The 1,142,939-nt window shown below is 45.7% G+C and overlaps 8 protein-coding genes and 1 non-coding gene across 10 annotated transcripts; 5 read left to right on the forward strand and 4 right to left on the reverse strand.

The window, feature by feature from the left end:
* Nucleotides 1-226,616: 226,616 nt before the first annotated feature.
* On the reverse strand, nucleotides 226,617-234,937 carry LOC119659343 (zinc transporter 7). The gene is made up of 3 exons (XM_038067387.1): nucleotides 234,533-234,937; nucleotides 234,253-234,443; nucleotides 226,617-228,173 (listed from the first exon to the last, which is right to left on the reverse strand). The coding sequence occupies exons 2-3, from the start codon at nucleotides 234,431-234,433 to the stop codon at nucleotides 227,263-227,265; spliced, it is 1,092 nt and encodes a 363-aa protein (XP_037923315.1). The 5' UTR covers nucleotides 234,434-234,443; nucleotides 234,533-234,937; the 3' UTR covers nucleotides 226,617-227,262.
* Nucleotides 234,938-244,732: 9,795 nt separating this feature from the next.
* On the forward strand, nucleotides 244,733-251,478 carry LOC119660377 (mediator of RNA polymerase II transcription subunit 7). The gene is made up of 3 exons (XM_038068895.1): nucleotides 244,733-245,059; nucleotides 245,124-245,254; nucleotides 251,063-251,478. The coding sequence occupies exons 1-3, from the start codon at nucleotides 244,733-244,735 to the stop codon at nucleotides 251,262-251,264; spliced, it is 660 nt and encodes a 219-aa protein (XP_037924823.1). The 3' UTR covers nucleotides 251,265-251,478.
* On the forward strand, nucleotides 245,758-245,942 carry LOC119660628. Its single transcript, XR_005250461.1, has one exon. It is a non-coding gene; the product is annotated as a U12 minor spliceosomal RNA (small nuclear RNA).
* A 67,420-nt stretch (nucleotides 251,479-318,898) lies between the features above and the next one.
* On the forward strand, nucleotides 318,899-810,199 carry LOC119659813 (tachykinin-like peptides receptor 86C). Of its 2 annotated transcripts, none has more exons than XM_038068094.1 (9): nucleotides 318,899-319,387; nucleotides 649,474-649,619; nucleotides 696,252-696,465; nucleotides 696,529-696,663; nucleotides 774,373-774,453; nucleotides 774,564-774,714; nucleotides 774,792-774,988; nucleotides 809,692-809,825; nucleotides 809,880-810,199. In XM_038068094.1, the coding sequence occupies exons 1-9, from the start codon at nucleotides 319,206-319,208 to the stop codon at nucleotides 810,113-810,115; spliced, it is 1,476 nt and encodes a 491-aa protein (XP_037924022.1). In that variant the 5' UTR covers nucleotides 318,899-319,205; the 3' UTR covers nucleotides 810,116-810,199. The 2 variants fall into 2 exon arrangements, with proteins under 2 accessions (XP_037924022.1, XP_037924023.1); XM_038068095.1 differs by having other exon boundaries at nucleotides 809,692-809,774.
* Nucleotides 592,055-592,984, reverse strand: LOC119659815 (hepatocyte growth factor-regulated tyrosine kinase substrate-like). The gene has a single exon (XM_038068097.1). It carries the CDS (start codon nucleotides 592,902-592,904, stop codon nucleotides 592,563-592,565), a length of 342 nt encoding a protein of 113 aa, XP_037924025.1. The 5' UTR covers nucleotides 592,905-592,984; the 3' UTR covers nucleotides 592,055-592,562.
* Nucleotides 592,989-594,213, reverse strand: LOC119659814 (26S proteasome non-ATPase regulatory subunit 14-like). Its single transcript, XM_038068096.1, has one exon. It carries the CDS (start codon nucleotides 594,079-594,081, stop codon nucleotides 593,209-593,211), a length of 873 nt encoding a protein of 290 aa, XP_037924024.1. The 5' UTR covers nucleotides 594,082-594,213; the 3' UTR covers nucleotides 592,989-593,208.
* A 33,063-nt stretch (nucleotides 810,200-843,262) lies between the features above and the next one.
* Nucleotides 843,263-848,720, reverse strand: LOC119659838. The gene is made up of 3 exons (XM_038068135.1): nucleotides 848,382-848,720; nucleotides 848,147-848,328; nucleotides 843,263-843,576 (listed from the first exon to the last, which is right to left on the reverse strand). Exons 1-3 carry the CDS (start codon nucleotides 848,584-848,586, stop codon nucleotides 843,343-843,345), a joined length of 621 nt encoding a protein of 206 aa, XP_037924063.1. The 5' UTR covers nucleotides 848,587-848,720; the 3' UTR covers nucleotides 843,263-843,342.
* A 23,644-nt stretch (nucleotides 848,721-872,364) lies between these two features.
* On the forward strand, nucleotides 872,365-928,186 carry LOC119660452 (synaptic vesicle glycoprotein 2C-like). The gene is made up of 11 exons (XM_038069011.1): nucleotides 872,365-872,633; nucleotides 900,617-900,814; nucleotides 900,902-901,064; nucleotides 901,125-901,303; nucleotides 901,356-901,540; nucleotides 926,954-927,159; nucleotides 927,215-927,386; nucleotides 927,449-927,560; nucleotides 927,619-927,778; nucleotides 927,844-927,971; nucleotides 928,049-928,186. Exons 1-11 carry the CDS (start codon nucleotides 872,564-872,566, stop codon nucleotides 928,105-928,107), a joined length of 1,632 nt encoding a protein of 543 aa, XP_037924939.1. The 5' UTR covers nucleotides 872,365-872,563; the 3' UTR covers nucleotides 928,108-928,186.
* A 12,457-nt stretch (nucleotides 928,187-940,643) lies between these two features.
* On the forward strand, nucleotides 940,644-1,130,185 carry LOC119660144 (cadherin-23-like). Its single transcript, XM_038068544.1, has 34 exons — nucleotides 940,644-940,811; nucleotides 966,844-966,904; nucleotides 966,970-967,107; nucleotides 989,427-989,514; nucleotides 989,582-989,744; nucleotides 989,964-990,133; nucleotides 990,292-990,472; nucleotides 998,966-999,047; nucleotides 999,110-999,204; nucleotides 999,264-999,443; nucleotides 1,005,197-1,005,370; nucleotides 1,019,942-1,020,135; nucleotides 1,067,110-1,067,335; nucleotides 1,084,044-1,084,213; nucleotides 1,084,581-1,084,747; nucleotides 1,084,830-1,084,943; nucleotides 1,085,037-1,085,097; nucleotides 1,090,394-1,090,565; nucleotides 1,105,161-1,105,296; nucleotides 1,105,360-1,105,551; nucleotides 1,105,613-1,105,728; nucleotides 1,105,795-1,105,891; nucleotides 1,106,179-1,106,455; nucleotides 1,106,519-1,106,652; nucleotides 1,120,475-1,120,566; nucleotides 1,120,900-1,121,026; nucleotides 1,121,097-1,121,201; nucleotides 1,121,608-1,121,792; nucleotides 1,121,850-1,121,951; nucleotides 1,128,744-1,129,052; nucleotides 1,129,110-1,129,279; nucleotides 1,129,376-1,129,741; nucleotides 1,129,813-1,129,885; nucleotides 1,129,946-1,130,185. Exons 2-34 carry the CDS (start codon nucleotides 966,844-966,846, stop codon nucleotides 1,130,087-1,130,089), a joined length of 5,061 nt encoding a protein of 1,686 aa, XP_037924472.1. The 5' UTR covers nucleotides 940,644-940,811; the 3' UTR covers nucleotides 1,130,090-1,130,185.
* Nucleotides 1,130,186-1,142,939: the final 12,754 nt, after the last annotated feature.

The raw sequence follows: 1,142,939 nt of genomic DNA on the forward strand, positions 1-1,142,939 counted from the left end.
CAAACGCCCTTGCCCATACAGTGTGGCGAATAAAACAAAATGGATCCTACCACTCCGGCTAGAAACAACCTCCGACAATGTTTTGGCACGCAAATATTCGGCAAAATTTTTGCAAATGCCGCAGGGGCTTCTTGGCATGTACACTCTGGGTGTCGCCTAAAGTTCAGTTGTTGTTAATTATCATCCATCTGTATTTGACAGCAGACTTTGACACAACTGTATATCTATCGACTTACACTTTCATAGTGTTCTTTTTCTTACGGTTCGTTATTAACAACGCTTCCGTTTTAGCGTTCACCAAGTTTAGTCTAGTCCTTTCTAACCTGGACTTCACCGCTCCCACTGTTTCCGTAGCGTGGACCTCCACATTCTGTGAGTGCTTTGCTGTAACCACCACAGCTAGATCATCTGCAAAGCTGACAATCGCATTCCCCTCTACGATCGGACACCAAACACCCCATTATGCATGATGCTGCAACAGAGGACCAAGTACCGATCTACGTGGTACCTCCGATGTGAAAATATATTATACTCTTTGGGACCCCCATCCCTCCCGTGCCAGAGAGCTCTCTCTGAAAAGTTGTTGGCCATCAGATTCACTAAATAGTTAAAGCCCTTTTTGGCATCCAATGCCAACACAGTATAGAACCCGCTAGTGCGCCTTTTGCTAGATTCACAACCATGGTTATTGTATCCAGCATAAAATGTGCACGTCGGAAACCAAACTGACGTCCCGATAAGCCATTGCTTCAGATGGTTTGGTTGCGGAAGCCACACCACTCTTTGCTTCTTCTACTGGACAGGGGTATTCCTTCTTTTAGGCACGCCCCGATGGTGTTAGCAAAAAGTCGGGCCTAATATTCACTGCCGTTGTTGTGGATGAAATCCAAAAATGGGACCTCATTCTCACCGATCCTACCATATATTTCCTCGTTTGGTTAGACAACCGTTTTCCTTCGGTTATTTTCGAGAAATGGATACACAATAGCAACTTTTTCGTTCAGGAGACGCAGACACGTCACCTGGCGTGATCTCCGCAGCCTTTTCATTACCAACCTGAAGGTTTATATCGGGAAAGTTGCACAGCTATCTGAAGCAAATCCTCTTACTCCTCCGAATAACTTCTTTTAAGCATGTAGTTGCTGTATACTTCCTCCCGAACGCCAATACCGGGCTGTTTTTTGACCCTCAGGTATAGTCTCCTCGCCTGGAATCATGCAGTTCGCAAACTTACGATTTCGTTTTTCCACTAATAGTTGGGTTGCCTAATATACTGGGAAGCCATTACCTTCTAGGCATATTAGCATTGCATGCTTCCGTTACCCATCTGATGGGCTTTTCCTCTGGCTACATCATTCAGGAATATGTTGAACTTGAGCGGCCCCAGAGAACATGTCCCCTCAAAAGCTTTCATCGTCCAACCGAGCAAACCACCCGGCATTCCACAAGAGCTCTTTTTCGAGCTCGATTCGCCCTTGATTTGTATGCGGATTGCCTGGTGGTCGTTGTGAAGAAAGTCCTCACTGACTTGCCAAGCAACTCCACTGGATGAAGGAGCACTCAGTTATGGCAGGTGTACTGCAGACTCCAGGACCTTTTCCCTGAAAGAGTATGAGCCCTAACATTTGCAATTACCGCGTCTAGCTACTCGAATGCTAAGAACAGAACACGTCCTCTCACATTCGTTATCTGGCTGTTCCATTCAAGAGCTCACACATTAAAATCACCTGCAGTGGTAATCGACCAACGCCCTCTTCCATCCAAACTAAAGCACTAAACATCTGCTCATACTCCAAAAGCATTGCGCTGGGTGGATATAGCAGCTGTAGATGTGAACTCCTCTCACCTTCGCTCTTATGCCGCTTACCTCCGGGTGTTCCATTATTTCCTGGAAGACTTGTTCCCGACATGCGCTACAACCGTAATTTCAATATGGCTCACTAACTGTGGCCACATTGATGTTGTTCCCGCAGACGGTTTGCAAGAGTAAGTCCTGGCAGTAGTGGAGGTTGATTTGTATTAACCTCATCTGCGGTTTGTGTTGAGGGCTCTTTTGTATTCTAGACACTTGCTGCTACTTCACTCTGCAATGTGCCGATGGTCTACTCCCTCCTTCCCTTTGCACAGTGAGCAATTTGCAAATATGCCTTTCCACTCCGCACCTGCTGCATTCCTTCGACCTGTCATTTGGACTGACGCATGCTTTCATAATGTGACCAAAGTTAAGGCATCAAAAGTATCGCTTCAGTGCCACCTGGTACCTAAGCCGACACATAACCCAGCATATTTTTAATCTCTCTGCTCCTAACAGTTTGAATGCTGCCTCTACAGGTAGGCTGATGATGGCGGTTTGCGTTCCCCCGTAGTCTTTCTTCAACGTTTTGTCCACCGATCCTTGTGAGCCTCCACCTTCGCGGTACTCTAATCTATATCTCTACAGGTTATAGTTATCGCTTTGCTGCTAGCCCTTACGTCGGCTTCGTATCTTAACGACATTCCTATCTGGCTCAAGAATTTGTCCGCCGTTATATACTTGGGTTTCTTGAGCTTCAACATAAGGTCTCCTTCCGGGTCTAATGCGGCTGCCATTGTCTCCCAAATTGGTAAGTTCGGAGTCTGCCTTAACTCTCCTGAGAATATCAGCTTATGACTCTTCGCCTCATTTGAATATGATAACCACCTCCGCCCTATCTTCCTCCCATCCGTTCTTTTTCTAAGTGACACCTTTTTTTAAGGCTTTCACGTACGTCTTAAGGGATTCACTCCTTTTCCAATGGCCGCAGTTACGTCAGTTTCGTCGGTAGCTTCAGACGTGTCCTTACATGCTCCACTTTTTTGGGAGTTGATCCCTCTTTTCTTTTCGAGCTTTGATGGCCAATTGAATCATTCGTGTCGCTCCTGCTTGGTCGTTACTTCCAACATCGCTCGGAAGGTTCGACGCCAAGGATCCTTCTTTATCGAAGACTCCCGCTATACTTCCCAATGGGGATCGCGGGGGCTTTTGCCCATTTGGGTGGGGATCTGCCAAAAATCAAACTTCTTCAGTCTGGTCCGTCGATGGTGCCGGGTCCAGTCCCTCCCAAACTCTTGTAACACTAGATGCCGCAGTAGCCAAGGTTCCTACAACTGAGAGAAATCGACGGTACCGGGTTTCCGAAGCTCGGCACTATAACTCCATTCCCCTTCTGCTTTGTCTGAGTTCTGGACCCTAGCTGTTTCCAGGAAGACAATAATCGAATGAGGTCATAATTCTAGTTTGCGTTGTTGTGTAGGAACAAAGCCAGTTACAGTTAAAAAGGAAAGAAGACATTCCTGTTTTATTGGAAAATATTTCTTTATGAACATGTATATTCTTTTCCCTTGAAAAAAGGATAATCTTGAATCTGTCTCTAGGAGCTAAGAATCAATGAAAAGATTTTAACATCATACCAAGTTAAAATTTGGAGTAATCCATTAGCAAAAAAAAAGAAAATTCTCTATAAATTTCGTTCAACAATAGATTCTACGACTTTTATCTGAACACCAAGGACCCGAAAAAGTAGTAGACTGGAAAGGCTTACATCCATAGATATGAACATTCCATTCAAATTCCATCCAACAACATGAAGTGAAATCGAATTTTCCGTTGATCCTTCTCCAGTCACCTGTATCATATCAACCCTTGTATTAACAGCCCGAAATAAAGTTTATCCTTACGCCAAGCGAATGATAAACCAAAACGAAGCTCCCACCATGCAACTACCCCTTCGAGTTCCTATCGTCGAGTTTACAGCAGCGAAAGGAAGTGAACCAAAAGTCAAGCAACCGATCAGACACCTCCCTCTCTTGTAGCCAGAAAAAAACAACATAATTTTGCCTTTGTATATGATGGAAACTCACGTACGTGTGTATATAAGATACATAAAATAGATGCGATAGCATCACCGAATAAATCTTTATTAGCTTTACACGATATAAAAAATTTGACTCATGTAAAATTTCATGTCTTCATGCCAGCGTTGAGACAACGTTGCAATATGGATTCCGAGCTGTAGAAAATGAAGGCTGCAGGACGAGAGGGAGTCAATTTATGGAATACATATAGAAGCAGAAAAAGATGGCACAGAAGCGGATAGATGGAAAGATATGTCGCTACTGTTTAGATTTGATAAAAAGGGGTATTTAAGGATGTGGTTGGCATTTTTCTCTTAATTTTATGAAGTGTTTGTTGGGGTTTGGTATCACCACAATAATAGAAGTAGCAACGATAAATAATTATAATTGAAAGCGTCAAATTGGGACAACGGCACAACTGCCAGACACTGTCTCAGAACGTATATGGAGGTTTCGACATACTCCGCACAAGGCCTGCAGTCAGTGTCCGCAGATATCCCTAGCTTCCTCAGGTGATAGTTTAGCCGACAGTGACCAGTGAGTATTCCCACTGTTACCCAGAGGTTCTTCTTAGTGAAGTTTAAACAGTACTTTGTGCGCTTAGATTCGTGCCCCCCCTTAATTGCTTCGTTTCTGGTTGGTTCGCCCGGTATAGTTCCCTCAACTGTTCCTCTTCATTTTCGAATGTCATAGCCACGAACCCATTTCTATTCCACAGATTGCCTTCCAAACCAACATGGCCTAAAACCCGGAGTATCTGGCCTTAGTGTGGACCGAGCATATGCAGCGTATGCGTATGCTCAAGGCATTCCCATGCCAGTTTAGAGTTCATCTTGTTGGAATTAAGTGCCTTAATCACTACCTGACTGTCAGTCAGAATAGCAGCCTCGTATAATAGTTTTCGAGGTTGAAGGAGACATATCTGTCTATGTCGTATATTTCAGCCTTTTTTTTTTTTTTGAGGAGGTGGGATTCTTACCCAATAAAACCACCCCCGACTCCCCCCAAGCCCCGTGGAACCACCGTACAGTATTACATCACAGGACGGAATCAGCTCATTTTAGCTTGGTCCCCTTTCGTCTCTATGCAGCGTATGTAACCGCGCTTTTCTGATCTCCTCTGCCTTTCGCAGTTTGCTCTGGATAGATACGACCATGGAGTTGATCGCATCCCAGTCTTCCTGACATGTTAGCATTCTTCGTACCAGATTTTCTGGTACAAGCACCTCTCCTAGAGTCTCCTCTAGGTTCTTCCTTTCCTCCACAAACCTTGCACAGTGGAAGAATACATGATCTGGGTCCTCTGGGACTCCATCGCAGTTTGGACTGTCGGGTGAGGTATCCAGTTTAAACCTGAACAGGTATTGGCGATATCCTCCATGCTCCGTGAGAAACTGAGTAAGATTATAATTAATCTCACCGTGCCGTCTCTCCAACCACTCCTTGATGGCAGGGATGAGCCTGCGTGTCCACCGACCCTTTCCCGAGCGTTCCCAACGCTCTTGCCATCTATTTAGCGATCTGTCCCTTTTGGCGTTCTTCGTCTGCGATAAAGGAGAGATAGACTTCGCATTATATATATTCGTCATCTCATCTGCCAAGATGTCAATGGGCATCATTCCAGAAATGACGAATGCTGCATCATCTGAGACAGTCCTGAATGCCGAGCACACTTTTAGGGCTGTTCTTCGGTAGACTGAACTCAGTTTGTTAGCGTTAAATGTAACCTGCCTCCCAAACTAGAGCTGCATAGAGCAGGATCGAACTCACTACCCTAGCTATAAGCAACCTGGAAGCATGCCGTGGCCCTCCCACGTTCGGCATCATTCTTGCCTGGGCCACACTCGCAGTAGATGCTTTGTCAGAGACATACTGCACATGTGCCTTATAGCTAAGCTTCCCATCTATCATCACTCCCAAGTATTTGATCGCAGGCTTAGAAGTGATAATATGATTCCCAATTTGAATACGGGCAAAATTTCTTTTACGGCGCTTGGTGATAAGGACCGCTTCCGTTTTTTCCTCCGCAAGTGTCAGACCAGAACTCTCAAGCCAACCCTTAACAGCACTGATCACTTCGCATGAGTATAACTCAGCATCTTCGAGATGCTTTGCGACAACAACCAGCACTATATCATCGGCGTAGCCCACCACCGTGGCTTCCTCCGGAAGGGGAAGATTAAGAACATCGTTGTACATGATGCTCCACAGCAGTGGGCCCAGTACGGAGCCCTGTGGGACACCCGCGGAGACAACGTACTCTTGGGGTCCGTCATCGGTGTCATACCAAAGCCTCCGTTCTTGTAAATAGCTGCAAAATAAGCGGGAACACCAATCTTCGCCAGAGATTCTCGTATTAGGTTCCAATTGGCTGAATTGAATGCATTTCTCACATCCAGGGTCACCACTATGCAATATTTGCTAGTACTGCTCCTTCTGTGGATTGCATCTTCGGCCAAGCCAGTAACCATTTTGATGGCATCAATGGTTGATTTGGCTTTACGGAACCCATACTGCTGATCTGAAAGACCGCCTTGGCTCTCAACAACCGGGAGTAACCTATTATAGATTACCCGCTCTAACATTTTCCCCACCGTATCCAAAAGACATATGGGTCGGTATGAAGATGGTTCACCTGGAGGTTTACCAGGCTTAGGCAGAAGTACCAACTTCTGTCGCTTCCATGCCGCTGGAAACATCCCCTCGGACATGCGCGCAGCGAACATGTCCGATCTGGATTTCAGGGCAAGCCTAAGGGCCTTATTCGGCAAGCCATCCAGATCTGGAGCTTTATTATCTCCTATCCTAGTGCAGATCTCCAGCAGCTCGTCACTGGTGACTGGCGGTATTGCCGTGTCGTTCAGAGGTCGCTGGAAGCTGTCTATGCCCTCCTCTTGCTGAAGGAATAACCCCTGGATAATTTTTAACAAGAGTGTAGGACACGTGATCTGCAGAGATGATCGGCCTCTGAATCGCCCCATCACGATTCTATAGGCGCTCCCCCACGAGTTTACGTCCGCTTCTAAACAGAGCTCCTTAAAGCATTCCCTCTTGCTCCGTTGGATGGCGAGCTTGAGGGTTTTGCGGGCTTCCTTATAGGCGCGCTGTTTTTGCCCTTGGTCGATTCTGCCTACCGCTCTTTGAGCCGCTCTTCTGGCTCGGTGACAGGCTGATCGAAGGCTGGCCAGTTCAGCATTCCACCAGTAGTTTGGCCTTCTACTGGGAAATGAGCACCTCCTCGGCATGGACGCGTCACACGCTTCGGCGATGCATTGGACCACAGGGGCAGCTCTTTCCGTAGAGGCGCCTGCTTTATTAGGTTGGTCTAACGACACCTCCATGAAGGTCTGCTCATCCAGAGCTTTAGCGGACCAGCCTGACATCTTTCCCGGTTTCGAGCATGATGATCTTATGCCCGGTGACTCCACCCATAGCCCAAAGAAGATTGCCTGGTGATCACTGTGGGTGTAGTGGTTGCTGATACACCAAGACTTACTACGTGCCAGTGGAGGGCTGACAAAAGTTAGGTCTACGATTGAGGTAGACCCCCCTTTCTGAATGTTTTTGGGTCCGTACTGTGACATTCTCCCCAAGTGAGCTCTTAACCTGAGCTCGGAAGCCATCAGTTTTCCCCCAAGCTCAAACATGAGGTCACTCTTTTGGGTCCTTCGAATCTCGCTGACATTTCCATCTACATCTTTTAGGTCGGCGTCAGCTTTGACCTTTTTTAGTATCTCCGCGTAAGACAAACTTCCATTGCGGGAGATTACAATCGCTTCTGGGCAAATTCGCACTTTTGCCTTTTTCTTCGCCTTTTTCCTAACTACCTTGGTCCAATCACCTTTTTCACTCCCCTTGGATTTTGTCGAGTCGATTGCTGGAGCTCGCACTTGGGGGACCTGCTTTCTCTCTTCGGTACCTTTAGTTCCGTTTTTCGGAACTATTTATATGGCTTGGTGGACGTTGTGCTTATCCTTGATGAACTCAGACAGCTCCACTATTTTTGCACCAAGCTGTGTGAAGGGTAATTCCTCTGCTTCAGGGCTTTGCTCTCCATGATGATTCCTAACCAGATTACTACTTTTAAATAGTCCTTCACATTTGGCATTCATTGACCTTCCCTCCGTTTTATCTTTTTTGATGTTTGGCATTGGCGGAAATCTCAAAGTTGACGAACTTCTTCTGAATGGGTTCTTTTCCTGGTCCAGGAGTACCTCCTGTTGCTGCTCCTCTGGAATATGTGCGGTTGATGTTGTTGCTGTTTTTGTTGTCCAACGATCTGCTTTCAATTCACCCTTCTTTGGTTTTGTTACTGGTGTCCTTGGTAGAGTGGTACTTCGCCTGAACACTTCCTTTTCCAAATCTAAAACACTTGTAGCATTAGATGCCACGGTGGCCAAGTTGTCCATCACCGAGGCACTGCGGTCGAGGGATATCGACGACCGGGAGCCCGCTTGCTCACTCCCAAAAGCCGCCGGTACTGGGGTTCCGAGCCCCTGCAGCGTAACTTTACTCCTTCTCAATTCGTCCATGTTGGTTTTATTTTCTGGGTGTCCTTCCCATAGCCATTTTGGTCCGCGCACCAGAGATGAGCAAACACTAGCCCATGCACAGTCAGAAAAGAAAAGTGCATAAGCACATATTTACACATCAATAAGTATGCCCCTATCCGCCAGCTGGGGTCGCGCCTGATGGGAGATCTGGCCACTCCTCACAGACGTATATTTCAGCCTGTAATACACTAGTGTGTTTACTCATTGGCTCTAAGAACATTTTCCTTCGACCAATGACCCCGGCACACGCTCCATCTGCTGCGAGAGATTCCTCAGTGTACCAAATAATCGGTTGTTGATTTAAGTCGTATGCCAAAGCCAGGCTGTCTCAGTTTGTCCTGTTATCTTATCGAACTGGAACCTCATGTTATCACTTGGTATCAGTAATTTGGGATGCACCACCTAGAAAAAAATATAAATTTTCCTTTGATTTTGGCAGTCCCACTGGTGAATCACTGGTACACCCAGTTATTCTACAGATCGCCCTTTTTGCCTGCATCTGTATGCATCGATGAAGAGGAGTCAATCCCAAAAGACTCTCCAGGGACGCCGTTAGGCATATTCTCATTGCCCCACTGATATGCACGCAGACCAGCCTTTGAAGTTTCTGTAATTCCCTGACTATCGTAGGTGATGATTGGTCGTACTGTGGCAGTGTATACCCAAAGTATTATCATCGGGGTGCAGCAACATTTTTTCCTGCTATGAACCTACAAGTCATCGAAGCCCTCGTAGCTTTCGACAAGTGTTTTCGACATGCATCTTCGAAATTAATTTTTGGTCTAGTGTAATTCCCAAATATTTGACCTCTGTTTCTCCTTTGACCTACATGTAACCTAATAGCTCTCAGATCATCAAACTTTCGTTTAGTTTCCCAGTGAATGGTTCTATGGTGATTTTGGCTGGATTGATGCACAGCCCCGCCTTCCTGCACCAGACACTAGTAACCCTTAGTCCACCTTGGATTCACAAATCGTGTCCTCATATTTACCCCTACAGATAAAAACAATATCAACAGATAGTACCCCACCTGGTGGACAACCTCGAGTACGAAACTACTATTTGTCTACTCTCTAACATCCTGCCCATCCCGAAAGTCACGGTATTTCCCAATCCTTTGCCAATCAGGGCTTGTACCTTGTATCTCTGTTTGCGATGTTTTATTTAACGCTTCTTCAATATCCAAGAACGTACACAGTGCTTTTTCTTTTATTTCTACCATCATTAACGGCGCAACAACCGGTACCCGATCTAGGCCTGCATTAATAAGGAACGCCAAACATCCCGGTTTTGCGCCGAGGTTCAACAATTCGATATCTCCGAAATGCCTAGCGTCCTAGCCTTCGCCATCATTCCATCTCAGGAAGGGTCTCCCTCGTCTTCTTTTTCTACCATAAAGGTTGCCCTTATAGACTTTCCGGGTAGGATCATCCTCACCCATATGGATTAAGTGACCCGCCCACCTTAACCTATTGAGCCGGATTTTATACAAGTCTCGGGTCGTTCTTCTCATGACGACGATATCGTCAGCAGTTGAGTGGACTAAAAGAGGATCGTACTCAACGCATTAACCTGAAAATCGCGGATCACTTTGACGTTCCAGGGCCAGGTTAAAGAGGACGATAGGGCATCCCCTTGTCTTGGACCGTTGTTGATGTCGAATGGCCTCGAGAGTGATCCACTTACTTTTATCTGGCCTCGCACGTTGGTCAGGATCAGCCTAGTCAGTCGTATTAATTTCGTCGGGATACCGAATTCTCTATGCTATGCTATCATGTCCGGATAACTGAGTGATTAGAGCACAAGGCTGTCGTACGGAAGGTGACAGCTCAAATCTCACTGGTGGCAGTGGAATTTGTATCGTGATTTGACGTCGGATACCAGTCGACTCAGCTGTGAATGTGGACCTGGGTCAAATCAAGGTAACAATGTCGGGCGAACGCAATGCTGACCACATTGCCTCCCACAGGGTTCTGTAATTCTGTTGTGTACCGTTACGATGATGCAACTGGTGCTCATATTCCAACAGTTTTTCCATTCTTGCCGCACAGAGAAAATATGATCTGTTACCGATTTACCTGGAGTGAAGGCTCTTTGATATGGGCCAATGATATTTTGGGCATATGGGGTTATCCAACCCAACAAGATAGCGAAGAATATCTGCCCTGCTAAGAAACCGTAAAGCCGTCATCGCCTAATATTTTTAAAGTTTGGGTGCTAAGCCCTAAACGAGGGATCACTGGACCAAAAAAATAGGAAGTAAGTTCCTCCTTATTTGGTTCGGTCTGGCATCAAGTGGATGCGGACTTAGGGCCCCGCAATTTTAAAAAAAAAATATTCAGCTCTGGCCAAGCTTTTGTCGAAAGTATGTTGTGTCATGTTGTGTTCAGCGTCTCTGCACTTGAGCAACGCGCTTACAATGCACTTCCTTGTCGAGGAAATCAGCCCATACCTCCGCGCCATAGAGCAAAACCAACTGTGATGCTCCCATAAGAAAACATCTCCTAGTAAACATAGTGCTCCCAACATTCACCATTAGCCAACTCAAGACCAAGACTCCAGCCGAAGCCCTGTCTGCTGCCCCCTTGACTTGCTCGAAAAAGCTGATCTTCAAGATATTTAATGGCGATCGATGTGGGAGCCAGGGTCGGGATTCTCCTTCTAGTCAAGATGGCTACTTCGGGTTTTTTTCAGCGCAAGTCTGAAAACATAAGCAGTCGTCCATCCGCTTACCCTTCGAATCAATATGCCGAGTCTGCTTTGCGCGGAAACAAGTACCGCAAAGTCGTCTGTATATCCGACCGGACGCGACTATTCAGGCATATCGAGTCTCAGCAGACTATCGTAGGAAGCGTTCCAGAGGTTTGGCCCTACGATGGATCCCTGTGCTATTCCCGACGTGATTTCCATCCTCCTTTGGCCCTATAGCGTCTCATAGAACAAGGTCCGGTCTTTGAGATAATCCCTCAATATCCACAAGAGATAGCTGGGGATATGGAATGAGTTTTTTAATGTGCCTAGCATATCTGTCCACCTTACGGAATTGAAAGCCTTTCTGACATCAAGCGTTATGAGGAGCACTATTCCTCGTGATCGGCGGCTGTTTGCTTCGGATCGATGAACCGTAACCACGACCTCCAACACAGCATCCACTATGGATCTCCCTGTTCTGACAGCGCAGAACGCTTCAGCGGGTTTAGTCTTGATGAGCTTTTCGGATATATTTCAAACATACACAGCGATCGGTATGCAGACGGCAGCTCGAGGTTTCCTTTTCCCTTGCTGATCAGCACGAGTTTCGCTACTTTCCAACGACATCATCTACCTCATTGACTAGGTTCTGCCAGCCGCGAAGTTTGCTTCTATCTATCGCGCAGTGGACTCCCCTTTTTACTGATCTATACTCTCCCTTTATAGCGCATGCTTCCCCATTTGCATGTAAACGTTGTGCCAAACGGCAAAACATATATCACTCCCTCCCTCCCTCCAGACATATGTGGCACTTGATGGGGATTATCTTCATTAGTACCCTGCATATTGGTCGGGGACTTCCACCACAGCGAGTTTTTGGCCTTGAGAATTTACAGAGGTGATACCTATCCGGGCATTGGTTACCTTTGGACATTCACACATTATGGCCTCTCTGTGAGGCAGTCACGATCTCGCCGCTTCGACCGCTTCGTAGAACGTACTCTTGCTAGTCGTTTTCAGGGCCAGTTCGACGAGGATTCCGTCACCCTTCGTTTTCCGTATGGAAGACACCCCTCCTCAGTTGTCTTCGGGTTTGATTCCGCAAATGGCTTGCTTTCCGTCGACTTAAAGAGCAAAGCCTCCGCTGTAGTCCTGGTTTGTTTCGTCGTCTTTTCTGCTAGCGGCTTTTGGTTTGCAGCTTCCTTGACAGGCGTATCTCTGGCGGCGTAGTCAACTGTTTCCTTTTATCCTTCTTCCCCTTCTTTTTTTGGGCCCTGGAAACTACTTTGATAAAATATCCTTCAGGTGTGTCGTCTCCTCTTTCCACTTTTTCACCAATTCGCTTAGTAGTGGGCTATCTGCGATCCGTTTGGCGCTAACTCTGTTCTCACCAGGAAGTGGGGCTGTTTCTGCTTTCCAAGCCTCTTCCGCTGCTCTCCACGTTCATTTGTAGAAAGAAGTGCGGTCCAGTAGTTCCTCCAGTTCCATGAGCCCGCAATTGTTTCGGAGTTGCACATATGGTGGAAGAATTGCAAGGGAGGCATCTTCGATAGCGTCGAAATCGATGGGACTTACTCAAAAGCCCAAACAAAACAACATGCTAGATGCTAGATGATGATTCGAGAGCCTATTGACTGCACCCAATGATGGTCAATAATGGAGGAAAATAGCGCAATGAGCCCTTATCTCATTATCATCAATTTTTTTGAAAGAGGATCTATATTTGGACCGAAAGCTTCCTCCCTTCGACGGCCGAAGCTTTCTGTCTTTTCAAAGGAACGGATTCATCTCATAATCTTCCAGATTAAATTAACTGATGAGTAATTATTAGCTGCTAAAAGTAATTGAAATCTACTAATTCCAATTGAAGAAAAACCATAAAAAAATTAATTTGGAAAGCACAGCATTTACTTTCCAAGTCTTCAACAGCTCTAGACCACAAAAATTCATTAACGCCATTATGATTTCGCCAAGGACTATAGAAGCATGAAATAATATCACGCCCCGTTAAATAATTTTATGAATCATTAAAACTATTAAGATAATGAGTTACGATTTGTAGACGAGTCCTAAAATGCTTCCAATCCACTCTTCCTCATTAAATTTGAGACGGTGTTCATCATATTTGCAGCGTTGGCAGGCAAGATACATAATTCCACTACAATGGAGCTCTTAGAATGATCCTGAACTCAACGTCACAAACTTTGGAGTTAGGGAAAATTTCGTGGTGCTCATTTTTACCCTAAATATACGTAGCTTGATATTTTATAATATTTCATTCCTGAGTTATCCTGGTCATGGTATTTCCAGGAAAATTGTATTTGTTGCGATTTGAAGGTTAAAAACTATTCCAGTATCTGCCACCCTTATTCCTGGATGATTCGAGTTTGAATTCAAATGATTGTTTGGTATTTTTTTTTTGTCTTTATATATATCTTTATAAATTGGACGGTTAAAAGGATCACCAAAAATTATCTTCACTGCACTGTATACAAAGGCTAAATCAGAGGCGCCTGTTTCATGAACTACACTTCATTTCCAACCTACCTCTCCGCAACGAAGTGAACCAGATTCAGGCAAGACAAATTGAATCCTTAAAACCAAGAAGAGAACATATTCTCCCGTAGAAGACCCAATTACTGGTGTAAAAGCGGAGTGACCAGCCTCCGATCAGGGTGAACAGCCATCGTGTCAGACGCACAATCCAGAGGTCGATTGATAGGATCCAACAGGTACAAAAAAAGCATACCGATAAGAAAGCCTTCAAACATCTCAAACTGGTCATCCAGTGGACCAATAAGAAATGGTGCAAGGATCTCAGCTCGGAGACGGACCATAAACCACGGAGGAGCCCCTGTAGAATCGTGATGCCTTACTCTCTTGTTGAAAATCAACTGAGGGCTATTCCCCCATCAAAAGAGAGGCAACGGCAGTTCAACGACTTCTGGATGTAACTTCTGCAGTAACAAGAGACGAGCTGCCGTAGAATAGGAGGAACTAAAGCAACGAGACTGGTCGGCGTTCTGGCCCTTGAGTAAGTATGTCGGACATGTTCCCTGAGCTGTTCGAAGAGTGGGAAGCGGGGTTTGAAAGGATATTTCCTGCCCCATAGACGTGGCAGAAAATGACACTGTCAACTAAGGCTGTTTGACCTTCACATGAGCCTTCCTCCAACAGACTCATATGTCTTCTGGACGCTATGGGGAAAATGCAAGAGCAGGTAACTTACAATGGTTTGCTCCCGGCTGTTGAGAGCCAAAAAGTTTTTCCAAATCAAAAGTAGGGGTTCCGGATGCCATTGTATAATATGTATAATTCTGGATGATGCCGATTGTTGGCCACCGTTTAATTGCAGGTTGCTAACTACCAGGGTGGTGACTTCGACCTTGTTCAATGCAGCCCCTGCTTGAGAGGTGAGTGAAAATATAACACGCTGGAGTGTTAAAGCCAGTGTCGAGATTTCCTCATCCTTAAAAGAAAGACAGACTGGTTTTAATCATGTTTCTTTTACAAAAAAATTTGAAAAGATGCACAATTCAGAAAACCCCTACCTCCATAAATCTATTACTTCGGGGCAAATATTCATTTGTGCAGAGGGAAGATCTCATAGGCCTGCTAATCGCTCAGAATGGGGATCTCCACACATTATGGAGAATCTTCAGAAGCAAAGTAGAGGACAAGAGTAGACTCTATACGATCTAGGTTGATGACCGGCCCCTGAAGACAATCAAACGTCTAGCTCGGCCAGCTTCTGCTCTTCACTGGGCAGAGCAGAAGCTGGCCGAGCTAGACCTAGATTTTGTAGGGCTAAGGGTGGACAGCGACGTTGAGGAAAGCGTCATATCGGAGGAGGAGAGTTTTACTCCCAGTGGACAAGAGCTCAAACAATAACGAGGCCAATGACCAGCACTAAGATAGCCCAGATAAACCTCCACCATGCGAAAGCAGTATCTGCGGCAATTGCAAGAGCAAGTTCTAAGGACAACACTGGAATAAAGCTGGCGCAGGAGCCCTGGATATGCTGGAGGCAGATTGGCGGTCTACAAGAAGGAAGCATCGAGGTAATTTGGTATTCCTATTGTGAAAAACCAAGAGCTTGTATAATTATTAAAAGTACTTTAAAATATTTATGTCTTTCAGAGTTCCTGACCGGGGACCTTTTGTCTACCAAAGTCTCATTGGAAGCCGAGGGGAGTGTCAGTGAGGCAGTCGTTGCATCGGGATACTTCCGAGGGAACGACATCCGGATCCTATCGCAACTTGTTACTGGACTGGTGAAGTATTGTGAGAGGAGGGCATTACCACTTCTCCTCGGCTGCGATGCCAACGCCCACCATGAAATCTGGGATAGCTACGACACCGGTCAAAGGAGTGAGAATCTTCTTGAATTTATTCTTATGAGAACAGAGATACGAAAACTCTTCAACCGGGCAAAACAAACCGGGGTCTGACAGAGGTACAAAAATGCGCTGACCGCATGTAGCAATTCGATCGGATGGATCGAGCAAATCAAAGAAGCAACCAGGCTATACAGAGCCAAAGACTGGGCAATGTCTTTTGTCTGTTTGAAGCAGGATGATGGGATATTTACTGAGAATGAGGAGAACAGAATGTACCTGCTTCTCAGAACTCATTTAAGGTAAGGTAGACAGTGGGAATTTTTAAGTCACTGAAATCACCCGGAGTAGATGGCATTTTCCCAGCACTAATCCAGAAAGACCTAGAAATCATCTTAGAGTCTCTTCTAAGGGTGGTAAGGGGCAGCAAAGCCCTGGGATATATACCAAGGGCATGGAGACGGGCAAAAGTGGTCTTTATTCTGAAAGCGGGTAAAAAGGATCCTTTTCACTCTGAATCTTTCAAACCAATTTGCCTAACATTGTCGTACCCAAAACGGTTGAGAAAGTCATAGCCAACTATATCAGAACTAACGTTCTAAAGCGGAATCCCTTACATCAGTGTCAACACGCTTACCCCCTTACCCCCGGTCGACTGAAACTGCCCTGTAGCAGCTGACGGATGTATTACGGGATGCGATAGAAACAAAAAAAATAGCACTGTGTGGATTTTTGGATATCGAAGGAGCATTCGATAACACATGGTACACAGAGGTACAAGATGCCCTGATCGCCAAGTGGGAGTGGAAATACCCGGGCTTTCAGCATGGGCAAAATGTTAGAGAATAGACAAATAGAAGTACCGACAGGTACAAATTCTACTGTCATGAATACTACTCAAGGTTGTCCACAGGGCGGGGAACTATCGTCGCTTATGTGGAGAATGGTAGTGGACGAACTCTTGGACGTACTAACAAATACTGGAATACAGGTCCAGGGTTACGCGGAGGAAATTGTTTCAATCTGTTAGGGCAAGTATAAGGATACCCTACGTGACAGAATCTAAACTAGACTAAGTGTTACTAGCGCCTGGTGCAGGAAGGTGGGACTGCGAATCCAGTACCATTCACTAAGCACACGTAAGCTTGATCACCTCAGAGCCATAAGGTTACTTGACATGGAGGTGAAACGAGAAACAGAAATATTTTTGAATTATGCTAAAGCAAAAATTACTGTGGAAGACCCATGTCGGATACACTTGCTAAACGTAAGATCCGGTGTTTAGGGATAACGTTTTTTAGCGTTTACCTGACGCCGAATGAGACGATGACGGACTTTCGGTGCCGGCTTGATGCTCTAGAGGATGCAGTTTCGAGCACGGAGGGACGAATCCTGGTTGGCGGTGATTTTAATGCCAGAGCTCTTGAATGGGGCATGCCGCAGTCAGACTCCAGAGCGAAACGGATTCTGGAAATGATGGCGAGAACCACGCCAACGTTTCGGCCCCCAGGTTGTGAAGGAAGCATTCCTGACATCACTTTTGCGTCGGAATCTCTGCCATCATCGGTGGACGGGTGGCGGGTCCTAGAAGACTTCTCGGCAAGTGATCATCAGTACATTGCGTTCGAAGTATTTGACGCTACTTGCCGGCGAGCACCAACACGACGTTCCCCCTGCGTGTGGAATGTCGCGAGGGTGAACATCGGAAAGTTCGTCGAAGCTCTTGGACCAGGTAGGGCCGCGCTGGGGGCACTTCGGGGGGTGGTGGTGTCGCAGCTGACACCGTCGTTAATTTAGTGATGAATCTGATAACGACGGCGTGTGAGGCTTCCATGCCCCGGAGAGGCCTCAGGCGCGACAAGCCGTCTATGTACTGGTGGACGGCGGAAATTGCCGACCTACGGAAAGAGTGTCATAAGCTCCGCCGTTTGGCACAACGTTTGTACGCCAACGAGGAGGCATGTGCCATAAAGTCACAATATAGATCAGCAACAAGGAAACTCCGCAGCGCTATAAATAAAAGCAAAGCTCGCGGCTGGCAAAATGTTGTTAATGAGGTGAATGATGACCCGTGGGGACTTGGCTATAAGCTTGTCACTCGGAAAATCGGGGCTCTGTGGAAGCCCTGCATATTGAGCACCGACCAGATGGACCGCATTGTGCAGGCATTGTTCCCCAGACACCCTGTACGGGTTGATATAAATAGCGCGGAAAGCGTCGTGGATTGCCCCCTTTTCACAATGAGAGAACTCGAAGAAGCGGTTCTCACTATGATAAACAGGAAAGCGCCAGGTCCTGATGGCATCCCGGCGGAAGTTTACAAACTGGTGTTCCGCTAACGGCCAGAATTACTGCTTGAAGTGTTCAACGCGTGCTTGAAGGAGAGCATTTTTCCTTGTCGCTGGAAAGTGGCCAGACTCGCGTTGATCAGTAAGGGTAAAGGAGACCCGGAGCTCCCGTCTGCATACCGACCGCTGTGTACGTTTGACACGGCCGGAAAAGTGCTCGAAAAAACTCATCAGGGGTAGACTCGCTGAAGCGATCCGTGCTGCCGGGGACATATCTGCAAGGCAGTTCGGGTTTAGAACAGGGAAATCTACAGTGGATGCTGTTATGGAAGTCGTAAATGCGTTTAATCGAGCCGGGGCACACAGCCGCCGATCTCGACGGATAGTGCTCCTCATAACGCTTGATGTCAGAAATGCCTTCAATTTCGTAAGATGGACAGATATGCTAGGCACACTAGAGGACTCCTTTCACGTGCCAATCTATGTCTTGTGGATATTGAGGGATTGTCTGAAAGACCGCTCCCTGCTCTATGAGACGCTAGGGGGCCAGAGGAGGATGGAAATCACGTCGGGAGTAGCACAGAAATCCATCCTAGGGGGGACCTCTGGAACGCTTCCTACGATAGTCTGCTGAGACTCGATATGCCCGAAGAGTCACGCCTGGTCGGTTATGCAAACGACGTTGCGGCACTTGTTGCGGACGCATTGTTGAACAGGCGCAAAGCGGACTTGGCATATTGATGCGACGGGTAAGCGGATGGATGACTGCTCATGATTTCAACCTTGCGCTGGAAAAAACCGAAGTAGTCATCCTGACCAGAAGGAGAATCCCGACCTTGCGTCCCATATCGATCGGCGAGTTGACTATAGAGTCAAAACTAGCGATTAAATACCTTGGTTTAATGCTCGACTCGAAGATGAGCTTCTTCGAGCAAATCAAAGCAGCAGCGGACAGCTGGAGTCGCGGCCTTGAGTCGGCTAATGGCGAATGTCGAGGGCCCTATATCAACTTGGAGGCGTCTCCTCATGGGAGCAACGCAGTCCGTCCTTCTCTATGGTGCGAAGGTATAGGCTGACACGGAGGTGCATCATAATCGCCTCGCTCAAGTGCAGAGGCGGGGAGCTTTGCGAGTGGCGTCTGCCTATCGCACCGTCTCCGAACCGGCTGTGATGGTGATTGCGGGAGTGATCCCCGTTGCCCTCCTTGCCAAGGAGCGCAAAGCTATCTATCGCCGTAAGGGCGAAAACTTAAGAGAAGTGGTTGCCCGTGAAGAACGTCAACGCACCCTTAGCGAGTGGCAACTTTCTTGGCAAAATGAGCCAAGGGGCAGGTGGAGTGCGAGGCTCATCGACAAATTAGACCCATGGTTGAACAGAAAGCACGGTGAGATTGATTACTTCCTTATCCAACTTCTAAGTGGGCATGGAGGTTTTCAGTCTTACCTGCACAGGATTGGGAAGGCGCAATCTCCTGATTGTGTGTTCTACAATAGAGTGGCTGATGACGCTGAACACACCTTTTTCTCTTGCGAGAGGTAGGACGGCCTCCGCCAGCAGCTTTATGCAGACACAGGGGAGCTCTCTCCAGATAACATTGTGCGAGAGATGCTGAAGAGCGCTGGCAGCTGGAATCATATTGCGCATTATGTTCGGGCTCTTCTTACTACGAAGAAGATTGAACTCGACCGGCAGAGGGATCGGACGGTAAGGGGTTCCCTGAACCATATCATACTAAAATTCCACTCAAGGCCTCGGAATCACTTTTGACAATAAGCTCCGCTTTGACACCCATTGCCTCGAAGTCACCAATCGAACAGCAAAATTGTCAGGCTTTATACTTCGCTCCTTTCCTGATTTTGTTTCCATCCAACCCTCCTTAGCTCTCTTCAATTTCCTGGTGAGGAATACCCCTTCCCGTAACTGTGATTTTCTTGCCCTTGCAAGGTAAATACACCCGTTCCCTCTTCTTTAAGAAAAGCTTGCCTCTCCTCCCAAGGTGGCCGACGCGTGGGTTCCCCCAAGGGCACTTGGCGCAGAATAGTAAAGAAGAGGAGCAGGTGTCTCAAGAAAGGGTGGGGGGAGCTGAAGCCCATTTCAGATAACTGCGAACGATGGCGTCTATGTTTGGTTGATGCGCTGTACCTCACCAAGGGGGAGTGGCAACCATATATATCGTGTAGACATATTCCATAAACGATCGACAAAACTTTTTATACTTGAAGCGCGGAGCTTTCAGTTTTCGATTTGTTTTGGTCTGAAATCTTTTTTTTTTAAGAAAGTAGTTTCGAAGGACCAATGACTATCCAAGGGAACTATATCTGTCATTTTCAAGGTCACAGGTGAAATATCAGGCACGTATGTATTACTCCAAACGAACAATACACTTTATTGCTTCCGTTTGACAGTGCCCCATTGTGCTAATTTTCACATGCCGCCATCTAAACATTCCATCTTCATCAAGGCAGACGCTTCGTCATCATCATCAGCATCAAAAGCGAAACTGGCAAGCATAGGCAAGCTGGAATTCCCAACACAAAATTCCCCAAATATCTACATGCACATATTATAAATGTTCATAGAAACACTCAACATTGTTGTATGTAATATAAGACATAAAGTTTGCCTGAAGACTCCTTCTGGAGGTTGGTGGAGCGTCGACAGGATAAACACGAGGCACAGAAATAAAGGAAAGGATAATATAAGCACAATAAGGCGTGGAGTCGGTTGTTGTGTTTATTTGTGCAAATATTAAACTTTTGACTTAAGTTTTGTCCGGAACCGCAACCAAGAGGGGCGCAAAACTTTAAAGGAGCCAAGCATGCGGAAAAGTACTTTCCGCAAAAGAAAATTAAACGAAAGGATTCTAATTTCTTTCAAGTTTGCCCCGAAGAGCACAATTTTATATTCTACGCCATGGAGTTCTTCATTCTGGGCAATTTCGGGTCAGTCAGTTTCCAAATTTATATTAAATTTCACCAATTGCTTGTAAAATATTTTCCCAGGGGATTCAAGATTGACTAGTGAAAATGTTGGGTGCACTGTTTGCAGAAATTCAAGAGTTTTTGAAGCGTTGTTCAATCTTGAAACTGGGTTAAAACTTTGAGGATTCCCCGTGAAATAATGTTCAAAGATGAAACTCCAGCTTCCCCGGCAAAATTTGTTTGCAAAAGGCAAGGATCGATTGCTTTAATTTGAGGCAATAATTCCTTACACCCAAGTCCTTGCAAACGCAAATGTTCTTATGAATCCCTCCTCCGATTTAACCATGCAATCGATACTGAAACTCATAGCTCTGTCTCCTAGAGTAACACCTCCGAAAAGTCTACTTAGCAGGATTAGAAATCGAGAAATGGAGACTGCACACTTATATCAACTTAGAAATTTGAATCAAGGGAGCTCTACGAAACAGGATACGCTCGGAGAAGATTAGACGAGAATTAAATGGTTATTTTGTTGCACTAACAAGCTGTAAGGATAATCACGTCTCCTCCCGCATCCTCTGTAGCTGTTAAGCAAAAGCATCACTTTGACTTCTGTTTAGAATCCAATTACAGCAACATATCAAAGCTAAGGAGGAAATATGATAAGTTCATTAGCCTCAATTTCCTTATTCTGAGGTGTAAAATGTGTGTGGACTGATGCAGTGTTCGCAATAATCGTGCATAGTATACGGCACTGAAGCCAAGAAAAATTTTAAGACAACCTTCTCAGTTGCGAATAAAATTATTAATAGTCCCCATCGAGCTCTGGCGGAGTGATACCGGGCGCACTGAAGGATAACGCAGCCTGCCACGAGGCCGATTGGAAGGAGTGGAACTACTTCACACTGAGTAATCTTTGTCGTGTGAAGTGAGCCTCGTTTTTTCAGCAACAACAGCAGCTCAACAACACAGCGGTGCAGCAAGTGACCCAGCAGCAGCTACAACAACAATAACCTGTTATATGAGTGCTGTAACCCCACCCCAGCGTTAGATTGTCACACCCTCCACATTGCCTGCAAATTCTCCGAAATCTATCTTCACTCCGGCAAGACCACCGCGGAGAATCCCGACATTTGCTCCGTTTTCGGGGCAGCGAATACTTGTATAGTGTTTGGTAAACAATCGGAATTACCTCGTGCTGGGCATCTTTTGGTGGTCAGTCCGCTTGGGAAGTTCTATGTTGGCCAATTCGACTCGCCTCCTGCTGGCAAATGACCCGCTTTCTTCTCCTTTTCAACTGCCATTTTCCACAGATCAACTGGCTTTCAACCGAAACTCGGAAACTTTCAGCATTGCTGAGCACGAAGAATCGAGAACGACTGTCTTCAGGGATTCTACTGTGTTGGGTCGAAAAAAACAACCCATCAACAGGCCCTTCTGCCACCCTAACTGGTTTTTCTGTTAGTGTTCCTCCGTTTTGGCTGGCGCATCACTAAATTCAATCTCACGTTAGCCGGCATGGATTAGAAATTCGTCGCACTCGTCACCGACTTACTGAGCGGTTGATCCTACGCCCGTCTAAAGGACCAGCTCCTCACGGTCCTATCGGTAAGTGAGACAGCCAAGCTGAATCACTTGCTGAGAGATTTACTTACCTCTTGACGATCGCACAACCAGTCAGCTGCTTCGGAAATTGAAGCAGCTGAGTGGAGACAAGGTCGGTGTGGAGCTCCTAAAGTTCTTATGGCTTCAGCGTCTGCTGGAAAGTACGCAGGCCATCCTAGCGTATGCAGATGGCGATTGTCTTGACGTAATGTCCGCGATAAGATGCACGCTCCATAGCCGCGAGGGTTTCTCGCGAGTCACCTGACATGACAGAAATTCGGAGACAATTGGCCGCGCTTACAAACAATATGGTCACATTGGCGGTGGCGTACTCCTCCGAAAATATCGCAACATTACTACCGAATGTAGTCTCTCTCAGCCAGTTAAGCATGATGTCCAGCACCACGCTTCCACTGGTTCCCCAATCTTTTCGAAGGTGCGTCGATTACCACCCCAGAAAGTCGCTGTTGGTTGTTTTCAAAGCCTCTTCGAAACGCAAGTCTCTCCAATCTCAGGTGAAATTTCTAGGCCAATCCATCACCTCTGACGACATTCGTCCCGATCCAATCAAAGTGCAAAGGATTGCGAGCTTTCTTCTGGGAAAGACGGTTAAAGACCTTAGAATGTTCTTGGGCATGGTAAACTTCTACCGTCGTTTCCTCCTCAAAGCCGCTCACCACCAGCATTATTTAACGCCTTTCTGCCTGGTTTCGAAACCAAGGATTCGCGAGTGATTATGTGATCTCCAGAAAGTATACAAGGATATGAAATCACCAAGTAACAGCTGGCAGACCCTACTCTTTTGGCATTCCCTCAGCAGGCTACAGTAGGCGCTGCTCTTCACCAAAGGTTGAAACAAAGTTGGCAACCGTTGGGTTTCTTCTCAAAACAGTTGAATTTCGCTCAACGAAAATATAGCGACAATGATCGTGAATTACTAGCCGCGTATCTGAGTACTAAGCACGTGAATTCTTGGGCCAGAATGTATGCGGCATCCCAAAAGTGTAAAGTCACTAGAGATGCTTAGGAAGTAAGTAGGTGTATTCCTTAAGTCAACAATGCGCTTCCACACCATACCGTGTGCAGTGGCCTGAGGCAATACCTCTGAAGGACATGATAGCAGACCAATGAATTAAATTTGAATCTACTCTCTTCTCGGAGCTCGGAAAGCTCCTGAGAGTCCAGTGGGATGTTAGAACGTTGGCGTCGGACACTGAACGCAGTCATTGTAGCGTGGAATGAGTCGTCCTAGTGGCAGGTCCTGCCTTTCGTTCTTCTTGACCTCCGTACAACCGCGAAGAATTTGCTGCCAGCCCTGCTGAGGTGGGGTATGAGGAGAACCTTCGATTCCCTTGCGACCTGGTCCTTAACAAGAGAGGCGGACTCCAGAGACCGGATTTTTGCGACTACTAGGAGAGGCCATTTTCAAATTAAATCCGACTCCACCATCTCGTCACACGCTGCCGGCGGTCCACACTCCTGAGGAATTTGAAGTTTATACCCGTGTTTTTTTTTTAATTTTAAGTTAGCTCTAGTCTGGAAAGAGTGGAAGAAGAGAATGATCGATAGGATTCTGAAAAAGGACATCCACCTCCCGTGCGACCTTTGCATCCCTTCTGCCGTTCTGAATTACATGAAGGAATACCTGGAAAGCTTCATCGGCTAAGATTGGCTTAGTTTCACCTTCTCCGTGGAATATTAAGTCCAAGGCGGATATTATACCTTCTCAGCATCGTCGGTATTCTTCATTCAGTCTTTAATGGAGGATATAATTTTTCCGCTAACACCTGGACTACGCTGATAACATCTGCTTATACTCTCACCCTTCTCGAGCCTTCCTAATATTCTTGCGAACAATTTACAGACCCCTCCCATTCAGAAACTTTCGCCTGGATTAAGGGGAGATGGAATTCACATTGTATACGCTCATCTTCGAAAGCTCTCCTCAGAGAGGGTCAGCGATTTTTAACAGGTCGCTCACAATACGAAGAGTGACGTCCTCGAGGTACACGCATGCAACGGTGGCTAAAACACGTCGACTCAAAGTGGGTTGTGCCTCACTCAGAGTCCGGAACGAAACGGATCCTGAAAATGGCGGTAAGAACCGGGTTCCATGCCAACGTTCCGGCTCTCAGGCTAAGAAAGAAGCATCCCTGACATAACTTTTGCATTGGAATCTCTCGCAGCCTAGTGTATGTGGAATGTCGCTAGGGTGAACGGCAAATTAATCGGAGCTCTTAAAATAGGCAAAGTCGCGCTGGAGGGTGCTTCGGTAGCGTTGCAGCTGACACTTGATAACGACACCCTGTAAAGCTTCCATGCCCCGAAAGAGCTCCAGCCCTGAAAGTCTTGTATATACCAGTGGACGCCAAAAAATTCCGACCTACAGAACGAACGTCATAGGCTTCGAGGAATACATCATACTATGGAGAGAGCTGATGACGAATGCTCAGTAAATTGATAATGGAAGTAGTGGAAATAAAGGATGATCGTTAAGATTCCGGAGAAGAGCACCCATCCTCCCATCGCAAATACATTAGCTGAAATCCTTTTTGAGTTTTTCAAGAATACCTGGAAAGGTTGATCGACAAAAAGCGGTTGGGTATCGAACGGGAATTGGAAATTCGTCGAAGCTCTTGGAATAGGCAGAGTCCCGCCAAGGGGCGCTTTGAATGGTAGCAGCATTGCAGCTGACATAAATTTAGTAATAAACCTGGCAACAACAGCCTCTAAAGTTTCCATACCCCTGAGGGAGCCCTGACAAGCCTTCTGTTGGATGGCAAAAATTGCCGAACAAAGGAAGGAGTGTCATAAGCTCTGCCGTTGGCGCAACACTTACACCCCCGCGAGGAGGCACGCGCTATAAAAACCAAGACCAAGTATAGATCGACAAAAAGAAGACTCCACAGTGCGATTAAAAAAAGCAAAGCTTGAGGCTGGCAGAACCTAGTCAACGAGGTGAATGAGGGCTCGGGGACTAGACGATAAATTGTTCACTCGGAAATCTCTCGTACGGATTGACATCAGCGGCGCCGAAGCCGTTGAGGATTGTCCGTTTTCCACAATGAATGGGGATGTGCAAAGGAGAAAAAAAGAGGTGACGCTCGGGGTGATTGGGAAGGAAGAGCGCGAGAGTGCGGCCCAAGGAGAGAGCCAGTGTTCATAATGGAAGAAAGTAGAAGGGAAGAATGGTAGAGGTTGTTGGAGGGAATTGGAAGGCTGGGATGATTAGACCAGTGGCGCATGGGGAGGTTACAATCTCCGTAAAGGAAGAGAGGGAGGGAAGGAAATCTGACAGTAAGCAGTTTAGAGAAATTATCAAGCAATTCTTCATACAGGTGAGAAGAGCAAGCACAGGGGACGTATACACAATATACAATATAGTTGGACGGGGGGGGGGGACACCAGGAGCAGCACAATCAAAAGGAAAGCCAGAGGAGGAGAAGACGAGTTCGGCGGGGAGTGTCCTTTTATTGCAATTAGGACCCCACTGTGAGATGCACCCCGGCTCCTGCCACACCGGAAAGTGGAGTACCTTTTGGGAACCTCGGAGTTTAATATGGCATCGTACATCCAAGCTTCGGAGGTACAGATGGCATGGTGTTGCTGAGCTAGCGCGGATAAATTGAAGGCCCCCAGTTTGTTTCTTAAACCCCTAACATACACCTAACACACGTCAGCAGCTTGCAAGGGTTCGGACAGGAGGACAGCATGCCGGAGATGCGGCCAAGCGGGTCATCAAGCGAAGACTTGCAAGGAAAGCGAGAGTTGTGTTCTCTGTAGGGATCGTGGCGCATCTGGCGAAAGCGTCGCACACACTGCGGGCTCGGGACGCTGTCCAATCTTCAGGGCGGAATTGGAGAGGGCTAGGGTGCGAACGCCATGATCCGCATTTTGCAAATTAACATGCACCGGAGTGCAACCGCTCACCAGTTGCTAGCACAGTTCGCTGCGGAAGTAAATGCTGATCTAGTGCTGATTAGCGGGCAATACCGAAACAAGGACCCGTCCTCATGGTATCTCGACTTATCGGGCACCGCTGCCATCTGGGTTCGGGACGATGTTCGACTTCGTGTTCTTGCCGAGGGCCGGGGGGACGGATTTGTCTGGATCCGGTGTTTAGGGATAACGTTTTTTAGCGTTTACCTGACGCCGAATGAGGCGATTCCGGACTTTCGGCGCCGGCTTAATGCTCTGGAGGACGCCGTTTCGAGCGCGGAGGGACGAATCCTGGTTGGCGATGATTTTAATGCCAGGGCTCTTGAATGGGGCATGCCTCAATCAGACTCCAGAGGGAAACGGATTCTGGAAATGGCGGCGAGAACCGGGCTCGTAATTTTAAACATCGGATCCACGCCAACGTTTCGGCGCCCAGGTTGTGAAGGAAGCATTCCCGACATCACTTTTGCGTCGGAATCTCTGACATCATCGGTGGACGGGTGGCGAGTCCTAGAAGACTTCTCGGCAAGTGATCATCAGTACATTGCGTTCGAAGTGTTTTTACGCTACTTGCAGGCGAGCACCAACACGACGTTCCCCCTGCGTGTGGAATGTCGCGAAGGTGAACATCGGAAGGTTCGTCGAAGCTCTTGGAGCAGGTAGGGCCGCGCTGGGGGCACTCCGGGGGGTGGTGGCGTCGCAGCTAACACCGCCGTAAATTCAATGATGAACCTGATAACGACGGCGTGTGAGGCTTCCATCCCCAGAGAGGCCCCAGGCGCGACAAGCCTTCTATGTACTGCTGGACAGCAGAAATTGCCGACCTACGGAAGGAGTGTCATAAGCTCCGGCGTTTGGCACAACGTTTGTACGCCAACGAGGAGGCATGTGCCATAAAGGCACAATATAGATCAGCAAAAAGGAGACTCCGCAGCGCTATAAATAAAAGCAAAGCTCGCGGCTGGCGAAATCTTGTTAATGAGGTGAATGATGACCCGTGGGGGCTTGGCTATAAGCTTGTCACTCGGAAAATCGGGGCTCTGCGGAAGCCCTGCATATTGAGCACCGACCAGATGGACCGCATTGTGCGGGCATTGTTCCCCAGACACCCTGTACGGGTTGATGTAAATAGCGCGGAAAGCGTCGTGGATTGCCCCCTTTTCACAATGGGAGAACTCGAAGAAGCGGTTCTCACTATGAAAAACAGAAAGGCGCCAGGTCCTGATGGCATCCCGGCAGTAATTTACAAACTGGTGTTCCGCCAACGACCAGAATTGCTGCTCGAAGCGTTCAATGCGTGCTTGAAGAAGGGCATTTTTCCTTGTCGCTGGAAAGTGGCCAGACTCGCGTTGATCAGTAAGGGTAAAGGAGACCCGGAGCTCCCGTCTGCATACCGACCGCTGTGTATGCTTGACACGGGCGGAAAAGTGCTCGAGAAGCTCATCAGGGGTAGACTCGTTGAAGCGATCCGTGCTGCCAGGGACTTATCCGCAAGGCAGTTCGGGTTTAGAACAGGGAAATCTACAGTGGATGCTGTTATGGAGGTCGTAGATGCGTTTAATCGAGCCGGGGCACACAGCCGCCGATCTCGACGGATAGTGCTCCTCATAACGCTTGATGTCAGAAATGCCTTCAATTCCGTAAGATGGACAGATATGCTAGGCACACTAGAGAACTCCTTTCACGTGCTAAGCTATCTCTTGCGGATATTGAGGGATTATCTGAAAGACCGCTCCCTGTTCTATGAGACGCTAGAGGGCCAGAGGAGGATGCAAATCACGTCGGAAGTAGCGCAGGGATCCATCCTAGGGCCGGACCTCTGGAACGCTTCCTACGATAGTCTGCTGAGACTCGATATGCCTGAAGAGTCGCGCCTGGTCGGTTATGCAGACGACGTTGCGGCACTTGTTGCCGGACGCACTGTTCAACAGGCGCAAAGCACACTTGGCATATTGATGCGACGGGTAAGCGGATGGATGACTGCTCGCGGTTTCAACCTTGCGCTGGAAAAAACCGAAGTAGTCATCCTGACCAGAAGGAGAATCCCGACCTTGCGTCCCATATCGATCGGCGAGTTGACTATAGAGTCAAAACCAGTGATTAAATACCTTGGTTTAATGCTAGACTCGAGCAAATCAAAGCAGCCGCGGACAGGGCTGCAGCAGGAGTCGCGGCCTTGAGTCGGCTAATGGCGAATGTCGGCGGCCCTATATCAACTAGGAGACGTCTCCTCATGGGAGCAACGCAGTCCGTCCTTCTCTATGGTGCGGAGATATGGGCTGATGCCCTTGACAAGGACGTGCATCGTAAACGCCTCGCTCAAGTGCAGAGGCGGGGAGCTTTCCGAGTGGCGTCTGCTTATCGCACGGTCTCCGAACCGGCTGTGATGGTGATTGCGGGAGTGATCCCCGTTGCCCTCCTTGCCAAGGAGCGCAAAGCTATCTACCGCCGTAAGAGCGAAAACTTAAGAGAAGTGTTTGCCCGTGAAGAACGTCAACGCACCCTTAACGAGTGGCAACTTTCTTGGCAAAATGAGCCAAGGGGCAGGTGGACTGCCCGGCTCATCGACAAATTAGATACATGGTTGAACAGAAAGCACGGTGAGATTGATTACTTCCTTACCCAACTTCTAAGTGGGCATGGAGGTTTTCAGTCTTACCTCCACAGGGTTGGGAAGGCGCGATCTCCTGATTGTGTGTTCTGCAATAGAGTGGCGGTTGACGCTGAACACACCTTTTTCTCTTGCGAGAGGTGGGACGGCCTCCGCCAGCAGCTTTATGCAGACACAGGGGAGCTCTCTCCAGATAACATTGTGCGAGAGATGCTGAAGAGCGCTGGCAGCTGGAATCGTATTGCGCATTATGTTCGGGCTCTTCTTACTACGAAGAAGATTGAACTCGACCGGCAGAGGGATCGGACGGTAAGGGGTTCCCTGAACTAACAACTCCCTTCCTCCCCTCCCCTCCCGTTGGTGAAGGGAATTCCCTGACTTGAAGGCTCCCAAAGCCGGGAGAGCGGGAGGGCTAGCCCGAAGTAATGTGTCAAACGGTTCCAGGCTAGTTCTCTGATGACAGGGAGATGTTCAGTTGGTAGTCCGCCAGCGTGCTGTGGCGGGAGTCCAACACTCTGTGCGTAAACGCATTCACCTACCCTACTCCCAAAAAAAAAAAACCCCTAACATTCGGACGGATAGTAAACATGGGTCCAGTCACATTGCTCAGCGACGCAGGCGAGTTGTCGTGAAATTTACCCGTGAATTGGAGAGCTTGAATGGTTAGATGAATATACCTTCAGGCCAGAAAGAAGTGTTGCGTGTTGAATTCATGTAATTCGGGTCGCATATGATACAACTGAGCAGCAGGATTCGACCTTTGCTTAGGAGTTCTTGCCTCCCTTGGCAAACTATCAAAAAAAAGCCGAACCTAACGGGATGGTGAACATGTTTTTCTCCTATTTGTAGGTGTTTACAAGGCGAAAGTGACAGTGAATAGGTCACATTCTAGAAAACCGCGACAAGCGTATTGCCATCCAATAGAATCCAGTATGCCAAAATGTGGAAGGGACAAATCACCCTAATACCACATGACAGAGAACAGTAGAGTTGGAGGTAAAACTCCTGGAAAACCGTGGGGAATTGAAATGTGTTTCGGTGAGTCCATGTTGGAGTTGCAGAGTACTATACATTATTCGGGTTAGTGACAATCAGGCCGTGTCTAATCAGTGATGAACTCCTTTGGAGACTGTACCATCCCTAATTTAGATCCAAGAAGCACGGAGTAGTAATTCTGGTTTATTAGTATTATTCTGTTAAGGGAAAGTCGCACCGCGTCCTTGAAGAACTATTGTGCCCCTGATTTATTAGTAATAATGGTGGCGAACCTCCCGACTGTCGACAGCAGACCCGGAGAGCATAATGTTCCCTTGCCCGAAATTTGTAGAGGAAAGGACAACCGTCATAAATTTGGACATGTGACCTCGATGTATGGAATTGTTGAGGAAAGGACCAGATACCATATATAGTATTCCAAAAGTAATGTTAAGGTTCAGAAACACGGAGCCAAACCAAAGGTAACTCTTGGTTTTTAGGAACAGTCAAGCATATATGTAGCTGCCCTCAGTAAAGTACTCTTGCCTCCGCGTTTGTATCTCCTCCCAACAACTACCTCCTCACTACGATATCTTAGAAGCAAATGTTATCAAAATTTAATTGGTTTATTCATCCAAATGAACGGGAAGACTATAACCAGCTCCTCATTAATTTCCTAAAGTGTCAGTGTTTCAACTTCACAAATGTACATTTCCACCCGTCGAATTTCCAATAATGCACACAAAGGAAACATGTTAATTTACTCGAACAAACAGAAAAATGCACCCACCAGAAACTAGTATGTTGTTCAGGCCATCAAAAGTCCTTATTGTAACGCGACGCCAGGGAAATAGAAGTTACTGGGTCTGGTTCAATATTTGGCTCCATGCCAACGAATTCAGTTGCGGTAAATTTGCATATCTGCTGGTACTTATCTGGAGACTGTCATTTAATTCGTTTCCCTGCTCTCTAGTGCTTTTCGACCCCGCACGGTAGCTGGAATAACGTTTTCCCTAAAATTGATCGCACATGTCGTCCATATCATTGCTGTGATATATGTACGTACATATGGATGTACTCCTGCTCGGGTATCCTTGAATAAGTTAGCTCCAATTGCCTGGCTCCGCTGGGTAGAAAATTTTGTATAATATTTTATACATAGCATGTGCTGGTACAAGCCACCATCAAACAGGGCTCACCTGGATGTCCTGCAACTGGCCGTTTGCTGTGCTTTGTTTCGATGTTGTTTGTGAATTCACTTACTCACGGTCACTGAGTCGAATGTCCTTACAATACGTATAACAAGAAACCCCTTAGAAGGATGATCACGGAGAGTATCGGTTCAGTTTTCCTAGAATTGGCCAATGTTACAAGGGATCCAATTTGATGAAGGATACCCCACAAAACGAATTTTTTCACGTTATTTATTTACAAGATTTGAAGGAAGCTAGCAAACTGACAGTCGAGACGATTTCATCTTTGCTCAGATCGTCGGATAAATGTCGCAATCCCAACTCAAAACATTCAAGCCATCAGGGTCACTTTTTGTTGTGTACTGTATCCTTACGATATCAGCAAGGTTTACATATATCTGATACGTTTAGAACTGGCAAAACACAAAACCCACCAATAAATAAGGATTCCGAGCTGAGTCCAATGCGCTACCTTTTGCCTGCTAAACTACTCAATCGATACCTCGCTCCAAGTCCATGTTATACCGGGTAAGAAGGAGAATGGAAAAAGCCGGAAAAACGAACGAAAAGGACACTCAGATGCGGATATTCATGATTGTTGTTTTTTTAAATTACAAAAGCTAAGTGAAATCAAACAATGAAGGAAAATTAGTCACAGCAACCTTGCACTAGCCGATATTTACGTCAACATAAAGCATCGTCCTCAAACTTTCATGCAGACAGAATCTATGACAAATGGATCCTGTTCTCCAGGGTATGAGCAAGCAGCGTTTGCAGTAGATACAATTCTAATTGGGATGAGAACTGGGGGTGCAGAAATGTGGATTTACAATGGTTCCAAACGTCGAGATAAAGCTCGTTTCTTTGTGTTCAATTACTTTCGTAAACAGGATCCTTTCGGGATTTATTCGATAAAGGTAGAGATGCAACTATAGTTCACTTTGAGGATATAAATTGCATTCAATGTGGCACAGTTCCTAACTAAGTAAGGAAGTCGCCTTAATGGTAACTAGATTGATGCAGAATAGTCAAATCCAAGCTTCCTAGTTTGTGTCCAGTAAAACTTGCAGATTTCGTTTAGCGAATAAGTATTTATTTCGGAAGTCACTTGCTCCCTCTTCAGTCGGACTACCAACTAAACACCTCCTTGTTATCAGAGAACTAGCCTATAAACGTTTGACACATTACTTCGCGCTAGCCCTCCCGCTCTCCCGGCTTTGGGAGCCTTCAAGTCAGGGAATCTCTTCCACCAACGGGAAGGAAGGGAAAGGATGGAAGTTGTTAGTTTAGGGAACCCCTTGCCATCCGGTCCCTCTGCCGGTCGAGCTCAATCTTCTCCGCAATAGGAAAAGCCCGAACATAATGCACAACACGACGCCAGCTGCCAGCACCCTTCAGCATCTCTCTGAAAATGTTGTCTGGAGAGAGCTCCCCTGCGTCTGCATAAAGCTATTGATGAAAGCCGCCCCTCCCTTTCACAAGAGGAAAAGTGTGTTCAGCGTCGTTCGCCAAACCATTGCAGAACACACAATCAGGACTATGGCGAATTCCCAATCCTGTGCAGGTAAGATTGAAAACATCCATGCCCCCTTAGAAGATAGGTAAGGAAGTAATCAATCTCACTATATGTTCGGTTCAGCCACTAAATTGTCGATGAGCCGCGCAGTCCATCTGCCCGTTAGCTTATTTTGCCACCAGAGCTGCCACTCGATAGTGTGCGTTAACGTTCTTTACAGACAACCACCGGCCAGTAGCGACTCTTCGGGCATATCGAGTCTCAGCAAACTATCGAAGGAAGCGTGATTTCCATCCTCCTTTTCCCGTCTCATAGAGCAGGGAGCGGTTTTTCAGATAACTCCTCAACCTCCGCAAGAGGTAGCTTGGTACGTGGAATGAATTTTTTCATATCTGTACATCTTACCGAATTGAAGGCAGTTCTGACATCATGCGTTATGAGTAGAACTATCTGTGCTGGGTGCCTCAGCTCGATGAACCGCATCCACGACCTCCAAAATAGCATCCACTGTGGACCTCCCTGTTCTGAACCCGAACTGCCTCGAGGATGAGTCCCCGGCAATGCCAATCGCTTCAGCGAGTCTACTCCTAATGAGCTTTGCGAACACATTCCTGGGTGTTTCAAGCATACACAGCGGTCGTTATGCAGACGGGAGCTCCGGGTCTCCTTTTTCCTTGTTAATTATCGTGAATCTGGACACCTTGCAACGACAAGGAAAAATGCCGTCCTTCAGGCAACTGTTGAACGCCCCAAACTGAAAATCTGCCGTTGGCGGAACACCAGTTTGTAGACTTCCGCCGAGATACCATCAGGACCTGGCGCATTCTTGTTTTCCATAAAGAGAACCACTTCTTCGAGCTCTTTTTGCTGATCCATACGGTGTCCTTATGGCCCATGCCCCCCATGGCAGAACGTCCACCAGTTCATAGAAGGCTTGTCGCGGCAGAGGTCCCTCCGTGGATCCGATGTTTGAAACTAGGAGCCCGGTTCTCGCCGCTATTTTCAAAATCCATTTCTTTCTGGAGTCTGGCTCAGACATGCCCCATTCAAGGGCCCTGCCATTAAAATCAGTGCCAACCAGGATTCGTCCCTCTATGACGTCCTGCAGACCATCAATCCGGCGTTAAAAGTCCGGCATCATCTCATTCTGCTTGCGCTAGCAACTGGTAAGCGGTTGCACGCCGGTGCATGTTCATTTGTAAAATACTGATCATGCAATTGGCACCCTATTCCCTTACATTTCTGGCCTAAAAACTCAACACCATCCCGAGCCCGCAGTGTGTGCGACGCTCTCACCAGACATGCCACGATCCCTGCATAGAACGCAACTTTTGCTTTCATTGCAGGTCTTCGCTTGGTGACCTATCTGGCCGCATCTCCGGGATACTGTTCTCCTGTCCGGTCCCTTGCAAGTTGCTGACGTGCGCCCATAGTTCAGACACCTGTAGAACTTGGTGGCAATTATCCGTATTAGTACCCTGCATACTATCCATCCAATTTTGATTTTACTGCTGGTAAGTAGTTTCCTCGCATATTGTTCGGCGAGTTTTGGCCTGGAGCATTTACAGAGGTGATTAATATCCGGGCATTGGTTACCTATGGACATTCAGGACGACTCCGCCACCCCTCGTTTTTCCTATGGAAGGCGCCTTTGCTCCGTTGTCTTTGAGTCTCATCCTGCAGTGGATTTCACTAAGGGCTTCCGCAAATGGCTTGCCTTCCGTCGTCTTAACGAGCAGAGCCGATGGTCTAGTTCTTCTTCGTTTCCTCGTCTTTCCTGTCCCCGGCTTTTGGTTTGCAGCCTCCTTGTCATTGGACAGACGGGCCTCTGGCGGCGTAGTCAGTTGTTTCCGTTTATCTTTCTTCGTTTTTCTTTTTTGGGCCCTGAAAGCTACTTTGATAAAGTCTCCTTCAAGCATATCGTTCGCTGTGAAGTGGGCTATCTGCGGTGCGTTTGACGTAAGCAGCATTCTCAGCGGCGAATGCGCTGTTTCTGATTTCCAATCATTTTCCGCTGCTTTCCACGTTCCCCAGTAGAAGGAGATCCGATCCAACAGTTCCTTCAGTTCCATCATTCCGTTTTTGACTCTTTTGTTGACGTTCCTCTGGAGGAACACTGCCAACTGCATATGCTCCACCACTGCTGCGCATTTCTTGATTAGCCTTGCCTCTTCCGCTCTAGCTAGGACATTCGACTGAACTTCCACTCGGTTCGTGTCCGAATCCATCTGCTTAGGACTAGCGATTCTGACTGGCCTTTTTCCAGAACAGGGAGAGTACAGGGTATTTGAGGTGCCTTCCCTCAACGTTAGCCGCGCCACTTGGTAAGACTTCCTCTTTATTTGGGCGTCCCGGTATCACATCGGGCGTGACAGCCTTGCTACCTCTTTCGCTGATCGCTGCGGTGAACGATGTATTTTCGTGCTGCGCCCAAACGCACTCAGCTCCCAATTCCAGGACTAATTGTGAACTTCCTAAACCAACAACCATAACACAAACAGTTATGGCAAACGAATTAATAATTACTTGAGGACCACCTAAACTTCCATTCCATCACCTCAATATAAGCGTGGTAGCAAGAAGGATGGTTTTCTGTGCCGACTTCCGCTAAATGATGCGAAATACTCAACCTTAGGCACCAACATTGGCCGGAGATCCATGTCATATAAAGACGTCATTATGATCTTAAGTTCTAAGTTTTGTGTAAAACACAACCTTATTAAAATGGGTTTGCTGGAGAGGGTGTGGCTAAGAGAAAATCCATAATGGAAACAAATCTGTAACCGAAGACGCGCAACCTCTTACATTTTCTCCACACTCTCTTCCCTCCACCGCCGCTCTGGCTTTGCTTCACGGGGCTTTTCAGTTATTCACCGTAGAAGAATTAATGCATTTAGGCTGTAATAATTTTAGTAGCTTCCCTTCTACGCCTTCGTTTAGCTTCAGCTGCAGTGAACCTCTAGTTTATTCGTTTCATCGTTGCAACTACCACATTCCACACTATATCCGATTCGACCATGCAGCTTACCAGACTTTCCAGCATTAAATGGCGGTTAATACACACCGAGCATATAGAGGTACTTCCTGCAAACACCACGTCCGCTGGAAAACTGAATCAAATCATAAGTCAACTTACCTACTACTGACACGTAGGCAGGTTGCTCAGGCTGCGATTATTTTGATGTGAAGCTCCGGTGAATCTCCAGCGCCTCAACACTACCTGAAACGCGAAAAACCTTCGACTTCTCGCCCGCCAGTTCATGGGCCGCAGATGGAATCACACTCGCCATTCTTGGGCCTGCCATCCACGTCAAGCCTAAAGAAGTGATCCCTTCTGTTTAAAACTTCATATGGTACCTCATATGGTGGTTGCAGGGGCTTCAAGAAAGTATCTCCGCACACCAAGATGTGTGTGCAGATATTCTGGTCTTTGGGAGAATTAGCGTTCGCCCAACAATGACGAGATGGCGGGGTTGATTTTAATTTGGCCATGGCGTTCCAGAGCAAGGGGTGGTGGAAAAAGTGGCCTAGTATCGAACACTGGGTGGTTTGGGAATATCAAATTTTTCCCAGTATACCAGCTCAGTGGAGCGCGCGGCAAACTTTTCACAATAGGCTAATTGGTACAGAGATGGAACTCCCAAGCCGCTAGCCGATACCCTGTTCCAATATAGGGCTGATGTAACAGCGTTACAGGAGATTTGTTGGACAGAGACCGGTTTCCTGGAGAAGAGTCGCTACACCATACATTACAGTGGCCATCCAGTAAACCATGTGCAGGGAGTGCGCTGACGAGGCTGCCTTAAAGTGGCTCCAGCAGCAACTTTGAGTTCCGGCGGTCGGCCCAAGTTCACTATTGTGAACACTGAGCTACGCAGGACAGAACATGTCGGATGTTGGCTACCGGGCCCTCGAAGGAAGGCAGAGGACATCATTCGCTTGCTGGGTGAACAGAACCCGGGCATGGACTTTGGGCACTGGAGGGTAAAGTTCATGAATGCCAGGAAGGACCAATCTACAAACGTGGAGGGCTTCAACTTGGTATTCGAACTGGACCAACAGAGTCTGAATGTGCTCAGGGGAAGTCACCATATGGTGCTCCACTTTTTCATATATGGACTGAAATTCAGTCATATCAGGAAACTGTAGGGCATCATCTCCATTTTGAGAGCGAAGAACAATGATGGTCTTCGACTCACACAACATAAAGCAAATTGCAGCATCTTCGGTGCGCTACCCCACAAGGGAGACGCGCGCGGAGGATAGTGCATACAGGGGCGGAACCCCCGTATGGGGGCTCGCACTGGGGAAGGGACTACAGAGTGAATCCTACCTGCTAGTAACTTCTCCTACACTTTCCAAGGAACAGGCGGAAGGAAGAGAAGCCAGAGACGTGAACGAAACTGACTTGATGCCAGTTCGAGTGATCGAATCTATGCAACCCGGAAACCGCAAACCAAGTAAGGTGCTAAGTAGAAAACAGACGAATGCTCTGCGGGATGAGGTGAGATCTTTCATGGATGAGAACATGGGAATTGCGGTACTCCCAAGTACGGCTTTTCTCAGAGAAATCAGAGAAATCGAGGGGATCGAGTCTCTGGCGGTACGGTGTGGGGGAAACCCCGTCATACGCGGACTGCCACATACGCTTCTAACTGTTTTCCATAAGACAATAGACTAAGTTTATGTCGAAAAACATAAAGATTGGTCAAATCAACCTGCAGCATGCCAAAGCTCCCTCCTACCTGTTGGCAGCGAGAATGACAAAGCTACAGGATTTCCCCTATATCTTTCTAGTGCAAGAACCGTGGGTTCGATTTAGCAGAATCTGGGGTATTGGATCAGTAAAGGGGGCTAGGATCTTCTACGACGAAAGATCCATAAGACCGAGAGCTTGCGTCCTGATGTCAAGACGGTTAGAGGCAACTATGCTCAGACAATATTATTCCCAGGACTTAGCTACGGTCATCATACAATACCAGATAAATGGCGAGAGGAAAAACATCATAGTTGCCTCCGCTTATTTACCCTATGATTCTTTGTATCCTCCACCGACGCAAGAACTTAGGGATCTGGTGGCGTATGCAGAATCAAGTGGTCTCGAACTCTTAATAGGTTGCGATGCGAATGCTCAACATATTTGTTGGGGCAGTAGCAAATGCAATCCAAGAGGAGAGAAGCTATTTGATTTCATCACTACACCTACGTTCGTGGGACCGAAAAGAAGCGAAGTAATTGACCTAACAATCTGTACTCCAAAATTGTTAGAGTTGATTACACACTGGCGAGTGCTATACGAGGTCTCACTGTCAGATCACCGATATCTAGAATTCAATCTGACTATTGCGGGCGAACAGTCTGCAGTACAAAGAAGGAACCCTAGGAAAACGGATTGGGCAAAGTTCAATGAACTTCTTGGCAATAAAGTACAGTTCCCTAGGCGACTAAGGACTCCTTTGGTGCTGGAAGATGAATTGAAAACTCTGAACTGCACACTTTTAGAGTGCTATGAAGAGACTTGTCCTATTTCCCGAGGCCAAAGCGGTAAAACAGTTCCTTGGTGGAATCGAGAACTTCAAAAACTCAGGAAATCAACCAGGCGACTTCTAAATCGTGCTTGCAAAAGTAACAAGAACGAAGACTCGTTAAATTTCAAGAACTCACAACGTGAATATAAGAGGCTCGTGAGGTGCTCGAAACGAGACTCCTTTAGAGCGTACTGTGAGGAACTGGAAGGCGAAAGGGAGACTTCAAGGCTGTCCAGAGTCCTCAAAAAGGATGAGTCGGCCAAGTTGGATTCTCTTAGAAAACCCGACGGTACTTTCACGAGCTCCAGACTGGACTCAGTACAGACCCTCCTGGAAGTACACCACCCGGGGGAACGGGTGAGAGAAGTGGTAGGGGGAGAGTTGACGGTTCTTGCAACCCCTTCAACACGCAAGTGTTGCAAGAGGAACTGGAACACGGCGAAAGCGGTCGTCACCCTTGAAAAGGTGAGAGCTGCGATACTGTCCTTTGAACATTTCAAAACACCTGGCATAGATGGCATCTATCCGGCAATGCTAAAGGAGGGTATGAAGCATTTAGAGCGACCTCTAAGAAATATTTTTCGAGGATGTCTTGTTCTGGGCTACGTGCCTTCTTCTTGGCAACAGGTTAAAGTAGTTTTCATACCGAAACCTGGTAATCCAAAGAACTTCAGACAGATCAGCTTGACTTCATTCTTGCTGAAAGGTTTGGAGAGACTGGTGGAGCGTCACATTCGTGGAAACGCACTTAGGTCACACCCACTTAGTGAAAACCAACATGCTTACCAACGTGGAAAGTCCTGTGAGTCTGCTCTTCATTCTTTGGTCACAAAGATAGAGGACGCAACTTTGAATGGTGAGTACGCGATGGGGGTGTTCGTGGACATTGAAGGGCCTTTTGACTGTGCGCCTTTTCAAAAACTTTGTGATGCCGCCAGAGCGCATGGTGTTGATGATGCTTTAATTAAGTGGATCCATGCTATGCTAACGCAAAGATTGCTGTGAGCTGAGGTAGGGGTCGATCGCTACCTGACTACGGAGGCAACGAAGGGCTGCCCTCAAGGAGGTGTGCTTTCGCCGCTTCTGTGGAGTATGCTGATCGACTCACTGCTATGCGAACTGCAAAATTTGCCAATACACGCTCAAACTTATGCTGATGACGTGGCTGTACTTGCTGTTGATCGGGATCTTGGAACGGTGTGTAGGAATATACAGCGTGCCGTTGATTTGATAGACAGCTGGTGCATTAGACATGGTTTGTCAGTTAATCCAAATAAAACCACAATGGTTTTATTCACAAAAAGGAGAAAACTGGATGGACTTTGCCTCCCTGAGATGAGGGGTACTACCCATCAACTCTCCGAAGAAGTGAAATACCTGGGGGTTACTCTAGATAAAAACTTCTTTGGAACAAACATGTAGAGGTAAAGATGAAACGAGCTCTCACAGCTTATGGGCTGTGCAGACGGACCTTTGCCTCGACATGGGGACTCAGGCCTCATGTGGAAATGTGGATATACGTTGCCATCATTAGGCCGATGTTCGTATATGCATCCGTAGTGTGGTGGGTTAAGGTGAGACAAAAAGGTTTTCACCGTAAAGTAGCCGCACTGCAAAGAACTGTTTGTCTGGGTATCACTGGTGCCATGAGCACGACATCCGGTGCAGCTCTGAATGCACTACTCAATTTGCAGCCCCTGGATATATTTATTCAAAGCACTACAATGAGTGCAGCTGATAGGCTAATTCGATTAGATCTATGGGAAAACAACGGATGTGGGGGGCACAGAGCATTGGAAGAGTTACTGGGAGGACTGAATCCAGTTCTTACAATGCCTTCCGATTCTCGTGTCCCCACACATCTGTTTGGTAGAAGATATGTAGTTACCCTGAAGCGTAGAGAGGACTGGGAAGACCCAGAGGAATGCGTGGAGGGATATACGGAAGTCTTCTACACCGATGGCTCAAAAACAGAAGAGGGTTCTGGAGCCGGAGTCTACCTCTCGAATAAAAACGAGAAGAGGGCTTTTCCTTTGGGACAATATGCAACGGTTTTTCAAGCCGAAATTTATGCGATCCTAAGGGTGGCAAACTGGGTGATTGATGAGCGGTTGAAGGGCAGGCGCATCGCAATCTGCAGTGACAGTCAAGCTGCACTGAGGGCATTGAGCAATCCTTTGATCACCTCGAAAATCGTTCAGGAATGCAGAAACCGTTTGAACTCTATGTCTAGATTCAATACGGTGGAACTACTCTGGGTACCTGGTCACTGTGGCATAGAGGGAAATGAACTCTCGGACGCTTTAGCGAAAGAGGGGTCAATCTCCCCTATGCAGGGACCAGAGCCAGCAATTGGGGTATCAGTAGCATTGGCTAAATCTGTTTTCAAAAACAAGTTTCCCATAATGACAGGTGGCAGAGCCTAAATGCTACTCGACACACCTAACTTTTCCTGCCAGAACCCAACATACGTACCGCAAAGTTTTTCCTGTCGAAAAACAGGAGGACTTGCAGGTGTATTGTGCGCATTCTGACAGGCGATAATTCACTAGCTGGGCATATGTTCAGAATAGGAATTACCGAAGATGATACGTGTCCCTCCTGAGGAAGCGGAATCCACGGAGCATTTCCTATGTGAATGCCCCGCCTATGGACGCATCAGGCATCAGATCTTTGGTGCCGATGTTCTCCAATTACGACGGAAATGGAAATCCTACGATACGTTAACGACTCCGGAATATTCCGTTAGACGGGGGACGCGAGTACAATGGGCCAACACGGCCTGAGTGCTCAGAAGCTGTAGCTTCTCCATCACGATATACATACATACATACATATCCCCTCTTGAACGAGACCACTAGCGCTCCGCTATGACATCAACTAACTGAGTGGCGCGCATTTTAAAAAGGGAAGTTATGCTGCCGCACCCTCTTCTTCTTTTTCTTCACCCTGTATGAGCAATACCGTGACTGTCAGGTTGCGGATAACATCCGGTTCAATAGGTGGGATGGGTCACTTAATCTGTATGGATGAGAATGATCCCACCCAAAAAGTCTATAATAGCAATATCTATGGTAGAAAAAGAAAAATAAAACGAGGCAGACACTGCTTAAGATGGAGAGATGACGTAGGTCAGGACGCCAGACAGCTTTTAAGGATGTGGAATTGATGGACCTCGGCGCAAAACCGGAATGTCTGGAGTTCGTTATAAAAGCAGGACTAGACCGGATACCGGTTGTTGCGCCGTTGATGATGATGACTTCATATGGAGAGTTAATACATACCCGTAACTTCCACATTCATATTTTGTCAACTCTTAGAGTAGTACTGAACTACTGCAGGCAATCCTACCGCAACATATCCGTACTTCATTTTGATTCTTACAATACATTAAAGTCGTAACAGAAGAGGTGGCAATAGTACTTCATTTGTCATCCTATAACCAGAGGACTTTGATGGGAACAAAGGAAAGTCACCCTTACCGAAATTCTCTGATTTCCCATTCAAAAGTCATTTGCGGCTAATATTCAGAATTTTGTATCTAAAACTCTTTACCAAGTTACCATGCATGCATATCATACGAACGTACACTTCTCCTCATTCGACATATCCTTCTAAAGTTCACCCTTTCAATATTTTGTAACAAACTTTTCCTGAAGAAAAACATTTTCATTTCGCCTTTGAAAAGTCTCTTTACAAATTTTTAACGTTTCACTGAATATTTATGTCAATAAAACAAATTCAAACTCAAATCACTATTGTCACGAAAAAAATTAGACAAGCCATACATGGATCTGCGTAAAAGGAACGGTTGCAAGTGAATGGAGTGAAACTTTCTGAATTCAGCCAAGTTCGTCAAAGAACGAATCCACTTCCGGGAATAGGATCCCATTTTTCATCCTTCCCTGTTGGAATCCCACTTTGAAATATACGTCATCAGTGAATTGTTTCAGAGAAGGTTGAGTGGCACTTTTGGGAAGAATGCTTCCATCTGGCAGGATACGCTGGGAAAATAAGCATTCGTTAAGGAGAGATCGGGGAGTGATTTCATGTGAAATGTGTTACTTATAGACAAGCGGTAATAAATTCAGATTTCAGATGGATATTTATGGGGGTGAATTGTATATCGGAGGGAGCGAATGTGCCTTATATGTATTTTGTGATTGAATTTGTCAAACGGTTGATTATCTCACATAATGTGGACATTAATGAAGTTGGATCAGATCGGGGTTCATAAAAGATATCATATTGGCTCCACTACCACGCACCAGTACTATCAAAGACCAATCTTTTTTCGAAGAATGTAAGGTTATCGTCTTCAAGTCCCCCCGAATTATTGAATCCGCAGCCACTCACCCAAACAATACCTTAATCATACAAAATTCTCGCAGGCTTTCCTCCTAGAGTCCTTTTTCTACCTAACATAACTTACACGCACAAATGCCAAAAGTCACAGATTGAATCCTGGTCTCCGCTAAGCGGAAAAGAGCCCCTGAAAATCCACCGGATGTTAAGTTTCTGCATTAAAGACAAATTGAAGGAATTCCTCGTCGAAGGAGAAGCAAAGTTATTCGATAGTGCTGAGGGCATGTACAGAAATCATTTCTCTAACTCAACTCGACTATGTATGATAAATCAGCACAAAATAAAAATGTTTTCGATATATGGATGTGGATCTCCGGTAGCCGAGGAATTCGAAATCGAACGATAGAAAGATGCCTCAACGGCACATCGCACACCCAGGCATGGGCGGATATCCTTCCGGAAAAGATAAGGGTGATGGGTGTCGGATAAGCTTCACACATTTGTAACTCCTTAAGTTCAAGGTTATCGATAACAGTTGAAAGAAAAAATGGAGAAAGGACGTACGAGGGGATGGGAACAGCAAAGAAGGTAAGGCTCGAGATATGATATGTTATCCCTTCGGGGATAAATTGTAATCTACAGAAAAGTGCGAGAAGAAAACTTTACTGGAAGATGGATATTTATGCAGGTAATGAAAAAGTTTGTTCGTTCCCCTGAATAAATAGCTTGCATGAATATTTTTTCATGTATGAGATTTGAATAAATTTAGGCCGGGATTTGTTTTTCTTGTTGCTTGAGTAAGAACTTGTAGTGGACCCAAGTTGGATTAAGGACGAAAGTGTGCACGATGTGAACTCTGAAATGGATTTGTTATGTTCCGTAAGTGTTGGTATGCCGAAAAGCATATGCCTCAAGCTAGATATAATTGGAACCCCTTACGACGAAGAGAGGTTAGTATACGACCTCACCCGTATTTTGAATAACATCTTTTACTTTGGAGGAATAAACATTTCTTTCTAAAATTTGGTGTAAAACAATAAAAAAATCTGCAAAAGACACTGGTCTACACACGCCAGCATGTGGGATGCTTACCCGCTAAAATAACCCCCGACTGCCCCTATGCCTTGTGGAACCATCACGGGACGGAATCAACTCACTTTAGCTTGATCACCTTTCATGACCCGGTGAGAGAGCAAACAGATGTCATACGCATAGTCGAGGTACATGAAGAAAGATGTCATTCTTCCACGTCCTCGGGCCAGAGCAGCATGAAGAACGTCATCAATAACAAGAAGAAATAATATCAGCGACAGCATGAAACCCTGACGCTTTGGACCTCCGAGATTTCACCTCGGTGCAGCACGTGACATTCTGTGCCATCATATATCGCTCTGATAATAGCTATTAGTTTCTCCGAAATGCCCCTCCTACGTAAAGCACTCCGGATACACTCCCTGTTCACGTAATCTAAAGCTTTCTCGAAATCGATGAAGAGCAGGAGCAGCGAAGATCTAAATTCCGCGCACTGTTCTAAAATGATCCGTAGAGTGTTGATGTGGTCTATACAGGAGGATCCCGAGCGGAAAACAGCCTACTCTATGTCGATCAAGCTTTCGAGATGTTTTTTGTTGCGTTCCCGGATTATTTTAGTTATTATCTTCGCGAGGGCAGGGAGCACGCAGATACCCCTCCAAATTGTCACACTCAAAGCAGGTGCCTATTTGGAATCTTAACAATCATCCCCTTATTCCACTCTCTGGGAAAGGTCTCCGATTACCAATATTTCCGTACAAGTGGAAGCATCAGATCAGCCGTAACTGCAGGAACAGCGATAAATAACTCTGCGGGGAGACCGTTAAGCCCAGCGGCTTTACTCCGTTTGAGTGCATTGATGGCCGGAATGATTTCTCTTCTGCTTGGATTTACAGTTCGTATCCGCATGTTATGGTCACTTTCATTTCATCCACAAGAGAAGAAACCACACTTGATGCAATACGGTTAAGAATCCTCTCCAGTTGTTCATCATCATGAATGAGAACTAGACCGTTAACGTCCCTCACAGAACTGAACTACATGCAAGCTCTTCCATTATACGGTATACAGTTCTGAAATCATTACGATCTGCGGCATCTTTAGCTTTCTCGACCAGCGCAATAACAAATTCTCTTTTGTCACTGCGTACGCTAAGCTCTCGGTATTTCGTTTGGTATCTGAGTTCGAGCGCATCACGCCCACCATCTTTCGCAAAGGTCAGTAGAGCCTTCAACCTCTTGCGTTCATCGATCCGCTTTCACGACTCCGCAGTCAGCCACATCTTATGACGCCTTTTCGGGACACACACATCCAGCAGACAACTCCTAAATCTACTGCTGATCACGAAGTTTTTGATCTCATTGCTCGTATGGTGTTATGTTGTGTGACTTGGCGCTGACGATAAGGGGCAGGAAGCTGCTCTACGCTTGTCAGCGAGTGGCTTTGTCAGCGTGTCTTCCAGTGTGTCGTACGGTCTCGACCGACGCCATGCAGGTCTTGTTGGGTGTTCCTCCTCTTGATCTGGAGGTAGTCCGGCGTGCCACGGCCTACAGGATCAGGAGGGGCGTACCTTTGCTGCAAACAGATTTAGTTAGTTGCAACCAGGTGGATGGGTTAGGACCGCTTGCGGTCAAAATGTTGTTAGACGAGAGTGTAACATATAAGTGGCAGCTTAGATGGGATGAATGTGGGAAAGGTCGGGTCACATATAAGTACGTCAGACATGTGTCTGCCAAAGGAAGTTCCGTCGTGGACTTTGGGCTTGAGATGGGCTTCCTCCTGACTGGGCATGGTAGCTTGAATGAGTTCCTCTTCAAGCGCAACCTTGCCTCCAGTCAGGGTTGTGTTTTATGTGGGGCTGACTCGGAGGACTGGCTACATGTTCTCTGTGTCTGTCCAGCGTACAGTGACATCCGCAATCTAGACGACATGGGCGTTCACGTATCGAACGGTATCTATGATGTTAGCCAGTGCCTTGCTAGCAGTGGGACACTTAACTGAATGCGCTAATGCGTTCGCGCGTGCTGCCTTCCGACTAAGGAGGGAGCTTCTCGGCGCTGCTTCGCTTACAGTTGATGGGTGAATGGCCTAGTGGCCGTGGTGGTTAGCCACCAGTCCTGTGTGTTTGGTGTTAGTGTTGTCTTATGATGTCCTTTTGTGTTGTATTGTACGCAGAGCGGTAGTTAGCTGGTGAAAGGTTCCGTTGCGGTTCTCCGCCTCGGGCTGATTCCAGCTAACCCGTTGGGGAGTTCCGTCCCCACGTACTCGAGGAGGGCGATCAGACCCGAGTCTGCAAGGGACTCATCTGAAGTGGCTCTGCCACGAAGCCTCACCGGAGGTTATCTGGTACCATGGGAACCGGGATGGCCCTCTGAGAGCATATGCTCCAGGAGAAATCCTGGAGGATGTGCTCTCGGCCCGGTTATTTGCGGTTGGCCCCCTTGTGGGAGTTTCATGGTGGTTGTGGTTATGCCTACATCGCGGGCAGAGCTCCTCGGAGCTCGAGCGTGGAGTTGCGCTGTACAACTCGGGTGCCGTACTCCTTAGTTGCGGCAGAGGTGTTAGATAGGCCTCGCATCCACTGGTATGAATGCTGAGCCTGCACTCAGTATAAACCATGCTTGCATGGCGGGGCTCTGATTGTGGTCCCAAAATCAATCCGTGTCCGAAGAGGACCGTGGGATTATGCCTTCACGGCAGGTACTCACGTTAAACCCCCAGGACTTTCATGCTCGTAAGGTGTCAGTCAGTAAAAAACCCAACTGACTGGCGCTCGAACCATGTGCCACCAATGACGAGATAGGTGACGTTTTGCATAAATTCACAAACCTTCCACCATTACCGTTACGGTCGCCAAGACTTTGCTTCCCCATCACATGTCCCAGTAAGGTGTTGTCAGATCCCACCTTAGAATTCTGATCACCCATCACGATCACAATGTCACCTTCAGCAAGCTCATAGAAAGGATCCTTTTCCATTACTTCGGAAGTCTCCGTTGGTACGTAACACTATACAAATGTGATGCTCATTTAACCTAGATCGAACTCTAATAGGAAGAATCTTGTCAGGTCAAGAGAGTGCGGCTTGCGGTTTCCGTCAAAAGCAACCCGACACCGGATTCGCTTCTACTACCACTTGGCTTTCCAAAGTACAAAAGCACATTGCCACAAGAGAGAGAGAGAGAGGACTACTCTCCAGAGTCCCACCATGTTATTTCGCTTCGGCACAAAAAGCCCAGTTTATATGTGCTTGTCTTCCGAGACATTGACGTCGCATTAATACAGGAGCCTTGGATCACAAGGGACCAAACCATCAATGGCCTCCAAAGTAAATATTATAATATAGTCCACAGCACAAGGGACACTGATGGGAACAGAACTAGAGTATATATCACCATCAGAACGAGCCTGACCGCCTTTTTTGTCCGGACCTGAGTTCTAGTGAACTTACCGTTGTCAAACTGGAACAAGCGGGAGCGAAGAATGTGTATATCTCCTCGGCTTGCATGACTACGCAGCTCGGAAATCAACGAAGAGATGAATCTCTTTTTGACTGTTCATATTATTGACGCAAACTTATCGTTGTGTAACGATGGCAGTAGACCAAACGCCTATTTCCTCAGTTCGTGACGGCTGGGAATAGGTCCTTGATATTACCCAACAAACTGACAATGAGACAGGATGGAGAACTGTAAAATGTCTGTCCAAAAATCCTTCATAGGTGACAGTTAAATACCTTCCAGTCTAAACCTTGCTGTAGAGATCTCTTACCCTTTGAAAGACACCAGAAACATCGACTAGAAATGTGGGGGGGGGGGAATGTGGCACCTCATTTACGTTTCAGATGTAGATGCCGGGGGCTGCATGTCCCCTTCAATGGTTTTAGGAGCCGACACTTGTAACGTGACGGTCCCCTGCCCATAGTAGAGCCGGCAACCCGATTTTTCCCGAACCTTCTTAACATCAGGTTCGGGAACGCCGATAATGAGAAAAGTTCCCGGCTTATCGGTTCTCTCTCTTGTTTTGCTGCCTAGCAGCAACCAGGTGAAAGTGTTAAGGTTGTTCTGTACACCAAGTTGTTCCAGAACCCCAACGCCATTTCGCTCTTCTTCTGGAAGCCAGAGAAAGCACTTTTTGATCGATGGAAGCTCAGAGACCCTTTTCAAGGTTAGTCGGGCACCCTCCCACACATCATTAAGGGAGGAGCAGTACTGCCTGAGCCACTCGTTCGTGTCTTCGTCGGCAAAGTTAAGCCGTAACATTTTACGGTATACACCTACCGACTCAAAGCAAAGCTTAATGCCTTGCGCGGACGCAGTCCTTACAGCTAGGAGGAGTTTCCTCCTAAGCTGTTCGCACTGCTCAGTATCGTAGCCGGATGGATTAGAGTCATCATACAGGACCCATCCATCGGCTTCGATAGCCTTGACTGCAAATGAAGGCCTAGCCGTTGCCGGCCGAGCCCTCTTTGCTGCCTTTTGTGTCGAAGAGTTAGAATCGTCCGAGGACTGCTGCCGCTTCGGTTTCCCCTTAGCCGCAGGTGCCCCGAACGCTCCTTTCTCCTCAACCTTAGTACAGCTCTTTGATTGTGCGTTGCCCGGAGGCTGTTTTCCCGAAGGCGGTTTGCCCGAAGGCAGTTTGCTGTCCGTGGACAGGTGCTTACCCATGGGCAAGACTTTAGCCTCAGCAGGTGACGCCGATTGGAGTCTGGGGTCAGGAGTACTGACAGAAGGGGCCTGCTTCGGCTCGTCCGTTAAGGACTGGGTCCCAATTGAATTGGTTCCCACTTGAATAAGTGGGGAATCTGAGTCTAGACTCAGGTTCTCCATGAGCTTAGGGTTGCCCCTTCACTCGGGGTTGGATCGTCACGATCGAAGTTTAACTGTGTTTGCTTAATAGGTTTATGTTTTTGTTTTTTTCTATTTCATAGTTGGCTGTCATGGCCTCAATTTTTCCGGGGAAAGTAAGTCGACCTCGACAGAGCCCCTTTTTGCCGAGACAAGGCTAGTTGAAACTGGGGGGTCGCCTGGTACCCAGAGTTCATCGTTTACGGCCACATCTTAACCCCCATTCAGCCCTCGGCACGGTAGTCATATCTTGGATTGCGGTTTTGATTACCGCTTGGCTTCAGGTGTCACCTCCCGTTTCCTGGAGGATCTTCCTTACTGAGCTCCCTCATCACGACAAGGTAGGTAATCGCCGAAATGAAAGTATTCATATGGTTTATTTCCGCAAACTATCTATAAAGAATTCATAATTTGCAGTAATAAAACTATTTTTCTGCGAACAAAAAGGTAAAAAAGACGCTCCTCCCAAGCACGCATGTATTTACCTATATTCAACACTTTTTAAGCAACCAACCGAATCCCATAATATCCACTATTCTATCTAGGAATTCCATTAAGTCATGAATGAGATTCAAAACGAAGATAATTATTATTTAAGTAAAATTCATTATAATGTGAGTAGCGACAAAATGGCGATATGGTGTTTTGAAATCATCTCGTCTTTTTCCCATGCCGCCCCAGTCATTTCTACATAAAGGGACAACAGGACGACGACACCTCATGTTCGCCATGGGGGTTAATGGGCTGAAAATTACACCTTATCTTTATTAGGAAACGTAAAATTTTAATTACGCTGTGTTAGGGTGTTAGCTCTATTCAACATTGTCATATGAATGTGTGCATGTCCTTAAACCCATAAGTATACATACGCATAGATATCTTTACTTGCATCGTTCCCGTATTTAAGTTTGTTGTTCATGGGAGTGAAAAGGAATGAAATGAAAATACAATATAATTTCGCATGGAAAGGAACCTCAAGTTCCAGAGTTTGAATGAAAATTCATTTATTTATTTTGTCGCGTTTTACGACTCCCATGTTTAGTTACGAGTATACATTCACAATATATAGGCTTGGGGGTACATTTTGCTGATCTAGGATCACAGGGAAGATGAAGACAATGAAAGAGTTCAGATACGTCGCACACATTAAACATAAAACCAATTACCATGAGAAAACCGAACACCCCCTTTTGGACCGCTTTTTGTTTAAAAATGTTTTTCTTCTTTTCTTTCCATTTTAGAAAAAAATCTGGTGACCAAATAGTTTACGGTTTCAATCAAACTTTCCAAATATATATCTATCTCTAATATTTTCAATAGATTTTGTAGATTACACTCTGCAAACAACTTCCGCTAAGCAATATCATCAGAAAAGACCATCAAAATTAGAATCACTTTAACTTCAAACAAATTACGAAAGTGTATTATCAAAAGTGCAATTATCCTGGACATCCACATGTCATCGCTTCCAGGAGTGTAAAAAAAGGAGCATATACTCATAAGACAACTGTTACCAACGAGTTCATGATAGAAACGTGTTACAATGTGCACAACCCATTATTACAAAAGGATTATATGCCATTATTTTGATATGCATCCGGACAAAGAAAGTGAACTGCTACTAGTGAGGAGTGGTATTTATGACACCCCCATGAGTGAATGTAATTGCGGTAAAAATAGTTAAATAAAAGATATTGAGAATATCATGGAGATATATATGTACCCTGGTCTCTCCAGCCATAATTAGGTATTATTTTGCAGACTGGTTTTGCCTTTAGGCACAAGCGATTCTGATCATTTAAGTTTTTCTCCTTACTTCCTTAGGCTGTTCAATCCCCGGGCTCTTCAAAGCTCATTTTGGCGTCATTCAACACCCAAAGGCATTTGATTTCCGGCTTAAAGACTGACAACCCCTCCACATCGACAGGGTCCCTCTTTCTCCAGTTCGTTATTAAAACCGTCCCCGTTTTCTCATCCTCTTGGGTCCTCATGGCCGTTTCCAGCATAAACCTTCACATCCTCTGGGTGCGCATCAGAATCATTCCTGGTGGCTTATTGGATTTGGGAACCAAAGGCACCGTTTCCTCAGCAGACACTATTCCCTCTTTTGGGCACGCATTGAAAGTGTTGAATAAAAGTTGGGTTAGCTTCGCTACCAGATGCTTACTTTTTCCAACCTTGCGAGAAGCATGCCCGCTTCAAAAGTTTTAATCCTCCATTTGGGCATTTGGGGTATTCTGTGAGAGCTCCCTTCGGACCTCAATTCATCCTTGATATCCATGCGGATGGTAGTCGCTGTGAATATAGTCTTCACTAATTTGGCAAAATGGAATGATCGCCTCATGCAACACGGTCTCAGATTGAATCCAAACAAAACTGAATTTTTGACGACTTATCCCCATGAAATAGGCGCAATCATTGTCAACAACAGTGACCTGCCCAGAACTGAGTAATTTAAATACCTCGGGTCAACGCTATCAGCCAATGGAGAAGTACGTTATGAAATTGCTTCACGCATTAACCCAACCTGGATGAAGTAGCGTTCCACAACTGGTGTTCTTTGTGATCGACGTATCAATGGACGTCTCAAATCTAAAATTTACCGCAATATCGTCTGTCCTGTCGTCCTCTATGGTTCTGAGTGTTGGTCGACAATAAACGACAAAGAAACGAGAAAACGAGATGAAGGTGTTGCGTTGAACTAGTGGCGTGACACCTTTTGATTACATCCGGATATCCGCGATCGATGGAGTTGCACCTATCATCGAAAAACTGCGAGAGAGGCGTCTTCGATGGTATGGTTACGTAATTCGAGCTTCCGAGAATTCACTTGTCAAGATTGGTCTGAACATCGAAGTCGATGGTAAACGACCAAAAGGCAGGCCGAAACAACGGTGACTTGATACGCTGGATGGGGATTTAAAAGCCCCGAGATTGCATCCAGATCAGGCATTTGATAGGGCCCAATGGCGAGGCCGCTCACAACGAGCCGACCCCGCTTGTGAATGGGATAAATGCTGAAGAAAAAGAAGAATTCGGCAAGTAAATCTTCTGGCTAAAGCGAGACATTGAAGAAGTCATGTATTAAAATCACTTGCTTGGATTAAGGTTAATGGCCAGCATGAGAGCCCTCACACCCGGCAAATGTAGTGTTGGGTGCAGCATAGCATGTGGATTTCTTTCACTCTTACTTTGACGAATTCCTTCTACAAGTACTCCATTATTACCTGAGATAGCTAGTTTTTACAACCTGATAGCACTGCTTGGCCGTTCCCCCTCTAACCCAACTGCTAAAACCATGATATCGACATGATTCTCTAATTATGGCCATATCTTTTCCTTGAGTGGTTTGCCAGAGTAGGTCCTGTGCCGCCTCGCAGTCATTTGAGTTGAGGTTCCTCCTGGACTCAAGCTCCTACTCTTGTCTCCAAATTGCCTATGGTCCACACCCTCTTTCCCTTTACACAATCTTCAATTTTGGCCAGATCGCATCTCTTGCATTACTTCGAGCTGTCATCACCCTGCTAGATGTCTTTGTAATAAACCAGCCTATTTTTGCTCAAGCTGCTGCCAACAACTCTGCTTCTCTCTTCCCATGTTTTGAATATGTATCACTTCTGTTATCTGGTTCACTTTTCAACCGTTGCTTTCGCTCCTGGGTCTTCTCTGCCTGGTATATGCCAGATATTCTTGATGAACGACTACAGAGGGTCTATAGTAGCAGGCAATGTGGTAAAGGGAGCTCGGGTGGATAAACGTCAATGTTTCTTCTAATTTGTATCCTTCGACGGCATTCTCTTCACTGGGAGTAACGCTTTCAATAGCGGGCGCTCACCCCCCGTATGGAAGACGATCTGAGCATAATATACTAAGTATCTTTTCCTAATGATTAACAAAAAAAAAAAAAAATCGTGAAACATGAATAACTGCAAAAAGTCAAACCAGACAAGCTGGAAAAGTTTACTTATAATTTCCTGAAAAATATTAATTCAGATTTCTCTCCTGTTGGTGCCTGTAAGTCAGGAAAAATCTGATGATTTTATAAATCTGTAGTCTATCATCTTTCCCCGTGTTTTCGGTAAAGGCGGATTCGTTGGTTATGTCTGCTGCTCACCGAACAAAAAAAGTGACAGATTATCTATCCATACTATCGAAGAAGGGAGAATTTCGGCCAGAGAAAAATCAGTCGAGTCCTTTTCAAACGTCCAACAACTAAAATCATATTTCTTGTAAACCAACCGGAGTCGGAATAGGGATTTACTATCTAAAATCAAACCTAAACCGACCCTGCCATCGAGGAAGGAACATTTACATCTCTTTGAAAGCAAGGAAGAAGCAGAGTCCAGCTGACTCAGATCTTTAGAGCCAGCTCTTAGCATTCTCGAAGGAAAGCAGCCATCCCACCCTGCAGCTAAAAATCTGTCTGATGTATCCAAAGAATGGTCCGTAGCCCAACTCTAGCTTGAACTGGACAGTTGCTAAGGAAGTGCCTGAGGATTTCACTCTCTTCTCCGCAGCATCGGCAGTGCGAATTGTAGGTATGCCCAGCTTGACGGCATGGTTCCCCATGGGCCAGCCCCCCTGCAGACCGTCGTAATCTTGTATGCATTTGCACGCGTATTCACAGGAGCGACCAGGTATTGTTATAAGTGCACTAAGTCTTCCTTATCTTGGCACAAATTGTGACCCTGACAGTTGTCAATGAAACACAGGCTGTACCCACCGAAGGACTGCCAACAGCAGAACCCCGCCTGACGAATCTGCCAGCCCGCTCATTCCCCTCTACGTTCCTGTGATCCCGAACCCTGAGGAGGGTGGCCTTGAGCGTTCCCCCTAGAGCATTCAGAGCATTCCTGCACTGCCCCATTAACCTAGACGATGACGTCGCTAAGTCCAAGGTCTAAGTAGCAGTCAGAATGACTATGTTACGCTTGAGGCTCAGATCACCTAGCAACACGCTGCCGGTCTTCCACTCTGCCCTTGTTGGAAAATCCACAGCAAAGTTTCACGTGAAGTTCAGTTTGTGTGTAGCATAGTCCGAAGGGAATGGCCAGATTCCCCAATTTTTTGGTTCTTAGGTTGGATATTATCTAATGCAAAAGATACCCCTGCAGTCCAAATCTTGCCCAAGCCTCCTTGATTGCATTGCGGCCAACGTTGTTGAATGCTCCCTCTATATCCGAGAAGGCAACTATATTATACTGCTTGAACTGCAGTGACCGCTCAACCGTGCCAATTACCTAGTGAGGAGTGGTTTCTGTGGATTCGCCTTTTAGGTAGGCACACTGAGACTTAGAGGCGTTCTCTCCATAATTGTCCTTACGTGGATGTTCAAGACACGTTCGTGGTACTTCAGTTTGAAAGAGGTGAGGCTGATTGTTCGAAAGTTCTTCGTGGACTCATGGCCGCGCCTGCTCGCAGTCGGCATGAAAACCACTCTTGCGTGTCTCCAAGCCTGTGGTATGTGCCACAAAGACATACAACTCCGGTAAATCTCGACAGGCCACGGCACAACACTTTTCTGCTGCTTCTATAGCATGGCTAGAATTATACTGTCTGGACCCGGAGATTTATATGCGAAGAAGCTGTTTATAGCCCAGCCGTCTCAACGATTTGAGAGTCTCGCGCAACTGGGGCGTCTGCATATCCTCCAAGCAAGGCTCTAACTCGCAGTCCTCCTCGCTAGCGGAAAAATTCGTCTGAACCAACAGCTCCAAAGTTTCTCCAGAAGATTCCGTCCAGGAGTCTTCCGACTTTTTTAAAAAGGATGAACTCCTATGTTTCTTGGACAAAATCCAATCGAGCCTTGTGAATTCTTATAATGCTTTCAGTGTTCTGACAACAGTTCAATTAGGGCCAATTCTTGGCAATCTTTTTGACCAACGTGTACAGTCAGACAATCCTTGCATAGCTGCCAATATTTGTGCCTGTACCATATGTTGACAATCTCCCTCCCCTCTTCATACTACCACAGTGGCAGTGTCTATTGGCTGTATTTAGTAGATTACGAGATTTTAAAAGGGTTACGGAATGCATTTATTGGAGGCCCGACCTTTAATTCCAGTTCGTCAGTCGTTCCAATCTTCCCAATTTGCGCACCGGAATGTTTGTTCTTGATAACTTGACTAAACTTCCTCCAGTCGATCCTCCAGGAATCTGATCGATCGTGAGCCATGCAAGTCAACGAAATATGCGTTCTCTGCCTCCCGAATAAGTCACCAGGTTCAGATATAGAAAATCGTACAGACTCTTCCTCAGGAGGAAACACACTCTAAATCTGTTCGGATCAGCGCCTCCTCTGCTGTGGAATAAATTATAATATTTGCTTTTGAGTCCTTTGATGGATCGGTTATCTCCGATCTAGGACTGCTGACTGAGGAAGACAAGCAGATTGGTTGAGGCGCACTTCAAGTGCTAAAAATTCGGTTCGTCAGTCCATATCGGACTCCATCTTCATCTCCCCAAAGAGCTGATTGGCAGGACCGATTGAATCCAAATCGTCGTCCATTTTTGCAGAGCGGGACACTTTCACCTTTCCATTCCAGACTTTAACCCGCACTTTAAAGTCTTCCAGCTTTCCAGTGCCTCCAGGCACTCTCCATTTATACAGAGCAGAAAAATTCGGCTGTTTCCTGGGGTTTCTCCTCCTTGATAACTACCCAGTCGTCCATGGGAATCCTAGTGTTTTGAAGGCGCAGGGATTGGAGACTCTGTCCTTGTCCATTGGTGTTCAGAGGTGGCGGCGAGGAAGATGGGGCGGCAACCCTATCGGCCAAACCAAAACCAAGTGGCCGAGGAGAACCTCCATAGTGGTGGCACCGAGAGACGCTGTAATCACTTTGGTTTGCCGGCCGTGATTCAATAGGCGAATGCTCCAAAGGCCTAATCAGGGCGATCAGACCCGAGTCTGCACGGGGACTCATCTGAAGTGGCAAATTGGTCACGAAAACTTACCAGGGGTATACTAGTACCATGGGAACCGGGAAAGCCCCTGGACTCACATACTTCGGGTGAACTCCTGTTGTATGCGAGGACAGCTCGGTTATTTGCGGTTGGCCCCCCTAGTGGGAGTTTTATGGTGGTTGTGGTTATGCTCAAGCGAGAAGAGACCTTCGGGCCTCGACGTGGTGTTGCGTATCGACACGGGTACCGTACTCCATAATTCGGTAGAGATTTAGGTAATTCTTGCATCCATCAGTATGAATGCTAAGCCATGCACTTGGTATAAACTGGTACCGTTGTTGCTTGTCTCAGCGGGACTCTGATTATGATCACAAAATCAATCCGTGTCTGAAGAGGACCGTCGGATTAAGTCTCACGACAGGTGCCCACGTAAAACACCATGGGCTTCACTGTCCTTGTCCATGTATATCTTTGAGCTTTACGTCCTCCCAGGTGTCGCTGATCTTAGCGACACACCAACCGAGAAAGTGCCTAGAGAATTGTACCTATCACGTGGAACCCACGGACCACTTGAGAGCAATCAAAGCAAGGGATGGATCCCATGTATTCCGTCCAGGAGATACTCGATGATCATCTCCGATTGCTCGGTCTCAAAGTTGGTCCACACCTTTGTTGCTAGTTTACCGCTAGCAAAATTACCATCTGCCAGCGCCACACGTAAGTGGCCTCGTCACTGAAGGGTTTCGCAGTTCGTCAGCTGGCTGTTGCTGCTTACCTGCTCTTGGATACTCAGCTCCGCTTGGGTTTTTATTCGACCTTGTCTTGACATCGATTGCGTTTGATGGCGGTGGGCTTCGCCTCCTTCTCGTCTGCCAGCTGTTTCCTGTTATGTTCGTCAACAATCGCCTGGTATTTAATGAAATCCTTTTGTTCTAAATCGTCGATGTTTTCCACAATCTTGCATGCCTTCTGGTACCGGCTCTTGAGGACTCCAGTGGACCTTCGCTTCCTAGCTAGTTCTCTATGACTCTTTGTTTTGAGGAGTCTTTGTTTTTGAGGAGTGCTATGGGTGGTACTCGCTACACCCAGCTGGACGGCAGATGATTCCTGGCTGAAAACCAGTAGTCCGTCGGTCCGGGAGGATGCTACGGCTGGCACCGGTTATACTGTTCTCGACAGCTACTGTCTCCTGGTTGGATGTAAGCAACTCGTCCTCCGACGATGCTAGCGTGGGTTTTTTGTTTTTATTTACAGTGTCCATGTCTTGATCCCACGAATAGTCCGGGAAGAATGTTCCGTCTAGCTAGACCTCCCACCAGGGTGAGGATATTTGAAACTGACTGTTCCCATACTAAAGGCCAAACTTCCCATTGGCCACGTAGCCCTCGGCGTATGCTATTCCACCTTGGCTTTAGATCCAATTAGCACCTTCTCCAGTGCAGGAAGTACGATCCTCGGGCTGATGCTTCGACTTATCCCCTCCCCCCCCCCCAGATCCACTTATCCCTAACGCATGACCAACGGCAAACAGACCCTCATCAGTTGAGTGAGGCTACTCCCAGCCCGTCCGAAGAAGGTTTCCAGTGGCTACCGCGAGGAGGTCGTATGAGGACTTGCTGAATTGAGCATAATCAGACCATAGTTTTGTCGGTTAAGTAGTTTATGGGTTTTTGGCCGCTTGGGTGTAGGCATAGGGACATACACGCAAACGTCTTGGAAACCATTCCACCTATGAACATGAAATTTAACGAGAATATTGGTACTAAAAGCCCCTAAGGTGGCCCTATTTAACGTTAAAGTTAAAAGCGATGAAGAAGGGGAAGGGAAAACAGGATCTCCTAAGAGGGAGCAGTTCGCCCAATAGAAAATACGCAACCCTAAATTTTATCCATAAGCAAATAAATGCTCATTTAATGTATTAGATTATATCTGCTCACATCTGTTGCCTGGACCTAAGCGTCTATGGACGGGGTACCCACAATGCAATACTAAAATTAAAAGCAAGAAAAGACAGAAAATGGCTTGGAACTTCAGTACACTGCATCTCACAACCGCGGGTTGCACGGTTATGGACAACTTGTAGAAAGAAAATAGAAACAATCATGCAAACTCGTCCAGGAAAAATCAGCTATCCCCAGCAAAGGCAATACTATGTCTGATCCAGGCCCTAAATGTCAAATCGGAAATATCAGCAGAATCCGGGATCCAAGAAAGGGACCCTCATATTCAAGTTGAAAAAATCCAGCTTGGGTAATGCGGACCAACCAAGTTGAACTTTTACCTTCCAGCATCTGAAGAATTCTATAGTGTGTGCCCAAAAATAAGAGACCTATCTACAGTTCAAGAGTCTCGATGAAGTTAGACCTAAAATAGAAGTCTGTCTTGCATTCAAGATGTACGAATTTGGAAAAGAATCTAATCTAAACTTTGAAAAACTCATGGCGGCCCTCAAACCTCTATAGTTCGGCTAATGGTGAAGGTCGAGTAGAATTTGTTTATCTCGAAGACCACTGGAAAAGCAAAGCATCATGAAGGCAAAGATAGGCCCCATGGAGAAAGGATGCATCACTAAAGCAAGCAATGCGCTTTTATCAAGGAAATGCCCACTCGTCAAGTGAAGACCCAATAACTGTGTGGAATAATGGATATGACAGACTTTGAACAACTTTCGACCGAACCAGACAAACGACTCAGAAGGCGATTAGGTAGTCTAATCAACTTAGGAACTCATCCTAACTGAAAGTGTTTACTCGGATTGTGAATATATCCCCGTAGGAAAAAACCTCTAGAATAGATCTTAGACGCACCACATTCTCTTTGTGAGAAATTTTCAGAGTATCCTCTCCGCAAGAGAGGAGCGCAGACTTCTTCCAGAGACCTCCCTCATTTCCTGCAGTATCCTAACAAAAACTGCTGGAAGTTTACAGCAGAATACAAATCGCGAAAATTGCAAATAATGCAAAGCCCTCAAGTTCACAGTGAAGATTAGACCAGAGAAACACTGCCTACGGTTGTCACACCAGTTCGTCTAATGGAGATAGGGAGGAGGATGGAGGTCTCTATGAAGGTCTCTGGAGACGTTTGGTATTAACAACTATCCCGTTGCTATTGTCAATAGTTACTTACTTCCAAAAAAGTTCAATCAATGAATGATCCTGGAAATAACATATTGGTGGACGTTCCACAGGGCTCCGAGCTGCGCCCACTATTGTGGAAGGTTATATACAATGAGGTACTTAACGTTCCGACTCCGAAAAGTATCCACAGTGTGATGCAATCGGGTTCGTTAAGCATTGCTTAAAGGTAAATTCTCATCATCATGTGTTACGCATTTGATTGATAAGAGCCTGTTAAAATACATAAGCAACCCCATTTTCCAGTGATTTTCTAATTATTCACAATAACGCCATAATCACGTCACCACATTTAAATTAAAATCGTAATCATGCAGCCAAAAATCAACGTAATCTAAAATAATGGACTGAAATTAACTCGCTCGCAAGTTCGTGAATGGTATACTGATGCGTATTAGCGCTCTTAATTAAATTTCCACTGATCCAATGTTAGTACGAGCCACTAGGCCCCGAAAACCTCCATCAAGTGACCTGTATTTTTACTCCTACCACACCAGATAGTGCTATGTTATGGCTGCTGCTGCAACATTAGATATCCTGGCATTCACGCTAATCACACACGATACCAAAGGCACTATTCCCTTGTCATTTTCAATTGAAAAGTGGGTGCTGACCTGCATTGAAAGTCGATTATTCAATTGTGGGTAATGTGGAAGCGTTGTACGTTAGAATGGATACCTCTTCCAATGGAAGATGGCCAGGAAAAATGTATAACGCTACTAACGCAGAACGCGGATCCGAATTTGGTCACCGTAATGATGCGAAGCGACCCATTTTCACGGCAAAAGAGACTCTAATCACTCATTCATTGTTGGTCCTAAAAACAAATGCTTCGTAGTCGATGTGTGGGAATTTGATCGAAGTAGTGTTACCACTTTAAAAGCCTGCATTTAACATTATTTAAGTAGGTCATCAGCTAGCATTGACCGGTCCAAGGGTGAGCCAGAATAAAGAGCACTTTTGGGAACCGTGCTCAGCAGATGAAAGGGGGGGGGGGCGGGGTTGATGCCACCCTCGTAATCTTAGAGAACCCAATCCCGCTACCAACACTGCGAAAAATGCTGAATAATCCCAAGGGTGGCCTGGAAGGATATTCTATCCAGAGGTTATCTTACTCAATCATTTTGATTAGATAATAAAAATCCTGAAAAGTTGGAAACTTTCTCCATTGTCCATGTGAATATTCTTTAGACAAGACCAAGAAAACTACAGGAGTTTCAACTCCCAGCACATTCTTTGAAATTTTATGGTAACAAAAAATCATTGCACATCTTCGATCGCCATGGAAGTTGTGCGGCAAAAGTTCCGCGCATAAGGGTTGATATTAGCGCTGTGTATGTGAAGCAGTGAAATGGTATTCGCCCACTTGGTTGGGAGCAGATGACTATGTGTTGCTACCAGCACATGGCAGCGTCTGCCTTAACAATAGACATTGCCCAACTGTTTATGGGTTCCTATATCCCAGTGGGAACCAAAGACAGAGCTTCTTTAAAGATTCCTTTCACATTAATGGTAATGGACATTTATGGAATCACTAAGTCAATGATACTTCGAAATTCCTCTATAAGAAGTCTGGTTGAAGCAAATACGCCCAATATTCTCTTCAATTGATCCATGTTTGCTCTTCTAGGAAGTGAGGAGCAAATAAGTAGATGCATTCAAAATTAATCTTCAATCACTTACCTACTTGGCCCTTACTCGGAATGTACACAATGGGATTCTGTGCCCCTATGCCGCTGGATTTGGTTCTCTTGTCTTCTTGGATCAAACTTTACGATGAGCGACTTAACGCCAAAAATCGATTTTGATCCTACATCTCTCGCATTCGATCACTGGAGTGCCCGGAACATGGTAATCCACCGAGGCAATCGTTGTAATTTTGTAAAGCCTAGTCTTTGTATTCGCTCTAGGAGCTTTCCTCTGTTAGCAAAGAACATCCAGTGAACCCGTGGCTGTAATATATGGCACAAGAGAAATCTTCAGGACTGTTTATATGGAATCTGGATGTATTGCTTCCAGGTTAAACTCCTAAATATTTAACTGTTTGTTCTATGACCTGGCTTTAGCTTTGGGAAACATACAACAGGTTTAGCCTTGGGCCGTCACATCACCCCACTTTGGCACTTTTCTTGAAGGCGACTTCCTCCAGAGTTCATTCTGAATTGCTTCAATTGAAAAATTTCATACCAACCGGTTTCCTTCCTACTCAAACATCTCCTGAAGTAAATTCCTTGAATGAACCACTGATTTCAGCATAGTCGCAATCTCTCCATTTCCTTTTTAAGGTTTTGTGTAAACACAAAACCTTATTAAAATCGGTTTACTGTCTGTCTGTCTTTTTTTTTTTTTTCGGCGTTGGAAGGTGGAAAGGTTCAAAACCTACTGCTGGCTCCTGCCACGCAGTTATGTGAGACTTCTACTTACTAAAACCACCTCCTTCTCATTCCACTCTCCCCACGGAACTCTCAAGTATTGCATCGCGGGGCTGGATCAGCTTTTAACTGCGGCTCATTATGGTTCTCTCCCTTCCTTGTTTTCATCGTAGTTCTTCCTGCCTAAGCTGTTGGTGAATAGCTTGCAGTTCCCTTACAACCTGGTTCCAGGCATCCGTTGACTCCAGCATAAACTCCACAATGTTTTCGGGTGTTAAATGCCTGTCTGCGACCGCTTCCATTCTTGTTCGGTGCGCGGTGAACCTGGGGCAATCAAATATAACATGCTCCGCATCCTCAGCCACGTTACCACATCTTGGGCAGCATGGTGATTCGTCTTGACCAAATCGATGTAAATAAGCACGATAAGCTCCATGTCCACTCAAGAATTGTGTTAACTCGTAGCTTAATTCCCCATGGTTTCGTTCAAACCATCTCCGAATATCCGGAATGATGCGGTATGTCCAACGACCAGTTTGGGACTCGTCCCATCGCTGTTGCCACCGTTCGATAGATTCCCACCGTGCCAGCTGCCGTCGAAATGCGCTAGACTCTCCAGCTGCATACGTTTTGTCGTAGAGTCGCTGACTTTCCTTCGCCAAGATGTCTATGGGGAGCATCCCTGCTATCATAGTACATATGCCGCTTCTCCTGATGTTGTCCGATATGCACTGCATACCCGGAGTGCACTTAACCGATACGCCATTCCCAATTTTCGGCAGTTCACTTTGTTATTCAGAGCAGTTGCCCAAACTGGAGCTGCGTAGAGTAGCACGGAGCTGACTACCCTGGAGAGCAGAAGACGTCGACTTTGTCTTGGCCCACCAATGTTCGGTAGTATCCTCGAGATCGTTGTAGCGATGGAAGACGCTTTAGTTGCGGCGTACTCAATGTGTCTTTTGAAGTTGAGTCTTCTGTCAATAATTACTCCCAAGTATTTGAGCGATGGTTGGGAGTAAATTGTTTTTCCGCCAACTTTGATTTTCACAGTTGTGTTCTTTCTTCTCTTGCTAATGAGAACTACTTCTGTTTTATGCTCGGCAAGTGAAAGGCCAGAATTTCTCAACCAGGAATTGATCTCCCATATCGCTTCATTTGCATAGATCTCAATCTCGTCTTGGTGCTTTGCAACCACCGTAATTCCGATATCATCGGCGAAACCAATAGTTGTCACGTTGTCCGGTAGGCGTAGCGTCAACACTCCATCGTACATAACTAGCCACAGCAAGGGACCCAGGACAGAACCCTGTGGCACTCCGCAAGTTGTCGGGAATATTTTTAGCCCATCGTCCGAGTCGCAGTAAAGTCTGTCTGTCTTTTTTTTTTTTTTTTTTTTGTTGAGGAGGTGGAAATCTTCAAAACGACACTGGTCTGGACACACCAGCGTGTGGGATTTTTACCCACTAAAACCACCCCCGACTCCCTTCCTGCCCCGCGGAACCACCATAAGGTATTACATCACGGGGCGGAGTCAGCTCACTCTAGCTTTGTCACCTTTCTTCTATACGCGGCGCACGTGACCGCGTTTTTCTCCTCTCCTCTGCTTTTCGCAGTTTATTTTGGATAGATGCGATCATGGAGTTTACCGCATCCCAATTCTCTTGATGTGCTAGCATTTTCGGCACCAGATTTTCTGGTACCAGCACCTCCCCTAGAGTCTCCTCTAGATTCCTCCTTTCTTCCACAAATCTCGGACAGTGGAAGAATACATGCTCTGGGTCCTCTGGGACTCCATTGCAATTTGGACAATCGGGTGAGGTCTCCAATTTAAACCTGTGAAGGTATTGGAGATATCCTCCGTGCCCCGTGAGAAACTGGGTGAGATTATAATTAATCTCACCGTGTCGTCTCTCCAACCACTCCTTGATGGCAGGAATGAGCCTGTGCGTCCACCGGCCCTTTCCCGAGCGTTCCCACCGCTCTTGCCATCTATTTATGGATCTCTCCCTTTCAGTCCTCCTCGTCCGCGATGAGGAAGAGGTTGGCTTTGCATTGTATATGTTCGCCATCTCATCTGCCAAGATGTCAATCGGCATCATTCCAGAGATGACGAATGCTGCATCATCTGAGACAGTCCTGAAGGCAGAGCATACCCTCAGGGTTGTCCTCCTGTAGACTGAACTCAGTTTGGTAGTGTTCCCTGACATCCACAACGCCTCCCTCCAAACTGGGGTTGCATAGAGCATGATCGAGGTCACCACCCTGGCTATAAGCAACCTAGAGGTATGCCGTGGCCCTCCAATGTTCGGCATCATCCTTGCCAGGGCCATACTTGCAGTGGATGATTTGTCGCAAACATACCGCACATGTTGCTTATAGCTGAGCTTCCTGTCTATCACCACTCCCAAGTATTTGATGGTCGGCTTGGAAGTGACGATATGATTCCCGATTCTAATACAGGCGTAATCTCTCTTCCGGCGCTTAGTGATGAGGACCGCTTCCGTTTTTTCCTCCGCAAGTGTCAGACCAGAGCTCTTTAGCCAACTTTTAACAGCACCGATTGCCTCACTTGAGTATAACTCAGCATCTTCGAGATGCTTTGCGACAACAACCAGCGCTATGTCGTCAGCGTAACCCACCACTGTGGCTTCCCCCGGAAGGGGAAGATTAAATACATCGTTGTACATGATGTTCCACAGTAGTGGGCCCAATACGGAGCCCTGCGGGACACCCGCGGAAACAACGTACTCCTGGGGTCCGTCGTCAGTGTCATACCAGAGCCTCCTTTCAGTTAAATAACTATCGACGATAGCAGCCAGATAGGCGGGAATACCAACCTTCGCTAAAGATTTCCGCATTAGATTCCAATTGGCCGAATGGAATGCATTTTTCACATCCAGGGTTACTACCACGCAATATTTGCTGGTACTACCCTTTCCGTGAATTGCATCTTCGGCCAAGCCAGTAACCAATTTGATGGCATCAATGGTTGATCTGGCTTTACGGAACCCATACTGCCGATCCGAAAGGCCGCCTTGGCTCTCAACAACCGGGAGTAATCTATTGTAGATTACCCGCTCTAGCATTTTCCCCACCGTGTCCAGGAGACATATGGGTCGATATGACGATGGTTCACCTGGAGGTTTACCTGGTTTAGGCAGAAGTACCAACTTCTGCCGCTTCCATGCCACTGGAAATATCCCCTCGGACATGCACGCTTCGAACAACTCAGCGAACATGTCCGGTCTGGATTTCACGGCAAGCTTAAGGGCCTTATTTGGTACTCCGTCCAGGCCTGGCGCTTTGTTGTCTCCTATTCTACCGCAGATATCCAACAGCTCGTCTCTGGTGACTGGCGGAATTGCCGCCACATTCAGAGGTGGTTGGAATGTGTCGGTGCTCTCCTCTTGCTGGGGGAATAACCCCTGGATGATTTTTAGCAAGAGGGTGGGGCACGTGATCTGCGGAGATGAACGGCCTCTGAATCGTCCCATCACGATTCTGTAGGCATTCCCCCACGGGTTTATGTTCGCTTCTGAGCAGAGCTCCCTAAAGCACTCCCTCTTGCTTCGCTGGATGGCGAGCTTGAGGTTTTTGCGGGCTGCCTTATAGGCGCGCTCCTTTTGTCCCTGTTCGACTCTACTTACCGCCCTCTGAGCCACTCTTCTGGCTCGGTGGCAGGCTGATCGAAGGCCGGTCAGTTCATCATTCCACCAGTAGTTTGGTCTTCTACTGGGGAATGAACACCTTCTAGGTATGGACGCGTCACACGCTTTGGCAATGCATTGAGCCAGATGGACGGCTCTTTCCGTAGAGGTGCCTGCTTTATCAGGCTGATCTAACCACACCTCTATGAAGGTCTCCTCATCCAAAGATTTTGCAGACCAGCCTGAAATCTTTCTCGGTTTCGGGCATGATAGCTCTTTGGCCTGTGGCTCGACACATGTCTCAAAGAAGATTGCCTGGTGATCGCTGTGGGTGTAGCGTTCACTGACGCACCAGAACATACCACGCGGCAGCGAAGGGCTGACAAAGGTCAGGTCTACAACCGAGCCTGACCCCCCTTTCTGGAAGGTGTTTACAGCACCTTCGTTGGCCAAAACTATGTCCATCTGCGCAAAAGCTTCTAATAAACTGCGCCCCCTAGCATTTGATTCCCTACTACCCCACTCTAGGGCCCAAGCATTGAAATCACCAGCAATCACCTTTGGACTACGTCCCCTCGCGTCGAGAACAAGATTATCAAGCATTTGCTCGAATTCAGACAGTGTCAAACTTGGCGGGGCGTAGCAGCTGTATACATATACACCACTTATTTTCGCCCACACGAAGCCACTGCCTGCTTGACTTGCAGTACATTGTATGGCCTGTCGACCGCAAGCCCATATCGCCGCTCCCCCAGTCGAATCTTTGACCCATATGCCACCGTGACGGTGTCTATACGGTTCGCTTATGATGGCGATTTCCATCTCAAATTCGAACGTGGCCTGCTCAAGTAAATCCTGAGCGACCCTGCAATGATTGAGGTTTATTTGGATAAACCTCATTTTCTCATTGCAGTGAGCGCCTTCCTAAATTCCGGACGTCTGTCTGTCTGTCTGTCTGTCTGTCTGTCCGTCTGTCTGTCCGTCTGTCTGTCTGTCTGTCTGTCCGTCACACGCATTTTTCTCGGAGACGGTTATAGCGATTGACACCAAATTTGGTAGAAAGGTGGAAACTGTGAACGCTCACGCATACAGTGAATTACATCCTTTTACGTCGAATTTAAGGGGGGTCCCCATACATGCAAAAGGGGGGTGTAAAATTTTTTTTCATCAAATATAGTCATGTGGGGTATCAAATTAAAGGTCTCGATTAGTACTTTTCAAAGCCGATCTTAGTTTTGCTATTCGTTGGAAGGGTGGGGAGCGCGGGGGGTTGAAAGTGATCACTTCTTTAAGGGGGCTATTCTCAGAAACTACTAAACCGAAAAATCTGAAAAAAATCAGGAGGCTGCCATTATATGGTGCCTGGGCTCCGAAATACCTTCCATACCGATATCTGTTTAAATAAAGTTAACAATAGTATATTACTACAATTTTTTGTAATTGGTTAGAAACCCCCCTTAAGTTCATCCTAGTACCGTGAAATTTTGCAGTAATATAGGCTATAATGCAGAACATGATCTTACCAAGTTTGGTGGAAATCGCACTATTACTAACAAAGTTATAATACCTCAAATTTGTTGCTTCTTTGAAAATTGAAGACTATGAATGTCAATATCACCCGACAGTGGATACTCTCACATAATATATGGATATATTACGTGCTACGTACTAAGAAATACACAAAACCTTTCGTACCTGAAGCGTCCAGCTTCCGGTTTCCCGACTTGTTTTTCTTTTGGGGTAGGGTAGGTGAATGCATTAACGCGCAGAGTGTTGGATTCCTGCAAGGTACGTCGTCGGACTATCAACTAAACACCTCCCCATTTGTCAGAGGGTCAGCTAGACCCTTACCTCCCCCCTCCCGCCTCGTCGCTGATCCTCCAGATCAGGGAATTCCGTTCACCAGCGGGAGGGGAGAGGAGGAAGGGAACTGTCAGTTCGATGAACACCCTGCCATCCGACTCCCCCACCGGTGGAATCTTCTTTACAACGAAAAGGACCCGGACGTAATAGAAAACACGGCTCCACCTGTAAGCATTCCTCAGCATCTCCTCGACAATCCGCTTGCGTTCGCTTGCCGTTCTTCACGCGCAACCACCTCCCTTGGCTATTCTCCCTTGCACTCGTATACAGCTTGACGCTGCTTAGCAAGAAGGTAACGGGAATCTCTCCCGCGATCACCGTCACGACCAGTTCAGAGTCAATGCGGTACGCAGATGCTGCCCGCAAAGCTGCCGTCTCGGTACTTGCGCGAGACGCTCCCTCCCGTACCTCTGCGTTGAACTCTTCAGGAGACATCGCATGCTTGACGTAGGATCGCCAATTTTTGCCATTAGCCTACTTAACGCCGAAACTCCAGCTGTAGCCTTGTTCCCTGCTGCTTTGATTTACTCGAAAAAGCTCATCTTTAAGTCAAGAGTCAGTCCAAGGTACTTTACCGCTGGGGGGAGGGGGAGGAGTCGAAATTCTCTTTTCAGTCAGGATGGCTACTTCGGTTTTTTCCAGCGCAAGGCTGAAACCATAAACAGTCATCCATCCGCTTACTCGTAACCAAAATGCCAGGTCTGCTTTGCGTCTGTTCGAGTGTGCGACAGCAATAAGCGCTGTGACATCATTTGCGTAACCGACCAGGCACGACACATCTGGCATGTCGAGTTTAAGTAGACTATCATAGGTAGCGTTCCAGAAGTCCGGCCCCAGGATGGATCCAGGCGCTACCCCTGACATGACCTCCATCCTCCTCTGACCCTCCTTTTTCACGGGTTCCCATTCACCTCGCCGAACAGATCCTGCCAGCAACGAGCTTTCATCCTGTTTATTCCGCTGCGGCCTCTCCTTTCTCTCCTTTTGGCTGATCTGCACTCTGTCATTATGGTACATATCTTCTCCCCATCGTTTACACGTTGTGTTAAGCGTCGCAGTTTGTGACAATCCTTCCGGAGTTCTGAAATTTCCACCGTCCCCCAATACATAGAAGGTTTGACACGTCTCGATGCTTTCTTAGGCTTGGAGGCTCCGCAGGCCTTCGTTATCAGGTTCCTAACTGAATTTACGACAGTGTCAGCTGCAGCGCCACCACACCCAAGTGCACCCTCCAACACAGTCCCACCTGTTCCAAGAGTTTTGATAAACCGGTATATATGAGGGTGCCATGAAACTGGGCCCTTGTTTCGGTATTGCTCACTGATAATGAAATTAAACAGCTTTGGTCACCGCCGCGAACTGCGCTACCAGCTCGTGAGTGGTTGCACTATTGTGCATATTGATTTGTAGGATGCGAATTATGTTGTCCGCGTCTTAGCTCTTTCCAGTTCTGCTCTATAGACCGGACATGGCCCCGAGCCCGCAATGCAGGCAACGTTCTCATCAGACGCGTCACAGTCCCTGCATAGGAAGCAGCTTTCCCTTTCGTTTGCTATGTTCGCTTTATGGCCCGCCTGACCGCATTTGCGACATGTTCTCCTTCTGTCAGGTCCCCGAAAGGCTGCAGATATGTGCCCATAATCCAAATATCTGTAACATTTGGTTGGGGCGGCCCGGATTCGTATCCTACACACTACCCAACCAATTCTGATTTTCCCGCTGTCAGCTTCGTTGGGTATTACTCCGTAACTTCCACCACACCGAGTTTTTGGCCTCGGGACATTCGCGTTTGATGGCCCATTCCGCTCGTTCTTTTATGTGTGGCAGTCAAGGTCTCAGATTTCCGGAGAACACATGGGTTTCACGCTGGAAACCAAAGTTTTCTTTCACCTCTTGATTGCTTCACTTTATTTGCTGTCCTCGGGTCTAATTCCACTAGGACTTCACCACCATTTGCCTTTCGAATGCAAGACACTTCTACTTCACTATCTTCGGGCTTGATTTTGTAAATCCGTTACTGACGACTTCCGGAAAGGTCTTGCCTTCCGTCGGCTAATAAGCAGAGCTGGCCCTCTAGTCCTCCTTCTTCTCCCCATCTTTTCTTTTGGTGCTCCATCCTTAGTGTCCGCTTTAATTTCAAGCAGAGGGTTTTTTGGTGACACGACGTGTTCTTGTCTCTTGTCCCTCTTCGCCTTCTCCTTTTGAGCTCTGGAGAGTACCTGAGTGAAGTCTCTTTCAGATGCCCCTTCCGCCTTTCATTTTTTCCACAGTTTGCTCTACAATGGGCTGTCTTCTCAACGGGAGGCGCGGTTGTTTCTGCTTTCCAAGGATTTTCTCTTGCTCTCCATGTCCGCCTATAATTTGAAATTCTGTCCATCAGTCCGTTTTTAACCCCGTTGCTGACGTTTTTTTGGAGTCGTAGGTGCCGCATCACTTTGTGAGTCCTCTTCTCTATTTACGCAGCCCGTTGCCTCGTTGGGTATTTCAGCCCTTGTTGTGTCTTTCTCTGGACGACGGAGGGAGCGACGAATTTTCGTGCTGCGTATAAACTTTCCCCTCATAGTTGTTGTTTGTATTGGCCATTTAGGGTTTTTCAAGCGCATCGTGTACAAGGAAACAGGCCACGAGGAGCGTGTTTTACCCTCGGGGACAAAGCGCCTACTCCAGTTCCCCGAGGTCTGACCTACGATTAGCTGATCCCGGAACTTACGGACTGATCAGCGCTCGCTCCAGGTAATGGCGTCTACTAATATCAGTTCACTACACACTACCCGACTTGACACACGTCACAACTACCACCTTGGCAGAGCTACGCTCACATCACCCCATCGACGTCGACAAGCAATTCACTCTTCACCGAGAAACTTTCTCGAGGCTACTATCTAGGAAGCAAGTATTATGCCAGCTAGGGGGTCAGACCTACATGGTTGAGCTGCTCAGAGACGCCACTACCCGTAAACGATCCGTTAAGGAAGGCCAATAAATTACCATCCACCTGAGAGCAATAAGATTACACGACATGAAGGAGAAACGACTAATAGAGGTCAAATATTTGGGAATCACACTAGACCTCTAGACCTGTATCAAGGACTGAAGACGCTCCGCATGCACAAAAAAATCTGAATACTCTGGGTTCCAGGCCACATTGGGTTGGAAAGCAATGAAGCAGCACCATTCTAGGGGGTCGGAAATGTGTTCATGGCCACGACACTGCAAAATGAAGACTGAGCGAACTTTACTGGGTGAACTTACCAGGAATGGAACAGTGTATGCTCATAGATGGATGCGAACCCAAGCCCTCGAAAAATTATTTAAAACTAATCAAGAAGAAAAAGTCAACCGATGACGGCTTTACGGTTTCTTACCAGGGCAGAGGCAAAACGTCAGTCTGACGATTTGCCTCTGCCAGACTTGTCAGACTGACGATTTGTCTCTACCCTGGTAAGAAACCGTAAAGCCGTCATCGCTTCACTTTTTTTGAAAAGTTTGGGTGCAAGCCCTAAGCGAGGGGTCCGTGGACCAGGAAAGAGGGAGTAAGTTGCTCCCCATTTGGTCCGGTCCAGCATTAAGTTGATCCGGACTTAGGACCCCATCATTCTCAAAACAAATAATCAAGAAGACCCTCCGGATCGTAGTGGGGATACTCACTGGTTACTGCAGACTAAATTATCACCTGGGGAAACTAGGCATATCTACGGACACTATCTGTCGATTCTTTGAAGAGAGTGATGAGGTCTCCACACATTCTCTGGGAGAGAGTCCGGAACTTATGCAAAGTAGGTACAGGCACCTGGAAGAATACTCAATACTAGATGCCAGTCTAAAACACACAGCAATTGAGTTACTTAATTTTGAATTCAAGCTATCTTATCTTGGAGGCAAGATTATAGCTGTTAACGGAAAAATATTCAGGATATCCAGATGATTTAAAATATCAGTGACACTCTCATTTTTCACTTGATGTTAACTATTATTTTAAGTAATTTGTCTTGTATTCAAGTTAAGTCGTTTCAAAGCTTCAAATTGTATCTCTGAGATAAATCTATCTATCAACGTCAAATGAATCTCCAGTTGCTGACATATTTTCAAAGCACGTTTATATCTTATCATTTGAGAGATTTCGAGATGAAACATGGAGTACGAAAATTAGCATTTGTTCTAAACAGTTAAGTGAGGTTTTTAACTATCTGAAAAGCACTGGGTTGCGCAAACCGGCATTGGATTTGGAGAATTGACTTAGTGAAAGAAGTCAACAACGGTCAACAATGATTTCTTCTTTCGATTTATGTAAGACGGTGCTCTGCTTTCTGCCCCCGATTAATGAATCTGGAATTCTAGAAAAAGATGGAATTTGACCGGTAAAAGATTTTTAGATCTAAACTAAACAATTTCCACATAACCTCAGCATTGTAACTATATCTTGACAGCTACAACCACAAAGGTTTTTTATTTCAGTCATGTTTAATAAAGATTCAACTGATTACACGGTAATCACAAGTATCTGATTGCAATTTAATACCTCCATGGCTACCCTGATAATAGGACACTCGCATCCAACGTTGCCTGCCACAATGTCTTCACACATAAACGATTTTAATTAATATCAGTCGCTTTGAGGTTTCCTACGTTAAACGCTCTTTGCCCAATAGCCTGTTAAAGTTAATGGAATTGAAATTATGAGTCCGAAATTTCAATCGCGGGATAAGCCGAATGAATGGTTATTACATCCTGAAAATTGTCTGTCGGTCTGTCTGCCGCTCTGCGTACATTTAATCTGATTTCGTTAACAATCCCACGACGGTTCTCCTTTAGGGAGTTTAATATTCACAACAATTATACAGAAGAGGACCAAATCAACGGCTGTACATCGTACATAAACTATGCGGGACGGTGCATAATAAACCCTCTTTTTGACGGACCATTTCACTGAATTAGTGGCGGAAATGTAAACAGCCGGGAAAATGAAGCGTCCTATCACGAAACAGACCAGGACCTTTCAACCACTCTTATAATCGTCAACTACTCTTCTAGACAACTGATTTTTATGTGGTACCAATCTTTTTTCCCCACCTAGCCCAGAAAGATGTGAATTTCTTAGGGGTGTTTTTCGGTAGCAGAAGAATCGATATTCATGGGTGGTGCAATCGTATTAGATGAAAGTCAAAAGGATGGTAGGTACGTAGGTATCAATGGCCGCTCCGAGGAGTCCAATTAGCCCTTTGGTGCGCCGTTTTGATGCCACAAACTCCTAAAACCGTGACTGTTGTTATAGGAACAGGGAAGCAGAGTCTAGCCGGCTCGGATCTTCAGAGCCAGCCCGAAGCATTACGAAGGAAAGCACCTCTCCAACCCTGCAACTAGAAATCTCTCTGAGCTCCCCAAAGAATGGTTTACCCAATGTCCGCAGCCTGACTCGAGCCAGAGCTGGGCAATCGCAGAGAAAGTTCATGAGGGTTTCCCTTCCTTCTTCGCAGCTTCGGCAATGCGAGTTGTAGGGTAAGCCGAGCCTAGCGGCATGGTTCCCTATGGGCCAGTGCCCCGTGCAGACCGCCGTAATCTTGAATGCATTTGCACGCGTCTGGCACAGGAGCTCTCGTGATCGGGCTATGTTATAAGCGGGCCAAATTCTCCTTGATTTGGCACAGTTTGTAAGCCTTTGCCACCTCAGGCCCGCAGCTGCTAGGTAGTGTGAGGAGACTCGGCCCCCGACAGTCGCCAGCGGAACACCGACTGTATTCTCCGAAGGACTGCCAAGAGCAGAGCCTTGCCTGGCCAATCCGTCAGTCCGCTCATTCCCCTCTATGTTCCCATGCCCGGGAACCCAGAGGAGAGTGATCTTGAGCATGCCGCCCAGATGGTTGAGCGCGTCTCTGCACTGCCTTACCAACCGGGAAGATGTCGTCGTTGAGTACAAGGCCTTGATGGCCGCTTGGCTGTCGGTCAGAATGGCCATGTTAGCCTTGGGGCTCGAATCACGCTCCAGCCATCGACAGACTTCCAATGTCGCCAGTACTTCCGCCTGGAATACACTGGTGAAACCTGGGAGACCATACGACTTGGATACACCGTGTGTATTCGAGAAAACCCCCGCGCCGACTCCATAGGCCGTCTTTGATCCATCCGTAAAGATTACCGTGTCATAGTCTTGCAATACGCCGCCGGTCTTCCACTTTGCCCTGGTTGGAAGGTCCACAGCAAAGTTTCTCGTGAAGTTCAGCTTGCGTGTGACATAGTCCGTGGGGGATGCCCTGATTTCCCGAGGTATTTCATCTAGGATGTTGCTGTGGCTATAGGACTTCGCTGCCCAGCATCCGGACTCACGTAGTCTGACGGCACTGCAAGCTGCAACATATTTGATGTGGAGGTCTAGGGGGAGGAGATGCAGGAGTACATTGAGAGCATCTGAAGGGCAGGACTGCAGAGCCCCGTAGCACCTGCACACGCGGTTCTTCGAATCCTATTAAGCTTCGTTCTATTGTATTTCTTCTTCAAAGCCTGCCACCATACAATAGATCCGTACGTCAGGATCGGACGCACTACAGCGGTGTACATCCAGAGAACCAACCTCGGCCGGAGACCCCATTTCTCGGCAAAGGTTCTCTTACAGGCATAGAAGGCTATACAGGCCTACTTAACCCTCAGTTCTATGTTCAACCTCCAATTTAGCTTAGGATCCAGGATTACACCCAGATACTTTACATTAGAGGAAAGAACCAATCTTTGTTCATTCAGCCGTGGTAGATGGAATTCAGGTATCCTTGTCTTGGTGGTGAACAGCATCAGTTGCGTTTTGGTTGGGTTTATGCTGAGTCCGCATCTTGCGGCCCACAGGCACACCTTTCGCCACGCTCCTTCCATGATGTCGCTCATAATGGACAGAAACATCCCTGATATTAATATCACCAAGTCGTTGGCATACGCCACCACCTTCACCCCGCTGCTGTCCAATGTACGTGAAATTTTGTTCATTACTATTAACCAGAGCACCGGTGATATGGCACCACCCTGGGGCGTGCCTCTGTTCACAGCTCTGGTCAAGTGGTTGCCTCCCAGATCGAACTGGATTATTCTGGTACTCAGCATAGATATAATCTAATGCGTGAAATACCCCTCCAATCCAATACCGGTCAAGGCTTCCTTGATGGCGTTGGTACTGACGTTGTTGAAAGCTCCTTCTATATCCAAGAAGGCAGCAAAGGTATACTGCTTGTACTGCAGCGACCGCTCAACCGTGCCAATTACCTCGTGGAGGGCGGTTTCTGTGGATTTTCCTTTGAGGTAGGCATGCCGGGACTTAGAGAAAGGCGTTCTCTCCATGATCGTCCTTAAGTGAATGTCCAGGACGCGTTCTAGGGTCTTCAGCACGAAAGAGGCTGATTGGCCGAAAGTCCTTCGCGGACTCATGACCGCGCCTGCCCGCTTTCGGTATGAAAACCACCCGTGCGCGCCTCCAGGACTGCGGTACGTATCCTCCTGTAAATCTCAACAAGCCACGGCACAACCCTTTCCTGCTGCTTCTGTAGCATGACTGGCATTATGCCATCTGGGCCTGGAGATTTGCATGCGAAGAAGCTGTTTATAGCCCAGCCGATCCTATCCCCGGTAATTACCGATTTGATAGTCTCGCACAGCTGGGGTTGCCGCAAACCCTCCAAACCCTCAAAAGGATACTAAATCAGACTGTTCACGAGATAAAGGAGAATATGCAGGATCACAATTTCTGCAATTCACTCAATCACTCCTTTTCAGATTATAACTTGAAACGTTATCTTAATTAGCAGTCGAAAGGGTTATGGGTCCCAGAGTTGGTACCCATCTGAAAAACTTCTGTCAAACTAATATTGACAGGTCTGCAACCAAATCCTACCTCTTCCTTAACAAAAACTTAGAGGCGCACCTAAAATTCAGAAAAACTCTGCCAATTGGTTATTCAGGTTGTAGGTTGGTCCAGGACTGATGACCTAAAAGCTTCGTCGTGAAGTCAAGAACGAAGCCTCGGGCTGGACTGGCAATACAACGACGGACTCGGCAATGAAATTGGACTAACGTAAATACATTTCCTCATAAAAGCTGTGCTTCCTGTTCATCAGCTAACCGACACCCTGTGCCAATATGTCCTGGGCAGGGACAGCTTTTCATGTGCTTGGAGTAGATTTTCTACTCAGTCAGAAAACGCAGTCTGATGTTGACGACTTTCAAAATATATACGAACGGCTATGCACACTGCGTTTACGAGACAAATTTCAAAACGTTAGACTCATAATCGTTCATGTAAATCGAGGTCTACCCAACATTCTCTTCCTTCCCTTTAGCCTTTATTATATTCTGCAGTGATGTCGCATCTTCCAGATCAAGTGGAACACTTTTCTTAGTCGCAGACTTCTTCCGAGGGGTAAGTTAATTTAGAAGAAGTAGCTTCAGCTCCAAGAACTCAGGCCTTTTGTTAGCCCCATTGTACTATCCCCTAAAATCGCCTGAGAACATCTTCCAGAGGCATAGACTGGGCAGATTCTACGTTCAAGGACACCTTACCGAGGTATCTTTATCTGGGATCTGTAGGGGCTGCAGCTGTGCGGAGCCGGATATGAAGTGCAGAGTCGTCTCAGTATCTTTCCACATTGGCCACATCTTGATGTGACCACCATAGGACTTTTTCCATATAGTACTTCAAGAAGCAGTATCCCATTAAAAGGCCTACTAAGGTTTTCATATCCCACTTCTTAAGGGACAATAAAATAACGGTATAAAGACTCCGGGTTCATTCACAAAAATTTTCGCCGTCAGACAGAAATTCAAGTTTACCCATTCAGTTGCATGAAACATTGCAACTTCACCCTTCAAGTAGACTTGGCTGGGTGCTAAATGCTGGCTCTCGTCCCACTATTATAAATCCAGAGCCTTGGGGAGACAGTCTGTCAGCCTCGCCGTTACCAAAAATTTTTAGGTGCGAGACACCGGGACATCGGCAATGGTTCGTTCAGTCAGCCAAGTGTCAGCATCACCTGATGGCAACTCCACCCCAACTAGTGTGATATGCTGTTGCTACTTAGTGCAGACAATGCTGCTCATGTGCCCAATTCAGGCCAGCCACTTTCCTCGCAAATATTCTTATGTTGTCTGGAACATGGTTGGATGATGAAATCCGCGCACGGTTGTTGACAGCCAACGGAGCCTATTTCAGCTTACAAAAACTGTTCCGCTCGAAATGTCTCACCATAGGGTCAAAGCTCTTACTGTACGAGCCTATGATCTTGCCAGTCCTTTCGTATTCCTCGGAGTCTTGGGTTCTTGGCAAGAAAAATTCCGAACCCTTCGAAGAATTTTTGGCCCCCTACATGAGGATGGACGATCCCGTAGCCTACATAACGACGAAATCGATAAGGGATACCATGCCCGTCTGGTTGTGGATAAAATCCGGCTCAATAGGTGACGGTGAGCGGGTCACTTAATCCGTATGGATGAGGATGATACAGCCCGGAAAGTCTATAAGGGCAACATTTATGGTAGAAAAGAAGACGATGCAGACTCTGCCTGAGATGGAACGATGGCATAGGTCAGGACGCAAAACCGGGATGCCTGGAGTTCCTTATTAAGGCAGGCCTAGACTGGATACCGGTTGTTGTGCCGTTGATGATGATGATTAAGGATACCATAAATACCTGGATAAGTTTATATTGAACACTTCACCTGATTGTCGAAACTGGAATGAAATCTCGCAAGACCCAGCGCACATACTCGTCCAATGTCGAGGTTGGTGTAAGAATGGAGAAACTTAGGTAAAATTCTACCACCGAGAAATTTTGTCGGGAAATTGGTAGCTTTTCACGAGGGTTAGGATGCAATTAACTCCATGACCGCAAAGATCTGGTGTAAATTTCCCGGCATAGAAAAAAAGACACATAGTTAAAATAAGATAACTCCACCCCGTAATTTAACACGCACTGAAGTGTTCAAGCCAGTATTTTTTGAAAATTTCCACCTTCTTTAAAAATGTCACTTCTGGCACTCATTGTGAAAAATCTCAGATTTCCAATATTTACAAATGAGTGAAAGTAACAACTCTGCAGTGGCTACAAGGGCTCAAGCACGCCGGTATTACTATTTTGGAGTGCGTTGATGGCAAAAATAATTTCCAATGACTAGTTATTTGGTGCACAGGAAGTGGTGGTGGTGGTGGAATGCCCCTTGCATCTCTTCAGCTACTCTCATTATGGATAGGAAGCCTTAACCTACCTTAACGCCCCTCACAGTGCCAATGAAAGACTTGCGACTACCTGCAAGCTCTTTCGTGGTACGGTAGACAGTAGAGAAATCCGTGGGCAGCTTCCGCTTCAACGCATTGGTGGAGTTCGGGTCAAAAACGAGCAATCTTGTGGCAGGTCTTATACTCGGACAGATTACCCATTTTGATCAAAGTGCCATCTTTATAAAGTCGCTCCTCCTACACAATCCTCATGCTCCTGAACCTGGGTCGAAGTTTGGTAGTCAAAATAAGGGTTTGATACCGGATTGGCATCTACAGCCTAGTGGCTGCCAGAATACAAAAGGGCAATGTGCTAGTGGGAGGGGAGTATCCTTCAGAGTATCATCGTCTCACTTTGCTTAGACCCAGTGCGTCCGGCTTATACTTCCGGAATACTTGCTCAGGTTGGACTAAGCGAATATTCCGTGGCCCTGCACTAAGGTTGTCTAGGAGCATTTGGTCTACTACGTTAGACCAACTATAGGCTACAGAAGAGAAAAATAGACTACAGTGCGTCGGGTTTCAGAGATTATCGCTTCCATTTAACTGTCAGAATTGTCACATAACATGGAACTCGTCTCTTGAAAGAAAAATGGCCACAACGATGTTTGACTTTCTTCCGTGTATTTTCACTTTAAATGGAATGTATACTTAGCTAAAGATACATGAATTACCAGCGTCCTCCAGTCTAATTTGTTCTAAAAATATACACGGATCTCTGCACTTATTGTCAGTTCTCATTTTGCGGCAAGTGTGTAGACTCGGTGTACCCCAATTCACCAATCTTATGGCCTAACGAAGCGTATAATTGCTACGGTTATAAAGAACTTCTGCAACGAAATTTGCAGATATGATACTAAATACAGTCAGTGCGATATTATATTCAGATAGTTTCCCCTGTTATCGTCAGACGGTTTTGGTTAACATGTACTCGTATTTAAGCCTTCTCCTGTCCATTGTTTGCGTTCTTAGTGCTCAAACGGTAGGCTGTCAAGGAATACTAGAAGCTCCAACTTGAACTAAGTTTTCCCTTTCAGAAGCTGCAGTTTGTATTCACCAATCACTCTGAAATCCCAAATGTAGAATACATAGAACTGAATTGCAGTCAGAAATCAAACTATCTCCTGGACTACGACGTAAACTTGAAAAAGACCCTTCGATCGGTATATTTTCAGATATCCATTAGGGAATACTACGGGAAACGCACTGGATTCAAGTTTGATAAGAAGATCTCCATTTCCGAGCTAAAGCAAGCGCGAAGAGTAAATCCATTAATTCAGGCATTCTTAGATTCCTTCTTAAAAAATTCAAACTTCAAATTTCAATGCGTAGTACCTGCTGGTTATTACATTTTCAGGGATCTTGGATTCAAGAGTGACCAAGCAGCATTTCTTCGATCATTTATCCGGCTCAATGCTACTTGGAAAATGCTAATCAACTATTTTGAAAAATTAAGACCTGTCTCAGTTGGATTTCTTAATGTAAGCTTTGATGGCTATTTTTCCAACTAAAAGTCGTCCAAATTAGCACCATGTTCCCGTGTATCTTTATGAAAAGATTGAAATTGTTACTTAGTCATGAATCAATAAAAAAGGTTTTTGAAAATTTCACATTATATTATTATACTCCCTATTTTGCTCTAAATTTTATGGTGCGAAAAGTCATTGCGCACCTATAACTGTCCACGGTAATCGCGGGTGAAAATTCCGCTCATAAAGTCTGGTGTTAGTGCCAAGTATGTGATGCAGTGCGTTGGTATGCGCCCACGTAGTGTTTACGGCTTGTCACATAGGATCCAAGACCATCTAAGCCCCGTCGACAATTCGACACATGGGCTACGGGCTAGGTAGTTACCCCGTCTTTACTCCAAAGATACACAATGATATTCCGTCCCCCTTTCCCACCGTATTTGTTTCCGCTTGCAAATTCTATGATCATGCAGTACATAGTTCTGATATGGCTGTCTATCACCCTATTTTGGGGTATAGCTCTTCAATCACACATACGCACCATCATTAGCGGTTACCTGACAAGCGTTTCAGCTCCCCCATCCTTCCCGAGATCCCTGAATTCCTTCTCTACGATCATGCGCCAAGTGCTCTTGGGACTCATCAGTCATCTCAGGAGAGTGGATTTCACCGCATGGAATAACCAACAATGCAATCGCTACGGCGCCTTAATGTTTGAACCTATCCACTGCCACTTAGGCTTTCCGATCACAGTGCGGACGAATGCCATGCTTGCGCGCTGACCAAGTTCCTCGTTTCATACAGTATCAGCCCAACCCAGCCTACTTCGATGATACGACGCAGATAGGCATTGATGAAAACTTGGAGCATTTGGGGAACAGGAGAGTTCACTTTCCACGTGCTACCCCCATATAACAACACAGAAAGAACACTAGCACAGAACAGTCTCAACTTCATCTTCATGTAGAGATAACTGCATTTCCAGATTTTAGATAAAGCAACGCTTTTAATGAGTAGCAGAAACCACGCTCCATAGATATACAAATTGATCGACGCTTTCGATGTTCTGGTCATTATTGTAGATAGACCCGCTTTAGACCTGAAAATCCTCCAAGATTTTAGCTCGCTGCAACACGTGGCATTTTAGTCCATCATATCTCGCTCTATTAATTTTTCCGCAATCCCCCTCTTGCGTAGAGCACTCTAAATCATGCCACCTGTTCATGCTATCAAAAGCTTTCTCAAAATCAATGAAGAGCAGGTGGAGCGAGGGTAGGGTAGGAACATCCGGAGTGGAAAGCAACCTTCTCTCTATCCACCAAGCTTTTGAGATCTTCTTTAATGTGTTCCAGCTATTATCCTCGCAATGACGCACGCAGATGCCCCCCATTGTCGCACTCAAAGCGGGTGCCTTTCTTTGGAACTATAGCAATCGTCCCCTTCTGCCACTCTCTGGGAAAGGTCTCGGAGTCCCAAAATTTCCACACCAGCGGGGGCAGCAGATGTGCAGTAGCTGCAGGTGCACCAGTAAACAACTCTGCGGGGAGACCGCCAAATTCAGCGGCTTTACTCCCTTTGAGTGCATTGATGGCCTTAATAATTTCTCTTCATCTTAAAGGACGCACTGTTCCTCCACATGTTACGCTGACTAGCCACTTCAGCCACCAGAAAAAGAATGTCGCCAGTTGCGATGCCTGTAAGAACCATGGTGAAGTGCTCTTTCTTTGCAGTTTTTGGTCTTCATGCATGAGAAATCGACCGTTAACGTCATTCACAGGACCTTTGAAACATTTGAGACCACATACAAGCTCTTCCGTGATGCGGTATACATGTCTGAAATCATTGCGTTCTGCAGCATATTGTGCTTCCCTTACCAGCGCATACACTATCCTGAACTTCTCGAGATTTCTCTCGGTATAGGAGTTCAAGCGCGTCACGCCTGGCATCACTTGATGCGGTCAATAGAGTTTCCAATCTATTAAATTTATCGATCCGCTTCCACTTTCATCATTTCGTTCTACGCTTCCGCGACCAGGACAATAGCTAATTCTCTCTTGTCAGGACATACACTACGATAAACTTCTCGGAATTTCGTCTGGTATCTGAGTTCGCGTGCATCACGCCCGGCATCACTCGCAGCGATCAATAAAGCTTTCAATCCCCTCCATTCATCGATCCGCTTCCAGGATTCGGCATTTAGCCTATATTCACTATATGGGAAGGCTCCGTTAATCCTTGGCATTGTACAATTGTGATGCTCCATAACGGGGTCCAGATTCTTGCAGGTAAAAGTCTGTCAGAAACCGGCTCCCAGGTCAAGAGAGTGCGTCTTGTGGTAGCCGCCAGAAGCAACCCGACACCGGATTCGAGCCCACTTGGCTTTCCAGACTATAGAGCCCAAGAAATCAGAAAGGGTTCTTGACGGAATATCTATAACAAGCCCTGAGCAGACCTCTCTTCCTAACTCTACCAGGTGACGGGAAGGCTTCGCAGAAGGAGGTCGCAAAGGAGAGGAGAGTACGAACTAAATCTTGCTTGTGCGATCCTTAACTTCTGCCTCAATCAGGAAAATAGGAAGAAAGGAATGATGGTGATGTGAGTACAACTGGTCACAGTGAAATCGGAAACACAGAATCGAAACTTTCGGCGAAAAGTAGGGACAAACTATTTATTCCGGTGAAAAACATACTGAACGCATCAGACTCTTCTGTTATTAGAAGTTTTCATATTAGACTACACTTCTATCCACAGACATAAAGGTAAGTAAAATTAACTTCAACCTTGCTTAAAGCCTCCACTGAGAGAATAGGAAAAGGATGTTGAGGAGGGTTTAAGGGAATAGCACATCCAATGGCATTTGCCGACATTCAGTGTTAGCTTGATGACCGAACATCAATGGACTAAATTATCAAGGTTGAACTGTAAGAGAGCACAGTCCAGCGGAGACGAAATAGAAGCATGATAAAAAACAGGAAGTGTAGCGGGTCAAGTATAGAGCCTTGGGGAACACCAGAGGAAGGAGAAAAGGAACGAGATGAGCAACCATGAAAAGAAGCTTTACAGGAACAGTATGAGAGATCGGAGGAAAGCAGGGAGATGGCTGAGGGTGCGAAGTCGAGTGATGAGAGTTTAAAGAGGAGCATATTATGGTCAACGGTATCAAAGGCTTTTGAGAAATCAGTGTAAATAGCACGTACCTCATGTCGGGAATTAAAACATTTAGTAACGAAGTTGGTAAAGACCAGAAAGTTTGAAGCCGTAGGTCTGTGTTTCACGAAACCATGCCACTCTTTGACAATGAGGTGACCGAAGTGCGCGGTCAACCAGCCGTTGACGTATCTTTCGAGGATTTTGGAGGAAAAAGAGAGAAGAAAGATGTGGCGGTAGTTCACAGCAAGAGAAGGGTCTTCACTCTTGAGGATAGGGATGATAAAGCCCTTTCTCTAGAGATGGGGAAAGTAGCATTATTGTAGACTTTCTTTATAGATTATACACAAGGTAAGGAAAATGTTTTTCTACAATTTTCTAGTTAAGAAGGCAGGGCTTAGGAGGCCCATCGGGGCCAGGTTCGATATTGGGGTCAAGATTAACAATGAGGAACTCAACCAAGGAAGGCGTACGAAAAGGAATGGCCACAGATTCGGAGCAGTTAAAAGAGGCGCAAAGAGTGGAGGGATCGAGAGAGAAAACACGGAAGAGATGTAAGTGCAGTGAAAGTCACAGGATTGTTATGGGGAGTTGGCAGCGAAGTCAGCAAAACTGATAGAAGAAGAGGGAGATCACGAAAATTGCGAGCGTGGGACCAAAATGGTTTTAAGTTACCGCGGGCAAGGGCGGCTTCGACGCTCAATAAGTACCTTTCATGTGCTTTTTTAACCATTGACTTCACAGTAGAGCGCATAGCCTTAAAGCGAGCAAAGTAGGCTTCATTATTAGAAGTCCGAAATCTCTCTCCAAGTTGGATACAAACGTAGGCAGGGAGAGGAAGAAGGGACATAACAGGAAAGGAGATCTGACAGGATATTGTAAAAAGTGGTTAGAGCTTGATCAAATGTTGAGTTGCTTAATATATGTACCCAGTTGAAAGACGTTAAAGCTGAGTTCAGACCGTCAAAATTGGCTTTTCGGAAGTTGAACTTAGTAGATTTACACTCGGTTTTGGGGTTTAAATAGGGAGCTCTGCTTCAAATTCAAGCGCCGGGTGATGAGCGTCAATTTTGACATAAGAGGATGTGCAAGTAAATAAAGAGAGGTGGCGCTCGGGAAGGTTGGAAAGGAAAATATCGAGAGTGCGGCCTAAGGAGTTTTTGGTGGTATTGAAATTCAGGGCAGAGCAAGTGTTCATAAAGGAAGAAAGGAAAAGGGAAGAATGGCTGAGGTTGTTGGATGGAATTGGAAGGCTAGGATGATTAGGCAGGCAGTGGAGCATGGGGAGGTTAAAATCTCCGCAAAAGAAAAACAAGGAGGAAAGGGAATCTGACAGTAAGGAATTCAGACAAACTGTCAAATAAATCTTCATACAGGTGAGAAGGGCAAGCACAGGGGATATATACACAAGATACAATAAATGAGAAGAAGTTGGGCGGGGAGACACGAACAGTAACACAGTCAAAAGAAAAGCCAGAGTATGGGAAGACGGGTTCGGCGGGGAGTGTGGGTTATATTGCAATTAGGACCTCACCGCTCATGGACTTACGAGATGCATCGCGGTCCCCTTCGTAGAGCACGGAGTTTAATATGACATCGTTCAGCCAGGTTTCAGAGAGACAGATGACACGGTGTTGCGAAGCCACTGCTGATAAAGTGAAGGCCCCCAGCTTGGTTCTTAAACTCCTAAACTCCTAAACTTTGAAAACAAAGCCTTAAAAAGAATTTAGGTTTAGTTGACTAGAAAGGACGTAATCCACCATGCCAAAGAAACAGCAGCCTTTGCGATACATCCTAAATTTCGGCAGCCCCTAGTTATGAAATCTAATTAGCCGTCCTGGAATAAATATCCGAGACGGGAATTATCGCTAAGCAATTTAAGATTTGAATGCTAACTACCAAAATGTTGAGCTGTTATAGGAGCTGGGGTAGAAAAAGTCACCGTTGGACTTAATGGCTGCTATTAGCCTTCCACTAGCAACGTCGAGATGAGGTGTAAGAAAAATTATTTAGTCCGGCTCGACGCCATTAAGCTCGTGATTAAAATCGTCAAAACAAAAACGGATTTGGAATGAAAAAGGATATATGCTGGAGGAATTCCATGAACTTCAGTATATAATTTGGATCAAAACGGGAATGTGGGTAAATTGGATTGATGAAGTTGTGGTAATTCGTTTTTCGGGGCTAGAATTTTTCTTTCAATATATTGCGAAGTTGATAAGGTCAGAACCCCTGATATCACCCCAGTTTGAAGAAAAGCACTTGGGTCCTTCATATCAATGAAAGCCGAAAGTTAGTCATAGAACTTCCAATTTTCGTAAAAGCATGGTTGCCCCCATTGCATGTGGCACAAGTTCAAAGGAATCTTTTGTATTAACTTCACTGCGATCCTTAGGCACTTAAACATATTCGAACGCATAAGGCTAATTCCATATTCCCCAAGAGTCAGCCAAAATTCCGCAATCTTAAGCGTAAAAAATTCCATTTCATCAGTGAATTTGTCAAACCATTTTACGTTCGAATAAAATCGCTCATTTTAAAAAGAAAAAGGTAATCATCAAATTGCCTTCCCTCTCCCGAAACTTTCAAAACTTTCCCTTTTTATCCAGCGGACAAAAGCCCGGCATTACACATTGGAAAACTTTGTAAATAAATTCTTTATTGCTTCCCATCCCTCACACTAAAATATCGTATCAACGACAGAATGTCCTCTCATCATTTCGGCCCTCCATTCGACCGTTTAATCATTTTCCATTTTCCTGAGCCCGGAGCTGGACTCAAAATCCATAATATTGTGCTGCAAGAAGTGGACTTTGTGGAAATGAAAGAAACGAACAAATAAATTTGCTTTATAGGCACTTCTTTTTATTACAGCACAACATTAAAGAATATTATTGATGGATAAATCGGGATAAGAGCACGCAAACGGCAATCGTGGCCAATAAAAATGAAACTCGGATAATGCAGGATTCATACAAATTATAAGGTTCAAAGTTTTTCTCTTCAATTGAAGAAGTTCCCCGAAGTTGGGCGGATTGGATCCAAAATAGCTGGAGGGAAGTAATTTGTTAATGAAAGAAGATTGAAATAATTTCCCCGACCCTTTTAGAGGTCGCCCTCCCTAAGATAAAGGGAATATGTTCATAAATACCCAAGTGTTTTTAGATACATGTATCATGTCACCTAGAAGCCTAGAAAAAACTGAAAATCCACTCCACAGTAGAGTACCCTCATCACCTTGCTCCTTACTTACTTCTTACGAATCGTTTCCTTTTTGTTACGAGTCTGCACAACCCCGTCAAACTTTCGTCCTGACGAAACATACACAAACAAATCGTCAGTCCCGAAAAAGGCGATAATATTTGTATTATCTTTCTCTCTGAAGAAAAAAAGCGAAACTTAACCGACAAAAAGGTTTCGGACAATAGAATTCTTCTAAAAAGATAAAAGCCCGATTTGACCAAGTACCTTCGCAAGGATAGCACTCTTCTGAATGCCATGAAAACCACTCACCTTTTATTATTTTTTAGTCGACAAACTCGCTATTCATTGTTGCCGGATTCTTCGGGTAAACAACGAAAATGGTTCATAAAACTTTATCAAATCGAAATTACTATGACATTAAAAAGGCAACGACATTCATGGAACTATGTTCAGTTGGTCTTCCCACGCCTGGCAGGAGCCATTCAAATTAAAATACCTTCAGAACTGCTTCAGTGAAAATGGTAATTTGGAATTGCCGTCCCAACAAAACGAAGGGAAAACACTACGGAAAAAAAGTGCGGGATGACTTTAATCCTACTCCATATGAAAGGTTTTCCAGTTTCGTGATATCGTTGACGAATAAAAGTTCGCTTCCAACATATAGATGCAGGGGAGGCCGGGAATTCAAGTGGTGCAGACCGAGGTCCAGAGCAATGTTTCCACACAATTCACTATTCACTTTGATTTAACGATTTTATCGGAATATGTACATCTCAGCATTCTCATCGAAGAATAAATTGAACTGTCGTCAATAACACCAATAATCTCACTCACACAAGACAGGATGTCAACCAATAATCCCCACAATAATACCCTTTAGAGAGATACAGAGCTTTCTGTCCACATCTGCCAACTGAATACTGAAAAAATTGACAGGACTCCCATCTCAGACAGATTGCCTGTAAAAACATCCCACTGAAGCGTCTAAAACACTAACCTGGAACGGTTTGACACTTCAAGCCAAACCTATTCAGTGTAGGATCACATACCCCTCCCTCGACGGGGTTCATTTAGTATGGAGGATTCTCTAACGAACCAAAGGTGACACCTCCGTTGTGATTACCGGGCCGTGGACTGAATTGTCATAAGAGTTAAGATGTGGCCATGAGTGATGAACTCTGGATACCAGGCAGCTTGAACTAGCCTTGTTTCGGCAAAAGGAGCCCTGCCGAGATCGAATTACTTTCCCCGGTAAAAATGAGGCCATGGCAGCCAAATCTCAAAAATCTCGATCGTGATGATCCAACCCGGAGTAAAGGAGCAACCCGAAGCTCATCGAAGGACAACCTGAGTCTAGACTTAGATTCTTCACTTACCCAAGTCGAAATAAATCCGATTGGGAACAACTAAAATAGGCCCATCTATATCCTGGACTCCAACCGACACCACCTCCTGAGGCTAAAGTCTTGCTCACGGATAAGCATCCGTCCTCTTACAACAAACAGCTTTCGAATAAACCGCCCCCGGCAAATCGTAACTCACGGGGTATGCCAAGTTTGAAGGGAAGGGAGCATCTGAAGCACTTACGCCAAGGACAAACCGAAGCAACAGCGGTCTTCGGACGATCCCAACTCTTCAACACAAAAGGCAGCAAAGAGTGCTCAACCAACAACGGCTAAGCCTTCATTTCTACCCAAGCCTATCGAAGCCGCTGAATGGGATCTGTATGACGACACGAATTCATTCGATTACAATACCGAACGGTGGGATGAACTTAGGACGCAACTCCTCCTTGCTGTAAGGACACCATCCTCAGAAAGCATTAAGCTTCCTTTTAATCCATAGGTGTCTTCAGTAAAATGTTACGACTTATCTTTGCCGACGAAAATATGAACGAATGACATAGGCAGTACTGGTCCTCCTTCAACCATGTGTGGGCGATTAACGCTGAAAAGAGTCTCTGGCATGTCAGCGTTCACAAAATGCCTCTTCGAGCTTCTAGAGAAGAAATGTTATGGTGCCAAGGTTTTGGAACAACCTGGTGTCCAGAACCATCTCAATACCTCCTACTGGATGCTGCTAGGCAGCAAAGCAGGAAAGACAGCCAATAGGCCGGGAACTTTCCTTATTATCGGCGTCCCCCAACCGGCTATTAAGAAACTTCAGAACAAACGGGCTGCTGGCTCTACTACGGGCTTGGGAACCTCACATTGCAAATTTCAGCTCCTAAAACCATTGAAGAAGACGTGCAGACCACTGCATTTTCATCTGAATTGTAGATGAGGTGCCATATTTCTCAAATAAACTGCCAGCATTGGATCAATGGTCGCAGAACATGTATGTTATATACCTCATACTAAGATCATGTGTTGTTGATAGGATAGTCAGGAGCTTAAACTCCCGATATACTGACCTATTGTATGCCAATGAAAGTAGTAGACCCGGCTCCTGCCTAGTGGTTTGAAAAGACCTCCTAATTTGGTTAACGACCTATGTGATGACGACACTATAAGGACCAAACTAGCCATAAAAAGTCAACAGAGAGGTAAGGAAATTCTACAGTGGTCTCCAGATTTTCCCTATGACGCAAAAGAAGTTCCCAGTGGAACATTAATCAAGCTATCCAATATGCCAAAAGTAAGTAACAATAGGATGTGGTGTCAACGCTCACCACATGCTCCACGTCAAAAGTTCCAACATCAACACAAGAGGATCGAGACTATTAGAGTATCTGGTAGGAACCGATCTGCAGATCCTTGAGAAGCAACTTTCCTAAACATGATCAGGCGAGAGATCATCAACATCATGATGGAGCCCCCGATATTGAGGCTCTTCCCGAAGAAAGGAGAATATCAAACGATATCACACACTTGGATCATAAACGCATTGGTTTCGAAATGGTGGATCCACCTCCAACCATCCCACTTCGGGATCCACAGAAGACACGCATTTCTCAGACAGCATGTTATCTCCGGGCCGGCAAGTGCATACAGCCCTCAACGAAGAGACTGGAATTTGAGGTGAGCCTCTGAACACTCAAACCCTAGTGGTCCATTGTACTCCATTCCCCTGTCTAACGGAATATTCCGGATTTCTCTATGTAGCGCAGTATCTCCGTTAATGGTTGTGATGCTACCCGCTGCAATTGTAGCACATCAGCACCAAAAATCTGATGTCTGATGCGTCCATAGGCGGGACACCCACATAAAAAATGTTCGTGGATTCCGCTTCCTCATTACAGAATGGACACGTATCATCTTGGAGAATTCCTATTCGGAACATATGCCCAGCTAGTGAATTATGACCTGTCAGAATGCCTACAATACACCTGCAAGTCCTCCTGCTTTTCGACAGGATAAACTTTGCGGTACGTATGTTGGGTTCTGCAGGAAAAGTTTGGTGTGTCGAGCAGCATTAAGGCTCTGCCACCTGTCATTATGGGAAACTTGTTCCCAGTTTTTGAAAACAGATTTAGTCAATGCTACTGATACCCCAATTGCTGGCTCCGGTCCCGGCATATGGGAGATTGACCCCTCTTTCGTTAAAGCGTCCGAGATTCCATTTCCCTCTATGCCACAGTGACCAGATACCCAGAGTAGTTCCACCGTATTGAATCTAGACATAGAGTTCAAACGGTTTCTGCACTCCTGAACGATTTTCGAGGTGATCAAAGGACTGCCCAATGCCCTCAGTGCAGCTTGTCTGCCACTGCAGATTGCGATGCGCCTGTCCTTCAACCGTTCGTCAATAACCCAGTTTGCCACCCTTAGGATCGCATAAACTTCGGCTTGGAAAACCGTTGCATATTGTCCCAAAGTAAAAGCTCACTTCTCGTTTTTATTCCAGAGGTAGACTCCGGCTCCAGAACCCTCTTCTGTTTTTGAGCCATTGGTGTAGAAGACTTGCGTATATCCCGCCACGCATTCCTCTGGGTCTTCCCAGTCCTCTCTACCCTTAAACCTGATAGACCGTTGTATATTGTCCCAAGGAAAAAACCCACTTCAGAACTCTCGCTGTTTTTGAGTCATCGGTGTAAAAGACGTCAGTATATCCCGATACGCATTCTTCTGGTTCGTCCCAGTTTTCTCTTCGTTTAGAGATAACTTCGTATCTTCTACTAAACAGATATATGGGGATCTGAGAATCAGAAGACAATGTGAAAACTAGATTCAATTCTCCCAATAACTCTTCCAATATTCTGTGCCTCCCACGTCCATTGTTTCGCAATAGATGTAATCGAATTAGTCTACTAGCTGCTCTCATTGCAGTGGTCTGAATAAACAAATCCAAGGACTGCAAATGGAGTGATGCATTCAGAGCTGCGGCGGATGTCGTGCTCATGGCGCCGTTGATACCCAGATACACAGGTCTGCACGGCGTGGCTAGTCTACAATCGAAAACTCTTTTGTTTCACCTTAACTCACCACACAACGGATGTATAAGCGAACATCACCCTAATGACAGCAACATATATCTACATTACTACCTGAGGCCTAAGACTCCATGTCGAGCCAAAGGTCGGCTCCATGTCCACAAACACTCTCATCGCGTACTCACCTCTATCTTTGTTACCAAAGAGTGAAGAGCAGACTCACAAGACTGCACATTGTAAGCTTTTGGTTTTCATTTATTGGGTATGACCTTAGCGCCTTCTCGCAAATGTCACGCTCTAGACATTTGAGCGAGAAGGAAGTTAATCTGATTTGCTTGAAGTTCTTTGGATTTGAATGGTGGTCTTTCCCAGGTTTAGGTTTGAAGACCACCCTAACGTACCCACTCACGTAGCCCAGAGCAAGACATCGTCGAAGAGTATTTCTTAGAAGTGGCTCTAAGTGCTCTATACCTTCCTTCAGCATGACTGGATAGATACTACCCATGTCAGGTCTTCTCAAGTGTTCAAATGATAGTATAGCAGCTCTCACCTTTCATTGGTAACAATGGCTCTCGCAATGTCCCAGTTCCCCCGGCAACACCTTCGTGTTGAAAGGTTTGCGAAAACCCCCAATTCTATATCTCCCACTTCTGAGGCCTCTTCTCCCGGGTGGTCTATTTTCAAGAGGCTGGTTCATTTCCTGAGTCATTGCCATTTTCGGTTTGAAATAGGACAAACTTATCCAAAGCCTTCGAAAAGTGTATGCTTCAAAGTTTCTAATCTTCTATCGCCAAAGGAGTCCTTAGTCGCCTAGGAAGCTCCACTTTGTCGGCAAGAAACTCATTGAACTTTGTACAATACGGTTTCTTAGTATTCCGCCTTTACAGACTAAATTCTAAGCAATGGAGATCTGGGAGTGAGACTTCATCTAGCACTCGCCAGTCTCTAATAAACTCTAACAACTTTGAAGCGCAGATTGTTTGGTCAGTTACTTCACTTCTTCTTGGCCCCATGAACATAGAGGTGCATCCTACGATGGCGGTCATCAGACCAGCTGAAGTGATAAAATCAAATAGCTTCTCTTCTCTACTGCTACTGCCCCACCAAATATGCTAAGCATTCGCATCACAACCTATTAAGAGTTCAAGGCCATTTGATTCTGCATACACTAGCAGGTCTCTTAGTTCTTGCGCCCGCGGAGGACACAAAAAATCTTGCGGAAAGTAATCAGAGGCAACTATGGCATTTCTCCTCTTACCATTAGCCTGATATTATAAGTTGATCGCAACAAGGTCCTGAGAACAGAATTGTCTCAGCATGGTTGCCCCTAACACTTTTGTCATCAAGACACAGGCCCTCGGTCTCGAGGATCTCTCATCGAAGAAGATCCTAGTAACTGATCCAATATCACCGATTTTGTTAAAACAAACCCAACGTTCTTGAAGCAGAGCGGGAGAAAGTTCTGATAGGCAAGCCTGTATTCCTTTCTCCTTTACGCTGAAATTTCCCTTTCCCCCTTCCTCTCCCGTTTTTTGGAAGTGTTAGGAAACAGTGTCGCTGAACAACAGGGAGTTGCTGTACTATTCCTTTTGGCTGTTCGCACCGTAAACACTGGGTGCAAGTTTTCCGCTGAAGTAGAGAGCGTGTATTCCACAGATTTCTCCGTGAGGGAATATGAATCTGGTGACCCACCTACCCACGGATGCAAGAAGCCTCCGCTAGGAAGATCGAACGTCAGGTGGGGAAGCTACACGCTACCCATCTTAATAGGGGCGGAAATACAGCTGGTACAAACAGTCAACTTCGGCACTGAGCTTTAATAGCCAGTTCACCTCCAACATTGAATACTTGTCTGGAAAAGATGACGTGGTAGCTGACATTTTGTCGCGTGTTCCAGAGGACAAGAACTCTACTACTGTCGATTTTTTGGCAATCATCGAGGCGCAGAAGGACGATGCAGTTCTTCAAAGTTTGAGGACCAACTCCAAATACACTTTTTGGGAGTTCCCTATCTTCGGGTTAACAGCCAGTGTATACTGCGAGATCTCAGACAAGGGACCAAAGCCATTTATTCTGGCTGATTTCCGAAAGGCACTCAGACATTTTGACAGCGTATCAGTTAATCACCGCAAAGTCTTTCTTGCCGTCGATGAACAAAGACATTAATTCTTGGACTAGACAGTACGTCGCATGTGAGAAATGCAAAACTACAAAGCTTGTGAGAAAAGAGGTAGGAGTGTTCCCTCGATCCACCAAGCATTTGAACATAATCCACCTTGACACCATTTGCGGCTCACACAGTTTCAGGTACCGCCTCATAAATCATCGATAGGTTCTCATAGGGGCCTGAGGCGATACCTCTGAAGGACATTAATGTACAATCCTGTGCTGGGACCCTCTGTCGAGAATGGATTCCACGCTTTAGTGTGCCAGTAATTATAATCACCAACCATGGAATACAGTTTGAGTCCTCCGTTTTCTTAGAGTTGGGCAAACCCTTCGACCCTGTTCTAGACATCAAGTCAGGACTCAACGCTACCGGTCTCTTGCGACTGCTCAAGGACGCAATGCCAATGCTGAAGCCGCCACCACCCGCCAACCAGATGACGTGTCTAGGGATTGCGAATCTCATCCGTCTAGTTGAGGGAGCCTTTCATCTGGTTCCCTGCTGAAATCCCCCTTTGGTTTCTGCTGTGGGTGCAGTGTTGTTGCGTTGCGTTTCGGATACATGCAAGTGTAAATCGCGACAGCCATGACATCGAAAAAATAATTTTTGGTAGCGAAAATGTATTTTCGACGAATACATGAGGGCTGTCAAAGTCAGGCTTGAACTGTCTGTTCCAGTTGCTGAAAATGACGTCCAACCCATGTTTGCTTTTAGTATTCTCCTTTTGGGGTGTTGATCAGGAGTAAACTTGGTGAGCACTTCTCGTCGAAGATTCTCTTCTATTTAGGGTTTGAGAGTGTCGATGACCTGGTCCGTGTATACGTCAGAAATGTGCTTGATCCTTGCATCGTACCTGCTGAGGATAGAGGAAGAGCTAGTTTAGTTTAGTTTAGTTAACTGGGGGGAGCCGCAGCTCCGAGCACTCAGGCCATTATTAGGCCCATTGTACTATCCCCATAGTTGCTTATTCAATGGCTTCCCGCCTACGGTATTCGCAGGCTTTAGCGAATCTGAGAACATTCTCCAGAGGCAGAGAGTGTGCAGATTCTTCATTGAAGAAAACCTTGCCAAGGTGTCTTCGTCTCACATCTGAGGATGCCGGGCAGCTGCATAAAAAGTGCAGGGCTGTCTTCTCCTCCTCCTCACATTGGCTGCACACAGCCGAAACCACTACCCCAATCTTTTCCATATGGTAGTTTAAGGGGCAGTGTCCCGTCAAAAGCCCTACTAGGGTTTTCATGTCCGACTTCTTAAGAGACAACAAAAATGCCGCTCTAGTGGCTCTAGGCTCCTTCACAAGGATTTTCGCTTGCCGGCAAGAGTCCAAATTTTTCCACTCGGTTGCGTGAATCCTTGCAATTTCACCCTTCAGAGTAGAGTTGACAGTAGATGGTCGGATTCCAAGAGCTGGTTCTGGCCCCACCATTGTGGATCCAGACCCTCGACGAGCTAGTCTGTCAGCCTCCTCATTGCCGGCGATGCTAGAGTGCCCCGGCACCCACATCAGGAATGTTTCGTTCAGTCGGCCAAGTTTCAGCAGCACCTGATGACAACTCCATACCAATTTGCTTGATATGTTGTTGCCATTTAGTGCCGATAATGCCGCCCGACTGTCGGAACAGATTCGAATGGTGCGACCCCCCCATTTTTGTCGCAGACATTCTTCTGCTGCCAATGAAATGGCATCTCCGCCTGGAATATGGTCGTCATTTTTCCGAGAGGTCGGGCCTGTTCTATAATCGGATTCTCCGAGAACACCCCTGCACCCGATCCATCCTCCATTACTGACCCGTCGGTGAAGATTATTAGGTCTGTAATCTGAAAAGACTCATGGCCACTTGTCGACCATTCTTCTCTTTCGGTGATTACGACAGTGTATGTCTTTTCAAAGACGAATCTGGAAACCATATGATCGGTCGGCATCAGGGCTACCGGATGTTTTTCAAGGAATTTCCAGATAGACGCATGCCCGTTGGATTGGCCGCCTTTCCACGCCCCAATGATATCGAGCCTATATGCGTCGTTGGCCGCTTTCCATTTCACATCCAAGTGAATGGGGGGTAGCTAAAAGCTACCCCACCTGACGTTCCTAGTGAACATAACTAGTCCAGTCTTCCTAGCGTTCACCGTGAGTCCATTGCGGAGGCACCAGCTGTGGATTACATGCAGAGTTGCATTCAAGCGGTCACATACGGTGTCCGCAAACTTGCCGGTAATTATTACGGCTAGGTCGTCCGCAAATGCTTGCGCGAAGACTTTTTTGTCCTCCAGGAGCCACAGCATGGTATCCATCGCCAAGAGCCATAACAGTGGAGAGAGAACCTCTCCCTGTGGGCAGCCCCTGCGACATCCTGCTTCAATAGACTTCTGGCCGACCGATATGTGGATTTTTCTCCACTCTAGCATGTGAAGGATCCAACTGATTAGCAGCGATTCCATGCTGTCTTGCCGCATCACAAATTGCCGCGAATGAGGCATAATTGAAGGCACCTTCGATGTCCATGAATGCGCCTAAGGCGTATTCTTTTTCGGACATCGCCTTTTCAATTTTTGCCGTAAGTTCATGGAGTGCTGTCTCCGTGGATTTGCCTTTCTGGTGGACGTGTCGCCTATGGTGAAGTGGCCATTTTGGAATGTGTGTATCCCTTATGAACCGATCTACTAATCTTTCTAGTCCTTTTAGCAGAAAGGACGTTAGGCTGATCGGTCGAAAGCTTTTTGCGTCTGTGTAGGTGGGTTTTCCTGGTTTGGGAATGAACAACACCTTCACATCCCGCCATTTAATTGGAATATAACCGTGTGCTAGGCATGCACGATGTATATTCCGAATGTGCAGACCCATGGCATCCATTCCTTCTATTACTAGCGCAGGGATGATGCCATCCGGACCTGCAGACTTGTATCTATGGAACGAGTTAAATGCCCATTTCACTCGCTCCAGTGATACTACTTTGCATGCCTCTCGGTTGAGGGCTGTATGCACCTGTTGGCCCCGAGATTAGATTTTGGATGCTGCCTGGGAAGTGTACTTCAAGCAAATGATTTGCCGTTTCTTCATCGCTTTCTGTGTACTTCCCATTCTGTAAACGTAAATAACTCAGTTTCTGACTACGTTCTTTGACCATAATCCGCTTCAGCTTTGAGGTTGCCTCAAGAGAGTTAGTCTCTTCGCAAAAGCGTCTCCAAGATGATCTTTTAGCCGATCTTATGCTCTTCTTTAGAGCCTTCTGTGCCTCTTTATAGCGATTTCAGCTAGTGCTTGATTCACCCTTCAGAGCACGATTGAGGAGCATCCTTGTCGTTCTCCTCTGTTTTGCCAAATCCGAGTTCCACCATGGTGTTTTACCCTTCTTTGGCATCTGGAGTGGACAGCTTTCTTCGAAAGCTTCTCTCATGCTAGTTGTGATCATCTGGGTTGTCTTCTCAATTCCAGTAATGGATTTGATGCGCTTCCCAGGGATCATGATTTGGGCGCTCAATTCTGTTCGATACATTACCCAATCTGTCTTCCTCGGATACCGAAATGGAGTGAGTGGAGGTAGATCCATGCCCATAACGAAATCAATGCGTCTGTGATCCGAGAGTGTGATATCGTTTGATACTCTCCACTCTCCGATCAGAGCCGCGATGTCAGGAGATGCCACCGTGATGTCGATGACCTCTCGCCTGATCACGTTGAAGAAAGTGGGTTCATTACCCACATTTAGGATCTGCAAATCAGTTCCTACTAGATACTCCAGTAGTCTCGATCCTCTTGCATTGATGTTCGAACTTCCCCAGCATATGTGGTGAGCGTTGACATCACATCCTCCTATTACCCCCATGCCTCTACTTTTGGCATATTGGATAGCTCTGATGAATGTTCCACTGGGAATGTCTTCTGCGTCGTAGGGGAAATATGCAGAGCACCATAGTATCTCTTTATCTCCCTGTTGACTTTTTATGGTTAGCTTAGCCGATGTGGTGTCGCCATCACATAGGTCGTTAACCAGGTTAGCCTGGAAGTCTTTGGAGACTACCATGCAGGTGCGGGGTCGATCACTTCCATTGGCATACAATAGGTCAGCATGTTGGAAGTTTAGGCCCCTGACTGCCCCACCAACAACCCACGGTTCTTGTATGAGGTATATAAATGTCTTGCAGCTATTGATCCGACGACTGATAAGTGCAGTCGCCGCTTTACAATGCTGCAAATTTACTTGGGAAATGTGGCACCTCATCTACGTTTCAGGTGTAGATGCCGGGGGTTGCATGCCCCCTTCAATGGTTTTAGGAGCCGACACTTGTAACGTGACGGTCCCCAGCCCATAGTAGAGCCGGCAACCCGATTTTTCCTGAACTTTCTTAACATCAGGTTCGGGAACGCTGATAGTGAGAAAAGTTCCCGGCCTATCGGTTCTCTCTCCTGTTTTGCTGCCTAGCAGCAACCAGGTGGAAGTGTTAAGGTTGTTCTGTACACCAAGTTGTTCCAGAACCCCAACGCCATTTCGCTCTTCTTGTGGAAGCCAGAAAAAGCACTTTTTGATCGACGGATGCTCAGAAACCCTTTTCGAGGTTAGTCGCGCACCCTCCCACACATCGTTAAGGGAGGAGCAGTACTGCCTGAGCCACTCGTTCGTGTCTTCGTCGGCAAAGTTCTGCCGTAACATTTAACGGTATACACCTACCGACTCAAAGCAAAGCTTAATGCCTTGCGCGGACGCAATCCTTACAGCTAGGAGGAGTTTCCTCCTAAGCTGTTCGCACTGCTCAGTATCGTAGCCGGATGGATTAGAGTCGTCATACAGGACCCATCCATCGGCTTCGATAGCCTTGACTGCAAATGAAGGCCTAGCCATTGCCGGCCGAGTCCTCTTTGCTGCCTTTTGTGTCGAAGAGTTAGGATCGTCCGAGGACCGCTGCCGCTTCGGTTTCCCCTTAGCCGCAGGTGCCCCGAACGCTGATTTCCCCTCAACCTTGGCACAGCTCTTTGGTTGTGCGTTGCCCGAAGGCGGTTTGCCCGAAGGCGGTTTGCCCGAAGGCGGTTTCCCCGCAGGCTATTTGCCCGGAGGCGGTTTGCACGAAGGCGGTTTGCCCGAAGCCGGTTTGCCAGGAGGCTGTTTGCCCGAAGGCTGTTTGCCCAAAGGCAGTTTGCTGTCCGTGGACAAGTGCTTACCCATGGGCAAGACTTTAGCCTCAGCAGGTGGCGCCGATTGGAGCCTGGGGTCAGGAGTACTGACAGAAGGGGCCTACTTCAGCTCCTCCGTTAAGGACTAGGTCCCAATTGAATTGGTTCCCACTTGAATAAGTGGGGAATCTGAGTCTAGACTCAGGTTCTCCATCGATGAGCTCAGGGTTGCCCCTTCACTCGGGGTTGGATCGTCGCGGTCGAAGTTTAATAGTGTTTGCTTTATAGGTTTATGTTTTTTTGTTTTTTCATAGTTGGCTGCCATGGCCTCAATTTTTCCGGGGAAAGTAAGTCAATCTCGGCAGAGCCCCTTTTTGCCGAGACAAGGCTAGTTGAAACTGGAGGTCGCCTGGTACCCAGAGTTCACCGTTTACGGCCACATCTTAAACCCTGTGACCAGTTCTCGGCACGGTAGTCACACCTTGGCTTGGGGTTTTGATTACCGCTTGGCTTCAGGTGTCACCTCCCGTTTCCTGGAGGATCTTCCTTACTGAGCTCCCTCACCACGACAAGGTAGGTAATCGTCAAGGGAGTAGAGGGAGAGTTAGAATTTAATGCATCATGTGGTTGAAGATTTTGAAGGCACAATTTTGATGAGCAATCTTGTACTTCGGCTTTTCTCAATAAATTCCGCCAACTGTTTGATCAAAGGAATAAATAGATACAAACTATCGTATGTCGAGAAAAAACTGCATAATTCATCACACTACTGGAGATTTACACCTGAATTGGTCAGCACGTGAAATAAATCAATATCAAACACATCCTACCGCCAGCCTAACAACCAAACAAACATGACCGCTAATAGAATTTCCGTGTTTATAGTTGTATTTTACATCTTGGGCTTTAATCACTTCATTAAAATTTAATCTTTTGGCCTAACATTTGCTTCAGGCCGCAGGCGTTTATTAATTTCATTACCTTAGCACACAACTGTGCTGTTCTGGGTAATAAAGTAGGACACGGGACATACATTCATAACTACATGTTGTACACCTTTGGTATGCACGTATGTTCGGCGTCAATTATTACTCAATAATAAGGCTCATCCCATTTCTATTGAAAATCGTAATTAAGTGCAACAGGTTACCATGCAGAAAAGCTAATTTGCATATATTATCCTTCTTGAAGTGGTTCACTTGCATGAACATATAATCAGCTAATACTAACATTATGGATAGGGACTGGTTATGAATAGGCTCAAGGACCCAAGGCTACATAGGATATCAATTAATTTTATAGGATTCTGGTTCAGTGGATATTGGAAAATGTATCTTAAAGACCACATACTTTGTTTTCGATCAAGGTACAATCTGAAATCAATTAAGGAAAATTTTGACATCCTTCATTGGTATAAAAAGTTCCCAAAGTTACCTTGGGAAAGGACGACTTTCTGGGAAACACCTTTACATATAGAAAATTGTGTTAAATAACCTCAAAATGCTGGCGTGCACTGGTAGTCTTTCAAAAGCCATATTTTTGTACCCTGTCAGTAATCTCTCACCACTTCCATCCTCTCTTCCCTAAAGTTCCTTTGCAGCTATCGCTCCGCCGTTTTTACTGTGACCATTGCGTCCCTCTTCGTAGCCTGATATTTTCCGGTGACAACCCAAACCAAGTCAACTACGATACCATAAACTCGGTCGTTTCTGAGATTTTTGTCCTGACACACCCCATCGGAAAGACGAGGACAGAGAAAAAGAAACAGAATTCTGTGGTCTAAGGTCTAAGAACATTAGTTGGATATCGACGCAGTGACTCCGCCGCAGCAAAGTCGAGATCAAGTATGACAACGAAGGGATAAACCATGCCCAAAGTTTCTTCTCATCAAGCGGAATGAAGGGGATTTTTTTGTGAAAATTCTTTGAAAAATCCACAGAAACGCCAAAGCAGAAAACGCTGGTGTAATGTCAAATCTATCTGGCGGATTCGAACCGGCGATATACTTGTCGAACTAGGTCAAGAACATTTTAAGCACGAGAGAAGTGGAAACCACTGCGGTCTAGAACCCATGGGTACCCTCCAAATAGGAAATGTGTCTCGGTCAGGAATAACCCAGATGTGAGAATCATCAAGATCATCAGGAAGACATGCTGCATATTGCCCGTTGCAGGCGATGGTCTCCAAAGTAGGGTTGCAGAAAGTGAAAAGTCAAGGACCGCTATCGACATCCTCAAAGTAAACGTGGATAGGAGTGCAATTGCTCATGATCTAATGAGGCAAACGGGGTAGGGAAAAAAGGTTGACTTGTTGCTCCTCAGTGAGCAGAGTTTCCCATCGTGGTATGCCAATATATCTAGCATTGCTGCTCTCTTAGTGAAAGATGCGGTCAATTTGTGAGGGCGAGGCTACGCCCGAAAAGGTGTTTCGTTTGGGTTCTTTGTGGGGGAGTGGCTTTTTAAGTGCCGGCGAGTGGGACATAGGTCCAATAGATTCTCAGGGCAAACATGCTTCTTAGATCCACCACGAAGTCAACAGTTAAAAAATACGCTGCTAGCAGGAGCTAGTCACTGCAATTAATAAGGACTCATGGGGCCTAGAGTATAAGTAGATTCCCAAAAACTCGGTCTGGATCAGTCACCCTGTTCCAGGAAAACAGTGAAATTAGAAGAAGTCATTCTGAAGCGTTTTTCTCTTCACCCAATTTAAACCGATGTTTTCGATAAGAATAGGAGTACCAAAGGATGGCCTGTCTTCACTGTTATTGAACTGGAAGAGGCGATTTTGCCTAGAAAGGACAAGAAAGCTGCAAAACTGGATGGCTTTCCAAGCGAAATGCAGAAAATTTTATTCGAGTATTAGTCGTATGCGTTCAACGAATGTTTCGCAGCGTTCCTAAAGTCTTGCCTATTCAGGCTGGTGGAATCATGATCATTCGGAATTCGGAATACCGCAGACAATCCTGTAACTATAATGTTTACGTTTTGCCAGCTGTTGACAAATTCTGAAGGTCCCTTATCAAGCGTATTCAGTACATCCTCCTTTTACGGCTCCGAAGTTGATAGAACTATACCGCAAACGTCTAACACCAGTACAATGTCGAGCAGCTTTTTGACTTGCGTCAGCCTAAACTAACGCCTCGGGACCAACAGTAATGCCAGCAGGGGAGGAGTGAAGCGAAGGTCTACATACCTTGAAAAAGAAAAGAGAAATAAGCGATCTACTGCTTATAAAAGAGAGAGCCCGCACTCTCAGCACATGCAGAAATAATGGGGAAAAGAATCGAGGAGTTGATGGACCCCGCATCCTCTCAAAGACATGCGGCCTAATTCAATCGAAAGGCGATGAGGTTGACTTCTGTTTAACCAATCTGCTCAGCAGTTTAATCTTACCTGCCCGCAATCGATCGCCCAACTGCATTTATTGCATGGATGGGGTCGATGATGGCTGCCACACTTCTTTCTTCTGTGCAAGATCTTAATGCCATTGGCTGTGAGCGTGAGGTACCAAGTGTCATTAAAAATCGTAATCAAGCCATGCTGCAGAGTGAGGAAAGTGAGGATACGTGGACTAGAATGGTATGTTACACTCAAGGCTCAATTAAGGCGAAAAAATGGATAGATAGGAGGGACGGCAAAATAGCTGACCCTGCCTAAATTGCAAGGTGTTGTAACCATCGAAGATGACCAAGAGGGAAGAGCTATCCCAAAAACCTAAAAAGATGGCCGGCAAATACTGAAGCTCAATCGAAGTGTTTCATCGACACCTGTGCTAGCCAGGCTCGCCAATTTGGAGGTTATTATACCAAAAATTTACTTGTCCTTTCCGATGCGTGGGCTCACACCGGATCTTAAAAAATAAATAAACAAGGGGATTCGAGCCTACCGAAGCAACATCACGCGAGGTAAACTGGAAATTAAAAAAAAAAATAATGGCTCGACCGCAAGCGTGGAGTTGTAAAACTCCAGGCGCGAGTGCTGCTGTCGAAAGGGAGGATCCACGACCGATCGCATTCTCAATCGATGTTTCTCCTGCCTCAGAATAGGAGGATAAATGAGCAAAACACAAAAAAAGGAACGCGAGAATCTACTCTTCTTTGACTAGAATCTGTGAATGAGATGACCATTGGGAACGGCCGGACCCAGCACCCAGCTGCGATCCCCGTTATCCACCCAAATGCTGCGCCCTCATCTGTTCTTTCTTCCCTACAAAGAGAAAAGATGGAAACTAAATCACGACGAAATCCGCGCCAATCTTATTTGCGCGATTTGAAGTCAAAAAATTGCCGGAACCGAGGTATTGGAGACAGCCAGATACAGCCCCAATTTATACACCGCTGTTTCCAATCGGATACCTGTCACCAACATCCTTCATCCCGACAACGAAGAAAAGATGTCTCTTCAAAATATTGGGGACGGCCTGCCATAGCACCTCGCTGCAGTCCCCAGTTCATAACCAAATACCCGCAGACGATCAGCTTCGGCACGTCGAAATCTAGAAAGAATTGTCAATAACCACCCTTAAAAGAACTGGCTTGAGGTAATGTGTCAAATAGTAACGATACGACCTGTAGAAGCTTGCACTCGCTTACTCTTTCTACAATACTTACCGCTGCGTCCATTACCCGGATGGGGATGAAGTCTCTAAACGACAGGAATTTTAAAATGTCCCCTACTTATCGGTGTACTTTAACCTACTTTGCACAATAACAGTATATTTTCCAAACACAGGTATGAAGGAAACATTTTGTTTAAGAATCGAGGGATTCCTAAGTCCGCCATTCAATTAATGGCGGACTGGACCAGTTGGAAAGGAACGTGGTTTCACGGTTGTGGTCTTCGGAACCTACTACTACTAACGAAAACATAAGCCTCTAACTCTCCGGGATATTTCATTGCATTTGTTTCTTTCTAGAGCTGTTTTATAGCAAACCGGATAGCTCGGATGAGCCTGGTACTCCCATTATCCGACATCGATATCTTACTCTGATGAGATCGTGATTACTCTCGAAATTGGTCCAGGGATATGAGCGCACGTTAAGGCTACATAGCTCGTTTCTCAATAATCAGTATAGTTGAACGTCATCCTATTTGGACAGACTCATGTTCTTTAATGGAACCTGCGGTGAGGGAAACAAGTCATTGGGATTGCCATATTTTAGTAGTATCCTGGGGTGGATGGTTCCCGGTAGTTCCACGGTGGACCAGTGTCTTTCCAATATTTGCGATGAAAACGCCGAGTATTATCTTCATATCGTTGGAGGGTCATGAATCAAATACTGAGTCAAGGTGAGGACAGAATTCGTCTTTTACTGAGTTGCCTTTATTTAAGCTTTCACTCGAAACTCACAATTTTTTTTTTACTTTGCTGATTAGCTCGAAGTCCGTGATGTGTGGCGACGGCAATAGCTGTGTGGCATTCTCACGTTGCGTGCGCGTAGAAAAATGCGATACCTTAATGTCAAATAATTTCTTTTCGTGGAGAATCAAAGCTCTCTTATACATTTCGACCTGCCCAATGGGAGCTGTAAGAAAGCCAGTTCTCAACAGGGAACCGATAACTCGTAGCACTGTTCACCTTGCCGTAGTCCTCATTGTATTTCCAATCCTACCCATGACAATAGCATATTCTGAATAGTGTCAACCTATGGTCATCTCCAACTTACCGAGCAGAGAACTCGTCGGGCACCCTCTCTCGTCTGTCTACCTAGGTGTCAACGCAGAAGTCAGAGTGAGAGCATGCATCACCCAAATATTTATTAAGAATTGCAGTGTAGGATCAAAAAGAGGGAAAAACTCTAGTTAGGACTCCCGATATTCTGCCAAGTGGGCTTGATATACGCTAGAAATGTCATCTCCTATGTACCTAAGCATGACTAAGAAGCCCCCACTTCCTATCGCTAACCTATTGGTATTCTTAGGGGTACTAAAAAGGCTCTAACTTGCCGAAATGAATTCCTGAATCCCGTTGCATTCCCTCCTCTCCTCCTTGCCGACCCCTTTTTCATTTTCTCTCTGTTTATCCCTATCTCCCTCAGTCCCTCTCTCTGTTTTTCATAATAATTTCTCTATTTTCTGAGCATTCTTCCCAGGAGCTATCCTGTAACTGAGATAGGCAATATATTTTCCGCAGTACTTCCTCCATTAGTTTGCGTTTTACCAGCGATGCGATATTTGTCACCTCCGTGGAAATCCCTCTTTTTTTCCGAATTTCTGGGTTTGTATAAACTATTCAAACGGGGAAATGGGTAGATATATTTTAATTTCAACCACTGTTGGATCCGAAGGGTTCAAGTTAAACTCTAACCAAACAAGGGAAGTGTCAATGTGTCTCTTTATTTACCCAATCACATTCCTTATTTCCAAAGAAATGACAAAAATCAAAAGGATTTAAATTTAAATTCATATTCACACATGGAATTTTTTTAAAAGTCAATCCCTCTTTACTGAGATTACGAATCTGAAGGTAACACAAAAGGATCTATATGTACATCTATTTTTAAAGTAGACCTGAATCGATAAGGCACATGCCATTATGTAATGCCAAAATCCGAATCCATACATTTTCTAAAGAGACACTCTTGCGAGGTGGAAATCCGGCACGTGCTACTGTTTGAACTTTCATGAATTGATTCAATTGATTGCTTGATAATCACATTCAGTTATGATTTCATAATTTCTATATCAAGTCACCTGTGATTAATGGGCTTTAAGAATATAAAGGAGTATTACCAAATTTGATTAACTGAAATTTTGGGAGAACTACAGAAGGGTCTGAAAAAGGAAGGTAATTTTCTGGTTATAACACCACCACACTCAGCTTAATTTTATAAAGAGATGAAAAATCAGTTTTCTGCTCCTGAAAGTGATTACCTATGCCCTGCAGGAAAGACCAGTTGTAAGTTAATTCAAACCGCCGCTTCCGAGATACGGGGCCCATTGCATGGTAAAGCAACTTGCAAAAGTAAAGGGGAAGACCTACCCTGAACTACCCGCTTAAGCCTGCTGAAACAAGTGGGGCAACTAGAAGAGTGCTAAAATCTTACACAGCAGAGATACCTAAGATTCGTAGATTGCCACCAGCTCATAAACCCGATTGTCAAACAAAGCCAATTGTATCAATCCCAGGTAGTCCTGTCTGTAGAATTTCAGAACACTCTCAACAACCAGGTCGTAGAGACCAACTTCAATGCCAAGAAATCCAAGGATTTCAGGGAGAATATAAGGAATTTATCGACTATGGCACCATTCGACGTAAAAACATACTCACCACACACCGGCAAAAAATAGTCCTCAAAAAGTGAAATTTGACATTTCAAAAATCATATCCACAAGCAGCTGTTTGGATTCCCTATAGGACTTCCATCAGTCCTAGGAAGAAGTGTACTAGGAGCTGTATTCTCTTGGGTTGCAGTCCCGTCCTAACAGCCATCTCCAAAAATCTGTGTGGCTCGAGAATCTGGTTGAGGCATAACCGATTCAGGGCTCTGGTATTAAAATCTCCTCCGAATAAGACTCAGACTTCTCCTCCATAGAGGTCCCTCACTTGCAAGTTATCTCTCGTATCTCTCACCCAAATGCAGCAGTGACTACGATGGTGAGCAGCTATCTCGGTGCTTTTCGCTGAGAAGCAACAAGTCAGCTCTCCTTTTTGGACCATCTACCCCATCAGATCGTGAGCAGTTGTACTCCTATTATCGGTCTTTCACCCAAGCTCGACAGGTATATCACCGACTCGAGTCAGCCGGATAGATTTAGCACCTACCCCAGCGTCTTCTAGTCTGACATTGCTGTGGCCTTCTCGAACAATTTCCCCGAAAAATGTTTCGTCGTTCGGCTTAATGAGAATGACTTCTGACCTTGGTTTGCACCTGTCTTTTTCTTTGGCACTGAGTCGACTTCAACTTTGCTGCTGTGGAACCACTGCTGTCGCTATTGAACCTACTAACTTCGAAATTTTTTGCTGCCTCCTCGTTGGCAGATCTACGCTGTTTTCCATTCGCCTCCTTTTGTCGATTGTTAGTTCCCCTTCTTGCAGGCTAAAAAACTCGTGACAGTCACTCTCCTTAAAAAGTTATTAAACCTCAAAGTGGAGTTTTCTTTACATCGTTTTGGTAAAGTTTGAATTTGCAACCTTATCCCGGGGAGGATGTGTAGAAGTAAGGGAAAGACCCACTTTTCTAACATTGTTTTTGGGGTGACCATCCGTCTCAAAAAAATAACTGCCCCCAATTAGGAACTATTTTAATATCATTCCTGTAAAACTTCACTTTGAACCCCATCCCTGTGGATGAGTATGAAGGAAGAAGCGGGAGGTTCTCTTTCTCAAACCCGTCGTTCTTATTGGAAATTGCACCCAACGAAATTAAAACATTAATCGAGGGATGAAGAAGACATACCTAACTAAACTACTGAGCACGACATTCAATTCAGAGGAAACGCTTGTTTATATAATCGCAGAACCACTACAAGGGTGCGAATTATATCCAAGTTTTTTGTATAATATAAAGGAGCGTTTTCCACCTATTGCCAATTTCGGTCGCGCTGCTCCCAAGGCGGAGGTAAGGCAGCGTCTGATGAGTTGCCTCTGACCTGGACAAAACCATTTGAAGTTATTTTTGTGTACACTTGCGTACTATGCTCTAAACGAGAGGTCCGTAGACCATAAAACGTGCGAGTAAGTTGCTCTGCATTTGATCCAGTCCAACATCAAGTAGACGTAGGTAGACTGAGGATATCTCATACCCCACACAAGCGTTTAGCCTGGAACCGATAGACACATTACTACGGGGTATCTATCCAGCTCTCCCGAATTAGGAAGCCTTCAAGTTAGATAATTCCTTTCACCAACGAGAGGGCAGAAGAGGAAGGAAGTTGTTAGTTCAGGGAACATAATCGGTCGAGCTCAATCTTCTTCTCAACAAGAAGAACCCGAAAGTAATGCATGCCACCACTGCAGAATCTCTCTGACAATCTTGTCTGGGGAGAACTCTGCTGTGTCTGCATAAAGCTACTGAGGAAAATCATACCACGCAAAAAGTTGTTCAGTACCACATGCTACTCCATTGCTAAGCACACAATCATAAGATTGCGGCTGATCTTATGAAAGTAATACTGAAAACCTCCATGCCCACTTAGAAGTTCGGTAAGGAGATAATCAATCTTACCATGCGTTCGGTCCAGCCACGGATCTAAATTGATGAGCCGTGGAGTTCATCTGCGTTTTGGCTTATTTTTCCAAGAGATTTGACACACGATGAGTTTACATTGACGTCCTTCTCCGGCAACCACGTCTCTTAAATCCTAGCCCTACCGGCTATAGATGGCTTTACGCTCCTTAGCAAGGAGGGCAATGGGAATCACTCCCCCGATCACCATTAGGGCCGGTTCTATGACAGTCCGATAAGTAGACGACACTGAAAAAGCTCCTCGTTTCTGCACTTGGGCAAGTCTCTTATGATACACGTCCTTTTCAAAGGCATCAGCCCATAAATCGGAGCTGTAGAGCAGAACGCACTGCGCTGCTCCCTTGAAAAAACGGCTCTTGGAAAATGTCTCTTGTCCCTAACATTAGCCGACTCAAGGCCTATTCGCTATTGCATTGATTTGCTCGAAGAAGTTCATCTACGACCCGAAACAAAGTATTTAACCGCCGGTTTTGACTCTATACCCGACTGTCCAGTCGATATAGGACACAGGGGCGAGATTCGCATTCTAGTTAAGATGACTACTTCGATTCTTTCCAGAGCTAGGCATCTATCTGTCCGGCCCTAGGATGGATCCCTGTGCTACTCCCAACATGATATCCTTCTTCCTCTGCATCCTAACGCCTCACAGAGCAGCGAGTGGCCTCTCAGATAATTTCTCAATATCCGCAACAAATAGCTCGACATGTGCCAAGCATATCTGTCCATCATAGGCAAGGGAAGGCATTTCTGACATCAAGCGTTATGAGGAGCACTATCCATTGAAATCGATAGCTGTGTACCTTAGCTCGATGACTACATCCAAAAACTTCATAACAGCATCCACCGTGTATCTCCCTATTCTGAACGCGAAGTACCTTGGGGATTAATCTCCGGCAGCAAAAATTGCCTTAGCAAGTCTGATAAGCTACGCATGAACTTTCCCGGCGGAGCCAAGTGTACAAAGCGGTTGATTGCTGATTGGCGTAAGTGTTGCCACCTTCCAGCGGCTATGAAAAATCCCCTCCCCCAGGCAAACGTTTGACACCCCCCCCCCCAAACAGCAAATATGGCCGTCAACGGAACACCACTTTGTGAATTTCTACCAAGATACCATCAGAATCTAGCACCTTCTTATTTTTCATGATGAAAACTGCTTTTTTGAGTACTTCCATTGTGAAAAGGGGCCAGTCCCTGACGTCTTCCGCACTGCTGACATCAACCCATACGGGATACCTGGGGACCCGTACAATGCTGTCCATCTAACCGGTACATGGTTTCCGCAGAACCCCGATTTTTTAGGTGACAAGTTTATATTCAAGACCCCACTGGTCCTCGTTTACCTCGTTTATTAGGTTCTACTAGCCGCGAGCTTTGCTTTCATTAATCGCGCTGCAAAGTATCCTTTTTGCTGATGTTTACTCGGCCTTTATAGCCCACGCCTCTTCGCAGTGGAGCAAACTTTATGCAAAACGGCGGAGCTCCTTGCGTAGGTCGAAAATTTCTGTCGTCCAGCAGTAGATAGAAGGCTTGCGACGGCTGACGCCCCTCCGTGGCGTGAAACTTCAAAAGTTGTCGTTATGAGGTTCATCACTAAACTCACGACTGTGTCAACTGCAACACTACCAGCCCCGAAGCGACCCCCCCCCCCCGCTTATTCCAAGAGCTACTATGAATTTCCCGATTGCGACGTTATACAGGCAGGGGGGAGTGCTGGGTTGGTGCACGCTGGCAAGTAGCGTCAACTACTTCCTACGTAATGTACTCATGGTCACTTGCCGAGAAGTCTTCTACTCTTCTGGTCGCCCGTCCACCGACGGTGCCAGAGATTCCGACGAGATTAAATACCTAGAGGTTATGATCGATGTCAATTTCAACTTCAAAGGATACCTGCACTACGCGCGAGATAAGTAAAAAAATGCAAGGATGATGCCTTACATCGAGGGGCCGTTTATCGGAGGAACAGTGAAATCCATCCAACTATATGGGGCTCCTATCTGGGCGTAAGTCACACTGCGGGCCCGATGTGTGATTTATTCCAGTAAATCTAAGGATGCAGAAGAAATCTGGTGAAACATCAAAAAAATAAAAGTCAATTTTGGTGGAAGCTCAGCTTTTTAATATTCCACAAAGTCCCATTAATTTGGTCAACCAACAAAAAGGGAAATAGAATCCAAAGCCGTAAAGGAAAACTCAAATGAAAGCACTCGCATCTCATTTGTGAAAGCAATCAACTCGCAATTGATTAAAGTCCTTAAACGATTTCTAGGAACCATTCAACGAGGTATTCCATAATATTAACACAGCTGCCATAAACAAACGAAAGTTTACTCATGATGAAAACCATAAACGTCATGTAAGCGTGATAATAAATAGAAACTCGATTAATTAGAATTCCACATAAATCATGGCGTACATACATACCTGCCTGAACAGCCACCATCCCACCCACTTACATTGGCGCCCGTTTCCAACCGCTAACCCCCAATGTTCACTATTCATACTCTGAACGTCAATTAATATAGTGCAAAATTGAAGAAGCTCCATCATAAGAAGTAACCAATGGTGATTCCTCCGATTTTAACTGCAGATAAAAATTCACGTCTTTATTACCGTCACCTGTAAGGGAACTTCATCAAGGGTCGTAACATACCCAAGTAACAAAGTAATTTCAGGTAACCTTATGTTTTCCCCCAAAACTTACGTGGGTGGTTGCCAACTCCGACGTGGTGCATAGCAAATACTTTCCATAAAGTCAGCTCCCAAGACAACACACAGGCACCAGGCCCATTGTAAATATCCTGCGACCAGATAAATTTTAAACATGGCAATTTAAGAAGAGAACTGGAGTCAGCCTCACTAGCCCCCACTGAACGCACCCTGATCCACCTCCAGGCATTCTGACTCGACTATTCCGCTTGCCTATGACCCTGCTAATATGCCAAGCAACAATAAACCGTCAATTATGTAAGTTGAAAAGTAATACAAGCAGCCTAATTCTAGCTATCTTCGTCGTCCTCGCCGTCCCTGTCTGAAGGATGCCGAACGGAAAGGCAACGAACAATAAGGCCGATCGCTTGCTTCACCTGAAATCACGAACAAGCGTGTAAATTGGCAGGGTGCGACCTGAGAAGCTTAGCTGACTTTCGCACGTCTCCTTGCGCAAAATCTACCTCTCAACACCGCGCAAATCTTTTTCTTCGTAGAAGCTTCGGTAAATTGGGGATGTTTTCTCCTTTCGCCAGATTTGCTCTTATTCGCCCTTATTTTCTCCTTAAGTGTGCGGCGAAAGGATAAGCTTTTTGACGAAAGGAACTCCTCCAGATCCAAGAGAGCCTAGTTTCGTCCAAATTGCGCGAAGGAACTTTTAGTACAGTTCCCCTGCTCCTCCCCTTTATTTGCAAATTTTCGACACTCTTTCGCCCTATCCCACTCCGGCTGTTTACGATGCTTTTGACCTTTTAAAGCCTTCGAAGCAGAATCATAGGTGCAGGCAAGGTTACACAACATTTTGTGGGCAGATTAATTCGCCATGTAACGAGTTGAATCAAGGATAGATTCTATCTCACGCGCAATCAACTGGGTTTTTTTTCCAGATCTTTTTCTACTGACTGACATTAAAAGATACTGAAAATGACTAAGAAGATATTTTAGATGTTTACTGCAGTGAAAGCTTGAAGGATATATTGTAGGTCCTTACACAATATATAACCAGGAACTATTTGCATTGATAAAGAAGTGTTTCGAATTTAGACTTCCTAATAATCTTTACCATGGCTCTTTGAGTTGCACTTGGGCAAGTCTCTTATGATACACGTCCTTTTCAAAGGCATCAGCCCATAAATCGGAGCTGTAGAGCAGAACGCACTGCGCTGCTCCCTTGAAAAAACGGCTCTTGGAAAATGTCTCTTGTCCCTAACATTAGCCGACTCAAGGCCTATTCGCTATTGCATTGATTTGCTCGAAGAAGTTCATCTACGACCCGAAACAAAGTATTTAACCGCCGGTTTTGACTCTATACCCGACTGTCCAGTCGATATAGGACACAGGGGCGAGATTCGCATTCTAGTTAAGATGACTACTTCGATTCTTTCCAGAGCTAGGCATCTATCTGTCCGGCCCTAGGATGGATCCCTGTGCTACTCCCAACATGATATCCTTCTTCCTCTGCATCCTAACGCCTCACAGAGCAGCGAGTGGCCTCTCAGATAATTTCTCAATATCCGCAACAAATAGCTCGACATGTGCCAAGCATATCTGTCCATCATAGGCAAGGGAAGGCATTTCTGACATCAAGCGTTATGAGGAGCACTATCCATTGAAATCGATAGCTGTGTACCTTAGCTCGATGACTACATCCAAAAACTTCATAACAGCATCCACCGTGTATCTCCCTATTCTGAACGCGAAGTACCTTGGGGATTAATCTCCGGCAGCAAAAATTGCCTTAGCAAGTCTGATAAGCTACGCATGAACTTTCCCGGCGGAGCCAAGTGTACAAAGCGGTTGATTGCTGATTGGCGTAAGTGTTGCCACCTTCCAGCGGCTATGAAAAATCCCCTCCCCCAGGCAAACGTTTGACACCCCCCCCCCCCAAACAGCAAATATGGCCGTCAACGGAACACCACTTTGTGAATTTCTACCAAGATACCATCAGAATCTAGCACCTTCTTATTTTTCATGATGAAAACTGCTTTTTTGAGTACTTCCATTGTGAAAAGGGGCCAGTCCCTGACGTCTTCCGCACTGCTGACATCAACCCATACGGGATACCTGGGGACCCGTACAATGCTGTCCATCTAACCGGTACATGGTTTCCGCAGAACCCCGATTTTTTAGGTGACAAGTTTATATTCAAGACCCCACTGGTCCTCGTTTACCTCGTTTATTAGGTTCTACTAGCCGCGAGCTTTGCTTTCATTAATCGCGCTGCAAAGTATCCTTTTTGCTGATGTTTACTCGGCCTTTATAGCCCACGCCTCTTCGCAGTGGAGCAAACTTTATGCAAAACGGCGGAGCTCCTTGCGTAGGTCGAAAATTTCTGTCGTCCAGCAGTAGATAGAAGGCTTGCGACGGCTGACGCCCCTCCGTGGCGTGAAACTTCAAAAGTTGTCGTTATGAGGTTCATCACTAAACTCACGACTGTGTCAACTGCAACACTACCAGCCCCGAAGCGACCCCCCCCCCCCCGCTTATTCCAAGAGCTACTATGAATTTCCCGATTGCGACGTTATACAGGCAGGGGGGAGTGCTGGGTTGGTGCACGCTGGCAAGTAGCGTCAACTACTTCCTACGTAATGTACTCATGGTCACTTGCCGAGAAGTCTTCTACTCTTCTGGTCGCCCGTCCACCGACGGTGCCAGAGATTCCGACGAGATTAAATACCTAGAGGTTATGATCGATGTCAATTTCAACTTCAAAGGATACCTGCACTACGCGCGAGATAAGTAAAAAAATGCAAGGATGATGCCTTACATCGAGGGGCCGTTTATCGGAGGAACAGTGAAATCCATCCAACTATATGGGGCTCCTATCTGGGCGTAAGTCACACTGCGGGCCCGATGTGTGATTTATTCCAGTAAATCTAAGGATGCAGAAGAAATCTGGTGAAACATCAAAAAAATAAAAGTCAATTTTGGTGGAAGCTCAGCTTTTTAATATTCCACAAAGTCCCATTAATTTGGTCAACCAACAAAAAGGGAAATAGAATCCAAAGCCGTAAAGGAAAACTCAAATGAAAGCACTCGCATCTCATTTGTGAAAGCAATCAACTCGCAATTGATTAAAGTCCTTAAACGATTTCTAGGAACCATTCAACGAGGTATTCCATAATATTAACACAGCTGCCATAAACAAACGAAAGTTTACTCATGATGAAAACCATAAACGTCATGTAAGCGTGATAATAAATAGAAACTCGATTAATTAGAATTCCACATAAATCATGGCGTACATACATACCTGCCTGAACAGCCACCATCCCACCCACTTACATTGGCGCCCGTTTCCAACCGCTAACCCCCAATGTTCACTATTCATACTCTGAACGTCAATTAATATAGTGCAAAATTGAAGAAGCTCCATCATAAGAAGTAACCAATGGTGATTCCTCCGATTTTAACTGCAGATAAAAATTCACGTCTTTATTACCGTCACCTGTAAGGGAACTTCATCAAGGGTCGTAACATACCCAAGTAACAAAGTAATTTCAGGTAACCTTATGTTTTCCCCCAAAACTTACGTGGGTGGTTGCCAACTCCGACGTGGTGCATAGCAAATACTTTCCATAAAGTCAGCTCCCAAGACAACACACAGGCACCAGGCCCATTGTAAATATCCTGCGACCAGATAAATTTTAAACATGGCAATTTAAGAAGAGAACTGGAGTCAGCCTCACTAGCCCCCACTGAACGCACCCTGATCCACCTCCAGGCATTCTGACTCGACTATTCCGCTTGCCTATGACCCTGCTAATATGCCAAGCAACAATAAACCGTCAATTATGTAAGTTGAAAAGTAATACAAGCAGCCTAATTCTAGCTATCTTCGTCGTCCTCGCCGTCCCTGTCTGAAGGATGCCGAACGGAAAGGCAACGAACAATAAGGCCGATCGCTTGCTTCACCTGAAATCACGAACAAGCGTGTAAATTGGCAGGGTGCGACCTGAGAAGCTTAGCTGACTTTCGCACGTCTCCTTGCGCAAAATCTACCTCTCAACACCGCGCAAATCTTTTTCTTCGTAGAAGCTTCGGTAAATTGGGGATGTTTTCTCCTTTCGCCAGATTTGCTCTTATTCGCCCTTATTTTCTCCTTAAGTGTGCGGCGAAAGGATAAGCTTTTTGACGAAAGGAACTCCTCCAGATCCAAGAGAGCCTAGTTTCGTCCAAATTGCGCGAAGGAACTTTTAGTACAGTTCCCCTGCTCCTCCCCTTTATTTGCAAATTTTCGACACTCTTTCGCCCTATCCCACTCCGGCTGTTTACGATGCTTTTGACCTTTTAAAGCCTTCGAAGCAGAATCATAGGTGCAGGCAAGGTTACACAACATTTTGTGGGCAGATTAATTCGCCATGTAACGAGTTGAATCAAGGATAGATTCTATCTCACGCGCAATCAACTGGGTTTTTTTTCCAGATCTTTTTCTACTGACTGACATTAAAAGATACTGAAAATGACTAAGAAGATATTTTAGATGTTTACTGCAGTGAAAGCTTGAAGGATATATTGTAGGTCCTTACACAATATATAACCAGGAACTATTTGCATTGATAAAGAAGTGTTTCGAATTTAGACTTCCTAATAATCTTTACCATGGCTCTTTGAGTTGGGGTTTAAGAATACACTCAAAGATAGAAATTGATGGCCAGTAATCTGTCAATTTTGAAACTCTCTTGCTACCGAAACGTCAATGCCTCCTCGGACAGGTACTGACCTTTTATAATTGGTTCCTAGAATGTATGCACGCTCCTCGACGACGATAGCAAGGGTCCTCAGAATGCCCAACTTTTCCAACTTAAGCGGAAATTCCATATATAAACTGGACATTCTGAGCCTAAACGAAGTAAGATGGTGTGAATCTGGAGAGTACTCCTCCCCATCTTGCCATACTTAGAGCAAGGTCGGTTTGTACTCTGAAACGCGAATCCGTTGTCGGGTTGCTTCTGTCAGCTACCGCAAGGCTCACTCTCTCACCTAAGGGGCGGTTTCTGGCAGACTTTTGACTTCAAGATTCCGGTTCAGGTTAAGGAGTATCGCATTTGTACAATGCTACGCACCAACAGACTTCAAGGGAGGCTTCCTAAAGGTTTTAGGTTCCTGTTTACCCAATAAACCGTCGTCATCTCGTCAACGGGACTTTGACATTGTACCCCATTAAATAAAAGAGTATGCTTTGTTAATTTAATCCACTTTATCCGAAAAATAACGTTAGAAATTAGAAACTATTTGTAATGTAAGTGAACCCGGTTCACCCAATAGCCTGTCTTGCTCACGAAAAATGTGTCGCCAATTAATAGTGAGAAATTTTCAAACCTTCCACCACCATTAGGTCCTCTCACATGCTCAAACAAAGAGCTACCAAAGCCCACCTTGACGTTCAAATTATTCATCAGGATGCCAGCAATTTCTTTCCCAAGTCTCTTCTCCATTGGGGCATAATACACTGTCCTTAATCAGGATTTTTTTTTTTTTTTTGGGGTAGGGTAGGTGAATGCATTTACGCACACAGTGTTGGACTCCCGATTCGGTACGTCGTCGGACTACCTCCCCATCGTCAGAGAGCTAGCCTGGAACTGTTTGTCACATTACTTCGGGCCAGCCCCCGAACTCTCCCGCCTTACGGAGCCTTCAAATCAGGGAATTCCTTTCACCAACGGGAGGGGAGAGGAGGAAGGGAACTGTCAGTTCAAGGAGCCCCCTGCCATCCGGCTCCTCCACCGGTCAAGTTCTATCTTCTTAGCAACGAGAAGGGCCCGAACGTAATGGGCTACACGGTTCCACCTGTCAGCAGTCCTCAGCATCTCTTCCACAATGTTGTCTGGAGAGAGATCCCCTGTGCTGAAATAGAGCTGCTGACGAACCCCATCCCACCTTCCACAAGAAAAAAAAGTGTGGTGAGCGTCGTCCACAACTCCATTGCAAAACACAATCCGGAGAACGCGCCTTTCCAATCTTGTGCAGGTAAGACTGAAAACTTCCATGCCCACTTAAAAATTGGGTAAGGAAATAGTCAATCTCACCATGCTTCCGATTCAGCCACGCACCTAAGTTGCCGATGAGCCGCGCAGTCCATCTGCCTCTAGTTTCATTTTGCCAAGAGAGCTGCCACTCGTCTAGAGTGTGTTGCCGTTCCTCGCGGGCAACCACCTCCCTTGGTTCATCTCCCTTGCGCTTGTATATGGCCTGACGCTCCCTAGCAAGAAGGGCAACGGGGATAACTCCCGCGATCACCATCACGGCCGGTTCAGAGACTGTGCGGTACGCAGACGCCCCCCGTAAAGCTCCCCGTCTCTGTACTTGCGCGAGGCGTCTACGATATACCTCCTTGTTAAGAGCGCCAGCCCATACCCCTGCGCCGTAGAGCAGGACAGACTGCGTGGAACTCATCAGGAAACGTCGCCTACTAGACGTAGGACCCCCAATGTTTGCCATTAGCCTACTTAACGCCGAAACTCCAGCCGCAGCCTTGTTTGCTGCTGCTTGGATTTGCTCAGAAAAGCTCATCTTTGAGTCAAGAGTCAACCCGAGGTACTTTATCGCTGATTTTGACTCGATGATCGACTCGCCGAACGATATGGGACGCAAGGTCGGAATTCTCTTTTTAGTCAGGATGACTACTTCGGTTTTTTCCAGTGCAAGGTTGAAACCATGAGTAGTCATCCATCCGCTTACTCGTCGCATCAATATGCGGAATCTGCTTTGCGCCTGTTCGACAGTGCGTCCAGCAACAAGCGCTGCGACATCATCTGCGCAGCCGACTAGGCGCGACTCTTCTGGCATGTCGAGTTTAAGTAGACTGTCATAGGTAGCATTCCAGAGGTCCGGCCCTAGGATGGATCCCTGTGCTACCCCCGACGTGATCTCCATCCACCTTTACCCTCTAGTGTTTCATAGAGCAGGGAGCGGTTCCTCAGATAGTCCCTCAAAATCCGTAAGAGATAGGTCGGCACGTTGAAGGTATTGTCTAGTGTGCCTAGAATGTTTTTCCATCTTACGGAATTGAAGGCGTTTCTGACGTCAAGCGTTACGAGGAGCACCACCCGTCGAGTTCGGCGGCTATGTGCCTCTGCTCGTCGAACGGCGTCCACGACCTGCATGACAGCATCAATTGTCGATCTCGCTGCCCTAAAACCAAACTGCCGGGGATATAAACCTCCGGCAGCGCGTATCGCTTCAGCGAGTCTACTTCTGATGAGCTTTTCGAGCACTTTCCCAGCAGTATCAAGCATACATAGTGGGCGGTTTGAAGACGGCAATTCGGGATCGCCTTTCCCTTTAGGGATCAGCGCAAGCCTCACAACTTTCCAACGAGCAGGGAAAATGCCCTCCTTCAGGCAAGCGTTGAATGCGCCGAGCAGTAGGTCTGGCCGGTGTTGGAATACCAGTTTGTATACCTTTGCTGGAATACCATCGGGTCCTGGCGCCTTCTCGTTTTTCATAGAGAGGACTGCCTTTTCCAACTCTTTTATAGAGAAAAGTGGACAGTCCTCTGCGCTCTCCGCGCCGACGTCACCATCCCATACGGGCTGTGCAGGGGGGAGTGCCCTCACAATGTGGTCCATCTGCTCGGCCTTAAGTGAACAGGGTTTCCGCAGAGCCCCGATTTTGCGGGTTACAAGTTTGTAACCGAGTCCCGACGGATCCCCATTCACTTCGTCGATCAGATCTTGCCAGCAGCGAGCTTTGCTCTTGTTTATTGCGCTGCGGAGTCTCCTTTTGACTGATTTGTACTCCATCATTATGGTACATGCCTGCCCCCGGTCGCCTAGACGTTGTGTTATGCGGCGGAGCCTGTGACATTCCTTCCGGAGCTCTGCGATTTCCACTGTCCACCAATACATGGAAGGTTTGCCGCGCCTCGATGTCTTCCTGGGCATGGAGGCTCCGCAGACCGTCGTTATCAGGTTCATAACTGAATTTATGACAGTGTCAGCCGCGGCGCCACCACCCCCAGGAGTACCCTTCAGCGTGGCCCCACCTGTTCCCAGAGTTTCCACAAACTTCCCGGTGTTCACTTTCGCGACGTTCCATGGTCACTTGCCAAAAAGTCTTCCAGAACTCGCCACCCGTCCATCAGCGACACCAGTGATTCCGACGCGAAGATTACATCTGGAATGCTTACTTCGCAGCCCGGGCGCCGGAACGTTGGGGTGGATCCGGTGTTTAGAACTACCAGTCCTGTTCTCGCCGCCATTTCCAGAATTCGTTTCCCTCTGGAATCTGTGTGAGGCATGCCCCATTCAAGTGCCCTAGCATTGAAGTCACCCCCGACCAGGATCCGCCCATCCGTGCTTAAGATAGCGTCCTCCAAAGCATCAAGCCTCCGACGAAAGTCCGGCATCGTCTCATTCGGCGTAAGATAGACACTAAAAAACGTTATCCCTAGACACCGAATCCAGACAAAGCCGTCCCCGCGGCCTTGAGCAAGAACCCCCAGGAGGGTGCCGTCCCGAACCCAGATGACAGCGGTACCTGATATGTCTGGGTGCCATGAAACTGGGCCCTTGTTTCGGTACTGCTCACTGATGAGTACTAAATTAGCTTTGGTCTCCGCAGCGAACTGCGCCAGCAACTCGTGAGCGGTTGCACTCCGGTGCATATTGATTTGTAGGATGCGAATCATGTTGACCGTATCCTAGCTCTTTCCAGTTCTGCTCTGAAAACTGGACACCGCCCCGATCCCGCAGTGTGCACAATGCTCTCATCAGTCGCGCCACGATCCCTGCATAGGACGCAGCTTTCCTTTTCATTGCAGCTGTTCGCTTTATGGCCTGCCTGACCGCATCTACGGCATGTTGCCCTTCTGTCAGGTCCCCGACAGTTTGCAGATGTGTGCCCATAGTCCAAACATCTGTAACATTTGGTTGGGGCGGCCCGAATTCGTATCCTACACACTACCCAACCAATTCTTATTTTCTCGCTGTTTAGAAGCTTCCTCGCGTATTGCTCGGCAACTTCCACCACATCGAGTTTTTGGCCTCGGGGGTTTGCGGAGGTGATACCAATCCGGACATTGGTTACCTCCGGGCATTCGCGTTTGATGGCCTCTTCTACCTCGTTCTTTTCCGTGGGACAGTCAAGGTCTCGTATTTCTAAAGCACACGTGGGTTCCAGGCTAGAAACCAAAGCTTTTTCTCCTAGAAGCCCCTTGACTGCTTCACAGAACGTGACTTTATTTATAGTCTTCGGGCCTAGTTCGACTAAGACTCCACCACCCTTCGTTTTACGTATGGAAGACACCTCCACTCCGTTGTCTTCAGGTTGGATTTTGTAACGGATTTCGCTGAGGACTTCCGCAAAAGTCTTGCCTTCCGTCGGCTTAATAAGCAAAGCTGGCGGTCTAGTCCTCCTTCGTCTCCCCACCTTTTCTTTTGGCACTCCGTCCTTCGTGTCCGCCTTAGTTTTAGGCAGATGTTTTTCTGATAGCGCGACGTGTTGTTGTCTTTTGATCCTCTTCGCCTTCTTCTTTTCAGCCCTGGAGAGTACCTGAGTGAAGTCTCCTTCAGATGTCCCTTCCTCCTTTCGTTTTTTACCAAGTTCGCTCTGCAATGGGCTGTCAGCGATCCGTTTGGTACTCGTGGTGTTCTCCTCGGGAAGCGCGGTTGTTTCTGCTTCCTGCGGATTTTGTCTTACTTTCCATGTTCGCCTATAGTATGAAATCCTGTCCAGGAGCTCTTCCAGTTCCATTAGCCCGTTTTTCACGCCCTTACCGACGTTTTTCTGAAGGAACGTCGAAGATCGCATGTGCTTCACAACTGCCGTGCATTTTTTAATAAGTCTTTCCTCTTCCGCTTGCGCCAGAGTAATCGACAGTCCTCCCACTGGGCTTATATTCGAAACCATTTTATTAGTTTCGGCAGTTTCCACTGTGCCTCTTTCCCCAATTACAGCACATACAGCGGTATGGTCTGGGTTCCTATCTGTGTTGCAGGTGCCGCATCACTTTTCGAGTCTTTCTCTTCGTCTACGCGTCCCGATGTCTCGTCGGGTATTTCAGCCCTTGTTGCGTCCTTCGCTGGGCGATGGGGCGAACGGCACATTTTCGTGCTGCGAATAAACGCAACCAGCTCACTCTCCATTTCCACTATCTCCTCGTTTCGTTCGTTTTTATTCTCCATTTGAGTTGTTTACCAGCGCATCGTGTGCAAGGGAGCGGGCCGCAATAGTCAGGAACGGGTATACCCTCGGGGACACAGCCCCTACCCCAGTTCCCTGAGGTCTGACCTACGCTTAGCTGATCCCGGAATTCACGGACGGATCAGCGCTCGCTCGGGGCAACGCGGTCTACTAACACCGGTTCAATGCACACTACCCGACCATGGTCCCGAAGGGGCTGGCTCCTGATACACGCCACAACTACCACCTTGGCGGAGCTAGGCTCACATCACCCCATCGACATCGGGGAGTTATCAGTCTAAATCACTCTAAAACCTTGACAAACGGCAGGTCCCCTTCCTTCCTGTACTCTCCTGGGTTTCGAGCTCCCTTTCATCAGGAGCATCCCCCCTTTACCGCTGCAGAACTAAATCAAAGATCGATTGCAAGGCCTTTGATGATGATTTCTCCCTTTTAACAGGCTATAATCCGGCGCTCCCTTATTCTTTTGTTCTGTAAGAAAAGCTTTAAGTCGATCCGGCGTCGAGACATCTTTAAAGTAGCGCTGGTACTATTTGACGCCAACGATATGAAGACTGTCTTCTTCTAATGCTGATATTCCGGAACTCAGAGTTTCCAACTTTCATTCACTGTTTGTCGTTAGTGGTGAGCTTACCAATGGGCAAAATTGGACTTTAAACTTCGTCCAGCTTCACTGCTCCTCAGAACCATGCGGCAGCTACCAGTCGTCCATGGGAAGTGTACATCCGTAGTGTCCTGCACAAGTGGAGTCAATGGTCATAGTGAATGAAGGGCTAACAGTAATGATGAGAGCTATGTGACGGAGGATGGGTGGAGTTCTCGAAAAGTCAACTAATAATGCTGTCAATATCATTAAAGCTTTCGTAGCTATTAAGGTTCATTTTAGGCAAACTGTGTACTTGAGAAGGTAACAAGGACTATTTTGTATATTGAAATCAAGGATGCCTCCTTCTCCTCCTTATGAACGAAGTCTGTTTTTAAGCATCGTAGCCAGGATACTGTTCTCTCAATCATTCAATTATCTCAGGCCATAACCCCATACCCTGTGTATTTATCAAATTTCCATCGCTGTATAATTCCTCCCACGAATCTGTATTAAAGCTCATTGACATGTTACATTTTTAATAAGCTTCTCGTTAATAATATTTTTCATAAATTATGTGAGGCGGAAAATATTTTCGTTTTAATTCAGCGATTCTCCGCCCCAGCAAAATATTTCACCGTGACGTGAAATACCATTATCCTGGAACATATCTACGTAAAACAGGAAGGCAAAACTGTATTGGATTATCCTGTGGAGCCCATCAATTTTCCTACATGTTCGAAGCAGAAGCGCCTCAACATTCGCACAGCTTTTTTTCTCGGATACTTGCTGAACCCCTTCCAAAATCGAATACCGAACGTAATTAATTACTTATTAAAAACGGTTTCCTGTAAAATACACATTCGAGTAGATAACGAATGTCGATGGGATATCAAGAGCATTAACGTAATGAAAGCACTCTTTCGACTACTTACATCTGGGATAACATTCCACGAGGCAAAAGCTACTGATCTTCCTCTATAAATGGCATGTCGGGGGCAGTGTTTCCGAATGTGCATATTCTAGTGAAAAGTCCAGCATTTTATTCAAGTTGATTCTTTATCGAATGTTGAAAATTCAGTAATTGAAAGTTATCGGATCGCCATAAACTTGGATCTATGCAAAAGAGCCCCGAAAAGGATTAGAAGAAGTTCAGTGCGGAGAGTATCCGACTACCCAATGACTTGACATCAGCGTTAATCTATACTAAAATGGAGAAACCGCTTTATACAAACGACACGGATACATATACGAGAGCTGCCTTAAAAAGTATTTGACCATCCCCCAAACAAATCGGTTTACTGTCATCGTCTGCCTCTGGAAAACCTCAAAAGGCTACAGCTGGTCCATGTCAGGCAATTATATGACACTCTTATACCCTAAAACCAATTCCTTCGTCATCCCTTTCCCTGCGGAACTCCCATATGGTATTGCATGGCGGGGCTATATCGTCCTGCACTCTTATTCAACTTCATCGATGGCTGCTCTCAATCCATGTCGTTTTCAGCATATAATCTCCCTGATTTAAGCTTCCAATGCAGCCCTTTGGGGACCTTAGGCACTGGCATTCGTCGTCGATCCATTTGATTCTGTGCACTTACCGGTTTATTTCTGACGCGTGTCACCTCTACGATGCAATGAGGTCCACCAGCTACATCGGCCCACCAGATTTAATGCTATTTTGCTTCATCTCGCGAAATTAAAGGGATTCCTCAAACCAAGTGTTATCATTTCACAGTTCTCTTCACTCGAATAATTTGCCATCATTATTTAGAAGGCATATCAGCTTGTAGGCCGAAGGTTCACACAAAGGTATCTTAATCTCAGAGGTCGTCCCCTCAGGGGTCATCAGTAACCTTTAACGGGTCGCTTATGATACGGGGTGTGACATCCCCGAGGTGCCCAAGTAAATAATTATGAACCCCTAGCTGGCAGCATACCTGTGTCCTAGGTAGCAGTGTTGAGAAAGCCTCTCGGTGAAGAACGAACTGCGAATGACCGGTACACATCGGGACACACTTTGTGATGTGACGTCTATCAGCCAGCTCCTATGGGACCCTGGTCAGGTAGTGTTAGTAGACCGCGTTGCCCTGAGCGAGCACTGATTCGTCCGAGAATTCTGGGATCAGCTAAGCATAGGTTAGGTCTCAAGGATCTGGGGTAGGGACTGTGTCTGCGAGGGTACACCCGTTCCTGACTATTGCGGCCCACTCCCCTGCATGCAATGCGCTGGTAAATTTTCCATAGAGAATAAACCTACACCAATAAAATAAATCGACGAAATAGCAGGGAAGGACGATGAGCTGAATGTGTTTGGGTGCCGCACAAAAATGCGTCATTCACCTCAACAATCAGCAGAACGCTGTTTGCGGCAAACGTACCTCGTGCCTGAAGAAAATTTTGTCAAAGTACTTTCCAGGGCCCAAAAAAACAAGACGAAGAAGGATAAAATGAAACAACTGACTACGTCGCCAGAGACCTGCCTGTCCAAAGATAAGGAGGCTGCAAACGAAAAGTTAGTAGCAGAAAAAACGAGGAAACGAACGACTGTGCTCATTAAGCCGATGGAAGGCAAGACATTTGCGGAAGTCCTTAACGAAATCAGCTACATGATGAAACCCAAAGACTCTCATACGGAAACTGAGGGGTGGCGGAGTCCTCATCGAACTGATCCCAAAGATGACCGAGAGAACCTGGCTCGTAGTTTTTAATATCGGATACACGCCCAGGCTGTGAAGGAAGCATTCCTGACATCACTTTTGCATCGGAATCTCTGGCGGTGATGGCAAGATGAATGAGGACCCGTCGGGACTTGGTTATAAACTTATCACCCGGAAAATCGGAGCTCTGTGGAAGCCCTGCATACTAAATACCATCCAGATGGAATACGGTACGGGCATTATTCGCCAGACATACCGGCTGATGTCAATAGAACGGAAAGCGTGGAAAACTGCCCCCTTTTCACAATAAGAGAGCTCAAACAAGCGATTCTAACTAAGAAAAACGAGAAGGTCGTGATGACATCCCGGCGGAAGTTTACAAACTGGTCTTCTGCCGACGGCCAGACTTGCTGCTCGGGGCGTACAACGCTTGCTTGAAGAAGGGCATTTTTCCTTGTCACAGAAAGGTGGCCAGACTTGCGCTGATCAGTAAGGGTAAAGGAGACCTGTAGCACCCGTCTGCATACCGATCGCTGTGTATGTTTGACACACCCGGGAGATATCGATCGGCGAGTTGACTATAGAGTCAAAACCAGCGGTTAAATTCCTTGCTTTAATGCTCGACTCGAAGATGACTAGAAGAAGTCTACTCATGGGAGCAAAGCAGTCGGTTCTGCTGTATGGCGAGGAGGTATGAGTTGATGCATTTAGCAAGGAAGTGCATCATAAGCGCCTTGCTTAAGTGCAGAGATGGGGAGCTTTGCGAGTGGCGCCTGCTTATCGCCCTGTCTCCAAAACCGGCAGTGATGGTGATCGCGGGAGAGATCCCGTTGCCCTCCTTGCTAAGGAGCGTAAAGCTATCTACCACGATAAGGGCCTAAACTTAAGAGAGGTGGTTGCTGTGAGCTCGTCTTTTTGCGAAGAAAATTGGACTCGACCGGCGGAGGGACCGGATGACAAGAGCTTCCCTGAACTAACAATTCCTTTCCCCCCTCCCCTACCATTGGTGAAAGGAATTCCATGACTTGAAGGCGTTCAAAGCCGGGAAAACGGAAGGCCTAGCCCAAAGTAATGTGTCAAACGGTTCTAGTTCTCTGATGACAGGGAGGTGTTTAGTTGGTAGTCCGACAGCGTACTGTTGCGGGAGTCGAACACTCTGTGCGTAACCGCTTTCACCTAGCCTACTCCAAAAAAAAACAAAAATCTTGGGAATAAATATTAGCTTTTGCTTTTGCCCACTCTGTCGAAAATGCTCCTTCCTTCCTTAAGACACGCGGTAAATTCCTCAATTAACATATTTGGTACTACCCTCATTTTGAAGTTAAAAACTTTGTTGAGGATTGGAGGATTGAAACTACCCAGGGAGAATTAGTGGAGGTGGAGGTGGCGGTGAAAACATTCCTGAGATGGGACGAGGGGTAAGGGGGGTAAGGTTCGCGGTACTTGTTATACATTAGTTGATTTAAAAAAAATATGGCCTGATAGTCGCAGTGTGTGTAGAATTTCCTAAGATGCCACTGAAAATCCTTAAATATAGCCTCACTAAGAAAGGTGATATCTATCGATGACCGCATTTCCCTACTTCGGAAAGTATTGACATATCAAAAGTTGTTAAGAACTAGATTCAGAAGAGAAAGGACTTCATATAGAATTCGTTCCCATGCATTGATGTCATGACTTCCTGTAGGGGCCTCCTCAAGAGCAGTTCAAGCCTCTTATTAACAAATCTCGGGTGTGAGAAGAGCACAACATCGGGGGTCCTCAAATTCACTGAAACATTAAGGTCAAAAGAGGGAATCGGTATGTTCGAAACGATGTAATCTGAGGCAAGTAACTGTAGAGAGTGGCTAGGCATAATCCAAAACTGGACACCAAGAACCAACGTTCCTGCCACACCCTGATTGTGTTTGATCTCTCCTCCTTGAGGCACTGCGGCCGTTACCAAATATTCAACCGAGTTTATGTTGGTATCATGTAGCAACTTTTTATCCACGAATTAATCCCTGATGATTGGCTGAACATACGTGGGGACATTCAGCTGACTTAGAGATCTTAAAACACAGAGGGGGGGCAGAGCGGGGTGATGATTGCATAGTATTTTTTGGTACTGTTTTGTTTTTAATTGTTTGGCCCACCTTGTTCAGCTCCTGGGAGAATTTAAACATCGTGCTCAGCTTTCCCTTTATTTCCTTTATTTAGCAACATTTTTTTATGAATGATATCAGTCCAACTGTGGGGGAGGAGTAGGTCTCACTTTTCGGTAATTTTTTTATCACCGATGCTCCAATTCCTTGACTACCTATTGCTGCTTCAGTGGCTTCAGGTCGATTTCCGCCTGCCTACTCGTTACTGGCGTACTTCTGGATCTCTTCTCGCCTTTGAAGTCGCCTTATATCCTTCCATCCTCCTCTAAGCCGTTGAGAGACCTTAGTATATACCTCCGTTGTTGCGCGTTATACTTCAAGCCGGCCCCCGTACTACTCAAGAATAATTCCCCCGTCTGGTGTCTGCCGAAACTGATCTTTTGCTTCCGAGGATGTCTTTCGACTCATATCGTGGCAACTGGAAGCAAGATCATTGCACACCGTCCGTGAACTCGGACGCAGGAAAGACTTTTCATGGCTCCTTGTGGGAAAACGAAAAGAGGGTAATGTATAACTGCAATTAGCCACCACTACCGTAACCCAATATGTACGTGGAAGTAATTCCCTGCAAGGGGCAAACAAGCAATTTTATCACTAAAAGAAGACTCATAGAATCTCGAAATAGCCAGAAGCCAGGCTAGATCAACCGAGTCAGCTATGTGGAAGCTACATCTTAATCGCTGTGACCATTCAGCCCACGGTAATCACACTTTGGCTTGGGGTTTTGATTCCCGGTCAGCTTCAGATGTCACCTGTAGTCTTCTAAAGAAGACAGCGAGGGTTCTATATTTGTACTTTTTCACTAAGATTGAACTAGTTTTCATAGAATAGCCTTCAGACTTTATTTTATTGATTTTTATTGAAAGAGCTTTTTTAGACTAAGAGTTTCAATTTTGGGAAAACCTTCTGATGTCAACCGAAGAACTTAGTCAGCGAACAGGCCTGGTATTCATACGCACTGTTATCGGAAGGCAGTAGTGGCAGTGGGTAGGTCACACATTAAAAGGAGCAACAATTGCATTGCGGGTTACACCATGCAGTGAAATCCACTCTCCCAAGATGGCCAACGGGTGAATGACCCCAAGGACACTTGGTGCAGAACAGTGGGGGAGAAAAGCGAGCACTTCGGGAAGTCATGGGAGGAGCTGAAGAGCCGGCGAATGATAGCGCGTTGGTATGAAATTTAAAAAGAAAAAGATTTAAGAGGAAGATCCGAAGACCAGACCATTTTCCTCATTTCTCTTTGCTCTCTTAGGCCGATCCATGCCCCCATTTTTGAGAGGGTCCCAAAATCAATTGCGACAGTACCATAAATCGAATCATTTCAAATTGGCAACACCCATCAACATATACTACAAAAATGTGGGGAACTTAAATGAAAACCAATCAATATATTGAAATAACGACGGTTTGATTTACATTCAGGGAGAGCCAATTAATTATACAAGACTCGGAGCGATTGTGGGAAATCATAGTTTCGATTGGGGTATTCCAATGAGCGGTGTATTACTCATTGCACCTGAAACTCACCTTCACACGTTTTAATTGCAGAACATCCCAGGAAATTTGCAAAATAAACTAACGAGGATATTGATTGCTTTACGGTATATTCTATTTTCAAAAATAATCCATATCCTTTTTGCACTAATAGAAGATGGGTCCAACTGTATAAATTGAGTTGGAAGGGATTTCTGCCTACTTTGGATAATTCGGCAATAGATGGTAATGGCAATTGCTTTTTAATTGCAGAATTTTCACAAATGCCACCTTTTTACAATTTATCTGTAAATATTTCTCTATTGAAATAGCGAAATTAAAAGCCTTTTTAATCGCCAAAAATTCAGAATTTCAGTCGAACGTTTGCAAAAGGTGATAACATGAATTCCAGCCAACTTGGAGGTGCCGCTTGGATGTTTGATTGGATGTAATGTTGGACTGTGACATATCCATTTGCACAAGTATTAATTAAAAAAATGATTAATGAGATATTTATTCAACTCTTATTAATTGATGAATAATTGCCTGTTGGTAATATTTACACGCAGTTTTATCACTCAATTTATGAATTTCCCTTTACCTGCAATTGAAAAGCGCATAAAATGGGATTCAAATTATCTAAATAGTATTGGAGTGCTTTGATTATCATTGAATCCTTCACCTCCTTTGTTCACCTTCCCTCGATGAGCGACGCTTCAAAACTACGAAAGGCGCTTTTCTTTTCCTTCTTCAGCTTTTGTCCGGTTAAGAAGTGGCCTCGTCTTAATCGTTTAGACCTAATCTAGATGGAGTCGACGATCTCTCAAATCGCTATCAAGTCATCGTTGTTTCGGTCGGTCTTTGGTTCAGTGCGAATTGCATTTCCTAACCACAGAAGATGCCCCTTTCACAATTTTTCTATGATCTGGGCAACCCCATACAGACCCCGAATGACCTCGATTCAGTGTGATCGCGACGTGTTACGCCGCGGATCCAACACAACATCTTCACCTCCATTACCGGGAGCCGTCGATCATTGTCTTTTATAGTCGGCCAACACTCAGAATCGTAGAGGGCTACAGGGCGAACGACACTGTGGTAAATTTCAAATTTGAGACGTTTCTTGATACGTCGATCGGAAAGAATACCACCTCATCAAAGTTGCGCTAATGCGTGAAGCAATTTCATTACCCAGCCCACCATTGGCTGATAGCATTGGTGATAGATATCTTTTTTTTTTGTTTTTGTGCGTACACGGAGGTGGAAAATCTTAGAAAGACACGTTCGCCGCAGCTCTGCCGCCCGAACGGCGCAACTCCAGCGGTCGCGTGTGGGATTCACACCCACTAAAAACCACCCCCGGTCTCTCCAGCCTCAGCCCCGCGGGACCACCATTGAGGTATTACTTCGCAGGGTAGGTTTGCTCTTAGGCACTCATCCTTCTCCTATTTCCGGCTTTCCTCCTTCTTTGTTCCTTCAGAAACTCCTCCTGCATTTGGATGATTGCAGAGCCAACCGCAAGCCTCTTCTCCTCGGACTCCAGCATCTCAGTAACCAAGCTCTCCGGGGTCCCGCTCCTGCCCAGCACCTGGTTTAAGCTCCTTCTCTCCATCGCAAATCGTGGGCAGTGAAACATCACATGCTCTGGATCATCCGGTATGCCATCGCATCTGGGACAGTTCGGAGAATCATCCAACCCAAAGCGGTGCAGATACTGCCTGTAGCAACCACTGTGCTCCGTGAGCAACTGGGTAATGTGGTAGTTGGTCTCCCCATGTTTTCGCTCAAGCCACACCCTAATGTTGGGAATGAGCCTGTGCGTCCACCGACCTTTCGTAGACTCGTCCCATCTGCGTTGCCAGAGATCAAGCGACTCTGACCTTGCCGCATTTCTACGTTGGGCATGCCCCTCCATATGTCTTGCATTGTACAGGACACTCATTTCTTTGGCCAGAATGTCAACCGGGATCATGCCTACCACCATCAATACTGCCTCATCTGATGTGGTTCTAAAAGCACTGCAAACCCTCAAAGCCATCCGCCGGTAAACCGAGTTCACCTGCTTCCGTCTCTGAGAGTTTGCAAGCGCCTCTGCCCACACAGGCGACGAGTAGAGCAGGATGGAGCGCACCACTCCGGCTAGCACCAACCTCCGGTAGTGTTTCGGTCCACCAATATTTGGCAACATTTTTGCAAGCGTCGTGGTGGCACTGGCTGCCTTTTGGCATGCATACTCTAGGTGTTCCTTAAAACTCAATTTGGTAACAATTATTACCCCCAGGTATTTGATAGCCGGCTTTGATACGACAGTATGTCCACCGACCTCCACTTTTACAGTATTATTTTTCCTGCGTTTCGTTATTAAAACCGCTTCCGTTTTCGCGTCCGCGAAGGTCAGCCCGGCCTTTTCTAGCCAGGACTTTACCGCTCTCACTGTTTCCGTTGCGTAAACCTCTACATCTTCTCTGAGTTTTGCTGCAACAACCACAGCTAGGTCATCAGCAAAGCCGACACTCGAAGTCCCCTCTGGGACGGGAAGAGCAAGCACCCCATTATACATGATATTCCACAACAGGGGACCAAGTACCGATCCCTGTGGTACCCCGGCTGTGACAATGTACTCTTTGGGGCCCTCATCCATCCCGTACCAGAGAGTCCTCTCTGAGAGGTAGTTTTCCACCAAATTCGCTAAGTATCCGGGGACACCTATGTCAGCCTACGCCCGTTTAATTCTATTTCAGTTGGCCGAGTTGAATGCGTTTTTGACATCCAACGCCACCACGGCACAGCAGCCGCCAGAAATCAGTGCACCTTTTACCAGGTTTACCACCATGCCAATTGCGTCCACCGTAGAGTGGGCCCGTCGGAAACCAAACTGGCGTTCCGACAAACCATTGTTAGCTTCGACGATGGGTAGGAGTCTGTTGTAGATGACTCTCTCCATCATCTTTCCCATTGTATCCAACAGGCAAATAGGACGATACGACGCTGGGTTTCCAGGTGGCTTGCCAGGCTTCGGAAGCAACACCAACTTTTGCTTTTTCCACTGGGCAGGGAATATTCCTTCTTTTAGGCACGCCTCGAAAGTGTTGGCGAAAAGATCGGGCCTAGTCTTCACTGCCAATTTCAAAGCTCAGTTGGGGATGCCATCCAAACCTGGAGCCTTGTTGTCACTGAACCTACCATATATTTCCCGCAGCTCCTCCAAAGTTACAGGCGGTATTATTCCGTCAATTAGCTGGACAAAAATTTGCCTTCACCTATTTTCGTGGTGAGGAAACAGAGTGGTAACAATCTGTTTCAGGAGGCGCGGACAGGTCACCTGGGGTGATTTCCGCAGCCTTTTCATCACCACTCTGTAAGCCTCGCCCCAAGGGTTTATGTCGGCCTGGTCGCACAGCTGTTTGAAGCAGTTCCTTTTGCTCCTCCGAATGGCTTCCTTTAGGCGGCCACGCAATTGCTTGTGTGCCTCCTCTCGACCGTCGCCACCGGGTTTTCCCCTGAGCCTCTGGCAAAGCCTCCTTGCCCGAAAAAATGCGGCTCGCTGCCTACTGGGGAGCAATCGCCTTCTGGGCATAGTAGCATCGCATGCTTCCGTCACCCATCGAGTGATCTGGGTGGCTTTCTCTCCAGCCGTACCATTTAGGGATATGTCGGATTTGAGCACCGCGGAAAACGTGTCCCCCTCGAAAGCTTTCACTGTCCAGCCAAGCATACCACCCGGCATTCTGTGAAAACTCTTTTTCGAGCTCGATCCGTCCTTGATCTCTATGCAGATTGCCTGGTGGTCGCTGTGAGTGTAGTCCTCACTGACATGCCAAGCGATTCTACTGGCTAAAGTAGCACTCACGTATGTCAGGTCCACTATAGACCCCAGGCCCCTTCCCCGGAAAGTGTGCGAAGACCCAACATTCGCCAGTACCACGTCCAGCTCCGCGAATGCTTCGAGGAGAACACGCCCCTCACATTATTTATCCGGCTGCCCCATTCAAGAGCCCACGCATTGAAATCGCCTCCTATTATGATCGGCCAACGTCCTCTTGCATCCAAAACAAGAGCAGCAAGCATCCGCTCATACTCGACGAGTGTAGCGCTGGGTGGAGCATAGCAGCTGTAGTTGTGGATGCCCTTCACCTTCGCTCTGATGAAGCCCTCCTCCGGGTGCTCCATTATTTCCTGGAAGGCTTGTTCTCCACAAGTCCACAGCCCTGCTTGGCCCATTTGGTCTTTGACCCAAACGCTACCACCGCGGTTTCGGTATGGTTCACTTAGTATGGCCACATCGATGTTTTTCTCGCGGATGGTTTGCGCGAGTAGATCCTACGCCGCCTCGCAGTGGTTGAGGTTGATTTGTACCAACCTCATCTGCGATTTGTGCTAAGCGCTCTCCTGTATTCCGGGCACCTACTGCTGCCCGCAATGTGCCGATGGTCCACACCCTCCTTTCCTTTACACAGTAGACAATTTGGGTCAGCTCCGCAGTCCTTGCTGATATGGCCTTCCACTCCGCATGTCCTGTATTGCTTTGACCTGTCATTTGGGTTAGTGCATGCCTTCGCAATGTGACCAAGGCATCTAAGGCATCGTTTTAACGCCACCTGGTCCCTAAGGCGACACATAACCCAGCCTATTCTCACTCTCCCTGGTGCTAACAGTTTGAGTGCGTTCTCCACTGGTAGGCTGATGATGGCGGTTTGTGTTCCGCCATAGGCTTTCCTTAGCGTTTTCACCACTGACTCTTGTAGTCCGGCAAGATCGAACTGTTTCTCCAACGCTTCGCGAACCTTCTCCTTCGTCGTGATTTCATCTATATCTTTGCAGATTATAGTGATCTCCGGCCTGCTAGCTCTTATGTCGGCTTCCTGTCCTAAAGTCTTCCCGATTTGGCTCAAGAATTTGTCCGCGGTTACATCCTTGAATTTCTTAAGTTCCAACATAAGATCTCCCTTCTGGGACCGTCTAATGCGGCTGACTTTGTCTCCCAAATTGGTGAGTTCGGGGCCTGCCTTCACTTTTCTGAGAATATCGGCGTATGACCCTTCGCCCCGTTTGGAAATGAAAATCACCTCCGGTCTAATCTTCCTCCGATAACTTTTTTTCCGTGGTTCTACCTTCCTCCAAGCTTCCGCATCTGCCTTTGAAGGTTTGATCCCTTTTCTCGAAGTAGCCACTGCAGTATTTTCACTGGCAGCTTCAGACGTACTTTTCATGAACTCCGCCTTTTTCGGAGTTGAGTCCTTTTTTCTTTTCGGGGTTTGCTGGCCTGTTGAGTCATTCAGCTTCTCGCGCAGCCTCTTCCCCGGTTTCTCCCCTTGTGTGTTTTGAACCGGCGTTACTTGAGTTGCCTGGTTCACTTTTCCAATCGGCAACTTCCCCACTCGTTCATCCTGGGCCTTGCCGTACGTCAAACGGATGCCTCTTATCATGGCCCTTATATTTTGGTGAATGTTCCTGCGCTCCTTTATAAACTCACACAGCTCCATGATCTTTTTACCGACGGCAGTAAAGGCAGCTCCAGACTGATCATTGCCCAAAACATCGCTCGGGTTAATCGGCGTCAGTGATTCTTCCTCATCGAAGACTCCCGCTATACGCTTCCCACGGGGGGTAGCGATCGTGGGGGCTTGTGCCCGTGTGGGAGGGGATCTGCGAAAAATCGAGCTCCTTCTGAACGGATCCATCACTGGAGCCAGTTCAAGTTCCTCCCGTACGCTTGTAACATTAGATGCCACAGTAGCCAAGGTTCCCACTACTGAGGCACTGCGGTCGTTGGATATCGACTGCCGGGAGCCCGCTTGCTCACTCCCAAAAACCGGCGGTACTGGGTTTCCGAAGCCCTGCACCGTAACTTCATTCTTCTTCTGCTCCTCCATGTTTGGTTTTATTTCTGGGTAGCCTTCCCATAGCCAATTTTTATCCACGGGTGGGCGTTTACTTCCCACCTACCCGGCGTGCGCATAAACATGCCCATACACGCACATCTCTGGATGCGTGCATGTGCATGGCCATGACACATTCGCCGAGCATTCCCTTATCCGCACGAAGGGACGCGCCTGATGGGAGATTTGGCAAGTCCACACAGGTGGTGATAGATATCTAGATTACTCATTTGTGGGCAAGCCGATGCCATTGATACTGTTAGTATCTATTTCATTGGGATAAGTCGTCAAAAATTCTGTTTTCTTTAGAGTCCGTTCTACTTCGCTAAGGTTAAATTAGTACCACAAAGATATCGGTCAGGTGATATAACCTCGTCGAGGACCTTGGACTCGGTTACTATCTTCTGCTTTCGGGTATTCACTTCAGTCAGAGTATATTTTGTGGGTAGACATCAGTGGCCGCTTCAAGGAGCCCAATTAGCGCTGTGGTATGCCATTTTGAAGTCAAAAACTTCCGTCCGTGACTGCTGTTATGAGAGCAGGGAAAAAAAGTCCACCAGACTGGAATCTTTAAAGCCAGCCCGTAGCATTTAGGAAAGGGAGAAGCTCTATCACCCTGCAACTAGCAATCTCTCTGAGGTCTCCAAAGAATGGTTTACGCAGTGTCCGTAGCCTAACTGCAGCTAGAGCTAGGCAATTGCGCAAGATGTGCTGTCTGGCGTCCTGGCTTACGCCATCGCTCCATCTTAGGCAGTGTCTGCCTCGGCTTCTTTTTCTACCATACATATTGCCCTTATAGACCTTCCGTGCTGCCACATCCTCATCCATACGGATTAAGTAACCCGCCCGCCGTAACCTATTGAGCCGGATTTTATCCACAACGTCATTATGTAGGCTACGGAATCGTCCATCCTCATGTAGGGGTGCCAAAAATTCTTCAGAGGATTCTTCTCTCGAACGCGGCCAAGAGTTCGCAATTTTTCTTGCTAAGAACCCAAGTTTCCGAGGAACACATGAGGACTGGTAAGATCATTGTCTTGTACAGTAAGAGCTTTGAACCTATGGTGAGACGTTTCGAACGAAACAGTTTTTGTAAGCGGAAATAGGCTCTGTTGGCTGACAACAACCGTACGCGGATTTCATCATCGTAGCTGTTATCGGTTGTGATTTTCGACCATAGATAGGAAAAATTATCAACGGTCTCAAAATTGTATTCTCCTATCTTTATTCTTCCCGATTGTCCAGTGCTGTTTGATGTTGTTGGTTGGTTGGTTTTCGGTGCTGACGTTGCCACCATATATTTGGTGAAGAATACTGTGTCATAACCTTACAACACGCCGCCTGCCTTCCACTCTGCCCTAGTTGGAAAGTCCAAAGCAACTTGCTCGTGAATTTCAGCTTGTGTGTGGCTTAATCCGTGGGGATTGCCCAAATTTCCCTAAGAATTTTGTCTAGGATGTTACTGTGGCGTAAAGGTTCGCTATCCAGCATTCAGTCTCACGGAGCCCAACGTGTGGAGATCTAGGGCGAGGAGTCACAGGAGTACATTGATAACATCTGCAGGGCAGGATTGCAGAGCCCCAGTATTACCCGCACACGCAGTTCTTTGAATACTGTTAAGCTCCGTTCTATTGTATTTTTACTCAAAGCCTGCCACCATACAATAGAGCCATACGTTAGAATTTGACGTGCCACAGTACATCCAGAGAACCATCCCCGACCGGAGACCCCATTTCTTTGCAAAATTTCTCTTGCAGACATAGATGGTCTTGGGTCTTGGGTGGGGAATGTTTATTCATTCAGCCATGGTAGGTCGAATTCAGGTATCCTTCTCTTGGTGGCGAATAGCACCAGTTCCGTTTTGGTTGGATTTATGCCAAGTCCACATCTTGTGGCCCACAGGCACACCTTTCGCAACGCTCCATCCATGAAGTCGCTGATAATGGACGGAAACATCCCTGACACAAATATTACCAAGTCGTCGGCATACGCCACTATCTTCACCCATTACTGTCCAATATTCGTAAAATTTCGTCTAAGACTATTAACCATAGCACCGGAGAGATGGCACCACCCTGGGGCGTGTCTCTGTTCACAGCTTTGGTCAAGTGGTTGCCTCCCAGATCAGACTGGGTTATCCTGTTTCTTAGCATGGATATTTTCCAATGCCCCTCCAATCCAATACCGGTCAAGGCTTCCTCGATGGCGTTGGCAGTAACATTGTTGAATGCTCCCTCTATATCCAAGAAGGCAGCTAGTGTATGCAGCTTGTACCGCAGTGACCATTCAACCATGCCAATTACCTCGTGGAGAGCGCTTTCTGTAGATTTTCCTTTGAAATAGGCATGCTGGGACTTAGAGAAAGGCGTTCTCTACATAATCGCCCTTAAGCGAGTGTCCAGGGCGTGCTCTAGGGTCTTCGGCACGAAAGAGAGGAGGCCGATTGGTCGAAAGTCCTTCGCGGACTCATGGACCCGTCTGCCCACTTTCAGTACGAAAGCCACTCATGCGCGTTTCCAAGACTGTGGTACGTATCCTAAAGAGAACAAACTCCGCTAAATCCCGACAAGCCACGGCACAGCCCTTTCCCGTTGCTTCTGTAATATGACTGCCATTATGCCATCTGAACCCGGAGATTTATAAGCGAAGAAACTGTTTATATCTCAGCCGATCTTATCCTCCGTAATTACGGATTTGAAGATCTCGCACGGCTGGGGTGGCTCTAAATCCTCCAAGCAAGGATCTGACTCATACTCCTCCTTGGATGTTCTGGCAATATTCTAATCAAGACCGCCTCTTCGCAGTCTTGATGGCCGACTTATACTTCTTCAGACAGTCCTTGTATGGCTGCTAATATTTATCCCTGTATTAGATGTTGAAAATCTTCATTCCATCACAGTGGCAGTGTCTTCTTGCTGTACTTAGCAGGACACGAGACTTTTAAGACGCCTTTTGCAGAACCAGGACCTTTGACTTCAGTTCGTCTGTTGTGCTAATCTTACCAATTTTCGCAATGGAGAGTTTGTTCTTAATAACTTGATCAAACTTTCTCCAGTCGATCCTCCTGGGGACTCTGAAGGGTTTAGAGACCTCCGTGTTGAGATCTAGACTGAAAAGCATCCAGCTGTGATCTGAGAAGCATCTCTGGTTAGACACTCTCCAGTTGTCCATCGTAAGAATCCCATTGTCGGTTATTAGGGTGATATCAAGGACCTCCTCCCAGCCGCCACAGTTCTCCGGGCTGGGGAAATGGAAGGTTAGTTCACTCCCCTGCTACACTCCGATAGGTTTGAAGTAATAATAAAATCAAATAACGACCCACCTTTCTCGTTGATTTCCGAGCTGCCCCAAAGCATATGCCTGGCATTGGTGTCGCAGTCTATCAACAAGTTGGCCTCCTTTGTTGGAGCTAGTCGGTGGTGAGTCATGTAAGCTGAGAAAATATGCAAGTTCTCTGCCACCGCCTGTTCTAGTTTGACTACCACTAGGTCGCTGAACATCAGGTCCGGACACACCCTTTTCTCACTTTATTCCCTGTGCTGTCCCCGTACAGGATGAAGGCCGCACTCTTCTCTATAAAAGAGCTGGAAAAGGTAGTTCTCTCTTGGAAAAATAAGATGGCACCTTCTTAACTTCTGACCCGATAGTATCCCGACAGAGGTATATAAGCTGGTGCTGCAACATTGACCAGACCTACAGCTCGACGGATTCAATGTTTGTCTGAACAAGGCCATTTTCCCTTCTCGCTGGAAGGTAATGAGGCTTGTGCTGATCAGCAAAGGGAAAGGTGAGCCTCAATTGCCGTCTCTATACTGACCGCTTAAAAAGCTCATCAGAAATAGATTCGCTGAAGCGATACGTACTACCAGAGATTTACCCCCTCAGGTAGATGGAACGATGGGGTAGGCCAGGACGCCAGACAGTTTTTAGGGACATCGAAATCCTGGACCTCGGCGCAAAACCGGGATCCCTGGTGTTCCTTACTAGGCCATTCCAAGACCTATACTGGTTATTGTGCCGTTGCTAATGATGTTGGTAATACTCCAATTTATAGAATAGATACTCCATAATATAATGGTTGGTTGAATTGAATATGGAGAACTGTAACTGTGGTAGAAAATCTCAACAAAGTCGTCATTGATGCATATGAGGCCAGTTGTCCGTTTAAGATAGTTAAGTCATCAACGGGTGTACCCCGATGGAAGAGGAACATAGCCAGAACGAGAACAGAGGTACGTAAACTCTCCAACCGAACAGAACAAACCGAAGACTAGTCGAGGTACAAAAATGCACTGACTGCGTTTAGTAACGCGATCAGGGAAGCAAACCGGAAGAGGTTCATGGAATTCTATGAAAGGATCGAGCAAACCACAGACGCAACCAGGCTTTACAAAGCTGCAGTGAAGCCCATGGTGTTTTACGTAGGCACCTGTCGTGAGACTTATCCTACGGTCCTCTTCAGACACGGATTGATTTTGTGACCACAATCAGAGCCCCGCTGAGACAAGTAACAACGGTATCAGTCTATACCAAGTGCATGGCTTAGCATTCATACTGGTGGATGCAAGAATTACCTAAATCTCTACCGAACTATGGAGTACGGCACCCGTGTTGATACGCAACACCACGTCGAGGCCCGAAGGTCACTTCTCGCTTGAGCATAACCACAACCACCATGAAACTCCCACTAGGGGGCCAACCGCAAATAACCGAGCTGTCCTCACATACAACAGGAGTTCACCCGAAGTATGTGAGTCCAGGGGCTTTCTCGGTTTCCATGGTAACAGTATACTCCTGGTAAGGTTTCGTGACCAATTTGCCACTTCAGATGAGTCCCGGTGCAGACTCGGGTTTGATTGCCCTGATTAGGCCTTTGGAGCATTCGCCTACTAAATCACGGCCGGCAAATCAAAGTGATTACAGCGTCTCCCGGTGCCACCACTATGGAGGTTCTCCTCGGCTACTTGGTTTTGGTTTAGCCGATAGGGTTGCCGTCCCATCTTCCTCGCCGCCACCTCTGAGCACAAAGCTGCAGCCAGACACAGGGCAATATCTTATATGAGGCAAAATTCAAACTGGATTAAGGGTCACTAGTGCCTGGTGCGGGAAGCTGGGACTGCGAATGAATCCAGCCAGAACCACCATAGTACAATTCACTAGGAAACGAAAGCTAGATCACCTGAGAGCCATAAGGTTACATTACATGAAGGTGAAACGAGAAGCCGAGGTCAAATATTCAGAAATTACGCTAGACCAAAAATTACTCTGGAAGACACATGTCCGAATCGGTTGTCGGAATAGCAGGACTGACAGTCAAGCCGCGATCAAGCCGCTTAGGTCCAATCAGATGAACTCTAAACTGGTGTAGGGATGCCTTTAGGGCCTCAATACGCTCGGCTCGCTCAATAAGGTCTGGATACTCTGGGTTTCAGGCTGTGTTGGATTGGAAAGCAATGGAGCAGGAGACGAACTGGCCAAGAAAGGGCTAGAGACTCCTTTATACGGGCCAGAACCCTTCTGTGAAATCGGGAACGGGTTCATGGCTATGACATTAAATGAAGAGGAACGGGGGAGGGAACTATACTGGGCGAGTCTACCAGGAATCGAGCTGTCCTGGGTGCTTATTGGGGGATACGAAGCCAAGCGCACAAAGGACTCTTTAAACTTCCCCAAGAAGGACTTCCGTATGATAGTGAGAATCCCCACTGGTCACGGCCGACTAAACTATTACCTACGGAAGCTAGGGATATATACGTACACTGTCAATGTCCGGTACTTGTTCAAAGTAGGTTGAGGATCTTGGAAGAATACCTAATACCAGATGCAAAGTTGAAAGATTTGGAAGTAGAGAATCTACTAGAAAGACGACTGTAAACTTAATCTATTAATCTAATTCCAATTTCAGTGGTCTAAAAAGTCCAAAAGTGTTAAATTCCGCCTCGTACAACACAGCCCTATGTACATTATCGCTTCAAATTAATTTACAAGAATATTTTATTCAAATAAGCACTTCCCCTTTTCCCCATCAAATAACGATCAAAATTAGAACCTATCCTGAGACAGAACATTGTTCTTTATTTAACTTCGCTCAAATCCCTTTTTAATTTCCATAACGGAGAGAGTACATGAATAAGTAAAAAGGATCTTTGCCCTAGCCTCCAGGTATTCTGTTCCGAGCATAGAAGGTTTCCTCCGATATAATCCATAATTATTTGAAAAAAATCAGATGTTTCTATATTTAATTAAAAAAGGAAGTCAAGACAGAACATGAACTGGACGCGGGGCATGCCAACATGACCCGACCCCCATTCGCCCCGAGCTTCAAACATGACCATTAACATAATTAGCTTTTTCTCAGCATAGCAACAAGACTGGACATTAGAAATCCTGGACAAGAAGAATGATAGAGCTGCGATTGAAGATAATTACGAGTACCTTATATTCAATTTGAAGCAGACGCACATCAAACTTTCAACATCATCCGGAGCTTGGCGGGTACCTCTGCCAATAGTTGAAGGAAACCTGGAGTGTTAGTTGCTGGAACTGTTCGTGGAAAAGACGGAGTTGAGGAAGAGATTGTGTTGTGTAATGAACTGGTAAATTGCTCTTTATGATTATTAATGGGTACTAAAAGCCCATAAAAGTTTTGATTAGAGACAAAGTAGTAAAGTTTTACATAGCCAGAGCTATCATTGATAATAAGGCGACGAAGATGCTGATTCTCGCTGCAGGATATAGGGCGGAGATTGTTATGCTTATGGCTGGACGTTTTCTTGGATAACGTGTTGCAAGTCGTGATTGTCGCTTCAAAGAGCAGATAAGGGGAGAATGTCTTCCAGTTGCTTTACTTGGGAGACATGCATGGAGCGCAGCTCTTTTTCAACCCCCTTCTGTACTGATTTTCTATATTTGCTTAAGACCAATTTGTTAAAATTTATTTATTCCAATCCGGTTTTCGGTTTGAATATCTTGAAACCTATAAAACACTTCCTGACACCGTTTAATAGCCGACAAAACAACTGCCGTAGATACCCCTACCCGTTGAAGATGATCCGAATAAATCCCTGCAATAAAAGCTGAACTGAGTTTGTCTGCATCAAAATGAATACTTGGAAGTGCCCATTTTCGCGTGTATGCATTATTCACATAGTTTCTTTGCTTTCACTTCAACCCGTTTTCCGTGTCAATAAACAGATTCCATTAATAGCTTTCAGCCTAAATATGCCGATCACTTTCAGAGTTAGGTTCGAACCCCCCAGACTCACATTCGTCGTCATACCATAGTGTGCCAATTTCTGTTTGAATGATTGCAGGCGATATGCCCTGCAACACGTTTTGTGCACTGGAACTGCAATCGACCAGGGAAAGTTTAGCTGGGAAAATATTTGAAGAGAATGCATTTCTAAGACCACACGTCTCTCATGGGGATATGGAGTATGGATAGTACGAATTTACGCTGCACGGCAGGATTAGTTTCTTTTTTTTATGGGTGGAGGTGGAAATCTTAAAAAGACGCTGCTGCTTCAGGTTGCAACAGTGTGTGGGATTCTCACCCACTAAAACCACCCCCACTTCTACGCCCATATCCTCGCGGGACCACCATGAAATATTACTTCGCGAGGAGGGCTCTGGTTTACACCAGTCCGGACTCGTTACAGTTCCTGCAGCTTTTTCTGTATCGCAGTCACTGTTGCTTTTTTCGCACTCCAATTTGTTGCGGACCTCAGCATCCCCTCTACAAAATTATGGGGTCCGATAACTGCGACGCCCTCACGTTAAACCTCCCTCTTTCATTCGCGAATCAGGGACAATGGAACATAACATACTTTGGGTCTTCAAGAGTAGCGATGCATTCGGAATAGTCTGGGGAATCATCCAATTCGAAGCGATGCAAGTACTTCCTATATCCACTGTGTCACGAAAGGAATTGCGTTAGATGGTAATTCAACTCTCCATGCTTGCGCTCGATCCATCCCTCAATACGTGGGATCAGTGTATGGGTCCAGCAGCGTTTTTCGGAATTATCCCACGGTTGCTGCTGCCTCCTGAACAGCTCCGTCCTAGTGACTTTTCGGAAGCTCGCAGTCACTTTGGCCGGATTCGCCCTTCTTCGCCGATAGAGACAGTGTGCCCCATTCGCTAGAGGATCCAAGGGAACCATCCCCGCGATGGCACACTCCGCCACACCAGATATCGTCCAATATGCACTGCACTGCACCCTCAGAGAGTTTGGCCGGTATGCCGAACTTACCCTTCCCTCGTTCAGTGTGTTATCCAGTGCGCACCCCCATACATGAAACGCGTATAGCAGGATGGATTTCACCACCTCTGCGATAAGCAGTGGACGATTAGAATTTGTTTTTGGGAGTAAGGTAGGTGCATGGGTTTACACACAGAGTGTTGGACTCCCGGAACAGTACGCTGTCGGACAAGCAACTAAACAACTTCCTATCATCAGAGAACTAGTCTGGAACCGTTTGACACATTACTTCTGGGTAGCCCTCCTGCTCTCACGACTTTGAGGGTCTTCAACTCCGGGAATCCATTTCACCAACGGAACGGGAGGGGAGGAAAGGAGGGGTTAGTTCAGGGAACCTCTTACCATGCGGTCCCTCTGCCGGTCGAGATCAATCTTCTTTGCAATAAAAGGAACTCGAAAACGCAGAACGATTCCAGCTACCAGCGCTGTTCAGCATCTCTCCGACAATACTATTCGGAGAGAGCCCTCCTGTGTCTGCATAAAGCTGCTAACAAAAGCCGTCCCACCTCTCGTAAGATAAAAAGGTGTGTTTAGTGTCGTCTGCCACTCCATTGCAGAACACATAATTAGGAGATCGAACACAGGTAACACTGAAAACCTCCATGTCCGCTTAGAAGTTGGGTAAGGAACAAGGCGTTGGGTAAGGAACAAGGCGCGAGCAAGGCGCTTACGATGTATCTCCTTGTGAAAAGCATCAGCTCATACCTCCGCGCCATAGAGCAGAACCGACTGCGTTGCTCTCATAAGTAGATGTTTCCTAGTAAATGTAGGGTGCTCAACTTTCGCCATTAGCCGACTCAAGGCCGCGACTCCGGCTGCAGCCCTGTCCGGTGATACTTTGATTTGCTCAAAGTAGTTCATCTTCGAGTCGAGTATTAAACCAAGGTATTTAATCGCTGGTTTTGACTCTATAATCAATTCGCCGATCGATATGGGATGCAGGGTCGAGATTCTCTTTCTGGTCAAGATGACCACTTCGGTTTTTTCCAGCGCCAGGCTGGACGCTTATCCGTCGCATCAATATGACAAGTTTGTTTTGCACCTGTTCAACAATGCAACGTCGTCCGCATAACCGACCAGGTGCGACTACAAACTATCTTAGGAAGCGTTCCAAAGGTCCAGCCCTAGGATGGATCCCCGTGCTACTCCCGACGTGATTTCCATCTTCCTCTTACCCTCTAGCCTCCCATAGAACAGGGAGCGGTCTTTCAGATAATCCGTCAATATCCGCAAACGATAGTTTGGCACGTGGAATGAGTTTTCTCATATGCCCAGCATATCTGTCCATTTTACGGAATTGAAGGCACTTCTGACATCAAACGTGATGAGCAGCACTATCCGTCGAGATCGGTGGCTTGTGCCTCGACTCGATGAAGCGCATCTACGACCTCCATAATAGCATCATCTGTGGATCTCCCTGTTTTGAACCTGAACTGCCTTGGAGATAAGTCCCTGGCACCGCAGATCGCTTCAGCGAGTCTACCCCTAATGGACTTCTTGGCCATCCAGCGCACTCTCCGAGAGCTTCGACGAATTTCTCGATGTTTACCCTCACGACATTCAACAGGCAAGGGGAGCGTCGCCTTGGTGCTCGCCAGCAAATAGCATCAACCACTTCGAACACGATGTACTTGTGATCGCTTGCCAAGAAGTCTTCCAGGACTCGCCACCCAACCACCGGTCCATCGGTGATGCCAGAGATTCAGACACAAAAGTGATGTCAGGAATGTTTCCTTTACAGCCTGGGAGCCGAAACGTTGGCATGGATCCGGTGTTTGAGTCAGTTGTTTTCTTTTTTCCTTCTTCGCCTTCTTTTTTTCGACCCTGGTAACTACTTCGATAAAGTCTCCTTCTTGGACATCGCCCTTTTTTCCGCTTTTTCCCCAGGTCGTTTTGCAGTGGGCTATCTGCGGTCTGTTTGACGCAAGCACCGTTCTCAGCGGGGAGTGCAAATGTTTCTGCTCTCCAATCATCTTTCGCTGCTCTCCAAGTTCGCCTATAGAAGGAGATGCGGTCCAATAGTTCCTCCAGACGTTTTTGACGCCTTTGCTGACGTTCATCTGGTTGCCGACCGCATACGCTGCACCACCGCTGCGCATTTTCTGATGAGCCTTTCCTCTTCGGCTCTAGCTAGGACCCCTGACTGCACTTGCACTCGGTTTATGTCCGAATCCATCTGCTCAGGACTAGCGATTCTGACTGGGCTTTTTTTTTGGAACAGGGACACTACAAGGTATTGGAGTTGCCATCTCCGCACGGTTAGTCGCGCCGCTTGATAAGGCTTCCACTTTATTTGGACGTCCATCACAACGTATATGTCAGCCCTCATTGCGTCTTCCGTTATCGCTGCGATGACGACGCATTTTTGTGCTACGCCCTCAGCTCTTCCTCCTTTCCTGTTGCTTCGTCGATTTTTTTTATCAATTTTTGTGTATTCTCCATAGAAAATCCACCAGCGCATCGTGTACAAGGGAGCCTGCCGCAATAGTCAGGAACAGGTGTATCCTCGGGGACACAGCCCCTACCCCAGTTCCCTGAGATCTGACTTATAATTAGCTGATCCCGGAATTCACGGACGATTCAGTCGGGGCAACGTGGTCTACTAACACCGGTTCAATGCACACTACCCGACCAGGGTCCTGAAGGAGCTGGCTCCTGATACATGTCACAATTACCACCTTGGCAGATCTAAGCTCACATCACCCCATCGACGTCAACAGAGAGCTGTCGACGGCTCCGAAGACTCCCAATGTGTCCCGACTTGTACCGGTCATTCGCGGTTCGCTCTTCACCGAGAAGCTTTCTCGAGGCTACTGCTTAGGAAATAGGTATACTGCCAGCTAGAGGGTCAGAACTACTTAGTCGTGCACCTCGGAGACTTCACACCCACATCGTAGGCGACCCGTTAAAGGTCGCTGACGTCCCCTGAGGGCATCTGCCGAGATTCTAACAATTCAGAAAATAATAATAATCATTTGCGCGACAATCCAAAAAAAACTGGAAGGTCATCATCTTTCAAATTTGGTGGAACACGGTTTCCTTTCCCCTATACGCAGAGATGGAGATCATACCTATCCTTGTCAAGAATTACCGTCCTTTTCTTTTCCTCTCCTCCTGTTCCAAAATCTTTGAGAGGCGTGTAACTAAAACACTGCTACTAACATTCTGGATATCAACTTTGTGAACAAATATCTAAAATTTCAGTTGGATGTGTATGTTACGCCATCTACATGGATTGTTCTAAGGCCTCTAACCCACTTAACCACACGATTCTTTTGTCCAGACTTGTCTTTCTTAACATTCCCGTGTCAGTCATTACGTGGCTCGCTTCCTACCTCGTTCTCTGCCTTCCCTGATGAACCGTAAGGGTCCGTTCTAGACCTGCTACTATTTCAATTCTTCACCAACATCCTCCCCCTCTCTTCGCGGTTCCTTCCTTACTTGATGCAGATGACTGCAACTTCAGCTAAAAGACTTGAGGGTAACTGTCGATGATAAACTCCTCTTCGACAAACTCTACCTGGATGTCTACAATTACGCTTCCAGAATATCTCCCTTCATATTGCATAGCTCCTCTGACTTTAACACTTTTTAACTCCATCGTACATAACATTCTTGAGTATTGATCCTCCTTACATAAAACTATGTGGAACCTTCCTCGATATTTGTACCATACACTCTTGGGGCTATCTTTGATCTGATGGACTGCCCCGTTTCTTCGGCTTCGCATAACACCCGCAAAGCCCAAATTTTCAAAGCGCCTTTCGCGGAACTCGAACTTTATTCCCGCTCCCCTATTCCGATGCTATGTCAGTGCTACCACGCATTACAGCTTAGTCCGATGAGCTCTTGGTAACACTCCAGTTTCAAGTGGATGATGGTGGTTCTTTCTGGGAACAATTTCTCCGTTAATCGTCCTACATAAATTCTTCAATTCTGTTACAGATTTAGATTCGACCTTTTCCTGCGACCGGAGCCAAAAATGTTTGTAGCTGATGATATTGTTCTTTAACTATTTTAGAGGTCATTAATCGATGCTTCATTTTCAAGATATCTATAAGTTATGGAGGAATGAATCACTCTTTCCGCGCAAACCAGGTTCTTCCGACAATAGTCGTCTGAATACCGGCTCTCTTCCTGGTAAAACCTCCAGATTTGATTCTGATATCATACCTGAAAGAGGATTCGAGGAATCGTTCCACTGCCAGGTAGAATGTATTTTTCTCCGACTCTCATTAGAGGCTGATGTTGGGGAATTTGTTTCGAAGAGATACGGGGCATGCCTCATAGAAACCCTACTCCAAGTACATGGTTTACTGGATGGTCGCTATAATATATTGTGCGATCACTGTTCTACAGAGAATCAGTCCCTGCCCAGAGCATTTTTTGTACCGCCGCGTCATCAACCTTATATTGGGACAGGGTATCTGCCAATTGCTTTGTAGCTCATATTCTGTACAGTGAGCGTATGTTTTTTTGTCGGCTCCGTCATTGTGCAGTCAATCCAATCCGAGGCTCCTTCCATGGCATCGGATCAGGTAGCTTTTCTAGGTAGCTTTTTCAACCTTGTACCAAACTGTCAACATAGATGACCAGTTGGCACAATTTATCCCACTTTTAAGGAAAAACTCCGCCATGCTATTAACATAGTATGCGGATCCTAAGCACAGGTAAAGGAAGAGGGTTTGAGGTAACGTACTCTGTACTATCCTCAGTAAAACAAAAATAAAATGCTGAGATCAGGGAAAGAGATAAATAGAGTACAGTTGGAGTTATTCTACTATGCTAAATCCTACCTGATCTCTCTTGGTGACAGGCCCCGCGACAGGTCGACCAAGAAAATTCATACAATGTCGCTACAAACATGATAATCGGATTGAGTCATAAGCCTCGGAGAAACGCTAGGGTGTCAACCTCAGTGGACACGGCAGGACGGGCCCCGGTACTGTCGAGGAATGGGCAAGGGTTCTTGACGCATGGACGGCGTCAGTACCTAAGCAAGTTAAGCCGACCCCGCTTGTGAACGGGACAAAGGCTGAAGAAAAAGAAAGATCCCACTTTTAAGGAAAGGATGTCTCGTTGGTTTTTACAGGTAAAAGTGGGGCACCCCAGAACATATACATATCTTCATGCTTTTGCAAGCTTCCAACTATGAAAAAAATTTATTTCAAGGAAAATACATTGGTGCTGGTGTTCGTATATAACATCTAGACGTATCCCGATATCTGCTCAAAGTTCAAGTTAGGTTGGTGTATCCTAATCAGTTTGTAAACTCTTTTAGACTAAAGCCACCTAAAATCCACATTGCTAACAATTGCAAACGTTGCGGATGAGCTCATGATATACGCGATAATTGTAAATACTTATATAAAAGATACTCGCAAACACATATTTTTGTGCATTTAGGGGACAAAATCACAAATAACAAGTCCGTATCTATACAGTTTTTCGATCAAAGACAACTTCAGTTTAAAAGTTCTGAAAAGCGAGAATTTCGAGCAGCTGGAAGAGATATGTGTATACCAAGATCCATTTGCTGCACTAGCTTGCATCGATGCACTTCCGATTCTTCAGCTTCAAGTAGAAACGGCAAAATATCTATGCAAGGATAGTGCGCTATCCGAAGCGCACTCTTCAACCAGTCAATCGTATACACTTTTCAGTCCATAGCAATATAAAATCGGATTGAGCTTCTTCCCTGATGTATGCAACAGACATGAACTTATCAATAGGATATTTACTTTATGAAAAGTGCACTTTGAAATGTGGAATTGAATTTGATTTCGAGAGTTTGTAATATCTAAAGTTGACTCTGGAAACAGGCTCTATCTGGTATTTCGAACAATTTTGAAAACTAAGTACACAATATATATTTACTTTTCATGGAAGCCATGAAGTTTTACGAACCTAGTTAGACCAACAGTAGATGTCAGGCAAGATGGATTCAATACAACGCAAGATGCCATTGAGAGCGCTATACAACTTATCAAAGGGATCTATCTGTATTTTACTTTGATAAACAATATACCCGATTGGTACTACTAACCAATAAGGTTAAGTTGTATGAGAAAGAAGCCTGTATGCTCTCTACACAGCATAAGATCTTTTGATACAATGACAATAGGTGTCAGATACAATTGAAATATTCAAACTGAATTGTTCGTATCTGATAAAAAAAACAATCTACCTCCTTGTTGGATATGTTTCACTAGCAAAGAAAATCGGTCTCTGAGATTAATCCTCCCTATCCCTCTGTATCCTCATTACTTACTCAACGTAAGTAATATTTTTACCCTGTTGAACCACCAGCACTGTCAAAACTATTCTCACTGAAATTACACCTTAGTTTAGAGAATGCCAATAGCCATTGTTGAACCCAAACCGGGAAAGTCAGAAACCCAGTGGACGTAGTAGCCTAAGAGTTGATTGATATCCAATGTCTGCCAGCCCCAAGTCGCCAAGGAGAAACTCCAAGCGGTGCTACCGGGAAACGCTGAACTTACATTGACTTACTAGTGGTGGATAACGTGATTCAGTACGCGAATGCTCCAACGCCTAGCTAGGGCGATCAGACCCGAGTGTGCACGGGTCTCGTCTGGACAGAACGCCGAGTCCATATGAATCAGGGAAATTCCCTGGGTAATGTGTTTTCGACCCGATTATCAGCGGTTGGCCCCCTTGTAAAAATTTCATGGGTGCTTTGGTTGTACCCATATCGTGGGAAGAGCTCATTGTGGGCGTGGAGTTACGGTGTACAACTCAGATACCATAATCCTAAGTTAAGGTAGTCGGAGGTAACTGACTGTATTCGAACGGATCCTAACTAACACCTGTTCGCGTAATACATTAAAATAAACGGACAAATCAAACAACCACACACAAACTGGTCCACCAGGCGGAGGCACATCTCCGAAACACTGAGAACCCCGCCTAACAGGGGAAAAGTTAAGAAGTCAAGCAGTGAAGCCAAGGCCAACATTGGTCTACTGCGAGGACTACAACCAGCAAAAGTCAGAGACGAGCAAGAGTACACCTGAGGCAACTAAACATCGTAATTGCCTCATCAATTACAGATTTGGTAGAAAAAAGGATACTTCGGATGGTAAGCTTACCGAGGTCCCCGAAGGAACCGGTTGAAAAGCAGGACCGACATTGGAAGAGAGCTCCATGCACTAACGCAGCCTATGAGCAGCATTAAAATAGGCCAGGTAACCTCCACCATGCAAAAAGTTGCAACTGCAGTAATTACAAAAGCAAATTCCAAGGATAGCATTGGAATGGTGTTGGCTCAAAAGCCCCGGATGTACGACGGGCAGATTTCCTCCTTGCGAGGAAGTATAAAAGAAATTTGGAATTCCTCTTGTGAAAAGAGCTTACATCATTCTCAAAAAAAAAATTAAGATAAATACACCTTTCAGCGTTTCTAACTGTAGACCACGTGGCTGTCCAAGTCTCATTGGAAGCCAGGGGAAGAACTAGAGAGACAGTCATGGAATTAGGACACTTCGCAGAAGATGACACCCGGATCTTACCGGAATCAGTCGTTAGACTGGCGAAGTTCTGCGAGAGGAAGGCACTACCATTTCAATGTCGCGTGTTGTTTTATTTTGATAATTTATTTATTACTTCAACTTTAAAAATGTATCACAAATTTATTACTTAACTGTTGAACGCTATGGATCATTAGGGCGAAACTAATTTAACCGAATGTTCGGCTTAAAATGAATTTAGAGCTCCCTACTGGCCGGTGAACAAAACAAGAATGTCCGGTAAACAAAATGTGGCATTCAAGGCCTTCAGCTTTTTCCTCAGCCACTGAATGCAGCGACAGAGGCGAATTCACAATGGCACTCAGGTTCCCGCCTCCGATGTGCGGCCATACTAGCGCCACATATAGTATCTCGTAAAGACAAAGCCGCGGAAGTCGCGATCTCCCCTATGGCAGCGATCACAGTCAGGGTCACAGAGGCGTGGTTCCACCAATTTGACGAAGAGACCATCGGACTAGTCGCGGACGTGTTGGAGGACGGCCCCTACGACCGACTAAAGGATCAGCTCATCCGCCGGTTGTTAGTAAGTGACGAAGCGAACCCTAATCACCTGCTGAACGAGCTGACGCTGAGCGACCATATCCCCAGTCAGCTGCTTCGAGAAATGACGCAGCTGGGTAGGACAAAGTAGGCTCAGACCTTTTGAAATCGCTCTGGCCGCTGCGTCTCCCGGAGAACACCCACGCTATCTTGGTCTGCGCGGACTAGGGAAACCTGGAGGTGTTATGTGCTAGGACCAACAAAGTCCACAAGGTATACGCGTGCCTCGTGGTCACCGAACTGTCTACAGACACACGTCGGGAGGTCGAAAATCACAAGTCACTGGCGACGACATTTGCGGATGCGGTCTCCAAGCTTACGGCGAATGTAGATACTTTGCATTCGGGAAGTAGATCCTGGTCGAGGTTTGCTTCCCGAAAAGGGCGTTCGGGTAATCGCATTCACTTACATTCACTTACTTAGGACCTAAGGAATGTAAGGCATCTCATTGGACGCCATTTGAAAAGACAAACTGGTTTTTCGGGTTTGTGGGGGAAAATACTCGGGAGTAGGTCTTACAAATAAAATTTTGAAAATGCAAATTAAATTTGATCATAATAGCAATTAAATGCATGATATAAGGGTATATCGGGTATATCGAAATTATGGAAGGTGTATTCGAGCAAAACGTACGAAAACGAGAAGAAATGCTGCATATTAGTAAATGCACTCTCTACTCATATTGTCACTGGACACGGCGAAATAAATTTGCTGAAAGGACATAGCTCACACCAACAAAAATTGGAATTGAATAAAGAGCGCTAAAACTTAACCATGGACAGATAGACCCTTCTTCAAATCCCTTTCACATGCATAGGGACTCCTCTCCCTTAAACTCGAAATAAACGAATGCGATTAGCTACACATACAGGGTTTATATCCCGCTTTGCCGTTTCGCATTAAATCGATTAAACGGATTTAAATAAAGCGTTGCTTTACACAAAGCTTTGAAAAGGAGGTACCGCTCAGTGCAGCAATTGTAGTTTTACCATTCTACATCAACTTTGAGGTTGCCTATGATACCATAGGCAGAGTTTAGAAATCTTTGGAGGAATGAAAAAATAGCTCCGACTAATGGATTATGAACAAGTATCTTTCAAGGTGAAATATACTCCACTGACTGGTGTGTTTACTTTGTGGAAGCTCAGGCTAATTAACACGAATTCGTCCGGGTTCCGCCCAGGAGCATTACAAGTCACCACAAAGTGAAATTCACTCGCCTGAGTGGCTTGCCTAACTGTGGGTAGCGGGTTGAGGTCACGAGGCAGCCGGAGCAATCAGGAAGTAAAAAGTCAGTGAGAAGTGATGTAGAAAATAAAGGAAAGCTCAGTCAAGTTTTTCTCTTCTATACTTATTAATTCATAGATATTCCAGACCACTGTCCTATACCATTCATCTTTGCGCATAACCTCGCTTACTGACTGAATCAAGGCGTACCATCAAATCCCTGTAACTCCAGAAGATATTCCGAAAACGACGATATGATCAGTGCAATGCGGCGCCAACTTTTCAGAGGTTCATCCACTCTATCCTGAGAAACCTTCACTTTTGTTTTGTATACTTGGATGATGTTTTGGTCGCCTTTTCTTTCGAGTCTGAGCATTTGGATTATCTCGAATACATTTTTCAACGTCTCCTAGAGGCCGGTCTTGTACTTAACGTTAAAAAGTGCAAATTGCTTCAACAGTAAGTGAAGTTTTTAGGCCACATGATTTCCCTTGAGAGAATCCAACCGGATCCAGACAAGATTCAAGCCATCATAGACTTCTCACAACCTAAGACGGTTAAGGATTTGCGAAGATTTTTGGGCATGTTAAACTTATATCGTCGTTTCTTGCCTTCCATCATCTTCTAGACCCAAAACTGAAGACTCACGCATGATTGGGTGGTCTACAAAAGCCGTCCAGGCTTTTGAGCTAGCCAAAAAAAACAGCTGACTGACGCTACACTCGTGTCATTTCCTCAATCAGATGCACCCCTAGCCGTATTCGTCGATGCCTCAGACATTGCGGCAGGTGCTGCCATTCACCAGAAGGTGAAGCATTCCATGCAACACACAACCTTGTGCATCCAGGCATTCGGACAACGAATCGGCTTGTCACTAGTAGATATTTCTAGCCATCAATGAATAAGAACATTAACTCCTGAGCCAGAGAGTGCATCACGTTCCAGGAGAGTAAAATCATCAAGCACGTAGAGAAAGAGGTAGACTCATTTCCTCGGTCTACAGAACGTTTTCATACGATCCACATCGACGTTATTGGCCCCTAGCGAGATTCGCATGGCTTCTAGTATTGCCTCACAATCATCGATAAGTTCATGCGGTGGCCTGAAGCAATATCTCTGGCGACATTTCCGCACATTTGTGCACCGGGGTCCTTTGTAATGAATGGATCCCACCCTTTGGAGTTCCGGCGGAAGTCATTACTGACCAGAGAATATAGTTCGAGTCTACTCTGTTCTCGGAGTTGGACAAAATCCTAGGCTCCAAACGCCATCGGACGTCTGCGTACCACCCATAATCCAATGGGATGCTGAATGCTATAATAGCAGAGATGTCTCCTTGTGTTCGCAAGTCCTGCCTTTCGTTTTACCTGGCCTATGTACAGTCCATCTCGAGCACTTTGCCGCCAGTTCCGCCAAGTTAGTACACGGGGAGAATTTGAGACTCCCCAGCGATCCTGTCTTCGATACCAAGTCGGCCCATTCCACCACTGGATTTTTGCTTTTGATCCGAGACACCGCTTGAAGATTTAAATCACCCCCGCCTTCCCATCATTCTTGGACGAGGGCTGACACCCAAGGAGACCCGGATGTCTACACACACGTCCTGGTTCGCGTGAATGCTTCCCGGAAGCTCTTGTAGCCACCATATGAGGGCCCGTATAAAGTGCTGAACAGAGGAAAGCACTTCTTTAGGCTTGATGTCGGCGGCAGGCCCAAGACCACCTCCATGTCCAGGTTAAAGCCTTTCGTCTCCGGTGCTGAGGTTTCTGGGAGAAGGGGTGTACGGCGCACGAGATTTGATCTGCACCCTTAAAGTTGGCGGGACAGGCGTCGGATTTGTCACTGAAGCATGGTATCAGCTGGGGATGGGGTAGTGTGAAGGCACATGCTAATTAACACAGATTCGTCCAGGCTCCGCCCGGGAACGATGCAATTCTCCACCAAATGAAACTCACTCGCATGAGTGGGTCGCCTAACTGTGGGGAGCGGGGTGACAGTCACGAGGCTGCCGGAGCAATCGGAAAGAGGACAGATGGATGCTATCTGTAATCATTTAACTTGTATGGAATCTAAAGTTTAAAAAAAATCTCATCACTTTCAAGTATTCCCCTTGTTTGTACTGAAAATTTAACATATTTTAGGGTATTGTTCTAAGGGTCGAATAAGGTCCTTTTCTCAGCTATTCACTTAAGCGAATATATGGTACGTAAATGTAAAACATATATATCCATGAATCACCGAATCTTCCAATATTTCAGGCGTGAAAGTTTTCGCTCCCTATCATATCTCGCACTACCAGGATCATGGAAAACCTCCTGGAAAAATCCTCAAAATGCGGAATGAGAAAAACCCATTGAAAGACCTACATCCTAATTTTAAACACTTAAAACCACTCATAAAGCACTCTCAATGGTTACGAGGTTCTGGGTTTAAACGCGCACAAAATAAATTAGTTCCTTTTCGGTTGCCCCTACGAAAAAACGCTACTTTATCTACTCGCCAGTATCTTGCAAACGAAGAAAGGAGCCGTGTAAAACAAATGCATAGTACGTATGTACGTCCTTGTAGAGCAAAACATTTATCAGCAACTGAAAGCTGGCTGTAATTTATAAAACTTATTCTCTAATTCTACTCGGCTAGAAAATTTACATCCTTTTTAATGGACATAAATAAACCTCGAAGTGAATAAAATAGACCACGATATCTATGCCTCTCGGGCATCTTGGCAGGATGTATGCTGGTAATAAAGGAGTTTTTGCGTTTATTATTTAACTTTTCACTCTGCTATGAGGAATAATTCTCGAGGGGATATGTAGAGAATTTTGTAATTGATTCAAGGAAATAGTTAAGCTTGAAGTCGATATTTCAAGGGAGTAGTATTCCATGAACGACGTTATTGGAAATATTGGGAAAACTTTAATAAAGCTATTGAAATACCCGAGGAAACTGTAATATGAATCAATTGAAGATCCTGTCTTGGCTAAACAATTGAATTGAATTACTGCAGATATCCATGCATACAATAGTATTTCGGGACCCATTTTCAGTTCTATATAAACAATAGGCTAGCGGATCTAATACTGAAAAGGGACAAATGGTTTCCCAATTAGTGTTCATGTGGTAATCAAATACAAAATTCCTTTTTCTCGTAAAGTCAACGCAAATCCTGGGGTGAACAACGATGCAAACTGAAAGGATATATCTTTGCAGCAACAGTTGATGCAAGGTCAGGCTCAAATGAAACCTGGGTCGCGCGATTTTTACCTAAAACAACCCCCCCGCTCCCCCTACTCCTCATAACCACCGGAGTTAGCTCGTCTTCTTCGATGCGGCTGCAGGCCAAATCGATCCTTGCCTTCCCGAATGCATCGCCTCCAATTATCTCGATCCGAAGATCGCGTCCTCCAGTTAGAAAATCTTAGAATTGATCTGCAATCTGCGTCCACTGAGTCCTCTCTACGTTTCCTTGCCTTCCTTTTGGTCGGCTACCATCGGCTCTGCTTTTCAGTACCGTACCGCCGTAATCTTAAATGCATTTGCACGCGTCTGGCATAGGAGCTCTCGTGATCGGGCTATGTTATAAGCAGGCCAAATTCTCCTTGACTTGGCACAGCTTGTAAGCCTTCGCCATCTCAGGCTCGCGACTGCTAGGTAGTGCGAGTAGACTCGGCCCCCGAGAGCCGCCAGCGGAACACCGACTGTATTCCCTGAGGGACTGCCAAGAGCAAAGCCTTGCCTGGCCAATCCGTCAGCCCGCTCATTCCCCTCTATGTTCCTATGCCCGGGAACCCAGAGTAGAGTGACCTTGAGCGTGCCGCCCAGATGGTTGAGCGCGTCTCTGCACTGCCCCACCAGCCGGGAAGATGTCGTCGTTGAGTACAAGGCCATGATGGCCACTTGGCTGTCGGTCAGAATGGCTATGTTACGCTTGGGGCTCGAATCATGCTCCAGCTATCGACAGACTTCCAATATCGCCAGACTCACGTAGTCTGACGGCACTGCACGCTGCAACATATTTGATGTGGAGGTCTAGGGGGAGGAGATGCAGGAGTACATTGAGAGCATCTGCCGGGCAGGACTGCAGAGCCCCCGTAGTACCTGCAAACGCGGCTTTTTTAATCCTATTAAGCTTCGTTCTATTGTATTTCTTCTTCAAAGCCTGCAACCATACAATAGAGCCGTACCTCAGGATCGGAGGCACTACAGCGGTGTACATCCAGAGAACCATCCTCGGCCGGAGACCCCATTTCTTGGCAAAGGTTCTCTTACAGGCATAGAAGGCTATACAGGCCTTCTTAACTCTCAGTTCTATGTTCAACCTCCAATTTAGCTTAGGATCCAGGATTACACCCAGATACTTTACATTAGAGGAAAGAACCAATCTTTGTTCATTCAACCGTGGTAGATGGAATTCAGGTATCCTTGTCTTGGTGGTGAATAGCATCAGTTGCGTTTTGGTTGGGGTTATGCTGAGTCCGTATCTTGCGGCCCACAGGCACACCTTTCGCAACGGTCCTTCCATGATGTCGCTCATAATGGACAGAAACTTCCCTGATACTAATATCAGCAAGTCGTCAGCATACGCCACCACCTTCACCCCGCTGCTGTCCAATGTATAGGGCCTACAAATAAGTTCTGTCTGTTTTTTCTTTAAATTTGAAGCTTTATTGTGAAAAATTGGTTATACATTCATTGTTCAAAGTAGTGCCCATCGCTAGCCACAACTTTCTTCCGTCTTTCAGACAATTCATAGATACCATCGCGCCAAAAATTGGCCTGCTTGGCCGCTATCCACTCATCCAGCGATTTTTTGAGTTCGTCGTAATTGGAGAAGTGCTGGTCAGCCAAGCCATGCTGCATCGACCGGAGCAAATGGTAATCAGAAGGAGCAACGTCTGGAGAATACAGCGGGTGGGGTAGGACTTCCCATTTCAACGTTTCTAGATATGTTTTAACGGGCTGTGCAACATGTGGACGAGCATTGTCATGTTGCAAAATAACTTTATCATGCCTTTGCTGGTATTGCGGCCGTTGTTTCTTCAGTTCGCGACTCAAATGCATCATTTGACGTTGTTAGAGTTTGCCCGTGACCGTTTCGTTCGGTTTTAGCAGCTCATAGTATACCACACCCAGCTGATCCCACCATATACACAGCATGATCTTCTCACCATGAATATTCGCTTTGGCCGTCGATAATGAGGCATGGCCGGGGTATCCCCACGTTGCCCGCGATTATCGTAATGGATCCACTTTTAATCGCCAGTAACTATTCGATGCAGAAAACCCTTCCTTTCTTGTCGTTGGAGCAGTTGTTCGCACGTGAAAAAACGGCGTTCGACGTCTCTTGGCCTCAGTTCATACGGAACACAATTTCCAACCTTTCGGACCATTCCCATTGCTTTTAAACGGTGCGAAATGGCTTGCTGGGTGACTCCAAGTGTTTTTCCAAGTTCTTCTTGCGTTTGCGATGGATCTTGGTCGGACAATGCCTCTAATTCTTCATCTTCAAAAATTGTTGGCCGTCCGGCGCGCTCTTCGTCTTCCAAGTCAAAATTGCCACTTTTAGACCGTCCAAACCATCTCTGACACGTTCGCTCAGATAGAGCATAGTCACCACAAACTTCCACCAAAATGCGATGACTTTCGGTTGCTTTTTTCTTCATATTGAAATAATGAAGTAGAACTCCCCGCAAAAACACATTATTTGGTACAAAATTGGCCATTTTCGTTGATGAAAAAAGTATTGTTGTTTACACTTCAATTAAATAATTTATACTGACGTTTGTGCCTATTGACAGTAGCTTTCCGATGAATGTTTGGAAACGTGGATCAATGGAATAAAAAACAAGCTACGCCATCTATTGTGAAAACCGACAGAACTTATTTGTAGACCTTATATGTAAAATTTTGCCCATTACTATTAACCAGAGCACCGGTGAGATAGCACCACCCTGCGGCGTGCCTCTGTTCACAGCTCTGGTCAAGTGGTTGCCTCCCAGATCGGACTGGATTATCCTGGTACTCAGCATGGATATAATCCAATGCGTGAGATACTCCTCCAATCCAATACCGGTCAAGGCTTCCTTGAAGGCGTTGGTACTGACGTTGTTGAAAACTCCTTCTATATCCAAGAAGGCAGCAATGGTGTACTGCTTGTACTGCAGCGACCGCTCAACCGTGCCAATTACCTCGTGGAGGGCGGTTTCTGTGGATTTTCCTTTGAGGTGGGCATGCTGGGACTGGGGAGAGAAAGGCGTTCTCTCCATAATCGTCCTTAAGTGAATGTCCAGGACGCGTTCTAGGGTCTTCAGCACGAAAGAGGTCAGGCTGATTGGCCGAAAGTCTTTCGCGGACTCATGACCGCGCCTGCCCCTTTTCGGTATGAAAACCACCCGTGCGCGCCTCCAGGACTGCGGTACGTATCCTAAAGTGATGCAGCTCCGGTAAATCTCATCAAGCCACGGCACAACCCTTTCCTGCTGCTTCTGTAGCATGACTGGCATTATGCCATCTGGGCCTGGAGGTTTGTATGCGGAGAAGCTGTTTATAGCCCAGCCGATCCTATCCCCGGTAATTACCGATTTGATAGTCTCGCACAGCTGGGGTTGCCGCAAACCCTCCAAGCGAGGTTCTGACTCACAGTCCTCCTCGCTGGAGGGAAAGTGCGTTTGCACCAGCAGCTCCAAGGTTTCGCTAGAAGATTCCGTCTAGGAGCCTTCCGACTTTTTAACGAAGGATGGACTCTTATGTTCCTTGGACAGAATCTTACTGAGCCTCGCGGATTCACTAGTGCTTTCAATGTTTTGACAATAGTCTAGCCAAGACCGCCTCTTGGCGGTCCTGATGGCCGACTTGTACTTCTTTAGGCAGTCCTTGTATGGCTGCCAGTATTTTTGCCTGTAGCAGATGTTCAAGATTTCTCTGGTCAGCTTCCTGAGACTAGAGAGATCTTCGTTCCACCACGATGGCAGGGTCTTTTTTCTGTACTTAGCAGGGCACGAGACTTTGAAGGCGGTATCAAATGCCTTCTCCAGAGCCCCGACCTTTGACTCCAGTTCGTCTGTCGTGCCAATCCTACCAATTTGCGCACCAGAGAGTTTGTTCTTAATTACGTGACCAAACTTTCTCCAGTCGATCCTCCTGGAGTCTCTAAAGGGCTTGGAGACCTCTGCGGCGAGATCTAGACTGAAGAGTATCCAACTGTGGTCAGAGAAGGATCTTTGGTCAGACACTCTCCAGTCCTCCACCCTAAGAATCTCGTTGTCGGTTATTAGGGTGATATCAAGAACCTCCTCCCAACCGTCACAGTTCTCCGAGCAGGGGAAATGAAAGGTTGGTGTACTGCCCCTGTTACACACCGATAGATTTGAAGTAATAATAAAATCAAAGAATGACTCACCTCTTTCGTTGATTTCGGAACTGCCCCAAAGCGTCTGCCTTGCATTCGCGTCGCAGCCTATCAGCAGGTTGGCTTTCTTTGCTGTTATGGTGTTCGTCAGATGTTGTAGTTCTTCTGGCGGAGCTGATCGGTCGTGAACCATGTAAGCCGAGGAAACATACACGTTCTCTGCCCCCATCTGCTCCAGTTTGACCACAACTAGGTCACTGGCACTCAGATCCGGGCACAGGAAAGCGTGCAGACTCTTCCTCGCAAGAATACATGCTCTAGGTTTAGCCTGATCAGCGTCTCCTGTGCTGTGGAATAAATTAAAATATTTGCTTTGGAGCCCTTTGATGGTTCGGTTGCTTCCGACCCAGGGCTCCTGTATTAATGCGATGTCGATGTTTTCCTCTAAGAGGAAGACGAGCAGATTAGCCGAGGCGCATTTCGAGTGCTGCAGATTTATCTGCGTTACCCTCAGCATGATCTGCTTGCGTGGGGGGTTTGTCAGCCCCCGTCGGACCGTCGATCGTCATCTCCTCCAACAGCTCGTTGGCGGCGTCGATTGGGTCAAGGTCGTCGTCCGGTTTTGCAGAGCGGAACACTGTTACTTTGGCATTCCTGACTCCGAACCACACTTTATAATCGGCCTTTTTCAGTGCCTCCAGGCACTCCTCCTTTATGCGGAGTGGTACGGGCTGGCTGTTTATCTGAGGTTCCTCCTCCTTTATAACAACCCAGTCGTCCATGGGAACCCGGGGTTGTGAAGGCGCAGGAAATGAACGAGCTTGTCCTTCTCCATGCGGATCTTCGGCAACCAGATGCGAGCGACCGGTCTCCTGGGAATCTCGTCGTAAGGGATAATCTTGAGCTTAACGCCCTCCCAGTCGTCGCTGATCTTAGCGACACACAAACCGAGAAAGTCCTTCGACAACTGGTCCATGCAAGCTATTACGTGGAACCCACGGACCACCTGAGATGAATCAAAGTGGGGAGTGAGTCCCGGGTGTTTGCCTTCCGCCAGCGCCACACGTAAGAGACTCTTGGCCACGTCGCTGAAGGGGTTCGCAGTACGTGGCCCGCCGGCTGACGGTTGCTGTACAATTTCCTTCGGATGTTGCTTGGCGTCTGTGCTCTTGCCCACTCTGCTCCGCTTCTTATCTTGTTCGACCTCGTCTTGAGATCGGTTGCGTTTTAGAGCGATGGGCTTCGCCTTCTGCTCGTCAGCCCGGCGTTTGCTGTTGTATTCATTAACAATCGCCTGGTATTTAGCGAGGTCTTTTTCATCCCGCTCGTCGACAGTACCGGCCTCCTTATTCTTGGCAATCTTGCCGAGAATATGCATGGTCTTCTGGTACTGGCTCTTGAGCAAAACACCCGTGGACCTTCGCATCTTAGCCGGTTTCCGGCGACCGACATTCTGGTCGGTTTTCGCTTTCAAGGGATCCCCCGACGCTGAAGGCTTCGAGTCAGGAGTACTATGTCTGGTACTCGCTACACCCAGCTTGACGGCAGTGGGTTCCAGGCTGGAAGCCACTAGTCCGTCTGACGCCTCGCTCCGGGAGGTCCCTGCGGTTGGTTTCAGCACAACGGTGCAGCTCGTCCTCCGATGATGCGCCTGGCATCATCGCCTCCTCTTCTATCGTTGTTTTAGTTTTTTTGTTAATTGAGTCCATGACTTGGTCCCACGAGTAGTCCGGGAAGAATGTCCACCCTGGCTGGCCCGGCCACCAGGGTAAGGGTCTTATTTGAAACTGAAGGTGCCCAAGGTATTCAGAGTTCGCATACTAAAGACCAAACTCCCCATTGGCCGCGCGTATGCTGTTCCACCTTGGCTTGGGGTCCTAATTGCACCTTCTCCGGTGCAGGGAGGATCCCCGGGCTGTTGCTTCAGCCCATCCCCCCGCCAGATCTACTTGCCCCTAACACAAGACCAGCAGACAAGCAGATCCTCGTCATTTGGATGAGCCTACTCCCAGCCGGTCCCTACACACTCTTGGCCCGCCCGAAGACGGTTTCCAGCGGCCACCCCGCGGAGATCGTGTGAGGACTTGCCGAATTATGCAACTTTAACCTGAAGCATAATCAGACCGGGCCGCCAGAAAAAAAAATTGTATCTGACTCGCAAGGAATCTCCTTCCTACGGAGGACTTTTCTCTCGAAGATATCGATCTGCTTTTCCGATATTTGTGTCAAAGTGCACGTCTGCATAACATACAGCAACGCAGACGAATTAATATCTTCCCTCTTCTCCATCTTATTATGCTTTATGAGTAGTAGTAATCTGTCTTCGCATTGCGTGTTGTTTTTTTCCGTCCTTCGAGAGTAGGGCTCCCAGGTAGACGAGTTTGTTCACCTGTGCGAAAGCATACTCGCCTATTTCAATGTTCTTCATAATCTTTTTTAAGGGTGGAAATGAAAATCTTAAAATGACGCTGATGCCGCAGGTTGCAACAGTGTGGGATCTCACCCACTAAAACCACTTCCACTTCTCCGCCCATATACCCGCGCGACCATCGTGAAATATTACTTCGCGAGGAACTGGTTTATACTTGCACAACTAAGTCACGCGTCCGTCGGGATTTCCGAACTGGTTGGGGTTCCTGCAACTTTTCCCGCACGATGCAAGTACTTCCTGCATTCACCGTGTCCCGTAAGGAATTGCGTTATGTCGAAATTCAATTCTTCATGTTTTCACTCGACCCATCGGGATCAGTGTATCGGCCCAGAGGATCTCTTGCACAGCTCCTTCCTAGTGGCTTCTCGGACGCGCGTAGACACTTCGGTCTGATTCACCCTCCCTCTGGTAGAGACACAGTGTCGCATTCGCTAGAAGATCCAAGGGAATTATCGCCGCGATAACACGCACTGCATCCCTAGATACCGTCCTATTAGCACTGCACACTCTCAGCGAAATTGGCTGGTATGCCGAACTTGCTCTTCCCTGGTACATTGTATTATCCGGCGACTAGATTTTGGCCCTCCAATATTAGGTACCATCCTTCCTGGAAATGACCTTGCCTTTGCTGCCTTTTTGCGTGCATGGTCCAGATGCCCCTTGAACCTCAACTAGGCATCGATCAAAGACGGCACCCTAAGAAAACGGTTTGGACAAATTTCAATGAACTTCTTCGCAATAAAGTACAGTTCCCTAGGCGACTAAGGACTCCTTTGGCGCTAGAAGATGAATTGAAAACTCTGAACTGCACACTTTTAGAGTGCTGTGAAGAGGCTTGTCCTATTTCCCGAGACCAAAGCAGTAAAACGGTTCCTTGGTGGAGCCGGGAACTGCAAAAACTCAGGAAATCAACCAGGCGACTTCTGAACCATGCTTGCAAAAGTAATAAGAACGGAGACTGGTTAAACTTCAGGAACTCACAGCGTGAATATAAGAGGCTCGTTGGGTGTTCGAATCGAGACTCCTTTAGAGCGTACTATGAGAACTGGAAGGTGAAAGAGAGACTTTAAGGTGGTGCAGAGTCCTTAAAATGGATGAGTCGACCAAGTTGGACTCTCTGAGAAAACCCGACGATACTTTCAAGACCCCCAGACTGGACAGGGGGAGAGTTGACAGTTCTTGCAACCCCTTTAACACGGAAGTGCTGCAAGGGGAATTGGGACACCGCGAGAGCGGTTGTTACCAATGAAAAGGTGAGAGCTGCTATACTATCATTTGAACACTTCAAAACACCTGGCATGGATCTTGGAAAGATGACTATTCTAATCTAAAGAACTTCAGACAGATCAGCCTGACTTCATTCTCACTAAAAGGTTTGGAGAGGTTGGTTGAGCATCACATTCGTGGGAAAGCACTTAGGTCGCACCCACTTAATGAAAACCAACACGCTTACCAGCGTGGAAAGTCCTCAGCCCTCTGAGACTCAGACCTCATGTCGTAATGTAGATATACGTTACTATCTTTAGGCGGATGTTCGCATCCCTAGTGTGGTGGGTTAAGGTGAGACAAAAGGGTTTTCACCGTAAACTTTCCACACGGCAAAGAACTGTCTGTCTGGATATCACCGGTGCCATGAGCACGACATCCAGCGCAGCTCTGAATGCATTACTCAATTTGCAGCCCCTGGATATATTTATTCAAAGCACTGCAATAAGAGCAGTTCATAGACTAATTCGATTAAATCTATTGGCAAACAACAGCTGTGGGGGACACAGAGCATTAGAAGAGTTACTGGGAGAGCTGAATCCAGTTCTTACAATTCCTTCCGATTCTCGTGTCTGCTTGGTAAAAGATATGAAGTTACCCTGAAGTGTAGAGAGAACTGAGAAGTCCCAGAGGAATGCGTGAGGGGATCTACGGAAGTCTGCTACACCGTCGGCTTGAAAACAGAACAGGGTTGTGCAGCCGGAGACTACCTCTCGAATAAAAACGAGAAGTGTGCTTTTCCTTTAGGGTAATGTGCAATGGTTTTTCAAGCTGAAATTTATGCGATCCTAAGGCAGCAAACTGGGTGATTGACGAGCGATTGAAGGGCAGGCGCTTTGCAATCTGCAGTGATATCCAGGCTGCATTGAGGGCGTTGTTAGTTTCTGGTCACCACGAAAATCGTTCAGGAAAGAGGAAACCATTTAAACTATATCTGTAGATTCAATACGGTGGAACTACTCTGGGTACCTGGTTATTGCAGCGTAGAGGGAAATGAAATCTCCAATGCTTTAGCGAAAGAGGCGTCAATCTCCTTCATTCCGGGACCGGAACCAGCAATTGGAGTACCAATAACATTGGCTAAGGCTGTCTCTCGAAAACTGGGAACAACCCCCCGACAAAACAGGTGGCAGAGCCTAAATGCGGGTAGACATACCAAACTTTTCCTGCCTGAACCGAACATGCGTACCGCAAAGTTTATCCTGTCGAGCAGGAAGACTTCCAGGAGCATTGTGGGCATTCTGACAGACCAAAATTCACTAGCTGGACATATGTTCAGAATAGGAATTATTCAAGATGTATCCGGAATATTCCGTTAGATGGGGCAACACGGCTTGAGTGCTCAGAAGCTATAACTTCTCCCCCACTACACACACACACACACATATGTTGTGCTGCTACATCCATAATAGTGTAGGGACTGCTTCTAGAATGGAGCATTCTTGACGTTGACTACACTGCAGTTTCTGCCACTCTTTACCTTCATTGCTTGTTTTTAATCCCTCTCGTAGCACGCACCTGATTTTGATGATTGTCCCAAGCGTTGATATCCTCTCGGGCATCGGTACTCCCATCCTTTACCAAGACACCTTGGCTAATTTTGTCACCATCATCATGTCTTTCTGACTGTTTATCACACCCGAAGATACGAACCAATTGTCACGAAATTTGGTGGGAATGTGTGGTCTGTGCATGCCTTTACATACAATGGGTTTAGGGTGAGGGAGGAGAGTTCCCCATGCATACAAAAGAAGTTTAAAAAAAATTTTTTCACAGAATATGGTCATGTGGGGCATCAAAAAAAAGGAACTAAATTAGTGCTTTTCGGAACTGATCATACTTTTGATACTGGGGGAAACATAGAGAGTAATGGGTCAAAATGTGTACCCTGAAAAGTGAAACAGGTCCTGTTCTCAGAACTTTTGGCACGTTGCCAACTTATGATGTTTCTATCCTTCAAGTAATGAAGATTTTCAAATCTATTCCGAATATTTAAATTTTAATTTACTAATGAAGGCGATACAAAACAGAACAAAGATCGGTATTGCAAATTACTGTGTTCGCCGCCGCGGTTGGAAACAGAAGAGACTGGCTTATTTCCATGCGGTCCTTACTGTCCCAACCAACGGCATTTTTCCACCGCTAATTCTCCACTCCCTTGGTGCGTTCTAAAATGCGTGAGTGGAGAGTTCCGCGCCATCTACCCGTCCGCATCCGCAACATTCGAAATAAATTTCGAATGCTGCAGATCCTGCCGCGCCACATCACTCCGCCCCCAGACGAAACCTAGGGGGTTTCGGCGACGGATCCCGGAACTTCATTCCTCGTTAATCCACAAAGCGGACACGACGCTGCTTCGGGGCGCACACGGGTTTCAGCCTGGACAAAGAGACCGCCTTTTTGTGTCCACCGATCTCGAGCTGGAAGAAATGTTCTCCCCTCTCGAGAACGCGGTACGGGCCCTCATATGGAGGCTGCAGCGGCTTCCGGACGGCATCCGTCCTGACCAGAACGTGCGTGCATGTGTCCAGTTCCTTGGGCGAACAGGCAGGTGTAGGCGAGTGTCGAGTGGGTGGTGGCGCTTTGATGCGTCGGAGATTGTCCCTCAGCAGACGCACCAACCCCGACTCTGTGAGACCCGATCTCTTGTCGAAGACCGGATCGCTTGGGAGTCTTGGATTCTCCCCGTAAACCAGCTCCGCGGGGCTGGCAGCAAATTCCTCTCGGCGGGTTGTACGTAGGCCGAGTAGGACGAGAGGCAAGAGTTGAGTCCAGGAAGGGTCGTCGCGTGCCATAATGGCGGCTTTCAGCGTCCGGTGCCAACGTTCTAGCATCCCATTGGATTGCGGGTGGTATGCAGTAGTCCGCTGGCGTTTAAAACCAAGGAGTTTGCCTAACTCCGAGAAAAGGGTGGATTCAAATTGCATTCCCTGGTCAGTGATGACCACTGCAGCGACGCCAAAGCGTGGTATCCACTCTCGGCAGAGGGCTTCGGCACAAGATTGCGCTGTAATGTCTTTCAGAGGTATTGCCTCAGGCCACCGCGTGAACCTGTCGATGATTGTGAGACAATACTTGTAGCCGTGCGAGTCTCGCAAAGGCCCTATTATGTCGAGGTGTATCGTATGGAAACGCTTGGTAGTGCGGGGGAATGAGCCCACTTCTTTCCTTACATGCCTGGAGACTTTACACTTTTGGCATGCGATGCACTCTCTGGCCCAGGAATTGATATCCCTGTTCATGGAGGGCCAGAAGTATTTGCCGGTGACTAACCGGTTTGTTGTCCTGATGCCGGGGTGCGCCAAGTCGTGAACTGCGTGGAACACTTCCTTGAGAAATGTGGCCGGAATGTATGGCCGAGGTCCCTTTTCCGAGTCTTCGCAGCAGAACGAGAGGTTTGAGCCGAAGATGGGCAACTCCCGAAATTTGTCTTCTCTGTCATCCTCCTGCGCCATGGTAATAGCCGAGAAATCGAGTGAGGCGGGGATGTTAACCTCGGAGACACGAGACAAAGCGTCAGCAACTATGTTGTCCTTGCCGGACACGTGCTGGATGTCTGACGTAAACTGGCTTATGAAGCTCAGGTGTCGAAGCTGACGAGGGGACGCTTTATCGGGCTTTTGTTTCAAAGCATACGTGAGAGGCTTATGGTCCGTGAACACTGTGAACGGCCTGCCTGGAGAAACGGAAGTATTTGATGGACAAGTACGCGGCGAGCAGTTCGCGATCATAGGTACTGTAGTTCCGTTGAGCGGGATTCAACTGTTTCGAGAAGAAGCTCAACGGCTGCCAAACTTGATCCACCTTTTGGGGAAGGGCAGCACCTACTGCGATGTCAGAGGCATCAACAAAAACGGCTAGGGGTGCATCTTGCAGAGGAAATGCCAAAAGTGTAGCATCAGCCAGTTGCTGTCGGGATTTATTGAACGCGCGGACAGCCTCTTCAGACCACACAATCTCTCGTGTGTCTTTTGTTTTGGGGCCAGACAAGTACGCGTTCAAAACGGACTGGTGATGGGCGGCCTTGGGCAGGAAACGACGGTAAAAGTTTAGCATGCCCAAGAACCTCCTCAACTCCCTCACTGTTTTTCGACGCGGGAAGCTTGTGATTGCTTGCAGCTTGTCTGGGTCGGGCTGTATTCCTTCTGAGGAAATGGAGTGGCCGAGGAATCTCACCTGTTGTTGAAGGAATTTGCATTTCTCAACGTTTAGGACTAAACCGGCCTCAAGGAGACGTTGAAAAATGCACTCGAGATGGGCTAAGTGCTCAGACTCAGTGGAAGAAGCGACCAAAACATCATCCAAATAGACGAAACAGAAATCGAGGTTTCGCAGGACTGAGTGAATGAACCTTTGAAAGGTTTGCGCCGCATTGCACAAAGTCATTCGGGTGAACTCGAAGAGTCCAAAGGGTGTGCATATTGCCGTCTTTGGAATGTCTTCAGGAGCTACTGGGATTTGGTGGTATGCCTTGGCTAAGTCCAAGGTCGAAAAGATGCGGCAATTCGCGATCGAATATCGGTCAGGAACAGTCTGTGCGTTTAGCCTTCTGTAATCCCCACAGGGACGCCATTCGCCATTTGGCTTAGGGACCAAACTTATCCAACCGGGCCCCCACATTAGTTTAAGGACACATGAAGTTTTAAAGAATGACACATGAGGAAGGAACACAGGAACATCCACAAAACTATAACTTCCACATGCATCTTAAATTTTAGCCCGGTAAGAACAGGCACAAGATTCCATCAAACATAATATTCCAGAGGAGACTCAGCACCGATTTTAGGGGAACGTCTGCTGGCGCACGGTAGTAATGTTTCTTTGGTAGCGCGAAGTGTTCATCCTCATAAACAACACATCCTTCGCATCAAATGTATCCACCACACAGTGCCTTTTTATTCACCGCCATGCTTCTCGTAGAGAGGTCAATAATGGACTGTGCAGTTGAATTGGGAATACCCCCCTCGGGTACCACCATGTCGTAGTGGGAATCTTGCAGTAGTTAACTACTACCATAAGAGTGTCTGAAACATGAAGGTGGACTTATCCAAGTGGTCAGAAGGCTCGAATCAAGGCATAATTATGAAGCCACGCCAAATTCATGTCCTCAAACTTCAATGAAAACATAACATTTAGCCCCTACTGCGTAGCCATTCAGAAAAAAAGTACGGCTACTTCCACTTTGCGGGAAACGAAATCTGACTACCAGCGGCCCGGCAGATGAGGCAGCAAACTTCAGCCATTAGGGGAACTACAGACTGAATCCCGTCAGCCAGAACCCTTTCCTTCGTCCTAACTAAGACGACATGGACGCTATTGGTCTAACAGGGTATGTAAAAATGGAGCCAATCCGCCCGAATACCGCGAGCGTGGAAAACCTTCCAACTGAAGAATAAAGGAAGAAGGTAAGGTTCCTTGGAAATAAGGAAATGCAAGCGGCTAGACCACCAGATGCAGAAGTAATTCGGACGCAACGAAGCTGAATCTTTGACGGAAGTTTGGGAAAAACTAGTAACTCCGATGAGACCCACACTGGACGAAGCAGTCCCTTCGGTTAACGGCAATGCGCAAGAAGTGTAAAACTAATACATATGCGTTCGGAAACGCTTTGTGGTGTTCCGAAGTTGAACCTACTTCCTACTAACTCCGGTATGCCGGACATTGATAAAATCAGCTAGAGGGATCCCAAGGATGTTAGTCCGTCCCATAGGAATACGAACACGAAGACGGAAAAGAAGGTGAAGTATGTACAGGTTGCCGCCTCATTTCTGGTTGGTACCGAGGGAACTTCCTCTAAGGATGTCAAAATATGAAAGGGATTTACCATCCTCCGGGAATGACTGTGACTTCATTTGTATTGGCTGATGACGCTGCTTTAAAGTGGCTCCAGCGGGTAATCCCACCTTTGAGTTCTGGGACGTTGAATGTTGGATACCTGGAATTCAAAGCAAGGCAGGAAACATCATTAACATGCTGGGTGAACTGGAGAGTAAAGCTCATTAAAGGTCAAATCCAGAAAAGTAGAAGATTTCAGCTTGGTGTTAAAACTATGCCAAAACAGCTTGAAGGTGCTCAGACCTAATTAGATTTGCAAAATGCTTCTTCTAAATTTCAAGATGAAATCCAGCTAAAGAAGTGAAAATTCAAAGCATCGCCCCCCACTCGCCCAGCTACTTCAGTAGCTACGCATTGACAGGATTCTATTTATTCCTTAGGGTATTTTTGCTTCAAGTTGCGATAGCCATTATAGTAAGCGTAGTATTAATAGTCGACAAGTTATCAGTACAGTTGGAGTGGGAATTCCTTTTGGAAGACCCAAATTAACACAAAGGAGCCGGGCGAAGTAGGAATTCACTTAGTTCCACTCAAAAAAAAATTTAATCTTTAAAGGGAGCATTGCGTTTCAATGACACCATTGTCACAGGAAAAACTTGTTAACATCAGTTCCGTCAGAAACTGTCGCTTTTTCCCAGTCAATTTATGTCAAGCACTTTAACAGACAGAATACATCAGCTTGGTCCCTTGGTAATATCATCGGCAAGGAAGGACAAGAAGAAAACAAAGTGAAACAGCAGCTGTTCTCCACGTTCACTCTGTTCTCTACCGATTTTTCGTTTTTTAGGTCAATTCAAAAGAAAAACATGATATCATTCCCAGGAATTTCATTTTCAATTACCATTACCAAACATTTCATTGGTACAGAGGTAAAGTGGTCCTCGCCTCCATACTTTGTTTGTTCGACACTTCTAAGCTCTCTAATCTAATTTTTAGACGAAGAGAATGTTTTCGAAACATAAACAATGTGCCTGTGGGAGGCATGCGGTGTCATGGAAACTGGTCCATGTTGTGACGACCTTTTGCATGGAAATGGCGTAATCTGCAACATAAAGTCCTCACAATTTACTGCTGTATTTGAACGATTCCATCATAATTTGCAATGCGTGGTTATGTACTATATATGTATGTCTGCAGCAGCAAAAAAGTCCTGTTTGTTCAACCAATAAAGGTTCCCTCAATTAGGAACTTTATGAAGGACAGTACAATTACCGCAGGCTCCCTTATTTAGTGAAGTTTAACCCAATTATACTCGCAAATTTGATCACATAGCCTTGTTCAAAGGAAAAGTTCATTGATTGTCGCCTGTTCTCCCCTACCTTTGTAAAAACAGATTCCGCTTCTCTACGCCCAGCAACTTATTCTAGCTTTTCCTCCGAGAAATAAAGTCGCTGTGGGTGAAATTTTAAACGTTGTCATTAGAAGACTTTGAAAAGTTTCCTTTTTTTTCGGAAAATATTGTTAAGTGAAAACAACAACTTTCCTAATTCCTGCTCATTGATGTGAGCTGTAAGGATCTGTTCAATATAGTGGCATTGGGAAGAAACCACTAGTAAGGCTTCTCGCTTGAATGCGTGGTAACTTTTTCTATTTTTTCGAATTCAGGGACCTATGTCACGACATTGGCGCCTTCTGGAATTGGCAAGGATATTTGAAGGAGAGCAGAATTAAACGCGATTTGTGCAATATTAATTTGTCAAATTCTTTAACTATAACAGCACTCCAATGTTTCTGTTATAGTTAAAGAAGTCATACAGGCAAAAGTCCTTTGCAAACCACCGTCTTTCTGAATTTAGTCTGGTAGAAGCTTCAATTGATGTAAAGGGTTCAATTATTCTGTTAAGGGAAGATTGCACCGCGTCCTTAACGAGCTATTGCACCCCTTTTGCTGGTTATAGGATACCTATTAATCAGAGCATCTCAAGCCCATAACCATCAGGAACTTTAGTATGTTCCCTACTTCCAGATCTTTCAACTTGACATCTGGTAATAGGTGTTCTCCCAGATGCCTCGACCTCCTGTGAGGAGTGGCCAGATCTCCCATCAGGCGCGACCCCAGCTGGCGGATTGGGGCATACCTATTGATGTGTAAATATGTGTTCATGCACTTTTCTTTTCTGACTGTGCATGGGCTAGTGTTTGCTCATCTCTGGTGCGCGGACCAGAATGACTATGGGAAGGATACCCAGAACATAAAACCACCATGGAAGACGAGAGAAGGAGGAAACTTACGGTGCAGGGGCTCGGATCCCCAGTACCCTCGACCGCAGTGCCTCGGTGGTGGACAACTTGGCCACCTTGGCATATAATGCTACAAGTGATTTGGACCTGGAGAAGGAGGTATTCAAACGAAGTACGACCTTACTGAGAACACCAATAACAAGACCAAACCAAGATGAACTAAAAGCAGCTTTTTGGACAACAAAAACCGTGACAACACCCACCGCTCATGTTCAAGATGCTCGACAACAGGAGGTGCTCCAGGAACAAGGAAGAGATCCATTCAAAAGAAGCTCATCAACTTTGAGATCTTCACCAATGCCAAAGACGATGAAGGAAAAAGTACAGGCCAAAAGTGAAGGACCATGTAAAAGGAGTAACCCTGTCGGGACTTATAGGGAGCAGAGTCCCGATCTGGAGGAATTACCCTTCACCCAGCTGGGGGCAAAGATAGTTGAGCTGTCCGAGTTTATCAAAAGTGAGGGCTATTAGAGTCCTCTATAATAGATCACAGATGGAGGAGAAGAATAATAAGAACACGCCGAACTCCGCTGTGCCAACAGTATCACAAGCGACCCAAGTGACGCCTCACCGTACTACCATCGAATCCCAGCGAAATAAGCGAGTACGTGAAAAAGAGGGGGATCCTTTAAATAATCAGCAGGCGCCCAAGAGAAAAAAAGGCGGACAGGACATCCTGAAAGCCAACACCAACAGCTCAGAAGGAGGAAAGCATACAGCGAATCTAGGAAACTCGACCAGCATTGCGAAGCCCAAGACGAACGAAAACGATAGATGGACTAAAATGACCAAGAAAAAAGCGAAAAGAAAAGCAAAAGTGCGAACTCGTCCAGATGCGATTGTTATCTCCAGTAAGGGCAATCTGTCCTACGCGGAGATACTCAAAAAGGTCAAAGCTGATCCCGACCTAAAAGATCTGAGCGGAAATGTGAACAGAATCCGAAGAACCCAGAAAGGGGATCTCATGTTCGAGCTGAAAAGATCCAGCGGTGGCAAAACTGATGACTTTCGCACTCAAGTGAAAAGCTCACTTGGGGAGAATGATCTCGATGAACTTACAACGAAAGGAGAAATTTGTACTGCTCTGAAGAAGCAATTCAAGTTGAAAGAACTTACAGAGGAGTCTGTTGTCGGTCTACGGAAAGCCTATGGTGGCACTCAAACGGCCACCATACGAGTGCCAGCGGAGGCAGCGCAGATGTTGTTAGCTGCCGGAAGGGTTCGGATTGGATGGGTTGTCTGCCTTCAAACTTCCCTAAATTGGTGCTTTAAATGCCTCATGTTTGGGCACTTCGCGAAGGCATGCACCAGCAGCATTGATCGGTCCGATCGATGCAGAAGGTGTGGGGAGAAAGGCCATATTGCCAGAGAGTGCAATAGGGACCCCAAATGCCTATTGTGCGAAGCAAAAGAGGGACAGGATAACCCGGCATATTGCCGAAAGTGGCAAATGTCCGGAATTTAGGAAGGCGCTCACTGCAATGAGAAAATGAGGTTTATTCAAATAAACCTCAATCATTGCAGAGTCGCTCAGGATTTACTTGAGCAGACCACGTTCGAATCTAAGATGGAAGTTGCCATCATAAGTGAACCGTACAGAAACCGTCACGGTGGCGTATGGGTCACAGATTCGACTGGTGGAGCGACGATATGGGCTTGCGGTCGACAGGCCATACAATGTATTGCAAGTCAGGCAGCCAGTGGCTTTGTGTGGGCGAAAATAAGTGGTGTATATGTATACAGCTGCTATGCCCCACCAAGTTTGACACTGCCTGAATTCGAGTAAATGCTTGATAATCTTGTTCTCGACGCAAGGGGACGAAGTCCAAAGGTGATTGCTGGTGATTTCAATGCTTGGGCCCTAGAGTGGGGTAGCAGAGAATCAAATGCTAAGGGGTGCAGTCTATTAGAAGCTTTTGCGCACATGGACATGGTTTTGGCTAACGAAGGTGCTGTAAACACCTTTCAGAAAGGGGGGTCAAGTTCGGTTGTAGACCTGACCTTTATCAGCCCTGCGCTGGCGCGTGGTATGTCCTGGTGCATCAGCGAACGCTACATCCACAGCGATCATCAGGCAATCTTCTTTGAGACATGTATCGAGCCACAGGGCAAAGAGCTATCATGCCCGAAACCGAAAAAGGTTTCAGGCTGGTCTGCAAAATCTTTGGATGAGCAGACCTTCATAGAGGTGTGGTTATATCAACCTGATAAGGCAGGCGGAAAGAGCCGTCCATCTGGCTCAATGCCTCGCCAAAGCATGTGACGCGTCTATGCTTAGGAGACGCTCATTCCCCAGTAGAAGGCCAAACTACTGATGGAATGATGAACTGACCGGTCTTCGATCAGCCTGCCACCGAGCCAGAAGAGCGGCTCAGAGGTCGGTAGGTAGAGTCGATCAGGGGCAGAAAGAGTGCGCCTATAAGGCAGCCCGCAAAACCCTCAAGCTCGTCATCCAGCGAAGCAAGACAAAATGCTTTAAGGAGCTATGCTCAGAAGCGGACATCAACCCGAGGGGGAGTGCTTATTGAATAGTGATGGGACGATTCAGAGGCCGCTCCTCTCCGCAGATCGCGTGTCCCACCCTCTTGCTGAAAATCATCCAGGGGTTATTCCCCCAGCAAGAGGAGAGAACCGACATATTCCAACCACCTCTGAATATGACGGCAATTCCTCCAGTCACCAAAGACGAACTGCTGGAGATCTGCGGCAGAATAGGAGACAATAAAGCACCGGGCCTGGACGGAGTACCGAATAAGGTCCTTAAGATTGCCGTGAAATCCAGGCCGGACATGTTCGCTGAGCTGTTCGAAGCGTGCATGTCCGAGGGAATATTTCCGGCGGCTTGGAAGCGACAGAAGTTGGTACTTCTGCCTAAGCCTGGTAAACCTCCAGGTGAACCATCGTCATACCGGCCCATATGTCTTTTGGACACGGTGGGGAAAATGTTAGAGCCGGTAATCTATAATAAATTACTCCCGGTTATTGAGAGCCAAGGCGGCCTTTCAGATCGGCAATATGGGTTCCGAAAAGCCAGATCAACCATTGATGCCATCAAATTAGTTACTGGCTTGGCCGAAGATGCAATTCACGGAAAGGGTAGTACCAGCAAATATTGCGTGGTAGTAACCCTGGACGCGAAAAATGCATTCAATTCGCCCAATTGGAATCTAATACGCAAATCCCTAGCGAAGGTTGGTATTCCCGCCTATCTCGCTGCTATCGTCGATAGTTACTTAACTGAAAGGAGGCTATGGTATGACACTGATGACGGACCGCAGGAGTACGTTGTTTCCCCCTGTGTCCCACAGGGCTCCGTCTTGGGCCCACTACTGTGGAACATAATGTACAACGATGTACTTAATCTTCCCCTTCCGGAGGAAGCCACAGTGGTGGGTTACGCTGACGACATAGCACTGGTTGTTGTCGCAAAGCATCTTGAAGACGCTGAGTTATACTCAAGCAAAACAAACTGCAAAAACTCAGGAAATCAACCAGGCGAATTCTAAATCGTGCTTGCAAAAGTAACAAGAACGAAGACTGGTTAAATTTCAGGAACTCACAACGTGAATATAAGAGGCTGGTGAGGTGCTCGAAACGAGACTCCTTTAGAGCGTACTGTGAGGAACTGGAAGGCGAAAGGGAGACTTCAAGGCTGTGCAGAGTCCTCAAAAAGGATGAGTCGGCCAAGTTGGATTCTCTTACAAAACCCAACGGTACTTTCACGAGCTCCAGACTGGACTCAGTACAGACCCTCCTGGAAGTACACCACCCGCGAGAACAGGTGAGAGAAGTGGTAGGGGGAGAGTTGACGGTTCTTGCAACCCCTTCAACACGCAAGCGTTGCAAGGGGAACTGGAACACTGCGAAAGCGGTTGTTACCCATGAAAAGGTGAGAGCTGCCATACTGTCCTTTGAACATTTCAAAGCACCTGGCATGGATGGCATCTATCCGGCAATGCTAAAGGAGGGTATGGAGCATTTAGAGCGGCCTCTAAAAAATATTTTTCGAGGATGTCTTGCTCTGGGCTACGTGCCTTCTTCTTGGCAACAGGTTAAGGTAGTTTTCATACCGAAACCTGGGAAAGATGACTATTCTAATCCAAAGAACTGCAGACAGATCAGCTTGACTTCATTCTTGCTGAAAGGTTTGGAGAGACTGGTGGAGCGTCATATTCGTGGAAACGCACTTAGGTCACACCCACTTAGTGAAAACCAACATGCTTACCAACGTGGAAAGTCCTGTGAGTCTGCTCTTCATTCTTTGGTCACAAAGATAGAGGATGCAACTTTGAATGGTGAGTACGCGAAGGGGGTGTTCGTGGACATTGAAGGGGCTTTTGACTGTGCGCCTTTTCAAAAACTTTGTGATGCCGCCAGAGCGCATGGTGTTGATGATGCTTTAATTAAGTGGATCCATGCTATGCTGACGCAAAGATTCTTGTGCGCTGAGGTAGGGGTCGATCGCTACCTGACTACGGAAGCAACGAAGGACTGCCACCAAGGAGGTGTGCTTTCGCCGCTTCTGTGGAGTATGCTGATCGACTCACTGCTATGCGAACTGCAAAATTTGCCAATACACGCTCAAGCTTATGCTGATGACGTAGCTGTACTTGCTGTTGATCGGGATCTTGGAACGGTGTGTAGGAATATACAGCGTGCCGTTGATTTGATAGACAGCTGGTGCCTTAGACATGGTTTGTCAGTTAATCCAAATAAAACCACAATGGTTTTATTCACAAAAAGGAGAAAACTGGATGGACTTTGTCGCCCTAAGATGAGCGTTACTACCCTTCAACTCTCCGAAGAAGTGAAACATCTGGGGGTCACTCTAGATAAAAAACTTCTTTGGAACAAACATGTAGAGGTAAAGATGAAACGAGCTCTCACAGCTTATGGGCTGTGCAGACGGACCTTTGCCTCGACATGGGAACTCAGGCCTCATGTGGTAATGTGGATATACGTTGCCATCATTAGGCCGATGTTCGTATATGCATCCGTAGTGTGGTGGGCTAAGGTGAGACAAAAAGGTTTTCACCGTAAACTAGACGCACTGTAAAGAACTGTTTGTCTGGGTATCACTGGTGCCATGAGCACGACATCCGGCGCAGCTCTGAATGCACTACTCAATTTGCAGCCCCTGGATATATTTATTCAAAGCACTGCAAAGAGAGCAGCTCATAGGCTAATTCGATTAGATCTATGGGAAAACAACGGATGTGGGGGGCACAGAGCATTGGAAGAGTTACTGGGAGGACTAAATCCAGTTCTTACAATGCCTTCCGATTCTCGTGTCCCCATACATCTGTTTGGTAGAAGATATGTAGTTACCCTGAAGCATAGAGAGGACTGGGAAGACCCAGAGGAATGCGTGGCGGGATATACGGATATATATAAGTCTTCTACACCGAAGGCTTAAAAACAGAAGAGGGTTCTGGAGCCGGAGTCTACCTTTCGAATAAAAACGAGAAATGGGCTTTTCCTTTGGGACAATATGCAACGGTTTTTCAAGCCAAAGTTTATGCGATCCTAAGGGTGGCAAACTGGGTGATTGACGAGCGGTTGAAGGGCAGGCGCATCGCAATCTGCAGTGACAGTCAAACTGCACTGAGGGCATTGAGCAGTCCTTTGATCACCTCGAAAATCGTTCAGGAATGCAGAAACCGTTTGAACTCTATGTCTAGATTCAATACGGTGGAACTACTCTGGGTACCTGGTCACTGGGGCATAGAGGGAAATGAAATCTCGGACGCTTTAGCGAAAGAGGGGTCAATCTCCCCTATGCAGGGACCGGAGCCAGCAATTAGAGTATCAGTAGCATTGGTTAAATCTGTTTTCAAAAACTGGGAACAAGTTTCCCATAATGACAGGTGGCAAAGCTTAAATGCTGCTCGACACACCAAACTTTTCCTGCCAGAACCCAACATACGTACCGCAAAGTTTATCCTGTCGAAAAGCAGGAGGACCTGCAGGTGTATTGTGGGCATTCTGACAGGCCATAATTCACTAGCTGGGCATATGTTCAGAATAGGAATTACCGAAGATGATACGCGTCCCTCCTGTAATGAGGAAGCGAAATCCACGGAGCATTTCCTATGTGAATGCCCGGCCTGTGGACGCATCAGGCATCAGATCTTTGGTGCCGATGTCCTCCAATTGCGATGGATACCATCACATCCACTAACGGAAATCCTGCGATACGTTAACGAATCCGGAATATTCGGTTAGACGGGGGTGGCGAGTACAATGGGCCAACACGGCCTGAGTGCTCAGAAGCTGTAGCTTCTCCCCCACCATACACACACACACACACACCTACCTTCATGATAATATCTTAGTGTTCAAGGGCCTTTCTGTACACCCGACAATTATGCTACTAAGGACTTTTGTCTCTTTTGGTTAATCCTTTCTGTAAAAAATTCTTGAGGGTTTTTTTAACACAGTCCTTCGCTGCATAGCCCTCAAATCTGCATCTTCTGTATAGATTGCAGTTTGGCTTTCAGGTGGTCATCGCACTGTACTTCTCTAGGATTTTTTCATCGTTTTTGAATGTGAGTCGTATCACTAGAGAGTTTTGGTCCGTTGTAATATCCACTTGTTCTTCATTATCGCCCCTCTCGTTCTCTATGTGAATAGTTTCTTCTTAGTTTCCCATATCCTTATCTTCGCCCTTTTCAACAGGAAAATTTCTATCCCTTTTCAACATTAATACTATCCTCAAGCGCGGAACCAACTGCTTGCAGGTCCTTTAAACTGCGAATTGTTTTGATCTTAATTCCACACTGATCGATGAACTCTAGATCTCTTAAACCTACTGCTGGTCTGGGATTCTTAGTTTCTTCCGTATTGAGCCAATACTTGCCACTTGTCACTCGGTTCCTAGCGAGTCGCATTCTCAGCTAAGAATCGTGGAAGAGTGCGATCAGAATATTAGGTCTTGGGAATGACTTTATTAGAAAAGAACTCGGAACATGTCAGCCTATTCTTCATTTTGCCATAGGATCTAAGGTTAACATAGCCACAAACAGCTTCAAAATAAAGCTTATGATTTATGGTTTTTGAGCAGAATTCATAAGCATTGGTGTTCCTTTGAGAAGTTAGCAAACCAAATGGCCGATGGAACAAGTAAAGAAGCTTCGGGTGTAACAATTTCCTTTTGTTTTTCCGTCGGACCAGACCGGTTCCCTCCCAGTTTCTAAAAAGGTCGTCCAGTGAACGGATTCTGCCATTCGTCCTTAAACTCAGAGACCAGCTTATGTCATCACTTTGTAAATCATACTTAATCTGACAGATGAGAGTCACTCTCCCAAATAGCTCCTGTTTATCAACTGTTGGAAATTCAATTCCTCGAAACGCTACTTTTCCTTTTTCAGTGAAAAGTATTTTCACAAAAATACAGAGAAATCGTCCAAAATGATTTCTCCCGATTACGCCATCAATAATATCTTAGATCTGAATACGAGAATGTACATTAAAAATTCTCCTAAGCTACCAGCTTCCGTCTTTTTAAGTAATACCCTTCAAATTGAAATTCTTCCACTGAACTTTATACCTTCAATTTCAAAATCAATTGAATAGAGAAAGTCAGATCCCAATCAAAAAAGCAACCATGAATCCTGCAGTCTTCCAGTCAATGGCATTAATCATTTATCAAAGTTTACGGAAACAAACGTAATTTCCGCTCTATAATTGATGATCCTTGTTCTCTCTCTATCCATTTGTGACTCTCTTGGCCAGAATTGAAATTCATCATTTCATTCGTGGAAACTAGGAGCTGAAAGGACATGATGCTTCGTGGATTTCATCCCAATTATACATTCAAAGAAAAAGTTGTTTGTAATCATCATCAATTTTTAAGGGTTATGTGTATCTGGTAGAACGGATCTGCGCACTTCTGACGAGTTCGTGTTTTTTGAATTTATTATTCAAATCAAATTTCAAAGACTTATTGTCTCTATGTTGCCAATTTGTTAGATTGCCTTTGCTTAATTCTCTGATTTGATTACAGGCATCTGATAAAAGAAGTCGGTATGATTCTGACAACACCTATCTAATCACGAACAGACTATCGTTAACAGTGACCCCTATATAGGATCTAACGACCCCACTACGTCTTCCATCTACTAATGCCGATTCATTGAAATTTCTTGAAAACTTGTGGAAAGACAATTCTTCTGCTTTACTCCCTTCAACTCCATTTTCGTAAGGATCAACGCTTCCCAGATATACAAATTGTCTACATTCAACCAAACGCTCTCGCATCCTTCCAAACATCAAGAGTCATATGAGTTCCGTGCCTCGTTGAGAGAGTAAGCAGATGTCACTTGCATCGTCGAGGTATTTAAAGGAAGATATCACGGTCTATTAAAGCCCACCCCGTCCCCCTTCTAAGGAGGTTGTCAAGGTAAAGCAACATTAAGTTCTCCATCTCATCGGTAATGAATAGAAATAGTACTAGCGGAAAATATGCGTTCTATAAAACGTTCACCAGAAGATTGGAACAAAAAAATATCATTACCTCCCGATAAGAAGGCTTGCGTATGGTATACCAAGCCATACATTGTGCATTCGTTCAATATAGTCACCCAATTACAGTCCTTTCCGTCGAGTCCCAGAGTCAATGATGGTGGACTATTAAATATTATAATTGGTATCTTCTTCCTCTATGGGTGCAAAAGTCCTTTGGTCCTTAGAAACTTAGACTCCGAAGTAAACGAATTGATCTACTTGTTCCAAATTGTACTTATATATATGGTTGCCGTTTAAACCTTCAGTCAAACTCTACTTACCTCTCTTTCCAAATTCAGAGCCATTTGCCTAAGATCCATGACCCAGATCCTACAAATGTCATCTGCGTAGTCGAGGTGTTTGAGGAAAGATCCCACAGTCCATTGAATTCCTCCACGTCCTTCGGACAAGGCAGCGTAAATAACGTCACCGATAACCAGAAGAAATAATATCGGTGACAGGATGGAACCCTGGCGGAATCCGCTTTAGAACTCAAAATCTCCCGAGATTTTACCTCGATGTAGCACGTGATATCTTACGTCGCTCAGAAGATAACCATTAGCTTCTCCAAAATACCCTTCATGCGTAGAGTACTCCAGATACACTCCGTGTTCACTCTATCACAGTTTTCTCGATACCAACGAAGAGCAGATCAAGCGAAGATCTAAACTCCGCGCAGTATTCTAAAAGGATCCGTAGGGTGTTGATCTGGTCAATTCAGGAGGATCCAGACTAGCTAATATCATTGCAATGGCAGAGAGCATGGAAATACCCCTACAATTGTCACACAGAAAACGGGTGCCTTTTTTGGAATCTTAACCATTATCCCCTTCTTCCACTCTCTGGGAAAAGTCTCAGGTTCCTACAATCGGATTGTAGATTGTACAGTGTTCATTTCCGAAGCTGCAGTTGGAAAACGCATCGAACCTCTAGCTGAGCAGGCGACAACTAGTGGTGGCTTGAGGTATCACCTGGAGATCTATGACCCAAAGTTCCTAGTGAATACGTCGTTCCAGCCTCCATCGCACGTAATGCCCAGAAGGCATCCTCGTGTTTGCAGCCAACGAACCCCCATCAGCACGTATGGTACTAAAATCCTCATCCTTTCACTAGGCCCTACGCATCCGTTCCGCTGGTAGTTTTCCATCGCCAAGGTGTCGCGCCCTATCCTAGGCGCCAATTTTCTCAAGCATTTTGGACTACTCGTCGAAATAAAAAACCGGAAACTCCCTCTATCGACTGTCACCAGAAACTCCCTGTACTCGGCGTTATTGAAGGGCTTACGAACCATGCTTTAAGCTCAACTGCCCCTATTCATGGCAGACGACACTGCATCACGACTATCGGCTCACCCGTATCAGATTGCCTTCGCAAGCTTAACCCTGAGAAGCTAAGAGTTACGAAACAGGAGTTCCAGTTTATGATAAGCAAAGGTTACTGCCAATCTTCAAAAAGTGCCTTGGCAAGCACCCTACACCTCGTGTCAAAGAAAGACGGTTCCTGGCACCGGAGGATACAACCGAATCAACGCTGTGATCACCCCGGACAAATACCTGATGCAACACATCGAGGATGTCACCATAAATCTTGCTGGCAAACTTGTGTTTTCCAAAATCGACCTGTTGAAGGTCTTCCATCAAATACCGGTCGCCAAAAGCGATGTTCCCAAAACGGCGGTCACTACACCGTTCGGTCTCCGTAACGACGCGCAAACCTTTCAACCTTTTATGGATGAGGTCTTGCAAGGACTGGACTGTTGCTTGTGCTATATGGACGACATATTGGTTGTATCAGATCCAAACCAAGAGCACATGGATCACTTCCGCCTGATCTTCGAACGTGTCACGAAGTTTGGCATCGTAATCAACGTTTGCAAATGCTTTTTCGGAGTAAACGAGCTGGAGTATTTCGGGCATGTTATTGGCGAAAAAAGTTGTTCGCCACCTACGTCTCTCGTAGATGCAATCCGCAAATTTAAGAAACCGGGGACCGTAAGGGACCTCCGACGATTACTCGTGACCATTAACTTTCCTCGACGATTCGTCCGTAACGCCGCCACGCTGCAAGCCCCACTCAACAAATACTGCGCAAGGATCAAGAAGGGAGATAAGACGTCATCGCGCCGACGCGTACTACTCGTACAATTCCAAGACAACGCCCCCTTGAGGCTTACAATCGACGCCTCCGATACCGCAGTCGGCGCAGTCCAAGAGCAGCAACGAAATAAACAGTGGTTCCCTTTGGCTTTTATCAAAAGATACTCTCCGCCCCGGAAGCGAAATACAGTGCGCACGACCGCAAGCTGTTGGCAATTTACAGCAGCGTCCGTCACTTCCGTCACTATCTAGAGGATTCCAAGCTCTTTGTGTTAACAGACCATAAGCGGCTGACATACACGTTTGCTCAGTCATCAGTGACAGCCTAATACCACATCTCATTTTACAACGGACTTTCGTTTCATTCCTAGCTCAAGCAACGAAGTAGCAGATGCACTCTCCCGTATCGAAACCATCGAAATGCATGCCTTCATCAGCGAAGATGAGCAGCCCCATGACCAATCCCTGGACACCCAGCTACGGACCCTGCTTCGTGACATCACATCCTTGAAGCTGAAACGCGGACGCTGCGGTTCAGGCAAGGATATCGTCTGCGGTATGCCTCTTCGATGTTTGCGCCCCTTTGTCCCCGTATCGTTACGGAGGAAAATATTCAACGTCTTCCATCTACCGGCGCATCTGAATGGCCGTGCCACTGCAAAACCATTGCAAAGAAGTTCGCGTGGGCTGGAATCAAAAGGGACGTCCGTATTTGGGCCCGCGTTCGTATACCATGACAGCATTCGAAGATCTCTCGCCACCAAACGAACCCACTCCAGACGTTTCCAGTGCCCGATGAGCGTGTTCAACACGTCCATCTAGACATCGTAGGTTGCTTCACTTTTTCTCGAGGTTTCAGGCATTGCTTGACTATAGTCGACCGGTTATCCAGGTGGCCTGAGGCGATTCCAATGGTCGACCAGACTGCAGACTCCGTGGCAAAGGCCTTCTATAACAACTAGGATGCACGCTAGGAAACGCCTCGCACCATTGCAACGGAGCAGGGTACTCAATTCGAGTCGGCCTTGTTCAAGTAAACTTCATCGGATGCTCTAGGACCAGGATGTCGCCTTATCACCCCGCGTCAAACAGAATTGTCGAACGTTTGCATGGCACACTTAAGGCCGCAGTTGTGTACCACGGGCAAAACCCAGTCTGGCCAGACATACTGGGTACCGTCCTATTGGGACTTCGTACTGACCGCAAGGATGGTCTGAACTACGGAACTACCCTGTCGGTCTCAGGAAAATTGTTCGTTCCCGACAATCAATCGGCGGGCCCATACAAGTTCCTTATCAATCTCCGCAACGTTATACGTGAAGTCCGCCAAGTAGCGACAACCCACCGAAATCGACAAAGACCCTTCGTGAATAAACAGCTTAGTATATGCACTCAGTGCAAAGGGTAGTATAGGTCCAGGGGCGAAAAGTCAATTGGTACCCACAATGGAGCAAAAACCCAACACCAACAGCTCTACTACCAAACCCTATCTCCACCTTCACGTGGTGACCGCTGGGAGCTCTTTCTTAACGAAAAGCTGCATACGGAGAAGGATGAAGGTGTGTCTCCCGCGCCTAAAAACGGGACAAATTATACCAACTGGTCCTCCAGGTTGGGGGTTGGGTAGGGCTGACAACCCTACACGGAAAACAACTTGTTACGAAGCCACAACAGGACCCTCGAACTGCACGAATTTTAAAACGACGGACCCAACGACAACGGAATAACGATTTGCCCATTTTCTCATGGAACGTGCGCTCCCTGTACAGAGATGAAGCTGATGAGCAGCTAGCCGATACCCTGTTCCAATATAGGGCTGATATAACAGCGTTGCAAGAGATGCGATGGACGGGGACCGGTTTCCTGGAGAAGAGCCACTACACCATATATTATAGCGGTCATCCAGTAAACCATGTGCTCGGAGTAGGTTTCTAAGTCAGCCAAAAAATGAAACCTGCTGTTATCGGCTTTGAAAACATAAGCGAACGGCTATGCACTCTGCGCTTGCGAGGCAAGTTTAGAAATAGAAGCCTCATAAACGTTCACGCCCCTATAGAGGAGACTGCAGAGTCGGAGAAGGATACCTTCTACGAGGCAGTAGAACGAACCTTCGAAGCCTGTCCCAGATATGATATCAAAATCATACTTGGGGATTTTAACAGCCAAGTAGGGAAGGAGCCAGTATTCAGGCGATACGTTGGCTCCCATAGCTTACACGAAAAAACAAATGATAACGGACTGCGGACTATTCAATTAGCAGCGTCACACGAAATGGTTGTTGGAAGTACCTGGTTTGCGCGGAAAGCGGTTCACAAACATACGTGGGCCTCTCCAGACGGGACCACTTTCAACCAAATTGACCACATGTTAATCGAACGCCGCCACCTCTCAACCTTGATGAATGTCAGAACATATAGGGGGGCCAACGTAGACTCGGATCACTATCTCGTTGGCATGGTGCTCCGAGCTCGAATAACAATACCACCTAGAATCTCCTCTGACAATCAGTTGAGAGTGAACACTGAAGCCATCCACAACACAACCCTCCGCGACACCTATAAGAGGGAAATGGATGCCGCAATAACCGTAGTCAACAGAGGACCTGGAGATGAAGCATCAACAAATGATCTTCACAATCACCTGAAGAACGTTATCATGGATACGGCCACAAACATACTTTGCCCCAGCCGCAAAAGGAGTCGGAACGGCTGGTTTGACGATGAATGTAAGCTAGCAACGGAACGGAAGAATGCCGCATACCGAGTAATGTTGCATTCTCAAAGAACGCGGGCACGCACTCCGTCGAGCGGAGAAGCGACTTCACAGACGGAAAAAGGAAGCCTGGGAGAACCAACAAGTCTGTGAACTAGAAAAATACAGGGAGCAACCGCACCAGGCGCGCAAGTTTTACCAACAAGTCAGCAGGATGAAACCTTATAAACCTCAATGCTCATCCTGCCGAGACGAAGAGGGAAATCTGATTTCCGACAGAATGGGCATATTAAAGCGATGGGTTAAGTACTTTGATGAGCTACTGAACAACCAGAACATCGGCGAGTTGGAGGTCCCGCCAACTGAAGGCGACATACAAATAATGCCACCACCAAGTTTAGAAGAAACAGTCCGTGCAATTCATCGGCTAAAAAAATCATAAGTCGCCAGGAGCCGATGGAATGACAGCAGAATTGGTTAAATATGCGGAAGGTATGGGATAGCGAATCAATGCCTGACGATTGGCAACGAGGCATTATCTGTCTCATACATAAAAAGGGAGATATCACACAGTGCAGCAATTATAGAGGTATCACGTTGCTGAGTACCATCTATAAGATATTCTCCACTATCTTGCTAGGCCGGCTAACCCCATACCCTCAGAACATCATTGACCCATACCAAAGAGGCTTCACTCCAGGCAAATCAGCAACAGATCAGATTTTCTCTCTGCGGCAAGCGATCGAAAAACTGTTGGAATATGGACAACAATTGCACCATCTGTTCATCGACTTTAAAGCCGCCTATGATAGCATAGCCAGGGTAAAACTGTACACGGCCATGAGAGAATTCGGTATCCCAACGAAATTAATAAGACTGACTAGGCTGACCCTGACCCTCGCACATTGGTCCTGCCAGATAAAAGCAGCAGGATCACTCTCAAAAACATTCGATATCAATAACGGTCTACGACAAGGGGATGCCCTATCATCCGCCCTCTTTAACCTGGCCCTCGAGAAAGTGATCCGTGATGCTGAGGTAAATGCAAGAGGTACGATCCTCTTTAAGTCCACCCAACTACTGGCCTATCCTGACGATATCGACATCATGGGAAGAACCACCCGAGACGTACAAACTGCCTTCATCCAGATCGAGCAGGCGGCAATAGGCGCCAGATCTTTGGCTGCACATCAATGAGGGCAAGACAAAATATATGGTAGCAACGTCAGCACCGAAGACGAATCAACCAACAACATCAAACCGCACTGGTCAAACACAAACACGAAGAAGAATAAGGATAGGAGAATACAACTTTGAGACCGTTGACAATTTCTCCTATCTAGGGTCGAAAATCACAACCGATAACAACTACGATGATGAAATCCGCGCACGGTTGTTGTCAGTTAACAGAGCCTATTTCAGCTTACAAAGACTGTTCTGCTCGAAACGTCTCACCATAGGGTCAAAGCTCTTACTGTACAAGACTATGATCTTGCCAGTCCTCATGTATTCCTCGGAAACTTGGGTTCTTAGCAAGAAAAATTGCGAACTCTTGGCCGCGTTCGAGAGAAGAATCCTCCGAAGAATTTTTGGCCCCCTACATGAGAATGGACGATTCCGTAGCCTACACAATGACGAAATCTATGAGCGATACCATGACCGTCCGGTTGTGGATAAAATCCGGCTCAATAGGTTACGGTGGGCGGGTCACTTAATCCGTATGGATGAGGATGATCCCACCCGGAAAGTCTATAAGGGCAATATCTATGGTAGGAAAAGAAGACGAGGCAGACCCTGCCTAAGATGGAGCGATGGCGTAGGTCAGGACGCCAGACAGCTTTTAGGGATATCGAATTGGTGGACCTCGGCGCAAAACCGGGATGTCTGGAGTTCCTTATTAAGGCAGACCTAGACCGGATAACGCCTAACGTACAATTCGTTAAACTTATTAAATTCCTTTTCGCTTAAATGAAACCGTTGTTGTTACTTTTGCAAGTGCTGAGTTTTTCATCATTGGCGTACGCCGCATCTAAGGGCTCGAAAGCTCAATACTTCCATTATTCTCTAATTCGAATATCCATAAAAACATGCGATAATTTCAGGTGTCAGAATCGGAACTTCATCTCATTTCAATGACACTGGGACAGAGGTAAGCAAAGGATAATTTATAGTTTTCCCTCTGCGAAATCCACTCCGGCAGGTGAGAATCTATTAGAGGTGATGACGTTGAATGCCAGGGAATAATTAAACATAAAAAATTAATGCATAATTATAATTAACCAGTTTCATCGTCTAAATCATAGATAAGGTCTGCTCAGAGAAAAACAAATCAGAGAATTGCCTTGACCTTCAACCCTAAATTCCGTGTTTCGCGTTCCCTTCGAAAATCAGCAGAATCACCATTATTTCTCCACTCATTCCACCAGAGGAGGAATAATATTAAACTCACCCAAATACATTTGACAGAACCTGTCCAACTCTGAATTCCCATAAAGTAATTTCACCCCGACTGCTGTATTTTCTTAAACGTGATAAACTTCCCAAACTAATTCATAATAAAACTCACAAGTCTGAGCAGCAGCTCCAGCGCTAGACGTTAACTGGCGTTATTATTATTGTTTCGTGCGAAAAGGTGTCATAGAGTTGTATGATTAATGACTGGTCAAAATCCTGAAAATAGTATTAATATCTAACTAGGCCCGACAGCCAGCCCCGGGGAAGGTGAATGAATTGCCTGAAAAGCGACGCTACGCAGCCTTAATTATATTTTATTACTCCCAGCCTTCATCGATTCATCTAATCCCTTCGTTTGTAGACTAAACAAACTATGATATTTGCAAGGAATACATCAAGGTAGAGGTTACCTAATAACCAGGCAACGCAGTTTCTGTGCGAAAATGTAATTCGGCAAACGACTTCATTCATGCCAAAATTGAATTTAGTTCTTGGCGTATTTTTGTTCTGTCTACTATATTTAAGGCGCTTAACGAATTGCTCCTTAATACGACAGCAAAACATTATTAATCATAATTGCGTCAGGACTGCTCATAAAGTAGCAAAGAAGAAGATCTTTTCAGACACTTGACGATGGAAAGCTTTCTTATCGATTCGAAGGATTCACCGTTCTGTAGTCGTGACCTGAATTCCAACTGAATTTGCTGAATGTGTCAGTTTGCAGTTATACTCATATAGAAGCAACTATGTATTTAATTATTAAAGGACGAGAGCTTCAGAGATGTTGTCATAATTTCCTATAAATAAATTAGCAAGAAAGCCTCATTTAAAAAACTATTTCAGCTTTGACTCCTCTAACCCCTCCTTGGCAACGTCTGGTATTTCCAGGTCCTGCAACTCCAATGATAAGATTACGTCCCAGACGTATCCAAATATATCGCTACTACCATGCAACAGGACTCAATAAGGTCCCTTAGCGAATCCAAGTGAGAATCCACATTGACTAGGACTAATTTGAAGGACAGAGTTACTCCAAAACCCTGAAAAGTGGCGAAAATTGAGCATACCGGTCTACCAGCATCGAAATGCAGTTCCACTAAGGTGTCCTGTCTACCTGTGCATGAATGCTTCAGGTTAAAGTTATATAATTCGACAAGTCCTCACAGTGGCCACTGGAAACCGTCTTCAGACGGGCTAAGAGTTTGTAGTAGCGGGTTGGAAATAGGTTCATTCAACTGACGAGGATCTATTTGTTGTGTTAAGGTCTAAGGTCTAAGTGGATCTGGTGCAGGACGCCCTCCCTGCACTGAAAAGAGTGTTAATAGGACCCCAAGCCAAGGTAGAACGCCGATTGCTGCACAGAAATAGGGAACATGGTTTTTAGAATGCAAATTATGAATACTTTAGGAACCTTCAGTTTCAAATAAGGCCCTGATGGCAGAGCTAACCAGATTGGACATTCTCCTCGGACTGTTCGTACGACCAAGACAGTAATAAAAACAAAAATTGAAAACCAACGATAGAAGAAAAGTTGGTAATTCCAGGCGCGTCATCGGTGGACAAACTGCTGGCATTCAGGCGGGAGACAGTAGCCGTCAATAGCCGTAGTTCCGCTGTGTTCCATCCTCGGAGACCTCCCGAAGTGAGACGGCAGACTGACTACTGGTCTACAGCTTGGAATCCACGGCCATCAAGCTAGGTGTAAGTCAGTATCGGCCATAGTACTCCTAACCCGAAACGTTGACATCGGTGGACCCCTCAAAAGCAAACACCGACAAAAACGTCGGTCACCCGCAATCAACCAAAATGCGAAAGTCCACTGGAGTCCTGATCAAAAGCCAGTACCGGAAGGCAATCCATATTCTCAGGAAGATTGCGAGGAATAAGTAGCCCGTACTGTCATCGAGCGGGATAAACGTTCGCTTGTGTGTTGCGTCCGCCACTTCTCGCAGAGTTTAGTAGCTGTCGGGCCCCAAGTTCAACGTCGACCACTTGTATGATCCAACTGTCGTTCGACAATGGGAAAGCTATCTTGTTGATCAGGCTATTGCGCTGGTCAGGGAAGCGGGCGAGTATGCATATAGTCACAAATCTTTGATAGTCCTGTGAAGGGCCTTAACGTCGACTTCTCATCCACGTTGACGAGCAACTGAGGAGGTGTAAAGAAAACTTCACCATTGTTCTTAACCGTATCCCAGTATTACATCTGGTGAGGTTTCTGCTCTTTTTCTTTCTTTGTAAGTAGTGCGTTTACGCACAGAATGTTGGACTCCCGCAATAGTACGCTATCGGACTACCAAATAAACACCTCCCTGTCATCAAAGAACTAGCCCCGAACCGTTTACGTTATCTTTCCCAATCCCTCCATGCTCCGTCTTACTTTGCCCCTGACGCCCATCATCCTGCTCTCGAGTTCGATGTTCAGATATCCCGACTCCACTCTCCTGTCGCTCGCAAGCCTACCAAGTTCAACTTTCGTAAGGCGAACTTCGAAGGTCTGAACTCAGCCCTGGCGTCAATCAACTGGGTCCCCATGCTCTCTCCATTTACATGTGATCAAACACTCAACACTTTCTATACCATATTATCTGATCTTCTTCCTTGTTACGTTCCCTCCTCTCCTAAGTGCTTACGCTCTTACCCCGTCTGGTTCACCACTGAAATTCACAAAAAACTACGTCAAAAACAGACTGCGAGAAAGAAGTTCCTGTCTTCTAGAAACGTTGCTGCCTTAGTTTTTTTCAAATCCCTTCGTTCCTCGGTCAAATCTTTAATACGTAAGTCCAGACACGAATATTTGTCCAGTGTGGAAGACTCACTAAAGCGCGGAAATCTGAAACCTTTCTGGTCCCACATTCGCAACTCCCGCTGCCCCGCCCAGCTATCCCCTCCGTCCATTAAATTCTCTGGCTTCTCTGCTAACTCCCCCCAACGATCTTGTGATTTACTCTGCCGCTACTTTTCGTCAGTCTATGTTCCTCCTCCTTCCTCCGAATCCCTCCCGATAGTAGATGTAGCCTGCCCCGCATCGCCTACCATTCCCCTTCTTACTCCTATCCTTGTCGAATACCTCATTGGCGAACTTGATGCCAAGGTCGGACCTGACTACGATGGTCTTCCAAACCTCTTTTTGATCAAAACTGGTAAGGCCATCTCCCTTCCCCTATCTCTTATTTTCAACAAAAGCCTTGAAGAGAATCATTTTCCCAGCTTGTGGAAAGAGGCTCTCATTATTCCCATTCACAAAAGTGGCGATCGTTCGCTTGCCGAGAATTACCGTCCCATTTCCCTCCTCTCCTCCTGTTCCAAAATCCTGAAAAGATATGTCAGCGACTGGTTGTCCGCCCACTTTGGCCAACACATAGTGAAAGAACAACACGGCTTCGTTAAACGTAGGTCCACTGCCTCCACCCTGCTTGACTTTACAAACTTTGTCGCCAAATATCTAAATTCACGGCAAGAAGTGCATACCATTTACACTGACTTCGCGAAAGCCTTCGATACTGTAAATCACAAGATACTTCTATCCAAACTCTCGTCCCTAAACGTTCCCATACCACTTGTTTTATGGCTTGCCTCTTACCTTTCCAACCGATCCTGCCGCGTCTATTTTGACGACTGTACTTCCCGCTCCTTCTCCCCCTCTTCTGGCGTCCCACAGGGGTCTATTCTGGGTCCTTTGCTATTTTTATTTTTTATTAACGACCTTCCTCCCCTCCTTACTTGTCCCTGTTTGCTCTATGCAGACGACCTTAAGCTGTTTTCCGCTATACCGTCGCCTATGGACTGTGTTTCCCTTCAGAATAACCTGGACACTCTGGTTCGTTGGTGCTCGACTAATGGTTTAGCGCTAAACGTCAGAAACTGTCACTCTATGTGCTACTCCCTAAAATCCTCACCCACTTCTTTCTCCTACTCGCTTAACTGACATTCCTTATCCTGCCTAAATTCCACTCAAGACCTCGGAGTCACTTTCGACAATAAGCTCCGCTTTGACACCCATTGCCTCGATGTCATCAATCGAGCAGCAAAATTGTCAGGCTTTATTCTTCGCTCCTCCTCTGATTTTGACTCCATCCAACCCTCCTTAGCTCTTTTCAATTCCCTTGTGAGGAATACCCTCGAGTATTGCTCCGTGATCTGGTCACCCACTCGTAACTGTGATTGTCTTGCCCTTGAAAATGTACAACGTAAATTCACCCGTTCTCTCTTCTTTAAGAAAAGCTTCCCTCGTGTGGATTACCCCTCCCGCATCCGCTTTCTAAACCTTCCATTCCTACAACAGCGTAGATCCTGTCTGGATGTATGCACATTCTTTAAACTTTCCTCGGGCTTGATGGACTGCTCCGCCGCTGACGAGATCACCTGCCGTCCTGCCTCTTATAACACACGTAACGCAGATATTTTCAACGTGCCTTTCGCGGAGCTCGAAGTCTATTTTCATTCCCCGATTCCCAGGCTTTGCCGAAATTATAATGCAAAACAGCTTGGTCCTAAGTTAATAAGGATAAGTTTTTTGCTTTCTCCTCCTTCTGAGGACAATAAGTAATTGGAATTCTTTCTGTTTGTTGTCCGTTAATTAAATAAATAAATAAATAAATAAATTACATCGGGCTAGCCCTCCCGCTCTGCCGGCTTTGTGAGCCTTCAAGTCAGGGAATTCCTTTCGGAGAGCGAGAAGGGAGGGGAGGAAGGGAGTTGTTAGTTCAGGAAACTCTTGCCTTCCGGTCCCTTTGCTAGTCGAGTTCAATCTTCTTCGCACTAAGGAGAGCCCGAACATAATGCGCAACACACATATCTCTGACAAGGTTGTCTGGATAGAGCTCCCTTATGTCTGCATAATGCTGCTGACGAAAACCGTCCCTCCTTTCACAAGAGAAAATCGTGTGTTCAGCGTCGTCCGCCGCTCCATTGCAGAACACACAATCAGGAAATCGCGCCTTCCCAATCCTATGCAAGTAAAACTGAAAACCCCCATGCCCGCTTAGCATTTGGGTATGGAAGTAATCACCGTGCTTTCGGTTTAGCCACGGGTCAAAATTGTCGATGAGCCGCGCAGTACATTTGCCCCTTGGCTCATGTACCTAGCATATCTGTCCACCTTACGGAATTGAAGGCATTTCTGTAATCAAACGTTATCGAGATCGGCGGCTGTGTGCCTTGGCGTGATGAACCGCATCCACAACGCTTATAATAACATCCACGGTGGATCTCCTTGTTCTAAACCTGAACTGCCTTGGGGATAAGTCCCCAGCAGGGCGGATCGGTTCAATGGCCGATCCCCGACGCGCTTCGCGCTATTGACATCAACCTGTACAGGTTGTATGGGGAATAGTGCCCGTACAAAGCGGCCCGTCTGGTCGGTATTTAGCATGCAAGGCCTCCGCTGAGCCCCGATTTTCCGGGTGACAAACTTATAGCCAAGTCCCCATGGGTCCCCATTCACCCCCTTGAGAAGGTTCTGCCAGCCGCGAGCTTTGCTTTTATTTATCAGGCCGGGGAGTCTCCTTTTTGTTGATCTGTACTTTGTCTTTATGGCGCATGCCTCCTCGTTGGCAGGTCAACGTCGTGTCAAACGGCGGAGCTTATGACACTCCCTCCGTAAGTCGGCAATTTCTGCCGTCCACCAGTATATAGAAGGCTTGTCGCAGCTGGAGCGCCTCCATGGTATGAAAACCTCACACATTGTCGTTATCAGGTTCATCAGAGAATTTACGACAGTCTCAGCTACGTCCATTCAAAGGCCCTAGCATTAAAATCACCGCCTACTTGGATTCGCCCCTCCGTGCCCGAAACGGAGCCGTCCAGAACATCAAACCGGCACCGAAAGTCCGGCATCGTTTCATTCGACGTCACGTAAACGCTAAGAAACGTTATCCCTAAACACCGAATCCAGACAAAACCCATTCCCTCGGCCATGGTCCCGAACCCAGATAGCGGCGATGCCCGATAAGTCGAGATGCCATGAAGCTGCGTCCCTGTTTCAGTATTGCTTGCTTATAGCACTAGATCATCATTTACCTCCGCAGCGAACTACGCTAGCAACTGGTTAGGCCACAAAGATTGGACATCGTCCTGAGCCTGCAGTATGTACGATGCTCTCACCAGACGCGCCACGATCCCCATAGAACGCAACTTTCGCTTTCAAGCAGGTCTTCGCTTGGTAACCTACCTGGCCGCATCTAGGGCATGCTGTTCTCCTGTCCGGTCCCGTGCAAGTTGCTGGCGAATGTCCATAGTCAAGACATCTGTAGCACTTGTTTGGAACTATACGCATTCATACCCTGTATACTACCCATCCAATTTTGATTCTACCGTTGCTAAGTATTTTCCTCGCACATTGTTCGGGGACTTCCAACACGGGGAGTTTTTGGCCTCGAGCATTTACAGCGCCACCCCTCGTTTTTCGTATGGAAGATACCTCTGCTTCATTGGCTTCGGGTTTCATCCTGTAGCGGGTTTCATTAAGGACTTCCACAAATGTCTTGCCTTCCGCCGGCTTAATGAGCAGAGCCGGTCTAGTCCTTCTTCGTTTCCTTGTCTTTTCTGACTTTTGGTTTGCAGCCTCCTTGTCTTTGGACAGACGGATCTCTGGCGGCGTAATCAGTTGTTTTCGTTTATCCTTATTCGCCTTCTTTTTTTCTGGCCCTGAAAACTACTTTGATAAAATCTCCTTTAGGCACATCGTCCTCAGGTTCCTCCTCTGTGGATGAAATGGTTAGTCACCGTAACATGCAGGTACGGACTATTCCTCTAAGGAGATGAGAAATCATTTCGCCTATCAATGCACTCAAACGGAGTAAAGCCGCTGGGATTGACGGTCTCTTAGCAGATTTATTTATCGCCGCATATCCAGTTGCTGCAGATCTGCTGCTTTCACTCGTACGGAAATCTTTGGAATCCGGGACCTTTCCTAGAGAGTAGAAGAAAGGCATACGTTTTGAGTGTAACAATTGGGAGGTTATCTGCGTGCTCTCTGCCGCCGCAAAGATAATAGCTAAGATAATCCTAGAACACAGCAAAGAACATCTCGATAGCTTGATCGACAGAGAGCAGGATCATTTTGGAACACTGAAACTTTCGATAGCGTAAACAGGGAGTGTATCTGGAGTACACTATGCAGAAAAGGCGTGCCGGAGGAACTAATAGCTATTATCAGAGCGGCATATGGTGGCGCGAAATGGCACGTGCTTCAACGGAGTACAATCTCGGAGGATTTTAAAGTTGAAACTGCATTGCATCCTATCACCGATACTATTTCTTTTTGTAATCGGTAACGTTCTTCATGCTGCCTTATGCAAAGAACGTGGGGGAAATCAATGGGCTACGACATTTTTCCTCAAACATCTAAACTACGATGATGTCATCTGTAGGCTCTCTCACTTGGTCATGGACCTTGGCCATCGAAGTGCGCCGGCCTGATTGGAAGTGACAGTGAAAGGGTCACACATTAAGGAGGCGACAATTGCATTGCGGACAACGCCATACAGTGGAATCCATTCTCCCAAGATGGCTGGTGCTCAGAGGTGGCGGCGAGGTGGGGCGGCAATCCTATCGGCCAAACCAAAACCAAGTGGCCGGGGAGAAACTCCATAGTGGTGGCACCGGGAGACGCTGTAATCACTTTGGTTTGCCAGCCGTGATTCAGTAGACGAATGCTCCAAAGGCCTAATCAGGGCGATCAGACCCGAGTCTGCACGGGGACTCATCTGAAGTGGCAAATTGGTCACGAAACCTTACCAGGGGTCTACTGGTACCATGGGAACCGGGAAAGCCCCTGAACTCACATACTTCGAGTGAACTCCTGTTGTATGTGAGGACAGCTCAGTTATTTGCGGTTGGCCCCCCTAGTGGGAGTTTCATGGTGGTTGTGGTTATGCTCAAGCGAGAAGAGACCCTCGGGCCTCGACGTGATGTTGCGTATCAACACGGGTGCCGTACTCCATAGTTCGGTAGAGATTTAGGTAATTCTTGCATCCACCAGTATGAATGCTAAGCCATGCACTTGGTATAGACTGGTACCGTTGTTGCTTGTCTCAGCGGGGCTCTGATTGTGGTCACAAAATCAATCCGTGTCTTAAGAGGGCCGTAGGATTAAGTCTCACAACAGGTGCCTACGTAAAACACCATGGGCTTCACTCCCAAGATGGCTGACGAATGGGTCGCCCCAAGGGTATTTGGCGCAGAACAGTAGAGGAGGAGTGCGGGCATGCTGATGAGTATTTCAAGTAATCGCGAACGATGCCGTGTAGGTATGGTTGACGCGCTATACCCCACTAAGGGGTGAATGGCAACTGTATAAACTTTACCATGCTAACGTCAAAATACGTTTAAAGCTTTTAAAGTTTTTAAAGAGGTGGACACCATGATTTTTCAAAGAGTTAGGAGAGAATAGACAGTGTTTATCTACCTCGGTCCTTCTTACCCCTGGGGGTCCTCTAGTCCTCCGAGGGTATAAATTCTAACTTTACCAAAACTTTTTACCTTTGAAAATTCAACATTTATTCTTTTTCTTTTTTTTTCTAATTCGCTATTGAGTATTTTTATGAAAATTGTTTGTCGCCTTGAATTGGAGGCATAAACAAACTTGAAATCAGACAGTAAATCTACAACTTCTTGCTCCTTCCGCCCTTGTAAGTTCTTCCAGCTTTCTTGTGAACAAGTCACACAAGTACGCATCCACATAGCAAATTGTAGATTTTACTCCTTTCCCAAAATATCTATTGTGGTGGAGCTTTAAGGTCAACAACTTAACATAGTGAAGTATATTTTCCCATCTAAGGGTTGTATATAACAGAGGCTTTCCTTTAAGATATAGTAATCACTTATGTTGGCAACAATATATGGTAAGAGTCGTAAGGGTAGTCACGTAATTGGTAGTTACTTTACCACAAAAGCCGCCTACCCGACATAAAAGTCAGATTGAGGGGAGAAATTATTAAGAGTTGCGTATGACCCGAAATTTTGGGTGCTATGTGGACATACATACCTTATGCGAGGTTATTCCATAACGAGTGTCGTTAAGATCCTGGTGGATTATGTATTTTCTTAGCAATTATCTGCAAATGCTGCTGGTAATAAAAAATCATCTTGACGGAGGTAACTGTAAGTGTGTATTTAGCTTTCATCATGAGTGTCCATTGTAGTTGGCTTTTATTGGTATGACCTTATTGTTGGCCGCATATTTCTTTCACATAGACCCAAATATTTGGTAACTTCGTCTGAGAACTTTCAGAGCAATTACTGACAATAGACTTTTTGAAAACTCCCCTTTTCCCACCCGGTTGGGACTGGTAATTTTTTTTGTTGTAATTTATTTTAACATGTTAAAGGATTATCAGGATTCGTATTGGATGGACTCTGAGATTGTAAAGGGAGGCTACAAATTAGGTGAAGGACTTAATCCTGCTGGCGATCAAGATTACTTTTCTTTTAAATCCAAGGAGAGAGTCGATCTCAATTAATAGATTGAGCCTTCAAATGTACACCTCCAGCACATTTCCATTCAGCAGTTAACTATCATTTAATTTCGCTGAACTATGTTAAATGATTCGCACTCATCACATTCAGTATCCGTGATCATGACTAATTTCCATTCATGATGGGGGTTCCTGGACTGATATGCTCATTGTTCATCGGCAAAACGCGATATGAGTGAGGATTCCATTTAACTATAAATGCCTTGTGGCATGCATATATTGCCAGCATTATGGCCAGCAACATCAGAGTCATGCCATTTTGGTCGTGTCACTTCTAGCACCCGATAATTCTTGCTTGCAGGCCCCATAAATTTCACAGAGACGAGTGCAACGCATTTGGGACTTGCAAAGCAATCAGACTCTATGAATGATTTATGGTGTGTACTTACCATAATAACGCCTGGACAACTGCCTCCCGTATCCTATCCTTCCAGAATAATCAGCTTCTCTGTTAAGGGATAATCGAACTTTTGTATGTAGATACGCATGAATTTTAAACAGAAAATGTAAAATGACGAACGATTGATACAATTTCAATGAATTTAAATGGGGAAATGGCGTGGACAAACTTCAATATTTTTAAAGTTTCAATATTCGTCAGCATCTCTTTCAGAATGTTTAATTTTGCTCCTTAATTTTCGTCCCTACATTGGACGCCCACGTCAATTATGGTCTTCATGGTAAAACTGATTTCAATGGTTCATCGAAAATATGATGGTATTTCGTCTTCAAGGGGTTCGTATATAAAAAGGAAGGCTTCAATTTTCGACTAGAATTTCCTCGGCCCTATTGCACCCTTAATTGTATCCTTCATTCATTACCTCCAAAACGATGATGCTCCATTTTAAATGATTTAACAATTAAAATTAATCTTAATGACTTCAACAGTTTCATGAGGAACCTCTTCATCATCCGCTCTTACTACGAAATATCAGCAGGGACAGATACAATGTCTTACCACCCCTTGTTGCACCAGGGATTTGTCGAGCGCTTCCCGCAAACACGCATGTGACTGCCCAGCAAGTCACATACCAAATCAAGAACGTGTTCAATTTGAGGTCATCGCGGAAACTGGTAACCAAGAGCCGATAGGAGCAGGGGGCATCAACAACACCACGCCTCACTGTAAACAACAGTTTCAGTACTGCTCGAAGCACTTTTCTTCCCCTTCTAGGTGAAGTTTCCACTGAGGTTCAGGACGAATTCCAAAGAGCGTGTGTAGAAATGAATCATTTGCATAGATCAGGTATTCCAGGCTCTATGCAGCTTCAACAACTGCGAGAATTTTATGTTAAATCATGAATGAATGAAATTGTGTCCCGACTGTATGTTGATATATTGTTACTGCAGCTACAATCACTTGTATATTGTGGTGCATTGAAAGCTGTCAAATTGCACGGCCAGAAGATACGCTTCTGCGTTATTGGCCTGAGTGTTCAATGAAATCCACCATGATCCGCGGAACTCATTGCGGCAGAACATTGCTAGACTGACTCAAATCACCACTAGTAATGCCAACAGACAGGGAAAAAACAAAATACAGGAGGTTTACCAGAACTATGCCATCCCCAGTGAGTAATCCGTAGACCAAAGCAGAAACTTTCTATGGCGGAAGTCACTCCAGACGTGTCCAGACTGTAACGTATGCGAGAAACCAGCGGAGTTTTTTTAGATCACTCAACGAATTGGACCAGAACCTCCAAACAGCACAGTTTTCGGTAACGGAAGCGAAGTCTAGAAAACTCAGCATCCTGAATGATTACCGCTGTAGGCATCCACCATACCACTATCCTGAGCAGGAATTTTGTGGTTGTTACCGAAGAGGAGAATCTACGAACCATAAACAACTCGAAGGGGGGGGGGGGGCAGTCCTAGTCTGGATGGGACGCAGAATATCTGGTATAAAAAGTTTACCAGTATATACAGTCTTTTGGCACATAGCATAAATCAGGTTACTAGTCAATCGGCAGAATTTCCTCCTTTCCTCACTGCGGGAATTGTCTACCTCGTCCCTAAAAAGGACGCAGTGCAGGACCCCGCAGTCACAAGAACGATTACTTGCTTACCAACCCTCTATAAATTCATAAAGCACATTTTTAGTGGAAGGATCAATGGACACTTCGAGACCCACGACATCCTATCCGAGAAGCAGAAAGACTGCCGAGTTTGGTCAAGGAGTTGGAAAGAGCACCAAACAAATTTCTTTAGTTGCTAACATATCGATTATACCAAGGCTTTTAACAGGATTTCGCACACCGCGCTAACGATGTCCTACGTCTATACCGCATTGATTCGAAGCGACGAAGGTGACAGTCATGGAAAAGTGACATACCACTTATCAGTGCATTCATCTGAGGGTACCAACATAGGGTCATCTTTCAGGGAAGTTGGTGGAATTCCCTTTGCTTCTTCATGGCCACTGAAAGATGCCAGAGGACATGGTTTTGCAATAAAGCATGGCTTGCGTGCTAAGTGCGAGCTGGCACACTTGATGTACTTACATGACCTCAAGTTGTACGCCGGTACTAACGACCATCTTAGAAGTCTATTGCGAATAGTAGATATGTTTAGCCGTGATAATTGATGGAAGTTGGATTAGACAAGTATCGAATCGAAGCCAACCGCAAACGTAATCACATGCCGCATTAGGGACCTCCACATCTAAACTATGATCGAGACTTCTACAAGTACCTGGGAATTCTGCAAGAAACTCATCCTCGAGTTGGTGATCTGTGGGACGCTCTGCTGTCCAAATTCCAATAACGTGTGAAGCTGGTACTGAAATCGCATCTTTCGGGAAAGAATAAAATAAGGGCATTGAATGTATTCGCTATCCCTTCACTGACTTATGCATTCGGAATATTGCCGGGGTTGAAGACCGACCTGGAAAACGGCCAGCGGTGGATACGGAATTCTATGTCCAACTTGCGAATGCATCATCGAAGACGAATGAACCTGCCTCTTGACATCGGAGGCTGAGGTGGCGTGGTTGACGTTGCGGCACAACATCTGCAAGTCGACTAGATACAGCAAAGATCAGGCGAGCCCTTTGAATTCGGCTGTTTATAACGCAGACTGTGTATTGACTCTACTTAACCTATAAGATCGATCTTACAATCCTCTGAGTGGGATAAAGTCAGACCAAGAGCGTATCTACAACGTCTCTAACGCCGAACCACACATTCTGCACTGGTCGTTCTCCACCCGTTCTTTCATGATGAGCGACCATGCCATCCTGAATGGCACACATGAACCCCTCCGTCTCAGCAAAGAGCTCCCCAGCACACAACCATCTGTTCGGCAGATGCAAATCGACAAATGGCTGTCAAAGATAATTCACGTGTTTATCGTGCATTGCCTTCGACTTCCATTCATCGATCCGCTCTTGGTCCGACTTCACCCCACTCAGAGGATTGAAAGATCGATCGTATAGGTTAAGTGGAGTCAATCCACAGTCTGCCTTACAGACAGCCGCATGCAAGGGACTCGCCTGCTCTTTGTTGTAAAAATAAGCGCGCAGCGAGTCGACTTGGCGATGATGTTATGCCGCCACGTCAACCACGCCCCTACCTTCGATGCCACGACACAGGTTCATCCGCTCCACGCCAGACGGCATTCGGAATTTGGGCATAGTTGTCCGTATCCGCCGCTGGACGTTTTCCAGACCGTTCTTCGTCCACGGCAATATTCCGAATGCATAAGCCAGTGAAGGGATAGCGAATACATTCAACGTGCTTATTTTATTCTTCCCCGAGAGATGCGATTTCAGCACCAGCTTTACACGTCGCAAGAATTATTATTATTATTAGGTAAAGGGTAGTGGTAGTATAGGTCCCAGGGCGAAACGTGGATTGGTACCCACGATGGAACATAATACCTGGGAAACGTCTGCTGAACCAACACCAACAGCTCGACTACCAAACCCTACCTCCCCCTCCACGTGGTTACCGCTAAGAGCTCTTTCTTAACGAAAAACTGAAGACGGAAAAGGATCAAGCCCAGTCTCCCGCGTGACGCAAAAACTGCCTTCATCCAGATCGAGCAGGCGGCGCAAGATCTTGGCCTACCCATCAATGACGGCAACACAAAATATATGGTGGCAATGTTAGCACCAAAACCCAACCGACATCAACCCGCAATGGTCACATGTGAAGAATAAAGAAAGGAAACTATGGCTTTGGGACAGTTGATAATTTCTTCTATGATGATGAAATCCGCGCACGGTTGTTGTTAGCCAACAAAGCCTATTTCAGCTTACAAAGACTGTTCCGCTGGACAACTCTCACCATAGGGTCAAAGCTCTTACTGCACAAGGCAATGATTTTACCAGTCCTCCGAGGCTTGGGGTCTTAGCAAGAAAAAATACGAACTTTTGGCCGCGTTCGAGAGAAGAATCCCCGAAGAATTTTTGGCCCCTTAAATGAGGATGGACGATTCCGTAGCCTACATAACCACGAAATCTATGAGTGATACCACGACCGTCTAATTGTGGATAAAATCAGGCTTAATAGGTTCCGGTAGGCGGGCCATCTAATCCGTATGGATGGGGATGATCCAGCTCGAAAAGTCTATAAGGGCAATATCTATGGTAGAAAAAGAAGACGAGGCAGAAATGGAACGATAGCGTACAGTGACCGTGGCTTCGTGGGGGAGCGGAATCTCATTCGGTCTGAATTAATTTGCTCAAATAATGCATTCCATAATGTGCAATTACCCTAATGTTCGCCGCAGATTGCCCCTTTTTGAATGCATTCGGGCGAATTGATCTTAACAGAGGGGAATGATTTGCCGCATCCGTAGGCGCACACGCATGTTGCTGCAACACGAACTCTGGGAGTCAATCGAGTTTAAGGCGAGCGTAGCGCGATGGGGACCGGTTCGCGGATGGACAGCTGATCAACGGCCGGTGGGATTTCAAAATTTCATTGTTTGTGCTGGAGCTGAATAGAGTGGAGTTAGAGGTAATTTAATGGTCTCCTAAATTTTAAGTTTGGGCATTCAGGAAGGTTGAAGAATTGAATAACGCTGAGAATCGGAAAGGAAGTTACCAGATAGTCGTGGAGGCTTAGTCGAAAGGTCAGGGAATTGGTTTGCTGAGATGACGGTGCAAAGTTTTCGATGTTATAACAAAGTTAAGTTTTCGTAAATTTATGCATGGGCGTGAGGCGGCAGGATAAAAAGCCACAGAAACCATAGTCTGCCAAGAGGACGTAGTTAACGAACGGCAAAAGGGTTGTCAAAGAGGAGCTTGCTTTACTACCGGTAATGTGAATCTCCTCAGTTTCTTGCGGGAACAATCGTGTAGTGATTTGGTGCTCAAGTTTCAGTTTCTCACTACGGGGGACCTTCCCCGTTGAGTGTGCCACATCCATAGAAGGTCGCATTTGTGGCCTCCAAGAATTTCTGGTTTGAGTGTATGCAATACATTTTCCTCTTCGTGTGCGCATCGATGAGAGGACCCCTGGATAGAAAGTTAGAAAAAGAGAAACCAGAAGACTTTCGGTATATTTTTCTTGCATTAAATTTAGTGGTATTTCCGTATACATATTTTTTGTTCTTCCTTCTTTTGAGTCAAGCAATTTCCGTATTAAACAGAAAGAAACAAAACAACAAACAGATACACGCCACGCCGAGCTTGAAATGTAATCAACGTGTAACTTTTTTTGCTTTGTTTTCATTTTTCTTTTATATATTTTTATTTGATTGCATTTCCCATGAATATACCATGAATTTGAGCTATTCTTTTTTATTTGAGGAGTTCCTTCCTCTCTCTTCCGCCTTGACCCCCAAAACCTTCTTAGGGACATCTTCTAAATAATGAGCTGTGGATGTCAAGGATGGCAGGGAACCTCAGGAGTCGCGCCTCAATAACTATCTGAGGTAGAATAAACAATGATCGGGACTGTGATTCCTAGTAGATCTTCCCTCTCGATCGGGGCACTCGGGCCCGGAGATGTTGGCTCCACGCGCGCGGTCCAGCGGTTTTCTTTATTTTCCAGGTTTAGCTCGCGTTCTGGTTTTTTTCGTTAGGCCGTCGCGAATTCCGTTGTCGATTGTCTAGTTTTAGATCCGGTGCGGACTCCCGCATCGGTATGGACACGTTAATTTAACACTAATGACACGTGAGGGATCAAAGCGCTCAAAGGACCCTCCCCACATTCCCGAGCCTGGTTAGCACAGAGGCGTGCAAGAAAGTGTCAACCGACCACTTTGATGGAGCTTCAATCTTTGTGGGCTGACCTTCAGGGTCAATTTCGGTAACTTTTTAGGTTTCTGGGATAGCTCTTCCCTCTAGGTTGTCTTCGGCCGCGTCACCCATTCTACTCCCCCTCCTTTATTCTACCCCGCCCTACCTTTCTCAATTAAGGTCAACGAGTGGAGATTTCTCCGACTTTTCGTCCAAAATTACATGTAGATGTTTTCTCTGTTATATATTCCTTTAGTGGTAAATTAGACTAAACTATATATTATACTTTAGATTCAGTTTATCTGTTAAGGTAGTCCCTAAGTTATTTTTCGGGAAAAAATGTTTGATCACAGTACTCCCAGGGCAGAGGTGAGGCAACGTCTGATGAGTCGTCAGTCACTTTTTTGATATTTCTTTTTCATCCTGCCTTGTCTGAAGAATGTACAGGAATTCAATGGAAGATAAGATCTTTCCTCAAACACCTCAACTGCACTGGTAACATCTGTTTGCGCTCTCTCAGGGTCATGAACCTTAACCAAATGATTGGACACCAACCAGCGCACAGACCTGGCATTCGTATGCATTGGGATCAGGAAGCGGAAGTATTACGTTGTTGCATATGAAATGGCCGATTTGACAATCAAGTGAAGTTAGTTGCGATTTTGCTGTATCAAACCACCACCAGTTGGGGCTGTTGGTGTTGGATAATGAAGTATAAATACTCCTACATTTAATCAAAGAGTCATTTCAGTTTTGACCATCGTTGTGATGACAGTAAATAAAAAGGAAAAAAAGATGGAAAGGAGCCAAGAACGTATACTTTTTCTGTATGAGTTCAAACTCGGTCATAAAGCAGCGGAGGCGACCAGGAACATTAACAGCGCATTTGGAGCTGATACGGTAAGAGAACGAATCACACCGCGGTAGTTCGAAAAATTCCGGTCAGGCGACGTAAACCTTCGAAGTGAGCTACATGGACATCCAGGACCATCGATTGATAACGACGAGCTGCGTGTGCTAGGCCAATCCGACACACGTTAGTCTGTGAGGAACATTGCAGAAAAACTGGGCGTACACAGTTTCCCGACCCTTGCAACAACTTGGAAAGGTGAAAAAGCTCGACAAATGGGTATCGCAAGCCCTTACGGAGCAAAACATGGCGCTTCGAATGGACATTTGCAGTTCTTTACTCTCCCGCATCAGAAGCAATCCTTTTTTGCACAGAATAGTGACATGTAATGAAAGTGGATATTATACGACAATCGTCGCCGATCAGCACAGTGTATGCCGAAACCGAGCCTCCATCCGAAGAAGGTAATGGTGACTGTTTGGTGGGTCTGCAGCTGGAGTTATCCACTATTCTTTCTTAGCACCTGGAGAAACGATAAATGCACAGAAATACGAGGAAATGCACCAAAAATTTAGTATTCAACGGCTGAGATTGGTCAACAGAGATGGTGTGATACTCCTTCACGGCAATGCACGACCTCATATATCCAGAATAACGGTTCAAAAGTTGAACGAATTGCAGTATGAGACTCTGTCTCATCCACCATATTCACCGGACCTTTCGCCAACCGACTACCAGTTTTTTAAGCATTTGGATCATTTTTTGGCGGAAAAACAATTTAGGAACGAAGAGGCTGTCAAAATTGCCTTTGACAAATTTATCAACAACCGACAGTTGGACTGGCATAAATGCTCTTGAATCTCGCTGCGAGAAGTATTTTGAATCGACTGGCACCTAGTTTGATTAAATAAATAAATTTTTGTAAGCTTTACAGTCGTTTCAAATTTTAGTACCAAAACGGCCATTTCATTTGCAACAACCTAATAGTAGTGAATAGGTCACACTTTAAGGAAGGGCGGCAATTGCATTGCGAGCTACGCCATGCAGTGGAATCCACTCTCCCAAGATGGCCGGCGGGTAGGTCGTCCGTTCCAAGGGCTCTTGGCGCAGAGCAGTAGAGAAAGAGTGCAGGCGCCTCAGGAAACCATGGGACTAGGGAAGTAATGGCTAAAAGCAGACTTGGGAGTAGAATACACAAAGGAAAACGGAAGAAAATTAATTTTCTGTCAAGAAGTGTGTGAGGCGCGTCTTAATTGTTTATCTTTTCCAATTAAGTAAAACTGGACGTACGCAAATATGAAGAGTAGTGGGAAACGCTTTTGGTAAAGGTAAAGACAAAATAAAGGAAAAGGTTATAAATCCATTATTTGCCGTCACGTTCTCAGGCTGAGCCAATTTGAGTCAATTTCCATTCCAGACGTATTTTCTTGCATCGAGAAGTCCTTGATGGAAACTTTAGTAGCTGATCAAATAAGCACCTGCCCTGAATAAGCAATCGCAATTAAGAGTTCCATGTGAAATGCTTCACTGAAGATTTCCACATTTTCAGATCCATTTGTACATCCATGAAGTGCACTCCCGTGAGTTGTTATCCTACTTTCGAGCAGCGCACATATATATATAGTATGTCTGCATATCTATGAATAATTCTCGAATCATATCACAAAGCACAACGCACTGTGAACGCCAGCAAATACAAGTGGTCAACATAATTGTTTCTAGTTAACAAGCACTTGAAAGCGAAAGGATAAATGTATAATGAAGCACATCCTATTCAGGCTTTCAAGATGCTCAAATGATTCATGTGGGAAACCATATGCATTGTGCAGACAAACAATTTAACAGTGTGTCATAAATGAGATAATTTATCATAATATCATGGCAACATATTCTCTCGGCTTCCATACTATTGTTGGGGACATTGAGTTGCATATGGGAGCACATATGAGTGCTAGAATGGGTGTAAACGCTTTTCGAACATCTACAAACATTATGCATTCGAGTTGAAGGTGTTAGTGACTTTGAACACTGAATGCCAGTGAACATGTCCTCGGAAGCCTGTGAGTTGTCTTACTGTTTTGAAATTGTTATGTTTCATGAAGTCACTTAAGAATAGTGAATTTGAATGGGGCTAGGGAATCACATGTTGGAAGATCTCTGCTTTAACGTTAGATTCTGTAATCTGCGTACCATGGTCCTCTTCACTTATAATGAACTAGGTTAAACCGATTATGAATATGTCACATAAAGTAACTTATCGACTATGGGGAACATCAGGTAAATAACTTCACGAACACCGAGGTTAATTTTTAGTAGTTGATAATGGACCCCTCCTTCAACTGTCGCTAATTAGACTCTGACCTGCGAGCATCATAGTGCAGCTTCTTCTCCCCCTCAGACACCACCTTGTCGTGGTGGGAGAGCCTGTAGTAGTTTACTACTATACTAAGGGTGTCCAAAAATATGAATATGGAAACGATGGATTTAAACTCTCCAAGTGGTAAGAAGTCACAGACTTCGAATCCACCCGCGACCATGAGCAATCATGTTGCGGCCGAGGCGCGGATTTTGGAGGCCTCACCACATTCATATTTGCCTATAGAGCAACCTGTAGAAGTCATGCTTTCCGACTCGGTGGAAAGTTTGCACTTGGTGCCTACGGCGAAGTTAGCCAGAAAGGAAAGTACGGAAACTTTCAAATTGGGAGAAACTGGAAATCCGACTACGGCTGAATTCTGCCTGTCAGAACCTTCTCCTTCATCCTTACCAGGAAGAGCGGAAGAACGGGAAGCTGGTGACGTGGACGCTGCTGGTTTAACGCCGGTATGTAGAAATGGATCCAAGCGGTCCGGACACCGTGAACCTGGAAAGGCCCAAAGCCGACGGCAGAAGAGAGCACTGCGAAGGAAGATGAAGCACCTTGGGAATGAGGACATGGACGTGGCTGTACCACTAGGCGCGCTAACGCCCAGAGAAATCGGACACAAGGAAGCAGAATCTCCGGCGGAAGGTGGGAATAAACTGGAAACCCCGGTAAGATCCACACTAGACGCACCAGACTCTTCTGTCAGCGACAATAGACTAAGTTTATGTCGAAAAACATAAAGATTGGTCAAATCAACCTGCAGCATGCCAAAGCTCCCTCCTACCTGTTGGCAGCGAGAATGACAAAGCTGCAGGATTTCCCCTATATTTTTCTGGTGCAAGAACCGTGGGTTCGATTTAACAGAATCTGTGGCATTGGATCAGTAAAGGGGGCTAGGATCTTCTACGACGAAAGACCCATAAGACCGAGAGCTTGCGTCATGATGTCAAGACGGTTAGAGGCAACTATGCTGAGACAATATTGTTCCCAGGACTTAGCTACGGTCATCATACAATACCAGATAAATGGCGAGAGGAAAAACATTATAGTTGCCTCCGCTTATTTACCCTATGATTCTTTGTATCCTCCACCGAAGCAAGAACTAAGGGATCTGGTGGCGTATGCAGAATCAAGTAGTCTCGAACTTTTAATAGGTTGCGATGCGAATGCTCAACATATTTGCTGGGGCAGTAGCAAATGCAATCCAAGAGGAGAGAAGCTATTTGATTTCATCACTTCAGCTGGTCTTATGACTGCAAACGTGGGGTGCGCCCCTACGTTCGTGGGACCGAGAAGAAGCGAAGTAATTGACCTAACAATCTGTACCCCAAAATTGTTAGAGTTGATTACAGACTGGCGAGTGCTAGACGAGGTCTCACTGTCAGATCACCGATATCTAGAATTCAATGTGACTATTGCGGGCGAACAGTCTGCAATACAAAGACGGAACCCTAGGAAAACGGATTGGGCAAAGTTCAATGAACTTCTTGGCAATAAAGTACAGTTCCCTAGGCGACTAAGGACTCCTTTGGTGCTGGAAGATGAATTGAAAACTCTGAACGGCACACTTTTAGAGTGCTATGAAGAGGCTTGTCCTATTTCCCGAGGCCAAAGCGGTAAAACGGTTCCTTGGTGGAACCGGGAACTGGAAAAACTCAGGAAATCAACCAGGCGACTTCTAAATCGTGCTTGCAAAAGTAACAAGGACGAAGACTGGTTAAATTTCAGGAACGCACAATGTGAATATAAGAGGCTCGTGAGGTGCTCGAAACGAGACTCCTTTAGACTCAGTACAGACCCTCCTGGAAGTACACCACCCGGGAGAACGGGTGAGAGAAGTGGTAGGGGGAGAGTTGACGGTTCTTGCAACCCCTTCAACACGCAAGCGTTGCAAGGGGAACTGGAACACTGCGAAAGGGGTTGTTACCCATGAAAAGGTGAGAGCTGCCATACTGTCCTTTGAACATTTCAAAGCACCTGGCATGGATGGCATCTATCCGGCAATGCTAAAGGAGGGTATAGAGCATTTAGAGCGACCTCTAAGAAATATTTTTCGAGGATGTCTTGCTCTGGGCTATGTGCCTTCTTCTTGGCAACAGGCTAAGGTAGTTTTCATACTGAAACCTGGGAAAGATGACTATTCTAATCCAAAGAACTTCAGACAGATCAGCTTGACTTCATTCTTGCTGAAAGGTTTGGAGAGACTGGTGGAGCGTCACATTCGTGGAAACGCACTTAGGTCACACCCACTTAGTGAAAACCAACATGCTTACCAACGTGGAAAGTCCTGTGAGTCTGCTCTTCATTCTTTGGTCACAAAGATAGAGGATGCAACTTTGAATGGTGAGTACGTGATGGGGGTGTTCGTGGACATTGAAGGGGCTTTTGACTGTGCGCCTTTTCAAAAACTTTGTGATGCCGCCAGATCGCATGGTGTTGATGATGCTTTAATTAAGTGGATCCATGCTATGCTAACGCAAAGATTGTTGTGCGCTGAGGTAGGGGTCGATCGCTACCTGATTACAGAAGCGGCGAAGGGCTGCCCCCAAGGAGGTGTGCTTTCGCCGCTTCTGTGAAGTATGCTGATCGACTCACTGCTACGCGAACTGCAAAATTTGCCAATACACGCTCAAGCTTATGCTGATGACGTGGCTGTACTTGCTGTTGATCGGGATCTTGGAACGGTGTGTAGGAATATACAGCATGCCGTTGATTTGATAGACAGCTGGTGCCTTAGACATGGTTTGTCAGTTAATCCGAATAAAACCACAATGGTTTTATTCACAAAAAGGAGAAAACTGGATGGACTTTGTCTCCCTAAGATGAGGGGTACTACCCTTTAACTCTCCGAAGAAGTGAAATATCTGAGGGTCACTCTAGATAAAAAACTTCTTTGGAACAAACATGTAGAGGTAAAAATGAAACGAGCTCTCACAGCTAATGGGCTGTGCAGACGGACCTTTGCCTCGACATGGGGTCTCCGGCCTCATGTGGTAATGTGGATATACGTTGCCATCATTAGGCCGATGTTCGTATATGCATCCGTAGTGTGGTGGGTTAAGGTGAGACAAAAAGGTTTTCACCGTAAACTAGCCGCACTGCAAAGAACTGTTTGTCTGGGTATCACTGGTGCCATGAGCACGACATCCGGCGCAGCTCTGAATTCACTACTCAATTTGCAGCCACTGGATATATTTATTTAAAGTACTGCAATGAGAGCAGCTCATAGGCTAATTCGATTAGATCTATGGGAAAACAACGGATGTGTGGGGCACAGAGCATTGGAAGAGTTACTGGGAGGACTAAATCCAGTACTTACAATGCCTTCCGATTCTCGTGTCCCCATACATCTGTTTGGTAGAAGATATGTAGTTACCCTGAAGCGTAGAGAGGACTGGTAAGACCCAGAGGAATGCGCGGCGGGATATTCGGAAGTCTTCTACACCGATGGCTCAAAAACAGAAGAGGGTTCTGGAACCGGAGTCTACCTCTGGAATAAAAACGAGAAGTGGGCTTTTCCTTTGGAACAATATGCAACGGTTTTTCAAGCCGAAGTTTATGCCATCCTAAGGGTGGCAAACTGGGTGATTGACGACCGGTTGAAGGGCAGGCGCATCGCAATCTGCAGTGACAGTCAAGCTGCACTGAGGGCATTGAGCAGTCCTTTGATCACCTCGAAAATCGTTCAGGAATGCAGAAACCGTTTGAACTCTATGTCTAGATTCAATACGGTGGTACGGTGGTACTTCTCTGGGTACCTGGTCACTGTGGCATAGAGGGAAATGAAATCTCGGACGCTTTAGCCAAAGAGGGGTCAATCTCCCCTATGCCGGGACCGGAGCCAGCAATTGGGGTATCAGTAGCATTGGCTAAATTTGTTTTCAAAAACTGGGAACAAGTTTCCCATAACGACAGGTGGCAGAGCTTAAATGCTGCTCGACACACCAAACTTTTCCTGCTGCTGTCGAAAAGCAGGAGGACTTGCAGGTGTATTGTGTGCATTCTGACAGGCCATAATTCACTAGCTATGTTCAGAATAGGAATTACCGAAGATGATACGTGTCCCTCCTGTAATGAGGAAGCGGAATCCACGGAGCATTTCCTATGTGAATGCCCCGCCTATGGACGCACCAGGCATCAGATCTTTGGTGCCGATGTCCTCCAATTGCGACGGGTAGCATCACATCCACTAACGGAAATCCTGCGATACGTAAACGAATCCGGAATATTCCGTTAGACGGGGGAGGCGAGTACAATGGGCCAACACGGCCTGAGTGCTCAGAAGCTGTAGCTTCTCCCCCACCATACACACACACACACACACACCCACCTTAGCAGGGGCGGAAATCCATAGGCATAGACAGTCAAGTACTTAGGAGTACATTTCGACTCCAAGTTAACGTGGAAGCATCATATCCAGGAACAATATCAGAAATCCTGCAGATTGCTCTGGTGCTGTAGGAATACGATAGGTAAGACCTGAGGACTTTCACCCAAACGGATATACTGGATGAATACATCCATAATAAAACCCATTTTGATGTACGCATGCATTGTCTGGTGGCCAAGACTGAACTCTGCTAACAGCAGGAAGCTGCTAACGCAGATTCAGAGACTTAGTTGGGGTTCGCACCATTCGAATCTGTTCCGAGAGTCGGGCGGCATTATCAGCACTAAATGGCAATGACATATCAAACCAGTTGGTGTGGAGTTGTCATCAGGTGCTGCTGAAGCTTGGCCGACTGAACGAAACATTCCTGATGTGGGTGCCGGGGCACTCCAACACAGCTGGTAATGAGGAGGCTGATAGACTGGCTCGCCGAGGGTCTGGATCCACAATGGTGAGGCCAGAACCAGCTCTTGAGATCCGACCATCTACTGTCAAGTCTACTCTGAAGGGTGAAATTGCAAGAATTCACGCAACCGAGTGGAGAAATTTGAACTCTTGCCGGCAAGCGAAAATCCTTGTGAAAGAGCCTACGGCCACTAGAGCAACATTTTTGTTTTCCCTTAAGAAGTGGGACATGAAAACCCTAGTTGGGCTTTTGACGGGACATTGCTCCTTAAACTACCATATGGAAAAGATTGGGGTAGTGGTTTCGGCTATGTGCAGCCAATGTGAGAAGGAGGAGGAGACGGTCCTGCACTTTTTATGCAGCTGCCCGGCATCTTCAGATCTCAGACGAAGACACCTTGGCAAGGTTTTTTTCAATGAAGAATCTGCACACTCTCTGCCTCTGGAGAATGTTCTCAGATTCGCTAAAGCCTGCGAACACCGTAGGCGGGAAGCCATTGAATAGGCAACTTACGGGGACTAACAATGGCCTGAGTGCTCGGAGCTGCGGCTCCCCCCAGTTAGCTAAACTAACTAAACCGCTGTGAGGGGTTTTAGGAGTTTATGGAATCAGCAGTACTTATAGCTGCTCTATTATTAACAAAGTTACAGTCAAAGGGTATAAAATCGGATTTCTAGCTCCGTAGTAGTAGTAGTAAAAAAAGTTTCTCACATAAAAGTGACACAAAACCTTTCATCCTCGAAGCATACAGCAGTCGAGAACGCGGGACTTCTTGTTATAACTCTTTCTTTAAAATCGCAAAGCCATTCAAATAAGCTCCAATAATATGTATCGGACGGGATCAATTTTCACTACATTTCTCGCTAACAAAACAATTCCCTATCCTGTCCCCGAAAATCATGGCATTACTCAAGAAGGCAAGAATATTGACTTAACAAGTAAATTGAAATGGCTGGGAAAAATCTGGGTTTTACGAGCCACTTTCTAATTCAGTCGTAAAGACGATAAGTCTACATAATTCGATTAACTTGCCCAATTTATTTCCATTTACTTAAAAAATTATAAAAAAGGGACTTCAAAAGTAAAACCTCTCGGCAAATACACCTGCACTTAGTTGACATTGATGCTCTATAAAACCTTCTATAAATTAACTACTGGACCCTCCTCTAGTTCAATAAACGAGAAAGGACGACAGAAAAAACTCTGGGGGGACCAGCATTAAGACAAGAAGCGAAATAGAAAGCGAACTGAGTCGAAATGAACCCCTTGGAGATAGAGTGAAACATGAGACGACAAAAAGGACTTGGAAAAACTGGCCCGTTAACAAATGATAATTCTTAGAAAAGTTTCGCCATGAATATTTCATCAAGGGCTTAATTGGTGTTTAAAGAAGCACGAGGTGAATTAATTATAGCTGTTCGTATTTCATAAAGTTAAACCCGAAAAAAGGGAAAGTATCACCAGTACTTCTCCTAGGACCATTGCGAATGAAGTGAGCTTAACCAAGTCATTCTGTTCTCGCTCCTTCCCAGCCAGCTTCTGGCCGGTTTCAGATGGATGCGATGATGGACATAAGTTTGAGCAAGTTCAACCAAAAATAGAGAGTCCCATTTTTCCGTTCACTAATCCCATCTGCAGTTGTTTGTCCTTCTCGCATTTTATGGATAAGGAAAATTATAAACGACCGCTGATCCCCTGGGAGATTAAGAGGACGTATTTCATCGTCGCGAAAGGACTTTTCTTGCTCTGCTTCTACCGCCTTTTTGGCTTGTTATGAAGTTTTGAGAACTTTACTTTATCTTTTCATTCCTGCAGGTTAAACCTACTTTATCGAGTTGAAGTATTTCTTGTGTACGAAAATATCTAATCCTTGTGTTCGTACAGCTATTATCCGCTGGGACGATATAAATTCTCGTTCAGTATTTCGGTTACCATTTCATGTTGGTGCTGATCAGGACATAATGGAATAATAGTTTTTGAGACCATAACTTGCAGGCTTTTGTCGAACTGAAGTTGGACTTGTCGCAGATAGACAGGAGTGCACAACAGGTGAAGGCATCAGGGAATGTGGGCATCGTCACTAATGTTCGCTATCCTTTTTATTTTTTATTTGAGCGCATCTGATACCCAAATAAATCCATTTCCAAGCTGGAAATAGAAGCATTCTCGTGAAACTTCCAACTTATCGAAAGGAATCCATTATTGAATTACCGCCAGAAATTTCAAACCGCATCCATACTGTTCCCTTCTGTAAATTAAAACCAACTCTAAATGGAAGGCGTGCCATCAATCAATCCGCAACACGATATTTACACGTTGACTGAAGCTTCCTAGCCACATTTCCAGGACTTTGTGCGGACCTTACAAGCCCTCTTTGTAGGGAGTACAATAGGCTGTCATCAATAATTTTTAATGGCTGACCATGAGGTTGCAAGCTTACTATACGTGAAAATGATGCACATACCTGAACCCTAGTCACTAAGGACAACATAGGTGAAATGCCATCGAAAACATTCGTGAATTGGGTAATGGCGGGAGACTGATTGAATCAAGTCTTCAGTGGAGGAAATGCAGTATGTTTACAGGACATCAAGCACGAATAAGCTGACACTCTTTTGAATGCTTCCACAAAGTTGACTCCATTTCAAAGCTAAAGCTAATGTCATGAAATCTGATAGTCTACAAAGTCCTTTCTATGCAACACGCCTTTATTTCAAATTTAATGGAGGTTCTCTTATTTGCAATTATCTTTGACAGTGTTGGTATCTTTACACTATTTTTAAGGTTTTATTTGCAAAACAAAATCTTATTAAAATCGGTTCAATGTCTGCCTGTCTGTCTTTTTTTTTTGAGGAGGTGGAAATCTTCCAAAGATACTGGCCTGGACACGGAAGCTTGTAGGATTCTTACCCACTAAAACCACCTCCGACTCCCCCCAAGCCCCGTGGAACCACCGTACGGTATTACATCACGGGGCGGAGTCAGCTCATTTTAGCTTGGTCCCCCTTCGTCTCTACGCGGCGTGCGTAACCGTGCTTTTCTAGTCTCCTCTACCTTTCGCAGTTTGCTCTGGATAGATACGACCATGCATCCCAGTCTTCCTGACATATTATCATTCTTCGCACCAGATTCTCTGGTACGAGCACCTCCCCTAGAGTCTCCTCTAGGTTCTTCCTTTCTTCCACAAATCTTGGGCAGTGGAAGAATACATGCTTTGGGTGCTCTGGGACTCCATCGCAGTTTGGACAATCAGGTGAGGTATCTAGCTTAAACCTGAACAGCTACTGACGATATCCTCGATGCCCCGTGAGAAACTGAGTAAGGTTATAATTAATCTCACCGTGTCGTCTCTCCAACCACTCCTTGATGGCAGGGATGAGCCTGTGAGTCCGCCGACCCTTTCCCGAGCGTTCCCAACGCTCTTGCCATCTATTTAGCGATCTCTCCCTTTTGGCGTTTTTCGTCTGCGATAAGCGAGAGATAGACTTCGCATTATATATATTCGTCATCTCATCTGCCAAGATGTCAATGGGCATTATTCCAGAAATGATGAATGCTGCTCACCTGAGACAGTCCTGAATGCCGAGCACACCCTTAGGGCTGTTGTTCTGTAGACTGAACTCAGTTTGTTAGCGTTAAATGTAACCTGCAATGCCTTTCCCCAAACTGGAGCTGCATAAAGCAGGATCGAACTCTCTACCCTAGCTACAAGCAACCTGGAAGCATGCCGTGGCCCTCCCACGTTCGGCATCATTCTTGCCAGGGCCACACTCGCAGTGGATGCTTTGTCATAAACATACTGTACGTGTTGCTTATAGCTAAGCTTCCCGTCGATCATCACCCCCAAGTATTTGATGGCAGGCTTGGAAGTGATGATATGATTTCCAATTTGTACACGAGCAAAATTTCTTTTACAGCGCTTGGTGATGAGGACCGCTTCCATTTTTTTCTCCGCAAGTGTCAGACCAGAACTCCCTAGCCAACCCTTAACCGCACTGATCGCTTCGCATGAGTATAACTCAGCATCTGCGAGATGCTTTGCGACCACAACCAGTGCTATACCATCGGCGTAGCCCACCACCGTGGTCTCCTCCGGAAGGGGAAGATTAAGAACATCGTTGTACATGATGTTCCACAGCAGTGGGCCCAGTACGGAGCCCTGTGGGACACCCGCGGAGACAACGTACTCCTGGGGTTCGTCGTCGGTGTCATACCAAAGCCTCCGTTCTTGTAAATAGCTGTTGACAATAGCTGCAAGATAAGCGGGGATACCAATCTTCGCCAGAGATTCCCGTATTAGGTTCCAATTGGCCGAGTTGAATGCATTCCGCACATCCGCACACCCCACACAATATTTGCTGGTACAACCCCTTCCGTGAATTGCATTTTCGGCCAAGCCAGTAACCATTTTGGTGGCATCAATGGTTGATCTAGCTTTACGAAACCCATACTGCCTATCTGAAAGGCCCCCTTGGCTTTCGACGACTGGGGGTAGTCTATTATAAATAACCCGCTCCAACATTTTCCCCATAGTGTCTAGAAGACATATGGGTCTGTCTGTCTCTCTGTCACAGGCACTTTTCTCAGAAACGGCTATACCGATTGACACGAAATTTTGTGAGAAGGTGGGACCTGTGGACCCCCAGACATGTATTGATTGATATCCTTCCTACTTGAGATTTAGGGGGGGCCATACATGTAAAAGGGGGGTATACAATTTTTTTTCACCAAACATAGTCACGCGGGGCATCAAATGAAAGATCTTAATTAGTACTTTTCAAATCCGGTCTTAATTTTGAGATTTGTTAAAAAGGCGCGGAGTGGGAGGGGTGGAAAGTGATGATTTTTTAACGGACCCATTCTCAGAAACTACTCAACCGAAAAAAACCATTAAGGTGCCTCTATACGGTGCCCAGGCCACAAAATACTCTCCATGTCGATATCTGTTCAAATTAAGTTAATAATAGTACATTACCATATTTTTGGGAAAATTGAGTAAAACCCCCCTTAAGTTTATCTCAGAGTTATAAAAGTTGGTAGTAGTATAAAATATAATATGAAGCCTATTATCTCCTAGTTTGATCAAAATCATACTATTACTAATAAAGTTACAGTAGCTCAAAAATGTCTTTATCGTGCAAATTTACAACCCGAAGTACTAAATCTGACAAGCTAAATGCATATTCTTAACGGTCTACATACAAAGGGGATAGTTCTACACTCAAATATACTCACACAAGAACCAAACAAAACCTTTCATACCTGAAACGCCCAGCTTCCGGTTTCCTGAATTGTTTTTTTTTTTTTTTGATGGACTAGATGAATGCCTTTACCTGCAGAGTGTTGGACTCCCGCAACGGTATGTCGTCGGACTAAACTAAACACCTCCCCATCGTCAGAGAACTAGCCTCGATCCGTTTGTCACATTATTTCGGACTAGTCCCTGAACTTTCCCGCCTAGCGGAGCCTTCAAATCAGGGAATTCCTTTCAACAACGGGAGGGGAGAGAAAGAAGGGAGCTGTTAATTCAAGAACCCTCTGCCATCCGACTCCTCCACCGGTCGAGCTCTATCTTCTTTTGAATGAGAAAGACCCGAGCCTAAACGACAATATGGCCCCACCAATCAGCCTTCCTCAACATCTTCTCGACAAGGTTGTCTGGAGAGAGATCCCCTGTGTTTAAATTGAGCCGCTGACGAATCCCACCCCACCTTCCACAAAAAGAAATAATTCGGAAAACCGAAAGCTTGACGCTTCAGATATAAAAGGTTTTGTGTTTCTCTATTTGAGGGGCATAACGCAGTTCTCCATTGGCTGATAGCCTTGACTCGAGATATTTAAATCTCTCAGTTCTCTTAGCGGTAGTGACCGGCCCAAAAATTTAGTACTCGTAAGACGAACTTAAGAGGAGTTTTTCAGTAAATTTCTAAAAGTTGGTAATATACTATTAGTAAGTAAGCAGTAAGCAAATATCGGAATAGGACATAGTTTGAAGCCTAGATTTTATCTAAGCGCACCACCTTAATTTTTTTCGGATTTTTGGGTTGGATAGTTTCCGAAAATGAGTCCTCTCACTTTAAATGTGTACATTTTGGCTCCTTACTCGCGCACTTTGCATTTCACGCCAAAACTAACATCAGATTCGGAAAGTACTAATTGAGACCTTCATTCGATGCCCCACATTATTATGTTTGATGAAACAAAATTTACATCCCCCCTTTACATGTATGAAGAGCCCCTCTTTAAATTGCACGTACATTTCTGCCACTTACTGTATACGTGGGATTTCATACTCATATGTCCACCAAATTTGGTTCGGGTCGGTTTAGGCTTTTTGGAGAAAAGCGCGTGTAACAGACAGACAGACAGTGAATCGATTTTAAAAAGTTTTTGTTTTACACAAAACCTAAAAAAGTATGATGGGCGTCGTCCACAGCTCCATTGCAAAACACGCAATTCGGAAATCGTACCTTTCCAATTTTGTGCAGGCAAGACTGAAAACCTCCATGCCTACTTAAGAACTGGATAAGAAAATAGCCAGTCTCATCATGCTTCCGATTCAGCCACGCACCTAAATTGGCAATGAGCCGCGCAGTCCATCTACTTCTATTTTCACTTTGCCAAGAGAGTTGCCATTCATCTAGGGTGCGTTGCCGTTCTTCAGGAGCAACCACCTCTCTTGCCTCTTCTCCCTTGCGCCTGTACATGACTTGACGTTCCTTACGCTACTCGCAAAGCTCCCCGTCTCTGAATTTGCGTGAGACGCTTACGATATACCTCCTTGCCAAGAGCGTCAGCCTATACTTCTGAGCTATAGAGCAGAATAGACTGCATTGAACTCATCAGGAGACGTCGCCTGCTAGATGTAGGACCCCTCCAAAGCTTGACATTCGCCTACTTAACACCGAAACTCTAACTGCAGCCTTGTTTATTGCTGCTTTGATTCGCTCAAAAAATCTCATCTTTGAGTCAAAAGTCAGCCCAAGGTACTCTACCGCTGGTTTTGACTCGATTATCAACTCGGCGAACGATATGGGACACAAGGTCGAAATTCTCTTTTTAATCAGGATGACTGCTTCGGTTTTTTCCAGAGCAAAGTTGAAACCATCCCCTTACCCGTCGCATTACTATGCAGTCTGCTTTGTGCCTGTTCGATAGTGCGTTCAGCAACAAGCGCCGCGGCATCATCTGCATAGCCGACCAGGCGTGACTCTTCTGGCATGTCGAGTTTAAGTAGACTATCATAGGTAAGGTTCCCTGGATGGATCCCTGAGCTACCCCGACGTGGCCTCCATCCTCCTCTGACCCTTTAGCGTTTCACAGAGCAGGGAGCAAATCCTCAGATAGTCCCTCAATATCCGTAAGAGATAGTTCAGCACGTGGAAAGTATTGTCTAGGGTGCCTACAATTAAAGGCGTTTCTGAAGTCAAGCGTTACGAGTCCAGTTCGGCGGCTATGTGCCTCCGCTCGTCGAATAGCATCCACGACTTGCATGATGGCATCAACTGTGGATCTCCCTGCTCTAAAACCAAACTGATCAGCTGTTCGGGCACTTTTGCAGCAGTGTCAAACATACATAGTGGGCGGTATGAAGACGCCACCTTCCAACGAGCAGGAAAAATGCCCTCTTTCGGACATGCGTTGAATACGCCGAGCAGTAGGTCTGGTCGATGTTGGAATGCCAGTTTACCAGTTGGAATACCATCGGATCCTGGCGCCTTCTTAGTTTTCATAGAGAGGACTGCCTGCTCCAACTTTTTTATAAAGAAAAGTGGACAGTCCTCCGCGCTCTCCGCGCCGACGTCATCATCCCATACGGGGTGTGCAGGGAAGAGTGCCCTCACAATGCGGTCCATCTGCTCGACCTTAAGTGAACAGGGTTTCTACAGAGCCCCCATTCTTCGAGTTACCAGTTTATAACCGAGATCCCATGGGTCCCCATTCACCTCGTCAACCAAATCCTGCCAGTAGCGGTCTTTGCTCCTGGTTATTGCTCTGCGGAGTCTCCTTTTGGCTGATCTGTACTCTGTCATTGTGGTACATACCTGCTACCGGTCGTTTAGATGTTATTTTAAGCGACGAAGTCCTTCCGGAGCTCCGCAATTTTCACCGTCCGCCAATGCATAGAAGGTTTGCCACGTCTCGATGCCTTCCTGGACATGGTGGCTTCGTATGCCGTCGTTATCAGATTCATACCTGAATTTACGACAGTGTCAAGGTCTCGGATTTCCAGAGAAGACGTGGATTCCAGACTGGAAACCAAAGCTTTCTCTCCCAGAAGCCCCTTGACTGCTTGTTATCTTCCGGACTAGTTCGACTGGGACTCTACCATACTTCGTTTTACGAATGGAAGACACTTCTGCTCTGCTATGTTCGGGTTTGATCTTGTAACGGATTTCACTGGGGACTTCGGTAAAAGTCTTGCCTTCCGTCGGCTGAATAATCCTTCTGGTTCATGGCTATGACCTTCAAAAATGAAGAGGACTGGCTGAGGGAACTATACTCGACGGGCCTACCAGGAATGGAGAAGCCCAGGGTACTGATTGGGAGATACAAACCTAAGCACACAAAGGACTGTTTAAACCTCACCAAGAACAACCTCCGAATCATAGTGGGAATTCTCACTGATCACTGCCTACAGATTCTATGTGGAGTGTGTCGAAACCCCTATACACTTTCTAGGACAGTAGCCGACACTTGTACCAAGTAGGTCGAGGCACCTGGTAGAATACTTAATACCGCTTATTTTGGCTTAATTAACGATTTCGAATATGGATATTCGTCGATTTTGCTCTATGAGGTAATGGGCTGCCTCTATATTTTTCGCGGTAACACTCGACCTTGGTCGACGATCGTGGCTCAAATTCTCTATTTTCTCACGCCCTCTAGAGATTTCCACGAAAGTATTAGGGTGCTTGGAAAGGTATTTTCCCCGAACTATGCGAACAATTGCTCCAAAATTTCCGTCAGATCCACTCCTTCTCTAGCCAAAGCTTAATAATAATGGAGTAACCATGGAGAAGTGCATCTTTTCCTCACTCATGGTTTCTTTCGATACTAAGGGGTTCGAGAGAATTACGATCAATTCCCTCTTTTCAAGGTATCGGGTGCTACTAATACCTAGCAGTATCCCTGTTCCGGAAAAGAGCCCAGTCAAAATCCTAAGCACGTGGATTGGTTTATGAACCGAGTGGAAATGCGGTCGGCAGTCCTAGCTAGAGCCGAAGGAAAAACGCTCATTAGGAAATGCACGACAGTGGTGAAGCATATGCGGTCGGGAACGTTCCTCCAGAAGAACGTTAGCAAAGGTGTCAAAAATGAGCTGATCGCACTGGAGAAACTACTGGACCTCATCTACTTGTGCCGACGAACGTGAACATTAGCGGAAGATGTGCGGAAAACAGAAGCAGCCGTACTTCACGCCGAAAACAGTGTAAGTACCAAACAGATAGCATACTGCAAGTGCCAAACAGATAGCATCCAAGTAGTTTCCAGGACACAAAAAAGAAGGCAAAGTAGTACAAAACGAAATTTGCCACGCCGCCTGAGACCCGTCTGTCCAAAGTCAAGGAGGCCACAAACCGAAAACCAGTAACATAAAAGACAAGGAAACTAACAGGAACTAGACGGTCGGCTCTGCTCATTAAGCTGACGGAAGGCAAGACTTTGTGGAAGTCCTTAGTGAAATCCGATACAAGATAAAACCTGAGGACAATGGAGCAGAAGTGCCTGCCATATGAAACACGAAGGGAAGCGAAATTTCCGTCGAACTACGCCCGAAAACCATTAGCAAGAGTACATTCTGCGAGGCTGTCAAGGAGCTATTGGAGGAGAAGGCTCCCGTTTTTAATCTTTACGAATTCGAGGTATTGACTAGTTCACAGAAAAGGTCGAAGTGATGGAACGAATTCGAAGGAAATGGCATGTGGCTCAAAGAAAACATGCATTTAAAAACAATTTACGCGTATGTGTGTTGCATTTAAGGAGGTCATCCCGTGTGTCGGATCTGCGGAATCGAATTTCTTTTTAGGGCATCAATTGTATCTAGATATAGTGTAGAAGAACGCGGGCACGCGCAGAGACTTATCACGAACTCCGTCGAGCGGAGAAGCGACTTCACAGACGGAAAAAGGAAGCCTGGGAGAACCAACAAGCCTGTGAACAAGAAAAGTACAGGGAGCAACCGCACCAGGCGCGGAAATTTTACCAAGTCAGCAGGATGAAGCCTTATACATCTCGATGCTCATCCTACCGAGACGAAGAGGGAAATCTGATTTCCGACAGAATGGGCCTATTGGAGCGATGGGTTGAGCACTTTGATGAGCTACTGAACAACCAGAACATCGGCCAGTTGGAGGTCCTGCCAACTGAAGACGAAGGGACAAATACTGCCACCACCAAGTTTAGGAGAAACAGTCCGTGCAATTCATCGGCTAAAAAATCATAAGTCGCCAGGAGCCGATGGAATTACAGCCGAATTGGTTAAATATGGAGGCGACCAGTTACACTAAGTGGTTCATCAACTTGTGCTCAAGGTATGGGACAACGAATCAATGCCTGACGATTGGCAACGAGGCATTATCTGTCTCATACATAAAAAGGGAGATATCACACAGTGCAGCAATTATAGAGGTATCACGTTGCTCAGTACCATCCATAAGATATTCTCCACTATCTTGCTAGGCGGATAGTCCCCATACGCCCAGAACATCATTGGCCCATACCAAAGAGGCTTCACTCCAGGCAAATCAATAACAGATCAGATTTTCTCTCTGCGGCAAGCGATGGAAAAACTGTTGGAATATGGACAACAGTTGCACCATCTGTTCATCGACTTTAAAGCCGCCTATGATAGCATAGCTAGGGTAAAACTGTACACGGCCTTGAGAGAATTCGGTATCCCGACGAAATTAATAAGACTGACTAGGCTGAGCCTGACCAATGTGCGAGGCCAGATAAAAGCAGCAGGATCACTCTCAAGACCATTCGACACAACAACGGTCTACGACAAGGGGATGCCCAATCATGCGTCCTCTTTAACCTGGCCCTCGAGAAAATGATCCGTGATACTGAGGTAAATGCAAGAGATACGACCCTCTTTAAGTCCACCCAACTACTGGCCTATGCTGACGATATCGACATCATGGGAAGAACCACCCAAGACGTACAAACTGTCTTCATCCAGATCGAGCAGGCGACGCGAGATCTTGGGCTCCACATCAATGAAGGCAAGACAAAATATATGGTGGTAACGTCAGCACCGAAGACGAATCAACCAACAACATCAAACCGCACTGGTCAAACAGGAAGAATAAGGATAGGAGAATACAACTTTGGGACCGTTGACAATTTCTCCTATCCAGGGTCGAAAATCACCAGCGATAACAGCTACGATGATGAAATCGGCGCACGGTTGTTGTCAGCCAACAGAGCCTATTTCAGCTTACAAAGACTGTTCCGCTCGAAACGTCTCACCATAGGGTTAAAGCTCGTACTTTACAAGACAATGATCTTGCCAGTCCTCATGTATTCCTCGGAAACTTGGGTTCTTAGCAAGAAAAATTGCGAACTCTTGGTCGCGTTCGAGAGAAGAATCCTCCGAAGAATTTTTGGCCCCCTACATGAAGATGGACGATTCCGTAGCCTACACAATGACGAAATCTATGAGCGATACCATGACCGTCTGGTTGTGGATAAAATCCGGCTCAATAGGTTACGGTGGGCGGGTCACTTAATCCGTATGGATGAGGATGATCCCACCCGAAAAGTCTATAAGGGCAATATCTATGGTAAAAAAAGACGAGGCAGACCCTGCCTAAGATGGAGCGATGGCGTAGGTCAGGACACCAGACAGCTTTTAGGGATATCGAATTGGTGGACCTCGGCGTAAAACCGGAACGTCTGGAGTTCCTTATTAAGGCAGGCCTAGACCGGATACCGGTTGTTGCGCCGTTGATGATGATGATGATAGTGTAGAATATATAGGCAAAATGATTTTTTGATATTCGGAGTCGTTCGGAAATTATTGTGTTAGACACGTAATAAGTCAATCACCGTAATAAAGCGCGTATTTATCGGTCCAAATGACGTTCGAATGACTTCGCTAAAAAGACAAGAATTGAAGCCAAGGCTGTACTTGTGTTTGTTTTGAAGAAACCTAAAGTTTATGGATTAGGTGTAGCAGATTAATGATCAGTTAAGATTTTATGGCTAAAAATCACATTCCACTTTTTAATTGCGTTTTTCTCGAAACTGCATATTAGAAATCGACTGCCACCATAGCCCAAAATCTATCCAACGGAATTCTTTGAAATTTTCACGACTTATTCAGAACATATTTTTACGGTCCGCAAACTAGGATAGTTGCGATTTATTCAGTAGTTTTCAGAAGCCTTAAAAAAACACTGAAATTCTCAAAAAAAGGTTTAACACTGTACCAAAAATTTTACTTTTAATATCTTTTAATAATCCTAGTTTGCGGACTATAGTTAAGTCTGCACGCTAAAATGTCGTTTACTTTTTTAAGGTTGTGTGAAACAAAACCTTATTAGAATCTATTCGATGTGTGTCTGTCCGTCTGGCTGTCTGTTTGTCTGTCTGTCTTTTTTTTTTTTCATCGTTGGAAGGTGGAAAGGTTCAAAACCTACTGCTGGCTCCTGCCATACAGTTATGTGAGACTTCTACTCACTAAAACCACCTCCTTCTTCTTCCACTCTCCCCACGGGACTGCTATAAGCATTGCATCGTGGGGCTGGATCAGTTCTTAACTTCGGCGCATTATTGTTCGCTCCCTTTCTTGCTTTCTTCGCAGTACTTGATGCCTTAGCTGTTGATGAATCATTTTCAGCTCAATTACCACTTGATTCCAAGCCTCCGTTGATTCCAACATAAACTCCACTATATTTCCAGGTGTTAAGCGCCTGTCTGCGATCGCCTCCAGCCTAGTTTGGTGTGCTGTAAACCTTGGGCACTCAAATACAACATGCCCCGCATTCTCAGCCACGTTACCACATCTTGGGCACCATGGTGATTCGTCGTGTCCAAATCGATAAAGATAAGCCCGATGACCTCCATGTCCACTTAAAAACTGTGTTAGCTCGTAGCTCAGTTCCCCGTGATTCCTTTCCATCCATCTTCGAATGTGTGGAATGATACGGTAGGTCCAACGGCCAGTTTGTGCCTCGTTCCATCTCTTTTGCCAGTTTGCGATAGATTCCTGCCGTGCTAGTTGCCGCGGAAGTACAATAGACTCCCCGATTGCGTACATTTTGTCGTAGAGACGCCGACCTTCATCCGCCAAGATGTCTATGGGGATTGTCCCTGCCAGTACATATGCTGCTTCTCCTGATGTCGTTCGATAAGCACTGCATACCCGGAGTGCACTTAGTCGATACGCCATTCCTAGTTTTCCGCAGTTTGATTTGTTTTCCAGAACGGTTGCCCAAACTGGAGCTGCGTAGAGTAGCACGGAACTAACTACCCTTGAAATAAGACGACGTCGACTTTGTCTTGGTCCACCAATGTTCGGTAGTATCCTCGAGATCGTTACAGCGATGGAAGATGCTTTAGTTGCAGCGCACTCAATGTGTTTTTTAAAGTTGAGTCTTTTGTCAATCATTACTCCCAAATATTTAAGCGACTCTTGGGAGTGAATTGTTTTTTCACCAACTTTAATTTTCACGGTCGTGTCTTTCCTTCTTTTGCTGATAGACCGGACTTTTTCAACCAGGAATTGATCTCCCATATCGCTTCATTTGCATAGATTTCGATCTCGTCTAAGCGTTTTGCCACTATTGTTACCCCGATATCGTCCGCAAAGCCAATAGTTGTCACGCCGTTAGGAAGGCGTAGCATCAGCACTCCATTGTACATAATTAACCACAGTAAGGGACCTAAGACAGACCCCTGTGGTACGCCGCACGTCATTGGGAATAATTTCTCTCCATCGTCCGAGTCGCAATATAATCTTCTTCCAAGTGTCACCACTGCGCAGCATTTGTCATCTTGTATTGCAGCGCGTGCCAGGCCAGTCACCATGTTGATTGCATCGATGGTTGATCTCCCCTTACGAAACCCGAATTGCTTATCGGATAGGCCTCCTTCCTTTTCCGCAGCAGCGAGCAACCTGTTGTATAATACTCGTTCAAATAGTTTACCAATGGTATTGACCAAGCATATCGGTCGATATGAGGAGGGGTCTCCCAATGGTTTACCTGGCTTCGGAATAATTATCAACTTTTGCAGCTTCCATATCTCGGGGAATTCTCCTTCTCTAAGGCATGCCGTAAAAACTTTGGCAAACATACCTGGTGCTGACCTGCCTGCCACTTTCAGGGCGATATTCAGGATTCCATCTGGCCCTGGGGTTTTATTTTCAACGAACTTCCTTGCTGCATCAAAAATTTCCTCTTCTACCACTTCAGGAATTTCGTCCGGGTTTACATGAACTTTAGGCAGATTTGTGTAGTTCACATCCTCTGGGAAGAGAGTGTCCACTATGTTTTGTAGTAATTTTGGACAGGTAATCGGTGGGGAGCGCTTGCCTTTCAGTGATGGCATTACAGACCTGCGCCACCCCATGGATCAGAATCAGCTTCGGTACACAACCGCTTGAAATGTTCGGATTTGCTCTTCGTGATAGCTACTTGCAATTTTTTCCTCGCATTCTTGTATTGCATGTGTAGCTCAACGAATTCAGGTTGATTTCTCCTGTGCTGGGAGCATCTCCTAGCTCTCAAGCAGTTTTTCCGAAAATTCCTCAATTTCTAAATTCCACCAGAAATTGGGATTTCGTTTTCGGAAAGCGCTACGCCGTGGCGTAGAGGCATCGCATGCCCGCTGTCATTTTTCCGCAACCTGTAAAGCTTTTTCTTGTGCGCTTCCCGATAATAATGTGTCATCTAGAAGTACCTCCTTGAACATTTCTTCATCGAATTTGTTAGTTACCCAGTTCGTCGTTATTCTTTTTGGTGGCTTCATATAATTCCTACGCGAGGTTTGGCAGACAATAGCCTGATGATCGCTGTGTATGTACTCTTCGCTAACATGCCACTGCAAGTCTTTGATAAGGGTGTCACTGACGAAAGTGAGGTCTACTACCGACATTTAGACGCGAGAATGTCTCTAGCAGTATTTGCCCCCCTGCATTTGTTTTTCTGCTTCCCCATTCTTCTGCCCATGAGTTGAAATCACCGGCAATTATTTTGGGATTATAGCGCCTGGCATCAAAGGATAGTTTCTCAAGCAACAAGGTGAATTCCTCCAGCGTGAGGCTCGGGGCTGCGTAACAACTATAGATGTATATACCTCCTATTTTGGCACGTGTAAATCCGTTCTCTGGATGTTTTTTTACATCTTCAATAGCACGACTTCCGCAGCTCCATATCGCGGCTTTGCTGTTTTTGTCAGCTACCCATACTCCGCTATGAAGATTTTCATATTGTTCGCATACAATAGCTACGTCGACATTATTTTCAAACCCACTCTGGGAGAGCAGGTCTTGGGCCGCTCGACAGTGGTTCAGATTTAGTTGCATAAACTTCATTTGGACTTATTTATGAACGCCTTTCTGAATACTGGGCATTTACTGCTTCCGAAGCGCGAACTTCCTGTATTCCGACTTGTTTTCTTTAAGATGATCGTAGCGCCCTCTAGCATGGCAGCAGAAAAACACCTTTTTTTGGAGATGGGTGTATAAATTGCTCTGTATTTCAATAATAAGCCCTGCTATCGGGCCAAAAAAATTAATACGCCTGCTCAAGGTATTAAGAAATCCATGGTGAAAAATTCGTATTTGTATCTTTATCCAGTTCTTCACAAAAAATTTCTAAAAAAAGCGAAAAAATCGGCCTTTACACGGGATGACCCCCTTAAGTGGGCTCCACTGTAAAATGCTGATCTCCCTATAATCTCCTATAGTAATGAATGCTTATTGGTTTCTTTTTAAAATATTTAGAACAGACAGTGCTCAATTCCGCCATGCTATAGTATGCTGGTCCCAAGCCCAGGTAAAGGAGGAGGGTTTGAGGCAACGTACTCTGTACTATCTTCAGTAAAACAAAAATAAAATGCTGAGATCAGGGAAAGAGATAAATAGAGTATAGTTGAAGTTATTCTACTATGCTAAATCCTACCTGGTCTCTCTTGGTGACAGGCCCCGCGACAGGTCGACCAAGAAAATGCTTACAATGTCGTTACAAACATGATGATCGGATTAAGTCACAGGCCTCGGAGAAATGCTAGGGCGTCCACCTCAGTCGACGCGGCAGGACGGGCCCCGGTCCTGTCGAGAAATGGGCAAGGGTTCTTGACGCATGGACGGCGTCAGGACGTAAGCAAGTTAGTCCGCACACAACGAACAAAACAAATACGTGTCTGCACGCTAAATGTTGGTACCCTAACTGGAAAGACCGAGCAACTCGCAAGAGCCCTTCGGAGAAGGTGCATTGACATCTGCGCTCTGCAAGAAACCCGATGGTCTGGTTCCAAAAGCTGCGACATTGAACGCGAACGCGGTAAAAATGGCTACAAACTTCTCTATTTTGGTAACCCACACACTCAATATGGTGTTGGCATTGCCATCTCAGAGGGTTTCCGTGATGCCATTAAAAAAGTCGAACGATTTGATGATCGGCTGATGAAGCTCACCATTATATCAGCTGATCGCACTATTCACTTCTTCACCGCGTATGCACCACAGACAGGTCGACCTGATGCCGAGAAAGATGCCTTCTGGCAACTTCTCGATGAAAAGACTTGTCACGTGCCTGCTGACGATTACATAATCATTGCCGGCGACCTTAATGGTCATGTGGGTGAAAAGGCAGACGGTAACAGGTGCCATGGGGGAAAGGGGTTCGGAGCGCGCAATGAAGGTGGCGAGCGTATAATCGATTTTGCGGACACCCATGACCTTGTACTTATGAATACATGGTTCATCAAACGATTGTCTCACCTTCCCACATTTTATAGTGGGAACAATAAAACGCAAATCGACTATATTCTCATAAGACGCCAACATTTTACCACTGTCACTGATTGCAAAGTCGTTCCCTATGAGACCATCGCACCTCAACATCGGCCGTTGATTGCCGTCCTGCGAATTAAGCCACCGATAAAACAGCGTGAGGAACGCACTGGCCCGCCACGCATTAAATAGTGGCGGTTTGGTGAGGAGAAAGAAGAAACGGTCTCACTCATACGATTGCCAACCATTACGAATGTGGAAGAATCATGGAACCAAATGAAAGACACGATCCACAAAGCGGCCTCTGCAACCCTCGGGGTCACCAAGGCGGGTAAGCGGTACATCAACCGAGATACTTGGCTTTGGAATGATGATGTTGAAATGAAGGTCCGTGAAAAGAAACGCCTCTACCACAAATTTCTCGACGATAAAACGCCTGCTAATTGGCAAATTTATAAGAATATCAACCGGGAAGCAAAGAAAGCGGTCGCTGTCACCCGAGCGAACCATTTCAAAAATCTTTACGATAAACTGGACACTCGGGATGGCGAGAGAGATCTGTATCGACTTGCTAAAAGCCGTGATGAACGCACACAGGATATCGAACTCTTCTGTTGCGTTAATGACAAGAACGGTACTTTGCCTACCAACCGTCGAGCCGCAACGGATAGATGGCGAGAATACTTCGAGCAGATTTCAACTGAAGAATTTGCTCATCCTCCACTTCCACAATCATTGCCGACATTTGGACCAGTTCCACCAGTCAGCGCAACTGAAGTCGAGGAGGCAATAAAGCAAATGAAATCGGGGAAAGCAACAGGACCTGACGACATCGCATCTGAGCTCTGGAAAGCGAAGAGCTGGGACCCAACATTGTGGCTCAGTGAATTCTTTAACCGGGTTATTCAGGAAGGAAGAACACCATCTGACTGGCAAGAAAGTACCACTGTTCCAATATGTAAAAAGAAAGGTAGCCCAGCAGAATGTTCAAATTACCGTCCGATCCGGTTACTTTCCCATACCATGAAGATTTTTGAACGCATTCTTGACAACCGTATTCGCGAAATCGTTGAAATAACCGTGAATCAAGCCGGATTTGTCAAGAACTGCGGAACTACTGACGCAATACACGCTGCGCGGTTACTCATGGAGAAATACCGTGAGAAGCATCGCCCTCTTTACATTGCCTTTCTGGATCTAGAGAAAGCGTTTGACCGTGTACCACACGAACTCATCTGGTATGCTTTACGACAACACTTCGTGCCAGAAGAACTCGTGCGCTGGGTTCAATTGCTCTACCACGATCCGAAAAGTAAAGTTCGAAGTATGGCGGGTGTATCAAAACCGCTTCGTGTCTCTGTTGGAGTTCATCAAGGAAGTGCCCTCTCACCACTCCTCTTTGTCCTTGTTATGGACACCGTCACACGGGATATCCAACGTCCAGCGCCCTACACACTGTTTTATGCAGATGATGTTTTCCTAGCATCTGATAGCAAAAATGATCTCGAGCAACTTGTTCAAAAATGGAATGATCGCCTCATGCAACACGGTCTCAGATTGAATTTAAACAAAACTGAATTTTTGACGGCCGATCCCCATGAAACAGGCACAATCACTGTCAGCGGCAGTGATCTGCCCAGAACTGAGCGATTTAAATACCTCGGGTCAACGCTATCAGCCAATGGAGAGCTGCGTTATCAAATTGCTTCACGCATTAACGCAACCTGGATGAAGTGGCGTTCCACAACTGGTGTCCTTTGTGATCGACGTATCAACGAACGTCTCAAATCTAAAATTTACCGCAATATCGTCCGTCCAGTCGCTCTCTATGGTTCTGAGTGTTGGCCGACCATGAAAGACAATGAACGGCGTCTTGCGGTAATGGAGGCGAAGATGCTACGTCGGACTAGTGACGTCACACGTTTAGATCACATCCGAAATGAGGATATCCGCGATCGTTATGGGGTTGCACCGATCGTGGAAAAGTTGCGAGAGAGGCGTCTTCGATGGTATGGTCACGCAATTCGTGCAAACGAGAAGTCACTTGCAAAGATTGGTCTGAACATCGAAGTCGATGGTAAACGACCAAAAGGCAGACCTAAGCAACGGTGGCTTGATACGCTGGATGGGGATTTGAAAGCCTCGAGATTGCACCCAGATCAGGCATTCGATAGAGCCAAATGGCGAAACCGATCACGACGAGCCGACCCCGCTTGTGAACGGGGCAAAGGCTGAAGAAAAAGAAGAACAGACAGTGCTCAAAATGTAGTCCATAATGTTGTAAAATCCTTGATGCAGCTGCTCCATGACTAAACAAAGGGACAAAAACGCATCGGGTATTCACTCCACATCAATTCTTGAAGGAGAAAAACTCTGTGAGGGAATGATCCATTGTTTTAGTAAAAAATCCTCCACGCATGGAGCAGCAAATATTCTTTTGTTGTACCAAACTTCGCCAAAGCCAATTCTACAGGTAAAAGGCACTGAAACAAAATTTTCTCAACGAAGTAAAGACATTTTTTATGAAATTTTATTTACAATACTCTTTATGCTAAGTCAATTTCATTAATAAAATATCTAGAAGTATATTGTATATCTAGTTGACGTGTAGCTTAATTCTTTCGAAATTCACCTTGGTATGCTCGGAGGGCGGATGGAATAACCGGGTACGAGCAGCCCTTCCGTCAAGTAGCTTTCATTATCTTTATCCTCTCTAAATACTTGCAAATTTTTCATTATCATACTTTTGAATTTATTCTCTCATAGACGACTTGTATTCTTCAAGAAGAATTAATTTTAGACACAATAACTTTGCCGTTATTAATGTTCTGTTCTGGAACAAAACACAGGAAGAGACTTTTTGTTGTAATAAATATCACTAAGCAACTATTTGGAATGAAATTTAATTATTCTTTTCTTCTTCGTTCGTTTGCATTTTATACAAAGTAACTTAGTTCAGGATTTTGCGTTTGCAATAGCACACACATTACAAAAATATACAAAACAACTTTATCCTTTGTCGTGCTCACTGAGCGCGAAGAAAACAAATATGATTTGATAATGAATCGTTGGATATATTGGCATTGGCATACTTAAATGCGTTGATGAGAATATGGGTACAATTACTAATCTCTGAAAGGGTTTTATTCAATGTCAAAACCTAAAGGTATTCTCGGAGCAACCAAACTTTCATAAGACTGTGATGTGTGGCACATTATAGACGAGCTTTATGTTTCAACTGCAATGAAGAATCGAAAAAACCCTCAATGAAGAAGAAAAATCCAATTAATATTGAACAATTCCTTCCGATCATATACACGAAGCGCGTCGGAGGAATCATATCCATTATCTACCAGCCTACCAAATACGCTCACAACGCTCTGCAAGCAGATATTCGAACTCCGATATAATCCAACGATCCATTGCCACTTCACGAAGCCACTAAAAAATCAATAAATTACAATCTAAGTTCTCTTTTAATGTATACGCAATTTTCTTACTTTTTTAAAAATATAACAAAATATTAGTTACTATCACACATAATCTAATTGTATATAAATTTGCTTAACACCCACTGACTCAAATATCATTCGAGCGTGCGTCAGAACGTATTTCGGATCGACATTTTTCGAAACTTCTAACTTTATAGCACCAACATACACGTCCGAGCATAAGGTCCAAAAGTGTGGCTCTTGAACAGCATACACCCCGGCCAGGCCGGTTACTTTCATATAACATTGGGGCAAAGCCCGATCCAAATCGACTGGTTGCCGTTGCATTAAAATCATGACTGACTCCTTAATTAAACTCAGTACGCTAAGTGCAATCAGGATAGCAATGAATATGGAACAGATCGGATCGGCTATGAACCAGCCGAACATTTGCATTAGAACGGCTGAAATTATCACGCCCACTGATCCTAGAGTGTCAGCCAAAATATGCAGGAAAACGCCTCGCATAATTTGTGAATTGCTACCGCCTGCAGCCACATCGTTATGGCTATGTCCATGATCAACATGATTCGAATGTGAGTGATGGAGATCAATATGACTACTGTGATTGTCATGCGAATGTCCATGGCTGTTTCCTCCCCCGTGACTATGACCGTGCCCATGTCCGCCGCCGCCTCCGTGACTGTGGCCATGTCCATGCTGGAATGCATATATTCCAACCAAATTCACTAATAATCCTAAAACGGATACGACAAATAAACGTTCATGCTTGACTTCCGGGGGCTCGATTAGTCGCTCCACTCCTTCAGACAAAATGAAGAAGGCGATAAATAGCAGAAACAAACTATTAACGAAACCCGCTAATACTTCAGCTCGCACGTAGCCATACGAATACTTCTCATTTGATTTCCATTTGGTAATTACAGAAGCTGCCAGACCTGCCATGAGACCTGTACAATCGAAGAACATGTGAAATGAATCCGATATGAGACCTGAAAGTATTAAATGGAGAATTTAGTGAATAATATTAAACATGGATCAAGTATAAATATGAAATTTATTGCAAATATTTTTCACCCCTTAGAGCTTCATGGTGAGAGGCATCGTTTGGCCGTGATTTCGTTTAGACACCCCACTCTGATTTTTTTTCAGATTTTTCAGTTGGATAGGTTCTGAGAACGAGACCTGTTACATTTTTTGAGGGTCATATTTTGAACCCTCACTCCCCTACATTTCACCCGATATCAAATATGGGGCCAGTTCCGAAAAGTACTAATTGAGCCCTTTCATTTAACACCCTACATGGCCACGTTCTGTGAAAAAATAATTGCACCCTCCATTCACATGTATGGGGAGCCCCCCGTCAAACTTAATACAAAATGGCGCCACTTGCTGTAGGGAACAGACCACATTTTTTCACCAAGTGTATGAAGAGGAAATCGATGTTGATATTGTTTGCGAACAATACAAAAGCCTCCATCTCAGTGTTTGGATAACAGACATAAGTGGAAAGGCTGTGGTGTAGGCTTACGGCAATCGAGCCTTACAGCAAACAACGAAGAACCGCAAACACGATTTTTTAAAGATTAAGATCGATGAACTCTACATTTACAGCTGTTATGCGACCCAAATATGACAATACCCAAAGATCGCAACCTCAAAATTATTGCTGGTGACTTCAACGCTTCGGCAATGGAGTGGGGAAGCCAGAAAACAAATGAAGAGGGAAGAATCCTACTCGAGGTTTTCTCCTGCCTAAACGCCACCTTGGCTAATATCGGAAGCGTAAACACTTTTAGGCGTGGAGAGCTAGGCTCCGTTGTCCCTCACCGGTCGTCAGCGACATTTAACGGGTCGCTTACGTGACGTCCCCGAGGTGCCCCAATAAATAGTTCTGACCCCCTAGCTGGCAGTATACCTACGTCCTAGGTAGAAGCCTCGAGAAAGTTTCTCGGTGAAGAGCGAATCGCGAATGACCGGTACACGTCGGGACACACTCCAGAGCCGTCGAAAACTCTCCAATGTGGTAGTTGTGACGTGTATCAGGAGCCAGCCTCTTCGGGGCCCTCGTCGGGTAGTGTGCATTGAACCGGTGTTAGCAGACTGCGTTGCTCCGTGAATTTAGGGATCAGCTAAGCGTAGGTCAGGATTCAGGGAACTGGGATAAGGGCTGTGTCCCCGAAGGTACACCCATTCCTGACTATTGCAGCCCGCTCCCTTACACACGATATAAATTAATAAAAAGCATCGACGAAACAACAGGGAAGGAGGAAGAGCTAAGTACGTTTGGGCGAAGCACAAAAATGTGTCGTTCACCGCAGCGATCAGCGAAAAAGGCAGCGAATGTTGACATACCCGATATGACACCGGGGCGCCCAAATAAAGAGCAAGCCTTATCAACTGGTGTGACTGACCGTACGGAGATGGCACCTCCAACACCTTGTAGTGCCCCTGTTCCAAAAGAAAGCTCAGTCAGAATCGCTAGTCCTGAACAGATGGATTCGGACACAAACCGAGTGCAGTGCAAGTGCAGTCGACCGTTCTAGCAAGAGCCGAAGAGGAGGGGTTCATCAAGAAATGCGCAGCAGTGGTGAAGCGTATGCGATCGGCAACGTTTCTCCAGAAGAACGTCAGCAAAGGCATCAAAAACGGGCTGATGGAACTGGCGGAACTATTGGACCGCATCTCCTTCTATAGACGAACGTGGAGAGCAGCAGAAGACAATTGGAGAGCAGAAACAGCCACACTCCTCACTGAGAACACTGCTTACGTTAAACGGACCGCAGATAGCCCACTGCAAAGCGAATTGGGAAAACGCGGAAAGAAGACGAGATGCCTGAAGGAGAATTTATCGAGGTAGTTTCCAGGACCCAAAAAAAGAAGGCGAAGAAGGAAAAAAGGAAACAACTGACTACGCCGCCAGAGACACGTCTCTCCAAATACAAGGAGGCTGCCAACCAAAGGCCAGGAGCAGAAAAGACGAGGAAACGAAGGACTGGACCGTCGGCTCTGGTCATTAAGCCGACGGAAGGCAGGACATTTGCGGAAGTTCTTAGTAAAGTCCGCTACAGGATGAAACCCGAAGACAACGAAGCAGAGGTGACTTCCATACGGAAAACGAGGAGTTTGAAACTAGGCCCAAAGACGACTAACGAGAGTACGTGGTGCTCTGGAGGACATCGTTTCGAGCACAGAGGGACGAATCCTGGTTGACAGTGACTTTAACGCCAGGGCCCTTGAATGGAACATGCCTCAGTCAGACTCCAGAGGGAAACCGATTCTGGAAATGGCGGCGAGAACCGGCCACGTAGTTTTAAATACCGGAACCACGCCAACGTTCCGGCGCCCAGGCTGTGAAGGAAGCATTCCGAAGCATCACGTTTGCGTCGGAATCTCTGGCATCATCAGTGGACCGGTGGCGAGTCCAAGAAGACTTCTCGGCAAATGATCACATGTACATCGCGAAATGGTTGACGCTATTTCCGACGAGCACCAACGCGACTCTCCTCCTGCATGTGGAATGTCGCGAGGGTGAACATCGGGAAGTTCGTCGAAGCTCTTGGAACAGGCAGGGCGACACTGAAGGGCGCTGATCCTGATAACGACGGCGTGTGACGCTTCCATGCCGGAGGGGCCCCAGCCGCGACAAGCCTTCTATGTGCTGGTGGACGGCAGAAATTGCCGACCTAGGGAGGAAGTGTCATAAGCTCCGCCATTTGGCACAACATTTGCACGCCACCGAGGAAGCATGCGCCATAAAGGCACAAATAGATCAGCAAAAAGGAGACTACGCAGCGCTATAAATAAAAGTAAAGCTCGCGGCTGGCAGAACCTTGGCAACGAGATGAATGAGGACCCGTGGGGACTTGCCTATAATCATGTCACCCGGAAAATTGAGACTCTACGGAGGCCCTGCATACTAAGTACCGACCAGATGGACCGCATTGTACGGGCATTGTTCCCAAGACACCCTGTACGGGTTGATGTCAACCAGGAGTAGACTCGCTGAAGCGATTCGCGCTGTCGGGGACTTATCCCCAAGGCAGTTCGGGTCCAGAACAGGAAAATCCACAGTAGATGCTATTATGGAGGTCGTAGATACGGTTCACTGAATCGAAGCACGCAGCCACCGATCTCGACAGATAGTGCTCCTCATAACGCTTGATGTCAGAAATGCCTTCAATTCCGTAAGATGAATATGCTAGGCACATAAGAAAACTCATATCATGTCGCAAGTTACCTCTTGCGGATATTGAGGGATTATCCGAAAGATCGTTCCTTACTCTATGAGATGCCAGAGGGCCAGAGGATGATGGAAATCACGTCAGGAGTAGTGCAGGAATTTATCCTAGGGCCGGACGTCTGGAACGCTTCCTATGATAGACTGCTGAGAATCGTTATGCCCGAAGAGTCGTGCCTGGCCCATTATCCAAACAACGTTGCGGCACTTGTTGCCAGACGCACTGTTGAATAGGCGCAAAGCGGACTTGACATATTGATGCGACGGGAAAGCGGATGGATGACAGCTCATGGTTTCAGCCTTGCGCTGGCAAAACCGAAGTAGTCGTTTTGACCAGAACGAGAATCCCGACCCTGCGTCCCATATCGATCGGTAAGTTCACCATAAAGTCAAAACCAGCGGCTCGATTCGAAGATGAGCTTCTTCGAGCAAATCAAAGCAGCAGTGGACAGGGCTGGAGGTGCGTGAGTCGACTAATGGCGAATGTTGCGGGCGCTATATCTACTAGGAGACGTTTTATGGGAGCAACGCAGCCGGCCTTTATACTTCATCCTACATATATATGTGGCACCTCACAATGGCACAGATTTCGGCTCCGCGCTAAGTTTTTGAAAGCTAACGCCCCTTTATTAACGTCGAGACGCTTCTTTGCACTACTGGCTCCCCCTTCGTCTATATATGCAGCTAGATAATAAATACTCTTATTTTATTCGCTATAAGAAAATAACCTATTTTGAAGTCGCTTAATAAAGAAGATTCCTTACTGCCAATCCGGGTCCATGCTACTTGGGTAGACATACCCTTTCAAGCCTTTAGTTAGGCCCATGGCTTTCGCTAATCTGGTAACTTCCTAGATCCGAGGAGGCCGGGTAGCTTCATATGAAGTTCTTAGGCAAAGACTGCCTCAGCTCTGCCGTGGAAGCAGGGTGACCAAAGCGGTTCACAGATGTTAAATGCTCCTTTATATAATTCGCATAACACGACTTCTTCTGTTTCTTCAGCCTTTGTCCCGTTCACAAACGAGGTCGGCTCGTCGTGATCGGTTTCGCCATTTGGTTGTGTCAAATGCCTGATATGGAATCTGCAATTTCGAGGCTTTTAAATCCCCATCAAGCGTATCAAGCCACCGTTGTTTCGTCGTTTACCATCGTCTTCGATGTTCAGATCAGTCTTGGCAAGTGCGCGTATTGCGTGACCATACCATCGAAGACGCCTCTCTCGCAATTTTTCCACGATTGGTGAACCCCGTAACGATCGCGGATATCCTCATTTCGGATGTGATCAAAACATGTCACGCCACTAGTCCAACGTAACATCTTCGCCTCCACTACCGCAAGATGCCGTTCATTGTCTTTTATAGTCGGTCAACACTCAGAACCATAGAGGGCGACAGGACGGACGACATTGCGGTAAATTTTCGACTTGAGACGTTCTTTGATGCGTCGATCACAAAGAACACCAGTTGTGGAACGCGACTTCATCCAGGTTGCGTTAATGCGTGAAGCAATTTCATGTTGTTTTCCATTGGCTGATAGCATTGACCCGAGATATTTTAATCGCTCAGTTCTGGACAGATCACGGCCGCTGACAGTGATTGTGCTTGTTTCATGGAGATCGGTCGTCAAAAATTCAGTTTTGTTTAGATTCAATCTGAGACTGTGTTGCATGACGCGATCATTCCATTTTTGGACAAGTTGCTCGAGACCATTTTTGCTATTAGATGCTAGGAAGACATCATCTGCATAAAGCGGTGTATAAGGCGCTGGGCGTTGGATATCACATGTGAAGGTGTCCATAATAATACGACTGTGCTCGACTCTGTTCCAAGCGGAAATCAAGGGAAAGTACATCAACATCTCAACAGAGAAATTGAAAGCTACATTCGTCGCCTCAGAAAACGATGAACCGCCTCAACACGTATCATTGTTGCCTCCTCCGCCAACTGCTAAGCAATCGTCTCCAGTATCCACGAGCACTACCGCTACACACCTCGCGAATAAACCAACACCCGGCGCACCGAAATCCCAGAAGAATCAACGCCATGTCACCTTCCAGCCGGTACTTAAAGTCATCTTGATTCCCGGCAACCCACGTCCACCGAGGGCCCCAAGAACATGTCCTCCTGCACAACGACAGCCCAAAGCTTGGCCAGATCTGAAAATTTTTTGTTTACGGATTGAGTGGTCCTAAGTCCGCATCCACTTGATGTGGGGCCGGACCAAATGGGAAGCTGGAAAACGTAAAGCCGTCTTTGTGTACTGTTTTTTTGAAGTTTGGGTGCCAAGCCCTAAACGAGGAGTCCGTGGACCAAAAACAGAGAGAGTAAGTTGCCCCCCATTTGGTCCGGTCCGATATCAAGTGGATGCGGACTTAGGACCCCTCAATCCTTAAACCAAATACCTAAGAAATGTTATGCCAGCCCCCCTCATTCTCGGCTGCGGGTTCTTTAAAAAATGTTCATCCAAAGGCCAGGAGTTCAAATTTCTCCATTCCGTTGCGAGAATCCTTGCAATTTCAGCCTTCAGAGTAGAATCTGTCCCCAATTCACGCAAATCCGGTAAATATCAAGATCAATCCCACAAGCGACAAAATTTAAGGACGCGCCTATTTCCAAATTGTCTGCCTCATTTGTCCATTTCAAGGGAAGCGAAGTTACCGCTATTATGTGGCGGTGGTATGGCCTTGCGTTCCCCGGAAAAGACATGTTGCAAGCTGTTGCGCTCATCTCACCGCCGTGGATTCACCACTTTCACTGCGAATGCAAATCAGCCGCAGCCCCGTCGCCAGCCACAGAATAAAAGAAATTCCCACTTGACCCTAATAAGACTCACCTAAACTATTTGTCCATACTCCGTACAGCAGCTCGACGAACGCAAAACTTAAATTCAAAATCAGAAACAGGAACAAATTCCGGGAATTCCGATCGGCAAAGACGAGCCGCTTCCAGCCGTTCAGCTTCTCCTTGATCCGGGACGAGAGGTTCCGTTTGTCGCGATGGCTCAGCGGTATCATGTTCGCTCACCTGCAATCACAAACCAGAGAAACACATCACTTGCACGCTGCCACGATTATCGGCAGAGGACTAGGATTATCCCAGGAAAGAATGCATACGTGGGATGTATTGACTTGGGCGACAAGCTCTTGAGCATAACCTCACTGACAGGCGGGCGACAACAACACACAACGAAGCAGTCGGCGGGACAGACGGGAATTTCGGCGACAAAAAGAATTACAAATAACGAATTGATTTTGTCAACGATATCTTTCGGGTCGGACGAATTTTATGACATGTTTTCGTCGGAAAATTCTAAGTGGAATTTGTCGGATTGCGACTGGAAAAACCGTGATAAGGAGGACCCAGAAAATCCCCTGTCTTGTCTGACGTCTGCCGCTGACGTGTAGTTGACAGCTCAGTATGCTCGATGATGTTCGAATTTCGAAATAAACATTTTCTTTTTTGTGTGGACCAATGATGTGATCCTATCCGGATTTTGGGCGACTTAATTTGAATATCTTAACATTAAAGATACTCTAAAATAGATTGAAATTATATCTAATGTAAACTTGAAGAAGTAAAAGTGATTTAGAGCACATTTGATGGAAACATGAAATTTTTCCATTATGGATTTCAGGATTTCAATAAAGGTTTAATTCGCTACGAAATCTCTAATTGATTAAAATTTTCTAATAATTTCCGAACCAAATAACAAGTTTTTAGTAACGTGGGTAGGGTGGTAAAGTAGGTATTACATTCACATATATATATCACGCCATATTTCACGATTCATTGAAATGCGCTTCAGCTCCCCCAGGACTTCCCGGAACACTTGCACTCTACCTCTACATTTCTGCACCAAGTAGCCTATTCGTCATTCATCTTGGAATAGTGAATTCCATGGCGAAGCCAGCAAAAAATTGTCGCTCTTAATACGTAACTTTTCCACTACCATTTTCGGATCAACTCATTCATTGATAGCTGGCTTGTTCTCAGTGGGAATTCTTTTATCGTCTTCAGTATAGAATACCCCAATGGCGGGTTAGCTCGTACGATATTGGTTGGTTGAAACCCAACTGACCTTATGGCAAGCTCTGCACTCGAAGGTGCCCCTAATGACGAGGAGGTGGAAGTTACAGAAATCAGCAAAACCGATATCATTATCGTTAAGGTCGCCAAGACCCTGTTTCTCCACCACATTTCAGAACAGGGTCAGAGCCCACTTTTTTTCAAATCATCTGCTTCGATCACAATATTTTAGAGGCCTTCCTAAACTATGTGTAATTGCCATAGAAAGCATCCTTGCCGTCTTCGAGCCTCTGTAATCCCCGCCCAGAATGTCTCCTTTGCAATCATTGTCATCCACCGATCACCTCCTCCAATTTCAAATCCGAACAATGATGCGTCGTCTGCAATAACAGGATCCTCCCAGTGTTTTCAAAGTTTTCACAGTTTTTGTCCTTCTGTTCTCCTTTCGAATATCTTTTTAGGTATCGAAATGTGTACTTTTTAAGCGGAACCTGCTCATTGCAGATTCCGAAGTTTAATTATTTTGGACAAAACTAGGACCCTCCATTCGAAGGTATTGACCAGTTTTCCAGATGTTTGTGTTAGGGTTCATGTTTGATATGTTTGCTCTCCTGTATACCGAGCTGGCTTTTAAAATCGGTATGATTGGATTGAAGGAGGAGAGTTACTGTCCGAGAGGAGAGTCAGCCCTGACACGTAGTACCTGTGCTCGCGTAATAGTGCATTGCGTTTAGCAAGATTTTTTATCAGCGGGTTAGGGTGGGACAGCCACTTTTTCAGTCTGACGCGCGACAGCTTGATCATGTACGGAATTATGGGGCGAACCCCGGAAAGGTCGTACAGAAGAGAGTTTTGGTGGAATTTTAGGTTTGGCCTTCTGTATTTGGCCGTGCATTTCCTGAGTATCGTCCTTTCAAAGCGTTGGAGGGCTTCTGCTACGTTCGGAGACATGGTAGCCCATGTTGGGAAACCGTAGGTCAGGGTTGGACGAATGAGAGTCTTGTATAAAAGGGTTTTGGTCGCAGGGTACAGGGCCCGGGATGAGAAGAGGTTTTTTAGGGCAGCTGAGGCCTTAGAGTCCTTGGCGATAGCAGATCTGACGTGGGGGTTGGATTTGAGTTTGTTGTTGAGGGAGATTCCCAGGTATTTGATATTTGATTTCGGCTTGAGAGTGTGGTTAGCAATGCGTAACTGCAGGTTTTTGCTTTCTGAAACTGTGCGCCAGTGGCACTTCCCACTGGGGTTTCTGAAGCAAATAACCTCAGACTTAAGGGAATTAACGGTGAGGGCCCACCGGTTGAAATAAGCGATGACCCTATTGGTTAGGATATTGAGAGAGAGGGAGGCTATTGAGGGCCTGAGACCACTCGCATATAGGATGGTGTCATCGGCGAAGAGGATCCCTCCTGACGCGGGAGGATCATTGTCGTTGGGGGAAGAGGGCGGGAGAAGGGCTGCCTGAGTTGCCGTTGTCGTGAGGGATAAGTTTACGGGAGGAAGGGGAATATCGTGGAGGAAGATGTTAAAAAGTTTGGGGCCTAGAATAGATCCCTGAAAAACTCCTGAATTTACCGGGAAGTCGCTGGAGCGAAGTCCATCGAAACGCACGTGGCAAGTTCTGTTGGAGATGAAATCTGCGAGGATTCTGAATAAGGGGAGGGGGCCATTGGACTGGATTAGTTTGTAGAGCAATCCCTCTTTCCAAACAGAATCAAACGCCTTTTCGAGGTCTAAGGCGCAGGCTACGGTGCAATGCCTGTTTTCCAGTTGACTGAGGATATGGTCTAGCAGGTACATGATTGCCTGCCGGTGGATCTGTGGTTTTCGAAGTCGAATTGGTTAAGTGGAATGATGGCGGAGTAGTGTCTATTGATGTGACTTAGTAGGATACGTTCGAAGATTTTTCCGATATTGGAAAGAAGAGAGATGGGCGTCATATTTTTGAGATCACCCGAGCACCCCTTTTTAGGGATAGGTATGAGGAGGGCGGATTTCCAAGCTACCGGGAAGTGGCTGTTGTTCAGGCAGTTGTTGAAGAGGATGGCGAGCCGGTCACTGATGATAGGCGCACACTTCGGCAGAACAAAGTTCGAGATGCCATCGGGGCCGGAAGATTTTTTATTGTTGCACCGGGAGATTGCAAGTTCGACTTCTTCTAGGGAGGTAAAGAAGGGGGCGAACGGGCCTGTTCTGACTACATCAGCCGGGCATCTGGGAGAAAAGGGGCAAAGGTAAGAACCTTCCAAGCTCAGCCTTTTATCGCTGACAGCATTGGCGACCACCGAGTTCCAGATGGGGTCCGCTGGCCATTTTGCTCTGAATAAGTGGCTGAAATAGTCTACACAGGCGGATATTTTTTCCTCGGGGGAGTGACACTGGAGGTTACCTATTTTTATCGGGGTTTGGTGGAAGTTAGTATATTTTTTCTTTCTTTCGGTCAATCGATTAATTACTGAGAAAACTTTTGGGCCGGGTTTGAGGAGTTTCTTGTAGGCCGCATTCAGTTCGGACCGAATAGCTCCGTTGATTTTGTTGTATAGGTCTTTGATGATCTCGGAGAGGAGACGGTAGTCAGCGTTGCATCTGTTCCGTGACCGGTGAAATAAACTTTCCTGCGCTGCAGTAAACTGTTTCTATCGCGGACTAGGAAGAGGGTTGAAGGGGAAAGGCACCCGTATTTGTAGTACCCAGGTTCTTTAACTGGGGCGTGTTTGTCGATTGTTGATTCGAAGACAGAGTTCACTTTCCGGATGTATGTATCTAACTCAGCATTAGAGTGTATGCGCGATTTGTCCAGGGTAGGGCCCAGCACGCTGTCTAAGTCGCGTTGGAATAAGTCCCAGTTTGTCAGATTGAAAGATCTGGGTTTGTGCGAATGGTAGAGTGAAGGGAGACTTTGCTGTAGATGTAGTGAGAGGCTGAGGGCATGATGGTCCGAGTGCGCTGCTAGAGAGGAGCAGCTAGTGACACATGCTGAGAGATTGGACGAGATTATGAAGCAGTCTAGGAAAGAGGATCCACGAGGAAAGGATGGCACTCCCGCGTTAATGATGTCCGCGCTAAGGAATGGACCTGATTGGAACCAATCAAAGAGCACTTTGCCGTTTTCGTTGTTGACTGAGTCGCCCCAGGATACGTGCCTCGCGTTGAGGTCGCCGCCGAGTATGAAGGCGTCGAAACTGCTCGCGAATTCCCAGAGTTCGTCCAGAATGGGAGTGAGGTGACGACCTGTACCGCCTGGGAAGTAGAGAGAGCCGATTAGGACTCGAAGGGTGCCACCACCCCTGACAGAAAGTTTGACTACTGCTAACAGGCAGTTTGACGCCAGTGCAGCCGATGGGATACTATTTGCCCTTAGTCCCGCTTTGACTAGTATGGCTGTGCCTCTGCCCGCGTCGTTGCGGAAGGTACTATAGCCGGGGGCATGTAATTTTACGTTGGGGGCTTCCCTCAGTCTGGTTTCGTTTAGGAGAGCGAGATTAGGATTGGAATCCTCTAAGAGCTTGTGGAGAGCGAAACGTTTGTCGTTAGAAATGAGCGAATTAGTGTTGAGTGTGAGCATTTTGGTTGTCTAGCAATTTGAAGAGAAATTGTAGGTATGCTTCGGGTTTGTCTTCAGGGGTAGACGGAGATAGTTGTGATAGAATTCTGAAATTGTGCTCCATAGCGAGGAGAAAGACATATTGAATAGAGACCTCGCTTCCATGAAGAAGCCCCTTGGAATGGAAGAATGTGTAGGTGATAAAGGGCTAAGGGTTTCGGGTCTTGCTTGCCCCCTGGTCACTGCGGCAAAAGACGGGGTCAGTGAAGGAGGGGCGGTCCAGTTGGCGTGAGGCAGAGTGTTAGGCTGCGAGACACGAGCAGGGGAGGGTCTGTCAAGGTGGGGGAAGAACGAAGCAGATCGAGAGTGCGGGATGCTTTTTGCTCTTTCTTTGCGCTGGATAGATTCCAGTCTGCGGGGGCCCTTAGAGAAGTTGGCAGGGTGACCCAATTGTCCACAATTTGCACATTTTAGTGGTGCCGTCGACTCCTTTTCGGCGTTGTCTTCTATATTGGAGTGGGGGCAATCCCTGGAGGCGTGTGGGCCCGCGCACTTCACGCATCTGGGGTCGTATCCGCAGTTTGCGGATACGTGGCCAAATTGTTGGCAATTGAAGCATTGGGTGACTTCCCCTTCTCCCCTTCTCCCAGCTAATCCGTTGATGCAGGAGGGTGTTTTTTTTTTGTGACTATATTGGCCTCTGCGTCAGAGTTGAAAGTCACACGGAAGAGGCTCAGATAAGTGTTGTTGGCTCGTGACCACGGGGTGGAAAGCCTGGTTACTCGTACAGGTGTCACTCGTACAGGTGAAATCTTTGATTTCCGAAGCCACGTCTTCGGGGGTGAACTCATGGGGGCAGATTCCTCTGAGGATGAGGGTTGGCTTCCTCTTCTCTTTCAGAGTGAAGGAATGTCCTTCCAATTTGGTGATCTTAATTAAATGTATTAGTTTTCTGTGTATAATAGGACAAGTAAGCCGGACTTTGAGCCTGTCTGCCGGTAGGTTGGTGATTTCAAAAGTAGCATTTTTGTTTATGTTTTTGATTACGAGGCCCAGTGCCCTGACAGTCAAACCGTGCAGGAAAATCGGGGGGAGAAAGCTTATTTTATTCTTAACTAACGGTGGAATGGCCGAGTCAGCGGATTTCGATGTTCCGGGTCGTGCGTGCGTCGCTTCGGGGCGATGCTCGTTGTCCGAGAGTAGAAGGAATTCGGTATGATTGTTTGTTGTGTGCGGACTAACTTGCTTACGTCCTGACGCCGTCCATGCGTCAAGAACCCTTGCCCATTTTTCGAAGGGACCAGGGACCGTCCTGCCGCGTCGACTGAGGTCTATACTCTATTTATCTCTTTCCCTGATCTCAGCATTTTATTTTTGTTTTACTGAGGATAGTACAGAGTACGTTGCCTCAAACCCTCCTCCTTTGCCTGGGCTTGGGACCAGCATACTATGTTAATAGCATGGCGGAGTTGGTAGAAAAGTTCATATTATATATATATATATGGTTGTCATCCACCCATTTCTGGGGCATATCGCATTAATCACGGGCAAGCGTCATCCTCCACGGTTCATTGAAACACATTTCAACTCTCCCAGGACTTGCCGAGGCATTTCACCTCTACAGTTCTGCACCAAGTGTTCCTGGGGTGCCTAATCATCAGTCTTCTTGGGACGGTGAATTCCATACCGTAGACAGCAATTGTCGTTCTTCCTTAATACGTGACCTATCCACTGCCACTTCCGGATCCAACGATAATTGGCTTGTTCGCCGACGGAGTTCTTTGTTCGTTAACAGTGTTGCATACCCCAATGACGTAGATGCTCATGCGGTGTTGGTCAGCTAAAGTCCAACTCTGTTCTCGAACAATGTTCCACTAATGATGAAGCGGTGTAAGTTGCAAAAATCCACAAACCTTACACCATTATCGTTACGGTCGTCAGGCCTCAGCCCATCACATGCCCGAGTAAGCATTTTGGCATTCACATCATCCGACACGATTACAATGTTGCCTTTAGGGAGCCTCTCCTAAACTCTACGTGTAATTGTTCAAAGAAAGCATCCTTCTCGTCGTCTTTAAGGGTCTAGACCCCATTGACTTTCTGCATTCATTCAGATCCTTCCATCATGTTCTACGCCTTCGAAATCCGATTAGTGATGAATACTTTTCGTGAATAGAATCTGCCCAGCGCTTTCGGGGTTTTCTCACCGGTCTTCATCCTTCGGTTTTCCCGGTAAATACTTCAAGTGTCGTCCATTGCAAGTTCCGAAGTTTTATTATTTTGGAGACTTCAGGGTCTTCAAATATTTTATGGAACTCATGGTTGTATTTGATTCACCGCTAGTTGTCCTCACGTTTAGTTCCTATTATTCTTCTTAGGACCCCTGTCGAAGGTTTTGATCAGTTTTTCGGAAGTTTTTGTTGGGGTACCTGTTTGGCTTTCATCACATAACACAGGTCTTATTATCGTTTTATATACTCAGAGATTATTTGTGTCCACAGCTGGCTTTTAGAATAGCAGGGGCGAGTAGAGGATTCTATTTCTGAGCTTGTTCTGTCCATAGCTGCATTCCGTATGACGTTCGCGAGCCTCGCGGAGTACCCGATGGCGAGCACGGATAATGTAGTTCCCTTTGGTTTGTGAGTGCCAAAACAGGATTTTGAGGAGGTAATTATTTATTTATTTAGGCGGTCAAAACATAGTATAGGTCCCAGGGCGTGGATTGGTACCCACGATAGAGCATAAAACGTGGGACTACAGTTATTGCGTACGAAACAAGCTCAATTCGGCGTTTCATTTCATTCACTTCATATCCATCTTCCTTTTGTAGTTAACCTAAACACAAAAAGTTATCTACATTTCCTGAGTTCTCTGAGGGCGATACCATGATTATAGCAGTCATACAATTAGTCGATACCATTTTTATTGTATGATTTGTTTTTAGCCTCAAAATAGGCCTCAATTTCGGCGATTATCTCTTCATCTGAGCTAAATTTCCTACCAGCGGGCATTCTCCCGAGGTCTGAGAACATGAAAAAGTCCCTGGGAGGAGAATACGGTGGACACAGAAGCAATTCGAAGGCCAATTCATGCAATCTTGCCATCGTTTTCATTGATTTGTGAGACATTGCATTGTCTTGATGAAACAGCGCCGTTTTTCCGTGATTTCATTCTTCAAACGCTCCAATGACGCTATGCGATAGTCCCTGTTGATGGTTTTTGCCTTGTCAAGATAGTGGCCCAATATTATACCACGCGCATTCCAAAATACTGATACTTCGCACGCTATAGAGTCAGTTCACCATGTGCAGTCCACTCAGGTGACGATCGTTTTGATTCTGGTATGAAATAATGGAGTCATGTTTCATCCGTTGTCCCATTTTGACGCATAAATTCGAGTTTTTTATGGATGGAAGAACTTCAAACATTGCTCAGAATTGCCAACTCGTTGTTGTTTTTGGTCGATTGGGAGGTAGCGCGGCATCCACTCTGAATATAACTTTCGCATATCGAAAGATTCATGCACGATATGTCCAACACGTTGTTTTGATATCTGTAGAGCCTCAGCTATATCGATCAAGTTCATTGACTTATCTGTCATCCAAAATTATTTTATGGACTTTTCGGATAAAAAAGTTGACTGACGGGTTTGTCCAGGGCAGAGGCAACTCATTAGATGCTGCCTCACCTCTGCCCTGGGAGCAGTGTGACCGAAAGTAGCGACAGGTGGTAATCGCTCCATTTATATATAATCGCAAATACGACCTAAATGCAAATTATATTAAAGTGAAATCCGTCGTAAGTTCAGACCTATTTCGCATTCATGTCGTGTTTGCGATTACCACCTTTCGCTACTTTCGGAGTTGCCTCTGCCCTAGACGAAACCGTCAGTCAACTTTTTTGAAAAACTTGGGAGTTTAACCCAGATAAGAGGAGCCTGTGGACCACAAGAGAGGAAATAATTTGCTTGTGGACCGTCTTCAAGCGGGTGCGGACTCAGGACTCATTTGAAAAGAAGCGCCAACTTTGACCTATTATAAATTTGTGAATAATAGTGCGATTTCCGCCAAGCTTGGTAGGATCATAGCTTACATTGATGCAAAAATTTTGTAGTGCTAGAATGAAATGAATGGGGGTTTTGCAGCCAATTACTTAAAATTAAAGTAATATACTATTATTAACTTTACTTGAACAGATATCGGTTTAGAGGCTATTTTGGAGCCTAGGCACCATAAATTGGCAACCTTTTGGTTTTTTTAGATTTCTCGGTTGAGTAGTTTCTGAGAATGGGTCCGTTAAAGATATAATTGTTTTACACAAAAACTTAAAAAGAGATTTGTTTGATGTTTTAGCCCATTATTGCCTTTTTGAGACGTCCACTGCACGATGCACGTCCTAGATGTTCATTTCTCCTCGTTTAAACTTAGCGAAACATTTCTGAACGGTTGATTTTCTTGGTGCAAAGTACGAATAATGTTTATGAAGCCAAGCCTTCGCTTCAGTAGTGTTTTTCCCCCCAAAAGAAAATGCTTTATTAACACACGAAATTCCTTTTTATCCATTTTCTAAGAACGAAGGAAAGTTGTTTCACTCAAAATGCTCTTTCCCACAAACTAATAGTCCGACAGCTATCAAATTTATATACGTACCTTTTTAGGTTAGTGTTAACTATTAATCATATGGATTTGATACTAATAGCGCTCTCTGTGTATTAGTCTACGAACTTCTCAGTCCACCTGGTAACTTTCGTTTCGTTTTAATTCGTAGATCAAGTTTATTTTCTATTTTGTCAAAAATCTCCTTTACGGAAAAATTATGTCTACAGGCAACTTTCGCAGAACCTGTTCCGGTAACCGATTGTACAATCTGCTCCGAATTCAGCTGCACGCGAACTTAGGACTCCCTCAATCTTCAAACAAAAATAAGTTCAGCTAATATTGTTAAAAATCTCTCCCTTGTTACCGGGAGGAATGTGCGCACTTTTCAGAGACTCCGGCAAGCTTTGGTCTGAAGTGTGGGCGGATTTATGTTCGATGTAATTCACACCTATGTTGTGTTTTGCGAATTATAAAAAGAAGCGTATAACACCTGCGAACCGCTTCGGCCACGCTGCCCTTAAGACGGAGGTGAGACAGCGTCTGATGAGTCGCCACTGCCCTGGTACGAAACTGTAAAACGTCTTCGTCCACTTTTAATAATCATAATCTGTTTTCGAAAGCCAAAAGCCTTCGGCGTTAGGTCAGTCCGTATTCGAGGGCTATTAACGTTTCGGTAGCAGTAGATTTGTTATTTGCAGGTTGCTAGCCCCCGAATTTCTTCCTTAGCAGCCTTTTATGACAAGCAGGGAATTCTTTGATTATATTCTTGAAACCCCCATTCTCAGGGTTCAATACCAGATGCTGCCAATTATCTACGATTTGCAATGATGAAATATTTTCGTGGACGGCGAAATTGTCATCAAGTGATCCCTTCCTTGAAACGTATTTTAAATAATGCTAAATTTGCAGTCCACCACAATTTAACAATTATTTGCATTATATGAAGTTCCTACACTGTAAAAATCCTTATAGTTTTCCTCGTGCTGTCAACGGGACGTCATCTTCTATTTTGCAGCTGGTAACTTTGGGTTTTTACTGTCATTAGTGTCATTCGGACATTTCAAGCCAGAATTTCGCAGATATTGCTTGGAGTAGCATCGGTTTTCTGTTCTTCTGTTCTGTTCTTGTATTGAATAAAATTCTCGAAAATGGCTAACCCAGAAACAACGCAAGTGATGTCCTTGCCATTACCCCCAGCACAATACATAAATCTCTACACAGACGAGAATATTCGTAAAAATCGCGCCCCGCGGCCGCCTCCACCGAATTTGGACACTTACTCGATGTTTGGAAATATTTACAGCAACGATGAAATGATCCGGTCCCTGGAGAGTCAGGGAATCAAGCGTCTGATCCCGCAGCACTTCGATCGTCGCAAAGAATTGAAGAAATTGAACCATTCGCTGTTCGTTAACTTCCTGGATCTCATCGATTTGTTGGTGCATTTCCCGGACAGTCCCAGGAGGACGGAGAAGGTAAATTCGGAGATTTAGAATGCAAACGGGGAAAATGTTCAGTTAGATTGTTCTCTGCTTTCAGATTGAAGACCTGAGTATCCTTTTCGTTCATATCCACCATCTTCTGAACGAGTTCCGGCCGCACCAGGCTCGGGAGACTCTGCGCGTGATGATGGAGATGCAGAAGCGCCAGCGTGTCGAAACAGCTTTGAGGTACGTGGGGACATTTTCGTTCAGTATTTGATTATTTTAGCAGCAAAATAGGCCTAGCAAACCTTCAATAAGCACAGCGTCCCCAATATGATTAAATACCGGAACCAATGACAATGAGCGTTTGCTCGGTTAAGGACTACAAAAGGAGCTTCTCCGACTGACAAGATTTAAATTTTCTGCTTCTTCACCAATAGTGAATTATACCCAACTCATTTCATTAAAGTACCACGAATTAACGGCAATTATCCTGTTCCCCCTCAACGATATCCGGCCGAAACCCCATTTCCTGCCTTTTCATCCTTTTCTGAGCCCCGACAAAGTTGCAATCCTTTGTGCCTGTTTCGCCTTGAGCCATGTTCAATTTTCTTGCATTGCTTGAATATCTCAGTAGAACCCATTCATTTCTCTACCCTTTCAACGGATAAACCGTTATGTTTGATATAATTCATAGTCATGTCGTGTTTTCGCTCGTATATATGGTCGGAAGCCAGTGGCGTCTCTTCGTGCCTTAAACTAATGAGTAAGGAAAATTACGAGCCTTGGTAACGCTTGGCTTAGCTTAACTTCGCCGGTTGTACCATCAGCGATGGGAAGACCGTGTTGAGCACAAATTTTTGGAGGGGCACAGGTCGTCCCATCGAGCCTGGCTCACTACTTTCGAGCTGGTTCTGGTGAAGCGATCTGCCCATTAATAATACCGAAATAGGACCTGGCTTTGGACTCAGCTTCTGGGGTGATTGGGTCTGCGGCGGCTGAGATGCGGGAACCTGTAAGAATGGGGTTTCTGCCTACTTAAGATTAAAGCCCGAACAGAATCACAATGCGTGCGAAATGAGGACGAGAGAAGCAACACAAATAGTGCCTTTCGCAGTTCTCAAAACGAATTCAATCAGAGTAATTACGTTCAACAATAACTGTCGAGAAGGAAGAGCGCATATTGCAAATGACGCAACAAACTTATATGTCACGCATCGCAAAAGTTCAATTTACCAAACTTTTTTGCGTGCCGCATTGCGCATCGGACTTTTTGTATATTACCATACAAGTCGGTGCAATGAACATCATTTAACAGCTCTCTCATTACGCACGCATGCAGTCAATCCGCTGTTGTGTTTGGGCCTATAAGTAGGTTTCCGGTGGTCCATAGAGAGGGTCTTTGCGACCCCGTTAACGTCTATGAGAGACGTTCGGACGTTAAACTGTTTTATCACTCGATGCGGTCCGGTATACGGCAGCTCTAGCAGCTTCTTGATATCATCGATGTGACGGAAGACATATTCGTAGCGAAATCCTTGAAGACGAAGGGAAATTGTCTTGGTGCCAAGACCCTGGCATTGGACAAATAAGCTCTAAAGATACTGCGCAAGTCGGTGATGAAGCTCTTGGGGCTGGTGACTGATTTATTCTGAACGTTGCGATGAGCCGAAAAAGCCATTTCAGTCGAATAGGCTTGCAAATTCTGTTTGAAAGTGGTGCGTGGCTACGCAAGGAGGGCTGCTGGAAGTGCTCAGAGCCATGGAGTCTCGGGCGTGCATTTTAAGGTGGCATTGAGAGTGTGATGCAACCGTCCTACCAGTGCGTTGGCCTGGGGGTGGTAAGGTGTCGCGTGGACATATTTCGCTTCCACGAGGCGGTTGAGCTAGGCAAGCAGGTCAGGCTTCAAATTGGTGACCTTGATCAGCGCTGATGTATACAGAGTGGTACAATGATCGAATATGGCACGTGCGATAGTGGGAGCCGTCGTATCCATGACTGGAACTGCTTGTATATTGATCAATCATAGTAAGGCAACTCCTGTAGCCTTTTTTGAAGAGAAAAAGCTTGATGAGATCCACGTGGATGTGATCAAAGTGAATGTCTCTGTGCTCTGTTTTGACGGTGCATTTTCGAGAGCTGGTATTGGCCTGGCGCTACACGCTTGGCTATGGCCCGGCCGCTTGGGTGTGCCAGTTGCCGAGCCTGACGTGGTGAGACCTTGTCGGAGCGCTGCGTCAGCGCGAAGGTAAGCGGGCGATAATCGGTATATATTACGAACTACCTTGCCGTCCCTCCAGGATCCTCTTGAAGTACTTGAAGATAGCGAAAACGGCGAGAAGCTCGCAGTTGTAAGTGGAATATCGAGCCCATGTGCCATCTGCTCGCTCTTGGTCGAACGCCGCACCGATAGCCATGTTGGAAGCGGCCGTTGGTGCGCAAATCTATCTTTTGGGTCGATGATAGATAAATTGAAGTGGCAGCAGAAGCGATAATCTGCTTGCAACCTTTAACGCGGACTCGGCCTCGATTGTCCAACTGATTTTGAATTTCTTGCTCATGTAGCCTTGAGTAGCTCGGTTAGCGAGGCCTGAAGCTCAGCGCCGTGCGGGACGCAGTGGCTCTAAAAATTAATGACGCCGAGAAAACGTCTCAACTGCGGGAAGTCTGTGGACTTCGAGAAATCCGTGATTGCCTGAATTTTGGGCTCTGGTGGGCGAAAGCCGTTCTTGCTAATGTGGTAGCCCCGAATACGACCTGGAGCTTGGCCGTCTTTAGAAACGAAATAGGTTTCTCGAGGTGACGTTGATGTTTTTCTTGATCGTGGGAGGAATCAGGAAGTCGTCTTGATAGGTGTTGACGAAATCCAGCTTCCTGAAGAGGTGATTCAAAGTCCCTGTAGTGTTTGAGTTGGATTCCTTAGCCCAATTGGCATGAATACGAACTCAAACAGTTGCAGATCGATGAACGAGAATACCGAGCCGCTAGTCTCCTGGAGCAGATCCTCTATTATTGGCAGTGGAGGAGGGCCGAAAGACACCACGCTCCAAGAGGATGGTGGACTCCTGCTTCGCTGAGGCGTTGAGGCCGTGCGAAGACCGGTGATCCCTTGGTGACGTCCTGGTGCTGAATTAGCAGCAATGTTTCAGAACTTGGCGATAATTTGCCTATATTTGTCCTTCGAAAGGTCGCGAAATGTCGATTGTGGTGGGACGGGGCTGTGATTTTGTGGAGCCGTTTCGAGCGTGAAGATCGTGGAAGAACAGTGTCGTAAGAAAATTATTAATTCATGGTGTGTCGGCTGCGAGGATGGTTGTTTGATCGGTCGGTCGGCGTAGGCCGAGATCCAAGGTAAGACACTGACTGCCGAATGTGGTGATGGCCGTCATATTGACTGCCTGCAGCACTAAACTTTGTTTAGTATGTTGCTTGGCCATGAGTCGTTTTGGAATAATGGAAAGCATGGAGCCGGAGTCCGCCAGGAAACGACACGTAGAGACAGCTTACCAAGGAAGTGCCGTCGTTGGCCGCCGAGTACAACGCTAGCGGCATTAGTTTCTCGACTTGCCGGTGGCAACGATTTCAGCCGGAAAAGAGCAAGGCTGCATGCATCGTCGAGACAGGGCACCGAATTGAGTATGATACTAACCAGTAACAGTCCTTGAATCCAGGCCAGGCGTTTAGAACGGACGCGCTCATGGCTGCTATTGCGCCAGAGCGAGCGGCGTTACTGTGTTGTAATAATTCACGTGTCAGGCTGGTAAGCTGCGCGATGACCACACGCAAAGCTGCGAGCTCCACAACGGTCTGGTCGGACGGTGCGCTTGGCGAGGCGTAGCTTGTTGATTGTTGTATGTGCGCTTACTGAAGTGAGGTGGCCATAATGAAAGGGCCTATGTGGTGTGTCTCATCAGCAGCTGTGGCGTGTTCCTCCAGCGCCGGCCGGCTAAAGTGTGCATGTGACACAAAAATTGAGGGGGGCGTTTGTCCTTAAGTTCGACGTCCATAAGCAGATTGTGCAGCTGCGCATCCGGTGGTTCTGTGAGGCGGCGGAAGATAGTCGTCTTCAAAGTTAAGTGCTTATGCGTTTTTGGGGACGAGCATATAATATCGGGCACTCAGAGATAGTGTCGAAGCCCAAGGTAGAAATCACCAAGTGGTAGCATGTGGCATCGTTACCTATACGATACATTGAAAAATCACAGCTCCAGGTAGACCCGCCAGAATGGAGGCAGTTTGCAGTAGCCAACTGCATTGACTTCGCTTGTATGCGTCTTTGTTGCATACCTACAATGCGCTGCGGCGCTTCGAGCTATGCAGCAAGGTGAAGCTGCTCGGCCTCGTCGTCTTTGCGGCCCATGCGAACCATAGCAATCAAAATGTCTCCTTTAGGAAGCTTCCCCTGAACGGGCGTAACAAGCGTGTACACGTGGCGATGTAGCGAAAGCTCTTTGTGGGTCGAACGGTAAGAAAAAAACCGAACAATTCTGCACCAACGCAGGAACCTCGCAAATCGTAACTACGCACTACACTACACCGACAGAAGAACGTATATCTGATGTTCTCCATTTGCAAACTGTTCTCGGGGTCACCACTTTTATTCTGATGGGGTTACTCAGTAGATCTGCCGCTCGATCAGCAAAATAGCTGGGTCATTCAAACGGTCGTTGTTGAATTTAGGAGGTCGCAGCTCTCCAACCCTGCGCGAAGTAGCGGAAGCAACACGCAAGCGAATGTAAGCGATCATCAGATGGTGATCCCTCCCGAAGCCGCTGTCAGCACCTTTCTTGTTACGCACTGCCAGTAGATAACCCCTAAATCTACTTCTAACCGCGAAGTGATCAATCTGATTGTTCGTATCTGCCGGCCAGCTGAAACCCAACTCAGCTTATGGCAGGCTCTGTGCTCGAACAATGTGCCACCAATGACGAAGCGGTGGAAGTTGCAGAAATCCACGGACCTTCCACCATTATCGTTACAGTGGTCGAGACCGTATTTTCTCATTACATGCCCGATCAAGGTGGCATTTAGATCACCCATAACGATCACAATGCCATTTTTAGGAAGCTTCTCCTGAACTGCGTTTAATTGTTCGTAGAAAGCATCCTTCTCCACTACATAGAAAGTCTCCGTTGTTGCGTAGCATTGTACAATAGTGATGCTCCTTAACCTCGACCGTGATTTTGCAGTTAGAAGTGTGTCAGAAACTGGCTCCCGGTAGCCTTCAGAAGCAGCTCGACATCGGATTTTTGTCTGTTGCCACTTGGCTTTCCCGAGCACAAAAGCAGCAGCACTTGGGCCCAGAATCTCCAGTTTATATCCCTGGAATTCCCGCTCAAGTTGGGAAAAGGGAGCATTCTGAGGAACCTCGCTACCGTTGTCGAGGAGCGTGCGAATATTTGAGAAACCAATCATAATTCTTTTTCGATAGCCCCTCCAGTTCGAGAAAAGGCACGACAAAGTGAATTTGCTGCATTTAAATGCTCGCCCCATGTTGCACGACCGGTCAAAACATATTTGGAAGCGCTGAAATGGGAAGTTCTACCCCACCCGCTGTACTCTCTTGACATAGCTCCATCTGTTTACCACCTCTATCAATGACGCACGACCTGGCGGATCAGAATTTCGGTTCTTATGATGAAGTGAAAAATTAGATTGATTCGTGGATCACCTCAAAGGATGACGAGTTAGAGCACTTCATTCAAAATCGTAGCGGTACACTGTAGGAGGCAATGTGGTCAGCGTTGCCCTCGCCCGAGATTATTATCCCGATTTGACTCAGGTACTCATTCGCAGCTGAGTCAATTTTTCCGACTTTGAAGTATATATGTCGAGTATAAGTCATTGGTTGGCGGACTATATTTGAATCGAAATATGTGCTCAACTTAACGGGGACGAAAATTCGAAGAAGTATCTAAGATTCTTGAATTCTCTATGATCATTTGCACTAGAAAAAGACATTTTTTACAGTAATTAGTACGAACGTTACTTTTAATGCAATATTTTATTTATGCTTTCTAAAAGAATTTTCCTTTCATCTTGTATTAATTCCAGATTCCAGAAGCATCTTGATCGTGTCAAGGAAATCGTTAAAAATGCCTTTGCAGCTCTCCCAGATCCTGTCGACAATGAAAGCAACCTCAGTGATTCAATTAAAATGGAGTTGGATGGCGATAGTAACAGCAGCGATAATAACATTGACGGTTGCCATCCATTAGATCGACTTATGTGTAAAATAGCAGATAAAATTCAATAAGAGAGTCATTAGGATCTTTCGATTGATGACGTGATATTGCAGACTAGTTCTAAGATTTGTATGAGATTGTTATCTGATCTATCAATTAGTGATTAAGGGCTCGAAATAGTATTTTCGTGAATATACATATGATAGATGATATGAAAGTTATTACATGAATGGAATGCCATTTATTATCATTTGCCAAAATAAAGTAAAGAACATTATAGTTATTGCTGAGTAGTTTCTGTCTAGAAAAGGGAAAATCGAAAGGGGTCTGAAGTCTTTTTTGGCTTATTTAAAATTTCAGCTAAATTTTTTAAATTAAAAATTTCAGGGACAGGACCGCTACTGGCTGGTTTCTCGAAAAAACAACTGGAATGGTCGACCAATACGAGAAAAGTTTTTAGTTTCCTAGTTTAGATTCATCAGTGCTTTCCACGATGTCTCAACGTCTTCACTGAAAATGTCCCAAAATAAGACGCGGACCCAAAGAAACGGATCAGTGCCCTCGTCCTCAATTTGTGCGTCCAAGATGCCGAAGACCACAGCGTTAGCCCCTGATATATAGGTTTGCCAAATAGAGAGAGGCGACAACAAACTCTGTCAAGAATGCCAATGATTTCGTGACGGCCGTTCATTCCACAAAATTATGTGTTTCGCTTTGGAATCGTCAAGAGGAAGTAGAACTCCCTTTTGGGAGAGACTTATGATTGAAAATAAGCAATGGCAAACCCGCTTCTCACCATCTCATTAGCAACATGTGGATTCACATCACGGATCTAACAATAATAAACAACCACAGCCTATGATGTGCGTAGGAGGATCTCTCAATCTCTTCTACCCCCCGAAAATCAATTTACAAAGCATCACACTTCACACAGAAATCAACCTAATCACCTCATGTCTACAATCCAAAGTACGGAAAACCACTTTCGTGCTAATAACAAGCCAAAAGGTTGGTGGAACCCCTCTCTAAAATATCTTTCCGACGGAAAATTATGTTACTACAGAACTTTTCGTGGCACACCTAACTTAGCAAGCTTTGGGTTATTTAAGGAATGTTCAGAGGAGTACGCGAGGCCAAACGTCGGCATTGGAATACCAAAATTGAGGAAATCATTTCCACCATAATCGCATTAGTCGACCCTTCCCGGTGTACCCCCAAACTTTCCAAAGGTTTCTTCATCTGCGTTAGAAGTGGATGGTATCACCTTTACATGTTATGTAGCCTGCAAGAAACTGCTTACACGAAGTTGTTAAAGTACTTAAACCCCCGTACGCTGGCCTGACGATAGGGGGTGTAAAGGGAAGATTCCTCTCAGGCTCGCAGTTTTCTTGGGGGCATGAAATAGAAATTTAAATAAAACAAGTCGGGAAACCGGAAGTGTGACGCTTCAGGTATAAAAGGTTTTCTGTTTCCCTATGTGAGGAGCATAACGCAATTCTCCATTGGCTGATAGCATTGACTCGAGATATTTAAGTTGCTCAGTTCAGCTAATAGCAGTAACCTGCCCAAAATTGAGTGATTTGAATATCTCGGGTCAATGTTATCAGCCAATGGAGAATTGCGTAATGAAATTGCTTCACGCATTAACGCAACCTGGATGAAGTGGCATTCCACAGGTGGTGTTCTTTGAGATCGACGTATCAACACAATGTCGCCCGTCTACCGGTTTCTATAGTTCTGAATGTTGACCGACTATAAAAGACATTGAACGGCGTCTTGCGGTAATGGAGACGAAGATGTTATATTGCATTGGTGGCGTGACACGTTTTCATCACGCCAGATCAGGGGTTTGATAAAATAACATGGCGAAACCGATCACGACGAACCGACCTCCCTTGTGAACGGGACAAAGGCTGATTAAGAAGATGTGAGGAGCGACGAGTGCACGACAGCTCCGTGTCACATAGCTAAAAAATCCTATTGCCCTCTAATCATTTGTTGGAAAGCCCTGTATTGATAATAGTCAACCTCATACGCTTCACACTCTGAGTTTAATATTATTAGCAAATACCAAGAATTTAACCTACATCAGATATAACAAAGGGCTGGGGAGAATTAGATTTTTTTTTAATGGAATTTTAATATTTCACTTGAATGTCAATTATTCTCGTTAATTATGACGTCAGCAACTTATTTGTATGGCTTAGGACGCTGTTAATTCGCACGAAATTGATAAGTTTGAAGTGCTATAATTTTGTCACTAATAGTTGGATTTTCATGAAACTTGGCATGTGTATGCAAGAGGCTGTCCCCTATGTCGCCACACCTAAGATGAACGAATGATGAACGGGAAAAAATTTTTTGAATTCCCCGTTGCATGTATGAAGGGGCCCCGTTAAACTTCACCTAAATTTATGCCACTCGCTGTATGCGTGGGATTTCATAGTTCGTATCTGTCCACCAGATTTCGTTCGGATCGGTTTAGTCGTTTAGGAGAAAAGTGTGTGTGACAGACAGAGAGAGAATCGATTTTAATAAGGTTTTGTTTTACACAAAACCTTAAAAAGGGATAACATGAATACCCGCACAGTTACCGCCTCCGACCCATATAATTTTCATTCCGAAGCCGATTTTTTTCTCACAATTTTTACCCGAACATAGGATTTCTGTTCACAGTCCGGCACTCATTGGTTCCAGAAATGTTGGTTTGAATCTCATCCCTACGGACGTTTCATCTTATAAGACCAGAGATTTGACAGCTAGCTACCTCTAATTAAAAGCCAACCAATTTGTTAATCTATCCAAATCAAACAACATAAGATTTCTCAAACATCAAAGAGGAAGCCTCAACGTACCAGTCATATCAAATTCCTTGGAAGAATCATAGCCAGCTCACAGTGTCTGGAATTAGAAGTGGGGTGTACCGCAATAAAACTAAACAGGAACCTAACCACTGTCCACTGTCCACAGCCCGAATTACATTGTGTCGTTTCAATTTTGTGCAGGTAAGACTGAAAACCTCGTTACCGCTTAGAAGTTGGATAAGGAATTAATAATTAAGCCGCGAAGTCTATTTGTCGCTTAACTCATTTTGCCAATAGAGTTGCCACTCATTTAGTTTACGTCACCGTTCTTCACGAGCAACCAGCTCTCTTGTGCTTGGAGATGGTTTTACGTCATTTAGTACGAAGGGACGCTGGGTCGGGATTCTCTTTTCGATCGAGAAGACTACTTCGGTCAGTCAGTCAACCATCCACTTAGCACTCCTATCAATATACCAAGACTGTTTTGCGCCCGTTATGCGGCACGTCCGAGAAAAAGTATCGCATCATTATCTGCATAACCGGCTAGGCGCGACTTGTCTGGCATGTCGACTCTTAACAGACTATCATCAGAAGCATAGAAAATGGCCGGTCCTGTGGCCTTCCAACGTCCTAAAAAGTAGGGAGCACTCTTTCAGATAATCGCTGAATACCTGCAAGAGATAGGCACGTAAAATGAATTTTCTAGTGTGTCTAGCATCTCCGTCCCTTTTACGAAATTGAAGGCATTCCTGACATTAACAGCTACGAAGAGCTGGGTGCCTCAGCTCGATAAATCACATCACACCATCGTGGATCTCGCGTACTCTATATACTACCGCATCAATTCTGGCTTTTAAGGAGTTTCCACGCGAATTGCTTAGCAAATTTCACCACAGCGAGTTTGTGGCTTTGACAATTCGACAGTGTAGTCTTCCTTCCTTTGATGATCTACCACTCGTATCCACCTTAACTTTGGGTAGATGGTTTCCTAATGGCGTAGCATATTGTTTTTTTCTATCCCTTCTGTGCCTCCTTTTTTAGTCCTGGAGACTACTTGGATGTAGTTTCCTTCAAATTTGTCTTGGTCCTTCTCCCTTTTCCCTAGTTCGCTATGCAACGAACTAACTGCGATCCATTTACTGCTTACTGCATTCTTAGCGGGAAGCGTGGTTGTTTCCGCTTTTCATGCGCCTGTCTCTGTTCTATGCTACGCCTTTATATGGAAATGCCATCCAGGAGGTCCTCTAGCTTCATCAACCAATTTTTCACGCTTTTGCTGACGTTTTTTTGGAGGCAAATTGCTGACTGCATGCTGGGCATTTCCTGATAAGTCTTTCAGCTCTAGCAAGGACAGACGACTGCGCTTCCACTCGGCTTATGCCCAAATCCTCTTCATCAGTTTTAGCTTTTTTCCTTGGTTTTTTTTTTCAGAGCAGGACCACACCGGAAGTTGCATCACTTAATTTCATCGTTATTTGTACGTTCCTCATCCCGTTGTCTTGTCGAGTGTTTCAGCCCTTGATGCCGCCTTCATTGGGCGCTGTTGTTAGCATGTTTGTACTGCGTCCAAACGCAGGGAATTTTTTCACCACGTGGCGTCGGCAGATAGCTGTTGGTAGATATGCAGCATAGGTCCCTGATAAACACCATAATTTGCCTTAGGTCGTCAGGGAAAATTTCTTTCTGCTGGAACAATATTCGTTCTATCATTTTTGAGGGCGTTGCCGACCCACGATCTCCCAAAAATCGCAACATTACTATCGAAAGAAGTTTCTCTTAGCCAGTTAAGGATGATGTCCACCACCACATCAACACTACTGGTTTCCCAATCTACTCGAAGGTGCGGCCTCTACTACCCAAGAATCGCGCTGTTGAGTGGACAGAATTCAACGAATTAATCAAGCAGGATATATTCAGACCCTCCAACAGCAGTTGGTCATCTCCACTCCGGTTGGTCCCTAATCCCAACAGCGACCTTGTGGAGATTATAGACGCCTGAATGCTCACACGATTCCCGACCAGTACCCCATTCTACTCATCCAAGATTTCGGGCATTCAATAACGATCTGTCGTGTTTTTACAACCTTGGATCTGCCCCGTATCATCAAATTCCTATAGCTCTTGAAGACACTCCAAAGTCAACAATTTGTACACCTTTTGGACTTTTCAAGTTCACATGGATGACTTCATCCACTCTAGGACATTTGTTTCATTTACTTGGATGACGTTCCGGTCGCATCTTCCACGCGGTCCGACCATTTGTCGCATCTCGAGTACATTTTTCAACGCCTCCTTAAAAATGGCCTAATTCTCAACGTTGACAAATGCAAATTTCTCTAGCAGAAGATGTCATTTCATCACCCCTGACGGCATTCAATATGACCCAGGCAAGGTGTAAACGATCGCGAGCTTTTCATTGACAAAAACGGTCAAAGACCTTAGATGGGCATGGCATGGTAAACTTCTACCGTCGTTTCTTGAAACCACCAAGCAACAGCTGTTAGTTGCTACTCTTTTGGCATTCCCTCAACAAGATGCACCTCTAGACGTGTTCGTCGATGCTTCAGGCAACGCAGTAGACGCTGCTCTTCATCAAAGAGTGAATCAAAGCTGACAAACCGTTGGGTTTCTTCTCGAAGCGGTTGAATCCCGCTCAACTGAACTACAGCGCCTATGGTCGTGAGTTATTAGCCGCGCATCTGAGTATTAAGCACTTCCGTATGTTGTCTTGTAGGCAGACCTTTCATCTTGTTCACAGATTATAAGCCTTTGACTTTTGCCTTACGTCAACTTCGGCACTTAGCCTACATTAGCCAGTTCACACCGGACATGCAACATATGTTCGGTAAAAACAGCCTAGTCGTTGACGCTTTGTCTTGGATCTCCGAAATCAACGTCCCAGCTGTAGTCGATTTTCAGACAATCGCTGTGGCCCAGACGGATGACGCAGTTCCTCAGATGCTTCAATCGTTCTATAAATACACATTCAAGGAGTTCCCCATCTTCGGCTCACATTTCTCTATCTACTGCGAAGTCCCTGAAAAGGGGGTCCATGAGCAAGGACGTGAACTTTTGGTTCGGAGAGTGCATCGTATGTCAAAAGTGTAGGGTCACAAGGCATGCTAGGAAAGAAAAAAGTGTATTCCTAAGTCGACAAAGCGCTTCCATACCATACACCTTGACATTATAGGTTCTTTGCGAGATTCACATGGTTACAGGTATTGTCTTTTGATCATTGATCGGTTTACGCGGTGGCCTGAGGCAATAGCTCTGAAGGAGATAACAGCGCACTCATGTATTGAGGTCCTCTGTCTAGAGTGGATTTAGCGCTTTGGTTTGGAGAGGCCGGATTTTTGCGCCTACTATGAGAGGCCGTTCCCAAATTAAAGCCACCTTCGCCATTTCGTCACATGCAGCTAGCGGACCATACCCCGAGGAGTTTGTGCCCACGTTCTGGTGAGGACTGATGCCATCCGCCAGCCGCTACAGCCACCAAACGAGGGTATCTATAAGGTCAGTGGCAAACCCAAGATGATCTCAGGCAAAACCAAGATGATCTTAGGCTGAAGCTTTTTTTCAAGGAGCAGACGACACTGGAAGGAAGCAAGAGCACTGCGTTCGCTTTGACGTCCGCCAGTGGACCGCGGCCGAGTTGCCCCACCACGGGTTCTCTTGCCGAATCCCCTCCTGGCCTATGGAGTCGGCGCGGGGGTTTTCTCGAATATACACGGTGTATCCAAGTCGTATGGTCTCCCAGGTTTCACCAGTGTATTCCAGGCGGAAGTACTGGCGATATTGGAAGTCTGTCGATGGCTGGAGCGTGATTCGAGCCCCAAGCGTAACATAGCCATTCTTTTTTTTTTTTTTTTTATGGATGGAGGTGGAAATCTTAGAAAGACGCTGCTGCGCCAGGTTGCAGCAGTGTGTGGGATTCACACCCACTAAAACCACCCCCACTCTTCCGCCCCTCCCCGGGGGGCCACCGTGAAGTATTACTTCGCGGGGGAGGCTCTGGTTCGCTATACCAGCTCGTCCATGTCACGTCTCCGTCGCGCCGCCTTCCGAGCTCGATCCAACTCCAGGAGTTTTGTCTGCACCACGGCTACTGCCTCATTTACCGCCATCCAGTTTTCCTCCGACTTCAACATCTCTTCCACCAGGTTGGAGGGCTCGATGTCCGCCCCTAAGATGCTGTTCAACCTCCTTTTCTGCTGCAGAAATCTGGGACAATGGAACATAACGTGCTCCGGGTCCTCGAGTGTAGCACCGCATTCAGGACAGTTGGGAGACTCGTCCAACTCGAAGCGATGCAAGTACTTCCTATAGCCACCGTGTCCCGTAAGGAACTGTGTCAGGTGGTAATTCAATTCTCCGTGCTTTCGGTTGACCCATTTCTCGATGCACGGGATCAATGTATGGGTCCACCTGCCCTTGTCGGAGTTATCCCATCGTTGTTGCCACTTGCCACACAACTCTCTCCTGATGACTTTTCGGAAATCCGCATTCACCTCGGCTGGATTTGCCTTCCGTTTTTCGTAGAGCCAGTGTGCCTCGCTCGCTAGAAGATCAATAGGGATCATTCCTGCGATAACACACACTGCCTCCGTTGACGCCGTCCTAAATGCGCTGCACACCCTTAGCGCAATTGGCCGGTATGCCGAACATATCTTCCTCCGGTTGACAGCGTGGTTCAACGCTTCCGCCCAGACAGGGGCCGCGTATAGCAGGATCGACCTCACCACTCCCGCGATGAGTAGCCTGCAACTATACTTCGGCCCTCCCACGTTAGGCATCATCCTTGCAAGGGATGAGCTGGCATTTGCTGCCTTCTCTCGCGCATAATCCAAGTGTCCCTTGAAACTCAGCTTGGCATCGATCATCACCCCCAGGTATTTGACAACCGATTTTGAGACGACCTCACGATTACCAACCTGGATGGTAACCGTGTTGTTCTTCCTACGGTTGGTAATGAGGACCGCCTCCGTCTTTTCGTCCGCCAGGTCCAGCTTGGCCATTCGTAACCATGACTTGATGGTATGAATGGCTTCATTTGCATAAAGCTCCACGTTCTCGGGATGCTTTGCAATTGCAACAACCGCCAAGTCGTCCGCAAAACCAATCAGCGTTGTCTCCTCCGGCACGCGAAGGCCAAGCACTCCGTCGTACATTATGTTCCACAGCAGCGGTCCCAATACAGAACCTTGAGGCACACCTGCTGTCACAATGAACTCCTTCGGCCCGTCGTCCGTCTCGTACCAGAGAAGTCTGTCCGAAAAGTAACTCTCGATGAGCCGAGCCAAGTAGCTAGGAACACGCAGTTTGGCCAAAGCGCCCTTAATCCAGCCCCAGTTGGCTGAGTTGAAAGCATTTTTGACGTCCAGCGTCACCAGAGCACAGCATTTGCCCATGGCCACTGCATTTCGAGCCAATTCCACGACCTTTGCTACTGCATCGAGCGTAGAACGGGCTCGCCGAAACCCATATTGCCGCTCTGAAAGGCCACCCGGAAGCTCGATGAACGGGAGCAGCCTGTTGTATATCTCCCTCTCCAACATCTTCCCCATGGTGTCTAAGAGACAAATAGGGCGAGGTGATTTTCGCCCGCGGATCTTCTTCATTACAACTTGGTAGGCTGTACCCCACGGATTCGTATTAGCCTCCATGCAGAGCTTCTGGTAGCATTCCCGCTTGCTTCTCCCAATGGCCTTCTTAAGGTTGCTTCGCAGGTCCCTGTATTCCTCCTCACGCTCCTGGTGCTCCGGCCTTCCCCTTGTCCTGTGGGAAAGTCTCCTCGCTCGGAGACAAGAGGATCTCAAGGCAGCGATCTCCGTGTTCCACCAGTAGTTTGGCCTCTTGCCGTGGTGCAAACGTCGTCGTGGCATCGTAGCGTCGCATGCTTCGGTTACACACTGAGGCAGCTGTGTGGCCCTTTCCACCGCTGTTCCATCCGGATCATGGGCTCCCTTCAATGCAGCCAGGAATGTCTCCTCGTCGAAAGCTCCGATAGACCAGCCAACCGCCTTAGCCTTTCCACCTCCAGAGCGTCGTTGGCTGGTTCCCCGGTTCCCAATGCAGAGGAAGATGGCCTGGTGGTCACTGTGGGTGTAGTGCTCACTCACTTGCCAAGCCATCCCCCTCACCAGTGAAGTGCTAACAAATGTCAGGTCAACGATCGAACCCGACCCTCTTCCTCGAAAGGTGGGCACGCATCCAACGTTGGCCAGCACGATGTCCAGCTCCGCAAATGACTCCAAAAGAATTTGACCTCTGGTGTTCGTCGATCGGCTTCCCCACTCCAGAGCCCACGCGCAATGATTTCAGGTCTAACATCTCCTCATATTTTGCTAAGGTTGCACTAGGAGGAGCGTAGCAGCTGTAAATATGGACACCGTTGACCTTCGTCCTTATAAAACCGGCTGCCGGGGGGGCCATGACTTCCTGAATGGCCTGTCTTCCGCACGTCCAGATTGCGGCGTTGCCAGACGCATCCACCGCCCAAGTCGCACCGCCGTAGTTTCTGTACGGCTCGCAAATAACCGCGATATCGACATTCGACTCTCGAATGGTTTGCGAGAGCAGGTCCTGCGCTGCCTCACAGTGATTGAGATTGATTTGTATCAATCTCATTTGCCTGTGCGGTTCAGCTCCCTCCTATATACCGGACATCTGCTGCTTCCCGCAATATGCCGGCCGTCCACGCCCTCTTTCCCACTACATAACATACACCGTGGATCTCCGGTGCAATCTTTGATGAGGTGGCCTTCGTCCCCACACTTCCTGCAACTCCTCGACCTATCATGCTGGCTAGTGCATGCCGCCGCAAAATGGCCGAAATCGAGGCATCTGAAGCATCTCTTTAGAGAGATTTGCTTCCTGAGCCTGCACACGACCCAACCTACTCTTACCTTGCCCACGGTAATTAACTTAATAGCTGATTCCGCCGGCAAACTAATAATAGCGGTCTGTGTGCCACCATATGCCTTCTTCATCCTTCTTATGGCACTCTGGTCTATATCACCAAGGTTGAACTGTTGCTTCAGCGCAGCACAGATGTCCTCCCGTGAGGTGACTTCATCTAGGTCCTTACATTCGACCACTATCTCCTGTTTCCGAGCTCCTTCCTCAGCTTCCTCTCCAAGTACACTTTCCACCTTCCCGCGGAAGTTATCGGCCGACTTGTCGGCGGATTTACTTAACTCCAGCATCAGATCCCCTCTCTGTGTTCGCCTGATACGGCTCACACTATCCCCCAAATCCTTCAATTCCGGGTCTGACTTCACCTTTCGGAGGATGTCGGCATAGGACATATTTCCCTTCTTGGAAATAATTATTATTTCCGGGCGGAGCTTCTTTTTGTCCTTTTTCCTTTTGTTGCTCACCTTAGTCCATTGTTCGGGCCTCCGGGCGTTGGTTTCTTCCACTTTTGTAGGTGTTGTGGCTGCAATCGTGAGATTACCGACTTTCGCGGGTACTCTCGCCGGCTCCGCCTTCTTTGGTGAAGAGGCTTTTTTCTTCTTCGGGACTTGCTGTGGTCCAAGAGGCTCGTTGGTACCGTCTCTAGCCCGTTTTCCTGTCTTCCCGCCTGCTTTATCACGGGGAGGTGTCACCTGCGTTTCCCTTGTGACCTTGCCAACTGACGCTTGGGAATTATTTTCTTCGAGTGCCTTGATATAAGACAATTTAATGCCTCTTATCAAGGCTCGAATATTTTGGTGGATATTCCGCCTCTCCTTGATGAACTCGCACAGTTCATTTATTCGTTCCCCGAGTGTAACGAACGCCATTCCGGTATGTTCTCGTTTGCTTTCGCGCCTTGCGCCACAAGGAATGATCTCGATTAAGGGACTATTCGTATTTCTTTCAGAATCCCGCGACGAATCTCGACTACCAAAAAGAACCATTGTTCTCGGTGGTGATCTCCCAAGCTTCGAACTCCTCCTAAAGGGATCCGGTGTGGACCTAATTTCCACTCCACCATTATCTCTTGTAGCATTAGATGCCACAGTAGCCAAGTTTCCCACTACTGAGGCACTGCGGTCGTTGGATATCGGCGGCCGGGAGCCCGCTTCCTCACTCCCAAAAACCGCCGGCACTGGGTTTCCGAAGCCCTGCACCGTAAAAAAACTACTTTTCTCCTCTTCCATATTTGGTTTAATTTCTGGGTGTCGTTCCCATAGCCAATTTTTATCCACGGGTGGGCGTTTACTTCCCACCTACCCGGCCTGCGCATAAGCATGCCCATACACGCACATCTCCGGATGCGTGCATGTGCACGCCCATGACACATTCGCCGAGCATTCCCTTATCCGCACGAAGGGACGCGCCTGATGGGAGATTTGGCAACTCCGCATAGGAACATAGCCATTCTGACCGACAGCCAAGCGGCCATCAAGGCCTTGTACTCAACGACGACATTTTCCCGGTTGGTGGGGCAGTACAGAGATACGCTCAACCATCTGGGCGGCACGCTCAAGATCACTCTCCTCTGGGTTCCCGGGCATAGGAACATAGAGGGGAATGAGCGGGCTGACGGATTGGCCAGGCAAGCCTCTGCTCTTGGCAGTCCCTCGGGAATACAGTCGGTGTTCCGCTGGCGGCTGTCGGGGGCCGAGTCTACTCGCACTACCTAGCAGCCGCGGGCCTGAGATGGCGAAGGCTTACAAGCTGTGCCAAATCAAGGAGGATTTGGCCCGCTTATAACATAGCCCGATCACGAGAGCTCCTGTGCCAGACGCGTGGAAATGCATTCAAGATTACGGCGGTCTGCACGGGACACTGGCCCATAGGGGACCATGCCGCTAGGCTCGGCTTACCCTACAACTCGCATTGCCGAAGCTGCGGAGAAGGAAGGGAAACCCTCATGCACTTTCTCTGCGATTGCCAACTCTGGCTCGAGTCAGGCTGCGGACACTGGGTAAACCATTCTTTGGGGACCTCAGTGAGATTTCTAGCTGCAGGGTCGGAGAGCTGCTTTCCTTCGTGAATGCCACGGGCTGGCTCTGAGGATCCGAGCCAGCTGGACTCTGCTTCCCTGTTCCTATAACAACAGTCACGGTCTTAGGAGTTTGTGGCATCAAAACGGCGCACCAAAGCGCTAATTGGGCTACTCGGAGCGGCCACTGATACCTACCTACCTACCTACCCCTTGTTTTCAGCTGGGGACGGAGTGGGATTACGTTAGAACGAAAGTCGATCTGAAGTTTCCATTCCTCTACTTTTCGATCTGTATGTCGTCGTCAGTTTCTTCTAGTTTGAGCAAAGAAAATATAGTGGTTTCCGCACTTCCCTCCACCCCTCTCAAATGGTGCGCCTATTCAAAGTTATTCCAAATCTCCCAGTAATCAATAAATTTATATTAGAACTTATTATAAATATGCGACCAAAAGTAAAGAAAGTCTTTTAAGAAAATATCTGTCGCTGGCTAGCATAAAGGTATACAAGCTCCTGTTGGCAGGACTCTTCAGTTGGCTTTTGCACAGTAAATTTTCCCCAGTTTTTAGGTTTTGAGATAACTCTACTCCAGGAATTATAGTCAATTCAGACCGTCATTCTAATGATATCTTATTTAAGGCAGTTGATAACAAAACAAGGTCAAAGTAGGTATTCATCCCGAAGTAGTATGAGGACATTTTCAGCAAGTTCATGGATGTCAGCACCCACGACCCTTATCTCGCGCAATAATACCTTCAATCAAAAGTTTCAAACATTTCATCATAATGGAATGGCTGCAAATGAATCTTTTATGAAGCGATAAGTATTTTCAAGATAATGAATGAACAACTAAACCCAAAGGAGTAGGATACAATTGTCTATAGCTCTGAATCCAATATCCAACCTACACCAAAATAAAATCTGCCCTTTGGTCACGCGATCGCACTCACGCTCCGTGCCAATGCTGGGGCTATTTTTGCCATCGAAATTTGACTAATTAGCCAGTTCGTGACATGAAAAGCTCCCGGGGAAAACAAAATGATTGACTTAGATGGATATTTCTTGAATTCGATATTGTTGGTTTTCAATGAACGTATATTGTCATGTCTTTCATTGAATCGAATGAGTTTCGAAGATAGCCATTTTGACCTTGATATGATGCATGAATTTGGTTAGACACTTTATTATCAATCCCTTCCCTAGTCGGAGAATAATGGAGAATATGATGAGAGGTAGGGTTCCTTACGATGTTGAAAATTGGGAAGCGAAGCAGCTGCTCCCGCTTCTTCCTTGAAACCCTACATTCTCCCTCTCGAGGTGGAGTTCAAAATTAAATTCTAATTTTGACATAAATTTTGAAGTCGACGCCAGGGGGTGACCGCCGCAATACTTCGACCTGGTTATAGACGGTAACCTTCCTCTTCTTCCTGCATATACTCCCCATTTAGCTCCCATCAGGAAATGGGATTGAATTGCTTGAGGAGAAGTTTAGAGCTCTACAGGAGGGACGGGTGCCGAGGAGGTTGCCGGGACCCTATGCCCACCTATGCCCACCAGATCGTAGTAAACCAACTCTTGCAGGCCTTCATAGAGCACTAGTTGACACTGTTAAACAGTGGACTAAATTTTGCCGCTCAAGGTCGCTTCTCATTACGGACATCGTGGCGGGAATACTTTCGGGCGTCACCAATCACTCTAGAAGAGAAAGACTGCATCACGGCAGCAACAACGGACGTCACTATAGAAAATAAATTTAGAAAGGCCGGGGACACCAACAAAGAGAGGAAGATAATTAAAGAGTTCAGAGAGAGGCCCGTTTACTAAATCAAAGCAGATGAGGAAAGCGCACTAGTCATTTTGGACAAAGAGGATAACCAGATCAAGGAAAAGTTGGAAAATGGACCGTACAGAAGACTCAACACAGATCCTCTACTACAACTCGTAGAGTAGAGAGTTGTTAAGAAATGCCAACCACTTTTGGAAACCAATTGACTGAAAGTCTCAACAGTACCTGTTAGGATCAAAAGACTCCCCAAGATCCATAAACCACTCAAGGAGATGCGGGAAATCGTTTCAGCAGAAATGTCTCCCGCGCATAAGACTTTCGGTTAGTAAAGGAATTCCCGAATATTGAAAAACAGTTTGAGACTAGATCGGTCAAGAATTCGGGTTAGTTCTCCAAGGCTCCTCAACTGATTCGGGAAATCAAAGAAGACGCAGCCTTAGTGTCTTTCGATATCAATGCTCTTTTTCCAAGTATCCCGGTCAAAGAAGCGACCACCTTAGTAGAGGACTGGCTTCTTCAGCAACAAAGGTGCGCTAAAGCAATAATACAGGAAGCTAGTCAAAATCTGTGTTGAGGAAAACTGATTTACTTTTAGGGGTGCGTATTAAAAACAGGACCCTTGTGGTTACTGCACATGCCTTGATAATGACTAAGGCTTACAGCCGAACTTCCCTTTTGAAGAGACGGCGTTTTTTCTGGCAATCCAAACGAAAGATTTCACGAAGGGTGTGGATTTACGAGACTCTCACGGGGGGGGGGGGGGGGGGGTTGCTTAATACCGAAGTAAGCGTTACCTATAGACTTGTCTTAAGCCGGTGCATTCATCCGTTCAATTCCTCTAGCAATTTGCTGGAGCGCACTCTAAGGTTTAACAGCTTATGCCGTCCATCGGTAAACCGGTGAACTGTCCTCCTCCTGAACAGTTAAAAGAATGGAGGTCGTTGTGGTATGCTTGAATACCGCGCTTATATTGGTGGTTACAGAGTTGCAATATCCGAGACTTGTCAAAACTCTTCTTAAGTTCAATGGAAAGAATTAGTCCTGCAAAGAACAATATGCGCACCCTGTCTGAACACAAGAGCAACTCCTACTCGAACTCCCTCAGGACATCCGCCATATGGTGTTTCCTAAAGCCACCCCCTTGAGGTTTCCTTATGGCATTTTCTTGTTGTCTTAGGAGATAAGGTTGCTGCTCCTCTGCCTCCACGCCACCTTTAAGCAACAATAATATAAACAGTTCAAACGAGCCTAAGTGGGGAACCCCCTTTCCCTCTTCATTAGCGAAATCTTCACGGCGAACCTGGAAACGAAGTTAATTTCGGCCGATCGGATGCCAAGGTTTTGGAAGAGACGGTATCTGCACTGTCATCGAGAAAAATAATATGGAAAAACGCTTGTATTTCTCAATATTCTGGACCCCAGTATCGAGTTCACCCTGGAGATGGAAAAGGAAGGTCAATTACCTTTCTTGAAGCTGTTATTGAAGAGGAAGCAAAACAAATTAGACCCAGAAATTGACGGCACCTAAAGAGTTATTCCTAACAGTTCGAACCATGCTCATCAGTACAAAGTCGCCTCTTTCAACCACATGATTAACCGGATGCTAGCTACTTCCATTTCCTCGGACGAAGTGATAAAGGAGACGAAGCATATTTTTGAGATCGTCAGGCTGATTGGGTACGTCGACCACACTACAAGCAGTTTGATTAGCAAACAAAAGAGGAAAATCCAGATCAACAGCCCAGGCAGAGAATATCTTTGGAATTAAATGAAATTTCCCTTTGGTTGAAACGAAAACTGGGGAGACATGGTCTGGACATCGTCTGCCACAGCTGGAAAAACCAGCTCAAAACCCTTTAGGGTCGACCAAAGATCCAATCCACCAAGTGACCAAGTTCGAGATATACGAATTTTTCTGCGCAGATTGCAGGAAAGTATACATCGGATAAACCAGAAGGAACGTGGAAACACATTTTGGGGAATACCTAAAAGAAGAAGAATTGGCAGGAGTGGGGCGGTTTTCAATTTAAAGGTAGCGGAATATATCGTCCTAAATCCAGGGAAAACGTAAGGTCGGTGGACCACATAAACGATACAAGAAAATCAGGGGTGCTCGAAAGTTTAGAAATGTATAAACCACACCGAACTTCTCAACAGGGATCAAGGCAACGGTTACTCCAGAGTGTCCTCGTGGGGGTCCAACAAAATCCGCTGTGATTGCCTCACAGAAAAGGTCGATGTGGAGGAGGCGATAAAACGCGAATGTCCAGAGGTAATCGATGTTCGGGTAGGTATCAACTCCGTAAATGTTCGAGGCCAAAAACTCACCGTGGTGGAACTCCCCGGGCAATATGCTAGGAAACTCCTTAGCAGGGAGGAATCAAAATTGGATGGGTAGTAGGCAGGGTACGAATGCGGAGAGTCCCCACCGAGTGCTACAGGTGTCTGGCCTCTAGACACACATCAACAACTTGCAAGGGACCGGATAGGAGAACAGCATGCCGGAGCTGCGGGCAGGTAGGTCACCAAGCGAAGACTTGCAATGAAAGCAAAAGTTGCGTTCTCTGAAGAATCGTGACGCGTCTGGTGAGAGCGTCATACAGACTGCGGACTCGGGATGGTGTTCAATCTTTAGGGCGGGACTGAAAAGAGCTAGGGCGCGAATGGTATGATCCGCATTTTACAAATTAACATTCACCGGCGTGTAACCGCTCACCAGTTACCAGTGTAGTTTGCTGCGGAGGTTAAACACCAGACTTACTTGGGGCGGTCAACGCTTGTTTGAATTAGATAATTTTTCCTTGTCGCTGGAAGGTGGCCAGACTCGCGCTGATCAGTAAGGGTAAAGGAGACCCGGAGCTGCCATCTGCATACCGACCACTGTGTATGCTTGACACGGCCGGGAAATTGCTATATTGCTATATGTCCTATATTTACTAGGAGACATCTTCTTATATGAGCAACGCAATCGGTTCTGCTTTATGGCGTGGAGGTATGGGCTGATGCCTTGGCAAGGAGATGCATCGTAAGTGCAGAGACGTAGAGCTTTGCGAGTTTCGCCTGCTTATCGAAGTGTCTCAGAACCAGCGGTGATGGTAATCGCTGGAATGATTCCTGTTGCCTTCCTTGCCAAGGAGCGTAAAGCTGTCTACCGCCGTAAGGACGAAAACTTTAGAGAGGTGGTTACCCGTGAAGAATGTCAATGCACCTTTATTGAGTTTCAACTCTCTTGGCAAAATGAGCAAATGGACAGATGGTTTGCGTGGGTCATCGACAGTTTAGACCCGTGGCTGAACTGAACGCACAGTGAGATTGATTACTTCCTTACCCAACTTCTAAGCGGGCATGGAGATTTTCAGTCTTACCTGCACAGGATTGCGAAGGGGCGATCTCCTGATTGTGTGTTCTGCAATGGAGTGGTGGACGACGCTGAACACATCTTTTTCTCTTGCGAGGAGTGGGACGGCCTCCAACAGCAGCTTTATGCAGACGCAGGGGAGCTTTCTCCAGATAACATTGTCAGAGGGATGCTGAAGAGTGCTGGCAGCTGGTGTTGTGCATTATGTTCGAGCTCTTGCTACTGCGAAGAATATTGAACTCGAGCGGCGGAGGGACTGCGATTTGATTGCTTGTAATGTTGGCTTGATTCGAGGCTTCTGACAGCTTGGATAAGTCCATCTTCATGTTTTAGACACTCTTAGGGTAGTAGTTAACTACTACACTTTTATTCGTTTTGAGAATGATGGGGTCTTAAGTCCACATCAACTTAATGCTGGACCGGACTAAATGGGGAGCAACTTACTCCCTCTTTCCTGGTCCACGGACCGCTCGCTTAGGGTTTGCATCTAAATTTTTAAAAAAAGTCAAGCGACGACGGCTTTACAGTTTCTTACCAGGGCACGCTACGGTCACGCTGCTCCCAGGGCAGAGGTGAGGCAGCGTCTGACGATTTGCCTCTGCCTTGGTAAGAAACCGTAAAGCCGTCGTCGCTTGACTTTTTTTACTACACTTTTCCCCACTACGACATGGTGGTACCCGAGGGGGGTATTGAAAGATATTCCCAATTCAACTGCACAGTCAATTATTGATTTGTCTGTGAGAAAAATGGCGGTGAATAAAAGAGCATGATGTGAAGGATGTGTCGTTTATAAAGATGAACAACACCCGATACCAGAGAACAGAGTGACTACTTTTTCATCGGCGAGAAATTTTGAAATACGACACAGACGAAGGCGTAAATTACTACCTTGCGTCAGCAGACGTCTTCCAAGAATCGGTGCTGAGTCCACTCTGGAATACCATGTTTAATAGAGTTTTGTGCCGTTCTTGAGGGACTAAAATTTAAGGCGCATGTGGAACATATACAGAAAAGACATCATTGTTACACTTCCGTGAATGCTACCAGATATCGATGGACCTAGTTACGTCAGCTTGGGCTATAGAATTAACGACCAAGGAAATCTGAAAATACCTGTTACGGTCATACGGGATGTGCGCCCGAAGTGTAATTAGTGTTTGGAGCGATTTTCAACGACGCGGCAGTAGTCGTAGTGGGTTTGTTGCCGGTAGACACCTTGAAGGCAATATCAATGCCCACCTAGCAGACCCAATGAAACAGCTCAACGAAAGGTCGATGGACCCACATGCTGGTTCTAATCGTCAGCGGTCGAGTCAGCGGTCTCCACTGATATCTTCCGAAGACCCCCAACCATAGCTGAGTCAACAAAAAAGATCCACAAACACACAAACTGAAGACGGTGATTATTCTTTATTGATTAATACATATATTGACCTTCGAAAATTTACCGCAGTGTTGTCCGCTCTGTCGCCATCTATGGTTCTGAGTGTTAGCTGACTACGAAAGACAATGAATGGCGCCTCGCCGTAACGGAGACGAAGATGCTACGTTGAACCAGTGACGTAACACGATGTGATCATGTTCGAAATGAGGACATTCGTGATTGGTATGGGGTTGCACTGATCATGGAAGAATTGCGAGAGAGACGTTTTCGATGACATGCTTGCGTAATTGGCGCTAATGAGAATTCACTTGCCAAGATTGGTCTGAACATCGAACTCAATGATGGTTTGATACGCTGGATGGCGATCTGAAAGCCTCGCGATTGCATCTAGACCAGGCTTTTGACAGAACAAAATGGCGCAACCGATCAAGATGGCCGACCTCATTTCTGAACGGTCTCCCACCGGTTCGAAGTAGAATAGCAGAAGGGTGGGTATTTTTGAATATTTCAGTTCAGTTCAGTTTTAGGAACTTCAAATATATTTATATGAACTAAATATTAACATAACCCGCATTGGCTACGGCTTTCCCAATATATCGTTTTGTGCGTGGAAACAGAGCATATGACCTTTCCAAGTTTGGCAGAACCTACTCAATATTGAACTTTATTCCTCCTACACCATACTTGCGGTTGCACCAGTCAATCTTATCAAAACATGCTTCAATATTTTCATTGTATACGTTTCCATACTTCATTCCATCTGCTTTATATGTTTTCCTTCGCCTGCATTCACAACATCAAAAATATACAGAAGGACGGAAAAGTTTTTCGAAAACAGGAGAAAAGTTCTTTCATCAAACATGAACTTCTTCAATGTACACAGACATTGGAAGAAAGCAATTGATTTAAGACGAGAAACTGCTTCTATTTTCTGCAATGGGGAAGTGGATGCCGTGACGTTACATTTATCATCATGTGAAGAGGAATTGGTTGATATCCTGATACATATATGGTGAAGATATCGGTCCCTTAAGGAAGCTTCCCAATGAAATGCGCTGGAAATGAAAGTTCCTTTGAAGCGGAATGTGAGAAAGTAAATGAAGTTTTCTTGTGTTTATGAAATATAATTTCGATATTTTCCTTCTTATTGAAAAATTCATATTATTTCAGATACTAATCGTGTATTGAATTAGATGAATTAAATAACGATTTCGCATAATCTTCGTTATTTTAGGGGGGTACAGACCTTTGGAGGAGATTTTAAAATACAATACTTAGTAATGTGATGGTTAATATCTTTTGGGAATCCTTTTCCCCAATAAATAAAAGAATCTGCCTTAATTTAGTTAGTTATAGAAAGCAAAAATTAAACGTGTTTTAATTGTAAGCCGTAAAAATTCAGTTTCTGTTTTTCGTTAAAGCTGCCGATGGATCGGCCGACAAGAGTAGAGAATCTCTATCTGAATGTCATTCTTGACATTTATCTCCTCAATCTCCTGTCAGGCCGTCAGTTGACTCCACGGCCGTTGAATTTTGGTGGCGTTCAGGGTTCGCACCTCCGATGTACCGTCAGAGTCTCCTTCTTCTTGTTGAGTCTTTGTCCCGCTCAGAAGCGGAGTCCGCTGGTCTTGATCGATTGCGCCATTCCCCTCATAGGTCTGTTTCGAATGGAATCATATTAGTTAAACCATCTTTGATTCGGTAGGCCTTTTGTGATCCTGGTGTGTTATGTAACTAGTTCTACGCAGCATTTTTGTCTCCGCGAGGCATCGTTTATTGCCTTTGACAGTCGGCTAGCCTTCAAAACCTCTATGGTCGACAGGGCGACGAACGCTGTGATAAATTTGACGCGTGGGGAAATTTTATAAAAGATATGAAAGATCACTCTTTGCTATCAGATGTCAGGAAAACATTATCCGCGTGAAGCAATGTAGAGGGCGAACGTGGATGTCCCGTGTGACAGTGTTCATAACAAGAACAACGGGGAGTGGGGAGAGGGCGTTCTTTGATTAACATCGGTTGCCACTAGATCTTGTCGTAGAGCATACCAGATGAGTTCGTGTGGCATATCGTCTTTACTATGATAATTAGACGAATTGTGTACTTTAAATGTAAATATAAGTATCTGGGCTAATCATTATGGCAGGTGATAAATTATCCGATATTTGGTTATCATCTTCATCACTTTTCTATATACTACAGACCTTCATTTTGAAAATAAGTTTATGGCTGTAACTACCCAAAATCGGATTTGTCTTTCCCTCATTTTTCATGTGGCCGCTAGATGGACTAGGTTTGGCATTATGGCACCGCATGGCTTGCGGTCTGTGAACACTGTAAATGGCCTGTCCTCAAGGGAGAAGCGGAAGTATTTCATGGAGAGGTACGCGGCGAGTAGCTTACGATCGTAGGTGTTGTAGTTCCGTTGAGGTGGGTTGAGTTGTTTTGAAGGGAAGCTCAAGGGTTGAAAGGTTTGATTCATCAGTTGGTGAAGAGCAGTGCTTACCTGTGTCTAAGGCATCGACGAACACAGTTAGGGGTGCATCTGACCGACGAAATGCCAGTAGTGTAGTATCAATAAACTGTTCTTTGACCGTTCTAAATGCAACCTCACGGGAGTCTTCGGTTGACAGAAGTAACCATGGCAGAGAAGGATCACGTCTCGCTTTCAGATAGCTGTCGAAAAATACAGGTAAGTAAATGCAATCCATTGGCGAAAAGCACGTCAATATTAGACTCCAATTGGTTAAATTGAATGTGGGCTCATTCATTGCAATCGCCCCAACGGTTGTTTGTTATATATGACTCGTTTCAGCATTTTTCCCGTTGCGTTAAAAGGCATATGGGTATACAACCTTATCGGCTTATACTAAACAGTCAGCTCAAGGGCTTCATTGGGTATACTGTGTTCGTGCAAAGCAAAATCTCCTGTGTCATCCATGCATTCTAGCGGAATAAATCCGCTGCTTTGACGGTCTCCTCACAGAGTTGTTCTTTGTAACTACGTTGGAGAGATTTGAAACTTGAAGCAAGGTCCGCCAGAATTGAAATCCATCAACGAAACTTCTTGTTCTCGTTATCAGTGGGTTGAGGACATGAGGGTTGTAATGGACAATACCATCTCTCCTTAAATATTTCAATAATCCTGATGATATTTGCTTGCTCCCTCATCGCGTTCGGCACATGGTTCTGCACTTCGGGAAGGAGGCAAACAAGATCGAATTGAAATCTGATATCGCTTAACGCATTAATAGTTCTAAACTCGCTTTGACGATTTTGTCCACCACGTTTGGAGATACAACTATCCCAACATTAACCTCAAGCTGGAGCTCTTGAGCGCCAATAATCTCTTTGATTGTGTCATGGAAAGTGGCTGCCATAGTTACTTGAAAACCCCAAGTTTTGATCAATTGATGCATACGACGCATGGATCGAGATATTCTGGTCTGAGACCAGGTGGTCAGGCTAGGTAGGGTGGACATTCCTCCCGGACTATTCGTGGGACAAAGACATGGGCTAAACTATCACTATGCTGAAACCAACCGCAGGGACTTCCCGGAGCGAGCCGGCAAATGGACTAATGGTTTCCTGGCCGGAATCCACTGCCGTGAAGCTGGGTGTAGGGAGTATCAGACATAGCAATTCTAAATGGGAACTGTCGACGGCGAGGGACCGCTCAAAAGTAAAGATCGACAAGAACGTCGGTCATCGGAACCAGCTATGAAGAGAAGGTCCACTGGTGTCCTGCTGAAGAGCCAGTTCTAGAAGGCCATGCATATTCTCAGCAAGATTGCCAAGAATCAGGAGGCCGGTACTGCCGACGAGCGGGATAAAAAGCACCCCGCTAAATAGACCACCGCTTTCAAATACAATCTGTCTCAAGACGAGGTCGAACAGAAACACAAACGGAGCAGAGTGGGCAAGAGCGTGAACGCTAAGCATTCTCTAGAGAAAAGTATGCAGCAATAGTCAGCTGACGAACCAAAAACTGTGAAACCCTTCAGCGATGTGGTCAGGAGCCACTAACATGTGACGCTGGCGGATGGTAATTCCGCCAGTAGCAAATTAGCGTCGGAGCACTTACCTGTGGCCTTGCCGGCTGATAATTCCGCCAGCAGCAAACAAGCGCCGGAGGTGTGGATCAGCGTTGAGGCCAGGCTGTCGGAGAGGGACATTCAGCATCTCCTGAACACCAAAGACGGTTCGCGGGTTGCTAAGATTGACCGCGACTGGGAAAGCGTAAAACTCAAAGTCATCCCTTACGACAAGATTCATAGGGGGTTGGTCGTTCGCATCTGGTCGCTAAGATCCGTATGGATAAGGTCAAGCTCATTCAATCTCTGCGCCTTTAAAACCCCAGGATTCCCATGGACGGTGGGTAGTTTTCAAGGAGGAGAAGCCCCAGACAAACAGCGATCATTTTCTGCTCCGTATAAAGGGAGAGTGCCTGCAGGCACTGGAAAAAGTAGACTATAAAGTGCAGTTCGGAATCGGGAACGCAAAGCTGAAAGTGTTCCGTTCTGCAAAATCGGATGACGACCTGGATCTAATCGGTCGCCAATGAGCAGTCAGAGGAGATGAGGATCGACGTTCCTACAGGAACTGACGAACCCCCCAACGCAAGCAGATCATGTTTAGGGTAACATAGATAAATCTACATCACTCGAAGTGCGCTTCGGCAAATCTGCTTGTCTTCCTCATAGAGAAAGGCTTCGACATCAATACAGCAGTCTTGGACCGGAGGCGACCGAACGATCAAAGGGCTCGAAAGCAAATGTTATTACTTATTCCACAGCATAGGAGACGTTGGTCAGGACAGCCCTGGAGTATGTATCCTCGTGAGGAAGAATCTGAGTTCCAACGACCTAGTCGCGGTCAAATTGAGCAGACGAGGGAGAGAACATGTATAATATATTACTTCGGCTTACATAGCTCACGGCGCATCAGCTCCGCGAGAAAAGCTACAACATTTGACGAGCACCATAGCAACAAAGAAGGCCAATTTGGGGCAGCTCGGAAATCAACGAGAGAGAGGGAGCTTTGTACTGATGAAGGGGGTAAGTTGCTCCCGAGATATATATCTACACTGAAAAATAAAAAGTGTAGTTTGGAGTAAGCTACTGGTCTATCCATTTTAGGCTAGACTACAAATAGAAGACAATATTTAACCTCAACGAGAGAGGTTAGTCATTCTTTGATTTCATAATTAATACAAATCTTTCGTTGTGTAACAGGGGCAGTGTCTTCCATATCCCCAGCTCGGAGAATTGGGACGGTTGGAAAGAGGTCCTTGATATCACCCTACTAACCCATAATGGGATTCTTAGGGTGGAGAACTGGAGAGTGTATGACTGGTGATCCTTTTCAGATCATAGTTGGATACTTGTCAGTCTAGATCAGAGCCCAGGAGAATCGAATGGAGGAAATTTGGTCAAGTAATCAAGAACAAACTCTTCGGTGCGCAAACTGGCAAAATTGGCACCACAGACGAACTGGAGTCAAAGGTCGGTGCTCTGGAAAAGGCATTCAATATTGCCTTTAAAGTCTAATGTCCTGCTAAATACAGTAAGAAGACACTGCGACCGTGGTGCAATGAAGATTATGAACCCGACCAGGAAAATCTTCAACATCTGCTACAGGCATAAATACTGACAGCCATACAAGGACTGGCTGAAGAAGTACAAGAAGGTCATCCAGTTTGCCAAGAGGCGGTCTTGGTTCAACTACTATTAGAATATTGAAAACACCAGCGAATCCGCAAGACTCAGTATCCATTCTTAGAAATTCGGAGGGCTCCTGGAAGGAATCTTCTGGTGAAACCTTGCAGTTGCTGGGTCAGACGTACTGTTCCGCCAGCGAGGAGGACTACGAGTCGGAACCTTGCTTGGAGGGTTCGCAGCCACCCCAACCGTGCGAGACTATAAAATCAGTAATTACCGAGGATAGGATCGGCATTCTTGAGAGTTCAGCCGAACGCAGCAGACGTCCTTGGACAGCAGCAGAGGTAGAAGTTTTTGAGAATTTATAAATTACAAGATTTTTTTTCTTTTTTCAGGAGTGGTTATCTTTTAGGTACCCTTTAGTGATAAGCGTGGATAGTGTTAAGTTTTTGTGGGTAGAAAATAGTTTTTGTTTTTTTGAAAAATTGTCAGCAGAAATCGTTATGGAGACGAGGGCCCAGAAAGCCCCAGAGGTCCGATTACTATCGGACCAATCCCAAGAGAAACTAATCGCCAGTCTGCAACGCAGTCTGGATGAAATTAATAAACAGCTAGCCGCTGCGAAAATTGAGATAGAGGAGCAGCGGAAGCAGAACGAGGGTCTGACAGCCCTCATTAAAAGCTTGCAGGAGTCAATAGACCTGCAAAACAGGGAGAAAAAAGAAAACGGCAAGCGTTTGCGCATCGAGAGTCCACAAGTGTCGGACTCGGAAAGCAACTCGTCATCGGAAGAGGAAATGTCCACCGACAACACGGACAACACCGCCACCGAGGAGGAGGAAGATGTAAACTTTCCACCTCTGCCGCCACCGAAACCAGTGCCAACTCTTCCGCCCACTTTTTTTAAAAAAACCGTAGTGAAGTCGCCGGAAAAGCCAAAGCCCTCAGGACAAGAAAGTCCTAAGGCTAAAGAAGCCGAAAAGGGCACGGTACCCGTGATCTTAAGGCAGCCATCAAAATGGCCAGCCATTGAGAAAGAGTTGCGGAAAAGGAAAATTAATATCCTTCACGCGAGGAGGATTCACCTGGGAGTGAGAATAACTCCAGAGCAGCCGAGCGACCATCGGAAGATCACTAAATTCTTTAGAGAAAGTGGAATTCAATTCCACACATATCTTCTCCCAGAAGAGAAGAACATAAATATTATAATCCGGGGGCTCGAGGGAATAGCGCCCGAAGATGTAAAGGAAGACCTTGAGGATCAGGGCTTCCATCCTATATAGTGCTTCTTCATAAAAATGAAGAACGGGCCCTCCAGACTACTGAAGGTGTTAATGCCGAAAAACGAAACCGGCATATACAATGTAAAATCGATCTGCCACCTGATCGTGAAAATCGAGTCCCAAAAACCGAGGACTTCCCAATCGCAGTGCCATAACTGTCAGCAGTTTGGACACTCTGCGAATAACTGTTTCGCTGACGCACGTTGCGTTAAATGCGAGGGATCGCACCACTTTTCCAAATGCGAGAGGAAGCAGGAGCAGAAGGCAACCTGCACCAACTGCAAAGGAGATCATCCAGCCAGCTACGGCGGATGTCCCAAAAACCCTAAAAACATTAAAAAAACCTTCGCCCAGATGGCGAAATCGAATTCTTCTCCACAGGTATCACAACCAATCAATAAACCGACAGGAAAAACTCCAACAGCACCGAAAACTCCCTCTTCCTCAGCAAACCCGAAGCCTGTGCAAATGGATCAAGTGCTGAGCAGCATGCAAGCACAGATACAAAACATGATGGAGTCAATGATGACTAAAATGATCCAAAACCTGTTTAGCTCTCAGATCCCTCTAGGCAACCCAACTAAGATCCACCATGGTAAGCATTAAGCTTAACATTATCACATGGAACGCAAATTCCGTAAAAGGAAAAATGGGAGAATTGAAAGAATTCCTTTACGAGGCAGAAGTAGATATACTACTCATCCAGGAAACGCTCCTCAAACCAACAGACCCACTTAAAGTACCCAACTACGACATATATAGAAACGACCGACTTACTGGCCGTGGAGGAGGAACCGCAGTCCTCATTAAGAGAAGCATCGAGCATCACCGCCTGGAAACACCACTCATCACTGAAATGGAAGCTACAGTCATCGAGGCAAGGACAGGACCAGCTGATACAAAAATCATATCAGCCTACCGTCCTCCATCAGCAGATAATTTTTCAGAGGACCTTCAACTGCTACTCAACGGGGACAGACCGACTTTTCTCGCCGGGGATCTGAATGCGCGTCATCGAGACTGGGGAGCAACCCGAAACACCAAAGCGGGGAGAGAACTGCTCACTTTCCTAAACGGAAACGAAGCAACTATTCACGCCCCAGAGGAACCAACACATTATGGACGCAGCACAACCGGCACCATCATCGATGTTTCTATTACAAAGAATTACAGCAACCACATCACAATCAACGTGTTGGATGACCTCTCGTCGGACCACAAACCGGTGTTATTTTCAATATACAACATATATATTGAAAATCCGCCGAAAATGATAAAAACCACCAACTGGGACACCTACCGCCATATTCTAAGACAATACACCACAACCTCAAAACTAGAAACTTCGGAGCAGGTAGAGATAGAAATTCAAAACCTAACCGCCCAACTAACTTCAGCCAAGCAGGAGAGCTCAACGGAGACAGAAGTAAACGACCAACAATATTTCCGGCTCCCAAGAAATATTAAAGAAAGAATAAGGGAGAGAAATCGCATCAGAAAAAGAGGAAGAATGACAGGAGATCCCAATCTGAAAAGAGAAGCGAATCGGCTCACTAACGTTATCAGAGATGACATTGACCGATTCAGAAACGAACAGTGGGAATACTTTCTCCAAAATCTAGAGCCGGGAAGCAACAACTTCTGGCGGCTCAGCAAATATTTTAAAAGAGGGTCGAGAAGGCAAATATCTACAATTCATGGTCCCAATGGCCTTGAATTTTATAAAGAGGGAAAGGCCGAAGCGTTCGCGGACTCACTCGAACTCCAGTTCAGGGAGAACACCGCATCGGACGACGAATCTGAAGAAGAGTACGAGTCAGAAACAGAGACAGAAGATGACTCAACACAAAGAGAAGACTGGGAACTGCAAGCAGATCAGGCGGAAGTCCAAACCATCATCCATGGACTAAGCAGCAAAAAAGCCCCAGGATGGGATATGCTTACAAACGAATGCATCAAGAATGCACCGAATAACATCGCCGAATCAATCACAGCAGTAATAAACGCAGTACTCCGTCTCAGAACATATCCAAAAGCATGGAAAAAATCCATCATCATCCTTCTGCCGAAGCCGGGAAAGAACCCAACCTTCCCACAGAACTGGAGACCCATCAGCCTACTTCCAACAATTGGAAAAATTGCTGAAAGGGTGATACGGAGCAGACTGCAGGATCAACTCAACGAGCTCAACATCATCCCAGAGGAACAATACGGATTCCAACAAGATCATTCATGCGAGCTTCAACTGGCCAGAGTAGTCCAGCACATTCGCAGTGGTTTGAACAAGCGGAAATCGACCGGACTAATAATGTTCGATATATCGAAAGCTTTCGATAAAGTCTGGCACGCAGGGCTCGTAGCCAAACTAAAGAAATTTAAAATATCTGATTCTATGATAAGACTGATCCAATCCTTTATTGCAGATCGAAGTTTTAGGGTGGCACTGGAGGGGCACCAATCAACGGAAAAAAGAATAGAGGCAGGAGTACCCCAAGGATCGCCGCTTTCCCCGCTGTTATACACAGTATTCACGGCGGACATTCCAAGAAAATTTAACCGCTTCACAGGGATCTCCTTATTCGCGGACGACACATGCCTCTTCCACACATCGAAACAGGCACGCCTCATCACAAGTAATCTTCAGAAGGCAACCAACACAATGTTAGAATACTTCAAAAAGTGGAAGATAAAAATAAACCCGGAGAAGACCCAGGCAATCTTCATCACAAGAAAGAGAGAACAGAAACCGGGGAAAATCCAAATCGAAAATCAGCCCATCGATTGGAAACCAACCGCGAAATATTTAGGACTGACTTTCGACAGCAGACTAAATTGGAGAAAACACATAAAGTTGAAAAGAGATGCATGCACAGGTACGCTGAAATCCCTTTACCCTTTAATTAGATCTAAGAAATTAAACATTAAGAATCGTCTTTTAATTTATAAACAATTAATTCGCCCATCTCTGCTATACGGGAGCAGCATTTTTTACCAAACATGTAAGACATATAAAAAACAACTGCAAATATGTCAGAATATAGCTGTAAGAAAAATTTTCAATGTCCCGCATTATATAAGAAACCTAGATATACATAGCGATCTAAGATTAGAAACCATAGATAAGTATATTAAAGATAAAGCCCTGAAATTATTCCAAAAAATTGATTCCCACAAGAATAAAACTCTAAAAATTTTAAAAACAGAAAAACATAAAAAAGAAACTTATCCTAGCTTAAGAGCATTAGTATTGTAAGAATGTATAGTATTTTAAGGTAATTAGTATTATAAAGTAATATTGTTAATATTGTTAGTTAAGATAAAATTAGTTAAGTTAAAGTTAGTTAAGATAAAATTAGTTAAGTTAAAGATAAAATTATTATTACTATTAGTATTGTAAGTAATTTATAACTAGTATAAGATATAAGTTTTATAACGTTGTTGAAAAAAAAAAAAAAAAAGAGGAACGATAACCAACCAGAGTAAAGATGGACAACAATGTCCACAGCGAAAAGGGGAGCAAAGGTGTCGAACACCAGCTCCAGACTCATCACAGTTCCAAGGATAGGATCGGCTGGGCAATAAACAGCTTCCTCGCATATAAATCTCCAGGTCTAGATGGCATAATGGCAGTCATGTTACAGAAACAGCAGGAAAGGGTTGTGGCGTGGCTTGTTGAGATTTACCGGAGCTATATCTCTTTAGGATACGTACCACAGTCTTGGAGATGCGCACGAATAGTTTTTATGTCGAAAACGGGTAGGCGCGAAGGATTTTCAATCAATCAACCTCACCTCTTTCATGTTAAAGACCCTAGATCGCGTCTTGGATATTCATTTAAGGGTGATTATGGGGAGAACACCATTCTTGAAGTTCCAGCATGCCTACCTCAAATGAAAATCTACAGAAACCGCTCTCCATGCGGTAATTGGCACGGTTGAGCGGTCACTGCAGTGGAAGCAGGGTATACTGCTTGCTATCATCTTGAATATAGAGGGAGCGTTCAACAACGGATTGGAGGGGTATCATACAGATGTGGTGGGCAACCACTAGATTAGAGTTGTTAATAGAGGCACGCCAAAGATTCAAAGAACCGCGTCTACAGATGCTTCTAGGGCTCTGCAATCCTGTCCGGCAGATGCTCTTAATGTATTCCAGCATTTCCTTCCCCGAGACGTGCACATTAAATACGTTGTAGCGTGCAGCGCCGTCAAACTACGTGGGTCCGGATGCTGGACAGCGAACCCCGCGAAACTCATCCATGGGCAGGATGGTCTGTACCCATTTGCCCACCTCGTCTCTTTCTACTTGGCTTGGGAGGAAAGTGAACAATCAACCAAGGGCTGCATAAAACGACAACTAAACGGCTGATTGTAGTCCTTCTTTTGGTGAAACGAAGGGGGTATGATCAGCCACTCATGGTATAAGGGCCAGCGCCAGTTTCAACGATTTTTAAATTTCAGTGAGAGATATTTACTTATCTACTGAAGGCAGGTAATTAAAACTGAATTGTTCAACTTATCAGGAACTTCCGAAATTGCCAGCAATTTCCCTGAAGTTGGCCTTAGCAGCCACTTTTGGGAAATGTCAAGTTAAGGACATGTAGGATGAGATTTTCAACGAAAGCTTTCAACTTCGAAGAAGTTGTTTATATTGGATTTAACAATTCACAAAATTTTCCATTTAAAATACGCTAATTTCGGATCAACACTGGAGGTTATTCTGAATTTTCAGGACTACGCTAATATGATAAGCTTATATAAGTAAATTACTGTTATGTTCTCCTTTGGAGCACGTCTTAAACTCGTTCATATTTCGAGTTAGGATTCTGATAGAAACGAGAGCAAACAATCTTCTTTATCTTTAAACAAAAGACTGGTCCTTAGAGCCGTCATCTTATCTTGTTGTCAAAAGGATGGCGAAAATGTATCTATGAAGCGTCACGCAATATGAATGCTCTTAGGATATGGCAAATAAGCATAGTCCATTAAAGCTATTTTTATCCCATTCTACTACAAATAAAGCTGAACAGTGACTTTCAAGTGTAAATAAGATAAATACATACATTTTGTGCCCATGAAAGATAAATTGGAAATGTTACGAATTTATCTTATCACTCCACGACCTAGAGCGTTTTGATAAGTTTGCTTTTAAATACATTTCGGAAGGATCACCAAGTATTTATATGGAAAAGCATAAATAAATAGGATTAATGATACTTAATTAGCAAAAACCGGAAATTTTATGGATAAATAAAATGAATTTTGATGTAGCTTAAGAGTGCACTTGAGGCAGTAACAGCTAATAATTGCAGATACAGAATTGCTGAAAAAGAACATCGGTTTAATGGTGGGAGGTGTAAATTACCCGTGAGATTTTCAAATGTCCTTTTACCATTTTGGCTTTCAAAGCTGTGGTGTGGGTGTTACAGAGGATGTCTAGCTATGCCGCATCTTTCCGGATTATTCTGCGAATTGTTTAGAATGAGGGTGGTCCTGGAAATTTCGCTGAAAGTCAAGTTAACTATTTCTTTTGTCAATACCATGCTCTTGGATAGCATTAGGTTCGTAGATACAACACACACATAATTACGGAAAAGTTCTAGTAATATATAACTTTATTTGAACAGTTATCGGTATGGAGGGTACTTCGGAGCCTAGACACCATTTAGTGGCAGCCTCTTTTTTCAGATTTTTCGGTTGGGTAGTTTCTGAGAATGGGTCCGAGAAAGAAATGATCACTTTCGACACCCCGCACTCCCCACTTTTCCAACGAATGTCAAAACTAAGACTTCGGAAAGTACTAACTGAAACCTTTCATTTGATACCCCACATGACTATATTGGATAAAAAAATGTGTACCCCCCTTTAGCACGTCCCTTAATTTGGATGTAGAATTATGTATGATAGTTCGCGTGAGCGTTCACAGTTCCATTTCCAAGAAAAATTTGTGTGACAGACTGACAGATAGCTAGACAGACAGACGGACAGGAGTTGTCAGATCTCCCATCATGCACGAGTGAAAAAGAGAGGGATGCCCCTAAATTATCAGCAGGCGCCAGATAGGAAACTCCGAAAATTAGCACTAATAGTTCAGAAGGGGGAAAGCATACAGCGAATGTACGGACGTCGAACAGGAAAGCAAAAGTGCTAATTCGTCCAGAGGTGATTGTTATCTTTAGTAAGGATAATCTATCCTATGCGGAGAGGAAGGTCAAAGTTGATACCGACCTAAAAGATTTGAGCGGAATGCAAATAGAATCCGATCTTTGAGCAGGAAAGATCCAGGGTAGACAAAACTGATGACTTTCGCACTCAAGTTAAAAACTTACTTGGGGAGAATGCCGCAGTGCATGCCCAAAAACATGAGATCTACATACATTGTAAGGATCTCGATGAAGTCACATTGGAAGGAGAAATTTGTACTGCTTTGAAGGAGGAATTCACGTTGGAAGAAGGGGTTTGCGAAAAGGTAATGGTGGCACTCAATCCTCCTCAATACGAGTACCAGCGGAAAAGTCCGGAAACTTTATTAAGGGGTGCTTTAAATGTCTCATGTTTGGACACTTCGCGAAGGCATGTACCAGCGGCATTGATCGATCTGATCGATGCAGAAAGTATGGGGCGAAAGGTCATTTGTCAAGGAGCGCAATAGGGGCCCACTGTGTGAAGTAATTGCCGGAAGTGGTAAATATCTGGAATTTAGGAAGGAGCTGACTGCAATGAGAAAATGAGGTTTATTCAAATAAATATCAACCTTTTCAGGGTCTCTTAGGATTTACTTGAACAGGCCACCTACGAATCTGAGAGGAATATTGCCATCATAAGTGAACCGTATAGAAACCGTCACTGTGGCATATGGGTCACAGATTCGGTTGATGGAGCGGCGATGTGCGCTTGCGTGGGGAAGTGCTTATAGAATCGTGATGGGACAATTCAGAGGCCGTTCATCTTCGCAGATCAGGTGTCCTATACTCTTGTTGAAGATCATCCAGGGATTATTTCCCCAGCAAGAGGAGGACATCGTCACATTGCAGCGACCTCTGAGAGTAAAGGCAATTCCGCTAGTTACCAGAGATGAGCTGCTCGAGATCTGCGCTAGAATAGGAGACAAGAAAGCCTCTGGCCCGGATGGAGTACCGAATAAGGCCCTTAAGTTTGAAGTGAAATCCAGACCTGATATGTTGGCTGAGTTGTTTGAAGCGTGCATGTCTGAGGGGATATTTCCAGCGGCATGGAAGCGGCAGAAATTGATACTTCTGCCTAAGCCTGGTGAACCTTTGGGTAAACTATCTTCCGACAAACCTATATGTCTTCTGGACACTGTGGGGAAACTGTTAGAGCCTTATATAAGATTACTCCCGGTTATTGAGAGCTAAGGAGGCCTTTCGTGTCGGCAGTATGGGTTCCCTAAAGCCAGATCAACCATTGATTCCCGCCTATCTTGCTGCTATCGTCGATAGTTATTTATATATATATATAAATCATCCACTGCAAGTGTGGTCTTGGCAAGGATGAAGCTGTTTGTGGGAGGGCCACGGTGTACCTCTAGGTTGCTTCTTGCCAGGGTGGTGGCCTCTATCATGCTCTCTGAGAATAATTATAACATCACCCAGTTTCTCACGGGGCACGGAGGATATCGCCAGTACGTGCACAGGTTTAAACTGACCCCCTCTCCCGACTGTCCAAATTGTGATGGAGTCCCTGCGGACCCTGACCATGTATTTTTCTACTGTACGAGATTTGTGGAAGAAAGGACGAATCTAGAGGAGACTCTCGGAGAGGTGGTGGTATCAGAAAATTTCCTGGAATTGAGAAAACAACCCAGATGATTACAACTAGCATAAGAGCATTTTTCGAGGAAAGCAGTCGATTCAAGTCACTAAAGAAGAGTGGAACTCGGATTTGGCGAAACAAAGGAAAACGACGGGTGTACTCCAAGCAACAAAATTTGATTCAGTCGCTGGCTGGAATCGGTAGAAAGAGGCACAGAAAGCTTCAAACAAGAGAATAAGATCGGCTAAACGATCATCATGGAGATCGGGAAGGGAATAACTCTCTCAATGCGACCAGAAAGCTAAAGCGAATCCTTGTAAAAGAACGTAGAGAGAAGTTGGGTTATCTACGCTTACAGAGCGGGAGGTACACAGAAAGGGAAACGGCAAACCATTTGCTCAAAGTGCACTTTCTAAGCAGCATCCAACATCTCATTTCGAGACCGACAGGTGCATACATCCATCAATCGAGAGACTGGAATCTGGCATGCAAAGAAGTATCACTGGAGCAAGTAAAGTGGGTATTTAACTCGTTTCATAGATACTGGGCTGTGGGTCCAGATGGCAACATTCCAGCGTTAGTAATAGAGGGAATGGAGACCCTGGGTCTTCATATTCGGAATATATACGGCCCATCCCTAGCACACGCTTATATTCCAATGAACTGGAATTCAGAAACCAGGGAAACCCACAATGTGCGCAAATCGTTATTCCGTTGTCGTTGCCATGTTCGTCGTTGCAAAGTACATCTTGTCCGAGGCTCCTTCTGTGGCTTTCCGTGTAGGGTTGTCAGCCCTACCCAACCCCCAACCTGAAGTACCAGTTGGTCCAATTTGTTTCATTTTTAGGCGCGGGAGATTCGTCTTCATCCTTCTTCGTCTGCAGCTTTTCGTTAAGAAAGAGTTTCCACGTCATCACGTTGAGGTGGAAGTAGGGTTTGGTAGTCGAGCTGTTGGTGTTGGTTCAGCAGTGATTTCCCAGGTTTTATGCTCCATTATTGGTATCAATTCACATTTCGTCCTGGGACCTATACTACCCATGACCACCATCTCTCACTTATTGCTATGAATAAATTCAAGAAGCCACTCACCTTTTCGATTTTTGTTGCTTCTTCCCCAGACTTCGTGCAGCCCTCCTTTCACAATACTTCACCAGTCTAGCGATTAGCTCTGGAGGGATCCAGATGTCGTTTCTTGGGAAGTAATCCGCTACCACGAGTGTTTCTCGGTTGCTCCCCCAGCTTCCAGTGAAACTTGGATACCCGCGAGGTCTCCGGTCGGGAACTCTTAAACTTTTAAATTACGTTTAAAAATGATGCAAGTTCTTAGTTTTTCACAAGAGGAGTTATAAAGTATAATACCTGCATGCTTCCTCCTTGCAGACCGTGAATGTCCCCCGGTATACCTAGGGGTCCTGAGCCCACACTATTCCAATGTTTCGTTGATACTCGTCCTTGCAATTACCGCAGATGCAGCTTTCGCATGGTGGAGGTTTATGTGGGCTATCTTAGTGTTGGCCATTGGCTCAGTTATTGTTTGGAGCTCTTCTCCACTTGGAGTATCTCCATTCTCCTCTGACATGGAGCTTTCCTCCAAGTCGCTGTCTATCCTAACCTCTAGAAGATCTAGGTCTAGGTTGTCTAGATGCTGCTCTTCACTCTGTAGCAGATCTATTTGCCTGATTGATACAGTCCTTTCCCCGTCTATGGTTTCTCAGATCGGTAAGTTTTCTACCCGATGTTTCCTCCAAAGTGTGTTCCTCGGCTTCTTCCTATGCACCTGCACAAGTATGTTGCCAAATCTATAGTTGCGGAATTGGTGTGCCCCTTTTATATCACCCCCAGCACATGTCGAGAGTTATGTTCGTTCCTAGTCTGGAAATTTATGACCTATGGTCCTAAGCCACTCTGGATTGTCTTCCGTCGCGGAGTCCATCAGTTTGCGACCTGGTCGAAAGCGTATTCCGGTGAAAACAAGCTCTGCACATCTGTCTGACGACAAGGTCTTCGCTAGTTTCCTGCTACTGACGAGTGAGTGTTTGCTCGGGGAAAGATTTTGGGCAGTATACCAGTCGAATGGCCTTGACGCATAACCAGGCTTCTTGATTCCTGCCTTCACCCCTGACCTACTCGGCTTTTCTCCCCTCTTGGGTTCAGGTTTGGGTTTTCTGGGACCATTCTCCTCATGTGGGCTGATCTCCGCTGCTCCCCGCTTTTTTGCTTCCGAAAAAGATGGCTTATGTTTGCCCTGAGCCTTCTTAAGGCCACTGTCTTTCCTAACGTCTGATATGCTGAGAGAGAAGTTGCGACGTCAAGCAGTAGATCTAAGGTCAATATTGGCATACTGCGAGAACAACTACCAACAAAGACTACTACTTAAAAAGCAAGGACAACTAATACTTGCTTTTTAAGTAGTGGTCTTTGTTGGTAGTTGTTCTCGCAGTATGCCAATGTTGACCTTGGATCTGCTGCTTGACGTCGCAACTTCTCTTTTTTTGGGTGTAATCACCTGGCTCTTATTATTTCGCAGATGTGCCCCCATCTGGTTGGCCAATTTGTTTGTATTTATTTTTGTTTTTATACATGTGATTCCCAATAACATGGGAATGAGGATGTCTGCCGTGCCATAGGCCCCCTCAGCCCGGTAAGGTCAAACTTACTCACTGAGGCGACCAGGTATCAGTGACTGCAAACTACCCAAATGGGCACGGTTCGCGTGACACGCTGGATTGACTGAGGAATTTTTCGAATCCCCAGTCTAGATCCATAGCATTTTGTTAATAGAAGGGTCACCTCATACAGGGTGTAGCTATCGCAACTCACCAACGGTTTTGGTTAACAGGAGGCTTGGCCCACGGAAGGCCACACATCACCGTAGAGGAGAGACTGCTAATTCTCAGAGAGAGAGATAGGTTGCCTCAGGGAGCTATATTCTGCGTCAGTCTATCCTGAAGGGCACTGCTTGGTTCCAGAACGCCTCTAATTGCGGTTTCAGTTCACAGCGTATTGTAGCATTTAAGTGAGGAAAAGCGTGAATATGTAGCATGCAAACTGATTGGTCAACGCATAGTTTTGTCATCCGTGGTGGATGTGATCGAGAGGCGGCAGTGGCAATAGATAGATCACACGTTAAGGAGGATGGCAATTCTATTGGTGGCTATCTGGCGCAGCGGAACCCACTCTTCCAAGATGGTCGAGGAGTGGGTTGCCCCAAGAGCATTTGGTGCAGAACAGTGGAGGAGGAGTGCGGGTATCTCGCGAAATCCCGGAGGTGTTGAAGCGCACTCTAGCGAACCGCAAACGATGGCGTGTAGATGTGGTTGACTCGCTATACCCCCCAAGGTGCGAATAGTAACCGTATATAAGTTGATGATGATGATACTGGTGGAGACAAACTTTTGCCCACTGAACTGTTTCACGAAAGGGATCTGTCCAACGGTCGCCTAGGTTATGTAGTTTGAGCGAAAGGAGTTAGATTTTGTAGACGGATCCCTCACAGCAAAGGGAGCGGGTACCGGTGTCATTGGTCCAAGGAAAACGTGCTTTGAGCCAATGGGCAGGTACACTAGTATATTCCAGGCGGAAATATACGCCATAGACAAATGTGCCTCCTTTAATCTGCAAAGGAACTACAGGGGGTAGAACATAGCTATTCTCACCAATAGTCAAGGAGCGATCAAGGCACTTAAGTCCAACCAGGTGAACTCTAAACTGGTGTGGGAATGCCTTGAGAGACTGAATACAGTCGGCTCGTCCAACAAGGTCTGGATACTTTGAGTTCCAGGCCATGCTGGGTTGAAAGGCAACGAGATAGCGGTTGAACTAACGAAGAAGGGAGCAGGGACGCGTTTACACGGGTCAGAACCCTTCTGAAGAATCGAAAACAGTTTCATGGCTATGAATCTAAGAAATGAAGAGGAACGGTTGAGGGAGCTATACTGGGCGGGCCTACCAGGGATGGAGTAGTCCAGGGTGCTTATTGGGGGATACGAACCCATGCGCACAAAGGATTGCTTAATCCTCACCAAAAAGAACCTCCGAATCATAGCGGGAATTCTCCCTGGTCATTATCGGCTGAGCTATCACCTTTTTTTTTTTTGTTTGTTGAGGAGGTGGAAATCTTCAAAAAGACACTGGTCTGGACACACCAGCGTGTGGGATTTTTACCCACTAAAACCACCCCCGACTCCCTCCCTGCCCCGCGGAACTACCATAAGGTATTACATCACGGGGCGGAGTCAGCTCACTCTAGCTTTGTCACCTTTCTTCACGTGACCGCGCTTTTCTCCTTTCCTCTGCCTTTCGCAATTTATCTTGAATAGATGCGATCATGGAGTTGACCGCATCCCAATTCTCTTCATGTGCTAGCATTTTCGGTACCAGATTTTCTGGGACCAGCACCTCTCCCAGAGTCTCCTCCAGATTCCTCCTTTCTTCCACAAATCTCGGACAGTGGAAGAATACATGCTCTGGGTGCTCTGGGACTCCATTGCAATTTGGACAATCGGGTGAGGTCTCCAATTTAAACCTGTGAAGGTATTGGAGATATCCTCCGTGTCCCGTGAGAAACTGGGTGAGATTATAATTAATCTCACCGTGACGTCTCTCCAACCACTCCTTGATGGCAGGACTGAGCCTGTGCGTCCACCGACCCTTTCCCGAGCGTTCCCACCGCTCTTGCCATCTATTTACGGATCTCTCCCTCTCAGCGTTCTTCGTCCGCGATGAGGAAGAGGTTGGCTTTGCATTGTATATATTCGCCATCTCATCTGCCAAGATGTCAATCGGCATCATTCCAGAGATGACGAATGCTGCCTCATCTGAGACAGTCCTGAAGGCAGAGCATACCCTCAGGGCTGTCCTCCTGTAGACTGAACTCAGTTTGGTAGCATTCCCTGACATCCACAACGCCTCCCTCCAAACTGGGGTCGCATAGAGCATGATCGAGGTCACCACCCTGGCTATAAGCAACCTAGAGGTATGCCGTGGCCCTCCCACGTTCGGCATCATCCTCGCCAGGGCCATACTAGCACTGGATGATTTATCACAAACATACTGTGAGTGTTGCTTATAGCTGAGCTTCCTGTCTATCACCACCCCCAAGTATTTGATGGTCGGCTTGGAAGTGATGATATGATTCCCGATTCTAACACAGGCGTAATTTCTCTTCCGGCGCTTCATGATGAGGACCGCTTCTGTTTTTTCCTCCGCAAGCGTCAAACCAGAGCTCTCCAACTAGCATTTGACAGCACTGATTGCCTCGCTTGAGTATAACTCAGCATCTTCAAGATGGTTTGCGACAACAACCAGTGCTATGTCGTCAGCGTAACCCACCACTGTGGCTTCCTCCGGAAGGGGAAGATTAAGTACATCGTTGTACATGATGTTCCACAGTAGTGGGCCCAATACGGAGCCCTGTGGGACACCGGCGGAAACAACGTACTCCTGCGGTCCGTCATCACTGTCATACCATAGCCTCCTTTCAGTTAAGTAACTATCGACGGTAGCAGCGAGATAGGCGGGAATACCAATCTTCGCTAGGGATTTGCGTATTGGATTCCAATTAGCCGAATTGAATGCATTTTTCACGTCCAGGGTTACTACCACGCAATATTTGCTGGTACTACCCTTTCCGTGAATTGCATCTTCGGCCAAACCAGTAACCAATTTGATGGCATCAATGGTTGATCTGGCTTTTCGGAACCCATACTGCCGATCTGAAAGGCCGCCTTGGCCCTCAACAACCGGGAGTAATCTATTATAGATTACCCGCTCTAGCATTTTCCCCACCGTGTCCAAAAGACATATGGGTCGGTATGACGATGGTTCACCTGGAGGTTTACCAGGCTTAGGCAGAAGTACCAACTTCTGTCGCTTCCAAGCCGCCGGAAATATTCCTTCGGACATGCACGCTTCGAACAGCTCAGCAAACATGTCCGGCCTGGATTTCACGGCAAGCTTAAGGGCCTTATTCGGCACTCCATCCAGGCCCGGCGCTTTATTGTCTCCTATTCTGCCACAGATCTCCAGCAGCTCGTCTCTGGTGACTGGAGGAATTGCCATCACATTCAGAGGTGGCCGGAATATGTCTGTGCTCTCCTCTTGCTGGGGGAATAACCCCGGGATGATTTTCAGCAAGAGGGTGGGACACGTGATCTGCGGAGAGGAGCGGCCTTTGAATCGTCTCATCACTATTCTATAAGCACTCCCCAACGGGTTGATGTCCGCTTCTGAGCAGAGCTCCTTAATGCATTTTGTCTTGCTTCGGTGGATGGCGAGCTTGAGGGTTTTACGGGCTGCCTTATAGGCGCACTCTTTCTGCCCTTGTTAGACTCTACCTACCGCCCTCTGAGCCGCTCTTCTGGCTCGGTGGCAGGCTGATGGAAGACCGGTCAGTTCATCATTCCACTAGTAGTTTGGTCTTCTACTGGGGAATGAGCACCTCCTAGGCATAGACGCGTCACATGCTTTGGCGATGCATTGAGCCAGATGGACGGCTCTTTCCGTAGAGGCGCCTGCTATATCAGGTTGATCTAACCACACCTCTAAGAAGCTCTGCTCATCCAAAGATTTTGCAGACCAGCCTGAAACCTTTTTCGGTTTTGGGCATGATAGCTCTTTGCCCTGTGGCTCGACACATGTCTCAAAGAAGATTGCCTGGTGATCGCTGTGGGTGTAGCGTTCGCCGACGCACCAGGACATACCACGGGCCAGCGCAGAGCTGATAAAGGTCAGGTCTACAACTGAGCCTGACCCCCCTTTCTGAAAAGTGTTTACGGCACCTTCGTTAGCCAAAACCATGTCCAGCTGCGCAAAAGCCTCTAATAGACTGCGCCCCTTAGCATTTGATTCTCTGCTACCCCACTCTAGGGCCCAAGCATTGAAATCACCAGCAATCACCTTTGGATTTCGTCCCCTTGCGTCGAGAACAAGATTATCAAGGATTTGCTCGAATTCAGGCAGTGTCAAACTTGGTGGGGCGTAGCAGCTGTATACATATACACCACTTATTTTCGCCCACACAAAGCCACTGGCTGCCTGACTTGCAGTACATTGTATGGCTTGTCGACCACAAGCCCATATCGCCGCTCCACCAGTCGAATCTGTGACCCATACGCCACCGTGGCGGTTTCTGTACGGTTCACTTATGATGGCAACCTCCATCTTAGATTCGAACGTGGTCTGCTCAAGTAAATCCTGAGCGACCCTGCAATGATTGAGGTTTATTTGAATAAACCTCATTTTCTCATTGCAGTGAGCGCCTTCCTAAATTCCGGATATTTGCCACTTCCGGCAATGTGCCGGTTATTCTGTCCCTCTTTGGCTACGCACAATAGGCATTTGGGGTCCCTATTGCACTCTCTGGCAATATGGCCTTTCTCCTCACACCTTCTGCATCGATCGGACCGATCAATGTTGCTGGTGCATGCCTTCGCGAAGTGCCCAAACATGAAGCATTTAAAGCACCTCTTTAGTGAAGTTTGCTCCCTTAAACGGCAAACAACCCATCCAATCCGAACCCTTCCGGCAGCTAACAACATCTGCGCTGCCTCCGCTAGCACTCGTATTGTGGCCGGTTGAGTGCCACCATAGGCTTTCCGTAGACCGACAACAGACTCCTCTGTAAGTTCTTTCAACTTGAATTGCTCCTTCAGAGCAGTACAAATTTCTCCTTTCGATGTAACTTCATCGAGATCCTTACATTGTATATAGATCTCATGTTTTTGGGCACGCACTGCGGCATTCTCCCCAAGTGAGTTTTTCACTTGAGTGCGAAAGTCATCGGTTTGCCACCGCTGGATCTTTTCAGCTCGAACATGAGATCCCCTTTCTGGATTCTTCGGATTCTGTTCACATTTCCACTCAGATCTTTTAGGTCGGGATCAGCTTTGACCTTTTTGAGTATCTCCGCGAAAGACAGATTGCCCTTGCTGGAGATAACAATCGCATCTGGACGAGTTCGCACTTTTGCTTTTCGTTTCGCTTTTTTGTTGGTTACTTTAGTCCATCCATCGTTTTCGTTCGTCTTGGGCTTCGCAACGCTGGTCGAGTTTCCTAGATTCGCTGTATGCTTTCCTCCTTCTGAACTGTTGGTGTTGGTTTTCAGGATGTCCTGTCCGCCTTTTTTTCTCTTAGGCGCCTGCTGATTATTTAAAGGATCCCCCCTTTTTCACGTACTCGCTTATTTCGCTGGGATTCGATGGTAGTACGGTTAGGCGTCACTTGGGTCGCTTGTGATGCTGTTGGCACAGCGGGGTTCGGCGTGTTGTTATTATTCTTCTCCTCCATCTGTGATCTATTATAAAGGACTCTAATAGCCCTCACCATATTCTTTATGGCTTGGTGCACGTTGTGCTTGTCCTTGATAAACTCGGACAGCTCAACTATCTTTGCCCCAAGCTGGGTGAAGGGTAATTCCTCCGGATCGGGACTCCGCTCCTTATAAGCCCCGACAGGGTTACTCCTTTTATACGCTGTTTCACTTTTGCCAGTTATTGATCTTGCCTGTACTTTTTCCTTCATCGCCTTTAGCATTGGTGGAGATCTCAAAGTTGATGAGCTTCTTTTGAATGGATCCTTATCTTGTTCTTGGAGCACCTCTTGCTGTCGCGCATCTTGAACATATGCTGTGGGTGTTGTTACAGTTTTTGTCGTCCAACGATCCATCTTCAGTTCATCCTTGGTTGTTCTTGCTACTGGTATCCTCGGTAAGGTCGTACTTCGCTTGAACACTTCCTTCTCCAGATCCAAATCACTTGTAACATTATATGCCAAGGTGGCCAAGTTGTCCACCACCGAGGCACTGCGGTCGAGGGATATCGACGACCGGGAGCCCGCTTGCTCACTCCCAAAAGCCGCCGGTACTGGGGTTCCGAGCCCCTGCACCGTAAGTTTACTCCTTCTCTCGTCTTCCATGGTGGTTTTATGTTCTGGGTATCCTTCCCATAGCCATTTTGGTCCACGCACCAGAGATGAGCGCCCATACACAGTCAGAAAAGAAAAGTGCATGAACACATATTTACACATCAATAGGTATGCCCCTATCCGCCACCTGGGGTCGCGCCTGATGGGAGATCTGGCAACTCCTCACAGGCTGAGGGAAGCTACGGATATCTACAGACACTGCCTGCAGGTTTTGTGAGGAGTATGACGAAACCTCTATACACGTCTTGGAACAGTGTTCGGCACTTGTGCAAAGTAGGTCGAGGCATCTGGGAGAGCACTTAATACCAGATCCAAAGCTGAAAGATTTGGGAGTGGGGAACATACTAAAGTTCCTAACGGTTACAGGCCTGCCTGAGATACTATGATCAATAGGTACACTATAACCAGTAAAAGGGGCACAATAATTCTTTAAGGACGCGGTGCGATTTTCTTTTAACAGAATAATAATAGGTTTTGTACGGATATCTTAAATCACTGATCTAACTAACCTCAGTTGGAAGTCAAAATTTGGTCTATTGTATCCTGAATTAGGTCGATGTTGCTGGGAAAAGTGGCTCAAAATTGCACTTCTGGTGCTCCTAAGAAGCAGCCTTTTTTCGGTGTGAAATTTTCAAGAAAACTCTATACCTTTAGAATGTATCTTATAATGTTCATCGAGACCAACCATAATATTTGGCCTAATTTAGCTTTTACTGAAGGACCAATTTGTTCAGGACATGAGGGCGTACAAGTGATTCCTTAGATGTATAATTTAAATTCTTAAGCTCATAAGTAGTATGTAGTGCACTTTAATAAATTAGGTAGATAGTAATTAGTTTGCCCCGCTATTAAACACTCCATTAAATAACCACTTTGGATGAGCTCCAAATAGCTGTAAAGAATCTGTGCTTGGTTGTAAGAGCACACATGCCTGTATACATGTCTATAGTTTATGGGTTGCCCATCTCTTGCAAGTGGTATTCGAAACAGGGAAGATAAGTTCTTCGGAGTTTGCAGTATCACAAAGTTCTGAATTGTTTGCAAGGATACAGCAGAATTCAGATAATGAAATTTAGAGCAATGCAATTTACGTTTACAGAATTCTCCTAATGGGAATATGGAACAAACCCAATCTCGAATAATCAGGATCCTCTGGCAGAAGCTCTAGTGGACAGAAGGCAACGTTTGAAAGCAATAAAACAGCTCCAATGCACTCTGGCTTATTCCGAGTGAAAAGGCAAAGTGTCCTCGCCTAATGAAACTCTACCACCGAACTTTGCATATATTCAAATAAATAAATTTTACAATTTCACGTCTGACCTACTAATTCAATTTGCGACATGCTCGGAAAAGTTAAAGCTTCTTCAGATTTTCCAGAACTTTTGGCTGATGAAGTTTCGGTTGGATTCTCACCAATAGCAATGGTTCGCCTTTCAATGTTTTTAAATGCAAAGTAAATGTTTTGAACAGATAACTTCCATCAACGATCCGATGTTCAAACAGATTCTGTTATCGAAAAGACGGAGGAGGAAATTACCGCAAGAGGGAAATGTGCCAAATTCTAATCCTGAAGCAAAATCCATCCACGAGTCTCACCCAGACCAAACTGAATTAAGTTATCTGACACATTTTCCAGAAACACTTCAGAGTCAGCCAAGTCTAAGGTCCATTTGGTAGCAGAGAGTTTCCGGGACAATTTAAATTTGCGTATGATAGCTGGTGATAATGCTGAAAAGGATTGATGTGGTAGCAAATGGGACTTTGTTGGTTTTTGGTTTATAGATAAAGATAGAGATGGCGACCAGATTTCCAAGGACGGGGTTGAGTTTAAATTGTCTTGGATTTTTCATCATTGCTATGCCAGTCTCGAATTTTACGGGAAGGTTAAACATTTAGTCCTGCGTCTGGAGTTGAATTGAAATTCAACGATGTTCAACGTACTTTCGTGCGTACATGCATTATTGTAGGCTTTGAATTGATGTCGCGTTATGAGTGACTTTCTATATGTCAGCCTGCTCCCTACATCAAGATGTAGCAGCCACGCTTTTTCAGGTATTACGACGATGGAGTTATGGTAATAGCACGTTTGTAAATTGCTGATGGAGAACCAAATGCTTTTCTCCTTTGCCTTAAGTGGCCATGAACAGCGCTCTAAGCTATCTGTCCAAGGTTACGTTTGGATGGATGATGTGTTATCAGATATACGAGTAAGCTCGCTCTGTTTTTAGATGATTAGCTGCGTGTGGATGATGGTTTTTTTGTGTTTTTTTTTTTGGGAGTAGGGTAGGTGAATGCGTTTACGCATAGAGTGTTGGACTCCCGCAACAGCACGCTGGCGGACTACCAACTAAACACCTCCCTGTCATCAGAGAACTAGCCTGGAACCGTTTGACACATTACTTCGGGCTAGCACTCCCGCTCTCCCGGCTTTCGGAGCCTTCAAGTCAGGGAATTCCCTTCACCAATGGGAGGGGAGGGGAGGAAGGGAGTTGTTAGTTCAGGGAACCTCTTACCGTCCGATCCCTCTGCCGGTCGAGTTCAATCTTCTTCGTAGTAAGAAGAGCCCGAACATAATGCGCAATACGATTCCAGCTGCCAGCGCTCTTCAGCATCTCTCTGACAATGTTGTCTGGAGAGAGCTCCCCTGTGTCTGCATAAAGCTGCTGGCGGAGGCCGTCCCACCTCTCGCAAGAGAAAAAGGTGTGTTCAGCGTCATCCGCCACTCTATTGCAGAACACACAATCAGGAGGTCGCACCTTCCCAACCCTGTGCAGGTAAGACTGAAAACCTCCATGCTCACTTAGAAGTTGGGTAAGGAAGTAATCAATCTCACCGTGCTTTTTGTTCAACCACGGGTCTACTTTGTCGATGAGCCGCGCAGTCCACTTGCCCCTTGGCTCATTTTGCCAAGAAAGTTGCCACTCGTTAAGGGTGCGTTGGCGTTCGTCACGGGCAACCACTTCTCTTAAGTTTTCGCTCTTACGGCGGTAGATAGCTTTGCGCTCCTTGGCAAGGAGGGCAACGGGGAGCACTCCCGCAATCACCATCACAGCCGGTTCGGAGACGGTGAGATAAGCAGACGCCATTCGTAAAGCTCCCCGCCTCTGCACTTGAGCGAGGCGTTTACGATGCACCTCCTTGTCAAGGGCATCAGCCCATACCTCCGCACCATAGAAAAGGACGGACTGCGTTGCTCCCATGAGAAGACGTCTCCTAGTTGATATAGGGCCGCCGACATTCGCCATTAGCCGACTCAAGGCCGCGACTCCTGCTGCAGCCCTGTCCGCTGCTGCTTTGATTTGCTCGAAGAAGCTCATCTTCGAGTCGAGCATTAAACCAAGGTATTTAATCACTGGTTTTGACTCTATAGTCAACTCGCCGATCGATATGGGAGCAAGGTCGGGATTCTCCTTCTGGTCAGGATGACTGCTTCGGTTTTTTCCAGCGCAAGGTTGAAACCGTGAGCAGTCATCCATCCGCTTACCCGTCGCATCAATATGCCACGTCTGCTTTGCGCCTGTTCAACAGTGCGTCCCGCAACAAGTGCCGCAACGTCGTCTGCATAACCGACCAGGCGCGACTCTTCGGGCATATCGAGTCTCAGCAGACTATCGTAGGAAGCGTTCCAGAGGTCCGGCCCTAGGATGGATCCCTGCGCTACTCCCGACGTGATTTCCATTCTCCTCTGGCCCTCTAGCGTCTCATAGAACAGGGAGCGGTCTTTCAGATAATCCCTCAATATCCGCAAGAGATAGCTTGGCACGTGAAAGGAGTTCTCTAGTGTGCCTAGCATATCTGTCTATCTTACGGAATTGAAGGCATTTCTGATATCAAGCGTTATGAGGAGCACTATCCGTCGAGATCGGCGGCTGTGTGCCCCGGCTCGATTAAACGCATCTACGACCTCCATAACAGCATCCACTGTAGATTTCCCTGTTCTGAAGCCGAACTGCCTTGCGGATAAGTCCCCGGCAGCACGGATCGCTTCAGCGAGTCTACCCCTGATGAGCTTCTCGAGCACTTTTCCGGCCGTGTCAAGCATACACAGCGGTCGGTATGGAGACGGGAGCTCCGGGTCTCCTTTACCCTTACTGATCAACGCGAGTCTGGCCACTTTCCAGCGACAAGGAAAAATGCCCTCCTTCAAGCACGCGTTGAACGCTTCTAGCAGCAATTCTGGCCGTTGGCGGAACACCAGTTTGTAAACTTCCCCCGGGATGCCATCAGGACCTGGCGCCTTCCTGTTTTTCATAGTGAGAACCGCTTCTTCGAGTTCTCCCGTTGTGAAAAGGGGGCAATCCACGACGCTTTCCGCGCTGTTTACATCAACCCGGACAGGGTGTCTGGGGAACAATGCCCGCACAATGCGGTCCATCTGGTCGGTGCTCAATAAGCAGGGCTTCCGCAGAGCCCCGATTTTCCGAGTGACAAGCTTATACCCAAGTCCCCACGAGTCATCATTCACCTCATTAACAAGCTTTTGCCAGCCGCGAGCTTTGCTTTTATTTATAGGGCTGCGGAGTCTCCTTTTTGCTGGTATATATTGCGCCTTTATGGCACATGCCTCCTCGTTGGCGTACAAACGTTGTGCCAAACGGTGGAGCTTATGACACTCCTTCCGTAGGTCGGCAATTTCCGCCGTCCACCAGTACATAGAAGGTTTGTCGCGCCTGGGGCCTCTCCGGGGCATGGAAGCCTCACACGCCGTCGTTATCAGATTCATCATTGATTTTACGACGGTGTCAGCTGCGACACCACCACCCCCCGGAGTGCCCCCCAGCGCGGCCCTACCTGCTCCAAGAGCTTCGACGAACCTTCCGATGTTCACCTTCGCGACATTCCACACGCAGGGGGAACGTCGGGTTGATGTTCGCCGGCAAGTGGCGTCAAACACTTCGAACGCAATGTACTGATGATCACTTGCCGAGAAGTCTTCTAGGACTCGCCACCCGTCCACCGATGATGCCAGAGATTCCGACGCAAAAGTGATGTCGGGAATGCTTCCTTCACAACCTGGGCGCCGAAACGTTGGCGTGGATCCGGTGTTTAAAATTACGAGCCCGGTTCTCGCCGCCATTTCCAGAATCCGTTTCCCTCTGGAGTCTGATTGAGGCATGCCCCATTCAAGAGCCCTGGCATTAAAATCACCGCCAACCAGGATTCGTTCCTCCGTGCTCGAAACGGCGTCCTCCAGAGCAACAAGCCGGCGCCGAAAGTCCGGAATCGACTCATTCGGCGTCAGGTAAATGCTAAACACCGGATCCAGACAAATCCGTCCCCCCGGCCTTCGGCAAGAACACGAAGTCGAACGTCGTCCTGAACCCAGATGGCAGCGGTGCCCGATAAGTCGAGATACCATGAGGACGGGTCCTTGTTTCGGTATTGCTCGCTAATCAGCACTAGATCAACATTTACTTCCGCAGCGAACTGTGCTAGCAACTGGTGAGCGGTTGCACTCCGGTGCATGTTAATTTGCAAAATGCGGATCATCGCGTTCGCACCCTAGCCCTCTCCAATTCTGCCCTGAAGATTGGACACCGTCCCGAGCCCGCAGTGTGTGCGACGCTTTCGCCAGACGCCCCACGATCCCTGCAGAGAACACTCTCGCTTTCCTTGCAAGTCTTCGCTTGATGACCCGCTTGGCCGCATCTCCGGCATGCTGTCCTCCTGTCCGGACCCTTGCAAGCTGCTGACGTGTGTCCATAGTCCATACACCTGTAGCACCTGGTGGGGACTATCCGCATTCGTACCCTGCATACTACCCATCCGATTTTGATTCTCCCGCTGTTAAGGAGTTTCCTCGCATATTGTTCGGGGACATCCACCACGGCAAGTTTTTGGCCTCGAGCATTTACAGAGGTAATACCTACCCGGGCATTGGTTACCTCTGGACATTCACGCTTTAGCGCCTCCTCTACTTCAAACTTTTCTGTGAGGCAGTCAAGATCCCGTATTTCTAGAGAGCACATGGGTTCTAGGCTAGAAACAAGAGCCTTCTCCCCCAATAGCCCCTTGACCGCTTCGCAGAACGTGCTCTTGCTGGTCATCTTTGGGCCCAGTTCGACGAGAACTCCACCACTCCTCGTTTTCCGTATTGAAGACACCTCTGCTCCGTTCTCCTCGGGTTTCATCCTGTAGCGGATTTCACTAAGGACTTCCGCAAATGTCTTGCCTTCCGTCGGCTTAATGAGCAGAGCGGACGGTCTAGTCCTTCTTCGTTTCCTCGTTTTTTCCGCTACTGGCTTTGGGTTGGCAGCCTCCTTGTTTTTGGACAGACGTGTCTCTGGCGACGGAGTCCGTTGTTTCTTTTTATCAGGCGATTTTATAAATGCCGCTCATCTCTTCTACCGCTTTTCGATCTTTTTACCCCGCCAGCTGGGATTTTAGCTGGTAGATACGGCTTGATCCTACCAGCTGTATGTCAAACCTTTTCATTGTCCTTTGTATGTGTTTGGACAGATTTGAGAAGGTGACACTTGATCTTTGTTGAGCAGTTAAGGGTAATTGTTGGCTATAGAGTGTAGTAAGATTACTACGTTCTAACCTTCGGGTGTGTTTCTTAATCATTGTTTCTATGGTGGCGCTGGGGTACCCGTTCTCCATAGCCGTGTCCAAGATGTAGAGTTTTTCGCTCCGGTAGTCTTCCTCTGTGAGAGGAATTGTTAGGAGGCGGTGGATCATAGTGCCATAAGCGGCCATTTTGTGCTGGTAGCTGTGGAACGAAGTGGCCGGGATTGTACGTTGAGTGCTGGTCGGTTTCCTAAAAATAGAAAAGGTAAATTGTCCGTTTTGACGTTTGATTGTCAAATCTAGGAAAGCCAATTGATTATTAACTTCAATCTCGTGAGTGAAGGTTATTTTAGGGGGCAGCGTGTTGATTTTATCTAGCATATTTTGGATATTTGTGTCCGGGATCACTGCCAAAATGTCGTCCACGTACCTGAACCATTTATTTGGCAATAATCTATCCTGCTCCATTTTTTTCTCTAGTGATGCCATGAAGATTTTACTTAGGAGTGGGGAGAGGGGATTGCCCATCGCTACACCTGAGGTCGTTTTGAAATATTTTCTCGTGAATGTGAAATAGTTCTCACTTATGCAGAGGGAAGCCAACCTCGCATATTGTTTAGCCTTTTTCCTCCATTCTGGTGTCGAACCAAAACATAGTAGCCACTCTTCAAATTTTGTTATGGCTCTGTTATGCTAATTGGCAAATTTATAAGAATGCCAACCGGGAAGCAAAGAAAGCGGTCGCTGTCACCCGAGCGAACCATTTCAAAAATCTTTACGATAAACTGGACACTCGGGATGGCGAGAGAGATCTGTATCGACTTGCTAAAAGCGGTGATGAACGCACACAGGATATCGAACACTTCTGTTGTGTTAATGACAAGAACGGTACTTTGCGTACCAACCGTCGAGCCGCAACGGATAGATGGCGAGAATACTTCGAGCAGATTTCAACTGAAGAATTTGCTCATCCTCCACTTCCACAATCATTCCCGATATTTGGGGCAGTTCCACCAGTCAGCGCAACTGAAGTCGAGGTCGCAATAAAACAAATGAAATTGGGGAAAGCAACAGGACCTGACGACATCGCATCTGAGCTCTGGAAAGCGAAGAGCTGGGACCCAACACTGTGGCTCAGTGAATTCTTTAACCGGGTTATTCAGGAAGGAAGAACGCCATCTGACTGGCAAGAAAGTACCACTGTTCCAATATGGAAAAAGAAAGGTAGTCCAGCAGAATGTTCAAATTACCGTCCGATCCAGTTACTTTCCCATACCATGAAGATTTTTGAACGCATTCTTGACAACCGTATTCGCGAAATCGTTGAAATAACCGTGAATCAAGCCGGATTTGTCAAGAACTCCGGAACTACTGACGCAATACACGCTGCGCGGTTACTCATGGAGAAACACCCTGAGAAGCATCGCCCTCTTTACATTGCCTTTCTGGATCTAGAGAAAGCGTTTGACCGTGTACCACACGAACTCATCTGGTATGCTTTACGACAACACTTCGTACCAGAAGAACTCGTGCGCTGGGTTCAATTGCTCTACTACGATCCGAAAAGTAAAGTTCGAAGTATGGCGGGTGTATCAAAACCGCTTCGTGTCTCTGTTGGTGTTCATCAAGGAAGTGCCCTCTCACCACTCCTCTTTGTGCTTGTTATGAACACCGTCACACGGGATATCCAACGTCCAGCGCCCTACACACTGCTTTATGCAGATGATGTTTTCCTAGCATCTGATAGCAAAAATGATCTCGAGCAACTTGTTCAAAAATGGAATGACCGCCTCATGCAACACGGTCTCAGATTGAATTTAAACAAAACTGAATTTTTGACGACCGATCCCCATGAAACAGGCACAATCACTGTCAGCGGCAGTGTTCTGCCCAGAACTGAGCGATTTAAATACCTCGGGTCAACGCTATCAGCCAATGGAGAACTGCGTTATGAAATTGCTTCACGCATTAACGCAACCTGGATGAAGTGGCGTTCCACAACTGGTGTCCTTTGTGATCGACGTATCAACGAACGTCTCAAATCTAAAATTTACCGCAATGTTGTCCGTCCAGTCGCTCTCTATGGTTCTGAGTGTTGGCCGACCATAAAAGACAATGAACGGCGTCTCGCGGTAATGGAGACGAAGATGCTACGTTGGACTAGTGGCGTCACACGTTTAGATCACATCCGAAATGAGGATATCCGCGATCGTTATGGGGTTGCACCGATCGTGGAAAAGTTGCGAGAGAGGCGTCTTCGATGGTATGGTCACGCAATTCGTGCAAACGAGAATTCACTGGCCAAGATTGGTCTGAACATCGCGGTCGATGGTAAACGACCAAAAGGCAGACGTGAGCAACGGGGGCTTGATACGCTGGATGGGGATTTGAAAGCCTCGATATTGCACCCAGACCAGGCATTCGATAGAGCCAAATGGCGAAGCCGATCACGACGAGCCGACCCCGCTTGTGAACGGGACAAAGGCTGAAGAAAAAGAAAGAAGAAGAAGATTTCTTCTTAGCTTTAAGCAGTCGCGTCTCGGATGTGCGGTCTGATCACAATTCCAATAGCGGGTTACTCCACTCCCTCTTGTTTGGTCGCCTATCCGGAGGCGGTCATTCATCGGTATTTACATTCGTCCGTTAGTTCTTGCGGCCTCGAATTGGAGACTGTATGCCAAAGCTTTCTTCAATGCCTGGTGCAATCCAACATCAGGGAGGGCTGGGATTATCCACATCAGCTTCGTTTCTATTATCCTGGTCCATTACCGGAAAAGAGAGCCAGACCAATTTTTCGATGTCCGGGACGAGTTCTTGTGCAGACTTCAGGACTCTATTTCAATATTTCGTCCGTATCGCAGGTCCTCTTGCATTAGTAAAGAGAAGTCACTTTGCTGTTCCTTCATGGGAGTCTGCAATATCTCAGTCGCTGGTTTCCTTAGGTATTCTTTTTTTTTGTGATAAAAAAGTGTACATCCCTCTTTCGCTCGTGTGGGGAGCTTCTCTTAAACTCAGTACGGAATGATGCTACAGACTACTCATACCATGCGCTACGCATCAAATTCCCGCGATAAGCTACCCTTATTGACTATGCTAACGACGTCGCAATTATGATAGTAGACAGAGATCATGAGGTTCTTTTGTGGAGATGTGAGACATCGATCAAGCTGATCAAGGAATGGCTGGTATCACATGGGTTAGAGTTGACGGAACACAAGACTGGGACTCTACTAGAGACCAGTTGCAAGTTTTGAGAAGTCGTGAGGTTTCGTACGGGGCAGCATGTGATAGAGAGTTTGGACCCCGACTCTTAATGTTATGGTGTGTAGGAGGAAATTATTGGTAGTATATCTTCGCGCGTACCAAAAAACCACCATGGAAGATGTGAGAAGGAGTAAATTTACGGTACGAACGTTCGGAATCCCAGTATCGGTGGCTTGTAGAAGTAAGCCAGTGGTGGTCTACAACTTGGACGTCGTGTTTTAGATATGAAGAAAGAGGTGTTAATGTGAAGGCTCATACCAACAACAAAAGCAATGAAAGATGAGCTGTAGACCCATCACTGCACGAAAAATGGTAAAGCACGCGCCGCATTTATCAAGAGGGTTTCCATCAGGAAGTACTCCAAGACTAAAATAAAGTCTCATTTAGAAGAAGCTAGTTAACTCTGGCAGCAGGATCACTCACGAGACCATTCGACATCAACAACGGTCTAAGACTAGGGGATGCCCTATCATCCGTCCTCTTTAACCTGGCCCTGGAAAAAGTCATCCGTGATGCGGAGGTAAATGCGGAGGGTACGATCCCCTTTAAGTCCACCCAACTACTGGCCTATGCTGACGATATCGACATCATAGAAGAACGGCTCGAGACGGACAAAGTGTCTTCATCCAGATCGAGCAGGCGGCGCGAGATCTTAGACAAAATATATGGTGGCAAAGTGAGCACCAAAAATCAACCAGCTAACAACATCAAACCGCACTGGTCAAACGGGAAAAATAAAGAGAGGAGGCTACAACTTTGAGATCGTTGATAAATTCTCCTATCTAGGGTCGCAAATCTCAACCGATAACAGTTATGACGACGAAATTAGCGCATGGTTGTTGGTCGACAACAGAGCCTATTCCAGCTTACAAAAATTGTTCCGCCCGAAACGTCTCATCATAGGGTCAAAGCTCTTAATGTACAAGACTATGATCTTGCCGGTCCTCATGTATTCCTCGGAGACCTGGGTTCTTAGCAAGGCGATTGCGAATCCTTGGCCGCGATCGAGGGAAGAATCCTCCGAAGAATTTTTGACCCCCAACATGGATGGACGATTCCGTAGCCTGCGATTCCGTAGCCTACATAACGATGAAATCTATGAGCGATAAAATGACCGTCAGATTGTGGATATAATCCGACTAAATAAGTTGCGGTGGGTGGGTCACTTAATCCATATGGATGAGGATGATTCAGCCCGAAAAGTCTGTAAGGGCAATATCTATGATAGAGAAAGAAGACGTGACAGACCCTGTCTGAGGTGGAGTGATGGCGTAGGTCAGGACGCCAGACAGCTTTTAGGGATATTGAATTGGTGGACCTCGGCGCAAGACCGGGCTGTCTAGGGTTCCTTATTAAGGCAGGCCTAGACCGGATATCGGTTGTCGCACCGTTGATGATGATGAATCTATAATTAATCGAAAACTCCGGGTATTTAAATTGGTATCCAGACCATTTATAAAATAAAAGCGGTGCGGTGCGATCAGCCAGAAAGGGTAGTACAGCAACTCCCTTAATGAGAGGAACTGGAAACCTGACTATGGTTGGCTTTTCGGTGACGCTGTGGCCTAACTCTTCTAAAAAAACGGGGAGGAACGCTCGGCAGAAGGCAACTTCAGTCGCAAAGAAAAAGGGACTACAGGCTTGCCTGTCAAACCCTTCTCCTTCGCCTCTACCAAGAAAAGAGGAAGAAAGGGAAGCTGGTGATGTGGACGCAACTGGTCTAATTCCGGTATGTAGAAATAGATCCATGCAGCCTGGACACCGTGAACCTTGCAGGTTTCCCAACCGACGGCAACGGAAAGTACTGTGAAAGGAGATAAAGTTTTTTGGGAATCATGGGTGCTGCTACACCACCAAGTGTGGCGATATCCAGAGGAATCGGACGAAAGAAAGAGCAACTTTCGGCGGAAGGTAAGGAAAAGTTGGTACCCTCGGTTGGATCCACACTGAACTTCGCAGACTTTTCAGTTAGTGGCGGTTTTCATACTAGACTATGTTTATATCTATAAACGTGAAGACTATCCATGTATACCTATTTCTGATGCAGGAGCCATGGGTTCGCTTTAATAAAATCTGTGGTATTGAATCAGTAAAGGGGACTAGTATCTTCTTCGATGAAAGATCCTTGAGAGCGAGTGACTGCGTAACCATACTAAGATGACTCTGCTCCCAGGACTTAGTCGCGGTCAACTTCCAATACTAGAATTTTGTTTAAGAATCGAGGCATTCATAAGTTCGCCATACATTTAATGGCGGACCGGACCATTTGGAAAGCAACATGCTTTCACGATTGTGGTCTCTCTAGATTCATCACGGTGAAACTAATCTTGGTACCCGGTCATTGTGATGAGGAAGGGAATGAAATCTCGGATGCTTTAGCAAAAGAGGAGTTAATTTGTTCCATACCCAGATCGGAATTAGCCATTGGGGTGCCAGTAGAACAAACTTCCCATAATAATAGGTGGCTGACCCTTAATGCTGCCAAACACACCTGCCGGGACCAAACTGCAAAAGTTTATCCTGTCGAAAAGCAGGAAGACTTGTAGAAGTATTGTAGGTATTTCTGCAGGCCATAATTCACTAGCGCAGAATAGGAATTCTCCAAGGGGGTGAGGAGGCAGAGGGGGCACAAAACCCTGGATATTGCTACTGTGTCATCGCAAACACACGTGCTTGGAGTTTTCGAATCCAAGAAATTTTCTATAGGAATTGAAGGGATGATTGCACCGACTTAATAGGAATATAAAGCAAACGTATACGTTGGCGTTAAGAAATGGTCACGTCGGGGGTAGCACAGGGATCCATCCTATGGCCGGACCTCTGGAACGCTACTTACTTATGATAGTCTACTTAAACTGGATATGCCAGAAGAGTCGCGTCTGGTCGGGTATGAAGATGATGTCGCGGCGCTTGTTGCTGGATGCACTGTCGAACAGGCGCAAAACAAACTCGGCATATTGATGAGACGGGTGAGAGGATGGATGACTACTCATGGTTTCAACCTTGCACTGGAAAAAACCGAAGTAGTCATCCTGACTAAAAAGAAGATTCCGACTCTGCATCCCATATCGTTCGGCCAGTCAATAATCGAATCAAAACCAGCGGTAAAGTACCTCGGGTTGACTCTTGACTCAAAGATGAGCTTTTTTGAGCAAATCAAAGCAGCAGTGAATAAGGCTGCAGCTAGAGTTTCGGTGTTTAGTAGACTAATGGCAAACATTGGGTGTCTTACGTCTAGCGGGTGACGTCTCCTGATGAGTTCAACGCATTCTGTCCTGCTCTATGGCGCAGAGGTATGGGCGATCGTAAACGTCTCGTGCATGTACAGAGACGGGGAGCTTTCGGGGTGTCATCTGCGTACCACACGTGATGGTGATCGCGGGAGTGATCCCCGTTGCCCTTCTTGCTAAGGAGCGTCAAACCATATACAAGCGCAAGGGAGATGAGCCAAGGAAGGCGGTTGCTCGTGAAGAACAGCAACGCACTCTAGATGAGTGGCAGCTCTCTTGGAAAAATGAAACTAGAGGCAAATGGACTGCGCGGCTCATTGGCAACTTAGGTACGTGGCTGAATCGGAAGCGTGGTGAAATTGATTATTTCCTTATCTAATTTTTAAGTGGGCATGGAAGTTTTCAGTCTTACCTGCACAAGATTGGAAAGGCGCCATCTCCGGATTGTGTGTTTTGCAATAGAGTTGTGGACGACGCCCACCACACTTTTTTTTTCTTGTGGAAGGTGGGTGGGGGGTTCGTCAGCAACTCTATTTAAACACGGGTGATTTCTCTTCAGGCAACATTGTCGAAGAGATGCTGAGGAGTGCTGATATGTGGAGATTTGTTGCCCATTACGTTTGGGTCCTTCTCGTTGCTAAGACGATAGAGTTCGACCGGTGGAGGAGTCGGACGGCAGAAGGTTCCTTGAACTGACAGTTCCCTTCCTTCTCCCCCCGTTGGTCAAAGGAATTTCCTGATTTGAAGGCTCCGCAAGGCGAGAGAGTCCAAGGACTGGCCGGAAGTAATGTGACAAACGATTCCAGACTAGCTATCTGATGATGGGGAGGTGTTTAGTTAGTAGTCCAACGACGTACCGAACCGGGAGTCCAACATTGTGTGCGTAAATACTTTCACCTAATCTACCCCACCAAAAAAAAACAATGGGTATCGGGTGAAAAGGTGGGGGGGGGGGGGTTTAATGGCTTTCCATCCCGCACACTCTATCAATCTGGCGCAGCTGCGTCTTTATAAGAGTTTAATCTCTAGTTCTCAAGTTCAGGTTCAGATGTTTTGCGGAGGCACCTTTGCCAATTTCCTACCTTCGTTTATTGATTGCCATTCATTGATGAAATACTTCTTTTACGTTGAGAACAAGGTTTCTGAACAATCCCTACAATACGCATAGATATACAAGGTTCAACTTTTTGAACACACAACTACCATAGACTTGGCTTATGTCTGGTAATTGCTCTGATTTCGCAATGTAAATTTAACCAAAATAAAGAAGATCTAAATGTGCAAATGCCTATCCTAATAATCCAACCTAAGATAAAATTCAACCCGAAAGATTCCTGCCTTTTCATATCCTGGCAAAATGCAGCTTTACGATTTGATTTCATTTCGTTCGTTTTCCAACCATAAATTCACTAAAACCCAGACAGCTTCGGTTGGAATAAATTCAACTTTATATCATCTACGCCTGTAAAAATCCAAGCAATCCCAAGGACATCCAATTCTTGTTGTTATAATCTGTCCCCATATTCAGGTACTTATTTCTACTCCAAAGAAGGATCAGGAAAAATTGCATGCTCCTAGCAACAACAAATTCTGCATCGTGGTACCATTAAAGTTTCACCAGATACAAATAGGACATTCCTCAAGGGTGTAATTTCTTTTAACACCTGTGGGAGTACATTAGCATAGAAATGTTCATTTGGCAAGGATTTGGTTGAACACAGTTCAGGGCTAGAAACATCATCGTAAAAACGGAGATATTCTCCACGAGAAAAATTCCTTGTTGACGTAAAATAGAGTTGAGGATTTTTAAAAATTGCGGGGTAAGGAGCAAGCTAAGTTAGAGTGTTAGGAACGAGTACTCCATTACTTAGTCAATGAGTAAATCACACAAGTTTCTGGCAGTCCTAATTTACATATTTATTTCAGGACAGGACATCTTATTTTAAGTAAACGGTCTTTTCCTGGCCTGAATTTAAGCTCATGATTGTAGAAAGATGCAAAACATCCCCATTGGGAGATACAAATTTAGAAGGCGTCTAATAATTTGCTTGTTCTATTGGAGGTAAAAAGGATAAAGAAAAGAATGATTCAGTTGCTGGCCATATGACCTTATTCGGATTTGTCTTGTGTTAAGTTCTTCATAGATTTGCACCAGCGGAGGAGGAACTCCAGGCACCCCTGTTTTGCGCAGAGGTTCACCAATTCGATATCCCTAAAAGTTGTCTGGCGTTCTGACCTACACCGTCACTCCATCTCAAGCAAGGTCTGCCTCGTCTTCTTTTTGTACCTTACATACATATTGCTCTTATAGACTTTCCGGGCTGGATCATCCTCATCCATACGGATTAAGTGACCCGTCCACTGCAACCTGTTGAGCAGGATTTTATCCACAACCAGACGGTCATGGTATCACTCATAGATTTCGTCGTTATGTAGGCTACGGAATCGTCGTTATGTAGGCTACGGAATCGTCGGTCCTCATGTAGGGGATGGGTGGTGACCCAGAATCATTGGTAACCCGTGACGCAGTGACGATCCGCAGCCACCGTTTTGGCGGTATAACCCGGAGCATTGATTCCGCCGGATGGAGGCGCAGTTTGCATTCACGGGCATCACTACAGATGACATCCAATTTAATCATGCGCTCGTCGACCTGGATGAGGAGCCGATTGGGCTCGTCGCTGACGTGCTTAAAGGGTGTCCTTGCATCAAGCAACTGTCAGTAAGTGAGTCAGCAAAACTGAATCACTTGCTGACGGAGCTCATTTTAGGCGACCGCTCCCCAAGTTGCTTGAGATGAAGCAGCTGAGCGGGGATAAGGTCGGAGTGGAACTTTTGAAGTCGCACCCAAGTCATCTTGACCTGTGCGGACTCCGAGTCTTTGGAGGCTGGTAAGATCCGCCCTGTGGTCCATGAATTACCGAGCTTCAACAGACGGTAGCCAACCTTGGGACTACTATCTCCAAGCTTCGTGTTGGGGACGTAGGTCCCAATCCGTCCGCGGTCTGCCAATCGAAATGAGTGATCGAGTAGCCTCGCGTTGAAGGCCTCAATGAGTCCTGCAGTTTGCTGGAAGTACCGCATGGCACGCTTCTACCAGCGTGTGATCAACAGCTCAAAATAGGGGCGGTAAACTCCTAAACCATACATACTTACGGCTACAGGCAAGTAGACGTAAGTTTGAGTCTTCTATGAACATTTTCAGCAGTCCCAAAGTAAGCGCAGACTTCCTAGGTCACTATGGATTGCCAGTGGATTTGCAGAACAGGTTTTTTATAGATCCCACAATCTCGCACAGGTCTTCAAGAAAACTTGTCATCTGCTCAACCGTCAGTCTTTTTACCATCATCGTGCGCTCCTTCAAACATACAGCAACATTACTACCGAGACAATGTGGCGACCTAAATGCTCAGACCATTCCAACCTCGGTAAATGCCGTGTTGGACGTAGCCAAGGCGTACCATCAAATCCCTGTAGCTCCAGAAGGTATTCCAAAAACGGCAATATACACAACCATCGACGTCTTTTGCTCTGTGCATTGCGGCGCAAACTTTTCAGAGGTTCAACCAATGTGGCCGGCGAAATCTTAACTTTTGTTTTTTGTACTTGGATGTTGTTTTCATCGCCTCTTCCTCTGAGTATTAACATTTGGAACATCTCGAAGGCATTCGCCAGCGTCTCCTTGAGGACAGTCTTGTACTTAACGTCGAAAATGCAAATTCCTTCAACAACAGGTGAAGTTTTTAGGCTACACGACGTCCCCTGAGGGAATCCACCCGGATCCAGACAAGGTTCAGGCCATCATTACCTTCCCACAACCAAAAACAGTCAAGCATCTTGGAAGGTTTTTGGGCATGTTAAACTTCTTTTGAAGTCTCTTGCCTAAAGCCGCCCAAAATCAGGCGATCAACCCCCACTTGTCTGAGTCCAGGATCATAGACTCGTGTGTTATTGCGTGGCCTACAGAGCGGTGGAAGCATTTGAGCTAACCAAATGGCAGTCGGATAACGAACCGGCTTATCACTAACAAACATTTCTGGCCCTTAATGGATAAGGATGTTAACTTCTGAGCCAAACAGTGCATTGCGTGCCACAAGTGTACAGTCATCAAGCATGTACAAAAAGAAATAGGCTCATTCGCTCGGTCTACCAGGCGATTTCACTGGATCCATATCGGGATCATTGTCCCCTTCCGAGACTCTCATGACTTCAAGTATTGCCTCACAATCATCGATAGGTTCATGCGGTGGCCTGAGGTAATATCTCTGGGTGACATTACCGCACATTCGTGCGCCGAGGCCCTTTGTCGGCTATGGATCTTACGCTTTGGGGTTCCAGCTGAAGTCATTGCAGACCAGGGAAGAAATTTTGAGTCTACTCTGTTCTAGGAGTAAGGAAAACTTTTAGGCTTCAAACGCTATCGGGCGACTGCGCAACACCCACAACCTAATGGAATGCTGGAACGCTGGCATAGGACACTGAAGGCCACTATAATGGCACACGATGACTCTTCGTGATGGCAAGTCTTGCCTGGCTCATAATACTTGGCCTCCGTAAAGCCCATAGTGAAGAATTTGCCGCTAGCGCCGTCGAGCTGGTAAACGGGGAGAAATTGAGATTCCCTAGTGACTTTGTGCTCGATACTAGATAAGGTCATTCCACCACTGGACTTTTGAGTTTTCTCCGGGACGCCGTGGCCGAGCTAAAATCTCCCCCACCATTTCGTTATTCTTCGTCTAAGTTCCCCCCCCCCCCTCATAGGCAATGGGATTATGCATTAGAACTCCCCTACATCAGTGTCAACACGCTTACCACGTTGGATGGTCAACTGATGCCAAAGAAACAAACGAAATAGCACGGTGTTAGCTTTTGGACATCGGAAGAGATTCGATAACACATTGCACACTGAGATGCAAGAGGTCCTGATCCGTAAGGAGTGGGAAACACCCTGGCTTTCTGGAAGGATAGAATGTTAGAGAGTAAGTAAATAGAAGTGCCGATAGGCACAAGTTCCATTCTCATGAGTATTACTCAAGGTTCACAGGGCGGGGTATTATCACCGTTTATGAAGAGTATGGTAATCGAGCAACTCCTGGGAGAGCTAGTAAATGCTGGAATACAAGTCCAGGATTACGTTGATGACATTGTTTTAGTCTCTAAGAGCAAATATGAGGATACTCTATGTGATAGAATTCAAACTGATCTAAGAGTTAGTAGCGCTTGGTGCAGGAAGTCGGGGTTGCGCATGAATCTAGCTAAATTATGGCAGTACCATTCACTAGGAAACGTAAGCTTGATCACCTGAGAGCCATAAGGTTACATGGTATGAAGGTGAAGTGAGAAACTGGGGTCAAATATTTGGGAATTACACTAGACAAAAAATTACTCTGGAAGACGCATGTCGGAAGCACTTATCGGAAAGCTGCAAGGGCTCTGATGACTTGCAGGTTCATAGCAGAGAAAAAAAGGGGGTTGCATCCCGAAGGTACTATTTCGGATATACATTGCGATAGCAAAGCCAATGCGTACTTTTGGGGCGGTAAACTGGGCAGAGAGAACTGAACTCAATGCAACAGCCAGGAAGTTACACAAACTCCAAAGATTTGCTTGGGTGTGTATCAGTGCCAATGGTATTCCTGGAGGTCTTTCGGGGATTAACTATTCTCTGTCTGCATATAGAGATGTAGGCAAGGTGGGTCTTCTTCAGGTTGGCAGGGAGTATCGGTGAAGCGGGGAGGTCCCTAAATGGAAGGAATATTGATATTCTTTCTAAGCCATAGACAGATGTGTCTCGTTCGAGCTCGAAAGGACCTACAGGGGACAGAACATTGTTAATCTGACCGAGAGCCAAGCGGCGATCAAGACACTTAGGTATGCCTTGAGAGATTGAATACCCTAGGCATGCACGATTAAGTTCGGATATTCTGGGTTCGCAGCCATGTTGGGTTGGAAGACAAAGAAGCACGGACGAACTGGAAGGGAGGGAGAAGAGACGCCTCTCCACTGACCAGAAACTTTCTGTAGAATCGGAAATGGGTTTGTAGCTATGACATTAAAAACGAAGACGAACGGCTGAAGGCACTCTACTGGGCTTATGCTTATAGGGGAACATGGGAACTATTTAAACTTTCCCAACAAGAACCTCTAGATTATAGTGGGAATACTCATTGGTTATGGTAGGCTAAACTGTCACCTGGAGAAGTTAGGGATATCTACGGATATTGTCTGCAGATTCTGTGTCCACATTCGTTCCGGGCACTCATGCAAAGTAGGTCGAGGCTACTGGGAAAATACTTAATAGTAGGGAATATACTAAAATTCGTGAAGGTTATTATTATTATTCTGTTAAGGGAAAGTTGCACCGCGTCCTTGAAGAACTATTGTGCCCCTTTTACTGGTTGTAGTGTACCTGTTGATCATAGTATCTCAAGCAGGCCTATAACCGTTAGGAACTTTAGTATGTTCCCCACTTCCAGAAGTTTTAGCTTTGCATCTGGTATTAAGTGTTCTCCCAGATGTATCGACCTACTTTGCACAAGTGCCGGACACTGCCCCAGGACGTGCATAGAGGTTTTGTCCTCCTCCTCACAGAACCTGCAGGCAGTGTCCGTAGATATTCCTAGCTTCCCTAGGTGATAGTTCAGCCGACAATGACCAGTGAGAATTCCCACTATGATTCGGAGGTTCTTTTTCGTGAGGTTTAAGCAATCTTTTGTATGCATGGGTTCGTATCCCCCAATAAGCACCCTGGACTGCTCCATCCCTGGCAGGCCCGCCCAATATAGTTCCCTCAACCGTTTCTCTTCGTTTCTTAGATTCATAGCCATGAAACCGTTTCCGATTCCACAGAAGGGTTCTGGCCCGTGTAAAGGCATCCCTGCTCCCTTCTTGGATAGTTCATCCGCTGCCTCATTGCCTTCCAACCCAGCATGGCCTGGACCCCAAAGTATCCAGACCTTGTTGGACGAGCCGAGTGTATTCAGTCTCTCAAGGCATTCCCATACCAGTTTAGAGTTCACCTGGTTGGACCTAAGTGCCTTGATCGTTGCTTGGCTATCGGTGAGAATAGCTATGTTCTGCCCCCTGTAGTTATTTTGCAGATTAAAGGAGGCACACTTGTCTATGGCATATATTTCCGCCTGGAATATGCTAGTGTACCTGCCCATTGGCTCAAAGTACATTTTCCTTGGACCAATGACACCGGCACCCGCTCCCTCTGCTGTGAGGGATCCGTCAGTGTACCAAGTAATCAGTTGCTGGTTTAAGCCGTATGTCGCAGCCACGCTCTCCAAGTTTGCCTTGTTACTCCAACGTGTTTCAAACTTCTTATCGAAGTGAAACCTCGTTGTCATGTTGTCCCTCGGTATCAGTAATTTGCGATACCGCCTAGAAAGGATATCAATCTTCCTTCGATTTAGGCAGCTCCCCGCCTCACTCATACTACCGCCCATCCTGAATATTGATCTCCTTGCCTGCATCTGTATGTGCAGATGGAGAGGGGTTAATCCCAGAAGGACCTCCAGGGATGCCGTTGGGCATGTCCTCGTTGCCCCACTGATACACACGCAAGCCAGCCTTTGGAGCTTATGTAATTCCCTGGCTTGTGTGCTGAGTTGGGTTCTTTCTGCCCAGATTACCGCTCCATAGGTAATCATTGGCCTTACTATTGCAGTATATATCCAAAGTAGTATCTTAGGGCTGCAACCCGATTTTTTGCAATCTGCAAGTGTTTCCGACATGTGTCTTCCAGAGTAATCTTTGGTCTAGCTTGATTCCCAAATATTTGACCTCTGTTTCTCGTTTCACCTCCATATCATGTAATGTTATGGCTTTCAGGTGATCCAGCTTACGCCTCCTAGTGAATGGTACTATGGTGGTTTTGGTTGGGTTGATCCGCAGTTCCACCTTCCTGCACCAGGCACTAGTAACCCTTAATCCAGTTTGGATTCTATCACATAGGGTATCTTCATATTTGCCCCTACAGATTAGAACAATGTCGTCTGCGTAGCCCTGGACTTGCATTCCAGTATTAGTTAACACGTCCAGGAGTTCATCCACTACTATACTCCACATCAGCGGCGATAGTACTCCACCTTGTGGTGTTCATGATAATAGAATTTGTACCTGTTTATACCTCTATTTGTCTGCTTTCTAACATTTTGCCCATCCAAAGTGCCAGGGTGTTTCCCACTCCTTTGCGGCTCAGGGCGTCCTGTATCCCTGTGTGTGATGTCTTGTCGAATGCTCCTTCGATATCCGAAAACGCCCACAGTGCTATTGCTTTTGTTTCTATGGCGTCCCGTAGTACCTCTGTCAGCTGATACAGAGCAGTTTCAGTTGACCGTCCTGCCCGGTAAGCGTGTTGGCAGTGATGTAGGGGATTACGCTTTAGAACGTTAGTTCTAATATAGTTGTCTATGACCTTCTCCACCGTTTTGAGTACGAACGATGTTAGGCAGATTGGTCTGAAAGATTTAGGGTGAAAAGGATCCCTTTTACCCGCTTTCGGAATAAAGACCACTTTTGCTCGTCTCCATGCCCTTGGTATGTAACCCAGTGCTATGCTCCCCATTACCACCCTCAGAAGAGACTCTAAGATAATTCCTAGGCCTCTCTGGATAAGTGCTGGAAAAATGCCATCTACTCCGGGAGATTTCATTGGTTGAAAGGTTCCCACTGCCCATCTTAGCCTAGCTTCTGAGCATACCTCTTTTGCTAGTTTCCAGCTCTCTTTCCTTCCCCTTTTATTCGTTGTTGGGGTGTCAGGCAGATTGTTGTCGCCTGCCGCCGAGGAGTAGGACCCCGGGAAATGAGTTCTGAGAAGCAGGTGTACCTTGTCCTCCTCATTCTCGGTGAATGTCCCATCTTCCTTTTTCAAGCAGACAGAGGATATTCCCCCGTCTTTGGCTACAGCCTTGTACAGCCTGGTTGCTTCTGTGATCTGTTCAATCCCTTCACAGAATTCCCTAAATCTGTTCCGTTTCGCTTCCCTGATGGCGTTGCTATACGCAGTCAGTGCATTTTTATACCTCCGCCAGTCCCCGGTTTGTTTTGCCCGGTTAAAGAGTTTTCGTACCTCTGTTCTCATTCTGGCTAGGTTCTTGTTCCACCATGGTACATCCCTTGATGACTTGACTGTCTTGGCCGGACAGCTGGCCTCATATGCGTCAATGACGATTGTGTTGAGGTTTTCCACCACCGTTTCTAATTCCAGATCGCTCCTGATGTCCCCGCCCCCTTGAAGGTGGGCAATGTTGTTGCTCAGGTGCGTTGTGTAGGATTCCCAATCCGTTCTCTTAGGATTCCTTATTATTCTTTTTATTTCGGAGTTACCTTCAATGTCGAATCTGATTATCCTGTGATCAGACATTGAGGGTTCATCCGACACCCTCCAATTCCTGACCATCCCGTTCATTAGGGTATTTCTTAGAGTTATATCTAGTACCTCTTGTCTGGTGCTGGTCACAAATGTTGGAGTGTTCCCTACGTTGTATATTTCTAACTTATTGCAAAGAATAAATTCGAGAAGGTACTCACCTCTACGATTAGTGTCGCTGCTTCCCCACACTTCGTGGTGGGCGTTGGCATGGCAGCCGAGAAGAAGTGGAAACGCCCTCTCCTCGCAATACTCCGTCAGCTTTGCGACTTGTTCTGGTGGAGCGCGGCTCTCGTCTCCTGGGAAGTATCCCGATGCTACAACTGCCTCTCGAGTGCTCCTCCCGGCTTCCAATGACCCGGTTAAGAACTCTGAAAGACATATGTATTTTAAATTACGTTTGAGAATTATGCAAGCTCTTGGTTTTTCACAAGAAGAGTCCCAAATTACCTGCATGGCTCTTCCTTGCAGACCGCGAATCTGCTCCCGGTACACCCAGGGCTCCTGAGCCAGCACTATTCCAATGTTCTCCTTGGAATTTGCCCTTGCAATCACTGCAGATGCAGCTCTCGCATGGTGGAGGTTCATCTGGGCTATCTTATTGCTGGCCATTGGCTCCGTTATTGTTTGGAGCCACTGTCGGAGTGTCACCCTCCTCCTCCGACATGGCGCTTTCCTGCGCGTCGCTGTCCACTCCGAGCCCTAGGAGTCCTAGGTCTAGGTCGTCCAGCTTCTGCTCTTCACTGGGCACCAGGTCTATTTCCCTGGTTGTTCCAGTTCTTTCCGCCTCTATGGCTTCCGCGGCTTCTTCAGGGACCTCGGTAAGTTTTTCACCCGATGCCTCCTCCGAGGTCTCTTTCCTTGGCTTTTCTTTGTGCACATGCACGGGTATGTTGCCAAATCGGTAGTTGATATGACAACTCCGACGTTTAATTGCCTCCAGGGATCGGTCATCTACCCCGATCGTGAAGAGTTTACCCTTTCCCTCCACCTTGCTTCTGAAGACTCTCCATAGTCGAGTATGGAGATCTTCATTCTGAGCAATTAGGAGTCTCATAAGGTCTTCCGTTACTATTGTCGCGGCCTTTGGCAGAAAAACTGTCACCATGTGGGCTCCTGGTATATTATCCCCAGCACATGTTGACAGTTCCACCCCTTCCTAGCCTGGCAATCTAGGAATTATGGTTCTAACCCATTCTGCGGTGCCTTCCGTCGCGCAGTTCACCAGTATAAGGCCTGGTCGAAAGCTTATCCCGGTGAACACCAATTTCGGCGTCCAACCCTTGATCATCCTCAATGATTTCCTGTTCCCCCCGAGTGAGTATTTGCTCGGGAAACCTTTTTGGCAGTATGGCCAGTCGAATGCCCTTGACCGCACTAGCATAGCTAATGCCGGGCTTCCTGGGTCCTGCCTTCATTCCTGACCTGCCCGGTTTTCTCCTCCCGTGGGTTCAGGTCTGGATTTTTTGGGAGCATTCCCTTCATGCGGGCTGATCTCTGCTGCTCCCCGCTTTCTCGGCTCCGGTAGAGATGGCTTAGGTCTGTCCTGAGCCTTCTTAAGGGCCTCTTCTGGTTTCAGGCCTTCCTTCAGATAGCGCAGGTACCATTAAACCCCGGCGCCACTGAGACCTGTCTCCTTCCTGACGTCTGTTATATTTATCTCAGACGCGCTTTTGCTGGTCCCTGCTCTTTGAGCAGTGGTGTTCGTTGGCTGTAGTCCACGCAGTATACCAATGCTCACCTTGGATCCACTGCTTGACGTCCCAACTTCTCCCTTCTTGGGTGTTGTCACCTGGCTCTCAGTAATTCGGAGACGTGCTTCCGCCTGATTAACCAGTTTTGGTGCGGTACGGGGCCCCGCTTTTTTGGTTTTTGTTTTCTTTTCTAGTTTTGTACTCATTTGATTCCCACGAGTATGGGGGCTAAGAGGTCCGCCGTGCCATAGCCCCCCGTAGCACGGTAAGGTCTAACTTACTCACTGAGGCGACCAGGTATCAGTGAGGTTCCGTTCGAATACAGTCAGTTACCCCCGACTGCAAACTACCCAATGGGCACGGTTCGCATGACACCCTGGATTGGGGGAGGTGTTTGATCCGTAGCGTTTTGTTAATAGTAGGGTCACCTCGTACAGGGTGTGGCTATCACCACTTACTAACGGTCTTGGTAGACGAGAGGCTAGGCCCCTGAAAAGGCACACACCGTCCCAGAGGAGAGACAACTCATCCTTAGAGAGAGATAGGTTGGCCTCAGGGAGCTATGTTCCGCATCAGCCTATCCTGCAGTGCACTGCTTGACCCCTTCCTGAAGGTTATAGGATTCCTTGGGATACTATAGTTGACAGGTACTCTATAACCAGTAACAGGATCACAAAAGCTCTTTAAGGACGCATTGCAGCTTTCCTTTCCTTAAGCTTATTACAGGATCAATTGTAATCATTTCAGTAGGAGGATAAGGATATTTTATGAACCATAATTTCATCTAAAATTTCAGCTCCCATCTTATTACTATCAACCAGCCTTAAAAAAGATGAAAATCGAACCAAGAAACAAAACAACTTTCATACTCATTAATACAAAGATACCTAATTCCTTCCACGACTACCGTGTATGCGAATTAGTTGGGCAGGTGAATAATTCCAAATTCCAACAGAAAGGTGAATCCTTAAGGACGAGGTAAGTCATTAAAGGATGTCCCAGTTACTCGCAAAGAAAAGTATAAAGAAATCCACAAGAAGAAAAAGTAAAATAATTCCAAAGTGTACATAGTGGTTGACTTGCCTCCCAGTGAAGTCCTTGCAAGCTTCTAAAATGAATTGAAATAAAACATTATCCCTTCTGGTGCACTATAGTCGTATACGACAAGTTATTAGAATAGAGGACGAGCTCTGCTACACCTGCTTAGCGTCCTCCTGGCGTGTCACAATTTACCGGTGAATAGGGTAGGTTGTCTGAGTAGGAAGCCACATGGTAGCCTTTTAGGAAAGATACGGAAGAGCAAGGACATTTTCAAAAAAAAAAGTATTTCTGCGCAGTATCCCCCACCTGTTGGACTGTTTCCAGTGGTTCTACACATGGGGATTGAATTACAATTGCGATGCAACTGGCGAAGGATTTTACTGACAACTTATGAAGTTATGCGGATGTGAAACGATAAAATATTGCCTAGGATAAAGGATAGCCATTCCTGCTTTATGTTCCGAGCCAGACAGTACTTTCAAAACGCTTTATTTTGCTTCGGAAAGTAGCAACATTCTTTGGTCAGTACTGAGCTTGTTCATCCCTATCATGGGGTAGAATAGAATGAGCAACTACCCCAATGTGATAACTGATAAGAACATCCCCTCGTTTGAAAATTGGGCAACTTGGCGGCTAACAGTGCGAAGGCAAGCAGCTTCCACCGCTAGTTTACATTCACTTATCGTGGCGTTAGCATGGCATTCACGCTGCCATTTTGGGAAATCCAAAGCCGGCATCCTTTCCGTTGAGTCTGCTGAATTTAAACTGAAACTTTTCCTTGTTCAATTTTTGTAGTGATTGTTTACGTTAGTCAGATACAAATCCTGTAGTGGTAGATAGTGGGTGTTTGGTGTAATTATATAGTTTGCTAGAACACTAGCCTGATCCGTGTATTATCCTGATAGTTGTAAATTAAGAGTGATATTCAATAAAGTAGAGTGGTTGATTGGTTGGTGAAAAGTTTTAGTGTTGTAAGTGAAAGTTGCTGGTGGTTAAAATGGGTGACGACATTGACATTGATTTACTGATGAATTGCACGATGTTGGCGGTAAATCGGTTTGCATTGGAAAGTATCGTCAATTCGACTGATTTAACTTCGTTGAATCGTACGGAGCTGGTGAATTTTTTAACGGAGATCATATCAAGTCAGGACTATGAGGGTACTATCAATACCATAAGGTAAGTCATTTTGGTAATATCAGGCGATTTTTCAAAGGAAATTTGTTGCTATTGTGATTCAAAGAAACTTTTCTCCACAAAGGCTTGTTTAGGATTAGGTTTCACCTCCATTAGTAGTTAACGATGTCCTTCCAATGATTCGCTATTTCTTTGACATTATTCATGCTCAACTCCTATTTGCGTCCTTGGTTAATGAGTGCTTCTACTGATCCTTATCTAAAAATTTCGTCGTGGCTTATCGATACATTAGATATTAAGTTCGTTGATATTTATCGATTCGATTCGTGATGCTAATGAAGTCAAGTAAAAGGAACGTCAGCTTTTCGAAATTTCTAAGCGTACAAACCATGGAATTCGGCGCATTATGGTTAAATATAGAATACCCATAGTTTGTGTACTATAATCTGACTAATGAAATCTTAGTGGGTGGAATATTAGCTGTTGGGGGATGTAAGAAAAATTGAAGAATATTTCAAGGTACAATTCGTTACACATACTTTTGTTGATATTCTGAATTTATTGACTACACGAAATATTTTTCTGCTTTTATTGTCCATAATTTGGGCATAATGAAAAATAATCTTATAGTTTTCCCCTTACCTGTTTTTAATTTAAGCTCAATCTCTTAAGAACTCCGGAGGTGTATCTCATTTCAAGGACATTCAAATTGGCAAGCTGTCGAGTATTTTTTTTATCACTTCGTGGTGGTGGCTTCAGTGGTTTCACTTTTCATATTTCAGCTTAGAATTTATAGTGAATGACCTTCTGGTCAATCTCAATACATTGGTTAGCTTTGTGGTCGAACCGGCTGTTTCTCAAAAGTTTAAGTTTTATGCCAGCTTGTTCCTTACGACAGGCTTTATTCTTTTCAGTCATCTGGTCAGTCTGTCAGTCTGTTTGTCCGGCCTTTCCTCAGAGATGACTGCACCTATTGACATGAAATTTGGTAGGAAGATGGGAACTGTCAACCTCCACGCAACCAGTGAATAACGTGCCTCTGTTCAGTTTAATAGGAAGTGTGATTGCATATGCATAAAGGGGGTGCATATTTTTTTTACCGAATATAGTCATGTGGGATACCAAATAAAAGATCTCGTATGGTACTTTTCAAAGGTCGCATCAGTTCTGCAATTTGTTGCAACACGGGAGAGTAGAGGGGCTAGAAAGTGTCCATTTCTTTTACAGATCCTGCTACCCAGTCCAAACATTCGAAAAAAAATCACGAGGTTGTATGACTAGGTTCCGAAACACACGCCCTACATACCGATATTTGCTCAAGTAAGGTTAAAAATATTATATTACAATACTTTTTTCAAGAAATTGACTGGAAATCCCCCTTAAGTGCATCCTAGAATTGTCATTGCAGCAATATAAACTATACCATTGAGTATAATATTACCCAGTTTGGTGGAAATGGCCATTGCTTTTTCGTTAGCCTTTATCCCGTTCACAAGGGGGGTCGGCTCGTGGTGAACCATTGTGCCAATTTGTTCTATCAAAGGCCAATTTTGGATACAGTCGCGAGGCTTTCAAATCCTTCCTCAAATTATGAGACCATACCATTAAAGACGCTTCCTTTGCAATTTTTTCACCATCGGTGCAAACCCGTATCGATCGCAGATGTCCTAGTCTTAGACCTAGTCCAACTTTACACCTTCATCTAGATAACTGCGAAACGCCGTTCATTACATTTTATAGTCGACCAACAGTCAGAACCAGTTTTATTCAGATTCACTCTATGACCGTGTTACATGAGACAATTCAATTTTTGGACAAGTTGCTCTCGGTCAGCTTGGCTTTTAGACGCTACGAAGTTATCATCTACAGAAAGTAATGTATAGGACGTTGAATGCTTAATTCCTGTGTGCCAGTGTTCATAACAAGAACAAAGAAGAGTGGTGAGAGGGCGCTTCCTTGATGAACACCGATAGAGTCACGAACCGGTTTTTATATGCCCGGAACATTTCGAACTTTATTCTTCGGATCGCGATGGAGCAATTCAATCCAGCACATGATATCTTCTGATACTAGGTGTTGTCGCTGAGCATAACAGATTAGTTTGTGTGGCACACGGTCAAATGCTTTCTCCATGAGAAATTACATACTGTGTATTGCATCAGTAGTTTCCCAGAGCTTAACACAGCCCCGCTTGGTTCAAGGTCATTTGAAGGATTTTGCGAATACGATTGTCAAGAACGCGATAAATCTTATCTCATGGTATGGGATAGCAACCGGATTGGACGGTAATTTGAACGTTCTGCTGGATTACCTTTCTTCTACCTTATTGGAATTGTAGTACTTTCTTGCCAGTCAGATGGTGTTCGACTTTAGTCAATAACCCGATTTATGAATTTAGCGAGCCACAGTGTTGTGACCTGCTTTTCAGAGCGCAGATGAGATGTGGTCAGGTCCCGCTGATAGTTACGTCGCGATGGATTTTACGTCAGTATCTGTTCAGTGGACTTAATCCCACGGTCTTTTTAAGATACAAATTGATTTTGTGACCACCATGAGAGCCCTGCTGAGACAAGTACAACGGTACAAGTCTATACTGAGTGCGCGGCTTGGTTTGTTCATACTGGTGAATGTAAGTTCCGTGTACCCGTGTTAAACCACAACACCGCGTTTGAGACCCGAAGCCCTCTTGTTTGCTTGAACGAAAATACACCCCCATGAAGCTCCCACAAGAGGGCTAACCGCAAACAACCGAACTGAGTTAACATATTCCAAGATTTCGGTTGGACCATGTGAAATCAGGGGCTGTCCCGGTTTCAGATGAGTCCCCGTGCAGATTCGGGTCTGACCGCCCTAATTAGGCAATGGAGCATTCGCCTACTGCATGACGACTAGCAAATCAAAGTGAATACAGCGTTTCCCGGTTTCATCACAAGGAGGTTCTCTACCGTCCTTTGGTCAAGTATTTCGGTTGATGAATCGTTTACTGTGCTTGATGATCCCAAGGGGTTGCAGAGGCCACTTTGGCAATCGTGTCTTTAACTTGGTTCCAGGATTCTTCCACATTCGTAATGGTTGGTAATCGCGAAAGTGGGATCATTTCTTCATTCTTCTCACGAAATCGTCATCATTAATTACGCAACGACTGGTATCCGGGCCAGGCCTACTTTAGCAAGGAGCTCCAAACACCCCGGTTTTGCGCCAAGGTCCAGCAATTTAATATCCTTAAAAGCTGTTTGGCGTCCTGACCTATGCCATTGCGGGGCAGACAATGCCCGAAAAGGAGCATTGCCCGAAAAGGAGCATTGTCTGCCCCGTCTTCTTTTTCTACCATAGATATTGCCCTAATAGATTTTCCGGGTTGGATCATCCTCATCCACACGGATTAAGTGACCCGCCTACCGCAACTTGTTGAGCCGGATTTCATCCACAATCGCCCATAGATTTCATCCTTTATTCGAACCGATGCACGGTTAGAGAAGGAGAAATGAAAGATAAAGTCAGATCTTCTGGAAGTTCAATTGAGGATGTCGATATAATGAAGGTTTAAACGAAGCTTACTATCAAACATCACCCGGAAATCCCTGTGAGGCTCAAACGCTATTAAAGCTTGATCCTCAGTTTAATATTGTAAGTTTTCAACGTGTAACATAAAATGCAGCATTTGCTCAGATTCAGTGTTAACAACACTGAATCTGATCTAAGGCACCACAGAGGTAGGGTGTCGAGGTTTAATTGAAGGCAGCTTTGTCAAGTAGGAGAAAACACGGCAGAAAATAGTTGAAGAGCGTCAGCATATAGTAGGCAGGCATAAGTTAATGAAAATAGGAAAAGGCCAAGAATGGTGGCTTGGAGGATCCCGGATAAAGGAACGAAAGGAGTCGAGAGAAAACCATTGAGACTGTACATAATATACTACTTAGGTACAATCGCAACGAGGAGAGAACAATTGAAGTTTATTGAGTGGAATAGAATCGTCATCGTCTCTCATTTAGAGACTTCGTGCCAAAGTTAATAAAATCAAGCAAATTAGTGACAATTTATATCTTCGATTGAAATCCATGCTTTACAATAAAGTGTCCCAAATGATACAAGTGACAGTCTTTTCATAATTCTCAAGAATCGTGGATATCGAGGAAAGGATAAATATCGGACGATAGTTCTCGGCTAGTTTAACATCACAATTTATTTGTCTATCAGTCTGTCTATCTCTTCCTTTTTTCATGGAGGAAGTTGGAAATCTTATAAAGGCACCGCCCGGACAGGTTGCGGCAGTGTCTGGGATTCTCACCCACGAAAACCACCGCAAGAATCGTTCTTTCTTCCCCGCAGGATCCCCGTAAAGCATTACTTCGCTGGGAGATTTGTGCTTTAAGTGACCAAACCTTCCGCTCTTCGCGCCCTCCTCGCGTACTTCTCTTCTTCATCTTCGCCTGTACCCTTGTGATTGCGGAATTTGCCTCCAAAGATGTTTTGACGGCTAATACTGATTTTAAGAAAGTTTTCTTTTCAGCAAATTCGTGGTCCTCAGGTGTGCAACCATATTCAGGGCAAAACGGTGAATCATTCAACCTAAATTGGTACATATACTTCCTGTAATTACCATGCCCCGGCAGGAATTGAGCCACGTAGTAGTTAATTTCATCGTGTCGCCGTTCAATACAGGAAATCACAGTGTGGGTCCAGCGATCCTTCTGAGAGTCATCTTACTGATGTTGCCACTTTAGCAGTGATTCCCGCCTTGCTGCCTTTCGGTATTATTCTCTTTTTCTCATACAGATAGCGTGCCTCACTTGCAGAATATCCATCGGAATCATTCCTGCAATGAGTAACGCTGCTTCGCCTGAGATTGTTCTGAATGATGATGTGACCACCAGCTCGAATACTGATAGTATTCCTTTTCTATGGTTGATAATCAAGACTGCTTCTATGTTTTGTTCCTCTGATGTGCTGATGGCTTTGCTAGCATACACTTCAACACCTTCAGGTTATTTAGCTACGAAAATCACGGTTAAATCTTCTACAAAACCGATTATCGTGGCATGGGGAGAATAAGGTGCCCATTGTACATCACGTTCCACAGGAGAGTACCCAACACTGAGCCGTGTGGTACTCCTTAGATGCCTCAGCCGTATAGTACCAAAGTGCCTTGTCCGATTCACAGGCAAATCTCTGCAAATTCCTCCTCGGTCACGGCAGGTATGGGTAAAGACATCGCTTGGTTATATCTTTTGCATTCCTTTTTATCCGCCATCACTATATTAAGAAAAAGATGTGGGTAGGTCAATAATTTGACTGCCCATTGGTGAGAATTCGTTGCGCATAATGCTCACTAGTGAACCAGACCATTTTCCCTGCCAATGTGGTACTTGAGCCTGTCCCTTGATAAGTGGTTACATTTCTGGTGTTTGCGAGGACCAAATCCTCGCAGACGTCTCGAGCAAAATACGGTCCCTAGTGTTTCTTAGGACCAAATACGGTCCCTGGTGTTTGCCAGGACCAAATCTTCCCAAAAGACTCGAGTAAAATACGGCCCCTAGTGTTTGTAGTTTGACTGTCCAAATCTACAGCGTTGAAATTGCCCGCTATAATTTTGGGGTTTCGATTTCTTGCATCCGAGACTAGTATACCTAGCATTTCCTCGAACTCTGCTGTCGTCGTGTTTGGCGGAGCATAGCAACTATGTATGTAGACGCCAATTATCACTTTTTGGATGGTTTCATCTCCACATACCCATATTGCCGCTTTGTTGGTTACATCTGCAACCCTGGCACCTCTCTTAGTGTTGCGATAAAGTTCGCTGATTATGGCCACCTCGACTCCCTTCTCATACATTGTCTTTGAGAGTAGGCCTTGGATTGCAATGGTTGAGGTTAATTGGGGAGTCCTAAGCCCGTATCCATTTAATGCTGAATCGGACCAAGTGGAGAACAACTTGTTCTCACTCTTTATGATCCACGGACCCCTCTTTTTGATTTTAACACCCAAGGCACAGTATATCTAATAGGCAGTACCCGCACTTAATGGATCGGACTTGCCAATATATTGGGCTTATACATACATATCATTGCCATTGGTTGAGTGCCTATGATGTGTACGGATAAACTTTTCCAATACATTCGCTAGTCTGGTCCATTTAGTGTGGATACTACTTATTTGGTGTACTGTGCCAAAGGTTCAAAAAATAAAAGAGAGACGAAGACGGCTACAGTTTCGTACCAGGGCAGAGGCAACTCATCAGACGCTGTCTCACCTGTCTGCTGTGAGCAGCGTGACCGAAAGCTGTTATACGCTTCCTTTTATAATTCGCAAAGCACTAAACTGTGAACTGTGGGCGGATTTACGTTGAATATAATTCGTGTTTTTCGAATTATAAAAGATAACGTATAACATCTGCGAGCCGCTTTGCTCACGCCGCTCACAGGACAGAGGTGAGACAGCGTCTGATGAGTTGCCTCTCCCCTGGTACGAAACCGTAGCCATCTTCGTTCCTCTTTTACACAATAAATCCATTTCTAGGGCCTCGCGGATGCCCCATTTGGTAGTAAATTTATCAATTACTTTACATTGTATCACAATCTCCTGCTTTTTAGTCCATATTTGTGCCTCTTCCCCTAAAAGCTTCTCCACCTTGCCCAGGAATTTTCAGCCGTCTTGCCAGGAGGCTCCTTCAGCTCCAGTATCAAATCTACTTTTGCGAACATATCTGGCTGACACTTTCTCCAAGGTCCATCAATTCTGGATCGGGTTTGACCTTCCTTGTGTCTGCCTGTCTGCCTGTATACCTGTCACATCCAATTTATTCGAAAACGCTGGAGGCTATTGTCGCTAAATTTGGTGAGAACATGTGGTTTGTGAATCCCTTTACATACAGCAAGTGACGTTATTTTGTGTTGAGTTTAAGGGGGGCTTCCTTAAACATGCAAAAGAGGGGTGTAAAAATATTTTTCACAGAATGTAGTCATGTGGGGTGTCAAATAAAACGGCTTAGTTAGTTAGTTAGTTTAGTTAAATGGGGGGAGCCGCAGCTCCGAGCACTCAGGCCATTATTAGGCCCATTGTACTATCCCCGTAAGTTGCCTATTCAATGGCTTCTCGCCTACGGTGTTCGCAGGCTTTAGCGAATCTGAGAACATTCTCAAGAGGCAGAGAGTGTGCAGATTCTTCATTGAAGAAAACCTTGCCAAGGTGTCTTCGTCTGAGATCTGAGGATGTCGGGCAGCTGCATAAAAAGTGCAGGGCAGTTTCCTCCTCCTCCTCACATTGGCTGCACACAGCCGAAACCACTACCCCAATCTTTTCCATATGGTAGTTTAAGGGGCAGTGTCCCGTCAAAAGCCCTACTAGGGTTTTCATGTCCCACTTCTTAAGGGACAACAAAAATGCCGCTCTAGTGGCCCTAGGCTCCTTCACAAGGATTTTCGCTTGCCGGCAAGAGTCCAAATTTCTCCACTCGGTTGCGTGAATCCTTGCAATTTCACCTTTCAGAGTAGACTTGACAGTAGATGGTCGGATTCCAAGAGCTGGTTCTGGGCCCACCATTGTGGATCCAGACCCTCGGCTAGCCAGTCTATCAGCCCCTTCATTACCGGCGATGTTAGAGTGCCCCGGCACCCACATCAGGAATGTTTCGTTCAGTCGGCCAAGTTTCAGCAGCACCTGATGACAACTCCACATCGACTGGCTTAATATGTTGTTGCCATCTAGTGCTGATAATGCCGCCCGACTGTCGGAACAGATTCGAATGGTGCGACCCCTCCATTTTTGTCGCAGACATTCTTCTGCTGCCAATGAAATGGCATATATCTCCGCCTGGAATATGGTCGTCATTTTTCCGAGGGGTCGGGCCAGTTCTATAATCGGATTCTCCGAGAACACCCCTGCACCCGATCCATCCTCCGTGACTGACCCGTCGGTGAAGATTATTAGGTCTGTAATCTGAAAAGACTCATGGCCACTTGTCGACCATTCTTGTCTTTCGGTGAATACGACAGTGTATGTCTTTTCAAAGACGAATCTGGAAACCATATGATCGGTCGGCATCAGGGCTACCGGATGTTTTCCAAGGAATTTTCAGATAGACGCATGCCCGTTGGATTGGCCGCCTTTCCACGCCCCAATGGTATCGAGCCTATATGCGCCGTTGGCTGCTTTCCGTTTCACCTCCAAGTGGATGGGGGGTAAATTTAGGATGGCTTCAAGTGCCGCAGTCGGCGTAGTACTCATTGCTCCAGTAATACTTAGGCAACTAAGTCTCTGAATCTGCGTTAGCAGCTTCCTGCTGTTAGCAAAGTTCAGTCTTGGCCACCAGACGATGCATGCATACATCAAAATGGGTTTTATTATGGATGTATACATCCAATATATCCGTTTAGGTGAAAGTCACCAGGTCTTACCTATCGGATTCCTACAGCACCAGAGCAATCTGCAGGATTTCTGGTATTGTTCCTGGATATGATGCTTCCACGTTAACTTGGAGTCGAAATGTACTCCTAAGTACTTGACTGTTTGTGCCAGTTGGATTTCCGCCCCTGCTAAGGTGGGTAGCGTATAGCTGCCCCACCTGACGGTCTTAGTGAACATAACTAGTCCAGTCTTTCTAGCGTTCACCGTGAGTCCATTGCGGAGGCACCAGCTGTGGATTACATGCAGAGTTGCATTCAAGCGGTCACATACTGTGTCCGCAAACTTGCCGGTAATTATTGCGGCTAGGTCGTCCGCAAATGCTTGCGCGAAGACTTTTTTGTCCTCCAGGAGTCACAGCAGGGTATCCATCACCAAGAGCCATAACAGTGGAGAGAGAACCCCTCCCTGTGGGCAGCCCCTGAGACATCCTGCTTCAATAGACTTCTGGCCGACCGATATGTGGATTTTTCTCCACTCTAGCATGTGAAGGATCCAACTGATTAGCAGCGGTTCGATTCCATGCTGTCTTGCCGCATCACAAATTGCCGCAAATGAGGCATAATTGAAGGCACCTTCGATGTCGATGAATGCGCCTAAAGCGTATTCTTGATCGGACATCGCCTTTTCAATTTTTGCCGTAAGTTCATGGAGTGCTGTCTCCGTGGATTTGCCTTTCTGGTAGGCGTGTTGCCTATGGTGAAGTGGCCATTTAGGAATGTGTGTATCCCTTATGAACCGATCTACTAATCTTTCTAGTCCTTTTAGCAGAAAGGACGTTAGGCTGATCGGTCGAAAGCTTTTTGCGTCTGTGTAGGTGGGTTTTCCTGGTTTGGGAATGAACAACACCTTCACATCCCGCCATATAATTGGAATATAAGCGTGTGCTAGGCAAGCCCGATATATATTCCGAATGTGTCGACCCAGGGCATCCATTCCTTCTATTACTAGCGCAGGAATGATGCCATCCGGACCTGCAGACTTATATCTGTGGAACGAGTTAAATGCCCATTTCACTCGCTCCAGTGATACTACTTTGCATGCCAGATTCCAATCTCTCGGTTGAGGGCTGTATGCACCTGTTGGCCCCGAGATTAGATTTTGAATGCTGCCTGGGAAGTGTACTTCAAGCAAATGATTTGCCGTTTCTTCATCGTTTTCTGTGTACTTCCCATTCTGTAAACGTAAGTAACCCAGTTTCTGGCTACGTTCGTTGACCAGAATCCGCTTCAGCTTTGAGGTTGCCTCAAGAGAGTTAGACTCTTCGCAAAAGCGTCTCCAAGATGATCGTTTGGCCGATCTTATGCTCTTCTTTAGAGCCTTCTGTGCCTCTTTATAGCGATTCCAGCTAGTGCTTGATTCACCCTTCAGAGCACGATTAAGGAGCATCCTTGTCGTTCTCCTCTGTTTTGCCAAATCCGAGTTCCACCATGGTGTTTTACCCTTCTTTGGCATCTTGAGTGGACAGCTTTCATCGAAAGCTTCTCTAATGCTAGTTGTGATCATCTGGGTTGTCTTCTCAATTCCAGCAATGGATTTGATGCGCCTCCCAGGGATCGAGACTCGGGCGTTCAATTCTGTTTGATACATTACCCAATCTGTCTTCCTCGGATTCCGAAATGGAGTGGGTGGAGGTAGATCCATGCCCATAACGAAATCAATGCGTCTGTGATCCGAGAGTGTGATATCGTTTGATACTCTCCACTCTCCGATCAGAGCCGCGATGTCAGGAGATGCCACCGTGATGTCGATGACCTCTCGCCTGACCACGTTGAAGAAAGTGGGTTCATTACCCACATTTAGGATCTGCAAATCGGTTCCTACTAGATACTCCAGTAGTCTCGATCCTCTTGCATTGATGTTCGAACTTCCCCAGCATATGTGGTGAGCGTTGACATCACATCCTGCTATTACCCCCATGCCTCTACTTTTGGCATATTGGATAGCTCTGATGAATGTTCCACTGGGAACGTCTTTTGCGTCGTAGGGGAAGTATGCAGAGCACCATAGTATCTCTTTATCTCCCTGTTGACTTTTTATGGTTAGCTTAGCCGATGTGGTGTCGCCATCACATAGATCGTTAACCAGGTTAGCCTGGAAGTCTTTGGAGACTACCATGCAGGTGCAGGGTCGATCGCTTCCATTGGCATACAATAGGTCAGCATGTTGGAAGTTTAGGCCCCTGACTGCCCCACCAACAACCCACGGTTCTTGTATGGGGTATATAAATGTCTTGCAGCTATTGATCCGACGACTGATAAGTGCAGTCGTCGCTTTACAATGCTGCAAATTTACTTGGGAGATGTGGCACCTCATTTATGTTTTAGATGTAGATGCCGGGGGCTGCATGTCCCCTTCAATGGTTTTAGGAGCCGACACTTGTAACGTGACGGTCCCCAGCCCATTGTAGAGCCGGCAACCCGATTTTTCCCGAACTTTCTTAACATCAGGTTCGGGAACGCCGATAGTGAGAAAAGTTCCCGGCCTACCGGTACTCTCTCCTGTTTTGCTGCCTAGCAGCAACCAGGTGGAAATGTTAAGGTTGTTCTGTACACCAAGTTGTTCCAGAACCCCAACGCCATTTCGCTCTTCTTCTGGAAGCCAGAGAAAGCACTTTTTGATCGATGGCAGCTCAGAGACCCTTTTCAAGGTTAGTCGCGCACCCTCCCACACATCGTTAAGGGAGGAGCAGTACTGCCTGAGCCACTCGTTCGTGTCTTCGTCGGCAAAGTTCAGCCGTAACATTTTACGGTATACACCTACCGACTCAAAGCAAAGCTTAATGCCTTGCGCGGACGCAGTCCTTACAGCTAGGAGGAGTTTCCTTCTAAGCTGTTCGCACTGCTCAGTATCGTAGCCGGATGGATTAGAGTCGTCATACAGGACCCATCCATCGGCTTCGATAGCCTTGGCTGTAAATGAAGGCATAGCCGTTGCCGGCCGAGCCCTCTTTGCCGCCTTTTGTGTCGATGAGTTAGGATCGTCCGAGGACCGCTGCCGCTTCGGTTTCCCCTTAGCCGCAGGTGCCCCGAACGCTCCTTTCCCCTCAACCTTGGTACAGCTCTTTGGTTGTGCGTTGCCCGGAGGCGGTTTGCCCGAAGGCGGTTTGCCCGAAGGCGGTTTGCCCGGAGGTGGTTTGCCCGAAGGCGGTTTGCCCGGAGGCGGTTTGCCCGAAGGCGGTTTGCCCGGAGGCTGTTTGCCCGAAGGCGGTTTGCCCGAAGGCGGTTTGCCCGAAGGCAGTTTGCTGTCCGTGGACAGGTGCTTCTTCATGGGCAAGACTTTAGCCTCAGCAGGTGGCGCCGATTGGAGCCTGGGGTCAGGAGTACGACAGAAGGGGCCTGCTTCGGCTCATCCGTTAAGGACTGGGTCCCAATTGAATTGGTTCCCACTTGAATAAGTGGGGAATCTGAGTCTAGACTCAGGTTCTCCATCGATGAGCTCAGGGTTGCCCCTTCACTCGGGGTTGGATCGTCACGATCGAAGTTTAATTGTGTTTGCTTAGTAGGTTTGTGTTTTTGCTTTTTTGTTTTTTCATAATTGGCTGCCATGGCCTCAATTTTTCCGGGGAAAGTAAGTCGATCTCGACAGAGCCCCTTTTTGCCGAGACAAGGCTAGTTGAAACTGGGGGTCGCCTGGTACCCAGAGTTCACCGTTTACGGCCACATCTTAACCCCTTTGACCATTCAGCCCTTGGCACGGTAGTCACACCTTGGCTTGGGGTTTTGATTACGGCTTGGCTTCAGGTGTCACCTCCCGTTTCCTGGAGGATCTTCCTTACTGAGCTCCCTCACCACGTCAAGGTAGGTAATCGTCGAGGGAGAATATAAATAAATAAATAAAACGGCTTAATTAATACTTTTCGAAGCTGGTCTTATTTCTGATATTGGGTGAAACGTAAGGGGACCGCGAGCTCAAAATGGATGACGTTAGGTCCACTACCACCCTTAACATTACACTGCCCGAAGTAATGTGACAAACGGTTCCAGGCTAGCTCTCTGACGATGGGGAGGTGTTTAGTTGGTAGTCCGATGACGTACCGAATCGGGAGTCCAACACTGTGTGCGTAAATGCATTCACCTACCCTACCCCAAAAAAAAAAAAAACAAAAAAAAACCCTTAACATTAGAACTGTTAATAAGAAATTCAGTGAAAGGATTTAGTAGAAGAATGGAAGATGTGATGGCTGTGGAATGGTCACTTCCATCGGAAAAGGAGAAGAAGAATGTTTTGAATTCCCAAGGATCAAGTGACAAGATGACATGGACATCCTTAAGGCTACAAAGTTGTCCCGGTCTTCAGCACCACCTGAACGGCGGAACCCCAACCGAGACACGCTGGGTATGAAAGGGGAACTCGAGAAGCGAACGAAACAAGGGAGAAGTCTTTTAGGTTTATCATAAAAGGCGAAGGCCGCCTGGTCGCATGATAAATTTTCTAACATACATCTCCAGTCGAATGAAGAAAGAAAGGTATGTAACATAAGGTCGTTTCTGCAATTAAAACTCAAAACTGGTACATCCTTTTGAAAAGCAGGAACCATTGGCTGCATTCTGACTGACCATAATTCAGGAGGAGTATCAGAAGATGATGAGTGTCTATTTCTCTTTACTGAGGCACCAGAATCCACGGAACTTTTTTATGTGACTACTCCGCTTGTGAATGCGTCAGACATCAGGATTGTGGTGCTGGTGGACTCCAGGTCTGTTGAGTGTAATAGAACCCTAGGGTTTGAGAGTTCGGAGGCAATGCTGCACAGACACACATAGTACATAGTAAAACCAAGGTCCTCTTCGTTGATTGAATACTGGTGAATCTATTCCCTCCTTTACCATTTTCTCCAATACATTCCAGTTGCTAATATTAATTGATGAAATTCGGAAACGTAAGGAGATTTCAAATCGCTAATGAGAAGATCCTTGCTAATATCCACATCCCATAATATCGCTCGCCATATAGATCCTAACAGGAAATTATAATTTATAATTTCGTCGATGTATTACTGCATTCGTTATGCAGGCATCGGAAATTTAATTTCAACATCCATATCATAACCACAAAATCCGGTAGATTACCTATTGTGTCATGAAACGGGGAAAGCAATGACCAAGTCCTGTTTAATTATTGCCCTGACTACAGGATAACAAGCCAATCTGAAATCGATAACGTCATTCCAACAAATACCGATTACATCTGAAGTTGAGGGCAAACCACACAAACCAAAGTTATTTAAGAAGTATTTAAGGACACCGGAACCAAAGGAGGGTAGTCCTAATTTTTCATGAATGAATGATGGAAGTTTGAAAGCTATCGGCTTAGGGTTAGGGGGGAAGTTTAGAAGTCAGTCAGTCGTGCAAAGGTTTACTTGCCATTGAATGAAATTTCGGTATCTGAAAATAGCCCAGCCAATTATTTGAACTCTTTTTTTTCTGTAGCTCCCCACCAAAAAAAAAAAAGATATTGTTCCCAATTTTTAATTAGAAAAATGTTTATTACAAGCCACTTCGCGTTGGCCAGGGACCATATCCTAGGAACACTACCTTCAACCCTTATCTCTTAGCCCGGCACAGCAACATTGAAGTGTACATTATCCTGTTATACGCTCGGAAGTCAACTGACAAAAAATCCTTGGAAACTCGCGAAATGAATAGCAAACAAGTAAATGGTGGTTATATTTTCAATCCTCGATTTTATCTGGCAAATTATGGGTTTCGAGGTCACGGAACGCTTAAATAAAAGAGACGCTCTGCCTGTGAGCGAATGGGGTGAGTTGGGCGACTAAGGAGTTTTACATAGTTTCAATGTAGGATGGAGTTCCATGATCCCTACCAAGCGTTGAGTGTCCCATAGTTCAAATTTATTGTCTCAACCCATCAAGTGTCCTTTTGAGGTATTTTTCCATTATACGTTTATCCCCACATAAAAATATGTTTATGTGCGTCCATGTAGTAGAAAATCCGTAAATGGTCGCGACTATATTCGTCGAAATTTCAAAAAGATGCGGTTTAAATATTTTCAAATCAGAAAAAGGAAAAGGCAGATGGATCACAGACGGAATACGACGAAATTCACCTCGGGTCCTTCAGAATTATTTATTATCATTCTTTGTCCTTGCTTAAGTCGTCCGACTGTATTGCTTCGTTTATTTCTAGAATTTTGTCTAGGGATAATGTTTGATTGAATTTTCCATGAAATGAATCTATTTAGCTGATGAAAATGTATTTGGAGTAAATTTAGCTACGACAAAGTTTCACCTCGGCCGGCAAAGGACATTCATATGTGGTTTCTCTAATACGAAATATTTTCCCAGAACATGTCTGGAGGTCTCACCACTCTCCTCACAGAAACTACAGACAGTGTTTGTAGATATCCCTAGCTTCCCCAGGTGGTAGTTTAGCCTGTAGTGACCAGTGAGTATTCCAACTAAGATCCGGAGGCTCTTCTTGGTGAGGTTTAAGCTATGTTTCCCGCGCTTGGGTTCGTATCCCTCCATGAGTACCCTGGACTGTTCCATTCCTGGTAAGTTCACCCAGCAAGGTTCCATCAGTCATTCCTGTTGTAGCCATGAACCCATTTCGTATCCTACAAAATGATTTTGGGCCGCATAAAGGCGTCGCTGCTCCTTTCTTGGCCAGCTCATCTGCTCCCTTATTGTCTTCTAACCCAATGTGGCCTGTAATTCAGAGTACCCAGAAATTTTTGAAGGTGCCGAGCGTGTTTAGTTTGTTAAGACGTTCCCATACGAATTTGGAATTTACCTGGTAGGTCCTAAGTGCCTTAATAACCGGTTGGGTGACAGTTAGAATACGAATGTTATGTCCCTCAAAGTCCTTATCGAGGTTGACGCAGGCGCATGTTTATGGCGTATATCTCCAATTGGTTCAAAGTACGTTTTTCTTAGATTAATAATCCCAGTACTTGCTCCCTCTGTCGTCTATGCTCACTCCTAAACCTCTCTACCATGGGCCACTAAAGGGTGGAATGCCGGGAGGAAGGAAATGACACGTGATTTTCTCCTTGATTAATAGAGCTGCTTGCGTTTTTTTAATTGTATCCTTGTATTCAAGTTGCAATGTATTGTTAGCTCCGATGAAGTTTGTTCTTAGATCAGAGTCAATCTCACTACCCAACCCATGCCTGGGTACAAAATTCTCATGGGAGACAGTGAAATTGTAACTCCGGAAGCGGGAATTGATTGATGCTGTACTCTTGACTCAGCTCGAAAGCATAGTAAACATTTACGAAGCGTCCTTTTATAAAGGAAGGATATTTTAGTCAAACCGCGGCTAGAATTGTTCGTGTGCTTGCATGCAGTAGCCTTTTGTGGTAGTCCTCGGTAAAAAATTGAGCGAAGTATGATTTCCCATAGATTAGTCTTGCTTTCGTATCATCATATGGTACCTGAATGTTCCTTTCAGGCCACTTTCAGGCCACTTTCAGGCGTTGAGGTAACCACATTGAGCAGACAGCAGACGATATCTGCTGGGTTTTGTTTCGTATTAACATATAGACATTGTGTCCTTACTGAGATTATCAAAATGTAATTGACTTTGTTTGTTAAATAAGTTTTCCACTTGTTTGGGTGGTGACTCAAGTAGTCAATAGCAGCTAACGGCGGGTCTACTAGCTCCTGTTTTTATTCCTAAACGCCCCTAGATTTCCCCTTTCTTTGACTCGGGCTTAGGTTTCTCGGGAGCATTTCTCTGATGCTGCAGAGTTAGGTCTGTCCTGAGCCTTCTTAAGAGCCTTCTTTGGTTTTAGGCCTTCCTTCAATAGCTTAAATGCTATTTAGAATCTGTGCCACTCAGGCCTGCCTCTTTGCTTATGTCTGAGTTCGTGTTACGTCTCCCCGCATGCCCGCTTCCTTTGAGAATGTAACATTAGTCGGTATGCCACATTCTTCCGTTCCGTTGGAAGTTTATGTTCATCGTCAAACCAGTCGTTCCGACTTTTTTTTTGCGGCAGGGGCCAAGTATCTTTACGACCGTATCGAAGATAACGTTCTTCAGGTGGTTGTGAAGATCATTTATCTCCAGGATCTCTGTTGACTGTGGTTATTGCGGCATCCATTTCCCTCTTATAGGTGTTGCGGAGGGCTGCGTTGTGAATGGCTTCAGTACTCACTCTCACCTGATTCTCAGAGGGGATTGTAGGTGGTGTCGCAATTCGAGCTTGGAGCACTATGCCAACGAGATACTGGTCCGGGTCTATATTGTTCCTCTAAATGTTCTGACATTCATCAAGGCTGAGAGGTGGCGGCGTTCAATCAGCACGTGGTCAATTTGAATGAAAGTGGTCCCATCTTTCCGCGCAAACTAGGTTCATCCAACAACCATTTCGTGCGATACTGGTACCTGAATAATCCGCAGTCCGTTATCATTGGTATCCCTATGTAAGCTATGGGAGGCGATGTATCGCCCGAATACGGGCTCCGTTCGTACTTGACTGTTGAAATCTCTAAGTATGATTTTGATATCATACTTGGGACAGGCTTCGAGGGTTCGCTCAACTGCCTCGTAGAAGGTATCTTTCTCTGACTCTACAATCTCCTCTGTAGGGGAGTGAACGTTTATGAGGTTTATATTTCTAAACTTTCTTAGCAAATGCAGAGTGCATAGCCTTTCGCTTATGTTTTCAAATGCGATAACAGCAGGTTTCATTTTTTGGCTGACTAAGAAACCTACTGTGAGCACATGGTTTACGGGTTTATGACGGCTCTTCTCCAGGAAACCGGTCCCTGTCCATCGCATCTCTTACAACGTTGTTATATCAGCCTTATATTGGGACAGTGTATCCGCTAGCTTTTCAGCAGCATTCGGTCTGTACAAGGAGCGCATGTTCCACGAGAAAATGCACAAATCGTTTATCCGTTGTCGTTGCTGGGTTCGTAGTTTTGAAATCCATCCTGGTCAAGGCTCCTTTTGTGGCTCCGTAACATCGGTTTTTCGTGTGGGGTTGTCAGCCCTACCTAACCCACAACCTGGAGGACCAGTTGGTACATTTTGTCCCGTTTTAGGTGCGGGAGACTCGCCGTCATCGTTCTCCTTCTGCAGTTTTTTATAAAGAAAGAATTCCCAGCGATCACCACATGGAGGTGGAGATAGGGTTTGGTAGTAGAGCTGTTGGTGTTGATTCAGAAGGCGTTTCCAAGGTTTCATGCTCCAATTCACGTTTCGCCCTGGGACCTATACTACCCTTTGACCGCCAGTAATGATTTTGGTCCGACAATATTCAATTACTTATTAACGATTTTTTATTACTATCTTTTCCATGGCCGATTTTCCTCTTTCTTTAGTATTTGTCCCGTTCACAAGCCGGGTCGACTCATCGTGATGGGTTATGCCTGTTCTTTGTTTTATCGAAGGCATGATCTGACTGTAGTCATGGAGCCTTCAAATCACCATTCAGCAGATCATGCCACCGAGGTTTCGGCCAGTCTTTTGGTCGCTTAACATCGACTTCCAAATTTTAACCATTCTTGGAAAATGAATTCTCGTTAGTGCGAATTACGTGACCATACCATCGAAGACGAATTTTTTGCAATTTTTCGGCGACTGGTGCAACCCCATATTGATCGTGGATATACTCATTTCGATCAAGGCGTGTTACGTCACTAGTTCGACTCCACTTTTTGGTCTCTATTACTGCGAGGCGTCATTCATTGCCTTTTATGGTCGGCCAACACTCAGGATTATAGAGGGTGATAGGGTGGACGATATTTCGGTAAATGTTAACTTTGAACCTTCTTGATACGCCGATTACAAAGAGCACCGGAGCAGCGTGAAGTAATTCCATAGCACTTTTGATTGGCAAATAGCATTGATCCGATATATTTCAATTACTCACTCCTGGGCAGTTCGCCGCCATTGACACTGATAGTGAATGTTAAGGATGCTCTTATTTGATTAGAAAACTGAACTTTTATGCTATGTTTGGAGCCGTTGTATTCTGGTATTGTTGAGTCTATTCTTTGAATGTGCAAATACCGATATTGCGAGGACTTTTTGAGAGAAATACTAGCTGACAAGCGGAACTAGCAAATTCATGCTTCACGCAAAATGTTTGGAGCCAAACTGGAACGCTAGTAACTGGCTGCCATATGTGCACGCTCGGAACTCTAAAATAAGAACATCCAACTCGGAAGCCATTTCCATGGGACGTAATTCTGATGGCGAACTTGCATTCTTTGCCTTTCTGTGATTAGAACATCAGAAGGTAAACGTTTTCATCAAGAAGTGGACGGGAGATTCAACCCCCAGTGCGTTGTTTAAAATGTTGGATGGAGAAAAATCATTGCGTATGTTCGATAGTCAATGGCATATGCGCGTGAAAAATTTCGTGTATAGGCCTGCCGTGTATGTGATGCAGGGCATTGCGAGCATATGGCTGCGGGCATGTGGCATTGTGCAGCTGTTTAGGACCATGGAAAATCAATGTAGTAACCACATGAGTCACGGGTCAATTAGATACCTCGTCCTTACCCCAAAGGGATACAATGACATTTCATGCCGCTTTCCCACTGGATCTGCCCCCCTGTAGACTTGTACCATTTTTTTGCTATCCATTAACCCCTACGCCTTTTAGGGCGTTTTAAGAAAAAGATCACTGGAAACAAATAAGTCGCTCTTTTGAATGATGAATTCGTTAGAAAGCGTTTAAAAGTAATAATATGGAGGAAATAGGAAAGTGGTTGAACAATTAGATTGGGGAGGAGAATAGGATTTTTTGAAATTTTCCTAATATTTGGAATTCCTTGTCAACAAGCGCCCGAAATAGTGGCTTTAATTTGTATCCCGAACCAAACTATAACACCAGCAAAGCTTCATCTTAGCCTCAGATAATTTCATCTGATCACTATCTATTTGACTAAGCACAATATTACTTTTAAAGACCCTCACAAAATTGAGTTGTTTGCTCATAGCAAACATGCTCTTTTTTTCCATAAAAATCCATAAAGGACATTACAATGCTCTTTTCTTACTCGTAAATTCCTTGGTCTGGATTGCCATTTAGCAAACAAAATTTTTCTTAGAACAGAACACAAGGATATCTCTGTGGCCAACCTGAAACCAACCAAAGTGAAATAGTGCAGATCCACATAAAGGTGTCCTCGTTAATCTTGTCAGGAGCAGATAAACAAATAGACCGACACAAAGCAAACCAAATAAAATATATGCTTTATGTCCAATACAACACTTTGAAAAGATTGTCAGCAAAAGGAGACGCTTCAATGGTTAAGGAAGAGATAGGAATGCTATGAGATATTATAAATACAAAAAAACTAATATAGCAAAATTCCTTTTCAAATATCTGGGTTGCACTTCCTGTTTCCTCCGTGGTACTTTTCTACTCGCATTCATCTCTTCTTACAAGCAGGACTTTGGTTCTTTCGAATCCAATTTGGTATCCTTGTACTGAACGTTGGCCGATACGCATATCTGCAGTCTGCTTTCAACACTATCAACGCCGGTAAAGTAAAATTTTGTTTGGTTTGGTAAGCTGCTATCCAGAGAGTGCAGTCTTATAGCCAAAAACGGTTGTGGTGCACTTCAAGGCAAGTGTGCACTTACGTAAGTACGAGTACGTACGAGGGATTCATATATCGTCCTTATGGACTGTACTAAGTCGAAATGTCAGCATTGCATTCTTTCTCACCACTGGGTGCAATGGCGGAGCTTCGTTCCTCTAGTTTAGAGTGTAGTATGAAGGATTTGCTCCTCGGCTAGTATACCAACAAAATTATATTGATCCAATTTTCTAAGACAGTAAGATAAAACAGTAATGGCGAACGAGTTGGAAATGGGAAGCTAAGGCTTGAGGTGTGAGAAGTTGTGTGTATTTTTGTATAAGAACTCACAGGTTCCGCTGGTTATGTACGTAACTCCCAGTACACATGGATTAAGTCTTCTTTTTCTTCAGCCTTTGTCCCGTTCACAAGCGGGGTCGGCTCGTCGTGATCGGCTTCGCCATTTGGCTCTATCGAATGCCTGATCTGGGTGCAATCTCGAGGCTTTCAAATCCCCATCTAGCGTATCAAACCACCGTTGCTTAGGTCTGCCTTTTGGTCCTTTACCATCGACTTCGATGTTCAGACCAATCTTGGCAAGTGAATTCTCGTTTGCACGAATTGCGTGACCATACCATCGAAGACGCCTCTCTCGCAACTTTTCCACGATCGGTGCAACCTCATAACGATCGCGGATATCCTCATTTCGGATGTGATCTAAACGTGTGACGCCACTAGTCTAACGTAGCATCTTCGGCTCCATTACCGCAAGACGCCGTTCATTGTCTTTTATGGTCGGCTAACACTCAGAACCATAGAGAACGACTGGACGGACGACATTGAGGTAAATTTTTGATTTGAGACGATCGTTGATACGTCGATCACAAAGGATACCAGTTGTGGAACGCCACTTCATCCAGGTTGCGTTAATGCGTGAAGCAATTTCATAACGCAGTTCTCCATTGGCTGATAGCGTTGACCCGAGGTATTTAAATCGCTCAGTTCTGGGCAGATCACTGCCGCTGACAGTGATTGTGCCTGTTTCATGGGGATCGGTCGTCAAAAATTCAGTTTTGTTTAAATTCAATCTGAGACCGTGTTGCATGAGGCGATCATTCCATTTTTGAACAAGTTGCTCGAGATCATTTTTGCTATCAGATGCTAGGAAAACATCATCTGCATAAAGCAGTGTGTAGGGCGCTGGACGTTGGATATCCCGTGTGACGGTGTCCATAACAAGGACAAAGAGGAGTGGTAAGAGGGTACTTCCTTGATGAACACCAACAGAGACACGAAGCGGTTTTGATACACCCGCCATACTTCGAACTTTACTTTTCGGATCGTGGTAGAGCAATTGAACCCAGCGCACGTGTTGTCGTAAAGCATACCTGATGAGTTCGTGTGGTACAAGGTCAAACGCTTTCTTTAGATCCAGAAAGGCAATGTAAAGAGGGCGATGCTTCTCACGGTGTTTCTCCATGAGTAACCGCGCAGCGTGTATTGCGTCAGTAGTTCCGCATGGTTCATGGTTCATGGTATGGGAAAGTAACCGGATCGGACGGTAATTTGAACATTCTGCTGGACTACCTTTCTTTTTCCATATTGGAACAGTGGTACTTTCTTGCCAGTCAGATGGTGTTCTTCCTTCCTGAATAACCCGGTTAAAGAATTCACTGAGCCACAGTGTTGGGTCCCAGCTCTTCGCTTTCCAGAGCTCAGATGCGATGTCGTCAGGTCCTGTTGCTTTCCCCGATTTCATTCGTTTTATTGCTTCCTCGACTTCAGTTGCGCTGACTGGTGTGTGTGTGTATGGTGGGGGAGAAGCTACAGCTTCTGAGCACTCAGGCCGCGTTGGCCCATTGTACTCGCCTCCCCCGTCTAACGGAATATTCCGGATTCGTTAACGTATCGCAGGATTTCCGTTAGTGGATGTGATGCTACCCGTCGCAATTGGAGGACATCGGCACCAAAGATCTGATGCCTGATGCGTCCATAGGCGGGGCATTCACATAGGAAATGCTCCGTGGATTCCGCTTCCTCATTACAGGAGGAACACGTATCATCTTCAGTAATTCCTATTCTGAACATATGCCCAGCTAGTGAATTATGGCCTGTGAGAATGCCCACAATACACCTGCAAGTCCTCCTGCTTTTCGACAGGATAAACTTTGCGGTACGTATGTTGGGTTCTGGCAGGAAAAGTTTGGTGTGTCGAGCAGCATTTAAGCTCTGCCACCTGTCGTTATGGGAAACTTGTTCCCAGTTTTTGAAAACAGATTTAGCCAATGCCACTGATACCCCAATTGCTGGCTCCGGTCCCGGCATAGGGGAGATTGACCCCTCTTTCGCTAAAGCGTCCGAGATTTCATTTCCCTCAATGCCACAGTGACCAGGTACCCAGAGTAGTTCCACCGTATTGAATCTAGACATAGAGTTCAAACGGTTTCTGCATTCCTGAACGATTTTCGAGGTGATCAAAGGACTGCTCAATGCCCTCAGTGCAGCTTGACTGTCACTGCAGATTGCGATGCGCCTGCCCTTCAACCGCTCGTCAATCACCCAGTTTGCCACCCTTAGGATCGCATAAGCTTCGGCTTGAAAAACCGTTGCATATTGTCCCAAAGGAAAAGCTCACTTCTCGTTTTTATTCGAGAGGCAGACTCCGGCTCCAGAACCCTCTTCTGTTTTTGAGCCATCGGTGTAGAAGACTTCCGTATATCCCGCCACGCATTCCTCTGGGTCTTCCCAGTCCTCTCTATGCTTCAGGCTAACTACATATCTTCTACCAAACAGATGTATGGGGACACGAGAATCGGAAGGCATTGTAAGAACTGGATTCAGTCCTCTCAGTAACTCTTCCGATGCTCGGTGCCCCCCATATCCGTTGTTTTCTTATAGATCTAATCGAATTAGCCTATGAGCTGCTCTCATTGCAGCGTTTTGAATAAATATATCCAGGGGCTGCAAATTGAGTAGTGCATTCAGAGCTGCGCCGGATGTCGTGCTCATGGCACCAGTGATACCCAGACAAACAGTTCTTTGCAGTGCGGCTAGTTTACGGTGAAAACCTTTTTGTCTCACCTTAACCCACCACACTACGGATGCATATACGAACATCGGCCTAATGATGGCAACGTATATCCACATTACCACATGAGGTCTGAGTCCCCATGTCGAGGCAAAGGTCCGTCTGCACAGTCCATGAGCTGTGAGAGCTCCTTTCATCTTTACCTCTACATATTTGTTCCAAAGAAGTTTTTTATCTAGAATGACCCCCAGATATTTCACTTCTTCGGAGAGTTGAAGGGTAGTACCCCTCATCTCAGGGAGACAAAGTCCATCCAGTTTTCTCCTTTTTGTGAATAAAACCATTGTGGTTTTATTGGGATTAACTGACAAACCATGTCTAAGGCACCAGCTGTCTATCAAATCAACGGCACGCTGTATGTTCCTACATACCGTTCCAAGATTCCGATCAGCAGCAAGTACAGCCACGTCATCAGCATAAGCTTGAGCGTGTATTGGCAAATTTTGCAGTTCGCAAAGCAGTGAGTCGATCAGCATACTCCACAGAAGCGGCGAAAGCACACATCCTTGGAGGCAGCCCTTCGTCGCTTCTGTAGTCAGGTAGCGATCGACCCCTACCTCAGCGCACAACAACCTTTGCGCTAGCATAGCATGGATCTACTTAATTAAAGCATCATCAACACCATGCGCTCTGGCGGCATCACAAAGTTTTTAAAAAGGCGCACAGTCAAAAGCCCCTTCAATGTCCACGAATACCCCCATCGCGTACTCACCATTCAAAATTGCATCCTCTATCTTTGTGACCAAAGAATGAAGAGCAGACTCACAGGACTTTCCACGTTGGTAAGCATGTTGGTTTTCACTAAGTGGGTGTGACCTAAGTGCGTTTCCACGAATATGACGCTCCACCAGTCTCTCCCCACCTTTCAGCAAGAATGAAGTCAAGCTGATCTGTCTGAAGTTCTTTGGATTAGAATAGTCATCTTTCCCAGGTTTCGGTATGAAAACTACCTTAACCTGTTGCCAAGAAGAAGGCTCGTAGCCCAGAGCAAGACATCCTCGAAAAATATTTCTTAGAGGTCGTTCTAAATGCCCCATACCCTCCTTTAGCATTGCCGGATAGATGCCATCCATGCCAGGTGCTTTGAAATGTTCAAAGGACAGTATAGCAGCTCTCACCTTTTCATGGGTAATAACCGCTTTCGCAGTGTTCCAGTTCCCCTTGCAACGCTTGCGTGTTGAAAGGGTTGCAAGAACCGTCAACTCTCCCCCTACCAGTTCTCTCACCCGTTCTCCCGGGTGGTGTACTTCCAGGAGGGTCTGTACTGGGTCCAGTCTGGAGCTCGTGAAAGTACCGTCGGGTTTTCTAAGAGAATCCAACTTGGCCGACTCATCCCTTTTGAGGACTCTGCACAGCCTTGAAGTTTCCCTTTCGCCTTCCAGTTCCTCACAGTACGCTCTAAAGGAGTCTCGTTTCGAGCACCTCACGAGCCTCTTATATTCAGCTGACTGGTGGAACTGCTCCAAATCTCGGCAATGATTGTGGAAGTGGGGGATGAGCAAATTTTTCAGTTGAAATCTGCTCGAAGTATTCTCACCATTTATCCGTTGCGGCTCGACGGTTGGTAAGCAAAGTACCGTTCTTGTCATTAACACAACAGAAGTGTTCGATATCCTGTGTGCGTTCATCACGGCTTTTAGCAAGTCGATACAGATCTCTCTCGCCATCCCGAGTATCTAGTTTATTGTAAAGATTTTTGAAATGGTTCGCTCGGGTGACAGCGATCGCTTTCTTTGCTTCCCGGTTGGCATTCTTATAAATTTGCCAATTAGCAGGCGTTTTATCGTCGAGAAATTTGTGGTAGAGGCGTTTCTTTTCACGGACCTTCATTTCAACATCATCATTCCAAAGCCAAGTATATCGGTTGATGTACCGTTTACCCGGCTTGGTGACCCCGAGGGTTGCAGAGGCCGCTTTGTGGATTGTGTTTTTCATTTGGTTCCATGATTTTTCCACATTCGTAATGGTTGGCAATCGTATGAGTGAGACCGTTTCTTCTTTCTTCTCACCAAATCGCCACCATTTAATGCGCGGCGGGCCAGTGCGTTCCTCACGCTGTTTTATCGGTGGCTTAATTCGCAGGACGACAATCAACGGCCGATGTTGAGGTGCGATGGTCTCATAGGGAACGACTTTGCAATCAGTGACAGTGGTAAAATGTTCGTGCCTTATGAGAATATAGTCGATTTGCGTTTTATTGTTCCCACTATAAAATGTGGAAAGATGAGACAATCGTTTGATGAACCATGTATTCATGAGTACAAGGTCATGGGTGTCCGCAAAATCGATTATACGCTCGCCACCTTCATTGCGCGCTCCGAACCCCTTTCCCCCATGGCACCTGTTACCGTCTGCCTTTTCACCCACATGACCATTAAGGTCGCCGGCAATGATTATGTAATCGTCAGCAGGGACGTGACATGTCTTTTCATCGAGAAGTTGCCAGAAGGCATCTTTCTCGGCATCAGGTCGACCTGTCTGTGGTGCATACGCGGTGAAGAAGTGATTATTGCGATCAACTGATATAATGGTGAGCTTCATCAGCCGATCATCAAATCCTTCGACTTCTTTAATGGCATCACGGAAACCCTCTGAGATGGCAATGCCAACACCATATTGAGTGTGTGGGTTACCAAAATAGAGAAGTTTGTAGCCATTTTTACCGCGTTCGCGTTCAATGTCGCAGCTTTTGGCACCAGACCATCGGGTTTCTTGCAGAGCGCAGATATCAATACGCCTTTTCCGAAGGGCTCTTGCGAGTTCCTCCGTCTTTCCAATTAGGGTACCAACATTTAGCGTGCAGACACGTGTTTGTTTTGTTCGTTGTGTGCGGACTAACTTGCTTACGTCCTGACGCCGTCCATGCGTCAAGAACCCTTGCCCATTTCTCGACAGGACCGGGGCCCGTCCTGCCGCGTCGACTGAGGTGGACGCCCTAGCATTTCTCCGAGGCTTGTGACTCAATCGGATCATCATGTTTGTAACGACATTGTATGCATTTTCTTGGTCGACCTGTCGCGGGGCCTGTCACCAAGAGAGATCAGGTAGGATTTAGCATAGTAGAATAACTCCAACTATACTCTATTTATCTCTTTCCCTGATCTCAGCTTTTTATTTTTGTTTTACTGAGGATAGTACAGAGTACGTTGCCTCAAACCCACCTCCTTTACCTGGGGTTGGGACCAGCATACTATGTTAATAGCATGGCGGAGTTACACATGGATTAAATAAGTCATCGTATTAACTTTAATGTGGTATTGGCACTCTACATATAATGTTATAAGCTGTGTTGCAAATTTACGCCCAAGGGTCAGCTTTGACCTAGTATGAGTTGTTAAGAATAATAGAATTTCCATTAACTTGCCAGCCTAGTAGATTGGGGTATTTTGAGAGCCTCTTAGCAAAAATTTAAATTTCTCCATTCGGCTGTGAGAATCTATAGGATCCGCGGCTTTGTGACATGGGCGGTGTTTCATTCGCCTTTTCCAAGGTCAATCTGAAAGGAGAAAACATTTAATAATAAGTAGTATTCCCCCCTTTTCACCCATTTCATAATTTTCATCCTACATTTATATCCAACATATAACATTTAAAATCATGAATTTTAGTTATTTTTGTTTTTTAAAAAAAGCCTAACAATTGGTCGCTTTCCCCTAAATCCAAAAATCCATTTTCATTTAAACAATTCCAAATTTTATTTGTTAAAAAGTTTCGAATGGTACAAGCAAAAATTGACCGGGCAAAACGTTCATAAACTTGCCCATGTTACCTTATTATTGGATACTGGCAAAGCGATTGGCCTATGTTGGGACGAATGCGCATGACGTTTCTAATCAAATCCAAATTTTTGCTGTTTTTGCTTTTGCTAGGCCTACTTTGAATTTTAAAAACTCCTGGTCGGGGTCGGCAAAAGTTAGAATTAGCGGGATCCGGACCGGCTGATGAAGTCGGCAACTGATTGGCTGGAGGCAGCACAGGATATCCTGTTTGCCTTTCAAGGAAAATAGATCAATTTTGGTTTTTAGAAATTAAGGTGATCTTGCATTTTGTGAATAAGAAGTCTCTGAAGGGCAGTTTGGTAAGCGAAAGTATTGGTGAAACATAAGAGAAAAAAGAGATCAGGTTAGTGATGTTGTTCGCACTTTTCTCCTGGAATGCTATGGAAATTGTCCGTGTGTGTGGCTTGGAAAAAGTAATTCCGCGAGAAGCCGGAGGAAGCCAATGGATCCAATTTCGTTCAGCGGGAGCAGAAAGGATCGCCTTAGCAAGGGAGATTTCAAATTGGTCAGAATGATATAGGATCGGCGCATGTGAATAGTAATAAATCATACAGCGAGCTCGAATACAATGGGTCATTTTGTAGGATTTTTCGCGAAGATGGGGTGCTAGTCGTCCAGTTTGTGATCTGATTGCCTGATTCATGACCTGTCTTCGCTGTCACGAGGTAGGTTCATCTGCTCCACGCCAGAATTTGGATAATGTATTTGGAATTTGTGTACAGTAATCCGTATCCACCGTTGGACTCTTTCTAGACTGGTTTTCGTCCAGGGCAATATTCCGAATTCCGAAATTTCTGGAAGAACTGGCGATAACTCCACACCAATAAGTTTGATATATTTTTCCTGCTTAGTTCTAGAAATGCCGCCCATCTTCGAATGGTGCAACCCCGTCATTTTTGTCTCAACCATTTTTTTGCATATTCCAGATGGCATGCATCTCCGTCAGGAATATGCTAGTTATTTTTTCGACAAGTCGGACCAGTTACACAACCGGATTTTCTGAGAACACGTCGAGCTCCGTTAGGCTTCCATGGCTGAATCGTCGGCGAAGATTACTAAGTCTGTAATCTCGTAAGGCTCGTGGCCATTTGTCCAGTATTTTTCTTTTTTCTTGGTGAGCGGCAGTAGCTTTGTTGTCAGTTTCGCCCACCAGGCGATTGATCATCATCATCAACGGCGCAACAACCGATATCCGGTCTAGGCCTGCCTTAATATTGAACACCAAAAACCCCGGTTTTGCGCCGAGGTCCACCAATTCGATATCCCTAAAAGCTGTCTGGCTTCCTAACCTAAGCCGCCATTCCACCTTAGGTATGCCCTTATAGACTTTCCGGGCTGGATCATCCTCATCCATACGGATTAAGTGACCCGCCCACTGTAACCTATTGAGATGGAATTTTGGCATTACCAGACGGTCGTGGTATCGCTCATAGATTTCGTTGTTGTCTAGGCTACGGAATCTTCTATCCTCATGTAGGGGGCCAAAAATTCTTCGGAGGATTTTTCTCTTCAACGCGGCCAATTGCAATTTTTTTTGCTAAGAACCCGGACCTGTAGTCGGGTTGACTTGCAGAGGATGGTACCTTTCGCATTTACATCTCCATCGGGAATCACTTTCTCCAGGGCCAGTTTAAAGAGGACACATGATAGGGCATCCTCTTGTCCCCCTTGTCTTAGACATTTGTTGATGTTGAATGATCTCTCGAGAGACCCTGCTGTTCTTATCTGTCCTAGGACATTCGTCAGGGGCAGCCTAGCCAGTCTTATCAATTTCGTCCGGATACCGAATTCTCTCATGGCCGTGTACAGTTTTGCTCTGCTATGCTGTCATAGGCGGCTTTAAAGTCTATGAAAAGGTGGTGCACTGAAGTCCATATCTCAGCAGTTTTTCCATCGCTTGCTGCAGAGAGAAAATCTGCTGATTTGCCTGGAGTGAGGCATATGGGGCTAACCGGCCTAGCAAGATAGCGGCGAATATCTTACAGATAGTACTCATCAACGTGATAGCTCTATGATTGCTGTACTATGTGATATCCTCCTTTTTATGTATGGGACAGATAATGCCTCGTTGCCAGTCGTCAGGTATTGATTCGCAGTCTCACACTTTGAGCATCAGTTGGTGAACCGCTTCGTATTGTTGATCGCTTCCATGTTTAACCATCTCGTCTTTAATTCCATCGGGTGCTGGCGACTTATGGTTTTTAAGCCGGTGGATTGCACGGACTGTTTCTTCCATGCTTGGTGGTGGCAGTATTTATCCGTCGTCTTTAGTTGGCGAGACCTTTAACTCGCGGATATTTTTTGGTTGTTGAGCAGTTCATCAAAACACTCAACTCATCGCTCCAATATGCCTGTTGTCTCGGCAGGATGGGCATCGAGTTGTATAAGACTTCATCCTGCTGAATTATTGGTAAAATTTGTGCGCCTGGGGTGGTTGCTCCCTGCTCTTTTCGAGTTCATATACTTGTTGGTTTTCTTAGGCTTTCTTTTTCCATCTGGGAAGTCGCTTCTCCGCTCGCCGGAGTTCGTGACAAGTCCCCGCATGTGCCTGCGTTCTTTAAGAATGTAACATTACTCGGTATGCAGCATCCTTCCCTTCCATTGCCAGCATCCAGTCATTGTCGAACCAGCCGTTCCGACTCTTTTTGAGGCTGGGGTGAAGCATGTTTGTGACCGTAGTTATGATAACGTTCTTCAGGTGATTGTGAAGATCATTTGTTGATGCTTCTTTTCCAGGATCTTTGTGGACTCCGGTTATTGCGGCATCTATTCCTCCCTTATAGGTGTTGCGGATGGCCGTACTGTGGATGGCTTCAGTGTTAACTCGCACCTGATTGTCAGAGGGGATTGTAGGTGGTGTTGTTATTCGAGCTCGGAGCGCCATGCCAACGAAATAGTGATACGAGTCTATATTGGCCCCCCTATATGTTCTGAACTTCATCAAGGCTGAGAGGTGGCGGCGTTCAATCAACACGTGGCCAATTTGGTTGGAAGCGGTCCCTTTTGGAGGGAACCACGTACCTTTGTGGACCGCACAAACCAGATACTTTCAGCAACCATTTCGTGCGATACTGCTAATTAAATAATCCGCAGTCCCTTATCATTGGTATCTCTATGTAAGCTATGGGAGCCGACGTATCGCCTGAATACGGCCTATGTCCCTACTTGACTATTGAAATCTCGTAGTATGATTTTGATATTATACTTGGGACAGGCTTCGAGGGTCCTCTTAACTGCCTCGTAGAAGGTATCCTTCTCCGTCTCTGCAGTCTCCTCTGTGGGGGCGTGAACGTTAATGAGGTTTATATTTCTAAATTTGCCTCGTAACGGCAGAGTGCGCTTATGTTTTCAAAGTCGATAACAGCAGGTTTCATTTTTTAGCTGACTAAGAACCCTTCTCCGAGCACATGGTTTACTGGATGGCCACTATAATATATGGTGTAGTGGCTTTTCTCCAGGAGATCGGTCCCAGTCTAACGCCTCTCCTGCTGCATTGTTACATCAGCCCTATACTGAAACGGGGTATCGGCTAGCTGCTTGGCAGCTCTATCTCTGTGCAGGGAGTGCACGTTCCATAAGAAAATGCGCAAATCGTTATTCCGTTGTCGTTGCCAGGTTCGCCGTTGTGTTGTCCACTCCAGTCTAGTCCGAGGCTCCTTTTGACACTTCGTAACAAGTTGTTTCCCGTGTAGAGTTATCAGCCCTACCCAACGCCGAATCTGGAGGACCAGTTGGTACTATTTGTTCCATTTTTGGCGCGGGAAGAGAAATATCCTTCCTGTGAGTTGCCTTAAGACATCCTCCGTCAATACACTTCCTTTCTACCAATATTTTTCTCCAGTCCATCCAAATTGATTGTATGATATCCTTCCGCCTCACAAATCGTCACCGAAGAGGCATAATTGAAGGCATTTTCGATGTCCAAGAATCCAAGGTTTGGTTGGGGAGTGCCTTGTCCATCATTTCTTTGTAGCGAAATCCGAGTTTTGCAACGGTTTTTAGCCTTCTTTGGCATATTGGGCGGACAATTCTCCTGGAAAGCTTGTCCGATACTAGTTGGGATCATATGATTTCTCAATTCCAGCAATGAATTGGATCCTTTTCCCAGGAATTGTAACACGGACGTTATGTTCTATTTTGTACGTCGCCCAATCTGCCAATCTGCCCAAGCTGAGGATCTGCAGCTCAGTTCCTAGCTAATGTACTCGATCCTCTCGTATTGATGTTAAAATTTCCTCAACAGATATGGTGGGTGTTAATATTATATGCCGTTATTACCCCCTTACCTTTTCTCTTGGCATATTGGATAGCTTCCTCTTGGATTGCATTGCGGGCAAACAGTCTGTAATACAAAGACCGAACCCTAGGAAAATGGATTGGAGAAAGTTCAGCGAACTTCCTAGCAATAAAGTACAGCTCCCTAGGCGACTAAGAACTCCTTTAATGCTTGACTACATCTAAGTAGTGCTTGTTAAGGCAATTAGACCGAAGACTGGTTAAACTTCCGAAACTCACACCGTGAATATAAGAGGCTTTTTGAAACGAGACTTCTTTAGTGTGTACTGGGAGGAACTGGAAGGCGAAAGAGGGACTTTAAGGTTGTGCAGAGTCCTTAAAAGGGATGAACAGGCCAAGTTGGACTTTCTTAGAAAACCCGATGGTACTTCCACGAGTTCCAGACTAGAATTAGTACAGGCCCTTTTGAAGGTATATAATCCGGGAGAACTGGTGAGAGAAGTAGAAAAGGGAGAGTTGATGGTTCTTGCAAACCCTTCAGCACGCAATTGTTGCAAGGGGAACTGGAACACTGTGAAAGCGGTTGTTACCTAAGAAAAGGTGAGAGCTGCCATACAGTCCTTTGAAGACTTCAAAGCACCTGGTATGAATGGCATCTATCTAGCAATGCTAAAGGAAGGTATTGAACACTTAGAGCGATTGCTAAGAAATAATTTTATAGCGTGTTTCGCCTAGGGTTATGGGCATACCTCTTGGAAGAAGGTTAAGGTAGTCTTCATACCGAAGCCTGGAAAAGATAACTATTCTAATCCAAAGAACTGCAGACAGATCAGCTAGACTTCATTGTTGCTGAAGGGTTTGGAGAGGCTGGTTGAGCGTTACAAGAAGACGCTTAGGTCGCATAAACTGGGAACAACTTTCCCATGACGAGAGAGTTGGCAGTGCCTAAATGCTGCTAAACACACCAAACTTTTCCTCCTTTTACCAGACGCAAACATGCATACCGCAAAGTTCATCTTGTCGATAAGCAGGAGAACTTGCAGGAGTATTGTGAGCATTCCGGCAACCTATGGTCGCATCAGAAATCGGATCTTTGGTGCCGAGGTTCTTCAGTTGGAATGGGTACCATCACATCCACTAACCAAAATTCTGCGATATATTAACGAATCCGAGATATTCCGTTAGCGGGGGAGTCGAGTACAATGGGTCCTCATAGTCTGAGTGCTCAGAGGCTATAGCTGCTCCTCCATCACAAAGACACACAGACGCCCCTCCCAAATTCCTGATTTAATATTATATTACAATTCATGATGTCTGAGATTCCATCGAATGATCCCTTCTAAGTGGGTTACATCCTTGAACAAATTTCAAGTTTCCTAATTTCCTACCCTGGAAAATTGCAACACTTAATCCAAAACGGCAGACGCAAACAGTCCTGCAATGATAAAATTTAGCTTAAGACAACAATTTGAGAATGAAAATATTTTCAACCCTTTTGCGACACCAATTACGCCTAATTACCATCTCTTTGCGTTTATTTCAATTCAGAATAGATCCTTGAGAAATTTCATTCATCCATGTCCTGTGTGGGTATCTGTTACCTCCTGCGATGCAAACATGACAAGGGGGTGGGAAAATGTTTCGTTGCTCGTTTTATTTTATTTTGTTGTTTCAAGGTTTTTATCGAGTTAAACTTCTGCAGGCTTTCTTTGCGGTTGGAGCAGCTTGTGGTCTTTATGTCCCGTCAACTGAATTTTTCCATATTTGAGAATCCTTTACAGAAAATTTTTTTGCATGGCATAAAATTTACGTCAGAAGTTTACAAACAGAATAGGGAAAATATATGGATGTAATCCGCCTTCAAGTAGAAAATATGATAATATCGCTTATGGATGCATGTGTCTCTCTGAAAATACAAATCCAGATTTATTTCCTTTTTTCACTATTCTTCCATGGAAAAGTTGTATCGACAATAAATTCACTTTCTTTAGCTCTGATGGAAATCTTTATAAAATCTCTCGAAAAGTAGAGGACAAATGGTGTGCAGACTTCTTCCAAAATAACACGCAATTTTGTAAATGACAGTCTTTTGGAGGTTGGGAAAAAATCGACAGAAGCAAAGGATAATATTTACATCTTTGCGGTAGGTTGTAACCCTGTCTACAACTGAATGCCCTTCAATGATTTCGAAAGATTTCCAAATCGGCTCCTTCGTTGTGGAAATTTAAAAGTAAAATCCTTGAAAGGAACTCATCAACCCTTCCAATGTGAAGAAGTTTGGCAAGGAATTACGTATCTTAGATTGACATTGATACAATAATTCATTCGTGTTTGTCCAATCATGTACAGAGAGAGATTTTTTCTTTCGAATATTTCCAAGAGAAAACTTATCTATGCATATAGATATGATATTAGTTCGTAAATCCAGTCCTAAATCTATTCCTGCATCTCACCTCCCCATCGCCAGAGAGCTAGTCTGGACCCGGGCTACTCCCCAAATTCTTCTGTCTTTCGGAGCCTTCAAATCAGGGAATTCCCCAACAGGATGGGAGAGAAGGAAGGGAACTGCCAGTTCATGGAACCCCATGTCATCCTGCTAATCCACCGGTCGAGCTCCATCTTCTTTGCAACAAGAAGGGCCCGAAGGCAACACGGCTCCACTGACAGCGCTCCTCAGCATCTCCTCGACAATTTTGTTAGGAGAGTGATCTCCTTTGCTTAAATAGAGCTGCTGACGAATCTCATCCCACCTTCGACATGAAGGATAGTTATACTGGTCGTTGCCCACAACTCTAATGCAAGCTGCACAATCCGGAGATCGTGTTTTTCCAATCTTTTGCAGGTAAGGCTGAAAACCTCCATGCCCACCTAAGAACTGGGTAAGGAAATAGTTAGTTTCACCATGTTTCCGATTCACGCACCTAAGTTGCCAATGAGCCGCGTAGTCCATCTGCCTCCAGTTTCATTTTGCCAAGAGAGTAACCACTCGTCTAGGGTGCGTTGCTGTTCTTCACGAGCAACCAGCCCCCTTGTCTTTTCTTCCTTGCGTTGGTATCTGGACTTGACTGACTTGATGCTCCTTAGCAAGAAGGGCAATGGAAATCACTCCCGCGATCACCACCATGGCCGGTTCAGAGATAGTGGGGTACGCAGACGCCGCCCACAAAGCTCCTCGTCTCTGTACTTGCGCGAGCAGCTTAGGACATATCTCTGCACCGTAGAGCAGGACAGATTGCGTTGAACTCATCAGAAGACGTCACCTGCTAGACCTAGGACCCCAATATTTACCATTAACCTACTTAACGCCGAAACTCCAGCTACAGTCCATTCGCTGCTGCTTTGATTTGTTCAAAAAAGCTCACCCCTGAGTCAAAAGTCAGCTCGAGGTACTTTGTCGCTGATTTTAACTCGATTATCGACTCGGTGAACGGAACGGTAGGGTCGGAATTCTCTTTTTAGTCAGGATAACTACTTCGGTTTTTTCCAGTGCAAGGTTTAAACCATGAGCAGTCATTCACCCGCTTACCCGTCGCATGAATATGCCAAGTCTGCTTTTCACTGTGCGTCCAGCAACAAGCGCTGTGACATCATCTGGATAACCGAGCAGGCACCAATCTTCTGGCATGTCGAGTTTATATAGTCGATCCTTGTACTACTCTCGAGGTGACTTCCATCCTCTTCTGAGCCTCTAGCGTTTCTTAGAGTAGGGAGCGGTAACTCAGATGGTCCCTCAATATCCATAAGAGATAGTTCGGCACGTGGAAAGTATTGTCTAGTGTGCCTAGCATGTCCACCCAAGACACCAAAGATGGGTAAAACACCATGGTGGAACTCGGATTTGGCAAAACAGAGGAGATCGACAAGGATATTCCTCAATTGTGCTCCAAAGTGTGATTCAGACGCTAGCGGGAACCGCTATAAAGAGACACAGAAGGCTCTAAATAAGAGCATAAGATCGGCTAAACGATCATCATGGAGACGCTTTTGTGATAAGATCAACTTTCTTGAGGCAATCTCAAAGCTGAAGCGGATTCTTGCTAAAGAACGTAGCCAGAAACTGGGTTATTTACGTTTACAGCACGGAAGGTACACAGAAAGTGGTGAGGAAACGGCAAACCATTTGCTTGAAGTGCACTTCCTAGGCAATATCCAAAATTTCATATCGGAGCCAACAGGGGCATACAGCCCTCAACCGAGAAACTGGAATCTGGCATGCAGAGTAGTATCACTGGAGCGAGTAAAATTGGCATTTAACTCGTTCCATAGATGCAAGTCTGCAGGTCCGGATGGCATCATTCCTGCGCTAGTAATAGAGTAAATGGATGTCCTGGGTCTACATATTCGGAATATGTATCGTGCATGCCTAGCACATACTGATATTTCAATTAACTAACGCAGCTTCAGAGGCTTGATTGCCTGAGTATTTCTGGAGCACTTGAAGCTATTCTAAATTTACCCACCATTCACTTGAAGGTGAGACGGAAAGCAGCCAATGATGCATATAGACTCTGTACCTTCGAGGCGTGTCATGTGTCTATCAGGAAATTCCTTGACAAACAGCCGGTAGCTCTGATGTCGACGGATCATATGATTTTGCAGATTTGTCTTTGAAAAGGCATACACTGCCGTAATCACCAAAAGAGAAGAATGGTCGATAAATGGCCATGAGTCTTCTCAGATTACTTAATAGTCTTCATCGACTGGTCAATAATGGAGGGCGGATCGGGGAATCCGATTATGGAACTGGCTTGATGCCTCGGAAAAATGATCACAATATTCCAGGCGGAGATATATGTCATTTCATTGGCAGCAGAAGAATGTCTACAATCAAAATGGAGGGGTCGCACCATTCGAATTTGTTCCGACAGTCAGGCGGCATTATCAGTACTAAATGGCAATGGCATATCAACCCAGTTGGTGTGCGGTTGTCATCAGATGTTGCTGAAACTTCGCCGGTTGAACGAAACATTCCTGATGTGCGTGCCGGGGCACTCAAACACTACTAGTAATGAGGAGGCTGACAGACGGGCTCGCCGAGGGTCTGGAACCACAATGGTGGGGCCAGAACTCAACTACCATATGGACAAGATTGGGGTGGTGGTTTTCCCTATGTGCAGGCAATATGAGGAGGAGGAGGAGATGGCCCTGCACTTTTTATGCAGCTGCCCGGCCTCGTCAGATCTCAGACGAAGATACCTTGGCAAGATTTTCTTCAATGAAGAATCTGCACACTCCCTGCCTGTTGAGAATATTCATAGATTCGCTAAGGCCTGCAAACGCCGTAGGCGGGAAGTCGTTGAATAGATGATTTACGGGGATAGTACAATGGTCCTAACAATGGCCTGAGTGCTCGGAGCTGCGGCTTCCATCAGTAAACTAAACTCCCTTTGCTGATCACCGCAAGCCTCGCCACCTTCCAACGAGCAGGGAAAATGCCCTCTTTCAGGCAAGCGTTGAATACGCCGAGCAGTAGGTCTGGCCGGTGTTGGTATATTATTTTGTATACTTCTGCTGGAATATCATCGGGTCCTGGCGCCATCTTGCTTCTCCTAGATAGGAATACCTGTTCCAATTCTTTTATAGAGAAAAGTGGATGTCATCATGCCATATGGGGTTCGCAGGGAATAGTGACCATGCAATGCAGTGAATCTGCCCGGTTTTAGGTGTACAGGGTTTTCCCAGAACCCTGTTTTTTAGGGCTACCAGTTTGTAACCAAGTTCCCGCGGAAACTGGGTCCTTGTTTCGGTGCTGGTCACTGAAGAGTACTAAATCAACTTTGGTCTCCGCAGTGAACTACGCTAGGAACTCGTGAGCGGTTGCAATCCGGTGCATATTGATTTGCAGGATGCGAATCATGTTGACCGCGTCCTAGCTCTTTTCAGTTCTGCTCTGAAGACTGGCACTGCCCTGTGCCCACAGTGAGCGCAGTGTTCTCATAAGACGCGCTACGGCCCCTACATAGAACGCAACTTTACTTTTCATTGCAGGTGTTCGCTTTCAGGCCTGACTGGTCGCACTTGCGGGATGTTGCCCTTCTGTCAGGTCCCCGCCAGGTAGCAGACGTGCGCCTAATTCAAACATTTGTAACATTTGGGCTTTGGTTTCCAACCTGCAAAAATCAGAATTGGTTGGATAGCGTGTAAGATACGAATCCAGGCCGCCACTTGATTGCTTCACAGAACGTAACTTTACTTGTTGTGCTTCGGCTTAGTTCGACTAGGACTCCACCATCCTTTGTTTTACGAATGACGTACAGTTCTGCTCTGCTTTCTTCAGGTTTGATCTTGTAATGGATTTCACTGAGGACTTCCGCAAAAATCTTGCCTTCTGTCGGCTTAATAGGCAGAGCTGGCGGCCTAGTCCTCCTTCCTCTCCACAACTTTTCTTTTGTTGTTCCGTCCTTCGTGTCCTCCTTAATTTTAATTTGTTGTTTATTGTCCCTCTTCGCCTTCTTCTTTTGAGCCCTAGATAAGTACTCTCCAGGGCTCCAGGCGTGAAGTCTCCTTCAGACGCCCTCTCCTTCTTTCATTTTTTCCCCAGTTCGCACTGCAATGGGCTGTCTGCGATTCGTTTGACACTGGTGGTGTTTTCATCCGGAAGCGTGGTTGTTTTTGCTTCAAGTGAATTTTCTCATCGATGACGGCTTTACGGTTTCTTACCAGGGCAGAGGCAAATCGTCAGACGCTGCCTCACCTCTGCCCTGGGAGCAGCGTGACCGTAGCGGCTCGCAGATGTTAAGTGCTCATTTATATAATTCGTAGGTCCAGCATTAAGTTAATGCGACTTAGGACCCCACTATTCTCAAAATATTTGCAGCTCTGGCCAGCTCTGGTCAATAGGGCGGATTTGCGCTCAATATAATTCGTAGTCATGTCGTATTCTACGAATTATATAAATGAGCACTTAACATCTACGAGCCGCTACGGTCACGCTGCTCCCAGGGCAGAGGTGAGGCAGCGTCTGACGATTTGCCTCTGCCCTGGTAAGGAACCGTAAAGCCGTCATCGCTTGACATTTCTGTGAAGTTTGGGTGCAAGCCCTAAGCGAGGGGTCCGTGGACCAGGAAAGAGGGAGTAAGTTGCTCCCCATTTGGTCCGGTCCAGCATTAAGTTGAGGCGGACTTAGGACCCCATTATTCTCAAAAAATTTTCTCTTATCTTCCATGTCCGTCTAAAATTTGAAATTCTGTTCAGGAGCTCCATCAGGCCGTTTTTCACCTCCTTTGCTAACGTTTTTCTGGAGAAACGTCGCAGATCGCATGCGTTTCACAATTGCCGCACATTTCTTAATAAGCCTCCCCTTTTCAGCTTGGGCCTGAGTAGTCGGCTGTGCTCCCACTCGGCTTAAATTCGAAACCATTTGGTTAGTTTCGCTGGTTTCCACTGTGCCTCTTTCCGCAACTATAGTATTGCGTGGTACTATCTGCGTTCCCGTCTCCGCTGCAGTTGCCACATCAATTTGCGAGTCCTCCTCTCGGGCTGCGTATCTCGATGTCTCGTCGGGTATTTCAGCTCTTGATGCAACCTTCGGTGGCCGCTGAGGCGAGCGACGCATTTTCGGGCTGCGTATAAACCCAGCCAGCTCACTCTCCATTCCCATTATCTCCTCGTTCGTTTTGTTCGTGTTCACCATTTAAGTTTTTTTACCAGCGCGTCGTGTGCAATAAATCGAACCGCAATAGTCAGGAACGGGTATACCTCCGGGGACAAAGCCACTACTCCAGTTCCCTGAGGCCTGACCTACGATTAGCTGATCCCGGAACTCATGGACGGATCAGCGCTCGCTTGGGTCAACGCTGTCTACTGATACCGGTTCAATGCACACTACCTGACCAGGGTCCCGAAGGGGCTGGTTCCTGATACATGCCACAACTAGGCTGACATCACCACATCGGCTCCGGGGACTCCCAGTGTATACCTGCGTGTATCGGTCATTAGCAGTTCGTTCTTCACCGATAAACTTTCTCAAGGCAGGAGGTATTATGCTAGCAAAGGAGTCAGAACTACTTGCTCGAGCACCTCGGGGACGCCACTTCCCGTATCGTAAGCGACCCGTTGACGACCCCTGAGGTTTTTCTTTCGAAAACTTATCTTTGTATGTAGATATGATATTAGTTCCTAAATCTAGTCCTAAATCTATTGAATCCATGCATCTCCCTATGTCCAAATATAATATCTTTAAGAATTCTTATCCTTTGTAAGCAGTCACATTACACGGATTATTCTCCAATTTGGGATCCTTCTTTTCAAATGATGAAGTCCGTTTCATGATCAACATCTGATCCTATCTAATTCATGTAAGCTCAAAAGATTCCTTCCAAAGTAAGATTTCAACAAAGTTCTGTACTAAAAGACTAATTAATTTACCAACCAAAATACAATTACAATTAATTAACCCCAAAGAATCTTTTCTTGGATGTTCGTAGAGAGCGAAGAGTCCTTTTTGAAATAATTTCATATATGGTATATATGGTATGCGTCTTGCATATGGGTATACGGTCACGAAGGCTACTTGTTGTACATGTCTGGATGGGAACTGCCATAAAGTACACCAGGCGCTTACAACAGGTGGATTTGAGATGATGTTTATTCAGATCATGCGACAAGTTTAGGGAGAACAGATGACTAAAGAATGGCATCTAGACAAATAAGTTAGTTATGGATAAGATAAAATGCTTGAAAAGATTTTTACCAAATCGTAAATTAAATGGAATATAATTTTTGCTAAGCCAAATTTTATCTAGGTGGGTCGTAGTATGAGCGACTGATATTGAAACGAGGCAGGAAACGGAAGTTTATCGCTTCGGGTATGAAAGGATTTGTGTAATTCTTGTGTTGGTAGGTATCAGTAGCCGCTTCGAGCAACGCAACTAGCGCTGGGGTGCGCCGTTTTGATGCCACACGCTCCTAAGATCGTGACTGCTGTATTGAGAGCAGGAAGGCTGAGTCCAGCTTTCTCAGATCTTCAGAGCCAGCCTGTAGCATTCACGAAGGAAAGCAACTCTCCTGCCCTTCAGTTAGAAATCTCTCTGAGCTCCCCAAAGAATGGTTTACCCAGTGTCCGTCGCCTGACTCTAGCTAGAGCTGGGGAACCGCAAAGGAAGTGCCTGTGGCTTTCTCCTCATCTCTACAGCTTCGGCAATGTGAATTGTAGGACATGGTCCCATATGGGCCAGTGCCCCAGGCAGCCCGCCATAATACTGTACGCATTTGCAGGCATCTGGCACAGGAGCTCTCGTGATCAGGTTTTGCTATAAGCGGGCCAAATCCGCCTTGATTTGGCATGGGCGGTGAGTCTTCGCCATCTGAGGTCCGCGGTTGCTAAGTAGTGCGAGTAGATTCCACCCTTGATATTCGCCAGCGAGATACCGCATGCACCCGGTGAAGGACTGCCAAGAGCAGAGCCCCGCCTGACCAATCCGTCAGCCTACTCATTTCCCTCTATGTTCCAATGCCCGGTAACCCAGAAAGGTGACTTTGAACGTGCCGCCCATACTGTTGCGTGTCTCTGCACTGCCTCACTAGCCTGGAGGATGTCATCACTGAGTATAAGGCCTCAACGGCCGTGTGGCCGTCGGTCTGAATGGCTTTGCTACGCTTGGAGCTCGGATCATGCCCCAGCCATCGACAAGCTTCCAGTATCACCAGTACTTCCGCTTGGAATACACTGGCGAAACCTGGAAGACCATACGACTCGGATACACTGTGTATATTCGAGAAAGTCCCCCGCATCGATTCCACAGACCATTTTTGGTCCGTTGGGAAAGAATACTGTGTCATAGCCTAGCAAAACGCCGCCTGTCTTTCACTTTTTCCCTGGTTGGAAAATCTACAGCAAAGTTCCTTGTGAAATTCAGCTTGCGTGTGGCATAGTCCGTGAGGAATGCCCAGATTTCCTGTAAGGCATCACTGTCCAGCATCTAGACTCATGTATCTGACGACACTGCATACTATAACGTATTTAATGGGGAGATCTAGGGGGAGGATTATATTGAGAGCATATTCCGGGGAGGACTGCAGAACCCCGGTAGCACCTGCATACGCGGTTCTTTGAACCATATTCAACTTCTTTCTATTGTACTCTTTGCTCAAAGCCTGCATCATACGATAGAGTCTTACGTTATGATTGGACGCACCACTGCTGTGTACATCCAGAGAACCATCTTCGGCCGGAGACCCTATTTCTTTGCTCGTCATCGGCATACGCCTTCATCCCGCTGCTGTTCAATATTCACAAAATTTCGTCCATCACTATTAAGCAGAACACCGGGAAGATGGCGACAACCTGAGGCGTGACTATGTCCACAGCTCAGGTCATTATTCTGGTTATTTGCATGGATATTATCCAATGTGTAAGAGGCTTCCTTGGTACATATATGAGAATATTTTGGTACACGACTATTCTATTTGTCTTTTTGTAGTTTTGTGTGAAAGAAAGTCATATTAAAATCAATTCAATGTCTATCTGCCTGTCTACTTATCTGTCTTTTTTTACGAATTGTGGTGGAAGTCTTAAAAAAATACTGCCGCTCTAAGCTGCAGCAGTATGGGACTCTCACCTACTAAAACCATCTCCCCTTTCTCCTCCTTCCTTCCTCGCGGACTGCGCTTTAAGTGACCTTCGCTTTTCGCATCTTCCTTGTGCGGTCGGTATTTCCGTAGTTCCGCCCCAAGTCTTTTGATTGCGGAGTTCACCGTACACTAGTTTGCTTTCGACTTCAGTATGCCCGAAAGATGTTCTGCGTGCTGATCTTCAGAGAGTCTTTCAGGGTCCTCCTCTCTGACAAAATCGTGGACAGTAGAACATGACATGTTCCGGGACCTCAGGCGTACAACCAAGTTCACGGCACGTCATTAAGGGGTAAGTTATCCTTACTCTCCTCCGATTGTTTTTATATGCTTCCTCCTAAAGTGGTGCCGCGTATAATAGTGTAGAGCGAAATAGTTTCACGGACCCGCCCCGGTTTTCGGCTCCGCGGGAACGCACATCGCTACATGGCCCATATTCAATCTGGAGGAAAATTGCCTGGTGTTCGCTGTGAGTATAATGCTCACTGACAAACCACGCCATTCTCCTTGCGGATGTGGTTCTCACATATGTCAGATCGACTATTGAGCCCGACCCTGTTCCACGAAAAGTGGAAACATTTCCCGTGTTGGCAAGGACCAAGTCTAGCTCCGCGAAAGCCTCGAGCAGGATACGGCCCCTGGTGTTTGTAGTGCGACTACCCCAATCCACTGCCCAAGCGTTGAAATCACTCGCTATGAATTTGGGGTTTCCACTTCTTGCATCCGAGACTAGCATACCTAGCATTTCGCCGAATTCCGCTTGGTGGAGCAAAGCATATATATATGGATACCAGCTATTTTTGCCCTGAAGAATTCAACTTCAGAAACTCCATCACTTCTTGAATGGCTTCATTTCCGCACGCTCATATTGTCGCATTGCCAGTTACATTTGCAGTCCAGACACCCACAGTCATTATGGCAGCTTCGATTCCCTTCTCATAGATGGTTGCGAGAGAAGGTCTTGTGCTGCCTCACAGTGGTTGAGGTTGATTTGGATCAACCTCATTTCTTTGCTGCATTCAAGGCTCTCCTAAACACTGGGCATCTGCTGCTGCCTGCAACGTGCCGACTGTCGACGCCCTTTTTCTCCTTGCAAAACATACATTCAGGCTCAGTCTTGCAGTCCCTGAACATATGACCTTCTCCCCCAAATTTTCTGCAACTTTTTGACCTGTCACGGTCCCGGTTCATTTCGTCGCTATGTGGCCAAATGTCAGGCATTCAGAGCAGCGCTTGAGGGACATCCGCTCTCTGAGTCGGCAAAGGACCCAACTTATTTTTACTTTACCAGCTGCCAGCAGTTTGAACGCTGCTTCAGCTGGTAAGCTTATAGTTGCTGTTTGCATGCCTTCGTATGACTTCCTCACTCCCTTGATTGCAAGCCAAAAGTGGTTCGAACTCGTGATTTCATCAATGTCCTAATGTTGTATAACAATCTCCTGCTTTCTGGTCCGTACTTGTGCTTCTTCTCCTAAGGACTTCTTCACCTTGCCGAGGAAATTGTCTACCGTTTTGCCCCGGAGACCTCTTCAGCTCTAGCATCAAACTTCTTTTTTGGGAACGTCTGAATCGGCTGACTTTTTCTCCAAGTTCCATCAGCTCAGGGTCGGAATTGACCTTCCTGAGGAAATCAGAATAAGTCATACCACCTTTTTTGGGGATGATAATTAATTCGGGCCGTAATCTTCTTTTATGTGCCACATCTTTCTTTCCGCCAATCTTCATCCATGCTTCCTTGGTTCCCTTTTGAGGCTTTACCTGCCTTGGGTCGATTGCAGCCGGCGCTCCAGTTTCCACGGTTTTGGTAACTTTGTTTGTCTTCCCCTTTGCCGGTGAGAAGCCTTTTTGGATTTTGCATCCTGTGAGGATTCGAAAGAATCATTCGCGCCCTCTCCTCTTTTCAAGCTTACCGCCCTTGGATTTTGAGGGGGTGTCACTTGTGTTGCCTGGGTGACGCTTGATTTCTTCGAGGCATTTTTTCGTCCTTGGCACTATTGTACAGTACACGAATTGTACGGACCATGTTTTTGATGGCCTGGTGAATGATTCGTCCGTATTCTGACACTGCTCTTCTGCTTGGTTTTCCCACTGGACACCGCCGATGTATTTGCCTTCCGGGAGCTTCCCTAATTTCCTTCCTTCATCAACGTTGATTTCGGAGGAGATTGCAGCATCGTCGAGCTTCTCCTAAATGGATCAAACACTAAGTCCTGCGGTATGTTTCGACCAGGTGTACTCACCCCACTATGGGCTAATGAATGACCAGTTTGTGCGGTAACTTTCTGTGCATTTTGAACAGGCGTTCTCGAGAGTGATGTACTTCTTTTAAATGCCTCTTTCTTCAGGCTACTTGTATTCCACCACCGAGACACTGCAGTCGAGGGATATCGACGGCTCGGAGCCTGCTTGCCCACTCCCAAAAGTTGCCGGTACTGGAGTTCCGAGCAGATGCACCGTAGGGTTTACTGTCTGTCTATTTGCTCGTCCGTCGTTCTGTCTGTCTGTTTACGCCTCACATGCATTTTTCTCGGAGATGGTTTTAGCAATTCACACCAAATTTGGTGGAAAGATGGGAACTGTGAACACCTACGCATACAGTGAGTTACATAATTCTATGTCGAATTTAAGGGGGGGGGGTCCCAATACATGCTACAAGATGGTGTAATTTTTATTCCATCAAATATAGTCATATGGGGTATTAAATGAAAGGTCTCGATTAGTCGAAGCCAATGTTAGGTTTGAAATTTGTTGGAGAGATGGGGAGTGTGTCCCTTTTAAGTTCATTCTAGCACCACGGCATACACCATTTTGCAACTATGTAGGGTATAATATATCCTACCAAGTTCGGTGGAAATCGGACTATTACTAACAAAGTTGTCCTAGGTCACATTTGTCGCTTCGTTGCAAATTCAAGGTTTTAAATGTCAATATCACCTGAATGTGGTTATTCTTACATAATATATGTATACATTACGTGCTAGGTACTAATGGGACAAGAAATACACAAAACCTTTCATACCTGAAGCGTCAAAACTACTATCTCAAATATGCATATATACACGGCCGTTTATTATATTATTTTAAAACAAGTTCCCTTATTGCCGATCCCTGCACATTTCCTCGACAACCAACCTTAGGGCACACGTTCTCGCCCTACTTGGACAGATAAGTGGCTTGTGAACGTGGAGGACCCTTCGGTTTTCCATGTCTTCCGCTTGGCCAGCTAACCCAGTGTCCCAACCAGAAGACCACCTAGCAATAACTCTCCTCCGGTGCACCCGTGAGGAATATATAGCTTCAACGTACTTGTTCGTCCAATCTCTAGCTCAAGCTCCCACTTTAGGGCTTGGATAACTGACCCGTTAAAATTGAGCAAACTGATGTTCATTGATGAATAATTAAAACGCGGCGTTATTGTTTCATAAATTTCAGTCAAATTCCCTGTGATATTACGAGGAATTTCTTTAATGTCAAAGGAAGCGACATCAAGGGTGCAAACATCCCTCTCAAACAATGCTACAGGTTCCAAGATGTTTAGTTAGGTGCGGTTGTAATAGGTAGATTTTCCATCTGCTTCTTGAATGGCACCTTTAACTTAGATGTGACTTGAACGATATAGACTCCTGTGATGCTTTCCTTTTGGGAACACCAATCCTGCAGCCTTGGGCTTCTGCGTATCATCTCCATGATTCAAGATGGCCTGGTGCGCATCAGCATGGGCTCATAGATTCGAGGCAGGATTTCCACTGCTTCTTCTTCGACGACCCACGAATAATATTTGGAATGGAATTGGTGCCCAAAGATCCCAAGTCTTATTTTCTTGGTCGGGAGTTGTAATGACCGCTGCAAGTTTAAATTTTCCCCGATAAGTAAGTGGAAGTTTATAGTCGATGCTAACCATCCCATCCTAAATCCATGCGGTCATTGGATAAGCATCGAAGATTTTCTCTGGTTCCCTTAATCCTGGCATTATTACGTCGGAAACCTCGTTATTGATCTTACTCACATACTCTGCTAACTCCTTTGTAGGCCGAAGTTTTCGCAGTTGGCGGTGCTTAGCAGCAATCTCTCACAAAACTCCTTTGACACCTGTTGAAAATTCCACAATCTCTTTTTTGAGCATTGATTCACCTTACTGCTCCATTTTCTTATGGATTTCTCCTTCAACCTGGTGATACTCGAGGTTTATCAAGTTAAGCGTTAAAGCAAGAATCTTTGCTGATGACGCTTCATTGCCTCTAAGTCGTAGCGAATTGCAATGTCCTCCTAAATCTTTGTAAACGTTTCCAACTGCTCTATAATAAGTCCTAGATCTGAAGTGCAATTTACCAAAGTGGAGATGGTGTACTGAAGATCAAAGTCCTCTACTTGAACGTAATCAGTCTCGATTATTTTTGGTTCGTGTATTGGTTCCATGGACCCAGCACTGACCTTGGGGGTAAGTAGAGATATAGAAAATAGGCGGCCGCAAGTGTCAGCGAGCATCGCTGTGTTTTGACTCTACCCCTCGTCTGAGGCGGGGAGGAGCCACTAGGCGCATCTGGAACTCGGTCTTTTATGTTGGACTGCTTCACTACGGATAGCTCCCGTCCCTGTTCCGGGAGAAGAGAAACTATCCCTAGAGAAGCAGTCCAACATAAAAGGCCGAATTCCAGATGCGACTAGTGGTTCTTCCCCGCCTCAGACTCGGGGTAGAGTCGAAAACCCAGCGTTGAAAAGCGTTGAAACATGCGGCTGTGCCAGCGGGGATGGCTTAAATTACAAACCGTAGTAAAAGGACGACATGCATTAGCATCTTTCTGGGAGCGAGTTTATCTTTTTTTTTATTAAGGCTTTATTTCTACACTAAACCTTAAAATTCTGTGCTTTTCTAATTATTATCTCTCATGAATTGGTGGTGGGTGGAAATCCTATCTTGATTCAAATGTTACTAACACCAGGTGTACTCCTAACTAATTTCCGGGTTTTTTTTATGAATAAAACACATAATTCCAAGGGAACCGTAATAGTTATTTTATGCGAAATATTTTCCATCGCTTTCTACATATTTTATCCACCTTTCTGATAATTTTTAAATACCACACCAGTAGAATTGACTGTCTTTGGAGGTGAACCACTCAGTGGGCCATTTTCGCAAATTTTCGTAGGAGTCGGAGCACTTCCCAGGAAATGCGTGGCCCAAAGAGGCAAAGAGGTGGTGATCCTATGGGGCCAGGTCTGGTGAGTAAGCTGCATGGTTAAGCACCTCTCACTTGAGTTTTCCCAGCGTGTCGCGAATGACTTTCGACTTATACGATGGTGCATGGTTGTGGAGCAAAATCACCTTCTTCTGTCTTCCTTGATATTCTGGTCGGTTCTCCGCAATCGCTCGGCTCAAATCTTTCATTTGATGTTTGTACCAGGTTTCAGCAGTTCAAAGTTGATCACATTGGTCTGGTCGCATCACACACACAGCATGACCTTCCAACCATAACGATTTGGTCATGCCGTCGATGTAGATGCTTCACCAGGACGCACTCACGATTTATTGCGTTTAGGGTCCTCCAAGGAAATCCACTATTCATCGCCCGTAACAATACGATGGAGAAAAGGCTTTCTTTTGTACCGTTGAAACAGAATTTCACACGTCACTTTTCGGTTCTCCATTTGTCTCTCGGTCAGTTCATGCGCCACTCACTTTCCACACTTTTGAATTTTTCCCTTGGCTCGCAGATGTTTCGAAATTGCGTGCTGTTGAACTCCCAACGTATCTGCAAACTGTCGTTGCGTTTGCGTGCTGTTTTCATCCAATAATGCTTGCAATTCGGCAACTAAACAAAATGACAGGTATGTGCGACCAACAGCGGCACAAAACATAGAACGCCATCTATCGAAAAAAAAACGGAAATTAATTAGTACACCTGGTAAAGGCGTAATGGACTACGAAAGCTTCACAAGAATATGAAGTGCAACCCTACCTGCAATGCTTAAATAACATTTATTCTCTTGTTCCTAGAAAAGTTCTATTCTTATCTGCCGATTTGTGGATAAATTCTGCCTCAAGGTATTAAAATAAATTTCTCGGAAAGCCCAAGGGTGGAAAGCGTCCATTATTAGATCAAATTCTCCTTCAATGAAGAAATATCTTCCAACTACATAGATACATATGTACACGGTTGAAGTGTGCTGAATCTCTTAAATAATCATATTCGTCCTTGAGCTGCTGATGTACGTACATATGTGCAGTTGTGCGTCTTCTGTAGGTTGAAATTCTTTGAAAAGGCCATCAGATGTTAACAATTCAAATATTGCTTGCCCTTTTCTCCAGATTTTTTTAAAACGCCTTTGTCATGTTGCCGATAACAGGAATTAGGTTAAATTAAGGCTAAAAAATCATCTCTACAATTCCTGGCTTGTAATAAGAGGGTTAGGAATTCTGAAAGGGTTGAAAATTCGAAGGGCCACAATCTACATATTCCAAAATTTTTTTTATAGAGCGATGCCATTGAGATTTATTAGATGAATAGACTCTCCTATTTCGACCGTTGGAAGTAGAAAAGGATTATAAGGTTGTGGAATGTTCCCAGGAAAGTTGCTTCCGATAATTAAAGCAGAAGTCGCAGCAGGGCTTCTTGGTTATTTTGTATTTAAGGAGTCTACTAAGGAATAGTATTTGCTTTCATCCTATAAAGTACATTTGAACTCTTGAAACCACTTGCCCGTCCAAGTTTATCTTGATATTTTCCGATAATTTTTTTAGTACAATTCAGTCTGAAGCTTGTTGCAGGCTCGACTAGCTGCCTTTTTTAATAAGGACCCTAATAGACAAGTTACACGCTGGGCACTTCATCGAGGGTTGGAATCCAAAACAATCAAATATTATATTTTATGTGCTTCAAGCGTATTTAAGAACAATATCAGAGGACCTGCAAGTTGCTTTAGCGCTCCAGGACATCAAGGTTCAAGCTATCCGAAATTTACCTCCACTTTATCTGAAGATGAATCAAAAGCAGTTAAGAATGTACTGCTTTGATGAAGGGAAAGGTAGCCAGTCCTAGTACTATGCCTCTATTTGGCAATCCTTTCGTAAAAGGTAGGTAGTTTTGATCCCCGCGGACTTTGTTTTCTAAATACGTTTTTGAAAAGGCATACCGTGCCGTAATCACCGAAACAAAAGAATGACTATTAGAAAACCACAATAAAATATAATATAGCGCTATATAGAATATAGCGCGTCAACCACATCTATAGACGCCTCATTGCTCGTAGTTACTTCAAACGCACTTCAGATAACCCTACGATTTTCCGAGACGTCCACACTCCTCCTTTACTGTTCTGCACCAAGTGCCCTTGGGGCGAAAAACATTTTTATTATCCTATTTCACTGTAAAGCTAGATTAAACTAGCTTATGGACTACCATAACAGTGTAAGGACGAAACTAACTTATCACTAGAGAAGTATACTAAGAAAAAGTCGAAAAAAAAACCTCCGCTCGTTTAATTTTAGATAAAAACGGGCGGGCAGTGGTAGGAACTAGGATGTGGGTTGGAATGGGAACCATGTGTGATTTGGGTTGGGGAAACTGTCAGACCAGAAGATGAAGCCGAAAATGAGGAGGGGACGGATAAGCTGTTTGTAGCAAAACAATTTGACTTTCGGAGGTGTTAGGCTGCTGTATTTCAGAATTTGAAAGTACCAATTGCATGGCTTAGTATCTTCATGGTACGTGAGAGGTGGGATAAATGGGAATGCAAAGTCACCTTAAGGTAGGTGGCTTCATTCACGGGTGGGATTGTCCCTTTGTGGATTTTCAGAGATAGGGTTGATATATTATTCCTTATTTTGGACGTCATCCTTGCGTTACCGTAGAATACGATAGTCTCAAATTTCCGTTGGTTTAGGGAGAGTTTCCAGCGGATGAAGTACCGGTAAAGCTCGTCCAAATAGGAATTCAGGCGGGCTTCATCGGCCGAGATGATTCTGGAGGAGATGTAAAGGACGAGGTCATCCCCGTATTGAAGGATTCGGATTGGGTTTGGGTGTCGGGTTGGTTTGGGTAGGTCCGCGGTGAACAGGGAGAAGACGGTGGTGGAGAAGATTGATCCTTGAGGGATGTCAGCCGGACTTGAATAGGGGGAGGAGAGGTGCTCTTGGAGTTGGAATTGAGATTTCCCCCCCTCAAGAAAGCTAAGAATTAGATTGCTTATAAACGAATCCGTATTGCTATATGGAGTCGAAAGCTTTCTTTATATCGAGAAGACAGGTTATGATCGGCGCGTTCCGGTTGAGATCCAGGAGGACGGCCAATTTGAGCACGAGGACTGCATGCGCAACCAAGTGTTTGGGTCGGTTAGCGAATTGAAAATTAGGGAGTGAACGATTGGAGTCACAGTGCTTGTCGATAATGGCTTTTATAGTCCGCTCGAAGATCTTGGCGGAGGATAGAAAGATCGATATAGGCCTGTAGCTATTGGGATTTAGAGGGTTCTCGTTCTTTTTTGGGAGAGGAACTATCTGAGTACTCTTCCAATTTATTAGGAAGTGGGATCAGCAATGGTTGATGATGGAGGACATGATGGAAGCAATGCTAGGAGCGCGTTTCTTTAGTTCGATGAAGGGGATTCTGTCAAGTCGAGGACGTTGACCTTTTCTGTGGGGGGGGATGTTTTGGGGTAGGATCGCGTTTTGTTGGACCGATTTGCCTGATCCTGGGCAGGGTGTGGATGGACCTGTCGAGTGTATGAATTTCGGAAAGAAGGTGACAGAATTGCGGAGAGTATCTATTTCGAAACAGTCTCCACTTGAGGGTCTTTTTATATTGGATGTCGTTTAGGATGTCATCGGGGAGGGTAATAGGGTTGCGGACGCGATGGGATCAGTTAGTCATATACTTGCGAATTGCTTCGGTGTATTGACGGACTGTTTGGTGTATGGTGCCGTTGGGAACTGTACCTCTGGATGGCAGTAGGCGGGGCTGAAACTTACTTTTGAGGCCCAGCCTGATGGGTTTCCAGTTTGCGCGTTGGAAGTGGAGAACTGAGGATGGGGTGGAACGAGGGACTCTGTCTGGGAGTTTGATGTGTAGGATTATGGCATTATGGTCGCTGATGTCAGAGACTGTTTCGAGGAAGAAAATGGTGTTTGGGCTGGGAATAACAGTTAGGTTGCTGCTAATTAGGAAGTGGTCTAGGTAGGAATGGTAGTCGGTTTTGTTGCAGCTTGGAAGGATCGGGCTGAAATGGACTAGGTTAATGGTGGGATGGGAGGTCATGAGCAACGGTGGAGCAGATCTCCGTTCTGGTTAGACCGTGCATCGCGCCAGGACGGGTGTCTGGCGTTGAGGTCTCCACTGATAATCAAGGACCATTGTTCTTCAGGAGGACGTGGTTGAGAAGCGCAGAGGGGCTTGATGCCGAGGAAATCGTGTGTGTGGGGGGATTGATTAGGGCAGTAAGCGGAGGCCACAAAGACCGGGGTTGATTGGGATTCGAAGGAGATGGGGTGGCTTCAATTGATTTGAAGGTGCTGGGAGGTGGGTAAATTTGGGTGGCTAGCAATTTTTCGGAGTTGAGGACGGCCGTTCCACCGATGGTGCTGCGGCCTGTGCCTTGGGGGTGTTGTAATTGCAAACAGTTGGGAAGTAATCCTTAATATAATATTGTGGAAATTAATAACTACTTATTAATTGATTAACTATTTAATATTTTATTTTATTTTGTTGAATCAACAATTTATTATACTTTACTGCTTTTTATTTTTTCTGTTGATAACTCTCTACTTTTCAGTTGACGGCAGACAATTTCTTCTGCCTGGCTGCTTCGCTAGCATCGTGGCTTTCAATTTGCTACCAACAAATAGGCGAGCCACCTTCGTTCAGACGCAGAGGCGACCCAGATTCACGAAATGCAAGAATTTCCACGCTATGATGATGAAAACACGAGATATCGCGGAAAATGTACGGCTCCAGGTTCTTGGAGGCGCTAGCTTTCGTCGAAGCATGACGGGATGGAGGGAGCGATTTTAGCTTGGCTACGGTGTCCCGGAGCAAGCGCAGAAACCCTGTGGTGGAAAGGACTGACCTAGAATTGAGTACAGGGTTTCTACGATGTCTCAAATTCTCCCCGTATACTATAGCTCGGCAGAGCTGGCGGAAAACTCCTCACGATGGGCTGTACTCAGACCAAGTATTATAGGGGCCTTCAGCGAACTATGCCAGCGTTTCAGCATTCCATTGGATTGTGTGTGGTATGCAGTCGTCCAATGGCGTTTGAAGTCTGGGAGTGTGCCTAACTCTGAGAACAGGGTAGACTCGAATTGCCTTCCCTGGTCAGTAATAATTTTGGCTGGAATTCCAAAGCATGGGGTCTATTCACGACAAATGGCCTCGGCGCACGATTGTTGTGGAAATGTGGGCCAGAGGTATTGTCTCAGGCGAAAGCTCACGGTCGTAGGTGCTGTAGTTCTGTTGAGCTGCATTCAATTGTTTGGAAAAGAAGTTCAACGGCTGCCAGCATAGGCTCACCCTTTGGCGAAGGGCAGTACCTATTGCAATGTTGCAAGAGTTGCATCTGATCGAGGATATGCCAGGGGTGTAGCGTCCGCCAGCAGTCATTTGGCTAGCTCAAATGTTTGGTTGGGCTCTGTAGACTACGCAATCACGTTTTGGATCCAGGCAAGTACGCGTTGAGGACCGCTTCACACTTCACCTGCTGTTGAAGGAATTTGCATTTTTCAATTTTTAAATTCAAGACTGGCCTCAAGCAGACGTTGAGAAATGCATTCGAGATGTTCAAAATGCTCAAATTCATAGAAAGAGGCGACTAAAACATCATCCAAGTATACGAAACAAAAGTTAAGGTTTCCTAAGACAGGGTGGATGGACCTCTGAAAACACGGCAGTTACCATCTTGCACGAAGTCGTAGATGAGTTGTATAGGATAACGGTTTGGAATGGTCTGAGCATTTAGACGTCTGCAATCAACACATGTTCTCCAATCGCCGTTGGACGTTCTCCAATCGCCGTTGAAATCATGTGTGGTGGAGAAGACCAGCAGCTATTTGATGGTCTGCAAATACCCTGCTTTAAAAGTGTGTTCTTTCTTAGCAGCAGTGAGTTTCTGGGGTGGTAATGAACGCACCTTCGAGAAAATATGAGAGCCAGTAGTGTGGATCATGCTTAGCTGGCTGCGAGAGACTACTTTCGGTAGTTATGTTGCTGTATTTTTGAAGAAGCGCACGAATGCGAGGGTCGGCTACCTCTACAAAAATGATCGAAAGACTGACAGTAGAGCAGGTGACAAGTTTTCCTGAAGACCTGAGCGGAATTATGGGATCTATAAGAGACCTATTGTGCAGATCCACTAGGAACCCATAGTGGCTTAGAAAGTCTGCGCCTAACATGGGACTACTGATGTCTTCTACTATAAAACACCATGAAAGCGTTAGTCGAAGTTCCAGATTTACATCCACTTGTCTGTAGCCGTAAGTATATATGGTTGAAGAATTTGTCGCCGCTAGTTTGAGTTGATGCGGAATCATCCATCCCCATGTAGGGGACCAAAAATTTTTTGGAAAATTTTTCTCTCGAATGCGGCCAAGAGTTCGCAGTTTGTTTTGCTAACAAGCCAGGTATCCGAGGAAAACATAAGGACTGGTAAGATCATAGTCTTGTACAGTAAGAGCTGAGACATTTCAAGCGAAATAGTTTTCGTAGGTTGAAACTGGCTCTGTTGGCAGCCAATAATTGTGCGCGGATTTCATCATCATAGCTGTTATCGGTTGTGATTTTCGATGGAGTAGCCCGCAATACAATTATCATCATAATCATCATCAACGGCGCAACAACCGGTATCCGGTCTAGCCCTGCCTTAATAAGGAACTCCAGACTCCGGTTTTACGCCGAGTTCCAACAATTCGATATCCCTAAAAGTTGTTTGGCGTCCTGACCTACGCCATCGCTTCATCTCAGGCAGGGTCTGCCTCGTCTTTTTTTTCTATCATAGATATTCCCTTATAGACTTTCTGGGCTGGATCATCCTCATCCATACGGATTAAGTGACCGGCCCAATGTAACCTATTGAGCCGGATTTTATCCACAACCTGACGGTCTTGTTATTGCTCGTAGATTTCGTCGATATGTAGGCTAATGCAATTATCGCCCCTCCTTAATGTGTGACCTATCCACTACGATTTCCGCTTTCCGATCAAAGGGGATACGAGCGCCAAGCCAATGTGCGCCGGCTAAGCTGTTTGTTTGAGATAGTGTCAGACCAGCGTACTCCCATGATACGATGCAGAGAGGTGTTCACGAAGAATTGGGCCTGGGGGGTTGGCTCACCTTCCATGGGTCACTGACATATAGCAAACCAGAAGCTGGCGGGGTAATACCGATCATCCTGTTGTACTGTGACGTGCTCTAATTGAAGCAATCTAACGCAGTTTAAAGCCTAGGTTCAAAGTTGACCTGTTTTCTTATCGAGATCTGGAGAAAGGTTCCACGTCTCGGTATTACCATGTTTTCTTGAAAACTATGGCAATGAGCAGTTTTAAGTACTCACTCCAATTTTCAAGCCTCAATCGAAATTGTAGACGTTCATCCAAATGATGAAGTGAAAGTGAATGAAATCAAAAGTTGTGATATTCTCTTTTGCACTCAATCGATGTCATACTGAATAGAGTTGTTATCTTGTACTCCATCTTTCGAAGGTCTCAAATATCTACTGAGAAATCTCGACCGAAGCCTAATAGTCAAAAAACATATCAAGGCGAAGAAATTGGAACTGAACTTCTTCGTAGACATCCCAATCTGTAGTCACGGTGACATAGAGGATTTATGAGACCCAAAGTGAATGGTAAGGTTAGACTTCTTGGTTATTATGGGGCTGACTTCTTATATCTACGCGAAACTTCGGTGAAAGTATTTTAAAATATGAAGTAGTCCTTGAATCTGTTAACGATTGACGTAAGAACTTCTACAAATTTACCCTAATGATTTTCATTTTTCCATTTTTATTCTTCAATCTTTCTCTTTGAGAATCTAAAAATAGAACATTTGACGAAATAATCACTATTCCAATACAGAGCTTTCTGATGTGAATTTGCCAATCTACCCTGAAGAAGAGAATCTCGCGAAAGATGCCTTTTTATTATCAACGGAAAAAATATAAAAGGAAAGATACCCGTCGATTTTCTCCCCGTCGAGTATCTTCGTCCCCGTAAATCTAATTTTCAGACATTACTCTTGTCAGATTTCACATAGACAAGGATACCAACGAGTATATCCGAAATCTGCAATATTCCAATCTCAAGAATATCTACTCCCTTGTTGAAAAGATACACAAGGTACACACTCGAATATCATTGCGCGTACAAATAAATATTCATGGAGGATGCTTTTCGGACAATCAGATTGATACTGGGGATTCGGGAAGAAATGTAAATTTGCAATGGTATCCCTTGGGATATTGTAGAGACGCAACATAATTACATCTTTGAAATTCGAGGAATACACATCAACATTTGGAATAGGAATTGGATATCTTTTATTTAAATTCTAAGCTTACAAATCGCTAAACTTAGATTTTAGTGCCGAGTGACGCAGTTAAGGGAACACTCAAATGAAATGTCCTGTGAACATTGAATGTTCAGATTAAGTGGAATGTTATGTTGATTTGGTTGAAATTCAGATTTTTCAAGGTAAATTTCATGAAATATCAGGGTCAACGCAATCTTATATTTAATTTATCGACTGTGAACGTGTGGACATTATAGGTCAATTTGTGATTATCATCGAAGGCTCCAGACAGTGAGGATGGAGCCGAAAATTCAAGGACTCAGGCCTCATATATTATGCCCATTGTATTATCCTCAGAAACGTCTACTCCAGTGACGTTTGCTAACTCCTGCGAATTCAAGGTCGTCTCCTGAAGAGAAGGTGCGTGCTGATTTCTTATTCAAGTAAATTATCTGCAGTCCTTTCAGCTGAGATCATTATGTAGAAGTGTCCTGTTAAAAAAATGCCAGAAGAGCTTTCATGTCAGGTCTCTTCAGAAGCAATACTAGTGTTGCTTTAGCGGTTTTGGTTTCGATCACAAAGATTTTCGTGGTCGCCGACTGGCAGAAAAAATTCGAATGGTACTACCTAACTAGATCTTTCGTAGCTGCAGCTCTCTCATATTTTAACTTTGGTGAGATCCCGAGATAGGCCTGGCTCCAGTTTATCACCTTAAAACTCTTGGATTCACTGGAAACTGAGGACTACAAACTGTCCTGTTCAGAAAAGAGGTCAGCGCATCCTGAACGATTGCATCACTTTTATTGGTCACATAAGCCTGATTGGGATGGATAGCATATCAAGCCACCGTTGTTTCAGTCGGCCTTTGGGTTGATTCCCATCGAATTCGATATTCAGACCAATCTTAACAAGTGAGTTATTGTCACCACGAATTACATGCCCGTACTATCGAAAACGTCTCTCTCGCATTTTTTTCACGATCGGTGCAACCCCATATCGATCGCGGATGTCTTCATTTCGGATATGATCATGACATATTATCCCGGAAATTCACGCAACACTTTTGTATCCACTACCGCGAGGCCCTGTTCATTGTCTTTTATAGTCGGTTAATACTGAGAACTGTAAAAGACGATAGGGTGGACAGCTTTTGTAACGTGTAGCGATTTTTGGGAGCTTTTCTCCTCCTTCTCTATCATCAATAACGGATTCCAGGTAAGCTCGCACATCCTTGCGGGGAAGCACATACATGCCTTACTGCCTATTAACTTTGCTATTATTGCTATTGTTGTGCTCTCACCACTCAGCTATCTGGACATCTTATCATTATTATTTCCGAGTTATCACAATCTCGGTGCCACCGGTGCCATAACAGTACAGCCAGAAATGAGATGGTCCAACGTCTCTAACGCCGAACCACAGATTCTGCACTGGTCGTTCTCCATCCGTTCTTTCATGATGAGCTTTTTATAAGCTCGGGTGACGACCACGCCATCCTGAATGGCACACATGAACCCCTCCGTCTCAGCAAAGAGCTCCCCAGCACACAGCCATCTGTTCGACAGATGCAAATCGACAAATGGCTGCCAAAGACAATTCACGTGTTTACCGTGAATTGCCTTCGACTTCCATTCCTCGATCCGCTCTTGGTTCGACTTCACCCCACTCAGAGGATTGAAAGATCGATCCTTCAAGTTAAGTGGAGTCAGTCCACAGTCTGCCTTACAGACAGCCGCATGCAAGGGACTCGCCTGCTCTTTGCTGTAAAAATAAGCGCGCAGCGAGTCGACTTGGCGATGATGTTGTGCCGCCACGTCAACCACGCCCCTACCTCCGATGTCACGAGTCAGGTTCATCCGCTCCACGGCAGACTTTGGGTGATACATTCGGAATTTGGACATAGTTGTCCGTATCCGCCGCTGGACGTTTTCCAGATCGGTCTTCGTCCACGGCAATATTCCGAATGCATAAGCCAGTGAAGGGATAGCGAATACATTCAACGCGCTTATTTTATTCTTCCCCGAGAGATGCGATTTCAGCACCAGCTTTACACGTCGCAGGAATTCGGACAGCAGAGCTTCCTTCAGATCACCAACTCGAGCATGGGTTCCTTGCAGAATTCCTAGGTACTTGTAGAAGTCTGTCTCGGTCATAGCTTCGATGTGGAGGTCACCAATGCTATGTCCGGCATGCGGCTCGTGATGACCTTTGCGGATGGTTTGGATTCGACATTTGTCTAATCCAAACTCCATCCGAATATCACGGCTGAACATGTCTATTATTCGTAACAGACTTCTGAGAGGTTTGGTAAGCAAGTGATCGGTCTTGTGTCTGCGGGGTCCTGCACCGTGTCCTTCTTAGGGATAAGGTAGGTAATCCCCGCAGTGAGGAAAGGTGGAAATTCCTCCGGTCGACTCATGACCTCATTTATACTGCGTGCCAACCGACTGTGTACGCTGGTAAATTTCTTATAAAAGAAATTCTGCACCCGATCCAGACCTGGGCCCCTCCAGTTCTTCGAGATGTTTATGGCTCGTCGAACTTCCTCTTCGGTAACATCCGCAAAATTCATGCCAGGTGTATTGGCATGGCGGGTGCCTTCGGCGGTGATCCACTCAGCATGCTGGACAGGTAACCCCCAAAGTCCACCCCAATACTCTTTCGCTTCCGTCACCGAAAACTGTATTGTCTGGGCGCTCTGTTGGGATTCGTTGAGAGATCTGAAAAAGCTCCGCTGGTTCCTCGCGTATGTTGCATTCTGGACACGTCTGGAATAACTTTCGCCATACCGTCTTAACCGACTGCATATGACAGAAAGTTTCTGTTTTAGTGTGTCCAGAATTTCAACAACGGGTGTCTCACAGGGGATGACATAGTTCCGGTAAACCCTCTGCACTTTATTTCTTAACCGTCGGCTGGCACTGCCAGTGCTGATCTGAATCAGTCTAGCAATGTCCTGCCTTAGTGAGTCCCGCCGACGTTCCAGACGAATTTTCCATGATGGATCTCTTTTGTCACTCAAACCAATAACGCGAAAGCGAATCTTCTGACCGTGCAATCTAATAGTCGCAACTGCACCACAATACACAAGTGATTGTAGTTGCAGCAGCGACATATGAGCACACAGTCGAGATACAATCTCATCATTGATTTGAGATAGAATTCCCGGAGTTGCTGGAGATGCATAGAGCCTGGGAATACCTGGTCTATGCAAAGGATCCATATCCGAGGATTCCATACACGCTCTTTGGAATTCGTCCCGAACCTCAGCGGAAACCTCAGCTGGACGGTGGAGAAGAGTGCTTCGGCGAGTACTGAACCTGTTGCCTGCAGTGCGGCGTGGTGTTGTTAATGCCGCCGCCTCTGCCCCCATCGACTCTCGGTCACCAGTTTCCCCGATGACTTCAAGTCGAACACGTTCCCTGATGGTGGCCGGGATTGTGTCGCTGCGAGTGATGAAGCGGTACTGGCCTGCGACTCGCTGCACAGTCACGTGCGCGAATTGCGGGAAACGCTCGACGAATCTCTGGTGCAACAAGGGGCGGTAAGATGTTGTACCCGCTCCCGCCGTTATTTCGTAGTAGGAGCGGATGATGAAGAGGTTCATTTCTTCAGTCCATTTCATCCGCTTCCTACGCGAACCTGCTGAAGTGGTCGCCACAGGTTGTGGCGAAACAGCTGCAGCAGGCGGAGCTGTGCTCCTGGTCGTCGTGGCGCCTAGACGTCGAACCGCCCCACGACTAGCGGTTTCGACGCCGTGCTGTCCATTACGAGAGCCCGACCCAGTCACCAAGTCAGACGACTCCCGCCGGTTATCCGTACCGGACCTTAAATTTCTCCTTCTTCTCATTTTTTGGTGGTGCATTTTATCCCTAGCTGCCAGGTGTGTAGATAGCTTCCTTAGTGAGTAATCTGCAAGTCTGCAAAGTTCCTGCACTTTCCTCACCTACCCCCTGAGACGCTGCGGTGGCGTACAGCCATTCAGACTGAAGCTATCTATCCCTCCTCCTTTCACAACCGGGCTTGGGACCGGCTTCGGCGGAGTTATTATTATTATTATTGTTTCGACTAGTAGTAGCTAGCTAGCCCGTTTAGCTTGAATCTGAAAGAGTAGAAGAGTGGCTTTCCAGTCTACAGTCGAGTTGGATTCCAAATTGTCACCTTTCCAAATTCAGATAGATGCAATGGTTGAGGCGAAATTCTACATTAAAACGGCTCCTTTTCCCTATATTTCGGGAATTATTTGATCACTTGATCAGTAAAAGATCTTCCAGGAACACTCTTCTAGAAGATCTTGCTTTCAATGGGATCGGATGGGTCTCGCAGCACAGCAGGCACATCAAATGTGGGAACCCCTTCCGATTCGCGAACTGCATATTGGAGGCACCTATCAACACTGAACCGGATTGTATACATTTAGCTGCTGAACCATGGAATTTCTTTTTGCCGTAGACGCGTGTACTCTTCCTCCTGGAGTCGTATTTACTTCTCCAAGTACTAAGTGCATTTCGCCCAGAATTAAGTGAAATTCTTTCTAGAATTTCGGTAACTAAAGTTTTGATTCAAAAGAACAACCAAATCTAATACGGTTGTTCCCGGAAAGCAAATAAACAAATCTTAAATAAAGCTACTGAGGTTGGTTACCAAGTCCACTGCTGCAAGAAATGGGCGCCTGTTGGATTCCACCAAAAATTGGACCGTTTCCCTAATAAATTTAAGAACTCATGACTAACTGGTTTGTCGTCCTGATGCCTGGGTGCGCAAGGTCGTGTATTGCGTGGAATATTTCCCTGCAAAAATCGACTGGAATTAGTAGCCTGGGTCCCTTATCTGAGGTCTCGAAGAGTAAATAAGAGTTTGAGCAGAAAATAGGAAACTCCTTGAATTTTTATTTGGAGCTCTGCGTTGCCATTTTGTTCCTCGGCGATTGCCGTACAATCGACCGCGACGGGAACTCTGACCTCCGAGATTCGTGACAAAGCATCTGCAACAACATTGTCTTCACCAGACACGTGTTTGATATTAGAAGTAAACTGGCTGATATAACTCAAGTGTCGAAGTTGGCGAGAGGACGCTTTGTTGGGCTTTTGTCGAAAGAAGGCGAAAGTAAGGAGCTTGTGGTCCGCGAACATGGTGAACGGCCTGCTATCAAGGAAGACACGTTCGTAGGCGCTGTAGTTACGTGGAGCAGGGTTGAGTTGTTTGGAAAAGTAGCTTAACGTTTCGGATTTTTTTTTATTCACCCGTTGGTGAAGAGGGGTGCTTGCTGCTGAATCTGAGGCATCGACGAACACAGCTAGGTGTGGATCTGGCTGAGGAAATGTCATCAGTGTTGCATCAACAAGCTGCTGTTTGACTGTCTCAAACGCATGAACGGCTTCAGCAGACCACGGAACCTTGCGGGAGCCTTTAGTTTTGGGCCCAGATAAGTAGGCGTTGAGGATCGCTTAATGATGAGCGGACTAGCAGAGGAAACAACGATAGAAGTTTAATATGCCCAAGAATCTTCGCAGATCCTTCACCGTGGTTGGCAGGGGAAAGCTCTTAATTGCCTCACAGCTATTGGAAGGGCTGCAGATACCCTGCTTCATTAAGTCATCAAAGTGTTTTTTTCGCAACAGTAAGTTTCTGGGGTAAAAGTGGACGCACTTTCGAAAAGATTAGAGAGCCGATATTGTTGATGTAGTACTGCACATCGTGCTTAACCGGCTGAGAGAAACTACTTTCCATAGTAATATTCCGAAACTTTTTGAGGAGCGAATGCGGTGGTCGTCCTCGAAAATTATCGAAAGAGTGTCTCTTGGAAGGTAGAAATATTCCTTGACGTCTGTAATGAGGTTGCGGGCTCTATCAAAGCCTTGTTCTGCAGGCCCAATAGCGGCCCATAGTGACACAGGAAGTCTGCGCCTAATATGCGGATGCTAATGTCCGCAAGAACGAAACGCCACGAAAACGTTCGGTGCAGTCTGAGACTTTCATCCATCTGCCATAGCCGCGGATGGGAGATGGGACCGCCAGTCTAAATTTTGCGGAATTGGGGTATTTGGACGGGGTATAGAGAGAACTGACATCGCAGTGCCCGTGTCGACCAGGAAGCGACGTCTACTTAGGGGGTCGAAGATTGTAAGGCGACGTGGTACTGCGTTTCGGGTAACCGTCGCTAAGGCACCCAGCGAGTCTAGTTTTTGTTGCGCTAAACGTGCATTCGGTGGTATATTTAGTCGCCTGAGGTCCGTATTTTCGATGGCAACCATCCGCGCGTTGGAAAAGTCAATGACTCGAAAATATAATCAGTTAGTGCCTCTGTTTTCACATTTCCGTAAGAATTGTCAACTGTATAACCGTACGTGGTTACCACTTTGGGAACCGTCTCCCCAGCAAATGAAAAAATCAATTTATCGCCCAAACTATTAAGTCCTTCATTCTATGTAATTTGGTTTTAAGTTTAGATCTATGTCGCTTCACAGTACTTACACGTGTCATTCTTGCCATTTGTCACCCCAGTCTCGTGTGATGCCGTCAGCTGTTTCTGTGGCCATTGAATGACAATGGCGTTTAGATTCGCGCCTCCGATGTGCCGCCACAAATCCAAGGTCTTTCCAGCCTCAGTCCGGCAGGGCCACCATTTAGGTATTATTTCGCGTGCTGAGTTTGCCTCTTGGCACTTGTGTTCATTTCTGCGTTTCTTCTTCTTTATTCCTGTAGCAGCTTTATTTTAATGATTCGGGACGAACTCGTAAGGAAGCTCTCCTTCATCCTAAATATCTCCGAGCCCTTGTTTCAGGTTAATTTTCTTCATCGTGAACCTTGAGCAGTGAAATATCACATGCTTTGGGTCCCTGGCGGTGAAACCGCATTCAGGGCAATTCGGTGAATCATCCAAGACGAAGCGATGAAGACACTGCTTATAGCAACCACCATGTCTCGCGAGGAACCGTGGTTGTTGGTCTCCTCATGTTTCTGTTCAACCCACAGCCTACTGTTGGGAAATAGCTTGTGCGTTCGTTTGTCAACTCGCCCCATCTGCGCTGCCAAAGTTCATATCACCTGAACCATGTTGCATTCTTGTATTCTATATGCCCTTTGCTGCGAGGGAGGCCTCAGGTATTTCATAATCGGCTTCGATACGACCGTATGTCTACCGATTGGCAATATCCACTACAAAAGCAACGGAATTAACATTATCATCTTCTTGGGGATCGTGATTGATCACTGTTGTATCGTTTTGACAACGAGTAATGATAGTTCCTTTCTTCAGCACTTTTCGCGTGTTGCTCAAATTCAGAACCCTTACTGGTACCAACACAGTTTTCTTCCTTTCAACCAGGTTTTGCCAATAGCTATTCCGTCCGGTATACTTTCCAGATTACCCTCGACTAACCGCAACGCTTCAGCGTTAGCGGGAACGATTTCTCGCTGTATTACAGAGGCATCCTGAATAGACGGCGCCTTTTTGCAGTTTAGATTTAAAGGTATTTCGAAATTTCTATATCCCAAAATTTTTTTCTTTAAATCTCAGGTAAATCCATTTCTTATCATGAAACCTATTCCTAGAATGATATCTCAACAATATCCGCCTCTTAAAGTTATGTTGCACGGCTCTTGTGTCAATTGTCATATCTTCAGCGATTTTTCCAATACATCAGTGCTGGTCCTCAGACGAATTCCTATGACTGGCTCTACTTCAACAACTAGGTCACTTCGGACGATGGAATGTGATGTTTCTGGGTCCAATGTCCTTTAAACATTCCATCTACCATTAGGCCGTTAACGTTTCGTGCGAGTTTGGAAATGGAGATGCTGGGGCAGTCCGTTGTGGTAGACAGCTCATGCCTCTTTAAACTGTTTATCGACGACTTAGCTTGGCTTTTGTTTATCCATTCCTTTTTATTTCCTCCCTTAGGCGATTCGGAGAAAAATGGATCTTTTTAGGGTCTTCCGGCAATCTCGAGCCTCTAAAGCTTTGAGGCGCTGGTAATCCCAAAGTTCTTACTATACGGCTAACTTTCATTTCGAATTCGTCATCTTCACATTCCAGATTCCGCTCCTTGTAGGTGGGTCGACATACTGCAAAAGCAGTTTCCGATGATAATGTATTCGAAACAGTCTCCATGAAAGTTTGTTTTGGAGAGATGATAGCCATTCACTTCGTTTCAGGATCACAAATGCCGTCTACAAATGTTTCAATTTTGCATCGGTCGATGTAGTTTGCCGTGCAATCTAAGTATACCATATGCACCAGTCTTTCTACTTCTGCCGCAAAGCTGCTTCACCAAATCTTTGGGATTTATTCTTCAATTCCGCAGTCTCAAACTGCAGTTTAAAAATAAAAAACATCATACGTTGGAGTCTTGCACTTTAGTCCTAAATTCTCCTTTGTCACTGAAACGGGGTGTGCAGATTGCTCCACCTTTTGCAGTCTTCGCTCCAGTTTCTCTATTTGCCCATATCCGCGTTCCATACTTACTAAAAGTATTTTGAAATTTAGTGCTGAATTCCGTGGAAAAACTGCGAAAGAGCCGTCTTCGATGATATGGTTACGTAATTCGCGCTAACGAAAATTAAGGATAGGATACAGGGATCTGAAGGCACCAGTTGCACGGCCTAGAGCCTTCGTTATATGAGGGATGCGGGAGAGGCGGGAATTCATTGTCATTTCGAGGTAATGTCACTCCACATCTTCGGTGTCATTCTCATGTTTCCATGGAAGCCAATGGTCTCGCATTTGTCGGGATTTAAGGGGACTTTCCAATGGGTGAAATAGTGGTAAAGTTTGTCTAAATAAGCATTCAGACGCGCTTCACCAAAGGAGATGTCTTTGGTGGCAGTATATAGGATTAGGTCATCCGCGTATTGGAGGATTCGGATGGGACACGGGTGTGGAGGTGGTTTGGGGATGTCTGCGGTGAACAGAGAGAAAAGGGTTGCAGACAGGACTGAACCCTGAGGAATGGTGCGGATGGAAATTGAGGATTTCGGAAAGCTTGTATGTGAGTCCGTATTGCCATACGGAGCCGAAAGCTTTCTTTAGGTCGAGGAGACAGGCTATGGTGGGTATCCTCCGATTGATACCTAGGAGGATATCAGTCTTGAGGACAAGCAGAGCGTGCTCAACCGAGTGTTTAGTTCGGTTGGCGAATTGGAACTCGGGGAGAGTGTTGTTGGAAGTACAGCGCTCGTCTATGAGGGATCTGATGACCCGCTCGAAAATTTTGGTGGAGGAAGATAAGATGGTGATAGGCCTGTAGCTATCAGAATTAAGTGGATTAAGGTTCTTTTTTGGGATGGGAACTATGCGAGCACTTTTCCAATCGGTAGGGAAGTGAGCGTTGAGGGGGCAGTGGTTAATGCTAGAGGACAGTATGGTGGAAATATTGGGAGCGCACTTTTTCAGAACTATGGAAGGGATTTTGTTGAGACCCACTGATTTTTTGTTCTTGGAGGCTGCGATTACAGCTTCCACTGAACTTGGGCTGACAAAGTGGATAGGAGAAACATCATCATGTTGATCGGGATGTATAAGGGGTTGAGCGAAAAGGTTTAGGTTGGGGCTGGGCTGGTAAAAAGTTGGTGCGGATTGGAGTTGTTCTATGGTTTCGCTCACAACACTTTCGACGTGTTGATCACGAATGTGGAGGGTGCAGTGGTGCGCTTGAAGGTAGTGGTTGGCTAGAATGTTCACCTTTTCGGGAGTTGAGATCTTTTGCGGGAGAATGGTGGTTTGTTGGGAGGACTTGCCTAGACGAGGAAGTTTTTCTAAGTTCCCTGAAGGTATCAGGGTTCAGTTCTATATTGGAGAGGCGTTTGTGGAGGTGGTTGGTGTAGAGGGTGAAAATTCTAGCGCGGATTGACCTGTCAAGGGAAAGGATTTCGTCACGGAGCGGAGAGGATTGCGGACAGTATCTATTTCTAAACAGCCTCCGCCTTAGGGTCCGTTTGTATTTAATATCCTCGAGGATATCGTTTGGGAGCGAGATCAGGTTGCGGTAGTTAAGAGAAGGTATCAGCTCGTCACATACTTGCTGAATTACTTCAGTGTATTGACGCACTGTCCAATCTATAGTGTCGTTGGAAATTGGTTCATTGGTAGGGAGGAGTAGAGGTTGAAGTTTGGATTTAAGAGTGCGGTTAATGAGTTTCCAGTTCGTCTTCTGGGAGTCAGGAAATAAGGTCGGAGAGGGCCGGGTGGCTCTGTCGGGGAGTGAGATCTCTAAGACTGTTTCTAGGAAGGGGTAAGTGTTGGGGTTGGATTTAGGGGTAAGACTGCTGCTGATTAGGAATTGGTCAAGGTAGGATTGGTAATACCCTTTATTAAATGACGAGAGGGCAGGGCTGAAGTGGGAGAGGTTGATATTGGGATTAGAGGTGGTTAGGAAACGGTGGAGAGTTTCACCATTCTGGTTCCACCGTACATCGAACCATTACGGGTGCCTGGCGTTGAGGTCTCCCCCAATAATTATGAACCAAGACTTGTTTGCTTTCGGTTGCGCGGCACAGTAGGATAGGATAAAACCATCGCGTTGAACATCTGCAGGAATCCCTGCGATTTCTTGGCGAGCTCGAGGAAATCGAGGTTGGATATGTTCGGGGGATTTGTTCGTTGGGATGCTGGGGCAGACGGGTTTCTGCTCCGCACGGCTTCTGCGAAGGACACAGATGGCCGCGTGAAGGCGGGGTTTTCAATTGTTCTGGGAGTAGAAATTGGACGGGAGGGTGGTGCTCATTTTTGAGCGTTCCTCCTCGCCACAAATCGGACGAACATCGGGCAGTTACGATAGTTGGCCGGGTGGTCATTGCTCCCGCAGTTCACACACTTTGGAGCACCAAGGTATGCTGGATAGCCTTGTTGGTCGAGATCTGTTGCTCCGAGAACGAGGAGTCGAAGGTGACCAGCCGCAGATCTAGCTGAACGTTCATAGTTTTCGCCCAAGTTGTGACGAAGGGCCTGACGCTCATCACGCTGGAGGCTCCTTGCACCTTCAGTTCTTCCACAATCTCAGCAGGTGAGAAAGAAGCGTCGAGGCCTCTGAGGATGAGGCTTGTGGTCTTTTTCGAGGGAAGGGTGTAGGTGAAGAACTTGTTCTTGTTCTCCACCAGGATTTTCTTGGCTGCAGAGTAGTACTCAGGCGTTTTCGTGAGGATTTGATGAGAATTACCTGATTTTTTAATCAGGTAATTGTTGGGCAGGGTACGCGAAATGGTTTCTTTAATTGCTTTAAAGGTATTTAGTGGCTCAACAGCCACGAGTCGAGGGACCTTCCGACTTACCTCATTTTTCGCTGGGGCTGCAGCAGCTGGTTTTCTTTGTTGGGGCTGTGGTTGCCTTCTTGGTGGCCGCTTCGCTGCGTTGGCAGGCTGCCGCTTCTTTGTCTCTCCAAGAGTCGGAATGACTTCAGCGTTGGACCCGGATAGTTGGGCGAGTGGTGCCGGTAGTGCCTGCGCGGTGTGGACGGTGGTGTCGATCACCTCGGTGGGTGCCCCGAAAGTCCGGGCGATCGTCGCTTCGAGCGACTTAATGACGGCCGTGAGCTGTCGGTTGTTATCCAGTGCTTCCCCGAGCTGCCTCATCAGTCGCTTATTCTGCTTGCGAGCTGATTCGGAGGGCGGACCTCAGGCCCTTTTATACCCCGTGGAACATTCCAGCTAGCCATCCGAACACTTTGCAGAAAACTACTTTGCGCCTTTGACAAGAACTCCTTACAAGTGGGGCGGCACATCGGAGGCGCGAACCTGAGCACCATTGCGAATTCGCCTCTGCCGTTCCATTCAAAGGCCGTAGAAACAGCTGACGCGATTTTTCCTATTTTCTATTCTTTTACCTATTACTCTCGCATTCTTGCTATTATTGGTTTTCGGGAAACCGCGGTGCACACTTTTGACCTGGGGAAAATTGGAAAAAATGGAAGAGGAATGCTTCCTATCGCATTTCCATTCATGCATTCTATATTAGTGTGCCCAGGATTTAGAATTCTTATAGGTGCTATGAATAAATGCCATATCCATTATTCAATCTTATGTTGTCACCTTGAAATACCCTAATCCACAACATGAAATTCTAATGTGATTCTTAATGTGCTTGAAATTCCACAAACAAATTGAATACCCACCCCACACATCACTCTCTGCCAGCGCCTGGAAGGAGGATAAATTCCTAAAAAAAACAATCTATTCCCATCGTCACAGCACGCTACACATTCAATCATGTTCCGTAATCCCTGCCGATTCAACAATCTTACAGATGTCACGTTTCACAAAACACTTTCCCACCTGATCAGATACTTTTCCTTTCTTTTGTATTATTCAAATAAATTCTCACCTTCTTTTCAGGAGAGAAATATTGTCGTGCGTATTTCCTGAACTTGAGTCGCTCCCGCTGTTTCTAATGTTTTTCCCAAAGCATTCGTTTTGATGAATTTTTAGTTTTCCACCGTCTTGATAATATCATTATCTGCTGAAAAGCTCCCTAAGTATATCTTCGTTTGAGACGAGTACGTGAGAAGAGAAATACGGAGTCGATTTCACACCACATAATATGCCTATTTTCAAGTAACAGAAAGTTGGTTTTTCACACCAAGTAATAAAGAAGAAAAATTCTGGTTGGACAAAGTCGTAAAGGTGCGCGTTATATAATAAGGAAAGTTTGGAATAGAACGAAAAACTCAGTACAGTACCTCCGGGAGTATACGGACATGCAAATGTATCTTTAGTAACGAATTTAAACTCCAATTTATTGAACGGATCTCAGCTAGGATATTAGGAAACGGAGACAGAGGCTGTGAAGTTATAAATCGGAACTTGCTCGGAAGACCAGCTTAGAAAGGATCACGAGAAAGAACTCGAGCTGCAGAGTGCGGTAAAACTGACTTACATATATAGTCTCGGAAAGGATAATGGGACGGTGGAAGTCATGCTCTGCGAGGAAACTTTGAAAATGTCTGCGCTACGTACAGCGATATCGCTAAGATGAGGAATAATAAAAAACAAAAATAACGTAGCACTTCAGAGGACGGAAAAACGGACTGGAGTGTATGCCCATCAAAAGATACCTTGTAGAATCGTTCAGAAATATAGAAGACGAGTTATATGATTTTTTTTTTTTTTTTGGGAGTAGGGAAGGTGAATGCGTTTACGCACAGAGTGTTGGACTCCCGCAACAGCACGCTGGCGGACTACCAACTAAACACCTCCCTGTCATCAGAGAACTAGCCCGGAACCGTTTGACACATTACTTCGGGCTAGCCCTCCCGCTCTCCCGGCTTTGGGAGCCTTCAAGTTAGGGAATTCCCTTCACCAACGGGAGGGGAGGGGAGGAAGGGAGTTGTTAGTTCAGGGAACCCCTTACCGTCCGATCCCTCTGCCGATCGAGTTCAATCTTCTTCGTAGTAAGAAGAGCCCGAACATAATGCGCAATACGATTCCAGCTGCCAGCGCTCTTCAGCATCTCTCGCACAATGTTATCTGGAGAGAGCTCCCCTGTGTCTGCATAAAGCTGCTGGCGGAGGCCGTCCCACCTCTCGCAAGAGAAAAAGGTGTGTTCAGCGTCATCCGCCACTCTATTGCAGAACACACAATCAGGAGATCGCGCCTTCCCAACCCTGTGCAGGTAAGACTGAAAACCTCCATGCCCACTTAGAAATTGGGTAAGGAAGTAATCAATCTCACCGTGATTTCTGTTCAACCACGGATCTAATTTGTCGATGAGCCGCGCAGTCCACCTGCCCCTTGGCTCATTTTGCCAAGAAAGTTGCCACTCATTAAGGGTGCGTTGACGTTCTTCACGGGCAACCACTTCTCTTAAGTTTTCGCTCTTACGGCGGTAGATAGCTTTGCGCTCTTTGGCAAGGAGGGCAACGGGGATCACTCCCGCAATCACCATCACAGCCGGTTCGGAGACCGTGCGATAAGCAGACGCCACTCGCAAAGCTCCCCGCCTCTGCACTTGAGCGAGGCGTTTACGATGCACCTCCTTGTCAAGGGCATCAGCCCATACCTCCGCACCATAGAGAAGGACGGACTGCGTTGCTCCCATGAGGAGACGTCTCCTAGTTGATATAGGGCCGCCGACAGTCGCCATTAGCCGACTCAAGGCTGCGACTCCAGCTGCAGCCCTGTCCGCTGCTGCTTTGATTTGCTCGAAGAAGCTCATCTTCGAGTCGAGCATTAAACCAAGGTAGTTAATCACTGGTTTTGACTCTATAGTCAACTCGCCGATCGATATGGGACGCAAGGTCGGGATTCTCCTTCTGGTCAGGATGACTATTTCGGTTTTTTCCAGCGCAAGGTTGAAACCGCGAGCAGTCATCCATCCGCTTACCCGTCGCATCAATATGCCAAGTCTGCTTTGCGCCTGTTCAACAGTGCGTCCGGCAACAAGTGCCGCAACGTCGTCTGCATAACCGACCAGGCGCGACTCTTCAGGCATATCGAGTCTCAGCAGACTATCGTAGGAAGCGTTCCAGAGGTCCGGCCCTAGGATGGATCCCTGCGCTACTCCCGACGTGATTTCCATCCTCCTCTGGCCCTCTAGCGTCTCATAGAACAGGGAGCGGTCTTTCAGATAATCCCTCAATATCCGCAAGAGGTAGCTTGGCACGTGAAAGGAGTTCTCTAGTGTGCCTAGCATATCTGTCCATCTTACGGAATTGAAGGCATTTCTGACATCAAGCGTTATGAGGAGCACTATCCGTCGAGATCGGCGGCTGTGTGCCCCGGCTCGATTAAACGCATCTACGACCTCCATAATAGCATCCACTGTAGATTTCCCTGTTCTAAACCCGAACTGCCTTGCGGATAAGTCCCCGGCAGCACGGATCGCTTCAGCGAGTCTACTCCTGATGAGCTTCTCGAGCACTTTTCCGGCCGTGTCAAGCATACACAGCGGTCGGTATGCAGATGGGAGCTCTGGGTCTCCTTTACCCTTACTGATCAACGCGAGTCTGGCCACTTTCCAGCGACAAGGAAAAATGCCCTCCTTCAAGCACGCGTTGAACGCTTCGAGCAGCAATTCTGGCCGTTGGCGGAACACCAGTTTATAAACTTCCGCCGGGATGCCATCAGGACCTGGCGCCTTCCTGTTTTTCATAGTGAGAACCGCTTCTTCGAGTTCTCCCATTGTGAAAAGGGGGCAATCCACGACGCTTTCCGCGCTGTTTACATCAACCCGTACAGGGTGTCTGGGGAACAATGCCCGCACAATGCGGTCCATCTGGTCGGTGCTCAATATGCAGGGCTTCCGCAGAGCCCCGATTTTCCGAGTGACAAGCTTATAGCCAAGTCCCCACGGGTCATCATTCACCTCATTTACAAGATTTTGCCAGCCGCGAGCTTTGCTTTTATTTATAGCGCTGCGGAGTCTCCTTTTTGTTGATCTATATTGTGCCTTTATGGCACATGCCTCCTCGTTGGCGTACAAACGTTGTGCCAAACGGCGGAGCTTATGACACTCCTTCCGTAGGTCGGCAATTTCCGCCGTCCACCAGTACATAGAAGGCTTGTCGCGCCTGGGGCCTCTCCGGGGCATGGAAGCCTCACACGCCGTCATTATCAGGTTCATCATTGAATTTACGACGGTGTCAGCTGCGACACCACCACCCCCCGGAGTGCCCTCCAGCGCGGCCCTACCTGCTCCAAGAGCTTCGACGAACCTTCCGATGTTCACCTTCGCGACATTCCACACGCAGGGTGAACGTCGTGTTGGTGCTCGCCGGCAAGTAGCATCAAACACTTCGAACGAAATGTACTGATTATCACTTGCCGAGAAGTCTTCTAGGACTCGCCACCCGTCCACCGATGATGCCAGAGATTCCGACGCAAAAATGATGTCGGGAATGTTTCCTTCACAACCTGGGCGCCGAAACGTTGGCGTGGATCCGGTGTTTAAAATTACGAGCCCGGTTCTCGCCGCCATTTCCAGAATCCGTTTCCCTCTGGAGTCTGATTGAGGCATGCCCCATTCAAGAGCCCTGGCATTAAAATCACCGCCAACCAGGATTCGTCCCTCCGTGCTCGAAACGGCGTCCTCCAGAGCATCAAGCCGGCGCCGAAAGTCCGGAATCGCCCCATTCGGCGTCAGGTAAACGCTAAAAAACGTTATCCCTAAACACCGGATCCAGACAAATCCGTCCCCCCGGCCTTCGGCAAGAACAAGAAGTCGAACGTCGTCCCGAACCCAGATGGCAGCGGTGCCCGATAAGTCGAGATACCATGAGGACGGGTCCTTGTTTCGGTATTGCTCGCTAATCAGCACTAGATCAGCATTTACTTCCGCAGCGAACTGTGCTAGCAACTGGTGAGCGGTTGCACTCCGGTGCATGTTAATTTGCAAAATGCGGATCATGGCGTTCGCACCCTAGCCCTCTCCAATTCCGCCTTGAAGATTGGACACCGTCCCGAGCCCGCAGTGTGTGCGACGCTTTCGCCAGACGCGCCACGATCCCTGCAGAGAACACAACCCTCGCTTTCCTTGCAAGTATTCGCTTGATGACCCGCTTGGCCGCATCTCCGGCATGCTGTCCTTCTGTCCGGACCCTTGCAAGCTGCTGACGTGTGTCCATAGTCCAGACACCTGTACCACTTGGTGGGGACTATCCGCATTCGTACCCTGCATACTACCCATCCGATTTTGATTCTCCCGGTGTTAAGGAGTTTCCTCGCATATTGCTCGGGGACATCCACCACGGCAAGTTTTTGGCCTCGAGCATTTACAGAGGTAATACCTACCCGGGCATTGGTTACCTCTGGACATTCACGCTTTAGCGCCTCCTCTACTTCGACCTTTTCTGTGAGGCAGTCAAGATCCCGTATTTCTAGAGAGCACATGGGTTCTAGGCTGGAAACAAGAGCCTTCTCCCCCAATAGCCCCTTGACCGCTTCGCAGAACGTGCTCTTGTTGGTCGTCTTTGGGCCCAGTTCGACGAGAACTCCACCACTCCTCGTTTTCCGTATCAAAGACACCTCTGCTCTGTTCTCCTCGGGTTTCATCCTGTAGCGGATTTCACTAAGGACTTCCGCAAATTTCTTGCCTTCCGTCGACTTAATGAGCAGAGCCGACGGTCTAGTCCTTCTTCGTTTCCTCGTTTTTTCCGCTACTGGCTTTGGGTTGGCAGCCTCCTTGTTTTTGGACAGACGTGTCTCTGGCGACGGAGTCCGTTGTTTCTTTTTATCCTTTTTCGCCTTCTTTTTTTGTGCCTTGGAGACTATTTCGACAAAGTCTCCTTCAGGCACGTCGTCCTCTTTCCGCTTTTTCCCCTGTTCACTTTGCAGAGGGCTATCTGCAGTCCGTTTGACGCAAGCAGCATTCTCAGCGGGGAGTGCGACTATTTCTGCTCTACAATTGTCTTCCGCTGCTCTCCACGTGCGTCTATAAAAGGAAATGCGATCCAGTAGTTCCTCCAGTTCCATCAACACGTTTTTGACGCCTTTGCTGACGTTTCTCTGAAGGAACGTTGCTGACCGCATACCTTTCACAACTGCTGCGCACTTTCTGATGAGCCTTTCCTCTTCGGCTCTAGCGAGGACAATCGAATGCACTTCCATTCGATTTGTGTCCAAATCCATCTGCTCAGGACTAGCGTTTCTCACTGAGCTTACTTCCAAAACAGGGGCACTGCAAGGTAATGGAGTTGCCATCTCCGCACGGTCAGTCGCGCCACTTGATGAGGCTTCCTCTTTATTTGGGCGCCCCGGTGTCTCATCGGGTATATCAGCCCTCATTGCCTCTTTCACTGATCGCTGCGGTGAACGACGCATTTTTGTGCTCCGCCCAAACGCACCCAGCTCTTCCTCCTTGTCTGTTGTTTCGTCGTTTTTTTTTATAATTTTCAGAATATTCTCCATGAAAAAGGTACCAGCGCATCGTGTGCAAGGGAGCGGGCCGCAATAGTCAAGAACGGGTATACCCTCGGGGACACAGCCCCTGCCCCAGTTCCCTGAGGCCTGACCTACGCTTAGTCGATCCCGGAATTCACGGACGGATCAGCGCTCGCTCGGGGCAACGCGGTCTACTAACACCGGTTCAATGCATACTTCCCGACCAGGGTCCCGAAGGGGCTGGCTCCTGATACACGTCGCAACTATCACCTTGGCAGAGCTACGCTCACATCACCCCGTCGACGCCGACAGAGAGTTGTCGACGGCTCCGGAGACTCCCAGTGTGTCCCGACGTGTACCAGTCATTCGCGGTTCGCTCTTCACCGAGAAGCTTTCTCGAGGCTACTACCTAGGACGCAGGTATGCTGCCAGCTAGGGGCAGAACTACTTACTCGGGCACCTCGGGGACGTCACACCCCGTATCGTAAGCGACCTGTTTAAAAATCGCTAACGACCCCTGAGGGGATATGATAACTGATTGGGTAATGTTGAGTGAAGCGATTTTCAATAGAACTGTCTTGTGAGTAACTGGCCGTCAATCCTCATATCTGAAAAATTGGATTCAGTGGCCATAACTGGGGGTTCGGGGAATAAGAAAAGTGAGAGACAGACAACACTTGGTCTATTAGGATTAATATCCACATCGATCCTGCTAACGAACCCACTTGGGTGGCATCGAGTTTAGGTGCTTACAGCCTTGTATGGCCAATTTTCGACACTTGTCAGGCTTTCTAAATAGCGCAATCTGGATGTTCAATCTGTACCACTATAATTTCGTTCTAGCTTCCTGACAAGCAACGCAAATCTTTTTATTTTACTTTATTCACAAAAAGGGGAAATCCAAAAACTAAAGTATTATACTTCGGCCACTAGGAACATCATCACTGCCTGCATAATCAATATCTTTCAAAGAAAAACCGCGGTATGCGCAGGAGAACTTTACTGTTCTGAATGTTTTGACTGAAAAGTTCAGAGAGTGGACTGACTCTCTGAATGTTGAATATAACTTCACTAGAAGATTGACATGCATGAGACAGAAGCATTCCTTATTTCTATTCAGGATGCTTCGCTTTTAGCGAGAATCTATAAACTGTTTTCATGGTAAAGGAGGAGGGTTTGAGGCAATGTACTTTGTACTGTTTTCAGTAATACAAAAACGAAGTGCTGAGACCAGGGACTACTGTGCAAAATTCTACCTGAACTGTCTTGATGACAGGTCCCGCGAGAGGCCGGCCAAGAAAATGTATTCAATATCGTTAAAAACAAAATGATCCGGTCGAGTCACAAGCCTCGGAAAATGTTAGGGCGTTCACCTCAGTCGATGTGGCAGGGCAGGTCCCCGTTCTAACGAAAAATGGGCAAGGATCCTTCGTGCATGGATGGCGTCAGGACCTAAGTAAATTAGTCCGAGCAAATCAAATATGTGTTTGCACGCTAAATCTTGACACCCTCATTGGAAAGACCGAGCAATTCCCAAGAGCCCTTCGGAAAAGGTGCATTGATATCTGCGCTCTACAAGAGAAACGATGGTCTGGTGCCAAAAGCTGGGAAGGTTTGGTAAAAATGACTATAAACTTCTCTATTTTGGTAGCCCATACACTCAATACAATGTTGACATTGCCATCTCAGAGGGTTCCGCAACGCCATTAAAAAAGTGGCAACTGAAGCTCGCCATTATATCAGCTGATCGCACTATTCACTTCTTCACCGCATACATCGCCGACAGGTCGACCTGATGACGAGAAAGCTGCCTTCTGGCAATTCCTCGATGTAAAAACCGATGACGAACCTGCTGTTGACTATGTCATTATTGCGGGCAACCTTTAGGGGTATGTGGGTGAAAATGCAGACGACAACAGGTACCATGAGAGAAAAGTGTTTGGAGCGCGCAATGAGGGTGACGATCCGTTTACATTCCCATACAAGGAAGATTTATGAACGCGTTCTTGACAACCGTATTCGCGATATCGTTGAAATAATCATGAATCAAGCCGGATTTGTCAAAAACTGTGGAACTACTGACGAAATACACGGTGCGTGGTTTCTCATGGAGAAACTCCGTCATAAAAATCGCCCTCTTTACATTGAATTTCTGCGGGTGTATCAAAACCGCTTCGTGTCTCTGTTGGTGTTCATCTAGGAAGCGCCGTCTCACCACTCCTCTTTTTTATTGCTATGGACAGTGTCACACAGGAGGTCCTATACACTGCTTTACTCAGAAGATATTTTCCTGGCGTCTTATAGCAAAAATAGCCTCGAACTACTTGTCTAAAAATGGAATGATCGCTTCATGCAACACGATCTCAGATTGAATCTGAATAAACTGAATTTTTGACGACCGATCCTCATGGAACATTCACTATCACTCTTAATTGCAGTGACGTGCCTAGAATTGAGCGATTTAAATATCTTGGGGCAATGTTATCAGCCAATGGAGATATCGTTGATATCGTTCCGCGCATTAGCGTAGCCTGGATGAAGTGATGTTCCACAACTGTTTTTTTTCTGATCGAATTATCAACGATAGTCTCAAATCTAAAATTTACCTCCTGTCCTGTCGCTCTTTATGGTTCTGAGTGTTAGCCGAATATAGAAGACAATGAACGACGTCTTGCGGTAATGGCAACGAAGATGTTGCGTTGCACTGTTGACGTGACACACCCTCATTACATCCGAGGATATTCGCGATCGATATGGGATTGCACCGATTGTGGAAAAATTGCAAGCGTGGCGTCTTCGATGGTATGGTCATGTAATTCGCGCTGACGAGACTTCACTTGTGAAGATTGGTCTGAACATCAAAGTCGATGTTAAGAGACCAAAAGCCTGGCCAAAACAATGCTCGTTTGATACGCGGGATGGCGAATTGAAAGCTTGATGACCTCATCCAGATCAGGCCGTAGATGAAATAAAATAGCGCAGCCGACACCGCCTGTGAATGAGACAAAGGCTGAAGAAAAAGAAAGATGACTTCATAATCGGTCGCTTCAGTTGTAGATTATCCAAATGTGAACAGGAAGTCCTCCAGGACAGAATATTCGCGTGCGGGACGTTAACCAGTACCGAGTACACACCCCATAGTTGCCCCGCCCGCATGGTTCCTCCTCAAAACCATGTGTTTAAATATGACTAAGTGGAAACTACCATCCTCATTATAAGTATGCTCTACAGAGAATATAGGACAATGGACAGGTCAAACTACTGCGGGATCACAATACTGCTACCAACACAGTGTTGATCACAGTGGACTCGATCAAGCTCTAATTCACAAGGGAGAACCAGCGTGCTTCATAATCAATGAAGGTCGGATTGCAATACTATTGAAAAAGGCCTGGCGGATAATATGAAGTAAACATGGAGAATACAGGCGGTCTAAGTAGTCCCAATTATGGACCCAACGGCTTGATTGGTCACGAATTTACATAAAACGCAGAAGACACCCCAACTAAGGGTCAGACTGTGCATGGAAATGCAAAAGTTGCCATCCTTAATAATATTGTTAAGGGAAGTCGATCTGCGTCCAAGAAGAACTTTTACCGTAGATATCCCTAGCTTCCCCAGGTGATAATTTAGTCTGCAGCGGTCAGTGAGGGTTCTTGGTAAGGTTTAAACAATCTTTCGAGAGTTTGGGTTCCTACGCCCCAATGAGTATCCTGGACTGTTTCATTCTAGGTAAGTTCGACTAGTATAGTTCCCTCAGCCGTTCCTCATCGATGTTCAACGTAGTGGTTATGAAACCATTTTTATCTCGGCAAATTTGCTCTGGTCCTGAAACCCAGAACGACCAGACCTTATTGTACGAGCCGAGCATGTTCCTGTCTGTGGATGTATTCTCATATCTATTTGAAATTCAACTGGTAGGACCTGAAGGCCTACGCCCTACAATTCCTTTCGAGGTTGAAGGAGGCACATGTATCAATGGCGTATATATATATGAAAGCACATCTTCCTTTGCGCAAGGATTCCAGAGCCTGGTCCCGCTGTTGTAAGGGATTACTGCCTCATAGATAATAGGCCCATGTTGAGAAGTATTCGCGCGCTTTCACCTCAGCATCCTTAGGAGAGATCCTAAGATAATTTCTAGGCCTCTATGCCATATATTTCGGATCATTTCAGTAGTTTAAAGGTTCCTACTGCCTATCTAACTCTAGCTTCCGAGTATACCTATTTTCCTGATTTCTAGTACTTTTTGTTTTAACACACATATTCCGATATTTCTGAACCCCTTGCTCCCTTTTTCAGTGGTACACTTGTCAACGTCGGATCATTTCAGCCAATGTGATCGCTAGAAACACTTTTGGATAGATGGAAAATATTGGCCTGCCTTTGGTCATCCCTTTGTATAGCCTGGATGCTTCTGTGGTTCGTTCCAAACTTCAAAGAACTCCCTGAAGCTGTCGTGTTTTGCTTTCCTGATCTCGCTGCTATACGTCAGTGGACTGTTGTATCTCTGCCAGTCCGGGGTTTGTTTTGCGCGGTTTAAGAGTTTTAGGACCCCGGTTCTCTGGTAAGCCGGACAGCTGGCCTTCTATGCAACGATGACGACCCTGTAGAAGTCTTCTACCACTATTTCTAACAATATCACCGCCGACATGTATATGAGCTATCTTGTCATTCAGGTCTCTAATGTTGGAGCCTCAATCTGATGTCGCCACCTTCCCAGATTCCATAGTGTACGCTGACATCGCAGCTCAAGAGATGTGGTAGCGCCTTCCTCTCGCAGAGCTTCGACAGTCTAACGATGAATTCCGGTGGGATCCTTTAGCTCTCACTATAGTCCAAAGACACTGCTCACTCGAGACGCTTAGGTGTAATACAGCCATACAGGCTATAGCTATCCCTCCCTCCTCCTTTCTCAACCGTGGCTTGGGACAGGCTACGGCGGGGTTTATGAGCTTCCATGAATTAAAATTGGTGACAGGAATCCTGGTTTATTCGCGGTGGCATGCTCCTGCATTTGAGACTGGATTTCTAAGTGGTGTAGCGAAGTCAAATTCGTCATTGTTGTGTCCTGTATAGGCTTAAGCTATTTCACATCTAGCGTTAATAGCAAAAAACCCTAAGCTTAATGAAAGAAGAATAAAATTTCTTCACTAAGTACCAAATGATTGACACCTGACACTATTAAAATTTCATAATTCTACAAATAGTTCACCAACGAGTTGTGTTATTTCGTCTGAGGTGAGTCAGTAATTTACCTATCTTCTCTTTGCCGTAAAAACGACCTATATTTTCGTCTTCCCAAGTCATGAACCTACAAATAAAGCCAATCAATATCATACGTCCTAGAAAAACACGAAAATAGAATACATATTCTGCATGCTACAACCTACTATGTGAAAAAAAAATATCCTTAAGCATTTCAAACTACATACGAGTACATATGTCATTGTTATGCGGCGATCAGGAAAATGTCCGTCAGTATGTAGATAGCAGTACTGCCTCTGATTTGTTTTGTAGCCTCTACGACTGTGCATCTACGTAATCGTGAATGGAGATAAAGGGATATGGCAAAAAGGATATACCTTTTCCAGGGTAGTATGTAATGGAGATTTAATACGCCAAGGGTGGATTTTATCTAGCATTTTTTCTGGAAGCGTGACAAACTTCCATGTGTGGTTAATTGGATTTCTCATGTGTTATTGACTAACAATAAAATCTGAACTTTAGGTAGATTTAGTACGTGACAATGTGCACCGGTAGCGGATGAACCAAATGCAGTGCATGCACTCCCTATCAATGCTTTGGTTTCTTATATATATATATGTGAGATTCGCACCTACCAAAAACGACCCCCGGTCTCTCAAGTCCCAGCCGGGGAGAGAGGGTTTACTTTAGGCACTCGCGATTCTCGTCCTTTGAGCTTTTCTCCTCCTTCTTTCCTTCATTTTGTATTTTTATAATTTCGGATGAAACCGCAAGCCAGTTCTCCTTTGACTTCTCCGCATCTATACTCTCCGGGCTCACGTTCCTTCCTAGCACTTGATTAAGGCTCCTTTTTCCATCGCGAACTTTCGGCAGTGAAACATAAGATTCTCCCCCCTCCGGTGGGCCACTACATGAAGGACAATTTGGCGAACCATCCAGCCTAAAGTGCATAAATATTGTCTATAGCAACCACCGTGTCCCTTGAGAAGCTGGGTAACCTGGTAGTTCATCCTCCGTGTTGTCGCCCAAGCTACACCTAATGTTCGGAATAAGCCTGTGCTTTCACCAGCCCTTCGAAGACTCGTCCCATCTGTGTTGACTGTGACCTAGCAGTATTTTTGCGTTCCGCATGTTACTCCATACGTCTTACATGGTATAGCACACTCATCTCATTCGCGAAAAAGTCGACTGGAATGATGCCCACCAGCACAAATGCTGCCTCATCTGGTGTGGTTCTAAAGGCACTGCAAACCTTTAAGGCCATCAGCCGGTAAACCGGATTCACACGCCCACACAGGTGACGCGTAGAATGTCATGGATGCACCACTCCGGATAAAAGCAATCTTCTGTGTGTTTCGACCCACCAACATTCGGCAATATTCTTGCGAGTGCCGTGGTATCGCTAGCTGCCTTTGACATGAATACTCTAGGTGTTCCCAAAAGCTCAGTTTAGCGTCAATTATCATCCCCAGGTACTTGATAGTCGGCTTAGAGACGTCCATATAGCCACCAACTTCCACTTTCATGGTCTTTTCTTTCCTACGGTTCGTTGTTAAGGTCGGTTCCTATTTCTCATCCGCCAGGGTCAATCCAGCTCTTTACCGCTCTCGCCGTCTGTGTACCGTAGATCTCCATATCCTCTGGGTGCCTTTCTGCAACAACCACAGCCAGGTCATCGGCAAAGCCTCTGGGACTGAAGGCACAAGCACTCCATTACACATGAGATTTCATAGCAAAGGATTCAATGCCGAGCCCTGTGGTACCCCCGCTGTGACGATGGGACCCTCACCCGTCGCGTATCAGAAAGTTCTTGCTGAGACGTAATTCTCCACCAAACATGCCAAATATGCAGGAACACCTGAACACAACGCAAACATGAACTGAGGACAACTTAGTCCTTACCTTCAACAGTGGTAGTCACGCTTAATGTACTACCTCTATATATAGCGGAGAAAAGATACTGGAGTGCAATAGTTTGGACTTGACGTTAGTGATGAGAAAGTTGTATTTTAGACAACACAGAAAAACATGGAGAGTGGAGTAATTCGTCGGGTGACATAAACTTCGATGTCGCCGTGGATAGAAACAACGCTTCCTACGAACGATTAACGTTTAAATAATAATGCAAATAAGAAGAGTGCGATGATTAATCAGACTGAAAACCTCGATTTTGGTAATGCTTACCTTGACTCCGACTCCACTTACATCCCTCTCCAAGTCCAGAGCCATTTGGCTCGTCAAGGCTCGATGAGAGCGTGAGGTAATCCAAGGAGCATATTGATTTTTGATCAACTAGAACGACACCCACTCTGAAGTCTGGGGTAAGCATCAATCACCACCAGTATCATCAAAATGAAGCTACCTCGAATCGAGATTCCAAAATTCGATGACAAGTACCTAACCTAGGGTCAGCTCCATGATATATTTTCTGAAATCATCCACAAGCAAGATCTACCTGTCTGTGAAAAATTGTGATATCTACGCGCAAATCTGGCGAGTGAAGCTGAGCCTCTTATAAGACACCTATCGCCATCTGAGGAAAATTACGTCTCAGCCTTCTGACTTCTAACAGATCCACGTCATCCACGAACTTTTGGTCTTTCACAATGCCAATTCGTCGGTACTAAAACGAATCCATCTGCTATTCTGACTAGGCCAATATCACTAACTAGACTGATGGCCTGCACTCTATGGTGCTTCGGACCCCTTTCGGCTCTTAGAGCGAGTCCTGCGGTACACTTTACCTTTGGAATCTAGCACGTAAACTCCTATGGCCAATTACTACGGATCACCGAATATATAGGGATAGGTTGATAAGCAGGGAACCCCCGTTATCTTTGCTGCTCGAGCTCCGAACATAATGTGCTACACGAATCCATCTGCTAGCGCCCCTCAGCATCTTTCTGACAATGTTGTCTGGAGAGAGCTCCAATGTTTCGGCATAAAGCTACTGAAGGAAAACGTTCCATCTTTCACAAGAGGAAAAGATGTGTTCACCGTCGCCCGCCATTTCATTGCAGAACACGCAATCAGGAGATCGTGCCTTCTCAATCTTTGGTAGGTAAGACTGAAAACCTCCATACCCACTTATAAGTTGGGTAAGAAAGTAATCAATCTCAATCTATCTAAATTGTCGATGAGCCGCACAGTTCATCAGCCTCTTGTCTCATTTGTCTAGAAAGTTCCCACTCTTCGTTCTTAAATGTTCGCCCTTGGGGCTGTAGAGAGCTTTACGATCCTTATTAAGGAGGGCAACGGGGATCACTCTTGCAATCATCATCATGGCCGGTTCTGAAACAGTGCGATAACCAGACGCACTCGCAAAGCTTCTCGTCTTTGCTCTGTCCAAGGGCAGCAGCATATACCTGCGTGCCCTAGGGCAGAAAGGACTGCGTTGAACTCATCAGGAGACGTCGCCTGCTAGACGTAGGACCCCCAATGCTTACCATTAGCCTACTTAACGCCGCAACTCCAACTGCAGTCAAAAAAGCTCATCTTTGAGTTAAGAGTCAACCCGAGGTACTTTACCGCTGGTTTTGACTCGATTATCGACTTGCTGAACGATATGGGACGCAGGGTCGGAATTCTTTTTTTAATCAGGATGATTACTTCTCCTTTTTCCAGTGCAAGGTTGAAGCCATGAGTAGTCATCCATCCGCTTACCTGTCGCATCAATGTCAATCAATTGCTCCCATAAGAAGACGTCTCTTGGTAGATATAGGATCCCCAATATTCCCCATTAGACAACTCCAGTTGCATCTGCTGGTGCTGCTTTGATTTCCTCGTAAAAGCTCATCTTCGAGTTGAGCATTAAACCAGGGTATTTAACCGCTGGTTTTGACTTTAGAATCATTTCGCCGACCGATATTGGGTGCAGGGCCGCGATTTTCTTTCTGGTCAAGTTGACTAGTTCGGTTTTGCCAGCGCAAGGCTGAAACCCTGAGATGTCATCCGTCCGCTTACTCGTCGCGTCTGCTCTACGCCGCAGTTGACCGTCTTTCGGATAATGCCTCCAATAATGCTTAGCACGAGAGGTGAGTTTTCTAATATGCTTTTCCTATCTGTTCATCTGACGGAATTGAAAGCATTTCTTATAAGCGTATGATGAGCACTATCCGGCGGTTCAATGAACTCCATAACAGCATCCACTGTGCATCTCCCTGTTCTGATGCCTTGGGGATAAGTTTCCGCAGCGCGGTTCACTTCAGCGAGCCTACTCCTGCTGAGCTTTTCGAGCATTTTCCCGGCCGTACCAAGCATACACAGCGGTCTACTATAGCACAGTGTCTCCTTTTCCTTTGCTGATTAGCACGAGTCCACCTTTTAGCGACAAGGAAAAATGCCGTTCTTCAGGCAAGCGTTGAACACCTCGGGCAGCAAATCTAGCCGTTGCTGGAACACCAACTTGAAACCTCCACTGGGTTGTTATCAAGACCTGAAACTTTCTGAACTGTTTCTTCGAGCTCTCTCATGGTGAAAATGGGGCCATCCCAGACACTTGCCGCGCTGTTGATATGAACCCGTATGGGATGAGCAGGGCATAATGTCCGTAAAAATGCGGTCGATCTGTTTGGTACTTGGTGTGCAAGGTTTCCGCAGCACCCCGTTTTTCCGGGAAACAAGTTTATAAGTCCCGAAGAGACTTCATTTACCTCGTTGACTAGGTTCTGCCAGCTGCCAACTTTGCTTTTATTTATCGCACTGCTTTTTGCTGATCTATACTCTGCTTTTATGACACATGCCTCCTGGCGGGCGTGTAGACTTATGCCAAACGGCGGAGCTTACAACACTACTTCTATAGGTCCGCAATTTATGCCGTCCACCAGTATATACAAGGCTTGTCACTGGTGCGGCCCGTCCAGGGCATGGAAGCCTCACACGGTGTCGTTATTAGGTTCATCACTGAGTTTACGACAGTGTCAGCTGCAACGCTACCACCCGCGGAAGCGCCCTCCTGCGTGAGCCTGCCTGTTCCAAGAGTTTCGACGAACTTCCCGATGTTCCCCATCGCGACATTCCATATTGCCCACCTACAAGTGGCGTCAACCACTTCGAACGCGAGATATTGGTGATCACTAGCCGAGAAGTCTTCTAAGACCCCCCACTCGTCCACCGATAGTTCCAGAAATTCCGACTCAAAAGTAACGTCAGCGATATTTCCTTCGCAGCCAAGGCGCCGAAACGTTGGCGTGGAACCGGTGTTTAAAACTACCAACCAGGTTCTCTTCGCCACTTCCAGAATCCGTTTCCCTCTGGAGTCTGGCTGAGACCGCTACCAGGATTCGCCCCTCCGTGCTCGAAACACATCTTCCAGAACATCAAGCCAACGCCAAAAGTGCGACATCGTCTCATTCAGGTAAATGCTCAAAAACGTTATTTCTAAACCTCGAATCCAGATAAAGGCATTCCTTCGTCTTGGGCAAAAACACGAAATGGAAAGTCGTCCCGAACCCAGATGGCTCCTTTTCCAATATTGCCCGTTGATTAGCACTAGATCAGTCTTGACTTCCGCAACGAACTGCACTAGCAACTGGTGAGCGGACCACTTCGGTGTATGTTAATTTGTCGGATGAGGATCATGCTAGTCGCGTCGTAGCTCTTTCTAGTTTCGCCGTATATATTAGACACGGCCCTGATCCCGCTATGTCTGCAACGCGTTGACCAGACGCGCCACGATCTTTGTAGAGAACGCAATATTCGCTTTCATTGCAGATCTTTTCTTGGTGACCAAATTTGCGACATGCCGTCCTCTTTTCGGGTCCTCTTATGTCCATAGTCCAGACACCTGTTGCACTTGGTGGGGGTTATCCACATTCGTAACCTGCATACTACCCATCCAATTTTGATTTTCTCGTTGCTGAGGAGTTTCCTCGCATATTGCTTGGGAACTTCCACCACGCCTCTGATAGATAGCCAGGGTAAAAATGTTCAAGGTCACGAGAGAGGCTGATCCTGACCAATGCGCAAGGGCAGATAAAAACAGCAGGATCACTCTCGCGACCAGTCAACATCAACAAGGGTCTAAGAAAAGGGGATGGTCTGCAATTCATCCTATTTAACTTGGCTCTGAAAACAAGCGGTTCCCTTTCAAATGTCTTCCCAAAGGTTCAAAGCTGTTAACGTGCAAGGAGGGATCTAACCAGTCCTCATGCATTCCTCGGAGACTTATTTGTAAGCTCTTGTAAGCAACTTGTAAGCTCTTGGCCGTGTTGGAGAGAAGAAGCCTCTTAAGAATTTTTGCTCCTGCCTACATGAGGATGGACGATTCCGTAGCTTCTATAACGATGAAATTTTTGAGCGATACCATGGCCGTTTGGTTGTGGATAAAATCCGGCTCTATAGGCTGCTGTGGGCAGGTCACTTAATCCGTATGGGTGAGGAAAGTCTATAAGGGTAATCTATGGGAGAAAAGGAAGACGTGATAGACTCTGCGGAGATTTGATTAGTAGGTGGGTTCGCTCCAGACCCTTTTACTTGATTCAAATAATAAGATAAACCCAGATAACCTCAATAGTAGTAGGGATTATTATCTGTGGGAAAGGTTTGAGGAAAAAATAAATTACAATTGGTCGTATCGATCTTTATTTTCTTTCTGAAATTTATTACTACTTTACAAGGTATTTATGAATTCAATTTTAAATTTAAAATTAGTGCATGGGAATCAAAATGTGCATATTTCCAATATTGCAAAATAGATCAATAACCTTTTTACTCGAGTCGATACATATTTTTTCATAACAGTTGGTGTGTTTCATGAATGAACTTTCTCATAGAAACCCTATGCATATCGGGTTTCACTAATTGTTAATGGGTTACGGCAGGTGACCTGAATGGATTCGACAGCAGGTGAGGATACGATTTCGACAAGCCAGCAGGTCCAGTAGGAAGAACGTTGTACTGAGCGCCAGATTTGTTGCCATGCCAGCCCAATGGTGATGATGATGATGCTCTTCTGTAGGTGTCGGAGATCTAACCTCAAGGGTAAGTGCATTAAATAACTGGTCGTCCATCTTGGAGATCGCAGTAGAACGTACCTGAGCAACATTCGTTTGGCTTATTGTCAAGTTCAGAGGGTGAATTATTCTGGTGAAGGCTTCCACTACACTCCTTGTTTCCGACACTGTTGATCGGAGAACCATGCCGTTCCCGTGGAGAGTACAGCCGTCGTTAGTATGCACTATCCCCACGTCGTTCAGAGCCATCTCGTGCCTCTGCCCGTTGCAACTTATGGAACATATTGTAGAGTCCCTGGTGACATATAATACAACAAGCTGTTCGCCGCCATTAACTCCTTCTAGATCGTGCCGTTGTTCATGACCTCCTGCAAGTAACAATTTGGTTTATTTGGGCATTCGTAGATTTCATCCAGCGCACTGTTTGGCATGTCGTCCATATTTTGTGTTACTTTTGGTGTGCATAAGAAGATTTCGTCCTGCCGAAGTCGTGATGAAAAAGAGGACTGGTCAATTTCGAAGTAGTTGCCTTGATTGAAATCGACTGCGAGCGTGTTGACGTCGACTTGAGGCACCAGATACTGGCCTCCTCCTATGGACCGAGGGACGCGGCTGTTACGTGTAGCAGATCGTGTTCGTGTTTGCTGATTGTGCAAAAATACCCGAACACTCGAATTTGTTCTTCGCCTCCTTGTAACGCCATTCGTTCTTATGGAATTCTGTGGATCCCATACAACGGGCCAATCTTGGTCAGGACATCCGTGACTGCGGTTGTCAGTGCATTTCTGGCTACGAGACCCAATAAATCACCGTGGCGTGGAATGCGGACACGATTCGACCATATTTCGTCTCTAACTCTTCGAAGTATTCCACGAATGTCAAGTACGTGGATACAATCTACACATTCAGATTGCCCGCATCCGTTTTGGCAAACCAGGTGTTCATTTTGTTCACCGATTCTATGACCATGCTCAATTTATGCGTGAACTCTCTCAATCGATGGGAGACTGCGGTGTTGTAAGCCTCTATCCAAAACGTTCTGCTGGGTCATCGACTGGAACATGGTAAGTTGTCCTTGGCGGAGGTCTTCGCTGTCATTGTAAACCTCCTCGTTAACTCCAAAAACTGCGGTTAGTACCTTGCCTAGTATACCTCTCCTTCTTCTTCTGGGAGCTGGGAGCTCGAGCAACTCATCGATCTTGCAGGTAGTATCCTTGCATTTAAAATTTAGATGCCTTATCAGAATGTCAAAATGGGTCGTGGTTTCTACCTCCTTGGCTTTCCTGCACATTGCGTTCGACTGGCTGAGGACGTCATTCATATTCTGACGATCCCTTATCATTTCTCGAATCGGAAAGTGCACCTCGATTCTTAATTCTCCTCGAATGAGCCGAGGGCGGCCTAGCTTCTCGAAGTGGTATCCAGCGTCCGGCTATCGTATCTCATAGTTCTCGGTCGAAATGTTCTTTGTGAACAGCATCCCGAATGACAGGAATAATATCGTTATGTTGAGTAATGACCGTACCTAGGTAAATGGTGCCACTCGTCGTTTCTTGGTACGCTTCCGGTCATTGCTCTTACATGGAGGGGCAGGATTCTCTACGGGTTTGCGGGGTTGACCGAGTGGCAGTGGGCATAGATTTACGTTGCCAATCTGCTTCTCCAGTGATGCATGTTATCGGGCTGTGACGGCTCTTATTTTTCCATCGCTCCCAGGGTGAATGGTGCTGATATGAGCCAAAGGCCATTTCCCTGGCGGCATTTCTCTTTCCTTAATGAGAACTACCTGACCGAGCTTCAAGTTGGGAGTCTCTTGGTCCCATTTGGCTCGGGTTTGCAAGTGGTGCAGGTACTCCCGAGTTCATCTCTTCCAGAACAGCTGATGTAACCCCTTGATCTGTTACCATCGTTCATACAGGTCGCGTTGGGTCCTGTAGACCTCTGGTATGGTTTTCAATCGACGCTGAACTAAAAAATGACCAGGTGCCAAAGCTTTCAAATCGTCGGGATTATTTGAGAGGGGCACTAGCGGCCTTGGATTTGAACATGCTTCTACTTGGCACAACACCGTTGTAAATTCTTCGAAGGTTGGTACCATCGTGCTTCATCGAAAAGACATTTTAGCTGTTATTTTGCCGATTTCACAGGTGCCTCCCACAATCCACCAAAATGTGGGGTAGCGGCTGGGATAAATCGCCAGGTAACCGCGTCCTTTGCTGATATTGTCGCGACTTTCTCTGACGCGGATATTATCGCCTGCTGTATCTCCTTGTCCATTTGATTATCGGCTCCAGCAAAATTGGAACCGTGATCGCTGTAGATCACAGCACATGATCCACGCCTCGCCATAAATCTTTTAAAACCAGCTACGAAGGCTTCTGTCATTAAATCACTCACCAGTTCTAAGTATACCGCCTTCGTCACTATGCAGACGAAAAGGCCCTTTGGCATTCGTGTCCTGAAAGGGCCGGCGTAGTCCACGCGACTGACTGATGGTAGATCGCCCATTAGCTGCTGCTTCCTTTGATTTGTGTACCTTATGCAGGTAATACACCGATATATTTGGTCTCGTATTACTTTTTGATCATTCATAATACAGTAACGCTACCATGAAGAGTGTGCATGTGTGCTTCACGAATAACATAATGCTCCCGAGGGTGCCACTTGATTCCTGACGTCTGATTCTTTGGCGTCTTCTGGGATCCCGTCCAACAGGCTCGGATCGTTGGAAAATTAAGCGATGGCGTATGGCAGATGTCAGACATATTTCAGGGGTATCGAATCTTGGCACAAAACCAGGATGTTTGCAGTTTGGCACAAAGACAGGTCTAGACTGGATACCGGAAATGCGTGCACTGTTTCATTACTATTCGAAACCAGCGGGCCCTTATCTTGGCAGGGGTATCACCAATTTATAAATAATTTTCGAACAGTATGTGGGTGGTTCAAAAGTACGCCTGACGTAAGGTATCTTTTTGAAGGAATCTGTATCTAAACGAGATATTCATATTATATTCACCTTGAACTGCACTCTGAGTTCGGTCCTACGTGAGAATAACAAGGAGTCAAGTTTTCAAATTGAAAAATGTTTCGTAGATTTTTCTTTCTGCGTCTTCTCTCAAGTGAAAGTCTTCTGTATTTATTCGCCAATAACAATTCCAAAACTTTGAGTGTATTAAAATGCCGAAAAAGTAATAAACCCATACAAACTTCTCAATTCACAAATATAAAATCGTCACATGACTACCAACGTCTGTTGCGCTTCCATTAAATTAAAGACGTTGCCCAAATAAAAGTCGTAGAATTTCCCCAGACTAGATAAGGAGTTGATGTCTGCTTTTTCCCTGACAATATGTAATTTATTGCGAAACTTGTAGTATCAAGAAGAGCTGTGGCAGTTGTATACCCCTGGAATGGTATTCAGTGTGACGATTGGAAATTACATGGAGTGAGAAGGGAGCTTCCATCTGTTCAATGCTAGAAACTTTTCTCAAGGACCAACTCGCAATTATTGCCACAATCTTGAAGGAGCTTTCAACAAATATTTGAAAGATTAGATTTCCACTTTTTGAAATCAATAGAGTCGGAAAATATTTACTGGAGAGATTTTTTTGGAAAATATAAAGGATTTTCGGTTTGCTGAAAGTTTTCAGTGCTATTTTTAGTTCAAAATTAATTTTCTTTTCAAGCCTTACTGTGTGTATGAGGTGGGGGGGAGAGAAAGAGAGGAGTTCAATTATTTTTTAAAAGTCAATTGAGCCGAGGCCTGCTTTACACGACAACGATTACTCCTTGTAAAGTAGCGTCGCTCTTTCAAATCGGTCTAGTGGTTTCCACTGCGTCCGATATCGCCCCGCACAGCACTTCCTCCCCAGCTGAATCCTGGGCTTCGGCGAAGCTACTCGTCTACGGTCGACTGGCCAACGTAAAAGCGAACGCGGCACTTCCAAGGCCTTCTAGTTCCGTCTACTTCCTGGAAGAAAGGCCTGTCTAAGGAGTTCCTCTTGGGCTTTCCACTGACGTGTAGACTGGACGAGTGTTCCCCACGTTCGAGTACCTTATAGGGCCTTCGCATGGTGGTTGTACTGGGTCCCGGAGGGCATCAGTCCTCACCAGAACGTGGGTACAAACTTCAAGTTCCCTGTGGTGTAGAGCGCCAGTTGCGTGTGACGAAATGGTGGAGGTGACTTTAATTTGGGTACGGCCTCTCGTAATAGGCGCGACAATCCGGTCTCCCAAAGGCGTCTCTTTTGCGGAGGACTAGGTCGTCAGGCAGTCTAAGGATCTCCCCATACACCAGCTCAGCAGGGTTGGCAGCAAACTCTTCGGGGACAACTGTACGGAGGTCGAACAGGACGGAAGACAAGACCTTCGACCTGGTCCACTCGTCGCGGGCTATAATGACTGCCCGCGGGGTCCGATGCTAACATTCTAGCATCCCATTGGACTGCGGATAATATTCAGTTTTTCGCAGACGTTTAAATCCCAGGAGCTTCCCGAGCTCTAAGAAGAGAGGCAGGAACACCAAAGCGCGGATTCCACTCTCGACAGAGTGAGTCAGCACATGATCATGCTGTTATGCCCTTCAGAGATATTGCCTCAGGTTACCGCATAAATCGATCAATGATACAATGACTTGTATCCGTTCGAGTCCCGCCAAGGGCCCATAATGTCAAGGTGTATAGTTTGGAAACACCTTGCCAAGTTAGGGAATACACCTACTTCATTCCTAACATGTCTAGTGACTTTACAACTTTGGCATGCGAAGCACTTTCAGGGCTAAGAATTCACGTCCTTGTTCATGGACGGCCAAACATACTAGCTGGAGACCGAATGCCAGGATGCGCAAGATCGTGCATCGAGCAAAACACTTCCTTACGTAAACGGCTGGAATATATGGCTTAGGTCCTTTTTCAAAGATCTCACAGTAGATCTTGTATTTCGAGTCCGATTGCAGACTCTGAAGAATTGCGTCGTCCTTCTACAGCGATTGCTGAAAAATCGACTGCGGTTAGGATGTTGATCTCGAAAATCTGAGACAAAGCATCAGTGACTAAGTTGTCTTTACCGGATACATGTTGAATGTCTGATATGAGCTGCCTGATGTAAGTTAAGTAGCGAAGTTGGCGAGGGGACGATTTGTTGGGGATTTTCCATAACGCAAAAGTCTGAGGCGAACAAGGTAAACGGCCTACCTTCAAGGGAATATCAAAAGTACTTACTACTGAGATACGCGGCTAGTAATTCACGATCATAGGTGCTGTCATCTCGTTGAGAGGGATTCAACTGTTTTGAGAAGAAGAAAGAGTAGCATTCACCAGCTGCTTAGTGGTTTCAAACGCTTGGACGGTTTTTGTAGGCCATAAAACCACTCGCGAATCCTTGATCTTAAGACTAGACAGGAAGGCGTTAAGTAATTCGTCGTGGTGAGTGGCTTTGGGCAGGAAACGACGGTAGAAGTTTATCGTACCCAAGAACCTTCTAAGGTCTTTGATCCCTCTGGCAGCGGAAAGCTTGCAATTGCTTGCACTTTGACTGGGTGGGGTTGAATGACGTTATGGGTGATGCTGCTGGAGAAATTTGCATTGTCAGTGGAGGTGACTAACTGCTGTTGAAAGGTTTGCATATACCCTGCTTAAGCAATTGTTCATACACTTTCCGTCCAATGGTGAGTTTTGGGGTGGGAGAAGATGTGCTTTCGAGAAAATTGCGGAACCAGTAGTGTTGATGTGATGCTGGACATCATGCTTAACAGGGTGAGAGAGACTATATTCGGTAGTAATTTTGCGATATTTTTGGGGAAGTGCGTGAAAGCAAGCCAAGACTCACGCCTAATTGCCTGTAACCGTAAGTTGCGATGGGCGTAGATTTGGCTTCCGCTAATTGTAGCTGCTGAGGAAATAGTTTGTTGGAGAGAGAGACTTCCGCGCATATGCCTACCAGATAATTGTACCTACTAAGGAGGCCGTATACTGTAAGGGGACATGTTCCTGCGCTTCCGATAGACCTCGCCGGTAGCTCCCCCAGCGAACTCAGTTTTTTGAAGTCATGGTAAAATTGTGATGGGTGGTATATTTCTTGGGTTGATTCGCAAACCTACGGTGGTACCAGTGCATGCCGGACTTCGGTCTCGAGGCGGCCGTCGAATGATTTCGGGACCGTTCTCTCGAACGCAAAGCACCCACCGCTGTCGTCTGTGTGGCCACATTATTTGTAAGGGCGGCGATTTCTCTCCGAAGTTTCGTTACGTCGGCGGATTCGTGAGACACCTCCGCGATCACGCACCTCGTGTATCTTAGCCTCAGTTGCGGCGAACATCTCAAGAGAACCCCTGCACATACTAGAATTGCCTGCGTGCCCTCCGGCAGTCGCTGAAGCCACAAAGTCTTTTTTTGGGAGTAAGGTAGGTGAATGCGTTTACGCAGAGAGTGTTAGATTCCCGAAACAGTACGCTGTCGGAATAACAACTAAACACCTCCCTAGATAACTAGCCTGGAACCGTTTGACACTCCGAGCTTTGGGAGCCTTCAAGTCAGGGAATCCTTTCATCAACGGGAGGAGAGGGAAGGAAGGGAGTTGTTAGTTCACCACCTCGCCCCCCCCCCCTCCCCCACCATAACGCGAACAAGAGAGAGAGATAGAGTTTTGGAAAGAAAACTAAGTCAGTATAAATTCTACAGGTCAGGAGGATGCCACAGTGAATAAAGGTAGGGAAGGGTGGGTGGAGTTATTTGGAAGGGAGGAAGGGCGGTGTATGGATAGGACATACATTGTGCGGAAGTGGCTAGTATACACAAGTTCGACAAATCTATTTCTGATTTGTCATACAATGGAACTCACTACCTTAGGATGGCTGGCGAGAGTGGAGTGAGTTGTCTGGACAATATCTCCGTAGCTCGTTGCTTTGATCGATACCATAAGGGTGAAAAGTAATTCCCCTAATTATCTTGCTGGACACATTTTACTAGTGTGAATTAAGGAGAAACCAATCCAGCTTCTAAAGGCAGGATACAATTGCCTTTAGAAGCTGGGTTGGTTTTCCTTACAATAAAACTGAAAGAGTTGAACTTCATAAATATTGAGAGACAACACCCCTTTGGCATAAATTGAATGAGAGGGAAATATTAATTCATACATGAATGTAAATAAAGCCATTGCAGTCAATTGCCTGCATTTTTTTTTTTTGTTTTCCACCATTATAGCACTCATAAATTGGAATGGGGCTGAAAAAAAAACTTGAATGTTTCGACCCTTATCTAGAGAACGTCGCATGTTGTGCGCTAGTGGAATTTCATGCGAAAAATTGTGTTTTACTTTTTTCGAGTATGAACAAGGAAAAAAAACAAATTTGCGGGCAGAAAAAACTGCTGAAGTTGCATACACGCGGATGTAAAAATGCTTCACGAGTGACAAGGATATGTGCCCGAGTACAAATGTTTTATGGGAGTGCAGAATAAACAATTAGCTAGACATTTCTGTGCCATGTTCAGTTGGAGTTCTGTGGTGAGCACGTCATTACAAATGCTTTAATGCATATCTGCTTGGTATTATAGCTTGTTTTATGTATCTTTTGAGCTACTGAATGTAGTCCTTATCAGGTTCAGCTTCATAATCTTGCTATATAGTAATATTGGGTTGTTTCGTCCTCTTTTAAGGATTTAATTTGGAACGTTTGGTCTTCCGTCTCGCCATCAACTTTAACAATCTAACTCAGACCGCTGTAAGACCTAAACGCAAAATTTCAATAATAGTAGCCTTTTTGGGGGATGTTTATGTCGGGGGATGAAGTTTTGACGGGTCCGGATGTAATAGTTCACCAATGACCTCTGATGCCATGATTCATAATTTGGTTCACAGAGGACGATTCGTGCCGAACCTTTAGTTGATAATATTCATAATTTTGTCGTCTCACTTCCGTACAACGACCCCGTGAAACAAAGTGAGGACAACATATGGGCTGTCAGAGCATGTGGTACCAATAGATTCAACAAAGGAGAGTATGAAGGAGTCTTTTTTTTTTTTTTGTGCGTACACGGAGGTGGAAAATCTTAGAAAGACACGTCCGCCGCCCGAACGGCGGAACTACAGCGGGCGCGTGTGGGATTCACACCCACTAAAAACCACCCCCGGTCTCTCCAGCCCCAGCCCCGCGGGACCACCATTGAGGTATTACTTCGCGGGGTAGGTTTGCTCTTAGGCACTCATCCTTCCTCCTTCTTTGTTCTTTCAGCAACTCCTCCTGCATTTGGATGATTGCGGAGCCAACCGCAAGCCACTTCTCCTCGGACTCCAGCATCTCAGTAACCAAGCTCTCCGGGGTCCCGCTCCTGCCCAACACCTGGTTTAAGCTCCTTCTCACCATCGGAAATCGTGGGCAGTGAAACATCACATGCTCTGGATCCTCCGGTATGCCATCGCATCTGGGACAGTTCGGAAAATCATCCAACCCAAACCGGTGCAGATACTGCCTGTAGCAACCACCGTGTCCCGTGAGGAACTGGGTAATGTAGTAGTTTGTCTCCCCATGTTTTCGCTCAAGCCACACCCTAATGTTGGGAATGAGCCTGTGCGTCCACCCACCTTTCGTAGACTCGTGCCATCTGCGTTGCCAGAGATCAAGCGACTCTGACCTTGCCGCACTTCTACGCTGTGCATGCCCCTCCATATGTCTTGCATTGTACAGGACACTCATTTCTTTGGCCAGAATATCAACCGGGATCATGCCTACCACCACCAATATTGCCTCATCTGATGTGGTTCTAAAAGCACTGCAAACCCTCAAAGCCATCCGCCGGTAAACCGAGTTCACCTGCTTCCGTCTCTGAGAGTTTGCAAGCGCCTCTGCCCACACAGGCGACGAGTAGAGCAGGATGGCAGGATGGAGCGTACCGCTCCGGCTGGCACCAACCTCCGGCAATGTTTCGGTCCACCAATATTTGGCAACATTTTTGCAAGTGCCGTGGTGGCACTGGCTGCCTTTTGGAATGCATACACGGAAATTGCAAACATGCGGCTCGCAAACTTGCAATTTCGTTGTTCCACCAGTAGTTGGGTTGCCTACTGGGGAGTAATCGCCTTCTGGGCGTAGTAGCATCGCATGCTTTCGTCACCCATCGAGTGATCTGGGTGGCTTTCTCTCCAGCCGTACCATTCAGGGATTTGTCGGATTTGAGCAGCGCGGAAAACGTGTCCCCCTCGAAAGCTTTCACTGTCCAGCCAAGCATACCACCCGGCATTCTGCGAAAACTCTTTTTCGAGCTCGATCCGCCCTTGATCTCTATGTAGATTGCCTGGTGGTCGCTGTGAGTATAGTCCTCACTGACATGCCAAGCGATTCTACTGGCTAAAGTGGCACTCACGTATGTCAGGTCCACTATAGACCCCAGGCCCCTTCCCCGGAAAGTGTACGAAGACCCAACATTCGCCAGTACCACGTCCAGCTCCGCGAATGCTTCGAGGAGAACACGTCCCCTCACATTAGTTATCCGGCTGCCCCATTCAAGAGACCACGCATTGAGATCGCCTCCTATTATGATCAGCCAACGTCCTCTTGCATCCAAAACAAGAGCGGCAAGCATCCGCTCATACTCGACGAGTGTAGCGCTGGGTGCAGCATAGCAGCTGTAGATGTGGTTGCCCTTCACCTTCGCTCTGATGAAGCCCTCCTTCGGGTGCTCCATTATTTCCTGGAAGACTGGTTCTTCACAAGCCCACAGCGCTGGTTTGGTCTTTGACCCAAACGCTACCACCGCGGTTTCAGTATGGTTCACTTAGTATGGCCACATCGATGTTTTTCTCGCGAATGGTTTGCGCGAGTAGATCCTGCGCCGCCTCGCAATGGTTGAGGTTGATTTGTATCAACCTCATCTGCGATTCGTGCTAAAGGCTCTACTGTATTCCGGGCACCTGCTACTGCCCGCAATATGCCGATGGTCCACACCCTCCTTTCCTTTGCACAGTAGACAATTATGGTCAGCTCCGCATTCCTTGCTGATATGGCCTTCCACTCCGCATCTCCTGCATTGCTTTGACCTGTCATTTGGGCTAGTGCATGCCTTCGCAAAGTTAAGGCATCTAAAGCACCGTTTTAACGCCACCTGTTCCCTAAGGCGACACATAACTCAGCCTATTCTCACTCTCCCTGCTGCTAACAGTTTGAGTGCGTTCTCTACTGGTAGGCTGATGATGGCGGTTTGTGTTCCCCCATAGGCTTTCCTTAGCGTTTAAACCACTGACTCTTGTAGTCCGGCAAGATCGAACTGTTTCTCCAACGCTTCGCGAACCTCCTCCTTCGTCATCTATATCTTTGCAGATTATAGTGATCTCCGGGCTGCTAGCTCTTATGTCGGCTTCCTGCCCTAAAGTCTCCCCGATTTGGCTTAAGAATTTGTCCGCGGTTACATCCTTGGATTTCTTAAGTTCCAACATAAGATCTCCCTTCTGCGACCGTCTAATACGGCTGACATTGTCTCCCAAATTGGTGAGTTCGGGGTCTGCCTTCACTTTCCTGAGAATGTCGGCGTATGACCCTTCGCCTCGTTTGGAAATGAAAATCGCCTCCGGTCTAATCTTCCTCCGATAATTTCTTTTCCGCGGTTCTACCTTTCTCCAAGCTTCCGCATCCGCCTTTGAAGGTTCGATCCCTTTTCTCGAGGTAGCCACTGCAGTATTTTCACTGGCAGCTTCAGACGTACTTTTCATGAACTCCTCCTTTCCTTCCTGCGCTCCTTTATAAACTCACACAGCTCCATGATCTTTTTACCGGGGGCAGTAAAGGCAGCTCCAGACTGATCATTGCCCAAAACATCGCTCGGGTGAATCGGCGTCAGTGATTGTTGCTCATCGAAGACTCCCGCTATACGCTTGCCACTGGGGGTAGCGATCGTGGGGGCTTGTGCCCGTGTGGGAGGGGATCTGCGAAAAATCGAGCTCCTTCTGAACGGATCCAACACTGGAGCCAGTTCAAGCTCCTCCCGTACGCTTGTAACATTAGATGCCACAGTAGCCAAGGTTCCCACTACTGAGGCACTGCGGTCGTTGGATATCGGCGGTATGAAGGAGTCTAGAAATAGATAATCTAGCAGGTCACCTATGAGATCCAAGTTCCAGCCAGGGGATTAGTTAATGTGAATGCTGTAGACCAGTAGTCCATCGATTTATGTTCTGTAGGGTAAAGGACAAAATTGTCAGTTTCCCTGTTTCTTGACGATCAAATCTTGGCACGTCGTTAATAATAAGCAAGAAGGCCCTGCGATACATGTTAACATCGGGCGGAGTGATATTAAAGAAATTTATTGACCGTGGATTGTTATCCTGTTTGTCATTTGAAGTGAAAAATATGGTTCATTGTGAGCCATAATTAATGTGGGCAGAACTAACCTAACTGATGCAATCAAGGAGTTATAAGAACTCTTAACACTTGCTGGAGTTAGAATTACGGGGACCATATGAAGAAACTCAGGGGTTTTCCTAGAAGTCCTTTTAGCATTGAATCTTTTTTATATCACAGACAAATGGAACCAAAACGCGCTAGTTTTGGAATGAATTATTATATATTTGTGATATTTGGATCTCTATTCTACTGACGTTTCGCTGAGTGATGCTGCTGTCACCAGGGATATTAAGAGAAGAAATATTATAAAAAGTGGTTGATCCTGGGCCTTTGTGAGTGAATTAGTACCTGACCATTTATGAATAATCCTATCCTATCTAGTACCTTTCCCGCAACTAACGGGTACCGTGCCCCGTCACAAGGAGCTCTGCTCACGGTATAAGCGCGCCCGTAATCACCATGAAATTCTCATAAGGGAGTCAACTGCAAATAACCGGGCAATGAAATACCGTGGAGCATATGCTCTCGGAGGGCCTTCCTGGTTCCCAGGGTACCAGTTAACCTCCCGTCAGCGTTTGTGGCAATAGTCATTTCAGAAGTGTTCCATTGCAGGCTCAGGTCTGACCGTCCTACTCGAGTACGAGGGAACGGCACCCCAATGGTTTAACCTCTTGTTCACGAAGTTTCTGTTAAGGGAGATGTGTGTTGATTACCCGGTCTTTTATTTTAAAGTTGCATATTTTGGTTAATATTTTAATCTGATCAAAAAGTGAGTATACTCTTCAAAAATTGTTTGTTGGTTTCCACATATGCACCCTCCCAGTTCTCATTGCTTTCTCTTCCGGAGTTTGTAGGTCATTATATTATCTGACAATTGACTCTATGTCCATTAGACCCAAAAAGTATCTTTTCATATTACCTACAGTCCGCTAGAAAACTTACGTACTGTGGAGCTTTATGGGACCCTGCCACTCTTATTGAGATCTTGGATGTCGGATCCTCTTCCTCCTCTTCTTTAGTCTTTATCCTATTCAGAAGCCCATCCCGCGGTTCGTCTTGATCGTTGCGTCATTTTACTCGGTGAATGGCCTAATCTGGATGAAGTTGCGTGGCTCAGAACTTACCATCCATCGTTACAAGCCATCCTTGCTGCGTCCGACCTTTTGGTCGCTTCCAATCAACTTCGATGTTCAAATCAATCTCAGTAACGCGAAATACACGTGCATATTATCGAAGACGCCTTTCCCGCAATTTTTCCACGATCGGTGCAACCCTATATCGATTACGGATATCCTCATTTCGGATATGATCAATGGCCTGTGACGCTACTGGTCCACCGCAACATATTCCTCTCCAATACCGCGAGGCGTCGTCCATTGTCTTTTGTGTCGACGAATACTCGGAACCATACAGGGCGACAAGGTGGGCGACGTTGCGGTAAATTTTAGATTTGGGAACGCCTATTGTGGAAAGCCACTTCATCCAAGTTGCGCTCAAGCATGAATCAATTTTACAACGCAGTTCACCATTGACAGATAGCACTGATCCGGGATATTGTAACTGCTCAGTTCTGGGCAGATCACCGCCACGAACTAGAACCCTAGGAGAACTCTCTAGAACCCTAAGATCATCATCATCTGCATAAAGCTATGTACAGGGCGCTGGACGCAGGATGTCCAGTGTGACAGTATCCATAGCAAGAACAGAAAGTAGTGCTGAGAGCCTGCTTATTTGATGAAAACGGACAGAGATACTAAGCTGTTTCGATATACTCGTTACACTTCGGCCTTTTTTATTTCCGATCGTAGCGGAGGAATGTAACTCAGTGCGATTCTTCTGGCATTAGCTTTTGCTGTAAACCATTTCAGACAAGTTTATGTGGCATACAAAAACCTTCTCTGAATTCAGCAAGGTAATGTAGAAAGGGCGATGCTTTTCACGATTGGAGATCTTGGGTGATATCATTATTATGATTATGTGCTGTGTTATTTGGGGTCTCTTTGGACTTCGATACTAGAAGTGATTCGTTCGGTGAATAATTTCTGTTTTGTACTCTAGACAACTTGCATTTCTTGCAATTAGCCTGTTGGGGCCCCCTCTGTTTTCTAGAAAGGTCTATGTTATGGACGTGTATTCGATTTGAAGGATTTTTTGTAAAACAAAATCTTATTAAAATCGGTTCAAAGTCTGTCTGCCAGTGGAAATGGAAATCTTCAAAAGACACTGAGCAGGTCGAGTGTGGGATTTTTACCCACTAAAACCACCTACGACCCCTCCTTCTCTGGGAAGCCGCCATCACGGCTCACTTTAGTTAGGTCTCTCTTTTTCTATGCGCCGCGTTCGTAACCGCACCTTCTTGGCTTCTTCCGCTTTCTGAAGTTTACTCTAGATGGAAGCGATCATGGAGTTGATCGCATCCCAATCCTCATGACATGCTCACATTCTCCGGACAAATTCTTTTGATAATAGCATTTGACCTAGGGTTTCTTCTAGGTTTCCATTTTCTTTTATGAATCCTGTGCATTGGAACGTGGACCCCATCGCACATTTGACAGCACTGGGCCGGTGTCCAATACAAATCTGTTCAGCTACTGATGCAATCTTCAGTGCCTGGTGGTAAACTGAGTAAGATTTACAATCAAAATCCCCACACTTTCTTTCTATCTGCTTAAAAATCATAAATCGCCAGGAGCCGATGGAATTTTAACTTTAATAGTCCAATTCTTTGCAAACCACACTTTTTAGGCACACTGGAACATAGACTGGGTTTTTACTATCAATACTCGATAGATTTAACAATTAGACTTTATTAAATAATTTATTTAAAGAATGAAGAAAAAGTGAAGTGACTATTTGCTCGTTAGAGGCAGAAGAGAATAATCATCTCCTTCATGTGTTTCGTTTCTGCCCCTAACTCATGGCACACTTTTCTCGCCAGTCTTCCACTCCCGCGGCGAGCTCTGCAAAGTGGATAGTTCCGCGCCATTTATCTGTTCGCATTCGCAACATTCGAAACAAATTTCGAATGCTGCGAATCCTGCCGCGCTACATCACTCCGCCCCCAGATGAAACCTAGGGGTTTCGGCGACTGATTCCGGAACTTCGTTCACCGTCAATCCACAAAACGGACACGACACTGCTTCGGGGCGGACACGGGTTTCAGCCTGGACAGAGAGACCGCCCTCCTGCGTCCACCGATCTCGAGCTGGAAGAAATGTTCTCCCCGCTCGAGAACGCGGCACGGGCCCTCATATGGAGGCTGCAGCGGCTTCCGGACGGCATCCGTCCTGATCAGCACGTGTGTGCACGTGTCCAGTTCCTTGGGCGAACAGGCAGGTGTGGACGAGTGTCGGGTGCGTGGTGTGGCTTTTATGCGCTGGAGATTGTCTCTCAGCAGACGCACAAACCCCGACTCTGTGAGACCCGATCTCTTGTTGAAGACCGGATCGCTTGGGAGTCTCGGGTTCTCCCCGTATACCAGCTCTGCGGGGCTGGCAGCAAATTCCTCTCGGCGGGTTGTACGTAGGCCGAGTAGGACGAGAGGCAAGACTTGGGACCAGGACTGATCGTTACGCGCCATAATGGCGGCTTTCAGCGTCCGGTGCCAACGTTCTAACATCCCATTGGATTGCGGGTGGTATGCAGTAGTCCGCTGGCGTTTAAAACCAAGGAGTTTGCCTAACTCGGAGAAAAGGGTGGACTCAAATTGCATTCCCTGGTCAGTGATGATCACTGCAGGGACGCCAAAGCGAGGTATCCACTCTCGACAGAGGGCTTCGGCACATGATTGCGCCGTAACGTCTTTCAAAGGTATTGCCTCAGGCCACCGCGTAAACCTCGATGATTGTAAGACAATACCTATAACCGTGCGAGTCTCGCAAAGGCCCTACTATGTCGAGGTGTATTGTGTGGAACCGCTTGGTAGTGCGGGGGAATGAGCCCACTTCTTTCCTTACATGCCTGGAGACTTTACACTTCTGGCATGCGATGCACTCTCTGGCCCAGGAATTGATATCCTTATTCATAGAGGGCCAGAAGTATTTCTCGGTGACTGCCGATTTGTTGTCCTGATGCCTGGGTGCGCTAAGTCGTGAACTGCGTGGAACACTTCTTTGCGAAAGGTGGCCGGAATGTATGGCCGAGGTCCCTTTTCCGAGTCTTCGCAGCAGAGAGAGAGGTTTGAGCCGAAGATGGGCAATTCCCGAAATTTGTATTTGGGATTGGATTTGAGGCTGTGAAGTGCTGCGTCATCTTCCTGCGCCTTGGCAATAGCCGAGAAATCGAGTGAGGCGGGGATGTTAACTTCGGAGACACGAGACAAAGCGTCAGCAACTATGTTGTCCTTGCCGGACACGTGCTGGATGTCTGACGTAAACTGGCTTATAAAGCTCAGATGTCGAAGCTGACGAGGGGACGCTTTGTCGGGCTTCTGTTTCAAAGCATACGTGAGAGGCTTATGGTCCGTGAACACTGTGAACGGCCTGCCTTCTAGGGAGAAACGGAAATATTTGATGCTCAAATACGCGGCGAGCAGTTCGCGATCGTAGGTACTGTAGTTCCGTTGAGCGGAATTCAACTGCTTCGAGAAGAAGCTCAACGGCTACCAAACTTGATCCACCTTTTGATGAAGGGCAGCACCTACTGCGATGTCAGAGGCATCAACAAAAACGGCTAGGGGTGCATCTTGCAGAGGGAATGCCAAGAGTGTAGCGTCGGCCAGTTGTTGACGGGATTTGTCAAACGCGCAGATAGCCTCTTCAGACCACACGATCTCTCGTGTGTCCTTAGTTTTGGGGCCAGACAAGAACGCGTTCAAAATGGACTGGTGATGGGCGGCCTTGGGCAGGAAACGACGGTAGAAGTTTAGCATGCCCAAGAACCTCCTCAACTCCCTCACTGTCTTTGGAAGCGGGAAGCTTGTTATCGCTTGCACCTTGTCTGGGTCGGGCTGTATTCCTTCAGGGGAAATGAAATGGCCGAGGAATCTCACCTGTTTTTGGAGAAATTTGCATTTCTCAACGTTTAGGACTAAACCGGCCTCAAGGAGACGTTGAAAAATGCACTCGAGATGGGCTAAGTGCTCATACTCAGTGGAAGAAGCGACCAAAACATCATCCAAATAGACGAAACAGAACTCGAGGTTTCGCAGGACTGAGTGAATGAACCTTTGAAAGGTTTGCGCCGCATTGCACAATCCGAAAGTCATCCGGGTGAACTCGAAGAGTCCAAAGGGTGTGCATATTGCCGTCTTTGGAATGTCTTCAGGAGCTACTGGGATTTGGTGATAAGCCTTGGTTAAGTCCAAGGTCGAAAAGATGCGGCAATTCGCGAGATGATGCGCAAAGTCGTGGATGAGTGGAATTGGATATCGGTCAGGAACAGTCTGTGCATTTAGCCTTCTGTAATCCCCACATGGGCACCATTCGCCGTTTGGCTTAGGGACCATATGCAATGGGGAAGACCAACAGCTGTTTGAGGGCCTGCAGATACCCTGTTGAACGAGTTGTTCAAACTCTTTCCGTGCAATAGCCAGTTTCTGGGATGGTAGAGGACGCACCTTCGAGAAGATCGGGGAACCAGTAGTGATAATGTGGTGCTGCACATTGTGCTTCACTGGTTTGGAGAGACTACACTCGGTAGTAATCTGGCTGAACTTTTGGAGAAGTGCTCGAACACGAGAGTCGGTAATGTCTTCTAAAAGAACGGAAAGATTATTGCCTGGGTGAGATACCATTTGTCCCGACGAATTAAGGTTGGTCGTGGAATCTATAAGAGACTTGTTTTGCAAGTCCACCAGCAATCCATAGTGACACAGGAAGTCTGCGCCTAGTATGGGGAAGCTGACATTCGCCAGGATGAAACGCCACGAAAACGTCCTACGCAAGCCAAGACTCACGTCCACTTGCCTATACCCGTATGTGTTTATGCGGGAGGAATTTGCTGCCGCAAGTTTGAGCGGTTGTGGGAAAAGTTGATGTTGCCGAGGTACGGGAAGAACCGAAACCTCCGCACCAGTATCGATGAGGTAGCTGCGCCTGCTGAGGGGGTCGAAAATAGTTAGGCGACGTGCCGCTGCGTTCTGGGTGGCCGTCGCCAAGACCCCCCGCGGACCTAGTTTTTTGCGGTAGGCGCGAATCTACACGGTAGCGTACATCTTATCCCACAAAGCCCTAGTACTATCAGTATCCAAAGTGAAGAAAGAGAGGCTGGACCCTCACCTGTAAACATAACTATTGAACAACCTGTGCAGCCGATACCTCAGTTGACTCCTTCTGTTCCTCTGATCTCGAGCGCGTTTTATCAAGTTAACCAAACATCAGCACCGCAGCCCCAGACGCCAGCACCGCAGCGCCAGACGTCAGCATCACTGCCGCAGCCACCATCGTTGTCGCCGCAGCCGCAGCCATCACCATCTCAAACGTAGCTGACACCAGCATTATTGCCGCGTCAGAAATTCAACGAGCGCGACCACCTTTCAACATTGGCAGCAGCAACTTAGAAAACGAACGATTATTTGGCAACCAATTGACTTCATCACGTCGGGGTCACCAATTTAACTTTAATAGTCCAATTCTTTGCAAACCACACTTTTTAGGCACACCGGAACATAGACTGGGTTTTTATAATACTATCAATACTCGATAGATTTAACAATTAGACTTTATTAAATAATTTATTTAAAGAATGAAGAAAAAGTGAAGTGACTATTTGCTCGTTAGAGGCAGAAGAGAATAATCATCTCCTTCATGTGTTTCGTTTCTGCCCCTAACTCATGGCACACTTTTCTCGCCAGTCCTCCATTCCCGTGGCGAGCTCTGCAAAGTGGATAGTTCCGCGCCATCTATCTATTTGCATTCGCAACATTCGAAATAAATTTCGAAAGCTGCGAATCCTGCCGCGCCACATCATCACAGCCGAATTGGTTAAATATGGAGGCTGTCAATTACGCCAAGTGGTTCATCAACTTATACTCAAGTCGTGGGACAGCGAATCAATGCCTGGCGACTGGCAATGAGGCATCTCTTACATACATAAAATAAATACATCTGTTACATACATAAAAAAGGAGATATCACGTAGTGCAGCAATTATAGAGGTATCACGTTGTTGAGTAGCATCTATAATATATTCTCCGCTATCTTGCTAGGTCGGATGTCCCCATGTGACCAGAATCCTCTGAAGAATTGTTGGCCTCAACATGAGGATGGACGATTCCATAGCCTACATAACGACGAAATCTATGAATCATAGCATGACCGTCAGGTTGTAGATAAAATTCGACTAAATAGGTGGCGGTGGGCGAGTCAGTTAATCCGTACGGATGAGGATAATCCAGTCCAAAAAGTCTGTAAGGGCAATATCTATAGTAGAAAAAAAAGACGAGGCATACCCTGCATGGGATGGAACGATGGCATAGGCCAGGACGCCAAACAACTTTTAAGAATATAGAATTGGTGGACCTCGGCGCAAAACCGGGATGTTTGGAGTTCCTTATTAAGGCAAGCCTAGACCGGATACCGGTTGTTTCGCCGTTGATGATGATCGCATGGCAGGTGTTGCAGCGATAGGATATCCTGACGAGGCAGATCCTGCACGAGATAGAACGATGGCGTAGGCCAGGACGCCAGACAGATTTTAGGGAATTGGTGGACCTCGACCTAAAACGGGGATGTGTGGAGTTCCTTATTAAGGCAGGCCTAGATCGGATACCGGTTGTTGCGCCGTTGATGATGATCCCATCCGACAGTGTGGATCATTGGCAGGTGTTGCAGCGATAGGATATGGTGCAATATTAACCCCGTGCCGAAAAATTGGTCTTCTTTTGAGGTGGTATATAAAATAATTTAATTCTTTGCCTTATTCTTAGGAAACAAGATCGAAACAAGAGATAAAACAAGTACATCTGGATAATAAGCTGCATGTAGTAAGATTCCGGCTTTGTCTTAGCCACCTTCGCGACATGGAGTCGAATGAGGAACTAAAGTGTTAATTCGATGCGGAAATGCCTTCCACTTTTCAATCAACACACTCCTCTTCAACAAACAAATGTCATTCAACATCGCACGGTGTATTTAGTCGTAACGGTCTTGATAATTTTTCTTGCTTTTAACGCGAGTCTTGAACAAGTAATGTCTCCATTTCTGCATCTTCGAAAATTTACTCTATTCGCCATTCTCGAATCGTGAGAACCCCCTAAATTTACGATTATGAAGCGTCCTTCACATTTAGTTTCACTTAGGTTATCAACACTGTTGTGTCACCAGTGAAGCAAAAAGACATAGGAGATTCAACTCCCACCACATTGATCAAAATTTTATGGTGGAGAAAAATCATTGCGCATTTTCACCATCGACGGTGATTATAGGAGAAAAAATAAGTGCATAAGATGATGCAGGGCACTAGTGTGCGCCCACATGGTGGCGAGCATTTAGTTGTGAGCATGTAGCACAGTTGCTTATGGCTTGTCACAGAGGATGGGGAAACGCACACAAGAAACGAGTCTTCGGGTATTGAAGTAATGGACTAATTGATATTACAATTTTCTCATGTTTGTGGTTGATTATGTCGTTTAGCGTCTCGAGTTGTTTTGTCTGCATGCTTAAGCCTATTCTAGTTATTCCCATTTCCTTAACTCAAGGGTATCGGGATAGTATCTGAGATGATCCCTAAATAAAATGTTATTAGATAAGGATGCTGTCGCCCATATTGGATTAGTGAGTTTTAATGTTTTCTATTGGATAATCCATTCTTTCGTATGAGCAAGAACCACCTGAAGGACTTCATTTTACGTAGCAATCTCTGGGCGATTCTTATGGGTGGACCTTTTCCATTTGAGTCAGAAATGGTGTCTGCGGTTGAGCCGTTACGATTCCCTTAACATTAGGATGTTGAAACTCCTTTCCACTTTTCTGATCGATTTCACTTGGAATAATAGTAAAATATCCTACGACAATCGAGTATGCATATTTTTTTGTGACTTTCATCAAAAGGCAAATAAGATTGCCTCGGCAGCAATATACTGTGTGGTTGTTATATCTTTTGGGTTTGGTTATATGTAAAGAACCGTTTTTTCTTCGATGGAAGCAAGAAATTTTACATAAAATGAATTTTTAAAGCTTCCTTTGATATTCAGTAAAAATTCGGCCTTCAGATTTCTTAGATTCGAAACTTACCAGAGACATTGTCTAGCTACCAAAGTCTGGATTCAACATTCAACAAAAGATTGAATGGGGGATATTCCATGTGACGAAAAAATTCTGACACATCCTTTTCTAGTTTTTCAAATTCATCAATTCTTTAAGGGGTTGTGGATAAAATAATAAAAAAATCCTTCAATGGGCTCAATGGTCGGTTCCACATACAATCACCGAGTTGTTGCTTGTGTATTATTTGATAATTTATGCACATATGAGTATATTGTGCAATGGATATGGACGGAGAAAATCAAATTTCACGACCCTTAATCAATGGATAATATAAAAAATGTTTCTGTAAGCAAGAAATATATTTCGGTTAGTAATCAATATTCACTTTTCTCTCTGGTCACTGCCGAAATTGTATTTCATTAAGTAGTCAGCCAGGCTGGAAAGGAATGAGAAAATGATATTCGAGTCATCGAAGCATAAATGCCATAAGGAGATAAATCTGACATAGAGTCGTTCTGATTTTGGCCATAAAATATCTACTTAGGGTGTGGTTAAGTTTTGGCAAGGATGTTGTGAGTTGATACATGGTGCTTTAATGATGGGAAAAGATATTAATCATGTACCATACATCGAACTTATTGGGAACTGAATTTATGAATTTAGTATAAGATTTAAGGTTACGTATTGAAGGACATGGACAGGCGATTAAACTACCATTCGCAAATGGCTATTGCCACCCGCGAAAGCAGAACTGCACCCAAACTTTGTCAAACTGACTGTAAAAAATTAAAAAATAATAAGCAGTTCGACCGGGTACTTGGAACTAAATGCATTCCAAATTGTAATATGTAATTGAAACGAGGGATAACCATGACGGCTCCTATTGTCCGTTGAGGAACCCTTTTAGACTCAATCGAAATTGGGGCCGCTTGAGATCTCATCTAAGTGGTAAAGTATTTCAAGTCTCTTTCCGTGGATGCATCTTCTTTCCCTTTTTTCCCTCATGAGGGATATCTCATGGTTCCAGGTTAAGGCCTGGGTTTTTGATGCCACAACCTTCATGAGTCTATGGCAGCTCTGGCAAGGATAATGAGAGATGAATTTAGCCGTCAAAACTCTTTAGAGCCTTCCTGTAACATTTACAAAGGACAGAAATCCGTCCACCTTCCAACTACAAACCTCTTTGAGGTCCCCAAGAAATTATTTACGAAGTATCTACAGCGTGGCTCTAGTTAGAGGTGCCTGAGGGTTTTACTCTCCTCTTTCTTTTGCCAATGCCAATTGTGTGATATGCCACAGCATCTTCCCCTATAAGTTAGTGTAAGTCGCATTGTAATATTTTTTCCCCCGAATGCGTCTTGCCCTAAACCTATTGCGATCGCATCTTGCTGTAGGCGAGCTAAACCCCTTTCGACTGGCTATATGAAGTGAGCGACTGGAGAGTAGATTCCAGCTTTCCACCAGAGTACGGCCGCTTGCTGATGTTTTGAGTAACATTGCTATACTTGGGCTCAAATAACGCCAAATCGCGCGCACCTCTGCTTGTAATCCCGGAAAACCGTACGGCGAAACCCCCCGTCTTTGATCCATCGGTGAAGAATACAATGTTAACCTTGGAACACTTCGCCGGTCTTTCCCCCTGTTCTGGTTGGAAAAGTTATAGAACAATTCGCTGAGAATATCTACAATTCCCGGGGGTACTTCGTTTAGGAAGTTACTACGGCTTTAGACCTTCGCCGTTTGACACGTGGATTCATACAATCTGACATCACCGCTGCCTAAAGCATATTTAATATGTGGGTCCAAGGGGAGGGGTGCTGGAGTACATTGAGGGTATTTGTTGGGCAGGACTATAGAGCCACAGCAGCACCTGAACACACGGTTATTTGAATTTAGATGAAAGGAACCTCGGCCGGAACCCTCTTTTCTTTACAAAAGTCCTCTTGCAGGCAAAGAATACTATGCAGGCCTTCTTAATCTGAGATCAATGTTCAGTCTCCGATTTCATTGGAGAAAAGTGTCAATCTCTGTCCATTTAGTTGCCCAAGGTGAAATTCGGGTACTCTTGCCTTGGTTATAAATAGCATCATCTCTGCTTTGGTTGGCTTCATGTCATCATGTAGTTCACACACTTTTCATTCAAACATAAATATTACCAAACCGGTGCCATACGCCATCAACTTCACCCCGATTCTCTCTAATATCTATACAATATCATCAAACACTATCAACCAGTGCACACTATCAACCGGAACGATACCCTGTGACGTCCTTCAGTTCACAACTCTGGTCAAGCGGCTGTCTTCGAGATCATCTTATCCTGGTTCTTAGTGTGGATACTATTCAATGCGTAAGATACTCCCCAATCCCATTCTGGTTAGAACCTCCTCAATCGCCGTAGTATAGGTTCTTCCTGACAAGAAAATATGTTCAGGGTTTGCCTCGATCTGTGGTATTTGTTGAAATATTTAGATTGGATCCCTTTGATGATTTGGAATCCTCTCGTGTCAATGAGACGTCGATGTCTTTTCCTCAGAGAAAGATCAGCAGATTAGCTGGAACGCAGCTCGAATAATGCGGATTCATCTCCTTGCGTAAGGGGATCATCATTATCCGTTGGATCATTGATCTTCATTTATTATAACAGCTCTTTAGCGTCGTCGACTGAATCTAGGTCGTCGTCTGGTTTTACAGAGCGGAAGACGTTCACCTTTAAGTTCCTAAGTTGGAACTGCACTTTGTAGTCCACTTTTCAGTGCCTTTAGGCTCTCTCTCTCTCTTTTTATGCGGTGTATAAAATGTTGGCTGTTCATCTAGGGTTCCTCCTCTTCCTCCTCCTTCATCAGCACACAGTCCTCCCGGGGTTTCAAATATGCAGGGATTGGGTGAGTATGTTTTTACTCATGTGGATCTTCGTGTGTGCGATATGTGTGTTATGTAGAAAGCCGATAGATCCTACCGACGCCTAAATGAATTTGATTACCAAATCTGCTTTTAATGTGGCAACTCTTTTATTACGCCCATTCTTGCTTCTTAATCACTTTATAAACCTAATTACTGGGGAGGAGGAGTGGGTCTCGTTGTTTCTTCCTTTTCTCGTTGCCGGTACTCCAATGCCTCGACTCTCTACCGTTTCTTAAGTTTCCGAAAATTGTTGTCTGCCTGCCTCGTGACCTTCCATCCTCCCCTTGGCCGTCTCGGAGCCGTTGTACATACCTCCATTACTGGGGCCGTACTTGAAGACGAGACCAGTACTTTGCAAGAGTAATTGCCCTCTGTCCGGTGTCGGTCGGGGCTAATCTACTGTTCCTGAGGAACTCCTTCGGCTCATCTCGTGGCAATTGCAAGGGAGATGACTGTGCACCGTCCGTGCACCCGGACGCCGGAAAGGAAGAAGTATTATGGTTCCTACAACCTGGAATTGACTCTATCCTTCCAATCCCTATTGAAGGTAAATGATTATCTTTGTATGAAATGCCATTGCAGAAAATGAGTCATCGTTTTGTGCCAGGTCAACCATATGTGATTCTTGAGCACCTCGCTAAAGGTTTGTTAGTGCCTGGTTCGTTAGTCGGTTGAGCTGGTCCGAGGGCTTGGACACCCGGCACCTTTTCTTTGTTGTTCATCTCGTCTCGACATTCGTGGACACTTCCCGCCTCTTTATTCTTCACTACCGCGCTCAGAATATGTACGACCTTCTGGTACTTGCTCGTGATCAGGACTTCAGCGGCCTCCTGTTCTCGTTGCCTCCGATGGCCGGCACTTTTATCGGCGTTCATCCCTTTGGAAGACCCCCGACGTCGACGGTTTCGGAGTAGGAATACAGTGGCTGCCACTCGCTACGCGTAATTTGACGACAGCGCTTTTTAAGTTAGAAACTGCTAGCCCATCCCCCGCCTTGCTACCGGAGTTCACTATTGTTGCGTTCAGCATAGTCCCACTACCGGTGGCCTAAATGTCAACTGTTTTTTTGCTGGATGCGAGCAGTGCGTCCTCCGATGATGCGCCTGGCATCACTGTCTCATCTTTCTCTATAGTCATCCATTTTTTGTTTGTGTTTGTTGAGTCGACATCTTAATAAGGGTCTTACTTGAAACTAAATGTTCCCATGGTAGAGTTCGCATATTCGAGACCAAGCTCCTACGTAGCCTCGCCGTATGCTGTTTCATTTTGGCGATGCAATTAACACCTTTTCCATTGTAGGAAGGATGATCCCCGGCGGTTGCTTTGGTTTATCCACTGTCATGTCCGCTTGCCCCTAAAACATGACCCGTAGGATACCAGATCATTGCCGTGAATCTACTCCCAGTTCGCCCTATATACTTTTTGCACATCCTGAGGACGGCCAACTGCCACCGCGGGGGGCTGGGTGAGGACTTACTGAAGATTGCATAAATCTTAACCTGAAGCAAAATCCGTGCAGAGCGCTCCTTTACCCTGAGAAGGGAATATTTTGAGCGAATGCTTAAATTGCAACTCAAAGAAGAGTTACAATCTCTGCGGGGTATTTGCTACCTCGAATAATAGTGATTATTACCGGAAGCTAGCAAGACCTCCTTCTTTAGATACTCAGATCTTATATAGTCATTCAGATTATTGTGATTCCTCCCTGATCTTTTCTCAAACCAGCCTGGGACCGTATTTAGCGGAGTTTTAGAAGAACACTCTATCTGGGAATTTCCAGGTACTTCATTACCTCGTAGGAAATTTCAGTTCTTCATTGAGGGACCACAAGTTTATTTAGGGTACGCAATGTTCCTGGCTGGTTCAACTCATTCTGCATTAAGCATAGCTTCTACTTGCTCATATATCTAGCGGTCATTTTAAAGTGGACTTTATCCGAAAGCGTATCCTTCCACTGAGAAGGATGATGCTTCCTTTCTCATATATTATATCTCTATTACGTTTGCATTGAAAATTTAGAGAATTTCAGTAGAGACAAGACGAGATTGAGTTCTCATTACCTGGACCATTATTGAGCTTTACTTTTCTGTTGATTTCACTTTATTCCATCTGCAAAAAGGATGTTCTAATCTTTTATTTATCATGGTCCTGATCAATAGGAAAGCCATTTCATTGTTATTCTCTTGGACTTGATTGAATGGTTCAATGAACGAGTGATGGTAAAAATCCTGTCCTTCACAAGTCACTGCCCAAAAGAATGTCTGCATTTGTTTCATCTCCTTCAATTTGGACAAGTAATCGAGTTGCTACATATCCTTTGAAGATAATTCTTTATGAATATTTCCGTAGAGATGTCAACTGGAAGGAAATTTAAGGTGTTTCATGTTCCGTAGTTTTCCACTTCTTCCACCAAGAAGAAGAAAACACCTACAACATGGTGTGTCCATGTCATCTTACGAAATATGTATTACTATTATAAAAATCAATTACACGAAAGTTTCCATTTAAATGAGTGCAACCAGGAGTGAATAATTCCAACGATAAGTTCCTTAGTTAAGGATAAAGTTGTAAGGCGCTGCTAAGACTGCCTAATTCACCAAAATTCCAATACAACAACTTTCAAAGGATAATAGTTTCCTGTTGTGCAATTACGTCGTAACTCTGCCTTAATATTGATCTGACTTTGCCAGTTCGTACTATTTAGAGAGGAATTTATTGCTCCATTTGGTGAACGGAAGTCAAATGCCATTAATTAGAGATCCATCTAGATTATACCCTGGATTTGAGTAATAACAAAGGGAACTCTTTAGCCCTTTCATATTTAGAGTTACTTGTTGTGGTTTTACACGGGACTTTCGGAAGATTAACCAAAAAACAGCCTACATCCTAGAATTTTGATGGAGAAAGTCCCACGTTTTAGTATTGTAAGATTGTACGGTATTGGCTAAGCTCTCGTTCTGATTAAATCCCTGACAATCACATACTAGGATTCAATAGATTTACAATTTTACTGCTAAGTGTACAGCCTTATACAAACAGGAAAAGAAGGAGAAGGACCCATGGAGCCATTTAAAATGTTTCTTACGTAGGGCGTACTTTCAACCCTATTTGCAAGTCTCTGAGCGACAAAATTTCGGAACGGAAGAGGCCGAAAATCCTTGATCTTTTGACAGAAAGGGCAAGTATTGTATTACGTTCTCTTCAACGTTAAAGGTTGCATCCTCATTTAATTGGTGTATTAATTTTTAGATATGTATCCGTATCCTGGAGAAAATGTGAGAACTGTGGTTTCAAGGGTGTTGCACTAGAGTCGAAGAGAGTCTTTTAACGACGTTTTATTGGAATAACAGAAACTTGAATTGACATTTATTTTATCGATAAGGTCAATTTGGAGCTCTTCCTGAATACTGCGTATAATGTGTGGGTGAGTGAGTTTGAGGTGGGAAAGAGGCAAAGCCTCAGACTCCACATATCCTAGTGGTCCATTGTCCTCGATTCTCCTGTTTAACGGAATATCCCGGATTCGTTTATGTATAGCAGGATTTCCGTTAGAGGATGTTATGATACCCGCTGCTTGCAGCACATCAGCTCCAAAAACCCGATGTATGATGCGTCCATAGGCGGAGCACCGACATAGAAAATGTCCGGTGGATTCCGCTTCCTCATTACAGGGCGGACACATATCATCTTGGATAATTCCTATTCTGAACATATGTCCAGCTGCCCACAATACTTCTGCAAGTCTTCCTGCTTTTCGACAGAATAAACTTCGCCGTATGTTGGTTTGATTCTGACTGGAAAAGTTTGTAATGTTTAGCAGCATTAAGGCTCAACCGCCTGTCATTATGAGAAGCCTGTTCCCTCTTTTGGATAGCAGCATTAGCAAATGCTGTTGACACCCCACTAGCTGGTTCCGGTTCGGGTATGGGGAAATTTTGATAAGCAGCCTAGATTTCATTAGCCACTACACCACAATGACGGGGTACCTGAAGTAGCTCCACCGAGTTCAATTTAGAAACCAAGTTCAATAGATTTCTACATTCCTGAACGAGTTTTGAAGTGATTAAAGGACTGCTCACAGCCCTCAATGCAGCTTTACTATCACTACGGATTGCGATACGGGTGCCCTTGTCAATCACCCAAGTTTCTGTCCTTAGGATCGCATACACTTCAGCCTGAAAGACCGTTATATATTTTCGCAAGGGAAAAATTCACTTCACTTTTTTATTCAAGAGGTAGACTCCAGCTCCAAAACACTGTTCTATCTTTGAGCCATCGGTGTAGAAGACGTCAGTATATCCTGACATGCATTCTTCTGGTTCGTCCCAGTTTTCTCGTCGTTTCAAGATAAAGGCACGCATGCTTCGATGTTATATTTCCCAGACGTATGGGTGCCGTGTTTAACGAAAGACTTTCTGCCAGTGATATATGATAGTAGGTCTGTGTCTTATCAGTTTTATAGGTGAGGGCCTTAATGCCACGCCTCATCAGAGCAGTAACTTTTGTCTTCGTAAGATTCATTGATCTGTGTGACTCTGTGGAGTGCTTGTTCAATTGTTCCATGCCTTATCTGAAGCCGAACTGTTGGGATGAGAAACTTTCCAAATAATTTTGAGGTCAATTAGGAGGCGGAGTGATCATTTTTGTCGGCGATACCTTCCAATCAGCAGGAAAGTATTCGAGGCGCATAATTCTGTTGTAGATATGACCAGTAGAGGTAATATAGGTCCCCAGTGCGAAATGTCGATTGTTACCCACGATGGAGTATATAACAAATCCCTGCTGAACCAACACCAACAACTCTACTACCAAACCCTATCTCCACTTCCACTTGGTGTTCACTGGGAGTTCTTTCTTCATGAAAACTGCAGACAGTGAAGGATGAAGACGAGTTTACTGCGCTTAAAAACGGGATCAATTGTTTCAACTGGTCCTCCAGGTTGGACGTTGGGTTGGCCTGACAACTCGACACGGAAAACCGAAGTCACGAAGCCAGGCAAGGAGCCTCTGATTTTTCAACGACGAACCAGGCAACGAAACAATTTGCGCATTTTTTCCTAGAACGTGCGTTCTTAGTACAGACCGAATGCTGCTTAGCAGCTAGCCGATATCCTGTCCTGATATAAGGCTGATGTAACACCGTTGCAAGAGATGCGTTTGACAGGGACCGGTTTCCGGTAGAAGAGCCACTACATTCAGTAAATAATATGCTCGGAGTAGGTTTCCCAGTCACCCAAAAAATATATTTTGCTGGTATCGGCTTTGAAAACATAGAAGTCTTATTCATGTTCACGCCCCTACAGAGGAGACTGCAGAGTAGGAGAAGGGTGCCTCCTAGGCAGTTGAGCGGACTCCGGAAGCCTGTCCCAAATATGATATCAAAATCATACTTGGAGATTTTAACAGTCAAGTAGGTACGGGGCGATCCATCGGCTCCCATAGCTTACATAAGGATACCAATGACAACGGACTTAACGAGTTTAAAGAGGTTGCGGGGTCTATTAAGGCTTTACTCTGCAGGTCCACCAACAGCCCATAGTGACACAGGAGTAAAACCACCTCTCGCCAACCTTAGACTGAAATTTCCATGTCCAGCAGGTTTCTATGCATATTTAGGTTTTGTTTTTATTGGGAGAAGACCCTGTGGTCAACCCCAGCACTTTGGTTGGTTTCACTGAGGAATTGGCTGTTCTTCAGTACCTTATATCTTTAGGCATCCTTTATGTTAGCAAGTCGTTTGGCTTTACTCTTTTCAGTCGCTTCATTATATCAGCGCTATTGGTAAATCTTCGAACCTTTGTTATTCTCTTGTGATCGTAGTCGGTGGCTACATTTAATTACTCGGTCTAAAAAATTGACTAAAAAATTGTACTTTCAGGTCCTCATGTAGATCCTCCGTGTGCGGATTTCATCATCGTAGCTGTTCAGCCTATTTCAGCTTACAAAAACTGTTCCGCTCGAAACATCTCACCATAGGGTCAAAGCTCTTATTGTACAAGACTATGATCTTGCCAGTCCTTATGTATTCCTCGGAAACTTGGGTTCTTAGCAAGAAAAATTGCGAACTTTTGGCCACGTTCGAGAAAAGAATCCTCCGAAGAATGTTTGGCCCCCTACATGAGGATGGACGATTCCGTAGCCTACACAATGACGAAACCTATGAGCGATACCATGATCGTCCGGTTGTGGATAAAATCCGGCTCAACATGTTGCGGTGGGCGGGTCACTTAATCCGTATGGATGAGGATGATCCCACCCGGAAAGTCAATAAGGCCAATATCTATGGTAGAAAAAGAAGACGAGGCAGACCCTGCCTAAGATGGAGCGATGGCGTAGGTCAGGACACCAGACAGCTTTTAGGGATATCGAATTTGTGGACCTCGGCGCAAAACCGGGATGTCTGGAGTTCCTTATTAAGGCAGGCCTAGACCGGATAGCGGTTGTTGTGCCGTTAATGATGATGATGATGCAGATCCTCCTTACAAATGAACAATGGCGCGTCTACTATGCTTCGAAGTACTTTATTTTGGAACGTAATACAAGTTCAGGTTTGATTCTTTGGCACAGCTCCAGAGCTGAATGCTGTACGTTCATATGGGCCTTAGGGTCTGCTCATAAATTAGCAGCTTGTTGTCAGTCGTCATCTGGGAATTCCTCCCCAATTGCGGGTATATCTGTCTGCATCTAAAATCTTGCCCGTCCTTCTGTCTTAGGATTTGCTTTTCCAGCTGGGCTTAGCTTTGAGTGTCATACCTAAATATTTGACCTCACTGTAGCTCATCTTGTCCATTGATGATGACTTTAGTTTGTAAGATGAATGTATATTGATTTGCTTTCGTTCAATTTTATTGTCCACTTCCTGGTCCATTCTTCAATTTTGTCAATAGCTAGTTGCAACTTTATTTTCGCCGTAGTTTTACCCGTGATAAGGATAGCAGTGTCATCCGCAAATTATTCTTCACAGCAAGGGTATTTCATTGATATATAAAAGAAACAGTGTTGGGCCCAAGGGACTGCCCTGCGGTACATAAGCAGCAATTCTTTTCAGTTTATAGTAGGTACCTTTGTATTTCAACCTGAATAGGCGCTCGGATACATATGATTTTAAGATATGAAAAGACTCTTCTAGGAGATCCACCGCACCTTATCAAAAGCCTAGGCAATATCGATAAAAATGGCTGAGCACACCTGCTTTTTCCCAATGCATTTTCTATCGGATGTGTACCTGTTGGATTGCGGAAATCGAATTAGCGAGGAGGAATTCGATTGCGACCCACAATGATTTGTTCCAGTCTCTTATGGAGCCTTCAAATAGCTTGGTTGTAGTGTGGAAAAGCGATATTGGTCGATACGATTCGACTCCACTTCGCTCCTTCCCTGGTTTGGGGACATTGTATTGTGTAATGGTCCACTTTTCTGACTGGCGTTAAGCATGTAGACCCTTGTGTATCTAGAGGCTGGAAGGTATTTTCTAGATGCTTCGCGAACAGATCTGCCTTACCTTGTGCAGAACAAACCCATTGCCCGTTTTCCTGTTTAATAGGTGGAATTTGTTGTTTGGGCCTTTTAAGGGGAAGCCTGTATCTTTTTGTGCTGTAGGATTTGAGACACATCTGCTGAAGGACTCGTTTCTGTTAATTATGACCTATAGCTTGTTTGGCAGAAAATTTAGGGTTTTTTCCTTTCTGCTGTGCGGTTTCTTCGCCATAGCTTGCGGACTCTAGGTTTCTCTACAATTAGTTTGCTAACCTTTGCGGGACATTCTGTATATTTTTCATTCAGTCCTTGATGAGTAGGAGTGCTTTTCCAAGCCGCCTGTTGTATTTTCATCGATCTCCTTTTCGAATTGAAAAGCAGTATTGATTCGATCGTTTATGCAAACGTTTTCTTGGATGTACTTTTTTAATACTGCCCACTTCTTCATTATCATCAACAACGGCGCAACAACCGGTATCCGGTCTAGACCTGCCTCAATAAGGAACTCCAGACATCCCGGTTTTGAGCCGTGGACCAACAATTCGATATTCTTGAAAGCTGTCTGACGTCCTGGCCTACGCCATCATTCCATCTCAGATTTTGCAGCTGATGTCCATATTCCAACAGTTTTTCCATCGCTTGTCGCAGAGAGAAAATCTGATCTATTGCTGGTTTGCCTGAAATGAAGCTTCTTTTGTATGGATCAATGATGTTCTGGGCATATGGGGTTATTCGCCTTGAGTGCCTGGTGCGGTTGCTCCCTGTAATTTTGGAGTTCACAGACCTATTGGTTCTCCCAGGCTTCCTTTTCCGCCGGTGAAATCGCTTCTTTGCTCGACGCAGTTCGTGATAAGTCACTGCGCGTGTCCGCGTCCTTTGAGAATGAAAAATTACTCGGTATGCGGCATTCTTCCGATCCATTGCTAGCTTACATTCATCGTCGGACCGACTCTTTTTACAGCTGCATCAATGATAACCCTCTTCAGGTGGTTGTGAAGATCATTTGTTGATGCTTCATCTCTAGGGCATCTTTTAGCTGCGATCATTGCGGCATCCATTTCCTCCTTATAGGTGTTACGAGGGGTTGTGCTGTGGATGGCTTCAGTGTTAACTCTTACCTGATTGTCAGAGGGGATTATAGGTGGTGTTGTTATTCGAGCTCGGAGCACCATGCCAACGAGATAGTGATCCAAGTCTATATTGGTCCCCCTATATTTTTTGACATTCATCAAGGCCTCAGTCGCCAGGTGGCGGCGTTCAATCAACACAATCCTTCTCCAACTCTGCAGTCACCTCTGTAGGGGCGTGAACTGCCCACTTGGTTTGCCTATTAGTCAGCCTGGGGGGGGTCTTAGCTTCTGAAATTTTTTCGCTACTTCACTGCCTCTTTTGGTTGGGTGTTGGCTCTTGCAATTTACTCATATTGCTGGGGGGAAGCTCCGTTGTTTGGACATGTTCAAGATTCATGGTGACTTGCTATTTCACACAACTTGGATTTCGATTACAATACCTTTGAGTGCCATTGAAACCTTGCGACCTTTTGCACTGGGGTGTTAGGTCGTTGGCTTTTCTCAGTGCTTCTATTTTGACCTTTATATTAAGGATCGCTCTTAAGTTGTCTATTTTGTTAGGTCGTCTTTTTGGCACGTTGGGTAGAATCGCCTAGACCTAACCTTGAGGGACCTATTGTTTTTGCCTTCATACGCGTATCATTGAATTTTTTCCATGTTCAGCTTTTTCGAGAAAGCTGCTATCTGTTATCTATCATTTATCTGCGTTTATAGTATATACTTTCCAAACATTGCTGTTTAGTTCAACTATTGAGTACTCCTTTATCATGGCTACCGTTTTAACTTTCAAATTCTTATCGATTGCGCTAATATTAATCAGCGGAGGAAGTTTAATTTTCATTTTCGCTAGATTTTCCGTCCTCCCCAGAATCCATAGGACCTACCTCCTTAGAGGGTGGATTTCCCAGTACAACTGGTCTTGCCAGATTCAGCAGTCTCTGTATTAGAGTGCGCGCTGGGATGCCACTCACGTTTGTTCACCGGTTGTCTAATGGTTATCCAGGGTTACCACTGGGAGGTGTGAGTCGACTTGACCTAGATATGAACAAGGATCATCATTGGCCTTTTTTTAGTTAAAGGCGACTAGGAACTTTACCTTGTGTAACTAAACCCGTTCCATCCCATGAACCCATTCAACCCCACCCCGATAGACCTTGAATCAGTACGGTGCCTTCCTGGAGCTAATGTATCCACATGGCTTGTTCCTGATGGTTTAATCAATAGTCAGAAATTGGAAATAAAAATATTCCATATAAATTTCCACTCAATAGGCGTATTATAATTAGCTTTTATGCGAAATCAAAGGACGTCTAATGTATTTTGATATTATTCCTTTATTTCAACTGCGTTTATTGTTCTACATAACTTTTCTGTTAATAAAATTTCCGCATTTATTCTCGGAAAAGCAATGATACCCTAATGGAAAATATACATATATTTATGAATTATTTTGCGTCATATGGACCGAGTCTGTATAATTCAAAAATTACTTGGGAAAATCTACATCCGCTAATAATATTTGGGATAAGGTTCCCATGTTCCAATTGCTCCAGATAGAATTTCTCTTCATTAAAACTTGCCCAAACCTTTACGTAGGAGAACGGACGGAGACCATATGAACCATTCAATTAGGAGTACTTTTCGTGAAAAAGTAAAAAGTAAGCAATTTAAAGTATAATAATTGTGGCAAAGTATATCAAGAAAGAACCAGGCGAAATGCATTTGCATGCCAAACGCAGACGAGGTCAAACATGCCCCGAGGAAAGCATTAATAACAGGAGGGAAAACAATTAAACTGCAAACTTTACCATTTTACTAACTCCCAATTTCCAGCTCAACAGTAAATTATCTTCGATCTCATAGAAGAACCAAGGTAACTGGATGCCAGTCTGCAATTATAATTAATTTTATTCCCTTGGGGGAAGATGAAAGAGTATTCCTATTAAGGTATGAATACCCATAGATTTGTAGGAGATCCAGAAATTTTTCAATCAGACTTTATTCTGTTCTTTCGACCTCTGAACAGGAGGCAAGAGGAAAAGTTGGCAGAAAGGACGTGTATTGAAAGCTTTCTTATATGTATATCGTGAACGCATGGAGATAATCAGGGATGATCCACGTTCTTTCCAGTAAGACGAAGATATTTGAATCTATTTAGTTGTATCTAATGTTGGAACAGTTATTCATAGGTTGAAGATAAAGATTGCAAGATGGTAAAGATATGCTAGCTGTGTAGCAATCAAACGAGTCTATTCTAGCAGACTCCTTTGTTTTCAAATATAATAAGCTTCTCCTTGCTTGTAATAGAGAAAACAATAAAGAAACATTTTTCCACCACAAGTAGCCTTCATTTCTTTCGCGAAACAGGGGTTGCTTTCTCCGAAACCTAATTAATTTGCACTCAATTTGGAACCAATATAGAACGTGGCTTTTCCCATTTTGGTCAGGTTTCTATATCAGGTTTGAATTTTGATTTAAACAAACAATATTTCAAATTCAATAAACTCCAGGAAAAGTCAAAAAGGCAGAATATTATTCTCAGACTTGACGAGCGGGTTTCCCCCTAGCCCCGTGGTTTTCTCGAGGGCTTGGAATAAAAATTTTAATGTAAAAAGAGGTAATAAGAAGAATAATTTGCGCCCCCCCCCCCCCCCCTCATCTTGTTGGCAGGGTTATCTCCTAATCATCCGGGACATCTTTTCAATATCATACGAGCTCACAAGGATATGTTTCCTCCACAGATAGTGATGAAGGACATTGGAACCTAGAAGAACCAGAACATGCGAAGCGTGATCTGTAACCGGATCTGCCAGCCTCTTGCCTGGGAACAATGAATTTATTCCCCTAGGTGGACGAGGAAGACCCCCTTTGGTAACTCGCTTGACTGCCAGCGCCTTCGTTTCCACGTTTGAATCATCCTCTAAACTAAGAGTCAACCCGACAATTGAAAACACTCTTCCTGCGGATACTCCTCCCACTCCGGATACTTCCACATTGGTTCTCTTCTTAGTTAGTCGCAGCCTTTGAACTAATTCCTCAGTGATATAACTGCTCTGGCTACCCTGGTCGACCAAGCATCGAACTGAAATTACACTTCCATCCTTTGCCTTTATCTTTATTACAGCTGTGGGCAATATAGTTTCGGAATGGGCAAGTTTTGTAGAGTTTTCTGCGTGATGAGAAATACTCCCTTGCATGTATGACCCGCTCGATGGATCTTTGCCGGGATGCAATACTATTTCATGCTGCCCATGACAAAGCTCGCATTTCAAAAACTTACGCCTTTGACATTCCGTACCTCTTTTGTACTTATGGGAGGCACAGAAAATACATATACCATAATGCCGGAGCAGATCCCCTTTGTCCTTGCTGTTTACTAACCGTGGACATTTTAATACCAGATGATCTTCCATACAAATGTAGCATGGAAAACGCTTTATTTTTCCCCCTTGTGCTTTTGCGGCAAGGGAAATTTCCCTATGCGGTTTTTTCGACCACCTAAGGTCTCTGCCTTCTTAGCAACGGAATGTTCTTCTGCTTGAACCTTCGCGAGTCCGCCCAAAAAGGTCATAAAAGGTATGAAAGGTACACCTTGATCACAATTGAACCCAGCCTTCCTCAGGTTTTGAACCACTGAGCGCATTGTATCAAGTGCCCTTCCAATGGTACTGGGGTCTTGTAATACTATCTGGGGAAGATCTATGAGGGCTTGGATCTCCTTTTCAACCAGCGCCCGAGGATTACTGTAGCGTCGTTCCAGAAGTTCCCAGGCCTTATCATAGTTTTCCCCATGCACTCCTAAGTGTTCTACGACTCTCCTCGCATCACCTTTTAATTTGCTCTGCAGCATCATTAGCCTTTCAGCTCGCCCAATATCAGATCCTTCATAGACTGATTGAAAAATACTACGGAAAGACTCAAAGTGACGAAGGTCCCCATCAAACGAAGGAATATCAGGGACTGGTGGACAAGAACGAGGTCTATGGCCGCAATTCCAATAAGGAATGCCTTCAGTCTCGGAGCTTCTTAGCCCGAAGCCTCTTGACGGCAACGGTATGTCACTAAAAGGTATGTTCAATTCATCGCGAACCCTGGGAAACCATTCTCTAGAGAACAAGTTTTCCGGCTGTTTTGTCCCGTCCTCCGACTCCGACGCTTTATTAAGCTCGACTGAAGGTCCGGGGCGCGGACTTGATGTTACCCTTCCACCTGTGATTTCTACATCGACGGGAGAGCTTTCGGGAATGAGATCGCGATGAACACGCCCAATCAGCTCCTTAGTAGCATTGTAAATACCGATCATAACGGATAGTTTATTTTCTCGGAAATAAACAATGTCCTTAGAAGCGTTTTGGCGAAGAAGTTGGCTGTGGCCGGCGAGGAAATCCCAATAAAGCTGTTGCACTTCTTCCCATGCGGCAACAAAACGCTCTCGCGTCCTTTTTTCTTGACGGAGTTTGACTAGGGACTCCCGCACACTTTCAAGTTTTGCGACCCTTTCCTGCTGGGCATCAATAATTGCCTGAATCTCCATTCTGGCTAAATTTAAAGATCGCGATAATACCGAGCTCCGCGGCGATAGTATAACTTTGCGCCTTTAATTTGGGCGCCGCAACGACAATAATTTTGCGCTCTTGATTTGAGCGCCGTTACAACAATAATTTTGCGCCCTAAATTTGAGCGCCTCAACGATAATAATTTTGCGCCATAAGTTTGAGCGCTTCAACAATAACTATTTTGCGCCCTTAATTTAGGCGCCGCAACAACAATAACTTTGCGCCCTTAATTTAGGCGCCGCAACAACAATAATTTCGCGCTCTTAATTTGACCGCCGCAACAACAATAATTCTGCGCCCTAAATTTGAGCGCCGCAACAACAATAATTTTGCGCTCTTAATTTGAGCGCCGCAGCAATAATAATTTTGCGCCCTTAATTTAGGCGCCGAAACAACAATAATTTTGCTTATTTACCACTAACTTTCTAACTATCCTAGCTACTCGATCGCTCGTTTACTCTCGATTACTCCAAACTTAATATCCAAAAAGAACTCCGTATCCGATAAAAAAGACTCCGAACACGACTCCAAAAGAACTCCGAACACGACTCAAAAGAACTCCAACACGACTCGACTCCAACGCGACTCGACTCCAACACGACTCGACTCCAACCCGTTTTCGCCTCGCTGCAGTTTAAATACGTAAAGTCCATTAGCAGCAACCCGGAACTTAAGTTTGTCTGAAAGGTCCAATCAAAACAAAAACTGTATACACAACAGTCAACCGTTGGGCGATGTCGTCAGAATATTCCCATATGCTATGGTGCTGGTGACGACATCGCTCAGTAGCAAGCCGGAACACGGAATCGCTTGCATTTTGCACATTAGCACATGTGCATGTTGTGCATTAGCACATGGGCAAGGTTCATGTTTTTTATTGTGATACTTGATCAGTCAGTAACGTACGCTGACCTTGCAGCAATCACTGCCGATGATTGCTGACGCTGTTGATGCGGACTTACGCGATCGATTGCTTGTGGGAAATCGCTTGAACAGATAGGATGTGCGCAAAGTCATCCCAGCTATACTTACCATTGAGACTGATCCTGGTCCTTGTCACTGTTGAATATTGGCGGAACCTTTGTGGTGGAGCTGTTCATTTTGGTAACTGGATGGTAGGGAAGATAATGCTTATCTCGATCACCTCCACAAAGCGGAATATAGCATGTAGCCCAGATTAATGCAATGCAATGTCGGAAATGTGGATCCCGATCTGCTTCAACTAAACTGTTTAAGGCAATTGAACACCTTTTTTTTGGGGATTTCCCAGATTGCAGGGTCGTCCTTGAAAGCTAGCGTTGTAGCATATCTACCATGTTCCTTAGGGACTCTCTCTCTGGTAACTCACTTCGAATTCGTCTTTTGAGGGCACGTCCTCTATTTTATGGTAAGAATCTAAGAACCGCTGAAGCGCCTGTTAGAAATCTCCATTAGAGATGTTAATTATGACTGTGTTGATTCTTGTCTTGGGAAACGTCATCTTGCCGAACAGGATTCATTCCCTGCCCTTCTTTAAACCTCTTCTTATTATTTTTCCGAAGATCTCGGCTCCTAGGGTCAGATCGATTGTTCGTTTGACATTGAAGTTGTGATGCTGGCGGAAGTCCACTTCGGTTTACAGATGAATTAGCACTTTTCCTTCCTTTGAAAGCAATGTCGTCAATGACTCCATCCCGTAGGCCTTCACGACTAAGTTGCAATTGGATTGAAAGATCAGGGGACCGCTTACGAATACAACCTTCTGAATCTTTTGAACTAGATGTTTGAAGTTCAATTAGAACGGGTAGAACCATGGATCTTACATTAACGCCAGATCCCTTTATAGCATCTGCAGCCAGCAGAACCTCACAAGTTACATGATTCTTAGCCATGTTCGAACTCACGTCCTTCTTAAAATGTCAGAGTTTTCTGGTGTCGGCATATGCCAGACATTTCCGCAATTTCTCCTGTTTAGCGAACTGACACCTTTTCTCAATTGCTAACTTTTTAAAAGCATTTTTTTTTGGTAGGGTAGGTGAATGCATTTACGCACACAGTGTTGGACTCAAGATTCGATTCGGTACTTCATCGGACTACCAACTAAACATCTCCCCATCGTCGGAGAGCTAGCCTGGAACCGTTTGTCACATTACTTCCGGCCAGCCCCCGAACTCTCCCGCTTTGCGGAGCCTTCAAATCAGGGAATTCCTTTCACTAACGGGAGGGGAGAGGAGGAAGGGGAACCGTCAGTTCAAGGAACCCCCTGCCATCCGGCTCCTCCACCGGTCGAGTTCTATCTTCTTAGCAACGAGAAGGGCCCGAACGTAATGGGCAACACGGTTCCAGCTATCAGCAGTCTTCAGCATCTCTTCCACAATGTTGTCTGGAGAGAGATCCCCTGTGTTTAAATAGAGCTGCTGACGAACCCCATCCCACCTTCCACAAGAAAAAAAAGTGTGATGGGCATCGTCCACAACTCCATTGCAAAACACACAATCCGGAGAACGCGCCTTTTCAATCTTGTGCAGGTAAGACTGAAAATTTCCATGCCCACTTAAAAATTGGGTAAGGAAATAGTCAGTCTCACCATGCTTCCGATTCAGCCACGCACCTAAGTTGCCGATGAGCCGCGCAGTCCATCTGCCTCTAGTTTCATTTTGCCAAGAGAGCTGCCACTCGTCTAGTGTGTGTTGCCGTTCTTCGCGAGCAACCACCTCCCTTGGCTCATCTCCCTTGCGCTTGTATATAGCCTGACGCTCCCCAGCAAGAAGGACAACGGGGATAACTCCCGCAATCACCATCACGGCCGGTTCAGAGACTGTGCGGTACGCAGACGCCACCCGTAAAGCTCCCCGTCTCTGTACTTGCGCGAGGCGTCTACGATATACCTCCTTGTTAAGAGCGCCAGCCCATACCTCTGCGCCGTAGAGCAGGGCAGACTGCGTTGAGCTCATCAGGAGACGTCGCCTACTAGACGTAGGACCCCCAATGTTTGCCATTAGCCTACTTAACGCCGAAACTCCAGCCGCAGCCTTGTTCGCTGCTGCTTGGATTTGCTCAGAAAAACTCATCTTTGAGTCAAGAGTCAACCCGAGGTACTTTACCGCCGATTTTGACTCGATTATCGACTCGCCGAACAATATGGGACGCAGGGTCAGAATTCTCTTCTTAGTCAGGATGACTACTTCGGTTTTTTCCAGTGCAAGGTTGAAACCATGAGTAGTCGTCCATCCGCTTACCCGTCGCATCAATATGCCGAGTCTGCTTTGCGCCTGTTCGACAGTGCGTCCAGCAACAAGCGCTGCGACATCATCTGCGTAGCCGACCAAGCGCGACTCTTCTGGCATGTCGAGTTTAAGCAGACTGTCATAGGTAGCGTTCCAGAGGTCCGGCCCTAGGATGGATCCCTGTGCTACCCCCGATGTGACCTCCATCCACCTTTGACCCTCTAGTGTTTCATAGAGCAGGGAGCGGTTCCTCAGATAGTCCCTCAATATCCGTAAGAGATAATTCGGCACGTTGAAGGTATTGTCTAGTGTGCCTAGAATGTCTTTCCATCTTACGGAATTGAAGGCGTTTCTGACGTCAAGCGTTACGAGGAGCACCACCCGTCGAGTTCGGCGGCTATGTGCCTCTGCTCGTCGAACGACGTCCACGACCTGCAAGACAGCATCAATTGTCGATCTCCCTGCCCTAAAACCAAACTGCCGGGGAGATAAATCTCCGACAGCGCGTATCGCTTCAGCGAGTCTACTTCTGATGAGCTTTTCGAGCACTTTCCCAGCAGTATCAAGCATACATAGTGGGCGGTATGAAGACGGCAGTTCGGGATCGCCTTTCCCTTTAGGGATCAGCGCAAGCCTCGCAACTTTCCAACGAGCAGGGAAAATGCCCTCTTTCAGACAAGCGCTGAATGCGCCGAGCAGTAGGTCTGGCCGGTGTTGGAATACCAGCTTGTACACCTCTGCTGGAATACCATCGGGTCCTGGCGCCTTCTTGTTTTTCATAGAGAGCACTGCCTGTTCCAACTCTTTTACAGAGAAAAGTGGACAGTCCTCTGCGCTCTCCGCGCCGACGTCACCATCCCATACGGGGTGTGCAGGGAAGAGTGCCCTAACAATGCGGTCCATCTGCTCGGCCTTAAGTGAACAGGGTTTCCGCAGAGCCCCGATTTTTCGGGTTACTAGTTTGTAACCGAGTCCCCACGGATCCCCATTCACCTTGTCGATCAGATCTTGCCAGCAGCGAGCTTTGCTCTTGTTTATTGGGCTGCGGAGTCTCCTTTTGGCTGATTTGTACTCCATCATTGTGGTACATGCCTCCTCCCGGTCGCCTAGACGTTGTGTTAAGCGGCGGAGCCTGTGACATTCCTTCCGGAGCTCTGCGATTTCCACTGTCCACCAATACATGGAAGGTTTGCCGCGCCTCGATGTCTTCCTGGGCATGGAGGCTCCGCAGACCGTCGTTATGAGGTTCATAACTGAATTTACGACAGTGTCAGCAGCGGCGCCACCGCCCCCAGGAGTACTCTTCAGCGTGGCCCCACCTGTTCCCAGAGTTTCGACACATTTCCCGGTGTTCACTTTCGCGACGTTCCATACACAGAAAGATCGCTGGGGTGGCGCACACCGAGAGTTTGTGTCCACCACCAATGTATTGGTGGTCACTTCCCGAAAAATCTTCCGGAACTCGCCACCCGTCCACCAGCGACACCAGTGATTCCCATGCGAAGGTTACGTCTGGAATGCTTCCTTTGCAGCCCGGGCGCCGGAACGTTGGGGTGGATCCGGTGTTTAGAACTACCAGTCCTGTTCTCGCCGCCATTTCCAGAATTCGTTTCCCTTTGGAATCTGTGTGAGGCATGCCCCATTCAAGTGCCCTAGCATTGAAGTCACCTCCGACCAGCATCCGCCCATCCGTGCTTAAGATAGCGTCCTCCAAATCCTCAAGCCTCCGACGAAAGTCCGGCATCGTCTCATTCGGCGTAAGATAGACACTAAAAAACGTTATCCCTGAACACCGAATCCAGACAAAGCCGTCCCCTCGGCCTTGGGCAAGAACCCCCAGGAGGGTGCCGTCCCGAACCCAGATGGCAGCGGTACCGGATATGTCTGGGTGCCATGAAACTGGGCCCTTTTTTCGGTACTGCTCACTGATGAGTACTAAATCAGCTTTGGTCTCCGCAGCGAACTGCGCTAGCAACTCGTGAGCGGTTGCACTCCAGTGCAAATTGATTTGTAGGATGCGAATCATGTTGACCGTATCCTAGCTCTTTCCAGTTCTGCTCTGAAAACTGGACACCGCCCCGATCCCGCAGTGTGCGCAATGCTCTCATCAGTCGCGCCACGGTCCCTGCATAGGACGCAGCTTTCCTTTTCATTGCAGCTGTTCGCTTTATGGCCATCCTGACCGCATTTACGGCATGTTGCTCTTCTGTCAGGTCCCCGACAGTTTGCAGATGTGTGCCCATAGTCCAAACATCTGTAGCATTTGGTTGGGGCGGTCCGAATTCGTATCCTACACACTACCCAACCAATTCTTATTTTCCCGCTGTTTAGAAGCTTCCTCGCGTATTGCTCGGCAACTTCCACCACAGCGAGTTTTTGGCCTCGGGAGTTTGCGGCGGTGATACCAATCCGGACATTGGTTACCTCCGGACATTCGCGTTTGATGGCCTCTTCTACCTCGTTCTTTTCCGTGAGACAGTCAAGGTCTCGGATTTCTAAAGCACACATGGGTTCCAGGCTAGAAACCAAAGCTTTTTCTCCTAGAAGCCCCTTGACTGCTTCACAGAACGTGACTTTATTTATAGTCTTCGCGCCTAGTTCGACTAAGACTCCACCACCCTTCGTTTTACGTATGGAAGACACCTCCGCTCCATTGTCTTCGGGTTTGATTTTGTAACGGATTTCACTGAGGACTTCCGCAAAAGTCTTGCCTCCCGTCGGCTTAATAAGCAAAGCTGGCGGTCTAGTCCTCCTTCGTCTCCCCACCTTTTCTTTTGGCACTCCGTCCTTCGTGTCCGCCTTAGTTTTAGGCAGAGGTTTTTCTGATGGCGCGACGTGTTGTTGTCTTTGGATCATCTTCGCCTTCTTCTTTTCAGCCCTGGAGAGTACCTGAGGGAAGTCTCCTTCAGATGTCCCTTCCTCCTTTCGTTTTTTACCAAGTTCGCTCTGCAATGGGCTGTCAGCGATCCGTTTGGTACTCGTGGTGTTCTCCTCGGGAAGCGCGGTTGTTTCTGCTTCCTGCGGATTTTGTCTTACTTTCCTTGTTCGCCTATAGTATGAAATCCGGTCCAGGAGCGCTTCCAGCTCCATTAGCCCGTTTTTCACCCCCTTACCGACGTTTTTCTGAAGGAATGTCGAAGATCGCATGTGCTTCACAACTGCCGTGCATTTTTTAATAAGTCTTTCCTCTTCCGCTTGCGCCAGAGTAATCGACAGTCCTCCCACTCGGCTTATATTCGAAACCATTTTATTAGTTTCGGCAGTTTCCACTGTGCCTCTTTCCCCAATAACAGCACTGTGCTGTATGGTCTGGGTTCTTATCTGTGTTGCAGGTGCTGCATCACTTTCCGAGTCTTTCTCTCCGTCTGCGCGTCCCGATGTCTCGTCGGGTATTTCAGCCCTTGTTGCGTCCTTCGCTGGGCGCTGGGGCGAACGGTGCATTTTCGTGCTGCGAATAAACGCAGTCAGCTCACTCTCCATTTCCACTATCTCCTCGTTTTGTTCGTTTTTTTTCTCCATTTGAGTTGTTTACCAGCGCATCGTGTGCAAGGGAGCGGGCCGCAATAGTCAGGAACGGGTATACCCTCGGGGACACAGCCCCTACCCCAGTTCCCTGAGGCCTGACTTACGCTTAGCTGATCCCGGAATTCACGGACGGATCAGCACTCGCTCGGGGCAACGCGGTCTACTAACACCGGTTCAATGCACACTACCCGACCAGGGTCCCGAAGGGGCTGGCTCCTGATACACGCCACAACTACCACCTTGGCAGAGCTAGGCTCACATCACCCCATCGACGTCGACAGGGAGTTGTCGACGGCTCCGGGGACTCCCAGTGTGTCCCGGCGTGTATCGGTCATTAGCAGTTCGCTCTTCACCGAGAAACTTTCTCGAGGCTACTACCTAGGACGCAAGTATTATGCCAGCTAGGGGGTCAGAACTACTTGCTCGGGCACCTCGGGGACGCCACTCCCCGTATCGTAAACGACCCATGAAGGATCGTTGACGATCCCTGAGGAAGGGAAAGCTGGATGCTTGGAGGCTGTAATTTGACCTGTAGTTGGTGCTTTTTTAGAAGGAATGCACACAGCCTGTCTAAAGTCGAATAGGCTTTTGTATCCCCTATCGAATTTTCACACCACGCTGCGGGTCACTATTACGAATTATCTAATCTCCAGTGAGGTAGGGTAGGTAAGGGATAAGGGTGAGGTAAGTAGTCCACGCTGATTGAAAGACGGTTGCAGACCGCTCCTTTAAAATAATTTGAATTACTCAAATGAAGCAACAACTATTGAAGTTTTTGGACGTTGCCCAAAGACCGATCATTGTTAATCGCAACCTTGGATAATTCGATGAACTGGTTCCACTCCCTACTTTGGTCAATAACGGTGGGAGTCTAAATCGGCGGTACTCTCGGTAACTCCTGGTAGGGCAAAGCCGCCATGAAATTGTCATTTTGATTCCGGGATGACGCTTCTTCATCTGAAGTACCTGCGACAAGCCGTTGCGCCTGATGTCTGTTTCTTGAAATATCAGTGAATTTCGACTCCATGTTCTCATAAATATCGAATTATGCAGAGTGCGCAACAGTTTGTCGTGGTTTTTAGCAACAGCTCGTAATAAATTATACCAGGCCTTCTAAGCTTCCTCCCAAGATAATCTGGAGTCTTATGGGCTGCTCCGTCCTTTTTTTCTAGAAGATATCGATCTCCTTGACGAAGTACTACGAATTCAGATTTTTCGGCTGAGTAGTTTCTAAGAATGGGTTCGTGAAATAATTGCGCTTTTTCGGATCCCCTCACTCCTTCGCGTTGCAACCAATGACAAAACAAATACTACTTCGAAAAGCACCAATCGAGACCTATTCATTTGAAACCCACATAGCTTTATTCGGTGAAAAAAAAGTTACACCTCTTTTCTTGAAAGGAGGTGGAAATTTTCAAAAGATTTTGGCTTGGACATCCCAGAGTGTGATATTTTTACCCACTAAAACCACTCCCGACTCCCGTCCCTGCCCCATCGAATCATGATAAGGTATTGCATCATCGGGCTTAGTTTTCTGACTTTAACTATTTCTCCACTGTTCTATGCACGACCTTAGTAATCGCAGCTTCCTTAGCCTTTCCGCTTTTCGCAGTTTTACCTGGATTGTTGCGATAATTGAGTTGATCCTCCTGGCGATGTTAACATTCTCCTTGCCGCTTTTTCCGGTATCAGTGCTGCACCTAAAGTTTCCTCTAGGTTTATCCTCTCGTCCCTGAATCTCGGACAGTAGAAAAATATGTGCTATGGGTCCTCTGGGACGTCCTCGTAGTTTGGACCATTAGGCGAATTGTCGGATTTGAACCTGTGCTGGCGATACTCCCCATGCCCCTTCAGAAACTGGGTGAAATTATAATTAATCTAATGGTTGGGATCAGTTCCCGTCATTTATTTCATTCCGGAGATGACGAATGCAACCGGTGCATCCGGTTCTGAAAGCAGAACACACCTTAGGGCTGTCCTCCTGTAAACCGTACAGTTTATGAGAATTGCATGATATGCGAAATGCCTTTCTCCAAAGAAGGATGGCATAAAGAAAGATCAAGCTCACCACCCTAGGAATAAGTAGCCTACAAGTATACCATGGCCCTCCTACGTTCGGTATTATTCTGACCAACGTTGTGGATCCCTTGTCACAAGCATATTGTTCTTTAAAAGTTAAATTCGTATCTATCATCACTCGCAAGTAAGTAAGTAAGCACTGTACTTCATGGACGGCTAGTAAATTATTGCCGACTCTAACTCGGGCGTAATTCCGCTTCTGGCGTTTTGCGATAAGAAGAGTTTCCGTTTTTCCCCCGCAAGTGCTAGTCCAATGTATTCTAACCAAGCCTTAACAGCACCGACTACTTCCCAAGAGTATAACTCAGCATCCTCTAGATGCTTTGCAACTACAACTCATCGGCATAACCCACCATCGTTTCTTCCTCCGGAATCGGAAGGTTAAACACACCATTATACATGTTGTTTTACGGTAGTGGAGCCAATACGGAGCCCCGTGGGACACCCGCGGAGTCAATGCAGCCCTTTGGTCCATCATCGGTATTATGCAAGAGCGTCCGCTCTTGCAAATAGTTATCAACAATAGCAGCGGGGTAGGTGGAAACAATTGTCGCCAGAGACTAGGTAGGTTTCGAATGGAATGGATTCCTCACATCCAGAGTCATCACCACGCAATATTTGTTGGTACTGCCCCTTCCGCGAATTGCGTTTTCGGCCAAACTAGTAACCATTTTGATGGAATCAATGGTTGATCTGGCTTCACGGAATCCATACTGCCGATCTGAAAAGCCTCCTTGGCTCTCGATGACCGTGAGTATAAATTATTCACTTGAATCTCTTCCCCATATTGTCTAGAAGACATATGGGTCTATAGGAGGACGGTTCCCTTGGAGGTTTGTCAGCCTTAGGCAACCGCTTCCATGGTGCAGGAAAGTTACCCGTTTCGAACAGCTCCGCGAACATATATGATCTACATTTGACGGCAACTTTGAGGGGCGTATTCGGTACGCCGTCCTGACCGGGGGCTTTGCTGTCGTCTATTCGAGCACGTGATCTGCGGAGATGAACGGCCCCACAAAGATGTCGACCCTGTGCAAATTGAAGACTTTGAATGACAATATCACGCGAAAGTGGATATTCTCACATAATGTATGCATATATTATATGCTAGGTTTTAATGGGTCCTGAAGCGTTCAGCGTTCGCTTCTCATTCAAGCGGGGTCGGCTCGTCGTGATCGGTTACGCCGTTTTCTTTTAACGAAAGCCTGATCTAGATGCAATCACGAGGCGAATTCCTATTTAGCGTATCAAGCCACCATTGTTTCGGCCGACGTTTTGGTCGTTTATCATTGACTTCGATGTTCAGACTAATCTTGGCAAGTGAATTCTCATTAGGCCGAATTACGTGACCATACCATCGAAGACACCTGTTTCGTATTTTTCCACAATCGATGCAACCCCATATCGATCCCGATTTCGGATGTGATCAAAGCGTGTCGCACAACTACGCAGCATCTTCGTTTTCATTACCGCGTTCATTCTCTTTTATATTCGGCCAATACCCAGAACCATAGAGGGCCGCATGCAGAGCGGACGACAGTTCATGGGATACCAACTTCGAATAATATAGGACGTAATATTGAGAACAGTTGTGGAAAGTTTGGTGAATATCCCACTATTATTAAGAAATTTAAGTAGTCCCTTACGTGAAAATTGGCTGCACCCTAAGGCACCATAGAATATGGATATCACACTAAGTCACATCTGACATACCAAATATGCTTATGTATAGTACATCGTGAAATTATGGAAGCGGATTGATGAACGGAAGGGGATGAAAGCTTTATTGATTGCTGCGAGTGATGGCGGGCGTGACGATTAGACCTCCGATATCGAGAGGTTCCTATTTCCCTGGTCAGGGAAGCACAAGACGCTGCAGATGAATGAATACCGCATCACGAGAGAGCTTGGATGTGGTCGCAAATCTTTCGATGGCCCTGTGAAGAACGTGAACTGTCGACTTCTCATCCACGATGATGAACAACTGACGAGATGGGAAGACGACTTCACCATGGTTCTTAAACTTATCACATCTGATGAGGTTCCTCCGCTTGTGGATGAAATGGATAGTCGCCGTACAATTTGGATACGCACTGTACTTCCAAGGAGAACGAAATCAGGGTTATTTATGGCTGCACCTGCAGTTACGGCAAATTTGCTGCTTCCACCTGTACGGAAATATTGGGAATTCGAGACTTTTCTCAGAGATTGGAAGAAGGGGGTGATCGTCAAGATCTCAAAGAAGGGGACCTGGTTTAAGTGTGACAATCGAAGGAGTACTCGTGTGCGTGCTCCATGCCGTCGCAAAGAAAATGAAAAATCCTGCAATGCTTCAAGAAATATCGAGAAAGCTTGATTGATAGAAAGAAGACTTCTTTTCGCTCCCCATCCCCCGGCGTTGATTACATCAATACCCTATGGATCATTTTGAAACAGGGGTGGCGTGAGCAGGGAATGTATCTGGATTGCTCTACGCAGGAGGGGTATTCCGGAATAAATAATAACAATTACCAGCAAATGAGGTCCAAAGCAAAGTTCGCCAGGGTTGCATCCTACCAAGGGCATTATTTCTTTTAGTTATCGGTGAGGTTCTTTATGCTGGCTTGTCCAAAGGACACGTAGGAATTCAATGGACGATGACATCTTTCCTCAAACACCTCGACAATCTGTTTGCTCTCTCACCGGGTCATGACCTTTGATCTTAGCCAAATGGCTCTGGATTTGGAAAGAAAAACTAAGTAGAATCGGACCGAAGATAAACACCTACGAAACCAAGGGTTTCAGTGTGACGGGACATCGCACTCTCTCTATCTGTATTGATGGGCAGAGCATCGAAGGCGTCCATTATATTGTATGCCAAGGAAGTGTGGTTTCTGCCGACGGTGGCATCGATCTAGATGATGCCCGACGTATTAACTGCTTCCGCTACTCTGTCTACAATCTGGAAATAAATTTATTTCAACATCAATACCAATTCGAGATTGTTCCGTACTAGAGTACTTTTTGTGTTGCTAAATGGGAGTCACACATGGAAAGTGAACTTCACTGTTCACCAGAAGCTCCAAGCCTTCGCGAATACCTGTACGCTTCGTATCATTGAAGTACGCTGGCTTGACACTATCTCAAAAGAAGAACTTGGTTGGCGCACAGGCCTGGCATTCGTGCGCGATGTGATTGGAAAATGGAAGTGGCAGTGGATATTAAGGAGGGGTGACAATTGCATTGCACTCTACCAAGATAGCCGACGAATGGGTCGTCCCAAGGGCACTTGGCACAGAACAGTAGAGGAGGATTGCGAGTGTCTCGGAAAGTCATGGAGGGAACTGAAGGGCGTTTCAGGTAGCCACAAATGATGTCGCGTAGGTGACGTTGACGCGCTATCCCTAACCAAAGGGTGAAGGGCAACCATATGTATAGTACATATTCATACTGCGAGCTTTTATACATAGATCTTTTTTTTTTTTTTGTGCGTACACGGAGGTGGAAAATCTCAGAAAGACACGTCCGCCACAGCTCCACCGCCTGAACGCCGGAATACAGCGGGCGCGTGTGGGATTCACACCCACTAAAAACCACCCCCGGTCTCTCCAACCCCAGCCCCGCGGGACCACCATTGAGGTATTACTTCGCGGGGTAGGTTTGCTCTTAGCCACTCATCCTTCTCCTATTTGCAGCTTTCCTCCTTCTTTGTTCCTTCAGCAACTCCTCCTGCATTTGCCCTCCGGGGTCTCGCTCCTGCCCAGTACCTGGTTTAAGCTCCTTCTCTCCATCGCAAATCGTGGGCAGTGAAACATCACATGCTCTGGATCTTCCGGTATGCCATCGCATCTGGGACAGTTCAGAGAATCATCCAACCCAAAGCGGTGCAGATACTGCCTGTAGCAACCACCATGCCCCGTGAGGAACTGGGTAATGTGGTAGTTTGTCTCCCCATGTTTTCGCTCAAGCCACACCCTAATGTTGGGAATGAGCCTGTGCGTCCACCGACCCTTCGTAGACTCGTCCCATCTGCGTTGCCAGAGATCAAGCGATTCTGATCTTACCGCATTTCTACGCTGTGCATGCCCCTCCATACGTCTTGCATTGTACAGGACACTCATTTCTTTGGCCAGAATGTCAACCGGGATCATGCCTGCCACCACCAATACTGCCTCATCCGATGTCGTTTTAAAAGCACTGCAAACCCTCAAAGCCATCCGCCGGTAAACCGAGTTCACCTGCTTCCGTCTCTGAGAGTTTGCAAGCGCCTCTGCCCACACAGGCGACGAGTAGAGCAAGATGGAGCGCACCACTCCGGCTAGCACCAACCTTCGGCAATGTTTCGGTCCACCAATATTTGGCAACATTTTTGCAAGTGCCGTGGGGGCACTGGCTGCCTTTTGGCATGCATACTCTAGGTGCTCCCTAAAACTCAATTTGGTGTCAATTATTACCCCCAGGTATTTAATAGCCGGCTTTGATACGACCGTATGTCCACCGACCTTCATTTTCACAGTGTTATTTTTTCTGCTGTTCGTTATTAAGACCGCTTCCGTTTTCGCGTCTGCCAAGGTCAGCCCTGCCTTTTCTAACCAGGACTTTACCGCTTTCACTGTTTTCGTCGCGCAAACCTGCACATCTTCTGGGTGTTTTGCTGCAACAACCACAGCTAGGTCATCAGCAAAGCCGACAATCGTAGTCCCTTCTGGGAAGGGAAGAGCAAGCACTCCATTATACATCATAACCTACAACAGGGGACCAAGTACCGATCCCTGTGGTACCCCGGCTGTGACAATGTACTCTTTGGGGCCCTCATCCGTCCCGTACCAGAGAGTCCTCTCCGAGAGGTAGTTTTCCACCAAATTCGCTAAGTATCCGGGGACACCTATGTCAGCCAACGCCCCTTTAATTCTATTCCAGTTGCCCAAGTTGAATGCGTTTTTGACATCCAACGCCACCACGGCACAGTAGCCGCCAGAAATCAGTGCAACTTTTGCCAGGTTTACCACCATGTTAATTGCGTCCACCGTATAGTGGGCGCGTCGGAAACCAAACTGGCGTTCCGACAAACCATTGCTGGCTTCGATGACGGGCAGGAGTCTGTTGTAGATGACTCTATCCATCATCTTCCCTATTCTATCCAACAGGCAGATAGGACGATACGACGCTGGGTTTTCGGGTGGCTTGCCAGGCTTCGGAAGCAACACCAACTTTTGCTTTTTCCACTGCGCAGGGAATATTTCTTCTTTTAGGCACGCTTCGAAGGTGTTGGCGAAAAGGTCGGGCCTAGCCTTCACTGCCAGTTTCAAAGCTCGGTTGGGGATGCCATCCAAACCTGGGGCCTTGTTATCACCGAACCTACCACATATTTCCCGCAGCTCCTCCACAGTTACAGGCGGTATTACGACGTCATTTAGCTGGACAAAAATTTGCCTTCCCCAATTTTCGTGGTGAGGGAATAGAGTGGTAACAATCTGTTTCAGGAGGCGCGGACAGGTCACCTGGGGTAAGCCTCGCCCCAAGGGTTTATGTCGCATGTTGGCACAGCTGTTTGAAGCAGTTCTTTTTGCTCCTCCGAATGGCTTCCTTTAAGCGGCCACGCAATTGCTTGTGTGCCTCCTCTTGACCGTCGCCACCGGGTTTTCCCCTGAGCCTCTGACAAAGCCGCCTTGCCCGAAAACATGCGGCTCGCAAACTTGCGATTTCGTTGTTCCACCAGTAGTTGGGTTGCCTACTGGGGAGCAATCGCCTTCTAGGCATAGTAGCATCGCATGCTTCCGTCACCCATCGAGTGATCTGGGTGGCTTTCTCTCCAGCCGTACCATTCAGGGATATGTCGGATTTGAGCACTGCGGAAAACGTGTCCCCCTAGAAAGCTTTCACTGTCCAGCCAAGCATACCACGGATCCCGATCCGCCCATGATCTCTATGCAGATTGCCTGATGGTCGCTGTGAGTATAGTCCTCACTGACATGCCAAGCGGTTCTACTGGCTAAAGTGGCACTCACGTATGTCAGGTCCACTATAGACCCCAGGCCCCTTCACCGGAAAGTGTACGAAGACCCAACATTCGCCAGTACCACGTCTAGCTCCGCGAATGCTTCGAGGAGAACACGTCCCCTGACATTAGTTATCCGGCTGCCCCATTCAAGAGCCCACGCATTGAAATCGCCTCCCATTCGGCCAACGTCCTCTTGCATCCAAAACAAGAGCGGCAAGCATCCGCTCATACTCGACGAGTGTAGCGCTGGGTGGAGCATAGCAGCTGTAGATGTGGATGCCCTTCACCTTCGCTCTGATGAAGCCCTCCTCCGGATGCTCCATTATTTCCTGGAAGGCTTGTTCTTCACAAGTCCATAGCGCTGCTTGGCCCGTTTGGTCTTTGACCCAAACGCTACCACGGTGGTTTCGGTATGGTTCACTAAGTATGGCCACATCGATGTTTGTCTCGCGGATGGTTTGCGCGAGTAGATCCTGCGCCGCCTCGCAGTGGTTGAGGTTGATTTGTATCAACCTCATCTGCGATTTGTGCTAAGGGCTCTACTGTATTCCGGGCACCTACTGCTGCCTGCAATGTGCCGATGATCCACCCACTCCTTCCCTTTGCACAGTAGACAATTTGGGTCACCTCCGCAGTCCTTGCTGATATGGCCTTCCACTCCGCATTTCCTGCATTGCTTTGACCTGTTATTTGGACTAGTGCATGCCTTCTCAATGTGACCAAAGCCAAGGCATCTAAAGCACCGTTTTAACGCCACCTGTTCCCTAAGACGACACATAACCCAGCCTATTCTCACTCTCCCTGCTGCTAACAGTTTGAGTGCGTTCTCCACTGGTAGGCTGATGATGGCGGTTTGTGTTCCCCCATAGGCTTTCCTTAGCGTTTTCACCACTGACTCTTGTAGTCCGGCAATATCGAACCTCTTCCTTCGTCGTGATTTCATCTATATCTTTGCAGATTATAGTGATCTCCGGCCTGCTAGCTCTTATGTCAGCTTCCTGCCCTAAAGTCTTACCGAATTGGCTTAAGAATTTGTCCGCGGTTACATCCTTGGATTTCTTAAGTTCCAACATAAGATCTTCCTTCTGGGACCGTCTAATGCGACTGACGTTGTCTCCCAAATTGGTGAGTTCGGGGTCTGCCTTCACTTTCCTGAGAATGTCGGCGTATGACCCTTCGCCTCATTTGGAAATGAAAATCACCTCCGGTCTTATCTTCCTCCGATTATTTCTTTTCCGCGGTTCTACCTTCCTCCAAGCTTCCGCATCCGCCTTGAAGGTTCGATCCCTTTTCTCGAGGTAGCCATTGCAATATTTTCACTGGCAGCTTCAGACGTACTTTTCATGAAGTCCGCCTTTTTGGGAGTTGAGTCCTGTTTTCTTTTCGGGGTTTGCTGGCCTGTTGAGTCATTCAGCTTCTCGCGCAGCCTCTTCCCCAGTTTCTCCCCTTTTGTGTTTTGAACCGGCGTTACTTGAGTTGCCTGGTTCACTTTGCCAATCGGCGACTTCCCTACTCGTTCCTCCTGGACCTTGCCGTACGTCAAACGGATGCCTCTTATCATGGCCCTTATATTTTGGTGAATGTTCCTGCGCTCCTTTATAAACTCACACAGCTCCATAATCTTTTTACCGAGGGCAGTAAACGCAGCTCCAGACTGATCATTGCCCAAAACATCGCTCGGGTGAATCGGCGTCAGTGATTCCTCCTCATCGAAGACTCACGCTATACGCTTCCCACTGGGGGTAGCGATCGTGGGGGCTTGTGCCCGTGTGGGAGAGGATCTACGAAAAATTGAGCTCCTTCTGAACGGGCCCGTCACTGGAGCCAGTTCAAGTTCCTCCCGTACGCTTGTAACATTAGATGCCACAGTAGCCAAGTTTCCCATTACTGAGGCACTGGGGTTGGATATCGACGGCCGGGAGCCCGCTTGTTTTTATACATAGATCTAAACAAATGGAACCGGACGATGTGTATTCACACATTCTAGTTTTAAATATTAATTTAATTCTATTGGATATTTCATCGGAGCGCTTTTATAGTGTTTATCCGATAAAATCCTTTCTATCCCACTTATTGAAATAAAATGAATTTTTCCTGTTCATTGCTAACGTTCAACGCGGAGCTAATAATTTATTTCTCGCCAATTCAGAATCGGATTAAGATTATAGGCACGTGGATAATTAATCCTTAATCATGTTTATCTGCCCAGTTTATTGCGTCCTAAACTCTCTTTTGAGCATCAAAAACAATTGATATCAATAGATGAGCTTCGGGTACAGTAGGTGAAAAGGAAGTAGGAATTCATGGAAGTTATTGAAGTGGTTATAGAAAATGAATGGTATCCTCTAGTGGTCCTCCTATCTATGAATACACAAGAATACATAGTTTCTCGACCCCTTTGAAAGATCTGAGATTTGTATTCATTAAGCGGTGATTGAGGGTAACTAGTGCCAAGGACAACGATTTGTGGATCTGGTAGTCTTGTTTGATTAGGGTAATTCTGTTCTTTCACTTTAAAGTCAATATTCCCCTCCCTCAGATAGAAGTAAAGAACCTACAAAATTTGTCAAAAAAAAAAATTTCTGAAAAGCGAACTCCATTTTTCCCATCCTTGTCAGCGAACGGATATTTCCTGGTCTCTTTTTTGTATGAGAAAAGTTCTGCCAATCGAAATCGCTGATGGATAAATTCATTCCGGAATAAAAATGCGAAATACGAGCATTATCTTGACGCCAATTCTATTTTTGTACTTAAATTGAAAACCTGTCGATTTTCCGAAAGATGTTAAACCAAATAGAAAAATAGGAAACCATTTCCGTCAATATTTGCCTTAGGATGTTTGGGAAAGCTCCCTGGATAGAGTGTCTTACATTGATTCGAATTAAACGAACAAAAATTCAATAGGCTGTGAGGATTCACTGAATGCTTTCTGGGAACTTTATAACAGGTGAAAGATAGAATTCTACGAACATCTTTTCCTTTTTATAAGAAAGTGCAATTGAAGTGTTCGTTGTTTGGATCCTTAAGAGTTCATTGACTGGCATTGTGAAAATTTTTCTCGGAATCCATTGATTAGAAACGGGGTCCGGGATTGAATATCGTGCTGTAACCTTCAAATTGCATAATTAACCTAGTTTTGTTAAAATTTCTCTAGTCGGGACCTAACTTCGAGCTGAATATTCTGAGGACTGATTCCCAGCAGATGTCAAAAGAAAACTCCCTACACTTCCCATTGAGATCTAGTAGTTGCATAACAAAATAACACTCTCACATACCCTCGACACTTTCCATGCCGCTTTCACTAACCCATATATGATTTTTTTTGTTGAGGACGCTGGTCGTCCTGAGTTCATACCCACCTGGTGGGATCGGACCACTTGGGAAGCAACTTACTTCCTCTTTTGTGGTCCACGGACTTCGGAAAGTTTTCAAAAACGAACGAAAAAGTTGACTTACGGTTTCGTCCAGGGCAGAGGCAACTCATCAGATGCTGCCTCACCTCTGCCCTCGGAGCAGCGTGATCAAAAGTAACAACAGATGGTAATTGCTCCATTTAAATATAATCACAAACACGTAATGGGTACGAATTGACTTCACTTGAATATAATTCGTAACCATTACGTGTTTGAGATTAGGCAACGTCTGATGTGTTGCCTCTGCCCTGAACGAAACCGCCAGACAACTTTTTCGTTCCATACATGATGTTTAGGGAATAGTGCCCACACAGGATAGCCCATCTGTTCGGCTAATGCCATTTACTTAATAGTCAGCAGGATTTCCATAAAGCCACGATTTCCCGGGTTGCAACTTTACAACTAAGTCTCCGCGGATCTCTATTTACCACATTGACATGAGTCCCGCGTTTAAACGTTATGGCAAACGGCGGAACTTTTGACACCTTTTCTGCAGGTTGACAATTTCCGCAGTTTACCAATTCATTGAAAACCTATCGCGGCGGCGGAATTCGGGGGCAAGGAAGTTTCGCAGGTTGTCGTTATCAAGTTTTTTAGTGAATTTACGACAGTGTCAACTGTAACATCACTACCGTCCGATGAGCACGGCAGCGCGGCTCTGGTTCTTTCAGCGAATCTCTCAATGTTCATTCTTACAATGTTCCATGTGCAGGGAGAGAATCGGGCTGGTCTACACTCTGGAGTTTGAGTGAGGCATGCCCCATTCAAGCACTCTGGCACTGAAGTGAAGTTATCCTTAAGCACTCCAAAATGGCGTCCTTCAGAGCATCAACCTTGCATGGAAAATCTGTCATTGCCTCATTGGGTGTTGGATAAAGGCTGACAAACGTTATCCCTAAACACCGAATCTAAACAGCAGTACCCGCTAAATTGAGATATTACCAAGCAAGGTCCTTATTCCGGCACTCTGCATGTTAATTTTTAGGATGCGGATGTTAGCTTCGAACAGGCAGTGTATGGAACGCTCCAATTAGCCGGGACATGATCCCACAGAAAACACAAGTCTCCTTTTTCTTATAGGTTGAACTCGTGTGCCCATAGTCTTACGCTCTGTAACACTTGCCGGGGTTATATCCAAACTTGTTCCTTACACACTGCCTAAAAAATTTTCAGTTTCCAGCCACTGAAATCTTATCTGACGGCAATCATACTTGATCGTCCCTTCTAGTTCGATTTTATCTGTAAGACAGTCAAACTTTTAGATTTCCAGGAAGCACATAGGTTCTGTTGAGAAACCAGAGTCTCTTCTTCTTAGTAGCTCCTTGGCCACCTCGCAGAACCTAAACTGGTTTATTGCTTTCAGATCTTATTCATTTTACGTTGCACGGGCTTGATATTACAGCGGATTCCGCTGAGAACTTTCACAATGTCTTGGCTTACGTTGGTTTACTGATGAGAAATGACAGTCTAGTCGTCATTAGTTTTCTCGCCGTTTTTTTGCTATCCTGCCATCGGTATATAGTATGCTTTGACTTCAAGCAGACGGTTTTTCAAAGGTCGTGCGTCTTATTTCTCTTTACTCCTCTTCGCCTTCATTTTTAGAGTCCTGGAGACTGTTTGGATGAAATCTACTTTTAAAGCGCCTTCCTCCTTTCCCCTAGTTTGCTTTTTAACAAACTATCTGCGGTTTGTTTAGTGTTTACGGCGATCCCTGCGGAAAGTGCTGATGTCTCTATTTTCCCCGCACCTTCTCTTGGTCTCTATCATGTAGATTGAAATACAGTCAGTGAGTTCCTCCAATTTCACGAGTCTGTGTCATGCCTTTACTGACGTTCTTCTTCAGCATGCGTTTCTCTACTGCCCCCTTTTTCTGACAATCTTTCCTCTCCATCTCTAGCAAGGACACTAGACTTATAACCAAATCCACCTGTCCAGTTTCGATTTCCATTGGGCTTCTTTACAAAACAGGAGTACAGGAGTTCTCATCCCCCATATCGGCAGCTATATCACTTTGCGAGATTTCTTCTTTATTTGGCAATCTGTATTCTACCGAGTGTTTCAGCCTTTGTTGTCTCCTTCGCTAGACTCTGCGATGAGCGACGCGCGTGCTGCCTCCAATGCAAGGTAGTTCGCAGAAATGTAGCCAACTGTGGCTCTCTTCCTACTACTAACAATAATTGCATTGCGTTTAGAAATGTGTCCTATATTATCGCCTATCTTGATGACAAATTTTGTACTTCTGGAATGCCATTAATGGGGGTTTTCCTATAAATTACTAAAACATGGTAATATGCTATTATTAACTTTAATTGTGCAATTATCGGAATGGGATGTATTTTGAGGCCCAGATTTCACATAGATGGACCACTTTTTTCACATTTTTCGGCTGGATAGGTTCTGAAAACGAGACCTGTTTTACTGAAGGACATATTTTGAGCTCTCACTCCCATATGTTTCACCCAATATCAGAAACAAAACCAGTTTCGAAAAGTCTAATTAATCTCTTTCATTTCTGTGAAAAAAATTTACACCTTCCTCAGTCAACATAAAATGGCGCCACTCGCTGCATGTAAAGGGACACATAGACCCCATGTTCTCACCAAACTTCGTGACAATCGGTTCAACCGTTTGCGAGTAAATCGGGTGACAGAGAGACAGACGGTCAGGCAGACATTGAGTCGATTTCAATAAGGCTTTGTTTCACCATGCGTGGGATTTGATATACCAAATTTGGTTTGAATCGGGTCCCCCTTTTTGGAGAAAAGTGCGTGTGACAGACAGACAGTGAATAGATTTTAATAACTATAAAAAGGATTTGGGCACAGTTTAGTTCTCTGACATTTCCCAGCTTTTATTGGCATTCTCCTTGCTGTTTTCCTGAGAATAGAAAACCAGAATTATTTTCAGAAGAGGATCAGAACCTTTGATTCGCAGATGTAGACCACATTCCCGTCATGTCATTACAGTCCCCTTTATATAGGATTGCTTCAAGTTGCACAACAATTAAGGTTCCTCCAAACTTGTTGTGTGACGCTATGCCCTTCCTTGCTATATAGCCACTTTGAGATTTCTGCGAGCTTCATTATGCCTTAATTCCACCTTCTTCCTCGGGCCGTTTACTATTATGACAACCTAAAATCATTCACGTTCCCTGATAACGGTCTGGAGTAGTGCTTGTTGCAGCAAGGGGGTGAGATGATGTCCTTGCTTGATTACAACCTCAGGCATTTTTAACTAACCAGAATTACCAGCCAAATTGGCTAAACGTAATAAAGAGTAATGTTTTTAGTATTTCCTGTTCACTCCCTAGGGGAGTATAGGGCATCCACAGAGTCCGACTGTGCTTCAGTTTCACTATCATCACAGTCAACGCAGTGAAAGTGATAAGTTCACAGTACCAAGACGAAGGCAAAACGAACATAGGCACCTATGACGGCGGGAATATTGTGAGGAATTCTGAAGATACTCTTAAAGCTAAAACTGAAGGTCAGAAACAAAATACCGGCTGGACCGTGCTCGTGGAGCCAGAAAACTTAAGCCATGTGTTACGATCGAGAAGAGAAGGTCCAGATTGGATCACACCCCCGTTTGACATATGCATCGCCAGGCCCAGGTGTCGGATCCATCCCTGGTTGGTCGTTAATGGGTCATTGTATGTGTATGAAAATGTCCTCTATCATATTATATCGGTGGCAGTATGTAACCCTGGCGGACTCCGTTTTGGGCCTCAAAATCCTCGCAATTTTAACTCGGTGCAACATGTGACATTTTGAGCCATCAAATGCCTTTCCGATAATAGCTATTAGTTTCACAGGAATACCCCGTCGAGAACTTCAGATACACTCCCTGCTCACGCTACCAAAAGCATCCTCGAAATCGATGCAGAGCAGGTGAAGCGAAGATCTGAGCTCTGTACACTGCTCCAAAATGTTCCGTAGGGTGTTGATGTGGCCAATAGAGGATCATTCCAGCTATTATTATACCCCTACATTTATCATACTGAAAACGGGTGCCCTTCTTCCATGCTTCGGGAAAGGTCTTGTATTTTTAAGATTTCCGTATGAGTGGAAGTAAGAGATTTGTAGTAGCTGCAGGTGTAGCGGTAAATAACTCTGCAAGGAGACCGTCAAACCTAGTAGCTTTACTCCGTTTGAGTGTATTGATGGTCGAAGTAGTTTCCCTTCTGCTTGGAGAAATAATCCGTACCTGGATGTTGCGGTGATTAGCCATTTCATCCACAAGAGGAGGGACCTCTCTGAATGTGATGTGGTTAAGAACCGTGGAGAAGGGTTCTTTCCACCTCTTCAGTTGCTTATCACCGTGGATGAGAAATCGACCGTTGACGCCTTTCACAGGAACATCAGCAGATTTACGACCCCATACCATTTTTCGTGATGTGGTATACATTTCTGCAATCATTGCTATCTGTGGCATCTTCCGCTCTCTTGACCAACACGATATCAAATTCGCTTTAGTTACGGCGTACACTACGTTGAACCTCTCGAGATTTTGCTCGGTCTTGGATTTCGAGCGCGTCATATCCGCTATCACTCGCAGCGGCCAGCACAACCTTCATCCCCTTCCGTACATCGTTTCGCAGTCAAGCAGACCTCACGACTCCCCTTCGGGATATGTCCGACGATCTGGGCAGCCTTGAGAAAGTTTCTGATTTGCTTGCAGTTTAGTAGGAACCGATTTGCAGATCCTAAATGTTGGTAATGATCCCACTTTCTTCAACGTGGTCAGGCGAGAGGTCATCGACATCACGGTGGCATCTCCTGACATCGCGGCTCTGATCGGAGAGTGGAGAGTATCAAACGATATCACACTCTCGGATCACAGACGCATTGATTTCGTTATGGGCATGGATCTACCTCCACCCACTCCATTTCGGAATCCGAGGAAGACAAATTGGGTAATGTATCAAACAGAATTGAGCGCCCGAGTCATGATCCCTGGGAGGCGCATCAAATCCATTGCTGGAATTGAGAAGACAACTAGCATGAGAGAAGCTTTCGAAGAAAGCTGTCTACTCAAGAAGAGTAAAACACCATGGTGGAACTCGAATTTGGCAAAACAGAGGAGAACGACAAGGATGCTCCTTAATCGTGCTCTGAAGGGTGAATCAAGCACTAGCTGGAATCGCTATAAAGAGGCACAGAAGGCTCTAAAGAAGAGCATTAGATCGGCTAAACGATCATCTTGGAGACGCTTTTGCGAAGAGACTAACTCTCTTGAGGCAACCTCAAAGCTGAAGCGGATTCTGGTCAAAGAATGTAGCCAGAAACTGGGTTATTTACGTTTACAGAATGGAAAGTACACAGAAAGCGATGAAGAAACGGCAAATCATTTGCTTGAAGTACATTTCCCAGGCAGCATCCAAAATCTAATCTCGGGGCCTACAGGTGCGTACAGTCCTCAACCGAGAGACTGGAATCTGGCATGCAAAGTAGTATTACTGGAGCGAGTGAAATGGGCATTTAACTCGTTCCATAGATACAAGTCTGCAGGTCCGGATGGCATCATCCCTGCGCTAGTAATAGAAGGAATGGATGCCCTGGGTCTACACATTCGGAATATATATCGTGCATGCCTAGCACACGGTTATATTCCAATTAAATGGCGGGATGTGAAGGTGTTGTTCATTCCCAAACCAGGAAAACCCACCTACACAGACGCAAAAAGCTTTCGACCGATCAGCCTAACGTCCTTTCTGCTAAAAGGACTAGAAAGATTAGTAGATCGGTTCATAAGGGATACACACATTCCAAAATGGCCACTTCACCATAGGCAACACGCCTACCAGAAAGGCAAATCCACGGAGACAGCACTCCATGAACTTACGGCAAAAATTGAAAAGGCGATGTCCGATAAAGAATACGCCTTAGGCGCATTCATGGACATCGAAGGTGCCTTCAATTATGCCTCATTTGCGGCAATTTGTGATGCGGCAAGACAGCATGGAATCGAACCGCTGCTAATCAGTTGGATCCTTCACATGCTAGAGTGGAGAAAAATCCACATATCGGTCGGCCAGAAGTCTATTGAAGCAGGATGTCTCAGGGGCTGCCCACAGGGAGGGGTTCTCTCTCCACTGTTATGGCTCTTGGTGATGGATACCCTGCTGTGGCTCCTGGAGGACAAAAAAGTCTTCGCGCAAGCATTTGCGGACGACCTAACCTTAATAATTACCGGCAAGTTTGCGGACACAGTATGTGACCGCTTGAATGCACCTCTGCATGTAATCCACAGCTGGTGCCTCCGCAATGGACTCACGGTGAACGCTAGGAAGACTGGACTAGTTATGTTCACTAGGAACGTCAGGTGGGGCAGCTATACGCTACCCACCTTAGCAGGGGCGGAAATCCAGCTGGCACAAACAGTCAAGTACTTAGGAGTACATTTCGACTCCAAGTTAACGTGGAAGCATCATATCCAGGAACAATACCAGAAATCCTGCAGATTGCTCTGGTGCTGTAGGAATGCGATAGGTAAGGCCTGGGGACTTTCACCTAAACGGATATATTGGATGTATACATCAATAATAAAACCCATTTTGATGTATGCATGCATCGTCTGGTGGCCAAGACTGAACTTTGCTAACAGCAGGAAGCTGCTAACGCAGATTCAGAGACTTGGTTGCCTAAGTATTACTGGAGCAATGAGTACTACGCCGACTGCGGGACTTGAAGCTATCCTAAATGTACCCCCCATTCACTTGGAGGTGAAACGGAAAGCAGCCAACGACGCATATAGGCTCGATACCATTGGGGCGTGGAAAGGCGGCTAATCCAACGGGCATGCGTTTATCTGGAAATTCCTTGGAAAACATCCGGTAGCCCTGATGCCGAGCGATCATATGGTTTCCAGATTCGTCTTTAAAAAGACATACACTGTCGTAATCACCGAAAGAGAAGAATGGTCGACAAGTGGCCATGAGTCTTTTCAGATAACAGACCTAATAATCTTCACCGACGGGTCAGTCACGGAGGATGGATCGGGTGCAGGTGTGTTCTCGGAGAATCCGATTATAGAACTGTCCCGACCCCTCGGAAAAATGACGACCATATTCCAGGCGGAGATATATGCCATTTCACTGGCAGCAGAAGAATGTCTGCGACAAAAATGGAGGGGTCGCACCATTCGAATCTGTTCCGACAGTCGGGCGGCATTATCAGCACTAAATGGCAACAACATATCAAGCCAGTTGGTGTGGAGTTGTCATCAGGTGCTGCTGAAACTTGGCCGACTGAACGAAACATTCCTGATGTGGGTGCCGGGGCACTCTAACATCGCTGGTAATGAGGGGGCTGATAGACTGGCTCGCCGAGGGTCTGGATCCACAATGGTGGGGCCAGAACCAGCTCTTGGAATCCGACCATCTACTGTCAAGTCTACTCTGAAGGGTGAAATTGCAAGGATTCGCGCAACCGGACTCTTGCCGGCAAGCGAAAATCCTTGTGAAGGAGCCTAAGGCCACTAGAGCGGCATTTTTGTTGTCCCTTAAGAAGTGGGACATGAAAACCCTAGCAGGGCTTTTGACGGGACACTGCCCCTTAAACTACCATATGGAAAAGATTGGGGTAGTGGTTTCGGCTGTGTGCAGCCAATGTGAGGAGGAGGAGGAGACAGCCCTGCACTTTTTATGCAGCTGCCCGGCATCCTCAGATCTCAGACGAAGACACCTTGGCAAGGTTTTCTTCAATGAGGAATCTGCACACTCTCTGCCTCTTGAGAATGTTCTCAGATTCGCTAAAGCCTGCGAACACCTTAGGCGGGAAGCCATTGAATAGGCAACTTACGGGGATAGTACAATGGGCCTAATAATGGCCTGAGTGTTCGGAGCTGCGGCTCTCCCCATCTAACTAAACTAACTGCTTGCAGTTAGAAACCCACTGGCGGAGTTCTGGTTTTCTTCATTGGATTCAATACTGAATAAAGCAATGGAAATATTTCACAGTATTCACAGAGTTATCTGACATTACATGAAATTAATTGCGACCTTTCTCGCTCCCATTTCGATGTCTCTAGCGACGCTTATTGTATCGGATAATATTTTGGATTGCTTTCAGAAAACGGCCCATATAGTTCTACGTCCCTCTCGTTCTGGTACAAATCAATGGACTTCTCCAGCTCCTCCAGCTACTTCATGATAGCGTATCGTGTAAAATTGGTACACGTGTGGCCTGTGTATCACAAGAAGTCGTATACAATCGTTATTTGTGCCTCAAGCGGTATGTGAGGCAACCGTGGTATATCTGCTGGAGTATCGCTCAATGTACACCATGGATGATATGTCTTCCGAATTTGATCAATTGTGGAAAGCGGAGCGTGTTCTGGACCAGATTAGATTTTCACAAAAACTCCAGCCAATCAGGCACTTCCGGTGATTCTTATTTAATTCAAATCATTATTTGTTGTTGTTGGCTGCCCCTTCGGGCTATAATGTCCCCAGTCAGGTGCTTTCACGATTGCTCGATATCCAAAAATCCCAAAGAGACTGAGAGAGGCAGAGAATTCTTCACTAGCGTACCACAACCAAATAACCAGGCTGCTCTCGCATACCTACGAATATTGCAGACCGTTTCGCAACTCCACGCGAACTTACCCAAAGCATTGAGGATGCTGGGAGTCCTGAGGCCGCTTCCACTTGATGACGGACCGGACCACTTGGGAAGGAATTTACTTCTTCTGTTGTGGTTCCCGGACTCCTCTTTTTGGGTTAAACACCCAAGTTCAAAAAGGAGAAGGAAAAATCCGTCGTCCAGGGCAGAGGCAACTCATCAGACGCTGCCTCACCTCTGCCCTGGGAGCAGCGTAACCGAAAGTGGAAAGTGGAAAGAGGTGGCAATCGCTCCATTTAGATATAATCGCAAACATGACATGAGTGTGAATTATATCATCATCATTATCAAGTGGATGCGGACTCAGGACCCCCAGCATCCTCAACAGAGAAAAAACACCTCGACCTGGTCTAGCTTTGAATTTGGCACGGATTTCACTTCAACATAATTCGCACTCATGTGGTGTTTGCGATTATATATAAATGGAGAGATTACCACCTGTCGCCACTTTCGGTCACGCTGCTCCCAGGGCAGCCTAACCCAGGTGATATCACCGTCATCTGAGTCACATAATTCTCTAAATTTACTATTCATACAGCCGATCATCGGCAGCTTAGTCGATACAATAAAAAGACCTGTTCATCCTTCCGAGAAATAATAATAACAATCTGCCGAAGCCGGTCCCAAGCCCGGTTGTGAAAGGAGGAGGGATGGATAGCTTCAATCTGAATGGCTGTACGCCACCGCAGCGTCTCAGGGGGTAGGTGAGGAAAGTGCAGGAACTTTGCAGTCTTGCAGATTACTCACTAAGGAAGCTATCTCAACACCTGGCAGCTAGGGATAAAATGCACCACCAAAAATGAGAACAAGGAGAAATTTAAGGTTCGGTACGGATAACCGGCGGGAGTCGTCTGACTTGGTGACTGGGCCGGGCTCTCGTAATGGACAGCACGGCGTCGAAACCGCTAGTCGTGGGGCGGTTCGACGTCTAGGCGCCACGACGACCAGGAGCACAGCTCCGCCTGCTGCAGCTGTTTTGCCACAATCTGTGGCGACCACTTCAACAGGTTCGCGTAGGAAGCGGATGAAATGGACTGAAGAAATGAACCTCTTCATCATCCACTCCTACTACGAAATAACGGGGGGGGGAGGGCGGGTACAACATCTTGCCGCCCCTTGTTGCACCAGAGATTCGTCGAGCGTTTCCCGCAATTCGCGCACGTGACTGTGCAGTGAGTCGCAGACCAGTACCGCTTTATTATTCGCAGCGACACAATCCCGGCCACCATCAGGGAATGTGTTCGACTTGAAGTCATCGGGGAAACTGGTGACCGAGAGTCGATGGGGGCAGAGGCGGCGGCATCAACAACACCACGCCGTACTGCAGGGAACAGGTTTAGTACTCGCCGAAGCACTCTTCTCCACCGTCCAGCTGAGGTTTCCGCTGAGGTTCGGGACGAATTCCAAAGAGCGTGTATAGAATTCTCGGATATGGATCCTTTGCATAGACCTGGTATTCCCAGGCTCTATGCATCTCCAGCAACTCCGGGAATTCTATCTCAAATCAATGATGAGATTGCATCTCGACTGTGTGCTGATATGTCGCTGTTGCAACTACAATCACTTGTGTATTGTGGTGCAGTTGCGGCTATCAGATTGCACGGTCAGAAGATTCGCTTTCGCGTTATTGGTTTGAGTGACAAAAGAGATCCACCATGGAAAATTCGTCTGGAACGTCGGCGGGACTCACTAAGGCAGGACATTGCTAGACTGATTCAGATCAGCACTGGCAATGCCAGCCGACGGGTGAGAAATAAAGTGCAAAGGGTTTACCGGAATTATGCCATCCCCTGTGAGACACCCCTAGTTAAAATTCTGGACACACTAAAACAGAAACTTTCTGTCATATGCAGTCGGTTAAGACGGTATGGCGAAAGTTATTCCAGACGTGTCCAGAATGCAACATACGCGAGAAACCAGCGGAGCTTTTTCAGATCTCTCAACGAATCCCAACAGAGCGCCCAGACAATACAGTTCTCGGTGACGGAAGCGAAAGAGTATTGGGGTGGACTTTGGGGGTTACCTGCCCAGCATGCTGAGCATGCTGAGTGGATCACCGCCGAAGGCACCCGCCATGCCAATACACCACTACCACCACATGAATTTCGCGGATGTTACCGAAGAGGAAGTTCGACGAGCCATAAACATCTCGAAGAACTGGAGGGGCCCAGGTCTGGATCTGGTGCAGAATTTCTGGTATAAGAAATTTACCAGCGTACACAGTCGGTTGGCACGCAGTATAAATGAGGTCATGAGTCGGCCGGAGGAATTTCCACCTTTCCTCACTGCCGGGATTACCTACCTTATCCCTAAGAAGGACACGGTGCATGACCCCGCAGACACAAGACCGATCACTTGCTTACTAACCCTCTACAAATTCATCACGTCCATTATTAGTGGACGGATCAATGCGCACCTCGAGACCAACAACATTCTGCTATATCGATTATGCCAAGGCTTTTGATAGCGCTCCGCATACCTGGCTAATCGACATCCTACATCTGTATCGCATTGATCAGAAACTAATAAAGTTTTTGGCGACAGTCATGGAAGGGTGGCATACCACCTTATCGGTGCATACATCTGAGGGTGCTAATACCTCAGAGCCCATCCGTATACGGAGGGGCATCTTCCAGGGGGATTCATTGAGTCCTCTTTGGTTTTGTATGGCACTGAACTCCCTTTCATGGCTACTGAATGATGCTAGAGGGCATGGTTTTGCAATAAAATATGGCCTACGTGCTAAGTGCGAACTGACACACTTGATGTACCTAGATGACATCAAGCTGTATGCTGGTACTGACAACCATCTTAGAAGTCTGTTACGAATAATGGACATGTTCAGCCGTGATATTCGGATGGAGTTTGGATTACACAAATGTCGAATCCAAGCCATCCGCAAAGGTCATCACGAGCCGCATGCCGGACATAGCATTGGTGACTTCCACATCGAAGCTATGACCGAGACAGACTTCTACAAGTACCTAGGAATTCTGCAAGGAACCCATGCTCGAGTTGGTGATCTGGAGGAAGCTCTGCTGTCCGAATTCCTGCGACGTGTAAAGCTGGTGCTGAAATCGCATCTCTCGGGGAAGAATAAAATAAGCGCGTTGAATGTATTCGCTATCCCTTCACTGGCTTATGCATTCGGAATATTGCCGTGGACGAAGACCGACCTGGAAAACGTCCAGCGGCGGATACGGACAACTATGTCCAAATTCCGAATACATCACCCAAAGTCTGCCGTGGAGCGGATGAACCTGCCTCGTGACATCGGAGGTAGGGGCGTGGTTGACGTGGCGACACAACATCATCGCCAAATCGACTCGCTGCGTGCTTATTTTTACAGTAAAGAGCAGGCGAGCCCCTTGCATGCGGCTGTCTGTAAGGCAGACTGTGGACTGACTCCACTTAACTTGAAGGATCGATCTTTCAATCCTCTGAGTGGGGTGAAGTCGGACCAGGAATGGAAGTCGAAGGCAATGCACGGTAAACACGTGAATTGTCTTTGACAGCCATTTGTAGATTTGCATCTGTCGAACAGATGGCTGTGTGCTGGGGAGCTCTTTGCTGAGACGGAGGGGTTCATGCGCAATACCTAAATTCGCAAAATTTGGGAGAATTTTTGAAACTGTTATCGCCTGAAGTGATTGGAATAATTTTACGCTTATTTTTCTTAATGTGAATTCCAACGAAAAAAGGAGGTAGTAGGGGGTCGCATAATTTTCAATCTAGGCCCCGTTTTTACAACTTATTTTGCGCTCTGGGTCTGAATTTCCCTCTTCGGCCTTTAGTATGAAAGAGAAGTCTTGATTAGTACCCACTACCAAACAGGAAGACTGATAATGTCCTTACATTATATCTCGCCCCAAAACACCCGATACCTTCCATGAGGTGAACATCTGACTTGTTTAGACGGAGAACCGCGGTTATTACCTATTCGGTGCAACACATCGTATTCCCTTTGAGCCTCTATTTCACTTCCTAAAACTAATCAAGCTCATCAATCAAGGAAATTCCCAATATTTTCTCAAACCCTTTGACCATATTCAAAAGGATTTCCTAAAAGTAACATCCTTGAAGGATATGATTAGTCCCTTCAACTGTATTTCGACGATAATTACATCTCTTAGTAGAGCCAGGTGCCGGCAGAATCACGTAGTTGGAAGTTCGTGTGCTTAACCATTCCATTATGAGTACTTAACTGCTTTGGTTCCTACCTTGCGTGGTAGCGCTGAATGTATTCTTGGAACAAAATTAGTTTTTCCAGGGATTTCTAAGCAGCCTGATTATTTAACAGTTGAAGGTATTCTGTGTGGGCGTACGTATGCATACAAAAATATTACGATTAAGTTGGATCTAAAAATTGATGTGCGTTATTTATAGCAAATTAATTTGACCACTTGTGTGTTTTTAGTACAACTGAAATAAGGCCCGAAGTGTGAAGCCTAAAATGATAAATCGGCTTAACCTTATTAAATCAAAATTCGATGTAAATGTTGGAACTGTGAACTCCCACCCTTACATGATTTTATGTTAGGTCTAAAAGGGTTCCTTAACATACAAAGAAGGGATGCACCGACCAAATATATGCATATGGGGTTACAAACGGCATCTGGATTAGTAATTTTCCAAGAAGGTATGTAATTCTGATGTTCGTTATAAAGGAGACGAGGGGTCGGCATCACAAACTACACTGAATTGAAGGAAATTAAGTAATCATGGTGATGTTCCCACATGTAATCTTTGCCCCCAAACTTCTTCTATTCGGACATACCAAATTTATATTCAAATTTCTGCTGGACCCGGCGTCATCCTAAATTTACTGAAAATGTCTCTCTCGAAATTTGTTGCAATCCTATATCGATCATACCATGTTATATCAATGGTCCAACGCGACATTTTCGTCTCCATTACCGTGAGGCGCCGTTCATTGTCCTTTAAAGTCACCCAACACTCAGAACCATAGAGGGCGACAAGGCAGACGATACTGCAATAAAGAACGCTGATAGCCTTGATTCGAAATATTTAAATCGCTTAGTTATCGGCAGATTACTACCACTCACAGTGATAGTGCCTGTTTCTTTTGGGTCGGTCGTTGAACATTTTGTTTTATTTAGATTTAGTCTGAGACCGTGTTGCAAGAGGCGATCATTTCACTTTTAATCAAGTTGTTCGGAACCAATTCCGTTGTGGGAAGTGGAAAGCAGTGTATATGATGCTTGACGTTGGTTGAGCCGCGTGACAATGTCCATAGCATGAACAATGCCGATTGGCGAAAGGGCGCTTTTTTGATGGACACTGATAGGAACACGAAGCGATTTTGATTGATCTGCCAGGCTTTGACACGCTTTGCTCTTAGGATTTCAGTAGAGCAATTTGAACCAGCGCAGAGCATACCAGATGAGTTTGTGTTCCACACGGTCAAAGGTCCAGAAATGTAGTGAAGAGAGGGCGATAACATTTTTAGCTAGATGACTACCCACTTCAGTGTGATAAACGCAATACACAGGTTATTTACTTATTGCTTCTTGACCCAACCGAAATAGTGACTCTACCGTGAGGTGGAAATGAAGAATTCACACACAGTATTCCTCGCGTGTCGTCAAAGATGACTAGAAGGACACGAGTTGATTTTTGGAATATGCATACACATCTCGATCACGATATCGAATGCCTTCAGAAGGCTCGCTTTCTCCAATTTGAGCTTGAATTCTAGTACTGTAGACTGGATATTCAGGAACTAAGTGAGGTTACATCCTGAAGCTCTTGAGAGCACTCCTGTCCTTCCTGAGGTTCAGAGTGGAAAAAATTTCTATAGTGCATTGTCACGCACTAACCGGGTCTTTTGATGTAGACGAAAAACCAGCTTTTGAAGCAGTTCAGAAGATGATTCTGATCGTGATGGTGGTGGACTCTGACAAGACTTTGCTCGGACATGTGACAGAAATCACGTTCGAGCACGGAACTTGCCTTCTGTTCAGTTTGAATTCACTTGACCGATAGCTCGAACCTAGCTCCAGCCATCGACAGACTTCCAATATCGCCAGTACTTCCGCTTGGAATACACTGGCGAAACCTGGGAGACCATACGACTTGGATACACTGTGTGTATTCGAGAAAACCTGCGCGCCTACTCCACAGGCCATCTATTATCCATTGGTAAAGAATACTGAGTCATAACCTTGCAACACGCCGCGGGTTTTCCGCTTGGCCCTGGTTGGAAAGTCTGAAATTCAGCTTGCGTGTGGCATAGGGAATGCCCAGATTTCCCGAGGTACTTCATCTAGGATGTTACTGTGGTCGTGTGACCTCGCTGCCCAGCATCCGGATTCACGTAACCTGACGGCACTGAAGGCTGCAACGTATTTAATGTGGAAGTCTAGGGGAAGGAGATGTTAGGGTGATATCAAGGATCTCCTCCCAACCGTCATAGTTGTCCGAGCAGAGGAAATGGCAAGTTGGTGTACTGCCCCTGCTGCCCAAAGAATGACTCATCTCTGTCGTTAATTTCCGAGCTGCCCCAAAGCGTATGCCTTGCATTGGCGTCGCAGCCTATCAACAGGTTGGCCTTCTTTGCTGCTATGGTGTTCGTCAGATGTTGTAGTTCTTCTGGCGGAGCTGATCTGTCATGAGCCATGTAACCCGAAGAAATATATACGTTCTCTGCCCCCGCCTGCTCCAAGTTGACCACGACTGGGTCCGTGGAATTCAGGTCCGGACACAGAAAAGCGTGCAAACTCTTCCTCGCGAGAATACATTCTCTAGGTCTGTTCTGATCAGCGTTTCCTGTGCGGTGGAACAAATTAAAATATTTGCTTCGGAACTTTTTGATGGTCCGGTCACCTCGAGAAGGGCTCTTTTATTAGCGCGATATTGATGTCTTCCTCTAGGAGGAAGACAAGCAGATTAGCCGAGGCACACTTCGAGTGCTGTAGATTTATCTACGTTACCCTAAGCATGATCTGCTTGCGTGGGGGGTTCATAAGCCCCCGTTCGACCGTCGACCTTCATCTCCTCCAATAGCTCGTTGGCGGCGTGGATTGGATACAGTTCGCCGTCCGGTTTTGCAACTTTGCGTTTCTGATTTCGAACCGCACTTTATAGTCGACCTTTTCCAGTGCCCCCAGGTACTCTCCCTTTATACGGAACAGGAAAGTTGGCTGTTTTGGCTGGGGTTCCTCCTCCTTGATAACAAAGCAGTCGTCTATGGGAATCTCGGGGTTTTGCAGGCGGGGGGATTAGACGAGCTTATCCGTATCCATGCGGATCTTGGGCAGATTCGAGCGACCGGTCTCCTGGGAATTTCGTCGTAAGCAATGACATTGAGTTTTTACGAATCGAGAATGTCCCTAGAGAATTGGTCCTCACCAGCTATAACGAGACCTGAGAGACAACCTGAGAGGGATCTAAGCAGGGGATGAATCCCATGTGTTTGCCTTCGGTGTCCAGATGCTAAATGACCATGACATTTTTCACATTTTTGTCGCTAGAGAAATTACTATCCACAGCTCCATACGTAAGTGGCTCCTGGCCACGTCGCTGAAGGGTTCCGCAGTTCGTGGCCCGTCGGCTGACTGTTGCTGCGTACTTTTCTTCCGACGTTGCTTAGCGTCTAAGCTCTTGCCCACTCTCTCTGCTTGTGATCTTGCTCGACCTCGTCTTGAGATCGATTGCATTTCAAAGCCCATGATATTCAGAGTTTGCATACTAAAGACCAAGCTCCCCGTTGGCGACGTCGCCCTTGGCGTATGCTGTTCCACCTTGACTTGGGGTCCTATCAGCACCTTCCCCAATGCAGGGAGGACGATACCCGGGCTGTTGATTCGGTCCATCTTCCCGCCAGATCAACTTGCCCCTAATAAATGACCAGCAGACTAGCAGATTTTCGTTGGTTGAATGAGCCTACTCCCAGCGCGGCCCTACACACTCTTGACCCGTCCAAAGACGGTTTCTAGCGGCCATCATGACGAGGTTGTGTGAGGACTTGTTTGGACCAGGCCGCTCCTGCAACCTGACGATGAAGAAAAGTGCTTCGGCCAATACTTGAACTGTTGCCTACAGTGCAACATTGTGTTGTTGAAGCCACCGTTCCTGCCCGTATCAACTCTCGATCACCAGTTTCCGAGATGGTCTTAAATCGAATACCCTCAATGATGATGGTTAGGATTGTGTCGCTGTAGTAATAAACAGGTACTGGTCTGCAACCCGCTGCACAGTCACTTGGAGCAAATCTCTGATACTAGAGAGGGCGGTAAGTTTTTGTACCTCCCTCCGTTTTTATTACTTCGTAGTAGGAGAGGATATTGAAGACGTTCGTATCCTGAGCCCACTTCATCCTCTGTCTACGCGAGCCTGCTGAAGTGGTCATCGCAGATTGTAGGGAAACAGCTGCAGCAGGCGGAGCTATGCTCCTGCACATCGTGGTGTGTAAGCGTCGAACCGCCCCGCGCTTGGCGGTTTCAATGTCGTGTTGGCCATGACAGGAGCCCGACTCAGTCATCAAGTCAGACGTCTTCAGCCGGTTGTCTGTACCAGACCGACAAAAATCTTGCACTTGCATTTTGAGGATGAAATGATTTTCTTTGATGAAAGTAATGCAAAATAAAACCAAACTGAGGGAATATTTGCAAAGAAGCAAGAAGATATGCAGAAGTCTTCAGGGTATTCTGACAGACCGTCACTCACCAACAGAATATATGTTCAAAATAGGAATGTTACGAGAATATTTCCTATTTCTCACACATAGATTACAGGCTATACAACCATATTATTCTGAAGTTTCTAGGTGGGGACTGTATCAACAAGATCCGAAAAGACATGAGTCCCTTAAGGATATCAATTTGACTTTAAAACAGTTTGGAATTTCTGTTCCAACTTTCAACTTTGAACACATGGGATTGCGTTATTTAAGTATTACTCCTTCCTACTTGAGAAACACCTATTTTGGGCGAAATATTTTTCAACCATCAAATGGTCTCCTCCTCATCCTCTAGACGGTTCCCACTGAAAATTCTATATAAATCCCACTACACAATATAAAATAACGATTTCCAACGTTAGTTTACAATTTAAGTTATCTATTTTGGAAGGAAAACAACGTCCGTCGGACGGAGGGATACCCATGTAGTATCTACACACAAAAATTGTAAATATCTGAATATGAAAAATTCCTTTAAAACCGTAACAATGAATGCTTATTCAGCCTTTAGGGGATTTAATTAAGCCTGATATGAACCAACTGAACAACAATCATGCAATTGAAATATTTCCAGAGAGGTTGGAGCTTATATCTATGTATGGGCATATCTAGGCTCTTTGCCTGGGTCCATAGATAACATATGGGTACGTATCGTATTGATCCCAGGTACCTATATGAAGGATGTTCTGCTGGCCTGTAAACCGGAAGCTAAAACAATCCTTTCAGATATTAAACGACCAATTATACATACATACATGAATAGGTCCAATTGGTTTAGCTTATTTTATCATCCCGGAAAAATCGGCGACCGGAATGAAATGGAGGCAGTATCTGAATATTTTGTTTTAATCACTTTTGTTGCAGCACTCCGCAGGTCATTCCCTTTTTAAAGATACTCCTCAAATTAATTAAGCGCCAACCGTCAGTGCTAATAAAATTTAATTAATTTACTGAATTGCGACACCAATAATTATATTTTCATAATTCATGCAAAGGGAGTTGGGCAAATTATAGTGGAAAGCCAATGTTAATTGGGGGTAAATTTAATATGCAGTTGTTGAGTGTTGTCGCTTTATAATTAAAGGGTTTCAGGTACAAATTTATCTACACCTCGTTAATTAAAACTACTGGAAAGATATGCAAATCAGGATCTTACTTAATAAGGATTTCAGCCTACAAGGTTTAGGCAGAGAATTTGGGAATTATATACCACAAGGTTAACGATTTGTGAAAGTGGGGCCACTTCGGATGACCAATAGCCTAAATGGGTTATTGGTCATCCGAAGTTTCCGCTTACATCCTTTCGGTCGCCTGTTTCTACCTTGCCTTTTAGTAGACGTCTGGGAATAAGGTATTATCTATCGGCTCTACTTCCGAATTTTGGGATGGGTAATGGCTTTTAACTCGTCATGTAAAAGATACATTTCTCTGCTATATCCTTCTAGCCTGAAGACTCTCCATGCGAAGGAATTGAGTGTTCAGACCAATCTCGGCTCTTGGTAATTTCTCAGAGACGCCTCGCGGATGCCTTATTTCCGGAGTTATTATTGCGTGTTATCCCACTGGTCTAAAGTGATATTATGATCTCCTTTACCGCGAGGTGACGTTCATTATTTTTTATAGTCGGCAAGCACTCAAGCCTCTAGATGATGATATGGACGGATGACATCATCGGCCACAAAGAATGCTAGTTGTGGAAGGATTTTCATAACGCAGTTCACTATTGGCTGATTGCCTTGATCCGAGATATTTTGATCGCTCAGTTCTTGACAGTTGTCTGCCACTGACAATAATAGCGTCAGTTCCATTGGAGTCAGTCACGAAAATTTTGTTTTATTCAGATTTTCTCTGTGAACGTGTTGCATGAAGCGATCATTCTATTTTTGAACAAGTTTCTCGAAATCAGCTTTATTATGTATACAAGGTGTCCCGTTTATGACGTTACAAAATTCAATGATGGATAGCGCCGAAATTGGTCAATGAATGAGCACTCCATCTTTTCCCGTTGCAGATTTATAGTGATTTTTTGTGAATAGAGTAAAAAACCTGACCTTCCCCAAAAAATCACAATTTCCACTTACTCAATCATTTAATCCCAGATTTGATAGGTCCCAGGACGAAACGTGGATTGGTATCCACGATGGAGCATAAAACCTGGGAAACGCCTGCTCAATCAACACCAGCAGCTCTGCTACTAAACCCTATCTCCACCTCCACGTGGTGACCGCCAAGACCTATTTCTTAACGAAAAGCTGCAGACGGAGAAGAATGAAGGCAAGTCTTCCGCGCCTAAAAACAGCACAAATTGTACCAACTGGTCCTCCAGGTTGGGGGCTGTGTAGAGCTGAAACAACTTGCTGAAAACAACTTGCTACGAACCCACAACAGGGGCCTGGGACTAGACTGACAACACAACGACAAACCCGGCAACGAGAACGGAATAACTATTTGCGCATTTTCTCATGGAACGTACACTGCCAGTGGAGACCGAATGCTGCTGAGCAGCTAGCCGATACCCTGTTCCAATATAAGGCCGATGTAATAGCGTTGCAAGAGATGCGCTGGAGAAGAGCCACTACACCATATACTATAGCGGCCATTCAGTAAACCGTGTGCTTGGAGTACCTACTCCTTCCTACTCCTCCTACTCCTTCTTAGTCAGGAAAAAAATGATACCTGCTGTTATCGGATTTGAAAATATAAGCGAACGGCTTAGCCTCATAAACGTTCACGCCCTTACAGAGGAGACTTCAGAGTCGGAGAAGGATACCATCTACGAGGCAATTGAGTGGATCCACGAAGCCTGTCCCAAGCATTTTATCAAAATCATACTTGGAGATTTCAACAGTCAAGTAGGGACGGAGCTCGAATTCAGGCGATACGTTGAGTCCCATAGCTTACATAGGGATAACAATGATAACAAACTGTGGATTGTTCAGTTAGCAGTATTGCACGAAATGGCTGTTGGAAGTACCTAGTTTGCACGGAACCACAAACATACATGAACCTCTCCACATGGGACCACTTTCAATCAAATTGATCACATGCTGATCGAACGATCGAAACTTCTCCGCCTTGATGAATGTCAGAACATATAGGGGGATAGACTCGGATCACTATCTCGCTGGCATAGTGCTCCAGGCTCGAATTACAACACCAACTATAATTCCCTCTGACAATCAGGCGAGAGTGAATACTGAAGCCACAATATAACCCTCCGTAACACCTACAGGGGGAAATGGATGCAGATGGAATCAGAAAGCCTGGGCGAACCAACAAGTCTGTGAACTCGAAAAGTACAGGGAGCAACGGCACCAGGCACGGAAGTTTTACTAACAAGTCAGCAGGATGAAGCCTTCTACACCTCGATGCTCATCCTGCCAAGACAAAGAGGACAATCTGATTTCTGACAGAATGGGCATCTTGGAGCGATGGGTTGAGTATTTTGATGAACTGCTCAACAACCAGGATATTGGCGAGTTACAAGTCCCACCAACTGAGGACAACGGACAAATGCTGCCACAATAAAGCATAGAAGAAACAGTCCGCGCAATCTACCGGCTAAGAAACTATAAGTCGCCAGGAGCCGATGGAATTACAGCCAAATTGGTTTAATATGGAGCGACCAGTTACACCAAGTGGTTCATCAACTGATGCTCAAGATGTGGGACAGCGAATCAATGCCTGAGGGCTGGCAAAGGGGCATTATCTCTCTCATACATAAAAAGGGGGATATCACGCAATGCAGCAAAATTAGAGGTATCACGTTGCTGAGTAACATCTATAAGATATTCTCCGCTATCTTACTAAGCCGGCCCATACCAAAGGGGCTTACCTCTAGCAAATCAGCAACAGATCAGATTTTCTCTTGCGGTAAGTGATGGAAAATCTGTTGGAATATGGACATCAGTTCCACCATCTTTTCATCGACTTTAAAGCCGGCAATGAGAGAATTCGGTATCCCGACGAAACTAATAAGACTGACTAGGCTGACCCTAACCAATGTGCGAGACCAGATAAAGGCAGCAGGATCACTCTCGAGATCATTTAACATCAACAACGGTTGAATGCAAGGAATGCATCCTCTTCAGCCTGGCCCTGAAGAAAGTGATTCGCGATGGTGACGTAAATGCGAGAGGCAACATGGTGGCAACGTCAGCGTCAAAAACCAAAGAGCGAACAACACCGAATCGTACTGGTCAAACGTAAAGGGTGAAGATAGGAGACTACAACTTTGAGACGGTTCAAAATTTCTCCTATCTGGGGTCGAAAATCACAACCGATAACAGCTATGACGCGCACGGTTATTGACTATCAACAAAGCCTTTTTCTCCTTACAAAAACTGTTTTGCTCCAAACTTCTCACTAGGGTCAAAGCTCTTACTGTACAAGACAATGATCTTGCCAGTCCTCATGTATTCCTCGGAAACCTGAGTTCTTAGCAAAAGAAAATTGCGAGCTTTTGGCCGCGTTCGAGATAAGAATCTTCCGAAGAATTTTTTGCCTGCTTACGTAAAGATGGACGATTTCGTAGCCTACGTAACTATGAAATCTATGCGTGATACCACGACCTTCAGGTTGTATAGAAAAGCGGGCTCAATAGGCTCCGGTGAGCGGGTCACTTAATCCGTATGGATGAGGATGATTCAGCCCGAAAAGTGTACAAGGGCGATATCTACGGTAGAAAAAGAAGACGAGGCAGACCCTGCCTAAGATGGAGCGATGCGTAGATCAGGACGCCAGATAGCTTTATTGGACCTCTTCGCAAAACTGGGATGTCTGGAGTTTCTTATTAAGGCAGACCTAGACTGGATGTCCTTTGTTGCGCCGTTGATGATGACGATAAATATTTTTTCGATTGCAATGGGCAGTGGATTGAAAAAGACATGTGCAATCAGTTGGGCTTCAACCAACCGGCGTCGGCTCAGACCGACCACTTCGTGATCAGCAGTATATTTAGGAGTTGTCTTTTGAATGTGCGTAACAAAAGAGGTGCTGACATCGGCCTCGAAAGGGATCACCATTGATGGTCGTCTACTTTCGCTTGCGTGTTGCGTCCGTCACTTCACGTGGGGTTGGGGAGCTATGATCCGCTAAGTTCAACATCGACTGCTTCTATGACCCGCCTGTCGCTCGACTGTGGGAGAGTTATCTTGTTGATCGAACGGCGGATATACTGACCAATTCGCCTAAAAATACCGATAAGCTATCAAAAATGCTTTTTTCTCATGTGGTACGCAGGTCGTCGGCTTCGTCCCGAAAGATCTAATCCTGGAAGTGGATCGCTGAACGGAAGGGGTTGGTGGGTTAGGGTGCACTGACGGCTGAGATTGATGGCGGGCTTGACGCGCTCGAACTCCAATTCAGAGCGAAATCCCGAGAAGTTTAGCGTAGTGCACGCCGTGACAAGAGAGAATTTTCTAATGCGCTGGTCAGGGAAGCGGAAGATGCCACAGATCGCAATGATTTCAAAAATGTATACTGGCTCGCGAAAGGACTTGCATGTGGTCAACAGTTGATTTCTCATCCGCGATGATGAACAACTGAAGAGGTATACTTCATCATGGCTATTAACCTTATTCCATCCCGTGAGGTTCCTGCTCTTGTGGATGAAATGGCTAGTAATCGTAACAAGCGGTTACGGTCTGTTCGTCCAAGCACATGAAGAATCATTTTGGCCATTAATGCACTCAAACGGAGTAAAGCTGCTGAACATGGTGAAGAGTTAGCAATCGCTGCACTCGCCTTACGGAAGTCTTGGGAATCGGAGACCTCCAAAGGGTGGAAGAAGGGGAAGATCGTTAAGATGCCAAAGAAGGGCGTCCGTTTTGAGTGTTACAATTGAAGGGATACCTACGTGCTCTCTGTCATTATAAAGATAATAGCTAAAATAGTCCTGGAACGCAACAAAGAGCAAGCGGATTTTGCCTCCGGATCCTTCTGCATTGACTACGTCAACACCATACGGACCATTTTGGAACAGTACGTGGAATCTAGGTCTTCGTTGCACCTCCTCTTCATCGATTTCGAGAAAGCTTTCGATAGCGTGAACAAGGAGTGTATCTGTAATATTCTACACAGGAAGAGCATTCCGGAGTAATTAATAGCCATTATCAGAGTAACATATGATGACGCAAAACGTCAAGCGCTGCACTGTGGTAGAATCTCAGAGGATTTTGAGGTCCAAAGCGGAGTCCTCGAGGGTTGCATCTTATCACCGATATTATTTCTCCTTGTTATCGGTGATGTTCTTCATGCTGCCTTGTCCGGAGGACATGGAGGAATTCAATGGACGATGAGATCTTTTCTCAAGTACCTTGCCTACGCTTATGACATGGACCCTGAGCAAATAGCTCTGGATTTCCAAATATAGGCAGAAGAGTTGGGTTAAAGATAAACACTAGCAAGACCAAGGTTCTCAGTCTGACGGGTCTGCATTGATGAACAGAGCATCGAAAGCGTTACATACTATATCTTGGTAGTCTAGGTTTTGGCGGCGGTAGTACCGAATTGGATATTGTCCGGTGCATTAACAGCAGTAGAGCCTCCTGTGCTACCCGGTCTGAAACTGAAAATCCAGTTATCTCAACACCAAGATCAAAGTGAGATTGTTATGTGCTAGTGTTTCTGTATGAGCACATGAAAAGTGAACCCAATTGCCTGCTTCGTATTATCGGAGTACGCTGGCCCGACACTATCTTAAACGAAGCGCTTGGTCGACACACAGACCTGGCACTCGATCGCACTGTAATAGGAAGACGGAAGTGGCAGTGACAGGTCACACATTGGGGAGGGGCGGCAGTTGCATTGTTGTCTATTTATTTATTTATTTATTTATTTATTTAATGAGGACAATACACAGAAAGCAAATTTCTTATTACATATTGTCCTCAGAGGGAGGAGCAAGTAAATGACATATTTTGCGCTTAAAGCTAGAGAGGGACATAGAGTCAAATGAACCAAGCTGTAGGGCATTGTACGACCGGCAAAACCTCGGGATTGGAGAGTGAAAGTAAATCTCGAGCTCGGCGAAGGGCACATCAAAAATGTCCGTATTACGTGTGTCATGAGACGAGGCGATACGGAGAGTAATATCCGAGTTGGCGGAGCAGTCCATCAGACCATTGCAGAGTTTGAAAAGAGTACACATATCAAGGAAAATACGGCGTTGCTGTAGGGAGGGGAGATTGACGGTGCGGAGTCGTGACGGATAATCAACCCGTGGAAGGTTCTTTTTGTAAAAGAGGGTTCGGGTGAATTTGCGTTGTACAGCTTCAAGAGCGCGCCCGTCACGGATGCGGTAGGGGGACCAGACTACAGAGCAGTATTCAAGGATGTTTTTGACAAGGGAATTGAAGAGTGTTAAGGAGGGCTGGATTGAGGTAAAGTCGGACGAGGAACGTAGGATAAAACCAGACATTTTGGAAGCTCTATTGATGATGTCAACGAAGTGGGAATTGAAACGAAGTTTATCGTCGAATATTACACCCAGGTCTTTGAAGGAGGTCAGTAGTGAAAGGGGTTGACCACTGAGAGAATAGGAAAAGGATGATGGGAAGGGTTTCAGGGAATAGCGCATCCAGTGGCATTTGTTGACATTCAGTGTTAGCTTGTTGAACGAACACCAACGGGCTAAATTATCAAGGTTGGATTGTAAGAGAGCACAGTCCAATGGAGAGGAAACAGAGGCAAACAATTTAAGGTCGTCTGCGTAGAGCAAATACGGACAGGTGAGGATGGAGGCGAGGTCATTGATAAAAAACAGGAAGAGTAGCGGGCCAAGTATAGAGCCTTGGGGAACACCAGAGGAAGGAGAGAAGGAACGAGATGAGTGACCATGAAAAGAAACTTTGCATGAACGGTATGAGAGATAGGAGGAAAGCCAGGAGATGACTGAGGGAGGGAACTCTAGCGAAGAAAGTTTAGAGAGGAGAATGTTATGGTCAACGGTGTCAAAGGCTTTGGAGAAATCAGTATAAACAGCATGTACCTCCTGTCGTGAATTCAAACGTTTAGCAACAAAGTTGGTAAAGACCAGAAGATTTGAAGCCGTTGATCTATGTTTCACGAAACCATGCTGCTCTTTGACAATGAGGTGACCGAAGTGCGCGGTCAACCAGTCGTTGACGTATCTTTCTAGGATTTTGCAGCAAGAGGAGAGAAGGGAAATGGGGCGGTAGTTCACAGCAAGGGAAGGGTCACCGCTCTTGAGGATAGGAATGATGAGGGCCTCTTTCCAGAGACGGGGAAAGTAGCATTCGTCTAGACTTTTGTTGTAGATTATACACAGGGGGAGGGAAATGTGTTTTCTACAGTTAAGGAGGAAGAGATTAGGAAGCCCATCGGGGCCAGGTCCAACATTGGGGTCAAGGTTACCAATGAGGAACTCAACCAAGGAAGGCGTTGTCTACCCCAAGGACACTTGGCGGAGAACAGCAGAGAAAGCGTGCAGGGATCTCAGGAAATTGTAAGGAGCATTGAAGGGCATTTCAGGTAATCGTGGCAGATGGATTGTGACAGTGACAGGTCACATGCGACATGCTCTTCATTTAATTTTATATTATCTTTGAATATTCTCTGTTTCAAGTTAATTATTTACATATACGGAGTGATTAGCTTTCGTTTTGATTTGAGGATTACTTTCCTTCTTGCTTCTAACTCCCCATTGAACATACATATGATAGGCGATATCTCCTTATACATAAAACAACTCGTTAGAGGCAAAGGAGGGTTGGATCGGACACCTGAATCAAGAGATAAGTTTGTTGGATGGGGATGTGATCATTCTAGGACCTTCCCTTCTCGATAGTGGAATCCACTCTCCCAAGATGGCCCAAAGGCACTTGGCGCAGGACAGTAGACTAGGTGTGCGGACCTCTCCGGAACTCATCTGAGGAGCTGAAAGCTTTTTCAGGTAAGAACGAACGATGGCGCCTGGTTGACGCGCTATACCCCACCAAAGGGTAAATGGCAACCATATATATATGTTATTATTTTATACCACAGCCACTAATGGAGTTATCACTTTTTCTTAAAGTATGACCTATCCACTGCCACTTTTGTCTTCGGATTAACATATCCAGCAGTATGTGGCCCGTGTGTCGATCCACTTCTTTATTAGATGTTGTGTCAGACTGGAGTACACTGATGACAATGCGGAGACAGGTGCTAGCGTACGGTGGATATATTTAAGTGACAATAGCAGTCTCTGTTCCCAGACAACGCTATAGAAAGCAGAAAAAGATAGTTTACTATTACAAGGAAACCTTTGCTTCCAATTCCTCTCTGGCTAAAGTCCTAATATAATCGTTCTTTATGTAACATCTGAATCCCGACTTTTTCATTTGCCATTTTCAGAATGTATTTTCCATATGAGTGCACAATTCCGAAATCCTAATTTCGATCGTCATTGACATTATGGTAAGGTACATGTGGAGCATGTTCGCATTCACTAAAGAGCTAGATACGGTCTCATTAAAACGAATAAAGATGGAATGTTTTGCTTGCTACACATACATGTTCCGATTAAGTAGATGTGGATCCTTCGATTATGTTCTCATATGTGGTTTCTATTTCGAGAAGGCTTCCAATAGCACTTTGATGGTTCCGCTAATAGGATTGGAAATAGTCAAACGTGCGTGGGATTGAAACCACAGCCGCAGCCAATCTAGAGCTTATATTTGTGCTTTGATATTGTAGACTTTTCAGTATTTAAAGGTGCTCCTTCTGATTAGCTTTGAATCATTGACTCAACAACTCGTCAAATGAAGCTCTGAATTTTCCACATATGGGACATGTGTAATTCATGAAGATTTTAATTTGGTTTCTTTGATTGCTGTGTCTCGTTTCTGACTTACTTCGTTAGCGAAATTGAAGAATTATGGCATCCACAATTTATAAATTGGCCTAGCACAAAATTCTACTTGGAAGCAATTTGGAACTGTTTAGTTCTCCAGACTTCGGGTAATCATACAACATCTGGTAAAGGTAATAAGAAAATTGTTACACTGATAGTAGCTTATCATGACCTTATATCTGAGTCCCTGGTAAATTTCCAGTTTATCACGGCAGCAGACGAAATAGACTATTGCAGCATCAGCCAATCTAAATCAGCAAAGGGGTTTTCGAAATTTATCGGGAGTAGATATTTACATATTTTTTGAATGAATGAAGATACAAGTACGTGCAAATAAGATGCTACGAATTTCGAATATTTCTGACTTTGATATACCTAGACCTTCATTCAAGCGGATAATTTGAAACGGTTTTGAAGCACTAGAACATTCTACAGTTCTGCATATCTTTACGAATTCACACCATGTCTATGTCATGGCCAGCAAGATATTCTTTATCTCTTAGAGGAGAACATGCTTCCTTAGAAGGAGAATAATTTCCGTATTATTGGAATTTTTTGAAGTGTTGCAGCTAGTGACAATAAGGGATGAAATTTGCATGCTGGAGGTCTAGTGAAGTGAAACGCATTCATGCACTGAAATTATTGTACTATAAAGGGACTTCGATGTACATACACATTTGTGTCTTTACATGAGCATATGTGCATCTATGTCCTACAGTTTCCTTCTGCTGTTGGTTAGATAAAATCTAGCAATTTCATCCCGGATAATAATCAAATGTCGGCAGTGCGCTGTTTCAAACACTAGCTTGGTGGGGATATTCTTTGGAATATTGTACATGGCGTGGGAGGTATGGCAAAGGGAAGGTAATCTTCTTAACAGAAAGGGTTCTTAATAGTACGAATTAATTTTAGTTCCTGGATTAGGAAGTAGAAAGAAAGGAAAAGAAGACGAGGCAAACCCTGCCTGAGATGGAGCGATGGCAGACAGCTTTTAGGGATATCGAATTGGTGGACCTCGGCTCAAAACGGGGGTATCTGGAGTTCCTTATTAAAGCAGGCCTAGACCGGATACCGGTTGCTGCGCCATTCATTATGATGATTAGGATGTAGTCTAAAATAGAATTAAATCGAGGATGATCATGGAAAAGCTTCGTAATAGGCTATTAGCTATGTGTTGCTTGCGTGGTCACATCTTTCTTTTTTGTTTCGTTCGAAACCACCACGAGACGACTTCTAGTTTAGCATGCGACTTAACGGATGGTATTTATTCCTTATAGAGAAAGCTTCATGGTAAAAAGGACACGGAAATCAAAAATAATATATACTTTTGGCCATAAACTGATAAGTGCAATACCCAGGTATTGATGAATATTTGAATTTTCAACATACCAAGCCGCTGAACCGATGACTTTTAAGGTTTTGTTTGTAGTTTACTTACTGCCCGGAGGTAGAAATCTTCAAAGGATACTGTTTTTGTCCAAAACAACCTCGTAATTTCTGTCTCTTTCTCCGCGAAATCTTTGCTCATCGATTGTCTCCGCAACCGCGTATTTTTTGCCTGCTCTGTCAACCACCACTGAATTTGCCCTATCATGTGCAATAACAAATATAATTGGGGATGATCAAAATACCATCCTGAGTCGCTGAAGATGCCCAGAAGGGAAGAGCGATCCCAAAAACCCTAAAAATATGCCAAAATTGACCGTGAAGGTTCGCCCGCAACTACTGGAGCTGCATCGAAGTTTCCGTCGGCACGTGCTTGCATGCGTCTATTTTAGTCAGGCTCAAGGCTGTGGGTCCTTTGAGCACTTCGATACCCCACGTGTCATTACCTACAGTGTAGCATCAAAATCTTCTCAGGAGGCTATGCACCTGGTCTCTCAATCTGAGTTGATTTCGTCTTCAACGCCTTCCTATATCAGAGTTTATTCCACTGACTCTACCCCCCTAATTCTAGCGGCCCCAATGCGACGAGTTACGGTCCACCACGCCTCCGATCCTGTCTTGCTCCATCCTCCTCAGCAAGTCACGAATTGGAATACAGCCGCTCCACTTTTCGACATCGTTCGTGTCACCAACAAAGCTCCACTTCCCGCCGCTGCCATATATCCTGGAACTTTATCCACCCATACCATTGGCCCCAAGATAAAGGTGGCGTCTCCACCTAAACAGCTCTTTATTTCCAGACTAGCGTCCGAAACTTCTACGAACGATGTTCTGGAGTATATAAAGAGAAAAATTGGCTTACTTTCTCCTCTGTCCTGCGTCAAACTGACACAAGACAACAACACCGACCGGGTGATTGCATCCTTCAAGGTGGCTTATCCACACGAAGTTGACGTCCTCGGCAACCTTTCTTTCTGGCCTGAAGGTGTGTTTATCAAGCGAGTAAATTTTAGGGCAACCCGCCTGCCTCACCGAGCTATAGCTGGATCCATGCTTACTGTCCGTCTGTTTTATCAGAATGTTAGGGGTTTAAGAACCAAGCTGGGGGTCTTCAATTCATCCGCGCTGGTTCAGCAACACCATGCCATTTGCACCTCCGAAACCTGGCTGGACGATACCATATCAAACCCCGCGCTCCCCGGAGGGTACTCCACTTTTCGCTATGACAGGGATCGGGATGCATCGCGTAAGTCCACAGGCTGTGGGGTCCTAATTGCAATAAAAAGTACACTTCCCGTCGAACTCGTCTTCTCGTCCTCTGGCTTTTCTTTTGATTGTGTTGCTCTTTGTGTCTCTCCACCAAACTTCCTCCCGTTCATTGTATCTTGTCCCCTGTGTCCCCTGTGCTTGCCATTCTCACCTGTATGAAGAATTTTTAACAATTTTTTTTGACAGTTTGTCTGCACTCCTTACTGTCAGATTCCCTTCCCTTCCTTTCTTCCTTTGCGGAGATTTTAACCTCCCCATTCTCCACTGGCCTAATTAATCATCCTAGCCTCCCAATTCCTTCCAACAACCACTTCCATTCTTCCCTTCTACTTTCTTCCTTTATGAACACGTGCTCTGCCCTGAATTTTAATACCACCAAAAACTCCTTGGGCCGCACTCTCGATCACTTCCTTTCCAACCTCCTCGAACGCCACCTCTCTATATTTCCTTGCACATCCCCGTATGTCAAAACTGACGCTCACACTTCCCGTTTGTTTTTATCAATAACCTCGCCTCCATCTTCACCTGCCCGTATTTGCTTTACGCAGATGACCTTAAATTATTTGCCTCTGTCTCGCCTCCGCTGGACTCTACTCTCTTACAGTCCAACCTTGATAATTAAGTCCGTTGGTGTTCGGTCAACAAGCTAACATTGAATGTCAACAAATGCCACTGGATGTGCTATTCGCGTAAACCCTCCCCAACATCCTTTTCCTATTTTCCTAATCCGTATGGATGAGGATGATCCCACCCGTAAAGTAATATCTATGGTAGGAAAAGAAGAAGAGGCAGACCCTGCCTGAGATGGAGCGATAGCGTAGGTCAGGACGCCAGACAGCTTTTAGGGATACTGAATTGTTGGACCTCGGCGTAAAACCAGGATGTCTGGAGCTGCTTATTAAGGCAGGCCTAGACCGGATACCGGTTGTTGCGCCGTTGATGATGATGAATTAGAAAAGGTAGAAATATCTCTTCCTTTTATCTGCAAATCTAGGACAATGGAAAAAGACATATTTCGCATCTTCCGGGATACCGTTGCATCCTGGACAGATAGGTAAGTTGTGTAATTTAAACCGACGTAGGTATTGACTGTATCCGCCACGTCCCATGAGACATTGCATGAAATTATAGTCATTATCTTACCACGCGTTCTCTGCGTCCACATCTTTGTGTTGGGAAACTATTTATGGGCCCATCGACATTTTTCCCCCAACACTAACGTTGTTTTAACTGTTCGATTGCCTAATGATATCTCCCGTTCGTTCGCCGCGCTGCAACAACGAGGTAAGCTATTATCGAGGTAGCCTACTATCGAGGTAGCCTACTATCGTGGCCTTGCTAATAAGTGCAACTTTGATGATAACGATGTTCCATACTAACCTTCTTCCTGTTAGATAGGTTTTGACAAGCCTTGTAACTGAGTACAGCAGTCGTTGCCAAAGATCTATTAATATGTTTCCATTTGGGCTAGTTGAATAGATTTCGCACATCTGGGGTCATCACTGCACAATAATTGCTCCGTTCTGTAAACTATTAATACCAAAATCGTTTGCAAAATCTTTACATGAAAAATCGTCCTTCAGATCTAGTATAGCTTCCGATTTGAAGCGTGTTCTAAATATCTGTGTCAAAAGTTCACGAATCTTATAAAGCGACAAATACAAATCTCTGCATATGACCCTGTTCGAATCATCCCCATCCCATCAGCGCACATTTCCAAGTCATTTTGTCGAAAAACTCGAAGCAATTCTCAGGGGAGCACTCATAGGAATCTTGTCGCGTTCCCTTATTGTATCTCGCAATAGATACACATATTTGTTATTGAAATTCCTTAAGGGAATGTCGATGTCCTTTCGAATTTTCCAGACGGTTTGTTGAATTTGAATACTTGATTGCTCAACAGATGGAATAGTGAATCTATCCAGCTTTTGAGAAGCTCAACGGCTTTCATCATCAGAGAACGGGGCGGTAATGGAAGAGCCGAATTAACATTTGGTGAGAAAATCAACAAAAATTTTCCTATAGCTTTAAAATATGATAATAAATGTAAGGAGTTGAAGTAGAATTTCATTTCAATAAAACTGATTAATTTATTTTGCGGAAAAAGATGCCAGAATTTTTGGTAGTTATGTGAGTTTTCGAATTATCATCGCCAAAAAATACCTCTTTCTTTCAAGGAATGCTGTTGTGAAATATCTTGGTATCCTTTAAGGTATAAAGTTAAATAAAGATTGTAGAACAGAAGGTCTATGATTGCCATACATGCTGATGCTTCACATGATAAAGAATCTGAAGCGTAATCTCATTCAAAATCAAATAGGAGAAAAAAATAACAATACCTAAAAAGAGACGAGATTGAATCTGTCTTTGGATACTTCATACTCCACAATGGACAGGAAACATATGTACCTACATTATTTAAACCAGAATTCTGGTTTTCTTCGTCAGCACACCGCCATAGCATCCCTTGTTGGCTATGTTCATAACCATGCAGGTCTACGTTACATCAACTGTCAGGCCTTCTTTATCCTTTACCTTAATTTATAATCGAGTTCCTGAGAATTGCAATCGTTAGATGTGAGGTCGAAAAACCGAAAGTCCTTTCTGGAAACTTGAATTCGCTATTATCCCGGGTGGCCAACTCTTCATCTTAGTTTTCATCTATGCCCGGGACAATTCTGGGCTTCGCTAATGCCATATCTTTAAAACCTGAATCTAATGGTAGATCTCGGTAAAGATAAATGACCATTTGATCTGCATTCAAAGTTTATGTTTCATAAGCCTCTGTCTGCAAGGACTAAAAAGTCTTAAATTTTGTTTACTAATTTACGAACCCCGTGAGTTTGGGATCAGCAATACATTCAGAGTCTTTCTTGCTTCCCATAAAAACTGACCAATAAGAAAAGAAATAGGCCAGCAATTAACAAATTTTTAAACTTTATTGCTACCGAAACGTCAATAATCTTTCGGATAGGAACTGATCTCACAGCTACGACCTTCAGTTATCGGAATCGGACCATAATTGGTTTCTGGAATGTGTACACTCTGTACCGCTGTCGAGTAGCGAGGGTCCCCAGAATGTTCGCTTCCTCCAACTTAAGTGGGAGTTCCATCAAAATAGGCTGGATATCCTGGGCCTAATCGAACTAAGATGATGCGACTCCGGGGGAGTACTACCCTCTCTCTTCCCTTTGCTTTTGTACCCTGGAAAGCCAAGTAGTGGTAGACAAAAATCCATTGTCGGGTTGCTTCTAACCACTACCGCCTGCCCTGAAGGCCGGATTCTGACAGACTTCTTCTGACTACAAGATAACAATCAAGGTTAAGGACCATCACAGTTGTAGAGTGCTACGCAACAACGAAGATTTCCGATATAGCGGAGAAAGCTCTATGAGCAATTACATGCAGTTCTAAAGGTGACATTATGATCCTGGTAGGTGATCTGAATGCTAAGGACAGCTATGACAACACCTTGGTCGGACATTTGATAGGGTAACACGGCCTTGGCGACCGTAACAATAACGGTGGGAGGTTTGTGGATTTCTGTAACTTCCACCACCATGCTGTCTTGTCTAGAAAACGCGGAGGAATTTAATGGCCTGTGAGATCTTTCCTCGAACACCTCGACTACGCTGATGACATCTGTTTGCTCTTTTACCGGGTCGTGGACCTAGGCCAGATATCTGTGGATTTGAAAAGAAAGGCAATTAGAGTTGGGTTGGAGATAAACACCAATAAAACCAATGTTCTTAGTCCGATGGGCCACCAAACTCTCCCTATCCGCATTGACGGGCAGAGCATCAAAAGCGTCAATAAATTTGTATACGTTGTATACGTTGTGCATCAACAGCAGTTTATCCGTTTGCGCTGCCTTGTCTGAAATATGGAAATGTAGTTATCTCAACAGAAAGATCAAGTTGGGATTGTTCTGTGCTAGTGTCCTTAATGTATTCCTACACGGGAGTCTTTCCTTTTCATTTTCTTCAGCCTTTTGCTCCATTCACAAGGGGGTCGGCTAGTCATGATCGGTTGCGCCATTTAGTTCGGTCAAAAGTATGATCTGGATGCAATCGGGCTATAAAATACTCATCGAGCATATCACCATAGGGTCAAAGCTCTTACTGTACAAGACTATGATCTTGCCAGTCCTCATGTATTCCTCGGAAACTTAGGTTCTTAGCAAGAAAAATTGCGAACTCTTGGCCGCGTTCGAGAGAAGAATCCTCCGAAGAATTTTTGGCCCCCTACATGAGGATGGACGATTCCGTAGCCTACACAATGACGAAATCTATGAGCGATACCATGACCGTTCGGTTGTGGATAAAATCCGGCTCAATAGGTTACGGTGGGCGGGTCACTTAATCCTTATGGATGAAGATGATATCTATGGTAGAAAAAGAAGACGAGGCAGACCCTGCCTAAGATGGAGCGATGGCGTGGGTCAGGACGCCAGACAGCTTTTAGGGATATCGAATTGGTGGACCTCGGCGCAAAACCGGGATGTCTGGAGTTCCTTATTAAGGCAGGCCTAGACCGGATACCGGTTGTTGCGCCGTTGATGATGATGATCATCGAAGATGCAATTTTTCCATGACCGATGCAATCCCATATTGATCGCGAATATCCGCATTTTGAATGTGATCAAAGCGTGTCACACCACTAGCATGTCTTTTATAGTTGGCCAACACTCAGGACCACAGAGGACGACAGGAAAGCCGACATTGCGGTAAATTTTATATTTGAGACGTTCGTTGATATGTCACAAGGAACACCAATTGTAGTGCCACCACTTCATCCAGGTTACACTAATGCGTGAAGCTATATGGGTCTAGCACATGGAAAGTAAACTCACTGTTTCTCAAAAGCTCCAAGCCATCGTCAAACCTATGTGTGTCATATCATCTGTCTGATCTGTCTCAAACGAAGAACTTGGTCTAACTCGCCCTAGAGCGCACTATGATCGGAAGGTGCAAGTGGCAGTGCATACGTAATACATTAAGGAGGGGCGGCGACATCATTACGGGCTACGTCATGCAGTGCAATCCACTCTCTTAAAATGGCCGACGGCTGGGTTGTCCCAAGGGGAATTGATGCAGAACAGTATAGGAGGAGTTGGGGCTTTTCGGCAAATCGTGGAAGGAGCTGAAGGACATTTCAGATAACCGAAAACGATAGGGCGTATGTGTGGTTGCGCACTGTATCCCATCGAGGGATACACGGCAACCATATGCAGTACCGAAAAAAACCATGCTCAAAGTTTTTAGAGAAGTTTCCCGTCAAAAAATGAATGTATTTTTAAACTTTATACATAGAATTAGATGTGTGATTTTATTTTTTTTATCCTTTTTCCGCCGTTGTATGTGGTTGTCATTTACCCCTTGGTGGAATGTACCGCGTCAACCATACCCACGCGTTATCGCTCGCAGTTACTTGAAATGCTCGCCACACTATTTCCCGAGATGCCCGCACTTCTTCTCCAGTTTTCTCTTAAGTGCCCGTGGGGAGACCCACTCGTCAGGCATTCTGGGAACGTGGATCCCAATCAATGGCGTAGCAAGCGGAATGCAATTGTCGCCCACCTGTGATGTGCTCCTGTGACCTATTCACTGCCACTTTCTCCTTCCGATGACAGTGTGTACGAGTGACAGGGCTATGCACCGAGCAAGTTCTTCGTTTGAGATAGTTTCAGGTCAGCGCATTCCAGTGATACGACGCATGTTGGTGTTATCAAGGGCTTGGAGCTTTTGAGTAACAGTGGGGTTCATTTTCCATGCGATACTCTCATATAGCATCACAGAAAGGACACTAACAGAAAACAGTCTCAACTCGATCTTAGTGTTGAAACATCTACCGCTGTTAATGGGCCGGGCAACATCCAGTTAGGTGCCATCGTCAACAAAAATTACGTTTCCTAAATATTCAAAATTCAAAAACTACGTTTCCTAAATATTCAAATCAAAATGATCGATGCCTTCGGTGAGGGCAAACAGATGTCATCAGCGTATTCGAGGTGTTTGAGGAAAGATGTCATTGTCCATTGGATTCCTTCCAGTCCTCTGGACAAGGCAGCATGAAGAACGTCACCGACAACAAGAAGAAATAATATTGGTGACGCGATGCTACCTTGGCGAATTCCGCTTTTGACCTCAACATCCTTTGAGATTTTACCTACTTGCAGCAACTGACATTTTGAGTTCGTTTCGTCGGAATGGCGCTCTTCTGTAATGCAAATCGAAAGCAGGTGCAGCGAAGACCTAAACCCACGCACTGTTCCAAAATGATCCGTAAATGTTTTGACGTGGTTAATGCAGAAGGATCCTGCAGCCTGTTGATCAAGCTTCCGATATGTTTTTTGATGCATTCTGGGAGGCAGGAAGCACACATACACCCCTTAAATTGTCACACTCCAAATGGCTGCTCTTCTTTAGAACCTTGACGGTCATCCCCTTCTTCCAGAATTTGGAGGTCTCCGATTCCCAACATTTCCGTAACGCATGGGCAGCCATAGCTAACTCTTCGGGGAGACCACCATGTCCAGCAGCTTTACTTCGTTTAAGTGCATTGATGGCTTTTGCTTCGAAGAACAGTCCGCACCCGCATGTTATGATGAATATCCATTTGGTCAACAATAGGAGGGACTTCATCGGATGTGATACGGTTAAGAACCGTACTTTTCTCCGACCGTTGACTTCTTTTGCACGCGGTAGAAGACCTCATCACATATCGGAATAAATTGTTGTCAGAGCTGGCCTTGTCATTCAGATTACCGGTCACGATTACAATATCACCTTAAGGAAGCCTTCCCCTGAACTGCATATAAATACTCGTAGAAAGCATTCTCCGTTGGTGCTTAACATTGTATAATTGTGAAGCTTGTTGACCTTAACATGAATCTTGCAGTTTGAAGTCTGCCAAATACAAAATCCCAGGTGAAAAAGTGCACCGTGCGGTAGTCGTCACAAGCATTCGTCACCAGATTCGCGTTTATTATCACTTGGCTTTTCGGAATACAAAAGCACATTCCTGGTTGCTCGACTGGGAAGATGTTTTTTTCAGAGACTACACAGAAATGTCAACAAACAAAACATAACCTACTAAGAATCACTCATGGAACTTTTGTATATCTCTTCTCGCTACTACGTGGTGTATAGTCTCCGCCAGGCTGATCATCGCCGATATGGACACGCAGACGACAAGCCATTCAAAAGACAAGGACATTCCTGAGAGCCGGTTTTGAAAGGGCATAAGTCAACGGCGTCCATATCTACAGCTGTAATGGTCCTCCTTGTGCAATATTAGTGTAATATGAGGAGATGCTAGAGGGCTTGTTGTTGGACGCTAGAAACTACAGCCCTAAAATAATTGTTCGCTGGCAAACTATTGGTGGAACCAAGAAACCTCACTGTTGAAAATATTGTGCCTGCGAGCGAAGGGGCTGTGACAAAGGACAATTGGGAAGAACAGAACGGTAGTCAGAGAGAGAATGCCGAGATTTTTGAAGTAGCCCTAAGAAGCCAATACTGGAAGGGTAAGTGGAATTGCTACAAGCATTTATACTTTGAGACAAATACGAACCCGTGGGCCGCTGCGTACATGGTTCTAATGAACAAGATTCGAGGGCAAAATTTATCCCAAGTGACGTACCCGCAACTCTATTTCGAAATAATCGCAATCCTTTTCCCCCATCAGGAGGAAAGTGGACTTCAACCAATGGTTCAACAGGTTGTCATTTCAATTTCCGGGGTCACCGAAGAGGAGCTATGGGAGATCTGTGGACGAATTGGGGGATTGGCTCCGGGATTGGACTGCATTGTTCATAAGTATATTTGAATAGTGCATGATAGAAATTGTGTTTCTCACGCAGTGGAACAGGCAGAGGTTGGTTCTACTACCGAAGCCCCAGAGACTACCAGGCGCACCTTCGTCATATCTCTATTTGCCTTTTAGACTGCGCGATGGTACCTCTGGATGTTAAGAATGCCTTTAATTCGGCCATCTGGTATTGGATTAACGGCACCCTGGTTAAATTGGTTGTCCTTGATTATTTAAGCCGGATAATCAAGAGTTGGTTCGCAGAGAAACTTCTTCCGTGCGAAGCGGATGGCGAGCCGAAGGAAGGTTCCATATTGAAGCTTCCGCTGTGGAACATAATGAATGACGGAGTGCCCTGCCTTCGGATGCCAAAGGAAGAAACATCGATTCGCTTTGCAGACGACCTTCCACTGGTAGCAGTTGCAAAACCCGCCAAGGCATGTAATTATATGGAATTTATCCCATTCCTGTCATCAAAGCGTGGCTCCAAATCATGAAACTCACGGACGACAAGACGGAGATCGTCCTTGTTACCAATCGCAGGAAAAACAATACTGCCAAAATCCGGGTTGGAAATCGCAAGGGCGTTTCAAAATCGATCATTGGATACCTGGGGTTAATAATAATAATAATCGTTGGCGCAACAATCCAATTGGATCAGGGCCTTGAAGTGTGTTAGAGCACTTTATTCAAGAGCGTAACGGTACACTACAGGATTATAGTACCCTATAGTAGGCAATTTGGTCAACACTGCGCTCGGCCGAAATTATTACTCTGATTTGACTCAGGTACTCATTCACAGCTGAGTCGATTGGTATCCGATGTCAAATTACGATGCCAATTCTACTGCTACCAGTGAGATTTCAACCGCGACCTTCCATACGACAGCCTTGTGCTCAAACCACTCAGCTATCTGAGGCTAATGATCGATGCCAACTTGAGCTTCAAGTGGCACTTGGGTTATGGGCGCGAAAAGGCAGCTCACTGGATAACACAGTGAACCAGAGAAGGGTAAGTTCGACGACATACCGGCCTATCCCGCTGAGGGTGTGTAGCGCATACAGGACGGCATTTGGTGAGGCAGTGTATATCATCGCGTGGATGATTCCCTTGGACCTTCTAGTGAACGAGACACACTGTCTATACGGGAAATGAAGGGGTTATCCAGCCAAAGTGACTGCGGGCTTCCTGAAAGCCCCTAGGAAGGAGTTGGTACAGGAAATGGCAGCAACCGTGGGGTAATTCCGAAAAAGACCGCTGAACCCATGCACTAATCCCGTGTGTTGGGAGATGGGTCCAGTGAAAGCATGCAGAGTTGAATTACCACCAAACACAGTTCCTTACGGGGCACGGTGGTTGCATCGTGTTGGATTGGATGAGTACCCTGACTGTCCAGAATGCGCCGCTACACCCGAGGAACCGGAGTATGTTATGTTTCATTATCCGAGATTGGCGTGGTTATTGGACCCCACAATCTTATGGAAGAGAGACTGAGGTCGGAAGCAAATTAGAGTGTGATAAATGCAACACTAACTGGGACATAGGAAAAGCTGCAGGAACTGGATCGAGCCCAGAAAGCGCAACGGACGCGTGACTTACTCGTGCTGATGTAAACCAGATCCCTCCTCATGAATTAATACTTCACAATCTGGCGAAGCAGCGTCCTTTTAAGATTTCAATCTCCACTGGCAGTCTTTTTTAGCCAACCTTGTATTACATCCAAGGGCTCATTTTGAGTTCATTTTCCTTTTCTGAAGATGAAATCAGAAACGTCACATATCAAATAAAGCGCTTTGAGTTCAATTAAGATGAATTAGAAATTCATTCAATGTGTAAAAATAGCATGTTTTTCCTATGGTATCAACTGTAAGACTGATATCTTCTGAGGTGATACGTAGGCAGATCATTTCAAGCGCAAAGTCGTCCCGCATATTTGTATAGGATACCAGTCTGTGAAGTATAGTATATAAAATATCTTTCACTGCTTGTATCTTATCAACCTACACGCATCTTTTTCGTTCATAATTGGCATAGCTTTGCTTGAAATTCGTCTTAACCTCTGTCTCAGTCCCACATCAGAAACCCGCACTCTTCAAAATTTCCATAATACCATATTTAACGTAAATTTCATTCCGAAAAGGCCATGCAATTGGGTAACTGTCCACACAGATTCCGTCTTCATGGCAACCATCTTCCCTTGATCTTTGAAATCGAATCTTCGCCGCCTAAATTGGAATTCTCGCTTTACTTAGGTCAAATTAAACTTGTAATATGAAAGTCAGTGGACTAGATCGAAATCGACAAGACACCCGAAGTTCACGCTGTTGCTATCAATACTCCGGCGGAATTCCAAGTCTATGTCTGGGCTAGAACTTCCCAGACCCAATTCACGGACATTCATTCATATTCAATTTTATCATAAATTGGCAATCAGTGACTTATTATAATTGATTTTCCTCCAGGTCCAAAGCTATGTAATTTTCCGACTCCAATTCTTTTCATTAGTCGATTCCAGCCATGTTCCTCCTTGGTTATCTGATTTTGATTACGTCGGGGGTAATTTGAAAATTAGTCTCGGGCGAACTACAAAAAGCTTCATTCCTATGGCACCGAGAATATGTTCCCTTGACCTTAAATAACGAATTTATCAGGACGATCAATTTGAATGGAGAAAGTTTTAAAGTTCGCAATCATCTTCTTCTATTGACGTTTTGCAGGACACGCTTTGAAGCCATTGAAATTATGCATGAACTTCTTAGCGGATTCTGAATTTATTTATAGATTTGATCCCTCTTCGTTTACTTTCTATGTCGAAAGCAACAACGCGGAAGCTGCCAGTTTTAATTATTAGTCTAAATTGGTTCATGGGAAGCTATCTTTGCTTCTGGAAATGACGCATTAAAAATTCCTTTCATCTGAACTACCGGAAGGAATCAGTGACTTTTCAGTTTTGACATATGCATCCACGTATGTATCTGATCCGTATGAAATCCTGTTCCTATGAAATCATGTTTTCCATAGCATATGTGGGATTTCACAGTCTGCATATGCCCACCAAATTTCGTCCTAATACCGATTGGAAGCCGGTGAAAAAGTGTATATGATGTGCAAAACAGACAGGACAAGTATCCTGAAATATAATAAGATTTAAAAATGCATAATAAAGGACGAAAGCCAGTTGAAATTATTGCACTGAAATCAACGCCAAGATACAGCAGCGAAGAGTTCATCTATCAGAAAGGAGGCTCCAGAGTTCCGTATAAGAAAAAGAACCTAATAGGGAAGCGGAATTTCCTCAAGAAAACCGGAAGCCAAAAAAGAAAAAAGAAACGCCTCCAGCCAAAAAAAAAGATAATTTCCTTTACGAAAGGAGGGACTCTTTAGCAAAAGACGGCATATTCATCGAAAGCCTACTTGGGAACCAGAAGATGTGTGCTGATATTAAGTTTTCTCCCAGGTGCCTGCCTCCACTTTACACAAGTGCCGAACACTACCCAAGAACATCATCATCAACGGCACAACAACCGGTATCCGGTCTAGGCTTGCCTTAATAAGGAACCCCAGACATAGAGATATCCCTAAAAGCTGTCTGGCGTCCTGACCTACGCCATTGCTCCATCTTAAGCAGGGTCTGCCTCGTCTTCTTTTCCTACTATAGATATTGCCCTTATAGACTTTCCGGGTAGGATCATCCTCTTCCATACGGATTAAGTGACCCGCCCACCGTAACCTATTGAGCCGGATTTTATCCACAACCGGACGGTCATGGTATCGCTTATAGATTTCGTCATTGTGTAGGCTACGGAATCGTCCATCATCATGTAGGGGGCCAAAAATTCTTCGGAGGATTCTTCTCTCGAACGCGGCCAAGAGTTCGCAATTTTTCTTGCTAAGAACCCAAGTTTCCGAGGAATACATGAGGACTGGCAAGATCATAGTCTTCCACAGTAAGAGCTTTGACCCTATGGTGAGACGTTTCGAGCGGAACAGTTTTTGTAAGCTGAAATAGGCTCTGTTGACTGACAACAACCGTGCGCGGATTTCATCATCGTAGCTGTTATCGGTTGTGATTTTCGACCCTAGATAGGAGAAATTGTCAACGGTCTCAAAGTTGTATTCTCCTATCCTTATTCTTCTTCGTGTTTGTGTTTGACCAGTGCGGTTTGATGTTGTTGGTTCATTCGTCTTCGGTGCTGACGTTGCCACCATATATTTTGTCTTGCCTTCATTGGGGTGCAGCCCAAGATCTCGCCTTGATGGCCGCCTGCTCGATGAAGGCAGTTTGTACGTCTCAGGTGGTTCTTCCCATGATGTCGATATCGTTAGCATAGGCCAGTAGTTGGGTGGACTTGAAGAGGATCGTACCTCTTGCATTTACCTCAGCATCACGGATCACTTTCTCGAGGGCCAGGTTAAAGAGGACGCATGATAGCGCATCCCCTTGTCGTAGACCGTTGTTGATGTCGACTGGTCTTGAGAGTGATCCTGCTGCTTTTATCTGGCCTCGCACATTGGTCAGGGTCAGCCTAGTCAGTCTTATTAATTTCGTCGGGATACCGAATTCTCTCATGTCCGTGTACAGTTTTACCCTGGCTATGCTATGATAGGCGGCTTTAAAGTCGATGAAAAGATGGTGCAACTGTTGTCCATATTCCGACAGTTTTTCCATTGCTTGCCGCACAGAGAAAATCTGATCTGTTGTTGATTTGCCTGGAGTGAAGCCTCTTTAGTATGGGCCAATGATGTTCTGGGCGTATGGGGCTATCCGGCCTAACAAGATAGTGGAGAATATCTTATGGATGGTACTCAGCCACGTGATACCTCTATAATTGCTGCACTGTGTGATATCTCCCTTTTTCTGTATATGACAGATAATGCCTCGTTGCCAATCGTCAGGCATTGATTCGCTGTCCCATACCTTGAGCACAATTTAATGAACCACTTGGTGTAACTGGTCGCCTCCATATTTAACCAATTCGGCTGTAATTCCATCGGCTCCTGGCGGCTTATGATTTTGTAGCCGATGAATTGCACGGACTGTTTCTCCTAAACTTGGTGGTGGCAGTATTTGTCCGTCGTCTTCAGTTGGCGGGACCTCCAACTCGCAGATGTTCTGGTTGTTCAGTAGCTCATCAACTCAACCCATCGCTCCAATATGTCCATTCTGTCGGAAATCAGATTTCCCTCTTTGTCTCGGCAGGATGAGCATCGAGGTGTATAAGGCTTCATCCTGCTGACTTGTTGGTAAAACTTCCGCGCCTAGTGCGGTTGCTCCCTGTACTTTTCTAGTTCACAGACTTGTTGGTTCTGCCAGGCTTCCTTTTTCCGTCTGTGAAGTCGCTTCTCCGCTCGACGGAGTTCGTGATAAGTCTCTGCGGGTGTCCGCGTTTTTTGAGAATGCAACATTACTCGGTATGCGGCATTCTTCCGTTCCGTTGCTAGCTTATATTCATCGTCAAACCAGCCGTTCCGACTCCTTTTGCGGCTGGGGCCAAGTATGTTTGTGGCCGTATCCATGATAACGTTCTTCAGGTGATTGTGAAGATCACTTGTTGATGCTTCATCTCCAGGTCCTCTGTTGACTGCGGTTAATGCGGTTATTGCGGCATCCATTTCCCTCTTATAGGTGTCGCGGAGGGTTGTGTTGTGGATGGCTTCAGTGTTCACTCTCACCTGATTGTCAGAGGGGATTCTAGGTGGTATTGTTATTCGAGCTCGGAGCACCATGCCAACGAGATAGTGATCCGAGTCTATATTGGCCCCCTTATATATTCTGACATTCATCAAGGCTGAGAGGTGGCGGCCTTCGATCAACACGTGGTCAATTTGGTTGAAAGTGGCCCCGTCTGGAGAGGCCCACGCACGTTGTCGTTGCCGGGTCCCTCGTTTTAAAGTCCATCCTGTCCGAGTCTCCTTTCATGGCTCCATAATATCGGTTTTCCGTGTAGGGTTGTCAGCCCTACCCAACCCCCAACCTGGAGGACCAGTTGGCACAGTTTGTCTCGTTTTTAGGCGCGGGAGCGCGGGAGACTCGCCTTCGTCCTTCTCCATATGCAGCTTTTCGTTACGAAAGAGCTCCCAGCGGTCACCACATGGAGGTGGAGATAGGGTTTGGTAATAGAGCTGTTGGTGTTGGTGCAGAAGGCATTTGCCAGGTTTTATGCTCCATCGTGGGTACCAATCCACGTTTCGCCCTGGGACCTGTACTACCCTTTGCCCAAGAACACTCTGCACAAAACCCGCTGGAAGTGTTCGTAGATATCCCTAGCTTTCCCAGGTGACCAATGAATATTGCCAGTATAATAAGAAGCCTCTTCTTGGTAAGGGTTAAGCATTCATTTGTGCACTTTCTCGAGTCGTTCCTCTTCATTTTTTAAAGGCACAACCACGAACCCGCCTCCGATTCTACAGAAGTGTTCTGACCCGACCAGAGGTGCCCCTGCTCCCTTCCTAGCCAGTTCATCTGCTGCCTCAGTGCCCTTGAATTCAACATGACCTGGAAGTCAGAGTGTCCACACTTATACTAGTTTAGAGTTCATCTGGTTAGACCTTAGTACCTTGATTGCCGTTTGGCTGTCGGTCAGAATAGCAATGCACTGCCCTTCATAGTTCCTTTCGAAATTGAAGAAGACTCCTCTGTCTATGGCGTATAGTTCCGCCTGAAATATGCTAGCGTGCTTACTTATGGGTTCAAAGTACATTATCTTTGCACCAATAATCCCAACACCTGCTCTCTCTGCTTTGAAGGATCCATCAATATACCAGGTAATCAATTGCTGGTTTAAGCCATACCTCACTGCCACGCTCCCCCAGTTACTCCAACGTGTTTCCAACTTCTTATTGAAATGAAACCTCGTTGTCATGTTATCCGTTTGTATCAATAATCCAGGGTACCGTCTAGAAAGAATATCAATCTTCCTTTGATTTAGACAGCAACTCGCCTCAACTCGGGTGATTTCAATGTTAGTTCTCGTTAGTATAGGTTCCATGCATATCCCTTTTGTTAGTTTGCAGTTCTCCTTTTTAACCTTTGTTCATTGTAAGGGTGTCGGGGAGAATATTGTTGCCTTCCGCCGTGGGATAGGACCTCACTAAATGAGCTGTGAGAAGCAGATGTTATTTATCCTCCTCAATTTCGGTAAATGTCCCATCTTGCTTTCTCAGACAGTCTTTGGTTATGGCTTTGTGTAGCCTGGCTGCTCCTGTGGTGCTTATGTGATTCTTTCACAGAATTCTCTGAAACTGTTCTGTTTTACTTCTTTGATCACGTTGCTATACGCAGTCTGTGCATGTTTGTATCTTGGCCAGCTCAGAGGCCCGCCGTAAAATCGGGACCGGATATGTTCGCTGAATTGTTCGAAGCGTCCATGTCCAAGGGTAAGAGACAGAAGCTGGTTCTGCTAGCTATGGCTAGTAAAACTCCAGGCGAACCATCCTCCTATAGACCCATACGACTTCTGGACACTATAGGGAAAATGTTGGAGTGGGTTATTTACAACAGATAGGGATAGGGCCTTTCAGATCGGTAGTTTGGGTTTCTTAAAGCCAGATCAACCATTGATGCCATGAAAATGGTTGCTGGCTTAGTCAAAAATGTAATTCACGGAAGGGGTTATGCCCGCTAATATTGCGTCGTTGTGACCCTGGGCGTAAGGAACGCACTTAATTCGGCCAATTGGAACCTTATATGAAAGTGCTGGCGACGATTGGTGTTCCCGTCTATCTCGCAGCTATTGTCGATAAAAATAGGGACTAACGGTTTCGTCCAGAGCAGAGGCAAGTCATCAGATGCTGCCTCACCTCTGCTGCTGGGAGCAGGGTGACCGTAAGTGGCAATAGATGGAAAACGCTCCGTTATATATTCGCAAAAACAGGCCAAGGGTGCGAATTATATTAAAGTGAAACCGGCAATAGTTTGAGCCTAAGCTAGGCTAAAGCTAAATTATTGTTTAGGATAGTGAGGGATCCTAAGTCCACATCCACTTGATGTTGGACCGGACCAATGGGAGAGCAACTTACTCTCACGTTTTTTGGTCTAAGTATCCGTCGTTTGGGGCATGGCACCCGAGCATTTAAAAATAGGGACTAGCGGTCTGGTTTCCAGACTATGGTTATCAGTGCTCACAGCTTTTTGAAGTCAACACAGTTCACCTAAGAAACCTTACCATTATAAACCATCCTACCAGCGAGCCTTGCGATACAACTACTATGGAGTTGTCTTCTTTGAATCTACCATCCGTGCCGCACCAAAGAGTAATCTCTTCAAAAGGGAATTGCATTCCAAACTCGCAAACTATTCAGGAATATATATTTCGGGCCTTTAATTCTGCTTTAGTTAGTGGGATTGAATGTGCCATTGCCAAATATCAAATTGGTTTTTACCAAGTTTACTACGTTAAAATTCAAACTGGCACTTCGGCAAGCCATTATCGTTTTTGGTAATAGCTAGCAATCTGGTGCGGTTGACATGGAGCCTTGTTGCTGCCGATCTTTTTTCTTGAAGTATTGTACACCCGTTGACTAGGATCATGGATTGCCTTCCACTGTTTTGGTAAAGAAAAAGCAGAGTGGCAACCATTGATTCGACAAAGTGCGCCATTGAAACCCACGTTTCGTTTCTTTTGCATTTTTGGACGACCTATTTTGGGATGCCCCAATATCATATGTATACTTCCTTCCCGTCATCGCTACTGGGTTTCCTTCTGTTCCTCGGATAAAATCTACTTTTCCGAAAGTGTTCCGTTACGATTTCATTGCTCCACTAACATGTAGGAAGGTTAGTTACTGGGGAACCCAGAACGTTACTCTGAACAAGCTAGTACTACATTTTTTCGTTGTATTCACTGGTTAGTCCTTCCTAAAACGGTACCGTTTAGGGTCCTTAGAACTGGGATCTGACAAAATTGTTCACCTCTTTCCCCCAAAAAATTGCCGCCTATCCAAGGAGCTTACCAAGCATTCTGTGAGAGCTCTCTCTATAACTCGGTTCTCTTGTTCTCCATGTAAATTGTTTCCAGATGCACTGTTGTTGCACTCCATAAAAGACACCAGGCCCCTTCTTCTGAATGTATGCGGGGTCCAAACAATCCAAATAATCTTACATGACCTGACATTCGATGTTCGGTGACGCGACTTAAGGGTTCAAATCAACAACTCCAATGATTTTTGAGCCAAAGTCTTCCGCGTCTAAGACCAGAGCCTTTAGCCTCTGCTTATATTCGGCAAATGTAGCAATAAGTTAAACAAACAATTGACTAGAATCGTCTTCTTTTTCTTCAGCCTTTGGCCCGTCCACAAGAGGGGTCGGCTCGTCATGATCGGCTTCGCCATTTGGTCTATCAAATGCCTAATTGGGATGCAATCGCGAGGCTTTAAAATTTCCATTCATTTCTTTTGGTCGCTTACCATCAGCCTCTCGCTTAACAACGATCTCTCGCAATTTTTTCACGATCGGTGCAATTCCATACCGATCGCGGATATCTTCATTTCGGATGTGATCAAAACGTGTCACGTAACTAGTCTAACGTAACATCTTCGGCTCCATTACCGTAAGACACCGTTCGTTGTCTATTATAGTTGACCAACACTCAGAACCATAGAAGGCTATAGGACGGGCGAAATTGCCGTAAATTTTAGATTTGAGACTTTCGTTGATATGTCGATCATAAAGAACACCAGTTGTGGAACGCCAATTCATCCAGGTTGCGTTAATGCGTGAAGCAATTTCATAGCGCAGTTCTCCATTGGCTGATAGCGTTGACCCGAGGTTTTTAAATCACTCAATTCTGGGCACGACAGCGCCGATGACAGTGATTGTGACAAACAAAAATTTAGTTTTATTTAGATTCAATCTGAGACCGTGTTGCGTGAGGTGATCATTCCTTGTTTGGAAAAGTTGGTCGAGATCATTTTTGTATTGGATGCTAGGAACCTACCACAAGCAGCCGCCACGTGGACCTTACCGCAAGCTTTTTCCAAATCACAAGAACTTCATTTTTTTTTTTTTTTTGGGAGTAGGGTAGGTGAATGCGTTTACGCACAGAGTGTTGGACTCCCGCAACAGCACGCTGGCGGACTACCAACTAAACACCTCCCTGTCATCAGAGAACTAGCCTGGAACCGTTTGACACATTACTTCGGGCTAGCCCTCCCGTTCTCCCGGCTTTGGGAGCCTTCAAGTCGGGGAATTCCCTTCACCAACAGGAGGGGAGGGGAGGAAGGGAGTTGTTAGTTTAGGGAACCTCTTATCGTCCGATCCCTCTGCCGGTCGAGTTCAATCTTCTTCGTAGTAAGAAGATCCCGAACATAATGCGCAATACGATTCCAGCTGCCAGCGCTCTTCAGCATCTCTCGCATAATGTTATCTGGAGAGAGCTCCCCTGTGTCTGCATAAAGCTGCCGGCGGAGGCCGTCCCACCTCTCGCAAGAGAAAAAGGTGTGTTCAGCGTCATCCGCCACTCTATTGCAGAACACACAATCAGGAGATCGCGCCTTCCCAACCCTGTGCAGGTAAGACTGCCCACTTAGAAGTTGCGTAAGGAAGTAATCAATCTCACCGTGTTTTCTGTTCAACCACGGGTCTAATTTGTCGATGAGCCGCGCAGTCCACTTGCCCCTTGGCTTATTTCGCCAAGAAAGTTGGCACTCGTTAAGGGTGCGTTGACGTTCTTCACGGGCAACCACTTCTCTTAAGTTTTCGCCCTTACGGCGATAGATAGCTTTGCGCTCCTTGGCAAGGAGGGCAACGGGGATCACTCCCGCAATCACCATCACAGCCGGTTCGGAGACCGTGCGATAAGCAGACGCCACTCGCAAAGCTCCCCGCCTCTGCACTTGAGCGAGGCGTTTACGATGCACCTCCTTGTCAAGGGCATCAGCCCATACCTCTGCATCATAGAGAAGGACGGACTGCGTTGCTCCCATGAGGAGACGTCTCCTAGGTGATATAGGGCCGCCGACATTCGCCATTAGCCGACTCAAGGCTGCGACTCCTGCTGCAGCCCTGTCCGCTGCTGCTTTGATTTGCTCGAAGAAGCTCATCTTCGAGTCGAGCATTAAACCAAGGTATTTAATCACTGGTTTTGACTCTATAGTCAACTCGCCGATCGATATGGGACGCAAGGTCGGGATTCTCCTTCTGGTCAGGATGACTACTTCGGTTTTTTTCCAGCGCAAGGTTGAAACCGTGAGCAGTCATCCATCCGCTTACCCGTCGCATCAATATGCCAAGTCTGTTTTGTGCCTGTTCAACAGTGCGTCCGGCAACAAGTGCCGCAACGTCGTCTGCATAACCGACCAGGCGCGACTCTTCAGGCATATCGAGTCTCAGCAGACTATCGTAGGAAGCGTTCCAGAGGTCCGGCCCTAGGATAGATCCCTGCGCTACTCCCGACGTGATTTCCATCCTCCTCTGGCCCTCTAGCGTCTCATAGAACAGGGAGCGGCCTTTCAGATAATCCCTCAATATCCGCAAGAGATAGCTTGGCACGTGAAAGGAGTTCACTAGTGTGCCTAGCATATCTGTCCATCTTACGGAATTGAAGGCATTTCTGACATCAAGCGTTATAAGGAGCACTATCCGTCGAGATCGGCGGCTGTGTGCCTCGGCTCGATTAAACGCATCTACGACCTCCATAATAGCATCCACTGTAGATTTCCCTGTTTTAAACCCGAACTGCCTTGCGAATAAGTCCCCGGCAGCACGGATCGCTTCAGCGAGTCTACCCCTGATGAGCTTCTCGAGCACTTTTCCGGCCGTGTCAAGCATACACAGCGGTCGGTATGCAGACGGGAGCTCCGGGTCTCCTTTACCCTTACTGGTGTCTGGGGAACAATGCCTGCACAATGCGGTCCATCTGGTCGGTGCTCAATATGCAGGGCTTCCGCAGAGCCCCGATTTTCTGAGTGACAAGCTTATAGCCAAGTCCCCACGGGTCATCATTCACCTCATTAACAAGCTTTTGCCAGCCGCGAGCTTTGCTTTTATTTATAGCGCTGCGGAGTCTCGATTTGTTGATCTATATTGTACCTTTATGGCACATGCCTCCTCGTTGGCGTACAAACGTTGTGCCAAACGGCGGAGCTTATGACACTCCTTCCGTAGGTCGGCAATTTCCGCCGTCCACGAGTATATAGAAGGCTTGTCGCGCCTGGGGCCTCTCCGGGGCATGGAAGCCTCACACGCCGTCGTTATCAGATTCATCACTGAATTTACGACGGTGTCAGCTGCGACGCCACCACCCCCGGAGTGCCCCCCAACGCGGCCCTACCTGCTCCAAGAGCTTCGACGAACCTTCCGATGTTCACCTTCGCGACATTCCACACGCAGGGGGAACGTCGTGTTGGTGCTCGCCGGCAAGTAGCGTCAAACACCTCGAACGCAATGTACTGATGATCACTTGCCGAGAAGTCTTCTAGGACTCGCCACCCATCCACCGATGATGCCAGAGATTCTGATGCAAAAGTGATGTCGGGAATGCTTCCTTCACAACCTGGGCGCCGAAACGTTGGCGTGGATCCGGTGTTTAAAATTACGAGCCCGGTTCTCGCCGCCATTTCCAGAATCCGTTTCCCTCTGGAGTCTGATTGAGACATGCCCCATTCAAGAGCCCTGGCATTAAAATCACCGCCAACCAGGATTCGTCCCTCCGTGCTCGAAACGGCGTCCTCTAGACCATCAAGCCGGCGCTGAAAGTCCGGAATCGACTCATTCGGCGTCAGGTAAACGCTAAAAAACGTTATCCCTAAACACCGGATCCAGACAAATCCGTCCCTCCGGCCTTCGGCAAGAACACGAAGTCGAACGTCGTCCCGAACCCAGATGGCAGCGGTGACCAATAAGTCGAGATACCATGAAGACGGGTCCTTGTTTCGGTATTGCTCGCTAATCAGCACTAGATCAGCATTTACTTCCGCAGTGAACTGTGCTAGCAACTGGTGAGCGGTTTTACTCCGGTGCATGTTAATTTGTAAAATGCGGATCATGGCGTTCGTATCCTAGCCCTCTCCAATTCCGCCCTGAAGATCGGACACCGTCCCGAGCCTGCAGTGTGTGCGACGCTTTCGCCAGACGCGCAACGATCCCTGCAGAGAACACAACTCTCGCTTTCCTTGCAAGCTGTCCTCCTGTCCGGTCCCTTGCAAGCTGCTGACGTGTGTCCATAGTCCAGACACCTGTAGCACTTGGTGGGGACTATCCGCATTCGTACCCTGCATACTACCCATCCGATTTTGATTCTCCCGGTGTTAAGGAGTTTCCTCGCATATTGCTCGGGGACATCCACCACGGCAAGTTTTTGGCCTCGAGCATTTACAGAGGTAATACCTACCCGGGCATTGGTTACCTCTGGACATTCACGCTTTAGCGCCTCCTCTACTTCGACCTTTTCTGTGAGGCAGTCAAGATCCCGTATTTCTAGAGAGCACATGGGTTCTAGGCTGGAAACAAGAGCCTTCTCCCCCAATAGCCCTTTGACCGCTTCGCAGAACGTGCTCTTGCTGGTCGTCTTTGGGCCCAGTTCGACGAAAACTCCACCACTCCTCATTTTCCGTATCGAAGACACCTCTGCTCCGTTCTCCTCGGGTTTCATCCTGTAGCGGATTTCACTAAGGACTTCTGCAAATGTCTTGCCTTCCGTCGGCTTAATGAGCAGAGCCGACGGTCTAGTCCTTCTTCGTTTCCTCGTTTTTTCCACTACTGGCTTTGGGTTGGCAGCCTCCTTGTTTTTGGACAGACGTGTCTCTGGCGACGGAGTCCGTTGTTTATTTTTATTCTTTTTCGCCTTCCTTTTTTGTGCCTTGGAGACTACTTCGATAAAGTCTCCTTCAGGCACGTCGTCCTCTTTCCGCTTTTTCCCCTGTTCACTTGGCAGAGGGCTATCTGCGGTCCGTTTGACGCAAGCAGCATTCTCAGCGGGGAGTGCGACTGTTTCTGCTCTACAATCGTCTTCCGCTGCTCTCCACGTGCGTCTATAAAAGGAAATGCGATCCAGTAGTTCCTCCATTTCCAGGCAGGCTCCGCAGGCTTTTTCCAAATCACAAGAACTTCATTGGGAACTACAGTATTAAATAAGCTCCGGAACGACCTATAGATCGAGGACAGACCATTTTTAGCATCTGAGTTTCATACCTTCAAATTATAGGTTTTGGGATTCTTTTTCTTTAGTTTAAGGAGTTCTTCGGGCCGTTAAGAGGGACCTTTTGAAACGGAGCGGCCGCTCCTCAGCTAAAGCAAAAATCTGGTACAAGGGGGTGATTCTGATCAACCCCAACGATGTTCTCAAAACACAGAGTTAAGCTTATTTTCAAAGTATTCGGGCAGTTTCATGGTAAACGTAGCTGCATACTCTAAGATAGGCCTTATCACCGATCTATAGAGATTGGTGTCCTTGTGGGGTGTGAGGCTTCAAGAGAAACCAGTTGCAAAATTAATTAGCCTGCCGGTCTTTAGGGTTTTCGCGATATTAGAGTTCAAATGATCTCTGACCGAATAAGTTCCCGTTATTTCCTTGCCTGGAAAAGTAATGGACTTGACATTAGCAAGGATATCATTACTGACTTTAATGAGCAGGGGTGTGACCCTGCTTCTCATAAAGGATATAGATTGGGATTTCGTTGTGTTGATTAGTAGGCTTAATCTACGGCATTCATTAAGAAAGAGTTTAACCTGTCCTTGGCAACATTTAGAGGTTGAACTCCAATTATCTCTGGTTTCCAAAATAAGGAAATAGTCCGCATATTGGTTGGTTTCAATACTGTACATCCTCGGAGGATGCCATTACCAACTTGAATGCTGTCCAGCCCTAGTTGAAGGTGTCGATTGGACATTACCCTTGAGAATTATAGAACAATTTCAGCAACAACGTCACATTATGTAACGTTATGCCACATAGAGTCACAAGATCCACTTTCTCGTAGGCATTGTTTTCATCCAGTACCATCGCCAAAACCTGCTGATCCCTCCCCTTAGCTAACGAGATATACAACAGAAAATTATTAATGCAAGCAAGAAAATTAGTCTGCAGAACAGGCGTAACAGTTGTTTAGGGTCCTTAAGAGTTCTACTAATAAAAACTTTAAGTGAGTCCACGTACATTCATTAATTATTGAAGGAAGGTTCCTTAACCTCAAGGTAGATATTGACATACGATTTTCCTTTTGCGTACATGTTACTCACCAACATTGGACTCACGCAATATCAGAGATTCCTTTGACTTCACTGACGTCATAGACGCAAGCTATCCTAGTCATCAATTCAAACCAGATTGTTCACCGCATTAAGGCAATTACTCACTTCTCAGTTTTCGCTTTTGTTATAACTTTTCACAGATACCATACATTCCTTCATACTACATCCCACTCGTGACGTACAGGTTGTCGGCTCCAATTTGAAGGTAGGCTGGGAATAATGTCTGCTCCAATAAATTGTCATACATGCCACACATATTCTATACTATCTTTAGCGAAGATTAGACATTTCATCCCTTATTTGTGAATTTTGTGATTACTTATACTGTCGGCAATATGTCGTTGAGTACTCTTATTAAGAAGGGCATAAATCATTGACGTATTTCATACCTGACATCCATAGGTAGAAGCATTCTATTCAAGGGCAAGTCCTGAAAATATATACTCGCATAGTACGTATTCATCACATACTTCCATATTCATCGATGTCAATATCCCATATGCGAGGGTGGAAACCTTTAAAGGCACAAATTTTCGAGGGATGAGATGTCTTTTTAGAAGTTGATGTCGTTTGACTTTGATTTTCTACAATAAAAAATCACTTTTCCTAGAAAGCATCGTCTTTTACAAATGGTTTTCTTTCAAGGTGTCGATGAGAAACATGTCGCGTGGGATGGAAAAGCTCCTTGCAAATTATAGGAGTTGGTCTATGTTTATAATGTAATTGAAAACATTTTTGAGCTGGTGGCAATTGGATTTTTGGAAATCAGGTGGTTTGCTGGGAGGTACAATAGTATCTTTTGTGGGTAAGATTTGAAAGATCCTATTCGAGGATGTACGGTCCTAGTGAAAGCAGTCTCCTCTTTCTTTTACGGGAGTTTTAATTTATGCCTACTGTTTTCCGCTGTTTTTGAAATATAGTTGTATTTGAATATTTGGTTTTTATTCTGCACATCATTCACGCCACTTAATCTGTTTCACTTCTACATTTATAATAAGTGATAAGCTACGGAAACGGTTACCGCGTCTCGAACTGTTCCAAATTTAGCAAAAGTTGCAGAAACTCCTGGAAAGTTTACCAGTGGCTGTTAATGGTAAGTTGGCCTTCTGCTATAGTTGGAACTTTCTCTGCGCGAGCACCCCCTTCAGATTGGGTTGGTATGTTTACCTAACTTTGGAACCAAATTGATCTTTGCCCTAAAAAGACAAACAACAACAAACCACTAGGACCTTGTACTGCACACAAATTGGCCCACCAGGCGGAGGAACACCTCTACAGTACTGAGAGCCAGGAGACAAAACCGAAAACGAGGAGAAGCTGGCAAGTCAAATAGTGAAGCCATACTATGAAGACCACAGTCAACAACGACCACTACTCAAAAATCAGGGACCAGCTAAGTGATATCTGAGCTATATGAAGGAAGGTCCGAAGCCAAGAAGGGCCCTTAATGAGCCTAGGAACAGACCTAGGCTTTCTACATGGGAGCCAAGAAAGCGGGGTGCACCGAAGATAAGCCCGCAAAGGGGGAATAATAATGACAATAATAATCGTTGGCGCAACAATCCAATTGGATCAGGGCCTTAAAGTGTATTAGACCACTTCATTTAAGACCACAATGGTACACTACAGGATTATATTACCCTGTAGGAGGCAATGTAGTCAGCATTGTGCTCGCCCGAGATTATGACTCTGATTTGACTCAGGTACTCATTCACAGTTGAGTCCACTGGTATCCCACGTCAAATCACGATACAAATCTCACTGTCACCAGTGAGATTTGAACCGCCATCTTCCGTACGACAGCCTTGTGTTCTAACCACTCAGTTATCCGCACACTTATATTCGGCGAAAAAAGTTAACATCCCCCTTCTGTATATATGGGAACCCCCTTAAATTCAACGTAGAATGATGTAATTCACTAGTATTTCTCGAAAGATGCTTCAGACGCCTCGATTTCGGCCACTTTGCAGTGGCATGTACTAGTGAGCACGGTAGGTCGTGAATATGCGGGAAGTCTCGAGAAATGGGCCACTTTATGAAAGCTGGTGGCAGATACCTGGCATATAGTAGGGCTAAATGAGGCTGACACAAATCAACTTCAACCGTTGCGAGGTAGCTCAAGACTTACTCTCGCAAACCATTAAAGTGTAGAATGTGGATGTGGCGATAATAATGCTACATGGGTGAAAAACTTATCGGGAAGCGCAGCGATATGGGCATGCGGACGGCAAGCCATTCAAGAAACTATGGCACTCCTTGGAGTCGGCTTTGGAAGAACAAAAATCAACGGTGTCCATATTTGTAGCTGTTATGCTCCTCGGAGTGCAACATTAGTGCAATATGAGAAGAGCCCTGTAGGCTTGGTGTTGGACGCTAGACACAACAACCGCAAAATCATTGCCGACTGGGGAAATCGAGTGACGAATACCAGGAGCCAAATCCTGCTTGAAACCTCTGTGGAATTGGACATCGTATTAGCCAACGTTGGATGCGTGTCCCTGCTGAGGAAAAGGGCTAGGCTCAATTGCCGACATGACTTAGCTCAGTATCTCGTTGACGTCGGGATGGTCTGGCGGGTGAGTGAGCACTACACCCATAGTGATCACAAGGCCATTTTCCTCGGTGTCCGGAAAGGGGAAGGCGACAGTCGAGTGAACAACAGAAGCAGAAAAACCAACATATCTGGGTGGTACACCCAGCAGGTTACGTGGCTCTAGCTCAAAATAATTTCAATTATTTTCCCACAACAGGAAGAAAGTGGACCTCATCCAATGGTTCAACAGGACGTTTTCTCAATCTCCGGAGTGATCGAGGAGGAACTACGAGCAATCTGTGGATGAATTGAAGACTTCGGGAGGCTTCGGGATTAGAAAAGATTCCGAACAAAGCGCTAAAATTGGCCATTAAAATCAGACCCGCATGGTCCATAGGAACATTTGAATCGTGCGTGGTCGAAGGAGCGTTGCGCGCTCAGTAGAAAAGGCAGATGGTAGTTCCCTTACTGAAGTCCTAAAAGCGGCCTGGCGCAGCCTTTTTATATGTTGCCCTATCTGTCTTTTAGACACTATGGGGATGATGTTGGAGAGGGTGGTGTACAGACTGCTTCCATTCGTCGAACTAACGGGTGGTCTATCGGAGCGGCAGAATGGGGGTACGGTCTACGGTGCATACCATTGCAACGGCCGTATCCCTGGCCCAGGAGGGATCGGCCGCTCTTATGTGCTGTGTCGCGGTGACGCTGGATGTCAGGAATGCCTTTAACACAGCCAATCTGGATAAACTCGGTGTTCCTGGTTACTTAGCTGGAAGAATATTGAGCTACCTATTGAAGAGACTTCTCTGGAGCCCCTGTTGTGGAACATAATGTATGACGGAGTGCTCGGCCTTCTCATGACAAGGGAGGCAATATTGATTGGTTTTGCAAACGAACTGACAGTGGTAGTTGTTGCGAAACACCACCAAGACGTGGAACTGTATTCAAATGAAACCATTCATGCCATCAAAGCATGGTTCCAAATGGTGAAATTGGACCTTGCGGAAGATTAGTCGCAGCTGGTCCTCATTACCAATAGGAGGAAACACAATCCTGTCAAAATCCGTGTTGGTAATCATTAGATACCAGGGGGTATTGATCGATGCCAAGTTGAGTTTCAAGACTATGCACCCGAAAAAGCATCAAAGGCTAGCTCATTTCTAGTAAGGATGACGCCTAATATTGGAGGGTCAAAATCTAATCGCCGACTGCGTATCGCTACTGAGACAAAGAGGGAAATCTGCACTCTGACAGAATGGGCATTTTGGAGCAACGACTTGGAGGTTCCGCCAACTGAAGACGACGGACAAATACTGCCAAACCAAGTATAGAAGAAATGCTCCGTGCATTTCATCCGCTCATAAGTCGCCAGGAACCGATAGAGTTATAGCCGAATTGGTTAAATATGGAGGCGACCAATTACACGAAGTGTTTCATCAACTTATGCTCAAGGGACAGCGAATCAATGCGCGGTGACTGGCAACGGGGCATTATCTGTCCCATGCATAAAAATGGAGTTATCACGCAGTACAGCACTTAAAGAGGTATCACGTTGCTGAGTACCATCAACTAGATTCTCGCCGCTATCTTCGTAGGTCGGATAGCCCCATATTCCCAACACAAAAACCAACCAACCAACAACATCAAATCGCATTGGTCAAACGGGAAGAATAAGGATAGGAGACTACAACTTTGAAATGGTTGAAAATTTTTCCTATCTAGGGTCGAAAATCACAACCGATAACAGCTATTACGATGAAATCCGCCGCTGGCAGAGCCTATTTCAGCTTACAAAAACTGTTCCGTTCAAAACGTCTCACCATAGGGTCAAAGCTCTTACTGCACAAGACTATGATCTTGCCAGTCCTTATGTATTCTTCGGAAACCTGAGTTCTTAGCCAAAAAAAATTGAGAACTATTGGCCGCGTTTGAAAGAAGAATTTTTGGCCCTCTACATGAGGATGGAGGATTCCGTAGCCTATAGAACGACGGAATCTATGAGCGATACCACCACCGTCTGGTTGTGAATAAAATCCGGCTCAACAGTGGCCGGGTCACCTAATCCACATGGATGAGGATGATCCAGGTGGGAAAAGTCCATAACGGCAATATCTAAGGTGGAAAAAGAAGACGAGGCAAATCCTGCCTGAGGTGGAGCGATGGCGTAGGTCAGGACGCCAGACAGACAGGAATATCGAATTGGTGGACCTCGGCTCAAAGCCGAGTTCCTTATTAAGGCAGGCCTAGACCTGATACCGGTTGTTGCGCTGGTGATGATGATGATCCGGTGTGGCAGTGCGTATAATCGCGAGGATGATTCTATTGGATCTTTTAGGGAGTGGGGCACACTGTCTCTACTGGAGAAGAAGGGTAAATCCGACCGAATTGACTATGGATTTCAGAAGGCCTGCTAGGAAGGAGCTGTATAGGAGATGGCAGCAGCGGCGAGCTAATTCCGAAAAAGGCCGCTGGGCCCATACACTGATCTCGTGTATTGAGAGATGAAATTACCATCTAACGCATTTCCTTGCGGGGCACGGGGGGTACAGGAAGTACAATACTTGAATCGCTTCGGATTGGATGAGTCCCCAGACTCTCCCGAATGCGCCGTTACCCCCGAACACCCGGAACGTGTTATATTCCACTGTCCAAGATTTGCGAATGAAAGAAGGAGATTAAACAACGCCCTCAACGCAGTTATCGTACCCAATAATTTTCCGGAGGAGATGCTGAAATCCGCAACAAATTGAAGTGCAATAAACGTAATAGTGACTGCGGGGATATGGGCGGAGAAGTGGGGTTGGTTTTAGTGGGTGACAATTTCACATACTGCTGCAACCTAGCGCAGTAGCGTCTTTTTTAGATTTCCACTTCCACCCATAAAATAGAAAAGGAAGTTCTCGATCTGACGGGTCATCGGACTCTCCCTATCTGCAGTAATGGGCGGAGCATTGGAGGCGTAGATAAATTTATATATCTAGGGAGCGTAGTTTCTGCCGACGACCGGGGCATCGAACTGGATGTTGGCCGACACATTATTAGCCCTAGATCCGCCTTTGCTGTGTTGTCTGAAATTTGGAAATGTAGTTATCTCAACAACAAAATCAAGTTGAGACTGTTCTGCGATAGTGTTCCTTCTGAGTTGTTATATGGGAGTAGCTCATGGAAAGTGAACTCCACTGTTACTCAAAAGCTTCAAGCCTTCATCAACACCTATCAAAGTACATTCGCCTGGCACTATCTCAAACGAAGAACTTTTTCCGCGTTCAAGCCTGCCACTCGTATGCACTGAGATCGGAAGGTGGAAATGATAGAGGATAGGTCACAGGAGCATATTAAGGAGGGCAACAATTACATTGAGGGCTACGTCATGCAGTGGAATCTCAAATTGACCGATTCGTGGGTCACCCCAAGAACACTTGGCGCAAAGCAATGGTCGAGGAGTGCGAGCATCTCAGAAAGTCGTGGGGGGAGCGGAAGGCAATTTGGAGTAATCATGAAGGATGGCGTGCAGATATGATTGTTGCACTATACCCCAGTAAGGGGCAAATTGCAACCATATATAATTTTTGTAAATCCCTAATTGCATCTTAAATTTTTTTCAAAGGTGCTTCATTGGAGCTTTGTTCCAATATATTCCGGAACTTCTTTGTCCCTCTTTATGCTGTTATACTTCACCCCGACAAACTCGTAGAACGAATTCAGGATACTATCTTCCTTCTTCTCAATTTTACATCCCTTTCTGCGTTGCATTATTTCTTCCGGGTTTGTTTGATTGGCTCTCTCCATAAACATGTCTTCAGCCAGGAGGTCTAAACATGTGTTTCTCCAAATATTCCCCCACTAATCTCCTGAATCATAGGGTTAGATACGTAGTCATGGAAGGCTGATCTGATACATATTCGAAATGCTTCACTTTGGCATATTTAATTATATGAATTTTGATAGAGTTTATCCTCAAATAACCTCGCCCACCTTCAGCAATGTTGAGCAGAGTACACAAGCCACAACAGAATTCGCTCGGATGAATCGTTAATCTAAAAGGATCTTCTCAGTAAGTCTCTGGTCAAGTTACTTATTGAAAACAAAAACGCTGAAATCAAGAAATTTTCAGTGGAAAGAGGAAGGTCTTCATTAAACAAAGTAAACCTATTCATCCTTGCATAGATTAAGGACACTTCGTTGTATCTAGAGTTTTCCAGTTTTGTTTAGATTCGTTCGATATGTTGACTTTTGAAAACATTATCTTTGTCATCATAAGCTTTTCATGAATTTCAATTAAATTCTTCTTGTTTTATGAAAATCTCTGAATCAAACATTGACTTTTTAGAAAATCTTCTCAATCTATTAATCAATAATTCGGATATGGGCCAGACACTTTTGATATTTGTATATTTAGGATGCGGAGATGAAAAGATAATCGAATGTAGCAGATTGATGGCTGATGTCAGGAGTTGATATAACGACTGCATTGAACTCTTATTAACGAATAGCACAGGAAAATATCTTCCAATTAAAAGCAACTTTACGCTCAGATAGATACAAATGCGACCTGGCGTGAAAATTATTAGGAAGATATTATATTGCTCATGATAGAGAGATAAGAGATACTATTTTCAATGTTTCAGGCGGAGTCAATTAGTAACATATCTTGAATCAACTGATGAAAATGAGATGAGGATTAAAGCAAGCATTGGAAGGGATTTCATAATCCTTTAAGGGGGTCATCCCGTGTTTCGGGTTGGAGAAATCGATTTTTTTTGCATGAATTGTATCTATATATAGTGGAGAATATGTGGGCAAAGGGATTTTCCGATATTCCGAGTCCTTCAGAAATTACAGGGTTAAACAGGTAAGGAGTTTGCAGCCGCGGCAAGAGTACTCGATGAGAAAGAGCATCGAATCTTTTTTTACCTGTTAGTCTTTTACCTGAGCTTTATAAATTCGAACACAGGTATAAATATAAAGAGATAAAAAACCAATCAATTGTCTAATCTTATTTGCTGTTTGGAATAAAAAAGATAATCCAGTCTACAGTGAGTACTGAAAGGCGCTCAAGTTATACTCAGTTATATTTTGTTGTAAGTATTTTGCTGTTTGTGTGTTAAGTGATTTTTTTAAATGGATCGTACGAAAGGAAATTGCTTTAACGTTCAACTTCATGCTCGTACTAAAAAACGAGTATTTCATGGGAATCGATACTTATCAGAGAAGAAAAAGGACTTCGCATCAGCATCAGCAAAGAAACTTTTAGCAAGCATGAACATGGATGTTCCAATTGGGACACGCTTTGTATATTGTATATTGGATTTTGCTGGAGTTTTTTCCGGTATTTCTGCAAATAATAAAATATACGTAGTAGTAAACAAGTCGGGAAACCGGAAGCTTGACGCTTCAGATATAAAAGGTTTTGTGTTTCCCTATGTGAGGAGCATAACGTAGTTCCCGATTGGCTTATAACATTGACCCGAGATATTGAAATCGTTCAGTTCTGGGCAGGTTACTGCCATTGCCAGAACTGAGCGATTTAAGTATCTCGAAGGGCAGGTTGCTGCCATTGCCAGAACTCAGCGATTTAAATATCTCGAGTCAACGCTATCTGCCAATGGAGAACTGCGTAATGAAATTGTTTCACGCTGGTGTTCTTTGTGATCGAGGTATCAGCGCACGTCCCAAACCTAAAATTTACTGCAATGTCGTCCGTCTGCTACTCTCTATAGTTCTGAGTGTTGGCCGACTATAAAGGGCAATGAACGGCGTCTTGCGGTAATGGGGACGAAGATGTTGCATTGCACTGGTGGCGGGACACGTTTTGATTACGTCTAAAATGAGAATATCCACGATCGATATGGGTTTGTATCGATCGTGGAAAAACTGCAAGAGAGGCATTTTCGATGGTGTGGTCACGTAATTCACGCGAACGAGAATTCAACAACCAGTATTGATCAGAACATCGAAAGCAATGGTAAGCAACCAAAAAGCCGGCCAAAACAATGGTGGCTTGATAAGCTGGATGGGGATTTAAAGGTCTCGCGATTACATCCTGATGAGGCATTTGATAAAACCGACGAAACCGATCATCACGAGCCGACCCCGCTTGTGAACTGAAGGCTGAAGAAAAAGAAAAAGATGTGAGGAGCGACGAGTGCACGACAGCTCCGTGTAATATAGTTAAAAATTCCATTGCCCTCTATTTTCTAGAAAGCGATTTAAATAAATCATTTGATGGAAAGCCCTGTGTTGATAATGGTCAACCTCATACGCTTCACGCTCTCAGTTTAATATTATTAGCGAATGAAAACAATTTAACCAACATCAAATATAAACAAGTCGGGAAACGGGAAGCTAGACGCTTTAGGTATGAAAGGTTTTGTGTATTTCTTTTATAAAGAGATTTGGGTGTGCATTTGTCCCATTAGCATGTAGCACGTAAAATATGCATATATTATGTGGAAATAGCCACTTTCAAGTGATATTGACATTCATATTGAATTTGCAGAGGAACACAGATTTGACCTAGTATAACTTTGTTAGTAATAGTGCGATTTTCACCAAATTTGGCAGGATCATGATCTATACTGTAGCCTACATTGTTGCAAAATTTTGTGATTCTAAGGTGAACTTAAGGGGGGTTTTCCTGTCAATTACTAAAAATTATAGTAATATACTATTATTAACTTTATTTGAACAGGTATCGATATGGAGGGTATTTCGGAGCCTAGGCACCATATAGTGGCAGCTCCCTGATTTTTTCCAGATTTTTCGGTTTGGTAGTTCCTGAGAGTGGGTTCGTTAAAAAAATGACCACTTTCAACCCCCCGCATTCCCCACCTTTTAAGCAAAAGTCAAAACTAATACCGGCTTCGAAAAGCACTACCCGAAGCCTTTAATTTGATACCCCACATGACTATATTTGATGAAAAAAAAATGTACACCTCCCTTTTGTATTTATGGGGACCCCCCCTTAAATTCGTCGTAAGAGGATGTAACTCACTATATGCGTGAGCGTTCACAGTTCCCACCTTTCGACCAAATTTTGTGTCAATCGCTATAACCGTCTCCGAGAAAAATGCGTGTGACGGACAGACAGACAGACGGACAGACAGACAGACAGTAAACCGATTTTAATAAGGTTTTGTTTTACAAACAAAACCTTAAAAAGGGCTAGGGAGAATTAGATTCTTCTTGAATGGAATTTTAATATTTCACTGGAATTTCAATTATTCTCGTTAATTATGACGTCAGTATCTTATTTGTATGGCTTAGAATGCTGTTAATTAGCACGAAATTGATAAGTTTGAACTGCTATAACTTTCCCACTAATAGTTGGATTTTCATGAAACCTGGCATGTGTATGCACGAGGCTGTCCTCTATGTCGGTGCAAAATTTAATACACTTAGGATGAACTTAAGGGGAGTTTTCTAGTCTATTTCTAAAAGTTGGTAATATACTATTAGTAAATTTTTTGAACAGATACCGGAATGGGACGTCTCTCGAAGATTAGATTTCACATAAGTGTTTTACACAAAACCTTAAAAAGGGCTGCAGATAAATAGATTCTTCATAAATGTGACTTTAATATTCCACGCGAATGTCAATTATTCCGGGTAATTATGATGTCAGCATCTGATTTGCATGGGTTTGGAAGCAGTAAACTCGCGCGAAATTGCTAAGTTTGAACTGCTATGACTTTGGCGTTAATTGCGTGATTTCCATGGAATTTAGCACGTATATACGAAATATTGTCCTCTATACTGGTACAAAATTCGGAAGTCCTAGGATGAATTTAAGGGGGGTTTTACAGTAAATTTCTAAAAAGTAGTAATATACTATATATATAATATAATATAAACTTATTTGAGCAGATATTGGAATGGGACATATTCTGAGGCCTAGATTTCATCTAGGCGCACCACTCCGATTTTTTCCAGATTTTTAGGTTGGGTAGTTTCTGAAAATGAGTCCTGTCTCATTTCAAGTGCGTACATTTTGACTCATTACTCCCGCACTTTGCAATTTATGCCAAAGCTAATATCAGTTTCGAAAAGTACAAATCGAGACCTTTCATTTGATACCCTACACAACTATATCCGGAGAAAAAATGTTGAATCCCCCCCTGGCATGTATGGGGAGCCCCCCTTTAAATTCCACCTAAATTTATGCCACTCGCTGGATGCATGGGATTTCATAGTTTCCATCTGTCCACCAAATTTCGTTCGGATAAGTTTAGCCGTTTTGGAGAAAAATGCGTGTGACAGACAGACAGACAGACAAACAGACAGACAGACAGACAGAGAGACATTGAATCGATTTTAATAAGGTTTTGTTTTACACAAAACCTTAAAAAGGAATACGTAGGACATGTCGAGAAAAGAATGGGAACGCGGCTTAGAAATGCAAAGAAGAATCACAAAGGCATTGGTGGAAAAGGGGCTGGAAAACTTACTGATAAGGACCTCACTACATTTTCTGGGCTAGCTATTCGTCGGCACGCAAATTTGATAGAAGGAATGAAGCAAGAAATTTGGGAAACTTTCTTCCATAAATGTTCTACAGACGAAAATCCTCAGCATCAAAATTGTCCAGCAGGCAAGGACAGTTGGTGCAAATGGCGCAAAGCGGAAGCTAAAGGAGAACTGGATAGTTTTCACCACGAGAAGGCACCTTTGACTGAAGAAGTTCAAACAGTCATCAAACCAATATACGAAGATTTGTCACGAGATGATCTCTTCAACAGATGTTTAGGAGCAGAGACTCAGAATAACAATGAGTTGTTAAATGCATTGATCTGAACTTTCGCTCCTAAACACCTTCATTCTGGGGCCAAGGTCGTAGAAATAACCACTTTTCTGGCTGTAATTATTTTCAATGAAGGATTCAATGGCATTCTCAAAATCCTAGTGACAATGGGATGTCAAGTTGGTCACAGATGTCAGGTTTATGCCGACCGCCGTAATGGAGCGCGAATTTGGCGGTCCGAACGACGATTGACTGACCTCGCTAAAAGAGCCACAATTGACACCAGAGAGCAACAATCGTCCTTACAAGTCTTTTTTGAAGAAACGGAGGGTGCTCTCTATGGACCAGGTATAGCAGATTAATGGTGAGTTAAAATTTTACTGTTGATAATCACATTTAAATTTTCAAATGCGTTTTTGTCGAAACTGCATCTTGATAATCGGCTGCCACCATAGCTCAAAATCTATCCAACCAAATTCATAAAAATTATTCATAAAAAAACATCAAAATCCAAAAAATTAAGTTTAAAAGCCCACCAAAAATTTACCTTTTAATATTTTTTAATTATCCTAGTTTGCGGACCGTGGAATATTGTCCACATTAAAATGCCGTTTAGTTCTTTTCCCTCAGATGAACACAGCGCCCTCCAGCGTGGCAGCAGAAAAACACCTTTTTTTGGAGATGGGTGCATAAATTAACACCTATTCCGAAAATTAGCTACGAAATCAAGCTGAAAAATTTATCACATATACTAGAGATATCAATAAACATATGGTGAAAAAATCACATTTCTATCTTTATCCAGTCCTTCAAAATAATTTTTCAAAGAAAGGCAAAAAAAAACTGCCTTCACACGGGATGACCCCCTTAAGCTAGAAATATTGTATATGGACTTGATGAAAACCCAAATTTTAGATGTATTCCAACATATCAAAAGTAAAAATAGAAAAGGCTGAACGTACTGAAAGTATTCCAATTAGCCTTAGATAGAACCCGAAACCTAATGACTCTTGTTATCTCAACTTCAAATGTTATATTCCATAACTTCCACTGAATTATCCTTGGTTAGCTGCAAATGACAAACCTTTTTATGTTGATCACGTCCCAAATGTTCAAAATTTTTACGCTAGTCACGTTTATAAAATCAGAGCGGAATTGAATTTTTTTCTTTGAACTGGAAGGACCACCTTCAATTTAAACATTCAATGGATGATTTTTAACATCCTTTCGGCGCATTACCTTATCAATTGTTTTCATTTCAGTACACATTTTGATTGAATCCGGATAAACTGCGAAGAACAAGCCACACTTGGAAACTGATTTTCTCGTACTTGTATCTTTCGAATTCCTGCATCGCTACATCAGTCTGAAAGATTGTTTTCGTAATGATAAGGATGGTAGTGCCTACATCCTATGACACTGGCAATCTGCCAAACTATCTCCGCATACTTTGGGGAAGTTGGGAATAGGTGCAACCAACAAAGTTTCACAAACTCCTTAGAGTACAGGAATTGTTCGAAAGTTTTAGGTGTTATTCATACCATTTGTTATCCTGTTGTAGTTTCAGAACTTACACTTGAACATAAACTCAAAATTATTTGATAAATTTCAAATTATTCCGATAAATTTTAAGATACAGATGCCGAAGGAAGTTTCAAATATTAAGCGGAAAATATGCTTCCCTATATCACTTTAGAAGCTACATTTGTTAACTTGAATTTATCATGGACTTGTTGGCTGTAGTATTATTATTATTATTCTGTTAAGGGAAAGTCGCACCGCGTCCTTGAACAACTATTCTGCCCCTTTTACTGGTTATAGTGTACCTGTTGATCATAGTATCTCAAGCAGGCACTTCCAGAAGTTTCAGCTTTGCATCTGGTATTAAGTGTTCTCCCAGATGTATCGACCTACTTTCCACAAGTGCCGGACACTGTCCCAGGACGTGCATAGAGGTTTCGTCCTCCTCCTCACAGAACCTGCAGGCGGTGTCCGTAGATATCCCTAGCTTCCCTAGGTGGTAGTTCAGCCGACAATGACCAGTGAGAATTCCCACTATGATTCGGAGGTTCTTTTTGGTGAGGTTTAAGCAATCCTTTGTGCGCATGGGTTCGTATCCCCCAATAAGTACCCTGGACTGCTCCATCCCTGGTAGGCCCGCCCAATATAGTTCCCTCAACCGTTTTTCTTCGTTTCTTAGATTCATAGCCATGAAACCGTTTCCGATTCCACAGAAGGGTTCTGGCCCGTATAAAGGCATCCCTGCTCCCTTCTTGGCTAGTTCATCCACTGCCTCATTGCCTTCCAGCCCAGCATAGCATGGCCTGGAACCCAAAGTATCCAGACCTTGTTGGACGAGCCGAGTGTATTCAGTTTCTCAAGGCATTCCCATACCAGTTTAGAGTTCACCTGGTTGGACCTAAGTGCCTTGATCGCTGCTTGGCTATCGGTGAGAATAGCTATGTTCTGCCCCCTGTAGTTCCTTTGCAGATTAAAGGAGGCACATCTGTCTATGGCGTAAATTTCCGCCTGGAATATGCTAGTGTACCTGCCCATTGGCTCAAAGTACATTTTCCTTGGACCAATGACACCGGCACCCGTTCCCTCTGCTATGAGGGATCCGTCAGTGTACCAAGTAATCAGTTGCTGGTTTAAGCCGTATGTCGCAGCCGCGCTTTCCCAGTTTGTCTTGTTACTCCAACGTGTTTCAAACTTCTTATCGAAGTGAAACCTCGTTGTCATGTTGTCCCTCGGTATCAGTAATTCGGGATACCGCCTAGAAAGGATATCAATCTTCCTTCGCTTTAGGCAGCTCCCCGCCTCACTCATGCTACCGGCCATCCTGAATATTGATCTCCTTGCCTGCATCTGTATGTGCAGATGGAGAGGGATTAATCCCAGAAGGACCTCCAGGGATGCCGTTGGGCATGTCCTCATTGCCCCACTGATACACACGCAAGCCAGCCTTTGGAGCTTATGTAATTCCCTGGCTTGTGTGCTGAGTTGGATTCTTTCTGCCCAGATTACCGCTCCATAGCTAATCATTGGTCTTACTATTGCAGTATATATCCAAAGTAGTATCTTCGGGCTACAACCCCATTTTTTTCCAGCTATGGATCTGCAAGTCATCAGAGCCCTCGTGGCTTTCCGACAAGTGTTTCCGACATGTGTCTTCCAGAGTAATTTTTGGTCTAGCGTGATTCCCAAGTATTTGACCTCTGTTTCTCGTTTCACCTCCATATCATGTAATGTTATGGCTTTCAGGTGATCCAGCTTACGCCTCCTAGTGAATGGTACTATGGTGGTTTTGGTTGGGTTGATCCGCAGTCCCACCTTCCTGCACCAGGCACTAGTAACCCTTAATCCAGTTTGGATTCTATCACATAGGGTATCTTCATATTTGCCCCTACAGATCAGAACAATGTCGTCCGCGTAGCCCTGGACTTGTATTCCAGTATTAGTTAACACATCCAGGAGTTCATCCACTACCATACTCCACATCAGCGGCGATAGTACTCCGCCCTGTGGACAGCCTTGAGTGGTGTTCATGATAATAGAATTTGTACCTGTTTGTACCTCTATTTGTCTGCTTTCTAGCATTTTGCCCATCCAGAGTGCCAGGGTGTTTCCCACTCCTTTGCGGCTCAGGGCATCCTGTATCTCTGTGTGCGATGTGTTGTTGAATGCTCCTTCGATATCCAAAAACGCGCACAGTGCAATTTCTTTTGTTTCAATGGCGTCCCGTAGTACCTCTGTCAGCTGATACAGAGCAGTTTCAGTTGACCTTCCTGCCCGGTAAGCGTGTTGACAGTGATGTAGGGGACTACGCTTTAGAACGTTAGTTCTAATATAGTTGTCTATGACCTTCTCCACCGTTTTGAGTACGAACGATGTTAGGCAGATTGGTCTGAAAGATTTAGGGTGAAAAGGATTCTTTTTACCCGCCTTCGGAATAAAGACCACTTTTGCCCGTCTCCATGCCCTTGGTATGTAACCCAGTGCTATGCTCCCCCTTACCACCCTCAGAAGAGACTCTAGGATAATTCCTAGGCCTCTCTGGATAAGTGCTGGGAAAATGCCATCTGCTCCGGGAGATTTCATTGGTTGAAAGGTTCCCACTGCCCATCTTAGCCTAGCTTCTGAGCAAACCTCTTTTGCTAGTTTCCAGCTCTCTTTCCTTCCCCTTTTATTCGTTGTTGGGGTGTCAGGCAGATTATTGTCGCCTGCCGCCGAGGGGTAGGACCCCGGGAAATGAGTTCTGAGAAGCAGGTGTACCCTGTCCTTCTCATTCTCGGTGAATGTCCCATCTTCCTTTTTCAAGCAGACAGAGGATATTCTCCCGTCTTTGGCTACAGCCTTGTACAGCCTGGTTGCTTCTGTGATCTGTTCAATCTCTTCACAGAATTCCCTAAAGCTGTTCCGAAAACGTAGTATGTAGTATGAAAACGTTGTTTTTTTAATTGAGAATAAATAGATAATTTCCAGCTAATAATTTACATTGCACAACAGAACAAGCTTAATAATCTTGTTACCTTATATCTTCGAGTTATAGATCCACCTACGCGACTACGTTCTTGATTCTCCGAAATGCCTTTTGGCTCTGTTCTGCGCGAAATGTCCTTTGGCAACTCTGGAATAATAGTTTGCTGGACATAGCCAACCTTTATTAAGGTGTGACCTGTACACTGCCAGTTCCACCTTCTAATGAATACGTCTACCAATACCTGTCACACGCTGCGAAGTCCTTCGTTAGAAATTGTGTCGGGCCAGCCACGGATAAGGCAGCAGAGACGGGTATTAATGGATGCTTGGAGCATTCGAATAATGATGGTGGCCACTTTTAATCTTCGTTGCTAGCGCTAGCAGAAACAACGCTATTAAGGTAGACAACTTGGCTGACACCGTTAATATACATTGGCACTGTCAGACAGAGAACAGTGATTTGGTTGATATTTATCTTCAGCTCGAAACTACTTGCCTCCTTCTCCATATCTAATACCTTTTGGGCAAGGTCAATGAGTCGGTGGGAAAACGAGCAGATGTGACCAGTCGAAATGTTTGAGTAAATGTCGTGCGGTATATTGTAGCCCCCAACCCCGCCTGGAAACGGCATCATGAAAAACGTCACTGATAACAATAAGGAATAATAGCAGTTAAGAGCACTATAAATATCAGTTTAGTCTTCCGATTATCTTAAGTATAACTGTTAGATCTCTCGAAATATCAGTTCTACGCCGACGGAAGTTACGGTGCCAAGGAAGAGGCGTACCGAACCGGCCTCATGCCAGGCCACCAAATGTGTAGGCGGTAGTTCAATGCCACGCCTGGGGATTCGTTGAATGCGACGCACTGCTGGCGACACAATGCGTGGTTCACGTCTCCACTGCGCCACCGCATCACTCCAGCAGAGGCACCCGGAACGTGATTCCGCCAATGGTGCTACTGGGCGAACCTGACGCTTCATGAACACTGAAGCATCCGCCCGTTCGGCGAGAACTTTTAGTCTTGAGAAGGAGGCCCATTTGGGGCACCCTCGGCCGTCGAGTTTGAAAGAGTGCTCTCATTTCTCCAGGATTTTAAAGGGACCCTAATATGCGGGGTGCAGCGGCTTCCGAGAAACGTTCACCCTAATAAGCACCTGTGGGCACGTCTCTAAGTCCCTGGGGGTGTCGATATCCAACACCGTATGACGAGAAGGCGGAGTCGGTTGCAGTCTCTAAACCGCATCTCTGAGCACACGTAGGATGCTCGAGTCGCTTAACTCTGGGATTGGGGGTGAATTCCTATCGATGGGCTGTGCGAAGTCCGAGTTGGATGAAAGGCAAAGATTGCCACCACGACGCATCATTGAGAGCTATTAACGCGGCCTTCGTTATCTCGTTGTGCTCGTGTAGTCGCTGCATGGTTGCATGATGTTCACACTTCCAGGAGGCAAAAGAACGCAGCCTCGTTCCAGCATCCTATTGGACTGCGGGTGGTATGTCGTGCTCCTGTGGCGTTTGAAGCCCACTTATTAGTAAAATGATATTTGGAGTGGTGGCCATAGGACAAAACGTGAACTGGTACCCACGATGAAACATAAAACCTGGGAAACGTGGGAAATCCACACCACCAGCTCTACTTCCAAACACTGTCTCCATCTCCACGTAGGGACCCTGGGAGCTCTTTTTTAACGAAAAGGTACAGGCGGAGATACAGAGGATGAAGACGAATCTCCTCCGCCTAAAAACGAGACAAATTGTACCAACTGGTCCTCCAGGTTGAGCGTTGGGTAAGGCTGACAACCCTACACGGGAAACACCTGGTTACGAAGCCACAACAGGATCCTCGAACAGGACTGAATAACGATTTGCACATTTTTTCATGGAATGTGCGCTCCCTGTATAGAAAAGGAGCTGCCAAGCAGCTAGCCGATACCCTGTCCCAATATAGGGCTGATGTAACAGCGTTGCAAGAGATGCCTTTGGACATGGACTGGTTTCCTGGAGAAGAGTCGCTACACCATATATTATAGTGGTCATCCAATAAACCATGTGCTCGGAATAAATTTCTTAGTCAGTCAAAAAATGAAACCTGCTCTTATCGGCTTTCAAGATATAAACGAATGGTTATGTATTCTGCACTTACATAGAGACACAAATGATAACGGACTGTGGATTTTTCAATTAGCAGTGTCACATGAAATTGTTGTGCGAACTACCTGGGTTGCTCGGAAATGGGTCCGTAAACAAATGTGGGCCTCTCCAGACGGGACCACTTTCAACCAAATTGATCACGTATTGAGCGAACACTGCCACATCTCAGCCTTGATGAATGTCAGAACATTTAAGGGGACCAATATAGACTCGGATCACTCTACGGAAAGTAGAGGGAAAAAACGCACCAGGCACGGAAGTTATACCAACAACTCAGCAGGATGAAGTGATATTCACCTCGATGCTCATCCTGCCGAGACAAAGAGGGAACTTTGATTTCCGATAGAATGGGTATATTGGAGCGATGGGTTGAGTAATTTGATAACCTGCCGAACAACCAGAACATTGGCAAGCTAGGGGTCCTGCCAAATGAAGACGACGGACAAATATTGCCACCACCAAGTATAGAAGAAACAGTTCGTTCAATTTATCGGCGTAAAAATTATAAGTCGCTAGGAGCCGATGGTATTACAGCCGAATTGGTTAAACATAGAGCCGACCAATTACACCAAGCGATTTTAAAGGTTTGGGACAACGAATCAATGCCTGTCGGAGAGAGGGAGATATCACACAGTGCAGCAATTATTCTCCGCTATTTTGTTAGGCCGAAAAGCCCCATACGTCCAGAAAATCATGGCCATACTAAAGACCCTTCACTCCAGGCAAATCAGCAACAGATCAGATTTTATCTGTGCGGCAAGCAATGGAAAAACGGTAGGAACGTGGCCATCAGTTGCACCATCTTTTCATCGACTTTAAGACCCCTACGATAGCTTAGTCAGGGTAAAACTGTACATGACCATGACAGAATTCGGTATCCCGACGAAATTGATATGACTGGCTAGGGTGACCCTGAACAATGTGCGAGGTCAGATAAAAGTAGCAGGATTACTCTTGAGACCATTCGACATCAACAACGGTCTACGACAAGGGGATGCCCTACCATGCGTCCTCTTAAAGCTGGTCTTGGAAAAAGTGATCCGTGATGCTGAGGTAAATGTGAGAGGTACGATCCTCTTTAAGTCCACCCAACTACCGGCCAATGCTGACGATATCGACATCATGGGAAGAACGAGCCAAGATGTACGAACTACTTTCATGCAAATCGAGCAAGCGCCGCGAGATCATGGGCTGCACATCAAAGGGTCAAAGCTCTTACTGTACAAGACAATGACCTTGGCAGTCCTCATGTATTCCTCGGACACCTGGGTTCTTAGCAAAAAAAACTGCGAACTCTTGGCCGCGTTCGAGAGAAGAATCTTCCGAAGAATTTTTGGCACCCTGCATGAGGATGGAGGATTCCGTATCCTACATAACGACGAAATCTATGAGCGATACTATGACGGTCAGGTTGTGGATAAAATCCAACTCAATAGGTTACGGTGGGCGGGTCACTTAATCCGTATGGATGAAGATGATCCAGCCCGGAAAGTCAATAAAGACAATATCTATTGTAGAAAAAGAAGGCAAAGGAGACCGTGCCTGAAATGGGGCGATGGCGTAGGTCAGGACGCCAGACAGCTTTTAGGGATATCGAATTGGTGGGCCTCGGTGCAAAACCGGGATATCTGGAATTCCTTATTAAGGCAGGCCTATACCGGATACCGGTTGTTGCGCCGTTAAAGATGATGAGACACTGTCGCAGGTTGCTTCTGGCTGGAGTGGTGCATTACATTCCCCTTTACTCGCCATCTGTGCGGGCGGAGACGCTTGCAAACTCTCAGAGACGAAAGCAGGTGAACTCGACTTACCGGCTGATGGCTTTGAGGGGTTTGGAGTGCTTTTATAACCACATCAGATGAGGCAGTATTGGTGTTGGGAAGCGTGATCCCTGTCGATATTCTGGCGAAAGAAATGAGTGTGCTGTACCATGGGAGACGTATTGAGAAGCACACAGAGCGTAGAAATACGGCAAGCTCAGAGTCGCATGATCTCTGACAACGCAAATGGGACGAGTCTATGAAAGGTCGGTGGACACACACGCTCATCGACAATATTAGGGTGCGGCTTGAACGAAGTTTACCGTTTGTTTGAGGAAAGCCGAAAGAAGGAGATGTAATCCTACTCTGTAAAGTAATAACTAAATGATGGTCCCGCAGGGTTGAGGCTGCAGAGACAGGGGTGGTTTTTAGTGAGCGCGAATTCCACATGCGCCTGCTGTAGCTTCGGCGTTTGTGCGGTGGAGCCGGGCGGGGGGGGGGGGGTGTTCTTCTAAGATTTTCCACCTCCATTTACGAACAAAAGAAAACCTAAGGAACTGAAAATCCTACTTCAATTTCTTGCATAAAATCTACGGAGTGTTCTGGCCATGCCATTTTCTCACTTTATGCATGCGTACCAGTATGTCTAGGCCCCATATTTGCATTGAACTATTTCAGCTTTCCCCATAATTTAAGCTTTTTTATTCAATATTCCAAAAGATTTTCTTTAACTGTATACATTCTATAGAATATCTTTTTTTCTTGGCCTCTTGTCTCATAGATCACTTCCTCCATGTGTGCTCTATCCACGGACACATTCCGAGTCTTAGCAGTTGTAAGCCACGATAACACATGTGTGACATTTTAAGTGTGCGGAAGCCATTCCATTAAAATGTCACTATTACAAAGAATTTGAGTAATGTTTTCACTTGCTTTCTCTGAGAGCAATGTCATGTTTTTATGTTCTACAAAAAGTATGGGATGTATTAACAGAAATTATGCTTTTTGTGGTGAAAGGACAAATTACCTTTGGATAAAACTTATAGATTTCGGACTGTTAGAGAGGGTACCTTGCAGTGGGATTCTTTTTTACTTTTCGGCCTGTTGAAAAGGTCAAGTATAATTAATCTGGAGCAAGCAGTCCTAGATATTTGAGAAAAGTGGTTTCAGTCTCGTGCGATAAATATAACGCTGCCTGGAATTAAGGTTTATTCAACAAGTTTGTGGAAAGTGCGCATTTATCCACTAGACGTGTCAGAACAATCAATTCTACCAAAGAATGCTTCTTCATGGCTATTAACCAATCAAAAGTTCCAAACATTACCCGGGTCTTACGCCAAAACTCTTTACTTCAAAAAATTCTTCACATGCTGTCATCTCCCATGATCCCGCCGAGATATTACCCAAATAAACTACACACATCCATTCTGGCTCAAATAACTCGCCCGTCTCAGTGTTAGGCTAAAATTTTACTCATTACTGTCGCCTCTGAATTGTCCATTCCCATGTAAAAGGCTGAAAATTCCACGGAGGTTTGACGCTATGGAAGGACATTCTGAAGTGAAGGAGTTTGATAGACTGAAACGGCCTCAGTTGGCTGTCAACAACTTTATTGATATGAGGTATGTTGGATAGGATTCAGTTTATAGTGACGCCAAGGTAGATCACTTGGTTGGTTGGGGATGGGCGATGTAGGGTAGGTGAATGCGTTTATGCACAGAGTGTTGGACACCCGCAGCAGCACGCTGGCGGACTACCAACTAAACACCTCCCTGTCATCAAAGAACTAGCCTGCAACCGTTTGACACATTACTTCGGGCTAGCCCTCCCGCTCTCCCGGCTTTGGGAGCCTTCAAGTCAGGGAATTCCCTTCACCAACGGGAGGGGAGGGGAGGAAGGGAGTTGTTAGTTCAGGGAACCCCTTACCGTCCGATCCCTCTGCCGGTCGAGTTCAATCTTCTTCGTAGTAAGAAGAGCCTGAACATGATGCGCAATACGATTCCAGCTGCCAGCGCTCTTCAGCATCTCTTTGACAATGTTGTCTGGAGAGAGCTCCCCTGTGTCTGCATAAAGCTGCTGGCGAAGGCCGTCCCACCTCTCGCAAGAGAAAAAGGTGTGTTCAGCGTCATCCGCCACTCTATTGCAGAACACACAATCAGGAGATCGTGCCTTCCCAACCCTGTGCAGGTAAGACTGAAAACTTCCATGCCCACTTAGAAGTTGGGTAAGGAAGTAATCAATCTCACCGTGCTTTCTGTTCAACCACGGGTCTAATTTGTCGATGAGCCGCGCAGTCCACTTGCCCCTTGGCTCATTTTGCCAAGAAAATTGCCACTCGTTAAAGGTGGGTTTGCGTTCTTCACGGCCAACCACTTCTCTTAAGCTTTCGCTCTTACGGCGGTAGACAGCTTTGCGCTCCTTGGCAAGGAGGGCAACGGGGATCTCTCCCGCAATCACCATCACAGCCGGTTCGGAGACGGTGCGATAAGCAGACGCCACTCGCAAAGCTCCCCGCCTCTGCACTTGAGCGAGGCGTTTACGATGCACCTCCTTGTCAAGGGCATCAGCCCATACCTCCGCACCATAGAGAAGGACGGACTGCGTTGCTCCCATGAGGAGACGTCTCCTAGTTGATATAGGGCCCCCGACATTCGCCATTAGCCGACTCAAGGCCGCGACTCCTGCTGCAGCCCTGTTGGCTGCTGCTTTGATTTGCTCGAAGAAGCTCATCTTCGAGTCGAGCATTAAACCAAGGTATTTAATCGCTGGTTTTGACTCTACAGTCAACTCGCTGATCGATATGGGACGCAAGGTCGGGATTCTCCTTCTGGTCAGGATGACTACTTCGGTTTTTTCCAGCGCCAGGTTGAAACCGTGAGCAGTCATCCATCCGCTTACCCGTCGCATCAATATGCCAAGTCTGCTTTGCGCCTGTTCAACAGTGCGTCCGGCAACAAGTGCCGCAACGTCGTCTGCATAACCGACCAGGCGCGACTCTTCAGGCATATCGAGTCTCAGCAGACTATCGTAGGAAGCGTTCCAGAGGTCCGGCCCTAGGATGGATTCCTGCGTTACTCCCGACGTGATTTCCATCCTTCTCTGGCCCTCTAGCGTCTCATAGAACAGGGAGCGGTCTTTCAGATAATCCCTCAATATCCGCAAGAGATAGCTTGGCACGTGAAAGGAGTTCTCTAGTGTGCCTAGCATATCTGTCCATCCTACGGAATTGAAGTCATTTCTGACATCAAGCGTTATGAGGAGCACTATCCGTCGAGATCGGCGGCTGTGTGCCCCGGCTCGATTAAACGCATCTACGACCTCCATACCAGCATCCACTGTAGATTTCCCTGTTCTAAACCCGAACCGCCTTGCGGATAAGTCCCCGGCAGCACGGATCGCTTCAGCGAGTCTACCCCTGATGAGCTTCTCGAGCACATTTCCGGCCGTGTCAAGCATACACAGCGGTTGGTATGCAGACATGAGCTCCGGGTCTCCTTTACCCTTACTGATCAACGCGAGTCTGGCCACTTTCCAGCGACAAGGAAAAATGCCCTCCTTCAAGCACGCGTTGAACGCTTCGAGCAGCAATTCTGGCCGTTGTCGGAACACCAGTTTGTAAACTTCCGCCGGGATGCCATCAGGACCTGGCGCCTTCCTGTTTTTCATAGTGAGAACCGCTTCTTCGAGTTCTCCCATTGTGAAAAGGGGGCAATCCACGACGCTTTCCGCGCTGTTTACATCAACCCGTACAGGGTGTCTGGGGAACAATGCCCGCACAATGCGGTCCATCTGGTCGGTGCTCAATATGCAGGGCTTCCGCAGAGCCCCGATTTTCTGAGTGACAAGCTTATAGCCAAGTCCCCACGGGTCATCATTCACCTCATTAACAAGCTTTTGCCAGCCGCGAGCTTTGCTTTTATTTATAGCGCTGCGGAGTCTCCTTTTTGCTGATCTATATTGTGCCTTTATGGCACATGCCTCCTCGTTGGCGTACAAACGTTGTGCCAAACGGCGGAGCTTATGACACTCCTTCCGTAGGTGGGCAATTTCCGCCGTCCACCAGTACATAGAAGGCTTGTCGCGCCTGGGGCCTCTCCGGGGCATGGAAGCCTCACACCCCGTCGTTATCAGATTCATCATTGAATTTACGACGGTGTCAGCTGCGACACCACCACCCCCCGGAGTGGCCCCCAGCGCGGCCCTACCTGCTCCAAGAGCTTCGACGAACCTTCCGATGTTCACCTTCGCGACATTCCACACGCAGGGGGAACGTCGTGTTGGTGCTCGCCGGCAAGTAGCGTCAAACACTTCGAACGCAATGTACTGATGATCACTTGCCGAGAAGTCTTCTAGGACTCGCCATCCGTCCACCGATGATGCCAGAGATTCCGACGCAAAAGTGATGTCGGGAATGCTTCCTTCACAACCTGGGCACCGAAACGTTGGCATGGATCCGGTGTTTAAAATTACGAGCCCGGTTCTCGCCGCCATTTCCAGAATCCGTTTCCCTCTGGAGTCTGATTGAGGCATGCCCCATTCAAGAGCCCTGGCATTAAAATCACCGCCAACCAGGATTCGTCCCTCCGTGCTCGAAACGGCGTCCTCCAGAGCATCAAGCCGGCGCCGAAAGTCCGGAATCGATTCATTCGGCGTCAGGTAAACGCTAAAAAACGTTATCCCTAAACACCGGATCCAGACAAATCCGTCCCACCGGCCTTCGGCAAGAACACGAAGTCGAACGTCGTCCCGAACCCAGATGGCAGTGGTGCCCGATAAGTCGAGATACCATGAGGACGGGTCCTTGTTTCGGTATTGCTCGCTAATCAGCACTAGATCAGCATTTACTTCCGCAGCGAACTGTGCTAGCAACTGGTGAGCGGTTGCACTCCGGTGCATGTTAATTTGCAAAATGCGGATCATGGCGTTCGCACCCTAGCCCTCTCCAATTCCGCCCTGAAGATCAGACACCGTCCCGAGCCCGCAGTGTGCGCGAGGCTTTTGCCAGACGCGCCACGATCCCTGCAGAGAACACAACTCTCGCTTTCCTTGCAAGTCTTCGCTTGATGACCCGCTTGGCCGCATCTCCGGCATGCTGTCCTCCTGTCCGGACCCTTGCAAGCTGCTGACGTGTATCCATAGTCCAGACACCTGTAGCACTTGGTGGGGACTATCCGCATTCGTACCCTGCATACTACCCATCCGATTTTGATTCTCCCGCTGTTAAGGAGTTTCCTCGCATATTGCTCGGGGACTTCCCCCACGGCAAATTTTTGGCCTCGAGCATTTACAGAGGTAATACCTACCCGGGCATTGGTTACCTCTGGACATTCACGCTTTAGCGCCTCCTCTACTTCGACCTTTTCTGTGAGGCAGTCAAGATCCCGTATTTCTAGAGAGCACATGGGTTCTAGGCTGGAAACAAGAGTCTTCTCCCCCAATAGCCCCTTGACCGCTTCGCAGAACGTGCTCTTGCTGGTCGTCTTTGGGCCCAGTTCGACGAGAACTCCACCACTCCTCGTTTACCGTATCGAAGACACCTCTGCTCCGTTCTCCTCGGGTATCATCCTGTAGCGGATTTCACTAAGGACTTCCGCAAATGTTTTGCCTTCCGTCGGCTTAATGAGCAGAGCCTAGGTTTAGTCCTTCTTCGTTTCCTCGTTTTTTCCGCTACTGGCTTTGGGTTGGCAGCCTCCTTGTTTTTGGACAGACGTGTCTCTGGCGACGGAGTCCGTTGTTTCTTTTTATCCTTTTTCGCCTTCTTTTTTTGGGCCTTGGGGACTACTTCGATAAAGTCTCCTTCAGGCACGTCGTCCTCTTTCCGCTTTTTCCCCAGTTCACTTTGCAGTCTGCGGTCCGTTTGACGCAAGCAGCATTTTCAGCCGGAAGTGCGACTGTTTCTGCTCTACAATCGTCTTCCGCTGCTCTCCACGTTCGTCTATAAAAGGAAATACGGTCCAGTAGTTCCTCCAGTTCCATCAGCCCGTTTTTGACGCCTTTGCTGACGCTCCTCTGAAGGAACGTTGCCGACCGCATACGTTTCACCACTGCCGCGCACTTTCTGATGAGCCTTTCCTCTTCGGCTCTAGCGAGGACGGTCGAATGCATTTCCACTCGATTTGTGTCCAAATCCATCTGCTCAGGACTAGCGTTTCTCACTGAGCTTACTTCCAAAACAGGGGCACTGCAAGCTAATGGAGGGTATTGAATGCTCTCGACAGTAACTCCCCTATCCTATTGATTGGATCTAGATGCGCCTGAGAACCTTAATGTCCACTCTAGAGTTGCATTAGCTTGTAATTTATTATAATTGCGCGCAGTTTTATCCGATGTATTATAGTTTCGAATTTGCGGTATGATATGGTATTTCTAAAGACTAGTTTGTGACTCGCCCCATATCATTTGCCATTCTATGATAGATTCCAACCATGTCAACTGCCGTTGAAATGTACTAGACTCCCGACTGCATATTGTATATAATCCAGTTGCTCAACTGGCTTAATCATCCTAGCTTTCCAATTCCTTTCAACAACCCCTCCTACTCTTCCCTTTTATGAATACTGATTCTGTTCTGCAATTTAACCCCGCAAAAAACTCCTTGGACGGCACCCCCGATTTCTTCCTATCCAACCTGCTCGAGCGCTGCCTCTCCATATTTCCATTCACATCCTCGTATATTGAAATTGACGCTCGCTCGGAATAGTCCGCGGCGAGTGCGAGATTTCCCGAGGTACTTCATCTAGGACGCTACTATGGTTGTAGGGCTTCGCTGTACAGCATCTGGACTCATGTAGTATGGCGGCATTGCACGTTATAATGTATTTAATGTGGAGGTCTAGTGGAGGGAGTAGCGGGAGTAAATTAAAAGCATCTGCCAAGCAGGACTGCAGAGCCCCAGTAGGACCTGTACGCACGGTACTTTGAATCCTTCGTTCTATTGTATTTCTTCTTCAAAGCCTGTCACCATACAAAAGAGCGGTACGTTAGAATTGGACGCACGACAGCTGCGAACATTTCTTTGCAAAGGTCCTCTTGCAGGCATAAAAGGCTATACAGGCCCTCGTAACCCTCAGTTCTATGTTCAATCTCCAATTTGGTTTTGGATCCAGGATTACATCCAGATACCTTACATTGAAAGAAAAACCAATCTTGTTTATTCCGCCGCAGTAGGTGGAATTTAGGTACCCTTTTCTTAGTGGTAAATGGATGCTACTCAGTTCCGTTTCGGTTGGTTTTATGCCGAGTCCGCATCTTGGAGCCCACAGGCACATCTTTGGCAACGCTCTTTCGATGATGTCGCTCATAATGGACGGAAACATCCCTGATACTAATATAACCAAGTCGTCGGCATGCGCCACTACCTTCACCTCGCAATATTCGTGAAATTTCGTCCATTACTATTAACCAGAGCACCGGAGAGATGGCGCCACCCTGGGGCGTGCCTCTGTTCACAGCAGGTCTGGTCAAGTGATTGCCTCCAAGATTCTACAGGATTATCCTGGTACTTAGCGTCCAGTACTGGTCATTACTTCCTTGATGGCGTTGGTACCAACGTTGTTGAATTCTCCCTCAATATCCAAGAAGGCAGCAAGGGTATACTGCTTGTACTGTAGTGACCGCCCAATTGTGCCAATTACTTCGTGGAGAACGGTTTCTGTGGATTTGCCTTTGAGGTAGGTATGCTGGGACTTAGAGAAAGCATTCTCTCCTTAATCGCCTTTTAGTGGATGTCCAGGACGCGCTTGAGGGTGTTCAACAGGAAAGAGGTGGGGCTGATTAATCGAAAGTCCTTCGCAGACTGATGGCCGCGCCTGTCCGCTTATGGTATGAAAACCACTTGTGCGCATCTACAGGACTGTGGTACGTATCCGGTAAATCTCAAGAAGCCACGGCACAACCCCTTCCTTCTGACCTACAGTCCTCCTTTTTCGCGGGAATGTGCGTCTCAACCAGCAGCTCCAAGGTTTCACCAGAAGATTTCGTGCAGGAGCCTTTCCACTTTTTAAGAAAGGATGGGGTACTATATTCCTAGGACAGAATCTTACTGGCCTCGCAAATTCGCTGATGGTGCGCGCTTGTATGGCTGCCAATATTTATGCCTATAGAAGATGTTGAAAATTTCCCTGGTTAGTTACCTGAGGCTGAAAAGATCTTTATTCCACCACGGTGAGAGTGTCTCTTTACTGTATTTAGCAAGGCACGAGACTTTAAAGCCGGTATCGAATGCTTTTTTCAGAGTCCCGACCTTTGACGCAAGTTCATCTGTAGTGCCAATCTTATCAATTTGCGCACCGAGGAGTTTGCTCTTATTTACTTTGCCAAACTTTCTCCAGTCGACCCTCCTGGGGTCTTTGAAGGGTTTAGAGACCTCTGCGGAGAGAACTAGTCTCTTGTCAGACACTCTCCAGTTTTCCACCCTAAAAATCCCATTGTTGGTTAGTACGGTGATATCAAGAAACTGTTCCTAACCGTCACAGTTTTCCGAGCTGAGGAAATGGAAAGTTGGTGATTTATCTGCGTTACCCCCAACATGATCTGTGTGCTTTGGGGGGTTCGTCAGCCCCCATCGGACCGTCGATCCTTATCACCTCCATTAGCTCGTTGGCGCCGTCGATTGGACCCAGGTCGTCGACCGGTTTTGCAGAGCGAAACACTTTCACCTTTGCGTTCCTGATTTCGAACCGTACTTTATAATCGCCCTTTTCCAATGCCATCAGGTTCTTTCCATGTATACGCGGCAGGAAAGTTGGCGGTTTGTCTGAGTTCCCTCCTCCTTGATAACAACTCAGTCGTCCATGGAAATGCTGTGGTTTTGAAGGCGCTGGGATTGGTCGAGCTTGTCCTTATTGATGTGGATCTTCGCAACCAGATGCCAGCAACCGGTCTCATGGTTCGGTCCCTTTGGGGCCTAGGAGATGCTCAATGACTATCTCGAACAGTCTGGCCTCAACACTGATCCACACCTCCGGCGCTAATTAGCCGCAAGCGGGATTACCATCCAGCAGTGCCACACGTAAGTGGCTCCTGGTTACGTCGCTCAAGGGTTTCGCAGTTCGCGGTTCGTCGGTTGGCTGTTCCTGCTTACTTACTTCTTGCCCACTCTGCTCAGCTTGTGTTTTTGTTCCAATCCATTTTCAGATTGATGGCGTTTGAGAGCGGTGAGCTTCGCCTTCTGCTCGTCTGCCAGGCGTTTCCTTTTCTATTTTCTGGTATTTAACGAGGTTCTTTTCAGTCCGCTTGCCGATTGCACCGGTCTCGTAATTCTTAGCAATCTTGCTGAGAATATGCATGGCCTTCTGGTACTGGCTCTGGAACAGGGCATGGGTGGACCTTCGCTATTTAGCCGGTTTTCGGTGACCGACGTTCTTGTCGGTCTTTACTTTATTATTCGGGTTAGGAGTTCTGCCACTAGTCTGCCTGTTGCCTCGCTTTGGGATGGCAAGGTATTCTGAGTTCGCATACCGAAGCTCACTATTGGCAACGCAGCCGATGTACTCTGCTCTACCTTGGTTTGGGGTCCTATTAGCACCTTTTCCAGTGAAGGAAGGACGATCCCCGGGCTATTCCTTCGGCCCATCCTCCCGCCAGATCGATTTGTCCCTAGCACATGATCAACAGACAAATAGATCCTCGTCAGTAGGATGAATCTATTCTCAGCCCGGTTCTACATGCGTCCGAAGACAACTTCCAACGGGCACCGCGAGGGTGTCATATGAAGACTTGCCGAATTAAGCAACTCTAACCTGGAGCAAAATCATACCAGCCGCCTAAATGATTTTGATTTTTGACCGCATACCATCATATTGTCTTGTCCCGGGTTCCTTAAGCTTGACTCCGCTCAATCGAAACCCCAAAAGCTGAAGAAGGCCAGGAAAGAAAAGAAAACCTAAGTGAAAATAAAATTCGCCTGTAAATAATAATTACTTCCAAAAAAAAAAGCGATAGGTTATGTTATTTTTCAAAGGATCAAAGCATTCACCATGGTGTGAGCCTTGTACGGTGATCACGAAAAAAAACTTGATGCGATAACTAAATGAATGCAGCACAAGGAAAGTGGGCCGCCTCGTGATAAGATAAAGTAGAAGTTGAGGTGAGGTCTCAAAGATAGGAGGTACCCGTAGAATTTAAGGGCTTAGATACAGCCATCCTCCATAATATTATCGGCATTGCATTCAAGCGTAATCTTGCCTTGATAGCTTCTAGTAAGCCGTAACATCAAACTGATCCTATGGAGGAACGTAAACTGTATATGACTCTGTGGGTGAAATACCAGTACGCTAAAACAAGTCGGGAAACCAGAAGCTAGGAGCTTCAGGTACGAAAGGTTTTGTGTATTTCTTAGTACATAGCACGTAATATATGCATATATTATGTGAGAGTATCCACTTTTCGGTGATATTGACATTCATAGTCTTCAATTTTCAAAGAAGCAACAACTCTGTTAGTAATAGTGCGATTTCCACCAAACTTGGTAAGATCATGCTCCAAATTATAGCCTACATCACATTAATTTGGTGGTGCTAGGATGCATTAAAGGGGGGTTTCCAGCCAATTACAAAAAATTATAGTGACATACTATGTATTATTAACTTTATTTGAACGGATATCGGTATGGAAGGTATTTCGGAGCCCAGGCACCATATAGTGGCAGCCTCCTGATTTTTTTCAGATTTTTCGGTTTGGTAGTTTCTGAGAATGGCCCCCTTTAAGAAATGATCACTTTCAACCCCCCGCACTCCCCACCTTTCCAATAAATGTCAAAACTAAAACCATCTTCGAAAAGTACTAACCGAGCCCTTTAATTTGATACCCCACATGACTATATTTGATGAAAAAAAATTGTAAACCCCCCCTTTTGTATGTATGGAAACCCCCCTTAAGTTCAACGTAAAAGGATGTAACTCACTGTATGTGTGAGCGTTCACAGTTCCCACCTTTCTACCAAATTTGGTGTCAATCGCTACAACCGTCTCCGAGAAAAATGCGTGTGACGGACAGACAGACATCATATAGAACGATATCCTTAATTTTCCCCTTCCGCAGGAAGCCACGGTAGTGGGCTACGCCGATGATATAGCGCTGGTTGTTGTTGCAAAGCATCTCGAAGATGCTGAGTTGTACTCATGCGAAGCGATCAGTGCTGTTAAGGGTTGGCTAGAGAGTTCTGGTCTGACACTTGCGGAGGAAAAAACGGAAGCGGTCCTCATCACCAAGCGCCGTAAAAGAAATTTTGCCATTTTGGAATCATATCATCACTTCCAAGCCTGCCATCAAATACTTGGGAGTGATGATAGACTGGGAGCTTAGCTATAAGCAGCACGTGCAGTATGTTTATGATAAAGCATCCACTGCAAGTGTGGCCCTGGCAAGGATGATGCCGAACGTAGGAGGGCCCCGGCATGCTTCCAGGTTGCTTATAGCTAGGGTAGTGTGTTTGATCTTGCTCTATGCAGCTCCAGTTTGGGGAAAGGCATTTAACGATAAAAAACTGAGTTCAGTCAACAGAAGAACAGCCCTAAGGGTGTGCTCGGCATTCAGGACTGTCTCAGATGATGCAGCATTCGTCATTTCTGGAATGATGCCCATTAACATCTTGGCAGATGAGATGACGAATATATATAATGCGAAGTCTATCTCTCCTTTCTCGCAGACGAAGGACGCCGAAAGGGAGAGATCGCTAAATAGATGGCAAGAGCGTTGGGAATGCTCGGGAAAGGGTCGGTGGACACACAGACTCATCCCTGCCATCAAGGAGTGGTTGGAGAGACGGCACGATGAGATTAATTATAATCTTACTCAGTTTCTCACGGAGCATGGAGGATATCGCCACTACCTGTTCAGGTTTAAACTAGATACCTCATCCGATTGTCCAAACTGCGATGGAGTCCCAGAGGACCCAGAGCATGTATTCTTCCACTGTTCAAGTTTTGTGGAGGAAAGGAAGAACCTAGAGGAGACTCTAGGAGAGGTGCTCGTACCAGAGAATCTGATGTGAACAATGCTAGCATGTCAGGAAGACTGGGATGCGATCAACTCCATGGTCGTATCTATCCAGAGCAAACTGCAGAGGAGGCCAGAAAAGCGCGGTTACGTACGTAAATGAGTTGACTCCGCCCCCGTGATGTGTTTTGTGTTTACACGAAACCTTAAAAAGATAGGCTCAGTCAGGCAAATATCTTGAAAGAAATGATTTTGATGCTTCGAATTTGGTCTGTTTTTAGGAAATCAAGACAGGTCGAAAACGTATAGGAAGTGCAAAGAAGAGGGACACCTGACGGAGCAGCAAAATTGTATTACCATCATTTCCTATTATACCGAGCGTCGCCTACATGGGCCATTCCCGAATATCCTTAATCTATCCAATATTGGCAAAATAAACACATTATGGTGGTATAACCGGAAGTGCTCAATCACTTCTGAATGTTCGCTCACCTTCCCGAATACTACTTCGTCACTTCGACATACAAAATGAAACTTTTCCTTCATTCCATTTAGTCTTTTCTCAATTTATCTTTTTCGAGAAAAGGGGAAAATGAAATTCCGCATTTCCTGACATTTTGACACAAAAAAATATTGCTCGATGTCGTCCTTCCTCAGGAAGGTTCAATTTTTAATAAATCATATGAAAATAGGGTGCTGATTACAACATAATTCCATTTTGATTTCCGGCCTCTCTTCCGTTACTTTCCTCCTCTTCAATTTTTTTTTTTCGTGAATTTGTTTTAGATATCCGGGATGGCTTTTCGTCCTGGCAATCATACGCGTCATATAACTTCGACAATTTGCCACTTTTATTATGGTATCAAAGAGTGATGTAAGCAAGTTTATTGCCATCCCCCGCAAGCTGGAATTTGTTTAGAGTTTTTATATCCTGCTAGAGCATTGTACTCAGCATGTGTGTACGTACACTACTATACCTATTACGTACTTAGCGGAAGGCTAAGTGTATATTAAGCGAGGGTGGCAATCTGTGTAGAGGAGTACTCTACCCCCGCTGTCAAAAAGACGGTTATCACTTCTGTAGGAGAAGAGAATTTGTGGGAATCAGTTCCAGCGGAGGAGGTTTTCCTCGCTGATTTCAACCACCAGACACTCAGCATCTAACGAATAAGGGTGTGACAGACATCTTTCAGGAATTTGACCGACTATCTAGCTAGGACGACGTCGATCCGTGGTGTTTTGCAAGCTTCGTAGAGGATCTGATGGGATACATACTTCGTACCATCGTCCTTTTTAAATATGCTGGTATAATGGCGGGTGATTTGCCTCTCCTTGAGGCGCAGCCTCTCCATCTGATAAGGAGAGATGTCGGTCCAGAAGACTGAACTGGCTGAACGGTTGTGGATAAAATCCGGGTCAATAGGTTACGGTGGGTGGGTCACTTAATCCGTATGGATGAAAGTCTATAAGGGCAATATCTATGGTAGAAAAAGAAGACGAGGCAGACCCTGCCTAAGATGAAGTGATGGCGTAGGTCAGGACGCCAGGCAGCTTTTCGGGATATTGAATTGGTGGATCTCGGCGCAAAACTGGGATGTCTGTTTTTTTTTTGGTGTTGGACTCCCGATTCGTTACGTCGTCGGACTACCAACTAAACACCTCCCCATCGTCGAAGAGCTAGCTTGGAACCGTTTGTCACATTACTTCGGGCCAGCCCCCGAACTCTCCCGCCCTGCGGAGCCTTCAAATCAGGCAATTCCTTTCACCAACGGGAGGGGAGAGGAGGAAGGGAACTGTCAGTTTAAGGAGCCCCCTGCCATCCGGTTCATCCACCTGTCAGCAGTCCTCAGCATCTCTTCCACAATGTTGTCTGGAGAGAGATCCCCTGTGTTTAAATAGAGCTGCTGACGAACCCCATCCCACCTTCCACAAGAAAAAAAAAGTGTGGTGGGCATCGTCCACAACTCCATTGCAAAACACACAATGCGGAGAACGCGCCTTTCCAATCTTGTGCAGGTAAGACTGAAAACTTCCATCCCCACTTAAAAATTGGGTAAGGAAATAGTCAGTCTCACCATGCTTCCGATTCAGCCACGCACCTAAGTTGCCGATGAGCCGCGCAGTCCATCTGCCTCTAGTTTCATTTTGCCAAGAGAGCTGCCACTCGTCTAGAGTGTGTTGCCGTTCTTCGCGAGCAACCACCTCCCTTGGCTCATCTCCCTTGCGCTTGTATATGGCCTGACGCTCCCCAGCAAGAAGGGCAACGGGGATAACTCCCTCGATCACCATCACGGCCGGTTCAGAGACTGTGCGGTACGCAGACGCCACCCGTAAAGCTCCCCGTCTCTGTACTTGCGCGAGGCGTCTACGATATACCTCCTTGTTAAGAGCGCCAGCCCATACCTCTGCGCCGTAAAGCAGGGAAGACTGCGTTGAGCTCATCAGGAGACGTCGCCTACTAGACGTAGGACCCCCAATGTTTGCCATTAGCCTACTTAACGCCGAAACTCCAGCCGCAGCCTTGTTCGCTGCTGCTTGGATTTGCTCAGAAAAACTCATCTTTGAGTCAAGAGTCAACCCGAGGTACTTTACCGCCGATTTTGACTCGATTATCGACTCGCCGAACGATATGGGACGCAGGGTCGGAATTCTCTTCTTAGTCAGGATGACTACTTCGGTTTTTTCCAGTGCAAGGTTAAAACCATGAGTAGTCATCCATCGGCTTACCCGTCGCATCAATATGCCGAGTCTGCTTTGCGCCTGTTCGACAGTGCGTCCAGCAACAAGCGCTGCGACATCATCTGCGTAGCCGACCAGGCGCGACTCTTCTGGCATGTCGAGTTTAAGCAGACTGTCATAGGTAGCGTTCCAGAGGTCCGGCCCTAGGATGGATCTCTGTGCTACCCCCGACGTGACCTCCATCCACCTTTGACCCTCTAGTGTTTCATAGAGCAGGGAGCGGTTCCTCACATAGTCCCTCAAAATCCGTAAGAGATAGTTCGGCACGTTGAAGGTATTGTCTAGTGTGCCTAGAATGTCTTTCCATCTTACGGAATTGAAGGCATTTCTGACGTCAAGCGTTACGAAGAGCACCACCCATCGAGTTCGGCGGCTATGTGCCTCTGCTCGTCGAACGGCGTCCACGACTTGCATGACAGCATCAATTGTCGATCTCCCTGCCCTAAAACCAAACTGCCGGGGAGATAAATCTCCGGCAGCGCGTATCGCTTCAGCGAGTCTACTTCTGATGAGCTTTTCGAGTACTTTCCCAGCAGTATCAAGCATACATAGTGGGCGGTATGAAGACGGCAGTTCGGGATCGCCTTTCCCTTTAGGGATCAGCGCAAGCCTCGCAACTTTCCAACGAGCGGGGAAAATGCCCTCTTTCAGGCAAGCGTTGAATGCGCCGAGCAGTAGGTCTGGCCGGTGTTGGAATACCAGTTTGTACACCTCTGCTGGAATACCATCGGGTCCTGGCGCCTTCTTGTTTTTCATAGAGAGGAACAACCTTTTACAGAGAAAAGTGGACAGTCCTCTGCGCTCTCCGCGCCGACGTCACCATCCCATACGGGGTGTGCAGGGAAGAGTGCCCTCACAATGCGGTCCATCTGTTCGGCCTTAAGTGAACAGGGTTTCCACAGAGCCCCGATTTTTCGGGTTACAAGTTTGTAACCGAGTCCCCACGGATCTCCGTTCACCTCGTCGAACAGATCTTGCCAGCAGCGAGCTTTGCTCTTGTTTATTGCGCTGCGGAGTTTCCTTTTGGCTGATTTGTACTCCATAATTATGGTACATGCCTCCTCCCGGTCGCCTAGACGTTGTGTTAAGCGGCGGAGCCTGTAACACTCCTTCCGGAGCTCTGCGATTTCCACTGTCCACCAATACATGGAAGGTTTGCCGCGCCTCGATGTCTTCCTGGGCATGGAGGCTCCGCAGACCGTCGTTATCAGGTTCATAACTGAATTAACGACAGTGTCAGCGACGGCGCCACCGCCCCCAGGAGTACCCTTCAGCGTGGCCCCACCTGATCCCAGAGTTTCGACAAACTTCCCGGTGTTCACATTCGCGACGTTCCATACACAGAAAGATCGCTGGGGTGGCGCACACCGAGAGTTTGTGTCGACCACTTCGAAAGCAATGTATTGGTGGTCACTTGCCGAAAAGTCTTCTAGAACTCGCCACCCGTCCACCAGCGACACCAGTGATTCCGATGCGAAGGTTACGTCTGGAATGCTTCCTTCGCAGCCCGGGCGCCGGAACGTTGGGGTGGATCCGATGTTTAGAACTACCAGTCCTGTTCTCGCCGCCATTTCCAGAATTCGTTTCCCTCTGGAATCTGTGTGAGGCATGCCCCATTCAAGTGCCCTAGCATTGAAGTCACCCCCGACCAGGATCCGCCCATCCGTGCTTAAGATAGCGTCCTCCAAAGCATCAAGCCTCCGACGAAAGTCCGGCATCGTCTCATTCGGCGTAAGATAGACACTAAAAAACGTTATCCCTGAACACCGAATCCAGACAAAGCCATCCCCTCGGCCTTGGGCAAGAACCCCCAGGAGGGTGCCGTCCCGAACCCAGATGGCAGCGGTACCTGATATGTCTGGGTGCCATGAAACTGGGCCCTTGTTTCGGTACTGCTCACTGATGAGTACTAAATCAGCTTTGGTCTCCGCAGCGAACTGCGCTAGCAAGTCGTGAGCAGTTGCACTCCGGTGTATATTGATTTGTGGGATGCGAATCATGTTGACCGTATCCTAGCTCTTTCCAGTTCTGCTCTGAAAACTGGACACGGCCCCGATCCTGCAGTGTGCGCAATGCTCTCATCAGTCGCGCCACGGTCCCTGCATAGGACGCAGCTTTCCTTTTCATTGCAGCTGTTCGCTTTATGGCCATCCTGACCGCATTTACGGCATGTTGCCCTTCTGTCAGGTGCCCGACAGTTTGCAGATGTGTGCCCATAATCCAAGCATCTGTAACATTTGGTTGGGGCGGCCCGAATTCGTATCCTACACACTACCTAACCAATTCTTATTTTCCCGCCGTTTAGAAGCTTCCTCGCGTGTTGCTTGGCAACTTCCACCACAGCGAGTTTTTGGCCTCGGGAGTTTGCGGGGGTGATACCAATCCGGACATTGGTTACCTCCGGGCATTCGCGTTTGATGGCCTCTTCTACCTCGTTCTTTTCCGTGAGACAGTCAAGGTCTCGGATTTCTAAAGCACACGTGGGTTCCAGGCTAGAAACCAAAGCTTTTTCTCCTAGAAGCCCCTTGACTGCTTCACAGAACGTGACTTTATTTATAGTCTTCGGGCCTAGTTCGACTAAGACACCTCCGCTCCGTTGTCTTCGGGTTTGATTTTGTAACGGATTTCGCTGAGGACTTCCGCAAAAGTCTTGCCTTCCGTCGGCTTAATAAGCAAAGCTGGCGGTCTAGTCCTCCTTCGTCTCCCCACCTTTTCTTTTGGCACTCCGTCCTTCGTGTCCGCCTTAGTTTTAGGCAGTGGTTTTTCTGATGGCGCGACGTGTTGTTGTCTTTTGATCCTCTTCGCCTTCTTCTTTTCAGCCCTGGAGAGTACCTGAGTGAAGTCTCCTTCAGATGTCCCTTCCTCCTTTCGTTTTTTACCAAGTTCGCTCTGCAATGGGCTGTCAGCGATCCGTTTGGTACTCGTGGTGTTCTCCTCGGGAAGCGCGGTTGTTTCTGCTTCCTGCGGATTTTGTCTTACTTTCCATGTTCGCCTATAGTATGAAATCCTGTCCAGGAGCTCTTCCTGTTCCATTAGCCCGTTTTTCACGGTTACGGTGGGCGGGTCACTTAATCCGTATGGATGAAAGTCTATAAGGGCAATATCTATGGTAGAAAAAGAAGACGAGGCAGACCCTGCCTAAGATGAAGTGATGGCGTAGGTCAGGACGCCAGGCAGCTTTTAGGGATATTGAATTGGTGCATCCCGGCGCAAAACTGGGATGTCTGGAGTTCCTTATTAAGGCATGCCTAGACCGGATACCGGTTGTTGCGCCGTTGATGATGATGATGATGAAGAGGACTGACCCTTGTAGTATTCCACCTGGATTAGTGAAACGGGATGATAGTTGCTGATTAGGTTTTGCTTGGGATTGCCGCCCTTCGAGGAAACTAAATATTAGTTTAGTCAAAAGCTTTCTTTATGTCAAGAAGACAGATTACTGTAGGTGTTTTGAAACTAGTTCCGAGAAAGACGTCGGTTTTAAGGACAAGAGGGACATGTTCAACCGAATGACCAGCTCGTTTGACGAACTGTAAGTCCAGGAAAGAGTTGTTTCTATCGCCGTGCTCATCTATCATTAACTTGATGGTCCAGGATAAATGGATTTTCATTTTCCTTTGGGATGCGTGTGATCTGGGCACACTTCCAGCCCAAGGGGAAATGAGCGTTCAGCAAGGGATGGTTGAATAATGTTGACAGGAGGGGACTGATGGAGACTGAGCATTTTTCAAGGATTATGGAAGAAATTTTATCCAGTCTCATCGACTTCTTCTTCTAACTCCACTTTATGAATATTGCGACCATCTTGGATTTAATGAAGTTAATTTACGGGACTGAACCAGTCATGCTGTTTTTGTATTTGACTAGTCCAGTCTGGCTGACCCTTTGGGTGTAGAACCTTGAAGTTGGAAGGCCAGTTTTGCCAAGTCGCGGGGATATTTTTCTGAGCTCCTTGTATGTGATTGAATTTAGCTCAATGTTGGAGGGGCGCTTGTGGAGGTAGTTAGTATATCGGAACAAATACAGGGTGAAGATCCATTCGTGGATTAAGGTGTCGAGATCACGCATTTCGTTCTTAAAGAAGAAGTACTGCGGGTAATAGCTATTCCTAAATAGTCTCCGCCGTATGGTTTGGAGGGAGATTACGAAAGTTGAGGGAGTGTATTGCAACGAATACGTCACATACTATCTGAATTGTCTCAGTATGTTAACGAACTATACTATAAATGGTATAGTTAGAACCTCTCTGATTAAGAGAGGGGTTGGAGCTCGGAGAGCTTGGCTTTGATAGACTGGTTTATGAAGTCCGAATCTGTTAGCGGCACTGATGCCAGGAACTATTTGAAGGTAAGCGGCGGTATTTGGATTGGGATTTACGCTGATGTTGCTGCTTAGCAATAAGTGGTCAAGGTATGGGTAGCTGTTTCTTACATTATATGTAGGGCGTCGTGGTCTAAAATGGGAGATATTACGAGCAGGAGGATACGTGGTCAACCGCCGGTCCAGTTTGCGACCATTATTATTAGTGTAGAAGTCCCCCCAGGAGTCGTCTTCTAAAATTAGAGATCACGATTTGCTAGATGATGGTTGTTGGAATAAAAATATTGATTGGTACAGTAGATATTTAAGGGCATTGGCGGGAAGAAAGTGCTGTGTAGCAAGGAATTTGTTGGAGACCAGTATTGCGGGGCCTCTGGTAAAGTATGGCTAGGATGGTATCTGCCTGTGCGGAATAAGATGAAATTTGGAAAGGTGGGTTTGTATCTGTAGTGCAACCTAGTTTCATATGGGAGCACTATTTGTGGTTTATGTTCGCTCAGGAACAATTCAAGCTTGTGCCTTCGAGTTCGACTTACTATAGAGTTGATGTTCAACTCAATGATCCTAACGTCCATGATTTGATGCTATAAGGTTGATAATCGAGTTGAACATCATCATGAACTGCCGGGATTGGTCAGTGAAAGAATAAATGCATACTTCCCCCTTGTAGACCGTGAATCTGCCCCAGTACATGCAGGGCTCCTGAGCCAGTACTATTTCAATGTTCTCCTTGGAGCTTGTCCTTGCATTTACCGCAGATGCAGCTTTCACATGGCGGAGGTTTATCTGGGCTATCTTAGTGCTGGACATTGGCTCCGTTATTGCTTGGAGCTCTTCTCCACTAACGGAGTATCGTCCTCCTCCTCCGACATGGCACTTTCCCCCGTCTAAAATATTAGATATTGCCTTCTGTTTGTAGTTAAGTCTAAAATTGTCGTGTCGCCGTCTACCCTAAGCCCTAGAAAATCCAGGTCTTGGTGGCTCAGCTTCTGCTCTTCACTGGGCAGCAGGTCTACTTCCCTGGCTACTCCAGTCCTTTCCGCCTTTATAGCTTCAGAGAATTCTTCGTGGACCTCGGTAAGTTTTTCATTCGGCTTCACCTCCGAGGTGTCTTTCCTCAGTTTTTCCTTATGCACTTGTACAGGTATGTTGCCAAATCGATAGTTGATATGGCAACGACATTTGCTTACCTCCAGCGATTGGTTATCTACCCCGATCGTGAGGGGTTCACCCTTGCCCACCACCTTGCTTCTGAAGATTCTCCATAACCGCGTATGGAGGTTATCATTCTGAGCGATTAGGAGGTCCATGAGGTCTTCCATCTCTATTGTTGCGTCTTTCGGGAGAAACACTGTCACCATATGTGCTCCTAGTATATCGTCTTCAGCACATGTTGACGATTCTGCTCCTTCTCGGCCGGCAATTTAGAAACTATGGTCCTGAGCCACTCTACAGTGTCCTCCGTTACGCAGTCTACCAGTATGTGACCCGGTGAAAACGAATCACGGTGAACACAAGTTTCGCAGCCCATCCCTTCCACATCCGCCTGACAACAAGGTCTTCAATAGTTTCCTGCTTCTCACGAATGAGTAACTACTGGGGAAACATTTTTGAAAGTGTACCAGTCGAATGCCCTTGACTGCACTAGTATATCTAATGGCGGGCTTCCAGATTCCTGCCTTTACCCCTGACCGACCCAAGTTTTCTCCCCTTTTGTGCTCAGATTTGGATTTTGGATTTGGATTTTCTGCTCATGCAGGTTAATCCCTACTGGTGCCCGCTTTGTTGGCTCCGATAAAGATGGCTTGGGTCTGTCTTGAGCCTCTTCTGGTTTCAGGGCTTCCTTCAGATAACGGAGGTGAAATTTAGCACCTGCATCATTCAGACATGCTTTTGCTTGTCCCTACTTTGGGAGCAGTCGTGTTTTTTGGTTGTTGTCGCTGTATTGTGAACCTTGAATTTTGATGTGCCAACTTCTCCCTCCTCGGGTGTAATTACCTGGCTCTTGATATTTCGGAGATGTGCCTCCGCCTGGTTAACCAGTTTGTGTGCGTTACGGGATTCTGCTTGTTTTGTTGTAGTTTTCTGTTCTTTTAATGTTATCCATTTGATTCCCACGAGTATAGGGGTTAGGAGGTTCGCCGTGCCATAGTCCCAAGTAGCACAGTAAGGTCAAACTTACTCACTGAAGCGACCGGGTATCAATGCGGCTCCGTTCGAATACAGTCGAGCAATTGATGGCTTCCTAAGGGCGACATTCTAAATGTGATAGGTGATCTGAATGCCAAAGTGGGCTCTGACAACACCTTGCTCGGACATATGATGGGGAAACATGATCTTAGCGACTGTAACTATATTCGTAGATTTCTGCAACTTCCGCAGCTTCGTCATTGGTGACACATTGTTCGAGCACAGAGCCTGACATCAGGTCAGTTGGGTTTCCCATAGAGATTTGTTATAGCGGACGTTTCTAAACCTATATTTTGAGCAGCTTTTTGAGCGCATTATGGACTCCATCCAGATCTTCAGCACAGTTGTACCCCCGATTTAACAACTCACCTTACCTGCCAAGGAAAGATGGCAGAATATACTATACACTTCCGACTATCACAGCAATTACTGGAAGGACCCTTTATTATGATATCCTACATGAGTTTCCGGACGGAACTAGAACTAGACATCATATAGTCACAATGCCAAGACAACCAGTCGCTTTAAAACCCAGATGAATAGCTCCAGACGAGATAAACATCGCGTAAAAGGAATTCAATACCTAGATAGCTAGAATTGGCGTGTATATCAAATAGTTCATGGGCTGCACCCTTGCATATTGTGCCTAAAAAAAGTAATGAGTGGAGACCATGCGGAGATTATCGCTCAGACACCGACAACTACCCAGTTCGAAACATCCAAAGTTTCGCTAAAACGCTCTATGATAAAATTGTCTTTTCAACAATAGACCTGGTAAGAGTATTTAACCAGATCGCGGTAGCTGAAGAAGACATACCAAAAACTGCCGTTACAACACTGTTCGATCTTTACGAATTTCCGATTATAACATTCGGCTTACGAAATACAGGGCACACGTTCCAATAATCGACGAGGCTTCGAGAGGTTTCGACTTCTGCTATGTCTACATCGATGAGGTGCTAGTCGCTTCATCTTCACGTGAAGAGCACGCCATCCACTTAAGAACTCTGTCCCAAAGGTTGAAGCCAATATGAAGCCATGTCTTTTCTCAGCACGAGATCAATTTCTTTGGATACGTTGTCTCAAAGAAGTGGACATGTCCCTTGCCAATCAAAGTCAAACCGATCCAATCAAACCAGCTAACTTGAAGCGGCTTAGAGCATTCTTGGGTATGATACAGAAGATTCATACCCACAGCAGCAGCATTACAGGCACCACTCAACGAGATTCTTCAAGGTAAACGAAATTCATCGATCGACTGGACCGGCAAATCTACTATCTTTTGAAGGTTCTAAAATCGCACTGCAGCAGGCCACGCTGCTTGCACATCCAGAATCTGACGCTCCTTTGGTCATTTTTTGCGATGCATCTGACTTGGCGATTGGAGCAGTTCTCCAACAGCGGATTAATTGTTGCTGGCAACCATTGGCTTTCTTTTCAAGAAAGCTGGGTCCATTGGAACGTAAATACGGAGCATATGACTGGGAACTACTGGTTTTTTGTACATCACTCAACCATTCCTAAAAACGGTTTTCAATCACTTTCGTTACTTATCTCACCCGGCAACAAACGCCACCGTTAAACTGGTAACACAGGAATTGGGCACGTGGTTGCAATAATTGTCAGTGATCAAAAGTGACTTGTCATGTGCGTCGGGACCTTTGCGGGACCATCATCTAGATTCGAGCATGTCCATCTCGATCTTATCCTGACCATGGTAGACAGTTTCTCACGTTTGCAGAAAGTAGCACCAACCCCCAATCAAGAGGCCATCACAGTTGCTAGAGCGTTCCTTGACACATAGATCTCCAGATTCGGCATACCACTTCGGATCACCATAGATCAAGGAAGCCAATTTTTTTGAAGAACTCAGCAACCTGATCGATGCAACCCACATCAGAACCACAGCATCCATTTGGCAGCTAAAGGCATGGTCCAGTGTTTTCACTATTAGCTCAAACCAGCAATAAGATGTCACAATAGCAGCCATTACGCCTCCCAGGCAAATTTTTCCGCTTATAGTCAAACAACGAGCAGGCATACACGTCTAATTTCGCCAACTAGTTGAGACAGCGTTTCCAAATGTTACGTGCAGTCAATGGAAGTTAACATGACAGCAAAAGAACGTTCATATTCAAAGACCTGGCGACAAGAAGCCATGTCTTCATCCGTACCGATAGTTCAACGCAAATACTCCAACATCATGATAGAGGGTTAAGTAGACGGGATAGTCCACTCACAACTCTCACTTTGTGACCACCCAAATTAGAAGCAGGACCATTCAACCTAAGATGACAATTCCCAAAGCGCCGAATTAGTTAAGTACGAAGGTGAGACACTATCCCAAACGAAAAGCTTGGTCGACGCACAGGTTTGGCACTCGTAGGCACTTTTATCAGAAGGTGTAAGTGGCAGTGAATAGGTCACACATTAAGACGACAATTGCATTGCTGGCTATGCTATGAAGTGGAATTCACTCTCCCAAGATGACCGACGAGTAGGTCACCCCGGGGGCACTTGACGTATAACAGTAGAGAAGGAGTGCGAGCGTCGGGAAGTCGTGGGGGGAGCTGAATTCCATTTCAGATTACCGCACATTGAAGTGAAGGGTCTGATATATTTGGTGGGTATTCATTGCGAGTCATATAGACACCATGTATCCGAAAATTCCTGCATAAAAAATACACAAAACCACTGTGAAACGATGGTATGGTGTCATCAGTAAAATATGGATGACTTCTGTCGAGAAATTTTACTGAACCTCTCTTTCCTGAGTAGTACCCATTCTCCTCAGTATAAACTCAACTATTCAATTGATGTACTAATCTTAGGCCCTGTCAATTTGTTGAAAGACTACTATTTAGTCCCATGACTTGCACAGTCTTTTTTTGGTATTTGAATATTAATTCCTTTCACACAATAACACAATAAATATGACAGGGCATAGAGCATTTCCAGGTGGCTAATTTCCATTTACTTAAATCGATAAATCCGTCATCATTATAGCAAGCAGGTGATATTATGGTTTCAACCGATTTCCACTCTCCTGGAAAATTGTGCAAACGAATGCATGGGTGTTATCTCGGTTTTTCCTTGGCTGCACCTAAAATGAATTGTTTTGCAAATTTAAACAACCAAGAGGAATTTAATTAAGGACTATTAAAGGTCCTTTTCAGGTTTAATCAAATATTCATCTACCCCAGGCTCATGAATAAATAGAATTAAATATGGGTGTGGAAGCACGTAATGTGATTGTCCTCCACAATGCAGCACACAATGGAATGAATTCGCGGAACAGTTTGAAATACAGGTTGCAGGACTGAACACAATCAGTCAGTTCAGGAGCTTAGTATCTTTAATTGTAATCATTACCTCGGACTCCCCTCGATTTTTTCCAATTAAAGAATCAACTTTAACAAGCGATAAATCCCTGGGGATCCATGTAGAGGCTATGCATGAACAAAGGAAGTGGATTACTTCAGCTTACACTAAATTGGATAACTGGGCTAAGCGATCACAATTCCTTCCCTACACTGTGCGGGTATCCTTCCTTCTTTAGGTTTCGAAATTATTACGTGAAAACCATGATAACTTGAACACATTCACAGTCACTTTCATTGAGTTTACGAGACATTTCCAGAGCCATGAAAATGTGGCAAATTAGATAGGGGTCATGGCTAATAAAGCGGATCCTGAGACGATTCAAAGAACTGACGGACGCAAAGCACGAGACCTACTACGTGATTGGAATATCCTACATATGGCATGCGCTCAGCTTTAATTAAAGGAATAAATCATTTTATTAGATTACGGGATGAGCATCCCTGAAAACCGTTCACTTCCACAATTATTCTACAGGACGAAAACGAAATTTAAAAATTCGATGTAGCCCAAAAGGTAAACTACTCATACTACGTGCCTACCAGAAGACTATCTTCCGGAACAGCAAGGATTTTCTGCCTGTAATCAGGAAGATTGAATCAAATTGAGGTTGAATTACGTGCACAACATTTTTCATTTCAATAGCCCAGGAATTTACTTAAAAAGGACACAAGAGATGAGCGCCGTTTTGTCGGAGATGAATTCGATTTAGACCGTATTGTATTTGGCAAAAGAACCATTTAATAAGGGTGAGAAAATTGATCCCAAGAGGAAATTAACTAAGAGCTAAGTAGCCTTGTAGGGGATGAGAAAAACAATAAAATGTTCAATTCAGTGGTTATGCGATGGTGATAATCAGAGGGGGTTGGCCACGATGGGAACTTGTGCGGAAAAAACAATTTCTTCGCTACATTAGATTACACAATGAAATTTTTAAATTTGGTAGAACGATTGCTTTTGAGTCTTTCTTAGATGGAATAAGTGTCAGCTCTCCCTCTGACACTTTGGGAAATGAAGCAATTCGTATAATATTTTTTGTGACACTTGTAATGTCCTCCTTCCAACTATATGTTCGGGTGCCCGTTTCTTGATTCTAACCTTGCTTAAGTGATAAGTGTATTCTGGAATCACACTTCAATTATCATCTCCATCGTCGTCGATTTTACAAACTAGACTGGTTTCACTGGAATGCCAAGTTATACCAATATTTTGTACAATGCTCAGCGATTGATGCCGTCGTAAGCCCGCTGTAAGTCTATAAATATTTGGTTGATATCCACAACCCAGGTCTCAGTAAATATAAATTTCCGCTCAAAGTCTAGATCATCATCATCATAATCAACGGTGCAATAGTCTAGGCTAGGTCTAGGCCTGCCTTAGCAAAGAACTCCCCGGTTTTACGCCGAGGTGCGCCAATTCGATATCCCTAAAAGTTGTCTGGAATGCTGACTTACTCCATCGCTTCATCTCAGGCAGGGTCTGCTTTGGCGCTGACGTTCTGACCATGTACTTCATCTTAACTTCATTAATGTGCAGTCCAAGATGTCATTGGATCAACTCATCAGACGCTGCCTCACCTCTGCCTTGGCAGCAGCGTGGCCGAAGTGCTTACAAGGTGGTATTTAGTATGGTGAGGCAGCGTCTGATGAGTTACCTCTGCCCTGGACGAAACCGCAAGTCTTAAATTTTGCATCTTGAGTGCTTGCCCAAGGATGAGGGTTCCGTGGACAACAACCGCGAAAGCATGTTGCTTTCCAACTGGGGTGGTTCGCCATTAAGTGGATGGGGGACTTAGCAATCCCTCAATTCTTAAACAAAACTTCAGGGGTTCTGCGAACCAAAACCCCTATCCTTCGTTAAGTGACACCCGCTAATTATGCTGCAATGCTTCTTTCTGCAGAGGTTGGCTTTGTTTCAGTTTTTTTGCTTCAAAATTATTTTTAGGTATACTTATTACTTTCTTTGCCGCGGTCGGTGTACTACTCAGTGCTCCGGTAATAGTTACCCAATTTAGCCTCTGAATCTACGTCAGAAGCTCCCAGCTGTTACGTTTACGTTTAGTCTCAACCCTGCACACATGAAAATGGGTCTTATTATGGATATAACATATACATCCAATGAATCTACTTTGCTGAAAGTCCCCAGATCTTTTTAGGTGTACTTATTACTTTGTTTGTGCCAGGGGTACTTGTCAATGATTCGCAGTCTTATCAAAATATCTTGGAAGTTATCTTTTGTGGAAGGTTTAAATTACATTTTGCGTTCAACGACATTTTTGATCCTTAATGTTCGTCCAATTGCTATTGATGAATCTATCTGAGGGTTTCCTTTTTTTCTTTGTCCCGTTCACAACTGGGGTCGGCTCGCCGTAATTGATTGCGCCATTTTTTTTATCAAAGGCCTGGTCAGGATGCAGCCGCGAGGCTTTAGAATTCCTATCAAGCGTATCAAGCCACTATCGTTTCGGCCGGCCTTTTGGTCGCTTACCATCGACTTCCAATTCCGCAAGTAAATTCTGGTTACCGGGAATTACATGACCATATCATCGAAGCCGCAATTTTTCCACGATCGGTGCAACCCCATATCGGTCGCTCTGGATATACTCTTTTCGAATGTAATCAAGGTTAATCAAGGCCACGCGTCCAATGCAACATCTGACCGCGCGTCGCAATTACCGCGAGATGTCGTTCATTGTCTTTTATAGTCAGTCAACACTCAAAACCATAGAGGGCTATATGCGAGGTGACAACACTGTAGTAAATTTTAGATTAGAGACGTCCATTTATATGTGGATCATAAGGAACGCCAGCTATGAAACACCGCTTTATCGAGGTTTCGCTAGTGCGCGTAGTTTTCCATGACTAAAAGAATTGACCCGAGATATTTAAGTCGCTCAGATCTAAACAATGGTGCGACCCCTGCACTTTTGTGGCACAGATTCTTCTGCTGTCAATAAAATGACATATATCTCCGGTCGTCATTGTTCCGAGAGGTCGATCCAATTCCATAATCGGATTTCCCGAGAACACCCCTGCGCCCGATCCGTTTTCCATGACTGGCCCATCAGTAAAGATAAAAGTAAGTCTGTAATCCCAAAAGACTCGTGGTCATTTATGGATCCTTCTTCTCTTTTGGTCTTTTCGGAGACAAATCTTGAAACCATATAATCGGCGGACATTAGAGCCACCTGATGTTTGGCAAGAAATGGAGATGGACTCAAGACCGGTTGATTGGCCGCCTTTCCTAGCGCCAATAGTATCAAGCATATATGCGTTGTTGGCTACTTTTTGTTTCACCTCACAATGATTGAGGGGTAAATTTAGGATAGCTTCGAGTACCGCGGTCGGCGTAATATTCATTATTCCAGTAATACTTAGTCAACCGAGCCTTTGAATCTGCGTCGGCAACTTCCTGCTATTAGTAAAGTTCAGTCTCGGGTTCTATTATGGATATATACATCCAAGGAATCCGTTTTGATGAAAGTTCACAGGTCTTGCCTATCGCAGTTCTGCAGCAGTAGATCAATCTGCAGAATTTCTGGTATTGTTCCGGGATATGGTGCTACCATGCTAACTTTGAGTCAAGATATACTTCTAATTTTTGACTGTTTGTACCAGCTGGACTTCCGCCTCTGCTAAAGTGGGTAGGGGGTTGTAGATGGGTTCTTAATTAATATAATTTGTCCAGCCTTCCCTGCGCTCACCATGAGTCCATTACGCCACTAACGGTGGATAAAATGCACTTCTGCATTCAAGCGGTCACATAATATGCCCAAAAACCTGCCGATAATTATTACTGCTAGATCAAATGCTTTCGCGAAATGTGTCCTGCAGGAGATATTGCAAGATGTAGGATGGACTATCTATTTGGTTTTTGCATCTAGAAGTTGCTAGAAGACATCTTTCTCGGTATTAGGTCAACCTGTCTATGGGGGGTATGCGATGGAGAAGTGAGTCGTTCAATCCGCTCATATAATGGTGAGCTTTAACAGTCAGTGGGCTACCAAAATAGAGAAATTTATAGCGTTCCATATCGCAGCTTTTGGGGCCAGACCAAGGGTTTCTTGCAGAGCGCAGATATCAATGCGCCTTTCCGGAGGGGCTCTTGCAAGCTCCTTGATCTTTCCAGTGTTTTATATTTGTTTTGTCCGGACTTAATTTTTACTGAGGATAGTGCAAAGTACGTTGCAGCAAACCCTCCTCCCTTACCTGGGCTTGGGATCAGCATGCCATTTAAATAATATGGGCAGAGTTCTGTTGAAGTATGTCCTGGCGACTGGGAAACGCATGATAAGTATGTGGTTGAGGATTCTACAACGTGTTAATACCGTTAAGTAAGGACAAAACAGCGCCATAAAGTACATCAACTGAATATTTACATTTATCAAGTTTTTCACTCCGTGGCATGTGTTAGTTACAGAAAACTATAAGCTCCGTCGAATTGTTGTTCAAACCACTAGGCAAGAAGACTTTATACAGGAGGAGCAAATCCAAAAACTGCACACGTTTTGAGTGTGACAATTGGAGAGGTGCTTACGTGCTCCCTTTCGTCGCAAAGATAATAGCTAAAATAATTCCGGAACGCATCGAAGATCATCTCGAAAGCTTGATCGACAGAGAGCAGGCTGGTTTCTGCTCCAGATCCTCCTCCTTTAACATCGTCATCACCTTACATCCATGAACATCTCGAAAGCTTGATCGACAAGGAACCGGCGGACTTCTGCTCCGGATCCTCCTCCTTTGACAACATCATCACCTTACCTTGGAATGGTGGGTGGAGTTTAGGCCTTTGCTGCACCCGTTCTTCATCGATTTCGAGGAAGCTTTCGATAGCGTGAACAGGGGTGTATGTGGAGTGCTCTACCCAGGAACTGCAATCCGAAGGAACTAATAGACATCAGTGTGACATATGGTGGTGCAAAACGTCACGTGCTGAACTGAGGTAAAATGTCGGAGGATTTTGAGGTCCAAAGAGGAGTCCGCCAGGATTGGATTCCGCCATCGATATTATTTCTTCTTGTTATCGGTGACGTTCTTCATGCTGCCTTGTCCGGACAAAGTGGAGGAATGCAATCTATAATGATATCTTTCTTCAAACACCTCGACTACGCCGAAGACATCTGTTTGGTCTCTCACCGGGCCACAGACCTTCGCCAAATGGCTCGGTATTTGGAAAGAGAGGCAAGTAGATTTGGACTGAAGATAACCACCATCCAATTCATGTTTCTTATTCTGACGGGGGATCGTAATAGGCAGAGCCTCGAAGGCGTCGATCAATTTGTATATCTAGGGAGCGTGGTTTCTGTGGACGGCAACCAGATGTTGCCCGAGGCATTAACTTCGCTAGATCCACTTTTGCTGCCCTGTCTAAAATCTGGAAATTTATTTATCTGAACACCAAGACCAAGTTGAGAGTGTTCTGCACTGGTGTTCCTTTTGTATGGCTTTATGAGAGTAGCACAGCTTGGCACATGTATGCGATGTGATCGGAAGGCGGAAGTGGCAATGTGTAGGTCACATATTAAGAAAGGCGACAATGGCATTGGTGGCTATGCTTACGAGTGGGTAACCCCAACCCCACTTGGCACAAAGCAGTAGAGAACAAGTGCGAGCACCTCGGGAAGTCGTGGGGGAAGCTGAAGGGCATTTCTGGTAGGCGCGAACAATAGCGCGTAGGTATGGTTGACATATTATCTCCCACCAAGGGATGAAGAACAATCACATATATAGATCCAGTGGCAAAGGGACACCGAATGTCATTGTGCATCTTTGATGTAGGGACGAGGTTGCTAACTGTCCCGTGGCGTGTATTGTTGTTTCGTGGCGATGTGGTTTCCCCATCCCATGCGACAAGCCGTAAACAGTTTTGCAATGTGGCATGCCTGCAACCAAGTAGGCGCACACCAATACACTGCATCTCATACACGGCTCTAACACCAGACCTTATGCGCGGAATTTGTCTTCCACAGTTACCGTCACGGTCAAAGATGTGCAATGATTTTTCTCCACCTTAAAATTTCAAATAACGCGCTGGGAGTGCAATCTCCTGTATACAATCTTGACAAAATTTGTGGAGCAGTTATCTACTTTTAGGAGACACATTCAAAGCATATATGCAGTTTTCGCATAGAAAATATCTTACGACCTTAGGGATCTCAGCTGAAAAGGCTTCAAGGGCTCCATATTAGAATGTTGTTCTTTTATTTCAAAATGAAGCGTCATTGTTTCACCGGACTTCAAGACTACTTGACTAAATCTATGATCAAGTGTCTATTGAGTTCCAGGCAGTGATGTATTGGACAGCCTTCAGGTGGATTTGTGTATGTTAAGGACACAATCAGGTGTGCTACAATATATGTGCTTTCAAGGGTTACCCAAGAACAAATTGTCTTTTCCAAACTACAATATGTTTAGTAACAAGTATTCACAACTAACCTTGCTAATTGACCACAGACTTCCTAGGTCTTAGATACAACTAAATATCCTAATCATCCCACAAGCCATCCAAATCGAAATTCCCAAATCATTTATGTGTCCACTCATCGGACCTGCTATATAAATAATTCAAATGCAAAGTCGTATACCATCCGTCCCTTAGTGATGACAAACATATAAAATTTATTTCGGAAAGATAAATATTTGTATAGTCATTCCTGTGCCGCACAGTGGGGTAACTGCGGCAAAATCCATCAAAAATACATAGAAGTGCTATTTCAACCAATCAAATCAATGATCCTTGGGGCTAACAAGCAATAGAATATTGAGTAGAGTGGGAAACATCCATTGAATTCGTAATTTCATAAGTAAAAATAGATTTTATAGGAGAAAGCGTTTTTTTTTTCAATCTTTTACGTGTTTTTATTTTGTCGAATTGGATGTGGGATTTTTGATTCACAACAATCATTAAATTGGTTACCGAAAAACAGACCACTGGATGGAATGTTTATAATTATTCCTTCGAATGATGGTAAATTGGTCATTTAAAATAAGTACTAGCGCACGTGGCGGAAGACAAGTCTGACACTTCGAAGAAACTAGTGAAAGGACCAAGAGATACAAAATGTTAAGACTCCGCTCTTCTTATTCACAGGGTAGACATAGCAGAGAATTTTGAGCTATTATTTTGAGTTATTATTAACTTTTTTGAGCAGACATCGGTATGGAGGATATTTGGAGGCCTAGATGTATCACACGTAGTTGCAACTTCGTATTTTTTTCCGGGAGAGGAGTCTTTGACAATGGCTCCGTCAAATAATACTGACCTCGGAAAATACTAATCCAGACCATTCATTTGCTACGCCACATGCCCATATATGGTGTTAAAAAATGTCACAGCCCTTTTGCATCTATGGGGGTCCTGCCTTAAACTCAATCTAGGGCGAAGATTACTCACTGAATGCGTTGATATTCACAGTTCCAGCATTCACCAAAAATGAATTGGTAGCGGTGTTCAAAACATTATATTAACAGCCTATGTGATATCATATTACGTTTTGGAAAAGTGATATTACAAACTAATAACACAGACATCACCTTTCATTACCTTGACCGTATATATGATATCATCAACATTAACGTTCGGCAGCCCATATTTCCAAATTTACTTATTACTAGAACAATTTGGCAACGTATTCAACGTATTTAATCAACGTAAAGTATACGAAAGCACCCAATAAGTATCATTGAAGAAAGAATGAACATTTCAAACGGAAAGAAAAAACTAAAGATCCCATAAGGATATAAGATAATAGATAGTAAAACTGTTTCCGATATTCCGGGAACAACTTGTTCCCTTCGTCAGTGCCTGGTGTTCACCCATACGTCGATTAAAACAACACTACTAGCAACAGAAATAACGCTGAGTTTTAATTCCTTAGAGCATTATTTTATATAGATGTGATCTTTGCTCGGCATAATTAAAGTTTACTCATCACACACAAAATCAAAGTCACCTTTTCATATGAACGCTGGCCGAAGGAACAGATTCACAGCTGATAGCCAATATTAGCACATGATAGTCACCTCGGCCACTTCCACTAGGAAATATTACTTAGGCCAATGCCATACAGCGGTTGAAATTTATCCTAATCTATAAAATTACAAACTAAAACTAGAGAAAAATCATATTCTAGCCTAAAGCCAATCCGAAACTAGTCCAGAAACCAGCTCGACGCCAAACTAAAGCAAGTCCAAAGTCAGTCCGAAAACAGTTCAAAAGTCAACCCGATGCAAGTCAAAAGCTAGCCCAGAGCCAACCTAAAGCCAGCCCAAATCCAGTCCGATACTCGACATCAGCATCGACATCTAACGCCGCGACTTGCACTACGAGAAGCGCTCATGCTAGTTGATGCTATATTATAACATCACTTTTGTAACGCGGTGGTGCTTGGTAATGAGATGATGCTAGATGATGAAATAATGTTCGATAATGAGGTGATGTTCGGTAATGAATGTTGGTAATGCGGTGATGTTTGGTAATGCGGTGATGCCGTAATGTTAAGTGATGTTTTAATGCCTGGATTGTGCTCGGCAGTGGTAAAGTAATATCATACTTCAAGGTGAAATAACTTTTGTAATATTTCACACATCACTTACCCATCTCTATTCATCATCATCAACGGCGCAATCGGTATACGGTCTAAGCCTGCCTTAATAAGGAACTCCAGACATCCCGGTTTTGCGACGAGGTCCACCAATTCGATATCCCTAAAAGCTGTCTGGTGTCCTGACCTACGCCATCGCTCCATCTTAGGCAGGGTCTGCCTCGTCTTCTTTTTCTACCATAGCTATTGCCTTTATAGACTTTCTGGGCTGGATCATCCTCATCCATACGGATTAAGTGACCCGTCCGCCGTAACCTATTGAGTCGGATTTTATCCAGAACCGGACGGTCATGGTATCGCTCATAGATTTCGTCATTGTGTAGGCTACGGAATCGTCCATCCTCATGTAGGGGGCCAAAAATTCTTCGGAGGATTCTTCTCTCGAACGCAGCCAAGAGTTCGCAATTTTTCTTGCTAAGAAGTTTCCGAGGAATACATGAGGACTGGCAAGATAGTCTTGTACAGTAAGAGCTTTGACCCTTTGGTGAAACGTTCGAGCGGAACAGTCTTTGCAAGCTGAAATAGGCTCTGTTGGCAGCCAACAACCATGCGCGGATTTCATCGTCATAGTTATTATCGGTTGTAATTTTCGACCCTAAAATGGAGAACTTTTCAACGGTTTCAAAGTTGTAGCCTGCTATCTTTATTGTTTTCGTTTGACCAATGCAATTTGTTTGGTTCATTCTTTCGGTGTCCGTTGGCACCATGTACTTCGTCTTGCCTTGATTAATGTCCAGCCCAAGATCTCGCTCCGCCTGGTCGATCTGGATGAAGGTAGACTGTATATCTCGGGTTGTTCTTCCGATGATGCCGATATCGTCAGCATAGGCTAGTAGTTGGGTGGACTTGATGAGGATGGTGCCTCTCGCCATTTACATCGGCATCGCAAATTACTTTCTCCAGGGCCATGTTAAAGAGGCTACTTGTTGACACCGTTGTTGATGTTGAATGGTCTGGAGAGTGATCCTGTTGCTTTTATTTGGCCTCGCAAATTGGTCAGGGGCAGCCTAGTCAGTCTTATCAATTTCGTCGGGATATCGAATTCTCTCATAGCCATGTACAGTTTTACCCTGGCTATGCTATCGTAGAGAAACACAGAGAAAATCTGATCTGTTGCTGATTTGCCTGGAGCCTTGCCTCTTTGGTATGTTCTGGGCGTATGGTGCTACTGCACTGCGTGATATCCCCCTTTTTATGTATGCTGCATTCTTTCGTTGCGTAGCTAGTTTTCATTCATCGTCAAACCAGCCGTTCTGACTTTTCTTGCGGCTGGGGCCAAGCATCTTTGTGGCCGTATCAATGATAAAGTTCTTGAGGTAGTTGTGAAGATTATTTGTTGATGCTTCATCTCCAGGATCTCTGTTGGTTGCGGTTATTGCGACATCCATTTTCCTCTTATAGGTGTCACTCTCACCTGATTGTGGGAGGGGATTGTAGTTGGTTTCGTAATTCGAGCTCGGAGCACCATACAAACGAGATAGTGGTCCGAGTCTATATTGGCCCCCCTATATGTTCTGACATTCATCAAGGCTGAGAGTTGGCGGCATTCAATTAGCACGGGGTCAATTTGGTTGAAAGTGGTCCCGTTTAGAGAGGCCTACGTATATTTGTGAACCTCTTTCCGCGCAAACCAGGTATTTACAGCAACCATTTCCTGTGATACTGCTAGTTGAATAATCTACAGTCCGTTATCATTGGTATCCCTATGTAAGCTATGAGAGCGGACGTATCGCCTGAATACCGTCCCTACTTGACTGTTGAAATCTCCAAGTAATGATATTGATATCATACTTGGGACAGGCTTCGAGGGTCCGCTCAAATGCCTCGTAGAAGGTATCCTTATATTTCTAAACTTGCCTCGCAAGCGCAGAGTACATAGCCGGTTTCAAACCCGATAACAGCGGGTTTCATTTTTTTGACTGACTAAGGAACCTACTCCGAGCACATGGTTTACTGGATGGCTGCTATAATATACGGTGTAGCGGCTCCTCTCCAGGAAACTGGTTCCTGTCCATCGTATCTCTTGCAACGGTGTTACATCAGCCCTATATTGGGACAGGGTGTCGGCTACCTGGTCAGCAGCGTTCGGTCTATACAGGGAGCGCACGTTCCATGAGAAAATGCGCAAATCGTTAATGCGTTGTCGTTGCCAGGTTCGCCGTTTTGAAATCCATCCTGTCTGAGGCTCCTTCCGTGGCTTCGTAGCATCGGTTTTCCGTGTAGGGTTGTCAGCCATACCCAACCCCCAAACTGAAGGACCAGTTGGTACATTTTGCCCCGATTGTTTGGTGTAGGAGACTCGCCTTCATTCTTTTCTCGTCCGATCAGATACAGTGCACATTGAATGCCGCTTGTTTTCCAGAAAATTGGAAGCTGGTAGTGCAACATCGACACAACGTTAGTTGTATGATTTTCTGCGCCATTTTCATCCGGCTGGTCTTCGCTGCCAATGTTTCGAGACCCCTGAATTTTTATATTTATGTGGGTACGATATTCGTACTTGTCGCTAGTTTGGCAGCCACCTGAATTGTCAAGATGCAGATTACTTCGTTGGTAGCAAGATGGTGGGCTGCATTCTGCTTTAATTCTTGGGATCACCGACTTGGGGTGATTGGCTCGTTTTTCCGTTACAATGGTTCAGTTTTTATCGGAGCCACCAATTTAGGGCAGCAGGTTGCTGATCCTTGATCTGTAAAATTGAAACTCGAGTTATATTATGAAGAACTGATCGTCAGTATTTATTTTTGTAATTATGAGGAAAACCGAAGTTGACACTTTGAAGCACCGGAAGTAGCTGCTCGTAGGCGGGATGGCACAATTGTTTTTATATCGTTAATTTTAACGCGACGGGGACGCATTCGGAATCCTGTTGTTCGCCCTACGAATGGCGGAGCGGTTCACCAAAAGGTGTAACTTTTGATGGTGAACAGTGTCCTAGGTTCGAGTCTATTCTATATTATTGATATTGGTATAACCAATTTCTTTAAACCCTTGACCTTAAATCTTGAACAACAGTGTAGTAACCAATTTGGAAGGGTCTAAGCGTTCGAATCTCGGTTCGTAATCGATGTGCACTGCCATAGGGTTATCACTTTTATGGTATTAAGTGTGATTATAATTAAACCGAAGTTCAGTATCCTTGATAGCTAGATAGATAGACAGTTAACTGATTTTAATAAGATTTTCTTTTACATAAAGCCTTAAACTGCGGATCTACTACGAAATTGAGAAATAATGAGGTAGCGAATTCTCCCTCGCCGAATATATGAACGAAACATGAACTTCATTTCACGATGATTGATGATAAGGACGACTCAGTTGTAGCAAATACAACTCATAAATGAGTCGCTACGATTACGTCAGAAGTCCTCCGATTAGGATATGTAATGTTCCAAAGTTCATTAGAATAAATGCCTTCGTTACAAGACATGATTATATTTATGATATTTCATTATTTATTATTTTGTGACATTTTCCCAATTTTCGGAGCTGGATAAATTGTTCTGGGACTAGCCTCATTCGTTTCAGGACCAACAGTTACATGGATATCGTTAAATTTCTCTGGTACATAGAGCTTGTGGTTTGCTAGACATTTTAGGCCTAAATTGACCATTTTACCCCACTGTTCACTGTCTGTCCTTTTTACATCTGCCGTTGACAGAACTAAGAGGTAAATAAGATTTTCATTTTGAGGACGTGCAAATTATGGAAGGAACTTTATTGAGTTTAAATACTTTTCCGAGCAAGGATCGTTGACTTTTATGGGGTCATAAAATGCTTTGTAATGTGGAAGAGTACTTTTGTGAAGTCATGAATTAATTCCTTTTCACCATATTGGTTTTACTGCCTGATTTCCTTTTTATTCTGCGATAATTTCCAATTGTGGAGTAGAAATGTGAGAATCGACAGGAGGTGAATTCTTATATTTAGTCTTGGAGCACTAAATTTTCCTTGCCTGCTTGTTATCGTAATAAGCATTTTAGTTACATTTCCAGATGGTGCTGACAGCATTCATAATATCCTTGTAAACGACAAAGCTATAATTTTATACCCTGCAGCAATTTGCATAGCAAACCGGCCACCGACCCCTAGCTTGAATCCATGGTAAATATTCAATTCTTAACCCTGAAATTATTTATTTTTTCAGATATGCTAGCAATTTTCTGATTTCTTTCCTGGGGTCATTGAATGGATAATTTTCCAAGGGTGAAACGAATTCAGGCTGCAGGGTAGACTTAATTTGTTTCTTTTGCTTGCTTTATTCACTCGGAGTTACTAAAATTAGCACCGAATACTAGCAAAAGAAATGTTCAGCTACCTTCCACGTGTTGTAACTACCACGGAGGGCCTTGCTTAGATTCAAAAATGATTGAATAAATTGGAATATTTTTTAAACAGTGGATTGGGGAAGAAAACGTGTTATATGAATACACAAAGGAAGAAACAAGCTGGTCTGGATGAAAAGCTATGTGCGGTCTTTATTAAAAAAAAATGTATAGTCACGTCCCGAAAAGTATCCACGAAGAAACTTTTCTCCTCTGTATGTCCCCACAGCAATTGTGTTCAGTTATTACAATAGCTTCTTATATATTAATTCAGAAAAGAAACTAAGCACACTCAAGGACGTTCTCTAATCTTTATAAATAGATTTTACGAGGGAATTTTCTGGGCTCAATTGTTAGGGCTTATTTTACCGATATTTAATAATATATTCTTGTAGTACTTGAATTTTCTCTGGGTTTCTTCGTACAATGAAAATGGGTAGGCGGTTCTCGAATCTGCAAAAGTGAAGGAAAACCTAAGCGCGCATATTCAATTGTTCAGCGAATTATTCAAGTGATGATTAAATTGAGAGATTTAAATGAGAAATGGCAAGTCATCACCTCCGTTTTTTATCGTATTTCATCATATTAGTTCCAGGAGATTCCTCTGGATATAGGTCCACTACATCTTGCGATTTTGATCCCAAAATAACATTTAAGCGTCAGGCCGCTATTCGGGAGCCATAACCATAAGCCTATTTACGTTGACAAGGGTCGATCATGAGGCAGATGCTTAGATCTGCCAGCGCAAAAAGTGGCTCATTTAAAGTCTCCATTCTATACACGCTTTGGCTTATGGCTTTGACGGAAAGGTGGGTTGAATTCAACTACTATACCTGCCATTTTAAATGATCCATTGGGACCGCTCAAGAATAGATCATAAATCCACAAACGTTGGGAAATTTGCGATGCAACGTTAACAAAATTAACCATGCAGGGTGTTGGAAAAGTCGGTACGAAAAGCACCTCTACCTTAGGTATGGATGAAGCGTACAAATCACATTTAATGGAGATCATCATCATCATCAACGGCGCAACAACCGATATCCCTCTAGGCCTGCCTTGATAAGGTACTCCAGACATCCCTGTTCTGTGCAGAGATCGACCGATTCAATATCTCCGAAAACAGTCTGGGGTCCTGGCCTACGTCATCGCCCCCACTCAGGCAGGGTCTGCCACGTTTTCTTTTTCTGCCATAGAAATTGCCATTACAGACTTTCCAGGCGGGGTCATCCTCAGCCATACAGATTAAGTGATCTACTTACCGTAACTTGTTGAGCTGGATTTTATGCACAACCAGACGGGAATAGTATTTCTCATAGATTTCGTCGATATATCTTCTTGTAGCAGGCCAAAAATCCTGCAGAGACTTCTTTTTTCAAACTCGGCAGAGTTGGCAAATTTTCTTCATAAGCTCCCAGGTCTCTGAGGAATACATATATAGTAAACGCGTTGAGACGCGTCGAACGAAACAGTTTTTGCAAGCTGAAATAGGCTCTGTTGGTTCTCAACAAACGTGCGAAGATTTCATCGTCATAGCATTCTCGATTGTGAATTTTGACGCTAAATCAAAGAAATTATCAACGGTCTCAAACTTGTAGTCTCCTATCGTTACTGTCCTTGTTTGACTACTGCGAGTTGATAAGCAATATCAATGTTTGATTTTTGTGCTGATGTTGTCACCATATATTTTGTCTTCCCTATGTGCAGGGCAAAATCTTGTGTCGCCTGCTCGATCTCGATAAACGCAGTTTGTACGTCTCGAGCTGTTCTTCCCATGATATCGTCAGCCCAGCAGACGTTACGTGCGGAATTTCTACCGCAATTACCGTCGCAGTCACATATATGTGCAATGGTTTTTCTGCACCAAATTTCGAAGAATGCGCTGGGAGTTGAATCTCCTGGATACAATCTGCTTGCTTCAGAGCCTTATTGTACTTAATTTTCCAAAATTCGTGGAGCCACTGTCTACTTTTGGAAGGCACATCCTCTTCTTTTCCTTCAGCCTTTGTCCCGTTCACAAGCGGGGTCGGCTCGTCGTGATCGGCTTCGCCATTTGGCTCTATCGAATGCCTGGTCTGGGTGCAATTTCGAGGCTTTCACATCCCCATCCAGCGTATCAAGCCACCGTTGCTTACGTCTGCCTTTTGGTCGTTTACCATCGACTTCGATGTTCAGACCAATCTTGGCAAGTGAATCCTCGTTTGCATGAATTGCGTGACCATACCATCGAAGACGCCTCTCTCGCAACTTTTCCACGATCGGTGCAACCCCATAACGATCGCGGATATCCTCATTTCGGATGTGATCTAAACGTGTGACGCCACTAGTCCAACGTAGCATCTTCGTCTCCATTACCGCAAGACGCCGTTCATTGTCTTTTATGGTCGGCCAACACTCAGAACCATAGAGAGCGACTGGACGGACGACATTGCGGTCAATTTTAGATTTGAGATGCTCGTTGATACGTCGATCAAAAAGGACACCAGTTGTGGAACGCCACTTCATCCAGGTTGCGTTAATGCGTGAAGCAATTTCATAACGCAGTTCTCCATTGGCTGAAAGCGTTGACCCGAGGTATTTAAATCGCTCAGTTCTGGGCAGATCACTGCCGCTGACAGTGATTGTGCCTGTTTCATGGGGATCGGTCGTCAAAAATTCAGTTTTGTTTAAATTCAATCTGAGACCGTGTTGCATGAGGCGATCATTCCATTTTTGAACAAGTTGCTCGAAGTCATTTTTGCTATCAGATGCTAAGAAAACATCATCTGCATAAAGCAGTGTGTAGGGCGCTGGACATTGGATATCCCGTGTGACGGTGTCCATAACAAGGACAAAGAGGAGTGGTGAGAGGGCACTTCCTTGATGAACACCAACAGAGACACGAAGCGGTTTTGATACACCCGCCATACTTCGAACTTTACTTTTCGGATCGTGGTAGAGCAATTGAACCCAGCGCACGAGTTCTTCTGGCACGAAGGGTTGTCGTAAAGCATACCAGATGAGTTCGTGTGGTACACGGTCAAACGCTTTCTCTAGACCCAGAAAGGCAATGTAAAGAGGGCGATGCTTCTCACGGTGTTTCTCCATGAGTAACCGCGCAGCGTGTATTGCGTCAGTAGTTCCGCAGTTCTTGACAAATCCGGCTTGATTCACGGTTATTTCAACGATTTCGCGAATACGGTTGTCAAGAATGCGTTCAAAAATCTTCATGGTATGGGAAAGTAACCGGATCGGACGGTAATTTGAACATTCTGCTGGACTACCTTTCTTTTTCCATATTGGAACAGTGGTACTTTCTTGCCAGTTAGATGGTGTTCTTCCTTCCTGAATAACCCGGTTAAAGAATTCACTGAGCCACTGTGTTGGGTCCCAGCTCTTCGCTTTCCAGAGCTCAGATGCGATGTCGTCAGGTCCTGTTGCTTTCCCCGATTTCATTTGTTTTATTGCCTCCTCGACTTCAGTTGCGCTGACTGGTGGAACTGTTCCAAATGTCGCCAATGATTGTGGAAGTGGAGGATGAGCAAATTCTTCAGTTGAAATCTGCTCAAAGTATTCTCGCCTCTATCCGTTGCGGCTCGACGGTTCGTAAGCAAAGTACCGTTCTTGTCATTAACACAGCAGAAGTGTTCGATATCCTCTGTGCGTTCATCACGGCTTTTAGCAAGTCGATACAGATCTCTCTCGCCATCCCGAGTGTCCAGTTTATTGTAAAGATTTTTGAAATAGTTCGCTCGGGTGACAGCGACCGCTTTCTTTGCTTCCCGGTTGGCATTTTTAGAAATTTGCCAATTAGCAGGTGTTTTATCGTAGAGAAATTTGTGGTAGAGGCGTTTCTTTTCACGGATCTTCATTTCAACATCATCATTCCAAAGCCAAGTATCTCGGTTGATGTACCGCTTACCCGGCTTGGTGACCCCTAGGGTTGCAGAGGCCGCTTTGTGGATCGTGTCTTTCATGTGGTTCCATGATTCTTCCACATTCGTAATGGTTGCCAATCGTATGAGTGAGACCGTTTCTTCGTTCTTCTCACCAAATCGCCACCATTTAATGCGCGGCGGGCCAGTGCGTTCCTCACGCCGTTTTATTGGTGGCTTAATTCGCAGGACGGCAATCAACGGCCGATGTTGAGGTGCGATGGTCTCATAGGGAACGACTTTGCAATCAGTGACAGTGGTAGAATGTTGGCGTCTTATGAGAATATAGTCGATTTGCGTTTTACTGTTCCCACTATAAAATGTAGGAAGATGAGACAATCGTTTGATGAACCATGTATTCATGAGTACAAGGTCATGGGTGTCCGCAAAATCGATTATACGCTCGCCACCCTCATTGCGCGTTCCGAACCCCTTTCCTTCATAGAACCTGTTACCATCTGCGTTTTCACCCACATGACCATTAAGGTCGCCGGCAATGATTATGTAATCGTCAGCAGGCACGTGGCAAGTCTTTTCATCGAGAAGTTGCCAGAAGGCATCTTTCTCGGCATCAGGTCGACCTGTCTGTGGTGCATTCGTGGTGAAGAAGTGAATAGTGCGATAACCTGATATAATGGTGAGCTTCATCAGCCGATCATCAAATCGTTCGACTTCGTTAATGGCATCACGGAAACCCTCTGAGATGGCAATGCCAACACCATATTGAGTGTGTTGGTTACCAAAATAGAGAAGTTTGTAGCCATTTTTACCGCGTTCGCGTTCAATGTCGCAGCTTTTGGCACCAGACCATCGGGTTTCTTGCAGAGCGCAGATGTCAATGCACCTTTTCCGAAGGGCTCTTGCGAGTTCCTCCGTCTTTAAAGTTAGGGTACCAACATTTAGCGTGCAGACACGTATTTGTTTTGTTCGTTGTGTGCGGACTAACTTGCTTACGTCCTGACGCCGTCCATGCGTCAAGAACCCTTGCCCATTTCTCGACAGGACCGGGGCCCGTCCTGCCGCGTCGACTGAGGTGGACGCCCTAGCATTTCTCCGAGGCTTGTGACTCAATCCGATCATACTTTTGGAAGGCACATACGTAGCATATATTCAGTTTTAGCATAGAAAATGTCTTACTGATCTGATCTAGAAAAGTTTCATGGGCTCTACATCAGAATGTTGTTCTTTTATTTCAAAATCAAGCGTCATTGTTTCACTTAACCTCTATCCGGGAAAGGATGAGTTTGAAATTCGACTGAAAAGTGGAAATGTTCTAGTTGGGCGCTTGAATAGAGAACTGCTGTTGTTGCAAAGTTTATTTTACTAATTACTTGAAATTATTTTATTAATTGCTTGAAAGTAATTACTTTAATTGCGAAAAATATAGCTGATGCTTGTGCGTTTTCATAATTTCATCTTGTTCGATCTGGATGAAGGCAATTTGCAATCTCAGGTTGTTTTTCCCATGATACCGATATCGTCTCCAAAAGCCAGTTTTTTATTGGGCTTAAAGGGGATGAGTCCTTTAGAATTTACCTCATGATCATGGATCACTTTTTCCAGGGCCAGATTAGAAAGGATGCACGATAGGGCATTTCCTTGTCTTAGATCCTTGTTGGTGGCGAATGGTCTCCAGAGTGATCCTACTGCTTCTATCTGGACTCGCACACTTGTTAGAGTCAGCTTCCCTCAAGACCGTGCAATGGAGATGACTTTTTCAAATATATGAGCATCATGGGTAGTTAAGAGGAGAGATAAGGGGGTAATAAAAATCAAGAAACTTTACTTACATGCAAAGTGTAAGACTAACGTCGTTGTTTTCCACCATAGACGGCTCCAAACCTGTTTGAGAGATGAAGAGGGAAGGGTCATTATAGTTTGAATCAACATATAATATCTAGGCACCTGAGTTGATAGCAAAAACCCCACGCAGGGTAATATTATTGATTGATAAGTCGAGAAATGGAAATTCCATTAAAGTAGTGACTCTCTGAGAGTTAGAATTTAGGACTTGACTTAAATTATTCGCTATTTATCACAAAAAGCGACTACAAGAAATAAAGATTTTTAGGCCAGCAAACTTGACCCCGAGAAAGTAGAGAGTTTCCCCGGACAACTACATTTTACCCCAAAATATGATATTTAGCTAAGGTTGATAACATTTGCTTACTCTATCACCGAGATTTGCCCGAATGGCTCTGAATTTCGAGAAGGAGGTAAGAAAAGCCGGAGTAAAGATAAACACTAACAAATCCAGGATTCTTAGTGTGGGAGATCAACGGACTCTTAACAGAACTTTTCACGGTTTTATTTTAAATTTTATCTTTTCGCATCTAAGTGCAAGCAGCACACAGAAAATGACTATCACTATTACTCCAAAGTTGGAAACCTGTAGTGGCCGCGGCTTCGCGACGGGAGCGGGATTTCATTTGCCTTTTTCGGGATTAATTTGATCAAATAATGCATTCTACAGGGTGAAATTATCTTAAATTTCGCTACATATTGGACATTATTAAATGTATTTGGGGGAACCCGTTAACGCTGCTGCGTATGTTGCTGGCAACATGAACTCTGAGAAGACGATCGTTGCGGCATCGTATTGGACGGCTATTAACTTCGCGAGCAAGGCGGAGGTTGGCAGAGAGTCTTCCGAGGGCCAAGGAAAGAATCAACCCGTCCGACGAGAGCGGACCAATAGAGACTGTTGATTAAAGTTTCGAATATTGTGCAGCAGGTACAATCAAGGATTAGGCGATGACGGCTTTACGGTTTCTTACCAGGGCAGAGGCAAATTCGAAGACGCTGCCTCACCTCTGCCCTTTAAGGACCAAATGGCACAGTTAGGCCAACTCCTTCGGTATTCCGTCAAATTTTCATCTCATCCTGCGCCTCATCGCATCTAAGAAGAGAAAATGTGGAACTTATGAAATCATTTAGCTTATGGTAGGAAGGCACCCACCCAGAAACTCGGACGGTTGTATCATTCAGCATATAGCCGTCCAGGCCCGTAGTTCTAGAGACTTCTGATGGGCATGACGAACACGAAAAACGATGATCTCTTGAGGTATAGTACCAAGCAAAGGAGAGGATACTCTTCTCTTCAAGATGGGATAGGGAAGTAATGCTTGGGAACATTTGCTTTCGGGGAAAGGAGTGTAACCTAAAGTTTGAACAAGTCCGGAAACCGGAATCTGAACGCTTCAGGTATGAAAGGTTTTGTGTATTTCTTTTATAAAGACATTTGAGTGTACATTTGTCCCATTAGTATGTAGCACCTAATATATGCATGTATTATGTATCCACTTTCAAGGTATATTGACACTCAAAGTCTTGAATTTGCAAAGAAGTGCCAACTTTAACCTATTATAACTTTGTTAGTAATAGTGCGATTTCCATGAAACTTGATGGAATCATGCTTTATATCATATCCTACACTGCTATAATTTCGTAGTGTTAGGATGAACCTAAGGGGGATTACGCAGCTAATTTCTGCAACTTTATTTGAAAGGATATCGGTATGGAGGGTATTTCGGAGCCAAGCCACCATATAGTGGCAGTTTCCTGATTTTTTCAGATTTTTCGGTTGGGCAGTTTCTATGAATGGCCCCGTTAAAGAAATGATCACTTTCAAAACCCGCACTCCTCACCTTTCCAACAAATGTCAAAACTAAGACCGGCTTCGGAAAGTGCTAGTCGAGACCCTTCATTTGATACCCCACATGACTACATTTGGTAAAAAAAATTTACACAAATGTCCGAGCAATTCGCTTCAAACTTGTTTAGTTCCGCGAGTTGGCCTTACATTATCCTGCTGTAGTGGTGACCGGGTATGGAGTTTTTTGATGAGAGCTTATGATTTCCTTTGGTAAGTAATCCACCATGGTAATCATTACCTTACCGACAGAAGGGGCTGAACGTGCTTTAAGCTAAAGTTCTTCTTTTGGATTGCGCCACTATTAGATTAAGATGCGCCACTATTAGATTAAGCTTTTGTTCCCGAGTCAAAGTATGGTATCAACCTTTCATTTGTTGTTCATTTGTTCTTTTGTGCTTCCTACCATTGCAAGGATAACAGCTAAAATGGTCCTGCGACGCATCAAGGGATATCTCGAAGGTTTAATCAGAGAGAACATTTCGTAGGCTTGACAGGGCGTTCCCGTATCTGAAGTGCTCTACTCAGGAGAAGCATTCCTGAGAAATTAATTGCTATTATCACAGCGACATATGATAGCACAAAATGTAACGTGCTTCACCGAGGTCTGTAACTTTTGCAGCTTGTCGCTGATATTACTTCTTCTTGTCATGGGTGACATCCTTCATGCTGTCTTCTCCGGAGATCATGGCGAGTTTCAATAGACGATAACATCTTTTGTCAAACACCTCGACTATGTTGATAACACGTACCTGCGACGAGTCTTTGGGGTACGAAGAGCTTCCTTTGTGCGCAGACCAGCTTCCCGTGGGGATGTTGATGAGCTGGTGAAAGTGGCGGTGAATAGGTGACACATTGTGGAAGCTCAACAACGCCATTGCTGGTTACGTCCAAGATAGCGAACAAGTGAGTCGCGCAAGGAACACATGACGTAGAACATCGAGCTTTTTGAGGGGAGTTGAAGCGTACTTCAGAGAACTATGAATGATGGCGTAGATACGTGGTTGACGGCCTATGTTCCGTTACGAAATGAATGATAACCATATATGTATGCCTGGATTCGTCTGTGTCGACAAGACCATCTAGTTGGTCGTCATTGACCAAAAAGGGCAACCTCCATATTAATGGCCGGAGGATGACAACGAAGGTGGAAACCCCAGATGAAGCGTCTCTTGAAGGTCCAAGGTAGAATGACCATCGGTTGAGAATATGACTGGTAGAAATTTTTTAAAATCACAAATGAGAAACTGAATTGTGTAAAAGGGTTCGCCCACTTCCCACATTCTCAAGCCTGACTAACACAAGTGCGTGTCGGAGGGAAACTTCAATGGATCTTCATTATTTCCAAGAGGAACTTAAATTTTAACTTGATGGACTTTTTAAGTTTTTAGAATGGCCCTGCCCTTCTGGTCGAGTTAAGCCATTACAACCAGGTTATCTACTCTTGCAGCAGTTTGTTAAATCACTGACGAGATCTTGCTCCCTTCAACCTACCTCTGCGTTGCTTTTCCGAAACTTCAGATGCTCCTGCTTACATCACTACTAATATTGAATTTGGGGCGCATATTGCTTATCTCCCATGCGGTTCGTAAGTTTGCTAATTAAAATTTTGAAAGGCTAATTTCGAAGGACTGTATTTAGCTTTTTTGACTATCAGCAAGAATCTTATCCTTGCTCCCCGAACATACGGCCAAGCCCTGACCTGTTTCTATACCATTCGAGCTAGCCTACTTCCTTGTTATGGTTGCTCTTGCCATAGATCCCTGTGGTCTTAACCATTCTCGTTCACCGATGAGATGAACTGGAGCTCGAAGCAAGGAACCAATATAAATCTTTCAGAAATCATGCTGATTTCAGTCACACAGCAAACTTCAGTGAAGTCATAAGTAACTGATAACTGTCAAGGCCACTTTGGCATGAACCAATTCAAGCTCTTTTGATCTCACATCCGCAATACCCAGGACCACGTCCAATCATCTCCTGCACTCTTCAAGTTTGCAGTCTTTCCTGTAGACTTGTCTCAATTGTGACATTCCTGGGTTGGGGAGGGGGGTTTATGGAAATTCTATTCCGTATGAAAAAGCGAGGTAAATAATCAAGTGCCTTTCACCAGCTAGTTTACATCATGCCGGTAGAAAGGCGGAGATCATACGAAGGTCATAGGACCAGCGTTCTGCAGTTTCACTTCTCAAAATTGGAACGATGTATTTTTCAAGATGAATCCTACCTACCCTTACTTTGCATCGAAATAAAATACAAAATTATTCAAGCTTTAAAAATATGCGGCATTTAATTAAAAGTTAAAGTTGAAAAATCGCCATTAACCTTCCCTTCCAGGACACGCACGGAAGAACAATTGTGCACTTGAGCTTTGATGAAACTCGTTGGAAAAATGCGGGCAATTTACAAATTTTTTAATTGTACAAATTAGATACGCTTAGATGACATGGTATCTGTACTAAGCAGCTATTCGAATATTCTGTTTTTCACAAAGGACACTTCTCGTCCAGTAATTACCAGTTTGCTAATTGAACAAAAAGATTTATTCTTTTGCTGTAAAAGAGAATAATTAGGACCGTTTTTCTCTGGAATTCTTTTCTTCTGCCGATATTTCTCCTTGAGTTTATCTGACAGTTTTATTTTCAGGACGAACAAAAGTCTGCTTCACGATTTCACTATGCCAAGGGAGGCTAAGAAATTTGTGGAAAGTCTTAGCCATTTTTATGACATCTTTTTTTGTTAACACATTCAATTTATTGATCATATTTGGTTTGTACATAGCTTATGGCTAAACTTAATACTAAACTTATCTCTAACAGTATAAAACTTTTCCTAGAGACTAACATTTCGTATATTACTGGACTTAAATTAAGGTAATACTAAGTTATCCTAAGACTTATGCTATAGAGGGGAAAGTCAGGAAAAACCCCTCTTATTTTGTAGTTTATGCGGCGAGATTATTGTTTTCCGTGAATGGGTGGAGGAAGAATACATATAGGGGATGGTGTTGTTATTGGGCGGTGGAGTAGACGAGACCAGGCCGATGTCGATCGTATGGGCGGTTAAATAATATCAGTTTGCCGTTTTGATAGCTGCTGTTCTGAGAGGACAGGGTTAGGAGGTCTGTAGGGAGGGAATGGTGACGGTATAGGGGGTTCGTGTTATGGTTGCGGATGTGGGAGTAGAACTGGATGAGGCTATTTTCGTGGGTTTGGCATTTGGTGAGGAATTTTGTCAGTGAGGTGAGGAGGATCTGGTCTATGCGCGAGCATTTTATCTCGTCATAGACTGCTTGGTTGGGGTGGAGATATGATTGGGAGAGGGATAGTCGGAAGAACCTCCTTTCACGTACTCGTAGACGTTCCATTTGGGATGAAGAGACGTCGCACCATGCGACGAATCCGTATGTGATTAGGGGACGGATCAGCTGCTTGTAGCAGTAGAGTTTGACTTTGGGGGAGATAGCGGAGTCTTTCTTAAGGATGGGCCATAAGGTTTTTAGTCCTGTTAGGGTTTTTGCGATGATGGAATTTACCTGGGGCACGGGTGATAGGCGGGTATTGAGGGTTATTCCCAGGTATTTAGTGGGTTGGCGGGAGGGAATGGTGGATGTTCCGATTTTGATCTTGAGGTTGCGGGTGTCGGCTCGCATCTTGCGGGTAAAGGTGGCTGTACCGCGGAAGACGATGGCTTCACATTTGCTGGGGTTGAGGAGGAGTTTCCAGGATTGGAGGAATTTGTTGAGCGTTAGGATTGTGGTACTGATGCGGTTTTGGGCGGATTGTATGTTTCGGGACGAGGTGTAAGGAATCAAGTCGTCAGCGTATTGGACGGTTTTGACCGTTAGTGGAGAGTTGGTGGGGTGTTGGAGTGGTATATCGGCGGTATAAAGGGAAAATAGAGTTGCTGACAGTACTGAGCCTTGGGGGATGCCTGCTGGTGGATTGTATGGGTCGGATAGGGTATCGTGGATACGTACTCGGGCTTGACGGTCGGACAGGTAGTTGATGATGAGTTTGCATAATTGCGGATGGAATTTGAAAGTGTGGGAGAGTTTGTAGGTGAGGCCTTCGTGCCAGACTGTGTCGAAGGCTTTTTGGATATCAAGGAGGCAAGCGGTGGTGGGGATGTTGTTGTTTATCTGGGTTAGGATGTCGGTTTTGAGAACTAGGAGGGCGTGTGAGGTGCCGTGGCCACGCCTGTTGGCAAACTGGAAGGGGGGGATAATGTCGTGGTCGGTGATGTGTTGGAGCATGATATCGTGGATGACGTGCTCGAAAATTTTCGATGTCACGTTGAGGAGGGAGATGGGGCGGTAGCTGCTTGGGGAGGCTGAGGGCTGATCCTTTTTTAGGATTGGAACGATATGGGATTCTTTCCATGGAGAGGGAAAGTATGCAGATAGCAGGCATTGGTTGAAGATTTGAGCGAGGAATAGGCATAGCGATTTTGTACATTTTTTTAGGATGATGATAGGGATATGGTCAGGGCCAGATGACTTTTTGTTGTTTCGGGAAAGGATGATGGATTCTACTGTCTGGGGTGTGACGGCATGTAGTGGTAGGCAGTTGGGTGCTGTCTGCTGGGGTGGGGGGATTGGGAAATGGGTGTATATGGATGGTGTGGTAGTTAGGTTGTGGATGTATTGGCGCACCGCCGTTTCCGTGGGTGGGTCGGACAGATGTAGAGTGGTGCTATGGGCTGCCAGGAAGCTGTTGGCAATCAGGTCGGCGTGGGCTTTGGGGGAGGTGTTATGGGGGAGGACGCTGGCTGCGCGCGGTTTCGCGAGGCGAGGGCAAGTACCACGTAGTTTGCTGCACGTTTGCCTATTGAGCGAGATATTCGCGTGCTTCACAGCGTAGTGGTCAGCGTATAGCGTCTGAATGTGGGATTGGATGAGGTGTGACAGGGAGTAGATACGTGATTTAAGGAAGTTAAACTGGGGAGCGTATCTATGGCGGTGGAGTTGGCGTCTTAGGGTGGCTTTCTGCTTGATGAGGTCGAGGACATGGGGTGGGAGGGTGATTAGGCCCTGGTAGTTTAGGGGTCTGAGGGGGATAGTTTCATTGCAGGCTTGTTGGGTTAACTCCGTGAACTTTTCCACGGCGGAGTCGATTTCGGAAGGAGACGGATTGGACGGGAGGCAGATAGTCGAGAGTTTGTCGGCTAGGTTGTGGTTGAGTCGTTGCCAGTTGGTGGCAGCGTAGTTGGGAAGGAATTTAGGCTGGGATTTGGGTAGGCGATCCGTGGTGTTGAAGTGGAAAACCACTCCGTCATGGTCACTCATGCCTGGAATAGTGGGAAGGTCTTGGGGGGAGGTGGGGTGGCTAGGGTGGATGAGGAGGTGGTTACTTACCACGAAGGGGTCGATGAAGGAGTGGGTATTTCGCCGGTGGTAGGTGGGTTGGTTGGTGGGGAGGAGGGTAAGCTGTAGAGGTTGGGAGTTCTGCGTGTACCAGTTGGCTAACCTATTGCCATTGGCGTTTATGGTGCTGTTATACCATGTATTATGTTTGGCGTTTAGGTCGCCCCCTAGTACGAGGGAGAAACGTTTGTGTTGACTAACTGGTAGGGTTTTGAGGTGCTGTGCTAGGTTGGAGATGTCGGCGGGATTAAGGGTTTGGTCGTGGCAGTAAAGGCTGCCTATGAATATGATGGAGGACGGTGTAGCTACGGAGACGACGGTTAACTCAATGGATGAGGCGATGGTGGATGGGATGTAAACCCGTTGGGCGTCTATGGGATTTGCTACTAATATGGCTGTACCCCCGCCTTGGCGGTCAATGCGATCGGAGCGGAAGGTGGTATAGTTGGGGATGTGCAGCTTATGCCTAGGGTTGAGTTTGGATTCGGTGAGAAGGAGTAGGTTGGGTTTGTGGGCGGAAAGAAAATTGGTCAATTCGTGGCGTTTTTGTCGGCTGACGACAGAATTAATGTTCAGTAATACCATTTTAATGGACATTACTGGGGGACACTTGACAGAGGAAGGAGACGAGCGCGAGTCTCTTCTCCATTGGTGAGGACAGGGAGTTGTATGTGGGGAGGAATGTGGTGAGTTGGGAGGCTAGTTGGGCTGTGGAGGTGTTGAATAGTGAGAGGATCTCGGAGTCGAGGTCGAAACTGGGTGTCGGGCGCGAGGCGTTCCTAGCCATTGCGGTGTATGAGAATGGTGGGGACGTCGGGTTATGTGAAGGAGTAATCTGGGCGAGCTTCAGTTGGGGACCGGGTTTGGTTGGTGGGCTGGGGGTTGGTTTTGTGGGGAGGGATTGTTGCGACTGGCGGGTGCGGGCTTGGATGAACATCGGGCAGTTGCGATAACTCGCCGGATGTGTGTTGGCTCCGCAGTTAATGCAGGATGGGTTCTCATCCTGTTTCTTAGGGCACTGGCGTGGACCGTGGGGGGTGTTGCATTTAACGCATCGGTATGGCAGGTTGCAGTTTGACGCAGCATGCCCAATGCGCTGACAGTTCCGGCATTGAGCTATTTCGTGGAGTTGAACTGCCTCAAACTTCACGATGCAGTGGAACATCGCCCTGGCTTTCGTAAGGGTTGATTGTTGGAATTTGGGGGAGAACGTTACAAGGAAGAGGTGGAGGGGTTTTGTGTTTCGTCGGGACGAGCTGGTCTCGTACTGACGGACGCTGATGGCTTCGGAGATGCCGAGACGGTGTAGTTCCTTGAGTATTTCCTCAGGAGAGTATGTAAAATCTAGTCCCCGAAGGACTAGGTTGACGGGTTTCAGATGTGTTGGGGTATACGTGAAGAAGGGGTGGTTACCTTCTTTTAGAATATTTTTGGCCGATTCATAATCTGCCTGGGAATGGCGAGGACGTGGGTGGAGTGAATTGAGGTTTTTTTAAGTGCTATGTTCGTAGAGATCGTGGACAGGATTTGGGTCGTAATCTTTTTTGTGGTTATGGGGTCCGCGCGGATAATTAATGGTGGAAATTTTTCCTGACTTACCTCTTGTTTGTTTGGTTTAGTTGATTGAGCGGCTTGTGATGTGGTTGTGGTGGTTGTTGTTGGGGTGTGGGTGGATGGCTGTTGTAGCTGCTGAGTAGGATGATGAGCGGCTTTCATTGGTGGTACGGTTAGTTGCGGTGAGGTTGTATCTGTTGTTGTTGGAACTGGTTTATGTAACAAACTGGGTTTCGGAATTGTAATTTCTTCCGGAGACCGTTCTTCTCGGTTCTCATTGGCTGATGTACCTGGTGTGTTATACTGTGGTGTTGTGTTGGTGAGGGCTATTGTAGATTGTGTCAATGAAGAACTGAAGAGGGCACTGAGCCGGTCGTACCGACTCGTCATCTCCTTCAAGGAGGTCTTGAGTTCTTGGACTTGTCTCCTTAGCACGACGACATCGTCTTCATCGTCATCGGTTGATTCGAGAGCCATAATTAACTCGCTGTCTTCGGGGGCAGATTGCCGACTGTCTTCGAGGGCAAATTCCCGACTGCCTTCGGGGCTGGATGGGGCCTCGCCTTCGCTGTCCCCATAGGGGTGGATCCTTTTGGGCTCAGGATCCATCCCCTCTGGCGACACTGACCTATCGTCAACTTGGCGCTTTGACATTGCGCCACACACAATTGATTTGTTTGGTATCACTTCTTTCACTATCGTTTTACTCGAATCACTTTTGAAACACGTCCGATCCGCTCGGACGCTTGGCAGCAACTGAGCTTTATGACATCTCCTTACGGCTGAGTAACTAGAAGCTGCTAATTTTGTGCTTTAAAGCCTCTGAAGTGGCAATATTTGGAAAAAATATGTGTTGTTTAATTATTACTGAAACTACGGTTGTCATGGAATGCACATTCCAGGCGCCATCAGAAGCAAAAAGGATATTTCTCACTCTATGTTGGTAGTAACAAAAGCGAGCGAAAAGAAAATTGTTCTGCATACTGAGTTGCTAGATGATAAAAAACTGGAGACGTTAATTATTGTCAGTGGGACGTAGTTTGAAGTATTTAAAAATCGTTTTTTGGGCCTTATAGGGTTGAAAACTCATTGTGTGTTGACATTCACTAACCAGTTGAATTCTACCTGATCGTCTTTTTATTTATGTATAATTTAAGACACGGTGGGCAAACCACTTCGGTTAGATGCTTAAGAGGTATAAGAATCCAATATCGAACCGTACTTTTCGGTCTCTATACCTCATTACGAGTTACGGTCCACCGAGCCTCCGATCCTGTCTCGCTCCATCGCTCCTACGACGGGACAATATCCGCAGCCGCCTCAGCAAGTTTTGAATCGGAACACAGCCGCCCCACTTTCTGACATCGTTCCTCTCGCCAACGAAGCTCCACTTCCCGCTACCGCCATATATCCTGGCGCTTCATCCATCCATACCAGTGGCCCCAAGTTAAAGGTGGCGTCCTCACCTAAACAGCTCTTCATCTCCAGGCTAGCGTTCACAACTTCTGCGGACGATATTCTGGAGTATATAAGGAGCAAAGTTGGTTTACTCTCTCCTCTGTCCTGCATTAAACTCACAAAAGACGACAACACCGATCGGGTGATTGCATCTTTCAAGGTTACTTATCCACACAAAGTTGATGTTCTCGGCAACCCTTCTTTCTGGCCTGAAGGTGTATTCATCAAGCCATATAAGCGCCCCAATTCGCGGGTAAATTTCAGGGCAACCCGCCTGCCTCGTCGAGCTATATAACTGGATCCATGTTCACTGTCCGTCTGTTTTATCAGAACGTCAGGGGTTTAAGAACCAAGCTGGGGGCCTTCAGTTTATCCGCGCTGGCTCAGCAACACCATGCCATCTGTATCTCCGAAACCTGGCTAGATGATGTCATATTATACTCCGAGCTCCCCGAAGGGTACTCCACTTTCCGTTGTGACAGGGACCGGGATGCTTCTCGTAAGTCCACTGGCGGTGGAGTCCTAATTGCTATAAAAGATTCACTCCCTGCTGAACTCGTCTTCTCCTCCTCTGGCTTTCCTTTTGATTGTATTGCTCTTCGTGTCTCCCCGCCCAGCTTCCTGCCGTTCATTGTTTCTTGTGTATATGTCCCCTGTCCTAGCCCTTCTCACCTGTATGAAGAACTGTTTGACAGTTGGTCTGAACTCCTTGCCATCAGATTCCATTCCCCCCCTTTCTTCCTTAGTGGAGACCTCAACCTCCCCATGCTCAACTGGCCTAATCATCCTAGTCTTCCAATTCCTTCCAACAACCTCTCCCATTCTTCCCTCCCACTTTCTTCCTTTATGTATACTTGCTCTGCCCTGAATTTCAATACCACCAAAAACTTCTTGGGCCGCACTCTCGATCTCTTCCTTTCCAACCTCCCCGAGCGCCACCTCTCTTTATTTCCTGGCACATCCCCGTATGTAAAAACCGACACTCACCATCCCGCGGTTGAATTTGAAGCGGAGCTCCCTCGTTCAAAACCCAAAACCAAGCGTAAACCCACTAAGTTCAACTTCCGCAAAGCCAATTTTGACGGTCTGAACTCAGCTTTAGCGTCTTTCAACTGGGTACATGTATTAAGTAATTCATCGTGTGATCAAGCTCTTAACACCTTCTACAATATCCTCTCTGATCTCCTCTCCTGTTATGTCCCTTCTTCCCCTCCCTGCCTACGTTCTTATCCAACTTGGTTCACAACGGAACTTCATATTAACATTCGCTTGAAACATACACTGCGGAAGAAGTTTCGGGCTTCTAAAAATGACGCCGACCTTGCTCACTTTAAAGCTAAACGATCTACTGTGAAGTCAATGGTCAGAAAAGCGCGTAAAAGGTACCTATTGAGCGTCGAAGCCGCCCTTGCCCGCGGTAACTTAAAACCCTTTTGGTCTCACGCTCGCAACTCTCGTAATCCAACTCAATCCGTCCCTTCTTCTATCAGCCTCGCTGACTCCACTGCCAACTCCCCACAACAATCCTGCGACCTTCTCTGCACCTACTTCTCTTCAGTGTTTTCTCCCTCGAGCCCTTCACCCTCTACACCTTCCATAACCACAGACTCCTCCGAATCACTAGCCATTCCTCTCCTTACGCCTTCCTTGGTTGAGTTCCTCATTGGTAACCTTGACCCTAATGTCGGACCTGGCCCCGATGGGCTTCCTAATCTCTTCCTCCTTAACTGTAGAAAACACATTTCCCTCCCCCTGTGTATAATCTACAACAAAAGTCTAGACGAATGCTACTTTCCCCGTCTCTGGAAAGAGGCCCTTATCATTCCTATCCTCAAGAGCGGAGACCCTTCCCTTGCTGTGAACTACCGCCCCATTTCCCTTCTCTCCTCTTGCTCCAAAATCCTAGAAAGATACGTCAACGACTGGTTGACCGCGCACTTCGGTCACCTCATTGTCAAAGAGCAGCATGGTTTCGTGAAACATAGATCAACGGCTTCAAATCTTCTGGTCTTTACCAACTTTGTTGCTAAACGCTTGAATTCACGACATGAGGTACATGCTGTTTATACTGATTTCTCCAAAGCCTTTGACACCGTTGACCATAATATTCTCCTCTCTAAATTTTCTTCGCTAGACTTCCCTCCTTCAGTCATCTCCTGGTTTTCCTCCTATCTCTCATACCGTTCCTGCAAAGTTTCTTTTCATGGTCACTCATCTGGTTCCTTCTCTCTTTCCTCTGGTGTTCTCCAAGGCTCTACACTTGGCCCCCTACTCTTCCTGTTTTTTATCAATGACCTCGCCTCCATCCTCACCTGTCCGTATTTGCTTTACGCAGACGACCTTAAATTGTTTGCCTCTGTTTCGTCTCCATTGGACTGTGCTCTCTTACAATCCAACCTTGATAATTTAGCCCGTTGGTGTTCGGTCAACAAGCTAACACTAAATGTCAACAAATGCCACTGGATGAGATATTCCCTTAAACCTTCCCCATCATCCTTTTCCTATTCTCTCAGTGGTCAACCCCTTTCACTACTGACCTCCTTCAAAGACCTGGGTGTAATATTCGACGATAAACTTCGTTTCAATTCCCACTTCGTTGACATCATCAATAGAACTTCCAAAATGTCTGGTTTTATCCTACGTTCCTCGTCCGACTTTACCTCAATCCAGCCCTCCTTAACACTCTTCAATTCCCTTGTCAAAAACATCCTTGAATATTGCTGTGTAGTCTGGTCCCCCTACCGCATCCGTGACGGCCGCGCTCTTGAAGCTGTACAACGCAAATTCACCCGGACCCTCTTTTACAAAAAGAACCTTCCACGGGTTGATTATCCGTCACGACTCTGCACCCTCAATCTCCCCTCCCTAGAGCAACGCCGTATCTTCCTTGATATGTGTACTCTTTTCAAACTCTACAATGGTCTGATGGACTGCTCCGCCAACTCGGATATTACTTTGCGTATCGCCTCGTCTCATAACACACGTAATGCGGACATTTTTGATGTACCCTTCGTCGAGCTCGAGATTTACTTTCACTCTCCGATCCCGAGGTTTTGCCGATCGTACAATGCCCTACAGCTTGGTTCCTTTGACTCTATGTCCCTCTCTAGCTTTAAGCGCAAAATATGCCATTTACTTGCTCCTCCCTCTGAGGACAATATGTAATAAGAAATTTGCTTTCTGTGTATTGTCCTCATTAAATAAATAAATAAATTACTTCTTGTCCAAACGTCCCAACACCCAACTTTTGAATTTGACCTGCTGTCTCTCAATATATTCACGGAAACTTTCAAATCCGATATGATTTGCAAATTGAAGACAGGTTCGGTTATGCAAACTTCAATTTGGACCTTATGCCCTATTTATTATTGTGCAGGTTGCTTTCTCTTCATCCTCGTTCAATACGTCGGCAGTTATTCGTAGTGAGCATGCCTTTCTAAATGTGATCACCCAGCGTCAACACAACGGTGACGAAAAATAAAGGATTCCAATCGGCGCTGTGAGTAACACAGCAGTACTGGTTTACTGGATGCAGACTCACCATCCCCCTCTATGGATTGAACATTTTGCTAATGACTCTGACAAAATTAAGGGCTAAGGTCCCCCAGTTATAATGTGCGGAGGAAGGAGCCATTGAAACCATTAGCAGCTCGGTGGACGTTGCAGCCACCTCGATGAAACTACCACAAGAGGTGCAACCCCAAATAACCGGTCTGGAAACCCATAAACAACTCATGCAGTCCGGCTACATTATCTCTGCCCAAAGAACCTCTAAAAAGCCTTGAAATACTGAAATACGCACACTCCACTCATAACTGAGATATTCAATGTTCCAGGCGCATATCAGCCTACCAGCTATTGCTATCTCCAATCCATATCTAGAAAACTTTCTCCCACGCTGTGTCACAAACGATATCACAGCCTGTACTCAGTTTTTAGACCGCTGATTTGCGACGGTCATAATAAAAAGTCCTCAGTCTAAATAGCTACTCATAAATTGACGACAAGTGGAGGGTTCTCACCGCCACATCCTATACAGAATAGTAATTTGGTGTAGCTTGCTTCGTTGGCCAGTCAATGGCCTAATGGTCTCCCAGACGCACGAAGCTTTTTACCTTCGAAGCGGCTCACCTAACTTTATTTACACCTGGTTTCATCAGCATCAGTTTATGTCGCATGGTGCTTTGAGTTGAAGTTTTCAGCTCACCGTTTAATACGGGGGCTCATGATTTCCCAGGACTCACGACCACTCTTTAAACACGTCGTCAACTACGATATTTTTCTCCTTCAAGCTATTTATTTTTTTACATATTTTGAATATTTTAATTTTAATTTAATAATGAAGGGCGGTACAAAATGGATGGTAAAAAACGTTTGATCCCACAGTTTATGACTTATCAGAACAAAGAGCAGTATAAATGTGTTTACCACCGCGGTTGGAAACTGAAGAGACCGGCTTATTTCCATGCGGTCCTTACTGTCCCAACCAACGGCATTTTTCCACCGCTAATTCTCCACTCCCTTGGTGCGTTCTAAAATGAGTGAGTGGAGAGTTCCGCGCCATCTACCCGTCCGCATCCGCAACATTCGAAATAAATTTCGAATGCTGCTGGCGAACAGGAAGGTGTGGGCGAGTGTCGAGGGGGTGGTGGCGCTTTGATGCGTCGGAGATTGTCCCTCAGCAGACGCACCAACCCCGACTCCGTGAGACCCGATCTCTTGTCGAAGACCGGATCGCTTGGGAGTCTTGGGTTCTCCCCGTAAACCAGCTCCGCGGGGCTGGCAGCAAATTCCTCTCGGCGAATTGTACGTAGGCCGAGTAGGACGAGAGGCAAGACTTGAGTCCAGGACGGATCGTCGCGTGCCATAATGGCGGCTTTCAGCGTCCGGTGCCAACGTTCTAGCATCCCATTGGATTGCGGGTGGTATGCAGTAGTCCGCTGGCATTTAAAACCCAGGCGTTTACCTAACTCCGAGAAAAGGGTGGATTCAAATTGCATTCCCTGGTCAGTGATGACCACTGCAGGGACGCCAAAGCGTGGTATCCACTCTCGGCAGAGGGCTTCGGCACAAGATTGCGCCGTAATGTCTTTCAGAGGTATTGCCTCAGGCCACCGCGTGAACCTGTCGATGATTGTGAGGCAATACTTGTAACCGTGCGAGTCTCGCAAAGGCCCTATTATGTCGAGGTGTATCGTGTGGAAACGCTTGGTAGTGCGGGGGAATGAGCCCACTTCTTTCCTTACATGCCTGGAGACTTTACACTTCTGGCATGTGATGCACTCTCTGGCCCAGGAATTGATATCCTTGTTCATGGAGGGCCAGAAGTATTTTCCTGTGACTAACCGGTTTGTTGTCCTGATGCCGGGATGCGCTAAGTCGTGAACTGCGTGGAACACTTCCTTGCGAAATGTGGCCGGAATGTATGGCCGAGGTCCCTTTTCCGAGTCTTCGCAGCAGAGAGAGAGGTTTGAGCCGAAGATGGGCAACTCCCGAAATTTGTATTTGGGGTTGGATTTGAGGCTCTGAAGTGCTGCGTCATCCTCCTGCGCCTTGGCAATAGCCGAGAAATCGAGTGAGGCGGGGATGTTAGCCTCGGCGACACGAGACAAAGCGTCAGCAACTATGTTGTCCTTGCCGGACACGTGCTGGATGTCTGACGTAAACTGGCTTATGAAGCTCAGGTGTCGAAGCTGACGAGGGGACGCTTTGTCGGGCTTTTGTTTCAAAGCATACGTGAGAGGCTTATGGTCCGTGAACACTGTGAACGGCCTGCCTTCTAGGGAGAAACGGAAGTATTTGATGCTCCAGTACGCGGCGAGCAGTTCGCGATAGTAGGTACTGTAGTTCCGTTGAGCGGGATTCAGCTGTTTCGAGAAGAAGCTCAACGGCTGCCAAACTTGATCCACCTTTTGGTGAAGGGCAGCACCTACTACGATGTCAGAGGCATCAACAAAAACGGCTAGGGGTGCATCTTGCAGAGGAAATGCCAAGAGTGTAGCATCAGCCAGTTGCTGTCGGGATTTATCGAACACGCAGACAGCCTCTTCAGACCACACAATCTCTCGTGTGTCTTTTGTTTTGGGGCCAGACAAGTACGCGTTCAAAATGGACTGGTGATGGGCGGCCTTGGGCAGGAAACGACGGTAGAAGTTCAGCATGCCCAAGAACCTCCTCAACTCCCTCACTGTTTTCGGAAGCGGGAAGCTTGTAATTGCTTGCACCTTGTCTGGGTCGGGCTGTATTCCTTCAGAGGAAATGGAGTGGCCGAGGAATCTCACCTGTTGTTGAAGGAATTTGCATTTCTCAACGTTTAGGACTAAACCGGCCTCAAGGAGACGTTGAAAAATGCACTCGAGATGGGCTAAGTGCTCAGACTCAGTTAAAGAAGCGACCAAAACGTCATCCAAATAGACGAAACAGAAATCGAGGTTTCGCAGGGCTGAGTGAATGAACCTTTGAAAGGTTTGCGCCGCATTGCACAATCCGAAAGTCATTCGGGTGAACTCGAAGAGTCCAAAGGGTGTGCATATTGCCGTTTTTGGAATGTCTTCAGGAGCTACTGGGATTTGGTGGTATGCCTTGGCTAAGTCCAAGGTCGAAAAGATGCGGCAATTCGCGAGGTGATGCGCAAAGTCGTGGATGAGTGGAATCGGATATCGGTCAGGAACAGTCTGTGCGTTTAGCCTTCTGTAATCCCCACAGGGACGCCATTCGCCATTTGGCTTAGGGACCATATGTAAAGGGGAAGACCAACAGCTGTTTGAGTGCCTGCAGATACCCTGTTGAACAAGTTGTTCGAATTCTTTCCGCGCAATAGCCAGTTTCTGGGGTGGTAGAGGACGCACCTTCGAGAAAATCGGGGAACCAGTAGTATTTATGTGGTGCTGCACATTGTGCTTTACTGGTTTGGAGAGACTACACTCGGTAGTAATCTGGCTGAACTTTTGGAGGAGTGTCCGAACACGAGAGTCGGTGATGTCTTCCAAAAGAACGGAAAGGTTATTGACAGCGAGAGACCATTTGGCCCGACGAATTAAGGTTGGTGTCGTTTTGGTTTTTTGCTCAGCCTCCGATTGACTGAGAGCCAAGGCAAGTTGTAATTCCTCCTCTTCCTTCAGTTCTTGGTCTGATTTTCGCGGTGGAGTCTGCGATTGCTGAGCCAGCGAACTGTTTAAATATTCAGCGGGCAAATCACTTTCACCGCTGCTACTACGGGATTTCGTTGCCGATGGCTTTTGAAGTTGAGTGTAGCATCCTTCCCAGATTCGAACATCTCTCTCGTAACCGAATTTCGGAAGTGGGCGTTGTTTAGACGAACACTGTCCAGAAAATATTTGTCCACAATTACGGCAATGATGTTTGCGAACGGTAAAAGAGAATTCGACCCGGTATCGATGACATACTTTCCCATTCACCCATTCAGGAGCACTATCTGCGGCGAACATAGCATCAGCTTCCTTCAGTTCGGGGAACGAGTGCCCCTTAGCCTTTAGGATGGTCATCGTATCCTTCACAGCCTGATATTTGTCGGATTGACGAAACGCGTAAACCTAGGTCTGAATCAGCTCCAGCATTTTAGCTCGACAGTTTTCATGGGAGGTTGTCTCAATGAACGAACTAAACATTTCGCAGTTCTCCTTGGTCGCAATTTCGTCGTGGATGGGAGCTCCGCAGTTCTTCACAACGCTCTCGAGAACCAGGAGAGCATAGTATGCCGTATGAGGATTTGGTGACTGCATTTTCTTCTTTATCGCTTGGAACGCCTGCTTCGCCGTAACATCGGTCTGCCGTATTGTGTCGCATATCAGTAGAATCGACGGCCAGTCGGGTTCCAAAAGGAGGTGGCTCGTTGCAACTTCTAGGGTTTTCTCAAATGTTGATGAACGAAACATGTTTGGATTGTTATATGTGGAGTTTTCACCGAAATAATAGAATAATCTGTTTTGCGGAGTTGACAAGTTCAGTAGTCTTTGACGTTTTTTTTTTCTTGTAAATTTATATTTTCAATATTTTTAATTCCTTTATACAAAGTACTCGATCAAAATTATCAATTGAATTATTCGTTAAATAAGACGCACATCGAATCAAACTTGTCTGGTCCAAGATGAAATCTGAACAGCAACAAAATGCGAAATGGGTGGAAAAAAAATTATAGAATAAATCCGCAGTCATGAAACGCACATCCACGCAAATGAATTATTTGAAAACAACCGAATCCAGCATCGCCCCCAGACACTGGACGATATTGTTTTGCATGACTTTGTCGACTTTTTCCTCCAAATGCCGCTTCGGATCCTGTTTGCCAACATTCTTGATCGCTAGCTGTTCGGGCGTCATTTTCTCTTCGTCTTCGAGGGCCTTATTGTAATTTTTCGCCAATTCCAGCATTTCGGCGACTGTATTCTCGTTGATCGTACAATGTTCATTGTAATCGGCCAGCCTTAAGCCATCCATCCACGACTTCTTATGCAGATTCAAAAGCATTTTCTGTTCTAATTCATTCTTACGGTAATTTATGCTAATCGAATAGTAGTGGCGATTCAGCCCGTGGATCAGGGCCTGCACGGAGGGTTTCTGCAAGTTGCCCAGATTCGACGTAGTCTGTCGAGGCTCTTGTCCCAATACTAGCATGTTAGGGTTGATCAGTCGGAAGGCGTCGATGACGACCTTGCCCTTAACTGATTGGATAGGATCCACCACAACGGCCACGGCTCTCTCACTCAATTCCTCGAACGACTGTTGTGTGTTTATATCGACGCCTGACAACCCCGTCTGTTTCAGCATGTCCAACATTTTTGCTTGGAAGACAGGATCTACGGCTTCGACGGAAACGCTGGTTCCAGTCTGAGGCATAGCGAACACGTCGATAACCTGAACAGTGTAATCGTCAACGAACTCGCCCAACATGAGACCCATGACTTCCATCGGCAATCCGGCAAGGCCATGCTTTAGCATTTTCAGTAGCGCCAAGGAGGAAATGTATACTTGCTTGGCAGTGTCCACAACTGGGGCATCTGTTGGCGGTGGGGCCTGCGGCATTGCGCCTCCTAATCTCAGTAAGCGATCCATGGGTAATATCTGAACGTTTGTGCCGAAGCGGTCCTAGTTGACGTACGACAGGTGGACGAAGCGTTCTCGGGAGTTGAAAGCAACAGTAACTGTTCAATTTCCTCTGAATTTTCACTGAACGAATGAATGAATAAAGAAGATGTGATGTGATGACTCCAGATCAGAAGGTTGCGTGTTCAGATCACGTCGGGGTCACCACTTTAAACACGTCGTCAACTACGATATTTTTCTCCTTCAAGCTATTTATTTTTTTACATATTTTGAATATTTTAATTTTAATTTAATAATGAAGGGCGGTACAAAATGGATGGTAAAAAACGTTTGATCCCACAGTTTATGATTTATCAGAACAAAGAGCAGTATAAACGTGTTTACCGCCGCGGTTGGAAACTGAAGAGACCGGCTTATTTCCATGCGGTCCTTACTGTCCCAACCAACGGCATTTTTCCACCGCTAATTCTCCACTCTCTTGGTGCGTTCTAAAATGAGTGAGTGGAGAGTTCCGCGCCATCTACCCGTCCGCATCCGCAACATTCGAAATAAATTTCGAATGCTGCAGATTCTGCCCCGCCACAACTCCATACCAAATCTCTCTCTTTTGTACATTAAAATCCATCAAGTCAAAGTTTTCTGTCGTGCACTCTACTTTCGCGGTCATCAGACCAGCTGAAGTGATAAAATCAAATAGCTTGTCTCCTCCAGGATTGCATTTGCTACTGCCCCAACATATATGTTGAGCATTCGCATCGCAGGCTATTAAGAGTTCAATGCCACTTGATTCAACATACATTACCAGACCTCATAGTGTGTCGATGAAGGACACAAAAAATCACAGGGCAAGTAAGCTGAGGCAACTATAACGTTTCGCCCCTAGCCATTAACTTGGTATTATAAGGTGACCACGGCTAGGTCCTAGGAACAGAATTTTATCTGAACATGATTGCCTTTGACAATTTTGATATCAGAACGCAGTCACCCGGTCTCAATGATCTATCATCGAAGAAGATCCTAGCCCCCTTTACTGGTCCCAAACCACAGGTTTTGGTTAAATCGAACCCATGCTCTTGTACCAGAAATATACAAGGACAGTCCCGCAATTTTGCCAGCCTTGCGGCCAGTAGATAGGAAGAGACTTTGGCACGCTGCTGGTTAATTAGACTTTATGTTTGATGACATAAATATAGCCTAATGTGAAGACCGTCGCTAACCTAAAAGTCTGTTGTATTCAGTGCGGTTCTCACCGCGATTGCCAGCTTGTCCTCACTTTCCGCCGAACGTTCCGCTGTCTTGCATCCAATTTCACCGGATACTGTTACACTTGGCGGTGTAGCAACGCCCATGTTCTCATTTTCAAGAAACTTTGCCTTCTTTCGCAGTGCCCTTCGTTGTCATGGGCTAGGGGCTCTCCCATCCTCACGGTGTCCGAGCTGCTTGGATCTGTTTTCATATACCGGAATTAGACCAGATTGTGGCGCGGCAGGATCTGCAGCATTCGAAATTTATTTCAAATGTTGCGGATGCGGACGGGTAGATGGCGCGGAACTCTCCACTCACTCATTTTCTGAACGCACCAGGGGAGTGGAGAATTAGCGGCGGAAAAATGCCGTTGGTTGGGACAGTAAGGACCGCATGGAAATAAGTCGGTCTCTTCTGTTCCTAACCGCGGCGGCGTAAACATCATAACCCAAAAAATTGTTTGTTGTACGCGCATCTTGTAAGAAAGTTAATAATTTTTGGTGTTTTAAATAAATAAATAATTTCATTTAATTTTCTTAGTAATTTTGATTACTATTCACACGCAAGGTGGATCAAATTATTTAATTTTCATCTTCAATTTTAATTAATACAAAGTTGAGCAAGCAATAGTGGTGACCCCGATAAAAGCAAAGAAGCCCGAAGCTCGAATTCGCACCTGCGCCGCCGCAAAGCAGAACCCCAAGGCCATCAAGTCTGGTGTTTCCGCCATCGTCATCCTCGTGGATATTAAGTAAGAAAATTTTGCGAATACGAAAGCATACCAAATCCCAGTAGCTCCTGAAGACATTCCAAAGACGGCAATATGCACACCCTTTGGACTCTTCGAGTTCACCCGAATGACTTTCGGATTGTGCAATGCGGCGCAAACCTTTCAAAGGTTCATTCACTCAGTCCTGCGAAACCTCGATTTCTGTTTCGTCTATCTGGATGATGTTTTGGTCGCTTCTTCCACTGAGTCTGAGCACTTAGCCCATCTCGAGTGCATTTTTCAACGTCTCCTTGAGGCCGGTTTAGTCCTAAACGTTGAGAAATGCAAATTCCTTCAACAACAGGTGAGATTCCTCGGCCACTCCATTGCCTCTGAAGGAATACAGCCCGACCCAGACAAGGTGCAAGCAATCACAAGCTTCCCGCGTCCAAAAACCGTGAGGGAGTTGAGGAGGTTCTTGGGCATGCCAGTCCGTTTTGAACGCGTACTTGTCTGGCCCCAAAACTAAGGACACACGAGAGATCGTGTGACCTGAAGAGGCTGTCCGCGCGTTCAATAAATCCCGACAGCAACTAGCTCATGCTACACTTTTGGCATTTCCTCAGCAAGATGCACCCCTAGCCGTTTTTGTTGATGTCTCTGACATCGCAGTAGGTGCTGCCCTTCACCAAAAGGTGGATCAAGTTTGGCAGCCGTTGAGCTTCTTCTCGAAACAGTTGAATCCCACTCAACGGAACTACAGTACCTACGATCGCGAACTGCTCGCCGCATACCTGTCTATCTCTCGCTCTCGCTCTCGCTCTGCTGCGAAGACTCGAAAAAGGGACCTCGGCCATACATTCCGGCCACATTTCGCAAGGAAGTGTTCCACGCAGTTCACGACTTGGCGCACCCCGGCATCAGGACAACAAACCGGTTAGTCACCGGAAAATACTTCTGGCCCTCCATGAACAAGGATATCAATTCCTGGGCCAGAGAGTGCATCGCATGCCAAAAGTGTAAAGTCTCCAGGCATGTAAGGAAAGAAGTGCGCTCATTCCCCCGCACTACCAAGCGTTTCCACACGATACACCTCGACATAATAGGGCCTTTGCGAGACTCGCACGGTTACAAGTATTGCCTCAAAATCATCGACAGGTTCACGCGGTGGCCTGAGGCAATACCTCTGAAAGACATTACGGCGCAATCTTGTGCCGAAGCCCTCTGCCGAGAGTGGATACCTCGCTTTGGCGTCCCTGCAGTGGTCATCACTGATCAGGGAATGCAATTTGAGTCCACCCTTTTCTCCAAGTTAGTCAGTCAGTTTCCTCCGATCCAGGCCTCCTGTATTAATGTGATGTGCATATCATCCTCTCGAAGAAAAACAAGCGGATTAGCTGAGCCATACTTCGGGCGATGTAGACTTATCTACCCTACCCTCAGGCAATCCACGTGCAAAATTTCTTTTGCATCTCAAAAATGCTGTTGCTAAGAGTTTCCTTGACGATTTGTGGACCTCAACTCGCTTTGGAACCGAAATCCCTGGCTCCCTCCACCGCTTAGCCTCGTTTTATTTTAAGATCATAACGATACGATGCTTAAAATAATTATCATCCTGTCGAAAATGCCTCAAATGTTGCCGAGTAGGTTGCATTCAAATGTGTGTGTTCCATTGGTCACAAATGTGCACCTATCGTGTCCGGAAAACTAAAATTTCAGCCAAAATATTACTCCTAGTGCTTAGCTTAGCCTGCAGGGCCTCTACTAAATTTGTCTCAGTTGAAACAAATAATTTTCTTTTGCATTTTTGTTCATGAGGATCATCTTCATCAGTTGTACACGGTTTTTTCATTATTATATAATCTTTTTACTATTCCAAAGTGAAAAGTCCTTGTAGAGTTCTAAGCATAGTTCATGAATTTGTTTTGGTGTTACACTTTCCAAAAATACAAGTCTTCATTACACAAGATTCAGTTTTGATTGTAAAAAATACTAAAAAACGTCAATAATGAACAGCTGTAAATATACTAATGAGTTGACAGATCTACATGAAACTTCACACGTTCTCATCAAATAGTATTACCATCTTTAGAAAAATAAAACAACGAAGTGAATGGTGCCATTTTTTTCGAGCAATTAATTACCTGGAATCTTGGATGATTTTTTATCTTGATCGAACCCTCCCAGATAAAAATCTTAAATCTGACCCTAATTTTTTAATGAATTTTCACCTTAAATACCGCAATAAGTGGGAGCGTTATCAGTCACAATCGTCCATATCTCCATTCAAGCCTCTAGACCTGTACGTAGTATCTCATTTTGAATAAAAAGGATATGGGGCATGATCTAATAATCCACTATGTCGTTTCAAGTTATTGGGATTTCTGCTCGCTTGCCCATGAAAAATGAAATTTGAGTGAAAAATCCTTAATCGAAAAAAACTTAGATGAAATTTCATATTCCCATACACACATATCATCGCGACTACATAACATCAGCTCCGAAAGGGGGGCGATTCTCCGCACAGGACTTCATAGAATTGCCTCATTGATTTTGAAATGAAATCGCCGATGGAGAAAATTTATTACAGTCAGTTGGGATATTCAATCCTCATCGCAGGCGTCTGCGGCAAGTAAAAAAAAATCTTCTTGGGCTCTCAAGTGGTGAGCTATGTGCTGAAAATATTAATAAGTTTCGGAAGGACATCAGAAATGGTTTAGATTATGTTTTGACGAGGACTATTTTTTTCTGGGACCCCCACTCCATGCCTTGTTTTCCACCAATTCAGACATAACGAAATATAATATTATACTCTCCTCGTAATGGCTTTCGGAGGGATAACATTTGAATTCATCAAATTAATTTGTCACGTTTTCAAAAACAAAATATTCGATAGAACGTTGAAGGCGGTAAATTAAATTTATTTCGCATTTAACGGAGGACATTTGTTTTCAAAAAAACAAGACAAATTGTTATTGTCAGTTGTAGGTCCTTAGCAATATTGCGGAGTTTCCCACTCTTGCGTCACCCAATTAGAAAATAAATTGCCGCATTTTCCCAGTCCGCATCTGGGCTAATTTTCGAGTAATGCGAAAAATATGAATCCCATTTATTCCTAGTGACAGGAACGCTTTTCTTCAATAAGCTTTTTTAAGCGGACTTAATTGAAAAGTTATCCATCTCAATTATCACAGGTGTGAAACTGCGCCGTTGTACTTAATTTAAAGGACTATAATTAATGGAGGATCTTAAAGTTGATAACGCTGATATTTGTCATATCATTTTATTAGGGATAAGATGTGGTTTCAAAACAGAATCGATCATTGTTTAAGTACACAAGAGTAATCGAAAATCATTCATATCCCAAAAAAAGGAAAACAAGGGCTGACATTTTTTTTGCGCATTTTCCAAAATTAGACTGTTTTACGCTCATAAATTCTATTGCTGGCATCCATAATTTGCTGAGAAATGTCATCAGCGAAGCTAAAGTATTTTGGGAAAGATGTCATGCCCCATGAAAGGCTTCCTCGATTTCTGGGCAGGAATGCATAAACATCTCCCATGACAAAAGAAATAAGTGTCTACAACTCTCTGCAATTAATTGTGCCTTACTCCAGTTTGCAGCGTTATCGACCCTTCTGTCCCAACTTCTTTAGGTCATTTCCCCTGTGCTCGTCTCCTTCCGCTGATGTTCCTCAGGTGGCTCTAATAGCTATGGCTACAGGCAGGTGGACGTGAGTCTCACACTGTACCGAACGTTTTCGTGGCCATTCGTTCTGGCGGACATTAGCCCCTCACCCTAATATTGCGCAGACTTCCAGTGCCACTGCGGAATGTCGGTGGACCTGCAAAACAAGGCCTTGATAGAACCCGCAACGTAGTTACAGACATCAGGCAAAATGTCTACCTACAAAAACGAAACTGTTTCGATTATTTTCGAGAACGCTGCTCAGACAGTTCCAGACTGATACTCGATTCTACTGATCCATGATTTTGCTTACTCCTTTACGAAATGCCATATATTTACGACCTTGGATCTAGCCAAGGCGTATCACAAATCCGTGTCGTTTCCGAAGACATTCCGGAGACGGCTATTTGGACACCTTTCAGACTCTTCGAGTTCACTAGATGACTTTCGGCTTGTGCAACGCTGCGCAGACTTTCCAGAGGTTCATCCACTTAGTATTACAAAATTTGAACTTTTGTTTCGCCTACGTGGATGATGTTTTGGTCACTTCCTCTTCAAAATCTAAGCCCTTAGAATATCTCGAGTGCATTTTTCAACGTCTCCTTGGTTGGTTGAGGCAATGAACTTGCCCTTACCCACCATCGGGAAGTATCTACCACGGTGAAATATCGCTCACCAAGCGACCCTTAACGCCTATTTCTCTGGACCCAAAAGCAGAGACTCTCGCGAGGCTGCGTGGTTTGCTGAGGTCGTACATACGTGAGAGACAATCAAGCAACAGCTTGTTGATGCAACACTAATGGCATTTCTCCAGCCAAATGCATCCCTAGCTGTGTTCGTCGATGCCCCAGATACCACCAATGGGCGAATCAAATCTGGCTACCGTTGGGCTTCCTTTTGAAGCAACTCAACCCAGCTCAATGTAAGTATAGCTCCTGCGATCGTGAGCTACTCGCTGCGTACCTCGCTATGATATACTTCCGTTTCTCCCTTGAGGGCAGGCCGTTCATGGACCACAAAACCCTTATTTTCGCGCATAGACAAAAACTCGAGAAACCCTCTCCTCGGCAACTCCGGCACTTGAGCCATTTTACCTCTGATATCCAACACGTTTCTAGAAAAGACAGTTTTATTGCAGACGCTTTGTCTCGAATCTCGGAGGTCACAGTCCTCGCTGTGGTAAATTATACGGATGGTTCACCTGGAGGTTTACCAGGCTTATTCAAAAATACCCAATTTCAGCTGCTTCTATGCCGCTGAAAATATACCCTCGGATATGCACGCTTCGAAAAACTCAGCAAGCATGTCCGGTCTGGAGTTCACGGCAAGCTTCAGGGCTTTATACTACTCTGTATACTCTGTATAGGCCCGGCCCGTTATTTGCTACTATTCTACTGCAAATCTCATGATTGTTGATTGGCGTCACATTCAGAGGTGGTTGGGATGTTTCGGTACCCTCCTCTTGCTGAGGGAATAACTCCTGGATGATTTTTAGCAAGAAGGTAGGGCACGTGATCTGCGGAGATAAACGGCCTCTGAATCGTTCCATCATGATTCTATAAGCACTTTCCAATGGGTTTACGTCCGCTTGGGAGCAAAGCTCTTTATAATTTCCTCTTGTTTCGCTGGAAGACGAACTTGAATGTTTTTTGGGCTGCCTTATAGGCGCACTCTTTTTTGTCTTGATCGCCTTTACCTGCCTGCCACTCTAAGCCGCTCTTCTGGCTCGGTGGCAGGTTGATCGAAGGTTGACCAGTTCACCTTTCCACCAATAGTTTGGCCTTTGACTGGAAAATGAGAACCTCCTTTACATAGACGTTTCACATGCTTTGGCGATGCATTGATCCACATGGAGGGCTCTTTCTGTAGAGGCGCCTGTTTTATCAGGTTGATTTAACCACAATACACTTTGCTCAACCGATCAACCCTTTCTGGGTTCTTCGGACTTTGTTCACATTTTCACTTCACGTCGGTATCAACTTCGACCTTCCTCTCCGCATAGGATAGATTGCCTTTACTGGAGATAACAATCGCTTCTGTACGCTTTTTTGTTGGAAACTTTAGTCTATCCATTGTTTTCGTTCCTCTTGGGCTTCGCAACGCTGCCCGACGTCCGTACATTCGGTGTGTGCTTTCCTCTTTCTGAACTATTAATGCTGGTTTTTAGAATTGCCTGCCCGTCTTTTTTTCTCTTAAGCACCTGCCGACTATTTGGAGGCCCTCCCCCCCTTTTCCACGTACTCGTTTATTTCGCCGTGATTCGATGGCAGTACGGTTAGGTGCCACTTGGGTCGCTGGTGACATTGTTAGCACAACAGGGCTCGGCCTATCCTTAGTGTGCTGTTCTTTCATCTGTGATCTATTATAAAGGACTCTAATACCCCTCAACATATTCTTTATGGCTTGGTGCACGTTGAGCTTGTCCTTGATAAATTCGGACTATTTTTGCCCCAAGCTAATTAATTCCTTCGGATTGGAACTCTCTGTGAGCCCATGGACAGACTCCTCTTAAAGGCCCCTTTACTTTTAGCGTTTATTGACCTTGTCTGTACCTTATCCTTCACCGTCTTTGGCATTGGTGGAGATCTCATAGTTCACGAGCTTGTTTTGAATGGATCCCTTTCTTGGTCCTGGAGTACCTCCTGCTGTGGCGATCTTGAACATATGCGGTGGGTGTTATCACGGTTTTAGTCGTCAAACGATCTGCCTTCAGTTCATCTTTGTTTGGTTTTGTTATCGGGGTTCTCGGTAAGGTCATACTTCGCTTGAACACGATCTTCTCCAGACCCAAATCACTTATAGCATTATATGCCAATGTGACCAAGTTGTCCACCACCGAGGCACTGGGATATGGTAGGATATAAGCGACCGGGAGCCCACTTGCTCACTCCCAAAAGCCATCGGTACTGGGGTTCCCCTGCACCGTAAGTTTTTTCAGTTTCTCGTCTTCCATGATGGTTTTATGTTCTGGGTATCCTTCCCATAGCCAATTTGATCCACGCACCAGAGATGAACAAACACTAGCCCATTTACAGTCAGAAAAGAAAATGAATGGACACATATCTACTCATCAATAGGTATGCCCCTATCCGCCAACTGGGATCGCGCCTGATGGAAGATCTGGCAATTCCTCACAAGTCTGTCTATCTGTCTGCTATACGCACTTTCCTCCGAAACGGCAACACCGGTTAAAACGAAGTTTGGTGAAAAGTTGGGAACTGTGAAAGCTTGGATATGCAGTGAGTAAAATCTCTCTACTTTGAGATAAAGGGCGAGGGTCCTCATATATGCAAAAGGGGGGTGTACAATTTTTTCTCACCGAATATAGTCATGTTGGGTATCAAATGAAAGGTCTTGATTAGTACTTTCCGACGCCGGTCTTAGTTTTGACATTTTTTGGAAAGGGGATGGAGGAGGCAGTTCGAGGGGACGAAAGTGATGATTTCTTTAACGGACCCATTCTCATTCTTACGTACAGAAGAGGCAAACAAAACCTTTCGTACCTGAAGCACCGAACATCCGGTTGTCCGACTTGCTTTATCTTTCTTTTTTTAAGGTTTTGTTTGTAAAACAAAACCTTATTAAAATTGGTTCAATGTCTGTCCTTTTTTTTTATACGTTGGAAGGTGGAAAGGTTCAAAACATACCGCTGGCTCCTGCCATACTCCTTCTCCTTCGCTTACCCCGCGGGACTACCATTTCGGTATTACATCGCGGGGCAGGATCAGTTATGAACTGCGGCTTCTGTCGTTATTTGTCACTTTCCTCCGAAGCTTCTCCCTCCTCAGTAGATTGTGGATCGCCTTCATTAATTTTTCCACCGTCCTCCAAGATGTTTCAGAGGCTAGCATGTGGTCCACGATATTCTCGGGTCTCAACCGTGCCTCGGCATCAATTTTCGCCTCCGCTCTGTGTGCAGCGAACCGCGGGCAGTTAAAAACAACATGCTCCGCATCTTCCGGAATCATCACGCATGTTGGGCAATACGGGGAGTCATCACGCCCGAAGCGATAAAGGTATGTACGGTACCTTTCGTGTCCGCTTAGGAATTGAGTTAGGTGGTAACTAACCTCACCGTGTCTTCGCTTGATCCATTTAGAGACATCTGGGATAATCCTGTGTGTCCAGCGTCCTTTAGGTGAATCATCCCACCTTTTCTGCCATTCCAAAATAGAATCACTTCGTGCCAATTGCCGACGATTGGTATAAGACTCACCGATTGCATATGATGGGTCATAGAGGCGTCGACCCTCATTCGCCAAGATGTCGATGGGGGTCATGCCGGCTATCACACAAGCTGCTTCATCTGAAGTTGTACGGTAAGCGCATGACGTACGTAATGCGCTCAATCAGTATGGGGCTGCGATTTTTCTTCTGTTTGCTTCCAACTTCAAAGAGGATGCCCAGACTGGAGCTGCATAAAGCAAGATGGAGCTAACAACTCTCGACATCAGGAGCCGACGGCTTTGCCTAGGACCACCTATATTTGGCAACATTCTTGCCAACTATGTAGCCACTCTGGAAGCCTTGGTTGCTAAATTTTCAAGATGAGACTTGAATTTCAGTCTTTGGTCAACCATAACTCCTAGGTATTTAAGCATTGGCTGCGACTGTATAATGTGGTCTCCAATGCTGATCTTTATCGACGTCTGCTTCCTTCGCTTTGTAATCAAAACTACCTCGGTTTTATGCTCCGCGAGTGTCAGACCAGCTTCCTCTAGCCAAGACCTGATTTCAAAAATTGCCTCGTTTGTGAGTACCTCGATCTCATCAATGTCTTGTGCGACGATAGCTACTCCGATATCGTCTGCGAAGCCAATGATTGTCACTCCTTTGGGTAGTTGCAACTTTAAAATTCCGTCATACATTATTATCCACAGGATAGGACCGAGGACTGATCCTTGTGGAACCCCGCAGGTTGTTGTATACGTTTTAGGTCCATCGTCCGAATCGTGACACAATATCCTCTCCCGGAGAAATTCCATGACTATGTGCACCAGATATTTAGGAGCGTCCAATTTGGTTAAAGCCGCAATTATTTTGTTCCATTTTGCCGTATTAAAGGCATTCTTCACATCGAGAGTAACTACCGCGCAAGATTTATTGGCCTCCATTGCTTTTTCCGCAATTTCCGTTACCATGCTGATGGCATTGACAGTCGATCTTGCCTTTCGGAATCCGAACTGCCTGTCTGAAAGACCACCCTCCCTTTCTGTGATTGGTACAAGCCTATTAAGGATGATCCGTTCGAAAAGTTTGCCGATGCTGTTTAACAGGCGTATAGGTCTATAAGAAGAAGGATCACCCAAAGGTTTATTTGGCTTCGGGATTAGCGCAAGCTTCTGTTTCCGCCACTTTTCCGGGAGAATCCCATCTTTGAGGCACATGGTAAATGTTTCAGAGAACCACCTTGGAACTGTCTTGACGGCCACTGTCAGTGCTTTATTCGGAATGCCGTCTAAACCTAGGGCTTTATTTTCGGCAATCTTCTTCGCGGCTTCCAGGACTTCTTTCGTGGTTACCTCGGGAATTTCACCGGGATCTACCTGGACAGTGGGTAGGTTCGACTCACTTGAAACGTATGGGAAGAGAGTGCTAATGATTTCCCGCAGCAAATCAGAGTTGGTGATCGGCGGTGAGCGCTTTCCCTTGATTGTTGCTATAACTGCCTTGTATGCACCTCCTCATGGGTCGAAGTCCGCTTCCTTACATAATCTCTTGAAGTGTTCAGTTTTACTTCTAGAGATAGCTGCTTGCAATGCTTTCCTCGCCTTCTTATATTGGTTGTGCAACTCTTCAGACTCAGACCGGTTTCTGCTACGTTGGCTGTGTCTTCTGGCTTTAAGGCAAACTTTACGAAGTTCTTCGATTTCGGCATTCCACCAGAAGTTGGGCATTCGTTTTTTGAGTACCGTGCGGCGAGGCATGGAAGCGTCACAAGCTTTTTGTAACTTTTCAAGGACCTGCGCCACCTTTTCTCGTGCATTTCCCACCGGCATCGCTTCCTGCAGAAGTATTTCCTCGAACATTTCTTCATTCAGTTTTTTGGAGGTCCAACCCGATATTGCAGTGTTCTTGATTCGCTTTGCTCCTGTCGTACGCTCCATCTGGAAGATGATAGCCTGATGGTCACTGTGCGTATATTCCTCGCTCACATGCCTTTGGAGATCCTTAGATAATGAATCGCTAACAAAGGTGAGGTCTATTACCGATCCCATATCCCGTCTCCGAAAAGTATTGACACCGCCAGTATTTGCCAGAACAACGTTTAAACGTGAAAATACTTCGAGCAATATGCGGCCTCTAGCATTTGTTTCGCGACTTCCCCAATCTTCGGCCCAAGCGTTAAAATCGCCAGCTATTATTATTGGGTTATGGCAGCTTGCTTCGGAAGCTAATTTTTCCAACATCAATGCGAATTCATCTAGCGTGAGGCTCGGCCCAGCGTAGCAACTGAATACGTGAATGCCGCCTACCTTAGCTCCTGTGAATCCGTCTGATACAAAGACACCACTGTGGAAGTCTTTGTAATATTCGCATATAATGGCAACGTCAATTTCATGTTCCAGCATGCTTTAGGAAAGCAGCTCCTGAGCTGCCTGACAATGGTTTAAATTCAGCTGTAGGAATTTCATTTGCGAAAAGCTGAAATCGCCTTTCCAAACGCCGGACATCGGTAACTGCCTGTGACATGATCGACGTTACCCTCCTGTGTTTCTCTGCATAGCTGGCATTTAGGATTCGCATTGCACTCTTTGGCAATATGCCCTTCTTATCCACATCTTCGGCCCTTCTTATCCACATCTTGCTTGAACAGTTTCTCGAGATGTGTCCAAATTCCAGGCATTTGAAACACCTCTTTGGCGATATCTGTTCTCGCAGTCTACAGCTGACCCAGCCGACTCGTATTTTGCCAACAGTAACAGCCCCTTTTGCTGCTTCGAATGGTAGGGCTATTGTGGCCGTCTGAGTACCACCATATGCTTTTCGTAGCCTTATCACATTGGACTCAAGGATCGAATCTAGCCCAAGTTGAATATTTAAGGCCTCGTAGATCTCCGCTTTTGTGGTGATCTCATCCAGGTCCTTGCATTCAATTAGTATTCAGTCCTGGCTCACCTTTACCTCAGCTAATTTGCCCAGTGATGACTCGATCTTCTTATGTAAATCGTGGGAGTTACTCTCTCCTGGCCTAAGCTCAAGGAGCAAATCGCCTTTCTGCGTGCGTCTTATACGGTTCACGTGTTCACCCAAGTCCAAGAGGGAACTGTCTGTTTTTACTTTCCGTAAGATTTCTGCATATGTCAGGTCGCTTGTTGATTTTATAATAAGCGCATCGGGCCGTGACCTCTTTTGTGGCCTACCTTTTTGCTCTACTTTAGTCCAAGTAGAGTCACTGACGCATATCTCCTGATGGTTTGATAAACTTTCACCGGGAAAGTTTGTTGATTGCATTTGCTGTACTTTGCCCTTCTTGCGCTTTGGAGTTCGCTCTGGGGATTCTATATTAGCGTCCCTATGCCGTTTGCGGGGCTCTGCTGTCTGTTCGTGTGTCTGTCTGTCCTTTTTTTTTTGAGGAAGTGGAAATCTTGTGTGAGTGTGGGATTTTTACCCACTAAAACCACCCCCGACTCCTCCCCTACCCCGTGGGACCACCTTTAGGTATTACATCACGGGGCGGAGTTAGCTTACTTTAGCTAGATCTCCTTCCGTCTACCTGCGGGGTTCGTAACCGCGTCTTCCTCACTTCTTCTGTTTTTCGCAGCTTTTCCTGGATTACAGCGATCATGGAATTGATCGCATCCCAGTCTTCCTGACAGGCTACCATTCTTCGGACAAAATTTTCCGGTGATAGCACTTCGCCTAGAGTTTCCTCCAGGTTCCTCCTTTCTTCCACGAACCTAGGACACTGGAAGAAAACGTGCGCCGGGTCCTCTGGGACCCCGCAGTTTGGACAATTAGGCGAGGTGTCCAATTTAAACCTGTACAGGTATTGACGGTATCCTCCATGGCCGGTGAGAAACTGGGTGAGATTGTAATTGATCTCCCCATGCTTTCTCTCCAGCCACTCCCCGATGGAAGGGATCAACCTGTAAGTCCAACGACCCTTTTCTGACTGGTCCTATCGCTGTTGCCACCTGCTTATGGATCTCTCCCTTTCGGATTTTTTCACCTGAGATAAGGGAGAGATGGACCTGGTGTTATAAATGTTCATCATTTCGGTTGCCAGGATGTCAATCGGCATCATTCCCGAGATGACGAACGCTGCATCGTCTGAGACGGTCCTGAAGGCAGAACACACCCTTAGGGATGTTCTTCTGTAGACCGCACTCAGTTTATGTGTATTGCCTAAAACCTGCAGTGCTTTTCCCCAAACTGGGACTGCATACAGCATGATAGAGCTCACCACCCTGGCTATGAGCAGCCTGCAAGTATGCCGCGGGCCTCCTAAGTTCGGCATCATCCTTGCCAGAGAAATTCTCGTGGTGGATGCTCGTTTACAAGTATGCTCTATGTGCTGCTTAAAATTAAGTCCTCCGTCTATCATAACCCCCAAGTATTTGATGGCCGGCTTGGAAGTGATGATACGATTCCCGATTCTAATGCAGGCGTAATTTCTTTTGCGGCGCTTAGTGATGAGGACCGCTTCCGTCTTTTCCTCCGCGAGTGCCAGCCCAACACTCTCTAACCAAGCCTTAATAACACTGATTGCTTCGCTTGAGTACAACTCAGCATCCTCGAGATGCTTTGCGACCACAACCAGTGCTATATCATCGACGTAACCCACCACCGTAGCCTCCTCCGGAACCGGAAGGTTGAGCACATCATTATACATGATGTTCCACAGTAGTGGGCCCAGTACAGAGCCCTGGGGGACACCCGCGGATCCGTCATCGGTATCATACCAGAGTGTCCGCTCTTTCAAGTAGCTATCGATAATAGCGGCGAGGTAGGTGGGAACACCAATCGTCGCCAGAGACTTTTGTATAAGGTTCCAATTGGCCGAGTTAAATGCATTCCTCACATCTAGGGTCACCACCACGCAATATTTGCTGGTACAACCCCTTCCGTGAATTGCATTTTCGGCCAAGCCAGTAACCATTTTGATGGCATCGATGGTTGATCTGGCTTTCCGGAACCCATACTGCCTATCTGAAAGGCCCCCTTGGCTCTCGACGACTGGAAGTAATCTATTATAAATGGCCTGCTGCAACATTTTCCCCATAGTGTCTAGAAGACATATGGGTCTACAGAAGGACGGTTCACCTGGAGGTTTGCCAGCCTTAGGCAACAGTACCAGCTTCTGCCGCTTCCATGGTGCAGGAAAAATACCCTCCGACATGCACGTTTCAAACAGCTCCGCGAACATATCCGGTCTACTTTTGACGGCAAGTTTGAGAGCCTTATTCGGTATGTCGTCAATACTCGGGGCTTTACTGTCGCCTATTCAACTGCAGATCTCTAGCAGCGCGTCCCTGGTGACTGGTGGAATCGGCGTCACATTCAGGGGGCGCTGGAAGGTGTCAGCACCCCCCTCTTGCTGGGGAAATAACCCCTGGATTATTTTCAACAAGAGCATAGGGCACGTGATCTGCGGAGACGATCGGCCTCTGAATCGTCCTGTCATGATTTTATAGGCGCTACCCCACGGATTTATGTTCGCTTCCGAACAGAGCTCCTTAAAACATTCCCTCTTACTCCGCTGGATGGCGAGCTTGAGGTTCTTGCGAGCTTCCCTATAGGCATGCTCCTTTTGCCCCTGATCGATCCTACCTATTGCCCTCTGAGCCGTTCGTCCGGCTCTGTGGCAAATCGATCGAAGATTGGCAAGTTCACTATTGCACCAATAATTGGGTCTTCTAGTGGGGAATGAACACCTCCTAGGCATCGACGCGTCACATGCTTTAGAGATGCTCTGTGTGACATAGAGAGCTCTATCCGTGGAGGTGCCTGCTTTGCTAGGCAAGTCTAGCCACACCTCCATGAATGTCTGTTCATCCATCGCTTTGGCAGACCATCCTGGTGTTCCTCTGGATTTCGGCTTCCGGGGGCGGGTCTCCTGCCTTGTGGCTCCATCCTTAGTTCAAAGGTGATTGCACGGTGTTCGCTGTACGTGAAGTCCTCACTATCTTGCCAGGACATGTCACGTGCTAACGCAGGGCTGATAAAAGTCAGATCTACAATTGACCCAGTTCCCCCTTTCCGATAAGTGTTTATATCGCCTTCGTTGGCCAGAACCACATCCAACTGGGCGAATGCTTCTAATAAGCACAGCCCCCTTGCGTTAGTCTCTTTGCTGCCCCACACGATAGCCCACGCATTAAAGTCACCGGCTATCACCTTTGGACTCCGTCCCTTTGCATCGTGAACAAGATCGTCTAACAGTTCTTCAAACTCGGGCAGTGTGAGGCTCGGTGGGGCGTAGCAGCTATATATGAATATACCGCTTATTTTTGCCCACACAAAGCCTCTAGCCGCCTGACCCGTACTATATTGTATGGCTTGACAACCGCACGCCCATATCGCCGCTCCACCAGTCGAATCTGTGACCCATACAGCACCGTCAAGATTTCTGTACGGTTCACTAATGATAGCAATCTCCATTGCGGATTCGTAAGTGGTCTGCGCAAGCAAATCTTGTGCGACCCTGCAATGATTAAGGTTTATTTGTATTAACCTCATTTTTTCACTGCAGTTAACGCCTTCCTAAATTCTGGGCATTTCCCACTTCCGGCAATATGCCGGTTATCCCTTCCCTCCTTTTCTTCGCATAGAATGCATTTGGGGTCTCTATTGCACTCCTTGGCAATATGTCCTTTTTCCCCACATCTTCGGCATCGATCGGACCGATCGATGCCGCTGGTGCATGCCTTCGTGAAGTGTCCAAACATTAGGCATTTGAAGCACCTTTTTAAGGAGATCTGTTCCCTTAGTCGCCAACCAACCCATCCAATCCGAACCTTCCCCACGGCCAACAACTTCTGCGCTGACTCCACTGGCAGTCGCATTGTGGCCGTTTGAGTACCGCCATACGCCTTTCTTACGCTCACGATGGATTCTTCCCTGAAATCCTCCAACTTGAATTGTTCCTTTAAGGCAGTGCAGATCTCTTCTCTGGATGTTACCTCATCGAGATCCTTGCACTGAATATAGATCTCATGTTTTTGGGAACGAACCGCGACATTCTCCCCAAGTGAGTTTAAAACTTGGTTACGAAAGTCGTCAGTTTTACCCACGCTGGATTTTTTCAGCTCAAACATGAGATCACCTTTCTGGGTCCTCCGGATTTTGCTAACATTTCCGCCTAGGTCTTTTAGGTCGGGGTCAGATTTCACCTTCTTCAGTATCTCCGCATATGTTAGATGTCCTCTGCTGGAGATTACAATTGCCTCCGGGCGAATTCGCACCTTTGGTTTCTTATTTCTTTTTTTTATTCACGACCTTAGTCCAACCATCGTTCTTATTTTCTTTCAGTTTCGGTTCGCTAACCGACTTTCCTACTTTTGGTACTTTGGGCCCTTCTGAACTTTTAGTTCCCTTTGTTGGACTGGTCAAGACTCCTTTTTTCCTTTTTGGGGCCTGTTGATTCGCCAAAGCTTCCCCCTCCTTGTCTCTCACTCTTTTACTTGAGCGAAGGTCGACGACTTTGTGCTTGGGTGTCACTTGGGTCGCCTGTGATACTGTTGAGGTGGAATGTCCGGCTTTTCCTTAGGCTTTCTTATTTTTTCCTGTGACCTATTATAAAGCACCCTGATGGCTCTCACCATGTTCTTAATGGCTTGGTGCACGTTGTGCTTGTCCTTGATGAATTCGGACAGCTCAACTATTTTAGTCCCAAGCTGCATAAAAGGTAGTTCTTCTGGGTCAGGGCTCTGTTCTCGGTGAGTCCTGGCCAGATTACTCCTTTTACTGACTCCTTCACCTTTTTCAGTTGCTGAGCTCCCATGAGCTTTCTCTTTTGCCGGCTTTGATATTGGAGGAGATCGTAAAATTGATGAGCTTCTCCTGAATGGATCTATTTGCTGCTGCTGGAGTACCTCTTGATCAGATCCGATGGGTGTCGAAATTGCCTTTTTTGGCCAGCTATCTCCTTTTAGCCCATCATTCTTTGCCTTCACAATTGGTGTTCTTGGCAGAGTTGTGCTTCGCTTGAACACCTCCTTCTCCAAATCCAAAACACTTGTAGTATTAGATGTAACGGTGGCCAAGTTGTCCACCACCGAAGCACTGTGGTCGAGGGATATCGACGCCCGGGAGCCCGCTTGCTCACTCCCAAAAGCCGCCGGTACTGGGGTTCCGAGCCCCTGCACCGTAACTTTACTCCTTCTCAATTCGTCCATGTTGGTTTTATTTTCTGGGTGTCCTTCCCATAGCCATTTTGGTCCACGCACCAGAGATGAGCAAACACTAGCCCATGCACAGTCAGAAAAGAAAAGTGCATGAACACATATTTACACATCAATAGGTATGCCCCTATCCGCCACCTGGGGTCGCGCCTGATGGGAGATCTGGCCACTCCTCACAGGCTGTCTGTCTGTCCGTCTGTCTTTTTTTTTTTTTTTTCATCGTTGGAAGGTGGAAAGGTTCAAAACCTACTGCTGGCTCCTGCCAAACAGTTATGTGAGACTTCTACTCATTAAAACCACCTCCTTCCTCTTCCACTCTCCCCACGGGACTGCTATAAGCATTGCATCGTGGGGCTGGATCAGTTCTTAACTGCGGCGCATTATTGTTCGCTCCCTTTCTTGCTTTCTTCGCAGTTCTTCATGCCTTAGCTGTTCATGAATCATTTTCAGCTCAATTACCACTTGATTCCAAGCCTCCGTTGATTCCAACATAAACTCCACTATATTTCCAGGTGTTAAGCGCCTGTCTGCGATCGCCTCCAGCCTAGTTCGGTGTGCTGTGAACCTTGGGCACTCAAAAACAACATGCTCCACATTCTCAGCGACGTTACCACATCTTGGGCACCATGGTGACTCGTCGTGTCCAAATTGATAAAGATAAGCCCGATAACCTCCATGTCCGCTTAAAAACTGTGTTAGCTCGTAGCTTAATTCCCCGTGATTCCTTTCCATCCATCTTCGAATGTGTGGAATGATACGGTAGGTCCAACGGCCAGTTTGTGCCTCGTTCCATCTCTTTTGCCATTTTGCTATGGATTCTCGCCGTGCTAGTTGCCGTCGAAGTACAATAGACTCACCGATTGCATACATATTGTCGTAGAGACGCCGACCTTCATCCGCCAAGATGTCTATGGGGATTGTCCCTGCCAGTACATATGCTGCTTCTCCTGATGTCGTTCGATAAGCACTGCATACCCGGAGTGCACTTAGTCGATACGCCATTCCTAGTTTTCCGCAGTTTGATTTGTTTTCCAGAACGGTTGCCCAAACTGGAGCTGCGTAGAGTAGCACGGAATTAACTACCCTTGAAATAAGACGACGTCGACTTTGTCTTGGTCCACCAATGTTCGGTAGTATCCTCGAGATCGTTACAGCGATGGAAGATGCTTTAGTTGCAGCGCACTCAATGTGTTTTTTAAAGTTGAGTCTTTTGTCAATCATTACTCCCAAATATTTAAGCGACTCTTGGGAGTAAATTGTTTTTCCACCAACTTTAATTTTCACGGTCGTGTCTTTCCTTCTTTTGCTGATTAGCACTAGTTCCGTTTTATGTTCAGCAAGTGATAGACCGGACTTTTTCAACCAGGAATTGATCTCCCATATCGCTTCATTTGCATAGATTTCGATCTCGTCTAAGCGTTTTGCCACTATTGTTACCCCGATATCGTCCGCAAAACCAATAGTTGTCACGCCGTTAGGAAGGCGTAGCGTCAGCACTCCGTTGTACATAATTAACCACAGTAAGGGACCTAAGACAGACCCCTGTGGTACGCCGCACGTCATTGGGAATAATTTCTCTCCATCGTCCGAGTCGCAATATAATCTTCTTCCAAGAAGAAATGCAACAACGATGCGTACAATGTACTTTGGAACCTTTAGTTTGGTTAGAGCCTCTACGATTTTCGTCCACTTTGCAGTGTTGAAAGCATTTTTTACATCGAGGGTCACCACTGCGCAGCATTTGTCATCTTGTATTGCAGCGCGAGCCAGGCCAGTCACCATGCTGATTGCATCGATGGTTGATCTCCCCTTACGAAACCCGAATTGCTTGTCGGATAGGCCTCCTTCCTTTTCCGCAACAGCGAGCAGCCTGTTGTATAATACTCGTTCAAATAGTTTACCAATGGTATTGACCAAACATATCGGTCGATATGAGGAGGGGTTTCCCAATGGTTTACCTGGCTTCGGAATAAGTATCAACTTTTGCAGCTTCCATTGCTCGGGGAATTCTCCTTCTCTGAGGCATGCCGTAAAAACTTTAGCAAACATACCTGGTGCTGACCTGGCTGCCACTTTCAGGGCGATATTCGGGATTCCATCTGGCCCCGGGGTCTTATTTTCAGCGAATTTACTTGCTGTATCTGTCCGTCTGTCTGTCTGTCCGTCTGTCTGTCTGTCTGTCTGTCACAGGCACTTTTCTCAGAAACGGCTATACCGATTGACATGAAATTTGGTGAGAAGGTAGGACCCCCAGACATGCAGTGAGTAATATCCTCCTAAGTTGAGATTTAGGGGGGGGGGGGGTCCCAACACATGTAAAAGGGGGTGTAACATTTTTTTTCACCAAATATAGTCTTGTGAGGTATCAAATGAAAGGTCTTAATTAGTACTTTTCGAAGCCGGTCTTAGTTTCGAGATTTGTTAAAAAGACGGGGAGTGGGAGGGGTGCAAAGTGATGATTTCTTTAAAGAAGCCATTCTCAGAAACTACTCAATCGAAAAATCTGAAAAAAAATCATGAAGCTGCCTCTATACGGTGCCCAGGTCTCAAAATACTCTCCATATCGATATCTGTTCAAATTAAGTTAATAATAGTATATTACCGTATTTTTGGGAAAATTGAGTAAACACCTCCTTAAGTTGGTGGTAGTATAAAATATAATATGAAGCATATTATCTCCAAGCTTGATTAAAATCATACTATTAGTAACAAGGTTACAGTAGCTCAAAATTTACAACCCGAAGTACTAAATCTGACGTGCTATAATAAATGCATATTCTTAACGGGCTACGTACAAATGGGATAGTTCTACACTCAAATATACTCACATAAGAAACATACAAAACCTTTCATACCTGAAGCGCCCAGCTTCCGATTTCCCGACTTGTTTTTAAATAATTTTTAGTGTACCTTGATGGTAGGGTGTCAAATCTGACGACTTTTTTCTTATGGCCTATTCTCGGCGAATATCCCTTTCTGCATCCTTTTAATTTTCTGTGAATTTAGCGTCGTTATTTGAACCAATTTTTTGGTATTCCTTCCTAGTATATTGAAAGTCATTGTCGCACGTTGGGCATTCCTTTCACTGGTTAAACCCCTTCGGCTCTTTGGATTATTCCTTGGTTTGCGTTGAGAATCAGCAGTTGCTCAAGTGCCTGTGGTACTGATTTAATAAGCGGCTACCACGGCATCGCAGAGCTTTTTCTGAAAGAGTCCAGTATCAGGCGTCCGCTTGCTATACCTTAACCTTTGCTGACAATTATCCTTGAAAAGAGTGTGGATTTGCGCCGGTTCTGATATAAACTCATGTGGACGGACTCCAGTCATGACACTAGCCAGCTACGCTCGCCTGCTTCACGCTGGATATGTAGTCCTATATCTTCAGCGGTCCTTCCTGCTTTTTCAACCGTCCATCTATTAATAATAGACAGTCGCTGAAAGTTCCGTGAACTCTCAGAAATAGTCCCTTCCATGGAGTTATTAGTCATCTGTCCCTTTGTCTGATTATAGTTTTGCTTGTATTAACACAGGTATTCCCCCATTCCACCTGCTCTAAACTGCCGTTCAGTCGTCTTGGAAAGCCAGCAAGTTGAAACTGCTGTCAAACGGGCGGAAAACTATGTTTCCTCCTGACCTCTATGAAATTTATTTATAGGGGAGACGGGGCTAGAATTCAAAGACGACTCTTCAGTAGATGAGAAAGTGGAAATTCTTTACCACCTTGACGCAAGGACGAAATATAAAGGAAATATAGTATTTCATATTTTTTGGATATTTTCACTTTTGCATGACTCTGCTTTCCCTACTTTATTCCTACCCTATCAACATGTCTATAAGAAAAAATCATGTGGGGGAAGTTCATGGTGTCAAACATATGTGCATACATGATATCGAATCTATAAAATTTAAATAAGGTTACAGCCCGCTGTTCAATAAAATCACAGCTGGAAAAAAAGAATCTGCTATAAATTTGCTCCTCTCGTAAACAAAACATCCTTGACACAAAATATTAGCGATTTGTATTTATGGTCGAATCTTTTTATATCTGTTCCTTGCATAAGTCATTCCTGGAATCTGCCCAGCCATACATATATATACGGTGAGAATATTCCACATTTCGGCAAAACCATAAACTTGGAACATACCAAACGGCACCAAAATCTATGGATGCAACCTAAACGAATTGTATTCCGGATGATTGGACAAACTGGGAAGTTGATTCTGATCCGAAGAGGTTCTGAACTCTCTTACCGAGTGAAAATAATAAATTAATTTTGCGGATAATATTTCACCTGCTTCAAAGATAACTACGCTTAACATGTAACCAGACCATCAAGGGATCGATTCTCTCTGGGCACAGAGATTTCTCGGAAAGCCGGAATAGGGAGACGTACAAAATTAGATTGATTTCGCAATTTACTCCCCTTAAGTCGCGCACTTACCTCCTATGACCTTGAAGATAGCAGCAAATTTTAGATACTTTGAGGATGCTTACATCTGAAGTTTAATTCGACTTGAATTCGCTTTGACTTGACTCTGTAATATGAAGCTCTTCCGGACTTTTGGTCGAAATTTATATACATTCATAGATATACATAAAGATACATAAGGATTTGATTTTAGACCGAATTTACGATGGTTCCTTATAAGCAACCGAACCCTCAGATAGAATTGAGATCATTTTTCATTTTCAGAATTTTCGCTTTGTTAGATAAACGTGATCAAATTAGATTAAAGTTTTTTTCACCTTCACTCTGAAGGATAACCCTTTTTAAAAACTTTTATCACGAAGGTAGTAAACTTTTTATTAGGGACCATCCTTGTAATGTGCTCGTTTCAGATTCGCACGGAAAATAGGCCACAAATTTTTCCATCCATAGAAAATGTATCTTGTGATGTGATATGGGTATGATATGCTTAGGTTTCGCCTCTATTATTCAAATTTTATGTGTTTGTGCCAAGCACTTCTTAATGTATCTTATCTTATGCACGTATATATATTCTAAAGTTAAGTTCAACGTTCTCCACACCTAGCGATTTTAATTTATTTATTTATTTAATTTATTTAATTTTACGGACAACAAACAGAGTAAATTCCAATTAATCATTGTCCTCAGGAGGAGGAGAAAGCACAAAACTTATCCTACGTTTAAAACTACTTAAAGTAGGGAAGTTAAAAGGACCAAGCTGTTTTGCATTATAATTTCGGCAAAGCCTTGGAATCGGGGAATGAAAGTAGACTTCGAGCTCTGCGAAGGTCACGTTGAAAATGTCTGCGCTAAGTGTGTTATAAGACGCAGGACGGCAGGTGATCTCGTCAGCGGCGGAGCAGTTCATCAGACCCGAGGAAAGTTTAAAGAATGTGCATAGATCCAGATAGGATCTACACTGTTTTAGGAAGGGAAGGTTCAGAAAGCGGTGGCGGGAGGGGTAGTCCACACGAGGGAAATTTTTCTTAAAGAAGAGAGATCGAGTGAATTTACGTTGCACATTTTCAAGGGCAAGACAATCACAGTTGCGGGAGGCTGACTAGATCACGGAGCAATACTCGAGGGTATTTCTCACGAGGGAAATGAAGAGAGCTAAGGAGGGTCGGATGAAGTCAAAATCAGAGGAGGAGTGAAGTATAAAGTCTGACAATTTTGCTACTCGATTGATGACATCGAGGCAATGGGTGTCAAAGCGGAGCTTGTTGTCGAAAGTGACTCCGAGGTCTTGAGTGGAATTTAAGCAGGATAAGGAATGTCCGTTAAGAGAAGAGGAAAAAGAATTGGGTGAGGATTTTAGGGAGTAGCACATAGAGTGACACTTTCTGACGTTTAGCCCTAAACCATTAGTCGAGCACCAACGAACCAGAGTGTCCAGGTTAGACTGAAGGGAAACACCGTTCATAGGCGACGATATAGCGGAAAACAGCTTAAGATCGTCTGCATAGAGCAAACAGGGACAAGTAAAGAGGAGAGGAAGGTCGTTAATAAAAAATAAAAATAACAAAGGACCCAGAATAGACTCCTGTGGGACGCCAGAAGAGGGGGAGAATGAGCGGGAAGTACAGCCGTCAAAAGGGACGCGGCAGGATCGGTTGGAAAGGTAAGAGGCAAGCCATAAACCAAGTGGTATGGGAACGTTTAGAGACGAGAGTTTGGATAGAAGTATCTTGTGATTTACAGTGTCGAAGGCTTTCGCGAAGTCAGTGTAAATGGTATGCACTTGTTGCCGTGAATTTAGACATTTGGCGGCAAAGTTGGTAAAGTCAAGTGGGTTGGAGGCAGTGGACCTACGTTTAACGAAGCCGTGTTGCTCTTTCACTATGTGTTGGCCAAATTGGGCGGACAACCAGTCCCTGACATATCTTTCCAGGATTTTGGAACAGGAGGAGAGGGGGGAAATGGGACGGTAATTCTCGGCAAGCGAACGATCGCCACTTTTGTGAATGGGGATAATGAGAGCCTCTTTCCACAAGCTGGGAAAAAGATTCTCTTCGAGGCTTTCGCTGAAAATAAGAGATAGGGGAAGGGAGATGGACTTACCAGTTTTGAGCAAAAAGAGGTTTGGAAGACCATCGTAGCAGGTCCGAGATTGGCATCAAGTTTGCCAATGAGGTATTCGACAAGAATAGGAGTAAGCAGAGGAATGGTTGGCGATGCGGGGCAGGCTACATCCACTATCGGGAGGGATTCGGAGGAACGAGGGGGAACATAGACTGACGAAAAGTAGCGGCAGAGTAAATCACAAAATAGTTGGGGGGAGTTAGCTTAGAAGCCAGAGAATTTAATGGGCGGAGGGGATAACTGGGCAGTGCAGCGGGAGTTGCGAATGTGGGAACAGAAAGGTTTCAGGTTTCCGCGCTTTAGTGAGTCTTCCATGATGGACAAATATTCGTTTCTGGACTTACGTATTAAGGATTTGGCCGAGGAACGAAGTGATTTCAAGAAAACTAAGTCAGCAACGGTTCTAGAAGCAGGAATTTCTTTTTCGCAGTTTGTTTTTGACGTATTTTTTTGTGAATTTCAGTGGTGAACCAGACGGAGTAAGAGCGAAAGCACTTAAGAGGGGGGGGGGGGGGGGGGAACGTAAGAAGGAGGAAGATAAAATAGTATAGAAAATGTTGAGTGCTTGGTGCGTAAATGGAGAGAGGAGGGGGACCCAGTTGATTGACGCCAGGGCTGAGTTCAGACCTTCGAAGTTCGCCTTACGAAAGTTGACCTTGGTAGGCTTGCGAGCGACAGGAGAGTGAAGTCGGAATATCTGAACATCGAACTCGAGAGCAGGATGATGGGCGTCAGGGGCAACGTAAGACGGAGCATGAAGGGATTGGGAAAAATAACGTAGAGGAATGTTAGAGAGAACAAGGTCAAGAGTGTGATCTAAGTAGTTTCTAGAAAGGTTAAACTGGAGACGCGACAGGTGTACATGAAAGTGGATAGAGGAAGGGAAGAGTGGGTCGAGTTATTAGGGAGGTAGGGAAGGCCAGGAGTAATGGGCCAGGAGAGCATAGGCAGATTAAAGTCGCCACAGAGGATGAAAGGAAGTGAGGGTAACAAAACGATTAGGGCCTCTGATAATCTGTCGAAGAAATCCTCGTACAGAGAAGGCGGCGTTAGGCAGGGAAAATATACACACGATATGATAAAGAGACATACGTTTGGCGGAAGGATACGTATGGTACAAGAATCGTAGGAGGAGAAGGAGGAGGAAAAGATAATTTCGGCACGGAGAGGGGACTTAACAGCTATTAGGGCACGTCCGTCAGTTGTCTTGCCAAGCGCAGCGCAGTCTCTGTCACAACGAAAAACAGAGTAACCTTCAAGGAGCTCAGAATCTAAAATCTTGTCATCCAGCCAAGTTTCAGAAATGCATATGACATGATGTTGGAATGCTAAGGGAGACAGTTTGAAATCCGACAGCTTGGTCCTTAGACCCCTTACATTTTGATAAAATAGCGTATAGTTATTGGAATCATTCAAGTTTGGCGAGGCAGGCGGGCAGGCTAGAAATTTTCACGAATCTTAGACCTCTGATAAGGCTTAACGAAGAGCCCTTGTGGCCAAAAGGAAGATTGGACGATAGCATCGAAGTCATGGGGATATGTCACTTTGAAGGAAGCTATCACTCGGTCAGGAGAGCCATCCTTCGTCAGCTTCACACAGGAAAGAGGTGATAAAGTTGAGTTGGTTTTGCTGCTGATATAGGCCATAATTTCGTCAGGCGTGGTGGAGTACGCTAGCCTTGACACGAACAGCTGTTTCGGTGGCCAGGCGACGTTCAATTGGGGCCCGCTCGGAGGGCATGAGGTCGCAAAGGCCTGCGGTTCAGCGGTGGCGGGCGTCGATAATACACAGGAGGAAGCGTGCGCTGGTGCTAATGCAGCGACTGTAGGATAAACGCCAGAAGTTCGTAGCGCATCTGATGCTGCGTAGGGAACTTGTCCCTCGGATGGAGGACGATTTTTCAGTTGACTAGCAGACGTCATCGGGTTGATACCATCTTTTATGGACGCACTGGAATAGTGCGTGGCAGATAGAGGCAGAGAATTAAAATTAGTTGACCGAGGTGACTTAGGTATGGCGCCAGTTTTGTTGGCTGCAGTCGCCGGCGAGGTATAAGCAGAGCCAGTCAGCGGCATCTCAGTTGAATCATTTTGCGGCAGCAGCTGAATTGCATCAGATAGCGTGGTACCGCAGCAGGCGTTACAACGATAGGTAACGTTAGGTGAAAATTTAGCCCGAATATCTATAAACGCAGAGGGAATACCCAAACATTTGGAGTAGAAGGTCGCACCACAGTACACATCGCAGTCTAAAAATTTGGAGCGAATAGATTCCGGCTCCTTACAAATGGCTATACAAGCAAAGGAGCAATCCCATGGTTTCTATTCCTTTCTTTATTTACATGTATCTTATTATTGATGAATCCTCCCTGGTTTACTTCTATTATGATTAATACAATTTCCCCCTAAACGAGATTGCACTCTGCCCTTATATGGCAAAGGTTGACTCCCATTTCGACACAAGTAGCTTCATTGTGAACTCGGGATTATGTTGAAAACTACAAATTTGCTGGTGTCCTGGAAGAACAGAAGCTGTTATTGCGGTTGTTTTCCCTCCCAGTTAAGTAGAATTTCAGTGAATTATAAGAGTTTACAAAGTCCTTTTACTTTCCATTGTTCCTAGAAGTTGTAGAGTTTTGAAAGAGACTTGTGGTTATGCACTCCCCTAATGTATTTCATCTTTACTCCGTTGTACAATGGGCGCTTTGAAAGTGAAATACCACGAACACAAATTGGCAATTATATGCAGAAAACCCTACCAAAAAAATTTCACAGAAAATATTGTACCTTTTCATGATGCCATAGTTTAAATAGATGGATAAAAAATGTAATTCTATGGAGTCAGGGCAAGACACCAAGTTGGAAAATATCCATTTACGTACGGAAGTATATTTTTCCTGCAGCTCAGGTCCCTGTTCAATAGGAGCCGATCCACCTCGCCTATGAAATGAAGCAAGACCTCCTTTGGGATTCGCACAATAGACAAACCGCCAATCGGCAAATACTATAATAAGTTGAAACTTGAATGCCGTTAGCATCCCTATTATTCTCGCTGGAAACTATGATTTACGGCCTCACGAGCACGGCCTTAAATTTCATGACAATTTAGATCATTAGTATTATTTTCTAAGATTTCCAAACCTGCCTTTATGATGTAGTGTTTGCGAGAGATGCAGTCCTTCACTCGCCTTTTTCCAGAGGCAAGTTAAAAAGGGAATGCACCTTCTAATACTTAATACTCCTCCCTTTTCTTTCATTTCAACACCCCTTACATTTCTCAATATACTGCTCCCAATTTACTTTTTTCCTATTTTATTAATTTATTTCCGAGTTATCACAATCTCGGCAGATGCCGGATTTTACCTAATACTAGCACTAAGTGCCAAGCATTTAGGCTCGGACGATCCTACCTACTTAAAAACTAAAGGGGCACTGGTGGTGGTGGCCGGTGGTAGGTCAGTGAGAGAATCCGTCGAGTACTCCCCGCAACATCGAGCACGTATGCAGAATGGTGTACTTCTGCATGGTTTGAACCAGACTGTGCGAAAGTCCCAGGACATCAAGGGAAACCGTGAGGGATTTAGGTACAATACCTGTAGTTGACAATATTATGGGAACTACAACCACCCGCTCGAGACGACAAATTTCTTTGATTTCCCTAGCCAATGGCTCATAGTTCACCTTCTTCTCCGCGTATTTCCGTTCAATGTTGCTATTATGGGGGATAGCAACATCAATAATATACGCGGAGCGACCTGTCTTGTCAACTAACAGTACGTCAGGCTTGTTGTGTGCGGTATGGCGATCAGTCAGAACTTGCCGGTCCCAATACATGCTGTAAGCAGAACTATCAAGTACTGCTTGCGGCTCATATCGGTAAACCAGACATGTTCCCATGATCAGCCCATGCTTATATGCAAGGTTTTGATGGATAACCTTACATACAGCATTATGCCTGGTGATGTATTGCACCGGTGCCATAACAGTACAGCCAGAAATGAGATGATCCAACGTCTCTAACGCCGAACGACACATTCTGCATTGGTCGTTCTCCACCCATTCTTTCATGATGAGCTTTTTATGAGCCCGGGTGGCGACCACGCCACCCTGAATGGCACACATGAACCCCTCCGTCTCAGCAAAGAGCTCCCCAGCACACAGCCATCTGTTCGACAGATGCAAATCGACAAATTGCTGCCAAAGACAATTCACGTGTTTACCGTGCATTGCCTTCGACTTCCATTCATCGATCCGCTCTTGGTCCGACTTCACCCCACTCAGAGGATTGAAAGATCGATCCTTCAAGTTAAGTGGAGTCAGCCCACAGTCTGCCTTACAGAATCCAGACTCCATCCGAATATCACGGCTGAACATGTCTATTATTCGCAACAGACTTCTAAGATGGTCGTCAGTACCAGCATACAGCTTGATGTCATCTAGGTACATCAAGTGTGTCAGTTCGCACTTAGCACGTAGGCCATACTTTATTGCAAAACCATGCGCTCTAGCATCATTCAGTAGCCATGAAAGGGGGTGATGGAAGATGTCCCTCCGTATACGGATGGGCTGTGAGGTATTAGCACCCTCAGATGTACGCACCAATAAGGTGGTATGCCACCCTTCCATGACTGCCGCCAAAAACTTTATTAGTTTCGGATCAATGCGATACAGATGTAGGATGTCGATTAGCCAGGTATGCGGAACGCTATCAAAAGCCTTGGCATAATCGATATAGCAACTGAAGAGGTTTCTTTGGCCTCTAGTTGCTTCTCGTACAACTACCGAGTCGATAATGAGTTGCTCTTTGCAACCCCTTGACCCAACTCGGCAGCCCTTCTGCTCCTCGGACAAAATGTTGTTGGTCTCGAGGTGCGCATTGATCCTTCCACTAATAATGGACGTGATGAATTTGTAGAGGGTTGGTAAGCAAGTGATCGGTCTTGTGTCTGCGGGGTCCTGCACCGTGTCCTTCTTAGGGATAAGGTAGGTAATCCCCGCAGTGAGGAAAGGTGGAAATTCCTCCGGCCGACTGTGTACGCTGGTAAATTTCTTATACCAGAAATTCTGCACCCGATCCAGACCTGGGCCCCTCCAGTTCTTCGAGATGTTTATGGCTCGTCGAACTTCCTCTTCGGTAAAATCCGCGAAATTCATGCCAGGTGTATTGGCATGGCGGGTGCCTTCGGCGGTGATCCACTCAGCATGCTGGGCAGGTAACCCCCAAACTCCACTCCAATACTTTTTCGCTTCCGTCACCGAGAACTGTATTGTCTGGGCGCTCTGTTGGGATTCGTTGAGAGATCTGAAAAAGCTCCGCTGGTTCCTCGCGTATGTTGCATTCTGGACACGTCTGGAATAACTTTCGCCATACCGTCGTAACCGACTGCATATGACAGAAAGTTTCTGTTTTAGTGTGTCCAGAATTTCAACAATGGGTGTCTCACAGGGGATGGCATAGTTCCGGTAAACCCTCTGCACTTTATTTCTCACCCGTCAGCTGGCACTGCCAGTTCTGATCTGAATCAGTCTAGCAATGTCTTGCCTTATTGAGTCCCGCCAACGTTCCAGACGAATTTTCCATGGTGGATCCCTTTTGTCACTCAAACCAATAACACGAAAGCGAATCTTCTGACCGTGCAATCTGATAGCCGCAACTGCACCACAATATACAAGTGATTGTAGTTGCAGCACCGACATATCAGCACACAGTCGAGATGCAATCTCATCATTGATTTGGGAATACCTGGTCTATGCAAAGGATCCATATCCGAGAATTCTATACACGCTCTTTGGAATTCATCCCGAACCTCAGCGGAAACCTCAGCTGGACGGTGGAGAAGAGTGCTCGGCGAGTACTGAACCTGTTGCCTGCAGTGCGGCGTGGTGTTGTTGATGCTGCCGCCTCTGCCCCCATCGACTCTCGGTCACCAGTTTCCCCGATGACTTCAAGTCGAACACGTTCCCTGATGGTGGCCGGGATTGTGTCGCTGCGAGTAATTAAGCGGTACTGGTCTGCGACTCGCTGCACAGTCACGTGCGCGAATTGCGGGAAACGCTCGACGAATCTCTGGTGCAACAAGGGGCGGTAAGATGTTGTACCCGCCCCCGCCGTTATTTCGTAGTAGGAGCGGATGATGAAGAGGTTCATTTCTTCAGTCCATTTCATCCGCTTCCTACGCGAACCTGCTCAAGTGGTCGTCACAGATTGTGGCGAAACAGCTGCAGCAGGCGGAGCTGTGCTCCTGGTCGTGGTGGCACCTAGACGTCGAACCGCCCCACGACTAGCGGTTTCGACGCCGTGCTGTCCATTACGAGAGCCCGACCCAGTCACCAAGTCAGACGACTCCCGCCGGTTATCCGCACCGGACCTTAAATTTCTCCTTCTTCTCATTTTTGGTGGTACATTTTATCCCTAGCTGCCAGGTGTGTAGATAGCTTCCTTAGTGAGTAATCTGCAAGACTGCAAAGTTCCTGCACTTTCCTCATCTACCCCCTGAGACGCTGCGGTGGCGTACAGCCATTCAGACTGAAGCTATCCATCCCTCCTCCTTTCACAACCGAGCTTGGGACCGGCTTCGGCGGAGTTATTTATTTATTTATTTATTTATTATTATTATTTATCAAAACCTTCCACCTATTACCGCTCCCTAAAATTCTAAAACCCATTTATATATATACAAATTGTCAATTTGTACATAACAACAATGTTCAACTATTGTATGACCGGTCAAAAGCGAACATTGACCTTGCATTTAAACTTAAGCGATTAATATACTTCAAAATGCTGACCAAATGGTTGATCTGGTTGAGGTGAGCGAAAATGCATTTTCCTTGAAAATTATCGGGACCGGGATCGGCTGATCGATTGACAGCGGAACAGCTCAACCGGGGAGTTGATGGTGAGTGAGTGAATGGTGTTAAACGTGTTTGTATAAGGTTCTTGGACTTAGGCAAAGATTGAGTTCGGTGCTTACATAAAATAAAATATTCAATGAAGAACAAAGGAAGTCTAATTTTGACCAACTTGAAAGAAAATTCAATGCGTAAGTTTCAAAAATCCAATTAAACTCTTGCAGTTTTCCGTTTATAAGGTTGGAATCGTGGTCACTCCCATTGAGTTGGAATTTTGATTTGCATCAAATCTCTTGATGAACTGCTTTCTTCACGTATGCGGAGACAATGACGCTAGTGCACCGACAAAATATGAAGATTAGAAAATACGCTAGCAGCAGTTGAGAACGCGTGAAAGTGTTTCTAAATTTTCCGGTACGAACGTCGATCGGCGGTCTCATCTATTTAATGGAAAAAGGAGGATTGTGTCTCCTCAGTAGCTTGAGACCTGGACGTCCTCAGCCGTCTTGCGGTGGAAATCTGTCGTAAGTAGAAATTATATTTTATTACTGATAACTGGTCAGCACCGGATTCTGCACTGGAACCACACTCTCAAGACGCCAAATTTCTTTGATTTCCCGAGCCAGTGGCTCATAGTTCACCTTCTCCTCCACATATTCCCGCTCAATGTTGCTGTTATGGGAGATAGGAACATTAATGATATACGCAGGCGACCCGTCATGCTTGTTGCGTGGAATACTTTCTTATTTTCTTTCTAGTATTTTCTTATTTTTTTATTATTTCATTTTCCTTATTTTTATATTTTTGTGTTTTTATTTACATTTTCTTATCTCTTTTTCTTTTCTGCTCTGAATTTATACCTTTTTCTAATTTTTAAATTCCATATGAAAATGAATCCGAAGAGATTTCCCTTTTAATTTGAGAACCTTCTTTTCCCCTACTCCTCTTTAAACCCACAAAGCTGTTTATATAAAGGAAATCCTTCAATATCATGGCTTGAGAATGTTAAGGCAGGGGGGGGGGAATACACCTACATATGAGGTTCGATTGCATCACTGGTGTCCGGAATTTTTTATTTTTTTTTTATTTTCAAGTTTAGCTCGCGCATTGATTATTTCGATAAGTGCGCATGGATCCCCGTGCTTCAGTTTCAGAATCAGATGCGAACCCACTCACTAGAAAAGACATGTGAATTTCTGTGAAATGATACGTGAGGGATCGAGGTGTTCGGAAGAACTTACCCCCACACTTTCCTGAGTCTAGCTACCACAGAAGCATGCCAGCATGTGTTCACGGAGCACTTAAATGGAGCCTTGAAATTTGCGGACGGACTTTCACGGTCAATTTCGCCATCTTTTTAGGTTCTTGGGAATAGCTTTCCTCTATTGGCCATCTCCGGCCACTCTGGATGGGCTTTTGACCATTGGCAATCTATTTTTTTATTACAATCATTTTCCAACTTAATCCGAAAATAATCAGCATTCGTATCTGTATGAATAGCATTATCGCGTAGGCCAGCAACAAATTTGTATGTTTCATGATCCCTTCTGAGATACGGCATGCACAACTCAGCAAACATACCCAATTTTGACTTTATCGCAACCTTGAGGGGTTTATTCGGTATGCCGTGCAGGCCTGGACCTTGATTGCCCCCCCCCCCTATTCTACTGGAATTTTTGGTAAATCTTCTCTCGCGATTGCGGGAATTACCGTTACATCGAAATGACCCCGGTAACTGTCAGTTAGACTCCATTTAATGACCTAGAAAGTTGGCGATGGTTTGGAAACCAGCTGAAAGCTACCCCAACAACCTAAGAATTTGGCCAAATTGACCGTAAAGATTCTCCCGCAAATACTAAAGATCCACCGAAGTGTTCCATTGGCATGCTCTTGTTTCCCTGCTTGTTAACCAGGCTCGGGAATGTCGGCGGGTCCTTCGAGCACTTGAGTCCCTCGTGTGTCATTCTACGAAGCACCCTGTGTTCATGACGGGCTAGAGAGGAGGGGGCGGGGAGTCCTCAAACCAATAGAGAGAACTCCCGCTCTTACAAAGTAAGCATATGTTGTTTTGAGACGAAATGGTAGATTCATCTGCTCTATTGATATATTCATTGGAAAAACTTTCTTTGGAGGTCCCATTTAATAAATTGAAAATTAGGAAATTGATGGAGCTAAAAGGTGCTGAAACGTGGAAAATAAGAATGCTGCTCTATATTAGTAAACACACTTTCAGGTGAATTTTTAAAAGCCTTCTGCTTTGCCCTGAGCAGTTCTGGCTATGATCTTGTTCGGTAACTAGTCGATCGAGAGTTAACCAATTCATCATTTCACCTGTAGGGTCTTCTGTTTTTTTCCTTACGGTAGACTTATTGCACGGATGTATATTCCTTTATCCATTACTTTTGTAGATCACACTGTGTAGTTCGATTTTCGTCGATCGGGTTTTATGACACAAGACTCAGTCAGTAGTTAAAAAATGATTGCCCAGTAGTTACAATGGGTAAAGTCGTCTTTAACAGTCCGAATTGTAACCAGCCAGCAAAGTTGGATCTATAACTAAAGTAAACCCTTCCTTTTCGACTATATACTTTTTCTCAAATCACAACTACACTGTACAAGACTCCCTCACCAATTGATGACCACCGGTCCAGTTCATCAGTTGTCCACCGATCAGCCGGTCTCGGTCGGGCTAATCTCGTTCGCGGTCCATGACTTTCAACTTAAAAGTCCATGACAGCTCAGCATTAACAGCAACTACACTATTGGTGAAGTGTGCCGCAGGCCCTTACCCTCAGCCACGAACAATCGCCTGCCTGCTCCAAATAATGTGCAATAGGAACAAGTTTATGAAAAAATAGAATTGAAATGGTTTAATGGAAATTTGATTATGAAATTTAAGGGAAAGGGACCAGTTGTTGGATTGTTTAAAAAAAATAAGAGAATTGAGTATTGTATTTAAATAAAGGAAGGGATGGGAATTGTGAAACAAAGACCGATACTTGGGAAACTACATTTCCTCTACCGGTTTTTGTATTTATTTATTTTACACATTATTTTTTTTTTGCACTTTTTTCATATCTTGCGCTTTCTTACTTGGCCCATTAGCAAAAAAGCTTCAAACCTTTCGTATTGCGTTTATCGGGTTGAGACGGTTAGTCATCTGACAAAAAATGTCATCGCCCTCTTTTGCATTTCAAGACCTAGAGAAGGCATTTGACCGTATGAAACGCAAACTGGTATGCTCTGTGCTTTGGCAGGTCTATCACAATCGCTTCGTTTCCCTATCGGTGATTATGAAAGAACCTCCCTTTCGCCAACCGGTATTATTCTTGGTATGACACTTCAGGCGGGTCAATCAACGTCTCACAACAGAGTTGATCTCGAACAACTTGGCTGAAGGTGGAATGATTGCATCTTTCAACACGGTCTCAGACCAAATCTAAATAAAACAAAATTTCTGACAACCCACCCGAATGAAACAGGCACTATCACTGTCAGTGGTAGTGACCTGCCAAGAACTAAACGATTTAAATATTTCGAATCAAGGCTATCAGCGTTCTTCCTCGCAGTAGTGACTCTATGCTGGGTGACTATAAAAGAGAATGAAAGACGCCTCGCGATAATGGAGACGAAAATTCGAAAATTTCGGAGAGGCGTCTTCGATGGCATGAACATGCAATTTGCGCTGTGTTCGGTGTGAGATAATAAGTGTCATAACATTTTGAGATAAAGGGCAATCGCCTAAAAATATGTACACATTTGAGTCTGGAAAATATGTGCGTTGCCTGGATTTCGATGTACTCTCAATTACGCCCTTCCTCAATTGTTCACTTTATTATCTCCGAGGAACCCGCATCCAAAAAAGAAAATATATTTGCCAATCAAGCCTGAATCAAATCAACTTGCCCAAAATACCTCATTGTATGTATGTACATATCTCCTAAAGTGCTAATCCGTTCATCAAATCAGGAAACTGCAAACAAACCCACCCCCATACAGTCGACCACATCAAGTTAAATGTACTCCCCTGAAGCGTATCAACCATATGATTGTAGCACCCTTCCTTAAACGAGGCAAAAAAGTACAAGGAAGCCCTATTTGCTCCTTTTTCTCGATGATTTTCCTGAGAGAATTGAATGCGTAATTGTCGAAATAAGGTTTACTCAACTTGATTTACTTCTTCTAATTACATCACTGCAGGACATTGTTTCCGTATTTCAAGGCAGTTCCAAAGTCAAAGTTGTTTGTCTTAATGCTTGACACGGGTTGTAGCGCCTGGAAGGACGCCGTTTGCTCTTCTCGAATCTTGGGCTCAAGTTTCCGCCTAATTGGACAGAAAAATATTGCCTGAAATACTTCCAGTTTGGGTATGGCTATTTGTTGTTATCCTTTTTGTCGGTGGAGGAATAAGCCTAACGAATCAGTGGATTCAAGCATTTTTTCTGAAATGATTCCTTTCACCAAATGGAATCCTATTATTCTTCACTCTCATAGCAGAAGTAGACGCGGATCGAGCGTATTCTTAGCCGAAATCTGGTCACCATGAAATGGTGTACAATGTGCCGAATGTAGGACGCATTGCATTGTTTATTGTTGAGCAAATGAACAGGATAAGTACAGGTAAAGTAGGTCAAATGATAAAATATTCCTTGGGAATTTTCCCATATCATCGTCTGCTTTTCATGCAGGCATTACACCGTCTAGAGACTTACCTCCTGGTGCCAATTGAAGAAAAGCCTCCTTTTTCCTCCTCAATGCGGGACGTTTAATAAGTGCCGAAATATCCTGGCACGTCTGCAGCATATTTCGAAACTCTGTCATTGATGCCGATCCCGATAGTACTTTCTTTGTTTTTATCCAAAAGCCAGGTGCGTTCCAATTCACTCCCACGGGTCATGCCACATCCACTTACCCAAAGGATAATGAAAATGGGATTACTCATCCTTTCAGCAGAAATCCAGCACAATTTATCCTAACAGCAAAGTTTCCAGCCGAAGGAGTAAGCCTGTGCCAGCTGTTTGAGGAAGTGAGCATAGATAGAATTTGAGATTTCAGGAAAGGGGTCTAATTTGAAATTACTCTCGAATGACTTCAATCAATGACGGCGTAAATCCAATTTTTCTCCTTGGCTAATTAATATTTTTTTTTTCCGAAAAATTTTCATGAAATCCTGCAGCTGAGACTAATGGCGATGATGCAGTGGTTGTTACCTAATTAGTTTTCAAATTACAAGGGATGGTAGGGGTCACTCTAGAAATTCTGCTAAAGCTTTGGGTGTTAATTCACGTGAGGCTTTGCATATGTTGTAAATGAATGGGATGTAGGTAGGTAGGTAGGTATCAGTGGCCGCTCCGAGGAGCCAAATTAGCGCTTTGGTGCGCCGTTTTGATGCCACAAACTCCTAAGACCGTGACTGTTGTTATAGGAACAGGGAAGCAGAATCCAGCTGGCTCGGATCTTCAGAGCCAGCCCGTAGCATTCACGAAGGAAAGCAGCTTTCCAACTCTGCAGCAAGAAATCTCACTGAGGTCCCCAAAGAATGGTTTACCCAGTGTCCGCAGCCTGACTCGTGCCAGAGCTGGGCAATCGCAGAGAAAGTGCATGAGGGTTTCCCTTCCTTCTCCGCAGCTTCGGCAATGCGGGTTGTAGACTAAGCCGAGCCTAGGGGCACGGTTCCCTACGCGCCAGTGCCCCGTGCCAACCGCCATAATCTTGAATGCATTTGCACGCGTCTGGCACAGGAGCTCTCGTGATCGGGCTATGTTATAAGCGGGCCAAATTCTCCTTGATTTGGCACAGCTTGTAAGCCTTCGCCATCTCAGGCCCGCGGCTGCTAGGTAGTGCGAGTAGACTCCGCCCCCGACAGCCGCCAGCGGAACACCGACTGTATTCCCCGAGGGACTGCCAAGAGCAGAGCCTTGCCTGGCCAATCCGTCAGCCCGCTCATTCCGCTCTATGTTCCTATGCCCGGGAACCCAGAGGAGAGTGATCTTGAGCGTGCCGCCCAGATGGTAAAGTGTGTCTCTGCACTGCCCTACCAACCGGGAAGATATCGTCGTTGAGTACAAGGCCTTGATGGCCGCTTGGCCGACTCCATAGGCCATTTTTGATCCGCCCGTAAAGAATACCGTGTCATAGTCTTGCAACACGCCGCCGGTCTTCCACTTTGCCCTGGTTGGAAGATCCACAGCAAAGTTTCTCGTCAAGTTCAGCTTGTGTCTGACATAGTCCGTGGGGGATGCCCAGATTTCTCGAGGTATTTCATCTATAATAGAATGTTGCTGTGGCCGTAGGACTTCGCTGCCCAGCATTCGGACTCACGTAGTCTGACGGCACTGCACGCTGCAACATATTTGATGTGAAGGTCTAGGGGGAGGAGATACAGGAGTACATTGAGAGCATCTGCCGGGCAGGACTGCAGAGCCCCCGTAGCACCTGCACACGCGGTTCTTTGAATCCTATTACCCTTCGTTCTATTGTATTTTTTCTTCAAAGCCTGCCACCATACAATAGATCCGTACGTCAGGATCGGACGCACTACAGCGGTGTTCATCCAGAGAACCATCCTCGGCCGGAGACCCCATTTCTTGGCAAAGGTTCTCTTACAGGCATAGAAGGCTATACAGGCCTTCTTAACCCTCAGTTCTATGTTCAACCTCCAATTAAGCTTAGGATCCAGGATTACACCCAGATACCTTACATTAGAGCCAACCAACCAATCTTTGTTCATTCAGCCGTGGTAGATGGAATTCAGGTATCCTTGTCTTGGTGGTGAATAGCATCAGTTGCGTTTTGGTTGGGTTTATGCTGAGTCCGCATCTTGCGGCCCACAGGCACACCTTTCGCAACGCTCCTTCCATGATGTCGCTCATAATGGACAGAAACATCCCTGATACTAATATCACCAAGTCGTCGACATACGCCACCACCTTCACCCCCCTGCTGTCCAATGTACGTAAAATTTTGTCCATTACTATTAACCAGAGCACCGGTGAGATAGCACCACCTTGGGGCGGGCCTCTGTTCACAGCTCTGGTCAAGTGGTTACCTCCCAGACCGGACTGGATTATCCTGGTACTCAGCATGGATATAATCCAATGCGTGAGATACCCCTCCAATCCAATACCGGTCAAGGCTTCCTTGATGGCGTTGGTACTGACGTTGTTGAAAGCTCCTTCTATATCCAAGAAGGCAGCAAGGGTATACTGCTTGTACTGCAACGGCCGCTCAACCGTGCCAATTATCTCGTTGAGGGCGGTTTCTGTGGATTTTCCTTTGAGGTAGGTATGCTGGGACTTAGAGAAAGGCGTTCTCTCCATAATCGTCCTTAAGTGAATGTCCAGGACGCGTTCTAAGGTCTTCAGCACGAAAGAGGTCAGGCTGATTTGCCGAAAGTCCTTCGCGGACTCATTACCTCGCCTGCCCGTTTTCAGTATGAAAACCACCCGTACGCGCCTCCAGGACTGCGGTACGTATCCTAAAGTGATGCAGCTCCGGTAAATCTCAACAAGCCACGGCACAACCCTTTAATGCTGCTTCTGTAGCATGACTGGCATTATGCCATCTGGGCCTGGAGATTTGTATGCGGAGAAGCTGTTTATAGCCCAGCCGATCCTATCCCCGGTAATTACCGATTTGATAGTCTCGCACAGCTGGGGTTGCCGCAAACCCTCCAAGCGAGGTTCTGACTCATACTCCTCCTCGCTGGAGGGAAAGTGCGTTTGCACCAGCAGCTCCAAGGTTTCGCTAGAAGATTCCGTCCAGGAGCCTTCCGACTTTTTAAGGAAGGATGGACTCTTATGGTCCTTGGACAGAATCTTATTGAGCCTCGCGGATTCACTAGTGCTTTCAATGTTCTGACAATAGTCTAGCCAAGACCGCCTCTTGGCGGTCCTGATGGCCGACTTGTACTTCTTTAGGCAGTCCTTGTATGGCTGCCAGTATTTTTGCCTGTAGCAGATGTTGAAGATTTCTCTGGTCAGCTTCCTGAGACTAGAGAGATCTTCGTTCCACCACGGTGGCAGGGTCTTTTTGCTGTACTTAGCAGGGCACGAGACTTTGAAGGCGGTATCAAAAGCCTTCTCCAGAGCCCCGACCTTTGACTCCAGTTCGTCTGTCGTGCCAATCCTACCAATTTGCGCACCGGAGAGTTTGTTCTTAACTACCTGACCAAACTTTCTCCAGTCGATCCTCCGGGGGTCTCTAAAGGGCTTGGTGACCTCTGCGGCGAGATCTAGACTGAAGAGTATCCAACTGTGGTCAGAGAAGGATCTCTGGTCAGACACTCTCCAGTCCTCCACCCTAAGAACCCCGTTGTCGGTTATTAGGGGGATATTAAGGACCTCCTCCCAACCGTCACAGTTCTTCAAGCAGGGGAAATGAAAGGTTGGTGTACTGCCCCTGTTACACACCGATAGATTTGAAGTAATAAGAAAATCAAAGAATGACTCACCTCTTTCGTTGATTTCGGAGCTGCCCCAAAGCGTATGCCTTGCATTTGTGTCGCAGCCTATCAGCAGGTTGGCTTTCTTTGCTGTTATGGTGTTCGTCAGATGTTGTAGTTCTTCTGGCGGAGCTGATCGGTCATGAGCCATGTACGCCGAAAAAAATATACACGTTCTCTGCCCCCACCTGCTCCAGCTTGACCACAACTAGGTCACTGGAACTCAGGTCCGGGCACAGGAAAACGTGCAGACTCTTCCTCGCAAGAATACATGCTCTAGGTTTAGCCTGATCAGCGTCTCCTGTGCTTTGGAATAAATTAAAATATTTGCTTTGGAGCCCTTTGATGGTTCGGTCGCTTCCGACCCAGGGCTCCTGTATTAATGCGATGTCGCTGTCTTCCTCTAAGAAGAAGACGAGCAGATTAGCCGAGGCGCGCTTCGAGTGCTGCAGATTTATCTGCGTTACCCTCAGCATGATCTACTTGCGTGAGGGGTTTGTCATCCCCCGTCGGACCGTCGATCGTCATCTCCTCCAACAGCTCGTTGGCGGCGTCGATTGGGTCAAGGTCGTCGTCCGGTTTTGCAGAGCGGAACTCTTTTACTTTGGCATTCCTGACTCTGAACCACACTTTATAATCAGCCTTTTTCAGTGCCTCCAGGCACTCCTCGTTTATGCAGAGTAGTGCGGGCTGGCTGTTTATCTGAGGTTCCTCCTCCTTTATAAAAACCCAGTCGTCCATGGGAATCCCGGGGTTGTGGAGGCGCAGGAAATGGACGAGCTTGTCCTTCTCCATGCGGATCTTCGGCAACCAGATGCGAGCGACCGGTCTCCTGGGAATCTCGTCGTAAGGGATAATCTTGAGCTTAACGCCCTCCCAGGCATCGTTGATCTTAGCGACACACGAGCCGAGAAAGTCCATAGAGAACTGGTCCATGCAAGCTATTACGTGGAACCCACGGACCACCTGAGATGAATCAAAGTGGGGAGTGAGTCCCGGGTGTTTGCCTCCGGGCTCCACGAGATGTTCATAGACCATGCCCGACAGCCTAGCCCCAACACTGGTCCACACCTCCAGCGTTAGTTTGCCGCTAGCAGAATTGCCATCCGCCAGCGCCACACGTAAGTGACTCCTGGCCACGTCGCTGAAGGGCTTTGCAGTACGTGGCCCGCCGGCTGACGGTTGCTCCTCCTTCTCCTCTTTTATAGTCGTTTTAGTGTTTTTGCTAATTGAGTCCATGTTTTGGTCCCACGAGTAGTCCGGGAAGAATGTTCACCCTGGCTGGCCCGGCCACCAGGGTAAGGTTCTTATTTGAAACTGAAGGAGCCCAAGGTATTCAGAGTTCGCATACTAAAGACCAAGCTCCCCATTGGCCACGCAGCCCTCGGCGTATGCTGTTCCACCTTGGCTTGGGGTCCTATTAGCACCTTCTCCGGTGCAGGGAGGACGATCCCCGGGCTGTTGCTTCAGTCCATCCCCCCGCCAGATCTACTTGCCCCTAACACATGACCAGCAGACAAGCAGATCCTCGTCAGTTGGATGAGCCTACTCCCAGCCCGGCCCTACACACTCTTGGCCCGCCCGAAGACGGTTTCCAGCGGCCACCACGGGGAGGTCGTGTAAGGACTTGCCGAATTATGCAACTTTAACCTGAAGCATAATCAGACCAGGCCGCCGAATGGGATGTACATATTGAATAGTGGTGAGGAGTCCTGTAACTGGCCAACTGTAACTATGTCTACCGCTCCGTGACGGGGTCGTGCTAGCCCGCCTGAGGTTTCGGCCATTGTTCAGTGCATCGGAGGAGTGCATAGTTTGCGTATCTGTTGTATCGCCATATCACTCCACACCCAACTGAAACTACTGAAACAACTACAGGTCTAGACAAATAACCAGGACGCGACTCCGCCGATGCTATTACCGGGAGAACCTGACGTTTCGCACACGATATGTTGGAACGTCCTCCGGTTCGGTGAAAGGTTTCAGTCTCGCCAAAAAGACTTATTTGGGTCCGCCCCGGACATCAAACTTGCAAGAGTGCTGCACTGTTCAAGAGCATAAAAGGAGCCCTCATATAGTGAGTGCAGTGGTTTCTGAGAAGCGTTCACCTCCGATCAATTTTCGAGGACTCTGGAGGTATGGACCTCTGGCGTTGTATGTCACGAAAGTGGAGTCGGCCGCAGTTTTAAAACGGCATCCCTAAGCAGACACAGCATACTGGAGTCACTTAAGCCTGTTTTGAGGTCCAGTACAGGGTCGGCGGGGAGTCTTAAACTCTCCTCGTACACCATCTCCGCGGGGCTGGCCGTTAATTTCTCTCGGTACGCAGTGCGAAGGTCGAGAAGGACGAAAAGAAAGCACCGCGATCACGACGTATTGCTGCGAGTCACTAAGGCGGTTTTCAGCATCCCGGTACCAACGTACCAGCATCTCATTGCAATCCGAGTAGTATGCAGTGGTCCTCTGGCGTTTGAAACCCAGCCCAACTCCGAGAAAAGGTAGACTCAAATTGCATAGCCTGGTCGGTAATGATTACGACTGGTACACCAAAGCGCAAATCCATTCTAGATAGAAGCCCTCGGCATATGCTTGTGCAGTAATGTTAGTAAGAGGTATTGCTTCAAGCTACAGCCTAAAGATGTCGATGATTGTGAGGCAATATTTGTAACCGTGCGATTCTCGAAAAGGGCCAATGATATGGGAGCGGATGGTATGGAAGCGCGTGGTGGACCGAGGAAATATGAGCTTGATGATTTTACACTTCTGGCACGCGATGCACTGTCGCAATTACGCATTCTCGATGTCACTGTCGCAAGAATTTACATCCTCGTTTTTGAACGGCTAAAAGTATTTTCCGGTGACTAACCGGTCCGTCGTCCTAATGTGTGATACTGCATGGAATACTTCCTTGCAAAATTCAGCCGAAATAAATGGCCTAGTTCCCTTTCCCAAGGTTCCACAAAGTAGGTAAGAGTATGAGCCGAAGATAGGAAACGTCTTGAATTTGTATTTGGAGTGTATCCTCAGGTTCTGAAGCCTGGTCGTCCTTCTGTACTTCGGCGATTATCGTATAATTGGCCGCGGCGAGAACTATAACCTCTGAGTTTCGTGGCAAAGCTTCTGCAACGACGTTTCCCTTTCCAGGCACGTGTTTGATGTCGGAAGTGAACTGGCTGATGAAGCTATATTTGACGGTTTGAAACGTCTGAACGGACTCTGTAGACCATGCAACCTCGCGAGAGTACTTCTTTTTAGTCTCAGACAAGTAAGCGTTGAGAACTGTTAGGTGATAAGTGGCCTTGAGCCAGAAACGACGGTAGAAGTTTAACATGCCCAAGAACCTTCGCAGATCCTTCATCGTGGTTGGCAAGAGAAAGTTTTTGATCGCTTCAATCTTATCTGGGTGTGGTTGAATTCCGTCAGTGGCAATCATGTGGCCGAGAAATTTCAACTTCTTTTGTAGGAATCTGCACTTTTCAATATTTCGAATAAGCTCGGAAGATGTTACAAAATTTTCTTGAAATGGTCTAAATGTTCAGATTCGACCAAAAAACATCCATGTAGACGAAACAGAAGTTTAACTTTCGTAGGACAGAGTGGATGAATCTCTGGAATGTTTGCGCTGCATTACACAAGCCAAATGTCATCCTGCTGAATCCGGAAAGTACAAAAGGTGCGTAAAAACTAATTTCGGTATGTCTACAGGAGCAATAGAGATTTGGTGGTAGGCGTTGGCTGGACCCAAAGTCGTGAAAACACGGAAGTTTATCAAATAATGCGCGAAGTCATGGATGAGTGGAATAGGGTATCGGTCGGGAATTATCTGAGCACACAGATGCTTGTAATCTCTGCAAGGCCTCCATTCGCTGTTTGGCTTAGACACCATATGGAGTGTGACTAACAGCTATTGAAAGGTCTACGTATACCCTGTTTCCTAAGATCTTCGAACTCATTCTTTGCAACAGCCTGTTCCGGGGGACGCATCTTTGAAAAGATCGGGGAGTCGGTAGTGTTGATGCGGTGCTGCACATTGTGTTTAACCAGCTGGAGAAACTTCATTCAGTAGTGATGTTGCAGTATTTTCGGAAAAGTGCCTGATTGCGAAGGTCGGCAATGACCTCGAAAGCAATGGAAAGACTGTCGTTTGCGAAGGTGGAAATTTTCCCAGGTTTAAAAAAATTGCGGGGTCAATTAGGGTTTTATTTTGCAGGTCCATCGGCATCCCACAGGAAGTCGCCTAAAATGGGAGTGCTTCTGTCCGCCAAAATCAAACGCATGAAAACATTCGGCACAATCCGTGACTCATGCCTACCTGCATGTAGCCGTAACTGTGGGTCGAAGAGGAGTTTTTGAACAGAATATGGGGAGAACCGACACTTTCGCGTCCATGTCGACCAAGGAGCAACCTCTGGTCAGAGGGTCGAACATTTTGAAGCGGCCCAACGCGCCTAGTTTAACTGAAAGTGTATTCGCTGGTGCATTTAGTTGCAATACAAACAAATTGTCCAGCCCGCTGAAGGCCTCGGGGTGCGGGAGGTAGACTTCGACGTTGACTGTGATCGAGATCTACCTTTCGAAAGCAAAGTACTCACAGTCGTTGTCAGTTTTGAAACTGCTGCCACCAGTGGAACAAACGTTTGGTTACGGTCGTAGACCTTTTGTAGTGTATCCCTAGATACTCCGGGACAACGGGGCGCGCGTACACCTCGTGGGTTTTATCGTCGGGGACGAACAGCACTTCCAACTACCCCGAGTCCCTGCGGGCCAAGATAGCACCGGTGCTCTCTGGAAGGCGCTACATCCATAGCGACTTTAAAGCAGCTGGCTGAGGGTACGATCGCACAGTGTCAGCTCGTTCAGCAAATGATTTAGCTTAGCCTCATGACTTACTGGTACCCCGCGTATGAGTTGCTTCTTCAATCGGCCGTAAGAGCACTCCTCCAGAGCCTCCGCGACCACCCCGATGGTCTTCTCGTCGAAACGAATGAGTGCATGGTTGAAGAGGGTAGCGTCAGTTGCGGCACTCGCGAGCGCGAATTGTGCTTCCAATTGGTAGAACCACGTCGCCGGATTACGCCGTAGGGGACTGCAATTGCAACAGCTGCCCCAGGGAGCATCGTACTGATCGATGTCGCTTTGTCCTCCTGTGATATATTAGGTGGAGCAAGCATAGTGGCGGCGAAACATCGGAGCGGAACGGACAACCGGATCTGAAACAGAGAAAAGAATATTAGTCGGCGGCTGATACTATTGTTTTGCGATTACCTTTGTGCTTGTTCGTTGATAATTTGATTTTGAATCTGAATCTGTCCTTGAATGCAAGCAAGCGTCTGGTTGGGAGGCGGTTGCGACTGTCGTTACTGCTATTGTTCCTAAAATGTAATGCAGTCCAGCACTTGATCTCAGTCACAGTCAACCATAATACATTGACATCATCAACGGCACAACAACCGGTATCCGGTCTAGGCCTGCCTTAGTAAGGAACTCCATACATCTAGGTTTTATGCCGAGGTTGACCAATTCAGTATCCTTGAAGCCTGTCTGGCGTCCTCACCTATGCCATCGCTTCGTCACTGGCAGGAGTCAGCCACGTTAAAGAGGGCGCAAGGTGGGACATCCTCGTGTCTTAGACTATTGTTGATGTTAAATGGTCTCGAGAGTGATCCTGTTGCTTTTATCTGGTCTCGCACATTGGTCAGGATTAGCCGCGATACCGAATTCTTGTACAGTTTTACTTTGACTATGTTATCACAGCCGACTTTCAAGCGGATGAAAAGATGGTGCGACTGATGTCTATATGCCAACAGCTGGTTGCTGATTTGCCTGGAGTGAAGCCTCTTTGGTATGGCCCTAGTAGGATAGCGGAGAATATCTTATAGATGGTACTTAGCAACGTGGTACCTCTATAATTGCTGCACTGTGTGACATCTCCCTTTTTATGTATGAGACCGATAATGTCTTTTTGTCAATCGTCAGGCATTGATTCGCTGTCCCACACTTGGAGCACAAGTTGATGAACCAGTTGGTGAACTGGTTGCCTCTATATTTGACTAATTCGGCTGTAATTCCCTCGGCTCCTGGCGACTTATGGTTTTAAGCGTGTATTGTTCATTCTGTTGTTTGGTGTTTGGTGGTGGCAACATTTGTCCATTGTCTTCAGGTGGCGGAACCTCCAACTCCCAGATATTTTGGTTGTAATAAAAATACATTAACACCCAATCGATTGTCAACCTAACTCGGTTGGTGAAACATACTTTTGAATAGAGCTAATTGAAAATTATATAGTCTACGCAGAAATCCTTTAGTAAACCTCAAGCGTGCCTTCAATGCACGTGGAACTCGTGTAACCGAATATTAAGAAGACTCTCGGATTTCATAGTATCCGATTGCAATTCAATTATTTAATCATTTCCAAACCGTCTTTCATTCTGAATTTAAGAACGAATTTAATCTGAGAAGTAGGAGAAATTCCCATGGTTCCATGGAAAAACGAAGACAAGAATTTGCAAGCTTAAAAAAGTTTTTCTAAATGGGGGGCCATCTGATAGCTGTTTGAATTCTCCCCCGAAGCGTTTGCTACTACTTCACTTTTGCAGAGTGCTCGTGGTCATACAAAATTTTCGCCAACGATAAGTTTATAACTTCAAACACGTTGCTTTACTCCAAAACTTTTCCTGCTTTTTGGCGATTCATTTTTCGAGATTTCGCTGTCATAATTAAATTCTATAGAAGAGGGAGACAACTTTGGAAACAGTTGAAGTTGATTGAGCTCATCAATTTCATACTCGATGCAAAAATTCACTCAAAGGAGTCCTAGACTGTCGTTAATCCCAAGCTTATCAAGAGAATCGGACCTCTGAGATTCCACAGAGAGCCAATTACCAAGCAACCCAATATTCAGACTCCGTAGGTTGAGCACTGGAAGTCAATGGGAATTATCAGATTCGATATTTTGATTCGGAATCTCACTCAATTAATAAACAAATGTTATAGAATACTACCCACTTTGATGAACCAGCTTGCCACTAAGTAAATGACTCCCTTGTGAAATCACGGTTGGAAAATCCGAAGAGATCTTGGAACGATTAAACATGATTAGAACGCTGTCTAACCCAAGGATAAGGATGAACTGGGAGGTCATACTATCGCTTTGTAGGCCGCACAGTCTGTCACAAGCGCTTTTCTATTTCCAGTAGTTACACCAACAGATGCTTGAAACTGTTCAGAACTACCCCCTTACACCAGGTCTTTGCTTTGGCCAAAGAGCCACCACTACGTTTTAGAAGGCCTTTTCTGGTAGCCAAGGGATCCTAAAACCTATCAATTAGTGGTGAAAAACCGAGAAGGTTATCCTATCGTATGGCTTGGATGGCGAGCCCATGAGGACAACAGGTTTTCTTGTCCTTGTGTTGGAAGCTGCTTTCATGTGGGATGGGTCTGCCTGCGCTATAGTTGGTCCTGAGGAAACGCATATTTTGCGTTTTTCTTTGAAAGTGACTACAGTCTCGGAGGCTGAACTTTTGCCGTTCTTCAGGCCATCAATGTGGCCTTAAGAATGGGTGCGGAGGCAGTAGCTATCATTACAGACTCTCAACATACTTGGAAACTACTCAAACAAACTGCGCTATTGCATCACCTAGTGGGTAAAATACATACCGTTGCTTCTGACCCCCTGTTAAAATCACTGAAAATTCCATGGTACCCGGTTCTATCTACAATTAAACCGGAACCCACACGTACACTTTCATCACATATGAGTTCTTTTACATTTTCGCGGCAGAGCATTTGTCACCCTCTTTCTTTCCCTCTTCTCTGCACCGACCTATACGTACCCCTCGGTACTCCAACGGTTCGCTGTGCTTAATAGAGTCGCGGAGAAGTATCCGCCCCCACTGCGTCAGCCACCTTCTGACTACCGAGCTACATATTCGTGCGTCAAGTTTCCACCGGCTTTCTAGTTTTCGAGCTAGAATCCGTTTGGATGGAAGCAGCAGTCAGCTGGTTCGGTCGTTTGAATGGAGACCGCAGCCAGGTTTTCTGGACCTCGTCACTCGTACACCCTGTATTCTACAATGCATCCTGTTTTTCGGATGTCAATGGAACCTAAACGCATCCTGTTCATCATTATCAAACCGAGATAATTACTTAAAGCATTAACCTATATCAATCCGATAATTAAATATTAATATCTCAAATTAATTATTCTTCTTTTTCTTCAGCCTTTGTCTCGTGATCGGTTTCGCCATTTGGCTCTATCAAATGCCTGATCTGGGTGCAATCTTGAAGCTTTTAAATCCCCATCCAGCGTATCAAGCCACCCCTGTTTCGGCCTGCCTTTAGGTCGTTTACCATCGACTGCGATGTTCAGATTAATCTTGGCAAATGAATTCTCGTTTGCACGAATTGCGTGACCATACCATCGAAGACGCCGCTCTCGCAACTTTTCCACGATCGGTGCAACCCCATTACGATCGCGGATATCCTCATTTCCAATGTGATCAAAACGCGTCACGCCACTAGTCCAACGCAACATCTTCGTCTCCATTATCGCAAGACGTCGTTCGTTGTCTCTTATAGTCGGCCAACACTTAGAACCATAGAGAGCGACTGGAAGGACGACATTGCGGTAAATTTTAGATTTGAGACGTTCATTGATACGTCGATCACAAAGAACACTAGTTGTGGAACGCCACTTTATCCAGGTTGCGTTCATACGTGAAGAAATTTCATAATGCAGTTCTCCATTGGCCGATAGCATTGACCTGAGGTGTTTAAATCGCTCAGTTCTGGGCAGATCATTGCCGCTGACAGTGATTGTGCCTGTTTCATGGGAATCGATTATCAAAAATTCAGTTTTGTTTAGATTCAATCTGAGACCGTGTTGCATGTGGCAATCATTCCATTTTTGGATAAGTTGTTCGAGATAATTTTTGCTATTAGATGCTAGGAAAACATCATCTGCATAAAGCAGTGTGCAGGGCGCTGGACGTTGGGTGTCCCGTGTGACCATAACAAGAAAAAAGAGAAGTGGTGAGAGTGCGCTCCCTTGATGAACACCAACAGAGACACGAAGCGTGGTAGAGCAATTGAACCCAGGGCACGAGTTCTTCTGGCACCAAGTGTTGTCGTAAAGCATACCAGATGAATTCTTGTGGTACACGGTCAAACGCTTTCTCTAGATCCAGAAATGCTATGTAAAGAGGTCTATGTTTCTCTCGGTGTTTCCCCATGAGTAACCGCGCAGCGTGTATTGTGTCAGTAGTTCCGCAGTTTTTGACAAATCCGGCTTGATTCACGCTTACTTCAACGATTTCGCGAATACGGTTGTCAATATGCGTTCAAAAATCTTCATGGTATGGGCAAGTAAACAGATCGGACGGTAATTTACGCATTCTGCTGGAAGTGTGGTACTTTCTTGCCAGTCAGATGGTATTCTACCTTCCTGAATAACCCAATTAAAGAATTCACTGAGTCATAGTGTTGGGTCCCACCTCTTTTTCCAGAGCTCAGATGCGATGTCATCAGGTCGTGTTATTTTCCTCGATTCCATTCGTTTTATTGCTTCCTTGACTTCAGTTGGGCAGACATTTACGTGGGTACCTGTCTCGGGTACTTAATCCCACGGTCTTCTTAAAACACGGATTGATTTTGTGACCACAATTTGAGCCCCGCTGTGATACTGGTTGATGTAAGACCTACCTAAATCTCTACCAAACTATAGAGTACGCACCCGTGTTGAAACAGAATCTCACGTTTGATGCCCGAAGGTCTATGTTCGCTTAAACACAACCACCACTCCTATGAAGCTCCAACTAGGGGTGCAACCGCAACAATCGAGCTGAACGCATATACAACAGAAATTCTCCCGAAGTATGCGCATTCAGGGGCTATCCCGGTTCTCATGGTGCCAGTATACCCTTGGTAAGGTTTCGTGACCTACTGTCGTTTCAGATGAGTCCCTGTGCAGACTCAGGTCTGATCGCCCTAATTTTAGGCCTTTGAAGCATTCACCTACTGCATCACGGCCGGCAAACCAATGTTATACAGCGTCTCCCGGGGCCACCACTATGAAGGTTCTCCTCGGCCACTTGGTTTTGGTTGAACAGACACGGTTGCTGCCCCGTCTTCTTCACCGCCACCTCTGAGCACCAGTTCTGCTGACAGATGGAACTGCTCCCAATGTCGGTGATGATTGGGGAAGTGGAGGATCAACAAATTTTTCAGTTTAAAATCTGCTCGAAATATTGTCGCGGCTCGACGGTCGGTAAGCAAAGTACCGTTCTTGTCATTAACGCATCATATATGATCGATATCCTGTGTGCGTTCGTGTCGACTTTTAGTAGTTAGTTTAGTTTAGTTAAATGGGGGGAGCCGCAGCTCCGAGTACTCAGGCCATTATTAGGCCCATTGTACTATCCCCGTAAGTTGCCTATTCAATGGCTTCCCGCCTACGGTGTTCGCAGACTTTAGCGAATCTGAGAACATTCTCAAGAGGCAGAGAGTGTGCAGATTCCTCATTGAAGAAAACCTTGCCAAGGTGTCTTCGTCTGAGATCTGAGGATGCCGGCCAGCTGCATAAAAAGTGCAGGGCTGCCTCCACCTCCTCCTCACATTGGCTGCACACAGCCGAAACCACAGGGCAGTGTCCCGTCAAAAGCCCTGCTAGGGTTTTCATGTCCCACTTCTTAAGGGACAACAAAAATGCCGCTCTAGTGGCCCTAGGCTCCTTCACAAGGATTTTCTGCTGCCAGTGAAATGGCATATATCTCCGCCTGGAATATGGTCGTCATTTTTCCGAGGGGTCGGGCCAGTTCTATAATCGGATTCTCCGAGAACACACCTGCACCCGATCCATCCTCCATGACTGACCCGTCGGTGAAGATTATTAGGTCTGTAATCTGAAAAGACTCATGGCCACTTGTCGAGCATTCTTCTCTTTCGGTGATTACGACAGTGTATGTCTTTTCAAAGACGAATCTGGAAACCATATGATCGGTCGGCATCAGGGCTACCGGATGTTTTCCAAGGAATTTCCAGATAGACGCATGCCCGTTGGATTAGCCGCCTTTCCACGCCCCAATGGTATCGAGCCTATATGCGTCGTTGGCTGCATTCCGTTTCACCTCCAAGTGAATGGGGGGTAAATTTAGAATAGCTTCAAGTGCCGCAGTCGGCGTAGTACTCATTGCTCCAGTAATACTTAGGCAACCAAGTCTCTGAATCTGCGTTAGCAGCTTCCTGCTGTTAGGAAAGTTCAGTCTTGGCCACCAGACGATGCATGCATACATCAAAATGGGTTTTATTATGGATGTATACATCCAATATATCCGTTTAGGTGAAAGTCCCCAGGTCTTATCTATCGCATTCCTACAGCACCAGAGCAATCTGCAGGATTTCTGGTATTGTTCCTGGATATGATGCTTCCACGTTAACTTGGAGTCGAAATGTACTCCTAAGTACTTGACTGTTTGTGTCAGCTGGATTTCCGCCCCTGCTAAAGTGGGTATTGTATAGCTGCCCCACCTTGCGTTCCTAGTGAACATAACTAGTCCAGTCTTCCTAGCGTTAACCGTGAGTCCATTGCGGATGCACCAGCTGTGGATTACATGCAGAGTTGCATTCAAGCGGTCACATACTGTGTCCGCAAACTTGCCGGTAATTATTACAACTAGGTCGTCCGCAAATGCTTGCGCGAAGACTTTTTTGTCCTCCAGGAGCCACAGCAGGGTATCCATCACCAAGAGCCATAACAGTGGAGAGAGAACCCCTCCCTGTGGGCAGCCCCTGAGACATCCTGCTTCAATAGACTTCTGGCCGACCGATATGTGGATTTTTCTCCACTCTAGCATGCTGTCTTGCCGCATCACAAATTGCCGCAAATGATGCATAATTGAAGGCACCTTCGATGTCCATGAATGCGCCTAAGGCGTATTCTTTATCGGACATCGCCTTTTCAATTTTTGCCGTAAGTTCATGGAGTGCTGTCTCCGTGGATTTGCATTTCTGGTAGGCGTGTTGCCTATGGTGAAGTGGCCATTTAGGAATGTGTGTATCCCTTATGAACCGATCTACTAATCTTTCTAGTCCTTTTAGCAGAAAGGACGTTAGGCTGATCGGTCGAAAGCTTTTTGCGTCTGTGTAGGTGGGTTTTCCTGGATTGGGAATGAACAACACCTTCACATCCCGCCATTTAATTGGAATATAACCGTGCGCTAGGCATGCACGATATATATTCCGAATGTGTAGACCCAGGGCATCCATTCCTTCTATTACTAGCGCAGGGATGATGCCATCCGGACCTGCAGACTTGTATCTATGGAACGAGTTAAATGCCCATTTCACTCGCTCCAGTGATACTACTTTGCATACCAGATTCCAGTCTCTCGGTTGAGGGCTGTATGCACCTGTTGGCCCCGAGATTAGATTACTTCAAGCAAATGATTTGCCGTTTCTTCATCGCTTTCTGTGTACTTCCCATTCTGTAAACGTAAATAACCCAGTTTCTGGCTACATTCTTTGACCAGAATCCGCTTCAGCTTTGAGGTTGCCTCAAGAGAGTTAGTCTCTTCGCAAAAGCGTCTCCAAGATGATCGTTTAGCCGATCTAATGCTCTTCTTTAGAGCCTTCTGTGCCTCTTTATAGCGATTCCAGCTAGTGCTTGATTCACCCTTCAGAGCACGATTAAGGAACATCCTTGTCGTTCTCCTCTGTTTTGCCAAATCCGAGTTCCACCATGGTGTTTTACCCTTCTTTGGCATCTTGAGTGGACAGCTTTCTTCGAAAGCTTCTCTCATGCTAGTTGTGATCATCTGGGTTGTCTTCTCAATTCCAGCAATGGATTTGATGCGCCTCCCAGGGATCGTGACTCGGGCGCTCAATTCTGTATGATACATTAACCAATTTGTCTTCCTCGGATTCCGAAATGGAGTGGGTGGAGGTAAATCCATGCCCATAACGAAATCAATGCGTCTGTGATCCGAGAGTGTGATATCGTTTGATACTCTCCACTCTCCGATCAGAGCCGCGATGTCAGGAGATGCCACCGTGATGTCGATGACCTCTCGCCTGACCACGTTGAAGAAAGTGGGTTCATTACCCACATTTAGGATCTGCAAATCGGTTCCTACTAGAACTTCCCCAGCATATGTGATGAGCGTTGACATCACATCCTGCTATTACCCCCATTCCTCTACTTTTGGCATATTGGATAGCTCTGATGAATGTTCCACTGGGAACGTCTTCTGCGTCGTAGGGGAAATATGCAGAGCACCATAGTATCTCTTTATCTCCCTGTTGACTTTTTATGGTTAGCTTAGCCGATGTGGTGTCGCCATCACATAGGTCGTTAACCAGGTTAGCCTGGAAGTCTTTGGAGACTACCATGCAGGTGCGGGGTCGATCACTTCCATTGGCATACAATAGGTCAGCATGTTGGAAGTTTAGGCCCCTGACTGCCCCACCAACAACCCACGGTTCTTGTATGATATATTGATATGTATGATCCGCTTTACAATGCTGCAAATTTACTTGTTAAATGTGGCACCTCATTTACGTTTCAGATGTAGATGCCGGGGGCTGCATGTCCCCTTCAATGGTTTTAGGAGCCGACACTTGTAACGTGACGGTCCCCAGCCCATAGTAGAGCCGGCAACCCGATTTTTCCCGAACTTTCTTAACATCAGGTTCGGGAACGCCGATAGTGAGAAAAGTTCCCGGCCTATCGGTTCTCTCTCCTGTTTTGCTGCCTAGCAGCAACCAGGTAGAAGTGTTAAGGTTGTTCTGTACACCAAGTTGTTCCAGAACCCCGACACCATTTCGCTCTTCTTCTGGAAGCCAGAGAAAGCACTTTTTGATCGATGGAAGCTCAGAGACCCTTTTCAAGGTTAGTCGCGCACCCTCCCCCACATCGTTAAGGGAGGAGCTGTACTGCCTGAGCCACTCGTTCGTGTCTTCGTCGGCAAAGTTCAGCCGTAACATTTTACGGTATACACCTACCGACTCAAAGCAAAGCTTAATGCCTTGCGCGGACGCAGTCCTTACAGCTAGGAGGAGTTTCCTCCTAAACTGTTCGCACTGCTCAGTATCGTAGCCAGATGGATTAGAGTCGTCATACAGGACCCATCCATCGGCTTCGATAGCCTTGACTGCAAATGAAGGCCTAGCCGTTGCCGGCCGAGCCCTCTTTGCCGCCTTTTGTGTCGAAGAGTTAGGATCGTCCGAGGACCGCTGCCGCTTCGGTTTCCCCTTAGCCGCAGGTGCCCCGAACGCTCCTTTCCCCTCAACCTTGGCACAGCTCTTTGGTTGTGCGTTGCCCGGAGGCGGTTTGCCCGAAGGCGGTTTGCCCGGAGGCGGTTTGCCCGAAGACGGTTTGCCCGGAGGCTGTTTGCCCGAAGGCAGTTTGCTGTCCGTGGACAGGTGCTTACCCATGGGCAAGAGTTTAGCCTCAGCAGGTGGTGCAGATTGGAGCCTGAAGTCAGGAGTACTAACAGAAGGGGCCTGCTTCGGCTCGTCCGTTAAGGACTGGGTCCCAATTGAATTGGTTCCCACTTGAATAAGTGGGGTATCTGAGTCTAGACTCAGGTTCTCCATCGATGAGCTCAAGGTTGCCCCTTCACTCGGGGTTGGATCGTCACGATCGAAGTTCAATTGTGTTTGCTTAGTAGGTTTATGTTTTTGTTTTTTTGTTTTGTCATAGTTGGCTGCCATCGCCTCAATTTTTCCGGGGAAGGTAAGTCGATCTCGGCAGAGCCCCTTTTTGCCGAGACAAGGCTAGTTTAAACTGGGGGTCGCCTGGTACCCAGAGTTCACCGTTTACGGCCACATCTTAACCCCTGTGATCATTCAGCCCTCGGCACGGTAGTCACACCTTGGCTTGGGGTTTTGATTACCGCTTGGCTTCAGGTGTCACCTCCCGTTTCCTGGAGGATCTTCCTTACTGAGCTCCCTCACCACGTCAAGGTTGGTAATCGTCGAGGGAGCGACTTTTGGCAAGTAGATGCAGAACTCTCCCGCCATCCCGAGGATCCAGTTTATCGTAAAGATTTTTGTAATGGGCCCCTCGGATAACAGTGACCGCTCTCTTTGCTTCCTAGTTGTCATTCTATCGGCAAGACACTTGCGGTCATCATCAACAGGGTCTAGTCTAGGATACTGCGAGCAGTTAACATACATTAGAAACTTTAGTATCTTATCTACATATAAAAGGTAAAATTAATCACCTGAAGTAGACATATTCTGATAAGCTTGATAGGCACGCTATGTATTTTGTAGTAAACGGTTTCGTATCAATCTTTTGCGTTGAATTCTTAGAAACTAGTAAGTCTTTATGGTAAGTATAAAACTTCGTTTGCAAAATATATTCATACTTGAAATGCCCCCTCATCACAGAGGCAGACAGGCGTTGTTATATTCAGATAGATATGTATCAGGTATACTGTGATAGGCATCAATGTCACAACCGCCAAACTCAACTTGTGCTTGTGCAGTGCTTTATTTTCAATCAAAATCTTTTGTGTTTCACAAAGTTTCCTTTGTAACAAGGATTTCTATTTTTCTTTCTATTTTCAGAGAATTCATGACGGAATGCCTCTTTCCATCACCAACTCGGCCTTACGAATTGCCATGGGAGCAGAAAACAATATGGGGCGTGATTTTTGGCGCAATGCTTTTCATCGCCATCTCTGGAAACGTTATAGTCCTTTGGATTATCGTGGGTGAGATACGTTCTGAACAATATACTTCAACTCAGGTCCTTATATTCAAGTGTGTAAACAGGAAGAAATTTGAATCCAAATGAATGACAAAGTATGTTGGAACTTAATCAGGTTCAGATGTTTCGAATCTACTTTTCGAGCTCGTGTTTGGAATTAGATTTAACATGTGCAAACCGGGGATGCTTCCTCCTCCTCTTTGGATAAAACGTGGTAAGAAATCACTCTTAAAGATTGGATCAAAGGTGAACGAATTTAATCCGAAAACAGGAGCAATAGGTAACTGACCGAAGGAGTAGTTCCTTTTCTGAATTCAGAACCCAGGCCATCCTGTAAATATCTGTCAGGACGAAAAGCTGCCTTGGCATTAATAGGAAATGTAAAAATGAAACAAACAACCTCAATCGCCTCCTGTTTGATGCTGGGTAGTTTGTCGTGGTTATACATCTGTCGTTCAAAATATTTTATTTTTAATATTCCTTCGAGATGTACATGGATTCCAAGAAGGTTTAGCAGACTTTCTGCCAACTTATTTTCAAACTTTCACATACACATGAATACGATTATTTGGCCTTTTCCATAAAATTCTAGATTTTCTTGGAAAAGTAATATGGGAAAAGTAATATGGCTTTTCTGAATGAACACGTAAATGTGGCATAATAGAAAAATATTTCAGTTGTATCTATTAAAAAAAAGTTGATCTTATTTTTCTGGGGAATATATAGGAGTAGTGTTCCATTTTGAATGAAGGAATCCTCAATGACATAGTCGGATTCATCCGACCCACACCAGAAACAGAACTGGCTGCAGTTTGTATTCTGCTTGAGGCAATTCTAAGAGTTTCTGTGAATGAAAATGTATCTATAGGTATGAAACCGAAGACCTGCTGCGTTATGAACAATCTAGATTACAGTTCTCATGCTGAATGAGATACACAAGGCATACTGAGAAATTGAAATAAGATAAAAGGTAGTCGACCAAGAGTTTTATTGAACGAGTGCCTTCTAGCTTTCTGCATGATAAAGTAGTCTTCATTTAAGTTTTGAAATGTTGATTAAAAAAAAAAGTAAAATTGCTGAATATCTTCGACAAAAAAGTCTCCAATACGCTTAGTGCTATATGACACTGTTGGCCGCGTGGTACTGCCAAACGCTGTTGGGCGTCGCGGCTAGCTGCGAGATGCTGTTGAAATGACAAGTGTTTGTCCATCCGCATAAGTGAGAGGTTAGATTGCCGAACACTGCACAATTCATAAATGAAGTGAATGCATACTGCCAAAGAACAAGTTGTTTTACCTGTTCTATATTGATTAGTGTTATACACAGATATCAAGCCCCCTCCTCCCATCTTAGACGGCATAACTTTTTAAGAGGGGCTGATTGCCCTGATTTTCCATAAGAGCTTGAGGCAGGAGATCTCCCGCTTCTTCCCTCATTCCCTCCTTTACCTCTGCGAGGTTGGGGTTCGAAGTTAACTCCTTCCATTTTGATATGCAAATAGCCCCAATTTGAGGTGCCATGACTTTTTAAGATGGCACCTCGACAGTCGGACAGACGGACAGACGGACAGACAGACCTGTGAGGAGTGGCCAGATCTCCCATCAGGCGCGACCCCAGCTGGCGGATTGGGGCATACCCATTGATGTGTAAATATGTGCTCATGCACTTTTCTTTTCTGACTGTGCATGGGCTAGTGTTTGCTCATCTCTGGTGCGCGGGCCAAAATGGCTATGGGAAGGACACCCAGAAAATAAAACCAACATGGACGAATTGAGAAGGAGTAAAGTTACGGTGCAGGGGCTCGGAACCCCAGTACCGGCGGCTTTTGGGAGTGAGCAAGCGGGCTCGCGGCCGTCGATATCCCTCGACCGCAGTGCCTCGGTGGGGGACAACTTGGCCACCGTGGCATCTAATGCTACAAGTGTTTTCGATTTGGAAAAGGAAGTGTTCAAGCGAAGTACCACTCTACCAAGGACGCCAGTAACAAAACCGAAGAAGGGTGAATTGAAAGCAGATCGTTGGACAACAAACACAGCAACAACATCGACCGCACATATTCAAGAGGAGCAGCAACAGGAGGTACTCCAGGACCAGGAAAAGGACCCATTCGGAAGAAGTTCGTCAACTTTGAGATCTCCGCCAATACCAAACATCAAAAAAGATAAAACGGAGGGAAGGTCAATGAATGCCAAATGTGAAGGAGTATTTAAAAGTAGTAATCTGGTTAGGAATCATCATGGAGAGCAGAGCCCTGAAGCAGGAGAATTACCCTTCACACAGCTTGGTGCAAAAATAGTGGAGCTGTCTGAGTTCATCAAGAACAAGCACAACGTGCACCAAGCCATAAAAAATATGGTGAGAGCAATTAGAGTGCTCTACAACAAATCGCAGCAGGAGGAACAAAATTCCAAGGGCAAGTCGAAATCTGTTGCCCCAACGGTGACACAAGCGATCCAAGTGACACCTAATCGTGTTGCAATCGGCCTGCCACCAAACAAGAGAGTGCGGGAAAGAGATCCTATGGGAAGTCAACTGGCGCCTAAGAGGAAAAAAGCCATACAAATAGTTCCGAAAAACGGAACTAAAGGCTCCGAAGAGAGAAAGCAGGTCCCCAAAGTGCGAGCTCCGGCAATCGACTCGACAAAATCCAAGAGGAATGAAAAAGGTGATTGGACCAAAAAAAGGCGAAGAAAAAGGCAAAAGTGCGAATTCGCCCAGAAGCGATTGTAATCTCCAGCAATAGAAGTTTGTCTTACGCGGAGATACTGAAAAAGGACAAAGCTGACCCCGACCTAAAAGATCTAGGTGGAAATGTCAGCAAGATTCGAAGGACCCAAAAGGGTGACCTCATGTTTGAGCTGAAAAAAACCAGCTTGGGGAAAACTGATAGCTTCCGAGCTCAGGTTAAGAGCTCACTTGGGGAGAATGTCACAATACGGACCCAAAAACATGAGGTCTATATACAGTGCAAGGATCTCGATGAAGTGACATCCAAAGGAGAAATTTGCACTGCCTTGATGGAACAGTTCAAGTTGGAGGTACTTGCCGAAGAGTCCATTGTGAGTTTGCGGAAAGCCTATGGCAATACTCAGACGGCCACATTGCGCGCAGAAGTTATTGGCGGCCGGGAAGGTTCCAATCGGATGGGTTGTTTGCCGTCTGAGAGAGCAGATTTCTCTAAAGAGGTGCTTCAAGTGCCTCGCGTTTGGTCATTTCGCAAAGGCATGCACCAGCGGCATTGATCGGTCCGATCGATGCAGAAGGTGTGGGGAGAAAGGCCATATTGCCAAAGCGTGCAATGCTTATTATGTGAAGGAAGTGAGGAACGGGATTACCGGCATATTGCCGGAAGTGCTAAATGCCCGAAATTTAGGAAGACGCTGACTTCAATGAAAAAATGAGGTTTATTCAAATAAACCTCAATCATTTACTCGAGCAGACCATCTACGAATCTGAGGTGGAAATTGCCATCATTAGCGAACCCTATAGAAACCGTCACGGTGGCGTGTGGGTTATAGATTCGTCTGGTAGAGCGGCGATATGGGCATGCGGTCGACAAGCCATCCAATGTACTGAGAATCAGACATACAGCGGCTTTGTGTGGGCGAAAATAAACGGGGTATATGTGTACAGCTGTTACGCCCCACCAAGCCCGACATTGCCCGAATTCGAGGAAATGCTTGACAGCCTTGTTCTCGACACAAGGGGTCGTAGTCCAAGGGTGATTGCTGGTGACTTCAATGCTTGTGCCCGTGAGTAGGGTAGCACAGAGACAAGTGCAAGGGGCCCAGTCTATTAGACACTTTCGCATCATGCCCGAAAGCGAGAGATGTCAGGCTGGTCCGCTAAAGCTCTGGATGAGCAGACCTTCATGGAGGTGTGGTTAGACCAACCTAATAAAGTAGGCGCCTCTACGGAAAGAGCTGCCCATGTGGTCCGATGCATCGCTGAAGCGTGTGACGCGTCCCTACCGAGGAGGTGCTCATTCCCCAGTAGAAGACCAAACTGCTGGTGGAATGCTGAACTGGCCAGTCTTCGATCAGCCTGCCACCGAGCCAGAAGAGCGGCTCAAAGAGCAGTAGGCAGAATCGACCAAGGGCAAAAAGAGCGCGCCTATAAGGAAGCCCGCAAAACCCTCAAGCTCGCCATCCAACGGAGCAACAGGGAATGCTTTAAGGAGCTCTGTTTGGAAACGGACGTAAACCCATGGGGGAGCGCCTATAGAATCGTGATGGGGCGATTCAGAAGCCGATCATTTCCGCAGATCACGTGTCCTACACTCTTGTTAAAAATTATCCAGGGGTTATTCCCTCAGCAAGAGGAGGGCATAGACAGCTTCCAGCGACCCCTGAACGGCACGGCAATACCACCAGTCACCAGTGACGAGCTGCTGGAAATCTGCACTAGGATAGGAGATAATAAAGCTCCGGGTCTGGATGGCGTACCGAATAAGGCCCTTAAGCTTGCCGTGAAATCCAGACCGGGCATATTCGCTAAGTTGTTCGAAGCGTGCATGTCCGAGGGGATATTTCCTGCATCATGGAAACGACAGAAGTTGGTGCTACTGCCTAAGGCTGGCAAACCACCAGGTGAGCCAACCTCTTACAGACCTATTTATCTTTTGGACACTGTGGGCAAAATGCTAGAGCGAGCAATCTATAATAGATTACTCCCGGTTGTTGAGAGCCAGGAAGTCTCTCAGATCGGCAGTATGGGTTCCGTAAAGCCAGATCAACCATTGATGCCATCAAAATGGTTACTGGCTTGGCCGAAGATGCAATCCATGGAAGGGGCAGTACTAACAAATATTGCATAGTGGTGACCCTGGATGTGAGAAATGCATTCAATTCGGTCAATTGGAACCTAATGCGGGAATCTCTGGTGAAGATTGGTGTTCCCGCTTATCTTGCAGCTATTATCAACAGCTATTTACAAGAACGGAGGCTTTGGTATGACACCGATGGTAAACCCCAAGAGTACGTTGTCTCAGCGGGGGTCCCACAGGGCTCCGTACTGGCCCACTGCTGTGGAACCCCCTTCCGGAGGAAGTCACGGTGGTGGGCTACGCCGATGATATAGGTTGTTGTTGCAAAGCATCTCGAAGATGCTGAGTTATACTCATGCGAAGCGATCAGTGCTGTTAAGGGTTGGCTTTAGAGTTCTGGTCTGACACTTGTGGAGGAAAAAACGGAAGCGGTCCTTATCACCAAGCGCCGTAAAAGAAATTTTGCCCGAATTCAAATTGGGAATCATATCATCACTTCTAAGCCTGCGATCAAATACTTGGGATAATGATAGATGGGAAGCTTAGATATAAGGCATACGTGCAGTATGTCTATGAAAAAGCATCCACTGCGAGTGTGGCCCTGGCAAGAATGATGCCACACGTGGGAGGGCCACGGCATGCTTCCAGGTTGCTTATAGCTAGGGTAATGAGTTCGATCCTGCTCTATGCAGCTCCAGTTTGGGGAAAGGCATTTCAGGTTACATTTAACGGTAACAAACTGAGTTCAGTCTACAGAAGAACAGCCCTAAGAGTATGCTCGGCATTCAGGACTGTCTCAGATGATGCAGCATTCGTCATTTCTGGAATGATGCCCATTGACATCTTGGCAGATGAGATGACGAATATATATAATGCGAAGTCTATCTCTCCTTTATCGCAGACGAAAAACGCCGAAAGGGAGAGATCGCTAAATAGATGACAAGAGCGTTAGGAACGCTCGAGAAAGGGTCGGTGGACACACAGGCTCATCCTTGCCATCAAGGAGTGGTTGGAGAGACGGCACGGTGAGATTAATTATAATCTTACTCAGTTTCTCACAGGGCATGGAGGATATCGTCAGTATCTGTTCAGGTTTAAACTGGATACCTCACCCGACTGTCCAAACTGCGATGGAGTCCCGAAGGACTCAGAGCATGTATTCTTCCACTGTCCAAGGTTTGTGGAGGAAAGGAAGAACCTAGAGGAGACTCTAGGAGAGGTGCTTGTACCAGAGAATCTGGTGCGAAGAATGCTAACATGTCAGGAAGGTTGGTATGCGATCAACTCCATGGTCGTATCTATCCAAAGCAAACTGCGAAAGGCAGAGGAGATCAGAAAGGCGCGGTTACGTACGCCACGTAGAGACGAAAGGGGACGAAGCTAAAATGAGCTGACTTCGCCCTGTGATATAATACCGTACGGTGGTTCCACGGGGCTTGGAGGGAGTCGGGGGTGGTTTTAGTGGGTAAGAATCGCACACGCTGGCGTGTCCAGGCCAGTGTCTTTTGAAGATTTCCACCTCCTCAAAAAAAAAAAAGACGGACAGACGGACAGACAGACCAAAAGGGCTATGTGGAGGATACTTAGAACATAAAACCACTATGGAAGACATGAGAAGGAGGAAACTTATGGTGCAGGGGCTCGGAAGCCCAGTACCGGCGGCTTTTGGAGTGAGCTCCCGGTCGTCAATATCTCTCAACCGCAGTGCCACCGTGATAGACAACTTGGTCACCTTGGCATATAATGCTACAAGTGATTTGGATCTGGAGAAGGAGGTGTTCAAGGGAAGTAGCACTCTACGGTGAACACCAATAACAAAATCGAAGAAAGATGGGTTGAAAGCAGATCGTTGGACGACAAAAACGGCAACAACACCGACTGCACATATTCAAGTGGAGTGACAGCAGGAGGTACTCCAGGACCAGGAAAAGGACCCATTCAGAAGAAGTTCGTCAACTTTGAGATTTCTGTCAATGCCACACATAAAAAAAGATAAAACGGAGAGAAAGTCAATGTGAAGGACTATTTAAAAATAGTGATCCGGTTAGAAGTCTCCCTTCACACAGCTTGGTACAAAAATAATTGAGCTGTCCGAGTTCATCAAGGACAAGCACAACGTGCATCAAGCTATAAAAAATATAGTGAGAGCTATTAGAATGCTCTGCAACAAATCGCAGCAGGAGGAACGAAATTCCAATGACAAGCCGAAATCTGCTGTCCCAACGGTGTCACAGGCGACCCAAGTGACACCTAATTGTATTGCAATAAACCTGTCACCAAACAAGAGAGTGCGGAAAAAAAATGTGGATCCTCTGGGAAATCACTGGGCGCCTAAAAGGAAAATGGCCATGCAAATAGTTTCGAAAAACGAAATTGAAAGCATCGAAGGAAGAAAGCGAGTCTCCCAAGTGCGAGCTCCGGCTATCGAATCGGAAAAATCCAAGGGGAATGAAATCGGTGAATGAACAAAGTGTCTTTTGATGAATTCCACCTCCTCAAAAAAAAAACAGATAGACAGTAATCCGATTTTAATAAGGTTTTTGTTTTACCCAGAGCCCTAAGAAACACACTTTAAGAAGCGATTACTTTTTAAGGGCAGGATGCCGCGACTAGTCGGAAGACGTGTTTTAAATGACTGACAGTTTTCTATTTACGCGGTTGGACTACCGAACGTTGGACCTTCTGTTCACCAACAAAATGGACGTCGTTGGGTTAACTGGTTCTATCAAGTAAAGTTAAGCTGCGGCTAACCGCAAGTCGGATTGCAGCTCTCCAATCAACCGCTGTGTTTGGAATTTTCTTGCGGTGTATGATGTACCAGTACGCGAGATTACACATTAAAATCAAAAAGCATCCGGCCGCCGACTAGCCGCCTACGCGGTTAACAGCAAGTGAGTATGAACCTTAAGACGGAAATCGACTATTTTCACATAAAATGTCCAATAAGCAGAGAATCATTGACATATGATTGCCCCTCGCCCCTTGGTGGGGTACATTACCTCAACCACATCTCTGTGTCATCGTTCGCGGTTACCTGAAATGCTCTTAAGCCCCCTCACAAGCTCCCATTAATCCAAGGTCCGTGACCAGGTGAGAGAGCAAGCAGATGTCATCAGCGTAGTCGAGGTATTTGAAAAAAGTTGTCCTCGTCCATTGGACTTCTGGCCTCGATGTCCCCCGGACAAGGCAGTATGAAAAACGTCACCGACAACAAGAAGAAGTAATATTGGTGGCAGGATGCAATCCCGTCGGACTCCGCTTTGGACCTCCTCCGAGATTATACCTCGGTGAAGCACGTGACATTTTGCGCTATCATATGTTGCTCTGGTCAAAGCTATTAATTTCTGCGTCGGGTGAAAGTAGGCGATGTATATGAGTACAGTTGTTACCCCCTACCTAATCTCATAGTGTCTGAGTTTAAAAGCATGTCATACAACCTTGTTCCCAACGCAAGGGGACCACGTCCAATTTTAATACGTGGACTTTAGAATGGGGAAGCAAAGAGGATAACGCCAAAGACCGAAGGTTTTTAGACGCTTTTGCCTAGTGATATATAGTTCTGGTCAACGAAGGTAACGTAAACATCTTTTGGAAATGGCGGCCTGCTTAATCGTAAACCCTTCACTACTGCGTGGTATTCCTGGCACATTAGCCAGGGCTATATCCATAGCGATCGCCAGGCTATTATTTGCGAGCTATGGAGAGAGCTGCAAGGGAAGAGTTCACCCATAGACAAGGGGGGCACCAATCAAATCGACAAAAGGATAATAGAGGCAAACCTTTATGACAGTGGAGCTAATCCAACTGGCGCGTCCATGGGAGAAGCCCTCTATATGACACAATGCATTACTATGGCATACGACGCACCCATGTCTAGTAGGTGAATATTCCTTAGTAGGAGACCCAACTGTCGGTGGAATAATGGACTAGCCCGCCTTGAGCAGCCTGCCATCAAGCTAGACAACTTAGAGGGCTGTAGGTAGGATCGATTGAACGCAAAGGAGCCCGTAAAAACCTTAAGCTTGCCATACACCGTAGCAAGAGAGAGTGTTTTACGGAGATCTGTTCGGTGGCGGATGTAAACCCGTGGGGGAGTGTCTATAGAATTGTTATGGTTCCTCACCGTAAAATCCACGCCAGACATATTCCCTGAGTGTTTCGAAGTATGCATGTCCGAGGGAATATTTTCTGCAACGTGGGAATGGCAGAAAGTGGTTCTATTGCTTAAAGCTATCAAACTTCCGGGTGAGCAATCTTCTTACAGATCCATGTGTCTGCTAGATACTCTATGAAAAATGTTAAAGCAGGTAATGTATAATAAATTTCTCCTGGCTGTCGATAGACAAGGACGCTTGCCAGATATGCAGTACGTACTCGCAAATATTGCGTGGTTATGATCTTTGACGGGAATAATGCATTCAACTCGGCCAATTATAACCGCATACATAAGCACTTGGTGACGATTTGTGGTTCCACCTATCTCGTTGCTATTGTCGATAAACCTGACTAAAAAGTGCTGCGCTGGAACGAAAAACCGGTTCTCATCACCAAGCACTGTAGGAAAAACTATGCTTACATAAGAATTCGGCGTCATATTATTACTTCCAAGCCGGATTTGGCAATCCTGATAAATGCACAGGTCAGTTTTACGCAGCACATAAAGTATACTTGCAAAAAGGTGGCAAGTTTATTATGGCCTTAGCAAGAATGATGCTGAATATAGTTTGGAGAACAGCGTTTCGAATCATATCTACCGTACGTAAACGGACGGCGGCCTACAGAAGACCAGCCCTACTTAGGGATATGTTCTGCCTTCAAGACCATCTCAGACGATGTGACGTTCGTTATCTCGGGAATGTTCGTGGACGAGAAGTCAACCGTTGACGCCTTCACAGATCCTTGACCATATGCAAGCTCGTTCGTGTTGCGGTATACAGTTCTGAAATCATTGCCATCTGCGGAATCTTCCGCTTCCTTGACCACCACAATAACAGATTCTCTTTTGTCATGGCGTACACTACGCTGAACTTCTCGAGATTTCGCTCGATATCGGAGTTCGAGCGCGTCACCTCCGCCATCACTCGCAGCGATCAGTAGAGCCTTCTATCCTTTCCATTCATCCATTTGCTTCCGCGATTCTGCAGTCAGCCAGATCTTATGACGGCCGACGGTATGTGTAGCACCCGAGGAAAGACAATTTTTAATGGCGAATGAATGGTAATCGACATTCTCCGCAGATTACTCAGTATATCTGTCGTCCGATCAGCAAGATAACTCTCCCATTGTCGAACGACAATTGGTTCATACAAGCGGTCGATGTTGAACTTAGAAGGTCGCAGCCCCCCAACCTTGCGAAAAGTGACGAACGCAAGAGGCAAGCGACTATCATCATACCTTTGAAGGCTGGTATCAGCACCTCTCTTGTGACGTACATCCAAAAGACAACTCCTAAATCTACTACTGATGGCGAAACAGTCGATATGATTACTCGTACAGAGTTGAAACCTATCGGAGCATATGACAGGCTCTGTGCTCGAACAATATGTCACCAATGACGAGGCCAGATCACCCATCACAATGTCACCTTTAGGAAATCTCCCCAGAACTGCGAATAATTGATTGCTTCTAGAAAGCATCCTCCTCCACTATACCGGAGGTCTATGTTATGATGCTCCTTAATCTAGACCGACATCATGCAGTTAGGAGTGGGTCAGAAATCGGCTCTCAGGTCAAGAGAGCGTACCTTGTGGTAGCCGTTAGAAGCATCCCAACATCTGATTCGTGTCTGCTATCACTTGGCTCTCCAGAGTACAAGGGCATATTGCCATTAGAGTGGCAAGAGAGAGAGAAGTACTTTTCAGAGTCCCACCATTTTACTCCGCTTAGGCCCAGAATGTCCAGCTTATATCGTTGGAATTCCCACTCAAATTGGTGAGAGCCAGTATTTTGTGGATCCTCGCTACCCTTATCGAGGAGCGTGCGCACATCCCAGAAACCAGTCATAGTCGGTCTTCGATAGCCAAAGGTCTTTGCCAGTCAGTCCATAAGCAAGCCTTTGATGATGTGTTGGTAGCAGAAGAGCTTCAAAATTCGCAGATTGTTAGCCTACAGATTTCTATAACTCTCAGTAGCCTTTTACGACAAGCAGGGAAAACTTTGAATGTATCTTTAAACCCCAAATCACCGGGCTTTGATATTGACCTAATATTGCTATTAGGGTATCACAAAACTTGCCTCAGCTCAGCTCAACATGAAACTTTGAAACACTTCAAAGATGATCAACTTCAGCTTTGGCGGAGACTTCTAAGCACTAGCTGCAATGTGCAGATATTCGCAATTCTGCTGAGTAGGAACCATGAATAAATTAGATATCTAAAGCATTTAAGATAGAACCCACTATACGGGCAAAGTACCGACAGTGAAGATGGATAGAAAATCAAGCGGAAAAGTAAAAAAATTAGATACGAAACGAGAATTCGCTAATGGATTGCAATTTTTGTGTTTTTCGGCACCCATTTCCTCACAGGAAATGTGTTCCTTTTTCAGTGGAAAAGCACGTGTACCTTCTTCATCTATCAAGTATGTACCAAGTGGATTTTCCGGCTATTTTCATGAAAATAGATCATCTCACTTTCAATATTGATTCAAATAATGGAGAAGCAATCCACCTTTTTGAGTTCTTTTTCCTGAAGAGCGACTGACCCTACCTTTTGAAATGTTTTCAATATGCAAGCATTATGCTAACGATTTTCGGGATAACCCTTGGGCCGATGGTTCCGATAGGAAAAATAAAATTGAGTTCAAGGATGTTGGAAAAAACCTTATTGCCATTTATCGCAGATTTATTTGCTTGTTTTACTTTGAAAAAATTGGGAAACACTTCCACTTAAAGGAAATTTCAGTCCGTTCCATTCACCTACTAACGCTGGCCAAAAAATAACTGTGATGTTTCGCATTATGTTGTTATGGTTGTTAGAATAAAACCTTTTTATGTCGGTTATTCCCCCCCCCCCTTCCATTCTTTCTATTGTCAATATCGTTCTCATTATAGTGATCGATAATTCTCCAAAACATCCAGAAATTGGAAAAAAAATATAGAATAAGGCATGAGAGTGGTTGCAGTATTATCGTTGATTTTGTTTTGAAAAAAAAGGTAACCTTGCTTAGGATGCCTCGAAATTCTTTCTGGAACTTTTGGGATTGAACAGAAGCCCGACCAAAATTTGCAATTTTACAACAACTAACTGAAATCAGTCAACCTACACATAATCGTTCAACAATTTTTGACAACGTTTCATTCCGACATCAATGTTCAGACCAATCCTGGTAATTGAGTTTCCATACCAGCAAAGACGCCTCTATCGAAATTTCTCTACGATCGGTTCTCATCCTCATATTAATCACGGGTGTCCCCATTTCTGATGTGGTCGTGTATTAAACCACCGATCCGACGCAACATCTTTGCCTTCATTACTGCCTGGCGTCGTTCATTGACTTTCATAGTCGGTCAACACTCAGAACCATAGAGGATGACAGGGCGAACGACACTGCGGTAAGTTTTGGATCTATTGCATCTGTTGTGGAAAACAAAATAATAAAAAATAACGCTTCGACCGCAGGCGAAAAGTCGCAATACTTGTGACTCGTGATCAAGAAGAGAAGACCCATCCTTATTCGGTGCTACCCTTGCTTCTTTTATTAATCAGGTGCAGCTTCCAGGGTCCCCGTCATACCTTAGCATCTCTAAGCTATATTTCATGGAAATACTCCTTTGCGTGAGTTCTTAACAGCGTAGTCATTGGAGAGTCACTCCACAATGACTACGCTGTGACTACCAATTATTCGGCGAAAGGACTTATATCAGTCCTGTTGGTGATTATACCGTCACTGAGATCTTAGTGGCATATGGAACATGGAAATATGGTTGCCGTTCACCCCATAATGGCACAGCAGGTTAACCCCGGCCATATGCCAACGTTCACGGTTCATCAAAATGTCCTTTAATCCAACCTACGGCTTCCTGAGAAGCTTGCACTATTCCGTCAATATTTTGCATCATGTACACCAACTTGGGACAGTAGATTACATTGAATAGTGCCCCCCCCCCACTTTCCACAAAACGGGTGTCTTTTTGGAACCGAAACGGTCATCTCCTTCTTCTACTATCTGCGAATTTGAAGTCTAGTGACTTTACTCCATTTAAGTGCATTGCTGCCCAGATTGTTTCCCTTCCATCTGGAGGGGTAGTACATATCTGCACCAATGACGAGGCGATGGAAACTGTAGAATCCCCCAAACTTCCTACCATTATTATCATGGTCGCTAAGATCATGTTTCCGCAGCTCGTGTCCAAGTAAGGTGCTGTCGGAGCCCACCTTGGAACTCAACTGCGTGTAATGGCTTGTAGAAACCTTTCTTTTCCACTATGCAGTTTTGATGTTCCTAAAACTGGTCCGGACTCTTGCAGTCAAGGTTCTGTCAGAAACCAGGTGGTTAGAAGGGCGTGGTTTGTGGTAGCCTGTAACAATCCGACATTGGATCCGGGTTTACTATCATTTGGCTTTCCAGAATACAAAAGCGCAGTGCCACGACTGAGAGAGACAGGATTTCTCTTCAGATTCCGACCATTTCACATCGCTTGGGGCCATCATATCTTTAAATTTTCAGTTGTAGGGTTGGAGAAAGCTAACATTCTGGAGATCCTTGACACCGTGGTCTAGGAGCGTGTGTACATTCTAGTAATGAATCATAAACCGCTTTCGATAACCAGAGATGGTAGATCGTTCTGAAAGTCCCGATATTTACAGGTTCTCAGACCAGAAACTTCTATGCCTGTTAGTCGTCTATTATGACAAGTAGGAAATACATTGAATGTATTCTTAGCTACGAGATTTTTTTAAATGGCCGAAATGTGCATAATTCTTACAACAAGTCGGGAAACCGGAAGCTGGACGCTTCAGGTACGAAAGGTTTTGTGTATTTCTTAGTACGTAGCACGTAATATATGAGAGTATCCCCTTTCGGGTGATATTGACATTCATAGTCTTGAATTTTCAAAGAAGCAACAAATTTGAGGTATTATAACTTTGTTAGTAATAGTGCGATTTCCACCAAACCAAAGATCATGCTCTATATTATAGCCTATATCACTGCAAAATTTCATGGTACTAGGATGAATTTAAGGGGGGTTTCTAACCAATTATAAAAAATTGTAGTATGATAATATACTATTATTAACTTTATTTAAACAGATATCGGCATGGAAGGTATTTCGGAGCCCAGGCACCATATAGTGGCAGTGGGTTTCTGAGAATGGCCCCCTTAAAGAAGTGATCACTTTCAACCCCCCGCGCTCCCCACCCTTTCAACGAATGTCAAAACTAAGATCGGCTTTGAAAAGTACTAATCGAGACCTTTGATACCCCACATGACTATATTTGATAAAAAAAAATTTTACACCCCCCTTTTGCATGTATGGGGACCCCCCCTTAAATTCGACGTAAAAATATGTAATTCACTGTATGCGTGAGCGTTCACAGTTCCCACCTTTCTTCCAAATTTGGTGTCAATCGCTATAACCGTCTCCGATAAAAATGCGTGTGGCGGACAGACAGACAGACAGACAGACAGACAGACAGACAGACAGACAGACAGACGGACAGACGGACAGACGGACAGACGGACAGACGGACAGACGGACAGACGGACAGACGGACAGACGGACAGACGGACAGACGGACAGACGGACAGACGGACAGACGGACAGACGGACAGACGGAAAGACGGACAGACGGACAGACGGACAGACGGACAGACGGACAGACGGACAGACGGACAGACGGACAGACGGACAGACGGACAAACGGACAGACGGACGGACAGACAGATGCACTAGCGGCATCGATCGGTCCGATCGATGTCGAAGATGTGGGGAAAAAGGACATATTGCCAAGGAGTGCAATAGAGACCCCAAATGCATTTTGTGCGAAGAAAAGGAGGGAAGGGATAACCGGCATATTGCCGGAAGTGGGAAATGCCCACAATTTAGGAAGGCGTTAACTGCAGTGAAAAAATGAGGTTAATACAAATAAACCTTAATCATTGCAGGGTCGCACAAGATTTGCTTGCGCAGACCACTTACGAATCCGTAATGGAGATTGCTATCATTAGTGAACCGTAGAGAAATCTTGACGGTGCTGTATGGGTCACAGATTCGACTGGTGGAGCGGCGATATGGGCGTGCGGTCGTCAAGCCATACAATATAGCATGGGTCAGGCGGCTAGAGGGTGTGGGCAAAAATAAGCGGTGTATTCATACATAGCTGTTACGCCCCACCGAGCCTCACACTGCCCGAATTTGAAGAACTGTTAGACGATCTTGTTCACGATGTAAAGGGACGGAGTCCAAAGGTGATAGCCGGTGACTTTAATGCGTGGGCTATCGAGTGGGGCAGCAAAGAGACTAACGCAAGGGGGCGGTGCTTATTAGAAGCATTCGCCCAGTTGGATGTGGTTCTGGCCAACGAAGGCGATATAAACACTTATCGGAAAGGGGGAACTGGGTCAATTGTAGATCTGACTATCAGCCCTGCATTAGCACGTGACATGTCCTGGCAAGTTAGTGAGGACTTCACGTACAGCGACCACCAGGCAATCACCTTTGAACTAAGGATGGAGCCACAAGGCAGGACACCCGCACCCCGGAAGCCGAAATCCAGAGGAACACCAGGATGGCCTGCCAAAGCGATGGATGAGCAGACATTCATGGAGGTGTGGCTAGATTTGCCTAGCAAAGCAGGCACCTCCACGGATAGAGCTCTCCATGTCACACAGAGTATCTCTAAAGCATGTGACGCGTCGATGCCTAGGAGTTGTTCATTCCCCACTAGAAGACCCAATTATTGGTGCAATAGTGAACTTGCCAATCTTCGATCGATTTGCCACAGAGCCAGACGAACGGCTCAGAGGGCAATAGGTAGGATCGATCAGGGCAAAAGGAGCATTTCTATAGGGAAACTCGCAAGGACCTCAAGCTCGCCATCCAGCGGAGTAAGAGGGAATGTTTTAAGGGGCTCTGTTCGGAAACGGACATAAATCCGTGGGGTAGCGCCTATAAAATCGTGACAGGACGATTCAGAGGCCGATCGTCTCCGCAGATCACGTGCCCTATGCTCTTGTTGAAAATAATCCAGGGGTTATTTCCGCAGCAAGAGGGGGGTGCTGACACCTTCCAGCGCCCTCTGAATGTGACGCCGATTCCACCAGTCACCAGGGACGAGCTGCTAGAGATCTGCAGTCGAATAGGCGACAGTAAAGCCCCGGGTCTTGACGGCATACCGAATAAAGCTCTCAAACTTGCCGTCAAAAGTAGCCCGGATATGTTCGCGGAGCTGTTTGAAACGTGCATGTCGGAGGGTATTTTTCCTGCACCATGGAAGCGGCAGAAGCTGGTACTGTTGCCTAAGGCTGGCAAACCTCCAGGTGAACCGTCCTCCTATAGACCCATATGTCTTCTAGACACTATGGGGAAAATGTTGGAGCGGGCCATTTATAATAGATTACTTCCAGTCGTCGAGAGCCAAGGGGGCCTTTCAGATAGGCAGTATGGGTTCCGTAAAGCCAGATCAACCATTGATGCCATCAAAATGGTTACTGGCTTGGCCGAAAATGAAATTCACGGAAGGGGTTATACCAGCAAATATTGCGTGGTGGTGACCCTGGATGTGAGGAATGCATTTAACTCGGCCAATTGGAACCTTATACGAAAGTCTCTGGCGACGATTGGTGTTCCCACCTACCTCGCCGCTATTATCGATAGCTACTTGAAAGAGCGGACACTCTGGTATGATACCGATGACGGATCCAAAGAGTACGTTGTCTCCGCGGGTGTCCCCCAGGGCTCTGTACTGGGCCCACTACTGTGGAACATCATGTATAATGATGTGCTCAACCTTCCGGTTCCGGAGGAGGTTACGATGGTGGGTTACGTCGATGATATAGCACTGGTTGTGGTTGCAAAGCATCTCGAGGATGCTGAGTTGTGCTCAAGCGAAGCAATCAGTGTTATTAAGGCTTGGTTAGAGAGTGCTGGACTGGCACTCGCGGAGGAAAAGACGGAAGCGGTCCCCATCACTAAGCGCCGCAAAAGAAATTATGCCTGCATTAGAATCGGGAATCGTATCATCACTTCCAAGCCGGCCATCAAATACTTGGGGGTGATGATAGACGGAGGACTTAATTTTAAGCAGCACATAGAGCATACTTGTAAACGAGCATCCACCACGAGTATTTCTCTGGCAAGGATGATGCCGAACGTAGGAGGCCCGCGGCATACTTGCAGGCTGCTCATAGCCAGGGTGGTGAGCTCTATCATGCTGTATGCAGTCCCAGTTTGGGGAAAAGCACTGCAGGTTTTAGGCAATACACATAAACTGAGTGCGGTCTACAGAAGAACATCCCTAAGGGTGTGTTCTGCCTTCAGGACCGTTTCAGACGATGCAGCGTTCGTCATCTCGGAAATGATGCCGATTGACATCCTGGCAACCGAAATGATGAACATTTATAACACCAGGTCCATCTCTCCCTTATCTCAGGTGAAAAAAGCCGAAAGGGAGAGATCCATAAGCAGGTGGCAACAGCGATGGGACCAGTCAGAAAAGGGTCGTTGGACTTACAGGTTGATCCCTTCCATCGGGGAGTGGCTGGAGAGAAAGCATGGGGAGATCAATTATAATCTCACCCAGTTTCTCACCGGCCATGGAGGATACCGTCAATACTTGTACAGGTTTAAATTGGACACCTCGCCTAATTGTCCAAACTGCGGGGTCCCAGAGGACCCGGCGCACGTTTTCTTCCAGTGTCCTAGGTTCGTGGAAGAAAGGAGGAACCTGGAGGAAACTCTAGGTGAAGTGCTATCACCGGAAAATTTTGTCCGAAGAATGGTAGCCTGTCAGGAAGACTGGGATGCGATCAATTCCATGATCGCTGTAATCCAGGAAAAACTGCGAAAAACAGAAGAAGTGAGGAAGACGCGGTTACGAACCCCGCGGGTAGACGGAAGGAGACCTAGCTAAAGTAAGCTAACTCCCCCCCCCCCCCCGTGATGTAATACCTAAAGGTGGTTCCACGGGGTAGGGGGGGAGTCGGGGGTGGTTTTAGTGGCTAAAAATCCCACACTCTGGCGTGCCCAGGCCAGAGTCTTTTGAAGATTTCCACCTCCTCAAAAAAAAAAAAAAAGACAGACAGACAGACTTGGAATAAGCCTGCACTTAAGTACTTAGGTGTAATGATTGACCAGAGGTTGAATTTCAGATTGCATGTGGAGGGTGCAGCAACCAAGGCATATAACATCGGAGCGCTGGTTGCGAGAATGCTACCAAATATAGCTGGCCCAAGGCCGAGCCGTCGACTCCTTATTTCAAAGGTGGTCAATTCGATCCTACTGTATGCAGCCCCAGTATGGGCAGATGCACTGGAAAATATAATAAATAAAAAAAAGATTGGAGCTGCTTACCGCAAAAGTGTACTCCGAACATGTTGCGCTTACAGAACAATTTCTAATGAAGCAGCTTGCGTGATAGCAGGAATGATCCCGATTGAGATTCTGGCGAAAGAAATACAACGACTTTACGATCGAACGTACCTCATCGGAGAATCTCCTGCCCGTCGGCGACAGTTCGCACGAGCTGAAACTGTCGCCGAATGGCAATAGAAGTGGGACGAGTCAGAAAAAGGCCGTTGGACTCACAAAATCATATGGGATATCCGGAAATGGATCGAGCGACCTCACGGCGAAGTAGGTTTCGACCTAACTCAATTTTTGAGCGGACACGGAGGCTATCGAGCATATCTGTACCGATTTGGGCGCGATGATTCGCCATATTGTCGTCTTTTTTCACTGCCCCAGATTCGAAACCCAAAGGGCTACATTAGAAGCTACAACCGGTGAGCACTTTACACCCGAAAATATCATGGAGCTTATGGTGAAAGCCAAGGGGATATGGACCGAAGTTGAAAAAGTGATTACAGCCATCGGAAAGAAGCTTAGGCAGGAGGAAGTCATCCGAAAGAATGAACGCGAGAGGAACACGAATGTTGACATGAGCGCAGAATAAATTCTGATCCAGCCCCGCGACGTAATACCAAATGGGAGTCCCGCGGGAAGAGTGGAAGGAGAAGGAGGTGGTTTTAGTGGGTAAGAGTCCCACATAACCGTGTGGCAGGAGCCTGCGGTAGCTTTTGAAGCTTTCCACCTTCCATCGGGAAAAAAAAAGAAAAGAAAGACAGACAGACAGTAAACCGATTTTAATAAGGTTTTATGTTTACACAAAACCTTGAAAACGGGTATGTATTCCTGTAATAGTACTCAACTGTTTTACGCGTGACGAGTTCCGCGCATTTTTGGTTGAGAGATGTATTGGAGGTAGTCAACTATGGGGAGTACTCTTCCAAATCGATCCTTCGGCTGCAGACGTAAATGCGAGAGGCACCATCACTCTTTAAGTCCACCAAAATACTGGCCTACGCTGACGATATTGACATTATTGGAAGAATAACCCGATATGTACAGTCTACCTTCATCCAGATCGAGCAGGCGGCGATTAGCGCAAGAGCTCAGGCTGCACATAAATGAAGGCAAGACGAAATACGTGGTGGCCACGTCAGCGACAAAACCGAAAGAACGAACAACATCGAGTCGCACTGATCAAACGAAAACAATTGAGATGGGAGACTACAACTTTTAGAGGATTAAACATTTCTCCTATCTAGGGTCGAAAACCACGACGTATAACAGCTATGACAATGAAATCCGCGCATAGTTGTTGACTGCCAACAGAGCCTATTTCAGCTTACGACAACTATTTCGCTCGAAACGTCTTACCATAGCGTCAAAGCTCTCACTGTACAAGACTATGATCTTGCCAGTCCTTATGCATTCCTCGGAAACCTGGGTTCTTAGCAAGAAAAATTGTGAACTCTTAGTCGCGTTCTAGAGAAAAATCCTCCGAAGAATTTTTGGACCCCTACATGGGAATGGACGATTCCGTAGCCTACATAATGACGAAATCTACGAGCGATACCACGACCGTCTGGTTGTGGATAAAATCGTGCTCAACAGGATGCGGTGGTCGGGTCACTTAATCCGTATGGATGAGGATGATCCAGCCCGCAAAGTCTATAAGGACAATGCCTATGGTAGAAAAAGAAGACGCGGTAGACCCTGAATGAGATGGAGCGATGGCGTAGGTCAGAATGCCTGACAGCTTTTAAGGATATCGAATTGGTGGACCTCGGCGCAAAACCGGGATGTCTGGAGTTCGTTATTAAGGCAGACCTAGACTAGATACCGGTTGTTACGCCGTTGATGATGATGTCAAACGACATATGACAAACATCTACACAACACTATCTATTGTGTTCCCTCAGGGATCGTCAACGATCCTTCATGCGTCGTTTACGATACGGGGAGTGACGTCCCCGAGGTGCCCGAGCAAGTAGTTTTGACCCCCTAGCTGGCATAATACTTGCGTCCTAGGTAGTAGCCTCGAGAAAGTTTCTCGGTGAAGAGCGAACTGCTAATGACCGATACACGCCGGGACACACTGGGAGTCCCCGGAGCCGTCGTCAACTCCCTGTCGACGTCGATGGGGTGATGTGAGCCTAGCTCTGCCAAGGTGGTAGTTGTGGCGTGTATCAGGAGCCAGCCCCTTCGGGACCCTGGCCGGGTAGTGTGCATTGAACCGGTGTTAGTAGACCGCGTTGCCCCGAGCGAGCGCTGATCCGTCCGTGAATTCCGGGATCAGCTAAGCGTAGGTCAGGCCTCAGGGAACTGGGATAGGGGCTGTGTCCCCGAGGGTATACCCGTTCCTGACTATTGCGGCCCGCTCCCTTGCACACGATGCGCTGGTAAACAACTCAAATGGAGAAAAAAAACGAACAAAACGATGAGATAGTGGAAATGGAGAGTGAGCTGGCTGCGTTTATTCGCAGCACGAAAATGCGCCGTTCGCCCCAGCGCCCAGCGAAGGACGCAACAAGGGCTGAAATACCCGACGAGACTTCGGGACGCGCAGACGGAGAGAAAGACTCGGAAAGTGATGCGGCACCTGCAACACAGATAGGAACCCAGACCATACAGCACAGTGCTGTAATTGGGGAAAGGGGCACAGTGGAAACTGCCGAAACTAATAAAATGGTTTCGAATATAAGCCGAGTCGGAGGACTGTCGATTACTCTGGCGCAAGCGGAAGAGGAAAGACTTATTAAAAAATGCACGGCAGTTGTGAAGCACATGCGATCTTCGACGTTCTTTCAGAAAAACGTCGGTAAGGGGGTGAAAAACGGGCTAATGGAACTAGAAGAGCTCCTGGACAGGATTTCATACTATAGGCGAACATGGAAAGTAAGACAAAATCCGCAGGAAGCAGAAACAACCGCACTTCCCGAGGAGAGCACCAGGAGTACCAAACGGATCGCTGACAGCCCATTGCAGAGTGAACTTGGTAAAAAACGAAAGGAGGAAGGGACATCTGAAGGAGACTTCACTCAGGTACTCTCCAGGGCTGAAAAGAAGAAGGCGAAGAGGATCAAAAGACAACAACACGTCGCGCCATCAGAAAATCATCTGCCTAAAACTAAGGCGGACACGAAGGACGGAGTGCCAAAAGAAAAGGTGGGGAGACGAAGGAGGACTAGACCGCCAGCTTTGCTTATTAAGCCGACGGAAGGCAAGACTTTTGCGGAAGTCCTCAGCGAAATTCGTTACAAAAACAAACCCGAAGACAACGGAGCGAAGGTGTCTTCCATACGTAAAACGAAGGGTGGTGGAGTCTTAGTCGAACTAGGCCCGAAGACTATAAATAAAGTCACGTTCTGTAAAGCAGTCAAGGGGCTTCTAGGAGAAAAAGGTTTGGTTTCTAGCCTGGAACCCACGTGTGCTTTAGAAATCCGAGACCTTCACTGTCTCACGGAAAAGAACGAGGTAGAAGAGGCCATCAAACGCGAATGCCCGGAGGTAACCAATGTCCGGATTGGTATCACCTCCGCAAACTCCCAAGGTCAAAAACTGTGGTGGAAGTTGACGAGCAATACGCGAGGAAGCTTCTAAACAGCGGGAAAATAAGAATTGGTTGGGTAGTGTGTAGGATACGAATTCGGGCCGCCCCAACCAAATGTTACAGATGTTTGGACTATGGGCAAACATCTGCAAACTGTCGGGGACCTGACAGAAGAACAACATGCCGTAAATGCGGTCAGGCAGACCATAAAGCGAACAGCTGCAATGAAAAGGAAAGCTGCGTCCTATGCAGGGACCGTGGCGCGACTGATGAGAGCATTGCGCGCACTGCGGGATCGGAGCGGTGTCCAGTTTTCAGAGCAGAACTGGAAAGAGCTAGGATACGGTCAACATGATTCGAATCCTACAAATCAATATGCACCGGAGTGCAACCGCTCACGACTTGCTAGCGCAGTTCGCTGCGGAGACCAAAGCTGATTTAGTACTCATCAGTGAGCAGTACCGAAACAAGGGCCCAGTTTCATGGCACCCAGACATATCAGGTACCGCTGCCATCTGTGTTCGGGACGGCACCCTCCTGGGGGTTCTTGCCCAAGGCCGAGGGGCGGCTTTGTCTGGATTCGGTGTTCAGGGATAACGTTTTTTAGTGTCTATCTTACGCCGAATGAGACGATGCCGGACTTTCGTCGGAGGCTTGAGGCTTTGGAGGACGCTATCTTAAGCACGGATGGGCGGATCCTGGTCGGAGGTGACTTCAATGCTAGGGCACTTGAATGGAGCATGCCTCACACAGATTCCAGAGGGAAACGAATTCTGGAAATGGCGGCGAGAACAGGACTGGTAGTTCTAAACACCGGATCAACCCCAACGTTCCGGCGCCCGGGCTGCGAAGGAAGCATTCCAGACGTAACCTTTGCATCGGAATCACTGGTGTCGCTGGTGGACGGGTGGCGAGTTCTGGAAGACTTTTCGGCAAGTGACCACCAATACATTGCTTTCGAAGTGGCGGACACAAACTCTCGGTGTGCGCCACCCCAGCGATCTTTCTGTGTATGGAACGTAGCGAAAGTGAACACCGGGAAGTTTGTCGGAACTCTGGGAACAGGTGGCGCCGCTGCTGACACTGTCGTAAATTCAGTTATGAACCTGAAAACGACGGTCTGCGGAGTCTCCATGCCCAGGAAGACATCGAGGCTCGGCAAACCTTCCATGTATTGGTGGACAGTGGAAATCGCAGAGCTCTGGAAGGAATGTCACAGGCTCCGCCGTTTAACACAACGTCTAGGCGACCGGGAGGAGGCATGTACCATAATGATGGAGTACAAATCAGCCAAAAGGAGACTCCGCAGCGCAATAAACAAGAGCAAAGCTCGCTGCTGGCAAGATCTGATCGACGAGGTGAATGGGGATCCGTGGGGACTCGGTTACAAACTTGTAACCCGAAAAATCGGGGCTCTGCGGAAACCCTGTTCACTTAAGGCCGAGCAGATGGACCGCATTGTGAGGGCACTCTTCCCTGCACACCCCGTATGGGATGGTAACGTCGGCACGGAGAGTGCAGAGGACTGTCCCCTTTTCTCTGTAAAAGAGTTGGAACAGGCAGTCCATTCTATGAAAAACAAGAAGGCGCCAGGACCCGATGGTATTCCAGCAGAGGTGTACAAACTGGTATTCCAACACCGGCCACACCTACTGCTCGGCGCATTCAACGCTTGCCTGAAAGAGGGCATTTTCCCTGCTCGTTGGAAAGTTGCGAGGCTTGCGCTGATCCCTAAAGGGAAAGGCGATCCCGAACTGCCGTCTTCATACCGCCCACTATGTATGCTTGATACTGCTGGGAAAGTGCTCGAAAAGCTCATCAGAAGTAGACTCGCTGAAGCGATACGCGCTGCCGGAGATTTATCTCCCCGGCAGTTTGGTTTTAGGGCAGGGAGATCGACAATTGATGCTGTCATGCAAGTCGTGGACGCCGTTCGACGAGCAGAGGCACATAGCCGCCGAACTCGACGGGTGGTGCTCCTCGTAACGCTGGAAAGGCGCGCTCTCCGGATTGTGTGTTTTGCAATGGAGTTGTGGACGATGCCCACCACGCTTGGAAGGTGGGATGGGGTTCGTCAGCAGCTCTATTTAAACACAGGGGATCTCTCTCCAGACAACATTGTGAAAGAGATGTTGAGGACTGCTGATAGCTGGAACCGTGTTGCCCATTACGTTCGGGCCATTCTCGTTGCTAAGAAGATAGAACTCGACCGGTGGAGGAGCCCGATGTTCCCTTCCCCCTCTCCCCTCCCGTTGGTGAAAGGAATTCCCTGATTTGGAGGCTCCGCAAGGCGGGAGAGTTCGGGGGCTGGCCCGAAGTAATGTGACAAACGGTTCCAGGCTAGCTCTCTGACGATGGGGAGGTGTTTAGTTGGTAGTCCGACGACGTACCGAATCGGGAGTCCAACAATGTGTGCGTAAATGCATTCACCTACCCTACCCCAAAAAAAAAACAAAAAAAACTATCTATTGTGAAAAAATATTAAAGGAGATATTTGTCAATATAGCACGTTCTAGCGGACTTCATCGATTGGAATTCCCACTTTTTTGTTCAATGTCTGAGTTCCATCACAAATGATACAACTGACTCTACATAAATTCCAAAATTTAGATTTCAGAATTGGCAAATTCCTATGAAGAGCTCAGTTCTGAATAAAGTTGACATGCAAAGTAAACCCGCATCTTGTAGTTCTCCTTTGAAATAAGCAATAAGATTATGGTAGCCAACAATTTAATCTCAAGAGCCTTCTACGTATTTTACTTTGGACCAAGCATCATACATAAATCCTCATTTTGAAATAACTGACAGGAAAAACGTCGATAAATCATTGTAGTGACAAGCAGATATTAAGGAGAATCAGGGAAGCCAGAGGCTGGACAAAAAGAGAGCAAGATATTGATAAATTAACTGGAACAGTAGTTCGACGTTAATATCTTTCTCACATTCACAGTATCGAAGGATTCTGTCTTTCAATACCCAACAGAGTGGAGTGACCTAGTGAACCTGAAGTCACTTCCTTGAAATTATATAGGATGGTTTATCGGACATTTAAATGCAATATAAAGCTATCTTCTATCTTTTATCTGTATCTACAATTTTAGTAGAAAATTAGCTGGGGTGGCTTGTATCTTATGTTTTAACTTTATAAGGAAAATAATTTTTTTTAGGATGCTACGTATGTTTTAAAGGATCGGATTTTTGGAAAAGGTATTGCTCCATCTGTCCATATTTGAGGAAATAATTTCATCCTAAATGCCGTTGATTAAAATTTCAATTACGAAGGAGGTGAAAACAAATGACTTATTCTACGCTAGGAAAGGGGAATTAGAAATGCAGAGCTGAAAGGGGTAGACCATTGAAAGTCCTATCCAAAGAAGGGGATCAGGCGCATGGTACTCACAACTGTGGAAAAAAGGCTAAATTATGGACAATGTTCCAGACTGTTTCCAATGAAGAAGTTGAAAAGTGTTACAGGGCGTTGCATTCAGGTGAAAGCGGAAAAGGAGCCTAAATTAGATTGTCTGTCTGTCCATCTATCTGCTGTTTATCACATGGATTTTTCTTAGAAACGGTAATAGCTACTGTCACGAAATTTAGTGAAACAGTTGGAACTACGAATGCACAGTCCTGCAATGACATTTTTCTATGTCAAATTTAAGGGGAGTACTCCTACATGCAAAAGGGGTGTGTTAAATTTCTCTGATATTTAGGACTAAATTGACTAAATTGCGATTGGCGATGGTCAAATTATCATCCTAAGTGGCTGGAGAGAGCTATCCCAAAAGCTAAAAAGATGGCGAAATTGACCGTGAAGGTCCACCCGCAAATACTGAAGCTCCATCGAAGTGCTCAGTCGACAGGTGCTTGCACCCCTCTATGCAGGGGTCATTCGAACACTTCATTCCATCGACTGTCATTCTACAAAAATATATATGTCCGTGCTTTAATAAGTCACACCAATGGCGTTCTAGACAAATTTCCATGGAGAATTTTCGCTGTTGTCCGTGACTGGGTGAACTTGAAGAGGCTAATACACAGCTTGCAGATCTCCTTTTTCATGGTGAGATTAAAACGGATGCATTCTATAACTGCGTCAGAACTGTCAACTTATCTATCAGCTAAATGTTGACCTCAGAAGCAGAAGATAGTAGAAAACTTAGCCTAAGCTTAAAATTAAAGTGGGAGGAAAATTCTAAAGAGCTGTTTTAACACGGAGATAACCTCCAAGAAGATGATTAGAAATAAAATTCAAACTCCGCGAAAGCACTTCGAAAGTTCCTCAATTACGCATCCTGCACGAAGCTGTGGGGAAAATTATTTCAGTAAAGGTGGCCATTAGCCCTGTCGAGTTTTTAAGGAGACTTTCCATATCGTGGAAGATTGCGCATAGTTTGACAACGGGGGCTTAAAAAAGTGGGGATAGCAAGGAGAAGTTCTCTTTAAGAAAGGAGAATCGGGTAATATCGGTCGTTTCAGGAAGGGAACCAAATGCCGGAGTAATATTTAAGGCTGCTTGAAACGAGGCAGTTAAAGTGTATTAGGAACGGCTAAGCTAAAGCCAGATGTAATGTGATGCCACTCATTTTCGAAGTACAATTGATAATGCCTATAAAGGCAACTTCTGTCAAGGTGAGGGGAAAGTTACACTTAAGTATTGGGTGGAGCTCAGGAGTGATGAAGGATGAAAGCAGAGCGAGTGAGTATTTAAAAGAGTAACTCATCGTAGTGATGGTATATGCTCACTTTTAGCGGCATCTCATTCAAAGAGCCCTAGGGAACTATTAGGCTTGGATGGGCGACAACTTGCATTCTACATTGCAAGCTGGCTTGACCCGCGACTATCCGCCTGTGACCATTCTCTTAGTAAGTATTCTCGTTCTGAGATATCCACGAAACTCCAACAGCTGTTACTCTAAAACATGGTCCCGCTCCCTCACAGTACCGGGTCCTTGTCGTCAGACAAGCACTTTTCGGTTGTGTTCTGGCTACAAGCTCATCCTATCATTTGTTGCTATCCTTATCTGCCACAAGGCTGGTGTAGCAATCTTTAATGCGTATCTGGTTTTCCATATTACTACCAGATGTGCGTATAGGTGGCTGAGACTACTCGTATGGAAGCAGCTACCCCTCTTATTTGGATATAGTATGAGCGTCCAATATGGAGGTGCAGCTACATTTACCTTAAGGCAGCTCCATGTCCTCCGACCTCTTACTTCAAGATCAAAATAGAGGTAAGGGAGAAGAAGAGGAGTATAGTGAGAGTATGAAATGAGAATGCTACTGATGGAGCAAGACCTTCCCTGATGTACTTACACTCCAAAGTCCAGGGAGGGCAGGTCGTTCCAAGACGGCATCCTTGTATTCGTCAGATGACGAATACCGATCTATAAGATCAGAAACAAAGGTGAGAAGAAGAGTAGTAGTATGAAAATGAAATGAGAATGCTCCCGCTTGAGCAAGACTCTCCCTATGTGCTTTATACTTTAAAGCCAATGAGGGGCTGGTCGCTTCAAATGGGCATCCTTGTATTCGTCGGTTCAGCCAGGAACTACCACCGGCAAACCTTTGGCTGGGTGACGAATACCGATCTCTCAGTGAGATAGTCATGGGGGAAACTCTGAGTTGCCATTTGAGTGTGGTTCAGCTCACCACAGGTCAAAAACAATGCAAGCTGCAAACCAGTATACCTATGCAGCCTGAAGACATCCCCAAATTGCTTGGGATGTGTATTCTGTGACTTTATCCTACAAATTAATCTAATATACCTAACCTGACTTCTTATTTTGGCGTAAAAAACGACTGGCTTGTGACATAATCCATATGTCCCGCGCTTGAACTATTCTATACTATTTATCCTAATGCTATCATTTTTGGAGGTAAGGAGTGCATTAGGTAAATTTCGGTCAGCGCATCATTGGGAACAGGGGAGATGCTTGAGGACCTCTGAAGACTTCACTCCTAAGTTGGAGTATTGAGAACCTATTGGGATCGCCTATATACGTATTTCGTCCATTCCCAGTGGACTCATCAGTAGGCTTTATATAAACTTTAAGCTCAAGACAATGAAAGAATCATTCTAATACCTAATGTTCAAAAAACATATATTTATCCTAACTTTGTGATTAATATTCCCTACCTACTTGCGCATCTAAACTGTCATGCATTAAAAGACAACCCACCCTGCCTAACGTTATGTTGGCTTCCCCTCAATGCAAAAGGAGAAGCAAATTTACATACGTTGGCTCCCCAAATGGAAACTTTGGTCACTTTGTAGTATTTTCAATATCAGAAGGCCGAGTGTCTAAGTTCGTCTGTAGAGTCACATAGTTTATGGAGAAAGCTATGGAGGAAAAGATCTAGAATATCACGGTAAGGCATCTAAGGCCAAGTGAGTAGAGATGGAGAAGAAAGGAAAAGGAGCGACAAACGCTAGAGGAATCGTTAGAGGATTGTTAAGTTAGGCAAGTGTGTACAAAAATGACGTTAAATTAAATAGCCAAAAGGAAAGGAAAGGAGAAGCAGGAATAGAGGAGTTATGTACTTATATACTGCATAAAAACTTCGTGGAATATTGTAAGGAAATCAGGGATTTAAACTTCTGACATCATCATCAACGGCGCAACAACCGGTATCCGGTCTAGGCCTGCCTTAATAAGGAACTCCAGACATCCCGGTTTTGCGCCTAGGTCCACCAATTTGATATTCCTAAAAGCTGTCTGGCGTTCTGACCCACGCCATCGCTCCATCTTAGGCAGGGTCTGCCTCGTCTTCTTTTTCTACCATAGATATTGCCCTTATAGACTTTCCGGGCGGGATCATCCTCATCCATACGGATTAAGTGACCCGCCCACCATAACCTATTGAGCCGGATTTTATCCACAACCGGACGGTCATGGTATTGCTCATAGATTTCGTCATTGTGTAGGCTACGGAATCGTCCATCCTCATGTAGGGGGCCAAAAATTCTTCGGAGGATTCTTCTCTCGAACGCGGCCAAGAATTCGCAATTTTTCTTGCTAAGAACCCAAGTTTCCGAGGAATACATGAGGACTGGCAAGATCATAGTCTTGTACAGTAAGAGCTTTGACCCTATGGTGAGACGTTTCGAGCAGAACAGTCTTTGTAAGCTGAAATAGGCTCTGTTGGCTGACAACAACCGTGCGCGGATTTCATCATCGTAGTTGTTATCGGTTGTGATTTTCGACCCTAGATAGGAGAAATTGTCAACGGTTTCAAAGTTGTATTCTCCTATCCTTATTTTTCTTCGTGTTTGTGTTTGACCAGTGCGGTTTGATGTTGTTGGTTGATTCATCTTCGGTGCTGACGTTGCCACCATATATTTTGTCTTGCCTTCATTGATGTGCAGCCCAAGATCTCGCGCCGCCTGCTCGATCTGGATGAAGGCAGTTTCTAGGTCTCGGGTGGTTCTTCCCATGATGTCGATATCGTCAGCATAGGCCAGTAGTTGGGTGGACTTGAAGAGGATCGTACCTCTTGCATTTACCTCAGCATCATGGATCACTTTCTCGAGGGCCAGGTTAAAGAGGACGCATGATAGCGCATCCCCTTGTCGTAGACCGTTGTTGATGTCGAATGGTCTTGAGAGTGATCCTGCTGCTTTTATCTAGCCTCGCACATTGGTCAGGGCCAGCCTAGTCAGTCTTATTAATTTCGTCGGGATACCGAATTCTCCCATGGCCGTGTACAGTTTTACCCTGGCTATGCTATCATAGGCGGCTTTAAAGTCGATGAACAGATGGTGCAATTGTTGTCCATATTCCAACAGTTTTTCCATCGCTTGCCGCAGAGAGAAAATCTGATCTGTTGCTGATTTGCCTGGAGTGAAGCCTCTTTGGTATGGGCCAATGATATTCTGGGCGTATGGGGCTATCCGGCCTAGCAAAATAGTGGAGAATATCTTATAGATGGTACTCAGCAACGTGATACCTCTATAATTGCTGGACTGTGTGATATCTCCCTTTTTATGTATGAGACAGATAGTGCCTCGTTGCCAATCGTCAGGCATTGATTCGCTGTCCCATACCTTGAGCACAAGTTGATGAACCACTTGGTGTAACTGGTCGCCTCCATATTTAACCAATTCGGCTGTAATTCCATCGGCTCCTGGCGACTTATGATTTTTTAGCCGATGAATTGCACGGACTGTTTCTCCTAAACTTGGCGGTGGCAGTATTTGTCCATAGTCTTCAGTTGGGGGACCTCCAACTCGCCGATGTTTTGGTTGTTCAGTAGCTCATCAAAGTACTCAACCCATCGCTCTAATATGCCCATTCTGTCGGAAATCAGATTTCCCTCCTTGTCTCGGCAGGATGAGCATCGAGGTGTATAAGGCTTCATCCTGCTGACTTGTTGGTAAAACTTCCGCGCCTGGTGCGGTTTCTCCCTGTACTTTTCTAGTTCACAGACTTGTTGGTTCTCCCAGCCTTTCTTTTTCCGTCTGTGACGTCGCTTCTCCGCTCGACGGAGTTCGTGATAAGTCTCTGCGCGTGCCCGCGTTCTTTGAGAATGCAACATTACTCGGTATGCAGCATTCTTCCGTTCCGTTGCTAGCTTACATTCATCGTCAAACCAGCCGTTCCGACTTCTTTTGCGGCTGGGGCCAAGTGCTGGACGCCGCTCTTGTATGGTGGTTGCAAATGACCTCTGGGCTAACCTGGTTAACAGCCTATACGATGCCTGCACTACAACGGTCGTAATCAACAATGAGATGAAAAGATTCTTTGGTCCTCTCCTTATTTTATTAAAGACGAGGACGGAATCCCGAGCGGAATGTTCATTAGAGGAAACCACGATGATACAGAAACCGCAAACCATTTCCGCTTTCCACGCGGCATCTAAATTCTCAGCGGAGGACCGACAGGCACATGCAGCCTTCACAGAATGGCCTTTGGCATCGAAAATAGCATCACATCAGCATGTCAAATAGGGATTTCACTCGTTTCGTAGATAAAACTCTGTGGGTTCAGATAGCATCATCCCTGTTCTAGTAATAGAGGAAGTTGATGCCCTGGGTTTACATATTGGGTGTAAATATTGTCCACGATTGGCATACACTTATATAATATTTCTATTAAAGGGGCGGATGTGTAGTTGATATTTATTCCTAAACTAAGGAAACTCAATTGGTCACTTCGCCATTGCGACAAAATTCCATGAGCTTACTACAAAAACTGAGGAGACGATATTCGAAAAGGAATACGCCTTAAGCGCGAGAGTAGAGATATTGGTCAGATGGAAGCCCATCGAGGCAAGATGTCTCGCGGGCTACCCACAGGAAGGGATTCTAGCTCCTCTTTTATGGTTCTTAGTAATGTACATCTCGCTATGGCTTCTGGAGTTGGTCCTCCATAACTCATTCACGATGAACGCTAGGTAGATTGGACTAGTGATGTTCACTAGGCACGTTACATGGAGTGAATACACGCTAAACACTACATGGATGCTTCGTCTAGTGGGCGAGGTTGAACGTTGATAAGAGTAGGAGGCTGTTGGAGTAGATTCAAAGTATCATTTGGTTTAACATTTCTGGAACGATGAGTCCTACGTCGACCGTAGCACTCAAAGCTATCCAAAACCCACCTCCCTTTCATTTGGTGGTGACTGAAAACCACTAAACACGCATTTATGTTTAATACTATTTGTTTGGGGAAAGCCTCCTAGAAATCCCTAAGCAAAAATCAGGTACCTCTGATGACCACTGAACACATGAGATAAATGGTCGTGAAATAGCCACGAGTCTTTTAGAATTACAGACTTAATAATTTTCACCCGCGGGTCAGTCATGGAAGACCAATGGGGCTCAGGTGTTTTCTTGGAAAACTCATTTATGAAACTGGCCTGAGCTCGCGCAAAAAATCGGCGATAAAAACGGTGGAATCGCACAGTTTGGATCTATCGGGCAGCATTATCAACAGTTGCCATCAGTTGGTAATGAAACTTGGCCCACTGAACGAAACATTCCTGATGTGGGTGCCAGGGCAGTTGAACATCTCTGGCAATGAGAGAGGTGACAAACTGGCTCAATAAAATTCTGGATCCGTAATGGTGAGACTAGAGCCAGCATTTGACAACTGTCAAGTCTACTCTGAAGGGATAAATTGCAAAGAATCAACCTATCGGAGTTGGGTTCCTGCCAGAGAGCTGCTCAAATTGCCTCCCTTAAGAAGTGCGACGATATCCCTCGACCGCAATGCCTCAGTGGTTGAAAACTTCGCTACAGGGGCATAAATTGCTACAAGCGATTTGTATTTGGAGAAGGACAAGTTCAAGCGTAGTTCCACCATCTTGAGAACACCGGTAACAAAACCACATAAAGATGAACTGAAGTCATATCGTTGGACGATAAAAACGGCGACAACAACAACCGCGTATCTTCAAGAGGGGCGATAGTTTGCGAAAAAGAGAGGGATCTTAAGAGATGAAAAGACTGACAGACGATTCCGAAAACCGGCACTAAAAGTTCAGAGGGGAGAAAGCATACAGCCAGAGTACGAACGTTGGCCGGTCTTGCGAAGCACAAGGCGAACAAAAACAATGGATGGACTAAAGTTACCAACAAAAAAACGAAAAGAAAAGCAAAAGTGCGAATTCGTCCAGAGGCGATTGTTATCTTCAAAAAACGCAATCCGTCCCACGCGGAGATACTCAGAATCGCCAAAGCTGATCACCACCTAAATGATCTGGGCGGAGATGTGAATCCAGGAAGGGGTCTTCATGTTCGAGCTGAAAAGGAACTTACGGAGTCCATTGTGACTTTACGAAAAACCAATAACGGTACTACACAATACAAGTACCAACGGAGGCAGCGCAGAGGATTGTAATATGGTAGTCTTCCGTGTAAAAGAACACTAAAGAGACGTCATCAATACCTCATTGGCCATCGATCCGATCGATGCGGAAAGTGCGGGGAGAAAGCCTATATTACCTGCAAGTGTAATAAGGACTCAAAATGCCTATTGTGCGAAATGAAAGAGGGACTGGATAACCAGCATATTGCCGAAACTGGTAACCAGAATTTAGAAAGGTATTGATGGCCAAACAAATCTAAATCATTACAAGATCGTCCAGGATTTGCTTAAGCAGACCACCTACGACACTAAAATTGCCAACATATGCGAACCGTATGGAAATCGTCACGGTGGTGTGTGGGCCATGGATTCAACTGACGGAACGGCGACATGAACTTGCGGTCGACAAGTCATAAAATGTACTGCGAGTCAGACAGCAAGTGATTATGTGGGCGAAAATAAGTGATGTATATGTATACAACTACTAGGCCCCACCAAGTTTGACATCGTCTGAATTCGCGGAAATGCTTGATAACCTTCTTTTCGATGGAAGGGGATGAGTTCTATGCTTGACAGCCTTCTTTTCGATGGAAGGGGATGAATTCCATAGCTTATTGAAGAAGACTTGAACACTTCGGCCCTTGAGTGGGCTAGCAGAAAACTAATGCAAAGGGATGCAGTTTATTAGAAACTTTCACGCAATTGGATGTAGTTCTGGTCAACGAATGTGATGAAAAAATTATTCGAAAAGGTAGGCCTCGGTCAGATGTAGACCTGACCTTTGTCAACATCGCACTGGCACGTGGTATGTCCAGCGGTCACTAGGCAATCTTCGTTCAGCTATGTGTAGAGTCACAGGGGTTAGAACCATCGTGCCCGAAACCGAGGCAGATGCCAGGCTGGGGCGCAAAAACTTTGATGAGCACACCTTCATACAGGTGTAGTTAAACCAACCAAATACAGAAAGAGTTTAGGAGAGACTACACTCGGTAGTAATCTGGCTGAACTTTTGGAGAAGTGCCCGAACACGAGAGTCGGTAATGTCTTCTAAAAGAACGGAAAGATTATTGCCTGGGTGAGATACCATTTGTCCCGACGAATTAAGGTTGGTCGTGGAATCTATAAGAGACTTGTTTTGCAAGTCTACCAGCAATCCATAGTGACGCAGGAAGTCTGCACCTAGTATGGGGAAGCTGACATCCGCCAGGATGAAACGTCACGAAAACGTTCTACGCAAGCCAGACTCATGTTCACTTGCCTATACCCGTATGGGGGAGGAATTCGCTGCCACCAGTTTGAGCGGTTGTGGAAAAAGTTGATGTTGCCGAGGTACGGGAAGAACCGAAACCTCCGCGCCAGTATCGATGAGGTAGTTGCGCCTGCTGAGAGGGTCGTAAATTGTTAGGCGACGTGGCGCTGCGTTCTGGGTGGCCGTCGCCAGGACCCCCCGCGGACCTAGTTTTTTGTGGCAGGCGTGAATTTGCAAAGAATTGTACACTTGGTGGGTTTATCGCCGAATCTGCGTTGGTACCAGCAAATCCCTCGGTCCGTGGAGTGTCCTGACGACCTGCTACCTGATCGCCCTCTTCGGGTGGCAGACCGCGAGTGAGCTCGTGATCTGGCGCCCGAACGCTGAGCGTCCAGCGTCGCCCGCATCTCAGCCACACTGACTGTTAAGGCGGCTATTTCGCGCCTTAAGTCGCCCACCTCGTCCGATGGCTGTTGAACGGCCGCTATGGTCAGGCGTACGTGCACCTCGTGCACTTTGTCGGCCACAACTGCCAGAACCTGAGACACACGCGAGGACCGCCTGGGTGCCTTCCGGGAGCCGACGCAGCCAAAGGGACTTCATCAACTCGTCGTCGATCTTACTCCCACCCAATTGCTTCATTTCGCGCAGCAATTGGCTGGAAGTCCGATCTCCCAACGTTAGGCCTGCCAGCAAGTGATCCAGTTTTGCTGACTCACTTACTGACAGGCGCCTGATTAATTCGGTCTTGAGCAGTGAATATGAAGCCGATTTCATTACGGCAGACACGAGCACGATGGACTCCTCGTCCACGCCGACCACCGCGTGATTAAAACGGGTTGCGTCCGCTGTGATCCCGGACATCTGGAACTGTGCTTCCAAATGCACGAACCATAGTTCGTGGTTCCGCCGCCAAAACGGAGGGACGCGCACCGCGAAGGCGGTCACTTGCGGGTCCGATAGACCTGCCGCGTCTTTGTTGTCGATCGACATCTTGACTAATAAAAAGAAAACTTCTTTTCGACGCGAGTGTTAAAGCGAAGACGCGGTGAAACTGATCTAGTCGACACGACAGGCCGAACCCACAAATGCACGCACGAGCGAAAAAAGAAAGTGACACCAACGATGCACCCTAGAGCAAAAAGCTCGCTAAAAGAGCGGAGAGCAAGCGAAAAGATGCCGATGCAAACGCCTCGACGCCGTCTCTTGCGGCGATTTTGCTTTTATTCTTACCACCTTTTTTTAAAACAAAAAATTTTAATGAAATTATGAATAATAATAACGCGGCGGTGTCTGTTTTGTTGATGGTTGTGGCGACGGCTACGGCGGTGACGTTGGTCTTGATGGCGGGGGCTGCAGTGACGGCGACGGCTTCGAACCCTGCGGCGATGACGCTGGTCTTGACGACGGGGGCTGTTTCCGATAGCACCACAGGTTTTGTGATTGGAACTGAATTACATACATTCTGATGTAGTGACTGTACATGTTTTTTGACGTTACAAGGGAAATATGGATCGTTTTCGAAAGACGCGTAGTAAATTCGGCAATTATATCCAATGACAGTGGGGGAATGTCGGAAATGCTTCTCCCACTTCGGAGTTTCCTTCCAAGATGGAGAACGTGCACATTTAATACGTTTGCAATGATTCGATCAGCACTGTGCGCGATTTTCGGGGTCATCAATTTAGAAGTTTGTATTCTTTTCCCTTTGACAAATTTATGATCTTTTATTCTTCGAAATAGGTTTCTGACATGTTTTTCGTATTTAACAAAGTTCAATACACAATTTCAAAAAAAGTACTCCTATTATAACTCCGAGATATTAGTAATTATACTGATTTCCGTCTGTAACTATTTTCTTTCTGAACAAAACTCGTTCTTCTCACAATGACTGCCAACTGTCTTTTTTTCTTATTATTATTATTTTTTTATCTGACGTTTCTCGTCACCTACTCTGTTCTCCACTCTTGTAGCGAGGTCTGAACTGAGTGGAGAGCGCCGGTGACGTCATCTGTCCGCTGGCATTCTTGATATTCGAAATAAATTTCGAATGCCACGAATCCTGCCGCGCTACAAGAGCTTATCATGTGTCCATGCATATTACGAACTTATTCACTAATAGATGACCAACCTTCGATTAGCCTGCCATCGATCCAGAAAAGCGCAAAGTACAATTGATCAGAGTTAAAAGGAGCCTAAAATAACCCGCAAACCCCTCAAGTTCACCATCCAGCGAAGCAAGAAAGAGCTCTGCTCAGAAGCGGAAATAAACCCTTGGAGGAGCCCCTATTGAATCATGAAGGGGTCGTTCATCTCCGCAGATCAAGTGCCCTACCCTCTTGCCGAAAATAATGCAAGGTCTATTCCCCCAGTAACCAAGGAGCAATGTTACCAGTCACTAGAGAAGAGCTTATAGAAATCTACTTCAGAAAAAACGAGAGTAAAGCCCCAGACCTGGAAGAAGTATCGAATAAGGCTCTTAAGCTTGTTGCGAAATTCAGACCGGAGACGTTCGCGGAGTATCCATTTCCCAAAATTCTAGACGCGCTCTTTGAAATTCGTTCCGAACTTCTGTAGAGATATTTAAGGGGAATTGCATATTAAATGGTCGGTAGATGTCAATGCAGGAAGGGCACCCCACAGGCCATCCCCTCCCCCTGCCCCATTAAAATCTGATGCAAAAGACACATCGGTTGAGGATGCCAGTACTGTTTTAATCCCAGTTACCAGTCGCAGTCGTTGTCTTAACTTCTCGCGGTAGTATTTCAACTTTTAGTGAAATCCCAACTCAACAGATATATGACATACGAAACTTTATTAATAACGTTGAATGAACTGTCCCCCCCCCTAGTATTGTTTGAAATCAAATGACATATGTACATACTCGATAATGCTTGAGACGTTGAAACTATCAATAACAAATTTGAAAACCTGACAGAATATTTGGTGTAAATGGAAAATATTGAGCACGTGTTTTCAGAATCGGTCCTTAATGTATTCGCCTGAATGGCACAAACCGTGTGAGAAATATTGACATGGACGCCTGTATAAATATTTATCTACAAGTAGCCTACATCTGCACATAGAAGCTGACATGTTAGAAGCAATTTGTTTGACACTCCACATAAAGAGAAGAGATAGCATTGTTCGCTTATTTTCCATTATAAGATACATACAATCAATAGAAAGCTACAAGTGTTCCTTTGAACTTTGAGAGGTTCCCCAGAAACCTTTCTTTCGAACCCAGTCACGTAGTAGAAGCTACGACAATTGCTATTATTTTGGGGCGTTCGTTCATATGTGCATGTGTAGCCTAGTTTTCTAATACAATTTGTGTCAACTCTTTGAAAAATTGATAAGATGTGTGAAAGGAGCTACCAAGTAAGGAATGCAAATCAATTGACGTAGGAAATTTGCACCTTTGAAAAGAGGCATTTAGAAAAGTTATTGGGTGAGAACAATTTTTCCTTATTTTGCGCCCTTGGAGGAACGATCCTGTTAACCTATAAGGAACTTAACCCACAAGGAACCTTAGCAGCTAACTTTATCTAAGGTTAAAACTAATGAACTACGGTAGGTAAATGGGTGCCTGGAGGAAAGGAATTCTTCTTCTTCTTCAATGGCGCGACAGAAGAGATTGGTCCTTGGATAGACTTCCTCTAGCCACCTCGATCTTTTGATCCCGTTCTCGAGTTGGAAAATTTCAGCAGCTTTTTACTGGCCTCGTCCACTGAGTGCTCTTACCATTTGCGTGGCTTTCCCACTGGGCGGCGTCCTTCGAGTGTGCTTTTGTATACCCTGCTTATCGTCTATCCATTCTGTCTGACCAACCGACAGCATTTTTTGTAATTTTACCACCACTGATGCCATTGGGACGTGATAGAGCTGATACAACTCATGGTTGTATCTAATTTGCCAGTCAGCTCCATCTTTTACCGGTCCAACTACTCGACGTTCCAATGTGTCGATGCACTTCGGAGGACGTTAGAGCCCACGATTCACAGCCATACTGTAGCATAGGTCGTATTATGGAGCTCATTTTTCCTGTACACCCTTTAAGTTTTCATTGTTCGTAAGACTGAAAGTATGATTTGTTGGCTATCATTATTCGTCGCTGAACTTAGTCCTTTTCATTACCATATTTCGCTATGTTCACTTCTAGGTATACAAAGTTGTTCACGTATTCAAACTTAAAGTCGCCCATTATCAGGTTTTGTTGTATTTGCGCCTGTCTTCTTGATTAATTATTGAATAATTCCTCGGCGTCTGGACGTGCCATGTGGTGGACGAATCCCATTATTGCGAAGATTTTGCGAACAATGTTCCCATGGCACCTAACTCCAGTTTGCGGATAAAATATTCAAGGGCTAGGTTAAAAAGTATGGGAAATGGTCCATCTCTTGCTTCATCCCACAGTTCGTTTTAAAGCACTGCGTTAGCTCGCCAAGCACCTTCACATCTTCACATGGAATTCAGTCTTAACCATCGTCAGTTCGATTATTCGTGCCAGTTTTTCCGGTAGGCAGAACCTGCGCATAATACGATTGTAGGAAGTCGACGAAGAGCTGATGTACATCGAAATTAAATTCATAACATTTTTCCTCCTTCTGTAATAGTTCAGCTGGAATACCATTCAGGGGTTCGCAGGGGTACTTTCACCTCTCCAATATAAGGAGGTTCGACTGATGTGTTGTTTATAACTTCCAGGTTCTTCGAAGCTGTACTTCTCGCTGTGCAGCCATTGAGTTGAGCAATTTCTTAAAGTATTAGATCCATTTTTTCTTGATATCGTCGGGGTTACCTAAGATGCCAGAGAGTCGGTTCTCATAGGTATCTATCGACAATAGCTGCGAAACAGATGGGAACAGCAATCGTGGCCAGGCACTTTCGTATAAGGTTGCAATTGGCCGAATTAAATACATTCCTTACGTCCAGGGTCACCACTACGCAATATTTGCTGGTACAACCCCTTCTATGAATGACATTTAGCCCAGCCAGTAACCACTTTGATGGCATCAGTGGTTGATCTGGCTTTACGGAACTCAAACTGCCGATCAAAAAGTAGTCAGTGGTACTTTTACCTACCGCCCTCAGGGGCATTCGTCTGGCAGGCTGATCAAAGGCTATTCCACCAGCATTTGGGTATATTCCTGGGGAATGCGCACGTTCTAGGTATGGACCCATCATTGCGTGACATGGATAGTTCTCTCCGTGCCTTAGTAGGTTGGCCTAGCCGCACTTCCAAGAAGCTACCCTCGTCCACTGCTTTTGAAGACAAACCTTATGCCCTTCTCGACTCTAGGTATCCTGTTTCCCTGATCTGCGGCTCCCTCCACAGTTCAAAGATGATTGCCTTGTGATCGCTGTTGGTGTAGTCCTCCCTAACATGCCAGCACATACCACGTACCAGTGCAGGGCTGACAAAGGTCAGGTCTACGATTGAAGTCATTGGCCAAAACTAAATCCAACCGAGCAAAAACCTCTAAGAGGACTCCCCACTGTAGGGCACAAACGTTGATGTCACCATCAATCACCTTTGGACTTTGTCCCCTTGAATCGAGAACAACATAATCTAACATGTCTTCAAATTCAGCAATGTGAGACTAGGTAGGGTTGTACACGTATGCACCGATCATTTTCGTCTAAATGAAACCCCTGCTTAAGATTTATTTCATTGCAGTCAATGCTTACTTGAATTCCGGGCATTTACCACTTTCGGCAATATGCCGGTTATCCCTTCCTTCCTTTTCATCGCGCAATAGGCATTTGGGGACCATATTTCCCTCCTTGGCGATATGTCCTTTCTCGCCACACCTTCTGCCTCGATTGGGTAGACCAATGCAGGCGTTGCATACCTTCGCGAAGTATCCACACATGAGGCACTTGAAGCGCCTCTTTAATGAAATTTGCTCTCGCAAGCAGCGACAACCCATCCAATTCGAACCTTTCCGACCGACAATAATTTCTGCGCTGCCTCGACTGGTAGTCGTATTGTAACCTTTTGAGTATTACTATAGGCTTTTCTCAAACTTATGATGGATTCTTCTTCCAGTTCCTCCAACTCAAATTATTCTTTCAACGCAATGCATATTTCTTCTCTGGATGTCATTTCGTCAAAATCCTCCAAAAATGGAGATCTGGTGTTTTTGGGCTCGAATTGTGATATTCTCCTCAAGCGAGTTCTTCACATGGGTACGAAAGCCTTCGGTTTTGTCCAAATTGGATTTTCTTCAGTTCAAACATTAGATCGCCTTTTTGGGTCCATCGGACCTTGCTGACATTTCCACCCAGATTAGGTCTGGGTAAGTTTTCACTTTTTTTTTTGGAATCTGCGCGTCTGACAAATTTCCCTGAGTGGAGATAACAATTGCCTCTGGGAGAATTCGCACTTTCCGTTTATTTTTCGCCTTTTTATTAACGACCTTCGTCCATCCACCGTTTTCGTTCCACTTAGGTTTCCCTTCGATTGTGGTAAAAAACATGTGTCCCAAGTGCGTCCTTGCTTTTAGTTCCATTCTTCGGAACGGTTGACACTACGATGACACTACGATTCGGTGTCACTTGGGTCACCTGTGACACTGTTAGAATGGCAGGCTTTTCCTTGGGGTCTCTTTCCTCCTCTTGCGACCTATTAATGGCTGTCATCATGTCCTTAATAGCCTGGTGTTCAGACTCAGACAGCTCAACTATTTTTGCTCTAAGCTGCTTGAAAGGTATTTGCTCTGTTCACCACGAATGTTGGCCGGATTCCTACTCCTAAACGCACCTTCACCCGTTGTACTTAACGTGCTTTTTATCTTTTGGCGTCTTTGGCATTCGTGGAGATCGGAGAATTGAAGAGCTTCTCCTCAATGGGTCAATTTCTTGCACTCGGAGTACCTCCTGTGGTTGTCCTTCTTGGACAAATGTGGTGAGTGTCGAAACCGTGTTAGTAGGGCAGCGATCTCCTTTCGACCCACCATTTTTGGATTCGTTAATGGTGTTCTTGGCAATAACTTGCTTCGCTTGAACACTTCTTTTTCCAGCTCTAAATCACTTATTGCATTATATGCCACGGTGATATCGACGACCAGGAGACCGCTTGCTCACTCCCAAAAGCCGTCGGTACTGGGGTTCTGAGCCCGCGCACCGCAAGTTTCCTCCTTTTCTCTTTTTCCATGTTACTTTCATTTGCTGGGTACCTCCTAGCCATTTTGGTCCACCCAGCAGGAATGAGTAAACACTAGCCCATGGAAAATCTAAAAAGAAATTTCATAAACACATATTTGCACATCACCTGGCGCTTGCACCCTGATGGGAGATCTTTTTAGGGATTGAGGAGTCCTAAGTCCGCATCCACTTGATGTCGGCCCGGACCATGGAGAGAAACTTGTTCCCACTCTTTATGGTCCACGGACTCCTCTTTTTGGGTTAACATCCAAAGCTCAAAAATGATAAGAGGGACGAAGACGGCTACGGTTTCGTACCAGGGCAGAGGCAACTCATCAGATGCTGCCTCACCTGTCTAGCTTCGGCCAAGTTTTGGTCCAAACTATGGGCGGATTTACGTTGGATATAATGATGTGCCCTTGTTGTGCTTCACGAATTATAAAAAGGAGCGTACAATGCATGCGAGTCGCTTCGGTTATGCTGGCCCCAGAGCAGAGGTGACGCAGCATCTGATGAGTTGCATCTGCCCTGGTACGAAACCGTAGCCGTCTTCATCCCTCTTTTCACTTAGAGTTCTATCTGTCACACCCAATTTTTTCAAAAAGGGCTGTACCAATTGACACGAAACTGTGAATACTCACACATACAGTGGGTTGCATTTTTCTACGATGAGTTGAAAACATGTAAAAGGGGAAGTACACATTTTTTTTCTCGATTAGTACTTTCCGAAGCCAGTCTTAGTTTTTATGTATTTCGGGAAAGGCGGAAAGTTTAGAGGCCGGAAATTGACCATTTTTTTAATGGAGCCCTTCTCAGAAACTACTCAATCGAAAAATTAGCTGTAGTATAGACTATAGTATCAAGCATGATTCCCAAGCGTGATCAAAATATTCTCAAATGTGAGTAGTCTGAAATTTACTTACACAAGATTAGGAAACCTTTCATACCTGGAGCCTCGAACTTCCGATTTTCGACTTGTTCTCGTTTAAATTTGGTTTCTAGCCCCGAACAGAGGGGTCGGCAGACCAGAGACAGAGGAAGAAACAAAAACAAAAAACAAAATATATTCGGTATGTGGCATGGTATGAAAAAAGCGTTTTCATAACCTTCCTTAATATCTAGAGCTTATGGAGCGTATTTGACCCACATTTCGCCAATATTAACAATCATAAATTTGTGCTCTAGCTTACTTCTGTAAGCTTGTCATAAATTTACACTTAAGTATCTTGAATAGAGTAAAGTAGCTTAGCGAGCACATAATATATTACGAATAATTTCACATCTTCGAGACTGAAGAGCCATATGAGCGGAACTACATGTGAGTTCGCTTCCTTAAGAACTTTCACTTGCTCCAGCTCCTCCCAGTATTGAAGGAACATGTAATTTGCCTAACTTATGCTTTCTTTACCCCTTGATATTCTTTTATAACGTAATCTCCAAAGAAGCTGATATATTACCTTTGGAATAGTTTTCATGAAGTTCTTTCAAAGCTTCCAAGGAGTCAAGCGGGTATGAATATACAATATAGAAGGATCTTGTACTTATACCCGATTGCCAGGAATTGAGATGGGAAATTTGTTATTGTTAGTAGTTTATTTCCTTTCTGAGAGATTGATGATCATGGCGATGAAAAAGTTCAACAAAGAAGAAAACAGAGACTGCAAGTTTCACGCTTCTCAGGTGTGAAAGATGTTGCTTTCAACAAACAATTTAAGATTTTAAGGTATTATGTAACTTTGCATATTGAGTATAAGTTATTGCTCAGTAATTTACGGCGGCCAGAGTATATGCATGAGGGGCCCTTAGGGTGAAGTTAAGAGATATTTTGCAGCGAATCTCCTATCTCCTATCCATAATAGCACACTTCTATAAACTTTACGTAACCCTTCACTGCTAATTCCCATCCGTACATTCCAATTTTAACTTTCAACTTGATGGAATAAGAATTAATGAAACAGAGATCGGCTGGTAGATGGACAGCTGATCAGCTGGACCGGGGAGTTCATTTGGTGCCTTGGAGAAACTCGGACATTTTTTTTTGCTGGAACTTGTGAAATCCTCTCCGGATCTTAAAAAATTGTTTTGCAAGACCATGCTAAATGAACTTTTGTTACTTTGAAACTAATACAATATCGGGATTGAATTTCTAAAAAAGAAATGAAAAGATTAAACTAAATAGGAACATCATTTTTGTCTTTAGTTGAGGGTGAAGGGAATTTTAGTGTGTGAAAAGGAGACTCAGTAAAGTTATCGGGATTGAAGTGTCGGCGTTCCAATTTAATCATCATCGACGGCGCAACAACCGGTATCTGGTCTAGGCCTGCCTTAATAAGGAACTGCAGACATCCCGGTTTTGCGCCGAGGACCACCAATTCGATATCTATATATATATATCCAAAATCTGTATATATATATAAAAGCTGTTTGGCGTCCTGACCTACACCATCGTTCCATCTCAGGCAGGATCTCCCTCGTCTTCCTTTTCTAGCCTAGATTTTGTCCTTATAGACTTTCTCGGCTAGATCATTCTCATCAGGTTACCGAATCGTCCATCCTCATGTAGGGGCCAAAAAGTATTCGGAGGATTCTTCTGTCGAACGCAGCCAAGAGTTCGCAAGTTTTCTTTCTAAGAACCCAGGGCTCCCAGGAATACATAAGAACTGGCAAGATCATTGTCTCATACAGTAAGAGCTTTGACCCTATGGTGAAACCTTTCGAGCGAAACAGTTTTTGTAAGCTGAAATAGCCCATGTTCGCTGCCAACAACCGTCCGCGAATTTGATCATCGTAGCTGTTAGCGATTGCGATTTTCGATCCTAGATACGAGGAATTTTCAACGGTCTCAAAGCTGCAGTCTCCTATCTTTATTGTTTTCGTTTGATCAGTGCGATTCGATGTTGTTCGTTCTTTGTTCTTTGATGCTGACGTTGCACTTCGTCTTGCCTTCATTAATATGCAGTCGGAGATCTCACGCGACTTGCTCAATCTGGATGAAGGCAAACTGTACATCTTGAGATGTTCTTCTCGCAGCAGCAGCATTCTTTCTATCATTTGCCGCCCAGAGAAAATCTGATCTGAAGCCACTTTGTTATGGACTAACGATGTTCAGGGCGTATGGGGCTATCTGCCGTTTATTGAGCAGTTCATCATATGTCGGAAATCAGATTTCCCTCTTCGTTTCGGCAGGATTAGCATCGAGGTGTGTAAGGCTTCATTCTGCTGACTTGTTGGTAAAACTTCCGAGCTTCGTGTTCACAGATTTGTTGGTTCTCCAGGTTTCCCTTTCCCGTCTGTGAAATAGCTCCTCCGCTCGCCGGAGGTCATAATAACTCTCGTTGTTGCTGCATCCATTCCCCCACCTCCTTTTTCAAAACTGATAACAGCGGGTTATATTTGGCTGACTAAGAACCTTACTCCGAGCATATGGTTTACTGGATGACCACGATAATATATGGTGTAGGGGCTCTCCTTCAGCAGACCAGTCCCTGTCCAACGCATCCCTTGCACACTATTAGATTAGCCTTATATTGGGACAGGGTATCGGCTGCTTTGCAGCTCCATTTCGGTACAGAGAGCGCACATTCCATGAGAAAATGTGCAAATCGTTATCCTATTGTCGCTGCCGGGTTCGTCTTTGTGTTGTCAGTTCAGTTCGAGGTTCCTTCTGTGACTTCGTAACGTCGATTATCGATGTAGGATTGTCGGCACCACCGAACCCCCACCCTGGAAGAGCAGTTAGTACAATATGTCCGGTTTTTAGGCGCGGGAGACTCGCCTTCATCCTTCTCCGATTGCAATTTCTGCGAAGTCTCAGCGATCACCACGTGGCAGTGGTAGTAGAGGTGTTGATTCAGCAGGCGTTTTCCAGGTTCTATGCTCCATCGCAAGTACCAATCCACGTTTAGTCCTGGGACATGTACTACCCTTTGACTGTTGCATGCCAAATATACACTATGAAAAGTAGGCGCAGTGACCATCTGAACTACGCGCACTGTTCCAAAATGATCCGTAGGGTATAGATCCAGAGTGGAAACCTGCTTTCTGTCGATCAAGCTTTCGAGATGTTCTTTGATAAGTTCCAGCATTATTTGAGCCATTATTTTTTCGACGGCGGTGAGCACGCAGATACTCTTCCAATTGTCATACTCAAAACAGATCTCCTTCTTTTGAATCTTCCAGATCGTCCCCTTTTTCCACTCTCCGATAAAGATCTCCGATTTCCAAAATTTTCATGCAGCGAAAAATAATTCTGCGTGGAGACCGTCAAGTCCAACGGCTTTCCACCGTTTATGTGCATTTACGGCCAAAATGATTTCTCTTCTACTTGGGGCAACAGTCCATACCCACATGTCACCGTGACAAGCCCTTTCAACCACAACAAAGAAAGAACCTCACCGAATGTGATACGATTAACAACTATGGTGAAGTGTCCTTACCACCTCATCAGTGGCTTGTAATCGTCGACGAGAAGTCGACCGTTAGTGCAAATTCTTTGGTGATGCGGTATACATTTCTGAAATCAAGGCGTTCTGCGGCATCTTCTGTTTTCGTGACTAGTGTAATAGCAAATTTCCTCCAGGCCAACAGAACTTTGGGCTCCTTTCGTTCATCGATCTGCTTCCATGATCCTGCAGTCAGAGCTTATAATGCCCCGTTGTGATGTGGCAAATGACCTGCGCAGCAACCAAGGAAAAGCGGTTTTGATGGTGGCAATGCTCTGCGTCGGAATGCTGAGCTCAGTGTATCTGCCATGTGATTACCACGATAGCTCCCTTACTGTCGAGCGACACGTCGATCATACATGAGTACGATGTTGAAGTGTCGACCGGAAACGATCATCAGATCTCTTTCGAGGCCGATTTCAGCGTCTGTTAGTTGGCACCCAACTGACATTATGCCAGATTCTGTGCTCGAACAATGAGCCACCAATGACGAGGCGATGGAAGTTGAAGAAACCCACAAAGCTCCCACCATTATCATTACGATCGCCAAGACCGTGTTTCCTCCTCATATGTCCGAGCAACTTCTTGTCGGATCACATCTTGGAATTCAGATCACCCATCACGATTACAATGTAATTGGTCGTGAAAAGCGTCCTTCTCCACTCTTTCAGTAGTCTTCGTAAGTGCGTAGTACAATTGTGATGCGCCTTAACATGGACTGGAATCCTCCAGTCAGAAGTCTGTCAAAAGCTGGGCCCCGGTTCAGGAGAGCGCCCTTTCCGGTAGCGTTAAGAAACAGCGCGACACCAAATGGTTTGTACGGCTCAGCTTTCCAGAGTGCAAAAGCACAGAGCCATTGGTGTACCAAGAAAGAGAGGAATAATCTCCGAACTCTTGCCATTTTACTTCGCTTAAGCTCAAAATGTCCAACTTATATTCCTGCTTTAGTTGGAGCAAACGATCATGTGAGGGTTTTTGTTACCATTTTCAAGGGCGCGCGTCAATTTTCGATAGCCAAAGGTCGTAGCCGGGATGTCCATATCTGAGGCGTTTTTGACGTCTGCTTGCATGTCAGTCATTACATCTTCCTAAATTGCAATATTTTAGATTCTGGAATGGTTTACAAGTTTTTGTTTTATAACCTTTACTTTTACTATCTTTCACAGGTCATAAAAGTATGCGAAGTATCACCAACTATTTTCTACTGAACCTAAGCATAGCCGACCTACTGATGTCAGCGCTGAATTGCATTTTCAATTTCATTTTTATGCTGAATTCAGACTGGCCTTTCGGCTCATTATATTGCACTATAAATAATTTCATGGCGAACGTAACGGTTTCAACGTCGGTTTTCACTTTAGTAGCTATCTCTTTCGACAGGTAAGTCAGGTGCAAAGACAAAGATTTCTGAAATTATCGATTCCCTATATTTTGTTCCCCCAGATACATAGCCATAGTGTACCCTTTGAAAAGAAGGGCGTCAAGACGGAAAGTACGCATGATTCTTCTGTTAGTTTGGCTCTTCAGTTGCATGCTGGCGGCACCCTGTCTCCTGTATTCCGCAACTATGACAAAAACGTAAGTCTTCTTTATAAACGATATTTATTTTATTTTGTAAAGGACGATTTTCATCAGGAATCGTAATCATAGAGGACAACTCTTCCTTCCTTATCAAAACGGTTTTCACGATGAAATTAATTCAGTATGAAATTACATGAATCTTTGGTTTTGTGTTCGTCGGAGATACTTTGCATAAGTGGCGAAAACATGTGTGGAGGTTTCATCACTCTCCTCACAAAATCTACTGAGAATATCCGTAGATAACCCAAGCTTACCCTGGTCATAGTTTAGCCTGCAATGACCAGTGAGTATTCACGCAACAATTAGGAGGCTCTTCTTGGTGAGGTTTAAACAATCTTTCGAGCGCTTGGATTCGTATCCCCCTATGGGCACCTTTGACTGTTGCATTCGTGTTAAGTTCGCCCAGTGTTCCCTCAGACGTTCGTCTTTATTTTTCAAAGTCGTAGCTATGAACACAGAATGGCTTTGGACCGTACAGCGGGCAGCACGCCCGCTGCTTCATTGCCTTCCCACCCAATATGAACTGGGACCCAGAGTATCTAGACTTTATTGAGAGTGTTCAGTCTGTTAAGGCATTGTCATACCAGTTTGAAATTTACCGAGTAGGACCTGAATGCCTTAACAGCTGCTTGGTTGTTAGAATAGTAGTGTTCTGCCACCTATAGTTCCTTTCGAAGGCGGCACATCGGTCTACAGCGTAGATTTCGGCCTGAAATATGCTGGTATGGTTACCTTTTAGTTGTGCATTTTCCTTCGACCAATGACTCCTGCGCCTGCTTCCTTTATTGTAAGGGATCCGTCAATGTAACAGGTAATCAGTTGTGGGTTAAGGCCGTATGTCAATGTCACGCTGTCCTAGTTTGCCCTGTTGCTCCAAAATGTTTCAAACTTCTTATCGAAATGGAACCTCGTCGTCATGTTTTCCCTTGGTATCAGTTATTCGGGATAGCCTAGAAAGAATATCACTTTCCTTCGATTTAGGAGGCTCTTCACCTTACTGGTATTCGCCGACATTCTGAAGATCGCCCTCCTTGCTTGCCTTTGTATATGCAGATGGGGAGGAGTCAATGTCAGAAGGACCTGAAGGGATGCTGTTGCGCAGATTTTCATTGCTCCGCTGATACACAGTTTGTGTAACTCTCTGGCTATTGTGCTGAGTTCTGCTCTTTCTGCCCAGATTACCGCTTCAATCATTGACCTTACTATTGTAATGTATATCCAGAGTATTATTTTCAGGATGGGGCCTCATTTTTTCCCTGCTATGGACCTGCAAGTCATCAGAGCCCTTGTGGCTTTCTGGCATATGTTTTCAGTATGTGTTTTCCAGAGTAAAAAAGATTTGCCGTCTGTCACTCGTTTCATCTCCATGCCATGTACTCTAGTGGCTCTCAGGTGATCAAACTTTCGCATCCTAACGAATGGTACTAAATTGGCCTTGGTTGGATTTATACGCAGCCCCGCGTTTCTATACCAATTACTAGTGATTCATTGACATTAAAGTGTTAGTTCCAATATATTTGTCCATGACCTTCTCCACCGTCTGAAGTACGAACGATGTCAGGCAGATTGGTCTGAGAGATTTAGGGTGAGAAGGATCCTTTTTGCGCGCTCGCGGAATAAAAACCATTCTTGTCCGTCTCCATACCCTTGGTATATATCCCAAGGCTATGATGCCCCTTACCACTCTTAGGAGAGATCCTAAGATGATTTCTAGGCACGTCTGGAGTGGTGATGGGATTTCAATGGTTAAAGGGTTCCCCGTGCCCATCTTACTCTAGCTTCCGAACATGCCTCTTTTGCTAGTTTCCAATTAAACTTTCTTCCCCCTTCTGTGGGATGTTCGGGTGTTGGGCAGAATGTTATTGCCTTTCGCCCTGAAGTAGGACCCCTGGAAGTAAGTTGTAAGAAGCAGGCGTATCCTGTTCTCCTGTTTTTGTGTTTTCAGACCGACAAAAGATATTGCCTTGTCTTTGGCTTTAGCTTTATATAGCCTGTCAGTGCATTTTTGTACCTCTGCCAGTCCTCGGCAAGTGACACCTAGCCGTATACCCGCGGATGGACATAGGAAAAGGAGGGTTCGGGAAAAGGAAAACGAACATCCAACACATCAGCAAGTTCCCAAAAAAACAAAAAGACGTACCAGCCACTTTGAAGAAGGTGCCTAAAACCTCGATAGAGGGAAAATAGTACACGGCGGTTGGACTAAGGTTGGACGAAGGAAGTCAAAAAAGAAGAAGAAGAGAATGAGGATCGGTCCCGAGGCAATTATCACGGGTAGTTTGTCCTATGCAAACATACGAAGAAGACTTGAGGGGAATGTAAGCAGGATCCAGGGAATCAGAAGGGAGATCTCATGCTGTAGGCTTTCGCAGCCAAGTCAAAAATTTACTTGGGAAAAGTGCTACCGTGCGTGCTCAAAAACATGAAATCGCTATATAGTGCAAGGACCTAGATGAGGTCACTTCTAAAGCGGAAATCTGCGTTCCCTTAGCTGTTCTAGTAGCACGATTTGCAGGAGGCACCAATTGTAAGCCTTAGAAAGCCGTAGGGTGCGCAGAAGCCGACCATCCGGCTATCAGCAGAAGCAGCGCTGCTGGATGTCGGAAAGGTCTCCATTGGATGGATAGTTTGTCGTCTTAGAGAGCAAATCTCATTGACGAGATGCCTCAAGTGTCTCTCATACGGAGCAGACGTTGTGGTGAAGTAGGTCACATTGCTCGGAATTATAACAAGGATCCCAAATTCATGTTTTGCGATAGAAAGGAAGGCCTGGACGGCGGTTATACTGCCGGAAGCGGGAAGTTTCCCGAGTTCAAAAAGGCGCTAAGTGCAGCGAGATCCAAATCAACCTCAATCACTGTAGGGTCTCGCAAGATGTGCTCTCGCAGACCACTGATGAAGCAGAGGTGAAAGTGGCTACAATAAGCGAACCCTATAGAAGCCTTAACAATAATGTATGGGCAGCCGATCCAACAAGTGGGACGACCTTGTAGGCATACGGGGACAAAAGCCATAGAGGAATGTATGAGGCAGTCCACAAGTAGGTTCGTATAGGTAAATATAGACGGCATATACGTCTGTAGCTGCTATGATCCTCCAAGTCTGACGTTGGTCGAATTTAAGGACAGCTTGGTTTTGGATGCAAAAGGACAGACATCAAAAGTCATCGCCGGTGATTTGAAGGCATGGGCCACAGAATGAGGAAGTTCAATGACGAATGAAAGACGGAAACCGAAAGTCATCACCGGTGATTTCAAGGCATGGGCCATAGAATGGGGAAATTCAGGTTGGTCTGCGAAAGCAATTGACGAGCAAACTTTCATAGATGTGTGGTTGAACCAGGACACTATACAAGGTACACCCTCGGAAAGAGCCCTATATACCAAGGAGTGTATCGCGAAGGCATGCGGGTCATCGATGACGAGACGTTATACTTTCTCTAGTAGAAGGTCCAACTGCTGGTGGAATAGTGAGTTATCGGATCTTCGGTAGGCGTGACATCGGACCAGACGAGCGCCTCAGAGAGCGATGGGTAGGATTGACCAGGAGGTGAAACAACGAGCTTACAAGGAAGCCCGAAGAAACCTGAAGCTGGCTATACAGCGAAGCAAGAGCGACTGCTTCAAGCACCTCTGCTCAAAGCCGTAAATAGACCCATGAGAAAGCGGCTACAGGGTTGTAATGGGGAGATTTAGAGGTCAGGCGGCCCCACAAATTACATGTCCCGATCTCCTACCGAAAATCGTTCAGGGTTTGTTGCCTCAGAAGAACACAAGAGGTTACAGTCTACAGACATCTTTAGATCTGGCTGTAATACTTCCAGTAACGACGGGCGAATACTGAAGATTGCGGTAGGCTAGGAGACAACAAAGCGCCCGGCCTCAGCGTCATACCAAACAAAGCCATCCCCCGATCGAAGAGTTTTTGGATCTCCCTTTTCATTATGGCAAGATTCTTTTTTCACCAGGGCACATCCCTCGATGACTTGACTGTCTTAGCCGGATAACTGGCCTTATATGTGTACATGACGACTCTGTTTAGGCCTTACATCTATGTTTCTAGCTCTTTTTCACTCCTGATGTCGCCGCTGATCTGTGAATGGGCCATTTTGTCACCCAGGAATCTTGTGTAGGAGTGTCAGTTTGCTTTCCTGGGAGTCCTTATGATTCTTTTTACTTCCGAGCTACCCTCAATATTAAATCAGATTATTCTGTGATATGTGACATAAAAGGCACTCCGACACCCTAGAGTTAAGTCTAGTTCGTCTTGTCTGGTACTGGTCACGAATGGTGGTGTGCTCCTTACATTATGTATTTCTAACTTATTACTAAGAATGAATTGCAGAAGGTACTCACCTCTTCGATTTATGTCCCTGCTTCTCCAGAACTCATGATTGACGTTGGTAGTGCCTTCCTCTCGTAAAATTTTGCCAGTCTAACAACTAATTTCGGTGGGATACGACTGTCGCCTCCTGGGAAGTATTCTGATGTCACGACTGTCCCCCGAGTCCTTCCCCCGGCTTCCAATGCGACTCGGACAGCCACGAGGCCTCCAGTTAAAAATTCGGATAGACACATCTATTTATCTTAAATTTCTTTTGAGAATAATGCAAGCCCTTGGCTTTTCACAAGAGGAATCCCAAATTATCTCTATACTTCCTCCTTGCAGACTGCGAAGCTGCCCCCAGAATATCCAGGGTTCTTGAGCCAGAAAAATTCCAGTGTTATCCTTCAAACTTGCCCTTGCCCTTGCAATTATTGACATGAGTCCCTTACTCCGAGGAGTTCGCGTTGCCCTCTTTATTTCTAAAAACTCTCTATAACCATGTGTGGAAATCCATGTTTTGAGTGATGAGGCAGCGTAGAAACTTCGCCCTCTCAATCACTGCGGGTTTGGGAAGGTAGACCGTCACCATGTGTGCATCTGGTATATCATCTCCAGCACAGTTCCGTGTTCTTCCAACCTGGCTGTTTAGGAACTATAATCCTAAGCCAGTCCGCCGTGTCCTCCGTCGAGCAGTCTACTAGCATAAGACCTGGTCGAAAGCATATGCCGGTGAACATGCGCTCCTTATTCTATCCCTCACACATCTTCATGACGGTGAGGTCCGCAATTATTTCTTGCTCCTCACTAGTGAGTATTTGCACCAAAAATACTTTCGGCAGTATGGCCAGTCGAATACTCTTTATCGCATCTGCATAGCTTACGATGGGCCTCCCGGCTCCTGCCTTCGCCCCCGGTTGCCCCGAGATTTCCTTTCTCTTGGTCTCGAGTTTAGGTTTCTTGGAAGTATTTCCCTCTTGCTGGCTAATTTTTGCTGGTCCTCGCTTTCTTGGCTCTGATGCAGAGTACTTAGGTTGTGCGTAGCCAAAGAGGGACAGGATAACCGGCACATTGCCGGAAGTGCCAAATGTCCGGAATTTAGGAAGGCGCTCACTGCAATGAGAAAATGAGGTTTATTCAAATAAACCTCAATCATTGCAGGGTCGCTCAGGATTTACTTGAGCAGACCACGTTCGAATCTAAGATGGAGGTTGCCATCATAAGTGAACCGTACAGAAACCGCCACGGTGGCGTATGGGTCACAGATTCGACTGGTGGAGCGGCGATATGGGTTTGTGGTCGACAAGCCATACAATGTACTGCAAGTCAGGCAGCCAGTGGGCGAAAATAAGTGGTGTATATGTATCCAGCTGCTACGCCCCACCAAGTTTGACACTGCTTGAATTCGAGCAAATGCTTTATAATCTTGTTCTCGACGCAAGGGGACGAAGTCCAAAGGTGATTGCTGGTGATTTCAATGCTTGGGCCCTAGAGTGGGGTAGCAGAGAATCAAATGCTAAGGCGCGCAGTCTATTAGAGGCTTTTGCGCAGATGGACATGGTTTTGGCTAACGAAGGTGCCGTAAACACCTTTCAAAAAGGGGGGTCAGGCTCGGTTGTAGACCTGACCTTTATCAGCCCTGCGCTGGCTCGTGGTATGTCCTGGTGCGTCAGCGAACGCTACACCCACAGCGATCACCAGGCAATCTTCTTTGAGACATGTGTCGAGCTACAGGGCAAAGAGCTATCATGCCCAAAACCGAAAAAGGTTTCAGGCTGGTCTGCAAAATCTTTGGATGAGCAGAGCTTCTTAGAGGTGTGGTTAGATCAACCTGATATAGCAGACGCCTCTACGGAAAGAGCCGTCCATCTGGCTCAATGCATCGCCAAAGCATGTGACGCGTCTATGCCTAGGAGGTGCTCATTCCCCAGTAGAAGACCAAACTACTGGTGGAATGATGAACTGACCGGTCTTCGATCAGCCTGCCACCGAGCCACAAGAGCGGCTCAGAGGGCGGTAGGTAGAGCCGATCAGGGGCAGAAAGAGTGCGCCTATAAGGCAGCCCGCAAAACCCTCAACCTCGCCATCCAGCGAAGCAAGACAAAATGCTTTAAGGAGCTCTGCTCAGAAGCGGACATCAACCCGTGGGGGAGTGCTTATAGAATAGTGATGGGACGATTCAGAGGCCGCTCCTCTCCGCAGATCACGTGTCCCACCCTCTTGCTGAAAATCATCCAGGGGTTATTCCCCCAGCAAGAGGAGAGCACCGACATATTCCGGCCACCTCTGAATGTGACGGCAATTCCTCCAGTCACCAGAGACGAGCTGCTGGAGATCTGCGGCAGAATAGGAGACAATAAAGCGCCGGGCCTGGACGGAGTGCCGAATAAGGCCCTTAAGCTTGCCGTGAAATCCAGGCCGGACATGTTCGCTGAGCTGTTCGAAGCGTGCATGTCCGAAGGAATATTTCCGGCGGCTTGGAAGCGACAGAAGTTGGTACTTCTGCCTAAGCCTGGTAAACCTCCAGGTGAACCATCGTCATACCGACCCATATGTCTTTTGGACACGGTGGGGAAAATGTTAGAGCGGGTAATCTATAATAGATTACTCCCGGTTGTTGAGGACCAAGGCGGCCTTTCAGATCGGCAGTATGGGTTCCGAAAAGCTAGATCAACCATTGATGCCATCAAATTGGTTACTGGTTTGGCCGAAGATGCAATTCACGGAAAGGGTAGTACCAGCAAATATTGCGTGGTAGTAGCCGTGGACGTGAAAAATGCATTCAATTCGGCCAATTGGAATCTAATACGCAAATCCCTAGCGAAGATTGGTATTCCCGAATATCTCGCTGCTATCGTCGATAGTTACTTAACTGAAAGGAGGCTATGGTATGACACTGATGACGGACCGCAGGAGTACGTTGTTTCCGCTGGTGTCCCACAGGGCTCCGTATTGGGCCCATTACTGTGGAACATCATGTACAACGATGTACTTAATCTTCCCCTTCCGGAGGAAGCCACAATGGTGGGTTACGCTGACGACATAGCACTGGTTGTTGTCGCAAAGCATCTTGAAGATGCTGAGTTATACTCAAGCGAGGCAATCAGTGCTGTCAAATGCTGGTTGGAGAGCTCTGGTTTGACGCTTGCGGAGGAAAAAACAGAAGCGGTTCTCATCACGAAGCGCCGGAAGAGAAATTACGCCTGTGTTAGAATCGGGAATCATATCATCACTTCCAAGCCGACCATCAAATACTTGGGGGTGGTGATAGACAGGAAGCTCAGCTATAAGCAACACTTACAGTATGTTTGTGATAAATCATCCACTGCTAGTATGGCCCTGGCCAGGATGATGCCGAACGTGGGAGGGCCACGGCATACCTCTCGGTTGCTTATAGCCAGGGTGGTGACCTCGATTATGCTCTATGCGACCCCAGTTTGGAGGGAGGCGTTGTGGATGTCAGGGAATGCTACCAAACTGAGTTCAGTCTACAGGAGGACAGCCCTGAGGGATGCTCTGCCTTCAGGACTGTCTCAGATGATGCAGCATTCGTTATCTCTGGAATGATGCCGATTGACATCTTGGCAGATGAGATGGCGAATATATACAATGCAAAGCCAACCTCTTCCTCATCGCGGACGAAGAACGCTGAGAGGGAGAGATCCATAAATAGATGGCAAGAGCGGTGGGAACGCTCGGGAAAGGGCCGGTGGACGCACAGGCTCATTCCTGCCATCAAGGAGTGGTTGAAGAGACGACACGGTGAGATTAATTATAATCTCACCCAGTTTCTCACGGGACACGGAGGATATCTCCAATACCTTCACAGGTTTAAATTGGAGACCTCACCCGATTGTCCAAATTGCAATGGAGTCCCAGAGGACCCAGAGCATGTATTTTTCCACTGTCCGAGATTTGTGTAAGAAAGGAGGAATCTAGAGGAGACTCTAGGAGAGGTGCTGGTACCAGAAAATCTGGTACCGAAAATGCTAGCACATCAAGAGAATTGGGATGCGGTCAACTCCATGATCGCATCTATTCAAGATAAATTGCGAAAGGCAGAGGAAAGGAGAAAAACGCGGTCACATGCGCCGCGTATAGAAGAATGGTGACAAAGCTAGAGTGAGCTGACTCCGCCCCGTGATGTAATACCTTATGGTGGTTCCGCGGGGCAGGGAGGGAGTCGGGGGTGGTTTTAGTGGGTAAAAATCCCACACGCTGGTGTGTCCAGACCAGTGTCTTTTTGAAGATTTCCACCTCCTCCACAAAAAAAAAAAAAAGAGTACTTAGGTCTGTCCTGAGCCTTTCTAAGGGTCTCTTTTCGTTTCAGGCCGTCCTTCAGATAGCACACATATCGTTTGGCACCTGCGTCACTGAGACCAGACTCCTTCCTGACGTCTGATATGGTAACTCCAGATGTATTTTTGCTCTTCCCTGCCAATGTTGACCTTGGCTCCACTGCTTGACTTGCAACTTCTCCCTTTATTCGTGTCGTCAGCTGGCTCTCAATGTTACGAAGATGCGCCTCCGCCTGATGGGTCAGTTTGTGCGTGATACGGGGTCCCGTTTGTTTGTTTTTAGTTTTTTTCTGTGTTCGCTTGTGATATGATTCCCACAAGTGTGGGGGTTAGATGGTCCGCGTGCCATAGTCTCCACCTCCCCCTCCTGAACCCTATAGAAGCCTCCACTGAGTCGAGGCTCTTTTGAATACAGTCAATTACCACCGACTGAAAACTATCCAATGGTCACGGCCCGCATAACACCCCCGATTCGGGGAGGTTGACTCTTTGGCCTAGATCCGCCGCGTTTCGTAAATAGTAGGGTGTGGCTACTAACAGTCTTGGGAGACGAAAGGCCTGGCTTCTAAAGAGTCACATATGAACTACATATTAAATTTAAAAATGCTACACGTGCCAGTTTTTCAGATAATATGACTTTCTCTAACGTTCATACCACGTTAATAAGGCTGCTTTTAGATGATGACCCAATATTCATTCATAAATAACTTGAGAAAACTTAACTTTAAATAAGGTACAAATGTATGTATGTATCTCAGTCTGTGTTGATACTTCATCAGATCAGAGTTAGGTCAATTAACTCCTACCTATTCCTGGTTAAATTATCTACAGAATAAATCTTTGTCAACAACATTTCTGCTTCCCACTTCCTACCACATTTCAGTAGGTTGTTGGCTTGCTTCTTATAATTAAAGACGAATTTGACACTTATCAGAGGAGGTTATTTAAGGCTACACCAATTAACTTCTATTCTGTAATCAATACTATACCAAAGCTATAGATACCACAATAAATTAGGTTCAGAAAATACAGTATGAAAGATTGAATGGTCGTCATTTCACAGGCTAAATTCCCTAATGAAAATAGCAATAGCAAAGCATGAAATCCGCCAAGCGTACAAATGACAAAAAGACCAAGTATTTCGTCTGACCCTATTCCAATTTAGATGTTTTGTACAGCAGACGACCAGACGGTTTGGGGATGTCAATTCAAGTGTTTATGTCAACCTTTTACGTCTATTCAGTTCTTTTACGGCAACTTTCATAAATAAATTACGCCTTTTTTATAGAAATGTTCGGATCCTTTGTTCTTCAAATGAATGAATAACATTCAAAGGACTCTTAAAGTCCCTTTTTGGCGAATTTGTATGATTTACCAATTATTTGTCAGAACACAGTCTGCTCTGTTAATTTGATTAGAGCTGTATCTTATATCTACTATACACTATCATATAAGGACTGATGTTATTCCTAATATCAGTCCGTAATTACTGCATGTGGTATTTACTCTTCCGAGTGGAATCCGCCTATATACAAAAGCAGTATACCACGCTCATTGGCAGATAATCCACCACGGACTATCAACGATGACTGGAGCGAATCCAGCATATTCGCAATCTGTAGTAAATAGATGATTTATGGTTAACAGTAATTTATTTCACTCTCCGTATAACCGAAAGAGCTGATATGATGTGATCAATAATACACACGTCCGTTTTGACTCTGAATTTTCATCCCAGGAAAATTCAGTAAATTCATTCTCCCACTGGAAACGCTATGTATGTACTCATGGCTGCTGCATTCATCGCTATCAAAGATAATTTCGACAATACTCCAACAGGACATATTGTTCAAAAACCAACAGAATGGCGAACCAACAGAATAACGAAACTAAAAATGTCTCTTCTGAGCTAAGTGCAATTGTGTTGTCAGCAATCAATCATCCTTTTTTGGGAATCCATGGCAGGATTTCATCCCCATAAATCTATAGGTTTATATCTTTCGGGTGGATGATATCTAGAGGAAATTCAACTCGATGTAACCATAGCTGATCAGATTTGCTACTGTTCCTGGTTATACATTTTATTCCTCAGGGCTCCCGAAATTTTTTATCTAGTTGGACCATCGCTGGCACCCTAGTCTATATGAAAGAAACTTTAATTCCCCATGACATGACTGACAAAAATAGCTGTATTGTCTGTTGCTTCCATAGCCTAAAAGCATCTCAGGGATTCCATTGATTTGCTTCTACGCCAGGAAAATTCATCTATTATAATTATCTACATCTCCTTCATTCCATTTGTTTCCTCTACCTGTACCTCTACCGCAGGTAGTACTTCCAACATCCTTCTTTCAAGTTAATCCTATTATAAATAATTTGTTCCCGTTTACTACCACCCTAAACCCATCCCCCTCAACTGCTATTGTTATTGTTAAGCTCTGCATTATCATACTAACAATTAGATGAATGGGAGACTGGCAGACCCGGCGGAAGAACAATAAAAATTGGTGTGAATGGGTGTGTGGTTGTGGTGGGGGAGAATCTATAGCTTCGGAGCACTCAGTCCGTAGTGGAGAATTATGGCCTGTCAGAAAGCCTACAATACTCCTGCAAGTCCTTTCACTTTTCAACAGGGCATACTTTGCGGAATGCATGTTTGTTTCTGAGAGGAAAAGTTTGCCGTATGGGATGATGAGAAAATTGAACCGTCATTGGTTAAAGCATTCGAGATTTCATTCCCCTCTACGCCACAGTAACCAGGTACCCAGATTAGTTCCACTGTATTGAGTCGAGAGATAGAGCTCTAACGATTTCGCCATTACTGAACGGCTTTCGAAGCGATCAAAGGACTACTCAAAGCTCTCAATGCAGCCTGGCTATGACTGCAGATTGCAATGGGTCTGCCCTTCAACCGCTCGGCAATCATCCAATCTGTCGCCCTTAGGATCATGTATACTTCGGCTTGAAAAACCGTTACATACTGCCCGAAGGAAAAGCCCACACATCGTTTTTATTTGAGAGGTACACTCCGGCTCCAAAACTCTGTTCGGTTTTTGAGGCATTGGTGTAGAAGACATCCCGCCACGCATTTCTATGGCACTTCCCAGTGCTCTCTACCTTTCAAGGTAACTTCATACCTTCTACCAAACAGATGTGTGGGGACCCGGGAATTAGAAAGCATCGTAACAAATGGATTCAGTTATGCCAGTAACTCTTCCAATAGATTTAATCGAATTAGTCTATGAGCTGCTCTCATTGCACTGCTTTGAATACATATATCCAGGGGCTGTAAATTGAGTAATCCATTTCTCTTTTGGGGTGGGGTAGGTGACTGCATTTACGCACAGAGTGTTGGACCCCCGCAACGGTACGTCGTCGGGCTACCTCACCATCGTCAAAGAGCTAGCCTGGAACCATTTGCCACGTTACTTCGGGCCAGTCCTCCCCTTTCCAATCGGGGAATTCCTTCACCAACGAGAGGGGAGAGGAGGAAGGGAAATGTCAGTTCAAAGAACCCCCCACCATCCGGTTCCTCCACCCATCGTGCTCTACCTTCTTTGCAAATAGAACGCGATACGGCCCCACCTGTCAGCACTTTTCAGCATCTCCTCGACAAAGTTGTCTGGAGAGAGATCCCCTATGCTTAAATAGAGCCGCTAACGAATCCCATCCCATCTTCCACAAGAAAAAAAATTGTAATGGATGTCGTCCGCAACTCCATTGAAAAATACACAATCTGCAGATCGTGCTTTTCCAATCTTGTGTAGGTAAGACTGAAAACTTCCGTGTCCACTTAAGAACTAGGTGGGGAAGTAGTTAGTCTCACCATGCTTCCGATTCAGCTACGCACCTAAGTTGCCAATGATTTACGCAGCTCATCTGCCTCTGCCGTTCTCCACGAGCAACAACCTCCCTTGTCTCTTCTCTTTTGCGTTTGTATATGGCTTGACGCTCCTTAGGAAGAAGGCAGCAGAGATCACTCCCGCGATCGCAATCACAGCCGGTTCAGAGACAGTGGGGTACGCAGACGCCCCCCACAAAACTCTCCGCCTCTGTACTTGCACGAGACGCTTACGATATATCTCCTTGCCAAGAGCGTCAGCCCATAACTCTGAGTAGGACAGACTGCGTTGAACTCATCAGGAGGCGTCGCCTGCTAGACATAGGACCCCCAACATTTGCCGATAGCCTACTTAACACCGACACCTCGCCTTGTTCGCTGCAGAGTCTCCTTTTGGCTGTCCTGAACTCTGTCATGCCTCTTCCCAGTCGTTTAGACATTGTGTTAAGCGGCGAAGCCTGTGACACTCCTTCCGGAGCTCTGCGATTTCCACTGTCCACCAATACATAGAAGGTTTGCCACGTCTCGATGCCCTCCTGGGCATGGAGGCTCCGCAGGTCGTCATTATCAGATTCATTACAGAATTTATGACAGTGTCAGCTGTAGTGCCACCACTCCCAGGACTACCTTCTAACGCTGTCCCACGTGTTCTAAGAGTTTAGACAAACCTCCCGGTGTTCATTTTCGCAGCGTTCCATGCGCAGAAAGAGCGCCAGGGTGGCGCACATCGATAGTTTGTGTCCACCACTTAGCAGGAAATGTATTACTTATCGTCAAGTCTTCCAGAACTCGCGACCCGTCCACCAGCGACTTCGGTGCGAAGGTTACACCTGATTCCCTCGTAGCCTGGGCGCGGGAACGATGGGATGAATCCGGTGTTTAGAACTACCACTCGTCCCCTCGGCTTTGTGTAAGAACCCTAAGGAAGGTGCCGTCCCGACTCCACATGGCAGCAGTACTTGATATGTCAGGGTGCCATGAAACTGGCTCTTTGTTTCGGTACAGCTCACCGATGACCACTAAATCAATTTTGGTCTCCGCAGCGAACTGCATTAGCCAATGCACATTGATTTGTAGGATACGAATCTCTCCAGTTCTGCTCCGAAGACTGGACACCACCCCGAGCCCGCAATGTGCACAACGTTCGCATCAGACGCGCCACGGTCCCTGCGAAGGACGCAACTCTCCTTTTCATTGCAATTATTCGCTTTATGGCCTGACTGGCCGCACTTATGCCATGTTGCCCTGCTGTCAGGTCCCCAGCAGGTTGGAGGTGTGTGCTCATAATCCAAACATTTGTAACATTTGGTTGGGACGACTTGGATTCGTATCCTACACACTACTCAACCAATTCTGATTTTCCCGCTGTTTAGAAGTTTCCTCGCGTATTACTCCGCAACTTCCACCCCAACGAGTTTTCGGCCTCGGGAGTTTGTGGAGGTGATACCAATCCAGAAATTGGGTACCTACGGACATTCGCGCTTGATGGCCTATTCTACTTCGTTCTTTACTGTGAGGTCGTCAATGTCACGGATTTCCCGAAAACACGTGGGTTACAGGCTGGAAACCAAAGCTTTTTCTCCCAGAAGGCCCTTGACTGCTTCCCAGAACGTTATTTTATTTGTTATACTCACGCTTAATTCGACTTGGACTCCGCCACCCTTCGTTTTACGAATGGAAGACGGGTTTGATTTTATAAGCGATTCCACTGAGGACTTTCTCAAAAGCCTTACCTTCCGTCGGCTTAATAAGCAAAGTTGGCGGTCTAGTCCTCCTTCGTCTCCCCACCTTTTCTTTTAGTGCTCCGTCCTTCGTGTCCGCCTTAATTTTAAGCAGAGGTTTTTCTGATGACGCGATGTGTTGTTGCCTCTTGTCCCCTTTCGCCTTCTACTTTTATGCCCTGGAGAGTACCTGAGTGAAGTCTCCTTCAAATGTCTCTTCCTCTTGTCGTTCTTTTCCCAGTTCGCTCTGCAATGGGCTGTCTGCGATTCGTTTGGCGTTCGTAGTTTTCTAATCGGAGGCGTGGCCGTTTCTACTTCCCGCGGATTTTCTCTTACTCTCCACGTTCGCCTATCGTATGAAATTCTGTCCAGGAGCTCCACCAGCTCCATGAGCCCGTTTTTCACCCCTTCCCTGACGTGTTTTTGGAGGAACGTCGCAAATTGAATGCGCTTCAAAGGTGCCGCGCATTTCTTAATAAATCTTTCCTGTTCAGCTTTTGCCACAACAGCCGACAGCGCTCTCACTAGGTTTATACTCGAAACCATTTGGTTAGTTTCGGCGGTTTCCGCTGTGCCTCTTTCCACAACTATAGAACTGCGTGGGACTATCTGGGTTACTGTCTCTGTTGCAGGTGCCGCATCACTTTGCGAGTCCTCCTCTCGGTTCTGTGCATCCCGATGTCTCGTCCGGTATTTCAGTCCTTATTGCGTCCTTCACTGGGCGCTGGGGCGAACGACGCATTTTCGTGCATGCTGCAGGTTGATTTGATTAACCTTTATGTTTTTAGGCATCAACTTAGTCTAATAGGTTATGGAAAATAGTTAGAAGCATATCCAATGTCGGCGTATGATCGGCCTTCGCTGACACAATATCGCCTGAGATTCGATCCTCTTGTGTTTGATTTCCCTGAGAAAAGCCGCACTTAGAGATACACTAGTTCCCATATCCTCCTTCCTGAAACGTCTCATCTTATTACGCAGAACTTTTGTCTGTTTTCTACTTAACACTTTCACTGAGTCACATGAACTGTCATTAAGTCAGTTTCGTTCACATCTCTGGCTTCCTTTTCTTCCGCCTGTTCCGTAAGTGGTATAGGAGTAGTTAGAGGTAGATTCCCTCTACTGTCCCTTCGCCAGTGCGAACTCCATACGGAGGTTCCGTTACTGGGTGTTCTATCCTCCAGGTGCAGTTCCGTTTTGGAAAGCGAATCGAACACCACCACTACTCTTCGCTCTCAAAATGGAGATGATGCTCTACAGCATCACCTGATACGATTGAATTTCGATCTATCTAGGAAAAAGTGAAGCACCATTGGCTGACTGACCATGAGCACATTCAGACTCTTTTGGTCCAGTCCGAATCGTTATCATCATCATCATCAACGGCGCAACAACCGGTATCCGGTCTAGGCCTGCCTTAATAAGGAACTCCAGACATCCCGGTTTTGCGCCGAGCTCCACCAATTCGATATCCCTAAAAGCTGTCTGGCGTCCTGGCCCACACCATCGCTCCATCTTAGGCAGGGTCTGCCTCGTCTTCTTTTTCTACCATAGATATTGCCCTTATAGACTTTCTGGGTGGGATCATCCTCATCCATACGGATTAAGTGACCCGCCCACCGTAACCTATTGAGCCGAATTTTATCCACAACCGGACGGTCATGGTATCGCTCATAGATTTCGCCATTGTGTATGCTACGGAATCGTCCATCCTCATGTAGGGGGCCGAGAAATACATGAGGACCGGCAAAATCATTGTCTTGTACAGTAAGAGCTTTGACCCTATGGTGAGACGTTTCGAGCGGAACAGTCTTTGTAAGCTGAAATAGGCTCTGTTGGCTGACAACAACCGTGCGCGGATTTCATCATCGTAGTTGTTATCGGTTGTGATTTTCGACCCCAGATAGGAGAAATTGTCAACGGTCTCAAAGTTGTATTCTCCTATCCTTATTCTTCTTCGTGTTTGTGTTTGACCAGTGCGGTTTGATGTTGTTGGTTAATTCGTCTTCGGTGCTGACGTTGCCACCAGTCCGAATAGTAAGCTTAAACCCTCCACGTTTCTAGATTTGACCCTTCTAGCATTTATGAAATTTGTCTTCCAGTATCCGAAGTCCCTGCTCGAGTTCTGTTCACCCAACTTGCGGATGATGATCCCTGCTTTCCTTTGAAGGCCAAGTAACTAATATCCGACATGTTCTGTATCGCGCATCTTGGTGTTCATATGTTAATAGTGAACTTGGGCCGACTGCAGGATATCAAAGCTGGGATTAACTGCTGTAGCCACTTTAAGGCAGCCTTATCAGTTCACTCCAAATGGAGGAGCTCATTGTGACAACCTTGATTGTCAAATCTTGGCTTGGTGGATTGCCCCCCTGGCATTTAGCCATCCTTAGAACAAACTCTCACAGCAACGGTCCCACCTTCGTGTTCGTATTCTTATGGGAGGGACCAGCTTCACTGAGATCTCTTTCGCTGATTTGATCACCACCCGGCACACCGGCTCTGATCCGTGTGGCGGAGCACAATAGAGCTTTGCCTACCACTGGTATGTTGGTCTTACGCTTGTTGCGCGCATTACCGCTGACAGAGGAGTCTGGTGCGTCCAGTTTGGGTCTCAGTTTGTTCCCACTTTCACCAAAGATTCTGATTCCTTCCATCCGATTTCTCTGGACATTACCCCATCCAGTGGTGCAGCCACGACCATGTCTCCATTCCAAAGGTGCTTCACCTTCTTCTGCAGAGCCTGCATCTGTGCCGGCTTGGAGTCTTCCCAGTTTCACGGTGCCTGGGCCGCCTGCGTCCATTTCCACATACCGGCGGTAAACCAATAGCGCTCACGTCACCAGCTTCTGCTTTTCCTGGTAAAGGTGAAAGACAAGGTCCTGACAGCAAGAATTCAGCCTGTAGCCCCCCTCCTTAGTAGCTGAAGCTCCATTTTGCGGAAACTTCCTCTTCCGTTTACGGGTAGATTTGGGCTGTAATATCGCGGATGGGCCGGCCGAAGTCAAATTTCCAGTTTCTCTGAAGTTTAGAGTTGCCGTACTTTCCTTTCTAGTTTGCTTCGCGGTAAGCACTAAAGGCAAATTTTCTATTGAGTCGAAAACAATGCCTTATACAGATTTCTCCGTAGGGGGTATGAATTTGGTGAGGCTTCCAAAATTCGCACCCCGGGTACCACCTGATTGCTCATATATTGGTTACCTAGTTGGCTATGTAGTCCCGTCCTGGCCGCCCTCATGCCCCCATCAAATAGGCAACCAGTTAATCCATCGAAGGGAGTGGCTCCAAGTGGTGCGTCTAATAAATATGATATTTGTTTACGCTTTCTATGAAAACTTATGCACATAATTAAGGTGCTCCCATTTAGGAATTCCCATAAAGCTTTTTCAATCCTTCTCACAAGGACAAAAATATAAATGTCCCATATCTCTGAAAAAAAAATACAAAGTCATCTAGCATTTCATTTACGTTTCTAGGAAACTGTAATTTTTTTCTATCTTCTATCTTGTTTTCTTTTCGGGGAATTATTTGAATTTCAAATGGAGAATCCATTTGTAATGAAGACATTCTGAAAATGCTTGGGTCTTTGAAAAGTTTCAATCTAGACCAACATACGAAACTCATTAGCGTTGACATCAGTCGAAAAGGAAATATGTAGACGCGTGCTTTAGCTTTCAACATAGGATTTCTATACATACGTTTATATATCTACTCGCTCTCTAAATTTACAAAGTTCAGACTTTGTATCTCTACAATATATTGAAAAAATGAACTATCAATTCACTCACTTCTTTGCCTTATCGGCTAAGATGCGGTAATACCAGCAAATTGAAGGACTTATTGACGTCTCCGACGCACCACTACTCGATCGCCTCTCGCGTCACTTCACTGACCACGGGGCGCGCATGCACCTATGTATTTTGTCCGCGGTGTTCGCTAACACGTCCAAAGATCCGGAATCCGCACAGGCCAAGATGGCTTGGGTACTCTCCAGGAGTCGTTGTAACCATAGCGATTTCAGAAGCTCAACCCCAGCCTTATATCTGCCCAACTGCTTCATTTCACGCAGCAGTTGGTTCAGTTAAGTGATTCAGTTTTGCTCACTCATTTACCGAGAGTCGCTTGATGAGGGTGCCCTGGTGGGGGGACCACGACGAGCTCAATTAAGTCGTCTTCCAGGTCCACGAGCGCATGATTAAATCGCGAGGTGTCAGTTGTGATGCACGCGAGCGCGAACCAGACCTCCAGGTTATGTCACCAAAACAGTGGCACCCATACCGTCCTGAGGTCACGGGAGGTGCGGAGGTGCCGGAGGTCCCAGCCCCGCATCGAGTGCCAGTTCAATAATAATATGTGTTGTCCCAGCCGATCTAACGGTATCGGCACCTCAAAATCAACGCATCGTCGTGAGTAAGGGGTCAACCCTTAACATTCCTGTTAGGACTGTCGAAGGGCACAATAGTTCTCTAAGGATTCAGTGCGACTTTCCGTTAATGGAATAGGACTATCGAAAGAATGCACACGATGGATCACATCCTACTGCGTGTGGTGTCAATAAGATGCGGATCACATGCTTCCTATTTCCTACTCCAACAACCAGAACGTCGTACCAACCGACGGAGCTTATGAAACTCGTTGCTTAGGTCGGAATTTCTGCCGTCCATCAATACATAGAAGGCCTATCATGCTTGGGTCCCTCTAGGGTATGGAAGCCTCTCACCCAATTACCCTCTAGCGCAACTCTGCTTGTTCCAAGAGCTTCGACGAACTTCCCGATCTTCACCCTCTCAACATTCCACACTCAGGAGAGCGTCGGGTTGGTGCACGCCGACAACCACTTCGAACGCACGTACTGGTGATCACTTGCCGAGCAGTCTTCTAGGACTAACTACCCGTCCACCGATGGTGCCAGAGATTCCGACGCAAAAGTGATGTCAAGGATGCTTGCTTCGCAGCCTGATTGCCGAAACGTTGGTATGGATACAGTGTTTGAAACTACGAGCCCGATTCTCGCTGCCATTTTTGAAAAAAAAGTAAACCTGTTCGGTGAACTCGAGAAGTATAGCGAGAAGTCGCACCAGGCAAGCAACTTTGATCAACAAGTCAGCAATATGACACTATGTATACCTCGATTCCCGTCCTGTCAAAACAAAGAGGAAAATCTGATTACCAACCGTTGAATATTTTTATGGACTACCCAACAACCAAAACATCGACGAGTTGGAGGTTTCGTCGTGCAAGTTGTCGTCTTAAGAATCATAGGTCGATAGGAGCCAATAGAATTACAATTCGGCAAGTTCAATACGGAGCAATCAGTTACACTAGGCAGTTCATCAACTTATGCTGAAGGTTTGCGACAGGAATCAATGCCTGGTAGTTGAGAACAAGGTGTTATATGTCCCAAACTCAAATGGCAGCGGTACCAGATGAGTCGATATGCCAAAAAGCCTAGTCCCTGTTCCGGTATTGCTCGCTAATTAGTACTAAATCAGTCTTTACCTCCGCAACGAATTGCGCTAGCAGGTGAGTGGTTGCACTCCATTACATGTTAATTTGTAAAATGAGGATTATGCTAGTCGCGCCCTTTCTAGTTCTGACTTAAAAATTGGAGAAACGCGCCACAATCCCTACAGAGAATGCAACTTTCGCTTCATTGCAGCTCTTCGCTTGGTAACCTAACTGACCACATCTCTGGCATGCTCCCCTCCTGTCCAGTCGCTTGCAAGTTGCTGAAGTTTTTCCATAGTCCAGACACCTGTAGCATTTGATGAGGATCATCCTCATTCATACATACTGCTCATCCAATTTAGATTTTCCTTCTGATAAGGACCTATACTTATACCTCGTCCTAGGATCCTAGGAATCCTCTAGGATTTCTAGAGGGCGAATAGGCTCTATCCTAAAAACTGGAGCCCCCAGTAAGCCTTTGGTAGCTTCGCAGAACGTACTCTTGTTAGTCATCTTTGGGCCTAGTTCGACGAGGACTCCGTAACTTTTCGTAGCAGATTTCACTGAGGATTTCCGAAAATGTCTTGCCTTCGGCTTAATAAGCAGAATCGCTGGTTTAGTCTTTCTTCATTGCCCGTGTTTTTTCTGTGACTGGTTTTCGGTTTGTAGCATCCTTGTCTTTGAACAGATGGGTCTCTGCCGACTAAGCTAGCCTTCCTTGCCTTTTTTTTAGGTCCTGGAAACTACTGGATAAAATCTCCGTATTTGTCATTGTCTCCCAGTTTGCTTCGCAGAGGGGTATTCGCGATCAATTTGGCAGTTGCAGGGTTCTCAGCGGAAAGTGCGGCTGTTTCTGCTTTCTACGCGTCTTCCACTGGTGTCCGCGTTCACCTGCGGTCTCGTAGTTTCTACAGTTGTTGCCGACCGCATACCCTTCACCTCTACCGCACATTTCCTGATGAACCTTTCCTCTTCGGATCTAGTTAGGACGGTTGACTGCACTTCCACTCGATAAGTGTTCGATTCCACATCTGCTTAGGACTAGGAGTTCTTATTGGCCTGTTTTTCGGATCGGTGTCACATTCAGGTTTTTCAGCCCTCGCTGCCTCTTTCGCTGGTCGTTGCGGTGTTTTAGGTGTTATTATGATTATCCTCCATGGGAATTTCACCAGTGCATGGTGTGCAAGGAAGGGGGCCGCAGTAGTCAGGAACGGATGTACCATCGGGGATAAAGCCCCTACCCCAGTTCACTGAGGTCTGACCTATGCTTAGCTGATCCGGGAACTCACGGACGGATCAGCGCTCGCTCGAGGTAACACGGTCTACTAACACCGATTCATTGCACACTGCCCGATCACGATCCCGAAGGGCTGGCTCCTGACACACGTCACAATTACCACTTTGGCAGAACTAGACTCACATCACCTCATCGACGAGAGCTGTCGACGGCTCCGAAGACTGAAGCAGGGAAGACTTGAACTATGCTATTAAGTTCCAGCTGAAAGGACGGGTGTCTCGGGAAGTTCTCGAGGAACTGAAGCGCATTTCAGGTAGCCGCGAATGGTTAAGGAGCCATACCTCCCAAATGGTGAATGGCAATCATACGTATATATACACTTTACCTACTTCATATGACCTGCTTGGTATGGTGTTAGCACCATACCGCATATCATTAATCCTGAAATCAAGCGTACCCACTTCCAATTCGAAAACAAATCAAGTCTCGCTGATGTTTTTATTGGAACCAATATAAAGTGAACTTTTGAATGAATCGATATTTTTAATTTCCAGCGAATATCACCACTGTAACCAACTGGTATCAGTCCACCATTAGTGGCAGATGTGTTCCGGCTTTAGCAATTTTAAAGTTATCTCTCAATTCCATAAAAAGTTCTAATGCAAAGTTTATTCCGTCTTATGCTATCACAACAGAGCGCAGAGTAAGGGGCTAGATCCTTCTCGTGGAGAAAATGGCTATTGTTGACCTTTTTGTCATCCTTTAATGCTTTCTTATATTTTCAATACAATAGAAAGACTTTTATCCGCCAACAGGACGAAGGTATAGCATGTCTTCTCCACAAACGAGAAACAAACCAAGATTTTATGTTCCCATAAGCCTTCGACGATAACTCCCACATCATTCGCCCAATCTTCTGCGTATCTTTTTTCGGCTCGGATGCAAATTATATGACAGAATATTATTCTGGCTCGGTGAATTTCAACAAAAAGCAGAGATTTATCTAAAGATAAATTCAAAAGTCTCGTGAATATGTTCCTCGAGCAAATGAGACCATAACTCTAGAATTCAAGAAATCATTGGAAGGGGGCAGTCAGTATGGAAATCTTTTCTGCTGCAAGTTAGCAAGTTTTCACAGGATATTGGTTCGATACCACTCTCGGATTCAGCAAGAGTATTCTGTTTTGCCTATATGTACTCGTATTTACAGGAAGCGTAAATGTTAATGGTTTAGTCGGACTAAGTGAAACCGACCTATGAGTATCCTGGCCTTAAAAGCCGGTTTGTTCAATGAACTTTGTCAACCCTCCCAATGAACTCGTTGTAATTATTGACGTAACAACAATTTAATCGACTTCCATGGTAGTTTCCTGACTACCGTATAAACACAGACTACATCCATTACGCTCAATAAGCAACTCAGTGGAGATGTTTTACATTGTTCTCCAAAATTTTCCAAACGAGTAATCTTTTTCCATTCGATATAAAAAAAGATATCCCTTAAGAGGACTATCGAGCCTCAAGGGAGAGATAGGCACAGGAGTATGACATAAAATATTCCACACATTGAGAGTATGTCAAATCGTGTAAGGAATTGGAAAACGCGGGGATTGGAAGGACTCGAACTTATGTATGTTTATCGGTCCCTGCCAGGAGCACTGGTAGGTGCAACAGGAGCAAGTAAACATATGTAATATATCAAACAAGGACTGCGTATTTTGATGTTAACCCATGTCAATACTTTTCAAACCCCAAAAAACCTTGTGCTCATACTCAAAGGAAGGTACATAGATATATGCTGCATACTATATGGCCCTCATATTTATTCAACTTGAAACTTTGTTATTATCAATATGAATATGTTTGGTATTATCATATGAATCCTGCTGGAAACCGTTTTGATGCCAAAGATTCTGAAAATTCAATATAAGATACATGTTTGCATTGTATTAACATTTAAGGCAGATATGATGATGTAATACTTGTTCAGTAGAATTGGAGGATCTGCACCATATATTTGAGTAGCTCTCATGCATGTTGTGTTCCTTGCATAATAAAATTTTACCACCTTTTGCGTGACCTTAAGCTCGAATGATAAGAAAAAGATCGCGTCTTCATGCCAAAAATTGACTAACAATAATGATAGATATTGTGATTTTCTCATTCGGGTTTTCGCAAAATCCTTTCAATCCGAAATCCAAACGATGCCATATTTAGTATTTATTCTCCCATGTTCTGAACATAATCCATGTCATTCTCACGATTATAGTAGAGCCGGTATTTTTTTTAAAGGTTTTATGTGTAACACGGTGGCGCATAGGTTCGAGCATTGTGGATTTTGACCTATTAAAACCACTCCTTAACTTCTGTCTTCTTCGCCGTGGCACTACCCGAAAATATTACGCCGTGGATCTAGTCTCTCCGTTCGCCTGTGGCGGCCCACCGGAGGTGTGAATCCTGAACCCCCCATTCGCCTCTGCCCCATTGAACGGCCGTAGAAACAGCTTTCGGCTTATAGCACACTGGGGTGACAAATGTCAAGAGTGACATTCAGATAGAGACTTCTACTCTTGTTGACCGGTTCGCTGGCCGCTTCAACGGAAAACAAGAACTGAATTGTTTATTCAGAGCACTGCAATGACAGCAGCTCATAGAACAATTTCATTAGTTCTATGAGGAAATAATGGACGTGGGGTGCACAGGGCATCGGAAGAGTTACACGGAGTACTGAATCCAGTTCTTGGAATTCATTTCGATTCTCGTGTCCCCATGCATCTGTTTGGTAGAAGATATGAAGTTACCCTGAAAGGTAGAGAGAACTGCGTAGTCCCAGAGCAATGTGTGGCGGCATATACGGAAGTCTTCTACACCGATGGCCCAAAAACAGAACATAGTTCTGGAGCCGCAGTATGCCTTTCGAAGAAAAACGAGAAGTGGGGTTTTCCTTTGAGTCAATATGCAACGGTTTCTCAAACCGAAGTTTATGGTCGCTGTGACGTAGAAGGAAATGACATCTCGGATACTTAGTGAAAGAGGGGTCAATCTCCCTCATGTCAGGACCGAAACCAGCAATTGGAGTACCAATAACATCTCGATCGCAATCACGGTTGAGGTCCGCTACCCGAAAAGAATGTTCGGATAGTCGCATGCCGCAACCATCATCGGCCTCGACGATTTCCTAAGCGACTAAATATTCCACCAGATGCACGTTTGATGCAAAAAAAACCAGGTTCACTGGGTTCCTCGGCGACGGCTACCCGAAGTGCAGTATCACGAAGATTGTACGACACGGGCGCTGAGGTGTAGGTTCTCGCTGTACTCCGTCTGAACTCGCGAATTCCTCTCCCTTCTTCACCTATGGCTATAGGCAGTGAGACGTGAGTCTCGGACTGCGCTGAACGTTTTCGTGGCGATTCGTTCTGGACGGCTTTTGCACTCCTATTTGGAGACTTCTGTCCGGATAGCTGAGTGGTTAGAGAGCAAGGCTGTGGTACGGAAGGTCGCGGTTCAAATCTCATTGCTGGCAGTGGAATTTATTTTTGACGTCGGATACCAGTCGACTCAGATGTGAATGAGTACCTGAATCAAATCAAGGCAATAATTATAAGGGTGAGAGCAATGCTGACCACAATACCTCCTATAGGGTAATCTAATCCTGTAGCGTACCCTTCAATAAAGTGCTCTAACACACTTCAAGGTCCTAATCCAATTGGATTGTTGCGCCAACGATTATCCTAAACTTATCCTAAATAATGATTATTATTGATATTGATTATTTTTTCCGAGTTACCCCAATCTCGGCAGATGCCGCATTTTACCTAATACTAGCACTAAGTGCCAAGCATTTAGGCTCGGACGATCCTCCCTACTTAAAAACTAAAGGAGCGCTGGTGGTGGTGGCCGGTGGTAGGTCAGTGGGAGAATCCGTCGAGTACTCCCCGCAACATCGAGCGCGTATGCAGAATGATGTACTTCTGCATGGTTTGAACCAGACTGTGCGAAAGTTCCAGGATATTAAGGGAAGCCGTGAGGGATTTAGGTACAATACCTGTAGCTGACAATATTATGGGAACTACAACCACCCGCTCGAGACGCCAGATTTCTTTGATTTCCCGAGCCAATGGCTCATGGTTCACCTTCTTCTCCACGTACTTCCGTTCAATGTTGGTATTATGGGGGATAGCAACATCAATAATATACGCGGAGCGACCCGTCTTGTCAACTAACAGTACGTCAGGCTTATTGTGTAGAGTGTGGCGATCAGTCAGAACTTGCCGATCCCAATACATGCTGTAAGCAGAACTATCAAGTACTGCTTGCGGCTCATATCGGTAAAACGGACATGTTCCCGTGATCAGCCCATGCTTATATGCAAGGTTTTGATGGATAACCTTACATACAGTATTATACCTGGTGATGTATTGCACCGGTGCCATAACAGTACAGCCAGAAATGAGATGGTCCAACGTCTCTAACGCCGAACCACACATTCTGCACTGGTCGTTAACCACCCATTCTTTCATGATGAACTTTTTATAAGCTCGGGTGGCGACCACGCCATCCTGAATGGCACACATGAACCCCTCCGTCTCAGCAAAGAGCTCGCCAGCACACAGCCATCTGTTTGACAGATGCAAATCGACAAATGGCTGCCAAAGACAATTCACGTGTTTACCGTGCATTGCCTTCGACTTCCATTCATTGATCCGCTCTTGGTCCGACTTCACCCCACTCAGAAGATTGAAAGATCGATCCTTCAAGTTAAGTGGAGTCAGTCCACAGTCTGCCTTACAGACAGCCACATGCAAGGGACTCGCTTGTTCTTTGCTGTAAAAATAAACACGCAGCGAGTCGACTTGGCGATGATGTTGTGCCACCACGTCAACCACCTTCCTACCTCCGATATTTCGAGGCAGGTTCATCCGCTCCACGACGGACTTTGGGTGATGCATTCGGAATTTGGACATAGTTGTCCGTATCCGCCGCTGGACGTTTTCCAGGTCGGTCTTCGTCCACGGCAATATTCCGAATGCATAAGCCAGTGAAGGGATAGCGAATACATTCAACACGCTTATTTTATTCTTCCCCGAGAGATACGATTTCAGCACCAGCTTTACACGTCGCAGGAATTCGGACAGCAGAGCTTCCTTCAGATCACCAACTCGAGCATGGGTTCCTTGCAGAATTCCTAGGCACTTGTAGAAGTCTGTCTTGATCATAGCTTCGATGTGGAGGTCACCAATGCTATGTCCGGCATGTGGCTCGTGATGACCTTTGCGGATGGCTTGGATTCGACACTTGTCTAATTCAAACTCCATCCGAATATCACGGCTGAACATGTCTATTATTCGCAACAGACTTCTAAGATGGTTATCAGTACCAGCATACAGCTTGATGTCATCTAGGTACATCAAGTGTGTCAGTTCGCACTTAGCACGTAGGCCATATTTTATTGCAAAACCATGCCCTATAGCATCATTCAGTAGCTATGACAGGGGGTTCAGTGCCATACAAAAGCAAAGGGGACTCAACGAACCCCCCTGGAAGATGCCCCTAAGTATACGGATGGGCTCTGAGGTATTAGCACCCTCAGATGTACGCACCGATAAGATGGTATGCCACCCTTTCCTGACTGTCGCCAAAAACTTTATTAGTTCCGGATCAATGCGATACGATTAGCCAGGTGTGCGGAACGCTATCAAAAGCCTTGGCATAATCGATATAGCAACTGAAGAGGTTTCTTTGACTTCTAGTTGCTTGTCCTACAACTACCGAGTCGATAATGAGTTGCTCTTTGCAACCCCTTGACCCAACTCGGCAGCCCTTCTGCTCCTCGGACAGAATGTTGTTGGTCTCGATGTGCGCATTGATCCTTCCACTAATAATGGACGTGATGAATTTGTAGAGGGTTGGTAAGCAAGTGATCGGTCTTGTGTCTGCGGGGTCCTGCACCGTGTCCTTCTTAGGGATAAGGTAGGTAATCCCCGCAGTGAGGAAAGGTGGAAATTCCTCCGGCCGACTCATGATCTCATTTATACTGCGTGCCAACCGACTGTGTACGCTGGTAAATTTCTTATACCAGAAATTCTGCACCCGATCCAGACCTGGGCCCCTCCAGTTCTTCGAGATGTTTATGGCTCGTCGAACTTCCTCTTCGGTAACATCCGCGAAATTCATGCCAGGTGTATTGGCATGGCGGGTGCCTTCGGCGGTGATCCACTCAGCATGGTCAGCATGCTGGCAGGTAACCCCCAACGTCCACCCCAATACTCTTTCGCTCTGTTGGGATTCGTTGAGAGATATGAAAAAGCTCCGCTGGTTTCTCGCGTATGTTGCATTCTGGACACGTCTGGAATAACTTTCGCCATACTGTCGTAACCGACTGCATATGGCAGAAAGTTTCTGTTTTAGTGTGTCCAGAATTTCAACAACAGGTGTCTCACAGGGGATGGCATAGTTCCGGTAAACCCTCTGCACTTTATTTCTCACCCGTCGGCTGGCATTGCCAGTGCTGATCTGAATCAGTCTAGCAATGTCTTGCCTTAGTGAGTCCCGCCGACGTTCCAGACGAATTTTCCATGATGGATCTCTTTTGTCACTCAAACCAATAACACGAAAGCAAATTTTCTGCCCGTGCAATCTGATAGCCGCAATTGCACCACAATACCCAAGTGATTGTAGTTGCAGCAGCGACGTATCAGCACACAGTCGAGATGCAATCTCATCATTGATTTGAGATAGAATTCCCGGAGTTGCTGGAGATGCATGGAGCCTGGGAATACCTGGTCTATGCAAAGGATCCATATCCGAGAATTCTATATACGCTCTTTGGAATTCGTCCCGGCATGGTGTTGTTGATGCCGCCGCCTCTGCTTCCATCGGCTCTCGGTCACCAGTTTCCCCGATGACTTCAAGTCGAACACGCTCCCTGATGGTGACCGGGATTGTGTCGCTGCGAGTAATAAAGCGGTAGTGGTCTGCGACTTGCTGCACAGTCACGTGCGCGAATTGCGGGAAACGCTCGACGAATCTCTGGTGCAACAAGGGGCGGTAAGATGTTGTACCCGCCCCCGCCGTTATTTCGTAGTAGGAGCGGATGATGAAGAGGTTCATTTCTTCAGTCCATTTCATCCGCTTCCTACGCGAACCTGCTGAAGTGGTCGCCACAGATTGTGGCGAAACAGCTGCAGCAGGCGGAGCTGCGCTCCTGGTCGTCGTGGCGCCTAGACGTCGAACCGCCCCACGACTAGCGGTTTCGACGCCGTGCTGTCCATTACGAGAGCCCGACCCAGTCAGCAAGTCAGACGACTCCTGCCGGTTATCCGTACCGGACCTTAAATTTCTCCTTCTTCTCATTTTTGGTGGTGCATTTTATCCCTAGCTGCCAGGTGTTGAGATAGCTTCCTTAGTGAGTAATCTGCAAGACTGCAAAGTTCCTGCACTTTCCTCACCTACCCCCTGAGACGCTGCGGTGGCGTACAGCCATTCAGACTGAAGCTATCCATCCCTCCTCCTTTCACAACCGGGCTTGGGACCGGCTTCGGTGGAGTTATTGATTATTATTATTATTAAATTGTATTTTCAGGCTTTCTGTATCACTATGGGCTGTTTATTGACCTGCAGTACAAGGCCTTGATACTCCCCGCAACCTTTCTTTCTTCAGATGTCATGGGAAATTTCTACCTGGAAAGATGACATTCTTTCGATTATTTTCGAGGCCGTTGCCGTCCTCCGCATTCCCGCACTCCTCAGAAAGTACCACAACATTACTACGGAGAGTAATTTCTTCCAGTCAGTTAAGCACGATTTCTTGCTGGACGAAGGGGTTTAGTCGAGCCAAGGAGACTCGTTTGACCGTGTCCTCGACGTTATAACGGTGTTGTCCTTCGAAGGAACCCTCGTAAGGTGGCTACAGCGGATTTCGAGAGGTGTCCGTCATAAATAGGACATGCGTGCACGATTCAAGTTCCCTGGGCACGTTAGCTTGATCCTATAACGGATTTCGATGGGAACTTCCGCAAAGGTCTTCACTACATAAAGCACCAAATTGCGCATTCCTAGGAATCGACGAAGGTCGGCATATGTGTTTGGTCTTTGAAAGTTCTCGAAGGCTTGAGCCTTGCGTGAAGGGGGTCTGATACCCTCTGATACTCTGAGAGGTTGTAGTCAAAGTACTTTACCTCCTTTCCGCTCAGTATAGATTTATGGGTATTGATGCATAGGTTCGCAAAGGACAGGATGGAAGGAGGCTGTCGTCCAAAGCCATTAATATGTGATCCAAATAGCACCTCCCAAACGAGCAGTCCCAGATGATGCGCTGGAAAGAATGAATTTGAAGAAGTCAAATGGAGTTGGATGATATAGAAAAGTCGCCTTCGGAGTGTCCTTTTCTGCGATTCAGATCTGGTGAAAAGCCTACAGAGATCGATCGCCTTGCCTCTCACCGACTGCAACAAATCTTCGATGATAATGATCTGGGGTCGTGCAAGCATTCAGACACCTGTAGTCGCCGGTGATTCGCCATGTACCGTCTGCCTTTGAGACCCCACCTCGTCTCGTGCTGGTTAGTGTCTAGACGATGATCGAATGATGCCCTGTTGAGGTGGCTGTTCTCTGTAGAGAGCAGAAGCCCTTGAATTCTTTTAGGAGAACCGCACTAGGACGTCTGAATTCTCCGGGAAGTGTGGCAATTTCCGAAATGATAGAAACATAGACGAAAATAAGTCATTTGTTACCTCAGATATCGATGATCAGACTGTGTCGAAACAAGTCGCGGCGACACTGTTGGCACCACACGTCATTCGAGCAATCTGTTTTCAAATATTCTAACTAATTATTTACCCTATTGCTATACTACCTTTGGGTCCTTGGGATTTGCCTTTACTATGAAGTCTCACTGACGTAACAAGTGGCTTTCATCGAAGTACATACATATGTTTCCACATATTATACACAACATATTAAAATTCATCGTGGAATATTTGACAGCAACCGATTCACATAAGAAGGTAATGATATGGAAAATGTCCTTTTTCGAAATTCTACAAAGTAACATATCACATTACATTTGAAGGGTCGAAGTGTTCAATAAATACATCTCAAAATTTGTAACGTTTCCACAAAATTTTTCGCATCTACATATGTATATGTATCTACCCAGGATGGAAGTCTGTAGATACTCACCTGTATTATATTGGAGGAATGTCAAACATCAGATCGTATTATGGTAAATAGTCCTGATGTTTGCGTTCAGAAGAAATTTTGTTACGCCTGATAGATGCCTGACGCCATGGAAAATTTTCCATTTCAATATTATCAGAGTAAACACGCTTTCAGGTGCCCTTACGCCCTCTTACTGGGCATTACTCTAAGTGCGTACATAGGCTCCACATATGAAGTTCCTCAGATGCTAATGTGGTTTAAGTGTCGCTGCGACAACATACATAAGTATGTTGCCTAAATAAGATTTTTGGGATATGAAAATTTCACATTCAATTGGATATTCTGAAAAGCATACTTAGGGGTGTATTCGCTTCAGGTGTGAGGTAACATATGTACCTATTATACATATATATGTATGTAGTTTGAAAGTGTCCGACCATTTTCTAATTACTTGCATAATGCACAAAACTGCACTTCGCAATTTCAGTTGAAGGCTTCTTTATCGTGTAGCAGGCCCCAATACTAACTAAATCAAAGAAACATTTGTATTGCGTGTTGCGTTCGACACGTTACCACTAAAATCCCTCTCCCCACGTTGTCTCCGCAGCCACTCCTTACTGGTAGGGATCAACCGGTGTGTCTTTCCCAACGCCCCTGCCATCTATTTACAGATCTCTCCCTTTCGGCGTTCTTCGTCTACAACAAAGGAGAGATTGACTTCAAATTAGGCATACTCATCAACTCATCTGCCAATTGACATCTGGCATCATTCCTTAGATCACGAATGCTGCTTCATCTGACACTGTTCTGAAAGCAAGACTCACGCTTAGGGCTGTCCTCCTGTAGAGTGAAATGCTTTTCCCCAAATAGGGGTGGTATAAAGCAAGATCGAGCTCACCACCGTCGCAATAAGTAGTCTACAAGTATGCCGTGGTCCTTCCATATTGGACATTATCCTTGCCAGCACCATACTCGCCATGGATCCCATGTGCCAAGCATATTGCAAGTGTTGTTTAAAACTTAATGCATAACCCACAATCGTGGCCTCCTCCGGGACTGAAAGGTACATCATTGCACATGATGTTCCAGTACGGGACCCAATATGATGCCTAAAAGCTGTCTGGCGTCCTGACTTACGCCATCGCTCTCAGGCGGGGTCTGCCGCGTCTTCTTTTTCTACCATAGATATTGCCCTTGTAGACTTTCCGGGCTGGATCATCCTCATCCATACGGATTAAGTGACCCGCCCACCGTAACCTATTGAACCGGATTTCATCCACAACCTGACGGTCATGGTATCGCTTATAGATTTCGTCGTTATGTAGGATACAGTAGGCAGTTTATACATCTATGGTTGTTTTTCCCATGATATCGATATCGTCAACATAGGCCAGTATTTGAGTGGACTTAAAGAAGATCGTACCCCTCACATTTACCTCAGCATCACGGATCACTTTCTCTAGGGCCAAATTAAAGAGGACGCATGATAGGGGATGCTCTTGTCGCAGACCGTTGTTGATGTCAAATGGTCTCGAGAGTGATCCTGCTGCTTTTATCTGGCCTCGCATGGTCTCTCATGGTCGTTTACAGTTTCATCCTGGCTATGCTATCATAGGCGGCTTTAAAGTCGATGAAAGGATAGTCTATATACAGTGCAAGGATCTCGATGAAGTGACATCCAAAGGAGAAATTTGCACTGCCTTGATGGAACAATTCAAGTTGGAGGAACTTGCCGAAGAGTCCATTGTGAGTTTGCGGAAAGCCTATGGCAATACTCAGACGGCCACATTGCGATTGCCAGTGGACGCCGCGCAGAAGTTATTGGCGGCCGGGAAGGTTCGAATCGGATGGGTTGTTTGCCGTCTGAGAAAGCAGATTTCTCTAAAGAGGTGCTTCAAGTGCCTCGCGTTTTGGTCATTTTGCGAAGGCATGCACCAGCGGCATTGATCGGTCCGATCGATGCAGAAGGTGTGGGGAAAAAGGCCATATTGCCAAAGCGTGCAATAGGGACCCCAAATGCTTATTATGCGAAGGAAGTGAGGGACGGGATTACCGGCATATTGCCGGAAGTGCTAAATGCCCGGAATTTAGGAAGGCGCTGACTTCAATGAAAAAATGAGGTTTATTCAAATAAACCTCAATCATTGTAGGGTCGCTCAAGATTTACTCGAGCAGACCATCTACGAATTCGAGGTGGAAATTGCCATCATTAGCGAACCCTATAAAAACCGCCACGGTGGCGTGTGGGTTATAGATTCGTCTGGTGGAGCGGCGATATGGGCATGCGGTCGACAAGCCATCCAATGTACTGGGAATCAGACATACAGCGGCTTTGTGTGGGCGAAAATAAACGGGGTATATGTGTACAGCTGTTACGCCCCACCAAGCCTCACACTGGCCGAATTCGAGGAAATGATTGACAGCCTTGTTCTCGACGCAAGGGGTCGTAGTCCAAGGGTGATAGCTGGTGACTTCAATGCTTGGGCCCGTGAGTAGGGTAGCAGAGAGACAAATGCAAGGGGCCGCAGTCTATTAGACACTTTCGCACAGTTGGATGTCGTTCTGGCCAACGAAGGATGTGTAAACACCTTTCAGAAAGGGGGGTCTACCTCAATCGTAGACCTAACTTTTGTCAGCCCTGCACTGGCACGTGGTATGTCTTGGTGTGTCAGCAACCACTACACCCATAGCGATCACCAGGCAATCTTCTTTGGGCTATGGGTGGAGTCACCGGGCATAAGATCATCATGCCCGAAACCGAGAAAGATGTCAGGCTGGTCCGCTAAAGCTCTGGATGAGCAGACCTTTACGGAGGTGTGGTTAGACCAACCTAATAAAGCAGCCGCCTCTACGGAACGAGCTGTCCATGTGGCCGAATGCATCGCCAAAGCGTGTGACGCGTCCATGCCGAGGAGGTGCTCATTCCCCAGTAGAAGACCAAACTACTGGTGGAATGCTGAACTGGCCAGCCTTCGATCAGCCTGTCACCGAGCCAGAAGAGCGGCTCAAAGAGCGCTAGGCAGAATTGACCAAGGGCAAAAAGAGCGCGCCTATAAGGAAGCCCGCAAAACCTTCAAGCTCGCGATCCAACGGAGCAAGAGGGAATGCTTTAAGGAGCTCTGTTTAGAAGCAGACGTAAACCCCTGGGGGAGTGCCTATAGAATCGTGATGGGGCGATTCAGAGGCCGATCATCTCCGCAGATCACGTGTCCTACACTCTTGTTAGAAATCATCCAGGGGTTATTCCCTCAGCAAGAGGAGGGCGTAGACAGCTTTCAGCGACCTCTGAACGACACGGCAATACCGCCAGTCACCAGTGACGAGCTGCTGGAAATCTGCACTAGGATAGGAGATAATAAAGCTCCGGGTCTGGATGGCGTGCCGAATAAGGCCCTTAAGCTTGCCATGAAATCCAGACCGGACATGTTCGCTGAGTTGTTCGAAGCGTGCATGTCCGAGGGGATATTTCCTACATCATGGAAACGACAGAAGTTGGTGCTACTGCCTAAGGCTGGCAAACCACCAGGTGAGCCAACCTCTTACAGACCTATTTGTCTTTTGGACACTGTGGGCAAAATGGTAGAGCGAGTAATCTATAATAGATTACTCCCGGTTGTTGAGAGCCAGGGAGGTCTCTCAGATCGGCAGTATGGGTTCCGTAAAGCCAGATCAACCATTGATGCCATCAAAATGGTTACTGGCTTGACCGAAAAAGCAATCCACGGAAGGGGCAGTACTAGCAAATACTGCATAGTGGTGACCCTGGATGTGAGAAATGCATTCAATTCGGCCAATTGGAACCTAATACGGGAATATCTGGCGAAGATTGGTATTCCCGCTTATCTTGCAGCTATTATCAACAGCTATTTACAAGAACGGAAGCTTTGGTATGACACCGATGACGGACCCCAAAAGTACGTTGTCTCCGCGGGTGTCCCACAGGGCTCCGTACTGGGCCCACTGCTGTGGAACATCATGTACAACGATGTTCTTAATCTTCCCCTTCCGGAGGAAGCCACGGTGGTGGGCTACGCCGATGATATAGCGCTGGTTGTTGTCGCAAAGCATCTCGAAGATGCTGAGTTATACTCATGCGAAGCGATCAGTGCTGTTAAGGGTTGGCTTGAGAGTTCTGGTCTGACACTTGCGGAGGAAAAAACGGAAGCGGTCCTTATCACCAAGCGCCGTAAAAGAAATTTTGCCCGTATTCAAATTGGGAATCATATCATCACTTCTAAGCCTGCCATCAAATACTTGGGAGTGATGATAGATGGGAAGCTTAGCTATAAAGCACATGTGCAGTATGTCTATGACAAAGCATCCACTGCGAGTGTGGCCCTGGCAAGAATGATGCCGAACGTGGGAGGGCCACGGCATGCTTCCAGGTTGCTTATAGCGAGGGTAGTGAGTTCGATCCTGCTCTATGCAGCTCCAGTTTGGGAAAAGGCATTGCAGGTTACATTTAACGCTAACAAACTGAGTTCAGTCTATAGAAAAACAGCCCTAAGAGTGTGCTCGGCATTCAGGACTGTCTCAGATGATGCAGCATTCGTCATTTCTGGAATGATGCCCATTGACATCTTGGCAGACGAGATGACGAATACATATAATGCGAAGTTTACCTCTCCTTTATCGCAGACGAAGAACGCCGAAAAGGAGAGATCATTAAATAGATGGTAGGAGCGTTGGCAACGCTCGGGAAAGGGTCGGTGGACACACAGGCTCATCCCTGCCATCAAGGAGTGGTTGGTGAGACGGCACGGTGAGATTAATTATAATCTTACTCAGTTTCTCACGGGGCATGGAGGATATCGCCAGTACCTGTTCAGGTTTAAACTGGATACCTCACCCCATTGTAAAAACTGCGACGGAGTCCCAGAGGACCCAGAGCATGTATTCTTCCACTGTCCAAGGTTTGTGGAGGAAAGGAAGAGCCTAGAGGAGACTCTAGGAGAGGTGCTTGTGCCAGAGAATCTGGTGCGAAGAATGCTAACATGTCAGGAAGACTGGGATGCGATCAACTCCATGGTCGTATCTATCCAGAGCAAACTGCGAAAGGTAGAGGAGATCAGAAAAGCGAGGTTACGTACGCCGCGTAGAGACGAAAGGGGACGAAGCTAAAATGAGCTGACTCCGCCCTGTGACACACAGAGAAAATCTGATCTGTTGCTGATTTACCTGGAGTGGTACGGACCAATGATGTTCTGGGCGTATGGGGCCTAGCAAGGTAGTGGAAAATATCTTATAGACGATAATCAGCAACGTGATACCTCTATAATTACTGCACTACATGATATCCCACTTTTTATGTATAAAACAGATAATGCCTCTTTGCCAGTCGTCAGGCATTAATTCGGTGTTCCATACCTTGAGCATCAGTTGATGAACAACTTGGTGTAACTGGTCGCCTCCGTATTTAACCAATTCTGCTGTGATTCATCGGGTCCTGGTGACCTATGCTTTTTAAGCCAGTGGATTGCACGGACTGTTTTCCTGCCTGGTGGTGGCAGCATTTGTCCGTAGTCTTTAGTTGGCGGAACCTCCAACTCACCGATATTTTAATTGTTCAGCGGTTAATCAAAGCACTCAACCTATCGCTCCAATATGGTCGTTCTGTCGGAAATCAGATTTCCCTCTCTGCCTCGGCAGGATGAGCGTCGATGTGCATAGAACTTTAACTTGTCGACTTTTTAGTAAGACTTCCGCGCCTGGTGCGGTCTCTCCCTGTACTTTTCGAGTTCACAGACTTATTGGTTCGCCCAGGCTTCTTTTTCCGTCTCTGAAATCGCTTCTCTTCTGGCCGGAGTTCCTGGTAAGTCTTCGCGCGTGCCTGCGTCCTTTGAGAATGCAATATTACTCGGTATACAGCATTCTTCCGTTCCGTGTCAAACCAGCCGTTCTGACTATTTTTGTGGCTGGCGCCAAGTATGTTTGTGGCCGTATTTATGATAACGTTCTTCAGGTGATTGTGAAGATCATTTGTTGATGCTTCATCTTCAAGATCTCTGTTGATTGCAGTTATTGCGGCATCCATTTCCCTCTTTTAGGTGCTGCGGAGGGCCTGATTATCAGAGGGAATTCTGAGTGGTGTTGTTATTGGAGCTTGGAGGACCATGCCAACGAGGTAATGATCCGAGTCTATATTGGCCCTCCTATATCGAACATATAACCATCAAGGCTGAGAGGTGGCGGCTTTCGATCAACAAGTGGTCAATTCGGTTGAAAATGGTTCCATCTGAAGAGGCCTACGTTTGTTTGTGGACCGCTATCCGCCCAAACGAAGTACTTCCAGCAACCATTTCGTGTGATACGGCTAATTGAATAATCCACAGTCCGTTATAATTTGTATTTTGATGTAAGCTATTGAAGCCAATGTATCGCCTGAATACGGGCTCCGTCCCTACTTGACTGTTAAAATCACCAAGCATGATTTTGATATCATATCCCGGACAGGCTTTGAGGGTTCGTTCTACTGCCTCGTAGAAGGTATCCTTCTCTGACTCTGCAGTCTCCAGCCCTACCCAAACCCTAACCTGGAGTACCAGTTAGTACAATTTCTCCCGTTTTTGGGCGCGGGAGACTCGTCTTCATCCTTCTTCGTCTGCGGTTTTTCGTTAAGAACGAGCTGCCAGCGGTCACCACGTGGAGGTGGAGATAGGGTTTGGTAGAAGATATGTTTGTGTTGATTCAGTAGGCGTTTCCCAGGTTTTATGCTCCATCGTGGGTACCAATCCACGTTTCGCCCGGGACCTATACTACCTTTTGACCGCTTCACTTATGCTTACACCAGTTCGCGAGTTCTGCTACTATATCGAAAACCACATCCTTGCTTGCACTGCCTTTGGTAGACGTCCAATCCACATTGTGCGCAGAAATGCTTCGTTTACTCCACCATTCGCAAGATCACGAAAAACTGTGATAGTTAACGGTCGCCAATTTTGTCTCTTTTAAGAAACTTCGGAGTGTTGGATTCTTACGATAAGCTGACACGTTTAATAAGGTCTTTCTTGAGCATCGTGAGCGACAGATCAGCGGGCGCTGTCATTACAATGTCTTTTACTTCACACACATATCTCTTGAGCACATATCCAAATCTCGATGCTTCAATTGGTACTTTTGCGACCTAGAAACTAAAGCTCGACAATCTGATTCTTCTGATTTTTTTGTAAAGGTCGTTGTTGATGGCCGTCCTCTTTCGTCCAAGAAGAAGAAAGGAACATAACGAATAATATATTGCACAATTTTGGAAAGTTTGAAGTAAATCCGGTTATTGTCAAAAAAGTTATAGCAAGTCAAAATTTTGTGTTTCGCAGGAATTTATCGTCATCTAAGACTTGTATGACGTCTTAATCATAGAAAGGGAACTCATATGAATTGGATACATCAAGCGATATTTTGAATTTGTAGCGAATAGAAAAACTAGCATAGGAAATTTCTAATGCAAGATGAACACAAAGCCTTTATATCCGAACCGTCTAGGTTTCGGTATTCCGGCTTGTTGTTTTCGACTCTCGCACATTCTTGTTCTCCCTCGTTCTCTGATTGGCTTGCTAATTCTAGGTGTACTTCATACACTGTTAACCTTATTTTATCGAGCCTTGAGTATAATTTGCGTATGCCTGCTTTATCGACTAGTATCTCTGGTTTTCTGTTCCTTCCTTTTAATTTATAATAGATCCATTTTCTGTTTATATGGTTGCCCTCCACTACTTGGTAGGGTAAATCGCGTCACCACGACTTTCCGAGACACTCACACTCGTCCTCTACCGTTCTTCTTCAAGTGCCTTTTGGCGACCCACTCGTCGGCCATCCTGGGAGATCGGATTCCACTGCATGGCATAGCCCCCGATGCAATTGTCTCCCCTCCTTAAGCATAAGATCGGCTAAACGATCACCTTGGAGACGCTTTTGCGAAGAGACTGACTCTCTTGATGCAACCTCAAAGCTGAAGCGGATTCTGGTCAAGGAACATAGCCAGAAACTGGGTTATTTACGTTTACCATTTTACCATATTTTACCATTTGCTTGAAGTGCACTTCCCAGGCCAACAGGTGCATACAACCCTCAACCGAGAGACTGGAATCTGCCATGTAAAGTAGTATCACTGGAGCGAGTGAACTGGGGATTTAACTCGTTCCATAGATACAAGTCTGCAGGTCCGGATGGCATCATCCCTGCGCTAGTAATAGAAGGAATGGAGGCCTTAGGTCTACACATTCGAAATATATATCGTGCATGCCTAGCACACGTTTATATTCCAATTAAATGGCGGGAAGTGAAGATGTTGTTCATTCCCAAACCAGGAAAACCTACCTACACAGACGCAAAAAGCTTTCGACCGATCAGCCTAACGTCCTTTCTGCTAAAAGGACTAGAAATGCTAGTAGATCAGTTCATAAAGGATACACACATTCCTAAGTGGCCACTTCACCATAGGCAACACGCCTACCAAAAAGGCAAATCCACGGAGACAGCACTCCATGAACTTATGGCAAAAATTGAAAAGGTGATGTCCGAAAAAGAATACGCTTTAGGCAATTGCTAGAAAAGAGAAAAATCCACATATCGGTCGGCCAGAAGTCTATTGAAGCAGGATGTCTCAGGGGCTGCCCACAGAGAGAGATTCTCTCTTCGCTGTTATGGCTCTTGGTAATGGATACCCTGCTGTGGCTCCTAGAGGACAAAAAAGTCTTCGCGACCTAGCCGTAATAATTACCGGAAAGTTTGCGGACACAGTATGTGTCCGCTTGAATGCAACTCTGCATGTAGGTAGGTAGGTAGGTATCAGTGGCCGCTCCGAGGAGCCCAATTAGCGCTTTGGTGCGCCGTTTTGATGCCACAAACTCCTAAGACCGTGACTGTTGTTATAGAAACAGGGAAGCGGAGTCCAGCTGGCTCGGATCTTCAGAGCCAGCCCGTAGCATTCACGAAGGAAAGCAGCTCTCCGTAACTAGAAATCTCACTGAGGTCCCCAAAGAATGGTTTACCCAGTGTCCGCAGCCTGACTCGAGCCAGAGCCGGGCAATCGCAGAGAAAGTGCATGAGGGTTTCCCTTCCTTCTCCGCAGCTTCGGCAATGCGAGTTGTAGGGTAAGCCGAGCCTAGCGGCATGGTCCCCTATGGGCCAGTGCCCCGTGCAGACCGCCGTAATCTTGAATGCATTTGCACGCGTCTGGCACAGGAGCTCTCGTGATCGAGCTATGTTATAAGCGGGCCAAATTCTCCTTGATTTGGCACAGCTTGTAAGCCTTCGCCATCTCAGGCCCGCGGCTGCTAGGTAGTGCGAGTAGACTCGGTCCCCGACAGCCGCCAGCGGAACACCGACTGTGTTCCCCGAGGGACTGCCAAGAGCAGAGCCTTGCCTGGCCAATCCGTCAGCCCGCTCATTTCCTTCTATGTTCCTATGCCCGGGAACCCAGAGGAGAGTGATCTTGAGCATGCCGCCCAGATGGTTGAGCGTGTCTCTGCACTGCCCCACCAACCGGGAAGATGTCGTCGTTGAGTACAAGGCCTTGATGGCCGCTTGGCTGTCGGTCAGAATGGCTATGTTACGCTTGGGGCTCGAATCACGCTCCAGCCATCGACAGACTTCCAATATCGCCAGTACTTCCGCCTGGAATACACTGGCGAAACCTGGGAGACCATACGACTTGGATACACCATGTGTATTCGAGAAAACCCCCGCGCCGACTCCATAGGCCATCTTTGATCCGTCCGTAAAGAATACCGTGTCATAGTCTTGCAACACGCCGCCGGTCTTCCACTTTGCCCTGGTTGGAAGGTCCACAGTAAAGTTTCTCGTGCAGTTCAGCTTGCGTGTGACATAGTCCGTGGAGGATGCCCAGATTTCTCGAGGTATTTCATCTAGAATGTTGCTGTGGCCGTAGCACTTCGCTGCCCAGCATCCGGACTCACGTAGTCTGACGGCACTGCACGCTGCAACATATTTGATGTGGAGATCAAGGGGGAGGAGATGCAGGAGTACATTGACAGCATCTGCCGGGCAAGACTGCAGAGCCCCCGTAGCACCTGCACACGCGGTTCTTTGAATCCTCTTAAGCTTCGTTCTATTGTATTTCTTCTTCAAAGCCAGCCACCATACAATAGATCCGTACGTCAGGATCGGACGCACTACAGCGGTGTACATCCAGAGAACCATCCTCGGCCGGAGACACCATTTCTTGGCAAAGGTTCTCTTACAGGCATAGAAGGCTATACAGGCCTTCTTAACCCTCAGTTCTATGTTCAATCTCCAATTTAGCTTAGGATCCAGGATTACACCCAGATACTTCACATTAGAGGAAAGAACCAATCCTTGTTCATTCAGCCGTGGTAGATGGAATTCAGGTATCCTTGTCTTGGTGGTGAATAGCATCAGTTGCGTTTTGGTTGGGTTTATGCTGAGTCCGCATCTTGCGGCCCACAGGCACACCTTTCGCAACGCTCCTTCCATGATGTCGCTCATAATGGACAGAAACATCCCTGATACTAATATCACCAAGTCGTCGGCATACGCCACCACCTTCACCCCGCTGCTGTCTAATATACGTAAAATTTTGTCCATTACTATTAACCAGAGCACCGGTGAGATAGCACCACCCTGGGGCGTGCCTCTGTTCACAGCTCTGGTCAAGTGGTTGCCTCCCAGATCGAACTGGATTATCCTGGTACTCAGCATGGATATAATCCAATGCGTGAGATACCCCTCGAATCCAATACCGGTCAAGGCTTCCTTGATGGCGTTGGTACTGACGTTGTTAAAAGCTCCTTCTATATCCAAGAAGACAGCAAGGGTATACTGCTTGTACTGCAGGGACCGCCCAACCGTGCCAATTACCTCGTGGAGGGCGGTTTCTGTGGATTTTCCTTTGAGGTAGGCATGCTGGGACTTAGAGAAAGGCGTTCTCTCGATAATCGTCCTTAAGTGAATGTCCAGGACGCGTTCTAGGGTCTTCAGCACGAAAGAGGTCAGGCTGATTGGCCGAAAGTCCTTCGCGGACTCATGACCGCGCCTGCCCGCTTTCGGTATGAAAACCACCCGTGCGCGCCTCCAGGACTGCGGTACGTATCCTAAAGTGATGCAGCTCCGGTAAATCTCAACAAGCCACGGCACAACCCTTTCCTGCTGCTTCTGTAGCATGACTGGCATTATGCCATCTGGGCCTGGAGATTTGTATGCGGAGAAGCTGTTTATAGCCCAGCCGATCCTATCCCCGGTAATTACCGATTTGATAGTCTCCCACAGCTGGGGTTGCCGCAAACCCTCCAAGCGAGGTTCTGACTCACAGTCCTCCTCGCTGGAGGGAAAGTGCGTTTGAACCAGCAGCTCCAAGGTTTCACTAGAAGATTCCGTCCAGGAGCCTTCCGACTTTTTAAGGAAGGATGGACTCTTATGTTCCTTGGACAGAATCTTATTGAGCCTCACGGATTCACTAGTGCTTTCAACGTTCTGACAATAGTCTAGCCAAGACCGCCTCTTGGCGGTCCTGATGGCCGACTTGTACTTCTTTAGGCAGTCCTTGTATGGCTGCCAGTATTTTTGCCTGTAGCAGATGTTGAAGATTTCTCTGGTCAGCTTCCTGAGACTAGAGAGATCTTCGTTCCACCACGGTGGCAGAGTCTTTTTGCTGTACTTAGCAGGGCACGAGACTTTGAAGGCGGTATCAAAAGCCTTCTCCAGAGCCCCGACCTTTGACTCCAGTTCGTCTGTCGTGCCAATCCTACCAATTTGCGCACCGGAGAGTTTGTGCTTAATTACCTGACCAAATTTTCTCCAGTCGATCCTCCTGGGGTCTCTAAAGGGCTTGGGGACCTCTGCGGCGAGATCTAGACTGAAGAGTATCCAACTGTGGTCAGAGAAGGATCTCTGGTCAGACACTTTCCAGTCCTCCACCCTTAGAATCCCGTTGTCGGTTATTAGGATGATATCAAGGACCTCCTTCCAACCGTTACAGTTCTCCGAGCAGGGGGAATGAAAGGTTGGTGTACTGCCCCTGTTACACACCGATAGATTTGAAGTAATAATAAAATCAAAGAATGACTCACCTCTTTCGTTGATTTCAGAGCTGCCCCAAAGCGTATGCCTTGCATTTGCGTCGCAGCCTATCAGCAGGTTGGCTTTCTTTGGTGTTATGGTGTTTGTCAGATGTTATAGTTCTTCTGGCGGAGCTGATCGGTCGTGAGCCAAGTACGCCGAGGAAATATACACGTTTTCTGCCCCCACCTGCTCCAGCTTGACCACAACTAGGTCACTGGAACTCAGGTCCGGGCACAGGAAAGCGTGCAGACTCTTCCTCGCAAGAATACATGCTCTAGGTTTAGCCTGATCAGCGTCTCCTGTGCTGTGGAATAAATTAAAATATTTGCTTTGGAGCCCTTTGATGGTTCGGTCGCTGCCGACCCAGGGCTCCTGTATTAATGCGATGTCGATGTCTTCCTCTAAGAGGAAGACGAGCAGATTAGCCGAGGCACACTTCGAGTGCTGCAGATTTATCTGCGTTACCCTCAGCATGATCTGCCTGCGTGGGGGGTTCGTCAGCCCCCGTCGGACCGTCGATCGTCATCTCCTCCAACAGCTCGTTGGCGGCGTCGATTGGGTCAAGGTCGTCGTCCGGTTTTGCAGAGCGGAACACTTTTACTTTGGCATTCCTGACTCCGAACCACACTTTGTAATCGGCCTTTTTCAGTGCCTCCAGGCACTCCTTGTTTATGCGGAGTAGTACGGGCTGGCTGTTTATCTGAGGTTCCTCCTCCTTTATAACAACCCAGTCGTCCATGGGAATCCCGGGGTTGTGAAGGCGCAGGAAATGTACCAGCTTGTCCTTCTCCATGCGGATCTTCGGCAACCAAATGCGAGCGACCGGTCTCCTGGGAATCTCGTCGTAAGGGATAATCTCGAGCTTAACGCCCTCCCAAGCGTCGCTGATCTTAGCGACGCACGAGCCGAGAAAGTCCTTAGAGAACCGGTCCATGCAAGCTATTACGTGAAACCCACGGACCACCTGAGATGAATCAAAGTGGGGAGTGAGTCCCGGGTGTTTGCCTCCGGTTTCCACGAGATGTTCATAGACCATGCCCGACAGCCTAGCCTCAACACTGGTCCACACCTCCAGCGTTAGTTTGCCGCTAGCAGAATTGCCATCCGCCAGCGCCACCCGTAAGTGACTCCTGTCCACGTCCCTGAAGGGCTTCGCAGTACGTGGCCCGCCGGCTGACGGTTGCTGTATAATTTCCTCCGTATGTTGCTTGGCGTCTGCGCTCTTGCCCACTCTACTCCGCTTCTTATCATGTTCGACCTCGTCTTGAGATCGGTTGCGTTTTAGAGCGATGGGCTTCGCCTTTTGCTCGTCAGCCCGGCGTTTGCTGTTGTATTCATCAACAATCGCCTAGTATTTAGCGAGGTCTTTTTCATCCCGCTCGTCGACAGTACCGGCCTCCTTATTTTTGGCAATCTTGCCGAGAATATGCATGGCCTTCTGGTACTGACTCTTGAGCAGGACACCCGTCGACCTTCGCTTCTTAGCCGGTTTCCGGCGACCGACATTCTTGTCGGCTTTCGCTTTCGAGGGATCCCCCGACGCTGAGGGCTTCGGGTCAGGAGTACTATGTCTGGTACTCGCTACACCCAGCCTGACGGCAGTGGGTTCCAGGCTAGAAGCCACTAGTCCGTCTGACGCCTCGCTCCGGGAGGTCCCTGCGGTTGGTTTCAGCATAACGGTGCTACGGCTGGCACCGAGTGTACTACTCTCGACGGCCACTGTCTCCTGGCTGGAGGCCAGCAGCTCGTCCTCCGATGATGCGCCTTCAGTCCATCCCCCCCGCCAGATCTACTTGCCCCTAACACATGACCAGCAGACAAGCAGATCCTCGTCAGTTGGATGAGCCTACTCCCAGCCCGGCCCTACACACTCTTGGCCCGCCCGAAGACGGTTTCCAGCGGCCACCACGCGGAGGTCGTGTGAGGACTTGCCTAATTATGCAACTTTAACCTGAAGCATAATTAGACCAGGCCGCCACTCTGCATGTAATCCACAGCTGGTGCCTCCGCAATGGACTCACGGTGAACGCTAGGAAGACTGGACTAGTTACGTTCCCTAGGAACGTCAGGTGGGGCAGCTATGCGCTTCCCACCTTACCAGGGGCGGAAATCCAGCTGGCGCAAACAGTCGAGTACTTAGGAGTACATTTCGACTTCAAGTTAACGTGGAAGCATCATATCCAGGAACAATATCAGAAATCCTGCAGATTGCTCTGGTGCTGTAGGAATGCGATAGATAAGACCTGGGGGCTTTCACCCAAACGGATATACTGGATGTATACATCCATAATAAAACCCATTTTGATGTATGCATGCATCGTCTGGTGGCCAAGACTGAACTTTACTAACAGCAGGAAGCTGCTAATGCAGATTCATAGACTTGATTGCCTAAGTATTACTGGAGCAATGAGTACTACGCCGACTGCGGGACTTGAAGCTATCCTAAATTTTCCGCCCATTCACTTGAAGGTGAAACGGAAAGTGGCCAGCGACGCATATAGGCTCGATACCATTGGGGCGTGGAAAGGCGGCCAATCACACGGTTGTGCCTCTATCTGGAAATTCCTTGAAAAACATACGGTAGCCCTCATGCCGACCGATCATATGGTTTCCAGATTCGTCTTTGAAAAGACATACACTGTCGTAATCACCGAAAGAGAAGAATGGTCGACAAATGGCCATGAGTCTTTTCAGATTACAGAACTAGCAATCTTCACCGACGGGTCAGTCATGGAGGATGGATCGGGTGCAGGGGTGTTCTCGGGGAATCCGATTATAGAACTGGCCCGAGCCCGCGGAAAAATGACGACCATATTCCAGGCGGAGAAATATGCCATTTCATTGGCAACAGAATAATGTCTGCGACAAAAATGGAGAGGTCGCACCATTCGAATCTGTTCCGACAGTCGGGCGGCATTATCAGCACTAAATGGCAACAACATATCAAGCCAGTTGGTGTGGAGTTGTCATCAGGTGCTGCTGAAACTTGGCCGACTGAACGAAACATTCCTGAGGTGGGTGCCGGGGCACTCTAACATCGCCGGCAATGAGGAAGCTGACAGACTAGCTCGCCGAGGGTCTGGATCCACAATGGTGGGGCCAGAACCAGCTCTTGGAATCCGACCATCTACTGTCAAGTCTACTCTGAAGGGTGAAATTGCAAGGATTTACGCAGCCGGGTGGACAAATTTGGACTCCTGCCGGCAGGTGAAAATCCTTGTGAAAGACCCTAGGGCCACTAAAGCGGCATTTTTGTTGTCCCTTAAGAAGTGGGACATGAAAACCCTAGTAGGGCTTTTGACGGGACACTGCCCCTTAAACTACCATATGGAAAAGATTGGGGTAGTGGTTTCGGCTATGTGCAGCCAATGTGAGGAGGAGGAGGAGACGGCCCTACACTTTTTATGCAGCTGCCCGACATCCTCAGATCTCAGACGAAGACATCTTGGCAAGGTTTTCTTCAATGAAGAATCTCCACACTCTCTGCCTCTGGAGAATGTTCGATGATTCGCTAAAGCCTGCGAACACCGTAGGCGGGAAGCCGTTGAATTGGCAACTTACGGGGATAGTACAATGGGCCTAACGATGGCCTGAGTGCTCGAAGCTGCGGCTCCCCCCAGTTAACTAAACTAACTAAACTAACTCCCCTCCTTAATGTGAGACCTATCCTCCGCCACTTTCAGCTTTCTATCACATTGCATATGAGTGGCAAGCCTGTAGGCCGACCAAGTTGCTCGTTTCAGATAGTGTCAGGCCAACGTACTACGATGATGCGACGCAAACAGGTATTGACAAAAGTTTGGAGCTTTTGAGTAACAGTTGAGTTCACTTTCCATGTACTACTCTCATCTAGCAACACAAAGAGAACAGTAGCAGAGAACAATCTAAATTTGTTTAGCTTTACGAAACTTCTTGTATGACAACGGTGGGCTGGTTGGCATCTCAGTAGTATTGCGTATATATGAAAAACTCATTAACTTAAAGAAAATTGGAATTTGTTTATTTTTGAGCGCAAGGAAAATTTAAAAATTTCTTATCTGACTTTTGGATAAAATATAAGAATAATTCCATTCGTTCGAAAAACAAAAGGAAAATTTTATAACATCAAGAGCCACTCTAATTCCCTATAATTCCAAAAATACTTCCAATGACACAAAAGACAGGATACGAAAGAAATTAACTGGAGCGTGAAAGACGATATATGTACGTACATATACATTAGTGCTATAGGGATTTCGATAAAAGTTCGGCAAAGATTCCAAGAAGATACATATGCGAATGAAACGGAACAACTGACACCTGTGTGTTGGCTTGTCCTTTACCCTGGTCCCGAGACGCAGGTAAGGTGCTGGAGAGTTTTCTTCGTTTTAGACGCCACTTTCCCAGCTTTCAAGCACAAGATTGACATAACAACAAACTCACTTGATTTTTTCGTCCATGGAGGACTCCACAAAATACCACGGCAAACCACCTCTTATCTTAACTAATAACTAAGTTGTCATAAAAGCCGCCCCAGGGGAGTTAATTCGAAACAAACTTGCAAACAGATTTTCATGGTATCTAGTGGAGGAGTTGTTGTTGTTGGCAGTATAATGATTTGAAATACTAGACCGTGACATAATCAATCATATCTGGAAGCCATAGTAACTTCCTAATTATGACACATCAGCCAATTAATAAAATTAGTAACGAAACCCGAAACTCAGCGTTAGATCCGCCAGGACGAATGTATGGGAACTTCTTGTTTGAAGCATCTCTATCAGATTGCTTTTGTAATTAGAAATCCTTTTGACGATTCGCTTGAATTACGAGTGTTATATTACGTCTATTTCCAGCGAATAACGTTTAATTACGCTACAAGAATTCTACGTTAAACGAAGATACCAAATGTTATCACCCGCGTGAATAGAACTTAGTGGATGAGAAATCTGCACCGATGTTGGTATTCTGACGTAGTTGAACATAAATATAATTCAATTCAAATTCAGGAGACAACTGCGAAGGCCTAGTATAGCCTGAAATCAAATTGGGCTACTTATCCCTGTGACGCAATTTCTTAACCATCTATAGACAAATTGGGAACAGATCTTCTGCTCCCCAACTTCCTATAAAGCAATATCTCACGTGCTGCATTGCTCCACGTCTCTCGTACGTAACACTTCGGAAGTGTACAGACTTAGCCATTAGCAGAACATCCATCTTATAGATGCAGATTCTCCACGGAAAATACATTTGAAACTAGTTAATGAGAAAATCTCAGGCTCAGACCCAACCCGTAGCATTCACGAAGGAAAGCAGCTATCCCTCCCTGCAGTTAGAAATCTCTCTGAGGTCCGTAAAGAATGGTTTACCTAGTGTCTGTAGCCTGGCTCTAGTTAGAGGTGGGCAATCGCTAAGGAAGCATCGAGGGTTTCCCCCATTTATCCGCAGCTTCATCAATGCAAATGATAGGGTATTTCGAGTTTGTCGGCATGGTCTCCTATAGGCTAGTGCCTCGTCCACACCGCCCGAACCTTGTATGCAATTGCATGCGCCTAGCTTTCGCGATTGGGTTTTGTTATAAACGGGCCAAATCTTCCTTGACCTACTAGAGGTGGTGAGCGTTCGCCATCTAAGGACCGCGGCTGCTAAGTAGTGCAAGTTGATTCCGTCATTGACTGTCACCAGCAGGACACACACTGCACCCGCCAGAGGACTGCAAACAGCAGAATCTTGCCTGGCCAATCCAGCAGCGCGCTCATTTTCCTCTACATTCCTATGGCCGATGCCTCCCGTATAAGGGCTTAATAGCCAACTGACTGACGGTTAGAATGGCTGTTACGCTTGGGGTTCGGATCATGCTCCATCTACCGATAGGCTTCTAGTACCGCCAATACTTCAGCTTAACAGACACCAGCGAAACTTCCTGCATTGACTCTATTGATCATCTTTGATCTGTTGATGAAGAATATTATGTGATAGCCTTGCAACACGACGCCGGTCTTCCATCCTGCCGTGGTTGGAAAGTCCACAGCAAAGTGGTTCGTTAAGTTCAGTTTAGGTGTGTGGAATTAGCAATGCGCTCTCCCGCTCTCCCGACTTTGGGGGCTTTCAAGCCCCGAAATTCCTTCCACCAACGGGAGGGGAAAGGAAGAAGGAAATTGCTAGTTCATTGAACGCCTTGCCATCTAGTCCCTCCGCTGATCGAGTTCAATCTTCTTCACAATAAGAAGAACCCGAACATAATACACAACACAACTCCAGCTTCTAGCGCTGCTCAGCATATTTTTGACAATGTTGTTTGGAGGAACTCCCCTATGTCTGCATAAAGCTGCCAAAAAAGCCGTCCCCATCGCAACAGAAAAAGGTGAGTTCAGCGTCGTCCCCCACTCCATTGCAGGACACACAATCAGGAGATCGCGCCATCCCAATCTTGTGCAGATAATACTGAAAACCTCCATGTCCACTTAAAAATTGGGTAAGGAATTAATCAATCTCACCGTGTGTTCGGTTCAGCCACGGATCTAAATTGTCAATGAACTGCGTAGTTCATCTATTTCTTGGCTCATTTCGTCAAGAGAGTTGCCACTCTCTTAAGTTTCCATCTTTACGCTCCTTGGCAAGGAGAGCAACGGGGATTACCCCCGCGATCACCACCAAGGTCGGTTCTGAGACAATGTGATAAGTCGAGGTCACTCGGAACGCTCTCCGTCTCTACATTTGTGAAGCACATCAATCCACACGTCAGCGCCATTGACGATGGGGGTAGGCATTTATTGAGGAATTTGATGGCAGGAGTCGAAGACGATCTGGCGAGAGATATGTTTCGAGTGGTCTGCGTTTTTGTAGGTATTGAAACAGTTTTTTTTTTTTTTTGGGAGTAGGGTAGGTGAATGCGTTTACGCACAGAGTGTTGGACTCCCACCACAACACGCTGGCGGACTACCAACAAAACACCTCCCTGTCATCAGAGAACTAGCCTGGAACCGTTTGACACATTACTTCGGGTTAGCCCTCCCGCTCTCTCGGCTTTGGGAGCCTTCAAGTCAGGGAATTCCTTTCACCAACGGGAGGGGAGGGGAGGAAGGGAGTTGTTAGTTCAGGGAACCCCTTACCGTCTGATCCCTCTGCCGGCCGAGTTCAATCTTCTTCGTAGTAAGAAGAGCCCGAACATAATGCGCAATACGATTCCAGCTGCCAGCGCTCTTCAGCATCTCTCTGACAATGTTGTCTGGAGAGAGCTCCCCTGTGTCTGCATAAACCTGCTGGCGGAGGCCGTCCCACCTCTCGCAAGAGAAAAAGGTGTATTCAGCGTCATCCGCCACTCTATTGCAGAACACACAATCAGGAGATCGCGCCTTCCCAACCCTGTGCAGGTAAGACTGAAAACCTCCATGCCCACTTAGAAGTTGGGTAAGGAAGGAATCAATCTCACCGTGCTTTCTGTTCAACCATGGGTCTAATTTGTCAATGAGCCGCGCAGTCCACTTGCCCCTTGGCTCATTTTGCCAAGAAAGTTGCCACTCGCTAAGGGTGCGTTGACGTTCTTCACGGGCAACCACTTCTCTTAAGTTTTCGTCCTTACGGCGATAGATAACTTTGCGCTCCTTGGCAAGGAGGGCAACGGGGATCACTCTCGCAATCACCATCACAGACGGTTCGGAGACGGTGCGATAAGCAGACGCCACGCGCAAAGCTCCCCGCCTCTGCACTTGAGCGAGGCATTTACGATGCACCTCCTTGTCAAGGGCATCAGCCCATACCTCCGCACCATAGAGAAGGATGGACTGCGTTGCTCCCATGAGGAGACGTCTCCTAGTTGATATAGGGCCCCCGACATTCGCCATTAGCCGACTCAAGGCCACGACTCCTGCTGCAGCCCTGTCCGCGGCTGCTTTGATTTGCTCGAAGAAGCTCATCCTCGAGTCGAGCATTAAACCAAGGTATTTAATCGCTGGTTTTGACTCTATAGTCAACTCGCCGATCGATATGGGACGCAAGGTCGGGATTCTCCTTCTGGTCAGGATGACTACTTCGGTTTTTTCCAGCGCAAGGTTGAAACCGTGAGCAGTCATCCATCCGCTTACCCGTCGCATCAATATGCCAAGTCTGCTTTGTGCCTGTTCAACAGTGCGTCCGGCAACAAGTGCCGCAACTATCGTAGGAAGCGTTCCAGAGGTCCGGCCCTAGGATGGATCCCTGCGCTACTCCCGACGTGATTTCCATCCTCCTCTGGCCCTCTAGCGTCTCATAGAACAGGGAGCGGTCTTTCAGATAATCCCTCAATATCCGCAAGAGGTAGCTTGGCACGTGAAAGGAGTTCTCTAGTGTGCCTAGCATATCAGTCCATCTTACGGAATTGACGGCATTTCTGACGTCAAGCGTTATGAGGAGCACTATCCGTCGAGATCGGCGGCTGTGTGCCCCGGCTCGATTAAACGCATGTACGACCTCCATAGCAGCATCCACTGTAGATTTCCCTGTTCTAAACCCGAACTGCCTTGCGAATAAGTCCCCGGCAGCACGGATCGCTTCAGCGAGTCTACCCCTGATGAGCTTCTCGAGCACTTTTCCGGCCGTGTCAAGCATACACAGTGGTCGGTATGCAGACGGGAGCTCCGGGTCTCCTTTACCCTTACTGATCAACGCGAGTCTGGCCACTTTCCAGCGACAAGGAAAAATGCGCTCCTTCAAGCACGCGTTGAACGCTTCGAGCAGCAATTCTGGCTGTTGGCGGAACACCAGTTTGTAAACTTCCGCCAGGATACCATCAGGACCTGGCGCCTTCCTGTTTTTCATAGTGAGAACCGCTTCTTCGAGTTCTCCCATTGTGAAAAGGGGGCAATCCACGACGCATTCCGCGCTATTCACATCAACCCGTACAGGGCGTCTGGGGAAAAATGCCTGCACAATGCGGTCCATCTGGTCGGTGCTCAATATGCAGGGCTTCCGCAGAGCCCCGATTTTCCGAGTGACAAGCTTATAGCCAAGTCCCCACGGGTCATCATTCACCTCATTAACAAGATTTTGCCAGCCGCGAGCTTTGCTTTTATTTATAGCGCTGCGGAGTCTCCTTTTTGCTGATCTATATTGCGCCTTTATGGCACATGCCTCCTCGTTGGCGTACAAACGTTGTGCCAAACGGCGGAGCTTATGACACTCCTTCCGTAGGTCGGCAATTTCCGCCGTCCACCAGTACATAGAAGGCTTGTCGCGCCTGGGGCCTCTCCGGGGCATGGAAGCCTCACACGCCGTCGTTATCAGATTCATCACTGAATTTACGACGGTGTCAGCTGCGACACCACCACCCCCCGGAGTGCCCCCCAGCGCGGCCCTACCTGCTCCAAGAGCTTCGACGAACCTTCCGATGTTCACCCTTGCGACATTCCACACGCAGGGGGAACGTCGTGTTGGTGCTCGCCGGCAAGTAGCGTCAAACACTTCGAACGCAATGTACTGATGATCACTTGCCGAGAAGTCTTCTACGACTCGCCACCCGTCCACCGATGATGCCAGAGATTCCGATGCAAAAGTAATGTCAGGAATGCTTCCTTCACAACCTGGGCGCCGAAACGTTGGCGTGGATCCGGTGTTTAAAATTACGAGCCCAGTTCTCGCCGCCATTTCCAGAATCCGTTTCCCTCTGGAGTCTGATTGAGGCATGCCCCATTCAAGAGGCCTGGCATTAAAATCACCGCCAACCAGGATTCGTTCCTCCGTGCTCGAAACGGGGTCCTCCAGAGCATCAAGCCGGCGCTGAAAGTCCGGAATCGACTCATTCGGCGTCAGGTAAACGCTAAAAAACGTTATCCCTAAACACCGGATCCAGACAGATCCGTCCCCCCGGCCTTCGGCAAGAACACGAAGTCGAACGTCGTCCCGAACCCAGATGGCAGCGGTGCCCGATAAGTCGAGATACCATGAGGACGGGTCCTTGTTTCGGTATTGCTCGCTAATCAGCACTAGATCAGCATTTACTTCCGCAGCGAACTGTGCTAGCAACTGGTGAGCGGTTGCTCTCCGATGCATGTTAATTTGCAAAATGCGCATCATGGCCTTCGCACCCTAGCCCTCTCGAATTCCGTCCTGAAGATTGGACACCGTCCCGAGCCGGCAGTGTGTGCGACGCTTTCGCCAGACGCGCCACGATCCCTGCAGAGAACACAACTCTCGCTTTCCTTGCAAGTCTTCGCTTGATGACCCGCTTGGCCGCATCTCCGGCATGCTGTCCTCCTGTCCGAACCCTTGCAAGCTGCTGACGTGTGTCCATAGTCCAGACACTTGGTGGGGACTATCCGCATTCGTACCCTGCATACTACCCATCCGATTTTGATTCTCCCGGTGTTAAGGAGTTTCCTCGCATATTGCTTGGGGACTTCCACCAAGGCGAACTTATGGCCTTGAGCATTTACAGAGGTAATATCTACCCGGGCATTGGTCACCTCTGGACATTCACGCTTTAGCGCCTCCTCTACTTCGGCCTTTTCTGTCAGGCAGTCAAGAACCCGTATTTCTAGGGAACACGTGGGTTCTAGGCTGGAAACAAGAGCCTTCTCCCCCAATAGCCCCTTGACCGCTTCGCAAAACGTGCTCTTGTTGGTCGTCTTTGGGCCCAGTTCGACGAGAACTCCAGCACTCCTCGTTTTCCGTATCGAAGACACCTCTGCTCCGTTCTCCTCGGGTTTCATCCTGTAGCGGATTTCACTATTGAAACAGTGGCGTAGGATTCTGCGTTCTTTGAGACGGAGTCGTTTGATTTAGCTAGGGGAATTGTCGGATCAGAAGATGAAGCCGAAAATGAGGAGAGGACGGGTAAGCTGTTTGTAGCAAAACAGCTTGACTTTTGGAGTTGTTGGGCTCTTGTATTTCAGGATTGGGTAGAGTAATTTGAAGGCACCAGTTGCACGGCTTAGTGCCTTTCCTGATATGTGGGAGGTGGGATAGACGAGAATTCATAGTCACCTCAAGGTAGGTGACTTCATTCACGGTTGGGATTGGGGCGTTGTGGATTTTCAGGAATAAGGTTGATACATCACTCCTTATTTTCGGCTTCATCCTTGCGTTACCGTACAATCCGATAGTCTCGCATTTCTGTGGGTTTAGAAATAGTTTCCAGCTGGTGAAGTACCGGTAAATGTCGTCCAAATAGGAATTGAGGCGGACTTCATGGGGTCGGGATGTTTTTGGTGAAGGTGTAAAGGATGAGGTCATCCACGTATGGAAATATTCGGATTGGGTTTGGGTGTGAGGTTGATTTGGGTAGGTCTTCGGGGAACAGGGAGAACTGATCCCTGAGGGATGCCAGCCGGACTTGAATAAGGAGAGAAGAGGAGCTTTTGGACTTGGACTTGGGATTTCCGCCCGTCAAAAAGGCTAAGAATTAGCTTGCAGAGGTGCTGATGGAAATTGAGCACTTCGGAAAGCTTATAAGCGAGTCCTTATTCTCATGTGGAGCTTCCTTTTTGTCGAGGAAGCAGGCTCTGGTCGGCGCGTTCCGGTTACGACCCAGGAGGACGTCCGATTTAAACACGAGGAGTACATGTTTAAGAAGGCGATGGATGCCCTGACAGATTCTGGACTGACAAAGTGGATTATGGGGATATTTGCACGCTGACTTGGGTCGGCGAAAGCTTGAGTAAAATAATTTTGTGTAGGTTAAGGAATGTGGAAGGAAGGATGGGAAAGGAGTTGAGTTTACCTCTTTGTCGAAACGTGGTTCACGGAAGTGGAGGATGTTTTGGGGAATGATCGTGTTTTATTGGACCGATTTGCCTAAACGCGGGCAGGTTTTTCTGAGCTCCCTGTATGTATCAGGGTTCAGTTCGGTGTTGGAGAGGCGGTTGTGGAAATATCTTTCGCGGATGGACCTGTCTAGTTTGCGGAATTCGGAAAGAAGGTGAGAGGATTACGGAGAGTATCTATTTGTAAATAGTCTCCGCCTGAGGGTCTTTTTGTACTGGATGTAACTGTACTGCCAGTTGGGAGTAGGAGGGACTGAAGTTTAGTTTTGAGGGTCAAGTTGATGTGTTTCCAGTTTGCGTGCTGGAAATTGAGAACTGAGGGCGGGATGAAACGAATGACTCTGTCTGCGAATTTGATATATATAATTATGGCATTATGGTCGCTGATGCCAGGGACTGTTTCGAGGAAGGGAAAGGTGTTTGGGTTGGGAATAACTGTTAGGTTGCTAATTGGGAAGTGGTCTAGGTAGGAATGGTACTGGGTTTTGTTTAAGATTGGAAGGGCCGGGCTAAAATGGGTTAGGTTGATTGTGGGATGGGAGGTTGTGAGGAAACGGTGAAGCTGATCCCCATTCTGGTTCGATGCACGGTCGGCGTTGAGGTCTCCGCCGATAATTAGGGACCATTGTTTTCCGGGAGGGCGAGGTTAAGTAGCGTAGAGGGACTTGGTGCGGAGGAAGCCGTGTGTGCCGAGGTTAAGGCAATAAACGGAGGCGGCGAAGACCGATGTTGATTGGGATTCGAAGGAGATGAGGGTAACTTCAATTGATTTGAAGGTGTTGGGAGGTGGGTGAATTTGTGTGGTTAGGAATTTTCCGGAGATGAGGGCGGCGTTCCATGGTTGGTGTTGCGGCCCTGGAGGTTGGTCTGTGGGCAGTCAGCCCAGAAGGAGTTGAAATTGAGAAAGGAAGGATTGTATATATAGTTCAACCTAATTTCATATAGGAGAACAATATCAGGTTTGTGCTCGTCAAGGAATACCTCTAAATGACGCCGGACTGATTTTCTCCGGCAATTTTATATTTTTCCGTCTATCGGTTACTGACCCGTTTGATGGTTGTAGTGTTGTTTGAAACATATGACGTGAGTGAAGCTAGTGACCGTAGCACCATTTTCTCGTTTGTGTATTCGCTGGCGTATAGGGGAGCATTTTTGAGAATTAGTGGTGCTGCCACAAGACCAATATCGTGTAAATTGATCCTGGAAAATAGTGTACAATTGATTTCTTAAATAAACAAAAGGGTAACAGTCATATTCAACAAATCCTCCCATCCTCCCAAACCACACACCTTTCATAATTGAAGGGGGTTGAGAAATGCATATCTAGGAAATGCAATAGTTTACAGGAATTCAGTACGTACAAAAACGTATAAAAATTAGGTCGTTGCATATGAGAAAGCCAGTGGTGATGCACTTAGCTTATCTCCCTTCATAGAACATGGTGAATAGCAGCTAAAATCTAGAACTACCTTAAAAATTTCAGTTCAGTATGTGAACATTTGAATCCGCTTCTCGGAGCATTCCTGAATAATGAATTTCAAAATTTCTACTACAAATTTAGAAATATGCAAATCCAGCCTCGTGTACCTGTACATACCCCACGTTGATCCTGGTGTATTAGACACCCATCTTGGCATGTACACAAGTACCACACCCACAACACAGATGCTTTATAGGAGCAATAAAAGATAATCTGGCTATTTCGTTGCCCTGGTGCAGAGATTATGTGCATATATCCAATGATTAAATTGAACCGGTAACCTTACGTATAGGGAAAATATGCTTCATTGCTCTCCTGGAAATCTCGTGAATATTTGAATGAAACGGTGAAGATAGATAATATTTTTAGAACTCTTATCTGTGCAGAGTGAATATCTGATGGATATTCATAACCAGATGAATATAAGAAGAGCAATTTGCCAGAATTTCCCTAAGTGGTTTTCTTGGAATTTATCATGTCATCAGTCCTTCATGCGGACAACGGCTTACAATTAAATATACGAGCAGACCTCCACCTGAATATTCAGAGGAAAAGGCACTTTCACAATAACGCCGTGTAATGAATTCAAGGATTTACAACGTAGAGCACGGTATAAACTCGGTCTGGATAAAATAATAGGTATTATCTCCGTGAAGAGTTAAGCTAAAAACACTAGGAGTCGTCCCAATTTCATCATTTGATGCAGATACTTGTCGCATCATTTCAAGCCAGGAATTTACCAACTCTCAAATCCACCGCAAGGGGGTTGCAAAGAACCTTTAAGAAGGATAAACATTGTAAAATTAGGGTCCTTCACCTCCTTAAGGGCTGAACTACATATTTATATGTTGTGTGGAAACGTAACGCTCGTAACATGAACTCGAGGAAAAATCCATCTTGACGTGATAGCGTTTTCGACAAATTTTGTACTATAACAGTTGATTAACGATCTCATCTCATGTAGAAGACGGAGCAGAAAATTTGCATACACGTACGTAGGCAGGGAAATTTATGAAGTCAAGTAAGTACGGAAAGGCGTAAATCATCCAGAAAAAAAATAAAGTGAAAAATAAAAATTCTAGGTAGAGACGCAGACGTTAAGGTTTAAGAATATATTCAAGTACTCCTTGCTTGTTGTAAAAGGCGACTGTAAGGAATAGAAATTTGTAGGCTAACAACCTGCAAACTTCGAAACTTCACAGCTTCCAAAACACCAACAACACCTCGGATAAGGGCTGACCTAAAAGCTACGACCTTTGGCAACCAAGCTCGGCATATGATTGATTTCTGGAATAGGTGAACTCCCCTCGACAATGGTACTGCCTTCTCCAACTCAAATGAGAGTTCCATCCCAGCTGTGGTAGTGAACAGTCGCATTTTTTAGTAGCTCTAGAAAATAATTCCAACATTACACATAAAGTGCAAAATTCGCAAAAAGTGCATTTTAGTGGAAAAGAAAAATAGACCGTGTGCAACACATTTCGCGAAAGTGCAAAAAGTGCAAAGAAAGCAAAAAGTGCAAAATAGACAATCACCAAGTGAAGTGAAATCAATATGTGCATACAACATGATTATGCCTGACACACACAACCAGGTCAGCGAAATTAATTCAATGAACGTTGAACCTTCGAATGAATTGACTACGCAACATACCAATAAAATGAATCAAACGACCATTGAACCCAGTACCTCAAGAAATGCAGGAACTGAATTATCCAAGCCTAAGGTCATCATTCAGACTGGCCTAGAAAGATACATGACGATTGTCGAGAAAAGAAAGAGAAGCCCACAAGGCAGTCCTACTACAGATCGAGCAGCTAAAATAGTCAACGATAACGAAAACTTATCCAACTACTACAGCGTCCTCGATCAAGACACCGAACAATATGTTGACATGACTAATAGTCAAAATGAGCAAGCAACAAGGCAAGACCCCCCTCGCCCCAAACACAAACCACCACCCATATACATCAGGGAACCAAATAGCTCAAAGCTAGTAGCAGAACTCAAATCGTTAATTGGTAAAAACAATTTTTATCTTGTCGACTTGAAAAGAGGCAAGATAAGAGAAACAAAAGTCCAGGTATCAGATGAAGTAAAATACTGCCAGGTTGTCAGCTGGCTTGATGGCAAAGGAAGTCACTACTACACTTATCAATTAAAAAGTGCAAAAGGTCTTCGTGTTATCATTAAGGGAATAGACTCAGATGTCGACCCAAACGACATAATCAGTGACCTCAAAACGAAAGGTTTTGATGTAAAAACAGCCCATAATGTACTTAACAAATCCAAGATACCACAGCCCATGTTCAAAATTGAACTAACCGCCGAATCGAGCAAAATACCTAAAGGAAGGATACACCCAATATACCATGTCAAGTACATACTCCATCGAAAAGTGACAATTGATGAGCCTTATAAAAGAACAACAATGGTACAGTGCCAAAACTGTCAAGAATTCGGTCGCACGAAATCCTATTGCAAACTATTGAACGTCTGCGTAGCGTGCGGAGATCTACACCCAACAAAAGACTGCGAAAAGAAGAAGGATGACCCAACAACCAGAAAGTGTAGCAATTGCGGAAGAAACCATACCGCTAACTATCGTGGATGCCCAGTATACGTAGCCCTCAACAGAAACGCGAATAACATTGGAAACAGAAGAAACCTGAAATACGACCTGCAAACTAACATCACCCACTTCCATCAAAACTCCGAGCATCGGCCTGTCGAATATACTAGCTATGCGGACGCTGTGAGAAGCCAAAACCACACTCAAGACAATCAATCAGCGAAACAAAGTAACCAACAGCAGCAGCCCCCCCCCTCATAAATGAAAATTTCCAAGGTAATATCATGCAAATCCTCTTATCACTAACAACCAATATTCAACAGCTAACCAGCACTATGAATCAAATGCAAGCAGCTCTCAACAAGCAGACAGAGATATTATCAAAGCTACTCGGTAAATAATGAGGAAAATAACAATAGCACACTGGAATGCAAACGGTATCCTAAAATATAAGTTAGAACTAGAAACGTTTCTTCACACAAATAGTATTGATATAATATAATGTTACTTTCAGAAACCCACCTCAATAGCAAAAATTTCTTTAAGATTTATGGTTATACATGTTATAGCAATAATCACCCCGAGGACAAACCTTACGGCGGTACAGCGATCCTGATCAGAAATCGGATAAAACACTTTCCACTGCCTACTACCCAACTCAGTAATATCCACCACACGGTTATTAGCATGCAAGATAGTTACTATACACTTAATATTGCAGCAGTTTACTGCCCCCCCAAGCAAACGATAAGCTCCGCATAATTTGACGATTTCTTCAGAACCCTGGAACCGCGATTCCTCACGGCAGGCGATTTCAACGCAAAGTCCCCTCATTGGGGTTCTCGACTGACCACCCCGAAGGGAAAGCAACTCCTAAAGTCCATATATAACAATAATCTTCACTGCATTTCTGGTGGCTCACCAACCTACTGGCCAACAGACAGGTCTAAAATTCCCGATCTAATCGATTTCGGAGTTCCAAAAAATGTCAGCCCAAGGCTTATTAGCGCAGTAACTACTAGTGAACTCTCATCTGACCACCTACCCACGATTATTACTATTAACTCTGAGCCAACGCTTATAAATAACGAAATCAGACTGACTAACGCAAGGACGAACTGGATTGCATACACGAAATACTTTGAAAAAAACTTTTGCCCTCACATTAGACTGAAAACACAAGAAGACATAGACAACGCATTGAACTACCAAATATTGCAACACCTACAATCGCCACCAATGATGACAGAATTACATGTCACTAACACAAAGAAATTCTTGACCTACTAAGAATTAAAAGACAGGCAAAAGCTGCATGGCAGAAAACACGTTCTCCAGCAGCTAAAGCAGCTTTCAATAAAGCTTCATGGAACCTAAAAAAAGAGCTTTATATAGACAGAAACAACAAAATACAGGGCTTTATCAGTGGCCTTTCCAACGAAGCCGATACCAATTACTCAATCTGGAAAGCAACAAAGAAAATTAAAAAACCAGTAGAAACGGAAACACCTATAAAAGACACTGCAGGAAACTGGGTAATGAATAACGAAGCAAAAGCCGAAACATTTGCTAAGCACTTAGCCGAAGTTTTCAGCCAAGAGGACACGGATCTTGAACCAAACATAGACTCACCGACCATACATGAGGGAAGGCCCTTGAAATTCTCACTCCCCCAGCTACGTAGCAAACTTTCCGAAATAAACCCCAATAAAGCCCCAGGACATGATCGTATCACTGGAAAGATGCTCAACAAATTACCTATAAAGGGATTAGTAGCCATTTTACACATCTTCAACGCAATTCTACGCTTAAACTATTACCCAAACAGTTGGAAGCATGCTAGGGTCACAATGATCCCAAAGCCCGGCAAGGACCATCTATAGTCTCATCCTACAGGCCAATAAGCCTGCTGCCAGTTCTATCCAAACTCTTTGAAAGACTTTTGTTTGATAAGCTTCTACCCTCCCTAGAAGAAAATGGAATAATACCCGACCATCAATTTGGGTTCAGAAGCGGTCACAGTACCATTGAACAAATTCACAAAATCACTAATTATATCAAACTGGCCCTTGAAGAGAAAAAATACTGCATAGGGCTCTTTCTCGACATTTCCCAAGCATTTGATAAGGTTTGGCATCAGGGCCTCTTCCTCAAAATAGCCAGGTACCTCCCCACGAAATTTCACAAAATCCTCTTCTGTTACCTTCAAGGTCAAATACAAAGAGGCTCTAAGCAGAAAATATCTGATAAAAGCTGGGGTGCCCCAAGGTAGCGTCCTTGGCCCAATTCTCTACTTACTATACACTTTTGATCTTCCAACATGTGCAAAAATATTAACAGCCACATTCGCAAACGACACTGCAATACTCTTTTCCCATATAAATCCGCAAACTGCCTCAAAGGTACTACAAGAACTAACAAACAAAATCCTATATTGGGCGGATAAATGGAAAATAAAAATAAACCAAGCAAAAACCCAACAGATTACCTTTACCCTGAGGAAAAGAACATGCAAACCAATTGTCATAAATAACAAACCAATCGAACAAACGAAAGTAATCAAGTATCTCGGTATGCACCTTGACAGACGACTTACATGGAAGACGCACATTAAGAAAAAACGAGAACAAATAAACATACAATTTAGGAAACTATACTGGCTACTAAACAAAAAATCAAAGTTGAACACAACAACAAAAATTTTGATCTACAAGACGGTACTAAAACCAATATGGACATATGGACTGCAACTATGGGCCTCTGCAAAAAAATCCAACTTAGCGATTATTCAAAGAACTCAAACAAAAATTATTCGCGCAATACTTGGCGCACCAAATTACGTAAATAATAAAATCATACAACGTGACACAAATATCGCAACGATTGAGGCCGAGGCCATGAAAGTTAGCAATAAATACCTTAATAAACTACAGACCCATCGTAATGTAACTGCAAGAACTATACTTAAAAGCAAACCGTATATAAGACTAAACAGAACAGACCCGCTACAGTTAAACAACAGACCACAAAGAACATGGGTGGCGGCCAAACCAAACAAGTCGACAATACCGGCGAGGTGATAAATTCAGTAATAGTTAACCCGGTAGACGTCCAGTCAAAACAAATAGAACTTATCTTAATCATATTAACATCGCTTGTCGGCATTTCCTTTGGATATCAGATCTATAAGGACTATCGCAGGAGCCTGAAAAAAAGATACATATCCAACATATCCAACATAATCAGTTCGGGCAGTGCTAAACCTCCACAGGTATAACCCTGAATCTTGAGAAATGATGCTTTGAGGCCATTTTTAAATTTTTAAACAAAAAGCTCACAGATGCACTGGCACTGTTAGCGCTTAAATCCTAGGTTAAGAATTGTAACAAAGTAAGCTAGAGGTCTAAGTAATGATCTAATTCTTCCTGTAATTAATTAAAATGTAGAATAAAAAAAAAAAAAAAAAAATGAGAATTCCAACGATATAAGTTGGACTCTCTGGGCCTAACAAAAGTTAGATGGTAGGACTTTGGGGAGTACGCTGTAATGACCAAAATGGGATTATGATGGTCAAACGACCATCCTGAGTGGCTAGAGACGACCAAGGGAAGAGATCTACCCCAAAAACATAAAAAAATGGTGAAATTTGCCGTGAAGATCCGCCCGCGATAATTGGAGCTCCATCGCAGTACACCGTCGGCACGTGCTTGTATACCTCTGCGCTAGCCAGGCTTGAACATATGGTGGAAAAGAGGGGGGGAGGGTCCTTTGAATACTTCGATTCCTCACGTGTCATTTTATAAGAATTCTCATGTCCTTTACCGATGCGTGGATCCGAACCAGATCCTGAAAATTAAACCGGCACGAGACATCACGTGCACCTATCGAATGAACAACACGCGAGCTAAATCGGAAAGCCAAAATAAAAAAAAAATAATGGTTCGATAACGCGCATGGAGCCGTAGGATTACGGATCCGAGTACCACGATCGAAACGGAAAATCCGCCACGGATCGTATCCCCAATCGATGTTTCTCCAGACTTTGATGTGCGATAAGACGCGGCCTTTGAAGTTCCCTCCCTACCTTGGTATCCTTAGGCCATCATATTGGAAGATACCCCTTAGTAACGGTAGCATTATAGGCCTTTCATATTGTATTTTCCTCAACATTAAGGACAACCGTGAACAAATTTTTCCGCTTCCATTGGCGTTGAAGGCCAAATTGATGATGGTCTTGTAGCTTCTTTAAATCTATGAGCCCACTGTTCGGACATGAGGTGGTGAGGGATCGATGGCGAACAGACCACGAAATGTTACGGCAACTTTTTTCATTCGGCGACAAGAACTGAGTCTTTTGTGATTTTGACAACCTCCGAAGCTATGTTCTTGAGCTCAATCTTCCAAATAAAAGGAAATGGGGGGCGACCATACATTCGACCAGGGACCATTGCTTTGTTTTGAAACACGTACGAGCTCGACGACCACTGGTACTCTTGGCGGTTCTTAAAAAAATACGTCTTGAGTACGGAGCATATCGTCTCACAACTTTTCCCGAATTCCCAAATGAGTACACACTTTCACGATCTTCAAAGACCAACACCGATCACCTGTGCTCTGTCCAGCTGATCAGCGGTTAACTTCCATGCTGATCTCGACCTTCAACTTCAAATTCAACTTCGAGACAGCCAAAGACAACAACTGCAACCATTTGCATTTCACCACAAGCGGCGTTTATCCCATAAACAAAGGCCAATAGCTTTGCCTGCATCCAGGAATAGGTAATATGAGCAAGTTTATGACGGTCAACGAACGATTTGCACCATTCGAAAATTATCAATAAATAAAATTTTGAATTGTTCAAGCGAAAATAGATTCTTGGGTTTACGGGAAAGCGACCAATTGTTAGGTTTTTTTAAAATATATATATGATTGTCATTCACATATTGGTGGGGTATAATATGTCAAAAGCACTTATACGCCATCTCCCGCGGTTACCTGGAATGGCCTCCAGCTCACCCATGGCCTGCCGAGACGCCCGGACTCCTCCTCTACTGTCCTGCGCCAAGTGTCCTTGGGACGAACTTGTGCTTCGCCATTTTGGGAGAGTGGATTCTGCTGCACTGTCTAGTGACAGTTCGATCGTACAAGCGGTCGATGTTGAACTTGGCGGGCCGCAGCACCCAAATCCTGGGAGAAGAGGCGGTCACCATTCGCAAGCGAATGTAAGCGCCCATCAGATGGTGATCCCTTTCGAGGCCTATGTCAACGTCTCTCTTGCTGCGCACATCCAGACAACTATTAGTTCTGATCACGAAGTGGTCGATCTGATTGCTCCAGCGGTGTGAGTCAGTTAAAATCCTACTGGCAAGTTCTGCCCTCGACCAATGTGACACCAATGCAATGCAAGGCGGTACAAGCTGCAGAAATCCATGAATCTCCCACTATTACCATTGGGGCCACGAAGACCGTCTTTTCTGATCACCTACCTTGGTATTCAGATTACTCATAACGGTCACAATGTCACCTTTCGGAAGCCCCCCTGAACTGCGTTCAATTGGTCGTGGAGAGTTTCTTTCTCATCTATAACGGAAGTTTCGATTGGTGCGTAGCGTTGCGCAATATTGATGCTCCTTAACCTGAACCAGAATCTTGCAGTTAAAAGGTTGTCAGAAGCCGGCCTCAGGTCCAAAAAATACAAGAGCACATATTATAAAAGCAAGAGGAGTGCTCTTCGGAGTCCCCTATTTTACTTCGTTCAAACGCATAATGTGCAGTTTATGTTGGAGGAATTCCTTCTCAAGTTGGAGAAAGCGAGCATGCTGAGGTCTCTTGCTACCTTTGTAGGGGAGTCTGCGCACATTCCAGAAACCAATGGTAGTTCGTTTTCGATTGTCAACGGCCTTTGACCGCAGGGTCAGCCGCTATCCAAGGCGTTGTTGACGTTAGTAAAGTAAAGTTTCATAATTTCCTAGTTGGTAGCCCCCAAATTTCTACTCTTTTAGTCGCCTCCTATGACAAGCAGGGCCAATTTTTAAAAAATAAGTAAAATTATTTATTTCAAATATTGGACGATGAATATCAATGAATGTCAGGATGGGAATTATGAAATTGGAAGGGGTAATTGCCAAAGCTAAGGGATGTTAAAATGGGAGAAAAAAGAGGAATGTTACATGTTATTGAACGTATTCTAGACAGATTGGCTTTGGAAAGGGTGGGTGCAATGCCGCCCCCTCTTACGGTACTGAACTTTTGTACTCTGGGAAGGCAGGGGGAAGTGGCAGCAGACGTTAAGTCGGTGACGGATTGTTTCTGACAGCTTTCACACGGCGTGTTCTCTTGACCTGAGAGCCAGTTTCCGACGGTTTTTTTTTCTATAAAATTCCGGTCCAGTTTAACGATCACCGCAATCGTACAATGCTATGCACCAATTGACACTTCCGTTATAGTAGAGAGGGATGATTTCTATGAGCAATCACATGCACTTCAGAAGAGACTTCCTCATTCCCCATGACCATTAAGGCTGCGCCAGGTTGCAGCAGTGTGTGGGATTCACACTCACTAAAACCACCCCCACTCTTCTGCCCCTCCCCGCGGGACCACCGTGAAGTATTACTTCGCGGGGGAGGCTCTGGTTCGCTATACCAGCTCGTCCATGTCACGTCTCCGTCGCGCCGCCTTCCGAGCTCGATCCAACTCCAGGAGTCTTGTCTGCACCACGGCTACTGCCTCATTTACCCCCATCCAGTTTTCCTCCGACTTCAACATCTCTTCCACCAGGTTGGAGGGCTCGATGTCCGCCCCTAAGATGCTGTTTAACCTCCTTTTCTGCTGCAGAAATCTTGGACAATGGAACATAACGTGCTCCTTGTCCTCGAGTGTAGCACCGCATTCAGGACCGTTGAGAGACTCGTCCAACTCGAAGCGATGCAAGTACTTCCTATAGCCACCGTGTCCCGTAAGGAACTGTGTCAGATGGTAATTCAATTCTCAGTGCTTTCGGTTGACTCATTTCTCGATACACGGGATCAATGTATGGGTTCATCTGCCCTTGTCGGAGTTATCCCATCGTTGTTGCGACTCTCTCCTGATGGCTTTTCGGAAATCCGCATTCACCTCGGCTGGATTTGCCTTCCGTTTTTCGTGGAGCCAGTGGGCCTCGCTCGCTAGAAGATCTATAGGGATCAATCCAGCGATAACACACACTGCCTCCGTCGACGCCGTCCTAAATGCGCTGCACACCCTTAGCGCAATTGGCCGGTATGCCAAACATATCTTTCTCCGGTTGACAGCGTGGTTCAACGCTCTCCCCCAGACAGGGGCCGCGTATAGCAGGATCGACCTCACCACTCCCGCGATGAGTAGCCTGCGACTATACTTCGGCCCTCCCTCGTTAGGCATCATCCTTGCAAGGGATGAGCTGGCATTTGCTGCCGTCTCTCGCGCATAATCCAAGTGTCCCTTGAAACTCAGCTTGGTATCGATCATCACCCCTAGGTATTTGACAATCGATTTTGAGACGACCTCACGATTACCAACCTGGATGGTAACCGTGTTGTTCTTCCTACGGTTGGTAATGAGGACCGCCTCCGTCTTTTTGTCTGCCAGGTCCAGCTTGGCCATTCGACTTGATGGTATAAATGGCTTCATTTGCATAAAACTCCACGTCCTCGGGATGCTTTGCAATTGCAACTACCGCCAGGTCGTCCGCAAAACCAATCAGCGTTGTCTCCTCCGGCACGCGAAGGCCAAGCACTCCGTCGTACATTATGTTCCACAGCAGCGGTCCTAATACAGAACCTTGAGGCACACCTGCTGTCACAATGTACTCCTTCGGCCCATCGTCCGTCTTGTACCAGAGAAGTCTGTCCGAAAAGTGACTCTCGATGAGCCGAGCCAAATAGCTAGGAACACCCGGTTTGGCCAAAACGCCCTTAATCCAGCCCCAGTTGGCTGAGTTAAAAGCATTTTTGACGTCCAGCGTCACCAGAGCACAGCATTTGCCCATAGCCATTGCATTTCGAGCCAATTCCACGACCCTTGCTACTGCATCGACCGTAGAACGGGCTCGCCGAAACCCATATTGCCGCTCTGAAAGACCACATGCAAACTCGATGAACGGGAGCAGCCTGTTGTAAATCACCCTCTCCAAGATCTTCCCCATGGTGTCTAAGAAACAAATAGGGCGATATGAATAGGGCACGCCGGGTGGTTTTCGGGGCTTCGGTAGCAAGACCAGCTTCTGTTTCTTCCACTGGGCGGGAAACACTCCTTCCGCCATGCACGATTCGAATGTGCTTGCGAACCACCTTGGTCTGGCCTTGACCGCCACCTTCAGAGCCCTGTTAGGAATTCCGTCCAATCCCGGAGCCTTGCTGTCCCCAATACGTCTGCAGATTTCCCAAAGTTCCTCTTCGGTAACATCAGGGAGCGAGAAGACGTCCTGCTGAGCTGCCAGTTGGGGTTCTCTTTCGTCCTGCTCCTGCTGCGGGAAAAGAGTTGTAATTATTTGGAGCAAGTGCCGTGGGCATGTCACTTGAGGTGATTTTCGCCCGCGGATCTTCTTCATTACAACTTGGTAGGCTGTACCCCACGGATTCGTATTAGCCTCCATGCAGAGCTCCTGGTAGCATTCCCGCTTGCTTCTCCGAATGGCCTTCTTAAGGTTGCTTCGCAGATCCCTGTATTCCTCCTCACGGTCCTGGTGCTCCGGCCTTCCCCTTGTCCTGTGGGAAAGTCTCCTCGCTCGGAGACAAGAGGATCTGAACGCAGGGATCTCCGTGTTCCACAAGTAGTTTAGCCTCTTGCCGTGGTGCAAACGTCGACGTGGCATCGTAGCGTCGGATGCTTCGGTTACACGCTGAGACAGCTATGTGACCCTTTCCACCGCTGTTCCATCCGGATCATGGGCTCCCTCCAATGCGGCCAGGAATGTCTCCTTGTCGAAAGCTCCGATAGACCAGCCAACCGCCTTAGCCTTTCCACCTCCAGAGCGTCGTTGACTGCTTACCCGGTTCCCAATGCGGAGGAAGATGTCCTGGTGGTCACTGTGGGTGTAGTGCTCACTCACTTGCCAAGCCATCTCCCTCTCCAGTGAAGTGCTAACAAATGCCAGGTCAACAATCGAACCCGACCCTCTTCCTCGATAGGTGGGCACGCATGTATGTAGGTTTATCCGAACCGTAAGGCGAACAGATAGATATTTAAAGGATTCTATTAAGGTCTTGTATTACACCCCGTGGAGGTTGCAGCTGTTAAAGTTAAATTTGGCCGTCAGACTGGTAAGTATGTACCATTCAATTGGCTGATATACGTATTGCAAACTACACTTTTATTCATGGAATCGCAAATATACAATCTATCTCAAGATTAGACGCGATAACCAGATACAATGTAACCAAAATACACTATCCAAAATTGAAAATATTTTCCATAAAAATCCTCATGACTCCTTGTAACAATATTTGATCAATAGCATTATAATCATATCTTCTTCAATCAAAATAACCGAACCTTGCATAATCAATCAAACGCGCAGATGATTTGGTTTTCAAAAGAGCATAACCCACAGATGTGGTCCTTATCGCCAGTTTCCAAAAAATATACGGTTAAGTGATTCTTTCACTTAAAATGGGTTACCTGCTTAACACCCATCTTGATGGGTACCTCATGTCCTGTTCGCATAACATATGATGCATTAGATTTATGTTCATATATACATAGTCCTGGATAAGAATGATTCATCTCCGCGAAGCTAGCAAGCTAACTTCGTTCCAAAGCGTGAAATGTTAGGTTGACTATTGGAGCTAATGGATATGTTCGGCACCTATCAGTCATTGAAAATGATTAAGTGCCCTCAGCAGACAATAAATTCCATGATTTATTATAATGAAATGCAAACATTTAACTGAGCGGAATATTTTAATAGACGACGAGGAGCTTTAGATTTGACAGAGAGCAGTTTGTAAATGATTTTCATTTTAATACGTCTAGGTCGATCCACATAGCATATTCCTCCGCAGAAAGTGTAATAGGGGTAGTCAATCGTCGCACGTGTATCTCGATAAGAGCTACTTACGTCAGACTTGTCAGGCATATGTATAATATGTAGATACAGTCAGTCATATGTAAAATAGATATGTGCAGTGATGGATAGATATTAGGTCCTCGTACTCCAAGTCAGAATCTCGGCCCATCGTACATGTTACGCTTACCGCGATAATGGAACTGAAGCACAATCTCATTAAAAATAAAATGGTGATGAAGGCAATGGCAAAGAAAATATTATGTAGATGGCCTATGCCCTGAGATGTATACATACATTTTCTTTGTTCGTACACCGAGGGTGGAAAATCTTAGAAAGACACGTCTGCCCCAGCTTCGCCGCACAGCCGCCGGGGCTACTGCGGGCGTATCTGGGATTCGCACCCACTAAAACCACCTCCGGCCTCTCCAGCCTCAGCGCGAGCCCCAGCCCCGCAGGACCACCATTTAAATATTACTTCGCGGAGGAAGTTTGCCTTTAGGCACTCGTCCTTCTCCTCGTTTCGGCTTTCCTCCTTCTTTGTTCCTTCAGCAACTCCTCCTGTATTTGGATGATTGCAGAGCAAACAGTAAGCCAGTTCTCCTCGGAACTCAGCTTCTTCGCAGCTAAGTTCTTCGCGCTCACGTTCCTCCCCGACATTTGGTTTAGGCTTCTCCTCTCTATTACAAATCTTGGGCAATGAAACATTACATGCTCTGGATCCTCCGGTATGCCATCGCATCTGGGACAGTTCGGAGAATCATCCAACCCAGAGCGGTGCAGATACTGTCTGTAGCAACCACTGTGTCCCGTGAGGAACTGGGTAATGTGGTAGCTGGTCTCCCCTCTCAAGCCACAGCCTAATGTTGGGAATGAGCCTGTGCGTCAGCCTCGTCCCATCTGCGTTGCCAGAAATCATGCCACCTTGCCGCATTTCTACGATTTGTGTGCCCTTCATACGCCTTACATGGTAGAAAACATTCATTTCTTTCTTCAGAGATCATGCCTGCCACCACCCATACTGCCTGATCTGATGTGGTTCAAAAGGCACTGCAAACCCCCAAAGCCATCAGCTGGTAAACCGAGTTTACCTGCTTCCACTTCTGAGAGTTTGCAAGCGCCTCTGTCCACACAGGTGACGAGTAAAGCAGAACAGAACGCACCACTTTGGTTAGAAGCAACCTGCGACAGTGTTTCGTTGCACCAATATTCGACAACATTTTTGCAAGTGCCGCGGTGGCACTGGTTGCTTTTTGGCAGGCACATTCTAGGTGTCCCCAAAAGTTCAATTTGATGTCAATTATCACCCGCAGGTATCTGATACCCGGCTTTGATACGACAGTATATCCACCGACTTCCACTTTCACATTATTATTTTTTCTGCTGTTCGTTATTAAGTCCGCTTCCGTTTTCGCGTCCGCCAAGGTCATCTTGAGTCTTTTTAGCCAGGACTTTACCGCTCTCACTGTTTCCGTCGCGTAGACGTCCACATCTTGTGGGGGTTTTGCTGTAACAACCACAACTAGGTCATTAGAAAAGCCGACAATCGTAGTCCCCTCTTGACTGGCAAAAGCAAGCACCCCATTATACATGATATTTCACAACAGGGGACCAATTACCGATCCCTGTGGTACCCCGGCTGTAACAATGTACTCTCTGGGACCCTCATCCGTCCCGTTTCAGAAAGTCCTCTCTGAGAGGTAGTCTTCCACCAAATTCGCTAAATACCCGGGGACACTTACGTCAGCCAACGCCCCCTTAATTCTGTTCCAGTTGGCCGAGTTGAATGCGTTTTTGACATCCAGCACCAACACCCCACAGCAGTCGCCAGAAATCAGTGCGCCTTTTGCCAGGTTTACTACCATGCTAGCTGCATCCACCGTAGAGCGGGCACGTCGGAAACCAGACTGGCGTTCCGGCAAACCATTGCTATTCGATGATGGGTAGGAGTCAATTGTAGGTGACTCTCTCCATCATTTTCCCCATTGTATCCAGCTGGCAGATAGGTGGTGTTAGGTAGGTACCAGGTTTCGGACGCAACCCCAACTTTTGCTTTTTCCACTGGACAGGGAATATTTCTTCTTTTAGGTATGCCTCGAAAGTGTCGGAAAAAGTCGGGACTAGTCTTCACTGCCAGTTTCAAAGCTCAGTTGGGGATGCTATCCAAACCCGGGGCCTTGTTGTCACCGATCCTACCAAATATTTCGCGCAGCTCCTCCGCAGTTACTGGAAATATTATGAACTCATTTGGTTTCCTGTTTCAGGAGGCGCGGACTGGTCACCTGGGGTGATCTCCGTAGCCTTTTCATTACTACCCTGTAGGTCTCGTCCGAAGGATTTATATCAGCTTGGTCACATAGCCGATTGATGCAATTCTTTTTGCTCCGAACTCTGAATGGGTTCTTTTAGGAGGCCACACAGTTGCCTCTGTGCCTCCTCTCGAGCTTTTCACTGAGCCCCTGGCAAAGCCTCTTTGCTGGAAATATGCAGCTCGCAAGCCTGGGTTGCCTACTGGGGAACAGCCTTCTGGGCGTAGTAGTATCGGATGCTTCTGTCACCCATCGGGTAATTTAGGTGGCCTTTCCTCTAGCCGAATCATTCAGGGATATGTATTTAAGGATATGAGAGTCGCGAAAAACGTGCGTCCTCAATAGCTTTCGCTGTCTAGCCGAGCATACCACGCGGCATTCTGCGAGAACTCTTTTTCGAACTTGATCCCCCCTTGATTTCCAAGCAGATTGCCTGGTGGTCGCTGTCAGTATAGTCCTCACTGACATGTCAAGCGACTCTACTGGCTAAAGCAACACTCACATATGTCAGGTCCACCATAGACCCCAGGCTTCTTCCTCGGAAAGTGTACGAGTCCTCAAAATTCGCCAGTAACACGTCTAGCTCCGCGAAAGCTTCGAGGAGAACACGTCCCTTGACATTAGTTGTCCGACTGACCCATTCAAGTCGCACGTTATGGTCACACAGCCGCAAAACAGACTTGGCATATTGATTTTACGAAATAGTCATTTTGACCAAATGGAGAATCCAGGCCCTGCGTCCCTTATCACCAGCGAGTTGATTATAGAGCCAAAACCAACGGTTAAGTACCTTGGGTTAACGCTCATCTCGAAAATGAGTTTATCAAGCAAATCAAAGCAGCGGCGGACAACAGGCAAAACTGCAGCTAGATTCTCGGCCTAAAGTTGACCAATGACGAATGGACCCTACATCTACAAGAAAACATCTTCGTATCAGAATCAGTGGATTGCAATTCGTTCTGCCCTACCGAGCGGAGATACCAGCTGATATCCTTGGCAAGGAGGTGTATTGTAATTACCTTGCCTAATTAAGGAAATAGGGAGCTTTGCGTATGGCTTCTTCCTATTGAACTGTTTCAGAGCTGCCTGAGATTGATTAGTTCCTTACCAAACTTCTAAATGAGCATGAAGGTTTTCAGACTTAACTACATAAGATTATGGAGGCATAACCCCTGATTACGGTTTCTGCAATTGAGTGGTGGATGACGCCGATTTCATGTTTGCCTCTTATGGACGGTAGGATGAGATTCGTCCGCAACTTTATGCAGATACGGGGGAGTCCGCTCGGGACAATATTTTCAGAGAGATACTGAGGAACGATTGTAGATGGAGTCGTTTTGCACATTACATTTAGGTTCTTCTTGTTTCGAGGAAGATTGAGCTCGATGCCAATGCCAATGGGTTTCTTGAACTGACAGCTCGCTCCTCCTGGAAAGGTGAAAGGAATTCTTTGACTTTAAGACTCCCAAAGCCAAGATAGCCCGAAGTAATGTGTCAAACAATACCAAGGGTCTATGGCTCTCCCCAACCTCATACACGCGCACACATTGCATATTGACAAAAAATAAGTTACCGATTAGGGATGTTGCGTGGTTGTTTAGCAGTTTTCTTTTTTCGTGGTTTGGAGGTCTCGTTTGTTTTCCTGATATGGTTTTCTCCGTTGTGAAATGCCTTTGTTTGGTGAAGTGAAGTGTCGTCAACTGTATGTTTTTTGCGGAAGATTCCATCGTTGGTGTAACGACTTCTGAGACTCTTTCTAGCCTTCCTTAGTTCTGTTTTTGACTTTTGCATTACATTGTTAGGACTTTTTCAAAATTTCTCTACAAATAATTGAAGAATGGAGTCGCCGGAGGGCCCTACTGATCCTCCGCTTGAGAAGAATCCGGCTGGGTTTCTAAAAAATCCTAAAAGAGAAAAAAAGGTGGTCAAAGCCAAACCTTATAGAAGGGGTGGTCTTTATACCTTTTAGAAGGGGTGATCAGTAACATCCTCCCCTGTTATGAAATGCAGACGATTGTAAATGCTGAATATAATGAATGGTCTGCAAGAGTTGATCCTGCGCCACCCCGCAAGGATCCTGTTAGTGCTAATATAATGGTCTGAGATGATCGTTTGACTTCAGAAGCTTTATACCTTTCAGAAGTGTATACAGATATGGGGTGTTCAAAAACATATCTCTCTGTTATGAGATGCAGACGATTGTAAATGCTGTATATGATGATTTTCTCGCGAATGGTCTGCGAGAGTAGATCCTGTGCCACTTCGTAGTGGTTGAGATTGATTTGTATCAACGTCATCTTCGATTTATATTAAGTGTTCTGTATTCTGGGTACCTGCTGCTGCCTGCAATGTACTGATGGTCCACACCCACTTTCCCTTTGCAGAACAGACGATTCGGGTCAGCTCCGAAGTCCTTGTTGATATGACCTACCACTCCGCATCTCCTGCATTGCTTTTACCTGTCATTTGGACTAGTGTATGCTTTCATAATGTGACCGAAGCCAATGCATCGCTTCAATGTCACCTGCTCCCTAAGACGACACATAGCCTATCCTACGCTAACTTTCCCTGCGGCTACCAGTTTGAGTGCTGTTTCTACTGGTAGGCTGATGATGGCGGTTTGTGTTCCCTGGCAGACTTTCGTTACCGTTTTCATCGCTTACTCTTGTAGTCCGGCAAGATCGAACTGCTTCTCCAACGCTTGGCGAATCTCCTTCTTCGTGGTGATTTCATCTATATCTTTGCAGATTATAGTGATCTCCGGCCTGCTAGCCCTTAGGACGGCTTCTTTCCCTAATGATTTTCCAATTTGACTTAAGAATTTGTCCTCAGCTACATCCTTGGATTTCTTGCACTCCACAATAAGATCCTTCTTCTGGGACCGTCTAATGCCGCTGACATTTTCTCGTTTCTCGTTCGGAAATGATAATCACCTGCGGTCTTATCTTCCTCCGATCGTTTCCTTTCCGCGGTTACACTTTCCTCCAGGCTTCCACATCCGCCTCTGAAGGTCCAGTTCCTTTTATCGAGGCCGCCTCTGTAACAGTTTCGCTGGCAGCTTCAGTTGTAGACCCAATAGTACTTGTGACACTGAGGCCTGTCTTCTTCTTGACGTTTGATGTACTGATTTCAGTCGTGCTTCTGCTTGTCCCTGCTTTTTGAGCAGTGGCCTTTGTTGGTTGTAGTCCTCGCAATAGGCCAATGGTGACTATGGTTACACTACTTAACCACCCAACTTCTTCCTTTTTGGGCGTAATCACCTAGTTCTCAGTCTTTCGGACATGAGCGTCTGCCTGAATGGCCTGTTTGTGTGCGGTATGGGACCGGCTTGTTTGGTTTTAGCTTTTTTTATTTTTCAGTCGTATTCTCATTTTGTTCCCAGGAGTATGAGGATTACGAGGTCCCCCGTGCCACGGCCCCTGTAGCACGGTAAGGTCAAACTTACTCACTGAGGCAACCAGGTATCAGTGAGGTTCCGCTCGAATACAGTCAGTTACCCTCGACTGCAAACTATCCAATGGACACGGTTCGCATGATAACCTGAAATGTGGAAGGTGCTTTTCGACTCTCTAGTGTTGGAGACGAGAGATTTAACTGCTGGAGAGGCACTTATTGCACTCGAAGGGAGACATATTACCTCCTACCTACTCAGAAAGAGATAAGTTGTCCCCAGGGAGCATTCCGCATCGGTCTATCCTGTAGCGCTCTGTTTGATCCTTTATTTTTCCCTATGCTAGCATGCATAGTTTTGGTGGCTACAAGTGGATTATTTTTGTTTGTGTGTTTTGTGTGTGATGCTGATTTCGAGTGACGAAAACTCAGCAGCAATATTTGTTGTGGGTAATCAGCGGTTTTCCTGTTTCCTTCCGTGCATATTGGTATAATACTTCTAAAGCATCCATAATTGACCACGCTTCCAACCATTGTCTTCAGTTTGCTGAAATGTGTATCAGCGTCTTCCGGGACTTTTTGAGAAGTTTACTTTCCACCTCTATTGTTAATGTGTCCCTGGAGCAACCCACTAATCGGCTATTCTCGGACAGTGGATTTGATTGCATAGTGTAGCCCTTTTTAAGGTTTTATGTAAAGCAAAAAAATACCAAAATTGGTTTACTGTCAAACTCTCTCTGGCTGTCCGTCTGTCGTCTGGCTCGCATATATCTGTACTTCGTCGGGGTAGTTGGATGTTATAACCACTCCAACATCGTCGGCGAATCCGACGACAACGGCTTGTTCAGCTACTGGAAGCCGTAAAACGCCATTATATATTAAGTTCCATAGCAGAGGGCCCCGAACAGACCCCTGCGGAACTCCTGCTGTTATTACATATATCTTCGACCCTTCGTCCGTATCATAAAGTAGCTTCTGCTGTCGGAAGTAATCGAAGATTACATTTAATATATATTTTGGTGTTTGTGCCGCGATGAGTGCTTCGATTATATGCTTCTATCTGGCAGAATCGAACGCGTTCTTAATGTCAAGAGTCACCAGTGCGCGGTATTTCCCTTCGTCGTAGGCTTTTTTGGCCAGTTCCAAAACCAATTTGGTAGCATCAACCGGTCTTCCGGAAGCGAAACTGCCTATTCGATAAATAACCGCCACTATCAGTTAATGGATATAGCCGGTTATAGATTACCCCCTCGAGAACCTTGCTTATTGTATTCAGAATACAGGTAGGTCTGTAGGATGTTGGTTCACCTATCGGCTTACCTGTCTTCGGGATCAATACAAGTTTTTGTATTTTCCACCCTACGGGGAAGGATTCTTCTTTTAGGCAATTACCGGAATCTGTATTTAATAACCGCGTCGCGTCTTCTCTCAGAATTTCTAGACTTTCCCAACGGTCCAAGGTTGTCGTTCGGTTTGTATGCCGCAAGAGCTCAAGGTTATCGCGTTGAATGATATGGGCTTCTTCGACTATGTGCGCTGCCACTGATGACCTTATGGACGATTTTTGTTTCCGAACACAATTTACCGCTTCCCTAATGTGCTCGTCAAATCTCGTCGTTATCAGGCGTTTCGTTTGTCCTATGTATATTTTATTGCAGTCGCTGCACGTTATTCAGTAAATCCCACTTTTCTCGTTCGCTCCCAAAGGATCCTTAACGCTTCCCAGTAAACTCCGCAAGGTGGATGATCGACTCGAACCTACCATTTCCAGTTGGTACTTTTTTGCCCAATTCCTGATGTTGAATAGGTAGGAGTATTGGATACTGATTCGTCTGGTGGTTGCCTCCTTCTGCTGCGAATATAGCGTTGTATAGGCATGCCTATTGTGTTGCCTGACTTTCCTTCTAATCAATTTCTCAATGGTCTGAGAATTATACCCATTTTTAATAGCGGTGTCAATAATGTACTGTCGTTCTTTATTGAAACCGCTTTTTGAAAGAGGGTATGTGATCAGTCGGTGAATCATGCAATTATAGGCAGCCATTTTTTGGGAAAACGTGTGATGTGAAGTTACCGGTATCGTTCTCTGCGTTGCTGTAGGCTTACGGTATATCTCGAACTTAAGCTTTCCGTTAGAGTTGACGACATTTAGATCCAGGAAAGGTAGAACCCCATCCTTTTCTACCTCTAGTGTAAACTCGATTTTATTATGAATCTTGTTTATAGAGGAGATGACCATGTCTATGTCGTCCCTACTAACGATCGCAAATACGTCGTCTACATACCTAAACCATACTTTAGGCATTATTCCCCTCGATTCAATTTCTTCTTCGATTGATGACATAAACCTTTCAGTGAGTAATGGCGAGAGGGGGTTCCCCATCGCTACTCCCGAAGTAGTTTTGTAGAATTTGTCCCGAAATGTAAAATAGTTTTCGTTCATGCAGAGCCTGGCAAGGTTAGCATAGACACGAACTTTTCTTCTCCATTCCGGGCCAGATCCAAACTGGTTCAGCCATCTCTCGAATTCGAAAATTGACTCTTTTACTGGTGTGTTGGGAAACAATGCCTTTACATCAAACGACACCATCACCTCGTCATCACCCATCCTCTCAATGCGTTGCAGCTTCTCTATTAATTCATGGGAGTTAGTAACTGAGTACTTGCTATTCGTCGTCCCCAGGTTCTGGCACTCATTAATCAACCACTTGGCTATGTTGTACGTCGGTGAGTTCGAGTCAGCAATAATTTCTCGCATCTCATCTCCTTCCTTGTGGATCTTCGGCTGACATCTGATTCTTGGAAGCGCAGGATTAGGCATTCGGAGTCGCCCAATATTCGGGAATACCGCACTAGCTTCCTTCAACGCTCGATCAACCCTTTTGATGGATTCGGGCAGTGGATTGTTCCTCAGTTCGAAGAAGTTTCCACTCTCCAATTTTCGAAAAACAACCTGGTCATACTTAAGAGAATTAAGAGTTGTCGTAACGTGTTGCAGTTCTAACTTCAGAACTAGTTGCTTATTATCGCGACCCGATCTCAATTTAATGCGGTGGGACTTCGGTATTACGCGGAATTTGATGCATTTCTTTAAAAATCGGATATTCTCGTTGTTTCTCGCAATTATTTATTGGGCGGGCCCGCCAGGGATGGAGCAGTCCAGGGTGCTCATTGGGGGATACGAACCCATGCGTACAAAGGATTGCTTAAACCTCACCAAAAAGAACCTTCGAATCATAGTGGGAATCCTCACTGGTCATTATCGGCTGAACTATCACCTAGGGAAGCTAGGAATATCTACGGACACTGCCTGCAGGTTTTGTGAGGAGGAGGACGAAACCTATATGCACGTTCTGGGACAGTGTCCGGCACTTGTGCAAAGTAGGTCGATACATCTGGGAGAACACTTAATACCAGATGCAAAGCTGAAACATCTGGAAGTGGGGAACATACTAAAGTTCCTAACGGTTACAGGCCTGCTTGAGATACTGTGATCAACAGGTACACTATAACCAGTAAAAGGGGCACAATAGTTCTTCAAGGATGCGATGCGACTTTCCCTTAACAGAATAATAATAAACAGATCCGCCGATGGAGCCAGTTCCAGTCCCTACCGTAAGCTTATAATATTATATGCCACAGTAAACAAGGTTCCCACTACTGGGATCCGAAAAACCGCCGGTTCTGTGTTTCCGAAGTCCTGCACGGTAACTTTATTCTCTTTCAGTTCCTCCGTATTTGGTTTTATGTCTTGGTATCCTCTCCATGATGGGAGATTTGGCAACTCCACACAGGACATATACATACATATATATAGCTATCATATGTATACCTACCTTCTACCTTATTGAAGCTTAGGGAAAGTGCTAATTCATAGACGAATAGCCATTATTATCCTCTTGTGCATGAAAGGGGACACTTAAGTGGAATCAAAATAAAAGATTTATTTCGCCACAACCATTTCACCACAGTTGTGTATACTTGAAATGTGACCACGTAACATATATATACATATGTACGCCGTATATCCTTTTCGCATTCCTGGCTGATACCTACATTAGTGTGTTTTCACTTTCTCACCCTTTATTTTTTACCAAGAAGAAAGAAAAATGTAATCAGTCCCATCCACTGTTTTCCACCATTTCCAGATACTACAATGGAAAGCAGCGTCGAGTGTGCTTCATGATGTGGCCAGACGGACGATACCCCACATCGAAATCCGATTATATGTAAGTTTTACGGCTAATCATTAATTCGTTTATTTTTCGTCGACGTATTCCTTCTCCAAAGGAGTCTATAAAATTAACGACGATAAGATTTACTACCGCTTTTTTTGCAGCTATAATATAATTATCTTGATCCTGACGTATGGGGTGCCTATGCTGGTAATGTTAGTTTGCTACTCTCTAATGGGGCGCGTTCTATGGGGAAGCAAATCAATAGGTGAGAACACGGAGCGGCAAATTGAGTCAATGAAATCGAAAAAGAAGGTCAGTATAGCGATCGTGCAGACTCAGGTGAAAGGTTTCCTAATTAATTTCATTTCATTTCCACATAATTCACGCAGGTGGTGAGAATGTTTATTGTGATCGTGTCAATATTTGCGATTTGTTGGCTCCCGTATCATATGTTCTTCATTTACGCATATCACAACAATAAAGTCACGTCCGCGAAATATGTACAGCATATGTATCTGGGATTCTACTGGCTCGCTATGTCCAACGCTATGGTCAACCCAATTATTTACTATTGGATGAATAGAAGGTAATGGCTTATGATTTCCATTAACTCATATAAAAACTTATGAATAATAGGATGAATGGCAATTTCCATTTAAACTATGAATGGTCAACGAATGTATGTAACCAACTTTGCAGGATTCCTATCTGACTTCTATTTAGCATCGTAATTAATTTGTACGGAGCGTGCCTCTGAAGGCATGTAGCATACCTAACGTCCAATATATGAGGCAAAATTCGTAAAATTAGGAAGTTTCTTTATTTCTTTTAGATTTTATCATCATCATCATCAACGGCGCAACAACCGGTATCCGGTCTAGGCCTGCCTTAATAAGCAACTCCAGACATCCCGGTTTTGCGCCGAGGTCCACCAATTCGATATCCCATAAAGCTGTCCGGCGTCATGGCCTACGCCATCGCTCCATCTTAGGCAGGGTCTGCCTCGTCTTCTTTTTCTACCATATATATTGCCCTTATAGATGTTCCGGGCCGGATCATCCTCATCCATACGGATTAAGTGACCCGCCCACCGTAACCTATTGAGACGGATTTTATCCACAACCGGACGGTCATGGTATCGCTCATAGATTTCGTCGCTATGTAGACTACGGAATCGTCCATCCTCATGTAGGGGGCCAAAAATTCTTCGGAGGATTCTTCTCTCTAACGTGGCCAAGAGTTCGCAATTCTTCTTGCTAAAAACCCACGTCACCGAGGAATACATGAGGACTGGCAAGATCATTGTCTTGTAAAGTAAGAGCTTTGACCCTATGGTGAGACGTTTCGAGCGGAACAGTCTTTGTAAGCTGAAATAGGCTCTGTTGGCTGGCAACAACCGTGCGCGGATTTCATCATCGTAGCTGTTATCGGTTGTGATTTTCGACCCTAGATAGGAGAAATTATCAACGGTCTCAAAGTTGTATTCTCCTATCCTTATTCTTCCTGTTTGACCAGTGCGGTTTGATGTCCAAGATCTCGCGCCGCCTGCTCGATCTGGATGAAGGCAGTTTGTACCTCTCGGGTGGTTCTTCCCATGATGTCGATATCGTCAGCATAGGCCAGTAGTTGGGTCGACTTGAAGAGGATCGTACCTCTTGCATTTACCTCAGCATCACGCATCGCTTTCTCCAAGGCTAGGTTAAAGAGGACGCATGAAAGGGCATCCCCTTCTCGTAGACCGTTGTTGATGTCGAATGGTCTTGAGAGTGATCCTGCTGCTTTTATCTAGCCTCGCACATTGGTCAGAGTCAGCCTAGTCAGTCTTATTAGCTTCGTCGGGATACCGAATTCTCTCATGGCCGTGTACAGTTTTACCGTGACTATGCTATCATAGCTGGCTTTAAAATCGATGAATAGATGGTGCAACTGTTCTCCATATTCCAACAGTTTTTCCATCACTTGCCGCAGAGAGAAAATCTGATCTGTTGCTGATTTGCCTGGAGTGAAGCCTCTTTGGTATGGGCCAATGATGTTCTGGGCGTATGGGGCTATCCGGCCTAGCAAGACAGCGGAGAATATCTTATAGATGGTACTCAGCAACGTGATACCTCTTATAGTTGTGTGTGTGTTATCTCCCTTTTTATGTATAAGACAAATAATGCCTCGTTCCCAATCGTCAGGCATTGATTCGCGGTCCCATACCACAAGTTGATGAACCACTTGATGTAACTGGTCACCTCCATATTTAACCAATTCGGCTGTAATTCCATCGGCTCCTGGCGACTTTTTTTTAGCCAATGAATTGCGCGGACTGTTTCTCCTAAACTTGGTAGTGGCAGTATTTGTCCGTCGTCTTCAGTTGGCGGGACCTCCAACTCACCGATGTTCTGGTTGTTCAATAGTTTATCAAAGTACTCAACCCATCGCACTAATATGCCCATTCTGTCGGAAATCAGATTTCCCTCATTGTCTCGGCAGGATGAGCATCGAGGTGTATAAGGCTTCATCCTGCTGATTTGTTGGTAAAACTTCCGTGCCTGGTACGGTTGCTCCCTGTACTTTTCGAGTTCACAGACTTGTTGGTTATCCCAGTCTTCCTTTTTCCGTTTGTGAAGTCGCTTCTCCGCTTGACGGAGTTCGTGATAAGTCTCTGCCGGTGCCCGCGTTCTTTGAGAATGCAACATTACTCGGTATGCGGCATTCTTCCGTTCCGTTGCTAGCTTACATTCATCGTCAAATCAGCGGTTCCGACTCCTTTTGTGGCTGGGGCCAAGTATGTTTGTGGCCGTATCCATGATAACGTTCTTCAGGTGGCTGTGAATATCATTTGTTGATGCTTCATCTCCGGTTATTGCGGCATCAATTTCCCTCTTCTAGGTGTCGCGGAGGGCTGTGTTGTGGATGGCTTCAGTGTTCACTCTCACTTGATTGTCAGAGGGGATTTTAGGTGGTATTGTTATTCGAGCTCGGAGCACCATGTCAACGAGATAGTGATCCGAGTCTATATTGGCCCCCCCTATTTGTTCTGACATTCATCAAGGCTGAGAGGTGGCGGCGTTCGATCAACACGTGGTCAATTTGGTTGAAAGTGGTCCCGTCTGGAGAGGCCCACGTATGTTTGCGGACCGCTTTCCGCGCAAACCAGGTACCTCCAACAACCATTTCGTGTGACCCTGCTAATTGAATAATCCGCAGTCCGTTATCATTTGTTTTTTCGTGTAAGCTATGGGAGCCAACGTATCGCCTGAATACGGGCTCCTTCCCTACTTGGCTGTTAAAATCCCCAAATATGATTTTGATATCATATCTGGGACAGGCTTCGAGGGTTCGTTCTACTGCCTCGTAGAAGGTATCCTTCTCCGAGTCTGCAGTCTCCTCTGTAGGGGCGTGAACGTTAATGAGGCTTATATTTCTAAACTTGCCTCGCTAGCGCAGAGTGCATAGCCGTTCGCTTATGTTTTGAAAGCCGATAACGGCAGGTTTCATTTTTTGGCTGACTAAGAAACCTACTCCGACCACATGGTTTACTGGATGGCCACTATAATATATGGTGTAGTAGCTCTTCCCCAGGAAACCGGTCCCTGTCCAACGCATTTCCTGTAACGCTGGTCCATCATCCCTATATTGAGACAGGTTATCGGCTAGCTGCTTATCAGCTTCATCCTCGGCTCACTGGTACTATTGGTCTAGCGTAATTCCCAAATATTTGACCTCTGTTTCTTGTTTCACCTCCATGTCATGTAACCTTATGACTTTCAGGCACTAAGGTGGTTTCGGCTGGATTGATCCGCAGTGCCACCTACCTGCACCAGGCACCAGTAATGCTTAGTTCAGTTGGGATTCTATCACATAGGGTATCTTCATATTTGCCCCTATAGATCAAAACAATGTCGTCCGCGTAACCCTGGAAAATCCGCTGTCGGTAGACCTGGCCGAAATCGAGGAAAATTGAAAATTTCCACGACCCCCGGGTCGTAAAAATTGACAAAAATGCAAATTCGTGGGATTGTGACGGACAATACCTCGTTCGAACGAGAAGGCGACCCAGATTCAGGAAATGCAAGAATTTCTACGTTGCGATGCCAGGAAGGCAAGATATCGTGAAAAATCCGCGGTCGGTCGACCTGGCCGAAATCGAGGAAAATTGTATTCCAGTGTTTGTTAGCACGTCCAGGATTTCGTCCGCTTCCATAATCCACATAAGCGGTGATAGTACCGCGCCCTGTGAACAACCCTGGGTAGTTTTCATGACAAAAAAATGTGTACCTGCCGGTGCTCCTAGTTGCCTTCTCTTTAGCATTTTGCCCATTCAAAAAGCTAGGGTGTTAGTCACTCCCATGCGGTTCAGGGCATCTTGTATCTCCTTGTGCGATGTATGCAGCTTTCGCATGGTGGAGGTTTATCTGGACTATCTTAGTACTGGCCATTAGCTCCGTTGTTATTTAAGCCTCAAAAGTCCTAGGTCTAGCTCTTCACTGGGTAGTAGATCTACTTCCCTGGCTGATCCAGTCCTTTCTGCCTCTATGAATTTCAAGAGTTCTTCGGGGACCTCGGTATGCTTTTCACCAGGTGTCTCCTCCGAGGTGTCTTTCCTCGGCTTTTCTCTGCACATGCACAAGTATGTTCCCAAATCGATAGTTAATATGGCAACTCCGACGTTTAGTTGGCTCCAGGTATCGGTCATCTACCCCGATCGTGAGGAGTCTACCCTTGCCCTCCACCTTGCTCCTCACCATAATCGCGTATGGATATCCTCAATCTGAGCAATTTGGAGGTCCATGAGATTTTCTGTCACCATGTGTGCTCCTGGTATATCATCCTAGCACATGTTGTTGAAAGTTCTGCTCCTTCCAACCCTTTCAATTTAGGAACTATGGTTTTAACCTACTTTATAGTGTCTTTCGTCGCGTAGTCTACCAGCATATGCCCTAGTCGAAAGCATATCCCGGAGAACACAAGTTTCACAGTCTATCCCTTGCAAATCTGCCTGAAAACAAGGCCTTCGGTGATTTCCTGCTCCTCACGAGTGAGTATTTGCTCGGAAAATATTTTTGGCAGAATGGTCAATCGAATGCCATTGGCCGCACTAGCATAGCTAATGGCGGGCTCCCTGATTCCTGCTCTCACCCCTGGCCTGCCCAGGTTTTCTCCCCGCTTGAGTTCAGACTAGAAGTACCATTGCGCCACTGAGACCTGTCTCCTTCCTGGCGTCTCATATATTTATCTCAGACGTACTTTTGCTTGTTCCTGCTTTTGAGCAGTGGTGTTTATTGGTTGTTGTACTCGCAGTATACCAATGATCCACTGCTTGACATCCCAACTTCTCCCTTCTTGGGTGTAATCCCCTGGCTCTTAGTATTTCGGAAAGGTGCCTCTACCTGGCTTACCAGTTTGTGTATCCAATGATCACAGTTCGCATGGCACCTTGATCCGTAGCGTTTTGTTAATAGTAGGGTCAGCTTGTACAAGGTGTGGCTATCACCACTGGACCTTGGTAGACGAGAGGCTTGGCCCCTAGAAAGCCACACATCGCCCTAGAAGAGAGACAGCTCACCTTCAAAGAGAGATAAGGTGGCCTAGTTTGATATTAAAGCGGTGAGCCAGAAGTTTCTTGGTCCCGAGAAATCCGATAAAACCGAAAATTTTGTTGTAGAACTGATTCCGAATGGAGCAAGTTCTCATTTTATTTGGCTTCAGAAAAGGAGACTTCGACTATTAGGTTAGGAATCGAAGTGGTAGCCCCTTGTTTTGAGACTTAAAATTATTCTTTTTTTGTTACATCAGGTGCGTGCCCTCCTTTTGGCAAGAGCAAAATTGCCTAGTATTTTTTTAAGAGGTGAAACTCTTCAAAAGGCTAACCCCGGGGTCTCGATCCCTGAGAGTGTGGGATCTTTTGCGTAATATCAACAAATTTCTGTATGACCATATTGAAGAAAATGACTTCATTATTCGATTTGAGGATCCGCCGTTCAGTTTTTACCAAATATTTTAATAACCTCGAACCTCTTGTGTTGATGTTTGAAGTCCTCCAACAGGTGTGGTGGACGCTAACATGCATCCTGCTTTGACCCCCATGCACTTACTTTTGGAATATTTGAGAGCTCTAATGAATCTTTCACTAGGAACTTCATTCTCCTGATTGTGAAAATAACAGAGCATCACCCTGTTGACTTTTTATGGTTAATTTTATCGTTGCAGTGCCACCATTATATGGGCCGTTAATAATCAGCATGTCGGAAGTTTAAGCCCGAGCAAACACCGATGGTACGGTGTACAACCATGTTTTGCAGCAACGAATCCAATAAGTGATGTTGTGGGATGCACGTCCCCTCCACTGGCTTTACAAGTCGACGTAACGTGACAGTCCCAATTCCGTGGTAGAGTCGGCAGCCCGCTTGTTTCAGAACCTTCTTAATATCCCGGTATATCGGCTCTCTCTCTTTCCTTCAGTTTTATCACAACTGATTGTCATAATCTTTGTTTTACCGAGGAAAGTAAGTAAATCTTTACAGACCTCCTTTTTTCTAGACAAGGCTGGTTGAAGCTAGTGGTCCCCTACCCAGAGTTCACTGCTGGTGGTCACATCTTAACCCGTGTGACCATTCAACCCTCGATGGTTTTATCTCTGAGAGAAGTTCTTCCATACTGAGTTTCCTGATCAGGACCAAGTAGATAATTGTCGAGGGAGAAAAAATACTAGTTTCCACAAAATCATATCAACTGCAGTTAATGCGAAAAATAAAGAGGGAAATCCCCATAAGCTGACGGAGGTAAAATCTATAAATGATGATTGACATCTGCAGGAATTTCCTTCCTTGGTACGAATGGCTAAAAGTCGGTTTGAAACGAGAATCCTAACCCAAGAAAAGGATGGATTAATCCAAATCAGTCTTTAACATCAATCAGGATTGGAAAGGAGTTATTTGCCGCGAACTTATGGAATTATCTCCGGTACCCAAGTAAACGCCTAGAAATAAGGGACTGGAGGTGCGGAAGATAAATAGTCACAATCTACGTACTTTTATTGGTACCAGATATAAGGCCATCTAACATTTTGGAGCATTTAATGCAGTTAAACTTCGCTCAGTTTGGAGAAAGTTCAACATACATAGTCGTAATTCCACGATAGCCTTCGGCATCCACGCGAACCCCGTTTTAATGTTTATCTTTTTCAAAAGGACTCCCTCAACATTTTAATTCATTTGTGCTTCCATCCATCCATCCATCTCGTAGCATATTTGCGAGTTTAATGAGGAGACTAATTTTGAAATAAAGCTTTAAAGTGATGGGAATGTGTGGGAGAAAAGATTTATTTTTTTATAATGCAAACATGCATATATAGTAGAGTACAGTGGCCTGGCGTATATGAATTCATACACTGAAATGTTTATGCTTTATTATCAAAATATTCCATCCAAAAATTATATTTTCAGATGGGAAATGAAACATGAGGGCGATGAAATTTTCACGAGGAGAATATCCAAGAAATTTCGAAATAAAACCTGCAACACAAAACAATCTATATTTCATATAATACTACCTCCAAGATATAAATAAATCCTTGCTTCAGTGCCTTCTAATACAAACGGGAGATACTATATAACGACAAAAATATCTCGGAAAGTTTTTAAGATGAAGATATTTGGATGATACAAAAAAAGTTATCCCTGTGGGAAAACTTTGAGACGTAAGATAGTTCTACGTAGATTTACTTTATCTATTGAAGTTTTGGCACTTAATGGATAATTCAAATGTGTTAACACTTCGCCTTAACGGATGTACACATAAATTTCACAATAGACATGCAAGTAGAGATGATTATCTTTAAACAAGTCCGCAAACCGGAAGCTCGACGCTTCAGGTATGAAATGTTTTGTGTAATTCTTTTATAAAGACATTTGAGTGTGGATTTTTCCTACTAGTACGAAACACGTACATATATTATATGAGAGTATCTTGAGTATCTTGAATTTCCAAAGAAGTGGCAATTTTAACCTATTACAACTTTGTTAGTAATAGTGCGATTTCCACCAAACTTGATAGGATCAAGCTCTATATTATAGCCTACATAACTGCGTAGGATGAACTTAAGGGGGGTTCTGCAACCAATTACTGAAAATTATAGCAATATACTATTATTAATTTTACTTGAATGGATATCGGTATCGAAGTTATTTCGGAGCCTAGCCACCATATAGTGGGAGCATCTTGATTTTTTCAGATTTTTCGTTTTGGCAGTTTCTGAGTATGGCCCTCTTAAATAAATGATCACTTTCGACCCCCCGAACTCCCCGCTTTTTCGACAAATGTCAAATCTAAGCCCAGCTTTGGAAAGTACTAACCGTGGCCTTTCATTTGATACCCCGCATGACTATATTTGATGAAAAAAAAATGTTCAACCCCCTTTTGCATGTATGGGGACCCCTCTTAAATTAGACCTAAAAGGATGTAACTCGATGTATGCGTGAGCGCTCATAGTTCCCACCTTCCCGCCAAATTTGATGTCAATCATTCCCACAGTCTCCGAGAAAAATGCGTATGACGGAGCGACAAACTAACGACCAGAGAGACAGACAAGCGGACATAAACCCGTGGGGGAGTGCTTATAGAATAGTGATGGGACGATTCAGAGGCCGCTCCTCTCCGCAGATCACGTGTCCCACCCTCTTGCTGAAAATCATCCAGGGGTTATTCCCCCAGCAAGAGGAGAGCACCGACACATTCCAACCACCTCTGAATGTGACGGCAATTCTTCCAGTCACCAGAGACGAACTGCTGGAGATCTGCTGCAGAATAGGACCCATATGTCTTTTGGACACAGTGGGGAAAATGTTAGAGCGGGTAATCTATAATAGATTACTCCCGGTAGTTGAGAGCCAAGGCGGCCTTTCAGATCGGCAGTATGGATTCCGAAAAGCCAGATCAACCATTGATGCCATCAAATTGGTTACTGGCTTGGCCGAAGATGCAATTCACGGAAAGGGTAGTACCAGCAAATATTGCGTGGTAGTAAAAAAGTAGTAAAAAATGCATTCAATTCTGCCAATTGGAATCTAATACGGAAATCTTTAGCGAAGGTTGGTATTCCCGCCTATCTCGCTGCTATCGTCGATAGTTACTTAACTGAAAGGAGGCTCTGGTATGACACTGATGACGGACCGCAGGAGTACGTCGTTTCCGCGGGTGTCCCGCAGGGCTCCGTATTGGGCCCACTACTGTGGAACATCATGTACAACGATGTACTTAATCTTTCCCTTCCGGAGGAAGCCACAGTGGTGGGTTACGCTGACGACATAGCACTGTTTGTTGTCGCAAAGCATCTTGAAGATGCTGAGTTATACTCAAGCGAGGCAATCAGTGCTGTCAAATGCTGGTTGGAGAGCTCTGGTTTGACGCTTGCGGAGGAAAAAACAGAAGCGGTCCTCATCACTAAGCGCCGGAAGAAAAATTACGCCTGTATTAGGATCGGGAATCATATCATCACCTCCAAGGCGACTATCAAATACTTGGCAAGGATGATGCCGAACGTGGGAAGGCCACGGCATACCTCTAGGTTGCTTATAGCCAGGGTGGTGACCTCGATCATGCTCTATGCAACCCCAGGTTGGAGGGAGGCGTTGCGGATGTCAGAGATTAATTATAATCTCACCCAGTTTCTCACGGGGCATGAAAGATATCTTCAATATCTTCACAGGTTTAAATTAGAGACCTCACCCAGAGGAGGACCCAGAGCATGTATTCTTCCACTGTCCGAGATTTGTGGAAGAAAGGAGGAACCTATAGGAGACTCTAGGGGAGGTGCTGGTACCAGAAAATCTGTTGCCGAAAATGCTAGCACATCAAGAGAATTGGGATGCAGTCAACTGCATGATCGCATCTATCCAAAATAAACTGCGAAAAGCAGAGGAGAGGAGAAAAACGCGGTCATGTGCCCCGTATATAGAAGAAAAGTGAGAAAGCTAGAGTGACCTGACTCCACCCCGTAATGTAATACCTTATAGTGGTTTCGCGAGGCAAGGAGGGAGTCGGGGGTGGTTTTAGTGGGTAAAAATCCCACACGCTGGTGTGTCCAGACCAGTGTCTTTTGAAGATTTCCACCTCCTCAAAAAAAAAAAACAGACAGACAGACAGACAGTAAACCGATTTTAATAAGATTTTGTGTTTATTCTCAAACACGAGTTGGGTGAGAATTATCTCTAATCTATACCTAATGTGAAAAAACCTTGATCTGGTCTACTTAAGACTTAAGGTCTACTTAAGACTTGACCGAAGCAAATTTTTTATTAAGAACAAGAGAAGCTTTTTCCCACTTTGTTGGATTATGGACATTTCTTTTTGAGTTAAACAGCCAACTTTTTACAAAAACGCCATTGATGAATATATGTAAAAGAGAAATCGCCAAAAAAAATGATCCTCAGCAGCTGATATGGAAGCAAACTCCACGCCCATCACAGCTATATGCAGGTGGACGTGAGTCTCGGATTGCATAGGACCTTTTCCTGGCACTTTTTTTTTACTGACATTAGGGTCCCCATATTAGGCGCTGACTTCCTGCGTCACTACGGGCTGCTGGTAGATATGCAGCATAGGTCCCTGATAGGCCCCATAATCTTTCTTCGGTCGTCAGGGAAAATTCCAACCTGCTCACCCAGGACTCTTTCTGTCGTTTTTGAAGACGTTGTGGGCCCACGTATTCGCGTTTCATAAAAAATGCCGCAAAATCACTCTGAGCCCATTAATCATGATGTTCCACACCACATCAATGTCACTGGTTCTCCAGTACGTCCTTTACCACCCGAGAAGCTCACCGGTGCACAGAAAGAGTTTGAACCGCTACTTAAGCAGGGTATATGTAGACCTGACAAGAACAGTTGGTCATCTACACTCCATCTGGCCCTCAAGTCCAACGACGAACGGCGACTTTCTGGAGATTATGGGCACTTGAATTCCACTCATCCGAGACTTTGCGCATTATTTACCAAACTGTCGTGCTTTCACGACCTTGGATCTCCCCAAGGTTTAATATAGCTCCCGAAGATGTTCCAAAGACAGCAATTTGCACATCTTTCGGACTCCGCGAATTCACACGAAATACTTTGGCTTATGCGACGCCTCTTTTCGTAAGGAAGTGTTTCGCTCGGTACACGATCTTGCGCAATGCCCCATTCAGACAACGTAGACATTTTTCGCATGGTTGGCGGTGGTTCTAACTAACGGCGTTTCTGAGTAGACGGAACAGGCCAGTTAGATTGAAGCTTGATCGCAAATCGAGAACTGGGTCCCTGAGAATCTCAGGTTTCGCGGGACTTGCAGTAAACTCCTCGCAGCTGACTGCCTGTAGGCCCAGTAAGACGAGAGGCAGGACTTGCGACCACGAGGGATCGATCGTCTTGTACCATTATAGCAGACTTAAGGGTGTTGTGCCATCTTTCGAACACCCCATTGGACTGAGGGTAGTAGACAGTTGTCCGGTGGCTCTTGAAGCCTAGGAGTTTATCTCACTCCGAGAAAAGAGAGGATTCAAACTGCATTCCCGGGTCAGTGATGATGATTGCCGGCACACCAAAGCGTGGAATCTACTCTCAACAGAGGGCACCGGCACATAATAGCACCGTAATGCCTTTTAAAGGGAATCGCCTGAGGCCACCGTGTGATTTCGATTAACAGCTCACTATCATAGGTGATGTAGCTCCGTTGAGCTGTATTCATTTGCTTGGGAAAGGAGCTCAACGGCTGTCAGCTTCGGTTCACGATGGCTATGTCTAAGGCGTCGAAGAAAACAACTACAATTTCATCTTGTTGAGGGAATGCCAGAGGCGTTCACCAGCAGTTGTTTGGTTTTCTCAAATGCCTAGGTGGCCGCTGAGAACCACTCAATCAGTCGAGTATCTTTGGTTTTCGGCCCGAACGGATGGAATCGATTGATGGTGGGCGACCCTGAGCAGAAGCGACGGCCGAAGTGAAGCACACCCAAAAACCTTCTCAGATCTTTAATAGTTTTAGAAAGCGAGAAGTTCGCAATTGCTTGTACCTTGTCCCGGTCCAGTTGGATGCCACCAAGGGAAATATTGTGGCTGAAAAATCTTACTTCCAGATGGAGGAATTGGCACTTTTCAACGTTGAAAACAAGACCTGCTTCAAACAGATGCTGAAATGAATATATTAGAGGGGCTTTATATGCTTAGACTCTAAGAAAAGACGACCAGAACATCATCTATGTAAATGAAACGAAAGTTTTAGTTCCAAAAATCATCCTGGTGAACTCAAAGAGACCGAGAGGTATGCATATTGCCGTTCTCGGAATGCTTTCAGAAGCTACAGGGATTTGGTGGTAGGTCTTGGCTAGATCCAAGGTAGAAAAAATACGGCTACCAGCGAGAGAATGTGCAAAGTCATGGATAAGTGGTACGGGATATCGGTCTGGAATAGTCAGAGCGTTTAGGCGTCTGTAGTAGCCACAACATCTCCTCTCGCCATTTGGTTTGGGACCATGTGTAGCGGCGAAAACCAGCAGCTATCTGAAGGTCTGAATATACACTGCTTGAGGAGCTCTTCAAACTCTTTTCGCGCAATATCGAGTTTCTGCGGTGATAGTGGACGCACCGTAGAGAAGATAGGAAAGCTCGTGGTGTTCATGTGATGCTGAACCTCATGCTTTACCGACTTGAAAAGGCTACGTCCGGTAGCTATCTTGCGGTATTTTCGAAGAAGTGCGCGAACGTCTAAGTGTCGGATGAGCAAATTTGCGGTTTGCGGCCAAAATGTGAATTCTAATGTCCTCTATAATAAAACGCCACGAATATGTTCCTACTTGCCTGGAGCCATAAGTGCGGATCGACGATGAATTTGCTGTTGCCAATTTGAAAGCCATCGTTAATCGATGGTACTTGGATACAAGGAGAACTTCAGCGCCTGTACCAATTAACTAGTTGCGTCTACTCAGGGGATCGTAAACGAAAAGACGACGTGATATTGTGCTTCTGGTAGCTATCGCAAGGGCTACTGACAGGTTTAGTTATTTCTGCGAATAGTCAGGGATACCATCATAGCCCGGTATCGAGGGTCCTGCCGGCTTACTACTCCCCCTACTAGCATCGGTGTCGGCTAGTTTGGCACGGTGATTACCAATGCATTGACTGTTGTAGTTGCGCGAGTTTATTGGGCGCACTGTTCGAAACTCCGCAAACCATTTTGCCAGTAGTTGCAGTCAGCATGTGCAGCGAACCAGAGTCCGTGTAGTCCAAAATAGAACGAGGGACCTCTGGAACCCGCTGTAGTCGCAAAGATTGAGACAGAGGCGACCCCATCGTGTCCCCTATGAGCTGCCCGGTCGCCCAGCGTGAGTTCTGTTAGGAAGTGATTCTGCTTGGTTCTTTCACTTACTGACAGCCGCTGTATTGGTGCTCCTTTAGTATTTGGTACGAGCCCTGGTCCAACACGTTGAAGACGAGTCCAATAAATAATTCGTCCGGACCAACTCGTGATTGAAATGTGTGGCATTAGATGTGTCGCTGGCCAGGGTAAATTGCGTCTCGAGTTGCCAGAACCACGACCGGGGACTCTTGCACTATAAAGGCGGTACGCGCACAGCAACAGCTTCAGCAGATTATAACACTCTCTCGACCAAATGGCCGTAGCCGCCGAAATAATCAGAGAATTCCCGATGCAAAAATAATCAAGGCGTAGAAAATCACTGCCGCTGAAGTTAACGTTTGCCCTCAGTGGGCTTCTCGGACCGACAATCGACCCTCTCCTTGATTTCCGAGAAATTTTAGGTGATGTGGGCGGTGTGCCAATCCACACTTTATAGTTATTATACTTTTTTATTGAATATCCATGCGTAATTCTAATTGGCAGTGTGAGAATACAACATGGGGGGCAGCCATTCAATATTAGACCAGAATGATCGAGCACATTGACTTGGGGAGTGAAGTTAACAGCTCCGAAGGGTGCAATGTTCCTCGAGGTCACCACTGTAGTGTACACCTTTAAGAGAAAAACTGTTCTATGACGGGCGGCTACTCGGCTAGTAGAAAGCAGGCTCATGATCAGATCTAGAAGCATAGCCAATTTTTCAATTATAGCCGAATTGGTTAAATATGGACAGCGGATCAATGCTTGACGACTGGCAACGAGGAATTATCTGTCCAAAACATAAAAAGGGAGATATCACACAGTGCAGTAATTATAGAGGTATTAGTTGCTAAGTACAATCTATAAGATATTCTCTGCTATAATATCATTGACCCATACCAAAGAGGCTTCACTCCAGAGCAATCACCAACATATCAGATTTTCTCTCTGCGGAAGGTGATGGAAAAACTACTGGAATATGGACATTGAACATGCACCATCTTTTCATCGACTTCAAGGTCGCCTATGATAGAATAGCCAGAGTAAAACTGTTCACCGCCAAGAGAGAATTAGATCTCCCAATAAATTGATAAGACTGACTAGGCTAACGCTGACCAATGTGTGAGGCCAGATTAAAGCAGCAGGACCACTCTAAAGACTATTCGACATCAACAACGGTCTTAATTAAGGGGATGCCCTATCATGCGTCCTTTCTAACCTGACCCTGAAGAAAGTGATTCGCGATGTAGATGTAAATGCGAGAGGTACCATCTCTTCAAGCCCACCCAACTGCTCGTCAACGCTGACGATATTGACATTATGGGAAGAATAACCTGAGAGGTGCAGTCTACCTTCATCCAGATCGAGCAAACGGCGCGAGATCTTGGGTTGCACATCAATGACGGCAAGACAAAACAGATGGTGGCAACGTCAGCACCAAAAACCAACCAACCAACATTATCAAACCGCACTGATCAAATGAGAAGAATAAAGATAGGAGAATACAACTTTGAAACCGTTGATAATTTCTCCTATCTAGGGTCGAAAATCACAACCGATAACAGCTATGACGATGAAATCCGCGCTCGATTGCTGACAACAGCATAGAGTCAAAACTCTTACTGTAAAAGACTATGATCTTGCCAGTCCTCTTGTATTCCACGGAAACTTGGGTTCTTAGCAAGAAAAATTGCGGGACCGCGTTCGAGAAAAGAACCCTCTGAAAAAATGTTGGCCCCCTACATGAGGATGGACGAAACCGTAGCCTACATAACGACGAAATCTATGAGCAATACCATGGCCGCAAGGTTGTGGATAAAATCCGGCTCTATTGGTTGCAGTGAGTTGGTCACTTAATCCGCCCAGATGAGGATGATCCAGGCCGGAAAGTCTATAAGGGCAATATCTAAGGTAGTAAAAGAAGACCCAGAGACGCCAAAGAGCTTTCAGGGATATCGAATTGGTAGACCTAGTCGCAAAAGCATAGTGTCAGGAGTTCCTTATTAAGGCAGGCCTAGACCGGATACCGGTTATTATTCCGTTGACGGTGACGATTTTCTTTCTAAAAGCCCAAATCAAATACCTTTTTTATCAATAGATTCCACTCTGGAAGTATCCCAAGTCCTCCCCTTAAGTTCTTAAAGTTGACAGCATATAAGTATATAAGTTAAATGAGTGCAATTCTCCCATAAAATTCATTTCGTGGGTACGAAATTTTATGTTGGCTCACTTGCTCTTTATTGTTACTGGTGCGGAAAGACGTATAGCATATCATATTAAACTTAGCAAATTTGGAGAGCCGAAATTGGAGCAGCACATTCAAGCGTGATATCCTTTGTTGCATCCATTCCACTTTGCATAACTCGTAGGATACCTTCAAGTTGGAAAATATCCTTCCCATAATTGAGTGAATTGCTGTTTCGTTTATACGCGTCGTAATTTCTATAATGAACTACACTTACTTTTCCATCATCAACATGTTACCCTCTTCAATAAGATAATGAAGACATGCCATCCTTGCCTTGCTTTACCGCCAGATGTTTCACTGAAACTGTAACAGCAAATTACACAAAAATCGAGAAACTGGTCGTAGTATTGAAAGGATCCTGGAAGTTTAGTTGCTGTCGCTCTTTTTTCAACAAAGTCCTCTTGGTGGTGTTTCGAAGATAGTGAATTGGAGAGTTCTGTTGGTATCCTTCCACAAGAATTTTTCGATCTCCCCAAAGTGTGTACATAGGTTAACGAGAAGTAGTTGGATCCTTCCCTTAGCCCTGCTAGCGGCCAATGCTTATGTGCCGGTTAAAAGCTTGTGATGTGGTTTGAGTATCTACGTTGATCACGGGAGACGCTTGTGAACATAATGAGTTTTAAAGTAGAAACAGGACTTAGTACTCAGTTGAAGGCAGCACTCTTCTTCCAGAATGCTGTGGTTAAATCATTCCGTAAATGAATTTTCTCAGACTTTCATAAGAAGTACCAGATTATGGCATAAGGAGCCTCATGGAATATAATTTTAATGTTGCTCCTTTCTCGTTTGTTTTTTTTCTTTTTATTGATTTATTATTTAGGAGAGTCTGCTCTACTTCCATAATTTTTACAATTTTCACTAGATACGTTGTCTAGTCAGCAAGATGGTTACAAGGACACACATACAACACCACATACCATAACCTAGTCTAGCTGACTGACTGAAATTAAGGATCTTAAAAGGCCGCTTCTGTACTAAATATGGTTTAATTCTATTTTGATTATACATAGATACAAGATAACCCAAAAACTCAAATCACTTGAATTCCTTATCGGTAAGAGGTGTTGGGGGTCTGAGTGCCAGGAAAATTGCTGATTTTGGAGGAATCTCGGGAAAACTTTAAACGATTATATCTCCGTTAATATTAAAAGTTTCGCAAAAGATAACCTAACTCGAGAGCACTGCTATTGGGGGAGGGTCTGAGCTTCTAAATGGTGTAATGGTTGGAGGGTCTGAATGCCAGGAAAATTGCTGATTTTTGGAGGAATCTTGGCAAAAACTTTAAACACTTATCTCTCGGTTAATATTGAGAATTTCGCAAAAAGGAGCTTAATTCGTGATCACTGCTATCGGGGGAGGGTCCGGGCTTCAAAATGGTATATAGGTTGGGGGGGTCTGGGTGCCCGGGAAATTCCTGATTTTTGGAGTAAAAAGAGCTTGAGAGCTTAATTCATGATCACTACTATCGGGGCAGGGTCCGAGCTTCAAAATGGTATATTGGTTGGGGGGTCTGAGTGCCAGGGAAATTGCTGATTTTTGGAGGAATCTTCGGAACAAATTTAAACGCTTATATCTCCCTTGATATTGAAAATTTCGCGAAAAGGAGCTTAATTCGTGATCACTACTATCGGGGGAGGGTCTGGGCCTCAAAATGGTATATAGGTTGGGGGGTCTGAGTGCCAGGAAAATTGCCGATTTTTGGAGGAATCTTGGCAAAAACTTTAAACACTTACATCTCCGTTAATATTGAAAATTTTGCAAAAAAGAGCTGAGTTCGTGATCACTACTATCGGGGGATGGTCTGGACTTCAAAATGGTATATTGGTTGGGGGGTCTGAGGGCCAGAAAAATTGCTGATTTGTGGAGGTATCTTGGCAAAAACTTTAAACATTTAGGTCTCCGTTAATATTGAGAATTTCTCAAAAAGGAGCTTAATTCGTGATCACTGCTATCGGGGGAGGGTCTGAGCTTCTAAATGGTATATAGGTTGGGGGGTCTGAGTGCCACGAGAATTGCTGATTTTTTAGAGGAATCTGGCGAAAAACTTTAAACGCTTACATCTCCGTTAATATTGACAAGTTCGCAAAAAGGAGCTTAATTCGTGATCGCTACTATCGGGGGAGGGTATGAGCTTCAAAATGTTGGCATGTTGGTTAGGGGCTCTGAGTGCCAGGAAGAGTGCTAATTTGGGGAGGAATCTTGGCAAAAACTTTAAACGTCTACATCTCCGTTAATATTGAGAAGTTCGCAAAAAGAAGTTCAATTCGTGATCACTACCATCGGGGAAGGGTCTGAGCTTCTAAATGGTATGTAGGTTGCAGGGTCTGAGGGTCTGAGCTTCTCGATGGTATATAGGGTGGGGGGTCTGAGTGCCAGGAAAATTGCTGATTTGTGGAGGAATCTTGGCAAAAATTTTAAACGTTTATTTCTCTGTTAATATTGAGAATTTTGCAAAAAGGGCTGGATTCGTGATCACTGCTATCGAAGGAGCGTCTGAGCTTCAAAAGGATATATAGGTTGGGGGGTCTGAGTGCAAGGAAAATTGCTGATTTGTGGAGGAATCTTGGCAGAAACTTTAAACGCTTACATCTCCGTTAATATTGAGAAGTTCGCAAAAAGGAGTTTAATACGTGATCACTACTATCGTTGAAGGGTCTGAGCTTCTATGATAAATGGTATATAGGTTGGGGAGTCCGAGTGCCAGGAAAATTGCTTTAACTTTACACATTTATGTCTCCATTAATATTGAGAATTTCGCAAAACGGAGCTTAATTCGTGATCACTGCTATCGGGGGAGGGTCTGAGCTTCTAAATGGTATATTGGGTGGGGGGTCTGAGTGCCAGCAAAATTGCTCATTTGTGGAGGAATCTTGCGAAAAACTTTAAACGCTTACATCTCCGTTAATATTGAGGATTTTGCAAAAAGGAGCTTAATTCGTGATCACTACTATCGGGGGAGGGTCCGAGCTTCAAAATGGTATATAGGTTGGGGGGTCTGAGTGCCAGGAAGAGTGCTAATTTGTGGAGGAATCTTGGCAAAACTTTAAACGCTTATATCTCCGTTAATATTGAGAATTTGGGAAAAAGGAGGCTAATTCGTGATCACTACTATCGGGGGAGGGTCTGAGCTTCTAAATGGTATATAGATTGGGGTGCCAGGAAAATTGCTGATTTGTGGAGGAATCTTGGGAAAAACTTTACTCGCTTATACCTCCCTTAATATTGACAATTTGGCAAAAAGGAACTTAATTCGTGATCACTACTATCGGGGGAGGGTCCGAGCTTCAAAATGGTATATAGGTGGGGGGGTCTTGGGTAGGTAGGTAGATAGCAGTGGCCACTCCGAGGAGCCCAATTAGCGCTTTGGTGCACCGTTTTGATGCCACAAACTCCTAAGACCATGACTGATGTTATAGGAGCAGGGAAACAGAGTCCAGCCGGCTCAGATATTCAGAGCCAACCCGTAGCATTCACGAAGGAAAGCAGCTCTCCCATCCTGCAGCTAGAAATCTCTTTGAGGTCCCCAAAGAATGGTTTACCCAGTGTCCGCAGTCTGACTCTAGCCAGAGCTGGGCAATCGCAGAGAAAGCGCATGAGGGTTTCCCTTCTTTCTCCGCAGCTTCGGCAATGCGAGTTGTAGGGTATGCCGAGCCTAGCGGCAGACCGCCGGAATCTTGAATGCATTTGCACGCGTCTGGCACAGGAGCTCTCGTGATCGGGCTATGTTATAAGCGGGCCAAATTCTCCTTGACTTGGCACAGCTTGTAAGCCTTCGCCATCTCAGGCCCACGGCTGCTAGGTAGTGCGAATAGACTCCGCCCCCGACAGCCGCCAGCGGAACACCGACTGTATTCGCCGAGGGACTGCCAAGAGCAGAGCCTTTCTGGCCAATCCATCAGCCCGCTCATTCCCCTCTATATTCCTATGCCCGGGAACCCAGAGGAGAGCGACCTTGAGCGTGCCGCCCAGATGGTTGAGCGCGTCTCTGCACTATCCCACCAGCCGGGAAGATGTCGTCGTTGAGTACAAGACCTTGATGGCTGCTTTGCTGTCGGTCAGAATGGGTATGTTATGCTTGGGGCTCGAATCACGCTCCAGCCATTGACAGACTTCCAATATCGCCAGCACTTCCGCCTGGAATACACTGCTGAAACCTGGGAGACCATACGACTTGGATACACTGTGTGTATTCGAGAAAACCCCCCCACCGACTTCATAGGTCATCTTTGATCCGTCCGTTAAGAATACTGTGTCATAGTCTTGCAACACGCCGCCGGTCTTTCACTTTGCCCTGGTTGGAAGGTCCACAGCAAAGTTTCTCGTGAAGTTCAGCTTGCGTGTGACATAGTCCGTGGGGGATGCCCAGATTTCTTGAGGTATTTCATCTAGGATGTTGCTGTGGCCGTAGGACTTCGCTGCCCAGCATCCGGACTCACGTAGTCTAACGGCACTGCACGCTGCAACATATTTTATGTGGAGGTCTAGGGGGACGAGATGCAGGAGCACATTGAAAGCATCTGCCGGGCAGGACTGAATCCCATTAAGCTTCGTTCTATTGTATTTCTTCTTCAAAGCCTGCCACCATACAATAGATCCGTACGTCAGGATCGGACGCACTACAGCGGTGTACATCCAGAGAACCATCCTCGGTCGGAGACCCCATTTCTTTGCAAAGATTCTTTTATAGGCATAGAAGGCTATACAGGCCTTCTTAACCCTCAGTTCTATGTTCAACCTCCAATTTAGCTTAGGATCCAGGATTACACCCAGATACTTCACATTAGAGGAAAGAACCAATCTTTGTTCATTCAGCCGTAATAGATGGAATTCAGCTATCCTTGTCTTGGTGGTGAATAGCATCAGTTGTGTTTTGGTTGGGTTTATGCTGAGTCCGCATCTTGCGGCCCACAGGCACACCTTTCGCAACGCTCCTTCCATGATGTCGCTCATAATGGACAGAAACATCCCTGATACTAATATCACCAAGTCGTCGGCATACGCCACCACCTTCACCCCGCTGCTGTCCAATGTACGTAAAATTTTGTCCATTACTATTAACCAGAGCACCGGTGAGATGGCACCACCCTGGGGCGTGCCTCTGTTCACAGCTCTGGTCAAGTGGTTGCCTCCCAGGTCGGACTGGATTATTCTGGTACTCAGCATGGATATAATCCAATGCGTGAGATACCCCTCCAATCCGATACCGGTCAAGGCTTCCTTGATGGCGTTGGTACTGACGTTGTTGAAAGCTTCCTCTATATCCAAGAAGGTAGCACGGGTATACAGCTTGTACTGCAGCGACCGCTCAACCGTGCCAATTACCTCGGGGAGAGCGGTTTCTGTGGATTTTCCTTTGAGGTAGGCATGCTGGGACTTAGAGAAAGGCGTTCTCTCCATAATCGTCCTTAAGTAAATGTCCAGGACGCGTTCTAGGGTCTTCGGTACGAAAGAGGTCAGGCTGATTGGTCGGAAGTCCTTCGGGGACTCATGACGGCGCCTGCCCGCTTTCGGTATGAAAACCACTCGTGCGCGCCTCCAGGACTGCGGTACGTATCCTAAAGTAATCTGCTGCTTCTGTAGCATGACTGGCTTTTTAAGGAAGGATGGGCTCTTATGTTCCTTGGACAGAATCTTACTGAGCCTCGCGGATTCACTAGTGCTTTCGATATTCCGACAATAGTCCAGTCAAGACCGCCTCTTGGCGGTCCTGATGGCCGACTTGTACTTCTTCAGGCAGTCCTTGTATGGCTGCCAGTATTTGTGCCTGTAGCAGATGTTGAAGATTTCTCTGGTCAACTACCTAAGACTAGATAGATCTTCATTCCACCACGGTGGCAGGGTCTTTTTGCTGTACTTAGCAGGGCACGAGACTTTATAGGCGGTATCGAATGACTTCTCCAGAGCCCCGACCTTTGACTCCAGTTCGTCTGTCGTGCCAATCCTACCAATTTGCGCGCCGGAGAGTTTGTTCTTAATTACCTGACCAAACTTTCTCCAGTCGATCCTCCTGGGGTCTCTAAAGGGCTTGGAGACCTCTGCGGTGAAATCTAGACTGAAGGGTATCCAACTGTGGACCCTCAGAATACCGTTGTCGGTTATTCGGGTGATATCAAAGACCTCCTCCCAATCGTCACAGTTCTCCGAGCAGGGGAAATGAAAGGTTGGTGTACTGCCCCTGTTACACACCGATAGATTTGAAGTAATAATAAAATCAAAGAATGACTCACCTCTTTCGTTGATTTCGGAGCTGCCCCAAAGCGTATGCCTTGCATTCGCGTCACAGACTATCAGCAGGTTGGCTTTCTTTGTTGTTATGTTGTTCGTCAGATGCTGTAGTTCTTTTGCCGGAGCTCATCGATCATGAGCCATGTAAGCCGAGGAAATATACACGTTCTCTGCCCCCGCCTGCTCCAGTTTGACCACAACTAGGTCACTGGAACTCAGGTCCTGGCACAGGAAAGCGGGGGGGTCTGAGTGCCAGGAAAATTGCGTTAATATTGAGAATTTCGTCTTTTGTCGTTTAAAAATGAATATGTCCTTATGTCGAGACTGGGTATATTTTGCTGTGAGAATTGATTGATAATCAATCAATCAAATAGTAGACATTGAAATCATCTATACAATGCAAAGTTAACCGATTTCGCGAATCTAGAATTAATTGAAATTAAAAAGTTTGATGGAATCTACAAGATTGCTGTTAGTAAAGCTGCTATTTTTAATTAGCATCATTTATACATTCCGTCCATTACACTTCTGCCTAGCGGCTCCATACAGACAATGGCGATTTTTTTTCCGTGTGTTTATAAAACTGAACTTTTGTTGTTGCTGCTCTTCAGTACATATATATTGAGCAGCAAAATGCAGTCATGTTTTAGTTTTGGTAATTTGCTATCAATCAGCAACCGGCAAAGTCGATTTTGGGATTGTAAGAAGGATGGTACTCCTTGCAGTGTTGTTCCCGGTAGTTTAGATCATATGAATAATTTTCGAGTCCATCTGCACATTATCGTAGTAGTTGCAAGATACCGGATAGGTTGTCCGAAATACGTTAGTTCCTTAATACTTCCCGGGGAGGAAAAATTACGAGAAATTAGACTGGAAAGTTTTTGATCCGGCCAGAGTTCTTGTGAGGAGTTTCGTCATGGCATTCGGGGATAAAACATTGAGAAGAAGAATTCGTGAAAACCCTAAACTGTGTGCAGTCAGAAAGACATTTGGATCCACAGTTTTTCTTAAGTTCATTTGTTTTGTTGTTTTGAAAATTAAATGGATGTGCAAGAAATGTTGAACTTATTTAGAAAGCAGTTCACAACTCCTCGCTCACATTGATTTATGGGGCGGTAACTTTGGCGACCAACATTAAGGACTTTGGTCTGGTTCGAAAGTTTAGAGCAAAGTTTCTCGTGAAGTTCGACTCGCGTGTAATGTAGTCTGTGGTAGATGCCCAAATTTCTCAAGGTACTTTGTCTAGGATGTTGCTATGACCGTAGGGCTTCACTGTCCAGCATCCGGACACACGTAGTCCGACAGTATATTTAATGTGGGCGTCTAGAGGGAACAAAATGTGGGAGTACATTGAGAGCACCTGTCAGGCAAGACTGCAGAACTCCGCTAGCACCTGTACACGTGGCTCATTGAATCCTATCCAGCATAAAGTACAAGATGATGAAGATGTGACGTCCAGAGAACCACCCTCTTCCAAAAATCCCATTTCTTTGCAAAGGTCCTCTTGCAGGCATGGAAGACTATACAGGCCTTCTTCACCAGCAGTTTTATGTTCAACCTCTAATTTAGCTTCGGACCCAGAATTTCACTCAGATATTTTACATTAGAGGAAAGAACGAATCCTGGCTGATTCAACCGCGGGATGAAGGCTTCCTTGATAGCGTTGGTACTAACGTTGTCGAATGCTCTCTTTATATCCAGAATGGCAGCTGTATACTGCTTGTACTGCAGTGATCGCTCAATCGTGCCAATTACGTGGTGGGTAGCGGTCTTTGAGGATTTGACTTTAAGGTAGGCGTGGTGAGACTTACAGAAAGGCGTTCTCTTCATAATCGTCCTTAAGTGGATGTTCAAGACGCTCCAAGGTCTTCAATACGAAAAAAGAAGAGGTTGATTGTTCGAAAGACCATTCAGTGTGAGAACGGATTTCGCTACGAAAACCACTCGCGCGGGTCTCCAAGACTGTGATACATGCCCCAAAGAAATAGAGCTCCGGAAAATCTCCACAGGCCACGATGCAACCCTTCTTTGCTGCTTCTGTGGCATGACTGGGATTATGCCATTTAGGACCAGAGATTGATATGCAGAAAAGCTGTTTATAGCCCAGCCGATTTTATCCTCGGTAATTACCGATTTGATAGTCTCGCACTTAAAAAAGGATGTTCTTGAAGCAGAATCTTACTGATCCTCGCGAATTCGCTGGGGCTTTCAATGTTGTGACAATAATCCAATCAGGACCGCCTCTTGGCAGTTTTGATGGTTGACTTGCACTTCTTCGAGCAGTTCTCGTACGGCTGCCAATATCTGTGTCTTTAGCGGATGTTGATGTCCTTGGTTAGATTTCTGAGGCTGGACAGACACTCATCAAACCACGGTGCCAGCGTCTTCTTGCTGTATTTACTAGAGCACGAGACGTTAAAGGCAGTTTCGAATGTCTTTTCCAGAGCCCGCAACTTTGACTCCAGTCCGTTTGACGTGCAAATCGCACCGGAGAGTTTGCTTTTGATAACTTTAATGAGCTTCCTCCAGTCGATTCTCCTAGAATCTCTAAATGGTTTGGAAACCCTTGCGGCGAGATCTAGACTGAAAAGTGTCCAACTATGATATGAGAATTGTCTCTGGTCAAACACTATCTAGTTCTCTACCCTAAAAATCCCATTATTGGTTAGTATACTCTACTATATACATCAAGGATTTCCTCCCAACAGTTACAATTCTCCGAGCTGGAAAAATGGAAGGTTAGTGTACCGCCCTGTTACACACCGATAGATTTGTATTAAAAATGAAATCAAAGATTGACCCACCTCTTTCGTTGATTTCCGAGCTATCTAAAGCGTATGTCTTACATTGGGGTCGCACCTGCTGCTATGGTGTTGAAGTTCTTTTGGCGGGGCTGATCTGGTCGTTAGCCATGTAAGCTGAGGAAATATATACGTTTTTCGCTTGCGCCTGATCCAATTTGACCACGACTAAGTAGCTGGAACTTAGCTTCGGACACCATAAAGTGTGCAGATTCTTTCTCGCAAGGGTACTTTCTCTATTCCAATAGCCTAGCCTCAACACTTGCCTACAGCTTGGCCTAGGCTAGTTAGCCATTAGCGGAATTGCCATCTGCCAGCGCCACACGCAGTTCGTGGCTCGTTAGCTGGCTATTGCTGCATACTTGTTTGCGGAGGTTACTTATCGTCCGAGCCCTTGCAAACTCTGTTCCCCTTATGATTTTTGTTCAACTTCGTCTTAAGATCCATTGTATTGAATGGCGTCAGGGTAAAGGTGTTATTTGAAACTGATGGTTCCCAAGGTATTCGGAGTTAGCTTACTAAAAACTAAACTCCCCATTGCCCACGCAGCCCTTAGCGTATGCTTTTCCACCTTGGCTTGGGGTCCTGTTGGCACTTTCTTCAGTGCAGGGAGGACGATCTCTGCTGCTATTGTTTCGTCTCATCATAATTATGCAACCTTGACCTGAAGCATAATCAAACCAGGCCACTGACTTGTTGTAATTATAATCAAGTGGTGATAAATCTGAATGGAGGTTCAAAAGGAACTGTGCATGGACATTGTTTGATATCTCTAAGAAAAGTGAAAGTTTCAAAGTTCTGTTATTTCCATTTACGTTTATTATGATTTTTATTTTCAGTTTTATCTGTTAATTAATTAATTTTTTGATTTAAGAATTTTTTCCCTGTTACCTCTTGACTTCCTCTAGACTTACTTATCGAGTTTTAAAGGTACTCTCGACCAATAGGGCTGAATGATTCTCGGATAGACTAGACACCGTAATAGTCATACATCTCTAAGGTTGCCGCGCGCCCTCTCTATTTTTCTAAATTTAACTTCGCATGATTTTTCATTGCACTTGACCTTGAAGACTAAACAACAGAATTTTCTGCCGAAAGAAACTTCATCCACGAACGATTACCGATCAATATCATCATCGGAGACACTCAGCTGGCCTCTGATGATTTGGAGCCACAGCCTTCTTGGGGGCTCCCAACCTACCTTGCCATATTGAAGCCTTCGTAATTCGAAATGCCCCGTTTTCCCTCTCCAGTTGATATCTGATCAATGCCGGACGAAAACCGAAACCATATTCAACTGATTAAGGCACCACTGTTGAAAACAATTAATTTTCTTTGTTGGAACTTCAAAAAAACATTTTGCCGAAAATGAATAATGCAACTGAAAAGAACTTTCAGTCCCCTACCTAAACCACGAGCAATCCTTTCCCTCACTAGGAGCGCGGCCATACAACGTATGGCCAAAATAAAATCCTAAATAAACGGAATCGGGTCAGTCAAACTTACCCATCTCGAGCACAATTTTAATAGCCGCACACGGGAGCAATATTGGCATTGTCAGATCTCACTTTTTCGATTTTGATTTTGATAAATGAATATTATAAGCAAATTTTCTAAAAGTTGTTTTTATACTACTAAAAATATTTGAACACAAAACAAATTTCCAACAAAACGCGCAAATAAATGCAATTTGCCAAGCCAATCCTCCCGCGACGCCTCAAGCATTCCGCACAAGCCGTGCAGCATTACAGCCTTATTAGGCTTAAGGATTCGTCTGCAGTCATAGTTGATATTCTGCAAATCTTTTAGTCATTACAATTTCCAACAAAGCTTGTATTTTTAATATTACTTTATTCTATAATTTAATGGACCATACTACCAGTCATGCTTGGGAAAATATAATTACCCGTCGAAAATTGTATGGGTATATCCAATAGGTTGTCCCGAAAGTTAATTATATTTTGCATTTCAAAGCAATGCCTTCCTGCCATTAATTATAGGGTGCAGCTGATACCATTTTCGAAATGCACCAGAATGCTGGACATACAATGCCATCCAATTAAAACTACGTAATGCCTCCTCATTCCCTTTGTATGTGCAAAAGTAAGTTAGCAAGTAAAATTATACGAGTATATGTGGTACGTATCCCTTTCCCTTCACATCTATCGGTCAAGAGGCTTCCCGCAACAAAGTAAAGTCCACATTACAGGTACAGGTATGATTTTCATCTTTGAGGGTCATTTATAATTCGATATGTTTTGCAATCTTAGCACATTTCCAAATATATGTTATAATACTAGAACCAAACATTCATGCAAACGTACATGCAGAAAGCATTCTACTATGCACCGACATCATATTCCGTAAGTTTTAGATTTGTGGCAGAGAAATAGACTAAGAGACTCGTCCTTAATTATTTCTGGCAGTAGGAATGCATGTACAGACAATAAGTATTCTATGAGTAATTCCAGCATGACATCCCTCAATGGAGTTGGAGTAAATGTATCTATGGTCGGGCTCTACGTGCAGAGATAGAAGGCATGTTAGTCAATTCACAGGTTCTTTCATGTATTATAAATATACAATAAGATCAATTGGGGTAAGTCGTAAAGTTACACGCATTCAAACATCATGATTGCCTTACACGCCTATAATAAAAGTGAATTCTTGGTTTACCAGCTTAGGATAAAGACTTATTTTGGAATGAGAACTTCCTCCTTAAAAACAGTATCGAGAATTTGTGTGATACCAGATGGCTTTCATGTACCTGGCCCAACTTGGTCTCCTAGCTCTGCTTTTGTATCTAAAACGAACCCAGTGTCAGATTGATGTTGACAGCTGTCACAACCCATGGCCAACAAGTCGTCCATTCTCCTATAGGAGAACAAAATTCTTCGCAGGGTTCTTCTCTCGAACGGGGCTAAGGGCCCGTCTTCGCATTTTATCTTGCTTAGAACCCATGTCTTCAACGAATGCATGAGGATTGACAAAACGATTGTCTTGTGCAGTAAGCGCTGTGGTCCTAAGGTAAGACGTTTCGAGCGGAACAGCTTTTGCAAGCTGTAATAGGCTCTATTGGTTGTCAACAACCGTGCAACCGTAGATAGGCAAAAATATGAAAAGTTTTAAAATGATATTATCCTACCTTTATCATCTTGAGTTAATCAGTGCCACTTGATATTGTTGCTTTGGTTTTGCACGCCGACGTTACCACCGCGGATTTCATCTCGCCGTCATTGATGCGCCTTCCAAGATCTCGCGGCAATCGCTGCTTGCTCAACCAGGATGAAAGTAGCTTGCATAATTCGAGCTGATCCTCCCGCATTTATATCAGGCGATAGAGCTTTCTCCTATCAGAATAGGCCAGTAGTTGGATGGGCTTGAAAAGATAGTGCCTCTTAATAATAATCGTTGCGCAACAACCCATGTTGGATCAGGACCTTGAAGTGTGTTAGAGCACTTCATTCAAGATCATAACGGTACACTACAGTAGACTGTAGGAGGCAATGTGGTCAGCATTACGCTCGACCGAGATTATTACCTTGATTTGACTCAGGTACTCATTCACAGCTGAGTCAACTGATATCCGACGTCAAATCACGATACACATCCCACTGCTACCAGCGAGATTTGAACCGCGACCTTCCGTACGACAGCCTTGCGCTTTAACCTAGTGCCTCTTGCATTTGATTAAAAAAAGGGATGTATTAGAGGGCGTTGCTTTGTCTTAGCCCGGTCCTGATGGTAAGAGGCTTTGCAAATGATCCTGCTGCCTTTATCTCGACCTCGCACATTGGTCAGGGTTAACCTAGTCAATATTATTAATTTAGTCGGAATACCCATTTCTCCCATGGCCGTGTAGTATGCTGTTATAGGGCTCCATAAAATCGATGCAAATAAGAAATAAAAATTGATCTATTAGTGGTTTGCCTGGAGTGAAGCCTATTTGGTATGGGTCGATAATATTGGGGGCGTATCGGGCTATCCATCCTAGAAAAATAGTGGTGGGTGTCTTGTAGATGGTATTGAGTAAGATGATACTTCCATATTTGCTGACAATCCCTAGTTTCCAATCGTCAGGCATCGGCTCGGTATCCCAAACTTTAAGCATATGTTGACAAGCCGTTTGGCATGATCGTCTTTAAATATAACTAGGTTAGATATAATTGCATTGACTCTTACAAACCTTTGATTCTGACTTTCATAAATTGCGTAGACTGCTTCCTCCATGCTTGATGGGGGCAGCATTCGTCCATTTGTGGGACCTCCAAAAACCGATTTTTCAGTTACTAAGCAGTTCATAAAAATACTTGATCCACCGCTCCTGTCGATCCATGCTGTCGAGGATCAAGTTAACCTCTTTTTCTAGGCAGATTAAACATGGAACATATGCACTTAATGGCTTGAACTCTGCTGATCTATTGATGAAACTTCAGCTGGTGCAGTTGCTCTCTGCATTTTACGAGTTCACAAAGCTGTTGGTCTCTTTCTCTTTTGAACACTTCGACCCCTTACGAGTCATCTTACAAAAATTCACCCGCCCTTTTCGATGCTTGGGTCCGCAACGGATCCTGAAAAATATACCAAAAAGGGATTTTACGGTTATCGAAATATCCCACACACAAGCTACACCTGAAAAAATAATGGGTCGACCGCGAGCGTGGAGTCGTAAAACTCCGGATCCGAGTATCACGATCGAAATGGAGACTCCAGGACGCATCACATCCCCGATCAATGTTTTAGCTGCCTCAGATGTATTATAAGGTACGAGGTTCCCACCCTGCTCTGATATCCTCCGGCCATGTTATTGCAAGAAGTCCCTTCTTAGAAAGAGTTTTGCGGGACTACAGAGGGCTAGTGGAAGAAGAAGGTGCTCTGATGTTTATCCACCTTCAAAAATCTTATCACCGCCAGCCATCAGGTGTCACTTCCCTTCCAATTCTAATTCTAAAGTCCTCAATTTGAGACCACTCCACATTACGAAAAGGATCCTTAGGAAAACTACTAGAAGAAAGAAACGCACAACAAAAATTAAATATCACGTAAGATATTTTCACGCGCATTTCCCAAGAAACGTAATCCTCTACCGTCTGCTTTCCGTTCTTAATTCATCGGCCCGAAATTCCAAAAAGTCATCCGACACTTTTAGCATTAATCCATACTTGAAACTAAATAGTAGATAGAACTCCTTTCTATGCTTAAACCTATTAATTAATAATTAATCTTAAATTGGCTCTCTGCTGCTAAACACGGGCACAAGCTTTACCAAGATCACCAGATCCGCAAAGGGTAATTATTTATCTGGTTCTTTGAGTGTTGCAGTCTGGAAATTTTATGATTTGGATCATCAAAAGTCCACGCTTTAGGTTTCATCTAAAACAACTCAAGTCACCCTCAATCTCCGAAATTTACCTCCACAATGGTGCCTTCCGTGCGGCAGCAAAATCTTTTCGGTACTCCTAGGTCCAGCTGATCAGTTGTTCCTCCACTAGCCGGTCCCGATCTGGCTAAATTTGGCCTTGAACTCCGGAGTTTATATCCGCTCAGCGACAACAACAATACCATATGCCCTGTTCAGAAACAAAGGAACGGCTAGAGCATGCACTCAAAAACACGGTGATCCCTTCGCTATGTTGGCACGTTGCGTTACCAAAACACAAGGCGAAGAATATGTCATCAATGCCACCAAGCCGCGACCACTACAACTTTTCTGTGATTTTCGGCGAGGATTGGAGTTGGTTTTGCTATTCGAGTTTGGAGTAGCATGCTAATGGGATAGCGATGCAAGATAACGATCGAAAGTGGTCCTCCTATTTGTTTTGACATTCCTCAAGGCTGACAGGTAGTGGCGTTTCATTATTACATGATAAATTTGGTTCAAGGCGGTCTCATCTCATAAATTGTAGACGGCTTTGCGATGATTGTGAATTGCTTTTTGGAGGATTTTAAGGTACGAAACCTAGTCAAGACTATATCTTGTAACCGGTATTGTTTCTTCTTGTTATCGGTGACATTTTCCATGCTGCCGGTGGCCATGGTGGGATTCAATGGGTGATAATATCTTTCCTCAAACACCTCGACTACGCTGCTGACTTGCTCTCTCACCGGCTCATGACCAAATGGTTCTGGATTACAAAAAAAGGCGAGTAGAGTTTTACTAAAGATAAACACCAACAAAACTAAGGTTATATGTCGAAGGGGTCATAGCCCATCGGTCTTCTGCATCAATAGAGATAGTATCGAAGGCGCCTATCAATTTGTATACCTAGTAACCGTGGTCTCAACTGACGGTGGCATCGAACTGGATGTTTCCCGACGCTACAACAGCGCTAGATTCGTTTTTGCTGCCCTGTTTAAAATCTGGAAATGCAGTTAGCTCAACACTAGGATCAAGCTGAGACTGTCATGTGCTTACGTTCTTTCTCTGTTGCTATATGGGAATAACACATGGAAAGTGAACCCCTCTGTTGCCCAAAAGCCCCAAGCTTTCGTCAATACCTGTCCACACCGTATCATCGGAGGGTGCTGGTCTTACAGTATCTTAAACTGATAACTTGATGGGCGCACAGGCCTGCGATCGAAAACGGAAGTGGCAGTGGATAGGTCACAGAGGCACATTAAAGAAAGCGACAATTTCATTGCGGTCCATGCCACTCTACCAAAATGGCCGACGAATGGGTCGTCCCAAGGACACTTGGCGCAGAACAGTAGAAGTGGACTGCGAGGATCTTGGGAAGTCGTAGGAGGTGCGAAGAGTATTTCAGATAATCGCGAATGATGTCGCGTAGGTGTGGATGACGCTCTGTACGCAACCAAGGGGTGAATGGCAATGATATATGGGAATGTATCGCTTGAATACAGGCTCCATCCCTACTTGAATGTTAAATTCTCTAAATAGGACTTTCACATTATACCTGTAGCAGGCTTCGGAAATTGTAGTAAATTCCCACTACGAACATAGGCGAAATAATATATGATGTAGTGACTCTCAGAGAAACTAATCCCAGTCCTGCGCATCTATTGTAACGCTGTGACCTCAGACTTGTATTGGGGCAAGGTATTGGTTAGTTGCTAAGCAGCTTTCGATTTGCACAAAGAGCGTACGTTCCATGAGAAGATACCCAAATCGTCGTAACAATTATTTTCCATGTAGGATAAATGGTCCTACACAACCATCAACCGGAAGAACTAGTTGACACCGTTTGCCCCGTTTTTAAGCGCGGATGGCTCGCCTTCATCTTTCTCTCTCTGCTGTCTCTGGTTAAGAGAACACTCCCAGCGATCGTCACGTGTATGGTACTTAGACGTAATTTAGGTTCGACAAGGTTGAGTGCTTTTTCTAAAATGGTTAGAGCAACTGACACCGTGTTGTATATTTTTGACACGATAATAGGTGTCCACTCTGGACCAGGCGTCAATAAACGCTACAAACCTCCGTTCCCGCTCAAAGGCCATCGAAATCGTCATTCCATCAAAAACAGGATCTTCTATTATTTCGTAGACTTTTGGAGCGAAATCGCATCAACTGCTACCTGTTGAGCTTGATTTTACCAGTCAGGATATGCACAGTCACATTCAATAATTCGTCGTTATGCGGACATCAGGCTTGTCCACCTACATGTTGAGTTCCGTGCCATAGCCGTAAACGTTTTACCTCGGCTTTGCTATCATAGACCGTCGTGTTGTCGGTGAAAAAGTGGTACAATTTCGGGCTGTGAGAATGAACGATCGAACTTTTTAATGTTCCTCGAATAAACCACCACAGATCAATGATATTGTAAATATATAGGACTATCCTCCGAAATAGCATAGCAAAGAATATTCTGTATGTCACCAAGAGAAATCGTACCTGATCTCTATTGGTGACAGGTGACAGGACAGAAAATGTATCCAATGTCATTAGAAGTAACATGATCGGATCTAGTAACAAACCCCAGAAAAATATTAGGGCATCCACCTCAGTCGACGTGGCAAGACGGGCCCCGGTTCTGTCAAAAAATGGGCAAGGGTTCTTGACAGCAAGCAAAACAAATACATGTCAGCATGCTAAATATTGGCAACCTAACTAGAAAGAACGAGGAACTCGCAAGAGCCCATCCGAAAAGGCGCATTGATATCTGCACTCTGCAAGAAACCCGATGGTCTGGTGCCAAAAGCTGCGACTTGCCTTCTGGCAACTTCTTGATGCAAAGACCTGCAACGTGCCTGGTGATGACTATATCACCTTAATGGTCATATGGGTGAAGAGGCAGACGGTAACAGGTGCCATGGAGGAAAAGAGTTTGGAGCGCGCAATGATGTGGTGTTCTTTGTGATCGACGTATCAACGAACATTTCAAAGTCTAAAATTTACCGCAATGTAATCCGTTCTATGACCCTTTATGGTTCTGAGTATAGGCCGACTATAAAGGACAATGAACGGCGCCCTGCGGCAATGGAGACGGAGATGGTGCGTTGGACAAGCTTTGATCGCATCCGAAATAAGGATACCTGCAATCGACATGGTCACATACTTCGCCCTAACGAGAACTCACTTGCCAAGATTGGTCTAGACATCGAAGTGGATGGTAAACGACCAAAAACTGACTGAAACAACGGTGGCTTGATACCCTGGATGGGCATTTGAAAGCCTGGCGATTGCATCCAGGCACAAATGATGCCTATGGACCAGCAGTCAGGCACTGACTCCTTGCCCCATACTTTGTGCGCTAATAAACGGTCCGCTTGATGAAGTTTGTCACCTTCATATTTTGCTAGATCTACTAATATATGTTTGGAGCTAGCGCCCTTGTGATTTCCGTGGTGGTTTGAATGAACGCTTTCTTCGATGGTTGATGGCGGTATTAACATTTTATCAGTATTGACATTTTCAGCTGACAGAACTCAACTCAACTGATTTACTGTTAAGTAATGCACCAAAGAGATTTACCCATCACCTTAATATGTCCGTTCAACTAGAGATTAAGCTCTTGTCTTAATTATAACTGGAGGCGCAGAATGATATATACTGCTGCCTAATATTTACTTTTCGGTAAAATTTTTGCGTTTATTTTGGCTTCTCCCTGTTCTTACTGCTTCCACGGATTAATCGGTATTCTCAGACTTCTTTCTTTTGTCTGTAAAATTGTTTTTCAGCTCGTTGAAGTTCCCGGTAATCCTCTAACCGTACCTGCGTTCATTAAGGGTGCTGCCTGGCTTGGCTGAACTTGAAACCATAATAAAGTCAGTCAACTGGTTGTCCTCCTTTGCGTAATATCCGAAAAGCTTGCATCCCTTCTTCACTGTGATGCGTCTGGTAATTCCAAGGCAACCCACTTGTCAGCCATACTGGAATAGTGCGTTCCACTCCATAGTATAACCCACAAAGGGGTTGTCACCCTTTCTATTCAATGCGGCCACAGCATCTGGCCCGTAGCCAATTAATTTCGTCATTATTGCCTTAGATCAGAATACCCCACTGACATAACAGCGATGGTGAATTGATAAACCCCCTCGATGGTTTCCCCGTTAATGCAAATAGGAAGTATGTGATGACCAGTCAGACTAAGAACTTTGATTTTGTTCGTGTTTATCTACAACTCTGCTTGCTCCCTTTTCCAAATACAGTGCCATTCAGCAACAATTCATGATTCGATGGGAGGGCAATCGTATGTCATCAGTATGTTCGAGGTTTCTGAGGAAAGCTGGCATAGTTCATTGTGTGAAGGGGTCACATGCCCCAGGCAAGTTAGCATGAGGAACGTCAGCGATAACGAGAAGAAAAGGTAGCGACTTGCTGGAAAGTCAGTAGGTTTTCTACATTGCGATCAGCAATACATTTAGGAGTTCTCTTCTGAATATGCTTCATAAAAGGGGGTCTGACGTTGCCCTCGAAAGTGGCAATCATCTGAAGAAAGTTATAAGACTTGGCTGACCACGGAGACGTGGAGGCGGATCGACGAACGTGAGATGTTGAAAGCTTTGATGGTGGTTGAAACCGGGGACGCACCACAACTGAAAAATTAAGAGAAGTACAGCATAGTGTATGGCAAGGCAAAGAAAATTCCACCATTATATTGGTGAGTGATGGAAATTGGTCACTTATACTAAGCAACTATTTTCAGAAATTACCCAACGACAAAAATCTAAAAAAAAATCATGATAACTCCACTATACTTCGCATAGAGCTCAAAGGACTTCCCAATAATATGTAGGGCATATACGATATGAAACATGATACTGGAAAGTTTAGTTAAAATTCTACCATAATTAGCAAAGCTACAATAGGTTAAACTTGGCTCTTATGCGTGAACTTACAAATATTCAACATATCTACCCTTCGAGCTATGTAAACCATATGGGACCATATGGTAGTTCATATGGTTCATATCCTCGTGTATCCTTTCACAAAAAAGCCATAAAACCAGTCGAACTTTCCCTTTCCGACTTGATTTTTGATTAGGAACTGATAGGATGGTTTTTACGGATTAAGATACTTTTTCGCTTCGTAGAGAAATGAATAAGATAGCAAAATGTCCCCATGTACACAAAAGAAACCGATCCCAATAACATTGTATCTACACAGAACCTAAAGGAAAAGAAAGGCAAAACTTCACCTCCAATTTTCACTGACTACTTTTGCTTTTCCACTTTTAAATTTCCTCAATCTAACTTTTTTTGCAGGTTTCGAATCTACTTCCAGCGGGCGATTTGCTGTCTGTGTTTCAATTCAATGAAGCCATCATCGCTTCGGAACGATTCACCAAGTACGATACTCCGTCATAAAAGTGTAGCTATAAGACAGCATAAAGATTCAGGTCTCCCTTTAATATAAGTCTAATCCGTTACTAATTTTCCCACCCCCCATGCAGGTCTGCACTATGACAATAAAGTGAGGTGGAATCGAAGTACAATTGAAACGCAAATTCAAAATGGCAACTGCACTGTAAACGAAGAGGTCGTCAGGATTTCCATTCAACAGGACTCCAACGAAAAAAGCACCAGTCAATCAACGGGAATAAGATCCAAATTCAATAATTTGAGTGAAGTGAAAATCTATTCGTCGGGTAAGAATCACCACAAGGCGTCGGAGCTGATAGTTTCCTGACATAGTTATTAAAATGTGGTGTATCATTAATTGCGTTGTATTTACAAATATGGAGTTTCTGTAATATACCGTAATTCTAATTGTTTTTATCAACGCTATTTTTGTAATAAATGTTTAGTGGTGACGGAGTCACCCACTTACTCCTTGAAACCAAGTCTATTTTTGTTAAGGTGGTGGGACCGAGATGCCAGGTATGGTAGGTATTACTTCCCGTTCCAATTAACGTCGTGGTTCATCGTTTTGGTGCTAAAAGCTCGTAAGAGCATAATTTCTGCGAGAAGGACAAAAAGAACGGAATCAGGTTCAGGTCACCAAATCTTCCTTCACGAAAGATAGCGATTCCGTAGATCTCTTCGAGGTCCCTAGAGATTTTTTTTATGTTTATTTTTACTGTTCGCAGGCTGCCTCTTGCTGAAGCTAGGCAGTCACAACGAAAGTGTCTGATGGTTTCCATCTCCACTCCAGAACTTCGACAATACCCTACAGGGTATGCCGTATCTGACAGCATGGTCGATAAGGAATACTGCGTCGTGGTTCCGCAGCACATAGCTGGTCTTTCACCCTGCCTTGATATTTGGTCTAGAATATTACTATGGCCGGAATGGTCCGCTCCCCACCATCGAGATTCACACAGTCTACAACAGTGTATGCTACAACGTATCTAACAAAAACGTCCGCTAAATGGCAGTGCCGAATTCCACTGACACCTGACACTGACTAACATAGTTCGTTAGAATAGGATGAACCGCAACTGTGTCCTCTAAAGGACTACCCTCGGCTAAAGATCTCATTTTCCCATGATAGCCTTCTTGGAAACATCAAAAGCTATACAGGCCTTCTCAACCCTCAATTTTTAACCTCCAGGCTAACTTAGAATCCTGCTACGGGAATTCGGGTATCTTTGCCTTGCTGATGAATAGAATCAGCTCAGATTTGGTTGGATTTGCTCGTCATCATGCAGCCCATCTCGTTAATACCGGAAAGAAATATCCCCGTCACCTATATCATCAATTCGACGGCATACCCCACCAGCTTCGCCCCACTACAATTCGGTATTCATCACTGTCAACCACAGTCGTCCTTCTACCCGCAGTCATAGTCGAGCAGGTACTTCTAAGATTAGATCGCATTATCCTCGTTCCCAGCATAAATATAATACTTCTGGGTAAAGTCTCTTTCACGCCTTTAGTACTCACATTGTTGGCTCCATTTATATCCAAGAAAGCTTCCAAGATTCCGACTACCCAGCCTTGTTAATTACCCTGTGAGGCGTCTCTGAGGATTTGCCTTTCAGGTAAGTGGGCTGAGATTTAATGAGGAGGAATCTTTTCACGATATTTTTCGAGTGGATGTCCCGGACGCGCACTTTAGGACATGCAACACGGAAGAGGTTTGTCTCATATGTCGAAAATTGTTCATTGACTTATGACGACGCCTGCTCGCTTTTGATATGAAAACCATCTATGCCCTTCTCTATGAATGCTGGAATGAAATCCTTTAAGACGTCGAGGCCTGAAGATTTATATGTAGTAAAGCTGCAGCTAACCCCGCTGGTTTTATCCTCCGTGATTACCGATTCGATATTCTCAAACGACTAAGCGTTCATTACCTTCAACCCGGGTTTTGACTCCAAGTCCTCGTCGCTAATGAAGAAGTGCATCTGGACTAGCAACTCTAGGATTGCATCTGAAAATTCGGCCCATCAACGCTCCGACTTTTCTACGAAAGATTGGCTCCAATATTCCTTCGCCAGAATTCAGTTGAGTATCTCAGAATCACCTGGGTTTCGATGCAGGCCTGATGGCTTAGTTACCCCTTCAGACGGTTTTTGTATGACTGCTAGTATTTACGCCTGCGCCAGATTAGACAGGTCTCCGTTCCACCGTAGTGGCATTTTATTTCCCTGTATACGTCCAGGCATGATACTCCAAATACAATTTTGAATGCCTTCTCAGGGTTCCAACTTTTACCTTCAGTTCGTCTTTCGTACGGATGTTACCATAGAGAGTAACGGAGCGTATGTTCTTGATAAATTGACCAAACGTTCTCTTGCTGATCCTCCTGGAAGATAGCAAACCTCTAAAGTGAGTTCCACATTAAAAAATATCCAGCTTTGATCCGAAAAAGGATCGCAATCAGGCACTATCGAGTTCGCTACCCTGAAAGTCATATTGTCAGTTAGTAGGGTGATATTAAGGGTACCCAAACCGTCGATATCAGGAAGGAGACAGGCCTCAGTGGCGCAACGCTAAATGGAATATACAAAACTAGAAGACGACCTACGAAGGCTCAGGACAGAACCAAGCCTTCAATATCAGAGCCAAGAAAGCAGAGAACAACGGAAATCTTCCGCAAGGGAGAAATGCTTCCAAGAAACCATAATCCAAGTTTGACTTATTGGCATTGATGAAAGGAACAAGTGGTTTCCAAAATACCGGTATTTGCAAGATTAATAAATATTACTGGCGAATAGACAAAAGCAAATCTTAGTTAATTCAAATAATCCAACCACTGGAAACACTATGCTAAATCCGAGCCCAAGAAAGGGGAATCCACAAGACCTGCTGTTAGCTATGCTAATGCGGTAAAGAGCATTTGACTGGCCATACCTCCGAAAGTATTTCCGGAGCAAATAATCACTCGTGAGGAGCACTCAATAATTGGGGACCTTATTGTCATGGAGATGTGTGAGGGATGGAATAAGGGGCTTGTGTTTAGCCTTTCGACCAGGTCTTATACTGGTAGACGTCGCTAGGGAAGACACGGCGGACTGAAATATACTTCCATAACTGCCAGGATGGAAAGAAATGGAAATATCGACATGAGATGGCATACCAGGAACACATATAGTGACGGTTTCCCTTTCCAAAGCGGCAGCGATTGAGACGCGAAAGCTTCTACGCTTTCTCATCATGGACCTCCACATACGGTATGAAGAGTTTTTAGAAGCAATGAGGCAGGAGTTTGTCCTAACGATCCGCGTAGACGACCGATCCTTGGAGGCAATCACGCCAATGGCGAACTGCGTTATTAAATTGCTTCACGCATTAACGAAACCTGGAAGAAGTAGCATTCCACAACTGGTGTTCTTTATTTTATCGCAATGTCGTCCATCCAGTCTGGTTCTGAGTGTTGTCCGACTATAAAAGACAATGAACGGCGTCTTGCGGTAATGGAGACGAAGATGTTGCGTTCAACCTGTGGCGTGACATACTTCGATCACAACCGAAATGAGAATATCCGCGATCGATATGGGGTTGCACCGATCGTGGAAAAATGACGAGAGAGGCATTTTCGGGGGTTATGTAATTCGCGCTAACAAGAATTCACTCGCCAAGATTGGTCTGAACATCGAGGTCGATGGTAAGCGTCCAAAAGGGCCGGCCGAAATAATGGTGGTTTTATACGCTGGATGGGGAGTCTCGCGATTGTATCCAGATTAAAAACAGCGTACCCGATCACCACGAGCCGACCCCGCTTGTAAACGAGACAAAGGCTGAAGAAAAAAAAATGATTCATCAATTACAGATTCGGTAGCATGACTGTGCACGGAAGAAGGGAGAAACAAAGGTAGGATACTTCAAAGGACACATCGGGTGGAAATTCTACCGAGGTCCCCGAAGAAATCTCGGAGGCCACTGCGGCTGAAAGGGCAGGGACCGAGCACTGAGGTGGACCTGCCGCCCACAGAAGAGGAGAAGCTGAGCGACCTTGACCTAGACTTTCAACGGCTCAAATCGCAAACATATCGTGGTGCCATTTCGGAGGAGGAGGACAATGCTCCGACATTGGAGGAGAGCTCCCAAAAGTTACAGAGTCAATGGCCAGCACTAAAATAGCCCAGGTAAACCTCCACCATCTGCCGCCAGCTGCATCTGCAGTAATTGCGAGGGCAAGTTCAAAGAGTAACATTTGAATAGTGCTGGCTGGGGGCGGATTCGCGGTTCACAAGGAGGAAGTGTACAGGTAATTTAGGATTTATCTTGCGAAAAACGAAGAGCTTGAATCATCCTCAAAAGAAAGCTAAAATAGGTAGTTCTTTCAGACTTTCTTACTAGAGACTTCGTGGCTGTCCCAGTATCGCCGTATGCCGGGGGAAGATGCAGTCATGGAATCAAAATACTTTCCCAGAGAGGAGATTTAGATCCCACCAGGATTAGTCGTTACACTGCCGAAGTTCTATGAGACGAACTACCACTTCTTCTTGGCTGCAATGCTAACGCCTACCATGAGATCTTGGGAAGCAGCGATATTAATCGGAGATGTAAATACCTTTTGTATTTCAGCATCAGTAATAAATTAAAAATACATAACGCAAGGAACACTCCAACATTCGTGACCAGCGCCAGGCAAGAGGTAATAAACACAACTCTAGGAAACACTCTGATGGGCGGCTAGTCAAGAATCGGAGGGTATCGGATGAGTCTTTTATGTTGGAACACAGAATAATCATATCAGACATTCAAGGTAACTCAGAAGTACATGCACTAACGAGCAATCCTAGAAGAACAGACTGGTACTCCTACACAAGACACCTGAGTAAATAAATAAATAAATAACATGCTCATCTACAGGTGAGGGATGATATGAAGAGTGAAATAGAGCTAGAAGCAGTGGTGAAAGGCATCAAGAAAATTGTCATTGACGCATATGAGGCCAGCGGTCCAGCTGAGACAGTCAAGTCATCATGGGACATATCCTGGTGGAACAAGAACCTATCCAGAATGAGAAAGGAAGTGCGAAAACTCTTCAACTGGGCGAAACAAACCGGTGACTGGCCATAGTAGAAAAGAGCACTAACGCCGTATGCAACGCGGTCAGGGAAGCAAAACGGAACAGCTTCTCGGTATTCTGTAAGGGAATAGAACAAACCAGGGAAGCATCCAGGCTATACAAAGCTATACAAGCAATATCGGCTGTCTGTCTAAAGAAGGCAGGTGGGACATTTGAGAAAGATGGGGACAGGGTGCATTTGCTTCTAAAAACTCATTTCCAAAGGTCCTTTCCCACGGCGGAGGACGACAATATTCTGCCTGGCACCCCAACAACAAATAAAAGTGGAAGCAAGGAAAACGAGAAAAAGGGTATCCTCGGAAGCTGAAGTAAGATGGGCAGTGGTAACCTTTAAGCCACAGAAATTACCCGGAGTAGATGGCATTTTCCTCTAAATCTTTCAGACCAATTTACCTGACATCGTTCCCGCATCAAACGGTAGAGAATGTCATAGGCATCGTTATAATGAACAAAGGCATCCCTGAAGGTCCTTCCGGGATAAACCCCTCCCCATCTGAACATACAGATGTAGGCAACGAGGGTGATCTTAAGAATGTCCGGAAGTACTACTGAGGGAACTGCCCAAATCGAAGAAAAATTTATATTCTTTCTAGGCGGCATACCAAATTACTCTTAAAAAGGGATAACAGGCAAACAAGGTTTCATTTCGGTCAGAAGTTCGAGCGGCAAAGTTCGTTGGAACAACAGGGCAAACTAGGAGAGCCAGGTATTAATATGCGGCTTATATCAGCAACTGACGGATCCCTTAGAGCAGAAGGGGCAGGTACCGGAATCATTGGTTTAAAAAAACGCACTTCAAACCAATTGGTAAACAAACCAACATACTTCAGGCGGAAATATACGGCATAGACATATGTGCCTCCTTCAACCTTGAAAGGAACTATAGGTGGCAGAACATTGCTATTCTAACGGACAGCCAAGCGGCCATTAAGACACTTAAATCCTACAAGATAAATTTCAAACTGGTGTAGGAATGTCTTAACAAAATGAAAACCCTCGGCTCACTCAATAAGGTCTAGACACTCTCTCACATTGGGTTCGAAGGCAATGAGGCAATAGACCAGTTGGCCGGGAAAGGAGCGGCGATGCCATTATACGGGCCAGAAACATTCTGTGGATTCGGAAAAGAGTTCATGGCCCCGACATTCAAAAATGAAGAGGGACGGCTGGGCGACTTTACCAGGAATTGAATAGTCCGGGGTATTCGCGGGAATATACCAACCCAAGCGAAAGCTTGTCTGATTCGGAGAGGGATGAATCCTCCACATATGTTCTGGGACAATGCCCGGCACTTGTGCAAAGTAGGTTCAGGTATTAAATATACCAGATGTCAGGTTGAAAGACTTACATAATAAACATAATAAAGGTTCTGTCGGTTATAGGTGTAGATGATATACTATAGTTTATAGGTACACTGCAACCGGTAAAGAGTTACAGTAGTTCTTTTAGGACGAACTGCCAAATGTATTCTTAAATGAAGCAGCTCCACAGGCTGAGGGAGAGGACAGGACTGTCCTTTGGAGCATATTCTGCGCTTCGTTCACCAGCGGTGCAATCAACAAGCTAGAAGACAGCACCCCTCTGATGGTATGGGCTTGAGGCCTTTTCCCGCCGGCGCGCTGTATAGAATACACTTATCAATTTGTTATCACCGTAATGCTGGTATATTTGTTTTAAAACGTAGAAATTCGCAAGAAAATCCCTCACTTGCTAACACCACAGTCTACTAAGTGGCAGCATTTGTTTTAGGATTTATTCATGCCTGTTAATTATGAGACGACTAAAGGCCAATTTTCTAGGTTTTCGGTCACATGACATCTTCAAAATCTTTGCTGCATAAGATAGATTATGTAAGATGGATTATCAGATCAAGGCAGATGCAATGTCATTTGAAATTGACGCTGAAATTAGCGGCTGCAAACACTACACCCATAAGAATTTCCGGCTACAAGCAAGTAGGCGTGAGGCTTGATTTGAGTAGGACCTTTTCGTGGCATTTCGTTTTACATCAGTGTCCCCATATAGACGTAAACTTCCGGTGTCGCTATGGACTACTGGGGGATATGCGGCAAAGGTGCTTGATTGACCCCTCAACCTTTCATAGGCGTCAGGGAAAAATTTAGCCTGCGCATACTACATTCTTTCCATCATTTTTGGGGAAGGTATGTATACACGTTCCAACAGCAGTTGGTCGTCTCCACTCCATCTGCTACTGCAGCCCAATTGCGAATGGCCATCTTTTGGAGATTATAGACGCTCGAATGCTCAGATGATTCCGAACCGGTACGCCATTCCACTCATCCAAGTCTCGTGTTTTCTCGACCTTGCATCGCCCCAAGGCTCACTATCAAATCCCCTTAGCTCCTGAAAATATTCCAAAGACAGCAATTTGCACACCTTTCGGAGTCTTCGAATTCATGCCGATGAATTTCGGCTTTCGCAATACTGCGCAAACCTTCACCTTTGTATTACGAAAATTCGACTTCTATATCAGCAACTTGGATTACGTTCTGGTCGCCTCTTCAAGCGATCGCGACCTTTCCGTTACCAAAGATAGTCAACGACCTTACATGGTCCTTCGGTATGGTAAACTTCTACTGTTGTTTCCTGCGCAAAGCCGCTCGCCACCAAGCTTCGTGTCTGGTCCTTCGACCAAAGAAGCGCGGGAGGTGTTGTGACCTCTAGAAGCCGTCCATAGCTCGCAGACGATACACTTTTTTGCATTCCGTCAGCAAATGCACGTTTAAATGCATTCTTCGCTGACTCAAACTTCGCAGTAGGCGCCGCTTTTCACCAAACCGTGACTCGAAACTGGAACCACTAGTCACGTACCTGAACATCAAATACTTCCATTTTTTCTCTGAAAGCAGGTCGTCTGCCCTGTTCACGGATCATAAGCCCCTAATTTTTACCTAAGGCAGAAAAACCCGATAAAGCATCGTCTCGACACTTTCGCACCTAACCCATATCAGCCAGTTTACACAAGGTATTCAACCTGTGTCCGGCAAAGACAACTTAGTAGCTGACGCTTTGTTTCGGATTTCTAAGATCAACATCCCAGCTGCAGTTGATTTTCCTGCACTCGGGGTGGACCTGCAGAATGGCGCGGTTATTCAGAGTCTGAAGTTGGATTCCAAATACAAGCTTAATGAGTCCTCCCTCATAGGTTTACCTTTTTTCATCCGGCACAAGATCTCCGAAAATAGACTTAGGTCATATATATCAGTTGCTTTTCGTAAAGAAGGGTTTCGCGCCGTTATCAAGTTCTAGACAAGAGAGACGGGCTTTGAGAGACCAGATTATTGCGCCGTTCCCAAATTAAAGTGGCGTCTGCCGTTTCGTCGCACATACTCAATGATTCACACCCCAAGGGAGCAGAACTCTGCATTCCCTTGTCTTCTTCTTCTTCTTCCTCTTTTTCTTCAGCCTTTGTCCCGTTCACAAGCGGAGTCGGCTCGTCGTGATCGGCTTCGCCATTTGGCTCTATCGAATGCCTGATCTGGGTGCAATCTCGAGGCTTTCAAATCCCCATCCAGCGTATCAAGCCACCGTTGCTTAGGTCTGCCTTTTGGTCGTTTACCATCGACTTCGATGTTCAGACCAATCTTGGCAAGTGAATTCTCGTTTGCACGAATTGCGTGACCATACCATCGAAGACGCCTCTCTCGCAACTTTTCCACGATCGGTGCAACCCCATAACGATCGCGGATATCCTCATTTCGGATGTGATCAAAACGTGTGATGCCACTAGTCCAACGTAGCATCTTCGTCTCCATTACCGCAAGACGTCGTTCATTGTCTTTTATGGTCGACCAACACTCAGAACCATAGAGAGCGACTGGACGGACGACATTGCGGTAAATTTCAGATTTGAGACGTTCGTTGATACGTCGATCACAAAGGACACCAGTTGTGGAACGCCACTTCATCCAGGTTGCGTTAATGCGTGAAGCAAAGAAAGCGGTCGCTGTCACCCGAGCGAACCATTTCAAAAATCTTTACGATAAACTGGACACTCGGGATGGCGAGAGAGATCTGTATCGACTTGCTAAAAGCCGTGATGAACGCACACAGGACATCGAACTGGTCCGCCCATGCTACTATAGGATACCCACAGACCACCAGCCTCTCTGCCCGACACCCCCTGCCACTAGCCTCAACTCTGGTCCATAGGACTGACACTGAACTTGCTTCTAGCTGAATTGCCACTCACCAACGAAACCCGTAAGTGGCTCCTGACTATCTCGCCGAAAGCTTCGCAACGCGTCCTCCGCCAGACGATAGGTTTCGCCTTCTACTGGTTTTAACGCGATCATTTTCCTCCAGCTCGTCAGCTATACCGACCGCCTTAATAATCGCAATCTTTTTCAGAATATGAAGAGTTCTCTAATCCTGGCTCTTGAGCTGGACGTCCGTTTCTACGTTTGCTTCCGGGACCTAACATTCTTGATAGTCCTCGTCTCCGAGAAACCAGACTTCGACGCCAAAGATTCTATGGTTGCTACGTCCCAGTCGACGACAGTGACTTCAAAGCTAAAAACACTAGTCCTCGAAGGTGCCTGTTGTTGATTCCAGCATAATTGTACTACGACTTTCACGCCCTGTACTGTGTTCAACTGGCACTATCTCCTAGCTGGATGCCAGTATTAACAGCTCTCCTACCGCGTGCTTTAAAAAGTTCGTGTCCATGTCCATGTCCATGCCTTGTCAATTCTACCAGTAATCCACCCGACCACCAGGGTAATGGTTTTAACTTAAACCAAGGATGTCTAAGGTATTTAGACTCTCCCTTCTATAGAACAGGCCCCCCTTGGCAACGCAGACCTCAGCATGTGTTGTGCCTACCACACTCTTTGCACGTCCGAAGACAGTTTCCAGTTTCCAGCAACCCCCGTGGCAACGTCGTATGAGGACTAACTCATTTATCCCACCTAAACCTGAAGCATAATCAGGCCGAGACGTCAGGTAATTCCATTCTACTGTCGAAAGAGGTATGGGTAACATAAGATGATTTGCAAAATGAAATTAAAATGGTTTTGCTATAACACAGTCATATGTCGGTTTAAAAATCCCTAGATATGCACATCCAATACTATAGCTCCAGTTGGAGTCCTGGAAAGTAGGATTGGAAACGATACCTTTTTATTCCCTACAGCGAATATCCAAACCTGAAAACCATCTATATTGAGTAAATTCGCTTAATGTAATCCGATTATTGGTAATTTTAATGTCCATTTCCATTAAGTCTCCTCAATGTTGGTCCCCAATCCGCATTAACACGCATATTTTCCCACTTTGTTACGCATACTAACTCTCCTGAACGTACGCAAGGGTAAAGGATTACAAGCCAATCCACCATTCAATCTTTAAAATCAATTTACATCGAATCTTTAGATACGAAAAAACCACCAACTATAGTACATCCTTTTGATTTCTTTCAAGTGATTTGAATGGCAAATTTGGTCGCCATAATGCAGGCACATTCGGGCTTCCAACATTTTTTAATTCCAACTGAAATTGTTATTGGGGATCACCATGCTGCCATGTAATAAATACAATCTGCCCCGAGATATTAATTTTGCGAACGTGTTGCAATTCACATGCATCCAAATACATACATATGTCCTTATGTATACCCGCGTGGATAATATATCGATTGAATGGATGATGTTCGGTTGTTGGTTCTATTTATGTTGGGAATACCTTCATCCCAGCGTTCATTTGCATTCACATATTTCACGCATTCCATACCAAATCCCTTGGTGCATTTCATGTAAAGTAACTTTTATTCCCAGAAGGGATATTAAGTTGCTGGAATTCAAGGAATTTACGGGGAGTTCTCACGCAGATTAAGTGAAATTTTGGTATACATTGTTATGTAAGAGGATTTGCAGTAAGTCCTGAAAGTAATACAATAGAAGAATAAGCGGAAAGATTGACGATTACATGACAAAAGGATAATTTATAAATCCAATATTAAAAGCTATAAAAGACGGTATCTGGTTATAACCGCAATTCTTTTAATGATTTGTTACACTTTCAAAATTCAAATTCAAAGAAAACCTTATTAAAATTCCTTCACTGTGTTCCTATTTGCCTTTTTGTACCTGGCGCGATAATACCTATTTTCAACCACAAAAACCACCCTCTAGCCCTAGCTCTAGCCCACTAGGTCTTGCCCGTTCAAGAACCTCAAAGTATCACCCGACCCTGTGGGCTTAGTTCCAGTTGGCTCTCTCGTTGCCCATTGATTGGAAGAATACGAAGAATACGAGTCCTGAATCCGCCAGGATACCGCCGAATCTAGGATAACCAACTGAACTATCCTATGAAAGCTTTTACCCGGGATGTTCTGCGAGAAGTTACTTAGCATTGTAATTTCTCCCGAAGTGACCTCCTTGCATCCAGATCCGTGTTCCCCTAGTCTCATTATAGTTACCACTAGCTCAAAGACTCCTCTTTTTCGGCTCTCTTCATGTGCCTATAAGATAAAAAGACCGGCCCATCACAGATCCATACCATCTCTTCAGATAGAATGTCGACCGTCACCATCCCAGCTATCTCGTATGCTATAATGCATCAGCCAAAAAGACACTGAAATCACAACACATTCATAGGGCGGTGTTTTTACAAACCATGGGATCTACCGTGCAACAAAGGTTAGCGCCATTTAGCATCATCCTTATCAAGATTGTGTTGGTATTGGACACCCCATTTGAAATTAAGTTTCAACCCTCCTTTTTCTCACGACATCATTGTAGTTAGCACCGCACGGGGCAGAAACTTCCAGACTCCCAGCAACGTGAAATTTTCCCTTATATTTATGTAGACTATTCGCTACAACATACAGTGCTCTAGAATAATGACTTCCAGGAAAATCACCAGGAAAATAACACTAACCTCTAGAATTTCGATAAGGCAGGAAGCATCCCATCTACCAAATATCCTTCGAACAACTCCGTGCCAAAATCATGCCTCCACTAGAAAGAAAATAGCAATAATCCGATTTAAACTAGAGCTTTGAAGGGAATCAAACCAAATACTTGCTCGTCAGTGGCATTCCTAGACCAGATTAGCATCCTCCTCATTCCAAGAATTCCAGTCCCATTTCGCTCTACTCCGCCTATTCCAAAATCTTGGAAAGGTATGTCAGCGATTGGTTATCCGCCCACTTTGGCCACCTTATAGTGAAAGAGCACCATTGCTTCATTAAGCGTAGGACCACTGCCTGCTCCTGCAGCCTGTTCCAACGTTCATCTTTAAATGTTCCTACACGACTTGTTTCATGACTTGCCTCTTACCTTGCCAATCAATCCTGCGCGCCTCTTTTGATGGCTGCACATTCCATTCCTTCTCCGCCTCCCCTCCTCTCTGGCGTCTCCCAGGGATCTATTCTGGCCCCTTTTTTAATATTTTGTGCAAAACACAACCTTATTCAATTCGGTTTACAGCCTCTGTATCTGCCTTTTTTTTTTGTTGATGGATGTGGAAAACTTACAAAGACACTGCCGCGCTAGGTTGCAGCAAAGTATGGGATTGTCAGCCATTGAAACCAGCTCCACTTTCCTTTTTCCTTGCCCGCAGAACCGCAAATTCTTACTTTTGATTGCCGAGTTCATCATACACCAGTTTCCCTTCGACTTCAGCGCTTGCCCGACCCGAGATAGTAGTAAATCTCGCCGTCTCGTCGCTGAATCCACTCCTCAATACGGGGAATCATAGTGTGGATCCAGTGACCCCTCTGCGAGTCATCCCACCGTTGCTTCTACTTTTCTAGCGACTCTCGCCTTGCCGCAATTTGGTATTCTGTATCCTTTTCGGGTGGATTCATTCTCCTTTTCTTGTACAGAAAGCGTTCCTCACTTACCAGAATCTCCATCGTTCCTGTAATAACACACGCTTCCTCGCCTGATATTGTTCTGAAGTCGCTTCACCACCTTAGCGCCACTAAGGGGTAAGTCATGTTTAAGTTCCTCCAATTACTCTCATACGCTTGTCCATCCTCCCAAAGTGATGCCGGGTACAATAGTGTAGAGCAAACCACTCCGGCCACAAGTAATCTGCGACTATATTTTGGACCTCCAATGTTAGGCATCATCCGCACTAATGATAAGCTGATATTTGCTACTTTCTCACAGGCACAGTCGCTTCCTTCGAAATTGATATTAGCGTCAATCATCACCCCCAGGTATTTGACAACCGCCTTCGAAGTGAGGATGTGACTACCAACACGAATATTAACCGTATTCCTCTTCCTACGGCTGCCAATCAAGACCGCCTCCGTCTTTTGTTCCGCCAGGTCAAGCTGAGCCATCTCCAGCCACGCTTTTATGGCACTAATGGTTTCATTAGCGTACACTTCAACGTCTTCAGGTTGTTTCGCTGCTACAACCACAGCCAGATCATCTGCGAAACTGATTATCGTGGCCTCATTTGGCACGGAGAGTACAAGGAACCCATTGTACATCACGTTCCACAGGAGAGGACCCAACATTTAGCCTTGTGGTACTCCTGCAGTGACTGTGTATTACTTGGATCCCTCATTCATATCGTACCAAAGTGGCCTCTCCGAGGAGCTTAGTAAAATAATTAGGTACACCCGTTTTAGCCATTGAGCTTTTTACCCACCCCCAGTTGGCGGAATTGAACGCATTTTTGACGTCCAATGTCACCACGGCACAGCATTTATTAGACGACATCGCATCTCGAGCCAGCTTCAAATCAACGTCTACGGCGTCGAACGTTGGGTAGGTTTGCCGAAATCCAAATTGTCGCTCCGATAGTCCATCATTCACTGATAGGGAGAAGTCTATTTTAAATGGCCCTTTCAAGCATCTTTCCTACCGTGTCGATTAGACAAATCGGAGGTATAATGATGGATGACCTGGGACCTTTGGCTCTTCCACCGACTGGGGAAAACTCCATTTAACATGCATATTTCAAACACACTGATAAACTAGTCGGATCTGGTCTTAACAGCGAGTTTAATAGCTCTATTTGGAAGAGCATCCAGACCGGGTGCTTTGTTAGGGGTATGGTGCAGACTTCCAATGCTTGTTTATGTTTTTTCCGCTCCCCTTGATCCAGGGGACAGAGCGCAACGATATCAAGCGGAAGAAGCGGACAGGTCACTTGTGGTATTCGTCCCCTCATCTTCTTCATAACCATCCTGTACGCTGTTCCCAGGAGCTTTGGTCTATCCCTACGCAAAGTTCCTTGAAGCATTCTCGCTTGTTGGTCCGTATAGCCTGCTGAAACCTACCTCAAAAGTTTACATACACTTGCCGTTTCCCGTCGAAGTCTGGCAGATCCTTTTAGCTCGAAAACATACAGCCCGCAACTCCACGATCTCTTCATCCCACCGATAGTTTGAGCGCTTTTTTGCGAGGAGTCTCCGCCTGGGCATAGCAGCGTGGCATGTTCTCGTTATGCATCCCACATTTGCTCAACCTTTTCTGAAGCCGCACCACCGGGATTGTGGCCTCCCAATATCATCTCTTTGAATGCATCCGCTTCAAATTTTTTCACGGACCAGCCCCGGTTTCCAGCTCCACGGAAAAACAAATCGTCGCATGGCCCATATTTAATCTAGAGGAAAATTGCTTGGTATAATGCTCACTGATAAACCAGTCATTCTCATCGCCAATATGGTATTCCCATATGTCGGATCGACTATTGAGCCGGACTCTGTCCCATGAAAGGTGAACACATTTCCCGTATTTCCAAGCACCTAGTCTAGCTCCGCGGAAGCTTCGAGCAAGACACGACCCCTGCTGTTCGTAGTTCAATTGCCGCAATCCACAGCCCACGCGTTGAAATCACTCACTATAATCTTCAGGTTTCGACTTCATACATCCGACACCAACATACCTAACATTCCCTCGAATTCTGGTGTCGTCGTGCTTAGTAGAGCATAGCAACTATATATGTAGATGCTAGCCATTTTTGCTCTGACGAATCTAACTTCTGGAAACTCCATCATTTCTTGAATGGATTGATTTCCACACGCCTATCTTACCTCTTTGCCAGTTACATCTATAGTCCAGACACCGCTCTTATTGTTGTGGTAAGGATTGTGGCAGCTTCGATTCCCTTCCCATAGATGGTCTGTGAGAAAAGGTCTTGCGCTGCCTCGCTGTGCTTGAGGTTGGTTTGCATCAGTCAAGGTTTACATACCTAGACAATTACTCGCCCCTTCGAGATGGCGACCGATGCCTAACCAGCCGAAGACCACAGCTTTTCTACAATCAAAATCTGGACCTCGACCAAGGACGGACTAATGAACTTCACTCTTCAAATGGGAAGAAGGAGCGGCGAGAAAAGAAGAAAAGTAAAGAAGCGAATGCTACATCCACTGCAGGAAAATACGTTGAACCAGGAAGGCAAACAGCGGAACGAGTTGGACCTTCGCGAGTTGGAGCAGAGGCAGAAGCTAGAAGAAGCAAAACATCGAGCGGCCCGAACAACTAATCTCCCGGCACGTTTGATACCAACTGGTTTCGAAGGCTTCGAGGTGCCGTATATGACCCCTCAGAATCCCGAACCTCTCGAGGAACTAGAAATACAGAGCACTAGGAGAAACAACAAAGTACGGAGTAAAATTCAGACGAGAAGGATACCCGTATAAAACATCTAAGCTAGAGAAGCTAGCGAAAATGAATGTACTGCTGCATTTTTATAAGAAGTCCCAAGGGGCATGGTTGCAGTATGTAAAACCGATGGGCTGTAACACCTACTTTTCTAAGGTGCTTGTAACATTCGATGCGATAATGGAAAAGCTATCTACAACCGAGGAACCGTACCGATATCGGTAACCCGGAGTTTACTTGTCGATTCCCAAAAACCATGGCACTGGTGTTCTGAAAATCCACACCTATTAATTTTTTCTCTAGTATTCCACATTAGGTAATTGTTCTGCGTGTCCTTTTTGTCCACGAATAGATGCTTTCTTTCAATCAACCACCTGCACTTGCACCACCTGCTTATAGAGGAGCAGCTCCAGATACTTAAATGCATGTTCTATATCCAAGCGAAGGAACGCGGATGATGATAGAACTGGCCACTACCTACAGAATTATTTGTTTGTTATCCGCACTTTTCCCGAAAAAGTTCCGTTAAATGACACCAAACTTAATGGGGTTTGTACATGCAAAAAACATGCGGGTTTATAAAATGAAAAGTCTTCATTCGCTTTTTCCGAAGCAGATATTAGTTTTAGCGTCAGTTACTAACCAAGGGAGCGTATAATTTCCTTGTATTCACTTAAGCCAACGACATTCTCAATACCCTCGAACTCTCTCTGAGTTGGGTCCGAAAGCAATTCCACCTCGGTATATACTCAAATATTTCCAGGATATTACTATATTTTAGCAAATTACTAAAACTGTCCCTCCCCCTCCGCATTAAGTTCACCCTAAAAGTAAAATATTGCAGTAATAAAGGCCATAATATGAACGATGACAATGGAAAGTTTGGTGGAAAACTTGCTATTATCAACAAAGCTATAGTAGATCGAAATCCTTTCATTTGCGTAAGTTTAGTGCAACTGAGATATCTTTGGTGGGGCGATGGTCGAGATGGTTAAACATCAGCCAGAGCAAGAAAGGCACTCAAAACAATACTATGCTTTCAAGAATAACACTAGAAGGGTTCACTTTCCAAATTAGATTACTTGGAAACAGGTAAGTTAACATCATAATGCATTGCAGCCGACTTATGTGCTGCCTCAAGATTGCCTTAAAAAGCTTGACGGACCAAAGTTGATCAGTCGGTGTCAAGCGTCCGAGACGATCGTACGTGTGCTCACGAAAGTGCCGAGTGAAAAATCCAAAGTGCGGAGTGCAAAACAAAACACAATCGCGACCGCAGTGTTTTCGATCAAACATTCAGTGACGAGGCGCTCTTCATTGGTGGAATTTACCATCCGCCTCAACAAGTCAGCTCAGCAACCCAATACAGCAACTACATCAAATCATGAAAACCAAGAAGAACGGTCCATGGCAGAAATGGAAATTCCCACACCGAAGCCACAACAAAAAATAGCCCCAGCAATAGCGTCTACACCCTCCCCCCATCTAACTACACCAACAACGAATGTCACCGAACATCCAGCCCGACAGCTACAACAACCAACCACACACACCCCGATAACAACCCCCACAACCACGCAGCAAGCCGCTCAACCAGCCAAATCCACCCCACCAAGGGTAAGTCAGGAAAAATTCCCACCGCTAATTATCCGCGCTGACCCCACAACCACTAAAGATATCACAAACAAAATTCTGTCCACAGTCCCCAACAATATATCCCTTAAAAAAATATCAGTACGCTCAACCCACGTCCTCGCCACCTCCCAGGCAGATTACGATTCTGCAAAAAACTTACTTAAAGAAGGAAACCACCCCTTCTCTACGTATACTCCGTCACACCTCAAACCAATCAACCTAGTCCTCCGAGGACTAGATTTTTCATACTCTCCCGATGAAATCCTCAAGTAGCTACACCGCCTCGGCATCTCCGAAGCCATCAGCGTTCGTCAATACGAGATTAGCTCCTCCCAACGAAACGCGAAACTCCTCCACCTCTTCCTTGTAACGTTTTCCCCCAAATTCCAGCAGGCCACTCTCACGAAAGCCAGGGCGATGTTTCACTGCATCGTGAAGTTCGAAGCCGTCCAGCTACACGAAATCACCCAATGCCGGAACTGCCAGCGCATTGGGCATGCAGCGTCAAATTGCAATCTGGCTTACCGTTGCGTTAAATGCAACACCCCTCACGGGCCACGACAATGCCCAAAGAAGCAGGAAGAAAATCGATCCTGCATCAACTGCGGAGCCAACACTCATCCGGCTAGTTATCGCAACTGCCCGATGTTCGTGCAAGCCCGCGCCCGCCAAACACAACAATCACCCCCCACAAAGCATAACCCTGCTCCACCAACCAAACCCGGTCCCCAACCAAAACCCGTTCAGGTCCCCGCCCCGTACAACCCTACATCCCCACCACTCTCTTACGCTGCGATGGCCAGGAACGCCTCGCGCCCAGTCCCCACCTTTGACCTCGACTCCGAGATCCACTCCCTCTTCAACACCTCCACCACCCAACTAGCCTCCCAACTCACTTCATTCCTCCCCACATACAACTCCCTTTCCTCGCCGATGGAGAAGAGACTCGCTCTCCTCTCCTTCCTCTGCCAAGTGTCCCCCAGTAATGTCCACTAAAGTGGTATTACTGAACATAAATTCAGTGGTCAGTCGACAAAAACGTCACGATCTAACTAATTTCTTGTCCGTTCACAAACCTAACCTACTCCTCCTCACTAAATCCAAACTGCACCCAAGGCATTAGCTGCACATCCCCAACTATACCACCTTCCGCTCCGACCGTGTTGACCGCCCAGGCGGAGGCATCGCCATACTAGTGGCAAATCCCCTAGACGCTCAACGGGTCTACATCCCAAACACTATTGCCCCATCCATGGAGTTAACCGTTGTCTCCATCGCCACACCTTCCTCCATCACATTCCTAGGTAGCCTCTACTGCCCCAACCAAACCCTCAATCCCGCTGACATCTCCAACCTTACACAACACCTCAAAGCCCTCCCAGTCAGCCGAAACAAGCGTTTCTCACTTGTACTAGGGGGCGACCTAAATGCCAAACATAACACCTGGTATAACACCACTATAAATGCCAATGGAAATAGGTTACCCAACTGGTACTCACAACACTCCCACCCTCTACAGCTCACCCTCCTCCCCACCAACCAACCCACCTACCACAGGCAAAATACCCACTCCTTCATCGACCTCTTCCTGGTAAGCAACCACCTTCTCATACACCCCAGCACGCCTACCTTCCCCCAAGACCTCCCCACCATCCCCGGCTTGAGCGACCATGACGGAGTGGTTCTCCACTTCAATATCACCGACCGCCTCCCCAAATCCCAGCCGAAATTCCTTCCCAACTACGCTGCCACTAACTGGCAACGCCTCAACTACAACCTAGCCGACAAACTCTCGACCATCTGCCTCCCGTCCAATCCGTCTCCTTCCGAAATCGATTCAGCCGTGGAAAAGCTCACGGAAACCACACAAAAGGCTTGCAACGAAACCATCCCTCTCAGACCACTAAACTACCAGGGCCTAATCACCCTGCCACCACACATCCTAGACCTCATCAAACAAAAATCAACCCTACGACGCCAACTCCACAGACACAGGTACGCTCCTCAATTTAACTTCCTCAAATCACAAATCCACTCCCTCACACCACGCATCCAATCCCTGATCACTACGCGGTAAAGCATGCGAGCATCTCGCTTAATCAGCAAACATGCAATAAACTCCGGGATACCTGCCCCGACTAGCCAAACCCCGCTCAGCCAGCGTCCTCCCACACAACACCTCACCCAAAGCCCACGCCGACCTGATTGCTAACAGCTTTCTAGCCGCCCACCACATCACCCAACATTTGTCCGACCCACCCACAGAAACAGCGGTGCGCCAACACATACACAACCTCACTACCACGCCAGCCATCCACACCCAATTCCCGATCACACCATCTGGACCTACAACACCCTACTGCTTACCAATACAAGCCGTCACACCCCAAACAGTTGAATCCATCATCCTCTCCTGAAATAATAAAAAATCTACCGGACCCGACCACATCCCCATCATCATCCTCAAAAAATGCGCCAAAACCCTAAGCCCCTTTTTCGCCCAACTCTTCAATCAATGCCTCCTCTCTGCACACTTTCCCACCCCATGGAAACGAGCCCACATCGTCCCAATCCTAAAAAAGGACCAGCCTTCAGCTTCCCCGGGCAGCTACCGCCCCATCTCCCTTCTTAACGTGACATCGAAAATTTTCGAACACGTCATCCACGATATCATGCTCCAACACATCACCGACCACGTCATTATCCCCCCCTTCCAGTTTGCCAACAGGCGCGGCCACGGCACCTCATATGCCCTCCTAGTCCTCAAAACCGACATCCTATCCCAACTAAACAACAACATCCCCACCACAGCTTGCCTTCTCGATATCCAGAAAGCCTTCGACGCGGTCTGGCACGACGGCCTCACCTACAAACTCTCCCACACTTTCAAATTCCACCCACAATTATGCAAACTCATCCTTAACTACCTGTCTTATCGCCAATCCTTAGTTCGTATCCACGATACCCTGTCCGACCCTTACCCTAAGGCTCAGTTCTGTTAGCAACCCTCTTCTCCCTATACACCACCGATATCCCACTCCAGCACCCTACCAACTCCCCCAAGCAGTCAAAACCATCCAATACGCTGACGACTTGATCCTCTACACCTCTTCCCGCAGAATACAATCCGCCCAAAACCGCATCAATACCTCAATCCAAACCCTCAACAAATTCCTCCAATCCTGGAAACTCCTACTCAACCCCTGCAAATGCGAAGCCATCGTCTTCCGCGGTAGAGCCACCTTTACCCGCAAGATGCTGGCCGACACCCGCAACCTCACTATCAAGATCGGACCTTCCACCATTCCCTCCGTCCAATCCATTAAATACCTGGGAATAACCCTCAATACCCGCCTATTACCCATACCCCAGGTAAATTCCATCATTTCAAAGACCCTAACAGGACTAAAAACCCTATGGCCCTTCCTTAAAAAAGACTCCGCCATCCTCCCCAAAGTGAAACTCTACTGCTACAAGTAGCTAATCCGTCCCTTAATTACATATGGATTCGTCGCATGGTGTGACGTCTCCTCAGCTCAAATGGAGCGCCTTCGGGTACGCGAAAGGAGGTTCTTCCGCCTCTCCCTTTCCCAGTCCAATATCCACTCCAACCAAGCTGTCTACGACGAGGTAAAGTGCTCCCGCATAGACCAGATCCTCCTTACCTCACTAACCAAATTCCTCATCAAATGTCAAGCCCATGAAAACAACCTCATCCAGTTTTACTCCCACATACGCAGCCATAACACTAACCCCACATACCGCCACCATCCCCTCCCTTCAGACCTCCTAATCCTTTCCTCCCTAAACAGCAGTTATCGCGGCGGGAAGATCTTCTTCTTTCTTTTTCTTCAGCCTTTGTCCCGTTCACAAGCGGGGTCGGCTCGTCGTGATCGGCTTCGCCATTTGGCTCTATAGAATGCCTGATCTGGGTGCAATCTCGAGGCTTTCAAATCCCCATCCAGCGTATCAAGCCACCGTTGCTTAGGTCTGCCTTTTGGTCGTTTACCATCGACTTCGATGTTCAGACCAATCTTTGCAAGTGAATTCTCGTTTGCACGAATTGCGTGACCATACCATCGAAGACGCCTCTCTCGCAACTTTTCCACGATCGGTGCAACCCCATAACGATCGCGGATATCCTCATTTCGGATGTGATCTAAACGTGTGACGCCACTAGTCCAACGTAGCATCTTCGTCTCCATTACCGCGAGACGCCGTTCATTGTCTTTTATCGTCGGCCAACACTCAGAACCATAGAGAGCGACTGGACGGACAACATTCCGGTAAATTTTAGATTCGAGACGTTCGTTGATACGTCGATCACAAAGGACGCCAGTTGTGGAACGCCACTTCATCCAGGTTGCGTTAATGCGTGAAGCAATTTCATAACGCAGCTCTCCATTGGCTGATAGCGTTGACCCGAGATATTTAAATCGCTCAGTTCTGGCCGCTGACAGTGATTGTGCCTGGTTCATGGGGATCGGTCGTCAAAAATTCAGTTTTGTTTAAATTCAATCTGAGACCGTGTTGCATGACGCGATCATTCCATTTTTGAACAAGTTGCTCGAGATCATTTTTGCTATAAGATGCTAGGAAAACATCATCTGCATAAAGCAGTGTGTAGGGCGCTGGACGTTGGATATCCCGTGTGACGGTGTCCATAACAAGGACAAAGAGGAGTGGTGAGAGGGCACTTCCTTGATGAACACCAACAGAGACACGAAGCGGTTTTGATACACCCGCCATACTTCGAACTTTACTTTTCGGATCGTGGTAGAGCAATTGAACCCAGCGCACGAGTTCTTCTGGCACGAAGTGTTGTCGTAAAGCATACCAGATGAGTTCGTGTGGTACACGGTCAAACGCTTTTTCTAGATCCAGAAAGGCAATGTAAAGAGGGCGATGCTTCTCACGGTGTTTTTCCATGAGTAACCGCTTGGCGTGTATTGCGTCAGTAGTTCCGCAGTTCTTGACAAATCCGGCTTGATTCACGGTTATTTCAACAATTTCGCGAATACGGTTGTCAAGAATGCGTTCAAAAATCTTCATGGTATGGGAAAGTAACCGGATCGGACGGTAATTTGAACATTCTGCTGGACTACCTTTCTTTTTCCATATTGGAACAGTGGTACTTTCTTGCCAGTCAGATGGTGTTCTTTCTTCCTGAATAACCCGGTTAAAGAATTCACTCAGCCACGGTGTTGGGTCCCAGCTCTTTGCTTTCCAGAGCTCAGATGCGATGTCGTCAGGTCCTGTTGCTTTCCCCGATTTCATTTGTTTTATTGCCTCCTCGACTTCAGTTGCGCTGACTGGTGGAACTGCTCCAAACGTCGGCAATGATTGTGGAAGTGGAGGATGAGCAAATTCTTCAGTTGAAATCTGCTCGAAGTATTCTCGCCATCTATCCGTCGCGGCTCGACGATCAGTAAGCAAAGTACCGTTCTTGTCATTAACACAACAGAAGTGTTCGATATCCTGTGTGCGTTCATCACGGCTTTTAGCAAGTCGGTATAGATCTCTCTCGCCATCCCGAGTGTCCAGTTTATCGTAAAGATTTTTGAAATGGTTCGCTCGGGTGACAGCGACCGCTTTCTTTGCTTCCCGGTTGGCATTCTTATAAATTTGCCAATTAGCAGGCGTTTTATCGTCGAGAAGATGATCATATTCAACCGCCCATACGATCGACATCGCCCTGGCCTCGTCTACTCCATCGCCCAATAACACCACCTTCCCCTATATGTATCCTTCCTCCATCCATTCATGCAACACAATTATCCAACGAACAAACAACAACATAAGAGGGGTTTTTCCTTACTTTCCCCTCTATAGCATTAGCCATAGGATAAATTAATACTACCGTAAATTAAGTCTAGTATTAAGCAAAATGTTAGTCTCTAGGTAAAGTTAAGCTGTTAGAAATAAGTCTAGTAGAGGAGAAGGTCTAAATTTGACCCCTGCTGGTATTTTGGCCCCCTACGATTCTACGCGACACAAAACAGCCACAGATAAAAACGCCACTGTGCAACAACCACAATCTTAACAGTTGTTTTTTCATGTATCCATAATGTCATTTAAATGACAAATGGTAGAGACAAATTCTAGTTTCTGTTCTTTGTGTTCTTCTAACTTTCTTCCAAGAAGATATTTGTTGTCGGTATTCCTGTAAATGTGGCATGTTTAAATGGTGTTTTGTGCTAAAAAGTTTTTACAGGTTCAGCAGTATTACATATCAAGGTAATGCTGAAGCACGGCTTACTTTTCGTTTTATTTTTTGCTTTTTTTTTTCTGTGATTGCATAAGTCTAATATGGCCCCCCGTTCGGTTTCGATTATGGCCTTACAAAAAAGCCGTAAAAATGTTTGGCGTACCGAGGACTACATTAAGAAGGTTGGTGCACGATCTAGGAGAGTCTGAAAAAATTGTTGAAAAGCCGCTAGGCAGGAAAACTGTACTTCCACTTAATATAGAAAAGAAACTCGTGGAGTATATTCTTCTAATGGAAGCGAAATACTATGGTCTAACACGAATAGATATTCGGCGAATGGCCTATCAGTTAGCTTTGAAAAATAACATACCCAACAATTTTACAAAGGAAATAGCAGGGCGTTCGTGATTAGACCTTTTTCTACGAAGACACAAACACGAACTTTCTTTAAGGAAACCATTAGGAACATCTTTTGCCCGTGTTCAAGGCTTTAACCGTGAGGCAGTAAAGGAATTTTTTGAGATTTTGAAGGCGGAAATGGAAAAAATTCGATACCCTCCTGATCGCATTTTCAACGTTGACGAGACCGGGCTGACAATCGTTCAATCTAAAGTTCCTCAAATAATTGGGAAGAAAGGCAAAAAACAAATAGGTGCTTTAACTGCTGCGGAACGAGGATCATTGATGGCCGTGGTTTGCTGTATGAATGTTTCCGGGTTTTTCATACCACCCATGATGATTTTCCCCAGAAAAAATTATTCCGATATACTTATGAAAGGAGCTCCGCATGGTGCTATCGACAAAGTCCACCCATCCGGCTGGATTCAAACGAATTTATTCACCGATTGGTTTCGTCATTTTCTTTCTAAAACAAATCCAACTAAGGAGTCGCCTGTACTGTTAATACTCGACGGGCATTACAGCCACACTCGTAACATTGAACTTCTGGAGTTAGTTCATGAGAACTATGTAACAATAGTTACTCTTCCACCTCACACCACGCATAAATTGCAGCCCCTGGATAAAACCTTTATGGGGGCACTAAAAACCTATTATAGTGAAGAAATCCGAAATTTCTTGTTGCATTCCGATCGGTTGCTTAAACTCTACGATATCGCCGAATTGTTTGGTCGAGCCTATCTACAAAGCTCAACAGGAGAAATCGCTGCAAATGGATTTCGCGTCACCGGAATCTATCCCTTTAATCCGCAGATTTTTTCTGACGCAGATTTTTTAGCAGGAGCTCAAGTTTATAACGATGAAAACACTTCCGAAAACCGCCCAGGGAGCAACACACAGGAAAATTTGACTGCATCGCAAAGAGATGAGTTGTTGCATCATCAGTTAAACATCATAGTTTCACCAGAAATTATTCAACCAATACCAAAACCTAAAAATAAAACTTCGAATCGAGGGCGAAAACGTACCACACCAAAAGTACTCACTTCTTCTGCATATAGAACACACCTGGCAGGTACATCAAGTGCTTCAGATGGAAATCAGAATCCTGACAATATCCAAAGTCGTAGCCGTGGAGGGAAAACCACTATCTCAGATGAAAATCATTTAGACACACAATCCGACAGCTTCGACGAAGGACCTTCAAATGATAAAATACCAACGAGCTTAGATGCAGAATGCTTATTTTGTGATGCAAGGTATTCAAATGACCAACAAGGGGAGGAGTGGATTCAATGCCAGGGATGCAATTTATGGGCTCATTGCGTTTGTGCGGGAAACGAAGGAGATTATTATATTTGCGATTTTTGCCGATAACTTTATTTTATATGTATTTTATCTTGATTTCGTTTTTATTATGTTCATTATTATTTTTTTATTAATGGATTTACTTAATTTTAAGAAAAGAAGGTAATTTATTGTTTATTTTTTACTTAATTGTTAAGTTTTGGAGAATATTTTTTAAAGAATTTTTCATACTTCCAATATGGCCCCCTGGGTGCCATATTACCCAAACTTTACATCAAAACCAAAATTTTGGATACGTCGAAATATACGATTTTGTTAAAAATATATGGAATTTTATCATGTTTTTTCCTTACGAATCAATGACCAGGAGAATGTTGAAATGCATAGCACATGAAACTTGACATGCCGATCTTCATTTTTCTTTTCATGCTCGAAAAACAAAAGGGGGGGCCACATTTAGACCTTCTCCTCTATTAATTTTAGTCATAAACTATCTGTCACAAAATCAAACAAAATAAATTGAATGTGTTAAGAAAAAAAACCAAAGTTGATAGGAAAGTCATTCAACTCAACGTTGACCCAGGAGCAAGCAGGAATCAAACACCATATTTCTAATCTAACAGCACATATCCAACATATATCCTAGCAAATCTTCAAGTTTATGAATTTCAACTTCTTTATATTCCGAAATGTGTTCAAAAGCACTTTCAGTAGCACAATTCAATGAGTTTACCGAGTATGAAATGCAAATTTCTTGAATAGCTTCCGGGAACAGCATACATTACCTACATATATTCATGTTGGGAAGGTGATATGATATGTAAACAAATAATTACCCCCATATGTTGGCAAATACGTGAACAGAATAGCTTATATAACCTTATATGGTAGGCATGAACGCAACGAACAACATGCTGCAAATTGCTCCTGATCCAATTTTAAAGGGATACAAAGCATGTGTGTAGGTATGTATGTAAGCAATATACAATTTTGGATGAAAAGTAGCAGATAAACAACGCATTTTATATCGGTAATAGGGTTTTATATAACCTGAACAGGACGGTGCGATGGGCGAGTTAATTGAATGACAACCAGCCGGTTCTCATACCCCAGGTTCCAAACGGGCCTCCAGCCTGCTAATTGATACTTATCAACTAAAAAGCATTAAATATGGTAATAATAAAATCAACCTCGGTTTTATTGGTATTTTTTTCAGTTCGACCCTTTTGACCTCCAATTCTGAGGAGTTCTGCTAATCACCCGTAGAAAGTGACAAAGTGTTGTAACCCAGCAAAATTAGGCTGAGGACGAAGAAATTTGTTTAAAAAGCGTTCATAATCTGAAACTGACAAATGCGAATAAAAAGCACAAAAAAATAAGTATAAAATGGAAATGACCGGGGTGCTGCAACCCTCCCATCGCAGGGCTTCGACGAAACCGTCAAGGAACTACCAGTCGCAGTAGATCAAATACAAGAATATGTTTCAGCGAAGAAATAAAACAGTCGTCTCCTGAGAAAGCTTACAGAGGCGTTTGCAAAAAAATAGCCCCAGGAGGAGTTAATACTGAAGCTACAAGCGGCAATTGCCTCATTGGTGGCAACCGTCAAATGGAAATATCATCCCCGCCGTTAGTATGATACTTGAAGATGAACCCGAGATCGTAGAATTACCTGCCTCCAAAGGAGCCCCAAAAGAAGACCACCTATCAACAAATTGCCAGTACCATCCACTTCCAAGACACGAGTTTTAGCACTCATAACTTCTAACATCAACAATATAGTTCCACCATCTACTTTATCAGTCAATTGGAGTTCAAATCTTGATAATAAAGAGGTAAATTGAAAGATCCCCCCACTCGTTGTTGTTGAGCCTCCCAGCAGTTTCAAGTCCATCGAAGACAATATTTCCCGTGTCCTGCCTTTCAATTATAATACTAATCGTTGGCGCAACAACCAAATTGTATCAAGGCCTTAAATGCCATTCAAGGCCGTAACGGTACACTATAGGATTACAGTACAGGCTATATGGTCAACGTTGCCCTCGCCCGAGATTACAATGACCTAATGAATTCACTAAAAACCTGGAAGACTACTCTACGGCCAGAAAAATTTTGGTAAAGGACAAGAATAAGTTCTTCACCTACACCCTATCCTCCCAAGAAACAATAAGCCTCATCCTCAGAGGTCTTGACACTTCTCCCCCGAATGCTGAAATTGCAGAAGGCCTGAAAAGACAATGAGCCTCTAGCGTCACTAGTATCGACCCCTTCCCTATGACTTGGGCGTGATTACTTTTGTCCCTTCGGTCACCAAAGAACATACCACAGGCATCAAGACCTTAAAGGAAACTTTGGTGCGATTTGAAAGAATAAAAAATAAGCTGGTGTTGCAGTATAAAAACTGCCAGCGTGTGGGTCACGCAAGAACAAACTGTCACCTTTCATACCGCGACGTGAAATGTAGCCAGGCTCATGGTCCGGACAAACGCTCCAAAATGACTGAGCAAGCGCCAAAGTGGTAAACTGTGAAGGTAACGATCACTTTGCAACCTACCGCAACTGGCCGATGTTCGTCCAAGTTGTGGTCGAAAGGAATGCTCAGAAATGGGCACCAGCCTCCCGACTCCCAGAACGATCACGAATCCCGCTTTTACATGGTCATCTGTAATCTTCCCAGATGCCGTCCGGAGTTACAACCCAATTTCCTCATCATCCCAAAAGATGAATCACTCTCACATCTCCAACCCGATTTCCTTGAGTTCACCAGGAAATCTTCCTGCAGATGTTCAAGGCAATGATCGGTATCCTGACGAATGGACCTTAGGACCATTAAGTTAAACATCGGCTCTATCGTCGGAGGGGCCGGCAGATACGGGCTGTTTCTTGGCGAGCATATACCCCACATAGTGCTCCTGTGTAAAACCTATTTTTTAACTATGAGTGAGGCATTAAAACAGAAAGCCCGCATCCAAAAAAAAAAATACAGAATTGTCTGCCAAAGCTTCGGAAGAACTCTCTGCACACTGATGAAGGTAGCAGCGCTTTTCTCCTCTCCTCTGCCTTTCGAAGTTTATTTTGGATAGATGCGATCATGGAGTTGACCGCATCCCAATTCTCTTGTTGTGCTATCATTTTCAGCACCAGATTTTCTGGTATCATCACCTTTCCTAGAGTCTCCTCTAGGTTCCTCCTTTCTTCCACAAATCTCGGACAGTGGAAGATGCTCTGGGTCTTCTGGGAATCCATCGAAAGTCGGACAGTCGGGTGAGGTCTCCAATTTAAACCTGTGCAGGCATTGGCGATATCTTCCGTGCCTCGTGAGAAACTGGGTGAGGTTATAATTAATCTCACCGTGCCGTTTCTCCAACCACTCCTTGATGACAGAAATGAGCCTGTGAGTCCACCGACCCTTTCTCGAGCGTTCCCACTGCTCTTGCCATCTATTTATGGATCTCTCCCTCTCAGCATTCTACGTCTGCGATGATGGAGAGATTGGCTTCGCATTGTATATGTTTACCATCTCATCTGCCAAAATGTCAATCGGCATCATTCGAGAGATGACGAATGCTGCATCATCTGAAACAGTCCTGAAGGCAGAGCATACCCTCAGGGCTGTCCTCCTCTAGACTGCACTCAGTTTGTTACCTGATCCGCCTCCCCTCAAATTGGGGTCGTATAGAGCATGATTGAGGTTACCACACTAGCTATAAGCAACCTAGAAGTATGCCGTGGCCCTCCCACGTTCAGCATCATCCTTGCCATACTAGCAGTGGATGATCTGTTGCAAACATGCTGCACGTGTTGCTTATAGCAAAGCTTTCTGTCCATCACCACCCCCAGCTATTTGATAGTTGGCTTGGAAGTGATGATTTGATTCCCGATTCTAATGATAATAATACTCGTTGGCGCAATATGGATTGGATCAAGGCCTTGGAGTATGTTAGAGCACTTCATTCAGGCCCGTAATGGTACACTACAGTGCACTGTAGGAAGCAATGTGGTCAGCATTCCGCTCGCCCGAGATTATTACCCTGATTTGACTCAGGTAATCATTCACAGCTGAGTCGACTGGTATCCGACGTCAAATCCGCGATCTTCCGTACGACAGCCTTGTGTTCTAACCACCCAGCTATCCGGACAGCCGATTCTAATACAGACGTAATTTCTCTTCCGACGCCTAGTGATGAGGAGCGCTTCTGTTTTTTCCTCCGTAAGTGTCAGACCAGAGCTCTCTAGCCAACTTTAAACAGCACCGATTGCCTCGCTTGAGTATAACCCAGCATCTTCGAGATCCTTTGCGACAACAACCAGCGGTATGTCGTCAGTATAACGTACCACTGTAGCCTACCCCGGAAAGGGAAGATTAAGTACATCGTTGTACATTAGGTTCCATAGTAGTGGGCCCAATACGGAGACCCGTGCGACACCCGCGGAAACAACGTACTCCTGGGGTCCGTCATCGGTGTCATATCAGAGCCTCCTTTCAGTTAAATAATTATCGACGACAGTAGCGAGATAGGCGGGAATACCAACATTCGCTAGCGATTTGCGTATTAGATTGCAATTGAATAAAAGTCGAACAAAAAAGTGAACCAGGCGGCTCAAGTAACGCCTGTTCTAGATACGAAAGAGGAGAAATCGGGAAAGAGGTTGCGCGAAAAGTTGAACGATTCGACAGGCCAGCGCTCCCAAAAAGGCGGAGCATATGAGCGCTCCTGCTGAAGCTCTCGGTGAAACGGTTGCAGTCGCAACATCGGGAAAAAGGAGCGGATCTCTAAAGGTGGATGCGAAACCCTAGGGAAAAGTGGAATCCCGAAGGAAGATAAGACTGAAAGTGATGACCATTTCCAAATGAGGTGAAGGGTCATATGCTGATATTTTCAGAAGAGTGAAGGAAGACCCAGTATTCACCAACTTAGGAGATAGTGTCAGCCCCATTAGACGGTAGCAGAAAGGAGATTTGAATGTATTTTTCACATCCAGCGTTACTACCACGCAATATTTGCTGGTAGTACTCTTTCCGTGGATTGCATCTTCGGCCAAGCCCGTAATTATTTTGATGGCATCAATGGTTCATCTGACTCTACGGAACCCATACTGCCGATCTGAAAAGTCGCCTTGGCTCTCAACAACCAGGAGTAATCTATTATAGATTACCCGCTCTAACATTTTCCCCCAGAGTGTCTAAAAGGCATATGAGTCTCTATGAGGATGATTCACCTGGGGTTTACCAGGCTTACGCAGAAGTACAGATTTCTGCCCTTCCATGCTGGTAGAAATGTCCCCTCGGACATGCACGCTTCGAACAACTCAGCCAACATGTTCGGTCTGGATTTCAAGGTAAGCTTAAAGGGCTTATTCGGTACTCCGTTCAGGCCCGGCGCTTTATTGTCTCCTATTCTACCGCAGATATCCAGCAGCTCGTCTTTATTGACTAGCGGAATTGCCGTCACATTCAGAGGTGGTGAGATTGAGGCAAACGGCCTCTGAGTCGTATCATCATGATTCTATAAGCACTCCCCCATTGGTTTACGTCCGCTTCTAAGCAGAACTCCTTATAGCATTTAATCTTGCTTCGCTGGATGGCTTGAGGCTTTTGCGGGCTGTCTTATAGGTGGGCTCTTTTGCCCCTGGTCGACTCTACCTACCGCCCTCTGAGCCGCTCATTTGGCTCGGTGGCAGGCTGATCGAAGGTCGACCAGTACACCATTCCACCAGTAGTTTGGTCTTCTACTGGAGAATGAGCACCTCCTAGGCATGGATGCGTCACATGCTTTGGCGATGCATTGGGCTACATGGACAACTCTTTCCGTAGAAGCGTTGATCTGATCACACCTCTATGAAGGGCTTTTGCGGACCAGCGCCAGCGCAGGGCTGAAAAAGGTCAGACCTAGAACTGAACCTGACCCTCCTTTCTGGAAAGTGTTCACAGCATCTTCGTTAGCCAAAACTATGTCCATCTGCGCAAAAGCCTCTTATAAACTCCGCCTCCTAGCCTTTGATTCTCTGCTACCCCACTCTACGAACGTAGTCTGCTCAAGTAATTGATGATCGAGGTTTATTTGAATAAACCCCATTTTATCATTGCAGTGAGCGCCTGCCCAAATTCCGGACATTCACCACTTCCAGCAATATGCCGGTTATCCTGTCCCTCTTTTACCTCGGACAAGAGGTACTTCGGGTCCCTATTGCACACCCTGGCAATATGGCCTCTCTCCCCACACCTTTTGCATCGATCGGATCGACCAATGCTGCTGGTGCATACCTACGCAAAGTGCCCGAACATGTGGCATTTAAAGCACCTGTTTAGTGAAGCTTGTTCTCTTAGACGAAAGACAACCCATCCAATCCGAACTTTTTCAACCGCCAAGAACTTCTGCGCTGCCCCTGCTGCTACTCGTATTGTGGCCATTTGAGAACCGCCATAGGCTTCCCGTAAACCCACAACAGACTCCTCAGTAAATTCTTCCAACTTGATTCTGTTCACATTTCCGCTCAGATCTTTCAGGACGGGATCAGCTTTGACCTTTCAGAGTATCTTCGCGTAGGATAGATTGCCCTTAGTGGAGATAACAATCGCATCTGGACAAGTTCACACTTTTCCTTTTCCTTTCGCTCTTTTGCTGGTAACTTTAGTCCATACATCATTTTCGTTCGTCTTGGGCTCCGCAACGCTGGTGAGCTTCCTCCTTCTGAACTATATTGGTGCTGATCTTCAGGATGTCCTGTCCGCCTTTTTTTCTCTTAGATACCTGCTGATTATTTAGAGGATCCCCTTCTTTTTCACTCACGCTTATTTCGCCGTGATTTGATGGTAGTGGGGTTAGGGGTCACTTGGGTCGCTTGTGATACTGATAGCACAACGGGGTTCGGCGTATCCTTAGTATTCTTTTCCTCCATATGCGATCTATTACAGAGGACTATAATAGCCCTCACCATATCCTTTATGGTTTGATGCACGTTGTGCTTGCCCTTGAAAAACTATTTTTGCCCCAAGCTGGGAGACGATTAATGCCTCCGGATCGGGACTCTGCTATAAGCCCTAATAGGGTTACACCTTTTATACGCTCCTTCACCCTTGGCGTTTATTGACCTTGTTTGTACCTTATCCTTTACCATCTTTGACGTTGGTGAAGATCTCGAAGCTGACGAGCTTGTTTTTAATGGATCCCTTTCTTGTTCCTGGAGCACCTCCTGCTGTCGCGAATCTTGAACATATGCGGTGGGTGTTATCACAGTTTTAGTCGTCCAACGATCTGCCTTCAGTTCATCTTTGTTTGGTCTTGTTACTGGTGTTCTCGGTAAGGTCGTACTTCGCTTGAACACCGCCTTCTCCATCACTTGTAACATTATATGCCAAGGTGACCAAGGTGCCACCATCGAGGCACTGTGGTCGAGGGATATCGACGACCGGGAACCCGCTTGCTCACTCCCAAAAGCTGCCGTTAGTGGAGCTCGGAGCCCCTGCACGGTCAGTTTCCTCCTTCTCTCGTCTTCCATGGTGGTTTTCTGTTCTGAGTATTCTTCCCATAGCTTTTTGGTCCACACAGCAGAGATGCGCAAACACTAGCCCATGCATAGTCAGAAAAGAAATGTGCATGGACACATATTTACACATCAAGAGGTATGACCCAATCCGCCAGCTGGGGTCGGGCCTGATGGGAAATCTGACCACTCTACAGATATCCTCCAAACGTCAACTTTATCCCAAAATTCATTGCCCAAAACTATCTATTGTGAAAAATGTGAAGGCATAGCTGCTACCAAGATTAAAGGCAAAAGGTAAAGAGCTACTCAACAGCTGAAGCAACTCCATCCCCTACAACTACCAAACCTTCCAGAAATTAGAATTTTGAACTCAAGTGAAGTGAAAATTTCCCTCTGGTCAAAGAATTTTCCATGAACAAACAGATGCACGAGCTCATGTTGCAGAGTGTGCATGTTCGAGGAAGTTCCATGCATATTCCCTGGAGCAAGGAGACTACATAGTCTTCTGTCCCTGGATTTTATTTACGATAGAAAGCGGATCTAGATGGGAGGATTCTGCTCAGCTGCATAGATAATAATGTCCCAACAAGGAAGGGTATTTCTGTCTAAAGTATTTTAGGACTACGCAGGAAGTTTGGGGTAGTTGGATTGAACCACTTTCAAATTGGAAGGAAGCAACTCCATAATATATTGTGCATACACTCATGAACAGGTAGAAGAATAGTCTTCAGATATTACCAATATTTATTATATTTTCCAAGATATGTTAACAAAATAATCCTACATTGCTCATGCAATCACTTAATCTACTTATAACCTACACTTTGATCACTAAAACAGCTACCGTAAACGATGAATCCAAATTTCGGAACTGGTTGCTTATTAAGAAACTCCTCAGGCTTAATCTTGCTAGGATCCTCCTCTTCTAAGCCTTCAAAATCGACTGTTTTCACATCTGGTTGTTTGTTTATTTCTTCGTCTTCTATTCGCGAAGCGCGTTTATTTGCTGCTTGCAATATTTCTTCATAGACGGCCTTGTCCTTAAAAATAATCCAGAATTTACAATAAGCAAATCAATTAATTTCATCATATTATAATTCAAAAAGTAGGCGGAGCCAATTATTAGATGTTAGAGGAAAGGTGAGTGACAAACAACAAAACGCTACAGTCAAAATTGGGGGTCGAAAAAACATTTCGCTTAATCCAAAGTGTCACGCGAACCGTGCCTATTGAATAGTTTGAAGTAGGGGGTAACTGACAGCATTCAGTGATATCTGGTGGTGTCTGTGAGTAAGTTTGAGATCACCGTGCTACGAGGGGCTATGGCACGCGGAACACCGCCCCCCTTAACCCCACCATACATGAGTAAACAAACGAACATTAAAAAAAACTAACAGCAAACAAGCGAGACCCTGTACCGCATACAAACTGGCAAACCAGCCGGAAGCACATCTTTGAAACACTGAGAGCCAAGTGATCACACCAAAACAGAGAGAAGTTGGGGTGTCAAGCAATGAAGCCAAGGTCAACATTGGCCTACTGGGGGAACTCCAACCAACAGAGGCTACACATCTGAAATCAGTATATCAGACGTCAGGAAGAAGACAGTCCTCAGTGGCGCAGGTGCTAAATTATCCCTGCGTTATCTGAAGGAAGGCCTGAAACCAGAAGAAGAAGGCTCAGGCAGACCTAAGCCACCACTACCGAAGCCATGAAAGTGAGGAGCTGCTGAGATTCTCCCACACAATGGAAAGCTCCGAAAAAAACCTTAATCCCCTCAGGATGAGGGAAACCCCGTATAGGGCATGGGTGAAGGCAGGAACCACGTAGCCCGCCATTAGATATGCTAGTGCCATCAAGAGCGCATTCCACTAGTCGTACTGCAAAAAAAAACCTTTCCGGAGCAAATACGAGTACTCACTCATGAGGAGCAGGAAACTATTGAAGATCTTTTCATCACATTGTGACAGTGTCTTCCTAAAGTCGCAGCGCTAGAGACGGTGGATCCTATGGGCTCTCTTATTGCTCAGAACGCTGACCTCCATACGCAATTTTGGAGAGTATTCAGAAGCAAGGTCGAGCACAAAAGTAAACTCCTGACGATCGGGGAAAATAAATGATCCCTGGAAGCAATCAAACATCGAAATTGCCACATAAATTACAGATTTGGCAACATACTTGTGCACGTGTATAGGAAAAAGCCATGGAAAAACACTTCGCAGGAGACTTCAGGATGGGAAACCTATCGAAGTCCCCGAAGGAATCTCGGAAACCATAGAGGCTGAAAGACTGGTTCAAACAGGGAAGTAAACCTAGATATTCTAAGGCTTGGGGTGGACAGCGATATGCAGAAGAGCGCCATATCGGAAGCGGAGGGTGATATTCGTACAGTGTAGAAGAGCTCCAAACACTGACAGAGCCAGTAGCCAGCACCATGATAATCCAGATAAATCTGCACCATGCAAAAGCTGCATCTGACATAATTGGGAAGGCAAAGTCCACGGATAACATTGGAATAGTGCTTGCTCAGGAGCCCTGGGTGAACCGGAGGGAGATTCGCAGTCTGCATGGAGCAACCATGCAGATGGGGTTCTTCTTCCAAAAACTAGAAACTTGAATCATTCTTAAAAGTAATTGAGGCAATTATGGCATCGGACTTCTTCCCAGGAAACGACATCTGGATCCCACCGGAGGTAGTCCCTAGAATTTATGTGAAAGAAGGGCGCTACCATTTCTTCTAGGCTGCGATGCAAACGCCCATCACGAAGTCTGGGGAAGTTGCAACCCTGATCGAGGATGGGAGTACCTTCTTCAATTCACTCCTTGCAAGAAGTTAAAAATATATAACACCACTCCAATATTCCTGACCAGCTCTAGACAAAGGGTACTAGACATGACACTTGGGAATACTCTGAAGAACGGGCTGGTCATGAATTGGAGGGTGTTAGATCACAAAATAATCTGTTTCGACATTAGGGTCAACCCCAAAATAAAAAGAATAGTAAGGAATCCCACGAGAACGGATTGGAACTCCTATGCAACGCAAATGTGCAATAAAATTACCCTACCTACCTACCTACCTACAAAGGAACGGTGATATCAGGAACGAACAGGAACTGGAAAGAGTGGGGGAAAACCTCAACAGAGTCATCATTGGGCATATGACGCCAACTGTTAAGTCATCAAGGGTCGTATCCTGGTGAAATAGGAGCCTAGCTAGAATGAAAAACGAAGTGCGAAAACTCTTCAACCGGGCAGGAGTACAAAAATAAACTCAGCGCGTATGGCAGTGGGATGAGAGAAGCAATACGGAATAGCTTCTGGGAATTCTATGAAGTGGTCGAACAAACCACAGAAGCAACCAGGCTATACAGAGCTATAGCCAAAGACAGGGCAATATCTTCTATCTGTCTGAAGATAGAAGATTGGGCATTGCCGAGAATGAAGAAGGCAAGGTATGTCTGCTCCTCAAAGCTCAATCCTCGAGGTGCTACCCTACGACGGAAGGCGACAACATTCTGTCTGACACTCCAACAATGAACAAAAGGACAAGAAAAGAGCACTAGAAAAAACCAAAATAGGTATGTTCGGAAGCTAGGATAAGGTGAGTAGTGGAAACCTTTAAACCACTGAAATCAACCGAAGTAAATGGCATCTTCCCATCACTACCCCAGAGAGGTCTAAAAATTGTCGTAAAGTCTCATCTAAGCGGTGGTAAGGGGCAGCATAGATGATGCGAATTTGACGATACCCTATGTGGGTGAATCCAAAGTGGACTGAGAGTCAACGGTTAGCGCCTGTTGCAAAAAAGCGCGGCTTTTGGATGATGCCCGGGAAGTGCACTTCAAGCAAATGATTTGTCGTTTCTTGAACCTTTTCTGTGTACCCCTGCTCTACAAGAGTAGGATTGAGGAGCACCTTTATCTCTTGTTCTCCTATGTTTTGCCAAATCCGAGTTCCACCATGGTGTTTTACCTTTCTTTGGTGTCTTGAGTGGACAGCTTTCTTTGAAAGCTTCTCGCATGCTAGTTTGATTATTTGGGTTGTTTTCTCAATTTTAGCAATTGATTTGGTGAACTTCCCAGGGATCGAAACTCGGGCGCTCAGTTCTGTTTTGTATGTCGCCGAATCTGCCTTACGTGGATTTCGAAATGGAGTGGTCGGAGGTGGATCCATGCCCATTACGAAATCAATGCGCCTGTGATCCGAGAGTGTCATGTCGTATGATACTCTCCGCTCTCCGATCAGAGCCGCACTGCCAGGGGATGCCACCGTGATGTCGATGACCTCTCGCCTGACCACGCTGAAGAAAGTGGGTTCATTACTCAAATTAGGGTTCCTACTAGATACTGGATAAAATCCGGCTCGATAGGTTACGGTGGGCGGGTCACTTAATCCGTATGGATGAAGATGATTCCACCAGGAAAGTCTATAAGGACAATATCTATGGTAGAAAAATAAGACGAGGCAGAGCTTGCCTAAGATGGAGCGATGACGTAGGCCAGCACGCCAGACAGCTTTTAGGGATATCGAATTGGTGGACTTCAGCGCAAAACCGGGATATCTGGAGTTCCTTATTAAGGCAGGCCTAGACCGGATACCGGTTGTTGCGCCGTTGATGATGATGATGATGACTAGATACTCTAATAGTCTCAATGTTGAAACTTCCCCAGCATATGTGGTGGGTGTTGACATCACATCTTGCTCTTACTCCCATGGCTTTACTTTTGGCATATTGGATAGCTCTGATAAATATTCCACCGGGTTCTTCTTGTATGCAATGCACCATAGAATCTTTTCATCTTCCTGTTGACTATTTAGTTTGATCATTGTGATGTCGCCAGCACATACATAATCAAATCAGCCTGGAGGTCTTTTGAGACTACCATGCAGGAGCGGGATCGATTGCTTCCATTGGCGTACAACAGGTCGGCATTTTGGAAGTCTGGACCCCTGACTGCCCCACCAACAACCTGACCTTCTCAATATACGCTTCGGGAACGCCGATAGTAAGAAAAGTTCCCGGTCTATCGTGTTCTCTGTCCTGATTTGTTGCTTAGTAGCATCCAGGCGGAGGTTTTGAGGTTATTCTGGACACCGAGTTATTCCGGGACTTCAGCACCATTATGGTCTCCTTCTGGAAGTCAGAGGAAGCACCTTTTCAGCGTTAGGCGCGCACCCTTCGGTTTTCCCTTAGCCGCAGGAACGCTGGGTGCTCCTTCCCCCTCATCCTTGGCACAGCCCGTGGCTTGCGCGCGATTTTCTCCAAGACTATAGCTAATCCTGAATAGTATGATAATAAATGTTTTACGCTCATCAACTAAGTAGTGCCTAATTGAGGCGTCACTTTTGGGGGAGCAAATTTTACTCGTGGTTGGCTTACATATATGTATCCAGCATATCCATTTGATAGTCGGTAGGCCTGATCTGAAATATTAAAAATTCCTTCTCCGGGACTATATAAGACCACCAATTCTTGGTTGGGATAAAAACAAAGGGAACATTATAAATATCTATAGAAACCATGGAATTCAGGTAGGATATTTTCCGCCACAATCCTTGCTTGCTTATCGCATCTTGCATAACTAAACTAAACATCAAGATACTTACAACTGACTTCGCGACTGGAGCTAATCGTCCTTCAGGAGGAGGTTGTACAAAAGGTAAAGTGACAGCCCCATTTTCCAGCTGAACCAGCAAAAACCAAACATAGTCGTTCCGTATGCGTCTTTCTTCGTCGTTTTTATTCATAGTTTCAAGCTTGGCCATCCATCTTTCAACCATTTCACGTTCTAAATATCAGCAGGAAATTAAGTACGCATTCGTTTCTGAATCAAGTACTAACCATGGCGGGGGATGAAGGGTAACATCCCGATAATTACAAATCCATGTGTGGTGTAATATTCATTTTGATCTTTCATTCGTTTTGTTGGCTTGCACACCATAACGCTTCCTGTCGTGCCCATTGTAGTACCAGGCGCAGTATTGCCTAATGATCCAGGCCTAGTTCGCGTACTGCTAGAAGTTCGGCCTAACTTTGTAGACGACATACTTTATTGGAAAATTTTAATTACCAAGACTGAAATTTTTCAATATAACGAGACTGGAAATATGCACCCAATTTCAATTTATTATTATTCTATTTGTTGACGTATATAACGCCAGCTCCTAATTACGTCTTCTGCCATTTACTAGGAAATATTAAGTATTTAAAAATGATTTATTGATTCTGAGAATTGTGGAATCCAACTTCATCAAGATCAGTCACAGGCTGCAGTAGGAGACAATCATTTCATCCTTACTTGAGATGACCTTGATAATGAAAAATTCTAAAAAGAACTTCCTGCAGAAAGCACACTGGGGCTGGGCCCTGAATTTGCTGCGCGACAGTCTGCATGACAAGCACATGGGAGAGTAGCCAAAGAACGTTTCTTTGCTGAGCAGTGACAACGATCGCAGTTTATCGTTGGCAGCTCGTTGGTAAATGATGGAAAAGTAGAAGCTTCCCCCCTGTCAGCCGAACCAAACCCTCCCCGAGAAGAACCTCCATAGTTGTGACACTGGTAGACGCTACATCGAATTGGTTTGCCGGCCGTGATGCAGACGGCAAATGCTCCAAAGGCGTAACTAGGGCGATCAAACCCGAGACTGCCCGGGGACTCATCTGATGTGACAATAGGTCACGAAACCTTACCAGGGTACTGGTACTATAGGAACCAAAATAGCCACTGAAATCACATACTTCAGGAGAATTTCTGTTGTATGTGCGGTAAGCTCGGTTGTTGCGGTTGGCCCTATAGTGGGAACTTCATGGGGGTTGTTGGTTACGTTCAAGCGAACAGAGACGTTCCGGCTTCGGCGTGGTGTTGCAGGCGCTGTACTCCTTAGTTTGCTTAAGTTTTGGGTAGGTCTTGCATCCATCAGCATCAATGCTGAGCCATGTACTCGGTTTAGACTGGTACCAGTGTAGCTTGCTGCAGCGGGGCTCTGACTGTGGTCACAATATCAATCCGTGTCCAAAGAAGACTGTGGGATTAAGTCCCCGAGATAGGAACCCCGGTAAAACCAGGTGAGGTAACTGTCTGTCTGTCTGCTTGTCTGTCACACCCGATTTACTCAGAAGCGGCTGAACCGATTATTACAAAATTTGGTCTGTATGTCCCTTTGCATGCAGCAAGTGGCGCCATTTTGTGTTGAATTTTAAAGGGGACTCCCCATACATGCGAAAGGAGGATGTCTTTTTTTCGAATTTCCGGGTCGAGTAGTTTCCGAAAATAAGTTCCGAAAATTCGCACGAAATTGATAAGTTTGAACTGGTATAACTTTGACATTAATAGTTGGATTTACATGAAACTTGGCATGCGTATGCACTGTCCTTTATGCCGATACAAAATTTAGTACTCCAGGGATGAACTGGTTGGTAATATAGTATTAGTAAGTTTATTTGAGTAGATATCAGAATAGGACATATTTTGAGGACCAGATTTCAACTAAGCACACTTTCCTGATTTTTTTCCGGACTTTTAAATTGGGTAGTTTCCGAAAATGAGTCATGTCTCACTTTAAGTGGATGCATTTTGACTCCTTACTTAAGCACTTTGCAATTTACGCCAAAACTAATATCAGCTTCGCACTAATTCGTACTAATCGAGACCTTCCACTTGATACCCTACACGACTTTATTCAATGAAAAAATGTTTACATCCCCCCTTTACCTATATGGGGAACCCCCTTTAAACTCCCCCTAAATGTATGTCAATCACTTATGCGTGAAATTTCATTTATGTCCAACAAAGAGACAAAGAACTGAGTAATGTGGTAGTTGGTCTCCCCATGTTTTCGCTCAAGCCAGACCCCGATGTTGGGAATGAGCCTGTGCGTCCACCGCCCTTTCGTAGACTCGTCCCATCTGCGTTGCCAGAGATCAAGCGACTCTGACCTTACCGCATTCCTACGCTGTGCATGCCCCTCCATACGTCTTGCATTGTACAGGACACTCATTTCTTTGGCCAGAATGTCAACCGGGATCATGGCTGCCACCACCAATACTGCCTCATCTGATGTGGTTCTAAAAGCACTGCAAACCCTCAAAGCCATCCGCCGGTAAACCGAGTTCACCTGCTTCCGTCTCTAAGAGTCTGCAAGCGCCTCTGCCCACACAGGCGACGAGTAGAGCAGGATGGAGCGCACCACTTCGGCTAGCACCAACCTCCGGCAATGTTTCGGTCCACCAATATTTGGCAACATTTTTGCAAGTGCCGTCGTGGCACTGGCTGCCTTTTGGCATGCATACTAAAGGTGTTCCCTAAAACTCAATTTAGTGTCAATTATTACCCCCAGGTATTTGATAGTCGGCTTTGATACGACCGTATGTCCACCGACCTCCACTTTCACAGTGTTATTTTTTCTGCGGTTCGTTATTAAGACCGCTTCCGTTTTCGCGTCCGCCAAGGTCAGCCCGGCCTTTTCTAGCCAGGACTTTACCGCTCTCACTGTTTCCGTTGCGTAAACCTCCACATCTTCTGGGTGTTTTGCTGCAACAACCACAGCTAGGTCATTAGCAAAGCCGACAATAGTAGTCCCTCTCTGGGACGGGAAGAGCAAGCACCCCATTATACATGATATTCTACAACAGGGAACCAAGTACCGATCCCTGTGGTACCCCGGCTGTGACAATGTACTCTTTGGGGCCCTCATCCGTCCCGTACCAGAGAGTCCTCTCTGAGAGGTAGTTTTCCACCAAATTCGCTAAGTATCCGGGGACACCTATGTCAGCCAACGCCCCTTTAATTCTATTCCAGTTGGCGGAGTTGAATGCGTTTTTCACATCCAACGCCACCACGGCACAGCAGCCGCCAGAAATCAGTGCACCTTTTGCCAGGTTTACCACCATGCCAATTGCATTCACCGTAGAGTGGGCGCGTCGGAAACCAAACTGGCGTTCCGACAAACCATTGCTGGCTTCGACGATGGGCAGGAGTCTGTTGCAGATGATTCTCTAAATCATCTTCCCCATTGTATCCAACAGGCGGATAGGACGATACGACGCTGGGTTTTCAGATGGCTTGCCAGGCTTCGGAAGCAACACCGACTTTTGCTTTTTCCACTGGGCAGGGAATATTCCTTCTTTTAGGCACGCCTCGAAGGTGTTGGCGAAAAGGTCGGACCTAGTCTTCACTGCCAGTTTCAAAGCTCGGTTGGGGATACCATCCAAACCTGGGACCTTGTTGTCACCGAACCTACCACATATTTCCCGCAGCTCCTCCAGATTTACAGGCGGTATTATGCCGTCATTTAGCTGGACAAAAATTTGCCTTCGCCTATTTTCGTGGTGAGGGAACAGAGTGGTAACAATCTGTTTCAGGAGGCGCAGACAGGTCACCTGGGGTTATTTCCGCAGCCTTTTTATCACCACTCTGTAAGCCTCGCCCCAAGGGTTTATGTCGGTATGGTCGCACAGCTGTTTGAAGCAGTTCTTTTTGCTCCTCCGAATGGCTTCCTTTAGGCGGCCACGCAATTGCTTGTGTGCCTCCTCTCGACCGTCGCCACCGGGTTTTCCCCTGAGCCTCTGACAAAGCCTCCTTGCCCGAAAACATGCGGCTCGCAAACTTGCGATTTCGTTGTTCCACCAGTAGTTCCAGTTCCAATCGCCTTCTGGGCATAGTAGCATCGCATGCTTCCGTCACCCATCGAGTGATCTGGGTGGCTTTCTCTCCAGCCGTACCATTCAGGGATATGTCGAATTTGAGCACCGCGGAAAACGTGTCCCCCTCGAAAGCTTTCACTGTCCAGCCAAGCATACCACCCGGTATTCTGCGAAAACTCTTTTTCGAGCTCGATCCGCCCTTGATCTCTATGCAGATTGCCTGGTGGTCGCTGTGAGTATAGTCCTCACAGAGATGCCAAGCGATTCTACTGGCTAAAGTGGCACTCACGTATGTCAGGTCCACTATAGACCCCAGGCCCCTTCCCCTGAAAGTGTACGAAGACCCAATATTCGCCAGTACCACGTCCAGCTCCATGAATGCTTCGAGAAGAACACGTCCCCTGACATTAGTTATCCAACTGCCCCATTCAAGAGCCCACGCATTGAAATCGCCTCCTATTATGATCCCGCCAACGTCCTCTTGCATCCAAAACAAGAGCAGCGAGCATCCGCTCATACTCGACGAGTCTAGCGCTGGGTGGAGCATAGCAGCTGTAGATGTGGATGCCCTTCACCTTCGCTCTGATGAGGCCCTCCTCCGGGTGCTCCATTGTTTCCTGGAAGGCTTGTTCTCCACAAGTCCACAGCGTTGCTTGGCCCGTTTGGTCTTTGACCCAAACGCTACCACCGGGGTTTCGGTATGGTTCACTTAGTATGGCCACATCGATGTTTTTCTCGCGGATGGTTTGCGCGAGTAGATCTTGCGCCGCCTCGCAGTGGTTGAGGTTGATTTGTATCAACCTCATCTGAGGGGCTGAGGGACTGAGGGGCGTGAATGCTAAAGAGCCTTATATTTTTAAATATGCCTGGAAAACACAAAGTCCATAGCCTCTCGCTTATATTTTCAAAACCGATAATAGCAGGTTTCATTTTTTAATTGACTAAGAAACCTAATCGAAGCACATGGTCTACTGGATAGCCATTATAATATATGGTGTAGTGGTTCCCCCGCACTCTCCCTGCCCAGCGCACCTCTTGCAGCGCTGTTATTGAGACAGGGTATCAGCTAGCTGCTGAGCAGCATTCGGTCTGTACAGTGAGCGCACGTTCCAAAAGAAAGTGCGCAAATCGTTATTCCGTTTTCATTGCCGAGTTCATTGTATTGTCAGTCCAGTCCGAGGCTCCTGTTTGGCTTCATTACTTCGGTTTTTCGTGTAGGATTATCAGCCCTACCGAACCCCCAACCTGAAGGACCAATTGGTACAATTTGTCTCATTTTAAATACGAGAAACACGCCTGCATCCTTCTCCGTTTGTAGTTTTTCGTTAAGAAAGACCTCCCAGCGTTTGGTAGTGGAGCTGTTGGTGTTGGTTCAGCAGGCGTTTCCCAGGTTTTATGCTCCTTCGTGGGTACCAATCCACGTTTCGTCCTAGGACCTATCCTACCCTTTGACCGCCAAATGACCTTAAATGTTAAGGAATGTGTGCGCAATATAATAAGTTGTGACCCCAAAGGGTCAAGGTGCTACATGCTCGTATCCATGAGCATATCAAACTAAAGATATCAATAATGTCGCACTTTGCTATGGGCGTACCAGAACAACAATACCATAAACCCAGTCAAAATTTGAGATAAGTTTTCAGAATGATCTCTTGGTGTTATTCCACAATGACTGTAAACAACAGAATACTCCATGCCCTCACTAAAGCATTATGTGATTATTTGAATCATAATTCAAGGCAAGTTTAGATAAGATATGAAATCTGTGGATTGTCCTATCAAGGTAACCACATATTGCTGTCTATTATGCATCTTAACCTCGAAAGCGTCATTTCAAATAGCCCTTTTAGTGTGTTACACAAATTCACCTACCCAAATGTACATATGTATATACGGAGGTACCTGTATCTTTATTTTAGTTAAATATTGTACATATCGGCCACGTAGATGAGTTATCAAGTACAAATTTGTTCTCAGTTGATAAGCCATGCAGATAAATTGCATACTATCTATTGTATCCAGGAAGCCTGTTAACAAAATTTTGGTAAACTGTTTTCATCACATATTGTTTGCTCAAAAAAGTTATACGTGATTGTTATGCAACATCTGCAAAAAAGGACTATTCAGTTAACATGCAACTCCAGCCCTTAGGCGCGTTTAATTAGATTTTCGTCAATTAGTACTTGATACTGCATTAATTGGGAACACATGCAGAATCTATCAATGGCAATATCAGCAGAGCTAGTTTATAATTGGACAACATTTTCAAACTCGACTAATTAAAAAAAGTAACGCCTCTGCGGAGCCCCTGCAAATTAGCGGAGTCGATAGAATCCTACAACTTTACCTCATCAAAATGTTCAAACTTTATCGTCTGCATTTGAGATTCATCAACATGTCACCGCGATATCCGGTTAACTGGCAAATGCAAGATAAAAGTATGGAAAAATGTTGGCTTATGAAAAACCTCGACGGAAAAGTTTATCAAGGCAATGCTTGCCCCCCCCCCTTGCGATATAACATTTGGTTTTATGCTTTCACTGAACTTGCAGAATATTTTGTATTTTCTATCTGAAATTCAGGTCGTTCCATATTTATGTAAGTGCGTATAAATGTTTGTGTATCCACGATGCAAAAAATAAACATTTCACCATTCTTTCCCATGATTTTTATCATGGATCCACTCAATTGGGGTGAGTGCTATTTTGTGTTCTGAATATTTTTCGCGCCGCTGACGTATTCTGGTTGAATGATTTATTTAATTTGTTCTAGACTTCTAAGGAATCGCAATGGGAATATGGTCTAACCTCACAAGACGTTTATTTTCTGTGTAAATAGATTGAGAGCAATCTTCAACTGGAGATCACGCCAGTCAAAGTTGAAAAGTCTAGAGCAATAAATGTTATACTACATCATCTCTTGCCCATGGGGCAATGGGGTTGGATTATATTTGGGACTAAAAACTTTATCAATTATAACTAAAATAAAATAAGGCAGTGGCGGTCAAAGGGTAGTATAACTCCCAGGACGAAAAGTGGATTGGTACCCACGATGGAGTATAAATCCTTGGAAACGCCTGCTGAACCAACACCAACAGCTCTACTACCAAACCCTATCTCCACCTCCATGTGGTGATCGCTGGGAGTTCTTCTTTTATGAAAAACTGCAGGCGGAGAAGGATGGAGGCAAGTCTCCCGCGCCTAAAACCGGGACCAAATGTACCAATTGGTCCTCCAGGTTGGGGGTTGGGTAGAGCCGACAACCCTACACGGAAAACTGATGTTACGAAGCCACGAAAGGAGCCTCGGACAGGATGGATCTTACAACGACGAACCCGGCACCGACAATGGATTAACGATTTGCGCATTTTCTCATGGAACGTGGGCTCCCTGTACAGACTGAATGCTGCTGAACAGCTATCCGATACCCGGTCCCAATATAGGGCTGATATAACACCGTTACAAGAGATGCGATGGACAGGGACCGGTTTCCTGGAGAAGAGCCGCTACACCATATATTATAGCGGTCATCCAGTAAACCATGTGCTCGAAGTAGGTTTCTTAGTCAGCCAAAAAATTAAACCTGCTGTTATCGGCTTTGAAAATATAAGTGAAAGGCTACGCACTCTGCGTTTGCGAGGCAAGTTTAGAAATATAAGCCTCATAAACGTTCACGCCCCTACAGAGGAGACTAGAGAGTCGGAGAAGGATACCTTCTACGAGGCAGTTGAGCGGACCCTCGAAACCTGTCCCAAGTATGATATCAAAAACATACTTGGAGATTTCAACAGTCAAGTAGGGACAGAGCTCGTATTCAGGCGATACGTTGGCTCCCATAGCTTACACGAAAAAACAAATGATAACGGACTGCGGATTATTCGATTAGCAGGGTCACACGAAATGGTTGTTGGAAGTACGTGGTTTGCGCGAAAAGCGGTTCACAAACATAAGTGGGCCACGTGCTGATTGAACGCCGCCACCTCTCAGCCTTGATGAATGTCAGAACATATAGGGGGGCCAATATAGACTCGAGGTCGAATTACGACACCACCTACAATCCCTTCTGATAATCAAGTGAGAGTGAATACTGAAGCCATCCACAACACAGCCCTCCGCGACACCTATAAGAGGGAAATGGATTCCGCAATAACCGCAGTCAACAGAGGTCCTGGAGATGAAGTATCAACAAATGATCTTCACAACCACTTGAAGAACCTTATCATTGATACGGCCACAAAAATACTTGGCCCCAGCCGCAAAAAAAGTCGGCTGACAAGACCATATGGTGAAACATTTTGGACGAGACAGTTTTTGTAAGCTGAAATAGGCTCTGTTGGCAACCAACAACAGTGCGTGGATTTCATCGTAATAGATGTTATCAGTTGTGATTTTCGACTTTAGATGTGTGCGTAGGTGTGTTTGAGTTGGGGGAGACGCATAACCTCTGAGCACTCAGGCCTTAATGGTCCATTGTACTCGATTCCTCCGTCTAACGGAATATCCCGGATCCATTTATGTATCGCAGTTTTAGCACATCAGCACCCAAAATCTGATGTCTGATGCGTCCACAGGCGGGGCACTCACATGGAAAATGTTCCGTGAATTCCGCTTCCTCATTACCGGATACATTGTAGAGTTTCGGATGGAGTGTCACAGGCTCCACCGCTTAACACGACATCTAAACGACCGGGGGAGGCATGTACCATAATGACGGAGTATAAATCAGCCAAAGGAGACTCCGCAGCGCAATAAGCAGGAGCAAAGCTCGCTGTTAGCAGGATCTGATCGAGGGATTCGGTTACAAACTAGTAGCCCGAAAAATTGGGGCTCTGCGGAAACCCTGTTCACTTAAGGCCGAGCAGACTGCATTGTAAGGGCGCTATTCCCTGGGCACCCCGTTCGGGATGATGACGTCCACTTTTCTCTATAAAAGGATTGAAACAGGCAGCCCTCTCTATGAAAAGTTAAAACGCGCCAGTACCCGATGGTGTTCCAGCAGCTTTATACAAACTGATATTCCAAAACCGGCCAAACCTACTACTCGACGCCGTCAACGCTTGCCTGAAAGAGGGCATTTTTCCTGCTCGTGGTGAGGCTTCCGCTGATCAGCAAAGGAAAAAGAGTTCCCGTCTTTATACCGCCCACTTTGTATGCTTGATAATGCTGGAAAAGTGCTCGAAAAGTTCATCAGAAATAGACTCACTGAAGCGATACGCGCTGCCGGCGATTTATTTCCACAGCAGTTCGGTTTTAGAGCAGAGGAATCCAGACGCCTCTAATTCCGTAAGATGGAATATACTTTCCACGTGCCCAACTATCTCATACGGATATTGGGGGACAATCTGAGGAACAGCTTCATGCTCTATGGAACACTAGAGGGTCAGCGAACAAGGCCGCAGCTGGAGTGCCGGCGTTAAGTAGGCTAATGGCAAATGTTGGGGGTCCTACGTCTAACAGGTCTCCTGATGAGTTCAACGCAATCGGTCCTGTTCTACGATACAGTGGTATGGGCTGACGCTCTTGGCAAGGAGGTATATCGTAAGCGTCTCGCACAAGTACACAGACGAGGAGCTTTACAGGTGGGGTCTGCGAACTACACTGTCTCTGAACCGACCGTGGTGGTGATCGCGAAAGTGATCCCCGTTGCCTTTCTTGTTAAGTAGCGTCAAGCTATATACAAGGAAAAAAGGCGAAGGGAGAGGGTTGCAACGCACCTTAAATGAGTTGCTTCTCGCTTGGCAAAATGAAGCTAGAGGCAGATGGTTACCTGGCTCATTGGCAACTTAGGTGAGGGACTGAATCGCAAGCATTTTGAGACAGACAACTATTTTCATGCCCAGTTCTTATGTGGGCATGCGGTGTTTCAGTCAAGTGCACAAGATTGGAAAGGCATGATCTCCGGATTGTGTGTTTTGCAATGAAGTTGTGGACGACGCCCGTTACAATTTATTTTCTTGTGGAATATGGGATGAGATTCGTCAGCGGCTCTATTTAAACACAGGGGATCTCTCTCCAGACAACGGGTGGAGCCCAGTTTCCCATTACATTTGGATCCTTCTTGTTGCAAAGAAGAAGGAAGATGAAGCTCGACCGGTAGAGAAGCCGGATAGCAAGGGTTTTCTTGAACTGACACTGACTCTCCTCTCGTTGGTGAAAAGAATTCGCTGGTTTGAAGGCTCCGCAAGCCGGGAGAGTTCGGGGACTAGCCCGAAGTAATGTGACAAACGGTTCCAGGCTAGTCCTCTGACGATGGGGAGGCGTTTAGTGGGTAGTCCGACGACGTACTGTTGCGGGAATCCAACCCTCTGCGCGCATTGCGCGCATGCATTCATCTACCCCACCCCAAAAAATAATTACATCCTAAAATCCAAAGCATTTTACGTTCTATTGTACGAATTTAATGGAGCATGATTAAGTCCACGCTTTCTCGTAGTTATTGGGCCTCATAATCGCGTGGATGAGATGCTGAGTTGAAAAACATATTGGAGAGCGTCAAATGCAATAATAGATATGAAACGGAAGGGCCTTCCCCCCCCCCCCCCCCCTCTCCGAAGTCACACTTTATAGTAGTTCCAAGGGGAGATGTGTGCGGTAGTTTTAGTGCGAAGCCCACTTGCAACAGTGTCCATACCTCCATCCATAAGAAAACATGATTTGACGGTTGAGCTATTCGAACGTCAGCTCTAATTTTCGGTGCCTCCTAGTCGAATCTCTGTTCGTCATGGATGTTTGTGTACATCTTTGGTCTATCCTTGAAATAGAAAAATACGAAACAGCGATTGTGATAATGTCCTATACTCCGAAAAGGGGTGAAATGATATAAATGTATATAGTTTGATGAATCATAAGATGATGGATTTATCTTCAAACCAATTTATATCTTATTTGTCCTTATGTCTTCCCAGTTCCCGGCCCGTGAAGAACCACAAAAATAATAAAGAAAAACCAATTCATTTTATGGAATATGGAAGGATATAAAAATTTACTGGAAAGGTACAATCGATAAAATCAAATAACGGAGCAATAAAAAAACAAAACAAAAAAGGAACTTCAAACAATGGGAATGCTTCCAAAAAAGTCAGCTATTTGACTACTTCCCTATTTAAGCAATAAACTTTTTACTGCTCTCGGGGTGAAGTTATGTACATGTGTCCAGGTGTAAGAAAGGACTTCGTTTGAAGGGACGATTTTGAAAGTCATCACCGCCTACCCGAATAAATTTCCTTTGTAGGCAATATTTTCTCAGTTCTCCCGGGACGAGTTTTTAACAAAGAATAATTTTAAAATGACAAAATTTAATGGATGTCGTTTTAATTACTTGGCGAATTTCTCTTTTGCATAGCGGCTAGTGGGAGATCCTACCATTAAATTGAAATTAATTGGAAGATTTTTCAATTCATTCAAACAGAATATGAACTTTGGGACTTTAGTATACATCGTTAGTGCGTAGACCTTTATTCGTTACTTTTGAAAAGCATTCCAAACACCATCCAAAGAAATTTCATTCCAAAAAGTCCATATTGGAACGATCATTAATCTGCTCTTTTTGTTGAAAGATTTTTATTGATGAAAACGATTAACTGTCTTCAAAACAGTAGGTTGCCTTAGCAATAAATGCTTCAAAGGATAAACTGGTGTCCTGGCTATGGAATCCTGGTCCACGATGAAAAGTACGACTACAAACATTCAATACAGACGGGAAAGGACAATGTAAGAGAAGATTCCTGAATAGAATTGCCAACATTAATGTTTAAATCACCCCCGAAGACGATCCCAACCCCATTAGAAAAAGGAAGAAGGGCGAATTACAATAATTTAAATAATCGTGTAAGATCCAGGCGTCTAATGGAGTAGGTGAGGCTTCGTTAATAATAATCACACCCTCTTCAAGTTAGACATTAGGGAATTTCTTAAAGGATTCCCTTGTTATCGTAAAAGGCGGCTAAAATGGATAGAAATTTATAGACTACCAACCTTGACATTTTTTAATTTCCGTTTTCCCCCTATAACATGGTTTCGAGCTCATTGTTCCACGTTAAATTTCCTGCATCCCCTTCCGATTCCATAGTCATACAAATTATCGAGAGCGTGCAAGAAAATTTCTGGAAGCTTCAAACGGACGGGTGGAAGATGGTTAGCGGGACTAATAAGAGCATCTTCGAACGCGGTTAGAGGGAAGGAGCGTTGGTTTTTTGATTATCGATCAGACATTTTTACGCTTCGGGCGTTCCGGTGTTGACCTCTATGAATTCAGAGATAGGTCTTACGGTTTTGTGCCTTGAGAGACTGAATACACTCGGCTCGTCCAACAAGGTCTGGATACTTTGGGTTCCAGGCCATGCTGGGTTAGAAATCAACGAGGCAGCGGATGAACTAGTCAAAAAGGGAGCAGAGATGCCTTTACACGGGCCAGAACCCTTCTGTGAAATCAGAAACGGTTTCATGGCTATGAATCTAAGAAACGAAGAGAAACGGTTGAGAGAACTATATTGGGCGGGCCTACCGGGGATGGAGCAGTCCAGGGTGCTTATTGGGGGATACGAACCCATGCGTACAAAGTATTACTTAAACCTCACCAAAAAGAACCTCAGAATCATAGTGGGAATTCTCACTGGTCATTGTCGGCTGAACTATCTCCTAGGGAAGTTAGGGATATCTACGGACACTGCCTGGAGGTTTTGTGAGGAGAAGGACGAAACCTCTATGCACGTCCTGGGACAGTGTCCGGCACTTGTGTAAAGTAGGTCGATACATCTGGGAGAACACTTAATACCAGATGCAAAGCTGAAACATCTGGAAGTGGGGAGCATAATAAAGTTCCTAACGGTTACAGGCCTGCTTGAGATACTATGATCAACAGGTACACAATAACCAGTAAAAGGGGCACAATAGTTCTTCAAAGACGCGGTGCAGAATAATATTATAGGTTCGCAGGTTCGCGTAGGAAGCGGATGAAATGGACTGAAGAAATGAACTTCTTCATCATCCGCTCCTACTACGAAATAACGGCGGGGGCGGGTACAACATCTTACCGCCCCTTGTTGCACCAGAGATTCGTCGAGCGTTTCCCGCAATTCGCTTTAGTACTCGCAGCGACACAATCCCGGCCACGATCAGGGAACGTGTTCGACTTGAAGTCATTGGGGAAACTGGTGACCGAGAGTCGATGGGGGCAGAGGCGGCGGCATCAACAACACCACGCCGCACTGCAGGTAACAGTTTCAGTACTTGCCGAAGCACTCTTCTCCACCGTCCAGCTGAGGTTTCCGCTGAGGTTCGGGACGAATTCTAAAGAGCGAGGATCCTTTGCATAGACCAGGTATTCCCAGGCTCTATGCATCTCCAAAAACTCCGGGAATTCTATCTCAAATCAATGATGAGATTGCATCTCGACTATATGCTGATATGTCGCTGCTGCAACCGCAATCACTTGTGTATTGTGGTGCAGTTGCGGCTATCAGATTGCACGGTCAGAAGATTCGCTTTCGTGTTATTGGTTTGAGTGACAAAAGGGACCCACCATGGAAAATTCGTCTGCAACTTCGGCGGGACTCACTAAGGCAGGACATTGCTAGACTGGATCAGATCAGCATTGGCAATGCCAGCCAACGGGTGAGAAATAAAGTGCAGAGGGTTTACCGGAACTATGCCATCGCCTGTGAGACACCCGTTGTTGAAATTCTGGACACACTAAAACAGAAACTTTCTGTCATATGCAGTCGGTTACGACGGTATGGCGAAAGTTATTGCAGACGTGTCCAGAATGCAACATATGCGAGGAACCAGCGGAGCTTTTTCAGATCTCTTAACGAATCCCAACAGAGCGCCCAGACAATACAGTTCTCGGTGACGGAAGCGAAAGAGTATTGGGGTGGACTTTGGGTGTTACCTGCCCAGCATGCTGGGCATGCTGAGTGGATCACCGCCGAAGGTACCCGCCATGCCAATACACCTGGCATGAATTTTGCGGATGTTACCGAAGAGGAAGTTCGACGAGCCATAAACAGCTCGAGGAACTGGAGGGGCCCAGGTCTGGATCGGTTGCAGAATTTCTGGTGTAAGAAATTTACCAGCGTACACAGTCGGTTGGCACGCAGTATAAATGAGGTCATGAGTCGGCCGGAGGAATTTCCACCTTTCCACACTGCGGGGATTACCTACCTTATCCCTAAGAAGGACACGGTGCAGGACCCCGCAGACACAAGACCGATCACTTGCTTACCAACCCTCTACAAATTCATCACGTCCATTATTAGTGGAAGGATCAATGCGCACCTCGAGACCAACAACATTCTGTCCGAGGAGCAGAAGGGCTGCCGAGTTGGGTCAAGGGGTTGCAAAGAACAACTCATTATCGACTCGGTACTTGTAGGACAAGCAACTGGAGGCCAAAGAAACCTCTTCAGTTGCTATATCGATTATGCCAAGGCTTTTGATAGCGTTCCGCATACCTGGCTAATCGATATCCTACATCTGTATCGCATTGATCCGAAACTAATAAAGTTTTTGGCAACAGTCATGGAAGGGTGGCATACCACCTTATCGGTGCGTACATCTGAGGGTGCTAATACCTCACAGCCCATCCGTATACAGCGGGGCATCTTCCAGGGGGATTCATTGAGTCCTCTTTGGTTTTGTATCGCACTGAACCCCCTTTCATGGCTACTGAATGATGCTAGAGGGCATGGTTTTGCAATAAAATATGGACTACGTGCTAAGTGCGAACTGACACATGATGTACCTAGATGACATCAAGCTGTATGCTGGTACTGACAACCATCTTAGAAGTCTGTTGCGAATAATCGACATGTTCAGCCGTGATATTCGGATGGAGTTTGGATTAGACAAGTGTCGAATCCAAGCCATCCGCAAAGATCATCACGAGCTGCATGCCGGACATAGCATTGGTGACCTCCACATCGAAGCAATGACCGAGACAGGCTTCTACAAGTACCTAGGAATTCTGCAAGGAACCCATGCTCGAGTTGGTGATCTGAAGGAAGCTCTGCTGTCCGAATTCCTGCGACGTGTAAAGCTGGTGCTGAAATTGCATCTCTCGGGGAAGAATAAAATAAGCGCGTTGAATGTATTTGCTATCCCTTCACTGGCTTATACATTCGGAATATTGCCGTGGACGAAGACCGATCTGGAAAACGTTCAGCGGCGGATACGGACAACTATTTCCAAATTCCGAATGCATCATCCAAAGTCTGCCGTGGAGCGGATGAACCTGCCTCGTGACATCGGAGGTAGGGGCGTGGCTGACGTGGCGGCACAACATCATCGCCAAGTCGACTCGCTGCGCGCTTATTTTTACAGCAAAACGCAGGCGAGTCCCTTGCATGCGGCTGTCTGTAAGGCAGACTGTGGACTGACTCCACTTAACTTGAAGGACCGATCTTTCAATCCTCTGAGTGAGGTGAAGTCGGACCAAGAGCGGATCGATGAATGGAAGTCGAAGGTGAATTGTCTTTGGCAGCCATTTGTCGATTTGCATCTGTCGAACAGATGGTTGTGTGCTGGGCAGCTCTTTGCTGAGACGGAGGGGTTCATGTGTGCCATTCAGGATGGCGTGGCGATCTCAAAATTGTAGTCTCCTATCTTTGTTCTTCCCGTTTGACTAGTGCGATTTGATGTTGTTCGTTCTTTAGTTTGTGGTGCTGACGTTGCCACCATATATTTTGCCTTGCATTCATTGATGTACAGCCCAAGATCTCCCGCCGCCTGCTCGATCTGGATCAAGGCAATTTGTAGGTCTCGGGTCGTTCTTCCCATGATGTCGATAGTAGTTGGGTGGGTGAGTGTCAATCATGGATAATTTCCTACAGGACCAGCTAAAAGAGGACGCATGATATGGCATCCCCTTGTCGTAGACTGTTATTGATGTCGAGTGGTATTGACTGTGATCCTGGTGCATTTACCATAGCTGGCCTCGCAGATTGGTCAGGGTCAGCCTAGTCAGTCTTATCAATTTCGTCGGGATACTGAATTTTCTCATAGCCGTATACAGTTTTAACCTGGCTGTGATATCATAGGCATCTTTATAGTCGAAGAAAATATGGTGATGATGGTCAAATTTCAACAGTTTTCCCATCGCATACCGCACAGAGAAAATCGCATCTATTGCTGGAGTGAAGCCTTTTTGGTATTTCCCAATGATTTTCTGGGCGTATGGGGCTATCCGGCCTAGCAAGAATATCTAATAAATGATACTCAGCAACTTGATACCTCTATAATTGCTGCACTGTGTGATATCTCCCTTTTTATGTATGAGACAGATAATGCCTCTTTGACAGTTGTCATGCATTGATTCGCTGCCCCATAATTTGAGCACAAATTGATAAACCACTTGATGTAGTTGGCGCTTCATCCTGCTGACTTCTCGGTAAAACTTCCGCGCCTGGTGCGGTTGCTGCCGTTTTTACTTTTCGAGCTCACAGATCTGTTGGTTCTCCCAGGCTTCCTTTTTCCGTCTGTGAAGTCGCTTCTCCGCTCGCCGAAGTTCGTGATAGGTGCCGGTAGTCCGTTATGATTGGTATCCTTGTGTAAACCATGGGAGCTGACGTATCGCTGTTACATCAGCCTTATATTGGGACAGGGCATCGGCTAGCTGTTCAGCAGCATTCGGTCTGTACAGAGTGTTCCAGGATAAAATGCGGAAATCATTGCACCGTTGTCGTGTCCGACGTTGTAAAATTCATCCTGCCCGGGGCTCCTTCCGTGTCTTCGTAACTTGGGTTTTCCGTGCAGGGTAGTCAACCGTACCCAACCTCCAACCTGGAGGAGCAGGTGGTATAATTTACCCCATCGAGCAGGAGACTCGCCTTCAACCTTCTCCATCTGCAGTTTTTCAATGAGAAAGAACTCCCAGTGATCACCACGTGGAAGTGGAGATAAGATTTGGTAGTAGAGCTGTTGGTGTTGGTTCAACAGGCATTTCCCAGGCTTTATGTTACATCGTGAGTACCAATCCAATTTTCGCCCTGGGATCTATATGACCCTTTGACCGCCGTTTGAGTGCATTGATAACCGAAATGATTTATCTGCGGCTTGAAGGAACGGCCCGTATCCGCATGTTAAGGTTGCTAGCCATTTCAACCACAAAAGGAGGATCCTCACTGGATGTGATACGGTTAAAAATTTTCGCGAAGTGCTCTTTGCATTTCCTCAGTTACTCGTCATCGTGGATGAGAAATCTGTCATTGGCGCCTTTCACGAGACCATCGAACGATCGACGACCCTATGCAATTAAAATCATTTCCTTCTGCGGCATCTCAGGCTTGCCTCACCAGCGCAATAGTAAATTCTACCTTGTCATGGCGTACACTACGCTGGACTCCTCGGGATTTCAGTCGGTAATAGATTTCGAACGTGCCACGCCCCTTATAGCTCGCTGCGGTCAATAGAATTCTCAACCCCTACTGTTCATCGAATCCGCAATGAGCCAGATCTTATGATGCGCCTTCGGGACGTAGCTGACAGCCTGCGTAGCACCTGAGAAAAGAGCATATTTCATCATCAGTATGTCTGTCATACTGACCGCGAAGTGGTCGATCTAATTCGTGGTACGGTGCCGGTCGGTCGAAACGCAACTGATTTTATGTCAAGTTCTGTGCTCGAACAATGTGTCACAATTTACGAATCGGTCGAAGTTGCAGGGATCCACCAACCTCATACCATTACTGTTATGGTCGCTAAAACTGCGTTTTCCCATCACATGTCCGAGCAAGGCGTTGTAAGAACCCACTTTGATATACAGATCATCCATCACGATCACAATGTCACCTTTAGGAAGCCTCCCCTGAACTGAATGTAATTGCTCGTAGTAAGTTTCCTTCACCACTATATTGGAAGTCTCCGTTGGTGCATAGAATTGTACAATTGTGATGCTTCTTAATCTAAACCGGAATCTTGCAGTTAGAAGCCTGCCAGAAACTGGCTGCACTGTAAAGAGAGCACGCCTTGCGGTAGGCGAGTACTTGGTTTCTTACTTGATTTAGGCCCACAATGTTCAGTTTATAACATTGGAATTTCCGCTCAAGTTGAAGAAAGCAAGCATTGTCGAAGCGCATCAACATATTCCAGAAATTAATGATAGCCCGTTCGGCAATAGCCAAGGGTCGTAACCATGATGTTCCGAAGCGAGGCGTTGTTGTCGTTTCGGTAACGATAAGGCTTGAAAATTTACAGATTGCTATCCCGCAAATTTCTACCCATTTTAGTCACCTCTTACGACAAGCAGGGAGAACTTTAAGTGTATTTTTAAGCCTCATTTCAAAGGACAACATACAAAGAAATGGATAGCTATTTACCGGATTACATACGAAGGTCCAAAATAACAAGTGTTGCATCGAAGTAAAATTTCGAGGAATTAGGCGTCCGCCTGGGTTGCATATTATTTCTTTTCCCTATCGTTAATGTTATCCATGCTGGTCACCTTGGTCTTAAGACATAGAGGGCTTCACCAAAGTTAGATTTTCAATTATCGCAGTCTTCTTATTTCCATTAATAGGAAAAGCGTGCAGAACATGGAGTTCCCACCACTGTTACCCGGCAGCTGCAAGCATTCATCAATACTTGTCTGCGGCGTGCTCTATTTATGCGAGCGCTCAGGCAATGATGGCCCATTGTACTGGAAACCCCCATCTAACGAAATATCCCAGATTCGATAACGTATTGCAGGATTTCCGTTAGTGGATCTGATGCTACCCATCGCAATTAGAGGAACATCGGCACCGAAGATCTGTGTGCGCCCATAGGCGAAAAATTCACATAGAAAATGTTCCGTTGATTCCGCTTCCTTATTACAGGAGGGACACGTTTCATCTCAAATAATTCCGATTCTGAACATATGCTAGTGAATTATGGACAGTCAGATTGCCTACAATACTCCTATTCCTGCTCCTCCTGCTTTTCAACAAGATAAACTTTTCGGTACGCATCTTCCGTTCTGACAGAAAAAGTTTGGTGTGTCTAGCAGAATTTAGGGCTGTCACCTGATATTGTGGAAAGCTTCTTCAGCAGTAGCAGTTTTTGAAGACAGACTTAGCCAATGCTACTGGTACTCCAATTGTTGGTTCTGGTCCTGGCATGAGGAGAATTGAACCCTCATTTACTAAAGCATCCCAGATTTTATTTTCCTCTTCGGCACAGTGACCAGGTACGCGGAGAAATTTCACCGTATTGAATCTAGAGATAGAGTTCAAACGGATTCTGCATTCCTATACGGTTTTCAAAGTGATCAAAGGACTACTCAACGTTCTCAATGCAGTCTGGCTATCACTGTCGATTGCGATGCGCCTGTTCTTTAACTACTCGTCAATCGCCCAGTTTTCCGCCCTTAGGATCGCATATTCTTCGGCTTGAAAACCATTCACTGGTTTTCGGTGTCCGGTTTGCATAGATTCGATCACTCGAACTGGCATCAAGTCAGTTTCGTTCACATCTCTGGTTTCCCTTTCTTCCACCTGTTCCGTTAATGGTATAGGAGAAGTTACTAGCAAGTAGGATTCACTCTGAGTCCTTTCACTAGTGCGAACTCCCATAGGGGGGTTGCGTCATTGTATGCACTATCGTCAATATGCAGCTCCATTGTGTAAGATCACACCGAAGATGATGCAATTTACTCTATATTGTGTGAGTCGAAGACCATCATTATTCTCCACTCTCAAAATAGAGATGATGCACCATATGGTGGCTTCCCCTGAGCACATTCAGTTTTTTTTGGTCCAGTTCGAATAGCAAGCTGAAGCCCTCTACTTTTGTAGATTTGTCCTTCCTGGCCTTCCGGAACTTTACCCCCCAGTGTGCGAAGTCCACGCCTGGGTTTTGTTCACCCAACATATGGATGATATCCTCTGCCTTTCTTCGAGGGCACGGTAACGAATGTCCGACATATTCTGTCCTGCGCAGCTCAGTGTTTACAATAGTGAACTTAGGCCGGCCGCCGGAACTCAAAGCCGGGATTACCTGCTGGAGCCACTTTAAGACAGCCTAATCAGTGCAGTCCAAATAGAGAAGCTCATCGCAAAAACCTTGACTGTGAAATTTTGGCTTCGTTCCAGGCTGCAGCACTTTTTCCACATACATTTCCGAAGGATGGTAAATTGTCCCTTTGACATTTTGCCATCCTTGATGGAAACTACCACGGCAGCAGTCAGAACTGAGGCTGCAGCTTGTGCACATGACCTCTTCCTTCCCACCTTCGTGCCCGTATTCTTATGGGAGGAACCAGCTTAACTGAGATCTCTCTCGCTGATTTGATCACCTCCCGACACACCGGTCCTAACCCCCGGGGAACGCGTGGATGTAGGCCCTGGTGCGGAGCACAATAAAGCGTTGGTCACCACACGCATCTTGCGCGCATTACCGCTGACAGAGGAGTCTGTTGCGTCCAGTGTGAGTCTCATGGAGGTTACCAGTTTATCCCCCCCTTCCGCCGGAGATTCCGCTTCATTGCGTCCGAATTCTCTTGACATTATCGCACCTATTGAACAGCGACGTCCATGTGCTCATCTTTCTTCGCAGTGCCTTTTTATGCCGCCGGCTTGGGGAATTCCCAGGTTCACGGTGTCCGGGCCGCTTGGATCCATTTCCACATACCGGCCTTAAACCAGTAGCGTCACGTAACCAGCTTCCCTTTCCTCTGCTCCTCCCGGTAAGGTTGAAGGAGAAGGTTCTGACAGGCAGGATTCAGACTGTAGTTCCTTCTCCTTAATGGCTGAAACTTCACCGGGTAGATTTAGGCTGTAGAACCAAGGACGGGCCGACCATAGTCGGATTTCCAGTTCCTCCCAAGTTCAGAGTTTGCTCTAGTTCGACATAGTTTTGTGGCGCGGCAGGATTTTGTGTAAACACAAAACCTTATTAAAATCGGTTTACTGTCTGTCTGTCTGTCTGTCCGTCTGTCTGTCTGTCCGTCATACACATTTTTCTCGGAGACAGTTATAGCGATTAGCACCAAATTTGGTAAAAAGGTGGGAACTGTGAACGCTCACGCATGCACTGAATTACATCCTTTTACGTCGAATTTAAAGGGGGGGGGGCGGGGTCCCCATACATGCAAAAGGGGGGTGTAAAATTTTTTTTCATCAAGTATGGTCATGTGGGGTATCAAATTAAAGGTCCCGATTTGTACTTTTCAAAGCCTTAGTTTTGACATTCGTTGGAAGGGTGGGGAGCGCGGGGGGTTGAAAGTGATCACTTCTTTAAGGGGGCCATTCTCAGAAACTATTATACCAAACCAAAAAATCTGAAAAAAATCAGGATACTGCCACTATATGGTGCCTGGGCTCCGAAATACCTTTCATGCCGATATCTGTTTAAATAAAGTTAATAATAGTATGTTACTACAATTTTTTATAATTAGTTAGAAACCCCCCTTAAGTTCATCCTAGTATCATGAAATGGATGGAGTGATATAGGCTATAATATAGAGCATGATCTTACCAAGTTTGGTGGAAATCGCGCTATTACTAACAAAGTTATAATACCTCAAATTTGTTGCTTCTTTGAAAATTGAAGACTATGAATGTCAATCACCCGAAAGTGGATACTCTCACATAATATATGGATATATTACGTGCTACGTACTAAGAAATACACAAAACCTTTCGTACCTGAAGCGTCCAGCTTCCGGTTTCCCGACTTGTTTATATTTGATGTTGGTTAAATTGTTGGCATTTGCTAATAATATTAAACTCAGGGTGTGAGGCGTATGAGGTTGACCGTTATCAACACAGGGCTTTCCATCAAATGATTTATTTAAATCGCTTTCTAGAAAATAGAGGGCAATGGAATTTTTAGCTATATTACACAGAGCTGTCGTGCTCTCGTCGCTCTTCACATCTTTTTCTTTTTGTTCAGCCATCAGTTCACAAGCGGGGTCGCCCTGTGGTGATCGGTTTCGTCATTTAATTTTATCAAATGCCGGATCAGGATGTAATCTTGAGACCTTTAAATCCCCATTCAGCATATCAAGCCACCATTGTTTTGGCCGGCTTTTTGGTTGCTTACCATTGCTTTCGATGTTCTGACCAATACTGGTTGTTGAATTCTCGTTAGTGTGAATTACGTGACCACACCATCGAAAATGCCTCTCTTGCATTTTTTCCACGATCGGTGCAAACCCGTTCGATCGCGGATATTCTCATTCCAGACGTAATCAAAACGTGTCACGCCACCAGTGCAATGCAACATCTTCGTCCCCATTACCGCAAGACGCCGTTCATTGACCTTTATAGTCGGCCAATACTCAGAACTATAGAGAGCGGCAGACTGACGACATTGGAATAAATTTTAGATTTGGGACGTGCGCTGATACGTCGATCACAAAGAACACCAGTTGAGGAATGCCACTTCATCCAGGTTGCGTTAATGTGTGAAATAATTTCATTACGCAGTTCTCCATTGGCAGATAGCATTGACTCGAGATATTTAAATCGCTGAGTTCTGGAAATGGTAGTAACCTACCCCTCGAGATATTTAAATCGCTGAGTTTTGGCAATGTCGGTAACCTGCACTTCGAGATATTTAAATCGCTCAGTTCTGGCAGTGGCAGTAACCTGCCCAGAACTGAACGATTTCAATATCTCGGGTCAATGCTATAAGCCAATGGAGAACTACGTTATGCTCCTCACATAGGGAAACACAAAACCTTTTATACCTGAAGCGTCCAGCTTCCGGTTTCCCGACTTGTTTGTATTTTACAAAGTTCTCTATTTAATAAAGTTCAAAACACAATTTCAAAAAAGTACTCCTATTATAAATCCGGAAAATTAGAAATTATACTGATTTCCGTCCGTAACTATTTTCTTTCTGCACAAAACTCGTTCTTTTCACAATGACTGCCAACTGTCTTTTTTTTACTTAATATTATTATTTTTTTTTCATCTGACGTTTCTCGTCACCTACTCTGCTCTTCACTCTTGTAGCGAGGTCGGAACTGAGTGGAGCGCCGGTGACGTCATCTGTCCGCTGGTATTCACGACATTCGAAATAAATTTCGAATGCCGCGAATCCTGCCGCGCCACAGTTTTGAATAATCCTAGGGTGACCTATAAGTGTGCCGGTCTATTCAGAAATACATGGCGCAAAACAATGGATGAGGACTAGAGGGAACTGAAGCATATTTCAGCAAAATGGAAGAATTTTGACCATGAGAGTTATGATGTATCTCCTGGTGCTGTGGAAGCATTTTCTAGATGAAAGTGACGACATTAGCTACTGAAATTTCATAATTAGCAAAAACTTTCTGAAATATCTGAGTTAGTAACGAAAATAGATGACTGTACTAATATCCAGATTTAAGCGCTAATATTGCTTTTGAAAACTCACTAATTACTCATAGAATCCAATGGAAAATTTTTCATATCCAATGACGTCAAATTTCACGATCAAAATCGTGGCCACACTAATCAGTATAATCAGTTTGCGAAATCCACGAAAGAGCATTGTGGAACAGTCAAACAATACAGAAGAATAAATATTGCCTGAACTTAATTTAAGCCGTGGAATCCAATATTTTCCGTTATTCTATCAGATATGATTTATAGACTTGATTTGGCAACGACTTGCGTCCAGATTGAAGTAGCATTACGCTAGATTTAATGGTCCCAGGAAACTGCTGCTGCTGACAATTTATAACTATATGTATGTATGCGCATAGATAAAAGATACAGATAAGTGATAACATTTTGCATACAACTTAGATAGTATCATAGATGCAAATTATCTAAATACGGAATAGGGTGATACCTTATAGTGTTATATGCGGTTTGATTGCACCATTCTCCACTTACTTTTCAGGTCAAATTTATCTTAAAAAAAAATTAATTTTACTTCCTGCTTTTAAGATGAATCTATCTAAATTTTAGTATTTATCTATGTTCAGGTACTATGTACAACTATTTTCTTATGAAAAGTCTTTCTATTTTGTGGCCATACTACAAGGCATCCATAAATATTAGTTGGTACATATTTACACTTCCCCACTCGGGTTTAACCTGAGAATATATCACCGTTACATTATCTGATTCGAAGCGTGAAAATGACTTAAGCGTAATTTCGTGTGAGACACTTTGAGATGCAATTAATCTGTCTGATATCTAAGCAAATATGTGCAAAGATCTTTTCGGACGTTTAATAAAAAGACATCACCCTAATTCGGGTAGCAGTATTATCGCGCAGAATATTGCTTCTAGTAGATTCAATTCTCTGGATCAACCCCGAAACGCTACTGAATTTTCTAGTCTTTATCCGAGATAGTTTTCGATAAAAAAAAACTAATAAATTGTAGTATCAATGAACATTTTACTTTGGCGGACTATCTTTCAAAAGGAATTTTATATCAGTTATATTTAATTAGAAAAAAAAGTTAAGAAGATGGTGCAAAAGATATCTGAAAATATGGTGGAAGTTAGTTTAAGTGACCAGAAGAAAAAGGATAAAGAAGGTGAATACAACTTATTAATTTTTTGGAGACAATCAGCAGTATCAAATACAGTACAGTAAATCAAAATCAGAATAATATTATCTGACGTAAGTGCACCTTTAACATCTTAAGCTACCCCTGTTCAATTTAGGTATTATGCTTCCGATAAAATCCATGTTCGACTTTCTAATTTACAAAACCAACAGAAGCTCGTTGAAACCTCATCATTATCATCAACGGCGCAACAACCGGTATCCGGTCTAGCCCTGCCTTAATAAGGAACTCCAGATATCCCGGTTTTGCGCCGAGGTCCTCCAATTCGATATCCCTAAAAGCTGTCTGGCATCCTGACCTATGCCATCGCTCCATCTTAGCCAGGGTCTGCCTCGTCTTCTATTTCTACCATAGGCATTGCCCTTATAGACTTTCCGGGTGGGATCATCCTCATCCATACGGATTAAGTGACCCGCCCACCGTAACCTATTCAGCCGGATTTTATCCACAGCCGGACGGTCATGGTATCGCTCATAGATTTCATCATTGTGTAGGCTACGGAATCGTCCATCCTCATGTAGGGGGCCGAAAATTCTTCGGAGGATTCTTCTCTCGAACGCGGCCAAGAGTTCGTAATTTTTCTTGCTAAAAACCCAAGTTTCCGAGGAATACATGAGGACTGGCAAGATCATAGTCTTGTACAGTAAGAGCTTTGACCCTATGGTGAGACGTTTCGAGCGGAACAGTCTTTGTAAGCTGAAATAGGCTCTGTTGGCTGACAACAACCGTGCGCGGATTTCATCATCGTAGCTGTTATCGGTTGTGATTTTCGACCCCAGATGGGAGAAATTGTCAACGGTCTCAAAGTTGTATTCTCCTATCTTTATTCTTCTTCGTGTTTGTGTTTGACCAGTGCGGTTTGATGTTGTTGGTTGATTCGTCTTCGATGCTGACATTGCCACCATATATTTTGTTTTGCCTTCATTGATGTACAGCCCAAAATCTCGCGCCGCCTCCTCGATCTGGATGAAGGCAGTTTGTACGTCTCGGGTGGTTTTTCCGATGATGTCGATATCGTCAGCATAGGCCAGTAGTTGGGTGGACTTGAAGAGGATCGTACCTCTTGCATTCACCTCAGCATCACGGATCAATTTCTCCAGGGCCAGGTTAAAGAGGACGCATGTTAGCGCATCCCCTTCTCGTAGACCGTTGTTGATGTCGAATGGTCTTGAGAGTGATCCTGCTGCTTTTATCTAGCCTCGCACATTGGTCAGGGTCAGCCTAGTCAGTCTTATTAATTTCGTCGGGATACCGAATTCTCTCATGGCCGTGTACCGTTTTACCCTGGCTATGCTATCATAGACGGCTTTAAAGTCGATGAACAGATGGTGCAACTGTTGTCCATATTCCAACAGTTTTTCCATCGCTTGCCGCAGAGAGAAAATCTGATCTGTTGCTGTTTTGCCTGGAGTGAAGCCTCTTTCGTATGGGGCAATGATGTTCTAGGCGTATGGGGCTATCCGGCCTAGCAAGATAGTGGAGAATATCTTATAGATGGTACTCAGCAACGTGATACCTCTATAATTGCTGCACTGTGTGATATCTCCCTTTTTATGTATGAGACAGATAATGCCTCGTTGCCAATCGTCAGGCATTGATTCGCTGTCCCATACCTTGAGCACAAGTTGATGAACCACTTGATGTAACTGGTCGCCTCCATATTTAACCAATTCGGATGTAATTCCATCGGCTCCTGGCAACTTATGATTTTTTAGCCGATGAATTGCACGGACTGTTTCTCCTAAACTTGGTGGCGGCAGTATTTGTCCGTCGTCTTCAGTTGGCGGGACCTCCAACTCGCCGATGTTCTGGTTGTTCAGTAGCTCATCAAAGTACTCAACCCATCGCTCTAATATGCCCATTCTGTGGGAAATCAGATTTCCCTCTTTGTCTCGGCAGGATGAGCATCGAGATTTATAAGGTTTCCTCCTGCTGACTTGTTGGTAAAACTTCCGCGCCTGGTGCGGTTGCTCCCTGTACTTTTCTAGTTCACTGACTTTTTGGTTCTCCAGGCTTCCTTTTTCCGTCTGTGAAGTCGCTTCCCCGCTCGACGGAGTTCGTGATAAGTCTCTGTGCGTGCCCGCGTTCTTTGAGAATGCAACATTACAGTACAGTTCTCCTTTACCTTCCGGTATGCGGCATTCTTCCGTTCCGTTGCTAGCTTACATTCATCGTCAAACCAGGCGATTCAGGTGATTGTGAAGATCATTTGTTGATGCTTCAGCTCCAGGTTCTCTGTTGACTGCGGTTATTGCGGCATCCATTTCCCTCTTATAGGTGTCGCGGAGGGTTGTGTTGTGGATGGCTTCAGTGTTCACTCTCACCTGATTGCCAGAGGGGATTTTAGGTGGTATTGTTATTCGAGCTCGGAGCGCCATGCCAACGAGATAGTGATCCGAGTCTATATTGACCCCCCTATATGTTCTGACATTCATCAAGGCTGAGAGGTGGCGGCGTTCGATCAACACGTGGTCAATTTGGTTGAAAGTGGCCCCGTCTGGAGAGGCCCATGTATGTTTGTGGACCGCTTTCCGCGCAAACTAGGTACTTCCAACCACCATTTCGTGTGACCCTGCTAATTGAATAATCCGTAGTCCGTTATCATTTGTTTTTTCGTGTAAGCTATGGGAGCCAACGTATCGCCTAAATACGGGCTCCTTCCCTACTTGGCTGTTAAAATCCCCAAGTATGATTTTGATATCATATCTGGGACAGGCTTCGAGGGTTCGTTCTACTGCCTCGTAGAAGGTATCCTTCTCCGACTCTGCAGTCTCCTCTGTAGGGGCGTAAACGTTTATGAGGCTTATATTTCTAAACTTGCCTCGCAAGCGCAGAGTGCATAGCCGTTCGCTTATGTTTTCAAACCCGATAACAGCAGGTTTAATTTTTTGGCTGACTAGGAAACCTACTCCGAGCATATGGTTTACTGGATGACCGCTATAATATATGGTGTAGTGGCTCTTCTCAAGGAAACCGGTCCCTGTCCATCGCATCTCTTGTAACGCTGTTATATCAGCCCTACATTGGGACAGGGTATCGGCTAGCTGCTCATCAGCTTCATTTCTGTACAGGGAGCGCACATTCCATGAGAAAATGCACAAATCGTTATTCCGTATTCGTTGCCGGGTCCGTCGTTTTAAAATCCGTCCTGTCCGAGGCTCCTGTTGTGGCTTCGTAACAAGTTGTTTTCCGTGTAGGGTTGTCAGCCCTACCCAACCCCCAACCTGGAGGACCAGTTGGTACAATTTGTCCCGTTTTTTGGCGCGGGAGACTCGCCTTCATCCTTCTCCGTCTGCAGCTTTTCGTTAAGAAAGAGCTCCCAGCGGTCACCACGTGGAGGTGGAAATAGGGTTTAGTAGTAGAGCTGTTGGTGTTGGTTCAGCAGGCATTTCCCAGGTTTTATGCTTCATCGGGGGTACCAATCCATGTTTCGCCCTGGGACCTATACTACTCTTTGATAATTAGAAAATATTAAAAGGTAAATTTTTGGTGGGCTTTTAAACTTAATTTTTTGGATTTTGGAGTTTTTTTACGTCTTTTTTTATGAATAAAAAAAAAGTTTGCGGACCGTAGAAATATGTATTAAAGAAGTCGTAAAAATTTCAAAGAATTTGGTTGGATAGATTTTGAGCTATGGTGGCAGCCGATTTTCAAGATGCAGTTTCGAGAAAAACGCATTTGAAAATTTAAATGTGATTATCAACAGTAAAATTTTAACTCACCAATAATCTACTATACCTGGTCCATAGAGAGCACCCTCCGTTTCTTCAAAAAAGTCTTGTAGGGCCGATTGTTGCCCTCTAGTTTCAATTCTGGCTCTTTTAGCGAGGTCAGTCGATTGTCGTTCGGACCGCCAAATTCGCGCTTCATTACGGCGGTCGACATAAACCTGACATATGTGACCAACTTGACATCCCATTGTCACTAGGATTTTGAGAATGCCATTGAGTCCTTCATTGAAAATAATTACAGTCAGAAAAGTGGCTATTTCTACGACCTTGACCCCAGAATGAAGGTGTTTAAGAGCGGAAGCTTTAACTCATTGTTATTCTGGGTCTCTGCTCCTAAATATCTGTTCAAGAGATCATCTCGTGGCAAATCTTCGTAGATTGGTTTGATGACTGTTCGAGCTTCTTCAGTCAAAGGTGCCTTCTCGTGGTGGAAACTATCCAGTTCTCCTTTACCTTCCGCTTTGCGCCATTTGCACCAACTGTCCGCGCCTGCTGGACAATTTTGATGCTGAGGACTTTCGTCTGTAGAACATTTATGGAAGAAAGTTGCCCAAATTTCTTGGTTCATTCCTTCTATCGAATTTGCATGTCGACCAATAGCTAGCCCAAAAAATGTAGTAAGGTCGTTAATAACCTCATCAGTAAGTTTTCCAGCCCCTTTTCCACCAATGCCTTTGTGATTCTTCTTTGCATTTCTGAACGACTCGGAATATCGGAAAATCCCTTTGCCCACATATTCTCCACTTTATATAGATACAATTCATGCCAAAAAAAAATCGAATACTCCAACCCGACACACGGGATGACCCCCTTAACATCTTAAATTACCCGTGGTCAGTAAGCGTAACGTCAACGATACAATGTTCCATTTAGATAATATGCTTCCGATAGAATCGACTCCCTAATTTACAAAAGCAACAGAAGCTCATTGCATCCTCACCTCTTACTATCCAGTCGAAGATTAAAATAACAGAAACTCCCTTAACAGTATACTTACATCCATAGAAAAGGTTACTTATCCAAGAAGGTGACAATAGTTCTCAGCATCTTCGCGACTTCTATGAAACACCCTGCTCTACCATAGGAAATACAGTTGCAAGATATGCATCTTGATGTCAGTGATCCTTGAATTTGGTGGAGCATGTGAGTCAGGATATACTTACCCACAACTTAGATTTCCCCTCAACTGTTCAGCGCCACATGTTTCTAGGATGAACGACTCTGGGATACCTCAGAGGTCGCCAGCAATGCTCAACGAGTCACTTACGTTCAGAGAAGTTGTGTCCCCAAGGTGTCGAGCAAATAGTTCTGAACCCTTGGCTGGCATTATATCTGTTTGGTAGGTAGTAGCCTCGATAGAGTTTACCAGTGAAGAGCCGACTGCTAATGAACGATACAGGTAGGACACACCCCGAGTCATCTAAACCATCAACAACTCCTTGTCGACACCAATGGGGCGATGTGAGCCTAGCTCAATCAAGGTGGTAGTTTCACGTGTATCAGAAGCTAGACCTCGCTGGACCCTGGTCAGGTAGTGTGCATTGAACCAGTATTAGTAGATTGTGTTGCCCTGAGCGACCGCTGATCCGTCCGTTATAGGATCAGGCCCGAAGATATCGGAGCGGAGGTGTCTTCCATTCGGGAAATGAAGGGTGATCGAATTAGGCCCGAGGAAAACAGATAAAGGTACGTTCTGTGAAGCATTCAAGGAGCTACTAGGTTCGGATGTTAAGAGGTCCCTTAAACTAGCTAAACTAAATCTCTGATTATGGAAAGGTGTTTAGTTGGTAGTCCCAAGGCGTAATACTAACCCCCCCCCCCCCCATCCTGGTGCGCCTTATCGTGGGCTAAATGCGATACGTCGAACATTTTCCCTTTCGGTCGTGGCACTGGGTCTGAAGTTTACAGGCGCCGTCGAGCCGTCATTTTTTTAGTTTGACTTTTCAGAGTCAGCTCGCGTGTTGAACATTTGGTAGGCTCAACCAAATGCCCCTCTTTGAGATATTTTTCAGGAACTGGTGCGAATCCAAGCACATGTGAGGGATCGAAGTGTTCAAAGCGCCCCCATATTCCTGAACCTGGCTAGCACAGACGTGTCGATGGCGCACTTCGATGGAGTTTCAATATTTACGGGCGAAATTTTACGGTCAATTTCGCCATCTTTTTGGGTTTTTGAGGTCCCTCTCCCGTATTCGTCCACTTAGAATGGTCTTCCGACCATCGTCCATCCTATCCTATGCTTGGTTGTGGTTGTATGGTCACACCCGCGTTCAACGACCCTTAACAAACTGTGAATGCAGCTAAATATCTGGAATGCATTTTCAGTTCCAGCAATGCATTTGATGCGCCTTTCAGGCATCACGGCTTGGGCATAAAGTACAAGTTTGTACATTGCCCAGTCAAAGCTTGGCGGATTTTGAAATAGAATGGCTGGATTTGGTGGCATGCTCGCTATGAAATCAATGCGACTGTGTTCGGAAAATATGGTATCGTTTGGTTCTCATCATCCCCGCTTAGGATATCACCGTAATATCGATGATTTGCTGGGTGAAAATATGTAGTATTATAGAACACCAAACAAATTCCTTAGCTTCTAGCTTCTAATTTTTATGACTGTTAGGAGTGGTGATCATTCGAGCCGACCCCGCTTGTGAACGGGACAAAGGCTGAAGAAAAAGAAGAAGAGGAGTGGTGATCATTGTAGAGACCTACTCAACCTTCCCTGTCAAACTGACAATTATCATTGTCATAAGGAATGAGGTTTGTGGGAATTGATTCTGATTTCCTTGCCGGGTTCAATAGCCAGACACCCGGCAAATAGTGGGTTGTGATGTGAGTCACAATTTCTAGAAATTTGATTGCATATCTAGCCATGATGGCATTACCTAGTGCTCGGCGAGTATTGTAGAGAATCTCAAATCGAAAGATTTGCCTTGGGATGAGGCGAAGCCTCTCCATATTTCTAGGGAAGTCATCTGTCCAGAAGATGACCCCGAAAGCTAGCAAAGGTCTAATTAATAGTTTGTAACAGAAAACCCTTTCTGGAGTGGGTATATTGAACTGACTGAAGATAGGATATAGGGATTTTAAGGCACTGTTGACACTATTTCATACTTCGCTAACATGCGAGATGTTGGGTAAGATGGAGATTATCGCGAGTCTAGATAGTCTATCAATTTAACGTTAGCAATGCGAAGCGAATTAGTGAGTGAACTACCGAAAGACAATCCTTTGACACTTTTAAGAATTGAGGATTGGTTTCCACCTGGTAAAGTATATCTAAAGCTTGTCTTAATATGAATTTAGAGACGCTTGCCCGTATTCCATGCTCTTCGGGGTAGTGTAAACTAAGGGGTTATCGACAAATTAGAGGACCATGATGGGGTTACAGCTAGGAACAGGTTTAGGGTGTCTAGTGTGAACAACAATGGTTGTGAAAAGAATGTGAGGGGATGTGAGTTGCCAGCATGGCTGGTATAGCAAGAAAAGAGCTGCTGATGAATTTTTACTTGGGAGTGTCGACCGTCTAGAAAGGTAAATATTAACTTGCAAGGGTGTAAATGAAAATTTATGACCTTATTGAGCTTATAGACTAATGCATGTTGCCATATGAAGTCGAAAGTCTTTCTTGCGTCAATGAGACAGGCTATTATAGGTATCCTAGTCTAAACCCAAATGAAGATATCGGTTTTAAGCACTACCAGGCCGAACCGAATAACTTGTTCGTTGGAGAGCTGGAAATCTAGGTGTTGAGTGTGATGCCATGTGATGAGCTGGAACATTTTGGAAAAAGTTGAGAGAATGGAGATAGGCCTGTAGCCATCAGGAACGAGAGTATCTTCACGGAGAAAAATGCAGTCAACGGGCTCTCAGGGATTAATAACAGGGGACTGAAAAGAGCTAATAGATGCAGAGCATGTTTTTAGGGCAACGGTTGGGATTTTATGAAGCCCGGTCGACTTTTTGTTTTTACTCGGCTTAATAGACATTACGACTGATTTGGGTTTGACGAAGTTAATTGGTGAAAAAAAGCCAGTAAATCTTGATGGAAAAGTTGCATTCTGGAACAGACCAGTTTGACTGGTTGTCGATTTGTGGGAGGCGGTTTAAACATTAACTTCGGATTCAAAGCAAGAGTGGAAAAGTGGTTTACATGGACGTTTTCTTTTTCAGGGCGGGGGGGGGGGGGGGGTTGGTTTCATTTATTCGATAATAACCTCTGGCCTCCGAGAGTACTTTCGAGTGACGGTTTCACTCATTCTATGATAACCTCTGGCCTCCAAGAGTACTTTTAACTTAGTAACCAAAAAAGCCGTTTGGCGGTAAATGTGATGTATAAGGAGTAAATAGTACGGAGGTAGCCAAACGCATTTGTTTAAATAAGGCTACTTTATTCAACAATGATCCATACTTTTGTAACCGCTATCCTTTTTCGAAGTAATGGATTAAAGCAACTCCAGGACTTTCGCCTGGACTATGCCTCCATTGCAGTTCACCCTGGGTATCCTTTTATTTTTAGAAAATAAGGGTGCATCCAAGCTTCATGTTCAGTAATTATTCGTCGCCAAAACGTTTGTTTGTTACGCTTATTCTGAGCCAACCGAACATGGGAAATATTCATTCAAACATGTTTTTTTTTGTCCAGAGTAAGCAAAGGCCGAGCCAATGCGCAGTCATAGCTCCGGTTATTTCTCTATTATTAATTTGACGGTAGTCTAGCAAAATTTCATAAATTTTAGCTAAGGCTCAAGGTTCTATTATCCGCCGGTCTAAAAAATTTCGTGCCCTCCTCTCCTATTTCTTAGTACCCTGGAGGAGAAGTGAGCACTATTATCACTCAGTCCTCGGCACGGCAGCTTAACCTTTATTTGTTTGTTCCATGGTACTGACAGGATATTCTGAAAAGTAGACCAGACCCGGCAGGGTGGATATATGACGCCACTATACCCGTGAGGTTCTTCGGTTATCCACCCTATCGTACTCTTTGTGGAGAATCAAAATTTTACTCCAGATCTCTGCTGATTGAACACAACTGCAGAGGTTGCCGACGTTTTTTTTATAAAGAACTGGTGTCAAATTGGGTATTTTACTGGTTGAGGGAGTACAATTGAAAAGGTTTGCACCTTCTAACCTGTGTGTCCCACTGGACTAAAAATCTAATAGATACACTTCTACCCAGTACAGTGATGTGAAGCGGAATGCGTTGCTTCATTATGATAACGCCGTAATCATATTTTGAAACCTTAACTTAGACGGCCTTTTTTTGGCAATTCACTTAGGCTTAGTCCTGTTGTTCAGAAGAACTAGCATAGCAGTAGAATTGCATGTGAACGACTACCGTGTCGAGGCGCCTCTCTTGCAATTTTTCCACGATCGGTGGAATCCTATATCGATCACGATTATTCTAATTTCTGATACGATCAAGAAGTGTCACGCCACTAGTCAAACGCAACATTTTCGTCTCCACTGTCGCGAGGTGCCATTCACTGTCTTTTATAGCCGACCAGCACTAAGCACCAAAGAGAGCAACAGGGCGGAAGACACTGGTATATAATAATAAATAAAGTCTGTCAGGAAAGGGTTATTTCTTTTCACCGATATTTTTTCTTCTTATTGTGGGCGGGCGTTCGTCATGCTGTCCTGTTTGGAAGAACTAGAGGTCTTCAATGGACGATGACATTTGTTCGCTCTTGACATCTATTCGCTCTTTCACCTTGTTGTGCACTTTGGGCAGATAGCCTGCATTTGAAAAGAGAGGCAAGTAGGGTCGTGCTGAAGATAAACATCAACAAAACCAAGGCTCTTAGTATGACGGATTATCCCAATCTCCCAATCTGTATTCATGGCTAGAGCATCGAAGGTGTTGAGCAATTTATTTGTAAGCGTATCCCGGAAACATGTTTCCTGCCGAAACTATTACATCGAACCTGACATCGCGCAACGCATTAACAGATAGATCCGCTTTCACTGCTTTATCTAAACTCTGGAAATGAAGTTATCTCAATACCAAGATCAAGTTGAGAGTATTCGCTGCTAATGTTCTTTCTGTGTTATTATTTGGGAGTAGTCCATGGAAATTGACCACCACTGTTACTCAAAGGCTCCAACTCTTCATCAATATTTATCGGTGATGTATTATCGAGGTACGCTGGTCTCAAAAATTTCGGACTAAGAACTTGCACAGATCACTTACCCGTGGAAGAGTTGAATAAAAAACGAAGGTAGCATTAGATTACATATTAAGGGAAATCAATATTGCTGGCCACGCCATGCGATAAAATCCACTAATTCAAAATGACCAACGAGTGGGTTGTCCTGGAAGCGCATGACGCAGAAAAGTGGCGGAGGAGTGCAAGTGTCTCGGAAAGTCCTGGAAGGAGCTAAAACGCATTTTAGCGGACCGTTAACAATGAAAGATACACCATTTCAGAACTACTAACTACAGCAAGAAAAGCTTAAATTATATATTACAGCACCCTGTGCGGAGTTGCCAAATCTCCCATCAAGCGCGTCCCTTCGTGCGGATAAGGGAATGCTCGGCGAATGTGTATGCCCATGACACATGCACGCATCCGGAGATGTGCATGTATGGGCATGCTTATGCGCAGGCCGGGTAGGTGGGAAGTAAACGCCCACCCGTGGATCTAAATTGGTTATGGGAAGGACACCCAGAAATTAAACCAAATATGGAAGAGGAGAAAAGTAGTTTTTTTACGGTGCAGGGCTTCGGAAACCCAGTGCCCGCGGTTTTTGGGAGTGAGCAAGCGGGCTCCCGGCCGTCAATATCCAACGACCGCAGTGCCTCAGTAGTGGGAAACTTGGCTACTGTGGCATCTAATGCTACAAGAGATAATGGTGGAGTGGAAATTAGTTCCACACCGGATCCCTTTAGGAGGAGTTCGAAGCTTGGGAGATCGCCACCGAGAACAATGGTTCCTTTTGGTAGTCGAGATTCGTCGCGGGACTCTGAAAGAAATACGAATAGTCCCTTTGTCGAAATTATTCCTTGTTGCGCAAGGCGCGAAAGAAAACGGGAACATACCGGAATGGCGTTCGTTACACTCGGGGAACGACTAAATGAACAGTGCGAGTTCATCAAGGAGAGGCGGAATATCCACCAAAATATTCGAGCCTTGATAAAAGGCATTAAATTGTCTTATATCAAGACACTCGAAGAAAAGAATTCCCAAGCGTCAGTTGGCAAGGTCACAAGGGAAACGCAAGTGACGCCTCCTCGTAATAAAGCAGGCGGGAAGACAGGAAAACGGGCTGGAGACGGTACCAGTGAGCCTCTTGGACCACAGCAAGTCCCGAAGAAGAAAAAAGCCTCTTCACCAAAGAAGGCGGAGCCGGCGAGAGTACCCACGAAAGTCGGTAATCTCCCGATTGCAGTCACAACACCTACAAAAGTGGAAGAAACCAACGCCCGGAGGCCCGAACAATGGACTAAGGTGAGCAACAAGAGGAAAAAGGACAAAAAGAAGCTCCGCTCGGAAATAATAATTATTTCCAAGAAGGAAAATATGTCCTATGCCGACATCCTCCAAAAGGTGAAGTCAGACCCGGAATTGAAGGATTTGGGGGATAGTGTGAGCCGTATCAGGCGAACACAGAGAGGGGATCTGATGCTGGAGTTAAGTAAATCCGCCGACAAATCGGCCGATAACTTCCGCGGGAAGGTGGAAAGTGTACTTGGAGAGGAAGCTGAGGTAAGAGCTCGGAAACAGGAGATAGTGGTTGAATGCAAGGACCTAGATGAAGTCACCTCACGGGAGGACATCTGTGCTGCGCTAAAGCAGCAGTTCAACCTTGACGATATAGACCAGAGTGCCATAAAAAGGTTGAAGAAGGCATATGGTGGCACACAGACCGCTATTATTAGTTTGCCGGCGGAATCAGCTACTAAGTTAATTACCGCGGGCAAGGTAAGAGTAGGTTGGGTCGTGTGCAGGCTCAGGGAGCAATTCTCTCTAAAGAGATGCTTCAGATGCCTCGATTTCGGCCAATTTGCGGCGGCATGCACTAGCCAGCATGATAGGTCGAGGAGCTGCAGGAAGTGTGGGGAAGAAGGCCACCTCATCAAAGATTGCACCGGAGATTCACGGTGAATGTTATGTAGTGGGAAAGAGGGCGTGGACAGCCGGCATATTGCGGGAAGCAGCAGATGTCCGGTATATAGGAGGGAGCTGAACCGCATAGGCAAATGAGATTGATAGAAATCAATCTCAATCACTGTGAGGCAGCTCAGGACCTGCTCTCGCAAACCATTCGAGAGTCGAAAGTTGATGTAGCGGTTATTTGCGAACCGTACAGAAACTACGGCGCTGCGACTTGGGCGGTGGATGCGTCTGGCAACGCTGCAATCTGGGCGTGCGGAACACAGGCCATTCAGGAAGTCATGGCCCCTCCCCCCACCAGCCGGTTTTATAAGGACGAAGGTCAACGGTGTCCATATTTACAGCTGCTACGCTCCTCCTAGCGCAACCTTAGCACAATATGAGGAGATGTTAGACAGTCTGGTGTTGGATGCTAGAGACCGCAGCCCTAAAATCATTGCGGGCGATTTCAATGCATGGGCCCTGGAGTGGGGAAGCCGATCGACGAACACCAGAGGTCAAATTCTGTTGGAGTCATTTGCGGAGCTGGACATCGTGCTGGCCAACGTTGGATGAGTGCCCACCTTTTGAGGAAGAGGGTCGGGTTCGATCGTTTACCTGACATTTGTTAGCACTTCACTGGTGAGGGAGATGGCTTGGCAAGTGAGTGAGCACTACACCCACAGTGACCACCAGGCCATCTTCCTCCGCATTGGGAACCGGGGAAGCAGTCAACGACGCTCTGGAGGTGGAAAGGCTAAGGCGGTTGGCTGGTCTATCGAAGCTTTCAACGAGGAGACATTCCTGGCCGCATTGGAGGGAGCCCATGATCCGGATGGAACAGCGGTGGAAAGGGTCACACAGCTATCTCAGCGTGTAATCGAAGCATGCGATGCTACGATGCCACGGCGACGTTTGCACCACGGCAAGAGGCCAAACTACTGGTGGAACACGGAGATCGCTGCCCTGAGATCTTCTTGTCTCCGAGCGAGGAGACTTTCCCACAGGACAAGGGGAAGGCCGGAGCACCAGGAGCGTGAGGAGGAATACAGGGATCTGCGAAGCAACCTTAAGAAGGCCATTCGGAGAAGCAAGCGGGAATGCTACCAGAAGCTCTGCATGGAGGCTAATACGAATCCGTGGGGTACAGCCTACCAAGTTGTAATGAAGAAGATCCGCGGGCGAAAATTACCTCAGGTGACATGCCCACGGCTCTTGTTGCAAATAATTGCAACACTTTTCCCGCAGCAGGAGCAGGACGAAAGAGAACCCCCTCGATCCCTGATGTTACCGAAGAGGAACTTTGGGAAATCTGCAGACGTATTGGGGACAGCAAGGCTCCGGGATTGGACGGAATTCCGAACAGGGCTCTGAAGGTGGCGGTCAAGGGCAGACTAAGGTGGTTCGCAAGCACATTCGAATCGTGCATGGCGGAAGGAGTGTTTCCTGCCCAGTGGAATAGGCAGAAGCTGGTGTTGCTACCGAAGCGCCGAAAACCACCCGGCGTGCCCTCTTCATATCGCTCTATTTGTCCCTTAGACACCATGGGGAAGATGTTGGAGAGGGTGATATACAACAGGCTGCTCCCGTTCATCGAGCTTGCGGGCGCTCTTTCAGAGCGGCAATATGGGTTTCGGCGAGCCCGTTCTACGGTCGATGCAGTAGCAAAGGTCGTGGAATTGGCTCGAAATGCAATGGCCATGGGCTAAAGCTGTGCTCTGGTGACGCTGGACGTCAAAAATGCTTTTAACTCAGCCAACTGGGGCTGGATTAAGGGCGCTTTGGCCAAACTGGGTGTTCCTAGCTACTTGGCTCGGCTCATCGAGAGTTACTTTTCGGACAGACTTCTCTGGTACGAGACGGACGACGGGCCGAAGGAGTACATTGTGACAGCAAGTGTGCCTCAAGGTTCTGTATTGGGACCGCTGCTGTGGAACATAATGTACGACGGAGTGCTTGACCTTCGCGTGCCGGAGGAGACAACGCTGATTGGTTTTGCGGACGACTTGGCGGTAGTTGCAATTGCAAAGCATCCCGAGGACGTGGAGCTTTATGCAAATGAAACCATTCATACCATCAAGTCATGGTTACGAATGGCCAAGCTGGACCTGGCAGACGAAAAGACGGAGGCGGTCCTCATTACCAGCCGTAGGAAGAACAACACGGTTACCATCCAGGTTGGTAATCGTGAGGTCGTCTCAAAATCGGTTGTCAAATACCTGGGGGTGATGATCGATGCCAAGCTGAGTTTCAAGGGACACTTGGATTATGCGCGAGAGAAGGCAGCAAATGTCAGCTCATCCCTTGCAAGGATGATGCCTAACGTGGGAAGGCCGAAGTATAGTCGCAGGCTACTCATCGCGGGAGTGGTGAGGTCGATCCTGCTATACGCGGCCCCTGTCTGGGCGGGAGCGTTGAACCACGCTGTCAACCGGAGGAAGATATGTTCGGCATACCGGCCAATTGCGCTAAGGGTGTGCAGCGCATTTAGGACGGCGTCGACGGAGGCAGTGTGTGTTATCGCAGGAATGATCCCTATAGATCTTCTAGCGAGCGAGGCGCACTGGCTCTACGAGAAACGGAAGGCAAATCCAGCCGAGGTGAAAGCGGATTTCCGAAAAGCCATCAGGAGAGAGTTGTGTGGCAAATGGCAACATCGATGGGATAACTCCGACAAGGGCAGGTGGACCCATACATTGATCCCGTGCATCGAGAAATGGGTCAACCGAAAGCACGGAGAATTGAATTACCACCTGACACAGTTCCTTACGGGACACGGTGGCTATAGGAAGTTCTTGCATCGCTTCGAGTTGGATGAGTCTCCCAACTGTTCTGAATGCGATGCTATACTGGAGGACCCGGAGCACGTTATGTTCTATTGTCCCAGATTTCTGCAGCAGAAAAGGAGGTTGAACAGCATCTTAGGGGCAGACATCGAGCCCTCCAACCTGGTGGAAGAGATGTTGAAGTCGGAGGAAAACAGGATGGCGGTAAATGAGGCAGTAGCCGTGGTGCAGACAAAACTCCTGGAGTTGGATCGAGCTCGGAAGGCGGCGCGACGGAGGCGTGACATGGACGAGCTGGTATAGCGAACCAGAGCCTCCCCCGCGAAGTAATACTTCACGGTGGTCCCGCGGAGAGGAGCGGAAGAGTGGGGGTGGTTTTAGTGGGTGTGAATCCCACACACTGCTGCAACCGGGCGCAGCAGCGTCTTTCTAGGATTTCCACCTCCATCCATAAAAAAAAAAAAATATATTACAGCACAGTTATCAATTTAGCACCAAACATCTAAGTGTGCTGATGTGTATGTATTATAACTGTTATATCTATTAGTGTTCCCTTTGAAAAAAAAACATATATTCCATGTACCTAAATGAATTATGTTGGCACACGCGTATATGTATTTACCACATGTACATGTAGACGAATATATATTTTTATACCCGATAAAAACAAATAAATGAGGATTCTTTGATGACACATGGAGACTCCCCAAAAAGGACATTATCACCATTAGTTTTAAGCTTCTCACGTATTAATTCTACTTAGAGTGTGAAAATCCTCTTATGGGAAGAGCTTTTTCCACATCCTACATTTTTGGTGCTTCCAGTCTTCCCTCTTCCCATTACAAACTCATCTAATTTCCGCTATTATGACATTATTTGGGTAATGGTCGTCAGATAAATTCATAAAGTACAGGAATTCCAATTTACTTTTATTTGTATGGGGTAGGGCGCTTTGAACAGGATAAAACTAGGAATAAAATGGATGGAACTACTAAATTGATGGTCAATTTCAAAGAAGTGCTTAAGTGTTTCATATGCTCACGTTGTAAAGAAATTTATAGCACATTCGTAATCCAACACCCATAAGAAGAAAGATTTTTTTCTCAGAAAGGTCTGGGTGTTATCCGCTTTTCCCTTCCCTTCCCTTCTCCTCCCCTTTTCCTAAGTACATTATCCAAAAGATGAGACTTGTGTGTACGTATACTGTCGAGTAAGGTAACCAATACTAACCGTATTCGCTGAACATTATAACGAATATGAGTATCTGCCGTCACGATAGATAACATTTTCTGGGTATGAAAAAGTTGTTTATCTTCAACATATGAACAATAGTAGTAGAGTGTGAACTGTGCCCCTTTAATGGCTACGGTGTAACTATAATGACTATTCTAGGTGTTTCAGCTTCGTGTTGGAAATTAGATATTCTATGTTATCACAAATACCGGGCATTTTCCCAGAATGCGTAAATGTAGTATTTAGGTTTCTTTGCTATCCTGACAGAATCTGCAGTCAATGTCAACATATAATTCCAGCTTCTCCAGGTAGTAATTTAGCCTGCAATGACCTCTGAATATTCCCACTATGATCCTAAGGCGGTTTCTACTGAGGCGCTTCGGTTTTATGAATCTATCTTGGACTATTCTCCTGGTTCGCCCAATGTAGTTTCACAGCCGTTCCTCTACTTTCCTGAGACTCATATCCCTAAACTCCTTTGCCTTTCCGCAGAAGGGTTCTGGTTTCTGCTTCTTTCCTGATCAGTTTATCTGACACATCTAACCCAATATCAACTTGTTTTTCCTATTCGCTAGTATTGATTTATTGGTCTTGCAAATACCGATATTTCTGGAACCAATTGTTCCCTTCCTAAGTGCTAACAAGTCTTATTAACTCGTAGCTCGATAGCTCGTAGTATATAGCCTTTTCGGCTGGGACCAAGTATGTCTACGGCCGTATTTATGATAACGTTCTTTAGGTGATTGTGAAGATCATTTGTTGATGGTTCATCTCCAGGATCTCTGCTGACTGCGGTTATTGCGGCATCCATATGCCGATGTTGCGGTGGGCGGTGTTGTGGATGGCTTCAGTGTTAACTCTCACCTGATTGTCAGAGGGGATTCTGAGTGATGTTGTTATTCGTTGCGTTCGATCAACACATGATCAATTTGATTGAAAGTAATCCCGTCTGGAGAGGCCCACATTTGTTTCTGGACCGCTTTCCGCGCAAAACAAGGTACTTCCAACAATCATTTCGAATGACACTGCTAATTGAATAATGTGCAGTTCGTTATCATTTATATTTGGATGTTAGCTATCGGAGCCTACTTGGCTGTTAAAGTCCCCAAGTATGATTTTGATATGAAATCTGGGACAGGTGTGAGGCCAGAACGATATCGCGCTTCCCAGCCTCTAGTTCATGCGAAGCAAAAGTTTAAAAAGTCCAAAAGAGCCAAGCTCCGGAACTTCTTGGTTTGGGAATAACAAACTTTTTAAAGGACGCGACTCAACTTCAAGCACCATTCTCCCAATATTTACAGAACTCAAAGAAGTTCGACAAAACTCAGATCGTCTTGAATACAGATTAAGAGAGAGCCTCCTACGCCTGCAGAAACTCTCTCAGAGACGCTACACTTCCGGTTCATTTCAAGCCTGGACTACCTTTAAATTTAACCACAGATGTATCAGACATCGCCGTCGGTTTGGTTTTCATCATCATCAATGGCGCAACAACCGGTATCCGGTCTAGGCCTGCCTTAATAAGGAACTCTAGACATCCCGGTTTTGCGCCGAGGTCCACCAATTCGATATCCCTAAAAGCTGTCTGGCGTCCTGACCCACGCCATCGCTCCATTTTAGGCAGGGTCTGCCTCGTCTTCTTTTTCTACCATAGATATTGCCCTTATAGACTTTCCGGGTGGGATCATCCTCATCCATACAGATTAAGTGACCCGCCCACCGTAACCTATTGAGCCGGATTTTATCCACAACCGGACGGTCATGGTATCGCCCATAGATTTCGTCACTGTGTAGGCTACGGAATCGTCCATCCTCATGTAGGAGCCAAAAATTCTTCGGAGGATTCTTCTCTCGAACGCGGGCAAGAGTTCGCAATTTTTTTTGCTAAGAACCCAAGTTTCCGAGAAATACATGAGGACTGGCAAGATCATAGTCTTGTACAGTAAGAGCTTTGACCCTATGGTGAGACGTTTCGAGCGGATCAGTCTTTGTAAGCTGAAATAGGCTCTGTTGGCTGACAACAACCGTGCGCGGATTTCATCATCATAGTTGTTATCGGTTGTGATTTTCGACCCTAGATAGGAGAAATTGTCAACGGTCTCAAAGTTGTATTCTCCTATCCTTATTCTTCTTCGTGTTTGTGTTTGACCAGTGCGGTTTGATGTTGTTGGTTGATTCGTCTTCGGTGCTGACATTCCAACCATATATTTTGTCTTGCCTTTATTAATGTGCAGCCCAAGATCTCGCCGGGATCGCCGCCTGCTCGATCTCTATGAAGGTAGTTTGTACGTCTCGAGTGGTTCTTCCCATGATGTCGATATTGTCAGCATAGGCCAGTGGTTGAGTGGAGTTGAAGAGGATCGTACCTCTTGCATTTACCGCATCATCACGGATCACTTTCTCGAGGGCCAGGTTAAAGAGGACGCATGATAGCGCATCCCCTTGTCGTAGACCGTTGTTGATGTCGAATGGTCTTAAGAGTGATCCTGCTGCTTTTATTTGGCCTCGCACATTGATCAGGATCAGCCTAGTCAGTCTTATCAATTTCGTCGGGATACCAAATTCTCTCATGGCCGTATACAGTTTCACCCTGGCTATGCTATCATAGGCGGCTTTAAAGTCGATGAACAGATTGTGCAACTGTTGTCCATATTCCAACAGTTTTTCCATCGCTTACCGCAGAGAGAAAATCTGATCTGTTGCTGATTTGCCTGGAGTGAAGCCTCTTTGGTATAGGCCAATGATGTTCTGGGCGTATGGGGCTATCCGGCCTAGCAAGATAGTGGAGAATATCTTATAGATGGTACTCAGCAACGTGATACCTCTATAATTGCTGCACTGTGTGATATCTTCCCTTTTATGTATGAGACAGATAATGCCTCGTTGCCAATCGTCAGGCATTGATTCGCTGTCCCATACCTTGAGCACAAGTTGATGAACCACTTGGTGTAACTGGTCGCCTCCATATTTAACCAATTCGGCTGTAATTCCATCGGCTCCTGGCGACTTATGATTTTCTAGCCGATGAATTGCACGGACTGTTTCTCCTAAACTTGGTAGTGGCAGTACTTGTCCGTCGTCTTCAGTTGGGGGACCTCCAACTCGCCGATGTTCTGATTGTTCAGTAGCTCATCAAAGTACTCAACCCATCGCTCTAATATGCCCATTCTGTTGGAAATCAGATTTCCCTCTTTGTCTCGGCAGGATGAGCATCGAGGTGTATAAGGCTTCATCCTGCTGACTTGTTGGTAAAACTTCCGCGCCTGGTGCGGTTGCTCCCTGTACTTTTCTAGTTCACAGACTTGTTGGTTCTCCCAGGCTTCCTATTTCCGTCTGTGAAGTCGCTTCTCCGCTTGACGGAGTTCGTGATAAGTCTCTACGCGTGCCCGCGTTCTTTGAGAATGCAACATTACTCGGTATGCGGCATTCTTCCGTTCCGTTGCTAGCTTACATTCATCGTGAAACCAGCCGTTCCGACTCCTTCTGCGGATGGGGCCAAGTTTGTTTGTGGTCGTATCCGTGATAACGTTCTTCAAGTGATTGTGAAGATCATTTGTTGATGCTGCATCTCCAGGTCTTCTGTTGACTCCAGTTATTGCGGCATCCATTTCCCTCTTATAGGTATCGCGGAGGGTTGTGTTGTGGCTGGCTTCAGTGTTCACTCTCACCTGATTGTCAGAGGGGATTCTAGGTGGTATTGTTATTCGAGCTCGAAGCACCATGCCAACGAGATAGTGATCCGAGTCAAGGCTGAGAGGTGGCGGCGTTCAATCAACACGTGGTCAATTGTGTTGAAAGTGGTCCCGTCTGGAGAGGCCCACGTATGTTTGTGGACCGCTTTCCGCGCAAACCAGGTACTTCCAACAACCATTTCATGTGACCCTGCTAATTGAATAGTCCGCAGTCCGTTATCATTTGTTTTTTCGTGTAAGCTATGGGAGCCAACGTATCGCCTGCATACGGGCTCCTTCCCTACTTGGCTGTTAAAATCCCCAAGTGTGATTTTGATATCATATCTGGGACAGGCTTCGAGGGTTCGTTCTACTGCCTCGTAGAAGGTATCCTTCTCCGACTCTGCAGTCTCCTCTGTAGGGGCGTGAACGTTTATGAGACTTATATTTCTAAACTTGCCTCGCAGAGTACATAGCCGTTCGCTTATGTTTTCAAAGCCGATAACAGCAGGTTTCATTTTTTGGCTGACTAAGAAACCTACTCCGAGCATATGGTTTACTGGATGACCGCTATAGTATATGGTGTAGTGGCTCTTCTCCTGGAAGCCGGTCCCTGTCCATCGCATCTCTTGTAACGCTGTTACATCAGCCCTATATTGGGACAGGGTATCGGCAAGCTGCTCATCAGCTTCATCTCTGTACAGGGAGCGCACGTTCCATGAGAAAATACGCAAATCGTTATTCCGTTGTCGTTGCCGGGTCCGTCGTTTTAAAATCCGTCCTGTCCGAGGCTTCTGTTGTGGCTTCGTGACAAGTTGTTTTCCGTGTAGGGTTGTCAGCCCTACCCAACCCCCGACCTGGAGGACCAGTTGGTACAATTTGTCCCGTTTTTAGGCGCGAGAGACTCGTCTTCATCCTTCTCCATCTGCAGCTTTTCGTTAAGAAAGAGCTCCCAGCGGTCACCACGTGGAGGTGGAGATAGGGTTTGGTAGTAGAGCTGTTGGTGTTGGTTCAGCAGGCATATCCCAGGTTTTATACTCCATCGTGGGTACCAATCCACGTTTCGCCCTGTGACCTGTACTACCCTTTGACCACCAGTTTGGTCTTGCAACGCGTCAAATAGCTTCGCTTGGTGTACTTTCAACGTAAGCTATCAAACGCCGAACTGTTGGCAATTTTCGCTAGCGTCAAGCACTTCAAACTTCCTCTTTTTCTTCATCTTCTTTAACCTTTGTCCCGTAATCGATTGCGTCATTTGGTTCTATGTGGCACATCAAAGTATCCATTTAGTGGCAAAAGGCGCATCAATGTATCCACTGAGTGCCTTAAACCGGCTTTCTTTCTGAAGTAACCCAGAAGAGAACAAGAAATGAGTGAGTGTCGCCTCAACAACTCAAAGTAACCAGCCCTAAACGTCAACACAAGCATAGACGAAGAACCACTCGATACGGGGTGGGTAAAGCCGACGCAGTGAGCTCCGAAATTTAGTTGCCAGACAGAGCCACAACCGAAACTTTGCTCGGGGCACATTCAAGCCGAAACAAAATTGATTTGATGCTATTTGCGACTGAATGGAGAAATACTATCACTCTCCCTGAATGTAAAGTATTTTGACGTGAACCTGGTGAAGAAGTTAAAGTAGAGACTGCACACAGTACTATGGATTAAAAAATCTGACACAAGCTCACAAAAAATCCTGCGTAAAAAATGAGACTTCCTACGAAATTCGTCTGTTGGTTGATTTATATGGCGGTGTCATTGAGGAATGAATATCAAGTCTAATAAGATCCAGAGAACCACAGTTGTGGCCAATTTGAAGCTATGTTATCTTCCCCACAGACCCCTTCAATATGTTCCTGCACTCCCACATTGTATATAAACCTGATAACAAGGGAGAGGGAGACCTTGCCGCTATGATATAGTGGTATCATCGCGCTATCCCCCCTATCTTGCACCTGCTAATAGGTGGACTTTGGCCATGTCTAATAAAACTGCACCGCACTTATACTGGGCTTTAGAAGAAACTACCCTATTACATTCTCACTCTGAGAGAAGTGGGAAACCTGGATGTATTGCGAGGTTATAATAAAGTGTTTTCAGCAGCTGAATCCAAAATGAGCTGTGGAGTTAGAGTGGAAGTTTCGTCATATATACAATACTTATCTAATCTTACAGTCTTCCAGTGACTTCCAGGCTCAGGTGTTGGCCTGTGAGGAGTGGCCAGATCTCCCATCAGGCGCGCCAGCTGGCGGATTGGGGCATACCTATTGATGTGTAAATTTGTGCTCATGCACTTTTTTTTTCTGACTGTGCATGGGCTAGTGTTTGCTCATCTCTGGTGCGCGGACCAAAATGGCTATGGGAAGAACACCCAGAAAATAAAACTTGGCCACCGTGGCATCTAATGCTACAAGTGTTTAAGATTTGGAAAAGGAAGTGTTCAAGCGAAGTACCACTCTACCAAGGACACCTGTAACAAAACCGAAGAAGGGTGAATTGAAAGCAGATCGTTGGACAACAAAAGCAGCAACAACATCGACCGTACATATTCAAGAGGAGCAGCAACAGGAGGTACTCCAGGACCAGGAAAAGAACCCATTCAGAAGAAATTCGTCAACTTTGAGATCTCCGCCAATGCCAAACATCAAAAAAGATAAAACGGAGGGAAGGTCAATGAATGCCAAATGTGAAGGAGTATTTAAAAGTAGTAATCTGGTTAGGAACCATCATGAAGAGCAGAGCCCTGAAGCAGAGGAATTACCCTTCACACAGCTTGGTGCAAAAATAGTGGACCTGTCTGAGTTCATCAAGGACAAGCACAACGCCCACCAAGCCATAAAAAATATGGTGAGAGCAATTAGAGTGCTCTACAACAAATCGCAGCAGGAGGAACAAAATTCCAAGGGCAAGTCGAAATCTGTTGCCCCAACGGTGTCACAAGCGACCCAAGTGACACCCAATCGTGTTGCAATCGGCCTGCCACCAAACAAGAGAGTGCGGGAAGGAGATGTGGATCCTCTGGGAAGTCAACAAGCGCCTAAGAGGAAAAAAGCCATACAAATAGTTCCGAAAAACGGAACTAAAGGCACCGAAGAGAGAAAGCAGGTCCCCCAAGTGCGAGCTCTGGCAATCGACTCGACGAAATCCAAGGGGAATGAAAAAGGTGGATGGACCAAAGTAGGGAAAAAGGCGGAGAAAAAGGCAAAAGTGAGAATTCGCCCAGAAGCGATTGTAATCTCCAGCAATGGAAGTTTGTCTTACGCTGAGATACTGAAAAAAGTCAAAGCTGACCCCGACCTAAAAGATCTAGGCGGAAATGTCAGCAAGATTCGAAGGACCCAAAAGGGTGACCTCATGTTTGAACTGAAAAAAACCAGCTTGGGGAAAACTGATGGCTTCCGAGCTCAGGTTAAGAGGGGAAAATGTCACAGTACGGACCCAAAAACATGAGGTCTATATACAGTGCAAGGATCTCGATGAAGTGACATCCAAAGGAGAAATTTGCACTGCCTTGATGGAACAGTTCAAGTTGGAGGAACTTGCCGAAGAGTCCATTGTGAGTTTGCGGAAACCCTATGGCAATACTCAGACGGCCACATTGCGATTGCCAGTGGACGCCGCGCAGAAGTTATTGGCGGCCGGGAAGGTTCGAATCGGATGGGTTGTTTGCCGTCTGAGAGAGCAGATTTCTCTAAAGAGGTGCTTCAAGTGCCTCGCGTTTGGTCATTTCGCGAAGGTATGCACCAGCGGCATTGATCGGTCCGATCAATGCAAAAGGTGTGGGGAGAAAGGCCATATTGCCAAAGCGTGCAATAGGGACCCCAAATGCTTATTATGCGAAGGAAGTGAGGGACGGGATTACCGGCATATTGCCGGAAGTGCTAAATGCCCGGAATTTAGGAAAGCGCTGACTTCAATGAAAAAATGAGGTTTATTCAAATAAACCTCAATCATTGTAGAGTCGCTCAAGATTTACTCAAGTAGACCATCTACGAATCCGAGGTGAAAATTTACATCATTAGCGAACCCTATAGAAACCGTCACGGTGGCGTGTGGGTTATAGATTCGTCTGGCGGAGCGGCGACATGGGCATGCGGTCGACAAGCCATCCAATGTACTGGGAATCAGACATACAGCGGCTTTGTGTGGGCGAAAATAAACGGGGTATATGTGTACAGCTGTTACGCCCCACCAAGCCTGACACTGCCCGAATTCGAGGAAATGCTTGACAGCCTTGTTCTCGACGCAAGGGGTCGTAGTCCAAGGGTGATAGCTAGTGACTTCAATGCTTGGGCTCGTGAATGGGGTAACAGAGAGACAAATGCAAGGGGCCGCAGTCTATTAGACACTTTCGCACAGTTGGATGTCGTTCTGGCCAACGAAGGATGTGTAAACATCTTTCAGAAAGGGGGGTCTACTTCAATCGTAGACCTAACTTTTGTCAGCCCTGCACTGGCACGTGGTATTTCTGGGTGTGTCAGCAACCACTACACCCACAGCGATCACCAGGCAATCTTCTTTGGGCTATGGGTGGAGTCACCGGGCATAAGATCATCATGCCCGAAACCGAGAAAGATGTCAGGCTGGTCCGCTAAAGCTCTAGATGAGCAGACCTTCATGGAGGTGTGGTTAAACCAACCTAATAAAGCAGGCGCCTCTACGGAAAGAGCTTCCCATGTGGTCCAATGCATCGCCGAAGCGTGTGACGCGTCCATGCCGAGGAAGTGCTCATTCCCCAGTAGAAACCAAACTACTGGTGGAATGCTGAACTGGCCAGTCTTCGATCAGCCTGTCACCGAGCCAGAAGAGCGGTAGGCAGAATCGACCAAGGGCAAAAAGAGCGCGCCTATAAGGAAGCCCGCAAAACCCTCAAGCTCGCCATCCAACGGAGCAAGAGGGAATGCTTTAAGGAACTCTGTTTAGAAGCAGACGTAAACCCGTGGGCGAGCGCCTATAGAATCGTGATGGGGCGATTCAGAGGCCGATCATCTCCGCAGATCACGTGTCCTACACTCTTGTTAAAAATCATTCAGGGGTTATTCCCTCAGCAAGAGGAGAGCGTATACATCTTCCAGCGACCTCTGAACGACACGGCAATACCGCCAGTCACCAGTGACGAGCTGCTGGAGATCTGCACTAGGATAGGAGATAATAAAGCCCCGGGGCTGGATGGCGTCCCGGATAAGGCCCTTAAGCTTGCCGTGAAATCCAGACCGGACATGTTCGCTGAGTTGTTCGAAGCGTGCATGTCCGAGGGGATATTTCCAACATCATGGAAACGACAGAAGTTGGTGCTACTTCCTAAGGCTGGCAAACCACCAGGTGAGCCAACCTTCTACAGACCCATTTGTCTTTTGGACACCGTGGGCAAAATACTAGAGCGGGTAATCTATAATAGATTACTCCCGGTTGTTGAGAGCCAGGGAGGTCTCTCAGATCGGCAGTATGGGTTCCGTAAAGCCAGATCAACCATTGATGCCATCAAAATGGTTACTGGCTTGGCCGAAAATGCAATCCACGGAAGGGGCAGTACTAGCAAATATTGCATAGTGGTGACCCTGAATGTGAGAAATGCATTCAATTCGGCCAATTGGAACCTAATACGGGAATCTCTGGCGAAGATTGGTGTTCCCGCTTATCTTGCAGCTATTATCAACAGCTATTTACAAGAACGGAGGCTTTGGTATGACACCGATGACGGACCCTAAGAGTACGCTGTTTCCGCGGGTGTCCCACAGGGCTCCGTACTGGGCCCACTGCTGTGGAACATCATGGACAACGATGTTCTTAATCTTCCCCGTCCGGAGGAAGCCGCGGTGGTGGGCTACGCCGATGAAATAGCGCTGGTTGTTGTCGCAAAGCATCTCGAAGATGCTGAGTTATACTCATGCGAAGCGATCAGTGCTGTTAAGGGTTGGCTTGAGAGTTCTGGTCTGACATTTGCGGGGGAAAAAACGGAAGCGATCCTTATCACCAAGCGCCGTAAAAGAAATTTTGCCCGTATTGAAATTGGGCATCATATCATAATTTCTAAGCCTGCGATCAAATACTTAGGAGTGATGATAGATGGGAAGCTTAGCTATAAAGCACATGTGCAGTATGTCTATGACAAAGCATCCACTGCGAGTGTGGCTCTGGCAAGAATGATGCCGAACGTAGGAGGACCAGGGCATGCTTCCAGGTTGCTTATAGCTAGGGTAGTGAGTTCGATCCTACTCTATGCAGCTCCAGTTTGGGGAAAGGCATTGCAGGTTACAATCAACGGTAACAAACTGAGTTCAGTCTACAGAAGAACAGCCCTAAGAGTGTGCTCGGCATTTAGGACTGTCTCAGATGATGCAGCATTCGTCATTTCTGGAATGATGCCCATTGACATCTTGGCAGACGAGATGACGAATATATATAATGCGAAGTCTATCTCTCCTTTATCGCAGACGAAGAACGCCGAAAGGGAGAGATCGTTAAATAGATGGCAATAGCGTTGGGAATGCTCTGGAAAGGGTCGGTGGACACACTGGCTCATCCCTGCCATCAAGGAGTGGTTGGAGAGACGGCACGGTGAGATTAATTATAATCTTACTCAGTTTCTCACTGGGCATGGAGGATATCGCCAGTACCTGTTCAGGTTTAAACTGGATACCTCACCCCATTGTACAAACTGCGATGGAGTCCCAGAGGACCCAGAGCATGTATTCTTCCACTGTCCAAGGTTTGTGGAGGAAAGGAAGGGCCTAGAGGAGGCTCTAGGAGAGGTGATTATGCCAGAGAATCTGGTGCAAAGAATGCTAACATGTCAGGAAGACTAGGATGCGATCAACTCCATGGTCGTATCTATCCAGAGCAAACTGCGAAAGGTAGAGGAGATCAGAAAAGCGCGGTTACGTACGCCGCGTAGAGACGAAAGGAGACGAAGCTAAAATGAGCTGACTCCGCCCTGTAATGTAATACCGTACGGTGGTTCCACGGGGCTTGGAGGGAGTCGGGGGTGGTTTTAGTGGGTAAGAATCGCACACGCTGGCGTGTCCAGGCCAGTGTCTTTTGAAGATTTCCATCTCCTCAAAAACAAAAAAAAAAAGGCTCTGGCGTTGGCAATATGACCTGTATAGCTATTCCCACTGACAACCTACGAGAGAATCTGCACCGCAAAACTTACGAATAAGACACGTGTGAAGACTTACTAGGCTTGTACGGAGCACTGGTTAATAGTATTTCTGGCCGCCTCACTCGGGACATCAGATAATATCCACTGCCACTGGCAGTGCACTTCCTTTGTGATTAAACACTTATGGCTAAAGGCAAGCAACCAACAATAGAGAAACCATCATCTAACGGCGCCAAAGAACTGTACTGTAAGAAACGCAATATCGTTCGTGAACCTCATGGGCGAGTTCTTTGATTCAGAGCCCGCCCTACTTATAACATGGTGGAGGGTGTTTTGGAATCCAAATGGCGTACCACAGCGTGAATTGTGCTTCGCAGAACTAAATTGTTCTACCTACCTACCCTACTCTTCAACCACTGTGTGAAGAGACCCCGAAAAATGAGTTTCGAAAAGTAAGTGCAACATATCCTTCCCATTTTCGATAAATGTTGATCGATATTGTTCCGTCCTATACTAACTCTTGCTAAGTATGGATACTTCCATGATTTGTTCATTCCCCACGCAGTATCCCCTGAAGGTATTTCGGTTCCCTTCACTGCCGTCGTTAGTATACTTTTGCACCTTGACTAGCTCCCCATTTATTAGACTATGACCAGGTCACTCTTCCATTATGCTTGATTAAGTGATTGTCTTAATCTGGCATATGATTGCGTTGAAATCTGTCACCATTTTTCCTAGTTCACCGTGCCTTATAAAGACTCCTGCTTGGCAGCATTCCCTTCTTGTGACCTGTTCCTCGCTGCTAGGTATTATTGTTGAAGGGTTTGGTCTATCCTTCTTGAAATTCTCCTCCGATACGCGGTCTACTTTCTGCTAGCGCAGATGTCATTTGACTCCCACGTCACTAAAGTATATTTTCCTTCTGTCATCTGATATGCCCATCTCTGACATTCTCTTAGTAGTCCCCATCTTCTTTGCTAATTGTGGTCTTCGCGGCAGGCCAATGAGAAAGCTTGACTCCGCTGTCTAATTTCCAACCTTTTCTCTTATTGTAACCTGGTTACCAGTGTTTCAGGAGTGCGCCTCTACTTGGATTCCAGAGTATGAAGACCAAAAGGTATTACTAACACTTCGTTCAAATTGAATTGGTCACCCCCTAAGTTAAGGTAGATACTTTTTTGGTTTTAGTAAACGAGAAATTGGGACCCCGGAGGGTTGTATGCTTTCTCCCGGAGAGTCCCAGTCCATAATTTGGACCCTTCATTTTACAACTGAAAACAATTTTTAGCATTTCTAATAATTTAATTACCCACTACCTTTCCTCCCCACAGAACCGGCGGACTTTGAAACAGCTATATCAGCAACTGATTATGGCATTTTCAATTATGTCCTTCTTGTAATTTTGATGCCGTCATGTCTTTCATCAGTTTATCAGACATCAACAATGTCCTATATTTTTGCAACTGCGGAATGTGATCTCAAGTTACAATTAGTTGATAAAGGAATACTCAACGCTATAACGTATGCAGGTGAGTAATTAAAATTCATATCTCAGGCCCAAGTGGAACAACCTATTTACTTTACTCCATCTTTTCTATTTTTGCCATCATTTACAGGAATGATAACTTCAGCTATTCTGTGGGGTTACTTAGCTGACACGATGGGACGAAGAAAACTCTTGATCATTGGTTACCTATTAGACGCCCTCTGTGTTCTACTAAGTTCCTTGAGTCCTAATCGACTCTATCTAATGATCTTCAAATACCTAGGCGGATTTGCGTAAAGAACATTCATAATTATGGTCAACAAAAGATGTTGCTTCTAAACGACTTTTTACAGTGTATGTGGACCATTTGCCGTTTTGATGTCCTACGTCAACGAATTCCATGGTACCAAGCATCGATCAAGGGTGATGATGTGCATCGGGTGCTTCTTCAGTATAGCAACTTTGTCATTACCAATCATCGCTTATGTTATCTTACCCAATAACTGGAATGTTACTATATTTGGTCTCATTGGTGAGAATCCAACTAGTTCTTTAATCCATATTGCTAATTATCTATTCCACAGTGATACGCTCCTGGAAGGTATTTTTAGCCGTTTGCTCACTGCCAAGCTTGATAGCAGGAATATGCTACATATTTCTTCCGGAAAGCCCAAAATTCTTGATGACCACTGGAAGGAATAACGATGCATTGAAAGTCTTCCAGATGATTTACCATTTGAACACAAGGAACCCCCGAGAACAATATCCGGTATGTTTTTTATTTACTTATTGCATTATGTATTTTTTCCTTAAAAAAGGATCGGTATCGATCCGCCACAGCACTCCGCCCCCAGCTTAAACTTAGGGGATCCGGCTAGAGAACCCGGGGGAGGCTACTCGGCTGCAGCCGTCTGGCGTGCCTCAAAACGAACGCGGCGCTCTCCTTCCTTCCAGTGCGGTCAACTTCCTGAAAGAAAGGCTTCAGTCTGTCCAAGGAGATCCTCTTCGGTTTACCATCGACGACGTCCAGACTGACCGAGTGCTCTCACGCTCGAGTACCTTATAGAGGCCCCCGTATGGCAGCTCCACTGGCTTCTGGAGTGCATCAACCCTCACAAACTTCAAGTTTCCTAGGGACCGCCGACTGCCTATGATGAGATGGCGGACGTGGCTTTAATTTAGGAATGGCCTCTCGAAGTAGACGTAACAATCCGGTCTCTCCAAGGCCATTTTTTTTTCGCAGGACCAGGTCGCCAAGGAGTCCAAGGTTCCCCCCTTTTATCAGCTCAGCAAGGCTGGGGGCTGCACGCAGGCCAGGCAGACCGAAAGGTAAAACCGATGCCAACGTTGTAGCATCCCATTAAAGTACGGATGGTATGCAGTTGTCCGCTGGCGTATGAATTCCAGAAGCTTCCCGAGCTCGGAGAATAAAGTAGATTCATATTGAATTCCCTGGTCTGTAATATTGACGCGCGAAATTCACTCTCGACAGAGTGCCTCAGCACATGAGTGTCCTATTATGTCCTCCATAAGTGTTACCTTAGACCATCGCGTAAACCGACCAATAAATATAAGGCAATCCGTCAGCTTTGCGACTTGTTCCGGTGGAGCCCGGCTCTCGTCTCCTGGGAAGTATCCCGATGCTACCACTACCTTTCGAGTGCTCCTCCCGGCTTCCAATGAGACTTGGATAGCCACAAGGTCCCCGGTTAAGAACTCTGAAAGACATATGTATTTTAGATTACGTTTGAGAATTATGCAAGCTCTTGGTTTCTCACAAGACGAGTCCCAAATTACCTGCATGTCTCCTCCTTGCAGACCGCGAATCTGCCCCCGGTACACCCAGGGCTCCTGAGCCAGCACTATTCCAATGTTCTCCTTGGAATTTGCCCTTGCAATCACTGCAGATGCAGCTCTCGCATGGTGGAGGTTTATCTGGGCTATCCTAGTGCTGGCCATTGGCTCCGTTATTGTTTGGAGCTCTCCACTGTCGGAATGTCACCCTCCTCCTCCGACATGGCGCTTTCCTGCGCGTCGCTGTCCACCCCGAGCCCTAGCAGTCCTAGGTCTAGGTCGTCCAGCTTCTGCTCTTCACTGGGCAGCAGGTCTATTTCCCTGGTTGATCCCGTTCTTTCCGCCTCTATGGCTTCCGCGACTTCTTCAGGGACCTCGGTAAGTTTTCCACCCGATGCCTCCTCCGAGGTCTCTTTCCTTGGCTTTTCCTTGTGCACATGCACGGGTATGTTGCCAAATCGGTAGTTGATATGACAACTCCGACGTTTAATTGCCTCTAGGGATCGGTCATCTACCCCGATCGTGAGGAATTTACCCTTTCCCTCCACCTTGCTTCTGAAGACTCTCCATAGTCGAGTATGGAGATCTTCGTTCTGAGCAATTAGGAGTCTCATGAGGTCTTCTGTTACTATTGCCGCGGCCTTTGGGAGAAAAACTGTCACCATGTGGGCTCCTGGTATATCATCTCCAGCACATGTTGACAGTTCCACCCCTTCCCAGCCTGGCAATCTAGGAATTATGGTTCTGACCCATTCTGCGGTACCTTCCGTCGCGCAGTCCACCAGTATAAGGCCTGGTCGAAAGCGTATCCCGGTGAACACCAGTTTCGACGTCCATCCCTTGATCATCTGCTTGACGACAAGTTCTTCAATGGTTTCCTGTTCCTCCCGAGTGAGTATTTGCTCGGGAAACCTTTTTGGCAGTATGGCCAGTCGAATGCCCTTGACCGCACTAGCATAGCTAATGCCGGGCTTCCTGGGTCCTGCCTTCACTCCTGACCTGCCCGGGTTTTCTCCTCCCGTGGGTTCAGGTCTGGGTTTTTTGGGGGCATTCCCTTCATGCGGGCTGATCTCTGCTGCTCCCCGCTTTCTCGGCTCCGGTAGAGATGGCTTAGGTCTGTCCTGAGCCTTCTTAAGGGCCTCTTCTGGTTTCAGGCCTTCCTTCAGATAGCGCAGGTACCATTTAACCCCGGCGCCACTGAGACCTGTCTCCTGCCTGACGTCTGTTATATTTATCTCAGACGTGCTTTTGCTGGTCCCTGCTCTTTGAGCAGTGGTGTTTGTTGGCTGTAGTCCATGCAGTATACCAATGCTCACCTTGGATCCACTGCTTGACGTCCCAAGTTCTCCCTTCTTGGGTGTAGTCACCTGGCTTTCAGTAATTCGGAGACGTGCCTCCACCTGATTAACCAGTTTTGGTGCGGTACGGAGCCCCGCTTTTTTGGTTTTTGTTTTTTTTTTCCAATTTAGTACTCATTTGATTTCCACGAGTATGGGGTTTAAGAGGTCCGCCGTGCCATAGCCCCCCGTAGCACGGTAAGATCGGTAAGATCAGTGAGGCTCCGTTCGAATACAGTCAGTTACCCCCGACTGCAAACTATCCAATGGGCACGGTTCGCATGACACCCTGGATTGGGGGAGGTGTTTTTCGACTCCCCAGTCTAGATCCGTAGCGTTTTGTTAATAGTAGGGTCACCTCGTACAGGGTGTGGCTATCACCACTCACTAACGGTCTTGGTAGACGAGAGGCTTGGCCCCTGAAAAGGCACACACCGTCCCAGAGGAGAGACAACTCATCCTTAGAGAAAGATAGGTTGGCCTCAGGGAGCTATGTTCCGCATCAGTCTATCCTGCAGTACACTGCTTGACCCCTAGCATACGTAATGACTTTACACGTTTGGCATTCGATGCACGCTTTGTACCAAGAGCTTACGTCCCTGTTATGGGACGGCCAGAAATACTTGATGGAGACTAACCGATTAGTTGTCCGAACTCCAGGGAACGCAAAATCGTACACGGAGCGAAACACTTCCTTACAAAAAGTGGCCAGAATATATCACCTAGGTCCTTTTCAAAGATATCTCAGTAGATAGAGGAATATGAACCAAAGATAGAGAACTCCTTCAACTTGTTTTGGCTCTAAGGTACTGCGTTAACCTTTTGGGTTGCAGCGGTTGCCGAAAAATCGACTGAGACTGGAAGGTTGATCTCGGAGATCCGCGACGAAGCGTCAGCGACTAAGTTTTATTTTTACCGAGCACATGTTGAATGTCTGATATGAACTGGCTAATGAAAGTTAAGTGCTGAAGGGACCACTTTGTCAGGCTTATGATCCGTGAAGAAGGTAAACGGCCTGACTTCAAGGAAATATCGGCGCTCTAATTCCACTGAGGGGCATTCAACTATTTTGAGAACAAACCCAACGGTTGCCAACTTTGAGTCAGTCTTTGGTGAAGAGGAACACCTACTACTGTGTCTGAGTCTCCAACGAACATGGCTAGAGTTGCATCTTGTTGAAAGAATGCCAAAAGAGTAGCATCTACCAGCTGCTACTTAGTGGTTTCAAACGTTTGGACGGTTTCTTGATACCACACAACCACTGGCGAATCCTTGGTCATAAAACCAGACGGAAAGGTGTTTAGTAATGCCTGGTGATGAGCGGCTTTGGGCAGGAACCGGCGATAGAAGTTTATCACCATACCCAAAAACCTACTTAGGTCTTTGTTCGGCAGCGGAAAACTCTCGATCTTTTTCACCTTGAATGAGTCGAGTTGAATGCCATCAGGGGTAATGGAATGTGGCCCAGAAATTTCACTTCCCGTTAGAGGAATTCGCATTTGTCAATGCTGACAATTAGGTCATTTTCAAGGAGGCGTTGCAAAATGCACCCGAGATGTGCTAAATGCTCAGGCTCAGTGGAAGAAGCGACCAGAACGTTATCCACGTTTCGTAAAACAGAGTAGATGAATCTATGCAAGGTTTGTGCCGCATTGCCCAAGCGAGAGGCATCCGTATGAACTAGAAGAGTCCCAAAATTGCGCAAATTGGTGTCTATAGAATATCATCGGTAGTCACAAGGATTTCATGGTAGGCCTTGGGGAAATCGAAGGTCGAGAAAACACAACAGTTTGCAAAATAATGCACAAAGTTTTGGATTAGTCAAATGCTGTGTCAGTCAGGAATCTATTGGACCCCGGGGCCAAATGGGCTGGAGATGACCAACTGCTGTTGGAAGGTTTGCATACACCCTGCGTTAAAAGTTGTTTAAACTTTTTTCACGCAACAGCGAATTTCTGAGGTGATAGAGGACGTACCTTTGATAAAACTGGGGGACTAGTAATGGTGATGTGGTACTGGACATCCCGCTTAACTGGCTGAGGTAGACTACATTCGGTAGTCACGTTGCGATATCTGTGCAGGAGTGCGCGCCTTCATGGACGCGCCTTCAACGTCCTCAAACATGATAAAGTCTTGTTGTTAGAGGAGGTTGAAATTTTCCCTAACGACTGAAGAGAGGTTATGGGGTCAGTCAGCGACCTATGCCGCATATCTAACAGCAGCTAATACGACACAGAAAGTCTGCGCCTAATATGGGAACACTGATGTCAGCTAATATGAAGCGCCACGCTGGGAAAATAGTTTGTTAGGTTTGGAGACGGGGAGGACCGAGACTCCAGCGCCTGTGTCTGCCAGATAATTTCACTTACTGAGGGGGCGTATACTGTAAGAGGGCATATTGTTGCGCTTCTCGTAGATGTAGCCGCGCCTTCCAGCAAACTCGGTGTATTGGAGTCGCGTTGAAAGTGCATGGGGTGGTACATTTCGTGGCTTGATCCGCAAACCTACGGTGGTAGCAACACACACCGGAATTCTGTCAGTATCGCCACATTGATCGCAAGCAGGGAGAATTCCCTCCGCAACCACAAGGCGCATGTGCATCTTGTGTATCTTGTCCGCAATCCCGGCCAGTACCTCAAGAAAACCGCCGTCGACACACGCTAGGAGCAGTGAGTGTGTAGGCTGTTAAAATAGGGAAGTTACAGCCACTTTTGCCGGGTTCACGTTTTATGTCGCAGAATTTGGCACCAGACCGTAGCATTTTTTGTAGAGCTATTATTGCGCGTTTTCAAAAGGGTTCTTGCGTGTTCCTTGGTCTTTTCAGTGGGGGTGCCAATATTTTCCGTGCAGGCATGCATTTCATTTGCTCCGGCTATTTTACCAGGGGGGACCATTTAGGACCGGGGCTTATTACTCAACACGATCGTTTTGTTTTTTAACAACATTGGATGGATTTTCTTGGTCGGTCAATACAATACATGACATTTTGTACCTTCACATGTTGCTATAAGTTTGTCTACAATGCCCCTCTTCTGAAGATGGTTTCATATACATTACCTGAACACATTGTCGAAATCTTTTTCGCAATTGATACCTTTTTTTTTGGAATATCGGCAATCATTTCCTACTTCTACTCACTGTGAAAATCCCAGAATGGCAGTATATTTGAATGGATCGAAGAAGGGGCTCCAAAGAATGCGTCCGAAAGGGGACAAATTCAAGTTCTGCAACCTTGCCATGCTTGAGACAATTGATCACGAGATGATTTTACTTTTGTCTTGAGGAGCAGTTCTTATCCGCTTGTTACGATGTTTAGCCATTAGATCAATGTGCGGTGGAACTTCACTGATAATCCTCATAACAAATTGTCCTTTATCATAGTGCACGCCTCGTTGCGCTTCTTGAAGATTGTCGTATACCAGAATGCAAGCGTGTCAGCTTCTCCCTTACTCACAGTAGCGTAGCGGTTCCGAACGCTCGTCAGTCTGTTTCACTACTTAGCAGAGCCTTATAGCGACCCTTCGGGAAGTAGTCAACAGCATCTAGTTCTTGATCAATGCCAGCACCTCTTTTCTTTCGCAGATCCTAAATCTGGTGGTGATAACGCTGTATTCGAACGAATTAGAAGCACCTTGGCAGACAATTGATGCCCAGCCAACCTTATAGTCGAACAGTGCTACACCAATGGCAAGGAGGTTGAAGCTACAGAAAGCTCCAAATCTCTCACCATTGTCATCACTGTCTCCAAGATTGTGTTTTTACATCACATATCTGAGCAAGTTTTGATCAAAGCCCAAATCAGGTTATCCAACAGAATTAAAATGTCACCTTTGGGAAGCTTCTCCTAGACTGAATTCAGTTGGTCACAGAAACCCTGTTCTCAGTATCAGAAATAACCTCTGAGGCGTAACACTTTACCCTCATGAGATGTTTCCTATTCTGGAACAGCATCTCATAGCTAATATCCTGTCCGATACTGTTAAGGAGCGCCTAGTGGATGCGGTAAGCACTAGTTTGACACCAGGCTCCCGCTTACTTCCGGGGTCGTTACCAAAGTACAATAGCAAGAGAGAGGGAGGGGTGCTCTCCAAAGTCTTCCTCTTAATAGTAAATGCTATTAGCCGAGGTGGATTCTACCCCACCTACTCTCTGAGACACCTATCAGAGGAATCAGTCTGAACGGCCCAGACTATAGTAAATCCTCATTCAAAATATTTAAGCTACTTCTGAATAAATCTAAATAAAACATCCCTCAGAGCCATTTCATCCATCAAAATGTACTAATAAAATCTTTATATTTAGATTTTTCTCCAATACTTTCATAAGAACGAATCTCTTAAATTTTTCGCTCATACAAGATTCGATAAATATCTTCTTGTGTAACCTTGCCAACGCCTAAAATCCGCATTTCAAAGCACACCTCAAAGGGAGCTTTAAAAACGACTTTGAAAAAGATATCTTTTGATGATGATATTATTGAAATAATAACTTAGATTTGCATTGTCAAGGGCTTAGAGACCTACCTAAATAGCCTGGTGTAGGCTATTATTGTACTCCTTACTCTTAACGCTCTCAATCTTTCGTATCAATTCTGGTTTAGAGCTTTTAGAAACATCTTTCCAATCATAACAATTCCTTAATATTTTATTCTCTTCTCGGCCAAAACAAATAGAACATAAATGGGCGAAATTCTTCCTAAAATATCAAGAGCTCCTTATCCGATACCTTCCTGATAGTCGAGTTTCGCTGTCTATAAACAAATCCTTAATTTCAATTTTCAACGGCCGTTTCCTAAGGAGGATATTTTACCAAATATTTATGGCAACGTAACGAATACAATTCTGTACTTTAAGATATGGAAATAAGAGAAGATTACCTATTGGCGCATTCCACCATTCTTTGCTTCAAAAGTATAGATACTCGTATTGAAGCGAAAAATCCCTTTCTTCTTGATTGAATATAGCTCTGGGGTTCATTGTGGGGGATGCAAAATGATTTTCATGTTTTTGTTCTACATGAAAACTGAAAACAAACTGTCGAACGAAAATGAACCCAGAAAGTTCAGGGTTTTGTAGTTCTCTCATAACAAATATAGTTTATAAATACATTTATTCTGGGTATATCCACAAACGGGAACACCTTTGCGCACTATTCGTTCGTATATAATAAAGTCCATCCCCTCCCCTTATCCTGAACGAAAACTGCCTAGTTCAGATTTAGGCCATTTTTTATTTTGAAGATTGGGTTCTGAGTACTCATTCACCTAATGGCGTGTCGTACCAAATTGATGAGAACGTCCTCCCACTGTTTTAGCCCACAGGCTAGGACTAAACACCCAACTAATGCATCACTTTACGTTGCTCCCCGAAGATCGATGTGGCGGCTTCGGAAGAGTTGACTCTGGCCTGTACGAAACCACAAGTTCTCAGCTGGTTTGTGGGTGCAGATCCATCACAGAGAAACTTCAGAGTCAGTGTAACCTATAAACTTTATTGGAGTATCACCCAGGCTATCGCGTGTGTCCTTGAACAGCTCTGCCAAAATGACTACGCTCTCCAATTCAAGTTTTACGATGGTGCATACTCGGGCACCCTGGTTTATTCGTGTATTAGGAGGCATGATACGTCCCCAAGCTCTTTGTCAAAACCCTTTTTGGACCTCCGATGACTGCACACGACCGCCGCATATCCATCACCTGACACATCACTGAATCCTACTAGCTCCATTTCTTCCTTTGAACTGCTGTGCCCAGTGCAGGGTGGGATACACACTCCACTTAGACAATACAGCGAGCTCATGATCCTCTCCAACTGGTTCCTGGCTAGGCCAAAAATGGCGTCATCCAGCACCCATCCTGCCACAACCGCCTAATTTCGATCCTCAGCATCATTATGACGGGCAACAACCAACCGATCGGATCGTATATGCTCGCCACTAGACTCAATACCCTTCGTTTGGTATACACAAGTTTCGCACAGGTTGATTCTATAACGTAAACAGTCCTCCTTAGGCCTATAATGCAACCCTAGGATTCTAATTCTTACGTATGACTCAATTCGCTTGCTTTCGCCAACATCGTGTAGAAACTTAGGGTCATTGAGCCCATTTTGTTAGAGGGAATTTCGCCTTCTCTAAAGTTTCTGACAGTTTTTTGACAGTGTCTTGAGCCTTTTTCAAATTATCTGCCCCATATAACAGGTCAACCGCGAGTTTGATGATCCATGGACTGGTGTTACCTTCTGCCGCCGAAGGCTTCGGATGGCCTGCCAAGAGGCACAATCCATGCCGTAATTAATGATTCGTAGGACTGGCCCAACTTCGTGGACGTGGCGTTTATGGAATGTAATATACGTCTCCGGAAATAGCCCCGTGCAAACATTTTGGCACCTCCGTCATATGTCTGCATGAACTCATTACTTCTGTTTAAGTTCAACGTTTTTCGCTCATCTTTTCTCTTGGCCCAAGAACTGTCATACCGCCTTATGATACATGTTGCCTAGTTGGATGTTATCGCTTCGTCAGGAGATTGGGACTACGTACTTTCCTTTCAACGTTCCATAAATTTTTTTTTTTTGTACAGAACCTCACATGTCTGATCATCAACGAGATTAGCTCCCTAATCTATAAGTGGTATATCCCAAAAAACTCTTAACCATGTCTCCGATTCCTCGAACGATACGTGGACTGAAGTAAATTGCGAGACGGGACATTCTGGGTTGCTATAAAAAGATGACAGACGCCAGAACTGAGGTGGCTGGACTTTCTCCTCGATATCGTGTTGGCACTCTTCCCACCGGATAAAGGGGAGCAGAAAAAAACATAAACGATCTGGACACACCATACCTGCGGTGACTGAGGAAGAACTAATACAGATTTGCCGTAGAATCGGTGATAATAAAGCTCCCGATTTGGATGCTGTTACCTAAAGGCTGTTAAACTCGCTGCTTTATCAGCGTATTTGAAGCATGCATGGTAAAAGGTAAGGAAGAGGCAAAAACTAGCTTTGTCCCGCACCTAATAAGAAACCAGGACAACCATCATGATCGGAGCGTCAATTTGGATTTCGACAAGCCCATTCAACGATCCACGCCGTAGATATGGTTTTGAAGCTGGCTAGAGACCGGATTTCGTTCAATGAATTCTGTGCCGTGGTAATGTTGGACATAAAAAATGCATTCAATTCAGCCAGCTGGGAGTGAATAAAAACCTCAAGACTTGCCGCTTAGTGACGCTAAGGGTGTCCAGCGCCTTCAAAACAATCTCAGATGAGGCAGCGTGCGTTATTGCGGGAACGATCTCAATCAAAATTCTGGTAAGTGAGGCGCGCTGTCTGTACGAAAAAAATAGAACGAATCCACCTGAAAAGGATACAGAATACCGAAAGGCGCAAGAGTAGAGTCGCTGGAAAAATGGTAACAATGATAGAATGACTGACATAGTGGTCGCTGATTGCTTGCACATCTGAGGACCCGTTCAGAGTCCATGATTTTGCTCAGAAAAGGAGCCTGGAAAATTCCCTGAAAATCAACATAAGCAAATAAATTTTGACAGTGAAAATTGTTTTTCCATGTAAGTTGTAGTTCGAGACAAGACAGTACAAGCCGGAGGAGAGAGGTGACTCCTCTCTATTTATTGATCCCATAATTGGTGACCCCAATCAGCGAACTACAGTAGTGGACGGTTCGTGCCAACGTAGCTACACAGCAAATTGTTGCTTAGAAGTCATGTTGAAAAATGCAAATTTCTACAATCGCAGATGAGATCCCTCGGCCACGTGATTACCTCTGGAGGTATCCAACCGAACTCAGTCAAGGTGCAACCGATTTCGAGCTTTCTGTTTCCAAAAATTGTCAAGGATCCCAGAAGGCTCTTGAGCGTGTTAAATTTCCATCGTCATGTCTTACCCAAGGCGGCCCACCATCAATCGATCCTTAAGGCCTTCTTGTCTGGGCCGAAAACCAAAGATTCCCGTCCCATTATGTGGTTTCCAGAGGCTGTCCAAGCGTTTGAAAACACTAAGCCACAGCTGCTGGATGATAGGCTTGTGACATTCCCTCAGTAAGATGCACCCCTAGCCGTATTCGTCGATTCCTTAGACATTGCGCAGGTGCTGCACCAAAAAGTAAATCAAATCTGGCAGCCGTTGAGCTTCTTCTTCAAACAACTCAATCCCACACAATGGAACTACAGCACCTACGATCGTGAGTTACTCGCCGCGTACCCCGCAATTAAATATTTCCGATATTCCCTTGAAGGCAGGTCGTTCACATTATTCACAGACCATAAGCCACTCACTATTGCTTTAAAACTAAAGCCCGACAAAGCTTCCCCTGGCGAACTTCGCACTTTAGGTTTATCAGCCAGGTCAATTCCGACATTCAACATGTGTCCGGAAAAAATAATATGGTTCCTAAGGCTTTCTCACTTGTTGCAGAGGTCAAGATCTCCACCACCGTCGATTTTCCGGCAATCTCCGAGGCGCAGAAGGACGACGCAGTTCTTCAGAAATTGAGGACCAACTCAAATACACATTAAGGAAGTTTCCTATCTTCAGCTCAACATCCAGTATATACTGCGAGACCTCAGACAAGGGACTCAGCCCATATATTCCGGGTGATCTCGGAAAAGAAGTATTTCACGCTGTGCACGATCTGGTGCATCCAGGCATTCATACAACAAATTATTAGTCACCGCAAAGTATTTCTGGCCGTCCATGAACAAAGACATTAATCCTTTGACCAGACAGTGCATCGCATGCCAGAAGTGCAAAACTGCAAAGCATGTGAGGAAAGAGGTAAGAGTGTTTCCTCGGGCCACCAAGCGTTTTCACAGAGTCCACCTTGACATCATTGCCTCTTTACGAGACTCGCACGGTTTCAGGTAGTCCCTCACTCGATAGGTTCACGCGGTGGCGTGAGACGATATCTCTGAAAGACATTACCGTACAATTTTGTGAAGAAACCCTCTGTCGAGATTGGATTCCAAACTTTCGTATGTCGCCAATTATAATCACTGGCCAGGAAATGCAGTTTGAGTCCTCCCTTTTCTCCGAATTGGTCAAAGTCCCCGGCTATAAACGCCAGCGGACAACCGCGTGCCACCCGCAATCCAATGGGATGATTGAAATGTGGCACAGGAGGCCGAAGGCGGCTATAATGGCCCAAGACGACCCTTTTTGGTTACAGGTCCTGCCAATCGCGGAAAGTTTGCTGCAAATCCAGAGATCCACTGATAGATCCAAACTGTGTCAACGTCGTGGACGGGAAAATCATTTGACGATGGACTCTAGTAAGAATCCTCACTGCCTTCTATGCAGGGAAATCAAAGGTCATAATTGCAACCACATAACGAGAAGGACCAGGTGTCCTGCCTATAGGATCGTTTGAAGTACCCTACCTAAATGAGAGTTATCCAGCTGAATCCAAATCATTGCCAAGCCACACAGGACCTGCTAGCACAGAAAGTGAATGAAGAGGAAATCGATATTTCTATTGTCTGTGAACAATACAAAAGCCTCCATCAAGCCGTTTGGGAAAAAGGCACAAGAGTGGGCTTGTGGTAACCAAGCCATTCAGCAAGGAATGAAGCATCGCGAACACAATTTTGTGAGGCTTAAGATCGATGACCCCTGCATTTATAGCTGTTATGCTGCCCCAAGTATGACTACCAGAGTATTGCACCATCCTAGATAGACTAGTAAGAGACGCCAAAGATCGCAACCCCAAACAAACCTCTAAATGTGACCTTGGCCAACATCGGAAGTGTAAACACTTTTAGACGAGGAGAGCTTGGCTACGTCGTGAATTTTACTTTCATAAGTGATTTGCTGGTCAAACGTCTACACTGACATTTTAGCGAAGAATACACGCATAGCGACTACTAGGCAATATATTACTATTGATAAGGGAGCCAGATATAAATCCTCACCTGAAGAAACCAGAAACAAGTTGGTCATGAAGAGCACTTGATAAGGATACATTTCTGGAGGTATTGCAGTGGAACACCAAGTTCACTGACACGATCATAGAAAAAGCATCGCAGCTGTCCCGACGGATATACCGAGCATTAGACTCTTCCTTGCCAAGACGTGAACACTATATTAAACGCAACCCTAACTACTGGTGGAATAACAAAATATCGTATGGAATACCTGAACGCCAGAAGGCGGAGTTAACGCCCAGAAAGCTCGTCAGAGTATAAACAAAGGTATCTTGAATATAAACAGGCACGCAGTGTTGCAGTGGACCGTCACGAAAGTAAAAATTATTGCTTCCAGCGACTTTGTGATGAGGCAGACTGCGATCCATGCAATAAAAGGCAAAAGGTCCTCTCCTATTATGTGCCCTAGATTATTGTGAGAGATAGTTTCGGCATTGTCGATTGTTTCCCAACATAGGGAAACAATCTTCCCAATGATACCAATGAGTACCGAAGACATCCCTTCAGTCACTACTGACAAAGTCTTGGACGCAGTGAAAAGGGTCCGGGATACCGCAGCTCCCGACATTGATCGGGTCCCTTACAAGGCGCTGAGACTGTCAATGAGAATAGTGCCAAGCATGTTCCCACAGTTATCGACAGACTACCTAAAAGAAGGGTCCTTCCCCGCAGGGTGGAAAATACGAAAGCTTGTCTTTTGAGCCAGCCAGAAAACGGTTGAAATTTGCATCGGAACCCATGTTGTTAACTCTCAGCCATCGCTAAAATACTTGGGAGTAGCATTTAACTCCAAGCTGAGCTTTTAACCCCACTTAAAGCTTACTGGGCAGAAAGCGACGATTATCAGCTCAACATTGGCAAGGATGCTTCCAAATATAGGCGGCCCTAAACACAGCCAATGATTACTTTTATCGCGAATTATCAGCTCTGTACTTTTATACGCGGTTCCAGTATAGGCATCGGCGATACAAATCCGAGAAATTCGCAGACAGCTTGAAGCTGCATATCGGAAAGGGCTCTCAGAACATGTTGCGCCTACCGAACAATACCTTATGAGGCAGCACGCGTGATTGCGGGGGTGATCCCAGTGGATATATATTTGTACGAAAATCAGGAAGCGAGTCTTAACTAGCAAAGTGAGCGTTCAAGGTCATTGACTACATGGCAAACAGCATGGGATCAGGCGGAGAATGGCCGGTGGACACACAGGTTTATTCCAAACATAAGTATGTGAATTATGCGGAACCGCAGTGAGACGAGTTATGATCTGACTGAGTTCTTAATCGGACACGGTGGGCACAGGAAGTAAGAAGTAAGTCTATAGGTTCGGTCTTGATGAATCGCCCGATTGTCCTACGTGTGAAGGTGCAGCCGAAGATGTAGAACACGTATTCTTCACCTGCCCAAAATTTAAAAGCTCCTCACGAAATCTTGAAATAGACCAAAATACCCGTTTAATGGTGGAAAATCTGGTAAGGTACATGGTACAATTAAATACATAATAAGACGCGGTAGCTGCAATGGAACGGATCCACCAGCTGCTAAAAGAAGTAGAAGCTCCTGCAATTAACGCCACGCAAAGCCGTTTTCTGGAGAAGAGTCGCTACACCATATATTATAATGGCCACCCAGTAAACCATGTGCTCGGAGTAGGTTTCTTAGTCAGCCAAAAAAGGAAACCTGCTGTTATCGGCTTTGAAAACATAAGCGAACGGCTATGTACTCTGCGCTTCCGAGGCAAATTTAGAAATATAAGCCTCATTAACAGTCACGTCCCTATAGAGGAGACTGCAGAGTCGGAGAAGAATATGTTTGTTGGAAGTACCTGGTTTGCGCGGAAAACGGTCCACAAATAAACGTGGGCTTCTCCAGACTGGACCACTTTCAACCAAATTGACCACGTGTTGATCGAACGCCGCCACCTCTCAGCCTTGATGAATGTCAGAATATATAAGGATCCCGCTTGTGAACGGGACAAGGGCTGAAGAAAAGAATATAGACTCGGATCACTATCTCGTTGGCATGGTGCTTCAAGCTCGAATAACAACACCACCCAGAATCCCCTTTGACAATCAGGTGAGAGCTAACGCTGAAACCATCCAAAACATAGCCCTCCGCAACACCAATATGTGTCGCAATAACTCCAGTTAACAGAGATCTTGGAGATGAAACATCAACAAATGATCTTCATAATCACTGAAGAACGTTATCAAAAATACGGCCACACACATACTTGGCCTCAGCCGCCAAAAGAGTCGGAACGGCTGGTTTGCCGACGAATGTAAGCTAGCAACGAAACGGAAGAATGTTGCATTCTCAAAGGACGCAGGCACCCGCGGAGACTTATCACGAACTCCGTCGAGCGGAGAAGCGACTTCACAGAGGGAAAAAAAAGCCTGGAGAACAAACAGGTCTGTGAACTCGAAAAGTACAGGGAGCAACCAAGTCAGCAGGATGAAACTTTACACACCTCGATGCTCATCCTGCCGAAACAAGGAGAGAAATCTGATTTCCGACAGAAGCGATTGGAGCGATGGGTTCAGTACTTCGATGAGCTACTTAACAACCAACCATCGGCAAGTTGGAGGTCCCGCCAACTGAAGATGACGGAAAAATACTGCCACCACCAAGTATAGAATAAACGTGTAATTCTTCTTCTTCTTTTTCTTCAGCCTTTGTCCCGTTCACAAGCGGGGTCGGCTCGTCGTGATCGGCTTCGCCATTTGACTCTATCGAATGCCTGATCTGGGTGCAATCTCGAGGCTTTCAAATCCCCATCCAGCGTATCAAGCCACCGTTGCTTAGGTCTGCCTTTTGGTCGTTTACCATCGACTTCGATGTTCAGACCAATCTTTGCAAGTGAATTCTCGTTTGCACGAATTGCGTGACCATACCATCGAAGACACCTCTCTCGCAACTTTTCCACGATCGGTGCAACCCCATAACGATCGCGGATATCCTCATTTCGGATGTGATCTAAACGTGTGACGCCACTAGTAAAACGTAGCATCTTCGTCTCCATTACCGCGAGACGCCGTTCATTGTCTTTTATGGTCGGCCAACACTCAGAACCATAGAGAGCGACTGGACGGACGACATTGCGGTAAATTTTAGATTTGAGACGTTCGTTGATACGTCGATCACAAAGGACACCAGTTGTGGAACGCCACTTCATCCAGGTTGCGTTAATGCGTGAAGCAATTTCATAACGCAGTTCTCCATTGGCTGATAGCGTTGACCCGAGGTATTTAAATCACTCAGTTCTGGGCAGATCACTGCCGCTGACAGTGATTGTACCTGTTTCATGGGGATCGGTCGTCAAAAATTCAGTTTTGTTTAAATTCAATCTGAGACCGTGTTGCATGAGGCGATCATTCCATTTTTGAACAAGTTGTTCGAGATCATTTTTGCTATCAGATGCTAGGAAAACATCATCTGCATAAAGCAGTGTGTAGGGCGCTAGACGTTGGATATCCCGTGTGACGGTGTCCATAACAAGGGCAAAGAGGAGTGGTGAGAGGGCACTTCCTTGATGAACTCCAACAGAGACACGAAGCGGTTTTGATACACCCGCCATACTTCCAACTTTACTTTTCGGATCGTGGTAGAGCAATTGAACCCAGCGCACGAGTTCTTCTGGCACGAAGTGTTGTCGTAAAGCATACCAGATGAGTTCGTGTGGTACACGGTCAAATGCTTTCTCTAGATCCAGAAAGGCAATGTAAAGACGGCGATGCTTCACACGGTGTTTCTCCATGAGTAACCGCGCAGTGTGTATTGCGTCAGTAGTTCCGCAGTTCTTGACAAATCCGGCTTGATTCACGGTTATTTCAACGATTTCGCGAATACGGTTGTCAAGAATGCGTTCAAAAATCTTCATGGTATGGGAAAGTAACCGGATCGGACGGTAATTTGAACATTCTGCTGGGCTACCTTTCTTTTTCCATATTGGAACAGTGGTACTTTCTTGCCAGTCAGATGGTGTTCTTCCTTCCTGAATAACCCGGTTAAAGAATTCACTGAGCCACAGTGTTGGGTCCCAGCTCTTCGCTTTCCAGAGCTTGGATGCGATGTCGTCAGGTCCTGTTGCTTTCCCCGATTTCATTTGTTTTATTGCCTCCTCGATTTCAGTTGCGCTGACTGGTGGAACTGCTCCAAATGTCGGCAATGATTGTGGAAGTGGAGGATGAGCAAATTCTTCAGTTGAAATCTGCTCGAAGTATTCTCGCCATCTATCCGTAGCGGCTCGACGGTTGGTAAGCAAAGTACCGTTCTTGTCATTAACACAACAGAAGTGTTCGATATCCTGTGTGCGTTCATCACGGCTTTTAGCAAGTCGATACAGAACTCTCTCGCCATCCCGAGCGTCCAGTTTATCGTAAAGATTTTTGAAATGGTTCGCTCGGGTGACAGCGACCGCTTTCTTTGCTTCCCGGTTGGCATTCTTATAAATTTGCCAATTAGCAGGCGTTTTATCGTCGAGAAATTTGTGTCTTTCATTTGGTTCCACGATTCTTCCACATCCGTAATGGCTGGCAATCGTATGAGTGAGACCGTTTCTACTTCCTTCTCACCAAATCGCCACCATTTAATGCGCGGCGGGCCAGTGCGTTCCTCACGCTGTTTTATCGGTGGCTTAATTCGCAGGACAGCAATCAACGGCCGATGCTGAGGTGCGATGGTCTCGTAGGGAACGACTTTGCAATCAGTGACAGTGGTAAAATGTTGACGTCTTATGAGAATATAGTCGATTTGCGTTTTATTGTTCCCACTATAAAATGTGGGAAGATGAGACAATCGTTTGAGGAACCATGTATTCATAAGTACAAGGTCATGGGTGTCCGCAAAATCGATTATACGCTCGCCACCTTCATTGCGCGCTCCGAACCCCTTTCCCCCATGGCACCTGTTACCGTCTGCCTTTTCACCCACATGACCATTAAGGTCGCCGGCAATGATTATGTAATCGTCAGCAGGCACGTGACAAGTCTTTTCATCGAGAAGTTGCCAGAAGGCATCTTTCTCGGCATCTGGTCGGCCTGTCTGTGGTGCATACGCGGTGAAGAAGTGAATAGTGCGATCAGCTGATATAATGGTGAGCTTCATCAGCCCATCATCAAATCGTTCGACTTCTTTAATGGCATCACGGAAACCCTCTGAGATGGCAATGCCAACACCATATTGAGTGTGTGGGTTACCAAAATAGAGAAGTTTGTAGCCATTTTTACCGCGTTCGCGTTCAATGTCGCAGCTTTTGGAACCAGACCATCGGGTTTCTTGCAGAGCGCAGATGTCAATGCACCTTCTCCGAAGGGCTCTTGCGAGTTCCTCCGTCTTTCCAGTTAGGGAACCAACATTTAGCGTGCAGACACGTATTTGTTTTGTTCGTTGTGTGCGGACTAACTTGCTTACGTCCTGACGCCGTCCATGCGTCAAGAACCCTTGCCCATTTCTCGACAGGACCAGGGCCCGTCCTGCCGCGTCGACTGAGGTGGACGCCCTAGCATTTCTCCGAGGCCTGTGACTTAATCCGATCATCGACTTTAAAGCCGCCTATGATAGCATAGCCAGTATAAACGTGTAATTCATCGGCTTAAAAATCATAAGTCGCCAGAAGCCGATAGAATTGCAGCCGAATTGGTTCATCAACTTGTGCTCAAGATGTGGGACAGCGAATCAATGCCTTACGACTGGCAAAGAGGCATTATCTGTCTCATACATAAAAAGGGAGAAATCACACAGTGCAGCAATTATAGAGGTATCACGTTGCTGAGTACCATCTATAAGATATTCTCCGCTATCTTGCTAGGCGAGATAGCCCCATACGCCCAGAACATCATTGGCCCATACCAAACAGGCTTCACTCCAAGCAAATCAGTAACAGAACTGATTTTCCCTGTGCGGGAAGCGGTGGAAACACGGTTGGAATATGGACATCAGTTGCATCATTTTTTCATCGACTTTAAAGCCGCCTATGATAGCATAGCCAGGGTAAAACTGTACACGGCCATAAGAGAATTCAGTATCCCAGACAGGCTAGGTTGACCCTGACCAATGTACGAGGCCAGATAAAAGCAGCAGGATCACTCCCAAGATCATTCGACATTAACAATGGTCTACGATAAGGGGATGCCCTATCGTGCGTCCTCTTTAAACTGGCCCTCGAGAAAGTGATCCGTGATGCTGAGATAAATGCGAGGGGTATGATCCTCTTTAAGTCTACCCAACTACTGGCCTATGCTGACGATATCGACATCATAGGAAAAACGATCCGAGACCTACAAACTGCTTTCATCCAGATCGAGCAGGCAGCCTACGGCCTACGGACTGCACATCAATGAAGGCAAGACAAAATATATGGTGGCAACGTCACACACTGGGGCCTTTTCTTCGTAAATAGCGCTCAAAACCTCAATTTTAATTTCACGTTATTTTGAATTTATTATATGACTGAAACAATGTATACATTTCGGCAAATCATGAGGTAGATGGGTTTAGTCCCAATTGTTTACTTTCACCACTTTTAGTCCTTGTCATTTCCCATTGGTATTAGACTTAATTATTACATATATTTGAACTGACACAAGCAAATATTCGTCAGTTGCTTATCTTTCGCAAGTTCTTCTTCAAATTACTATGGCGAGTTCTAGTAATGATATGTAATATATTAAAATACAAACAAGTCGGAATACCGGAAGCTCGCGCTTCGGGTATAAAGGTTTTGTGTTCATCTTATGTGAGAAACTTCATCGCACATTTTTCTGTCCGTATATAGCTACAAATCCAACATAATCCTTCATATTTTTCCAAACTACGAGACATACGTACATATTACAGCCATAGATATCACGCTCACCCTAAACAAACAAACTGCCTATTACCGAATACTGTACACATATATGCGCGTATATAAATTGACCGTACCCATATTTCCGATTTACTTCTTATATCTATTTGAATTAGGCACTACCCGCAAAGTTCATTAGCACGCTATATTATATACCTACATACACACATGTCTGGCTGACAAATAACTAAAAAACTAAAACAAAATAATTCTCTGCGACCCAATTCATAAGAACTCATTTCGTTGTGGTATTGACGAATTGATATGTGATGATGACGTCATGCAGGTTGTAGAGTGCACGAAATTCACAAAAAATTGTAAAGTTTCACCTCCTATAACTTTGTTAATAATAGTTGGATTTTCTTCAAACTTGACCAAATTGTGCATTATGTTCTTCATTATACGCATGCCAAATTTTGTACTTCTGGGATGAACATAAGGGGGGTGCCGGGTAAATTTCTAAAATGTGGAAATATACTATTATTAACTTTATTTGTACAGATATCGGAACCGGATATATTTTGAGGCCTAGATTTCGTAGGGATGCACCACTGAGATTTTTTTCAGATTTTTCGGTTGGATAGGTTCTGAGAACGAGACCTGTTACACTTTTTGTGGGTCATATTTTGAACCCTCACTCCCCTATGTTTCATCTAATATCAAATATTGAACCAGATTCGAAAAGTACTAATTGAGACCTTTCATTTGATACCCCATATGGCTACATTCTGTGAAAAAAAATTTGCACCCTCCATTCACATGTATGGGGAGCCCCCCCCTTAAACTTAACACAAGATGGCGCCACTTACTGCATGTAAAGGGATCACCAGATTACATACTCTCACCAATTTTCGTGACAATCGGTCTAGTCGTTTCCGAATAAATCGGGTGTGACAGACAGACAGACAGACAGACAGACAGACAGACAGACAGACAGACAGACGGACAGACAGACACCGTCTCGATTCTAATAAGGTTTTGTTTCACACAAAACCTTAAAAACACATTTTAATGGCGAAATTAGGGAGAAATTTGCATTTGCATGTAGACTGCTACTCCAGAATTTTTATTCTGTTTTGAGCCATCCCCATTATATCCTGCCAACCATTCGACTGATTCATCACAGTTTATGTTCCCACGTGCGGATAACTTTATATCTCCTATTCAAGGAGGATTCTAAATGCCACGGAACACCAATGAATTTTATTTTTGAATGTGAATATTTCAATTTTGCGCAAAGGGATTTCAAATCCGCCAATGTAGTGTTACAATAGAAGGTTCAAATAAATTAAATGTGAAGAAAAAAGTGAAATCCCCTTGCGCAGAATTTAAAAATTGCAAAAAATAAATTTAGTGTGAAAAATTTGTGCAGCGGTTTTGTTCTATTTTAGACGATTCTTGCACTCAAATTTCCATGACAAGGAAGAAAATGTGCGAAATATTTTTCCAATCTAAACAAACATCATTTGAAGATGCTTGGAAGGTCATTTGTCAAAATGTACCGTCACAAGTTAATTGCCTGAATCCGCACAACATAACTTCAAAAAATTTTAAATCGAAATTAAAGTGGATATGTAGACAGAAGGACCGATTTTTCCAAACAGAAAAGAGATGGCTAGAAGGGTCCTGAATACTTTAAACCAACCGACATTCAAGAGGTGGTTGCGGTCAGCCGCTATTAGATTTCCAAGCAAGTAGCGTGCAGGCGAAATATAGGAAAACAGCAGCGTGTTGAAAATCACCCGGATGTTTTAGCTTATGCTATGTAAATGCAATTGAGGGCGAGCCGTAGAAAATTTGCAGCATACGTGGTGAAGAAAGTAATCGAACTACCAGGATTTGCTCAAAAACATCATCATCATCATCATCATCAACGGCGCAACAACCGGTATCCGGTCTAGGCCTGCCTTAATAAGGAACTCCAGACATCCCGGTTTTGCGCCGAGGTCCACTAATTCGATATCCCTAAAAGCTGTCTGGCGTCCTGGCCCACGCCATCGCTCTATCTTAGGCAGGGTCTGCCTCGTCTTCTTTTCCTACCATAGATATTGCCCTTATAGACTTTCCGGGTGGGATCATCTTCATCCATACGGATTAAATGACCCGCCCACCGTAACCTATTGAGCCGGATTTTATCCACAACCGGACGGTCATGGTATCGCTCATAGATTTCGTCATTGTGTAGGCTACGGAATCGTCCATACTCATGTAGGGGGCCAAAAATTCTTCGGAGGATTCTTCTCTCGAACGCGGCCAAGAGTTCGCAATTTTTCTTGCTAAGAACCCAAGTTTCCGAGGAATATATGAGGACTGGCAAGATCATAGTCTTGTACAGTAAGAGCTTTGACCCTATGGTGAGACGTTTCGAGCGGAACAGTCTTTGTAAGCTGAAATAGGCTCTGTTGGCTGACAACAACCGTGCGCGGATTTCATCATCGTAGTTGTTATCGGTTGTGATTTTCGACCCTAGATAGGAGAAATTGTCAACGATCTCAAAGTTGTATTCTCCTATCCTTATTCTTGTTCGTGTTTGTGTTTGACCAGTGCGGTTTGATGTTGTTGGTTGATTCGTCTTCGGTGCTGACGTTGCCACCATATATTTTGTCTTGCCTTCATTGATGTGCAGCCCAAGATCTCGCGCCGCCTGCTCGATCTGGATGAAGGCAGTTTGTACGTCTCGGGTGGTTCTTCCCATGATGTCGATATCGTCAGCATAGGCCAGTAGTTGGGTGGACTTGAAGAGGATCGTACCTCTTGCATTCACCTTAGCATCACGGATCACCTTCTCGAGGGCCAGGTTAAAGAGGACGCATGATAGGGCATCCTGCGTGATCCTGCTGCTTTTAGCTGGCCTCGCACATTGGTCAGGGTCAGCCTAGTCAGTCTTATTAATTTTGTCGGGATACCGAATTCTCTCATGGCCGTGTACAGTTTTACCCTGGCTATGCTATCATAGGCGGCTTTAAAGTCGATGAACAGATGGTGCAACTGTGGTCCATATTCCAACAGTTTTTCCATCGCCTGCCGCAGAGAGAAAATCTGATCTGCTGCTGATTTGCCTGGAGTGAAGCCTCTTTGGTATAGGCCAATGATGTTCTGGGCGTATGGGGCTATCCGGCTTAGCAAGATAAAAAGAAAAAAACATATAAAAGATAAATATGTCCTAAAGTCAACATATTTGCCAGTAACTGATGTCCTGTCTATGATAATTGCAGCTGAATTATCCAAAAACAATATAACGCAATCCGAAGTTATGCGAAGCAAACATTCCCGCCTTACAAACTTGTCCAAAAAGAAAAATAAAAATATTATCCAGAAAACATTTCGTTAAAAGAAAGTGAAGCTGAGGTACCGATACAATCAATTTAGACCATACTGCCTGTCGGCTACTGTCAGCTCAAAAAGATATCATTAGAAGTTTAGATCCTCGGATTCTCTAACCCTACTTTTAAAGTCGAGTTTCGATGGTAGTTCCAGTCATCCCCAGTACAAACAATAATTCGTATCAGAACTTGACAACAATAACGATGGATGATAAAGAATAATCTGTGGCGCATAAAGCTAGATTCACAATGGTAAATTATGCAATGCCTTAAGTGAGACTAAATCTTCTCTCCCAAGCTATTTATGCGATCTTAAGATTTTAACAACTTACAACAAATGTTATCCAGAAGATGGCTTCTTGTCGTTTGGTCAGTGTTACACTCATGGATAAGAGCATTTGAATTTTTACTGCAACTAACATATTATATAAATTATCGATTAAATCTTCGCGAATCACAAAAGAAACCGAAGGTATTGTTGGGAACAACAAAAAAATCCTTCAAGAAAAATTGAGGAAAAAAAATGTCGGCAATAATCGACCAACCAAAACCTGGATAAAGTAGTAATAACGATGGGAATATAGTCAGGAAGTTTTTAAAGAATTTTTAAAGAATCCGCAACTATCTCTGGAGTTGAAAAAGAACTTATTAGACGGTTTTATATGATTCTGCAAACAATTTCAACAACAAAATTTATTGTTTAGGAACGGCCAAATTATACATACGATTATATGCATGGAACTAGCGAGTTCGACTGTGCATAAGATTTTAATTCACAGCCTAGAAATTATTTCGCACGCATTGTTATCAATCGGATAGCTCAGCAAGGAAGCATAAGAAGCCCGAAACAAAGATTTTAAGGCCTACAGGGAACATTTCAGCCGAAAGGCTTCAAGGCTTCACAATATTACAGACACTTTCAATAGACTCTTAATTTCTTCTGATCCCTTTATTACTAACCTGCGAAAACTATCAACTCTAAAGGAAAATCATTCGATAGGGATGTTTGTGATACAATATGTTAACGGTGGACTTGGATAATTCAGCTTCCTCAGTACAAGACCTTCAAATCACGGATTCTGATGATTCCGCTCCCAATTAGATTCAAAATTTATTACCGGCTCTAAAAAGAATCACGTGGAATTAAATATACATTCCTATTTTTTCCTATTTTTTTTTTTTTTTTTGATTATAATCATTTTTTATTGAAATAATCCTTATCTTAATATTTTACTTTACATAACAACTGAACCAAGCTTTAAAAATATGTTAAATGTTCTAAGGTTTTTCATTTTTATTGTTTCAAATTTATGCGTTCTACATACATATATACTATGCGAAATTACGTCTTTTTATAGTTTATCCACCCTTTTATCCCATTATTTATTATTTACAATAAGATTCTGACACGAAAAAAATGGTTTTGAAGTTTTGAGCAGAGCGCCCTGTAAAGGCCCCAGTGTGGTCAGCACCGAAAACCAAGCAATCAACAACATCAAACCACACTGGTCAAAGGGGAAGAATAAAGATAGGAGACTACAACTTTCAGGCCGTTGATAATTTCTCCTATCTAGGGTCGAAAATCACAACCGATAACAGCTACGTTGATGAAATCCGCGCACGGTTGTTGTCAGCCAACAGAGCCTATTTCAGGTTACAAAAACTATTCCGATCGAAACGTCTCACCATAGGGTCAAAGGCTTTACTGTACAAGACAATGATCTTGCCAGTCCTTATATATTCCTCGGAGACTTGGGTTCTTAGCAAAATAAATTCGAGAGAAGAATCCTTCGAAGAATTTTTGGCCCCCTACATGAGGATGGACGATTCCGTAGCCTACATAACAACGAAATCTATGAGCGATGCCATGACCGTCAGGTTGTGAATAAAATCCAACTCAATAGGTTACAGTGGGCGGGTCACTTAATCTGTGTGGATGAGGATAATCCCACCCGGAAAGTCTATAAGGGCAATATCTATGGTAGAAAAAGAAGACGAGGCAGACCCTGCCTAAGATGGAGCTATGGCGTAGGCCAGGACGCCAGACAGCCTTTAGGGATATCGAATTAGTGGACCTCGGCGCAAAACCGGGATATCTGGAGTTCCTTGATGACCCGTTGATGATGATGGTTTGATTCTAATAAGGATTTGCTTCACCCAAAACCTTACAAACGCGGTTGCCATTTTCCTTGTTCAAGGCTCCTGGCTCTCCAAAACCCTAAAAGTGAAATCAAAAACGAAACCTTATATTATTTCCAATAATTCTTACCAACCATATCTAAATTTAATGTAGCAGTGAATCAAAGCCTGCGAGCTATTCCAGGCATTTTCCTTCCTCATTAGCTCCTGCACTGCTCCACGTAGCGCCTACGAAAAAACATCCCTTATAAAACTCTGCAGGATCGCATTCCCCCAAGTCGAATAATTTTACTCACTCCATACCAAGCATTCCTGGAACATTTTTCCTTGCAAGCATGCCACTGAGTAAAAACAGCTCACCTTTTCGTAATATTTATTTTAAGTTGAACATCCCCGGACCCTTGCCTGTTCACATTCAACTTTGCAATCAACGGAAGAACTTTTTTCCGGCCAACGGAAAAAGTATTGCAATAACGTCAAACTTACATACATATTTTTTATCAGGACACCATCGGAAAAGTTTTACCAACTACTCGTGGCGCCCATGGTCGTCATAAAATATTATTAGGGACGAAGGACTTTTATTTCAGCTTCTGGCCTAGTTCTTCGGGACGATTCAAACAATAAGAAAGAGCCCATAGTCTTTTAGTTACTTCTTTGGAAGTCGATTACTTCCTATGTTGAAAGGAATTCAGGACGAAATCCTGAGATTTGATTTCAATGAAGATAGTTTAGAAAGAATTTTTTTTATTGGGGCTGGAAAAGAACAAATTTTTCGAATATTTTTATTCGTTTGATTACAGATTAAGGAGCTCGTGAAGGAGATACCCCAGAAAGGATCGAATGTTGAGAATAATTTATCAGATGAAAACCGGCCAAGCAGTAAACAAGGCAAGGGATTGGTTGCTTCGTTGCAGTCTGGCTTGTTGCAGCTTAAACCTATGTTTAGTAAACCATATCTCGGACAATCGCTCCTGGTTTACACTATTCAGTTTTTCACTTTAATGGGGTAAGGACTCATACACATTCCAGATATTTGAAGCTAATTATTTTTTTTATTTCAGATTGAACACCTTTCGGTTGTGGGTTCCTCAGTTGTTCGCTATAATCACTAATTATGAAAATACTGTTTTAAGCAAAGGAGGCGAAGCGGCCACCTTATGTACGATGATAAGTTACAACCTAAATGTAACTTCCCACAACGTACAAGCGGTGGAAAGTAATGAATGCATAGCGGTAAGTTATTATTTCCCCACTCTACCCCCATACCTCTCATACCATCCCCCACATTCAAACAGGATGTTGATAGCAAAACGTATCTTAATTCGGCTGTGGTGGGGGTAACTCAACTCCTCAGCTACTTCTTGGCTGGCACTGTAATTAACGCACTTGGCAACAAAACAATATTGGGTACGCAAAGATTCCTTTTTCCTTTCCGGAGAGACATAAAAAGTAATTTTTGTTTCAGTCATGGTGGTAACTTTAGCAGGAACAATGGGAATATCCTTATATTGGGCAACGAACTCATTAACAACAATGATTATGTCCGCGATTTATGTTGCCGTAGGCAGTATCGGTTCAACTGCTATCGTCGGCGTCGTGGCCACTCTATTTCCTACAACTTTACGGTAACATTCTTCCTAAAATAATTTTTAGATAAAATTATCTAGATTTTATTCCGTTCCCATTATAGTACGATGATTGTCTCGTTAGTAATGATGTTTGGTAGAACAGGCGCCTTAATAGGAAACACATTGTTCCCGATTTTCCTGGAATGGGGATGTCTACCGCCATTTATTATGATTGGAGGTGCAATGTTCCGTAAGTATTTAATCCGCTTCCACAAGATATATATCTGTATTCATTAAATATGGAACACATCATTCTTGATTTTACAGTGTCAGCAATCCTGGGCTTATTGCTTCCAGCGAATATAAATAAAAAACCGTTAGTGTAGAAACATAAGGAGAGGCTACTATAGCTATGTAGGTGATAATATTTATATTAGAAAAAATAAGCAAATATACAAATGAATTCTACAAAGTTCTGCGCTTTTTCATCTTTCAAATTTCCTGATATTTCTGGATCCTTTACTTTGTTCTATCTGGTGGCATTTATACATTTACTCCCAATAATATGGTGTGTCAAAAACTTCCAGATGAACTGACGCCCCGCTTCACTATGATACAGACTGTCTGTTGGTCATGCGTTAGAGGCAAATAGATCTGGTGGGGGGATGGAAGATGGTAACAGCCCGGGGATCATCCTCCCTGCACTGGAAAATGTGCTAATAGGACCCCAAGCCATGGTCGCGTAGCATTCGCGGAGGGCTGCGTAGCTCATGGAGAGCCTGATTTTTACTATGCGAACTCTGAATACCTTGGGTACCTTCAGTTTCAAATAAGACCCTTACCCTGGAGGCTGGGGTAGCCAGGATGGATCATCCTTCCAGACTTTTCGTGGGACCATAACATGGACTTCTTCTTCTTCTTTTTCTTCAGCCTTTATCCCGTTCACAAGCGGGGTCGGCTCGTCGTGATCGGCTTCGCCATTTGGCTCTATCGAATGCCTGATCTGGGTGCAATCTCGAGGCTTTCAAATCACCATCCAGCGTATCAAGCCACCGTTGCTTAGGTCTGCCTTTTGGTCGTTTACCATCGACTTCGATGTTCAGACCAATCTTGGCAAGTGAATTCTCGTTTGCACGAACTGCGTGACCATACCATCGAAGACGCCTCTCTCGCAACTTTTCCACGATCGGTGCAACCCCATAACGATCGCGGATATCCTCATTTCGGATGTGATCTAAACGTGTGACGCGACTAGTCCAACGTAGCATCTTCGTCTCCATTACCGCAAGACGCCGTTCATTGTCTTTTATGGTCGGCCAACACTCAGAACCATAGAGAGCGACTGGACGGACGACATTGCGGTAAATTTTAGATTTGAGACGTTCGTTGAATCGTCGATCACAAAGGACACCAGTTGTGGAACGTCACTTCATCCAGGTTGCGTTAATGCGTGAAGCAATTTCATAACGAAGCTCTCCATTGGCTGATAGCGTTGACCCGAGGTATTTAAATCGCTCAGTTCTGGGCAGATTACTGCCGCTGACAGTGATTGTGCCTGTTTCATGGGGATCGGTCGTCAAAAATTCAGTTTTGTTTAAATTCAATCTGAGACCGTGTTGCATGAGGCGATCATTCCATTTTTGAACAAGTTGCTCGAGATCATTTTTGCTATCAGATGCTAGGAAAACATCATCTGCATAAAGTAGTGTGTAGGGCGCTGGACGTTGGATATCCCGTGTGACGGTGTCCATAACAAGGACAAAGAGGAGTGGTGAGAGGGCACTTCCTTGATGAACATCAACAGAGACACGAAGCGGTTTTGATACACCCGCCATACTTCGAGCTTTACTTTTCGGATCGTGGTAGAGCAATTGAACCCAGCGCACGAGTTCTTCTGGCACGAAGTGTTGTCGTAAAGCATACCAGATGAGTTCGTGTGGTACACGGTCAAACGCTTTCTCTAGATCCAGAAATGCAATGTAAAGAGGGCGATGCTTCTCACGGTGTTTCTCCATGAGTAACCGCGCAGCGTGTATTGCGTCAGTAGTTCCGCAGTTCTTGACAAATCCGGCTTGATTCACGGTTATTTCAACGATTTCGCGAATACGGTTGTGAAGAATGCGTTCAAAAATCTTCATGGTATGGGAAAGTAACCGGATCGGACGGTAATTTGAACATTCTGCTGGGCTACCTTTCTTTTTCCATATTGGAACAGTGGTGTTCTTCCTTCCTGAATAACCCGGTTAAAGAATTCACTGAGCCACAGTGTTGGGCCCCAGCTCTTCGCTTTCCAGAGCTCAGATGCGATGTCGTCAGGTCCTGTTGCTTTCCCCGATTCTATTTGTTTTATTGCCTCCTCGACTTCAGTTGCGCTGACTGGTGGAACTGCTCCAAATGTCGGCAATGATTGTGGAAGTAGAGGATGAGCAAATTCTTCAGTTGAAATCTGCTCGAAGTATTCTCGCCATCTATCCGTTGGTAAGCAAAGTACCGTTCTTATCATTAACACAACAGAAATGTTCGATATCCTGTGTGCGTTCATCACGGCTTTTAGCAAGTCGATAAAGATCTATCTCGCCATCCCGAGTGTCCAGTTTATCGTAAAGATTTTTGAAATGGTTTGCTCGGGTGACAGCGATCGCTTTCTTTGCTTCCCGGTTGGCATTCTTATAAATTTGCCAATTAGCAGGTGTTTTATCGTCGAGAAATTTGTGGTAGAGGCGTTTCTTTTCACGGACCTTCATTTCAACATCATCATTCCAAAGCCAAGTATCTCGGTTGATGTACCGCTTACCCGGCTTGGTGACCCCGAGGGTTGCGGAGGCCGCTTTGTGGATCGTGTCTTTCATTTGGTTCCATGATTCTTCCACAGTCGTAATGGTTGGCAATTGTATGAGTGAGACCGCTTCTACTTCCTTCTCACCAAATCGCCACCATTTAATGCGCGGCGGGCCAGTGCGTTCCTCACGCTGTTTTATCGGTGGCTTAATTCGCAGGACGGCAATCAACGGCCGATGTTGAGGTGCTGGGTTGGTTGGGGACCATGACATGGACTCAATTTTAAAAATAAAAAAACCGGCGATAGAAGAAGATGTGGTAATGCCAGGCGCATCATCATAGCACCTCTGTGCTGAGACCAACCGCGGAGACTTCTCAGAGCGAGGTGGCAGACGGACTAGTTGTTTCCAACCTGGAATCCAATGCCGTCAAACTGGGTGTAGCGAGCACCAGACATAGAAATCCTAATCCGAGAGCCTCGACGTCGGGAGATCCCTCAAAAGTAAAAACCGACAAGAACATCGGTCACCGGAAGCCCACTAAGAAGCGAAGGTCCACTGGTGTCCTCCTCAAGAACCAGTACCAGAAGGCCATGCATATTCCCAGCAAGATTGCTAAGGAAAGAAAAAGACCTCGTTTAATACCAGGCGATTGTTGAGAAATACTACATCAAACGCCTGGCAGACGAGCAGAAGGCGAAACCGTTCGCTCTGAAATGCAATAGATCTGAAGAACGAGGTCGAGCAAGATCACAAGCGGAGCAGAGTGGGCAGAGTTCAGACGCTATGCAACATCTGAAGAAAAGTACGCAGCAACAGTCAGCCGACGATCCATGAACTGCGAAATCCTTCAGCGAAGTGGCCAAAAGCGACTTACGTGTGGCGCTGGTGATGGTAAATCCACTAGCGGCAAACTAGTGCCGAAGATGTGGACCAGAGTTGAGGCCAGGCTGCCGGAGACGGTCATTGAGCATCACCTGGACACCGAAGGCAAACACACAGGATTCATCCCCTGCTTTGATCACTCTCAAATGGTCCGTGGATTCCACGTTATGGCTTGCGCGGACCAATTCTCTAGGGACTTTTTCGGTTCGTGCGTTGCTAATATCAGCGACGCCTGGGAGGTCGTAAAACTCAATATGATCCCTTACGACGGCATTCCCAAGAGACCGGTCGCTCACATCTAGTTGCCGAAGGCCCGCTTGGATAAGTACAAACTTGTCCAATCCCCGCGCCCTCAAAACCCCGGAATCCCGATAGACGACTGGGTTGTTATCAAGGAGGAGGAACCCCAGACAAACAGCCAACCTTTTCTACTCCGTATAAACGGAGAGTGTTTAGAGGCACTGGAAAAGGTCGACTATAAAGTACGATTTGGAGTCAGGAACGCAAAGGTAAAAATTTTCCGCTCTGCAAAAACTGGATGACGACCTAGATCCAATCGATGCCGCCAACGAGCTGTTTGAGGAAATGAGGACGGTCCGACGGGGACTGACGAACCCCCCACCCAAGCAGATCATGCTGATGGTAACGCAGATAAATCTGCAGCACTAGAAGTGCCCCTCGGCTAATCTGCTTGTCTTCCTCCTAGAGGGAGACATCGACATCACACCGACATCACACGACAATACAAGAGCCTTGGGTCGGAGGCTCCAAAACAAATATTTGAATTTATTCCACAGCGGAAGAGACGCTGATCAGGACAGACCTAGAGCATGTATCCTCGCAAGGAACAGTCTGCACGCTTTTCTGTGTTCGAACCTGAGTTCTAACAACCTAGTCATGATCAAGCTGGAGCAGGCGGGGGCAGAGAACGTGTATATTTCCTAGGCTTACATGCCTTACGACCAACTACCTCCGGCAGAAGAACTACAACTTCTGACGAACACCATAGTAACAAAGCATACCAACCTGCTGACAGGCTGCGACGTCAATGGAAGGCACACGCTTTGAGGCAGCTCGGAAATCTACGAAAGAGGTAAATCATTCTTTAATTTTATTATTACTCCAAACCTATCGGTGTGTAAAAGGGGCAGTACACCAACCTGGAGGAGGTCCTTGATATCACCCTAATAACGGACAATGCGATTCTTAAAGTGGACAACTAGAGAGTGTCTGATCAGAGATCCTTCTCAGATCACAGTTGGATACTTTTCGGTCTAGATCTCGCTGGAGAGGTCCCCAAACCCTTCAGAGACCTCAGGAGGATTGACTGGAGAAAGTTTGGTCAAGTAATTAAGAACAAACTTTCCGGTGCGCAAATTGGTCAAATTGGCACGACAGACGAACTGGAGTCAAAGGTCGGAGCTCTGGAGTAGAAATTAGATACCGCCTTTAAAGTCTCGTGCCCTACTAAGTACAGCAAAAAGACACTGCCCCCATGGTGGAATTAAGATCTCTCCAGTTTCTGAAAGCTGACCCCGGAAATCTTCAACATCTATAGGCATAAATATTGGCAGCCATACAAGGAGTGCCTAAAGAAGTACAAGTTGGCCATCAAGACCGCCAAGAGGCAGTCAGTCAGAACATCGAAAGCACCAGTAAATTCGCAAGGCTCAGTAAGGTTCAGTCCAAGAAACATAAGAGTCCATCCTTTCTTAAAAAGACGGGAGGCGCCTTGACGGAATCTTCTGGTGAAACCATAGACCTACTGGTTCAAACGCACTTTCCCGCCAACGGGGAGGACTGTGAGTCAGAGCGTTGCTTGGAAGGTTTGCGACCACCTCAGCTGTGCGAGACTATCAAATCGGCAATTACTGAGGATAAGATCGGCTGGGCTATAAACAGCTTCTCCGCATATAAATATCCAGGCCCAGATGGCATAATGCGAGTCACGCTACAGAAGCAGCAGGAAAGGGTTGTGCCGTGGCTTGTTGAGATTTACCGGAGCTGCATCTCTGGTCAAAGGGTAGTATAGGTCCTAGGGCGAAACGTGGATTGGTATCCACGATGGAGCATAAAACCTGGGAAACGCCTGCTCAACCAACACCAACAGCTCTACTAGTGTCACACGAAATGGCTGTTGAATGTACCTTGGTCCACAAACATACATGGGCCTCTCCAGACGGGACCACTTTCAACCAAATTGACCCGGTGTTGATCGAACGCCGTCACCTCTCAGCCTTGATGAACACCTTTTCCACTTAATGGAGATTATCCGCATTCGTACCCTGCAAACTACCCATCGAATTTTGATTTTCCCGCTTCTAAGAAGTTTTCTCGCGTATTGTTCGGCGACTTCCACCACGGCGAGTTTTTGGCCTCAAGCGTTTACAGAGGTGATACTTAGTCGGGCATTGGCTACCTCTCGACACTCATGTTCTATGGCCTCCTACACTTCGACCTTCAAGTCAAGATCTCGGATTTCTAGAGAACACATAGGCCCTTGGCTAGAACAAGAGTCTTCTTCCCCAGTAACTCCTTGCCCGCTTCACAGAATGTACTCTTGCTAATTGTCTTCGTGCCTAATTCGACGAGGACTCGGCCCCTCCACCCCCTCTCTCTTCTTTTTCCGTATGGAAGACACTTCCGCTTCGTTGTCAGCAGAGTTCGTTCGGAGCAGAGCCAACGGTCTAGTCTTTCTTCGTTTCCTCGTCTTTTCTGTTACAGGCTTTTGGTTTGTAGCCTCCTGATGAGCTTTTTCTCTTCGGCTCAACCTAGGACGGTCGACTGCACTTCTACTCGGTTCGTGTGCGAATCTACTTGCTCAGGACTAGGAATTCTGTTTGGGCTTTTTTCCGTGTTCAAGGAAGCAGGCCGCAATAGCCAGAAACGGGTGTACCATCGAGGACTCAGCCCTTATCCCAGTTCCCTGAGGTCTGATCTACGCTTAGCTGGATCAGCGTTCACTCGGGGCAACGCTGTTCAATGCACATTACCCGTCTAGAGTCCCGAAGGGGCTGGCTCCTGATACACGTCATAACTACCACCTTGAAAGAGCTAGGCTCACATCACCAAATCGATGCCGACAGAGGGCTGTCGACGGTTCCGGGGACTCCCATTTTTTTATGAACATTTTAAACCTTGAATTCTGTTCGTATAATGCTGCGTATAACTTATTGATACTCATTCACCAGAATTCCATTTCCACCCTGGGTTTGAATCCAAAAAAACACTATGGAATGCAGTGCTACGGTAGGTAATTTGCTTGATTTGTTTTGATTAGTAGATTATTTAAAAAAAATGGAAGGTGAATATAATCAACCCGGAGAAGAGACATCCGCCCAGACGTTGGATGTTAACACAACATCCAGCCTGGTCCCCACTAGTAAGGGGTCGGCGAGAAGACGCCACTGGTAAATATTGGAGGCGACCCATTTAAGAGGAGCGGTAAAGTAATGCGATCCCCGACAGCAAAGCCCGATAATGCTGACAAAATTAGCCAACGCGCCTCGATTAAGGATGCGAGTAGTGAGCCGGAGGCGATAACTAAGCTAGGGACAATGATAAAAAACCTCATGGAGTATGTAAACGCTCGGCATAATGTCCATCACGCGATTAAAGACCAAGTGCGTGCTATTAGAGCTGCGTATCTTGAAGTACGAGAAGAACTAAAACAAAGTAGTGAAGGGAAGAAACAGGGAGAAACTGCAGCACTGTAGTCAACGCCTAGAGTGCTGCTTCCATCTAGGGGCAGCCCCTTCACTATTAAGGAAACTCCGGAGCTCCGTAAAAGACCGAGAGAGTCTAATGGGGAACCGGAATCTCCTCGACGTAGCCAAAAACGCAAAATGGAGAAAACGCCTCCACGGCAAATTCGCGAAAGACTACCAGAGCCTACGGCGAAAGACGGTAACTCCAATCAAGGTTCCACTTGGACTAAGGTGGAAAATAAGAAAAAGCTGCAGAAGAGAAGCAGGCCTGATGCGCTAATAATAACAAAAACAAGTGAGCTTACGTACGCTGATCTTCTGCGCAAGGTCAAAACAGACACCTCGTTAATGGAGCTAGGTGAAAGTGTGAACAGCATAAGGCGAACACAGAAGGGCGACCTATTGCTGGAATTCAAACCAGGCGAAAACAAGTCAGAAGACTTGCAGAAAAAAATCGAGTCGTCACTGGGTGAGGCAGCAGAAGTGAAGCTCAGTCAAAATCGTGTGGTTATTGAGTGTAAAGACTTGGACGAGAGCACAACGAAGGAAGAAATTTGGCAAGCGCTACGATCCCAGTTGGGAATACAGTCGGTCCAGGAGCGAGATATTCTACGGCTGAGGAAGGCATATGGCGGCACACAAACTGCGTCCATAAGCCTAACACTTGAAGCAGCCAAAAGGGCTATCACAGCCAGTAAAGTTCGGATTGGCTGGGTCGTCTGCCGACTACGAGAGCAGATAACTCTAAAAAGATGCTTCAGGTGTTTGGAATTTGGGCACGTGGCGAAGAAATGTACTAGCGTTCACGATAGGTCCGACCTGTATCGTAAATGCGGAAATAAAGGCCACATTGCAAAAGCCTGCGAAGAAAAACCCAATTGTCTGTTCTGCAGGCAAATAAACGACATTGACAGCGCCCATGTCACAGGCAGCAGCACATGTCCGGTGTATAGGAAGGCGATCAACACTATGCGCAAATGAGGTTCCTACAGCTAAACCTGAACCATTGCCAAGCGGCTCAGGACCTGCTCTCCCAGACGATATTCGAAAACAAAATCGACGTTGCTATTATCTGCGAGTAGTACAAAAACCTAGACAGTGGAGTATGGGTCGCGGATAGGAAAGGCAGCGATATGGACATGCGGAAATCGGGCCACAGAAGGAACCACCAAGATCCTCGAGAATGGCTTCACTAGAGCAAAAATAGGCGGAATATCTATTTACAGCTGTTATGTGGCTCCAAGCCTTACGACAGAGGAGTTCCATTCTTTGGTGGAGAGGTTAGCAACAGACGCACAAAACCATAGTCCTAAGATAGTGGCTGGAGATTTCAACGCATGGGCTGAAAAATGGGGCAGCCGAGAAAAGAACGCAAGAGGACGAATATTACTCGAAGCTCTTTCTCGTCTGAATCTTGTAGTGGCTAACACTGGATGCGTGAACACTTTCCGTAAGAGAGAAATGGGGTCCGTGATAGATGTCACTTTTGTTAGCGATGTTTTAGCTAAGGATCTGCAGTGGTATGTCAGTGACGAATATACACATAGCGACCACCAGGCCATCATTTTTGGAATCAGACATGGAAAACGAATGGAACGGTCTCGGACGAGAGCTGAAAGGTAGGCAGCTAATAGGTTTGACGAGGAGATTTTCGGAGAGGTTTTGCAGCAAAATACAGCGCTTGAAGGAAGCGCAGAAAATAAAGCTCTGCAGATTGGCGAGAAGTTGCGACGAGCATGTGACGCATCCATGCCAAGGTATGTTGTATCACAGAAGCGAGTTCCGAACTTTTGGTGGAATTCTGAAATCGGAGAATGCCGCAAGGCCTGCCTCAAGGCCAGAAGGCGCAGTCAGCGACATAGAAACCGATCTGGATTCGAGCAATTACATGAAGAATATAAAAACGCTCGGAAGAAACTACATGTGGCCATCATCAAAAGTAAATGCGAACACTTTAAGCGACTGTGTAATGAAGCTGACACGAAGCCCTGGGGTGGCGCCTATAAAAGCGTAATATCGAAAGTTAAAGGCAAACGCTCCCCACCGATCTCTTCCCCTACTCTGCTTGATGAAATAGTAACGGATCTTTTCCCACAGAATGTGAGTACCGCTAACCTTCCCACTGTCGAGATAGACACCGCGGAAGTTCCCACGGTAAGCGAAAAGGAGGTCCTCGAAGTTGCGGATAAAATTGTTGGAAATAAATCACCTGGCTTGGATAGCATCCCCAATAAAGCTCTGAAGGCAGCAGTAAAAATAGCTCCAAATATGTTTGCCGAGGCGTTCACCGCATGCCTTAAAGAAGGACTATTTCCTACACAATGGGAGAAGCAGAAATTAATTCTAGTCCCCAAGCCAAACAAACCTTTGGGTGAAGCTTCGTCCTACAGGCCGATATGCCTTCTAAATAATACTGGCAAACTATTCGAACGAGTAATCTATAACAGATTAATTCGAATTGCCGAAAAGGATGGCGGTCTCTCCGAAAATCAGTTCGGTTTTCGAAAGGGGAGATCTACAACGGATGCACTTGTCCTAGTAGCTAACACAGCTAAGACCGCACTTGACGAGGGCAAATGTTGTGCAGTGATTACACTTGATGTGAAGAATGCCTTTAATTCCGCTAGATGGAGCAAGATACTTGAGTCCTTAATGAACTTAGGCGTGGCGAAGTACCTGGTGCGTATTGTTGCCGACTTCCTAATCGATAGGACTCTGTGCTGCGAGTCAGATGAAGGAATGAAATCCTACCAAACGACATGCGGAGTTCCACAAGAGTCTGTCCTAGGGCCACTCTTGTGGATTATTATGTATAACGGGGTACTGACCCTAGACCTTCCTACTGGTGTGGCTTCCATTGGTTTCGCGGACGATATTGGTGTGACGGTTGTTGCACGCCTTCTCGAGGAAGCCGAGCTCTATGCAAATGAAGCAGTCTATGAGATTAAATCCTGGTTAGAGAATGCTGGTCTACAGCTCGCAGAGCATAAGACGGAAGTAGTACTTATTACCAAGCGGAGAAAGTGCACTTCCATGAAGATCAAAGTTGGAATGCAAACAATTTATTCCAAGTCTGCACTTAAGTACTTAGGTGTAATGATTGACCAGAGGTTGAATTTCAGATTGCATGTGGAGGGTGCAGCAACCAAGGCATATAACATCGGAGCGCTGGTTGCGAGAATGCTACCAAATATAGGTGGCCCAAGGCCGAGCCGTCGACTCCTTATTTCAAGGGTGGTGAGTTCGATCCTACTGTATGCAGCCCCAGTATGGGCAGATGCATTGGAAAATATAATAAATAAGAAAAAGATTGGAGCTGCGTATCGCATAAGTGTACTCCGAACATGTTGCGCTTACAGAACAATTTCTAATGAAGCAGCTTGCGTGATAGCAGGAATGATCCCGACTGAGATTCTGGCGAAAGAAATACAACGACTTTACGATCGAACGTACCTCACCGGAGAATCTCCTGCCCGTCGGCGACAGTTCGCACGAGCTGAAACTGTCGCGGAATGGCAAGAGAAGTGGGACGAGTCAGAAAAAGGCCGTTGGACTCACAAAATCATATGGGATATCCGGAAAGGGATCGAGCGACCTCACGGCGAAGTAGGGCTATCGAGCATATCTGTATCGATTTGGGCGTGATGATTAGCCATATTGCCCACAGTGTGCAAACATTCCAGAGGATGCAGAACACGTCTTTTTTCACTGCCCCAGATTCGAAACCCAAAGGGCTACATTAGAAGCTACAACCGGGGAGCACTTTACACCCGAAAATATCATGGAGCTTATGGTGAAAGCCAAGGGGATATGGACCGAAGTTGAAAAAGTGATTACAGCCATCGGAAAGAAGCTTAGGCAGGAGGAAGTCATCCGAAAGAATGAACGCGAGAGGAACACGAATGTTGACATGAGCGCAGAATAAATTCTGATCCAGCCCCGCGACGTAATACCAAATGGGAGTCCCGCGGGGAGAGTGGAAGGAGAAGGAGGTGGTTTTAGTGGGTAAGAGTCCCACATAACCGTGTGGCAGGAGCCTGCGGTAGCTTTTGAAGCTTTCCACCTTCCATCGGAAAAAAAAAAAGAAAAAAAAAGGACTCCCAGTGTGTCCCGCCGTGTATCCGTCATTCGCAATTCGCTCTGCACCGAGAGGCTTTCGCAAGGATACTGCCAGCTAGGGGGGTCAGAACTACTTACTCGGGCACTTCGGAGTCGTCACTCCCCATCATGGTCATTGAATTTTTATATAGTAATATATAAAATCCCCCACGAAAATGACCATATTTTTTCTGTAATGAAAATGTCCTGAATTAGTTCCTGGAAATCCTCGTCTCAAACTTCTAGCAGGCAAGTTTCAATGCGAAAAGTTTGACTATGAGAAGTAGAATATTTACAGTGAACTTGAAGACACACCGATAGATCAAAAGGAAACGAAGTAGCTCGTAAATCTGCCACTCATAATATGACTAGCGGAAATGAGATCCTGGTCATAATGATAAACTATTAACTGGGATTTTGACCGCAATATATTACAACTAACTTAACTAATTTATTGAAATTCTAAGGATTCAGTTTTCCACTTTTCTTCTATCTTCTTAGAAGAGTCCTGTCATATTACAAGGAGTCAATTTTTTCTCGCTATAATAAAATGAGTAAAGCAGGCAAACCACGAAACCAGTTACAAATAAGGGAAAAAATCGAACTACGTAAAAGCAACTACATAGTTGCGGCTATCAAAAGAAGTATTTCACAAAAGGACATTTCAGAGTGGAATTTACGGAGCTATAAAAGTGTATTGATGGCTCATTGCCAGAGCGATTTTCTAACGAGCTGTAGATATAAGTCTTTCTAGGAAGCATTCGGAGTTAAGGAGCAAAGTATATTGAATGAAAATGTTGTAATCAAAAGTACTTTGTCCGGAAAGTCCTTGAATTTCCGGAATCTCTATGACTGCAATAGCTTGAAGTCAATCAAAATTCGAAAATTACTTCAGTGAAAAAGGTTCTGACCATCAGAAACCTAACCAAATTCCACAATAAATGTTATTCCGCTCCAACCACAGATTCAGGCAACGGAACCAGTTTAATTGGAAAATCCCGGAGTAGTGTCAATATTCCTTTGAAGTGAAGGTTCGGGTAGGGATATGGAAATGGCTCGCGGGGTTTGAGATTTTCTAAAGTGAAAAATCGAACCCAATTGACTTTACTTCACCGAGTGGCCACGACTGAATAAATAACAATTTAGCTATCGTTACAAGTGCATTAAGTTGTCTAATTTGATCGTTAAACAAATAGATAAGTACAATTGCGCCTCTCAAAGATAAATGAAGAGGACATTCCTTTCAATGGCTCTTATCGCTTTGCTTTGTTTAACAGTTTTTAGACTCATTTCTACATTACTTTAATTGAAAAGTTTGTTCAAAAGATAAAATCAATTTGCCATTTAATTGCTTTGATATCGATAAAGGAAAAATGTTACTTTTGTTACAAGACTTTCTTCGTCAGTTTGGTAACGAATCAGTGATCGGTGGGAGCTTCAAAATTCCAAAGTGTTTGTATGGTTTTCTTACTATAATTATTCAAATTTGTTACGACGTGGTGCTAATAGGACGAAAACGGAAAAAAGTGCCAAGAAACAGTGAATTAGTGTGGAAAAGTTTTAGTGCGATTTTTCTCCGAAACGGATACATGTAATAACTAACTCAAAAACTGGATATAAAGGGTTAGTGTTTATTTCCATCTTCAAACTTTTCTAATAGAAGAAATGTTGAATCATCTAACGCTAGTATCTAGTCTTGATAGCTTCTCAAGAAAATATAGTTGTTGACCTAACTCGAATTACAAGCACATTCCGCAGACATAAAATAAATACAAGTCGGGAAATCGGAAGCTGAACGCTTCAGGTACGAAAGGTTTTGTGTATTTCTTAGTACGTAGCACGTAATATATCCATATATTATGTGAGAGTATCCACTTTCGGGTAATATTGACATTCATAGTCTTCAATTTTCAAAGAAGCAACAAATTTGAGGTATTATAACTTTGTTAGTAATAGTGCGATTTCCACCAAGATCATGCTCTATATTATAGCCTATATCACTGCAAAATGGTGCTAGGATGAACTTAAGGGGGGTTTCTAACCAATTACAAAAAATTATAGTAATATACTATTATTAACTTTATTTAAACAGATATCGACATGGAAGGTATTTCGGAGCCCAGGCACCATATAGTGGCAGCCTCCTGATTTTTTTCAGATTTTTCGGTTTGGTAGTTTCTGAGAATAGCCCCCTTAAAGAAGGGATCACTGTCAACCCCCGCACTCCCAACCCTTCCAACGAATATCAAAACTAAGATCAGCTTTGAAAAGTACTAATCGAGACCTTTAATTTGATACCCCACATGACTATATTTGATGAAAAAAGAATTTTACACCCCCCTTTTGCATGTATCAGGACCCCCCTTTTGCATGTATGGGGACCCCCCTTAAATTCGACGTACAAGGATGTAATTCACTGTATGCGTGAGCGTTCACAGTTCCCACCTTTCTACCAAATTTGGTATCAATGGCTATAACCGTCTCTGAGAAAAATGCGTGTGACGGACAGATAGACAGACGGACAGACAGCGCCTACATTGCACGAAGCAGTAAATGCCCAGTATTCAAAAAGGCGTTCATAAATAAGTACAAATGAAGTTTATGCGACTAAATCTGAACCACTGTCGAGCGGCCCAAGACCTGCCCTCCCAGAGCGTGTTTGAAAATAATGTCGACGTAGCTATTGTATGCGAACAATATGAAAATCTTCTTCTTCATAGCGGAGTATGGGTAGCTGACAAAAACCGCAAAGCCGCGATATGGAGCTGCGGAAGTCGTGCTATAGAAGATGTAAAAAAACATCCAGAGAACGGATTTGCACGTGCCAAAATAGGAGGTATATACATCTATAGTTGTTACGCAGCCCCGAGCCACACGCTGGAGAAATTCACCTTGTTGCTTGATAAACTATCCTTTGATGCCAGGCACTATAATCCCAAAATAATTGCCGGTGATTTCAACTCATGGGCAGAAGAATGGGGAAGCAGAAAAACAAATGCAAGGGCGCAAATACTGCTAGAGACATTCTCGCGTCTAAATGTCGTACTTGCGAACTCTGGGGGAGCCAACACATACCGGAGGGGAGAATTACAATCGGTAGTAGACCTCACTTTAGTCAGTGACACCCTTATCAAAGACTTGCAGTGGCATGTTAGCGAAGAGTACATACACAGCGATCATCAGGCTATTGTCTTCCAAATCTCGCGTAGGAATTATATGAAGCCACCAAAAAGAATAACCATGAGCTGGGCAACTAACAAATTCGATGAAGAAATGTTCAAGGAGGTATTTCTAGATGACAATTAGTATCGGGAAGCGCACAAGAAAAAGCTTTACAGGTCGCGGAAAAATTGCAGTGGGCATGCGATGCCTCTATGCCACGGCGTAGCGCTTTCCGAAAACGAAATCCCAATTTCTGGTGGAATTCAAAAATTGAGGAATGTCGGAAAAACTGCCTCAGAACTAGGAGATGCTCCCAGCGCAGGAAAAATCAACCTGAATTCGTTGAGCTACACACGCAACACAAGAACGCGAGGAAAAAATTGCAAGTAGCTATCACGAAGAGCAAATCTGAACATTTCAAGCGGATGTGTACCGAAGCTGATTCTGATCCATCACTGAAAGGCAAGCGCTTCCCACCAATTAATAATAATAATAATAATCGTTGGCGCACCAATCCATATTGGATCAGGGTCTTGAAGTGTGTTAGAGCACTTCATTCAAGACCGTAACGGTACACTACAGTAGACTGTAGGAGACAATGTGGTCAGCATTGCGCTCGCCCGAGATTATTACCCTGATTTTACTCAGCTACTCATTCACAGCTGAGTCGACTGGTATCCGATGGCAAATCACGATACAAATCCCACTGCCACCAGTGAGATTTGAACCGCGACCCTCCGTACGACAGCCTTGCGCTCCAACCACTCAGCTATCCGGACACTCCCCACCAATTCATCATCATCAACGGCGCAACAACCGGTATCCGGTCTAGGCCTGCCTTAATAAGGAACTCCAGACATCCCGGTTTTGCGCCGAGGTCCACCAATTCGATATCCCTAAAAGCTGTCTGGCGTCCTGGCCCACGCCATCGCTCCATCTTAGGCAGGGTCTGCCTCGTCTTCTTTTCCTACCATAGATATTGCCCTTATAGACTTTCCGGGCGGGATCATCTTCATCCATACGGATTAAGTGACCCGCCCACCGTAACCTATTGAGCCGGATTTTATCCACAACCGGACGGTCAGGGTATCGCTCATAGATTTCGTCATTGTGTAGGCTACGGAATCGTCCATCCTCATGTAGGGGGCCAAAAATTCTTCGGAGGATTCTTCTCTCGAACGCGGCCAAGAGTTCGCCATTTTTCTTGCTAAGAACCCAAGTTTCCGAGGAATACATGAGGACTGGCAAGATCCTAGTCTTGTACAGTAAGAGTTTTGATCCTATGGCGAGACGTTTCGAGCGGAACAGTCTTTGTAAGCTGAAGTAGGCTCTGTTGGCTGACAACAACCGTGCGCGGATTTCATCATCGTAGTTGTTATCGGTTGTGATTTTCGACCCTAGATAGGAGAAATTGTCAACGGTCTCAAAGTTGTATTCTCCTATCCTTATTCTTGTTCGTGCTTGTGTTTGACCAGTGCGGTTTGATGTTGTTGGTTGATTCGTCTTCGGTGCTGACGTTGCCATGATGTGCAGCCCAAGATCTCGCGCCGCCTGCTCGATCTGGATGAAGGCAGTTTGAACGTCTCGGGTGGTTCTTCCCATGATGTCGATATCGTCAGTATAGGCCAGTAGTTGGGTGGACTTGAAGAGGATCGTACCTGTTGCATTCACCTCAGCATCACGGATCACCTTCTCGAGGGCCAGGTTAAAGAGGACGCATGATAGCGCATCCCCTTGTCGTAGACCGTTGTTGATGTCGAATGGTCTTGAGAGTGATCCTGCTGCTTTTATCTGGCCTCGCACATTGGTCAGGGTCAGCCTAGTCAGTCTTATTAATTTCGTCGGGATACCGAATTCTCTCATGGCCGTGTACAGTTTTACCCTGGCTATGCTATCATAGGCGGCTTTAAAGTCGATGAACAGATGGTGCAACTGTTGTCCATATTCCAACAGTTTTTCCATCGCCTGCCGCAGAGAGAAAATCTGATCTGTTGCTGATTTGTCTGGAGTGAAGCCTCTTTGGTATGGGCCAATGATGTTCTGGGCGTATGGGGCTATCCGGCCTAGCAAGATAGTGGAGAATATCTTATAGATGGTACTCAGCAACGTGATACCTCTATAATTGCTGCACTGTGTGATATCTCCCTTTTTATGTATGAGACAGATTATGCCTCGCTGCCAATCGTCACGCATTGATTCGCTGTCCCATACCTTGACCACAAGTTGATGAACCACTTGGTGTAACTGGTCGCCTCCATATTTAACCAATTCGGCTGTAATTCCATCGGCTCCTGGCGACTTATGATTTTTCAGCCGATGAATTGCACGGACTGTTTCTCCTAAACTTGGTGGTGGCAGTATTTGTCCGTCGTCTTCAGTTGGCGGGACCTCCAACTCGCCGATGTTCTGGTTGTTCAGTAGCTCATCAAAGTACTCAACCCATCGCTCTAATATGCCCATTCTGTCGGAAATCAGATTTCCCTCTTTGTCTCGGCAGGATGAGCATCGAGGTGTATAAGGCTTCATCCTGCTGACTTGTTGGTTAAACTTCCGCGCCTGATGCGGTTGCTCCCTGTACTTTTCTAGTTCACAGACTTGTTGGTTCTCCCAGGCTTCCTTTTTCCGTCTGTGAAGTCGCTTCTCCGCTCGACGGAGTTCGTGATAAGTCTCTGCGCGTGCCCGCGTTCTTTGAGAATGCAACATTACTCGGTATGCGGCATTCTTCCGTTCCCTTGCTAGCTTACATTCATCGTCAAACCAGCCGTTCCGACTCCTTTTGCGGCTGGGGCCAAGTATATTTGTGGCCGTATCCATGATAACGTTCTTCAGGTGATTGTGAAGATCATTAGTTGATGCTTCATCTCCAGGTCCTCTATTGACTGCGGTTATTGCGGCATCCATTTCCCTCTTATAGGTGGCTTCAGTGTTCACTCTCACCTGATTGTCAGAGGGGATTCTAGGTGGTATTGTTATTCGAGCTCGAAGCACCATGCCAACGAGATAGTGATCCGAGTCTATATTGGCCCCCCTATATGTTCTGACATTCATCAAGGCTGAGAGGTGGCGGCGTTCGATCAACACGTGGTCAATTTGGTTGAAAGTGGTCCCGTCTGGAGAGGCCCACGTATGTTTGTGGACCGCTTTCCGCGCAAACCAAGTACTTCCAACAACCATTTCGTGTGACCCTGCTAATTGAATAGTCCGCAGTCCGTTATCATTTGTTTTTTCGTGTAAGCTATGGGAGCCAACGTATCGCCTGAATACGGGCTCCTTCCCTACTTGGCTGTTAAAATCCCCAAGTATGATTTTGATATCATATCTGGGACAGGCTTCGAGGGTTCTTTCTACTGCCTTGTAGAAGGTATCCTTCTCCGACTCTGCAGTCTCCTCTGTAGGGGCGTGAACGTTTATGAGGCTTATATTTCTAAACTTGCCTCGCAAGCGCAGAGTGCATAGCCGTTCGCTTATACTTTCAAAGCCGATAACAGCAGGTTTCATTCAGAGCACATGGTTTACTGGATGGCCGCTATAATATATGGTGTAGTGGCTCTTCTCCAGGAAACCGGTCCCTGTCCATCGCATCTCTTGCAACGCTGTTACATCAGCCCTATATTGGGACAGGGTATCGGCTAGCTGCTTATCAGCTTCATCTCTGTACAGGGAGCGCACCTTCCATGAGAAAATGGGCAAATCGGTGCTCCTTTGTCGTTGCCGGGTCCGTCGTTTTAAAATCCGTCCTATCCGAGGCTCCTGTTGTGGCTTCGTAACAAGTTGTTTTCCGTGTAGGGTTGTCAGCCCTACCCAACCCCCAACCTGGAGGACCAGTTGGTACAATTTGTCCCGTTTTTAGGCGCGGGAGACTCGCCTTCATCCTTCTCCGTCTGCAGCTTTTCGTCAAGAAAGAGCTCCCAGCGGTCACCACGTGGAGGTGGAGATAGGGTTTGGTAGTAGAGCTGTTGGTGTTGGTTCAGCAGGCATTTCCCAGGTTTTATGCTCCACGTTTCGCCCCGGGACCTATACTACCCTTTGACCCCACCAATTACCTGTCCAAAATTACTACAAAACATAGTGGACACTCTCTTCCCAGAGGATGTAAACTACACAAATCTGCCTAAAGTTCATGTAAACCCCGACGAAATTCCTGAAGTGGTAGAAGTGAAATTTTTGATGCAGCAACGAAGTTTACTGAAAATAAGACCCCAGGGCCAGATGGAATCCCGAATATCGTCCTGAAAGTGGCAGCCAGGTCAGCACCATGTATGTTTGCCAAAGTTTTTACGGCATGCCTTAGAGAAGGAGAATTCCCCGAGAAATGGAAGCTGCAAAAGTTGATACTTATTCCGAAGCCAGGTAAACCATTGGGAGACCCCTCCTCATATCGACCGATATGTTTGGTCAATACCATTGGTAAACTATTTGAACGAGTATTATACAAAAGGCTGCTCGCTGTAGCGAAAAAGGAAGGAGGCCTATCCGATAAGCAATTCGGGTTTCGTAATCAACATGGTGACTGGCCTGGCACGCGCTGCAATACAAGATGACAAATGCTGCGCAGTGGTGACACTCGATGTAAAAAATGCATTCAACACTGCAAAGTGGACGAAAATCGTAGAGGCTCTAACCAAACTACAGGCTCCAAAGTACATTGTACGCATCGTTGTTGCATTTCTTCTTGGAAGAAGATTATATTGCGACTCGGACGTTGGAGAGAAATTATTCCCAATCACGTGCGGCGTACCACAAGGGTCTGTCTTAGGTCCCTTACTGTGGTTAATTATGTACAATGGAGTGCTGACGCTACGCCTTCCTAACGGCGTGACAACTATTGGCTTTGCAGACGATATCGGGGTAACAATAGTGGCAAAACGCTTAGACGAGATCGAAATCTATGCAAATGAAGCGATGTGGGAGATCAATTCCTGGTTAAAAAAGTCCGGTCTATCACTTGCTGAACATAAAACGGAACTAGTGTTAATCAGCAAAAGAAGGAAAGACGCGACCGTGAAAATTAAAGTTGGTAAAAAAACAATTTACTCCCAAGAGTCGCTTAAATATTTGGGAGTAATGATTGACAAAAGACTCAATTTTAAAAAACACATTGAGTGCGCTGCAACTAAAGCATCTTCCATCGCTGTAACGATCTCGAGGATACTACCGAACATTGGTGGACCAAGACAAAGTCGACGTCCTCTTATGTCAAGGGTAGTTAGTTCCGTGATACTCTATGCAGCTCCAGTTTGGGCAACCGTTCTGGAAAACAAATCAAACTGCGGAAAACTAGGAATGGCGTATCGACTAAGTGCACTCCGGGTATGCAGTGCTTATCGAACGACATCAGGAGAAGCAGCATATGTACTGACAGGGACAATCCCTATAGACATCTTGGCGGATGAAGGTCGGCTTCTGTACGACAAAATGTACGCAATCGGGGAGTCTATTGTACTTCGGCGGCAACTAGCACGGCGAGAATCCATCGCAAACTGGCAAAAGAGATGGAACGAGGCACAAACTGGCCGTTGGACCTACCGTATCATTCCACACATTCGAAGATAGATGGAAAGGAATCACGGGGAACTAAGCTACGAGCTAACACAGTTTTTAAGTCGACATGGAGGTTGTCGGGCTTATCTTTATCGATTTGGACACGACGAGTCACCATGGTGCCCAAGATGTGGTAACATGGCTGAGAATGCGGAGCATGTTGTATTTGAGTGCCCAAGGTTTACAGCACACCGAACTAGGCTGGAGGCGATCGCAGACAGGCGCTTAACACCTGGAAACATAGCGGAGTTTATGTTGGAATCAACGGAGGCTTGGAATCAAGTGGTAATTGAGCTGAAAATGATTCATCAACAGCTAATACATGAAGAACTGCGAAGAAAGCAAGAAAGGGAGCGAACAATAATGCGCCGCAGGTATGAACTGATCCAGCCCCATGATGCAAGGCTTATAGCAGTGCCGTGAGGAGAGTGGAAGAAGAAGGAGGTGGTTTTTGTGAGTAGAAATCTCACATAACTGTATGGCAGGAGCCAGCAGTAGGTTTTGAACCTTTCCACCTTCCAACGATGAAAAAAAAAAGACAGACAGACAGACAGTAAACCGATTTTAATTTTAATTTTATGTAAACACAAAACCTTAAAAAATCAAATTCTCCCGTAGTTTGGTGGTGTTCTTTGGGGACCTGTTGTAGATTTTAGTCTCCTTTGAGAATACATTAAAAAAAGATTCTCGCATACATTACGATTAGTTGACTATCCTTAGTCAAGCATGCATCTCTGAGAGGTCCAAATTTTATTGGTGGAATGTGGATTTCTACCGTCATTAAATGTTAGACAGCAGCAAACTTAGCCCTCATAAATATCTAAATCAATGCAGGTGAAATGTTGACCACAATTTTTCGATCAACTTTTACGGTCTGAAGTGCTCCAATCGATCCGAAACCACCCATTCATTAAAATTAGATTGTTCCGCCATCAATCATTAAATGCGATAATATATGAAATTTCTGCTACTTTAAGACAGCGTCACATCTTTTTCTCCTCCCGGTGAATGGTAGCAGTGCGGCTTCTACCATATCTATCCGGTTCTTCAATTATATCTCTGTACAAATTTTATCGCGGAAATAGCCATATCTAGTTATCGTGATCCTCAATCATATTCATTACTATGTTTCCCGTATCATCGTTCTAATTAGTATCTACATATAGTACTTGCCTCTTTCCACCCAACGCAAGGAAAAAAATTCGCCCTTGAGGCGACTATACTAATATCGACTTTTATCTTTGCAAAAGTCCAACCAGCGTTACCTCCTTTTCATTTTAAGGGTGGAGGTGGAAATCTTAAACAGATACTACTGCGCCAGGTTGCAGCGATGTGTAGGATTCTCACCCACTAAAAACACCCCCACTTCTCCGCCTATATCGCAGCAAACCACTGTGAAATATTACTTTGAGGAAGACTCTGATTTACACCAGCACAACTAAGTCATACGCGCATTCCGGGCTCATTCCAATTCTTGCAGCTTGTTCTGTATCACAGTTACTGCTGCGTTTATCGCACTCCAATTTGCGCCGGACCTCAAAATCTCCTCCACGAAATTATGGGGTTCAATAACAGGGTTGAGGGCGCCGTTTAACCTCCCACTTTCCATCGCGAATCTCGGACAGTGGAGCATAACATCCTCCCGGTCCTCGGCGTAGCGGCGCTTTCGAGACAGTCTCGGGACTTATCCAATCCGATGCCATTCAAGTAATTTCTGGATCAACCGTGCCCCGTAAGGAACTGCTTTAGGTGCTAATTCAATTCCCATCTCTCAATAGTAGAGGCAGTGTGCCCCATTCGGTTAAAGATTCAAGAGAATCATCTCCGTGATGACACAAACTGCCTCACTAGGTACCGTCCTATATGCACTGCACATCTTCTGTGCCATTAGCTGGTTTGCCAAACTAACCATTCTCTGGTTCACTGTGATATTCAGTGCACACGCCTAGACAGAAGCCGCGTATAGCAGGATGAATTTCACCATCCCTGTGATAAGCAGTCGACGATTAGATTTTGGTCCTCCATTATCACCCATCATCCTTTCTAGAAATAACTTAGCCTTTGCTATTTTTTCGCACGCATAGTCCAAGGGCCCCTCAACTTGGCATCGATGATTACCCCCTAGTATCTAATGATCGATGCTGAAACGACTTCGTTATTACCAAGCCGGATTTTGACAGCGTTGTTTGCAATTGGTAATAAGGACCGCCTCCTTCTTATTGTCCGCCAGGTCCAGTGTCACCATTTAGAGGCATGCTTCTAAGACACGAATGGTTTCACTTGCATACAATTCTACTTTCTGGAGGTGTTTCGTAACTACTATCTGTAAAACCAATCAACGTTGCCCAATTTTGCACACACAGGCCCAGCAGGTGCCCAATATGGAGCCTTGAGAAACACCTGCTGCTACAACATATTCTTTTGCCCCTTGGTCCTTCTCATATCGAAAAAGTCTCCCCGAAAGGTAACTCTTAATTATCCGAGTTAAGTAACCAGGGACACCCAATTTACCCAGGGTGACCTTAATCCAACGCCATTTGGCCAAGTTAAAGCATTTCTGACATCCAGCTACATTATCGCACAACGCTAACCAGCGGCCGATGCCTCACAAGCCAGGTCTACGACCGCTGCTATTTCATCAACCATGGATCGCGCTCAGCTTTCTTCGGCTAAGATTCCCTTTTCTTCTTGGCCGCTTGTTGTGCACTAAGGGGTTCACTTATTCCATCCCTATTCCGTTTTCCTGCGTTCTCACCTACCTTATGTTGAGGAGGCGTCACCTGTGTCTCTCGGATAACTTTGCCACATGGCGCTTGGAAGAATTTCTCCTCCACGGCCCTAATATAGGACAATTTAATACCCCGGATCATGCAGTGCAGCAATTATAGAGGTATGACGTTGCTGAGTACCATCTATAAGATATTGTCCGCTATCTTGCTAGGCCAGATAGCCCCATACGCCCAGAACATCATTGGCCCATACCAAAGAGGCTTTCAGGAGTGAAGCAATAGATCAGATTTTCTCTCTGCGGCAAGCGATGGAACATCCTTTCATCGACTTTAAAGCCGCCTATGACATCATAGCCAGAGCAAAATTGTACACGACCATGAGAGAATTCACTATCCCAACGAAATTGATAAGACTGACTAAGCTGACCCTGACCAATGTGCGAGGCTAGATAAAAGCAGTAGGATCACCCTCGAGACCATTCAACATCAACAACGGTTTAAAACAAGGGAATGCCTTATCATGGGTCCTCTTTGTAAATGCAAGAGGCACCATCCTTCAAGTCCACCCAACTACCGAGTTACGTTGACGATATTGACATTATGGGAAGGACAGCCCGAACTGTATAATCTACCATCATCCAGATCGAACCGGCGGCGCGAGATTTCGCGCTGCACATAAATAAAGGCAAGACGAAATCCATAATGGCAACGTCATTGCCGAGAACCGAAGAACGAACAACATCAAACGAGAGGAATAAAAAAAACAGACTACAACTTTGAGGCCGTTGAAAATTTCTCCTATCTAGGGTCGAAAATCACAACCGATAACAGCTATGACGATGAGTTACGCGCACGATTGTTGGCAGCCAAGAAAGCCTATTTGAGCTTACAAAAACTGTTTCGCTCGAAAGGTCTCACCATAGGGTCAAAGCTCTTACTGGGCAAGACTATGATATTGTTAGTCCTTATGTATTCCTCCCCTTGGCCGCGTTCGAGAGAAGAAGTCTCCGAAAAATGTTGGCCCCCTACATGAGGATGGACAATTCCTTAGCCTACATAACGACGAAATCTCTGAGCGATACCACGACCGATTTTATCCACGACCTTATTGTCAATAAAATCCAACTCAATAGGTTGCGGTGAGCGGGTCAATTAATCCGTATGGATGAAGGTGATCCAGCCCGAAAAGTCTATAAGGACAATGTCTATGTTAGAGAAAGTAGACGAGGGAGACTCTGCCTGAGATGGAACGATGGCGTAGGTCAAGACACCAGGCAGCTTTTATGGACATCGAATTGGTGGAGCTCGTCGCAAACCCGGAGTGTCAGGAGTACCCTATTAAGGCAGGCCTAGACCGGATACCGGTGGCTGCACCGTTGATAATGATGATGCATCATCACTCTATTGCTGGTTTTGAAGTGATGGTACGCTTCCCCATTCTGATACAGGCAGTGATTTCCTTACGTCGCTTCGTGATAAGCACCGCCTCTGTTTTATCCTCAACGAGTACAAGACCTACATCTTTCAGCCACTTCAGTGATTGCTTCGGATAAATATAATTCCATATCCGCCACACTTTTTGCAACAACAATTATCGCTATGTCATGGGCGTAACCCAATACTGTGGCAGAGTTGAAAGCATTTTGCACGTCAAGGGTAATGACACCACAATGCTTGCTAGTGCCACCCCTTCTATGTGTCGCATTTTCAGCTAACCCAATGACCAGTTTGTTGTCGTCGACGGTTGACCTGGCTGTACAAAAGCCGAATTGTCGATCTGATAAGTCTCCCAGGTTTTCTACAGCCGGGAGCAATCTGTTGTAGATTATTCACTTCAATATTTTCCCCATAGTGCCCAATAGGCACATAGGTCTGTAGGAAGATGGTTCACCAGAAGGCTTACCAGGTTTAGGTAACAACACTAACCTTTGTTTTTCCCATGTCTCGGGAAAGATTCCATCCGCCCAGCATGCTTCACGAAACTCTACGAATATGTCTGGCCTGGACTTAATGGCCAGCTTAAAAGCTTTGTTTAGTATGCCGTCGAGGCCGCGCACTTTGTTGTCTCCCAGTCTACCGCAAACCTACAGTACTTCCTTCGGCGTTACTCCATCTACCACATCTAGAGATGTCTGTAGACTGTAACCCCTTATGCTCTCCTGAGGGAACATACCCTGAACGAGTTTTAGTAGGAGATCGGGACATGTAATTTGTAGAGCTGCCTGGCCTCTAAATTTCCCCATCATAACTCCTCATGGGTTTATATCCGCCTCTGCGTAGAGTTGCCTGAGCAATTTCTCTTGCTTCGCTGTATAGTCAGATTCAGGTTTCTTTTGGATTCCTTGTAAGCTCGCTGTTTTACCTCCTGGTCAATCGCACCCATTGCTCTTTAAGCACAACATTCACTATTCCACCAGCAGTTGGGCCTTGTACTGGGGACATCATAAGGTCTCGGCATCGATAAGTCGCATGCCTTCGCGGTACACTCCGTAATATTGAGAGTTTTTCAGGAGGTGTTCCTTGTATAGTGTCCTGGTCCAACCTTACATCTATGTATGCGTGCTAGTCAATTGCTTTCGCAGACCAACCTTATGTTCTCCTCATTCCTGGACAGATTTCCAACCGCTTGACTTGCTCTTTAGGTCAAAGACTATTGCCTGGTGGTCACTGTGGGTGTACTGTTCACTGACGTTCCAGAACATATCGCGAGTTAGTGAAGGACTAACAAAGGTCAGATTCAGAACCGCGCCGGATACCCCTTTCTGGTATGTATTAACCTGACCATCGTTAGCCAATATGATGTCTAACTGCGCAAAAGCCTCCTAGAGACAACGCCATCTTGCATTCGTCAGTGAACTTCCTCTTTTGTGGCCCATGCATTAAAGTCACCAGCCATGAGTTTTGGCTTCCGTCCTTTTGCATCCAAAGACAACCTGCTCAGCATCTCCTCGAATTCGGCCAACGTCAGGCTTGGAGGAGCATAACAGCTGTGGACGTAGATGCCGTCCATTTTTGCCCATACGAATTCACTTGTCTTAATCTTAATCATACATTTCTGTACGGCTTGGTCCCCGCATGCCCGCAAGGCCGCCCAACCTGTTGGATCGGCTACCCATAAAGGGTTTTTATAGGGTTCGCTTATTACAGCCACTTGGACCTCTGATTCATAGGTGGTCAGCGAGAGCAGGTCTTGCATTTTCTCACTGCACTTTTCGCCTTTTTTAACTCAGGGAACTTGCCACTTCCGGCAATATATCCGCTGCCCACACCCTCCTTTTCATCACACAACATGTGTTTGGAATCCTTATTGCAATCCCGAGCAACGTGATCTGGTTCATCACAATGTTTGCATCAGTCAGACCGATCAGCCAGCTTTTAACAACCATCGTTCTCCCTTTTGCACGCGTTTTTTCCCACCTACTCCACCTGCCCATAAACATGCCCATGCACGCATACTTTCGAATACGTATAAACACATTTTCATACGCAACGGCCGACAATTCCCTTATCCGGAAGAGAGGACGCGCCTGATGGGAGATCTGGAAACTCATCACAGGCCTGTCTCTCTGTCTGTCTGTTATACGCATTTTTCTCGGAAATTGTTATAGTAATTGATTTGGTGCAAGGGTGGGAACTGTGAACGCTCACGCATACAATAAGTTACATCATTCTACCTCGAATTAAAGTAGGGGGGGCGATCCCCATACATGCAAAAAGCGGGTGTAACTTTTGTTAGCCAAATATAGTCATGTGGGGTATCAAATGAAAGGTCTTGGTTGATATTTTCTGAATTCTGTTGGTTTTTACATTTGTTGGAAAGATAGGGAGTGCAGGGGGTCGAAAATAATCATTTCTTTCACGGAACCATTCTCAGAAACTATCTAACCGAAAAAATCTGAAAAAAATCAAGAGGTTGCCACTATATGATGCCTAGGGTCAGAAATATCGTTCATGTCGATATCTGTTAAAATAAAGTTAATAATATGTAGTATTTAACTATAATTTTTGGTATTTGGCTACAAACCCCCCCCAGAGTATTTACGACGAGTGTCGAAATGATATTGTAAAAATCTATAACAAGGTTAGTAGGAGGAAAGTAAGGGATGACCATTAAAATTCCAAAGAGGGTCACATAATAGCTAGCTTCATCGACAGAGATCAGACTGAATTTTCAATCATTCTTCATGGATTTCGAGAAGACTTTCGACGGCGTGAACAGAGAGTGTATCTGCGGTGCTCTACGCAGAAGGGACGTTCCGCGGAAACTAATAGCTATTATCAAAGCGACATATGATGGCGCAAAATGTCACGTGTTGTATCGAGGTAAAGTCTCTGAGGAATGAATTTTGTCATCAATAGTGTTTCTTATTGTTATCTGTAATTTTTTTCAAGCTGCATTGCTTGAAGGACGTAAAGGCCTTCAATGGACAGTGGCCTCACATACCTCGACTACCTTTATGACATTTGCTCGCTCTCTTAGGATCTGGATCATGACCCTTGGCCAAATGACTCTGGATTTGAGAATAAAGGTGGACTGAAGATAAATACTAAAAGACCAAGGTTCTCAGTCTGGCAGGTCATGGCACTCTCCCTACCTGGATTAATGGGCGGAGCATCGGAGACGCTGCAGTTAATCCTTCTGCAACCAATAGCCGGTTTAGAAAGTCAATTTTCAGAGAGTTATCTGCGTTCCCCGGTCACGAACGCACACCACCAAAACCAGTTGTTCCTAATAATGCACCATCCACTGGTCCATTTGAATCACCACTTTTATCTTCCATCTGATTACCTATATCGCCCACAATACATAGCATAATCACTGTGTGCACAGTGGAAATGGTTATTTTATTCTTAATTAATTATCAGGTGTGGAATAAGTAGAAATAGTTATTTCAAAATACAGGGAAGGGGGAAAATACTATTCTACACCGGAAAAAAGTGATGTTTTTAAACACACTCAAACCGAAGGAATGACGGGGATCCTCAGAGTCTACTTTCAGGTCATAATCAACGAACACATTTATCTGTCATTAGTACATTACTGAAAAAAGCTGTTGAAGCCAACAATATAAATTGCTGTCCCCATCCGAAAAGCTGGCCATTGTAAAAAAATTGATGGAAAAGTTGCTGGTCCCTAATTCAAAAATAATTCCTTCATTAATTATATTCAAATCCTAGGATTTTCCATCTATCATTTATTGGACATTATGATGGTGCTTCCATGGTGGATAATGACAACCGAAAAATGTGTACATTTCTTCCTAATTGGCGAAAAGAACCTACCGTCCATATTCATTTTCGCATATCATAGAAAGGCCATATTGTGGTTCTCACAATGACGTTATCATCAAAAGCCACAAAGATTCAAAGGACGGAAATCGATATATCAATTCTACCACTTTTTCCACTGAAGCCCTCAGGGAACTTATCAATTAATCTTTCATTGAAACAATAATTCAATAGAAGTGATAAGATTCGCTGATATGAATCCTGCCTAGTGTTCTACGTACGCCTTCAGGCATGATACATGTAATTAGGTAGACTCCATTAAAAGCGTTGGAGATGGTATTAAAAGTATATTTTCTTTTGTAAGGAATTGGATGATGGTAGAAGACATGTATGTATGTAAACTTGGGAAGCACGTGCAACTGCTCAAGGCGTGCCCTTAAAAAGACTGCATAGATATCAGAGCGTACTGCACTTGAATATATGGATCTATTGATCCATACCTATGTATATCACTGCTTGTCGCCATGTATCGTTCGGAGTGTTGGCCAACTATAAAAGACAATGGACAGCGCCTCGCGATAGTGGGACGGTAGATGTTGCGTTGGACTAGCTTTTTTTTTTTTTTTTGGGGGTAGGGTAGGTGAATGCATTTACGCACACAGTGTTGGACTCCCGATTCGGTACGTCGTCGGACTACCAACTAAACACCTCCCCATCGTCAGAGAGCTAGCCTGGAACCGTTTATCACATTACTTTGGGCCAGCCCCCGAACTCTCCCGCCTTGCGGAGCCTTCAAATCAGGGAATTCCTTTCACCAACGGGAGAGGAGAGGAGGAAGGGAACTGTCAGTTCAAGGAACCCCTTGCCATCCGGCTCCTCCACCGGTCGAGTTCTATCTTCTTAGCAACGAGAAGGGCCCGAACGTAATGGGCAACACGGTTCCAGCTATCAGCAGTCCTCAGCATCTCTTCCACAATGTTGTCTGGAGAGAGATCCCCTGTGTTTAAATAGAGCTGCTGACGAACCCCATCCCACCTTCCACAAGAAAAAAAGTGTGGTGGGCATCGTCCACAACTCCATTGCAAAACACACAATCCGGAGAACGCGCCTTTCCAATCTTGTGCAGGTAAGACTGCAAATTTCCATGCCCACTTAAAAATTGGGTAAGGAAATAGTCAGTCTCACCATGCTTCCGATTCAGCCACGCACCTAAGTTGCCGATGAGCCGCGCAGTCCATCTGCCTCTAGTTTCATTTTGCCAAGAGAGCTGCCACTCGTCTAGAGTGTGTTGCCGTTCTTCGCGAGCAACCACCTCCCTTGGCTCATCTCCCTTGCACTTGTATATGGCCTGACGCTCCCTAGCAAGAAGGGCAAAGGGGATAACTCCCGCGATCACCATCACGGCCGGTTCAGAGACTGTGCGGTACGCAGACGCCACCCGTAAAGCTCCCCGTCTCTGTACTTGCGCGAGGCGTCTACGATATACCTCCTTGTTAAGAGCGCCAGTCCATACCTCTGTGCCGTAGAGCAGGGCAGACTGCGTTGAGCTCATCAGGAGACGTCGCCTACTAGACGTAGGACCCCCAATGTTTGCCATTAGCCTACTTAACGCCGAAACTCCAGCCGCAGCCTTGTTCGCTGCTGCTTGGATTTGCTCAGAAAAGCTCATCTTTGAAGGTCGAAACCATGAGTAGTCATCCATCCGCCTACCCGTCGCATCAATATGCCGAGTCTGCTTTGCGCCTGTTCGACAGTGCGTCCAGCAACAAGCGCTGCGACATCATCTGCGTAGCCGACCAGGCGCGACTCTTCTGGCATGTCGAGTTTAAGTATACTGTCATAGGTAGCGTTCCAGAGGTCCGGTCCTAGGATGGATCCCTGTGCTACCCCCGATGTGACCTCCATCCACCTTTGACCCTCTAGTGTTTCATAGAGCAGGGAGCGGTTCCTCAGATAGTCCCTCAAAATCCGTAAGAGATAGTTCGGCACGTTGAAGGTATTGTCTAGTGTGCCTAGAATGTCTTTCCATCTTACGGAATTGAAGGCGTTTCTGACGTCAAGCGTTACGAGGAGCACCACCCGTCGAGTTCGGCGGCTATGTGCCTCTGCTCGTCGAACGGCGTCCACGGCCTGCATGACAGCATCAATTATCGATCTCCCTGCCCTAAAACCAAACTGCCGGGGAGATAAATCTCCGGCAGCGCGTATCGCTTCAGCGAGTCTACTTCTGATGAGCTTTTCGAGCACTTTCCCAGTAGTATCAAGCATACATAGTGGGCGGTATGAAGACGGCAGTTCGGGATCGCCTTTCCCTTTAGGGATCAGCGCAAGCCTCGCAACTTTCCAACGAGCAGGGAAAATGCCTTCTTTCAGGCAAGCGTTGAATGCGCCGAGCAGTAGGTGTGGCCGGTGTTGGAATACCAGTTTGTACACCTCTGCTGGAATACCATCGGGTCCTGGCGCCTTCTTGTTTTTCATCGAGAGGACTGCCTGTTCCAACTCTTTTACAAAGAAAAGTGGACAGTCCTCTGGGCTCTCCGCGCCGACGTCACCATCCCATACGGGGTGTGCAGGGAAGAGTGCCCTCACAATGCGGTCCATCTGTTCGGCCTTAAGTGAACAGGGTTTCCGCAGAGCCCCGATTTTTCGGGTTACAAGTTTGTAACCGAGTCCCCACGGATCCCCATTCACCTCGTCGATCAGATCTTGCCAGCAGCGAGCTTTGCTCTTGTTTATTGCGTTGCGGAGTCTCCTTTTGGCTGATTTGTACTCCATCATTATGGTACATGCCTCCTCCCGGCCGCCTAGACGTTGTGTTAAGCGGCGGAGCCTGTGACATTCCTTCCGGAGCTCTGCGATTTCCACTGTCCACCAATACATGGAAGATTTGCCGCGCCTCGATATCTTCCTGGGCATGGAGGCTCCGCAGACCATCGTTATCAGATTCATAACTGAATTTACGACAGTGTCAGCAGCGGCGCCACCGCCCCCAGGAGTACCCTTCAGCGTGGCCCCACCTGTTCCCAGAGTTTCGACAAACTTCCCGGTGTTCACTTTCGCGACGTTCCATACACAGAAAGATCGCTGGGGTGGCGCACACCGAGAGTTTGTGTCCACCACTTCGAAAGCAATGTATTGGTGGTCACTTGCCGAAAATTCTTCCAGAACTCGCCACCCGTCCACCAGCGACACCAATGATTCCGATGCGAAGGTTACGTCTGGAATGCTTCCTTCGCAGCCCGAGCGCCGGAACGTTGGGGTGGATCCGGTGTTTAGAACTACCAGTCCTGTTCTCGCCGCCATTTCCAGAATTCGTTTTCCTCTGGAATCTGTGTGAGGCATGCCCCATTCAAGTGCCCCAGCATTGAAGTCACCTCCGACCAGCATCCGCCCATCCGTGCTTAAGATAGCGTCCTCCAAATCCTCAAGCCTCCGACGAAAGTCCGGCATCGTCTCATTCGGCGTAAGATAGACACTAAAAAACGTTATCCCTGAACACCGAATCCAGACAAAGCCGTCCCCTTGGCCTTGGGCAAGAACCCCCAGGAGGGTGCCGTCCCGAACCCAGATGGCAGCGGTACCTGATATGTCTGGGTGCCATGAAACTGGGCCCTTGTTTCGGTACTGCTCACTGATGAGTACTAAATCAGCTTTGGTCTCCGCAGCGAACTGCGCTAGCAACTCGTGAGCGGTTGCACTCCGGTGCATATTGATTTGTAGGATACGAATCATGTTGACCGTATCCTAGCTCTTTCCAGTTCTGCTCTGAAAACTGGACACCGCCCCGATCCCGCAGTGTGCGCAATGCTCTCATCAGTCGCGCCACGGTCCCTGCATAGGACGCAGCTTTCCGTTTCATTGCAGCTGTTCGCTTTATGGCCAGCCTGACCGCATTTACGGCATGTTGCCCTTCTGTCAGGTCCCCGACATTTTGCAGATGTGTGCCCATAGTCCAAACATCTGTAACATTTGGTTGGGGCGGTCCGAATTCGTATCCTACACACTAACCAACCAATTCTTATTTTCCCGCTGTTTAGAAGCTTCCTCGCGTATTGCTCGGCAACTTCCACCACAGCGAGTTTTTGGCCTCGGGAGTTTGCGGAGGTGATACCAATCCGGGCATTGGTTACCTCCGGGCATTCGCGTTTGATGGCCTCTTCTACCTCGTTCTTTTCCGTGAGACAGTCAAGGTCTCGGATTTCTAAAGCACACATGGGTTCCAGGCTAGAAACGAAAGCTTTTTCTCCCAGAAGCCCCTTGACTGCTTCACAGAACGTGACTTTATTTATAGTCTTCGGGCCTAGTTCGACTAAGACTCCACCACCCTTCGTTTTACGTATGGAAGAAACCTCCACTCCATTGTCTTCTGGTTTGATTTTGTAACGGATTTCACTGAGGACTTCCCCAAAAGTCTTGCCTTCCGTCGGCTTAATAAGCAAAGCTGGCGGTCTAGTCCTCCTTCGTCTCCCCACCTTTTCTTTTGGCACTCCGTCCTTCGTGTCCGCCTTAGTTTTTGGCAGAGGTTTTTCTGATGGCGCGACGTGTTGTTGTCTTTTGATCCTCTTCGCCTTCTTCTTTTCAGCCCTGGAGAGTACCTGAGTGAAGTCTCCTTCAGATGTCCCTTCCTCCTTTCGCTTTTTACCAAGTTCGCTCTGCAATGGGCTGTCAGCGATCCGTTCGGTACTCGTGGTGTTCTCCTCGGGAAGCGCGGTTGTTTCTGCTTCCTGCGGATTTTATCTTACTTTCCATGTTCGCCTATAGTATGAAATCCTGTCCAGGAGCCCTTCCAGTTCCATTAGCCCGTTTTTCACCCCCTTACCGACGTTTTCCTGAAGGAACGTCGAAGATCGCATGTGCTTCACAACTCCCGTGCATTTTTTAATAAATCTTTCCTCTTCCGCTTGCGCCAGAGTAATCGACAGTCCTCCCACTCGGCTTATATTCGAAACCATTTTATTAGTTTCGGCAGTTTCCACTGTGCCTCTTTCCCCAATTACAGCACTGTGCTGTATGGTCTGGGTTCCTATCTGTGTTGCAGGTGCTGCATCACTTTCCGAGTCTTTCTCTCCGTCTGCGCGTCCCGATGTCTCGTCGGGTATTTCAGCCCTTGTTGCGTCCTTCGCTGGGCGCTGGGGCGAACGGCGCATTTTCGTGCTGCGAATAAACGCAGCCAGCTCACTCTCCATTTCCACTATCTCCTCGTTTCGTTCGTTTTTTTTCTCCATTTGAGTTGTTTACCAGCGCATCGTGTGCAAGGGAGCGGGCCGCAATAGTCAGGAACGGGTATACCCTCGGGGACACAGCCCCTACCTCAGTTCCCTGAGGCCTGACCAACGCTTAGCTGATCCCAGAATTCACGGACGGATCAGCGCTCGCTCGGGACAACGTCTACTAACACCGGTTCAATGCACACTACTCGACCAGGGTCCCGAAGGGGCTGGCTCCTGATACACGCCACAACTACCACCTTGGCAGATCTAGGCTCACATCACCCCATCGACGTCGACAGGGAGTTGTCGACGGCTCCGGGGACTCCCAGTGTGTCCCAGCGTGTATCGGTCATTAGCAGTTCGCTCTTCACCGAGAAACTTTCTCGAGGCTACTACCTAGGACGCAAGTATTATGCCAGCTACGGGGTCAGAACTACTTGCTCGGGCACCTCGGGGACGCCACTCCCCGTATCGTAAACGACCCATGAAGGATCGTTGACGATCCCTGAGGGGGACTAGTGGCGTAATACGCTTTGGCCATATTCAAAGTGAAGATATCCGCGATCGAGATGGAATCACACCGATCATGGAAAAAAATACGAAAGAGGCGTCACTTCACTTACCAAGATTGATCTGTACATCGAAGTCGGTGGTAAATGATCAAAACATCAGCAAAAACAACGATGCCTTGATACGGTGGATGGAAATTTCGAAGCCTCGTGACTGCATCCAGATCAGCCAAACGACAGAGCAAAATAGCAATCACGACGATCCTACCCCGCTTGTGAACGGGACTAAGGGTAAAGAAAAAGAAGTATATGAAATTGTTTTTCAGGTCTTGTGTAAAACAAGTTTTCTTTTCTCTCTTCGGTAAATTACAAACATACTTCGGGTCCTTTTAAAAACCCACACACGATTCACAAGTAGTGTCGTTTTTTCCAATGCCAGAGCAGTGATGAAGTACTAGAGGCGAAAGTTTCGCACCAACCACTGCTCAATTTTTGAAATCAACTGGTATGTCCTTCCTCTGATGCATGTACCGTACCTCCTTTGCCAAAAAGCCAAGGTGGTGAAAACTTCAATAGGCGAAGTTTTCATCTTAGCCGCAAGAAGTTCGATCCGAATCATCTCGGTGTCCGAGTAAGTAGCTCTGAGCCCCTAGGTGGCAGTAGCGGCTACCCTCCGGGGAAATGTGTGCAAAATGTAAAAAATTAAATGATTGGAGTAAAAGAACTCGTGGACCGCTTCTTCTTCTCTAGGCGGACATGGGCAGCAGCAAAAGACGCATGAACATCAGAAATCCACTGAGAACTTCGTAAGCACCAAACGGACCGCAGACAATCCGCTGCAAAACGAACTGGAGAAAATGGAAGATGCGTCCAGGGTTCAAAACAAGAAGGCAAAGAAGGATGAAAGGAAACAACAAGTTACACCATTAGAAGACCGTTTACCTAAAATTGGATGCAAATAGTGGAGCACCAAAGGAAAAGACAGGAAAACAAAGAAGGGCTAGGCCGTCGCCTCTGCTTATTAAGCCAACGCAAGATTAGGCATTTGTAGAACTCCTCAGTGAATTCCCCTATAAGATGAAGCTCGAAAATAGTGGAACGGAATTGTCTTCCATATTGAAACCAAAGCATGTGGAGTCTTCGTTGATTTATGCTCATAAACAAATCACATAAGAACGTACTGCGAGTGGTGCCAATGTCCAGCATTCTAGGAAAAACTGGAAAGAGTTAGGACGAGGCTAAAATGATCTGCATCCTACAAGTAAACACGCATCGGAGTGCAACCGCAGTTCCCTGCGAAGGTAAAAGCTGATCTAGTATCGAAATAAAGGTTCAGGTTCATGGCATCTCAACTTATCAGGTGTCGCTGGCATCTGGGTTTGGGACGGGATCCGACTTCGGGCTGTTGCCTAAGACCGAGGTGGTGTTTATCTAACACCAGACTTTCGAGGCCGACTTGATTCTCTAGAGCCAACCGTTTGGACACGCAGAGGCCAATCTTCCTAAGGAGTGACTTCAATGCTAGGGCACTTGAACGGGACATGCCTTACCCGAGTTCCAGAGAGAAAGAGATTTTGGAAATAGCCGCAAGTAGCGGGCTCCATGCCAACTTTCCGGTGACCCATACGTCGGAGGACACCCTACCGTGACAAGACTTTTATATATCCGGGAGGAGGCATGCACCACAATAGCAGAGTGTAGATCAGCTAAAAGAAGTTTATCGTGTCGTAATAAGCAGTAGTAAAGCTCGCTGCTGGCAATATCTAGTCAATGAAGTAAATGGGAATCCGTGGGGATTTGATTATAAGCTTGCACCCGGAAAATCGAGGCTCTGCGAACCCCTGTATACTTAATGCCAACTGGATGGGTGGCATTCTAAGGACATTATGCATCGAGTATTGATGTTAACGGCCCAGAAAGTATCGAGAACTGCCCAATTTTCACCATAAAAGAGCTCAGAGAGGCAATTCTCACTGTGACAAGTAAGAAAGCTGTCATGAAGGTTATGATGGCATCCCGGCGAAAGTACATAATTGGGGTTCAACCATCAGTCAGACCTACTGCTCGGCGCATTCAACGCTTGCTTATTTTTCCTTGTTGTTGGAAACTAATCAGGAGTAGACTAGCTTAGACTGTTGCCGAGGTTTTATCCCGAAGGCAGTTCATGGAGGGCATGTAACGGTCATGTAAATTGTTCACCGACCTATCGATCTTGACTGATAGTGCTCCTCATAACAGTTGATGTCGGAAATATTTTCAGTTCCTTAAGGTGGACAGATATGCTAGCCCCAGTAAATTAATTTCGCGTGCCGAGCTATCTCCCGCATATATTCAGGGATCATCAGAGAAATAACTCCCTTCTCTATTTATTAACAGCTTATATGTACAGGGGAGGATTGAGATGTTGTAAAAAGTAGCATAGAGATCCTTCCTAAGGTCGGACTTCTGGAACGCTTCCTACAATAATTTGCTAAGACTTAACATACAGAAAGAATTTGGCTTGGTCAATTATGCACAGAATGCTGCGGCAGTTGTTGCCGAGCGCACTGATCAACGGGCGTAAAGTAGGCTTGGCAAGCACCTGCGAACTAACGGATGGACAGCTCATGGTCCTAACCTTGCACTGAGAAAACTCAAAGTAGTCATCTTGACCAAAAAGTGAATCCAGGCCCTGCATTCTATATCGGTCGGCGTATTGATTATAAAGCCAAAACTAAAAGTTAAGTACTTGAGATTAACACTCGACTTGAAGGTGAGCTTTTTCAAGCAAATCAAAGGAACCGCGGGCAAGGCTGCAGGTGGAGTCTTAGCCTCAAGTCGGCTAGTGATCAACGTCCCTACGTGACGACGTTTTCATATGTGCGCAATGCAGTCCGTTCTGTTCTATGATACGGAATTATGTGTTGAGGCCTTTGGGAAAGCACGATCGCCAGGTGAAGAAGCCGATCATACCTTTTTCTCTGGCGGAAGGTGGAATAGGATTCGTCAGCAACTCTATGCAGATACAGGAAAATTCCCTTCAAACAAAGTTGGCAGAGAGATGCTGAGGAGCGCTGTCAGATGAAGTCGTATTCCCATCCTTCTTTCCCCTCCCGTTGTTGAAAGGAATCCCCCCAGCGTACCGTTACGAAGTCCAACACTTCACCTACCCTAACCACAAAAAGAATATCAGCGACCATAATCACGTCGGTGCCCACTATAATACCCTTAGCAACAAGTACTTCAGTGACGTTATTATAAATAATCTTCCACAATAGTAGGTCGCAGCGATAATATATCAGTAGATCGATCGTCCGCATCGTACCAGCACCTTTCCTAAATACCTTTCCATGTGAGCAGGAAAACGACTGAAGATCAGGCAATCTCCTATTTCAAATTCAGTTTCGGTTTCTACTGGGAAATGTGGTTTATCTCGACATTGATGAACCGCATGCTGTTGTAGTACACTTGCCGTATGAAAGGCTTTCTTCAAAAATGTGCCCGTGGTGTGTGGTATCCTAGTCCAAGCAAACCTCCACTTGGTACTTAAGAATGTAGATGCCCAACAACTTGACTTGTTTTTCAGGACGAAGTGTTTAGTGTTCACAAGGCATATCAGGGGTTAGTGGGGGACGAAAATTAAGTCTATAGTACAAAACCTACTTCTTGGTAGGTAATAAGTTCACCATAAAATCACCTCCAACGTCTAGGAGCTTTTACACCGCCTCTTGTGGACTCTCCAACTTATACTGGTCCACCACGACATATCCTTTGGATTTGAACGGAAAGCGGTTTTTAGCTTTTCCTTGGATCTTCTTTTGTTATTGATGTTGTGGTTGTCCTGAATCCGGACAGCTGCATGAAAGGAAGTTCTTGTGGATCAAGGCTCAATTTTCGGTGAGTCTTGGGCAGATTACTCATTTTATAGAGTCTCTCTTTTGCCATCTTTGGTATTGAAAGAGATCATAAAATTGATGATTTCTCCTAAATGGATCTATTTCCTTTCTTGAGCAGATGCAGTGGGTATCTAAATCGCGTTTGCCTTTGCAGTTGTTGTTCTTGACAGAATTATTCTTCTTTTAAACACCTCCTTCTCCAAATCTAAAACACTGGTAACATTAAATGTCACGGTGGTCAAGTTATCCACCACCGAGGCACTGCGACGAAGGCTGGGAGCTCACTTCCACCCTCTCAATAGCCACCAGTACTCCAATTCCGTTGCCCGTAAGTTCACTCATCACTTCTTCCATTTCTGTTTTATTTTCTAGGTATCCTTGCCATGTCCACTTTAGTTTACGCACCAGAGGTGAACAAAGACACCTGGGGTTGCGTCTGATGGGAGATATTGCAGCTACTTACAGGTCTGCCTGTCCGCCCGTCACATGCAATTTTCTCAGAAACGACTATACTGATTCGCATGAAATTTGGTGAGAAGATGAGAACTGTTAACGGTGAATTACATTGCCGCACGTTGAACTGAGAGAGGGGCCTCCATAGATGCGAAAGAGGGGTGTATTTTTTTTACCGAATATAGCTATGTGGGGTATCAAATAAAAGGACTCGATTAGTATTTCCGGAGGCAGGTATTAGTTTTGACATTGGTTGCAAATTTGAAGAGTGAGGGGTCCAAAAAAGACCAACTACTTCAAGGGCTTGTTCTCAGAAACTAAGCAAAGACCCCCTTAAGTTTGGTTTACCTTTGTGAAGGGAATTCAAATTAAGTTGTAGGAGTAAATCATGAACATACAATGGTGTGAACGGTACATGAAGGCAATTAATTCACGAGAAATTGTTACTCGATATACCCCAAAATCCCACAACGAAAATCCCTGAAACTGCTCGTTCTAGCAGAAATCAAAACAAACTATGTTATCCGCTGAATACGTGCCTGGCAATAACATATACCAAATTAAGAAAACGCATATCACGTAAAAATTTCAGGATTGATTTTTTGAACAACCTTCAGGCCCACGTGTGCATCCAATGCGGTCGTGCTCACACATCCCAAAATGCTATTATCCTAAAATTTTTCTAGTCCCTGGAAAAGTACTTTTTTACACATAATAAGTTTCTAAGCCGCTTAGTCTAAACCTACACATTTCATCTGTTAGTGTACGAGTGTGGGCCCCTTAATCCTTGATAGGCAGCCAAGTGGAATTTCAACTAATAGTTGATTGATTCCCGTGAAATTCATTCATGTCTCACTCTGGAGTTTAAGTCCTCCAAAAACTTGAAAAGTAAAAGTAGAATTTAAGAATCTTTGGTTCATTAAATTTTCATCTTCTTTGTTATTCAGATGGGTCTTTTGACGTCAATAGGGATTGGCCTATTGTCCCTATGGGTTGTATACGCTCAAGGTGAGTACAAATCTGCTTTTTTTCGTCTTTTCGGCTTATGATACAACTTTTTCTTGTTTGCACAGTGCCATGGGAAACGCCATATTTTCTGAGTATGAATACACCCGGCGTGGAGATAGGAGAAATTACAAACTACATGCAAATCATCAAAATGGACGAAGAATTGCCGCTACCTATCAAATTAGCCAAGCTGAATTACAGAGGTATGTAACTAAAGTCCTTTTTGCGACTATCATTTTAACAGAGTCGTTTTGCGACATTTTAGGTAATTACTAACGTAAAAATCGATCTTCACCCTAAGACAAGTAGGCTTTTAGCTTGTGAAGGAATCTAAACATCCTTTTTTTCTTTGAAGAAGAGGAGATTTTGAAAAGCTGCTTAAAAAATTGTGTACTTCCATCAACTTCAGAACAGCCAAGCTCATCCTCACACTAAAGGATTGTAGGAAACTGAATCTTAACTTCCTGAGCGCAAAATTTATCCTCTTACACACATCCTTGACGCGAAGTTCCATCAAAGCATAAGTTGATTGACACCTGTAGCTTGAGCTTTGCTTACTTTAGTCAGATTATGTTCACTTAGAATCTATCATTTTCTCGAATCTCACTTTCAACCAGGAAATAAATTCCGCGAGGATATACACAATGAATGTATTCTATAAAAAACCGTTTAGCCACTTTTCAATTTCTCTGGGATTGGTGACATATTATTTCGCTAATCTATGTTTCAAGGAAAGGATCAACGCTTGACAAAACACAGTTGACTCAAGCCTTTTAACTTTGACTATTTCCTTAAGGTGCATTTTTCCATATCATCGAACATCAGTTGATTGATTCCCATGATTACTCTGTCATCATACGAGTCACTCCACCAAATGTAAGCCCCTTTATCATATCGTCCGTATATTTTCCCTGCTTCAGCACGCCTTCTCTGTACTAGGATTTCTTCGACAGATTATCAAAGGTCCTAATCGTTTTGTTCCCCTCACTTCCTTTCATCCTCTGTGGCGACTTTAATCTTCCCATGCTCTCCTGGCTGTTTCTCCAGACCTTCCCTGCCTCCTTAATAACTCCACCCACCCTTCCCTTCCTCTATCCATTCTCACGAACACCTGCGCTGCCCTCCAGTTTAACCTTTCTTGAAATCACTTAGATCGTATTGTTGTCCTTGTCCTCTCTAACCTTCCTGTACATTGCCTTTCCCAATCCACTCATGTCCCATCTTACGTTGCTCCTAACGCCCATCATCCTGCTCTCGAGTTTGATGCTCAGATATCCCGACTCCATCCTCCTGTCGCGCGCAAACATACCAAATTTAACTCTCGTAAGGCAAACTTCGAACGTCTGGCGGCAATCAACTGGGTCCCCCCCATCTCTCTATAAACGTGCGTCCAAGCCCTCAACACCTTCTATACCATTTTATCTGACCTTCTTTCTTGTTATGTCACCTCCTCTCCTAAGTGCTTCTGGTCTTACTCCGTCTGGTTCACCGCTGAAGACCGTAAAAAACTTCGTCAAAAACACACTGCGAGGAAGAAGTTTCTGTCTTTTAGAACCTATACTGGCTTAATTTTTCTTAAATCTCTGCGCTCCTCGGTCAAATCCTTAATGTGTAAGTCCGGAAACGAATATTTGACCGGTGTTGAAGACTCACTAAAGTGTGGAAACCTCAAACCCTTCTGGTCTCACATTCCCAACTCCCTCTTTCCTGCCCAGCTATCTCCTCCGTCCATTAAATTCTCTGGCTGCTCAGCTAACCTCCCGCAAATATCTTGTGATTTACTCCGCCGCTACTTTTCCTCAGTCTATACTCCGTCTCCTTCCTCAGAATCCCTCTCGGCAATGGATGTAGTCTGCCCGGCATCGGCTACCCCTTCTTACCCTTCTCCTTTTCAAGTACCTCATTGGCAAACTTGATACCAATTTCGGCCCTGACTACGACCCCTCGGACACCACCTTGTCGTGGTGGGGGAGCCTGTAGTAGTTTACTACTACACTAAGGGTGCCCAAAAATATGAATATGGAAACCATGGATTTAAACTCTCCAAGTGGTAAGAAGTCACAGACTTCGAATCCACCCCCGACCATGAGCAATCATGTCGCGGCCGAGGCGCGGATTTTGGAGGCCTCACTACATTCATATTCGCCTACAGATCAATCTGTAGAAGGCATGCTTTCCGACTCAGTGGAAAGTTTGCACTTAGTGCCTACGGCGAAGTTAGCCAGAAAGGAAAGTACGGAAACTTTCAAATTGGGAGAAACTGAAAATCCGACTACGGCTGAATTCTGCCTGTCAGAACCTTCTCCTTCATCCTTATCAGGAAGAGTGGAAGAACGGGAAGCTGGCGACGTGGACGCTACTGGTTTAACGCCGGTGTGTGGAAATGGATCCAAGCGGTCCGAGCACCGTGAACCTGGGAAGGCCCGAAGCCGACGGCAGAAGAGAGCACTGCGAAGGAAGATGAAGCACCTCGGGAATGAGGACATGGACGTGGCTGTACCACTAGGCGCGGTAACACCCAGAGAAATCGGACGCAAGGAAGCGGAATCTCCGGCGGAAGGTGGGGATAAACTGGAAACCCCGGTAAGATCCACACTGGACGCATCAGACTCTTCTGTCAGCGACAATAGACTAAGTTTATGTCGAAAAACATAAAGATTGGTCAAATCAACCTGCAGCATGCCAAAGCTCCCTCCTACCTGTTGGCAGCGAGAATGACAAAGCTGCAGGATTTCCCCTATATCTTTTTGGTGCAAGAACCGTGGGTTCGATTTCACAGAATCTGTGGCATTGGATCAGTAAAGGGGGCAAGGATCTTCTACGACGAAAGATCCATAAGCCCGAAAGCTTGCGTCCTGATGTCAAGACGGTTAGAGGCAACTATGCTGAGACAATATTGTTCCCAGGACTTAGCTACGGTCATCATAAAATATCAGATAAATGGCGAGAGGAAAAACATCATAGTTGCCTCCGCTTATTTACCCTATGATTCTTTGTATCCTCCACCGACGCACGAACTTAGGGATCTGGTGGCGTATGCAGAATCAAGTAGTCTCGAACTCTTAATAGGTTGCGATGCGAATGCTCAACATATTTGTTGGGGCAGTAGGAAATGCAATCCAAGAGGAGAGAAGCTATTTGATTTCATCACTTCAGCTGGTCTTATGACTGCAAACGTAGGGTGCGCCCCTACGTTCGTGGGACCGAGAAGAAGCGAAGTAATTGACCCAAAAATCTGTACCCCAAAATTGTTAGAGTTGATTACACACTGGCGAGTGCTACACGAAGTCTCACTGTCAGATCACCGATATCTAGAATTCAATCTGACTATTGCGGGCGAACAGTCTGCAGTACAAAGACGGAACCCTAGCAAAACGGATTGGGCAAAGTTCAATGATCTTCTTGACAATAAAGTACAGTTCCCTAGGCGACTAAGGACCCCTTTGGTGCTGGAAGATGAATTGAAAACTCTGAACGGCACACTTTTAGAGTGCCATGAAGAGGCTTGTCCTATTTCCCGAGGCCAAAGCGGTAAAACGGTTCCTTGGTGGAACCGAGAACTGAAAAACTCAGAAAATCAACCAGGCGACTTCTAAATCGTGCTTGCAAAAGTAACAAGAACGAAGACTGGTTAAATTTCAGGAACTCACAACGTGAATATGAGAGGCTCGTGAGGTGCTCGAAACGAGATTCCTTTAGAGCGTACTGTGAGGAACTGGAAGGCGAAAGGGAGACTTCAAGGCTGTGCAGAGTCCTCAAAAAGGATGAGTCGGCCAAGTTGGATTCTCTTAGAAAACCCGACGGTACTTTCACGAGCTCCAGACTGGACTCAGAACAGACCCTCCTGGAAGTACACCACCCGGGAGAACGGGTGAGAGAAGTGGTAGGGGTAGAGTTGACGGTTCGTGCAACCCCTTCAACGCGCAAGCGTTGCAAGGGGAACTGGAACACTGCGAAAGTGGTTGTTACCCATGAATAGGTGAGAGCTGCCATACTGTCCTTTGGACATTTCAAAGCACCTGGCATGGATGGCATCTATCCGGCAATGCTAAAGGAGGGTATGGAGCATTTAGAGCGACCTCTTAGAAATCTTTTTCGAGGATGTCTGGCTCTGGGCTACGTGCCTTCTTCTTGGCAACAGGTTAAGGTAGTTTTCATACCGAAACCTGGGAAAGATGACTATTCTAATCCAAAGAACTTCAAACAGATCAGCTCGACTTCATTCTTGCTGAAAGGTTTGGATAGACTGGTGGAGCGTCACATTCGTGGAAACGCACTTAGGTCACACCCACTTAGTGAAAACCAACATGCTTACCAACGTGGAAAGTCCTGTGAGTCTGCTCTTCATTCTTTGGTCACAAAGATAGAGGATGCAACTTTGAATGGTGAGTACGCGATGGGGGTGTTCGTGGACATTGAAGGGGCTTTTGACTGTGCGCCTTTTCAAAAACTTTGTGATGCCGCCAGAGCGCATGGTGTTGATGATGCTTTAATTAAGTGGATCCATGCTATGCTAACGCAAAGATTGTTGTGCGCTGAGGTAGGGGTTGATCGCTACCTGACTACAGAAGCGACGAAGGGCTGCCCCCAAGGAGGTGTGCTTTCGCCGCTTCTGTGGAGTATGCTGATCGACTCACTGCTATGCGAACTGCAAAATGTGCCAATACACGCTCAAGCTTATGCTGATGACGTGGCTGTACTTGCTGTTGATCGGGATCTTGGAACGGTGTGTAGGAATATACAGCGTGCCGTTGATTTGATAGACAACTGGTGCCTTAGACATGGTTTGTCAGCTAATCCAAAAAAAACCACAATGGTTTTATTCACAAAAAGGAGAAAACTGGATGGACTTTGCCTCCCTGAGATGAGGGGTACTACCCTTCAACTCTCCGAAGAAGTGAAATATCTGGGGGTCACTCTAGATAAAAAACTTCTTTGGAACAAACATGTAGAGGTAAAGATGAAATGAGCTCTCACAGCTTATGGGCTGTGCAGACGGACCTTTGCCTCGACATGGGGACTCAGGCCTCATGTGGTAATGTGGATATACGTTGCCATCATTAGGCCGATGTTCGTATATGCATCCGTAGTGTGGTGGGTTAAGGTGAGACAAAAAGGTTTTCACCGTAAACTAGCCGCACTGCAAAGAACTGTTTGTCTGGGTATCACTGGTGCCATGAGCACTACATCAGGCGCAGCTTTGAATGCACTACTCAATTTGCAGCCCCTGGATATATTTATTAAAAGCACTGCAATGAGAGCAGCTCATAGGCTAATTCGATTAGATCTATGGGAAAACAACGGATGTGTGGGGCACAGAGCATTGGAAGAGTTACTGGGAGGACTAAATCAAATTCTTACAATGCCTTCCGATCTATTTGGTAGAAGATATGTAGTTACCCTGAAGCGTAGAGAGGACTGGGAAGACCCGGAGGAATGCGTGGCGGGATATATGGAAATCTTCTACACCGATGGCTCCAAAACAGAAGAGGGTTCTGGAGCCGGAGTCTACCTCTCGAATAAAAACGAAAAGTGGGCTTTTCCTTTGGGACAATATGCAACGGTTTTTGAAGCCGAAGTTTATGCGATCCTAAGAGTGGCAAACTGGGTGATTGACGAGCGGTTGAAGGGCAGGAGCATCACAATCTGCAGTGACAGTCAAGCTGCACTGAGGGCATTGAGCAATCCTCTGATCACCTCGAAAATCGCTCAGGAATGCAGAAACCGTTTAAACTCTGTGTCTAGATTCAATACGGTGGAACTACTCTGGGTACCTGGTCACTGTGGCATTGAGGGAAATGAAATCTCGGACGCTTTAGCGAAAGAGGGGTCTATCTCCCCTATGCCGGGAACGGAGCCAGCGATTGGGGTATCATTAGCATTGGCTAAATCTGTTTTCAAAAACTGGGAACAAGTTTCCCATAACGACAGGTGGCAGAGCTTAAATGCTGCTTGACACACAAAACTTTTCCTGCCAGAACCCAACATACGTACCGCAAAGTTTATCCTGTCGAAAAGTAGGAGGACTTGCAGGTGTATTGTGGGCATTCTGATAGGCCATAATTCACTAGCTGGGCATATGTTCAGAATAGGAATTACCGAAGATGATACGTGTCTCTCCTGTAATGAGGAAGCGGAATCCACGGAGCATTTCCTATCTGAATGCCCCGCCTATGGACGCATCAGGCATCAGATCTTTGGTGCCGATGTCCTCCAATTGCGACGGGTAGCATCACATCCACTAACGGAAATCCTGCGATACGTTAACGAATCTGGAATATTCCGTTAGACGGAGAAGGCGAGTACAATGGGCCAACACGGCCTGAGTGCTCAGAAGCTGTAACTTCTCCCCCACCATACACACACAGACACACACACGATGGTCTCCCAAACCTCTTTTTGCTCAAAACTGGTAAGTGCGTCTTCCTTCCCCTATCTCTTATTTCCAACAAAAGCCTCGAAGAGAATCATTATTCCGGCTTGTGGAAAAAGGCTCGCATCATCCCTATTCACAAAACTGGCCATCGTACGCTTCCCGAGAATTACCGTCCCATTTCCCTCCTCTCCTCCTGTTCCAAAATCTTGAAAAGATATGTCAGCGACTGGTTGTCCGCCCACTTTCGCCACCACATAGTGAAAGAGCAACACGGCTTTGTTAAGCGTATGTCTACTGCCTCCAAACTGCTTAACTCTGCCAACCTGCCGCCAAATGCCGAAATTCACGGCAAGAAGTATATACCATTTACACTGATTTCGCTAAAGCCTTCGACACCTTCGGAAATCACAAGATACTTCCATCCAAACTCTCGACTTTAAGCACTCCATACCACTTGTTTTATGGCTTGCCTCCTATCTTTTGAACCGATCCTATCGCGTGTCTTTTGAAGGTTCCACTTCCCGCTCCTTCCCCTCTTCTCTGGCGTCCCAGAGGGATCTATTCTGGGCCCTTTGTTATTTTTTATCAACGACCTCCCCCCCTCCCCCCTTTTACTTGTCCCTGTTTGCTCTATATCGACGACCTTAAGCTGTTTTCCGCTATATCGTCGCCTATGTGATGTGTCCCTTCAATCTAACCTAGAAACTCTAGTTCATTGGTGCTTGACTAATGGTTTAACACTAAACGTGAGAAAGTGTCACTCTATGTGCTACTCCCTAAAATCCTCACCCACTTCTTTTTACTACTCCCTTACTTCCTTATTCTACTTAAATTCCACTCAAGACCTCGGAGTCACTTTCGACAATAAGTTCCGCTTTGATACCCATTGCTCCTCCTCTGATTTTGACTCCATCCATTCCTTCTCTCTTGAATTGGCTGAGGAGTACTCCACTCCGTAATCTGGTCACCTTCTCGTAACTGTGATTGTCTTGCCCTGGAAAACGTGCAACGTAAATTCACTCGTTCCCTGTTCTTTACGAAAAGCTTTCCTCGTGTGGACTACCCCTCTCGCCTCCGCTTTCTGAACCTACCCATCCTACAACAGCGTAGATCCTATCTAGATTCATGCACATTTTTAAGGTTTTGTGTAAAAAAGGCCCTAAGTCCTCATCCACTTGATGTTGGACCGGACGAAATGAGGCGCAACTTATTCCCTCTTTTTTTGGTCCACGGACTCTAGTTTAGGGCTTAGCAGCCAAAGTTCAAAAGATAGTAGGCGAAAACGGTTTTGCGGTTTCTTACCAGGGCAGAGGTAAAAACTCTTCACATGCTGCCCACCTCCTTCTCTGAGAGCAGCGTGACCGAACCGGCTCGCATTTGGTCCGGTCTGGCATCAAGTGGATGCGGACTTAGGAACTCTCAATCCTTAAACAAAAAAGAGAATATAGTTTCCGTGACTGAGTCCTTTACAAAAATGTTAAATGCAAAAGAGGTCCGACTTCCAAAGGCTCCTTGCGAGAACTTCTATTTTTGCGGTTAAAACCTTGACCAAATTCTTCAGACAAAATAGACGATTGTTGGATTCTCTTCTTGTGACTATAGGCGGTATCGACAGTGTTGCTTCTTGATTCAAGTCTACTGTTCCAGATCCTTATTACCTGAATTGGAGAATGGCGAAGGTGGCTCGTCCAATAAAAGTATTTCCGACACGCAAGTTGCTCGTTCATCCACAATATGTCTGATCTGGATTGAGTTACAAACCTCTCAAGTCACAATGAAGCGTATCAAGCTAACGTTATATCAGCCGGTTTTTTGCTCGTTACTAATCAGCTTCAATGTTATCAGCCCGAATTATATGTCTGCCTGTTCCAACTCTTTTACAGAGAAAAGTGGACAGTCCTCTGCGCTCTCCGCGCCGACGTCACCACCCCATACGGGGTGTGCAGGGAAGAGTGCCTTCACAATGCGGTCCATCTGCTCGGCCTTAAGGGAACAGGGTTTCCGCAGAGCCCCGATTTTTCGGGTTACAAGTTTGTAACCGAGTCCCCACGGATCCCCATTCACCTCGTCAATCAGGTCTTGCCAGCAGCGAGCTTTGCTTTTGTTTATTGCGCTGCGGAGTCTCCTTTTGGCTGATTTGTACTCCATCATTGTGGTACACGCCTCCTCCCGGTCGCCTAGACGTTGTGTTAAGCGGCGGAGCCTGTGACATTCCTTCCGGAGCTCTGCGATTTCCACTGTCCACCAATACATGGAAGGTTTGCCGCGCCTCGATGTCTTCCTGGGCATGGAGGCTCCGCAGACCGTCGTTATCAGGTTCATAACTGAATTTACGACAGTGTCAGCAGCGGCGCCACCGCCCCCAGGAGTACCCTTCAGCGTGGCCTCACCTGTTCCTAGAGTTTCGACAAACTTCCCGGTGTTCACTTTCGCGACGTTCCATACACAGAGAGATCGCTGGGGTGGCGCACACCGAGAGTTTGTGTATTGGTGGTCACTTGCCGAAAAATCTTCCAGAACTCGCCACCCGTCCACCAGCGACACCAGTGATTCCGATGCGAAGGTTACGTCTGGAATGCTTCCTTCGCAGCCCGGGCGCCGGAACGTTGGGGTGGATCCGGTGTTTAGAACTACCAGTCCTGTTCTCGCCGCCATTTCCAGAATTCGTTTCTCTGTGGAATCTGTGTGAGGCATGCCCCATTCCAGTGCCCTAGCATTGAAGTCACCTCCGACCAGGATCCGCCCATCCGTGCTTAAGATAGCGTCCTCCAAAGCGTCAAGCCTCCGACGAAAGTCCGGCATCGTCTCATTCGGCGTAAGATAGACACTGAAAAACGTTATCCCTGAACACCGAATCCAGACAAAGCCGTCCCCTCGGCCTTGGGCAAGAACCCCCAGGAGGGTGCCGTCCCGAACCCAGATGGCAGCGGTACCTGATATGTCTGGGTGCCATGAAACTGGGCCCTTGTTTCGGTACTGCTCACTGATGAGTACTAAATCAGCTTTGGTCTCCGCAGCGAACTGCGCTAGCAACTCGTGAGCGGTTGCACTCCGGTGCATATTGATTTGTAGGATGTGAATCATGTTGACCGTATCCTAGCTCTTTCCAGTTCCGCTCTGAAAACTGGACACCGCCCCGATCCCGCAGTGTGCGCAATGCTCTCATCAGTCGCGCCACGGTCCCTGCATAGAACACAGCTTTCCTTTTCATTGCAGCTGTTCGCTTTATGGCCATCCTGACCGCATTTACGGCATGTTGCCCTTCTGTCAGGTCCCCGGCAGTTTGCAGATGTGTGCCCATAGTCCAAACATCTGTAACATTTGGTTGGGGCGGCCCGAATTCGTATCCTACACACTACCCAACCAATTCTTATTTTCCCGCTGTTTAGAAGCTTCCTCGCGTATTGCTCGGCAACTTCCACCACAGCGAGTTTTTGGCCTCGGGAGTTTGCGGGGGTGATACCAATCCGGACATTGGTTACCTCCGGGCATTCGCGTTTGATGGCCTCTTCTACCTCGTTCTTTCCATGAGACAGTCAAGGTCTCGGATTTCTAAAGCACACGTGGGTTCCAGGCTAGAAACCAAAGCTTTTTCTCCTAGAAGCCCCTTGACTGCTTCACAGAACGTGACTTTATTTATAGTCTTCGGGCCTAGTTCGACTAAGACTCCACCACCCTTCGTTTTACGTATGGAAGACACCTCCGCTCCGTTGTCTTCGGGTTTGATTTTGTAACGGATTTCACTGAGGACTTCCGCAAAAGTCTTGCCTCCCGTCGGCTTAATAAGCAAAGCTGGCGGTCTAGTCCTCCTTCGTCTCCCCACCTTTTCTTTTGGCACTCCGTCCTTCGGGTCCGCCTTAGTATTAGGCAGAGGTTTTTCTGATGGCGCGACGTGTTGTTGTCTTTTGATCCTCTTCGCCTTCTTCTTTTCAGCCCTGGAGAGTACCTGAGTGAAGTCTCCTTCAGATGTCCCTTCCTCCTTTCGTTTTTTACCAAGTTCGCTCTGCAATGGGCTGTCAGCGATCCGTTTGGTACTCGTGGTGTTCTCCTCGAGAAGCGCGGTTGTTTCTGCTTCCTGCGGATTTTGTCTTACTTTCCATGTTCGCCTATAGTATGAAATCCTGTCCAGGAGCTCTTCCAGTTCCATTAGCCCGGTTTTCACCCCCTTACCGACGTTTTTCTGAAGGAACGTCGAAGATCGCATGTGCTTCACAACTGCCGTGCATTTTTTAATAAGTCTTTCCTCTTCCGCTTGTGCCAGAGTAATCGACAGTCCTCCCACTCGGCTTATATTCGAAACCATTTTATTAGTTTCGGCAGTTTCCACTGTGCCTCTTTTCCCAATTACCGCACTGTGCTGTATGGTCTGGGTACAGTGCGGTAATTATGTAGCCCTGACTCAAAAACAAAAGGAGCTCGGAAAAAAGAAATACAAAGATTATTTCCTTTATAAGGAACTTTGGCATTTTGTTTCATTGGCAGAATCACGGTAATCATTCGTTTTTATAAGAGAGAACGGAAGGTATTAAACTATCATATTATAGGCTTCCCTGAATAAGATTACAGCCCACACGGTAAAACTTCAACTTGCCTTCATTAGAATATCTTTGAAACCTACGCGATGAGCACAGTTGAGGAGCAGTCTAAGCTTCTCGGGAAGACCTAGAGGGATATGATTGACATAAAACCCTTATGTGGGGGATCGGAAGACGATTGGAAAGCAGAAACAGCTACACTCCCCGCTGAGAGCGCTGCTTGCGCCAAACAGACCACAAATAACCCACTTCAATGCAAACTGGGGAAACGTGCCTGAAGAAGACTTTATCAAAATAGTTTCCAGGGTCCATAAAAAGAAGGCGAAGAAGGATAAACGGAAACAACTGACTACGCCGCCAGAGACCCGTCTGCCCAAAGACAAGGAGGCTGCAAACTAAAAGCCAGGAAAGACGAAGAAACGAAGAAGGACTAGACCGTCGACTCTGCTCATTAAGCCGACGGAAGGCAAGACATTTGTGAAAGCCCTTAGTGAAATCCGCTACAGGATGAAATCTGAAGACAACGGAGCAGAGGTGTCTTCTATATGGAAAACAAAGAATGGCGGAGTCCTCGTCGAACTGGGCCCGAAGGGGACTAGCAAGAGTACGTTCTGCGAAGCTGTGAAGGTTCTTGTGTCTAGCCTAGAGTCCACGTGCTCTCTAGAAATTCGGGATCTAGACTGCCTCACAGAAAAGGTCGAAGAAGAGGAGGTGATAAAGCGTGAATATCCAGAAGTAACCAATACCCGGATAGGTATCACGTCTGTAAATGCTCGAGGCCAAAAACTCGCCGTGATAGAAATCCCCGAAACTCCTTAGCAGCGATAAAATCAAAATTGAATGGGTACTTTGCAGGGCACGAATGCGGATGTCCCCAGCAAGTGCTACAAGTGTTTGGACTATGGACACACGTCAGCAACTTGCAAGGAACCGCAGATGCGGCCACGTCGGTTACCAACCAAAAACCTGCAATGAAAGCGAAAGTTGCGTTCTCTGCGGGAATCATGGCGCGTCTGGTGAAAGCGTCACACACACTGCGGGCTCGGCACGGTGTCTAATATTTGGGGCGGAACTGGAAAAGACTAGGGCGCGAATGGCGTGATCCCCATTTTACAATTTAACATGCACCGGAGTGCAACCGCTCACCAATTGCTAGCACAGTTCGCTGCGGAGTTAAAGGCTGACTTAATGCTAATCAGCAAGCAATCTCAAAACAGGGACCCGGCTTCATGGCATCTCGACTTATCAGATACCGCTGTCATCTGGGTTCGGGACGATGCTTGACTTCGTCTTCTTGCCGAGGGCCGAGGGAACGGGTTTGTCTGGATCCGGTGTTTAGAGATAACGTTTTTTACCGTTTACCTGACGCTGACGATGCCGGACTTTCAGCGCGTTCTTGATGCTCTAGAGGACGCTGCTTCGGCCCCGGAGGAGGGGGGGGGGCGAATTCTCGTGTTCTTGTCGAGGGCCGAGGGAACGGGTTTATCTGGATCCGGCGTTTAGGGATAACGTTTTTTAGCATTTACCTGACGCCGACGATGCCGGACTTTCGACACGGGCTTGATGCTCTGGAGGATGCCGCTTTGGACCCGGAAGGGGGGGAGGCGAATTCTGGTGGGCGGTGATTTTGAATTTCGTAATGGGGCATTTCTCAGCCGGACTCCAGAGAGAAACGGATTCTAGAAATGGCGGCGAGAACCGGGCTCGTAGATTTAAACACCGCCGGAACCCAAGCTGTGAAGGAAGCATTGCTAACATCACTTTTCGAATCTCAGGCATGATCGGTGGACGGGTGGCGATTCCTGGAAGAATTCTCGGCAAGTGACCACCAGCAAATCACGTTTGAAGTGGGGACAAACGCGACACTCCCCCTGCCTATCGAATGTCGCGAGGGTGAACGTGGGGAAGTTCGTCGAAGCTCTTAGATCAGCAAAACAAAAACTGAGGACCCGTGGGGACTTGGCTACAAGCTTGTCACGTTGAAAATCGGGGCCCTGCGGAAGCCCTGCATACTAATTACCGACCAGATGGACCGCATTGTACGGGCATTATTTCCCAGACATCCTGCACCGGTTAATGCCAATAGCGACTTACTGAAGCAATCCGCGCTGTCGGGGACTTATCCCCAAGACTGCTCGGGTTCAGAACAGGGGGATCCGCAGTCGATGCTATTATGGAGGTCGTAGATGCGGTTCATCGAGCCGAGGCACACAGCCGCCGATCTCGACGGATAGTGCTCCTCATAACGCTTGATGTCGGAAATGCCTTCAGTTCTGTAAGATGGACAGATATGCTAGGCACATTAAAAAACTCATTCCACGTGCCAAGCTATCTCTTGCGGATATTGAGGGATTATCTGAAAGACCGCTCCCTGCTCTATGAGACGCTAGAGGGCCAAAGGAGGATGGAAATCACGTCGGGAGTAGCACAGGGATCCATTCTAGGGCCAGACCTCTGGAACGCTTCCTACAATAGTTTGCTGAGACTCGATATGCCTGAAGAGTCACGCCTGGTCGGTTATGCAGACAACGTTGCGACACTTGTTGGCGGACGCAATATCGAACAGGCGCAAAGCAGACTCGGCATATTGATGCAACGAGTAAGCGGTTGGATGACTCCAAATGGTTTCAGCCTTGCGCAGGAAAAAACCGAAGTAGTCATCTTGACCAGAAAGAAAATCCCGGAACCTAAAATGTCCCAAACAAAAATCTATTTCTTTTGTTTCTATTTAATCCCGTGCAACATCCGTCAGCTGATACAGTGCAATTTGGGTCGACCGTCCTGCCCGATAAGCATGTTGACACTGATGTGGGGGATTACGCATTAGGACGTTGGTCCTAATATACATAGTTGTCAACGACCTTCTCCACCGTTTTGAGTATCAATGATGTTAGGCAAATTTGATTTAAGGTTAAAAGATCCTTTTCACCCGAATTCGGAATAAAGACCAAACTTGGTATATAACCAAGACTATGCTCCCCCTTGCCAAGCTTAGCCCCAAGATGATTTCTAGGCCTCTCTGGAACAGTGCTGGAAATATGCCATCTACTTCGGGTAATTTCGGTGATTTAAAGATTCCTACCTTCCAAGCATACCTCTTTTGCTAGTTTCTAGTTCTCCTTTCTTCTTCTTGTTCGTTGTTTAAGTGTCGACCCCGGGAAATGAGTTCTGAGAAGTAGATGTACGCTGTCCTCCTCATTTTTGGTGAATGTCCCATCTTCTCTCTTAAGACAGAAAAAAGATATTGCCTTATCCTTGGCTACAGCTTTGTATTGCTGCGTTGCTATAGTCAGTCTCCCGTTTGTTTTGCCGGTTGAAAAGTTTTCGGGCCTCTCTCCTCATTCTAGCTAAGTTCCTGTTCTATCAGACCATATCGCTTAATGACTAACCGTCTTAACCAAATAGCTAGCCTCATATGCGTCAATGACAACTTTGTTGAGGTCGCCGCCCCTTTCTAGATGAGCTATGTCCCAATGCATTCCCCTAGCATTCCTTATTATTCTTTTTATTTCGGAGTTCCCTAAAGTTATGTCTAGTACCTCTTGTCTACCCCTCTGATCACGAATGTTGGAGTGTTTCCTATGTTATATATTTTTTTAACTCATTAAATTAAAGAAGGTGCTCACCTCTTCGATTGATATCGCTGCTTCCACAGCCTTCGTGACGGGTCTTTGAACCGCAGTGAAAAGAAGTGGTAATGCCTTTGTCTCACAGTACTTTACTAGTTTAACGACTAACTCCGGTGGTATCCGAATGTTGTTTCCTCGTGGTTGACGGAATCGGAAGTCTTAGAAAAGTCCGTGTAAATAACGTGGATTTTCTGCCGAGAGTTGAGGGTGCTCCTTAGCTATAAGGTGGCCGAAGTGGGGGGTCAACCAGTCATAGACGTACTTCCCAAGGGCATTGGAACAGGATGAGAGGAACGAAATAGGGCGGTCATTCTCAGCAAGAGTATGGTCACCGTCTTCGTGGAAGGGAAAAAGAAGGGCTTCTTTCCACAGAAAATGACACTCTTCGAGTCATGAAGAGTGTGTGAAAATAATGCATAGAGGAAGGAAAATGAACTTAGAGGTTTTAATAAGGAAGAGGTTAGGGAGACCATCGGGGCCGAATCCGACATTGGCATCAAGGTTGTCAATGAGGTACTCCACCAAGGATAACCGGGTAAGGATGACAGGGGATTCGGAGGAAGCTGTACTCAGAGGGGTAGAGAACAAGAAGAGGGAGAGGGGTTATACACTGAGGAGAAGTAACTGCAAAGTAAATCACAGGATACCTGAAGAGAAGTATCAGTTAAGCCTGAGAATTTGATGAAAGTGGAAGGGGGCAGGGAGGCATTGCGGGCGTTGTGGATGTGAGACCAGAAATTCTTCAAATTACCACGTACCAATTTGATTTCAACAATATCCAAATAATCCTTTCTAGACTTAACTATCAGCGACTTAACTGGAGATCGTTGAGCGCTGAAATGGACAAAGTCTGTACGGCTTCCGGTGCAAAAAAACTTTGTCCTCGCTACTTGCTTCAAACGAAGTTTTTTATTGGATTTCATAAATGAACCATAATGTCTAGTAACTCAAGAGTTTGTGAGAGGAAGGAACGTAAGTAGGAAGGAGGTCAGAGAGAATGGAATAAAAGGGGCTTGGTCGCAGATTAATAGTAAGAGAATGAGAGCCCAGTTGATTGACGCCAGAGCTTCAGTTCAAACTCCTAGAGTTGCCTTTACGAAAGTTGAGCTTAGAGGGCTTGCGCATAGTATGAAAGTTGAGGCGTGGCAGTTGTACCTCAAACTCAATAGCAGGATGATGGGCATCAGAAGCCATATAGGGAAGAACAAGAGAAGATTGAGAAAGGATCCTTTCTAGCATGTTGGAGAGGACTAAATCAAGAGTGCGATTTAGATGATTTGTGGTGCGGCTGAACTGAAGAGAAGCACAGGTGTTCATGGAAATAATCAAAGAAGAGACGAATGTGAGGAACAAATTGGTAGTTGTTGCAGGCAATAAATAATAATAAAATAACTGGCGTTTGGAGAGAAAACACATATGGTGATAGAATCATAGGAGGTAGAAGATGAAGAAAAGATGTATTCAGCTCGTAGAGGCAACTTAACCCCAATTAAGGCTCCTCCAAAACTAACCCTCGAGGAGCTCGGAGTTTAAAATCCTATCATCCAACCACGTTACAGTAATCAGATGAGATGGTGTTGGAAAGCCAGGACAGAAACACGACAGCTTAGTACGTAGGCTACTCACATATTGAGAATAAAGGCTTAAGCTACTTGACAAATTGTTTTTACTGGTCGCCGAGGCAGGCGGGCGACACGGAAATTCATTCGTAAATAACCCCGTTGTTAGCGCTTAATGAATATTCCGGGAGGCCAAAAGGAGGTTTGGGCGACAGCGATGTGGATACGTCACTTTGAAGGATGCAATTACGCGGTCGGAGGAGTCATCCTTCGTCTTGGACTAACTTAATTGTGACCATTGGCTCCATTAGTGTTTGGAGCCCTTCTCCACTGTTAGAGTATCACCCTTCTCCTCCAACATGGCGCCTTTTTGCACGTCACTGCCCACCCTAAACCATAAAAGATCTACTTCTAGGTTATCCAGCTTTTCCTCTTTATTGGGCAGCAGGTCTACTTCCCTGCTTGATCCAGTCCTTTCAGCCTCTATGACCCCTGAGATTCCTCCGGGAGCTCGGTAGGTTTTTCACCCGATGTCTTCTCCGAAGTGTCTTTCCTCGGATTTCCTAGTATAATTGACTTGGCAACCTCTACGCTTGATTGCCTCCAGGATTGGACTCTCCATAATCGCGTATGGAGATACACATTCTTAGCAATTGGGAGGCCCATAAGATCGTCCATTTCTAATACTGCAGCTTTAGGAAAAAACACTGTCACCAGCCTGGCAATTTAGGGACTATAGTCCTAAGCAAAGGGAACTGCGGCCACTAAGGAGGGGGGACTACAGGCTGAATCCTGCCTGTCAGAACCTTCTCCGCCATCCTTACTGGGAAGAGCGGAAGAACGGGAAGCTGGTGACGTGGACGCTACTGGTTCAACGCCAGTATGTGGAAATGGATCCAAGCGGTCCGAACACCGTGAACCTGGCCCTAAGCCGACGGCAGAAGAGGGCACTGCGAAGGAAGATGAAGCACCTTGGGAATGAAGACATGGTCGTGGCTGTACCACTAGGCGCGGTAACGCCCAGAGAAATCGGACGCAAAGTAGCGGAATCTCCGGCGGAAGGTGGGGATAAACTGGAAACCCCGGTTAGATCCACACTGGACGCACCAGACTCTTCAGTCAGCGGTAATGCCCGCAAGAAGCGTAAGACCAACACATCTGCTGTGGCCGACGCTTTATCGTGCTCCGCACCAGGGCTTACATCCACGCGTCTCGTGGGGATTAGGACCGGTGTGCCGGGAGGTGATCAAATCAGCGAGAGAGATCTCAATGAAGCTGGTCCCTCCCACAGGAATACGAACACGAAGGCGGGAAGGAAGAGGACGTATGCGCAAGCTGCGGCCTCTGTTCTGACTGCTGCCGTGGGAGTTTCCTCCAAGGATGGCAAAATGTCAGAGGGACAATTTACCATCCTCCAGGAATGCCTGTGGAAGAAAATGATGGAGCCTGGAACGAAGCCACGATTTAACGATCAAGGTTTTCGTGATGGGCTTCTACATTTGGAGTGCGCTGACGAGGCTGCCTTAAAGTGGCTCCAGCAGGTAATCCCAACTTTGAGTTCCGGCGGTCGGCCCAAGTTCACTATTGTGAACACTGAGCTACGCAGGACAGAACATGTCGGATGTTGGCTACCGGGCCCTCGAACGAAGGCAGAGGACATCATCCGCTTGCTGGGTGAACAGAACCCGGGCATGGACTTTGGGCACTGGAGGGTAAAGTTCATGAATGCCAGGAAGGACCAATCTACAAACGTGGAGGGCTTCAACTTGGTATTCGAACTGGACCAACAGAGTTTGAATGTGCTCAGGGGAAGTCACCATATGGTGCTCCACTTTTTCCTATATAGACTGAAATTCAGTCATATCAGGAAACTGTAGGGCATCATCTCCATTTTGAGAGCGAAGAACAATGATGGTCTTCGACTCACACAACATAGAGCAAATTGCAGCATCTTCGGTGCGCTCTCCCACAATGGAGACGTGCGCGGAGGATAGGGCATACAGGGGCGGAACCCCCGTATGGGGGCTCGCACTGGGCAAGGGACTACAGAGTGAATCCTACCTGCTAATAACTTCTCCTACACCTTCCAAGGAACAGGCGGAAGGAAGGGAAGCCAGAGACGTGAACGAAACTGACTTGATGCCAGTTCGAGTGATCGAATCTATGCAACCCGGACACCGCAAACCAAGTAAGGTGCTAAGTAGAAAACAGACGAATGCTCTGCGGGATGAGGTGAGATCTTTCGTGGATGAGAATATGGGAATTGCGGTACTCCCAAGTACGGCTTTTCTCAGAGAAATCAATACGCGGACTTCCGCATATGCTTCTAACTGTTTTCCATAAGACAATAGACTAAGTTTATGTCGAAAAACATAAAGATTGGTCAAATCAACCTGCAGCATGCCAAAGCTTCCTCCTACCTGTTGGCAGCGCGAATGACAAAGCTACAGGATTTCCCCTATATCTTTCTGGTGCAAGAACCGTGGGTACGATTTAACAGAATCTGTGGTATTGGATCAGTAAAGGGGGCTAGGATCTTCTACGACGAAAGATCCATAAGACCGAGAGCTTGCGTCCCGATGTCAAGACGGTTAGAGGCAACTATGCTGAGAGAATATTGTTCCCAGGACTTAGCTACGATCATCATACAATACCAGATAAATGGCGAGAGGAAAAGCATCATAGTTACCTCCGCTTATTTACCCTATGATTCTTTGTATCCTCCACCGACGCAAGAACTTAGGGATCTGGTGGCGTATGCAGAATCAAGTGGTCTCGAACTCTTAATAGGTTGCGATGCGAATGCTCAACATATTTGTTGGGGCAGTAGCAAATGCAATCCAAGAGGAGAGAAGCTATTTGATTTCATCACTTCAGCTGGTTTTATGACTGCAAACGTAGGGTGCGCCCCTACGTTCGTGGGACCTAACAATCTGTACCCCAAAATTATTAGAGTTGATTACACACTGGCGAGTGCTAGACGAGGTCTCACTGTCAGATCACCGATATCTAGAATTCAATCTGACTATTGCGGGCGAACAGTCTGCAGTACAAAGACGGAACCCTAGGAAAACGGATTGGGCAAAGTTCAATGAACTTCTTGGCAATAAAGTACAGTTCCCTAGGCGACTAAGGACCCCTTTGGTGCTGGAAGATGAATTGAAAACTCTGAACTGCACACTTTTAGAGTGCTATGAAGAGGCTTGTCCTATTTCCCGAGGCCAAAGCGGTAAAACGGTTCCTTGGTGGAACCGAGAACTGCAAAAACTCAGGAAATCAACCAGGCGACTTCTAAATCGTGCTTGCAAAAGTAACAAGGACGAAGACTGGTTAAATTTCAGGAACTCACAACGTGAATATAAGAGGCTCGTGAGGTGCTCGAAACGAGACTCCTTTAGAGCGTACTGTGAAGAACTGGAAGGCGAAAGGGAGACTTCAAGGCTGTGCAAAGTCCTCAAAAAGGATGAGTCGGCCAAGTTGGATTCTCTTAGAAAACCCGACGGTACTTTCACGAGCTCCAGACTGGACTCAGTACAGACCCTCCTGGAAGTACACCACCCGGGGAACGGGTGAGAGAAGTGGTAGGGGGAGAGTTGACGGTTCTTGCAACCCCTTCAACACGCAAGTGTTGCAAGAGGAACTAGAACACGGCGAAAGCGGTTGTTACCCTTGAAAAGGTGAGAGCTGCGATACTGTCCTTTGAACATTTCAAAACACCTGGCATAGATGGCATCTATCCGGCAATGCTAAAGGAGGGTATCGAGCATTTAGAGCGACCTCTAAGAAATATTTTTCGAGGATGTCTTGCTCTGGGCTACGTGCCTTCTTCTTGGCAACAAGTTAAAGTAGTTTTCATACCGAAACCTGGGAAAGATGACTATTCTAATCCAAAGAACTTCAGACAGATCAGCTTGACTTCATTCTTGCTGAAAGGTTTGGAGAGACTGGTGGAGCGTCACATTCGTGGAAACGCACTTAGGTCACACCCACTTAGTGAAAACCAACATGCTTACCAACGTGGAAAGTCCTGTGAGTCTGCTCTTCATTCTTTGGTCACAAAGATAGAGGATGCAACTTTGAATGGTGAGTACGCGATGGGGGTGTTCGTGGACATTGAAGGGGCTTTTGACTGTGCGCCTATTCAAAAACTTTGTGATGCCGCCAGAGCGCATGGTGTTGATGATGCTTTAATTAAGTGGATCCATGCTATGCTAACGCAAAGATTGCTGTGCGCTGAGGTAGGGGTCAATCGCTACCTGACTACGGAAGCAACGAAGGGCTGCCCCCAAGGAGGTGTGCTTTCGCCGCTTCTGTGGAGTATGCTGATCGACTCACTACTATGCGAACTGCAAAATTTGCCAATACACGCTCAAGCTTATGCTGATGACGTGGCTGTACTTGCTGTTGATCGGGATCTTGGAACGGTGTGTAGGAATATACAGCGTGCCGTTGATTTGATAGACAGCTGGTGCCTTAGACATGGTTTGTCAGTTAATCCAAATAAAACCACAATGGTTTTTTCACAAAAAGGAGAAAACTGGATGGACTTTGCCTTCCTGAGATGAGGGGTACTACCCTTCAACTCTCCGAAGAAGTGAAATATCTGGGGGTTACTCTAGATAAAAAACTTCTTTGGAACAAACATGTAGAGGTAAAGATAAAACGAGCTCTCACAGCTTATGGACTGTGCAGACGGACCTTTGCCTAGACATGGGGACTCAGGCCTCATGTGGTAATGTGGATATACGTTGCCATCATTAGGCCGATGTTCGTATATGCATCCGTAGTGTGGTGGGTTAAGGTGAGACAAAAAGGTTTTCAACGTAAACTAGCTGCACTGCAAAGAACTGTTTGTCTGGGTATCACTGGTGCCATGAGCACGACATCCGGCGCAGCTCTGAATGCACTACTCAATTTGCAGCCACTGGATATATTTATTCAAAGCACTGCAATGAGAGCAGCTCATAGGCTAATTCGATTAGATCTATGGGAAAACAACGGATGTGGGGGGCACAGAGCATTGGAAGAGTTACTGAGAGGACTGAATCCAGTTCTTACAATGCCTTCCGATTCTCGTGTCCCAATACATCTGTTTGGTAGAAGATATGTAGTTACCCTGAAGCGTAGAGAGGACTGGGAAGACCCAGAGGAATGCGTGGCGGGATATACGGAAATCTTCTACACCGATGGCTCAAAAACAGAAGAGGGTTCTGGAGCCGGAGTCTACCTCTCGAATAAAAACGAAAAGTGGGCTTTTCCTTTGGGACAATATGCAACGGTTTTTCAAGCCGAAGTTTATGCGATCCTAAGGGTGGCAAACTGGGTGATTGACGAGCGGTTGAAGGGCAGGCGCATCGCAATCTGCAGTGACAGTCAACAGGGCATTGAGCAGTCCTTTGATCACCTCGAAAATCGTTCAGGAATGCAGAAACCGTTTGAACTCTATGTCTAGATTCAATACGGTGGAACTACTCTGGGTACCTGGTCACTGTGACATAGAGGGAAATGAAATCTCGGACGCTTTAGCGAAAGAGGGGTCAATCTCCCCTATGCCGGGACCGGAGCCAGAAATTGGGGTATCAGTAGCATTGGCTAAATCTGTTTTCAAAAACTGGGAACAAGTTTCCCATAATGACAGGTGGCAGAGCCTAAATGCTGCTCGACACACCAAACTTTTCCTGCCAGAACCCAACATACGTAACGCAAAGTTTATCCTGTCGAAAAGCCGGAGGACTTGCAGGTGTATTGTGGGCATTCTGACAGGCCATAATTCACTAGCTGGGCATATGTTCAGAATAGGAATTACCGAAGATGATACGTGTCCCTCCTGTAATGAGGAAGCGGAATCCACGGAGCATTTCCTATGTGAATGCCCCGCCTATGGACGCATCAGGCATCAGATCTTTGGTGCCGATGTTCTCCAATTACGACGGGTAGCATCACATCCACTAACGGAAATCCTACGATACGTTAACGAATCCGGAATATTCCGTTAGATGGGGGACGCGAGTACAATGGGCCAACACGGCCTGAGTGCTCGGAAGCTGTAGCTTCTCCCCACCATACACACACACACAAGCCATTCCGCCGTGTTCTCTGTCGCACAGTCCACCAGTATGTTACCTTGTCGAAAATTCCGCACTCCATCCCCTGCATATCTGCCTGTCTGTAAGGTCTTCTATAGTTTCCTGCTCTTCACGAGCAGGTATTTGTTCCAGAAGCGTTTTTGGAAATATCATTCTTCTTCCTAACTCCTGCCTTCACCCCTGACCTACTCTCATATCACATATCATCCTCGAAGACAGACATATCGCTCTCAGAGAGAGACCGTTTGGTTCCAGTGACCTATATTCGCTAACTATTTCTACACATGAAGGCTTGTTCCAAGAAATCTCTCTATTGAACCTTGCGGATCCTTTGCAGGTCTAACACCCAGACCCGAAATTGAGTCCTTCCAGCTTGGAACAAATAAGCTTTTGAACGCATCTATAAATCGAGATCAACGTGGTTGGTAGGTTCTATTTATGATACCTCATTGAATGTATGTCACTAACCATTCTATGCTTTCATTTTCGAAGGTTTATTGAAGTAAATGCTCGACAGGATTATGAAAATCCATCCCAACAAAGATATGAGTTCCTAGTTACTGTCGGCAACCAACGAGTTTCCGTTTATTTGCTACTACAGAATATATTCGATGAAAACCCATCAATTACTTACAATGGACCATGTATTGCCGAGGTATGATTACAATAAGCGGTGAGATTTCGATAAATCACAATACATTGCAAAGATAAAGCTTAGCTAGCGAATCTATGCCAAGCTTACCTGATAAAGCTAATTCAAATTCACTAGACCGTTTTAGATACTTGCATGTGAATGTGGACTGTTTGGTGAATCCACTAGCTTCCAATATATTAGTCTACGTTATGTATAGCCTGTGTATATCTATCCAAACAGGAGTTGCAATCGAACTTCAATACAAAGTGTGTTTTCCTGGTTAACGATCCTGACGGCATGCAAGGCAACAAGATTCGGTTAGAAATCGAAGGCAACAATGGTGAAGCAGATTTATTTGAATTCAAAGACGCGATAATTGTAGACACATATCAAATGGAATTCACCTTATAGTAAGTATCCCACTTTCATGGCCTAACTTCTCCCATCCTGTGCACGAATGCACGGAACCTTAGTATGCAAATAATTTCTCTACGATGTTCCTTTTCCACCCTATTAACGAAGCTTTGCATGCCATTACGAAATTATTTACACTTCTTGTTTACTCCAGTGTGAAGAAGGAGTTACGCTATGAACAACGAGCGCTCTATAGCTTCCGTACTTACGCCTATGATATTGCCAACAACAACGGCTCAATTGCAACGATTGTGGAGGTACAGGACATGCCGAGTATGGATCCAATCTGGGTAACACCATTTGCAACGGCCACGTTCAAGGAAAAGTCGGAACAGGTAAGGAATGCAGTAAAGGTTATTGCGCTATTCTTGGAAACTTACAAATAACCAACCATGAACAAGATTTCCTTAGATAATATAACATTACTAGATGACCCAGCAAACGTTGTTTTGCCATATAAACTATTTCTAGGTAATTTCTAATGTAGACAAAAAATAACTAACTTATTGAAAGTGTGTAAGGATGTGGTATATGCGTGAAATAGGCATGGAGCGCTGTGAACGATGAGGGAATATAAAAATAACAAACGTCAAACATTATTATTTTTAAGTTATTATAATTTGCATTCCTTAAAATTATATATCATTAATTAATTACGACAGTAACACTAACAAACAATATCAATCTCTTAATGCTCTAGCGTGAACAATATTTTTTATTAGCCCATCTTTAGCTAACACAAACAAACTGGATGGTTTACCCGCTCGAGAGCATGCCTCGTATAACTGTCCGTATGAAAAACATGGTGTGCTCAAATCTAAGCCACACTCAAATCTAACACAAATCGCGTACCGTTGCAAAGCCGTGACGGGTTCAAATTACGAAGCAAGATAATTGGAGATTCAACCTTCAATTGTAAATTATGCGGTGACATGCCTGGCCGTTCAAAAACTCTGTGGGAAAATTTACAGCTTGGCTGGCATCGCAAACTGTATCAATAGATTTGTATGATACCAAGTTCCCTGGCAACACCTGTTGTCACTTCAGATTCAAATTGTCAACATCTCTATTTTTTCCTGCTAAAATTGCTCTTTCCGCAAGCCACTCATGACTTATGTACTGTGTGTGTACATCGGGAAATATTTGCTCAATGGGAGTATCTTGCGAATCAACGATTGTGCAGAAATCGGTCGGTAATTTTACGCATCCAGCTTCATCTATAGCAACTTTTCCATCACCGATATCTAATAGGGCCCATAAACTATCAAACAAATTGTGCAACGCAATAATTTGCTAATGTATGGGCGCGTTTGATGCGTTGCGCAAATTTTTGACGAATTTCAAACATGTTTGAAATCTTTTGCGCAACGGAGACGTGAAATATAATTTTCGAGAATGCAAAATTTTCAACCTCGTCCCCGGAGGGGTTGGAAAGTTTATGGAGGAGGAAGGGGATGGTACCTCCTGTTCAAACCCGGTCAAAATTCAATGCGCCCATGGCCCTTATAAGGTTATGGCCACTCAAATTGGGATTCCTTTTACATCAGCATAGCCAACTTGAATTTTCAAACCTATGTCATGAGGAGGACATAATGGGGAGGATAGGTAGAGAAAAGAAAGGTTCTCTTCTTCTAACCCCGTTAAAGGACAGCGGCGGTCATAATCCCTTTAAAAGATAGGGTTTAATTTTGAGCCCTATTCCCGCAGTGATAAAGGTATCTTCTCTCTCAAATTCCCTCCGTCTAATGGGGGGTATTTTGTTATCATCAGTTGAGTCTGCTTACCATACCCATAAGAGTGTAAAGAGGATATATAGAAGGAAAAAAATGTCCCTCCTTTCCACTTCTGTCAAAGTTATGGCATCCCGAAAGGGGCTATTTTCGAATCATAAATAAGGCCGAGTAATTATCGTCCCAATGCGGAAGGGGGGCTACAGAGCGGATCACCCCCACCATTCTACCCCTCCCGATAACAATACAGAGAGATGCAATACCATTTTAATGGCATGTTGCTCGTTCCATTTCCAACTTGTAACTAATGTTTGAACAAAATGTATGGGAATTGCAATTGCACAACGCAACGTTGCGCATCGCTCCGTTACACAATTTGTTTGACAGTGTATGGGCCCTATAAGGGTTGTTTTAAGAATGTTTGAGCGGATGGATCTTGAAGCATTTGAACGCGCATATTAACTTTCAGCTGTACTTTTTCAACATTACGCCACAATGGCGATGATTTTAAGCAAGCCTTGAACTCATCAGCGTATTTTGAATGTGGAATGACGGGAAGTGTTTGTGCATGTTGAGTGCTTTTGAGGTTACGTAAATCACTTGAAACATTAATCATGCAAAATACACTCAAAATTAATAATTTTATTTTTATTAATAAAATAGGAATAATTAATAGTTAATATGAGAGTTACACTGAGATAGCAAAATGATAATTGTAAACGTTGCTACTATACTGGATGCATAAACAATAATGATGGCCGTGCTGTTTACTGGGAAGTGACATCGGTATAGTCTGGCAAATGAGTGTTGATCCAGTAAAAGCGCGGAAAATTTTGAAAATCTAGCACTGGTTACACTTAGTATATATCAGGAATAAACTATAGTAACAAAAACAAATATTTATTTTTATAAATAAAAAAATTTGAGCTCAGGGAAATTCGAAATAGAGTGAAAAAGACGATAATTAACCAAAAATGATTAAACTACTAAAAAATAGAGGTTGGTGATAGGAGGGTAAAAATTTAGGGTTGTATGTATTTTTTAATGCCACATTATAGAAAAATAAAAACAAAAAATGTTGTCCAAAAATGAAAAAAAAGTGTTAAGGGTGGACAACCCTTATCACTTAGGGGTATAAAAAATAGATAGGAGCCGATTCTCAGACCTACTGAATATGCAGATAAAATTTCAAAAGAATCGGTCAAGTCGTTTCGGAGGAGTATGGTAACTAACATTGTGACATGAGAATTTTATATATAAGATTTGAATCATAGAAATCCCATTAGTAAAATGTGTGCAAAATAGAAATATGAGCTTTCTCGCTCTCAATATAATTCACATTTGTATCACATAAGGAAAAAAGTAACACTTGGCAACCAATTTCGGCCACATCCCAACAAACGAAGAGACGAAGCAACACCCGATGGGGGGCTGGATAAAACGTCAGTAGTTTGTCGAATTTTTAAACCCTACTGCTGGCTTTCACCATGCAGTTATGTGAGACGTCTACTCACTAAAACAACCTCCTTCTCATTCTACTCTCCCCACGAAACTCCTATAAAGTATTGCATCGCGGGACTGGACCAGCTTTTAACTGCAGCTCATTATGGTCCTCGCCTTCCTTGTTTTGTCGTAGTTCTTCCTGCCTAAGCTGCTGTTGCAGTTCTTTTACAACCTCGTTCCAAGCTACCGTTGACTCTAGAATGAACTCTACAATATTTTCAGGTGTTAAGTGCTTGTCTGCGACCGCTTTCATTCTTGCTCGGTGCACTGTAAACCTAGGACAATCAAATATGACATGGCCCGCATTCTCAGCCACGTTACCACATCTTGGGCAGCGGAGTGACTAGTCGTGACCAAATTCGGTGGCTTAATTTGCAATGGCTTCATTCAAACCATCTCCGAATATCCGGAATGATGCGGTATGTCCAATGACCAGTTTGTGGCTCATTCTATTTCTTTTGCCACTCTTCGATAGACTCCCACCGTGCCAGCTACCGTGGAAACTTCCCAACTGCATACGTTTTGTCGTAGAGTCACCGGCCTTTATTCGCCAAGATGTCTATGAGGAGCATTTTTGCTAGGACATATGCTGCTTCTCCTAATGTTGTCCGGTACGCACTGCATGCCTGGAGTGCACTTAGCTGATATGCTATTCCCAATTTTCTGCAGATTACTTTGTTATCCAGAACAGTTGCCCAAACTAGAGCTGCGTAGAGTAACTACCCTAGAAAGAAGAAGACGTCGACTTTGCCTTGGCCCATCAATGTTCGGTAATATCCTCGAGATCGTTGCAGCGATGGAAGACGTAGTTGCATCGCACTTAATATGTTTTTTGAAGTTGAGCCTTCTGTCAATCATTACTCCCAAGTATTTAAGCGATGGTTGGGAGTCAATTTTTTTTGATCGCCAACTTTGGTTTTCATGGTTGTGTTCTTTCTTCTCTTGCTGATGAGAACTACTTCTGTTTTATGTTCAGCAAGTAAAAGGCCAGAATTTTTCAACCAGGAGTTGATCTCCCATATCGCTTCAGTTGCGTTGTTATTCCGATATCATCAGAGAAGCCAATGGTTGTCGCATAGCGTCAACACTCCATCATTCATAACTAGCCACAGTAAGAAACCTAGGACAGAACCCTGTTGCACCCCACAAATTGTTGGGAATATTTTTAGCCCATCGTTCGAGTCGCAGTAAAGTCTTGTCCCAAGGAGTAACGCAACAACAATGCGTGCAATGTATTTCGGAGCCTGAAGCTTGTCAAGGGCCTCGATGATTTTTTTTCCATTTTGCAGCATTGAACGCATTTTTTACGTCGAGGGTTATTACTGCGCAGCGTTTGCCCTCTTGTATTGCAACTTCACTATGCTATTAACATAGTAAGCTGGTCCCAAGCCCAGGTAAAGGAGGAGGGTTTGAGGCAACGTACTCTGTACTATCCTCAGTAAAACAAAAATAAAATGCTGAGATCAGGGAAGGAGGTAAAAAGAGTAAAGTTGTAGTTATTCCACTATGCTAAATCCTACCTGATCTCTCTTGGCGACAGGTCCCGCGTCAGACCGACCAAGCAAATGCATACAATGTGGTTGCAAACAAGATTATCGGATTGAGTCAGAAGCCTTGGAAAAATGCTAGGACGTCCACCTCAATCGACGCACCAAGACGGGCCCCGGTCCTGTCGAGAAATGGGCAAGGGTTCTTGGGCATGGACGCCGTCCAGACGTAAGCAAGTCAGTCCGAAAAAAACGAAAAAGCGCATTTCAACCCGATGGTCTGGTGCCAAAAGCTGCGACATTGAACGCGAACGCGGTAAAAACTCAATACGGTGTTGGCATATCAATACGGTGTTGGCATAGTCATCTCAAAGGGTTTCCGTGATGCCACTAAAAAGTCGATTTGATGATCGGCTGATGACGCTCACCATTATATCAGCTGATCGCACTAGTTACTTCTTCACCGCGTGCGCACCACAGACAGGTCGACCTCATGCCACATCACGTGTCTGCTGACAACTGTATCATCTTTGCCGGCAACCTTAATGGTCATGTGGGTAAAAAGGCAGACGATAACAGGTGCCATCGGGGAAAGGGATTCGGAGCGCGCAATGCGGGTGACGAGCGTATAATCAATTTTGCGGACACCCATGACCTTGTACTTATGAATACATGGTTCATCAAACGATTGTCTCATCTTCTTACATTTTATAGTGGGAACAGTAAAATGCAAATTGACTATATTCTCATAAAACGCCGACATTTTATGACTGTCACTCATTGCAAAGTCGTTCCCTATGAGACCATAGCACCTCAACATCCTGCGGATTAAGCCACCGATAAAACGGCGTGAGGACCGCAATGGACCGCCGCGATTACCGACCGTTACGAATTTGGAAGAATCGGGGAACCAAATGAAAGACACGATCCACAAAGCGGCATCTGCAACCCTCGGGTCACCAAGCCAGGTAAGCGGTACATCAACCGAAACACTTGGCTTTGGAATGATGATGTTGAAATGAAGGTCCGTAAAAATAAACGCCTCTACCATAAATTCCTCAACGATAAAACCCTGGCCAATTGGCAAATTTATAAGAATGCCAACCGGGAAGCAAAGAAAGCGGTCGCTGTCACCCGAGCGAACCATTTCAAAAATCTTTACGATAAACTGGACACTTGAGATGGCGAGAGAGATCTGTATCGACTTGCCAAAAGCCGTAACGAACGCACACAGGATATCGAACACTTCTGTTGTGTTAATGACAAGAACGGTACTTTGCTTACCAACCGTCGAGCCGCAACGGATAGATGGCGAGAATACTTCGAGCAGATTTCAACTGAAGAATTTGCTCATCCTCCACTTCCACAATCATTCCCGACATTTGGACCAGTTCCACCTGTCAGCGAAACTGAATTCGAGAACTGCAAACGTCTCAAATCCAAAATTTACCGCAATGTCGTCCGTCCTGTCGTTCTCTATGATTCTAAGTGTTGGCCGACTATAAAAGACAATGAACGGCGTCTTGCGGTAATAGAGACGAAGATGTTACGTTGGACTAGTGGCGTGAAACGTTTTGATCACATCCGAAATGAGGATATTTGCGATCGTTATGGGGTAGCACCGATCGTGGAAAAATTGCGAGAGAGGCGTCTGGAGGATAGTATGGTCACGCATTTCATGCTAACGAGAATTCACTTGCCAAGAGTGGTCTAAACATCTTAGTCCATGGTAAACGACCAAAAGGCAGTCCGAAACAACGGTGGCTTGGTACGCTGAATGGGGATTTAAAAGCCTCACGATTGTATCCAGATCAGGCATTAGATAGAGCCAAATGGCGAAACCGATCACGATGTACCGACCCCACTTGTGAATGGGACAAAGGCTGAAGAAAAAGAAGAAGATTTAGTTTTGGCCAATAGAGATGATGGAAGCACCGGTCGCCGGGCGGGGGGGGGGGGGGGGGGGTTCCACAGTCGTAGACCCGACTTTTATCAGCCCTGCATTGGTACCTAGCATTTCCTGGCACGTTAACAAAAACTACACCGCCAACCGGCAATCATCTTTGAACTGTGGAGACAACTACGGGCCAGGGAAACAGGATATTAAAAGCCGAGAATGGCGTCAGGCTGGTCTGCAAAAGCATTGGACGAGCTTCATGTCGCACGGTGCATACCCAAGGTATGTGATGCATCCATGTCTAGGGGGTGCTCACTCCCCAGTAGTAGAAAACCCAAAGACTGGTGGAATAGGGAATTGGCCAGCCTTCGATCAGCCTGCCGCCGAGCTAGACTAACAGCTCAGAGGGCGGTAGAAAGGAGTGATTGTCGCGCTCTTGAAGTTATTCAACGTAAATTCACTCGGACTCTCTTTTACAAAAAGAACATCCCACAAGTTAACTATCCATCACGACCCCGCACCTTGAATTTCCCCTCCCTGCAACAACGTCGTATCTTCCTTGATATGTGTACTCTTATCAAACTCTGCGATTGCCTGATGGACTGCTCTGCCAACTCGGATGTTACTTTCCACACCGCCTCTCATAACATACATAGTATGGACTTTTTTGAAGTACCCTTCGCGGTGTTCGAGATTTACTTTCACTCCTTGATCCCGAGGCTATGCCGTTCCTACAACACCATGCAGTTTGGGTCCTTTGACTCAGTCTCCTTCTTTAGTTTTGAGCATAAGATAAGCCAATTACTTGCTCCTCCCTCTGAGGACAATATGCAATAAGGAATACATTTTCTATATATTGCCCTGATTAAATAAATAAATAAATTATCTCAATCCTCCTTAATCCTCTTGAGAAGCTCCAATCTGAAGCGGTTAACTAGGTTCCTTAATTCATCGGTATGATTAGTTGGGTAATGTTCTGCGCGACTAACAATTACAAATGATTTTCTGCCTGGAACCGAGGATAGCCCTCACTCTATACCGTGCAGAAAGTAAAAAGAGTTTGAACTGTACGGATGGAGGACCTAGATCAAGATCTGTCTAAATAAAATGCATGATGGACATAGGCAATTTTTTTTACCGATTTAGCGTTAATAGGGCTTTCACAGAAATGTTCTGATCAATACATCACATGAATATCATAGTTTTATTCTTCTTTTTTGGAGAACTAAGTGGAACGGCCAAACTAACAGCCACACATTGAGATTCCAAGGATAATCTTCCGCGTAAGATTGACATTCCTGTCAAGAAGTTGGTATTAGTTAACCCCAGAACATATGGTTTTCAAAAAAATTGTTCCTAGATATAACATTAAACGTTGGCGCGACAATCCGATTAGATCAAGACCTTCAAATAAGCTGGAGCACTTCCTTCAAGGCCCTATCGATACATTACAGAACTAAAGTACCCTGCACGAGGCAATGTGGTCACCATTGTGCTCGTCAGTGATCATTATTTTGATTCAGGTACTCATTCACAGCTGGGTCGACTGGTATCCAGCATCCAATTACAAGAAAAATCCGTCTGCCACCAGTAAGATTTGAACCCCGACCTTCTGTTCACTACTGTTTGTCTGGGCAACTTTTCCATGATGGTAGATGAATTAACTTTTGAAGTATCTGTCAGGATCTGTGTTCCTCGACCAATTCCGAAATGAACCCTACTGAGCATGTAATGACCAAATCATGCAAGACTGCATAAGACAGCCGTGCATCGGCCCTGATAAACGACATACTGATAACCGTCCAAATGAATGTTAAAGCGAAACCCCAAGGGAACAGGACGGGTAAACCTTTGAAAGAAAGGCCGAGGAAGAAATCAGGCACTGGCAGAGAAACTTAACTACTGAATTATCGAATGTTCGCTCGCCGTTGAGTCAAAGGATTCCCAAGAAGGCGGTATAAAATTTTCTCTTTTAACCTAATTTCTGTTCCGAGTCCCCAGGAAACTTAAGGTCCTGGGGGAATCCGCCCTTTTCCCAACCTCTCATCATTGTCATGCCAGAAGAGCTTATCTAATTTTGATCGTTCTCTGCAAGCAGCTTTTTAGTTCGGCCCAGGTTGTTACAGATCAAATTCTGTTGCTAATCTAAACTCAGATAAAATTTCCATTGCATCTTTTAAAATAATTTTTGAACTTCCTTTACTCAAATAGACATTCCAAGTGAGAGCAGTTGATGGAGACACAGGTATTGACAAGAAAATCAATTATAAACTGATCTTCGACGAAGGCGACTGTAAGTTCTAATATAAATCTTTAAAAGCGAACTAAATACTAACTTAAAATTGTCAATCAAAGATTCCGAGTTTATCAGTATTGACAAAGAGAGTGGAACTCTACAAATATCTCCAATAGATCGTGATACCCTCAACCAGGAAGTGTTTACATTCTCGGTATGTATTCTGATTAACAAAGAACTCATATTCTTGGTTATTAGTCCATTTCTTTTTAGATTTATGCTTACAAATTTGACAACGAAACATGGGGGATTCAAAGTACGGCCGTCGTAATTGTCGAAGATATAAATGATCATCTTCCGGAAATCGAAATCAGTCCCAATTTCGTTGCGTTTAGAGAAGAAACTTATTTAACAGTGCCCTTAACCAGATTTTCAGTTAATGATTTAGATTTGGTAAGCAACTGATTAATATAATATACATAAAGTCATATTTATCATCTTTTTATAGATGAAGGTAGTAATCTTAAAAAGACACTACTGCCACAGGTTGCAGTAGTATGCAGGATTCTCACCCACTGAAACCAACCTCACTTCTCTGCCCATATCCCCGTGCCCACCGTGAACTATTACCCGACGGGACTTATTGATCGATTTTAAAATGACCTCGTGACTGCCAACCCGAATTGTGACGAAACCACCCACCTGCCAGGTGCAGTTTGACTTTTCGTAATTATGCTTTGATAGCATAAATAGTTTCATTACCACGAAGTTCCACATTCTGGGGGTACTTCACAACTACCACTAACGTCAGGTCCTTTGCAAAACTAACTAACTCTTATGATACCAGAAACCTAAGACCTCTGTCATACATTGTAGTCCACAACAGGGGCCCCAATAGGCAGCGTTGAGGTGCACTTGCATCATTCATTTGGTATCAAAGAAATCTCTCTCAGATTTGACTCTCCATTATCCGAGCTAAGTATCGAGGCACATCCGGTTTAGCCAAAGTGCCTTTGATCCTACTCCCTTGAGAGAATTTACAGCATTGTTGTAATCTAGCGTCATCACCACGCGGCACTTACTAACGGCTGACGCCTTCCGTGTCAGATCCACGACCATATTGACCGTGGGTGGGGCTCGCCAAAATCCGCCACTCTGGCAGACCACCGGCTAGCTCCTCCTCCTGGGAGCAGTCTATTGTATATCATCCATTCTAACATCTTCCCCATAATGTCTAAAGAAACATAAAGTGATATGAAGAGGGTACAGCATATCATTTTTGAAACTTCGGTAACAAAACCAACCTCTGCCTCTGCCGTTGAACGGGAAACACTACTTCACTATGCACGATTCAAATGCGCTTGAGAATCATGTGGGCCTCATTTTAGCAGCCAACTTGAGTACTTTGTTCAAAATCCCATCCAATCCGAGAGTCTTATTATCCCCGATTCTGCTACAATCCTCTTGTAGTTTCTCCTGGATCACTTCGGGGATCGATAGAACGTCCTTTTGAATCGTTGGCTGAAGTCCGCCTTCTTCATTTTATGGCAAGAGAATTGTAATTATTTAGAAAAGGAGTCGCGGGTACGTCGTTTGGGGTAAATTTTCCGATTCCTGTTCATTAAAACCTTTTCGTCGTGTTCCAGGGTTCATATTTGCCTCAAGGCGCAGCTACTCGTAGCAACTTCACCAAATAGTCTTCCTAAAGTCACTTTGAAAATCGCGGTATTTGTTCGCCCACTACCGAAGTTCTAGCTTCCATCTTATCCTTTGGTAAAGTCTTCTTGCTCGCAAAAGCAATGATTTAAAGAACGAGATTTTCTGGTTCCACTAGTAGTTTGGTTTCCTACGCCGGTAGAAACACCATCGCGGTATTGTAAAGTCACATGCCTTAGTTACCCACTGACATAGCTAACAAACTTTTTCCACTACCCCTTCGGATAGCGATCACGTCCTATCGTAATTCCTAGTGGACCAGGCAGCCATCTTTTTTTTTTGTGTCACTGTTAATGTAGTGTTCACCCACTCGCCAGATTACCCCTCTCGCCAAAGAAATTCCAAAAAAAGTCAGATCGGCAGCCAAGCCTGACCTTCTGCCTTAGAAGGTGAGCAAGCATCCAATGTTGGCTAGTAAAATGTCCATCCCTGTAAAAGTTTCAAGCAGCATTTGAACTCTGGTATTCGTCACCCGGCTCCCCCATTACAAAGCATCAACGGCGCAACAACGGGTATCCGGTCTAGGGGTGCCTTAGTAAGGAACTCCAGACACCCCCGCGCCGAGATCCATCAATTCGATATCCCTAAAAGCTGTCTGGCGTCCTGAACTACGCCATCGCTTCATCTCAGACAGGGTTTACCTTGTCTTCTTTTTCTACCATAGATATGAAACTTTCCGGACTGGATCATCTTCATCGGATTAAGTGACCCGCCCATCGCAACCAGTCCGATTCATTGCCTTCCGCATGCCCATTTCGCTATGTAATTTTGAAAACGTTTGCAGATTATGCCACGCTCGCATCCTTCGGAAGCTAATAATAACATGCTGTACATCTCTATATACCTTCGGTACCCTCTTAAACACAGTCTCCTCTATTTCACTAAGGTTGTATTATTCCCTTAGCGTGGCGACGTCAAAGTGTTGTCACTCCTGATGTTGATGTTGACCCGCTTAGGCTCGTCGATAGAAGAGGTGTTTCGTCGTATAACGTATTGTCCAAGCAGTCTAAAGAGAAATGCTGGAGGCGTTTCGTCGGCGAGCGTAGTGGTGAACCGTGGGGAAGGGTCTACCGGATATGTATAGATGGAAACGACATTACGACATAGCTGGCATCAAGGTGGGCAGAGAACCTATACTGGCATGGCGTGATAGTTTTTATGCCTTGCCGGTCGAACTGAAACGGGGGACGAAATTTTTTCCCTGAGATGTTATGAGATTTAGGAGAGCATGGCGAGGTTTAGATCACGGAAGTTACCTGGCTGTCTGTTTGAGTGTTGCTTACGAAATAATTATTTTCTTGCAGTCTGGAAGACTGCCTGAACTCACTGGTTGTGCTCCTAAAGTCACCCGAGGAGAATAATCCTCGATCGTACAGGGCCATATCTTTTCTTTCGACCTCTTTCAAAGTCCTGGAGAGGATTATGCTCCAACGACTGAGGGTGAAAACATCCCATCTGATGTCTAGCATGCAATATGGCTTCCATACTGACAGGTCCACTGACGACGCCTTAATGTGTGGCAAGAACTTTTTTTGTCGTAGCAAATATGTCCTTGGAATTTTTGTAGATTTCGCGTTTGATTACGTCCATGTTTTTGAAACTACGTTCCTACGAGGGTGTGTGGGTGAATGTAAAACGCGGCTGCCCAACGAGATCTATCGCAGGTCAATTTATATGAAACCTAATAATGGATGAACTGCTGGGTGACTTTTTGTCTTTCGTGGCTGGATGCGTTGCATACGTGAATGATCTCGTCATTCTTGTTGAGAGAAATAGCCGACTTGAGCTCGAGCAACGGGTTACTGAGTACAATGGATAAAACCATCGCGATGATGATGAAAGGCGATCTACGTCGTCCACCATCATTTAAATCGAATGGATATGATTGAAATATCGCCAGAAAGTGACATACCTGGGAGTCACAATCGAGGAGCACATGTCCTTGTGCCCACACCTGCTTGAGCTCAAGACGCGTTTAACGAAATTGGTGAGCACATTGAGCCGTGTAATGAGATGTGAATGTGGTCTAAGCAGATCCAAGGCTGTCGTACGGAAGTTCGCGGTTCAAATCCGCTGGCGGCAGTGGGATTTGTATCGTGATTTGACGTCGGATACCAGTCGACTCAGCTGTGAATGAGTACCTGAGTCAAATTAGGGTAATAATCTCGGGTGAGCGTAATGCTGACCACATTGCCTCCTACAGTGTTCTGTAATGTGCTCTAACACACTGATTCAATATGGATTGTTATGCCAACGATTATTATTATTATTATATGCGAGTCCTCTCTGTTGTATGAGTTCGCGATGACGGCACAGGGCAGGAAACTGTTCTACGCTTGTCAGTGACTGGTGTTGTCAGCGTGTCTTGCTGTGTTTCGCATGGTTTCGACCGAGGTCATGCTGGTCTTGTTGGATGGTCCTCCTCTTGATCTAGAGGTAGGCCAACGTGCGAATGCCTACAGGATCAAAAAGGCCGTACCTTTAATAATAATAATAATCGCTGGCGCAATAATCAAGCTGAATCAAGGCCTTGAAGTGTGTTAGAGCACTTTATTCAACAACAGTCCAGCTGAATCAAGGCCTTGAAGTGTGTTAAAGCACTTTATTCAACAACAATCCAGCTGAATCAAGGCCTTGAAGTGTGTTAGAGCACTTTATTCAAGACCATAACGGTACGCTACAGGATTCTAGTGCCCTATAGGAGGCAATCTGATCAGCATTGCGCTCGCTTGAAATTATTACCCTGATTTGACTCAGGTATTCATTCACAGTTGAGTCGACTGGTATCCGACCTCAAATCACGATACAAATCCCACTGCAACCAGTGAGATTTGAACCGCAACCTTCCGTAGGACAGTCTTGTGCTCTAGCCAATCAGCTATCCCGACACAGGGCCGTACTTTTGCTGCGAACGGATTTAATCAGAGTAGGTCAGGCGGAGAGGTTAGGACCACTTGCGGTAAAAAAGTTGTTAGACGAGAGTATAACATCTAAGTTGCAGCTTAGATGAAACGAATGTGAAAAGGTCGGGTCACGTATATGAGTACATCAAAAGTGTGTCTGCTGGAGGAAGTTCCTTCGTAAACTTCGGGCTAGAGATGGACTTTGTCCTAACGAGTCTTGGTAGCTTCAAAGAATTTCTATTCTCGCGGAACCTTACTGGAGGTAACATTTGCATTGCGGGCTACGCCATGCGTGGAATCCACTCTCCCAAGATGGCCAAATAGTAGGTCGCCCAAAGTGCTCTGGATGCAGGACATAGAGAGATGGAGTATCGGCATCTCGGGAAGTCGTGGGGGAAGCTGAAGGGCATTTCAGGTATCCGCGTAGGTGTGGTTGACGTAACCCCGACAACACTTAGCCAGACCGAAAATCAAATTTAGTGGCTGAAAGAGGAAAGATGGCCGCACAAAAAGCAAATTGAAAAACTTTGCCTTCTTTTCACAAATTTATTGCCATCACATCCTAGTTCCTTAAATTTTGTTTCTCTAATTAAAATTCAATTAATTAAAAAATAAAGCGAAAAAGCAAAAATAAGCCCGACGAATGGGTTGAGAGTTTTTCAGTAATTTTTAACATATAAATTTCTTTGAAACTTAACTAACTTAGGAATATAGATCACATAACACAGAATGAAGGCTGTAGACAGGATATCCAAACCCGAGGTCGGAATTATCCTAAAAAATCGGGCCCAAAGTGAAAATTATATGGCCCTGGGGTAAAATTCATGCAGGCTCCGACATTATCTCTCTCATTGAAATTTCTATTCCAGGGCCTTAAAAAAACTCCAGGACCGGAGGGAAATGCCCCTTTCCAACCCCTTTTCGTGAGGCCTGCATAGAATAGTTAATTTTCCTTAGTTTTTTTCCCTAAACTGAAAGGGCTGCAATCATTTTTGAAAAACAGAAGACCAAGGGATATTTGTTAAACAGTTTCCAAAATATCATTGTCATCAATTGGACACAGAGTTTTTTGGAAAACCCTTCAAAGTTATTTAAAAAATTGCCAGCATTTTCAATATTGTGGGTTACGACTGCTGGAATACTATGAATTCGGCAAAATTAATTTAAAAAAATATTCTGTATACCGTGTCCCTGCATATAAATGCAGATAAACCATAAAAAAAGAAGAAGAAGAAAGAAATTAATAACAGAAAAGGAATATCTGGAATGTCCTCACATTTAAAAATGATTTATTTCTTTTGATTTTTGTATTTATAGCAATTAATGATTGACAGTGCAATCTCTGTTAAATAAAAAAAAAATACATTGCGGGTGGAATATGTGGTATTTACTTCGCTTTTTTAAAAATGCTTCTCTACTACCGAATTTCATTACCAAACGAAAATTACATTTTCACCACCACGTGCTTATATAACCTGCTTTCATCGATATTTCATAGATTATTTATTTATTTTGATTACTGAAAATTTATATTTCAGAAATTATCCACATATTTCAATTTGAAATTAATCAATAATTACCTTTCAGGGGGTTCATGCCACATATAATGTTACCCTCTCGCAAAATGGTGACATTTTATATTCGGAAGCATTTGACGTCATACCAAATAATGGATATAAGGAAGCGAATTTTAAACTGAGTGTCGTCAACGCACCACTTTTGGATTATGAAAATGAAATCTGGAGGGAATTGGTGTTGGTGGTGAGTATAGCATTAATTATATAACTTCTCCCCGAGGCGTCCGTATGCATACAATATTTATTTGGACTCTGCACTATGTTCACCTTTATTGGAGGTAGGTAGTTAGGTATCAGTGGCCGCTCCGAGGAGCCCAATTAGCGCTTTGGTGCGCCGTTTTGATGCCACAAACTCCTAAGACCGTGACTGTTGTTATAGGAACAGGGAAGCAGAGTCCAGCTGGCTCGGATCTTCAGAGCCAGCCCGTAGCATTCACGAAGGAAAGCAGCTCTCCGACCCTGCAGCTAGAAATCTCACCCAGGCTCCCCGCAGCCTGACTCGAGCCAGAGCTAGGCAATCGCAGAGAAAGTGCATGAGGGTTTCCCTTCCTTCTCCGCAGCTTCGGCAATGCGAGTTGTAGGGTAAGTCGAGCCTAGCGGCATGGTCCCCTATGGGCCAGTGCCCCGTGCAGACCGCCGTAATCTTGAATGCATTTGCACGCGTCTGGCACAGGAGCTCTCGTGATCGGGCTATGTTATAAGCGGGCCAAATTCTCCTTGATTTGGCACAGCTTGTAACCCTTCGCCATCTCAGGCCCGCGGTTGCTAGGTAGTGCAAGTAGACTCGGCCCGCGACAGCCGCCAGCGGAACACCGACTGTATTCCTCGAGGGACTGCCAAGAGCAGAGCCTTGCCTGGCCAATCCGTCAGCCCGCTCATCCCCCCTTTGTTCCTATGCCCGGGAACCCAGAGGAGAGTGATCTTGAGCGTGCCGCCCAGATTGTTGAGCGTGTCTCTGCACTGCCCCACCAACCGGGAAGATGTGGTCGTTGAGTACAAGGCCTTGATGGCCGCTTGGCTGTCGATCAGAATGGTTACGTTACGCTTGGGGCTCGAATCACGCTCCAGCCATCGACAGACTTCTAATATCGCCAGTACTTCCGCCTGGAATACACTGGGAGACCATACGACCGTGTGTATTCGAGAAAACCCCCGCGCCGACTCCATAGGCCATCTTTGATCCGTCCGTAAAGAATACCGTGTCATAGTCTTGCAACACGCCGCCGGTCTTCCACTTTGCCCTGGTTGGAAGGTCCACAGCAAAGTTTCTCGTGAAGTTCAGCTTGTTCAGCTTGACATAGTCCGTGGGGGATGCCCAGATTTCTCGAGGTATTTCATCTAGAATGTTGCTGTGGCCGTAGGACTTCGCTGCCCAGCATCCGGACTCACGTAGTCTGACGGCACTGCACGCTGCAACATATTTAATGTGGAGGTCTAGGGGGAGGAGATGCAGGAGTACATTGAGAGCATCTGCCGGGCAGGACTGCAGAGTCCCCGTAGCACCTGCACACGCGGTTCTTTGAATCCTATTAAACTTCGTTCTATTGTATTTCTTCTTCAAAGCCTGCCACCATACAATAGATCCGTACGTCAGGATCGGACGCACTACTGCGGTCTACATCCAGAGAACCATCCTCGGCCGGAGACCCCATTTCTTGGCAAAGGTTCTCTTACAGGCATAGAAGGCTATACAGGCCTTCTTAACCCTCAGCTCTATGTTCAACCTCCAATTTAGCTTAGGATCCAGTATTACATCCAGATACTTTACATTGATGGAAAGAACCAATCTTTGTTCATTCAGGTACCATTGGCTTGCTGGTGAATAGCAGCAGTTCCGGTTGGGTTGGGTTTATGCCGAGTGCGCATCTTTCGCAACGTTCTTCTTATCTTGTTCGACCTCGTCTTGAGATCGGTTGCATTTTAGAGCGATGGGCTTCGCCTTCTGCTCGTCAGCCCGGCGTTTGCTATTGTATTCATCAACAATCGCCTGGTATTTAGCGAGGTCTTTTTCATCCCGCTCGACAGTACCGGCCTCGTTATTCTTGGCAATCTTGCCGAGAATATGCATGGCCTTCTGGTACTGGCTCTTGAGCAGGACACTCGTGGACCTTCGCTTCTTAGCCGGTTTCCAGCGACCGACATTCTTGTCGGTTTTTGCTTTCGAGGGATCCCCCGACGCTGAGGGCTTCGGGTCAGGAATACTATGTCTGGTACTCGCTACACCCAGCCTGACGGCAGTGGGTTCCAGGCTGGAACCGTCTGACGGCTCGCTCCGGGAAGTCCCTGCGGTTGGTTTCAGCACAACGGTGCTACGGCTGGCACCGAGTGTACTGCTCTCGACGGCCACTGTCTCCTGGTTGGAGGCCAGCAACTCGTTCTCCGATGATGCGCCTGGCATCATCGCCTCCTCTTCTATCCTCGTTTTAGTTTTTTTGTTAATTGAGTCCATGTCTTGGTCCCACGAGTAGTCCGGGAAGAATGTCCACCCTGGCTGGCCCGGCCACCAGGGTAAGGGTCTTATTTGAAACTGAAGGTGCCCAAGGTATTCAGAGTTCGCATACTAAAGACCAAGCTCCCCATTGGCCACGCAGCCCTCGGCGTATGCTGTTCCACCTTGGCTTGGGGTCCTATTAGCACCTTCTCCGGTGCAGGGAGGACGATCCCCGGGCTGTTGCTTCAGTCCATCCCCCTGCCAGATCTACTTGCCCCTAACACATGACCAGCAGACAAGCAGATCCTCGTCAGTTGGATGAGCCTACTCCCAGCCCGGCCCTACACACTCTTGGCCCACCCGAAGACGGTTTCCAACGGCCACCACGCGGAGGTCGTCTGAGGACTTGCCAAATTATGCAACTTTAACCTGAAGCATAATCAGACCAGGCCACCACCCTTATTGGAATTCATTTAAATGAATTCCAAATGAACCCTTATTGGAATTCATTTAAATCCCTTTACTTTGTTTTTCAAATTAAATTTTTAAAATATGAAAATAATTACGCAGAAATCTAAAAAATCTAATTTATTCGAGATATAATTTTATTTTCCATTTGTTCGCCTCTGCAACCAATCTTGGATGTTTTAAGCGGGAACATCTGTAAAAACCCTTACCGCCAATTAAGTGGGGACATAAGGTTAAAACTTTTCAGGTCGAGATAAAACGTAACTTCTATTGTACTCTCCTTCCTCTTCTTCTTCAATGGCACGACAGGCCAAATCGGCCCTTGGCCTCCAGGTTGGACTTCCTCCAGCCATCTCAATCCTCCGATCGCGTCCTTCAATTCAATTAAAAAAAATGTCAGTAGTTTTTTACTCGCCTCGTCCACTGGGTCTCCCACTGTTTGCGTGGCTTTCCCACTTGGTGGAGTCCTTCGGGAATGCCCTTGAATACTCTGTTAGGTATTCGTTTGTCGTCCATTCCGTGGTACCTGAGTCCAGTTCGCGGATAACATATTCAAGGGCTAAGTACAAAGTCGATGAAGGGCTGAACTCATAGGACTTTTCCAGTAATGGTTTGACCATCAAAATTTGGTCCATCGTCGATCGTCCTTTTCGAAAACCACATTGGTCTTCGCCAATTATTGTGTCTGAATATGGCTCTAGCCTAGCTTGGATGATTTTCGTCATGATCTTGTAGGACATGCACAACAACGAAATGCCTCTGTAGTTGTCACAAGTAAGTTTGTCTCCTTTTTGTGTATGGGGAACAAATTACGCTCTTGCGCCAATCATCAGATAATCTTTCGTCTATCCAAATTTTTAAAATAAGTTTGTGGAGAAGATTATACAGAAAATTTCCTGCCAGCTGGAATACTATCGAATCCCGAAGCATTGTTCTGCTTTTGGTCGCGCAGGGCTGCTTTCACCTCTTCAATAGTAAGAGGTTTGATTGGTGCGTTGTTTATAACTTCCGGATTTGTCAAAGCTATACTTCCTACTGGCCCTTGCACTGGGTTGAGCAGCTTCTTAAAATAAATAAAAAAATATTCGTGCATCTTTTCTTAATATTGTCGAGGTTATGTAGGATGTTTCCTTGGTCATCCTTACCCAGACTTGCCTGCTGTCTATAGCCTCGTACGAAATTTTTCACCGCACTGTATGCAACTCGCACATTTTTATTTTTCCTGTCGTTGCCAAATTTTGATATTCTGTCTTTGTTGTAGGTAGGTAGGTATCAGTGGCCGTTCCGAGGACTCCTAAGACCTTAACTGCTGCCATGAGAGTAGGGAGACAGAGTTCAGTCAGCTCAGATCTTCAGAGCCAGCCAGTAGCATTCGCGAAGAAAAGCAGCAACGGGAAATCTCTTTGAGATCCCCAAAGAATGGTTTACCCAGTGTCCTGACTCTAGCTAGAACTGGGCAATCGCAAAGGAAGTGCCTGAGGGTTTCCCCCTCTTCTCCGCAGTTTTTTTTAGAGTATGTAGACCGCCGTAATCTTGTATGCATTTGCATGCATATGGCGCAAAAGCTCTAGTGATCGGATTTTGTTAGAAGTGGGCCAAAGCCTTCTTGACTTCGCACAGGTGGTGAGCCTTCGCCATTTGAGGTCGATGGCTGCTCAGTAGTGCGAGTAGATTCTCCTCTACTTTCCTATGCCTGAGAACCCAGAGGAGGTTGACTTTGAACGTGCCGTCCAAACTGTCCAGCGCACGCTTCTGCACTACCCCACTAGCCTAGAAGATGTCGTTGCTGAAAACAAGGCCTTAATGGCCGCTTAGCTGTCGGTTAGCTATGTTATGCTTAGGGTTCGGAACATGCCCCAGCCATGGACAGGCTTCCAGTTTCGCCAGTACTTCCGCTTGGAATTCACTGGCAAACCTGGAAGACCATACGACTCGGATACACTTTGCGTATTCGAGAAAACCCCCACTCGGACTCTACGCAGACCATCTTTGATTCGTCGAGAAGATTCGGTCGCGAATGACTCACCTCTCTATCTAAAAGTATACGCCTTGCATTGTCGTCGCAGCCTATCAACAGATTGATTTTCTTTGTTACTTTGGCGCCCGTCAAATATTGTAGTTCTTCTGGCGGAGCTGAACGGTCGTAAGCCATATAAACCGAGGAAATATACACGTTCTCTGCCCCTGCCTATTCTAGTTTGACCAGGACTAGGTCGCTGGAACTCAGGCTCATTCACAGAAAAGAGTGCAGACTCTTCTTCGCAAGAATACATGCTTTAGGTATGTGCTGATCAGCGTCTCCTGTGCAGAGGAATTAATTATAATATTTACTTTGGAGCCCTTTGATGGTTCGCTCGCCTACAACCTAAGGCTCCTGCATTAATGCTATGTCGATGTGTTGCTCTAGGAAGAAGACCGAGGCGCACTTCGAGTGCTACAGATTTATCTGCGTCACCCTTAGTGTGATCTGCTTGCGTGGGGGTTTGTCAGTCAGCATCGGACCGTTTATCCTCATCTCCTCCAACAGCTCATTGGCGGCGTGAATTGGATCCAGATCGTCTCCCGGTTTTTAAGAGCGCAACACTTTCACCTTTGCGTTCCTGACTGCGAACCGCACTTTTCAGTCTGCCTTTTCCGGTACCTGCAGACACTCTTCGGTTATAGGGAGGAGAAAAGGCCGGCTGTTTGTTTCGTATTCCTCCTCCTTGATAATTAGCCAGTCGTCCATGGGAATCCTGGGGTTTTGAAGTCGCAGGGATTGGACGAGCTTTTCCTTATCCGGGCGGATCTTCGGCAACCAGATTGGACCAACCGGTCTCCTGAAACTAACAGGAATCAAAGTAGGTGGTGGATCCCATGTGTTCGCCTTTGGAGTCCAGGAGATTCTCAATGACCATTTCCGACAGCCTGAGCTTAACATGGATCCACACCTCTGGCACTTGTTTGTCGATAGCGGAATTGCCATCCGCCAGCGCCACACATAACTGGCTTCTAACCACATCGACGTAGGATTTCGCAGTTCGCGGTTCGTCAGTTGGCTGTTGCTGCTTACTTTCCTTCAGAAACTGCTTAGCGCTCAAGCTCTTGCTCACTCTGCTCCGCTTGTGTTTTTGTTCGACCTCGTCTTGAGATCTATTACGTTTCAGAGCGGTACGCTTTACCTTCTGCTCGTCTGCCAGGCGTTTGCTGTTATATTCCTCAACAATCGCCTGGTATTTAGTGATGTGCTTTTCATCCCGCTCGTCGATAGTACCGGCCTCCTTATTCTTAGCCATCTTGCTGAGAATATTCATGGCCTTCTGCTATTGGCTCTTGAGTAGGATGCCAGTGGACTTTCGCTTCTTAGTCGGTTTCCGGTGATCGACGTTCGACGTCGAGGGTTTCGGGTTAGGAGTACTACGTCTGGTACTCGCTACAGCCAGCTTGATGGCAGCGGGATTGAAGGTGCCGAAGGTATTCAGAGTTCGCATACTAAAGACCATCTCCCCATTGACCACGCTGCCCTCGGCATATGCTGTTCTTGGCTTGGGATCCTATTAGCACCTTCTCCAATGCTTGGAGGACGATTCCCGGACTATTGCTTCGGCTCATCCCCCCCCCCCCCCCCCCCGGATCCACTAGCCGCTAATACATGAGTATTAGGCAAGCAGACCCTCGTCAGCTGGATGAACCTACTCCCAGCCCCACCCTACACACTCTTGGCCCTTCCGAAGACGGTTTCCAGTCCATCGCGAGGAGGCCATGTGAGGACTTGCTGAATTATGAAATTTTAATCTGAAGCATAATCAGACCAGGCCGCCGTCATTGTTGTATTTTTTTTTTTTGCCTGCACGTCCTTACCTTAGTCCTTACCTCATGTGGCCCGTTTTTCGTTAAGAATATGATCAATTTGATTAAATGTGCAACCATCTGGGTATGCCCATATCTTCCACGATGTGGAAGAAGGTATCGTCATGTTTTGCTGCTATCGAAATCAATAAGACGGTGCCCGTTGTCATAGAACTTAGGGATCTGGTGGCGTATGCAGAATCAAGTGGTATCGAACTCTTAATAGGTTGTGATGCGAATGCTCAACATATTTGTTGAGGCAGTAGGAAATGCAATCCAAGAGGAGAGAAGCTATTTAATTTCATCACTTCAGCTGATCTTATGACTGCAAACGTAGGGTGCGCCCCCTGGGACCGAGAAGAAGCGAAGTAATTGACCTAACAATCTGTACTCCAAAATTGTTAGAGTTGATTACACACTGGCGAGTGCTAGACGAGGTCTCACTGTCAGAACACCGATATCTAGAATTCAATCTGACTATTGCGGGCGAACAGTCTGCAGTACAAAGACGGAACCCTAGGAAAACAGATTGGGCAAAGTTCAATGAACTTCTTGGCAATAAAGTAAAGTTCCCTAGGCGACTAAGGACTCCTTTGGTGCTGGAAGATGAATTGAAAACTCTGAACTGCACACTTTTAGAGTACTATGAAGAGGCTTGTCCTATTTCCCAGGCCAAAGCGGTAAAACGGTTCCTTGGTGGAACCGAGAACTGCAAAAACTCAGGAAATCAACCAGGCGAATTCTAAATCGTGCTTGCAAAAGTAACAAGAACAAAGACTCGTTAAATTTCAGGAACTCATAACGTGAATATAAGAGGCTCGTGAGGTGCTCGAAACGAGACTCCTTTAGAGCGTACTGTGAGGAACTGGAAGGCGAAAGGGAGACTTCAAGGCTGTGCAGAGTCCTCAAAAAGGATGAGTCGGCCAAGTTGGATTCTCTTCGAAAACCCGACGGTACTTTCACGAGCTCCAGACTGGACTCAGTACAGACCTACCTGGAAGTGCACCACCCGGGGGAACGGGTGAAAGAAGTGGTAGGGGGAGAGCTGACGGTTCTTGCAACCCCTTCAACACGCAAGTGTTGCAAGGGGAACTGGAACACTGCGAAAGCGGTTGTTACCCATGAAAAGGTGAAAGCTGTCATACTGTCCTTTGAACATTTCAAAGCAGCTGGCATGGATGGCATCTATCCGGCAATGCTAAAGGAGGGTATGGAGCATTTAGAGCGACCTCTAAGAAATATTTTTCGAGGATGTCTTGCTCTGGGCTACGTGCCTTCTTCTTGGCAACAGGTTGAGGTAGTTTTCATACCGAAACCTGGGAAAGATGACTATTCTAATCCAAAGAACTTCAGACAAATCAGCTTGACTTCATTCTTGCTGAAAGGTTTGGAGAGACTGGTAGAGCGTCACATTCGTGGAAACGCACTTAGGTCACACCCACTTAGTGAAAACCAACATGCTCACCAATGTGGGAAGTCCTGTGAGTCTGGTCTTCTCTCTTTGGTCACAAAGATAGAGGATGCAACTTTGAATGGTGAGTACGCGATGGGGGTGTTCGTGGACATTGAAGAGGCTTTTGACTGTGCGCCTTTTCAAAAACTTTGTGATGCCGTCAGAACGCATGGTGTTGATGATGCTTTAATTAAGTGGATCCATGCTATGCTAACGCAAAGATTGTTGTGCGCTGAGGTAGGGGTCGATCGCTACCCGACTACGGAAGCAGCGAAGGGCTGCCCCCAAGGAGGTGTGCTTTCGCCGCTTCTGTGGAGTATGCTGATCGACTCACTGCTATGCGAACTGCAAAATTTGCCAATACACGCTCAAGCTTATGCTGATGACGTGGCTGTACTTGCTGTTGATCGGGATCTTGGAACGGTGTGTAGGAATATACAGCGTGCCGTTGATTTGATAGACAGCTGGTGCCTTAGACATGGCTTGACAGTTAATCCAAATAAAACCACAATGGTTTTATTCACAAAAAGGAGAAAACTGGATGGACTTTGTCTCCCTGAGATGAGGGGTACTACCCTTCAACTTTCCGAAGAAGTGAAATATCTGGGGGTCACTCTAGATAAAAAACTTCTTTGGAACAAACATGTAGAGGTAAAGATGAAACGAGCTCTCACAGCTTATGGGCTGTGCAGACGGACCTTTGCCTCGACATGGGGACTCAGGCCTTATGTGGTAATGTGGATATACGTTGACATCATTAGGCCGATGTTCGTATATGCATCCGTAGTGTGGTGGGTTAAGGTGAGACAAAAAGGTTTTCAACGTAAACTAGCCGTACTGCAAAGAGCTGTTTGTCTGGTGCGATGAGCACGACATCCGGCGCAGCTCTGAATGCACTACTCAATTTGCAGCCCCTGGATATATTTATTCAAAGCACTGCAACGAGAGCAGCTCATAGGCTAATTAGATTAGATTAGGGAAAACAACGGATGTGTGGGGCACAGAGCATTGGAAGAGTTACTGGGAGGACTGAATCCAGTTCTTACAATGCCTTCCGATTCTCGTGTCCCCATACATCTGTTTGGTAGAAGATATGTAGTTACCCTGAAGCATAGAGAGGACTGGGAAGACCCAGAGGAATGCGTGGCGGGATATACGGAAATCTTCTACACCGATGGCTCAAAAACAGAAGAGGGTTCTGGAGCCGAGAAGTGGGCTTTTCCTTTGGGACAATATGCAACGGTTTTTCAAGCCGAAGTTTATGCGATCCTAAAGGTGGCAAACTGAGTGATTGACGAGCGGTTGAAGGCCAGGCGCATCGCAATCTGCAGTGACAGTCAAGCTGCACTGAGGGCATTGAGCAGTCCTTTGATCACCTCGAAAATCGTTCAGGAATGCAGAAACCGTTTAAACTCTGTGTCTAGATTCAATACGGTGGAACTACTCTGGGTACCTGGTCACTGTGGCATAGAGGGAAATGAAATCTCGGACGCTTTAGCGAAAGAGGGGTCAATCTCCCCTATGCCGGGACCGGAGCCAGCAATTGGGGTATCAGTAGCATTGGCTAAATCTGTTTTAAAAAACTGGGAACAAGTTTCCCATAATGACAGGTGGCAGAGCCTCAATGCTGCTCGACACACCAAACTTTTCCTGCCAGAATCCAACATACGTACCGCAAAGTTTATCCTGTCGAAAAGCAGGAGGACCTGCAGGTGTATTGTGGGCATTCTGACAGGCCATAATTCACTAGTTGGGCATATGTTCAGAATAGGAATTACCGAAGATGATACGTGTCCCTCCTGTAATGCACACATCCACTAACGGAAATCCTGCGATACGTTAACGAATCCGGAATATTCCGTTAGACGGGGGTGGCAAGTACAATGGGCCAACACGGCCTGAGTGCTCAGAAGCAGAAGCTTCTCCCCCACCATACACGCACACACACACGCCCGTTGTCATTCGTGCCTTCATAGAGGCTATGCCTTCCAGTTGCTCCTCGATGAGAATCCTCTCGTCCAACCTGGGTGTTGAAATCCCCTAACACTGTTTTTATGCCATTAGAAAGCTTTTTTTTTTCTTCAGCCTTTGTCCCGTTCACAAGCGGGGTCGGCTCGTCGTGATCGGCTTCGCCATTTGGCTCTATCGAATGCTTGATCTGGGTGCAATCTCGAGGCTTTCAAATCCCCATCCAGCGTATCAAGCCACCGTTGCTTAGGTCTGCCTTTTGGTCGTTTACCATCGACTTCGATGTTCAGACCAATCTTTGCAAGTGAATGCTCGTTTGCACGAATTGCGTGACCATACCATCGAAGACGCCTCTCTCGCAACTTTTCCACGATCGGTGCAACCCCATAACGATCGCGGATATCCTCATTTCGGATGTGATCTAAACGTGTGACGCCACTAGTCCAACGTAGCATCTTCGTCTCCATTACCGCAAGACGCCGTTCATTGTCTTTTATGGTCGGCCAACACTCAGAACCATAGAGAGCGACTGGACGGACGACATTGCGGTAAATTTTAGATTTGAGACGTTCGTTGATACGTTGATCACAAAGGACACCAGTTGTGGAACGCCACTTCATCCAGGTTGCGTTAATGCGTGAAGAAATTTCATAACGCAGCTCTCCATTGGCTGATAGCGTTGACCCGAGGTATTTAAATCGCTCAGTTCTGGGCAGATCACTGCCGCTGACAGTGATTGTGCCTGTTTCATGGGGGTCGGTCGTTAAAAATTCAGTTTTGTTTAAATTCAATCTGAGACCGTGTTGCATGAGGCGATCATTCCATTTTTGGACAAGTTGCTCGAGATCATTTTTGCTATCAGATGCTAGGAAAACATCATCTGCATAAAGCAGTGTGTAGGGCGCTGGACGTTGGATATCCCGTGTGACGGTGTCCATAACAAGGACAAAGAGGAGTGGTGAGAGGCACTTCCTTGATGAACTCAAACAGAGACACGAAGCGGTTTTGATACACCCGCCATACTTCGAACTTTACTTTTCGGATCGTGGTAGAGCAATTGAACCCAGCGCACGAGTTCTTCTGGCACGAAGTGTTGTCGTAAAGCATACCAGATGAGTTCGTGTGGTACACGGTCAAACGCTTTCTCTAGATCCAGAAATGCAATGTAAAGAGGGCGATGCTTCTCACGGTGTTTCTCCATGAGTAACCGCGCAGCGTGTATTGCGTCAGTAGTTCCGCAGTTCTTGACAAATCCGGCTTGATTCACGGTTATTTCAACGATTTCACGAATACGGTTGTCAAGAATGCGTTCAAAAATCTTCATGGTATGGGAAAGTAACCGGATCGGACGGTAATTTGAACATTCTGCTGGGCTACCTTTCTTTTTCCATATTGGAACAGTGGTACTTTCTTGCCAGTCAGATGGTGTTCTTCCTTCCTGAATAACCCGGTTAAAGAATTCACTGAGCCACAGTGTTGGGTCCCAGCTCTTCGCTTTCTAGAGCTCAGATGCGATGTCGTCAGGTCCTATTGCTTTCCCCGATTTCATTTGTTTTATTGCCTCCTCGACTTCAGTTGCGCTGACTGGTGGAACTGCTCCAAATGTCGGCAATGATTGTGGAAGTGGAGGATGAGCAAATTCTTCAGTTGAAATCTGCTCGAAGTATTCTCACCATCTATCCGTTGCGGCTCGACGGTTGGTAAGCAAAGTACGGTTCTTGTTATTAACACAACAGAAGTGTTCGATATCCTGTGTGCGTTCATCACGGCTTTTAGCAAGTCGATACAGATCTCTCTCGCCATCCCGAGTGTCCAGTTTATCGTAAAGATTTTTGAAATGGTTCGCTCGGGTGACAGCGACCGCTTTCTTGGCTTCCCGGTTGGCATTCTTATAAATTTGCCTATTAGCAGGCGTTTTATCGTCGAGAGATTTGTGGTAGAGGCGTTTCTTTTCACGGACCTTCATTTCAACATCATCATTCCAAAGCCAAGTATCTCGGTGTGGATCGTGTCTTTCATTTGGTTCCATGATTCTTCCACATTCGTAATGGTTGGCAATCGTATGAGTGAGACCGTTTCTTCTTTCTTCTCACCAAATCGCCACCACTTAATGCGCGGCGGGCCAGTGCGTTCCTCACGCTGTTTTATCGGTGGCTTAATTCGCAGGACGGCAATCAACGGCCGATGTTGAGGTGCGATAGTCTCATAGGGAACGACTTTGCAATCAGTGACAGTGGTAAAATGTTGGTGTCTTATGAGAATATAGTCGATTTGCGTTTTATTGTTCCCACTATAAAATGTGGGAAGATGAGACAATCGTTTGATGAACCATGTATTCATAAGTACAAGGTCATGGGTGTCCGCAAAATCGATTATATGCTCGCCACCTTCATTGCGCGTTCCGAACCCCTTTCCTCCATGGCACCTGTTACCGTCTGCCTTTTCACCCACATGACCATTAAGGTCGCCGGCAATGATTATATAATCGTCAGCAGGCACGTGACAAGTCTTTTCATCGAGAAGTTGCCAGAAGGCATCTTTCTCGGCATCAGGTCGGCCTGTCTGTGGTGCATACGCGGTGAAGAAGTGAATAGTGCGATCAGCTGATATAATGGTGAGCTTCATCAGCCGATCATCAAATTGTTCGACTTCTTTAATGGCATCACGGAAACCCTCTGAGATGGCAATGCCAACACCATATTGAGTGTGTGGGTTACCAAAATAGAGAAGTTTGTAGCCATTTTTACCGCGTTCGCGTTCAATGTCGCAGCTTTTGGAACCAGACCATCGGGTTTCTTGCAGAGCGCAGATGTCAATGCACCTTTTCCGAAGGGCTCTTGCGAGTTCCTCCGTCTTTCCAGTTAGGGTACCAACATTTAGCGTGCAGACACGTATTTGTTTCGTTCGTTGTGTGCGGACTAACTTGCTTACGTCCTGACGCCGTCCATGCGTCAAGAACCCTTGCCCATTTCTCGACAGGACCGGGGCCCGTCCTGCCGCGTCGACTGAGGTGGACGCCCTAGCATTTCCCCGAGGCTTGTAACTCAATCCGATCATCATGTTTGTAACGACATTCTATGCATTTTCTTGGTCGACCTGTCGCGGAGCCTGTCACCAAGAGAGACCCGGTAGGATTTAGCATAGTAGAATAACTCCAACTATACTCTATTTATCTCTTTCCCTGATGTCAGCATTTTATTTTTGTTTTACTGAGGATAGTACAGAGTACGTTGCCTCAAACCCTCCTCCTTTACCTGGGCTTGGGACCAGCATACTATGTTAATAGCATGGCGGAGTTTATGCCATTAGAAAGCGGTGCGTCATAAACTCGTTCCAAGGTATTCTAGCATTCGTCCGTCTTTTTCTTCCGTTGGTGTGTTTTGATACGGATCACCCATAGTTGTCCATTTATTGGTTTAAAACCAATGACTTGTTTTTTGAATTTGTTGTCCACAATAAATTCCACTCCAAATTCTCTGCTTCTCGATTCTTATGTCATCAAGCTTGCATCCGAGCCAGGATGTTGACGTTGTTTTCTGAAACTTCTTTGAAAAGCTCCAACTCCTTTTCTCATATGCCTCAAATATGCGATATAGAAGGATAGTTTTCAGAAAGTAAAGATCGAAGCAATGATTAGGGCCTGTGTTACTCATCTTTTTGGAATCATCTTGGGGTTGACTTCGTTGAAAGTCTGTGATATTCAAGTCCTTTTTGAATATGAACAAATATGCCGAATTAACAATCATTTTTCTGCTGGATACAATATTAATGAGACAATGAATGCTTTCATTGTCCTCTCCATGAAAAGACTATTGCCTCATTTTCAACTTTCACGTTAATGTCCCCAAGTAATAGTCTCTCTCTCATCTTCTGTTGAGGTATAACCATTGATTCAAATTGGACACAGTCATTCATTAATGGGCTTGGAGTCTACTATTTGAGGATTTCAGTTTTGTACTTATAGTTGACTCTCGAATCCCGATGGTTTCCCAAAATTAGTATTTCTTCACATGCCTCTGCAAATACCATCCTACTTTGCTCGGGCTTGGGACCCGCATGCTGTTTACATAAAATGGTGGAATTAGATGCTTCACTTGGTCCACTTATTTCCTTACGAGCCCAATTTTGATACTGCCTTCCACATTTAAAATGCATTGTTTGGGATGGGTATAAATTTGCTTCGGAAAAGGATTAACTTGATTTGCATAATTCCTCAAACTTTAGTTCCCTGAATATGTTGGGAGTGAGAACTTCTTGAAAACCCAAAAAGTCACATGCTTCCTCCCACCTTCTGTAAAAGGTTATCGCGTTACTTTCAATCTTGAAAATATTCTTCAAAATTTCCGCGTGCAGTTCTAGTGCTTCTAGTCAATTTCAAACTCTTTCATTTAATTCCTGTAATTTGCATCCTACGAAGGATATTTTATTAAAAAGGCCAACACGGAACTCAGCAATCTTCACCATGAGAATATTTGAGCACGAAATAGATCTACACATCTATGTACATAAAAAAATCGATTTTCGACAGAGCAATTCCAGAACAATGAAAATACATTAGCATCTACAGCAATTTTCAATCATTCCCCTAATTAAATTTAACATCTTAGATTACAGCACAAGAAACGAATTTTCCTGCCAATCGAACTCAATTAACACTTCCCATTAAATTAATTAACTGGAACGATGAAGTCCCGATTTTCGAGAAGGATGTCTACAATGTAAATCTTTTGGAAACGGTTGGAGCGGAATACATAATTGCGCAAGTGGAAGCCACCGATGCCGATATTGATGACCGTGTAATGTAAGTACGAATGCTGAAAATGTCCTTTTGATTTCAGGAATGAGCTGATAGTTGTTTTCAATTTACAAACAATCTAAAGATTTAATCTACAAATTATGAGTACCAAAGCATGTCAGTCAGTGGAAGTGACTGCGTTCCCTACTTGATCCACTTAAGCTAATTGGTGAAGCCAACAGTAACATTTTCTGAAAAGATTGTTGCTTCTAAAAATAGCCCGCGAATTTGCTCCCTTTTTGTCACTGAAGCGAAACTACCTATAAAATTTAATATACCCAAATATCCCCAAAGAAAACCGTGTGCTGACAAGAAAAACACAAAACTGTTTCGTCATTTCTCAAAGTATAGACTTTTTTGGATTCCTCCTTTCCTAAATATTCACCATTTACTGCAATTGTTTCTTTAATTTATTCCGAAAAAATACTCTTCCCGTATATTATCCTCTTAAGACTCCTCCTCCACTTGCTAATAGAAAAAAATATTTAATTATATTTTTAAATCGTTGACATTGTTGTCATCATTAGGATCAGGTGGATGTGCAGTCCCAACATTGCAAGCGAAATTTTTTGGCGAGTGCTACAAAACATTAATTGCCAGTCCCACCCAATCGGCGGCCAGTTAACAGCAGATTCATAGAATTCAGATGTGTCATTCGGAGACCTCAACAGATAAAACTGGTAATTCGCTCTGGTAATTGCTTTCAACGACAATAAGAGTCCCCGCTAAGTTCTTGTAGCAAAAACCGTGAAAATTGAGGGAAAGCTCGACAGTAGATAAGCAGCCGCAAAAGCTACTGTTTCGAGTTTGCTTTTACGTAATCTCACCACTGTCACCAAATGTTACGCCCTTCGCTATTCGTATATGTCCCTAGTTACTAATTAATGATGCCCCGGGTCGTCACTCGTAACACAACTATCAACATTCGTACGACTCTACGACCTTCATTTTCCGAAACGTTGGACACATACCTACCCGCTTGCCGTCGTGCCGCATAAAACTTAACTATGCAATTTTTCACCGTTAAATCACCCCAGCTTCCTCTTTGGTTCTTCTCCTCCTGATTAATTGTTTCCTTTATTATTCTGTTAAGGGAAAGTCGCACCGCGTCCTTGAAGAACTATTGTGCCCCTTTTACTGGTTATAGCGCACCTGTTGATCATAGTATCTCAAGCAGGCCTGTAACCGTAAGGAACTTAAGTATGTTCCCCACTTTCAGAAGTTTCAGCTTTGCATCTGGTATTAAGTGTTCTCCCAGATGTATCGACCTACTTTGCACAAGTGCCGGACACTGTCCCAGGACGTGCATAGAGGTTTCGTCCTCCTCCTCACAGAACCTGCAGGCAATGTCCTTAGATATCCCTAGCTTCCCTAGGTGGTAGTTCAGCCGACAATGACCAGTGAGAATTCCCACCATGATTCGAAGGTTCTTTTTGGTGAGGTTTAAGCAATCCTTTGTGCGCATGGGTTCGTATCCCCCAATAAGCACCCTGGACTGCTCCATCCCTGGTAGGCCCGCCCAATATAGTTCCCTCAACCGTTTCTCTTCGTTTCTTAGATTCATAGCCATGAAACCGTTTCCGATTCCACAGAAGGGTTCTGGCCCGTGTGAAGGCATCCCTGCTCCCTTCTTGGCTAGTTCATCCGCTGCCTCATTGCCTTCCAGCCCAGCATGGCCTGGTACCCAAAGTATCCAGACCTTGTTGGACGAGCCGAGTGTATTCAGTCTCTCAAGGCATTCCCATACCAGTTTAGACTTCACCTGGTTGGACCTAAGTGCCTTCATCGCTGCTTGGCTATCGGTGAGAATAGCTATGTTCTGCCCCCTGTAGTTCCTTTGCAGATTAAAGGAGGCACATTTGTCTATGGCGTAAATTTCCGCCTGGAATATGCTAGTGTACCTGCCCATTGGCTCAAAGTACATTTTCCTTGGACCAATGACACCGGCACCCGCTCCCTCTGCTGTGAGGGATCCGTCAGTGTACCAAGTAATCAGTTGCTGGTTTAAGCCGTATGTCGCAGCCACGCTCTCCCAGTTTGCCTTGTTACTCCAACGTGTTTCAAACTTCTTATCGAAGTGAAACCTCGTTGTCATGTTGTCCCTCGGTATCAGTAATTCGGGATACCGCCTAGAAAGGATATTAATCTTCCTTCGATTTAGGCAGCTCCCCGCCTCACTCATACTACCGGCCATCCTGAATATTGATCTCCTTGCCTGCATCTGTATGTGCAGATGGAGAGGGGTTAATCCCAGAAGGACCTCCAGGGATGCCGTTGGGCATGTCCTCATTGCCCCACTGATACACACGCAAGCCAGCCTTTGGAGCTTATGTAATTCCCTGGCTTGTGTGCTGAGTTGGGTTCTTTCTGCCCAGATTACCGCTCCATAGGTAATCATTGGTCTTACTATTGCAGTATATATCCAAAGTAGTATCTTCGGGCTGCAACCCCATTTTTTTCCTGCTATGGATCTGCAAGTCATCAGAGCCCTCGTGGCTTTCCGACAAGTGTTTCCGACATGTGTCTTTCAGAGTAATTTTTGGTCTAGCGTGATTCCCAAATATTTGACCTCTGTTTCTCGTTTCACCTCCATATCATGTAATGTTATGGCTTTCAGGTGATCTAGCTTACGCCTCCTAGTGAATGGTACTATGGTGGTTTTGGTTGGGTTGATCCGCAGTCCCACCTTCCTGCACCAGGCACTAGTAACCCTTAATCCAGTTTGGATTCTATCACATAGGGTATCTTCATATTTGCCCCTACAGATTAGAACAATGTTGTCCGCGTAGCCCTGGACTTGTATTCCAGTATTAGTTAACACGTCCAGGAGTTCATCCACTACCATACTCCACATCAGCGGCGATAGTACTCCGCCCTGTCGACGGCCTTGAGTGGTGTTCATGATAATAGAATTTGTACCTGTTTGTACCTCTATTTGTCTGCTTTCTAGCATTTTGCCCATCCAGAGTGCTAGGGTGTTTCCCACTCCTTTGCGGCTCAGGGCATCCTGTATCTCTGTGTGCGATGTGTTGTCGAATGCCCCTTCGATATCCAAAAACGCGCACAGTGCAATTTCTCTTGTTTCTATGGCGTCCCGTAGTACCTCTGTCAGCTGATACAAAGCAGTTTCAGTTGACCGTCCTGCCCGGTAAGCGTGTTGACAGTGATGTAGGGGATTACGCTTTAGAACGTTAGTTCTAATATAGTTGTCTATGACCTTCTCCACCGTTTTGAGTACGAACGATGTTAGGCAGATTGGTCTGAAAGATTTAGGGTGAAAAGGATCCTTTTTACCCGCCTTCGGAATAAATACCACTTTTGCCCGTCTCCATGCCCTTGGTATGTAACCCAGTGCTATGCTCCCCCTTACCACCCTCAGAAGAGACTCTAAGATAATTCCTAGGCCTCTCTGGATAAGTGCTGGGAAAATGCCATCTGCTCCGGGAGATTTCAGTGGTTGAAAGGTTCCCACTGCCCATCTTAGCCTAGCTTCTGAGCATACCTCTTTTGCTAGTTTCCAGCTCTCTTTCCTTCCCCTTTTATTCGTTGTTGGGGTGTCAGGCAGATTATTGTCGCTTGCCGCCGAGGGGTAGGACCCCGGGAAATGAGTTCTGAGAAGCAGGTGTACCCTGTCCTCCTCATTCTCGGTGAATGTCCCATCTTCCTTTTTCAGGCAGACAGAGGATATTCCCCCGTCTTTGGCTACAGCCTTGTACAGCCTGGTTGCTTCTGTGATCTGTTCAATCCCTTCACAGAATTCCCTAAAGCTGTTCCGTTTCGCTTCACTGATGGCGTTGCTATACGAAGTCAGTGCATTTTTATACCTCCGCCAGTCGCCGGTTCGTTTTGCCCGGTTAAAGAGTTTTCGTACCTCCGTTCTCATTCTGGCTAAGTTCATGTTCCACCATGGTACATCCCTTGATGACTTCACTGTCTTGGCCGGACAGCTGGCCTCATATGCGTCAATGACGATTGTGTTGAGGTCTTTCACCACCGTTTCTAATTCTAATTCACTCCTGATGTCACCGCCCCCTTGAAGGTGGGCAATGTTGTTGCTCAGGTGCATTGTGTAGGATTCCCAATCCGTTCTCTTGGGATTCCTTATTATTCTTTTTATTTCGGAGTTACCCTCAATGTCGAATCTGATTATCCTGTGATCAGACATTGAGGGTTCATCCGACACCCTCCAATTCCTGACCATCCCATTCATTAGGGTATTTCCTAGAGTTATATCTAGTACCTCGTGTCTGGTGCTGGTCACAAATGTTGGAGTGTTCCCTACGTTGTATATTTCCAACTTATTACTAAGAATAAATTCGAGAAGGTACTCACCTCTACGATTAGTGTCACTGCTTCCCCACACTTCGTGGTGGGCGTTGGGATCGCAGCCGAGAAGAAGTGGTAACGCCCTCTCCTCGCAATACTCCGTCAGCTTTGCGACTTGTTCCGGTGGAGCCCGGCTCTCGTCTCCTGGGAAGTATCCCGATGCTACAACTACCTCTCGAGTGCTCCTCCCGGCTTCCAATGGGACTTGGATAGCCACAAGGTCCCCGGTTAAGAACTCTGAAAGACATATGTATTTTAAATTACGTTTGAGAATTATGCAAGCTCTTGGTTTTTCACAAGAGGAGTCCCAAATTACCTGCATGTCTCCTCCTTGCAGACCGCGAATCTGCCCCCGGTACACCCAGGGCTCTTGAGCCATCACTATTCCAATGTTCTCCTTGGAACTTGCCCTTACAATCACTGCAGATGCAGCTCTCGCATGGTGGAGGTTTATCTGGGCTATCCTAGTGCTGGCCATTGGCTCCGTTATTGTTTGGAGCTCTTCTCCACTGTCGAAGTGTCACCCTCCTCCTCCGACATGGCGCTTTCCTGCGCGTCGCTGTCCACCCCGAGCCCTAGGACTCCTAGGTCTAGGTCGTCCAGCTTCTGCTCTTCACTGGGCAGCAGGTCTATTTCCCTGGTTGATCCAGTTCTTTCCGCCTCTATGGCTTCCGCGACTTCTTCAGGGACCTCGGTAAGTTTTCCACCCGATGCCTCCTCCGAGGTCTCTTTCCTTGGCTTTTCCTTGTGCACATGCACGGGTATGTTGCCAAATCGGTAGTTGATATGACAACTCCGACGTTTAATTGCCTCTAGGGATCGGTCATCTACCCCGATCGTGAGGAGTTTACCCTTTCTCTCCACCTTGCTTCTGAAGACTCTCCATAGTCGAGTATGGAGATCTTCGTTCTGAGCAATTAGGAGTCTCATAAGGTCTTCTGTTACTATTGCCGCGGCCTTTGGGAGAAAAACTGTCACCATGTGGGCTCCTGGTATATCATCTCCAGCACATGTTGACAGTTCCACCCCTTCCCAGCCTGGCAATCTAGGAATTATGGTTCTAACCCATTCTGCGGTACCTTCCGTCGCGCAGTCCACCAGTATAAGGCCTGGTCGAAAGCGTATCCCGGTGAACACCAGTTTCGACGTCCAACCCTTGATCATCTGCTTGACGATAAGTTCTTCAATGATTTCCTGTTCCTCCCGAGTGAGTATTTGCTCGGGAAACCTTTTTGGCAGTATGGCCAGTCCAATGCCCTTAACCGCACTAGTATAGCTAATGCCGGGCTTCCTGGGTCCTGCTTTCACTCCTGACCTGCCCGGGTTTTCTCCTCCCGTGGGTTCAGGTCTGGGTTTTTTGGGAGCATTCCCTTCATGCGGGCTGATCTCTGCTGCTCCCCGCTTTCTCGGCTCCGGTAGAGATGGCTTAGGTCTGTCCTGAGCCTTCTTAAGGGCCTCTTCTGGTTTCAGGCCTTCCTTCAGATAGCGCAGGTACCATTTAACCCCGGCGCCACTGAGACCTGTCTCCTTCCTGACGTCTGTTATATTTATCTCAGACGTGCTTTTGCTGGTCCCTGCTCTTTGAGCAGTGGTGTTCGTTGGCTGTAGTCCACGCAGTATACCAATGCTCACCTTGGATCCACTGCTTGACGTCCCAACTTCTCCCTTCTTGGGTGTAGTCACCTGGCTTTCAGTAATTCGGAGACTTGCCTCCGCCTGATTAACCAGTTTTGGTGCGGTACGGGGCCCCGCTTTTTTGGTTTTTGTTTTCTTTTCTAGTTTTGTACTCATTTGATTCCCACGAGTATGGGGGTTAAGAGGTCCGCCGTGCCATAGCCCCCCGTAGCACGGTAAGATCTAACTTACTCACTGAGGCGACCAGGTATCAGTGAGGCTCCGTTCGAATACAGTCAGTTACCCCCGACTGCAAACTATCCAATGGGCACGGTTCGCATGACACCCTGGATTGGGGGAGGTGTTTTTCTCTTTTCAATTTTCTTCTATTTTTCGCTTCGCTTTCTTCACAATAATTATCTCAAACCTCTTGCCTTTTCAGTGGCCATCCATCCATTTTGATCCCTTCCACTTCCTGCAACTTTTTTTATAATTCCGTGTTTCGTACCCTCCTCTTTTCCAATCATGGCACTCACTTCTAAAAAAGTGTTACACTCATCAGTTTTACAACTCGGCGAACTATTGTCTTCAAGTCACTAAGTGAGCTGTAAACGGTTGCTAGATTCCTTGCCGTCCAGCATATGCCTATTGCTGAACGGTATCATTCTTATCAATCGCTTTTCGTCACTTCACACTTTCCATCTGCCGACTTATCACTTCTCGAATAGTCATCTCCTCTGGCTCTGGACTGTCCTACCAGGTATGCTCACTCTGCTTGCAAATTTCTTCCTCCTGTTTCGTACCTTCTCGCATAGCCTCCTCCAGCCATTTCACACCTTCACTTATGACCTCTCCATGGTCTACTGCTTCTCGGCAGATTCGCTCCTCCTCTTTACCAACCTCCTAATTGATCACTTCTTGTAATTTTTGAATATCCTGACCGGACTACAAATCGTCAACTTCCTCCTGCCATTTTTCAACTTCTTGCACCATCTCTTCCATTGGCTTTGGAATCTCATTGGCGTTCTTACGCTGTATCACTTCCTTCTGTATATTCACTTCCTGATACATTGACTCTTCATCCTGGCACACTACAGTTCCCTCTTTTCTTTCCTGAAATTCTTCAGGGGAATCTCCCAATCACTTTGTAGTTTCTGCTATCTGTTCTACTATTTCTGGAGTACCTTCATGCTGCCACTTTTCATTCTCTCAGCACGCTACTTCCTGAGCGATTTCCTTTTGTTCTTCGTTCACCTCCTCTTCATTAAATATGTGTTCCCACCGTTGCTTGAATTCTTCATTGTGACGCCTTACCCATTCCTCGTCCTTCCTTCGTCTTCTAGATTCTTCTAACATTCTATATATAGCTTGAATAAGAGCTGCTATGTGGTTGTTCTTTACCGTGGACGTTCCAGCTGCTTCCTCGCGACCTTTCATAGACAGTGTAGGCTCATACTGGAATTCACATTCGTGGACATTAACACCTCGCGACTCCAAAGCTCCTCTGTAACTCCGCTCCCTTTTCAGCTGCTCCACTTTCAAGCCCTCGAATCCTGGCGTACCCAATTTCACCGCTGTCACCAATTGTTACGAATTTCCTTTTCATCGGATGGACTCTGAAGTACTGGCACCCTCAGGTGAAGGCACTGATAAGGTGATATCCATAACTCCGCCAAGAACTTTATTTATTTGGGATCAATGCCATACAGTTGTAGGACATCGATTAGCCCGGAAGACGCTACGCTGTCGAAAGCCTTGGCATAATCGAAATAACAACTAAAGATGTTTCTTAGACCTCTAGTCGATTGTCCTACAACTAGCGAGTCGATAATGAGACAGAGACAGAGAGAGAATGTCCACTAATAAAGGACGTTATGAATTTATAGAGTTGGTAAACAAGTAATCGGTCTTCGTCTGCGGAGGCCTGCACCGTGTCCTTTTTAGGGATAAGGTAGGTAATTCCCGTAGTGGAGAAGGGTGAAGTTCCTCCAACCGACTGATGACCTGTATACTGATAAATTTCATATACCAGATATTCTACCTCGATTCAGACCAGGGCGAACCAATTCTGCTGTTTATGGCTCGTCGAACTTCCTCTTCGGCAACATCCGCAAAATTCATGCCAGGCGTAATAGTATGGCGGGTTCACTATTCTTCCGCTTCCGTCACCGAAAACTGCAGTCTCCGGACGCTCTGTTGGGATTCACTGAGTTATCTGATTTCTCGCGTATTTGGTATTCTGGACACTTCTGGAATGACCTTCGCCGTACCGTCGTAACCGACAGCATATGACAGAAAGTTTCGGGTTTAGTGTATCCAGAATTTAAACTACGGGTGTTTCACTGGGATGACATAGTTCTGGTAAACCCTCCCCATTTTATTTGTCATCCATCTGCCTGCATTGCCTGTGCAGAGTTGAATCAGTCTCGCAATGTCCTGCCTTAGTGAGTCCCGCCAACGTTCCAGACGAATTTTCCATAGTGGATCTCTTCGATCACACAAGCCAGTAACGCGAAAGCGAATCTTTTGACCATGCAATCTGACAGCTGCAACTGCACCACAATACACAAGTGATCGTATTTGGAGCAACGACATATCAACACACGATCGAGATGCATCTCATTATTAATTTAAGATAGAATTGTCGGACTTGCTGAGGATGTATAGAGCCTGGTCTATACAAAGGAATCATTTCCGAGAATTCTATACACGCTCTTCGGAATTCGTCCCGAACTTCAGCGGAGACCTCAACTGAACGGTGGAGAAGAGTACTTCGGCGAGTACTGAAGCTGTTGCTGCAGTGCAGCGTGGTGTTGTAGGTGCCGCCGCCTCTGCCCCCATCGACTTTTGGTCGCCAGTTTCCACGATGAGCTCAAGTCGAACACGCTCCCCGATGATGGCCGGGATTGTGTCACTGCGAGATATAAAGCGGCACTGCTCTGCGACTCGCTGCACAGTCACGTGCATGAATTGCAGGGAACGCCCGACGAATCTCTGGTGCAACAAGGGACGATAAGATGTTGTACCTGCACCCGCCGTTATGTCGCAGTAGGAGTGGATGGTGCAGAGGTTCACTTCCTCAGTTCACTTCACCCGTTGCCGTTGAAGTGGTCACCACAGTTTGAGATGAAACTGCTCCTGGTCATCGTCGGTTTCGACGCCGTGCTGTGCATTACGAGAGCCCGACCCAGTCACCATGTTAAATGACTCCCGCCGGCTATCCGTACCGGACCTCAAATTTCTCCCTCTCCTCATTTTTGGGTTTGCCTTTTCTATCTAACTGCCAGGTGTGGTGATAACTTCCTCAGTGAGTAATCTGCAAGACTGCAGAATTCCGCTTACAAAAACTGTTCCGCTCGACGCGTCTCACCATAGGCTCAAAGCTCTTACTGTACAAGACAAGATCTTGCCAGTCCCCACTTATTCTTCGGAGACTTGGGTTCTTAGCAAGAAAAATTGCGAACTTGCCTAGACCGGATACCGGTTGTTGCGCCGTTGATGATGATCTTTCCATGTCAGCGCAGACGAACTCTCATAAACAAGTCTTTTTTTTGTTGAACTCTTCCTGAACACATGCGGTCGGTGTTGTTACTGTTTTTGTCATTCAGCTACGCAATCTAAAGCACTTGGAGCGTTGAATGTCACGGTGGCCAAGTTGTCCGTCACCGAAGCAATGCGGTCCTGGGATATCGACGGCCAGGAGACCCTACACCGGAAATTTCCTGCGTCTGCCACAAAGGAGAGGTGGATTTGATGTTATATAACATATCTTCGTCATCTCCAGGATATCAGCCGGAGCCATTCCCGACATGACGAACGGGGCATTGCGGTCATGGGATGCCGACGACCGCTAGCTTACGCCCTAAAGCCGCTGGTACTGATATTTTAGGCCCCTGCAAATGTAAATTTTCTCCTTCCCACGTCTTCCATAGTGGTTTTATATTCTACGTATCCTTCCCGTAACCACTTTCGTCCACGCAACAAAGATGAGTAAGCACTGGCCCATGCACAGTCAAAAATGCAAAGTACATGAACCCATATTTCCCTATCAATAGGTATGCCCCTGTTCGCGTCTGATGGGAGATCTGACAATCCCTCACAGGTCTGTCTGTCTGTCACACACGGTTTACTCGGATACGGCTGAAAACATTGTCACGAAATTTGGCGAGAACGTGTGATCTGTGAATCCCCATGCGAGTGGCATCATTTTGCACATATTTTAAGGTGGACTCTTCATACCCGCGAAAGGGGTGTTATATTCACAGAATATGGTCATGTGCTTTATCAAATGAAGAGGCTCGAATTCCCATCATTTCTCTGGCACACTAGATTGTCTAGTTTTAAATCCGCTCGTTATAATTTTGATCGACACTTTTTAAGAGGTTCCCAATGGTGTCTATGTGTTCGATACAGCAAAACTGGTCCTCCTTTCTATGCATAATGTATATTTTACTTTTCCATCAACTGCCGTAAAATTGTTCTTCGCTCCATATCTTCACTAGCATTTAGTGAAGGAGGTCAGTGAGGAAAAGTAGTCCACCCCTTCCCCCTCCCAGAACGTAGGTATATCATCAATCTTTCCTTTTTATTTGATTTTTGTTGTTGATAGGCTGCCTCCCCACCTCTGAGAGTAACCACCATCGCTCATGCTTGCTCTTCATTTGTGTTTCATTGCAAAGGTGTTGAGGAGGCTCTCACACACCCCCATTACGATTGCTCAACCCCATCACCAAATCGAATAGCTCCATGCGGCTATTCATATCGAACCTTAAATTTCAATATCTATGGCAGAAAACGAAGACGTGGCAGACCCTGCCTCAGATGGAACGATGGCGTAGGCTCAAATTGGTAGATCACGCCGTAAAGCTGGAATATCTAAAGCTCCTTAATAAGGCAACCTTTGACCGGATACCAGTTTACCAATTATAGAGGTATCACGTTGCTGAGTACCATCTATAAGATATTCTCCACTATCTTACTAGGCCGGATAGCCCCATACGCCCAGAACATCATTGGCCCATACCAAAGAGGCTTCACTCCAGGCAAATCAGCAACAGATCAGATTTTCTTTGTGCGGCAAGCGATGGAAAAACTGTTGGAATATGGACAATAGTTGCACCATCTGTTCATCGACTTTAAAGCCGCCTATGATATCATAGCCAGGGTAAAACTGTACACGGCCATGAGAAAATTCAGTATCCCGACGAAATTAATAAGACTGACTAGGCTGACCCTGACCAATGTGCGAGGCCAGATAAAAGCAGCAGGATCACTCTCAAGACCATTCGACATCAACAACGGTCTATGACAAGGGGATGCGCTATCATGCGTCCTCTTTAACCTGGCCCTCGAGAAAGTGATCCGTGATGCCGAGGTAAATGCAAGAGGTGCGATCCTCTTCAAGTCCACCCAACTACTGGCCTATGCTGACGATATCGACATCATGGGAAGAACGACCCGAGATGTACAAACTGCCTTCATCCAAATCGAGCAGGCGGCGCAAGATCTTGGGCTGCACATCAATGAAGGCAAGACAAAATATATGGTGGCAACGTCAGCACCGAAGACGAATCAACCAACAACATCAAACCGCACTGGTCAAACACGAAGAAGAATAAGGATAGGAGAATACAACGTTGAGACCATTGACAATTTCTCCTATCTAGGGTCAAAAATCACAACCGATAACAACTACGCATGGTTGTTGTCAGCCAACAGAGCCTATTTCAGCTTACAAAGACTGTTCCGCTCGAAACGTCTCACCATAGGGTCAAAGCTCTTACTGTACAAGACTATGATCTTGCCAGTCCTCATGTATTCCTCGGAAACTTGGGTTCTTAGCAAGAAAAATTGCGAACTCTTGGCCGCGTTCGAGAGAAGAATCCTCCGAAGAATTTTTGGCCCCCTACATGAGGATGGACGACTCCGTAGCCTACACAATGACGAAATCTATGAGCGATACCATGACCGTCCGGTTGTGGATAAAATCCGGCTCAATAGGTTACGGTGGGCGGGTCACTTAATCCGTATGGATGAGGATGATCCCACCCGGAAAGTCTATAAGGGCAATATCTATGGTAGAAAAAGAAGACGAGGCAGACCCTGCCTAAGATGGAGCGATGGCGTGGGTCAGGACGCCAGATAGCTTTTAGGGATATCGAATTGGTGGACCTCGGCGCAAAACCGGGATGTGTTGCGCCGTTGATGATGATGATAAAAACGGGGCAAATTGTACCAACTGGTCCTCTAGGTTGGGAGTTGGGTAGCGCTGACAACCCTACACGGAAAACAATTTGTTACGAAGCAACGTTATACAACGACGAACCCGGCAACGAACACGGAATAACGATTTGCGCATTTTCTCATGAAACGTGCGCTCCCTGTACAGAGATGAAGCTGATAAGCACCTAGCCGATACCCTGTCCCAATATAGGGCTGATGTACCAACGTTACAGGAGATTCGTTGGACAGGGACCGGTTTCCTGGAATAGAGCCGCTACACCATATATTATAGCGGTCATCCAGTAAACCATGTGCTCGGAGTAGGTTTCTTAGTCGGCCAAAAAATGAAAACTGCTGTTATCGGCTTTGAAAACATGAGCGAACGGCTATGCACTCTGCGCTTGCGAGCCAAGTTTAGAAATATAAGCCTCATTAACGTTCACGCCCCTACAGAGGAGACTGTAGAGTCGGAGAAAGATACTTTCTACAAGGCAGTAGAACGAACCGTCGAAACCTGTCCCAGATATGATATCCAAATCATACTTGGGGATTTTAACAGCCAAGTAGGGAAGGAACCCGTATTCAGGCGATACATTGGCTTCCATAGCTTACACGAAAATACAAATGATAACGGACTGCGGATTATTCAATTAGCAAAGTCACACGAAATGGTTGTTGGAAGTACCTGATTTGCGCGGAAAGCGGTCCACAAACATACGTGGGCCTCTCCAGACGGGATCACTTTCAACCAAATTGACGACGTGTTGATCGAACGCCGTCACCTCTCAGCCTTGATGAATGTCAGAACATATAGGGGGGCCAATATAGACTCGGATCAACACCTAGAATCCCCTCTGACAATCAGGTGAGAGTTAACACTGAAGCCATCCATAACACAGCCCTCCGTGACACCTATAAGCGGGAAATGGATACCGCAATAACCGCAATCAGCAGAGGACCTGGAGATGAAGCATCAACAAATGATCTTCACAATCACCTAAAGAACGTTATCATGGATACGGCCACAAACATACTTGGCCCCAGCCACAAAAGGAGTCGGAACGGCTGGTTTGACGATGAATGTAACGCAACGGAACGGAAGAATGCTGCATACCGAGTAATGTTGCATTCACAAAGAACGCGGGCACGCGCAGAGACTTATCACGAACTCCGTCGAGCGGAGAAGCGACTTCACAGACGGAAAAAGGAAGCCTGGGAGAACCAATAAGTCTGTGAACTAGAAAAGTACATGGAGCAACCGCACCGGAAGTTTTACCAACAAGTAAGCAGGATGGAGCCTTATACACCTCGATGCTCGTCCTGCCGAGACAAAGAGGGGGATCTGATTTCCGACAGAGGAGCGACGGGTTGAGTACTTTGATGAGCTACTGAACAACCAGAACATCCGCGAGTTGGAGGTCATCGGCTAAAAAATCATAACTCGCCAGGAGCCGATGGAATTACAGCCGAATTGGTTAAATATGGAGGCGATCAGTTACACCAAGTGGCTCATCAACTTGTGCTCAAAGTATGGGACAGTGAATCAATGCCTGACGATTGGCAACTAGGCATTATCTGTCTCATACATAAAAAGGGAGATATCACACAGTCCAGCAATTATAGAGGTATCACGTTGCTGAGTACCATCTATAAGATATTATCCGCTATCTTGCTAGGCCGGACAGCCCCATAGGCCCAGAACATCATTGGCCCATACCAAAGAGGCTTCACTCCAGGCAAATCAGCAATAGATCAGATTTTCTCTCTGCGGCAAGCGATGGAAAAACTGTTGGAATATGGACAACAGTTGCACCATCTATTCATCGCCTATGATAGCATAGCCAGGGTAAAACTATACACGGCCATGAGAGAATTCGGTATCCCGACGAAATTAATAAGACTGACTAGGCTGACCCTGACCAATGTGCGAGGCCAGATAAAAGCAGCAGGATCACTCTCAAGACCATTCGACATCAACAACGGTCTATGACAAGAGGATGCCCTATCATGCGTCCTCTTTAAACTGGCCCTCGAGAAAGTGATTCGTAATGCTGATGTAAATGCAAGAGGTACGATCCTCTTTAAGTCCACCCAACTACTGGCCTATGCTTACGATATCAACATTATGGGAAGAACCACCCGAGACGTACAAACTGCCTTCATCCAGAGCAAGCTGGCGGCGATCCCGGCGAGATATTGGGCTGCACATTAATGAAGGCAAGACAAAATATAAGGTGGCAACGTCAGCACTGAAGACGAACCAACCAACAACATCAAACCGCACTGGTCAAACAGGGAGAATAAGGATAGGAGAATACAACGTTGAGACCGTTGACAATTTCTCCTATCTAGCTTACGGTGGGCGGGTCACTTAATCCATATGGATGAGGATGATCCAGCCCGGAAAGTCTATAAGGGCAATATCTATGGTAGAAAAAGAAGACGAGGCAGACCCTGCCTAAGATGGAGCGATGGCGTAGGCCAGGACGCCAGACAGCTTTTAGAGATATCGAATTGGTGGACCTCAGCGCAAAGCCGGGATGTCTGGAGTTCCTTATTAAGGCAGGCCTAGACCAGAATATTGCAGTGAAGCAACCTAATTTACACCCAACTACCACTATCTAGAAAGTTCATGCTTTTCCGCAAAGTGAAAGTACTGTTTGGTACTCGCCTTGTCCCCTTTTCGTGTGCTTTGAAAAGTTAGCCTCCTAAAAGAGATTGCATTCCGTTTCTATTTTTGTTGAAATTTGAGACTGTCTCCCAGCTTTGTCTGATCCCTGCTATTCTGTAACGTTGTCGTATGAAGACCTATTCGTTTCGTCTTAATTTTTACTCCAATCAACCTATAAAAATATTCCGCTCAATTATTATCTTTTCCATGGTATGTAATAATCCAAAATTCTATCAAGAACATATCCCTTTTACCAATTTCGGGCCTTATAATGTCATATTATCATCCGACCCGAAGATTATCTGGCGGGTCTTGTTTTTTATAGATATCATAAATCCTTCCTTCCAGATTCCAGCAAACAAAACTCTTGGGTTACTTTCTTAATCATGGCTGTTCTGCACGAGTTGTTCCGTGCATCTGTTGCTGACATAAATATTTGTTTGCTCCTCTCAAAGGACAGTAGATTAAACCGAAAAAATTAAAAATAGCCCACACTAAATAGCCGTAGCTGAATTTCACAAACCATAAAAATTTTAAATTTCTTGGCTCCTCCATCCCCGACTTAAATGCTCCTAAATTGATTCGTTTCAAAAGCCAAACAACAACTGGACAAATTGTAGTCACTTTATTACCCCCTCTTCCTTGGTACATAGCTGGTGAGATGAGAATATCTCCGGCATAAAATCTTCAACTTTTATCGTTATTATCTTAACAAGCAAATAAAACTCGCAATGCGATGTTTCTTTATCTGATAATGCGGATTAGATGGTTTACGAGAATCGAGAGGAGGATTTCCGGATGCTGAGATCCTTCTCAAGGAGTACGAACAAACATTTTGCGCATTCCATTCGGAATCGATAAGCCGGAGGTCCTTGATAAAGAATAAAACTTTAAAAGAGTAGTTTGCAGGGCCGTAATTGCTTGGGAGCAGTAACCAGTGAAAGGAAGGTCGTATTTTGTTTTTGAGCCCAACATTATTTTGTTTTACGAGTGTAATCCTTGGAAACTGTTAAATGTGGAACTGAGAGAAAGGGCAATTGAAAAATAAAGATGCTCGTCGTTCATGCTTTCTGAGGAGTGTCGTAGCGAGCTACAGCTCTGATATGAATGATTTTTGAGTGAATAAATGGCGAGAGGGTTATATGATTTACATGCATGTGTAGTTACTACTGCAGTACTACAAGGGAATAAAAGCACCTTTTTGAGATATTGTCCTTATTATTCACAAATTAAGATTAAAAAAATAACTTCAATGTCACACTGTCACCGCTAGTAATGAGGAGGCTGACAGACTGGCTCGCTGAGTATCCTTATTTAGAATGGTGGGGCCAGAACCAGCTTTTGGAATGCGGCCATCTTGACAGTGGATGGCCGCATTCCAAAAGCTGGTTGGTCTACTCTGAAGGGCAAAATTACAAGGATTCACCCAGCCGAGCGGAAAAATTTGAACCCTTCCCAGCAGGCGAAAGTCCTTGTTAAAGAACATGGAGTCGCCAGGGCGGCATTTTTGTTGTCTCTTAGGTAGTAGGGCATGAAAACCCTAGGAGGGCTTTTAACGGGGCACTGCTCCTTAAACCACCATATGGAAAAGATTGGAGTTGTGGTTTCGGCTATGTGCAGCCAATGATAAGAGGAGGAGGAGCCGGGTCTGCACTTTTTATGCAGTTGTCCGGCCTCCTCAAACCTCAGACGAAGACACCTTGGTAAGGTTTTCTTCAATGAAGAATCTGCATGCTCTCTGCTTCTGGAGAATGTTCTCAGATTAGTTAAACCCTGCAAACGCCGTAAGTGGGAAGCCATAGGCGGCAGTAAACTAAACTAAGCTATAATAATTTCACTGTCAGCGTCGCGAAAACGATAATTTGTTTATTCTCCAAGGCGCTCAAAATACTTCCCGAGGGAGAATTCAGCTGCAGGTGGTGCGGGTGGTACAGAACCCAGAAACTTCCTCGCCTAGAGAAGACAATTCAGTGGTATCTATATATGCTGATTCAAGGGCGTAGGTGGAGAGGGTTTTTCCAATGCCATTAATACTGATTACGAATAATCGCTCATTGATGCGTCGTACAACTCAATGTGGTCCACTATATGGAGGAAATCCATACAGAATCCACCCTTTAAAAACCTTCCAACACGTTTGGAAATCCTTAAGGGTAAACAAGCGAACTTTGTTATAATGATCGGCCGGGAAGGGACGAAGCGTTCTAATTTGCTCTCGAAGTTGCTTTCAAAATATTTGTGTATCCCAATATTGATCCTGTGAGGCCAAAAAATCTTCCGGGAATTCTTATCGGCTCACGGTAAACCAACTCTGCAGAAGAAGCGTTGATGTCTTCTTTTGCAGACCTAGCATGACGGCTGGAAAAAGAAGCAGGAAGGGATATGCGGGTTACACATAAGTGATGTTTTAAGCCAGGATTACCATCGTTCGATGATTTCGTTGCTTTGTGGAAGGTATAGTGTAGAACGAATTCTTTTAAAGCCAATCAGCTTAACGAAAGCCGAGAATACCGCTGACTAGAATTGCATGCCTTATTCCACCTTTATGCTCAGTGGCTATCCAACGGTCATAGAATGCGAATGCAACGTTATCATCTTGAAAGTTGGTGAGTGAACCTGTCAATTAGTGTCAGACCATATCTGGAACCGTTGACTGTTAAGTCCAAGTGCACTGTCAAGTACCTGGTATGTCAATGTGTTGCGGTATATTTCGATTGTGTTTGGCAATCTTGTCTCGTTGGCAAGGGATGTATTCGCGGGTCCATTGAAAGGCATCCTTGCGTAGCTGGTCCAGACAAAACTTTCGTGTAGCGCGTGCGAAGTAGTCTTGCCACCAGGATGTGAAAGCCCATATACGACATCGAAGGCTGGCTTTCTCAGTGCTTCTGGAAGGGAGGGATTAACGTGCCCGGTCGATATATCGCAAAAAATGCTGTATCCATCGATCATCAGTGGCTGCAGTTTAAGTACGGGCTGGAAAGTAGCGCTCGAGGTGGATTGCTCCTCGTGGATGATCATAGCACTTAAGATTGTTGGCATGGCGTTTGCTGAAATACGGGAGAGTGCGTCTGCCACCGGATTTTCTTGACCTCAGATATGTGAGAATTAAACTGAGACAAGTAGTTAAGCTGACGTGGTGATGCTTTGTCAAGTCGCTGGACAAAGGCGAAAATGAGCGGATGATGAAAATTGACAGCACTGTAAGCTGCGAGGAGCTCTCAACCGTAAGTGGGATAGCATCCGATTGTGTTAACTTTTTCGACAAAAAACGGTACTGATTTCCAAACGTTGTCCTCTAATTGTTTCAGTACTACCCCAACGGCCGAAAGAGTGGCGCCCGAAGTTAATTGGCCGTAGCGCATAAGATTGTTGGCATCGTGTTTGCTGAGATGCAAGAAAGTGCCTCTGCCACCAAATTTTCTTAAACTCAGATGTGTGTGAACCGAGAATTGGACTGAGATAAGAAGTTAAGCTGCCGGCACTGACGTGATGATAATCCGTTTTTACTGTGAATTCTCATCCTTCCTGAAGATGCGTGAACAAATTGACAGCACTGTAACGTTTCCAAACGTTTTCCTCAGTATTGCACTGATGGCCGGATCAGGGGCGTGACGAGTGAAAGAGGTGCTCACGAAGCTGAGATAGTGGTATTTTTACATGCTTGCTCTGCTTGTGGAATTCATGTAATTGCTATTTTGTCCTTCTTTTTAGCAGGCATGGTCTATAATAATTAATAAGACCTAGAAAACATCTCAGCAGTTCAAACTTTGTAGGCCTGGAAAAAGAAACAATGGCCTCAATGCAATCATCTGGTGGTTTGTAGCCAATTGATATAGTAACCTAAATAAGTTATTTTTTCTTGAGCAAACTGCAATTTCTGCACATTGATACACAGTTTGTGCTCTCGGAAAATTTGAAGGACTGTCATGAGATGTTGAAGGCGCTCCTGATCATTTTCAGACTCAATGAAGACATCATCGAGATAGTAGCAAACATAAAGGACTCCTCCGAAAATGTTGTCCATCAATGTTTGGAATGTTGAGTCCAGAGTGCTCGTAGAGGACGAACAGATTCGTTACTGCTGCTTTCGGGATCGACTGGTATCTGGTGGTATACGAATTTTATGTTGCCGCTGAACATATTTTCTTTTGATGGAAATGTTGGAGTGGATCTTCAATGGGTGGAATGGTGTATTTATCCGGGCACTAAATGAAATGGGCTGGCTGACGGTCGAAGGACTTCTTGTTTAAGAAGAAGCTGGAATTGTTCTTGAGCTGCTCGTAGATATTCGCCAACTAGCCGACGATTTGGGGTCCGATACTGTACTCTCCTGGGCCACGGAGGATTATGGTGTTTGAAACTTTACATAGCCTTCATTTATCCGGTGCAGGAATGTATTTGGTAGATCTTGTAGATGCCGCTTTTTTCCTCTTTCTTCTTCGGATCTTTTTCACTGTCTAACTGCGTGTTGTTACGTATGTTATGCTGTCTCGTTGTATGTCCATCTTCATCCTCTCTTGTTCGAACAAAGTTGTTAGGCGATTTCGTTCCTTCGTACCTTGCATCTTCCTAATTAAGTTCTGGATTAGAGTTGGTCGAAATCCATTTTTTGTTGCTGTATCCAAAATGTATGGCTTTTCTTTTTCAAATGCTTCTTTAGTAAGTGGTGTAGGCAAAAGTCTGTGCACCATAGATCGGTAGACGGCCACTTTATGCTGATGTGAGTGGTTAGACGTCCTGACAAGGTGTACTCGATGGCTTCCTATATATATCGAATTCGAAGCCGTTATTCCTCTTTAGTACTTTGATGTGGAGGAAGGAATGGACCTCGTGTAGTTTTCAGCCAGGGGTTCTAGAACATTTCATAGTTATATTTTCGGTCATTGCAAATTGTACAAATGTATATGTAACCAAAGCTAATGGTTGTACATAATAGAAAAGATTAATAAAAAAAACGATCTATAATGGACGAGGTTCTTCTTTTAATTTGGTCGAGGAGCAGTAACAGTAAAGAGTAAAACCCAGATGGGACTGGGGCTACCCGTACAAGTATATTATAGGCTAGAGTAGTTTGCAAAACCATAAATGTACAGCTACACTTTGGGAAAGAGGTCCCAAGGTGCATGGTGGCGGTACAATAACATTAACATTTTGGCCCAGCCGGTAGGATCTATCGGCTTTCCACTTAACAGTGGCCTATCCTCGATCGCCGCAGTCGCTACCATCTTGAAGTACAATAACTTCTCCGAAATTGACCGTGGATTTCTTCGGTATCTCCCCTTTTTTTCTGGCACTGCGCTATGGCATAAATATTAAGCTGACGTTCGTGGAAATTCTTGGGGTCACTGGAATGCTATCTGGGAATAAACAGACTTTTGTGAGATATTGTCCTTTATTACTTACACTTTAGGAAGATGCAACTGGATGGATGCAATAGCCGAAAAAGAGGTGGACGAGTCGTCCCTCGTTCCTCAGCATTTCGTCAGGTAGCGTCGCGAAAACGATAATTTTTTACTCTCCAATTTGACAGTGGCACTCAAGATACTTCTCGCGGGAGAATCACTTGTTTGCGCGGTCGCCATAGTTCAGTTAGAGATGACGCTAGCGCGACGCATCTATCTAAAAATTATGGATTTTTTTAAATTGCATAGAAAAATTTTCAATATTGATATTGTCTACTCAAGGAAGTTAAAGGCATACATAGCTGCCCCATTACATACGTATATTCATATAGAAATGCTTTCATCTCATAATTTCATTACTGAGAGCATTAAGAAATCCCCTGGGAACCATCCCATTCACACTAAGAAGAACTCCAATTTATTTATCCCTTAAAAGCCAATTCATTGTGTAAGACAACATCAAGAGCTCAAAGGATATCATCATAGATAGATATGAATCCTCCGAAATACTTCCGCATTTCATTGTTACGTGACTTCCATTAGTACAGCTTCCATTCCCCATTATCCCGTTCATGTATGTTAAATGTATTATATAAATAATTTTGATAAACACTAGAGAGAATCATAATATTTACGTGTATAGATACTAAGCAAGTTTGTCGATCAAACACAGTCCATGAACTAGTGCTTACTAGACGGCACTAGAGATTGACTTGCTTACAACGGTTATCGGACACCGGAAATGCTCTTGGAACACTTTTCGTGTGTTCATGGACATGCACTCTAACGCAAAAGGGTATTCTATAGACGGAGAAGAACCTAAAATTGAAATAAAACACAGTCAAATATGTGTAATATCTATGAAAATGGCTTTATTTGACAATTAACTTTTAGGCATTAATATTTGAAGCCTGAACGTCTTCTCAGGAGACTGTGCAACATGGCTCTCAATTTCAGTTGATTTCTAACAGTTCCACTCAAAAACCTATGCAGAAGCTTTCAGCAACCTTCTCAATAGGCCACGAATCGAAACCCAGCCGCCCCACCTTTTTGGCATCGTTCCCGTCTCCAACAAAACATCACTTTCCTTCGCTGCTCTACACCCTGGTACTTCATCCTCCCGTGCCAATGGTACCGAGTTAAAGGTGGCCTTCGAAACTAATCTATAGTCCGCTTCTTCTGCAGACAATATACTGTACATTAAGAACAAAGTTGGGTTACTTTCACCTTTGACCTGTGCCAAAATGACAAAGGACAGTAACCCCGACCGAGTGATAGCGTCCTTCATGATCAGTTATCCTAACGAATTTGAAATCATCGGCAATTCTTCTTACTAGTCAGGAGGTGTGTTCGTCAAACCATACAAACGCACCAATTCGCGGACAGCCCGGCTGCCTCGTCAATCAATATAATAAGATCTGTGTTGGTGTTTAAGGACTAAGCTAGGTGCCTTCAATACATCCGTACATCTGAAAACTGGCTGCACGATGGCATATCAAACTCCGAGCTCCGCGTGGGGTACTCCACTTTCCGCTGTTACAGGGAGGGAAATGCATCACGCAAGTTGATCGGCTGTGAGGTCCAAAATTTTTATTTTTCAGTCTTCGGGAACAACCTACCCCCTTCATCAATACAAAGCTTTGTAGTTGTACTAGTCCAACGCAACATCTTCATTTCCATCACCGCAAGACGTCGTTCATTTTCTTGTATAGTCAGTGCCATAGAAGGCGACAGGACTGCCCTCCAAATAGTAGTAGAATAATTTAACCCAGCGTACGAGCTCTTCTTCATGTGGCACACGGTCAAACGCTTTCTCCAGATCCAGAAATGCAATGTAAAGAGGGCCATGTTTCTCATGGTGTTTCGCCATGAATAACCGCGCGGGTATTGCATCAGTAGTTCCGCAGTTTTTGACAAACCTGACTCGATTCATGATTTTTTAGACAATTTCGCGAATATGATTGTCAAGAATGCATCTAAAAATCTTCAGCAGTAACCGGATCGAACGGCAATTCGAATACACTATCGGACTTCCTTTCTGTTTGCATATTGGAAGGGTTGTGCTTTCTTACCAGTCAGATGGTGTTCTACTTTTCTAAATAACCGGATTGAAGAATTCACTAAGCCACACTGTTGGGTTCCACATCTTCGCTTTCCAGAGCTCAGATGCGATGTCATCAAGTTCGGTTGCTTTCCCCGATTTCATTCGTTTTATTGCTTCAGTGGCACTGAGGGTGGAATTGCTCCAAATTTCAGGAGCGCTCGTGGAAGTAGGGGATAGTGCCCGCAAGGTCGACTATAATCCCCATGCATCAAGGCTGAATGATGGAAGCGTTCAATCAACACCTAGTCAATTTGGCTGAATACAGGTTCCGTCCCTACTTGGCTGTTAAAATATCCAAATATGATTTTGATATCATATCCGGGACAGGCTTCCAGGGTCTACTTTACTACCTCCGACTCTGCAGTCCCCTCTGTAGAGGCATTATATTTCGAAATTTGCGTCCCAAACACACATTGCAAAAGCCTTTTGCTTATGCTTTCAAAGCCGATAACAGCAGGCTTCATTTTTTGTTAAGGAAACCTACTCCAAGCACGTAGTTTACTGGATAGTCGCTACAATATGTGGGGAACTGGCTCTTCTCCAAGAAACCGGTCCCTGTCCATCGCATTTCTTCCAACACTGTTGCATCTTCCTTATATTGGGCGAGGCCAGCAGACAGCATCAATTCAAGGAGCGCACGTTCCATGAAAAAATGCACAAATCGTTCGTCCATTTTCGTTGTCGTGCTCACCGTTTCATTTCGTGGCTCAGCTCTGGCCAACCGCATTTCGGCCTGACACCTATACTATCTTTTGACCTTTCTCGACGGGAACCACGCTTTTCAAAATAAATTTGAACAATTTGCCCACGATGAGTCTATTCCTGGTGAACTGCAAGCCAAACTATGTTAACCCCGCATGTAATAGGCAACACGGTTCCAGCTGTCAGCAGTCCTCAGCATCTCTTCCGCAATGTTGTCTGGAGAGAGATCCTCTGTGTTTAAATAGAGCTGCTGACGAAACCCATCCCACCTTCCACAAGAAAAAAAAGTGTGGTGGGCATCGTCCACAACTCCATTGCAAAACACACAATCCGGAGAACGCGCCTTTCCAATCTTGTGCAGGTAAGACTGAAAACTTCCATGCCCACTTAAAAATTGGGTAAGGAAATAGTCGGTCTCACCATGCTTCCGATTCAGCCACGCACCTAAGTTGCCGATGAGCCGCGCAGTCCATCTGCCTCTAGTTTCATTTTGCCAAGAGAGCTGCCACTTGTCCAGAGTGTGTTGCCGTTCTTCGCGAGCAACCACCTCCCTCGGCTCATCTCCCTTGCGCTTGTATATGACTTGACGCTCCCTAGCAAGAAGGGCAACGGGGATAACTCCCGCGATCACCATCACGGCCGGTTCAGAGACAGTGCGGTACGCAGACGCCACCCGTAAAGCTCCCCGTCCCTGTACTTGCGCGAGGCGTCTACGATATACCTCCTTGTTAAGAGCGCCAGTCCATACCTCTGCGCCGGAGAGCAGGACAGACTGCGTTGAGCTCGTCAGGAGACGTCGCCTACTAGACGTAGGACCCCCAATGTTTGCCATTAGCCTACTTAACGCCGAAACTCCAGCCGCAGCCTTGTTCGCTGCTGCTTGGATTTGCTTAGAAAAGCTCATCTTTGAGTCAAGAGTCAACCCGAGGTACTTTACCGCTGATTTTGACTCGATTATCGACTCGCCGAACGATATGGGACGCAGGGTCGGAATTCTCTTTTTAGTCAGGATGACTACTTCGATTTTTTCCAATGCAAGGTTGAAACCATGAGTAGTAGTAGTGTGCCTAGAATGTCTTTCCATCTTACGGAATTGAAGGCATTTCTAACGTCAAGCGTTACGAGGAGCACCACCCGTCGAGTTCGGCGGCTATGTGCCTCTGCTCGTCGAACGCCGTCCACGGCCTGCATGACAGCATCAATTGTCGATCTCCCTGCCCTAAAACCAAACTGCCGGGGAGATAAATCTCCGGCAGCGCGTATCGCTTCAGCGAGTCTACTTCTGATGAGCTTTTCGAGCACTTTCCCAGCAGTATCAAGCGTACATAGTGGGCGGTATGAAGACGGCAGTTCGGGATCGCCTTTCCCATTAGGGATCAGCGCAAGCCTCGCAACTTTCCAACGAGCAGGGAAAATGCCCTCTTTCAGGCAAGCGTTGAATGCGCCGAGCAGTAAGTCTGGCCGGTGTTGGAATACCAGTTTGTACACCTCTGCTGGAATACCATCGGGTCCTGGCGCCTTCTTGTTTTCCATAGAGAGGACTGCCTGTTCCAACTCTTTTACAGAGAAAAGTGGACAGTCCTCTGCGCTCTCCGCGCCGACGTCACCATCCCATACGGGGTGTGCATTGAAGAGTGCCCTCACAATCCGGTCGATCTGCTCGGCCTTAAGTGAACAGGGTTTCCGCAGAGCCCCGATTTTTCGGGTTACAAGTTTGTAACCGAGTCCCCACGGATCCCCATTCACCTCGTCGATCAGATCTTGCCAGCAGCGAGCTTTGCTCTTGTTTATTGCGCTGCGGAATCTCCTTATGGCTGATTTGTACTCCATCATTATGGTACATGCCTCCTCCCGGTCGCCTAGACGTTGTGTTAAGCGGCGGAGCCTGTGACACTCCTTCCGGAGCTCTGCGATTTTCACTGTCCACTAATACATGGAAGGTTTGCTGCACCTCGATGTCTTCCTGGGCATGGAGGCTCCGCAGACCGTCGTTATCAGGTTCATAACTGAATTTACGACAGTGTCAGCCGCGGCGCCATCGCCCCCACGAGTACCCTTCAGCGTGGCCCCACCTGTTCCCAGAGTTTCGACAAACTTCCCGGTGTTCACTTTCGCGACATTCCATACACAGAAAGATCGCTGGGGTGGCGCACACCGAGAGTTTGTGTCCACCACTTCGAAAGCAATGTATTGGTGGTCACTTGCCGAAAAGTCTTCCAGAACTCGCCACCCGTCCACCAACAACACCAATGATTCCGATGCGAAGGCTACGTCAGGAATGCTTCCTTCGCAGCCCGGGCTTCGGAACGTTGGGGTGGATCCGGTGTTTAGAACTACCAGTCCTGTTCTCGCCGCCATTTCCAAAATTCGTTTCCCTCTAGAATCTGTATGAGACATGCCCCATTCAAGTGCCCTAGCATTGAAGTCACCCCCGACCAGGATCCGCCCATCCGTGCTTAAGATAGCGTCCTCCAAAGCCTCAAGCCTCCGACGAAAGTCCGACATCTTCTCATTCGGCGTAAAATAGACACTAAAAAACGTTATCCCTGAACACCGAATCCAGAGAAAGCCATCCCCTCGACCTTGGGCAAGAACCCCCAGGAGGGTGCTGTCCCGAACCCAGATGGCAGCGGTACCTGATATTTCTGGGTGCCATGAAACTGGGCCCTTGTTTCGGTACTGCTCACTGATGAGTACTAAATCAGCTTTGGTCTCCGCAGCGAACTGCGCTAGCAACTCGTGAGCGGTTGCACTCCGGTGCATATTGATTTCTAGGATGCGAATCATGTTGACCGTATCCTAGCTCTTTCCAGTTCTGCTCTGAAAACTGGACACCGCCCCGATCCCGCAGTGTGCGCAATGCTCTCATCAGTCGCGCCACGGTCCCTGCATAGGACGCAGCTTTCCTTTTCATTGCAGCTGTTCGCTTTATGGCCTGCCTGACCGCATTTACGGTATGTTGCCCTTCTGTCAGGTCCCCGACAGTTTGCAGATGTGTGCCCATAATCCAAACATCTGTAACATTTGGTTGGGGCGGTCCGAATTCGTATTCTACACACTACCCAACCAATTCTTATTTTCCCGCTGTGGTGGAAGTTGCCGAGCAATACGCGAGGAGGCTTCTAAACAGAGTTTTTGGCCTCGGGAGTTTGCGGAGGTGATACCAATCCGGACATTGCTTACCTCCGGGCATTCGCGTTTGATGGCCTCTTCTACCTCGTTCTTTTCCGTGAGACAGTCAAGGTCTCGGATTTCTAAAGCACACGTGGGTTCCAGGCTAGAAACCAAAGCTTTATCTCGTAGAAGCCCCTCAACTGCTTCACAGAACGTGACTTTATTTATAGTCTTCGGCCCTAGTTCGACTAAGACTCCACCACCCTTCGTTTTACATATGAAAGACACCTCCGCTCCGTTATCTTCGGGTTTGATTTTGTAACGGATTTCGCTGAGGACTTCCGCAAAATTCTTGCCTTCCGTCGGCTTAATAAGCAAAGCTGGCGGTCTAGTCCTCCTTCGTCTCCCCACCTTTTCTTTTGGCACTCCGTCCTTCGTGTCCGCCTTAGTTTTAGGCAGAGGTTTTTCTGATGGCGCAACGTGTTGTTGTCTTTTGATCCTCTTCGCCTTCTTCTTTTCAACCTTGGAGAGTACCTGAGTGAAGTCTCCTTCAGATGTCCCTTCCTCCTTTCGTTTTTTACCAAGTTCGCTCTGCAATGGGCTGTCGGCGATCCGTTTGGTACTCGTGGTGTTCTCCTCGGGAAGCGCGGTTATTTCTGCTTCCTGCGGATTTTGTCTTACTTTCCATGTTCGCCTATAGTATGAAATCCTGTCCAGGAGCTCTTCCAGTTCCATTAGCCCGTTTTTCACCCCCTTACCGACGTTTTTCTGAAGGAACGTCGAAGATCGCATGTGCTTCACAACTGCCGTGCATTTTTTAATAAGTCTTTCCTCTTCCGCTTGCGCCAGAGTAATCGACAGTCCTCCCACTCGGCTTATATTCGAAACCATTTTATTAGTTTCGGCAGTTTCCACTGTGCCTCTTTCCCCAATTACAGCACTGTGCGGTATGGTTCCATTTCCACTATCTCCTCGTTTCGTTCGTTTTTATACCCTCGGGGACACAGCCCCTACCCCAGTTCCCTGAGGCCTGACCTACGCTTAGCTGATCCCGGAATTCACGGACGGATCAGCGCTCGCTCGGGGCAACGCGGTCTACTAACGGCGGTTCAATGCACACTACCCGACCAGGGTCCCGAAGGGGCTGACTCCTGATGTTGTAGATTGTGCGTCTTTTCACCAGTGACGGATTCGTCAATGTGAGATAGTTTTTAACAAATCATCAACGATAGGGTGAATACTACCTTGAAAAAGCACCTGTGCTTTCACCGGATGGGCAGATGGCAAGTTGTGCAAGCAAATTTACTAAAATAGTATATGTATCCCTTTGGCAGCGTAATATGAGGAAGCACAGGGATACTGGTTTCTTATATTTGGTCAACGAAAAAGGTGAATTTAGCTGACAATAACTGAAATGTAGACAGGAGCTCTCTTTTGTGCGAAACTTCTCATGATAATAATAAAGGACCTTTCCGGCGTTAGTTGCTGGAATTAATATCAGTATTCTTTTGTGACGATGTGCTTCACAGGAGCGGGAGTGGCACAAATATGAACACAAGTGACTGGGATTTGAACTCAAGACAACGAGGTTGAAGAGCAGACGCTCTACCTCTTAAGGTACCTAGAAAACCTTGAAACCAACAAATTCAAATATTCCTTTAGAAAAAGGAGAAAAAAGACTAGGTCTCATTTGGAAAGTCGACTCATTTTCTGGGTCCAATTTTCGCCAGATATTTGAGTGGATGATCCAAGATATACCGACTTGCGGAGCTTTTTAAGATTTTTTGGAGCACATAACCTTATTGCAATCGGTTCACTGACACTCTGTCTACCTATCTATCTGTCTATATGCCTAATAGTGCTATAATACCTGGTACCAGGTATTAGCACCAAGGAAGGAGGGACGTGAGTCCTAAGGTACCTTAGGTATTAGCACTGAAGAAGGAGGCACGTGGTCTCCGAAACAATTGTATGCGGAAGGAAAATAAAAATATTTACAGTATAAGGAACAATACCTATTTCTTTTCTTAATTTATGTATTAAGAATTTCTGAGTTACCAGGGGTACAGCTGCCTTCATAAGCTATAAGAGATATAGAGGTTTAGCAGATTAGATTTTTTGCCTCGTCGAAGAAGTATACAGATAAAATCTGACATGGTAATCTCATCTAAAAATCAAATGACTTTTCACAGAAGGCGCCCTTCGAAACGTAGTGAAGAATCACTTCTTCGAGGGTTCGTCAAGATTTTCGTTCTAGAAACTACAAATGCTGTCGGTATTTAATTAGACAACACATTAACAGCTTCCCACATTGATTTCATTGATAATACAGGAAACGGATAAAATATCCAGCAAATGTCACGCACTGTGAACATTAAGGAGAGATTCATTAAATTAGTGTAAAAGTCACAAGAGCTCATCGCTTTACACCCAAGCGCTCTAACTCAAAAAAAGAGTTGGAGTGGAGTGGACAGTCACAGACAGTCACGTATTTACTTCTAAGCAAAAAAGGGTTAGAGCAATCAGATACATTGATAGATTTAAGTAGCAACGCTAAAAGGAAACAATCTCCTTAGCTTTCACGGGTTTGGATAGTAGCACAAACTTTCCTCTTTTCAGTTCGAGTTGTATCAGAAAAAGTTAGGCCATAGGAGACAAAGTCAGAGATTGTGAGTAACGATGTCGACGAAAACTGAACATACTATACCTCCTCACAATGCTAAGAAGATTGGGAAAGCAACCTGCACGTACGAAAGTTTATCAAGAGTTACTTATCTTCAGATTATTTCCAAAAATATACACTTTAGACTCGAAGGAGAGAATCATGAGGTCAACAGATTTACAACCCCGAACTTACAATGGTCGAACGCACAAGTAAATATGCCTATATTCAGATGCATATAACACTTGCTGATGGTTGACCATTGTGAGTACACTGCCACCGTTGTATACGTTCTATTCATAGTATACCTTTTTTGGGTTCAAGCGTGGATCGCAACACTATCCAGTACGTTGATGTTGTGATGCATTACAATATATACATATAATATAATATGCAATATGACGCAATGGCGGAAATTACATGGTCTTCAGTTTTCAAAAACCGGTGAAACCAAGCAATCAATAAGAAACGGCCGTAAAAATTACCACCAAGGAAGCGTCGTACCTGTTGCATCAGAAACCGCATTTTGTGAATTGCTTCAACTCGCGATAAAGGACGAGTAGATGATGTATGTAATGTTACAAAAGTGATATCACCTTAAAGTGTGATTACCGGGCGCGATACAAACAATACCAAACATTACAGCATCACCTAACATTACCGTATCATCAAATATTATCGTATTACCAAGCATCACCCAATAATAACATTACAACAAATGATGAAAATATAACATTACCGCATTACCAAGCATCGCCCTATTAAAATTGATATTGTAATATAATATCACCTAATATTACCGCTCTTTGTAGTACAAGTCACAGCGGCAGTTGTCGATGCCGGCCCAAAGTATCTTGTTGGCTTTAGGCTGCCTTGGGTTCGAGATGTAAATATGGGAATGCAGATCCTTGGCTTTAAGTAATTGATTTTTAATGCTAGGGTTTGAAATGAATGTCCGCTGTTGGTTGATGTTTTTCCTGCTAGTTTGACTCGATGAGAATGCCGTCTAAGTAAGAGGATTTTATTATCTATAAACCTTTGCGTAACATTTCTGAGTCCGAGTATCATCATGGTGACTCATATATCCCAAAAAGGTTTATCACCAGAATCTTGGGGGATGTTTTTTTCGGCGACAGGTATCTAATGGAACACCCTCAAGAGGTCGACCCTTGAAAATACGGTTTTGTTCGACAGATCAATTGCGACGTCAAAAATATACACCATTGGGTGGAACGGTGGAAAGATAGCATTAGTCTAGGAGAGACACCGCATGAGGGCCACGTCCTTTCCAAAAGTTGAAGAATAATCGAGAGTATCCTTTTCCCAATGAATATTGAATTCCGGGCCTAGCTATCTTTAGTTGTTTAGGATACTGTTGACTAGAGGCGGCCTGCTAGCCTTATTTAGTGGGTTGGATTCGACACAATTAATAGAGGGCTCTTATTGAAAGGAATTTCTTAAGAGTTTTATGGTACGTAGAGTCTTCAGTGATTGTATTTTCCGCCCGGTTCAAAACAACCAACTTGTATGAATTATACTGTTCAGCATTGAACTTGAGGGGGTGATTCTCATTCACAAAAAAACGGGTGTAACATTTTTTTTTCACCGAATATAGCCATGCGGGGTATCAAATGAACAGCCTCGATTAGTACTTTCCAAAGCAGGTGTTATTTTCGACATTAGTCCCAAACGAGGAGGGTTCGAAAAGGGTCAGTTAGTAAGTAGTATAGTTTTAACATAAAGCATCGTATTAGAAATCTTGATAGCAATCCTTCCAGTATTAACAAAACCATAGGAGGTCAAAATCACTCCTTTCGCGTCAAATTTCCACTCTCTACAAAATAAAATGTCGGCACAACATCGAATTGAATATCATGCTGTTCAACATATATACGCTGCATGCTATATACCATATAAAGACAACCATCGTGTACCCAAATATTCTTACACAAAAAATCATCGATACCTTTCATATCTGAAGCACCAAGCTTCCGGTTTCTGAGTTATTTATCCACGACCCGTGTTCCGATTCCACAGAACGGTTCAGGTCCATGTAGAGGCGTACCTCGTCCCTTTTTGGTCAATTCGTCCGCTACCTCATTATCTTCCAACCCAACATGTCCTGGAAGAGGCTCTAAGATGGTTTCTAGGCCTCTCTGGAGTAGTGTCGGGAAGATGCCATCTACTTCGTATGATTTCAGTGGTTCCACTGCCCACCTTACCCTAGCTTCCCAGCATACCCCTTTTGCTAGTTTCCACTTCTTCTTTCTTCCCCAATTATTCATTGCTGAGGTGTCAAGCAGAATGTTGTCACCTTCCGCCATGGGGTAGGTCCCCGTTAAATGAGTTCTGAGAAGGAGACACACTCTGCCCTTCTCATTCTCTATCCTTCTCTGTCTTTGGCTATAGCTTTGTATAGCCTCGTTGCTTCTAAGGTATGTTCGATCCCTTTGGAGAATACCCTGAAGCTGTTCCATTTTGCTTGTCTGATCGAGTTGCTACACGCAGTCAGGGCATTTTTGTACCTCGGTCAGTCCAAAATTTCCAGACATCTGTTCTCATTCTGACTAGGTTTCTGTTCAACCAAGGTGCTTTCATTGATTACTTAACTGTCTTAGCCGGGCAGCTGGCATCATATGCGTTAATGACGACTTTGCCAAGGTCTCCCACCACTGTGTTCCCCTTCCTTCCTGAAATCGCCGTCCCTTTGTAGGTGAGCCATGCTGTTACTCAAGTGCATTGCATAGGAGTCCCAATCCGTTCCTCCTGGGATTCCATATAATTTTTTTTATTTCCAAATCTGATTATTCTATGATCTGAGATAGAGGGCTCATCCTACACCATCCGATTCTTGACCACGTGCTGCATGAGAGTATTCTCTAAAGTTATGTCTAGTACCTCTTGTCTAGTGCTGGTCACGAATGTTGGAATGTTTCCTATGTTATATATTTCTAACTTGTTGCCAAGAACAAATTCAAGAAGGCACTCACTTCTTCGATTAGTGTCACTCAAACTTCGTGATGGGCGTTGACATCGCAGCTGAGGTGAAGTAGTCGCGACTAGCTCCGGTGGTATCTGGCTGTCTTCTCCTGAAACTTGGACAGCCACAAGGTCTACGGTCACTAGCTCTGAAAACTATATTTCCAATTACGATTAAGGATGATGTAAGCTCTTAGTTTTTCGCAGTAGGAGTCCCAAATAACCTCCATGCTTCTTCCTTGCGGACCGCGAATCTGCTCCCGGTATACCCAGGCTTCCTTAGCCAGCACTATTCCAATGTTATCCTTAGAACTTGCATTTATAATTACTGCAGATGAGCTTTTGCATGGCGAAGGTTTACCTTAATGCTAGCCATTGGATCCGTTTGAAGCTCTTCTCCATTGTCACCCTCCCCCTTCTGACATAACGCTTTCCTGAAAGTTGCAGTCTACATTAAGTCCGAAAAGACCCGGGTCCAGGTCGCCCAGGTTCTCTTCTTTACTAGACAGACGATTCACGATTCCCTGCTTGATTCTGTCCTATCAGGTTCTATGGCCTCCGACATTCCTTAGAGGACCTTGTTAAGTTTTCCATCCGTTGTCTCCTCCGAAATGATTTACCTCGACCTTTCTCTGTACACACGCACAGGTATGTTGCCAAATCTATAGTTGATATGGCAGCTCCGACATTTGATTCCCTCAAGGCATCGGTCATCCACCCCGATCATGAAGAGTCTACCGTTGCCCTCCTCCTTGCTTTTGAAGACTCTCATTCTGAGTGATTAAAAGGCCCATAAGATCCTCCGTCTCTAGCGTAGCCACTTTAGAAAAAATCACCGTCATCATGTGTATTCCTTGATTATCATCCCCAACAGATGTGAAGAATTCTGCTCCTTCCCAACCTGGTGATTTGGGGATTATAGTTCCAAGCCCTTGCACAGTGTCCTCCTGGTCGAAAGTGTATCCTGGTGAACATAAGCTTCGCACTCCATCGCTTGCACATCTGCCTGACCACAAGATATTCGATAGCTTCCTCCTCCTCACGAGTGAGTATTTGCTCCAGAAACGTTTTTGGTAATATGGCCAGTCGAATGCCCTTGACCGTACAAGCGTAGGATTTCCCCCGTCTTGGGTTCAGGTTTAGGTTTTTTAGGAGCATTTCCCTCATGTCGGCTAATCTCCGCTGCACCCCCTTTCTGGTCTCCGATAATGATGGCTTAGGTCTATCCTGGACCTTGTTAAAGGCCTCATCTGGTTTCAGGTCTTCCTTCAGATAGGGCAGGTACCATTTAAAACCTTTGCCACTGAAACCTGTTTCCTTCCTGACGTTTAATATAATGATCTCAAACGTGCTTTTGCTTGTCACTGCTTTTTGAGCAGTAGCCTTTTTTGATTATAGTCCTTGCAGTATGCCAATGTTAACCATGGCTGCACTATTTGACGTCCAACTCTCTCTTTTTGGATGGAATTACCTGTCTGTTAGTGTTTCGAAGATATTCCTCTGTCCTGTTTATTTGTTGTTAGTTGCCTTTTTGTGTTCTTAATTTTTTTACACATTTGTTTCCATTGAGTGTGGCGGTTAGAAGGTCCGCCGGGCCATAACACTCATATCAAGGTACTGTCAAACTTACTCACTGATGTGACAGTAAGGCTTCGTTCAAATACAGCCAGTTACCCCCGACTGCAAACTATCCGATGAACACGCTCCGCATGACATCCTTGATTGAGGAAGGTTTTATTCGACTCCCAAGTCTAGATTGGTAGCGTTTGGTTAATAGTAGGGTCACCCCGTACAGGATGTGGCTATCACCACTCACTAAGACCGATAGACAAGAGGCTTGGCTTCTGGAGAGCTACATATCAACCTCGAGGGGAGACATATCCCCCCCAGTAGCTAGTTGGCTCCCAAGGAGCTATATTTCTCGTCACCCTATCCTGAAGTCCACTGCTTGACCCACTTGAAGTTCACTTAAAACAGCTGCATATAAAGGGAATAGTGCGTGTCCAGCCCGGATCTTTTGAAGATTTCAGTCCCCTTAAAAAAGACAGACAGGCAGACAGTAAACCGATTTTATTGGATAAAAGAGAGGATGATACAATGATTGCCTTTGGTCCTCCGTGGTTTAAACATTTTCAATGAAACAGGGGCTTATTTAATCCAAACCTCGAAGGTACGCTTCCCTCGTCTAAGCTCTATATATTCCGCGGCGCTTTATTTTTCTTACATAGTTTCCCCAGCCAACTCATTTGTATATTGCATCAGGATATGCATTTCCCTGGGGTCTGCTCACAACCCAAATTTTTGTACAAAAAAAAGAGTCAGAGATTTCTTGGGAAGTACCAAAGGATCTAATCAAACTAAATTCTTGAAGCTAATGCCGTACCATTGAAACATTTTATAACAGATTATAATAATAAGAATTACTCACCAGTTCACCAGATTGGGGAAAAAGTTCAAAAAAATACACAAATGACTTAATGAAAATATTTGTATCCAAAGAAGTTTACCAAGTGTACAACCGTGAAATCTTCTCGTAATTCATGAATACAATCCCAAAAAATGACCAACATAATCTTAAAATGCAGAGGACCAAAGTTTGTGAAACGATGTGGAATTTAATTCCACAACCCTTCCCTTCCTTCCACCCCATTTCTACTAAGAAAAGTATCCGGTTGACCCTCAATCTGCATTCAAAGGGGTTTAAAAATATGGTTTCTAGCATCCGCCAGCAAACGACTTTTCATTTACCTACATTTTGCTGGATGAATGGCCACATTTAAAAAGTATATTTTTCTCAATTCAGAGGTACTTTCCTTTTACTTTTTCCTCGGTCCCGACATTGCCAACCGAGCAATACTTTTGAACTTTTCACACCCTTAAAAATTTCATGGAGATTATGGGACTTGGAAAAACTCATTAAAAGGGATTTAATTTTTATTTGCTTAGACAAGAAGAAGGGCATAGAATTTGAAGTCATTATCGAGTTGGTAGGAATTTGGAAAAGTTTTCGTTAATTTATAACAAAGCTGCGGAAAAATATCGGCATTTTTCGGCTTATGGATAAGAATATGTTGAAGTTCCTCATCCTAGTTAAAGCAACCGAGTCTGGCGTCATGATTCCCTATGAACCAGTGCCTGCTTCAAATCTCTATAATTCTGTACCCATTTTCCTCGGATCAAGTCTTGTTTAAGTGAGACCAAATCTTGACTTGACGCAGCTGGTGAGTCATCGAGCGAGCGCTGATCCGTTCGTGAATTCCGGGATCAGCTAAGCGTAGGTCAGGCCTCAGGGAACTGGGGTAGGGGCTGTGTCCCCGAGGGTATACCCGTTCTTGACTATTGCGGCCCGCTCCCTTGCACACGATGCGCTGGTACCTTCTTCATGGAGAATATTCAGAAAATTATAAAAAAAAAAACGACGAAACAACAGACAAGGAGGAAGAGCTGGGTGCGTTTGGGCGGAGCACAAAAATGCGTCGTTCCCCGCAGCGATCAGTGAAAGAGGCAACGAGGGCTGATATACCCGATGAGACACCGGGGCGCCCAAATAAAGAGGAAGCCTCATCAAGTGGCGCGACTGACCGTGCGGAGATGGCAACTCCATTACCTTGCAGTGCCCCTGTTTTGGAAGTAAGCTCAGTGAAAAATGCTAGTCCTGAGCAGATGGATTTGGACACAAATCGAGTGGAAGTGCATTCGACCGTCCTCGCTAGAGCCGAAGAGGAAAGGCTCATCAGAAAGTGCGCAGCAGTGGTGAAACGTATGCGGTCGGCAACGTTCCTTCAGAGGAACGTCAGCAAAGGCGTCAAAAACGGGCTGATGGAACTGGAGGAACTAGTGGACCGCATTTCCTTTTATAGACGAACGTGGAGAGCAGCGGAAGACGATTGTAGAGCAGAAACAGTCGCACTCCCCGCTGAGAATGCTGCTTGCGTCAAACGGACCGCAGATAGCCCTCTGCAAAGTGAACTGGGGAAAAAGCGGAAAGAGGACGACGTGCCTGAAGGAGATTTTATCGAAGTAGTCTCCAAGGCCCAAAAAAAGAAGGCGAAAAAGGATAAAAAGAAACAACGGACTCCTTCGCCAGAGACACGTCTGTCCAAAAACAAGGAAGCTGCCAACCCAAAGCCAGTAGCGCAAAAAAAAGAGGAAACGAAGAAGGACTAGACCGTCGACTCTGCTCATTAAGCCGACGGAAGGCAAGACATTTGCGGAAGACCTTAGTGAAATCCGCTACAGGATGAAACCCGAGGAGAACGGAGCAGAGGTGTCTTCGATACGGAAACCGAGGAGTGGTGGAGTTCTCTTCGAACTGGGCTCAAAGACGACCAACAAGAGCACGTTCTGCGAAGCGGTCAAGGGGCTATTGGGGGAGAAGGCTCTTGTTTCCAGCCTAGAACCTATGTGCTCTCTTTAAATACGGGATCTTGACTGCCTCACAGAAAAGGCCGAAGTAGAGGAGGCGTTATAGCGTGAATGTCCAGAGGTGACCAATGCCCGGGTAGGTATTACCTCTGTATATGCTTGAGGCGAAAACCTCGCCGTGGTGGAAGTCCCCGAGCAATATGCGAGGAGACTCCTTAACAGCGGGAGAATCAAAATCGGATAGTATGCAGGGTATGAATGCGATCAGTCCCCACCAAGTGCTACAGGTGTCTGGACTATGGACACACGTCAGCAGCTTGCAATGGTCCGGACAGGAGGACAGCATGCCGGAGATGCGGCCAAGCGGGTCATTAAGCGAAGACTTGCAAGGAAAGCGAGAGTTGTATTCTGTGCAGGAATTGGAATTGGAGAGGGCTAGGGTGCGAGCGCCATGACCCGCATTTTGCAAATTAACATGCACCGGAGTGCAACCGCTTACCAGTTGCGAGCACAGTTCGCTGCGGAAGTAAATGCTGATCTAGTGCTAATTAGCGAGCAATACCGAAACAAGGACCCGTTCTCATGGTATCTCGACTTATCGGGACGACGTTCGACTTCGTGTTCTTGCCGAAGGCCGGGGGGACGGATTTGTCTGGATCCGGTGTTTAGGGATAACGTTTTTAGCGTTTACCTGACGCCGAATGAGTCGATTCCGGACTTTCAGCGCCGGCTTGATGCTCTGGAGGACGCCGTTTCGAGCACGGAGGGACGAATCCTGGTTGGCGGTGATTTTAATGCCAGGGCTCTTGAATGGGGCGTGCCTCAATTAGATTCCAGAGGGAAACGGATTCTGGAAATGGCGGCGAGAACCGGGCTCGTAATTTTAAACACCGGATCCACGCCAACGTTTCGGCGCCCAGGTTGTGAAGGAAGCATTCCTGACATCACTTTTGCGTCGGAATCTCTGGCATCATCGGTGGACGGGTGGCGAGTCCTAGAAGACTTCTCGGCAAATGATCATCAGCACATTGCGTTCGAAGTGTTGGACGCTACTTGCCGGCGAGCACCAACACGACGTTCCCCCTGCGTGTGGAATGTCACGAGGGTGAACATCGGAAGGTCCGTCGAAGCTCTTGGAGCAGGTAGGGCCGCGATGGGGGGCACTCCGGGGGGTGGTGGTGTCGCAGCTGACACCGTCGTAAATTCAGTGATGAATCCGATAACGACGGCGTGTGAGGCTTCCATGCCCCGGGGAGGCCCCAGGCGCAACAAGCCTTCTATGTACTGGTGGACGGCGGAAATTGCCGACCTACGGAAAGAGTGTCATAAGCTCCGCCGTTTGGCACAACGTTTGTACGCCAACGAGGAGGTATGTGCCATTAAGGCACAATATAGATCAGCAAAAAGGAGACTCCGCAGCGCTATAAATAAAAGCAAAGCTCGTGGCCGGCAAAATCTTGTTAATGAGGTGAATGATGACCCGTGGGGACTTGGCTATAAGCTTGTCACTCGGAAAATCGGGGCTCTGCGGAAGCCCTGCATATTGAGCACCGACCAGATGGACCGCATTGTGCGGGCATTGTTCCCCAGACACCCTGTACGGGTTGATGTAAATAGCGCGGAAAGCGTCGTGGATTGCCCCCTTTTCACAATGGGAGAACTCGAAGAAGCGGTTCTCACTATGAAAAACAGGAAGGCGCCAGGTCCTGATGGCATCCCGGCGGAAGTTTACAAACTAGTGTTCCGCCAACAGCCAGAATTGCTGCTCGAAGCGTTCAACGCGTGCTTGAAGGAGGGCATTTTTCCTTGTCGCTGGAAAGTGGCCAGACTCGCGTTGATCAGTAAGGGTAAAGGAGACCCGGAGCTCCCGTCTGCATACCGACCGCTGTGTATGCTTGACACGGCCGGAAAAGTGCTCAAGAAACTCATCAGGGGTAGACTCGCTAAAGCGATCCGTGCTGCCGGGGACTTATCCGCAAGGCAGTTCGGGTTTAGAACAGGGAAATCTACAGTGGATGCTGTTATGGAGGTCGTAGATGCGTTTAATCGAGCCGGGGCACAGAGCCGCCGATCTCGACGGATAGTGCTCCTCATAACGCTTGATGTCAGAAATGCCTTCAATTCCGTAAGATGGACAGATATGCTGGGCACACTAGAGAACTCCTTTCACGTGCCAAGCTATCTCTTGCGGATATTGAGTGATTATCTGAAAGACCGCTCCCTGTTCCATGAGACGCTAGAGGGCCAGAGGAGAATGGAAATCACATCGGGAGTAGCACAGGGATCTATCCTAGGGCCGGACCTCTGGAACGCTTCCTACGATAGTCTGCTGAGACTCGATATGCCCGAAGAGTCGCGCCTGGTTGGTTGTGCAGACGACGTTGCGGCACTTGTTGCCGGGCGCACTGTTGAACAGGCGCAAAGCAGACTTGGCATATTGATGCGGCGTGTAAGCGGATGGATGACTGCTCACGGTTTCAATGCCGTTCCTTCCTCCAGAGGAACGTCAGCAAAGACGTCAAAAACGGGCTAATGGAACTCCAGGAACTATTGATCCGCATCTCCTTCTATAGGCGAACGTGGAGAGGACCGGAAGACGATCGGAGAGCAGGCAACGTTGCGGCACTTGTTGCCGGACGCACTGTTGAACAGGCGCAAACCAGACTTGGCATATTGATGCGGCGGGTAAGCGGATGGATAACTGCTCACGGTTTCAACCTTGCGCTGGAAAAAACCGAAGTAATCATCCTGACCAGAAGGAGAATCCCGACCTTGCGTCCCATATCGATCGGCGAGTTGACTATAGAGTCAAAACCTGCGATTAAATACCTTGGTTTAATGCTCGACTCGAAGATGAGCTTCCTCGAACAAATCAAAGCAGCCGCGGACAGGGCTGCAGCAGGAGTCGCGGCCTTGAGTCGGCTAATGGCGAATGTGGGCGGTCCTATATCAACTAAGAGACGTCTCCTCATGGGAGCAACGCAGTCCGTCCTTCTCTATGGTGCAGAGGTATGGGCTGATGCCCTTGACAAGGAGGTGCATCGTAAACGCCTCGCTCAAGTGCAGAGGCACCGTCTCCAAACCGGCTGTGATGGTGATTGCGGGAGTGATCCCCGTTGCCCTCCTTGCCAAGGAGCGCAAAACTATCTATCGCCGTAAGGGCGAAAACTTAAGAGAAGTGGTTGCCCGTGAAGAACGTCAACGCACCTTTAACGAGTGGCAACTTTCTTGACAAAATTAGCCAAGGGGCAAGTGGACTGCGCGGCTCATCGACAAATTAGACCCATGGTTGAACAGAAATCACGGTGAGATTGATTACTTCCTTACCCAACTTCTAAGTGGGCATGGAGGTTTTCAGTCTTACCTGCACAGGGTTGGGAAGACGCGATCTCCTGATTGTGTGTTCTGCAATAGAGTGGCGGATGACGCTGAACACACCTTTTTCTCTTGCGAGAGGTGGGACGGCCTCCGCCAGCAGCTGGAATCGTATTGCGCATTATGTTCGGGCTCTTCTTACTACGAAGAATATTGAACTCGACCGGCAGAGGGATCCGACGGCAAGGGGTTCCCTGAACTAACAACTCCCTTCCTCCCCTCCCGTCCCGTTGGTGAATGGAATTCCCTGACTTGATGGCTCCCAAAGCCAAGAGAGCGGGAGAGCTAGCCCGAAGTAATGTGTCAAACGGTTCCAGGCTAGTTCTCTGATGACAGGGAGGTGTTTAGTTGGTAGTCCGCTAGCGTGCTGTTGCGGGAGTCCAACACTCTGGGCGTAAACGCATTCACCTACCCTACTCCCAAAAAAAAAAAACTTCATCTGAAATATTACTATGGCCGAAGGGCTTCACTGCTCAATATCCGGACTCCTGTAATCTGAGAGCAGTGCATCCAACTCCGTATATACTGCGGAAGTCCAGAAGGGAAGGTGTAGGAGTGCATCGTGGTATCTACCTGCCAGGATTGCAAAGTCCCAGTAGCACCTCAACATACGGTTGTTTAAGCTATATTACGCTTGGTTCAAACGCTAAATTGCTAACCTCCTACCAGCACACAATGCAACAGTGCATTCGAATAGAACTACCCACGGCTGTGCATATCCTTAGCCAAACACCACATTTCCTTACAAAGTTGCTCTTACAGGCACAGGTTCTCTTAACTCTCAAATCTATGTTCAGTCTGCAATTTAAATTACGATCCGGGATTTCACAAAGATAGGTTCCATTGGAGGTGAGTGCCAATCTTTGTCCGTTTAGCCACGGAAGGTGGAATACCGGAACCTTTCTCTTGGTGCGAAGTAACATTAGCTCCGTTTTGGTTAAATTTACGGTAAGTCCAGGGCCTTATCACAAAATTACGAACGACTTTTTTAGAATGGTGCTAATGCTTTTAATATAACGACATTAGATCAACCAAAACAGCTTCCTGGCAGTCTTGTTGACCGTCTTGCCAAAAGAGGTAAGCCCTATACGATTACCAGTATTCATGCCTGTAGCGGATATGGAACACCTACCTGAGGTAGCAAAAATTTTCATTCTACCACGATGATAATGTACTTTTGATGTGTTTTACAGAACACGAAGCGGTTTTCAATACCTTTTCCAAAGCCCCGACCTTTGAATCTAGTTCTTCTGTAGTGTCAATTTTACAATTCCGATCATCAGGGAGTATGTTCTTGATAACTTTATCGGATTTCCCCTAGTCGATACTGTTTCTAAAAAGGTAGGTGACCTCTACAACGACATTAAGACTGAAAAGTATCCAACTTTGATCTGAGAAAGATCTCTGGCCAAATACTCTCCAGTTCCCCAAAATGAAAGTCTAATCATCGGTTGGTAGGATGATATCAATTGTCATAGTTTTCCGAACAGGAGAAATGGAAAGTTGATATACTGATTCACCTCTTTCGTTGAATTCGGAACTGCCTCAAACTGTATGCCTCAATTGGTGTCGGAGCCTGTCAACAGGTTGGCCTTCTTTGCTGCAATAATGGATGGCAGATGATGTAGTTCGTCTAGTGGGGCCGATCGGTTGTATATCATGTAATCCATGGAAATATACACATTGTCCGGTCCCTGGAACTCATGAAACTCAAATAATGAAAGGCGTGCGGGGTCTTTAGTGTGAGGTCTCTGCCGATCAGTGTCCCTTGTACTGTAGAATAAATTGTAATATTTACTTTGCAGTCCTTTGATGGTTTAACCTTTTCAGATACAGGGCTGCATTCGGACCAAAAAATAAACTGAAATGGACTGCAAGTGATGCAGATTTGTCCGTGCTACCCTCCTGAGGATCCTGGACTCAGGGATTGGACGAACTTCTCCTTCCCCAAGTAAATTTTTGGAAATCAGATGAGAGCTACCCGTCACCTTGGAATGTTGTCGTATGGAACAATCTTACGCGTTGCACCCTTCCAAAATTTACCTATCTTTACAGCGCACGAACCGGAAAAATATTTGAAAAAATGTCTGGGACCCGCAGACCATCTGGGAGGAATTAAAACAGAGGATACTCGCTCCCTTTTCCCCCCTTGCTATACAGGAGCTATTCGATGACCATCTACAATAGCCTGGCCTCAACACTAGCCCTTATGACTCCAGCTTGCCGTTAGAATTACAATCTGCCAGCACCACAAGTAAGTAACTCCTGGCCATTCGCGCACCTGGTCTGTCAGCCGTTGCCAATTCACTGCTTGCATGGCGTTCAAGCAGATGTACACTCTGGTTCTCTTGGTTTGCTGTTCGACCTCATTTTGAGATCGATAGCACTTGGAGGCGTCAGGTTTCGTCTTCTGTTTATTTCCCAGACGCAGGTTGTTTCTGGGACATGTGGGGGGGAAATACGACGTTGACGAACGGAACGACAATGGTGGGAGGTTTGTGAATTTCTACAATTTCCACCGCCTCGTTATTGGTGGCATATTGTTCCACCACAGAACCTGCCATAAACTTACTTGGGTTTCAACTAAGCGACACAGTACCAGCAATTAGATTGACCAATTCCCGATCAGCGGAAGATTTAGTAGTTGTCTTCTGGAGGCACTGACATTGGCTTCGAAAGGGATCAATATCTAATGGTCGCTTACGTTTGCTTGCGTATTGGATCCACCACTTCTCGCAGGGTTGGGTAGCTAGTTGAACATCGACCACTTGTATGACCAGCTGTCGCTCGAGAGTGGGGGAACCATCTTGCCGATCGAGCGGCAAAACTACTATGTAACACACTTGAGAGTATCGATGATCAATGGGCTGCACAGGCCGTCAGCCACTTCCCGAAAGAGCGTCATAAAATCTTGCTGACTGCGAAATTGTGGAAGCCGACCGATAAATGGAAGGAATTGAAGGCTCTACTGACCGCTAAGAGCCTTGGTAGGCCTAATATGCTCGAATTCCAATACCGGAGAAGATCAACCATGACAAAAAAGAATTTACTATTGCGCTGGTTTTTTTTTTTGGGAGTGGGGTAGGTGAATGCGTTTACGCACAGAATGTTGGACTCCCGCAACAGCACGCTGACGGACTACCAACTAAACACCTCCCTGTCATCAGAGAACTAGCCTGGAACCGTTTGACACATTACTTCGGGCTAGCCCTCCCGCTCTCCCGGCTTTGGAAGCCTTCAAGTCAGGGAATTCGTTTCACCAACGGGAGGGGAGGGGAGGAAGGGAGTTGTTGTTAGTTCAGGGAACCCCTTACCGTCCGATCCCTATGCCGGTCGAGTTCAATCTTCTTCGTAGTAAGAAGAGCCCGAACATAATGCGCAATACGATTCCAGCTGCCAGCGCTCTTCAGCATCTCTCTGACAATGTTGTCTGGAGAGAGCTCCCCTGTGTCTGTATAAAGCTGCTGGCGGAGGCCGTCCCACCTCTCGCAAGAGAAAAAGTGTGTTCAGCGTCATCCGCCACTCTATTGCAGAACACACAATCAGGAGATCGCGCCTTCCCAACCTTGTGCTATTGCGCTAGTGAAGGAAGCGGAAGATACCGCAGAATGCAATGATTTCAGAAGTGTATACCGCATCAAGAAAAAGCGTGCATGTGGAGAAAGTGAAAATAACACTTCATCACCGTTCTTAAATGTATCACATCTAATGAAGTTTACTCCTCTTGTAGATGAAATGGCTAATCATTGTAGCATGCGGAGCAAGCAGAAGAGAAATTATGTCGGCCATCAAAACACTCAAACGGAGTAAAGCTGTTTAGCTTAACGGTCTCCCGCAGAATTATCTATCTCTACTCTTGAAGTTACTGCAGATCGGCTATTTATACTCGTACGGAAATCTTGAGTATCCGAGATCTTTTCCAGAAAGTGGAAGAAGGGGATGGTCGTCAAGATCTCAAAGAAGGACACATGTTTTAAGTCTGATAATTGGAAGGATATCGTGCTACTTGCCATTGGCGATAATATCTAAAGTAATCCACTCTCCATCTTTCTGCATTAACCACATCGGCACCCTACAGATGATCTTGGTACAGTGCGCGGAGAATAGATTATCCCCCATCGGTTCTTCATCAATTTCGATGAAGCTTTCGATAATATATCTGGAGTGCTGTCCACAGGAAAGGCATTCCGGAGAAACTAATAGCGCAGAAAGTCACATGCTGCGGAGAGGTAAAATCTCGGAGGATTTTAAGGTCAAAAGCAGAGTCCGCCGGGGATGCATCTTGTCATCGATATTATTCCTTCTTATTATTGGTGAGGTTTTTCATGATCCTTTGCCCAGAGAAATTTAATGGACATAACATCCCGAATACGCTGGTAAAATCTGTTTGCTTCCTCAGCAGCTCATGGACCTTGTTGAAACGGCACTAGATTCGGATAGGGATTCAAGTAGAGCTGGCCTAAACAGCAACAAAACCAAGGAAGCTATCTAGGAAGCGTGATGTCTGCTGACGAAGAACTTGGTTGACGCAAAGGACTGGAACTCGTACGCGGAAGTGGCAGTGGATAGGTCACACATTAAGATGGACTACCATTGCATTTCTTGTTACGCCAGGAAGTGGAGTCCACTTTCCCCAGATGGCCGGCGAGTGGGTCGCCCCAATTCCACTTGGCGCAGTAGCCGGAATATAGGGCTGAAGGGCATTCCAGGTAAACGCAAACTGCACAGGTGCACTATTAGGCTGCTCTCAAAAATCTGCAAACTACGTCAAATCATAGCAAGCCTTCCTAACCGACATTTCAACCGCAACTCGACCTTTAGTTGTGTTTTCTCTGGCAGAAGGGTGGAAATCACATATCTTTTGGGTCCACGGACTCTTCCTTTTGGACTTGGCACCCATAATTGTAAACACAGAGGAAGAGAGAAATTGGCTCCCGAAATACATGCGATCAAATACGCAAGGGTTGTCACTAATTCAGAAACAATGTGCTAGTTTCATTCTTGGCACCCAAGTATTCGGAAAAGATGAAAAACGACTTCGTGAAAGTAAGTTGCTCTCCAGTTGGCCCGCTTCAACGTCAGGTGGATTCTTCATTTCCCAAACCAAAATCGAGTATCTTCCCTCAAGTCTTCACGGGGACTGTATCTTTTCTACGGTAGCTTTAAGTCACCAAATTGGTACCATGGGAATCGGGATAACCCCTGAATTCACATACCTCAGAAGAATTTTTGTCTCGTATGCGTTGAGGTCGATTATAGCGGTTTGCCCCTATAGTGATTTTCATTGAGACTGTGATTACGTTCGAGCGAACAGAGACCTACGGGCATCAAACGTAGTGTTGCGTTTCAACACGGGTGCCCTTCTCCTTAAGAATAAACTGAGCCATGTACTCAGTATAGACCAGTACCGTTGTGCTTATCTCAGCCGGGTTCTGATTGTTGTCACAAAATCAATCTGTGTTTTAAGAAGACCATGTCAACTCCACAAGTACTCACGTTAAACCACCAAGAGCATAACTTTCAGCGCCAATAAAGTCGAAGAAACAATAGAACAAATGAAATCGGGGAAAGCAACAGGACACAGGACCTGGAAACGGAAGAACTGAGACCCAATACTGTTTCTCAATGAATTTTCCAATCGGTTTATTGAGGAAGGTAGTACACCATTAGACTGAGAAGAAAGCTCTACAGTTCAAATATGAAAAACGAAAGGTAGTCAAGCACAGTGTTCAAATTATCGTCCGATCCGGTCGCTGCCATTTGCATGTTGTCCGTCCTAACACCCTCTACGACTCTGAGTGTTGATTGATTATAAAGGGCAATGAACGGCGCCTCGCAGCAATGGAGACAGAGATGTTGCGTTGGGGCAGTGATGTAACATCCCATGGAAAAAATTACGAAAGAGGTGTCTTCAAGATTTGGTAAGATTGGTCTGAACATTGAATTCGATAGGAAACGGCCAAAACGCTTGCGGCAACAACGGTGACTTGATTCTCTGGATGGAGATTTGAAAGTCTCGCGACTGCATCTATATTGGGCCCTTGACAGAGCAGAATGGCCAACCGATCAAAACGAGCCAACTCCGCTTTTGAACAGGACAAAAACTGGTTGTTGAGCAAGCATAGTTTGGTCGTCGGCTTCAATAGCAAGAACAGCCCAGAAGAGTTTTTCTTCTAGGATAAATCAAAGAGATGGTCAACCAAATGGCCAATTCTAGAATATGCGAAAATTCCTGCCCCAATTACAAACAAGTCGGGAAACCAAGCGCGGGATGCTTGAGGTATGAAAGGTTTCATGTACTTCTTATATAAAAATATTTAAATGTGCATTTGCCCCAGTATCTAGCACATAATGTATATGCATATATTATATGAGAAGATTCACTTTCACATACTACTGACATTCAAAGTCTTAGAATTTCACTGGGGCGACAACTTTGACGTATTATAAATTTGTGAGTGATTGTGCGATTCTTACCAAACTTAGCAATGTTATGTTTAATATTATATCCCATATTCATGATTCTGGAATTACTTAAGTGGAGTTTTGCGGCCAGTTACTAAAAATTACAGTTATATACTATTATTACCATTATTGGAACAGATATAGGAGGTATTTCAGAACCTAGGCACCGTATACTGCCAGCTTCTTAACTTTTTTCAGATATTTCTCTTGAGTAGGTTCTGAGAATGGGACCGTGAAAAAATGACCAATTTTCGCCCTCCCTCCTTGTGCAGTATATGTCAGGAATGATACCAGCTTTGAAAAGTACTAGTCGAGACCTTTCATTTGATACCCCACATGACTATATTTGGTGGAAAAAAAATTATACCCCCCTATGAATGTATGGAGACCCCACCCCTCTTAAATTCCACTTTGAATGATGTTACTCACTCTAATTTGGTGTGGATCGGTGTAACTGTTTCTGAGAAAAATGCGTGTGACAGACAGGCAGGTTGTGCGTAAAATAAAACCTTATTAAAACCGGTTTACTGTTTGCTTTTGTGATTGTCTGTCTGCCTGTCGAAATGGTTCTGCTCGGAAATGATGATGATAATGGTGAGAATCTGAGAACACAATTCAGATACAATTTTCGATTTTTATCTCAAGATGCAATATGTGGATTAACATCACCAACGAAAATGATGCAGCACAACATACTACATTTCAGGATCAGATACCGAACGGAAATTAAATCTGAAAAGCTTTCGTCCGTTGGATGATTTTCGCAGACAATAAGAACACAAGACAACAAACGTCCTATATATCTATCAAATACCCACAAGAAGAAAAATAAGCTAATTTCCATCAACCTAAAAATGATTTCTTAAACATTCAGAGAGAAAAATCAAATTTTTATTCACAATTTTCCACAGATATATTATCCTATCTTTCACAAGTCATTGTTATTCTTGTTTTCTCATTCAGCATTTTATTATTCTAGACATGAAATCGTAGGAGGCCTAGCGAATATTTCTATCTCAGAAGATGGAGTTTTAACAACAACTGCAGACGATGTATTTGATTATGAACGACAAACTGAAGTTATTATCCAAATTAAGGCAACAGATACGCTACAAGTAGATCCAGAGGATAAGCTGAACACCGCCTTTACCCAATTAAACATAAACGTCGTAGATGTGAATGACGAAACACCTGAAATTAGAATGGTAAGGTCCTAGTTTATCTCTGGAGTAACTTTAGTCTATTTAAATTTTTCGGTAATTGTGAACGTCTTCCTTAATATCTAAGCCTTTGAAAAGAACCAAGATTATCTGGAGAGAAACCAGAGTTGTACGGAGAAAACTTGGGTCCGGGGTGAAAATGGTGTGGTTCGCATTGACTTTGATTAGTAGAGTTGAAAACCAATCCATTTGTTTATAAACTTTATTTTGGTCCTTGCGGAGTATCAGTCTTCGGAAGATATTCCTGTCATCCCTATTGTCAACTTAAACATCCGTGCATATCTGTCTGTGGATCTCCGTATTCCTCCCTCGAATTGCATCCTATTCATTATATCATGAAGGTAATCCCCTTCGTGTTTACATCAAGCCTATCTTCAGCCTTTCATCTACTGTAGAAATTTGCATATTTCTGCCATCAAATACTTAAATTCTCCCTGACTACCCTACCTATCCACCCTTAACATAATACGTTCTCTAATTTTTTCAGAATAACCACATCCTCCACTTGGTACTGATCAGTATTCCTGACAATCTCTTCCCTTTATTTCCTAGCTTTCAGATTCAAAGAGGAGAGTTTAATGGAGAGCTTTCATAAAATGCAGAACCAGCTTCCCTGGGTTCACTTGCCTTTCATTTATACCGTTTCTGCAGATAACCCAGGTAGTGGGTCTCGAACTTGACCCAGAAATGCCGCTGCAGTTTCTTGGTTGCCGAGAGATTTTCATTTAGGCCTCCCCCAACCGGAGGTGACAATAGGCCCATGTCTGGTTGGAGACTGAAGGCAGCCGTTTTATGTAGCGTTTCAGGCTTCCCACCACTGGTTCAAACAGCCTGCCAAAGTGACTGGCCCTCGGGGGGTTGTGATGCCACGTGATTCGATGCTGAGCCATTCTCTCCTCACATTCACTTGACAATTTTCCCCTAGCACTTTGGAGGCCCCGAATAAGTTTGTGCCATTGTCGTAGCGGCTGACCTCGCCGGCTTACGAACCTCTGAAACGCAGCCAAGATCCGCACAAAGCTCTAAATGTATCGCTTTAGTCGTCATACACACGAAAAATCACTATATAGACCTTCACAGATTTTGAAGTCCGTAAATTTGAGGCCTTTATTTATTTAGATCCGTTCCTATATTTTCGAAGACAGCAGATGGCCTGATTCGCTCAGGATGGAGATCGGCCACTTTCGGCATTAGAGTAGCTCCACACATTCGAACGCACCAAACGCATCCCCTAATCTACTTCTTCACCCTCTGCTGCAACGCTGGGATGTAATGACTTCCTCGCACGATAATCATTGTGGGCACTGTCCCACGATGTTGATGAACCTTATGAGCCTGTTGAATTACGAGGTCAGCTAGGTGGCATTTCCCGGGAATGATAAGGTGTTTCTGCTCAAGCAGGACGATTGCCTGCTCTAATCTTCCTCCCACCCGGAGAATCCTGGATACCTCGTCGATAAAGGGACTTAGCGTGTCCAGCCAAGCACTTAATCTCTTTATCGACGAGGTATCCAGGATTCTCCGGCTGGTGGAAAAAGGGAAAAATTTAAACATATGAGCCAAGTAGATTCTTGGCCGTCTCAATGATAACATTTTTCAGGTGGTTGTAAAGATCATGTCCATTTACGTTGTCGAGTTCATCATTGTGCTTTCAGTCCAGTCCGAAGCTCCTTTTATGGCTTCGTAACAACTTTTTTTCCATGTAGGGTTGTCACCCGTACCCAACCGCCGACCTAGAGGACCAGTTCGTTCCTCAGGGATCGTCAACGATCCTTCATGGGTCGTTTACGATACGGGGAGTGGCATCCCCAGGTGCCCGAGCAAGTAGTTCTGACCCCCTAGCTGGCATAATACTTGCGTCCTAGGTAGTAGCCTCGAGAAAGTTTCTCGGTGAAGAGCGAACTGCTAATGACCGATACACGCCGGAACACACTGGGAGTCCCCGGAGCCGTCGACAACTCCCTGTCGACGTCGATTGGGTGATGTGAGCCTAGCTCTGCCAAGGTGGTAGTTGTGGCGTGTATCAGGAGCCAGACCCTTCGGGACCCTGGTTGGGTAGCGTGCATTGAACCGGTGTTAGTAGACCGCGTTGCCCCGAGCGAGCGCTGATCCGTCCGTGAATTCCGGGATCAGCTAAGCGTAGGTCAGGTCTCAGGGAACTGGGGTAGGGGCTGTGTCCCCGAGGGTATACCCGTTCCTGACTATTGCGGCCCGCTCCCTTGCACACGATGCGCTTATAAACAACTCAAATGGAGAATAAAAACGAACGAAACGAAGAGATAGTGGAAATGGAGAGTGAGCTGGCTGCGTTTATTCGCAGCACGAAAATGCGCCGTTCGCCCCAGCGCCCAGCGAAGGACGCAACAAGGGCTGAAATACCCGACGAGGCATCGGGACGTACAGACGGAGAGAAAGACTCGGAAACTGATGCGGCACCTGCAACACAGATAGAAACTCAGACCAGACCCAGACAGATACAGCACAGTGCTGTAATTGGGGAAAGAGGCACAGTGGAAACTGCCGAAACTAATAAAATGGTTTCGAATAAAAGCCGAGTGGAAGGACTGTCGATTACTCTGGCGCAAGCGGAAGAGGAAAGATTTATTAAAAAATGCACGGCAGTTGTGAAGCACATGCGATCTTCGACGTTCCTTCTGAAAAACGTCGGTAAGGGGGTGAAAAACGGGCTAATGGAACTGGAAGAGCTCCTGGACAGGATCTCATACTATAGGCGAACATGGAAAGTAAGACAAAATCCGCAGGAAGCAGAAACAACCGCACTTCCCGAGGAGAGCACCACGAGTACCAAACGGATCGCTGACAGCCCATTGCAGAGCGAACTTGGTAAAAAACGAAAGGAGGAAGGGACATCTGAAGGAGACTTCACTCAGGTACTCTCCAGGGCTGAAAAGAAGAAGGCGAAGAGGATCAAAAGACAACAACACGTCGCGCCATCAGAAAAGCCTCTGCCTAAAACTAAGGCGGACACGAAGGACGGAGTGCCAAAAGAGAAGGTGGGGAGACGAAGGAGGACTAGACCGCCAGCTTTGCTTATTAAGCCGACGGAAGGCAAGACTTTTACGGAAGTCCTCAGCGAAATCCGTTACAAAATCAAACCCGAAGACAACGGAGCGGAGGTGTCTTCCATACGTAAAACAAAGGGTGGTGGAGTCTTAGTCGAACTAGGCCCAAAGACTATAAATAAAGTCACGTTCTGTGAAGCAGTCAAGGGGCTTATAGGAGAAAAAGCTTTGGTTTCTAGCCTGGAACCCATGTGTGCTTTAGAAATACGAGACCTTGACTGTCTCACGGAAAAGAACGAGGTATAAGAGGCCATCAAACGCGAATGCCCGGAGGTAACCAATGTCCGGATTGGTATCACCTCCGCAAACTTACGAGGCCGAGATGTTTGGATTATGGGCACACATCTGCAAACTGTCGGGGACCTGACAGAAGGGCAACATGCCGTAAATGCGGTCAGGATGGCCATAAAGCGAACAGCTGCAATGAAAAGGAAAGCTGCGTCCTATGCAGGGACCGTGGCGCGATTGATGAGAGCATTGCGCACACTGCGGGATCGGGGCGGTGTCCAGTTTCCAGAGCAGAACTGGAAAGAGCTAGGATACGGTCAACATGATTCGCATCCTACAAATCAATATGCACCGGAGTGCAACCGCTCACGAGTTGCTAGCGCAGTTCGCTGCGGAGACCAAAGCTGATTTAGTACTCATCAGTGAGCAGTACCGAAACAAGGGCCCAGTTTCATGGCACCCAGACATATCAGGTACCGCTGCCATCTGGGTTCGGGCCGCCACCCTCCTGGGGGTTCTTGCCCAAGGCCGAGGGGACGGCTTTGTTTGGATTCGGTGTTCAGGGATAACGTTTTTTAGTGTCTATCTTACGCCGAATGAGACGATGCCGGACTTTCGTCGGAGACTTGAGGCTTTGGAGGACGCTATCTTAAGCACGGATGGGCGGATCCTGGTCGGAGGTGACTTCAATGCTAAGGCACTTGAATGGGGCATGCCTCACACAGATTCCAGAGGGAAACGAATTCTGGAAATGGCGGCGAGAACAGGACTGGTAGTTCTAAACACCGGATCCACCCCAACGTTCCGGCGCCCGGGCTGCGAAGGAAGCATTCCAGACGTAACCTCCGCATCGGAATCACTGGTGTCGCTGGTGGACGGGTGGCGAGTTCTGGAAGACTTTTCGGCAAGTGACCACCAATACATTGCTTTCGAAGTGGTGGACACAAACTCTCGGTGTGCGCCACCCCAGCGATCTTTCTGTGTATGGAACGTCGCGAAAGTGAACACCGGGAAGTTTGTCGAAACTCTGGGAACAGGTGGGGCCACGCTGAAGGGTACTCCTGGGGGCGGTGGCGCCGCTGCTGACACTGTCGTAAATTCAGTTATGAACCTGATAATGACGGTCTGCGGAGCCTCCATGCCCAGGAAGACATCGAGGCGCGGCAAACCTTCCATGTATTGGTAGACAGTGGAAATCGCAGAGCTCCGGAAGGAATGTCACAGGCTCCGCCGCTTAACACAACGTCTAGGCGACCGGGAGGAGGCATGTACCATAATACACATCAGCCAAAAGGAGACTCCGCAGCGCAATAAACAAGAGCAAAGCTCGCTGCTGGCAAGATCTGATCGACGAGGTGAATGGGGATCCGTGGGGACTCGGTTACAAACTTGTAACCCCAAAAATCGAGGCTCTGCGGAAACCCTGTTCACTTAAGGCCAAGCAGATGGACCGCATTATGAGGGCACTCTTCCCCGCACACCCCGTATGGGATGGTGACGTCGGCGCGGAGAGCGCAGAGGACTATCCACTTTTCTCTGTAAAAGAGTTGGAACAGGAAGTCCTCTCTATGAAAAACAAGAAGGCGCCAGGACCCGATGGTATTCCAGCAGAGGTGTACAAACTGGTATTCCAACACCGGCCAGACCTACTGCTACTACTACGGCGCATTCAACGCTTGCCTGAAAGAGGGCATTTTCCCTACTCGTTGGAAAGTTGCGAGGCTTGCGCTGATCCCTAAAGGGAAAGGCGATCCCGAACTGCCGTCTTCATACCGCCCACTACGTATGCTTGATACTGCTGGGAAAGTGCTCGAAAAGCTTATCAGAAGTAGACTCGCTGAAGCGATACGCGCTGCCGGAGATTTATCTCCCCGGCAGTTTGGTTTTAGGGCAGGGAGATCGACAATTGATGCTGTCATGCAGGTCGTGAACGCCGTTCGACGAGCAGAGGCACATAGCCGCCGAACTCGACGGGTGGTGCTCCTTGTAACGCTTGACGTCAGAAACGCCTTCAATTCCGTAAGATGGAAAGACATTCTAGGCACAATAGACAATACCTTCAACGTGCCGAACTATCTCTTACGGATTTTGAGGGACTATCTGACGAACCGCTCCCTGCTCTATGAAACACTAGAGGGTCAAAGGTGGATGGAGGTCACGTCGGGTGTAGCACAGGGATCCATCCTAGGGCCGGACCTCTGGAACGCTACCTATGACAGTCTGCTTAAACTCGACATGCCAGAAGAGTCGCGCCTGGTCGGCTACGCAGATGATGTCGCAGCGCTTGTTGCTGGACGCACTGTCGAACAGGCGCAAAGCAGACTCGGCATATTGATGCGACGGGTAAGCGGATGGATGACTACTCATGGTTTCAACCTTGCACTGGAAAAAACCGAAGTAGTCATCCTGACTAAGAAGAGAATTCCGACCCTGCGTCTCATATCGTTCGGCGAGTCGATAATCGAGTCAAACTCAGCGGTAAAGTACCTCGGGTTGACTCTTGACTCAAAGATGAGCTTTTCTGAGCAAATCCAAGCAGCAGCGAACAAGGCTGCGGCTGGAGTTTCGGCGTTAAGTAGGCTAATGGCAAACATTGGGGGTCCTACGTCTAGTAGGCGACGTCTCCTGATGAGCTCAACGCAGTCTGCCCTGCTCTACGGCGCAGAGGTATGGGCTGGCGCTCTTAACAAGGAGGTATATCGTAGACGCCTCGCGCAAGTACAGAGACGGGGAGCTTTACGGGTGGCATCTGCGTACCGCACAGTCTCTGAACCGGCCGTGATGGTGATCGCGGGAGTTATCCCCGTTGCCCTTCTTACTAGGGAGCGTCAGACCATACACAAGCGGAAGGGAGATGAGCCAAGGGAGGTGGCAACACACTCTAGACGAGTGGCAGCTCTCTTGGCAAAATGAAACTAGAGGCAGATGGACTGCGCGGCTCATCGGCAACTTAGGTGCGTGGCTGAATCGGAAGCATGGTGAGACTGACTATTTCCTTACCCAATTTTTAAGTGGGCATGGAAGTTTTCAGTCTTACCTGCACAAAATTGGAAAGGCGCGTTCTCCGGATTGTGTGTTTTGCAATGGAGTTGTGGACGATGCCCACCACACTTTTTTTTCTTGTGGAAGGTGGGATGGGGTTCGTCACCAGCTCTATTTAAACATAGGGGATCTCTCTCCAGACAACATTGTGGAAGAGATGCTGAGGACTGCTGACAGCTGGAACCGTGTTGCCCATTACGTTCGGGCCCTTCTCGTTGCTAAGAAGGTAGAACTCGACCGGTGGAGGAGCCGGATGGCAGGGGGTTCCTTGAACTGACAGTTCCCTTCCTCCTCTCCCCTCCCGTTGGTGAAAGGAATTGATTTGAAGGCTCCGCAAGGCGGGAGAGTTCGGGGGCTGGCCCGAAGTAATGTGATAAACGGTTCCAGGCTAGCTCTCTGACGATGGGGAGGTGTTTAGTTGGTAGTCCGACGACGTACCGAATCGGGAGTCCAACACTGTGTGCGTAAATGCATTCACCTACCCTACCCCAAAAAAAAAAAAAGGACCAGTTCGTACAATTTGTCTTCTCTGTCTGTAGCTTTTCGTTAAGAAAGAGCTCCCAGCGGCCACCACGGGGAGGTGGAGATGGGATTTGGTAGTAGACCTGTTGGTGTTGGTTCAGCAGGCGTTTCCCAGGTTTTATGCTCCATTGTGGGTATCAATCCACGTTTTACCCTGGGACCTATACTACCCTTTGACCACCTACATACATATGATGAAGCATTTCCTAGCATTGACTGAATGTTTTGCGTACTAAACCTACTAAAATTCGGCGCTGAATAGATAGAAATTATATTATTGCAATCTGGACTGAATTTAGGACTACATTTGAAATTCCCTTTTCACAAAGATCATCCACGAAAAAATGTCTTTAGATATTTGCGCTGCGTAACCATCTAAGTACACCAAGATGATCCGTCTGTTTACGGAATCTGCTGAAGGGAATTCTTTTATTTAGCTGATAATTAAGCCAATATATTTATGTTTATTGGGTATTTCTTGAATGATAACATTTCTTTGCTTTCATTAGAGTTACAACCATTGCCAATCCATACATAAACAACCAAATAAACTTAATAAAACTTGAAGCTTACGGACCATGTAATCTCGTAAAATATTCAACCCAATTTACTCCCCAACGTTGGGCATTTTGTTCCAGTTCACATCATTTATTCAATTGAAGTTTATCTTTCAACACATCTTTATTGAACTCGTCGGCTTACAGAATAACCGGATTCCCAATAAAATAATTTGAATTCTCTTGTCGTAGGGTAGGGTACGTAGCATATCCCAAATAGATACTTCGAATACAATCAATATAGATAGTGTATATCTATGTATCTATGTGTAGATGTCTAAACTATGCAAGGTTATCCTAACTTCCTTGTCTCCTGCCTCGATGGCATGCATAATGTGCAACAGATCCATCCATTGTCCTCAAGAGTAATTTCACAGAAAACCGAATCGTGATTTCGGTCTCCAGTAGGTAATTTAGCCACAATAGCTAATATTTAGATAAGAAAGCTAGTTTAAAGGAATAGACTTCAAAACATTTACTATCCGTATTTTATGGGGTGGGGGAAACCAGAAAGATAAGATAATATTATATTATCAGCGTACGAAAAGTAGTATATAGGATGTAGGGTCGGAAATATCTAAAAATCTTTAAGCCTTTAAACGTATTTAAAACTGCGAATTGTGATATTCCCATAAATAAACCATCAGCCTTACTCTCGGAAAAGGACACGTTCATCGATTTCAGTTGGAAAATGTCATAACAGAATGACAAAATCCAATAATCATACAAAAATATTTAATATCTCTCTCCAAATGGACTGAATCAGAATTGGTCACCAGTTTCTTGGAAAACCCGGCTTAAAAAAATAAAGTCTAAAATATGGAAATTAAAATATCTTGGAAAGTGTCACTCGTGGAAACCTGCTAAAAAGTCATTTTCCGGTATAGCCTTCAAAATGGGCCAAAATTCTCGTTAAAATTCTTCAATACTTTTTATAGGTATCCCTTGAGTGGTCTTTCCAGTTTGGGAAATAGCCAGAAGCTACACAGAGCTAAGTAAGGTAAATAAGGCGAAAAACCACACCAAAAATCGATGCAGTGCGAGACGTTGTCTTTTTCGAACAAATGGAGTGTTTTTGACACCGATGGTTACCATTCATCCCATAGTGGGGTATAGCGCGTAAATCAGACACACCTTCACGCCATCGCTCGCGGTTACCTGAAATGCACTTCAGCTCCCCCACGACTTTCCGAGGAGCTCGCACTCCTCCTCTACTGTTCTGCGCCAAGTGCTTTTGGGGCGACCAGTCGGTCATCTCAGCAGAGTAGATTCCAGTGCATGGCACAGCCCGCAATACAATTGCCACCCCTCCTTAATGTGTGACCTATCCACCGCCAAATCCATCTTCCTATCACATCTCATACGAGTGCCAAGCCTGTGCGTCAACCAAGTTCTTCGTTTAAGATAGGCCAGCGTACTCCGATGATGCGACGCAGACAGGTTTGACGAAAGCTTGGAGCTTTTGTGTAACTAGGTTCTACTCCCATATAGCAACACAGAAAGAACAGCAGTACAGAACAATCTCAACTTGATCTTAGTGTTGAGATTACTACATTTCCAGAGGCGGCGAAACGAAGGCGGATCTAGCATTGTTAATGCGTCGGGCAACATCTAGTTCGATACGGCGTTCACAGGTTTTAGCGAATCTGAGAACATTCTCCAGAGGCAGAGAGTAGGCAGATTCTTCATTGAAGAAAACCTTATCAAGGTGTCTTCGTCTGAGATTTGAGGGGGCCGGGCAGTTTCATGAAAAGTGTAGTGCCGTCTCCTTCTCCTCCTCACATTGGCTACACGGCCGAAACCACCACCTCAGTCTTTTCCATATGGTAACTTAAGGTTCAGTGTCCCGTTAAAAGCCCTACTAGGGTTTTCATGTCCCACTTCTTAAGGTATAACAAAAATGCCGCTCTAGCCACCCCAGGTTCTTTCAGAAGGATTTTTGCCCCCCGGCAAGAGTTCAAAATTTCTCCACTTATCTGCGTGAATCCTTGCAATTTCAGCCTTCCGAGTAGACTTAACAGTGGATGGCCAGATTCCAAAAGCTGGTTCTGGCCCCACCATTATGGATCAGCCTAGTCGAGATGTTTGGCGGACTATGCTTTTGACCTCACAGTCCTCCGAAATTTTACCTCGATGCAGTACGTGACATTTTGCACCATCATATGTCGCTCTGATAATGGCTATTAGTTTCTCCGGAATGCCCCTGCTTCGTAGAGCACTTCAGATACACTCCCTGTTCACGCTATCGAAAGTTCCACTGTGTTAAAATGATCAGTAGGGTGTTGATGTGGTCGATGCAGGAGGATCCCGAATGGAAACCAGCCTGCTCTCTGTCGATCAAGCCTTCGAGATGTTCCTTGACGCGTTCTAGGATCCTTCTTCTACCCTCGGAGAAGGGTCTCGGGTTCCCAAGATTTCCGTGCGTTAAGTTATGTTCCGCTTTTTCTAACTTCTGTTTCCACTTCAGTTCTCGAAGGTGTCGCTCGATCTGCTGTTTGATTTCCGGGTTCGCCGTATTCTCCCGGAGTAGATGCAGCATGCAGCTGTAGCAATTTTCAGCATCCCTTGGGGTGCCGCTCCACCTTCTCACTAACTAGTGTATTTTGTCCCACTGTGGGATTCCGGGCCCCATACTGGGCTAAAATAATAGATGTCCTTGGACGAGGTCCAGCCGCTGGGTATACCTTGGTCCTGGTCTAAAAGAGACTGGCAACTGTCCAGATATGCAGACGTTAACCGAATATATCGTCAACTGCTCCTCTAACCACAGAACGAGTCAGTTAGTTACAGGGCCCGACTCCTATTTGGGGACCACCCTAGATGGCTACCTGAGAAGAGTTTTCTCTGCTGGGAAACCAAGTAGTGCTTATACCGGCTGGAATTCGATAAATCTTTACAGAAATTAATAAAAATTGGGTGTACGATTGAGGCAGACCCCCCTTTTCGAAAGATGTTCGTTCTATGTTGAGTTTAAGGGGGTCCTCATACATGAAAAAAGGGGGTGTACAATTTTTTCACCGAATATAGTCATGTGAGATATCAAATGAAAGGTGTCGATTAGTACTTTTCGGAGCAGTTATTAGTTTTGACGTTGGTTGCAAAGGGTAGGAGTGCGAGGGTCCGTAAAGGGTCAATTATTTCAAGGACCTGTTCTCAGTAACTACCCAACCAATAAATTTGAAAAAAAATCGTGGTGGTCCGTGCATATAGTATCTAGGCCTCAAAATAGTCCCTGTTACAATACCTGCCCAAATAAATAATAGTGAATCATTATATTTTGAAAGCAGTTAATAGAAAAGTTATAATAGGTCAAATTTGCCCGTTTCGGGTCAAATGACTACTCCTTACGAGATAAAATGTCAGTAACAATTCGAAATGAATACCAGATATATTCACTACGAGCTATATATAAGTGAAACCATCGTGCAGGAAAATATTCTTCCATACCTGGACCGCCGGGCTTCTGGTTTTCGACTTGTTTCCACATGCGCTCCTGCAGTACTGTAAAATGTTCTTCTGGCATTTTACTATCCCATGGCAGCGTTCTGGAATGGAGCAGCCGCTTACGCATAGCTCCTCTCAGTACTTTGTCCTGTGTCAACGGCAAAACAATCGGTATCCGATCTAGGTCTACCTTAGTCAAGAACTCCAATTCGATATCTTTAAAAGCTGTGTAGCCGTCGCTCCATCTGAGGCGGAGTCCGCCATATCTTCTTTTTCCACCATAGAAAGTGCCCTTTTAAACTTTTCCGGCTGGATCATTCTCACCCCCAACCTATTGAACCGAGTTCTTCCCATAATGTCAATATTGTCAGCATAGGTCAGTAGAGGATTGTACCTCTTCACAATTACATCAGCATCACGGATCATTTTCCCCAGAGCCAGGTTATTATTATTATTATTCTGTTAAGGGAAAGTCGCACCGCGTCCTTGAAGAACTATTGCGCCCCTTTTACTGGTATAGAGGTTTCGTCCTCCTCCTCACAAAACCTGCAGGCAGTGTCCGTAGATATCCCTAGCTTCCCTAGGTGATAGTTCAACTGAAAATGACCAGTGAGAATTCCCACTATGATTCGGAGGTTCTTTTTGATGAGGTTTAAGCAATAATCCTTTGTGCGTATGGGTTCGTATCCCCCAATAAGCACCTTGGACTGCTCCATCCCTGGTAGGCCCGCGCAGTATAGTTCCCTCAACCGTTCCTCTTCATTTCTTAGATGCATAGCCATGGAATCGTTTGCGATTCCACAGAAGGGTTCTGGCTCGTGTAAACGCGTCCCTACTCCCTTCTTGGCTAGTTCATCCGCTGCCTCGTTGCCTTCCAACCCAGCATGGCCTAAAACCCAAAGTATCCAGACCTTGTTGAACGAGCCGAGTGTATTCAGTCTTTCAAGACATTCCCATACCAGTTTAGAGTTCACTTGGTTGGACCTAAGTTCCTTGATCGCTGCTTGGCTATCGGTGAGAATAGCGTTAAATTGTCGATGAGCCGCGCGATACTTCCACCCCTTGGTTCATTTTGCCAAGGGAATTACCACTCGGTAATGGGGTTCATCTGGTCGGTACTTAATATTCAGGACCTCCGCAGAGCCCCGATTTTCCCGGTGACGTTGTGACAAACGGCGGAGCTTATTACACTCCCTCCAGCAAATAGAAGACTTGGCACGACTGAAGCCCTTCTGGAGCATGGAAGTCTCACACGCTGTAGTTATCAGTATCAGCTGCAACGCTACCACCCCCGGGACGTCCTCGAGCGCGACTCTCCTCTCCCAAACCTTAAGGATAAGTTAATGAACCGCTTGATGTGTCCGGATAGTTGCGTGGTTAGAACACAAGGCAGTCGTACGGAAGGCCGCGTAGAATACCAATCGACTCAGCTGCGAAGGAGTATTTGAGTCAAATCAGGGTAATAATCTCGGGCGAGCGTAATGCTGACCACATTTCCTCCTACAGTGTACTGTAGTGTGCCGTTATGGTCTTGAATGAAGTGCTCTAACACACTTCAAGGCCCTGATCCAATATGGATCGTTGCGCCCATGATTATTATTGATGTAGTTGGTTGTCTCCACATTTAACCAATCCCAGCTGTATTTCCATCGCCTCCTGGCGACTTATAATTTTTAAGCCAATGAAATTCACGGACTGTTTCTTGGTGGTGGTAGCCTTTGTCTGTCGTTTTCAGCTAGTGGAACCTTCAGCTCGCTGATATTCTGGCTGTTGAACAGTTCGCCACAGAACTCAACCCATTGCTCCATACGGCCAAAAATCAGATTTCTCTCTTTGTCTGGGCAGAATGATCATCGAGTTGAGCTGAGTTGTTGGTAAAACCTGCGCACCTGGTGCGATTGCTTCCTGCGGTTCAAGTTTACAGACGTACCCAGGCGTTCTTTTGATATCTCTGAAGTAGCTTCTCCAGTTGACAAAGTTCGTGATAGATCTCTCAATCATTCCCCCTTTTTTGCGACTAAAGCTAAGTTTGGTCGAAGGGTAGTATAGGTCCCAGGGCGAAACGTGGATTGGTACCCACGATGGAGCATAAAACCTGCGAAATGCCTGCTGAACCAATACCAACAGCTCTACTACCAAACCCTATCTCCACCTCCACGTGGTGACCGCTGGGAGTTCTTTCTTAATGAAAAGCTACAGACGGAGAAGGATGCAGGCGAGTTTCCCGCATTTAAAATGAAACAAATTGTACCAATTGGTCCTTCAGGTTGGGGGTTCGGTAGGGCTGATAATCCTACACGAAAAACCGAAGTTACGAAGCCACAACAGGAGCCTCGGACTCGACTGACAATACAATGAACTCAGCAATGAAAACGGAATAACGATTTGGGGACTTTCTCTTGGAACGTGCGCTCCCTGTACAGACCGAATGCTGCTTAGCAGCTAGCTGACACCCTGTCGCAATATAAGGCTGATGTAACAGCGCTGCAAGAGGTGCGCTGAGCAGGGAGGGAGCGGGGGAGCCACTACACCATATATTATAGCGGCCATCCAGTAGACCATGTGCTTGGATTAGGTTTCTTAGTCACCTAAAAAATGAAACCTGCTATTATTGGCTTTGGAAATATAAGCGAGAGGCTATGCACTTTGCGTTTGCCGGGCAAATTTAGAAATATAAGCCTCATTAACGTTGACACCCCTACAGAGGAGGCTGCAGACTCGGAAAAGGATACCCTCTGCTAGGCAGTTGAGCGGACACTCGAAGCCTGTCCCAGGTATGATATCAGAATCACACTTGGAGATTTCAACAGTCAAATAGGGACGGAGCCCGTATTCGGCCGATACGTCGGCTCTCATAGCCGTATCGCAAGAAATAGTTGTTGGAATTACCTGGTTTGCGCGGAAAGCGATCCAGAATCATACGTGGGCCTCTCCAGACAGGATCACTTTCAACCAAACACTATCTCGTGGGCATGGTGCTCCGAGCTCAACACCAGCTACAATCCCTTCTGACAATCAGGTGAGAGTGAATACTGAAGCCATTCACGACATAGCCCTCCGCAATACCTATAAGAGGGAAATGGATTCCGCAATAACCGCAGTCAACAAAGATCCTGGAGGTGGAGCATCAACTAGCGATCTTCACAATCACCTGAAGAACGTTATCATAAATACCTCCACAAACATACTTGGCCCCAGCCCCAAAAAGAGTCGGAACGGCTGGTTTGACGATGAATGTAAGCTAGCAACGGAACGGAAGAATGCCGCATACCGAGTAATGTTACATTCTCAAAGAACGCGGGCACGCGCAGAGACTTATCACGAACTCCGTCGAGCGGAGAAGCGACTTCACAGACGGAAAAAGGAAGCCTGGGAGAACCAACAAGTCTGTGAACTAGAAAAGTACAGGGAGCAACCGCACCAGGTGCGGAAGTTTTACCAACAAGTCAGCAGGATGAAACCTTATACACCCCGATGCTCATCCTGCCGAGACAAAGAGGGAAATCTGTTTTCCGACAGAATGGGCATATTAGAGCGATGGGTTGAGTACTTTGATAAGCTACTGAACAACCAGAACATCGGCGAGTTGGAGGTCCCGCCAACTGAAAACGACGGACAAATACTGCCACCACCAAGTTTAGGAGAAACAGTCCGTGCAATTCATCGGCTAAAAAATCTTAAGTCGCCAGGAGCCGATGGAATTACAGCCGAATTGGTTAAATATGGGGGCGACCAGTTACACCAAGTGGTTCATCAACTTGTGCTCAAGGTATGGGACAGCGAATCAATGCCTGACGATTGGCAACGAGGCATTATCTGTCTCATACATAAAAAGGGAGATATCACGCAGTGCAGCAATTATACAGGTATCACGTTGCTGAGTACCATCTATAAGATATTCTCCACTATCTTGCTAGGCCGGATAGCCCCATAGGCCCAGAACATCATTGGCCCATACCAAAGAGGCTGCACTCCAGGCAAATCAGCAACATATCAGATTTTCTCTGTGCGGCAAGCGATGGAAAAACTGTTGGAATATGGACAACAGTTGCACCATCAGTTCATCGACTTTAAAGCCGCCTATGATAGCATAGTCAGGGTAAAACTATACACGGCCATGAGAGAATTCGGTATCCCGACGAAACTAATAAGACTGACTAGGCTGACCCTGACCAATGTGCGAGGCCAGATAAAAGCAGCAGGATCACTCTCAAGACCATTCGACATCAACAACGGTCTACGACAAGGGGATGCGCTATCATGCGTCCTCTTTAACCTGGCCCTCGAGAAAGTGATCCGTGATGCCGAGGTAAATGCAAGAGGTACGATCCTCTTCAAGTCCACCCAACTACTGGCCTATGCTGATGATATCGGCATCATGGGAAGAACCACCCGAGATGTACAAACTGCCTTCATCCAGATCGAGCAGGCAGCGAGATCTTGGGTTGCACATCAATGAAGGCAAGACAAAATATATGGTGGCAACGTCAGCACCGAAGACGAATCAACCAACAACATCAAACCGCACTGGTCAAATACAAACACGAAGAAGAATAAGGATAACAGAATAAAGAGGCTTATCGAACCGATAGGCGCAAATGCATCCGATTGCATGCTGGCATGATAAAGTACATAGCGTTACGATTCTAAATGTATAATGAAAACCAATCAACCAACAACATCAAACCGCACTGGTCAAACACGAAGAAGGATAGGAGAATACAACTTTGAGACCGTTGACAATTTCTCCTATCTAGGGTCGAAAATCACAACCGATAACAACTACGATGATGAAATCCGCGCACGGTTGTTGTCAGCCAACAGAGCCTATTTCAGCTTACAAAGACTGTTCCGCTCGAAACGTCTCACCATAGGGTCAAAGCTCTTACTGTACAAGACTATGATCTTGCCAGTCCTCATGTATTCCTCGGAAACTTGGGTTCTTAGCAAGAAAAATTGCGAACTCTTGGTCGCGTTCGAGAGAAGAATCCTCCGAAGAATTTTTGGCCCCCTATATGAGGATGGACGATTCCGTAGCCTACACAATGACGAAATCTATGAGCGATACCATGACCGTCCGGTTATGGATAAAATCCGGCTCAATAGGTTACGGTGGGCGGGTCACTTAATCCGTATGGATGAGGATGATCCCACCCGGAAAGTCTATAAGGGCAATATCTATGGTAAAAAAAGAAGACGAGGCAGACCCTGCCTAAGATGTAGCGATTGCGTGGGTCAGGACGCCAGACAGCTTTTAGAGATATCGAATTGGTGGACCTCGGCGCAAAACCGGGATGTCTGGAGTTCCTTATTAAGGCAGGCCTAGACCGTATACCGGTGGTTGCGCCGTTGATGATGATGATGAAAGCTAAGTGTGTTAATGACCGTATCAATGATAACGTTCTTCAAGTAGTTGTGAAGATCATTTGCTGGTGCTTCATCTCCAGGATCTCTGTTAGCTGCGGTTTTTGATTTGATTGTCAGAAGGGGTTCGAGGTTGTATTATTATTTGAGATCGGGGCGCCATTTTAATGAAATAGTACTCCGGATCTAAATCCCCGCCCCCCTTAAAGGTCCGAAATTCATTAACGTTGTGAGCTGGCAGCGTTCGATTATCATGTGGTCAATTTAGTTGAAAGTCGTCCCGTCTGGAGAGGCTCACGTATAGTCGTGGACCGCTTTTTCCGCAAACCAGGTACATCCAACAACCATTTCATGTGACACTTCTAGTTGAAAAGTGGAAATTATTATATATTTTAATTTATATTTACTACTTGCCTAATTTTTCCTAATATTCTTCTTTTTCATTCCATCCAGCCACGATCGAGCCCTAACATAACAGAGAATTCTCCGGGTAACGTATTAATAACTTCCATGATTGTTGCCACGGATCCAGACACAACGGCTGACCTATACTTCGAAATCAACTGGAACGATACTTACGCAACAAAATCAGGTCAAGACGCTCCCAAGGATACTTATGAAAAGTAATTTCAGTCATTTTGTGAATATTTATTGCCATCATGACATTTTCAATTTGTTTACGATTTCGTGCCTACAATATTATCAATAGAGACTAAAAAGGGGGTTACCCGAAAGATGGTTACTTCTTGAGGAGAGTTCAGAAACTTTTCCAGAATGAATTGTATTTTTGTAGTGGAAGACTGGAAGTCATCATTTTAATATATGAAGAATTTCAAAAACCATCAATTGCTTTCTGAGCAAGTTTGAATGACTTCCATTTCCTTCTCTTATGGGAGGCATTCCCGTTTCATGGCAATACCAAGTACTATGAGAAATAAGGGAAAAATCAATTTCCAATTTTTATAACGCTATCAATTCAACACATTTCAGTTGTTTTATTATCGAAGCCCATCCTGATAATATAAACACGGTTTACGGCCACCTAAAAGTAAACCCTGACTTCAAAGGAGATATCGACTATGAAGAATACGAGGTCATCTACTTGGCTATCAGAGTGACGGATAGGAATCAAGAAGTTAATCCTGATTCCGCCGATGGTAATGGTCATTAGTATGATTAGTATGTCTTTATTGTGTACATAATATTACTGTCCTGCTTTCTGTCTGCTAACATTATTAGGAACCATAACAATTCGTGTTGACGACATTAACGATAATGCACCACAGTTTATTCAAGACACTTTATTAGCGAATAGAAGTGTCATAGAAGAGGCTCGGGAGGACACACTCATCGGTGAGTAAATAAGAAACCGAATTATGGCTTGTAATTCGCTTAAGATGTATTTATCTTCAAGAGTGCTTGCCATATTGACTTAACTTATTGCAGGTAGCATTCTGGCTCATGATATCGATGGTCCTGGGAACAACATCATTTCTTATTACATAAGGTAATTCCCCAAACGTATCACGAAACTGAGCCTTTAGGGACAATTTCAATTATCATAGTTTTTCTCATTCATCTTGTATATATGTAGGGTTTTCAGGTCTCATTCATAATTTTCCAAATCAAATCTCGAATTTTTCCAACAATTTTGGATTTTTTCAAACTGATTTCAGACATTTCTAAGTCAATTTCATAGTTTTCCGTTTGAAATTCAGAATTTTCCACTCCAAAATCAGAATTTTCCATTTCAAATTCAGAAATTTTTCGACCAGTTAGCGCAACCTGTCGATTCTACTAAAGTTATACCCGCCTCGATCATATTGAATAGGATAGTTTTAGTTGCGGGTAGTATGGAGGGAGGCACTTGACATTAAACCCGGCCTCATCCATTTTCTCCGCAACTGTTGACTCTATGTGAATAGTAGCATTGTCCATTATCAGCACAGCGCCGTTGGTGTTTTCCATTTTCTCTTGTAGGTAGATAGGTAGGTATCAGTGGCCGCTCCGAGGAGCCCAATTGGCGCTTTGGTGCGCCGTTTTGATGCCACAAACTCCTAAGACCGTGACTGTTGTTATAGGAACAGGGAAGTAGAGTCCAGCCGGCTCGGATCTTCAGAGCCAGCCAGTAGCATTCACGAAGGAAAACGGCTCTCCGACCCTGCAGCTAGAAATCTCACTGAGGTCCCCAAAGAATGGTTTACCCAGTGTCCGCAGCCTGACTCTAACCAGAGCTGGGCAATCGCAGAGAAAGTGCATGAGGGTTTCCCTTCCTTCTCCGCAGCTTCGGCAATGCGAGTTGTAGGGTAAGCCGAGCCTAGCGGCATGGTCCCCTATGGGCCAGTGCCCCGTGCAGACCGCCGTAATCTTGAATGCATTTGCACGCGTCTGGCACAGGAGCTCTCGTGATCGGGCTATGTTATAAGCGGGCTAAATTCTCCTTGATTTGGCACAGCTTGTAAGCCTTCGCCATCTCAGGCCCGCGGCTGCTAGGTAGTACGAGTAGACTCGACCCCCGACAGCCGCCAGCGGAACACCAAGAGCAGAGACTTGCCTGGCCAATCCGTTAGCCCGCTTATTCCCCTCTATGTTTCTATGCCCGAGAACTCAGAGGAGAGTGACCTTGAGCGTGCCGCCCAGATGGTTGAGCGCGTCTCTGCACTGCCCCACCAGCCGGGAAGATGTCGTCGTTGAGTACAAGGCCTTGATGGCCGCTTGGCTGTCGGTCAGAATGGCTATGTTACGCTTGGGGCTCGAATCACGCTCCAGCCATCGACAGACTTCCAATATCACCAGTACTTCCGCCTTCTTGTAGTTCCATCAAAAATTATTTGAAACGGACTGCATTACACCCTCCTGCAATGTTGATTTTAAAATGGGCTATTTTTAAGGTTTTGTGTAAAACAAAATCGTATTAAAAATCGGTTTACTGTCTATCTGTCTGTCTGTCTGTGTTTTTTTTTGCCAATGGAAGGTGGAAACCTTCAAAAGCTACCACAGGCTCCTGGCACACGATTATGTAGGACTCTTAACCACTAAAACCACCTCCTTCTCCTTCCACTCTCCCCGCGGGACTCCCATTTGGTATTACATCGCGGGGCTGCATCAGAATTCATTCTGCGCTCGTCTTAACATTCGTGTTTCTCACGCGTTCATTCTTTCGGATAACTTCTTCCTGCCTAAGCTTCTTTCCGATGGCTGCAATCACCTTTTCGACTTGTATCCATATCCCCTTTGCTTTCACCATTATATTTTCGGGTGTATATTATATTTTCGGGTCTAAAGTGCTCCCCGGTTGTAGCTTCCAATGTTGCCCATTGCACTTCGAATCTGAGGCAATGAAAAAAAAACCTGTTCTGCGTCCTCTGCAATATTTGGGCACTTTGGGCAATATGGCAAATCATCACGCCCAAATCGATACAGATATGCTCGATAGCCTCCGTGTCCGCTCAAGAATTGAGTTAGGTCGAAACCTTCCTCGCCGTGGGATCGCTCGATCCATTTCCGGATATCCCATATGATTTTGTGAATCCAGCGGCCTTTTTTTGACTCGTCCCACTTCTTCTGCCATTCCGCGACAGTTTGAATTCATGCGAACTGTCGCCAATGGGCAGAAGATTCTCCGGTGAGATACGACGCTAGATCGTAAAATCGTTGTCTTTCTTTCGCCAGAATCTCAATCGGGACCATTCCTGCTATCACGCAAGCTGCTTCATTGGATATTGTTCATAGTACGCTTATGCGATACGTAGCTCCAATCTTTCGTCGAAGTACGCTTATGCGATACGTAGCTCCAATCTTTCTATTATTTGCTATATTTTTTCAGTGCATCTGCCTATACCTGAGCTGCATACAGTAGGATCGAACTGACCACCTTCGAAATAAGGAGACGACGGCTCGGCCTTGGGCCACTTATATTTGGTAGCATTCACGCAATCAGCGCTCCGATGTTATATCCCTTGGTTGCTGCCCCTTCCACATGCAATCTGAAGTTTAACCTCCCATCAATCATTACGCCTAAGTACTTAAGTGCAGGCTTGGAATGAATTGTTTACGTTCCAACTTTGAGCTTCATGGAAGTACACTTTCTCCGCTTAGTAATAAGTACTACTTCCGTCTTATGCTCTGCAAGCTATAGATCAGCATTTTCTAAGCAGGATTTAATCTCATAGACTGCTTCATTTGCATAAAGTTCAACTCCTTCGAGAAGGCGTGCAACAACCATCACACCAATATCGTCCGCGAAACCAATGGAGGCCACACTAGTAGGAAGGTCTTGCGTCAGTACTCCAATATACATAATTATCCACAAGAATGGCCCTAGGACAGATCCTTGTGGAACTCATGTCGTTTGGTATAATTGCATTCCTTCATCTGATTCGCAGCACAGAACCCTATCGATTAGGAAGTCGACAACGATATGCACCAGGTACTTCGCCACGCCTAAGTTGATTAGGGACTCAAGTATCTTGCTCCATCTAGCGGAATTGAAGGCATTCTTTAAATCGAGTGTGATCACTTCATAACATTTGTCCTCGTCAAGTGCGGTCTTAGTTGTGTTAGCTACTAGGACAACTGCATCCGTTGCAGACCTCCCCTTTGGAAAACCGAACTGATTCTCGAAGAGACCGTCATCCTTTGCGGCAATTGGAAGTAATCTGTTATAGATTACTCGTTGGAATAGTTTGCCAGTATTATTTGAAAGGCATATCGGCCTACATGATGAAGCTTCCCTTAAAGGTTTGTTTGGCTTAGGGCCTAGTATTAATTTCTGCTTCTTCCATTGTGTAGGAGATCCTCCTTCTTTAAGGCATGTGGTGAACTCCTCGGCAAATATATTTGGAGCTATTTTCACTGCAGCCTTGAGCGTCTTATTGGGGATGCTATCCAAGCCAAGTGCTTTATTTTCAGCTATTTTTTCCGCAGCTTCGGGGACCTCCTTTTCACTTACCATGGGAAATTCGGCGGTGTCTATCTCGACAGTGGGAAGGTTAGCGATACTCATATTCTGTGAAAAAAGTTCCGTTACTATTCCATTAAGTAGAGTAGGGCAAGAAATTGGTGGGGAGCGTTGCATTTGGCTTTCGATATTATTGTGTTATAGGCGCCACCCCAAGGGTTCGTGTCAGCTTCCTTACACAGTCGCTTAAAGTGTTCGCTTTTACTTTTTATCATAGCCACATGTAATTTCTTCCGAGCATTTTTGTATTCTTCATGTAACTGCTCGTATCCAGATCGGTTTCTATTTCACTAACTGCGCCTTCTGGCCTTCAGGCAGGCATTGCAACATTCTCCGATTTCAGAATTCCACCAAAAGTTTGGAACTCGCTTCTGGGATACAACACGTCGTAATATACGTCCTCTTGCGTTCGTTTCTCGGCCGCCCGATTCTTCAGCCCATACGTTGAAATCGCTAGCCACTATCTTAGATATTCCACCTATTTTTGCTCTAGTGAAGCCACTCTCGAGAATCTTCGTGGTTCCTTCTATGGATCGATTTCCATATGTCCCGTATGTCCATCTAGGAGAGCAGGTCCTGAACCGCTTGGCAATGGTTCAGATTTAGCTGTAGGAACCTCATTTGCGCACAGTGTCGATCGCCTTCCTATACACCAGGCATGTGCTGCTGTTGTAGTCGGCATACGACCCAACCAATTCGAACTTTGCTGGCAATGATAGCCCTTTTGGCCACTTCAAGTGTTAAACTTAATATCTCGCTCCTGGACTGATTGTATTCCCAGCTGGGATCGTAAGGCTTGTCTGTCTGTCCGTCACACACATTTTTCTCGGAGACTGTAGCAGCGATTGGCACCAAATTTAGTGGAAAGATGGGAACTGTGAACACTCACGCATTCAGTGAGTTACATTCTTTTACGTCAAATTTAAGAGGAGGTCCCCATACATACAAAAGGGGGGTGTATATTTTTTTTCACCAAATATAGTCGGTGAGACTGGTGGCATAATTCTCCTTTTTGCAAATATTTTCAGTTAAATTCATTCGAGCAACCTCGATAGTTACTTTTTTAAGGGTTATTACCAACTTCCTCAGACCATTCTGAGCTGTCGATTTACTTAAATGTACATCATTCTTAGATGAGATGACCTCATTCATTTGCCCCGATGTCCTTCCAGGATTCACATATACTTTCAATAAAACCAAGAACCTCTGTATTAAGCTTCTTCCAACGTAGACCACCCTTTTTGCTCTCCTCCAGGACGCTATCAACCAGGGGATTCAGTCTGGAAATAGTGATCCAATGGCGCCGTCCAAGACGTTTTTAGCCGTTTCATGCCTTTTGAAAATGCAATATGCACACTAAACCTTTATTAAGTAATTAACTAACTTTTCGGAAAAGATATCTTCAGTAAAAAATAAAGTAGTTAAAGGAGTTTAGGTGACGGTTGATATTTCCCTTACTTCAGGTAAGTGTTAGCAACTCCACAATTTGTAAGACCCCTCGATTGCCAGTGAACATTAATAAGGCTCTACACGAAACGGTGAAATTAATTGCAGTCGTGCACCTTTAGTAGAACGTTGAAAAATTGCTGATTGTTGAATGAAAAATTGTGATTTTGAAATAGAAAATTCTGAATTTGAAATGGAAAATTCTGAAATTAACTTGGAAAAATCTGAAATTTTTTGAAAAATTCGGAATTAGATTTTCAAAACCTATATCTTCTACCTATCATTCCAAACTAACCATACGTATCTATTTTCATAAAAATTAATAAGGAAGAACATTTGATAAACAACTTTTGATACGATTTTAGGTAAGAAATTAATAGATTAACTTTACTTCTAGACCTAAGGTAAACGCTTCACCCCCTACCCCGGACAAATGGATATCTATTGATGTGAACACGGGTGCCATAAAAGTTGAAGAAAATGCAATAATTGATTGCGACCGGCCGAAACTCTACTATCTGGAATATACTGTTACTGTTAGTGACGGTGAACTTTCTACTGAAGGTGACGTAAGTACACGTACAAGGAGAATAGTTGAAAAGTTATAAGCAGAGATATGGACCGGGGTTCTTGGTTCTCACATATTATCCCCCTGTCAAGACACAGAGATTTTATCACGTGCCTTGACTCAGGAGTCATCAAAATTAAACCCACCCGGGGTAAACTACTCTACATGAGACGTGACGTCTCAAGGCGGTGTGATACCACCGAAGATTTCATTCTCAAAGTAGCTAAAAATCAAACGGCCTTATATGGAAAAGGTCTTACTCAAAAACAAAAAACAAAACGCGCGGGGAATGGACGATGAAAGATCAACTCTGAGCCGATTTGGTCGTCTACGCAATTAGTGGCCCCCCTCTTCCTTTCTTCTTCATGGAAGGGGACAGATGATATTATGACCCTGCAGCGACCCACCCCAACATAATTGTTCTAGATGAATCGGCCAGGCTGGATTCTCCTAGAAAACCGGATAGTACTTTCAAGAACTCCAGAGTTGAGTCTATGCAGACCCTCTTGGTAGTACACCACCCCTGAAGAACAGTCGCAGAAGTGGGAACAAGAGAATTGGCGGTTTCTGCAAACCCTTCAACACGAAGGTGTTGCAAGGTGAATTGGAATACGGCGAGAGCAGCATTTAAACACTTCAAAGCATCTGGTATCGATGGTATCTACCCAACAATGCTTCAAGGAGGTATAGAGCAATGAGAGCAATTTCTAAGAAATATCTTTCGACGATGTCTTGCTCTGGGCTATATGCCTTCCACTTGGGAGAAGGTTATGGTGGTCTTCATACCTAACCCTGGAAAAGATGACTATTCAAATACAAAGAACTTCAGACAAATTAGCTTAACCAGTTTCTCCAGACATTTCAACGAAAACAAAATGTCTGGAGAAACTGGTTGAGCATGACATTCGCGAGAAGATGCTAGGCTCGCACCCACTAAATGAAAAGCAACATGCTTAGCAACGTGGAAAGTCCAGTGAGTATGCTCTTCACTCTTCGGTTTCAAAGAGAGACGGAGAGAACGCAAATCTAAGAGGCGAGTACACGATGGGGGTGTTCATGGAACTCCGCTGGCGGGGTTCGTGGACATTGACGGGGCGTTTGACTGTGCTCCCTTCCATAAGCTTTGTAATGCCGCCAGAAAGCATGGTGTTGATGAAACTTTAAAAAAGTGGATCTATGCTGTGCTAACACAGAGATTGTTGTGTGCTGAAGTGGGTATCGATCGCTAGCTAACAAAGGAAGCGACGGAAGGCTGCCCTCTCTATCGCCACTTCTGTAGAATATGTTGGTCGACTCGTGATTGTGGTAGCTGTTAGTCAAGATCTCGGAGTGGTGTGTAGAAATACACAACGCGCCGTTGATTTCATTGACAATTGGTGCCTCAGGCATGGACTTCCAGTAAATCCAAATAGAACCACAATGGTATTATTTACAAGCATGAGGAAACTGAATGGTCTTTGCCTTCCAGAGATGAGAGGTACAACCCTTCAACTCTCTGAAGAAGTGAAATATTTGGGAGTTATTCTAGACAAAAAGCTTCTTTGGAACAAACATTTAGATATAAAGATGAAATACTCTCTTACAGCTTATGGGCTGTGAAGGAGAACCTCTGCGTCGGACTTAGGCCTCAGGTAGTAATGTAATATACATTGAAATCATTACTTCCATGTTCGCCTAGGCATGCGAAATGTGATGGGTTAAGGTAAAAGAAAAGAGTTTTCGCTGTAAATTAGCCACACTGTAAAGCACTGTGTGTTTAGGTATCACTGGTGCCATAAGCACGACATTCGGCGCAACTCTGAATGTATTACTTAATTTGCAGCCATTGGGTTTGTTTATTCAGAGCACTTAACAGGGGCGGAAATCCAGCTCAGAAATCCTGCAGATTGCTCTGGTCCTGTAGAAATGCAATAGGTAAGACCTGTGGACTTCCACCAAAACGGATACATTGGATGTGCACACCCATTGTTTTTTTTTTTTTTTTTATGGATGGAGGTGGAAATCTTAGAAAGACCCTACTGCGCCAGGTTGCAGCAGTGTGTGGGATTCGCATCCACTAAAGCCACCCCCACTCTTCCGCCCCTCCCCGCGGGACCACCGTGAAGTATTACTTCGCGGGGGAGGCTCTGGTTCGCTATACTAGCTCGTCCATGTCACGTCTCCGTCGCGCCGCCTGCCGAGCTCGATCCAACTCCTGGAGTTTTGTCTGCACCACGGCTATTGCCTCATTTACCGCCATCCAGTTTTCCTCCGACTTCAGCATCTCTTCCACCAGGTTCGAGAGCTCGATGTCCGCCCCTAAGATGCTGTTTAACCTCCTTTTCTGCTGCAGAAATCTGGGACAATGGAACATAACGTGCTCCGGGTCCTCGGGTGTAGCACCGCATTCAGGACAGTTGAGAGACTCGCCCAACTCGAAGCGACACAAGTACTTCCTATAGCCACCGTGTCCCGGAAGGAACTGTGTCAGGTGGTAATTCAATTCTCCGTGCTTTCGGTTGACCCATTTCTCGATACACGAGATCAATGTATGGGTCCACCTGCCCTTGTCAGAGTTATCCCATCGTTGTTGCCACTTGCCACACAACTCTCTCCTAATGGCTTTTCGGAAATCCGCATTCACCTCGGCTGGATTTGCCTTCCGTTTTTCGTGGAGCCAGTGTGCCTCGCTAGCTAGAAGATCTATAGGGATCATTCCTGCGATAACACACTGCCTTCGTCGACGCCGTCCTAAATGCGCTGCACACCCTTAACGCAATTGGCCGGTATGCCGAACATATCTTCCTCCGGTTGACAGCGTGGTTCAACGCTCCCGCCCAGACAGGAGCCGCGTATAGCAGGATCGACCTCACCACTCCCGCGCCTGCGACTATACTTCGGCCCTCCCACGTTAGGCATCATCCTTGCAAGGGATGAGCTGGCATTTGCTGCCTTCTCTCGCGCATAATATAAGTGTCCCTTGAAACTCAGCTTGGCATCGATCATCACCCCCAGGTATTTGACAACCGATTTTGAGACGACCTCACGATTATCAACCTGGATGGTAACCGTGTTGTTCTTCCTACGGTTGGTAATGAGGACCGCCTCCGTCTTTTCGTCCGCCAGGTCCAGCTTGGCCATTCGTAACCATGACTTGATGGTATGAATGGCTTCATTTGCATAAAGCTCCACGTCCTCGGGATGGTTTGCAATTGCAACTACAGCCAAGTCGTCCGCAAAACCAATCAGCGTTGTCTCCTCCGGCACGCGAAGGTCAAGCACTCCGTTGTACATTATGTTCCACAGCAGCGGTCCCAATACAGAACCTTGAGGCACACCTGCTGTCACAATGTACTCCTTCGGCCCGTCGTCCGTCTCATACCAGAGAAGTCTGTCCGAAAAGTAACTCTCAATGAGCCGAACCAAGTAGCTACGAACACCCAGTTTGGTCAAAGCGCCCTTAATCCAGCCCCAGTTGGCTGAGTTAAAAGCATTTTTGACGTCCAGCGTCACCAGAGCACAGCATTTGCCCATGGCCATTGCATTTCGAGCCAATTCCACGACCTTTGCTACTGCATCGACCGTAGAACGGGCTCGCCGAAACCCATATTGCCGCTCTGAAAGACCACCCGCAAGCTCGATGAACGGGAGCAGCCTGTTGTATATCACCCTCTCCAACATCTTCCCCATGGTGTCTAAGAGACAAATAGGGCGATATGAAGAGGGCACGCCGGGTGGTTTTCGGGGCTTCGGTAGCAAGACCAGCTTCTGCCTCTTGCACTGGGCGGGAAACACTCCTTCCGCCATGCACGATTCGAATGTGCTTGCAAACCACCTTGGTCTGGCCTTGATCGCCACCTTCAGAGCCCTGTTCGGAATTCCGTCCAATTCCGGAGCCTTGCTGTCCCTACTACGTCTGCAGATTTCCCAAAGTTCCTCTTCGGTAAGATCAGGGATCGAGAAGACGTCCTGCTGAGCTGCCAGTTGGGGTTCTTTTTCGTCCTGCTCCTGCTGCGGGAAAAGAGTTGTAATTATTTGCAACAAGAGCCGTGGACATGTCACTTGAGGTGATTTTCGCCCGCGGATCTTCTTCATTACAACTTGGTAGGCTGTACCCCACGGATTCGTATTAGCCTCCATGCAGAGCTTCTGGTAGCATTCCCGCTTGCTTCTCCGAATGGCCTTCTTAAGGTTGCTTCGCAGATCCCTGTATTCCTCCTCACGCTCCTGGTGCTCCGGCCTTCCCCTTGTCCTGTGGGAAAGTCTCCTCGCTCGGAGACAAGAGGATCTCAAGGCAGCGATCTCCGTGTTCCACCAGTAGTTTGGCCTCTTGCCGTGGTGCAAACGTCGTCGTGGCATCGTAGCATCGCATGCTTCGGTTACACGCTGAGACAGCTGTGTGACCCTTTCCACCGCTGTTCCATCCGGATCATGGGCTCCCTCCAATGCGGCCAGGAATATCTCCTCGTCGAAAGCTCCGATAGACCAGCCAACCGCCTTAGCCTTTCCACCTCCAGATCGTCGTTGACTGCTTCCCCGGTTCCCAATGCGGAGGAAGATGGCCTGGTGGTCACTGTGGGAGTAGTGCTCACTCACTTGCCAAGCCATCTCCCTCACCAGTGAAGTGCTCTTCCTCGAAATGTGGGCACGCATCCAACGTTGGCCAGCACGATGTCCAACTCCGCAAATGACTCCAACAGAATTTGACCTCTGGTGTTCGTCGATCGGCTTCCCCACTCCAGGGCCCACGCATTGAAATCGCCCGCAATGATTTTAGGGCTGCGGTCTCTAGCATCCAACACCAGACTGTCTAACATCTCCTCATATTGTGCTAAGGTTGCGCTAGGAGGAGCGTAGCAGCTGTAAATATGGACACCGTTGACCTTCGTCCTTATAAAACCGGCTGCCGGGGGGGCCATGACTTCCTGAATGGCACGCCCAGATTGCGGCGTTGCCAGACGCATCCACCGCCCAAGTCGCACCGCCGTAGTTTCTGTACGGCTCGCAAATAACCGCGACATCGACATTCGACTCTCGAATGGTTTGCGAGAGCAGGTCCTGAGCTCCCTCACAGTGATTGAGATTGATTTGTATCAATCTCATTTGCCTGTGCGGTTCAGCTCCCTCCTATATACCGGACATCTGCTGCTTCCCGCAATATGCCGGCTGTCCACGCCCTCTTTCCCACTACATAACATACACCGTGGATCTCCGGTGCAATCTTTGATGAGGTGGCCCTCTTCCCCATACTTCCTGCAACTCCTCGACCTATCATGCTGGCTAGTGCATGCCGCCGCAAAATGGCCGAAATCGAGGCATCTGAAGCACCTCTTTAGAGAGATTTGCTCCCTGAGCCTGCACACGACCCAACCTACTCTTACCTTGCCCGCGGTAATTAACTTAATAGCTGATTCCGCCGGCAAACTAATAATAGCGGTCTGTGTGCCACCATATGCCTTCTTCATCCTTTTTATGGCACTCTGGTCTATATCGCCAAGGTTGAACTGCTGCTTTAGCGCAGCACAGATGTCCTCCCGTGAGGTGACTTCATCTAGGTCCTTGCATTCAACCACTATCTCCTGTTTCCGAGCTCTTACCTCAGCTTCCTCTCCAAGTACACTTTCCACCTTCCCGCGGAAGTTATCGGCCTTACTTAACTCCATTTTACTTTATTTATTTACTTACTTTACTTAACTCCAGCTTCAGATCCCCTCTCTGTGTTCGCCTGATACGGCTCACACTATCCCCCAAATCCTTCAATTCCGAGTCTGACTTCACCTTTCGGAGGATGTCGGCATAGGACATATTTCCCTTCTTGGAAACAATTATTATTTCCGGGCGGAGCTTCTTTTTGTCCTTTTTCCTCTTGTTGCTCACCTTAGTCCATTGTTCGGGCCTCCGGGCGTTGGTTTCTTCCACTTTTGTAGGTGTTGTGGCTGCAATCGTGAGATTACCGACTTTCGCGGGTACTCTCGCCGGCTCCGCCTTCTTTGGTGAAGAGGCTTTTTTCTTCTTCGGGACTTGCTGTGGTCCAAGAGGCTCGCTGGTACCGTCTCTAGCCCGTTTTCCTGTCTTCCCGCCTGCCTTATCATGGGAAGGCGTCACCCGCGTTTCCCTTGTAACCTTGCCAACTGACGCTTGGGAATTCTTTTCTTCGAGTGCCTTGATATAAGACAATTTAATGCCTCTTATCAAGGCTCGAATATTTTGGTGGATATTCCGCCTCTCCTTGATGAACTCGCACAGTTCATTTATTCGTTCCCCGAGTGTAACGAACGCCATTCCGGTATGTTCCCGGTTGCTTTCGCGCCTTGCGCCACAAGGAATGACCTTGATTAAGGGACTATTCGTATTTCTTTCAGAGTCCCGCGACGAATCTCGACTACCAAAAAGAACTATTGTTCTCGGTGGTGATCTCCCAAGCTTCGAACTCCTCCTAAAAGGATCCGGTGTGGACCTAATTTCCACTCCACCATTATCTCTTGTAGCATTAGATGCCACAGTAGCCAAGTTTCCCACTACTGAGGCACTGCGGTCGTTGGATATCGACGGCCGGGAGCCCGCTTGCTCACTCCCAAAAACCGCCGGCACTGGGTTTCCGAAGCCCTGCACCGTAAAAAAACTACTTTTCTCCTCTTCCATATTTGGTTTAATTTCTGGGTGTCCTTCCCATAGACAATTTTTATCCACGGGTGGGCGTTTACTTCCCACCTACCCGGCCTGCGCATAAGCATGCCCATACACGCACATCTCCGGATGCGTGCATGTGCATGCTCATGACACATTCGCCGAGCATTCCCTTATCCGCACGAAGGGACGCACCTGATGGGAGATTTGGCAACTCCGCACACACACTGTAAAACACTGTGTGTTTAGGTATCACTGGTGCCATAAGCACGACATTCGGCGCAACTCTGAATGCATTACTTAATTTGCAGCCATTGGGTTTGTTTATTCAGAGCACTTAACAGGGGCGGAAATCCAGCTCAGAAATCCTGCAGATTGCTCTGGTCCTGTAGAAATGCAATAGGTAAGACCTGTGGACTTTCACCAAAACGGATACATTGGATGTATACACCCATAATGACACCCATTTTGATGTAAGCATGTATCGCCTGGTGGCCGAGAGTGAACAGAGGCTCGGTTGCCTAAGTATTACTGGAACAATGAGTACTACGTTGACTGCAGTACTTAACGCTATCCTAAATCTAGCCCCCATTCACTTGGAGGTGAAATGGAAAGCAGCCAACGATGCATGTAGACTCGACACCATTAGAGCGTGGAAACGCGGCCAATCACACGGTCATGCGTCTATCTGGGAATTCCTTGACAAACATCCGGTAGCTCTGATGCCGGCCAATCGTATAGTTTCCAGATTCGTCTTTGAAAAGGGCCAGCTCTTGGCATCCGACTATCTACTGTCAAATCTACTCTGAAGGGTGAAATTGCAAGGATTCATGCAGCCGACTGGGGAATTTGAACTCTTCGCGGCTAGCGAAAATCCTTGTGAAAGAACTTTTTTGTTATCCTTTAAGAAGTGGTACATGGAAATCGTAGTAGGGCTTTTAACGGGACACTGCTCCTTAAACTACCATATGGAAAAGATTGGGATGGTGGTTTCGGTTATGGGCAGCCAATGCGAGGAGCAGGAGAAGACGGGCCTGCACTTTTTATGCAGCTACCCGGCCTCTTCAGATCTCAGACGAAGACACCCCTGGTCAGGTTTTCTTCAATGAAGAATTTGCCCACTCTCAGCCTCTGGCCGCCATAAGAGAAAATCCATTCAATGGGCGATTTACGGGCCTGACAATGACCTGCTTGAAGCTGCGGCTTCCCCCAATAAACTAAACTAAACTAACTACTCCGTTGGTTTAAGGTTAGTATATAAACTAGCGCAGAATTTCGCACGGCAAAACACACTACGGTGACCACCTATAGCTCCCCTGCAAAATCCTAGTTTTACCTCCAGATAATAACTATTGAGGAATGTATGTATATGCACGCAACGATAAGGGGTGAACGCCAAGTTCCTTAAGCCAGAAAACAAGGTCCTTTGTCATACGTAGGTATAGATATAAAAAGCTGAAAATGAAACCAAAGAGCCATTTGTATATGATACGCAATACTGGACGATGATTTGGAATACGATTTGGGTTGGTGACTTTGCGCGGACAAGTAGCTTTCAAGTTAATACTGAAATCACCTCTGTCCTGTTAAAATCTTGGCAGGCCTTGAACAAAGCTCACATTTGCGTTGCCATTTAATGTGGCGGTGTAGTTTCAGATGGATCATACATGATTAGCACTAATCTGGCACTTAGCCCAGCATACCATAAAGGTTTGCACCAATACTGGCAAGGTGGTGCTCGTGTGCTTGTCCTTGATAAACTCAGACAGTTCAACTATTTTTGCCCCAAGTTGGATGAAGGGTGATTCCCCCGGAACGGGACTCTCTTCTCTATGAGCCCTGGCGGAGTAGCTCTTTTTAAACGCTCCTTCACTTCTGGCGTTTATTGGGCTTGCCTGTACCTTATCATTTACCATCTTTGACGTTGATTGAGATCTCATAGTTGACGAGCTTCTTTTCTTGGCCCTGGGGTACTTCCTGTTGTCGCGCGTCTTGACCATATGCGGTGGGTGTTATCACGGTTTTTGTCGTCCAACGATCTCTCTTCAGTTCGTCTTTGTTTGATCTGTCTATCTGTCTTTTTTTTTTTGGCTGGAGGAATCCATCATGGATACGCATCTAGAATCGAGGACGCACATGCCGGACTTTCACCGACTGAAACCTCTCATATTTTCTCCACACTCTCCACAGACGACCACCATTCTGATATTGCTTCGCGGGGCTGTTCAGTTTATTAACTGTTCATGGAATAGCTGCTTTTACTTTATGGAGTGTTAGTTCCATTAGCTTGGATTCTATGCCTCCGTTGGGCTTTTTGCTTCTTTTAGCCATTGGTGCATCCGTTTCACTGTCTGTCTGTCACACTCATTTTTCCCGGCAACGGTTATAGCGATCGACACCAAATTTGGTGGGAAGATGAGAACTGTAAACGCTCACGCATATAGTGAGTTACATCATTCGATGTTCGCATACATGCAAAAGGGGGTAAATATAGTCATATAGGGTATCAAACGAAAGGCCTCATTTAGTACTTTTCGAAGCCAGTCTTAATTTTGACATTTGTTGGAAAGATGGGGAGTGCGGAGGGTCGAAAGTGATAATTTCTTTCACGGACCCATTCTCAGAAACTACCCAACCGAAAAATCTGAAAAAAAAATCAGCCGGATGCCTAGACTCCGAAATACCCTCCATTCTGATATCTGTTCAAATAAAGTTAATAATAGTGTATTATTATAATTTTTAGTAATTGATTGTAAAACCCCGCTTAAGTTCATCCTAGAATCATGAAATTTTGCAACAATGTAGGCTATAATATAGAGCATAATTGGTGGAAATCGCACTATTACTAACAAGGTTATAATAGGTCAAAGCTATCACTTCTTTCCAAATTTAAGATTTTGAATGTCAATATCATCCGAAAGTGTACATTCTCACATAATATATGCAGATATTACGTGCTACGTACTAAAGGGACACATAGACACTCAGATGTCTTTATAAAAGAAATACCCAAAACCTTTTATACCTGAAGCGTCTAGCTTCCGGTTTCCGGACTTTTTTAAATGTAATCGCCACCATTTATTGCGCGGCGGACCAATGCGTTCCTCATGCTGCTTCAACGGTCGTATCATAGTTGAGATGCGGTGGTCTCTTAGGGTACGGCTTTGCAATGAATACAAGTAAGAAGTCGTGAGTGTCCGCATGCGCTCGTCACCCTCATTGCGTGCTCCAAACCCTTTTCCCCTATGGCACCTATTATCGTCTGCCTTTTCACCCACATGACCATTAAGGTCGCCCGCAATGAAAATATAGTCATCAGCAGGCGCGTTACAGGTCTTTGCATCGAAAAGTGGCCAGAATGCATCTTTCTCAGCATCAGGTCAACCTGTCTAGGGTGAATATGCAGTGAAGAAGTTAACCATGCCTTCAGCTGATATAATGGTCAAATTCATCAGCCGATCATCAAATTCCTCGACTTCCTTAATGGCCAACACCAAAATAGGGAAGTTTATAGCCACTTTTACCGCGTTCGCGTTCTATGTTCTAGTTTTCAACAGCATACCATCGGGTTTCTAGTAAAGCGCAAATATCAATGCGCCGTTTTCAAAGGGCTGTTGCGAGTTCTTCCATCTTTCTAGTGAGGGTGCCAATATTTACCGTGCAGACAAGTACTTGTTTTGCTCGGACTGCGTACTGACGTTGTCCATGGGTAGGTAGGTAGGTATCAGTGGCCGCTCCGAGGAGCACAATTAGCGCTTTGGTGCGCCGTTTTGATGCCACAAACTGTTGTTATAGGAACAGGGAAGCGGAGTCCAGCTGGCTCGGATCTTCAGAGCCGGCCAGTAGCATTCACGAAGGAAAGCAGCTCTCCGACCCTGTAACTACAAATCTCACTGAGGTCCCGAAAGAATGGTTTACCCAGTGTCCGCAGCCTGACTCGAGCCAGAGCCGGGCAATCGCAGAGAAAGTGCATGAGGGTTTCCCTTCCTTCTCCGCAGCTTCGGCAATGCGAGTTGTAGGGTAAGCCGAGCCTAGCGGCATGGTCCCCTATGGGCCAGTGCCCCGTGCAGACCGCCGTAATCTTGAATGCATTTGCACGCGTCTGGCACAGGAGCTCTCGTGATCGGGCTATGTTATAAGCGGGCCAAATTCTCCTTGATTTGGCACAGCTTGTAAGCCTTCGCCATCTCAGGCCCGCGGCTGCTAGGTAGTGCGAGTAGACTCGACCCCCGACAGCCGCCAGCGGAACACCGACTGTGTTCCCCGAGGGACTGCCAAGAGTAGAGCCTTGCCTGGCCAATCCGTCAGCCCGCTCATTCCCTTTTATGTTCCTATGCCCGGGAACCCAGAGGAGAGTTATCTTGAGCGTGCCGCCCAGACGGTTGAGCGTGTCTCTGCACTGCCCCACCAACCGGGTGTTGTCCATGAGTGACTCCATCATCATCGACGGCGCAACAATTGGTATCCGGTCTAGGCCTGCCTTAATAAGGAACTCCAGACATCCCGGTTTTGCGCCGAGGTCCACCAATTCGATATCCCTAAAAGATGTCTGGCGTCCTGGCCTACGCCATCGCTCCATCTTAGGCAGGGTCTGCCTCGTCTTCTTTTTCTACCATAGATATTGCCCTTATAGACTTTCCAGGCTGCCATATCCTCATCCATACGGATTAAGTGACCCGCCCACCGTAACCTATTGAGCCGGATTTTATCCAGAACCGGACGTCATGATATCGCTCATAGATTTCATCATTGTGTAGGCTACGGAATCGTCCATCCTCATGTAGGGGGCCAAACATTCTTCGGAGGATTCTTTTCTCGAACGCGGCCAAGAGTTAACAATTTTTCTTGCTAAGAACCCAAGTCTCCGAGGAAATGAGAACTGACAAGATCATAGTCTTGTACAGTAAGAGCTTTGATCCTATGATGAGACGTTTCGAGAGGAACAGTTTTTGTAAGCTGAAATAGGCTCTGTTGGCTGACAACAACCGTGCGCGGATTTCATCATCGTAGCTGTTATCGGTTGTGATTTTCGACCCTAGATAGAAGAAATTGTCAGTCTCAAAGTTGTATTCTCCTATCCCTATTCTTCCTGTTTGACCAGTGCGGTTTGATATTGTGGGTTGGTTCGTCTACGGTGCTGACGTGGCCACCATATATTTTGTTTTACCTTCATTGATGTGCAGCCCAAGATCTCGCGCCGCCTGCTCAATCTTGATTAAGGCAGTTTCTACGCCTCGTGTGGTTCTTCCCATGATGTCGATATCGTCAGCATAGGCCAGTAGTTGGGTGGACTTGAAGAGGATCGTACCTCTTGCATTTACCTCAGCATCACGGATCATTTTCTCGAGGGCCAGGTTAAAGAGGACGCATTATAGGGCATCCCTTTGTCGTAGACCGTTGTTGATGTTGAATGATCTTGAGAGTGATCCTGCTGCTTTTATCTGGCCTGACACATCAGCCAGGATCAGCCTAGTCAGTCTTATTAATTTCGTCGGGATACCGAATTCTCTCATGGCCGTTTACAGTTTTACCCTGGCTATGCTATCATAGGCGGCTTTAAAGTCGATGAATAGATGGTGCAACTGTTGTCCATATTCCATCGCTTGCCGCAGAGAGAAAATCTGATCTGTTGCTGATTTGCCTGGAGTGAAGCCTCTTTGGTATGGGCCAATGATGTTCTGGGTGTATGGGGCTATCCGGCCTAGCAAGATAGTGGAGAATATCTTATAGATGGTACTCAGCAATGTGATACCTCTAAAATTGCTGCACTGTGTGATATCTCCCTTTTTATGTCTGAGACAGATAATGCCTCGTAGCCAATCGTCAGGCATTGATTCGCTGTCCCATACCTTGAGCATAAGTTGATAAACCACTTGGTGTAACTGGTCGCCTCCATATTTAACCAATTCGGCTGTAATTCCTTCGGCTCCTGGCGACTTATGATTTTTTAGCCGATGAATTGCACGGACTGTTTCTCCTAAACTTGGTGGTGGCGGTATTTGTCCGTCGTCTTCATTTGGCGGGACCTACAACTCGCGGATGTTCTGGTTGTTCAGTAGCTCATCAAAGTACTCAACCCGTCGCTCCTCTGTCGGAAATCAGATTCCCCTCTTTGTCTCGGCAGGATGAACCTCGAAGTGTATAAGGCTTCATCCTGCTGACTTGTTGGTAAAACTTCCGCGCCTGGTGCGGTTGCTCCATGTTCTTTTCTAGTTCACAGACTTCTTGGTTCTCTCAGGCTTCCTTTTTCCGTCTGTGAAGTCGCTTCTCCGCTCGACGGAATTCGTGATAAGTCTCTGCGCGTGCCCGCGTTCTTTGAGAATGCAACATTACTCGGTATCCGGCATTCATCGTTGAAGCAGCCGTTCCGACTCCTTTTGCAGCTGGGGCCAAGTATGTTTGTGGCCGTATCCATGATAACGTTCTTCAGGTGATTGTTAAGATCATTTGTTGATGCTTCATCTCCAGGTCCTCTGTTGACTGCGGTTATTGCGGCGTGTTATGGATGGCTTCAGTGTTAACTTCCACCTGATTGTGAGAGGGATTCTAGGTGATGTTGTTATTCGAGCTCGAAGCACCATGCCAACGAGATAGTGACCCGAGTCTATATTGGCCCCCCTATAAGTTCTGACATTCATCAAGGCTGAGAGGTGGCCTCGTTCGATCAACACGTGGTCAATTTGGTTGAAAGGCCCATGTATGTTTGTGGACTGCTTTCCACGCAAACCAGGTACTTCCAACAACCATTTCGTGTGACCCTGCTAATTGAATAATCCGCAGTCCGTTATCATTTGTATTTTCGTGTAAGCTATGAGAGCCAACGTATCGCCTGAGTACGGGTTCCTTCCCTACTTGGCTGTTAAAATCCCCAAGTATGATTTTAATATCATATCTGGGAAAGGCTTCGAGAGTTCGTTCTACTGCCTCGTAGAAGGTAGCCTTCTCCGACTCTGCAAAGTCCTCTGTAGGGGCGTGAACGTTTATGATACTTATATTTTTAAACTTGCCTCGCAAGCGCAGAGTGCATAGCCGTTCGCTTATGTTTTCAAAGCCGATAACAGCAGGTTTCATTTTCTGGCTGACTAAGAAACCTACTCCGAGCACATGGTTTGCTGGATGGCCGCTATAATATATGGTATAGCGGCTCTTCTCCAGGAAACCGGTCCCTGTCCAACGCATCTCCTGTAACGCTGTTACATCAGCCCTTGGGACAAGGTATCGGCTAGCTGCTTATCAGCTTCATCTCTGTACAGGGAGCGCACGTTCAATAAGAAAATGCGTAAATCGTTGTTCCGTTGTCGTTGCCGGGTTCGTCGTTGTATAATCCGTCCAGTCCGAGGCTCCTGTTGTGGCTTAAAGTTGTTTCTCTGTAGGGTTGTCAGCCCTACCCAACCCCCAACCTGGAGGACCAGTTGGTACAATTTTTCCGGTTTTTAGGCGCGGGAGACTCGCCTTCATCCTTCTCCGTCTGCAGCTTTTCGTTAAGAAAGAGCTCCCAGCGGTCACCACGTGGAGGTGGAGATAGGGTTTGGTAGTAGAGTTGTTGATGTTGGTTCAGCAGGCATTTCCCAGGTTTTATGCTCCATCGTGGGTACCAATCCACGTTTCGCCCTGGAAGCGATACTACCCTTTGACCACATCGCTACCATTTAATGCGCGGCTGGCCAATGCAAACGCGTATTTGTTTTGCTCGGACTACGTAGTGACGCCGACCATGAGTGACTCCAACTGTACGTTATTTATCTCTTTCCCTGATGTCAGCATTATATTTTTGTTTTACTGAGGATAGTACAAACTGTGTTGCCTCAAAGTCAAGTCCTTTATTTGGGCTTGAGGCTAGCATACTATGTAAATAACATGGCGGAGTCGATTGTAATAAGGAAATAGTCGAATAATAAACTTCTGCCTGGATGTTAGAACGGCCAAAAGAAAGTCAATATCTACTAGAATTCACGAATAATGACCAACTTTCTGTTGCTCCTTATTCCAGATAAGAATTTCTATAATCGATATCAATAATAAAAGCCCGTACATCCTGGAATTCAAAAATCCTGTGGAGCTCTATGAAAATGCTACTACAGACACACCAGTTGGTTATGTTAGAGCAGCTGACATTGATCGTGATCGTAAGTAAACAACGTGGGTTCTAAACGATGAACATTACTCACATACTATCCTTCATTTTTTAGCTCCTCATAATACCCTCCAATATATGATTAACTATCCACAATTTCCTGATCTTCGTAAATTTTTTGAGATCAACGTCACCAGCGGTCTTATTCAGGTCAAACTCCAAAGTGACTCTGTTTTGGATAGGGACAATGGTATCACCCAACATGAAATCCATGTTAATATCGAGGATAATTATCAAGGAAATGGAAGTGAGTATCTGGATTTTGAATAGCATGGATATTAGCAGATTCAAATTTGTTTCAATACCAGGAACCAACCAAAACACAACCTCTTTAACGTTGATTCTCTTGGATGTTAACGACAACGCTCCCGAGCTACCAGATCCAAAGGATTTCCTGCCGGTTGCCAAAGAGGATACCAAAAAGGTAATTAGTAACATATAAAATTGAAATTTTAATGGATAAGGGATTATAGCTTACGTTTTGAATAAGGGCACTCTAATTGGACCAAAGCTGATAGCAACTGACAGGGATGAAGTCAACACTCCAAACTCGTGGATTTCGTACAGAGTAATACTGATTGTGCCAGGTAATGGAAGTTATAATAATTAGAGGATTAAACATATTTCCCAATTTAATTCTTTTGTTTTATATCATGGGTCCAATTATACGTTCATAATGAATTAAAAATATCACAGCACTCCTTTATTCAATTATTTATCCTGTTTTTCAGTGTAAATACCTCATAATTAAATAAAAAAAAATGTTATCTGTAATACATTGCGGTTTTTGAAATTAATTTTATATCAAATATGAACATAAACAGCGTCCTTTGATACGTATGCACCCTCACAATCATAACATTTATTTCCATAGCCGAACCCGATGAAGGGATTGATTCCGAGCTGAACTATGAAGATTTATTTACAATACAAGGCGATGACAAGGTATACGGTCAACTAGTCGCAAATAAATTCCTTAAAGGATTTCATGGAATTTGGATGGTAACAATTGAAGCGTTCGACCATGGAGACGAGGGTCCATCACATATTTCACTGAAATCTAGAGAAACATATAACATCACAATCGTGCCTGACAATTTCAATGCACCAACAATAATCTATCCTACAAATAAGGACATTATACGATTGAGGTGGGACTGTAAACATTTGTTTCACTAATTCACTCTTCCAATCATCGTAACTTTCTTTGGTAGATACGAGGGCCAAGAAATTGGAAGACCTCTTTTACTTACCGATATGACTGCATTGCCTTTGTTTGAAGCATATGATCCCGACGGCGGCATCTATGGAAATATTACTTTTGAAATAAGTAGTTACAACCCACAGAGTAAGTATTATTTATCCATTCCTTTTTCATGGTTTGTAACATTGAAAATCCGTTTATTAAAAAAATAATTCATTGAAGTTAAATCGAATAAAATCATATCAATATCTTATGCCTCAACTCATCATCGGTCCAAAAACTCACTTAAGGTTTGGTGTGAAACAAACCCTAATTAAAACCGTTCATTCAGTCCTTTCTTTCTTCTTTTTTTTTATCCTCCAAAATTGTAAATGTTCAAAATCTGCCGATAACTCCAAAAGGCACGAACTGTCATTGGGTATTTTTCGGGTAGAGAAGAGGTAGCTAACTGACCCGTGACCCATGTGGTTAATGTATTGGTGCATTGGTATATCAATGGCACTTAGATGGTTTCCTTGTGTGCCCGCAACCACATGGGCGCACATCAATGCACTGCGTCCCATACAAACGACCTTCTGCGCGAAGGTTTTCACCCGCAATTACCGTGGGCGGCCGAAGATCCGCAACAATTTTTCTCCACCATAAAATTTCGAAATATGTGCTGAAAGTTGAATCTTCCATATATAGTCTTCTTACTCCTGCCATATACAGCTTTCGCCAAAAGTATTAGACACTACTAAGAAGGTTTATAATTTAAAAAGTGCAAATCACTTTAACAAAACCTGGCCCAACACATTAAATGTAAAATTGAAAAAACAGTCACTTTTCAGCTCCTCCCTGAAAAAGAGTTATAAGCACAGATCTTAGTGTAAACACGCGGCATTTTTTCGTTTTGCTGGTTAAGTGAGATTATTTCACTTTCAAAAATGACGAAAATGCGGGAACTTTCAGTGGAAAAACCAATAACAATACGATTTTTATCGATAAAAAGGAAGTCTCAAGTTGAAATATCAAAGTCACTGAAGTGTTTGCGGTGAACAGTTCAATCTACTATAATTAGACTAAAAGCAGGAAGATAGCGCAGGCTCGCAACACACTAGACCAGGAAACTTAGCCGCAAGTCGTATAAGGATCGTAAAAAAAAACTCTGCTGAGCTTCTTGCAGATCTGTTGAAAGAAAAAAATAAGTCCTTATATTGCAAGACGAAGACTTGTGGAAGCAGGTCCTAAGAGTCGCTGAAGCATGTGATTAAACAAATTTACACCCCCCTTTCACATATATAGGAAGCTCCCTTAAAACTCAACACAAAATGGCGCCGCTATATGTAAAAGAATTCACAGACCACGCCTTCTCAGCAAATTCCGTGGCAATTAGTTTAGTCGTTTGCGATTAAATCTAATGCGACAGACAGACAAACGGACAGACAAACATTGAATCGATTCTAATAAGGTTTTGTTTTACACACGCCCGGTGAGACACCGTGTCAATGAAGAATATCAACCAGATTACGAAGTGGATGCCTGTTATCAAACACGGAGCAAACAATATGAAGCTCTAACGATGAATGAGTACGACGGACTCACATAAATGATCGTTTGTCAAGGTCAGATGAACAGTGAAAAATAATTAAATATGCGGGAATATACTTTGATACTTATTATTATTATTCTGTTAAGGGAAAGTCGCACCGCGTCCTTAAAGAACAATTGTGCCCCTTTTACTAGTTATGGTGTACCTATTGATCATAGTATCTCAAGCAAGCCTATAACCGTTAGGAACTTTAGTATGTTCCCTACTTCCAGATCTTTCAATTTTTCATCTGGTATTAAGTGTTCTCCCAGATCCCTCGACCTACTTTGCACAAGTGCCGGACACTGTCCCAGGTCGTGTACTCCTCCTCCTCCCTCGTCACGCTCCTCACATAACCTGCAGGCAGTGTGTTCAGCCGAAAGGGATCAGTGAGAATTTCCACTATGATTCGGAGGTTCTTTTTGGTGAGGTTTAAGCAATCCTTTATGCGCATAGGTTCGTATCCCCCAATAAGTACCCTCGACTGCTCCATCCCTGATAGGCCCGCCCAGTATAGTTCCCTCGCTTTCTAGCATTTTGCCCATCCAGAATGCCAGGGTGTTTCCGACACCCTTGAGACTCAGATTGTACCTCTGTGTGCGATGTGTTGTCTAATGCTCTTTCGATATCCAAAAACGCACACAGTACTATTTTTTTGTTTTTTTTTTGCATCCCGTAGTATATCCGCCAGCTGATACGAGTACAAAGGAGTTTACTACATTCGGTGAAAAAAATTGTACACCCCCCTTTTGCATGTATGGGAGCCCCTCCCCCCCTAAATCTCAACGTAGAAGGATATCACTCACTGCATATCTGGGCTTTCATATTTCCCACCTTCTCACCAAATTTCGTTTCTGAGAAAGTGCGTTTGACAGACAGACAGACAGACGGGCGGACAGACAAACAGACAGACATTGAACCGATTATAATAAGTTTTTGTTTTGCAAACAAAACCTTAAAAATATATATGCAAGGCAGCTGTCAGCTGAAGCTGCTGAAATATCTGAGAAATGAGACTCGCAATTGAAAACGCCATCCCTCCGCCACAAACAAATGTTGCCCTCCAAAGTGCATGTTATAATGATAGAATATAATTTGAAACCCCATTTCCGCAGAAGAAAAGAACGGTATGAAGGAATGAAGCAGGAAGTCCTCTCTTTCAAACTCCATTCAAAAATCGAAGCGGTCACCCCCTCCACGATGAACAGGGGGAAGACTGAACTAGTTATGTTCACTAGGAATGTCAGGTAGGACAACTATACGCTACCCATCTTAGCAGAGGCGGAAATCCAGCTGGCACAAACAGCCAAGTATTTAGGAGTACATTTCGACCCCAAGTTAATGTGGAAGCACCATATCCAGGATATGTAGGAATGCGATAGGTAAGACCTAGGGACTTTCACCAAAACGAATATACTGAATGTATATATCCGTAATAAAACCCATTTTGATGTATGCATGCATCATCTGGTAGTCGAGAATGAACAGAGGGTTGGTTGCCTAAGTATTACTGGAACAATGAGTACTACGCCGACTGCGGTACTTGAAGGTATCCTAAATCTTCAGAGACTTGGTTGCCTAAGTATTACTGGAGGAATGAGTATTATGCCGACTGCGGTACTTGAAGCTATCCTAAATTTACCCCCCATTCAGTTGGAGGTGAACCGGGAAGCAGCCAATGACGCATATAGACTCGATACCATTGGGGAGTGAAAAGGCGGCCAATCACACGGGCATGCGTCTATCTGGAAATTCCTTGACAAACATCCCGTAACTCTGATGCCGACAGATATGGTTTCCAGAATCGTCTTTGTCAAGACATACACTGTCGTAATCACCGAAAGAGAAGAATGGTCGACGAATAATCTTCACTGATAGGGCAGTCATGGAGGGCGGATCGAGCGCAGGGGTGTTCTCGGGGAATCCGATTATAAAACTGGCCCGGCAACTCGGAAAAGTGAAGACCATATTCCAGCCGGAAATATATGCCATTTCATTGGCAGCAGAAGAACGTCTACGACAAAAATGGAGGGGACGCATCATTCGAATCTGTTCCGATAATCGGGCGGCATTATCAGCACTAAATAGCAACGACATATCAAGCCAGTTGGTGTGGAGTTGTGATCAGGTGCTACTGAAACTTGGCCGAGTAAACGGACCATTTTTGATGTGGGTGCCGGGGCACTCTAACATCGCTGGTAATGAGGAGGCTGACAGACTGGTTCGCCAAGGGTCTGGATCCACAATGGTAGGGCCAGAACCAGCTCTTGGAATCCGAATATCTACTGCCAAGTCTACTCTGAAGAGTGAAATTGCAAGGATTCACCCAACCGAGTGGAGGAATCTGGACTCTTGCCGGCAAGTGAAATTCCTTGTGAAAGAGTCTAAGGCCACTAGAGCTGGATTTTTGTTGTCCCTTAAGAAGTGGGACATGAAAACCCTAATAGGGCTTTTAACGGGACACTACCCCTTAAACTCGATTTGGGAGGTGGTTTCGGCTATGTGCAGCCATTGTAAGGGGGAGGAGGAGACGGCCCTGCACTTTTTATGCAGCTACCCGGCCTCGTCAGATCTCAGACGAAGACACCTTGGTGAGGTTTTCTTCAATGAAGAATCGGCACACTCTCAGCCTCTGGCCGCCATAGAGGGGAAGCCACTGAACGGGCGATTTACGGGGATAGTGCAATGGGCCTAACAATGGCCTGAGTGCTCGGAGCTGCGGCTCCCCCCAGTAACCTAAACTAACTAACTAAACTCCACACAAAATCAAGTCTTTCGCTGTATCCTTAGCATTTTACAATTTACATATTTCCACCAAATTCCATCCCAATAGGAGTATGGTGGATATGATAGATGGATGGACAGACAATAAACCAATTTTAATAAAGGTTTTTTTTAAAAAAAAAAAAAGTGACTGAAGGTGTCATCCAGGGGCAACTCATCAAGCGCTACCTCGCTTCTGCCCCACCAGCAGCGTGATAGGAAGCGGCTACAGGTGGTAATCGCTTCTTTTTGTATAATCACAAACACATCATGAATGCGACTTATATCCAAGTGAAATACAATCCGACATTAACTGGATGTGGACTTATGACTCCCGCAATCGTCAAATAAAATAATTTTGCTCTATAATTTTTAATAATTGACTGCGAAATCCCCGTTAAGTTCATCCTAAAATCACGAAATTTTGGAACAATCTAGGCTATAACACAGAGCATGATCCTACCATGCATCCGAAAAACTGATCTTGGATGCAACTACTTATTTGCTCCCCACTTCCTAGAAGAATAAACATAGATCGATTATCGAGAATGCTGCGCGTATTTTCTTCTATCAAGCTTTCTATTGAGGAGTTTTGAAACATTATTACCATTAATCCGAAATGAACGTTTAAGGAAGCTCTACCCTTGGTTCCCGCTTGATGTAGGAAACCATAAACACGGGCGGACATAAACGGGGGCGCATACTACCTGGTGGTCAAAGGGTAGTATAGGTCCCAGGGCGAAACGCGGATGGGTACCCACGATGGAGCATAAAACCTGGGAAATGTCTACTGAACCAACACCAACAGCTCTACTACCAAACCCTATCTCCACCTCCACGTGGTGACCGCTGGGAGCTCTTTCTTAACGAAAAGCTGCAGACGAAGAAGGATGAAGGCGAGTCTCCCGCGCCTAAAAACGGGACAAAGTGTACCAACTGGTCCTCCAGGTTGGGGGTTGGGTAGGGCTGACAACCCTACACGGAAAACAACTTGTTAGAAGCCACAACAGGAGCCTCGGTCAGGACGGATTTTAAAACGACGGACCCGGCAACGACAACGGAATAACGATTTGCGCATTTTCTCATGGAACGTGCTCTCCCTGTACAGAGATGAAGCTGATGAGCAGCTAGCCGATACCCTGTCCCAATATAGGGCTTATATAACAGCGTTACAGGAGATTCGATGGACAGGCACCGGTTTCCTGGAAAAGAGCCACTACACCATATATTATAGCGGTCATCCAGTAAACCATGTGCTCGGAGTAGGTTTCTTAGTCAGCCAAAAAATGAAACCTGCTGTTATCGGCTTTGAAAACATAAGCGAACGGCTATGCACTCTGCGCTTGCGAGGCAAGTTTAGAAATATAAGCCTCATAAATGTTCACGCCCCTACAGAGGAGACTGCAGGGTCGGAGAAGGATACCTTCTACGAGGCAGTAGAACGAACACTCGAAGCCTGTCCCAGATATAATATCAAAATCATACTTGGGGATTTTAACAGCCAAGTAGGGAAGGAACCCGTATTCAGGCGATACGTTGGCTCCCATAGCTTACACGAAAAAACAAATGATAACGGACTGCGGATTATTCAATTAGCAGGGTCACACGAAATGGTTGTTGGAAGTACCTGGTTTGCGCGGAAAGCGGTCCACAAACATACGTGGGCCTCTCCAGACGGGACCACTTTCAACCAAATTGACCACGTGTTGATCGAACGCCGCCACCTCTCAGCCTTGATGAATGTCAGAACATATAGGGGGGCTAATATAGACTCGGATCACTATCTCATTGGCATGGTGCTCCGAGCTCGAATAACAATACCACCTAGAATCCCTTCTGACAATCAGGTGAGAGTGAACACTGAAGCAATCCACAACACAACCCTCCGCGACACCTATAAGAGGGAAATGGATGCCGCAATAACCACAGTCAACAGAGAACCTGGAGATGAAGCATCAACAAATGATCTTCACAATCACCTGAAGAACGTTATCATGGATAAGGCCACAAACATACTTGGCCCCAGCCGCAAAAGGAGTCGGACCGGCTGGTTTGACGATGAATGTAAGCTAGCAACGGAACGGAAGAATGCCGCATACCGAGTAATGTTACATTCTCAAAGAACGCGGGCACCCGCAGAGACTTATCACGAACTCCGTCGAACGGAGAAGCGGCTTCACAGACGGAAAAAGGAAGCCTGGGAGAACCAACAAGTCTGTGAACTAGAAAAGTACAGGGAGCAACCGCACCAGGCGCGCAAGTTTTACCCACAAGTCAGCAGGATGAAGCCTTATACACCTCGATGCTCATTCTGCCGAGACAAAGAGGGAAATCTGATTTCCGACAGAATGGGCATATTAGAACGATGGGTTGAGTACTTTGATGAGCTACTGAACAACCAGAACATCGGGGAGTTGGAGGTCCCGCCAACTGAAGACGACGGACAAATACTGCCACCACCAAGTTTAGGAGAAACAGTCCGTGTAATTCATCGGCTAAAAAATCATAAGTCGCCAGGAGCCGATGGAATTACAGCCGAATTGGTTAAATATGGAGGCGACCAGTTACACCAAGTGGTTCATCAACTTGTGCTCAAGGTATGGGACAGCGAATCAATGCCTGACGATTGGCTACGAGGCATTATCTGTCTCATACATAAAAAGGGAGATATCACACAGTGCAGCAATTATAGAGGTATCACGTTGCTGAGTACCATCTATAAGATATTCTCCGCTATCTTGCTAGCCCGGATAGCCCCATACGCCCAGAACATCATTGGCCCATACCAAAGAGGCTTCACTCCAGGCAAATCGGCAACAGATCAGATTTTCTCTCTGCGGCAAGCGATGGCAAAACTGTTGGAATATGAACAACAGTTGCACCATCTGTTCGTCGACTTTAAAGCCGCCTATCATAGCGTAGCCAGGGTAAAACTGTACACGGCCATGAGAGAATTCGGTATCCCGACGAAATTAATAAGACTGACTAGGCTGACCCTGACCAATGTGCGAGGCCAGATAAAAGCAGCAGGATTACTCTCAAGACCGTTCGACATCAACAACGGTCTACGACAAGGGGATGCGCTATCATGCGTCCTCTTTAACCTGGCCCTCGAGAAAGTGATCCGTGATGCTGAGGTAAATGCAAGAGGTACGATCCTCTTCAAGTCCACCCAAATACTGGCCTATGCTGACGATATCGACATCATCGGAAGAACCACCCGAGACGTACAAACTGCCTTCATCCAGATCGAGCAGGCGGCGATCCCGGCGAGATCTTGGGCTGCACAGCAATGAAGGTAAGACAAAATATATGGTGGCAACGTCAGAACCGAAGACGAATCAACCAACAACATCAAACCACACTGATCAAACACGAAGAAGAATAGACCGTTGACAATTTCTCCTATCTAGGGTCGAAAATCACAACCGATAACAACTACGATGATGAAATCGGCGTACGGTTGTTGTCAGCCAACAGAGCCTATTTCAGTTTGCAAAGACTGTTCAAAGCTCTTACTGTACAAGACTATCTTGTAGTCCTCATGTATTCCTCGGAAACTTCTTAGCAAGAAAAATTGCGAACTCTTGGCCGCGTTCGAGAGAAGAATCCCCCGGAGAATTTTTGGCCCCCTACATGAGGATGGACGATTCCGTAGCCTACACAATGACGAAATCTATGAGCGATACCATGACCGTCCGGTTGTGGATAAAATCCGGCTCAATAGGTTACGGTGGGCGGGTCACTTAATCCGTATGGATGAGGATGATCCCACCCGGAAAGTCTATAAGTGCAATATCTATGGTAGAAAAAGAAGACGAGGCAGACCCTGCCTAAGATGGAGCGATGGCGTAGGTCAGGACGTCAGACAGCTTTTAGGGATATCGAATTGGTGGACCTCGGCGCAAAACCGGGATGTCTGGAGTTCCTTATTAAGGCAGGCCTAGACCGGATACCGGTTGTTGCGCCGTTGATGATGATGATGATTATGTGACCTATCTACTGCCACTTTCACTTTCCGATCACAGTGAATACTAGTTCTAGGCCTGTGTGCCGATCAAGTTATACGTTCAAAATAGTATTAGGCCTGTCTGTTCTGCCCATTAATGCAGCTATAGAAAGTGCGATGACCCGTCAGATTGCGAACCTTGGTTTTGTTGGTGTTTATCTTCAGTCCAACTTTACTTGCCCCTCTTTTCAAATCCAGAGCAATTTGACCAGTATCCGGTAAGAGATCAAACAGATGTCATCAGGGTAGGCAAGCTGTTTGAGAAAAGATGTCATAGTCCATTAAATTCCATTTTCATAGAGCTCCAGGGCCGTATGAAGAACATCACCGATAACAAAAAATAATACCGGTGAACGAATGTAACCTTTTGTTTAGGAGTAGGGTTGGTGAATGCGTTTACGCGCACAGTGTTGGACTTTCGCACCAGTACCCAGCCGGACTACAAACTAAACACCTCCCTGCCATCAGAGAACTAGCCTGGAACCGCTTGACACTTGGCTTTCAATACTCCCGGCAGCGTGGATTGCTTCAGTGAGTTTACTCCTGATGAGCTTTTCAAGCACTTTCCTGACCGTGTTTAACATACTCCTTTTCCCTTGCTGATCAGCGCGAGGCTCGCTGCCTCCCAACGACAAGGAAAAATGCCCTCCTTCAAGCAAGCGTCGAACGCCCCGAACAACATGTTTGGCCGTTGGTAGAACACTAGTTTGTAAACTCCCGGCGGGATACCATCAGGACCTGGCACCTTCTTCGAGCTCTCTCATTATGAAAAAAAAATTGTGACCAGGTTCTGCCAGCCGCGAACTTTGCTTTTATTTATCGCGCTGCGTAGTTTCCTTTTTGTTGATCTATACTCTGCCTTTATGGCGCATGCCTTCTCGCTGGTGTGTAAACTTTGTGCCAAATGGTGGAGCTTATGACACTCCATCCGTAGACAATTTCTGCCGTCCGCCACTCCATAGAAGGCTTGTCACGGCGGGGGCCCCTCCGCGACATGGAAGCCTCACATGTTGTCGTTATCAGGTTCGTCATTGAGTTTACGATAGTGTCAGCTGCAACGCTACCTTCCCTCGAAGCGCCTGTTCCAAGAGCTGCAACGAACTTCCCGCTGTTCAGCCTCGCGATATTCCACACGCAGGGGGAGCGCCAGATTGGTACGCGCCGGCAAGTAGCGTCAATTATTTCGAATGTGATGTAGTAGTGATCATTTGCCGAGAAATCTTCCCGGACTCGCCACCCGTCCACGATGGTGCTAGAGATTGCAACACAAAAGTGACATCAGGGATGCTTCCTCCACAGCCTGGGCGCCGAAATGTTGGCATGGATCCGGTGTTTAAGACTACGAGCCCGATTCTCGCCGCCTTTTCCAGGATCCGTTTCCCTCTGGAGTCTTGCTGAGGCATGCATAATTGAAGGGACCTAGCGATAAATCTACCAGAATTCGCCCCTTCGTACCCAAAACGGCGTCCTCCAGAGCATCAAGCTGGCGCTGAAAGTCCGGCATCATCTCCTTCGACATCAGGTAAACGCTAAAGAACGTTATCCCTAGAATCCAGACAAACCCATTCTCTCGGTGTTGGAAAAGAACACGAAGTCGAACACCATCCCAAACCCAAATGGCAGCGCTACCCTATAAGTCGAGATGCTTTGAAATCCGGTCCCTGTTCCAGTATTGCTCGCTGATTAGCACACGATCACCCTTTACCTCCGCAGAGAGCTGCGCTAACAACTGGTGAAAGGTTGCACTCCGGTACATGTTCATTTGCAAAATGCGCATCATGCTATTCACACCCTTGCCCTTTCTATTTCCATCCTAAAGATTGGACACCTTCTCCAATCCGCAGTGGTTCTCACCAACAACCAGAACGCAGCTTTTGCTTTCATTGAAGGTCTTCGCTTGATGACTTACCTGCCGCGCCTCTGGCATGCTGCCCTCCTGTCGGGTCCCTTGCAAGTTTCTGACGTGTGTCCATAGTCCAAACACCTGTAGCACTTAATGGAAATTATCCGATTTAATAACCTGCATACTACCCATCTAATTTTAATTATCTCACTGCTAAGGAGTTTCCTTGCGTATTGCTCAGGGACGTATACCACAGCCAATTTTTAGCCTCGAGCATTTACAAAGGGGATATCTATCCGGGCATTGGTTACCTCTGGACATTCCCGATTTATGACCCCCTCCACTACGAGTTTTTCTGTGAAGCAGTCAAGATCTCGGACTTCTAGAAAGCACATCGGCTCTAGACTAGAAACGAGAGCCTTCCCCACAGTAACCCCTTGATCGCTTCGCAGAGAGTACTCTTACTAGTCGTCTGCGGGCCTAGTTCGACGAGGACTTCGCTATTCTTCGTTTTCCGTATGGAAGACACTTCTACTCCATTGCCTTCGAGTTTCATCCTGTAGCGGATGAATTTAAACGGGGCTGTTCAGGTAGTTGGTAACATACTATTAGTAAGTTTATTTAAGCAGATGTCGGAATGGAACATATTTTGCCTAGATTTCATCTAAGCGCACCTTCCTGATTTTTTTTAATTTGTAGGTTTTGTAGTTTTCGAAAATGAGTGCTGTCTCACTTTAAGTGTGTACATTTTAACTCACTCGCGGACTTTACAATTCGCGACAAACCTAATATCAGTACCAACTGAAACCTTTCATTTGGTACCCCACATGACTATATTTGACAAAATGTTACATCCCCCCTTTACATATATGGGGAGCCCCCCTTTAAACTGCACGTAAATTTATGTCACTCACTGCATGCGCGGAATTTCATAGTTCCCATATATCCACCAAATTTCGTTCGGATTGGTTTAGCCGTTTTAGAGAAAAGTACGTGTGACAGACAGACTGACAGTGAATCGATTTTAATAAGGTTTTGTTTTACACAAAACCCTAAAAATGAACCAATACAAAAAGTGATAAAGAAAATTAACAAGGTGGTATTATCGAACGCGGTAAAAATGGCTACAAACTTCTCTATTTTGATAACCCACACACTCAATATGGTGTTGTTGCATCTCAGAGGGTTTTCGTGATGCCATTAAAGAAGTCGAACGATTTGATGATCGGCTGATGAAGCTCACCATTATATCACCTGATCGCACTATTCACTTCTTCACCGCGTATGCACCACAAACAGGTCGACCTGATGCCGAGAAAGATGCCTTCTGGCAACTTCTCGATGAAAAGACTTGTCACGTGCCTGCTGACGATTATATAATCATTGCCGGCGACCTTAATGGTCATGTGGGTGAAAAGGCAGACGGTAACAGGTGCCATGGGGGAAAGGGGTTCAGAGCGCGCAATGAAGGTGGCGAGCGTATAATCGATTTTGCGGACACCCATGACCTTGTACTTATGAATACATGGTTCATCAAACGATTGTCTCATCTTCCCACATTTTGTAGTGGGAACAATAAAACGCAAATCGACTATATTCTCATAAGACGCCAACATTTTACCACTGTCACTGATTGCAAAGTCGTTCCCTATGAGACCATCGCACCTCAACATCGGCCCTTGATTGCCGTCCTGCGTTAATTCGCAGGACGGCAATCAAGGGCCACCGATAAAACAGCGTGAGGAACGCACTGGCCCGCCGCGCATTAAATGGTGGCGATTTGGTGAGGAGAAAGAAGAAACGGTCTCACTCATACGATTGCCAACCATTACGAATGTGGAAGAATCATGGAACCAAATGAAAGACACGATCCACAAAGCGGCCTCTGCAACCCTCGGGGTCACCAAGCCGGGTAAGCGGTACATCAACCGAGATACTTGGCTTTGGAATGATGATGTTGAAATGAACTCGGGATGGCGAGAGAGATCTGTATCGACTTGCTAAAAGCCGTGATGAACGCACACAGGATATCGAACACTTCTGTTGTGTTAATGACAAGAACGGTACTTTGCTTACCAACCGTCGAGCCGCAACGGATAGATGGCGAGAATACTTCGAGCAAATTTCAACTGAAGAATTTGCTCATCCTCCACTTCCACAATCATTGCCGACATTTGGAGCAGTTCCACCAGTCAGCGCAACTGAAGTCGAGGAGGCAATAAAACAAATGAAATCGGGGAAAGCAACAGGACCTGACGACATCGCATCTGAGCTCTGGAAAGCGAAGAGCTGCGACCTAACACTGTGGCTCAGTGAATTCTTTAACCGGGTTATTCAGGAAGGAAGAACACCATCTGACTGGCAAGAAAGTACCACAGTTCCAATATGGAAAAAGAAAGGTAGCCCAGCAGAATGTTCAAATTACCGTCGGATCCGGTTACTTTCCCATACCATGAAGATTTTTGAACGCATTCTTGACAACCGTATTCGCGAAATCGTTGAAATAACCGTGAATCAAGCCGGATTTGTTAAGAACTGCGGAACTACTGACGCAATACACGCTGCGCGATTACTCAGGGAGAAACACCGTGAGAAGCATCGCCCTCTTTACATTGCCTTTCTGGATCTAGAGAAAGCGTTTGACCGTGTACCACACGAAGTCATCTGGCATGCTTTACGACAACACTTCGTGCCAGAAGAACTCGTGCGCTGGGTTCAATTGCTCTACCACGATCCGAAAAGTAAAGTTCGAAGTATGGCGGGTGTATCAAAACCGCTTCGTGTCTCTGTTGGTGTTCATCAAGGAAGTGCCCTCTCACCACTCCTCTTTGTCCTTGTTATGGACACCGTCACACGGGATATCCAACGTCCAGCGCCCTACACACTGCTTTATGCAGATGATGTTTTCCTAGCATCTGATAGCAAAAATGATCTCGAGCAACTTGTTCAAAAATGAAATGATCGCCTCATGCAACACGGTCTCAGATTGAACTTAAACAAAACTGAATTTTTGACGACCGATCCCCATGAAACAGGCACAATCACTGTCAGCGGCAGTGATCTGCCCAGAACTGAGCGATTTAAATACCTCGGGTCAACGCTATCAGTAAATGGAGAGCTGCGTTATGAAATTGCTTCACGCATTAACGCAACCTGGATGAAGTGGCGTTCCACAACTGGTGTCCTTTGTGATCGACGTATCAACGAACGTCTCAAATCTAAAATTTACCGCAATGTCGTCCGTCCAGTCGCTCTCTATGGTTCGGAGTGTTGGCCGACCATAAAAGACAATGAACGGCGTCTTGCGGTAATGGAGACGAAGATGCTACGTTGGACTAGTGGCGTTACACGTTTAGATCACATCCGAAATGAGGATATCCGCGATCGTTATGGGGTTGCACCGATCGTGGAAAAGTTGCGAGAGAGGCATCTTCAATGTTATGGTCACGCAATTCGTGCAAACGAGAATTCACTTACCAAGATTGGTCTGAACATCGAAGTCAATGGTAAACGACCAAAAGGCAGGCCTAAGCAACGGTGGCTTGATACGGTGGATGGGGATTTGAAAGCCTCGAAATTGCACCCAGATCAGGCATTCGATAGAGCCAAATGGCGAAGCCGATCACGACGAGCCGACCTCGCTTGTGAACGGGACAAAGGCTGAAGAAAAAGAAGATTACCCCTTATCGAATATGGTAAATTTAAAATATAAAATTTTATGACCCTCAAGAAAATAAAAACAAAAAATGTTATAAGTGATATTCACTTTTCTAATCGACAGGTGGTGATGCGGACTATTTCGATATTTACAAAGAGACTACCAAGAAGTCACGACTTCAACTCAGGAAGCAAATAAAACCGACTTTTTACCATGTGGGTATCTTACATTGTCTCATTTAACTCTCCCTAGCATCTCTTTCGCTGGAGGAAAAACCTAAAACCAATTATTTGAAATAATAAAAACTTGCTTTTTCGATTCGGTAGTGTTAATTTATTGGTCTCGCAAATACCAATATTTCGGGAACTACTTGTTCCCTTCATCAAGCCAAGTCTGTGATGAAGGGAGCAAGTGGTTCCCGAAATATTGATTTTTACAAGACTAATAAATTAACACTACCGAATAGAAAAAGCAAGTTTTTATTATTTCAAATAATTTAATCGCTAGGAATACCGTAGGTTGGATAAACCAATCTTTTTTAACTATAGCTAAACGTCAAGGCTGTTGATGGTGGTTTCAAATACTCTGAAGAAGTAACGAATTTAACTCTGGTGTTCGTGGACATGCAAGGAGATCCATATTTTCCTGTTACTAATTTTACTACAGATTTCACTGGTAATTTATGTTTTGAATTCCCTTTAAAGGATTTCAGTTTAGTAATGAAACTGACTTTATTTAATTACAGAAAACGAATTCGGTCTAAGTGAACAGCGAAAAATTCCAAATGCTTTTGATCCGAAAAATCAAGGAGATGAAAATGAAACGTATATAATTTACTATTTCATTGATCGTAAGTAAATTTTTAGGGTTTTTGCTGACTAGCTACCATTTCCCTTCCATTCCTGTTAATTTAAAATTAACAAACTATATTTTTAAGGAAAATATCTTAAGCCTTTTTCAAAAAATCTACATTTTTCAAAAAAAATTCTCCAATTTCTTCATTTAATTATTGATACCTCCTTATTTTATAGTAATCAAATGTTTAAAAGAAATTGCTAATCATATATCTTTAAATCTCCTTCAATTTTCTGGAACAATTTAAAAAATTATTCCATTCTATTTTTAGCAGTTCATCAATTTATATATTATTTTCTAATTCGCCATTTTTAGAATGTGTAAAAATATAACATTTATTTTCAAATTGTCATTAATTCGATAAAGTACTACAAGTGATTAATACCAAACTATCTTATTAGCTAATTACAACCCAGACGACGCTAAATTATTCTCACTAAACAAAACTACCAGAGTTTTAATGCTACAAGAGATGTTAGATAGGGAAGAAATCGATACTCATTATATTCGAATCATTGCATCTAACAGAAAGGATAACCCAGAGCCATATCCCAAGGAGAATTCAATGCTAATATTGAAAATAACTGTAAGCAATTTATATTCATGAGTCTGAGTTTTGTATTTATTGTTCTTTCACCTACAGGTCAACGATGTTAATGATAATCCACCAGAATTTGAAGAGCGAAGCTATTCAGCTGGTATTACTTCAAGTGATTATATCAACAAACCAATCCTCACAGTTCTTGTAAGTATGGGATCGAAAAGATTTTAGAAAGTTCTCAATATACGTTATTATTATTATTATTCTGTTAAGGGAAAGTCGCACCGCGTCCTTGAAGAACTATTGTGCCCCTTTTACTGGTTATAGTGTACCTATTGATCATAGTATCTCAAGCAGGCCTATAACCGTACTTCCAGATCTTTCAGCCTTGCATCTGGTATTAAGTGTTCTCCCAGATGTTTCGACCTACTTTGCACAAGTGCGGGACACTGTCCCAGGACGTGTATAGAGGTTTCGTCCTCCTCCTCACAAAACCTGCAGGCAGTGTCGGTAGATATCCCTAGCTTCCCTAGGTGATAGTTCAGCCAACAATGACCAGTGAGAATTCCCACTATGATTCGGAGGTTCTTTTTGGTGAGGTTTAAGCAATCCTTTGTGCGCTTGGATTCGTATCCCCCAATAAGGACCCTGGACTGCTCCATCCCTGGTAGGCCCACCCAATATAGTTCCCTCAACCGTTTCTCTTCATTTCTTAGATTCATAGCCATGAAACCGTTTCCGATTCCACAGGCCCGTGTAAAGGCGTCCCTGCTCCCTTCTTGGCTAGTTCGTCCGCTGCCTCGTTGCCTTCCAACCCAGCATGGCCTGGAACCCAAAGTATCCAGACCTTGTTGGACGAGCCGAGTGTATTCAGTCTCCCAAGACATTCCCATACCAGTTTAGATTTCACCTGGTTGGACCTAAGTGCCTTGATCGCTGTCTGGCCATCGGTGAGAATAGCTATGTTCTACCCCCTGTAGTTCCTTTGCAGATTAAAGGAGGCACATTTGTCTATGGCGTATATTTCCGCCTGGAATATGCTAGTGTACCTGCCCATTGGCTCAAAGTACATTTTCCTGGGATCAATGACACCGGTACCCGCTTCCTCTGCTGTGAGGGATCCGTCAGTGTACTAAGTAATCAGTTGCTGGTTTAAGCCGTATGTCGCAGCCACGCTCTCCCAGTTTGCCTTGTTACTCCAACGTGTTTCAAACTTCTTATCGAAGTGAAACCTCGTCGTCATGTTATCCCTCGGTATCAGTAATTCGGGATACCGCCTAGAAAGAATATCAATCTTCCTTCGATTGCCTAAATCATATTACCGGCCATCCTGAATATTGATCTCCTTGCCTGCATCTGTATGTGCGGATGGAGAGGGGTTAATCCCAGAAGGACCTCCAGGGATACCGTTGGGCATGTCCTCATTGCCCCACTGATACACACGCAAGCCAGCCTTTAGAGCTTATGTATAATAATTCCCTGGCTTGTGTGCTGAGTTGGGTTCTTTCTGCCCAGATTACCGCTCCATAGGTAATCATTGGCCTTACTATTGCAGTATATATCCATACTCACGTGCCTAGTCGTAATACTCAAAAACCTAAACCCACCCGGGGTAAACTACTCTAAAACACACGTGAAGTCTCGGGACGGATTGATACCACCAACAATTTCAATCCCAAAGGAGCTAAATTGTCAAACGGCCTAATCAGGGAAGGGACACAAAAACCTTACGCGCACGGAATGGAAGGATTAGCCCTGAGCTGATTCATGCATCGACGCGACTAGTGGCCCCCCTCTTCCTTTCTTATTTATGGCTCACTAGGATCACTTCATGTATTCCTCGGAGACTTGGGTTCTTAACAAGAAAAATTGGCCGCGTCTGAGAAAAGAATTCTCCGAAGAATTTACGACCCCCTACATGAGGATGGACGATTCCGTAACCTACATAACAACAAAATCTATGAGCTATATCATGACCATCATGTTGCGAAAAAAATCCGGCTCAATAGGTCTCGGTGCGTGGGTCACTTAATCCGCATGGATGAGGATTATCCAGCCCGAAAAGTCTATAAGGGCAATATCGAAGGTAGAAAAAGAAGACGAAGCAGACCCTGCCTGAAATGGAACCCAGGCAGCTTTTAGGGATATCGAATTGGTGCACTTCGGGGCAAAACCGGAAAGTCTGGAGTTCCTTATCAAGGCAGGCAACCTAGACCGGATACCGTTTATCCTCGGATCACTCATGTCGGTCTACTCCTGCACCTGTTAATCGCTCATGAACTGGTTTCTTATTTCACGAAATGCTTTTGATCCGAAAAATCCGGGTATCTGATGGAAAAAAGCTTCATTCCTGTTGTTGCTCGTGAATTGCGCAGTATCCGGCATTGGAGCGTCTGGCGGACCGGAGTCGCTAAAGTGCATGTTTCTATCGAATGCGCGCTTGGCGAAATTTCCGCGTTTCTCTGACCCCTCATCATCATCATCATCAACGGCGCAACAACCGGTATGCGGTCTAGGCCTGCCTTAGTAAGGAACTCCAGACATCCCGGTTTTGCGCCGAAGTCCACCAATTCGATATCCCTAAAAGCTGTCTGGCGTCCTGGCCTACGCCATCGCTCCATCTTAGGCAGGGTCTGCCTCGTCTTCTTTTTCTACCATAAATATTGCCCTTATAGACTTTTCGGGCGGGGTAATCCATACGGATTAAGTGACCCGCCCACCGTATCCTATTGAGCCGGATTTTATACACAACCGGATGGTTATGATATCGCTCATAGATTTCGTCATTGTGTAGGCTACGGAATCGTCCATCCTCATGTAGAGGGCACAAAGTGGTTGGCCGTTTTTGAGATTCAGTCAACTATGCTTTTGGATGCTGAGGCGAGCGCCAGGCGTTTGCCTCACCAACGACACCAGCCTAAATACAAAAATAAGTTACCTCGCAAATGAGCAAGATGCTTGCAGATTTGCGCTTTTCACTGTCTCTGCTGCTTCACCCACAGCTCAAAATTATTTGCGATTTCCGCCAATGAACAGGACACCAAACAACACTCGATTTTCTCATTAATTCCAATCTGGACTTATTTTAGCGAATTTATCGACTGGAGTCCGGATAGCTGAGTGGTTAGAGCGCAAGGCTGTCGTACGGAAGATCGCGGTTCAAATCTCGCTGGCGGCAGTGGGGTTCGTATCGTGATTTGACGTCGGATACCAGTCGACTCAGCTGTGAATGAGTACCTGAGTCAAATCAGGGTAATAATCTCGGGCGAGCGTAATGCTGACCACATTGCCTCCTAGTGTACCGTTACGGTCTTGAATGAAGTGCTCTAATACACTTCAAGGCCCTGATCCGATATGGATTGTTGTGCCAACGATTATTATTATTATTATCGACTGGACAGGGACCGTGACCAGGACTACCTGATGGCAAATCGAACATGAATTGAAACGGTTTTCCTCCGATCGCATGATTCCTCGCGTTAATCCCGGGACACGATGCGAAGACGTTTTATGTCTTCAATGGAGTTATATTCGAGAAAACAACTTGTGAAAACGAGCAGTGAAGAAAGGGAAAAAATTATAATTTTGAGCCAATTAACCGTTATCACCTCAAAACAAAAACTCAATGTATGCTTACCTCGAATCCTGTCGACGCACTCCCCCTGTTCCTTCTTCTTTTTTCCCTCCCAAGAACAAAATTCCCCAGCTATGTAGCGCGGCAAAGCAGAGCAGGGCAGCCACAACGATAAATTTCAAATTTGTGTCTTCAGGGTCTTGTGGTGTCCGTGGTAAAGTGGAAATTCCTCATTTCGACTAATGGGCTGGTTCATGCTCTGTGCCAATCGACCATATATACTGTTAAACTTTTTATATCAGAAATTCTGCACCCGATCCAGACCAGTACTACCCTAGTTCTTCGAGCTGTTTATGCCTCGTCGAACCTCTTCTTTGGTAAGATCCACGAAATTCATCCCCGGCATAGTGGCATGGCGGCTTTTTCATGATGAGTTTTTTATAAGCTCGGATGGCGACCACCCCATCCTGAATGACACGCATAAATACCTCCGTCTCAGCAAAGGGCTCCCCAACAAACAGCCATCTGTATGACAAATGGGTAACAAAGACAATTCACGTGTTTACCTTGCATTGCCTTCGACTTCCATTCATCGATCCGCTCTTAGTCCGACTTCACCCCACACAGAGGATAGAAAGATCGATCCTTCAAGTTAAGTGGAGTTAGTCCACAATCTGCCTTACATACAGCCGCGTGCAAGGTACTCACCTGCTGCTTTTGGTAAAAATAAGCGCGGAACGAGTCGATTTAGCGATGATTTTGTTCCGCCACGTCAACCACGCCCCTACCTCCAACGTCACGAAGCAGGTTCATCCGCTCCACGGCTGAGTTTGGATGATACATTTGGAATTTGGTGCGTGTCCCCCGCTTGAAGTTTTCCAGATCGGTTTCGTTCAATTCTGCACCCAATCCTGGGCCCGTCCTCTTCTTCGAGCTATTTATGGCTCGTCGAATTTCCTCTTCGGTAACATCCGCAAAAATTCATGCCAGGCGTATTGGCCCTCTGCATGTTGGACGGGTAACCCCCAAAATCTACTGCAAAATATTCTTTCGCTTCTGTCGCCGAAAACTCTATTGTCTGGACGCTCTGTTGGGTTTCGTTGATTGATCTGAAAAAACTCTGCTGGTTCCTCGCGTGAGTTGGACTCTGGACACGCCTGGAGTTACTTTCGCCATACCGTCGTAACCGACTGCATATGAGAGAAAGTTTCTGGTTTAGTGTGTCCGGAATTTCAACTGCGAATGTTTTACTGAGGATGGCACAGTTCCTGAAAACCCTCTGCAATTTATTCCTCACCCGGCATTGTCAATGCTGATCTGAATCAGTCTAGCAATGTCATGCCTTAGTGAGGCCCCGTCAACATTCCAGACGAATTTTCCATGGTGGATCTCTTCGGTCACTCAAACCAATAACGCGAAACCGAATCCTCTAACCGTTCAATCTGACAGCCGCAACTACAGCACACGGCCCAGATGTAATCTCATCATTGATTTGAGATAGAATTCTCGGAGTTGCTAGAGATGCATAGAGACTGAGAATACCTGGTCAATGCAAAGGATCCTTTTCCGAAAATTCTGTGCACGCCTTTTGGAATTCGTCCCGAACCTCAGGGGAGACCTCAGCTGGACGGTGGAGAAGAGTGCTTCGCGAGTACTGAAGCTGTGGTGTTGTTGATGCCGCCGCCTCTAACCCCATCGACTCCTGGTCACCAGTTTCGACGATGACCTCAAGCCGGACACGCTCCTGATGATTACATTAAAAACTACGTTCAAATGTTCATTCAAAAGTTCTTACACCAGAAATACACAAAACCTTTCATACTTGAAGGGTTGAGCTTCCGGTTTTTGACTTGTTATAATCCTGAGTTCAGAAAAGAATAGGAGAATGATGACTCTGGGGCAAAGGGTAGAATGAAACTGAATGAAATTGCAGATAATTAATTGGGCTTCCCAAACACCTCCAGAGCAAGCTAATGTATTAGGTTGTTGCAAATGAAATGTCGGATATTTGAGTAAAATTTCAAAAAACTATAACTTTTATGAAAATTAATTTTATTAGTCAAAATAAGAACCAGCAGCTTCAATGCACTTCTCCCAACGAGATACAAGGGCATTTATTCCAGTTTCGTAAAAGTCTGGGTTTCTAGAGCTAAGAAATTCTTCAAAGGCACTTTTGACAGCTACTTCATTGCTGAATTGTTTCCCCGCCAAAAAGTGATCCAAATGCTTAAAAAAGTGGTAGTCGGTTGGCGAGAGGTCGGGTGAATATGGTGGATGAGGAAGAGTCTCATATCGTAATTCATTTAATTTTTGGACCGTCATTCTGGAAACATGAGGTCGGGCGTTATCATGGAGCAGTATCACTCCATCTCTGTTGACCAATCTAGGCCGCTGAACACGTAATTTCTCGTGCATTTCATCAAGTTGGGCACAATATTTCTCTGCATTAATTGTTTCAGCACGCTCCAAAAACGAATAATGAATAATTCCAGATGCAGACCACCAAACAGTTACCATTACCTTCTTCGGGTGAAGGCTCGGTTTTGGCATGTGTTGTGGAGGCTAATCGGCATCTAGCCATTGCGCTGATCTGCGACGGTTGTCGTACAATATCCACTTTTCATCGCATGTCACTATTCTGCGCAAAAAGGGATTGTTCCTGTTGCGGTTGAGTAGAGAACTGGATATTTCCATTCGCAGCGCCATGTTTTGCTCGTTGAGTTCATGCGGAACCCACTTATCAAGCTTCTTCACCTTTCCAAGCTATTGTTGTACGCCTATTTTCTCTGCAATGTCACGAATCGATGATCGGGGATCAGATTCCACTATAAAACGCAACTCGTCGTTGTCGATCGATGGTCCTGGTTGTCCACGAGGTTCACTTTGGAGGGTCATGTCGCCTGATCGGAATTTTTTGAACCACCGCTGTGTCGTTCGTTCGTTTGCTGCGTCAGCTCCAAATGCTCTGCAAATGTTTCTGGTTGCCTCCGCTGCGTTGTGACCAAGTTTAAATTCATATAGAAAAAGTAGACGTTTTTCACTCCCTTCCATGCTTTTTTCTTTGAGTTTTACTTGGAACTTCAATGACGATTGAAACTGAAATGACTCCTTGATCGAACGAACGACTATTTATACTCAATTATCCCATACCACCAGAGTCACCTTGCGGCGGTTTTAAACATTAAAATCATAACTAACTTCACTTCATTGAAAAATCCGACATTTCATTTGCAACAACCATAATTGTAATGAGTACGTGGTGCGAGCTACATAAATCACTACCTTTTTTATAATCCTTAGCTGAAAACTAACGTAAATCCACCAACAATAACCATTAGTTCATCTATTTGGAAGATACACCCACAATCATGAAAATAATTGAAATAATTGAGTACATCTCATATGATTCTCTTCCATTCCAGGCAACCGACAAGGATCTAAATGATAGCATCACATACATGTTCGACCCAGATTCAGTAAGTTCCAACGGTGAAAATATCGATGATATAAAAAGACGAATGTTCACATTGGACAGTGAAACCGGAGTTATTAGCCTCGCCGCAGTTCCCCGCACCAATATGAAAGGATACTTCCAATTTAATATAATTGCCCTGGATGAAGTCAAGCACAGTGATGTCTGCAATGTTCAAATATACATTGTATCTGAAATCAATCGAGTGTCCTTCATATTTCTGGCTAGCTATCAAACGGTTGCTAATAACATTCAATTCGTAAGTTCAGTGAAAGATTGGAGATTCCTTGAGCTGACATGTTGTTCCATTTCGCAGCTCATTAAGACGTTCGAAGAGTATTATGGATATGAAAAATGTAATATCGATGACTACAGTGATGTATCGTACGGATCAGATTTGACGAGGTCACGGGATTCCGGTATCACGAATGTTAGGGCTCATTTCATACATAATGGAGAGGCTATTGAGGCTTCGGAAATACGAGCGTACGTAGTCTAGGGGAAAAAAGGAGTACCTACAATACCTAATTTGTGTTAACTTCTTACCTTTACCTTTCATAAGAGTTATCTTTTTTTCTGTAGAAAATCGAATGATCTTAACTTCATAGCGAAATTGAAGAACGCTCTAAACGAAAAGTCCCTCATTCTCGAAGATGTTCCCAGCGAAAGGAACGATGAAGTTGTTGAAAATGGAGAAGCTCTTACCACGGTTTTGATAGTTGTAGCGGTAGCTCTTACTATTCTTTGCGCAATATTGGTGGTAGCCTTCGTGATGAAGACTAGAGCCCTGAATCGTCAGATGAAAGCATTCTCCGCTCCGAATTTTGGATCAACATCATCCAATTTAAATAGACGAGAAGCACCCACAACTAACGTTTTCTCTGTGGAAGGATCGAACCCAGTTTTGAATAATAATGAGTTACCAAAGGATGCGTTTGACACAATGAGGTAAGGCAACCTAGAGAACTTTCTTATCCTTATCAGTTGGATTACTTTCACATATAAATAAATTCTTTTAGTGTGGAATCATATGAATCCGACTTCGTTGGAATAAATGATGACCCAACATTCAATATGAGTCAAAAGCCAAGAGTACGTACTAGAAATTCGTTGCACAGAACTTTTTCAAAATAAAAAGTCCTTTATTTTCAGGAAAGTAAAAATATTGTTTTGGGAAGCGAATTCAACGCATATAGGTCACCTAAGATGAAAAGAAATGGAAATATCCAAGATTTCGAAGTAAATGAAAAAGATGAGGAAGGAGAATACGATGAGAATTATGACGAGAGGTATTGAAAACCTAGATTATTAATATATGTATATGTTAATTGAATTTTAAGTAAGTTAGTTTAGAGATAAGAGGCTTTGTTTTAATACAAAATAAATGATACCGTGTAAATTATTAAATATACGTGAAAAAAAGCATTTTCATTAGTCATCCTTATCATCAACGATGTCCTGTCTAGGACTGCTTTAAAAAGGAACTCCAAACATCCTAGTTTTGCAACGAGATCACCAATTCGGTATCCCTAACAACTGGCGTTCTGGCCACTATGTCATCACTCTGAGGCAAGATCTGCTACGTCTTCTTTTTCCAGCATAGACATTACCCCTATTGACTTTCCAGGATGGAAAACTTTCAGTCACACGGATTAAGTGACTCCCATACCTTCCCTTCTCGGTTTGTCAAGAGCGCGCACTCACAACTTTTCTTGCTAATAACCCAAGTCTCCCAGGAATATATGAGCCCTGGTAAGATCACTGCTGCATAGTAGGAGCTTTGACACTAGGGCGAGAAACAATTTTTGCAGGCCCTGATAAGTCTGTGATTTTCAACCCTAAATAGGAAAAATTTTCAATGGTTCATATAATTATTATTCTGTTAAGGCGAAGCCACACCATCTTGTGATGGTGGGGGAGCTTGTGGGAGAAGTATCACAGAAAGTAAAAACCTACAACTACAATAAACTTAAATGCAACCCTGAAGTCAGATTGTCTATAGCCAAAACTCCTGAAGCCTCAGCCGCCTCAAAAAACTTCTTTCTTCTCGGGCCCTGTTCCCTCCCACTAAAATTTTCCTTATACAAAACCTCACACATCAGAATAAATAAGTCGGGAAACCGGAAGATGGACGCTTCAGGTACGAAAGGTTTTGTGTATTTCTTAGTACGTAGCACGTAATATATGCATATATTATGTGAGAGTAGCCACTTTCGGATGATATTGACATTCATAGTCTTCAATTTTCAAAGAAGCAACAACTTTGACTTACTATTTCCGTACTATATTTGATGAAAAAAAAATTTACACCCCCCTTTTACATGTATGGGGACCCCCCCTTAAATTCAACGTAAAAGGATGTAACTCACTGTATGCGTGAGCGTTCACAGTTCCCACCTTTGTACCAAATTTGGTGTCAATCGCTATAACCGTCTCCGAGAAAAATGCGTGTGACCGACAGACAGACAGACGGACAGACGATTTGGGAATGATTATTCGCCATATTGCCCAAAGTGTCCAAATATTCCACAGGACGCAGAACACGTCTTTTTTCACTGCCCCAGATTCAAAGCCCAAAGGGCTAGATTTTTTTTTTTTTTTTTGGGAGTAGGGTAGGTGAATGCGTTTACGCACAGAGTGTTGGACTCCCGCAACAGCACGCTGGCGGACTACCAACTAAACACCTCCCTGTCATCAGAGAACTAGCCTGGAACCGTTTGTCACATTACTTCGGGCTAGCCCTCCCGCTCTCCCGGCTTTGGGAGCCTTCAAGTCAGGAAATTCCTTTCACCAACGGGAGGGGAGGGGAGGAAGGGAGTTGTTAGTTCAGGGAGCCCCTTACCGTCCGATCCCTCTGCCGGTCGAGTTCAATCTTCTTCGTAGTAAGAAGAGCCCGAACATAATGCGCAATACGATTCCAGCTGCCAGCGCTCTTCAGCATCTCTCTGACAATGTTGTCTGGAGAGAGCTCCCTTGTGTCTGCATAAAGCTGCTGGCGGAGGCCATCCCACCTCTCGCAAGAGAAAAAGGTGTGTTCAGCGTCATCCGGCACTCTATTGCAGAACACACAATCAGGAGATCGCGCCTTCCCAACCCTGTGCAGGTAAGACTGAAAACCTCCATGCCCACTTAGAAGTTGGGTAAGGAAGTAATCAATCTCACCGTGCTTTCTGTTCAACCATGGGTCTAATTTGTCGATGAGCCGCGCAGTCCACTTGCCCCTTGGCTCATTTTGCCAAGAAACTTGCCACTCGTTAAGGGTGCGTTGACGTTCTTCACGGGCAACTACTTCTCTTAAGTTTTCGCCCTTACGGCGATAGATAGCTTTGCGCTCCTTGGCAAGGAGGGCAACGGGGATCACTCCCGCAATCACCATCACAACCGGTTCGGAGACAGTGCGATAAGCAGACGCCACTCGCAAAGCTCCCCGCCTCTGCACTTGAGCCAGGCGTTTACGATGCACCTCCTTGTCAAGGGCATCAGCCCATACCTCCGCACCATAGAGAAGGACGGACTGCGTTGCTCCCATGAGGAGACGTCTCCTAGTTGATATAGGGCCGCCCACATTCGCCATTAGCCGACTCAAGGCCGCGACTCCTGCTGCAGCTCTGTCCGCGGCTGCTTTGATTTGCTCGAAGAAGCTCATCTTCGAGTCGAGCATTAAACTAAGGTATTTAACCGCTGGTTTTGACTCTATAGTCAACTCGCCGATCGATATGGGACGCAAGGTCGGGATTCTCCTTCTGGTCAGGATGACTACTTCGGTTTTCTCCAGCGCAAGGTTGAAACCGTGAGCAGTCATCCATCCGCTTACCCGTCGCATCAATATGCCAAGTCTGCTTTGCGCCTGTTCAACAGTGCGTCCGGCAACAAGTGCCGCAACGTCGTCTGCATAACTGACCAGGCGCGACTCTTCAGGCATATCGGGTCTCAGCAGACTATCGTAGGAAGCGTTCCAGAGGTCCGGCCCTAGGATGGATCCCTGCACTACTCCCGACGTGATTTCCATCCTCCTCTGGCCTTCTAGCGTCTCATAGAACAGGGAGAACAGGGAGCGGTCTTTCAGATAATCCCTCAATATCCGCAAGAGATAGCTTGGCACGTGAAAGGAGTTCTCTAGTGTGCCCAGCATATCTGTCCATCTTACGGAATTGAAGGCATTTCTGACGTCAAGCGTTATGAGGAGCACTATCCGTCGAGATCGGCGGCTGTGCGCCCCGGCTCGATTAAACGCATCTACGACCTCCATAACAGCATCCACTGTAGATTTCCCTGTTCTAAACCCGAACTGCCTTGCGGATAAGTCCCCGGCAGCACGGATCGCTTCAGCGAGTCTACCCCTGATGAGCTTCTCGAGCACTTTTCCGGCCGTGTCAAGCATACACAGCGGTCGGTATGCAGACGGGAGCTCCGGATCTCCTTTACCCTTACAGATCAACGCGAGTCTGGCCACTTTCCAGCGAGAAAGAGCTAGATTAGAAGCTACAACGGGGAGCACTTTACACCCGAAAATATCATGGAACTTATGGTAAAAGCCAAGGGGATATGGACCGAAGTCGAAAAAGTGATTGCAGCCATCGGAAAGAAGCTTAGGCAGGAAGAAGTCATCCGAAAGAATGAACGCGAGAGGAACACGAATATTAACATGAGCGCAGAATAAATTCTGATCCAGCCCCGCGACGTAATACCAAATGGGAGTTCCGCGGGGAGAGTGGAAGGAGAAGGAGGTGGTTTTAGTGGGTAAGAGTCCCACATAACCGTGTGGCAGGAGCCTGCGGTAGCTTTTGAAGCTTTCCACCATCCGTCGGGAAAAAAAACGAACAGACAGACAGGCAAACAGACAGACAGACAGTAAACCGAATCTTGCCAAATGTAACACCCCGTTGGGCGAACGGAGGCACTACGGGTCAGGATTGGGCCTCCTCTCGGAGAGTATCTCCTCCTCTCAACCATCATGACTCACCTCCCTTCGTTAATCCCTTCCTTTTATCAGAGGGTATCACAGACTTTCAAAGAGGCTAACCACGATTGGTCAATGCTCCGTCAGTCAACCCTCTTTCAGATGTTGATCACTTCTTTTATTTTATATTACTTTCTCTAGACTAAGGTAGCTCTTTTTTTTTTTTTTTTTTTTTTTTTTTTATGGATGGAGGTGGAAATCTTAGAAAGACGCTGCTGCGCCAGGTTGCAGCAGTGTGTGGGATTCACACCCACTAAAACCACCCCCACTCTTCCGCCCCTCCCCGCGGGACCACCGTGAAGTATTACTTCGCGGGGGAGGCTCTGGTTCGCTATACCAGCTCGTCCATGTCACGTCTCCGTCGCGTCGCCTTCCGAGCTCGATCCAACTCCAGGAGTTTTGCCTGCACCACGGCTACTGCCTCATTTACCGCCATCCAGTTTTCCTCCGACTTCAACATCTCTTCCACCAGGTTGGAGGACTCGATGTCCGCCCCTAAGATGCTGTTCAACCTCCTTTTCTGCTGTAGAAATCTGGGACAATAGAACATAACGTGCTCCGGGTCCTCGAGTGTAGCACCGCATTCAGGACAGTTGGGAGACTCGTCCAACTCGAAGCGATGCAAGTACTTCCTATAGCCACCGTGTCCCGTAAGGAACTGTGTCAGGTGGTAATTCAATTCTCCGTGCTTTCGGTTGACCCATTTCTCGATGCACGGGATCAATGTATGGGTCCACCTGCCCTTGTCGGAGTTATCCCATCGTTGTTGCCACTTGCCACACAACTCTCTCCTGATGGCTTTTCGGAAATCCGCATTCACCTCGGCTGGATTTGCCTTCCGTTTTTCGTAGAGCCAGTGTGCCTCGCTCGCTAGAAGATCTATAGGGATCATTCCTGCGATAACACACACTGCCTCCGTCGACGCCGTCCTAAATGCGCTGCACACCCTTAGCACAATTGGCCGGTATGCCGAACATATCTTCCTCCGGTTGACCGCGTGGTTCAACGCTCCCGCCCAGACAGGGGCCGCGTATAGCAGGATCGACCTCACCACTCCCGCGATGAGTAGCCTGCGACTATACTTCGGCCCTCCCACGTTAGGCATCATCCTTGCAAGGGATGAGCTGGCATTTGCTGCCTTTTCTCGCGCATAATCCAAGTGTCCCTTGAAACTCAGCTTGGCATCGATCATCAGCCCCAGGTATTTGACAACCGATTTTGAGACGACCTCACGATTACCAACCCGGATGGTAACCGTGTTGTTCTTCCTACGGTTGGTAATGAGGACCGCCTCCGTCTTTTCGTCCGCCAGGTCCAGCTTGGCCATTCGTAACCATGACTTGATGGTATGAATGGCTTCATTTGCATAAAGCTCCACGTCCTCGGGATGCTTTGCAATTGCAATTACCGCCAAGTCGTCCGCAAAACCAATCAGCGTTGTCTCCTCCGGCACGCGAAGGCCAAGCACTCCGTCGTACATTATGTTCCACAGCAGCGGTCCCAATACAGAACCTTGAGGCATACCTGCTGTCACAATGTACTCCTTCGGCCCGTCGTCCGTCTCGTACCAGAGAAGTCTGTCCGAAAAGTAACTCTCGATGAGCCGAGCCAAGTAGCTAGGAACACCCAGTTTGGCCAAAACGCCCTTAATCCAGCCCCAGTTGGCTGAGTTAAAAGCATTTTTGACGTCCAGCGTCACCAGAGCACAGCATTTGCCCATGGCCATCGCATTTCGAGCCAATTCCACGACCTTTGCTACTGCATCGACCGTAGAACGGGCTCGCCGAAACCCATATTGCCGCTCTGAAAGACCACCCGCAAGCTCGATGAACGGGAGCAGCCTGTTGTATATCACCCTCTCCAACATCTTCCCCATGGTGTCTAAGAGACAAATAGGGCGATATGAAGAGGGCACGCCGGGTGGTTTTCGAGGCTTCGGTAGCAAGACCAGTTTCTGCCTCTTCCACTGGGCGGGAAACACTCCTTCCGCCATGCACGATTCGAATGTGCTTGCGAACCACCTTGGTCTGGCCTTGACCGCCACCTTCAGAGCCCTGTTCGGAATTCCGTCCAATCCCGGAGCCTTGCTGTCCCCAATACGTCTGCAGATTTCCCAAAGTTCCTCTTCGGTAACATCAGGGATCGAGAAGACGTCCTGCTGAGCTGCCAGTTGGGGTTCTCTTTCGTCCTGCTCCTGCTGCGGGAAAAGAGTTGCAATTATTTGCAACAAGAGCCGTGGGCATGTCACTTGAGGTGATTTTCGCCCGCGGATCTTCTTCATTACAATTTGGTAGGCTGTACCCCACGGATTCATATTAGCCTCCATGCAGAGCTTCTGGTAGCATTCCCGCTTGCTTCTCCGAATGGCCTTCTTAAGGTTGCTTCGCAGATCCCTGTATTCTTCCTCACGCTCCTAGTGCTCCGGCCTTCCTCTTGTCCTGTGGGAAAGTCTCCTCGCGCGGAGACAAGAGGATCTCAAGGCAGCGATCTCCGTGTTCCACCAGTAGTTTGGCCTCTTGCCGTGGTGCAAACGTCGTCGTGGCATCGTAGCGTCGCATGCTTCGGTTACACGCTGAGACAGCTGTGTGACCCTTTCCACCGCTGTTCCATCCGGATCATGGGCTCCCTCCAATGCGGCCAGGAATATCTCCTCGTCGAAAGCTCCGATAGACCAGCCAACCGCCTTAGCCTTTCCACCTCCAGAGCGTCGTTGACTGCTTCCCCGGTTCCCAATGTGGAGGAAGATGGCCTGGTGGTCACTGTGGGTGTAGTGCTCACTCACTTGCCAAGCCATCCCCCTCACCAGTGAAGTGCTAACAAATGTCAGGTCAACGATCGAACCCGACCCTCTTCCTCGAAAGGTGGGCACGCATCCAACGTTGGCCAGCACGATGTCCTCATATTGTGCTAAGGTTGCACTAGGAGGAGCGTAGCAGCTGTAAATATGGACACCGTTGACCTTCGTCCTTATAAAACCGGCTGCCGGGGGGGCCATGACTTCCTGAATGGCCTGTCTTCCGCACGCCCAGATTGCGGCGTTGCCAGACGCATCCACCGCCCAAGTCGCACCGCCGTAGTTTCTGTATGGCTCGCAAATAACCGCGACATCGACATTCGACTCTCGAATGGTTTGCGAGAGCAGGTCCTGAGCTGCCTCACAGTGATTGAGATTGATTTGTATCAATCTCATTTTCCTGTGCGGTTCAGCTCCCTCCTATATACCGGACATCTGCTGCTTCCCGCAATATGCCGGCCGTCCACGCCCTCTTTCCCACTGCATAACATACACCGTGGATCTCCGGTGCAATCTTTGATGAGGTGGCCCTCTTCCCCACACTTCCTGCAACTCCTCGACCTATCATACTGGCTAGTGCATGCCGCCGCAAAATGGCCGAAATCGAGGCATCTGAAGCATCTCTTTAGAGAGATTTGTTCCCTGAGCCTGCACACGACCCAACCTACTCTTACCTTGCCCGCGGTAATCAACTTAATAGCTGATTCCGCCGGCAAACTAATAATAGCCGTCTGTATGCCACCATATGCCTTCTTCATCCTTTTTATGGCACTCTGGTCTATATCGCCAAGGTTGAACTGCTGCTTTAGCGCAGCACAGATGTCCTCCCGTGAGGTGACTTCATCTAGGTCCTAAGGTAGCTCTAGCGGTAAGTCTATCAGCACACTTAGCTAGTATAGTATGAGATCACGTTTGTTAACTTCTTCCCTGAATCAAAGCCATTCTTTTCAGAATCTAGGCTTTCCAATCCAAGTTTCCTCAATCCCCCAATTTCCCCTCCTCCTGCGTAGACCATTCCAGATACACTCCCTGTTTACTATCTCGAAAGCTTTCTCGAAATCGATATAAAGCAGATGATCCGGAGGGTGTTGATAGTGCAGTGCAGAAGAGTTCAAAACGGAAACCAGCCTGCTCTCTGTTGATCAAGCATTCGAGGCGTTCTTTGGTCTTCCCAAAATGATTTTAACTAATTTCTTCACGACAGCAAGAAGCAGAAGGAACAACAAGAAGTATTAAAAAGGCAGAATCATAAGGTCCGGTGTGGTCACGGCCCCACTAGCGTAATCGCCTGCTGGAAAGTTTTCTACCGATATTCATTTTTGCGAAGCGGGCGTAGAAACGAATTCCAGCGTATACCAAACCATATTGGAAGAGGTTTTTGAGCGCCTAAACGATACTTTTTTTCGCTGGGCGGAATTGGTGCTTTTAATAAGATTCAGTACATTTCTGCAAATGAATGGACATCCGGTAGTCCCGATTCCATGGATTATCGATTGTGGAACAAGCTTGAGGAGGTTGCCTGCGCACGTCGACATGCAACTTTGAGTGGTTTGATGGAGAGTGTAGTCAAGGCTGCGTTAGAGATACCACTCCGTACTGTCCAAAAAGCTACCGACGCTTGGCCCCACTACTACGTCTATTGGAGACTTACCCACAAGTGAACACTTTTTTACCTCTACCCTTGCCAAAAATAGGGCTATTCTGCGCATAATACGTGCTGCATATCAACACCTTAAGAATCACAAGATACAAGCTGAGCAACGATAGGCCCGACGGAAAATCAAACTCAACGGAACAAAGTACAGTCACATCACCTTCCATTGAAGAAACGAATATGTCCTCTATTATTTGTAGGTGAAGACGACTGGAAGTGAAAAAAGGAGTGACACCGCAGAGGCTAAAAGGCCTCTCGGCCGAAAAGAAGAAACGCTACAAATTCGAGTTCGGAAAAAGGGCTACGAGAAAATATGGCAAACTCCGAGGTACATAACATCCTTTTGTCGGGAAAAAAGGGTGACAAACTTCCCAATCATCTCTCCTGAGGGGATGGACGTCATCCGGAAGGTAAGAGTAGAGGAAGAGAGGCTATTCAAGAAACGCGGAGTTGTCCTACGGAAAATGATGGCTGCTACCATCGTCCAGCGAAACATCTCCATTGATGTCAAAGGTGACATAATGGAGATGGAAGAACTGCTGGACCTGCTTAAAGACAGGCGAAGAGGAGCTGAGGAAAAAACACATCGCTAGTGCAGCCCCTAGTTGCACAAAAAGCAGTGCCCTCAGCCCGCCAAAGGGAAAACAAATAATAGACAAAAGAAGGCGAGTAGAAAACACAATGGATCCGCCGACAGGAACGCAGTAAGAAGGATCCTGCGAAGTAGTAACCAAGCGGACCAAGCAGCATCAAAAACAGGAGAAAACTCAGCAACAACAACCTAACGAGTAGCGACAGCAGTGCATCAAAACGAACGAAAGGAGATCCTTCGTGAAAGTTCTTCGAGAAGTCCGCAACAACGCCAAACCAGAAAACGCTGTGGTAGATGTCAAATCTAACCGGTGGGCACGAACCGGCCATACACTTGTTGAGCTTGGGTTGAAGACCGACAAAAAAGTACATTCTGCGAGACAGTCCAGAACATTCTAGCCACGAAAGCACTGGTTTCCAGCGTCTGTCAACTCCAGAGGTCAAAAATTGGTCATTGTCACTGCCCCTGAGAAGACAATGAGTCAACTTCTCCATATTTGCGGAATAAGGCGAAAGGCAGTTCTGTTTTAGATACGGACATATAGCAGGGACTTGCAAGGAATAGGACAGAAGCACTGTATATTACAGAAAGTGAAAAGTCAAGCACCATGATCCACATTCTGCAACCAAACATACATAGGAGTGCAACTGCCCACGACATGATGGGGCAGATCGTGCAAGAAAGAAGAGGGTACTTGTTACTGCTCAGCAAACAGTATCAAGATAGAAGCTCACCATCATGCTATGTCGATATATCTGGTACTGCTCCCATCTTGGTGAGAGATATGATTAACTTGCGAGTTCGGGTCCATGGTCGAAGAAAAAGCACTGTTCAACCAAATTCTCGAGGCACACAGATTCTGGAAATGACTCCCAGGACAAGACTTATTGTTCTAAATACCGGTAGAACTCCAACATTCCGACGCTCTTGTTGCAAGGGCCCTATTCCTGGCGTAACTTTTGGTACGGAGTCCTTAGTGTCAGCAGTCCAACGATGGAAGGTACTGGAAGGCTTCACGACCAGCGATCATCAGTACATTTTTTTTCGAAGTGACAAGCGGCTCTTCCCAATGTTCTGCCGTCAAGCAAACACTGGGTGGAACATCGGGAAAATCGACGTTGCAAAATTTGTCAAAGTTCTCAAAAGAGGGAAGAATCAGCGACAAGACCCATACGTAGACAGAATAACTACAACTGAATCGCTAATTCATTCAACAATGAGCGTAATCCATCAGCTCCCAAAAGGAAATTTCGTTTCGTCAAATGACCCGTGTACTGGTGGACGTATGAAATTGGAAACCTATAAAGGAACTGCCTCAGACACTGGGCGATTGCTCAGCGCGCGAAAGGTCAAAACGAGGTGACGCTTAGATCCGCAGAGCATAAGCGTGGAAAAAAAGAAGTTCGCCATGAAATCAAAAGACAGAAAGCACGATGCTGGCAGGAGCTAACAAACGATGTAAACAGAGATGGGGCCGTGGGCATGGGGCCTCTGGTTACCAAAAAACTCGGTGCCCATCGATCACCCTCTTCTGTGGAAGCAGGTAATTGGAAGAAATCGTGCAAGCACTTTTTCCTGTCCACCCCGTTCCATTGGCGCTGCCAATGAAAAGAGGAAGTACTTAGGAATGCCCACTCTTCACCATGAACGACAAAAAATCACCAGGACCGGATGGTATTCCCAGCGAAGTGTTGAAACTCGTATGCAAATACAGGGTGCGGCAGCATAACTTCCTTTTTTAAAATGCGCGCCACTCAGTTAGTTGATGTCATAGCGGAACACTAGTGGTCTCGTTCAATAGGGGATACTGTAAGCACAGCGTGCATTTCGGAATCGCTTTAATTTAGCCCCGTTGGCTCCCGTCCCAGACCGCAAATCAATTGTTACATGGGTCAATACATTCAGACAAACTGCAAGTGCGACAAAAGGAAGAACTGGAGTCCCTCGGCCCGTTAGATCACCTGAGAACATTGAGGCAGTGAGAGCGTCAATGTTGCGATCGCCACGGCGTTCTGCGCGCAAACACGCATCTGCCCTTGGACTATCCGATCGTTCTGTAAGAAGAATTCTTCGTGATGATCTTCATTTTCATCCCTATAAGATGGCGATAGTGCAGGAACTTTCAGAACGTGACTTCAATTCTCGGATGAACGCGTGTGAGCTTCTTCTTGATGTCGTTCCCGAGGGTGCTATTGTTTTTTTTAGCGATGAAGCCCATTTTCATTTGTGTGGGTCGATTAACAAACAAAACATGCGCTACTGGGCTGACATCAACCCTCGAGAATTGCATCAAAAGCCTTTGCATTCACCCAAAGTCATAGGGTGGTATGCAATATCCTCAGCTGAAATTATTGGTCCCTGGTTTCTTGAGGAAAATGAGGTTACAGTGACAGTGAATTCGGACCGGTATGTAAACATGCTACAGAATTTTTTTTTTCCACGGCTAGAAAATTTGGATTTGGGGGACACTTGGTTCCAACAAGACGGTGCAACAGCACACACTTCAAGAGCATCGATGGCTGTTTTGAAGGAACACTTTCCAGAGTGCCTTATCTCAATTAGAGGCGATTTGGAATGGCCGGCACGCTCTCTCGATCTGTCCCCTTGTGATTTTTTTCTATGGGGTTTTTTGAAATCCCGTGTTTATGTGAACCGTCTGAGAACCCTACAAGATTTGAAGACCAACATCCAAGAAGAAATTGCCAACATAACACCTGCTATGCTAACAAGAGTGATGACAAACGCCAGAAATCGGTTTACGCAATGTATGGAGAATGGGGGACGTCGCCTAACAGATTTGATCTTCAAAACAATGTAAATAAAAACTTTAGACATGTACCTACATTATAAAAAATAAATAAATATTTTCCGATGCATACAATAGTTTTAATTGAGTTTTGAAAAAAAGAAGTTATGCTGCCGCACCCTGTACAAGCCGAACTTGCTACTCGACGCATTTAACACATGTCTGCCACCGGATGTTTTCCCTCCCTCTGGAAGGTTACGATACTTGTGGTTATGAGCAAGGGCAAAGGTGACCCCGAGGTGCCGTCAGCGTATCGTCTACCCAATATATTGGATACAGCGGGGAAGCTGCTTGAGAAGCTCATCAAGCCACGACTGACTGAAGAAATACCTGCTGCGGGGAGCTACTCACCAACAGAATATTGTTCTAGAGTGGGGCGATCCACAATTGATGCCATTGAGGAGGTGGTCCAAGCGGTAAAACCGGGTGAGGCGCACAGTCGCCACTGTCGGCGAGTGGTGCTCCTTGCAACCCTCGACATAAGAATTGCCTTCAATTCTGCGAGGTGGTGCGACATGCGTGAGGTACTGGAAGATCGTTTCCATACTCCACGTTACCTATTGCGAATATCGAGGGACTATTTAAAGGTCTGTGCCCTACTCTACGAGACACGGGAAGGACAGCGTCGAATGAAGGAGACATGAGGAGCCGCTCAGGGATTTATCCTTGATCTGGACCTTTGGAACCCCTTATACGATAGCTTTCTCCGACTCGAGGTGCCTGATGAATCGCATCTGGTCGGATACGCTGACGATCTTCCGATTTGAGCAAGTCCACTGCATACTGGGAATGGTGATGTGGCGAGTAAGCCTAGCTCTGGAGAAAACCGAAGTCGTTATGCTGAGGTGGGTGAAACCATGGTCTTGTCGAAGCCGGCGGTGAAGTACTTCGGCATCATGATAGACACGAAGATGAGCTTCTTCGAGCAAATTCGCAACAGCGTAGACAAGGCTGCGGCTAGAATGTTGGCGATTTGCCAGCTGATGTCCAATGTCGGAAGGTCCCTTATCAGGCGGGCGTCGCTTGCTGATGAGTGCGTTTCCGTCCGTCCTCCTTTACGGTTCAGAAGTATAGGCCGATTCCCTCAGTAAGAAAATGTACCGTAAGCGCCTAGTGCAAGTACTAAGACGAGGGGCTCTGCGAGTTGTGTCCGCTTATCGTACCGTCTCGAAACCAGCTCCAATGGTGATTGCGCTCTCTATATTGCCGAACGGAGGCTTATATACCTCAGAAAAGGCGAGGGAAAAAAGAAAGCTGTCGCTTATGAAAAGAGAGCTCATACTCTATGCGCATGGCAGCAATCTTGGAAAACAAAATCGAGAGGTCGATTGGCCGCGCAT

This window comes from Hermetia illucens, chromosome 6 (genome assembly GCF_905115235.1).
Source record: "Hermetia illucens chromosome 6, iHerIll2.2.curated.20191125, whole genome shotgun sequence".
In the NCBI taxonomy this organism is placed as follows: domain Eukaryota; kingdom Metazoa; phylum Arthropoda; class Insecta; order Diptera; family Stratiomyidae; genus Hermetia; species Hermetia illucens.

Bases quoted from the DNA above. Each gene is read 5' to 3' on its own strand.
- LOC119659343 (XM_038067387.1), bottom strand. From the start codon at position 234,433: ATGATACCGCTGAGCCATCGCGACAAACGGAACCTCTCGTCCCGGATC. The intron at 228,174-234,252 runs GTGAGTCTTATT...TAATACTTTCAG, and splicing joins AGTATGGACAAATAGTTTAG to GTCTCATATCGGATTCATTT.
- LOC119660377 (XM_038068895.1), top strand. From the start codon at position 244,733: ATGGCTAACCCAGAAACAACGCAAGTGATGTCCTTGCCATTACCCCCA. The intron at 245,060-245,123 runs GTAAATTCGGAG...CTCTGCTTTCAG, and splicing joins GTCCCAGGAGGACGGAGAAG to ATTGAAGACCTGAGTATCCT. The intron at 245,255-251,062 runs GTACGTGGGGAC...TATTAATTCCAG, and splicing joins CGTGTCGAAACAGCTTTGAG to ATTCCAGAAGCATCTTGATC.
- LOC119659813 (XM_038068094.1), top strand. From the start codon at position 319,206: ATGGGTGACGACATTGACATTGATTTACTGATGAATTGCACGATGTTG. The intron at 774,454-774,563 runs GTAAGTTTTACG...CTTTTTTTGCAG, and splicing joins ACATCGAAATCCGATTATAT to CTATAATATAATTATCTTGA. The intron at 774,715-774,791 runs GTCAGTATAGCG...TAATTCACGCAG, and splicing joins CAATGAAATCGAAAAAGAAG to GTGGTGAGAATGTTTATTGT.
- LOC119659815 (XM_038068097.1), bottom strand. From the start codon at position 592,904: ATGTTTCGTTCATCAACATTTGAGAAAACCCTAGAAGTTGCAACGAGC.
- LOC119659814 (XM_038068096.1), bottom strand. From the start codon at position 594,081: ATGGATCGCTTACTGAGATTAGGAGGCGCAATGCCGCAGGCCCCACCG.
- LOC119659838 (XM_038068135.1), bottom strand. From the start codon at position 848,586: ATGTCGTCTACAAAGTTAGGCCGAACTTCTAGCAGTACGCGAACTAGG. The intron at 848,329-848,381 runs GTTAGTACTTGA...GCTGATATTTAG, and splicing joins ACCCTTCATCCCCCGCCATG to AACGTGAAATGGTTGAAAGA. The intron at 843,577-848,146 runs GTAAGTATCTTG...ATTATTTTTAAG, and splicing joins CTCCAGTCGCGAAGTCAGTT to GACAAGGCCGTCTATGAAGA.
- LOC119660452 (XM_038069011.1), top strand. From the start codon at position 872,564: ATGGTGCAAAAGATATCTGAAAATATGGTGGAAGTTAGTTTAAGTGAC. The intron at 901,065-901,124 runs GTAAAGAACATT...GACTTTTTACAG, and splicing joins AAATACCTAGGCGGATTTGC to TGTATGTGGACCATTTGCCG. The intron at 927,387-927,448 runs GTAAGTTATTAT...ACATTCAAACAG, and splicing joins AAAGTAATGAATGCATAGCG to GATGTTGATAGCAAAACGTA.
- LOC119660144 (XM_038068544.1), top strand. From the start codon at position 966,844: ATGGGTCTTTTGACGTCAATAGGGATTGGCCTATTGTCCCTATGGGTT. The intron at 1,121,202-1,121,607 runs GTAAGTAAATTT...CTATCTTATTAG, and splicing joins AATTTACTATTTCATTGATC to CTAATTACAACCCAGACGAC. The intron at 1,129,886-1,129,945 runs GTACGTACTAGA...CTTTATTTTCAG, and splicing joins ATATGAGTCAAAAGCCAAGA to GAAAGTAAAAATATTGTTTT.